The sequence below is a fragment of the Pseudorca crassidens genome, chromosome 13 (assembly GCF_039906515.1).
Source record: "Pseudorca crassidens isolate mPseCra1 chromosome 13, mPseCra1.hap1, whole genome shotgun sequence".
Taxonomy (NCBI): Eukaryota; Metazoa; Chordata; class Mammalia; order Artiodactyla; family Delphinidae; genus Pseudorca; species Pseudorca crassidens.
Window position 1 is genome coordinate 49,094,311 of NC_090308.1, and position 1,016,341 is coordinate 50,110,651.

Consider the following 1,016,341-nt stretch of genomic DNA (forward strand, 5'->3'; position numbering starts at 1 on the left):
TAATAAGGTTTCTTCCTTTGGATGTGCGTGAACATAAATAGACAATGCTTGTACCCTCTTTGATCATCACTTTCCATTTTTGTGAAAAGGAGTGTATTATAATTATGAATACAAAATTAGGTACAAAAGTGAATATTGAAAATGAGAAAATAAATCACAGCCCCACCTCCCGAGGCCCCGCCCCCCGAGAGGTTTTGCGCTCTTCTCAGCTCTGGGTTCTCTTGGCAACCGCTCAGCAGATCTCTTGGCAACCGCTCCACAGAGAGTCCCGGGAGGCGGCTACGGCCTGCTGGTGGGGTCCGCTGGGGTCCGCTGCGGCCAGGTAAGTAGGGGTAGGAGTCCACCGCTCGGATGCATTTTGGTGTCGCACGAATGGAATTCCACCTCCTGCGTGGACCCCAGACCAGTTCCTTTTCTTGCAAAACTAAACTTCGGGATCTCCGGAAATTCCGCTTTTTAAACCCACTTCCCTTTTCAAGTATCAATGTCTTCATTTCACAGATACTTACTGAGCACCTACTGTGAGATGTAAGATGTACTCTAGTGACAGCTAACCCAGCCTAGGTAGAAGTGCTAGGTTTCCCAGGAGATGGGCCCCCTGTTAACCGCAGAACCCACTGCTAGAGGATTTTTCAACTGCTATAAGTGTAAGGAAACTTTAAAATCCATAATGTAGCATTAGGGATTATATTGTAAATTCAAAATTAAGAAATTACAAATTTTTAAAATTAACATTTAATTATTTATTATTTTACATTTTCTTTCATAGTTTGGGACCCTTTTTATTAAGAACTAGAGGGGCTTCCCTGGTGGCGCAGTGGTTGAGAGTCCGCCTGCCGATGCAGGGGACACGGGTTCGTGCCCCGGTCTGGGAAAATCCCACATGCTGCGGACCGGCTGGGCCCGTGAGCCATGGCCGCTGGGCCTGCGCGTCCGGAGCCTGTGCTCCGCAACAGGAGAGGCCACAGCAGTGAGAGGCCCGCGTACCGCAAAAAAAAAAAAAAGAATAAAAAAAAGAACTAGAAAGATGGCCATGTCAGTTCTGGCATTTTGCATTGACTTAGATCTTTTAACTGGGAAAAATATTTAGTTCTGTTCCACTTCATAATGGAAACCAACTCTTCTGAACATGAGTTAAGTATTTGCACAATGTTTTTATTTAGGATAACAACTCGAAATAACTGTAGAACTCTGGTTTTCCAATATTTAGTTTTCAATTATTATGTTATAGTATAATGAAGCACTTTCATTCGAACCTGGTCTTAGTTTTGTTCACCCAGAAGTAGATCCTGAGACAAAATTTGAGGACAAATCGTTTACATGGGCAATAATCTAGCGAACAACAGCAGGAAAGGGAAGGAAGCTAATGAAGGGAATATTATCAAGCAAATTTCTCTGTGGGCTGAATTCACTGGGGAATGCTTGGATGTCTGTCCCAGTTATTCCTTGTAAGGGGAAAGGGAGCTGGGGTATTTATTCACCAACTCCCATCAGTTATTGGTTGAGGGCTGCTATGGCAGAATATTAATTCCCTGTAACTTCTAGTCTGCCCTGTGCTCAGGCAGAATAAGTTCTGGCAGCTAGAAAGAGTCCTTAGACAAAGAGTCCTTAGACAAAGAATCACACATGCCAGCCCTTGGAAGTTGGGCTGGCCATCCCTGGAAAAGGCACATATCAAGTGGATAGGGGCAGGGCACTAATAACATCTGCTACGTTCCTCTCTTTGTGCCACTCATAGTCACTCCCCTCCCCACACATTAAATTTCCAGCACCTTGTCACTGGTTCTTCAAGGCGGTGTGTGGTCCCAGTTTCTAAAAGAAAAGGAAGATAGATCCATTTATCAAAAATACAGATATCTCCCTGCCCCCAATTATGCAGCAGCAACTACCTCCACCTGCCAGTGCAATAACTCCTTATACAAGGGTGTGACTCATTGGGGATCACCATATATCATGTTTGTTACACCACTCTCATAGCCCCATTCACATGCTTCTTCCCCAGAGCTCCTTTTTCTCTTATCATCCAGTCTTGCTCCTTCCAGGCCCTGCACCAAGCCATTCAGCACTGTTCTCCAAATTGAGGACCTAGGAATACTGCTTAAAGCCCTACCCACCAGGAGGATTTCCCCTAATCACCATCTCTCAGGGCTACACCTGAATGGGACTAAAGTCTGAAAGCATTCCGTTTACAGCTTGCACCAATATATCGTGATTCATCCATGATTTTTTTTTTCGTTTTTTTATCAGCTGTTCCCAGGGAATTCCATATGAGGTATGAGCCAAGGGACATTGGTGAACCAGAGATAGGTAACATGGGGGCGTCTAGGCTGCTTGCTTATGAAATGTATTTGGCCTGATCCCAGTGCTCCATTTTTCTCATTCGGTGGATTACTGCTGTGCCTGCCCAACTTGAGGACTTGATTGTCTGACATACCCAGCTCACGATGGGCACTTTCGTGTGACGTCCCATGGCCAGGCATTCTAAGATTCCAAAAGGTGTCCTACCCAGCACAGCTACCTCTAGCATCGTGGGATCTGGCCAGGTATATGGCCCATGAATCAAGGCCTCGGCACCGTAGCCTGAAACTGCTGCAGAGCTCTCTCTTGCTCTCGGCCCTACTCAAAACTGACAGCTTTCCAAGTCACCCCTTAAATGGATCAGAGCAGTATTCCCAAATGTGCTACATGCTGTCTCCAAAAACTAAAGAGACTTACAAAATATTGCACCTCTTTTTTAGAGGTAGAAGGTGTAAGGTACAGTAACTTGTCCTTTACCTTGGAGAGAATGTCTCAGAATGTCCCAGACCACTGGCCTTTTAAAACTTCACCAATATAACAGGTCCTCAAATCTTTGTAGGTTTATTTCCCATTTTCTGCTGCCCATACGTCTTATGAGGGCATCCAGAACACTTGCTACTTCCCACTCACCAGGTCTGATATTGTCAATATTGTGGATCAACAAGACCCCTTTGTACTATATTTGTTACAAAGAGCAGGAGAGTCCCAGTGTAAGACTAAATGTCCATTGCTGACTGTTCTAAGTAAATACAGACTGCTTCTGATCCTCCTCCTTGACGTGTATTGAAAAAAAAATGCATTTTCCAGCTGAGTAGCTATATATCAAGTATAAGAAGCTGTGTCCATCTAGTAAAGTTCTCTGCACAGCAGTTGCTGTTGGGGCTGCCCCTACTTAACGTTTACAGTGGTCCAATATCATCTGTCATGATCTGGTTTTTGCAGAAACTCAGACTAGAGAATTAAACAGGACAATGCATCTTTTAAACAGTTTTGGGATAGCACTCTTCCATTTCATTCAGGATGATTTACTATTGTTTATCTAGGGCAGAGGCTAAGGAGCAGGTGTGCAGTTTCATGAGCTTCCACTTGGCCTTTTCAACCACAGTGGCCCTTATTCCACAGTTAGGGAATCCCTGTGAAGGTTTTTCCAGCTGCAGTCCCTGTTATGCACTCAAGGCCCAGGAAAATAACCACCGAGTGATCCTTCAGACTCTTTGGATGCACCGTAAGACAGACTTGAGCCAAGGTTCCATTTATCACTGGTTCTCCATTTGCCCTCGCTCTAATACGAGGCTATGATGGCATTTTGGATCTGCTGGTATTGATGTCAGCTGAGACCCTGTGTCCTATAACTGTTCAAAGAGGAGAATATTCCTATTTCCACAGTGTCTATTTCTCTGGTTAATTGTTGTAGGTTCTCCTGGGGAAGGATTGGGGAATCCCTATTATAAATACTTGCTATGGAGTTGTAGGCTAGATCCTCGAGGACTCCTTGCCGTCCCTTCAGTCAATGGGCTCTGGAATCATGAAGAAGGAATCATGACTTCCACTGTGGCTGCTGACATCAGCCTTTGGTTCACTTACCCTTTTTCGTTTTTAGAAATGTAAGTTAATCAACACTTTCATTGACTGCTCAGCTGTCTCACCCCTAGGGAGCCCATGATTTATCACTATCACCGCAGATCTCTGTGGGTCTTGCTTGTGGCCATTCTGGGCTTGCTGCCCATTATGGTAATTATACCTACTTTGTTTCTCACAGTTAAGGGCTGCCACCTGGCCTCTGCTCTTCCAGACCCTGTCATCCCCACTGACACATGAGAACCCAGTATCATAGCGGCCTCTCCCTTACTTTATTTTATTTATTTTTTATTTTATTTTATTTTTTTCCGGTACGCAGGCCTCTCACTGTTGTGGCCTCTCCCGTTACGGAGCACAGGCTCCGGACGCGCAGGCTCAGCGGCCGTGGCTCACGGGCCCAGCCGCTCCGCGGCATGTGGGATCTTCCCAGACTGGGGCAGGAACCTGTGTCCCCTGCATTGGCAGGCAGACTCTCAACCACTGCCCCACCAGGGAAGCCCTCTCCCTTACTTTAAATCCTGGCCCCAAAACGGACAGCCATCACTGAGCTTCGTAATGATGCCAGTGCTCCCTTACTAGCTCATTCCTTAACATCTTAATGAAAAGAGTGCCCTCTGTCCATCCCAAACAGCAGAGTAGGCTGATGGTTCTTTGGCCTAACAATAATAAATCCACTTAACATGCCGCTTCTGTGAGTATTTAACACCTGCCTCTGTGCCCTGTCAAGGCAGTTCTGGCATTTATATCCCATTGTTTTTTTCCAAGCTTCAAGTAACCTTACCAGCAGTGAATTAGGACTTGCTCCAGGTGTCCTAGCTAGGATGTTAAACTATGAGTCACGGGAGACAGCCCACTATCAATAAACTCCTATCCAGTCTGCATTCCCCTCACCTGACACCCTCAAGATCTTTCCCAGGCGTGTTCTCCTGGTTCCTGTTGGTACACTCATAGCCAGGCCCTGGAGCTCTTTAGGTGCATAACACCTTTCTTCCTGTCCAGTGCCTCCCCAGTTGGGCTGGGCTGACACTTGACCCCAGTTACTGCTCTAGAAGCTATGAGGGGAAATAAGTTGTAAAAGCCGAGCATTGTCTTCTGAGGCATCTGCCTCAGGTGAGGCATGGAGAGGCTGCTCTCTTCCGTAAATGAGAAGGTTGCTTCTGTTAATACAGAGCATTTGGGAGTAATCTTGGGGTTCAAAACTCAAGGTACTTAGACATCCAACTAGATATCCCCATCCCAGGCCTTATGGCCCTGGCTTTAGTGTGCTTTACGGAGACTCCTTAATAAATGCATGATCACTCTAAGAGGTTTAGATGCATTTTCTCCTTTACAACTACATTTTATACTAGCATTACTTATTTTGATGGTATTTTTTAAAAACTTGAAATTTCAGCCCTTTAGTTCCTGAAGTTTTCATCTCAAATCTTTTTAATATACTAGTAATACTTCTTACTACATCTTATTTCATATTGTCATCTTAAAATAATATTGGTATATTAAGCCCATTTGAATATTCTTAACTTCCACAGAGAAATGTAATCATATTACATTTACCTGGAAGTATATAGCCCCCTCCAATCCATTTTTCATTGTTCTGTGAACAATGTCCCAGACCACTGGGACAAAGTTTTGTTTCATTTTTCAAGTCTATTCATTAAAGTATTTTCATAAGGTTTTGTAACTTTTCCATAAAGGGCTTGTATATCTTTTGTACTATTTAATCCTGTTTGTTTTATATTTTTGCTGCTAAGTCATATTTATATTTGGTTACATGTTCTAGCTATTTTTGATATATAGAAATGCAACTGAATTTTGTATAATGGTTTTGAATTTAGCAAATTGGATTATTTTATTCTTAAAATTTATCTGTGACATATTTGGGTTTTCTATGTAGACAGTCATATCAACTGGGAATAATTACACTTTTCTTTCTTTTGTCTTAAAAAGAACATTTTAAATATTTAATCATTAAATATAAGGGTGTCTTTCATTCATACCCTTTATCAATAAAAGAAGTTCCCTTCTATTAGTTGCTAAGAGGTTTATCTTTTATTCAACATTAAAGGGTGTTGAATTGTCTCATACTATTTCTGCATCTATTAAGATAATCATATAGTTTTTCTCCTTAAATTTATTTTAATATGATAAATTAATTTTCTCATACTAACCATCCTTGAATTCCTGGGGAAGCCCAACTTCGCCATGATGTTATTATCTTCTTCATATATTGCTAGATTCAACTTGCTAATACTTTGATTAGGATTTTTAAAAATCTTGTTCATGGGGGGCTTCCCTGGTGGCGCATTGGTTGAGAGTCCACCTGCCGATGCAGGGGACACGGGTTCGTGCCCCAGTCCGGGAAGATCCCACATGCCGCAGAGCGGCTGGGCCCGTGAGCCATGGCCGCTGAGCCTGCGTGTCCGGAGCCTGTGCTCCACAACGGGAGAGGCCACCACAGTGAGAGGCCCACATAACGCAAAAAAAAAAAAAAAAAATCTTGTTCATGAATGAAGTTGGCATATAATTTTGCTTTTTTGGACTATTCTCTGGTATAGGTATGGAGGTTATATGAGAGCCATAAATTAAGTAAGAAGTCTCCACTTTATCCTTTTTCTGAAGGAGTGTTTATAAGATTGCAAGACTTGGAGCACTTCAATAAAACCATCTGGTTTCCTTATGGGAAGATTTTTAGTTACCAATTCAGTTTCCTTAATGGTTATAGAACACTGAAGTTTTCTCTGTTTCTTAAGAAGCTGATTTTTCTAGTAATTTGTCAATTTTGCCTAAGTTTTCAAATTTATTTGGGATAACTTTATGATAGCCTCTTATTATCTATATATCTGCAGCATTATTTTCTCTGTGGTCCTTCCTCCTATGTCTAATATTGTTTGATCAAGTAGACAGTAAATCAGTAAGCATTATGGAAGATTTAACCAATAAAATTCACAAACTTGATGTAGACAATTTTTTTGAAAATTACCATGGGGTAGGCCATAAGGCAAGACTCAACAAATTTCAAAGAATTAATATAATATGGAGAACAGTCTCTGATTAATGAAAGAAATCAACAACAATGAAAATGCAGGAGAATCTTAGTCTTGAGATGTGAGAAAACACACCTCTAAAAAACCAATGTTTAATATTATTTAATTGTGCCTTCTATCTTCTGTTCTTGATCAATCTTGACAGAGTTTTCTATTTGTAAGTCTCTTCAAAATACTGCTATTTAGTTTTGTTGCCCTTCTTTATATAATGTTTTTCTATTTTATTAATTTTTAATATATATTTTTCTTTTTCTAACTTCTTAAATTGTGAGCTTATATATTTTGATATATATTATGTTCATTATTTTTCAGTTCTACGTATTTTCTCATTTCCATTAGGATTTCTAATTAGAGCCATTAGTAGGCCCTACACACATACCCATTGACAAATTTATATGTGTATACACATATAACATATTTAGTTTGATTTTTTAAAGCATTTGCTATTGGGTTTTTGTTTGGCTGGTTGTGTGTACATTAATTTGATCTTTAATAGAATACACACATCAAAACATACATGTGAATATATACATGTATGTATTTTTTCCTTAATTTAGTCTTTCAAAGATACTTTATTTTAGCTGTCTTATATAGCATATAGCTGGCTTTTGCTTTCTGTCTCAAACTATGAACCTATTATTGTTTTAATAGATCAGTTTAACTTATTTGCCATTATTGGCAAAATCCATCTCTTAGTGGCATGGAATGGCTTCTGGGCTAAGTAAATTCACAGAATATTCTAGTTCTCCCAACCTGCCTGCCCGTTCCTCCTAAATTAGGCACTTTAACAATCTTACTCTTTCTTACTGTAGTATTTTGTATTATGACTTCTCAAGAGAAGACAGAAGAGCATCCTTTTGTGGATATATTTAATGAAGATGAAGCTGACAAAAACTTTATGTTGTCTAAACCTGTTTGCTTTGTTGTATTTGGGAAACCAGTAAGTTATCTCTTCTAACTTATTATTTAATATATTTTTTAATTTTTAAAGTCATAATCTCATGTTACCATACAAGATTGAAAACCACATTGTGTGCTAATTTTTTTTTGAGTGTTTGTTAGACTTTCACTGTATGACAAACTCTGATATAGTATTGGTTGTAAATTATAACTTTCTCTCCTCTTGTATACTATTATTGAAAAGGAACCTAGATTGTATTTATCTTTGCTTTTATATTATGAATAAATTAACTCATCAAAGCACTGCACCATGACAATTGTTAGTAGTATGTGATCCAAGGTTATTTCACACTCAATTTTCATATAAAACTTTCTGTGAAATTTGTTGTGAGGCTCTCTGGATATGTGAAGACAGGACACTAAAGAGACAAATGGAGGATACTCTCATCAGTGTCTAAAGCTCCTGAGAGGGGATGTGCTTCATCTTTACCCACAGTGTGTTAGTGGACCTATGTATTATCTTTCTGCAAAACAGGAAGAAACCAAGAATGGCTGTCGTAAGATAGCTCGCCTTCCTAGGCAGTTCTAGTAAGGACCTCTAGATGAGAGTTTTTTTCAGCCTCTGAGCTTAGTTGGTAGTTACCATTAGAGGGCCTAAGGTGGTTAATATAAAGCCTCTCCGGAATAGCAGAGTCTAAGGGCTGACTTGATTTTCTAGAGACCCTGGGACAGGGTCAAGAAATGGTTCCAGTAACTTCTATTATGTTTCTAAAATCAATAGAATTTTAAAAGTCAACAGTGGAAGCAATCAGATGTAAGTGTTACTTCATTAAAGTGAACTTCTATCTTTAAACTATGATACTTTTCAAAGATGTCCATTAAGAAGGAATTTTTGCTCTTGAAAGTTACTAAATGGAAGTCTGTCAAGACATTCACAATTATAAACTTTAGGCAGGAAATAAAATGATGAATCTCAATATAATCAAAATGATTTGTACTCAAAATTACAAAATTTAACAATCGGAAGAGTGCAATACCTAGAATACCATTATGGTACAGCTTCCTGCTTTCAGGGCTGTTTTCTTAATTAAAAAAAAAAATCACTTCATAAAACGTGGCAAACGGGACAGTTAATAGAGAAAAATGAAGCTATAAGTATCTAGGATCTATTCTTTATTTATTGTATGGAAAAAAATTTTACTTGATAATATTATGTAATTATAGTAACCATCAATAGAATCTTTAAAAATATCTGTTTTATTGGCAAATAGCTATTCTATTGGGTTTTAAATAATATCTTTCTTTTTAAGGGGGTTGGTAAGACAACATTAGCCCAACAGATAACACAGGCATGGAAGTGTATTCGCGTAGAAGGTAAATTTTATCTTTTTTCCCAAATATTTTATTATGAAAACTTTCAAATATGCATTAAAATGTAAAGCATTGTACAGTGAACACCCATATGCCCATCTACTTACTATCTATTAGTCTATTATTAATATTTGCTATATTTGCTTTATCACACATCACTATCAACACAGTGAACATTATCTTTAAAATAGCATCAAACATGTTTTGCCCTTCTTAGTCTTAGTTTTGGTCATAAAATTTAGGACGTTTATGAAACATCTTTGACTCCATTCTACTGCTTCCCATTCTCTAATTCTGTAATTTAGAACTATTGGGGATATGTGTGTTTTGGGTGTCTCCCTGTGAAATGTGAAAAGAGATGGAACTCTCACAGCTGCTCTTGGGGAGATTTTCTAGGACTTAATTATCTTTAATGATAAATTTTATTTTTTATTATTTATAATTTGCTTTGCATTCTTTGCAATATATATGACCGGGGTTGATGTCTTTGTATATAAATATTCTTTTAATCAATAAAACCATTTGTGCCTTAATAGAAAAATAAGCAAAAGAGTGAATCTGAAGGGTTTCCCTGGTGGCTCAGTGGTTGAGAGTCCGCCTGCCGTTGCAGGGGACACGGGTTCATGCCCCGGTCCGGGAGGATCCCACATGCCGCGAAGCGGCTGGGCCCGTGAGCCATGGCCGCTGAGCCTGCGCGTCCGGAGCCTGTGCTCCGCAACGGGAGAAGCCACAACAGTGAGAGGCCCGCATACCGCAAAAAAAAGAGTGAATCTGTAATTCATAAAAGTGGAAATAAAAATGGACAAATATAAGAAAAGAGTTTAACTTCACTGTTACTCAAAGAAATGCTAATTAAAATAATGCTGATCTATATTTGCCTAATAAATTGGCAGTGAATCTTTAAAGTTTCTACCATCATTGTTGGCAAGAATGTTATCAAATGAGCATTTCACATGCCATTAGTGATATTGTGATCTGGTATAACTTGGGGGAGAGGACAATTCTGCAACACGTAACACACACACACACACACACACACACAAACTTTAAAATTTTCCCCTTTTTTATCAAAATAAAATTCACTTGTAGGAAATCTTAAAAAGTGCCAAACTTTCCATAGATTATTAGCAGCTAGGGACATAATCAGCTCCTGGGTCCTCCCCTAAGTTATACCCCTGTCATTTCTGTCCCAGGATATCTTCCATCATGGAATGAAATATCTCCTCTTAAAAAGGAACCAAGTTATTAGAATTTCAGCCTCAGGACCCCTTTTTGCTAGATAAATTTCAGTGTTCATCTATTTTTAACATTTCTTGATGCATATTTTCCTTTTATACAATCAATGTGCAAAATTAATGGGCTGTAGATGTAACTACATATGATTATAAAAGTATCTGGACTGGTAATACTACTGTATACTCTGTATGATACTTTGTAATTTCCAAATCACTGTCATATACAACCTCATTTCATCCTCATATTCCCTTGCATACTACACAGGGCACAAGCATGCAAGGTGCAAAGGTGTTTGGGAAGTTATCTTCCCCAAGATCCTTTAGCTAGTGAGTGTCAGAGACAAGTTTTCTGTGGAATACATTCTGCTACCTTATACTTTAGTTAGGCTTAAATGACATAATGTGTATAAATGTGCTTTGTAAACTCTAAAGTGACACAAATATTAATCTTTGTTACTAGTTAAAAAACACACAAATATGTTTCTTAACTTGGAAATTCTAATAACAATTTGTGCTAATATTTTGAATTCATATTTTAGCTTTACCAATTTTGGAAGAACAGATTGCCAGTGACACTGAATCAGGAGCTATGGTAAACAAATCTAACTTTCAAAATTGTTACAATTTCCTTAAAAGCTGTGTGTCACAGGTACATTATACAATCATGTACAATATCTGTGTTTGTTCTTAGTTGCAGTCGATGCTGATCAGTGGCCAAAGCATTCCAGATGAACTTGTCACAAAGCTAATGTTGGAGAAGCTCAACTCCCCAGAAGTCTCTCACTTTGGTATGCTTATTTTTATACAGCAGTGGCTATCAATGCAGCCTTAAAACTCGTGGTTTATCTGAGGCACAAGTAATTCCTGAAATTGCATTTTTTTTTTTTTTTTTTTGCCCTGGCATAGGAAAGGAATCCCAGAGTCCGAATTCAGTTGAGCAACTCCAATAGTTTTATTTGCTTGTTCACTTGTTTTTATTCTTCAGAATCTACATTTGTTTTCAAATTTTAAGTTTATATGATTCAATCTTCAAAAAGAATACAGGAATACAAATAAAGGAATACAAATAAAGTGCAGTACAATGAAAAATATATATATATATGTATATCATCTATGTCTATAGGTAGATCTATATATAGATTATGTACAGAATGAACTATATCTATTCATACATATATAGATATATATCCCGATATCATCTCCTTTATTTCATATAAATATGCTATCTATCCATTTATCTATCTACTGATCAGTAATAAAGAGGATGAACTTGGGAAAAACACCCAGAATGTGGGAAGTAAAATGAACAAAAAGGTAAAAAGGAAAATCACGGAATTCTGACATAGGTCAATAAATGACCTCAAAAAGTATAATGATTGAAACTGAAAATGCATATGTAAAGTTAGATAGGCAAATATCTTTTTGTTTATTCTTTACCTCACATTACCTCTTGAGAAAATTTAGAGTGACTTACATGGCAACAAAAAAATGGCATAAATTATAAGTATTGGCAAAAAGAGAAAGGAAAAAACATGAGAAAAATAAATCTACTCAGCTCTGCCATTCACAGTGTTCATAACCCTTTTAACTTCTTATTACAGAAAATTTCAAGCAAAAGTAGAGAATGATATAAAATCCCCCCATGTGTCAAAAACCCAGCTTCAACAATGACAACTGTTGTTTCATCTTATTTCATCTATGCCTCTGCATACATTCCCCCCAACCTACTTTATTTTGAAGCTAATCCATATCATATCAGTTCATCTGTAAATGTTTTAGTCTGTATCTCAGAGAGATAAGGACTCTTTTAAAACTTACCACATTACTATTATCATACCTAAAAAATTAATAATAAATCATCTACTAATCAGTCTATTGTCAAATTTCACTATGTGCCTCATATTTTTTTTCTAGTTGGTGTTTTTTTGTTTGTTTGTTTGTTTGATTTTGGAAGCAGGATCCAACCAAACAGGTTTCACATATTGATACTTATCAGTATGTCACAAGTACCTTTTAATCTGTAAGTTGCCCCTACCTCTTTACATCATCTTGTGTTTTCTATGCTGAAAAAACTGGTTGTTTGTCTTTTAGAGTTTCCTACCGTCTGGAGTTTGCTGATTGCACCTCCTGCTGTCATTTAATGTATTCCTCTTTCCCCTAGACTTCCTGTGCACTGGTACTTATCCTGAGAGCTTGCAGAGGAGAGTGCTATAAATGATTTCTTTATTATAAATTTATTTATTTATTTTTGGCTGCATTAGGTCTTTGTTGCTGCGTGAGGGCTTTCTCTAGTTGCAGCGAGAGGGGGCTACTCTTCATTACGGTGCGCGGGCTTCTCGTTGCAGTGGCTTTTCTTGTTGCAGAGCACGGGTTCTAGGCACGTGGGCTTCAGTAGTTGTGGCTCGCGGGCTTAGTTGCTCCGTGGCATGTGGGATCTTCCCGGATCAGGGCTCGAACCCGTGTCCCCTGCGTTGGCAGGTGGATTCTTAACCACTGTGCCACCAGGGAAGTCCCTATAAATGATTTCTTGAGTCTGAGTTCCACATTATCAGCATGCAAGTGCATGGCCACGGTCTAGTCATGCACAACTGGGCTCGTTTAAAGGCTACAGTGAAGGCAGAACCTTGAGCCCCTTCTGCCCAGCCTCCCCTCACCTGTCCTACAGCAGCCCCAAAGGAATTTCTTTGGAACTTAGCACTTTGCTAAACACAGTTTGAAACTCTCTGCTAAGCAAGGATTCTTTCTGATGTTTGGTCTTACCCAGCAGCCTGGTAGATGGTAGAAGCAATATTGGAAGTGAAGGGCTTTCAAAATAGAGATATTAACTTGGGTCAGGGGCTGGGTAAGGCTGGGTAATTGATGACTCCAAGATCCCTAAAGACAGCTAATGTGCTGTCAGTAAAGTATTGCCAGATCCAATCTTAATATTTTTCTGTACCAGAGCCCTTTTATACTTGGAGGTTCTGTCACTATTTAGAAAAAAGTTACACAATCTACAGTTATAATCCCTTCACTCACAACCTGTCATGCTGTGTTGGCCTTGAGACAAAATCAGCTTCCATGCGCTGCATCCTCACCCAAGAGAAAATGGTAGAGTCAATTCCTGGGCACCCTGAGAAGCCCTTCCCTGCATCCTCCTTCTAGACTGCAGAAAAAATCATTTTCCTCCGTGACTGATGGACAGCCCTGGTCTGGGCAGTCCCTGCCCCAGGTATAGCACATTGTGGATGGTACTGTAAGTCACTGGTCACCAATATGGCCACTCATGCCAGGCTGGGCTGAGGTGAGATGACTATCAGGGCAGGCTGGATGCTAAGCTGCCCAATGTCCATGAATCTCTCAACACTTCAATCTAAAAGCAGTAGCATACCATCTTCAGTTCTGTGGCTATAGGGAATACCTCCTTCTTCTCACTGTGCCAGGAAGCGGGCGCAAAGTGACGGTATGGGCCTGTTGGTTTCCCCTGGGCTGTGGTGTGAACAGTCTTTGAGTTTTCCCTTGGTGGGGGTGATGCAGGCTGGGCATTAGCCTGCTGAGTGCCTATTCTGCCTATGATAGTATACGCAGAGCCTTCCAGCAAGGAGTGGCATGGGGTCTACCATTCCTCTGTTTTCAGCATGGAGTGCAAGGGCTTGGTAATGGTGTCGAGGAGAAGTGGGACGGAGGGTGGAATCCTCACCTATGCTTCCATCTTCACAACATGTCTCTGGGATTAGAGAGGTTGACAGTGGGCTCAGCAGCTCTAAGAAGTATCCCCCTGAGATCTTCCCAGAATTGGATCCAGAGAACTAAGTTATTCCACTGTAAATCTTCAAAGGTGAGATAAACAAGCGACGTAACTGTCTCTGCCGCAACTCTTCCATAGACAGATTTCCAGGGTCTGGATATGATGATACTGGCCACCTCTCATTGGGTAGAGCCCCCAAATCCATTGCTCAGAACATTAAGGCAACCCAAATAATGGCCTATCAGGAGACAGTCAGACCCCATGGAAACAACCCACTCTTCTGCTGCCTCCACCAGGGAAGAGATCAAGTATGAAACTCATTCAAATATACATGTGCACCCAAGGTTTGGCATGCCTGCAAACAGTCACACTTGGAATGCCTGGTAAGCTCTCAGGGCAGTGGCAGTGGTTGTAGTAATGGGCAGGGTGCTGGAGAGCACAGCAAACAGAGTGCCAAGCATCTTTCTGTCATCCACTTACAATAGACAAATGTGGGCAGTGCTGGCAGCAGAGGGAATGGGAGGAAGGTCTTGTGTAATCCCTTGTTTCTTAGAAGGGGAGGGCATGAACTCTGGGAACTGACTGGTCTCTGGAATTACCCAAGGTTGAATTCAATCTAGGGCTAAGTCATGCAGTCCCTTCACCACAGCACCCACAATCGCAATGTGTCAGACCAAGGGGTTAATGCTAGCCATCATGTCCCAGAGGAGACACTGGTCAGTCTTGACAGCCTCACTCCATTCAGTTTTTATAAAATGTCTGCCAAAAATCAAAGCTTAATAACCATAATTTGTCTGTCAGTTGTTCCTCCAAGAAAAAAATATTCTATAAAACAGCAGAAAAATTGTTCGAAGGACTTTAATTCCCAGCAACAGAGTTAAGAATTTATTAACAAGAGAAAGGTTTCTCAAGCAAGAGAGTGACATAATTAAAGAAATATATTAAGGAAACTAATATGATGATGGTATCCAGAATGAATTTCAATGAGAAGATATAGGTTTCTGGGTAGGGATGCAAGCCAATAAATGTACTAAGCCAAAATCATATTGATAATGTTGTTTCTTAAAATGTATGAGGGTTACATGGGTATTTTATTACTCTCTGTAACTTATATAAACATATACATATATATTCCATTGTATTATGAAATATTAATTCAAGAAATAAAAATAATATGCCATGCAACCCACTATAATATACCTTTACCATTCATCATATGAGCTTTCCTAATATGAGTTAAAGAATTATTGGCATGGAACTTCCTTCTCTAGGCACCTCATGTGCCTAAAATAAATTGATTTGGAATTTTTAAAGATGTCTCCTCCTAGCCCAATGGTTTTATTTATTGTCAGAAAAACATTATTCAGAGTTATAATTCATGTGGCAATAACCTTAACTATTAATTTTTAAATGTTGACAGATGATTTTAAGACCAGCATTAGTATTCATCAATAACTAAATGATATTTTTATAAAGTAATAATAATAAATCCATGCTCTCAGACATTGATAATATTATAAAACTTTTAAAATTATGTTTTACTCTACAGGCTATATTATCACTGAAATACCGTCACTTTCACAGGATGCCATGACTATTTTCCAGCAAATAGAATTAATTAGAAATTTAAATTTGAAACCTGATATTATAATCAATATTAAGGTAAGAATATTAGTTGTGTTTCTAGTATGGTATATATAACCATTCTTTTTGATAGTTAAATTCAAGGAATGTTCTTAATTGTTTTAAGGAGTTAGGAAAATAATAATTTATGCGTCAGTTATAGGGTCTGAATTATACTTTGTCATACCTCTGTGCTTTTGCACCTGTAGCTCCATCCACGGGAAACACCTCCTTGCCTCTTCATCAGGCTTCATCACAGTTATCCTTTGAACGCCAGTTCAGGCATCATCTCTGCAGAACTTTCCCCAACAACCAACCCCTCCGCACCAACACAAACATTAACTAACTCTCATTCTCTCTCCCTCTCTCTCCCTCTCTCTCTCCCCCACAGCTGCTTCATCACAGGAAAGTTAAATACTTCTCTGATGACCATTCATGTTGCTCTTTTCTATCATATTACCTCACTGTGTTGTAATTGTCCATTTTCTTCTAGACTCTGCCTTACTTGGCGGCAGGAACCATGTCTCACTCCTGTAAACCTCAACTAGCACAATAAGTGGTACCTAATATGTTTGCCAGTTAAATAAAATGAAAGAATGAACAAATTATTGGATGTACGAATGTTAAAGAACACTGATGGGTTGGTCCTGTTCCCATTTCTCTCCTTTACCAGCTGTAGAACATGGTAAATCACATTTAGGAGCCTCAATTTCCTCTTCACAAAGATGATACAAAGATAGCTGCTTCATAGGGTTGTGGTAAGAATGCAGTGAGGTGAGGACCACTTGTTTATATGAACATGAATGATAACCATTTATAACAATACCCTGCCTGATTCCCCAAAGGGTTTGACAACTCAGAATAAATTAGATGGTCCTCAGCTCAGGTGCAGGGACTCAGTGGTGTGTTTGGGCTAGCTGTGAGAGACAGGTGGCATTCAGTGATGGGTGTTGGGGTCATCTGCAGCCCCAGCCCAATGTCATGGTTAGAGGCCAATCAAAATCCCTGTGTGACCTTCAGAATGTCACCCATGTGAACATATGTATAATGGAGAGAAAAAAAATCTCAAACAATTAACTGAAACCAAATATAAGGTCTAGGCCATGGAACACAGAGATTATATAGGAAATTAAGACTGGGTGGAATAAGAACACAGATATATACAGGCCATAAGGCTCCAAATGCTCACTAAATTTGGGTCATAAATTTGGTTCTAAGTTTGATGAACCAAAGCAGAAGGGGAAATGTGACCAGTTATATAAAATCCGCATTGCCCATGAAAAGACAAGCCATTCCTCAGGAAAAACAAAATGAGAGATATATCTTACATGGGTCTCAGCATAAGGATTGTTAACGTAGAGAATGAAGTCCTTAACCCCATTGATATTGTGTGATGGTGGGTGTCCATGGCAGTTTCCACAGGTAGCTGGGGCATAATCAAAGGGCCTCATGGGAGATAGAACTTCAGTACAGCACACACTTCTCTGATGGTTTAGCCTTATTTGGGAATAGAGTCTGGGATTTCTAGACCAGAAGTTTTTAGCCTGGGATCCATGAATCCTTAAGCATCCATGAACGTTCTGAAACTATATGCAAATTTTATGTGCATGGACATTTTTCTGAAGCAAAAGCCTATGGCTTTCATCATATTCTAAAGAGGTCTGTATACTAAAGAAACAAACAAACAAAAAAAGTGCGTTAAGGACCAGTGATCTGCTACAGCAGTGGTTCTCAGAATTTGGTCCGAGAGCCAACTGCATTAGCAGCACTCAAGAAGCTTGTTGGAAATGCAGATTCTCAGGGAGCACCCCAGAACTACAGAAACTGTTGGGGTAGCATCCAGCTGTCTGTGTTGAGAAGCCCTCCAGTACACATGGATGCTGCTGAAGTTTGAGGATCACTGCTCCCAGGCATACCTTCAGATTCACCCTAAGATTAATAAATCACTTCCTATAAGTGAAAACAGGAGACAATAGTCTTTGTCAAGGACCCAAAATGTGGGTATTCTGCGTTGCCAAATGAGGGCAAATATACATGTGTTTTTTTAAATTACCAGAATGGGTTGAGATCTTTTTTTGTGAAAAAATTAGAAACCCTAAATAAAAGTCTTGCCTCAGTAAATACCCATCCCATCTCCATATAGAAGTAGTCTGAAGAAATCAGAAAATGAGCACGAAAAGTTCTAAAGTTTCTTGCTTCCTTTGTTTCTCAAAAGTGTGATGCATGAACTGTTGGCATCAGAATCACTGACAATGTTTGCTAAAATGTCTGAGCCTCACTCTAGACTTAATAAATCACAGGGGAAGCAGAAATCTTTTTTTTACGGTCCTCTGTATACAGTTACACTCTAATGTTTGAGAACCACTACTATAGAATGTCATCCAGAGTTTATCGTGAAAAATATTCAGAGCAGGATTTACAGCTCAAAACCTTAGTTTATCATTAATAATGTGTCACAGAGCGTGGGCTACAGATCAGAAGGCCTGGTCCCAAGTTGTAGTTTCCCCTCATGACATTGTGACCTTACCCTGCCAGAGCAGTCCTTCTCTGATCAGCAAAATGGCTTTAATCATATTGTATTATTTCTCTTACAGGGTTAGTTTAAGAATTGAGTAAAATATTACACACGTGGAAGCACTTGAAATGAGAAAATTACTCATAGACTTTGGTTTTGTCCTGTTTTACTATCCAGATTCAGTTTTCTCATTTACAAAATGAAAAGGTTAGACTAAACTAGATGACCTTTCAGGTCCCATTCATTGATGCTATTTTATGAACTACTTCATCCATAAAGCTGTAAATGATAGTAAATACTATAAATACAAGATATATTTTTTTTGTCATAAGATTGTGGCTATTCCCCCATTTTCATCCATTCTCAGCTTTTTCAAACTAATCTGACAGAATCCTCCTGTGTACCTTTGCTGACTAAATTGATTTTCTATTCTATTTCTCTGGCTCTTTCTACTGTTATTCTAACCCTCTTTTTTTATTTTAATCTTAAAGCTTTTGATACTTTCTCACATGTGTTACTTTTGGGTAAAGAAAAGTGTTGTCATAGCATAAAAGTTGTATCTTGTGCCTCTCTTGGTATATGATAAAATCTGATTCAAAATGCCATTTACAGTATTGAATTTGCTCAGGGTTTTGAGGAATTTGGGAGTTTAGATACTGCATAATATGTGAATAGGAAGTAAAGGCATATTCAAAATGTTTTATGTAATTACTGATGTTGTTCCTTAGTGTCCTGACTATGATTTATGCCAAAGAATTTCGGGGCAAAGGCAGCACAGTAGTACAGGATACATATTCACAAGAGATCAGTGGGATCCTGAAGCTATTGAGAGTCGTAGGAGAAAGAAGGAAGAAGCCCAAAAGGAAGGAAAAGGAGAAGAGGAAAGGGAAGAGGAAGAAGAGCAAGAAGAAGAAGAGGTAATATCCCCATACCAGATACTACACTTTTAAACTGCTATCATTAAATTAAATGATAGTATAAATAATTAAAAAATAGCAGCTGCTAGAGAAAATTACACTTTCTTTAAGTTTTCATTTAGTCTTGAGGAAATAGCAAAAATATTTCATGTTTTCAAGAACCATTAGATCATAATGTAGAGGTCATCAAGTTTAAGATCATCCTTCTTCTCAGTATGGAAGTCCCTCCATATCCTGACAGCTAATCTGCTTCATTTCATAGCAACAGAGAGTTACTGGTCACCTACTATGTGTCAAGCACTATGTAAGCTAGAGTGAGGAGTTAGAGCCATATAAGACAAGTGTAATATGGAGAAGAAGGTAGCCCAGTCAGAATCCAATTTATGAAGTTAGTATAACCCCGATTTCAAACTCTGACAAAGAGAGCACATGAAAAGAAAGCTATAGCCCAATTTCACATATAATGTTGATACAACAATCCTAAATTCAGTACTAGTAAGCATAATGCAATGGGGCCTCAAAAGAATCTTCTACCATGACTTAATGAGGAAAATTGATATAAAGAAATCTGTTAATAGGTGACGGGTTGGATTTAGCCTACTGGGGTGGGACAGGTCATAGTTTGCCAGTCCTTGCCCTACTGAAATATACCTGTGATTTCTATTATAAATTTATTTATTTATAATGTTTAATAATTTAAAATAATTTCTATAATTTCTAAATTATTATGAATAAATACTATTTCTATTAGGGCCTAGGCTCTGTGAAGTCAGATGTTAATTTGTAGATGGCTACATCGCAAATCATTTGTCTAGTGGAAAAGATAAGCCCCAAAGGCTACAGTTTTATTGCCCTGTAGGACATTAAGCAGGATATCAAACTTTGCACTCTGATTTCAGTTATTATAGATACTTCAGCTTTGTCATCCTGCTGGTTCCCTCACTAATAGGTTAAATGAATTTTTGACATTCTTTCTTTCACTTAAGAGTAGATCTTAAGAGTTCTCATCACAAGAAAAAAATTGTAACTATGTATGATGATGGAGGTTAACTAGACTTATTGTGATCATCTCACAATATGTACAAATGCAGCTGACCCTGGAACAACTCCAGGGTTGGGGCACTGACCCTCCATGCAGTTAAAAATCCAAGTTAACTTTACAATCCAACCTCCGTATCCGCAGTTCTACATCCTAACAACCGCAGATCATGTAGTAGTATGGTATTTACTATTGAAAAATATCCTCCTATAAGTGGACCCATGCAGTTCAAATTCACGTTGCCCAAAGATCAACTGTATTGAATCATTATATTGTACACCTGAAACTAATGTAATGTTATATGTCAATTACATCTCAATTTTTAAAAACTGTTATTTTAAAAATATAAAATAATCTTCCCTGTGCAAATAAGGCATTAGATAAAAGTCAGCATCTATATACCAGATTTTTTAAAAAGGTAAACCTCACAGCAAATAGGAAAAAAAGTGTGTCATTTTAGCCTGAATAAAGCATACCATTGTAATTAAGATAACAAATATGATAATAAGATAATAAATATGATATTGAATGCCTACCAGGCCTTGGGCTGAGAACTTTTACACATACTATTTCCTCTGCCTTGAAATAGTCTTTCCCCAGAAATCTGTGTGGCTCTACTCAAATGTCACTTCTTCAGAGAACCCTTTCATGACCACCTTCTCCCATCACTCTCCATCCCCTCTCCCCTGCATCATCTTTCTTCTTAGCTCTTACCACCACAGCCTAACCTGTGAGGTATTTGTTTGTCTACTTATTTATACTCTGTCTTCCTCAATTGGGACATGTACTCTCTGAGCCCCAGGGCTCAGTTCTGTTCTGTTCCCCAGTTTTGTTCTCTGTCATCTCTCAAGCTCCTCGAACAGTGTCTGGCACAGAGTAGGCACTTAAGCTTTATTAAATGAATGAATCAATGAATGAATGAGCTACAAGCTCAGGTATTCATAAAAAATCTAATTTCTTTGTCTCTAAAAATATGATGTTATTCCTTTACTCTTCCCTACTTATTGGGGAGCAAAAAGAAATTAGTAAGTATCCAAGTGAATTTAAAGCTTTATTCCATCTGATTAAGGAACTTCAGGGGTGTTCTATGTCTCTAAAATAAAAATCCTGTTTCTAATCTGCCCTTCTCCCTTCTTCTCATCCCAAAAGGGCATCTAGGTATAAGGAGGGAGGGATATGACTTGTAAATAAAGTAACGACTAACATATATTTAACATCTTTTCCATTTAGGCATTTATTGCTGAAATGCAGATGGTGGCTGAAATTCTTCAACATCTAGTTCAGAGGCCTGAGGATTATTTGGAAAATATCGAACACATTGTTAAATTTTATAAGGAAATAATTCTTCACTCTTTAGAAGTAAGAACAAGATATATTGCTGAAAATGGGAATGTTGAGATCTGTGTTTTAACCCTGAAATAACTTTCACGTTTCTTCACTTCATGTATTATCTACCTGATTCTCCTCCTCTTGAGCTTGGTAAAATGCTATCAGAATAAGATTGCATTCCAAAAGCTGTTTCACAGAACAATATTATTTTACTCTTACGAAGCAGGAATGTTGCTGAAAATTGCATTTTTCAAAAGTCATTAGGGGAATTTATTTATGGTTGTAGGCTGGAAAGTCCATGTCAAGAGATTGTTTTGTGAAAGCATTTATGGGTTTATCAAAACAAATGTACACTTGAGGTGTATCTTTTATTCTAAAAGGAATTGTTAATTTAGTTAAATTGCAGTCTAAAGAAGAGCTATCCCAGACTGGTTTCTCTGTTTATCCCATTCAAAGATGATTATTTGTAAACATGATAAGGCCATTATATATTATAATAGGAAATTTTTAAAATAATTAGCATTTTAAAAGTATGATTACTGAAATTATGATTATTGAAAAGCATATTTTTATGGTTAAAAATCCAGGGCAGACTCTGTCCAATTTATGTTGGAGATTTATTCAACAAACATTTATTTTCTGGTATTTGGCCAGATACCATGCTAAGCAATGGAAATACAAAGAAAATAGAAAACAGTCCTCAAATTACCTCTTCCCATCTGATAGAGAAACTAAAAGAATTTGTTTCATGCTGTTTTATAATGTTTATATATCTTTAGAGACAAATGAATGGATCATTTTCATCACCATTGCCCACCCCGCCCCCGCCAAAAAATGAGAACCAAACTGGTTCTTTTTTTATTGAAATACAGTTGATTTACAATATTGTGTTAGTTTCAGGTGTACAGCATAATGATTCAGTGCTTTTGTTTTCTTATGTATGACTTTGATTCCTCCCTTCTTCTTCTTCCATTCCCGGCCTTTAAACATAGCTTCTTAAGTGTAATTTACATGTCTATCTATAATATTCTTTCTCCTTCAACAAAAATATTCTACATATTCCTTAAGTGGCTGGCATTGGGTATCAAATAAAGCATAATTAATATCAGATTCTGAAGATTAGAAAACTATATTCATGGGCAGGAGGTTGGATAGGGACCAAGTCTCACATCCTAGCATCACCAATGCCCAGGGCAGTGCCCAAATTCTGGCAAGTGGTAAATGCTTAACAGATGGTCAGCTGAACAAGTGATGAGATCACGAAGGAAAAAGAATAACAGCTTCCGTTTCATTACATGTAAAGCTTCTGGAAATAAATTTTTAAAAAACACCTCACTCAAATAAAAAGACAACAAACTTGAAAAATATCCACATCAACTATGATAAAAGATTTAAAGCTTTGATATAGTAAAAGGTCATAGACTCACAGACATAGAGAACAGACAGGGTTAACAAAGTGGAGGGAGGGTGGGGGGGGAGGGATGGAGTGGGAGTTTGGGGTTAGCAGATGCAGACCAGTGTATATAGAATGGATAAATAACAAGGTCCTACTATATAGCACAGGGAACTATATCCAATATCCTGTGATAAACCACAATGGAAAAGAATATTAAAAATAGAATGTATATATATGTATACTGAATCACTTTGCTGTACAGCAGAAATTAACACATTGTAAATCAACTATTCTTCAATTTTTTAAATGTGAAAAAAAAGGTCATAGAAATGATTTTTCTAAAACCTGTAAGGTCTTACCCTCCCGATGATAAATGGGCAAGAAATACGAGCAGACAATTCACAAAAATGAAAGACAAAAGAGTAACAGGACTGTAGAAAAATGTTCAGCTTTACTGATAATAAAGAAAGGCTAATCTAAATTAAGAGATATTTCCATGATCAAATTTTAAAAGATGAACAAGGAATAAGAATTACTAATTCTAGCAAGTATATATGGTAAAGCACACACTCTCATACCCTGCTGAAAGGAATAGAAATTAGTATGGTGGTTTTTAGACAGCTCGTCTGAAAAAAGCCCAGAAGTGGAAAAATTCTAAGCCCTACAGCAAAGCATAGATAAGAATCGATTGCCCTGGTGCCAGCAGTGCAAGAATTTCAAAGCCAAGAACCTAGACGTTAGGCCTAGGTGATGCTTGCTGAATAGTATATAGCTTGCCTTGTAAGGTAATTCCAAGGTGCTGGTGTGTGTGGAGGGAGGTGGGAGAGCCTTCAAAGGTAGGAGCCTGCAATTCCAGTCTCCTCTGACCTGGCTGAGATGTCAATTCACTTGGAAGGCCAATACCACCAAAATTCAGTGTTCCTTCAAAAGACATGAGGAAAGCAAGTGGGAGCAAAGTAACCTGCATCATTTTCTGGCTTATATCCTACTTCAGGAGTAATCCAAGGCTAAGTCCTCATTCTCGCCTGTCTTCGAATCCCACCTTGACTCCCGGTCAGACCTGGTATAGGATCTTTAGCCTTAGGATTGTTCCTACCCTTAGACTTAGTAAGTCCATTCTTAAGAATCTAGCTTAAGGAAAGTATATGAAATGCAGAAAAGCATAATGTACTTCCTTGTTCAGAGCATGGTTATTTATGGTTAAATAAATAATGCAGACATAATGTGCCTTCTGTCTAGAAGAAAAGAAATACTTAGAACCTGACCTTGCGCAGTATTATGAAAGACAAAATGTACTGGACATTTAAGGAGATGATTTTGTTCAGACCATTGCAACAGGGAGAATGTTCATTAAGGAGGACTTTCTCAAAGAAAAGTAAGGGGGCTGGGTTTTTATGGAGGCAGGTAAACAAGGGAGCCACCGTCAGGTCCTATGGGAATCATGAAAAAAGATGGAGATGGATCTTATCCGAGTCTTTGAGGAAAGGTGGAGGTGGGTCTTATCTCCCCACCATCCCTACTTTCTGGGAACACAAGACTCAGATACAGTTCAACATTGCCAATGTCAAAAAATAAAATCCCTTGGATTTTAGATTTTAATGGTAAAAAAAATAGTGGAAGAAAATTTATAAGAATATTAATATATCCTTGAGATAGAGAAAATCTAATTTAAGCAAGGAAGGAAATCCAGAAACAATGAGAACAGATTTCATCATAAAAATATTTTATATTGCAAAAGATACCATAAACAAAGTCAAAAGATAAATCATAGCAAGGCAAAACATTTACAAACCATATGGCAGATAAGGGCTAAAGATGCTCCATGAATGTTAAGCAGAAGAAAGTCTAACGGAAAATTGCACAGAGGTTATGGTTTGGCAGTTTACAGAGATGGATATCTGGATACTGAACATCACCCACAGCCAGGAGAATAAAAAGTGAAATGAACCAACCCCATTCTTCAGCTAGCAGTTTGGTAGAAATTATTCTATTATTCTATTATTATTATTCTATTATTATTCTATTATTCTATTATTCTATGAATACATACAGAGAGATAGATGCCCCAAAACACTTCTGTTGGGAAAGACTCTAAGACTTCACTGTAGAGAAAAATGGAAAAAACAGAAAGAGTAAAATTCATGGTAAGAAGACTAGTTTAGGCTTTTGTAAAAGCTCTCCTGAAAATAACATCTATTATGTCAAGTATAAAGCAAATAATTTAGCTTTAAATATTTCTTCATGGTATATTAAGATTCTGATCTTTTGCCAATAATCTTGAATGATGAGGCTTGTGTTCGATCATCTGCAGGAAGTAATGGCTGAACACGATTCCCAGTATCTCATTGAGCTAGACGGAAATAAGCCCCCAGAGGAGCTCTTCACGGTAAGTGCAATGCTCAGTAAGAATATGCCACAGTTTGGAAAATCAAAAAAGTATCAACTGGATTATACTTATTTTAATAAATATCATTAATAGATTTACTTTTTTAATACCATTTATTTTTGAAAAATTCATCTTGACACTTAAAATTTTGATGTGGTATTTATTCATCTGTCCATATTTAAATCAAAACCGCATTTGAATTTAAAATCTCTGTGTGACCAAAAGTGCCTCAAAGAAAAGGAAAAGCAGATAACAGCCAATAGACACAGGACACGATGCTTAACATGAGCCATAGGGAAATGCAAACCAAAGCCATAATGAGATACCACTTCAAATCCACTAAGATGGCTAAAATTAAAAACAGAAACCAAAACAGACAATAAATAACAAGTGTTGGTGAGGATGTAGAAAAATTGGAACACCCGTACATAGTTGGTAGGGTTGTAAATGATGTGGCCACTTTGGAAAACAGTTTGGCAGTTCCTCAAAAGGTTAAACATGGAGTTACCACGTGACTCAGCAATTCGTGTCCTAGGTATATACCCAAAAGAATTGAAAATAGGTGTTCAAATGAAAATTTGTGCATGAATATTCATAGCAGCACTATTCACAATAGCTAAAAGGTAGAAACAACACAAATGTCCATTAACTGATGAATGGATAAATAAAATGTGGTATACTCATACGATGGAATATTATTCAGCAATAAAAAGGAATGAAGTATTGACACATGTTATAACATGGATGAATCTTGAACACAGGCTAAGTAAAGAAAAGTTACAAAAGATCACATATCATATGATTCCATTTACATGAAATGTCCAAAATAGGCAAATCTACAAAGACAAAAAATGGATAAGTGGTTCCTTAGTGGCAGGGGGTGGGGGGCGTGGGTTTACCACTGTGGGAGATCCCAGGATAAATGGGGAGTGACTACTCATGGGTATAGGGTATATTTTGGGGGTGATGAAAATGTCCTAGGATTAATTGTGGTGATGGTTGCACAATTCTGAATATTCTAAAAACCATTTAATTGTACGCTTTAAATGGATGAATTATATGGTATATGAATTATATCTCAATAAAGCTTTTTTTAAACAGAATATATGCATATTTGAAAATACAATATTATTTTCACTATTAAACAAATGACAATGAGGGGAAATAGTTTCCATACTTATTATAAACAAATGCTGAGTATCTTTTGTAAATATTTTAAAACTTCTGATATTTCAATAGGAAAAAAGCAAATATCTCGATAGAAAAAACAGGCAAAGGGCATACGCAGGTAATTTAGCAAGAAATGTCTAATAATATATTTTTTTATACTTCTATAATCATATTATTAGTCAAAGAAATGCAAACAGCACAAAGAATAAAAAGCAGCATTTTCTTAGCAGATTTAACAAATTTATCCAATATCCAGGATTGTGGGGAGGGTTTGTGAAATGCTCTTGTACCCTTTCAGTAGGAGCATACAGGGCACAATCTTCCTGGAAAATAATACGGCATATATGTATCCAAAAGATTTTTTTTTTTTTTTTTTTTTTTTGCGGTATGCGGGCCTCTCACTGTTGTGGCCTCTCCCGCTGCGGAGCACAGGCTCCGGACGCACAGGCTCAGTGGCCATGGCTCACGGGCCCAGCCGCTCCGCGGCATGTGGGATCTTCCCGGACCGGGGCACGAAACCGTGTCCCCTGCATTGGCAGGAGGACTCTCAACCACTGTGCCACCAGGGAAGCCCCAAAAGATTTTTTTTTAATGTCTATCATCTGTCCAAAGAGGCCCAATTTCTAGTAATTTATTCTAAGGAAATACATGGAGATATACAGAAAGATTTTTGTTCAAGATGTTTATGATCAGAAAAAAAGCAAAAAATGTTTGGGAAAGGGTTTTTTTTAAATGTGTGAATTTGAAAGACTAATGCATGATTTTTGGCAAAAACATAATAGTAATTCTTCTGTTTATGGTAACCATACTAAATACATCATTTAAATATATTTCATGTGATAACTTCCCACTTAGAATGTAAGGAAGAGAAGGTACTTTTTTTTTTCCCCAAAATGTAAATATCTTCATTCTTTTTTTTTTTAAACTGAGGTATAATTAACATACAACATTATATTAGTTTCAGGTATACAACATAATGGTTCGATATTTGTAGATACTGTGAAATGATCACCACAATAAGTCTAGCTAACATCTGACACCATACATAAAGAATTTTTTTTCTTATGATGAGAACTTTTTAGATGTATTCTCTTAGAAACTTTCAAATAGGCAATATAGTACTATCAACTATAATCACCATGCTGTACACTACATCCCCAGGGCTTATTTATTTTATAACTGAAAGTTTATACTTTTGAATTCCTTCAACCATTTTGTCTACCTCCCATCCTCCACCCCCCACCTCTGGCAGCCACCAATCTGCTTTCTGTATCTATAAGCTTGTGCCTTTTTTTAAAAATATCTGCATTCTGATTTAAAAGTTATACACACTCATGGTTTTAAAATAACCAGAAAACACAAAAGTACAAAATACAAAAATAATACAAAATAATATGCATCATAAAAATTACAAAATACAAAAATATACATTACATAAAAAAATAAAAGCAAAAAATATACAGTCCAATACAAAATAATATATTACCTTCTTCTTAAACACCTAATAGGTGTGCAGCATTATGATAAGCTCTAGGGATACAGATGGGAAGGGGTCAGAGAAGTCCCTCCCCTCACACAGTATCCAAAAGGACAGGACCTAATCTCATGAGGAAGGCCATGTGTCTGTAATTATTTCTAAATTGAAACTCTAAGGATGAGTAAGAATTAGACCGTGAGGGCTGGTGAGGGGAGGAAGGTGGGACAGTGTTCCAGGCTGAGGGAAGGGTCTGTGTGAAGCCCCAGAGGCAAAAAAGAGCCTAGTGAGTTCTAGGAAATGAATGAAGGACTGGAAGATGGAGGAGTTTTTAGGGGGATGGAGTAGGAGTGGAGTAGTGCCAAAACTTTAGGAATAAGCAGGGGTTGCAGCAAGAAAGGCCTCATAAGCCATGTTGAAGAGTTTAGACCTCATCATGAGAGAGTGGGCTGCCAGTGAAAGGTTTTAAGCCAGAGAGTAAAATGCTTCTACTTCCATTTAAGAAAGATCACTCAGACTGCAATGCAAAGGAAAAACTGAGGAGAAGCAGATTGGTGGGAGGAAGACTAGTTCTGACTTTTGCAGCACATCAGATAAGAGATGGTGGTCTAACCTAGGGTAGTGACTGTGGGAATGGACAGAAGACAGACCTGGGAGCTACTTAATGTAGGAGGACAGGGAGAGAGAAAAGTCAGAAGCAATGCCCAGATTTTTAGTTTGATATGGCTGGTGGCCACATAAGTAATAATGCTGGTGGTGCAACCAAATTAGGGAGAAGCTCCTCACTTAGAATATGCTCTTGCCAAGCTCATCCGTGATCTCCTGATCAAAGCCAGTGGTGACTATTTGGTCTTCATCTAATTCACCTAGAAGCAATATTTGACCCAGCTCATCACTTCTTCCTTCCTGCTCCTTTCTTCCCTTGTCTTCTGGGACCCCACACTACTATAGCTCATTCTACCTCTAACACTCTACATCTCTAACCTCTAGAGTTGGAGGATCCCAGAACTCATTCCTTGAGCACTCTTCTCTGTCTACCCTCATTTCTTAGGAGACTTCATCCAACCCAATGGCTTTAAATACCTTCTAAATGCTGGCAACTCTTAAATTCAAATTACTATACCAGACCTTTCCCCTGAACTTCACACTTGTATAATCAACTGCTACTAAATATATCCAATATATCCAATTGGAAGTATAATTGTCATCTCAGATTAAATGTGCAAGATAAAAGTCCTGATCCACCATCACCACCACCCTGCCCCAAATACACTCCTCCCACAGTTTTCCCCTCTCAGTATATGTCACATCCATCCTTCCAGCTGCTCCTCTCTTTTTCTCATATCCCACATCCAACCCATCAGCATATACAGCAGGCTTCTTCTTCAAAATATATCCAGAATTTGACTACTTTTTACAACCTGGGACACACTTTCCTCAAGGTAAAGGGCAGAAGTTCCAACAGGCCTGGTTGAAACTTGCCAAGCCTAGAGGCCCCGGCCAGCAATGGCACCCTGGCACTTCTGCCCACATTCTATTGGCCAGAACAAGTTACATGGAGAAGCTCAATACCAATGAGATAAGGATTCTCACATAAATTAGGGAATTAACAAGGGAAGGGCATGAATATTTGGGGACCAAAGGGTAGACTCTCATGGGTTGAACTGTGTCCCCAAAAATATATGTTGAGGAGCTAACCTTCAATACCTGTAAGTGTGACCTCATTTGGACATAGGATCTTTTCAGATGTAATCAAGTTAAGGTGAGGCCATAGTGAATTAGGATTGGTCCTAATCCAATATGGCTGGCATCCTTAGAAGAGACGCATGAACACAGGGAGAAAATGGCTATGTCACAACAGAGGCAGAGATTGGAGGGATGCATCTACAAGCCAAGCAACACCAAACATTGTCGGCAAACTACCAGAAGCTAGGAAGAACAAGGCAGTATTCTACACATGAGCTCATGACTTTTTCAGGACATTTGAGATGTTCAAATGCCAATGTATTAAAAGACTTGTTCTTTAAATTTAGACAGTTATGGATCGACTTAAATATCTGAACCTAAAAAGAGCAGCTGTTTTAACCAAACTTCAGAGTGCAGAGGAAGAAATTAATGACACGATGGAAAATGTAAGTTATTTTTAACTGTTTGAAAGTCTACCCTTTCACTATATGTTGTGACCTTAATTTGTATCCTTTCAAGGTTTAAAAGGCTCTCAGGATACCTTTTATAAAAATGGATTTGATATTTGGGAAGCTGTAATATTGGCACAATATTCTTGTAGACACTAAACACAACAAAAGTTTTGAAACAAAGAAAGACAATAAAATCAGATCAACCAACCACAGGAATAATAAGAAATAAAGAAACCCAAGTTCAGTTTCAAAATTTTGCAGCACCAAAGAAAGAAAAGACATAAAAGCCCTCAACTCTATACTCATTCGTTTCCCCAATCATTCAACCAATTTTTAAAATAACTACTGTGTTCCTGGCCCTGATGTATTGTGGATGTGATGGTGATCAAATTATAATTGCCAAGTGCTAAAAGGGCTACCAGGACTTTTAAGTGGAGGATATGATCTATTCTGGGAAGTTTAGATTCACCTATAAAAATAGAAATAAAAAAACTAATACCAGAATCATAGATATTATAATTCAAATAAATTGTGGAAATAAATTTAAGGAAAGAGGTCATTTTGTTATCCTGTACTGTGTAATCCCTAGATCTTAATGGCTGAATATAGCTGGAATATGTAACACGAACTGGTGCTGAAGAGGAGGAAAGGTGGGCCTGATGCACACAGAAGCTCTGTACTGAGTCACTTCTAGGTCATAACTGAAGGGAAATTTTAAAGTATTCAGAAAACCCGGGGGCTTTTCCGACCCGCAATTGCCGGGGTCTCGGCTTCCAGAGGAGGAAGACGGCATCGCGGAAGGTCCGAGCTGCGCTGCGCGAGCTCCGTCAACTAGTACTGCCACTGCCGCCGTCGCTGCCGCCGCCGCCGCCGCCTCCTCCCGGGCCTGGCGGGCCGCCGGCGACAGCGGCAAGTTCTCGCGGGATAAGAATGAGCCCGCGCAGCCCTCGGAGCGCGAGCCCGGGTCGGGGGTAGTTCCGCCAGGAGAAGCAGAATCACCTGTGGGGGAAGGCCCAGCGGCTTAATCTTTCTCCTGTGAAATTGTGCGAGCTCCATGCTGATCAAGATACAAGCTTGAGCTTCAAGATACATACGCGAAAGGGACGAATTCAAGAGGAAGAGATTGAAGGCTGAAGGCTTAGTTGAAGATGGAGAGAAAGAAGCAAAACTTAGCAGCAGTCTCAACGTTATCCTGGCCAAGTTTGGTCGGGACGGGAGAAACGACGCCCAGGCCGGCCGTGAGCAGCAACGTCCTCAGCCCCGGCACCGAGGACCACAGCCTGGAGGACCCCCGGCGGGAGAAGCAGTGGCACAAGGCGAAGACCTTCGGGAGGTTTTTCAATGAAGAACTGGACCAGTCGTGGTGGGAGTTTCAGCATCACAGGGAGAAGGTCCAGGAGAATAAGGACCTTCAGGAGACCCTGAGCAGGACAGAAGAAATTAAGGAAAACGTCGTCAGTCCCGCCGACATGACCCACAGCCAGGAGAACGTGCTGCAGAGCAGACATGCCGAGTGAAGGACAGGCTGCGGGACATAAGCCAGGACTTCGACCACCTGCAGAAAGTCGGCCACCGGGGCTGCGGCGCCAAGGCAGAGTTCGACGAGCCCCAGGTGATGGATCTGTGGGACCCGGCCAGGTCAGCCACCTTCACAGAGAAGGAACTGGAATCCTTTTGGGAAGAGCTCAAGCACTTTGACACCAAAATCGAAAAGCATAACCACTATCAGAAGCAGCTGGAACGAACATCTCATCACGAACAAGCACGTGGTTGGCCACCGGGAGCGCAGCAGGCACGGAACAGAGAGATACGCCTTGTTGGAGGAGAAGACCAAGGAGCTAGGCTACAAGGTAAAGAAATATTGACAAGATCTGTCCAGCCGGGTCTCCAGGGCTCACCACAATGAGCTCTGAGGGCCTAGGGAGCTACACACAAAAGTGTGTAGCTGCGGCTGGTACATACTTCTGCTTTCTAGTTGACAAAAGCGTATAGCTGCGGCTGCTTAGCTGTCAGCTCCTCTGGTCTCTTCTCCCAGTCTCCGTGTCCTCGTGAGTTCATTTCTTTTTTCATTCCTCTGCTGTCATTTTTGCAAGGTTTTAGGAAAAAAGCAAACACAAATGCATGTGTTCAGTCTGCCTTTAACCAGAGACAGTCATGATCATTTTTACGGCTGTGATATCAAACTCATTTGAAAGCTCATCTTTTCATCGCCCCTCAGCCCCCGCTAGATATGTAGCCTCGGGGGCTCAAAGTTGAGAGAGGAGCATGGTCTGCTATTCACACACTTTCTTCAAGTTTGGACAGGAAATAGGGATGATAAGGAAAAAGTGCCTGCTTCCTGTCTTAACTGGGTACATTTCAGTCCCTAGCTCGTTGTCTGTGGACTCATGGAGAAGGGTGGTAGCCAAATGTGCCCCACCGACAAGGTTCTCAGTGTCATTCAGCTCCCCTAAGCATTGACAGTTTCCTTCCCATCTAGCTTCTTCCAGCCTTCAGGTGGGGACATCCATGCAACATCCCCGAAACCAGCATGCCTCTTTGCTCTCATATACTGCAGCAGTGCAGGCAAGACCAGAGTTTCCATTCTCATCTGTCCTCCACAGTCAGCTCTGGAACCAGCAATACATGTGAGATCCATGTCTGAAGGTGGGAGGGAGCCAGCCTGGACCTGTCCCCCTAGCAGTTGCCTACCATGTCGTTTCCCTCCAGTTCTCTTGTCCCTGCCAAGGTAGCGCTAGGACAGTGACCCTCTCAGCAGTCTGCAGTCGGTAGAGAAGTGGTTCTTAGCTACTCTGCAGGTGACGAACAGAGGATTGCTGAGGGAGACTTTACATTTAAGAAGAATGAAACAGCTAAGTCAATGCAAATCTGCATGTAACATCTTCCTATTTTAAAACTTATGTAAATTAGCTAAGATTCTGGTATGTTTTCAAACCTTTTCAATAAGAATTTTTCAGAATCTGTTTCCTGAAACAGATAATAGAAAATGCTCTATCCACCTTATGCTCATCCTACCCTACAAGAGAAAATGCTCAGTAAAATTTAAACAAGGTCTTAAAACAGAAATGAAAACTATTTGTCTTATTAAATTTTGGACAAGTACAGAATGGTTGCAATTGAGGAAAAAACCAAAATTTCCTTTATGAATTATTTCTTAAATAGTAGAACATGATCAAAGAAGAAATGAAATAATAATGTGAATTTCAGCCAAACTTATGCCCACATTTTTAATGTTGTTTGCTATTAACAGGATGAGCTGTTCCGTACTCTTGCAGCTTGTAAACTTATTGCACCGAGATACAGATGGCAGAGAAGCAGATGGGGACATACATGTCCGGTGACTTTAAAAGAAGGTAAAATTTTTCAAGGATTGCCAGAATTTTCTGTGAGGTAAGTAAGATTTTCAGAATTTAATTTAAAAACTTGCCCATACCTCTTTTCAGTTGTTTATGATAATGTCATTTTTTAAGTTTTCTAGGTAAAATATACTGGCTTTCATCAGAAGAAGCATTAAAAACATTTTTATTGAACCCACGTCCCTATCTTCTTCCACCTATGCCAGCACCACCATTTAAAGTGTTCATATTTGGACCTCAGTCTTCAGGGAAAACAACACTTAGCAATCTGCTTGCAAAACATTACAAAGGAAAGGTAACTACTTAGCTAGCTACCTAACTAGCTTTCTACCTATCTATACTTGATTATACTTTGTGGGATTTTAGGATTTGTACTCAGTTTTCTTTTTTTTTTTTAACCCCCCCCCAAACTCCAGCTTTAATAAATCATTCTTCTGATGCAGCTTGATAGGTGTTTCTTTCTTCTGTTTTTTTTTAAGTTAAAAATTTCTTTTTAGCCGCGCAGCGTAGCTTGTGGGATCTTAGTTCCCTGACCAGGGATTGAACCTGAGCCCTCAGCAGTGAAAGCACGGAGTCCTAACTGCTGGACCGCCAGGGAATTCCCTGTGCTTGGCTTTCTTAATTTTATACTGTCAACTGGGTAATTGTTCCACTGGGCTTAGAGTGGGGAAGGCATCTTCCTCAATGCTTTAGTGCAGCTTCCAGACCATAGCCACTCCCGAAAGTCCCCAGATTTGACTGCTATGTCATGCAGACTGTGCCACCCATTACCTTTCTTGGTTTCACTCATCTCCTGTTCCCTGGGTTACACCCCTCCTGGCCCACCGACCCTTCCTCCACACACTCATTCCTGTCATCATTCTTGGTGATTTCACTATCTACAAAGATGACCCTCCCAACACATTGACCTGACAGTTCCTTGACCTCTCCCCTCAGTGATCTTACTCTCCACCCTCGGTAAGTGAAGAGAAATTACTTTTAGCTTAGACCAGAGTGATAGCAGTAGAGGTGGTAAGAAGTGGGCAGATTTGGGATATAATTTGAAGATAGAGCCAAAGGATTTGATGAGGGATTGGAATGTAGAGGAATTATATGAAGGCCAGTGTGGCTGGAGCATGTAGTGTGAAAGGAGGAACAGCACAAGGTGGAGATGGCTGAAGATGTAGTCAGACAGTGCAGGCCCTGGGAAGGAGTTTGAATTTATTCCAAATGCTATTAAATTCTTTTAAACACAGGGGTAACATTTCCTACTTGCTTTTCACTTTTTTATTGTAAAATATGACAAACGTACAGAAAAGTGAAGCTCATTGAAATATCACAAAACAAACCCCCATGTAACCACCACCTAGGTCAGACACGGAACCCCAGAAACCGCCTTATGCCTCTTTCTAATATCAGTCCTCTTACTCCTTCCACAAAGGTAACCACCGCCCTGAACTTTATGATACTCACTTCTGTACTTTTCTTTTATGGTTTTACCATGTAAGCACACATTCAAATACCATAGATTAGCTTTGCATATTTTTTTAACTTTATGGACTTAAAACAGTTTATGTTTTTTGTGTCTAGCTTCTTTCACTTAACATTATAATTGTGATATTTATGCATGTTATAGCTATAGCTTATTTTTATTGTTTTATTGTATTCTATTGATTGAATTATATTATGATTTATTATCCATTTGAGTGTCAATAAAACTTAGGTTGATTCAGTTCGGGGAATTGTGAATAACATTGCTATAAACAGTCTTGTACCTGTTTCTTGGTGTATACATGCATATCTTTATATAGTTTGAAGGTATATCTAGGAGTAAAATTTCTGGGACATAAGGTATACATACATAGTCAACTTGTGTAGAAAATGCCAAACTGTTTTCAAGACCAGTTCTACTAGTTTACTATCCTACCAGCAGTGTATGAGAGTTCCACATTCCTGCCAACTTTTGTTATGGTCAGTCTTTCTAATTTTAGCCATGCTAGTGGGTATATCTCACTGAGGTTTTAATTTGCATTTCCCTGATGACTAATGAGGTTCAACATTTTTTCATATGTTATTCAGATATTCACTTTTTGAAGTGTTTGTTCACTTTGTTCAAGCCTCTTGCCCATTTTTAACTTTTTTGCATATTATTGGTAGGAGTTCCTTATGTTGTCTGTGTACAGTTTTTTTTATTATAAACATTATGACTATTTTCTAATAAACATTATGAATATTTTCTACCACTCTGTGGTTTGCCATTTCCCTTTTTATTTTTATTTATTTATTTATTTTTTTGCGGTACGCGGGCCTCTCACTGTTGTGGCCTCTCCCGTTGCAGAGCACAGGCTCCAGACGCGCAGGCTCAGCGGCCATGGCTCACGGGCCTAGCTGCCCCGCAGCATGTGGGATCTTCCCGGACCGGGGCACGAACCCGTGTCCCCTGCATCGGCAGGCAGACTCTCAACCACTGCGCCACCAGGGAAGCCCCTGTTTCCCTTTTTAAATGAAAAATGCACCATACTATATTCATTTAAAGTAAGTCATTGAGTCCTGCTTACACTAAAGAAGAGGGGAATTAGGCTTCACCTTCTGAAGAAAGGAATATTAAAGCATTTGTGGACATGTTTTAAGACCATCACAGTATGTGTCAGACAAAAGAATTATAATTTTAAAATGTAAAGAGTTTTTACAAATCAATATGTAAAAGCCCCAATGGAAAATGATAGTAAACAGGCAGTTCACAAAATAGTTGATCCAAATAGCCATTACACATGAGAAAAGGAGTATCACCTTGATAACCAGGGAGAGGCCAAAAAAAACAGATATATGTCATGTCAATCTCACTGTTGAAAAATCATATTAACGACCAGTATTGATGTGTGGCTAGGATTGGGAAAGTACATTTCTCATACATTGCTGGTTAGGGTATAATCATTAGGGATAGCAGTTGGAAATACATATAAAAGCCTAAAATCTATACATATCCTTTGAACTATATGTTTTTCCTGAAGAAACTATCAAAGACATATACATAACTATGTTCTTCATAACCTAGTTTATAATAACAAAATCATGTATATCTAAATATAATTGGTATTTTAGTTAAATATTAAGTTGTAATATATTCATCTAATACAGTACTGTTCATCCATTAAAAATGATGGTGTGGATGTATTTTTGTTGGCATGGAATAAAGTAATATAAGCATATTGAAGGAAAAGCAAAATTGAATCTAGAAGTATGGAAATATTATTTAAACTTAAAAGGCATATATAAATCTAACATCCCAACATTCAGTATTAAGTATATAATCTACCTAACAAAGGACTTATATTCAAAATATATGTAGAATTCTAACCTAATTTTTTAACTAGGCAGAAGTTGAACATATGCTTAAAAACATGTGGGTAAGTGAATGACCAATAAGCTCATAAAAAGAAGCTCAAAATTGTCAGTGATTAGGGAAATGTAAATTTAAACTGCAATGAGACTTCACACCAACTAGGGTGGCTAAAATGTGAAAGATTCACAAAACCAAGTGTTGGTGATGAGGTGGAATAACTTCAATTTTCATACTTTGCTGCTAGGACTTTAAAATAGCCTTAACCACTCTGGAAACAGTTTAGTGCTTTATTTATTATAAAGTCAAACATACACTTAATCATATGACCCAGTAATTCTACTCCTCAGCATTTATCCAAGAGATGTGAAAACGTAATGTCCACAAAAAGACTTTCTCACAAATGTTCATTGGTACTTTTAAATTGCCAAAACTGGAAATAACCCAAATGTCCATGATGAATGGATTAAAAACTATGGTATATTCATACAATGATACTACTCAAAAACAAAAAGGAATAGATTACTGAGATATACAGTTACACTGATGAATCTCAAAAACATTATGCTAAGGTAGGAAAGTTTGGAAAAGATTATACACTGTATGGTTCTATTTATATGAAATTCTAGAAAAGGCAAAACTAATTTATAGTGACAGAAAACAAAGTGGTTGCCAGGTGCCAGGAACTGACTATAAAGGGGGATGAGAGGGAACTTTTTGGGGTGATATAAATGTTCTATATTTTGATTGTGGTCGTCATGTATATATTTGTAAAAACTCATCAAACTCTGTACTTAAAATGGGTGCCTTTAATTATATGTAGATTATCCATAAAATGTTGATTTAAAAATATACATGTAATTTGAATGTATATTACATGATCATACAAATATAAATATATATTTATATATATATTGAATTTCCGTGAAAGCAAGTACTCAAAAATCACTGAATTCTGAGAATAACATACCTCCAGCAGCATTAATATTTTTGAGATGGATAGGTATAGCTATAGAAATAGATGTAGATGAACAGTGTGCTTAATATTCAGAGTAACTTGTGCTTATGTTGGTTTTCTCAAATATTCTTTGCAGGTAGTTGACTACGATAAACTTGTCCAACCACGTTTTGATAAAGCCCTCGAAACGCTAACCAGAAATACTATAGCTGAGGCCACTGAAGCAGCCATTAAAGCTGTGAAAGAGCGGCTTCTCTCAGAACTACAAGCTAAAAAACAAGGTGAACTATCTGTTTAAAATGTGTGTTTTAAGCTTAGGTCAACAGTTAAGCTTGACTACCTGAAGGCAAGAACTTGGTTTGCTTGTCTTGATATCCCTGGCACCTTGCACACTTGCATTGCAGCCTCTTAATAAGTGGTTGAAGAAATGAATATACATAAACCTGAATCTTACACAGAGAAAAAGATTTCAGTTCTGGACGACTAAGGAAAGGAATCAGAGTTTCCAAATTCAGATTTCTTTACTTTAATAGATCTGCTTGCTGGGCAGAGACTGAGCAGAATTTGCACCTTTATTTATACCAGTTGTGATGAAAACACTTCACCTGACTCGTAGAGTTTGTGTTGTTGCTGTTGTTGCTGTTGTTTTAGGCTGTGTATCAGCCTTGATTGTAATTAAATATTTCTATTTGGGGAATATTAATTTCAAATCCAAAAGTTATAAAACAGTGAAACCGGAAAAAGACTTGGTGATCCATTAACACAATTACATAACTTTACAGATGAGGAAACAGAGGCACAGTAGGTTAAATGGCTTCCTGATATATTCACCCAGCTGGTGGCATAGCTGAGACTTGAACCCTCGTTTCCAAAGTCCCAGAGTTCTTTCTCTTGACCATTCTTCCTCTTCCTGAGTCTCACTGCTTATCATATTATTTTAAAATAGACACAGAGTTTTGGTCTGGGGTTGGGGGGAGGGCGAGTTTCTAGTTTTCTCCAGGAAAAATGAGAGTTTTCATTTCTTGGCTACTTTTGAAAATTTATTGATTGGTTTTGGTAGAATTTATATCTACCATTTAGAACACATGAAAGTAGTTTAATCTAAACATCTCTTCTTAATGGAATACTCTCAGTGCAGCACTTCCTGTACATTTTGTGGGATCTTCCTCACATTCAAAGATCTGGATCCAAAATTTGAGATTAGCTCCAGCAATTTTAGACTAGATTTAACCACCACTGTTTGGATTTCCCAGAAGCTGTGGCAGTATACTGTCATACTATAACCATCCTACTATATAATCATCCTACTATAACCATCACTGCCTCAATTTCAAATATTCTTTTCCTAATAAAATTTTCCTCATTACGAAAGAAATAATAGCTAAATTAATTGAGCATTTACTATATGTTGAGGCTATGCTAAATGCATTACATGTATTTTCGTATTTGATCCTCATAATAGACCTGTGAAGTAGGTTGTTGCTGTTGTTTGAACTGTTAGCAGAAGGATTTCTTAAATATTTATGTCTAGACTAGGGTGGCAAACCCAGTTGCCAAGAGGAGCCAGGCAGGTAACATAAGTCAAATAGCAAGTGGACAAGCTTTGTTTGCACCTTAAAAATGAAGTTATAAAATTATAACCTCAATAACCATATGGATAAGGTAGGTATTTATATCTCTATTTTTAGTGGATGAAGAAATTAAGGCTCAGAGGAGTTATATGATTTGACCACAGGCAGCAAGTGATGAGGATTCAAATCAGTGTCTGTATTCTTATCTCCTGTGTCTCTCAAGTGATCACAGAAAACTGGAAAAAGCACATGGAAGAAAAAGTCACTCATACTTACTCCCCAGAGATATTCACTGATAAGAATGTGATGCATTCTTCACCCCTCTCTCTTCTATTCATATTTGTAATGATTAATTATGGTCCTATGGCATATACAAAATTGCATTATCTCATTTTAAAATAATGCTTCTTTCTAATTAATATGTAATTATTGTCATAAATTTTGTGCTAGAGATCTAAATTCATTTTTTCTAAATGGTGAGGCATTTTACAAATAACACTTATTAAATTATCCATAATTCTACTGGATGTTTGAAAGGGCAACTTTATCTTAAATTTGTGTGTGTGTAAACTTCTGAACTTTCTGTGATTTGATCTTTATATTACAACCTTTAATGCAAAATATTATTAAAATCTTATGATGCATTTTAAATCCAGTAATGCAAGTTCCTCCTCAAAACATTCTGTTTTAAAATTATTCCTGGGTATTCTTTCATTTATCCATAAAATGAGTACATACTGGGTGCCAGGAGCTGTACTAGGCTTTGGGATGCTTGGAGAATTTTGTCAAGTTTTACAGCAAATCCTAGTGGGAGGATTGTGTTAACATTATACAATAAATTGATGAGGATTCACATCTTTACTATTAAATCTTCTCATGCAGACAGATTAAATCTCCATTTATTGGCCTAATACTTCTATCCTTCCTTAACATTTTATAACTTTCTTCATGTATTGTCAATACTTTTCTTAATAAGTTTATTTCTAGAAATTTTGTCATTTTGTTACTATTAAATGGGATTATTTTTCTATTACATTTTCCAAGTAGTTATTACCTGTATGTTGGAAAGCTGTTTGATTTTTATGTTTCTTTGTAACAAGCCACCTTACTAAACTTACTTCCTAGTTTTGATAGATTTTTAGTTGAGTCTCTTGAGTTTTGCAGATAGCCAATCTTATCGTTTGAAAAGAAGCATAGTTTCAACTCCTTTTTTCCCAATATTTATGCTTATTTCCTTTCTTGAATAATTATGTAGGCTAGCAGTTCTAGAATGATGTTAAATGGTGGAAGTGATAGTGGGCCTCAGTAAAGGGATCTCGTCAATGTTTATTCATAACGTTATTAAATATTTTTATCCAGAATGGATGTTGGACATTATCACATGCCTTCTCAGAATCTATCAAGGTGATCATAAAATTTCTAATCCGTTGACCTACTGATTTGATCAATTATACTAATATATTTTCCAACACTAAGCCATTCTTGTATTTCTGATTTTCTGAATTTCTTTTAGCTGTTAATCTAGAATTTTTTTTATACTCAGAAGTGTGATTCATTTATAGTTTGTGTGTGTGTGTGTGTGTGTGTGTGTGTGTGTGTGTACATGCTCTATTTGTCAGAATTTGCTATCAGAGTTTCACTAACTTTATATAAACTGGGAAGCTTGCCATCACTTTCTATGCTTGAAACTATTTAAATATCAAGGAAATTACTTCTTACATGGCAGTATTGAGCTTTTGCTAGGCAAAAACACATTTTTTGCCTAATAAATCTGCCTCTCTTCTTTATTATTAGCCTATAAACAAGTAAGAGAGGCCAACCAGGTGCCGGAGAGATTATAAAAAACAACATCAAAAAGACCAGCGTTGAAATAACATACCATCCAAATGATCATCTAGATGATAAAGAATGAATTTATTATACGATTTCAATTTCCTTAAATTTAGCAAGGCTGGATTTGTGACCTAAGATATGATCTATCCTGTAGAATCTTCCATGAGCACTTGAGAAGAAAGTATATTATGTTGTTTTTGGATGGAATGTCCTATAAATATCAATTAAGTCCATCTAGTCTAATGTGTCATTTAAAGCTTGTATGTCCTTATTTATTTTCATTTTGTATGATCAGTTCATTGGTGAAAGTGGGGTGTTAAAGTCCCCTACTATTATTGTGTTACTGTCTATTTCCCCTTTTATGGCTGTTAGCACTAGATATCAATTACAGGAAAAAAACTGTAAAAAATACAAACACATGGAGGTTAAACAATATGCTACTAAATAACCAAGAGATCACTGAAGAAATCAAAGAGGAAATCAGAAAATACCTAGAAACAAATGACAATGAAAACACGACAACCCGAAACCTATGGGATGCAGCAAAAGCAGTTCTAAGAGGGAAGTTTATAGCAATACAATCCTACCTTAAGAAACAAGAAACATCTCAAATAAACAACCTAACCTTGCACCTAAAGCAATTAGAGAAAGAAGAACAAAAAAACTCTCCAAAGTTAGCATAAGGAAAGAAATCATAAAGATCAGATCAGAAATAAATGAAAAAGAAATGAAGGAAGCAATAGCAAAGACCAATAAAACTATGGTTCTTTGAGAAGCTAAACAAAGTTGATTAACTATTAGCCAGACTCATCAAGAAAAAAAGGGAGAAGACTCAAATCAACAGAATTAGAAATGAAAAAGGAGTAGTAACAACTGACAGTGCAGAAATACAAAGGATCATGAGAGATTACTACTATATGCCAATAAAATGGACAACCTGGAAGAAATGGACACATTCTTAGAAAAGCACAACGTTCTGAGACTGAACCAGGAAGAAATAGAAAATACGAACAGACCAATCACAAGCACTGAAATTGAGACTGTGATTAAAAATCTTCCAACAAACAAAAGCCCAGGACCAGATGGCTTCACAGGCGAATTCCATCAAACATTTAGAGAAGAGCTAACACCTATCCATCTCAAACTCTTCCAAAATATAACAGAGGGAGGAACACTCCCAAACTCATTCTACAAGGCCACCATCACCCTGATACAGAAACCAGACAAAGATGTCACAAAAAAAGAAACTACAGGCCAATATCACTAATGAAGATAGATGCAAAAATCCTCAACAAAATACTAGCAAACAGAATCCAACAGCACATTAAAACGATCATACACCACGATCAAGTGGGATTTATCCCAGGAATGCAAGGATTCTTCAATATACACAAATCAATCAATGTGATACACCATATTAACAAATTGAAGGATAAAAACCATATGGTCATCTCAATAGTTGCAGAAAAAGCTTTCGACGAAATTCAACACCCATTTATTTTAAAAACCCTCCAGAAAGTAGGCATAGAGGGAACCTACCTCACCATAATAAAGGCAATATATGACAAACCCACAGCCAACATCGTTCTCAGTGGTGAAAAACTGAAAGCATTTCCTCTAAGATCAGGAGCAAGACAAGGGTGCCCACTCTCACCACTGTTATTCAACATAGTTCTGGAAGTTTTAGCCACAGCAATCAGAGAATAAAAAAAATAAAAGGAATCCAAATCAGGAAGAAGTAAACCTGTTACTGTTTGCAGATGACATGGTACTATGCATAGAGAATCCTAAAAATGCTATCAGAAAACTACTAGAGCTAATCAATGAATCTGGTAAAGTAGCAGGATACAAAATTAATGCACAGGAATCTCTTGCATTACTATACACTAATGACGAAAATCCTGAAAGAGAAATTAAGGAAACACTCCCCTTTACCATTGCAACAAAAAGAGTAAAATACCTAGAAATAAACCTACCCAAAGAGACAAAAGACCTGTATGCAGAAAACTGTAAGACACTGATGAAAGAAATTAAAGATGATACAAACAGATGGAGAGATATACCATGTTCCTGGATTGGAAGAATCAACATTGTGAAAATGACTCTACTACCCAAAGCCATCTACATATTCAATGCAATCCCTATGAAACTACCACTGGCATTTTTCATAAAACTAGAACAAAAAATTTCACAATTTGTATGGAAACACAAAAGACCCCAAATAACCAAAGCAATCTTGAGAACGAAAAACGGAACTGGAGGAATCAGACTCCCTGACTTCAGACTCTACTACAAAGCTACAGTAATCAAGACAGTACGGTACTGGCACTAAAACAGAAATATAGATCAATGGAACAGAACAGAAAGCCTAGAGATGAACCCATGCTCATATGGTCACCTTATCTTTGATAAAGGAGGCAAGAACATACAATGGAGAAAAGACAGCTTCTTCAATAAGTGGTGCTGGGAAAACTGGACAGCTATATGTAAAAGAATGAAAATAGAACACTTTCTAACACCATACACAAAAATAAACTGAAAATGGATTAAAGACCTAAATGTAAGGCCAGATACTATCAAACTCTTAGAAGAAAACATAGGCAGAACACTCTATGACATAAATCACAGCAAGATCCTTTTTGACCCACCTCCTAGAGAAATGGAAATAAAACCAAAAATAAACAAATGGGACCTAATGAAACTTAAAATCTTTTGCACAGCAAAGGACACCATAAACAAGATGAAAAGACCACCCTCAGAATGGGAGAAAATATTTGCAAATGAAGCAACTGACAAAGGATTAATCTCCAAAATATACAACCAGCTCATGCAGCTCAATATCAAAAAAACAAACAACCCAATCCAAAAATGGGCAGAAGACCTAAATAGACATTTCTCCAAAGAAGATATACAGATTACCAACAAACACATTAAAGGATGCTCAACATCACTAATCATTAGAGAAATGCAAATCAAAACCACAATGAGGTATCACCACACCAGTCAGAATGGCCATCATCAAAAAATCTACAAACAATAAATGCTGGAGAGGGTGTGGAGAAAGGGAACCCTCTTGCACTGTTGGCAGGAATGTAAATTGATACAGCCACTATGGAGATTAGTATGGAGGTTCCTTAAAAAACTACAAATAGAACTGCCATATGACCCAGGAATCCCACTACTGGGCATATACCCTGAGAAAACCATAATTTAAAAAGAGTCATATTCCAAAATGTTCATTGCAACGCTATTTACAATAGCCAGGACATGGAAGCACCTTAAGTGTCCATTGACAGATGAATGGGTAAAGAAGATGTGGCACATATATACAATGGAATATTACTCAGCCATAAAAAGAAATGAAATTGAGTTATTTGTAGTGAGGTGAATGGACCTAGAGTCTGTCATACAGAGTGAAGTAAGTCAGAGAAAAACAAATACCGTATGCTAACACATATATATGGAATCTTAAAAAAAGGTTCTGATGAAGCTAGGGGCAGGACAGGAATGAAGACGCAGATGCAGAGAATGGACTTGAGGACACGGGGAGGGGGAAGGGTAAGCTGGGATGAAGTGAGAGAGTGGCATGGACATATATACACTACCAAATGTAAAATAGATAGCCAATGGGAAGCAGCTGCATGGCACAGGGAGATCAGCTTGGTGCTTTGTGTCCACCTAGAGGGGTGGGATAGGGAGTATGAGAGGGAGACACAAGATGGAGGGGATATGGGGATATATGTATACGTATAGCTGATTCACTTTTTTATAGAGCAGCAACTAACACAACGTTGTAAAGTAATTGTACTCCAATAAAGATGCTAAAAAGAATGAATTTATGTATTTATCATATTATCTTCAAAATTAAGACCAAAATTAAAGATAAATACTCTTGGACAACTCACAAACTAAAGCCTGAGAAGTATTGACCCAGACTACTAAGGTGGCTTGTTACTCAATCTGTTTGAGCCTGGATAAAATGCATTTGTTAATTCATTCAAAAATGAATTCTTTAATTCATTCAAAAACACTTGAGTACCTTCTTGTATTAGACATGATTCTAGACCCTGAGCAACAGAGGTGAACAAGACACTTGAAGCTCCTGTCCTTGAGGTGGTTACATTTTAATGGGGGGTAGAGGGGGAAAAAGTAAACAGATAGAAAAAATATATAACACAGTAATCGGGCAGGTGGTGATTGGGGTAGGGGCACTGGAGTGTTAAGATAACCAGGGAAGACATCTTTGAAGAGGGAACATTTAACTGAAACGTGGATGGAGAGAGGAAGCAGGGCTTCTGGAGGATGAACAGTGTTCTGTAATGTTTCTCGGAGTCTGTAGTGATTCCTTTCACATCAAATTGTGGCATGATATCACAGATTTTACATCTTTCCACAAATTGCCTTTTCTCACTGGACTATAGAAATAGATGATATCTCTTATATGCTACAAACCTAAATCTCTTTTCAAATTCACTAATTATTCCAAATCTGACAATAAGGTAACCCTTTTTAACATTTAAAAAATTGGAATTTGTTTGCTAGGGGTTTTACTCCTATATATATATATATATTTTTGGAATTTTTGAATTTTATTTTATTTTTTTATATAGCAGGTTCTTATTAGTTATCCATTTTATACATATTAGTGTATATATGTCAATCCCAATCTCCCAATTCATCACACACTCCAATATATTTTTAAGAAATTTTGTCAGTGGAGAATACTGAGGTTTTTTAAGACAGAAAATTATATAATAATACAGAGGATGGCAGCTAATATGGAGCAGGCTTCCTGTGTGCCAAGCCTTTTCTAAGTTCATTGTTTACACCCATTATCTCAGTTAATGTTGCAGTGATGTTTTCAGTTTAATTATCCTCATTTTGCCCAGTAGAAGCTTAGACAAGGAGACCAAATGATTCACCAAAGCCACACTGACTGAGTCAGAACTCACACGCCCAAGGCTGTCTACCTACCCCCAGCTACCTTTTGCTAACACAGCCAATTACTATCTTTCAGCCCAGTCAACTTCAAAAGACCCTCAAAGAGAATTTGAAAGGAAGGAAAATGAGTTCCCAACTGATGCATATAAAAGCTCAGAAGAGTTGCATCTGTCATTTGATGAAGATGATAAAGAAAATGTTGTTAATATTATTAGCCAAATCTTTTCTAATATAAACAGATTAGCTGATAAAGCACATTATTCTTTCACTGCAGTGTTCACTCTTGAATCCCAAAGAGAAAGCTCTTTAGAGGACAGTGAAGAAGCCAAAATGAAGTCAGATGATAAAGACGGTCACAAAATGAGCTGCTAATGCCATGCTTGTGGATCTTATTCCCATTTATTCCATATTTTATCATGTTTATATTGAAGCTTAAAATTACCCACCCCCTCCCTCAAATTGGAAACTTTAAGAGAAAAAGAGTTAGCTTCTCTCTTACAGATTTAAACTGAGCAGCTGTAGAACAGAAATAGATTTACCAGAATGAAGAAGAAAATAGAACCCAGCAAGCCTAATACAGTGAGAACGCCCCCCAGATTTTTTTGTATGTTTCCAGACGTGACACAATTATTATCATACAATAATAAATTTTCTTAAAAGCTCTCTGCTTCCTTTAATGGGTTGGAATCAGAGCATCATAAACCCAAAGTTGTAGCTATGAAATGTTATCATTTAGTGCTATTTTCCCTTATAAAACTTTTCCATTTATATAATCAAGAGCATACAATATAAACTATCTTTATTTTTTATTTATAATGTTACATTTAATTATATAATTTCATTAGAAAATATTTTAACCCTCCTTTAAAATTACTGCACAATTTCCCTATTTATAGGTAATAGTTTTAACTAGTTCATTACATCGAAAACTTAAATTATTTTTTTGCTACTAATACAAATAATGCTCCAGTAAATTTTTTTCCAATGAATTTTCTGCATGAAGTTTTGTCTGCATGTTGACATAAGTGGAGTCACTAGTTTGATGAGTATGAAGCTACAGACAGTCAAATTGCTTTGCATAAAGTTGTTCCAAATTATGTTCCCGTCAGGAATATACAAACTACATGTTATAGTTTCCTCGGTATTTTCTCTTTTTAAATATTATTTTAGTTTTTATTTGACTATTTCTGAAGTTTAGTATTTTAATACTGTGTTAGCCATTTATATTTCTTCTTTTCTGAGGTGACCATTTTTGTCTTTTGCCCATTTTTCTAAATTGTATCAGTTATATGGTTCCTATATACATTTTCTATATTACTCACTTATTTTTCATATTTTTTTTCCAAATTGGGTGGTTTGTCTTTTAAATCAGCTTGCTGTTTTTGAAGTAGAGGAATTTTTCACATTTTCATAGTCAAATCATTACTTCCCCTTTGTTGATTTCTTCCATTTACTTTCAGGCTTAAAAAGTCTTCCTCTCAACCAGAGATTTAATATATATACTTATATTCTTTTTTTTATTGGTCTGACCTTTTTGTATTTAATTTTTAATTGCATATATAATTTATTGTGTTATATAATGTAGGGCTGATCTTTTCTATTTGGTTTCTCCTCCTGATTCAGATAGATGTGTCTTTGCCTTGTGTTTATTTCAAGCTGAGTAGGAATTGAACTGGGCACTGTCAGAAACTTATATATGACACTCCTCCTCCCCCAGCATGCATGCGCACACACACACTTAACAGAAGACCCAGAAATTAAAATTTTGGCCAAGTGGCATCTGGGAACCCCATCTCTGCTGCTGCGGAATTCCCAGCACCAGTACATACACAAAGGGAGCCCCTCCCTTGTATTATCTGTTCCCTCTTTGGGGGAAGCTGTCCAAGGTAGAAGCAGTCATCAGTGCCTCTACCCACTGCTGGAGGGATGCCAACACTGCCAGTGTACCCTGGTAAAAGGCACCCTTTCTCCCCCCTGTGTCTGAGATAAGCACAGCCCTTACCTCTTGGAGCCAAGAGTCTGTTAGTTACCTAAGGAAGGGAAAATTTGATTTTTTTTTTCAATTTACATCCACTGGCATTATATGAAACTGAAATTACTCTTGGTTTTGTCATAAGTTAAGTCATTATCTTTATTTTCTACTGCTGATAGATATGTTTACCTATTTGATTATTATGGTTGTTATTTTAATTTTTTAAGAAATTGGGAACATGAGTCCTGGGTCCCTGGACCCATACCACAATCTTCTTTGGGATTCACCTACACTTTAAATACTGTTCTTTACGTGTTAACAGAGTTTTATTCACAGATGAAAAAGAAACAAGTAAAATGTCTACACTTCAAAGAAGTCAACAAGACTCTAGTCAAGATCTAATGTTGGATTCAAAAAAAGGTAAATTAACATTTGGGTAATTTGGTTCTCTTAGACTGTGGATCTAAAAATCACAAATAGTTCCTTTAGAATTTTGAAGGAGTAACATGTGTGTGGTTTTTTTTTTAAAAAAAGTATTATTAATATCCACTTACTTTATCTTAAAGGCTACTATAATATGAACAGTTAGACATGCAGGAACACAGAAAAAATAACATGTGATATATTGTTTTTGTGAACAAGAATATTGAGAAGATAGGAGATCTATTTTTTTCTGCCATTCCTGGCATGTGGCTACTGTAATAATTCACAAGATGGCTGCTAGCGTGCCAGCCATCATATCAGTGTGCAGGAAAAGGGAAAAGACAAGGGACAAAAAATTGGCATTCCATCCAGCTGAGTTGTTCCTCTTTAAATAGAAAACAAGAAGACTCACCGCCTCCCCTTCCCAAATTTTTCTTGCATCTTATCTACCAGCCATCCAAACTATAAGGGAAGTTAGGAGATGTAGTGTTTTTAGCTAGGCACATGGCTGACCCTAAAAAAATCAGGGTTCTGTTACTAAGGAAAAGGAGACCAGATATTGGATAGACCACTAGCATCTTCTGTCACATTTAGTACCTTTGCCTGGCTATTTCTGCCTCCTCATGTCCTCTTTCCCTGGCTATCGGAAGATCTTGGGTTCCTGCCTCTTCCACTCTGGCTCTCCAGAAACTGCTGGCTCTCTCTATCCCTGAGAACAGACTTCTCACTTTACGACAGGGATGGCAGCAGGCAGCTGCTCTTCAAAGGTCCTTTGGGGTTTTTCTGGGCAAGGATCAATTGGGCTCTCGCATGAGACCCTGATGGATAGAGCCTTGGGGCAGCTCAGGAGGCACTATTGGAAAGGCAGAGGTAGAGGAGTCAGGTGGAGCTGCCAATCTCATGTCCCATTAGAGGAGTGGATGAATGTTTACATCATGGTGCAGCCTGTGAGCCAGCTCAGTCGTGTAAGGAAACATTCAGCACACAATGAGACAAGAATCAAGTCTAACACTTCAAAAACCAGCCTATGCCACCCTTTCTTCCATCCCCTCCAACTTGCCTACCTCCCGTCCTCTTATTGTCCCATTTAGTCTCATGCTTATAATTGGAAGTATTTATTTTGTTTTCTGACTCATTCCCTAGATGCCCAAGTTTTAGCCTGACCCCTGGAAGCCTTTGTTTCCTACGTCTTCTCCGTGGCTTCCTGAGTTTTGACTCCTGCCTGACATGACTTTTTTCATGCCTCATTCACTTTCATTCTGATGCACTGGCTTTAAGCCACTGCTCTGTTATTTTGTGATTCCTGACTTATTTCCCATCCAGTCTATTTCTCCCTTTTTCGGGCATGTGCTGCAGGAACACAAAGAGTACTTCCTTGGGTTAGGTATTTACAATCATGTTCTATTGCAAATAGCATTGTTTACTAAAATTATTAATGGCATTAATTTATTGATTTATTTTACTTTAGATGTAATAGAATATGTGATAGAGGAGGTAACTGCAGATCATCCAGAAGTTCTTTCCATAATAAAGGAGACGGTTGAAATGGCAAAGGACATGAACTTTGAACAGCCACATGAAAAAATTGCTGAAATCTTAGACGAAGTTCTCCAAGAGGTAAGAAATCCAGGCTCTTTATTTTTATCATTGATTTCACAGTAACTGAGAAAATGTTAACCTAGTATATGTACAATTACTTTAGAATCCTGTATGACAGTGTTGAAATCTGTAGCCTTCAAATTCATGTGCATTTTACAGTCAACATTGTTATGTGTAATGTACCCCAGTGAACAGTTGCTTATAAATTTTCAATAATTATCAACAAATGTGCAATATAATTTCATAGCTTTGACATTTATTCTTCATTAACTTTTATTGTCTTTAATTCAGTCCAGTTGGTTAAAAGATAGTTTATATGAAGCAAGTACCAAAGTTACTTTTTCATCTATGAGCCGGTTATTTGTAAACCAAGACAAATTTTGCTCCCTAGCTAACTAATTTCATCCAGCCACCTTGAACATGTTCATGGGGGAGATGGATGGACACACCACGGATTTTCCAATCTAAGGGGAAAATAAAGCCTCAGGTACTATGTCCTACCCATATCAAATCAGAAGGCTTATAAAGGCCATATGGATCTGTTTTGTACAGAGTGCTTGGGTAAGCGTTCAGAGCAAAGTTAAAGAGAACAAATCAGTTTTGGTCGTTCAATGAACTTATGTGTTTCTCTGTAATTTGAAAATGATGTAGTTTAAAATCATGAGAAGAAAAAAAATGTTCTCTGAGAGTATAGAACCACTCTGTAACACATTGGGTGAAATCCTTGAGCCCCAGGCTCTACCCAAGGCAAATTGTTATCCCCCTCTGAGCTTCCCAAAGAGATCTTTCAACTTCTATATCTCTTCAGGTTGTTCTGTCATCAATTTATTTCTTCAGAAACATTCTGAGTACCTACTGTGCTAGAGCCTGGGGACACAAAGATGAATTAAACGTAGCTCTTTCCGTTAAGGAGCTATCAGTCAGGTAGGAAAGGCTGACATAGAATCCAATAATTAACTCTCATGTGCTAAGTGCTAACTAGATATGTACAAGGTATAGGAATATCAGGAAGGTCAAGGCTATTATCTCATCCTGGGAGGTGAGACAGAGCATCCCAAAGGAGGAGATATCCAAGTCAGGGATGTCTTTAGCACTGTGAACATCCCATCCTTGCCCTTCACTGGTAATTTGCTCCATTCTTTCCAGTGTTTATTCTGGAGGATACAAATCTACAGGGAGTACTACTAAAACACTTCTGATGTAGTAATATGAGTAGTGTCAATAGATGGTAAACTGTGAGTCTGGGATTGTGGGGGAGTTTAAATCACGTGGGATTTTAACATCAAAGCTCATATCAGATTGTCTTTTTCAAGAGAACAGAGACCAATGCAGGACACTGTTCTACCTGTCATCAATTTTCATGATCTCTGAGTAGGAAACCTATTTTTAAAAACTAGGTCATTACTAATTTCTTACATGTAAAGACAAAATCTTATTAAGGTATCTTTCTTGAATTAGTTTATAGATTTGATGCAATTATAATAAAAATGTCAATGTATTTTGAAAACTGACAAATGTCTCTAAAATTTATTTGGGAGAACCAATAGTTGAGAATTGGTAAGGACAGTCTGGCAAAGTATAACAGAGAGAGACTTGCTCTACCAACTAGTAAAATGTGATGTTACACTGCTTTATAAGTCTGATAATCACACAAGAACTAACAGAACCACAGAGCAGGCACAGAAACAGACCTCAGTATAGATAAAAACTGAGTGTATACTAAGGTTTACATCACAACCCAAAAGGAAAGGAAGAATTATTTAATAGTGTTGATAAAATTAACTGGTAGGATAAAAACAATTTAGATTCTCAGCTTATATCAAAATTAATTCCGTATTAATTGTTAAATGTAAAAAATGGCATGTTTTTACCCAGAAGGAAGTGTAGTGATATTGAAATGATCTTAGAATGGTCAAGTACTCTAGGCACAAATGCCATGGAAGAACTCTTAGAGCAAAATCTCAGTGAAGGTGCTACTTAACAATGATTCCCTTTCCTTAAAAAATATACCATGAAAATCAAAATTTTAAAGCAAACATCAAACTGGGGAAAGTATTTATAATAAATATGACACATTAATTCCTCATTATAAAGATTTCTTACAAATCAAGGAAAATCTAATACCAATGTAAAAAACAGACAAAGACGTAAACAGATTATTTCATCAAAGAAGAAATACAAATGGTTAACTGAAAAATTTTAATGTTCAAGTGTCAATAAAAATATGAAAAAAGACAATTTCTTACCTGTCAAATTGGCAAAGATTTTTTTAAAACTTATAACAATCCATACTAATGAGGCTGTAATGGTATAGTCACATAGGAGTGAAATTTGTTATAGACATTTTGGAAGCAACATGACAATGTATATAAAAAGCCTTTAAAATGTTCATTCCTTTATTCGTTTTGACCTAAAAACACTTTTTATAGGAATCTAACCTAAAGAAATATATACTTAGACAAAGATTTATATATGCAGATGTCCATCATATCATCACAATGTTATAATAAAATTATAAGTTATATAAATGTTTAACATGAAGAGGATGATTAAACAAATTAGGGTTTATTCATTTGACTAAATACTATGAAGCCATTAAATTTTTTTCAAAAAAATTGAATGAGATAGGGAAACTATAAATTATATGTTGATGTTGTTTTAATTTTCATATCTTTGAAACTTAGTAAAATTTTTTAACCATTTATATTGTTTCCAGTTTTATTGATATATAATTGACATATAAGATTGTATTCGTTTAAAATGTACAACATAATGATTTGATATTTGTATATATTGCAAAATGATTACTACAATAAGTTTAGTTAACATGGTCACCTCACATAGTTACATTTGTGTGTGTGTGTGTGTGTGTGTGTGTGTGTGGTGAGAACTTTTAAGATCTACTCTCTTAGCAACTTTCAAATATACACTACAATATTATTAACTATAGTCACCATGCTGTACATTACATGATTAGGATTTATTTATCTTATAACTGGATGTTTGTACCTTTTGACCACCTTCACCCATTTCCCCACCTCCAGCCCTGTCTCTGGCAATCACCAATCTGTTCTCTGTTTCTGTGAATTTGGTTTTTCTAGATTCCACAAATAAGTGAGATCATGTAGTATTTGTCTTTCTCTAACTTATTTCACTTATACTTCTTCATTATAGCTTTTTTCCCCCAATTCTATTATGTGAAACATTTCAAAGTGTTAAAATTCTTTTTTTCAAAATACTCTTCATTCAGATGGAAATTCAAAAAGCAGATAATCTTAAATTCTACATAGGCCAGAGAGTTACACCAGTCTTCTTGAGATTTCTTCCCCTTTGACTTCTAATATTCTGTGATTTCCTGATGGCCCACAAACTTGTTTAAAGCCTTCAGAATTGGTATATTCATAGATCCACATCTAATCTCCATACTTGTGTTGAAGTTATTATTATTGGGTGGCAGGTAGAAGCCTTTCACATTAAAGGCTGAAAAGCAAAAAGGAAGTGAAGAGCATTGTCACTAAAAAAGGCAAACTGGGCTAGGACCTTGCTACTCAAAGAGTGGACCAAGGACCATTGTCACCTAAGAGCATGTTAGAAATACAGACTCTTGGGCCTTACCCTAGACCTTCTGAATCAGAATTTGGATTCTGTAATACTGAATAACATATAGTAAGCATGTATTGTTATATTTATTTAAGAAAGGCTTTTGCTTCCTGTTCTTAACTTTTAAAACTTATAGTTTTATTGCTTTAAAATTAAGTTTCTCTTTTAAAATTAAGTGGCTCTTTTTATTTCCTTCTGAAAGTCAGAAAAACTCAAAAGATACTTGATTAAGGTCCACAAAAGTAATATATCAAGGTAGCATCCTTTACTTGGGTAGATATGATGGTAATTTCAGTTTGCTGTTTTTCACAGGTAGTTGAAGAAAATAAGAATAGGTTTTATGGTGCCCCAAAATATGGAGGATGGATACTGGACAACTACCCTATTATGAAAGAACTGTGGCTGGTCTTAGTCGACAAAGGAATTCTACCCGATTTAGTCATCTGTTTATCAGACACAGAAAACAATGGTTGGTAAATATTTATCATGTCAATTTAAAGTGAAGTTTTTATTGCTGATAATATTTTTAGTTAAAATATAAAATGAAAAACACTCCACCTTCCCTATGTACAAATACCACACCAGTAGTCCCTTCATGACCTAGAGGTACACAAAAGGAGGCATCCATCCACTGAGTAGGTGGCCACAGATGGTGTGGGATCACCTGATGTTCCAGCAGGCCCTTACAATTATTCTTTGGAGCTGAGAATCTAACACCCCATCCCAGTCAGCATTGTAACTTCTAAATGAAAAATATATGAGGCTGAGGGCAAAACTATATATTAGTCCTTCTTCACCTTAAATGGGAAATACTAAGTACATAAAGATAGCAGAACTAAATTTTAATTGTTCTGTCACTTTGTATAAAGCTATAGTAATCAAAACAGTATGGTACCACCAGAAAAGCAGACACATAGTCCAATGGAACAGAACAGAGAGCCCAGAAGTAAACTCACACATATAACGGTCAACTAATCTTTGATGAGGGGGCCAAGAATATTCTGTAATTTTGCATCTTAAGGAAATATATTTGAAAAGAGAATTTCCATGGAGAGAATATATCATACTACCTCTTTTTATGTTTTAGTTATTTATGACATGCCCATATACACCTTCTAAAAAGGATTTAAAAATCTCTGGCATTCCTATATACTAATGATGAAAAATCTGAAAGTGAAATCAAGAAAACACTTCCATTTACCATTGCAACAAAAAGAATAAAATATCTAGGAATAAACCTACCTAAGGAGACAAAAGACCTGTATGCAGAAAATTATAAGACACTGATGAAAGAAATTAAAGATGATACAAATAGATGGAGAGATATACCATGTTCGTGGATTGGAAGGATCAACATTGTGAAAATGACTCTACTACCCAAAGCAATCTACATATTCAATGCAATCCCTATCAAACTACCACTGGCATTTTTCACAGAACTAGAACAAAAAATTTCACAATTTGTATGGAAACACAAAAGACCCCGAATAGCCAAAGCAATCTTGAGAACGAAAAACGGAGCTGGAGGAATCAGGCTCCCTGACTTCAGACTATACTACAAGGCTACAGTAATCAAGACAGTATGGTAGTGGCACAAAAACAGAAAGATAGATCAATGGAACAGGATAGAAAGCCCAGAGATAAACCCACGCACATATGGTCACCTTATCTTTGATAAAGGTGGCAGGAATGTACAGTGGAGAAAGGATGGCCTCTTCAATAAGTGGTGCTGGGAAAACTGGACAGGTACATTTAAAAGTATGAGATTAGATCACTCCCTAACACCATACACAAAAGTAAGCTCAAAATGGATTAAAGACCTAAATGTAAGGCCAGAAACTATCGAACTCTTAGAAGAAAACATAGGCAGAACACTCTATGACATAAATCACAGCAAGATCCTTTCTGACCCACCTCCTAGAGAAATGGAAATAAAACCAAAAATAAACAAATGGGACCTAATGAAACTGCAAAGCTTTTGCACAGCAAAGGAAACCATAAAGAAGACCAAAAGACAACCCTCAGAATGGGAGAAAATATTTGCAAATGAAGCAACTGACAAAGGATTAATCTCCAGAAATTTACAAGCAGCTCATGCAGCTCAATAACAAAAAAACAAACAACCCAATCCAAAAATGGGCAGAAGACCTAAATAGACATTTCTCCAAAGAAGATATACAGACTGCCAACAAACACATGAAAGAATACTCAACATCATTAATCATTAGAGAAATGCAAATCAAAACTACAATGAGATATCATCTCACACCAGTCAGAACGGCCATCATCAAAAAATCTAGAAACAATAAATGCTGGAGAGGGTGTGGAGAAAAGGGAACACTCTTGCACTGCTGGTGGGAATGTGAATTGGTTCAGCCACTATGGAGAACAGCATGAACGTTCCTTAAAAAACTACAAATAGAACTGCCATATGACCCAGCAATCCCACTACTGGGCATATACCCTGAGAAAACCAAAATTCAAAAAGAGTCATGTACCAAAATATTCATTGCAGCTCTATTTACAATAGCCCGGAGATGGAAACAACCTAAGTGCCCATCATCGGATGAATGGATAAAGAAGATGTGGCACATATATACAATGGAATATTACTGAGCCATAAAAAGAAACGAAATTGAGCTATTTGTAATGAGGTGGGTAGACCTAGAGTCTGTCATACAGAGTGAAGTAAGTCAGAAAGAAAAAGACAAATACCGTATGCTAACACATATATATGGAATTTAAGAAAAAAAAATGTCATGAAGAACCTAGGGGTAAGACAGGAATAAAGACACAGACCTACTGGAGAACGGACTTGAGGATGTGAGGAGGGGGAATGGTGAGCTGTGACAGGGCGAGAGAGAGGCATAGACATATACACACTAACAAACGTAAGGTAGATAGCTAGTGGGAAGCAGCCGCATGGCACAGGGATATTGGCTGGGTGCTTGTGACCGCCTGGAGGGGTGGGATAGGGAGGGTGGGAGGGAGGGAGACGCAAGAGGGAAGAGATATGGGAACATATGTATATGTATAACTGATTCACTTTGTTATAAAGCAGAAACTAACACACCATTGTAAAGCAATTATACCCTAATAAAGATGTTAAAAAAAAAAAAGGATTTAAGATGGTCTCTTAAAGAATCTGGGCTCTATTTAAATAAATGCTTAAAGGAAAATATATTTGGATATAGATATAAATAATCTTTTCATTGTTATTTTCCAAAATATATCTCACTATATTTTATCGAGCTTCAAAATTAACATTGTTCTCTTTGTGTTTCAGGAAAATATTTATTTAATAGACTGTATTTAGAGAATAAACAAGAAATTGACTCTAAGATTTTAGAAAGGTTATTGGATGAACTACTAAAGAAAAGAAAAGAGGAAGAAGCGGCAAGGTAAAATCTGCCTGGCACAATAAACTGGGTTAATTAACCTCTTATAGCTGTTAAATATGTACTTACAATTTATATTTATGAAATGTCTTTAGCATCAAAATGGTGGCCTACTAACTAGATCCAGTTCTAATTCTAAGAAAAGCAGTAATTTCACAAATACTTCCATAATCTCTAAAGTACAGAGTTGTGGCTGTTTTCACAGCCCCACATCAGACATTCTAAACCAAATATCTACTTTCCAAAGACACCGTAAAAAAATGAGCACAGGGAAGATATTTTTTTCTACCATGTTTATCTGTGACTTAAATATTATAATTTTGCTATCTAGAATCCACAAATGAAAGAAATAATATAATAAAAAGTGAAAATACACTTGTGTGATATGACTAAAATCCAAAGCCTAAGTTCTACATAAGGAAAGAACAAGACTACTTATTATAATTGACAGGTTCAACATCAAGAGCTCATTCTCTAATCTGGGTGCAATGAAGAACATTTCAAAATGTGGACACACTTCCATCTGTTCATGGCTGGGGTCAAGACTAAACTTTAACTATCAAGTTCTTCAGACTGGAAAATAAAGTATAAAAAGAAAGAGTGTCTTAATGTGCTAATTGTTCTTCCTTCCTGAAACAAGCTCTTTAGACACTAAAATTTTTCATTAGTCCACTGAGATTCCTACTTCTCCAAGCGTTAAAGGCTGAGACATTCAAAAACTAAATTTCTTTATATTAACCCATTAAACCTCCCACTATTAATGATGACACCTATAGGAGCTTTCTCAAATGTTATTTCCTTTTCCCCTTCAGATACTAGCAATTTGTGCTGGGACTTAGGAGAGCTCTTTAAACTCTAGGAATTATGGAGCTGGGAAGTGGGTATTTGTTGGGCGGGGGGGGGGATAACTGATAACTGTGTGTCAGAGGATTTTGTTATTTGATGTTCATTGTTCACCTAAATTGGCCGTTCCTTTATGAACTTAACACGAAAATACATAAAGTATAATTTAGATTAGTTAATAAAATTGTTTGTAAAATTGACTAAAAGTATTAAGACAATAATTACAAACTTATTACATTTACTTTTAGCTTTTAAAAGTTCTGTTACAAATGGAGCTACAATTTGCTAGGATTTAAGGGATTACCTAATTTTTTTCCAGTGTATGAGAAATAGTCAAATATTTAAGAACATATGAAGCTATTGACATAACAGTAAAACAAAGTTCATGTGATTTCTAGGCTGAAGGTTTGCTACATTTTAAGTAGATAATTTAAAATACATTTAATCTATAGGGTTTTTTTAAAGGAAAAAGACATCTCCACTGTCTCCCAACTCTTAACTTTCACCTCCCTCTTACCGTATGGAATTTTCCGAGCTATCTCTATAATCAATTTTTACTTCTTTTGATTCTAAATTTTTATGTCTTTATAAACTTCTTAATGGCAAAGACTTGCCCAGGTTGAAACAGACTTTTCTCCATTTCTCTATGTTGCTTTTTTCTCATATACTGCAGAAAATGAAATTTAAAACAATTTTTTTTAAAAAATGGTCAGAGATGCATTTAAAGGCCTTGCAACTTGGTTGGACAAGAGATAAGAATAACAGGATTTAGAATTACATCTTTGGCCATATATCTACAGACATGCTGATTCTAGATTTTCCAACATCAGTTTTCAAATGTATGAGTCAAATGCAGAATAATTTCTGTTATCACCATTTGTCTTTGACTGTCTATCCAAGTAGTATATAGAAGTAGCTAGAAACTGGCAGCAAAATTCTTCCTCCTTCTTGTCAGGTCTTAGATTCTTAGCAGCAGCATACAGTACCCAGGTTTTGGATGAGGAAAGTCTCACAAAAGAGCCCTACCTGACTAAGTAGAAGGATTGCCAGTTCACACAAAACAAAGTAGGGAAGGCATGCACAAACAATGTTCAGTAGTCTCAGAAGTCTGGGGCATGAACAAAGAGAACTCGAATTACACCAAGACCTCAGTCTGGATCACAGACTGTATCTAGAACACAGTGAGCGAACACCCCCTATTAACAAGAAACATGCTTGTTGGGAGGAGAGGTGTAGTAATATCTTTGAAGAGAATATATTAAAGATTTTCAAAGAAAGGGGAAAAAGAACACACAAAAAAGCACTGAATATGAGAGAATGACCAACCTATAGAACGGTCTGAAGAAGACTGCCCCAGAGTGGGCTGTTGAGATGAATGGGCTCTACTCCACTTAACTGGTCCCCTGTTTGTGAATACTTGATACAGTTTTTTTGATGTTATTTTTAAAGATGCAGTCAACATTCTTATGCTTCTTTGTGCAGTAGTATGCCAGTACTTGAGGGCTAAATTCCTAGATACAGAATCTCTAGGTCAAAGGTATGCATGTTTTAATTTTTAATAAATAGTCTTTCTCCATCATTTTACTAACTTTCCTTATACCTGTCTTCATCATTAAGGCAGGTTTAGTCCTTGAACCCTAATGAAAGACAGATTCCCTCCAGATATTTGTTTCCCTATCCCAAGTCTCTTTAAATTTCATCATTACTATATTAAAAAGAAAATAAATCAGAAAATAATTTTTCTGGTTACAAAGGTAAATTTGAAAATTTTCTACTTATTCATATGGAAAAATTTTTAAAGTGCAAAAAATGTGAAATAAAGTTTAAAACTCTCAGAATGCCACCATCCAGAGATAATTACTATTAACAGTTTGATTCATTTTATTCTTGTCTTTTAATCATCATTTATATACATTTTAAATACAAAAGTAAATTTGTATTATACGTAGTTTTATATTATACCTTTTTTCATTTAACTCTATGTTGTGAACACTTCTCATTTAATCAGAGGGAAAATGATACAAATTATCCCAGCTTGGAGTTAGACAATCCTTTTTTAATTTTTCCAGGTTTCCTAATTAATAGCCAAAGTTTTTAAAATACAATATTTCAACTTTTCTTACAAAAAAAAAAACCCAAAATTTCTGAAAACTAACTAGCCTCAGTATGAGTAAATTAAACTTTTACATTATAAAGTAAAAAGTATAATGAATATTATAAATGACCTACTCTTTAATTTTACCATTATAAGCCTTAAATTCTATAATATTGTGAGATATCTGAATTTCCAAAGATAACTAAATTTTGGACCTTTTCATTTCAGAAAAGCCGAAGAAGAGACATTGAGAATAGAAGAAGAAAATCAAAAGCTATTGGAAGCTATGCATGCGAAAGCAAAAGGCAAACATAAGATTATATGATTAATAATATGCCATTTGATTTTGTATTGTGACTGCCAACAGCTGCAGTACTTCCAGTGAATTATAGACAGGGTGACCTTATTTCCCAATTTGCCCATGAGAGTCTAGGTTCATACCCAGGTTCCTGAAGTATTTGTTTGACCCCCCTCTCATTCCCATAGTGTTCCAATTTGGATAATAAATTATATGGTCACAGCAGTACTGGATTCATAGGAAAAGGAATCCTGACACAGATACCTACTCATCCACCCTGTAAGAGGGGTACACAGTAGGACAGCATGTGCAGCGCGTCTTCAAAGTGTTGCGCTTGTCACAGGTGACATGGCTGTTGGAATTACTTCTATTAAAAGGATCCTGTAGGAGTTGAGAAAACAGCTAAACTCTTACTATACCCATTGTCTTTATACTTAAACTTCCATCTCCATTATAGAAGAACTTACTCTAAAAATTTCTTTTAAGACTGGAGTTTTAAACCTGGGGATAAAATTCAGAGGTCTGTGAATTTGAATGGGGAAATAATTATACTTTATTTTTTACTAACCCTTAACTGAAATTTTGTATTTTACTCACCTAATAATTAATATAGGCTACAAACCACAATAGTATTAGCAGCACCTTGACTTTGTCACCAATAGAAACAAAGATATTTTCATATCTCATTCCAGTTTTAGATGTCTTGTTTATGTGTGTCACTATTCCAAAATTATGGTAGTTATTCAACCAGTTGCTAGTTCTTGTTACTTAATGCATTAGCAAAGATGCACACATTTCCTATACCACAAAAAATTTTTTGATATCTTGATAGCTGTATTCAGTATAATTGGCTTCTTATTTTATTTTATGAGATTGAAAGCATTATTCTAAGAAGGAATCCATAAGTTTCACCAGACTGACAAAGCCGTCCGTAGCTCAGAAGAGTGAAGAAAGTCTGTTTCAGTGTTCCATTGCTGTGCAGCCAGCCACCCCCAAACTGTAAAACAACCACTATCTTTATTCTGCACAAAATTCTGTGGGTCAGGACTTCTGGCCGTGCTTCTCTCTGCTCCCGGAGGACCTTGGTTCTGGCTTTGAGTGTTCACCTTGGAAGGGGCTCCACCAGCCCCTGTCAAGCCTTCAGATTGACCTCTGCAACTCTAATTGACATATTCACTGTGACTTCATGAGAAATCCAGAGCCAGAACCACCAACTAAGCCACTCCCAAATTCCTGACCCCAGTAATTGCGAGGGCAATATGTGATTATTGTTATTTTAACCACTAATTTTGGGGGTAATTTATTATGAACCAATAGATAACTAATACAACATATACATGAAGCAATAGATAACTAATACAATATACACTTAATCAAAAATCACAGATAGTACAAGGATCTTAGAACACTTTTCAGTTCATTCCTGACTCACATGGAACACAGATTATCCAGTAGGGTTCTAGAAAAGTTTTCAAACTTTTTACATTTTTCAGCATCATTATATAAATTCATTTTATATATACACTTTATAATGTACCTAATGTGGATAAGAACACAACTTACAGATAACCAAATATATGCGTGTTGGAGGTATATGATAAGTTTTTTTTTTACTATAAGAGATACTCAGCTAAAAGACATTTTGAGTTTCTGGAGTAGAGTATATATAACTTCATCTCTCACCCTAGTAGAATTCAGCAAATGATGCTACCTCCTTGTGATCCTACATATAACACAAAAGATTCACCACATTCCAACTCACATACTTGGAAGCCACATGCTTGGCAATCCTGGTCAGACTTCAAGTTATAAGGACACTTCAGGATGCTTTTTTCTTTGTGCTTAATCACCCCAATTTAGATTAAAAATCCAGGTGCCAGAGGTATCTCATAGCCCTAGAATGTGATTCTTGGAAGGTACTCACTGGGCAGGGGGCAGGGGAGGGAATAATTCCCACAAGAGTCCAGAAAACAAGCTCATTTAGTTTTTCATATCTTTACATAGAAAATACCTTGTTTCAGTCAATTTAAAAAATATATTAAAGAAAATTGAAGAGTCAATTTAAAAAATATATTAAAGGGAATTGAAGAGATGGGTTTTCTAACACCACCATTTACCCCATCTTCTTCCTCAAAGACTTCTATGCATTTATTTCTTATAGGTGTCATCAGCAACTATGTAAAACTTGGAGTGATGTTTTTTAAATTTTAGCATACTGATCAACATACTCTATTATAATTTGTAACTAGCTGTGAGAAAATATATAGTCTAGGCTAGTGCTGCCCAGTAAAAATAAAATGCAAGCCACATACATAATTTTAAATTTTCTAGTAGTCACATGAAAAGAAAAAAGAAACAAGTGAAATTAATTACAATCATCCCTCGGTATCCATGAGGAATTGGTCCCAGGACCTCCACGGATACCAAAGTCCATGAATGCTCCAGTCCCATATATAAAATGGCATAGTATGTGCATGTAACCTAAACGCATCATCCCGTATACTTTAAATCATCTCTAGATAACTTATAATAACTAATAAAATGTAAATGCTATGTAAATTGTTGCCAGCATGCAGCAAATTCAAGTTTTGCTTTTTGGAACTTTCTAAAAATTTTTTTCAAATATTTTCAATTCATGGTTGGTCGAATCCACAGATAACAGAACCTGAAGATTCAGAGAGCCAACTGTATATTTTATTTAATACACTATATCCAAATTATTATTTTAACATGTAATCAATGTAAAAATTATTGATATATTTTTACATTCCACTTTTCATACAAAGCCTCTGAAGTCCATTGTGTATTTTATACTTACAGCACATCTCAGTTTGGACTAGCCACATTTCAAGTGCTCAATGAGCACATGTGGCTCGTGACTACATATCAGACAGTGCAGGTATAGCCATTCCCTTTTAAATGGACATTTGGGCTGTTTCCTGTCTTTGACTGTTATAATATTTGGGAATGCTATATGCATTTCCCCATTTTGAATGAATCCTTAGGCCGGTGCTCCCATAGCACTCTGAGCATATTACTATCATCCTTTACTACTACATTTTAATAGATACAATATGTAGAGACTGTATCTATCTTTCTCATTAAGCCTCATGCTCCAGGGGTCATTCCCAATTAAATATTTGCTGACTTAATCTAAATAATTTATTTCTTCTCATTTTTTATAGAAGCAGAAGAAACTGAGGCTGACGAGGAGATTGAAGGTGAGGAGTCTGAACTTCACGAAGGGTCTGAGGCCCCTGAGGTAGCCGAGGAGACCAGGGCGTCCTCACCTGAGGAGGCTGAAGCTTTCGAGGTCCCTGAAACAGAACATGAATCAGGTTAGACTTCATTAAGGGTCGTATCCTTAACTCCACTCTTGTCCATTGGCATGTATATGTGTGCATGTGTGTATATATGTGTTTATATGGTATAAAATGGAAGCAGGCTGGGAATGGAGAGATGTGCCCCCAGAGTGCAGTCGGTTAGTCCAAATCACATGGCTGGAAGTGTGGTAGGAAAGCTGAGTCTGCTCTGCCCAGGGGGTTGACACTCAGAAGCAGGGCCTGCTGTATAATTTGTGGGGCACAGTGTTCAAAAAGCAGGGGAAAAGAGCCATTAAAAGTACGAAAATATAAAGCTCTTTCTTTTCTTCCATGGTCTCTCTTTTAACTTGTCATAGTACTTTTTGTTTGCTATTTAATGTCATTCTAAGTAAAGAAAAATTAAAATTTTAAGTTATTAGCATGAATTTTACCGTTCATCTTTATGTTGCCCAATGCCACTTTTAAATGCAAACGTTAAGAGCACTTAACTCATATGCAGAATCATTGAAACTACACAGTTTGTATTTTGCAGCTTGTACATGCATATGTATTTTATTCTTACCAGAATACTAAGTCAGTTTCATACACAAAACTAACTCAGCTTCTTATTTCATTTCCTAATATGCATATATTCTAGCAATGCCCTCTACTTTTAGCTTCCCAATGATTAAGGAAAGGGAAGCCTGAAAGGAAAAGGAGCTCTGGGTTGCCCTATCTTTTCCTTTCTTTCTGTGTCATCATTTTCAGTCTAGCCAAAATGATCTAGCTTGTGAGATTAGTTTCTAATTCAATACTGACTGTGCTCGGAAGCATTTTATGAGCCCCACATCATTTCAGTTTAGCTAATACAGGAAAGTAACATGAGTAAGAAGAGACGTGATGAGGTTCCATGGTCATTCATGTCTCTTTGAATGCCATCACCTTCATTCTGCATCTGGAGCAAGTTCTAGTTCAAAGGGGGACCATGGTCTCTCAAGGGCTGTCAGCATCCTCCCCACCCCAAGCCACTAAGTCACACTTACTCCCACATATCGTGGGTCCCCTAGAATTCTATGCTCATGATAGAGCATCAGGAACACTCATGAGAATGAGATGGCAAAGAATGGCAGACGGAGATCGTGCATATCTCTGCTCACACCTGCCCTGTTGTCCCATTGGAGTCCCTTTGGATTTTGCTTACAAAACTCAATTCAAAGATAAAATTATTAAAAATTTCAAAATGACAACCAAAGTGCATTAAACTAAGTATGAGACCATTCTGGGCGAGAGATCTAGAGCAACTGCACAGCTCATACACCCATGAAGCCAGCCCTCCTCAGAGGTCCAGTTTGGTGGGTCGGGGCAGGGCAAGAAGGAATCTTACAGATTTCCAACAAAAGTCACTCTCAGGGCTGGAGAGTGGGCTTAAGCAGCAAGATAGGGTACCTCACTGTGGTAGAAGCGGGGCTCATAAAATGCTTCCGAGCACAATTAATATTGAATTAGAAATTACTCTTACAAACTAAAGTTTTTCAGATACCTGCAGCTAGATGCCAGCCCTGGAGCAATTAAGGGATGAAAACCTGCTGTTAGCTGGTAAAAGAACCAGGACTAAGGGGAATTTTTACAATGAGAAAGCTCAAATTTAACATAGATCGTTTTTACTACAGGGATTGGCATTAGGTTTATGGGACAGTAAGTATAAAATCAGAACCTTGTGCCAGACAGAAGAGCTAACAGGATGAAATACCCAATTTCCTTTTTAAGAATCCCACACCTTTATTGACTTCAACTCTCACCCAGAAACTTCATTATTTTCTTGAGTGCTTAACCAATTAGTCTGACAACAATCTTCCCACCCACCTACCTTTTACAAGGAAACAGGCCATAAAATATCAAAAGAAATAAAAGAAACTGACATCCATTAAATGTGACACAAATGTCCATTAAATGTTTACAGATTTCCAATATCCCCAATGTTTCACAGTTGGTATTTAATAATGTAACAGATCTAGGGGACAATTTAATGTCATTGCCTTTTATCTCATTATTTCCCCCAGGCAACCTAAATTGGATGTTCTAAAGCCAGTAGCCTACTCCATTCAGGGTCAGTTCTAGCCAGCTCTGTAGACATGACTGGGCTTCTCCAGAAGCAATTAGTGTCTGTGAAATCGTGGGTCTGTTTTGTCCCTGTTAAACCATATTCTGTTTCACAGAAGGGCTTGCATCTGGTTTAACTAGTGATTACTTCTTCCATCCAAGGGTCCTTTTCCACAAAGTCTTCTCCTGTAAATTGCTTAAGTAGGCAATTTGTTTTTCACTTAAAACTGCCTTTTCTAGCCATCAAAAGACAAATACCATATAATTCTACTTATATGAGATACTTAAAAATAGTCAAAATCATAAAGACAGACAGTATAATGGTGGTTGCCAGGGGCTGGGAGGAGGAGAGAATGGGGACTTATTGTTTAATGAGTATAGAGTTTTTGGTTTTACAAGATGAAAACAGTTATGAGGATGGATGGTGGTGTTGGTTGCACACCACGTGAATGTATTTAACACCACTGAACTGTACACTTAAAGATGGTTAAGATGGTAAATTTTATGTTATGTGTATTTTACCAAAATAAAAAAGAGAAAGGAAAAAATACTATCCTGTCTAACATAATAAATCCATTACTTTTGGAATTTTTTTTTACTTTATCCAGAGTTCCCTGTGGTAGGCTGATGGTGGCTGCCAAAGGTGTGTCCACATCCTAATTCCTGGAACCCGTAGATGTTACCTTATTTGGAAGAAAGGTCTTTGCAGATGTAACTAAATTAAGAATCTTCTTTTAAAATATTTATTTATTTAGCTGTGCAGGGTCTTAGTTGCAGCACGTGGGATCTTCATTGTAACATGCAGGCTTTTTAGTTGCAGCATGTGGGATCCTTTAGTTGCGGCATCCAGGCTCTTAATTGCGGCACGTGGGATCTAGTTTCCTGACCAGGGATCGAACCTGGGCCCCCTGCATTGGGAGTGCAGAGTCTTAACCACTGGACCACCAGGGAAGTCCCTAAATTAAGAACTTTTTTTTTGTTTTGTTTTAATGAGGCTTTGAAAGCCCTAAGGGATCTTTCTTTTTTTTCTTTTAGTATTTATTTATTTGTTTGTTTGTTTGGCTGCATAGGGTCTTAGTTGTGACACGTGGGATATTTGTTGCGGTGCACAGGCTCTTTGTTGTGGCACACGGGCTTCTCGCTAGTTGTGGCGCATGGGCTCTAGAGCGCACAGGCTCAGTAGTTGCGGCGCATGGGCTTAGTTGCCCTGCAGCGTGTGGGATCTTAGTTCCCCAACCAGAGGTCAAACCCATGTCCCCTGTATTGGAAGGTGGATTCTTAACCACTGGACCACCAGGGAAGTTCCTAAGAATCTTGGTATGGGGAGATTATGTGGGATTATCCAGGTGGGCTGTAAATGCCATCATAAATGTCCTTATAAGAGAGAGCCAGAGGGAGATTAGCCTCTCACACAGAGGAGAAGGCAATTGGAAGATGGAAGCAGACATTGGGTGATGCAGACTCCAGCCAAGAGATGACAGTACCCAGGAGAAGGTCAAAGAGGCAAAAAGGATTCTCCTCCAGAACCTCCGGAGGTAGCAGAGCCTTGCCAACACCTTGATTTCTGACTTCTGGCCTCCAGAACTGTGAGCGAATACATTTCTGTTGTTTCAAGCCACCAAGTTTGTGATAATTTGTTTTGGCAGCTACAGGAAACTAACACATACCCAAAGCAGGCTTTTTATATCTCCTGCTTGGGAACACATCTTTTCCTTTGAAGTTTGGCTTCTGTCTTGGGCCACAAGATAATCAATATCTCTGTCAAATAAGATGACTGAAGACTCATTTCAATCCTGTCGTCACTCTAGCCTTAGAATGGAATGACACATGTATTGCTTAGAATCGACACTTTAAAGGGCAATCACCTATGCATTCCGAGGCTGCTTAATAACTTTTCTCATTCCCAATTTGCTTTCTTTATGTACTGGTTAGGTATAGGCCAATTACATGCAAGAACATGAGCTTAGAGTAACCATTGGCTCAAATCACAGTGCTTCATTCCAAGCACTTCATGCACATGTAATAGAGTCAGCTAGTAATAAACATCGGGAAATTCATCCATTCCTTCAACAAGTATTTATTGAAGTCCTTCTAAGTGCCATGCAAAGCAACGGACACTGCCCTAGGTAGTACAGACTCAGCAGTGACCGAGACAGTCAAGAGCCCTACCCTCAAGGAGCCATCATTCTATGGGGTGAAGAACAAGAATAAACAAGTAAATAACTAGGATAATTTCTGATTGTGTTAAGTGCCATGAAGAAAAATCTATGAAGACACTAAACCAGTACCTGGGATATAGTAGGAACTCAGTAAGTGTTTGTTCAATGAATGAGCAAGGTAGAGACCCCAGGGGTGGTTTGGAAGAGGCAACACTAAACATTATGGTCAAGGAAGAGTGTCGTCTGAGATGATATTTGAGGCAAGACAAAAGCGCTGAAAGGATCTGGGCAAAGATCCCTCCACTGCCAAGGCTCAGAGGTGGGCACAGCTTCACATGGTCAAGGAAGAAATTGAATGTGGTTGGAGCATGGTGAGCAAGAGGGAGGTGGGAGGTGAAACTGGAGAGCAAAGCAGAGGCCGGAGGCTTATGGAGATGGGAGTTTTCTCTAAGTGCAAGTGGTCAATCTGATCTTATGGACATTTTAAAAATTTCACATTGGCTGCTATATGACAAGTTATAGAGTTATCCTGCACCTCAAGTTCTTCATTTGTAAAACAGGGCTAGGAAGATTTACCTAGCAGAGTTTTTATATGGATAAGAACATTTCTTTAAAGCACCCAGCAGAGAGTCTGCCTCATAGTTGATGCTTTAACATCATCACTACCAGACTAGAACTTAGAGATGTTTTCCTCATCTGCCTTATGTTCTGAAAAGACCAGAGCTCAGGATTCCTAATTCAAATTAAGTGAAACTGAATCTTAGCACTCTCAAAATCAATAGTTACATTCCCTCCCCAAATATCAGAAGGAAAGGAACCAGCATTTGGGGCTTAAACCAATCAGGATAAATTCCTGGAGCTGGAGAGAGGGTCCCACTCCCTCAGCCATGTGGGGAAGGGTAAACACTGGAACAAAAGCACAGGTCTGCCAGGAAGGAAGAAGAGGAACACAGAGGCTGGGTGAATTACCACCAGTGTCTGTCACAGGGTGTGTGGTACAAAGTCTCTCCATCTCTCCCTTGCTAAATCTTCACTGAATTCCACATTGCTCTCCAGTGCTTGTTTTCAAGCAGACTATTGGGAAATATATCAGTTTCCTAGGATAGCTTTAACAAGCTACCATAAACTTGGTGGCTTAAAACAACAGAAGTTTACTCTCTCACAGTTCTGGAGGCTAGAAGTCTAAAATCAAGGTGTCGGCAGAGCCATGCTCCCTCTGAAATGTCCAGGAAAGAATCCTTCCTTGCTTCTTCCTAGCTTCTGGTTACTCCAGCAGTCCTTGGTGTTCCTTGGTTTGTAGCTGTATTACTCCAGTCTCTGCCTTCATCTTCACATGGCCTTTTCTCTCTCTCTCTCTCTCTCTCTCTCTCTGTGTGTGTGTGTGTGTGTGTGTGTGTGTGTGTGTGTGTGTCTGTTTCTGTGTGTCTTCTCCTCTTACAAGAACACCAGTCATTGGATTTAGGGCCCACCCTAAATCTGGGATGATTTCATCTCAAGATCCTGAACTAATTACTTCTGCAAAGACCCTGTATCCAATTCATGTCACATTCACAGGTACCAGGGGTCAGGATGTGAACATATATTTGTGGGGGGCACAACTGAATCCATCACAAGAAGTGTAATTCAAGGAAAAGGAACAGGGGACAGCAGACACCTAGGGTATATAAAGAGCAATGCTCATAATGACAACTGCACGGATAGTGTGTCCCTAAGACCAGTGGTTCCTTAACGGCCATCCAAAAACCAATGCCATGGTCCGATCAGGTTTTCTCCAGTCAAATGCATCTCTCTCACGTAAAGCCTGACCTCACCATGTTGAGTTGTCAGGACCAGGCTGGGCAGCCTGGAGTGAGCAACCACTGAACATTTTGCAAATCGCTTCCTGCCACCCCATTATCCAGAAACCTGACCAGATTTAAGTAGCAAACAATTCAAAGTTTAAATTCTGGAGCACAGACGTTCAGTGTTGTTGATTAAGGGTTGATCATGTGCTTCGACTATCAAGTAACTAAGTGGTAGGGTTGACTTTTTAAATTAAGAAGCAGAGCTGCTGACCTTGCTTAAGAGGAAGACTATTCCATCTGTATCCATTGCGACTGCATTTGTCTACAAGTAACAGAAATGCCAAAACACTGTATTAAATAAGGGACATGTCTCATCCCTGAGTCCAGGGTTTTTCTTGTTTTTGTTTTTTTGGCTGCGTTGGGTCTTCGTTGCTGCACGCGGGCTTTCTCAAGTTGCAGCGAGTGGGGGCTACTCTTGTTTGCAGTGCGTGGGCTTCTCATTGCTGTGGCTTCTCTTGTTGCGGAGCACAGGCTCTAGGCACACGGGCTTCAGTAGTTTTGGCACGTGGACTCAGTAGCTGTAGCTTGCGGGCCCTAGAGCACAGGCTCAGTAGTTGTGGCTCACGGGCTTAGTTGCTCCACGGCATGTGGGATCTTCCCGGACCAGGGCTCGAACCCTTGTCCCCTGCATTGGCAGGTGGATTCTTAAGCACTGAGCCACCAGAGAAGTCCCCAGGGTCGGTTTGATAGTGTAAAGATGTCATCAAACATCTTCTGTCCTCCTGTCTCCATACCACAGTCTTTGGCTCAAAATGTTTTTCTTCAGTTATTGTTTCAGATTCCTTTCTCAGGATCACGTTTTATTATTTTTTTAGTTAGATAGTTATTGCTTTTCAACCACATTAATCTTCTTCTTGATAGTTTTCATTTCATTGTCCTTTTTCTCTGTATTTTTTGGAGAGTTGTTATCCTCCACATCACTGACTTATTTTCTGCTCCTTATTGCCTCTCTCCTGATGCGTATTTCAATTCTGCTATTGCATTTTAGATTTTCTTGCATTGTGTTCTTATTTCAACTAGCTTTCTTGTATTTCTGCCTTTATCTTAGGTTGGTCTCTCCTTTTGCCTCATGGCTCCTATTTCACAGACTCTGTTGTCCTCCTGTGCTTTTTGAGTGTACGAAGTACATATCTTCTAAAATTTAGTTTATTTTGCTTTATATGAGAAATCTTCTTCAAAAGCAAGCTCTTCATCTGAATCTGTGCATCAATACTCTCTTTCCTTCATTATAGCATATTTTCATAGGCCTTGTTGTTGCTGTTTTGTTTTGTTGTTGTTGTTGACTTCTCCCTGAATGGAGCAGGTAGAGTAGGGTAACCAACAGGAAGGGTAGGTAGAGTATTTATAAGAACCACCCCCACTCCCCCCAACAAACGCACAACACGCATATACTCCTTTCACTTAAACTTCCTGCCAGGCACTCTCAGATATAGACCTGAAGGTCAGCTCAATGTGCACAAACCTGATTCAATTTATGATATTTAGTATCATCTTCTATGGCTTTTCTAGGCTGAAGCTGGATCTTCTTCATCTCCAACTATTGCATTCTCTGATTAAGCCAGAGAAGCTAAGACAGTTTAGAATTTTCTGTATATTCTTGGTGTTCTTCTTCTCTTTGTCAGGGTTATGTTTTTCTTTAGGTAATTGAACACCTTACAATTAAATATGCTGCCACCAGGCCAGCCCTAGGCTTGTCCCCTTCTACGCCCTGTTCTCCTGAGTATTAAACGTTACAGATTCTGTAGAAAGAGGACCCAACTATTACTTTAGCTAACTTAAAAGACAGCTTCCACAGTATTACAGAATGGCTACATATATATTTAAAACATTTGTGTGTGTGTGGTCTACACAAAACTTGTGTCTCAGAACTAGGAGAGACTATATGGGCTGAGAAGAAAGATTATTAGTCCTTCCTTCCCTGAAACTAGCTATGCTAGATCTGTATGTGGATCATGTCTTATATCAATCAGGAAAGCAGTTGTTGATCTACATCTCCAGCAGTGGTATTAGTTGAGACGCTCCTCAGTTTCACCACACCAACACCCACAGCTGAGACTTTGGCATATCATCGCCCTTTATTGCCACTTTATGATCCTTTGGTATATCTTTACGGGTATCTCAAGAAATTAAAAGAACTATCAGGCACTGCAAGTTTGATGCCATGTGAACAGGAGTTTGAATGATATTTAACAACAGTCATCAGTCAAAATTGTATGTACCAATTGTTATTCTGGTCAACGTCCTTTTGTGTACTTAAGAATATTCTTCATTTTCTGCCTTATACTATTATGTATTTTTATGCCTTGCTGGAACCAAGCAGTGTGCTCGTGTGCCCGCGGCACAGGAAGCCAAACTCAGACAGCGGGTGTTTGCAGCAAAGTAAGGGCTTATTGCAGGGCGCCAAGCAAGGGAGTGGGAGATGAATCTCAGATCTACTCCATCTTGGTCTTTGAGTTGGGGGCTTTTAAAGGGGAAGAACAAAGAAGCTGTAGTTAATTGTCATCTTGTGACATTTCTTAATCGTAGTTTCAGGGGTCAGGATGCCTACTGTTTATGAGCCTCTGCTCTGGGGGTGCATGATCAGGGGTCTTGCCCTGGAGAAACAACCTGAGTTTGTACATTAATGATGTTATCTGACTTTGGTTGATTAGTGTTCAGTTAGCACAGGATTGAGGTCAGAGGGGACAAGAAAAGGAATAAAGTTTTGAATAGGGAGGTTAACCATAAACTAGGCAGGGGAACTCGGTTTTAGGGGGACTCAGTTTCAATACTTTACCTAACAAGAACCGTATTATCAATTAGATATCGTATACACAATTTAAACTATGTTTTGAAATTTTCTTTGTGCCAAGAACTTCATAAAGGAATGTTTTAAAATTCAAACACTATTAGATTTTTTTTTTTAAGTGTCTGAGCCTACCGAGGATACTACAGTTGGAACAGAAATTCCAAAAGGATCCAAAGAGGGACTAGAAACTAAAGAATTATCTGAAACAGGTTAGATTATCAAATAAAAGTAGTTAGTGCATAAAAGTGCTTTTCATATTCTCTTACAATTTTAGGCATAGTACCAACTTCCTACTTGTTTCTTTCTATGTCAGTCGTATGCCAGTTGATGTGTGTTATATTTATTTATCTAACTTATTATATTAAAAGTGTATCTAGCCAACTTATAACAGTTTTTCATCAAATTTTATGTTATACATTTTATTAACAGTTAAAGTTGCCATATGAAATTGATATTAATTATCCAAATAATTTGGATTTTATTTATAATTCATCTACAGCCAATAAAAGGAATAAAGTATAATTGAAATATGAATATATAAATGTATATTATTGCTTAGAACACTAAGTTTATTTCTTTCAAATTTTTTTAATAAATTTATTTATTTAATATATTTTTATTTTTGGCTGCGTTGGGTCTTCATTGCTGCGCGTGGGCTTTCTCTAGTTGCGGTGAGCAGGGGCTACTCTTTGTTGTGGTGAGCAGGCTTCTCACTGCAGTGGCTTCTCTCATTGCAGAGCACGGGCTCTAGGCACGCGGGTTTCAGTAGTTGTGGCATGAGGGCTCAGTAGTTGTGACGCATGGCCTCTAGAGCACAGGCTCAGTAGTTGTGGTGCACGGGCTTAGTTGCTCCACAGCATGTGGGATCTTCCCGGACCAGGGCTCGAACCCATGTCCCCTGCGTTGGCAGGCGGGTTCTTAACCTCTGTGCCACCAGGGAAGCCCCAAATGTTTTTAAAGTATTATAAAGTATAAGTTATTTTGGCAATATGACTAAAGATATAATGCCTGAAGGCTCTTTTTTCTTTCCTTTAACTTTTACTCAAAAGTTGTACTACCTGAGTTTCCAGAAGACGCTTATCCTGATGTTCCTGAAATGGAGCCAATTAAAGAGAGTGTCAGATCTTTCTACTACGCCTGGAGGCAGATGGAAACAGCAATCAGTGACTCTGTTACTCAAGTTTTAAACTTGGAGATTGCTGACAAAACTCCAGAGGAACTACTTCAAAAAGTCGTTGAGGCCATGGAAAGTAAGGGCTGTCTGTAATCATAACATTTATTGTCATGAGCAGGTAATATTATTAAAAGTACTGTGAAAGTTTAAAGCCTGTGGTTTGTGAAGCAAAACAGTCAGTATAACCAGGGATGATATTTAAAATATTTAACAACTGTCATAGTGCAGGCACCCACCAATCAGAACAGCCATGAGACACAAACAGCACTGGCCAAACTGGCCAGTTGTCACTTAAAGAATTTGTGAAGGCCTGTTTGCATACACATTTAAGCTAAGAGACCAGTCCCTATAATTAATTTTCCTAATCTTTGGCTACTGTAATATGCTAATAGGCTTTTATCCTAAAAATACCTTCCCAACTATTTCTTCTTTTTTCTACAGAACCTTTCCACTATGCTGGCTGGGAGTTATCTGTGGACGATTATGATGAAGAAACAGAAGACTATCAGGCTGAGGCCGAAGGTGATGAGGAGCTAGAAGAGGAGGAGGAGGAAGAGGTAGGAGTCTTGGTTCCTGCCCCTCACCGTGGTCACATCACTGAAAGCGCACATATCCAGAGTGGTAACGGGCACTTTTAGACTCCAAGAAAACAAGCAGCGATCTTCAATTTTATAAACATTTTCAACACATTTTGCCTCCACCCAGCTTCATTTGACCTCTGAAATGCCAGGGCTACTTAGGCAGTATATTACGCCCATGAAAAAAGAATTCTTTAAATTTTTTCCCCTGGAAACGTCTATAGGTATTAGAGACAGAAATATTTTATAAACTTAACAAAAGTGGATGTCCATTGACAGGGGAGTGGATAAAGAAGATGTGGTACATATATACAATGGAATATTACTCAGCCATAAAAAGGAATGGAATTGGGTCATTTGTAGAGACGTGGATGGACCTAGAGTCTTTCATACAGAGTGAAGTTAAGTCAGAAAGAGAAAAGCAAATATCGTATAATAATGCATATATGTGGAATCTAGAAATGTGGTACAGATGATTTTATTTGCAAAGCACAAATGGAGACACAGACTTACAGAGCAAATGTATGGATACCAAGGGGGAAAGGGGTGGGGTGGGAGGAATTGGGAGGCTGGGATTGACACACATACATTCCTGATACTATGTATAAAATAGACAACTGATGGGAACATACTGTATAGCACAGGGAACTCTACATAATGCACTGTGGTAACCTAGAAGGGAGGGGATATCTGTATGTGTATGGCTGATTCATTTTGTTGTGCAGTGGAGGCTAACACAACATTGTAAAGCAACCATACTCCAATAAAAATTAATAACAAAAAAGATTTAACAGACGTGGGTGTTTTATACAAAGCACAGCAATGGCATCTTTGAGGGGCTACGGGCATGATAACAATGAGTGGTTTGCTCAAATGGGAACAGCTCATTTTAGGCCCCAATCTTCTCCCTTGGCACCACAATTTTGGTCACTCTTCTCAACTGATAGCCTCCCAGTTCGGGCATCTATCAATAATAAAATAGAAGGTGATTCTTTTAATTCCAGTCTTTATCAATAAAACGGGTAGATAAACACTCAGTTGTAATTAACTTACTGTTGCTTAACTTAAACCCAAATATGTATGTGTCAAACAACAAATGTTACACAATATGATTCTGCTAACAGCTTTCGGTACTTTATCCTAAGGAACTGCTGAGACCTTCAGTCAGGGTGGCTAAAGGATGTGCGTTTTGTCCCACTAATATTCAGATTCTCTCCTCTCAGTCATCCTTCTTCTGCCGTTCTTCTGTGCCCTCCTCTGGTCTGCAAGAACACGGTGTCTTTCTTGTATCTGCAGACAGTTCTCAAGCTGTCTGTAATATTCAAAACTTAAATTTTTAAGTATGGTCTTCATTGATAATATAGTGTCTTTTCCTCACTTCCACTGTTCCTAATTTACCATAACACAGATCAGTTTTACCTGCAGGATTAGTTTCCAAAGGCTTCCATAGCAGAGTACCACAGAGACGTCCCTGGCGGTCCAGTGGTTAAGACCCCATGCTTCCCCTACAGGGGGCATGGGTTCAATTATTCCTGGTTGGGGAACTAAGATCCCACATGCTGCGTGGCATGGCCAAAAAAAAAAAAAAAAAAAGCACCACAAACTCGAAGACTTAAAACAACAGAAATTTATCCTCTCACGGTTCTTGAGACCGGAACTCTGAAATCAAGGTGTTGGTAGGTAGGACCATGCTCCCTCCAAAGGCTCCCGGGAGAACCCTTCCTTGCCTGTTCCAGCTTCTGGTGGCTCCAGATAATCCTTGGCTTGTGGCTGCCTCTGTGCTGGCTTCAGCCTCTACCTCAGTCTGCACTTGGCCTCTCTTCCGTGTCTTCTCTTATAAGGACACTTGTCACTGGATTTAGGGACCACCTGGATAATGAACAGTGATATGTCATCTTGAGATCCTTAATTACATCTGCGAAGATGTTTTTTCCAAATAAGGCAGGCATGGCTGCCAGGAATTCTGGGAGAACATCCTTAGAAATTTTGATCTAGGAAGAAAGACAACACTCTGTCTTTACATCCACCTGGAAAAATCACAAGAAAGAATTTCACTTCTCCCAGCTCAGTCAGTTGCCCCTATTAATCATAGTAACTAGAGGACTTTGTATATGATTGAGCCAACCTCAGTCACATGCACTCAGTGGCTATAAGGTGAGGAGTTACTCTGACTGTCTGGTCCATTTGAGAACCTTGGAATGTGGAAGAAGTGGTTCTCCATGAGAAGAGGGAGAAGGGTCATGTTACTTGAAAAGGGAAAGAAAGGTGCTATACAGACAAAAGCAAAAAAATGTACACTAACTCATGATAAAAATTCTGGGAAGGTATGTACTCAAATGTTAACAGTCATTCCAGGAAAGATGGAGTAAAAGGGATTGGATTTACCCTCCTGCCTGAAACAACTGAAAAATAGGATAAATACATGAAACAGTTTTCAAGACATTGACATGAGACAGTGAAGCACAGTGATCCCAGAAAGGTGGGAAATAAATGAAGTGCACCCTACGATTTCCCCATCTTCCTGTCTGTAAGGCCATGTACCTTGTCCAGGCTGTGGTACAGGGAAGAGGGACCCAGACAGAGCCAGGGAGACTCATTGATTGGAGGATTGGAGGAGATAGAGCAGAGAACCCCTGGAGACCAAAGCAGCTAGAAGGGAAGGGACCAGAGATGAGAGAACTGTACACAGAGAGAGCTCTGGACACCTGCAGAGCAGCCCCTTCAAGTATTCAACAGAGCACTGATCAGCTTCGCATGTAAGGAAACTACTCAGGGCCCTGGGAAGTACCAAAGATTAGTGGGACCAGTACTTGGATCTCACACAGAGCCAGAAATAATGCCTATTCCCACCAACTAGACTGGAAAAACCTCATAATTCACAGGGCATTGGGTAGTATATTAAAAAGAGTCTAGTCTTAGGAACGGGGAATAATTAGACCTGGAATAGCACACACAGAAAAATAAAAACAAATAAAAGATCTACTGATACAGACACCAACCTGGATGCATCTCAAAACAATTATGCTAAGAGAAAAAGCCAGACCAAAAAAGAATACATAGTATGTGATTCCACCTACATAAAATTCTAGAAAATGCAGACTAATTATAGTGATAGAAAAGAGAGCGGTTGTTGTCTGGGGATGGAGCAGATAGGAGGCAAATAGGGACAAGAGGGACGGATTACAAAGAGGCAGGAGCAAACTATGCAGTTGACAAATCTGTTTATTATCTTGACTGTGGTGATGGTTTCATGGATCAAACATATGTCAAAACTTATCAAATTATAAACTAAGTATGTAAGTGTTTTAATGTCGGTTATACCTCAGTCAGGCTGTTGAATGTGTTAATGGCGGTTATCTCTGAGTGAGGGACTCACAAGTAATAATATAGATAAATACTTATCTATATTGTCTGATTTTTTAACATTCGAGATGCAGTGTTTTTACAATAGGAAAGATCAACAACAAAGATATTTCGCTTTTGAAACACAAATAGAAAAAGAAACAACAGTTCTAATGTTGCTTCAGAGATCAGAAATTGCATCAAGGTGTGTCCAGGTGTTTGTCTTTCCTTATCAGTTCTGCCTGCACTTGGCGTGTGTTTAAATCTGAGGTTATTTCTTTCTCTACTTGTGGCAAATTAATTCTTGCCTCTCCTCCATCTCTTCCATTTTTTCCTTCCACAATACTTAATATCAGTTAGGTCTCTTGGATCTATCCTCCAAATATTTTATCTTTTCCCCAAATTTTCCATCTCTTACTTTTTTGTTCTTACATTTGTAGAATTTGTTCAAATATGTGTAGACTTGTCTTACACTCAGCCTTCTAATTTAAGACATTCATTGGGGTCTCTAGAGTGGAGTATTAGTTTCCTATTCCTGCTGTACCAAATTGCTACAAAGTTGGTGGCTTAAAATAACCAAATTATTGTACAGTTCTCACAGTCAGTATTTTGAAATGAATCTTAGAGGGCTAAAATCAGTGTTGGCTATGTTCCTTCCTCTAGAGGAGAAGCCTTTCCCTATCTTTCCCAGTTTCTGGAGGTCATCTGCATTCTTTGATTCATGGCCTCTTCCCTATCTTCAAAACTCATCACTTCAACCTCTACTGTCCATCATCTCATCTCCTTCTGCCTTTGACCTTCTTGCATCCTTCTTATAAAGACCGTGTGATTACATTGGACCCACCTGCATGATCCTCCCATCTCAATATCCTTAACTTAATCACGCACATACGATATCATAGTCACAGGTTCTGGGGATCTTTGGGGGCCAGATTCCACCACAAGTGCTCACTCTCTTCCTCAGCTCATTTACATATTTTATTGGTGCTCATGAACTCTTTCTAGTGTTTACATGAATCTCTGTAAATGTCTCCATCATTTTTCTACTCTGAGATTGGGTTTCTTCCCTGCCTGTGTTGCAGAGTTTTGTGGTCTGTTTGATCTGACTAATCTTGCAGTGTGTGCCAGGCTTCCTGAGAAGGATGGTTGTTTTGTTTCTTTTTTTTTGTTTCTTTTTTTTGGCTCAGTGGAGTTCAGGACTGTTGCTGGAGTGCTTTAGGTGACAACATTCTCAAAAATTATGAAAGGCAAAGTGACTTTTCTCCCCATCGGTCAGGAGCATAGCAGCAGATAGGTCACCTATTTTGTTGCTGAGGCCTGAGACAAGCTCAGCTACCTGGATTCCTCATACTTACCCAGATGCAGGGTCAGGGAGGACTCCTCCCGCCCATACAGCTCCTTCTTGGTCTCTTGCAGGCCACAGAGACCACAAACACTCCTGGGTGGTAGTTGTTGATGCTAACGTTCCCCCAGGAAATCCACAGATTTCTACAGGCAAAATTCCTCCGAAGACTTGGCATCTTAATGCTCTTGTCCCTCTGTTGTTTGTCTCCAGGTACTTGTCCCCCTCATAGCAGTAAAGAGTGTTGTACAGTTGTCTCCCCTCATGTCCATGGTTACCAGCCACCTGCCCCAGCAGCTATTTACCACTGAGGTGGCAGAGAAGGGAAGAGAGAGTCTGTAGATCACCATCTTCCCAGAATCCCTTGCTCCAAAAAGACCCCCCAACCTTGTCACCCACCACTCATCTACCTCACATTTTTTTAAACTGAAATTCAAATATAACTGGGGAGCCTTCATTTTCACTTGCTAAGTCTGGCAACCTTACTTTAGGTGCATTTATTGAAAAACAAGAAAGACTGGAGAAATTAAGCATCCAACTCAAGAACCTAGGAAAAAGCATAACAAAATAAACCAAAAGAAAGTAGAAAGGAGATCAAAGGCAAAAGTTATGAAATAGGAAAACAAAACCAAATAAAACCAGTAGGCCTAACTTCAAAAACAATGAAGAGTTGGTTCACTGACAAGAGCAATAAAATAGACAAACTTCAAAAACAATGAAGAGTTGGTTCACTGACAAGAGCAATAAAATAGACAAACTTCTGGCAATGAGGTAAAAAGAAGGAGCAGTAGATAACATTTGAGATAGAAAGGGGTATATAATCAGATTTTAAAAGATAGTTGTTTTAAATTACAACTTTAATAAATGTTTAAGTCAAAATGAAAAGCGTTTTCAAAATACGAATTACTAAAATTTGCTTAGGGTGAAAGATAAAAGCTGAACAAACAAAAAAATTGTAGGGAGTTATAGGACAGTTCTTGTTGATTAGATAAGTCCTATGTTATTTAAATCTTCCACATCATAGAAAAACATCAGTACTTTCCAGCTCATTTTGAACCTTGCATAACCCTGACACAAAAATTGAACAAGAATGACACAAGAAAAGTAGAGATTAGTCTTATTTTTGCTCCTTTACATGAAGTTGTTTATTATATCTTGCTTGGGGGGGGGGGGGGAAAGAGGTGTGTTGTAGAATAATCACGTAAAGTATTATTTCATTGGTATTTTTAAAAATAATGTATTTGTGTCTAAATTTGTGTCTATTTTTGTATATAGATGTGTAGGATAAACTTAGAAAAAGAGGTCTGGAAGGATACACATAAAACTACTGAGTGTCAATATAGTATTGTAAGGAAGAAGGTGAGAGGAAATGTTCACTCTATGCATTGTGATAAGTTTTGAATGTTTTTACAGCAAGCATGTATTGTACAACACAGAAAATTATTTTTTAAATGTACTTTGCTTTAAATAAATTGCAAGAGTCCTTAAGGGACTTTACACACAGTTTCTTCATCTATCACAAATAAAATATATTACACATTTCCAATTGAACAAAATAAAATAGTTCCAAATTATTTGATATATAGCCACTGAGTAGGAAACAAAGCAAATCCTGAGGCATCTCCCATTTCATTTTCAAAGCGTAAGAAGTTGCGACCCTGACTCAGCTTTTACTTCTTGGAAATAATTTTATTTTAGAAACTGACCTCACAGTGACCCTGCACCAGCACATTATGGGGTTTTTTATTACACATTTGTCTGTAGAGGGCTGGGGATGCCTTCATTCTCAGTGCTGCTTCATTTTCTTTATAAAATAAAGACGCTTGGGATGTGAACTCAGAGGGATATGAGAACCTGATTTTTTGATTAATTTAAATAGTATAAGAACTGGTCTTTTGTGGATTGTTTTAAATGGATATTGTTACGGATCAAATACTATTCAAGTTGCATTTTTTATAATTCCCTCTTTAGTATTACATGAATAATACATTAATAGTGTTCTCCAAACTTTGAATAATATTTCTAGAATGAAGATAGAATTAGAGAGAAGAGAAGGCATTTGGGAGATACAAAGCACTTTTGTCCAGTGGCTCTCAAAGAAAACTTCATCCTACAACCAGGCAGCACAGAAGAAGCAGCTAAATATCGAGAAAAGATCTATTACTTTTCAAGTCCTGAGGCTAAAGAAAAGTTTCTGGAGCAACCTGAGGAGTATGTGGCTCATGATGAACCATTAAAGGTGAAAACAATATCCGCATCCTGACAATCGCTCCTGCGTACTTTTTTAGGGACTTATTACCAGCCTCTACCATTTTACTCAGTAGTAAAGTCCCCAATCTAATATCATGGTATGGAAATATCTAGGTTCCAAGAACAACTTTTTGGAATATAACATAATCTAATTATCTATTTGGATTTCTTCAGTAATGCCTGTGTCAGACCAACACATGGTATCTTTTTAGCTGAAGTAGAAAGTCACAGCTGAATTTACTGTGTGTAAATGTATTGGATTTATTTTATTGCCTAATCATTTTGACATACCATTTTAACTAATTTCTTGTTAGACATTTTTTCACAGTAATTTTTATAGTGTGAATTTGCCATTGTGGATATGAAATGGTACTTAGGAAATCTTTGGGCATATGATCCTTCGTTTCTCTTAATTATTTTATTAGTATAATTCCTTAGAATGGGACTACAAGATCAAAATATATAAATCACAATATACTGTTATAACTTTCAGTAACGTTAATGCCTTGTTAAACAGAACTTATAAAACACAATTTAAACTCTTCTGGATAACTTGGGCCATTTTCATGGACCTAAATCGTCCCATAGGGATGACTGAAGTATGCCGATGGTTGTGCCCTGGCCCTGCTGGTGATGGGAGTCACTTAGGAATGTGGCCTTTTGTCTTCTTTTGGTGTTTTGTTTTCCTCTTAGTCTGTTTCACTACTTGCGATCTATTGACTTGTTTTACTCGTAACCCTGTGGACAGAAGCCTGAAATCTTAATGGTGAGTCCACACTTTTTCTGCAAATTGTCATGTATCTACATCCCTTCACTTCCTAGCTACGTATCCACTCTGAATTCCACACAGCTCTGTCTGCCAGAGGTTTAGCCTGTGGATGAGTGAGGTGTCACTTCAGCAATTTCATCACTGAGGGATTTAAAATGTGATTCAAAAGTATGGTGTGAGACTGCACCTACATAATTTCATACCACTCTATTTTCACTATTCACCATTCTCTTTTTCATTATTTTTCTCAAGTGATTCATCAACTGACTTAAATCTTATCACATGACCAGTTCTTTTTTTATTGACATACAATATTATATCAGTTTCAGGTGTACAACATAGTGGTTTTACATTTACGTATGTTGTGAAATGATCACCAAGTTAAGTCTAGTAACCATCTGTTACCATATAAAGTTATTACAATATTGTTTACTATATTCCCTATGCTGTACAGCCAACCTGGACATATTTATTTTATAGCTGAAAGTTTGTACCTTTTAATCCCCTTCACCTATTTTGCCCATCTCCGTACCCACCTTCCCCTCTGGCAACCACCAGTTTGTTCTGTATGTCTATGAGTCTGTTTCTGTTTTGTTATGTTTGTTTGTTTTGATTTTTAGATTCCACATATAAGTGAAATCATACAGCATTTGTCTGTCTCTGCCTGACTTATTTCACTTAGCATAATACCATCTAGGTCCATCAGTGTTGTCACAAATGGCAGGATTTCATTCTTTTTTATGGCTGAGTAATATTCCATTATGTGTGCATGTGTGTACCACATCTTTTTTAACCATTCATCTATCGATGGACACTTAGGTTGCTTCCATATCTTGTTTATTGCAAATAAATGCTGCAAAGAAATGCATAGTGGTACATATATATTTTCTAATTAGTATTTTCATTTCCTTCGTATAAATACCCAGAAGTGGAATTGCTGAATCACAAGAAAGTTCTATTTTTAGTTTTTTGAGGAACCTCCATGCTGTTTTCCATAGTGGCTACACCAATTTACATTCCCACCAACAGTGCACATCCTTGCCAACACTTGTTTCCTGTCTTTTTGGCAATAGCCATTCTGACAAGTGTGAGGTGATATCTCACTGTGGTCTTGATTTGCATTTCCTTGATGATTAGTGATGTTGAGCATCTTTTAATGTCATGCCCAATTCTTTAACTAATGATGGAATCAGTTCCACTGGAAGCACATAAACTGAGAGGGATGAAGGGTGGTCTCCTGGGGGGAATCCAGATGTGGTTAACAGAAGAAGAGTGAATAAATGCTGGGTGGCAAAGTCAATGGATATTTACATCATGTCTTCCTCTTGCTTTTGTGGGTTTTTCAAACCCTTGTTTTGCTGAAACACATTTTCAACTAACTTTCTTCATATCTGAAAATGTCATCATTTGGTTCTCATATATGTTTAACAATTAGTATGGACATAGAGTTTAGGTTGAAAACCATTCCTTTTTAGAATATTACAGGTATTGCTTTATTGTGAGGTAGCCTCCAGTGTCACTAGGCTGATTTTAATTTCTTTGTAAGTCAGCTTCATTTTTTAAATATTTGAAAGCTTTTAAGAGCTTCTTTTCATTATCTTGTGTTCTTAAAATTGTCCAGAATCTTTTTTATTCATTGCACTGGACACATGGTACATGTTTAATCTGAAGTCATGTGTTTTTCATGCTAGGGAATCTTAGAATTTCACAGTACTACTGAACTTTTTACTTCAGCAGTCACATTTTTAATCTCTAAGATCTCTTTCTTTTCTCTGATATTTCTGTTTTCAGATATTCTTTTGTGGACTTGCTATCTTCTTAAATCTCTTAAGTTTCTTTCTTTTTTTTTAAATTTCCCTATTCCTCAAGATACCTGACTCGTCTTTCCCCTGTATTTCTCTGGTATACTTGCACCTTTAAACTCTTCTCTGAACCTTTCCTTCACAAGGACAGAAGGTGATGAGACTGTGCTCCTTGCTTCCCTCTGCTACTCGAAATCCGTTACTGCCAGCCCCTTGGAGGCTTATTCCATCCAGATATATCACCATCTCCCACTCCTCCTTGCCGTCACCTACCAATATCATGGTCATTTCCCCACATTCACAAAAGATTTCCCTGCTCCTCCATCCCAACTCTCACCGTTGTTCTTGACAATTTAAGCATCAATGGACAATCCATACATCTGGATCTCTGTGGGTTCTCTGGTTTTGGGGCTTCCCTATCTCCAATACAGAGATTACAGGAGTTAATGAAGGGACCCCTAGTGTTCCAGTATCAATGGGCTTTTTGTCTGGTAGAGAGGTTTTGTTGTTGTTTTTATCGTGCTAAGAAAGTGCCTTTCCATTCTTCTTTAATTAAAACTTTTTTAAAGGAACAAAATTAATTTAATTTTATTAAATGCCTTTTGGCACTTGATATCAAGATTCTCTATGGTTGTTGATGATCCCTGAGGACCATGGTTGACGCAATGAATCATGTTAATTGGTATCCTAATGCTGAAACATCCTTGAGTTTGTGAAGTGATAATTCAGTCTTAGGGAGGGCAGTTAATAATAAGCCTTACGTTTTCTAAATTCTCAAAGCTTCCTTTTCTTCACTCTCCTTCTATCCTCCAACCCCCTGACCCACCCCCTGTGGCAGGCTCCTCCATTAAGAGTATGCCTTTTGGGCCCCCATGGCTCTGGCAAAACTGTATGTGGAAGACAGTTGGCAGAAGAATTGGGCATTTTTCATATCCAGTTTGAAGAATTTCTTCAAGAAAAATTAATGCTTAAAACTGAGAAGAAAGTTGGACCTGAATTTGAGGACGATTCTGAGGATGAACAATTAGCAAAACAAGAACTTGAAGAGCTTGCAATTCAGGCCAATGTTACAATTGAGGAAGAAAATACAAAGAAGCTGGTAGGAATATTAATACTCTCCTTGCAGATAACTGTGCTTACTGGTGTTACTTTGGGGGAGAAGAATATAAGCTGATTCACTTTGTTATACAGCAGAAACTAACGCACCATTGTAAAGCAATTATACTCCAATAAAGATGTTAAAAAAAAAGAAACAAACTCTATAAAGTTTCTAAGAAGAAAAAAATAGCCCATAAAAATCATTTAAGAGTCATCCTCCCCATATGTTTAATACAGATCTTACTGCTCATCTAGAATATAAAATACTGAGTTTTACATGACTCCAATAAAAAACAGAAAAGCTTTTCCTGACAAGAGTGTTATATAGCATTTATTTGGGACTATGCTATTTGATATGTCTGACCTAGACTGTAAGGTTTTCCATTATTGTGTTCTCCGTTTTCTATTTAACGTCATAAAAAATCTGTCCCAGCGCCAGTGGAGATCTCAAAATATTAATTTCTAATGATGCCTCATAAGAAAGTTTGTATATATCTCTTAGGTGTTTTCTATCTGGAGGTATAAAGAGAAAGTTCTTAATTCTAACTCACTTTTTAACCATTTCTGATATAGCTGGACCCTTTTCTTCTCAAATGATTTCCTATAAATGGATGCAGGTACAGATTATATTCCAGATGACTGCCTGCCTGGCCCATCCTTTAATCAGGATCTTGGTTGAATAATTATAAGATAGACGACAAAAATCAGTTAAGCTTTATAGGTGTGTGATACAGACTGAACAAGGTTTTAGTAAAAATGATGAGACAGGTATCCTGAGACCATGTATGAAAATCAGTCATGCTAATTGCTAGTAACTCCTCTTAGCAATAGTAATTATCATTTAATATTTAAAACCATATTAAATATTGGTTTAAAGAAAAGAGTTCAGATTTTTAAATGTTTATGAGCAACAGTATAAAAAATGACCTGAGGGACTTCCCTGGTGGTCCAGTGGTTAAGACACCGTGCTCCCAATGCAGGGGGCCCAGGTGCGATCCCTGGTCAGGGAACTAGATCCTGCATGCGTGCTGCAACTAAGAGTCCTCATGCTGCAACGAAGGTCCCGTGTACTGCAACTAAGACCCAGCTCAGCCAAAATAAATAAATACGTAAATACTTTTGAAAAAACTGACCTGAGGAAAACAGTTCTTATCCTAATCAACTATGTAACATAGTATTATTTATTAATATACAGTTTAAAATTTTTGTTTTGTTTTCTGATTTTTGTTTGTAACCTCAGGAAGTACAGCTTACAGAAGAAGAAGAAGCAATCAGATTAAATCTAACAGAAAATGAGCCATTGCCTCCCGAAATCCTTGAAGCAATTCTCTCTGAGTGGTGGTTTAAGGAACCCATACGGTATCTTAATTTATATAGGCTTTTATACATTTATTGACTTTTATTTGATTTATTCTTAAAAGTTAAAAACGTAATCCAACATAAATTTAAGAATTTTCTCCTTTACTCTCATGTAAACTAGTGATTCCACACATTAAAAACATGTAGGGGATTATTTAGGGACTTCCCTGGTGGCGCAGTAGTTAAGAATCCGCCTGCCAATGCAGGGGACACTGGTCCAGGAGCTCTGGTCCAGGAAGATCCCACAGCCGCGGAGCAACTAAGCCCGTGCGCCACAACTATTGAGCCTGTGCTCTAGAGGCCGCAAACTACAGCTACTGAAGCCTGTGCGCCTAGAGCCCGTGCTCCACAACAAGAGAAGCCACCGCAATGAGAAGCCCGCGCACCACAACAAAGAGTAACCCCTGCTTGCCGCAACTGGAGAAAGCTGGCATGCAGCAACGAAGACCCAATGCAGCCAAAAGTAAATACATAAATAAATAAATTTAAAAAAACATCTAGAGGATTATTTTAAAAATACTGATGCCAGGGACCCCACCCCAAAATAATTGAATCAAAATCTTTAGAGGTGTGAGGTTGGGGCCTGGGCATTGGAGCTCCCCAGGGGATTATAATGTGTAGTTGTGATTAAGGATCCATATTCTAAACCTGTGTACACTCATGACGTACCAGACTCTTTGCCTTGTAGTCTTTTTTTTTTTTTTTTTTTTTTTTTGCGGTACGCGGGCCTCTCACTGTTGTGGCCTCTCCCGTTGCGGAGCACAGGCTCCGGACGCGCAGGCTCAGCGGCCATGGCTCACGGGCCCAGCCGCTCCGCGGCATGTGGGATCTTCCCAGACCGGGTCACGAACCCGCGTCCCCTGCATCGGCAGGCGGACTCTCAACCACTGCGCCACCAGGGAAGCCCTGCCTTGTAGTCTTTTAACAATTAGTTAATTCCACTGTCAACTTAAAGAATAACGCACAACCTGAGGGTTGTGAGTTTAAATTTTATTCAGGGTCTTACTGAGGACTGTAGCCTGGGAGATAGCTCTGAAGACCTGTTCCAAAGAGGTAGGGGAGGAGCCAGTACACATGTATGAATTTCTTGGCTAGGATATACATGTAGTTAAGCATATATCTTGGTAAAAGATTGCTGCTAATCACGAAGAACAGATATCCCAAGTTAATGATTTTAGTGCTTTTCTATGTATGGGAAAATGCAAGAATCTGGGGTCATTGAAATTCTTCCTGAGATATGCATTTAACTATCTAGGGGCCTGTTTATCCAAAGGACAGAGTGCCTCATCCTGTTTTTTCATCCTGAATTCTTTTCAGGGTACGCTGTCGGTAGGTGACTGCAGTGGGTTGTGACTTAACCCCTGTATAACTGGTTGATGAGCAACGCTCTTTGTTTTTGTTGCAGTGGTTGTTCACACCGCTAAATAGCTGTCCATAGTCTCATCCCTTTACCAACAGCCAGGAACAAGCCTGACGCCAGACAGAACAAACTAAGAATTCCAGGCCACCAGAGTTTAAGGCTTCACCTCGATTTCCTAACCAGAATCTCTTACCTCAGTATCCACCAGAAGAAAGTGAAATGATACTTACAGTACTGATAATAGCAAACACTTATATGGAACTTACTGTGTGCCAGATACTGTTCTCCTATATTTTATTCATATTAATTTCCTTAATCCTTACAACTTCCCTCTGGGACAGAAAGTTTATTTTCTCATTCTGGAGATAAGAAAACTTTATCATTAGAGAATTCAAATAACTGGCAGGTCCCAGTCCTCCTCTGGTCACTCTCTTTCACTTAGTCCCTGGCCTAACCAAGTAGTGGGATTATTAGTCACTTTAATTTTAATTTCTTGTTCCCTAAATTAGATCAATAGTCATAGTAAACTTAGGCATGTTGCTGGCAGCAACATAGTCATGGGTTTTTCTTCATTAACTTAGCTCCTGACCTCACATACATTTAAAAACAAAAACAAAAAAAAAAGCATATGGATTGAAGAAAAGTAAAAGTGAAATTGTAATAGCCTAAATAAAATAGCTGAACATTAGCACTACATTAAGACTTATTACAATGAAGACTGTAATAGCATAAGAAATTTTATTATACAACAGTTATGTTAAAAAAGGATACAAAGTTATTTATAATATGATAGAAAGTTGAACAAATGAAGAACCAACTAGAAAGAAACAAAACAAAATGTCAGTAACCTCTTGGATATGAGGTTGCAGATAATTTTGTCCTTTTTTCATCACTTTATTTCTGATTTTTCTATAGTGAGATTTATTGCTTTTATAATCAGGAAAAAACATGTTTTAAAAAGGCATCTGTCCTAGAGATCTAATGTAACTAATTACATTAGTTACATTACTTCGGTTTTGTATGTGAGAAGCAAGAGGGGGTTGAAGGATGTCTCTGAAGTTTGGCACCTGGATACTAGTGAGTCAGAGGAAGAGCTGTGTGGAAGGATAACAGTGAGCGTGATTTTTTGACAGTATGATGCATATATAATTCCTGAAGGGCATTCAGATGGAGAAACTAGGCAGCTTGTTGAAAATTCTAAATCAAAACTCAGAAGAAAGTTTGGGTGTAGGGGTAAAAGATTTAGATGTAATTGACAAAGAAGTAACAGCTAGAACAGAAGAGACTTTGCTGAAGGCACCTCTAAAGAAAACAACACATATCTTACGGCCAATATATGTAAATTTGCCCACTTAATTAGAAAGAAAACAACATTTCTAAATAACAGTTAAGAGCTGAAACTGTCAAATATTCATGAAAGTCCTATTCCTTTGAAGAAGAGAACGTATATTTAAATATAAATAGTTAAACCAAATCTTAGATAAATGAGATAAACTTTCATTCAAAAAGGGACCAATATTAAACCTCTCAACTAAACCAAGCCAGGTTCTCCAAGCCTGATTGTTTTTATAAATACTCCCTAATGAAAATGTGTTAACATTCCAAGTTATTTTCATGATTCTTAAAGTTTCTTCATACTTGAGCAAGTTTGATGATCCTGTCTGAATACGATCATCTTACACATGAGCCAAGACAACATTAATAATTGTCGCTGGTTACAAAGGGAGCCAGGGAAGAGGGTTATGAACTTTCCCATGAAAAGAAACATCATTAGAAGAAAAATGACTAAAGGGTAAGGATTCTCAATAAAGGGGTAGAGGGCAGCCAAGTAGACTCTTTATGTAAACGGTGACACATTCATTAGGCTGGTCACTTGTCCCAAGCAGAGAACTTATTTTCTCTTTCCCTGTGATCTTCTCACAACTTTTAGTAGGCTTCTAATTAATAGTAATTGTCTATAAACTGATTGACAGTACTTTTATACTATAAATATAAGTATAAAATATTATCATTTTAATCCAACTCAGTACATTTGGGAGAAGAAACAGCATGTAGAAATATTAAAAAATTAAAAGGTACTATAGGAAACTGGTTATTCATTGGGTGTCTTATGTAAAGTTGAAAGTTATCAGTACTTTTTTCATTTTTAAATCAATAGTTATAATATAATATTTTAAGCCAATAAAGTAAGTTATGAAATTTCCACCTAGTTCCACAGGTTTTGTATTAGATGGTTTCCCGCAATATCCTGACGAGGTCCAGTTTCTGGGGAAATATGGGTTTTTCCCAGATGCTGCTGTTTTTATACAAATTGATCATCAAGATGTTTCTGATCGCCTCCTTCCTACCCAAATTGGAAAGTGGAAAATGAAACAAAAGAAGAAATTAGAAAGGAAAAAACTCATCAAAGAAATGAAGGCAAAAATCAAGGTATGTATCTGTTAAAAAAAAAGCATGAGAGTAAATGTGTTCAGCATTTATCCAGTTTATAAAGTGGTCTTTACAAAAATGTAGTTTTCTGATTTTAATACCACATTCAGTATGAAAACATTTTCATCAAATATTAAGACAATTTATAATTAAAGAGTTAAGAATGATTTGAGGGCTTTATGATTATCTACATGTTAATGTTTCTCACTCCAAGGCAAGTAAAATTAAAGATAGTGGTAGCACCAAAGTATCCTTATACCAGACACTGGAGCACAGTTGAAGAGGCAGCAAGTGGAGCAGACCTTGAAACACAAAGAATTAAAATTTTCATTGACTTTTTCACTAGCTCCTGGAATGGTGACACCATCCAGCAAGGCCGTTTTAGCCTGTAGTACAACAAATCCAGGTATTAGCTTACAACATCTTTTCTTGAACTGTAGTCTGAGAGGTTTCCATAAAATGTTCAAAAGTGTCATAGAGAACCTAGCAATTCCACTCCTAGGAACCTATCTAACAGAAATGAAAACATGTCCATGTAACAATTTGTATGTGGAAGTTCACACAGCATTATTCATAATAGCCAAAAAGTAGAAACAGTTCAATGTCCATCAACTGATGAATGGATAAACAAAATGTGGTAAATATCCAGATAGGGTCCCTTGGCTTCCAGCCCAAGGTGGCAACATAGGAGCCTCCTGAACTCAATCCACTCTGAAAGAAATCCAGAAATTAGCTGAGTGACTCCTACACATTGGGCAAATGAGAAAATACCCACATCACCTACATCAAAACAGCTGCTGCTTGAGTGTCTAGCTTCCAATCAGCCTATGCTGACTGTGATCCTCCCATTTGGGACACTGATAGGTCATGGTACCCCCTCAACTACTGGGAGCAACTAAAAACAAATAAAGTGGCTTAAACAAGTACAAAGGCTTAAGAGATGGCCAAGAGCAGGGGCCAGCTTGAGCTGTGTTCATCTTTCACACAAGACCACGCTGTCAAGACAGGGAGAGGTGGCTGTTTTATCTAATGGGCAGAGACCAACACATAGAGTCAAAGAAAATGAAAAAACAGAGGAATATGTTCCAAACGGAGGAACAAGATAAAATGCCAGAAACACACCTTACTGAAACAAAGATAAGTGATTTATCTGATAAAGAGTTTAAACTAATAGTCATAAGGATGCTCACCAACGTCAGGAGAACAATGCATAAGCAAAGTGAAATTTTCAAGAGATAGAAAATATAAGAAAGTACCAAACAGAAGTCACAGAGCTGAAGAATACAATAACCAAACTGAAAAATTCAGTACAATAGCAGACTGTAGACACATAAATCAGTTTAACAGAATAGAAAGCACAGAAATATTCCCATGCATATATTGTCAGTTAATTTATGACAAACTAGCCAAGGATGTACAATGGGGAAAAGATAGCTTCTTCAATAAATGGTGCTGGGAAAACTGTATAGCCTGCTGCAGAAGAATAAAACTGAACACCTATCTTACACCATACACAAAAATCTACTCAAAATGGATCAAAGACTTGAAACAAAAGCCCTGAAACCCTAAAACTCCTATAAGAAAGAGGGATAAGCTTCTTGACATCAATCTTGGCAATGATGGTTTTTTTTTTGATTTGACACCAAAAGCAAAAATAAATAAGCAGGACTACATCAAACTAAAAAATTTTCTGCCCAGCAAAAGAAACCATCAACAAGATAAAAAGGCAGTCTAGGGAATGGGAAAAAGTATTTGTAAATCATATATCTGATAAAGGATTAAAATCCAAAATATATAAAGAACTCATACAACCCAGTATCAAAAAAAAATCCAATTTTTTAAAATGGGCAGATGAACTGAATAGATATTCTTCCAAAGAAGGCATACAAATGACAACAGGTACATGAAAAGGTGCTCAACATCACTAATCATCAGGTAAATGCAAATCAAAACCACAATGAGATATCACCTCTCACACCTGTTAGGGTATCTAACATCGAAAAGACGAGATAAATGCTGGTGAGGATGTGGAGAAAAAGGAGCGCTTGTGCACTGTTGGTAGGAATGTCAACTAGTACAGCCATCGTGGAAATCAGTATGGAGGTTCCACACGTAATTAAAAAATAGAATTACCATATGATCCAGGAATCCACTTCTGGGTATATATATCCAAAGGAAACAGTCATTATCTCAAAGAGATATCTCTCCTCCCATGTTCATAGCAGCATTATTCACAATAGCCAAGGTGTGGAAACAACCTGTGTCTGCCAACAGGTGAATGGATAAAGAAGTGGTGTGTGTATACACACACACACACACACACACACACACACACAGGAATGTTGTTTAGCCATGGGAAAGAAGGAAATCCTGACGTTTGCAACAACATGGATGGACCTTGAGGGCATTATGCTAAGTTAAATAAGCCAGGCAGAGAAAGACAAATACTGCATGGTATCACTTGTATGTGGAATCTAAAACCAAATCAAACTCATAGAAACAGTCTAGAAAAGTGGTTGTCATGGGCTGGGAGGTGTGGGAAATGGGGAGAAGTTGATAAAATGGTACAAAAGTTCAGCTATAAGATGAATAAGACCTAAGGAGCTAATGTATGACATGATGACTATAGTTGGTAATACTGTACTACTGTATAATTGAAATTTGGCAAGAGAGTAGAACTTAAATGTTGTCACACACACAAGATAAATATGTGAGGTGACGGATGTGTTAATTAACTAAATGGGAGAAGTCCTTTCACAATGTATACGTATCAAATCTTCATGACATGCACTTTAAATATCTTACAATTTTATAAAGCTGGAAAAATAAATAAATAAATAGTATATTCATATAATGGAGTAGTATTCAGTACTTTTAATGAATGTACTATTGATACCCCCTACAATATGGATGACTACCAAAATCATTATGCTGAGTAAATGAAGCCAGGCAAAGAAAATAGTACATACTCTATGATTCATTCCATATGTATGACATGTCTTGAAAGGACACATTTATAGATCTGGGTTGAGTAGAAAGAATAGGGCTTTCAAATCTGGAACTAGGAAGACCAAGATGGGACATGAGAACTGTGTTAAATTATGTGACGGTCTTTTATACTGAAGAGAGTATGTCATTGTTCCATGTGGGGGGAAAGAAGCACCATTGGTAGGAGGAAGTACAGGGAGATGTATTTCATTATTAGTAAGACTTTCCAAAAAGAACAAAGACTGAAGGCAGTGAGCTACTTGTCAATAGATAAGCGTAGACTGAGTGGACATTTGGCAGGGAGAGTATGGAAGAAAGCTCTCTTTAGTGTCAGAGAGCTAATCAGTTAGTTCCAATTTTCAGCTACTGTGACTTAAATTACTGAATACCTTATCACAACTCGATACTTATTAAATTATAAACAAAGTGTTAAAACCATGAAGTTCCTCTGTCACTGCTCAGACACAGTTGTCAAGTTCTTTTCATCTTTTCATCTTGCCAAAGGAAATCCCTCTATCCATCTTGCCATCCATCCCTTTGCTCCACCACACTAAGATTACACGTCCCAGGCCATCCCTGTCCCATACAAAATCAAAGCCAATCTCTCAGCCATTCAAGAACTGTGGAAGTCAGGAGAGAGGTGTGGCAAGACATCAAGCTTCACACCATTCTACCTGACATCCTTCCCTTTTCTGCTGCTGATCTCTGAAGAAAGTGGGCCAAAGTGTCTGCCAGGCAAGAGGCTCTATAAACATGAGAATGGAAAAGAAAGAAGAGGGCATACCAAAGCACAGCTGCATGTTACCTCCTTGTGGGATCTGGCACCTTTAGACCAGTGTTCTCAGAGAACTCTCTGTGCTGATGGAAATGTTCTGTATCTTCACTGTCCAATACAGCAGCCACTAGCCACACATGTGGTTATTAAGCAGTTGAAGTGTATTTAGTTGGTGAGGCTGAGAAATCAAATGTTTAATTTTATTTAATTTTAATAGAGCTGCAAGTGACTTGTAGCTGCCATACTGGACGGAGCAGCTCTAAAGCAATCAAGCCCCAGCCTAGACATCACATGCCCTGAGGATTTCAGGGATATGGAACAGGAAAGAGCAGATTTACACCTTTCTTCTCATACCCACAGCTCTGCCCTGGTTCAGATTCTTTTCACCTCACACCCAGCACTCCTACGATGACCTCCTAATTGTCCTACCAGACTTCATATCTGGGCCCTCCAGGCCATCCTTCGGGCAACCTGATCTTCCTAAAACTCTGTTTTGATCAAGTCACTCTGTTAAGATCTGAACTCCTCAGTCTGGCATTTAAAGCCCTCCCAATCCTGTTCCAAACCCTCTTTCTAACTTTATTTCTCAGTTGGAACAAATACAAACCCTCCTTACAGCTCCATCATACAATGTGCTTTTTCATACCCTTATCTGGGAGTTTCTTACACCATCCTCACACTAGCTGTGTTATACTATGTGAATTAAACCTTCTGACTTTATTAACTCATCTATAAAGTGGGATAATGCTGTCCGCCTTGCAGTATATTTTGAGCAGAAAATGAAAGAATATACATGTGCAGTGCTCAGAACAGTGATGGCACCTGGCAGACATGCAATAATTAGTTAAACTTCACTGACCACTACTTATTTGAGTGAAAGGATCAGAGGAGAAACAGACTCATAATATGTGTGTGCTTTATTATACATACTTTGCATTTCTTTTTGGTGTATACAGTGGTTTCCTTATATGTTATGAAAACACAAAGGAGACTGTATTTTCATAACTCTACAGTTAAAGCACCTATGGTAAAACTCTGGTTTTAAAAAAGGAAATTAGAGTTTTTATAACTCTTACCCTCTGAAAAGCTACAGAATCTCTCTGGGGCTCATGAACTATATTAATTTGATTCAATTCAGTTTTAGAATTCTATCTACAAATATTTCTTGAATGTCAACAAAACATAAATTATCTGAAATGTATACTCAGTAATTGTCAGATAAAAGGAGCACAGTCCTGATGGCCTAGACCGGAGCCCCCAGGGCATGTCTTTAAGGCACTTCTCTGATCTCCCAGTATTTAAGGGGACTCCAGTTTCAAGAGTCCTGAGCCAATGAGCCCCCAAACCCAAGGGGTGCTGGTTAGTTTTCATGCAAACCTTAAGGTCATATCAAAGTCCCAGTATTTAAGGGGACTCCAGTTTCAAGAGTCCTGAGCCAATGAGCCCCCAAACCCAAGGGGTGCTGGTTAGTTTTCATGCAAACCTTAAGGTCATATCAAAGGACCTATTCATTGCATTAGATTTAGAGACCCCTAGAAGGACTGGAGGACTACTTATACACCATATGTGTGAATGCATCCAAAGTACATGTGCTTTTCTCACATGGATTCTTTAGGCAATTACATCTTAATAATATGATGGAAGATTATCAAACATTTTCAACAAAGAGCCTCTAAGTATTTCTCTGTTTCTCCATGTACAAAATCTACCTCTCCACCAAAGGAAACAAATAAGTAATCCATTTTGAAAAGGAATTCTAAAGTTTATAGAAAAAGTGACTGATCCCAAGTACTATTTATCCCTCTGGAGGGAAGTAGCTGATCAAGAGGTCCAGAGGTCCAAAGATGTAAGTGACATAATTACCACTATCACATGCTTTTCTGGAAAGTATCCTTCTACCCAAATATTATTCCCCTTTGGGAAAAAAAATTAATATATAGAAAGTAATTTTAGGGCTTCCCTGGTGGCGCAGTGGTTGGGAATCTGCCTGCCAATGCGGGGGACACGGGTTTGAGCCCTGGTCCAGGAAGATCCCACATGTGACAGAGCAACTAAGCCTGTGTGCCACAACTACTGAGCCCGTGAGCCACAACTACTGAGCCAGTGCACCTAGAGACGATGGTCCGCAACAAGAGAAGCCACCACAATGAGAAGCCTGTGCACTGCAACAAAGCGTAGCTCGCTGCAACTAGAGAAAGCCTGCATGCAGCCACGAAGACCCAATGCAGCCAAAAATAAATAAATTAAATAAATTTTTTTTAAAAAAGTAATTTTATTATTATCCATTAATATTTTTTAATGTCTCTTTCTTTAACAGGATGACATGATTTCTAAAAGAAGGGCTGAACTTATAATAGAGAGAGAGAGAAAAAGGAAAGAAGAGGAGGTAAGTAAATAAAATTGCTTTTTGCAAAAAAAAAGGACACACATATTTAAAACATATATATTTTACACATATATAAAATCTCAGCAATGTAAAATAAAAAGATGCATAGAAGTCTTTTTTTAATTTTTATTTTACGTTGGAGTATAGTTGATTTACAATGTTATATTAGTTTCAGGTGTATAGCAAAGTGATTGTTATGCATATACATATATCTATTCTTTTTCAGATTCTTTTCCCATATAGGTTATTACAGAGTATTGAGTAGAGTTCCCTGTGCTATACAGAAGGTCCTTGTTGATTATCTATTTTATATATAGCAGTGTATGTCTGTTAATCCCAACCTCCTAATTTATCCTTCCCCTGCACCTTTCTCCTTTGGTAACCATAAGTTTGTTTTCTAAATCTGTGAGTCTGCGTCTGTTTTGTAAAGAAGCTCATTTGTATTTTTTTTTAGATTCCACATATAAGTGATATCTTATGATATTTGTCTTTCTCTGCCTGATTTACTTCATTTAGTATGATAATCTCTAGGTCCATCCACGTCTCTACTGACCCAATTTCGTTCCTTTTTTGTTTTGTTTCTTGTTGTTTTTCTGCTACTCTTTTTTCTTTTTTTTTTTTAAACGTCTTTATTGGAGTACAATTGCTTTACATTGTTGTGTTAGTTGCTGCTGTATAACAAAGTGAATCAGCTATACGTATACATATATCCCTATATCCCCTCCCTCTTGCATGTCCCTCACACTCTCCCTATCCGACCCCTCTAAGTGGTCACAAAGCACCAAGCTGATCTCCCTGTGCTATGCGGCTGTTTCCCACTAGCTATCTATTTTACATTTGGTAGTGTATATATGTCAATGCCACTCTCTCACTTCGTCTCAGCTTACCCTTCCCCCTCCCCGTGTCCTCAGGTCCATTCTCTATGTCTGCGTCTTCATTCCTGTCCTGCCCCTAGGTTCTTCAGAACCTTTTTTTTTTTTTTTAGATTCCATATATATGTGTTACCATACAGTATTTGTTTTTCTCTTTCTGACTTACTTCACTCTGTATGAGAGGCTCTAGGTCCATCCACCTCATTACAAATAACTCAATTTCATTCCTTTTTATGGCTAATATTCTATTTAATATATATGTATCACATCTTCTTTATCCATTCATCTGTCGATGGGCATTTAGGTTGCTTCCATGACCTGGCTATTGTAAATAGTGCTGCAGTGAACATTGGGGTGCATGTATCTTTTCAAATTATGGTTTTCTCCAGAAATATACCCTGGAGTGGGATTGCTGGATCATAAGGTAGCTCTATTTTTAGTGTTTTTAAGAAAACGCCATACTCTCCTCCATGGTGGCTGAATCAATTTACACTCCCACCAACAGTGTAGGAGGATTCCCTTTTCTCCACACGCTCTCCAGTATTTATTGTTCAAAGGCTTTTTGAAAATGGCCATTCTGACCTGTGTGAAGTGATACCTCATTGTAGTTTTGATTTGCATTTCTCTAATAATTAGTGACATTAAGCATCAAAAAGATGCATAGAAGTCTTGATGGAGATATAGAGTTTATGTACAAGTTCTGAGATTATATATCATTTTTATTTTCTTTACACTTTTTGGTATTCTATAACTGTTTACAATGAACTTTTATTACTTTTATAATCAGAAAAACAAAAATTTTTTAAAGAAAGAAAACCAAGATGTTTAAATAATCTAATACAAAATATAATGATACTACATTAAACTATGCTTCTTGTGGATTTTCATTTGTGCTTTTCACACTTCAGCTCTTGCTACAGGGAGATAGGCTGGGAGCTTGGGTATAAGGTCTAGACAGAGAGCCTGTGAAGTTGTGCTGGGGCTAAAATATAGCTTACCTCGAGGTAAAGAATGGAATGGGGCAGAGCCTGTAGATGCTCAGAGTCACATACTGTGCAGGATGTTCAATACAGCTCCTCTTTTCCATCGGCTGATTTTTTGAAAAGATAAACCTTGAAGATCATGGATTTCGTTTTGTTTAGAGATGAGCTAGTCCCCAGTTGACCTAGCTGACCCAAATGCTACAGCCAAGCACCTCAGATAAAATATTCTGTCTTATAAACAAAATAAGATTTTGTAAGTTAGCTCTTCTGAGACTTAATCTTTTATAAAAATTGGCTGTGTATCTCCCACAATTAATTTATACAAACTGACTTTTGGAAGACAATTCCTGAGATTTTTTTATGAGAGTTCCTGAGATTTTCTGAGATTAAAACTGTGTATTTTTTTTAACTTTTTTGATGGGAATTTTATATGTACTGCCACTGTCTCAGACAAGGAAAGACTAAACACAGTGCAGCATCTCAAGGATCACTTAGTACAATTGTTATAATCAGTTAATGTGACAACCTGAGTTGAATCCATCCTGACTCCACATGGACCTTGGAGCTTGCTTTCCTGCACAGAACCAGGGGTCTTCTCATCATCTGCCTCTCTGTACAGAAATATGCAGTTTCTTGACTCACCTTTTTCCCAAGCAGTTAGGGAACCATATGCAGATAAAGCCCTTCCCAGGTTTGTCTTCTCAGCCTTAACATTATTGCCTTTGCTGTCTGACTTTTTAGCAACAAATAAAACACTTTTAACATTAGAAATCACTTCAAAGTCTCAAGGTGACTACTTCCATTAATTTTATAGGAAAATGTCGCCATCATGTGGAATTTTAGTCTCCAAATGTGACTGAAGAATATTCTATAAACCAGTGGCTTCATACAGATTTACAATGCATATCTTCCAATTCCTTGGAGGCCTTGCTTCTACTCTTATCCCTAGCTCCAGAATCTTTGCCCTCATCCTGTACACTAGCTCTTTCTCTGGTGCCTGGGTCCCTTTTACCAAGTGTAGTGTAGCCACATGCAGGAGAATGCCAGGAGTAGCCATGAAGGATTTTATCACTTTTCTAGATATGAGGAGATGCAAGAATTGGGCTCATAAAATCATCTCCTAAAAATATCTAACTGTCTGAAGACCTGTTCTGCCAGTTTTTTCTAGAGCACAGAGTGCCTCATTTCTGATCCATCCTGAACTTCTTTCCAGGGCTGTTGAAGGTCAGCAGCTGCAGCAGCTCATAATTTATTTCTTATAGAGGTAGAGGGCAAGTGCCAATTTGTAGGTGACAAAAGACAGAGCTTTCTATCAGAGTTTTAGTCCCCCTCTGCCACCACCACTCTAGCGGAGGCTGCCTTCCACGCAAATGCACAAAATAAGAGAACTGACCCTAAGCCTATCGCTCCCTCCAAATTTTGACTACTCTACAAAATCTGCCTTTGTTCACTCTCCAGAAGCCCTCTGGAGCAAGAGAGAGGGAAAAAAAATCTGTGTGTATTTGTGTGTGTGTTGTCCATGGCTTGTGGTTATTATCTGCTAGAGGCTAAATGAACTTATTCCTTCATACTGGAGGCAGATCTCTGAGACGATGAATTTTAGAACATGTATCTCCTAACATAAGGACTGAGAGATACTAGATATAAGAAAAAAAAGCAGCACTGTTCCAGAGGACCAAAATGCCACTTACAGAAAACTAAAACCTTTTTCTCTAAAAAGAATTAACCTGTGGGTCTCTCAGGTGGTCTTCTATGAAGATTTTTAGGCTATTAACCTTTTAAAAAATTTAAAGGAACTAGCCACAGCAACGTGATCAGAAAAAGAAACAGCATACATACTGAAAAGTAAGAACAAAATTTAATATTTGCATATATTTGATTATCTAGAAAGTCCAAGAGGGTAAATTGCAGAAAAATTTTTTAAGGTTGATCCCACCAGCTCCTCATGTAACAGTGACATTTGTCCCCATGAAGAAAAAAGTAAATAATTTCTAAAGTAATTAAATAATCTGTCTAGAAAACCACACAGAATGTTGGTTGGTACTCTTCATCATCTGGGACAAGATCCAGCCTGCCTGCCTCTTCTCATCCTCACATCTTAAATGGAAGCATGATACAACCTGTCCTGCTCACATACCCAGAGCTTACAGTTGCTCTGAATTAATCAGTTTAGTCCTTCATTCATAAAAATGAATAGACAACCAAGGATTGCCATATATTTGAAATTATCAATACAAGGAAGAACCAAGATGAACAAACAGAATAATTGACTCTAAAACAAATAGACAATACAGGAAATATATTAAACATTTAAAAAATTCCAATTTGCCTTAAATAATTCAAGAACTTGTATCCATAAAACAAAAACAGGATGGTATGAAAAACCAGAGAGCAAAAAAAAAGTTCATGGAAACTACAATATAGCATTTAAATTAATTGAAAGTTTCTTGTTAAACTTATATAGTTTAATTTTTTTAATTAACAAACAAGTTGGAAGAGCTATTAAATAGAGCTGGAGAGGTGAGCAAAAGTTTATCTGAAACTAAGATGTCTACAGCTCGTAGTGTGGACTCATCCCACCATGCCTCCAGTGATCGTCAGCAAATCAAATCTCAAACTAAAAAATTGTCAAAATATAAGAAAAAGGAAAAAGTAGTAAGAGAACCAAATGGCTTCAAAATTCAAATAAAAAAGAATAAGAACTGAGAAACATAGTTCCAACGCCAAACTCCTTCCGGGGAAAGAGGAGCCTGGGCACAGAACAGCGAAGGGCCCTTTGTCCTCTCTTCTTCCTCCCGGCACCTGCAAGTCCAAATCCCAGCTCCAGGCGCCTTTAAAGGCACCAGGGTCTAATCAGTTAGAAAGATCAGGAAATAGCGAGCTAATCAAAAGTGTGCAGGCAAGAGGTAATGAGAGGGCAAACAGTAGAGCAGGACTAGAAAGGAGGAGAGAGTCTTAAGTATTATTTAGGATTCCTATTCTTAGAAACTGGATGTGCAATAATGGAGAGTGAGGAGTCAAGATAACTCCCAGGTTTCTGACGGGAAGGCAGTGCTCCATCCGGGACAAGGGATAATTCTGGGCGACGTGCATAGAGGCAGTGCAGGAGGATCAGTAGGACAGGGTTCAGTGTTACGCAAACTGGACTGTAGCACTTCGAGCCTTTACAACACCACTTAGTATCAGTATCCTGTTGTGGTCTTCAGTAATCATTTATGTGTTAATTCTGGTTTCCTCAGATAAGCTGCAGCCTCCTCAGGGGCATGTACTATTCTATTAGAACAGTGCTTTATACAAAATGACAATAATAACTATAACATAATATAGTGTTATAATAATAGGAATAGGAATAACAGCTATCATTTGCATGCTTACCATGTACCAGACAGTTTTCTGAGCGCTTTGCATGTATTAACTTATTTTAGCACTACCAACAACCACGTGAGGGAGGTACTTTCCTTATTCCTATTTTACAGACGAGGAAACTGGTTTTGTCCAAGCTAACACAGCTAGGGAGTGTTTTATATACTCTTTGAGTTGCATTAAATATTGTTACTGAAGACCATGAGAAACATGTATGTTCTGACAACTATAGCATTAAATATTAGCAGTTAATATCTTGTCTAGGTATTTATTTATGGGATCACCGTGGTGTTAGAGTCTTGAAGGCATTAAATTTCTTGGGTGCCAGATATTTGAAACTTTACTATATCAGTTGATGAACGTTGCATGCCATACTAACCAATACCCGCTTATTCCAAAATATCCCAGATGATTAGTTAGCAGTGTCATTTGTTCCATATTTTATATGTATAGTAAAAGGGAATATTTTCCTCCTTAGACTGTCAGACAAGATGAAGACATGAGCGAGGAAGAACCTGAAGATGAGGAAGATGATATTGACAACATCCTTGATGAATTTCCAAAAGATGAGGAAGTGATGAGTGAGGAAGATGAAGAGCAGGAAATTGATGCGGTCGAACGCCTGAGAGGTGAACTGAGAGAAAAATTTGAAGCAGATACGAATAATTTACAAATAATACAGGTTATTACTTTTTCGTTTTTCATAATTCAAAAAATAACGTTTGAGAATGAAACAAAAGCGAGTTGGTTTATGCCTTGGTTTCTTTTTAACATTTCAAAAGAAATGTATATTTTTAGGGGTTAGGTCCCTTTCGTCAGCACCATTTACAATCATAAAAACTAGTTAATAAATCAAGGGCAACGTGGAAGCCACACAGGGTCAAAGTTTTAGCTGCCAACCTGCAGTTACTTGGAAGCTGAAAAATATTTGTTCTCTAGACTGAAGTAATCAGTTACTAGCAATGTCCATGTGCTGTAACTAAATACTGCCAGCCTCCTTCCCACTAAAAATGTTTGGTTTTATGATTGTTTTTCATTAGGAAGAATTTGAGAAGTTTTTGATACCAGTAATTCTCATTAATGGAGCTCGGAAAACCCACATTGTACAATACATATTGAATATGAAACTGAAACCGCTGGTGGAGAATCGTGCAAGCATTTTCGAGAAATGTTATCCAATATCATCCCGCCTTGCCCAGAAAATGCTCAGCTTTACCTACAAGTATATAAGCTCATTTGGCTACTGGGACCCTGTAAAGGTAATGTCAGCAAATGCATCTGAAAACCTTTCTCTTGTTTCTTTTTTTTTTTTTAAAGCATGTCTAAGAAGACAGTGGATAAGTTCAAAAAATTGTAAGCATTGTATAGTATTCTTAGCTAGCTATAAAAATATGTGTGGTTGTTTCGCCTTTCTGAAGTAGGAAAGTAGTTGAAGGGTTTAAATTTCTTTCGTCTATTTCTGTAAAGATCATCCAGTTCCAACTTGGTTTTAACTCTGTAGCAGAAGATGGTAGTAGAAATATTTTCAAACTAGACATCTAGCGAGCTGAGCTCTGACACAATTTGCTATCTAATTTTAGGCAAGTCCTTTAAACTCTTTGATTCTGCTTCCTCACCTTTAAGATGGGAGAATACTGCCATCAGGCCACTGTGATCAAATGCAAGAATATAAAATTCTCTGGAAAGTGTGAGATCCCATACAAAATGTGCCTTTAATGTTCGTCACAAACTTATTTCTAAGCACTGTATTTTTAGGCAGTGTGGACAAACATTTAATGTAATTGGAATTCAGTAACTTCAAATGTGGGATGGTTTTCAACAAATCTTAATCAAGGACATGCCAGCCACTGTGTCAGTCCCTGAGAATAGAGCAGTGAATAAAACAGACAAGGTTCCTTTGTCATGGGCCTTATATTCTAGCTGGGTTGGAGAGGGAGAATAGGCAATAAATAAGTAAACAAATAAGTTCTTGTCAGGTTGTATTAAGTGCTATAAAGACAATAAAAGAATGTCACGTAAAGGTGACCTGCCCTCTCAACCAGTGTACCTTCTTATTTCCATCAGTGAAGTAGCACAGTGGAGAAGACCATGGCCTCTCGAGCCAGACTGCCTGAGTTCAAAACCACCACTTACTAGCTGAGTGACCTTGGGCAAATTACTTCACCTCTCTGAGCCATTCCCATTTGCACAATGGGAATAAGAATAGTCCCTACCTCATGATATTGTTACAATTACTAAATCAGTTAATTATTGTAAAGTGCTTGCAGCAGTGCTTGTTTTATTGTGAATGCTCAATTAATATAAGTTGTTGTTATTAACGTGTATTGGTCACTGATAAAAAGTATTTTGGAGGAAGGGATCCAAAATGGAGCCATGTGCGTATTACTTGAAACCTCCTTCCTGGCTGATGTTGATACAATCAGTTTCAATTCTACTTAATTGTGATATCTTCTTTACCTTCACTGTAAGGATGTCAAGAGAGACCTTTTCAAATATCATGCTGAAATATAGAAACATTATGACCGTTCCCTCCATAGAGAATCAGATAAAGTTAAGCATGTATTAGGATCACCTAGAAAGCTTTTGAAAAATAGTTACACCCTAACCTTCTCTTTGAGATGGACAAGAGAGGGGAAGAAGCAATCAAAGTCAGAACCCTATTTAAGGATCCATGTCCAAACATAATTAGGATTGTATAAAGATGCCTTGTGGAGAAATGAGTGCATGGTCATAGGAAGGGTTTAAGCATATAAATCATTTTTTCAGGGCTGTTGGGAATCTTTCTGGGTGCCTGACCACTTGATGTTTCTGATTTGATGACACCTTGTGTATTCTGACCTATGGAGAAGAAAGATACATGCTAGATATTTTGGGCAATAGCAGAAACTATTGTAAGAATTCACACTTAATTTTCGAATCTGAAATGGAATCATTAAACTTTCAGCTTTTCTTTTATTACCGAGTATAATAAATAGAGCAGACATTCCCACCCCATCCCTGAGTTTCTTCTTATCCCTAACAGTTACTCCCAGCCATGAATATTACTTCAGCCCAAGAATGATGATGCTGACAACACCATTGACCTGTGACAACTATCCTGGTGTAGTTCTGGGGGAGGAGCAATATTACCATACTGTTTCTCACCTACTCTGTCAAGTCCAGGGATGACTGATGCTTGGCCATCTGATGATATAAAAAGATATCCATTTAATTACCCAGTCGTCATCATCACCAATGCAAAGATGTGGGACCAGTCCTCCCTCTCCATTCCATACCGACACCTTAGGCTGCCTTTTAGGTGTATTTTTCCCTTTTGTGTCTGCTCTTGATGTTTGTGTGAGTGGGATTTCGTCTGTATAAAAATGTAGAAGAGAAGCTAGTAGGATTTGTCCTACCAGTACACTCCCATATATAACCCAGGACCCCACCTGTATTAGTCTACTCATGCTGCCATATGGAATACCACAGACTGGGTAGCTTAAACAGCAGAAATGTATTTTCTCACTGTTCTGGAGGCTGGAAGTCCAAGATCAAGGTACCAGCAGGGATGGTTTTTCTAGTGAGGCCTCTCTTCCTGGCTTGTAGATGGCCACTTCTCACTGTGTCCTCAGTGCTTTTCCTCTGTGCTCATGCACTCCTGGTGTCTCTTTTCTCTTCTTATAAGGACACCAGTCCTCAGATTAGAGCCCCATTCTTATAACCTCATTTAACCTTAGTTACCTCCTCAAAGGCCCTGTCTCCAAATACAGTAACTTTGAGGGTTAGGGCTTCAAACCATGATTTTGGGAGGACGCATTTCTGTACATTACACCACCTTAGGAATGGACCTGTCTGTGAAGATAAATTGGCCCATGAATATATCCAAACACCTTTACACTACTTGGCAGAAACATTCAGTATATGCTAAACACATTATAAAGGAAGTAGAATAACTATAGTTGTCAGAAACTGGAACACTTAAGAAAAACTACATTTATTCCATATGAGTATAAAATAATTCATTCTTTTTACAGTTTTTTAATATCAGTACTTGATTATAATTAGTTTTCTTGTTCTATAAGAAAGATTTTACAAATTTGTTTTTTTAAGTGTATTTGGGGGAAATGCTGTTTAAAATAAAGCTAACTTATTAATTCAGTTTTGCATATATTGCAGCTAAGTGAAGGAGAGACAATCAAGCCAGCTGAAAATTCAGAGAATCTACTTCATCCTGTAATCCATCGTCAGTATATTTATTTTTTATCTAGTAAGGAAACTAAAGAAAAATTTATGAAGAACCCAATCAAATATATCCGCCAACCCAAACCTAAGCCTACTATGCCCATTAGGATTGCACTTCTGGGGCCTCCAAAATCTGGGAAAACTACAGGTAAGGGTGTGTTTGCCTTTACTATCCTTAAGCATAAAAGAATCTCCTGAAGACCAGGACCACTTTTCCAGGAAGATAACTATCAAAACTGACTCAAAAAGAGACAGAACACGTAAATAGGCCAATAACCATTGAGGAGAAGGCATTCAAAAATACAGCCCCACTCCAAAACAGCCCAGAATCAAATGGTTTTGGAGGAAAATTATGTCAAACTTTCAAAGAATTAAAAATTCAAGAGATACTTACTGTGTTTTTATAAGCTTTTCCAGAGCAAGGGGAAAGAAAATAAACTGACCAATTTATTTTCAGTTTTTTTTAAAGTAAAGAATATAGTCCATACAATTAAAAAAGTATAAAAAATATAAATTCATTTTTAAATTAGCATGACCCTGATATCAAAACCTAACAAAGATAATACAAAAAAAGAAATTACAAACGAATATTATTTATAAATATAGTCAAATAACAGTTATATTAAGATTTTATTAGCATAAAAATTATATTTAAAATTTTATAAATATAATCTGTATTAATAAGTTAAAGAGTGAAAATCCATTATCTTAATCATTACTGAAAAAGGCATTTGGTAAACTATAATGTTTGAATTTTTTATATCTTGAGACTTTTTTTTAAGGCAAATAGTCCAACAATAGGTGAGTGTGGTATTTCAAGATGACGTGTGACATGATAACCACATGAACAGTGGTTGGTCGCAATGATAATAAAATGGGAAAGGGCAGATACCAGAGATATTTAAAAAGGAAATGACAGGACTTAATGACTGACGGCATAGAGAATGAAAGGGAGAGATGAGGTCAAAGATTAATTTTCACCAGAAATAATAATAGGGAGTTTTGTGTTTTAGCTCTTCAGATGAAAAGTGTGTTTTCCCCATTTAAACGTCTTAACATGATTAAGAGTCTTTAATAGTTGTGTTCTAAAAGTTCACAAAGATAATGATATTTCCCAAAGAAAGCTGTACATTAACATTCAAGATCCCACAACCACAGCAAAAAGTAAAATGTAGATTAGACAATCTGATTCCTCGATTTTTGTTGAAATAGAGGTTAATCTTTAAACAAAATGTCAAATTGTAAATGCTTAATTGTTTTCATAGCTTAAGAAAAATAGGTGTGACTCTCGCGTTTGTGGCAAAGCTGAGATGAAGCCTTCTGCGGCTCTCACAGGGGAGTTGCTCCCGGGTGGCCCTAATTGTGGCCAGTTAACCTGTATTCCCCGTGGGACCAGATGAGTCTCAGTGTCCTCTACACACTGCTGTCTCCAGACCGTGATGAAGCAGGGTCTGTAGACCCTGTCAGAGCACACCCACATTTAACAGTAACTGGAAGCTATTATCTGTGGTCTCACTTAGCAGAAGCAGAGGCCAAGCCTGAGTCCTCTTTCAACAAATGGCAACATCTATGTGCCCTTGGACAAATTATTCCATTGCAGTGGGCTGCAGTTCTCTCATCTATAAAATTGTAACTTCAATACCCGCTCTACGCACTTGATGGAATAGTTGAAAATATCAAAAAAAGTCACAGAAGAAATATTACCTCATAAGCTATAAATTACTATTAAAATGTCAGATATGCCATTATAATTTTTAAAAATTACTTCCTAAGGATTAACTGCCGCCTAACTGTATAGGGTAAGCTAGCCTGATTGCAGCCTGGAGTCCGTAAATGGACATAGGGAAATGGTTTAATCCGGTGACACAAGGAGCACTGAATTGTTATTTTGGACATAATACCAAATATTAATGGTACACATAGGATGCCTTATAAAGCTCTCAAAAATGTTGCTACCTCGTGCAGAAGGAAAAGAACCACTTCAATGGTTTGGTTATAGAAAACCTCACGGAGTCGGCTCACTAACCAGACCCATCAGCCACATACCTGAAGTGCTAATAATGATCGACCTTTGAACAGTATTAATTCAATAAGATGTAGCAATTTTAATTTTTGAAATTTCTTTGAGGAATGTGAAGATTAGTTTGCTGTTGATGTCAATTAACCAGAATCTGAAACTGAGATTAACTGATGAATTTGTGAAACGGAATAAGTTTAAAGTTTTAATGTTTTTCAGTTGCCAAAAAAATTTCAAGTGACTATGGCTTAAAGCGTTTGTCAATAGGAGACGCTCTGCGTTATGTATTAAACCACCAACCAGACACAGAGCTGGCACTTATGCTAAATTGGCATCTTCATAAAGGAATGACAGCGCCTGATGAACTGGCTGTTCAGGCCTTAGAATTATCTCTGATGGAAAGTATAAGTAACACTGCAGGGTAAGTGGGGGCCGTGGAGGTGGAGAGGGAGTGGGATGGAGTTACATCTCTGAAGAAATTACTCACTGGAATGTAAAACACTTAATCGTAAACAGAGTTTAAAGCTCTTGTAAAGTGTGTGTGATGTGCTTTTCAAACTCTGGACACCTATATGGTTACATGTTTTAATTTTCTGTCAAGCTAAAACTCGGCTTGAACACCAGAAGAGCCAACAGGCCACTTCCCTCCCTGCAGCAACCCCTGAGCTGTCCAGGAGCCTCCAGGTTTACACAATCCATAAGGGTGGCCTGTGTGACTTCCACAGCCCAGCAGAACTCCTCACTGCCCCATGGAGTGATGAAGGCGTGGCCCTCCCCTGTCCCCCCAGGTGGTACTGGTCCCAGGGAGATGGTCTCTCTCTGGCCCAGCTCTCTGCACAGGAAGCAGCGCCCCTCCCTTGATGCTGCATTTGGACAGGAGAGCCCTGTGCTCGAACTGGTCTTCAGTTTACCCTCCTCCGCTCCACCACGGCTTCCCTGGCACAGCCAGTGGTCCCAGCCAGTAGTAAAAGCCGATAAAACCTAAGGCCCTGCTCTTGAGCCCAAGTCATTGACTTAAAATCTTGCTGATTTACTCAAGGCTGTTTTATATTAGGCGCCTCCTTGCCCTTCCCTACCACTGGTCCTTAATCAAGTCTTTGACAGTTCTAATTTCAGTTATCAGGGAGCGGATTCTGGACTGTCAAGTCTTTTCCCCAGAGAAGGCCCTGGGACTTAAGCAAATTGTGTTACCTCCTTCCTGGCATTCAGCTTTGCATACGAGGGATCTTAGTGAGGACAACGTCGGTTAAATCACAAAGGTTTTATTTCACCTTAATACCAGGACAGTAACTGCCCAGCCACGCTGAATTTCCCTAATCCTGAGGGCCTCTCAAGTGATCCTTCACAGGACAAAGGAGTTGAGCTACTTTCCATTAAAAACCAACAATGTTATGGGGAGGGGGAAGGGTGAGCTGTGACAGGGCGAGAGAGAGTCATGGGCATATACACACTAACAAACGCAGTAAGGTAGATAGCTAGTGGGAAGCAGCCGCATGGCACAGGGATATTGGCTCGGTGCTTTGTGACAGCCTGGAGGGGTGGGATGGGGAGGGTGGGAGGGAGCGAGACGCAACAGGGAAGACATATGGGAACATATGTTTATGTATGACTGATTCACTTTGTTATAAAGCAGAAACTAACACACCATTGTAAAGCAATTATACCCCAATAAAGATGTTAAAAAAAAAAAAAAAAAAAAAAACCAACAATGGCGGGCTTCCCTGGTGGTGCAGTGGCAAAAAAACAAACAACCCAATCCAAAAGTGGGCAGAAGACCTAAATAGACATTTCTCCAAAGAAGATATACAGACTGCCAACAAACACATGAAAGAATGCTCAACATCACTAATCATTAGAGAAATGCAAATCAAAACTACAATGAGATATCATCTCACACCAGTCAGAATGGCCATCATCAAAAAACTTAGAAACAATAAATGCTAGAGAGGGTGTGGAGAAAAGGGAACCCTCTTGCACTGTTGGTGGGAATGTAAATTGATACAGCCACTGTGGAGAACAGTATGGAGGTTCCTTAAAAAACTACAAATAGAACTACCATATGATCCAGCAATCCCACTACTGGGCATATACCCTGAGAAAACCATAATTCAAAAAGAGTCATGTACCAAAATGTTCATTGCAGCTCTATTTACAATAGCCAGGAGATGGAAACAACCTAAGTTTCCATCATCAGATGAATGGATAAAGAAGATGTGGCACATATATACAATGGAATATTACTCAGCCATAAAAAGAAACGAAATTGAGCTATTTGTAATGAGGTGGATGGACCTAGAGTCTGTCATACAGACTGAAGTAAGTCAGAAGGAAAGAGACAAATACCGTATGCTAACACATATATATGGAATTTAAGAAAAAAAAATGTCATGAAGAACCTAGGGGTAAAACAGGAATAAAGACACAGACCTACTAGAGAATGGACTTGAGGATATGGGGAGGGGAAGGGTAAGCTGTGACAAAGCGAGAGAGAGGCATGGACATATATACACTACCAAACGTAAGGTAGATAGCTAGTGGGAAGCAGCCGCATAGCACAGGGAGATCAGCTCGGTGCTTTGTGACCGCCAGGAGGGGAGGGATAGGGAGGGTGGGAGGGAGGGAGACGCAAGAGGGAAGAGATATGGGAACATATGTATATATATATATAACTGATTCATTTTGTTGTAAAGCAGAAACTAACACACCATTGTAAAGCAATTATACTCCAATAAAGACGTTAAAAAAAAAAAAAGAATCCGCCTGCCAATGCAGGGGACACGGGTTCAAGCCCTGGTCTGGGAAGATCCCACATGCTGCGCAGCAACTGAGCCCATGAGCCACAACTACTGAGCCTGTGCTCTAGAGCCCGCGAGCCACAACTACTGAAGCCCGCACACCTAGAGCCCACGCTCCGCAACAAGAGAAGCCACCGCAGTGAGAAGCCCACACACCACAACGAAGAGTAGCCCCTGCTCTCAGCAACTAGAGAAAACCCGTGTGCAGCAGCGAAGACCCAATGCAGCCAAAAATAAATAATTTTTTTAAAAAAACAACCAACAATGGCAGCTCAATACATCCTCAAGTTGGCTTGTGGGCTATGTTAATTTATAATCCTCTCTGCCATGGAACTTAGAACTAGTTAGTGCCTAGAGACTTAGCTGGAGAGCACTGAGGGAGGACTAACCAGCCCTTCCTGGTGACGTCAGCCAGCAAGCCCAGCTCAGGCACCTCAGAGTCGGTTTCCTGACTTTGGAATTTGCAGACAGCCTTTAGTCCTCTTCTCAGTTTGCTAGTGGCACTCATTACCTTAGACGGTTGGACTAACAAATTCTCCATCATTTCTGCTCAGAGGCCTGATGGGTCCTGATGGAATGGTTCTCTCCCAGATACCATAGGGGTCTCTCACCAACTCCCCATGTTCCCTTCCACACCCAGCCTCCTCACAGAATTTTACTACAAAAGAAAGCTTAGAACACAGTGTTTTCCGTATTTGCTTAATCTCTTACTAAAATACTATTAACTGTGCCAGGACCTTTTTTCTTTTAATTTTAAAACATTTTAATGTACTTCTTAAAATCTTGATTTACAAGACACCTTGTCTTACTGCCACTGACCTTTCAGTACAAAAATTTTACACTATCTGTTTGCTATAAAACTACAACATTAAGATCAGGGTTGGATAATTCTTCCCTTGCTGGCCATTCTTTTATAAGGAATGTCCATTAGTCTATTACTAATTGCTTTACAAACTTGATCTACAATCTTTAAGATAACTCTAAGGGTTAAATATCATTATTTTGCTATTTTTACTGAAAACTGAGGCTCAGAGAGGTCAGACCAGGTTTCAAATCTAAGTCTGTGTGCCTCTGAAGCCTATACTCTTTCCACTGTTTCATGCTAGAATAGTAGCACCAATTAAGTAATACAATGTTCAAGGTATAATATGTATTATCTCTCGAAGTCCGCTAAAACCTAGCTCTATGATGCTAAGTGTATGAATCAGAGCTGTGTCTGTATGTATGCAGCCCTCCTTCTGGCTCTTGGGCTGACTGAGGTTAAAAATATAGAGATAAAGGGAGTTCCCTGATGGCCTAGTGGTTAGGATTCCGGGCTTTCACTGCTGGGGCCCGGGTTCAATCCTCAAGCCACGCAGCCAAAAAAAAAAAAATAGAGAGACAAAGAGGGCAAGGTGACAAGATTAATCAAGTTACATAGGAACAGTACGGGGCTAATCTTAAAGATAGACTGTTTCCGGAAGACAGAAAGGAAGGTCTGAGAGAAAAGACATCTGGAATTTTTATTTTCACGTTTCTCCTTATTAGTGTTGTCATTGATGGATACCCTGTATCTAAATATCAAGTGAGTCTCTTGGAAGCCAGGTCAGTCATCCCCATGGTCATCTTTGAGTTGGATGTGCCTTCCAAAGAGATTTTCAAAAGATTGCTCCTGGAAAAAGAAAAGGAACCAAGGTAATGTATGTGATGAAAACAATGATAAAGGAATAAACTTTACTCAACCAGAAAAAGCAGGTTTTTAACAGCTTTTTCCATTCCTTCTGTTTCTCTATTAGTTTGCCTTATCCATTGCATAACAGCTCACAGATTATAGCTGTCAAGAACTCAAAGTACCGCAAAAATATTGATGAGATTAGGCAATATTATCAAGAACAACATCAGAACTGGTATGTGATTGATGGCTTTCGCAGCAAATGGTGGGTATGGAATGAAGTCATTAAGAAGGTTAAAATGGTGAATAAACACATACAGATATACCTGGGAAGAATAAAAGCAGGTAAGAAAACGTGTAACTCTGAAAACACAATAAAATGTGAATTTGAAGTCTATGCATGCCTAACTCATGTTACCATAATTCATTCAATGTGAACATTTGTTCCCATGACCTTAATCAGTATTTTAAATACATAGTATTTTCCAATTATGTGGGCATGTATATTTGTTCTAATAAATGACTGCCTCTACTCAAGCTATCAGCTTAGCTCTCCAGCTAAGTCTCTAGGCGCTAACTAGTTCTAAGTTCAATGGCAGGGAGGATTATCAATTAACATAGCCCACAAGCCAACTAGAGGATGTATGGGGCAGCTATCATTTATTCAATGTCTATGTGAACCTATCACCTAAAAACAAGACATGGTTTCTCACTAGAAGAGTTTATGGTGTTTGGAAAGCCATGTAAGAAGCTAGTTTCAAGAATGGTAGTTATACGAGGGCAGGGGTCTGTGGAGTGACACTTGGCAAAATTTTGTTTAGGAATCTAGAATTAGTTATTTTTACTATTTACTATGAAATTATAGTAGTATGTAAATGTTGATTCTATTAAAAATTTAATTTGAACATAGAATGTTTTTAATCTATATTTGGAATCCATGAAAGCAAATGTTTGATTATATATTCCTAGAAGTTTCTTGATTTTTCTCACCAAATACACAAAATAGAAGGGCAGTTATCTATATCTCATATCTCTAAAAAGAGTGATGATGCCAAAGAATTTGTCTGGAGGGGTTTCACAGACATCTGGTTAATGACTTTGTTTAACTTTGGAAAATACGGAGAAGGTATAAGGAGGTATGAGGGAGCAACATGACACAGAGAATCTTATACAAGGAAAAATGCAGTGAGGAGTCTGATAATAATGGCTTCATTGAATCTTGATTTGCTTCATTATTTGGGCATCACCAGCATCTCTGGTTCCTGTTTGTCTGCAGACTGGGAATTTGTTTTCACCTGAGGATTACAAGGGATGAAGATAAGAGTGCAAGGGAAGAGAGAACTGAGTTTTAGAAACCTACTCCCAATAAGTTTTGGATAGCATCACACTAGTAGAACATTCCACAGCAGGCTTTGAAAGCAAAACTTGTGCCTCATTCATCTTTCTGTTACCCTACTTCACCTTTCCTGCCTCAGATTGGGTTGCCTGAAAACAGACTCATGATGAAAAGTTGCGTGCAGAAGCTTTATCAGGAAGTACTCTCAGGAGTCAAGTTGCCAGATTAAGCAAATAAAAATACAGGATGCCCAGTTAAATTTAAATTTCAGATAAATGACAAGTAATTTTTTAGTCTAATTATTTACCAAATGTATGGGACATATTTATATTAAAAACTGTTCGTTGTTTATCTGAAATGCAAACTTCAGTGGGCATCCTGTATTTTATGTCAACTCTAATTAGGAGATAAACCTGTGGGGAAGTGAGGCTAGTAGAACCGAGCAGAGGGAGAAACTAACCTGCAGTGTGGTGGAAACAGAAGCCTCCCTGGATGCTATAGGGAAGCACTAGAGCTAGGATGGACCTTCAAAATTTCCCACACTGGGGGGAGAGGCCAGGCTTTATATCCTCCCATTGGCTTGTCATTGACCAAAGGTCACTCCAGGAGGGGGTGTAACCTGTAACAGAGGGGCCATTCCCAGTGCAGCTGTGATCCGTTAGCACAGATATTTCCAGCAGCTGGGGGATGGGTGCATCAGCCCTGAAGAGAGGGGTGCGGATGGGGCACCACAGTATCCACTACATTATTCCAGATATACTTGCCTCTGCCTTGAGTAGTTTAATCTAATTGAAGCTGCCCTCTTGCTTTCCTGCTTTAGCATCTACCTGATAATCTATACCTGATTGTTTGAATTTAGTTTTGATTTTTTTTTTAATATTCTCCACTTGCTTTGTATGTTATTCAAATAACCCTCCCCTGTCAGGGGGCCAGTTTATTCTCACTAATGAGATGGAGCAAGGTCAGGGCTAGAAAACTAAAGAGATTCCTCCTCATTCTGCCACATTCCAGAAAAGGATATATAGACATTGCCACATGTCATCAAGACTATCCCAAGAATCAGAAAAAGAGATACTTGAGTGTCTTTTAGGACTTAAAGTGATTTGAGTCTAAATTACCCTGTCACTAAACCTGTCAGGATTGGTGAGGTCAGCACATCTGAGCTAAAGAGCAACATACAAGTGTAAAACTATGTAGTACCATATAGTATAATATTATAGCACTATATAATACTATATACTTTAACAACACTATTATTATACCATAGTACTGTGCGTTATAATACTTTAGAATAATATTACACCAGTGTAGTATTATAGTGTAATATTCTTTTTAGGAAAGGATGGTTGGGGCTTCTTAGCCTTTTCGTTTGTATCATAAACAATGGATGGAATAGTGGATTTGTTTGTCTATTGCTTCATAACAAATTATTCCGAAACTTAGCAGCTTAAAACAACACACACACACAGTCACTCACAGTTTCTGTGGGGCAGGAATCCAGGCGCAGCTTAACTGGGTCCTCTGCTTCAGGGTCTCTCACAAGGCTACAGTCAAGGTGTGGGCCAGGATTAAGATCTCACCTGAGGGCCCTAATGGGAAAGAATCCACTATCATACCCATTCATATATTGCTGACAAGATTTCGTTCCTTGAAGGCTGTTGGACTGAGGGCCTCAGTTTCTTGCCAGCTGTTTGGCCGGGGGCCACCTTCAGTTCCTTGCCATATGGACCTTTCCAACATGGCAGCTTGCTATACCAAGTGAACAAGATAAGGCAAGAAAGAATGCCAACAGGACAGAAACCATAGTCTCATGTACCTGTTTTAGTTTCCCAAGGCTTCTGTAGCAAATTACCACACACTGGGTGACTTAAACAACAGAAATGTATTCTCTCACAGTTCTGGAGGCCAGAAGCCCCAAATCAAGGCATTGGCAGGGCTGTCCTCACTCTGAAGGCTCAAGGGGAGTATCTGTTTCATTTCTTTCTCTTAGCTTCCAGTGTTGCCAGCGATCCTCTGCATTCTTTGGCTTATAGACACATCACTCCAATCCTAAGGATTACTTTTATGTTTACACTGTCACATAACAAATTAATCCATGATTTATTCTTCATAATTTTAGTGTTAGTGTAAGACCTTCCTTGGCATAATAAAAAAAAAAAGTGAAACTTTTCACTGGTGAAAAGGACCATTAACAAAATATATTGGGATCAAAATTTACTCATTATAATTAAGATGTATAAAAAAGTAATTTTATTTTCTGTAACATCTCATATTGTTTTGGAGTCCCCATTCTAGTGGAATACTAGAGAGAAAACTCTTAAACTTGTCCATTGAATGAATTTGGGGGCTTTTTTTTTTTTTAAATAGAGTTGTTAGGGTAAACCTAGTTACTTTTGGGAAAATGTTTCTTCCCCTGTCTTGGGAGCCGTCAAGGCACAGGGAGAGGTTTGTGTCAGTAACATCATGTCAACAAACTGTTTTCACTTCCTGAAATCTATCCCATAGAAAAAATTTAAATATGTAGCAAATTGATGTGTGTGTGTAAGTGGCTATGTATTTATACATGTACATATATGTGTGTGTATATACATATATATTGTTTATAACATATAGATAGTTTATAATAGCTAAGAATTAAAAACAACCAAAACATTTATCAACAGATAATTGGTTGAGTAAACTATATGTACATTTATACAGTGGAATACTGTGCATAAATTAAAAGGAATTAGGTAAATCATATAAACTGATATGGAAAGGTGTCAAAGGCCATGACTAACTGATAAAAGCAAGTTGCAGAATAATGTTTACAGTATAGTGGCACAAGCATCTTATATGCAAAAAATATATATATGTGTATATGCAAATGTATAAAAAAATCTGAAAAAGATACAAACTCAACAGTGATTACCTCTCAGAAGGGATTTTGGATTGAGAGGATGGAGGTGTGAAGAGAAGTTTTTACTTTTTACTCTGTGGAATTTTACAATGTGTACTCCTTTGTATAGTACTAGCATAATTGAAATTATTTTCATTTTGAAAATGATTGTGTTTTCTCTGAAAAAAAAATAATAGTTAATCTGTTAATAACAGGAAAAGCCGCCTGCATTGACAAGTTATGTATCTCACCTGAAGAACTGATTTCTCGCCTGGGCGAATTTGGACAGTTCTGCCCTGTCAGCCTGGCAGAATCACATGAATTAGTTGATTGCTCTTTAACTGATTCCTTGGAATTTGCAGCAGAGTTCAGAGGGCACTATTATAAAATGAGTTCTCAGGAGAAGTTGAATGTAAGTTTGTTCCTAACTCCAAATATTTACCAGGGAAAGAAAATACCGGTCTCAGAATTCACCAAACAGGAAGGGGTGGGCACAGCTGGGAACACCCAGGAATTGGGGACCAGGAGACCCAATTTTGGAAACTGTGACCCTGGATTCAATGAGGCAACTCAGAGTCCAGTCCTAAGACTGCATCCCAAGACATATTTTGGCACAAAGCAGAAGTTCAGGGTCAGTGATGGACCCTCCACCTGGGTCAGCTTAACAGGTAGGGAGACCCAAGGGTGAGCCCGCCTGTGAAGGGGATGCTGAGCATCTGGGTGGGGATTCCATTCAAAGGGTGCAGAAGGGAAGTCAAGAGTCAGTAGAAATGAAGTAAGACCGACGTATGTCTCCTGTGCTTTCAACTTTTTTCTATCACTTTAATTTCCTGTGTACCATATATTGCTATTTAATGCAACAGAATACAGACTTGTTCTGATATTATAATGACCATAATTTGGTGATATAAAAAGGTTGTAGTTGAAAACTAATCAGGTGCCTCTGAACATTTTATTTTCCTCTGAAGAATTTGAATTTTTTATCACTTTAAGAAAAAGACATTTATTTCTTCCTGCTTATTTAAATGATAATCACAGAATTTTAAAACTGGAAATGACATTAGAGGTCATGTACCTGGTCTGCTCCCTTCATTTTAGAGTGATAACTGAAGCTGGAGAAGCTAATTCACCTGCCAAAGGGCACCCACCTAGTTAGTTATACTGTAGGACAGGAAGACTATGCACTCCAGTGCCTGGGACATAGTAAGAGCTCAACAAATGTTTTCTGTATAAGTAGATGAGTGAGTGAGTGAGTGAGTGAGTGAGTGAAAGTAGGAGAGACCTTACATGAAATCACTTGCAAGTATTACTATAAGGCACTTGCAGTCAGGGAAGGAGCTATAGTAGCGCAGAAAGCAGCTCTCAGATGGTTTGAAGGACGAACATTGCTACTGAAAATGGGGACAGTAGCAAGAGAGCCTCAGTGGATTCTCATTGGCATAGTATTCCTGTCTCAAGCGGTCACGTTGCTGTAATCTTTTCTTATAGAGATTTTTGGAGAACCCCGAATTATACGTGCCTCCATTAGCACCTCATCCTCTCCCGTCTGCCGACATGATGCCCAAAAGGCTGACACTGTCGGAGCTGAAGAGCCGGTTCCCTAAGTGTGCCGAGCTCCAGGGCTACTGTCCAGTGACCTATCAGGATGGCAAACAAAGGCAAGTCCTTGCCCTCGTGCAAGTACAGGATGACAGCTCTACTCGGAATAAGTGGTCCATATAACAGTCTTAACATTTTGATCAAAAGGTCACTATTGCTTAACTGCAAAATGTTCTATTTCTTCCTTGAGTGGCAAAGATAGAAAAATAAAATATTTTGACACTTTATTTATACAGTACTGCATATTAATTATACAATACATAGTTGTTTTTGTTTGTTCCTTTGTCTTTCAGATACGAAGCCCTAGTACCTGGTAGCATTCACTATGCTTTAGAATATCGTGATCGTATATATATCTGTGAGAGTAGAGAAAAACTTGAGAAATTTTTGAGGTGAGACCATTCACTAAGTCACAAACATTTACTGAATATCTATGTTAACTGCATCATGCTGGGATAGATACATATGTGAGTGCGCACACACACACACACACACACACGTGCATATATACATACACATAGCTGAAGGGGCAGCAGTTACTTACCTACTGCCACACATTTCTGTTTTTCACAAGTAGCTGGAAACCAAATTTCTTCTTACATTTATCTGATTTTTAAACTTTTGTGACTGATTCTGTTTTTTAAAAATTACAGTGTGGATCAAATCACATCTGCAGATAGAATTTGTGCAGTAGTTTGTGACCTCTAGTGAAGATCAATGTTTGAAGAAATTTAACAGTAAAAAGAGAAAAGACATTAATTGCTGGAAAGGATATAGGACTGAAGGAGTGAAGGAGTGAAAAAAGGATTTTCTTTTTTCTTCAATGGGAAAGGTACGAGCATGTTAAAATGCAGGTGCCTGGGAAGGATCCAGTAAAGAAGGAAATGCCAAAGGTGGGAGAGAGAGAGAAATTGCTATTTAAGATTTCTGGAGAGAGGGTGGAACAGGGCTGCAAAGAATGTGTGGAGACTGATCTTAGCTGGGAGGTAAGCTCCAGTGTGGAGAAAGGAGCCTATGTGTGGCTCTGCTTGTGGTGAGCAGTTGAGGAAGTTTCATTCTGATGCTTCTCCTTGGATAGCCTGGCCCCCATGTGGGGGTTACTGGGAGGGTTAGAAATGTGAGGGCAATAAAGGAAGCTTTATGTAGTTGCTGTGAAAAATAAGAACACTGAGGAGAGCTGAGCAGGGCTAGGGACCCAGGCGAAGCTGGCCGTCATGAATTTCTAGGAGCCCCAGTCTTCCCACTTGTATCATTTTCTCCACCGGAGAAAAACAGGCAATGAACATTATCTTTCAGCTGTCTCTTGTGTGTCCACCTTCCTGTGTACACACAATGAGCACATCTGTGGGCATCTGTCTAATGGATTTTGTGTTCTTAGGTCACCACTGAAATACTGGGATCAGAAGCTTCCTTACAAACTTCCCCCGTTAAAGGAACCGATGTATCTCACTAGTCTGCCTTTGCCTGGATATCTCGAACAGGTTCACTTACATGAGTTTCTATGCATAGATTTTAGAAGACTACAGCAATCTCTTCTTTAACAATAATTTTTATTTTGGTAACAATGAAATTCTAGGCAGAGTTTCCTGATTTTAAGCTGCAAATCCACTTTTTTTTTTTTTTTGGTGGTACGCGGGCCTCTCACTGTTGTGGCCTCTCCCAATGCGGAGCACAGGCTCCGGACGCGCAGGCTCAGCGGCCATGGCTCACGGGCCCAGCTGCTCCGCGGCATGTGGGATCTTCCCAGACTGGGGCACGAACCCGTGTCCCCTGCATCGGCAGGCGGACTCTCAACCACTGCGCCACCAGGGAAGCCCTGCAAATCCACTTTCAACCTATTTTGGTTTTGAGTGGTTATGAAAATAAAATGTGAGAAAAGCCCCTGTTTCCATAGCTAATTCCCAAATACCTGCACTACAGTGAAAAAAGAGTAAGATAATTATTTACATCTGACTTGTAGTTTGTTTCTTATTTTGAATTTCAGTGTCTGTAAAACTTTTTCTTAATTTGAAATGTGTAAATTCAGTCTCTAAGAGGTTTTTTTCCCCTGCTCAAAAGAGTTGAGTTGAGGTGTCACCACAACTGAACCACCAAACACATACTTTGCTCAAAATCTGGATGAAGCTATCTACTCAATCACATCTTATTTCTCTAGATATACCTCTTTCTGAATATAGTCAAATTTATCAGTAGCCAAACACTATTTTAAAGGGTTTTAAAAATTTTTTTTCTATAAAACAGTTGCCTACGGCACAATTTCATACCTTTCTTACAAATTCCTAATCCTAACTTTGCTTTTTTTCAGCTCCCCTAGATGGTTAGCTTTCAATCTAGTTTAATATCAAAAGGCAAGATGACACTCACCCAGAAAAGGGTGTTCTCTTCTTTTCCTGCTTGGGGCTCCAGAATCTCGACTGCAGTGATAACTGTGGTCTCTGGAATTCCTGGTCAGGTGGCCCAGGGTCCTGAGGGTGGGAGGCAAGCTGGCCAGTTCTGAGCAATGGAAGCAGAGATGGGCCAAGACAACTCAAAGCCCAGTGTCCCCTCCTTTCTTTTTTAACTTTTTGTTATGGAAAATGCCAAACATATAAAAATAGAACTGTGTAATGAAATCCACGTATCCATCACCTAGCTGGCGCTAAGCCACTTTGTAGTTTTTATTTTTCCTAATCAAATGTATTTTGTGTTTCTGTCCTGCTGGCTAAGAGTTCATTTAACTATCTTTGTAAGCTCCATCCTCAACCCCAGGAGGCTGTCTGAGGCAAAGAATAACTAACCTCTTTATCTATTTGCCACAAGAAAATAAAACAAACTCAAATATACACATAATCCGTTCCCTACCTGCAGGGTATCGCAACTGCTCTAATTAAAGCCATGAATGCAGCAGGATGCTTAAAGCCCAAATTCCCCTTCTTAAGTGTACAGAGATCTGCGCTACTCTATATAGCATTTCATCTAAAAGGTATGTCTTTTATTTATTTTTTGCTAGAAATGATATGCTACTCAGAACTAATTTAATATTAATTGTAGTATAATGTAATAAATAGGATTGTTGAGTTGGGTTGGTCACTTGCATGGGGTGTGTGCGGTGTTGGTAGCAAATATTTTAGCAAAAATATCAAAACTGAGTTTCTAGTTTTTAAAGCAGGGGCTACGAGTAACCTAATCAGCACTCAATAATCCATTCCATATAGGAAGGTGAATAGAGACAATTATGATCTAAAATAGAATAATCCCCAAATCTTATTTGGGATTTGGATATCTTCTTGGCCATAGCTGTGCAACTCAATCACACACGAAGTTCTCCTTCTCTTTAATATAATGACTCACTAACCTAACAAAAAACATTCACAGTCCTGTGAAATTTTCTACAGCCTTTAATCCCAAAGGTTCTGAGTACACAAGAAAAAAATATAAGAAGAAGATGGAGCAGTTTATGGAGAGATGTGAACTCATTACATACCTGGGTGCCAAGATGACCAGAAAATACAAGGAACCTCAGTTTAGACCCATTGACTTCGATCATAAATTACAGACCTTTCTCTCTCTTAGAAATATAGACCCAGTCAATGGATAGAATGCTTGGGTAACTGCACCCAGAATCTTAAGAGTTACCTGAAAGGGATAAAAAGCAAATAGATTGAAAATCTGGCCCTCCCTGACGTACTTTTCCCTCCTGAGTGATACAACACGGCTGCGAGACTTCAAATGAATTCAGACCTCTGCCAGCCAGGAAGGAGTGCTCTTCTGTAAGCCTACGTTTTCATATAATTGTAAAGTTTATTGCTCTTTGCCTGAACTTTGAGGTTTTAACAAAAGTTATTCCATTTAGAATTCCATTTAGAATATTTAGGTAACTTATTTTACTTAATGAATCTACTGTTCATTTTCCTTTTTAATATTTCCAGCAGAAAAGTCAGTCTCTGTTAAATGTAAAGTCATTTATGCAGTAAATGTTAGAAAGCTTCAAGAAACAAAATTAACATGGATATAAATAAAATAGAAATATTGGTTACACTTTTAACATAGGGAGTTGTTGGTAAACTTCGTGAACCTAAAGATACTTTATCATTTTCCCAACAAAATAAATGGATTTTGAGGAAACTAAATGGCTGCTGCTTTACTTGATACATTATTCTGTAGTTAGAAATCGCCTGGATATTTGAGAAGGATGAAATCTGGAGTCTTTTCACATGACATTATCAAGAAGTATATGCTAGAGGAAAATTACTAAATTGAATTTGAATGAGATTTTAAAAATAAGATTATCAGTTTTTCAGCAGGACTATAAGAAATCTAGCATGTGAAATAGCAAGATTGTCTCTTTAAAAAAATGAAAGGTACAACCATTATCTTATTTAACCTTGGGTGAATCTCAGTTTCGACGAGGCTTTGTTTCTTAAACTCTAAAATGAATGATTTAGCTCTTTTTTCCCACCGTTATTGAGGTGTAATTGACAAATAAAATTATACATATTTAAACTTTACCACGTGATGATTTTGATATAGGTATACCTTGTGAAATATTTACCACAATCAAGTTAATTAATGCATCTATCACCTCACATCGTTACTTTGTGTGTGTGTCTGTGTAGTAAGAATGCTTAAGAATCACTGTTAGCAAATTTCAAGTATCATGACAATATTATTAACTACAGTTACCATGCTGTACATTAGATCCTCAGAATTTATTCATCTTATACCTGAAAGTTTGTACCCTTTGATCAATATCTCCTATCTATTTCTCCCCTCCCCTCAACCCTTAGCAACCACTCTTCCACTCTCTGCTTCTACGAGTATGACCTTTTTTTTTTTTTTTTTAGATTCCACATATAAATGATACCATACAGTATTTGTCTTTCTCTGTCTGGCTTATTTCACTTAGCGTAATGCCCTTCAGATTCATTCACGTTGTCTCCGATACCTACAATTTCAACAACGTTAATTAAAAACTAGAAGCCTGTTTTATATATTTTTATATGATATATTTAATAATAAAACAAGTTTTAAACAAAAACTAGAAGCCTATTGTCAAAGTTAGGATAAACCCCAAAAGTCTTTGAAGAGTTACTGATATACCCATAGATGAATCATTATTTTTTCAGGAGACTGGGAGCTGTCAGTAGCTGCCAGGTTTTACGAGCAACGTAAGGCACCACTCACTCTTCTCTTCACAGTTCTTAGTACTGCTAATTTACCATCTTCCCACAGTGTTCTTAACGTGTCCACAGGCCTCCTCAGCCATTGTGTTTTCTTCTATGGGTATACGAAGTTTCCTTTAGCAATTAAACCCAAACTTTATTGCTTCAGCTCCCTCACCTTTATGAAGGGCAGTAGTCATGCAAAGTACCCCCAGGAATCTCTTGAGAGGTAGGGAGTATCTCACAGGCTCCAGAGCAAGTCCACACCCACTGGATATCTGCCATCTTCTGGGGACCTTGTTCTATAATATGGCTTCACTCTGAGAACTGTACAAACCCAAGGGAGTGAGAAATCTCACAGCTCATCCATCATTGTTCTGGAGCTGCTGAGTTCTGCACAGAAGTGGGATGAATGCTCCCTCTCTCCTAAGGAGGGAGAAACTTAATCCCTGAGCTGAGCAAGGGACCAAATGCCATGTGATTCTCCCTTTTCATCCCTGTCTCCACAGAGTGTCTTCCTTCAAGTAAATCTATTTAATAGAGTGTAGCAGGTAGGAGCATTGGGTAGGGAGTGGGGAATCAAATTTCCAGAGCAGCTTATAGCTCTGGACATTCCAGGTCCCTAACACTCGCATGCAAATTACAGTTCATTACATGTAGGACTCTATTTAGAATAATCACAGACAGGGCTACCATTCCAGGCTGTTTGCTGTGTGCTACTGGCTTTACATACAGTACCTTATTAAATTCTCACACATTGTATTAATACACACGAGAAGAGTTTCTTACCCAAGATCACATAAGTAGTAGAATCCAGATTCAGACCCTGATCAGACTGACTCCAGAGCCTTGCTCTTCCTTTACCACCTCCTACACTGTAAGTCCATCTCGGAAACCACCATAACCGTGGCAGTATTCCTAGGGCATTTCATTGGCCAGAGCCCTTTGGGCACTCGTGCAGGCATGTGCGTGTGCGTGTGCGTGTGCGTGTACTTTAGAATATAAAAATATTACAGAAGACACAGGAAAATTTTTTCTGTTGAACCCAAGACTCCCTAGCCCCACCCCCTACATGCATTCACACCCCACCTGTAATGGTTGCAAGTTGTGTTTTCTTTAGCAAGTTAGGTCAAGAGGTCTGTGTCCCTAGGAAGGGAGAATGACATTTCTCCAATGAGAAAGGAGAACATGCATCATTTAAAAACCTGTTATTAAAATCTTTTGTTTAGAAATTATGCTTGCATATTATTATAAATAATCCATCAACTGGTGTCCTGAATACGATGAAAGAATATTCTGACTGGGTGTCCAGGGACCCTGAATGTCTTCGCTGAGTGAAGCAGTAAGAGGGTGAGTGGCCAGCCCTCGGTGCTCACTGGGGCTCATTACCCCCACGCTCAAGGCTGCCACCCAACCACTTCAGGAAGAGGCTGAGGCAATGCCCATCCAAGGGTCAGGGAGAGTGCTCAACCAGCCTGTGCCTCTTTCATAGCTTGTTTAGATGTCATATTTACTACAACTAAAAGAACATATAATTTCACCCAGGAAGGAGAGGTAGTGCCCATTTGACAGACCCTAAGACAAAAAGTAATATAATTACAGTCAGTGAAATACGGAAAAGTAGGCAAAGGATTTTGCACTTCCTTTCCAATTAACACTCAGATACATCAAGTGGATATACTATATCTGACCATTCCTATTGCTAGACTATGTACGGTTGTACTATATTTTAAAATGCTGTAATGAAACTTCCTTCACCATATTTGGGATTATTAGCCTGATATAAATTCTGGGAAACAAAAGTACAAGGTGAAAGGATATGAATTTAAAAAAACTAAGATGATGATGCTAAATGATAGTGATGAAAGTGGTGCTCTTGGGCACTCCTGGGAACACTGTGAATTGCTATTTGGAAGGCGGCTTAGTAACAGGAATTGAGACCCATAAGAATAAATGGGCGGAAAGCAGAACCTTGTTACTTTAACTTGAATTAATAGTGATATTGAACATTGTTACATATGTTGGTCATCAGTTGCATTTCTTCTTTTGTGAATTATTTTTTCATGCCCTTTGCTCTTACTGGGTATTTTTAAATTGTTTTGCATGAATTCTTTATGTAATATACACAGTAAATAAGTCCTATTTTTTAGGTATCAAAGTAAGAGCTGTTCATCCTCCTCTTACGATATTGAATACTTTTCTAAGCTCTGGAAGTTCTTCTATCTTCAGAGATTTAATAAATATTCTATTTCGTTTTCTTCGTGTGTGTGTGTGTGTGTGTGTGTGTGTGTTTATATTTAATTCTTTAAGGCACCAAGAATTAATTTCAGGATATGTTGTGAGCTGTGGTTTTAAATTCTTCAAAACTCAAAGTAATAAATACTATGGTTTTTCAAAAACATTTTCAGTTTTATTATATATTTCATTTTATTCTCAGTGCATTTATTAAAAGTTTTCATAAATTCATTGGTGAAGGAGAAGGAGTTCAAGAACAGGGAAAAAAATGAGAGATATATTTTATATAGGTATGCCTCAGTCTCACTGTGGGTGATTTTTTTTGTTTTATCTTTTTTGGTCTTTGTGTTTTGCTTTTACAAATGAAGGCCTGAGTAGAGGTATATCTGCAAAGCCTGAGGTCCCTTAATTATGGGTGGTTCTGGGAATAATACTTAGAAGGGTAACATCTAAATTAAATGGACCTTTCAAAATTGATATTCTAACCAGGAGGTGAAAGTCATCCCAAGGCTTAAGGAACACATACATTCCCCAAACCTGTGAGCCAGGCATGTTGAAAACTGCTTAGCCTATACAGGCATGCGCATATTTACAAGGAACTCTCCCAGACTAGGGTAAGAGATAAAAATACAAACAGATACACACCACCCCTGTGTACAGGAGATATGGAGCCTAGAAACTGGAGCACTACTGAATTAGTGCTATAAAATCCCTATAAAGTGCTTTATAGTCCCTAGAAAATGCCCCATTGGCATTGAACATTGTCAGTTGCCTTTCTGTTCCCTTCAAATCCCTTTCAGTCATAATGAGCCTTGGACTATAGTTTCTTCCAGCTACAGTTACCAGTCAACTATCATAGCCTACAAAGATGTTTTCTGATGCCCTTCGTAATGGCAAAGGACTTTCACCAACTTTCAGTTGCCAGCTGATCATGGCCCTCTCCTTCCTTCAAACTCCCGCCAAGTTCTCCATTGACTCAATCCACCCAGAAGCCAGTATGTGCTGGGCTCTGCTGATGAAGTCCTTGCAACCTCCCAGGGCCAAAGATGGAGACAAGGGTGGACAATGGATTTGGTGGAGAAAGAGAAAAACTCCCTCTTTATCTGTAAGTGATTTTACTTACAACAATTTATAGGCTATACCCTGATAACTCAAATATTAATATCTCAAATTCTTTTCTCACCTCTGAACTCCAGGCTCTTATCTATAATTGCCTACTGTGTATCTTTACTTGGTTATCTAGTTGACATCTCAAATTCAATATGTCCACCCCATATTTATTATCCACCCAACTTTTCTTCCTCCAGTTTTCCACCAGATCAGTTAATGGTAATACCGTATACTCAGTTGATTTGGCCTCATACCTAGGGATTAACCTTGATCACATTCTTTCCCTCACTCCCACATCCACTCTCTCAACAAGCCCTGTCAAAGAGAACTACCTCCAAAATATACCATGAGTCTGGACTTTTCTCATGTTTTGTACTGATTTCATCTAGTCTCTATACCTCTACTCATGTCCCTCTAGGATCTACTTTTCATCTAGTACCTGGATACTCTTAAAATACATAAATCAGGTTCATCAGTCCCATTTTAGAATCTTCCAATGGCCCCCTATCTCAGTTAAAATAAAATCAAAATTCCTTACTCTTGGTATATGTTAATTTTATGTGTCAATTTGGAGGGTGTTTTGGATGAGATTAAAATGTAAACCAATGACCTCTGAGTAAGCAGATTGCCCTCCATAATGTCAGTGGGTCTTATGTAATCAGTTGAAGATGTGCATAGAACAAAAATACCAGCCTCCCGAAGCAAAAGAGAATCTTCTAGCAGCATGCCTTCAGACTTCATCTACACCATCAGCTCTTCTGGGTCTTGAGCCTGCTGGCCTAGACTGCAGATTTAAGACTTCCCAGCCCCCATAATCATATAAGCTAATTTCTTATAATAAATCTAAATCTCTATATATCCTATTGGTTCTGTTTCTCTGGATAACTCTGACTAATACAGCATAAAAGGCCTTGTAAGGGCCCTGCCTAACTTTTCAACATATTCTCCAATTCTTTTTTTATCTGTTCCTTCCTTCTTTTGTATTGACTAAGGACTTTTTAATTCCGTTTTCTCCTCTAAGGGTTTTGAAGTGCCTGCATTCTATTTATATCCATTGAGTGGTTACCACTATTCTTAACATGAATACTTACTCTAAAGGCAATCAATACCTCTATCCTTAAAACACTTAATACCAATCACCAGCTCCCATCTTAAATGCTATTTTTATTCAATATTTTAGATCTAGTCTACTTGTTTGCGATCCAAATTAGGCATTTTCTTTTCATAATCAGTGTTTGTTTAGATTTTTCATTTTTCGTCTCTCACCATTCCATCTTACAACTCAGACTTTCCTCCTAGCATTATTTTCCTTCCTAGGGTAGGGTTTGTTGACAGTCAGTGATTTCAGTTTTTGTTTGTCCAAAGAAACAAATTTTTTTTTGGCTGCATTGCGTGGCTTGTGGGATCTTAGTTTCCCAACCAGGGATTGAACCTGGGCCCTCGAAAGTGAAAGCACCAAGTCCTAACCACTGGACCACCAGGGACTTTCCCTCCAAAATTGTTTTCATTTTTCCCTTGTTCCTTATGATAATTTTATGGTATACGAAATAGAAATAGACAATCTGAATAGGCCTATATTGATAATGAAACTTAATAAATAATAACCTTCCAAAATAGAAAGCATCAGGCTCAGATGGGTTCACTGGTGATTTCCACCAGACATTTAAAGAAGAAACTATGTCAGTTCTCTATATAGTCCCTTTCAGAAGACAGAAGCAGAGGGAATACTTCCTAGTTCATCCCATGAGGCCAACGTTACCCTAATACCAATACCTGACAAAGACATTACAAGAAAACTATGGACCAATATCTCTCATGAACATAGATGCAAAAATCCTCAACAATAATATTAGCAAATTGAATCCAACAAGTATAAAAAGAATTATATGTCACAACCAAGTGGAATTTATCCCAGATATGCAAGACTGGTTCAACATTCAAATATCAATTAATGTAGACCATCATATTAACAGGTTGAAGAGGAAAAATCACATGATCATATTAATAGATGCAGAAAAAGAATTTGACAAAATCCAACACCCGTTCATGATAAAAATTCTTGGTGAAATAGCACTAGAGAATTTCCTTACTTGATAAACAACATTTACAAAAATCCACAGCTTACATCATACCTAATTGTGAGAAACTAGATTTCCCATTAAGATCAGAAATAAGGCAAGGTTGTACCCTCTCACTACTCTTTTTCAATATCACACTGGAAGTCCTAGCTAATGCAGTAAGACAAGAAAAGAAGATAAAATGTATACTGATTGGGGAGGAGGAATTTTTTTTTCTTTTTTGTGGTACGCGGGCCTCTCACTGTTGTGGCCTCTCCCGTTGCGGAGCACAGGCTCCGGACGCACAGGCTCAGCGGCCATGGCTCACGGGCCCAGCCGCTCCGCGGTATGTGAGATCCTCCCGGACCGGGGCACGAACCCGTGGTCCCCTGCATTGGCAAGCGGACTCTCAACCACTGTGCCACCAGGGAAGCGCGGAATTTTTTTTTTATTCATAGATGACAATGACTATATAGAAAGTCCAAAAGAATCAACAACAACAACAAAACCTCCTGGAATTAATAGGTGATTACAGCATGATGGCAGGATATTAGGTTAATATATAAAAATCAATTGTTTTCATATATATTGGCAATGAACAAGTAGAAGTTGAAATTAAAAACACAATACCATTTATATTAGCACCCAAATAAAATAACTACTAAGGTATAAATCTAACAAAATATGTAAAATATCTATATGAATAAAACTACAAAACTCTGATGAACAAAATCAAAGAACTAAAGAAATGGAGAGATATTCCATGTTCTGAGTGGGAAGATTCAATATTGTCAAGATGTTAGTTCTTCCCAACTTGATCTATATGTTCAATGCAATCCCAATCCCAATCTCAGTAAGTTGTCTTGTGGATATCTACAAATTGATTCTAAAGTTTATTTGGAGAGGCAAAAAAACACAGAATAGCCAGCACAATATTGAAGGAGAAGCCCAAAGTCAGAAGACTAACACTACCTGACTACAAGAGTATAAGCTACTGTAATTGTCTTGGGGAAAGAATAGATGAATAAATCAATGAAACAGAAAAAGGAGCCCAGAAATGGATCCTAAGCAGGGCAGTGACTTCGGTCTCTGGATGTGATCTGCATTTGGAAAGATCTCATGTATTCCTGTGTATTGGAGGGAACAACACTGCAACTCAGGCTAGTTAGAAACCCTTAATAGTCTACTGAAGAAAGATGCTGAAAGTCTGAACAATAATGATCATTTTAATGATAGTAGACATGAATTAAACAATTAAGCCCATTTCATACTTAATCTTGTTTACCCCACAGCCACCCAGTGTTGGCACTGGTGTCAACTTCTCCATTTCACAAGTAAGGTAAACAAGGTTGACAGGATAAGTAACTTGATCAAGATCACTCAGTACCCAGATCTGTTTGACTGCAGCTCTCTCTTCAGGCCCTTGGACTCAGGCATTGGATGATGGTTTTGATGCTCATGCTGATGCTGATGATGACGACGATGACGGTGAACGTAAAGGCGCTTTCATTCATTCGGCACACATGAGAGACCTGAAAGCCGGCTTCAGCGTCCAGAAAGGAGAAAAGACTAAATTGATTAAGGTGTCAGTGAGCCACTAATAAGATATAAAACTTCCATAACTGCAGAGGACAACGCCGCTACTGCCCTCTGCCCCCCACTCACCTCAAACACCAGACCTGCCAGGACTCCGTTGGCGACGCCTCCGGGAACCTCAGGCTCTGCTCCACCCCGCCCCGCCCCCGGGCGCCTCCGCGCGCCACGTGGTCCGGCGTCCGCGCAGGCGGGTCCCGGCGCCGGCGCTTCCGTGTTGGCTGCGGCGACGGCGGCGGCGCAGGGGCGGAAGCCGCGCGGCCCGGAGACGGCAGAGGCTGGCCGGGCGGAGCTGGGGGCCTGGGCGGGCCCGGCGTGGGTGCGCCCGCCAGGCCCCGTGTGGGCCACCCGCGATTTGGACTCTGCAGGGCGTCCGGAGAGGTAGGTCCGCCACTGGCCATCCGTCGGTGGCGCGGCACCGCAGCCGTGTCGACCCCTCCCCAGCCGGCAGCTCGCGGGCCCGGCCCAAGAGGTCCAGGGTCGGAGGTAGGGGCCTCCCCCGCGGCCCGCTCCCAGCTCGGCGGGCTCCGGGGAATCGCGCGCCCTCAGCTCCCCGCACCGTCGGGCGCCAGCCTGGGCGGTCCGCGCCGCCTTTCCAGAGGGAGGCCGGATACGTTATTATTACTTCATTGCAGCTACCCCAATTCACTTTGTTTTTCTTCGCTCTTTCTATTTTTGTGTCACAGACAAAATGGCTAATAATATGTAAAATCGACGACACTGTAGTTTTCATTCTTCTATTTGTGCAACTATGGAAGTTAGTGCAGGGAAGGACTTTAGAGATGGTTGAGCCCAATTCCTTCATTTTACAGAGCAGAAAACAGACCCTGAGAGGTCACGTGGATGTCGGAAGTTCACCCAGCTGGGTGGGTAATGGTACAATAGGAATGAGAACCCAAAGCTAAGTTTTTAAATAGTCTTTTAAAAGTGGTAAATGATGAAATTTAGCTAACAAAGTGAAGTGACTAGTAGGTTCCTTTGGGCTGGGATTAATCTTGTTAGAGAATGCCTCCTCCTTTTTAAACATTATTTTCTTATTTCAGGTTTAATCCTTCTTGGGCTTCTAAAGAAAATGGCAGAAACATCATCAGAGCCTTCTGGGCAGCTGGTTGTACACTCAGACACTCACAGTGACACCATCCTGGCCAGTTTCGAGGATCAGAGGAAGAAAGGCTTCCTCTGTGACATTACTTTAATCGTGGAGAATGTGCATTTCCGGGCCCACAAAGCCTTACTTGCTGCCAGTAGTGAATACTTCTCAATGATGTTTGCTGAAGAGGGGGAGATTGGCCAGTCCATTTATATGCTGGAAGGCATGGTTGCCGACACGTTTAGTATCCTGCTGGAATTTATCTACACGGGTTGTCTCCAGGCCAGTGAGAAAAGTACAGAACAAATCCTGGCTACTGCCCAGTTCTTAAAAGTCTATGACCTGGTAAAGGCTTACACAGACTTTCAAAATAATCATAGCTCCCCAAAGCCACCGACTTTGAACACAGCTGGCGCTCCAGTGGTTGTTATTTCTAATAAGAAAAATGATCATCCAAAGCGGAAACGGGGAAGACCAAGAAAAGTCAACAGTCTGCAGGAGGGGAAATCAGAACTGGCTGCAGAGGAAGAAATACAGCTGAGAGTGAACAATTCAGTTCAGAATAGACAAAACTTTGTGGTTAAAGAGGGAGACGATGGTGTACTGAATGAACAGATTCCAGCAAAAGAATTGGAAGAATCTGAGCCAGCTTGTGAGCCAGGTAGAGGGGAGGAAATGCCAGCTGAAAAAGATGAGAACTGTGATCCCAAGATCCAGGATGGGCAGGACAACCAGAATCGGTGCAGCAAGCGGAGGATTCGGAGGTCCGTCAAACTGAAAGATTATAAACTAGTTGGGGATGAAGACGACCAGGGTTCAGCCAAGAGGGTCTGTGGAAGGAGGAAGCGCCCTGGTGGCCCCGAGGCCCGTTGTAAAGATTGTGGCAAAGTGTTTAAGTATAATCACTTTTTAGCAATCCACCAGAGAAGCCACACGGGTAATTACTCTTTCACAGCTTATTGGAATATGTTTTGGAGAAGTAACAATAATAACAGCTTTCATTTATTGTGCAATGTCTATGTGATGGGCATTGTAATAAAGTATACATGTTATTGCATTGAATTCTCACAACAGTCCTGTGAGACAGTTAATATTGTGCAGATGCAAAGACTAAGTCTAGAAAGCTGAAGGTAACTTGACCAGGGCATCCGTGTAGCGACAGGTGGAAATTGAACCCAAGGAACCTGATTCCAGAACCTCTCTACTTATTTGAAGTTGTTGGTTCAAGGCTTGAATGTCCAGGAATCAAGCTGTAGCCAAAGTTAATATGCTTTATGATTCTTGAAGATTCCTCATCTTGACCATAGCTGTGTTTTTGCCCAGATCTGTCTGGACAGCTCTCTCACTCAGCCATCTAGCTGTAAATGCCTTTTCCTTTTTGGTCTCTCTAGCCCCGTACTGGCCAATAGCTCTTTTGTGAGTATGGAAATGTTCTATATCTATTCTGTCCATTTTGGTGGCCACTAGCCACTTGTGTATTTTGAGCACTTGACATGTGGTGAGTGTGACTAAAGAACTGAATATTTTATTTTATTTTATTTTATTTATTTATTTTTTGCGGTACATGGGCCTCTCACTGTTGTGGCCTCTCCCGTTGCGGAGCACAGGCTTCGGACGCGCAGGCTCAGCGGCCATGGCTCACGGGCCCAGCCACTCCACAGCATGTGGGATCCTCCCGGACCGGGGCATGAACCCGTGTCCCCTGCATCGGCAGGCGGACTCTCAACCACTGTGCCACCAGGGAAGCCCCTGAATATTTTATTTTAATTAATTTGAATAGCCACCATTCAGATGGTGGCTAGGCTGACAGTGCAGCCCTAGCCAGAAATCCCTCCTCCTTTGAGCTCTCTCTTAACGTACCTAACTCACTCTGCTTTGGGTCAGGCTGTAGTTATATACCTGTAATCTACCCCTCAACCTAATTGTAAGCATAAGTATAGGGTCTGGTACTTAAAACCTGTCATCCAGCAGCCTGCTGTCTTATGACCTGGCAGCATCCAGCAGTGTGGTTCTCAACCTGGCTGCATGTTTTAGTCTCCAAGGGAGCTTCTAAAACTACCAGGGCCTGGGTCCCAGCCCCAGAGCTTCTGATTTCATTGCCTGGAGTGTTGGTGTTTTTAAAAGCTCCCGGGAGATTTTAAGTACAGATAGACTGAGACCCTGAATTTTGGTTCTTTGAACACAATAGACCCTTGAGAAATATTTGTTGAACTGTGACAGAGGCTAGTTTAAGGAGTTAAATAGTTCTACGAGATTCATTAAGGAAAGCAGCATGTAGCATCTTCCCTTTTCCCAGTGGTTTCTGCAATTTTGCATTGAATCACTTTAGTGTGGGCCTCTTTTCTTCCATTTGAGTGGTTACCAGTAGATCCATACAGTCTGGAAAACCACCTTTTAGTTCCAGAAAAATTTCATGAATTATTTCATAGATGATTCCCCTCTGTTTACTCTGCTCTCTCTTTCTGGAACTCCTCCCATTTGGATGTTGAACCTCCTGGACTCATCCTCTAATTTTCTTATCTTTTGTCTCCTATTTTCCATCACTTTCTGCTCTACTTTTTGGGAGATTTCCACTTTATCTTTCAACTTTTATTGTTTTTCTATTTCTACTCTTATTTTTTTTTACTTCTAGGAGCCCTTTTGTTCTCTAAATTCTTTTTTTGTTTGTTTTTAGTTAGAATCCTCTGTGAGCCTGTTAATAACAACATTTACTTATTTTTTAATTTTTAATGCTTTCTTCACTTTGGGCAGTCTGTTTTCTGCAAGCTGCTTTTTCTCTTATCCGTTTTGGTATCTATTTCTACTACTAAAGACCTTCCTTGACTGTCTGGTGATTTTTTTTAATCATGTTCAATTACATGCAAGAATGGTTTGCTAAAAGATTTTTTTTAAATCATGTTTAATTACATGCAAGAATGGTTTGCTAAAAGCTACTGGCAACTCTGCAGATGTAGACAGGGCCTGCAGGCATCTTGCTGATACCCGGCATCACGTTTTCAGCTCTCTTACTGCCGGCCCTTCGCATTCCAGGAGAAGATGCTCCACCTCCCACCTGGGGGCTGTGGGCCTGGCTGTCTGCGTCTAGCGCAGGAGGGGGCAGAAGGCTGGGGGGAGTCTCATCCCAGATGTGAACTTTGACTTGCTCTCCCTGTCGTAGTGGCTCCACTGCGCTAGGAGACCTCTAACCCTGAGACCCCTAGTCCAGAGATCCTTCATCCGATTTACCCTCTTCAGAGAACAGTCTCCATCTTCTGCTGGGGAGAGGGTCAGTCTCCTGGTTACATGGAGTAGGAGACTGGACCTGGGGGGCCTAACTACCTTTGAAACGGACTGTCATTTATCCTCCCTCACCCCTATTTTCAGAGATAACAGGTGCCACCAGTTCCTGACCTTGTGGAGGCTCTGTCTTAAATTAGGTTGTGTGTATCTCAGCGCTCCTCACCGCTGGTGTAGGACCCGTCTAGCTCCATCTTGCAAAATGTTATTGCTGATGTTGTCTCTCCTGTTCACTGTTGTTTTAATTTGGGAGGGGACAGAAGGATGTGCAGATTCTTACTTACATCATGTTTCTGGGGCTCTTATTCCAGGGGAGCGACCTTTCAAATGTAATGAGTGTGGAAAAGGCTTTGCCCAGAAGCACTCCCTGCAGGTCCACACCCGGATGCACACAGGCGAGCGGCCGTACACCTGCACCGTGTGCAGCAAGGCTCTCACCACCAAGCACTCGCTGCTGGAGCACATGAGCCTGCACTCAGGTAGCGGGCTTGCGCCGGGGAGCCAGCTGCCACCAGGTTCCCATTCCTGGGGTGGGCATTACCGTGATGTTAATGGTCTTTTCTCAGCCTCGTATCATTCCCCACATGATACCGTTGAAAGACAGAATTGTGCACCTGTCAGAGTGTAGTTTAGAGTTCTGCACAGCATCGAGCCTTAAACTAGGGTTTATAAACTGGCTGCCGGCAGTGCAGTGTGCAGTCATGACTTGTTTAAGCACCAGAGTTTAGAATTATTTTACTTTGGATGCCTTTGCGGGGGAACTTGAATTCTCCAGTTCTGCCCCGGTCTCCATCACTCCCTGTTGCCTTACATGCTTTTGCACATTTATGTAACTGTGGTAGACTCTGAAGGCATTTGGGTTTGTAGACAAGTCACTTGTGTTATTTGCAGAAAATGGGGATCTGGGCCCACTGTGATACTTACCTTATTAGTGAGCATTCCAGTTCTTTATAGTTTTTTGCGTGTTTTGTTTGGCAGGACAGAAGTCTTTTACATGTGATCAGTGTGGAAAATACTTCAGCCAGAAAAGACAACTAAAGAGCCATTACCGAGTTCATACAGGTACAATACAGTGAGAGAAAATTTGGATTGGCTGGGGGAGAAACGCAAATACAAATTGTTTCCGAAACAGTAGGTTCCTGTTGTAGAAGATAAATGAGTTTTTAGGGAAATAGTTCTTAAAAAGCAATCTAAATTAGGTGTCCTTGGGTTACTCTCTGCTACCTTGTGATTTATATTAAATTTTTATATTGCAGTTTCGGTGCCACACGCAGAAACCCTGCAAAATTGGTATTGTTCAAGGCACCAGTTGACTAAGAGGGCACCAGTCAATTAGCTGTTAGTGGTGCCTGGACAGAGGTGTCACCACCCCATAGCCGTCAGTCCAGGCTCTCTGCAGCCTGACTCCACCTATTGTCCTTTTTTCTTTCCTGCCAACTGATAATAAATGGAGGGGGGATTGGGAGCATCATTTGAGATCGGTTGGCCACAGTGACACCAGTGCGTTGAGGGAAAAAGGAGATAACACTTAGGGAGACTGGAAGGGTCCCACCTCTGATGGGGAAGCAGTGAGTCGAGATGCCTAGGAAACTATTAACTGTTACCAAATTTAATTTTAAAATTGTTGTGTTATTAAAGCACCATATTTAAAGTGATTATTTTTCAGGGAAGTGCTTTAACACAAATCACTGAAGAAATGCAGGGACAGCATATATGCACTGACACTTTTTTTATTGTTGCGACAAGGCCACTCGTTACCGGAATGTAACCACTGCCGCCGCAAATTCATGGATGTGTCTCAGCTAAAGAAACATCTGCGGACACACACAGGTAAAAGTCCATCTCACCCTGTCTTTCTAGTGTGCTTTATGTTTTTAGGGGAGCGAGAAATGAAGTACTGGGAGTCCCCTCTTCAGACTGTGTTTTTGTAAATTGTGTGGGAATTTTATAAGTAGGTCCCATAAAAAGCCCAGGCAGAATGCTGTCACACAATCCTGTGGGGACATCACATGTCTGTAGGTTAGCAAAATGGAGCGTACTTACTGAGCATTGTTCATAAATGAAACCTCATGTAATACCACAAAATAGTACAAGTCTGAATCAGGTTGCGTGTTTAAATTTTAATTTACCTCAGCATTGAAGATTATCAAGATAAACTTTTTAGAAAACGAAGCAGACACTAAGGCAGCACAGGCACTGAGGATTTTTCCGCTTTCTCTCCTAGAACCAGTACTTAGAACTTAAGCATCACCACCTCCAGAAAAATCAGCTTCCAGGTTGAAGAGGAGGCAGGATCAATTAGGGCAGGTCAAATTCTTTCATTTAAGATCAGAAAAGTAAAAATGTGGGCCTTTTAGAACTTTGGGTAAGAAGCATTTCTTAAAAAGAAACATTTCTTAAAAAGAAACCTGTTAGTTTTTCTAAGAAAAGCTTCCTATTCTAGATTGATGGTTTAATGATTCTGTTAAATTGTCTACCAACATTATATATCAGATTGCTTTATGTTGCTTTGGACATTTTTTTGAAAACACAATTTTTCTCAAAGTCATTTACTTTCTTAAATATCTCATAAGGTATGAGTTTTATGAAAATGGATCTCTATACAGTCTTTCTACAGACATCATTAGTAGGTTCTGTGAAATTTAATTCATCCACTTAACACATATTTACTGAACAGTACCAGGCACTGGGTACCAGGCCCTGTTGTGGGCCCTGAGGATACAGCACTGCCTGAGATGGACAGAGCCCCTGCTCTTGAGGGGTTAACATTCAAACAGGAGACAAAGAACAAGCGAGTGAGTAACCTGTTAGGTGGGGATAAGTGCTCTGAAGGACTAAACGTAGGGGCAGGAGGCAGGAGGGGGAGCTGCCCTTTGACATGGGGGCTTGTCTGGGAAGGCCTTGCTGATGAGGTACCATCTTAGATGGAGATCTGCTGCTGTGGGGAGTGAGTGAGCCATCGTGTCTACCCCGGAGAAGAGCGTCCTAGGCAGAGCCGGGGCGGTGGGAGTAGGAGTGTGTAGTGTGGGTGGACATCAGAGGCTGCTGGAGCCTGTGTGACACGGGGTTCCCGGCCTGGCTGTGTGCTTCGACCCCCTGAGAAGCTTTTAAAAAGACAAAGCCTGGTCCCACCCCCAGAGATTCTGATCGAAGTGACTGGGGATGAGGCCTTGGAATTGGCATTTTTAAAAGCTCCCCAGGTTTTATGTGCGCTTAGGCCCAAGAATTTCTGAAGGCACAGTGAAGACTTTGGATTTTATTCTGAACGGGATGGCTTTACTGCGAGGAGTGACATGATGTAACAGAGAATTTTAATAGGATCACAGCAGCCGCCGGTGTGGGGTGAGGCAGGGGCGGAGGCGCCCGTAGGAGGGTGGAAAGACCCATTAGGAGGTGGTGCCGGACAGGGGCTTGGCGCAGGGCTTTGTGCAGGGCGGCAGTGGTGGGGAGGCGGTGAGTGGCCCAGCGCCAGATGTATTCTGAAGGAAGACTCCCGTGATGGGCCCGTGATTGGATATGGGGGTGAGCGGAGGGGAGGCGGAAGCAGCCGGAAGGGTGAGAACCCGGGGAAGACGGAGGGACAAATGGAGAGTTAGACTTTAGACACATGGGGCGTGAGACGTCTGTTTGGCACCCCGGTGCATGAGCGGAGGAGACGGCTGGGTATCTGTGCCCGAGCTCAGGGGGCACCGCGAGCAGCGGTCGAGATTCCCGTGCTTACACACAGGCCTGTAGGCAGCGTATGGGGCTGTGAAGAGAACCCCCGCGGGAGGGCGGAGGTGGAGGAGAGCCAAGCTGTCTCGGTTACGTGGCGCAGTGCCCGGGGTGAGACGTTTCATCTTCTGATCATAAGGTGTCAGTGAGGCTTCTGGTCTTTCTGAGGAGAACCAGGCCTTGAACTGGGGGTGAAAGCACGAGTCCTCTTTCCAGGATCCCAGCAAACTCTGCTCCACCCACTACCCTGAGGAGCAGAAGAGAGAAGTGGAGGATGCGATGGGTGGGAGAGGAGATGACAGGGACTCTGTAAAGTTTTTGTCTGACTGAGAGATAAGAGGTCAAACCCGTCAAAAGATTGGGCTCTTGGAAGCAGAGACTGTGACCCTTCTGTCCTTAGCCTGGAGAATATGCACAATATTGGTGTTGAAAAGAGTTGGCGTGCCGCTTGCCTGCTCCCCGGGCAGAGAGGAAGGTTTGGGAGAGGCTGCTTGGCAGAGCTGGCGCTCAGCCTCCATGGACAGTGGTGAGGACAGCCGCCAGCAGGGCAGGCGGGTCCTGCCGAGAGGGCCACACCCATGGGAAAACCAAGACTCTCTTCTCTTAGCTCTTTAAGTGCAAACTCTCTAGGTTAGATATCCTTTGCCAAGCACAAAAAAATCAGAGATAAACAAGAGGTGCTTTCTTCCCTAGAGGGCATGTTCAGTGGCGGGGGTGCGGGGGATGGATGCAATTTGAAAGGGAAGCAAGGTGACAGGCAGTGCCAACGAGGTCGCTGCAGCTCAGTTCTTTCCCCATACCTGGAGCTGGTCAGGCTTTCAGGAACTGAGCCAAGCCATGCCAAGCAAAGGAGTGTGTTCACTTAACAAAGGGACTGCACCTCTCTGTTGTCTGCAGTACCGCCTTCCTGACATCACTGTACCTGCAAACCAAGTTAGTGATCCCAAGATTGCTTGGTGAGCTGGGAGCAAGTTCAGAGAATTAGCCCAGGTCATGGAGAAGCCTGGTGCATGGCCTCTGACCGCAGTAGAGTCCCAGCCCTCCAGTGTCCCTGTCCCTTGTGTGGTGTTAGGTAAACACTGATCCTCCCCTGTGGGCTCCCACTACTCCCAGGTAGATCCCCTGCCTGTGACACAGTTAATTGAGCCACAGCTTTCATTCACAGCCTCATTTTGTTGGATTGGATATGAAGCTTCCTAAATCTCAGCCATGTTTTCAGACTATCCTTTAATGTTGCTCATCCCCAACTTTGAGAGACCTGGGGGTCCCTCAGTGTAACATACCTTTCCAGAGTTTACATGTGATCTAGTAAGAACCTCAGTACAGTGTGATACGAGCCCCAGTAGAGGTGTGAACATAGGGACAGAAGTGTTTCACTTTCCCTGGGAAGGTCTGGGAAAGCGTCCCAGAGGAAGGACCTGAGTCTTGAAACCAGAGTAAGTGCTAGACAGACAGAGGAAGCTGGAAGAGGTGTTTCCAGACAGGAACAGGATGCGTGGGGTTGACGATGTGAGAGGCTGGCATCCGAGGGCCGTAGTGAGGAATTCCACGGTGAACAGCTAGAGTGAGATTGCTGACAAGGGGCAGGCCCCTGGTGAAGCGGGGGGTGGTCTTTGGGCAGAGAGGAGGCATATTTTGGTTCGTGCATTGAAAAGGACTCAGGCAGCCCAAGGAGGATGGTCAGAGAGGGAAGGTCCTGGGGATGAGCCAGTTACCAGGCTCTGGGGAAGAAAGATGAAGGCCTTCAAGTTAAGAGAGTGGACAGAAGAGATATACTTACGAGATTTTTAGTCTGGGAAAAAAAGAGTCACTGCATATGTGACGAAGTGTTAATAGCCCAAATATGGGAATATGAGTGCCCAGGAGAAAACTGGGCAGGGGGACCTGAAAGGCATATCACAGAAAAAGACATAGGAATGGCCAGTAGACGTCTGAAACGATGTTAACTGCATTAATTGTCAGAGAAAAAGAAATGTGCATTTCTTTTGGCCCATTAGATTGACAAATATGTGAGGCAATGGGCATCTTTAAGTTCTGTTGATGGGAAAGGAATTTGGGAACTTCCTGGAAAGAACTTTGGCAATGTGAATCAAAAGGTAAGCTGTCCAGTTGGGAAAAGATGTTTGCATAAGGATGTTCAACGTAAGCAGGATTGTTTATAATATCACAGGCTTAAAAGTGACCTAAATGTCCCTCAGTAAGGGATTAGTTAGGTAAATTTTGGACAAGATACATAGTGGAACACAAAACACCATTTTAAAATGTCTGTTTGTTTGTTTTTAACCATTTTTTTAAGATGAATTTTCCATTCCCATTTGACGTTACAGACCAGCATGCACTGGCCAATCTCATGGTGTACATGGTATATCACCTGTGTGTGTGCACAGAGACGCCTGTAAAGGTTTCATCACAGTGTGAGGTGGCAATCTACAGGGGAATTCTGAGTGTTTTTTGTACACTTTGTGCTTTTCAGTATTATTTGAGTTTTCTACAGTGAACGTTGTTGATTTGTGAAGAAAACGAAAGCAGCTGTTTGAGGAATTTAGATGTACAGAACTAGATTGCCAGTCGAATGTGCACTCGGAGCAGACTGGACTGTCGGGCCTGGCTGGGTCAGGGGCTGGACGCTGCTGCGTTAACCAAGATGGTCACGTGGGTTTTAGCCAATGGGGTAGGAAACCCGGCCATGCTACCCAACAAGCCCGCAGGAGTCGGTACCCTCTGGAGCTGGGATGGGGATTCACAGGTCGTCAGAGTGGGGTGGGATGAGTGGCATGCACAGCTGAGGAGAGGGTCTGGAAGGAAAACTTCTGAGTTACTTAAATATTTCTGTCAGCATCCCCCTGGGTGAAACCTGCACTCGTGTCTCTGCCCTGTCCTTTCATTGCCATTGTCTGATCCTCCTGTAACCAACTCCCTTCTGGCCCCGCTGCCACCCAGGCCCTGTCACCTCACCTTTTCTCTTTCCTCTCTGTCTGCTTCCTGCACCTCCTGGTCCAGGCCTCGGCACTGTGGCTTAGACTGTTACACAGATTCCCACAGCCGCCCCCACCCACCGTCCCCACATATATATTTTCTTAGTACTTTGTCCTGTCTGTCTTCTGCTAAAAACATCCAGAAGTTCCACAGGTCCTCTGCCTGGAATTTACGGCTCTTCGTGGCCTGGCCTCACCTTTTAGGTCCCACGCTCGTCAGAGTGAATCCTCATCCCTCTTTGTCCTCCCTGTGGTCATTTCCGACACCCGCTGTTTGGTCATTCTGCTTATCCTAGTACCTGAATGGGGCCTCTCTCCAGTCCAGCCGGCTCCTGCCTCGTCCTCACGCATACTGTCCGCAGAATTGTTGATACCACTCATTTGAGTGTTCAGTCAGCTGCAGCCCTGCCGCTGTACTTGATTACCACATGTGTCTTTTTGAGGCTGTGATCCTGTCTTTTGTTTCCTTTTTGTTTCTCAGCTCTGTGCTTTGTTGAGGGTCCGCCCATCCTTGTAGAGCTGAGGCAAAGGAAGAAGGAATGTGTCGGTGAACCGGAGGCAGTGGAGCCGTGTAACCGTTACCAGAACAAGTTAGGAACCGGAGGAGTAGGAAGACTTTTCCCAGATTCACGTTGGCTAGGAAAATTTGCCTTCTTACTGTGCTCGAGGATGTTTCTGGAAAGAGTTTCCAGTATTGAAAACATTTGCCAACAAAATTCCTGAGGTGTTGCAACCCCAGATGGAATTGAATGATAACGTGAACGTTGTTGTATGTGCTCCCCACACAGAACTTTACAGTGACAGGCGGACAGAGCAGGTACTCAGTCTTGGAATTGGGAGAGGGAGAAAAACCGAGATCAGAATAGAACGCAGCTCTGGTTGGAAAGCTGTGGAAAGAATGACAGTGGCCTGGTTTTAACCTTTGGAGTGGTAAGAGTTACTGCTGCAAAGACGCAGACTCACCCAAATTGTCACAAGTGTCCTCTGCCTAGACTGAACTTGGGGAAACATCTCACCTGAATTTTCTAGTAGATGCTGTGAAAGGGAAGCTACCTGACCATCCCCCACTTCACTCATCCCTTGTTATATAGTTAAGTGGGATTTTTCTTTTTTCTTTTTCTTCTTTTTTTTTTCAAATTCATAGTTCCCTTGCCTGCATTAGGATCACTTAGTTGCATTTCTGGAGGGCATGGCAGTCTGTCATTGTATGTGCAGTGTATAAACTAGCACTAAATAAATGCTGTTGAAGCCTTATTAAAATTGTCAGGGACTTCCCTGGTGGCTCAGTGGTTAAGAATCCGCCTGCCAGTGCAGGGGACACGGGTTCGATCCCTGGTCCAGGAAGATCCCACATGCCGCAGAGCAGCTAAGCCCGTTTGCCACAACTACTGAGCCTGCGCTCTAGAGCCCGTGTTCCACAACAAGAGAAGCCACCGCAATGAGAGGTCCACGCACCGCAATGAAAAGTAGGCCCCTCTCGCCGCAACTAGAAAAAGCCTGTGTGCAATAACGAAGACCCAATGCGGCCATAAATAAATAAATAGATAGATAGATAAATAAATTTATTTCTTAAAAAAAAAAATTGCCAGACCCCACTAGGGGTCCGGAGCAGTCACGACATCTTATGTGGGCCTCAGTTCCCACTCTGTGAAATTCATTTACTCAACAAGGATTTCTGGAACAGTGTGCGAGGCCCAGTTCTAGGCACTGGGGTCCTAGGAGTAGGCAGACTCACAGATCATCCTACATAAGACTGGGAGAGAGAGGTATAATAAATAACATACAGTATATAAGGTGGCGATAGCATTGTGGGAAAACTGACTTGGGAAGTGGACCAAGACATGCTGGGGCGGTGCTTTGGGTGGTGATAAAGCCTCACTGGTAATGTGACACTTGAGCAGAGACTTGAAGGCAGTGTGGAGAGTGAACCACACTGGGAGACCCTGGGGGAGACATGCCAGGGAGAGGGAGGGGATGATGAGTGTGAGGGCCCTGAGCGTGGCTTGCTTGGGGTGTGGTGTTCAGGGCCTCTCCAGGGGCTGTGTGATGAGCAGGGGAGAGTACCTGGTGAGGTTAGGCAGGTTTGGGGTGAGGAGTGGCAGTGGGTGGACAGGTCTGTCAGAGCTGTGATTCCTTGTAGGCCCAGGGCTTTGGCTTTTATCTCTGGATGGAATGGGGAGCCATTAGAGCACTTGCAGCAGAGCGTGATAGGATCTGACTGTGTAAAGGGTCACTCCAGTTGCCTCATTCATTGTGGACGACAGGGAAGCAGAGCAGAAGTGGGCAAACTCACAAGGAGGCTGCTGCAGGGAGGTGTTGGCAGCCTGGGCCAGGGGTGGCAGTGGAGGTGGTGAGAAGTGGTCAGGTTCTGGATACACTGGGAAGGTAGATATAAATGTGGATAATCCACAAGTCTCCCTGGTACTCAGGGGCCCTTGGGAAGGTCAAGCAGTAAAGTGTGGGAGTGTAAGTTACCTAAGGGTGGACTGTACAGGAGCGAATGTGTGTCCTTTGTAGAATCACTTACCCCCTTGTTTCAGTGTTTAAGTGTTTGAGGGAAGGAACCGTACCCACTTTCTCTGTATCCTCCTGGCATCTAGGACACAGTGCTCAGGTACGTAGTAGGTGCTCGCTAAGTGCTTCATTCATTCACTCATGCTTACTGAGGGTTCAAGAGCTGACCCGAACACGTGCCTTTGTTCTTTTTTATATTGTGAAACTATGGGGTGGTTTTTGCTTTTTGTTTTATTTTGGATGTATATTTCTGAATGCTTTCCCCTTTTTTAGGTGAGAAGCCATTTACTTGTGAAATCTGTGGCAAATCTTTCACAGCAAAGAGTTCTCTTCAGACGCACATCAGGATCCATCGGTAAAGTTTTGCAGATCCTTTTCTCACACGGAGTCCTCATCCAACCCTGGCGTTCAGTAGGGTGACATACAGTCCCTATATAGTCCTTTTCCCCAAATTATTACTCTAGTAGAAGTTCCTGGGCAGTTTATTATTTTGTTTTATCTTTTCAATAAAGAAATTCCTCACTTAGGCCAAATCAGGAAAACTGATTCTGGCCAGCAAAAGTTTGCGTTATTGATGTCATTTCTTAAATTTTGATTTATCTTCAGTCAAAACTAAATATTTAATATTTTCTGAATAAATTATTTGTTCATTACAACTTATTTCCGGATTTGATTTAGTAGTTCTTCTAACACAGATAATTAGGGGCTACTCAAATTTTTAATATTGAAATCAATCATATATATTTATTTGGCTTCTAGAATCTAAAAATTGGCTGTGAGAGCTAAAAACAAAAAAGAACTTGGTGTGTAATTTATTACTATTTACCTTCTTATCTGAAATACACACTGTGGAATCATCAAATTTTATCATATCTGACCCAGCATCACAGCTCCATCTACCACCTGTCCTCAAACACCCCTCCCTGCCATTCTTTTTTTTTTCTTAAGATTAGAAACTGAAGTCCATGGCAGGCGTGACTTGGTCCAAGTACTTAAGTTAGTAAGAGAACCCATGACTTATGCTTCCCAGTCAGGTTGATTTTCCTCTCTTCTTGACTGCTTCTCCCTAAATGATCAGGAAGTGATAAACAGATCTTCCTGTTTTTAAAATGAAGTGTATATTTTCTCGTAGAGGAGAAAAGCCATATTCCTGTACCGTGTGTGGCAAATCCTTCTCTGACTCGAGTGCCAAGAGGAGACACTGCATTCTGCACACGGGCAAAAAGCCTTTCTCCTGCCCTGAGTGTAACTTACAGTTTGCTCGCTTAGACAACTTGAAGGCTCACTTAAAAATTCATAGCAAAGAGAAACACGCGTCCGATGCCAGCAGCGTTTCCGGCAATAGTAATGCTGAAGAGGTCAGGAATATTCTTCAGCTGCAGCCCTATCAACTCTCTACCTCCGGAGAGCAGGAAATTCAGCTTCTTGTAACTGATTCTGTACATAACATCAATTTCATGCCTGGTCCTAGCCAAGGAATCAGCATCGTCACTGCAGAGAGTTCCCAGAACATGACGGCAGACCAGGCTGCTAACCTCACCCTGCTCACGCAGCAGCCAGATCAACTGCAGAACTTAATTCTTTCAGCTCAACAGGAGCAAACAGAACACATTCAAAGCCTCAATATGATTGAAAGCCAGATGGAACCCTCACAGACCGAGCCAGTGCACGTCATCACACTTTCCAAGGAAACTCTGGAACATCTTCACGCCCATCAAGAGCAAACAGGGGAGCTCCACTTAGCAAGCGCTTCAGATCCGGCTCAGCACCTACAGCTGACACAGGAGCCTGCTCCACCACCACCCGCCCACCAGGTGCCCCAGTCCACGCCGCTCAGCCAGGAGCAGAGCTGACCCGAACACGTGCCTGACTGCTCTGTCGGCCTCTTCTCCGTCAGCCCGCTGTGACTGGATTGTGTGCTTGAAGTCAGGCTTTCTGCAACGCTCACTTACAGATTCTTACAGAGATGTGGTAGCTCACTGAGCCAGCCGATAGCGTCCATCCAAGAGGCAAGATGTGTATATCGTGTCTTATATCTAATACTGATTTGGATTTAGCATTTCAATATTGATGAATGGTTTTCGTTTTCATTTACTACATCTCTTAAAGACTTGTGTAACTTTTCTTTGGGGGCATTGCATTAAACTTTTCTGTGAGTATTAAATGTTCACAGCCATAGTCATGGTCTTACTGACTTTTCCAGTTATATTTTTTATTTTTTAGAACGAAGAAAATCATATGTTGTATTGGGTACAATGGTTCGTTGTCCCTTCCCCCTTAGGCAACACAATTGCCACTACAAGACAAGTTGGGGCCGAATATGACAGATTACAACTTTGGGGACTCTGTCCTTTTAATAACTTCCAATCCCCTAAGACAGAGTAATTTCTCAAGGTTTAATCTCTGTGTGGTACAGTGGGCTCATCATGTCGTGTTTAAGATAGAGTCAAAGACAACATGACCTAAATGTCTATTTTAACTCAACATTCACAAAACAAGAAAGCCAAAAGAATAGGATTATTTTTTTAAATTCTAAACTCGACTTCTCTGAGAAACACAGATTTACATGTTTTTTTAAAAGCAGGTTGTTAAAAATTTAATTTAAAAGGCTAATGAAAGTATGAAATTGGATCAAGATATTCACCCCAAATAAATTCTGAATTTTTGTCAGCTTTGATATTTGATCTCCATGGTGAAGTTAAAGCTTTCTTAATTATCCTGGAATATAAAATTCAGTGTAATTTATGTTAAATATACTCTACTGGATTCTAATTGATCTCTGAAAATGTTGATCTATGTATTGTGTCTGATAACTTTTTAGATAGGAACTTATAATCTATTTTTATTGCAAAGTAGGTTAAATCTCACAAAATAGACACATAATTTTTAAAAGTAAATTCTCCCAATCTTAAAAATAATTTTGAGCCTCAGAGACTTAGTAGCCAGCGTGTGTCTGTAGTTGTGTGATTTTAAATAATCGTCAGAAGATTAAATTATGTTTGGGTTACGTTTTTTCCAGCTCAGCCTATGTTATTGAATACGCTGACCACTTTCTCTCAAGTAAACTGGTAGAAGATTTTTGAGAAAAGGTGGGCACTAGTGTATGTTAATTAACATAATGCTGGTGGAGAGTAGGGGTAATCGCCCCTAAAATTAACAGGATCTTCATGTCAGTCACTCTTTGTTTTAGAGATCTTTGATTTCCACCTGAGTCAAATAAGCGTTGGGAGGTTAAAGTAATATAGAATTGTTAAGGTTTGAGAGAAGATGAAAGCAGTTTTCTAACATATCTAGCAAAGTATATTTTATTGTATATAATTCAGAAATTCATAAATGATTTATATGTGCCAACCAAGGTATGTTATATTAGGCCTGACTAGAGATATAATTTTTACAAATACACTTATGCCCTAAATATTATTTCAGGTTCTTGACTTTAGTCATTTAAACTATTTACCTTAACCTTATTGTTGAAGTGCAGTGTTTTTACCAGCTTTTCAAAGCCTACTGGCCCACATTTTCTCCAGGAGATATATAGTATTAAAGCAGATAAATGCTTAACTACTCACTCTGGGTAGCCGGATAATTATTCAGGAAGTATGGTCATATGACTGTTTACAAGTCAAGTTTAACTAGCTTTATGACAGTCTGCCTCTGTGCTTAGATAAATGTAACGTGAGCCACATGTGTAATGTAAAATTTTCTAGTAGCCACGTTAAAAACATAAAAAGAAAGTGAGATTAATTTTAATAAAATCGCTTATTTAATCCAACATGTGCCAAATATTTCAACATGTAAATATTCAATATTAAAATATAATAATATTTGACATTCATTTTTTCATACTACGTCTTCAAAATCTGGTGTGTATTTTACATTTACTGCACACTCAGTTTGGATGCTAATGTTCATGGGACACACTTGATCTGTTTTTAGGATTTATACAATTTACAGTTGAAAACCTAGATTCACATATTCAAGTAGTTTCAGACATAATTTTTTCCCCAATAACTGAAACAAGTATCAGTTTTAAAATTTATATTAGAATTAATTAAAAATAAAACCTAGCTCCTCAGTCACACTAGCCACATTGTGAGCACTTGGTAGCCACAGGTGGCTAGGGGCTCCTGTGGCACAGGCCTACCCATCTCTAGCGTGAGAGCCAGTCCCAGCCATAAAAATCTCTTCTGGAAGAGTTCTGGGTTATCTGACCAGCTGTCAAAGGGAAGTGAGAAAAGGATAGCTTTATAAATCAAGCCTCTCTTCTGTGTCCCAAATACACATTCTGCCCCTTTGAAGGAAATCCTCAATTTTACGGTTTCATTGGCTTTTTTGTTTGTTTGTTTTGGCCACGCCGTGCTGCATGCGGGATCTTAGTTCCCCGACGGAGGGATCAAACCTGTGCCCCCTGCATTGGGAGTATGGAGTCTTAACCGCCAGGGTGGCATCCTCAATTTTAAAGTTCGGTGACTTCACCCAAAGGAAATGACACGTACGTAAAAATGTTTCTATTGTGTCTGAGAAATTGCTGGCTAATTGTTTCACAGCTTATTTTGTACTAAGCTTGCACAATTTAAATACTTGTTTTAATAAGTGCAGAAATACAAATGGTACTTCTTGGGGATTAGTAGAATATTGTGCTTTCAGACTGCTGAAACGACCTTGTCACTTTTGCAGGTGAATCTCTGGTTTTCTGTCAGTAGAGGGCTAGCCTTGGGAAGACTTGAGCTCTTGCCATCAAAATGAGCTGTTGTTCTTGTGCCTGGCCCTCTGTTTCTTGAAACTCCTCTTTCTACCTCTCCTCTGTGTATTTTTCTGCATTTGGTTCTTGTGTTGTAAACGTGAGCAACCGGTTAAATGATGCTGAGGAATGTGAGAGTCTCATTATAGATGCTTACACCTAGGTTTTCATAAATTGGAATAATAACAATATCTGGCACATATTGAGTCTTTACTGTAGGCCAGGAGGAAAGCCAGGTGTGTTAGGTCTGTATCTTAGGACTTCTGAAACCTTTTCCATACCATGGTGCACAAAAAAGACTTATCCAGTACCCTTCAGTTAGAGGACTCCAGGCACCGCTGGCCATGACCGGCATATTAGTTTGCTAGGTAGGGCTGCTATAACAAATACGACAGACTGGGTGGCCTAAACGACAGAGATTTATTTTCTCACAATTCCGGAGGCTGAAAGTCTGAGATCAATGTGTTGGCAGGATTGGTTTCTTCTGAGGCCTCCCATCCATCTTTTCCTCCCTGTGTCTTCACATGGGCTTCCTCTGTGTTTGTCCTAATTTCCTTATAAGGACACCACTCATACTGGATTAGGGCTCACCCCAGTGATCGCATTTTCACTTAGTTACCTCTTTAAAGGCACTACCTCCAAACAGTCATATTCTGAGGTACTGGGGGTTAGGACATCAACGTGAATTTGGTAGGGGGGACACAATTCAGCCAGTAACAACGACAGCTGGAGTGAGGCGGGAAGCAGTGTCTGGGACACACCTGTAACCCATTTGCAGCACAATCATATTTTACTTAATTCTCATGACATTCCTACGAGGTAATATTATTATGCCTGTTTTATGGATGAGAACACTGAGGCCCCAACAGATGAAGTCCGTTGCCTGAGTCACACAGTAAGTGGCAGAGCCAGAACTGGGGCACAGGGGTGGCTGCTTCCACCAGATGGGCTTAATACCATCAGCCTTTTGAAACTTTAAGCTGGGTTTCTCTTTACATACGATCTGCTTTATGTAATAGAGCCTTTTAGACTAAAATTGAGGGTCTGTCTGAAATTTTAGCATACAATCATAAACTTTTTACATAGAACAATAATAGTAAAAGTTACAATCTTTCTACAGAAATGCAGTAACTACCATATTAATAATACTTAGGTCAGTATTTTACTACTATTCATTTAAAGCTTAATTGAAATTTACCAATTGGCTGTAAGTTACTACTAAAGCGAAAATGCTTTAATTAACCTGAACTTCTGTTTGAACTTTTTTTAAACTTCTGATTGAGGATATTTTATATTTTGGGCAGATTTACTTTATTTCTTTTTTTTTTTTTTTTTTGCGGTACGCTGGCCTCTCACTGTTGTGGCCTCTCCCGTTGCGGAGCACAGGCTCTGGACACGCAGGCTCAGCGGCTATGGCTCACGGGCCCAGCTGCTCCGCGGCATGTGGGATCTTCCCGGACCGGGGCACGGACCCATGTCCCCTGCATCGGCAGGCGGACTCTCAACCACTGCGCCACCAGGGAAGTCTGATTTACTTTATTTTTGTTACCCTTATAAGTACTCAGGTAAAATTTCATCCTCAGTTTCCAAAGTAAAATAAGCCTAAACTCTCAAGAATTGAAAGAAAACGCTTTGTCTTGTTTTTGTAAAGAGCAGGTTTGGAGGAATTACCTCTAAAAAAGAAAAAAAATCCCCCTTGCCTTTTGTAAACAGCAGGTATAAAGGAATGACCTCTAAAAGAAGCTGGAATGTCACTGCGATAGTTTATCTTGCTTTCAAATTCTTTACACATAATTAAGCAACAAACACTTAAGTTGACTGGACTATGTGCACATATCACCATTCTCACTGGAAATGTACCAGAGCAGGAAAGCTTTTAGGTAACAAGTTTAGGTAACATTAGCAAGAGATCTTAGCTTTTTTCTTTTTTAATGTAAGTGAAAAATACTACTGTAATCCCTTTCTACTACTATGTAGGAAGGGAAAAATTTGAGCAGAGCTCAGGGAACTTCCCCGGTCTTAGAACATAGATTTATTATTTATTTTGAATTAATATCCATAATATTCGATTTAAAATATGGATTTGAAGATTTTCCAAATGAATAGTTTGGCTCTTGGTTTTACTTCATTTGTATTTTATCCTTGTTAGATGAAAAGTTAAACTGAAGTGTCCTTAGGCTAAATTAGGGATATAAACAAGAATGTTTACATTTTAAAAATCTACCTCTCATAGATAATTCTAGTATGATTAAGTGGCTTCTGAACAGATTTTCCTATAATCTTAATGTTTGAAGTATGAAAGTACTCTCGTAACAAAAATATGGGAAAGTAAACAGATCTTGAACATATTTGTATTTTTAATCTTTGTCGCCTGTGTTATCTCGGAGTCTGTGCAATCATCACACTTTGACTTCTGGGGAAGGTATTTGAATAAAAAGCGGCATATAGAGGATAAAGTTGCCGGGAAGGGTAAGAAAGAATGAGAAACTGAAATTTTCGATTCTCTCACTCTTACCAGCCAAGAAAGAAGGCTGGGAGTCATTCTTGATGGGCCCCTCCTCACCCCCACTCCCAATCCGTCATCAAGTTATGTCAGTTTCATCTCAAACTATATTTTGAGTCCATCCACTTCTCAATCCCAACTGCTACACCATCACCATATCCTCTTGCCTGGACTCCTGCCAAGGCCTGCCTTTCTTCCCCTCCCCCACCCATTTCTCTGCTGGAAATGGTGATCTGTCTGGGCTTACCATTGTGCCCATAGCATCAAGCAGAGTGCCTTGCTAAGTGCGTGGATATCATGTTATTAACGCAAACACGATCGTTATCTCTGCTCTGCTTACAATCCTGCAGTTTGGCGCTGCACTCAGAATAAAATCCCCAACCCATCTTCCTCTTGGGTCCCTTCCCCATTCTCACTTCCAACCACACTGTCTTCCTAGCTGTTCCCCAAACATACCCAGCAACTTCCTGCCTTAGGCTTTAAGGCAGGCAGTTTCTCAGGCTTGAAAGGTTTCTTCCCCCTACTCTCTGTCTCACTAACGTCTGCACATCTGTCAGAATTCAGTTCAAGTGTTGCTTCCTCACCCTCTAATCCTCCCTGACCCTCTGATCTCAATCAAGCCACACTTTCATATCCGTCCACAGCACGCTACACTTTGGTCTCAGCTGATAATTATTTTTACATTAGGAGCTGTGTCTGCCTGGTTACACTGCAGCTATGGCTCCTGACCCAGGACCATGGCTGTGGTATTTGAACACGCTGACCTACAGGTGTAAAGTCATATATAGGGTGGCTTAGAACCGTCACCTGCGGTGCTAGGGATCTAGTTTCCGACTCCAGGCTCAGGAGATGAAAGGTTAGGAGGTGAAGTAAGGATGGCATTGCAGGAAGACAGAACATGATGTGGATTAGAGGAAAGGGATCCTGTTTTAATGGCTCAGGCTTTTGACCTAGGCCACTGCTGGAGTGATTATTTGCAAAAACATTAGAATGTGATTCTTTTTTTTTTTTAAGAAGATGGGGGTAGGAGTTTAATTTATTTATTTTTGCTGTGTTGGGTCTTCGTTTCTGTGCGAGGGCTTCCTCTAGTTGTGGCAAGCGGGGGCCACTCTTTCATCGCGGTGCGCGGGCCTCTCACTATCGCGGCCTCTCCTGTTGTGGAGCACAGGCTCCAGATGCGCAGGCTCAGTAGTTGTGGCTCATGGGCCTAGTTGCTCTGCGCCATGTGGGATCCTCCCAGACCAAGGCTTGAACCCGTGTCCCCTGCATTAGCAGGCAGACTCCCAACTACTGCGCCACCAAGGAAGTCCTAGAATGTGATTCTTTTAAAACTAACTTTTTGTGGAATTCCCTGTCAGTCCAGTGGTTAGGACTCGGCACTTCCACTGCCAAGGCCCCGGGTTCGATCCGTGGTCAGGGAACTAAGATCCCACAAGCTGTGTCGCATGACCAAAAAACCACAAACTGACTTTGCACGTATCAACCACTTATTTGACCCAATATGAATTAGCCAGTGTGTTTGTGCCAGTATTTTTAGTTTCATATACACATATAATGTGGATCATGACTCAAGATTCTGATTAAGAAGAGAAACACTTGTAGATAAATAATAATTTATTCTTTTAGTTTTATTAGAGGTCTTTTTTTTTTTTTTTGAAGAAAATCTAAATAGAACTTGTTTTGGGCCTTCTGGACTATACATTTCTTAGAGTAACCAACATTGAATAATAGGATTTTAGAATCAAAATGGGTTGATGAGGTTGAGTAATTAAACTGCCTCCATTTAGATTTAAGACTGAAGCATGGTGGTTGGTGACTTTTCAAGGTCACGTAAGTTTGTATGAAGCAAAGCTGGCATCTGGCCAGATCTTCTAGATTACAAACCAACATATTCCCCATTGATCTTTGCTCCACTGTGTATCTTTAATTAACATAAAGTGAAACTCCCAAGTCAGCCGTTTTTTAAGCATTGATGAAGTCATTATTGTTCTGTGATCTCTTTTAAAGACAAATTTTACCATCTGCCATTCAGAGAGCCACACAACCCTGCCTGGCTGAGACCACAAGTCACTGAGTCAAGGGCCCCTGCTGGGCCTCAGCTAATCCACTAAATCAGCGCAGCTGCTTATTTACCATCAGCTAATGAAAGGGAAATGGAGTGATTCTAAAAGCCTGGTAACCCATTCAGACTGGGCTTTAGAACCCTTCTTACACTATGTATTTAAATACAGGTGTGTCCTCCATTTAGATATTTGGCAAATTGTTTTCAAGCCAAATAACTAGTCATACTCAACTAGTCATACTCAAGAGCTAGAATGGGTCCAACTGGGAGGCTGTCCTAGTTTCCTGAGCCTGACCTGGCTGAATTCAGGCCTCTCCTGGCAGAGAGCAGGCATTTCCCCTTCCCTGCCTGCTTCTCAGCTCAAGCTGGGAGCAGTATAAGTATACAGGTCTTGCTTGTTCTCAGAGGGTTTCCAGACAAAATGCAAAGTGAGAATAAAGAGAAGGGAAGAGCCATAGGGTAACCATTTTTTTTCTGTCCCTGGATCTCAAGGGGAGGACCCTCCCATTCATTCCTCTGTTTTGTTAGTGTTTATTATGTCACTTCTTCTAAACAAGAAACAGCTTCTACGATGCCAGCCTTTCATTTGTCACATTGGATCAACACTGGTGTAGTGGAGTCCAGATAGACCTGGGTTCCATACCAGCTCTGCCACTTGCTGTGTAACTTTGTTGCGGGTCACAGAACCTCTGTGACCCTCGGTTTCCTTTTCAGTAAAGTGGGACTCATGTGATCACTGAGATTAAGGTAATATTCATGGTAGATGCTTAACAAATGAGATTGATGTTTTATTAATATTAACTAGTTGAATGACCTTGGAAGAGTACCTTCACATTCAGCTGTTTCCTTATGGGGAATATGAGGAAGTTGATCCCAAAGGTCTCTCAAGCCCTTTTCAGCACTGACAGCTCTGTGGGTCCTTTCTCCAAGGCATTCTTGAATATTGGGGAACTAGCCTCTCACCCAAACACCCCTCTCATTTCCGCCGGTCTAGTACCCTCACGCCCAAGACCCTCTTGCCCGCTCACTCATGCCGCTGTGGAAGCTGCAGATTGCCGAGTTTCCAGGGCTCTAAATCCGTGCCGGTTGCCCGCAGCCCGGGTCTAGAGGCAGACTGGTTGCAGGGGAGGCGGACCCCGAGCTTGGATCCATCGTGGGGCGCCCGGGCCGTGGATCTCCTGGTAGGAGAGGTGAGGAGGACGCAGATGCTACCTACGGATCCAACAGCTTCTGCAAACTTCTTGCCCAATCCGAGCGCCCTCTCCGCCCAGTTCTCGGGGGGCGGCCGCGCAGTACGTACTGCGCAAGGGCGGGTGGCCTCGCCCTCCCGGGAAGCGCTAGCTTTCAGGCGCAGGCTCTGAGAAGGAGCCAGAGGCCGCGGGTGCGCAGTAGGGCTCCGGATGCCTCCGACCCGCTTCTCATTGGCCCCCACCAGGCGGGGCCCGGGTCTTCGGCCCTCAAGCGGAAAGCGGCGCCGGCTGCGCCACGCCCTCGGGCACCACCCTGCAGCCATGGGCGGGCCCTTGGCTGCCCCCAGCCGGGAAACGCCGGGTAATGAGATGCTAATGAGGCGCGAATAAAGCCTCTGCGGGCCGCGTGCCCTGGTGCGGGAGCCTACACACTGCGTGCTGCCCTGTAATCCCGGCATTTGGTCCGCGCCTCCTCCAACTCCCTTCCTCCGTCCCCGTCCCCCAACCCGCCGGACTGGGACGCCCGCCTGGCAGGAAGCGGCCCCTACGGGCTCCCGAGCCCCCGGGTAAGTTGTCCAGCTGCGCCAAATGTGCGGCCCCCGCCCGCGGAGGCCCGGGGTAGGAGTAGGGATGCGCCTCCGGGGAAATGTGGCTCGCGGCGCTCCTGAATTCCGCCTGGCCGGTCCGGCCCGTCTCTCTGCACCTCCGTCCTGCTCAGCCCCTCTCCAAACTGTACGGTCTGGAGTGTGAGTACCCCCGACCCCCGCTGCCAGTGGTCCAGCTCCCTCTCCATCCTTCCAGACCGGTCCACCCCTCGCACATTATTTGTCCTGGTGTTTCCAGGTTGGGTCCCCCCTCTCCCCACTTCGCCGAGGTCTTCCTCCTTCCCACCCCCTAAGAGAGACCTTCGCCCTTCTTGACGTTCCGTCCGCCCCCATCCAGGTGACCTGCGGCGGCGATTTTCATCTCCTGCTTCGGCCCGGCCGCTGGGTTCGGGCAGGGACCGGTGAGGCGACCGAGCAGCGTGAGGGGGATCAGCCCAAGGATCTCCCCCCATGAGTGCCACCCTCCTACTCGAACTCCCCCGTGGGCGGTTCTCCAGGAATCCCCGTGCCCTCTGATTCCTCCGGGTCCCAGCGTGAGAAAGCTCTCTCCAACACCCCTCAAGTTGCGTGGGGGCCCGAGCGAGGGAGAAGGGGACAAAGGGAGGCCTTGTTTCGGGAGATTCCTGGGAGAGCATGCAGGGATGGGGTGGGGCGTCAATGGGAGCGAGAGGAAGCTGGGAGGGGCAAACCCTGCTGCCCTGTCGCCCCCGCAGTCCCCCAGCCGTACTGTGGCCCACTGGAGCAGTGGCAAGTCACAAGGGAAGTATTTTGACCACAGTGAGTCAGAAATAGACCCAGTTGTGTGTTACTCAGTCAGATGCAACATCCTGGGGCTGTTCCGTGCAGTATTTTGGTGGTGGGAAGTGGAACCTACAGGGTTAGAGACCATCTCCTCCCCGTGGTGAGGCAATGAGCAGCGCTAAGGAGGAGAACTTTGCCCCTGGCATAAGATGCACCCCACACCCAGCGTCACACTGAGTCCCTCGAGGGTGCTGGGCACAGGGAGGCTTGGGGTGAGATAGGGCAGTACATGTGCCTAGCAGCTGGGGTTGCCGGTGTTAGATCTGTCCCTGTCTGTACTGCACGGAAAGCTCTCTTCCTGGGCACCCTGCCCTCTTCACATCCGAGAAATTACCCGTGCTCTGCTTCCAGGGCCCCGAGAAGGCAGGGTAAGAATTCCTGTCCCCTGGGCCCCAGAGATGGAGCAGGGCTTGGAGATCCCTGAGCAAGAAGGCTGAGCTGGAGGCTCCCTGGCTTTCCGCGTGCCCTCTGTGCCCAGGACTGCTGATTTTTCATTTCCAAATTTGGCAAATTTCACTTGGAGTGGAAGGGATAGCAGTTGTCACTGGAGCAGCTGGCAGAGAGCAGCAGAGCCAATCAGGGTTGGACCTGGAGCTCCCTGGGGATACCAGACTTTCTTCTCCTCCCCTTCCTTTTCCCTTCCTCCTTTCTCCAGCCTCTTCCCTTCTCTTCCTTCCTTCTCTCCAGCAGCCACGTGCCCCTGCCCCTCCCTGGGAGCCTCCGAGGTCTCCATGGCCTCACCCACCTCCATCAACCCAGCACATGCCCACTTTGAGAGCGTCCTGCAGGCCCAGCTGTGCCAGGATGTGCTGAGCAGCTTCCAGGGGCTATGCAGGGCCCTGGGGCTGGAGCCCGGTGGGGGGCTGCCCCAGTACCACAAGATCAAGGCCCAGCTCAACTACTGGAGTGCCAAGTCGCTGTGGGCCAAGCTGGACAAGAGAGCAAGCCAGCCTGTCTACCAGCAGGGCCGGGCCTGCACCGGCACTAAGGTGGGTACCCGGTGCCTGGGATGGGGCCTGGAGAGTGGGGGAAGTCAGAGGAGGGGCCAGATGCCATGCCGATGCTGCCTTGTGTGTTCGCAGTGCCTGGTGGTGGGTGCTGGACCTTGTGGGCTGCGGGCTGCTGTGGAGCTGGCGATGCTTGGGGCCCGAGTGGTGCTGGTGGAAAAGCGCACCAAGTTCTCTCGTCACAACGTGCTCCACCTCTGGCCCTTCACTATCCATGACCTTCGGGCACTCGGCGCCAAGAAGTTCTATGGGCGCTTCTGCACAGGCTCCCTGGACCACATCAGTGAGCACCATGTGGTGGCCTGGAGGGGCGGGTGAGCCTGGGCCTAGAGACAGGCCAGTGGAGGGGGTCGGGGGCTGCTGCTGGGCCGGCCAAGAGGCAGGGTGGATAAGATTCACTTCAGCCAGGCGGCTTTCAGGACTCAGGGCCCTCACCTGTAAAATGGGCAGTTGGACTGAGTGATTTCTAAGACCTTCTCCGGCTCTGACCAGGAACACACTGGTGCTTGGGAAGGCTGTGGGAACCTGGGGTCCCTGTTCCTAATGTCCTCTCCCTTCCAGGCATCCGGCAACTTCAGCTGCTTTTGTTGAAAGTTGCATTACTGCTGGGGGTGGAAATTCACTGGGGTGTCACTTTCACTGGCCTTCAGCCCCCTCCCAGAAAGGGTAAGTACTTCTCTGCTCCCGAGGACCCCCAAGTATTTTTTTCCTTACCTACTTTCCATGGCTGTTGTGAAGGTGTAATTTGATAGTGTGTCATTGCTTTCTAAACCATAAAGCCCTTTAAACGTTTATTTAATTATTTCACTGGATTGTCCTGGGAATACAGGGGCCCCTTCAGATTTCCACACCTTTGTGCCACTCACACCCTCTGCCCCAGGGAGTGGTTGGCGTGCCCAGCTCCAGCCCAGCCCCCCAGCCCAACTGGCCAACTATGAATTTGATGTCCTCATCTCTGCAGCTGGAGGTAAATTCGTCCCTGAAGGTGAGTGATCCCTTCCCTCGAAGAAGCCAGCATCTTGAGCTCCTTGTGGGCCTTTCTAGGCTGTTACACCAGTCGTCCTCCTGCCACCACCCCCCTGTCCCCACCTCTAGGCTTCACAGTGCGGGAAATGCGTGGCAAACTGGCCATTGGCATCACGGCCAACTTTGTGAACGGGCGCACGGTGGAAGAGACACAGGTGCCCGAGATCAGCGGCGTGGCCAGGATCTACAACCAGAGCTTCTTCCAGAGCCTGCTTAAAGCCACAGGTCAGGACCACCCTCACAGGGTTTGCCCCCCTCGTGCCTCACTGTGGCCTGCCTCCCACCTCTCCCTCTCAGACCTGTCCACAGTCCAAGGAATCCCGTACTTTTCCATCTTTGTGGTCATGGCAGCAAAGAACTTGAGCCCCCAGGGATTCAGCAGCCACAGCCCCACTCAGCCACCCAGCATGACGAGTCTTAGAAATCTCTCGCAAAATGCATGGGATTTTGCTTTGTGCTTCTTTACATATGCTTTAATATAAAAATGCTATATAACCTGCTGTATAAAAAATAAATAAAATAAAATTCAGGAATTCAAAAAAACAAAGCAAAACAAAATGCTATATATTCAAAATGAAAGTGGTACTTCCAGAAGATGCCCTATGGTTACTTTGGCTTCGCACTGCCACGCCCCCTGGAGTGTGCACATCCCGGTCGGAGAAGCCGGGCTGTCCTCTGCAAGCCTGTGGACTATGTGGTGCACATCGCCCAGCTGCCACCCCACCCAAGTTTCTCATTTTGCTCCACACCTTTAGGCCTCCTGGGCCTGGGACAGATGGTCCGCTGTGCCACCAGAACTCATGGGCCCCCCCTGTGTGTGTGTGGGTAGAGGTGCTGCTGCAGGCTGAGCTGTGATCCCAGCTCTCAGAGGTCAAGCATGGCTGGGGTATTTGGAGAGGTGACACATGATGACGAGGCACATTCCTCGTACCCTGCCCTATCCCCACAGGCATTGATCTGGAGAACATCGTGTACTACAAGGATGACACCCACTACTTTGTGATGACAGCCAAGAAGCAGTGCCTGCTACGGCTGGGGGTGCTGCGTCAGGTGGGGCCCGGGCCCAGGCAGGGAGGGGCTGGGTGGTGGGCCCTGGGAGGTAGGGGCCAGGCCTGGACACAGTCTCTCCTTGGGTGTGGAGGGAGTCCCTCCTCTCTGCGATGGCGCTTCCTCCACCTCGATAAGCTCTTCTCCCTTGGGACTTACGTGGCAACCTGAATCATATTCTGGGCTAAACACCTTATACCAGCCACAGGACTACACAACGTAAGCTCCATGAGGGCAGGGGTTTTGTCCGTCTCTTGTTTACTGATGATTCCCAGTGCCTAGAATGGTGCCTGCTATGTAGTAAGCACCCTGAAAGTATTTGCTGAATGAACTAGTTGAACACCTACTATGTGATAGGTACTTTGTTGAGTTTTATGTTCATTTTCTCACCTAATCCACACGAGTACCTTGAGAAGTTAGGTACGTTATCTCTAAATGATGGGGAAACAGGCTCTGAGAAGTTCAGTGACTTGTCCAAAGCAGGTGTATGGTAACAGTAATGATACTGGGCCTTGGAGGCAGGGTGGGACCTGGGACCCCCAGCGAGCGGCAGGCTGAGAGTTGAGGACAGGGCTCGAGTGTGGGAGGCTGGACATTCAAATTCTCCTCCCAGCTCAGCCTTCAACTGCTGTGTAGTCTGGGGAAGCCCGTTCCTGGGGCCTCAGGATGTGTACCTTCTACACCTAAGGGGATGTGATGGCCCAACTGACCCTGCTGGTTCTGATCTGTTGGCCACATAGGACTGGCCGGAGACTGACCGGCTGCTGGGCAGCGCCAACGTGGCGCCCGAGGCTTTGCAGCGCTTTGCTCGGGCAGCTGCCGACTTCGCCACCCACGGCAAGCTTGGGAAGCTGGAGTTTGCCCAGGATGCCCACGGGCGGCCCGACGTCTCTGCCTTTGACTTCACAAGCATGATGCGGGCAGAGAGCTCTGCTCGGGTGCAGGAGAAGCATGGCGCCCGCCTGCTGCTGGGGCTGGTTGGGGACTGCCTGGTGGAGGTGAGGGGTCAGTGTTCGCTGATTGGGGAGGGGCTCTCCGGACCCCTTGTGAGGAGGCACAGGGGTTCCCTGGCTGGGGGAGGAAGCAGCCTCGTGGGAAGGAGGGGGTATAAAAAGGTCTGCTTCTTGTAAGGAGGAGCAGAAGGTGGCTTGGTGTGTCAGGGCCCCTTCTGCTATGGCCCTGCAGTCATCTGGGCGTGGACACCCTTGTTGGACTCTCCCTGAACTGTTTCCTGTCCTTCTGCCCCTGCAGCCCTTCTGGCCCCTGGGCACTGGAGTGGCCCGGGGCTTCTTGGCAGCCTTTGACGCCGCCTGGATGGTGAAGCGCTGGGCAGAGGGCGCTGGGCCCCTAGAGGTGTTGGCAGAGAGGTGAGGCCTGAATTGGGGAGTTGGGGGGCGGGTGGGGGCAGGGCTGGGTATAGGACAAGAGTCAGGAGTAGGGTCGGGGATGCTGGTTGAGTAGATGGGGGCGTAGAGAAAAGAGAACGAAGGAAAGGCCTGGCACTTCTGGAGGGGTGGGTGCTGATGGTGCCCTCCCACTTGTGCCCGATCCCGCCCTCATCTCCCCAGAGAGAGCTTGTACCAGCTCCTGTCACAGACATCCCCAGAAAACATGCACCGCAATGTGGCCCAGTATGGGCTGGACCCAGCCTCCCGCTATCCCAACCTGAACCTCCGGGCCGTGACCCCCAGTCAGGTCAGAACCCCTGGCACCACCCGCCAAGACTTCCCGGGTCAGCTCCCGCACCCCAGGTCAGGCCTTCCCTCCTGTGGTCTGCCCAGTCCCTGCCCTGCGGGTGAGTCCCACCCAGGCAGCCCCTCCCCCATGGACTGGGGGCGGGGGCGGCGGGGGTGTGTGTGGTCCGCCTGCCTGGAGACCTGAAAGGGGCTGCCTTAGGTACGAGACCTGTATGATGTGGAGGCCAAGGAGCCTGTGCAGAGAATGAGTGACAAGACAGACTCAAGAAAGCCGGCCACTGGTGAGCAGGCCTTCCTCCGGGGCCATGTCCAAAATATTTACCAAGCAGTGAGGCACGAGCACCAATGATCAGAACAGTGGTAGACGCTGGCGGCAGGGAGCAGGGTGCTGGAGCACTGCTGGGTGGTGGAGATGTTTGGGGCCTCCTGGAGAGTGCAGGGCAGTGGGGTGCTCAGCAGCAGCCATTTGCCAACTTGTGTGGAGTATTTCAGCACTCTAACAGCCGCTGTAACGCAGCAGCTGGATGGCAGCGGAGCTGCACTGTTCTCAGCTGTCTGCCCCTTCCCGCCTTGCAGACCCCAAACCTGCCTCTCCTTTTAATCTCTGGGCCTCCCTTGCCCCTCAGCTCATAGCCTGCTGCCCTCTCTGTGGCCAGCAGTGGTTTCACTCTATTCATTCCCCTACTTTATTGCCAGAAAGATTTTTTCAAATGAGAAAACTGGGATGAAGGAGGTGCTGCTGACAGTGAGTGTTAGGCTGGTGCCCAGTAGGCGTGGGTCCCTGCTTCCCCCTCCCATATAGACCCCGCACCCAGCAGCTGGGCTCTCTCTGCGGGCCCTGGTGCCTTCAGTACAGCGTGGCTTCCTCTCCTAGGGTCGGTGGCCACCCAGGAGGAGCTGCTACACTGGTGCCAGGAGCAGACGGCTGGGTACCCAGGGGTCCACGTCACCGACCTGTCTTCCTCCTGGGCGGATGGGCTGGCTCTGTGTGCCCTCGTGCACCGGCTGCAGCCCGGCCTGCTGTGAGTCAGGCATTGGGCTTGGGGGTCCCTGATAGCTCCTCCCTCTCTAGGCAGTGTGGAATGGTGGGCGATCACTGTGTAGGAGTTAGCACACCCAGCTGCGTCCCAGGCCACCCCTTGCTAATAATCCTGCTCTAGTCACTTTGCTTCCCTAGAGATAGATTTCCCGCCTGACTCTGCCTGCCCATGAGAATCAAATGCATTCAATACGGAGAGCTTTGTGAGTGGTAGAAGCCCCCCAAGGCCAGATGCTGTTGTCATGGGAGGGGTGGGGGGTAGGTAGCACAGAGAATAAAAACCCTTTATGCCCTCTCCTCCCTTTCCCGATGTCCCTCCCCTACTGCTCTCTCCCCCTTCCATGGGGCAAGTTCTGGTCTCCCACTGGCCTTTCTCCCTGACGCCCCACAGGGAACCCTCAGAGCTGCAGGGAGTCGGGGCTCTGGAAGCGACTTCTTGGGCGCTGAAGATGGCAGAGCATGAGCTGGGCATCACGCCCGTGTTGTCCGCACAGGCAATGGTGGCAGGGAATGACCCACTGGGCCTCATTGCCTACCTCAGCCACTTCCATAGTGCCTTCAAGAGCACACCTCACAACCCAGGTGACCCGGAGGTGGGGAGGACGGGGTGGGGTGAAGAGGGAGTGTGTGTGTGTGTGTGTGTGTGAGAGAGAGGTGGGAGGGTGTGTGTATGTGTGTGTGTGAGTGTGAGTGAGAGAGCGTGCCCTCTACGGGACAGCCTGGGAGAGGTATCCTCTATCCTTCTGGGCTGGCACATAGCTGTCTGTTCTGGGGGGTACAGTATCGGCCCCCTATCTACCCTGATTCTCCCAGCAGGCCCAGTCAGCCAAGGCTCCCCAGGCACTGCCAGCGCTGTGCTGTTCCTTGGCAAACTGCAGAGGACCCTGCAACGGACCCGGGCCCAGGTGGGGAGTTTGGGTGGGGTTGGCCTGGGCAGTGGGTTCCTTGTGGGGATCCCTGGGGTGATGAGGATGTTCAGAATGGGGGAAGGGGAGAACTGGGGGCTCAGAACGTAGGACTTCTTGCAGGGAAATGGGGAGGATGCTGGTGGCAAGAAGCCGCGTGTGGAGGTAAATGCGCGCAGGGGCCGGACAGTCCCTTCCCTGAGGTACTCTTTCCCATATCCTGTCCCCCCAGGCCTTGCTCGCCACCCCAGCTCCTTGTAACCTCCCCCCGCACCATCCAGTCTCGCTTCCTAGTCACACTCCCTTTCCCTTCCAGTCCTTTCTATTCATCTGTACACATGGACTCCCCAGCTGATCCTGCCCCTCTGCCTCTGGGCCTGAGCACTTACCCTTTTAGGTAGAGGCTGAGACCCCAAGTACTGAGGAGCCACCTGTCCCAGAGCCTGATGTACCGGTGACACCCCCATCCCAATACCAGGAGGTGAGAACAGGGGCCCTGTCTGCAGGCAGAGGCCTTGGAAGGGCAGGGAGGGGAAGGGAAAAACTTGGCAGCTGCCTCGGACTCCAGCTGACCTGCGGCCTGGGGGTTGGTGCAGGCCAGTGCCGAGGATCTGTGTGCACTGTGTGGGGAACACCTCTATATCCTGGAACGCCTCTGTGCCAATGGCCGTTTCTTCCACCGGAGCTGCTTCCGTTGCCATATCTGTGAGGCCACATTATGGCCAAGTGGCTACGGGCAGCACCCAGGAGATGGTGAGTGGGCCTGGGAGGCATTCAGAGGGACTCTGGGTCTGGCCCTGCTTGGGGGGGCCAGGAGCTTGAAGGTGGAGGGGAACCGGGGTGCTGGGCATGAGGTAGAAGCAGGCTGAAGATGACACTTTCTTCTCCTGAGCTCCGTCTCCTCTGTCCCCTCCAAAGCCCCAAATGCGGGGTTCTGAGAAGCCAGGAGGCTGGTAGAAATTTATCAGCCAATGCAGAGGCCTGTCACCCCCACCTTCCCTGATAAACCGAACATCTGTTCACCGGGCTGCCTGCATCTGATGGCTCCTCCCCTCTCCCGCCTTCCCAGGACATTTTTACTGCCTCCAGCACCTGCCCCAGCCAGGCCACAAAGAGGATAGCAGCGACAGAGGCCCTGAGAGTCAGGTAAAAGCTGTGGAAGTGTGGGATGGAGGGTGGGAAGGAGGAAAGGGCTCTCTAAGCCCGAGACTTTGCTGGGGGTAATTGAATGTTCTCCACTAGTGTAAACTGCATGATGGCAGGGATCTCTGTACCGTCTTACTTGTTGATGAATCCCAAGTATCTAGAACACTGCCTCACACTGTTCGGTAGACGGCATAAATGAATGAACGCCAGGGCCCACATCTGTCTCAAGGGGCTGCCTCAACCCACCCTGGCCAGGTCACTGACCAGAGCATATGGTGGCTCTTCTAGGACCTTCCGACACACAGTGAGAATAACATGCCATCACGCCCCTCGATTCCCGGGGCCCCCCAGGAGGGGACCACTCCTGTCCCAAGCCAGCCCACCCGTCAGCTGATCCGCCTCTCCAGCCCAGAACGCCAGCGGTTATCCTCCCTTCATCTCACCCCTGACCCGGAAATGGAGGCTCCACCCAAGCCGCCCCGAAGCTGCTCCGTCTTGGCCCGCCAGGCCCTAGAGGGAAGCTTTGTGGGCTGGGGAATGCCAGTCCAGAGCCCTCAAGGTAGCTGCTGGCCCAGGGTGGGGATGGGAGGGTGGTATTCGGATTCTTGGACGGGGATGTGGGGAATGGGGAGGGAGGTCCTGCGGATCTCAGCCCATATCCACTTCTCTGCTCAGTTCTTGTGGCCGTGGAGAAGGAGGAAGAAGAGAGTCCCTGCTCCAGTGACGAGGAAGCAGAGGAGGACGTGCCATTGGACTCAGACACAGAACAGGTGAGTGGGAGGAACCTGGCCACCTATTCTGCCCAAGCCAGCACACATCCACTAAATATACCCTGGCCCCTGCCCGGGAGAAACCCACAGCACCCATCCTCTTGAGCCCAAATGACTCTGAATGTCTTCTCACCCAGGCTGACTCTTTCATGTCTCTAGGCCTCCACCTTTTCTATCAGAACTTATCCCACTTCCAGCCCAGGGTCTTTCTGGTCCCTTTCAAATGCAGCTTTCCCAACCCCTATCCACCTGACCCTGTCATAGGTTCTGTGGAACTTGGCTAAGAACTCTGGAACCATGAACAGTTACCCAACGTGGCGTCGGACTCTGCTGCGCCGTGCTAAGGAGGAGGAGATGAAGCGGTTCTGCAAGGCTCAGGTGCGGCCTAGGGGTTCCCGGAGGTTCTAACGGGATCAGGGTTCTGAGACTGGGGATCAGAGCTCCTCCGGGACTCTGTTCTTGAGCAATCTGCAGACTCCTGGGCCTTCTGTCTTGTACTCAGGCCATCCAACGGCGACAAAATGAGATCGAGGCTGCCCTGAGGGAGCTGGAGGCCAAGGGCACGGAGCTGGAGCTGGCTTTGAGGAGCCGGAGCAGTGAGTGAAGACAGGGAGGATAAATGAGCCTAGGACACCTCTGCCTCCTGGCCCTGTGTTCCACCCCCAGCGACCCCCAGACTACCAGGCTGTGGCCCACAGCAGGTTCTGCTCCTCATGCCGTGATTCCTGTGACCCTCCTTAGAAGCCTGACTGGCCCCTCTTCTTCCTTCTTGTCAGGTTCCCCCGAACAGCAAAAGGCACTATGGCTAGAACAGTTGCTACAGCTTGTTCAGAAGAAAAACAGCCTGGTGGCCGAGGAGGCTGAGCTCATGATCACGTAAGGGGTGTCGGAGTTGGGGCGTGGGGGGCAATGGCGTGTGAGCCAGGCCCCACAGCCAGGTCTTCGGTCACCCTAGACACCTGTGCCTTTTCTATCCCTGCCCCCCACAGGGTGCAGGAGCTGAACTTGGAGGAGAAACAGTGGCAGCTGGACCAAGAACTGCGAACCTACATGAACCGGGAAGGTAGGTGGCATGTGGGGAGAGGCTGGTATTTGCACAAGCCTCGTGATCTCAGATACTGCCCAGGCAACAGTCCTCTAGTCTGAGTACCTCTGAGGCTGAACTGCCTTTTGAATTGCTTCTTGAACTGCAGGAAGCCAGAGGATGGGGCTCCAGGCCCACATTCTGCGCCTTCAGTTCAATCACAGCTGCACAACTGGGCTTTTACACAAGATTCCTTTAAAAGTGGTGTTGCTGCTAAACAATGCTAGAAAACCATTAGTGTTGATAAACCAAATTCAGAGTGGGAAACAGCTGGGGTTGTAGAAGTCACACAGGCCGGGATTAGGTTGTGCCTCTCCTGCCGTCCTTCCCGTTCTCTGTTCTCTAAGTAAGTTTCACCCCTCCCTTCAGAAACCCTGAAGACAGCTGCTGACCGGCAGGCTGAGGACCAGGTCCTAAGGAAGCTAGTGGACGTGGTGAACCAGCGAGATGCCCTCATCCGCTTCCAGGAGGAGCGCAGGCTCAGTGAGCTGGCCTCGGGGCCAGGGCCCCAGGGCTAGAAGAGGGTAGGCTGCCTGTCTTCTTCTCTGCAAGGAAGACTGCCTCACCCCAGGTCAGTGCCACCCTGTTCATCAGGGCTGCCTGGGAGAGGCCTCACTGTTTACAATAAAAAAGCTTCTGCCGTAAACAGGACTTTGGCTGCCTACAGGGGGGAGGTGGGGGAGTGTGCAGGGAGGGCAGCTGTGTAGGAGCCTGAAGGTCTACACTGTGACAATCACACCGACCCTTGGCCCCAATCACTGCCTCTACAAGGAAAAAGGCAGTGCCACCAAAGTGTCAAGCTTTATTGTTCCTCTGCTCTGTCTACTTCCTGCTGCCCCAGGAGCCCGGCTGGCTGGGACTCTGAGCCCAGGTCCTGGGCCTCCCTTGCCCTTCCCAGCACATGCTGGAGCTCAGCTCGGGCCCGACACAAGCCCTTGGCCTCCTGCACGTGGAAGAGATAGAATGCACCCGCCCCCAGCACCAGTCCTACACTGGGGGTCCAGAGCAGTACAGCAACTTCCCTGATCTCTCCTCCAGCCGCCAGGGCACACAGCAACGCCAGGAGAAGAAGCCCTAGACCAATCACGAAGCCAGCGATGGTGGCCCACCAGCGACCTTGAGCCATGCCCTGGTCCAGTTCTGTCCAGGCCTCCCGTAGCACACTGATCAGCGGAGACCTCTCTGCTGGTCCTAGAACGAAGCGGGACAGTGTGGAGGGAGAGTGAGGGTCTGAGGGAGGGATGGGGCTGCCCCATGGGGAAGGGCCAAGGAAAAGGATGGGGCTGACTCACCATGGGTAGGGCTGGGGTTGTGCTGGGGGGGGCTGTGTCTCACACACAGAGTAGCCATCAGCGCCTCATGATCGGAGAGGGGGCTGCCACCGTGAGGCTCGTGGCCTGTAGTAGTTCTGAGAGTCTTACAGAAGATGTATAGCCCAGACACCGCCTAGAAAAAGAGCCAGAGAAATTTCTGAGAGCGCCTTTCCCAGAGAACCAGTTCCTGGCTATCCCATTCTCCAGCCGCCACTGATAAAGACTAGACTAGTTGGACAAAGAATCAGCATAGGCTGATATGCCATGAAGAGAGACAGAGACTGAAGGCACATTGCAGGAAGACGTCTGACCTTATAAAGCACGTAGTCAATACGGATACCCAAGGGGAACTGCTCTAGCTCCTGCCGGTTGACGTAGCAGTTCTGCGGTACCATCGTACAGCCTTCTTCAGGGCCCTAGGTGAAGAGTGGGCTTGAATGAGGATGCAGGGGGAAGGAGGAGGGAGAGAGGCTGAGGGTGTAGGTGGGGAAATAATCAGGCAGGTCCTCACCTTGAAGTCCCGAGTCTCCAGATAGGCATCCTGCAGTCCCGTCCACTCCTTCAGCAGGCGGAAGCCCAGGTCCTTTGGGTGCAAGTTGAGGTCCCCACACAATAGAACCACATCAGCTTTCTTGGACGTGTGGCTGGGGGAACCAAGATGGTAAGGCAGGAACTCTTCCCTCACCAGCTCTGCCCTAAAAGTGGGGCCTTAGCCACCCTCAGTTCCTGGACCCCATCCCACTTCCCCTGTCAAGCCCAGGCTCACACACTGGATGAACTGGGCCAGTTCCCAAGCTTGGGCCACACGATGTGCTAGGTAGATGTCCTTCTGTCTATTGTACTCGGCATGGAGCTGAACAAGATAGAGGAGATAATTGCAGATGAGACTGAGGGTCCCAAGGGCAGGAGTAAATCAAGCTTGCATCTGTCACTTGGCACGATGCTTGGTAAAATATGTGTGAACCTTGCCTACTGGCCTTGGGAGATCCTGCTGCCACGCCTCACCCCAAGGCAGCCTGGCTAAAGGAGGAGTCCCATCTTCTCCCTCCCAGGACCAGGACGCCTGTCCCAGCCTTAAGCACTGCCGCCCTCACTCACATGGGTCACGTAGGCATTGAGCACCAATCCACCCAGACGGAGCACCAGCAGCCCCACGGCCTTCCCACAGAACCAGTCACCGTGGTGGATCTGTAGGCAGGAGGGGGCAGGAGCTCAGGGCACTGCTACCCTCTTTCTGCCCATCCCCTGCAGCCCTAGGAAGGCCACTTCCTTTACCATGTGTCACAGGGCGGCGGGGTGGGGAAGGGACGTGGAAGAGGTCAGAGGTCAGGCTCACCATGTAGGGGTAGCCATTGAGGGTGAAGACGTGCTGGGTGAATTCCTGGATTGGGTGTTTGGAGAAGACACAGAGACCACTGCCAATGATGCCACTGAAAAGCCAAGTCCTAGTCAAGAGCCACAAAAGCAAGGAGAGAAATACCCAGCCCCCTCCCCCTCCCTCGTCTCCCAGCTCTTATCAGCTACTGTTTCTCCCTCTGCTGCTGGTACCATACCACCCCAGATCAAAGCTCAAAGAGACGGCATTTACGTGGGCGGACAGGATGGCCTGATGATAAATCTGATGAGCTGAAGAGCTAGGTCTTCCTCATTCCACCTTCTCCTGCTCCCACACTCAGAAGAGAGGGCGCTGGGGCAGAGGGAGGCGGGCGCAGGAAGCACGGGGAAGGGCTGGCTGGCAGGGCCCAGGGCCTCCAGCTCTGAGATCAGGCTTCGGGGCCAGTGGGCTTCTCACCTCCTGAAGTAGTGTGCTGCTGGGTAGGCGGGGAGCAGCTTCTGCCTCAGGTACTGGAAGTCCTGCTCGCTCCACACCTGAGGGGAGGGGTGACGATACCTGCCGGTCCTTCCCCCAGGGCGGGAGCCCCCGCCCGCGCCCCAGCCGCCCCCACTCCCGCCGGGCTTCCACACCAGCTCCGCGCGGCCCCACCTCCTCCAGGAGAGCTAGGTCGAAGCTCTCCCTGTTCAGAAAGTCTCCCAGGCGCTTAACGCGGTCGGCCCGGTGCTTGCTCAGGTAGGGAATGCCCCTGAGGACGAAAAGCGCAGGGGAGGTGACGGCTGGGGCCAGGCGCGGGCCCCGGAGGTAGGCGTTGCCCCGCACCCCGAGGGTGTAGGGCAGGGGAGCGCCGTGGGCTGGCTGTGCGAAAGGCCTCCTGCCTCTGGCGAGGGGGACGGCGGTCCCAGACCCGGGTCGGCGGGCGCACTCACCAGCAGTTGAGGTTAAAGACCTTCAGTCGCAGGGAGAAGTTGGGCTTCATGGCAGGGACGCTCGGCGGCGCGGGACGGCTCGGCCTCCGCAGCGACGGTCGCGTTGGGGACAGCGGCGGGCGGGCGGCCTTCCCCGCGGGGAACCGCGCACAGGTGCTCGCCCTACTCCCGCTCTCCCGGGAAGGCCGCGGCCCCGAAGTGCCCGCGCCCGGGGACTGACTCCCGCGTTACCCGGGCAACCGGCCGGCTGGCCCCAACCTGGCTGCGCGGCAACCCGGAAAGGCGATCTGCGGTGAAATCAGGCGCTGACTGGAGGCGACTACCGCGCTGGAGGACCCTGGGCTTGGGGTCCCAGAGGAGGTCCGTGGATGGGGGGGGCGGCGGCGGCGAACCACGCTGACGCACGCTAGGCGTGGGGTCCCTGTTCCTTTTCTCCGAAGCTCGTCGCTGGTGGTGGCCGCCCGCGCGCCCTCTCCAGCCTCTCGAACGCCTCAACAGCAACAGGCACAAAGTTGAGGAAAGGCCGGACCTTCGCCGACCGCCCCGCCCCCGGCCCCCTCCTTCCGGCGAGCGGCGGGGGCGGGGCCGCGCGGTTGCCCTGGCGACGCGCTATGTTTGTGAGCCGAGGAGTCCTTGCGCGCAGCCATGGCGAGCAGCTCGCAGACGCCGCCCGAGCAGCCGCTGCAGGTGAAGGTGGTGGGGCTCTTCAAAAGCTCCAGCTTTCAAATTGCGAAGAGCGCCGCTGAGGTAACCGCGAAGAAACCACAAGGGCGGGAAGGCCCGTCCCGCTTCCGAGTCGTGCGCCTCCTGGTGGCGGGGGTCGAGGTTCAGGGAGGGGATGTCCCGGCCGGGGTGGGCTGTCTCTGGATGGATATCTGCGTGCAGAGGGCGAGGGCCGGTCCAGGCGGGAGTTACACTTCGAGAAGGGCTACCTTTAAAGAGAGATCCGAGCGAAGGAATCGTTCAGAACCTTTTTGGGAATAACACACATTTTATCCCACGTTAATTTTTTTTTTTTTTGCGGCACGCGGGCCTTCCTACGTTAATTTTTAACTGAAATTATAGATTTTAAAACTTTGTGAAAAAAATGTTACCATATAACTAGCTGATTTTTTTACAAACTCCTTTCCCAAGTGATTTTTGAAAACTATTCATTCGGGGAGGGTTTTTGTTGTTTTTCTTTAAAGTTTCTATAGCAGTCACTGCATTCCAGTTGAATTAGGTGCTTATGGGATTTCTTAACAAATGACCCACAAGTGCTTTGGAAACTACAGACATTTCTTTGTAAACATGCAGAACAATGTAAAATGAAAAACACTTTAAGTAACTGGAAGAATTAGGCAAGGTCAGTAATGCCGCAGCATTCCTACAACCCGAATGCAGGAGAAATGTAGAAGTGTATAAAATGTTGAAATGTAAAATTCAGCACTTCTTTGGGGTTTGCTCCAGAAATGCTGTTGTAAGATTATGCCAAGCTTCTCTCCTTCAAAACCCCAATAGGCTCCAGGACAATGCCTTATTCATGTCTGTACCTCCCAAAGTACCCAGCTGGATACTTGAAACAAAATGTTCCCAAATAGAATTAATCTTAAGAAATTCCTAACTTCTTACCTGCTCCAAGTCCACAGAGTTACAGTCTGAATTTAAATCAAGTCAGGAAATAGTGACTAATTTGTGAAATAGGTAAAGTTTACATTAAGATGAAGAGAACAAGTGATAAGAAGTCTGTGAAAATGATACATGGATCATTAAAAGAAGTAGAAATTATGGACTGTGTTAGCTGGGCTGATAGGATCAGCAAAGTTATATGGCTCAAATTGTATTTAATAAGTGTGAGGGATTTTTTTTCTCTTGTTTTTCTTAGCTCCTTTTCTGAAGGCATATGTTTTCTCCACACTGTAGAGAAGACGTTGGCATATTTTTTTTCTGTAAAGTCCACATATAAAATTATTAGGCCTTTGGAACCATAGGTTCTCAGTCATGACTACTCAACTCTGTCCTTGTGCAAAAGCAGCCACAGACAGTTTGTAAATGAATGGTGGTTTTCCAATAAACCTTTATTATGGGCACTGAGATTGGACTTGCATATACTTTCACAGGACATGAAATGATTCTTCTTGCGATTCTTTTTCAACTGTTTAAAAATCTAAAAATTATTCTTAGTTCTCAAGTCTTACCAAAACAGGCAGTGGTCCAGCTTTGGCCTGCTGGCCACAGTTTGCCAGCCCCTGTTGCAGAGGACACTAAGTCAAGCAAACAATGTCTTTATTACATTAATAATGTTAATTTTCACTTTCTTAAGTTTTGCCTACCATAGCTCTATTTGAATATGAAAATATATGAATGTAAATTCAGTTAGTTCTGTTAATAAAGGATCCTTGAATATATTTCCAACATGATCACTTGTGAGCAATCCCTGATGCCTAATTAACTGAAAGATTTAGATTTATAAAGAGTATTACATAATGTAGTCCCTTCTGGAACAAATTATGAAGAAAGCATGATTAAGTATGCTTAATTTGAAAACTATTGGGCTTATTAGTTATTCCAGATGGTCCCTCAGAAACAGCAGTCATCCTGTACGACTGCCTCAGACAGAGCACAGACGCTGGAATTGAGAAAAAGGACACATCAGCTGTTGGTTGGGTACAGCAGACTAAGAAGGAAATGGCCAGATTGCTGTTGCCCTCTTCTGCTACCCCTGGTCCCAAAGCAGGGTACACTCACATCCTGGCTTTCTCCCCCTTGGACTGTCCACCCTGGGTGAAGCACGCCAAGTCAGTGTCCCCTTAGACCACAACAGAAGTGGCCAGATGACACTTTTCCCTTGTTGGTCCATTTACTTCTCAGACTTGCTCAGAAAGGTGATGCCTAACTGTTACTGCCTCAACTGTCTTCCCTTGCTTTAGGAGGAGGCAAAGTGTAACATAACAGGAACCAAAACTTTTTTTTTTGACAGATGTTGTTAACCAGTAAGAATTTTCTCTGATTCATATAGACAAAACAAAATACATTAAGTCAATACATGCTTAATGTCTAGACCAAAACACATTTAATATTTACTTCTCTTTTTCCCAAGGGGTATAACCACAACAATATCCTTTTGGTCATTCTCCATATGTCAGTGAATTAAAGCAATAACATTTATTTTAGTTTAAAAGTATCCATAGAGGGGCTTCCCTGGTGGCGCAGTGGTTGAGAGTCCGCCTGCTGATGCAGGGGACACGGGTTCGTGCCCCGGTCCAGGAGGATCCCACATGCCGCGAAGCGGCTGGGCCCGTGAGCCATGGCCACTGAGCCTGCACGTCTGGAGCCTGTGCTCCGCAACGGGAGAGGCCACAACAATGAGAGGCCCGTGTACCGCAAAAAAAAAAAAAAAAAAAAAAAGTATCCATAGATCCACTGAGGTTTAGTAAGAGTTTAATTTAGGGAAAAACTGGTCCTATAAGAACATGGCAGGTCACAAAACTATTGGCATAAACTCACTTGTACATTTGTTTATGCAATTGCTATGTGTGGATGGTCCACTATGTACCAAATACTGAGGCCAGTGGGAAACTAAGACATAGTCTTTGCCCTCAAGGAGCTTATTCTCTTCAGATGAGAGACCAATTAGTATGGACTGGGGAGGGACTTACTGGAGGTAAGCACAGGGGCCTCTGGGAGCTGGCGAGGGGTATCTAAGCCAGACTGTGGCTTGGGTGTATGTTGCATAAAACTTCCTGAAGACCCCATAAAAACTGGGGGGAATGATTTCTACTTTAAAAGAGAACTTACTCTAAAATAATTATTCTATTTTGAAACCTAGAGTCTGAAGAGTAATTATCCATCCAAATTTGAAGACCCTATAATAGTTCCTGTTCAAGAATTTGCATGGGATCAATATCTACAGGAGAAAAAAAGGGTAAAGGATATTTGGGGTGTGGGAAATGAGCCAAGTTTTGCCTGATTTATTTACATATGCATTGGTTTGGAAAAACTGAAGCAGTAATTTTGATACAACTAGATTTTATTTCTCTAAATTACGTACTTTTCCTAAATTATTTCAGTCATTTTACCCAGCTGATTTTAAGAAAGAGTCAAACATTTACAGAATTTTCTTTTGGAAAGCATGTGATAAAGGTAAGTTTTAAACTCTCAGTGCTGCTATTTACTCCTGCCGATGGCTACCCCTCTTTCCCGGCATATCACTTACTCATACTTCCTGTGACACCCGGGCACTCAGGTTACTGTGGCCTGGCACTCTTTTTGGCCCTAACTCCGGAAGGTTTCAGTGGTGTCCAGCACAGATATAGCAGGGGAGCATGTAGGGTTGCCTAGGGGAGCTCTGATGGTAGGCGCCAACTTCCCACAGGGTAGCCGTGTCCTAATGGACGCTTCCTTCTCTGCATTCTCCCCCCTAACAGTACCCTTGGAGAACTCCAGACCCTAAGGCTGGCAGAGCTTATCCAGGGATGGCAGATTGGTTTCCTCTTGGGTGCCATCCCTGATTAACTGGTAGTGCTGCCTGGAACATGTGGCATCCTGGCTCAGATACAGCTCACGTTGGGGGGCAGACTAGAATGGGTACGCCTCCTGCTTGTCACCCTTGGCCTAGTCCTGTGGAGAGTCCCAGTCCTGGCTTCCCTGCCCAACCGCATCTCTCAGTGGCTGAGGAGATCCCATTTCCCCTGACCAGAGCAGTTTTGATTGTCCTGTGCTAGATTGCACAAGGATGTCCTGTGATTTACCATGCAGATGGTGCTGCTTTACTTCACTCTCTGCTCAGTCACATGAACGGTGCAAGCCTGAGTCAGGAATACCGTATGTTAAGTCTCATACCATTTTCACAGCCACAGTACATTTTCATTATATAATTCAAACAGAACCATAACAAACACTTACCTATGGTGCTTATTATATGCCAGGCACTATTCTAATGACTTCTATAAATATTAACTCTAATCATTACAACAACTAGGGTGACCAGTGGTCCTGGTTTGCCTGGATCTGAGGGGTTTGCTGGAATGCACGAATTTCAATGCTAAAGCTGGGACGGTCCTAGGCAAATTCAGACAGTTGGGCACCCTAACGTAAAACAATATGTTTTTCTTCATTTTTATCATCAAACTTCCTAAACTGCCTATCGTATCGTGCTCTCCACCTACAGGAGAGCCATGATTTCATGCTTCATGGTTTGCACCCACTCCTCTTCCGTATTCCCACCATACTCTGAAACACTGGTGTGGATTCCATTCTGCAGTTTCTGACCCTTGTCAGCCTGAGTTGCTAACCTTGAGCTGTTTTGTGTTCTCTTCCTTCTGCTTTTCTCATGGGGCCTGAATGAGGCTTCCTAGGTCATCAATGCTGCTTCTTCCCACATATCCTTAACTCCTGTCTTTCTTTTCTTCCTTCCCCCTCCTTCATCTCCTGGATACTTGCCACCTTAACCTCTTCTTCCTCTTCAGGCCAGGTTTTTGTTCTCCTTTCACATAAGCATTGTCTTATGTTATACATAGTGCTTCTTAGCACATTTGAGGTTAGTTTGCACTGGCCTCAGTGCCTCAGTATAATGTAATGCCAACCATGAGGGATGGCTTCAGAGCCTTTGGGAAGGCCCTTTTTCCCCCTCCAAAAAAAGGCAACATCATACATCTTAGTGCTGGAAAGCCCTAGAAAACATCGGGTCCAGCCTGCTATCTTAAGGCAGGCGATGAGGGCTCCTCATGTATAGAAGACACCCAGACAAGGCACGTAATTTTCAGCCTCCGAATAAAGTGTACCTGCTACTGCATTTCTCCTACCAGGCTAGCTAAAATATCCACAATTAAACTTTCCCTCCCCTTTTTAAAGTTTTGTGTCCTGTAAAATGTGAGAACCCTGATGAGTTTCAACATTCCAGGGAGTACTGACCCATAGGCTCAGCGATTGACAGTTCAGCATGAACAAGTTTAGGAAGTGAGGAATCTGAAGCGAGCTCCTCCTGAGAGAAGAGCGGGGAATGGAGCACGCTGGCAGCTGAAGGCAAACCGTTCCCCAAACCGGCGTTTCTCCAAGTGCGGTCTCCAGACCAGCCGCAGCAGCAGCGTCCCATGGGATGTTGTTAGAAATGCAGATTCTCGGGCCCCACCCCAGAATCAGAAACTTGGGGTGGGGCTCAGGAAACTAATTCTGACTGCCCACTAAAATTGGAGAACAGCTGTCCCAGATGATGCATGGCTTTGCCAGGACTGGCACCGGGTAATAACAAACCAGATCTACTCAGAGGCCACATTATTCAGTGGCCACACACTGAGGGTTAGGAGGTTGGCTGGCAGAGCTGTATGGATAAAAACACCAATGCACTTCATTCTTAGGGGCTTAGGGCTTAAAAGTGTTAAGGAGGGACTTCCCTGGTGGTCCAGTGGTTAAGACTCTGCACCTCCACTGCAGGGGGCACAGGTTTGATGCCTGGTTGGGGAACTAAGATCCCACATGCTGCGTAACCAAAAAATAAATAAATAAATTACTTGAGTTAAAAAAAAAAAATTGTTATGGAAGGTGAGTTCTCTTCCTCACGGCCCCTGGTGTGCCCCGCAAACTGCTGCTGGCCCTCAGGAGGCATTTCCTCACCTGGTCTGATTTCCCTCCATCAAAAAAGCGTTCTTTCCATCCTTCCCATTGAAAACCATGTCTTATTTAGGACCCCTAACCAACTATGCCTACAGTAAAATGTGCTTCAGAAATGAAGCTAAAAGATTGCATTTTGTTTTCAAATTAATATAACAAGTATGCTATGCACACAGACTTTTATTACCAGATTACCATCTATTTTCTAAGATCGTACCATTTTAAAGATCACTGTTAGGTCATTCTTTGATTTCAACACCATCAGAGTCTTGAAAATGTTCTTAAATTCCCTTTGAGAGCAAAATTCTGAAAGACGGCAAAAAATATATTTTAAAGATTCAGTCCTAGGGTTGATTCAAGCTCTGGCTTGTGGGTTTAGCTAAGTTCCCCCCCCATCCCTACCCCCAACCCCCACTACATTTTTTTGGTCCTTTTCCTTTACAGGAACTTAAGAAAGAAATCTGGGAATATTCTTCCTATGTGATGTGTTTTATTAACGATCAGCTCCTGGGTGATGCACTTGATCTTCAGAAATGGGCCCACAAAGTGTGGGATATAGTTGATTTTAAGCCTCCTGCACTTTACGAAGCACTTACTATGGATTATTCTGCCAAATTCTTAAGAGACACGAAGGCAAGTTGCACTAATTTTTTAAAGGAAAATAGTGGAATCTTTGAGCATTTACATTGATTGACCATTAATTACTGATAACCTAGCAAAGGGAATATAAAAGAGTAAGAGACTAGGTTAAGTTCTCAATGACCTTATGATCCAGTTGCAAAGGATTCATGGCAGGGTTTGGCTTGGTGGTGTGTAAAGCAAGCCTATCTCACAGCAGGCAGATGGCACCGGGAGAAGATCATCCCTGTTCAAACATTTCTACTCCCAGCTAGAAGCGTATATGCATTAATTATCATCTATTTAAAAATATTAAGACCTTCCCCCTCAGAGAAGGTCAAGCCTATCCTTCATTCACCTTTAGCATGAAATATTTTAATTAATACTTTCTAACACCTAAGTGACAGCTACTGCACTAGAGAATGGCAAGTTTGAGAAGGTGATGTTTTAAAGCATGACACGTAGTTGTCAAGAGCAGGACTAGACAAGCTATGGCACTGGGGAGGTTTCCAATGGCAGAGGACAGCTAGGAAGCGTGAGGTCCAGAGAGCAAGAGACAGCCATCAGGGTGGAATGGCAATAGAGGTAAAAGTATGTAATTTTGCTCAGAAACCTTGTAGCCAACAGCTACCACATGCTGAAAATTATTTCACGCCCATGGTGGCCTGTGCCTACATAAAGACCCAGTGCTAGGATCTGAGTTGTGCAAAGGCAAAGACCTTGTCTCGTTCACCCTTGTTCAACCACTGACTTGAACAGAATCTGAAACACTGGAGGTGCTCAGTGAATATTTTGTTGAATAAACAATGCACTTGGAAAATGCTTGAAACTCTAGGGTGTGGGGAGGAAGTTAACATTCATAGCAGTTCATTCCCAAAGGGTCAGGAGTCTAGAAGTACATGGTGTACTCTGGGAATGGCAGGGGACAGCAGGGAGGCCAGAATTAGTGGGAAACGACACTGGGAAAATGAGAATCAGTCAGGATTCTTGGTGCCAACAGTACCAAGCTGTTCTAACTAACTTGAGGAGAAAAAGTATGTATTAAAAGGATGTTGGGGGGGCTTCCCTGGTGGCTCAGTGGTTGAGAGTCCGCCTGCCGATGCAGGGAACACAGGTTCGTGCCCCAGTCTGGGAAGATCCCACATGCCGCGGAGCGGCTGGGCCCGTGAGCCATGGCCGCTGAGCCTGCATGTCCAGAGCCTGTGCTCCACAACGGGAGAGGCCACAACAGTGAGAGGCCCACATACTGCAAAAAAAAAAAAAAAAAAAAGGATGTTGGTAACCTCACAATTGACAGGAAAGCTGGAGAACCAGCTTTGGAAAGCAGGCAGGAACCAAGGGAGACCTGGCAGCAGGAAAACATGGCCAGAGTCATGCCCCAGGAATGTGCAGCCAGGATGCTGCCATGGGTGCCCAATGGCCCTAATGCTGCCTTCACCAAGCATAACTTCTCAGCTCTCCTTGGGTCTTTGTCACTTCCTAGACATCTAAGGCCCCGGGCAGGAGCACCTGACTAGTTGAGCCCAGGTTATATCCCCACACCCTGGCTCACACGTAGCGGGGAAAGAGAGGAGGTTCTCCGGAGGCTGGTGCAACCTTGTGAGGAGTTTCTCAAATAGGAAAGGTGCTTAGATGTTTAAAAAAAACAAACAAACCCCAAAACCAGATCCACTAGAGAAAGGTTGAACTTACTGTCCACTCTTAACCAGTTAGTTAGATTTCATCCAGAAGGAAGTAAGCCAACAGAACTTTTCATCAAGAGTATGACAACATCTTCTTTGGTGTTTCGGAAAAAATTTTAGGGCTGTGACCAAACAGGGTACAGTGGGGAAAGCTTGGTGGCAGGGCGGCCATTTGGAAATCTGCTATAATAGTGTGAGCTAGAAATAATGACAGCCTGAATTAATTAGTGGCAGTATGGAGAGAGGACCCAGATTCCGGAGAAAATCCTTGGATTTTTTGCACAGAGGCTAGATTTTTTGTGCTGAGTAAAACCCAGGGACTTGTTTACTTCTGGTTTGGAACGATATAGCAGACAATTAGGTTTGGCTGCTAGGTGACATTATCTTGTGTCACAGTCACTCTCTTTTCATTAGAATTTTTAGAATTATCTACTCTTAACAACCACATAAAGATAATATATTGATGCCCAGGGAAGTTTAATGATGTCTGAATGCACTCACTCACTTCAGAAATCAATTATGACTTGCAATATGTCCTTTTTCCTCCTAAGCCTATGAAGTTTACTATACTATGCCTCTTATTCTAAAGTTATAATATTCTTTTATAATTAAGAACTTGTAGTACAGAAGCTTAGAGGCACAATTAATTATAATAAGTATGGATGTAATACTTCATTCCTGGATGCCAGATATTACAATACTATTTCAGTCTTTTAATTTAAAAAAAAGCTTAGAGCGACATAAAATAATGATAGTGATACAACTAAAAGTGATTTCATTTATGCCTCCTAGACTCTTAAGAAATAGGGCAGGGCAAATTATGTACTTGTTAAATCAGGCAGCATTTTTATATATGAGAATGGTGCCTAAGAGTTGAAATGTATTCCATTAGATGTGTTCTGCTCCCTAAATGAATGCTACTGTGATGGACAACAGTGTTTTCACTTTGATGCCTCTTTGTAGGGCTAGACAAGGGCTCACAAATGTTAGTTGTCTCTACCAGAAAGTATATCAATTGAAAACAAGAGCTGGGGGTATCTGGGAGTATGAGGTCATGAATGAAATAACTCAAAAGCACATCATCCTCTCTTTCCTACCCCTGGTATGGTACCTCCTATTCATATAGTGGCCTTATTTTCCTGCTCAGAAAGACTATGGCCTGGCTCTGCTCAGCTAATCTGTGCAGTCTCTGAAAATCCAGAACACACAGTAACCAAATCCATGGGCTCATGTTGGATCTTTTCCCAGAATTAATCAGGAAAGAAAAGAATTCCCAGTCTGCTGCTTTTTCCAGAGGGAATGACCAGTGTTCCTTTCCACACCCAGTTTGTGATGCAGTGGATATATAGGCCATGTGCTGTCAGTCTTGTGTGATAGGTTAATGTGCTTCAGAGCTTTACCACTTAAGTGTTTTAAAAAGCATGTTATTTAGGTAGTAAAATTTTGGTGTAATGAAACAAACATCCTTAAGTCATTCTTTTAATTTTGCTGTTACATTATCTACTGTTAATGCTGTCAATCATCTTATCACTGAAAACATTATTCTATTATATTTTTGGTCATTTCTAAAACTTTCTGCTAAAACACTGACCTGCATTACCTTCTTCTCTCTAATTTTAATAGCATGATTTTGTGTTCTTGGACATTTCTATTGATTTTTATCCAATCGGAAGATTGATTTTTGAGGTAAGAGGTTTTTGGTTGTTGTTTTTTAATAAGTTGGGGGGAGTGACAATCTCTGTCAAAATGTTAAGTTTTTAATCTATGAAACCTTTTCTCTTTATTTTTAGCTGTATTGTGATGCATGTCCCAAAACATGTAAAAATTTTCAGATCCTGTGCACAGGAAAAGCAGGGTTTTCCCAAAGTGGCATCAGGCTACATTACACAGGTTCCATTTTTCATCGAGTGGTACGGAATGGTTGGATACAAGGAGGAGGTGAGTTTAAAAGCTTAAATACAACTTAGTTGCAACATTAAATCAAAATGTCCAAACTTTTGTTTATCTGCCTTTGTGAAATTCATACAGAATTAGATATATTTAATATTAGATGTTACATATATATTTAAAGGATGTTTTATATGGCCAAATGATGAATTAAGATATTCATACTTTTTAAAAAAATTCCCTGATTTTTAAAATAAACAAATCTAAAGTGTGTCACCAGGAATATTCCAGGTTAAAAAGTAATACAAGCAAGTAGGATAGAGCAGAAGCAAGAAGAACTACAATCCTGCAGCCTGTGGAACGAAAACCACATTCACAGAAAGATAGACAAGATGAAAAGGCAGAGGACTATGTACCAGATGAAGGAACAAGATAAAACCCCAGAAAAACAACTAAATGAAGTGGAGATAGGCAACCTTCCAGAAAAAGAATTCAGAATAATGATAGTTAAGATGATCCAGGACCTCAGAAAAAGAATGGAGGCAAAGATCGAGAAGGTGAAAGAAATGTTTAACAAAGACCTGACCTAGAAGAATTAAAGAACAAACAAACAGAGATGAACAATACAGTAACTGAAATAAAAAATACACTAGAAGGAATCAGTAGAAGAATAACTGAGGCAGAAGAACGGGTAAGTGACCTGGAAGACAGAATGCTGGAATTCACTGCCGTGAAACAGAATAAAGAAAAAAGAATGAAAAGAAATGAAGACCAAGAGACCTCTGGGACAACATTAAATGCAACAACATTCACATTATAGGGGGTCCCAGAAGGAGAAGAGAGAGAGAAAGGACCTGAGAAAATATGTGAAGAGATTAGAGTCGAAAACTTCAGTAACATGGGAAAGAAAATAGCCACCCAAGTCCAGGAAGTACAGAGAGTCCCAGGTAGAATAAACTCAAGGAGAAACATGCCAAGACACATAGTAATCAAATTGACAAAAATTAAAGACAAAGAAAAATTATTAAAAGCAACAAGGGAAAAACGACAACATACAAGGGAACTCCCATAAGGTTAACAGCTGATTTCTCAGCAGAAACTCTACGAACCAGAAGGGAGTGGCATGATATATTTAAAATGATGAAAGGGAAGAACCTACAACAAGATTACTCTACACTGGCAAAGATCTCATTCAGATTTGATGGAGAAATCAAAAGCTTTACAGACAAGCAAAAGTTAAGAGAATTCAGCACCACCAAACCAGCTCTACAACAAATGCTAAAGGAACTTCCCTAAGTAGGAAACACAAGAGAAGAAAAGGACCTACAAAAACAAACCCAAAACAATTAAGAAAACAGTAACAGGAACATACATATTGATAATTACCTTAAATGTGAATGGATTAAATGCTCCAACCAAAAGACACAGGCTTGCTGAATGGATACAAAAACAAGACCTGTATATATGCTGTCTACAAGAGACCCACTTCAGACCTAGGGACATATACATATTGAAAGTGAGGGGATGGAAAAAGATATTCCATGCAAATGGAAATCAAAAGAAAGCTGGAGTAGAAATACTCGTATCAGATAAAATACACTTTAAAATAAAGAATGTTACAAGAGACAAAGAAGGACACTACATAATGATCAAGGGATCAATCCAAGAAGATACAACAATTATAAATGTATATGCACCCAACATAGGAACACCTCAATATATAAGGCAAATGCTAACAGCTTTAAAAGAGGAAATCAACAGTAAAACAATAATAGTGGGGGACTTTAATACCTCACTTACAGCAATGGACAGATCATCCAGACAGAAAATTAATAAGGAAACACAAGCTTTAAATGACAAAATACACCAGATAGATTTAATTGATATTTATAGGACATTCCATCCGAAAACAGCACATTACGCTTTCTTCTCAAGTGCACACGGAACATTCTCTAGGATAGATCACATCTTGGGTCACAAATCAAGCCTCAGTAAATTTGAGAAAATTGAAATCGTATCAAGCATCTTTTCCAACCACAACACTATAAGATTAGAAATCAGTTTCAGGGAAAAAAATGTAAAAAACACAAACACATGGAGGCTAAACAATACATTACTAAATAACCAAGAGATCATTGAAGAAATCAAAGAGGAAATCAAAAAATACCTAGAGACAAATGACAATGAAAACATGATGATCCAAAACCTATGGGATGCAGCAAAAGCAGTTCTAAGACAGAAGTTTATAGCGATGCAATCCTACCTCAAGAAACAAGAAAAATCTCAAATAAACAATCTAACCTTACACCTAAAGGAACCTGAGAAAGAACAACAAACAAAAGCCAAAGTTAGTAGAAGGAAAGAAATCATAAAGATCAGAGCAGAAATAAATGAAATAGAAACAAAGAAAACAATAGCAAAGACCAATAAAACTAAAAGCTGGTTGAGAAGATAAACAAAATTGATACACCTTTAGCCAGACTCATCAAGAAAAAGAGGGAGAGGACTCAAATCAGTAAAATTAGAAATGAAAAAGGAGAAGTTACAATGGACACCACAGAAATACAAAGCATCATAAGAGACTACTACAAGCAACTCTATGCCAATAAAATGGACAACCTGGAAGAAATGGACAAATTCTTAGAAAAGTATACCCTTCCAAGACTGAACCAGGAAGAAATAGAAAATACGAACAGACCAATCACAAGTAATTAAATTGAACCTGTGATTAAAAATCTTCCAAAAAACAAAAGTCCAGGACCAGATGGCATCACAGGTGAATTCTATCAAACATTTAGAGAAGAGCTAACACCCATCCTTCTCAAACTTTTCCAAAAAACTGCAGAGGAAGGAATACTCCCAAACTCATTCTACAAGGCCACCATCACCCTGATACCAAAACCAGACAAAGATACTACAAAAAAAGAAAATTACAGAATAATATCACTGATAAATACCGATGCAAAACTCCTCAGCAAAATACTAGCAAACAGAATCCAACAACACATTAAAAGGATCATACACCATGATAAAGTGGGATTTATCTCAGGGATGCAAGGATTCTTCAATATATGCAAATCAATCAATGTAATACACCGTATTAACAAATTGAAGAATAAAAACCATATGATCATCTCAATTGATGCAGAAAAAGCTTTTGTCAAAATTCAGCACACATTTATGATAAAAACTCTCCAGAAAGTGGGCATAGAGGGAACCTACCTCAACATAATAAAGGCCATATATGACAAACCCACAGCAAACATCATTCTCAATGGTGAAAAACTGAAAGCATTTCCTCTAAGATCAGGAACAAGACAAGGATGTCCACTCTCACCACTATTATTCAGCATAGTTTTGGAAGTCCAGCTACGGCAATCAGAGAAGAAAAAGAAATAAAAGGAATACAAATTGGAAAAGAAGAAGTAAAACTGTCACTGTTTGCAGATGACATTATACTATACATAGAGAATCCTAAAGATGCCACCAGAAAACTACCAGAGCTATTCAGTGAATTTGGTAAATTTGCAGGATACAAAATTAATGCACAGAAATCTCTTGCATTCCTATACACTAACAATGAAAGATCAGAAGGAGAAATTGAGGAAACAATCCCATTCACCATTGCAACAAGAAGAATAAAATACCGAGGAATAAACCTACCTAAGGAGGTAAAAGACCTGTACTCAGAAAACTATAAGACAGTAATGAAAGAAATCAAAGATGACACAAACAGATGGAGAGATATACCATGCTCTAGGATTGGAAGAATCAATATTGTGAAAATGACTATACTACACAAAGCAATCTACATATTCAATGCAATCCCTGTCAGATTACCAATGGCATTTTTTACAGAACTAGAACAAAAAAGCTTAAAATTTGTATGGAAACACAAAAGACCCCAAATAGCCAAAGCAATCTTGAGGAAAAAAAAAACGGAGCTGGAGGGATCAGACTCCCTGACTTCAGACTATACTACAAAGCTACAGTAATCAAGACAATATGGTACTGGCACAAAAACAGAAATATAGATCAATGGAACAGGATAGAAAGCCCAGAGATAAACCCACACACCTATGGTCAACTAATCTATGACAAAAGAGGCAAGGATATACAATGGAGAAAAGACAGTCTCTTCAATAAGTGGTGCTGGGAAAACTGGACAGCTACATGTAAAAGAATGAAATTAGAACACTCCCTAACACCATACACAAAAATAAACTCCAAATGGATTACAGACTGAAATGTAAGACCGGACACTACAAAACTCTTAGAGGAAAACAAGGAAGAACACTCTTTGACATAAATCACAGCAAGATCTTTTTTGATCCACTTCCTAGAGTAATGGAAATAAAAACAAAAATAAACAAGTGGGACCTAATGAAACTTCAAAGCTTCTGCACAGCAAAGGAAACCATAAACAAGACGAAAAGACAACCCTCAGAATGGGAGAAAATATTTGCAAATGAATCAACGGACAAAGAATTAATCTCCAAAATATATAAACAGCTCATGCAGCTCAATATTAAAAAAACAAACAACCCAGTCAAAAAATGGGCAGAACACCTAAATAGACATTTTTCCAAAGAGGACATACAAATGGCCAAGAGGCACATGAAAAGCTGCTCAACATCACTAATTATTAGAGAAATGCAAATCAAAACTGCAATGAGGTATCACCTCACACTGGTTAGAATGGGAATCATCAGAAGATCTACAAACAACAAATGCTGGAGAGGGTGTGGAGAAAAGGGAACCCTCTTGCACTGTTGGTGGGAAATGTAAATTGATACAGCCACTATGGAGAACAGTATGGAGGTTCCTTAAAAAACTAAAAATAGAATTACCATATGACCCAGCAATCCACTACTGGGCATATACCCAGAAAAAACCATAATTCAAAAAGACACATGCACACCCCAGTGTTCACTGCAGCACTATTTACAATAGCCAGGTCATGGAAGCAACCTAAATGCCCATCGACAGATGAATGGATAAAGATGTGGTGCATATATACAATGGAATATTATTCAGCCATAAAAAGGAACGAAATTTGGTCATTTGTAGAGACATGGATGGACCTAGAGACTGTCATACAGAGTGACGTCAGAAAGCGAAAAAGAAATATCGTATATTAAGCCATAGAATCTAGAAAAATGGTACAGATGAACAGTTTACAAGGCAGAAATAGAGACACAGATGTAGAGAACAAATGTATCGACACCAAGGAGGGGAAAGCAGGGAGGCAGGGGTTGTGGTGGGATGAATTGGGAGATTGGGATTGATATATATGCACTAATATGTATAAAATAGATAACTAATAAGAACCTGCTGTATTAAAAAAAATTCAAAAATTAAGAAAAAAGGATAACATTTTTTTAACCAAAAGATAATTTTAAATGCTCACCTAAAAAAAGGTGTATGTAGAAAATACAGTGCTTTTAAGAAACATACTAAAGGTGGGAATTTGAAAACAGAATGAAAGAAAAACAGCTTATTTCTCACCAAAGATGTTCCATTGTTACAACTGTAGTAAGATCTAAAGCATTTTGGTCTGCATCTTTGCTTTCCATTCAGGTCAGTCCTTTGGCTTTACACAGACTAGGTGCCTGATTAGCAGCACAAAATTCAATTTTGGAGGCTTTTTAGGAGATATCCCATAGGGAGCAATCAGGCAGCAATTTAAAATTAATTGGCTTAGTGTGGAAGGCGATTTGCTTGAACTTGATGAAATATGCAGGGGCTTAAATTAATAATGTTTCATTATTTTTCTATAATCTGGAACATTCTGAGGCTGATAAGGAGGAAAATGTAGATTTAATCCAAGTATCTTGTATGTAAATCAACTGTTTTTTCCTCAGTTTCTCTAAGATATCACCAATACTGTTTTCTAACCTTATTATTTTTCACTTTATATAGTATTCATCTTCATATGTCAATATACATAAACACATAAAATGTTCAGGGTCTGCCTAATTTTTCATCATAGTGCTATGCCAATTTAATTAATTTCCCATTGGTGAACATTTAGACTGTTCTCCATTTTTTGTTAGTATAAAACAATCCTCAAGAGGGCCCATATCGGGACTTCCCTGGTGGCACAGTGGTTAAGAATCTGCCTGCCAATGCGGGGGACATGGGTTTGAGCCCTGGTCCGGGAAGATGCCACATGATGCGGAGCAACTAAGCCTGCCCCCACAACTACTGAGCCTGTGCTCTAGAGCCCGCGAGACACAACTACTGAGCCCGCGCACCACAACTACTGAAGCCCACGTGCCTAGAGCCTGTGCTCTGCAACAAGAGAAGCCACTGCAATGAGAAGCCCGTGCACCGCAGCGAAGAGTAGCCCCTGCTCACCACAGCTAGAGAGAGGCCCGAAGCCCGAAGAGTAGCCCCTGCTCACCACAGCTAGAGAAAGCCCGAAGCAGCAATGAAGACCCAACGCAGCCAAAAAAAAAAAATTAATTAAAAAAAATAATTTAAAAAAAAAGGGCCCATATCAGTGTCTCCTGATACTTAGTTCAGTGTTGACTCTGATGTGTTGGGCTTCCAGAGGCTGTGTTCTTCTTTGTTTTGCTTTTGGCTAGACCTCCCCTCACCGCTGTGAGCCCCAGAGCAAAGTTTGGGAAAAGTAGGCCATGTTACTTGTCTATTTATTTGAAGTAAAATTTCCAAATAGTAAGTGTATAGGTCTCAGGTCATGGTTTCAGATCACAAGGCAGGGATGTTTAAGGACAGTTTGCAAAAGAAATTCTGGTTTCTAAATTCAAATCCAAACTGATACATACAAGTTGTACCATGCTGGATAAGGCACTTGTCATCTCTGAATAAGTTTCTTAATCATAATTATAATATCACAGGTTGTGGTGAGGATTCAATGACATGGTATATTGAAAGTGCCAAGCTTTTTAAGTATTCTCTTCCTTCAGATGTCAGATTCCCACAGGGCTGTGAGTAGAATTTCGGAGTACAGGAGCTAAGTGTGGTTTGGTGTTGTGCCTTAGGATGCTTCCAGGCACTATTGCTCGCCCTTTGGGACCAACAGGCCCCACACAGCCGTCCTTCTCCCCCCAAGCCCATCTCATCTTCTGACCTCTCCCTCTTGCTCACTCTGCTCCACACATTAGGCTCCTTGCTGTTCCTTAGCACATCAAGCATATGTGTGCCCTGAGGTCTTTTGTCGTTTCTTTTGCCTGAGATATCTACACCCAGCTATTCCTCCATGTATGCCCTTGCATCGACCCCTGATCTGTTTCTGATTTTTGCTGAGTTTATCTCAGCAGGGACTACATGACCACCCTATTCAAAAACTGCCACCTTCCTCTTCATATACCTCTCCTCACCCCCTTCTCTGCTACTCTCCTATCCCCTTACCCAGCTTTATTTTTCTTCCTAGCACTTTTCACCACTGGACATACTATTAATATTTCTTTGTTAACTGATTTATTGTCTGTTTCTTTTCACTAGAATATAAGTTCCATGTGGGCAGAGATTTTTATCTATTTTGTTCAATGTTATATCCTCAGGTTGGAGAACAGTGCCTGGCATATAGTAGATGCTTTTTAAGAATTTGTTAAAAGAATGAATGAATGAATGGATAGTTAAACAGGAAATATATATTCTGTTCATTTCTGAAGTATGAAGTTAATGAAGATACCAAGTTATGAAGCCACTTTGGCAGTTATTAAGCCTCTTTGTGGCTCCCATAGCCCTACTGCCTTTAGAAGGATCTCTTGAGATATAGTTTAATACATTTTATCATCATCATGGTCATCAGAATGATGGTAAAGATGATAATGAGAGGATACATTCCATAAGTGTGTGATGCTGCACAATAATAATGGCCACTAATGAAGGAGCATGACACTCTGCCAGGCACCACACCATGTGCTCTCCCTACATGACTGCCTTTAACCCTCAGAACTACTTGGGAGGCACTTCCCATTATCCCTGTCTATATAGATGAGGAAACAGTTTTGGAAAAGGTAACCAACATCAAGATTGAAATCAAAATCATCTGACTTTGAAGTTTACTTTTAACCACTATTCTGCATTGCTGAATTTGTTGCCAGAAGTATAGAAATATTAGATATCCAAAGCTGAATTCAAGGGGGTGGGTTATGGACACAAAAAATATTAAATACTGATTGAAATGGTGTCAATATAAAATATTCACCTGGGAGATCTAAAGCAAAGGGCAAGAGTAATGGCAGGTGTTAGAGACAGAGGGCAAGGGAGTGTCACTGGTATTTACATAAGTTGGCAAGGGAGGGGAATCACCTGGGCAGATTTGCCTGAGCTGAAGGAACTGGTGCTAGAGGACATTCAAGTTCCACACATCTGGATTTAGCCTGGGGCTACTGCAGCAGGCTCCTGAGAATAGCCATAGGCTGGGGGTGAGTGGGAGGGTGGGGGCAGAAGTATCAGGCAGAGTAGTTGGAGACTTAAGGTTTATCAGTTAACTTCTGAACCAGCTTTATGAATAGTATAATTTAAATGCTATATGCCCCTGTCCTGCATAAATTCTCTCCCCATGCTTGCATCAGATTTCTTTAAAATAGCACAGACTCTTTTATTATAAAGTACTCATATTGAGTTTAAATGGCACAGTCCTTCAACAGTTATTTATTGCGCACTATTCAAGGAGGGTGGTCTACAGAGCTGAAGGAAGTAAAGGGGGTGATGGGGAAAGCACAGACCTCAGAGACCTCTAGTTTCATTAAAGCTAGCTTTGCTTCCCTGGTAGCTGTGAATTGATAAAATAACTTGTGCATGGAGGATTTTTATAGTAGGATCATTGCCTAAGCCAATGTATGCATATAATGCATATCATGTGAAACAAGTCCTATAAATATCATTTTTAAAAAACCTCATTATATTACGAAGGAACTTCTTTTCTAAAATACCAGATACATGAGTTATATCACCATAGGGCAAGGAATAAAAATTTGAACATTAATTCTTTTTAGAGTATCTATTTTTATTCTTGCGTTAAAAAGACCTTACTGTTCCTATTTCATCCTCTCAGCTTAATCTTTCCATTTTTCTGAAAAGCAAGATGTATCATGGAATAACTTGTGAAATAAGCAGAATTTATATGAACACACACTCTTTAAATCGTGACCACAATTATAATTTAATACTTCATCATTTCAAAGGTTTTGCATTAAATTTAACTTATTTCAGAGTTATGAGGGGAAAAAATGGGATCATAAATGTAAAACTACTTACAAAATACAAGTGAAATCATTATAGAAATATTTTCATGGTATAGATATTAAACAATTAGGTAACTTACTCTAGTTATTGTTATAAGTGGAATCATAAAGCATTCTTTCCCTGCCATTACTGTATTTTCTTTTTTAGTCTCAGAATGTTAATGTTTATTTATTGCTGTTTCTCAGATATAGTTGCTGGAAAAGGAGATGGTGGAGAGTCAATTTATGGACCAACATTTGAAGGTATGTATCTTTAAATTTTGTCAGTCACATTTTAATTGATTATTCAAATTTAACAGGACTGGATGATTTCACAACCCCAAATTAGATAGTGTTTGGGGTAATATACTACAAGTACACATACTAAAAGTGGGAATTTAAAATAGGGTAGGTGGGAAGGCATCCCAGTCCAGTTCAGTACAGCTTTGTACATAAAATTTTTCACTTGCCTAATTATGTTATTTCTTTAGGATAAGTTTCTAGAATTAGGATTGTAGGGGTAGAAGGGAATTTATATTTTTAAGCCTTGTACTTTGCCATGCTCACACTTAGAATTGGTACCTTGATAATCATCCTACTAAGACTGCTGTTGGGGATTCTGGAAAGATGATAGTGGTGGTGGCATAGTTCTTTAATTTTTTGAAATCCCAACATAAATACAGACCAAAAAAATTAGATAGGAAAACTAAAGACCCATGGATAACACAACAAAACTAGGTGACAAGGTATCTACATGAATTCCAAATATAAACAGGTAAGGACAAACTACCAACAGCCACAAAATCTGCATGGTATCAGCATGTATGTGAGAGAAAGCAGGGCATCTGACAGAGCTGAGAATATAGAACTCCACAATAGGCAATAGCAGTTGAGTGCACGGAGCCCCTCATAAGGCTTGAGGAGGCTGGAGCAGTCTAACCTCTGCGAACTCTCAAAACCGATCTGAAAGGCCTCTCTTTCAGGAAGGAAGAAGTGCTGGGAATGGAATAAAAATTATGCAGGTATCGGGACAACAGTGATAAAGAGGGAAAGGCAACAGAGTCAGGAAATCTCAGAAAGCAAGTTGCCACACAGCTGAACAACACATGAAAATAGCAGAAGAGGGAACTTTGTGAAGTTAGGAAAACTACCTTCCTTCTAAAGCCACACCTACTTCTAAACATTGAGGAATACTAATTTTACATAAAACTAAAGTTGCATTAAAAAGCAGCAGAAATTTTCATGATTATTTAAGAAAAAAAAAAAAAGAGCACAGTAACATCGCTACAGATAATGAAAGTACCCTAGAAAGAAGGCTCACAGAACAGAGCAAAACTGTAACAATTTCAAAACGAGCTAAAAGACATGAAGACAATGATATAAGACAGGAAAGAACTCATAAATCAAAATGAGGAAGCTTTAGACATGAGGTTACAGAACTAGAGAAAAGAATTAACAATAAAAGAAAATTTCAGAAATGAACAAATTAGAAGGAACACAAGACCAAATAGGCAGTCCAGTGGTTAAGACTCTGCCCTTCCAATGCTGGGTGCATGGGTTCAATCCTCGGTTAAGGAACTAAGATCCTACATGCTATGTGGCATAGCCCAAAAATAAAAAAATAAGAGAAGTAGAAGGTAGAAGAAGGAAATTTTTTTTAAACCAAAAAGAGATGAAGAAAGCTAAAAAGGATTTACAAGAAAGTGATAAATACTAAAGATAGAAAGAGAAGATCCAGCATACAGATGATAAGTATTCCTAAGGAATTAAACCAATGGAAGGGAACGGAACAAACACTAAGAATTATAATTAAAGAAAACTTTCCTGAAATAAAAAAGGATTTGATATTCTATATTTTGTTTTGGGTGGTGATTACACAACTATGCCCAACTGTTAAAATGCATCAAAGTGAACATCTAAGACATATGCATTTTACTGCATGTTTATACCTCAAGTAAAAATATCTGCTTAAAAACTTGAAACTACTTACTGAAAGAACACACAGGTACCGGACAATACTGAACCAGAACAACCAACACCAGACATATTTTACTAACGTTATTAGATATTAAAGAAAAAGAAGAAAATTCTTTGGGCAGGTAGTGAGTCACAGCAAGTGATTTACAAGGGGAAAAAAAGTACATTATCATCATACTCTTATGCCAGAAGAAAATACAGTAATATATTTAGGATGCTCAAGGAAATGAAAAGTGAACTGGGGACTTTGTATCCAGTCAAACTGAATTTGAATTATAAAGGGCACACAGAGTTATCAACATGTAAAACTTTAGGGAATAGTGTTGTCATGAGTCCTTCCTGAGGAATCAGTGACTGTAGCATGAGTTTCATTCAGCCAAATTACAAGAGGGACCCTGAAAGAAGAACTGGTGGTGAGCATTAATCATATAGTTACTTATAAAGCTAAAATTTAATGAGGATTAAAAGGGTGAGAGTATGGTATACAATGACTATATGCTTAGTCTAACAATTTATTTTAAATGAAAGAAATGGGGAGAATATATGCAAAATTTTAAACTATTTTCAGTAAATTTTACTGGTGATGGTATTATTAATATTATTTTGAGATTGTTATATATATAATGTAGGAAAAAACAAGTAAGTAATTACGGGAATTTCTAATTTCATCATTTCCTGTGTCCTTGAGAACTGGAATCTTCAATGTGGAAGAAAGGAGATACAGATGAAATACGACAGAGGTTAATAAGTAAAATATTCCATAGTCCTGAATTTGAATTAGAAATATCACTTCAAACTCAAGAAGTATCATATCTGTATCTATATCTATATCTAATCTATACCTGTATCTATAGTTCTGCCCATGGAATTCATCTGCAAACAATGACCAGCCGAGTAATGACAGAGACTCCTGGAATTTAGATTGTTGTTTTGAAATGTCATTTCTTGATTAAAGAAACCAGGGCCTCTGGGACAAATGGCAGATTCCAGTTCTGAGACAGGCAATTTTGAAATGAGCCTGGAACCTCAGTCATGCTATCATGGCATCAGATAGCCAGGAGTGCTATTAAAGATTTACTGGGGTCATGGCAAAGGGCTCAGGAGCCAATTTGAAGAGTCTCTCACTGGCCAAAGATGAAATAATTTGAATAGTAATTACAGTTGATTGAAACCCAACAAATGTTTTAAATCCATGAGTTCATAATGATATTATAAAATAAAACCTACTTGCTCACCTCTGGGGGAATGATAGGAAATGAATTCATTATCTTGAAAACTGATAAATATAGGTAAAGAATCAAGCATTTATCTTGCCTTTCCTATAGGAACTATACCAAACTGTAGATAAGGGGAGACATCGTGTTATAAAAGTATTCCGATTAAGAATGAAAAGGAAAAACAAAATTAGAATGTCACCATTTCGCTGCCTCCAGGGAAATAATGGATGTAGGCATTGGCTGCATCAGCGTCTGCTAACTTCACAAACACAGAGACAATCAGACAGTATGAGCCTTCTGTTGAGAGGACACACTACCAAAGGGATAGAACAAGAGTCTGATGAAGCTGTTGGACCTAGCTTCCAATCTGCGAGAAATGCAATCAGTTCTGCTATAATGTGTTCTTAAAAATCTGTGCTATGTAAAATCATGAAATGAAAACCACAGGACTTATGGCAAAACTGAGGTAAAAAAACTTCCTCGGTGACACATTAATAAGTAAGTTAATAACCTAATAAAAACAGTAACACAATTTTATATATATTATGTGGTCGAGAAATACATCAGAACCATAATAAATAAGGCACTTTACCCTGAAAACTCCTTGACATCTGTGGAGGTGGCATGGGAAGAGCTGCAGCTTGTGAGTGATCTTGAGGTGGCGGAAGGAGCATTATCTGCAGCCAGAGGGAAGCTGTAACTCCAGATGTGGGTGGACGCAGCTCATACGTGGTGACGGATGTGGCTGGTCACATCTGAGGTGTGTGTGTTCCTGGGTAGCTAGCTCAGTTCAGCAGAGGCAGTTTCCTACATTTGCCTGGTGGTTCTCCTAGTAATATATTCTCCTAGAGGGAAGTGCATTAAAGCAGGGGTGAGATTCATCATGCTCAAGTCATTCCCTCCCTAATATATCAATCAAGGTGAAACAATCTGCATCTTCAACACAAGTTATTAGCACAGAACCCACAGGACAGGGAACAGAGAAACCTGTTGAACTGCACCGTGTGTGCAATCGGCAAACTCTGGCCTGGGAGAAATTCTAGAGGTGAAATAGCTTAGGTTCATTAACAGATAAAGTGTAAAAAAAGAAAGGGATAGAGGTAGAACCTGTGGAGGGAAGGCTGGCAAAGTTCTTTTTCTTGGTCTGAATGGTGGTTAAAAGGGTATTTGCCTTATAATAACTTTAACAATAATTCTAAATATAGTGTTCCATGGCTTTTTGTGTCTATATTTTAATACAATGAAAAGGTTTAAAAAATAATCAATGGCCAAAGGAAAAGGGAAAAGTAAAAGCTAGTTTTCCTTCTAAATTCATGTGGAGACAGCTTTATCAAATGAAATCATTCAAGTGACACCACTCATTTATTTATTCATAGAACTTTAAACTCTTAGTTAGGTGCTGATATGGTACTAGGACCGTAGAAAACAAAGATAATGTGACCAAGTTTCCACACTCCAGGATTTTAGTGTTTTTGTACAGACAGACATTTAAACAGATTAAAGTACAGGTGCGAACAGGCGGAACACAGGCTCTAGGAGCATGGGCTTCAGTAGCTGTGGCTCACGGGCTCCAGAGTCCAGGCTCAGTAGTTATGGCCCACGGGCTTAGCTGCTCCGTGGCATGTGGGATCTTTCTGGACCAGGGCTCGAAATGGTGTCCCCTGAATTGGCAGGCGGATTCTTAACCACTGTGCCACCACGGAAGTCCCTCCTTGTCTTTAAATGAAAGTAAACATTAATAAAAAGCAGAGCCTGATGCACTGTCAATATTCAATAATGCAACTAAGTTATGCAAAAGTATTTTTTAGTAGAAATAAGAACTGAAGATAATGTGGTCTGGGTAGCCATTTAAGGGCTATTCATTGTTTTTAATTGTGAGATTTATCTTATATAGAGAAACTGCATATGTACAATTTAAAAATAATTATAGGGACTTCCCTTGTGGTCCAGTGGCTAAGACTCCGCACCCCCAATGCAAGGGGCCTGGGTTCGATCCCTGGTCAGAGAACTAGATCCCACATGCTGCAACTAAGAGTTTGCATGCTGCAACTGAGACCAGGCGCAGCCAAGTAAATACATAAATAAAAATATTTTAAAAAATATATTTTAAAAAAACTTAAAAATTATAAAGCAACCCCCCACATTACCATCTTTGTCAAGAAAGAAAAACTGCCAGCATGCCAGAAGCACCCCATTTGTCCATCCTCAATAATAACTCCATCTCCCTATTAGAGGTAACCACTAACCTGACTTTTTCCTTGCTTTTCTTGTTAAACACTTGTGTATGGATCCCTAAATAACAGAGTTATTGACTATTTTTGGACTTTATATAAATGGACTCATATGGCAGGCATTCTTTGTGTCTTGTTTCTTTCGTTCATCACTGCCTATGAGATTCATCCATGTCGTTTATAGCTGGAATTCTCTCATTTTCACTACTGTTTAATATTATGAATATACCCAAATAATCTATCCATTCAAGTACTGATAAACACTTGGCTATTTATTCCTAACGTCATGTACACAATCAACATGTTTTAAAATAAATATTTCAGTGTCAAAGAGTGTTCTGCCTATGTTCTCATCTAGGAGTTTTATGGTTTCAGGTTTTACATTTAGGTCTTTAATCTATTTTGAGTTTATTTTTGTATATAGTGTGAGGGCATGTTCTAATCTCATTGTTTTACATGTAGCTGTCCAGTTTTCCCAGCTTATTGAAGAGACTGTCTCCTCTTCTCCTCTCCATTGTATATTCTTGACTCTTTTGTCATAGATTAATTGACCATGGGTGCATGGATTTATTTCTGGGCTCTTTATTCTGATCCATTGATCTATGTGTCCATCTTTGTGCCAGTGCCATGCTGTTTTGATTACGGTGGTTTTGTAGTATATTTTAAGTCTGGGAGGGTGGTACCTCCAGCTTTGTTCTTTTTTTTCCAAGGTTGCTTTGGCAATTTGGGGTATTTTGTGGTTCCATATGAATTTTAGGATTATTTGTTCTAGTTCTGTGAAAAATGTCATGGGTATTTTGATAAGGAGTGCATTAAATCTGTAGATTGCTTTGCATCTTTGTTTCTTAAGGCAAAAGAAATTAAAGCAAAAATAAACAAATAGCCTAATTAAACTTAAAAGCTTTTGCACAGCTAAGGAAGACATCTGCAAAATAAAGAGACAACCTACTGAATGGGATAAGATATTTGCAAATGATATGACTGATGGGGGTTAATATCTCCAAAACATGTAAACAGCTCATACAACTCCATATGAAAAAAAGAAAAGAAAAGAAAAGAAAACAACCCTATCAAATGGGTAGAAGACCGGAATAGACATTTTTCCAAAGAAGACATACAGATGGCCAAGAGGCGGGTGAAAAGATGCTCAACATCACTAATTATTAGAGAAATGCAAATCAAAACTACACTGAGGTATCACTTCACACCAGTCAGAATGGCCATCATCAAAAAGTCTACAAATATCAAATGTTGGAGAGGATGTGGAGAAAAAGAACCTTGTACACTACTGGTGGGAATGCAGTTGGTGTAGCCACTATGGAAAACAGTATGGAGGTTCCTCAAAAAAATAAAAATAGAACTAAAATATGATCCAGCAATTCCACTCCTGGTATACATCCAGAAAACACAAGAACACTAATTTGAAAAGATACATGCACCCCAATGTTCAAAGCAGCACTACTTACAGTAGCCAAGCTATGGAAGCACCCTAAGTGTCCAGCAACAGATAAATAGATAAAGAAGATGTGGTGTATATATATATATATATATATATATATATATACACATACATATATATACACATACACACACACACACACACACACACATATATATATATATATGCACACAATCGGATATTACTCGGCCATAAAGAAGAATGAAATACTGCCATTTGTAGCAATGTGAATGGACTGAGAGAATATTATGCTTAGTGAAATAAGTCAAAGAAAGATAAATACTGTATGTTATCACTTATATGTAGAATCTAAAAAATAATACAAATGAATATATAACAAAACAGAGACAGACTCACAGATATAGAAAACAAACTAGTGGTTACCAGAGGGGAGAGGGAAGGGGGGAAGGGCAAGGTAGAGATATGAGATTAAGAGATACATACCCCTATGTATAAAACAGAAGAACAACAAGGGTATCTTATATAGCACAGGAATTATAGCCATTATCTTGTAATAACTTTTAATGGAATATAATCTGTAAAAATACTGAATCACTACGCTGTACACCTGAAACTAATATAATACTGTAAGTTAACTATACTTCAATTAAAAATATAAAAAATAAAATATTTCATTAAAGCAGTTTAAGAATGCTAGGTAGCATACCCAATTTACTTTTATATAACAATAAGTAATTAGTGAATCGCTATTATTATTTAAATATGCTGGTAAAATTAGGGCAGTAGGTTTAAAAAATTGATGTTGCAGGATTCAAGTCCAATTTCTACTTGACATTATTGTCTTCAGAAAATTATATAGAAATGTCCCAAATTGTCTGCTTATTCCCTTACCAGAGAGAATAGAGGCAGTTTCCCCAAACTTGAGAAAGCAGTAGTTGCTTTTATTATAAACATCAGAATGAGTTTTATATTAAATAAATTCAGAAACTGATTTTCTTCAGCAGGTGAATTCTGATTTCTATTTCAAACAAAGTTAAACCCTTAATGCTTTAAAAGTTCTCCCATAATCACAGAATTTTTGGTAAAAATGTTATAACTCTATAAATTTTCTTTCCAGTCACTTTCAGAATTTAAGAAAAATTGATCATAATATCTAAGAGCAATGACAAATACCATTTTGTTAAAACTCTGAATCTCTGCTTGGGCAGATTTCTATGCCATGTGATTTTCTATGAAATTAATGGGCTATTCTCTATTCCACTGAAATGATTATGGAGTATCAATGTAATTATAAAGATATATTTGCACAAAAATACTTTATTTTCATTTCATAAGATTTCAGAGGTCTTTATTCAGTGTGCAGTTTAACAAGCTAAAAGTAACCACCATAGATATGGCTTAATTGCTTTGTTGTCTTAGCTTTGAAACTCAAAATAAGAATAGTCAGCAATTGCAGTTTAAGAAAATCTTGACAGTTAATATTCATATCTCTCAATTATTCCCAGAATTTGATAAAGTTATTGAATGAAAACTTTTACTGAATTTCTCTTCTATTACTTCCTTCTGTGTTTTTGAGTTTGGAGGCAAATCTTATTTCATGCTGGAAATGGTTCTTCCTGAAAATGGTGGCCCAATAATCACCATATAATTTTTTTACTTATTAATCTTACACTAAAAAAATCACTTTCCACAAAATCTTGGTCAACCCATATAAGGTTTGAAATTAAAATTTGTTTAAAGACTACTAAAAATAAGCATAAATTAACTTATTTTCATCATCAATATTTAAGGCCACACATGTGCCAAGTAATGTGCTAGGGGGCCCTGGGGGTAAAGCGATGATGAGATAAAACCCCTGCCTTCACAATCATGAAACAGCCTGTAAACAATTACATAAAGTGTTTTAAAGACTATAATAGAGGTCTGCAGAAGATGCTGTGAGGGGAAGGGTCTGTCTGTGAAAGGTTTCTCCAAGGAGTCATTTTTTTGTTTGTTTGTTTGCAAGGAGTCATTTTTAATATCACATTGATAGTTTGAATAAAATATTACTGCCAAAACAATACAAGAATGTTTGCTGACTTTTATTCCTAAAAAAAGGTATGTGCTTCCTTTTATTTTATTAATTTCAAGTTCTTCTTTTTACATTTTCTTAGCACACTTGTTTTTAGCTATATTAATGATAAACTAAAGGTAAATACTCAAATAGGTCTAAGACTTTCCAGCTTCTCTTTTTTAACAGCCCACTTGAGTGAAAGTAATATGAAACAAATAGAATATTTACAATTTGGAATATACTGCTAAATATGATTGAGAACCCTTGTTACCAAGCATTGTTTGTGCTTTATGTATTAGTATCAATCAAGAAAATAGAAATATTTTAGTGACCTATTGCATATTGTCTTTTCTAGATGAAAACTTCTCAATCCCTCATAATAAAAGGGGAGTTCTTGGAATGGTCAACAAAGGCCATCACAGCAATGGGTCACAATTCTACATCACACTACAAGCAACTCCCTATCTAGATAGAAAATATGTGGCTTTTGGGTATGTGCATTGTAAGTTCGTCTATATAATATTCATATATGTAAAAATGTGGTTCAAAAAGATGCGGGTAAGTATTGTACATAGTCTACGGGTAACTAAAAATAGAATTTAAAAGCCAAAGTAATACAAATACTGTAGACAAACATGTTCAGAAATAAGTATTTCATAAGAAGCTTGCTATCTATAATAAGCATGGAAACCATTTAGGCACAGCCAGTATAATGTCCTGTCCATCCATCCATCCATCCATCATCCATCCTTCTATGGATCTTCAGCCTCAAGGATATTGTCAATTCTTTTAACTACGAATAACACCATAGCTCTTAATAATGTAGATATATTTAGATGCAGAAGTGAGGTGAAGCCATTTATGTAATTGTCCATGAACACTGTGAAGAGAGAGATAAAATCATCCAAGCTACAAGTAACTTTATTTTTACTGAGCAATTTAAAATATGGAAATATCTCAGGTAATAATTACTAGAATATTATTAGCAAGATGCTTACAGGCATGTGGACCTAATATGGATGGTGACTATACTTTTCATCACTCCCGTGTTTCATATCTGTTTGATTACTGAAATGAATATAAATTGAAGCTTACTTTGTCTTTCCTGAAATGATGTATAAGGTGTCAGAACTTTTCTGAATATTAGATTATTCCAGCTACTCCACAGGGATAATTACTGACTCTTCATCCTCAGAAAAAATTCCAGGCCAATGTTAATTTTAAGCACAATTTAAAAAAAAATTTAAGCACAATTATTCCTTCAGTGTAATGCAGGTGATATTTCCAGGTTGAAAAAAGCAGAAAGTATATTTTCATCCAAAGGAGATTTCTTTAAAGAGATGATTTTAACAGCTACATAAGCTAAAATAATGCATTTTCCTCCATTTTCCCTGGTCTTAATAAACTATATTCTGATTTTGAAAATGCATTCTTCAATTATTTTTTAAATCCAAATAATTCTTACAATTTCTTAGATCTTTTAAATATCTTCCCGTCATCTTGCTGGTAGTACCTTGCCCTCAACCATATGCTTAGGTGATCCTTTATATCCTTCCAAAAGGTACCTTTCTCAAATGCAAACATGACTACTATTAAAAAATTTAGTGACTCCTTCACCACTTCCACCCCCAGATGCATAGAGCCTAGAGTTCAGAGCGGCATTCCAGGTCCTCCATCCTCTGGCCCCACATCTTTTTTCAGCCTTCACTGCTGCTGGCCTTCTGACCCATTCATTCAACCAGCATTCTATTAGGCACCTAACAAGTGCTAGTCCCGGTGCTCAGTCCTGGGGCAAGAGTGATGTGGCACAACTTCCGCCCTTCGGGGAGCCTATATAGTGTGTTGGAAAACCCAACAACTGTGACGGTGAGACATGAACATGCAAGCCCTGTAAAGAGTGCACTGGGAATACAGGAGAGAGGGCAAGGCAATAAGTACCCTCCAACTCCTTAGTAAAAGCCAGTGCAGATCCTACAGGATGGTAGTGGAGAGGAGGAGTGCTTGGTCTCCTTTTGGCGATTGCCTTTTTCCCTGTGATTCATCTTTAGGGGAATCTCTTGCACTAATTCGTTATCACCAACACACTGGCCTCAGGGAGGCGCTGCACTGCTTTTATTGCTCTAGCCTAAGTATAATCTCAATTTTTTTCCCTTAAGCCTCCAAGTAACAGCTGAGTCTGGGCTGAAATATTTAAACAAGACCTGACAGAACGCTAGGGGAGAAGCAGAAAAGTAATACCATAATAGGCAACTAGATAATCTGACAAAATATAACTAACTCCTTCAAAATATAACTACCCTCCTTCCCTGCTGTAGAACTGCCTCTAGTGGAAGATGCTTTCTCTTCCCTATCATCACAGAGCACCCGCAGGTTTATCTGAGCTTCCAGAAGCCCAGACATGGTTACCAAGGTCCAGAGAGATACAGAAGTTTCCTTTCCTATTTGAGACAGACCCTCCTTCCAAGCCCTAGTTTCTGGTACATGAACTTGCCTTGTCTTCAGATGGATGACACTGGGAATGCCCTTTAGGGGAGATTGCATCAACCCACAGTCTTGTTGATGGCCCTGCCCTGTGGTTTCACAGGGAAAGAATATCAAAATACAAGCCTGTAAGATCTCCATTCACACATACATAGGTCAAAGGGGTATACATTGGGGATAGTGCTGGGGAGGAATTAATTTCATTATAAGGGACCCCTAAAGTGGGGAGGAGTCACGGGAAGCTTCATGAGAAGGTGAAATGGGTACTGAAAGTCATGTAGAAGTTAGCCAGATAGAGAAGGCTGGAAAGCAAAGTGAGTAAAATAAATTTTAGAAAGAGTGAAGAACCTCTGTAGAGAGGCCCTAAGGAGTATCCTATCTACCAGTCATCTAGTTTGGCTAGAGCTTAGAGCCCAGGGGGAAATGGAGAGAGCAGAGGCTGGAGAAGATGAGACAGCCAAGTCCTGGCTCTCAAAGGGCTGTGGGTGCCATGCTGCTGAGCACAGGCCCCCACCTGAAGGGGCTGGGAAGCCATGGAGAATTTTAAATTGGGAGCAACATGACCAGGTTCTTGTTCTGAAAAAAATCTCTTTTTAGCAGAAGTGAGGAATTAATTGGCAAAGGATGAAAATGAAGGTAGAAAGGCCAGTTAAGAAGCGATGGTAACCACCTAGAGGGGTGGGATAGGGAGGGTGGGAGGGAGACACAAGAGGGAGGAGATATGGGGATATATGTATATGTATAGCTGATTCACTTTGTTATACAGCAGCAACTAACACACCATTGTAAAGCAATTATACTCCAATAAAGATGTTTAAAAAAAAAAAAAAGAAGCGATGGTAATAGTAGGCCATAAATAAAGTCCTAGCCTAAGGCACTGGCAGTACAGATGAGCAGGGGATAAATGGAAAAATTCAACAGATATTTGGAAATTAGATTCAAAAAGACTTTATGACTATTTAGATGTTGGTGGTGAGGTTATGGGAAAGGTATAGAGCAATGGTATCTAATAGAACTTTCCGCAGTGATGGTAATGTACTATGATCTGTGCTGCCCAATATAACAGCCGCTAGCCACATAAGCCACTTAGCACTTGATATGTGGCCAGTGCAACTGAGGAACTACATTTAATTAATTTAATTTAATTTAGATAGCCACCTGTGGCTATTGGCTACCATATTGGGCAGTGAAGATCTGGAGGAACTCCTAGGATTTTGGAACTGAGTGGATGGCTGGTGCCATTCACTGCAGTAGAGAATACAAGAAGGAGGATATGGGAGAGAAGATCATGAATTCAAGATGGACAAGTTATGTTTCAAGTGAAGATACCTGTATGACAGGCAGATGGCAGCTCCTGAATACCAGGAGTAGGTATTCAAGCTGGGCAAGGGCTAGAGATGTAGATTTGGAAGCTTTGAACAGGGCAGCTGAGCTGCAGTCAGACCAGAGTACCATCCCTCCCAGAACAGCCTCTGGGCCTTTGCTTGTCTTGTTACGTTCTGCCTTCCTTCAGTCTGCCAAACTCCTGTTCAAGGCTTAGGTCAGAAATACCCCCCCTAACTACCAAAATCAAACTGCCTCTTTGTCCTCTTGGCACACTGTGAACAACTTGGAATAGGAACTGAGTCTCACTTACTTTGTGCCCTAACACCTGTCACAGTGGAAAGGGGCACACAGTAGATGCTCATTCAGTATTTGTGAAACCAATATGGAGAATAGGCTTCACAGCCTCTTGGGGTTTTTTTGTTTTTTGTTTTTTTTGCGGTACACGGGCCTCTCACTGTTGTGGCCTCTCCCGTTGTGGAGCACAGGCTCCGGACGCTCAGGCTCAGCGGCCATGGCTCACACGCCCAGCCGCTCCACGCATGTGGGATCTTCCTGGACTGGGGCACGAACCCGTGTCCCCTGCATCGGCAGGCGGACTCTCAACCACTGCACCACCAGGGAAGCCCTTCACAGCCTCTTTGGACAGAGGTGAATCTGTCCATTTATTCCCTGCTCTTCATCCTCAGAATGTATATTGTGTCCTGCTCTGTGTCATGTTTTCTAATTGGGATGGCAAAAATAGAGCCCCCCAGAAAAGAAATGACTAGAGATGGTCAGTGTCAGCACTGACACTGTCCCCATAAAGGATCATGAAATGGAAATTGCACCTTCCCCTTAACCACTGCTTCAACCCAAATACTGGCAGAGGGCACAGTCCTATGTTTAGAGCTATCTCTCTGGCCTCTGCTGCCTTTTTTTAGTTGAGAGAACCATCAGAAGTCTAGTTCCACTCAGGGAGTTCTGGCTTGTGGCCAGCGAACATGTACAGAGACCCAAACTAGCATGGCTCTGGGCTGTCTTTTATTCATGTATTCAGTGGATGGCAATGAGGTGCCCACTCTGTGCTAGGTACTGAGCACTAAGCAAAAGCATTTAAATTGGGAGCAACATGACCAGGTTCTTGTTCTGAAAAAAATCTCTTTTTAGCAGAAGTGAGGAATTAATTGGCTGGAAGTCCTAGTCTAAGGCACTGGCAGTACAGATGAGCAGGGGATAAATGGAAAAATTCAACAGATATTTGGAAATTAGATTCAAAAAGACTTTATGACTATTTAGATGTTGGTGGTGAGGTTATGGGAAAGGTCTCTGCCCTCAGGGGAGAATCAGAAATTAATCCAAGAAGCATAGAAATAAATGTCAAATTTATCCCTGATCACTCCTATAAGGGAGAGGGGGAACTTGACATAAGCGGGGCGGGGAGGGGGGCGGTGTCTGGGAAACATTCCCCAAGGTAGTGATGGCTAAGATCTGAAGGAAGGCCAGGAGGTGACCAGGCCAGGGGACAGAGGGAGGCAAGAGCAAAGGAGACAGCTGTGGCAGGAAGGGCACATGGGGCGGTGGCTGAAGTGCTGAGAGCCAGTCTGGCTGGAACCGACAGAGCAAGGGAGCATGCTGCAAGGCACCCTCAAGGGGAGTGGGGAGGCCGGCCATGGGAGAGGCCTTTGGTCTTTATCATAAGGATGATGGGAAATTATTGAAGTGTTTTAAGTGGGGGAGGTGAGACCACATTAGCATTTTGAAAAGATCGCTCTGATGGCAGTGAGGATAACAGACTGGAAGGGTCCCGGAGCAGGTGTGGAGGAGCATGGCAAAGTGGACATATCTAGAGCTATTTAAGATATTTATGACTGATGTTAATTTAATTTGTAGGAAACAGCCTTAGCTAAGCTAGATAGGACTCAATTTAGGAATGGAAGCTAAATGTGAAAATTTATGACTGACTGAATTGTCCATTTTTTTCTCCTATATAGGCAATTGATTGAAGGAACAGATGTTCTTCATCAACTAGAATTGGTTCCAACAGAGAACGAAAGACCAATACAACAATGTGTAATTATTGACAGTGGAGAGTTTTATGCCTAACCTTCATATCAGTATTTTCTGACGATTTATTATTGTATATCTGATCAGCTGTTTCTACATTTAATTAAAGTGTTTGTTAAAATTTGATTTGAAAGCTGTGGCGGATGCTGTAGGTTAGCTCTCCCAACACCCAATCCCTCCCCATTTTCCTTTCTTGCCTAAAGCAAAATACACAATTTTCTAGCCTCCTTTGCAGCTAGGAGTAGCCATGGGATACTGTTCTGGCCAGTGAGACAGCAGCAGAATGCCAGTGGTCCTGCCCCTTCCCCTCTATCCAGTCTTGAATGCAGAGAGGCTGGAGCCATGAAGGAAAGGCCAAGAGAACAACAGAGGTGTCAGCCCCAATTCTTGAGCTGCGGGACCAATACCAGCAACTCCCTATGTCTAGATTTCTTGCTATCTGAGACAAATAGATCCCTGTTTGTTGGTCAATTATTGTTACTTGTAGTCAAAACCATTCTTAATTTAGCAGCAGTACCTAATGGCCTTTGAATCCTAAAACATTTGTACCTATAACAGAATTATGTTGGTGTCTGTAATTATATTTCTGCCATAAGAAAATGGGTAAATAACCAAATAGCAGAGAGGCAACAGAAAAAAATCCATTGTAATATTTCGTTGTTTATACATAACATTCAGAAAAGGATATACACTTTAGATGGTTTTATGAATAGAATGCTTGTCTCTGAGCCATACCAACCATATGAAAACCAAGGGCTTGGGTTATAGTCCCTGTGGTGGTGGACTCCTGAGATGTTACTGGGATTCAGCTTTATCAGCTGCCCCTTAAGCTGAGATTCTCAAACCCACGTCCCCTAGGGAAGCTTTTCGACAAAGACTACAGGACCCTGTCCTTGACCTGCAGAGTCTCTAGATGGGGGACAGGGATTCTGCGCATTTGCTTAGCTCTCTCCCCAGAGGTTCTTATTTAAGCCACCTGGGCACTGGGCACTTGGGAATCACTGCAAGACATAAGCAACATGTTTCAGCCCCCTCTTTGCAGTCAGTGAGGTGCTTGCCTCTGTTAGTGGTGACTGCGCTCAGCTGCCACCACCACTGCTGTCGAACTGCTGCTCTGCCCAGACCCACTGCACTTCTCTTGCCCTTAAGTGAAGGTTTAGTCTTCCAAGCACAATCTCTCTTTGAGCTGATCTTAAGGAGACAGCCCCCTAATTGACCTGGGGCTTGCCAAAGGGAGGCAAAGGATTTTTAAAAACTTTTAATTTTGAAATGATTATAGGTTCACAAGTAATTGCAAAAATAGAACAGAGCAGCCCTGTGTACAGATCACCGTTTCCCCAGGGGTCCTATCTTACACTACAGTATAACATCAAAACCAGGCAACTGACAATGGCAGAGTTGTCATTTTATCCTGTATATTGTAGATCTGTGTGAGTGGCACCACAATAAAGACACAGAACTTTTTCAGCACCACAAAAGCCTCCCTCTGGCTAGCCCTTTATAGTTAACCTACTCCCTTGCTCCCATCGGGCATCTATATATACCTCTATCTTCCTCCCTTCCTTCCTTTCTTTCTCTCTCCTTCCCTCTCTCTTTCTCTCTCTGCCCTCTCTCTCTCTTTTCCTGTCTCTCCCTCCCTCCCTCCCTCTCTCTCTCTCTCTAATAACAGCTTCATTGCTATTGCCATATGGTTCTATCCTAAGCTCTGAGGTGGACGGTGAGGAAGCGTGCTGCCTGTGTCACCTTCTCAAGTGACCCAGGGGCAGCAGAATGTTAAGAATGTGTGTTCTAGAGCCAGACAGCCTGAGTTTGAATCCTGGCTCTGCCCTTCCCTTGCTGCATGAACTCAGGTAAGAACATCACTGTGCCTCTATTGCCTCATCTCAAAACAGTAGTACCTACCACACAGAGCTGCTGTGAGGGTTCAGGGGATCAGGAATTTGTAGACAGGATCTACAATACGACCAATTATGCTGTAAGTGCTCGATACACATATGATTAATAAAATCCTGGTATATGACCTTCAAAGTGTTGTCTAGGAACCCGTATTTTTAAAAAACTCCTCAATGACTGATTAACAGCCAGATTTGGGAAACACTGAAGAGGAGGTATCTCCTCTTCTTCTACTCTTAGGAGTTTTGGCCAACCTGAGAATTCAAGCTGTTTGTATGAAGCCTCCAGATCCACTCCCTGGGCCTTTGGAGGGGTTCCTTCAGTCACACTGGCGACACCTCAAACAAAGGGGCGCTGGGCTTGCCGCAGAGGCTCTCAGCAACTCCTGAAGCATGGGATGAAAGAAACTGACACGTTGCAAAGGTCCTGGTTAAAACATTACAGGAATTAGTCATGTAATAACAAGCAGCAGAGCAATTCTTACTGGCAATGAACCTGTATATTAGGGCATTAAGCATCTTTCTGATATTGTGAAAGAACTGGGATATTTGCATGGGTGTAAGAAACTGATGCCAGCTCCCCTTATTTTTCAGTTTGGCTGCAATGTAAAGGTAGAACTCTGCTAACCCCCTAAAGGATGGCAAGTTCATGGTCACTTTGTTTGCTCTCACTTCCCACTTTTAGGCTGTGTAGAAACTTTAGTCACAGATTGTATATGCAGTGGTTCTTACTGCCGTCATTTAAAGGTACATGCACTGATACTTCTGTCTTAGAATATATTGTCTTAGAATGATTTATGTTTAACTATATCGTTTGGAGAAACTGATTGTTACAGAGGACTCAGAAGCTTATCCCAATTAACTCCAAATATAAGACTTTGATTTAACCAAAATGAAAGATTCCGATTTGATTAAACAGAAGGAATTCTAAATTTGTCCAAGTCTACAAATATGAGAGTAAAGGCATTCTGATGCTTTGTACAAAATGTTAGCTATGTGACCTAGCCCTAAATGCTGATATGGCCAAGTCAAGTACATATGCTCTGTCTTACGCCAAGCCATGTGAATAAGCAGAGTGTGGTATCGTTTCATTTTGTTTATTTTGGGAGATTTGAGATAAATATTTTAAATTCTATCTAAAGAATATGTTTTCCCCAACTCCAAACAATGCCAGCTATTTGTTAATGAATGAATAGGCTGGCAACCTCAGGATTCCATACTATTTACATTTTATACATATTTAAAATCAGGTGTGTTTGTTTTAGTCCCAGCTAGCTAGCAAAATGGTGCCCAAATCACTTAACCTTGCATTTTCTTCATTTGTAAAAAGAACAAATAGGAGTAAAGAAGTTGTTAGCTCCCTTCAGGCTCTAAAACTTCAGTGGTTCCCTGAGTAAATTTATAAAATCAATACTATTATCTACTTTTGGGCTTCAATTTCACTAGTAAAATCGGGGTACATCTATCTCATGGTGGTTTGAGGATTGAGATAATTTGTGAAGACACCACTAATGATCCTTGACACATAGCAGAAATTTGATAAAAATTATCTTCCCATCTGGAATGTCAACCCACAAAAAACAGAGAAACTGCCACTGATAGAAAGAACATCATCATCATTTCAAGAAACAGCAAGTCCCTGTTATGCTCAGTGTTAGCTATTCTCACTAACATACTAATTTCCAATTGACTGAATTAATTCAAAGGTATACCCTCAAAATTAAAATTAATCTCTATCAACCTAGTGATACTCTTTCCCTCATGGAAACTCATTTTTTAAACTACTATATTGCTTATACCATCCACTACCCTTCCCAAAATGGAATCGCAACTTAAACTTGCAAATCTAGTTGGTCCATATCTCCAATAAATTTTATACATCATACAAAATGTAACAAACTCAGTAGTAACACTAAAACACAAATTACAAAGTTTGACACTTGATAGGGGGCTTTGAAAACGTGGTGAATCATAGGTTCTTCTACTTCAGTGAGCATCAGAAATGCTTGAGCCTATTAAAACACAGATTCCTGGGCCTCACACCAGTTTCCCGTTCAGTGGATCTGGAGTGGGTTGGAGAATTTGCATTTTTAACATGTACCAGGTGATGATGATCTGCTGGCCTGGAGACCACACGTTAAGAACCACTGGGATATATTAAAGTCAAAGATACATGAGAGACTTGTGGCATACAGGTATGCAGAACAAATAAAAAAGTTATTAAACACTAAAGTGTGACAACAGAAAAGAATGAGAAAAAATGATGAGACAAGAAACTCTGATTTCATCAAAGCAGCAGGGAGGTATGCAAACACTGATCAATCAGAAGGGATAGCAACTAGAGGCCTGGTGCAGGGTCCTAGAGCTCTTGGCTGGGCTGGAAGTGAGCCCTCCGCTTCTAGAGAGGCAACAGGGCAGTCTGGGGTTTCAGAAGAGTGACTGGGACCCTTGCTTGGGCTGCTCGGGCAGTGATCTTTACCATTCAGTACAGAATCAGTTGAACATTTTAATAAGCAGAATATCCATCAGGGTGTGTTCCGACTGAAAAGCAGCACTCCAAGACAGGATTGGGAGGAGCACAAAGGATGCCTGCGCACAGGGGGAAGTAGTGCGTAATGCTGGTATCAGAAAGCTGCCTGGGTGTAGTTTACTTTGAACTCGGGGGTTGTTCCTAAGGAATGAGTTATTAACAAGTCTTCGTTCTGTTTCCTAAAGGACTAAGAGATATAATGGGAAAAGCTCTAGCCTGCCCAGGATTTAAAGCAGTATAGAAATAAAAATAAATGTGTCTCAAGTGGCAGCCTAAAGGGAACCTAGGCTGGGCTCCAAGACTCCTGCATATCCAATAGTTTTGTGTTGCTTGTACCATAACCTTACATACCTTTGTAAAACAAGCAAAAACCCAAATAAAGAAACAAAAACTTCACAACATGTCTTGCTTGATGTAATTTTGTAGAGGATTCACCACTAAGAATTGCGGCCACTTAGGAGAATAGTTCTCCACAGGTTATAGTATAAAGCAGTCTTCTCAGACTTTAATAGGTGCACATATGGATCTCGTTAAAATGCAGATTGTGATTCAGGAGGTCTGAGGTGAGGCCTGACCTGCATTTCTAACAAGTTTTCAAGTGGTATGAATGGTATTGGTTCATGAACCAGGCTTTGAGAAGCAAGGGTAAAGTAGTGGTTTGCAACCTAAGCTGCAGACAAGAAACACCTGGGGAGTTTTTACAACTCCTAAAGCCCAGACTTTATTCCAGATGAATTAAATCAGTACCCAGGCATCAGTATTTTTCAAAACGTCTCGGTGGTTCCTATTTTCAGCCAAGGTTGAGAACACCTGCTTTAAAGTGTAATGCTCCCCTATGAAACCCTGGAACAATTATCAAGGAAGTACCATAGTCCAAGTGGAGAGCATCTAGTATTTTATCACCAATCCTAATCAGTGTGAACAGTAAGAATACGAATACACAGTTTTAGCTCACTGTTAATCCTTCTCTAGTTTTGTTGAAAGTTATTTAAATATTACACAAGGTTTAATACATGTTAAAACTGTATTATACGCATGTAAATCAATGAAGTTAGAACACTCCCTTACATCATACACAAAAATAAAATGAAAATGGCTTAACTTAAATATGACATGACAACATAAAACTCCTAGAAAGAACATAGGCAGAACATTTTCTGACATAAATCGTAGCAACGTTTTCTTAGGTCAGTCTCCCAAGGCAAAATAAATAAAGACAAAAGTAAGCAAATTGGACCTAATCAAATGTAAAAGCTTTTGCACAGCAAAGGAAGCCATAAACAAAGCGAAAAAATAACCTGCGGACTGGGAGAAAATATTTGCAAAGGATGCAACCGACAAGGGCTTAATTTCCAAAATATATAAACAGCTCATGGAACTTAGTAACAAAAAAACCAAACAACTGTATCAAAAAATGGGCAGAAGATCTAAACAAGACATTTATCCAAAAAAGACATACAGATGGCCAACAGGCACATGAAAAGATGCTCAATATGGCTAATTATTAGAGAAATGCAAGTCAAAACTACAATGAGGGACTTCCCTGGTGGTGCAGTAGTTAAGACTCTGTGCTCCAAATGCAGGGGGCCGGGGTTCAATCCCTGGTCAGGGAACTAGATCCCACATGCATGCCACAACTAAGAGTATGCATGCCACAACTAAGGAGCCTGCGAGCCACCACTAAGATGCGGCGCAACCAAATGAATAAATAAATATTAAAAAAAAAAGTTGACTCGTGCCTTCATTTGGTCTGGTGTCAGATGGTTATGTGCTAAATAAATACCGTGTGAGAAATATCCTGAGAAAAATACCTTTCTTTGTTTGAAGGCTGATAATGAGACCTCACTTACTTACTTGTCTGTACTCTCACGCTTCTGGCCATAGGTTGGATCAGTCAAAAACCGAGTTTCTTGTTTACATCCAAGCAAATCTCCAACTCGTGTAGTTGATGGAACAAATATTCACAGTCATGAGGGTACAGAAGCATCGCACTGATTCGATTTTAGGGTTAGGAAAGGCTTCAAGTTTAGGTAAAAAATGATAAAGCACTTATGCAGTCTTCTTTTTTGGGGTTTCCATAGAAAAGCAGATCTCAAAAGCAACTGATGTTGTTATTTTATTAGACTAAATGCACGTAATTAAAATTAGATGATAAATACAAATAGCTGAAAACAGCGTTAAATACAGCTTTTATAACCTAAGTTTTACCATTTGATATAAGCATGGATGCACCTCTGAATATTTTTGTGAGTTGGGCATCAGATGGCGCTCACCCTTACTAAAAGCCTGAGCTGTGACAGAATATTAACAGGCATTTCGAAAACCGGCCCTTACGCCAAGCAATTGTGCTTTACGGTCAAGTCTCTTTTTAAGTTTCGGTTTCTTCACCTGTAAAGTGGGGGTGGGAACAGACCAGATGGATTTCCAACCCGTAGCGTCTTTCTTTCTTTGATTCTTCGACTACAGCTGTGGCACAGACTGGCTGCTGCTACCGCTGGCTGAAATCGCCAGATTTAGATAAGTCAGGGTGGGAAAGCGTAACAGAGGTAGACAGTGTGCGTTCTCGGCTGGAAGGCAGGAGACCGCTTTCGGTGTTTCAGCCGCTCACATTACGTGGGCGGCGGAGCAGAAACTCCTTAACCGCGTGGTGCCTCCATTTCCCTGGGGTGTCCCAGCACAAGGTTACAGAATTCCAGCAAAATCGACTTTCAAGGAAAAAAGCGCGGGTCCTACGAAGCATACTTATGCAAGCACGTTGGGAACGCGGGAGGACAGTACTAACTTAATTCTTTCTCAACTAAACGCCTGAAAACAACTTCCGCCCAGCGGGTCTCAGGTCTGGGAAGTGCTGCCCCGGAGGTCACGTGGGACCAAGCTGGTCGTTCGCCAGGACTCCGTCGCCACATCATGTAGGTTGTTCCATCTAAGTCGGGGGGAAGCCTTCTCTATTACAGGAACGAGAAAAGCCCAGCCGCGCCCTGTGTGGCAACCTTAGGGCAGATAAGAGTTTCCTGTGTCTAGGCAGTTTCTTCGCTTGGCCGGTACAGTCGCTTTGGGGAAAATCTTGCCTCAGTTTCCTCTCGATTCCTCTGTTCCCCCTTCCGTAGGATTCCAGTTGGTATCGCCGGCTCCCCGCCTCCGCACGCCGCCCTCACGTGACACCGGCGCGCTCCCGCGGGGGGAGCCGGGTCTGAGAGGCGGCGCCGCAGGAGACGGAGGGACGGGCGCAACGTTGGGTGTCTTAGCTTTTGCTCCAAGGCCAGCGCGGAGGACGCGATGTCGGGGCTCTTTCGCCCGCTGCTTTTGGCCGCTGGCTGCCTGGCCTCGCTTTGCGTGATGACCGCAGCTCAGAACACCACCCTGGCCCCGAACACGACTGCACCTTCGGTTCTACCGACCACCACCACCACCACGACAGCGCCGGTGCCGCCGCTGACCCTCCCGACGGTCACCACTCCAGCACCAGGTGGGCGCCGGCCCAACGGGCTTTCTGCTCTCGCCCCCCCGCCGGCCCTCTCCCTGCCGGTGGTGCGCGCGGGGCCGGGGCGGGCCGCGGTCCGGCAACATGGCGGCCCGTCCGAGTCCGGCCGGGGACGGGCCGAAGTGGCCGCTGTTGGGGATCGCCCCGGGGGGAAGGGGCGGCTGAGCCTTGGGGCCGTTGGGCTGTTTCCGGCCCAACAGTGTCCTGCCCGCCTGGAGGTGTTGTTTAAAAGTGCCTCGTAATCTCCATCCTCACTTCAGGCTCCGAAGAGGGAACGTGGCTTTCTTCCGTGGTGGCGGCAGTGAGGTTGATTATGGGGCGAGGCTACCGCCTCCAAAGTTGGCGATGAGACCGAACTCCCTCTCTCTGGGGTTAGTCGTTTGTCCACCCAGGTCTTCTTTTCGAAGGGAGGCTTCTCCCGAAGTTGGCGAAAGAAGGAAAGAGACGCTGCAAACTAATGTTTGCTGGTGTCTCAGCCCTAGGTCTGAAAAAATAAGTCGTTTGATATTTAATTATATCGGTTTTGCGGATAGGTATGGGATATATTTGAGGCTTGAGCATTTAATTAATTAAAATTTTGCACTCCGTGCTGTGTGCAAAGGAGAAAAAGTACCCATTCGTGTACCCGGTGCTTCGCATGTATCTGTTAGTATTTTAGGCTGAACTAGAAGATAAGTGGTGAAACCTAGGAGGTGGATGGAGATAAAGTAACTCCGCCAGAACCGTGTGTTTAGTAGATTGTGAGGCTGAGATTGGAACCCAGGTTTGTCGTTCTTCTAAAACTAGATCAGGACCTTTTGTTAAGCTCTGCAGTCGATTTGGAGACTGGTTGAGGCATACACTGAATCTTACAGCAGAAATTGTCAATGCCGTGACAACACGCACGAGAGGAGGGAAGATAAATTTTAAATTAAGGTGAAGAACCTTAGATATTTAAAACTTGCAGTCTAGTGTGATTGGTTATCCTAGTTAATATTCGGTAAGGAGTAACTGGCATATAGACCGAAGACTTGAAGTGTAAGAATTTTTACCTTTTTTTTTTTTAGGCCGATCACGTTGTTTTACAATATCTTCTCCAGTTTTTGTATTTTGTAGGAGTTTAATGACATATATAGTAAACTTAATGTTATTTGTTAAATTTAGAAAGATGTAATGGTAAAATTCAAACATCTTTTAATGAAGAAAGGAAATTGCAGTACAATACTGGAGATTCTAACTGCACTATTTCTAAGATGATAGAGCAGAATTTGTTTTCCGCTTATTTGGTAGTTTCCTCCTAGAATTTTTTTCGGGGGGGGGTTGGGGTGGGGTGTGTGTGTGTTTAAAGAGAGGCTTGGAAATATGTTAATTGCATTTGTGTAATTGAAATGAGTGCAAAGGAGATGATTTGTGTTTTATGTTAAGTGGTGGTTGGATAAACTGCAGCCTGAAAGGCAGCAAGTTTAGTTCATTGTAAATAACATACACTATGCTACCCAAATATTCATCATCAAGCACAGAAGATTTTAAACAACTAGCATTTTTCATGTGTATACAAACCTCTGAAGAACTTATTTCTACTTTGTGACTCCCTGCCACTCCCCAAAGGGTACGGTATATGTACCAATCTCTGATAAATATTGAAATGCAATGTGTTTATGCAGAACTATTTTTTAGGCACGGGGAAAGCAAATGAGAATGTTTTTTGGAGGCATCTAGCTTCTAGGAAAATGTATAGAGCCTAACTCTATAGTCCATTTGTTTGTCCAGACTTTGAATTGTAGTTAGCTGCCTTAGATGTCCTGTCTCAGAGCCGTTTGGCTTAAATTATTGACAAAGACCTTGCTAACTTGTTAAATTATGTGACTGTAGCCCCCTCCAGATGTGTTGTCTCTTATCCTCCCGTCATGGAAAACCCCGGAAAGAGCGGACCGTTTATGAATTACCGATCTCAGATTTTTCAGGATAGGCATCATCGGAGCTTGGGTTCAACCTGTAATAAATCTTTATTACTATTAAAAATTGCAGTTCACATCTCATGTTTTGGGGCAGTGATTTCCTTGTGTATAGTGTTGGCCTCGCAACAGCCTTTTTTCCAGTATTTTTCTTTTTTAAGGAACACTCAAGAAACTCTTGAGTGTCTGAAATAGTTGCTGTGCAAAAAGGGGTTGTTTAGATAGGTACCAAGAAATATTGAGCGTTCCCACTAGCTTATGCTTTTTCCCCCCTTTCTCTTGAGTTGACTTCTGGCTTCATAAGTTTTTTATAATGATAGGAATTTTTTAGTAAGCCACTTTATAATATTTTTTTTTTCTGTGTGTGGTTTTAAAAGAACACGTAAGATCTACCCTCTTAATAGATTTTTACGTGTACTGTACAGTATTAACTATTAGCACAGAAGATCTCCAGAATTTTTCATCTTCCTTGAAGCTTTATACTCATTGAACAGCAAACCTCCATTTCCCCTCTCCCAGCTCCTGGCAACCACCATTTTACTTTCTGCTTCAGACTTTGACCATTTTAGATACTTTATATAAGTGGAATCATGCAGTATTTGTTCTTCTGTGACTGGCTATTTTCACTTAGCATAATGTCCTCAAGGTTCATCCATGTTGTAGTGTATAAAAGGATTTCTTTTTTTTTAATGGCTGAATAGTATTCCCTTGTATGTGTATAACACATTTATCCATTCATCTGTGGATGGGTTATACAGTTTTGCCATTTTCTTGAAATAGTAAGTCTGGTACTGTATGTAATACTTGCTGTTGTTTAAAAACGGTAACTAGTACAAACTCAAAATAAGATACCAATTAATTGATTTTATATATTTTAACCCCCACTCCTACCCCCAGAAATCTGTGAAAGCCGCAACAACTGTGTTTCCTGTTTTGACCCTAATGCTGCTAACACTACCTGCTTTTGGATAGAGTGTAAAGGTAAGAAACTTTGGGATTGCTTTAATTTTGAGAGTTCAGTATTGTTTTGTTCTAACATTTAAAAAATACTGCAAGGTATTCTTGAACACTTGAAACTTATGTAAAACATTTGGGATGGTGTGCATTACTTATTTTGCAAATCAAATACTTTTCCTTTAAACTTAAACCAATTGCTTAATACTCTCCCTAAAATCTTTTGTTGTCTCCCATGCTCCCCCCTTTAATTTCTTAGACTTGATAATTAAGGCTCGATAGCTTTAAAAGGAGAAGAAATTTTAGACCTTTGTGGTTAGGTTAAGTGTACTAGTACTCTGAAATTAGCTGTGAGAGAAAGCTGTGGAATTTTCCCCTGAAAACTGTTCCCCAGTAAAATGTTTGAGGCATTTATCTTCTGTAGATGTCCTACTAGATGAACTATAAAGAGACCTTATGAAGCATTGTTGGATACTTAGATATGGGAGAATGAGGTGGGAAAAGAGTGACTTTTTTTGTGCTACTGTTAAGTTTTAAAGTTGTCTTTAATTTGATTGAGGGATAAAGAGCTAGATGGAGATAGTTTGAAATGCCAGTAAGGTTTTTGTTAGAACCACCGGATTACAGCATAAATTATTCTGTTTTCTTAAGGTAAGATGGTTGCATTTTTTTCTTATCAGTAAAACAATTTCTCAGGTTTTTTGTTTTATATATAAAGAAAAAGCCAAAGCTACATGTTAAGCTTTTTATTCTTCATTGAAAAATTGAAGAGTTCTGGCAATTATGTCACTACGTAACAAAGTTTAAAAGCCTCTTTTAAAATTAAGGTATTAGCTTAAGTTTGAATTAAATTAACTTTTTTGTTGTATAAGGGTCACTTTTCTTTAGGTGATAAAATGGAATTTAAGAGTGTGCCCCTCCCCTCTTGTATGGCAAAGTTGGCAAGTTTTGGAGATTGAATGCCTGCCTTACTGTAGGATATGTTGGGGAAGGCTTTCCCTTGCTGGTGCTACAAGTCTTCCCATCCAGGAAAGTGGTTTTAGAAAGTGTAGAAGACTAAAGCAGAGATCTGAAACAGAGATCCCACTGCTGCTATGGGGCACCTCTCATCTTTACTAAGCCTTTATTAGTTTCTAAGGACTTCCCCCTACTGACTCAGCCCTCTTGTGGATTCTAGCAACCTTCCTGGTATAGTACCACAATTCTGAGATATACGTGTTTCTGACTTATCTGTTCAGTATATTCATGTGGATTTTAAAAGGATGTTTGGAGAGATCCTGTGTAATATGTCTAAAACAAGGGGAAAAAGATAATAACAAAGTATTTTGTTTATCTGTGGACTTCTAGAGAGTTTATACCTGAGTTCGATTTTTGGAAGCAACTCTGGAGCATAGTAACAAAGTCAAAGATAATGTGAATAATTGATGCTCTTCCCGTCCCCTTCCAATAACAGGTAAAAGCTACTGTTCAGATAATTCAACAGTTAGTGATTGCAAGGTGGTGAACAGCACCGAATTCTGTACTGGTAAGTATTCACATTGGCGTCTGGGAAAAGTGGCTACAAAGAGGTAAGGAAGATCATTGCCTCGGGAAGCCTTACTTCAATATTTGGTTTAAAGCATTTCCATAATTCTAATCTCATTACAAACTTGGATCTGAATAGTATATTCATATTGATTGCTGAAAGGACAGTGTTCTGAAGCTTGATTTAGTCATTTGCTGGTACATACTGTGGAGTGCTGTACGGATATCTCCTCCTCTGTGTTCTTTTTTTTAACTCTTCCAGATACTCACTGTATTTTACACCCTCTCTTTATTTGCATTTTACAGGCCTGGACAACCTTGTTCTGGCACTTTCTTGATTATGGTACTGGTGATTATCACAGTCTGGATCAGTTTGTGCTATGGTTAAATGAATCCTCTCTGTATTCCTCCATTTTCTGTACTTTGGTTTGGGGAACTTGGTTATTTAACCTTTACTCTGCCCAGGAAATAGTTTTTAAAAATTCCTAGATGAAAACTGATTTTTCTAACAAGATTATAAATTAATTGGAAAGTCAAACTCCTAATTTGGTGTGTAGATAATAAATAGAATAAAAGATTTTTCTGGAGTGTGTCAGTAACCTTGAAAGACTACCTGTAACTGTTTAATTTTGGTAGGGGTTTCCCCATTCCTCTCGCCTCCCCCCATCCCAACTTGAACTTTGATTAGTATGAGATCAGTTATACCCAATGTAGAGTCCATAATATGGTTTAGGTGGTAAATGAACAAACAGTTTTAATATCTAATGTGTGTGTACCTGTGATTTTATGATAATATTGTTTATTGTTTAGAAGTAAGATTAAGTATAGAATTTTAAAATACATTGAAGAAAAACTGAATAAGTAATTCTACTGATTTGATGATGTATCAGTTAGAATTAGTTTTGGCTATCAAGGACATAAAATCCCAAATTAATATGGTTTAATTGATAGATTAGTTTGGCTCTTGTGTAAAGGAAATCTGGGTTTCAGTGCAGCTAGAGGGCTAGAGAGGCATCTCTACAACCATTAGACCCAGGCTCCTTCTAGGTTTTTACTGTGTCATTCCTCAGAAATGGCTTTGACCTTATTCTCCAAGGTGAATGCTTATGTTCCAGCCATCAAAATGGTTTTCCTGCCAACAGGAAGAGGAAGGGAAAGTGAGAGACCCCTACCTTACAGATACTTCCTAGCAGTTGCACATGGCTACCTAGCTGCAGGGGAGGCTAAGAAATGTCTTTGCATGGGAGGCTGTCACTAAAAATTGGTGCTATTTCGAAAGAAGGGAAGGCCAATATTGGGACAGAGCAACTATCTACTCCATATGTGGCACTTAAATGAAAACATTGTGAAAGTGGCACTCAGATGACTGCAGGTTGGGAAATAGTGTTACAGATTGTGATATTTTAGACAGCTTTGACTTACATGTGTGTTTGTTTTTTTAAATAGTGCCCACTGCCACACCATTGCCAACCAATTCTACAGGTAATACAAGATAATTGACTCTTTTCCCCCTCCTTTGAAGGTTTTTAAGCTTTTTTTGATGAATAACTTTAGTAATTAAATATCTAAAAATCAGTATGATTTTAAAAATGAGTAGACGTAGTCTTGGACTACAGTAATTACATTAACGTGTACTATTTGGGACAGTGAAACATAACTATAGTGTTTCACATTCATTGAATTTGAGCAGATTTGCCATAGCTTTGTACATTGAGTCTGCAAACAGCTTTTTGTGCGTTTTGTGGAACTCTAAGGAAATATAGAAGCCTAAAGGAAATTAATTCTCATCATCCATAGGTACACCAAAAGGTTTTCAGTTCTTCCAGACTTTTCTCTTTGTGTATCTAAATAAATATACTTATTAGGAAATTGGATGATATGGCCATGCAGGTTTGAATTGTTCTCCCTGTTAACTGCACACGTTGTTGTATGCACTTTACCCATCTACTCTTGGTTGGATAGTTAGATCATCTTTCATTCTTCATGCAGTGAATATCTTATAGGAAAGTATTTGCTGTCATCTCTGGTAGGATTGATTCAAACAGCATTCTCTGTCAGAGGATATGATTATCTTAAGACTCTTAATAATGATTGCTTTCCAGAAAGATATGCTTTTCATTCCTATCAACAACTGGAAAGTTTTTTACCACATCTTCAACAGCAATTAAATAATATCTCCTTGTAAAAATCTTTACCAATTTGATAGTAAGACTAAATAATTAAAAAACATTTTCTCCACGACAAGTACTAGGCTAGAAGATAGGGATATAGGAACACAAGTAAGATAGTATTTTGTCTGTTGTAGGAACTATGAAAGGTCGGGAAGCACAGTGTGTTGGGGGATTTGTAGGAAGGTGTGTGTGTTGAGTAATATGTGGTGACAGCTTCCTGGAGATGTTGACTGAGTCTTGAAATTACACTGGTAAAATCCGAGAGGAACTTCCCAAGTGGAGCAGGCTGGTTAGCTCATGTGAAGGAGAGGTAAAAGAGTATAATAAAGTCAGGGAATTGGCATTTGGAGTGTCCAGTACAAGGCGAGAACAAGTTAAGCTGGACAGTCAACAGGTCAAGAGCCAGATTGGGACGTGCCATTGTATACTTTGCTGGTGGGTTTGAAGCATGATGAGATTTGCATTTTAATAAAATAACTTACTTTAACTGTGTAGAGAGGTGAGTGGAAAGAGGCAAGAGTGAACACAGATGAGATATGCTATTGCAGTAATTCTAGAGAACTAATAGCGGAGGAGTTGCAGATGTATGCAAATTGGCTTAGGAAGTAGAAAGGAAAGCACTTGATGATTGAGGTGATGGGAGAACTCTGCTACACAGCACAAATAAGTTAACCATTGTAGGCAGTGGTAGAGTCCACTGGAGCAGCTTTGAGAGAGAATAGGGCTTGAGGACCAGGCTCTTGGGAACAGTAATGTCTAAGAGGTGGGAAGAGGACTGGATAAGAAACTGAGTAGGGATGGGCAGAGAAGTAAGCCCAGAGACGTGTGCCTAAGAAAACCTGTGTTTGTGTGTGTAGGCGTTTTAAGTGTAGTTTTTCAGAGGAAAAAGTAGTCAAATGGTGTAACGAGGCTAAGAACTCATTTTGAAAGACTTTGGCAGTTTTGAGCTAGCTTGTACCAGCTTCTGCTGGCACAGCTCATCCCCCCGTACCCTCAGTGATACTATGTTGGCAGCTTGAATTAATGGCTACAATGGGAGTAGTCACTCCATGGAAATCTGCAAATTCTACAGAAAGTATTTTGGAGAGCAAACAGTTGTGTGCTGATAAAACCACCAGAAGTCATTGACAAGGAGGATGTGTTAAAAGTTGATGAAAGCAGAGATACTGAAAGAATATGGATTTCCAGAAGGTAGGATATGAACAGAGAGGGGCAGAGGAGGAAATAGTTTCCCCAAAACTATTGTGGGTTGCTTTTCATTTCTTCCTTATGAATCTTGATGTAGTTCTACTTACTCTACACTGGGTTCTCCTGTGATCTCCTTGAGTGTCTTTTGTTTTCTCTCTTTGGTTCTGTGAAGTGGAAGGAGGTCAGGGCTTGCTTGCAGAAAATGCATCAATTGAGTGGTAATTAGTGGTTGAAGAGCAGCCTTTATATGGTCTCTTTCCATGTCAGCTGCTGAAGAGAGCAAGTGAGAAATAAAGGAACTGTTAAACGATGCAAGGAGAATCTGATTTATGTAGATAGGCTTTCAATGAGGTTAATTATATAGTCTAACACCAGTACAAATAATATAAGTATTATAAACATAAATAAAAATATTTATAGGTAACATAATATCTTACAGTAGAATGACTAAATTATATTAGAAATACAGTGGAAAATATATTAAGTAGAAAACAAACTGTGTTAAGTAGTTCCAGTACAATTTTATTTTTTTGTTGTATACATGTCTAGAAAAATGGCCAGCAGGAAGTAACATGTTTCTCAGAATGATAGAGTCACTTAAATGCTTCTACTGTATTTTCTAAATTTTCTATCACCAGTAGCAGCTTTTATAACCTATGAATTATTTTTTTAAATGAAAGGAACATAGGGTAGGTCAACAAGGTATTCCCTAAGTAGTGCCTGATTTTGAAAATTTTACCAGTGTAATACTTTGGTTAAAAGTAAAAATATGTAAATGTTTTGCCTATTTCAAAAAATGAATTATTTTTTTAAAAGGGCAACTTTTACAAATACCCAAAAATTAAACCTCATAGCTCTGCCTTCATTGATTATGTAGTGGGCTTCTGGTGCTTCAGAGATTTAAACCAGTGCAGATTTCAAAATTAAAATACATATATATATATATATATATATATATATATATATCTTTTACCATGTTCAGAGGGTGGTAGTGAGAAACAAATAGCAAATTTGCAAATTTTTTCCCCTAAGGTTGTCAGACAAAATTAGTATTTTAAGATTGAAAAGAATTTGATATATGTTTAATTTATGAAGTATATTTTTTGTTTCACAGAATGTATAAGCAACAAAAACTTTGAAGGGATTATGAGTCTTAAAATAACCATACCCTCTAGTCTAGGAATTCTGTATAAGAATCAGTCCTATCAGAGATGAGATCAAATATTACCCTGTAAGATGTTCATAGCATGCAGAAATGAAAGATGACCTAAATGTCCAACCAAGAGCTGGACCGCGGTGCTTACAGTTAGAGAGAAAGGGGTACAAATAAATGTGTGTGAACATATCATAGCGTTTGCTAATATCTATTAGTAGTATCGATACTATCAGAAGTCTCAATATAGTGCTTTAGTTCCTAAAATGTTTTTACATTCAAACTGATTCTTCCCATGAGTGCATTTCTTTAGAGACACTCATGCAGTATGGTGGAGAGAGCTTACCCTTGGGCTCTTAATATCATTTAGATGGGGAATGATGGCCCCAGGGCACCTGTTCTTTTAAATAAAATTTTTGGGAACACAGCCATGTCCATTCATTTGCTTGTTGTCTTTGACTGCTGGTGCATTACACAGTGCACAAAGTCTAAAATATTTACTGTCTGCCTCATTAAGAAAAGTTTGCCAAGCCCTGGAAATGAAGAAGATAAGCAAATCTTGATACTTACATAGACTGAATTGTATTTGTTTCTTACCTGACTTATTAAAGTTAATAATTTTTGTCTTGGAAGCAAGATTATTGGGAAAGAACTTGTAGTTCCCTCACCTAAATACTAATTCTTGCCCTTCTGTGTGTCTTTTTGCAACTTTATCCAAGTGTATACATAAATTTTTATACTTAGATATGTACATAGATGTTAACATAGAAGTTTTTGATTGCTTAATGTTTTAAAATACACTTCAGAGCTAATATTTTGGATGCATAGATATGTTATTGAACCATTAACTGAGATTTGGCCTTTATTCTCTAAACAATTTGAAAGCATGTTGAAGTGGTAGTAGTGTTTCTAAAAGATGCTAGATAATTGAGAAATTTAAAATTTTAATACATTTTGTTTACATTCCAGCTAAAACCACAACTCCGCCTTCCCCTTCTACAGCTTCCACCACAGCTACTACATCAGGTAATTGAGGTTTTTTTAAACTAACAGCGGGGTAGGATGTGTGTGCTGTGTTGCCTTTTACTATTTCTGCTATCACTGTCCAATTTTATTCATGAATAGTTATGAACTGAAATTCATCTCTTGTATTTGGAGGACCAAGATAGTAGGCTGTTAAAGCAATAAGATAGGTTTGCTGAGAGTCCTCTTCTGGATTTTTAAAGTGTAATCACATTTGGCATGACATGTTAGAATTAAACAGTAATGGTTTTCCAAAACCCTTTCAGTACAACCTGTAGGTGAAATCTAATTTCTTATAACTTAAAAATTAAATACTGATTATTGTTAGGGATTCGTTGTGTGCTGTATTAGACCATGGCAATTTGAGTGAAGGTAATATAGCCATCCTTTTTGCTGTGAAGGGTCTAAAAAGCCAAGATCACTACCAAATGTGCACCTCATATTTCTTACCATTTCTTATATTCCTTTATAACCTTTGATAGTGTGTGTGAAAATTAACTTTTTATTAATTAATGATTTGACATGTTATTAACTAAATCATATTTAGGTTATGCCACAGGGCACTGTAGGTACACAGGTTAGGAACCCTTCCCTCCAGCCATATTTATAATACTGTTTTGATTCTCATGAATATTTTATGGGTTTTTTGATCCTTTTGGTTTCATTCTTGTGCTACCTTTCTCTAAATTGCAGCGAAGCCATTCTGTCTTCACAAGAAGAAATACAGAACAGTTGTAATTAATTTTAAAGCTGGCCAACTTATACAGCCACAGGAACCAGTGTTTATTTGCTATTCCAGTTAAGAAAATAAACTTTATTTTAAATATAAAATTGTTGGGACTTCCCTGGTGGTCCAGTGGTTAAGAGTCCACACTTCCACTGCAGGGGGCGTGGGTTGGATCCCTTGGTCGGGGAACGAAGATCCTGTGTGCCGCGTGGCACAGCCAAAAATTTTAAAAAAAGAAAGAAGTTGCTTTTTGTTAAAGTGGATGGTGCTCCACTTGAAACATTTTAGTCTCTGAAAAGGAATTTTTGTTTTGTTTCTTGTTGAAACATTTTACTGCCTGAAAAGGAATTTAAATTTTTGTGCTTTATTTCCTTTGGTAATACTTTTTCATTATAACATTTTCAGAGTAAAATTTAAATGTCTTTAATGGTGAGTTCTGCTTGTTAGAATTACAAATTGAAGATTTATAAGATTATAATTGTAGATTATTAAGATTACTTTTGTAATTTGAAAAACTAATCAAATTTTTATTTACCTTATATATTTAGTAAAATGCAAAAGTTGTATAAATTTTAAACACAAATATTAATATTTACTCTAGCAATTAACTAAAATATGTAGTCTGAAGAAACCAGGTTTTAAAAGTGCTTGACATGTTCCCAGGGCATAATGTGCCAGGAGAGTCATTTTTGTCATTTTCATATTTGAAATTATATAGCAGCATTGACCATTTGATGTTGCTGGATAGAATGAAGAACGGGATTGGTAAATGGTCGTCTTCCTCAATTAGGAAGCTGTAAAGACTTGACACGAGAGGAAATACTTCATAGAATTTAACACATGGCAAAAAAGAAGCTCAGGTGAGTCTTGAAATTATAGAGGATCATGAGACTTATTAAGTGTTGTTATTTCTTTCATCTCATTTAACAGGTACAACTAATACCACTTCAGCTCCGACTACACAACCTGTGCGGAAGTCTACGTTTGATGCAGCCAGTTTCATTGGCGGAATTGTCCTTGTCTTGGGTGTGCAGGCTGTAATTTTCTTTCTCTATAAATTCTGCAAATCTAAAGAACGAAACTACCACACTCTGTAAACAGACCCGCTAAATTAACAAGGACTGGTGTGTAACTCACTGAAACCAAAACATTATCTTTCAAGATGTCCCACATGGAAGACGCTATTCTAGGATCTTTAATTTTTCAAAGGATGCATATAGGAGCATCGCCCTTGAAGAAAAATCAGTGAAATCTATTTGCTCAACGGGAATATGTAAAATATTCTGCATGAATCCTTGTGGCTGTCTTCTTTTATTTTAAATGGCTGCTGCTGTGGGATTATGTTCTCTCTTCTTGACATGCCAAATGTAACTCTGTAAGTGATGGAAAACATTGTCCTGCGCAGACAACCTCATGACTCTTTTGGCAATTTAAATGTAGTTATTTTAAAGCCTGAAAGCTGCATTTTTTCATCCTAACTCAGGATGTAGTTTAGTGACCAGGATTGAGAAGAATGTGCCAAATGAGCATCAATCAGGTGGATTTGGGGCTATCGTTGCAAAAGTGGAATAAATTTATAAATTTAATATCCTTAGAGTAAAATTTTGTGCTTGATAAGTTATTTTTTCTACATTAGAAAAAAGATGCCACACAGGGAATTACATTCCAGATTTAAAGAAATGAATGGAAAGGATACAAAACATTAAAGTGTAGCAGGTTATTGTTCATACTTGTAAAGCACCTTATATCATTGAGAAAATACAGAACAGTGCCTTAAAAGACAGACTGAAAGGTAGACTGTAACTTAAAATGTTGGTGATTTGTTCTTTCACATTAATGAAGGGAAAGGTTGGTCTGAGGATGTAACTGTTGATGTGAGCAGTAGTAAACCTGCTTTTAGATACCATACTGTTAGTACTTAATTGAAAACTTACCTACTTTATTTCAAGCCTGAGTAATTTAAAGGATGTTATACAAAGTCAAAAGCTTTCATCTATTGAATCTCCCAACGTTTTGCTTATGGCTGTTAAAAAGTATAGAGATAAAGTTGATTTAATTATATTTTCCTTTGTACTTCAAAAAATTATCCTAACACTGTTGTACCTTAAAAGGATTTCCACGAAGCTTTCTGGAAAAGTAACTTCTGTAAGGCAAGAAAGAAAGAAGTTGTTTTAGAATCATTTATTAACTCTTTAAATGAGACAATCATTTTAAGTTTTGAGACAGCAAACGTGAGCAGTGTAATTTCATGAAAAATTTTAGTTGATCAGATTACTGTAGATTTTTAATGATGATTGCCCTGGATAAACAGGTTGTACTTTTTTTCTCCTTTTCCATCCTTTTCTTCTGAGTTTCAATTGCTGTAGTATAAGCATGCATACTTTTATTTCTTTAGCTTCCTTATGAAGCACTAGTTTTTTCAGGTTTAGAGGGATACTTCTTCCCTGCCTTTGACACATTGGATTAGTTCAGAGGCTTAAATCAGTTTAAAATGAGCTTTTGCTTTTCTAGGTCATTAAGGTTTTTTGTTTTAGTTTCTTTAGCCTATAGTGGCTGTGTTTAGCACTTGGTTTTCAATATTTTATAGTAAGAAATGACAAGTTGCTTTGGTCCATTTCATAAGCCAGAATTCCTTACATTTAGATAATTAAAGGTTCTTAAAATGAAGATTTACTGTTTCTTCTTTACTTGCTGGTACAGCTAAAGTTTGTTTTACTTGCACATTGGTACATATACCTAATGTTTTCAAGTGCCTTAATTGTTTAAAATCTCTGGCTTCAAAGGTTTTTGGGGAAAGGTAGGCTTACCTCACATTTTTGTTTCCCTCAGTAGTAATATTTTAGGTACCTCACAAAAAATTTTATTATGGTGCCATGGCTATTAGTTTTTAGTGAGTGCTTTAAGATACAAGATTCAGTTGAAAACATACAGAATTTCCATTCTCCCAAAGTGGTAAAAATTAGCTACAATGGTATAATTGTCATTTACCTAGATAGGAATACCTTGCCACACATTAATGTTAACACTATAGCTACTTTTGTGAAAATATAGCTGATGAAGCCTCTCATCTTCTGTAATTTTGAATACTACTCTAACAGAATCATAATATGGAATTAGATTTTACAAAAAGAGCTCTTACAACAGAACTCACAGGCTTTTCCCCTCTTCCTTTAGCAGTTTAGTATCTTGAGCCATTAATAATTTTTGGGTTCTTTTTAATCCAGAAGGTATATAGAAACCTTTTCAGATTTTTCATCTGATTTGTTCATGCAGATTGTAGGTCTATTAAAATCCCTTATTTTACCTTACAGATATTTGTTGCACAGACACTGCTGTATTTAGAAATTTCTATTTCAGTTCATTAAAAACTGCAAAACCAATCTGTATCATGTACCAAACTGATTTTAAATAAATCTACATGTTTGTTGGATTAATCTGCTCTTTTTTATTAACTAAAGTATGTTTTTATATTTTGATTATGAAGTTTAATGCTAGTGAGTTTACCTTAGTCTGTTGGGGGATGGCTTGTCTCCTCAGTTTTTCATTGCTCCTGAAGACTAGCAGATAGTAACTAAGGGACATATTCATCAGTGGAGAACAGAGCCTTAGAAATGATAGTTGGAGGGAGGACTTGGTATGCCTGTGGGATTGACATGCAAGTTGATCTTCCTCAAATCATTAGAAATCATCTACTTATGTGCTAGTTAAGCAAGTATTTATCAGAATACCATCTGTTGTTAGATATCTGAAAGCTTGTTTGTGACTTTCTGCCTTATTCAGATTGCATATAAAGTAAAATTGGGTTTCTGTTCAGAGTCTTTGGTATAAATATCTAGGACAAAGCCACATGCTGGTATGTGAAATCTGGTTCTTTAGGCCCATGTTTGGGGCAACATTATATTCTATATTAAATCACAGAACTTGGACTAAGAAGAGAGAATAAATACCTATCAGCCTTAAAATCCAGAAGAGTGTATTGAAGGCTCCCCAAAACATTGCTAGAGACAAATTGTTATTTTGATAAGAATGGTGTTCACAATAGGTTTTTTTTTTTATGATAATGAAAAGTCCTGTGTATTTCCCCATGTAGTTACCATCCCTGTGCTCTTCCTTAATTTGTATAGATAACCTGTTGCTGGTGTTATCTACCTTCTGCCTAAAGGATGTCCTTTAACCTTGAACATTTCTAGTTTTGATGGTACAGGTATTGTTGATGAATTCTTCCAGTTTTTGTGTGTCTGCTTTCGTTTTTGAAAGACGTTTTCATTGGATATAGAATTCTAGGTTGACATTTTTGCTTTTAGCCCTTTAATGATGTTGATCTATCATCTTCTCACATGCATCGTGTCCTATGAGAAATCTCATCTTTATCTTTTGTTCCTCAGTACATGTTTTTTTTTTCCTCTTTAAAGATTTTTCTCCTTATCACCATTTTGAGCATTTTGATTGTGATGTGCTATGCTGTAGTTTTCTTTGTTTCTTGTGGTTGAGGTTTGTTGAGTTTCTTGGATCTATGGTTCTTCATCACATTTGGAAAACTTTCAGCTATTTCGTCAGGTATCTTTTTCTGTTCTTTCCATTCTCTGTGTTGGGGACTCTAATTACACAGAGGCTGCTAGAAGGTGACTTACAGTTTACCCATGCACTGTTTAGGTTTTTAAAAAATCTTTCTCTGTTTCATGTCAGATTATTACCATCTTCAAATTCACTAACTTCTGCTATGTCTAATCTGTTTTTAATCTTACCCAGTGTGTTTTTCATTTCAGGTGTCGTCACTTTTAAAAGTTCAATTTGGGTGTTTTTCACGTTTCTGCGTGTTCCATCTTTACTTTTTGAACATATAACAGCTTTTAACATCTGGGTCAGTTTCTGTTCATTGACTTTTTTTTCCCCTCATTATGGGTCATATTTTCCTACTTCTTTGTAGGCTTGCTAATTTTTTATTGCATGCCAGACATAAATTTTAACTTGCTGGATGCCAGTTATTTTTGTTCTGGGACATAGTTGAAAACTATGAAAACAGTTGGATCCAACTTGGAAACAGTTGGATCCTTTCAGGTCTTGCTTTTAAGCTTTGTTAGGTGAGACCAGAACATTTGTTCTAGGGCTAATTGTTCCCCAATTCTGTGTACGTAGTGCCTCCTGGATTAAGAGGCTTTCTGGTCTGGGCTAGTGGAAACAGCCTCTATTCCTAGACTTGTGTGCGTTCCAGGTACTGTTTCCTCTAAACCTTTCTTGGGTAGTTTCCTCATGTACATGTGCTGACCAGTACATTGCTGAACACTTGAGGGGAGGGGTGCGCTCTGCAAATCTCTGGAGTTCCACTTTGTGTAGTTTTCTCCTCCCTGGTCCTCTGCCCTGGGAACTCTATCTCCCTTCGTCTCCCTTAACTTTCAGCTCCATCTCCTCAACTCAGGAAGTCCACTGAGCTCTGCCTGGTTGTTTCCTTCCTGCATCATGGCTTAGAAATTCAAGGCAGTAAGCTGGGTCGGTGGTTTTCTTTCCTTCAGGGATCACTATCCTTCTTTGCCTAAAGTCCAATGTATTGAAAACCACTGTTTAATGTGTTTTGTCTAGTTTTTCATTTGTTTCAGGGTATATCCAGTCTCTTATTTCATCTTGGCCAGAAGAAAAAGTTCGAGATAGGACTTTAGTCTTAATTTTTAATTATTTAAGTAATAAATACATTTTTTTTTCTTGAACTATTACAGGTGAAGTCTGCTTTGACCATCCCTAGCCCCTTCCCCTTCCTTGCCCTCCTCCACTTTCCAGAGGTAATTACTAGAATTGGTTTGGTGTTAAACTCTTCCCCTCAGCAATTTATATACACATAACTAAATGTACCCTTAAAAAAATATATGATGTGAATTTTTATTTTAACATTATCCTGCAACTTTTTTCCACTCATTAGCTATACCAAATTCTTAAATTCTCTGTTGGTATATGTAGTGTGAATATTGTAAGTATCTACCTATTGAAGCACAATTAGGTTGTTTGTAATTTGTAGTTTTTACTGTTTTCTAAAGAATATCTTTGTACCTGTCACCTTGTTTATGTATGAATATTTCTCTAGAGTAAACATGGAGAAATGGACACCTACGTCACAGGGTTTCCACTTTAAAATTTTTAACACACTGAGATTGCCTTCCAGTCCCCACCAGCAGATATCAGAATGTTTTCTGTATGCTTACCACTTGATATTGGCAAAGTTAAATTTTAATATTCCAGTAAGTAGAATGATTTATTTGGTTACTATAATTAATTTGTACTTCCTCTGTGAATTGCCTGTTTTTCTATCATCTTAACATTTTGTAGATTTTTTTAATCTTAAAATATGCTGGGTGCTAACCCATGGTCAGTGGACTTTCTTCAATCATTATTTTCAAGTCTTTGATTTTGGTGTCTGTTTCAGCAGGAGACAGAAGCCACATAATATGAACAGGAAGATTTGACAGAAAAGTATTAACTATAGGAGTAGATTGGAGTGATGGGGCATATTATCTGTAATATTTTAAGAAATAAAAATCTGCAAAGCAGTAAAGAGAACTCTAAAGAATACACAAAATAGCAAATCTCGGGAATAGCCACTATCTGTGTTCCTTGTGGCTGAATTCCAGAAATCAAGATACAACCATGGCTCTTGGGATGAAGCTTGTGACAGCTGTAAATCCCTTGGCGATGGTGCCAGGGAAGCTATCCATGAGGAGATACTACATCAGTGGCAGTCTGTGAAGTCATCCAACAGGGGGTGCAGGGTAAGGTGACACTGTACTGCTAAGCTATATGCGCTGCTAGAGCTGGGCACTGTTAAGAGTCTACCCAGAACCAGGAAGAGAAATTCCTCCAGTACCTTCTACTGACAAAACATGCCACCTAGCAAAAAAGTATTCATATGGCCCAGCTCCATTTTCACCATAATAATTGATGGAGCAGGCAACAAGGAGTAGATTCAAAGCCCTTGTTTCTAAATTAATGAACTTCCACTATATATTCGATATTTCTTTTGCCCTTTGTCAGAACCTCAGTTGGTCAGGGTTCTTCACCTGGTGGAGTGACCCAAATATTCATTACCAAAGGTTCTGAATCCTCTAATTGTCCTACCTGTTTTGGTCACTGTCATTTTTCATTAACCTTTTCTGTTTCTCAGGTACCCAGAGAATCCCCTGTGTTCCAGATATAGCCCTTGCCTCAATTATGTACCAGCAATACAACCTCCCTTTGGTAATCAGAATTGATCATTCCAGCCAGTGTAGTAAGACCTTTTTCTGCCTATTGGTTTAGCGGCAAAAGAATCCTGGCCAAGCGGCAGTCTCATCTTAGATCAGTAGGCCCATTGTTGTGTCCCTAGATGAAGCATCCCTTGGAAACTAAGACCTCCAAACCAGCACAGTTTGAGGTTGCTGGGATGAGAGTATAATCATGAGAGGTGCCACCCCTTGATCTTGGACCCATATACTCCGTCTCAAGCCAGCTGCTACCTTTAAGACACAATTCCATCCTTGCAGGGTGGTGTCTCCCAACTGTTACACACGAATACTCTGAGCTGTTCCACCTTTCAGTTAGACCAGCCACTTCTGAGTGTTGGGGTATGTTAATTTCATGAGCTCACTGCAGCATTTCCTTGATTGTGAAATTGTTTCCTTGGTTAAAAGAAATGCTATAGGAAATGCCATGATGGTGGGTAAGGCATTCTGTGAGTACATGACATGGGTCAGGTGGTAATGCTGAAAGAAGCATTACGGACAGGAAGGCAATCCATGTCCAGAATCCATGTCTATTTTAGTGAAGTTGAATCTCTGCCCCATCTATGATAGAAGGGGTCCAATGTAATCAAACTGCCACCAGGTGGATGACTATCACCCATGGGATTGGTGCAGTACTGTGGCCTTAGTATCGGCCTCAGCTCTTGACAGATTAGGCACTTGTCAGTAGTGCATGCCAGCCTTAGGAAGGGGACGTCTATGTTGTTGAGCCCATTCAAAGCCTCTGGCCCTGCCACCAATGCTATATTGTTCATGGGCGCAGTGAGCAAGCACTAGGGTAGCTGGGGAATGAGGTTGACTGACACCCACGGAGTACATTATTTTTTGCCCACTGGATTAATAAGAGCCTCCTCTGCTGTGGATGACCTTTACTGGACATTGACATGGGACACAAATATCTTCACAGTGTGTGACCATTCCCAGGTCCATCCACATACCTGTTCCCAGACTTCCTTATCACCAGACTTTCAATCCTGTTTCCTCCTAGTCCTTGGATAACCGAACCATCAGCCCATGAATCAGTATAGATCTGTAGCTGTGGTCATCACTCATTCAGACATAGTGGACAACCAAATGTACTCTCAGACTTCTGCTCACAGGGAGGATTTTATTTCACCATTGTCCTTCAGGTCCACCCCTGGTGCTGCAGATGCCCACTTTTGGGTGGAACCAACAATATGCAGACCTATCTATAAAGCAGGCTTGATTTTGTTTTGTTTTGTTTTTTCTTTTTTGGCCAGCTAGTTGTTAGAGCACCTCAGGTCAGAGGTATGGATTGAGTTGATACTGAGTCTGAGCCACGTGTTCAAGGACACTTTATGTTGCAGACCAGCTCAAGCAAGCTAAGTCTATTGTATACCATTTCCATTGACTGCTGCTGTGCATGCTCAAGTTTATGACTAAGTGGGTCCTACAACACCCAAATCATGATGGGAAGCTCAGGCTATATGATCACCTAATCTCCCTTGGTTAGACATTCAGTCTCTACCAAGGTGCAAAAGGAGAAGAGTTATCTTCAGAAGAGGGCAAAGATTTGCTCCAAAATCCTAGGGGTCTGCCCTGTGATTCTCCTACTGGTGCTTGACAGAAGCTCCATGCTGTGTCCCTATATGCCTGGACACTTAGTATCATTGGCTCTGTTGGATCATACGACCTAAATGGCAGAGCAGCTTATACTTTACCTCAAATTCACAACAGGGCCTTCGTGAGTGATTTCCTACTCAAAATTGGTAGTCTTACGGGTGACTCTCTAGGTTGGTTGAAGTAGCACACTCAAATATAGTATATGTTTGCCTTTAAAATCCAAAAAGGCCTACTTAGCATCATACCTCTTTTTTCATGGTAACATACTGTGAGATGAAGCAATATGGCTTTCATCTTGGGGGTTCATCATGCTCTAAGCCCCCAGAAACTCTGTTGCAGTTACGTTTTGTAGGATTTATCTTTCACCCTCTAGTTCTTACGAGTCTTACTAAGGTACCTAAGTACTTACTAGTTCCTGCTCATCGTATCCAGTCAGCATAATTTTGTCAATGTAGTGGATCAGTGTGATGTTTGTGGAATATCATGATGCTCTAGGTCTCTATGAACTATATCATGACAGAGCAGGAGAACTGATGAAGCCTTGAGGCAAGAATTTGAAGGTATATTGTGACCCTTCCAGGTAAAAGCAAACTGCCTCTTGTGTTCCTTGCAATTTGATATGGAGCAAAAGGCATTATAACAGCGTAACAAGTGCCAAGGGCATACTCATTTGCTCCAGTAAGATACTGCATCTGGGATAGCAGCTGCAATTGGAATCACTACTTGGTTAAGGTGTGAACCTGATAGTCCCTAGTCATTTTCTAAGATCCATCTGTTTTCTGCACAGGCCAAAGTGGTGTGTTAAGTGGTGATGTTAAAGGTATCACCACCCTCACTTTCAAGTCTTTGATGATGGCATTAATCTCTGCAATTTCCCCAGAGTTATTGCTTCTAGTTTCTTGATAGAAAGGGGAAGTTCCAGGGGCTTTTCATTATCCCTTCCTACCATAATGAGCCTTTAACTAATGGGTCAGAGAATAATATTGGAATCCTTTCAGTTGCTAATTATGTCTATTCCAATTATATACATTCAGGAAGTGGGGAAATAACCACACTGGACCAACTGGGTCTACTGTAATTTGGACCTGAGCTAAGCTATCACCTCACTGTAAGCCTTCATTTTGACTGGTGAGCCATAGTGGTGTTTTGGGCTCCCAGGAATTAGAATTAATTTAGAGGTAGAATTAATTTAGAGGTAGTACCTAGTAAATGCCAAATGGTCTAGATTTTTTTTTTTCCTCTCATGAACAGTCACTCTAGCAAATAATTATAGATACCTAGGAAAATGGAGGAAGATTTATGGTATGTACCTTCAAGGGGATCTATCCTCCTGTAGTTAAGGGGCCCTGGTCTGTGAATTGACTTAGGTCTGGAATCTGGATGAGAGGCTGTAACTCTTCATTGTGCCTATTCAAGTCAGGTTTTGGCTACCAGAGTTTCTCCTGTGTAGATCAAGCAATATTCTATCAATAGTTGGCTGCCCATAGGATTTCATTCATGGAGGTGCATCAACCACCAAACATCTCTGTGTGCCAAGGCATTTTGACTACTCACATGTCCCTGCTGCCCTTTATGATAGATGTCCCACCTTGTCTTGGCAGTTGGCTTCTGCTACTGTGGAAGTGCATCATCACCACTGAAATGAGAGAGCCCGTTTCAACAGCAGTGAGAAACAACAAGATTGTAAATTCATCTATCTTGGTAATTTAGCATTTTGCACAATTAAAATTTGTGCTTGACTTTTAGCAGTATTATCCTCCTAACTACAAGAAATAAGAGATTTTAAAAGGCTACTATCAAAGCTTTCTGGTTCTCAGGGCCATGATTTGAGCTGGGAATCAAAGGACCTGAGCTTGTCATTTTCTTCCCTAAGTGCTGAAGTGCATTAAAAAAAACTCCATCCCACACCACAGTCCTTATGGTCATCATTACTGCCATGAGAGTCAATGTAGGAGCACTTTAGGTTCCCAAGGTAGTGCTTCAGCAGGTACTTCATCACAGTCTACGAGAGGTGGTAGCTCGGTTAATTGTCATTCCACTGCATGCAAAGGATTACACACAGCCTTCCATTTCCCCTTAGCAAGGAGCTTGGCATTGTGTTCAAGCCCAAGGATGTAACCAAACAAATCCCCAAACCCCATCTTTGTGGGTCTGTCTCCTAGGACCACTCCGTTACTGGTATCAGTTCTATATTGGTCATGGGCCATTTAGGTGACAGAAATCACATGGAAATCAAATGGGGAAAGTTTAATATAAAGAATTATTTAACAAGGGATTGAAGTAATGGGAGGATTGGCTGGTAAGCAATAAAGAGAGCTCTAAAGGATATAGGAATATCAGATACAGGGAGCCACCACTACCCTCCTGGGCTGACATCCAGACCTCATGGGAGAGGGTGTGGCCAAGGCTGAATGGCAGAGAAGTTCACTGAGGCTGTGAAGCATCCAAAGGGGTGCTGGGGCAGGAGAAGCTCCTTCATAGGAGGAGCCATGCCAGTGGCACTCCACCAGGGAACTGCATGCACCACTGGAGTTGGGCATTGCAGAAGCTGCGTGTGCTACAGGAACCTGGTGCTGCAGAAGCCATGCATACTGCAGGAGCCTGCCTAGAGGAGGACCCCAGAACCTGGAAGAGAAACCCTTCTTCCTTCTCCAGGGTCCCTCCAGCACCCTATCCTGACAAAGCTTAACATCTTGCCAGGTGACAAAGAAGAAACGTTTACAGGGTCCAGATTCATTATTTCATGGAAGACAGTGAAGGATGAATTTGGAGCTGAGAGGTCATAAATCGTTAAGTGGTATCATACCTGGTCATATCATGTTGAATTTTTAATTTTGATGTCAAAGTCATCAATCTTCCTTTTGTTTTTTATGTCCTATTTCAGAAATAAGTTTGTATGTCTGTGCGTGTGCATGTGTGTGTGCATGTAGATATTTAATCCATTTGGCATTCATTGTGTATAGTGTAAGGTGATGATTTAATCTAATTCAAATAGACCCAACTTTTTCCTTAATTTGAAAAGCTACATATATCATATATAAATTTATGTATGTAAATATGTTCCTCTAGTCTCTTCTGTTCCATTCATCTATTTATTTATTCCTTTACCCAAGATAAATTTTCCTGTCTGAACAAAAAGACTTGGATTAGGACTTTACAAAAGTCTGAAGAGTGTCTTGCCATTTACAGGAAGAAAAAAAAGACTGTTAATAGAGAATGGTGTTCTTAAGTGAAACAAATAGAAATAAGTGCTTTGAAGTTTCTTTGGATTAATCTCTGTCCTGGTTTTTCGCTTGTTAGTGAATACTGTCTGGTAGCAATGCCCTCTCTCCTGGCTCTCTCACCTAATCAGTAACTCTAGAACCCATATTACGAGGTTGCTCATTGACCAGAGGCAAGGCCTAGGTTGTAGAAATGCAAATCAAGGGCCTCCCTGGTGGCGCAGTGGTTGAGAGTCCCCCTGCTGATGCAGGGGACACGGGTTCTTGCCCCAGTCCGGTGCGTCCGCAACGGGAGAGGCCACAACAGTGAGAGGCCCACATACCGCAAAACAAAAACAAAAAGCAAATCAACTCTTATGTTTTAAAATTCAGGGCCAAACCCTACTTCATCTGGGACAACAACATGTACTCATCTCAGTTCTTCCATGCTATCTTCACAATACAGATAGTAAAATTTAGATAAAAGGCTTAATGGAATTTAGAATCATTTTTATTCATTCAAATGCTCATAGAAATAAAACTTGGAAAAAGGATATATGATTACCAGTCAGGTCTGAATGGGATTCTGGATGGAGCCATTTTAACTTGAAAACCTGAAAGTTGAACATTTTCTGCCACATTGGGTAGGAAGACATGGTCAATTCTTTTTTTGTGTTTAATAGGTACCTGCAATATAAATATTAAGTAGATACTGGAGCCTTTTAAAAAGATGGTGAATAATTCTTGTTATAGCATCATTACAAGTCACTGTAATTAATAAGACCAAGGTCATTGGTTCAGTCTGGGTTAGGCCATTTAGTGTGCCTTCTTGTACATATTTTGCCTCTTGTTATAAAGGGAACTGGTCAGGAATGAATCCATCAATGGAAAGCCATTTCCAGCTAAGGAAGGAAAGATATCCCATATTTGGAGTAATCAATAAATTCTTTAATGTTTTATCATTTGTGTTGGTGCAGTGCTACTTTTTAAAAGAAAATCATTGGTGTTCTTATATCTCAGCCATGTATAAACTCCTCTCAATCTGTATTTATCTCACTTGTCTCATAGGCCTTATTTCAGAAGTCAGACCTTAGATAGATTTGAAGAGGCCCCAACTAATTTTGTGGCTTTCCTGGACCTCAGCCTTTTTGCTCGGGGTCTCTATACTGTACGCAAGCCAATGGGCCCATAAGACACTTCCTTATTTATTAGAGTTTATTTAGTAGGGTAAAGTGGCCAACAATTAGTCTTAGACCATCACCCTTCTAAATCTCTAAAACCTAGTGGATGTCCACTAATGTAGTTAGCTACTTAGCAGCTTTCGCAACCATAAGAGTTGTGATCAGCAACCTGCCCCACTGCAGGAACATTTGCTTTGGGGAGTGAAATGGGGATGGAGTGAATCTTAAAAGCCTTGTGGTCCCATACAAATCAACAGAATGTTGCTTCCTTTTGGAAAGGGCTTTGCAGAAACAAATAGACATATAGTAGAACTTCACCTTTTGCTGAAAGATGACTGCACAGAGATTGGTGGGCCAAGCAAAAGGTGGGTATTGATAATGTGGCCCTACTTGGTCAAGGATCTCAATTGGGTATGTTCCTGACCTGCTTCTTCCCTCTCTGTGTGTCTCCCCTTAACTGTGTCTAAAAATACTGCAACAAACTTTTGGTCCACTAACTAGACCATCAGTTTCAAAAGAGGCCTTAGGATGGCATATTTTCTCTGACAGAATGATTATATTTTTTCCTCTTAATTTTTCTCAAGGTAAGAGGGGAGGAACTGTTAAATGTGTTGACTAGATATAAAAACCTCTGGAGGGGATTCTGAAAAACAGTGGAGCAAAGAGTGTAATACTTATTACACTCAGAGAAGGCAGTGGAAGAGGATGCAAATAGTGTTTTACATAAGCTAAGAGCTGAAATATTAAAAAAAAAACTTCAAATATATGCTATACTTCAAACTAATCTGCATTCCAAGAATTTCTTTGGAGGGTAGATTTCTCACGTGTTTTAAGATGACTTCTGAAATTCTTTATTTCTGCTCTGCCAAGGAACTCAGATAAAGGCTCTGATGCTGCTAGTTAATTATTGTAGATAATCAAAAAAAAAAATTCAGAGACAGAACACGGCAAGGTGTTGGTACTGACTTTCATACCCATTTACTGAACTGTAATTGAGTGAGAGCTTTTGGACTTAATTGTTTCAACATCAGAATTTTATTACTGAGGAGTGATGTCATCAAGATGACAGAGTAGGAAGCCCTAGACCCTCCTTCCCACATAAACACACTGATTCAGCAACAATTCATGGACAAATTCCCTTTGTGAGAAATCCAGAATTTTATTTTCTAAGACCCAACCACTGAGATAAGGTCCTGATACACAATTTTTTTTTTTTTTTTTTTCTGGTACGCGGGCCTCTCACTGTTGTGGCCTCTCCCGTTGCAGAGCACAGGCTCCGGACGCTCAGGCTCAGCGGCCATGGCTCACAGGCCCAGCCGCTCCGCGGCATGTGGGATCTTCCTGGACCGGGGCACGAACCCGTGTTCCCTGCATCGGCAGGCGGACTCTCAACCACTGCGCCACCAGGGAAGCCCCTGATACACAATTTTTTAATGTAAGTTTGAAGTGACCCTAAATCCATAATTTCATATTTACATTTTTCATTGTTTCATATACATAATCAAATTTATGATTACTTACAGTCTTTGGCCTTTGAATCCTTCTTGTTATTTTACTGCCCATGAGATGAGTCTTTAAAAGGTGTTACTGGCTGTATCTGGATGATGTGGAAGCAGAACTTAGGGAGTAGTGAGCCAGGGATATAAGGCCTATAATGTGAAAAATGTTAAATTGTATCTCTGGTTACAATGTACAGGCCTAGATTTAATTCATAAAATTTTAGAGCTTAAAATGGGCCTCTGATCCAGCTTCATCAGTTCTGAGTGAAGATGTCAAAACCTGGATGGAGTCTTTTGCCTGAGGGTCCATGACCAAGTGAAAGAGAAAGAGAAGATGGGTTACTTGGACTTGTGGGTAGAAGTGGACAGACTGAGATACTCACATTAATAGAACTTGGTAATTAATTAGATTTACAGGGTGAGGAAGAATAGCTCTCAGATTTCTGGCTCAACTGGTTAGATGTTAATTTTATTTTATGGTGGATTTTATGATGATGGCACATACATGCTCAACAAGTCATTGTTGGTTATTAGATCAGAAGGATAGATGTGTGGGAAACATGAGTGTGTAGAGAGGAAGCAGACAAAGATTAGCTCAAGACCCCTGAGAAGACAGAAGCCCATGGGATGCTGTTAACAGCAACTGTCCCAAGGAAGAAAGGGGGCACCTTTTCCATTTTAACAGGAGGGAAGGAGAAGCAGCTGAGTATAGATGTAGGTAGGCTGGGGACAAGAAGTAGAGGGAGTTCCCATCTGATAGGGGAGGAGGACAGTGTCTGAAAGTCTGAAGAGACCAGGAAGATTTAAAATAGTTGCTGCATTATAATAACTTTAAATAGAATATAATCTATAAACACATTGAATCACTATGTTGTACACCTGAATCTAATATGATACTGTAAATCAACTATACTTCAATTAAAAATAAATGAAATAAAATAAAACAGCTGCTGTGAAGAGGAGGCGAGAGTGAGCTGACCCTACCCTTGGCTCCAGGGGAGAACATGTGAGCTGGGCCTAAGCCTACCAGGCATCTCAGTCTCTGGCTTCAGTGATTTGTTCAAAATTGGTCACATGACCTGAGTCAGCCTAGTCAGAGCTCGATTGCTTTTAACTGTCCCTTCTCCACACCCCACTCCTGCCATGTGAGCTTGAACAGAGGATGGAAGCTACAGGGGTGGCAGCCATCTTGTTTCCCAAGGGGCTCCACTTCCTGTCTGCTCTCAGACTGCTCAGGGCCCAGAGATGCAGAGAGAAATCAGTCCTCAAGAAATAGTTCAAACCTTGATCGCACCCATATGGATCAATGGAATGGAATAGAGAGCCCAGAAATAAACCCACACATCTATGATCAATTAATCTTTGACAAAGGAGGCAAGAATATACAATGGAGAAAAGACAGTCTTTTCAGCAAGTGGTGGGAGAGCTGGGCAGCTACATGTAACTCAATGAAGTTATTAGAACACTCCCTTACACCATACACAAAAATAAACTCAAAATGGCTTAAAGACTTAAATATAAGACATGACAACATAAAACTCCTAGAAGAGAACATAGCCGAACATTCTCTGACATAAATTGTAGCAATGTTTTCTTAGGTCAGACTCCCAAGGCAATAGAAATAAAAGCAAAAATAAACAAATGGGACCTAATCAAACTTTAAGCTTTTGCACAGCAAAGGAAACCATAAACAAAACAAAAAGACAACCTACGGACTGGAAGAAAATATTTGCAAACGATGCGATTGACAAGGGCTTAATTTCCAAAATGTACAAACAGCTCATACAACTCAATAACAAAAAAACAACCCAGGGCTTCCCTGGTGGCGCAGTGGTTGAGAGTCCGCCTGCCGATGCAGGGGACGCGGGTTCGTGCCCCGGTCCGGGAAGATCCCACATGCCGCGGAGCGGCTGGGCCCGTGAGCCATGGCCGCTGAGCCTGCGCGTCTGGAGCCTGTGCTCCGCAACGGGAGAGGCCACAACAGTGAGAGGCCCGTGTACCGCAAACAAAACAAAAAACAAACAAACAAACAAAAATAACCCAACCCAATCAAAAAATGGGCAGAAGACTTAAATAGACATTTCTCCAAAGAAGACGTACAGATGGCCAGCAGGCACATGAAAAGATACTCAACATGGCTAATTATTAGAAAAATGCAAATCAAAACTACGAGGTATCACCTCATACCAGTCAGAATGGCCACCATCAAAAAGTCTACAAATAATAAATGCTGGAGAGCGTGTGGAGAAAAGGGAGCCCTCCTACACTGTTGGTGGGAATGTAAATTGGTATAGCCAGTATAGAAAACAGTATGGAAGATCCTTAAAAAGCTAAAAAATAGTTGCCATATGATCCAGCAATCCCACTCCTGGGCATATATCCAGAGAAAACCATAATTCGAAAAGACACATGCACCCCAACGTTCATAGCAGCACTATTTACAATAGAGAAGACGTGGAAGCAACCTAAGTGTCCATCAACAGATGAATGGATAAAGAAGACGTGAGATACACACGCACACACACACACACACAATGAAATACTACTCAGCTATTAAAAAAGGATGAAGTATAGCCATTTGCAGCAACGTGGATGGACCTAGAGATTATCATACTAAGTAAGTCAAAGACAAATATGATATCACTTATATATGGAATCTAAAATATGATACAAATGAACTTCTTTACAAACCAGAAATAGACCCACAGACGTAGAAAACAAATTTCTGCTTGCCAAAGCGGAAAGGTGGGGGGGGGAGAGGTAAATTAGGAGTTTGAGATTAGTAGATACTAACTACTGTATATAAAATAGATAAACAAAGAAGTCCTACTGTATAACACAGGGAACTATATTCAATATCTTGTAATAAACTAAGGCAAAAGAATATGAAAAAGAATATATATATACACATATGTATATATATATATGTATATATCTGAATCAATTTGCTGTACACCAGAAACTAACACAACATTGTAAATCAATAAAAATTCAAAAAATAAAAACAAGCCTTGATCAAGCCAGCTTAAGCCAATCTATCTCTGAACATTTCAGTTTTGTAAGCCAATTGATTCCATTTTTTTCCTTAAGCATTTTGAGAGTAACTGAACTAGAACAAATTGTAATTTCTCAGGAGTTACAAGATCCTAAGGGGAATCCATGTTAATGCTAAGTAAAGAGAACTTGCCCCTTAATTCTGCTTCTGCTGGGAAGCAGGGAGGCTGCTGTGACCACCTCTACAGAAAGGAGAGAGACCTGGGTCACCTCACGCTTCTGGCTAGACATCTGAGAAAGGAGTGGTAATGGCTGACTTTTACCTTTTAGCACCAATAGTATAGGTAATATCTGGCTGTCCTCTAGTGCTTGGTACTAAATTTAGACAGGTATGACCTCTGATGAATCTACACTCTGGAAAGGGAATGTTGCCTGCCATTCCAGTAAATGAAGAATGTTGCCTGCCATCAAGCCATCAGCTACTGCAGTTCTGCTCCCCTCAGTGTGCCCTGAGGGGAATTTAGGATGGAGAAAAACAGGAAACATTCTGTGCTCTGGAAGCTGGCCCTAGATGGTTAAGATGCATACCTAGGGAATAATTTCAATGAGCCCAGACTCTTGCATCTTCCCATACATAGAAAAGCACTAAAATCATTAACTTGTTTTTTTTGTGATTAGCAGTAATCTTATGATGTTCAACCACATGGTTTGTTTTTCAGCAAAACTCCTCTATATCCTGGATCCTTCTCTACCTCTTCAGAGCAGTTCCTCAGAGCTATCTGAGAGGCTGTCTCCTGGGCTACAGTCCTTAGTAAGCTCCCCAAGTAAAACTTAATTTGCAGCTTTTAGGTTGTGCATTTTTCTTCAGTAGACAACATGTAGAAAGTCCTAAGCAAACCCCCTCCCGTCGCTGCAGGAGACAGATAGGGGCTGAGACTTGGGAGTAACTTCTACCTCTGCTTCCTGAAAGAGAGGCTTCTCTTTTACTCCTGCGTGTCCCCAATCCTGGGAATTAGGGTCCCCCCCACCTGCCTCCTGCCCCACTCTGGTCCTTCTTTGTAAATGTGCAGGTCTTAGAGGACACAGATGGCAGTTTGAGAGGACATGTTAACTCAGAAAGGAATTTAAAAGATGCTTGGCTGGGCTGGAGGCAGAGGGGAAAGGGAGAAACAAAAAACCCCAGCGAGAGTGGAGAGGAGAGTGCAAGGACAGAACCACTCAGGGTGGGTGGTCAAAATAGGGCCCTTGGGCGCTCTTGATTTGCTTCCTCTCTGGACCTGGGCTGGGGTGGGGGACGCCAGCCCCACGGTCAGGGCCCAGGCAGCAGGCACCGGCAGGCAGGAGCACCCTGGGGCTTTACCAACAAGCCCAGCCTTGTTCTTAGAAAACCCAAACTATCTTGACCTTTGAAAAGAATCTTTCTGCCTCTGACAGGCTATGTTTTCTCACATCATTCACACTATAAGTAGCCAAAAGGAAACACATAAAGGAGGACACACATATATGCAAGTGTAATAACCAACATTTGCTCAATGACCTAGTGCTACTACACTCTGTGGCAGACACACATTGTTTCACTGAGTCCTCAGAATACACCTTTGAGGTGGGTATTTTTCAGAGAGGTGAATTAACCTGTCCAAGGTCACACAGCTAGCAGTGACAGAGGAGGGATTTGAACCTTGGCTGTCTTACCCCAAAGTCCATACCCTCACCCACCAGCTATGCTATGGAACAGAAAGGAGGAGCTTGGCTGACCTTAACAATAGGCTGATCGTGGCTACTGATTGGGTAATATTTTTGATAGATCTAGAAGAGAACCTGGAATTTATTTAGTCCTCATCTTATAGGGGAAGAAGTTAGTTTAGAGACATCCCGGAGTCTGGCCTCTTTGCTATTTGCTGGCTGCACTGTCTGGAGTGCTGTTTTGATTGCCATTTCCATAATACTCCTCAAGCCCCTAGGACCCAAGAATCATGATGTACTTTCTGAATAACATCTGAGAAATGTGGTCATTAATATCCTATCGGGGAGGAAGAAATTTTCCTCTACCTTCTAGGTTCTTCTGGCTGGTCTAAGAATTGAATTGACATGAGGTGGATTAACACGAGAAAAGCAGACAAAAGTTTAATAACATGTATACATGGGAGAGACTGAGGAAAACTGAGTTACTTGCCAACGTTACCGAAGCTCTCAACTTAAATACCATCCTCAGCTAAAGACAGAAGAGGATGATGAGGATGGGGGAAAGTCAGCTATGGGAGGTTACCAGGAAAAGCACAATAAACAAGGGTAAGACTGTTACACAGATTTGTCTTTTCCATAGATAAATTTCTAGAGATTTGGTCATCCTCCTCTTCCTTGTACTGAAGAGGGAGACACCCTTACAACTGTAAACAGTTTTTACAAAAGGGCAACTTCTTTCCGATGTCTGCTTTTTCTCAGAGACAACCAGCTTAAAACAATATGCCAAAGAGACATATTAGGGTGGCAAACTCTACTCCTCTATAGGACCAAGGTGTTAAGATGCTTCAAAATCTAGTGAACTACACAATGTTCTTTAGTTGACATATTTCAACTGGAACCAGTTTTTATGATTGAAACTTTTTAGTAGAGCCTATCAGTACTCCAAGGTGAACTGAAGTAGAAAGTTCTGACTGCAACCGAGGATGAAGGTTTATTCATTCATTCAACAAACATGGAGCACCCACTCAATAACCACTGGTTTGTTATCGTTAGTCCCTGGGGCCCTCCTTCAATCCCAACCCTGGACCCTGAGAGCTTAGAGAGAGAAAGGGTATCCTTACCGCCTGGTGAGCTCCTCTGGGCAGAGGATCTCTCAGTGTCACTAAGCTGACTTTGTAGCTCTTCCATCCACTGGAAAGCATCCAGCTCCATGCTACGCTCGTGGGCAAGCCGGCTTCTCATCTGAAGGGAAAAGTGCTTGGGAAGCAGAGATGCTTCTTGGTGCACACTTTTGTCAGTTCACTGTGAGGGGTGGGTTGGGGTATTACTATGGAGAGTGTGGGTCCCAGGCTACCCCAGGAATACAAGTCTTCGTGAAATCCTGGTCAGGCTGAACTCAGCCTTCTGAAAATCAGGAGCTCCAGGAAGGCCAAGAACTTAATCAGAGAGGGACAGAGGCAGCCCTTGGAACCCTTTATTACCTTATAATAGCCAGAAGTTTACTCACAAAAGTCATATCTTTTATGTTTATTTTATTAGAGGGGAAGTGGGGAGGGAGGAGGAACCAGTTCACCTTGTAGGCCAAGCCATGCATCTACCCCAAGAACCTGTGGGAGCCCCGGGATGGCTTCAAGCAAAGATGTGATCTCTCTTCCAGATCTCTATGCTGAGTTCAACTCATCATGTGCAGGGAATGCTCTGAGCACTGTCTCCAGGCCTGACACAGGGCCCACAACCAGAGGCTAACTTTGTCTTTGCTCTCCCCTTGCAACCCTTACCCAGAGTCCCCTGGCCAGAGAGTCGCTAGGTCCAAAGCGTGCCTTATCTGCATAGATCACAGGCATTTTTTTCTTTTTTAATTTATTTTTATCATCTCCTAATTGTTTTTAATTATAAAAAAAGTAATAGTGTAATGGGTTGAATAGTGTCCCCCACAAAGTGTCAACCTGGAACCTCAAAATGTGACTTTATTTGGAAAATAGAGTCTTTGTAGATGTGATTAAGTTAAGATGAAGTCATACTGGATTAAAGGGTGGGCCCTAAATCCAATGTTGATGACCTTACAAAAAGTGAAGCAAGTATAAACACAGGGAGAGAGAGAGAGACAGGGAAGGGGGCCAGAACTGAAGAGCTGTAGCTGCACGCGGAGGGACGCGGGGGATGGCAGGCAGCCCCCAGCAGCTAGGAGAGCCATGGAACAGGTCCTGCCAGAGTCTCCTGTAGGGACCCACACCTTGATTTCAGACTCTGGCCTCCCGAACTGTGAGAGGATACATTTTTTATCCTTTTTTTTTTGTCATTTATTTTTGTAAAATTCTCCTTACTGATCTCCTTGAGCACTTGAAACACTTGCAACCATTTAAACTTCTGATTTCTGTTTCCTAATATCTCTGGTGAATTAACTGACTTATTCATTCAATGAATATGTGTGAAGTACCTACCCCAGAAGGTGCTCAGTTTTTTTTGTTTTTTGTTTTTTCCCTTTGTGTTGAATTTCATTCTGTGGTCTCCTTTGTTGGGACTTGCATTAGTCCGCATGTACACTATATTATTTCCTCCCCTTTTTTTTTGCTGTGGGGTTTTTTGTTTTTTTTTTTTTTGCGGTACGTGGGCCTCTCACTGTTGTGGCCTCTCCCGTTGCGGAGCACAGGCTCCGGACGCGCAGGCTCAGCGGCCATGGCTTACGCGCCCAGCCGCTCCGTGGGATGTGGGATCTTCCCGGACCGGGGCACGAACCCGTGTCCCCTACATCGGCAGGCAGACTCCCAACCACTGTGCCACCAGGGAAGCCCCAACTGTGGGGTATATTTAAGAATAACATATTGGGTCTGGAAACCACTTTGCCTTTCCTTTTTTATTTCTGTAGTTCCAGAAACACCATGAATAAAATTCCCTTATAATAGCTTCCATAATACTTGCTGCTTTTCCAGATTATTCATCGAGATTTTCCAAAAGATCCCTCCTAGTTCAAAGATTAGAGCCAGGTAGAAATATGTTTTTCAAGTGGCTTACAAAGACGCCAAGATTCTGGGCCTCGTGGCAGTCAAGCCATCATCTTTTGTCACAAGCAGCCTGAACAATCACCCAGGTATAGATATTTCCATTTCCCTGCTGTTCCTGGGAGTGCCAAAGGTGAGGAACACCGCTCTGGAGGCATGAGAGGCACGGAAAAGACAGGGGAAGAATCAAACAGCTGTGGCTGGTACACCCTGATTTACTACCTCTCACTGGAGTTACCTGTCAGAGTTCTCTCTGAATTTTCTTCTGCTGGAGCTGGCCCAGTTTAGAAGTCATCTTGGACTCTTCAGTAAGGAGCTGCAGGTGCTGTTCTTTTTGCTCCACATCCTCCAAAAGCTTCTCCATGCTAGAGGTTTTCATTAAATCCACCTGCTGCCGGTGGCGAGCTTCCTGGGTCACTCTGTGTTCTAATTCTTTCAGCAATTCAGCCTGTGGCAGGAAAAGGCCAAAGGAAATAAAGGCACAGAGTCTTTCTTTTCAGCAGAGGGCAGGGGATGAGAGGTTGGCCAACACAACTGTCCCCTCCATTAGCGCCCAGGGGCAGAACTGTGTGAAGTATTCCTGGGCTCAGGGTACCACAGCCCAGCTGCTCTATCCTGTCCTGTGCCAGCCAGTAGCAAGACCAAATAGTCATATCTACCACAACCTGCATTTTCCCTGTCACTCCGCCTTTATCACGCAATAGCAATGGAAGGGCTGAACCTGGAGACACAGGGTGATGCAATACGTACAGTGAGTGGGGAAGGGAGGTGCTAATCTTGTCTCTGTTTCGACTTCCAAAATAGCCCTGAGGAAGCCAGATTCTAGATGGTTGGAAAAGGAAAAGAGTAGTAATAATTGGTTCTGTTCTGAAATTTTTCTAATCAACAGTCACTAGAAGGTCGATCCTTAATTATAATATTAATAATGATGATTAATATTTGTAGGGTGACTTTATATAATTATACATCATGACTCACTGGCACACAATAATGGAAGAATTAGGGTCCAAAAGGAACAAATTATATTTTATGTTTTAAAATATGCCCAGCTTTCCTCGGCTGTTATTTGAACTCAGCTGTTCTCTCTCTAAACGTAGGGTCTCTGTTTCATTCATGCTCAGAGGGTTGGCACAGTTATTAAGAGCTTAGACTTAAAAAGCCTTTATTTTGGTGCCAGGCCCTATAGAGCATCAGTAACTTCTGAAATTAAGACTTAGTGTGGGTCATCAGGAAAGGAAACCAAGACTCTCTGCTTGGGGCATAACGCTGATGGCAGGGCCACACTCATGGAAAACATGCTTGGAGCGTGAAAGGAATGTGTTAGAGGCAGAGACCCAGACCCCAAGATACCCTCTGGGTAAAAAAGATCCTCAGAGAAACACACAGAACAATCTTAGTTATGAGCTATATTTCACTATTTTAGCCAAATATGAATAAGAACAAAAGCCTTTTGGCCACTGCCCCGGTTTCTGGGCTGGAAAGAAGGCAGAAGGGAAGCCAGGGTCCAGGCCATCTTTCACCAGTAGTGCCGTCTGCTTGGCTTCACACTGTGTTCCTCTGGTGACTGCTACAGGCAACGGAGTGCCACGTATGGTCGCCAGAGCGTGTTCAAAGAGAGGGAGGAAGAGGGGTTCTGAGCTCAGACACCTGGCTCTCCTGCTACTTGCATATCCTCACGTTGTCTGCCTGAGCCCTGGCCAGGGCCTGCCTTAGAGCCAATAGCTGTTGACAAAATAAAAGCACTTCTTGTTCTGCCATTAGTTTGATGTTCAAACACTCTTTTTTACTTTGCATAGCTTCCTGTGAACATCCCAAACACAGTAAGGTAGGATATAAGTTTCCTTTCCGTATTTTCAGCTTCCCAAGGAGTCTCTAAACCACTTCATCATCCATCGTTCTTTAAAATTTCTGGTAGAACACAGCTCCTGCTGGCCACTGCTTCCTTGATTTCAGTTAAGAACAGTGTGACAGATCAGAGTAAATAAAGACTTTCAGAAACAGTAAGTAAAAGTTTCCAAACCACTATTGATATGTGCTCTGGTTTCAATTTTCCTTAAAGCAGATTTTCCACTTATTGTTCCTTCATTTTCCTCAGATCATCATGCTTGAAACTCAAGGATTTGCAGTGTTTTGACAAAGCTTGCCCGCTCCATCTTTTCCCTTCCCTTGTGCTAAACTCTGATCTGTTCTCTCATTTGCTTCTTTGCCATTTGCTTCTGGCTCTTTCCTATTTCTCCCCAGGCTCTGCTCTTGCCCGTTCCCAGGAAAACTTGCTACCTGACACCAGCACAGCAGCTGCAGCCAAGGAGGCCAGTGCCACCCCCTCCCCCTGCTGGGCCGGGCCTCCCTCCCCCAGCGCTCTCACCTTCTCAGCCCTGCTCAGCTGGGCCCGGAAGTGCGCCTGCTGCACCGCCAGCCTCCAGTGGCCCAGGCTTCTCATTTTGCACACCAGGGCGGCCAGGCTGCAGTTGTCCTGCTCCAAGGCCAGCAGCTGCTCCTGCTTAGAAAAGCCTTTCAGAAAAGGCTGCCCCCAGCACTTTTCTCAGGAAGGACATGAATCCTGACATCAGAAACATGCCTTCCAGAAGATGAGACAATTGTGCAGTGAGACCCAGTGCCCTTTTCAAATGCCTGACACAAGGATTTCTCAGGGAAACAGGACAGGAATGCAAACAGAGTGAGCAGTGGGGTCAGACGCTAGGATGAAATGCTGATACCCCACTCAAAATGAGATCACATACTATGGCTGGATTTTCTTTCATTTCTTCGTCAGGTCTGGTGGAGCCCCATTTCTTCTTTAGGCCTTTCTTTCGTATTGTCAGTCCCTTCTGTTCTTACTTCACCGATGAGCTCACACACTTTCTGGATCAAATTAAGCTGATTCTCATCCAGCTTCTGCAAATTGCAGGCTCAAGTTCAGGAAGGTCAGCTGAGGAAGAGTCACTTTGCCCCCTAAAACCCAACTTTCAGAAATAATATCACATGAAAACAACATCCACCCAGACAATTACTCCATCGGGTATTGTCTGGAAGCCTCACTAGCGGCCCCTTTAGTGTTGTCTTCAACCCGCAGGGTTTCATCACCCGCACATCTCAGAGCCTGTGGTTGTCAGAGGCCGAGACAAGCTGAGCAGGTAGAAGAATGGGAGGTCACAGGCGGAAAACCAAACCACCCCCCAGCCACCCCCCCCCCCCACTGCCCCATACACAAAGGGTTACTTGAGAATTTGAACCTAGGGATTTTTGCTATCAGTTTGACCCAGCAGAACCTGACCAGGTAAGACATTGTCCATGAGCCACTAACAAGGAACTCCATTAAAAATAGATAAATTAAGGGCTTCCCTGGTGGTGCAGTGGTTGAGAGTCCGCCTGCCGATGCAGGGGACATGGGTTCGTGCCCCGGTCCGGGAGGATCCCACATGCCGCGGAGAGGCTGGGCCCGTGAGCCATGGCCGCTGAGCCTGCGCGTCTGGAACCTGTGCTCCGCAACGGGAGAGGCCACAACAATGAGAAGCCTGCGTACTGCAAAAAAATATAATAATAAATAAATAAAAATAAAATAAAATAAAATAAAAATAGATAAATTAGAGGAAGGAATCAAGCTGGCTGCCTTCCTCTTTAGGCTCCAACAGAAATCTCATTGTGAAACAGCCCGTTCCGAATGTCTATGGCTAACAGCTTATGGTGAAATAGCTCGCTCATCAGTAAGTACAACTTGGAGACCCAGCATCCTTGGGTGAGGGGTGACTGTGGGATATCCTTTCACCTCTAAACCACTTCCCGGGAGAGGAAACAGGAGGTTAGTGCCGGGGAGCCACAGCAGGAAGCCTGGCTACTGGCCACACAGCAAAAGCTTCACCATCTTCTTGGGACCCTGGGGTAAAACAGCGATTCCCCTACCTTCAGGGGCTTGTGGAACTCACTGAGCCTGAGAGAAGTGGAGAATTTCCTTTTTGTCTAGGAATCTGGCAGAAACTAAAAAGAACCTAAGACATTTTCCAACAATTTGACACCCGAAAGATGGCTTAGTAAATTCTAGACTTCACTGTCTGCTCACCTCTCTCCTGCAGCACCAGGCCCAATGCATGTTGGTTTGGATACCTTAATATTTGTAAGCATTTGTGTTTTGTGGACACTTCACAGTAAGGAGAAAGGTCCATTCCTCTCTGGAATAACCAGACCAAGGCAGAGCATCAGTGGAAACTCCTCTCAATGGACCAACTCCAGGGACCATCCTGGAATCCTTTGGGGGAAGGGAGTAAGGGAAGGACCCAAATGGGGCTGGCTCTGAGGAACATCTAATAGCAGAGAAGGGGGCAGGTCTGGGGGAAGCCATGGACTTGGGGGTGGTAGGTTTGTACTGAAATTCTCACTTGTAGGGCAGGGGGACCAGGCTCCACAATAGCCCATTTTAGGCATGGGTCTCCATCTTACAGCTGCTCAGACATCATAAGACAGTGACAGGCTTCCACAGTGCTGTGGGCACGTGGGAACCCCCTCACTCCTCTTCTGCCTGGACCTTTACTGACAGGTCAGCAGCTCCCTGACACCAGATGCGAGAGAAAGGCTGATGGGCATTTTGAAGGTTGTAAAATCTCTGAAAGCTGATTCAGATTCTGAATCTGCCCAGTGAGCTTCCAGGAGGCGGCTGTTGCTACCTACACTTACACTGGGGTTTGGCCTGGCCCAGGGCACTGTGCTCTCCTGTTTTGGATGGTCATTCAATAGACAAAACAGTGACATAAACTGTTGGGGTTTGGGAGAAGAAACTCCCCCTTCCCTCAACAGCAATCAGATGGCAACATGGCAGTAGAGTGAGGAAAACTGCAAATATCTAAGTTATTTAAAATTCAGTGTCTCTTTTGGGAAAATAATGACCACTCATTGCTGACTCATTCTCTGCAGTGAAAGCCTGGAGCTGGAGAATTCTTGGGCCCAACAATCTCTTGCTGTCACAAAGCTCACTCTGTTATTGATCTCTCCGTACAGCCACCGCGGGGGTCAGGTACACCCGGGTCCCCACAGGACTGCCCAGACATCCGACCCAGGTCACTTACTTTGATGTGCAAACATGTCACAAACAAAGCTTGAACTAATGCTTCATATTCTTCTTGGACTTCTTTTCGAATTTGCTTTTTGAGATCCAGAGTCTCCTCCTCCCAATCCGTGAGTCGAGTCAGAGCAGTGACTTCCATGATCATATTGTGACTGAGCTCTGCAATCTAGTAGCAGAAATTTTGTTTTAATGGAAAATAATTCAGGAATTCCACACGGCCACTGCAAAAAGAGTCCTTTGTATCAATATATCAATGTTGAATTGGTATTCTACTTTGAACTTAATGAAGAAGGTGAATATCCTGTTGTGCAAGTGTGGGCAGAAGAAGCTAAAGTTGGCTTAAGGGTCCCAGAACAGTTCCAGACACATAGTAGGTGCTCGATAAATGGCTGCTGAATGAATGAACCCAGAAGAGATGCTACTTAAGTACTTTGGAGAAAATACTTCAACTGTCTTGGCTTCCATTTCCAAACTGGCCTCCCCATGACACCTTAGCCTATATACCTCCTCCTCAGAAGGCACATTGGCCTCAAAAGAAAACAAACACCCCCCCATCAAAAAAAAAAAACAGAAAGAAAAAACAAAGCAATAAAAAAATAACAAAAGTCACCAAAAAACTAAGAAAAAAAAAGCCCTCATTGCTTAAAAAGTACAGGCACACTCCTTGGATGTCTCTGCAGTGGACCAGTCATTGATGGGATTTCTATAGGAAGGGGCACAAGAAAATGACACCAGGATGTCCCATGTCTGACTACTGCTGAGATTGTGGATTTGAGAAATGGAGAACTTTTTTAGTAATAACTGACCTACCTGACCAGCCTTGTCTTCAGGTGGCCTCTGACCTCTTCGTATAATGTCTAATTCCTAAAGAGGAGAAAGCAGTGCATACCCAAACTCAAATATTTATTCAGTGCACCATGCTCCAGACAGCCCTTATCTGTGTTATTCGTGCTTCTTTTTGAGATCCTCAGGCTCCACCTGGAGCTAGGACTGTGCTTGTTGCTCCACTGAACTTTAGGACGGGATCTCATTTTAAGGAAGTCTCATCAGTGAGACCCATGATGTGCATCCTAAAGACAGAGTTCATTCAAGGATCCTAGCTTCTTTGCTGAACCAGGAACAGCACAAAGTCCCTTGGGCTTGCTGAGGGTGGGAAGGTCAGCTATGGATCTTCCCCTGGGGGCCAGCTGCCTTACTGCTTACCTCTTATATTCCCCACTAGACCCCTCCAAAGCATACAACCCAGTGTTGCTGGGGCCATCACCTTCCCAGCTGAGAAGACCAGAGCCCAAGGAAATGAGCCAATGAGAAGAAAACGTTGGAGAGGGCCATCTACCCTCAATTCTTGCATAAGAACACCTCCCTGCACCAGACTGCACCGTGTTTTATTTCCTCTTTGGAGTGATTCCTGGGCCTCCCTCCCCACACCTTCCCCAATGCACTTCTTGTCTGTCTGGGAACATACTTGATCTTTCTGGCAGAGCTTCTGCCTAGCATGCTCCAATACATGCTCTTAACACATGGAGTAGCTCTCGAAGTTGCTGCATTCTTTGGCCATCACATCACAACCCAGGGAAAGGAGGCAGGTCTCGAGGTGGTCTTTCCTGAAAGTGATCTGAAAAGGGGCATCGCTCACAGCAGCTCCCCCAGGCAGCCCCACCACACCAGAGCTCAAGGCACATGTTACCTTTGCTCACAGATCCACTTCCATTTCTCCTCCATGGAAAAACATCAGCTCTGTAGCCTTGAAAGTCTCTCTTTCAGGTCTGCTCTTAACATTTGCAGGGCCAGGGACAAGAGTACAAACGGATGCCCACGTTCCACGTGTCTAAGTGTTCTATATATTTAAAGGTTATAAATCAAACTATTAAAATGAAAATGTTTAATTCTCCTACTTTGAAAAACAGACCTTCAAAGGGACTCGGGAGGCCAGGTTTGATTTTTATCATCCTTGGACTACTCTGAGTTCTATGCTGAGATATGGTCAGGGAGAGCTAGTCTCCAACCCATAGTTTACAGTTTGACCCCCTTTGCTTCCTCCCTTTGACCTCACATCACACGGGTGGGAGGGGGGCTTGCATGCATATAAGCAGACACCCTGGCTGTCCACACCCCTGCACAGCTGTCCTTGTCTACCCCACAGGCCAGGGTGTGCTCACGGGTGGTGAGGCCCATTCTCTCTCTGGGGAGGATGATCTGGAGAAGGGCCAGGAATTCCAGTGCCCAGGTATCCGGAGCATGGTCCAGAAGGAAGGCCAGGGATCGGAGTGGGCACGTCCCCTTGGCTGTGGGGAAGGGTGGGGCTGGAGCAGAGCCAGAGGGGCCTCTGAAATGGGGCCTCTGACAGGGGCACTTCTTGCCTTGGTCAAAGGGCCATAGTTCTCCCTCTCTAGGCAGTCCCATTCCATCCCTTTCTCTAGGCTGCTGGGCACCCTTTCTGAAGAGGTGGTCTTTAAGGAACAGAGGAAAAGTCCAACCGTCCAAGGCAGACTTAGGTTTAGACTCCAAGAGAAATGGGAGCCAATATGTGGAAGGTAGGGCAGATCTACCTGACTAGGACCTGCACGTCCATGGGAGTGCTTGTGTGTCTCTGTGTGTCTGTATCAGCGAGTGTGTCTGTGTGCATTTGTGTGTGTGTGTCTATATTCATAAATGCATGTCTGTGTGTGTTTCTCTGTGTGTCTGTACCTCTCTGTGTATGTCTCTCTCCGTGAGTGTTTGTATAGGTCTCTATAGGTCTGTATGTGTCCCTCAACATGTATCAGTGAGTGTGTTTGTGTGTGTATCTGGCAGTCCTATGGGGCCCACTCCAAGATTCAGCCTGCTCAGTTGATGAGCTTTATCTGTGACACTTCCAGGGTCTGGACGGCTCTAGGCTCACTGGAAGTTTGCTGCACAAACTAGGTTCTCCTTCCAGCCTGGGGTGATTCCCCTGGCTCTGATTTGATTGTCCTGGTGACACTGTCCTATCAGTGCAACCTCTGTGCCACTGACCTCCAGAGAGGGCCCAGACACGCTTTGCCAGGTCAGGCAAACTAGCGGAGATGGCAAATACTGATAAAAACCCAGTACTGATGGAGTGAGGAAAGTGGCTCGCTCACCACTGCTGACAGGAGGAGAAGTCAGTGTAGTACTTTGGAGGGCAGACCAGCAGTGGCTGTGAAAAGGTTTTAAAATATTCATGCTCTTTGATCCAGTAACTCCTCTTCCAGGAATTTATTTTTAGAGAATAATAAAAGTTATACACAAAAATATATGTTAACAGATGTTCTTTAGAGTAGCCCTTCCAATAGAAAAGAAAAATGGAAACAACCTAAGGTACTTAATGATGGAAAACAGGTTGAATACGTCTTATTCATCTATAGGATGAAACACTAAACAGCCACCAAAAACTGTGCTGTGGATGTATGTTTATTGACAAGGAAACATGTTTATAACATACAGTCAAGTGAAAAAAGTACACTACAACAAAAAGGCATATAGAATAATCTTATTTTGTTAAAAAAAAGTGCATGAATTTTTAAAAGTTATAAATAAAATTTGGAAGGAAAGACACCAAAATAATAATAGTGGCTATCAATGAGGGTAAGATTATGAGTGTATTTTCTAATACATCATATTTCTATTTTCTAATATAATCATAAAATGTATATATAATTATAATAATTATATATAAAAATGTATGCCTAAATAAAATGTATATACTAATTTAAAAATAGTAAAGCTTCGGTAAAGGTTATCAACTATAGCAGCTTGGCAGGATGCACTCAAGACATGCATAATGGAAACAGTAGATGAAAACCTCTGCTCATGGGGGATTTTATGAGCAGGAGCCAGGCAGTCAGGGGAGGCGCTCAGCCTCCCACCCTCACTCTCCAGGGCCTCCTCAAGGGGTTCCCTCAGAGGAGGTGGGTGAGGGCAATCCATCCCGGTCCTGGAAAGTGAGCAGTAGGACAGCCAGAGTCCACTGCTGACACCAAGGCAAAGGACACCAAGATTCCATCCCCTGGACCTTTACTTCTTTATGGTGAAAGGGCCAAGGCTATATGAATTAGTATTGACAAAGAGAGCACTTCCCAGACTGAGTGCGTTGAAAGCCTGAAGCCTTGAGAAGTCATGAGACCACATTGGGGCCATCAAGGTGTGGCTGGTGACCTCATCCAGGTGGGCCAGGCCCAGTGCTTGGAGTCAGCCACAGTGACTCACCCCTCTCTGTCCTGAACAGCAGTGCCCAAACTTGAGCATGCCAACAGGGCCTCCACAGGGCAAACACTTCTCAAACTAATGCCTCCATAGCCACTGCAGATATAGGATCCCAAACAAACAGAAATGCAGACTTGAACCACCATGGCCCTCTGCCATCCTCTCTTAGCCAGCATGCTATTTTAACCAGCCAAGGAGAAAGCCTTGGATGAGTCTGTGTTACACCAAAGAGGTAAGAATAGCCAGGACTCCCCTTGAGCATATCCAGAAGCCAGAGAAATCATGTTGCTCCCTTCCCTCAGTGGCTCTGCTGAGGCTTCAGGAGACTGGGCTGAAAGATCAGCTCAAGGCGATGGCATATAGGGGGTGAGGGGAAGGCAGGGAGAGGAGTAAGGGCCCTGCCAGAGCATCTGCAATGGGCACATGGACCATGTCTGAGTGGGGCAGACAGGCAGCAGTGACTGACAGGTGACAGGTGCAGGGAGACTCCCAGTTCCCAGCAGTCCCTCTCTCCAGATGAACTTTGCTTCTGCAGATGGTACTTGGCCTCCCAGAAGCAGCATTGGAGCCACCTGAGCAGCATCTGTTGTGGGACTACAGCCTATGTGCTTCTGTTGGCAAGTCTTATGAGCTCAGAGAGCAATTTGTTTCTCAAAAGCTGTTCTACAACTCACCCCTGCCTTCCTAGGTCACTAAAAGTCTGCTTGATGTCAAAGTGCAGCACAAAGGGGCTTCATCTGCCAACTTCCCCTAGAAGGCAGGCGCCTGGGTTGCATAAGAACCAGAGTCATGACCGTTGGCCCAGTGCCCTCCAGTGGGCTGATTTCTTCACCAACTCTTAAACCTGAACCATATTGTGTGGCACTGGCTGGAAGAGCACAAGATTGCCCCATGGATTCTTCTGGAGATCCAGCCTGGAGTGAAGCATGGTAGGTGCCAGGCCTTGTTATGGCAAAAGTCTGACCCTGCTGGGAGCAAACTGTGCTTCTGTGGTTTGCTTCCTCTCGGAGCCCCTCACAACAATCCATCTAACATCAGGCACGCACAAGGTGTTTTGATGATATTTCTAAAACCTACCTCTGCTGACAAAATGCTTCAGTGACTTCCCACTGACTCTGGGATGAAATCCAAACTCCTAAGGATTACACACAAGGCCATTCAGGATCTGGCCCTGCCTACCTTTACAATCTCCTCCTCTGAACTCTGCTATAACTCCCTTCCTAGATTGCTGCCTTCCCTCCCCAGCCCTTCTTCCTCTGGCCAACTCCGACTTGTGCTTTAAAACTTGGCCCAGGTTAATCTCATCGACTTCCGGGAAGATGGCGGAAGGGTAAGACGCAGAGATCACCTTCCTCCCCACAGATACACCAGAAATACATCTACACGTGGAACAACTCCTACAGAACACCTACTGAACGCTGGCAGAAGACCTCAGACCTCCCAAAAGACAAGGAACCCCCCCACGTACCTGGTTAGGGCAAAAGAAAAAACTAAACAGAGACAAAAGGATAGGGACGGGTCCTGCATCAGCGGGAGGGAGCTGTGAAGGAGGAAAAGTGTCCACACACTAGGAAGCCCCTTCGCGGGCGGAGACTGCAGGTGGCGGAGTGGGGGAGCTTCGGAGCTGCGGAGGAGAGCACAGCAACAGGGGTGCGGAGAACAAAGCGGAGAGATTCCAGCACAGAGGATCAGGGCCGACCGGCACTCACCAGCCGAGAGGCTTGTCTGCTCACCCGCTGGGGCGGGCGGGGCTGGGAGCTGAGGCTCCAGCTTTAGTCGGAGCACCGGGAGAGGACTGGAGCCTGCAGGGCCAGGGCGTTAGTGCACCGCGGCTAGCTGGGAGGGAGTCCGGGGAAAAGTCTGGACCTGCCGAAGAGGCAAGAGACTTTTTCTTCCCTCTTTGTTTCCTGGTGCACGAGGAGAGGGGATTAAGAACGCTGCTTAAGAGAGCTCCAGAGACGGGCGCGAGCCGCGGCTAAAAGTGCGGACCCCAGAGACAGACATGAGACGCTAAGGCCGCTGCTGCCGCCACCAAGAAGCCTGTGTGCGAACACGGGTCACTATCTACACCCCCCCTTCCGGGGAGCCTGTGCAGCCCGCCACTGCCACGGTCCCGGGATCCAGGGACAACTCCTCCAGGAGAACGCACGGCGCGCCTCAGGCTGGCAATGTCACGCTGGCCTCTGCGGCCGCAGGCCCGCCCCGCACTCCGTGACCCTCCCTACCCCCGGCCTGAGTGAGCCAGAGCCTCCGAATCAGCGGCTCCTTTAACCCCGTCCTGTCTGAGCAAAGAACAGACGCCCTCCTGCGACCTACACGCACAGGCGGGGCCAAATCCAAAGCTGAGCCCCTGGGAGCTGTGAGAACAAAGAAGAGAAAGGGAAATCTCTCCCAGCAGCCTCAGAAGCAGCGGATTAAAGCTCCACAATCAACTTGATGTACCCTGCATCTGTGGAATACATGAATAGACAACGAATCATCCCAAATTAAGGAGCCGTGTGGATGAAAGGCTCTTGGTGCTGCAGCCAGGAGTTAGTGCTGTGCCTCTGAGGTGGGAGAGCCAACTTCAGGACACTGGTCCACAACAGGCCTTCCAGCTGCACATAATATCAAACGGCGAAAACCTCCCAGAGATCTCCATCTCAACGCCAGCACCCAGCTTCACTCAACGACCAGCAAGCTACAGTGCTGGACATCCTATGCCAAACAACTAGCAAGACAGGAACACAACCCCACCCATTAGCAGAGAGGCTGCCCAAAATCATAATAAGTCTACAGACACCCCAAAACACATCACCAGACGTGGACCTGCCCACCAGAAAGACAAGATCCAGTCTCATCCACCAGAACACAGGCACTAGTACCCTCCACCAGGAAGCCTACACAACCCACTGAACCAACCTTAGCCACTGGGGACAGACACTAAAAACAACAGGAACTACGAACCTTCAGCCTGCAAAAAGGAGACCCCAAACACAGTAAGATAAGCAAAATGAAAAGACAGAAAAACACATAGCAGATGAAGGAGCAAGATAAAAACCCACCAGACCTAACAAATGAAGAGGAAATAGGCAGTCTACCTGAAAAAGAATTCAGAATAATGATAGTAAAGATGATCCAAAATCTTGGAAATAGAATAGAGAAAATGCAAGAATCAGTTAACAAGGACCTAGAAGAACTAAAGATGAAACAAGCAACGATGAACAACACAATAAATGAAATTAAAAGTACTCTAGATGGGATCAATAGCAGAATAACTAAGGCAGAAGAACGGATAAGTGACCTGGAAGATAAAATAGTGGAAATAACTACTGCAGAGCAGAATAAAGAAAAAAGAATGAAAAGAACTGAGGATAGTCTCAGAGACCTCTGGGACAACATTAAATGCACCAACATTCGAATTATAGGGGTTCCAGAAGAAGAAGAGAAAAAGAAAGGGACTGAGAAAATATTTGAAGAGATTATAGTTGAAAACTTCCCTAATATGGGAAAGGAAATAGTTAATCAAGTCCAGGAAGCACAGAGAGTCCCATACAGGATAAATCCAAGGAGAAATAGACCAAGACACATATTAATCAAACTGTCAAAAATTAAATACAAAGAAAGCATATTAAAAGCAGCAAGGGAAAAACAACAAATAACACACAAGGGAATCCCCATAAGGTTAACAGCTGATCTTTCAGCAGAAACTCTGCAAGCCAGAAGGGGGTGGCAGGACATATTGAAAGTGATGAAGGAGAAAAACCTGCAACCAAGATTACTCTACCCAGCAAGGATCTCATTCAGATTTGATGGAGAAATTAAAATCTTTACAGACAAGCAAAAGCTGAGAGAGTTCAGCACCACCAAACCAGCTCTACAACAACTGCTAAAGGAACTTCTCTAGGCAAGAAACACAAAAGAAGGAAAAGACCTACAATAACGAACCCAAAACAATTAAGAAAATGGGAATGGGAACATACATATCGATAATTACCTTAAATGTAAATGGACTAAATGCTCCCACCAAAAGACACAGATTGGCTGAATGGATACAAAAACAAGACGCATATATTTGCTGTCTACAAGAGACCCACTTCAGACCTAGAGACACATACAGACTGAAAGTAAGGGGATGGAAAAAGGTATTTCATGCAAATGGAAACCAAAAGAAAGCTGGAGTAGCAATTCTCATATCAGACAAAATAGACTTTAAAATAAAGACTATTAGAAGAGACAAAGAAGGACACTACATAATAATCAAGGGATCAATCCAAGAAGAAGATATAACAATTGTAAATATTTATGCACCCAACATAGGAGCACCTCAATACATAAGGCAAATACTAATAGCCATAAAAGGGGAAATCGACAGTAACACATTCATAGTAGGTGACTTTAACACCCCACTTTCACCAATGGACAGATCATCCAAAATGAAAATAAATAAGGAAACACAAGCTTTAAATGATACATTAAACAAGATGGACTTAATTGATATTTATAGGACATTCCATCCAAAAACAACAGAATACACATTTTTCTCAAGTGCTCATGGAACATTCTCCAGGATAGATCATATCTTGGGTCACAAATCAAGCCTTGGTCAATTTAAGAAAATTGAAATTGTATCAAGTATCTTTTCCGACCACAACGCTATGAGACTAGATATCAATTACAGGAAAAGATCTGTAAAAAATACAAACACATGGAGGCTAAACAATACACTACTTAATAACAAAGTGATCACTGAAGAAATCAAAGAGGAAATCAAAAAATACCTAGAAACAAATGACAATGGAGACACGACGACACAAAACCTATGGGATGCAGCAAAAGCAGTTCTAAGAGGGAAGTTTATAGCAATACAATCCTACCTTAAGAAACAGGATACATCTCGAATAAACAACCTAACCTTGCACCTAAAGCAATTAGAGAAAGAAGAACAAAAAAACCCCAAAGTTAGCAGAAGGAAAGAAATCATAAAAATCAGATCAGAAATAAATGAAAAAGAAATGAAGGAAACGATAGCAACGATCAATAAAACTAAAAGGTGGTTCTTTGAAAAGATAAACAAAATTGATAAACCATTAGCCTGACTCATCAAGAAAAAAAGGGAGAAGACTGAAATCAATAGAATTAGTAATGAAAAAGGAGAAGTAACAACTGACACTGCAGAAATACAAAAGATCATAAGAGGTTACTACAAGCAACTCTATGCCAATAAAATGGACAACCTGGAAGAAATGGACAAATTCTTAAAAAGGCACAACCTGCCAAGACTGAATCAGGAAGAAATAGAAAATATGAACAGACCAATCACAAGCACTGAAATTGAAACTGTGATTAAAAATCTTCCAATAAGCAAAAGCCCAGGACCAGATGGCTTCACAGGCGAATTCTATCAAACATTTAGAGAAGAGCTATCACCTATCCTTCTCAAACTCTTCCAAAATATCGCAGAGGGAGGAACACTCCCCAACTCATTCTACGAGGCCACCATCACCCTGATACCAAAACCAGACAAGGATGTCACAAAGAAAGAAAACTACAGGCCAATATCACTGATGAACATAGATGCAAAAATCCTCAACAAAATACTAGCAAACAGAATCCAACAGCACATTAAACGGATCATACACCATGATCAAGTGGGGTTTATTCCAGGAATGCAAGGATTCTTCAATATACGCAAATCAATCAACGTGATACACCATATTAACAAATTGAAGGAGAAAAACCATATGATCATCTCAATAGATGCAGAGAAAGCTTTTGACAAAATTCAACACCCATTTATGATAAAAACCCTCCAGAAAGTAGGCATAGAGGGAACCTTCCTCAACATAATAAAGGCCATATATGACAAACCCACAGCCAACATCGTTCTCAATGGTGAAAAACTGAAAGCATTTCCACTAAGATCAGGAACAAGACAAGGTTGCCCACTCTCACCACTCTCATTCAACATAGTTTTGGAGAAGAATTTGGAGAAGGAAGCAAAAATCACAAGAAGCCAACGTGGGTTCAAGAACAGTCAGATCAGATTAAACTTTTCCCTCAGGAAATATAGCAGATGCAGTGTATCTGGATTTCAGCAGGACATCTGAGAAGGTTTCTTATGATGTCCTTTTGGACAAACGGAGAACATGGGCTGGATGAAAGGACAACCGGATGAGTTTCTGGTCACTGAAAGACTGTGCCCAAAGTACCTGTTAAGCCTGGAGGGGACCCAGAGTGGGTAGCACAGCACTTGGGGCCTGTCCTTTCATACACTGTTATTAAAGGCTTGAAGGAAGATACCGAGGGTAGGCTGACATGAACCTGGAAGGGAGAGAGTATGGTGGATGATAAAAATCCAGAGTTTTAAAGATTTCAAGAGGTTCAAAGAGTGGACCAAGTTGAACAAGAACAAAGCTAATAATAAGGCAGTAGCAGGATGCCTGAAGGCCACGTGTGGGCTTCAGGTGGCTGTTAGCCTAATGAGTCAGCTGTGACAAAACCTAACACATTCATGGGCGTTAATCAAAGCAGAGCACCCAGGACAAGGGTACTCTTGGCTGGCCAGACAACCTTGAATTTAGAGGATCCTGACCAGGAGGGTGGGGCACTCATAGAGGTTGAAGGAAAGGAAGCTGGTTTAGGCTGAAGAAGGGAAGGCAGGGCTCAGGCTTTCCTTGCACACCAGTGCAGTCTGCTCTGCGCAGGGGCACCCAGGTGAGGGGAGCACCATTTCCCTGTCCATGTGCCCTGGTATAGGCTGTACGGCCTGAAGGAATGGGTAAATATTTGTTATCCACCACCCAGAGGGGCACCTGTTTGGGTCTGTCCTCCTGGAGCTGGCCCAACTTGTAATTTTACAGAAGACTCATGCATGCTAGCAATGGCCCAACTGAGCTTCTCTGACTGACCTGCCCTCATTTATCTCAAGGCTTGTTGTGAGGGGTCAGAACCGTGATCTGTGGTGTCCCAGAGACAGAACTAGGATCCATGGTGGAGACAGTGGGGAGGCCAAATCCAGCTCAGTAAGAGGTGCCTGAAACAAGAGTTGCCAGGGATGGGGGGTGGGGAGGTATGGGTGGGGATTGAAAGAGAGTGAGCTCCCAGTCACTGCAGATGATCCAGAAGAGACTAGAAGCCCACCAGGCACAGACTTTGGAGGGACCTAACATTCTGGGGTCCTGTTATTCCAAGACAACTGCAGGCTGATACCAGCCTCTTCAGTGTGCCCTCAGTTTCAGCTGTGCCTGATCTAGGTTTGCCCTGTTTACTAATACTCACATTTCTTTCCCAGAAGATCCTGTCTTCAATGTTGGGGTGAAGTACATAGATAAGGGATGAGCAGATCTTGAGCCACAAACTTTTTGTTTGCTTTTTTTATCACAGTAAAACATACATTAAATTTGCCATTTTAGCCATTTTAAAGTATACAGTTCAGCGGCATTAAGTACATTCACAACGTTGTGCAATCAATCTCTAGAACTCTTTTCATGTTGCCAAACTGAAACTGTACCCATTAAACACTAACTTCCCATTCCCCCACCCGCCAGCCCCTGACAAACACCATTCTACTTTCTGTCTCTATGAATTTGATTACATTAGGTACCTCATCTAAGTGGAATCATGCAGCATTTATGTTTCTGTGACTGGTTTATTTCATGTAACAGAATATCTTCCATAATGAAGCATGTGTCAGAATTTCCTTCCTTTTAAGGAAAGCCACAAAAGTTTTTGATTCAAACATTTTTCTGAGCATACCCCACCTTAATCACCTCTGTACTTCTGCTTGAGGATCACTGAACTGCAGGGATCCAAGAGGAATTACTTCACCCCCTCATCAGAATACACAGCACCACACTGGGTATAATTGAAAGCTTAAAACAAATACATATAAATTCTGAGGAATAGTGTATCTCTAAGCAAGCTTGTGAATTCTCTACCTTATAAATAAGAACTGAAGTGCTTATTATAAAATTATGGGGACTATTTGGAGAGCTTAGAAAAATGTAAATGTGGAGAAAATGTTGTCCAAAAAATTGAGCACATTTTTCTAAGGCAGGCTTTTAAAAATGATTGAATTTCAAAGGACACTGGATTCACAGCTACCTACTGCACTTAAGGCTTAATTCCTTAAAGATCCTAAAAACTCTGTTATGGCCAAATATCCACAAACACTCTCTCATACTGCCTTTTCAGCAGATTCCTTTGATTTAGAAAGGTACCTCCTGTAAATAGTAAACAGTTAAAAACTCCAAGGACTATGTGTATGCCTGTTGTGTGTATTAAATATATATTATTGTTAAATACATATTATATGGAGTAGTTATGAATTCAAATACATATACACACATACAAATTGTTGATACTGGTTTCCTTTGGGAGAGGAAACTGGGGATGATGGAGTGGAATAGGGGTGAAAATGTTACCTCTCTGAGGTGTTACGTTTTCTTCATATTGCACATTTAAAGAAGTTTTCTAGGTAGTGATTTCATAGGTTATTTTGGTTTTTCTCTTAAAATTTTTATACTAAAAAAATCAATAACAGGAAATGTTGCTAAAAACAACTCATCCATAAACTCCAAGGTTACTCTAAAGAATTGGTCAAATCTGAAATTAGCCAACATGTATATTCTAATTACTCTCCCAACTTAATTAGAAATCAGTCTTTTTCCAAAATTAAAATGGTAACATGTGATTTCTACTTTGAGTTCAGCCTCAGTTTTCACATCTTCAACTCTAAGGGAGTAAGGGAAGCATTAGGAGATGTGTTGAAGGGAAAGTCTTTCTTGTTTGCGTTTATGTTAAAAAAAAAAAAAAGCAAACCACACTCTAGAATGACTAATTTTCAGTACATACCTCTAGTCCACCATCCTGGTAATTCTCCAGTAATCTCTGTACAAAATTTTCAACTATTTGTGGTCTGATAACTGAAAAGTTTTCTCTCATGACTTGGTGTTTCCAAAGGTCTAGGGGAGAAACATACCAACACCAGTACCAGAAAATATTGAACAACCATTAATAGCTACGAGATGGCAACTGTCTGAGACATAACACTGGACACAAGCTGTCACTTCCAAATACACAAAAACTAATGGGTGAGGCAGGGGAGGGGAGGTGGTGGTTGAGGACACAGGATCCTCCAGAACATGGGAATAAGGAAGATCTCTAACAAGATTCCTAACAAAAGGATTTGGAAAAGTACCTCTGAAGTCCAGTGAACAATATTTTGTTACCATAACTAAAAATCCCAAATCAAATATAATTATTGATCCTATATGGCATCTGTTTTCATAAAGTCCCTATATGTATCTGAACAATTACTTGGACCTAACACAACGATCAGAAATAAATGAAGAGCTATTATATTTATCTATTTAAGTACATTCCTGGTGTTACAAGGCAAAATTAATTTGAATGCAGAGTTAATAAAAAAAGAGGAGGAAATCCAAAAGAGAGAAGAAAGAGTCACACATTAGAAATGTTGAGAGCCGCAGAAGATGAACTTTAGCTCCTGCACTGAAGCAGCAACAGGGCTGACACACATGTGATGAGGCGTATACACAGTTATTCAGAATAGCATTGCTGAGGACAGCAAAAACTTAGAAACAATACACACACTGTAGTATATCCTTCCAATGGGATAGTATGCAGCTGTAAAAAAAGAGAAGAATTTCTCCATGTACTGATGTGAAAAGAACCATAGATTAAGCGGAAAATGCAAGGTGTAGAAAAGTGGGTATAAAATGCTATCTTTTAAAAGAAAGATACAGAAAATAACAATAAAGGGAGAGGCTATCCCCTCAAGTCTATTCAAGGTCATTGGTCCAAATATTTGCCTTTCTCTGATATCATCACTTCTCCCCTCTTTCCTGAATCATTCACAAGAGCACACATTTCTCCCACCTCATAAAAATTCTCCACTTGACCCCATTTCCCCTGTCAGCTTTTGCCTCATTTCTTTGCTCCCTTTCTAGCAAATCTCTCAGAAAGAGATGTCTATACTTAATGTCTGTGACTTCTCTCAAAATCCTTCTTAGACCCACTCACACAGCTTTTACCTTTCACTCCACTGAAACTGATTTTGTCATAAACACCAGTGACCTCAACATGGCTAAAGCCAGTGGTTTTACTTGACTGCCAATAACATTTCACACAATTTTTCACTTCCTCTTTCTTGAGAAACTTCCATCACCAGACGTTGGGACACCACCCTGTCCTAGTTTTCCTCTACCTCACTGTTCCCTGTAGGTTCCTTTTGCTGGTTCTCCTCCTGCCTCCCCCCTCTACCACCAGCTCTTAACATTAGAGTGTCCTAGGACTCAGCCCTTGGTTCACCGTTTTTGTTTTTCCTATCTGCACTCACCCCCTTGGCTATCTCATTTAGTATCATGGCTAAATACCATCTGTATACTGACAACCCTCAAATTTAGATCTAATATCCACTTGGCATCTCTTCTTGGATGTCTAAAAGGCATTTCAAATTTCACTTGTGCATAATTAAATTTCTGATCTTCCCTCCCTAACTTGCCATCTCAACTGATGGCAATTCAGTTTTCCCAGTTGCTCAGGTCAAAAGCCTTGGAGTCATCATGGACTCTTCTCTTTTTCCCAAACCCTATACCCAGTTCATCAGTGACTACTTTAAAAATATGCCCAGAATCTTACCACTTAATACTTCCACTGCTCCCAACCTTGTTTGATTCACCATCTCCTCTTGCCTGGATTACTGCAATAGCCTCAAAACCAGCCTCTCCCTTCTTCCACCCTTTGTTCCCAACATAGCAGCCAGAGAGATTCTATTCAAATGTAAGTCAGATCATGCCACTCAAAATCTGGGACAGGCTCCCCATCACATTCAGAGTAAACACTGAAGTCCTTGCAAGCTCCTGCACAGTCTGTTGTCCTTTCATGCTTCCTCTCTGACTTCATCTCCTACTACTCTTCCTCACTCTCTCCACTCCAGCCACACTTGGGTCTTTGCTGTTCCATGAATATGACAGGCATGCTCTGCTTCGGGCCTTTGTATGGGCTGTCTTTCTGTCTGGAATGCTCTTCCCCCAGATACCCACACAGCTAACTCCCTCACCTTCTTCAACTCTGCTCAAAACGTCACTTTCTCAGTGAAGTCTATCCTGACTACCCTATTTAAAATTACAATGTGCCCCTTTGAACCTTCACACCACCATCCTCCTCACTCCATTATTTTCTTATTTCTTATGTTCATTGATTATTGTCTGTCTACCCCCTTCTAGATGATAAATTCCATGAGAGTAAGGATTTTTGCTCCATGACAGTTAGGATGTACAGTAGTCTTCCCTTATTCGTGGTTTTGCTTTCTGCAGTTTTAGTTACCTGTGGTCAACTGCAGTCTGCAAATATTAAATGGAAACTTGCAGAAATAAACAATTCGTAAGTTTTAAATTGAGCACCATTTTGAGTAGCACGATGAAATCTTGGGCCATCCTGCTCCATCCCGCCCCACCCGGGATCCCCAACCACTAACATAGTCTCCTGACATCCAACCATGGACGTCATAATGGCCCGATGATCCAGGGTCACCTGAAGCAGACGATCGTCTTTCTGACCTGTCGTTAGAAGATCAACAGAAGCCCAGTGCTAAATCACAATGCCAACGTCATTCGCCTCACGTCCTCTCATCACGTAGGCATTTTATCGTCTCACACCAACCCAAGAAGAAGGGTGAGTACAGTACAATATTTCGAGAGAGATCACATTCACGTAACTTTTTTATAATATATTGTTATAAGTGTTCGATTTTATTATTAGTTATTGTTCATCTCTCACTGTGCCTAACTTATAAATTAAACTTTATCGTTGGTATGCATGTATAGGAAAAAAACACAGTATACTATATAAATCATATATATCTATATCTATATCTATATATATAGGGTTTGGTACTATCCCTGGTTTTAGGCATCCACTAGGGGTGTTGCAACATACTCCCTACAGAAGAGGGAGGACTACTGTATGCCCAAAACAGTGCTTAAAATATATAGCCTAGAAAATAGCAGGTGCTTAGGAAATAGGCATTGAATAAAAGAATGAAATAGTATATATATAAAAAGCACTGAAAAGGATATATTAAAAACTGAAAAAGATGATTACATAGGGGTGGCAGAAGGGGGTCAATGGTGGCAACAAGCCTGCTAAATATATATGTTTTATGTCATTTTGAGTTTTGAACCAGGTAAATGCATTATCTGTTAAAAAATAAAATCAAATTTAAAAATAATATGACAGTGCTGGAACAATGAAGTATGTCAACACTCTTTAACTTCCATATAGGAGAGCAAAAGTACTTGTGTACCTAATCATTTTGTGTGAGGCCTACTTCCTCGCCCATGGCCCCAGGAGAGTCTTTTTTTTTTTTTTTAATTGAGGTATAATTGACCTACTACATTGTGTTAGTTGCAGGTGCACAACATAGTGATTCAATATTTCTATACATTACAAAATGATCACCACCATAAATCTAGTTACCATCTGTCACCAAAGTTATTACAATATTATTAACTATATTCCCTCTGCTGTACATTTTGTCCCCATGACTCACTTACTTTGTAATTGGAAGCTTGCACCTCTTAACCTCACTCACCTATTTCTCTCCTCTTCCCACTCCGGGGGAGTCCTGAAACTGACAGAGCCGTAGGGCTTCAGAGGTGGAAGCCAAGCCCCGCCCCACTCCCTTTTCTGTTGGGGGTGGGGTTGGCCACCAGCAAGTGTACCCACAGGGCCTCTCCCTGCCCCCACCTGTTTCTAATTTTAGATGAGATTTCCTACTCATACTTTCATTTTCAGACGGGAGACTCAGTGCACACAAGAACAAGCGTCCAGCAAAATCCTCCCCGAAATGTGGATATGACAGAGCAGGAGCCTCTGGTATTTGCACTTATTATTTATCAGGGGTCCTGTTTTTCAAAATGGAACTCAACATTTCTTCTACAATTGGCTACTTTCCATCATAAACAAATAAATCTGATTTTGCTTTTTCTTTAGGATAATAAAGGTGAATAGACATATCACCACTGTCCTAACATAGTTGAAGTAGAAAATCCAAGAGTTAATGTTGTGCCTAGAAGTTCATACTTCTAAGATGTTTAAGACTTCCATAAGTCTAAACTTTGACAAGACAGAGCTCATGTATGTTTCAGAAATGCTCAGATAAGAAACTGGATACTTTTTCCAGGGTACTCTCCTGGCAGGTCTCTGGCTCACAGATAATCCTTGCCAGGGGCCACACACTTCTAGTTTGGGGATCTTCACCTGGCAAATGCCCACAGAGCTGGTTTGGGGTTTAGCTATGGGTTCAGCTAAGGGGGTAATATTTTACTGAAGTGTTGGGAATTCTTCCCTCATGCTTCCTCCTCCTGAGTTCAAGTGCAGACATGCACCTGCATCTGTAGGCAGGAGTCAGGCGAAGTCAGGATGAGAAGAATTCATCCCAGAGAAACAGTTCCTGGCCAGGTGGTGTTGGTGGTTTCCAAATGTGTCCCATTTTAGGTGTGTGTGTGCATGGCTTCTTTAAGACAATGCACGGAGATGGGAGGGAGATAGCACACTGGGGGTACAACTGCGGTTTTTTCTTCCCTCTCACTCTGTTCCTAGGTCATTTGACTGAAGGAAACTTTGACTTCCTGGTGGCCAAACGACTTCCCCTCTCCTCCTCTCTGAACACCCCACACTCACACAGCCCCCTCCTTCTGAAGGGCACCTGGTTTGGCAGCACTTCACTTCTCTAACACAACCACCAACGCTCTGCACCTGAGGGGCCCCTGCATCCTAAGCCAAGGCAGAGTTGAAATTTGAAGGCACACAACTGCCAATCACGTTGTTCTCTTGATCAGCTGGGTGGCTGGGGGCAACTGGTAGGTTGAAAACCTTATTGCTTCAAGCATATGTATGAATTTTGTACTCCTGTGTTTCTCAAACTGCTTCCCAGAACACTAGTTCTTTGAGGTGATGAAAGATATTCCCAAGGGAATAAAAGGGTTCTGTGGTCAAATAAATTCAAAGAACATTTCATACTCTCTCTCTCTGGAGATTTAACACACAGTAGGATAGTAAAGGCTCTGAGAAAGTCTGGAGTAAAGGAACCTTTCTAACATTATTTACTCCCAGTTTCCGAAACTTATTTTTAAAAAGCAAATAAAACCCTTCTTCCCTAACCCCTGCAAAACACAGTAGAAATCCTCCTGTCCAATGCAATCAAGACTAAGAGTTGGTTCGTCAATCATAAGAAGTCTGTTAAACCAGAGAATGCTTAAAAAATGACATGCACTATCTTAAACATTTTATTTAAATTAAAAATACACAAATAGGGCTTCCCTGTTGGCGCAGTGGTTGGGAGTCTGCCTGCCGATGCAGGGGACATGGGTTCGTGCCCCGGTCCCGGAAGATCCCACGTGCCGCGGAGCGGCTGGGCCCGTGAGCCATGGCCGCTGAGCCTGCGTGTCCGGAGCCTGTGCTCCGCAACGGGAGAGGCCACAACAGTGAGAGGCCCGCGTACCACAAAAAAGACCCAAACAAACACAAATATAAACATTTGCCAATCTTCTAACATAGAGCCTAGGCTTTTTCTTTGTATGTACCCACTCACTGGAGTTCTGTACCATCTTTCCTCTATAAATCATAATACATAGTGTGTGGTCTACAATTTCTAGTGTGTGTGTGTTTTCGGCGTGTTTCTCTTTATGGAGAGAAATCTTAAAGACCATGAAACAATCCAAAAGCATCATCTTTTGTTTTTTTAAAAGAAGTTTTAGGTTCACAGAATAATTGAACAGACAATTCAGGGAGTTCCCATAAATCCCCTGCACCCTCACCCAAAACATACAGCCTCCCCGGCTATCAACATCCCGCACCAGTGTGGTACATCTGCTACAACTGATGAACATACATTGACACATCACTATCATCCAAAGTCCACAGTGTACATTACAGTTCACTCTTGTGAAACTATGGGTTGGACAAATGTATAGTGGCATGTATCCACTACTGAAGTATCATACAGAATAGTTTCATTGCCCTAAAAATCCTCCGTGCTCTGTTATTCACTGTTCTCTCCTCTCTCAACTGCTGGCAACCACTGATCTTTTTACTGTCTCCATGGTTTTGTCTTTTTTTGAATGTCACATAGTTGGAATCATACAATATGTAGCCTTTTCAGGTTGGCTTCTTTCACTTAGTAATATACATTTAAGCTTCCTTCATGTCTTTTCATGATTTTATAGCTCATTTCTTTTTAGCGTTCAGTAATATTCCGTTGACTGGATGTACCACAGTTTATCTATTTCAACTTAGTTTTTAGAGAACAGATCTTTCTTTTTGTACTCCTATTTCATTGGTTTACATAATAATTAAATTACTCAAACACAATGACAAGTAAAACTGGCACAAACAGGTTTGGAGCAAACAACGATCAATGATGCTAGGTAAACATATGCAACCCAAAGGCTGTGATTAGTGAGTACTTTGCTGGCTTGTGCTACCAAAGGAATGGAAAGCTTCAGGTAATCCATGAGTCTGTTAGTGAAGGGGGGTTGGGAGAACTACTGCATTAACATGCTGAGGAGTTAGTATTCCAGGGCACACTTCTGGGAAATGCTGACTTAGCCCATGTTCTCCCAAATGTTTTGATTGTGCTTCCTTCAAGAAAAGCATTTTTGTTCACTCACCTTTAACATATGTCTGTTTATGTATTCATAACTACCTCCAGTACTATCGATGGCTAATATTGCAAAGCATGATGTACATAGGGTGAGATTCATCAACAATAAGAATGAATCTCAATCCACATTCCCAATAGTTTCTTTGACTTAAAAAAAAGTTTTGTCTGACTTCTTAGATGTGATTAGGTTATCTTTTTTAACCCCATAATGTGGCTAAAGATAAGCATGTACTAGGATTAGTACTGTCAACTCTACTCTTTCTTATTATTCTCTTGTGCATTGCCTCCCCGTGGTCACTTCAGGATGCCTTAGTGTAGCGCGAAACATGGGCTTCTTACATACAGACATAATCTATTTAGAAGTTCTAGTATTTTCTTCCCACACCCCTGGGATATATGCCTCCACTTTGGAGGCTGCTGGCCTTATAAACTTCTCAGAGAAATTTAGAAGATCAATTAAAAATTACTTCAATGCCAAAATGTCAAAGATGGGGAATGACAGAGCCTTTTTGAATCAGTGGTGCCCATCTCTCTGTTAAGCAAGCCGTGAGGATATCTGGGGCTGCTTTTGATCACTCTCAGGGGAGCACAAGCTACCAAGAACTAGCATCAGACCAGGTGTGGCTGCCACATTTTCAGATGTTCACTGACAAACTGGAAGCTCATTCAGAAGCTATATAAAAAGATTAAGCTCCAAGACAAGGTGGGGAGGAGGGAAGGAAATAGGGGAGAAATATTCGAGCCTGTGATGTCCCCTGTTCTCAAGACTCTCCATTCCCAACTCCCTCTGGAGAAACCCCTAGCCCCAAGCTAACCTTGACCACAAATGGTGATCTCTGCATGAAGAAGCAGCCCCTGTTGGAAGCCCAATCCACTATGGCTGCTTCTTGCTGCTGAGATGAACAGTAGGTGAGTGCGAGTTCCAGGTTTTATCACCCTCTTCCACATACCCAGCCCACAGAGGTCTCAGGAAGACTAAGACGAAGAATATAAAAGCACCCCTAGCACACAGTGGGGACTCCATCACTTGTACTAGGGGAACTCAGCACAGGAGAAGACCTAGGCCTCTCCACCGAATCATGCTGAACCATGATTCAAAAACAAAACCCAACAATAACAAAACACCCTCATTACTGGCATTTATTTAAAAAATCTTAAGAGTACAGACTCTGAACAAGACTTTAGAATTGGCCAGTATACTCTAGGTTTTGGTAAGGTTTGGTAATATCAACCTTACCACCATTAAAAATAACTCTACCCCTCCCCTTTGCCTGACTCCCACCAGCCCCTTACTGAAGGCCCTTTCCAAGCACAGCTGACAAGCACCCTGCACAAGGCAACACATAGCACAGCTGCCAAGCAAAGACACTTCCCCCCCGGGCCCCCACCCGGAAGTCTCAGAAGCATCACAGCCCTGAAACGTGCAGATGGTTGCACCTGCCCTGTGCTTGTGGATTTTCTCCAAGGACTCAGAAGGGAACCGCCTGGATGCAGCAAACACAGCACAAACAACAGTCGCTTTGTGTCTTGTTAAATGTTCTGTAATCAGAGCTCAACCACACTCCACTCTCTGGTGACAGTCAGAGATGCCCATTTGGTGGGGGCTTGCTCTCTCACTGCAAAGCCTTTTCCCAAAGTCCTGCTTACAGAATTCAGTTGCTCGAAGCACTGATAAAACCACAGTGTCTTAGATGCCCACAAAGGTTATTAATTAACATTACAATGTCTGTGAACCTTGTCTCAAAATGAAACCATTATTTATTTTGTTAGTCAAACAACTCCCCTTAGCTCAAAGGTTGTGGATTTTCCTACAGAATTAGTAGGAGTTAGGAGTAGACACTGTAGTTCAGAAAGGACCGGCCACATAATCTATGGTGCCCCATGAAAAATAAAAACGCAGGCCTTGTTCAAAAAGCAGGAAAAAAGTGCCATTAAAGGTACTTATAAAATGTAAGTACCAACATTATAAAATATAAAATGCTCTTCTTTCTTCTTCAGTCTCTCTCTTGACCTGTCACAGTGTTTTTGTTTTTAATGTTGGCTCCTTGGCATGGGGATGCGCGCAGGGGTACCAGGGGCCCCACCCTGTGACTGGTGCATGAATGCACCTGGTCTACTAGCTACTGGACTGAGGCTTCATGCCGAGCCAGGGGCGAAGAAGTTGAGGTGGGCGTCTCCTCTTCCTTCAGGCCCATTGCTCCTATCTACCGCGGATGGGCAACCCCAAGGGTATTGCAACCTCTGCCCTGGGATATTCTAGGTTCCCAGGGATGGGCAACAAGCTCACACCCAGTGAGTCACCCATCAAACATAGCCTGGTGCTGCCAGTCTGGGGTCCCTGAAATACTGTCAGGTACACATGCCCCACACATGCCCTCGCCGTGCTCAGGCCCCCACTGGGTGGGGAGTGGCAGCCATTGCTGGATGCAGATGGTGAGGGGGAAGTTAGTGGTGCCTGGGGTGCCAGAGGGCAGAGGAGCAGGCAGCTGAGAACTCCTCCTGGCAAGGTGGGGAGGCAGCAGGAGTGTGTGTGAGCCCAGGCTACAAGCCTTTGGTGCATCCTCCATTGACTCACTGGATGCCACTTACAAAATACAAATTCTAAGTGAAAATGAAGAGTACAAGATGGAACCTACAAAGCATTAAACCCCAAGTGCCCCTGTGAGAGTCCTGTGGGAGTGTACTAGTCACTTGCCCATTAAGTCACCCTGACTTTAGACCTCAAATGAAACAATTTTGATTGTCTTCCTATCCCAAATATATGTATTTCTAAGATATATATTTATATACGCTTATATATAAGAAAAAGCTTTATGTGTTTCCCCCATTTCAACTTTATATCAGCTATGAGTTAATCAGCAGAGACTGAAGTTTACAAATGTTTTCTACTTAAAAGCCCTTTAAGTCAAGAATATATATCAAAACGGTAAAAGTACTTCTCTCTGAGCACAGGGAACTATAGTCAATATCTTATAATAAACTACAACAGAAAAGAATCTGATAAAGAATATATAACTGAATCACCAGAAACTAATACAACCTTGTAAATCAACTATACTTCAATAAAAAAAACTTTTTTTAAGTACTTATTTCTTGGGCCAAGGTGTTAAAAAGTAATTTTTATACTATTTTCTGGGCGTTGTAGTGTTTTTGTTTTTGTTTTTCCATGAATATGGACACATGGATTGCTTTCATAATTAGGAAAAAAAATAAAAATGTTATTTTATAAAGTAATAAAATAAACATACTTTACCTATAGGGAGAGTATGCTGCTCCTTGGACTTTTCTGATACAACTAGTGTTATCTCTCTGTTAACTTAATACCTCCTGGATCATATGAATTTCAAGATTTTCCAGAAGTTTCTGAAGCTAGCGTAAGAGTTTGAGAGCCACTCTCCACTATTGGCTTATACTCTAGGCTCCTAAATTCTTGCATAAGGGCCTTGGGCTGGGTCCAGTCCTTTTGTTACTCTCTCCTGGGGAAGAAGAAACGGTTCCTTTTTTGGGTTCCCAAGTGGGGTAGATGCACCTTTTTGGAGACAGACATCTTTTCTTCCTGGCCCACATCTTGATTGATAAAATATATCCCTTTTTACCAGGTTCTGCTCAATTGCAAAGTGCTCAATGTCCGAAGCGACCTCTTGTGTTTTGGAGTCTCTAAATGTGGCCAGGAATTTCATGAGCTGTTATTATAAGAAGCGCTTAGGTCTGAAACTCAATTTAGATACCAAGGAGGATTTCACGGGAAGATTTAAAACTCCATACATGATCAAGAAAAAACTATGTTCCAATACCCCTGAGCTCTTACTCTACCCATTATGCTTGCAAAGCCCACGTTTCTCCCTGTCAGAGGACCCAGGTGCTAGAGAGGAAGCAGAGTTCAGAAGGGTAAGCAACGGGCTTGGGACTGGGGTGTGTGTGTGGGCAGGGGGTGGGGGTGGGGGCGAGTGCTGAGTTCTCCTGGATGCTCAGTGGACATGCACCTCTGCACTTACACCCAACCAGCTAGAGTCTTTGTTCCCTGTTACAATAAGCACAGCCAGGCAGAGCCCGCATCCCAGGACCAAGAGGAACAAACACTTGGGAAAACAACCCCTCCACATAGACCATCAACACACACCAAATAGACTAGTACAGAAATTGTGTTGTCTTATTCTCGGAAAAACAATCACAGGAGCTATTTTAAATATTCCACTTCCATGAGTGTGTGTGTTGCAGGGGAGATACCTGTGTGCAGGATTTTATGTTTAAGATGCTAGTGGTTATGTTTTCTATTGTCTTTTTTTTTTAATTTGAGGAAAATAAAAATATGAAAACCTAGACTTACAGAACTGAGATGTTAAAGGGTAGTTATTTGCTTAATCAAAGCCCCACATACCTTTACATACTGAGTTTCCTCAGAGTCTGTTCAGCAATTTACAAACCCTCAATAAACACTTATCTTCTTAGCAAAAACACCACTTGGGTATATCTGTAGTTTTACATGCTAATGTCATAAAGCAAATTTTCAAGTCAAGTTCAAGATAACTCCTGCAATGGACTTGAGGACACGGGGTGCGGGGGGAGGGGGAAGCTGGGGTGAAGTGAGAGTGGCATAGACATATATACACTACCAAATGTAAAATAGATAGCTAGTGGGAAGCAGCCGCATAGCACAGGGAGATCAGCTCGGTGCTTTGCGACCACCTAGAGGGGTGGGATAGAGAGGGTGGGAGGGAGGCTCAAGAGGGAGGGGATATGGGGATATATGTATGCATATGGCTGATTCACTTTGTTGTACAACAGAAACTAACACAGTATTGTGAAGCAATTATACTCCAATAAAGATCTATTAAAAAAGAAAAGAAAAAGAAAAAAAAATAGCTCCTGCATACCTGCTGAGTTTTTATTTCAATTTCTGAAGCTCCTTTAGGGGGAAGAGTAGACTTACTACTTATTATAAGTCCTTCAAATTCATCTTCTTTCCCGATCCGCCTAGCTATAGCTTTCATGCTAGGGTAGAGAATGTGAGTTCTATTAAAGAAGAGAGACAGAAATTAACAAACATTTTTTCTCTTTCAGATTCTCTGACAATTCTTTTCATTCATGTTCTGTTTCCTGTCATCATGCATAAACCTCCCAAGTCATCACAGACACTTACATCGACATCTAAATCCACCACAGTTACCACTCCCTTAGTCAATATTAAATCGTGAGGCCTTTTCCCATTGGGCACATTTAATTTCAGTCTTCATTCTTCAAAATATTGACAAGTCTCCTCACTCCCTGTTTACCAGGAAAGCTGACTGTCATAACTCATAAGATAGACAATTTGGACTAGGCCACCAAAGTGAGCCCTAATACCCTCAGTAAGGCCCTGGGGTGGTGGTTGGGTGCTTAGTGAATGCTTGTTTGGTTACAGACACACGGCAGAAACCACATGCCTTTCCCACCAGCTAAGTCACCCCAGCCAGGGCTTGAAGTTGAGAAAACAACCCAGCACTCTGCATACTGAACACCTCATGCTGCACCATATTGTACCCTTGGCTGTGATGCCTGAGGCTCTCAGAGACTCATTAGACTTGGGTCTAATGGGGCAGAGAGCGGAGAGGAGGTCACGGCAGCAGCACTCCCCACTCAATTCTCGCTGGGATCCTATGAGCTAAAAAGCTTAGAGTTAGCACTGAAGGGACACTTCAGAAGCACCAGTTCCCAGGGACAGAACTCTGGGAAAATGATATACAGTGTTGCTCAGTGGAACCCAGGGCTGTGCCTGCAGTCAATAGAACTCAGCTTTTCCCGTAAAGCACTGTTCACAGAGACACACTGCCCAGCTTCCTCTGTGATCAGTGGGGCTAGGCATGCCAAATTCATGGACCAAACGTCACCCTCAGAGCAAGGGCAGTCATCTGCCAGATCCCAGGTTCCACTCCTTCACATGAATTTCCCCCTGAGCACACTCACCCATAGAGCTCCGAGAACTGTTTGTGGAGAGAGGGAGAATTGATGTCCCGGCCTCACAGCTTGAGTCGGCCCCAGTGCTCCTTTAGCGCTTCCAGTTGCTTCCAGAGCACCAGAAATGATCTCAGCAAAGCAAGGGACATCACTGCATCACATGGGCCCCCCAGCAGTCTGGAGGTCTTTGGGCTGCTTTGGAACCGACTTCTGAATCCTTGTACTCTGGACAAATCTGGCTGAAAGCATTACAGAAATTCTTTTTTTTTTTTTATTAGTCATAGACCCCTACAGGATGACCTTTTACATTCATTCAGCTCATGCAGAATGAAGTCTTTGGAGAATGACTTTTCTCCCCAGGAGGAATGGTTTACAGGCCAGCAGCACATGTAGAGCTTAGAGAGTGTAAGCGTCCGTCCTGAATAGACAGTATATAGAAAGGAGAGAAATGTCTCCATTTCAAGTTTCTGCTTGAGCTGTGAACCACTCACTTTAAAACTCTTTTACTTGGGTGCCAACATTTTATCTGCCGTTGAAAAATTGAGCCTTTCATATTTAGCCTCTGCATTTTGGAAAGAGCTCTTCCACACACTCAAGATTTAACAACCCATCGTGGTAGAGCTATATTATAACTTTAAATTGGGGATTTTACCCATTTTATGGGTAAGGAAATGGAAACTTAAGTTTATCTTATCTCCTATTCCTCCTCCCATCCTTTAAAAGTTAGGCAGAGAACATGTCTCTTGATTTGAATTTATTATTCAATAGGAAATTTCACTTTAAAATTATGATTTGTTCATTCATTCTTTGGTGCTTTCATTAAATAAGTGTTTGTTGAGGGGCTGCTGTGAGCCCAGGAGGACGTGGAGGGAATAAGGTTTTCAGGTCCCTGCTCTCCTGCACCAGCGATGTGAGGGCCAGGGCTACCCAGAAAGTGACAGACAGAAGGGGAACCTGTATCCCACCCTCAGCCTGAAGACAGTGTCTCAGTTATAGGAAAAGGAGCTTTCCTTTGCACACCTGGACCATGATGTTATGACAGGAAGGGACGCAGAGGACATTCAGGTAACAATACCTTGGACACTCAAGTTTCCTGGTCAGGAACAGGAAGAACCACCACATGATGTAACTGGACCCTAGATCAGTGCTATTAACATATGGGGAGGGTAGGATGGGGGTGGGGCCTCCAGAAAGAGAGGTGGTTAGGGGAAGAACTACAAGCAAGACCAAGGGGAGAGTGAACTCCCGCCAACAGCTGGCAACCCTTCCACCTAGTAGCCTACCTCCTCAACAATCAGCTAATTCATGCGTTTCCAAATTTATTTTATCCTCAGAAGCCTTTCAGCAAATGAAATCTTACTCAGTGACCCAAGATATCCAACAGACCAAGGCCAAGCGTGGTGACAAGGAGGGGGCTGCCTACAGGCCATGTAGTTGGGCCCCTCCACTCAAAAAGCCCCAAGGTGCCTCTGAGGAACCCAGGGCTCCTGGGACCATTCTAAAGGTCCTGAGCTAATCCATCACCTTCACTTGGGAGTCTTAGAGACTGAAGTCTAAGAGGTCATAGAACTGGTGGCATAGCTGGGACAGGAAACCTAGAGTCCTAAGTCACAGGCAGTATAAATTCCAGGGCTGCCTATTGTCTATGAATATTGAAATACTCTTAAATGGAACCAATCATAAAATAAAACCAATTAAAATAAATAATAGTTTAAAAGCAAACTTACCTTGTTAATATATTCCTGTTAAGAGAAGTCTTCTCTTCCTAAGTGTTTTACAGGATGGGAGAAGGAACAGGAAACAGGATAAAGAACAAGGCAGGGGAGGGCAGAATTGTCAGGGAAAGATGGTAATCCATCAGAAACAGGGCCAAAAGAGAGTAAACAGAAGGACCAAAGGGCCCTTTGGCAGGCTTCTTGGTCTTGGCACTACTTGGTCTATATCCAGCTTTGCAAATGCTCCCTCTGGGTGAGGCATTGAATCCCGCTGTGGAATTTAGTTGGCACATCTAGCATACTTCATTTTCCACTAGTTGGCCTGAAATGGACTTGTGACTCAGTTTTAGCCAGTGAGACACAAGAAAAATCTACTGGAAGTCTTCTGAAAAAGATTTCCCTCCTTGATAAAAAGACAAAGCCCCTTAAGGAGAAAGCTTTTTTGCTCCTGTCTTCATCTTACAAGGATGAGGGAGACATTTTGCTGACATACCCAGGATGGCAGAGCTGGGTGCCTGCACCAACATGAACTGCCTCCTTCTCGACCTGTTTGGAAAGATTAATACACTTTCTAATTTAAGTCATGACTAGTTACTTCTAGCGGGTGCACCCTAACTGGCACAGAGGGGTATTGGCTCAAAGGTGGGAGATCAGATAAAGCTTCTGAAAGAGTGGTTTGGAAGTTGAAATCTGAAGGATAAGTAGGAGTTAATCAGATGATGAAGCAGAGAGTGGGAGGACAGGGAAGTTTTCCACCAGAGGGGCCAGTTTGCATGAAGGTACTGAGGAGAGAGCATGGTGCATCTGACAAAATAAAAGGAGTTGAGGGTAGAGATATTGGCATGATTCAGGTTGTGAAGATCTGGTTAAGGCACCCAGACTCTATTCTCAGGGCAGTTGGAAGTCATTGAAGAGTTATAGGAGGGAAGTGACATAATCGGGTTTGCATTTTAAAATACTATCCTGGTGAGTGGACGTGAAGGAGGCAAAGGGAATACAGGGAGTCCTTTGGAGGTTATGATCTTGGCCCAGCATTAGGAGATGACAGTGATTTGGACTGGTGGAGGGGAGTGCTGAGGGAGGATGGAGAAAACTTGAAAGATATTAAAATAATAGGATAGTAGAACTTGGTGTCTGATTGTGGGGTATGATAGACAGAAATCAAAGATGGGTGTCCAGATTTTTTTTGCCTGGGTAACTGGGCAGGTGGTGGTTAACTGACAGGGAATAAGGAAGGAGGAGCACCTTTAGGGGCAGTAAAATGAGCTCAGTTTGGGACACGGTATCTCTGAGATGGAACAAGGCAGTTGAACATATGAATCTGATAGGATTGAGATTTGGACTAGACATATAAATTTTGGAATCATCGCATAAAGCCATCCAAGTTATAAAATTAGCTGGGTTTGCCCATGGAGAGGGCGAGGAGTGGCGCAATATCATGGATAAGAGTATGAGGGAGCTCCGGGGCCTGACTGTTAGGTTGGAACCTGCGTTTCTTTTCTCTCTCGGCAAGTGACTTTTAGGCATATCATTTAACCTTTTTGAGTTTTGGTATTCTTACCTGTAAAATGAGAATAATGAAAGTACCTACCTCATAGGATTATTGTGAGAATTAAAGAAATTAATAGTTAATAAAGCCTCTGAACAGATCTCAATCATAGACATTATTAATTAATAATGATCTATTAATAGTGTTCAGGGCCAACTTATTGATTAGACACAGAAGGCACAGTGCTTAGGGCCCACAAAATGTTTTAATTTCTTTTAAAATCAGAAAGAAAAAGAATATTTAGGTTGAATAAAATGCTATAATTTATGATATTAATATATTTTTCTTTATATTAACACAGTTGTAAACTATAACTCTTCATGTTTTTTAATGGAGAAATGGGCCCACAAAGACAAAAGTGGCTAGAGTCATTTAAGTCAAAATGCAGCCCTGGCAGTGGTGGAAGTGGGACAGAACCCAAAAAGCAACATTTTCAGGATTGGCAGAGGGAGGGCACTTGACACAGAAGTCTGAGAAGGCATGGCTCACGATGTCAGAGGAAAACTGGAGAGAGTTGTGCTTTAGAAGCTAAGGGCAGAGAGGCTTCAAGAAGGACACACTGTGTCAAATGCGGCTAAGGATTCAGGTTGGAAGGGGACTGAAAAGTATCCAGGAGATTTAGTGACAAGGACCACGGTGCTCTCAGTGAGAGCAGTCTTGATGAGATGAGGAAGAAGACAGATCACAGTTTCTTAGGAGTGGATGGAAGGTAAGGAAATGGAAATGGCTGGTGCAGAGACTTTGGCTCTGAAAAGGGGACTCTTTAAACGGGGGCACTGGCTAGCTTACCCCACGTCCAGACAAGTCTCTGTCTAGTTCCAGAATCATGCAGAATTGTTTCAAGTTATGATACTAGGAGGACTACTGGCTCTTGGTACGTTAGAGCTTCAGGGAGGCAAGTCCGGAGAAGGGAGTGCTTGCTTAGGAGTCCATGGGCTAGCGGAGTGATGCAGACAGGAGCCAGGCTGAAGATGTTCACCGGGGGCCTCTGTCATACCCTGCCAAGTCCAGCCCGAAATGTGTGAGACTCACAAGGAAAAGCAGCCAGTTGGAGTTCAAATTGGTTTCAACGGACCGCCCTTCATAAAGTTTGTTCTAGTTTTAAAATTAAAAGAAATAGATATACCACTGATCATGGGACTTGCTGTGAAAGAACATACTTTGGAGGGGCTCTCACGGGCTACCCCTGCTTCACTGCTGCTCCTGTGCGGCATAAGCACAGTCCCGGGACCCTGGGAGAGGCTATGGGATGGATGAAGCTATCTAGTCCGTCTCCCAGATAGAAAGGTCCTTCAGTACAATGCAGCACTGGTCAAGTACGTAGACCGTTCACCAAGAATACCTGTGTATTTTTGTCCAGTGTGGCCTGCCATCCTGGGGGATGCTCCATGATCATATGATAGTTACTCAGAAGAACATCTTCCATTAGCAGCTGCTTGTCCGCCAGCTCTCCATGAGCCACCTTGAGGTCACGGTCACTCAGCCTACAGAGGCATAGCTAAAAACAAAAAGGAACAAAATGAAACCAAAACATCCGTTTTGAACACTTCTATGTATCCTTTACACGTGGTTTTGAGGGAGAAAATTAGGAGTAGTTGTGTTTACAAGCCCCATGCTCTCAACTATTAAAAGAAAAATCCATAAAAATCAGAGCAACATATCTAGCTCAAAGTCCCCCTTGAACATATCAGACTTTCGGCTCTGTGTGGAAGTCCAAGTTTCCTAAACCTTATGGTGGTGTCCGTATGTGGTGTATGTATAGTGTGATACATGTATGCACAGGGAAAATACTGGAAAAAAACCAAAATGAACTGTGACCGTCCCCTAGTGGGGGACTATGATTAATTTTTTTTAAGCCATTCTTACTATTTCACTTTAAAAAAAAAATCTTTTCACTTATGGAAACTTTTGAGCACATACAAAAGCAAACAGAATAGCTCCCATCACCCGGCCCTAAGAATCACCAACCTATGGCCAGTCCTGCCCCATCTTCATCACTCCCCACCTCCATATTATTTTGAAGCAAATGTGCCATTGACTTTAATGTTGTTAATAATACTTTTTAAATATTTTCTATTTAAAAAAATGAAAACACAATAATACTTGCTTAAATAATCAGGGGGAAACATATAATTGAAAGAAATTCTCCCTTTGAGTCCTGCTTAAAGAGTTCTCTTCCTACTACTGTAGGTTGGTCAGTAGTCACACGTCTCCGAACTGCCAGCCTGGGAGTTACTCTAAGAGTTCCCGAGAGTGATCAGAAATGGATGACCACTCCCTCAGATCATTATTAGCCATGAGTATTTCAGCTGTTTCAAGTCTGATGCCAGCTGAAACCACGATTTTCTTGTGTCATAAGAAAACATGACTCACCTTGCAGCACTGGGTTTACAGTTTCATAACCAAACACCTTGCTTATCTCATAACTTATTCACCGCTGACTAGAGTATGAAGGATCAGACCTACGGACCCAATGACACCTGCTTTGCAGTCTGCATTCGGCTCTCTCTGTGACAAGTGGGAAGACCTATCCTACCTGCATCTTATATTCTAGGGTATCTGGGCTGCTACTTGTAACTGGAAATGGTCCTCCATCTTCCAGAAATGCTCTCCAAGGGAACAGCACAAATGCCTAAAAGAACCAAATAATAAATATAATAATGCTGCATAATAATGTCCATAAGAAATAGACATTTGTATATGAACGAGATGTCTGTGTCTGCACACCAGAACGCTGTGGGATGATTTCTCTATTATGTAGAAATAGTTCTTGATGGATAGTCCCGGATGATGCGCAGGAGAGAGTAATAATCTTATTTTTTAAACTGATTTTTCAGAAAGTGACTAAACACTGAGGGTACTTAAGATTTCAGTGTAAATAGTCAACACCAGTATTTCGAAGTCCCAGAATAGTATAAAACCAATAGTACATATTTATAATCAAAAAAAGTAAACTTACTCAAATTTTTTCAATATTACAAACCTTAAATATTTGTCCTTTATCTCCATTGTGCTCCAGTTCTAGGCATCAACTCAAAACCAATGCCACAACGTTACACATGGGCCTCTGTCTTCTCCACATCACTGTCCAACAGCCAAGGCATCCCCTACTCCCTGGGGCATGACATGCAGTCCTGGATATAGTGGGCCTGTCCACCTGACCCCATTCTACACTTCCAGACTCGGTACTGGCTTCAGACAATTCCCAGAGTTGGAGTTGATTCAGGTAGCAGGGAATCAGGACACCTGCATCCACCTAACCCCAGGCAACACTCAAAGGCAGCAGGAGCAGGCGTAACGGTCACGGTCCAACACTGTCTTCGGGTCTAGATGAGGGTCAAGGCTTGGGCCAAGAGTCGCTGTCTTGTAGCTATGGAAGGTAGAAATGTGGGACTTACCTGGGGTTGATGCTGGCATTGCTTGGCTTAGCTTTGTAACATAAAACATTAAGTTGGAGGTTTTGGAGTCAAAAGATCTGGGCTTGTGAGGTGGTTTTAAAGATATGCCCACAGGGACTTCCCTGGGGGTCCAGTGGTTAAGACTTTGAGCTTCCACTGCAGGGAGCACGGGTTCGATCTCTGGCTGGGGAACTAAGTTCTCACTGTGAGGCCAAAAAAAAAAAAAAATACGTCCACAAATTCTTTTTTTTAAAAAAGATTTTTTTTAATGTGGACCATTTCTAAGTCTTTATTGAATTTGTTATAATATTGCTTCTGTTTTATGTTTTGTTTGTTTGGCCACGAGGCATGTGGGATCTTGGCTCCCTGACCAGGGATCAAACCCATGCTCCCTGCATTGGAAGGCGAAGTCTTAATCAGTGGACTGCCAGGGAAGTCCCGGTCCACAAATTCTTTGATTCTCTTCCCATTAAGAGGTGCAGCACCTTGACCACAGCCTCATGAGAGATCCTGAACAAGAACTACCCAGCTAAGCTGCTCCCAGACTCCTGAGCCTCAGAAACTATATGAGATAATTAATGTTTATTGTGTCAATCTGCTAAATTTGGGGGTAATTTGCTCTGAAGCCATAGATAACTAATACAGTTTGTGACCTAGTGTTGCCATGACTACGCAGCAGTCTGATCTCTGGCCTTCTAGAACCTCAAACTCTTTAGTTGTAGCAGGTGGGTAATATAGTTAGTGCCTAGGAGCAATAATAGTTGCCAGGATTACATTCGATGACGCATGTTGTTACCGGGCTGTTCACAACTCAGCTGCTGACCTAATTTACGTTATCGTAATTGCTATCATTATTATTTATTACATGGAAGAGATCAGGTGTTGGTTTTGCTACCAGCTGTGAGCAGATAAGCTGTTGTCCCAATTAGCCTGTTGAGCGGTTTAGAGGGAGAGCACCTGACTGGGAATAACAGCGGGCCATGGGGACATAGCCCACTCTACCACGTGAGTCAAGGCTAAAGGGCATTCCAGCACAATGCACGTTTGATTGGTATATAAATAGCTCTCAACACACCTGGAGGCTCTGTGGATCCAGCAGCTGTGGCAAGCTGAGCTGGGAAGCAAACATGCTCTTCACGAGAGAGTTGCTCATTGGCGGCAACACATGCTACATGTCATCTGTGACAGACTGGTAGGCAGGAGCATTTCCAGCTGCCAAAAATGTTCTTCTACTAAAACAGGAAGGGAATCTCATTAACAGCAGTTACTCAAGTTTCTAAAGCTCAAAACTCTCTTCAAGGTTACTGGAGCAAGATAACAATTTGAGATATCAACAGGTTTCTTCCTCAGCAACATCATCCCTCACTCCCTTTTCTTTACACACTGCCCTTCACTCTCACAGTTCACAGCCCTCAAGGGAAAGGTAGCTATCCTCTAGACTAGCACGGTCTAGCTGCAGAACTTTCTGCAGGGCGGAAATGTTCCATATTTGACTGTCCAATATGGTAGCCACTAGCCACATATAGCTGTTGAGCACTTGAAATGTGGCTACCATGACTGAGGAACTGAATTTTAAGTCTTAAATCACCAAAATCAATATTAATTTAAACTTTTAAATTAAAATAGCCACATGTGGCTACTGTACTGGACAGCTCAGCTGTAGCTCTAGAACAAAGACATCAGTTGTTGAATTTATTTTAAGACCAGTAGCTGAGACAGTAATTCCTGATATGTAAAACCAAATTTTAAGTTAAATAATAAGAGCCTGGGGTTTGAGAGAGAAAGCTTCTTGTTTTGTTTTGAACAAAACTTGGCTTTGCATATCAAGAACCAAAAATCCTGAAGACTAGAGCATGGAATTTATACCATAAGTCACAGAGAAGGAAGTATGCTTGATAAATTACAATCATTTTCTTGCCCCAAAGGAAATGAGTTTAGCGAGCAAGGAAAGACTGTCTCTAGAGCTTAGATCCTGTGGATGCCCAAGAAAAGATGATGAAACAGGATCAGTTTCGGGGGGATCCAAAAGATCCCCAGGACAGAAGGGATCTTTTGCCTAAATCCTCCATGGGCTTTGCCAAGTCATGCATAAAGCAGATATCAAAAAGGAGATTAGTGGGCTTCCCTGGTGGCGCAGTGGTTGAGAGTCCGCCTGCCGATGCAGGGGACACGGGTTCGTGCCCCGGTCCAGGAAGATCCCACATGCCGCGGAGCAGCTAGGCCTGTGAGCCATGGCCGCTGAGCCTGCGCGTCGGAGACTGTGCTCCGCAATGGGAGAGGCCACAGCAGTGAGAGGCCCGCGTACTGCAAAAAAAAAAAAAAAAAACAAAGAAAAAGGAGATTAGCAATGACTGAGGGAGATGTTAGCACTGATGGAAATGAGGCAGGCTCCCAGAGATGAGCAGATAGTCAAGTGTTGTGGAAAGACCTGAGGAGTGCCTAAGACCCCACAAGGGGGTGTCCAAGTGGGGTGCTGAGCAGCAGACCAATCAGAAGAGATCTGGGATTGGACAGAGATGGGTGAGGTAGCCACTCCTCTTCAACTGCTGGGATGATTTATAAGCACCCCCAGGAATTTAGATCACCTCTGAGAAGGATAAAGGAGGAGAAGGGTGTGGTGTAAGGCTTAAGGTAAGGTCCAGTATTAGTGCTGCCTTGACATCTGGTAATATTGGGAGGGCTTTGAATGACCTAACTATAAGTTCCCCTGCCTACTCTGCTCCCACGGGTAAGGTCCCCTAGTCAAACAAACTTCCTTATCAAAGGGACCAAGTACAATCCCTGCTTATCCCCAAGTAGTGGTTTCAGTTCCCTGCCAGACCACAAAATTATTCAAATGAACCAATCACATCCTCCTATGGGAGCCAGGAAGCACTATATCCTCTTGATACTACAAAGCCTGCCTCTCAAGCCCCTAGTTGTTCACTCTGGTCACAAGTACAAATCCTCTGTGGCCCTGCATGGCATGCTATGTTCTATTCCCCTCAGCTGTGAGTACATGTGATGAGTAAACTGCTGTTGATCCCATCTGTCCAGTATTTAGTGTCATGTGTTTGGCCATCCCCATAACCTTAGGGCGGAATCCCTCCCTCACCAACAGGGTAAAGAGGAGGCAATTAAAACAAAGGTAAAAGGGGATAATCTTGAATTAATTGATTTTATATCTCAAACTGACCACTTTAAACTGTAAATGTGGCTGAATGACATGGAATTGAAAAGTTTAATCTTTTTGTCAGCAGAAGTAGGGGCTTATGAACTTAAGTTCAAAGACAGATAAAGGTAACTCTATTATTTGCATATCAAACCACTGTACTAGTGCAAAAATCATACCACCCTTTTCACGTTTTTGTGAGAATTAACAAAAGATAGTTGCATACAGTTATATACTGAGACACTGAATAAAAACTTTGACTTATCCTGATAGCTCAAGGATGGCTCTTGGAGTTGCTCAATGGATATATAAACATTTTCTCCTGTTTCTCATATCATTCACATGCTTTCTCATGATTCTCAATGAGCCCTGCCAAGAGGCCCATGATTCATTCAACACCCATGTGACAGTGATGTATCAAGCATCTACTATGTACTGGGTACTGTGTCAGGAACTGTCTGAGATACAAAGATGGGTCCCCCATGGATCTGACCTTCTAGCCCAGTAGGGCCCAGTGAGGCAGAGCTCATTATCCAGCCACTTCTGACCTTCCTCTAAACTCCCAAGGCACTTTCTATATATATACCTCCCTTATAGGTTGTATATATCTTCTTAAAATAATGGTACTGCAGACAAAAAAATGTCGCCTGCCATTCCACTAAACAAAGAATGTTGCCTGCCACCAAGTCATCAGCCAATACAGCTGCCCCCCAACGGTGCACCCTGAGGGGAATTCAGGATAGAGAAAAACAGGATACTGGCCCTAGATAGGTAAGATGCATATCTAAGAAATAATTTTAATGAGTCCAGACTCTTGCATCTTCCCATATGTAGAAAATCACTAAAATCATTAACTTGTGATGTCTGTTTTTTGTGATTAGCAGTAGTCCTTTGATGTTCAACCACATGGGTTTTTTGCTCTTTTTGCTGTTTTGCTGTAAAAACTCCTCTATATCCTGGCTCCTCCCTTACCTCTTCAGAGCAGATGCTCAGAGCTATCTGAGAGACTGTCTCCCGGGCTATAGTCCTCAGTAAGGTTACCGGAATAAAACATTTGCAACTTTTAGGCTGTGCATTTTTCTTTAGCCAACAGTACCAAAAAGCAGAGTATTCTAATGGAAACATTTATTTTCAGCCTAAATCAAGAGCACAGAAGCCCAATATCCCACAAACCTCTTCCTGGTTGACTCCTTCCATGTCATTCCTATGCTTTTCTCCCACCAATCCACAAAATTATTTTCTCTCTCTCAGCCTCTGGGTCCAGCTTTGTTCGTACCTTACTGTTGACTGTATTGCTTATATCTTAAAAGATGTTTTAACATCTTTAAAAACCCTTGCTGGCTGGGGAGAGACTGCCCTTCCCTGCATAGCTAATTCTTAGAGATAGCTAAGGGCCCAGCATGCCTTTGATATGCAAACTAACCAATCTGAGCCATACGTCCTCTGACCCTTGCAACCCAGGAAGCAATGTTTCTCTCCTTTAATCATCCCAGGGCTAGTTAACAGGCAACTAGAGACCTCTCCTACAGCCCAAAGCCCGCTGGAATTATTCAAAGTAGCCGATCTTAAACTGTTCCTCTGCCCTGCCTTGCCTTTCCAGGTCATGGCCTAAGCACTCTCCTTGCTCCCGACCTGTGGCCCTGTATGACATGGCATGATGGATGTTTCTAGGAACTGAGTATAATAATTTTGTTTTCCTGAGTCTCTCCTGTGTCTCCTCTTGTGGCTGCACCAGACTGATTTTCACATAAGAGAACATAGAACATTGACTTGCTCTCTTATCTTGGTAAGTTTGTGCAGAACTTTTAACTACTAAGTGCCACAAACAACCACAATTTTTGGCAGAGTTTTAGAGCCCCAAACACGTACTAGGTCTATTAATTTATAGATGCTTGGAGACTATTAAAAAATATCAATACAGTTCAGATGTAAATATGACTGCTACTCTAAGCTAGAGAACCATAGCACATGATACACTCTCTAGAGAGACGAGAGTCAGATTCTAGGCACCACCGTTGGTCAAATCATTGGTTAACCTTTTCTTCACGTTCCTAATTCTTCAGTCTAGATCACTGTCCTTGATAGGTCCCATCTCTCCTTTATCAATAGTACTACTTATTAGGGAGCTGTACAATGTAATGCTATGTATAGAAAGGGGTCTCAGAATGATACTTAACATTTTTAGCACTATATCCTCTTTTATTTCCTTCCTCTCCATGTACCCCATATTTTGAAAGATTTTTCTACCAAATTAAGCATTCTCCTGTTTTTAACTCAAAGCCACATAAACACCTAGCCTAAGATCTGAGCTGTAGGAAGAGATGAAGAAACATGATATAAAGGAAAGAACAGGGCACTGGAGTCAGAAAAACCCTGTGAATGTAAGGTCTGCTACAACAAGCTTGTGACCCTGGGGCAAGTTATGCAACTTCTCTCTCTATTTCTTCATCTGTAAAGATGGTGATATGATTGCTATTCCACAGAGTTGGCACATGGCGGGAACTCAACCAAAGCAAGTTCCCTCTCCTCCTTATCTCATTCATTCTTATGATTCCAGTTAAAAAAAGAAAGAAATGTGACATTTTCTTTACCTGCAAAACTTTTGGGCAAACGTGTCTTTTTCATCATGTCTTTAGAAATACTGAAAACAGCTCACTGTGACAACTCATTCAGACCCTCAGTTGGTAAACCTGGCCTGAGCCTTCTGTTGGGGTAGGTCTGACCAGTGCAGCTTGCCAGCAGCACTCAAGATACAGGGAAACTCACAGGAATGAAAGGTCAGCTTGTTGCTTGTGCCAGTGCTACACCTGCTAGCCAACTGCTAGCTCCTAATAAAGTCATGTCTCCCCAGCAGTCCACTAAAATACAAGGATAGATGTATCACGTTCTCCAAACTGTTTTGCCACACTCCAGCCGCCTTACTGTCAATAAGTGGTCAAGGGTTTCCTAGAATACCAGTCATGTTGTGTGTGACACAGTCAGCCATAATGCGATCCCAGGCAAGCTGGCTGTAGCCACAGGGAGCAGGGAATTCATGGGACACATGCTAGGGTTTTTCCTGGATGCAAGGATATGAAAAAGAAAATGAAACCCAAAAAACGCCTGCAAAGTGGCCGGAGGAGGCCAGGCAAAAGTTGTGGCTCTTCACTTCTCAGGCGCTGGAGACCAGGAGCACATGGGGCCTTCTCTGTGTTGCCCAGACATCCCCAGATAACCCTGAAGCACACTTTAATATCTGTGTGTTCAGAGACCCTCAAACTAGGTGAGCATAAAGATAAACTGAAAAATGAAGAGAAAACCAACACAAATTCGAGGACTAAGAAATTGGTGTTGCTTCTTGAGAGATTGCTTGATGAACTCTTAAATCAGGCTTATCGCAGAAAGTTAAGGTACCTTTGGTTTATTTCCTTAAATTCCTCCTTTTTACCGTATTCACTCTGAACATCAATAATACACTCAGATCAGGGGCACTCTGCATGCCATATGTTTTATTCTGTCCTATAGAATTCCTTTGAGGGACTTTTTTTTTTTTCTGGTTTCCCTCCATTCTTGAATTTCAAACGAATTCAATCCTTTAAATCAGGGAGGGAGTGGCAAACTCTTTCTTAAAGGGTCAGATAGTAAATATTTTCAGCTTTGTGAATCATATAATCTCTGTTGCAACTATTCAACTCTGTGGTTCTAGTGTGAAAGCGGTCAGAGACTATCTATAAATGAATACGCCTGGCTGTGTTCCAAAAAAACCTTCATTTCTGGACACAGAAATTTGAATTCCACATAATTTTCATGTGTCACAAAATACTACTCTTGAGTTTTTCCCTCAACCATTTAAACACATAAAAACCATCCTTAGGGCTTCCCTGGTGGCGCAGTGGTTGAGAGTCTGCCTGCTAATGCAGGGGACACGGGTTCGAGCCCTGGTCTGGGAGGATCCCACATGCCGCGGAGCAACTAGGCCCGTGAGCCACAACTACTGAGCCTGCGCGTCTGGAGGCTGTGCTCCGCAACAAGAGAGGCCGCGATAGTGAGAGGTCCGCGCACCGCGATGAAGAGTGGCCCCCGCTTGCCACAACTAGAGAAAGCCAGCGCACAGAAACGAAGACCCAATACAGCAAAAATAAAATAAATTAATTAAAAAAAGAAAAAAAAACCCAAACATCCTTAGCCCACAGGTCTTACAAAATCAGGCAGGGGCCTATGGCAGTAGTTTGCTGATCTCTAACTTAAACAGATGAGATTGATTAGAACCAATTGTACTACTGAAGCATTTACCTTTGGCGCAAATGATTAATTCACCTGAAATTAAAGATAAACTCAATCCTCAGGCATTTCTTGCTCTGGCTAATAAATAACTCTTATAGGTTGGTGGACATGCCCAGAGGTGAATGACAGGCCCTGGGCAATGTGATTCTGATGCCATCAGAGGACAGCACCAATTTCTATCAGGTCCTTGGCAGAGGACAGGTCGACAGGAGCAGAGTGAAACTTTTGTGCCTAGAAACATTAAACTTTCTTGCAATCTGAGCTGGTCTATGCCACAGAGAAGCAGAGGCCAGATATGAGGGGACTCTACGGGGCCACTGTCCTGTTGTCCTTGAGCTACATGCTTCTTCTCCTCCCCTGGTCTATGGAAGTATGCTGTTCTCATTCCAGTAACAGTTCCTTCTTTTCAAACTCAGGAGAAGTCTTCAGTTTACATAAGCAAAAAGTTCCCTGGGGTAAACAGTCATATTTACTCAGTTGGTGAGCTCTGGGAAGGGCGAGGGAACTTCTCCAAGCTTCCTGTCTCTTTTGGTTATCTAAGGACTTCTCCTTGCTTGCAGGTTCAGCACTAAGTAAAATCCTCAAGCGGAAAGACATTTATCTTTCAGCTTCTCCTTTCCTCCTGCCTCTTGCCTTCTCTTTGGAGTCTCCCTTTCCATCAGTCCTGCTGCTGTCTGGCATCCATCCTAGCTCTCAGGCTTTGGAGTCAAATGCACATAGGTTCTAATTCTGGTCTGCTACTCACTGGCTGTGTGATTCCAAACACAGACACACCCCAAAGACCTCTGAAGAAAAAAGGCTGGAGGAAATGCTATGAATGAAGGACTCCTGGTTCCTTCTGAGGTCCTCTGAAAAATATACTGAATATACTGAAACCAGTCATAGGACACAGTGCCCTCCATTCCTGCAGACTGAGAGCACCAGGGCAGAGAAAGCCCCATAAAGCAGTTCCTGGGGGAAGCAGAGGGGCTCCCCTGGGAGAACCGGAGCAAGCTGAACTACATGGAGCTGGAATCCAAGAACTTCTGGGGTATAGTCCTATTTCTTCATCCTATGTAAATTCCTTGCAAATTCGGACTTGAGATTTCAGAGCCCAGAGGGCTAATGAATGGCCATCATGACAATTAGTCAAAACCTTTATATCCTACGTGCTTGACAAAGCTACAGCTCCCAAAGCTGTTTGTCAATCAAAAGAAAACAAATTAGCCTGATTTTTTGTCCTGCTGAATTTGCATTCTAAATGCAGAGTCCCATGATGCTCAGAGTAAGAAAAAGCAGAGCAGAAAGAGAAAATATGGTTCAGTACAAGCCCCACATTTCTATTCTCTATGGACACTCATGCTAATGGTGGGAAGTGATTATAATCCACAGATAAAAGCACTGCCCTCCCAGGTCCCCCTCATTGACTAAATACTCACACTGGGAATTTATCAAATGAAGTTAATTAATTTTGACAATTTAAGAATAAGCAGAGACCCTCAGGCCTGACCTCTTCCCTTCCCATACACAGCTTATTATTTATACAGGAAACATTGTGACTCTTAATCCAAGCTAATTTTTTCATCAGTCATGATTAATTAACCAAATAAACATTCTTTTTGAATGCAGAGTATTTAATACCTACAAGGCCAGAGGTAAATTAACTTATTTATAAATTTAACTCAGGTGGTGATTTCCATTGGTTTCAGATGTGCAGTGAAAAATTCTGTGTTTTCGAAAGGTAATTAAGGGCTGAAAAATAAAACTCTTACGAAAAATCACCTTCAGAAGTATAAAAAATGTGATTCCCAATAAAACAGCCTGTTATGCAAACTAACTATATTGAAATCACATTTAATAAAATCAAGAATATTATTATCCAACAAAAACACAGTTCACCTGGACAGCCTCCGCAGCCGAACGTGTTTGGTAGCGGCAGTGTTCTGGATCAGGTTGTGCCCCCGACTATTTAAAGCTCATTATCTAATAGTGCCAAGAGTGGCCTCCCTCCATGATCACTCAGAAACACCTGCCCCACAGAATTTATTGGACAGGATTAGCACTCCAGCCCTTACCGGATGAGGTACCTCACTGCAGCATCAAACTGCAGAAGCATAACCTCCCTTTGAAGGAGGAGGACCTGGGACACCACAGTGGGGTCTTGGGGTCTCTGGAGGCTGTCAATCATTTTCTGCAGCTCTTGAAGCTCAGACCCTAGAAGATGGACGACATTTTACTCACTGTGAAACACAGGCTACCCTAGCTACCCTGTGAACCATTTCACCTCCAAAGCTAACTTTTTACCTAAATTGACTTCTCTTTGTTTGTGAGTATACTAATTATATGTTTTGCAAGATCAGCAAAGCCTTATGTTCTAGAACCCAAGGTCTGATTTATCTTTCCTTCCTTCCTTCCTCCCTCAGGAATGTAATAATTTGCTTTGCTTTTCAGCAGAATAAGAACATACTGTTGAAAGAAAGTTTCAGTGTTTATAAGGCTACAGACTCTAAATAGATTGAAAAAGAGAAATTACAAGGAATGGGAAAGTATAGGCCTCAGTAAGTCTATTAGGGGCTTGAAATTACTATAAACCAGCACTCATTTCTCATAGCCATGCCATTCAAATCAGCCCTGTCACTGGCTCATCCTGTCAATGGCTCATAGATTAAAGAAGACTCAGGACCATCCAAGGCAAGCAAAAATATGTATACATATATGTATACATGTATACAGACACATACATAGATCCTTCTAGGAGATTCTCATCATTTCAGGAGTAGATGTGGGAGATCCTAAATTGGCTTATTTCTTGGACCCTTACTGCAAAAGATTTATATGTGTTTTGGATGGAAATTTAAGTTAGAGGCCTTTTGGGGCACTCAGTACTGGTTTGAGGAACCTGGCCTGGGTCTAGATGGCTGTACTAGCATCTCTATTATTGGCTCAGGAAATGAGCTGCTTAGAATGGGAGAGCACAGCAAGAAAATGACAAGCCCTTAGGGAGCACTGATGGGGCAGGTGGGTGGGCCCCATTTCCAGGGCTACCAGAATGTCAGCTGATCTGAAGTGCTCATCAGCTCCCTGTGGGCACAGTGATAGTTTTCTACTTGAGAGGACATCCCTGCTATGGGAAGAGAAGGATTGGAAAATTGATCACCATCCCTGATTGTAGCCCATGGCAGAAGTGAGATGGGAGATCCACGAAGCATTTCCGGAGTTACTCTATGTCAACCTCTCATCCAGACTTGAGCAGCCTTGTACCCTATCTGGCCCGGTAATGGATCTCTTCCTACATTTCTGGCATGGAAGGCAGGAGAACTGAGGGAGCAGGGAGGCTGTCCCTGAGAGCCTGATCAGGGCAGAGCCACGTCTGAGAATGGTTGCTAATATGTACTTGCAATATATGCTCTTGGCTTTAGGAAAAGATGAGCAGTCCAGATTTTATATCCATTTGATGTTTTACACACCACAGAAAAATGTTTTTTGGGTATTTTCCCAGCCACAAAAGAATTGGGGCCAATCATTAGAGTTTTTATGAATCCTCTATAAATCTGATGGTCATATTGGGCTGAAAAGAAACTTCCACCAGAAGAGGAGTCACAGATCAAATTGTACAAGAACTTTAAGAATGTTGCACTGGATGGGAGAAGTGATGGTCAGTGAGCCTTATTTGTTCAAGGTCTAACGTGGCTGGTCTACAAGCAATACACTCTGTCAGGCTATGCAGCAACCAGGGGGAAAGGTTTATCATCGCCTGCAATGACAATGAAAAAAGAATACGAAGTTGTACATACCCTGTGATTAAAGCTCTGTAAAATGTATTTTGGGCAAGGGCTAGAAGGAAGTAAGGATAAATAAAAATATTTCACTTGTTACAATGGTTGGATTACGGGTGATTTTTCTCTTTTCATTATTTCCATTACTGTTTATATAATGCTGTGTGTGCACTTTTACACGATCACTTCCCAGCAAAATTGTTCTGTGCTGACAGGTGGCATTATCATTAAAGTACAGGTGTGGAGGAGGGCCTACCTTTTCTTTGTTACGCACTGGTAACAGTCTTCATTTGGGTCTCCCTTTCTTGTGGGCTCACACGGCTCAGTGGGAGCAGAGATGGCAGGCACAGGCAGGGAAGGCAGCCTGTCTGTGAGGAGGCGGCAGATGGTTGCCATGTGGTCATGGGGGTGGTGGGAGGAGACCCTCCGCCGGGAAACAAATGAGCCTCTTCTTGTGCCTTTCCCCAGGAGGGTTCCCTTTGGGAAATCAGACAGAGAGAGCAGAATCACAGTGGCCCTGCTTCCATGTGAATACTCAAAGCCAGTACATTTTGTTCATGAAACCCTGAGTTCAGTGTGTAGTGTCTGGGTTTAATTGGCCTCCTAATCCTTTACAAGAAAATCATAATGTAAACTCCTACATTCTGATTCCACCCTCTGCTTCACACTGACTCCAAAGGGAGTTGCTGGCTTTCAGGGAAGGAGAAAATTTGGCAGGGTCCACAGAACTAGCCCACAGTATCTCATAGCTGCTTCCTCAGTCAAGTGGGAGGACCACAGCTGAAATTCGAAGTGTCTCTTTAAAAGATATTTTAAAGCACATAAGTCTTCAAAAGTCACTTTAACTCCAAACAGCTCTGAAATGGCTAAAAGGAGTTGGGTGGGTCTATGAACAGACCCGTCTCCTCTTTTCACCTTAGTTTTCCTTGTCTCCTCTGGGAAGCAGGCCAGGAACTGAGCAGCCTAGCCTTTTAAAAAAGATGATTATCTTAGAATGGAATTTTTTTTAGTTCAGTTTGCTCTTTATCTATTTTCAGCGAAGCAGAGTATGTAAAACTTTGCACATTCTCCCTGGAGCACAAATGTTTTTACTGGCAACATGACAAGGTGTGTCTCTCTAGTTGTACACCTTGGAAAGCCTGGGCCCCAATTATTTCAATGGTTTCCGGTTCATAAGCATTTAAGTAGTAAAAAACCAATTTCCTTCATCCTCAATTCTAGGTCCTCAACAATTTGGCCTCATTTACCACTATCCCTCAGTGTTGCACTGGTGGGTTCATCATTCTCTCTGGACTGGCCATGTGTAGTCCTGCCTGTTATCTTTGCCAGTATCCTTTTCTTGTCCCCCTTTAGGACAAGCCCTCCTATTTTTCTCCATTGATTCAAGTGAGGACAAGTCCTCCCAGATCACCCTCCCTGAGGGCTCTTCCCTCCCAGTTGCTACAGAACTTCCTATGCAGTGACTTCTTTTGGAAACATGGCTCTGGCCCTACCTTGGCTTCTATCTCATCTTCTCAAGGGCAGGGATAGCATTCTTCCTTGCCCATCCTCCTTTCTCCTGTCCCTCATCTACAGTCCAGCCCCACACCCTCCCAACATCCAGCTCCACTGCAGAGCATCTTAGTTTATTTTCTGAGTTAACCCCTTACGACAGTCCCCAGATTAGCAAAAGGAAAGGAGCTAAGAGTTCTTTGGAACTTCTGTAATCTCTTGATGCTTATATTGAAGACTTGCTAGTAGGCCTGCAACAATTCTGTGCTTTCTGCTGAGGTAGCACCAACCCCTTCCCTTCTTCATGCTGCCTCTCCTCAGATATAGGATCAATCTTCCTCGTGGAACAAGTCAGAATCTCCCACGAACATTTCCTTGATGCACCGCCCAGAGAGGAATAGGTTCAGATTATATCATGTTTGTTTTAAGACCACTAAGTTTAGATAGGCATGTTACCTCATTTCTTTGGCTCTTCTCACACTTTAAAATCCTTGTCTACTATGTTATAATATACTGCTGTTAATTGATTAATATTTACATGACTAATGACATAATTAGGATGGGAGTCAAATTATTTAAATAGTAAGACCAGTTTCACTGCTTCTGATAAACCCAGCTTACTAAGCATTTCAGTGTCTTTAATTTACCTCATGCATTTATCTGAGAACTTGTGCTGAGTGAGAGTTCACGGATTAGCACTGGGCAGATAAAACAAAAGCCTCAACTATTCTTACTAACAGGACTACCGGGTCATTGTTAGCTTACTGAGGGCTGTCTGCAAGCTTCTTGACAGTGAATGCTTGGCCTTGACCTTGCCACATTAGTTCACGAAGCCCAGAAGGAGAAAGGGAATGAAAGCAAAGCTAATATTTAATGGGGACTTGTACATCCTTCTAGAATTTTTACAGATTTTAATCCACAGAACATCTCCCTGAGACAGGTGTTGTCACCCCTGTTTTACAGATGACAAACATAGAGCCAGGGAGTAAAGTGCCCAGCTTTTAGTAAACCAAGTGACAGAGGCAGGGTAAAAACCCAGGCCCCCCAAATTCTGACTTGGCATACTTCATGGTTTAACCTGTAAATGTGGAATCAATCCGTTTGGAGGCAGTATATAATGGGACTTTCCCTTTGCCCTTCTGTCATTTATGAGGAAATATTTTAGTCCTGTCTTTCCAGGTATTAAGAGCTTCATAGTAATTAACTAGATGGGGGAAATCCTTTCACAATGTATATGTATATCAAATATAAAGTTGTTCACTTCAAATATATGACAATTTTATTCTTCAATTAGGCCTCAATAAAGCTGAAAAAAAAAAAGAGCTTCATGGAATTTCAACTGAATATTGAAGGCAATTTTAATCACCTTTAATCACTTACCAATACCCTTAGTTCCTCCCCAGTCGTCTCTCAGAGGGTTAGGACTTAGAGGAAATTCAAAATTTGGATGATTTCCAAGTTTAGCCAAACTGAAGAGGTAGGCCACAATGTCATGGAGACGGGCTATCAGCTGTAGAGTTAGCTTTAAGGCTCTAAAAGCTACCTGTGGGTAAAATCAATACAAGGAAATAATTTTCAAGAAGCTTCTAAAGGGATATAAAAATATATGAGCATCGATTAGGAATAATATATTTAAACAAGAATATTTAGATAAACATTTTCACAGTATAATACAGGATAATAGTTACAGGATAATATCTGAAAAAAAGAACAAGCCTTTTCATGAACTCAGGTTATATATGTCTTTGGACAAGGTAACTCTGGCTGGGGAATTAAAGCAAAGTGTTTCTCTTTGTTTAAAGCCATTGGAGGCCAAAAACACATCAAAATGTGTTTGTATGACTAACTATCAATGAATTACAAGGGTCACAAATAAATTCCTAGCAGGGACTCATATTCAGACAACATTACCCTGAGGGAATACCTGTAAGCAAAACATAACTACTTATCAACACAGTTTAAACACATGATTGAAAAACAAACAATGGATCATAAATATCAACATTCAGTGAAGGAAAAGAGAAAAATTATGATTTAACTGCAGAAAGAAGTAGTTTTATATATTTTTAAAAACCCTAAAAATTCTTCCGTGAATGAATGAAATAAAGGGTAGTTCTATTTCTAATTTTTTGAGGAATCTCCATACTGTTTTCCATAGTGGCTGCACCAATTGACATTCCTACCAAAGGTGCACAAGTGTCCCCTTTTCTCCACACCCTCACCAAGACTTGTTTTCTCGTCTTTTTTTAATAATAGCCATCCTAACAGGTGTGAGGTGGTATCTCATCATGGTTTTGATTTGCATTTCCCCGACGATTAGTGATACTGAGCACCTGTTCATTTATGTATTGGTCATTGGTATATCCTTTGGAAAAATGTCTGTTCAGGTCCTTTGACCTTTTAAAATCGGATTATTGGTTTAAAATTTTTTTCTTTGTTTTGTTTTTGCTTTTGCTATTGAGTTATAAGAGTTCCTTACATATTTTAGGTATTATCCCCTTATCAGATATATAGTTTGCAAATATTTTCTTGCATTATGTAGGTTGCCTTCTCCTTTTGTTGAGTTTTTTCTTTACTAGCAGAGACCTTTCAGTTTGATGTTATCCCACTTGTTTATTTTTGCTCTTGTTGCCTGTGCTTTTGTTGTTGTATCCAAAAAATCATTGCCAAGACTGGTGTCAAAGAGCTTTTTCCCTGTTTTCCTCTCTGATTTTACGGTTTCCAGTCTTACAGATAAGTATTTAATCCACCTGAAGTTAATTTTTTTGATTGGTGTAAGATAGGGATTCAGTTTCATTCTGTTGCATGTAAAATTACCATATGATTCAGCAATCCCACTTCTGAGTATATATCCAAAGGAGATAAAATCAGTATATCAAGGAGATTATTCATACTTCCATGTAGCATTACTCACAATAGCCAAGATATGGAAACAACCTAAGTGTCCAGTAGATGGATAAAGAAAACGTCACACACACATGCATGCAAACACACAGGAATATTATTTAGACATAAAAAAGAAGAAAACCTTGCCATTTACAACAACATGGGTAAACTTGGATGACATTATGCTAAGTGAAATAAGCCAGACAGAGAAAGACATACACTGTATGATCTCATTCATATGTGGAATCTAATCAAAATGAAAAGGTCAAACTTATAGAAAGGTGGTTGGTTGCCAGGGGATGGGGGAGATGGGCTGATGTTGGTCAAAAGGTACAAACTTTATTTATAAGATAAATAAGTTCTGAGGATCTAATGTACAGCATGGTGACTATAGTTAATAACACTGTATTTTATACTTGAAATTTGTTAAGAGAGTTAGACAAGCATTCTCACCTCCAAAAAAAAGGTAACTATGTGAGGTGATAAATGTATTAATTAGCTTAACTGTGGTAATCATTTCACAATGTATATGTATATCAAATCATCATGCTGTACACTTTAAATATATACAATTTTATTTGTTAATTACACCTCAATAAACCTGGGGGGAAGAAAGAAAGGGTAAGAAACCTAAATTGCTAAACAGGTTTTCACTTACAAAGAAAAATCAGAATGTTCCCAAATTGCCATTTTCAACATTGCATTTTATTTAACTAATACTTGAATGTTTTATGTATTTCTATATCTACTCTTTTTTAATGGTCACCCTCCATCAGTAAATGAGGTACTTGGAGGGACCCCTCAAAAAACAGGAACCAGCTAATGACTGTGATTAAGTGCGAGCTCAACCTCTCCTTAGTTTCAGCGCATCAGGGTGGGATTTTCTTGGCGTTGTGGAGGAAATTAAGGATTAATAAGGAATGTCGGAAGCTCCAATTAGTGTTCAGTAATGACCATGGAGAAACAGAACTATGAAATAATGAGGCACAAGGGAAAATATAATAAAGCAGGCAAAAACATGAGGAGCTGTGAGATTTCAGTTATTAGGTGTTCCTGAAAAAAAAAAAAAAACAAGAGATGTTCTCTGAAATTGATATGTTTAACTGTGGGACATAAAAAAGCCAATTTCCATTCTGGCACACATAAAAAAATATAAACCTTTTCAGGCAGAGTTTTGAACATAATCAGCACTTCAGAAGGATGGGGTATGAACCATAAATTGAGGAAGACTTTCCCGTCAGCAGGCAGCAAACGTCGCGGCCAGGGCTGAAAACTCCTGCGGCATGAGAAGAAAACTCCGGGAGTACAGCATTTCTCTTTCTAAAAGGGGCGTCTGGCATGAACTTATACCACCGCCCTCCAGCCACAGCCCAGAGCCCACGTTGTGGTGACACACACACCCAGCGTCTAAGCCCAAGGGCAGCAGCCCTCCTTTTCAGGCTGCTCACAAGTGGCCACAGTTATAAATAACTCAACAGGAGAAGAGCAGTTGGGCTGGTTTTAGCTTCAGCTGTTATCGGGAGGAAAGAGTGGGCACAGGGGGAGGGAAAGGTGTAATAAGAAAGGAAGCGGAGGGTATAAATTAAGTGCCAGCACCATACCTCGGGTGACATTTTCTCACTTAATTCTTATGACAACCTTGGGATGTTCCTATGTCGTTCCTGTTTCACAGATGAGAAAACTGAGGCCCTACCAGGCTACGTAGATCTTTCCTATCCAGCTCCTAAGAGATGAAGTTGAGATTTAAGCGCAGGTCCGTCTAGTTCTAGAATCCAGGCTCTGGAGACCAGCCTCTATTTTCCTTCTCTCCCCACCACGTTTCCTGCCAGGTTCTCTAGACTCTGGCCCACTTTTCCTTCTTTCTCCTTTCTTCCTCCTTCAAATACTTGATCATTTCTTAGGCAGCAGTATTGCTATCTCTTCGTTACTGGTTTACATACAAATACATAATTCATATATGTCTGGTGTAAGGATTCACACGAGCCCAGGTACCCACTACCTGGCCTGGGAAACAGAATGTCTCCAGCTCCTCTGAAGCCCTTTCACAGCTCCAGAGTCCCAACTTGCTCCACCTTGGCTGGCAGTGCCTCAGGGCACCTCGGTCAAAAAAGGCAAGAACTGAACTCCTCACCCCTACCCACACCCCGATCCCAGGCTTCCTCCTGTGTTAAAAGAAACACAATCCCCAAGTCCTCAAAACCAGAAACCAGGGAGTCATTTTTAGATCCTTCCTTCTTTATCCCTCAGGTCCTATTGATCCCATTGCTCTCTTGTACCCAGTTTCCATTCCCACTCCATTGTCTATAGCAAGGACTCTCAACGGGAGGGTCTCACCTTCTAGGGAGCCTTTTGGAAATCATAGGGGCATTTTTTGATTGTCATTATTTCTGGGTCCTTAGGAGACACTCAGATGACCCTTTCCATTTCTTAAAGTAAAATGTAATTCATTTTAACTGAGGGCTGAATGTTTTCGATATCAAACATTCTGAATACGAAACTTTTTAAATTACTAAAACTCTACTTGGAGTAGTCTCAAGTCTCAGGGTTTTAATCAGGTAATTTGAAGCTCAGGAACAAAGTATGGTGGTGTTAGTTTGGAGAACTTCTCTTATTTCAGCAACCACAAAGTCAGACTATCCTGTCCTGGAGTAGGTCAAAACCAGCTTAAGCTCGTCTTATCTCTATTATTTGTTTGAAGGTGCCCCAAGGAAACACTGACTATCAACAATAAAAAGTCATAAGGCCCGTGTCCGAGCACACAGGTCTGTGGGCCATGGGGCGTGCAGCAGGGTGGCTGAACTCAGTCTTGGCCTCTGAGAAGCACATGTGTTCCTGGAGCCACAGGGCCCTCTACCAAATGTTATCCTTTCCTTCTCATCCATTATTTCCTGCCATTTCTACCCCTGCCTGCAGCAGGTAGCCCTCTACTGAAGGGGGACAGAGAGGGCAGCAGAAAGCTTTCGGTGCTCAGTGCAGGAGCAAAGCCTGGTTCTCAGCCCTTCAAGGAGGAATCTTCCCCGCTTGTGATGGCCCACCAACTCAGTGGTCTGACAATTCCTTGACCTGCTCGACATCACCCCCTTCACCTCCATTCTCCTTCACTGCCCACTCCAGGGCCACACTCCAGACCTTATCATCACCGGGAACCATATCACCTCTAAAGACTTAAACTCAAATATCCTACTTTCCAGCTCAACCTTTTATTCTTCCAGTTTTCTCACTCATTCACTCCCACTAAACCTCCTTCATCCCCACAAAATATGCTCCTTGACGTCATCCAGCCCTCTGGCCTCCCCTTCCATCTGTCAGTTCCATTCTGACCCCCACTACTCCCTTCCCTATCCACACTGGGTCTCACAGCCAAGCACATGAACTACTCTCCCACCAGCACCTTCGGTTCTCTGCCTTTTTGTACTTGTGACCCACTTATGTAGCAAAACCCCAGCTCTGGATCCCTCTAGCTAGTCTGCTTTCTGCTTCTAGTTGCATGCTGCTGAGCACAGCTAGAGGAACTCACACCGCTAATTGCATTGATGCAGCAACAAAAAAATGGTTTCCAGCCTGAGCTGTGTCATGCCAGGGAAAATTGGTTTTCTTTCCTTTGATCAGCTCTCATGTCCATTTCCTTTTTTAACAACTCCAAGTCTTCCTTAAGCCTCATACCAAATTCCTAGCAGCAGATGATGACATGGTCTGTTATTTCATAATTGAATTAAAGGGGCTGGAACTGCCCCCACTTCCTGTGGGCTCACTCTCCCCTCCCCATCCTCCCTTTCAAACCAAGGTCAAAGGCACAGGCACACACACAGGATATGAAGTGAAGACAATCTCTGCCCTCAAGGATCTTACATTCCAGAGGCAGCTAGACCTGCGAGCATGATGCTATGATAGAAGCATGGAGGAATGGAAGTATGTGAAAGTGGAAAACATCCAGAATAAGAAGCATCTGAGACTTGCTGGGAGACCAAGGGAAGAAATTCACAACAGGGGCTTCTGAGCTGTGATTCATTATCTCCTCCTCCATATCTCTCCTCTTAATGGCACTACCATTCTTTTTTTCCTCCATTATAAAATGTGATAAAACATATATAACATAAAATTTACCATTTTAACTGTTTTTAAGTGCTCATTTCAGTGGCATGAAGTATATTAACACTGCAGTGCAACCATCACCACCATTTATGTCCAGAAAAATTTTTTTCCATATTCCAAAACTGAAACTCTGTACCCAATAAACAACAGCAACACTGTCATCTTTTTATTCACCCAAGCCAGAGACTCTGGGTGACATCCTAGATTCCTCTTCCTTCTCTTCACTCAGTTCTGCATTAAATCTAGCACCTGGCCTAGCTGATTTCACTTCCTAAACATCTCCTGTCTGTACAGTTTTAGTAGGTTCCTAAATGGTCGCTGACAATCATCTTGCCCCCTTCTCCCTGTTTGTTGAAGGACAAATGGCAGACTTCTGGATGGTTGCCCTTCGTGCTGTACATTCTGCTTCCCCAACTCATCCTCACATACCTTGGACAGGAGCCACTGGGAGGTCCACATGCTGTCTCATATCTCTTTGCCATTACACATGCAGGTCTCCCAGCATGAACTGAATTTCTCTTCCTTGTGCACCTGAAACACTAGTCATCCTTCAAGACCCAGGTTAAGTGTCCCCTCTTCTCTGAAGCCCACCTAGCTCCTCATCCCCACCTCCCTGCTCCTTCAGATAATACTGAATATTTCCTGGTGAGTGCTTTCATTATACTTTAATCTTATTCTTTATCACAACTTACTGTAATTGCCTATTTCCCCTTGCCTGAAGGGAAAGAACCATGTCTAATTCATTGCTATACAGTGCTTGGCACCAAGGCTACCATGTACTGTTGTTCAGATTGTGCCCTGAGGCAACCAGCAGTGGCTGAGATCCAGCCTATACTTTACTTGCCAAGCTCTGCACCCTGGCATGGGGCTACCCCTGCCCGGGGGAAACCGTGCTTTCTTCTAATCCTCATAAAGCAGCAGTGTGGCATAGTGGTGGATCTGGCTGTCACACAGTAGGGGCTTGAATGTTAGTGTCCTCTCTTTCTGTCCCTGCTTCGCTCCTCTATCAGCCAGTGCCATGGCTCCTGGGAGTGTGGGCAAGTGTCATCCCAGTCTCCAGACTCCAGTCTCCTCTAGAGCCATGAAGGACATAGAACCCTCAAGGGGCATCATTCTTTGGAGGAGAGCTTCCCTTGGCTCCTCTTCTATTTAGGTTCTGGTTTAGGGGCAGGTGTCTCTGCTAAAACTAAACAGTATGTTACAGCCTTTAAGGATTGAGTAGCATCTTAGGATTTTAGACCTACAGAATCTACGGGGCTCTTTTAGTCAAGGGGATGGCAAACACAAGCAGGGAGGCCTCCTTTCTCCCTTTCCTTGACCATGGTATGACATTGCCAATCAATCACAACAATATCACAAGTTTGGGATGTCTTAGAATCCTCAGCAGGACACTAATACAGCAGGACACAGAATTGACATTTAAAATAAAACGTTTCTTATCCTTGATCTAACACAACTCCTTATTTTAGGAATAAGGTGAGGACCTCTGTTCTCCATGACCCTCATTCCTCAACTCTGTCCCTTTATCTCTAGTTAATCTTGATCTGGGATGATTCCCGCTGATCATTTCGTGAACATTCTTAGATGGCTCCCTTCCCAGCAAGTCTTTCCTGAGCAGTCCTATTCCTTGGAATAAAGCTCTAGACAATTTAGCACTAAGAAACTTAGCATGTTTAACTTCAGAGAGCTGCTACAATCTCCTCACTTATTTGATGGAAAGTTGAAGCCCAGAGATTGAAGAAAAGTGATTTGCCCGAGACCTCAGAACAACTTATGACTATGCCGGGTAAAGTCCAACATTCTAATTCTTGGGCCATGGCTCTCCCTATTATACCTTCTTGTGGCTGAGGTTCATTTCTTATTAATAATCAATGCATGGAATCATAGACTTTGGAGTTAGGGTTAGGGTTAGCGTTAGAATTATATACAGTACCTTTTCCAAACTTCCATAGAAGACAGAACTTCCTTTCTCCATGTTCCATGTCATGTGAGCGTATCAAAAGGGACATGTTAAAATCTAGAGGTTTTAGGAAGCAGGAGATGGGTGTAGTGGAGAATTGCTGAATCTGTATCAGTCAGTTGCTGTTCATCCACTGCCTGACTATATGACTTGGGCTCTGGGTGGGCACTCCCTTTGCTCACACTTTCCTAGACCAAAGCCCTGTCCTGAAATGATCACACATTAACTGACCAGACGATTTAGGGCTCTAGCCTCTCCCATTTAAATGACTGTTTCCCTTAATCTTTAGGTAACACACATCATCTACAAAAAAAAAAAAAAACCAATAACGGAATAGAGCAAAACCTGCAAGTTGGAGAGATTTTTTTTTTCCCTCTCTACATCCTGACCTCCTTATTTGGTGGCTGCAAATAAAACAGATTAGAAACCAAAATAGACTTCCTTAATCCATTTATCCTAAATAAGAATGTAGTGAACTCACGGTTAGAGTTCTGTAAACTATTTTTAAAATTTGATCCAAATGTAGATTGGGTTTATAAATGGTTGACATGGCTATTGGGTGGATGAGAAAATGGAACTAAGAAGTCTTAGAGGATTATCCTGTGATGTTTTTATATGAAAGAAAGAGGCACTTCAGCCTCACTGGGCAATAGATGTCCAGTCAAACTTTCAGCAAAATTATCAGTCTCCTGAGGTATTTTTTGCCCTGCTTCTCTCTCTAATGCATTCTTCCATTAGGTAAATCCTGAATTCTACCCAAGTGAATGTACTGGCTGGGCTCATGAGACAAAACACTGGTAATCCACAAACTGGTCATCTTATAAGTATCAAGGTCAGATTGGCCACTATTTTGATAGCCAGCTCTCAGTCAGTCAAGGGCAGAGACTCAACTTCTTTGATTCTCTAGCATTCTCTAGTCTGTTCTACCATCACCTTTTCCTTGATGAACTCCAACTTACTTGTCACCTCTTCTTTGACTTTCTCCCTGAGGCCCTGGGCTAGAGTTCAACACTTCCTCTTTTGTGTCCTCACGGGACTTTCACATAACTCTAACATGTTATCTTTGAAATCTTTGAAGTGACTTGTTTGTTTATAGAGATTTCCTCCACTAGACTGAATTTATTGCCAGAGCCAAAATGACTCATTCACCTTTGTAACTCCAGTATACATAACAAAGTACTTGGTACTAACTAAGCACTGAACAAATAATGGTTGAATAATCCATGAATGATAAGTGAGTGAAAGAGTGGTCTGATACAAACGGTCTTTCAATTCCCTTCCATCTTTCTGTTCTGTGATCATATTTATTATTACTCTTACTCAGAACTAAACTCTGTGCCCATGCCAAAAGGGAAAGAGTAAGGAGGGAAGGCAGCTCACCCTATAGGGCGTTTTTGCTCCCTCTTGGAGGCTGTGTAACTGTGTAATACCCCCTTTTTTTTTCCTCAAAGGAGATTTGGTCACTTACAGCACAGGTATGCCAACTCCTCCATCCAAGTGAGTGAACTCTAGGTAGGCTGAATTACGAACATCTGGAAAACTAGATAAGGCATGATAAGAAGGCATGGAAGCAGCTCCACTCTTATCACTTAATATCATTCTACATATATGTATTTTTCTCTATCAGTGAAGTACGGAAGGACACTGATTTATCCAAAGCACTGGAGTATCACTGTTTTGTTTTGTTTTTTCCTGAATATTTCTTCTACTCCACTGAGTAAAATATTTGAAGCCAGAAACAGTTCAAGATCAGGTTTACTTATTTGTTTGCTTACTTTAGATGCTGGCCTATGTAAAAGGGTGTGACTGATGAAAATCTCTGGGTACTCCAGGGGTAAACAAAACTTCATAGATTGAAAAAGCAGTCAAACAGCCCATAAACAAAGAACTCCTTTTGCGTTCAAATACAAAGATACACTTATTCTTGGAGTGTTAGCTCTTTCTTTTCCCCTTCTGGACCGGAAGATCAAGGTTAAATACGTTAAAGGGAGCAAGATTTCCATACCAAACTTAACAAACCTCTCCCCTAGGAGAAGTGGGATGGGGAGGGGGAATAACAAGCTCTAAAGAGAATTCTGCACCTGGGGTCAGGCTTGAGGCCCTCCTTGGAGTCCCTCGACCCCTTCTTTTCTTGTGGTTGTCCCACCACGAAAAAGGTATCTCTGATGGTAGGGAAATCGTCCAGCAGGGCTCTCAGGCTGTTGCAGTATGCCATGATCTGCCCCCGAAGAGCATAGTGAGACATGTGGCGGTTGAATCTAAAAAGTCAGAAGAAGAGATGATGTACAGAGGTGAATCTAAGTTGTTCCATCTCTCACGGAAGTTCCAGGATATAAGTCCCTGGAGACTTTTCAAAGAGAATAGAGGACCTCTGTCAAGAAGAAACGTCTGTTTTGGTTAGGTTGCTGTTGTCTGAAGGCAGAGACATGGATCTCTTCCAAGTGCCTCTTAGCCATCACTTCTGATACTGCTTCCTCCGTGTGTCAGAAGGCAGTTTAATTTGCTTTTATCCAGTAGGACTGTGGCTTATTTAAACACAAACCAGCTGATTAATTGTATGGATTTCTGTATAATACTGTTGTTTATTGAGTTCAGAGTCATAAATCAGCATGTGTAGTTCACATATACTATACTTACTTCTGGCAATATTCAGCTATAACATCTCTCTTGACTTTCCCAATTTCATCCTGTGATAAAAGAGAATGACAGTTGGCTATAAGAATTCCCCAAGCTAATACATCTGTACAAACTTATAGCTAAGTTAAAGCAGGAGAAGGCCACACAGCTGACATATTCTTTCTGAAGGTCAACCTACTGGGGGATATTCCTCTGTGGGTCTTTCCTACTCCAGCACATCTTGTGAGTATGCCAAGAATTCAAGGCCCTTACCACTCTTTACCTGAACCATTTCTCAGGGTTATGTTTGCAGAGAGCAGTCTGGAGGGATGAGGTAACATCTCTCTCTAGAAAAAAAAACAGGTGGATTCCCAAGCTCAATGTTACTCAACTGTGACACAAAACTGCGTGTACCTCGGCTCCTCCATGTTGCCCCTGTGGAACCTCGGAGGCAAAAGGAAATGGCGCAAACATGAGGCTCATGAGGCTGGCTCTGCTGTGAGTAACAAAGTTCTTTGTCTCTGACCTAGGAGTCTTGTGTCCTCTGCCAGCATCCTCAGAACAGTAACAGGCTAACTTATTAGCTTATAAGTAGGCTAAAATCCCAGACCTTGACAAAACTGACAATTATATTGTCTGAACCCTTTCTAATCTGATAGGCATTGGATATTCCTGAAGGGCAGTTAATGAGCTAATATACTTTTCACTTGGTCAATATTTTTTGAATATTTTAGTTAAAAAAGTAATTTACTTAATTACTTATCAAAAGGAGTCCTTTGCCCCCATTATTGCTCAGCAGTAATCTAGAAGGTCTAGCCTCCATCATATCCAATTTGTAGAACTTGATTAGGTAAATTGAAGTCCTTCCTTTTCAGTCACAGGTATGAACAAAGCCTAGAGATTGTGAACCTTGTCATTTCATTCCCAAATAACTATATATTAGCCTAAGGACTTCTTCATCAAAAAATTAATGAATAATGAAATAATATCCATAAAATTAAGCAACACTTTTAATTGACAAAGGTTTGAATTTCATAATACTTCTCAAAAGATTAGGTTAGTATAAAACTGTTTAATAGAAACATGGTGGTAGTGTCTGAAAAACCAAGATAACAGGTGAATTTGATGGCAAGAGCCCTTGTGTACCTTGTCTACACGCCCTAAGCACCTGTGGGTCACTCAGGAGTTGTCAAATGTTCCAGAGTAGGTGCTGAAACTAGGTCTGCTTAGAAAGTGACAAAACAAAATGTGCCCTTGGAAAAATGCACATATTTTAAAAACTAGACTGCAATTAGCTTGAATTCCTTCCTTTCTATTTCTTATTGAACTCTCTTTTTCATTTCTTTATATTTTCAATAGTTCTAACCAAATAGGCTGAAAGCAACAGGTTCCAAATTAAAAATTTTTATTTGTTCAAATGTAAAAGATGATGAGATCTTTAGGGAGCCCTTCTTACTACACTCACGAGGTTCTTCATTCTGTCAGCCATGGCTTGTTTCCTGAGGAGGAAGGCGTTCAGCACAATGTCCCGCAGCCCCACCTTTTCTAGTTGAATAGACACGAAAGCTTCCAGAGCCCTGACAAGTGAACAGAGACATGTGAGCCCAAGGCAGGAGGTGAATGGACATATAACAATAAGACTGGTGGACAGGAACACCTGGGGCTGCATACTGGGCACTGCAACAGGAGATCATGTGGCTCTGTTTCTGTGGTTCTTACCTGCTCCAAGTGTTTCTCTTATATTCAGTGGGGATGCTGATATGTCACCATCCTTGTTGGGGACCCCCATGTGCCTGAGGCATGCATCATCAGTCCCTCCTCACTCCCAAACTTCATAGCCTGGCTCAGTGTTTGTACTCCCAAGGTCCCTTTGTGCCCTCCTGGTCTGAACTGTAGGGGTACCTGGACTGAAGTGGCCTCCTAAGGGTCCTCTTGACTAGACACATTGGTCTTAAATCTCCCATCCACACATTGGGAATGTGAATTTAGAGCACTCAAACTCTGGCCATGTGTCAGATTAAGGGCATCTTGAGGAGTAGAGTGGCTTTGCCTGTTATTTTTTTTTCATTCTAAATTTGCCAGAATTAGACTAGAGTCTCATTGGTATGCCTCAATAAAATATTCAGAGCATTCATAATTATTACAGAATACAAATGTTGTATTCTGTAATACAAATTATTACAGAACACGAGATCAAGATATAATACGGAAACCCTGGTTTATAGATATATGTCTGTAGAGGCCGTGCCTCTCTGACAATGTACCATTCTATTATTCTAAGCAATGGAAAAACCCTTGTTAGAATAGTGAGGGTAGTTCTGTGCTTTTCTGTTTAAGATGTGGAAAATTTGGACATGTTCATATTCTTCTTCCTTATGTTCTACCCTTGTTGGAGTTCGAAAAATATAGAGAGAGGGAAGAAGGAGGGGAAGAAGGGAAGAGAAAGAGAAAGGAGAAGAGGGAGAAGAGTCGAGTCTGAAATTAGGAACCGTTGACTCTCCTTCATAGATTGGAGCATATTAGAAGGAGCTGAGCCTTCTTGGTGTTTTATAACGTTTTCAGACAAGGTCTTAAAAATTTAACACATGCTGGTGACTCTGGGAGTTTAGGCATCATTCAATCCCATAATACTGTTATTAACTAGCTTGAAAGAGGACACTTTTGTTATTATAAACAACCCTTCACCGCCACCCCCGTGCAGTACCTTTTGGTAGCCTGGAATCTTTCTGAAGGATAAATAAGTGTGTCTGGGACTTTTGGAGTTGCAGCTAACAGCATGCTTTCTATGCCATTCACAATTCTGGAATTTCTTCTTCTGGTTGGACCCATTCCACTATGATTTCTCAGACCTGAGCAAGTTATTTCCTAAAATATTTCAAACCAAAGTGAATTAAATTTGTTGGATTTGTAAGTCCTGTGGTACTGACTATAAAATTATCTCACAGCCATAAGTGACCCCAAATACATGTAAATGGCTGGATACACTGGGGGTGGGAGGGAGTGGAAGGGAGAGAAGAGAAGGGGAGGAGAGGAGAGAGTAAGGGAGCAAACGGAAGAGAGATACCATTTTGCACAATGAAGGGGTGAGGCACTAAGTGTGACTATTTCCAAAATAGAGTTGTCTAAGGTGCTCTGAGAAAAAACTCTCCATTTTACAAGGTGGCTAGTTGGAGTGCTTTGTATACTGGCCTCTCAAGAAATACAGCTGATGAACTTCATGGCTGCAAGATCTGAAAAATCATCTCAGGGTGCCCTTTTTTTTTTTTTTTTTTTTTTTTTGCGGTACATGGGCCTCTCACTGTTGTGGCCTCTCCCGTTGCGGAGCACAGGCTCCGGACGCGCAGGCTCAGCGGCCATGGCTCATGGGCCCAGCCGCTCTGCGGCATGTGGGATCTTCCCGGACCGGGGCACAAACCCGTGTCCCCTGCATCGGCAGGCGGACTCTCAACCACTGCGCCACCAGGGAAGGCCTGTCCATTCTTGTATAGCCTAAGCATATGGAGGTGGGCTGTATATGCTGCCCTGCATAATGTAATAATGAGGGAGGGAGAGGTGGAGGGAGGGTGGGGAAGGAAGAGGGGGAAGAAAAAAAGGGAAATCTGTATCTTCCAATATTCCTATTGGTTATGGAACTACAGGGCATGATGGATGGAATTCTTTTACATTTGTCTAAAATACTAACTAAAAGAAAAATATTAAGCCTTCAAAGGAAAGACTATTCTTCTTCAAAGAAAGAAATAAGTTCTCCATAGCTGAATTACTGAAGGACACTTAAGGAAAATGAGACAAAAGAAAAAAATCTTGGGTTAAAAAGTCTAAAGTTTCCATCTCGATTTTTTCTGAAGACTCTTGGGCTATCCCAGTCTCCTGGAAATAGTAGAATATACAAGTTCAGAAGACTCAAGAGGTCTTTGAAAGGCTATGAGTGAGCTAAGAGGGAAGAAAATAAGCTCTGTAATCAGATCCTAGTGCTGACACTCAGCTGGTGATCTTGGCTCTGTTCCCTAACCTTTCAAAACCTGTTTCCTCACCTAGAAAAAGGGGATGATGTCCTCCATCTCCTAGGGCTGCTGAGAGGACCCATGAGCTCAGGTATATCCATCACTTAGCTCACTGCCTTGCCTGGACCATAGAAGCTGCTAAGTGGAACCCTTAAATCCTTGACCCCCTCAAGTTGCACTCAAAATCTCAACCATGACCATCTTTTGTTTCTATCCTCACTTTCTTCATTTTTTCCAGTCCCTTCCTACAAATATGATCACATCTATTTTATTCTTAATTCTCCGACCCCTCAATCTTCCTCTTCAATTCTGACCCAACTTCTTAAAGAGTTATAATGGACTAAATGCTTGTGTCTCCCCCTAAATTCTTACGATGAAGCCCTAACCCCCAGTGATGGTATTTGGAAATGGGGCCTTTGGGAGGTAATCAGGGTTAGATGAGGTAATTAGGGTTAGATGAGGTCATAAGGGTGGGGCCCAAATCTGACAGGGCTGGTGTCCTTATAAGAGGAGGAAGAGACACCAGAACTTTCTCTCTCTCTGCCTTGTGAGGACAGTGAAAATGCAGACATCTGCCAGGAAGAGAGCTCTCACTAGAAGCTGATCATGTTGGCTCCTTGATCTTGGACTTCTAGCCTCCAGAACTATGAAAAAATAAATTTCTGTTGTTTAAGCCACCCAGTATATGGTATTTTGATATGGCTGCCCCAGCAGACTAATGCAGGAGCTGTAAATATACCCTACTTCTACATTGCTATCATTCTGTCACTCCTTAACTCTGGCAGTCTGGCTTTCACTCTAACCCCCTTAGAACTGCTCTTTCAGAGTCAGCAATGAACTTTTGAGTGAACTTACCTCAACATAATAATGACAAACCCACAGCCAACATCATGCTCAATGGTGAAAAACTGAAAGCATTTCCACTAAGATCAGGAAAAAGACAAGGTTGCCCACTCTCACCACTATTATTCAACACAGTTTTGGAAGACCTAGCCACAGCAATCAGAGAAGAAAAAGAAACAAAAGGAATCCAAATTGGAAAAGAAGTAAAGCTGTCACTGTTTGCAGATGACACGATACTATACATAGAGGATCCTAAAGACGCTTCCAGAAAACTACTAGAACTAATCAATGAATTTGGTAAAGTAGCAGGATACAAAATTAATGCACAGAAATCTCTTGCATTCCTATACACTAATGATGAAAAATCTGAAATTAAGGAAACACTCCCATTTAGCATTGCAACAAAAAGAATAAAATACCTAGGAATAAACCTACCTAAGGAGACAAAAGACCTGCAGGCAGAACACTATAAGACACTGATGAAAGAAATTAAAGATGATACAGACAGATGGAGAGATATACCATCTTCCTGGATTGGAAGAATCAACATTGTGAAAATGACTATACTACCCAAAGCAATCTACAGATTCAATGCAATCCCTATGAAACTACCAATAGAATTTTTCACAGAACTAGAACAAAATATTTCACAATTTGTATGGAAACACAAAAGACCCCAAATAGCCAAAGCAATCTTGAGAAAGAAAAAGAGAGGTGAGGAATCAGGCTCTTTGACTTCAAACTATACTACAAAGCTACAGTAATCAAGACAGTATGGGACTGGCACAAAAACAGAAATATAGATCAATGGAACAGGATAGAAAGCCCAGAGATAAACCCACACACATATGGTCACCTTATTTTTGATAAAGGAGGCAAGAATATACAATGGAGAAAAGACAGCCTCTTCAATAAGTGGTGCTGGGAAAACTGGACAGCTAAATGTAAAAGAAAGAAATTAGAACACTCCCTAACACCATACACAAAAATAAACTCAAAATGGATTAAAGACCTAAATGTAAGGCCAGACACTGTAAAACTCTTAGAAGAAAAGATAGGCAGAACACTCTATGACATAAATCACAGCAAGATCCTTTTTGACCCACCTCCTAGAGAAATGGAAATAAAAACAAAAATAAACAAATGGGACCTAATGAAACTTCAAAGCTTTTGCACAGCAAAGGAAACCATAAGCAAGACGAAAAGACAACCCTCAGAATGGGAGAAAATATTTGCAAATGAAGCAGCTGACAAAGGATTAATCTCCAAAATTTACAAGTACCTCATGCAGCTCAATATCAAAAAAACAAACAATCCAGTCAAAAAATGGGCAGAAGACCTAAATAGACATTTCTGCAAAGAAGATATACAGATTGCCAACACACACATGAAAGGATGCGCAACATCACTAATCATTAGAGAAATGCAAATCAAAACTACAATGAGGTATCACCTCACACCAGTCAGAATGGCCATCATCAAAAAATCTACAAACAATAAATGCTGGAGAGGGTGTGGAGAAAAGGGAACCCTCCTGCACTGTTGGCGGGAACGTAAATTGATACAGCCACTATGGAGAACAGTATGGAGGTTCCTTAAAAAACTAAAATTAGAACTATCATATGACCCAGCAATCCCACTACTGGGCATATACCCTGAGAAAACCATAATTCAAAAAGGGTCATGTACCACAATGTTCATTGCAGCTCTATTTACAATAGCCAGGACATGGAAGCAACCTAAGTGTCCATCGACAGATGAACGGATAAAGAAGATGTGACACATATATACAATGGAATATTACTCAGCCATAGAAAGAAACGAAATTGAGTTATTTGTAGTGAGGTGGATGGATCTAGAGTCTCTCATACAGAGTGAAATAAGTCAGAAAGAGGAAAACAAATATAGAGAATTGACTTGAGGACACAGGGAGGGGGAAGGGTAAGCTGGGACGAAGTGAGAGAGTGGCATGGACTTACATATACTACCAAATTTAAAATAGATAGTAGTGGGAAGCAGCCATATAGCACAGGGAGAGCAGCTCGGTGCTCTGTGACCACCTAGAGGGTTGGGATAGGGAGGGTGAGAGGGAGACGCGAGAGGGAGGAGATATGGGGATATATATATATGTATAGCGGATCCACTCTGTTATAAAGCAGAAACTAACACATCATTGTAAAGCAATTATACTCCAATAAAGATGTTAAAAAAAAAAAAAAAAGCAACCATCCTAGCTACTACATGTTTCCAAGGATTTTGAATCACATCAAAGAGAATGTTATTAATGAAAACATTTTGGAAGAAATAAAACTAGAGATATTGTTGCATCTCATTTCTCTATGTCAAACTTTTAACCATTTATTCCCAGAAGAGAAATTTGAAACATTAAGGCAAAATTGTTGGGTAAAAGATCCATTCACTTTTCGAAACCCAGAATCAATAATTGAGTTCAACTTGGTGCCTGAAGAAGAAAATGAATTATTATAGCTCAGTTCTTCATATACATTGAAGAATGATTATGAAACATTAAGTTTATCGCATTTTGGATTAAGATAAAGGAAGACTTTCCTTTGATAAGTCGAAAGAGTATCCTGCTCTTATTACCATTCACAACAACTAGTTTGTGTGAGCTAGGGTTTTCAGTCTTAATCCAGAAAAAACAAAGGAAAGGAATGGATTAAATGGTGCAGCAGATATGCAAGTAGCATTATCCTCCTGTGTTCCAGACTGGCATGAACTTATGAACAGGCAAGCACACCTACCACGTTAAATAAATCTTTTTTTTTTAAATTGGAGTATAGTTGCTTTACACTGTTGTGTAAATAAATCTTACCTGGTTTTTGTTTTTTCATTTCTTATTTTGTGATTTTTTATATGTTGTATTTAAATGTTAATCTAGCACTGTATGTGATAACTTTATGTTTTAATTTTTGTTATATTTAATACTAATAAAATCATAATGTAATTTAAAAAAAGAAAGTAAAAGGGAAAAATTTGCCATCTACAACTTCAAAGGAATATTATCAATATGCCTAATCTAATTAGTGCATAACTATGTGATTCTCTGCCTCTTTATTACTTTTTTATCTTTGGAGTAAAAATTCTTTAAAAAAAAAAAAGGAATTAAGGGTCCAGAAATACACTCTTACATTTACGGTCAACTGATTTTTGCCAAGGGTGCCAGGACAATTCAATGGGGAAAAATAAGTCTTTTCAACAAATGATACTGCGACAGCTGGATAAGTACACTCAAAAGAATGAAGTTGGGGCTTCCCTGGTGGCGCAGTGGTTGAGAGTCTGCCTGCCGATGCAGGGGACGCGGGTTCGTGCCCTGGTCCGCGAAGATCCCACATGCCATGGAGCAATTGGGCCCGTGAGCCATGGCCACTGAGCCTGCGCGTCCGGAGCCTGTGCTCTGCAACGGGAGAGGCCACAACAGTGAGAGGCCCGTGTACTGCAAAAAAAAGAAAAGGAAAAAAAAAAAAGAATGAAGTTAGACCCCCTATCTCACACTACATATAAAAATTAACCATAAATGAATCATTGACCTGAATGTAAGAGCTAAAACTACAAAACTTTTAGAAGAAAACATAGGAGTAAATCTTCCTGACTTTGGATTAAGCAATGGTTTCTTAGATGTAACACCAAAAGAGTAAGTGACAAAAGAAGAATTGGTAAATTGGGCCCAGTCCCGAAAGCGATGGCGGTTGCAGTTGTGGGTCTTACTTCTCCTCCCTTGCCCTAGAGGATCTTCTCTTTTTCTCCCTTTCTGCCATTCCAGCAAGCTGCAAACCCTCTGAAAAAAATGCCTCTGCACCTCTAGCTCTTGTGGAGGTTGGTGTCTTTAGTGGAGTCTCCTATTTCAGGGGGACCTTCAAGATGGCTGACGAGTAAGACATAGAGATCACCTTCCTCCCCACATATACATCAAAAATACAACTACATGTGGAACAACTCCTACAGAACACCTACTGAACACTGGCAGAAGACCTCAGACTTCCCAAAAGGCAAGAAAATCCCCACGTACCTGGCTGTGCAGCTGACAGGATCAGGCCTGACACCAGGCCTGGTGTCAGGCCTGAGCCTCCGAGGTGGGATAGCCAAGTTCAGGACACTGGACCACCAGAGCCCTCCTGGCCCCACGTAATATCAATTGGCAAGAGCTCTCCCAGAGATCTCCATCTCAATGGTAAGACCCAGCTCCACCCAACAGCCAGCAAGTTCCAGTGCTGGACACCCCATGCCAAACAACTAGCAAGACAGGAACACAATCCCACCCATTAGCAGAGAGGCTGCCTAAAATCATACTAAGTTCACAGACACCCCCAAAACACAGTGCTGGACACGGCCCTGCCCACCAGAAAGGCAAGATCCAGCCCTACCCACCAGAACACGGGCACCAGTCCCCTCCACCAGGAAGCCTACACAAGCCACTGAACCAACCTCACCCACTGGGGGCAAACACCAAAAACAATGGGAACTACGAACTTGCAGCCTGCGAAAAGGAAACCCCAAACACACGTTAAGTTAAACAAAATGAGAAGACAGAGAAATATGCAGCAGATGAAGGAGCAAGGTAAAAACCCACCAGACCAAACAAATGAACAGGAAATAGGCAGTCTACCTGAAAAAGAATTCAGAGTAATGATAGTAAAGATGATTCAAAATCTTGGAAACAGAATGGAGAAAATACAAGAAGAATAGGTAAATTGGACTCATCAAAATGAAAAACTTTTGTTTCAAAGAACACCATCAAGGAAGTAAGAAGATGATCCTCAGAATGGAAGAAAATATTTTCAAATCATATACTTGATAAAGAACTTGTATTCAGAATACGTAAAGAACTCTTATAACTCAATAATAAAAAAAAATCCAATTTTATAAAAGGGCAAAGGATTTGAATTGACATGTCTTTAACAAAGATATACAAATAGCCAATAAGCACATGAAAAGATGCTCAATGTCATAAGTAATTAGAAAAATACAAATCACAGCCACAGTGAGATATCATTTCACCCTCACTAGATGGCTAAAATAAAAAAGAGAGATAATAAAAAGTGTTAGCAAAACTCAAAACATACATATGTCCTTACAAAAACTTGTACATAAATGTTCATGGCAGCATTATTCATAATAGTTAAAAAGTAAAAACAACCCAATGTCTGTCAACTGATGAATGGATAAGTAAAACGTGGTATATACATATAATAAAATACTATTCATCAGTAAAAAACGAAACAAAACAAAAACGAAGTACTGGTACATGCTACGACATGGATGAAGCTTGAAGACACTATGCTAAGTGAAAAAATTCAGACATAAAAGGCCATATATTGTATGATTCCATTTGTATGAAATGTCCAGAATAGGCAAATCTGTAGAGACAGAAAGTGGATTCCTGGTTGCTAGGAGCTGAGGAAAGTGGGGAATGGGGATTGACTGCTAATGGGTACAGGGTTTCTTTTGAGAATGAGGAAAATGTTCTGGAATTAGATAGTGGTGATGATTGCATGGTCTTGTGAATTATACGTTAAAGGAGTGAATTTTATGTTATGTGAATTATATCAATAACAACTAAAAAATTCAGAAAAGAAAGAGAATATATTTTGTGTTACCTTTTGTGAAAAAAAGAAGGGCAAATGTATCTGGTTACTTTTGCAAAAAGAAATACAGGAAGGATAAAACAGAAAACAATGGAATCATTTATCCACAAAGGGTAGGGGTGGAGGAACAGGATATTTTCTGCTGGTTGATTCTAGCTTGTCAATATTATAGAGTCACATACAATGGAAAAATTATCAGCAAACCACTGAAAATTAAGAGACCCAGTAAGAATTTGATCATATGTCAGTTTGTATCAGGAAAGAAGGAAGGGAGGGGAAGAGGGAAGGAAAGAAGGTAAAAAGATAGGGAAAAAATGGTCAAAAAAGGGAGAAAGACAAGGAGGGAAAAGGGGAGGATGGGAAGAAGGAAAGGAGGAAGGAGTGGAGGAAGGAGGAGGGAGGGAAAGGGGGAGGGAGGAAACAATGGGGCAGCCTGACAGTAGCTGGCGGTAGTGGTAGCACGCCTCAGGCTTCTCTATCTTACAGGCTGACCTTGACATCAGCATGACGGGCCCCTCAGGGAGTGTGATAGAAGGACGCCTGCTGGACAGCCACCATTAAAGCATTTTTCTGAGTAGCTTGGCATGCAAGGGTCACTTGCATATTTTCCACTCCCGGATGGAACAAGAGCTAACGGAAGAAATGTGAAAGTAATTAGGAATTTCTCTCATAACAGAAAGGTGAAGTTGAGGGTGGGGATCACCACTTACTCAACATGTAAATGTATGGATCAAACTGCTGGATATGTTGAGATCCTTGCTCCTCAGCCACAAGCCTGAATTTGGTCTGTCCATAAGCAGTGTTTCATCCCATGAAGGCAGGCTCCAGGCCTAATTGCTCTGTATCTGGACAGCATCAGGTTTCCCTAGTTATCAGAAAAGGATGAGTAGGCTCTGATTAACTAGCAAATATATGCTCAAAGGTAGGCTTTTGTAAAACTGCCAAGATTGGATTAGTGTTTAAAACATACACACACAAATACAAACCTGCACATACACATATAGAAGCAAAGAAGTCCATCTGAGTGACAGAGAAATGCAAATCAAAACTGCAATGAGGTATCACCTCACACCGGTAAGAATGGGCATCATCAGAAAATCTACAGACAACAAATGCTGAAGAGGGTGTGGAGAAAAGGGAACCCTCTTGCACTGTTGGTGGGAATGTAAATTGATACAGCCACTATGGAGAACAGTATGGAGTTCCTTTAGTTCCTTAAAGAACTAAAAATAGAATTACCATATGACCCAGCAATCCCACTGCTGGGCATATACCCTGAGAAAACCATAATTCAAAAAGATACATGCACCCCAATATTCACTGCAGCACTATTTACAATAGCCAGGTCATGGAAGCAACCTAAATGCCCATCGACAGATGAATGGATAAAGAAGATGTGGTACATATATACAATGGAATATTACTCAGCCATAAAAAGGAACGAAATTGAGTCATTTGTAGAGACATGGATAGATCTAGAGACTATCATACAGAGTGAAGTAAGTCAGAGAAAAACAAATATCGTATATTAACGCATATATGTGGAACCTAGAAAAATGGTACAGATGAACCGGTTTGCAGGGCAGAAATAGAGACACAGATGTAGAAAACAAATGTATGGACACCAAGGGGGAAAAATGGCAGGGGTGGTGGTGGTGGTGGGATGAATTGGGAGATTGGGATTGACATATATAAACTAATATGTATAAAACAGATAACTAATAAAAACCTGTTGTATAAAAAATAAAAAAAGAAAGAAAGGAAAAGAAAAACATTGACATCATGGCAGATAGATTATAAGGGAGAGAATTTAGAATGCAATTGCATTTGCATGGCCAGCGGTGATAGAAATTAGTTTTTACTGGTCACTCATTCTACTGTTACATTATTTTTACTTTGACCCTCTCTAGGCTCACCTATCTATGTGGTCACTGTCCTCCAGCAGAGCGATCATAAAGACAGGAGGTGGATGGACCACCTTGTCTTCGTGTGATGCAAATTCAAAGTGAACAGGCCTCAGATACAAATGGAACTCTTCAAAACCCATCTCACATGCCAAGTCCTTATAAGACTAAAAGGGGAAAAAAAAAAAGCCAAGAACATTTGCTATTATTTTCCCCTAAAAGGAAAGTAAGTGGTAAGAAAACCAAACCATCTGAATAAGCACAAAAGCAAAAGTCAAAACAAAAGTAAGCCAAGTCCGGTGTGAAGTGAATGAGTCACAAGGGTTTTGAGTCTGCCCTAAGCTCTGACAGTTAAAGACAGTAGTTAAGGTCGGAGGAGATATGCTTGGGCACTTCCTCAACTCTCATTTCCTACAAGTTGGCTTCTATCTTCAGAGCCCTCCTGAGGTCACCAATATTGCCCTCAATAGGAGGTTCACCATTTTTTCTCAGAGCTCCTCATGGTTGGCCTGTCTCCTCCTTGAGGAACATTTTTGTTCTCCTGGATCCAGGATCTCCATGCTTCTGCCTCTTGACTACTCTCTCTCAGTCTTCACTGGCTTCTCCTCTTTTTGGTTGTTGAAGTAGCCCTCCTCTACCACCCATGCCATGTCACTGACCTTGTTGGAGACACTGCAGGACCCCACGTGGGTCACCCGGATGGCTCGGAAGGGCAGTGGCGCCAGGCGCATGTGCACAGCCCCTGCTAGACGTTCCCCCGGGCTGTTGATGACACGGTTGTGGCTCTGGCGGACCACAAAGAGCTGCACCCACCCCATGCCAGGGCACTGGCTGAGCAGCCAAGCACTGCTGCCCCCGTCCCGCCACCATTGCTGCTGCTACATTCCGGCTTCTCCTCTTTATTTTCAACACCTGTTTCCTGGTGTTCTAAACCTAATCCTCTTCTCACCTTCTCCATGCCCTCCTTAGGGAGTCTGTCATCCAACTCCAGGCCCTAACCATCACCCCCTTGTGTAAGAACCTGTGACCCCCATCTCTGTCCTGCTTCAACTCTGAGCTCTACTCTCATGTGTCCATGGCTTGCAGCCAGGATCCATTCAGATGTTGCTCTGGCATTTCAGGCTTCTGTGTCTAGAATGCCTTCCCTTCCTCTCTTACCCCCATTCTAACACACATCTTCATCTTGAGAATTTGGTACATTAAGGCTGCGTTCAAATGGCACCTGTATTAGTTTGCTAGGCTGCTGTGAAACAGTACCATAAACTGGGGGGCTTAAACAACAGAAATTTGTCTCAGTTCTGGAGGACAGAAGTCCAAGATCAGTGTTGCAGGGTTGGTTCCTTCTGAGGGTTTTGAGTGAAGGAGCTGTTCTAGGCCTTTCTCGGCTAATAGATGGCTATCTTGTCCTTGTGGTTTCACACAGTATTCCTTCTGGGTATGTCTGTGTCCAAACTACCTCTTCTTATAAGGACACCAGTTATATTAGATAAGAGCCTACTCTGATAACTTCATTTTAACTTGACTGCCTCTGTAAAGATCCTATCTCCAAATAAGGTCACATTCTGGGGTACTAGGGGTTAGAGCTTGAACATATGAATTTTGGAGTTACACAATCATCCCTAGGCCCTTTTCTATGGAACTTTCTCTGATTCACTTAGAAAGAGTGAAATACACTATTTCCTGTGCTCCCATAGTATTTTGTTCATATGACTAAAATATCATACTAAACTTTATTAGGGGGAACTTTTACATTGTGAACTCCCTGAGAACAAGGATCAGAAATTATGAGGACATAGTATCATAGCAGTTAATAATATCTGGGCTCATGGTTTGAATTCTGCTTCTACTACTTTCTAGTTATTTGATCTTAGGCAAATTACTTAATTTTTCTGAGCCTCTACCTTCCTGCTGGTAACATGTTTGTAAGCTATCATATCATAATATACCATAAGGACATCATAAAGCTATCATATCAAAAGAATATTCTGAGGAGTACATGAACTAGTACATGTAAAGTCCCCAGTACAGACCCTGGCCACACTAGGCCCTAGACAGTGGTTGATGGTTGATGATTGGACTCTTTGCGTCTTCAGGGCCTCTCATGGGGACAGAACACAAAAGAACTCATACACGTTTGCAACAAATCTTCAAGTTCCATGTTTTTCCAGTTTGGGGAACATGTTCACTTAAATGTCTTACCATCATCTCACGCTCATACCTAAAACCTAACTCACTAAGTGTTCTCTCCCCCTGCCTGCTGAACCTTCCATACCTCTGCCAGACCTGGATGCTGTCACTGACTCATTCTTTCCTTTCTTTAGGCCCTCCATTGCTTCTGCTCTGCTATTCAACTTCATTATATTTGAGAGCAAATACAATCAGTATTCACTGAGTGCCCAGTGAGGGTCAGGCTTCATACCCCTGATAGGATACTAGGGAGCTTACACTAGCAGGAAAACCAACAAACCAATATTAAGCATCTAATTAAAAGGCAATGGCTGAATGAAGAGGAAGCCCGGGTGCTTGGAGGAGAACCCAGCCTAGCTGAGTGGTCAGAGAGGCAATGTGGGGAGGCCTGAGTGAGAGGATAAACAATGGAGGGAGGGAGAAAGGGAGGTCATCATTTCAGCCATTTAGAAAGCTCACTCTGGCTACTCTTGGGGCACAGATGGGGCAAGGCTTGCAGGTAGGGGGACCCGTAGTCTGTTATCCTCCATCTGGATCCTCAGTCCCCCTACTGACCGTGCTAAGTGTACACTCCCCAGACTCATCTCTATCAGCCTATGCCAGAGGGTCAAGAGTTCCAAAAGTTTGGAAAATGTCTGTAGGAGCAGCATATGAGAATCTTGGCCTTGGTTCTGTCCTACGTCTGCTGCAGACTTGAATGCAAGCAGGCCTATCTCCCCCACGAGGAAGGGATCGCCCATCACTTTAGCTGAAAACAGCTGAAAGAAAACAGAATATTTTTTAAAACACACACACACACACACACAGAAATTTGACATATTAAGAAAAATACATCGGCAGCATAGACTTTGGATCCAGAGTTCCTGGGCTCAAGTCCTAGCTCTGACACTTATAAGCTGTGAGATTTGCGGCAACTTATTCAATTTAGCTGTCTCTCAGTTTCCTCATCTGCAAAGTGGGGATAAGGATAATAACAGCACCTAATAGGAACTGATAGATCAAAACTGTATCATAGGGTTGTTGAGAGGGTTAAGTGAGTTAATATATGCAAAAGTGCTTGGTACAGAGTATTTGCTATTACCATTATCATAAATGTTTTAAGCCAAAATAAAGAGAGAAATGATAAAGATGACCTAAATAGAAATAGAAGTATCTGATATATTTCAAGTATTTTAGTGGCCAATAATAATAATATTAATAATTTCTTATAAACTCTAATTGAAGTTTTAAAAATTTCAAGTATTTTCACATATATTAACTCATTTTTATTTTCACAAGATACCTATGATTTAGGCATCACAGATACTATTATTTCCATTTTACCAGTGAGGGGTCTGAAGCAACACTGAAATTTTCTAAGGTCATACAACAGTACCAAGAATAAACTTAGGTTTCCTAGTTTCAAGCTGTACTTTTTTTCTTTTTTTTTTTTGCGGTACGCGGGCCTCTCACTGTTGTGGCCTCTCCCGTTGCGGAGCACAGTCTCCGGACGCGAAGGCTCAGCGGCCATGCATGGTTCACGGGCCCAGCCGCTCTGCGGCATGTGGGATCTTCCCGGACCGGGGCACGAACCTGTGTCCCCTGCATCGGCAGGCGGACTCTCAACCACTGCGCCACCAGGGAAGCCCCCAAGCTGTAGTTTTACAGTATACCAAACTGCCTCTGCAGTGCTCCTCCACTCAGTCAGCCCTGGGTGATTGGTGAAATAACCACATTGCTCTTTTAATGTCCTTCTGCCTTGCTCACCTCCTCTGCTCTGGCATTTTTGCTACCCTCTAATATACCACTCCCAGCAAGGACCCAGTTTGGAGACCCCCTAGTTTGCCTTTCCTGGTTTGGCTTCCCAAGGGTAGATCCACTTATTTACCAAAGTCCTTGCCTACTCAGAGATGCAATTTCTAGACAATTGAAGTCTTCCAAAGTGATAAAGAGATTTATTAAACTAATTTCCTGCTTGTCTTCTGAGGGCAATACCTGCCCCATTTTCTGTCCCAATACAAAAGATTAATCTGAATATTTATCATTTCTAGGTCCCAATTTGAACACATTTCAAAAATAATAACAATTAAAGTTGTGTGGGGAATTCCCTGGTGGTCCAGTGGTTAGGACTTGGCACTTTCACTGCCAAGGGCCTGGGTTCAATCCCTGGTCGGGGAACTAAGATCCTGCAAGCCATGCAGTGCGGTCAAAAATATGAAATAAAATAAAATAAAGTGTGGGATCAATGAGAGACTGGATAGGTACACCATATATTCACTACGATTTATAAGAGGACTAAAAATACATTTGAAAAAAAATCTGTTACCATAATACAATGTGAAAATAATCCTCAATAAATGGTAGTAGGATACATGGCTGGTAATTTGGGGAAAAATTCTATTTTGAGCCATACCTTACACCACACACACACTCATATACACACACATACATGCACACACACTCCAGGTGGAACACTCAAAGGAGTTAAATATTTTTGAAATAAGATAAAATATGAAACATCTGGAGGAATTTTTGCTTTCTGGATTTAGGAGGATACAAGAAATTGCAAAAGAAAAGACAAATAGATTTGACTACATGAAAATAAGTTTCTGTTAAAAAATAAAAAGACAAATTGGGGAAAATATTTGCAGAAAATATGATGGACAAAAGGGTTAAAGTTTGCTTTTTTTTTTTTTAAAGAAGAGCCCATGTAAGTGGATAGGAATGACATTAGGATTCCAAGAGATAAATAAACTAAGGGAAAGAACAGAAAATTCATAAAAAATACAATTAGTAACAAGACATTTGGAAGAATATTTAATCTCAACAAATAGCAAGGAAAGAAAATCAGCAGTGTAATGCCACCTTTATATATAATATGTATATATTAGCACAGACATTACATGCTTATAACTGACATTGTAGGGTATAGCAGAACTGGTACTCTTATACACTATCAGTGGCATACACTATCAGTGGGATGACTCTTCTGGAAAGTGATCTGCCAGCATAAATCAAAAGACTTAAACTTTGCTTCAGCAAATCCACTTCTGGGATCTATCCAAAGGAATTGATTCAAAATACGGAAAAATCTGTGAGCATGGAGATGTACCTTATAGCACTTTTAATAATAATGAAAAATTGGAAACTACTTGAATGCCCATTGATGGTTGGATAAGTTATGATTCACCACTTAAGGGAATTATGTGGTCGTAAAGGTGAGTGAGTATAAAGACTATTAGCAATACAGAAGAATATATAATATGATGTTAACTGAGAAAAACAGGAGATAGTGTATGAAGGATATGATTAGAAAGAACTATGTAAAACATGTATATGAAGAATACTTGAATTCAGAAAAATAATGATTACAAATGCATTTGAATTGTTATATTTAGAGTAATTTTCTGTTTTCCTCTTTTGCTACAATTCTAAATTTTACTTTTGATCAACTCAACATTAATTTAAAAGAAAATAAAACTTTAGTTTGGGCAGGAGGAGATAGGAGGCTGAGGCAGACCTGTGGAACAAATATTTTTGGCAGCTGGGGTCCTTGAAAGTTCCTTCATCTTTTTTTTTTTTTTTAGCAGTACGTGGGCCTCTCACTGTTGTGGCCTCTCCCGCTGCGGGGCACAGGCTCCAGACGTGCAGGCTCAGTGGCCATGGTTCACGGGCCCAGCCGCTCTGCGGCATGTGGGATTTTCCCGGACCGGGGCACGAACCCGTGTCCCCTGCATTGGCAGGCGGACTCCCAACCACTGCGCCACCAGGGAAGCCTGAAAGTTCCTTCATCTTAATAGCAAGTAAGGTCAAATTAGAAACCCAGGCTCAACTGTGATAGCCTTAATAGAAAATGAAAAAAATTAAAATCCAATTACATACACCATGTAAGGCACTGGGCCACAGTTTGAACCACAGAGCGTTAGAGCTGGAAGGGGCTTTAGTGATCATTGAGCTCACTTCTACCCTCCTCCCCTCAAATACACAAACATAATGTTAAAAAATAGGAAAGTAAGGCTCAGAGTCACACAGCAAGTTAATGCAGGACTGAACTTGAGTCCAAGTCACTGACTCCTCACTCAGTGCTGTCTCTCCTCTACCAGATCTCAGCTCAGGACAAAAGAGTACATTTTAGGAAGAATCTTAGAAAGAAAAAAATTTAATTAAAAAGATATTTTAAAAATATAAATAATAAACCAGAAAATATTTTCCCCATATCTAGTACATCTCCCTTTAAATTATAACTGTAGCAGCATCCTGATAAACTAGAAACTTTGAAAATGAAAACTAGAAACTTTTTCAAAAATGAAAAAAAAATAGAAATAAAAATGTTGTCAAGCCCTAGGACTATGATCTGTCCCTGGCCAGATAGAGGGGAATAGAGCCAAACATAAAAACAAAGCTAAGTAGTAACATCTGGGAGGAAACATTCTCTTTGCCAAGGACCCACCTACCCCTTTCAGAGAACCTACGTCTTTCTGGAGCTGTGCGCCGTACCAGGACTTGGGCTTGGCTGGAGTGAGCCACACATCCAGGGCCAGCTGCAGCATGTGTCTCTCTAGCAAGGTGAGGGTACTGGCTGATGTGGGCCTGCAGGTGTGGCAGGCCTCCCTGAGGAGGTGCTCAAGGGCTCTGGGGATGTGCAAAGCCAGGCCCAGGGAAGGGTGGAACTCCAGCAGGTAAATGTTTGTCAAAGCTGGGCTTAATGAAGAGAAACAATTAATGACGATTTTACACAGTGAAGAACTTAATGTTTCTACAGGTATTTGGATTTCATATTTTTGGAGACCAATAAAACACTCTTATAATCCAGGGCATCATAAAAAATTGGAAGCTCAATGGGGTCTCAGAGGCTGTCCAGGGAGCCCATCAAGTTACACAACATGCTTTTTGCTTTAATGTGAACCTTTTTAAAACTAGAAGACATAGTTTACTCTAAAAGCCAAAAAGAATAAGATTCATTATAAGTCAAATCATTATGCTGTACACCTTAAATGTATACAGTGCTGTACATCAATTATATCTCAATAAAATTGAAAAAAGGGATTCTAAGATTGTATATGGCAAACCTGTCAACATTTCAGTAATCAATATTTAGCCAAATATTTGAAAACAAAATAACTTAATATAAAAGTATCTAAATATTAAACAAGTACTTTCCATGACTATTTCTATTTTTCACCCGATTCTTTATCCATTTTTTTCCCCCAAAATGATAATGGATGAAGACGATTTTTAAGTTCTGTACACAACTGCTGGAATCATTCATGTTTGCCATAAAAATGTTATATTTTATGAATGAATGAGGCCAGAGATAATAAAACACTTTTCTGTGGGTTATTGCTTTGGAAATAAAGGATATAGCACCAGTCAAGTCAAGGGCCTTTCTATATCTAAATACTTCTTAAACCCATGCAAATGGGATTCTTCTTACTCCTAGATCTTAGGAAATACAAACCTAAGTCTGGAAAGGAATCTCATCAAGTAAATATCATTTGCTTTTGAGACACTCTGACAGGTTTTAGTATCCATATAGTCCTAGCATGTTCTGTCAAAAACCACTTCCTGAACAGTAGAAGTGGTCTCAAACTTACTATAGTTAAAAAATCAGTCCTGTGAAAGGTATTTGGAGAAAATGCAGTCTTGTGCCTGGAGCTCCCAGGGTTCTTTCTCAAGAGAAAGAAAGAAAAGGTTAGAACCTCAGCTATGAAATCCCATGGCACCCTACCCATGGGATGCCTGTCCATGAAATGATGGACCAAGATGACATCACAGCCCATTGTGGCAATCTCTTACTGCAAGTCTGCCTGTACTGCTAGACTATACACTTCACAGGAGCATAGGGCCATGCCTGCATTGTTCATTCTGTGTCCTCAGCTCCTAGCACACTGCCTGGAACATGTAGATGCTCAAAAATATTTGATGAATGTTGAAAGGAGCTGGACAATTTCTCCACCCATTTGGAGCAACAGAGAGGTTGTGATCTTGGGTTACACAGACCAACTTGGAGCCTGTCACCAGCTTCTTGGTTCCTCTGTACCCCTGAAGCCTGGAAAGGAATGGTGAGGGGGAATCATACCACATATCAAGGGGGTGACTTCATGTACTCTCTCTGAATGATCTCAGGAAATTTAATCTGCTCCTTAAAGGGGTGGAGGTGGTATCACAAGATAAGCCTGCAGAAACCTTTTTGTTGACACTTGCTAGAATAAGGAAATTCGTTTTTGAGAAATTTAAAGCACATCTGTGTTTCACATATGTTGGCTTGTGTGGCACCTCTGATAAATCCTACGACAGCATTTCAAGAGCAACCGGGGTTTTTTAGGACTCCTCAAGGGAATGAAGATTCTGCACCCAGTGGCATAAGTCTAAATTCTAGTCTCCTATTCTTTATTTACAAAGTAAATAGATATTGAGTATGCAAAGGGATCCCTCTTCTGTGACTTTTATATTTACTTCTCTCAGCTCCAAATACTTGAGAGGTGCTTTGTAGAATAGTATTAGGCTTAACATCATGCCCTTAAATTATCCAGAAATTAAATGTAAAATGTCTAAAGACAACACCAACTTACCAGCTATTGTTGATGGAAATGAGTTATTTGCAAATTATGTTAAGGGGAAGTCCAAATGTATTGCTAGCATCTGGATGGCCTTCACGCCAAAGCCTCTGGACATACTCCCACTGACACTCTATCTAGAAATATCACATAAAAGTTAAAATTAGAAAAGTCAAACTTTCCCATGGATGTGAGTTATGAGCCTTGGCATGATAAGAACAGAACATCAGCCCTTTGCATCTCTTCATTATTTGGCTAATTTTCACCCAGACATGGGTTTTAAGGATTCACTCACACAGAGACATGCTTGTCTTTAGTCTGAGCCGAGGGTCAGCCAGGGAAAGCAAAGGCAACCAGCTTCAGGCGATCTTAAGAGGCACAAGAAAACTTCTTTCTGTCAAATAATTGACTACAATGAAAAAATTCTAAGCAGGCCTAAGGTAACTGTACTGCAACAATTGTTATCTCCTAGCCTTTCCCCAGAGGACACAGACTGTGATCATTTCCTGTAGTGTCCTAGAAATAATTGCAACCTTTTAAAAAATAAATATAATTTTACACTTTAATGTCTTACAAGGGGGTAGGTTTCATCCTTCTTTCACTATAAACTCTGTGACTGAATGAAAACAGGTTGTCAATTCTTTGGTATTGTTAAATGCAATTAGGATTGGAAACCTCCCTTTAAGATTGTAGTCATGCTTGGAATTCAACAATGCAAATAAGCTTACAAATAAACATCGTGTACGTGCTGCCCTAGAAAACCCAGATTCTGGACTGGGACTGAAAGGAAAACACGATTCTCAGTTCTGGCCTGTGTTTTTCATCCTCTTCTCACATGGAATCTTCTAAAACCCAAATATACTCACGTAAGGATGCCCCTCACCAGCTGCAGGTGAAGCCTCAGGCAGGTGCATTCCTCTCGGTAGGCCTTAATGAAGTAAGGGTAGCTGAGATCAAACCTTGGGCACCTGTGTATGACGTCAGTGATCACTTGTGCTAAGGCAAACCTCTCCTCTGGGTCCAACACACGCTGGTAGGCTTCAGAGTAATTGCCAAGAAGTTTCAAATAAGGTTGACAGTCAGGGAACAGGGCCCAGCAGAGAGAGGTGAGCCTCCACCCATTCCATGCTTTGGAAAGACCCCCCACCATCAACAGGAAAGGGACAGCTCTGAACCTCTGGGTACCAGGCCAGGGTGGGCAGCTGCCGCACCAGTGCAACACAGACCAAGCTAGGGAGGGTGAGGGACAAAGCACTCGTTTCACCGCTGTCCCCTCTTCCTCTGCTCTCCACAAATAAAGGGGGGTAATATAATGAATAATATAACATCTAATAATTATAAGCTCCAATGAGACAGTGCATTCAATGTCACTTCATCAAATCCATTTATCTCCAACACCTTTTTCCACAGACCCACTCTCCCTCCCCCATTTTACTCTATCACCAAAGGTGAGCAGGTGGCTTCCACCCCTCTTCTACATCCTCAGTCCCATTTATGACCCTTTCGCTTTAACAGTTTGCCGAAGTTTCACCTATGTAGAAATGGTGGGGGAGGGGGTTAGAGTGGCAAGCTGAGGATGAAAGTGCCCTCTAGCTATAAAGGCATTTATCCCAGATCAGACTTCACTAGGAAAGGCCTACGTACAGAACTCTCAAGAGCATCGAGGGAGCTTCTGTTTTAGTGGAGTTCACAAGTCTTTTCTAAAAGCCGAAGGAAGCTTCCATGCACTAACCATTGAAGAGGGTTCTTAGCGTGGGAATTCAGAAAGAGATGCTCTTTATTTTGTTTTTACATTTGTTTATGCACTTAAGGAATTTCTGTTCTCTGTGTAAATTCTATTTGTGTGTAATCAGTCATGGTGCTAATCAGAAAAAGCTCTTCAGAGATCACTGGGCTGGAATCCCAAACAGGGACCTAAGGGCCAATATGTAAGTAGTTCTGAACAATGTAATTACTGTCTTAGGGTTGTTTTAAAACTTTCATAGGAGGGAGGGTGGGAGGGAGGGAGACGCAAGAGGGAAGAGATATGGGAACATATGTATATGTATAACTGATTCACTTTGTTATAAAGCAGAAACTAACACATCATTGTAAAGCAATTATACTCCAATAAAGATGTTAAAAAATAAAAAACTTTCATAGGCCTTAGACTCACTTACTTTTGGAGACTCTGAACCACATTATATCAAATATATTAAAACACATCCCAATCAATTTTTTCTGTAAAAATGTTAAATGATATTTATAATTTTCAAATTATTTGGCTATGAGCAATACATTTCATTAATGATTGGCTATGATTTCTGGGTAGTATGTACTTGAGAATTCTTATGAAGTGAGAAAATCTGATCTATAAATTGTTTTCAAATGTAATGAGATGTTTACAAGTGCTCAGTTAAAGTTTTAACATTTTATGGACATGTCAGTTAAGCATTTATTGATAACTGTTTTGTATTTTCTTTTTGGATTTCCGAGTAATGCATGTTTTTTTTCCTCTCAGATCTCACATATTTTCAATGGTCCCTGAAAAGCTCTTAGATCCTAAACACCACGTCTATATTACCTGATGGATAAATCAACTCTAACTGAAAGCTTCTGAACTTTTACTCCCAATGGTCTCACAACAGAACAGATCCCTTTCCTCTGCCGATCTAATCCAACTTCCCCCCAAGAGTTTCAGCTCAACATGTCCCTCCCCAGTCTTCTCTGACCCACTCCTCTAATGGAGGTTTCACGCTTCTGAAAGGCCTCAGCTCTCAAGGTAGCTGTATCACCAAAGACACAGGTGTGCCCAGTGTGTGCATTTAATTGACAGCAAGGAGTGGATTGTTGAGCCTGCAATTTCTACCCACCCGACAGCCTAGCACACGCTGAGATGCATTAGAGAAAGAGCATTTTTTGTTTCCTTGGGTGTTGGTCTTCCTGGTAGTTTGAGGCCAGGAAGCCAGCTCACTTCTTAACAAACTACGGAATTTCCTAAAAGGAGATAAAGAGCCCCTTTCATTGTGTGGAGCCCATAGCTAAGAATGCAAGACCAGAAAGAATTGAGAGGGTGTAAGCACTACTTGAATATAGGTGGCAACAGTGCAGCGGGGAGTAAAGGAACCAAGTGGCAGGAAAAGCCAGGAGTGTCTCCATCTTGCAATAACAACTCCTGAAGCTCCCAAGGAGGTAAACACTTGAAAATCAATAGCAGACTAGGAATCAAATACTGCCTTAGTAATAGAAGTCCAGTGTCTGAGGGCTTCAATGCTAAGGCTCAAGCAGGGAGAGCCTGGGGCACTTTATTTAGCATCCAGTTTTGCAGGATGCCCTTTGGGAAACATTGGTTCAAAGGGCCTTGGGTCAACCTCAGTATAAAAAGGATAACACCAGAAGAGGCTAAAAGCTTAGGACACAGAATGTGCTCCACAGGTTAAAAACTCACACAGCTCAGAGTGTGAAATGAAGGTGCAGCTCCCTTGCCTTTAAGTGAACCCCAGGGAAAATGAAGCAAGCAGGGTGATCTAAATGACCTTATCCCATCCACAGGGCTCTACTCTAGAATAGCATTCAGTTATTAAATAGCAGAAGACAAAGCAGAAACGAAGGAGTGATGGGGTAAGAAGGGTGCCACTCAATAGCCTAGGGGAAGATTAGAAAAGAAACAATAACTTCCCTAAATCATTCTGGACGAATTTAAACCTTTTTGGCTGGGCCAGGGCAATCCCAGGAGCTGGTTTATAGTATTTGTATTGCCTTGACCTGTTTTTGTACAATAAGCCCTATTGTTTGGTTATTTGGCAGGGGAAGTTTGTGGTAAGGGTTCTTGCTGGTGATTCCAATCTGGTGATACCAGGTTGCAGAGGCTGGTGCTAAATTGCCACTATCACTTTGTTGTTGGTAGGATTACCAGATTTAACAAATAAAAATACAGGTCATCTAGTTAAATTTGAATTGCTGATAACCAACCAATACTTTTTCAGTATGTCCCCAATATTGTCATATTTTACCTGGCAACCCTAGCTGTTGAGAAGGAAAATGTGGCTCTTTTTAAATTGACAAGCCTTTTTCAAGCTTTGCCCTCCACCTTGAAAAGCTCTCAGATGGTCCTTTGCATAATTTTATTATGAATTCTTTCTCAGTAGGGGTAGGACTGTGATCTTTCTGCCTCACAGTTGCTATTTATTATCTGTTTGCTAACTGGCCCATTTCCATTTAAACTCTGGGCTGGTATTTGTCTAAGAAGTCCTCCTAGCCTGTCAAATGTCACCTGTGTATGTCAAGGGCCAACTCTCAGGCAAAGTAATACGTGGTGCACACTGACGGTAGGCATCAAATATTGGAGAAAATAGAAAAGTGAATAATCTCAAACCGGACTGTGTTTATATTTTTTACCTCAGTCTTTTTTTATTTCTTGGACTTAAAATACTTTTAAAAACAGTATTTTAGGTCAAATGAAAGTGCAAAACAGAAAATCAGTGTCAGACACATCTTGTCACAGAATTTTTGGCCTTTTTTTAGTGCTCTAAACACTAATTCAAATTACCCTGAAAATGTGTCCTCTGGTGGCTGTGGAGAGAATTAGCAGTTGGTATAAATGTCAGGAACTGGCACAGCTGATGCCCAGCTTCTGAGTCTCTTAATCCACCTAAATTCACACCAGCTCTATTTTTATGAGCCTTTCACATAATATGGCTACTTTAAGGATTTAAGACAAGCCAATGTGTTTGAACAGTTCTTGACTTTAGTGATTCCAATATAGTTAACAATAAAAAACTGCTGAGGACACTTGGCAGTAGAATCAGTAATGGGGGAAAACAGTTGTACTTTAGATAAAAATCTGGTTTATCCATTAAAATTAGGCCCTTTCAACAATTTCTGATTTAGAAAGCCGCATTTTCCAGTTTGGGGGCACTGACAGCTCAGTTTCTATAGGGAACACATTCTTGGGGTAGAAAGGAGGGAGATATTTTCAATGATCGTTTTAAGTTAAAATAATTTCACATACCACAGAAGAAACCAGTGGACAGCCCTGGTAGCTTAGCACAGAATGAACCCTAGGCCAAAGTAAGAAGAAACTTGTTTTTTATTACTCTCTGCCTTTCTATTCTTCTCTGCCATTGAGTCCTGCCTGGGGCCTCCATAAAAGGCCTAGAAGAACTGAAAGTGGAGGTGGGGAGAGTACAGAAAAGGGGGGCTGCTTAAAACTCATGTCTGGCCCAATAAACTTGTCGAGTTTGAGGATTCTGTATTACTTTACGTTTAATGCAGCCTCTCCAGTTTCTACACTGAGTCTAAATCGCCCATTTACTCAGCTGATCACAGTAAGGTTCTGTTTGGCAGATCAAGTTTGCAGATGCAAACTCTAGAAGCCACTTGTCTTTGAAAAGAGGAACAATTTTCAAGGCCAAGGCTTGCACCCTTTAAGTCCAGCCAGTTGTTTTCAAAAGTGGGTGACCTACATCTCCATGAGTAACAGACCAGAGCGTAGATGAAATGGTAAACCCTCTACTCTACTAGAAAAACAATTCAAAGAAAACATTTCCACTTCCTCATCCTCCGACCACATCACAATGCACTGTAACTGGCTTCCATCTCTGCTACGCTTTTGAGAGAGTCCTACAAAGCTGGCAATGACTGCCTGATGGCTGACCCCACTGTCTGGTTTTTAGGACTCACCTTTCTTGATGTTTCACGTCCACACAGGAAACCATCCTCTCCTAATTAAAACGCTTTTTTCCTGTGGGCTTTCCTAACACTATCCCTTTCTTTTTTTCTTCAGTCTCTTTGGCTCCTCCTTCTTGTTCCTCTCATGGATTCTTGTTCCATGACCTTCCCGTTAAATGTAAGTGTTCCCAGGAACCCATTTCAGGCATCTCTGGCTTTTCCTAGACATTTCGATTCATTACTATGGTTCAACTTCCACATTCATACTTCAGCTCATACCTGCTCCTGAGCTTCAAACCTACAGCTCCCGCAAAACATTCACACCTGGGTTTTAGCAAACTCTCCTCACACACCTGTGTCCTAGACTCAATGCTACCTTCCCCTCTAAAGAGGCTCCTCCTCGCTCAGAAGCAGCGGATTAAAGCTCCACAATCAACTTGATATACCCTGCATCTGTGGAATACCTGAATAGACAACCAATCATCCCAAATTAAGGAGCCCTGTGGATGAAAGGCTCTTGGTGCTGCAGCCAGGAGTCAGTGCTGTGCCTCTGAGGTGGGAGAGCCAACTTCAGGACACTGATCCACAAGAGACCTCCCAGCTGCACATAATATCAAACAGCAAAAATTTCCAAGAGATCTCCATCTCAACGCCAGCACCCAGCTTCACTCAACGACCAGCAAGCTACAGTGCTGGACATCCTATGCCAAACAACTAGCAAGACAGGAACACAACCCCACCCATTAGCAGAGAGGCTGCCCAAAATCATAATAAGTCTACAGACACCCCAAAACACACCACCAGACGTGGACCTGCCCACCAGAAAGACAAGATCTAGCCTCATCCACCAGAACACAGGCACTAGTACCCTCCACCAGGAAGCCTACACAACCCACTGAACCAACCTTAGCCACTGGGGACAGACACAAAAAACAACAGGAACTACGAACCTTCAGCCTGCAAAAAAGGAGACCCCAAACACAGTAAGATAAGCAAGATGAAAAGACAGAAAAACACACCGCAGATGAAGGAGCAAGATAAAAACCCATCAGACCTAACAAATGAAGAGGAAATAGGCAGTCTACCTGAAAAAGAATTCAGAATAATGATAGTAAGGTTGATCCGAAATCTTGGAGATAGAATGGACAATAGAATGGACAAAATGCAAGAATCAGTTAACAAGGACCTAGAAGAACTAAAGATGAAACAAGCAACGATGAACAACACAATAAATGAAATTAAAAGTACTCTAGATGGGATCAATAGCAGAATAACTGAGGCAGAAGAACGGATAAGTGACCTGGAAGATAAAATAGTGGAAATAACTACTGCAGAGCAGAATAAAGAAAAAAGAATGAAAAGAACTGAGGACAGTCTCAGAGACCTCTGGGACAACATTAAACGTACCAACATTCGAATTATAGGGGTTCCAGAAGAAGAAGAGAAAAAGAAAGGGACTGAGAAAATATTTGAAGAGATTATAGTTGAAAACTTCCCTAATATGGGAAAGGAAATAGTTAATCAAGTCCAGGAAGCACAGAGAGTCCCATACAGGATAAATCCAAGGAGAAATACGCCAAGACACATATTAATCAAACTGTCAAAAATTAAATACAAAGAAAACATATTAAAAGCAGCAAGGGAAAAACAACAAATAACACACAAGGGAATCCCCATAAGGTTAACAGCTGATCTTTCAGCAGAAACTCTGCAAGCCAGAAGGGAGTGGCAGGACATATTGAAAGTGTTGAAGGAGAAAAACCTGCAACCAAGATTACTCTACCCAGCAAGGATCTCATTCAGATTTGATGGAGAAATTAAAACCTTTACAGACAAGCAAAAGCTGAGAGAGTTCAGCACCACCAAACCAGCTCTACAACAACTGCTAAAGGAACTTCTCTAGGCAAGAAACACAAAAGAAGGAAAAGACCTACAATAACAAACCCAAAACAATTAAGAAAATGGGAATGGGAACACACATATCGATAATTACCTTAAATGTAAATGGACTAAATGCTCCCACCAAAAGACACAGATTGGCTGAATGGATACAAAAACAAGACCCATATATTTGCTGTCTACAAGAGACCCACTTCAGACCTAGAGACACATACAGACTGAAAGTAAGGGGATGGAAAAAGGTATTTCATGCAAATGGAAACCAAAAGAAAGCTGGAGTAGCAATTCTCATATCAGACAAAATAGACTTTAAAACAAAGACTATTAGAAGAGACAAAGAAGGACACTACATAATGATCAAGGGATCGATCCGAGAGGAAGATATAACAATTGTAAATATGTATGCACCCAACATAGGTGCACCTCAATACATAAGGCAAATACTGACAACCATAAAAGGGGAAATCGACAGTAACACATTCATAGTAGGGGACTTTAACACCCCACTTTCACCAATGGACAGATCATCCAAAATGAAAATAAATAAGGAAACAAAAAAAAAAAAATAAAAAAAAAAAAATAAAGAGGCTCCTCCTCTTTCATTCTGTTTCAGTTAACAGCCTCCTCCCTGAGCCCGAGGAAGTCACTTTAATTCCACCCTCATTCTCTCACTCCAACATCCAGTCTTCAAATCCTATTATTTCCATTCTGGAAATCCTTGCCCAACTGCTCTCACCCACCCACATGTGGCATACCCTTCTAAAGGCCATAATAAGGTCAGTCAGTTTGTCTGTGTTTAGCAAAGTGAGGCTTGTCCCTGACAGGACAATGAACATGAATGGAATCATCATTCATTCTCGATAAAAGCATACATATTATAAAAGGGCCTGAATTATACAGCCCTCTAACAAATTTCCCTTATGATAAAGTCATATCCTTCACATTTTATTTTTTGTAACAAAGAACCACAGTAAAGAACATAAAATTTATTACTCACATCCTTACAACTAGCTAAGGTTATTTAAATAATTATTCATTTTATTGGGAACTGCTCTAAAAGACCCACTGGGTTTAAAAAAGTATATTGGGGTTTATAAGAATGTTCAATAGATGTTTTGTTTTCTAGGTAAAAATACCTGGCGCTTGTTTTCTAGAAGAGTTGCTTCCCAAGTCCACATGTCATACAGCACAGCAAATCTGTCCATACCTGCATGGGCCCATCCCCAGTCCTGGTCAACATTTGACTCGTTGCCCTCTTTGTGACCTGGTAGAGAAATGGATGAAAATGAACAGAGACAGGTCTCTCTATGAAGCTATTCCTAGTAGAAATGGACCCCTCAGATTGTCAGCTCCCTCTCAGGAAGGAAAACACTGAATGGGTAACTGGGATTCCTGAGAATCGGTTAAAGAGCCATGGGCAAGACCAGGTGCTAAGTTCATACTTGCTGACTTTTAAATCAACAGAGGTTTTTGTTTTTACTTCTAGTTTTAAAAGACTAATTTTAGAAATATAACCAAAATTCAGTTAACATGAAATATTTACTAAAATGTCTGCAAACCTGTAATTTAAAGGCAAAACACACATTTCTCCTTCGGTAAAAACAGGTCCCTGGTGGTTTAACAACAAACCCAGTTTAACCTGCTGTATCAATTGATGCCAGCCAAGTCAAAATTTTTCAGGGAAATTTCTAAGATATTCCTTAATTATGTTAATTACTAATTTAAATCAATAAGTGTAATCATTGCCATTATTCAGCTAAAATATTTTCCCACTATAGTACTGTAAGTTTTCACTGTCGACATCATTATTGCTTAAAATTTTAAGTGGTCTATTTCAGAATAAAATATTCAAAAGTAAGAGATTTTCAGGTTTAATAATTATCAAGTATATGGTGCGTACTTGAACAAGAGAAAGGCTTTGGTCAGGAATTTCTACAGCAGCAGTTGGAAAATCATTTTACAATGGATGACCGTATACTCACTAGCTCAGCGAGAGATGCTCATGTGAATAAGTATTTCAATCAAAGTAAGTTCTTAAGAGATGGAAATAGTCGAATCGTAGTGTAAACTAACATCAGCAAAAATGATGCATTAGAATGTAGGATGACCAGTAGAGATAAAAGCTAAGAGCTGAAATTAAATGCCCTGGAATGTTGGATGCCAGCACTGCATCCCATGATTCAGATCCCAAATGGTCTGTGGCAAAGACAGAACAAAGAATTCAATCTAATACTAAATTAATTCTGTCTGGGATCTGAAAGGTTAATTGTCAAACATTCTTAGAGCAGCCTTTTATAACAATATGAACATGAATTATCCTTAATTAAAGTCTACATATATTACAAAATAGCACAAACTCTTGCTAAATTTCCCTCCAAGTGTTGCAATGTGTCTAGAAACTCTAAGTTCTTTCCAAATGCAATGCTAATGCAGTCATATTATTCCAATAGGAATATTCTTACCTCATCTACTTCTAAAACTGGATAAATTTGAGTGATGCCAAAAGGAAGAGAGAATACAGATTACGGGTTATTTGATTACCCTGACTAATGATTTCTCCCTCTGGGGCTTGTCTGGCATTTTCCTACCCAGGGCTTTTTGCATCCTGGTGGTTTTCTGTTAGGAACTCAGGAATATCTCTGCTTCTAACCGCAGTTTCCCCAAGGTCAATCAGTTTTTTGTCACTTAGAAAAAAAATCATTAATTTCCCTCAGGGCCCTGCACCCAGTGGTGGGTAAGGCAGAAATGCCACTGGGCAACAAGCAGAGTCTAAACAACAGTAAGAACTATAACCAAGTTACAGTCTCCAACAAATGGGGGACCTGAGCTGGAAACAAAACTGTATCTTTTCTAAAATGGTGTGTGTTGGGGAGGTGTATGTGCTTATTGAATTTTCAGATACTATTGTATATGCCTATATATTTTGAGGTGGGAGGTGTTAAATAGAGCCCTTAGTGGTTTTTGTCTGTTTGGCTGGTTGACTTTAAAAAATCTGACTTCTGACCTTTAATAATTAGGAGCTTCCTTTGACTAGGAGTTCCAAAAGTGAACATATTGTTTTTTATGAAATGATAGGCACCGGTGGAAAACAGAAATGATGCTGAGAAAATTACATGTAACATACAAAAATTAAACAGTTTGCTTAGATTTATAAGCTAGCATGTCAGCTTCTGCTGGCATTTAGCTCCTATAGCCTGTTATGCAAAATGAGCTCTCCTCTGAGGAAAAGAGGGACAACTTAATGTGGTATGTTTTATCCACTTTACTGGAAAAGACCTTTCTTTCCCAGTGTTCTTGTACAGGGGAATTTTCTGAGACTTTAAAGAAATGGCTACCGGATTGAGTTCTGAAGCTGATGGAAAGCAGTAACAGTGTCAGGATGCCGACTGTAATGCCATCATCTACTTAAATGGTCTTTTTTTCCACTTTTCCCACCCCCAAGTCATGGTTCAAGCCCTTTATATAGACATACATATTTCTTTCCTTTCCCTCCCTGACTTCCTGAGTCTGAAATGTACACTTATGTCCACAGGAGATGAACTGTGAAGATGAGATGGCCAAACTACCTCACATAGGGTTATGGCTCAGTCACTATAATATTTCCTTTTTATTTTCATTTCTTCCACAGCCATGTGGAAGACCTTCCTTCTAATGTTTTTGTGGTGTAGAGAGTTGATCCTTCAATATTATTCTTGGAGGAGTGGCAAGAAAAGGGTGGCAATAATTACCTGTTTGACTAAGGTATAATCTGATCTTTGGGATGATTCATATGTTTTTAAGCCTGAAAATTAACTGATGCCAAAATAACTATTTGAGTATAGTACCTATAGGAAAATTGGTGCCCATCATTAATTCTTTTCACTCTATTGATTTCTGCCATCATTTGTTAGTAAAAAGTTTAGGCCTTTTGGCAATGTAGACAATACTTCTCTGGCTAGCCTGCTTTTTCTAAATCATCTTTTCATTAATTTCAAATAATAAATAGTACTACTACTACTACTACTACTATAACCCAGTCTAAGAACTCATCAAACTTTGTTGGGTGACTGACCCAATCCTTTGGCTACAATCTTTTAAAACGAAAATAAAAAATATCTTCTAGTCTCCACCTCACCTGCAGAGTGATACTTTATCATAGCTATTTTATCATAGCTATTTTTTCTGCATTTGAACAGCATGATATACTTTGCAAAGCACTTTCATTTATATTGTCTGGCTGTGACCTCACAACCATTCTGTTACGAACAGAACATTTCTTTTGTTCAACAAACATTTACTAGATACCTACTATGTGGAAGATATATATACAACTCCCTACTTCCTTTTGCCACCTGAACATCTATTAAGAATGGCAAAGTTTCAATGCCCTTAACCAAGATCCTGATCTTCCCAATAAACCTGCTCCAACCACATCTTAGATGATGGCAACACCAAACTTTCAGATACTCAGGCCAAAACTTTGGAATCAACCCTGACTTCTCTCTTTCTCTCATATTCTACATCCTAACTGCCTGGAAATCATAGCGGCTGTACCTTCAAAATATATCCAGAACTTGACCATTTCTCATCTTGCTGTCTTCCCAGATGCACTGTCTCTAGTTTGATCAATGTAATAGCCTCCTAACGAATCTCTGCTTAGCCCTTCAGTCTATTCCCAATACAGCAGCACAAGTGTTAAAATGTAAGTTAAATCACATCACTCTCTGGCTCAAAACTCTCCAAGGGCTTCCCTTCTCACTCAAAGTCCTCAAAGTGATCCATAAGGCTCTGCATAACCTGTTCCACTCTTCCAATCTCTCTAACCTCATTTCCTAACAATTTCCCCCTCATTCACTCTAGCTGCACTAAGCTCTTTGCTGTTCCTGCAACACTGCTGGACACGGTTCTGCCTCAGAGCCTTCGCATTGGCTCTCTCCTCTGCCTGGCACTCTTCTCTCAGTCAGTCACATGGTTTGCTTCCTGATTTCCTTCAGGTCTTTACTCAGATAGTACCTTCTCAGTAAGGCCTTCCCTGATCACCCTACTTACACCTGGCAATATCCCATCACCAACTCTCTATCCCCTTTTCCTTCTTAATTTTTCTCCACAGCTTCTACCACCATCTTCACCAGTCCACAAAGCCTAGGTTATTCTGTGATAAACAACCCCAAAGCTCAGTAGCCAATACTTAAAATTAATGTATCACTCAGGCAGAGCCCACTGCAGGATGAGTTGCTTTCTAGGCCTCTCTCTTCTAGCAGTGACCCAGGGATCCAGGATGTTTCTGTTTTGTGGCTTGACATGCTGGAGCGTCATGGATTGGCTCTTACATGCTTTGGACTGGAAGTGACACATCTCATTTCTGCTCACAGCCCTCTGGCGCCTCCCAACTGCAAGGGCCTAGGATGTCTGGAGAAGCTTTGGTGCCAAACCATTAGGCATTCTATATATGTTTCTTACTTATTTATTTAATGTCTTTTTCCATTAAATAGTTCCATGATGGCAAGGATTTGTGACAGTTTGGTTTACTGCTGTATCCCTAGTGCCTAGTATATTTATTGGTCAGAACATTTGTGGGGTGAATGAATGGGAGGATGAATGAATGACAGGCTCATAGCCTGTGGGAGTAGATAAGCCAACAGTTTTAGAATGAGCCAAGTGCTGTAATGTAGGTAGACAAGTCATAGGGAGAAGCACTCAGCTCTGCAGAGAGATGTAAGAAAGACTTCTCAGAGAGGTAATGTTTGGATGGACTTGAATAGAGCAGGCCTTTATCAAGGAAAGAGGAGGTGAGGGACAGAAGGGCCATTATGCACAAGACCCAGAGGCATGAACAGCTCTGCCCATTCAGAGGAAGGCCAGGCCCAGCTCTGTAAGAATGAAGGTATAGGGACAGTGGGGGGAAATGAGGTCTGAAAGGTTGGCAGGGGCCAGCTTGCACCCAGCCTTGTAAACTTCACCAAGGAGCCTGAACTTTATCTTGTGAGAAACAGAAAATTCATAAAGACTTCAAGCAAGGGAATAAATGTGATTATGTTTGGGCAAAGATCTGGAGGAATTTATAAAACAATGAGGAGTGCCATTTTCTTATTTAAAATTCTGTTCCTCACCAACCTTGGAATTAGTCCCACATCCTGAGGAGAGCCTAGCCTTTCATGGTCCGCTTTTTTCTGCAGCCTCATCTCCCACTACTTGCTCACAACAGTCTCTGCTACCAGCATGTCAAGTCCAGGCAGATCCTGAACACACTATGAGGTGTCAGGCCTATGTGTCTGAAGAGACATGCTCAAGGTCAAACAGCCAGGAGAAGCCTGCTGCCTCTCATTCTGGGGCCCTTTCTACCCTGCCACATGCTTAAAGGAGGCACATGGCAAAGTGTCCATGACAGGTTGTAGGGGCTTTCCTTTTCTGGTATTATCACTGAGCAAACACATGGCCCCAGACTTTCTTCATGGGATCAAACACACTGGGCCCAGGGAAGAGGGTCTCCATCTCAGGGGCTTCTTCGATGTTAGCTCCCCTGGCTGGTAAGCCCAGCGATCTTGCTCCCAGTAGCCTCAGCCCTGGCCTGGTGAGATCAACCCAACATATTAGGATCTGTTCCTTCCATCTTCTACATGGGAAAGAATCACATAGTTATTCTGGACATTCTAGATTAAATGCTGACATGGCCACATACATGGAGTGCAGTAAACCACATGGTCCTATTAAAGACCCTGAAAGAGGCTACTTCCTTGAGTTTCTCACACTGAAGTAGTAGCTGCTGGCAGCTTCTTAAGGGTGATGTTATTCCTATCATTTATGAGAGCATAGGGAAGAAAAACTGTATTACCCTTGAGAAGCTCCTCCTACAATTAATGGGACAGGATAGGATTTGTCTCCCCTCTCCTCCTTCATTTTCGCCCCACCCCATCACAGAACAAACAAACTGGGAGATGGGCTCAGTGGTAAGAAAGATCTTTTTTTAATCTACAGCTGTGATATAAGACAGGCTGGATATCAGCAACAGAAAGATGTGTTTGTTTTATGGGTGTGTTTGTTTCCAAAGTGTCTTAACCCTCCTCTCCAGCTCCACTGTGGAACATACTAACTGGACTTGACAAACCATGAACTAGGATCAAGGGAAGAGGGCAGAGGGGTAAAAAGGGAAGTCTGTGTATGGTGAGGAGATGGGAGGGGGGGAATCGTTAGGGAAGGAGACCAAAAAGAGGAGTCTCCCAGATACTGAGTGAAAGTTGGACTCGAGGTGACTAGGTAGGAAAAATAAGGAAATGTTTTCCAATATCTAGAGCTGAACTGTTCAATACAGTAGGCTCTAATCACATGTGGCTATGGAGCACTTGAAACGTGGCTTGTCTGAATTGAGATGTGCTGTACATATAAGGTACACACTAGATTTTGAAGATTTAGTATGAAAAAATATATATCTCATCAATGATTTCTTTATATTGATTACATGTTAGAATGATGATATTTTGGATACATTGGGTTAAATAGATTACATTATTAAAATTAATTTCATGTTTCTTTATACTTTTTATAATGTGGCTACTAGAAATTTTAAAATTATACCTGTGGTTTGTGTTATATTTCTACTGGACAGCACTGCTGCAGACTGCATATTAACAATATTTGATAATAAGATTTCATACCCTTATAAGACATGACAATCATAAGTCAGGGGTCATACAAGCTTAAAATATGACTTATTTAGCAGCTAAATAGATTTTATTTTTCACATTTGTCAAGTTAGTATCTTTTAAGAAGATAAAATCCATATTAAACCCCACCTTCAGGAATAAACCTTCTAGAGATTGAGATGAAAATATTGCAAGAGTGTCTACGACATTTCAAGAAAATGTATGCATTTTCAACTTTAGTCCCAAAGAAAGGGATTTAATATGAATCTTTTAGACTATAGAAAAACATATTCAAGAGATAGTAAAAGCACCAAGGGACAAGTAGGTTTTGGGAGGGATAGATTTTTCCCTGTTTCAAATTTTTTCTACATTTGTTTTTTAACCTATTTTTTAAATTGGGGTTTAGAGAACAGGAAAGAGGCAAAAAAAAAAGTACCTCTAGCAATGTCAAGGAGGGTCTTACAAGAGTTTCTCTGTAAGGACGTGGTTCTCAGGATAACAGAAAGGGCCCCTCTTGCTCTGTTCACTATCAAGTGGACAAACCAGCAGCTGAAATGCCTTCCTTCCTTCCTATTGTGGTTTCCAGGGCTGAGTGTTCCCTGCCCATGTCCTGCTCTCAAGTGGACACTGCCTTTTATTGTGGGTTAAAAAGTCATTTCCCTTTTCAACACCATTTTTCAGAAAAGCTATTTCCCTAGAAACTCCCACCTGTTACTTCATCATGTTAACTGATTCCAGGTGTTAAGAAGAAGGTGGCTTGAGAGATGAGATAATCATGGAAGAAAAAATTGTGGCAGAATCCTCACCTTGTGCTCGGCAGATGTCCCATGGGCATAGTGGTGAGCGCTTAGGCCTTGCGAGGTGCCCACGCCTCCTTTTGCCACATTTACCCAGAAACTATCTTCTGAGGTGGGGACCAGACTCCCTGCAACCAAGGTAAGGCCTGAAGTGTTGATCGTCAGTGTTCCCTCAACAGATCTAAAACAGTTCAGAATTCCTAAGCAGATGTGCTGAAACAAAGAAAGAACAGGGTCATGACCCTGCCTTTGCTGGCCCACCCTACAGAGTGAAACTCACTGGGGCCCCAGAAGTTGGCAGGTCAACCCTACTGCTGGAAAAGGAACACACCACCCCACAAAAGGCCTGGTTTCATGGAAGAATCAGAACAAAGAACAAAGTGTAAAAATGCATTACTACCAGAGTAGCAGGAAAGCCCCCTTTCCAGACAACCAAGCAATTCAGATACATGCAAGGCAATCCGCATACCTGCAGCTCCCTGATCCTCAGGTGGCGCAGATACAGAAAGGACAAGTAGGTCCCCCTCATCAGGACAGGATCTCTATCAATGGGCCCAGTCCCATCATCCAAGCCCAGCAGTTGTAGGGCCACTGCATAACTGTACCTTTAGCAGGCAGGAAAAACAGAACAAATGCCTTTCTCCTCAAAGTGGTTCAAAAAATTCACATATACCATACTGAAGTCATTTTATTTAACTTCACAATAGCCACTTTTTAACAATGCCCTGGAAGGAAAATAATGGCTCTATATGCATAAATTCAAAAAGAAATTTCTCGTAGCAATCACTCTCATTAAAAATTCAGTCCTAGGGTGAAACATTAGTTATCTGGTCTGCTGTAACACTCTTGCTTTTATTTCAGCTTCAAATATTTTTGAGTTAATATGTAACCTACATATTAATCAGTCACTCAATTTTCTCCACAGTGTTTGTTCCATTTCCTTGAGTCACCAATAAATGATTTAATTTGACCCTGTTTCTTTCTTCTGCTTGACAGGCTCATTAGCACACTGGCTAAGACTTATTTGTGCTGGGTCATTTTCATCTCGTTCCACTGAAAGATCATCTTCCTTCATGTTTTCATTCTAGCAAAAAAGTAGCATTAGTTGAATTACATGAACATTCACAATATTATTAACAAAATCAAAGTTGGGTCATCACAAAATTAAATCTCATGATCCAAGGCACATTTAGATGAACAAGGAGAACAGCCTTATGATCCATTTCAACCTGACCTATGAAAATCTGGATTTCTACAATAAATTAGAGGTCGCTGTTTTTACTATGATTCATCTTATGAAAAGTGGACACACATATTTGTAGATGTTTGGAACCTCGAACCTCTCTAATCTAGTCTTGTCCCAGGCTGAGGGAGATCAGTGAATTAAACTCCTCTACTTTTTAGCTATATGATTTAATCATCTAAAGTCTTGATCCTGTTTTCACGTTTGTAAAATAGCATGAAATTGAACAATAAGTTGCTGTGAGAATTAAATGTTAGAATGTGGGTAAAGCTCAGTGACTGGTACCTCATAGGTGTTCAGTATATGCCAGTTCTCTCCTGGCCAGGGATGGCAGTAGTCAGTCAGCCCTGTAGGATCTACAAGAATCTGTGGTTTACACTTATTTCCATAGACATCTTTCCTAATGTTGAGAACGATGAGGTCATGCACCCAGGGCCCTAAGGAAAACTGTGAGGAAGGTGATATTGACCTATGGTCCTACCCCTGCCCTCTGGGCAGCCCCTTTCTTAGTTGCCCTCTCTGCCTGAACCTGGGCATATACCCCATTCTCATAAGATGTGCTCTTTCATAGTGGCACTGATCCTCATGAAAACACTGATTGTCAATGGCTTAGCTGGGTTACTTGTATTCTAACAGTGGTTCTCAGAATTCCAGCCAGTCCTTATGGTAGAAACTGTTGGCTGTTCCCCAATATCCATTCTCCTCTTCTCCCACAGTACTTGAATATGTAGCTTGGCACATGGCCACCCAGATAAAGATGACTTTTCCCAGCTTCTCTTGCAGCTAGGCGTAGCTATGTGACTAAGTTCTGGCCAATGGAATGAAAGTAAAAATGCCATGTGGCAGCTTCTGGGAATCACCCTCAAGTGGCAGCTTCCCCATTCCCATTTTCCGTTCCGCTGCTTAGCACATGAATGTGACAGCTGGAGCTCCATCTCAGACCAAGTGTTGATCTCAGGTATGGAGGCCACATTTGTTGGAACTTCAGGATGGAAGTAGCATGGGCCCCTGAGGACTCCATGAAGCAGTCATCACATCAGCTCTGTACTTCCTACCCCTGGATATTAATATGAGGGAAAAATAGAGAAATTTCCATCTCCTTTAATCCTCTGTTATTTTGTTTTTAACTACGACCGACACACAAACCTAATCTTAACTAATAAAGTCCCCAGGACTCTAAAGATAGACTACCAGTTTTTATGACAGGCAGTGGGGAAGAAAACTTTGGACAGGGATATTGGGAAGAGACAGTGAAAGAGAAAGTTGTCTAACTGGGTATCTCTAAATGGCTTCCCATTCTGCCTGTGGGCAGAGGTAGCTCCTGTCTGTTCCAGGTAAGTATGTACATCAGTGTATTTCTGTGTAAACATCCCACAACCCAAGGACTGGAGAGGACCCTAGGAGGTGACATGGTGCACTCCTGTTCCTTAATATAGGAACACAGGATCATCATCTCTCTGTTATTTAAAATAAAAAAAAATTCATAGGAAATCCATGAGGGGGGTTGAATTTTGATAGTTTCTATTTGACCCAGAATATTGGGTGAGAGGGGCTCTACCAAAGCCTTTTACCTCTGGGACTTATATTGCTCTTGTGTTCAGCATTGCCTGATATGGCTCCAGACGGAAGCCTAGGAGTCACAGCTTTTCTCTGTGGGGTTGTGACTTTTTCAGCTGCTTCTAAAATTACCCAGAATTACACAGGAAGGAATAGGAAGTGATGTCAAGTTACAGTGAAAGAAACTTTGAAGGAATGACTGAACAAACCACAAAAATACTGTTGGACCGGCAGATTGCCAGGAAGAAAGGAAGCGGGCACAGCAGGCTAGGGTGAGTAAAGATAGACAGCCCAGCATCCTCCCGGAAAAGCGAACCAGCCACAGCCCACAGAAGCAAACTGCTTAGGAAATGCCGTAAGTCCATGAGTGTATTCCCCTAAGAGAACTGGACACAGCGTAGTTAAGCAGAGGGCTAATGAGAAACCAGAATGTCAATACCACCTGTGTTCATTCTCTCTTCCTGGGTAGGTTAATTCTTTGACATTTACACTGCCTTGTGGCTGGGTCTTTGAAACCAGAATGGCTGAGTTCATGTTTTTTGACAGTTCAGGGATTTCCACTGATTGCCAATCTCATTTTCTCCCGGAAAATTGGCAGGGGCAGTGGAGTGGGAGGTAGAGTGGAGGGAATAATTAGGGGAAAAGTAAGCCTATTATGTATTTCCCACCTGCCCAAATGTCTCTACGGTTTACTTGTGTATACCCACAAAGTAAAAAGACTAGAAGGATATATACCAAATGTTAACAATACTGTTGTTATATTTGGGTGATAGAATAATGGGTGATTTTTATATTCTCCCTTGAACTTTTCTATATTTCCCGAATTTTCTGTGATAAATACATGTCACTATTGTCATCAGAAAATGTTTGTTTTTAAAATGTCCTATTGAACTTAATGACGAAAGCCAGGAAAAAGGTGTTTCATGTTTCCCTAAACTTCCTGTACATTGGAGCTACCACACACAACACCACTTTTGTGAGAGCACGCCACGTACTCACTATATTGCATTATCGCTGGAGATGGAGGGGGGCAGGAACACAGATGGGGAAAACGGCTGTCCCCTTCTTCCCTCCTTCGTGTGGCCAGTGAGAAGAAGCAGAAGAAGAGACAAAGGATGCAGTGTTTTCTGCCACTTCACCACTCCATAAAGTTAAAGAACAGCGACCAACGTAAACTGTAGCTTTAGAAATATGATGGTCGATAGCAGTATTTAATGTCTGTACATAGCCATTTTAATAATCAGGTGTTTTTGAGAAGAATGGAATTGGACACAGTAATAGAATTACAGGTCTGGGAGTATCTACGCAGGGGTAGCTGGTCCTTCTTCTGATCAGGACTACAGTTAAATTATCTTAAGTTTTCTTCAAAAGAATATCCCAAAATGCAGTCCATCTGGATCAGAATTAACTCTTTCTAGTTATACATCGTTGTCAATTAACAAGGACATGAAAATCTGACCTTTCTTATCTCCCAAACCCAGATCTTTAAGTGTATGTGGAATTAGAATTGTGTTTAAAGAAAAGCCTTCAATGCTAATAGTAAATACAAAACATTTTAAAACTCTCTGAAGAAAGGTTACTGGCCAACAGTATTTACTAAGAATTTTTCAGAAACTGTTCTGAAGTTGCACTACATTTAGTGTCTGTATTCTCTCAGAGCTGTCAAAATGAACAGTCCTCTGAGGTTTGCCTTCCTTCATGCAGAAGGCCCTTAAGAAAGTTATTTTTCATAGGGTATTGGTGTTCAGAATCAGGATGCTGCCCAGCATACACGTGCTAAAATTCATACTTGACTGCTATGTGCTTGCAAAATAGTAACAGAGCTTTAAAATTCATATCCACATTCCTGTGACTCCTCCCAGTTGCCACCTTTTCCTTAATCCTAATCTCATCTGACTAGTATTCAACATTCAGAATGGCAACACACTACTATTGGTGCTCTGATACTGCATAAAGCGCTTGACCAAAGCAGAAATACTGGAGGAGGTCACAAAGTAACACCCACAGGAAAATGTGAAGGAAGGTAGAAAACTATTGGTTGTTGCCTCAGGGTTTCCTTCTTAAACCCTGGGCTATTTTCTGTTCCCTACTTGGATAGCTCTTCTCCAGGTTGTGTGCATGGCTGACTCCTTCTTGTTCATCAAATTTCAGCTCAGATACCCCCCACTCTGAAAGATCGTGGCTGACCTCTCTATCAGAGGATGTTCCTCTCTACCCCACTGCCCTCTACTTCTTGGTTTTCTGCATGGCACCCACACATTAGAGATGTAGATTTACTTCTTTGTTACTCGTTTATTGCATGTTTCTTTCCTTAAGCCCAGCACAATTCATGGCACAAAAGGTAGTACCCATGCAATTATCACTGAATGAATGAATGGGAAACTGGAAAACTTGTATGACACTAATATGTAGGGTAATCTGTGTGTGTGTGTATGTTATGTTTCTCCCCATGCTCCACCTCTAGGAACTATAGATATTCTAAGTCTCTTTAGGGTCTATTTACCATAAATCAGCTTGAAAATACAGTGTTCACATTTTTCTCCCTTTGGTCAATTCCAAGAACAACTAGCCAGTAACTAGCCAGAGGAAGTGGTATTCTTTCCTTCCTTCCCTCCTCCCTCCTCCTTTTACCACTATCGGCCCCCAGGAGGTTAGTTCCCCCTACTCTCATAGCCAAGGAAGAAAACAGATTTGTGGTGATGGCTCTCAGATGTTAATACCAGAACTTCCCAGGTAATTTCATCAGCATCATTGACTGTCAGGATCCTAGGAGCAGAGGTCTTGTTCAGAGATACCTGGGCTCACTCTGCCTTCACTCTCCTCATTTCTTCCCTATTCCCTGTGTCCTCCCCCACAAGTTTGGTTCAAGAAGCAGAAGAGTCAGATGTTTTTAAATTTCCCCTTGTTAGTAGAAGGTCTTCTTGAATGCTGACATATACCTCAGTGCGAAACAGCAATGGACTAGGAAAAATGTGGCTGTTTTCTCAACTCTGGCAGGATATTAGCTGAGGAGCGGGTATCACTGGTAGCTGCATACCCTGTCAGGGAATTCAGGGGCCAGGGAAAGCCATGCTATGATATGCTGCATCTCCTCCTGGTCTGTGTGGCCAACTCATTTTTCATTAGATTCTCTAGATTTTTGTCTACACAGATTAAAAAGGTATAGAAGGGGTGTGTGTGTGTGTGTGTGTGTGTGTGTGCGTGCATGTGTGTACACAGAGGCATGCTTCCAGCATGTGTTTGCTTACAGCCAGTCTGTAACTCACTAGATGCATTTCAGGCTTCACTTTCCCCCATACCCACCCCGGGATGGTAGACCATGACAGTGCTTCTTTCTCTAGCATTTTACTAAAATTCTCCATACCTGTGACTTTATGTGTGATTTTTAGTCACTCTACAATTATCTTTAGGGGTGAAAGTAATAGAACTATTAGGCAGAATGGGCTCACTACAAATTCATGCCCTCTTACTTCGACTGGGCTCTCTGAGCTACATCGTCATATTCTTTTCTTGCTGGTGGTCCTGTGGCCTTCCCCCCACAGCGATACCCCTCCTCACGTGCCACTCATACCTTCTACCTCACTAATTCAGACCTCCTCCTCCTCTCTCTCTGAGACAGCCGGGGCCATTCACAAGCTCCAGCATCTTATCTTTTGCACCTGAAAATTCTATGTACCTCATTCACCTCAAGGGAAATGATGCCATTCTCCTTTTCTCAAAATTACTCCTCCACCTGGTTTCTTCATCCCATACCCTCTTCTTTCCCCAGGGTCACCTGTTTCTCAGATTTACCCTTTCATGTCTTCCATCTCTTCTCCACTGCTCCTTCCTCTCAGACTATAAACATACCAGGTCTTCCCATCTTCAATAAGCAAATGAAACAAAACTCTTCCCTTAGAGCAACAAACGAATAATAGCCAATTATAGTTTCAAAAATCTTATAGTTCCATTGTAAGGATAAGTACCCACTAGCTTTGTGTAGAAACATCCTTTCATTGCCAAACTCCATGCCTATCCTATGTAGCAGCTACCTAACTGGCTGCCCTGCCTCCAATCTCTCCCTTTTTCAATCCAACTAATAGCCTGCTACCACATTAATCTTCCTAAAATACAGGTTTGTATATATATCACTTCCCTTATAGGATTAAGCACAAATTTCCTTAGTCTGGAATTCTGGGCATTCACAAGATGCCCCTACCCGCCCCCCCACCCCCCAAAAAAACTTCTCTTCACTCTATTTCCACGTGACTCTTCCACTCAACCTAACTGAGCTTGAACACTCCATATACCGTATCTCCTCTGCACTGTTGTTCATGCTTCCCTCCTGGAATAGGCTCCCCACTTCCCTCTCTACTACCACTTCCCTAAGCCCTATGCTTCCTTCAAGCCCAGCTCAATTTTCTCCTCCTTCAAGAGACTTCCCCCAATAGAACCAACCCTGTGAAGATCACTTTCTCTCTAAATACAATATTTAACATCTGTCCAACTCATCTAGTGTTCAGCACTAGACTGTGCAACTTTGCATTGGTATTTACTGGTTGAGTATAAGTCCCGGCAGCAAGAACATCTTGTATTACACCTCTTTACATCCCTCTTTCAAATTATCATTTAATACTTTTTATAATGAAAACAAACCCAGCTAGGTATACAGCTTTTAGGGGAGGATCTCTAAAAAAACTACCAAAGTAAATTTCTAAGGTCTACACACAGGTGGTGAGTTGAACAGAAAGGCGTATTGGTTATTTCTTCCTGTTGTACCTGGTAGAGGTTGATGTTGCTATAAATAGTCTCCCAGATTTGGTCATAGTTGCCCTGATGCAAACCCTGGGAAGCCACAAATGTTGGATGAGACGAAGCCAGCGAGACTGTTTTTGCAGCATGATCTTGGAGCACTTGCATTACTCTCTCAGGGTTGGAAATCTTGAGTAGAAGAGAGAGGAGAAGGGATGGTTGGGAGAAGGGTTATTCCCTACTTTTCAGCAAGAATCTGGTCATGTTCTCATGAATAAGAAAGAAGTCCCAGGTGGGACTTTATTCAATTAAAAAATAAAAGTAAACTCAAACATCATGATTCCCTTAGGCATGTTCCTCCATTCAACACTGTACCTATTCATATGTACACAGCAACTCATTTAAAATTCTGTGACAACCCCCTCAACACAACAGCAGGTGCACCCCCACACGTGTTGTGGCACCAGTGAAAAGATAAACACTCATCAGTTTTGGGTTTGTCTACTCCTAGGAAGCTGTGAGGAGATAGAGGAGGAGGCAGCTGGGTAGTGTGAGAAAAGCACAGGCTTTGTAAGGACACAAACCTGGGCTCATATTCCTGCTGGAATCCTGGCTTTTCATGCAAAGCAGGACAAGTCAACCTAACAAGAACGCTAGTGAGGTCTCTCCTAGGATTGCTGCAATAATGCCTGGCATGTAGTAAGTGCTGAATAAATGTTCCTTTTCCTCCTCTAGAGGTAAAAAAATCAAATAATAGTCCCAGAGCTGAACTTCTACTTCAACGATACACATATTAATATATTTCAATTATTTTAATACCACAAAGAACCTCAAAGATAATTTAGTCCAATCCCCATCAAAATCCCAGTGGCATTTTTGTTGAAGTAGAAAAATTCATCCTAAAATGCATATGGAATCTCAAGGGACCCCAAATAGCAAAAATAATTTTGAAAAAGAAGAACAAAGTTGGAGGACTCACACTTCCTGATTTCAAAACATATTACAAAGCTACATTAATCAAAATGGTGTGGTACTGGCATACACTAGACATATAGACCAATGGAATAAAATAGCGAGCCTAGAAATAAACCCTTGAGTGTATAATCAAATGATCTTAGTAAGGGTGCCAAGACCACTCAAAAGAGAAGGGGACAGTCTCTTCAACAAATGGTTCTGGGGAAAAACTGGATAGCCACATACAAAATAATGAAGTTGGATCCTTATCTTATACCATATACAAAAGTTAACTGAAAATGGATTAAAGATCTAAACATAAGACCTAAAACTTTATAAAACTCTTAGAAGAAAACAGGGGAAATTTTTCATGATATTGAACTTGGCAATGATTTCTTGGATATGACACAAAAAGAACAGTCAAAAAAAAAAATCAGGGACTTCCCTGGTGGTCCAGTGGTTAAGACTTTGCCTTCCAATACAGGGGTGCAGGTTCGATCCCTGGTCAGGGAGCTAAGATCCCACATGCCTCGTGGCCAAAAAACCAAAACAGCAGCAATATTGTAACAAATTCAATAAAGACTTTAAAAATCGTCCACATCACACACACACAAAAATCTTAAAAAAAAAATCAAACATAGACAAACATGACTACATCAAACTTAAAAAATTCTGAAGGACAAAATTAACAGAGTGAAAAGGCAACCTACAGAATGGGAGAATATATTTGCAAATAATATATCTGATAAGGGGTTAATATCCAGAATATATGAAGAACTCCTACAACTCAACAATTTAAAAATCAAATAACCCAATTAAAAAATGGGCAAAGAATTTCAAAAGACAGTTCTCCAAATATGATATACAAATGACCAACAAGCATATGGAAAAAGGCTCAAAATCACTAATCATTAGAGAAATGAAAAGCAAAACCACAGTGAAACATCACCTCATATCTATTAAGATGACTAATGTAAAAAAAAGAGAAAGAAAGAAAATAACAACTGTTAATGAGAATACAGAGAAGTTGAACCCTTTTGCACTATTGGTGGGATTGTAAAATGCTGCAACTACTATGGAAAATACTATGGAGCTTCCTCAAAATAAATTAAAAACAGAATTATCTTACAATCCAGAAATTCCACTTCTGGGTACATATACAAAAGAACTGAAAGCAGGATCTCAAAGAGATATTTATACATCCATGTTCATAGTAGCATTATTCACAACAGCCATGATGCGAAAGCAACCCAAATGTCCAACAACAAATGAATAGATAAAATGTTGTGGATACATACAAAGAAATATTATTCAGCATTAAAAAGGAAGGAAATTCTGACATATCCTACAACATGGATGAACCTTGAGGACATTATGGTGGGTAAAATAAGCCGGTCACAAAAAGACAAATACTGTATACTTCCATAATATGTGGTACCTAGAGTAGTCAAACTCATAGAGACAGAAAATAGAATGGTGGTTGCTAGGATCTAGGGGGAGAGAGGAATGAGGAGTTACTGTTTAATGGGTAAAGAGTTACAGTTTGCCAGATGAAAAGAGTTCTGGAGAGGGATGGTGGTGATGGTTGTACAACAATATGAATTACTTAATACCACTGAACTGTACACTTAAAAATGGTTAAAATGGTAAATTTCATGTTTTGTGTATTTTACCACAATTTAAGGAAAGAGAAGGAAAAAAGGAAAAAAATAATATAAAGGGATCCCATGTAACCCTCACTCTGTTTCCCCCAATGTTAATATCTTGCAAAACTATAGTACAGTATCACAACCTGGATATTGACATTGATACAGTCAAGATATAGAACAGATTCATCACAAGGATCCTTCATGTTGCCCTTTTACAGTTACACTCCCTTCCCTTCCCCTCCAGTCTCTCCTTAACCCATAGAATCCATGAATCTGTTCTCTATTTCTATAATTTTGTCATTTCAAGAGTATTGTATAAATGGATTCATACTGTATTTATGGGATTTTTTTCACTCACACAGTTCTCTGGAGATTCATCCAGGTTCTTGAGTATCTCAGTAATTTGATCCTTTTTTATAGCTGATTGCTATTTCAGGGTATGGATGTACTTCAGTTTATTCACCCACTGAAGGACATCCAGATTGTTTGCAGTTTTTGGCTATTGTGAATAAAGCTGATATAAATGTTCATGAAAAACAAGGAAGAAGGAAATCTGGTCACACGTTACAACATGGATGAACTTTGAGGACATTCTGATAAGTGAAATAAGCCAGAACAAAAGGACAAATACTGTATGATCCTATGTATATGAGCTATCTAAGAGCAGTCAAATTCAGAAACAAAGTGGAATGTGGTTGACAGGGGCTAGGAGGAGGAGGAAATAGGGAGTTGTTTAGTAGGCAGAGAGTTTCAGCTTTGCAAGAGAAAAAGTTCTGGAGATCTATTTCACAACACTGTGAATATACTGAACACTAATGAACTGTACACTTAAAAATGGTTAAGATGATAAATTTTATGCTATGTGTTTTTTTTTTACCACAATAAAAATAAGGTAATTTGGGCTTCCCTGGTGGCGCAGTGGTTGAGAGTCCACCTGCCGATGCAGGGGACACGGGTTCATGCCCCGGTCCGGGAAGATCCCACATGTCGCGGAGTGGCTGGGCCTGTGAGCCATGGCCGCTAAGCCTGCGTGTCTGGAGCCTGTGCTCCACAATGAGAGAGGCCACAACAGTGAGGGGTCTGCATACCGCAAAAAAAAAAAAAAAGGTAATTTAGTCCAATATTTTGGTTTCACAGATGAGGAAACTAAAACTCAAAGAGGTTATGTGACTACAGCAATATCACACAGAGACTAAGTGTTAAAGCTGTACTAAAATCCAGCTGTTTTGACAATTGTTACTCTCTAGTGAAAGCTAACAGGATATAAAAGTTTGGCGATTAGATTAGAAAATTCCAAATATAGCCTTTGTAGTGAAACCATGACTAACATTTTTTAAAAGTGGAAAGAATTCAATTTTCTGAGAACAGAATTTTATCTACAGGGGATCATGGTTATTTTTTTACCTTCAAAAACTTTGCTTGGAGTTGCATTAATACATCTGTTCTCTGTTCTTTTAGTTTGGTCAAAAGCTTCTTTTGCCAAGGATCACATTTTGCCTTAATCTAGTGGACAAACATGTTCACACAAACTTACAATATAACAGAATGGTTTTCAGTAAAAGTTGCAAGCAAAGAGAATCAAGGACCTTCTGAAATGGGATCTGGCCTTTAGTGCTAGGAAGTGTGCTAGTGCATGTGAAGTCTTGGAAAGGGTCTGTGTGGCTTCACAGATCTGTGGAAGGAGATGGCACCAGCAGTTCCTGTTTGTACCTGGCCTATGAGATGCAGTAGCTCCATCTGGGATGACACAGCACTATCCACTGGCAGAAGGGACCCCAATTCCATCAGTGTTGGGCATTGCACTTAATTTATGGGGCAAGAGAAGTTTGTCCACAAAAACTCCTTGTGGCGGGACTTCCCTGATGGTCCAGTGGTTAAGACTCTGCGCTTCCAATGCAGGGGGCGTGGGTTCCATCCCTGGCTGGGGAACTAACATCCCACAAGCCTTGTAGCGCAGCCAAAAAAAAAAACCACAAAACCCCTTTTGGTTCCACATGTAAAACTTCACCTTTCATATTCACAAGTTGTATTTAAAAAATTAGTACCATGGCTGTAAATATCAATATATCAATATACTGACAACTCTCAAATTTAGATCTAGCTCTAAGCTCCAGCCTGTTATATCCAACTATCTCCTTGATATTTATACTTGAATGGCATGTGTAACAATCTAAAACAGAAAGCCTGGCTTCCCCTATACCAACTACCTATTTGCTCAAGCCCCAGATTTAGGAATAATCTGTGGTTTCTCTGCTTTCCTTCCATCCATCTTTATCACATAAGACTTTTCTTTCCTTCATGATACAGTTGATCCTCATTATTCATGGGTTTCGTATTTGTGGATTTGCCTACTCACTAAAAGTTATTTGTAATCTCAAAATCTATTCAGAGCTTTCCTGGACAATCATGGACATGCACAGAATAGTGAAAAGCTTGAGTCACCCAACTCTGTATTTCCAGCTGAGGTCAAACAAGTTGACATTCCACCTTCTTGTTTCAGCTTATACTGTAAACAAGTGTCCTTTTTACGGTCTAGTTAGTGCCACATTTTAATATTTTTTGTGATTTTCGTTAGCTATCTCACTGTTTAAAATGGCCCCCAAGCATAGAGCTGAAGTGCTCCCTCGTGTTCCTAAGTATAGGAAGGCTGTGATGTGCCTTACAGAAGGAAATGTGTTCAAAAAGCTTCATTCAGGCATGAGTTATAGGCCATGAGTTTGATGTTAATGAATCAACAACATATATAAAATAAAGTGTCTTTAAACAGAAACACACAGTAACTAGTTATGTATTGATTATGTATGATGAACCTAACCCCATACTTCCCCTATGAGCTGTGGTTCAGGATTTAACTCAGTGTTTGTGGCAACTTTATAGAACATAACCACCCCAAATAATGAGAATCGACTGTATTTACCACTACCTCAAATCATCTCATTTAATCTGCTCACTTTCATATTATTGTGAATTGTGTATCTCCAGCACCAAGGGCCATGCCTGACACACAATATGTAGTCAATCAATAGTTTTTGACTAAAAAACTGGATTTACACAGCTCAATTATAACTTTGAGTGTTATTCTTTGTTCTTGCCAAGTAGCCAAGGTCACTAACAACAACAAAGGAGTTCTGACACAAAAGAGAGGGGCACAGGAGTATGTGGGAACTTCCAGAGAAGGCAGATCAGCCTGGCTAACTTCAACATAGACCTGAGGCAGGAAGGAGCTGGGAGATGCTGGCACACAAGGCCAGGTTCTCTGAGCTGCCTCTCCTGAGTCAGGTAGGCACCTACCCTTGCTCTTAGGGGACAGTTTGCTGAGGGCATTGAGGAGAGGGGATAATAGGGATCTGACAGACCTGATGCTGCCAGGTTGCCTGGCCTCCCTGGAGGACACTTTATGACACTGCTTACATCATTCACAGGTGACTGTCACCACAGGTCTCCTTACCTTTATAAAGGAAATCCAGTTGGCTCTCTTTTTCAAGGCCATACCAGGTCCTACCAAACCCAAATTCTCCACTTTAGCTATCTCAGCATCATAATCTGGAAATGTTTGCATTCTCTGTTGCTCCATGAAGATGCTTTGAAATTTTGGGGAAACCTAAACAGGATTGAGAAAAGAGAAGCGGAGCCCAGAAAAAAAAAGTCTCAGGTTGTAGGCAATTTCAGAAACAGGTATTGATTGCCTCTGAAACAGTCCTGGAGTCAAACTAATTCATAAAACATGATTCTATGACAGTAACAGGACCTTAAAGGTATATACCTAAGGGGCACATGTATTCAGTCAGCCCATTACCATAACTGTGTGTCGTGTTACTTGTTCCAAGTATCTGCTCTGAAGTTTAGAAATAATTTAATATATTTATTTATATGTATTTTGAGCTGGACCATAAGTGGGAAGTAAACTGTCCATCTTTGGAAACACATTCCCTTTTCCTGGCACCTGGTAAATGAGAAAATCTAAGGGTTAGATAAATCCTGCTCCTAGAAGCCTGACCAGGATATTGCTAGAGAGAAGGGTCCAGATGCTGGGGCCTGTTAAAAATCTTTAAGGTACCTCAGTCAAACCCCTCACATCTCAGTTCCAGACTGAGACAGACAGAAAGACAGGCAGAGAAAAGGACAAAGAGAGAGAGAGAGAGAGAGAGAGAGAGAGAGAGAACCTACCACAGTGCTGGCACACACTAGGGCCTCAACAAAGGTTTCTGGAATAAGTAAGTTCAGTGAGTCACAGAGCTAAAGATTCTTCCAGTTAATGCTGGTACCTCCCAGGCTGTGCTGTCCAATACTGTTGCCCCAGCCACATGTGGCTATTTAACATTTAAATGCAAATTTATTAAAATTAAATAAAATTTAAAATTTAGTTCATTTACTCTACCCACATCTCAAGTGCTCAAAGGCCACATGTGACTAGTGTTAACACATCGGACAGACACAGATCATACCCCTCAGTGCAGGAAGTTCGATGAGACAGCGCTAGTCTAAGGCTAGGGTGGCAAACTTTTTCCTAAAGGGCCGGATAGTAAATATTTTAGACTTTGCAGACCACATGGTCTCTTTGCAACTACTCAACTCTGCAGTTATAGTGGAAAGCAGCCACAGACAGTACATAAATGAAATGGCATGGCTGTATTCCAATAAAACTTTATTGCAAAAAAACTAGGTGGTGGGCTATAGGCTGTAGTTTGCTGACGCTGCTCTAGGGCATTAGAGAACCAAAATAAACACTCTTCCTGTTTGTAGAAATTCTTCCTACACAAAAAATTTGTTGTAGTGTGATTATCTTGGAAGCACAATTAGCATTGCGCATAATACTGTTATAAGAAAATCAAAAGTAGAAACTATCTCTATATAAAGAAGACAAGCTATCCTTTGGGGACAGGGCTGCTCTGTGGGAGGGATCTGTAGCCTCATGTTCTTTTGTTATCACCGATGATAGTCTACTGTGCCATAAACTACTTTTATTTATTTGGACTCTTTTTAACCACCACCTTGTTCTGATTCTGGTTTTCGTCTATCATAATACGCTGATAATGAGGGTGAGGATATTCCCATAGAAGCACTCTTTACTGAAGACAGTGCTGCTGCTGCTATGAAAAGAAAGACAAAAGCTAAACATCATCACCTTCAAAGAAACCAGAGGACATGTAATACCACTGGTTTCAGTGAGCTTAAAGAGTCTATGTTACATGCTAATAAAAATAATCCTAGGAAAATAATGCTGGAACAAACACACATGGATGCAAAACTGCAAGGTCAAAGCAAATGGTGATGAAACAGTGGCTCCTTCTTACACGAAAAGTGTTCAAAAACATACAGATTTGATCTTTGCCTTTTTGGATTAATCAACTTACCATTTTTACCTAACAAATATATATATTTACCAATATTATACACCCAGAGCTAGAAAAATATCTTTATGTTGAAACTCTGGCTGAAAACTTTATTATTGTAAATTCGAGGTTCTCTATATACAATCCTATTTTTCCCTTTGAAACAAGTTTTAACATGGCTTCTGATAGGATGATTTTTTTTCAAGGAGGTGCAACGCCATGTGATAGCAGACTAGACTGCATGACTTTAAAAATCACTACACAATATACACTCTATTGAATATAAAGCATTTTGCCAATAGGAGAGCTATTGGAACACTTTCTGATAATCAAAGGGCTTTAGACACTAAACAACTCCACAATATAAAACTGCCAAATCTTGGCTATGTTTACATTATCTACTATGGATTATAACCTACCATTTTCTTTAAATTCCACTGAAAAATAATCCTACAATCTCTCTGGGCTGGATATTCAAGGGGCTCATAACTCTTACAGAGAGAAAGTTCAACTGCTAGTCTAAATTTCACTTATTACATTTTATCACTCTAGAAACAATTGTGGCAGTATGAATATTCAACTTTGTGGCAAATACTAGTATTTTCTTTTATGAACACCTATATTTGTATTAAGAAAGAATCCATAAAGTACCAAGGAAAAAAGTTCTATCTCCTTAGAAGCATCCCTTAGCTCTTCCATGTCATATGGGATACTGAAATGGGAGAGCAGGAGCCTCAGCTGAGGTTTCAGTTCTTCTGTTTCTGTTGTGTGTTGGGGCAGAAAGAAAGCAACTTCTGTTCTTGTTGGCCCTGAAAAAAAATCCAAAATCAAGAGCATTAACACCAATGAACACCAGTCAGGGAGAGAAAAAGGAGAGTCCTTTGAGATAACTGGAGTCAGGACCTCTTCTGCTGATGGGGAAGACCATTCTGCTCCATGCCCAACCTTCTCTTCCACAATCTGTAGACTGTCCCACACTCAGCCAGGCCTATCTGACAAATTCTTGGTGCTGGCTTTCTGGGGGAGGTAGCCAGGACCCTCCCTTCTCACAGTCTGCAGGAGAAACTCAACATATCTTTTGGGGAATGACTTAGTGGGAACAGAACTACCTATAGTCCTTTGGGGTAAACAAAGAATATGATTTATAAGTTAACAAACAAATTAGGAGAAGCTGAGAACCTTCACCTCCTTTCACCTGGCTCACTCCTACTCATCTCTAAGCACCCAGGTTGGACTTCCCCCGGGAGATGCTTTCTCTGATTCCCCACAGCTGGGTTGGCTGCCTCTCCAGGTGCACCTGGTAAATTTATCACGCAGAGTGAAAACCTGATCAGGTTTCTAAGTCATCTGTAATACAAGGTAAGGGCAAGAAGACTACTAAATTGATTCAGATAAGCAAAGTCTTTAAAAATCATGTAAAATTAAAAATGAAAAGAACCTTAGAGATCACTTCATCTGAAAGGTTTATTATGGAGATGAGTAAATTGAGGCCCAAGGAGATGAAATGACTTAAACATGTAGGCTCACAGTGAGGCCACAACAGAATAGGCCTAGAGCTCAGTACTCCCAACTTCAAGTTCATTGCTTTTCTCCTCTATTTTGTCTAGTTATAAAGATGGAGATAATAAATTCTTTTCTTTTTTTTTGGCAGCCCCACATGGTATATGGGATCTTAATTCCTTGACCAGGGATCGAACACGCACCCCCTGCATCGGAAATGTGGAGTCTTAGCCACTGGACTGCCAGAAGTCCCCAGGATGGAGATGATAATTTCTAAGGGAAGTGTTTGTTATTTTCTTCCATCAGAAAATATTAAATTAACACTTGTTAATTAAGAAGATACAATTTTGGGGAATTCCCTGGTGGTTCACTGGTTAGGACTCAGTGCTTTCACTGCTGAGGCCCAGGTTCCACCTGTGGTTGGGGAACTAAGATCCCACAGGCTGAGTGGTGTGGCCAAATAAAAAAAATATATATATAACTTTTTGGTATATAGAGAAATTTCAAGCAAGATCAGGTGACAAAACAGCACATGTGCAAAATCACAATCTTCTTTTTTCCACATTTCCCAAGGGGAAAGAAGACTTCTTACCTGAAACGCTGGTATTCATAGAGCCTGGAGATACAGAACCCTGGATGTTAGGGTCAATGTCATTGACAGGGACCTTTTCATTTTCCTGACCAACACTGGGGACTTCATCAACAGCTACACTCAGCACTTTGGAGATGGGCAAATACTGGAGGGCCTACAGAAGGGGACAACCAAGAGATCACACATCAACTCAGTTCTCACAGAAGCTTCCAGACTTTGTTTCAGGAGCAGCCCTTGACTTTGTAGAGGAGGAAGGAGGTGGAGGTGGGCCTCAGTAACTTGCCCAATCATGAAAGGTAAATCTGAAGCTGGGGGACCTGGTGATATCACCACCTCTAAGTGGCCTTAACCTCTAGGCAGGTCTACATTGATCAACCACCCATAACGGACAAGGCATTGTGTGAAGTGCTAGAGATACAAAGATAAATAAGATATGGACCAAATTCAAAGAGTTCAGAGTTTAGTGGGGGACCCAGGACTTATAAGCAGATCATTACTATCATTACTATACCATGTGACAGGGGAGAGATGATTCAGAGGTAGATCCCATAGTGACTGATTGGGGAAGGGATATTGTCAGGATGATAGCCAGGTTTCGTGGTTGGTTGTATCAGTGACATGAAGTATAGAGGAGTAAGAAAAGATTAGGTGGCAAAATAGTAATCTTTCTAAAACAAACGTGATCACATCACTGCTTTCTGATGCCTCTATCTTGTGTTAGGGCCTCTCCTCTGTGACTCTCTTTACTCTGTGATTATACTTACCACACTGTATTTAAGTTGACTATTTACTTGCCCTTTTTCCTACCATCCTGTGACCCACTTACTTTTCAGCAAAGATTATATATTCCCTACATGGCCCAGGATATGTACCTAGCATAAATTAGACCCTCACTAGATGTTGCTGAATAAAAAAGTGGATCTACATTAGACAGCATAAATCCAGAACAAGAGCATGAAAACAAGAACTTATAGCGTGAATATGAAATAGTTTAACAGAAACATCTTTGAAAAAGCTAAATGGAGTAATTTCATTAGAGCAAGCTTCCAAAAGAAAAAAGTTTCAAAGGTCTCAAAGAAAAAAGCTAGTGACCCATTATTTTCTTGTCATTTGTAAGGCGGATGGAACACAGAAACTGACAATCAAAAACTAAGTGAGAGGTGTGAGAAAACAATGTGCTGCCCATCCTGGGAAGGCACTGCATCATCATATAACTGTTTCACGTACCTGCAGGTAGTGGTGAATAGTCTTGAGTGAGGGTAGGTGACACAATAACTAATTTGTGTAAACAGTCAGGTCTTCCTGTGCCACTAAGTTAGGAGGATTGTTTTTTCCCATAAGGAAGTTTTCTCCTGCAACAGACAATCTATCAGCTCTCTGAAGGGCAACATTGTACTCCTGCATAATGTAGGCAACTTGTTTCTGTTTAAGAGAGATGCAAAGACAGAACTTGGTTATTTACAAGCCTTATTTCTTGTGTCATTTGCTTCCAAGTACAGTGTAATACTGTTTGGGAACCAAATAAGAGGCTTTGGGAATATCAAAATTCTTCCATATTCTGAATTTGACTGACAAGGACAGTGATCAGTCACATTCTTAGGACTCTGAAGGAGAGTGACCCAGCAAAGAGTCAGTGCACAAGGATATTTAGTAACTGGAGTTGACTTCTTAGATTTTTACCTATAGCCTATGAAGAAAAATGTATTTTCTATAATATAAAGCTTCCTTCAAATCTCATTCTTAAAAATAGGTACCATTATCTTCTGCCACAGGCAGAACTGGCAAGTAAAGGCAGCCACTAGTTCCCTTCCCATCTTTAGCTACCACTTTAAAAGAAATTGACAAGATACACTGTGGGAATGTAAACTGGTACATCTATTATGTAAACAGTATGGAAATTCCTCAAAAAATTGAAAACAGAACTACCATATGATCCAGCAATTCCACTTCTGGGTATACATCCAAAGAAAACAAAATCAGTATCTTGAAGAGATATCTGTATTCCCATGTTCAACTGCAGCATTATTCACCATAGCCAAAATATAAAAACCTAAGAGTCTGTTGATGGATGAATGGATAAAGAAGATGTGGTACATACACATATAATGGAGTATTATTCAGCCATGAGGAAGAGAGGAATCCTAATATTTGTAACAACATGAATAAATATGGAAGACATTATGCTAAGTGGAATAAGCCAGAGAAAAAGACAAATACTGTATGGTATCCTTTGTATGTGGAAGCTGAAAAAAAAAAGTCGAACTCATAAAAGCAGAGAATAGAACAGTGGTAGCCAGGGGCTGGGGGGCCGGGGGAAAAGGGGAGATGTTGGCCAAAGGGTACAAATTTACAGTTATGTAGGATGAATAAGTCTAGAGATATAATGTACAAGCATGATGACTATACTTAATAATAGCCCATAGGTTCTGTTCATGGGCCTCCTACCTTATAAAAAGGATAAAGTGGCTCCATGATCTTACTGTGATGGCAAAATCTCTTCCACCTAAGCATGTGTAAATATTTACTCTGGGCCAGCTGGGTAATTCTCGTTGTATAATACTTTAACAACAACAAGAAAAATTAACACTTAACCACCATGTCATTTCTCAAGTCCTAAGATCCCTTAGGAAAGCAGCCCAACTTCTTTCTACCTTTCAAAATATTCCTATGTTTGCTTTCTGTGCTATGTCCAGGAGTTTTTAGGAACAACCTGGAGGAATGACATTACTTCATGTTTGTGGAACTGGAAGTCTCAAAAGGCCATTTTTTAAGCATTTGCTTAGTTTACTATCTGGAGTCTCCCCCAGGTTGTCAAAAGTCATGAATCTTGTACTTCAACAATTTACAACCTAGACTCTGCCCTGAATAGATGCATAGTAAGATACATAAACAGGTGAATCAAATGCATACATAATAAGAGGAAATAATGGCACCCCAAATTTTTATAGGGCTTCATGGTTTACAGAGTACTTTCTACATATACATATATATTCTTATACATTTACTAATTACATGTATACATTTACTATTTAAAACATATTACTTTATAAATAAATATATATAACTCAACGATGTTGCAAGGTGGGTGGAGTACATATTGTTATTTAAAAAAAATAAATAAAGGCTATTTGGTTAAGATTCTTACCAAAGGTGGAAAGAAAAAATGAACACTTAGAATACAATTATAACAGGAAGACTGGATTAAATCTTAAGAACACATATAATGGGAAAATAAGTCTGATTGTTTTGGAAAGATGTATTTTCTACATGAAGATAATAAAATTGAGAAACCTGTCTCAAAATTGATTTGGAGAGAAAAGCTCTCCAATTAAAGAGGGTGGGGAGGGAGGGAGGAACTGATAAAAACAAAACAAAACCAAAAAAACCAAACCTGGTTCACCATTCAAATTTAAATGAAGCAAGTAGGCATTTTGCCATTCCAACAGATTGTAGTTTCATTTATCAGTTGGTGAACAATTTTAGCAGTGACATAAAAGCCTATAAAATTATCTAAAGCTAAGTTTAAAAGTTTGCTTTTAAACTGAAGTTTATGACTCTAAAATACAAAGCACATTACAAGTGAGATTACAGCTTCTAACCTTAGACCAAGAATTTTACTTATACTTAAAGATAGTCAGATAAGCCAACTCTTTTAAAATATTTTATTTCTGATAAAAATAATAGTGGCTATGATGGAATAAATAGGGCCAGACTTACCCTTCCATCATAAACAACTAGAATATAGGACAAATTACACAAGGCAACTGTTTTCTGACATGAGACAACAGACAATGCAGGACTCTTGTCCTTGAGAGAAAGGAAAAAAATGAAATGAGCCCAGGTTTTCTGCCTGAAGAAGGCAGTTTTTGAACCATAGAGTAGGAAAGCAGAGCACGATGGTCTCTCCAAAATCAAGTTTGGGAAGCTGAGTCGGCTGGAGTTTGCAGGGCAGAGTACTGGAGAGGAGAAAGTTATGCAGAAAAAGGGTTCCAGAAATCTGCATAGAGATCCCTTTGAGCTTTTTGCTGACTATTAAGCCCTGAATACAGAGAGCAAAACTCCATGAGGCTGTGCAAAGAATAACTAACTAGGGAACTGTAAACTGAACACTTCTCAGAGTTCAAACAGGACTAGGAGATGTTCACGTTTCAGTCAGACAGGGTGAAGAGTCCTCACTGAATACCTGGGGTATTCAGCAGAGACATGAGAGGGGTGACAATTTAGTAAGAAAAATAAACTATCTCTAGAGTAAAGGTAACTCTAAACCTGCTCTAACAAAGCTTAAAAACCAAGTCTTGTAAGTGTGAAGCTGATCTAAAACTTAATTGCCCACCAGAATGAAGACCAACATCTTTAAAGGAATACAAAAAAAAAATCAGCATTCAGTAATGTAAAACTGCAATGCCCAGTGTCCAAAAAAATTACTAGACATGCAAAGAAGCAGGAAAATATGACCCACAAGCAGGAGAAAAATTAATGAAGAGAAACAGACCCAGAAATGGCACCAGTGAGGAAATTAGCAAACAAGGACTTTAAAAGGGATTTTATTAGTATGCTCAGTATGTTCAAGAATTGAAAGGAAAATGTGAACATAAGAAGAGAAACGAAAACTATTAAAAATAATGAAATAGGGACTTCCCTGGTAGCACAGTGGTTAAGAATCCACCTGCCAGTGCAGGGGACATGGGTTCAAGCCCTGGCCTGGAAAGATCCCACATGCCGCGAAGCAACTGAGCCGGTGTGCCACAACTACTGAGCCTGCGCTCTAGAGCCCGCGAGCCAAAACTACTGAGCCTGAGTGCCACAACTACTGAAGCCTGCACACCTAGAGCCTGTGCTCCACAATAAAAGAAGCCATTGCAGTGAGAAGCCCGCACACTGCAACAAAGAGTAGCCCCCGCTCGCCACAACTAGAGAAAGCCTGAGTGCAGCAACAAAGACCCAACGTAGCCAAAAAAAATAAAAATAAATAAATTTATATAATAAAAATAATGAAATAGAACTTCTAGAAATGAAAGCTATATGAAATAAAAAATTCATTGGAAGTGATTAACAGCAGATTAGACAGTGCAGAAGAAATGATTAGTAAACTTGAAGATATAGCAATAGAAACTATACAAAATGAAGCACTGGGGGAAAAAAAGACAGAAAAAGATTTAACAGCGCCTCAATGACTTACGGAACAATATGAAGTAGTTTAACATATAGATCACTGGAGTCCCAGAAGGAGGGATAAAGATAGAAAATATATTTGGAGGAGGGACCTTCAAGATGGCGGAGGAGTAAGATGTGCAGATCACTTTCCTCCCCACAAATACATCAGAAATACATCTACATGTGGAACAACTCCTACAGAACACCTACAGAATGCTCGCAGAAGACCTCAGACTTCCCACAAGGCAAGAAAACCCCCACGTACCTGGGTAGGGCAAAAGAAAAAAGAAAAAACAGAGACAAAAGAATAGGGACCTGCACCTCTGGGAGGGAGCTGTGAAGGAGGAAAAGTTTGCACACACTAGGAAGCCCCTTCACTGGTGGAGATGGGGAGTGGGAGGTGGGGGAAGCTTCGGAGCCTTGGAGGAGAGCGCAGCAACAGGGGTGCGGAGGGCAAAGCAGAGAGATTCCTGCACAGAGGACCGGTGCCGCCAGCACTCACCAGCCCGAGAGGCTTGTCTGCTTACTCGCCAGGGCGGGCGGAGGCTGGGAGCTGAGGCTCGGGCTTCAGAGGTTGGATCCCAGGGAGAGGACTGGGGTTGGCAGAGTGAACACAGCCTGAAGGGGGCTAGTCTGCCACAGCGAGCTGGGAGGGAGTCCGGGAAAAAGTCTGGACCTGCCTAAGAGGCAAGAGACCATTGTTTCGGGGTGCACGAGGAGAGGGAATTCAGAGCACCGCCTAAACGAGCTCCAGAGACGGGTGCGAGCAGTGTCTATCAGCGCAGACACCAGAGATGGGCATGAAAATGTTAAGGCTGCTGCTGCAGCCACCAAGAAGCCTGTATGCGAGCACAGGTCACTATCCACACCTCCCCTCCCGGGAGCCTGTGCATCCCACCACTGCCAGGGTCCCGTGATCCAGTGCATCCCACCACTGCCAGGGTCCCGTGATCCAGGGACAACTTCCCCGGGAGAACACATGGTGAGCCTCAGGCTGTTGCAACGTGACGCTGGCCTCTGCCGCCTCAGGCTCGCCCCGCATTCCATACCCCTCCCTCCCCCCCGGCCTGAGTGAGCCAGAGCTCCCTAATCAGCTGCTACTTTAACCCCATCCTGTCTGAGCAAAGAACAGACGCCCTCAGGTGACCTACATACACAGGCAGGGCCAATCCAAAGCTGAACCCCAGGAGCTGTGCGAACAAACAAGAGAAAGGGAAATCTCTCCCAGCAGCCTCAGGAGCAGTGGATTAAATCTCCACAATCAAGTTGATGTACCCTGCATCTGTGGAATACCTGAATAGACAACGAATCATCCCAAAATTGAGGCAGTGGACCTTGGGAGCAACTTTAGACTTGGGGTTTGCTTTCTGCATCTAATTTGTTTCTGGTTTTATGTTTATTTTAGTTTAGCATTTAGAGTTTATTATCACTGGTAGATTTGTTTATTGATTTGGTTGCTGTTTTTTTTTAAAATATATGTATATTTTTTTTCTTTTTCTCTTTTTGTGAGTGTGTATGTGTATGCTTCTTTGTGTGATTTTGTCTTTATAGCTTTGCTTTCACCATTTGTCCTCGGGTTCTGTCTGGTTTTTTTTTTTTTTTGGTATAGTTTTTAGTGCTTGTTATCATTGGTGGATTTGTTTTTTGGTTTGATGGCTCTCTTCTTTCTTTTTTATATTTTATTTTTAATAATTTTTTAATTTTTAATTTTAATAACTTTATTTTTTTTCTTTCTGTCTTTTTTTTTTTTCTCCCTTTTCTTCTGAGCCAAGTGGCTGACAGGTTCTTGGTGCTCTGGCCGGGTGTCAGACCTGAGCCTCTGAGGTGGGAGAGCTGAGTGCAGGACATCGGTCCACCAGAGACCTCCCAGCCCCACGTAATATCAATCGGCGAAAGCTCTCCCAGAGATCTCCATCTCAACGCTAAGACCCAGCTCCACTCAACAACAAGCAAGCTACAGTGCTGGATACCCTATGCCAAACAACTAGCAAGACAGGAACACAATCCCACCCATTAGCAGAGAGGCTGCCAAAAATCATAAGTTCACAGACACCCAAAACACACCACTGGACACGGTCCTATCCACCAGAAAGACAAGATCCAGCCTTATCCACCAGAACACAGGCACCAGTCCCATCCACCAGGAAGCCTACACAACCCACTGAACCAACCGTACCCATTGGGGGCAGACACCAAAAATAACAGGAACTACGAACCTGCAGCCTGCAGAAAGGAGACCCCAAACGCAGTAAGTTAAACAAAATGAGAAGACAGAGAAATATGCAGCAGATGAAGGAGCAAGGTAAAAACCCACCAGACCAAACAAATGAAGAGGAAATAGGCAGTCTACCTGCAAAAGAATTCAGAGTCATGATAGTAAAGATGATCTAAAATCTTGGAAATAGAATGGAGAAAATACAAGAAACGTTTAAGAAGGACCTAGAAGAACTAAAGAGCAAACAAACAATGATGGACAACACAATAAATGAAATTAAAAATTCTCTAGAAAGAATCAATAGCAGAATAACTGAGGCAGAAGAACGGATAAGTGACCTGGAAGATAAAATAGTGGAAATAACTACTGCAGAGCAGAATAAAGAAAAAAGAATGAAAAGAACTGAGGACAGTCTCAGAGACCTCTGGGACAACATTAAACGCACCAACATTCGAATTATAGGGGGTCCCAGAAGAAGAAGAGAAAAAGAAAGGAACTGAGAAAATATTTGAAGAGATTACAGTTGAAAACTTCCCTAATATGGGAAAGGAAACAGCCAATCAAGTCCAGGAAGCACAAAGAGTCCCATACAGGATAAATCCAAGGAGAAATACACCAAGACACATATTAATCAAACTATCAAAAATTAAATACAAAGAAAAAATATTTAAAGCAGCAAGGGAAAAGCAACAAATAACATACAAAGGAATCCCTATAAGGTTAACAGCTGATCTTTCAGCAGAAACTCTGCAAGCCAGAAGGGAGTGGCAGGACATATTTAAAGTGATGAAAGGGAAAAACCTACAACCAAGATTACTCTACCCAGCAAGGATCTCATTCAGATTTGATGGAGAAATTAAAACCTTTACAGACAAGCAAAAGCTAAGAGAATTCAGCACCACCAAACCAGCTTTACAACAAATCCTAAAGGAACTTCTCTAGGCAGGAAACACAAGAGAAGGAAAAGACCAACAATAACAAACCCCAAACAATTAAGAAGATGGTAATAGGAACATACATACTGATAACTACCTTAAATGTAAATGGATTAATTTTAGGCAATTCCAACTTTTTTCACTTTTATTATAATGCTGCAATAATAATCTTTATGGAAAATCTTTCCCCCCAGGTTGTGAGTTATTTTCTTAAGAGAGATTTCCAGAATCTTCCCTAGGTCAGCCAACAGTTTTTGAGGTCTGCGACTATCTTAGTCAATGTTGTATTGCTTCATAATACCAGCACAGGGAGTAACTAGTAGAAACTTAGTCAATTGTTTAGTGACTATAACTAAGCTGAACTTAAATGGCATGGGTCTCTAACAAAGAAGAGCATTTATATTAACCAAGTTCTGCAAACCACACATATAGAGAAAATCCTACCCTGGCCAGAGGACATGCCAGAAAGCCAGCTTTGTTCATACATTTCCACCAAATTCCAGATCTACTTTTCAAATTGCAAAATGACTCTTACCTGCAACAGAAGCAAAGGTAAATTTTCAGGAGTGTACTCTCTCCTTAGGCAGCTCTCTAGCTCCCTCTGCATGACATCTGCTTGAATAACAAGGGGTTTTGACTCAGCCACCTGAACCCGGGGTTGGGGGTGTGGGGAACGGAGCAAGCAAACAAAAGGAAAGAAGGAAATAAAACTATCAGGGTCTATGATGGAAAATGGCATATAATTTATGATAGTTTTTATATAACACATTATGCTGTTACATATAATGAATTTCCAAATAATGAATTTTAACATCACAAATCAAGGAACTGTAAAGTTTAAAACACTACAAAAATCAGATCTCTCCAAAGAAGTATTGGCCTGCTCTGATCCAGCAGTGAGCTGAATATTGGGCTGTTCTGTCTTTGTAACCACTGTCAATAAGATCAGCTGTTTGTTTGCAAAAATAAGCTTTCCCTGCTAACAGTTTCCAACAAGTTAGCAAATTCTAATTTATTGTTGTGTTGAAATAGCCCACTGTTCTACTCATCTGTAAAGTTTTCTTTAGAGCCAGTTCCCTTTCTCTTTGAAAGTAAGAAATGTCCTTTGGCATTTGAACAGAGCTGCAGAAAGTTTTATGCAATAGAAGCTGTAATTATAGAAGCTATAATAAATCAGATTAAAGATAGGCCCTGATTAATCTGTAACTCCACAACTGCTCATTTCTAAATAAGTGTATCGTATTATACGGGAATGTTGGGGGCATGTAAAGGCCACAAGTTTCTGTCTTAGTCAGAATCTCTCTTGTGTACACCTCATGCCGGTTAAACCTTTCCCTGGGCCAGTTTTTCTCTCCTTCTCATACAAACATCGTCTTTCTTCTACCCCTGATTTACCTCTTTATTTCTGACAATAGTAAGGATGTTTCTTTCCCCCACCCATATTTCCTTCAGTAACCACATTTCTAACAACTACTGTGCTTATCTGACCTCTATCTTACCGTAGCTGACACATAAAATCATTATTTAATAATTTAAACAAAATGTTTTTATTTTTGTGCTCTTGCTCAATTATCTAGAGGGTGAAAATGACCCTTAAATATCAAACATGAAATACTTTGGAAATTATTTTCACCAAACTTTCTGCTTCAGAAAAATTATTTATCCCTAGGAAAAGCATAGCAGAAGTGTCTGCTTAAGCACCCTCTGACTGTTGTCCAGGCCCAATCATGAGGAAGTTGTTTGTACCAAAGGCTCTGACATGAGGAGGTACAAGCAGCACTGCCTGGGGCCTGATAAGAGGTTGGATCCTGGATCAGGAAGAGGAGCGCTCTCCCCATTGGGTGTAAGATACACCCCAAGGCTTGGCAGCTTTGGGAACATTGCAACCATGGAGCAGATGTTACTTCCTTAAGATGGGACTTCGGGAACACTGGCAAGGGAGCCACAGGAGATAGTTCTGGAACACATGTGAGAAACCACCTTGAGATCTGAGGGGGACTGTAGTCAGTAAAGTATGGTTAATGTTCATATGACTGTTATCAGTCCCCATGGATAAGTTTTAAGGGAAGATAAAAATAGACTTGCCAGCAGTTCACCTCACTGGAGGCAGTGGTCCTGTGAAACGAACACCAGGCTGACAGTCAGGAGGTCCCTCAGCCACGTGAGGCTAAGCTTGATCCATTTGTGTTGAATTCACAACTGCAGTTGGAATAATGCCTTCCCTTATCTCCTCACGTCTTGTTTTTTGTTTTTTTTTTTTGCGGTACGCGGGCCTCTCACTGTTGTAGCCTCTCCCGTTGCAGAGCACAGGCTCCGGACGCGCAGACTCAGCGGCCATGGCTCACGGGCCCAGCCGCTCCGCAGCATGTGGGATCTTCCCAGACCGGGGCACGAACCCGTGTCCCCTGCAACAACAGGCGGACTCTCAACCACTGCGCCACCAGGGAAGCCCTATGTCTTGGTTTTGATGGAAAAAAGACACAAGCTCTGAAAGGGTAAAAGCATTAATAAATCAAAGGTATAACTTCTGTGATTACTGGGTACCTGAATTCTGGCTGCAGCCTCATGGAGGTGGAGAACCAGTAACCACCTAGAAAGGGGACCAGCTACTAAAGGCAGTCAGAGAAACAGAAGAAACCCATCCCTTCCCTGCCCTTTGGTCTTCTAATTCTTTGGCATGCTGGGAGATTGGGTGGGGTTCTGGGTTTAGTTCTCTGACCCACTCTTGCTTAGACCATGCTCAGACCATGCCTTTCCTTTAACCCCAAAGTGTCTGCGAATGACCTAAAAGAGATTGGTGAACACGGTATGTACATCAAGCCAAAAAAAGAGATTCACTCATTTGTTCATCAACATACATCAACATACATTCATTCATCTATGTATTCGGCAAGCATCTATGAAGCACTTAACAACCACAAAGACCTGGGCTTATGGGGGCAAGATGAGGGAAAGAATGGGAAAGAAGGAAGGAAGCTAGGAAGGAAAGAAGGAAGGGAGGGAGGGAGGGAGGGAGGGTGGAAGGAAAGATGACTAAGGCACAGTTATCCTCCAGTTCTCAATAGATTTTGTAGTCTAGGAGGAAATGAGAATTCTAAAGTTATTATCAGGAGTGGATATTTTCCATGGACTCCAGAACCAAGCACAACACCTGGCAAACAGAAGGTGATCAATAAATGTTTGTTGGATTAATAGTTAGATTCTTCAGGTCCAGTGTTTGGTGGTTTTGGGGAGTGGAGAAATACAGGTATCCAGAGATTTGCCATCACTCTGTCCTAAAAGGGACTTCAGAAAACCTTTCTTACCACAATGCACAGTGGGCAGCCCATTGCCTGACACCCTGACATTTAAGTTTTAACAATATCAACATTTGATCTTTGCATGGTGTTTTATAGTTTTCAAAGTGCTTTAGCATGCATGATCTCAACTGACCTTTATAAGGTAGGCAAGGTACATATTTTTAACCTTTCAAATAAAGGAACAAAAGCTGGGAGAAATTACGACTTGCATGGTTCCATTCCCTTTCCACTTCATCACACAATCCTTGATCTGCTTCATATACCTCAGGGCTTTAAATACCAAATTATAAAATACACTAAATACTGGTTCTTCAGAATCATCTTTGGAAGGAGGTACTAATGCACCTATTTCCTGCTTCTTCTCCAGACCTTCCCTCTCCAACCTTCACCATCCACATTGTGTTTACTCAGCTACTCAACCTAAAAGGGTCCTTATAACTGCTCCTCTTGATCAATTGTGGCAGTAGCAGAAACAGAGGAGTTTGAATGTCCTGGGCCCATGAGGGCTGAATTGGCTACCCTGTCTCTCTAAAAGAATTTGATTGCTATGGTTGGCAGCATTTACCTATAGAATAGCTCCTAACAGAACATCATTTTGCAGAATTCATTATCAAACACCTCACATTATTTTCGTTTTGAAATTTCTCATCAAAATCAAGGTCAAATTCAGTTAAAATATCATTGGAGAAAATGAGATTTCATTGACTATGATTTGTATAGTAGCTTCTGGAACTTTAAGACAATGATATTTGTGAGATGTAAGAGCACTTTTCCTTCTTCCTTGGTAGCACATTGCCTCTAAATGCCTTGACAATTCTAGAATATAGGAAAACCTTAGGGGCAGCAGTTAAGTCTGAGCTTGAGATGATGCCAACTGTCCATGTAAAAAGGAGAGGGGGTTCTGATGGAGACTATGGGATGAGAGTAGGGGTTAAAGCCCCTAAGACCATGCCTTCACACTGCCCTTATTTACCTGTAAGCTCGATGAGTTGACCCCTGAAGAGTCCCCTGTTCTTGTGTCTCAGACTTCAGTTCTGTCAATTGTACAGCCAGTTCTTTTTCCAACACCTGGATCCTTTCTGTGGAAGCAATCTTATAACTTTCATCCATGGTTTGCATTTACTAATTTTCTGATCCCTGAAAAAAAGAGAGAAAAAATTTGTGGCTGACTTCCTCAGTGACCATTAACCAGTGCATGGGACTTTGTCTATCATTGTCCAAGAAATCATGTCAGTTTTGTCGAAATGTAGGTTTTTGTAATTTGGAGAAACAGCTGGACCAGACTGCTGTCATTTACAAGTTAATTACCATTTGGTAAACAGTAGAGAAAACATAACATAGGTTAGAATATCCATTGACCATCTTTGTTCAGCCCAGCTCACCTTTAGAAACATCTCTGTTCCAGCTTTGACTGTGAGGGTTTATTAAATGAGTTTGCATCCACCCTGCCTGACTTCTGTTGTCTTCATAAAGGCTGTAAAGGGGATTACACACTAAATGTTATGAGTGGTGGTTACTGCTGCTTTCTAATACCACTTCAGCTGGAACAAACAAGAGGTGTGCGCAGGATCCCTCTACTTGCCTAAAGTATATCTCCATAAGCCTTTTTGAAGGCATGAGCTTCTGACAACGGGTAATAGACTGAGGGTGCAGGTCTATGTCGTATGATCATGATCCATGTACTTTTGGGTTTGGAAGAAAATCACACTTACGCATTTGAATGTGTTTTCTTAATTCTGAATGCTGATATTTGTCACATAGCTTTTACAATGAAATAAAATAGTTGATAACCACCTCCTACCCCCACTGCCACCCCAGTTCACAGCCTGTCAGATTCAACACAATTGTTTGCTAAGTACTTAGTGTCAATATTTTAATGAACAACATCGATTAACTTCATGACCCAGAATGAGACCCATGAATTGCAGGAGATTCAGTAGATGATGTGTTTCTTGTGCTACTGCTGCCCTCATCTGTCCTGGATGAGAAGGGGTAAAGTCACAAGAAGGGGTAAAATATTTAAACTTTCCTTTTTTCCTTTGACATTTCTAAGATTTTCATTTTCAGAGGTATTTCATTTTCTCAAGTTACTCTGCTGCCTTTTCAACAAATAGGAAAGATGTAGAGATGTTTTGTGTAGAGGCTACCTTTGGGAGCCTATTCATTCTTTTTATAAATATTAAAAATGGAAATGAGCATTGTGTTCAGTCTAGGTTGTGAACCTGCAGAGTTATAAATCTGTCATGTTTGGCACACTGCTGGAGCTCAGTAAAATGCACTGTTGTTGTTCTCAGCAAAAGTAAAATGTTGTTATGAAAAGTATTTGCCACTTGGCAGTGTCCTTTCAAGTTGGGCAAACAGTTAAACAGCTGCCTTAACAGCTGCATTCCAACCAGCAGCCAAGAGGGGCAGCAACACAGACTGACATTCTTCTCCCAAAGGATGGATATTCTGCCCTTATTTCCTGATCACTTTCAACACTTCACAGCTCAGAAATGAGAACATTTAATCCTGCATCATTTAGCTTGTTACACAGTCAAGTACAGTATTCACAAAATTAACATAAGGAGAGGTTGGTCTTTGCCAACTGTCCGTGAAATGCATCCAACCCAGAGGAATCCATGCCTGCTGAGCACTCATGGCTAGTGTTAAAGAGACAAACAACTGTTTATTTATTTATTTTTAACTTTTTATTGGAGTATAATTGCTTTACAATGGTGTGTTAGTTTCTGCTTTATAACAAAGTGAATCAGTTATACATATACATATATCCCCATATCTCTTGCCTCTTACATCTCCCTCCCTCCCACCCTCCCTATCCCACCCCTCCAGGCAGTCACAAAACACCCGAGCTGATCTCCCTGTGCTATGAGACTGCTTCCCACTAGCTATCTATTTTACATTTGGTAGTGTATATATGTCCATATATACACTACCACTCTCTCACTTTGTCCCAGCTTACCCTTCCCCCTTCCCGTGTCCTCAAGTCCATTCTCTAGTAGGTCTGCGTCTTTATTCCCATCTTGCCCCTAGGTTCTTCATGACCACTTTTTTTTTTAGATTCCATATATATGTCTTAGCATACGGTATTTGTTTTTCTCTGTCTGACTTACTTCACTCTGTATGACAGGCTCTAGGGACACAACAGTTTATTTTGGGAGAGGGAAAGATGGGTTCCGTTTATCGAGCACCTACTCTGCGTGAGACAGGCACTGGGCCCTCATTTAACGTCTCAGAAAAGAGATTCTCAAGAATTGTTTCAATAGTGTCTTTTAAAAAATAAATACATTTAATTAACTATCGACTATAAACAAACAAACCAACCCCCCCCTTTTTAAAAGTGGGTTTAAAAAGTGGTACAATCTAAGCTCTAAGGAAAAGATGGTAAGATTAGCTTGAGTAGGGTTTGAGGGTGTTTAATAGGTAAAGTGGGCTTCAATGGGGTTAAAGCAGGAATGTTTAGAAGAGAAATAATGAATAACTTCAGTCTTATAGGGAAATGTATAATGCATGTCAAAAACTTCAAAGTGACTACCAAAAGAATGGAAATGCAACACAGAGCTTCCCAAACAAGCAGGGGTGAGGGATAGGAAATGGGTCTTTTAAATCCAGTAGAAGGCAGGAAAAGAGAAAAAAGGAAACAAAAAGAAGTATGGTAGAAATAAGTTCAAATATATCAGTAACTATAATAAATGTAAATGGATAAAGCCCATCTATCAAAACACATAAATCAGCGCAGTTCTGAACATTTTTAAAACCCCTAAAATTTGGTAATGTGATAGGTACCAAAATAAAACAATGATTTTTATTCTAGCAAATGCTAGAATAGAATTTAAACTGTGAGCAAGCTGGCCCTGTATCACCATGGGGCAATTCAATCTTCTTCACAAAGATCTGCAAGGTACTCCATAACTTCGCTGGGTAAACCATTTTTGATGCTTGGTCATCTTTTTTTTTTTTTTGCAGTACGCGGGCCTCTCACTGTTGTGGGCTCTCCTGCTGCGCAGCACAGGCTCCAGACGCACAGGCTCAGCGGCCATGGCTCACGGGCCTAGCCGCTCCGCAGCATGTGGGATCTTCCCGGACCGGGGCACGAACCCGTGTCCCCTGCATCAGCAGGTGAACTCTCAACCACTGTGCCACCAGGGAAGCCCTATGTTTGGTCATCTTTGATCATCAATATGTTCTTCCTGTGTACAAATGAAATTTCTCCTGTGACACATTATACACCATCTCCTGGATCAGTAGGGTAAGACTAACTGTTTTAACAAAAAGACAGTCATCAGTGGCTTAAAGAAAAAAATTGTTTAAATGTGTCTAATGTAATGTGTTTGGTAAATGTGTGTAAACTGTCTGCTCCTCTTGGACATTCAAGGACCCTGGTTCCTTCCAAGTCAGTTCCACCATCCCCTAGGCATTTTTCAGACAAACACATTAGTGTTTTCTCCTCAGTGTGGCTACAGAACATGACCTTTAGTTGGGTGAGGGGACACACAAGACATATATTTGATGTTCTGAATTGGATAACCTGCATCTACTTCTAGTTTACCGAGAGCTTTGTTTTGTTTTTCTTGAATGGGTATTGAATTGTGTCAATTGCTTCTTCAGCATCTATTAAGGTAGCCATGTGACTTTCCTCATTTATTTTTTTAATGTGGTGAATTTCACAGATTTTCTATTGTTAATACAAAACTGCTTTCTTGGAATAAATCCCACTTGGCAATGATCTGTTATCTTTTTTTTTTTTTTTTAAAGAAAAATGGACTCATTTTGCTACTGTTGTTTAGGATTTTTGCATTTATGTTCATGAGAACAATTGGCCTGTCATTTTCTTAAAATGTTCATGTCAGGTTTTGGTATCAAGATTATACTACCCTCTTAAAAAAATGTTGTGAACTGTTCCTTTCTCCTCTAAATTCTGAGAAAGTTTAAGGTTGGTATTATTTCTTCCTTAAATGTTTGGAATAATTCACCTGTGAAACATCTCAGCCTGAAATTTTCTTTATGGGAGGGTTTTAAATTACAGATCCAATATTTTTAACAGATTATGATTATTCACATTTTTGTTTCTTTTTTATATTCATTTTAATATTTTTTAAAAGAGCATTTCATCTAAGTTGATTTTTTTTGGTGTAAGGTTATTCATAATATCCTTTTATATTATATTTTTAACAGCTGTGTTGAGATATAATTAACCTGCTTAAAGTGAACAATTCAATGATTTTTAGTGTATTCACAGTGGTGCAACCATCACCACAATTCATTTTAGAACATTTTCATCACCCAAAAAAGAAACCCCATATCCATTAGCAGTCACTCCCCATTTTTCTCTAAGCCACCCCACCCCCCAGCAATAGGCAACCACTAACTTACTTTCTATCTCTATAGATTTGCCCATTCTGGAAACTTTATATAAATGGAATCATATAATACATGGTCTTTTGTGACTGGCTTCTTTTGTTTCCCATAATGTTTTCAAAGTTCATCCACGTTTTAGCATGTATCAGTATATCAGTCCTTTTTTATAGCTGTATATTATTCCATTGTATGCTTATACCACTTTTGTTTACTGGTTCATCAGTTGGTGGAAATTTGGGTTGTTTCCAGTTTTTGGCTATTATAAATAATGTTGCTATAAATATTCAAGTCAAAGTTTTTGCCAGACTCTTCCAAAGCAGGGGCACCATTTTATAATCCCATCAGCATTGTAGGAGGGTTCTAATTTCTCTACATCTTTGTCAACACTTGCCACCTTTCTTTTTTATTTTAGCCATTCTAGTGGATGTGAAGTTGTATCTCACTGTGGTTTTGACTTACATTTCCTTAATGGCTAATGATGTTGAGTATCTTTTCATGTACTTATTGGTCATTGGTATATCTTCTTTGGAGAAATGCCTATTCAGATTCTTTGTCCATTTTTAAATTGAGTTTTTTGGTTCTTTACTGATGAGTTGTAAGTGTTCTTCACATATTCTAGATACATGTTCTTTATCAGATATGTGATTTGCAAATATTTTCTCCCATTCTGTGGGTCATCTTCTCACTTTGTTGATGTTGCCCTTTGAAGCCCTTTATCTTTTTTTTTTTAACATCTTTATTGGAGTATAATTGCTTTACAATGGTGTGTTAGTTTCTGCTGTATAACAAAGTGAATCAGCTATACATATACATATATCCCCATATCTCCTCCCTCTTGCGTCTCTGTCCCACACCCCCCATCCCACCCCTCTAGGTGGACACAAAGCACTGAGCTGATCTCCCTGTGCTATGCGGCTGCTTCCCACTAGCTATCTATTTTACATTTGGTAGTGTATATATGTCCCTATATACCTTACCACTCTCTCACTTCGTCCCAGCTAACCCTTCCCCCTCCCCATGTCCTCAAGTCCATTCTCTATGTCTGTGTCTTTACTCCTGTCCTGCCCCCAGGTTCTTTAGAACCACTTTTTTTTTTTTTAGATTCCATATATGTGTTAGCATATGGTACCTGTTTTTCTCTTTCTGACTTACTTCACTCTGTATGACAGTCTCTAGGTCCATTCACCTCACTACAAATAACTCAGTTTTGTTTCTTTTTATGGCTGAGTAATATTCCATTGTATATATGTGCCACATCTTCTTTATCAATTCATCTGTTGATGGACACTTAGGTTGCTTCCATGTCCTGGCTATTGTAAATAGAGCTGCAATGAACATTGTGGTACATGACTCTTTGTGAATTATGGTTTTCTCAGAGTATATGCCCACTAGTGGGATGGCTGGGTCATATGGTAGTTCTATTTTTAGTTTTTTAAGGAACCTCCATACTGTTCTCCATAGTGGCTGTGTCACTTTACATTCCCACCAACAGTGCAAGAAGGTTCCCTTTTCTCCACACCCTCTCCAGCTTGATGATGCCCATTCTGACCAGAGTGAGGTGATACCACATTGTAGCTTTGATTTGCATTTCTCTAATAATTAGTGATGTTGAGCATCCTTTCATGTGTTTGTTGGAAATCTATCTTCTTTGGAGAAATGTCTATTTAGGTCTTCTGCCCGTTTTTGGATTGGGTTGTTTATTTGATATTGAGCTGCATGAGCTGCTTATAAATTTTGGAGATTAATCTTTTGTCAGTTGCTTAATTTGCAAATATTTTCTCCCATTCTGAGGGCTGTCTTTTCGTCTTGTTTATGGTTTCCTTTGCTGTGCAAAAGCTTTTAAGTTTCATTAGGTCCCATTTGTTTATTTTTATTTCCATTTCTCTAGGAGGTGGGTCAAAAAGGATCTTGCTGTGATTTATGTCATAAAGTATTCTGCCTGTGTTTTCCTCTAAGAGTTTTATAGTGTCTGGAGTTACATTTAGGTCTTTAATCCATTTTGAGTTTATTTTTGTGTATGTTGTTAGGGAGTGTTTGAAGCCCTTTATATTTTTTTTAATTTAATTTTATTTATTTTTTATACAGCAGGTTCTTATTAGTTATCTATTTTATACATATTAGTGTATACATGTCAATCCCAATCTCCCAATTCATCCCACCACCACCACCACCCGGCCACTTTCGCCCCTTGGTGTCCATACGTTTGTTCAGCCCTTTATCTTTTTAATGTCTATGGGATGTATACTGCTGTCTTCTTTTAAATTCCTGATACTGATAATTTCTGTACTTGCTATTTTATCTTGATCAGTCTTATTAGGGATTTAATAATTTTATTAAATGTTTCAAATGACCCATATTTAGTTTTTTTTTTTTTGCGGTACATGGGCCTCTCACTGTTGTGGCCTCTCCCGTTGTGGAGCACAGGCTCCGGACGCGCAGGCTCAGTGGCCATGGCTCATGGGCCTAGTTGCTCCACAGCATGTGGGATCCTCCCAGACCAGGGCACGAACTCGTGTCCCCTGCATTTGCAGGCGGACTCTCAACCAGTGCGCCATCAGGGAAGCCCCCCATATTTAGTTTTATTGTGTCTACTCTATGTCTGCCTTCTCTTTCATTGATTTTTGCTCATTTATTATTCATCTATTATTGATATTTATTTATATAATTTATTATACAAATTGAGCTATACCTATTGATTTATCATTTATTATTTACATATTTATTATTTATTAAGAGTCATTTATTATACCATTTATCTTACTATCTTAAATTTAATTTGCTCTTCTTTTTCTAGCACTTGAGATGGACGTTTAGATCATTAATTTTTTACCTGTCTTCTAAGATATGCATTTAAAGCTATAAACTTCCTTCTAAGCATTATTTTAGCTGCATTACCGTTTTGGATGTTGTGTTTTCATTATTTATCATTTAAATGCTTTCTAGTTTCCATTGTGATTTCTTCTTTGACCTATAAGTTGTTTAGAGGTGGTTCTATATTTCTGTTATTAATTTCTAGTGTGATTGCACTGTGTTCTGAGAACGTACCCTGCATGACTTCAATTTTTAAAAATATTTTAAACTTGCTTTATGGCCCAACATATGATCTGTTTTGGTAAATGTTCCAAATACTCTTGAAAAGAATATATATTTACTATTGTTGGGAATAGTGTTCGATTAGGTTAATTAGATCACATTTCTTCTTAATCTTTTATATCTGATTTATTGGTATGATTTTTATGAGAAATTGAGACAGGTATATTAAAATCTTTGATAATAATTATGGATTTTTCTATTTCTTCATTTAGTTCTGACATTATAGTTTTATATATTTGAAGCTATATTATGGCTGTATACAAATAGGACTGTAAATTTTTTTTCATTGAATTGAAACATCATTATGACATGTCCCTCTTCATCTCTAGTCATATTTCTTCAAGTCAAACTTACAAATTAGTAATATAGTCACAGAAGGTTTTTTTGTTTTGTTTTGTTTTTGTTTTGGGGGTTAGTATTTACATGGTGTATCTTTTTAATCCTTTAAAATTATCTGTGTCATTTTGTCTCTTCAGTCTGAAAATCTTTGTCTTTTAATTGGAGCACTGAGTTCATTTACATTTAATGTGATTACTGTTACAGATGGGTTTAAGTGCACAATCTTACTATGTATTTTACTATGTATTTTATTCATTTTATTTATTTTTCTATTTGTCCTACCTATTTTTTGTTCCTTTATTCTTCCCTTCCTTCATTACTCTGGATTAATCAAGTATTTTTATTATTCTGTTTTGCCTCTTCTATTAGGTTTTTAATTATACCCGTTTTCTTTTGGTAGTTACCTATAGTTCTCAAATTTTAGTGTGCATCAGAATCACCTAAAGGACTTCTTCAAACATAGATTTCTGGGCCTCACCTCCAAAGTTTCTGATTTAGTAGGTCTGGGGGAAACCTGGAAATTTTCACTTCTAACAAATTCCCAGATGATGCTTATGCTGCTAAATCAAAAGGCCACACTTTGATAGTTACTCCTCTAGATTCCAATATATTCTTGACTTATTACAGCCTACCTTAAGCTAGTAGTTTTTGTTTTCATGGTGTCTTCCACTCTAAAGCTAGCAATTTTTTTTATAGTCTTTTACTATCCAAATAAAAATCTTACAATGGTTTAAGTCCACATAACTCCTTCCTACAATTCATGCAACTGTTTATTATACGTCTACACATAAACTTCATAATATTTTTACTTTTGCTACTTTGAAAGTCAATTAAAATTTTTTTACCCATATATTTATCTTTCCTGCTGCTCTTCTTTCCTGAAGATCTGTGCTTCCATTTGAGTTCATTTTCCTTTAGCCTGAAGAACTTCCTTTCATATTTTTCATAGTGTGGGTCTGCTCCTGATGGATTCTCTCAGCTCTCATTTGTCTGAATAAATCTATATTTCTACTATGATCTCTAAAGATATTTTAATTGGACATAAAATTGAGAGTTTTTTTTCTTTTAGTACTTTAAATATCTCTTGGCTTCCATAATTTCAGTAAAATAGTCATCTGCCCTACTGTTGCTTTTTGAAAAAGTAAAGTGCCTTGTTTTCTCTTGCTGCTTTTAAGATTTTATCTTTGTCAGCAGTTCAACTATGATATACTTAATTATGGTTTCCTTTGTATATATCCTTGTTGTGTACTGAGGTTCACTGAGCTTCTTTAATGTTTGGAATGATGTCTATCATCAATTTTCGAAATTTCTTGACTATTATCTCTGCATATATTGCTTCTGCCCCATTCTCTAATTCTTGTCCTTCTATGACTCTAATTAAATATATATTTGACTGCTTCACTGTATTCCACATGTCTCTTATACTAAGTTTTATTCTTTGCATTCTTTTTGTCTCTGTGCTTCAGTTTTGGGTACTATCAACTTATCTGTCCTCAAGTTCACTAACTCTTTTTGTTCAGTCTAAGCTATTGCTAAAACTGCACAATGAATTCTCAATTTTAGCTGTTGTATTTTTAAAATCTGTAATGTATATTTAATTATTTTTATAGATTCCAATTCTGTCAAAATTATCCATCATTTTATCCATTTTGTCCATCTTTTCCTTTGCTCCCTTGCGTGCGCGTGCACACACACACACACACACACACACACACATATATACATTTTTTTTTTCTTTTTTTTTTTGCGGTACGCGGGCCTCTCACTATTGTGGCCTCTCCCGTTGCGGAGCACAGGCTCCGGACGTGCAGGTTCAGCAGCCATGGCTCACAGGCCCAGCCTCTCCACGGCATGTGGGATCTTCCCAGACTGGGACATGAACCTGCGTCCCCTGCATTGGCAGGCAGACTCTCAACCACTGCGCCACCAGGGAAGCCCTATACAATTATTTTAAAGTCCCAGCCTACTAGTTCCAATATCTGGATCATCTATGGGTTTGCTTTTATTATCTGCTTTTTCTCTTATCACTCACATTTTCCTGCCTCTTTTCAAGCCTTATAATCTATTACATGCCATATTTGGGGTATAAAATGAACAAATGGGACTTGTAATGATGTTATTTTCCCTCATAACGGTTCTCCCTTTCCTCTGTTAGTTGCATAATTTGAAGGGCTGATCACCTTAATCCCATCAGGAACTGAACTAGATTGGGGATGGATTCTGGTTTTAGTTAGACACAGTCTACCTCTTGTTTGTCATTTTTCCTCAGGTGTGGCTCACCTGGACTTTTGATCAATAGCTTGGAAGGTCTCTTTCCTTTCAGCCCGTAAACACTATGGGAGATTCAGTCTGCCCTTTGGAGGTTTTAATTTAGCTCATTAGCCTCTCGCCTCATGTAGCTTTAAAATCTGGCAAATGTCTTGAAAGGAAAACTCATCAAGTGTTTCTTGCTGACTTCCTGTCTCTGGTGGGAGTTTGTCTCCTAAGCACTGTGGACAGATTTCATTATGACTTTGCAATCCAGCTTCCTTCCTGGGTATGGCCTTCTTAGACTTTTGACTGACAGCTGGGCTTTTCTCTTTCTTCTCATCCCTGAAATTCTGTCCTTCAAAAGTTTTGAGCTTAGCCTCCCATCCCATCAAGTTCAATATCTGGCCAAAACTTGAGGGACTGTTTGATGCAGTCCCTTTTGCTAGCAGGAATTTATCTCTTCACCATGAGACTGCAGATCTTATTCTGCCTTTCTTGGCCAGTTCTCCAGTTTATTTTATACTCTAGCATTCAGCAAATATCCAGTGGTATTTTTCAGAATTTAAATTCAAATCTGTCATGCCTGCATCCATGGCCTTCAAAAACTCCCCTGGCTTTTCTTTGTCCCAGTGGAGTCCCCATGCCAAAAACAGAGTCACTGTGACCAGAATTGGTAAATGTTCTAAGGAATAAAATAGCCAGGGATTGTCAAGTGACCTAGGAGGGTTCTTCCCTTTCTGGAATTTTAATTCTTCTAGTCTTCATTGTGTCTATAACTTTCCAATGACTTTAAACATATGACTTTGTAATTTATTGTTTTAGTGGGAGCGTGGCTTTTCTACTAAATCTTACCTGAAGTAGAGGTCTCAATACTAACTTGAGAGTACTACCTAAATGTATTCTCATATTTTCTATTCTATTTCATTAAAAACAAACTTTTAGTCACAACCCACTAGTAATCAATGTTAGGATCCACTAATGGATCATAATCTGCATTTTGAGAAAAACTGCTCTAATAGATCTCTGGGAAAAACCAAGGTGCCTGGCTGTTTGGAAGAGGTCATCTAACGGATATGGATTAAATGGACCTCAATCCTCTTAGTATTATATAAATTCTTGAAGTATATAATTCTGCATGCATTTTTCTTTGAGGTATGACAAGGTCAGCTTTTGCATACAATTTACCTTCTCACTGGAATACCCTGGCAAATTTAATTTTGTTATACTCCTTCTCCTGGATTTTTTGTCAGGCAAAATCAAATTCTTATGATTTGTCTTAGTCATTTGTATATTAACCCTATACATTCTAAGTTTCCATTATTTTGTCCACAAAGATATGACAATTTCTTTCAAGAAAAAAGAAAAAATATCCCTCATATCCAAAGCATCTTCCCTCAAACTTTGACTTTCCCCTCTGTACTGTTATGTCTTTTACCTTAAGTGATAATAAACTACCTCAGTATTTGTTCATGGAAGGATTTGTAACTACCAAGGACTAAAGGAAACATGTATGGAAGCAAAACTGATACAATGCTTTGCTGCCATTATCAGTAAGTGTGTACATCATAATAAGAAAATAAAACAACTTGTACCCTGAAAGAAATAAAATAAGCAAACAAAAACAGGGTCCCTGTGCCTGGTTCACTTTCCCAAAACAAAAGAATCCTTAGGTTTTGTTTATAAGTACTGACTGCCTAATAAAAGCAACTTTATCACCAAGTTTTTGCAATATTGATAGTTGAAGATCTGTGATAACCTCTGTGGCTACGACAACTGTGTGAGAAAATTTCTGTCTTTTCTACCATGGACTGCATAACTACAAACTTGGTAATGTTTGTAATTTTGTGGGGTTTCCCCCGTATTTTTTAATTTGATGAACCAATTCTTTTAAAAACTTGGAGTTTCTTGCAAACTTTTCTTGGAAGTAAACTTTTCTAAATGCTTTGTGTCTGACTATTCCTTTGACAATTCTAGAGATTCCACCAAGATTTTATGTATTTATCTACCAGAGGTGTATTCACCAGCCAGAGCCAAGTAAACTGCATTGTCCCTGAGGAGCAACTCAAGAGCTTTTTGAGGTGTATCTTTTTCTAGTCTTAGGGTGAATCTCCTGTGGCAATAGTTTTCATTGTTGTTTTTAATTGAAGTATAGTTGATTTACTATATTGTGTTACTTTCAGGTGTACAGCACAGTGATTCAGTTACACATATACATATATATATTTTCAATTCTTTTCCATTATAGGTTATTGCAAGATATTGAATATATTAGTTCCCTTTGCTATACAGTAAATCTTTGTTGTTTATCTATTTTATTTATGGTAATGTGTATCTGTTAATCTTATACTCCTAATTTATCCTCCCCCCTTCCCCTTTAGTAACTGTAAGTTTGCTTTCTATGTCTGTTTCTTTCTGTTTAGTAAATAGGTTAATTTGTGTCATATTTTAGATTCCATATATAAGTGATATCGTATTTGTCCTTCTCTGTCTTACTTCACTTAGTATGATAATTTCTATGTTCATCCATGTTGCTGCAAATGGCATTATTTCATTCTTTTTTATGGCTGAGTAATATTGTATATATATACCACAACTTCTTTATGCATTCCTCTGTCAATGGACGCTTAGGTTGCTTCCTTGTCTTGGCTATTATAAATAATGCTGCTATGAACATTGGGGTGCATGTATCTTTTTGAATTAGAGTTTTCATCTTTTCTGGATATATGCCCAGAAGTAGGATTGCTGGAACATACGGTAACTCTATTTTTAGTTTTTTAAGAATCCTCCATACAGTTCTCCATAGTGGCTGCCCCAATTTACATTCCCACCAGCAGTGTAGGAGGGTTCCCTATTTTCCATACCCTATCCAGCATTCATTATTTATAGACTTTTTGATGATGGCCACTCTGACTGGTGTGAGGTGATACTTCACTGCAGTTTTGATTTGGATTTCTCTAGTAATCAGTGAGGTGAGCATCTTTTCGTGTGCCTGTTGGCCATCTGTATTTCTTTGCAGAAATGTCTCTTTAGGTCTTCTACCCCTTTTTTGATTGGGTTGCTTTTTTTTTTATATTGACTTGTATGAACCATTTGTTTATTTTGGAAATTGAACCCATGTCAGTCGCTTCATTTGCAAATATTTTCTTCCAGTCCACAGGTGGTCTTTTCGTTTTATTTATGGTTTCCTTTGATGTGTAAAAGCTTATCAGTTTGATTACGTCCCATTTGCTTATTTTTGCTTTTATTTCTTTTGCTTGGGAGACTGATCTAAGGAAACATTGGTCCAGGGACTCCTGTGGTGGTCCAGTGGTAAAGAATCTGCCTTATAATGCAAGGATGCGGGTTCAATCCTTGGTCAGGGAACTAAGATCCCACATCCCGCACACCACAACTACTGAGCTCATGCGCCTCAACTAGAGAGCCCACGCGTGCTGGAGCCCACGCACCATAACTAGAGAGAGAAAACCTGCATGCCACAACTAGAGAGAAGCCCGCGTGCCGCAAAAAATCCTGTGTGCCACAACTAAAACCCAACACAGCAAAAATAAATAAAATAAATAAAAAGAGGGCTTCCCTGGTGGCGCAGGGGACATGGGTTTGAGCCCTAGTCCGGGAAAATCACACATGCTGTGGAGCAACACAGCCCATGCGCCACAACTATTGAACCTGCGCTCTAGAGGCCGCAAGCCACAATTACTGAACCCGCGTGCCATTACTACTGAAGCCTGCGTGCCTAGAGCCTGTGCTCCGCAACGAGAGAAGGCACTGCAATGAGAAGCCTGTTTACCTCAATGAACAGTAGCGCAGCCTCGCTGCAACTAGAGAAAGCCCGCGCGCAGCAACAAAGACCCAACACAGCCAAAAATATAAAATAAATTTTTTGAAAAATTTAGGGAAAAAAAAAACATTGGTACAATTTATGTCAGAGAATGTTTTGCCTATATTCTCTTCCAGGAATTTTATAATGTCATGTCTTATACCTAAGTCTTTAAGCCATTCTGAGTTTATTTTTGTGTAACGTGTGTGGGACTATTCTAACTTCATTGACTTATATACGGCTATCCAGCTCTCCCAACACCATTTGAAGAGACTCTTTCTCCATTGTATATTCTTGCCTCCTTTGTTGAAGATTAATTGACCGTAAGTGTGTGGGTTTATTTCTGGGCTCTCTATTATGTTCCATTGATCTATATGTCTGTTTTTGTGCCAATACCACGTTGTAGCTTTGTAGTATTGCCTGAAGTCTGGAAGGGTTATGCCTTCAGCTTTGTTCTTTTCGGCAACAGGATTTTAATCTAGTTGATTCTATTTCTTTTTCTGACTCTTTATGTTTGTTTGGTTGTTTCCTGGTTAAGTCTTTTTTCATGCTGGTTCTGATTTGTACACAACCACTAATTTCTCATTTGGTGGCAGCAATGTTGATAATATAGATTTTAATGTTCTTACTGTCTGATCTTTATGAGGTCTTTATGACAGAATATCTGATTGTACTTTATATTTGTCTTGAGGATTTTGTTATCTTTTGTCATCTGAGATACATCTTCCCTTTGCTTCTGGGTCTTGAGACATTGATTTAGTCAATCTGATAACTAGTTTCAGTAGTAAGTTGGGAAGTTGTTCATATCATTCCCTACTTTACTGATTTATTTTATTGTTGCCTAACCATTGATGATATCCTCTGTGCTGTTTTTCATGTGTGTGACACTCTGAGTTCAAATTAATTAAGAAAAAAATATTTTTGTGCCCACAGGAATGGAGAGCAGCCACTGGAGATCTGGAGCTGCTACCATCAGCCAATAAATTTTTTGTACTTTGATTACATTTGATCCATCTGTGGCTAATGTTATAAAACTAAGATTGTTGGTTCTTTTTGTGTATTTTTTAAAAAGACTCTTTTCCTCTTTGCAAAAGGAAGGCACAGCTTTTAACAATAGTCTGTTTACAATTATAATTTTCTCTCTGAAGCTAAATTTCTCTCTTCCTCAGCATGCTATTTGAGATTAATAGGTCAGAAAAGTTGTACTCACTATATAGGGATATCTAATTCCAATACCAGATTTACCATCAAAGAGAATATACACAATGGACAAAATTAGAAATTATTTTCACATTGTTTTAGAGCAAAGGGTAGAGAGAGACTTTAAAGGTTTTGTTTGGTTTGTATAACCATTCTACAAATGAGCCTGAATTTATATATTAATAATGCTGTTTTAAAACAACTATATGTCTCTTTCCTGATCTTATCACAATGTGATTGAATAAGAGTGATTGCTACTGGCTTGCCTAGAAATTCATGACCACTGCAAGAAATCTAAAAAGCTCTGGGTGTATAACTTTTACCCTCTCTCCTCTCAAAAGAAAATAAGAAAGCATAAATACACAAGTGAGTCAAGTAAAGATGTGAGAAACAGCTTGGTGTCCAAAAACAGGGTGCTAATAAACTTAAAGTTGTGCCCCCAGCTCAACCCATGATCTGATTGAACAGTACTACAAAAATAGCATACACACAAAGAGAGAGAAGTCCAGCTATAAACTCTCCAGAGCTCTTTTCATAGCTTTCCCATAAGATTAATATGTTTATCTGTTAAGTGAGGGCATATATTTTCTGAGCACCTTTGCCTATTTCTGGAGCGGTGGTCCTCAACTGGGAGTCATTTTGATCCTTTTCTGCTCTGGGGACATTTGGCCATATCTGGATACATTATTGGGTGTCACAATTGTGTTTGTGTATGGGGGTGCTATTGACGTCTAGTAGATAGAGGTCAGGGATGCTAACTATCCTGCAACGCACAGGAGAGCCCTCCCAAACAATAAATTATCTCCTTAAAATGTCAATAGTGCCAAGGTTGAGAAATCCTGCTCTAAAGAAAAATTAGATTATAAGTCTCTTAAATTTAATTGCATTCCTTTTTTGATTGGCTTACAGAGACTACGGAACACTTTTATAAATTTAAAATAGAGAACTCAAGAATTTTTAGAAAGGGAAGAAAACATCCAACTTTCATTGCTTTAAGTCTGTTGATTCTTAAAAAAATATTTCTCTTAATGAAGCCTATATGCAGAAGGAAAAAAAACCTTTTAGCTATGAGTTAAATCAACTGCCTTGTTTACAGGTTGACAAAATAAGTAATGCAATGTAAATTGACAGAGGAGAGAGAAATATTAATAAACTTTATTACTTTTAAACTTAATTTTAAGAGCTCTTAAAAATTAAGTATAAAAAATAGAAAATACAAAGTTCAAAAATTTGTATTTCTAATCAAGGTGAATCCTTGAACAAATTCGACTAGCTTAATAATGCTGTCTTAAAACAACTATACGTCTCTTTCCTGATCTTATCACAATGTAAATTAAAATGTTAGCATACTAGTATAACTCATGAAAGTCTTGGGTTTGTTTTCACAAACCCCAAAAAACCTAATTCATTATAAACTTTATAGAAATTTTTCTAATTTTTTTTTTTTTTTTTGGCTGCACCTCTCAGCTTGTGGCGTCTTAGTTCCCCAACCAGGGTTCAAACCCGAACACTTGGCAGTGAAATGGCTGAGTCCTAACCACTGGACTGCCAAGGAATTCCCTCTAATTCCTAAACTAATATTAAATTGAGTTAATCATTTAATTAATAATCCTTGGATACAAATTACAATATCTAAGCAAGTCATTTGTGGAGAATGAAATAAATACTGGGTCAACAAACATAGTTTTAACATACCCCTGGCTTTGCTTTTATACACTGTAAGTGACCATTAATTAATAGGTTGAAAAGATATATATGAGAAACTGAGATATGTTGGTATATTCCTTTTTAAGAAATGTAAAGGAATATTTATGTGTCTGTAAAGAGGTATATATGCAAAATGATGAATTTTTATTTCCCATGGTAAATATCATGGGAAAAGGAAAATGACTTTGTCTTAAAGTAAAATTGTCTGGTTGTGCCAGAATGTTAGCTAGATATAAATGAATTTATTTATAAGATGAAGGAAAGACTTGTGAATCCTACTCTATAAAATATGGAGGGCATCCAAAAGAGTAGAACTAGAATTTGGATTTTCTTTTCTGTTAAACTGACAAATTAATCTTTGAGTATATGTCTACTTGGAACAAAAAGCAGTTAAAAAGTATTTAGTGCCCAAATAGCAGAGGTTTCTTGTATTACCAAAATACTCTTGAGAGCCTAACATTTTGTGCTTTTGCCATAACTTTCAACTGTTTGTTTAAACAAAAGTTCCTCTGGAGAACAGTATAGAGGTTCCTTAAAAAACTACAAATAGAACTACCATATGACCCAGCAATCCCACTACTGGGCATATACCCTGAGAAAACCATAATTCAAAAAGAGTCATGTAGGGCTTCCCTGGTGGTGCAGTGGTTGAGAGTCCGCCTGCCGATGCAGAGGACACAGGCTCGTGCCCCGATCCAGGAAGATCCCACATGCCCGGAGCGGCTAGGCCCGTGAGCCATGGCTGCTAAGCCTGTGTGTCCAGAGCCTGTGCTCCGCAATGGGAGAGGCTAAAACAGTGAGAGGCCCGCGTACCGCAAAAAAAAAAAAAAAAAAAAGAGTCATGTACCAAAATGTTCATTGCAGCTCTACTTACAATAGCCAGGAGATGGAAGCAACCTAAGTGTCCATCATTGGATGAATGGATAAAGAAGATGTGGCACATATATACAATGGAATATTACTCAGCCATAAAAAGAAACGAAATTGAGTTATTTGTAGTGAGGTGGATGGACATAGAGTCTGTCATACAGAGTGAAGTAAGTCAGAAAGAGAAAGACAAATACCGTATGCTAACACATATATATGGAATCTAAGAAAAAAAAATGTCATGAAGAACCTAGGGGTAAGATGGGAATAAAGATACAGACCTACTAGAGAATGGACTTGAGGATATGGGGAGGGGGAAGGGTAAGCTGTGACAAAGTGAGAGAGTGGCATGGACATATATAGACTACCAAACATAAAACAGCTAGCTAGTGGGAAGCAGCCGTATAGCACAAGGTGCTCTGTGACCACATAGAGGCATGGGATAGGGAGGGTGGGAAGGAGGGAGATGCAAGAGGGAAGAGATATGGAAACATATGTATATGTATAACTGATTCACTTTGTTATAAAGCAGAAACTAACACACCATTGTAAAGCAATTATACTCCAATAAAGATGTAAAAAAAAAAAACGATGTGGTACATATATACAATGAAATATTACTCAGCCATTAAAAAGACTGAAATAATGCCATTTGCAGCAACGTGGATGGACCTAGAGATTGTCATACTTAGTGAAGTCTGACAGAGAAAGACAAATATGCTATCAGTCATATGTGGAATCTAATTAAAAAAAATGATACAAATGAAAGTGAATGACTGAGATAATGTTATCAAGAATAGAGAGACAAAAGTCAGAAGTAAGAGTTGATTTACAGAGGATATTAATTAATATAATATGATGTTGAATTGAGTGTTTATAAGATATCTAAGTGAAGTTTATCTCAAGAAGATCTGATTTTTATTAACTTCTATGTTTGTTTACTTTTGTCAATAAAAATGGTTCAAGGGAAAAAAAAAAAGTTCCTCATCTTTGAAAAAGTTCCCTAATAAGTATCATTACTTGATGCTTAGTTTATTTTAAATATTGCCTGTAAACTTTATTTAATCGCTTACTCATATCTTTTCTCCTCTGATAACATTTTTTGATATTGCATTTCCCAAATTCAGTCCCCAAATTCAGAGTAAACAACTCTTTACTATGTCTTTTATACCAAAGTTGTCTTTGGGGTTTCCTAAACAGCTGCCAGACAGCCACAAAGGTTTGCTCATTTATCCTATAAAAGGAGTGTTAAAAATGATATGTTAGATATACTCCAGATTATTTATTAGCTCAAAACTTCTGTAAAAGTCATCCTGCTTATGAAGTCCTCAATATGAAAAGAACTTGCAAATCAGTAAGAGGAGTTTAACTTAATTGCCTTTAAGTAAAATGCATTAATATAAAATAAAGATACTTTAGTAATTGTGTAACTTTCAGGTTGGACAGAAAAATAGTCATGTCCATCTACAAAAATTGGCACAAAACCTATTTTTAAAAATTAATTTTTTAAAAGAAATATTTTGTTTCCAGTTGATAATCCCAAGATGTTTTATGGGATAAATTAAAAGAACATGGAGACTACTTAATGCCTACTCTGTCCATAATATAGTTTTTCTCTCAAGGTAATTATTAACTAAATCCTCAGAAAGTGATTATGTGTTATTTCAGAAAAAAGGGATTTCACTCTTCACTATTCTATCATTGTTGGCTATTACAAATTAACATGAGCCACTGAGTCTTGTCATCCATAGATAGTTTCTGCTTTTTCCTTACATTTGCCTAGTCTTAAGTCCCTATTATGAGCTACACAGACCAGAAATTGAGTCTTCTGGCAGAAACATGAAAATAGTGAAAGCCTCAGTAAAGACTTTTATCATACTCATAACTGTTGACTCTACAGGGAGTAGACTCATGGAAGCAGACTTTTCAATATAAGCTGATGTCAGCATGATAAACAAATACCTGTCAGACTACCAAAGACAGAGTCAGGATTTCTAGGATTCTTTAAATCCAGAAGCAGATAACTTTGTGAAATAGATTGCTTCACCTAAAATCAGAAAAACAAGAATTATTTACCCAGGAGTAAATTAGTTAATTATGACTAATGTTCTATATCTAATGGACATATAAGAAAAATTCCTTTCTTCTTTATTTCAAACTCTCTATTGGCCACACTTGTATAAACTGGAATGAAACACTCTTTAAATGGCATCATGTTCCAAGAGAGCCTTTGGAATTCAGAAAAAAAAATTCTATGAAAATTCTCAGTATAGCTTATAAGTAATACACTATTAGAGAAACATAAAAATTATGATTCTGGAGAAAATGACGTAAAAAACTATTCCAAAATAATAAAATTGGTTAAAATTACACAAAATACCTTTACTTAGTTCCTTACTTTTCATGGCCATGACGCTATTTTACATAGGTTCCATAAAAATATTCTCCTTTCTGCAAGGCAGTTACTTAAAAATTGCTTTTGTAACCATGGCCATGTCTCAAATCTCATTATTAAACAAGGTCCAAGCAACTTGCTTGAGGTGAACTGGATGGTTCTTGGTTTCTGGTCTTGGTATATGAGCTGATAAGAGCAATATTTTACATATAAAAGTAATGACAATCATATGAACTTTACAAAGCCTTCAGACAAAGTTAACTCCTAAATTTTAGTATCATGTGACTCTAGTTTTATTAACCAAATTACAAGGTTTTTGTATATGTGTGACCTTTCATCAATTTACATAATAAAAACAAAACATCAAAGTAATGATATTGAATCAGAAAAACACTAAACAAATTTATGTTGTCAAAGCCATGCCTTAGGAGGAAATTTGAAGGCAAAATTGACACCTTAACCAGAGTAAGCAATGCACATCACATTCCAAAATCAGAAAACGAAATAAAACAACACTGTGTAGTAAAGGATTAACATAGTCTGTCTAGGCTGTGTAAACTTTTCACATTCTGAAAAGATTTCACACTTGCTCAATTCCTGGGAGATAACCTCTAAGCCCTTGGAATATTCTGCCTTACAAAAACGTTTTTAGTTTACCTGGGAGTCTTATGCCCTGCCAGATAATCTATGCTAACAATGTGATTTATGGTGGGGGCTTTCAGCCATTTAGTATCAGCTTAACCTCTAGAGGGGATGGAGACTGAAGGTCAGTCACATGTGCAGTCAGCCATGCTATGTGACCAGCCCACAATTTAAAAACCTGGACAACAAAGCTCAGAGGAGCTTCCTTGGTTGGCCATACTCCAAGCATACCACACATCGTTGCTAGAATTAAGTGCTGTCTGAATGACTTCACTGGAAGAGGACAAGTAGTAGCTCATGCCTGGTGTTTCCTGGACTTTGTCTTATATCCATTTTTGAGTTGCTGATTTAAATTTGTATCTTTTTGCTGTAATAAGCCATAACCGAGAGTATAATAGCTTTTCTGAGTTCTATGTATTCTTTAGTGAGTCACTGAACCCAAGGGTGACCTTGGGGACCCCTGAAAACACACTTTGCAACCCTGAGATAAAGTAATATCATCAAAAACAGTCAATCGGCCTGGTTTTTGTTTCCCCAGTAAATGAAACCTTGAGTCTTTCCTGTAAGTTATTCTCTGATAAAAACAACAGTATCCCTGATTTTGGCAATGCTGATGTCTGAAGATATGTGATGACTTTTTTGGATATGACAATTATGTGAGAAAACTGCTGTTTTCCACCTTGAAGAGAGTAACTGTAAACTTGGTGACCTTGGTATTTTTGTAAGTTATTTTTTTCTTTTAAATACTTGTCATATCTTTAATTTGTGAAAGCTATCCTTCTATAGCTTGGACTCCCTTACAAATCTTGTTTGCATATAAACTCCTTTTCTTTTCTGAATGCTTTAGTCTCTGAGTGGTTTATGTTTTATTTCAGTCAGTGGTAATTTGTATCAATAGTACTTTAGTAGACTGATTAAGAGAATCAAACTTCACTTTCTGCGGAATATCCGTAGAAATGCTCAGAAGTGGCTCTGAGAATTAGAAATCACAGGAAAACATTCTACCTAAATACCAAAGGCACAGCCCTCACTCTACTTGAGAGCTATACGGTAAAACAACAAAGCGAAAAGGACCCTCTCTGAAAATTTAGCTTAGGTGCCCAATATTTAAATCACACCACAAGACAGAAGCATAGTATGTAATAATGATATAAATTCTTCCAAGTTTATCAAGCCAAAGAGTTATATACATAAAATCATAGAATAAGTTTTTAAAAGACCAGTTCCTTTTGAGATTAAAGTAAAACATAGAACTTCTTAACCTAGAAATAATTTCTTTTAATTCTGGTACTGAATTTCCCAGCTTTAAATTTGTGGCTTAGCTTATTTTGGGGAAAATGAAGGTAATTTTTTAATTTTATGCTCCAACATTCAATATTTAAGATATTAATAGTGCTATTCTTTCACATGTATTACATATTTGGGGTTTAGCTATCTCTGAAAATATATTTTTAAAGTATTAAAGGTACTTTTTCTTTTGCTAGAAATTATAAATTATAAACCAAAAATGTTCCATAGAATTCTCAAGAGTGTTTTAAAATTTAATTTTAAATGGGTTTCCTGTGTACCAATAGGGTTTACGTTTTGAATAACACATTTGTGAAGTTAAAAGAACCTACAGTGATGGAAAGTGAAATACTTTCCAATTCAGCAAGAAGATTCTGGACAAGTGCCCTGTAAACAGCAATCTTATATTTCAGGCAAGAAATGATTCACATTCTGTACTAGTTCAGTAATAGATTTTTCTGAGAAATACCCTACAAGTCAATGTACACTTAACTTTTTTGTGTGTGTGTGGTACGCGGGCCTCACACTGTTGTGGCCTCTCCCGTTGCGGAGCACAGGCTCTGGACGCGCAGGCTCAGCGGCCATGGCTCACAGGCCCAGCCGCCCTGTGGCATGTGGGACCTTCCCGGACCAGGGCACGAACCCGTGTCCCCAGCATTGGCAGGCGGACTCTCAACCACTGCGCCACCAGGGAAGCCCTGTACACTTAACTTTAAGGAAACTAACCAAAGAATATCTTCCAAGGTTTTTCAGAACTTATCCTAAAATTTACTTAATCAGATCAAACAAAATTAGGTCAAAAGTATATTATTTTAACTACAATTAGAAGGTCTGGCTCACATTACAATCCTCTTTTCATAAAGACTAAAATCTATTTAATGATTTAAGCACCTTTAATAATTTGTAGTGGTGAATAAACTTTCACAAGTGACTAGAATCCTATTATAATGAACATCATTCTAATGTTCACTTCCTTATGGCACTTCTTCCTATGTTCTGACCATAGCCCAGAGCTGATACGGCCATGAAGAAATATGTTGAAAAGGATATCAAAAGTCACAGAAATACAGCCTCTCAGTTGGTAGTTAGTTCATTTAATGAAGGTATTTTTCAGGTAAGATATTTATGTACTCCCATTCACTCATTTAAAAATATTTTATCAGCTCAGTAAAGTGACATGTTTTTAAAGAGTGTCATGTGGGTGGTACATCAGGTTTTAAATTTTTTTTAGTGTTGTTGACTGTTGATGCTCAGACAAATAGGGTTTGTCAAGGGATAAATTTTTGCTCATTTCAGATTCAAGACATGCACACAGTTTTTCTCCCACAAATCTCATTTCTTTATGCATTTTAAAGTTGTCTCAAGCACCATACAGAAAAAATTTCTTTCCTATCCATAAGACCCAAGCTTGGTTAGATTCCACACAGAGGCACTGTCTAGATAGAAACAATGGGTGAGGAGTAACAGGGCCATTTGTTAAGGAATTCATGTTGAATATATTTATTTGTATCTACATTAGAAAAACAACACTCCTCTAATGTAGGTTGGCTAGTGTTTTGAAAAGAGTATTCTATAGACCAGCAAATGTAAATACCGTTACATTTAAAATGGGACTTCTATCTGTAGAACATACAAAACAAATTTGAAATGGTATTTCTGGGCTAAACAGTAGTCTGCCACAAGCCATAGCAGGGGATTTCAGAGTATTCCTGGTTTTATTTTATTTATTTTATTTTATATTTATATATTTGTTTATTTAGGCTGCGCCGGGTCTTAGTTGCCACATGCGGGATCTTCCTTGTGGCATGTTTAGTTGCGACATGTGGGCTCTTAGCTGCGGTATGCATGTGGGATCTAGTTCCCGGACCAGGGATTGAACTGGGCCCCCTGCATTGGAAGCACAGAGTCTTACCCACTGGACCACCAGGGAAGTCCTCAAGAGTATTCCTATTTTAAACTGGCTATCTCACTTTCCTCTACAACATCTTTCAAATTCATTCCCTTTGAACATTTATTAAGAGCTGGCTTTTTCTTTCCCAAATAACATTTAGGACTACATTTTAAATTATAATTCAGTACTCACAAAGTTTCATGAAACACCACTACCTCCTCTATGTGTGATGCACTCTGATAGTTTCAATGCTATTCTATATTATTTTCAAAATGTTGGTAGTGACCCACTAAACTGATTTCACAATCCATTAATAGGATATGAGCTACAGTTTGAAAAATATTGACCTGGCCTAAGTGATAAGGAAGATGAAGTATGAGGAAACTGAATGGCTTAAATTCATAAGGAAAGTGACTGGCAATCATTTGCATAATTCTGTGCAAGTCAATAATTGGCCTCTGGAATATAACTTGTCTCTATATTATTTTTCTGTTGCAGTCTAAATCATTATTGCTTGACTTTTGCCCCCCTCATTCTCCACTCGCTTCCCATTTACTTCCGTGTTTCATACCCATTCTTTCTACTCATGTCTTTGAATTTGATGCTTGTTATGTGGCAGTACTTGTTTGAGATTACTAGGTGAACTGGTATCTTCAATCAACAAGCCTATAGAAAATTAAGAATCCGAGACCAATTCTGCCATATATATAAAGATAGTGAATGAAGAAATACAAACAGGCCAACTTTATCTATCAATGGTTGAAAACAAAGGTTTGGTAGACAAATATTTTTAGAGCATCTATTCTGTGCTGGTCATTATACCTCTGTGTCACCTATTGCTTTTTTTCCTTGTATGTTTATGTATAAGTCTTATCTCCCCTATCAGACTATAAGCAACTTGAAGACAGAATCCATGTATAATGTGTCTTTGAATCTCCCATAGCAACTAGCAAAGTATCTTGAGATCAACAAATCCTTGATTATTAGAGATCAATAAATACTTGCTGAATGAACAAGTCAAACACACCAATATACAAGTAAAGAACTACCTTGGTTCTCAAACCTTTTCCTCTTAGCATCATAATATCAAAGAAAGCATCATTCTGAGTGCCTGTTGTCTGTGCCCGCAAAGAAACAAATAATAAAATACTGAAGTATTCTTAACAAGTGGTTATGTAAAATATGATCACATATCCTTAAAAGATGAAACAGCAGAATAGCTGAACCGGTGCCTGAAACAGCAGTACCTGACCCAATATGGCCACTCCGGATGAGACCACATAATAAGGTTAATGTATTTTCATGAAATGTAATTATTAAATATTTATTGAGAGGCTACTTGCACAGGGCAGGTATTATGCTAGGTGCTGGGCTACAGCGGTAAGCAAGAAAGAATCTTGCCCTCAGGGAGCTTTCAGTCTATGGGAAGACAAACAAGCAAATGATAACAAGAAAATGTGCAAAGTGCAAAGATAGGAAAAATATCCAGAAAAGGCAGCTAAGCCAGAATTCGGAGCAGGTAGGGGTGTGAAGAGGAGGCTTAAAGAGAGCTTCTTAGAGGCAGCAGTTAGTTGAGACTTGAAGAATGAGGGGAAGTTAGACAAGCAAAATCTGTGCAGAAAGTATGGTGGATAACTTCATCTTTATTTTAAAAGATTATTCTAGAAAGCTGATTATACCATTCATAGAACTTTTTATCTTCCTTTGACAGAAAATTCATAATGCCCAACATTCCACCTCCAACCTGGATCCAGTCTCCCAACATTACAGACTGTTGAACTGGTCATTTACAAGTCTTATATTGTCAAAAAAACCCACCTCAGAGCATAAAGTAACAAGAGATCAATTTGCTTCTCTAATATTTTCTGTTAAAACTGTTAAACACATAGGATACAATGGACCGTGCATATATAATAAAAATACATTTCTTCAGTGGGGGTGTACTGTTATAATTCTAATGATTGCCTATGGCATCTAGTAGGCTCTTGCACCAAATGAGAATGCAATGACACTGTACCCATAAGGAGAACACTCCCAAAAAACCCACCAGGAAAAAAATCCACCTGATTCTTTAAGTAAATCATTTACAGCTATACTCAAAACAAACTCTGGTCTAGACAATATTTTAAAACTTTAAATTTGCAATTTTGTTATGTCTAATTCTCCTTATGTAACAAAATACAAAAAAGAAAAGGAATTAAAGGAGGAAAGTTACATGAAAATAAGTATGAAGAAAAAAGCTGAGGCATTGGCAAGGTCTATTTAATTACCAAGAAGTGAATTTATTTTCACATCAGTGACAAGTCAATTATTTTTATTTATCCTCATTTTACTTTAACTAAAAGGTGCCATGGCACTCATAAAGAATTTTTTTCATCTCACAGATGCTCTTATGCCTTAGATAGGTTTGTCTTGTTGTACATCTGGGAGTCGGCTTATACTTATCTAAACTTCACATACAATTAAATGTTCTCCGTAGGTACAGCTTTAGTTACAGCTGAATAGAGTTCCAGGAAACCCCATTAGGAGTTTCACTATTTACTCTACACCAACAACGGCAGCTGGTGCATTTTTGGCCACAGTGAGCACTCCTTCCATTGCGCATGACCAACCCACCTTTTCCCCTGAGTTTGATGTCTCACAAATCAAATTTTAATTTAACTTTTGATGTTTTATCATGGGTTAAGAATACTACTTTATAGTTAAAATTTTATTTTTAAAGTAAGAAGGCTATACAAAAAACTCAGAAATAATTTTCAAGCACACCATCCTAGCCAGTTAGCCCACTGAATTAAGTATCTCCTTCTTTAATCTTATACTGCTAAAAACTGAGCATTTCCCTCCAACCCTCCTACCTTTAGCTACAACCTGATAAAAATGGCTATGTTGCCAATGACCCACACAAGTACAGTTAATTCAAGACCCCAGCTCCTATTTCCAGGATTAGAATAGTCACAATACCTCCTGCTTCAGACACTCAAACTTTCTAGTTTCAGTTTCATTAAAGTTGAGACCTGTCGTGGCTAAAAAGTTCCAATTTCATTTTTTTCAATTTCTGATTAAATAAAAAACAAACAAACCTGTTTTTACTTAAGTGAACAAAATCTATGATATCCTACCGAGTTTCTGCTAGGCAGAGCACAGCTGCGGGGTTGCTACAGCAACTCTTGTACACTGACCATAGACTGCCCCATCCAGGAAGGAAATCATTTGCTCCACCCCCTGAGGAGTCAAAGACAAGCAGCAGGCTGTGAGCAGAGATACATTTTGAGTTCAGTAATTGTGATCGAGCAACGAGAGACCATTCCTTATTGTCTTTCCTAATAAATGTCACCCCAACAACACAAACTCCAAACCAAGTTGCTGTGTGTGATTATGTATTTCTGCATCATAGTAGGACTATATTCTTTACCGACCCCCCACTAGAAGCCTGAGCCAGGAAACAAGCCAAAGCAATTTCCTCCCAGGCACATAGAAAAAGAAAAAAAAAAAAAAATTAGAATATTCTCACTTTTTTGAAGAGTACCTTTTGGCTCTTGCTTTCAGGCTCTAACCCATGCAAACTTAGGTTCTACGACAATTTTTTCTTTTTTTTGGCTACTCAGATTTAACATTTATTGAGTTTTTATTCAGTGCCAACACTTCTGCTGGGTGCTTTGACATGTTATTTCATTTAATCTCACAACAATCCTATGAAGTAGGTAGTAATATAATCCCACCTTTACAAGTAAGAAATGGAGGCTCCAAAAAGTTATTTGATCGCCCAAACTACTAAGTGGCAGAATCACAACATGAACCCAAGTCTCCTAATTCTGAAATCTATGTTTTTTTCTACTACACTACACTGATTTTGCAAGAAATGTCTCAATTCTTAATTGAAATATTCAAGTGTTCCTTAAATGAATTTAATTTCTTATGGTAATTTGTTTTAGTAATACATTTCCAAAAGTAATGACTTCAATACTGATAAATCTATCCGGCCATTGTCCTAAGTGCATAGAAAACAAAGGCACAGAAAGATAGGGCTGCATTAATAGTCCTGGTGAGTTTTTTGCTAAGTATAAACTACAGCACTCACATTCTTTTTTTGTTTTTTTTTTTTAAGCATAATTGAATTTTATTTTATTTTTATATAGAAAAAGAAAAAAATGAAATTTATACATTATTACTGAACACCAGCACATTTTATTATTGATGATTTGAGATGTTTGCTTTGTAAATTAAGACTGAAGGTTAACACACTGGGAATGAGCACTGTAAGCAGATATAGAGGGGGTGTGTGTGTGTGTGTGTGTGTGTACTGTAAATATATATATATAATATATAAATATATATTTATATATTATATATATACATAATCTTGTAAGAAAGGAAACAAAGAAATTAGCTCCCATATTAAATATCAAATATCAGGCTTAAACTGGCCTAGTACATAGTTTTCTAGGATTTATGATTATGATTCACTAAAGTTATATGATTTACTAATGTAAAGACCTCAAGCTGTTAGACATATTCTCAAGAAAGAAAAAACAAACGAAAAACAAACAAAAATAACCTACAACAACAAAAAAACAGTGAACTTAGTACAGAGCCCTGTACATAATAAAATGTTTGGCAAATGTTTGTTAAATGCAAAGATCTTCAAGAGTTACTGTGATGCTGGTAGCCAGCCAGTGTCCCAGGTATCTACCCTCTCTAATTAGCTACAACAAAGCCTGCTCTTCTCTGCCTCCTGAGGTCAGCCCTTTGGTGAGAAGGGAAGAAAGGTGCACAATACAAAACAGCTTAAGTGGAATACTGACAAGAGGGAAAAAGAAGCCAAATATAAAAAACTAAGAATCTAATTTATCTTATGCTACCCAAGTCCCCTCCAAATCTGAAAAGGCAACTGCTCCCAGGCACTCAGAAATGGGAGGAATGGATTATTGTTTGGGTGAGGTGATCGGCTGGAAAAAGCCCTGAAATATGTTTCAAAATATTCTGGACTACTGTATTCCTGATTCAGGTGGTATGTTAAACAACAATGTGCATATGTCTGCTCTTTGCCTTATTTGATGACATTAACAAAGCAGCCAGTCTAGCAGTAAAGCTGAAGTATCTCTGGAATAGGAAGGGAAGAAGGGGAAAGGGAAAAATCTTCAAACCTTTGAATTAATTTTACTATTTTATTTTATTTTTTTTTGCGGTACGCGGGCCTCTCACTGTTGTGGCCTCTCCCGTTGCGGAGCACAGGCTCCGGACGCGCAGGCTCAGCGGCCATGGCTCACGGGCCCAGCCGCCCCGCGGCATGTGGGATCTTCCCGGACCGGAGCAGGAACCCGTGTCCCCTGCATCGGCAGGCAGACTCTCAACCACTGCGCCACCAGGGAAGCCCTAATTTTACTATTTTTATAACATGCATCAGGGTCGTTTGCTCTAGTCCTGATTGAAAAATGTATCAATAATCATCAAGTCTTTGTTTTAGTAGGTGTGTAAAGGTCATTTGTTACTGTTATTCAGGATGTAACAATAATGACTTTATCTTTAAAACAGTAGATGGTACTGTGAACAGATTGTCACAGGGAATTGCCAAGATATAGATCAGTCTGGGAGTTGGTGGCAGGAAATTAGAATGAGATACACAGCAAAGTGTCAACAGCAGCAAGTGTGCATATCTGCCATTTTTTATCAGTTTTTTTTTTTTAAAGCAGTGAAGAGGAGACCTGGATGAACAGATCTCTAGAAAAAAGAGAGGAAATTCCTGAAGAATGTATATAGAATAGTGGAATTGGATTCACAAAAGGAGACATCATCTAATGGAGTTAAGTTCAAGTCTTTCCAAACTTGAACACATGCAAAACCTTAATCCAACGTTAGATTTTTAAAAAATGTGTAAGTAACTTCAAATTAATTGTATAAGGCTGTCTTAGCAATTATCATTTATGTTTTTATATATAAAATGATGAATATATTAAGCAAGCATTCAAAGTAGTTTATTCAATGTTCTAATATTATTCTTTAAACAGATGAAGGAAATCAGAAGTTAACACTTAGAAAATGTATGTCTCCCTATGTAAAGAATCAAGATTTCAGTAGAAAACAGTATCATAGAAGACAGCCACGATTCAGTTAGTATGAAGCCAAGATTGCTGAGAAGGTGCAGTTCATGAATCAAAATTAAGGGTAAAATCAGGAAATTGAATGACTAATACCAGAGAGAGGAAAGGGTCTTTGAAGGAACTAAGCAAATATGATCTTGGATAGATTATCTCGGCACATGGCTTTCAAAGGGAAGGACAATGGTTAGGAAAATAAGGAAAAAAAGGAAGACCATGAAACAAGATGAAACTCTGAGATAATGATGGAAATAACCTGAAGAAACGTCAATTTTAACCTCTGTTCTACAACCACAGTTTCCAAAGATTTTATTTTAGATGATGGTGATTATTATTATTAAAACAAAACTTATGCTAACTAGAACAACTTTACCACTGCTTTCTCATTCTCAAATTCTCTATTTGATTCATTTCTGGTTAATTAGTTTCACCTTCTGTTGGAGTTTTAGGTTTTGGTTTTTTTTTAACATTTATATTGGAGTATAATTGCTTTACAATGGTGTGTTAGTTTCTGCTGTATAACAAAGTGAATCAGCTATATGCATACATATATCCCCATATCTCCTCCCTCTTGCGTCTCCTTCCCACCCTCCCTATCCCACCCCTCTAGGTGGACACAAAGCACCGAGCACTCACATTCTTGAGGAGAAAAGGCAAAGTTGAAAAATAGGTAAGGTGATGAAACTGAGTTTATACGAAGCAGTCTGTGACATCTCTGGGGCTGAAGGTGCTGTAAAGGGAGAGGGAGTGAAAGTGGGTGAAGGACAAATGTACTATTTGAACCAAAGGGAGAGAAACTTTTATCTCAGCCATTAGGTGCTTTCAAGGACAATTCCAAGTATAAATGTGCCGATTTTCAGTCATCTCCCCACTTCAGGTATGGAAAGGTCTTCTAACAGCACCTCTTCTCTCAATGAGACTGAATCACAGTTTTCCTCCTCCCCCAACAGAGGGTCCACAATTACCCTCTTTCTCCTACACACACTTTTTGGGATTTCCTAGGAGGATATAAGGACTGTCTTTTAAAAAATTGCTTTTCCTAGCTCCCCAAGATGTTGATCTTTTTATTCTTTCACACCTATAGCTTGAACATCCCCCCAGCTGTAGATAAAGATGTACCTCCCAATTCCTTCGGAATCACCATCTCTTAAACTGCTACCCTATCTTCTGAGTTCCTCACTTCCGTTATGCCTTTTCTGTCAGTCTTCTAGTTCTACTTCAGTTGATGACTCCAGTTCTCTAGTTGCCCCAAAGGATTCTGATGAGAAACCAAATAAGTTCAGAAGAGTTGTACTAGTTTCCATAGGCTTCTGGAAAGATAGGTCAACAAATGTAAATTTATTATAAAGCATATATGTACAAAGAAATCTCTTATGGCACCACTAATCAAAATATCAAAAATATAGTTACAAAGGAGTAAGATCAAAAAAAACAAAGCTAGATTTGTAAAAGAGAATGGGAATAGCAGAGGAAGGCTTCCACAGCTGAGTTATTGTCATCTAAAAATTAAGTAACTATGGGTTCCTATTTGTAATTGTCACATAAAAACTTGGGCTAAAGGCCTCTTCCCAAAGCTTTTCCCTTTCCAAAAAAGAAAAACATTTCCCAGCTCTAAAACAAGATAGGGAGGAAGCACCAGGAAAGTTAAAAGACCTTTCCATACTCTGTTAATTTTATATTGGTTCTTAAGGTTCCAAGCCTACTAAATGAAAAAGTGTTATGGCACTTGTATCTCAAATTTAACTCAGTTTTAAATATCATCAGTCTAGTATAATTTTTTAAATTTATCTTAAGGTATCTGCAAAGTGAACAATGTTTCTAACACAAGATTAGGTACTTCAGTCAATAAGAAAAACAAGAAAGCAATCATTTATTATTTGGGGCTCTTAGGAGGTCATTAGGCACTAATTTTAAAATATATAATTTGACACTTTATAGAGGCTAGAAACATAATTCAAAATTTCATAAAGGTATATTAAATTAAAACCACTTTAGACAGTTCAAGATCTCACTGACAAAGTTCATTTAAGGTGACAGTTTTGCTACTGTGTTACTGTTCCCACATGATATCATCTCTTCTCAATTTCATTTGAAGATTATGGACTCGTATTGGAGGAAAGTTGCTGTTTTTTTGAGGAGAGTTAGTTAGCAAACATTTTCTGGGGCTATTTTTTATGTTCTTTGATCCTTTACAGTTGCTATCTTCTTTCTGAATAGCTGAAGCTTCACTCATCTTCAAATTCTGAACTTTTTGCTGCAGTTTGCAGACCTGGAGAGAAAAAAATCTAACATTTTAGTCAAAAATATACTTAAAATATACCTTACAGTAGATGGATTGGATTGATGGTTTAAAGATTACATGAAATTAAAAAGTTCGTTAAGTCTTTATTTATTGAATACCTATTACATGCCTAACACTGTGCTAGTTAGACAAAAATATAATGAATAAAACAATCTTTGCTTTCAAAGAGTTTACTGCTCTTATTAGTGAAATCAAAGCATATATGTGACAACTAGAGAATAATTCAAGCCACAATAACTTTGAGTAGGACAAAAAGTATATATCTGAGAAGGCTAAAAGTAGGACAAGATCAATGTGGGCTGGAGAAGCTGAGAGGAAGGAATGTTTATGTAAGATATGAAATGGGAAAAATCTGGAGAACAGGGAGGTGAGAGAAGGACCTTTCAGGTGACACTAACAATAAAGCAAAGATTTGATGCTAGGAATGGACATCAAGTTTATAGAGTCTATATATATATATATATATATATATATATATATTTAATTTAAAGTATTCATGAATTTAAAGTACTACTGAATGCCAGTTTAAAAAAAAAAAGGCAAAGGAATAACTTTATCTCATTGAGGAGTATCTAGTAATGATTGGGTAGACAGAATTAAACAAAACTTATAAACTAGTCAAAACCTATTTCTTCGAAGTCCAGTCCATTACTCAATCTTTTTTAAATTTTTAAATATTTATTTAATTAAATTAATTAATTTATTTTGGCCAGGCCACATGGCTTAGCTCCCCAATCATGGATCCAACCTGTGCCCCCTGCAGTGGAAGCGCAGAATCCTAACCACTGGACCGCCAGGGAATTCCCTCCATTACTTAATCTATTTCACTTAAGCACAGCCTAATTTGTAGAGCTGGTCTAGACATTGGCTAAGTATCTGGTGTTCTATTTGTCTAAAAATGCTTGAAATTTTATACTGCTATAGTTATTATGGAATATAAATAATATTTTCAAAATATTATTTATGTACACACTTCCTAAATTTAAAAAAAGTGACTATTCTTCTATTCCTTTCAAGTTTCTCCTGTGTGATTCTAAGAAAGTATACAAGTTATATAATCTTCACCCTAACACAACCATACAAAAATTTTACTTACTATAGACTTAAAAGCCAGTAAAGTGAAAATGTTTGCTTCAAAATTTCATTTCCTTCTTTCTTTCTTTATTGGCTATAGAAGAGTAAAGGCAGTAAAATTCTGCATTTTTTATTACTTTCCTATAAAAGTGGGGAAGGCTTAATTGTGAGGTTAATATATCACCAACTTATATGAATGCTGATTATTCCATAGGCAGATAGCTACATGATATGACCTGAGGGTTCCTGGAAAGATTTTCTCTGCTTTCTGTTCCAGTAGCATAATCGTACTAAGAATGGAGTCATTGTCTTGGGATAAAATATAAGATTCCATGATTTTTTCATTAAAATATTAAAACTGTTATGCCATTCTTAGCTGTTAAGAATTTACACACAAGGATAGAGTCCCCCTCATCACCCCTCTAGAGCTAGCTGAGCACAGGTGGAACACAGCATAGCTTGTTCTGGGAAACTGGAAATAGCAGTCTTAGAGTTGGGGTACTGCTTCAGAAGCCAGGTTTATATATGCACTAGACACCTGTTGACATAAGGGGTTTCATTAAGGCATTAGGGAAGAGAGGGATAAGGGGAAAGAATGCTAAAAGGATAACTGGGAGAGCTGTAAAGCAAATCTAGCCTACCTCTTAATTTTCCCAAACTTATTTTTTAATACATAACTAAACTTTCTTTTCTTTTCTTTTTTTGGCCACACCACGAGGCTTGCAGGATCTTAGTTCCCCAACCAGGGATTGAACCTGGGCCCCAGCAATGAACGGGCTGAGCCCTAACCACTGGACCACCAGGGAATTTCCCATAACTAAACTTCCTTGTTTCCTTTTCTTTGTATTATCTTGGAGAGTTACATAGGAGGCCATGCTATTTCAATGGACAGATGACTCTATAATAAGCCTAAGGGATTCCTATCTATCATCTTTTCTCTAAGCCATACATACAGGCCTCAAATTTGGAAGGTCATACAGAGATATAACACTGAATCCAGATACATTATCTTTTCATTAAAATCTTTTACTAAAGCCTCTTACATTGTCTTGATGCTTCATTAATTTAGAAATTTGTTCTCCTTTAATTTCCATTTTCTTGACTAAATGTTCTAGTTCACATTCTATGTTTTCACAGACTGATTGGCTTTCAGTTTCTTTCATTTGATTCAGAAGGTCTTGGTACTCCCTATGAAAGAAAAGCAAATATCAAGCACTATTACAGTTTATAGTATATGTCTTTGTCACAATTAGACAATATTCTGTTCAATCATAAATTTTAATCAGAGTTAAATATTAACCTTCAAAGACAGTCTCTTTCTGTAGGGTTATCAAATTAAATCTATGGTAATTATAAACAGGCTCTTATGCTTTGAGATTAGATATATTTAGAAATATATTAGACTTAGGATCTTAAAGAATCCTAAAAAAAAGGTCTGAATCCTTGATGTTTACAGTTAAATGTAGTAAAATATTCTGATGTCCTTAGCTAGAGGCATTAAAGGACTCTTTTTCATTCCAAGTTTGGAATTCTTAGTGTAGAATCTGTGGAAGAATTCCAGCTATAGAAGTATTTGCCTGAGAAATCCCTAGATTTGGTGATAGCCTACTCAAAGAAACACTGCCAATAGAACTAGTTATATCTTCTACAGAGGTCTTAGTTCAACTAGCTGGCCGCCCAAATCACATATTTTCTGGAATTTTTGTTGAATATATATTTAAACTTGAAGCTTAAAATATATATCCCATACAGAATATTGTTTACTATGGATGCTTCAAACGTGTAATGCAGACCAGCCAGAATCTAAAACAAGAAATTGCTTTCCTATTTATCTAATGAAATCATTCATTTAACTAAAAAGATTATAAAAAACAAATGGAGAATCTTTCTTATAAAAGTATTTGTGAGTTACAATTTAAGGTCACCAGACTCCATTTGTTAGAATGACAGAAATATTTGTCTATCAGTTCAGATCTTGGGAATACAGAAACACTTTAAATTGGAAAAAGTAGTAATTACACATAGATAATTAAAATGCAATTTAAATACAACAAATATAATGAAAAATCAATGACAACAAATCTGCAGATCAAAATAAATCCAAATGGCTAAGTAAGACTTTTAAGAATTTATAAGTGGCACTGTTTGAAAGACTGACAAGAAAAAAAGATACCTAAATATCTTGCTACTTCTTCTGATAAATACTTACATTGTCATTTGGTCCAGCTCATCTTGCATTGCCATCAAAAGTTCAGACAAATTGTTACAAACGGAAATGGACTTTTCTGAGTCAGAAGGTACAGCTTCACATTGAGAAGTTGATTTAGAAGGCTTGTAGAGACATCTAGGTTCAGAAACTTCAGCCAGTTTCTGAAGGATATATGGCCTGTAATGTTGCATTGTCTGCAGGTTTGGGGTACTTGCATTCCTGGAATGGCCTGCACTGGCAGACTTCGGGGGAAAAGAAATAGCTGAGAACGATTTTAAATAACTGATGGCATTTAAATATCACTTACAACAAAGCCTGAGTTTATCTGACCAAGTATCCTCATTTTTCCCCCTCTCACCTTCTCAGCCACAATAGGCAGTGATCCAAACTTTGAATAAATTTGCTGAGGTGGTCCTCTCTTTAAACATTTAGTTTTCTAAATATTGACAAGGGAAAAAGTAAACAAAAAATATTTAAAAAGACATTTATCAAATGCAACATTATTAGCCATTAGGAAAATGCAAGTTACAATGAAACATCACTATACACCTATTAGAACAGCCAAAAAAAAAAAAAAAAAGTGACACCACCAAATGCTGGCAAGGATGTGGAGAAACCAGATCACTCATATGCACAAAATAATGCAGCCACTTTGGAAGACAGTTTGGAAGTTTCTTATAAAACTAAACATGTAGTTATCATATGATTTAGCAATTGCACTTTTAGACATTTATCCCTGAAAAATGAAAACTTATGTTCACACAAAAACCCATATACAAATGTTTATAACTGCTTTATTTGTGATAGCCTAAAACTGAAAACAATCCAAATATCCTTCAATAGGTAAATGGTTAAACTGTGGCACATCCATAACATGGAATACTACACAGAAACTTTTAAAAATGTATTAATACTTGGGTGGATTGCAAGGGAATTGGCTGAGCAAAAAAAGCCTCTCAAAAGGTTACATACTGGGCTTCCGTGGTGGTGCAGTGGTTAAGAATCCACCTGCCAATGCAGGGGACATGGGTTCGAGCCCTGGTCACGGAAGATCCCATATACCGCAGAGCAACTAAGCCTGTGCGTCACAACTACTGAGCCCACGTGCCACAATGAAGCCTGTGTGCCTAGAGCCCATGTTCCTCAACCAGAGAAGCCACAGCAACAAGCCCGCACACAATGAAGAGTAGCCCCCACTAGCCACAACTAGAGAAAAGCCCATGTGCAGCAACGAAGACCCAACGCAGTCAAAAATAAATAAAATTTTTTTAAAAAAGGTTACATACTGTATGATTACATTTATATAGCATTCATGAAATAAAATTATAGAGATGGTAATCAGATTAGAAAATGCTAAGGGTTAGGGAGCAGGATGATGTGTAACTATAAAGGGATGGAATGAAGAAACCTTATAGAGGTGGAATAGTGCTGTATCTTCATTGTGGTGATGGTTACATGAATATACACATGTGATAAAACTATATAAAACTACATATACTCACACACACACATACATATACACACACAACTAAGTGAATAAAAAACGATTGAAATCTCCATAAGTTCTGTGTATTGTACCAATTTCAATTTCCTGGACTTTATACTATATTTATGAAAGATGTTACCATTGGGGAAAACTGGTTGAAGATACATGGGACCTCCCTTTATATTTTTTTGTTATCTCCTGTGAATATATAATTTTTCAAAATAAAAAGTGAAAAACAAAAATAGACACTTATGGTTAGGATATGGAACAATGGTAACTGCTGATTGGAACATAAACTGGTCCAATCACTTTGGACATTATCTCGTAAAGCTAAGGTGCATAACACTTATGGCCCAGCATCTTAGAGAAACTCCTGAACACACGCACCAAGAGGTATGTACAAGGAAGTTCTTAACAGTGTTTTTTATAATAATAAAAAGTGAGAAACAAACCAAATGATCACTGAAAGGAGAAAGGAAAAAATATTTTTAGCAATAAAAAGCAGCAAACCATAGGTATATGCATCATTTGGAAGAATCTCATAAACTTAATGCTGAGTGGAAAAAGAAAGCTGCTGAAGAACACGAACAGAATAAGTCCATTTACATAAAGTTCAAAGCATAACCCTAAAACATGTATTTCTTAGGAATACTTATTTGGCAAAGTAATTTTTTTTAAAAAAGCCAGAGAATGATAAAAGCAAAATCAGAATTGTGGTTAATCCTTGGACGGAGGGAATACAATTTAGGAGAGATATATGCTGGGGCTTAACAGTGCTGGTAATGTTCTATTTCTTAAGCTGGGTGGTCACTCTACCAAGTGCTAATTTCATTATTATCCTTCGAGCAGACATTTTTTGTTATATATACTCCTTCATGAAACATTTTTAAAAAGACACTGCTGAACTACATTCTTTTTTTTTTTTTGCAGTACGCGGGCCTCTCACCGCTGTGGCCTCTCCCGTTGCGAAGCACAGGCTCCGGACGCGCAGGCTCAGCGGCCATGGCTCACGGGCCCAGCCGCTCCGCGGCATGTGGGATCTTCCCGGACCGGAGCACGAACCCGTGTCCCCTGCATCGGCAGGCGGACTCTCAACCGCTGCGCCACCAGGGAAGCCCTGCTGAACTACATTCTTAAAAGTAAATGATTTCACTATTTTTGTAGGAAGGATTGAACTAGGGTGACCAATTGTCTCAATTTGCCCATGATACAGAATTTTCAGTACTAAAACTAGGAAAGTCACAGGCAAACTGGGGTGAATTGGTCACTCTAGTTAACACTTCACCAAGAGAATAATCAATAAACTGAGCATATTCCATAATGAAAACAAAATATTCCGAACTCTAAATGAAAATTTAGATATCTTAACTATTATAAACATTCAATTTTTTTTTCTGAAAATTAAAGAAATAAAATGGCTTAGAGGTAGAGAAATCACAAGTTTGTGAGTCAGTTCTTATTCACTCAGAGTTGCCTGGTGACCCTGGACAACCATTCAACCTCTGTACTTCAGGAACGGTAATTTCAAGTAATGGAAAACAATGGTCTGGTCTAAGGCTATTTCAAGCAGTTATAATTAAGAGTAAAAGAAATTTAATTCTTTTAATTACTATATTGGATGAGATCTCTGATTGATTAGTCTAACCTTTTAAGAGAATAATGAAAACGTCACAGGAAAGGCTTCCATCATCTTGCTTACCACATTCAAACAGCCTGATTCTTTACTTCCAAGTTCACCTTATACTGTTGTCGCTTACCATCTAGAAGTATAGCTCTAATCATTTGCCTACAAGCCTGCAATGGTTCCCAATGACTTATAGAATAAAAGTTCAAATTCTTAACATAGCATTGAAGATCAGTCATAATGTCACCTCAAGCTATATTTTCAATTTCAGTCTCATATGACACCATCTCACACCCAGTACTGGACAATTACTTATCGTTTCGTGGAAAAACCAACTATACTCTCAGACTGTAAAACACTTCTCCTCATCTCTATCAATACTTACTAATTTTCCAAGGCTGCCTTTAATGCTGCTTCTTGCATGACCCCTTCACATATTCTTTATCTATACAGCACCACAGTACTTTGTTTATACCTTCATTAAGTTTTTATTATACTGTCTTATATTTGTATATTTATCTGCCTTTCTGTAAATTCCTGTGTTATTTATCTTTTTACTACCTAAAGGTACTAGTCTATGTAAATCAAGATGTATGAATTGAATGAACTACATTCAGGATATGGAGTGTCAGTGAGACAAGCAGGACTCTCATAGAGGTCTCAAAATCAGATCCTACCTTCAGCAAGCAACAAAGTGTCCCTGCCATCTTTAAAGGGAGGCATTATTACAGGCAGATCCTATGAACTTGGGACTTGAACTAACTACTTTTTAAAAGTGATTTTGCTGTTAATTACTTTTTCTTTTCTTCCAGCAGCTACCTTTTCTTTCCTTCATTTCTTTTACCTTGTTTCTCCCCGTACCTTATTAAAATTTTTTTTCCACTAACTCATCAAAGGATGCCATAAAACACAAATACAAAATTAAGTCAATAATTTTTCCACTTGCAAATTACTTATAGTGATTTTCTATTTGGCTTTGCAGCTTCTAATCTTCCTGTAGAGACAAGAAAGAAAACATACTTGAGGAAGGAAATAAGCTAAAAAATCAACATAAATTGCATTGGGAAAATGCTTTTCATTACTGTATTTTGCAAATTCTTTGAAAGAAAAAAATCTGTGAAAAATGCAGCCAAACTATTAAATAGTAACTCTTATTTATGGAATAAATGACTAGCTAAAGTTAAGTATAACATTTCCTCCATTATCGTATCCATAGGGTGAGCCTATGGCAGTGGCCAGAACTTGCAAATAGCATGCCTGGTTCCCACAGCAAAGAACACACACAAACACTACATGCATATTGAGTAAACAGTAATGATGGTCATCAAAACTATAATTTCAGGGCTTCCCTGGTGGCGCAGTGATTGGGAGTCCGCCTGCTAATGCAGGGGACACGGGTTCGAGCCCTGGTCTGGGAAGATCCCACATGCCGCGGAGCAACTAGGCCCGTGAGCCACAACTACTGAGCCTGCGCGTCTGGAGCCTGTGCTCCGCAACAGGAGAGGCCGCGATAGTGAGAGGCCCGCGCGCCGCGATGAAGAGTGGCCCCCGCTTGCCACAACTAGAGAAAGCCCTCGCACAGAAACGAAGACCCAACACAGCAAAAATAAAAAAATAAAAAAATAAAAAGTAAATAAATAAATAAATAATCTCTCTTTCCTTAAAAAAAAAAAAAAAAACTATAATTTCAGAATCATGAGATTAAAAGGGATTAACATTTTCTTTCTTACCATTATAAATAAGAAAGTTTAATATAATAAACCCCAAACATCAACTCATCTAAACAAAATATTATTGGTAAATCTATAAAGTACTTCCCCAATCTTTATTTTTAGGCAAATCCAAAGGCTATGAGCACAGAAAAAAATAAATAATTTACCTAGAGAAATGACTATAATTTATAATACAATATAATTTAATACTGTATCTTTGTCTTTTTATTGTGCATATATTATATAAAACTGCTTCTAGGATCTATTGTGCTTGTCAGTATCTATTGTGTTGTTTATTGCCTCTTTCGTAAAGTATCCAAAGTACATTTCTCTAACAGTTTAGTACTAGGAAAATGTTTGTCTTTCTAGAAAAACTGGAAGGCTTATTGTTATTTCACAAAGATAGATGTACTGCCTATTATATGCTCCTTTTTGCTTTGGCTGTTAAGCAAACTCAGAGCTAGGTTTTGCACTCAACTGCTGTTACTTTCTTTAACCTAGGTGTTATGGAATTTTCTGTCCTCACACCCCAAACCATCATTACTTGACTCATGTTTTTAGGCCCATTTCAAAGCATTGTCTTGTATTATAAATCTTTTCAAATTTTTTTTGGAAATGGATAGGTATAAATATTAAAAAGGTAAAGAAATAAGTATTAGCAAGAAATAAGTATTAGCAAGATAAGAATAAAGTGTTTGCATACCTTTGAAGATTTCTTCTTTTCCTTGGAGCGCTTTGGATTTGATACTGAAGACATCAAAATTCTACTGATTTCAAGTTCAGTTTGAAGCTACAATATTGAAAAAAAATGTATTAAATTGATTTTTAACAAGTTCCTTCTTCTTCAAAAACATTATAATGAGGATCAGATCTCAATTTATAAAGACAAAATATTTTTTGAGGAAGAAAAGAAAACCTCAAACACTATTTTTTGTGTGAAAAAGTTACCAGGTCTACTGGTAATTACAATCATTTTCTGTTTTTAAGAGAATGAATTATTTTATATATCTCAAACTGAAAACAATCTATAGCAGGAATTGTTTCAACTGAGAATATATATATGTTTGTCAGAATTTCAAAAGACCAAAAGATCTCTTGGCAATACATCCAAGTATATAAATATACTGGCTGACTTATTGAGAACTTCAGTATTATAGCAAAATGAGACAAAAAATAACAAGCTAGGAAGCAGAAATTAGAGTCTAGAATACAGGCTTCAGTTAATAAAGTACAATAAAACATACATGATTTTAATGTGATAGATGATATAGTGCTCTATTTACCTGAGAAGCTTTGTCTTGAAAGAGCTTACGCTGATGTTCTTCTTCCTTTAGTTTTTCCTCTAAATGTTTAATCTTGCCCTGCAAAAGAATAAAAAATCTGGGATTATTATACAAAAACTAAAGCCAAATATCTTATATTCCTTTTCCAAATAGAGTCCTTAGGGTATTGATTCTTGATAGTTTGGTAAATTAAAGCAGAAAGTAAGAAAAAGGAATGGCAAAAGATGCTAAATTTTTCTTGGCTTTCTTCCTATGCTTCTTTACCTGCTATTATATACAAGAAGAACAAAGGAAAAGCAAAGAATGTATATGCATAGGCTCTTTTAACTTTCATCAACAAAATCATAATAATGAAAATTTGGGAGGTTTTAAAGTTCTAGAATGTCAAACAATTATAGTCTTGGGTCTCAATGTTTCATTCAAAATATAGACAAATTACAACAAACATCTATTTATGCTGTACTTAGGGAAACAACAGTAATATACATGAAATGATATGATTTGACTCATACCATGTATATACTGTATAACCTTATACACATAAGTATTTCATCTTATATCCATGGTGTAGTTTAGAATAAGAAGACAGTACTATTTCAAAGGGTGAGCTTCCTGAGTGTTGGAAAACTCAAGGAAGGCTTCACAGAGGAAGCAGGACTGGGAGAAAGTCCTATGAAATGGATAGGATTTGGGTGGAAAAGGAGAGGGTATTTCAGGACAGGATCTAGAATAGGCTTAACTTAATTGTAAGTGGTGAAAGGCAATCTTTTCAATATCCTTTAGGTAAATTACTTAACGAATGAAAATGTTCTGCCATTGCAGAAGAAACCAAAACTACAATTTCACATCAAAAGGCAAGCTCATTCATGCTGTGATAGAATATATTAACTTTTCATCTCTATAGGCAGGAATTCATATCTGGATTACTAAAAGTTGTTAATGAAGTTTTACGAATCTAATTTTACTGCATATTCACATATAGTGTAATTATGCTTAATACTAAAGATTTATTCCTGGCAACACCACTTCAAAGAAACAAGTAGAAGCTTACCTCAGCAGTTTTCTGAGTTGTTGTAAGTTTAAAACATTCTTTTTCTAAGACATCAAGCTTTTCAAGTTTTGCTTGCAGCTTCATATGATCCTGTTCTTTTTCCCTTTGAAGCTGGGCCTGGAAAGGAAAAAAACAAAACCTAAGTTTGGCAAGTGATGCCAATGGCTCAAGAGTAATACAATTTCTAAGAATTCAAAGTATAATATAAATCTGTCATAAGAAACACGCACATACATGTACATACTTTAGGTGCTTATGAGCAAAAAACAAGAAAATAAAATACTTTTAAAAAACAAATATAATGTGTAAAAAAAGATATTAGATCAATGGAACAAAATCTTCTATGTATCTTTATATAGTATTTCTTACTATGGAAAACATCATCAGTGAAACGTGTATTAAATAAATAAAGGTGTTATTCACAAGGTGACCAAACCAGTCACTGATTTACCCCCTCTCTAACTATAACATAGCAAAGTAACTATCAGAGGAATAAAACATACAGAGAATTATCTTTTATTAACTTAAAACTGCTCTAAAAAAATAGTCTATTAAAAAACAAAAAACTGAAACAACCAATAAACAGAGTCTTGGTGACCTGTGGTCTAACATTCAATTGGAGTTATAGAACGAGAGGAGAGAGAAGTCAGACAAGGATAATTATTTGAAGGATAATGGCTAAAAATGTTCCAATTTTGATGAAAAATATTAACTAACATATTCAAGAATCTAAAACAAACAAACAAAAAATAACCCAAGCAGAATAAATACAAAGAAAACCCCATTTGGGCACATTATCAAATGGTGGAAAACCAGTGATAAAAGGAAAAAAAAGCAGCCTGAGAAATAACACATTATGCACAGAGGAATGAAGATAACAATTCTCATTAGAAACTATGAAATCCAGAGGACAATTGAGAGAACAGCTTTAATGTGCTAAAAGAAAAAAAGCATCAACTAGAATTCTATATCCAGTGAAACTATCGTTCACCAATGATGGTGAACTAAAGCCTTTTCCAGACAAATACATGCTAAGAGAATTCCCAGCATACTTTTAAAAGAAGTACTTCAGACTAAAGGAAATGACACTAGATGAAAAATTGATTCTACATAAAGAAATAAAAAGCACTGGGAATGGTAAAAATGTGGATAAATATCTCCTTGTTTCTTAATTTTCTTTAAAGGAAAACTGATCATTTAAAGCAGAAACAAAAACAATGTATTGTGAGTTATATAACATATGTAGAAATAAAATATATGAAAACTGTAGCACAAAGGGAGACAAGTGGAAGCATACTGTGGTAAGGATCTAATATTACATGTGAATGTTTTAATACTAATTCATGGCAGACTGTGGTACGTTAAGAACACATATTTTAACCTGTAGAGAAGGTGCTAAAAAGGAGAAGGAGAAGGGAAAAAGTACAAGAAGAGAAGTCAATAGAATATAAGAAGAAACCACTAGAGAACTTAAAAAATATTTTTAGCTGAAAGATAATGAAAATACAAAATATCAAAATCTGTGGGATGCAAGTAAAGCAATGTTTACAGTGAACTTGATAGTTTTAATCACAAGATATAACATTTAAAAAGAAATAATAAAAGTTTTAAAATCAATAATCTAAGTTTCTAACATACAAAGGTAGGGAAAAAATAGCAAATTAAACCCTACATAAATAGAAGGAAGGAAATAATAAAAATGAAGTGCAAATCAATGAAATAGAACATAAAACTTTAAAAAATTTTTTTTTGAAAAAATCAATAAAGTTGATAAAGTGATAGGTAGAGTGATAATTTTAAAAAGAGCAAAAATACAACTTAGTAATATCAGGAATGAAAGAGGGACTTCTCTAAAGACACAAGAAGAAACGAAAATCTGGGTAGCCCAATCTCTGTTACAAATAAATTGAATTCATTATTCAAAAACACTTTACATTTAAAGAAAACTCCAGTCCCAGATAGCATCTATCAAATTTGAATTCTATCAAACATTTATGGAGGAAATAACACTACTCTTATACAAGGTCTTCCAGAAAATAGAAGAAGGAATCTTCCCAACTAATTTTATGAGGCCAACAAAACCATAACACCAAAACCAGACATTATAAGAAAATTACAAACCAAGATTCCTCATGGACAAAGGCACAAAAATAGTTAAGCAAAATATTAGCAAACTGAATCAAGCAATGTAAAAAAAGAATACTATTTTAAGATTGATTGGGGTCTATACCAGGAATGCAATGTTGGTTAACATTTGAAAATCAAACAGTGTAACTTACCATGTTAACAGAAGGAGTGAGAAAAATCATATGACCCTTTCACTAGATGTAGAAAAAGCAATTCACAAAATTTGATACCCATTCACAATAAAAGCTTTTAGCAAACTAAGAATAGAAAGTAATTTCCACACCTTGATAAGGAACAACTATGAAAAACCTAGAGGTAATATCCTAGTGAAAGACTGGCATCTTTCTCCCAAAGATCAGAAACAAAACAAAGATGTCAGTCCTTACTACTCCTAATTAACACTATACTAGCTGTAATAGCCAGAGCAATAAAGTATGAAAAAGAAATAAAAGCCAAAAAATTTGGAAAAGGAGAAATAAAGCTGTCTTTATTCACAGATGACATGATTGTGTATAAAGAAAATCCTTTGAAAATATGAAAACTACTAGAATAAATTTAGCAAGGCTGCAGGATACAAAGTCACATAAAAATCAATTACATTTTTATATGCTAGTAATAGAAAAATGAAAAAAAGTCCAATATTGCTCATAATAACATTAAGAATACAAAGTTCTTAGAGATAAATTTAACAAAAGATGTGCAAGACCTCTCATAAAAACTACAAACCACTATGAAGAGAAAGTAAAGAAGACTGAAATAATAGAGAAATATACTATGTTCAGGGTTCAGAAGATTCAATATTTTCGAGTTATCAATTTTTCCCCAAATGATCTATAGATTTAACAATATCCCAATCAAAATCTCAGCAGACTTATTTTTTAGAAAATGTTACACTGGTTATAAAATTTATATAGAAGTGCAAAGGATCTATAATAACAACAAAAAGAACAAAGCTGGAAGATTCACACTACTTGATTTCAAGACTTATTATAAAGCTACATGGTATTAGTGTAAGAATAGACCAAAAGATAATACAGAGTCCCAGAAACAGACTTTTTCCATCTTTGCCAATTGATTGTTGACAAAGGTGCCCAATGAATTCAACAGGAGAAAAGAAATCTTTTAACAAGTGGTGCTGGAACAACTGGGCATCCACATGGAAAAAATTTAACCTTGAATATTTCCTCTCACCATACAAAAATTAATTGCAGATGGATCACAGGAAAAAAATGAAAACAAAAAGCTTTTAGAAGAAAATATTTTGGAAAACAGTTTCACAGTTTCTTATAAACATACACCTACCCTGTGGTTCAGCAATTCTACTACTAGATATTTGTCCAAGAGAAATTAAAACATATGGTCACAAAATAATTTGTACAAGAATGTCCATAGCAGCTTTATTCATAATATCTCCAAACTGTCCATAGCAGCTTTATTCATAATATCTCCAAACTTTATTCATAATATCTCCAAACAAGCCAAATGTCCATCAACAGAAAAATGGATAACCAACTTGTGGCATATCTATATAATGAAATTCTATACAGCAATAAAAGGAATGAACTACTGATACATACAGCAACATGGATTAATCTAAAAAACTTTATGTTAAACCAAAGAACCAGACACAAAAAAGTACATTTTCTATGATCCAATTTATATGAAGTTCTAGGACAGGCAAACTTAATCTGAAGTAAAATAAATCAGAATAGTAGTTGTGTTGTTGGGAGGTGGGTATAGAACAGGGAATAACTTGGCAGAGATATAAGAAAATTTCTGGGGTGATAAAAATGTTCTGTTGGACTTCCCTGGTGGCACAGTGGTTGGGAATCTGCCTGCCAATGCAGGGCACACAGGTTCAAGCCCTGGTCCAGGAAGATCCCATATGCCATGGAGCAACTGGGCCCATGCGCCACAACTACTGAGCCTGCACTCTACAGCCTGTGTGCCACAACTAAGCCCACATGCCACAACTACTGAAGCCTGCGTGCCTGGAGCCCATGCTCCGTTAACAGGAGAGGCCACCACAATGAGAAGCCTGCACACTGCAATGAAAAGTGGCCCCCACTCGCCACAACTAGCAAATGCCCACACACAGCAATGAAGACCCAACGCAGCCAAAAATAAATAAATAAATGAATTTATTTAAAAAATGTTCTGTTATTTGGTAGGACTATGGATTACATGAGCATATTCATTTATCAATGATCACTGAACTGTACATTTAAGACCTGTGTATTTCACTAGATGTAAATTATAGTTCAATAAAAACATTTAAAAAATGGTTAAAAGTCACTGATCTACAATATTTAGCTAGCATAGGAATTTCTACGTTATTTTATAAGGTAAAATGTGAATAGGTGAATAGATAGATATCTTGTGCTTTTAATTGGCATTTCCCTGGTTACTAATGAGATTGATCAAGTTTTCTATAAATGTATGATCATTTGTGATTCCTTTTATCCTGCAAAATGCCTCTTCATAACTTTGCCCACTTTTCTACTGCTTTGTTACTTTTTGTATCTTGCCTAAAAAATCTCCCTTAACTCCAAGGTCATAAGGATATTGTTCCGTATTTGCTCCTAAAAATTCCAACGTTTACATTTAAGTCTTTAATCCATCTGGAATTGATTTTCGTGTATGGTAGGGATCAATTTCTTTCTGCTTTTTTTTCTCACACAGATAACCAATTTTCCCAAAACTGTTTACTGAAGTCTGACTTTTCTCCAATGTTCTGCAGTGGCATCCTTGTTTTATATTGAGTTTCCACATAAGTGTGTCTGACTATATCCTATTCCTTTATTCAGGTGTCTATCCATACAAATATCATGTTAATTTTTATTTATTTTTTTGCGGTACGTGGGCCTCTCACTGTTGTGGCCTCTCCCGTTGTGGAGCACAGGCTCTGGACGCCCAGGCTCAACGGCCATGGCTCATGGGCCCAGCCGCTCTGCGGCATGTGGGATCTTCCCGGACCGGGGCACGAACCTGTGTCCCCTGCATCAGCAGGCGGACTCTCAACCACTGCGCCACCAGGGAAGCCCTATCATGTTAATTTTGATACCATCAATACAGTAAGACCTCACCTTATTCTTCTTCAGAATAGCTTGGCTACTCTTGGACCTTTCCTTTTTATATAAATTTTAGAATCACTTTTCCAGTTCCTTGAAAAACCTATTAAATTCTTGCCCATTAAAATCCAGTATTGACTGGTACTTTACCCATTTCCAACATAAAGCAAAGATCTTAGAACACTTAAACTATATTTACCAGTTCCCAATTTATGAGCTTCTGTTCTCATTAATTTTAATCCTTTATATATATTTAAATATATAAATAAAACATTATTATTGCTGTTTTATACAATATTCATTTAGATTTACCCATATATTTACCATCTTCGTTGTTCTTCATTCCTTCCTGCATCTCTGACCTTCCATCTAAGACACCTTTCCTTCTGTCTGAATAACGTCCTTCGGTGTTTCCTTAGAATGTATCTCCTAGTAACAAACTATCTCAGATTTTGTCAGTCTTAAAATGTCTTCACTTTACCTTTATTTCTGAAGGATATTTCCCCCAGGCATTGGACTCTAGATTGGTAGTTATTTTCTTTTACTGCCTTAATTATATCCATTTTCTTCCAGATTCAGTATTTTCAGTTGAGAAGTCCACTGTTACTTTAATTGCTGTCCTTTTGAACATACCCTTCCCCCCACCGCCAGCAGCTTTTAGGATTTTATTCTTGTCTTATTATTTCTTTTATTTCTTTTTATTTTTCCTACTTTGGTTTTATCTTCTTGAATCTGTGGTCTGATTTTTTTTAAATCAATTTTTTAAAATTCCCAGCCATTATCTCTTCAAATATTGTTTCTGTCCTATTCTTTCTCTTTTCCTTTTGGAACTCCAATCACAGATAAATTTGACCTCACTCTAACTTCTGCCTCTTACTCTCTTTTCTAAATTTACTATTGTTTTGTCTCTTCATTGATCTGGACAGTTTCAGTGTCTAGTTCACTAATTATCTCTTCTAATCTGCTATTAGATCCACCATTAAGTTCTAAATTTCACTTATTGTACTTCTTAGTTCTACAATTTTTATTTGGTTCTTTCTCAAATCTGCTCTGCCATTTTATGGTTTCTAATGCTCTACTGAAAATTTTGTTCCTATCTCCTGTCTCCTTGATTTTAGCAAGCATAATTATTTTAAAGTCTCTCTCTTCCAGAGCCAGTACCTAGCTGGAGATAACTTATGAGAGTGTTTATATAGTCTGTTATGTATGCTATCTCTTTTCATAGTGCTTTATCTCCTTCTCCCTGTTTATCTTTGACTGAAAGTTTCTCACTATGTAGAAGAGATGTTTATAGAAATAATTTGAGGTCCTTGGGAACATTAGCCATCCAGGATCACTTTAATCCAATTTCGGGGACTAAGATTTTCTGGATTACTCTGATAACCTAGAGCAGAGCTGTAATCTGGGTTGTTTTTCTTCTTGTTCACCATTACAAAGCATTCAGAGCACAGAAGATATACCACAGTTCCTACTCTTGGCAGGCCCTGGACTCTAAATTTCCTTAGCCCCATAACCATGGCTTTCAAAAGTATTATTTAGCCTCTCAACAGACTCTTCTGGAATCAGAAATGCCCTAAGAAGGAAGGGACCTGAAGCTAACCTCTCTAGAGCTCAACTTCTTTGGATTTAAGTCTGCACACAGATTTTTGAATTGGTGATTTTACATCACCTTGTTAACTCTACAATGCCTTTGTGTACTTTCTCTTCTTCCTTTCTTCCTCCCTCCCTCCCTTTCTTTTTAATTTTCTGTCCAGTTTTTTGTGTTTTCCTCTACAAAAAGGTTGGTCCAAACGACCTAGTACGTATCACCATAACTGGAAATTTCCTATATACAGCTTTATATCCTATTTAAGATTTTTAATATGACAATCTTCCCATGACATTAAATGTTCTTTAAAAACATATTATAGGAGGCTCGGGCTTCGGTCGGAGCGCAGGGAGAGGACTGGGGTTGGCGGCGTGAACACAGCCTTCAAGGGGTTAGTGCACCACGGCTAGCCAGGAGGGAGTCCGGGGAAAACTCTGGACCTGCCGAAGAGGCAAGAGACTTTTTCTTCCCTCTTTGTTTCCTGGTGCGAGAGGAGATGGGATTAAGAGCGCTGCTTAAAGGAGCTCCAGAGACGGGCGCGAGCCGCGGCTAAAAGCGCAGACCCCACAGACGGGCATGAGACGCTAAGGCTGCTGCTGCCGCCACCAAGAAGCCTGTGTGCGAGCAAAGGTCACTATCCACACCCCCCTTCCGGGGAGCCTGTGCAGCCCACCACTGCTAGGTTCCTGGGATCCAGGGGCAACTACCCCGGGAGAACGCACGGCGCGCCTCAGGCGGGTGCAAAGTCCTGCCGGTCTCTGCCGCGCAGGCTCATCCCGCACTCTGTGCCTCTTCCCCGCCCCCCCCCCGCCCCCCCCCCACCCCGTGCCTGAGTGATCCAGAGTCCCCAAAGCAGCTGCTCCTTTAACCCCGTCCTGTCTGAGCGAACAACAGATGCCCTCCGGGACCTACATGCAGAGGCGGGGCCAAATCTAAAGCTTAGCCCCTGGGAGCTGTGAGAACAAAGAAGAGAAAGGGAAATCTCTCCCAGCAGCCTCAGAAGCAGCGGATTAAAGCTCCACAATCAACTTGATGTACCCTGCATCTGTGGAATACCTGAATAGACAACGAATCATCCCAAATTAAGGAGGTGGACTTTGAGAGCAAGATTTATGATTTTTTCCCCTTTTCCTCTTTTTGTGAGTGTGTATGTGTATGCTTCTGTGTGAGATTTTGTCTGTATAGCTTTGCTTCCACCATTTGTCCTAAGGTTCTATCCGTCCGTTTTGCTTTTTAAAAAAATTTTTTTCTTAATAATTATTTTTTATTTTAATAACTTTATATTTTACTTTATTTTATTTTACTTTATCTTCTTTCTTTCCTTCTGTCCTTCCTTCCCTCCTTTCTTCCTTCCTCCCTCCCTCCCTCCTTTCGTTCTTTCTTTCCCTTTCTTTCTTCCTTCCTTTCTTCCTTCCTTCCTTTCTTTCTTCTTCTTCTAATTCTTTCTTTCTACTTTTTATCCCTTTTATTCTGAGCTGTGTGGATGAAAGGCTCTTGGTGCTGCAGCCAGGAGTCAGTGCTGTGTCTCTGAGGTGGGAGAGCCAACTTCAGGACACTGGTCCACAAGAGACCTCCCAGCTCCACGTAATATCAAACGGCGAAAATCTCCCAGAGATCTCCATCTCAACACCAGCACCCAGCTTCACTCAACGACCAGCAAGCTACAGTGCGGGACATCCTATGCCAAACAACTAGCAAGACAACAACACAACCCCACCCATTAGCAGAGAGGCTGCCCTAAATCATAATAAGTCCACAGACACCCCAAAACACACCACCAGACGTGGAACTGCCCACCAGAAAGACAAGATCCAGCCTCATCCACCAGAACACAGGCACTAGTCCCCTCCACCAGGAAGCCTACACAACCCACTGAACCAACCGTACCCACTGGGGACAGACACCAAAAACAACGGGAACTACGAACCTGCAGACTGCAAAAAGGAGACCCCAAACACAGTAAGATAAGCAAAATGAGAAGACAGAAAAACACACAGCAGATGAAGGAGCAAGATAAAAACCCACCAGACCAAACAAATGAAGAGGAAATAGGCAGTCTACCTGAAAAAGAATTCAGAATAATGATAGTAAAGATGACCCAAAATCTTGGAAATAGAATGGACAAAATGCAAGAAACATTTAACAAGGACCTAGAAGAAATAAAGATGAAACAAGCAATGATGAACAACACAATAAATGAAATTAAAAATACTCTAGATGGGATCAATAGCAGAATAACTGAGGCAGAAGAACGGATAAGTGACCTGGAAGATAAAATAGTGGAAATAACTACTGCAGAGCAGAATAAAGAAAAAAGAATGAAAAGAACTGAGGACAGTCTCAGAGACCTCTGGGACAACATTAAATGCACCAACATTCAAATTACAGGGGTTCCAGAAGAAGAAGAGAAAAAGAAAGAGACTGAGAAAATATTTGAAGAGATTATAGTTGAAAACTTCCCTAATATGGGAAAGGAAATAGTTAATCAAGTCTAGGAAGCACAGAGAGTCCCATACAGGATAAATCTAAGGAGAAATATGCCAAGACACATATTAATCAAACTGTCAAAAATTAAACACAAAGAAAACATATTAAAAGCAGCAAGGGAAAAACAGCAAATAACACACAAGGGAAACCCCATAAGGTTAACAGCTGATCTTTCAGCAGAAACTTTGCAAGCCAGAAGGGACTGGCAGGACATATTGAAAGTGATGAAGGAGAAAAACCTGCAACCAAGATTACTCTACCCAGCAAGGATCTCATTCAGATTTGATGGAGAAATTAAAATCTTTACAGACAAGCAAAAGCTGAGAGAGTTCAGCACCACCAAACTAGCTTTACAACAAATGCTCAAGGAACTTCTCTAGGCAAGAAACACAAGAGAAGGAAAAGACCTACAATAACGAACCCAAAGCAATTAAGAAAATGGGAATAGGAACATACATATCGATAATTACCTTAAATGTAAATGGACTAAATGCTCCCACCAAAAGACACAGATTGGCTGAATAGATACAAAAACAAGACCCATATATATGCTGTCTACAGGAGACCCACTTCAGACCTAGAGACACATACAGACTGAAAGTAAGGGGATGGAAAAAGGTATTTCATGCAAATGGAAACCAAAAGAAAGCTGGAGTAGCAATTCTCATCAGACAAAATAGACTTTAAAATAAAGACTATCAGAAGAGACAAAGAAGGACACTACATAATGATCAAGGGATCGATCCAAGAAGATACAACAATTGTAAATATTTATGCACCCAACATAGGAGCACCTCAATACATAAGGCAAATACTAACAGCCATAAAAGGGGAAATCGACAGTAACACATTCATAGTAGGGGACTTTAACACCCCACTTTCACCAATGGACAGATCATCCAAAATGAAAATAAATATAAGGAAACACAAGCTTTAAATGATACATTAAACAAGATGGACTTAATTGATATTTATAGGACATTCCATCCATAAACAACAGAATACACACTTTTCTCAAATGCTCATGGAACATTCTCCAGGATAGATCATATCTTGGGTCACAAATCAAGCCTTGGTAAATTTAAGAAAATTGAAATTGTATCAAGTATCTTTTCCGACCACAACACTATGAGACTAGATAACAATTACAGGAAAAGATCTGTAAAAAAAATACAAACACATGGAGGCTAAACAATACACTACTTAATAACGAAGTGATCACTGAAGAAATCAAAGAGGAAATCAAAAAATACCTAGAAACAAATGACAATGGAGACACGATGACCCAAAACCTATGGGATGCAGCAAAAGCAGTTCTAAGAGGGAAGTTTATAGCAATACAATCCTACCTTAAGAAACAGGAAACATCTCGAATAAACAACCTAACCTTGCACCTAAAGCAAGTAGAGAAAGAAGAACAAAAAAACCCCAAAGTTAGCAGAAGGAAAGAAATCATAAAAATCAGATCAGAAATAAATGAAAAAGAAATGAAGGAAACAATAGGAAACATCAATAAAACTAAAAGCTGGTTCCTTGAGAAGGTAAACAAAATTGATAAACCATTAGCCAGACTCATCAAGAAAAAAAGGGAGAAGACTCAAATCAATAGAATTAGAAATGAAAAAGGAGAAGTAACAACGGACACTGCAGAAATGCAAAAGATCATGAGAGATTACTACAAGCAACTCTATGCCAATAAAATGGACAACCTGGAAGAAATGGACAAATTCTTAGGAACGCACAACCTGCCAAGACTGAATCAGGAAAAAATAGAAAATATGAACAGACCAATCACAAGCACTGAAATTGAAACTGTGATTAAAAATCGTCCAACAAACAAAAGCCCAGGACCAGATGGCTTCACAGGCGAATTCTAACAAACATTTAGAAGAGCTAACACCTATCCTTCTCAAACTCTTCCAAAATATAGCAGAGCGAGGAACACTCCCAAACTCATTCTATGAGGCCACCATCACCTTGATACCAAAACCAGACAAGGATGTCACAAAGAAAGAAAACTACAGGCCAATATCATTGATGAACATAGATGCAAAAATCCTCAACAAAATACTAGCAAACAGAATCCAACAGCACATTAAAAGAATCATACACCATGATCAAGTGGGGTTTATTCCAGGAATGCAAGGATTCTTCAGTATACGCAAATCAATCAACGTGATACACCATATTAACAAACTGAAGGAGAAAAACCACATGATTATCTCAACAGATGCAGAGAAAGCTTTCGACAAAATTCAACACCCATTTATGATAAAAACCCTGCAGAAAGTAGGCATAGAGGGAACCTTCCTCAACATAATAAAGGCCATGTATGACAAACCCACAGCCAACATCGTCCTCAATGGTGAAAAACTGAAAGCATTTCCACTAAGATCAGGAACAAGACAAGGTTGCCCACTCTCACCACTCTTATTCAACATAGTTTTGGAAGTTTTAGCCACAGCAATCAGAGAAGAAAAGGAAATAAAAGGAATCCAAATCGGAAAAGAAGAAGTAAAGCTGTCACTGTTTGTAGATGACATGATACTATACATAGAGAATCCTAAAGATGCTACCAGAAAACTACTAGAGCTAATCAATGAATTTTGTGAAGTAGCAGGATACAAAATTAATGCACAGAAATCTCTGGCATTCCTATACAGTAATGATGAAAAATCTGAAAGTGAAATCAAGAAAACACTCCCATTTACCATTGCAACAAAAAGAATAAAATATCTAGGAATAAACCTACCTAAGGAGACAAAAGACCTGTATGCAGAAAATTATAAGACACTGATGAAAGAAATTAAAGATGATACAAACAGATGGAGAGATATACCATGTTCTTGGATTGGAAGAATCAACATTGTGAAAATGACTCTACTACCCAAAGCAATCTACACATTCAATGCAATCCCTATCAAACTACCACTGGCATTTTTCACAGAACTAGAACAAAAAATTTCACAATTTGTATGGAAACACAAAAGACCCCGAATAGCCAAAGCAATCTTGAGAACGAAAAACGGAGCTGGAGGAATCAGGCTCCCTGACTTCAGACTATACTACATAGCTACAGTAATCAAGACAGTATGGTAGTGGCACAAAAACAGAAAGATAGATCAATGGAACAGGATAGAAAGCCCAGAGATAAACCCACACACATATGGTCACCTTATCTTTGATAAAGGAGGCAGGAATGTACAGTGGAGAAAGGACAGCCTCTTCAATAAGTGGTGCTGGGAAAACTGGACAGGTACATGTAAAAGAATGAAATTAGAACACTCCCTAACACCATACACAAAAATAAGTTCAAAATGGATTAAAGACCTAAATGTAAGGCCAGAAACTATCAAACCCTTAGAGGAAAACATAGGCAGAACAGTCTATGACATAAATCACAGCAAGATCCTTTTGACCCACCTCCTAGAGAAATGGAAATAAAACCAAAAATAAATAAATGGGACCTAATGAAACTTAAAAGCTTTTGCACAGCAAAGGAAACCATAAACAGGATGAAAAGACAGCCCTCAGAATGGGAGAAAATATTTGCAAATGAAGCAATGGACAAAGGATTAATCTCCAAAATACAAAAACAGCTCATGCAGCTCAATATCAAAAAAACAAACAACCCAATCCAAAAATGGGCAGAAGACCTAAATAGACATTTCTCCAAAGAAGATATACACACTGCCAACAAACACATGAAAGAATGCTCAACATCATTAATCATTAGAGAGATGCAAATCAAAACTACAATGAGATATCATCTCACACCAGTCAGAATGGCCATCATCAAAAAATCTAGAAACAATAAATGCTGGAGAGGGTGTGGAGAAAAGGGAACACTCTTGCACTGCTGGTGGGAATGTGAATTGGTACAGCCACTATGGAGAACAGTATGAAGGTCCCTTAGAAAACTACAAATAGAACTACCATATGACCCAGCAATCCCAGTCCTGGGCATATACCCTGATAAAACCATAATTCCAAAAGAGTCATGTACCAAAATGTTCATTGCAGCTCTATTTACAATAGCCCGGAGATGGAAACAACCTAAGTGTCCATCATTGGATGAATGGATAAAGAAGATGTGGCACATATATACAATGGAATATTACTCAGCCATAAAAAGAAACGAAATTGAGCTATTTGTAATGAGGTGGATGGACCTAGAGTCTGTCATACAGAGTGAAGTAAGTCAGAAAGAGAAAGAGAAATACTGTTTGCTAACACATATATATGGAATTTAAGAAAAAAAAAGGCATGAAGATCCTAGGGGTAAGACAGGAATAAAGACACAGACCTACTAGAGAATGGACTTGAGGATATGGGGAGGGGGAAGGGTAAGCTGTGACAAAGCGAGAGAGAGGCATGGACATATATACACTACCAAACGTAGGTAGATAGCTAGTGGGAAGCAGCCACATAGCACAGGGAGATCAGCTCGGTGCTTTGTGACCGCCTGGAGGGGTGGGATAGGGAGGGTGGGAGGGAGGGAGACGCAAGAGGGAAGAGATATGGGAACATATGTATATGTATAACTGATTCACTTTGTTAAAAAAAATACACAACAAAAAATATATATTATATTATATTACTATAGAAAATATGGTCACCTGTTGTTCTAGGATCATATTCTTCTCTCGCTCTACATTGAGAACGATTCTCTTTGTATATTCTAGTTGTTTCTCTAGAAGGGTACAGTGAGACTGGGCTGAGCTTAACTGCATACTTATATCTATGAAAAAGAAAAAGTAATGAGTCAGTTATCACATAGATCAGAGAGTTATAACAAGAAATGTATTCTATGAATTCAATCAACAGCTAAAAGTTCAAGAGTTCTTTAGTTCTAAATATTGACTCTCCCAAAGTTATGAACATACATTTTGTGTGTATCTCATTAATTATATATAACCAATTTAACGTTGCCTCCTCATAAACTCCCAGAGGGCATACTTCTGAAAAGGAAGGATGTCAGTGACCTGTGGGATAACAAAAAACCTGGCTCTTCCTGGGAAACAACACCATCTGGAAAATAGAGGACCTAAAGTCTCTTTCCTAACAATACATTTCTTCTCTTTCAGGAAACTCAGGTATATGCATTCTACCATTCCCATTTTCCTCTGTTCTCGACTACTAACTGCACAGTTAATTCTATTTATAATAAGCAACCTCGTTCTAATTCTTTAATTCGTTACTTTCCTCAGCTCTTTCTTCTACTTTTGTCCAATTACCTTGGGATGTTTTTTTTCCCTCCCCATTTCTTCATTCTATTTATAAGTTGAAACACAAATTTGAACCTTGTTTATGAGGGTGATGTAGTGTTACAAGGAAAAAAAAAGCCACAATTTTTAAGTGAAATTATATAAAGAACTTATGTTCTAAATCTCTAAAACAGATGTCCAGAAGTCCTTTTCATAATTTCCACAGAAGCCTCCACCTACCTGTCCATTTCTTCCAATTAATCTTTTAAGTTAAATATAATTTTTTAAGTTAATTTTTATTGTTTTATGTTGTTTAATTACTAGTATTGCTTTATATTTTCTAATTAAAAAAAAAAACTAGTGAAAATATGAAGTATTCCAATTATATTATGGGCTAATAACATATTGCATTTTGTTGGTATTCTGAAAATATTATAATTCTTAAACACAACTTGTCTAATTTTTCTTTTAATCTCAAAAATTTATGAACTGGGATAACAGATATAATAGAGGTAAGTTCAAAATTACATCCATTTAATGCAAATACCAAAATGTCTGAGAACAAGCCCTCAATGTTGGAATGCATATAAGAACAAAGATATTTGAGTAAATCTTCTTAGACTGGGCTTATTATTTTTAAGTTGTAAACTTTGGTAACCACTTGTTTCTGAGAACTATTGAATGTTCTTACCTTTTTTCTGCTTTATTAGTTCCTCATGTGCCAGATTTCTCTCCTTTGTTTCATCCTCCAAGGCCTTTTTATACTGTGCCGCTTCTCTGGAAAGAATGTTCAGGTTATCTTCAGCTTGTGTTCTCTCTAACTCTAAACGATGAATCTTTTCCTGAAGAGTTTTTAAGGCTAAAATAAGAGCTGTTGAAAAAAAATTTGCTTGATATTTTAAGTGAGAATTTTTGAACACTTAACAATCATAGTAGCATATAAAAGTGAGCAGTATGTTTTTGTTAGTGAACCAAAAAAAATAAGTAATTTATATTCCTCATCAAAAAGAAAAATGACAAAACTTTAAAGAGGGACAAATTCTAACATATCTTACAAAAACAATATATTTATGATTGTATTTAGTACTTTCCTAAATTTGAGATATGAGAAAGCTAATAATCACTAAATTTAATAAAATAAATATATTCAAATTAAGGCAAAAAGATATGTATATATGTATATGTATATATGTGTGTGTGTGTATATATGTATATGGAGAGAGAGAGAGAGACAGAGAGGGAGAGAAAGGGAGGAAGGTTGGGAGGCATAAGAGTATGAGCATGGGTAAAGAAAATTAAAATATAGTGCCCACTAATTAACAAGGAAACTTAGGTTTAAAGTTAAAGGTTTTTCTCAGTTCTTCATGTATTCAGTTTCAGTCAAACCAGAAACATTTATTGTTTCTTTGTCCAAGATATAATGTTAATAATTAGGACATATGAGATAGAACATAGTTTCTTCCATTAAGAAAAAATTACAACCTAGTGGTTTAACTGATGTCAGGCTTGAAAGATTATAAGTGTTACACATGTACTACTGTGACTTCTTTTCAGCTATATTAATATCTTCATGATTCAGATAAGCTCAGAGTTATAAAATTTTCAAATATTGTCTTACATTTTCTTCTCAGTTACAACTTTAAATTATAAAAAACTAGAGAAAATTGAATATAAATAAATGTTATAAGTTAACTTTCAAATAGTTTATATCCAATTAGAAAGATGTCTGCTAGAGATTATTTTTTGATTTGGATTATTATTTCTTCAGTTGCTTTGCTCCACAAAGCCAGTCTATTTAATAATGGCAACCATTATTATAAAAGATTAAAAAACAACGTGACTATCATCATCTTAGAAAGTAATTTGTAATGGTGTAGGTATGCCTGGAGTCATAAATGTTTTCCTAATTCAATTTTAAGATCCTCCTAAGCTTGTATTTTAAAAGTTATATTACTTGTATTTTGTAGTTACTCCAATGTACTGGATTCATGAAGAATTTTCAAGGGTAATTTCAGATATATGAAATTACTGAATTTAATCCTTGACTAAGACAATTCTACTTAATTCATTAGTATTCTAATCATCTTGTTTATTAGAAGGATTCTGAAAATCTGACCTTTTATTCTTCAGAGAGTATTTTCCTATTTTCTAATGACGTTTTAATGATAAGCCTGTAATATGTGCTTAGCTGGTTATATTAATTTTCATCTTATAGCTGAAGAAGACAAAATAAAAAAATGTTAAGTAACTTAAGTTTACAGAAACTTTAAGAAACAGAGTCAAAATGAGCAGTTTTACTAAGATTAGTTAAATACACAATCATCTTATTTTCTATATAAAAATGGAAAGTTTTGTATAACATACTTTGTACCATTCCCCTAATGTTAAATAAGATTTTATATTAGCATTACCTTGGCTATTTGGACTACGAAGCATTTTAGGAGAGGTAACTTCTAAGTTCACAGAATAGTGAGTCTGAGATGATTCAACACTCTGGGCGATTGATGGAACAAACACTCTTTCTGGAGGTTTACGATAGCTTCCTACTATACTGTGCATTAATTCAGAATCCATTATCTGTACTTCTGTACTGTGCCAGTAAAGGAATAGCACAGTATAGCATCATTCTTTCCTATGTGAATGACAAAAACATTAGACAAAAATTCAGATGAAACTTTAAAATAAATACATAATCATATACTGTGGAATTTTGTCTTTATGAAGTTAATTATCACAAATTCAACTATAATAAATTCAGCAGTAAAAGAAAGAAAAATGACTATTTACTCTATAAACAGTATAGACAATTCTGCCTGACTTTCAATGAGTATATGCTCTGGAGTGAGCGTTACATGCGTGGTGTGAATTTGCTGGTTTCTCAGTTGATCATAAGTTCATCATCTGAGCACCCCTCTAAAAGAGTTTGACTCTAGGGTTCAGAGAGAAAAGTATATATTCTAAAAGACAACACAGCTTTGAAACACAAGCCACCCACATAACATGATTCTCTAAGACTCTAATGTACTGGCCTCCTAAGGGATTTTCAAGGATAATTTTGGATATATCAATTTCTGAGTCTAACCCTTGAATAAGACACAACTCCACTTAATGCACTAGCATTCTAATCATGTAGTTTAGAAGGGTTCCAAAATCTGAAAATCTAAAATAGCTTTACCTTGTCATTCTGGGCTTTTTTTGTATGTTTGTTGGAGAGCTCTTTTAACCATCTTAGCAGATAATTTTTAAATGTTCCCAAATCATTTTATTTTCCTTTCTGTAATTTAAATATTTTAGAAATGTATTCTACTTAATAGATTATAGTCAATGTTAAATAAATTAACTCATAACCACACTGAAAGAAACAGAAAATTGTTTATACACAAAACAATTTACCAGCACAATTTTTAGAATGAAAGCTTGCTTTAAAATGTAAATTTAGAATTCCTTTGTAGAATTATAATTAGCCTACTTTAATTTTTGAGAACTGTAAAATTTCAGTGATTTCACTACCTTCCCAATTCACAGGGCAAAGGAAGATACTTCCATGACTGTATTTCCTGGGATGGCAGGGAACATAACTTCACTCAATAGGATTTTCTACTTTAGCCACTGTCATGATGTGTAGTCTTCCAGGACATTCTCATCAGTCTAAATTAGAGGTTATAGAGCCTAGGAAGCTTTGCTAGAATACTTGATGCTCTTTGATCTTAGGAGGCGATCATTTTTGCTTTTGTTATTAGCACCAGCTACCATTTACTAACCATGTCTCTGTCCCTCTGGGTTCTTGCTGCTTAGACACTGTCTGCTCCCCATGGGAGACTGCATCTATCTAAGTTGCTGTTCCCTCAAAAAATAAGAGAGCAAATTTAGTTACAGCTGGCTCACAATAAAGTAAAGGCAGGGCCCCAAAGTACAGATGTTCTGAACATGGTTGTACATCTTCAGAGAGAGGTATGTGGTTGAAACTATCCAAAGAACTTTGGAGTTACTCGAGAAATCTGATTCAGTTTTCAGCTCCTGCTGAGTCTCTCCAATAATGAAAAGAATGAAATTTTGCCATTAGTCACTATACACTGAAGTCCTTGGGAGGACTGTCTGCTTCCTCTGTCCCAAATATAGTATTATTTTACAAAGTCAATTTTTGCACCAATTAAAAAGAATTCAAGGGTTTTAGCGTATATGAAATGACTACTCAGAAGATACCAATAAGTTAAAAATTAGACCAAAGTTTATTTAAATTAAATGTGTAAACACATCTGAAAGTTGGCATAAGCAGAGTAATAACCTACTGGTATATGAAGAAAAGAAAGGAAACAGTAAAGAAATGAGAGAAAACAAGCCATGGGGTTCTCACTGTAATAGGGGTTCCAGCTTAACCCTTACAATCTAGCCCTGTATTATAAACAAGTGCTTAAAAACTACTCAAAGCTTATTTACATAAAGAACCGAGGCATCCTAGGAGAAAAACTCTGAAGGAATATGACAGATGTACAGAAACCCTGATCCAAAATCAAAGCCTTAATTGGTGGAGAAGAGGAGGAGTGATTCTGAGTAGAGTATGGTGGTGGTCATTTTAATTCATCTCTGACCTAGTCCCATCTACTTATACATGGCTGTAGGGAAGAGAGAGGGCTGGAAGTAAAAAGTGAGAAATATTTCACCAAGATCTCTATAAAAGATTGAGGCACTAGCTGCCTTGCTTTGTATAAGATGTTATATTCCAATGAAGGGGGAAGTTGCCAGAGGTCACTAACACAGTTTTGGCACTTTAAGAGTTCTGTTGCATTGGTAGTACTGTTCAGCCAGAGAGAGACAGCAAGAGAGTGACAGAGCAGCTGGAAAGGACATATTCATGGCATGTATGAGAGAATTTTCCAGAGGAAGTTTTCTGAAAATACAGAGAGCTGCCTAAGCCCCATCCTCCAAGGAATGTGAATGTTTGGTATGAGGTCTAGCTGTAGGTTATTGAAAAGACCTCAGAAATTCTTGTTGGAGTATTCTGTCCCACAGGTAGGGGCAAAGGACTGTAAAATGTGGGCCTCAATTGTATCAATAGCCTGGTAAAGCTTAGGAAAACTCAAGTTATGCCTGGAACCATTCCTGACAGCTTGTAAACAATCAGGGAAATTATCCATTGCCTCTATGGTGTATAAAATTAAGACACCTTAATTGGCTGCAACTAAGGTGCCACTGCATGAAGAAACTATCCCCTCTAAAGAATGTGCTGGACACAAATACTTAACTGCAAAGCATTTTCACTCGTTCTTGAGGGAAGTAATTGTTCCAAAATGGTCCCTTTAAATAACCAATGTCTATTCCTGCTGGTGGCATCATCTTTGTGTAATCTCATAGGACTATTAGGGAGACAGCATTTAGGAAGCAGTCAGAGATACTACAATGGGTTCTTGAAATGGAGGACTCTCTGTTTCCGTACTGGTAATTCTTTCAAGTTTAGATTTTTTCCTTGGAGAGACTGGAGAAAGATCAACAGCTCTGCTTCTTTTATCTGGTTTTCTTTGTGTATGCATCTAGATTAACTTATCCAAAGAGCAAACACAGTAAAGGCTGGACTAACTTTATTTTATTCTTAATGTATATTACTTTTAAAAGTACTCTTACAATTGAGTAGAATAATTTGAGGTTAAGGAATTTGCCTTACAGATGCTCTAATAGATATTACAACCTATTATTTACAACATATAATAACTAAGGTGTTAAGACAGTGATATAAAAACTGACTGGTCAATAGAAATTAGTAAATCTAAGAACTTCACATAAATACTTCCATGGGATTCAACAAATGTTTCATTTGTTGTTCATTCAATGAATGATGTTAGAAAAACTAGGGAAAAAATCCAGTTAAACCTTTCCATAATAGCACACATCAGTACAGAACTTCAAATAACCTACAGAGTTAAAATTTTTTTAACTTTAAAAATTATAAAAAAAAACAGTGAATAGTTAAAATAATCTTAGAAGGGGGCAAGATATTTTGTGTTTAAAGGCAGGAGGAAAATAAAGGAAAAGATACAAAGACTACATGAAAATTCATTCTACAACATATAGAAATTATGAAAAAATTTGAAAGACAAAAGAAAAGCAGAAGATAATATTTGCAATCACTTATACAGCATTCTGGCCAGGAATGTGTAACCTGAATCTCAGTACATCACAAAAGCCACAAATGGAAAACATTCTATTTTTTATAAAGGGGGGACTGTTTTCTTAAAAAATGTCAACGTCATAAAAAATGATGACATGTCTAGGTATATATATCCAAAAGAAAATTGAAAGCATGGTTTCAAATAGATATTTGTAAACCTATATTCATAATGGCATTATTTACAATAGCCAAAAGGTGGAAACAACCCAAACGTCCATCAATGAATGAACAGATAAACAAAATGTATATACATACAATGTAATACTATTTGGCCTTAAAAAGAGAAGGAAATTCTGACACACGCTAAAACACGGATGAACACTGAAGACACTATGCTAAGTGAAATAAACCAGTCACAGAAAGACAAATACTGTATGATTCTACTTATATGAGGTATCTAGAGTCGTCAAACTCATAGAAACAGAAAGCAGAATGGTAGCTGAGGGGAGGGGTAAATGGGGAGTTGTAGAATTTCAGTTTCGCCAGATGAAAAAGTTCTGGAGATTGGTTGTACAACGATGTGTGGCAGGAGAGACAAGTTAAAAACAAGATATGATTCAACGGGATAAGTTCCATAACAAAAGCATACACAGAGTGTTATGGGAGCACAGAAGAGGGATTATCTAACTCTGATTGACAGAGAGATAAGTAAAGCCAGAAATAATTTGGAATTATGAACAGTTTTGAAAGAGTAGTTTAGGTAAATATGGGAGAGCGAACATATACACTGACTTTTGCTTCCTCTTCAAAACCCACTAAAATAATATTAAAACTTTTTAAAAAAGATAAACCTGAAAGGACAAAGAAATCAGAAAAGATGACAACAACATAACTTTGGAAAATGGAAAACAGATGTACAAGTAATAACAGACTTAGCTAATGCAAAAAGGCAGATTCCTAACTCAAGTAATAAAAGTGACTTTTAAGTTTACCCTATAGAACCTCCAAAATGGCTCATGAATTAGCTACACCTCTGTAGTAAATTTGTAAGTTGTTAAGATAGGGCTGAAACCTAGAGAATAGGATGAAAGTTTAATTTAGACGTAAATTATATGCCCAAATCTCCTTTGCTTCTCCATACAACCAAAAGACTGCTTTATCCCCTTGTCTGGGAAGAAGACCAGTAGTTGTTGTTGTTGTTGTTGTTGTTTTAATGAAGAGGGACTTTTAGAGTATCTCTGGATTGGGAGACACTCAGCACAGGTGAGGGTGGGGAACCAGACTGAAAGGAGGAAGATTCAGTACACAGAATACTGGCAGTCTACATATCCAAGTGGAGATGGGAAGATCCTTATCAAGGGAATATGACTAGCCCAAGTTAACAAAGATACTAAAGAAAATAAAATGAATGGATTGGACGGATTTGGAATTTCCAATCAGTTTTTTAGTGCTCCACTCTTAAATATAAGTTGTTTAACAAAGGCTTACGACATTGAGGAAAGATGTGAAAGACAGAGATCAAAACAAGCAAACAATAAAAGGCTTAACAGGAACACAAAATTTGGAAAAACATAATTAAGAGATATAATCATTGAGGGACATGACAGATCCTAGTGAATTTGGCTTGAGCATAGTGAGTAAATGTTGGCAATAAGAGATGGCTAAAAAGGTATATGAGGGCCAAACCACAAAGGATTTGGTATATCACACAAGTAGTTCGTATTTTATAGGATCAGGCAATAGGGAGCTAATAAAGGATATAAAGGGGAATAACATGATCAGGTTTGTATTCTGAGTTTATTCAGATGGCCCTGAGGTAGATTGGAGGGAGAAGAAATTACAGGCAGAGAGACAATTTAAGAGGTTACTGAAGTAATTAAGATGAGAAAAAATATAAGGCCTGAACTAAGACTGTAGTAAATGAGATCAACATGGAAGATTCTTAGAAGATACAATCAAAAGGACTTAGGAACCAACTAGATATGTGAAATGGGGGAGAGGAAAGAATCAAAACCACACTCCAAAATTTCACTTGGGCAAGTAAAGAGATGGTGGTGGCATTAACAGAAATAAGAAATAATATAAAAGGAGATACAAGTCTGATGGAAAACAATGAACTCTGTTTTAGATATAGTTGAATCTGAGGTGCCCACAGACAAAGTCAAAGTAAGAACAAGTAATTCTTTAGTATCTACATCTAATATGCTATGCCCTGTAGAAATAAACACACAGGGCATAGCTTCTGCAGTCAAATAGTTTGCAATCTCACTGTTGAAAAAAGACAAACAAGAGACAATGAAAAGGGAGAAAAAAACACAGGGGGTGAGTTAGCTAGCAGTATACCCAATAAAATTGGTTTGCTTATTTCATAATTATTAAAATTTTATTGCCCATTCTTCAATCTCATTATCCTAAATGAGTCTGAATAGAAGAAATATGATTACATGAGTAAAACATCTTGTTTTTTAAAGAGTACAAAGCAATCTTTTACAAATATTTTATAAATTACAATACAGCATCTAATTGTTACGTGTACAGTTAATTCTCAATGCTATGCTGTAAGAGCTACCTGATTTCCAGCAAACATATTAATTTGTGGATTTAAGATAACTAGACTTACGAACATTTTATCTAATAATCAGAAAGTTAAATTTTTCCTTACTGAACTTGAATATAAATAAGTTTAAAACTTAAAAATGTCTGAGATTATTTAAATGATTAGACTCTCCATCATCTTTACCTGTACTTTATCTTGAATATTCAGTCCAGAGAAAGTGTTCCTGATTCAATATAAAGTGAATAAAGGATATATAATTATATAACTATAGCTCAATTTTTAAAAAGGACAAAGATAAGCATAAAAGACTATATATGTATTAAATAATATTTATTATAATATATTATATACAATAAATAATAATTGTAAATATATTAAATGTTACTAGATGGACAATAGATTTTTATTTTCTTATTTCTACCTTATACATTCTCTACAATAAATACATATTAGTTTTATAATAAGAAACAAAAACTTACTAAAATAGTTTCCTTTTAATTAGATTTCTACAGAGGTAGAAAATGGTGAAGATGTAGAGTATCAATGGCTTATATTGATATTTGTAGAAGCACTTATATCTTTTCATTTTTAAGGGTCTTATGCCTCTTATATCAACATAATCTCAGGGAGGACAATTATGTTTATTTCTTCTGTAAGCTTCTACAATCTAAATTGCTTTGCTCTGCAAAGGGGCATTGTATCCTCAGGGCCTAATCCAAAAAATACTTGTAAAATGAATCCCCTGAAACTAATTTGATATGTCAACAACTTTTCCCTACCTTCTTACACTAATGTTTGTCATAGTTAAACCCAACAATTCTATAAATACTATCCTAAGTTTTAAAAAATCACATATTATACCTTGGTATATACTTTTGCATACAGTGTATATTGTGTTTCTAACCATTTCTCTTGTAAAAAATTAATAAACAGAAACCTCAATTAAATAGAGTAGAGAGATCAGAAGGGGGAGCTCTTATGCCCTGCGACATAGCTGAGTCCAGCAGGTAGAAGAAATAATCTTCTTTCCTGTCAAGGATTCAGCCAATGAAAAGCCATAGACTCTTTGTTTACTATAGCTCTCCCAACTTCCTTTCCCCTCTATAAAAGAGTTCGCCTTCCCTTGCGCTGCAGGGATTTGCACAGGGCTCACCACAGTTGCAGACTCCAAATTGTAATTTTCTGCTGATCCCAAATAAACCCATTTTTGCTGGAGAAATATCTGGCAGTCTGTTTTGGGTCAACACCCTTTAGAATGGTTGATGGCAAACTTATCACATGTAGAAAGAATTTAGAAATTGAGTCAATAAATAATGAATTTTAAAGTTAACAATACTCAGATTAGTTGCTACAAATCCTCCTTGGCCTTTACTATTTTTTTTTCTCCCACAGATAGAGCACACACAATAATCAGAATTAATTACAGGAGTACTGATTAGTCAGGCAGCCCAAGGGCGAATGAGCTGTTGGACAATGATAAATAACTAAAGCTTACCTATTTAATTGCCAAAATTTATTTCAACTAGTTTTAAAAGAAATATTTCTAAAATGCTTAACCTACTTTTTTTCATTTTAGATAGAGTATACTCAACACAATTTAACCTTAAGGATATCACAATAGAATTTTAATTATGCACAATGATACTTAGAGAACCACACTGATATTTGTTGGATTGTTTGCCCTTTCACTGGAAAGTTCCAGACTGTTACAGATTTTGTTTTCTGTCTTTTCACCTCTTGCTATCTCTTCTCTTCCTGCCTGCTTATGAACTGTCTACTTGACTCTAGTAGAATATATCCCTCCCCTTTCTAATTGCTTTCCCAACCTAAAACAAGTAAGAAACAATAAAACAATCACACTTTATTCATTAACCACTCAAAGATGTAAAACATAGTCCTTGGCAGCCCTTAAAATGTTCATAGCTTAATTATACTAAAAAGGGTGCTATGGGAACCCAGAGGACGGGCATCTAAACAAGTCTGGGGGTTTCAGAGATGGCTTCCTGGAGGAACTAGTTCTTAAACTGAAAAACAAAGGATGAATGAGTAGGATTTGACAGTCAAAAGAAAGTGAGAGAATGGGCAGAGAAAAAGATCAAGTGTATAAGCAAAAGAAATAGCACGGTAATAATAAAACTAGGGATACCTCACATTTATTGAATGCTTATTATGTGAATTAATTTACTAAAATCCACAGAGCAACTCTATAATGCACAATTATTCCAATTTTAAAGATGAGTAAACTGTGGCACAGAAAAACTGTGTTTTGCCCAACACAACTAAAGTGGCAAAGTCAGAACTTGGCTCAAAGTTTGGCTCTAAACCTCACACTTTTGACTCAGGCAGTTTGGCTCTAAAGCTCTCACTTTTAACCACCATGCTATATTGCTGATTTATGCAAAGTTATAAGAGCTAGAGAGGATGTGGTGTTTTGGGCAAGCTACTACAAGAAATGTACAAAGCTGGAAGATTGCAAATGTGCCTGAGTGTTGCAGAAGAGGAGGCAGAAACCAGATCTGAGGAGGCTTGTAAGCCAGGCACAGGTGTTTGGATTTTATCCCGCAGGCAATGAGAGCCACCCAGCAGAGGAGTAGCAGTATCACATTGCCTTTGATAAAGATTTCTGTGAGTTAGAATGGAGAAAAACAAGCAGAGGTTAGAAGTCCAGACAGAAGACTATTCCAGAATGCTATGTGAGGCAATAAAGAGCCGAACCAAAGCAACAGAAATGGGGATGAAAAGAAGGGGACAAATTAGAGATAATTAGGATACTGAATTCACAGAATGTATGACTGGGATGAGGAAAATTAATGATAGGGCGAAATTAAATATAGCTCTAGTCAAAGCAGAAAACAGATTTTGAGGGGTGTCGAGGTGATTAAAAAAAGGTTCATTTTAGACATGCTTGACATACTTGTGGGACAATAACAACATAAAAACAGCTACCACTTATATTGAGCTTAGTGCCAGGCACTGTCAAAGAAATTTACATGTATTGATCCACAGAATCGTCTAGGCAACCCTATGAGGTATTTATATTAATTTCATTTTACATGAGGCAACTGAGAAGTTAAGTAACTTTGCCAAAGGTCACAGAGTTATATAAGTGGCTGAGCTGGGACTTGAGCCCATGTACCCCAGATCAGAGTGTATTCTGCCTTTAATAGAGACATGTCAGTTGTATAGATGAATCTGGCATCCAAGAAGAATGGTTTAGACTAAAGATAAGGATTTGAAAACCATCAGTATATATAGATGGCAGCTGAAGTCATGAATATTCACTTAGATATAGAGTATGCAGTTTTTCTCTAAGTATGGTTCTTCAATCACTTAGGTATGAATACCTTGAGGATATTTAATAAAAGTGAAGATTCCTGGGCATCACCCAGGTCCACAGAAACATAATCTCTGAGCATAAGGCACAGAAATATATAATTTTCACTCCCCAATTGATTCTTATGCAAAAAAGTTTGAAGATCACTGATGAGCAATGAGCAAAGAAATGTGTAACAATGACACTGAGTTTATTACAACTGTGCCTACAATGCGAGTAAACAAGCTCTGAAGAAGTACAGTAAGGGCCTAAGCAAGCATCTGATGGATCTTTTATCAAATGTAAGTCACCACCTATTGTAAGATGCACTATTCTTTCACATACCACAAGAAGAGAAAAATAGGAGACCTCTCATGTAAAGCTGGAACAACAGAAGGGCCACAAATACTGTGTAGAATAAATGGCAACTAAACCCACAAAGCAGAAAGAGACAGCAAGAAAACTTGAATGCCTCTACCTTTCAAGTACTGGGCACCAGGTAGAGGGAATTTTATCCAAAAGACAATTCTTACACAGCTTTACAGTCTGAATTCACACTACCAGTGGGGTAAAAATAAAAAAACAAAACAAAAAAATATAAATCTCAAACAGAGAATTTAATTTAAAATGGTCTCAGGTAGTAGTGCAAATGACTGCTAGAGGCAAATGCAAGTCCTTTCTGAAGTAATCTGATTTCAATCCAGGCCAATAATGATTACAAGATGTATCCCTATTTTAGAAGTGTTTTTAAATGTGAAAAAAATGTCTTAGAATCACTAAAATGCAGTAAATGGAATGTATGCCTGCCCAGAAACTTTTGGGTGGAGTGGCTATTTTCTGGCTCTCAAAGGTACTTCATACATAATTTCATATAGGTGTTGATTTGTTTTTAAAAGTAAGAACTACAAAATAAAGACTATTTAAAATTCTAAAAATCCTTTTCCTTCCCATCACATTAAACATTTTTAATTATTCACTCTAAATATAAAAAAAATCTTATCCATAAAAAAATATAAATCAAACAAACAAAACAACCAACAAGTGAGATCAGACAAGTTGTACCCCAGAGTGCATGTAAATGCTTCAGTGTTCACTGGGACTTTGAGAACTAGATTGCAAAATTCACCACAGGCCCTGGTAACAGTCCAGACACAACAGGAGGAAGAGCAAACTTTGCTCCTGCCAAAGATGATGATTTACAGTCCCAGTCCAACACTTGGTGTTCTTTCTTTCACGCACAGGCCACAAACATACTATCTTAATATTTTCATTATATCCAGAATACCTGGCCCTTTCTAAGAAAAACTGATCCCTTCCTAACAATGCCGCCGTGAAAAAAATTCCTTTAGCACTTTTATAATATTCCAGTAAAGGAGTGTATTCCTTGTTCAGACATGCACTTTCCATCTTTTCCAAGGGTAGTATAAAACACTGCACAAATTACACACCATAATTGCTCTGGGAACTTAGAAAACTGCAATTTCATTGAATAGCAAGCATATCATCCAAACAGGTGGTTAAAGGACTAAAATGGCTTTAGAGTGAGAGTAAGCACCAATTGATCACTGTGAGGAGTTCCCTAATTCAAATGTGTGACTTACATATAAACTAGTTATACAGCCAAACTGCTGGCTTCTCCCTACTTTTAGTAGATGAAGGTCCTCAAAATCCCTCTCACAGCGCAATCTGTCTAGAGCAATTGATAAAAGAATTCTAATTTGAATCTCACTCTTGCCACTCCCTGCCACAGTACCTCTTTCACTCAGGAAAGCTATTTCCTATCCCAGGAGTAAATGCATACATATATGTATATACATGAGTATAGGGATTTTTCTAAGACTGTAGAAAGTAAAGTTTCCCACATCCCTACCTACAATTTGATATTCACTTTCCCATAGAAACAAGAGAATAATGGTTTTATAGTGCCACTGATGTTCCAACCATGTTATAAAAATATTGTTTCGGGACTTCCCTGGTGGCACAATGGTTAAGAATCCACCTGCCAATGCAGGGGACACGGTTTTGATCCCTGGTCCGGGAAAATCCTGCATGCCGCGGAGCAACTAAGCCCGTGCGCCACAACTACTGAAGCCCACGCACTCTAGGGCCCACGTGCCGCAATTACTGAGGCCACGTGCTGCAACTACTGAAGCCCAGGCGCCTAGAGCCCGTGCTCCGCAGCAAGAGAAGCCACCGCAATGAGAAGCCCGCGCACCACAACGAAGAGTAGCCCCTGTGTGCAGCAACTAGAGAAAGCCCACATGCAGCAATGAAGACCCAACGCAGCCAAAAATAAATAAGAATTTTTTAAAAAAGAAAAGTTTTTTAAAAAAATATTGTTTCTATGTGGATCTGTGGAAAATTCACTCTGAATGTCAATGTCAACCTACTTGGTAACTCTTGGGATAAAGTTTGTTAGCACGGTTTATGTACTATGTAATATTTAATGAAACAATTTTTTTTAAGTGGCCCATAATCCAATTATACAGAAACTCCTATTAACATGTTTTTCTAAAAAGTAGTATACCCACAAGTAACAAAACTTAAACAGCACAGAGAAGAACAAAATAAAAAGTAATAACTTTTCTACTCCTAGACCGTTGACTCCCAACCACATCTACTGCTTTCCCCTCTCTGAGGGTAACCACCAACAGCAGATTCTTAAGAATAGAAAGAAAGGGCTTCCCTGGTGGCGCAGTGGTTGGGGGTCCACCTGCGCATGCAGGGGACACGGGCTCGTGCCCCGGTCCGGGAAGATCCCGCGTACCGCGGAGCGGCGGGGCCCGTGAGCCATGACCGCTAAGCCTGTGCATCTGGGGCCTGTGCTCCGCGACGGGAGAGGCCACGGCAGTGAGAGGCCCGCATACCGAAAAAAAAAAAAAAAAAGAATAGAAAGAAAAACAATTATTCATATACCTAAGTACTTTTCTTTTGGTGACTTTCCTGTCATATACATCAATGAACAGGAAAGATTTATCAGATTCTAGAAGCTTGGCAATCTGTTCGATTATAGCATTACTGGTTCATTCTTTACCACTGCATCCCTGTTGCTATTGCTACTCTCTTGGATTTAGCAATGATGACTAATTCTTTGCTGAGGCATTTCCCCCTCCATTTCTATGGATCTGAGGACTGAATCTGCATGGTTCTACTAAGGAATATGATGTAATGGATTGAGTTGTAAGACCTGGGTTCTTTCCTGTTTCTGACACTTACATAGCATGTAATCTTAGTTGTTACTTCCTTTCTCTTAGCTTTGGAAAATATAAAGTATTATGTAAATATACAGTGGTAGAAGTAGAAGTGATAAACTCTTTATCATTCTTTTCTCGGAGTTTCAGTTTCCTTATAACTTAGCCTTTATATATATATTAATCTCTGACATAAATTCTTCCCTTCCCTCCCTGTAATAATTCAACTTCCTGTACTTCTGTTTCCCAAATTTTTCTGACATGTCAGGTTTTCATTCCTCCTAACTAGCAATGTAATTCCTCTCTCTCTCTCTCTCTCCACACACACACACACACACACACACACACACACACACACACGCCACATTCTTGACATTAAACTATTTCTGAAGTTCTTACCGCCTTACATTTCTAGAAATTTTACCTTTACAGGGACTTTTTTTTATATAATGCATTTCCATTCTCCCAGATGAGCAAAGGTACTTGTAACCTGTACTGTTTGATAAGGCAGTATAGCATAGTGGCTAAGAGGTGGGCCCTGCAGCAAGACTCCTTGGGGGTGAATCCTGTGTGATCTAAGGCAAGTTTCTTAAACTTTCCATGGTTTTCCCCTACCTATAAAATGGGAATAATAAGTCTATATACGTATTTCAGAGAATTATATGTGATGAATCAATACAAAGTTCTTAGAATAGAGCTTGACTCATAGTTAGCACTCGGCAAATCTTACTGATATCTAAAAATCTTTATACGTTGAATATCACGTCCAAAATTTTGTTAGTATAATCATTGATGTCCATAATGATACTGAGAAACAACAAAATCCAAAAGTCCCTTTTGAACTATCAAAACCTAAACTATATCTAGTACTATTCTAATATCATGCCATACTATGAAGTTTCCAAACAGTAGTCTATAAATGGTATATAAGATGACTTTTCACAAAGTAGAATGCTCCATTCCCCACAATATTTAACTTACTTATAGTAACTTTACACTGCCGCTGTACAAACCCAATTTTTATACCTAAAGCCTTCTTTACAAACAGCCCTCCTCAAGCGACAATATTACGTTGGGGGTTGCCCTAATATATTTGCTTTTTATCTACTCAAGATGATAATTTATTTCTTATCAAGTACTGACCACCATTTCTCTGAATTTTAAAAGTTCACATCCACTCAGATGTCCCAGAGGCACCTCAAACTCATATCTGAAACTTAATATATCATCATTCCCCTAAAAACTCTTTTTCTTCTTAGATTTTTTTTTTTTTTTTTTTGCGGTACACGGGCCTCTCACTGTTGTGGCCTCTCCCGTTGCGGAGCACAGGCACCAGACGCCCAGACTCAGCGGCCATTGTGCACGGGCCCAGCTGCTCCGCGGCATGTGGGATGTTCCCAGACCGGGGCACGAACCCGTGTCCCCTGCATCGGCAGGCGGACTCTCAACCACTGCGCCACCGGGGAAGCCCTTCTTCTTAGATTTTTAATCTCACTTAATAGTATCATCCCCCTACTTCTCAACCCTCAAGTCCTGAGGATTTCAATACCTAAAACACTTCTTGAATCACCTATACTGTCTCATCCTTACCACCACTAACTAGGTGCCCTAGCCTAGGCCCTCATCATTTTTTGCCTCGACTACTACAATGGCCTTCTAAAGTGATTTCCCTGACACTGATCGTGTCCCACTAAAACTATACTCTTCTCTGCCTCTAGAGTGATCTACCTAAAATTACAATCCAGCCATGTCACTTCAATGCTTAAAACTCTTCAGTGACTCCTCACTGCCTTCAGGATAAAGATCAAGCATGTTCTCAGGGCCTCGATGACCCGTTCTCTATCAATCTAATTCTTTTCTCCTGCCTGCCTATACTGAGTGAACACATTTCTAGTGTTCATATTATATTCTCCTCCTACAGTATTCTTACCCATTATGCAACACACAGTTTATCAGTTAATCTGTCCATGAAGCTTCCCCTTTGCATACCTATATACTTAATATATTATATTGAAATAATCTGTTCATGTCCTCCCCATTAAACTGAAAGCCTTGAGGACAGGGATCAAGTCTCATTCACCTTTATAACTTTAGCACCTAATTCAATACTTAATAAATGCTTGCTAAACTGAAATGAATTAAAGGCCTAAAAGCCATGCAGAGTTCTAAGATAAATCCTAGTGACAAGTCATCTCAATGTGAAGTAAAAGGACGATGCCTATGCCATTCAGACAAAAGAGGGCTCTAGTCACTAACAGTAGTGCCTGAGTTATTCTTTCAAAAAGCAACACACCCATGTTTGTCTCCTTAGCATCCAGAGCTCCAAATTTATAATTCCAATTCTTATTCCTATTAGCAAGCTGCAGTATCTTAACCACACCAACTTTTGACATGTATGTCTGAAGTGAACAACTGTTCTAAAGGGCTGAAGTAATCTGTTGATGGACAGAGTGTTGACAGGCTGATCTGTAAAGAGACACCATTAAGCCCTTACTTTTTTCCAAACCGGACTTGTTGGCACAGCTGTTAAGGTCTTAACATGAGAAATAGCATATGTTATTGAATAGCACAGAGGGAAAAAGGACAAACCAGATATTCCTGCCTAGCTGAGGCAGAAGCTTAGTTAAGATAATTAAAATACATTTTACTTAAAATGCACCTATGAAAATTTGTATGACCTTCCTCTTATAGCTTCCAATTCTTCATTAGTTTCCAATGTTCATCCTTTACTTCTAGCTAGCTGTGCCAAATGCTGAAAGTGTTGAGGGCCTCCCAATGTACCACTAGCAGCCAAACTACAAGAGGCATAGAGAAGACCCTATTATGATGGCTAAACATGAGATATCTTTATTGTTCCTAAGAACTTCTCTTGCATCCAAATAGAGACTACACCTGTGACTGTGTCAGCGTAACTCACTTCATTTAAGATTGAGATGACTTTTCAGTAAAGGTAATGTTAGGAATCTGCATAATTTTCAGTTTTCATCCCACTTCAATTCCAACACTATTTGCTGAGTGCCTAACATGTGCCAGACTTTGTGCTAGACATGGAGGGAGAAAGAGGAAGAGGGCATAGTCTGAGGAGAAATAAATGCAATGCCTAACCAATGTGGGCCTTTGAACTTGCTCTAAACTACTACTAATCTGGTATCCCACAAAAATTGGGGTTGACCCTCCAATCCTGCTTTCATTATGGCAACCAGCCAAGTTTGCCAGTCCAGCTCAGATGAGCCTTAGCTAAGACAGACTCAGCCTCCTTTCGACCTCGAACTAAAAACTTCCTATTGCCGCAGACTACATTCCATTGAAAGGTATACAAGGGTTGTAGCACAGCAAAACCAAAAGGCACGGCCAAAGGCATTTGCACTGATAAGTTCAATCATTAATAATATTATTCTTATGTATATGAATACTGCTAACAACTTTTTATACTTACATTATATATAAATCCATAATATTTTACTGTGCTAGCTGAGAGATTAGGGTGAGAGTATTTGGAAAGAGGTTTGACAAAAAACTGAAAACAATATATATACTGTTTTTCTCCCCGATTACAAAAGTAATACACGCTCATTCTACAAAATTTGGGAATGACAGAAGAAAATAACAATCACTATAAACTCTAGCAATCTAAGATTGTTAAGGTATTATTAATACTTTGGTATCTATTAAGTCAATCTTTTATTATTTTAACCAAAGTTAGGATTGTATCATACAATGTTTATGTAAATTGCCTTTCTACTTAACAATATACGATAAACATTTTCTTGTATCATTAAATATTCTTTTAAAGTATAGGGTTCTTTTAGTGGCAGTAGATAAATATTTATGTAAATTACCAATTTTTTTTATTAGGATACAAGTTAAAGTTTTATTAGGATACAACTTAAGTTAAAGACAGTTTTGATGCTTCTGATACATACTGTCAAATTGCCTGGAACAATTTTATTTTTTAAAATTTTTTTGGAGTATAATTGCTTTACAATGGTGTGTTAGTTTCTGCTTTATAACAAAGTGAATCAGTTATACATATACATATATCCCCATATCTCCTCCCTCTTTCGTCTCCCTCCCACTCTCCCTATCCCACCCCTTCTAGCTGGTCACAAAGCACCGAGTTGATCTCCTGGAGCTTTTTTTTTTTTTAATGCAGTACGCAGGCCTCTTACTGTTGTGGCCTCTCCCGTTGTGGAGCACAGGCTCCGGACACGCAGGCTCTGCGGCCATGGCTCACGGGCCCAGCCGCTCCGCGGCATGTGGGATCTTCCTGGACGGGGGCACGAACCTGTGTCCCCTGCATCGGCAGGCGGACTCTCAACCACTGCACCACCAGGGAAGCCCTCCTGGAGCTATTTTAAATTAAGACATTACTGGAGCTTTGCTTAGACTGAGACGAAGTCCTAAAGTTCACAATTCTCACCATGTCTTGAGACTATTTCTCCAATCTATAATATTTTTAACTTTTACAAAGCCATCAACTGTCATTAATTTAGCATTAGCTTTAACATATTTGTTAATTATAGCTTGTGTGATTTAATTAAATTGCTTTAAGAAACTTAGTTTTATTTTAGCAAGGTCTGGACACATCTGCCTTCCTCTGTAGTTCCTTAAGAGCAGAGACCATATCTTATTCATTACTCTATTATCCACTGGCCTTATTAAATGATAGTCATTCAATAAGCATTTGTTGCACTTGATTCAATTAATGTAGAAATACATAAAATGAAACACATCTAAGGCTAATAGTTAACAAACATTTATTAGTATATGTAATGCATACATTCTACTTCTCTGAAATCTGGATTCAACTTTAAATTATATTTGGCAACATTTTTTCTTTCATTGTGGCACATAAAGTAATGCTGTGCCTTACAATCTCTGGTATCTTAAATTCAATGAATAAACTCTTCATAAAACCATACACTGAGAACATTTTTCTCATGCTACTAAATAAGTAAATGCAAAGTGCTGATCATGGATCTCTACAGCTGCACAAAGATGTGAGGGGCTATCCCCTATAGGGGCTCCTCTGCTCTATTAAATCAGTGTGTTAGGTCTTCGAGGCCAGAACTTCACCTTATTCATCTCTGTATTTCTAACATGTGCTCTCTAGGGGCTCAATAAAGATCAGCTAAATGAATAAAAACATTTGGCTTGGAGGAAGGGAATGATTGGGTGACGGGATGAGCCACACTGTAAAGGAAGAAAACAAATTATAAAGATAATGTGACAAGAAATAAAAAGAAGGAAATATACTTATTATTCTAAATATTTAAAGATTATAGATCTACAACTCACTATGGTTTATACAGTATTTATCAAAATGTGTCCTACAGAATACTAGTTTTATAGGATATTAATTGGAGTTACTCCATAAATTAAACAGATTTCCAGGCAAATAAAATTAAACTAATTTGGGGAAATTAGTAAAACAGCATTAACCAACTTCTTCACCAGCAAATTTTATCAGTATATTTAACATTCTACTATCATTTTGAATTTTTCAAAACAGAGATAGAGCATGTATCTCCCAAACTTATTTGCAACAGAAAACATTTTTGGGGGTCCTCCTGAGAAATCAGCGTTCCACAGAACAGACTTCAGGTAATGTCTATATACAGAATCTTCAAAGCAGCTCTACACGGAAGACAGTTATCAAAATATCATGAGATAAGTAATTGATAACAAAATAACAACTGGTAACAGAAATAAAGAGAAAATTGTCTAAAGCATCCGTATTGCATACATAGAAATTCATATTTCCAGTGGAGGAGGATAAAGGAAGAGAAGTAAAGAGACTGTCCTATAAAACAAGGGTTAAAGATTATAGTATTCATGCATTTAAGTTCACTTGATTTAGTAAATAACTACTCTGGTGTATCTGACTAAATGGTACCCCAAAATTGTAGTGTACCTTCAAAAGTACCTGACAGAATCATGATATAACCAAATTATTTGGTAGATACTATAATTTTTCTCATTAACACAACTCATGAAATAAGGAGGGTTCATAGAAGAGACAGTAAAATTGAGTAACAGAATTCAAACTGGCATAAAATTATTTTAGAGCAAGAAACAGAATTTGTCTCTTATATGTTCTAAATGAATAAAGTCTAAAAAAAAGAACATATCACAAGAGAAGTTTCACAGCCATTATCTATCCTTTTTTGAACAGAAGAATATAAGGAAATACAATTAGGTTCAAACAAAATGAGAAAAGTGAGGAACATTAAATACCTGGGGTCAGAGACTCCTCCAAAGCACTGCTACTTACTGATGGGGCATTACATTTGGATTTGCTGGTATGGTGGCAATAATATGGAGTTCTAACTAGTCCTGTGACCTCATCCTAATTAGTAGCTTAACTTCTCTACAACTTTCTCTATATATAAAATAAAAGGGTTGACTTAAGTAATCTTGAAGTTTTCATCTATTTCTAAAATTCTAATAAAAGGGAAGCAAATTTACAAACATGTTGAAATGTTACTTAAGCTTTTGCCATAAATCTTGAGTTTAGAAACACTGGGATAATGTCAAATAAAAATTTGTAAGTCCTTAAATTTACTATAGAGTTTTAGTAATCAAAGCAGTGGCGTAAGGAGAGACAAACAGACTGATGAACAGAAAAGAGTCCAGAAACTGACTCTGGTACATATAGGAATTTGGTATTATGAAAAAGAGGGCATTTTCATGGGGAAAGGATTAACCAGTCACAATTTGTGCTGAGGTAACATACTACCCATATTGTAAAAAATAAACATATATCTCCACTCCATGCCAAAGACAAAAATAAATTCTAGCTGGACTGAACACCTACATGTAAACAACAAACCAGAACTCTTTTAGAAGAAAATATAGAATATGTTTCAGACTTTGGGTAAGAAAGATGTTGTAACAAACAAGACAATTTACAACAAGGAGAAGGAAAAGGGATTAAAAACTGTACTAAAATTAAAATTTCTATGCAACAAAAGACACAATTGACAAAGTTTTTTTAAAAAGCAACATATATAACAGATAAAAGATTAGTATCTGAATTACAGAAACAACTCCTATTCTACAAATCATTAAGAAAAAAACCAAACAGCTCAATTAACAAAGGGACAAAAGATATTAACAGTGGTTAACAGATGAGAAAATATGAATAGCTAAAAACCAAAAAGGTACTCAACTTCAGGAAATACAATGTAATCAGGAAAACACAAGTTAAAACAACAATGAAAAATTATTTCATACCCATTAGGTTGGCATAAAAACCTGTCAATATATAACAAGGATGTGGGGAGATGAAAATTTTCACACACTGCTGGTGGGAGGGTAAACTGATGTAAAATTCTGGAAGACAATTTGAAAGTTCTGATGCTGTATATACTCTATAACTCAGCAATTCCACTTCTTAGTACTTATGAATGAACCCTAGAGAAAATGGCATATGTTAATTTGGAGATATGTATAGTGATGTTCATTGTAGCCTTGCTTGCAATAGAAAAAAATGAAAAAATAATCTAAATATATATTAACAGGGAAATGAGTAAATTGTCATATTCATACAATGAAACACCATAGAGCAGCTAAAATTCAAAAACTAAATCTACACTTAGCTACATAGATAAGCTTTGAAAAATATATTATTGAGTGAAAAAAGCAAGTTATACAATGACATATCATAAGATGTCTGTTTTGTAAAATTTTTTTAAACACAAAGACAATATATTACATTGCCAAGGGCACTTCCACCACACACGTAATTTTTCCTTCCATTATAAAAGAATTAAATTAGACATTCTCTAACACCATATACAAAAATAAACTCAAAATGGTTTAAAGACCTAAATGTAAGACCAGAAACCATAAAACTGCTAGAGGAACACAGAGGCAGAACACTCTTTGACATAAAATGCAGCAATATTTTTTTTTCTGATCTGTCTCCTAAAGCAAAGGAAATAAAAGCAAAAAATAAACATTGGGACCTAATTAAACTTAAAAGCTTCTGCACAGCAAAGGAAACCACTGACAAAACAAAAACACAACCTACTGAAAGGGAGAAAATATTTGCAAATGATATGACCAATAAGGGGTTAACATCCAACATATATAAATAGCTCATACAGCTCAACATCAAACAAACAACCCCATTAAAAAATGGGCAGAAGAAATGAACAGACATTTTTCCCAAGAGGAAGATGCTCGGCATCACTAATCATCAGGGAAATGCAAATCAAAACCACAATAAGATATCACCTCACACCTGTCAGAATGGCTATCATCAAAAAGAACACAAAAAACAAGTGTTGGTGAGGATGTGGAGAAAAGGGAACCCTTGTACACTGTTCATTGGAATGTAAATTGGTGTAACCACTATGGAAAATGGTATGGACGTGTATCAAAAAACTAAAAACAGAACTACCATATGACCCAGCAATGCCACTCCTGGGTACATATCTGAAAACAAAAACAAAAACACTAATCCAAAAAGATACATGTACCCCAAGAGAAAAACAAATACTGTATGATATCACTTATATGTGAAATCTAAAAAATACAACAAACTAGTGAATATAAGAAAAAAGAAACACACTCACAAACATAGAGAACAAACTAGTGGTCACCAGTGGGGAGAGGGAAGGGGGAGGGACAATATAGGGATAGAAGATTAAGAGGTACAAGCTATTATGTATAAAATAAGCTAGAAGGGGACTTCCCTGGTGGTGGAGTGGTTAAGAATCCACCTGCCAATGCAGGGGACATGGGTTCGAGCCCTGGTCTGGGAAGATCCCACATGCCGCGGAGCAACTAAGCCCATGCGCCACAACTACTGAGCCTGCACTCCAGAGCCTGTAAGCCACAACTACTGAGCCCACGTGCCACAACTACTGAAGCCCGCATGCCTAGAGTCCATGCTCTGCTACAAGAGAAGCCACCACAATAAGAAGCTCGCACACCACAACGAAGAGTAGCCCCTGCTTGCTGCAACTAGAGAAAGCCCATGCACAGCAACGAAGACCCAACGCAGCCAAAAAAAAAAAAAAAAAGCTAGAAGGATATATTGTACAACATGGGGAATATAGCCAATATTTTATAATAGTTATAAATGGAATATAACCTTTAAAAATTGTGAATCATTATATTGTACACCTGTAACTTACATAACATTGTATATCAACTATACTTCAATAAAAAGATTAGATTTTATAATTAAATGAATGAAGCAAGCAAATGAAGCAAAATATTAACAATTTATCCATTCCAAGAGGTAGGTAAAAGGGTTTTATTATATTTTTCTTATTTTTCTTTTTGTTTGAAATATTTAAAGTTTTAAATGACACAATGACACAAAATTTTAATACCTTACCTCTATATATGTATATATTCACATAAAATATGTGGATAAGGAAAATAAAAGTAGGAAAAAAAAGAATGAAGCCAGCAGTGAGATTGGTCTATAAAATTTGTCATAAATTGTGTGTGTGTATATATATATGTGTGTGTATATGTATATATATATACACACACACATATATATGTACATGTCATAAATTGTGTATATACATATATATACACACACACACATATACATATAGTGAGTCGGCTCACAAATATTTAAATAAGGGCAAAATGAATATAGTTTTTTTTTTTTTTTTTTTGCGGTACGCTGGCCTCTCACTGCTGTGGCCTCCCCCGCTGCGAAGCACAGGCTCCGGACGCGCAGGCTCAGCGGCCATGGCTCACGGGCCCTGCCACTCCGCGGCATGTGGGATCTTCCCAGACCGGGGCATGAACCCGTGTCCCCTGCATCTGCAGGCGGACTCTCAACCACTGCGCCACCAGGGAAGCCCTAGATTTTTTAAAAAAACAATAAATTGTTTAATCTATTAAAGTATGCCAGAAATACTGGAGATTTAGACATTCAAAGCATATTATAGTAAATCTGGTAACATCAAAGACAGAGGAACTGGAGAAAATATTAAAAGGGTAAATCTGATTTAAGTGGTTCATTCATTTATTCTTGAGAGATAGAAGCAAAATAACACACAAAAAAGAAAAAGAATTCTTTTCTGAGAATAGTATGTATGACAGTGTTTCAGAAAGTAGGTGTTTTAAGGCTTAAAAGAACATAATTCAAATCAATATTGTTACAGACACCTTAAAAATAAAATCTAAAGACTCAACATTTAAAAGCCTTTATGATTCATCTGGGCAACACATAAACACCAAGGTACACATATAATAAACAATTGGTTGATAAACTGTTTCCCAACAAGCCAAAGTAAGAAAAACCAAGTATTTCAAGGCAAACCTATTCACATTACTAAATGGCAGATAATTAGGAAAATTTCCTTTAAAAACAAAATTGAAGTCAGTCAAAATATAGGGAGATATTTAAGGTTCAGATGGCTTCATTGTTTCACAGTACAAAAGAGTGAAACTATTGGAGAAAAAAAAATCCACCACAGGTGGATTTTTGCAAGCCTGTATGACTAGGCAAAGTAGCAAAGAAATAGCAATGTGAACAAATAACAGGGTGTATTAATTGAAGTAAAATATTCCTAATTGTAGGAAGTCTCCCCAAACAATTTGCACATACAGCACTCAGCCAACTGCACATGTTAACAATAGATAACAGTAGAGCGGCACTAAAATGGAGCTGTTAGTCCAGTCTCCTGATGTGTTTCAGATAAAGCTCTCCCTGGCCCCATCTTTGGGCTGACTTCGAGCCTCTCGCTCACTGAACAGTTTTGAAGAACAAAACTTATATAGTTGTGAATATTCAGTATATTATTTGTTTTTTTAAAGTTTCTGTCACCTTTTAATATTATTGATCAAAGTAATTAATAATTTCAGATCCAGCAGAAACTTTCTTAACATATAAATGAATCTAGGCACAGATCTTATACCTTTCACCAAAAAGACCCTAACTCAAAACGGATCATAAACCTGTAACATAAAACACAAAACTATAAAACTTCTAGAAGATAACATAGAAGAAAATCTAGGTGACCTTGAGTCTGGCAATGACTTTTAGGATACCAAAAGCACAACCCATGAAAGAAAAACTGACAAGTTTGCCTCTATTAAAATTAAAAACTTCTGCTTTGCAAAAGACACTGGCAAGAAAATGAAAAGACAAGCCACAGACTGGGAGAAAGTATTTGCAAAAAACATATCTGATAAAGAACTTGTGTCCAAGATATACAAAGAACTCCTAAAACTCAACAATAAAAAAAAGAACCACTCAGTTTTATCGACCTGGAGAAGTTCTTCTAAATTCCATAATATCTATTTACTTTATTTGTGGCTAGAAAAATAAGGTAGACATTATAAAAATAAGAGCTCTGTATTAAGCAGTATAAAACTGTACCACATTAAATAAAATTTTATGTGATTGGTAATTATATTTTCTTGAAATATACATTCTTTACATTTTTTATATCATATAGATATGTTACAGATGAAATATGGTGTTTTTAAAAATTTCTATAACAAAGCTGGACATGGAGTCCTTGCTCAGAAATACAGTAATCTCTCATTTTGCTGTTTTATGAAAAATCATAATTGCCATATTTTTACTTATAGCAACTTTCACCAATTAAGAAGCTTAAAATATAAAATATTATTAAAGCTAAGTTGTAAATTTGGGAAAAATGAAATATAATTCAAGGATCTCATTATAAAATCTTAGAGAATGCCAACAATAGTAGCATTATACAAAATAACACTTTTCAGTTCAACCACAAAGCACCTTATAAATATTTCATTAATATCAATCAAGTTGAAGGACAAGTACTATTTTACATAAAGATGATCATTTTGATGATACTGTTTCTTTCATTTTTATTTTTTATTACATCTTCATTGGAGTATAATTGCTTTACATTGTTGTGTTAGTTTCTGCTGTATAACAAAGTGAATCAGCTATATGTATACTTATATCCCCATATCCCTTTCCTCTTGCATCTCCCTCCCACCCCTCTAGGTGGTCACAAAGCACCGACCTGATCTCCCTGTGCTATGCGGCTGCTTCCCACTAGCTATCTATTTTACATTTGGTAGTGTATATATGTCCATGCCACTCTCTCACTTTGTCCCAGCTTACCCTTCCCCCTCCGCGTGTCCTCAAGTCCATTCTCTACGTGTGCATCTTTATTCCTGTCCTGCCCCCTAGATACTTCAGAACCATTTTGGTTTTTAGATTCTATATGTATGTGTTAGCGTATGGTATTTGTTTTTCTCTTTCTGACTTATTTCACTTTGTATGACAGATTCTATCTAGGTCCATCCACCTCACTACAAATAATTCAATTTTGTTTCTTTTTATGGCTGAGTAATATTCCATTGTATATATGTGCCACATCTTCTTTATCCATTCATCTGTCGATGGACACTTAGGTTGCTTCCATGTCCTGGCTATTGTAAATAGAGCTGCAATGAACATTGTGGTACATGACTCTTTTGGAATTATGGTTTTCTCAGGGTATATGCCCAGTAGTGGGATTGCTGGGTCATATGGTAGTTCTATTTTCAGGTTTTTAAGGAACTGCCATACTGTTCTCCATAGTGGCTGTATCAATTTACATTCCCACCAACAGTGTAGAAGGGTTCCCTTTTCTCCATACCCTCTCCAGCATTTATTGTTTGTAGATCTTTTGATGATGCCCATTCTGATTGATGTGAAGTGATACCTCATTATCGTTTTGAGTTGTATTTCTCTAATGATTAGTGATGTTGAGCATCTTTTCATGTGTTTGTTGGCAAACTGTATATCTTCTTTGGAAAAATGTCTATTTAGGTCTTCTGCCCATTTTTGGATTGGGTTGTTTGTTTTTTTGTTATTGAGCTGCATGAGCTGCTTGTATATTTTGGAGATTAAGCCTTTGTCAGCTGCTTCATTTGCAAATATTTTCTCCCATTCTGAGGGTTGTCTTTTCGTCTTGTTTATAGTTTCCTTTGCTGTGCAAAAGCTTTTAAGTTTTATTAGCTCCCATTTGTTTATTCTTTTTTTAATTTCCATTTCTCTAGGAGGTGGGTCAAAAAGGATCTTGCTGTGATTTATGATACTGTTTCTTGAGTGCCAATTGCTAATCTAAAACTTTATATTATCTCATTAAATCTTCACAACAGCCCTGGGAAGGCAGGTACTATCCTCCCTTTACAGGTAAGAAAACTAAGGCTATTTCATCTCCCACATTCAAAGTTAGTGAGGTTAAATAACTGACCAAATTCACACTGCCAGTAAGAAGTAAAGTTGGGATTCATACCCAAGATACTGTGACTCCAAGGTCCATGCTCTTCTCACTATTTGAATCTACAGCTACATCTCACAAAGAACAGTTAGGGTTTCACGTACAGAAGGTGTTCATAAGCAGTACTGGTCATTGTTCACCTGAATGACTCATAAGTCCCTCAAAGAAGATGATTAACATGTGCAAACTTGGACTCAGCATCTTTCCATCCAAGACTGGTCTTCCTAATATATTCCATACTCTGATTAATGGAAGGAGTTACTCCTTACCATCTGGATAGTAGTCCCCCAGGCATTTCCTTTTTTTATCTCCATGATCCAAACAGTCACCAAATCCCATTGAGTCTACCTGCTAAACATCACCCTTCTCTCATCATCACTCACACAGTCCTTCAGCTACTATCCTATCTCTATCCCTCGCTGTTCAGCCAAACTTCTTCAAAGAACAGTCTACATTCCATGCAGGTTGTATGCTTAAGGGCAGTTCTTAATGGCAGCTTCTTAATTATGCTGCTGTATAATTAGTGCCAATCATAGAGCTTGTCCATATTAGGTTTTCAATAAATACTCGACAAATGAATGCAAATATCAGGCTTTCATTCCTCCATTCCCCTGTAAGTGCACTGAAAAAGGTCATTTTCTGATAGGAAAATGGCACTGCCTTCTTTAATAAATAAAATTCAGATCCTCTGAGGTTGACAATGGAAGAAGAATCTCTACATGCAGAAGAGGAACTTATGAGTTAAATCTACAAGCTCCAGTTCTTGTCCTTAATATTCACTTTCCCCTTGGAGATCTCATTATCGCTGTCCCTCCTCACTGGCCTCACTGGGAGAAGGGTGCTGCTCCCCTTATAATGCTAGAGCCTTGTCAGATCTATGATTATGACTGTTTCCCCTATATATCTTGATACAACAAAGATAAAGTTATGATATTTAAATAAGACTTTACCAAAGTCAAAATATAATAAAAGAGAAGAAAGCACAGACACCAAAAAAGTAACCAGGCAGTGAATCTTAAAAGTTAGGATTTTCTCTCTGGGGCTTTTAGGCCCTGTTCTATCATAGTTCCTGATCTACCCTCAACTGGTGAGCACTATTTTAGCACCCACCACCCAAGAATCCATGCTTACCATATCCCCTCCTTAAAGACTAAACCTAGGAAAGAGAACCCAGAAGGATCCAGAGTTACCTATCCCCACTTAAATCCTTTTATCCAAGTTGTAGTTTCCTTATCTGGAACCTACATTTTTGGTAGAGGTGAACAAGAGAAATGCCAGCCCTTTAGGAGAGACTCTCCTATCTTCAGGGAGCAGCATGGTTTTACCCTAGGCCAACCCAAGTCAATCAGTCTTTATCTCAATACAGCATAGTAATTCAATATTAATATGGGAATATACACCAGATGCATATATTATAGGGTAACAGAGACTACCTACTGTCAAACCATTCAGTAACTTTAGCCTTCTAGACATGTTGGTAGCATTCTCCATATTGACTAGTCATTTCTTCTTGAAATTTTCAACCCTGGTTGCCCATTTCCTGGTTATTCCCTTCCTTCTCTGGTCAGTTTCAAACTACCGTGGCTCTTATTCTGCATCCTCACCATAGCCAATTGTATTTGCTCCCATGGTTATAGTATAACACTAACATAATGGTTAAGAGTAAGCTTTGGATGAACTCTAGCATTTCTTTTTTTTTTTTTAGCTATGTAAGGGCCAAATAATATAAGTGCAAAGCATTTAACAGACTGCCTGAACCGCAGTAAGCACACAGACATGGTAAGTTAAAAGCAAAATAAAACAAAATACTCTAATAGGCTGATAGTTATAATACATCTCTAGCTCAGACCTCATTGTTGAGCTTAACATCAATGTACACCCCTGTGATATGTGGGGCCTACAAAAACTTAGAAATAATATTACCTTCAGAAGGCTAAACTATAAATCAGTACATAATGGACCAGAGCAGATATATGCAAAGTTAGCTTATAGAGACAGAATGGCTCTAAGACCAGAGACTAGGCCACAATATAAATGTTTTAACATATTTAAAGACAGAATGTTTTCATCAAAAAGAATAGCTGTCAGGAATAGAAAAATTTAACTCAGATGGGCAGAAATTGGAGGCAATTTAAGCTCTACTGTAGAGGTTCTCAGAGCTTAATGCTATTAAGTGACCACAACATACATCTAATTTCCTTTGTTGTGATTCCAAGCTCCTAAGCAACCTGATTTCTCATATAATCTTCCTAAACAGAAAACCCCTTAGTCAGAGAATCAGTATGCTATCTACTTGACAAATATCTCAAAGTATATCAATAAACTGGCATCCTGATAAATTCATCAGTCAAGTGTGTGTGTGTGTGTGTGTGTGTGTGTGTGTGTGTGTGTATCTCACAAACTCTGGTGCATGTAGAAAGATTGTGTTTGTAAGTGCACAAGACTTAGAAGCCCTGTTTTTCTTACAGTCAATTAATCAATGAATTTCATAGTGAAAGCCTCTTGTCGGAGACCAGCCAGTCAGCTTTCTCCTTGACTAGAGGAAAGCACTATTGACTAGAGCACTATTCATTTAAAGCATAAATGAATGTAGAGGATAGTCGCGCATTTTTACGTAGAGTATAAAGTAGAGGATATCCTCTACTTTATACTCTACGTAAATATGTGCGACTATCTTATAACAGGATGAGACATGCAGGAACATGGTAAAGATATCAGCAAATCCAATTTCATGAGGGTGAGCACTACAACTCACTAGCAATAAAACTTTTGCTCTCTTTTTTAAAAAAAAATTTATTCATTTATTTAGGCTGTGCCGAGTCTTAGTTGAAGCACACGAGATCTTTGTTGTGGCATGCGGGATCTTTAGTTGCAGCATGGGAGAATCTTTTAGTTGCGGCATGAGGACTCTTAGTTGTGGCATGCATGTGGGATCTAGTTCCCCAACAAGGGATCAAACCCGGGTCCCCCCCATTGGGAGCGCGGTCTTACCCACTGGACCACCAGGGAAGTCCCAGTTTTGTTCTCTTTTAAGACTAATTTTCTAAAATGTTTTCATTATAAAGTATCCTCCTCCATCCATTAATTATCTTGTGTTTTTGTAAACAACAGGTAAATGTGCAACACCTTTGAAAATTCTGACATTACATTTTTCTTCCATTCATTCTTTCGTCAAGTATTTATTAAGTTCATTCTGTCAGACACTGTACTCGGAGCTGAAGATGTGCAAAAACTGGCACAGCCGCTGCTCTGGCCTGCTTAAGCTTTAGAAGCAGATACACTTAAGTCAAATTATCACACTGACAATCGTAAAACTACATTTGTAACTTATTAGCAAGTAAAGTATACAGCACAATAAGAGTATGCAATAGGGGCATTTAATCAGATCAGGGAAACTCTCAGAAAGTGATATTTCAGCTAAGATCTACAGGAACAGGCGTCAAAGACTAGGCTGGAACAGTCTGGATAAAGAAAACAGTACCATACTCACTGTCTCTAGCTCGTCTTCTATTCTCTCAAATAAAACACCCTTCTGGCTTTTCTACCCTTTACCGCACTGAAACTGCTCTCAAGATCCTCAGTGAGCTCCACGTAACTGTATGCAGTGATCAGCTATCCTCATCTCACTTGACCTAGAGCGGCATTTAACATAACTTAGCATTCCTTCCTCCTCAACCACTTTCACTTGCGTTCTAGGATGCCACACTCTAGGTTTTTCTCTCGGTTCACTGGCAAATCCTGCATAGTTGCAGATAAATCCAAATCGACCCAAACTCCATGGAGTACCTCTTTTTGTGATACCAGCTATTCTCGGTGTTTATCTACTATCAAAACACTACTGTGAAGCTTAAAACTATATCTATAGGCAGATCTTTACCCTCATCTCTGGACTCATTTATCAACTGCCTGCTCCACACCTCTACTGTAATGTCTTAGAGGCATCTCAAACGTAACACGGCCAAACCAAACTCCTGATTTACCCTGCTACCCCAACACACAAATCTGGAGACTTTCCCATGACACTGAACGGTAATTCCCTCCTAGTTGCTCAACCTAAAAACTTGTAATCATCTTTGACTCTTTTACTCTCACACCTTATATCCAATCTGTCAGCAAACCTGTTGGCTATACTTTCATAATATATTCAGACTCTGGCCTCTTCCCACTGCCTCCACTGCTATCACCCTGGCCCACTACCACTACCATCTTTTACCTGGACTATTACCTTACCTTTCTATTTAGTGTCTCTGCTTCTACGCTTGCTTCTCCATGGTCCATGATCAACACAATTTAAAAGAAGTAATCAATTTAAAAAGTCAGATCATGCAACCCATCTGCTCAAAACCTTGCAATGGCCTCCTATCTCAATCAAAAAAGTCAAAGTTCTTTCAATCACCTACATGACCTCCATCCTCTGTGACCTCATGTTTTTCTCCTCTCCTGCCACACTGTTATTTGTCAAATGTGAGGACCCGCAGGCCTTTGCACCGGCTGTTCTCTTCACAGAAACGTTCCTCCTGCAGGCATCTGCATGACTTACTCCTCCTCCTACTTCAGATCCCCTCAAATGACCCTTTTTGATTAGGTCTTCTCTGACCACCTTATTTAAAAGTGAACCTTGCCTCCTAAAACCTGGCACTCTCCATCCCCCTTCTGAGTTGGTTCTTATTTTTCTCCACTGCATTTGTCTTCATTTACTATATATGTCACATTTTTATTGTCTATCTCTCCTTAGTAGAATGTAAGATTATGAGAGTAGGGACTTTTGTACATTGTGCTCAGTAGTATAACCTCAATGTCCTGTTATATAGTAGGCACTCAACAGATACTTGTTGAGTGAACAAATGGATAAAAAGGAATATGAGAACCAGTGACTGAAGAAAGATCTGTATGGCTGAAGCACAGATAGGTGGAGACTGGTAGACTAAGTGAGGCTGGAAAGGTGGAAAGGGACCAAATGACATTAGGCTTTATAAAGAAATTTTGCCTTTAAGATTAAGGCAGGACATCACTAAATGGTTTTAAGAGAAATCTGAATTTTGAAACAGTTATTCTGGCTACTGTTTGGAGAACTAATGGAGAAAGGCCAGAGTGAATAATCACTATTGCAATGGTCTTGGCAAGAGATTATGGCAGTTTAGAAAAGACTGTGCTTATGTAGATGCATGGAAAAGGATGGATTTGAGGGATATTTGGGAGATAAAATTGATAAGTCTTAATAATAATTTGGATACAGAGGTATGAAGGACATTAAGAAAGACACGGGTTCGAGCCCTGGTCTGGGAAGATCCCACATGCCGCGGAGCAACTAAGCCCGTGCACCACAACTACTGAAGCCCGCGCGCCTAGAGCCCGTGCTCCACAATAAGAGAAGCCACTGCAATGAGAAGCCCGCGCACCGCGACAAAGAGTAGCCCCCGCTCGCTGAAACTAGAGAAAGCCCACACGCAGCGACGAAGACCCAACGCAGCCAAAAATAATAAATTTATTAAAAAAATAGTACTAATGCTTAGGTTTCAAATTTTCATCATAAGTGGATGGTAGTGTCTTAAAGTGAAGTAGGGAACACTGGAAAACAATCAGATTCACAGGTGATAACCATGCATTTGGTTTTAGGCATGTTAAGTTTGAGGTACTTTTGAGATATCCAAGAAATATCAAGAAGATGTATATAAGAAAGCTGAAAGGTGAAGCTGGATGGAGCTATACATTTAAGAGTCATAGGTGGTGGCAAAACCATGGCTATGAATGAGATCATATTCAATTACATAGCAAAAAGGAGACTCGGACTTAAGAAACTACCCTATGAGCTTCCCTGGTGGCGCAGTGGTTGAGAGTCCGCCTGCCAATACAGGAGACGCGGGTTCGTGCCCCGGTCCGGGAAGATCCCATATGCCGTGGAGCGGCTGGGCCCATGAGCCATGGCCGCTGAGCCTGCGCGTCTGGAGCCTGTGCTCCGCAACGGGAGAGGCCACAACAGTGAGAGGCTCGCGTACCGCAAGAAAAAAAAAAAAAGGAAACTACCCTACCCTTTGTGGGCTGGACAAAGGAGGATGAGCCCCTCAAAAAGAAAAAAAAAAGGAATGGCTTTTTTGGTTTTTGAAATCATACTTATAAGAAGTTCTCATTTTTTAAAATTCTGATTTTAAACCAGTAACATTAGAATGTCAAAGGCTTTCCAAATTAAACCAATTCATCAGAACTATAAATCTGTTCAAGGATAGATGACTTTCAGAAACTATCTGGAAAATTCCCAGTACCTTTCTCTTTGCTGCTTCAAAGTACATCAATACACAAAAAGCTATCCCTCTCAAAATATGTATGATTTTGGCTTATTGCAGTTTCCTGAAATTATCTTCTCTCTCTCACTCAGGGCCTCACCATATGCTGTTCTTTTGGCCCTCTTTCCCTGAGATGAAGATTTCCCTGACTTCCCAAGACTGGGCTAAGTGATCTTTCTAGCCATCCCAATGATATAGTACTATATGTTTAATGTGTGTAATGTGTAGTATGTTTAACCATTAGTTTAACTAGATAACAGTCTTTTCCACTGTTGCATACTTAGTACCTAACAAGGCTAAGTTTTAAGAAACACATCTATTCTGCAACGTGAAGGATTAAAACCTAATTTGGTCTTCAGTCCATTGACAACACTTCAAACGTCGACTTTCCTCAAGAGGAATGACTTTTTAAAATCAAACAGTAATTTGTAAACAAATGATTGAATCTTTAAAAAATACTAAATTTTGGAGATTTTTATGTCTTTTTTCATATTGTATCCTTAAAGCCTGCAAAAATTCATATTTAGGAATACCGGGGATTCTTTCTCCTTTAGTCTCATACAAAAGGGATTTTACAACTCTCTTTGAAAGCCTGGCTTGCGATGACATTTAACTGAGCAAATAAACCACACCCCTGTGCAATGGCAAACAGGTGCAATTGCATAGGGGTACTTAATCCATGCCGCGCGAGCCCACTTGAGAGAGCGGAAGTAGAGGCAGCAGCGCGGAGCATCCGGTTCCACAGCATCCGCCTTGCCTGGCCTTATGCTGCACCCTCCGACCCTCAGGATAGCAACCATTCCCAAATTCTCGCCTCAACGCGCCCTCGGGATTGGGCACCCGGACTAGTCCTTCCCACGTAGATTACTAACAGAAGTCCCTGGACTAAGGATACAGCCCTAGATGGCTTGGTTTCTAAAATCCCAGAGGAAATGAAGGAAAAATCCTGTCAAAGGAAAAGTGGCAACCAAGCCCACAGTGCTCACCAAACCGACGCTCTCAGTCAATCTCCGTCAACGCTAACCCTTGGCTCGCAGGCCGCCACAGGCTACGTCGCAGTGGCTCACGGGGGCGGTAGTTTCTGTCGCAAACAGAACGCGCCGAGGGCACCAAAACTATACTTCCCAGAAGTCAATGCGAGTACGCCCTGCCTTCTTAAACCTGGGTTTAGCGTAATAAAGAGACCGTTTCTATTTTTAGGCTGACCTTAAATTTAGATTCAAGAACTTCCAGGTGTACGTCTGTGCTACACTCTCTGCAGTGCTTGTGTACTTCAGCTGTCCCTTATTTTCCTTTCCCCTTGTTCAGGCCAAAGAATCCAAACCTCAGAGCACATAAAACGCCCCCCGGCGCAGCTTAACTGCCTTTTAAGGCGCATGCGCGCTGCCCGCCGTCACGCAAGCGTAACGGCCGGCAGCGGTTGGCGGCCGCGCGCGGACTTGGGGTCTGGAGGTAGCCTGTGGGAGGGCGGGGTTTTTTCCAATGGCTTTGCCTCCGCGGGTCGCGTCTGCTTGGGCGGGGAACAGGGCGCAGGGGCGGGGGCGGCTCCTCGTTTGTGCCGGGCGGAGAAAGGGGAGGGGCTGGGGGTGAGGACCCCATCTTCCCTCCCCGCTCCCGCCCTCTGGGCCGAGCCCCACCGATGGGGCTGGGCGAAGGGGCGGGTTATGCGCCGCGGGCCCAGCCGCTCCACCAGCTTCGCTGCCCAGCCCCGCGCTCGGGGATTGCGGGGCCGCCCTGTGCTTGTCTGGCCTGGCGGGCGGTGAGCGAGGACGCAAGGATTGGAAAAGAAACGGCGTCTGCCCGGGGAGTCCGGAACCGGCAGGCCGGAGACGATTTCCCCCAACGCTGCCACCGAGACAGCGGCTGCACGAGGCTGCCGACCACCCGGGAGCGCCAGGGTCTCTGGCCGCCGGGGCCAGCAAGCCAGGACTCAGCAAGCCTTCCCAGCCAGCGCCTGGCCGGGAGGGAGGAGCTGCGGAAGGCGGGGACTGGTGCCGGAGGAGGGGCGGAATGGGAACGCTCCCGAGAACACCGTGGCTGCACAGACAAAAAACGCCGAATGGCTGGTGAGCGTTCAGCTGTTACCAGCCTTTTTGGGCAGAGTACGGGTTTGACAGCTCCACAACGTGAGGATATCCGCTGACGCCGAGAGACGGAGGAGAACACTTTCCCGACACTGCCTGTCCAGCAAAGCCAGCGCTGTAAGGTTTCAACTTTCCAACTTTTTTTCTCAGTCTCTGACCAGAAGACTGCCCCTCCGGGCAGAAGGAGAGGGCGAGCTCTATCTTGTAGATCGAAGACACTTCTGCCTCCAAATGTCACCCAGACGTATGTTTTCATGACGATTCGAGTTCTCTGATTTTATTCTTACATTTCTCGTTTTAAAAAATGCAAAGTGCTTTGGGGGACATGCTGAAAGGTAACTGAAGACAGCAAAGAAAAAACTCCAATTGTCATGGCTGAAGGAGAGAATGAAGTGAGATGGGATGGACTGTGCAGTAGAGATTCAACTACTAGAGAGACAGCACTGGAAAACATTAGGCAGATCATTGTGAGAAAAACCGAGTGTCTTCGTTTGGTGAAAGAGACACCTTATCGTCCAGCAGACGGCCTTGCAAATGCTGTTTCTTTGGATGGGTTGAATAAGCTTCTTGCTCATCTGCTTATGCTTTCTAAGAGGTGTCCCTTTAAAGATGTAAGAGAGAAAAGTGAGTTTATTCTGAAGAGCGTCCAGGTAAGAAATAACATTATAAGTACAACTGTTTATCTAGTAATGTGAAGTTTTACTTGCAGATATTCACTTTGTATTTGCTTCAAATAGGTTGTTATAATTTGAACCACTCAACATCTTAAATTTAGACTGTTTTGTAAAACATTGAATTTGGGGTTAAAATTGGACAAGGTGAACTAAAGTAAAAGTAATTTTCAAATACAACTAAACAAGTATTGTCTTTCTAGAGAGTATTAGCAGAAATGCATCATTCCTCCATTGGGAGATTGGGATTGACATATATACACTAATATGTATAAAATAGATAACTAATAAAAACCTGCTGTATAAAAAAAAATTTAAAAAGAAATGCATTCCTCCTGGGCAAAATATGTGAAAATTACAGTTAATTACAAATAAATACTTACTTTTCCTTATATTCATTTTTATGTGTTGTTGGGAAGTGTAGCCAGTATGCTTTTCACATTGCTACAAACAGTGTTCTCTGTGGAAAGTTTCACGTTTAAAACCCTCTAAAATGATAAAGAAATATTTCCTAGTCAGCTTGTTCGAGATAACTGGTGAAACAATTTCCTCTTGTTCTTAAAAACAAAGCAAAAAACCCGAGAATCTGTTCCCTAAATGCAACCTTTTTTTCCTGAAAGAATTATATAAAATAATAAAAGCCCATGTTATAAAGGAGCTGACATCTGCAGATTGAAGAATTGGATTCAGGTTGAGTGAATGGTAGGCTGTTATGGTCAGTTACTTAACTAGCTTTCTCTGTGTTTGCCTAAGTTGTTTGATTCTTTTTTTTTCACATACATACCTATTTAAGTTGTGAGTGCAAAGGATAAAGGATGTTATAGTTTTCCTCCTGTTTGTACATATTCAATTTATCTTGTTTTATTAGAAGATTTATTAGAAGGTTTTTTTTTAAGGGAAAGATTTTTAGATATTAAGAATTGTCAGAAATGGTCTTTAAGCTTATCAGTCTAAATTACTCAATCCACATGTGTTCAAAGTCACAGTATGAGAAGTTTTTTAAATTTATAATTTACTTGGGTATATATGTAAGCTAAGATGAACAGTTTTTCTGTTTTGGTTTGAATTCAGTTTAAAGCAACAGAAAAATAATAATGTGTATAAAATGAAGACTCTAAGATCTCTGGATATTTCTTCTCACAAACGCTGTGGAAACAATAGTTACAATTTATATTTATCCAGAGTTACTAGAGAGGAATTATTCTAGTACTTGAAGTTTACCTCTTTGAGCATCAAAAGTTATTTCTCTATCTTTTAGTGTAGTGACTACAACCACCGTTTTTTTTCATAATGGGGTCATCATTATGCACATCAAGTACATACTCTTGTACAGCTGAGGGTGGAATGTATATGTAGGCCTGTATGATACATTTTGTTTGAATTTGTGTGTTCAATTTTTATAGTCTTTCTGTTCCTTACCTTACTGTTGGTATACTTCACTTCAGTCTCTTCCTGAATCTTTTATTTTGCTACTTTTTTTATATTAGAATGGGAAACCAGATAACCAGTTTTGTTAAGAGTTAGATTGAAAACAGAAGTAATGAGGTTCTGGGGAGTACAGGGTCAAAGGACTAACATAATGGTAAGTAAAGTGGTACTGGTGTCAGACCTGGGCTCAGGTTCTCCTCCTTTATTAATATACTGCATACCCTTGAACGAGTTAAGTTACTTGACCTCTCTTAAGCTTGGATTTCCACATCTATAAAATGGTAATAACAATACAGAAGTGTATTACTATAATAAATAATATAAATTATGATAACTGAGATGTAAAGTGCCCCATATGTAATGGATGCTGCTCTCCCCTTTCATAATAGAAATACATGGACTGTGTGATATGTATTTCAAGACTCATTCATCCTGCAAAAGGATTCAAGAATCTCTACTGTAAAGATTTCCCATCAATTTATGCCTTCTTTCTCATCTCTGCATATATTGCACATTATTCCAGCTACAATTCTAACAGGCACTTTACTTATATTGGGCTATAATCACATGTTTATGTGTCTGTCTCTCCCAGAGCCTGTGGGAGAGACAGAGCTCCTCTCCCGGAGCACAGGCTCCGGACGTGCAGGCTCAGCTGTTAGTTCTCAAGAGTGTTGACTGGGACCTGGAAGCTACTATATAAATACTGTTTCTTAGTCTGAATAGATGAAGTTACTAGATTAGGGAGTTTTCATCCCTACATCATTCATTCATGCCTTCATTCAACAAATGTTAATTGAACCCCTGATGAATGCCATTCTAAGAACTGAGAATCAGTGGTAACAATTTTGACATTCTACTGAAGGGAGACAGACCATAAACAAATAAACAATATAATTTTAGATAGTAAAGGAAGACTTCCCTGAAGAGATGGCATTTAAGCAGAAATGAATAGATATTATCCAGGCAAAAATGAGATTTGTGAGAGGGACATTCTATGTATAGGGAATAGTGTGTGTGAAGGCCTCATGGTAAGAGAGAGCAGGTGAATTTAGGAGTGGAAAGTAATGCAGTGTGGTTGGAGCATACAGTGTGAGGAGAGTGTGAAAGTTTAAGTACATGCTCTGGAGTCAGACCTGAACTCTACAGCCTTAGGTAAGTTACATAATCTCTCCTTGACTCAGTTTTCTCACCTGCAGAATGAGGGTGATGCTAATAGTTCCTGCCTCACAATGAGAATAAAATGAAATAATGCTTATAAAGCATAGCACAGTGCCTAGCACATAAGAAACACCCATAAAGTTAGGAATTCTGTTTTTAGGCAGGAGCCAGAGAACAGAGGATCTTGTGGGCCATGTTAGGAGTTGTAGGCTTTATCCTAGGAACAATGGGAAGCCACTGAGGGGTGTTGAGCAAGATGGTGACATGATACATGGTGTATTAGAAGCATCACTTTGGAAGCAATTTGAAGAATGGATTTCGGGGGTCGAGAGTGAATGTACAACAGTTAGGAGGTTGTTCACTAGTCCAAAGCAAAAATGGTGGAGTAAGATGTAGTGGGCAAAGTGGAAAAAGGTGAATAGATTTGGGAGATAGCTAGGAGTTAGAACCTATGGGGTATAGTATTTAATTGGATATAGGAGATGAGGAAAATAAAATCAAGGATGGCTCTAAAGTTTCTAGCTTGAACTCCTTGGTGAATAATTAAGTCATTTCGGGAGACAAAAGAGTGGTAGAGGGTCACTTGAGGGGAATGGTGAGTTCTGTTTTGGACATGTTGAGATTAAGTTGCCTATGATGAATCTGATTAGAAATAGCTCTTAAAGGGATTTCTGCCCCTGCCACCACTTTTCTACTCCTGACATTGTTATCTCTCACTTTTCTCAACCACCTTTATATCCATCCTCCACGTAATTGCAGAGCTATTTATCTAAAATAAAAAGCTGACCATGTTTCTCTCCTCCCTAAAATACTTTAGGATAGAATCTAAACTTAAGTATGTTACTTAATGTCCAGCATCATCTGGCGTCCACTTAACGCTGCAGCCTCACAAGGGAAACAAAATAATGTAGTGCTCTGTAATGCCTTGTTATTCACTAGTAAGCAGCAAAAGCTGAACTGCATTTGCAATTCTTGCAGCTGTTCCTGAAGGGGCCCTTAATTGCTATAGGTCAGCTCAGAGGAGTATGGTCAGGAAGATATGGTAGGGTGGTGGTAGGATGGATTCAACTCAGAATGGCTAAACATGTAAAAAATTGGCACATTGAGAGATAGCATTCTCTGTTTGTATTCCTGTTCTCAATTTATTGATTTCAAGTCAGCATACTTAAATCTGTTCAACACATTTTTGAGAACTATTCTGTGCCAGGCACTATAGTCAGGACTGGAAGATCAATTAGATTTGTTCCCTGTTTTAGAGGAAGGTCTTCTGTTCTCATAGGAGATTTTAGTTGTGCTGTTTGTTTGTTTGTTTACACCCATAATACCTTTTGGATATGCTTGATTCCCTAAGCAAATGAATGGAGTGGCCCAATATACTATTATAGTCCACTGGTGAGCTATTGTCTTTATGATACATGTAATTAAGGGGGGAAATGTGAGTATGTGTATATTCATCAAAACATGAGGAGTATCCAAAATAGCCAAGTACTTTTCCAAGAGTAGTCATTTGATCCTTTTCATTTCTATACCATGACAAAGGAAAACAAATTTTCTTATATGCCTGTCAGCAATTAACACTATCTGAAAGTAACTTGGCTTAAGGTAGAAAACTTAGACCAAGTAAGAAGTATTTATCTTAAGTGGGATGGAGGAGACTTTCATTTAGTGAAGTGATTGTTACCCCCCAGGGAGAAATGAAACTTTAGTTGTTGGGTATGGTGCATATTTATAGTTGTAGAGTTGCAGTTGGAGTATCCAGTTGGTATCCATTGGGTAATATATAGTTTGTAGGTTTAACAGTAAGAGGTTAGTAAACCTCCTATTGTTCGCATAATGAGTCTGGAAGTTAGGCTATTTCAAGCCTGAAAGATTGATTCATTAGCTGAACTATGTTACCTTTTTGCCTTTTATCTATTTGTTCTCCAGGCACCATGTGTAGTCATTGACCATTTGCAGCTAAGAGGAAAAGAGTTTTTTTCCCATGCCTCTATTAGGGAAGAAAAGCTTTCCCCAGAAACCTTCCAGCAGACTTCTTCTCAGTTTCTATTGACCAGTGTCACATGCCCTTTACTAAGCCAGTAACTGGCAAAGAAATTGGGCATTTCTATTTTTGGTTTGGATTAATCCACATTCAGCCCCTAAGAGCCAGAAGAGCCCCCATCGTGTGAACAAAGGTTTCTGTTGGTGAGGAAGAAGAGGGACAGAAGACAGGTTAGTCAGAGGCTGCCAATAAAACTGATATCTAACTAGGTAATATATTGCTTTGGTCTAGTTATAATTTAGATTCTATTAGATTGGAAATGTAACTAATTTATAATGATGCTATAAAATATAACAGATTCGGAACATTCTAGAAGCAGATTTGGCCTTTTAAGATGATTGTTTTGTTTTTATTTCTATTTTACTGCCGTGTCTAGTCAAAGCCAAAAATTTAAGGTAGTCCATCTCAAACATTCACTGCTGACTCTTAGGTATCACAGCAAATATGAAAGTCCTCTTTCAGTGTTTACACTGAGCTTCTCTCTTCCATATCCACTGTTTTTTGGCCTTCCTTATTTTATTGATACACTGAGAACTCAGTCCCTTTCCCTCAGAAAGCCTCCTGCTTCCTCTTATTCCTATCTTTGACCACTTTCTTTCTTTGCTTTTGAGCTCAGAGGAGAATACTATTTACCCTCAGGTTGTTTGGGCTTCTTTGGAAGAAGAATGTAAAGAAGTTGAAGGCAAATCTTTAACTTTTTTTTTTTTCTAAATGCTTTGAAAACAAAGTAAAAAGCCTATGTTCTTTCTACTCACTGGCTTACAGGATGAATCATATCTACACTATCTACCCTCAGTGTCCTCTTCCTTTGTTCTGACTTTTAAGAAAGATTGAAACTAACACGGATACTCTTTTTTTTTAAGTTTTCAGATTTCAAATATTTTATTCCTGTTACAGTGCCCCAGATGGTCTTTAGCATGGAAACAAACAAATAAAAAACCAGAATGATCAATTTTTAAAATATTTTTCTAACATTGTTTTTGTTTATAAATGAGATGTAGTGTTTTGTAGGGAAATGGGATGTTAAACACTTGCCTATTAGATTTCAATTTAAGGTCATGGGTTGTTTATGTCAGGAGGACTCCCTGAAACAATAGTTTAGCTTAATTAGAATTATTTTCTTGTCTTTAATACTGTGTGCCCTTAAAGTGCTATACAGATCATTCTTGGAGTAAAAGAATTTGAAAATAGATGTGCTGTTCTCTTTGTTTTAGGGTTATATTTATTTTCCTTTTGTAAGCCATTAGAAATTTGCAGGATATCTTTTAACCAATTGAGTAGATAATAACTTAAACAGCCAACTTAAGGATTTGTTGAAACTTTGATGTGACAGAAAGTAGCTGTAGAATCTTCGGTTTGATGAAGGATTATTAATCACTTAGAACTTTGAAACAATGGGGCCCTATTTGGTGTTATGTCTTAATCATAAATAATTTCATATCTAAAAACAGTGTTTATGAGTAGCAAATTAGCATGTACTGGAGGAAACAGAGGCACGGGGAAATTTTAGAATTTGTGGAAGGACAGGGGAGATGCTGGTGGAGGGAAGGCAGTACTTAAATTGCATAAAAGGATGAAAGTTATGCTGGATGTATATCAGCACCAAGCAAGCCTCGCCACCAATTATAATCTCTTCTTTGTCACAGTTTCTCAAATCAGTCTGTTTTTTTCACACCATGATAAAATATTTACTTTTATTTTTATTTTTTTTTTTGCGGTACGCGGGCCTCTCACTGTTGTGGCCTCTCCCGTTGCGGAGCACAGGCTCCGGACGCCTAGGCTCAGCGGCCATGGCGCACAGGCGCAGCCCCTCCGCGGCTTGTGGGATCTTCCCAGACCGGGGCACGAACCTGTGTCCCCTGCATCAGCAGGCAGACTCTCAACCACTGCGCCACCAGGGAAGCCCCAAATATTTAGTTTTTAATTGAAGTCAATAGAAAATAGGATTTACTTTGACCCAGCTTTTGTAGATCACATTTATTACATTAAGAGAGAAAGACCTTAATTGACCTTGATGTTATGAACTACTACTTCATTTACACTAGCACAGTAAACTCAGGGGCATCTGAGGGTTCTTCAGAATATTTGATGATGGTATTACTAGGGGCAATGGGCAGACTGGAAGTTTAACCCACACTATGGGAACATTATTTTATGCTTTGCTTTTTTTCCTGTTGGTTACTACACCAAGTTAAACTAATGTCAGTAAAGATACATTTACCATGACATTTGTGTATAGAAAAACAGTCTTTTAAAAGATGCTTGTTTTTTATGAAATTGAGTTATTTGTAGTGAGGTGGATGGACCTAGAGTCTGTCATACAGAATGAAGTAAGTCAGAAAGAGAAAAACAAATATTGTATGCTAAACACATATGAAATAAAAAAAAAAAGTTTCTGAAGAACCTAGGGGCAGGACAGGAATAAAGACGCAGACATAGAGAATGGACTTGAGGACACAGGGAGGGGGAAGGGTAAGCTGGGACGAAGTGAGAGAGTGGCATGGACATATATACACTACCAAACGTAAAATAGATAGCTAGTGGGAAGCAGCCACATAGCACAGGGAGATCAGCTTCATGCTTTGTGACCACCTAGAGTGGTGGGATAGGGAGGGTGGGAGGGAGATGCAAGAGGGAGGAGATATGGGGATATATGTATACATATAGCTGATTCACTTTGTTATACAGCAGAAACTAACACAACATTATAAAGCAATTATACTCCAATAAAGGTGTTAAAAAATATTGCTCAAAGAAAAAAAAGATGCTTGTTTTTTAAAAAAATGCTTTTTCACTGAAAATACTTAGGGAGTTTTTGTAGGATAGCTGTTAGGACCATTTATTGGACTTTCACAATAGGCGTTTTTATTGTTGAAAGCCTGTATACTGCTAGTAGACTGTCACCATTTGTGACATGTTTCAGTTTATATGAAAAAGACTTGTGAAATTTGGCAACACAAGAATCATGTCTTCTCATGTTCTTATCTCTTTTCTACAATTACTTATAGAAAAATCTAATAAGATTGCAATGAAATATGGAATTACCTTAGAAAAATGAAATACTTTTAGTTTTATGCTTTCTTTAAATCTGACTCTTTTTAATTTTAAAAGGGAAAGGTCTTCATAGATTTTTAAAATATTATATTATAAAATTACCTTCAAACAACTTCCTAAGCTTTTAAACCATACTAAAGGAAAATAAAATTTATGGTGTGAGTTTTGTTAGTTATATTACCCAAATCAACTTTCATATATACATATTCATTAAATGAATAGCATTAATGTTTTAACTTAAAAATTGTTTAAATTGACAAGATTTTATACATATATAATATATACATATGTATTTTATATATATATAAAATATGCACATACATACATATACATATGCTTTCTTAAATAGCTAGGATAATTTGTCAATTCTATGTGTAATATTCAGTTAAGTCTGATTAGAATCTTAGTTTACCCCACTAAAAATGAGCATTTACTGTTTTCACACTTCACTGTTTGACAAGCATTGCAGTCGTCTTTAAACTTGACATGATTTCATTTTCTAGCAAGTTGGCAGGTGTTAGCTGTCTATAATTATAACTGAGTAATTTTTCAAATGCTATTCATAGCCTAAACACAGTCAGAAATTCTTCCGATCATGTGATAAAGGCCAAGCCTTGCAAAATAGTGGTAGAATGATGTGATCAGTGGTACCGAAGGACATATTTAGAGAAGCCTTTCAAAAGTAAAAAGTGATTTAAATGATAGGGAGACGGGGTTTCTCACAAAATAAGATCTCTCAAGGTCATTGATAGTGATTACACCTCACCAAATTAAGGTGTGTCTATTTTTTCATCTAACAAGTAATGTATACATTGGCAGTCTTAAATTATAAAATATTAATCTGTATTTATTCAGTTTTCTTGATGACAGAGATTCTGAGCATAAATAATTGAAATTTTATTGAGGCAGTATAGATTTTACCACTGAACGCACTGAATATTTCTTCTCATTTCATTCGTGAGGTATTTATTGTGTACCTACTATATGCCAAGCGCTGTGCTTATCTATCTTTTGGCATATCAAAGAAAAGGCTGTAAGCGTCTCTTAATTTTAATCATTATTCTACTTTAAAAACAAAAGAAGCTTTTGCTTTTTCTTGATTTTTTTTTTTCTTTCTAACCATCTATTTTAAATATACAGACTCTCACATTGACTAGAGATGTTGCTTCAGAAGGGTTTAAAGATCTTGGATTTTCTTTACCAGCCATGAATAAATTAACCTCTGTAGTCTGTTTCCTCATTTGTGAATTGACATAATTTTAATATCTGCCTTGTGATGTGATTATAAAAATTAAAGGAGATCATATTGGTAAAGCATTTTGTAAACTTTGATATACTGTACAAAGTTAATTACGAATAAACTTTTTGAGACTGTTTACTTATTGTAATATGAGGATAATAATACCACTCTACAGGGTAGTTTTGAGAATTAAGTGAACAGTAAAGTATGTAGAAGTGGGCCTGATACACAGTAAGTGCTCAGTAAATATTGGTGATGATGGTGATGAATATTGGTGATAAGAAAGAAGATGATGATGAACTTGATCTAGGTCTTTTAGCTAATGAGTCAAACTCCAAACTGGCATTACTTTAGGATTTTTCTGTTTAGAGTTTAGGATTTTTATGTATTGACTTATAATTGACTTTCATATATCCCACTCTTTGTATCCACATGTATTTACACCCCTAATTGCCTTTTGTACAGTAAATTTTAATATATTAACATATTAATGCTATGTCCAACTTTACCAAAGGATGCTTCTAACCAACCACTGCCTCAGGGTAAGTGGTGGACTTACTCAGAATTTTGCTCCGTTGGTGATGGCAGATCTGTAGCATCCATCCCCTCCTTGGAGTTCAGCACCATTCTAGTATGTCAACGTGGCACCAGTAGGGAGGGGTCGCAGGCAAACAGGTGCATGTGTCATCCAGGGGTCAAGTGTACATGGAGAGGTCCATTGCCAAGGCCTGTGCTTTAATACCTGGACAGCAGTAAAGGAGCATGCTTAAACCATGGGCTTTAGAGTTAGTCAGACCTGGCTCTAAGTCCTACTCTGCCAAGCTTTGTGACCTTGGGCAAGTTATATAATCTGCTTAAGCCTCAGTTCCCTCACAGAGTTGTGAGGATTAAATGAGGTAACAAGTGCAATGTTTACTGTAACTCAGCACTCAGTGAATATTAACTATTAGTATTCTGTTTTGCCCTCACAGTGCAGTTGGGGGAGAGGAGATGGGAAGTTGAGCCCTCTGGCACCATATGCCCTTTAGGGTACCCCAAGTCTCTGGGCAACTGGGAAAGTTTTCACCTACTTTCCAGGTCTCTTGGCCCTAGGAAATAGCATCCTAGAGGAAATAGCACCTCTAGGAACCAAAGTAAGGGTTTTATAAACATTGTTTTAGCACTCTGGGAACCGGATTCCTCCCCTGATACAATGCTCGTCTATTGTTCCATTTAGGAACATCTGACTCTCCAATGTATCTTCAGGGGTAAAAAAGGTAGAAAAGCAAATGATGACTTATATGCCAGTGCTGTCAGTAAGCAGCTGAATCCTCTGTGCCTAGTCGATTCATGTCTGATACTTCAGGCAAATTTGCTGCAGAGACTGCCTGCCTTGATGGTCTGCTGAGGAGATTAAAGCTGCACTATCAGTGTTCCTACTCTGCTTCCCCCAGTGGGAGCTTGACATATTAAGCAGAAAGTCCCCAAAACAGTCCTTTCACTCTGGCGGGATAACTGGCCTGGCCTAGACTGCTTGATATGATTTTAAGAACAAAGTAACTAAGCAAAGATTACATGGCCCCAAAGATACCCCAGAAGTAACAGGGCTTGAAGAGATTTTGTATCATGTTTGATTTCTTGAATTTGCTTCATAGGGCATGGCAGGTGTCTTTGGGGCTCCTCCTGAGCTCCCATGCCTGCCCCGCTTAGAATCTGCCACACATTGGGACAAGGTTACCTTAAGTCATTTTCAGCAGTCTCTTAATCTTTCTAGTTTCGAAGAAATGTGTATTTTTGAATGTAATAAGAATAGGCATTCTATATGCGAAACCTAGTTCTTAACCCTTTTCATATATTCTTAACCCTTTTTATTTAATCTTCACCACAACACTGTAAGAGTAGGTATTATTAGCCCCATTTTATGCATCAGGAAAAAAAATCAAGGCTCAGATGGGTTAAATAACTTGCCCAAGGTATCATAGCTCAGTAAGAAAAGGAGCCAGGTTTCAAACCCAGGCTGTGAGACTCCAGAGTCCATGCTTTTCATCATTATACTGCATTATCTGAATAAAAATTTAATATGTTTCCTATTAAAATATGTATTACTTTCTTTTCCAAATTATTTTTCCTTCAGGATGAAATGTAAAACTTTGGTTTCTAGGAGAAACCACATTCTCAGATGTTATTAAATTGCATATCAAATTCCTATTTAAACCCTGACCCATCTTGAAATTGCATTTGAACTCTATTGAATCTTTGTGTTTCACTGTGGCATATAATTTTCATTATGTTGTCATTATAAATTTCAGCTGATTGCAAGAAGGTGGCTAAGACTGTGATCTTGGAAATATGATATATAAAAGGCTTATCTTTACATTAAGAGATTACCAAGTAAGATGATTTCTTTAGTGAACTGCCTAAAAGAAAATTTGGTATATTTCCGTGAGTAATAGACTCAAGATTAGCTTTGAATGTTAAAAGAGCATTCTCCTAGCTAGTTCATTGTTGCCATGACAATGCTGGCAGTGTGAGTGCTGTAGTAACTCCTTGCAATGATCTTATTTTAGACCCTAACGTTTGCAGTGTTGAACATCCCCTTCCCCGCCCCACAAGTAGCGGAAAAGTACTGGTTTTATAACTGGCTTCTGGCTTTGTAGCTGAAAGACTGCACTATTGTGGGCTTAAAAAAATGGTGTAGGAGCGTTGAGTGTTTTTCTCGTGGATTATAAACGTTTGAAATTTCCCAAAATGTTGTATTGCGTTACATGTCATACAGCAAGTTGTTTACAGCTAAAAAGAAAAGGGGCTTCTATTGTCTTTTTAAGAAGTCAAGCCCAGATTATATCATTACTTGGAGCTCTTATAGAAATCATTTTTCCACTTGTATGTTTCCTGTGCATACTTGAAAGTCTTTGGATTCTTTTATTTAGTTATTTGGAAAATTATCATAAGATCATAAAGGATTATGTTTAAATAGTGTAAAAAGTATTTTTTTCTTGTCCTTTCCATAGTTCAACATTTACCTGATTAAATTGGAACATTTTAATCTTGGTTTCTTAAATTACGAACTAAAGTTATAAAATGATTTTAAGAAATTACCCAATTTGAACTGTGTTAAACTAACATAATTGTTTAGACATTGTTAACTTTGTTGCCTATATGTTATAAATTAGATTTTAAAATATTTCACTGATATTTTCTAATTGTAAACCCCATTATAACTATACTGTTAAGCACAAAATATTTTCAAACTCATAATAGTAAGTGCCATTTTGTATACTTTTGCATACCATTTGTTAGGTCAGAGGTTTGGTATCTATGGCATGTACACTAAAAATCTAGTATAGCATGATGAAAATAATAATATGGCAGTAAACCTTGTCAAAGAAGATGGAAAATCTAAATATTATACTTCTTTCATTAGTGACAACTACTAACAAACTACTAACAAATTTGCTTTTTTTCCCTAAATACTGCATTAAAAGTTTAGTTCATCTTATTTAGATGCTGAAGATTTAAACAAATCTTGGATGATTGGGCCTGTACTAAGTATTGGAGTATGGGTGTCTGGCAAGCCCTTTTCTTTCTTCATTTTAATGTATAAAAGTAAATTTCTAAACAAAAATTTCACTCTAAGCTAGAGTTGTGTTTGGCTCTTCAACCAAGCAATGAGTATTTTAATCTTTATTTTATTATTATTTTTTGTTCCCTTTAGTGCATTTTATTATTATAAATAAATCCTTAGTGGGAATTGTTCTGATTAAGGGGTGTCTAATTCCAATTTATACTGGCCTTCAATGGCTCCTTCTTTGAACTTGGAAGTAATTTTGTAGTAAAATGTGAAGAGTCAAACCTTGAGATAAATATTCTGTCATTTTAGTACTGCATATTTGTATTAAATGCTTTTTATTGGTTGGAATGAAACTAAATTATAGTTCTTTTTCCTTTCTTAAAATAATAACAGGGTTATTGTTTTCTTTCCTGAACTCACTATACCTCTAGCTGACCTCCCTCTCTATCTAAGGCTGAAATGGGAATACTTTTTTAAAGTAAGAATTCATTTAAAATCTTTCTTTGTGCCTAACACTGTTATGGCACTGTGATAAATATAAAAAGAAGTTGAAAACAACCACTACTGTTAAGAGTTTTGCAATGATTTAGAGAAAAGCAATTAAGAACAAATCAAGACTTTCACTAAAAATGTTAAATTTTGTGGTAGTACGTTGACAGTAGTGCAACTGTTAGTGGGAGTGTATGTACACAGTAATTCCACATCTAAGAACTCATCTGAAAAAACATGTATGATGATAATCTCTGTAGTATTATTTATGATATAAATGTGTTTATATTATTATATATAAGTTGGTAATCTAAATATCCAATAATGAAATTATTAGTTAATTAAATTATGGTACATCTGTATAAAGGACTATTACATAGTTATTGAAAGTTGTTTTAAAATGTATAAGAAAATTAAAAATTATATTTAAGTGGAAAAGCAACTTTTAAAATAGTAGGCCAAATATATATTTTTTTATAGAGAGGGGAAAATGTCAGGAAACCTGCTTGTAACAAAATAGTACCAAAACCCTGGTTCTCTTTTAGAGGTGGGATTATTGGAGATTTTAATTTTTCTTTTTATAATAATAATTAATAAATACTTAATTTTATTGAGTGCTCACTATATGCCAGGCTTTGTTATAAGCATTTGACATATAACATTGCAAGATTTCACGTGGGTTACAGGTTTTGAGGAAGCTATCTTCCCAAAGCAAAACAAATATGAATACACCCACTTGCTCTGAAATTAGATTAAATTTCTAATTTATTTAGCAAAGGAAACATGAACGTCTCAAAAGCTAGGGTTTCTTGTTGAGAAGAAGCACTTGCCAGCCTGCTTGGGTACTGCTTTCCTTGGTCCTCAGTGCTCCTAAAGGTGGTGCGACTGCTGGTGACACTACCTGTGTCACACCAGATCTTCAAAACTCAATTCTTGCTATATTTTGCCTTTTTATATTTGACATTTACATTCACATTCTGGAAGAATTTTTACAAACTACCTGTGCACTTCCTTTGAAGGCTCATTTTACTGCAATATCTAGTTTTATACCTACAGCCATTCTGTGACGTGAGTTTTACATTTTATAGATGAGGAAACAGAAAGATTAAGCAACTTAACTCAAGTAGTGAATACTGAGAGTTAGGAGGCATGTCTGACTCTACATCCTTAAGCACCAATCTGTTTTCCTATAGTCTTTTTGTTTTTGTTCGTGAGCACATATTATTTTTATATTGGAAGATGACTTAAAATCAATGTGGGAAAATTAAACGACATATAGAGCGTTACAATAATTCAGAGCAAGGAAAGATCAGAATGGGTTGGGTAATAAAGACAGCTTAGTGGAGCAAATAACTTTTAATGTAATAATTAACTTTTCTTCTTAGCTTATCTGTTTGTTTATATAAGTACACACTGCTTCTATCCCCAACATGCCCAAACCAAACCTCTTATTACTGGCTGTAACTAATGCTCTGTTGTTCTTTCCTGCAGACTAAATTTTGGCCTCATTTTTGTTTCCTTATTGTGACCCCCCCCCTTTTCTTTCCTTTTGCTATGTGTCAGTGCATGTATGAACATGTAACTGTGACTTTTGTCAAAGCTCCTTCTCACTATACTGTTGGGCATTATAAATAAAACAACTCTAGGTTGGCAGTTTCCATGTGGTAATACCATCATAATTTAAAGATTGAGCTGGCTAAAAGAAGTTGCAAAAATTACATAAATTGTATTTAAAAACTCACTGAAAGGTAATAGAACTAAGATCTTGAATATTGTGTGATGAATTAACTTCACAGCATAAACTAGGGTTGATGTTCAGACGTTATGCACTGGCATGCAATACTTGTTAAAATACTAAAGTATTTTCATACCAGTTGGTAAATAGTAAACTCCAAAGAGCACTAAAACTAATAATACATAGTCAGGATGGGTGGCTTATCTTAGAAGCCACACATGCACTTAGATTCCATATTGGTCTGGTCACTGAAGCATGGAGCTAGGAAGTTTGCTCAGATGTTTTATTATTTATTTCAGATGTTGAAGGTACAAAACCCCTTGGGTGGGAGAGAGATACCAGGCAGGTGAACTGAGGAGAACCTAATCTGTAAACTCACAAAAGAAGTGCCCAGTTGTGCCAGGGGCACAAGAAGGGTCTAGGCCTTGGTGGTGACTGGGGAGGCTGCCAAAAGCCAGTGACAGATTCTCAGGGTATGCGCTCTCAAGTGGGCTCAAGCGGCTTTTCTTTGTTTAACAACTGAATTAGTTATCTGTTGCTTCATAACAAATTTGGTGGCTTAAAACAATACACATTTATTATCTCACAGTTTCTGTGGGTCAGGAATCTGGCTGTAGTTTAGCTAGGACCTCTGCTTCACGGTCTCCCACGAGCCTACAGTTAATGTGCCATCCAGGGCTGTGGTCTCATCTGAAGGCTTAAGTGGGGAAGAATGTGTTTTCAAGTTCACATGGCTGTTGGAAGGATTCAGTTCCTTGAGAGCTGTTGGATTGAGAACGTCAATTCCTTGCTGGTAATTGACTGGCAGCTCTTGCTGTTCCTTGCCATGTGGACCTCTCCACTTGCTTCTTCAGAGAGAGCACCTGAGAAGAACCAGAGACAAGATACCAGCAAAAGAATGCTAGCATGACAGAAGTCAGTCTTTTATAACCAAATGTTGGATGAGACATGCCATCAGTTCTGCCTTAGTCTGTTCATTAGAAGAATATTACACAATAGAGTGAGTACCAGAAGATAGGGCATGGATCCTTGGGAGCCATTTTAAAGCATCCTACCACAGCAGCTTATGTCCTGAAACTAGGTGCTGGGACGAATGGGCCTCGCTGCCTACTATGAAGAGAGTTGTAATTTAGGTTATGCCCAGGAACCTAATTAATGTCTGGAAGAGAGTGCAGTCCAGCAAGTGACAGTATGAGCCCAGGCTCTGCCCCCCTTCCCAGCCTTGCAACCAGTCTCCAGATAAAGGAGCCTCACCCCAGCCTGGCCAGTAGTTGCCCTCCCCAAGGCCCTACTGCCTCACTGATTGGAGGCTACCAACGTTCAGTTGGAGAGGCCCGCCCACCTCCCTCTAGCAGCTTCTTGGTCTTTTTTTCTCCATCTTCCCCCATGACTCTTCTGACCCTATTATTCCTGTGTGATCCTAGGAAATTCCCTAATTCCCATTCTTTGTACTAAATGTAAAAACAGCATTTGTCCAAAAGGTAGGAAGTGGCAGACAGCTTTCTTTTCATCATTTAATGATTATGTAATGAGCTGTGAATCAAATCTTGGCTGTATTAATGATTTGAGGGGAAGGGGAATTAAAAATAAAGCCAAAAACTTCTATGAGCATTCTCAAATTGAATAACAAGATTAAACATAATTGCAAACCCAAATTTTTAATTCAAATCTCCCAAATTCAAATTGGTATACTACCAATTTAGTGATATCTAAAAGAGAACAGGTGAAATAATTTATCTTTTTTCATTTTTTAAGCCCAGTCCTTATAAATTTTGGCTATTGCAAAACCAGGCCAAAATGATTACATAACTGACAGCAAGTTTTAAAAAATTTTACCCCACTGAATACAATGTTGAGGCTAGGGTTTTTTTAATTGTAGGGAAAGCTCTCAATTTTAGTTTAAAAATATCATTTATCATATTCTCATATTTCATTTTTAATATCTTGGCCAAATATTTGATGAAAATTAAAATGTTTTTCCCATGTATATTTTAAATCAAGGATAAATATATATATGTACTCCAAATGCTAACAGTGGTTACCTCTGGTCTGTGGTTTATACTTTTCTATATTTTTCCAAAATTTTTATAATGGATACTTCTGTTTCTTCTAATAAGACCAGAAAACACATGCCATTGAAAAGAAAATAAGCTCAATGCACCACTTTATTCATAGCAGGATGACCTTTATGGTAAGTAGATCTTGAGCATACTCTCTAAAATGTTTCTTCTAATATGGTATATACTAACTTTAAAAGCTTTAATTCTTTAATTTTCTGTATAAATACCTTTCTTTCAAAGACTTTGGCTGTTGATAGAGCAGATTTTTTCCTAACGAATTTTGCATTTATAGGTTTTTTTTGTCTTCACACTATGAAAATCTACTCTGAATTCTCAGCTTGTTGTAGCTTTTATGAGCACTAGATGGCACTCTTGCTCAACTGAAATCTGGTTTATCGATCATATTTTGGTGCTGTGGGCCTTAGAAGAGTTGGATGTACAACTTAAGAATGCTTATGTTTCTCTTTTGTTTTAGAGGGAGGGCGTATGCGAAGAAAGGGAAAGTTTCCAAATTTAAGTAGCTGAGCTTAAATGGTTCAGTTTTTTTCATCTATCCAGAAATCACCATGTTGATAACAGTGATATCAGTCACTCATTCCACAGATATTTATTGAGCACCTGCTATGTTTAGGCACTACATACATCAGTGGCCAAAAGAGGTAAAAATCACTACCCTCATACAGCTTACATTCTAGTGCTTGGACTTCTTCTTCAGGTGCCATTCTAAGTTCTGTACTTGGAGTCATCCATTAACTCATCCATTTCATAAGAAGAAGCTGAGGCACAGAGAGGTTATCTAACTTGCCCCTGTTCACCTGGCTAGTGTACCTGGGAGAGCTGGGATTCAAACTGAGGCATTTAGCCTCTGAAGTTTGTTCTATTCATCTCAACACTATACTGCCTCTCAAAATGAAAAAAATATTTTATTATTGCTTCTGCTGAAAGCAAATAATATAAATTTACCTGTTTGTTTATATTGTCCCTAGATCTGTTCAATTCACATATTATTGCCATTTTTTATTGAAAAAACACTGACTAAATACAATACCTTTTTAAAAATGATCCTGTGGACAACTATCATAGTATTAGCTCTCTTTCAAGATAATGGCGATCAAGTCACAGACACAGCTGGCCTTGTTTCAGTGTATATTTAAGCATCCTTATAGCTCTGTTTACTTTAAACTGTTTGTATTGCCACGTAATAATTTGGGTATGTTGTATTGCTGAGAGCTTAATCAGGTTGTGATTCAGTTGTTGTATAATGAAACATGGGCCCTCAAGTATCAAAAGTTAACAACTTGCCTGCTTGCTCCAGTGTTTGGTTTTACATTTTAATAGTACTGTGTTTATAAAGAAAATAGAGTAAGGTCAATAATACACTATGAAAGTTTCATGATTTGGGGGAGGAGTGGGCAAATTTACCTTCCTCTAAAAAAAAAAGGTTTATATGACTTAGGATAATTTACAATTATATTTGTATTTCTGAAGGACCAGAGTTGTATTCAACAACATACTTGTAAGCCACTGAGTATAGACGGAAAACCAGCCACCATAGAATAAAAATATTGATGACTAATTCATACACACATAATTGATAAGTAAAACTTGCCTTCAGGGAAGCTGAAATAGTCAGTTCTTAACAGCTAGCTAGGCCCCTGTTCTTTTTTGCTGCAGAACTGTCTTAGATTACAAAACTATGTTTCTGATTGCTAATAATCAGAGTTAGGTATCTTTTAGTTAAATGAAATAATTAGTAAAAGAGAATCACTGTTGTTCACCAGGGAGTGGAAGGAAGTTTTCAGCGAAGAGATTTATTTTGGCAGATGCTACAATTTAATGGTTCTCAAATTGAGGATTTTGGCTTTTCTAGGGACCTGTTTGCCCCTTAGATTGAATGCAAAATTGTGTAGACTGATGAGCGTTATTTCTTGAGAGAGAGCCCAAGTTTTATCAGATTTTCAAAGAGATTATAACCCCAAAAGATTAAGAACCACTGCTAAAACTGAGCTACTGCATATTAAGCTTACTTTTCTTAAACTTTAGAAAAAAGTTTAAGTGATTGAAATTTGGGAGTTTTAAACCAACAAAGGGAAAATTTTGTTGATTCAATGTTAGCTTATCCCTCTTGGTCTAGTGATCCTCTTGTGGTATATCTGGTGGTATTGGTACTTGAGTTACTTAATGTTTGTCATAAACTGGCAGGCAACACCTCACAGTTTAGAGGTTAAAAGTTTAAGTCTTGTTTCAAGAATATTAAGACGTGGGGAGCCCAGCTGAGCACAGCAGAGCTCCAGCCCTTGTATAACAGAAGCAAGAAATACATACTTGCAAGCCACTGAGATTTGGGGGTTGTGTTTTTCCTCAGCAAAAGTTCATTAATACAGAAATTGGAAATAGCCATACTGTCAGGGTCCATATCCTGGTTCCCCTAGTTGTTTAACCTTGGACAAGGTACTTAACATCTCTAAGCTTCAGTTTTATTACCTGCAAAATAAGTGAGATAATAGCACCTTTATCTCTTTAAGATACTCAGCATAGTGCCTACCTTAGTACTTGGTACGGCAAAAAACATTAAATCTATCCTTGTATATGACTCAGTTGTCGAAAACAGCAAGTCTTCTTACCTTCTAGCTCCTTATCTTGGTTTGTTTTTCTTCTTAGCCCCAAACATCGTTACTAACTTACTTGTTGATTCTATCTGCCCTACTAGGTTGTAAGCTCCATGAAGATGGAGACTTTTTCTTGTTCATTGCCAGGCTCCCTAAGCCAGTGGTAGCACATACAAAGAGATGTCCAATAAATATTTGTTGAATGAATGAATAAATGTTAGCTACTATTACTAATGGGCCATTTCTGTCCATGTTCCCATCTGCCTGTATCAGCTGCAGCTTCAAAATGAGGTAGGTATACCAGGACAAAAGTCTCTTCCCTAACTGGGATAGCTGAAATTATAGCTTCAAAAGGAATATTAATCTCGTTAGGCCCTCTCTACTGTGGCCTACAGACCAGCAGCATCTGTGTCACCTAGGAAGTTGTTAGAAATGCAGAATCTCAGGCCTCACCCCAGTCCTACTGAACCAGACTTGAATCCCCAATGACTCTAATGCATATTATAGTTTGAGAAGCACCATGTTGACCATTTTAAGGATTTTGGATTGTATCCCAACAGTAATGGAGAACCACTAAATTTTAGGGTGGAGATTACATTATCAGATTTGTTATTTAAAAGACTTTTTTTTTTTTTTTTTTTGGTGGTACGCGGGCCTCTCACTGTTGTGGCCTCTCCCGTTGCGGAGCACAGGCTCCGGATGCGCAGGCTCAGCGGCCATGGCTCACGGGCCCAGCCGCTCCGCAGCATGTGGGATCTTCCCGGACCGGGGCACGAACCTGCGTCCCCTGCATTGGCAGGCAGACCCTCAACCACTGCGCCACCAGGGAAGCCCCAGATTTGTTATTTAAAATGATCACTCTTGGGTCAGAAACAGTGGTTGTCTTTGGGAACGGAAACCTTTTAGCTGGGGACAAAGATGGGACTGATGCTTTTTGCAGTATACTGTTATCCAGATTCACTCTGATATGGCCATCATGTGGCCTGTCCACCCTGTCCTCCTACCCCAACCCCACTCTCAGACATACCATGAAGGCTGGACACCTGCCCTCACATCAGGACTCTCTGTACACCCACATACAGCTACCACTTGCCCACTCCTTGGGCCTAGAGGTGTCCTGATGGGCCCTGTGTTCAGCCAAAGGTGGACAACCTATGAGCCCTGGAAGAGGGCTTAGCCCATCTGGGCAGAGAGTCCCAGGGTTCAAGTACCTGGAGCATGGTCTTGATGAATATGTCCTTGGCTCTGTGTACTCTTCCCCTACTGGAGGGGTGTACCTGAAAGAGGCATATAACAGGCCCTCTAAAGTGCAGGGACCCCATTGTCTGGGTCTTAGAAATGTAATGCCTTTTTGTACCTTTTATTTTCAAATCGTGTGAATGTATTTTTCAATGTGAATATATTACCTACATTAAAAAATAAATAAAATAGAATATTAAACTATAATAAAATTACATGGGCTTCTGTGTGGGAAAGGATAGGAGGGGTACAGCAATGGGAGCATGAAAACCAATTAAAAAGCTATTGCAATGTTTCAGCAATAATTGATATAATGTTTGGACTAGCATGATAATAATGAAGATACAGTTTCAACTAGTTTTCCATTTAGGTATTTCACTGCTATTTTGCTTAGATTGCATAAACTCAGTATTATTATTTTTTTCTTAAACAGTGTGGGGGGGGTAAGCCTTCTGGCCCTTGAATATTTGTATTTTTACTTTGCCCTCAGGTTTTATTATAGTTCATTAGAATTCTAGATTAAAATCATTTTCTCAGAACTGTGAAGACAGTTGGAGCTCCATCTTAACCTTTTCCCATATGTCCTTTCTTTTCTTTTCTTTTTTCCTTTTTATTCTATACTTCGGAGAGTTCCCTGAAGTTTGTCCTCCAAATTACAAATTTGCTCTTCAGCCTGGTTCTGTTATTCAGTGCTTCTATTGATGTGTTTATTCAGCAGTCATGTTTTTAATTTTCAAGAACTCTTTCTTATTCTCTGATTGTTCCTTTCTCAGAACAACCAATTCTTGTATTATGAGTATTTTATTCTCTGTAATCTCTCTAAGGATGCCAATATAATTTTTAATTAGTTTCTTTCCCTCCCTGCTGGATCAGCCAGGATTCTGGCAGGAAATGGATGGCACACTCAAGTGGGGTGCCTGAAGAGAGTTTAATGAAAGTGTGGGCAGAGTTAAGGGAAACCAACAAGATGATAAGCATTTTGGACTAGTAACAGCTATAAACTTCAAGGGACAAGGTTTCAGAGAAGTTACTGGAACACGATGACATTTACAGCTATAGGAGAAGGCTGCCAGCCTTACAGGAACTGTGGCCTTCAATAGAGGAATATACTCACTGCTAGCCCTCAGCCTGGCAGGGAGGTAAGTGGAGGAATAAATACCCTGACCTTCTTCCTCCGCCTTTCAATCTGTTAGCCCCTCCCATTGGAAGAGTGTAATTATAAGCCAGATGGCAAGGGAACCCCAGTGATACAGTCCATAGAGGTGAGCATTTTGAAGCACAAAACAAGGTAGAATAGGTCAGAGAGACAATTTGGAGAGGCAAATAGAGGATACATGACATACCTATACTATATCTATTTCATGCTGTTTAGGAAGACATCTTGATGGGCGGATTGGGGCTGTGAAAAGAGTAGCACTTTGGGCTGATCTGGTAGATGGTAGCAGCAAAAATAAATTGTTTGGGTGAATAGTCAAGATGAGAGCAGTTGTGGTGGGAGGGGGAGAGTACTTTTTCAAGATTCGAGGATTCAGAAACAAGGGAAGAGATGAAAGAGAAAAGTCTGGGGAGAGGGAGGATAAGATTGGCATATAGCTATTGGAATGAGGGTCTGCCAATGAAATGGGTCCCTTTGAAGTGTTTACATTCATTCTTATTTTGCATTTGGAGAACGATCATATTTAGCAACAGTTTAGGAGATTTTCTCAGTCCATACAAGACTTTTACACTCAGTGACTGCATATTAGTGATGTTTTGGAGGTTGATGGTGGAGTGGGCACTGTGCAGAGGGAGTGCCATGAGAGCTCAAGGAAGTGTGTTACAGTGTGGAGGAGTCCACAGTGAAGGTGACACAATTCCTTTGTGCCCAGATAAACTAAATCTCTGTGGATGGGGAGGGGAAGTTGTATGGCTGGGAAGACATTGAAATTCAAGTTATTTTGTTGAACAGTAAGGGCTGCAGGACAGTGGGACATTCAGACCGCAGGCTCTTGCAGTTATATGATCTTTTATTCATCAGAAAAGCAACTAAATTAAATGGTATTAGAATGCAGGTTTAAATAGAATATATTTTAAATAAACCTATCTAAGGGAACAATTGATTTTGTTAATATTGTACCAGAATAGCCACATCCAAGGAGGTAATGAGATTATAATAGATTTTTGTTTGTTTTGTTTTTTTTCCCAGATCTGAATGTTTGTTTTGTGTTCTGGTATCTCTTTACTACTTCATATGTGGTTTATGTTTGCTGTACTGCAGGTCTTCATTGATTCTTGACCCAAACAAATCAATTTTTCTCTGCATGGACTCTCTAAAACTTTTAACACTGTCTTTTGCTACTATAATGTGTTCCTTGTGAGGCCAGTCATTATTCTTTTATCCTTTAAAATAGGATTCATTTATATCTATTGGATATTTAAGTGGTTTAAGAACTTTCACCATTTTAGGTGTCTTGGACCCCTTGCAACCTTTCTTCCCCTTGGGTAGTTTTTCATACTTGTTCCTTAGACTTAAGTTAACCAATTTGAGTTGTATGATATTCTTAATTTTATCTTGTTAGGTTTTGGGTCTGCTTTTCAATGATTCTGATAGTTTGGTTGTTCTATGATTTTTCTAGGAATGAGCATTTATTCCATCATCTTCCTAGAAATCCCCTAAGCTTTTTTTTTTTTCCTTAAAAATAAATAACTATTTGGTAAATTTCTTGGGTTTCCACTCTGCTGTTGGGTTATTTAAGCACTTTGACATCATTGTGTTCATTAGTGGCTGTTTCAGAGTCCCCTCCAGGATAAAATCATTTTCTTCATGTCACACTTTCCTGAAAATAGAAGACTATCTAGTTCACTTCTTTGGCTTAATTTTTTATTAAGTTTAAATGCCATCGGATAATCTCAGTGCTCTGATACATGTCCAGATCTTAGTTACCAAATTGGTCTAATTTTCCTAAGGGAAATAGAATAGACTCACATATGAGTCCTACCTACTTTCTTTTTCATCCTATCCCAGAGGGTTTCACATGACTCTCTTATCCTCACTACAGGGGAGAAAAAGAAATAGTAAACCTCTACCCCCTCCTCAGAACAAAAAAACCCAAAACAACAACAACAACAAAAAACTGTAGTAACTAATCTATGCTTCCTAAACAGGCTTGTGCTTGCTTTTCCCTTCATTAGGAAGCTACAGCAAAGGATCTAGGGAGAAAGAGATATGAATAGAAATTGTAGGTTTGTGTCTTTTTATTATTAGCTTACAGATATATTATTAAGCCCAAAATCAAGATATGGTATCTAACAAAGTATTACCTGTCGACATGAGTATTAGAATTAATTTGCATGCAAAACCAGAATTTCTAGAGTATTATCTTATTTTCATAAGTTTACCTTCTACTCTGTATATATTGGTAATTCTTTTATCCATTTAAAAGATACTTTCAGATTTTGAGGGGGCAATCTCATTCTTAGCTTCTTTAGGCTCTTACCCTACATTAGAATAAAAGGAGTTCTTTGTAAAAAACCTTCAATGTCTTGGTTTTAGACTGTAATTATAGATAGTATTTTGTGTTATAATAGGAAAAAGGCATTACTATATTTTAAAGAAAATAAATTATATTTTTAAGTTTTGTTATTTTTCTGTCTTTAATAAATGGACAGTATTTTGTGACACTGAGACTATTACTATCGCTCTGTCCACAAATGTCTGAAAGACAAATGTGTGATTCAGAACCTTTTCTACACCTGAGTACATATGTATTTTATTTTTTGGCTTGTAGCCTTTCCCCTGTTAAGCCCAATAATCTTTTTTTTTTCTTTTTTCCTTTTTTTTAAATCCTCTAGTCATCTTATACTACCTTCGAAGGTACTTTAGAAAGAAGAACAACTCTGCTTCAGAATTTCCTCCCCTTGTCTCATGATCATATAGAAGGGAATGTGTGAGAGGGTCAATTAAATGATTTTAAAAACTGATTTTATATTTTAGTTACTTAAAGCATAATAGATTACTATTTATTTTAAAATTGAATAATAAAAAGAAACAGGTCTATGAAAATTGAATGAGTTAATGGAAATAGGAAAAGGAGAAACTAAATAACAACATTTATTCTTAAAAAGCTGAGAGGCAACATAATAAATAACAGCATTAAGGAAAAACTATATTTTTTTAATAAACCTGTAAGAACACTGATAATAATAATGATTCTCAAATATGCCTATATCGTTAGGGAAAATAAAAGCTTATGAAAGTTAATGTAATAGATGTGAAAATGAGAGATAATAAGAAAAGAGAATTTAGAAGGGTTAATACTCCATTAAATTTGGGGACTGAGGGGGGAGAGATATTAAAAATAAGTGCAAAGTTTCAGGTTTGGCAGCTCAGGAAGTTGGTCCAATAGCAGGAGAAGTGGTTGGGGTAAATATTAGGGTAAATAACTACCCCTAATTATTATTATTTCATGTGTCTTATTCAAATAACACAATTTCATATGTGAAAGGTAGCCTATATGTTACAGTTAATGAAAAAACTAAGAGCACTCAGTACTATTATTGGTAACTGTTTTTAAATTGTCACAGTGTATTTGGTAATCTGAAGGTTTGCAGACTGATAGTTAGGTGTAGAAAGTATAAAAGAGAGGTCTGTTTATTGTTGTTTTGCCTCTTACATAAGTACAGAACACTGAGTGTTATTAGTTATGAACACACAGATTTTGACAACATTATATTATCAGTGATGTAGATTTGTTTACACTTGATGTACTCTCTGTGGTTTTCTCTTTGCTTTGCTTTTCCTTTTCTTTCCTTTCTCTTTCTCTCTTTCTAATAGTTGATATTCTCTAAGCTCGTTAAAAAACCAGCTGATTACGACCCATGTTTTGATTTGGTGATTCATGATAACTTGTGGCTTTCAGATCTTGCCTTTTGTTCTCAAGTACTACATACTGTCCTTAAATCACTTTCTATTTTGACATCAATTAGTCCATCATGGGGCAGAGTATTATCTACATAGCTGAATCCATGAGGCTTTGGGGTCAAGTATACTACCTCCCATTTTAGTCTGATATAGTGCCTGAGTCACCTTAGGTTTATTGACCCTAAGCATATAATTCAAGAACATAAGGGTATAGCTGTTTGATTATTTGGAATGTTCATAGTCTATAGGAAAAAAGGGGGCGGGGAGGAACGCTAAAGGTTGGCAGATACCAAGCCAGTTTAGTGACAAGGGTAAATATTAGTTCACTAAGATCCTAAGACTATTTCATGATGATTGACTATTCATTGTTAATTTCCATGTCATGAATTTCAGTTAATTCTTTGGATCCAAAATTATGCACATGGCTCAATTTTATTTCACCTATTTAATTTAGCATCGATATGAGTAAAGTAAAAGGCTGAAAGTTAGGGTAAAAGAGAAGAAAGCCTAAATTTTTCAAGGTTTTTTTCCTCTTTAAAACTATAGCTATTTTCAGGTATTTTTAGATACCAGATGACTTGTGAAAGTTTCGTTTTTCCCCTCTATAAAATGCTTTATAAACTTCACAATATACAATGAACATCTTTCTACACAAATGTATAAAGGTCCCCTGCTGAAGAATTTATAGACTGGTGAAAAGATATTCAGATTAGAAGATGTAACACAAGACTCACCTGATAAAGGTATCATCAAAAGGTTAAATCAGCAAAGGTACACCAGAAAAATGCAAAGGGAAAACAGCAGTGGTCACAGTATTAATCTCAGAGACCTCAGCATTCAAAGGTTAGGCACATGTCACGATAGTGAGGATGCATAGGCAATTCCTCAGTAGCAGTTCCCTAAACTTTCTCTTGATTGTTCTCATCTCCTTCATGAACATTTCCACATCCTCTTCATCCCTTCCCATCCATCATTGTCATTGAACTGCGCACTGGGTATGGCCCATGGGGAATTTGGGGCAAATCATTGGTCTCCTTCCTGCAGCCTGCTGGCCTTTCCCCACCCAGGGCTTTCTCTTTTCTGCATTCTCTCCCCTGCTCCCCCAATTTGTTTTTCTTTAAACTGTTGCTCCTGGGCCCAGACATGTACCTGACCCCTCTTCAGGCCAGAAGCCCCCTCAACCTCTGTAGGGCAACTGGGAACTGGGACTCAAACAGAGCAGTGACCAAGCACCCAAGAGCTGTTTCTCTCTGTGGAACGGTTTTATTGCTCATTGATTTGGTACCATTTCAGTTGTCTTGTTCTCCCTGAGACCAACAGTGAAGTGCATTTCAGACTTTGTAGGTGAAGGAATCTCTAGCAATTGTATATTTACCTTCATGTTTAAATTCATGTTATAATACTGCTATTTTTCTATGTCTGTCTCTCTCACACACACACACACACACACACAACTTTAAAATTCTTATAATGATTTCTGATGGTGTTTTGGTCAAGGGCAAAATTCTATATATGGCCTCACATAATTTATCATCCAAACTGGGACATCATGAGAAGATGGATCATGACAGGTCAACAGGAGTAAACCAGGATGAATAGTCACCCTCCCTATAAGGCTGTCTATGGTCAGGCAGTTGCTGACCTCTTATCTTCCAGTATGCTCTTCCTTGCTCTGTATGGCCCAGGCTCACGGACTGTCTGCAGTTCCTTTTTCAAGTGCACTATGCTTTTGACTGCTTACTCTTACTAGAAAGCCTTTATATGTGTCTTTCCCTCTCCCTTGACAGCTTCTCCTCTCTCTTTTTCACCCTAATATACTCCATTTAGTCATCTTTCAGATCTCACTCAGTTGCAACTTCCTCGGCTAAGCCTTCTCAGACTTCCCTTACTAAATCCATTCTCTCTCATTATTCCTCAGGGCACATACTTTATTACATTTAGATCATTCTTGGGTTAATGTCTGTCCTCCACTAGAGAGAAGCTTCATGTAGGTAGAGGCCCTGCCAGGTTTTTCTCATCATTTATTTCTCTGTCACTTGGTAGGCACACAGTAAAAGCTAAATAAATATTTGTTAGATTAATTCATTTAAAGGAGGAAGGTAAAGTCAAGTTTACTACATAGCCCAAAATATTTAGGGGAAATAAGTTCTGATATGTCCATTTAATTTTTGTTTAAAATAATTAATACATTTATATTTATAATTGAAAATGTTCAGAATCTTAGAATTTTTCATTTTTATGTTATACATAAATAAAAAGTTCTAACACTTTAAATTTATTGGAAAAAACAATTTTTTGTTCAAGGCTGTTTCTTTCCTTATATAACATGCCTTTCAATTATTTAGGTTTAATCTGTGGCATCAGCTGTGGTTCACAAGTCTCTGTGTTAGTTAGCTCATTGTTCTTTTTTCCTAAGGGAACTTTAAATTAGAAAAAATTTATTGATGCTTTCATTTTATATTATGCACATTTTAAAATCAGATATACATCTGAGTTGTGAATAATATTTACAAGATATTTGAGTCGAATGTGTTTTCAAAGAAAATGTTAACTTTCTGTTATTGTAGCAGCTTTAATCACAAATTAAATCAAGGCTCATGCACATTTATTGAATTAACCATTTAAATTTATTTGATTTGAAGTCAGCCTATCCTGATGGCAAGATGGGGAGGGGAAGTTAGAAAGAATAGTGTATGCTTTCCCTCTTGAGACATTGAAAATTGTCTGGCATAAATTTAATGAAGAGGGAAGGAAAAACGTGATTATTCCTGATTATCTTGGTCACTTGTCTTGGGGGAAAAATTGCTACCTTCCAGTAACAAATTTTCTGAGGCTTACTAAATGACTCCATGACACAGTTAGTACTGATCTCATTTAATCATAATTTAAACAGGATTAAAGTATTCTATTGTATGTAGTTAAAGTAGAATGGAGTATCTGACAGATACTGTACTAATTATAGTCATTAATGACCTACTTTTTCTGACCTAAAAAGGTAAATGAAGGAGGGAATTGTCTTTGCCTTTCAGGGATTTTCCCTTTAAAAGAGATTAGTTCACTGTCATTGCTGTTTATTTTCACATGACACTTTTCTAAAATCTTTATAAATCTCCACAGTGCTGAACTAATCCATGGAAAAAGCAGAATGCATCTTCTCCCATAGGAAAAAAGACTTGGTAGGTCAGACCTCTCTCACTGCAATTAGAAATTGTGAAGTTTTGAGAATTCCCTGGCTGTCTAGTGGTTAGGACTCCAAACTTTCACTGCCAAGGGCCCAGGTTCGATCCCTAGTCCGGGAACTAAGAAATTGTGAAGTTTTATAAATAGGCTCTTTTAACAAAAGACTATGGATCAGCAATGCACACATGAAGTGTTAGTATGAAAATGCTATTACAACGTTTCTTATAATACTTCCCTTAAAAGTCTCCTTTTAAGTGTTTTAGAATGTATTTGGGGAGAGGGGGGAACTAACCTCAGAAAATTGTCCTTTGTTAATGTTTTATTTAGTGGTGTCTTTTTTCACAGATTAGGTGATATTTACTCCTTAATATAAATGTGTATGTGTGTTGTTATCATTTATTAATGCACGATGCTTAACAGAGCCTAGCTTTGGTGCTTTCAGGCTCAGAACTAAAGGGGTGATTTGTAGAAAACCAAAGTAGGTCAAAGAGTACCATGGTGTAACAAAAGGGAAGTCCCCATGCTTACTCATATTGTCTTGCCTCTGGTGGAGTTCACTTTCATTGTTATGGTCTAGACCTGTCTTCCTGTGAATGGAAGAAAAGTAAAATTGAAGAAAAGTTTCAGGAAAATTATCATAAGTAATTTTTTATAATAATGTATCATTATCAATCATTGGTAGGGTTGGTGGGGGCAGCATAGGTGAGAATGAAAATTAGAACTGAATTTAATCCTAGATTCTACAGGTCAAAAGCAAAATTATGCATAAATAGGATAGCTTCTCTAAGTATAATATAAGGAGTGCTGTGTGGGTCTTTGTGGAATGGGAACTAGTATTTCAAATTTTGCCAGCCTGTTCTGCTTTTTAACATGTAGCTGTTGTAGAAGTGACCATGTTTTAAAATCAAGGAATCAGTTCATGTCATATTAGTTCTGAACATATGCACTTGAATGAACATTATAGGCAAATCTACTGATCATTGGAATAGCAACTATGAAACACCATTTTGTGCCTACTTTACTTGACTAATCCTATTAGAATCTAGGAGTATACTTCAGCTAGCTTCAAAGATCTGGAATGTTTTTTACATCTCAAAGTTAAAATGAAATTTTCTTAAAATTAAATTTTAAGAAATGGCTTCCTTGGGTTGGTTAAATGTTTAGGAGTTATTATCTACAAATTTATATATGTGAAGTTGTATAAATTTTGGAAAACTCATATTAAATATGGTGTTTCCTCAAATATAGTATTCCTGGTATCTTGGATTATGTTATTTCTTAGAGCAGAAGGTTTCTTTTCTGGCTAAATTTCCTTTCTTAGGTCCTTCCCCTGCCTCACCTTTTTTAAGGGCAAGAGACCCATGAACATGCTAATAAGCCTTTTAGAGCTCAGAGTTGCTGAAGTTATTTTCTGTTCTTATATTTGCCAAGAATTGCTGACAACTTAAAAGCTATCATACAAGTGAATACCAGTTGCCTAGATTGTTTCATGATTTTGGACAAGTGTGGATCAGGATTTCCTGTAATTTTACTTCCTCTTCTGGGGCTGTGTTGCCTCTATCTCTGAGCAATTGTACACTTGGAAAGAAAAAACAAAGCAAGGTCACTGGATCTAAGTTACTTTTACTTCTGTGCCAACTGAACCTTTCCTTCTGTTATGTGTTACAGTTTTGGCATCTTTTGGCATCTAGAGAGAGACATTTAGGAGGGGGAACGTGGGGGTTTTAGGAGAGATTTTTTTGAGCTTAAGCCTCATGTTTTCTGTACTTCATTCAGGGCAGAGACAGCCAGTCCCTGCTCTTTGGCTGAAACGTGTTCCTAGAATCCATATGATAAAGCAGAGCATCCTAAGAGAAACCGGTTTTCCTATGGATTGTATAATCCAGCTGTTTAGAATCCATTCCTGAATTCTCCGTGTTTTGTGGTGTAGCTGAATGGATCTTTAAAAAGGATACATCAAAGGGGATTTATTTTAAGATTAGTAGGCATGCTACTTAAAGAATTGTAATTGCTTCCTAAATGAAGAGGATAATTCTAACCATTGCCTTTAGATACTAGGAGTGCCTGCAGTTCCGCCTGGGTATTTTTTCTGGATCAGGGAATGAACACCTGGGTTCCAGAAGATAAGAGAAGTATGAACTTCTGAGCAGAGTCAGAACTTTGAATAAAAGGAACCTATCTTTGAAAACCGTAATTGGGTTTTGGGAACTGTTGAGTATGTCACTTAGGAATGTGTTTGGCTGCAGATAACAGAAAACTACCATGTGGCTTATGCAGATGGAGGTCTTCCTCTAAAAGAAATCTTAATTGAAGTAGTTCAGAGCTGATGCTGATGCTTAACTGTATTAATAATGACTCTCTACCATCCTTAGAATGTGGTTCTCACTCTCAGGGTTACCAAATGACTCATACTTTCAGCATCACTGTACTTTTTATCTATTGTCACATAACAAATTACTCCAAAACATATCTTAAAACAACGAACATTTTTTTAATCTCATACAGTTTCTGAGGGTTGAGAATTGAGAGTGGTTTAGCTGGGAGGTTCTGGCTCAGGGCCTCTCATGAGGTTGCAGTCAAGATAACAGCTGGAACTGTAGTCCAACTAAGGCTTGGCTGAGCTGGAGATATGCTTCCATCCTAACTCACATGCCTTGGCAGGAGGCTTCAATTCCTTACCACATGGACCTCTCCATAGGGCTGCTTTTGACATGGCAGTGAGCTCCCTCCAGGGCAAATGGTCCAAAAGGGAAGGGGAGTAGTCTTTTATAACCTCATCTTGGAAGTGAGGTATCATCACTTCTGCCATATTCTGTTGGTCACACACCCTGATATGGAATGGGAGGGAACTACACAAAGATGTGAATAACTGGAAGCCAGGATCACTGGGGCCATCTTGGAGGCTGCCTATTACACATCACAAATATGTTCCTTTCAATAAGAAAGAAAAGAGGCAGAAGCAAGAAGAACTATAACTCTGCAGGCCGTGGAAGGAAAACCACATTCACAGAAAGACAAAATGAAAAGGCAGAGGACTTTGTACCAGATGAAAGAACAAGATAAAACCCCAGAAAAACAACTAAATGAAGTGGAGATAGGCAACCTTCCAGAAAAATAATTCAGAATAATGATAGTGAAGATGATCCAGGACGTCAGAAAAAGAATGGAGGCAAAGGTTGAGAAGGTGCAAGATATGTTTAACAAAGACCTAGAACAATTAAAGAACAAACACCTAGAAGAATTAAAGAACAAACAAACAGAGATGAACAGTACAATAACTGAAATGAAAAATACACTAGAAGGAATCAATACCAGAATAACTGAGGCAGAAGAATGGATAAGTGACCTGGAAGACAGAATGGTGGAATTCACTGCCATGGAACAGAATAAAGAAAAAAGACTGAAAAGAAATGAAGACAGATTAAGAGACCTCTGGGACAATGTTAAACGCAACAACATTCACATTATAGGGGTCCCAGAAGGAGAAGAGAGAGAGAAAGGACCAGAGAAAATATTTGAAGAGATTATAGTTGAAAACTTCCCTAAAATGGGAAAGGAAATAGCCACCCAAGTCCAGGAAGCACAGAGAGTCCCAGGCAGGATAAACCTAAGGAGAAACACGCCGAGACACATAGTAATCAAATTGACAAAAATTAAAGACGAAGAAAAATTATTGAAAGCAACAAGGGAAAAATGACAAATAACATACAAGGAAACTCCCATAAGGTTAACAGCTGATTTCTCAGCAGAAACTCTACAAGCCAGAAGGGAGTGGCACGATATATTCAAAGTGATGAAAGGGAGGAACCTACAACCAAGATTACTCTACCTGGCAAGGATCTCATTCAGATTCGACAGAGAAATCAGAAGCTTTACAGAGAAGCAAAAACTAAGAGAATTCAGCACCACCAAACCAGCTCTACAACAACTGCTAAAGGAACTTCTCTAGGTGGGAGGAAACACAGAGAAGAAAAGGACCTACAAAAACAAACCCATAACAATTAAGAAAATGGTAATAGGAACATACTTACTGATAAGTACCTTAAACATGAATGGATTAAATGCTCCAACCAAAAGACACAGGCTCACTGAATGGATACAAAAACAAGACCCATATATATGTTGTCTACAAGAGACCCACTTCAGACCTAGAGACACATACAGACTGAAAGTGAAGGGATGGAAAAAGATATTCCATGCAAATAGAAATCAAAAGAAAGCTGGAGTAGCAATACTCATATCAGATAAAATAGACTTTAAAATAAGGAATGTTACAAGAGACAAGGAAGGACACTACATAACGATCAAGGGTTCAATCTGAGAAGAAGATATAACAATTATAAATATACATGCACCCAACATAGGAGCACCTCAATACATAAGGCAACTGCTAACAGCTATAAAAGCGGAAATCGGCAGTAACACAATAATAGTGGGGAACTTTAACACCTCACTTACACCAATGGACGGATCATCCAAAAGAAAATTAATAAGGAAACACAAGCTCTAAATGACACAATAGACCAGATAGATTATTTGATATTTATAGGACATTCCATCCAAAACCATCAGATTACTCCTTCTTCTCAACTGCACATGGAACGTTCTCCAGGATTGATCACATCTTGGGTCACAAATCAAGCCTCAGTAAATTTAAGAAAATTGAAATCACATCAAGCATATTTTCCGACCAAACGCTGTGAGATTAGAAATCAATTACAGGGAAATAATGATAAAAAACACAACACATGGAGGCTAAACAATATGTTACCAAATAAGCAAGAGATCACTGAAGAAATCAAAGAGGAAATCAAAATATATCTAGAGACAAATTACAATGAAAACACGATGATTCAAAACCCATGGGATGCAGCAAAAACAGTTCTAAGAGGGAAGTTTATAGCAATACAAGCCTACCTCAAGAAACAAGAAAAATCTCAAACAATCTAACCTTACACCTAAAGGAACTAGAGGAAGAAGAACAAACAAAACCCAAAGTTAGTAGAAAGAAAGAAATCATAAAGATCAGAGCAGAAATAAATGAAATAGAAACAAAGAAAACAATAGCAAAGATCAATAAAACTAAAAGCTGGTTCTTTGAGAAGGTAAACAAAATTGGTAAACTTTTAGCTAGACTCATGAAGAAAAAGAGGGAGTGGACTCAATAAAATTAGAAATGAAAAAGGAGAGGTTACAACAGACACTGCAGAAATACAAAGCATCATAAGAGACTACTAAAAGCAACACTGTGCCAAAAAAATGGACAACCTGGAAGAAATAGACAAATTCTTAAAAAGGGATAATCTTCCAAGACTGAACCAGGAAGAAATAGAAAATATGAACAGACCAATCACAAGTAATGAAATTGAAACTGTGATTAAAAATCTTCCAACAGACAAAAGTCCAGGACCAGATGGCTTCACAGGTGAATTCTATCAAACATTTAGAGAAGAGCTAACACCCATCCTTCTCAAACTCTTTCCAAAAATTGCAGAGGAAAGAACACTCCCACACTCATTCTATGAGGCCACCATCACCCTGATACCAAAACCAGACAAAGATACTACAAAAAAAGAAAATTACAGACCAATATCACTGATGAATATAGATGCAAAAATCCTCAACAAAATACTAGCAAACAGAATCCAACAACACATTAAAAGGATCAAACATCATGATCAAGTGGGATTTATCCCAGGGATGCAAGGATTCTTCAATATATGCAAATCAATCAGTGTGATACACCATATTAACAAATTGAAGAATAAAAGCCATGTGATCATCTCAATAGATGCAGAAAAAGTTTTTGACAAAATTCAACACCCATTTATGATAAAAATTCTCCAGAAAGTGGGCACAGAAGGGACCTACCTCAACATAATAAAGGCATATACGACAACCCACAGCAAACATCATTCTCCGTGGTGAAAAACTGAAAGCATTTCCTTTAAGACCAGGAACAAAACAAGGATGTCCACTCTTGCCACTGTCATTCAATAGAGTTTTGGAAGTCCTAGCCACGGCAATCAGAGAAGAAGAAGAAATAAAAGTAATACAAATTGGAAATGAAGAAGTTAAACTATCACTGTTTGCAGATGACATGATACTATACATAGAGAATCCTAAAGATTCCATCAGAAAACTACTAGAGCTAATCAATGAATTTGGTAAAGTAGCAGGATACAAAATTAATGCACAGAAATCTTTTGCATTCCTATACACTAACAACAAAAGATCAGAATGAGAAATGAAGGAAACAATCCCATTCACCATTGCAACAAAAAGAATAAATGCCTAGGAATAAACCTACCTACGGAGGTAAAAGACCTGTACTCAGAAAACTGTAAGACACTGATGAAAGAAATCAAAGATGATACAAACAGATGGAGAGATATACCATGTTCTTGGATGGGAAGAATCAATATTGTTAAAATGACTATACTACCCAAAGCAATCTACAGATTCAATGCAATCCCTATGAAATTACCAGTGGCATTTTTTACAGAACTAGAACAAAAAAATCTTAAAATTTATATGGAGACACAAAAGACCCCGAGAGGCCGAAGAAGTCTTGAGGGAAAAAATCGGAGCTGGAGGAATCAGACTCCCTGACTTCAGACTATACTACAAAGCTACAGTAATCAAGACAATATGGTACTGGCACAAAAACAGAAATATAAATCAATGGAACAGGATAGAAAGCCCAGAGATAAACCTACGCACCTATGGTCAACTGATCTATGACAAAGGAGGCAAGGATATACAATGGAGAAAAGACAGTCTCTTCAGTAAGTGGTGCTGGGAAAACTGGACAGCTATATATGTAAAAGAATGAAATTAGAACACTCCCTAACACCATACACAAAAATAAACTCAAAATGGATTCGAGACCTAAATGTAAGACTGGACACTATAAAACTCTTAGAGGAAAACATAGGAAGAACACTCTTTGACATAAATCACAGCAAGATCTTTTTTGATCCACTTCCTAGAGTAATGGAAATAAAAACAAAAATAAACAGATGGAACCTAATGAAACTTAAAAGCTTTTGCACAGCAAAGGAAACTACAAACAGTACGAAAAGACAACCCTCAGAATGGGAGAAAATATTTGCAAATGAATCAGTGGACAAAGGATTAACTCCAAAATATATAAACAGCTTATGCAGCTCAATATCAAAAAAACAAACAACCCAATCCAAAACTGGGCAGAAGACCTAAATAGACATTTCTCCAAAGAAGACATATAGATGGCCAAGAAGCACATGAAAAGATGCTCATCATCACTTAATTATTAGAGAAATGCAAATCAAAACTACAATGAGGTATCACCTCACACCAGTTAGAATGGGCATCATCAGAAAATCTACAAACAGCAAATGCTGGAGAGGGTGTGGAGAAAAGGGAACCCTCTTGCACTGTTGGTGGGAGTGTAAATTGTTACAGCCACTATGGAGAAGAGTATGGAGGTTCCTTGAAAAACTAAAAATAGAATTACCATATGACCCAGCAATCCCACTGCTGGGCATATACCCTGAGAAACCATAATTCAAAAAGACACATGCACCCTGATGTTCATTGCAGCACTATTTACAATAGCCAGGTCATGGAAGCAACCTAAATGCCCATCGACAGACAAATGGTTAAAGAAGGTGTGGTACATATATACAATGGAATATTACTCAGCCATAAAAAGGAACTAAATTGGGTCATTTCTAGAGACATGGATGGATCTAGAGACTGTCATACAGAGTGACGTAAGTCAGAAAGAGAAAAACAAGTATTGTATATTAGCATATATATGTGAAACCTAGAAAAATGGTACAGATCAGCCGGTTTGCAGGGCAGAAATAGAGACACAGATACAGAGAACAAACGTATGGATACCAAGAGGGGAAAGTGGCCGGGGTTCGGGGGTGGTGGTGGTGGCACTGGGATGAATGGGGAGATTGGGATTGACATATATACACTAATAGCAATAAGGTAGATAACTAATAAGAACCTGATGTGTAAAAATAAAATAAAATAAAATTTTAAAAAAAGAAAGAGGTAGTGCTAACAGACGTCTATTTGTGTCTCACTGGCCAGAACTGTGTAACATGACCTCTCAAGGAAGGCTGGGAAATCAAATGTTTAGTTCTTAGAGCCTCTGTTGTAGAGGCAGCCAGGGGAAAAGCAGGGGAGAAGCAGGTAAGAAATGGAATTTGGGCTGGCCTAATGTCCATTGTCTGCCACTACCAGGGCATTTAAAGACTATAACTACTTTTAATTTGCCTGTATTGCCTATTCTTAGAATTAACAGTTAGCTTTCTAGGAGATTTAATCAATAAAAGTGTGAAGGGCTTCCCTGGTGGCGCAGTGGTTGAGAGTCTGCCTGCCGATGCAGGGGACACGGGTTCGTGCCCCGGACCGGGAGGATCCCACATGCCGCGGGGCGGCTGTGCCCGTGAGCCATGGCCGCTGAGCCTGTGCGTCCGGAGCCTGTGATTGATTGATAAATAAATAAATCAATAAATCCCTGAACATTTTTTTAAAACTTTTTTATTGAGGTATAATTAACATGCAACATTATGTTAGTTTCAGGTATACAATGTAATGATTCAAAATTTGCATATATTGCAAAATGATCACCATAATACATCTAGTTAACATCCATCACCATATATATATAGCTACAGAACTTCAAAAATTTCTTTTTAATGTAGTGATTCCTCTGTTACAGAAATAAAGCTCTTACTGGCGTCTAGCTACCAGAAAATATCAGAAATTTACTTAATTATGAATCATAAGAAAGTTTATTTTGAGGAAATTTTAAGTTATTTTTCTCCTTTGTATTCTTCTATATTTGTCTGAACAAAATATTCTGACAGTAAAAATTCTGAAATTTGAGACTATTCCCAATGTCTATATTTTCAGACATCTAAATAAATAAATGTTTCATATATCATGATATATATTATATATCATGAAACATTTCATATATCATGTTTCATATATCATGTATCATATAGCATATGCAATTAGATTAGTAATTTATAAAATTTTTGGAAAATTTGAAACAATCTCTGCCAGGCACTTGCGCTTGGTGAGCTTTTCCTTTCTATTGATGCCTAAATTTGGGGGAACCATATTGTTGATTGGAATAGCCATATTTGATTTTCATATATTCTTTCAGCAGTTTATACCAAATTACATATCTGAAAAATGCCCTACAACTTGAAAACATGGGAGTAGAATCTGAACTTAACCTCGGGACCCAAGAAGGACTGGAGCGGAAGGTGGAGGAAGTTGGATGCCAAACATAAATTAAAGGGAGGTTAGGACCAGAGTTATCCTATGCTGTTTTACCCAGAGACCAGAAAAGGAGAGGTTTCTCTCTGCAGAAAATAGGCTGAAGAGGAAGGGACACCACATAACCACTGGCAGGTAGAGGTGAGGATCGGTACCTAGAACACTGAAAATATATCCCACTCGGAGAGGGGGCTTGTTTCCATAACTGTGCTGGAACAACTGTTCAACTTCTTCGGGAAAGTAGAGTCTGAACCTATCTCACACTAACAAATGTAACTGATATTTAATTCAACCTCAAGTTAGGAAAGGTCTTTTAAATAAAGGGAAGAAACATTTAACAGAGAAGATAGTTTTGACTGCATAAAAATTAGATACATCAAAAATACCATAAAATTAAAATATAAACCAGAAATTAGAAACAAAAATTGCATCATGTATGAAAAAAGTTAATATTCTTAGTGTATTAAAAGCTCTTAAAATCAATAAAAAAAAGCAAAAGACAAAAATAGAAAAAATAAAAAACTGTCAACAAATGTGCAAAAAAGGTTCAAATTCATAATAATAGAAGAAATTTTTGAAGTGATTATTTTCTTGCCTACTATATTGGCAGTTTTAAAAAATGATAATCCTTATATAAGTCAGGATATACCGCATATAAATTTATGTAACATAATTTTTCATCTTTCCAGTAATTTCACTCAGAACAAAAATCATATTTCTTCACAATTGATCTCTAATGGAATGCTTTAACTGTTTTTTTAAAGGCTCATAAGAATCAGGTATAAAAATATTTTAAAATCATATGTTTGAACTTTAGACTGTACTCTTCTATTAAACTGAGAAAATTAATGAACTTATTGTTTCTCCCTTCCCCTCACCTCCTGTTTTTGTTAGTCAAATTATTCCTTTATATTCTTAAGATCTATGACATTTAAATTTTATTTCATAAGCATAACTCCCAGAGTTAGTCTATATTTAGGTGTATTTGTGGTTCATCATTGATATGAATAATCAACAGAAAATTAAATTGACAATAACTTAGAACTCTGTTCAGAGAATTTTAGCCAGATATCAGCCCCCTACACACACACACAAAAAAAAAAACTAAGAAAAGAGAAACATCTTGCTGGTAACATTAAAAATGGAAAGGTTGACAAGGGGAAAATTGGGATAAGAAATAATCCAAAATAAAGATGAAAAGTACTAAAACTGTACAAAGTAAGTTTACCAATAAAAAAAAGCAAGTCAACTTTTCTCATCATACTTGAGAGAATAAGACTTGGTAAAAATAATGGTTACAAAAGACAACTCACAATGATAGATCCTATAACTGATCAAATTTTATATGGATGATAAAATTTGATATGGGTAAAAATCTGATGGATGAATCAAATCTTCACTGTAAAATTTATGGGCAAAGAATTTATTTCAATGAAAATAATTTCAGGTAACTGAAAATTGAAAAAAATTGGGTAAAATGCAACTGTACTATATAGATAATTGATCATAGACTTCAGTTGCTTCAGAAAGTATATTCTAGATGAAATTGATTATTATTGTCAAAATAAAAATTCAGAAGATGCAGTCAAAGCATTCTGAACATGTGTGATCCAAAGGACTGCATAAATGAATATAGCAACTAATCTACATGTTAATGGAGATTACAAAAGATTTATTACCCAAGGGTCAAATTAATTGAAAATAACATAGTTTCTACATGACATACAGTCTTGTTATATTAAGATTGTTGGCATATAGGGAGGATATTTTAAGACTGTATCTTGGAAATACCTTTTACTATAATCTTTCCCTTTACTCTTACCTCCCACAGCCTGATGAATAGCCCAAGTTTTTCCAGCTTATTCTCAATGGTATGTTTGTTTCCATTTTCATAACTCGGATACCATCATTTCTTGACTACTATTAAGTCTGAAATCTATGTCAACATTCCCTGCTTCCAGTTCAGACCTGGGGCCTCCACATGCCTCTGTATTAAATATCAGCTGATTGACCCACACCTGTTACAACCAAGCCCAGACCATTTTCTAGTACTCTCTCTTTATATAATCCTCTTCTGTAGTTGTACATCAGACCCAGAAGGAAAAAACCAAACCTCTTTTGAATTTATCTACATTTGAGTTTATTTTAAAAGGTATTTAAAAGCCCACTTTGGTTCCTCAAGTGTTCAAACTTATTGGTACAGATATGATAGGTCCCAGAAAATATTTTCAAAACTGAGCAGATATTTGTCCTTCTATTCCTTGCTTCATTAAATCCAGCCTTTGTGAATTTTCTTACCCTTAAGTTTTTGAATTTCAAATAAAAGGAGTAAACGTGTCTTGTGCCTTTTCATAGCATTTAGGATTGAAGCCAACATCCTTAATGTGGCCTATGAGGGCTTTCACTGCCTGGGTCCTGCCTATTCTTCCAGCTCATCTCTGTGTTTCCCCTCATTCCCTGTGTTCCTGCTTAGTTCACTGTCTTTGTTATTGTTGTTCCCTCTGATTCACTGAGGTCCTTGCTATCTCAGAGCCTTTCTCATGCCTTTCAGTCTGCATGGAATATTCTTCCCTGTTCTCCCTCCCTTCATGCTTTATTAACACCTACTAATCCTTTATATGTCAGCATAAATGTTAATTATGCTGGGAAGTGGGATGTTGCATATGCCTCTAGGCTCTGTTTGCTGCCTTATTGTCTGGGTTCCCCTCCCACCTCATTCTTTACTACCTATATAATCTTAAGTAAGTTATTTGACTTTTCTCTGAGACTCAATTTCTTTATCTGTAAAATGGGGGGAAATTATTGATGGATAAGGTACTATGATTATTAAATGAGAAAATGAGAATAAGCCATGTAAAGTACCCAGTCCAGGGACTGACTAACATTGAATGAAGTACTCAATAAATGTAGATAAAATTATTCCCAACCCACCTCCTACTCCCAATTCCTGATACATACACACACATTACCAAACAGTCTAGGCCAACTCCTTCGCTATTATGTAGAGACATATGACTACATACCTCTTATTCCTAACATAGTTTACCACCATTGTGATTTAAATTCATTTGTTGATTGGTCAATTAGTCTGTCTCCCTTGACTAGCTGCAGAGATTATAAGATTTAGTTTATAAGCCCTATGGGAGCAGTAACTCTAGTTTTGCTCACTGTATTCTTAGCCCATAGTAAGCGAATAATAAATATTTGTTGAGTAGATGAACAAATGAATGAACTAGAGGTATATCCTGTCTCCTCTCAAAACAGCATACTAGATGGTAATGTTTCCTGTAGGATACTCTTGCCTTTAAGCCTATGAATCACAAGATCAATAGCAATGACTAGAGAATAAGCTAGTACCAGTACTTTACATAAAACTTATTTGTTACTAAAAGATGTTTTCAAGTCTTTTTAAATGTTTGAATATAACATTTAAAAAGTATTAAAGAAGACCCTTGTTTTCAACATTGGAAAAGGCTTACACTAAAAATGTAAATGTACAATGAAGGCTAGATAGACTAGTTTAAGTAATGTTTGATCTCAACTCTAAAAATATGCTTAAGAAAAAGAATTGAAAATAAATATATCAGTATGTTAGCAGCAGCTTTTTCTGAGTGGTAGAATTGTGATCAATTTTAATCATTTCACATTTATATTTATAGATACAGATGATCTTCTACTTTCTTACAGCAAAAATATTAGTTTTACATTAACAAGAGTTATCTTTAAAACTTTCTTAAATATTTCTGAAATGTATAGAGGAATACTTTTCATTCACTCATTTATTCAACAAGTATTTATTGAACAGGTGCTAAGTGCCAAGCACTGTTCTAAGCCAAGGAGATGAGGCTATAATAGAATAAGCAAAAATCCTTGTCTTTGTGGAATTTCCATTCTGATATATTGCAGCTTCCTGTGTGGCTTTGGTTTGAAACTCCTTTTTCACATCTTTCCTAAAAACTTGATGTCACGTTAGTGATTTATCATTTTCCTCCTGTATTACAGAACAAAAGAAAACCAGCAACTGCAATTTCTAAACTCTTTGCAATTCTTCAACCCTTCTAATGTTTTTCATACCTTGGAATCCTATCTTTGACATAATAATGGTCCAGTGTAAAGGTGATAAGAGTGACCCAATTTAAACATTCCTTAAAGGGTTACATTTTCTCTTTCAAAGAGTCAATTCACATAGTGTTACTCATTAATATACAGTGTTGCAGCTTATCTAACTCTGTTAATGTTAAAAATAGTCAGCTGATATGTTGTATTATCATTAAAGTAACACCATTATAGTCTGACTCAGTTCAAATGTTCAGTAAGTAAAAAACTAGTAAATCTTTGTAATAAAATATTTTGGTTCTCTTTGAAACTTCATGAAACCCTGCAATTTCATAAAACTAATTTTAAAGCTACTGATCCAAAAGAATTTTAAACCATTGTGAAACTAATCTCTGAAATGAGTTCTCTGTTTCTTAACAGGAGTTAGTTTATAAGTTTATAAATCAGTTGTTTAGGACTCAACTTATATTTCTTTGTATAGGTAGTATTAATACTTGGTGGTTAGCTTCAAGAATCAGCTCACACAAGTAAACTGTTCAGCCCATTCTTACTTGAAAAGTTATAGTAACTGAACAACTTTTACCATAACAAACTACCACTTATAATATTATTCCTATGGAAAGGTATGTTTTGAGGACCATATCTCCCCTATCTAGGCAGTAGAAGCTGTGTTTTTGCTTCTTCCCTTTCCTTACCAGACTGGGATCCAGAGACTGGAAGCAGGATTTGGAAAAGAAGGGAGGCTAGTGGTGAGTGATTATTTGTTGACACCAGTATTTTATTAATTTCACATGCTTACTAAAAGAATATAGCACTCTTGGGTACTTCCCTGGTGGTCCAGTGGTTAAGAATCCGCCTTCCAATGCAGGGGACACGGGTCGATCCCTGGGCTGGTAACTAAGATCCCACATGCCACATGGCAGCTAACCCCTCAAACCACAACTAGAGAGAAGCCCACATGCTGCAACAAAAAATCCCACGTGCCGCAACTAAGACCCGACGCGGCCATAAATAAATAAATAAATAAAAGAGAGAGCGCTCTTGGAAAGTTGCTCTTCTTATGGTCAAACTGGAAAACAGAGCGTTTGCCCTTAGGCTTAGAAACCTTGGTTAAGGGTTGTGTAAGTCTGTTGTGATTTGGAGATGGGATGGAACTACTGCTGCTTGCCCACTTGTAAAGACTGGTTATTTGAAAGTTGGACACTGCTTTGGTATTTGTCTGCTTCTCTTAGGAAGTGAATTTCCTCAATCTTTTAGACCATTCCAACTAACTTTATTCCTCTTGCAATTTAAATCTGCTTTTTAATATTTAAAGACTTGCCATACTGTCTCTATTTGTTAGCAAGATGGTAAATCTATGACTCATTATAATTGAAATGACTTTTTTTTTAATGATAAGAAAAATTCATATGTCTTTTCTAGTCTGGGGATATATTCACTGCTACCTAAGGTGCTGTTGCAGACAGACACTACCTCAGCTAATAGCATAGTTGGTCAGTCCTAGAGCGGCTCCCAGTTGAGTCAGTTATTACTCTATTTGGACATGTTTAGATTCAAAGTTTCTTCTTTCCACTGGCTATCTCTATCATGTGATTAGAACAAGGTTGTGACATGCCACAAAACCTGGTGAAAATTGAAAAAGTAGTTAAGTCAGATGCCTGATAACCAGTTAGGCTTTATCACTGAATTGGGCAATATTTTTACTTCATATATACGGAGTTTTATTTATTTATTTATTTTATTTTTGGCTGCATTGGGTCTTCGTTGCAGTGCACGGGCTTTCTCTAGCTGCGGTGAGCGGGGGCTACTCTTCGTTGAGGTGTGCGGGCTTCTCATTGCGGTGGCTTCTCTTGTTGCGGAGCACAGGCTCTAGGCGCGCGGGCTTCAGTAGTTGTGGCGCACGGGCTTAGTTGCTCCGCGGAATGTGGGATCTTCCCAGACCAGGGCTTGAACCTGTGTCCCCTGCCTTGGCAGGCGGATTCTTAACCTCTGTGCCATCAGGGAAGTCCCAGAGTTTTAAAAATCAGTTGTTCCTATATTTACTACCTTTCCTTTATTCTTGTTTTTTTTTTTTTTTTTTTTGCGGTACGCGGGCCTCTCACTGTTGTGGCCTCTCCCGTTGTGGAGCACAGGCTCCGGACGCGCAGGCTCAGCGGCCATGGCTCACGGGCCTAGCCGCTCTGCGGCATGTGGGATCTTCCCGGACCGGGGCACGAACCCGTGTCCCCTGCATTGGCAGGTGGACTCTCAACCACTGCACCACCAGGGAAGCCCTGCCCATTTTTTGATTGGGTTGTTTGTTTTTTTCATATTGAGCTGCATGAGCTGTTTGTAAATCCCTTGTCAGTTGCATCGTTTGCAAATATTTTCTCCCATTCTGCAGGTTGCCTTTTCATTTTGTTTATGGTTTCCTTTGCTGTGCAAAAGTTTTTAAGCTTAATTGCTTCCTATTTGTTTATTTTAGTTTTCATTTCCATTACACTTGGAGATGTATTGAAAAGGATATTGCTGTGATTCATGTCAAAGAGTGTTCTGCCTATGTTTTCCTCTAAGAATTTTATAGTATCCAGTCTTACATTGAGGTCTTTAATCCACTTTGAGTTTATTTTTGTGTGTGGTGTTAAAGAATGTTCTAATTTCATTTTTTTACATGTAGGTGTCCAGTTTTCCCAGCACCATTTATTGAAGAGACTGTCTTTTCTCCATTGTATAGTCTTGCCCCTTTTGTCGTAGATTAATTGCCATAGGTGCGTGGGTTTATTTCTGGGCTTTCTATCCTGTTTCATTGACGTATGTGTCTGTTTTTGTGCCAATACCATGTACAGTTTTGATGACTGTAGCTTTGTAGTATAATCTGAAGTCGGGGAGCCTGATTCCTCCAGCTCTGTTTTGTTTTGTTTTTTTTCCCCCTCAAGATTGCTTTGGCTATTCGGGGTTTTTTATGTCTCCATACAAATTTTGAGATGTTTTTGTTCTAGTTCTGTGAAAAAATGCCATTGATAATTTGATAGGCATTGCACTGAATCTGTAGATTGCCTTGGGTAGTATAGTCATTTTGATAATATTGATTCTTCAACTCCAAGAGCATGGTCTGTCTTCCCATCTGTTTGTGTCATCTTTGATTTCTTTCATCAGCATCTTATAGTTTTTGGAGTACAGGTTTTTGTATCCTTAGGTAGGTTTATTCCTAGGTATTTTATCCTTTTTGATGCGATGGTAAATGGGGTTGTTTCTTTAATTTCTCTTTCTGATCTTTTGTTGTTAGGGTATAGAAATGCAACAGATTTCTGTGTATTAATTTTGTATCCTGCAACTTTACCAAATTCATTGATGAGCTCTAGTAGTTTTCTGGTAGCATATTTAGGATTTTCTATGTATAGTATCCTGTCATCTGTAAATAGTGACAGTTTTACTTCTTCTTTTCCAATGTAGATGCCTTTTATTTCTTTTTCTTCTCTGATTGCCATGGCTAGGGCTTCCAAAAGTATGCTGAATAAAAGTGGTGAGAGTGGACATCCTTGCTTTGTTCCTGATCTTACAGGAAATGCTTTCAGCTTTTGACCGTTGAGTATGATGTTAGCTGCAGGTTTGTTATATATGGTCTTTATTATGTTGAGGTATATTCTCTGTATGCTGACTTTCTGGAGAGTTTTTATCATTGAATTTTGTCAAAAGCTTTTTCTGCATTTATTGAGATGATCATATGGTTTTTATTCTTCAATTTGTTGATGTGCTGTATCATACTGATTGATTTGCAGATATTGAAAAATCCTTGCATTCCTGGGATAAATCCCACATGATCATGGTGTATGATCCTTTGAATGTATTGTTGGATTTGGATTGCTAATATTTTGTTGAGGATTTTTGTGTCTGTGTGCATCAGTGATATTGGCCTGTAATTTTCTTTTTTTGTGGTATCTTTGTCTGCTTTTGGTATCAGGCTGATGGTGGCCTCATGGAATGAGTTTGGGAGTATTCCTTTCTCTGCAATTTTTTGGAATAGTTTCAGAAGGATAGGTGTTAACTCTTCTCTAAATATTTGATAGAATTCTCCAGTGAAGCCATCTGGTCCTGCACTTTTGTTTGTTGGGAGTTTTTAAACCACAGTTTCAATTTCATGACTTGTGATTGGTCTGTTCATATTTTCTATTTCTTCCTGGTCCTGGTTCAGTCTTGGGAGCTTGTACCTTTCTAAGAATTTGTCCATTTCTTCCAGGTTGTCCATTTTATTGGCATATAGTTGCTTGTAGTAGTTTCTTATGATCCTTTGCATTTCTGTGATGTCCATTGTAACTTCTCCTTTTCTCATTTCTAATTTTATTGATTTGAGTCCTCTCCCTTTTTCTCTTGATGAGTCTGGCTAAAGGCTTATCAATTTTATCTGTCTTTTCAGAGAACCAGTTTTTAGTTTCATTGATTTTTTCTATTGTTTGTTTCTATTCATTTATTTCTGCTGTGATCTTTATGATTTCTTTCCTTCTATTAATTTTGGGTTTTGTTTTTTCTTCTTTCTATAGCTGTTTTAGGTGTGAGGTTAGGTTGTTTATTTGCGATTTTTCTTGTTTCCTGAGGTAAGATTGTATTGCTATAAATTCCCCTCTTAGACCTGCTTTTGCTGCATCCCATAGGTTTAGGATCATCATGTTTTCATTTTCATTTGTCTCTAGGTTCTTTTTTATTTCCTCTTTGATTTCTTCAGTGATCCATTGGTTGTTTAGTAGCATATTGTTTAGCCTCCACACGTTTGTGTTTTTTACAGTTTTTTTCTTGTAGTTGATTTCTAATATCATAACGTTATGGTCGGAAAAATGCTTGATATGATTTTTTAATTAATTATTTTTAATTTTTGGCTGCATTGGGTCTTCATTGCTGTGTGCAGGGTTTCTCTAGTTGTGGCAAGCATCGGCTACTCTTCATTGTGGTGCACAGGCTTCTCATTGTGGTGGCTTCTCTTGTTGCGGAACATGGGCTCTAGGCACGCAGGCTTCAGTAGTTGTGGCTCGCGGGTTCTAGAGTGCAGGCTCAGTAGTTATGGCGCATGGGCTTAGTTGCTCCGTGGCATGTGGGATCTTCCCAGACCAGGGCTCGAACCCGTGTCCCCTGCCTTGGGAGGCATATTCTTAACCACTGTGCCACCAGGGAAGTCTGCTTGATATGATTTCAATTTTCTCAAATTGACCAAGGCTTGCTTTGTGGCCCAGTATGTGATCTATCCTGGAGAATGTTCCATGTGCACTTGAAACGAATGTATTCTGCTGCTTTCTGATGGAATGCAGTATAAATATCAGTTGAGTCCATCTGGTGTAATGTGTCATTTAAGCTCTGTGTTTACTGATTTTCTGTCTGGACAATCTGTCCATTGATGTAAGTGGGGTGTTTAAGTCCCCCACTATTATTGTGTTACTGTCCATTTCCCCTTTTACGGCTGTTAACATTTGCCTTATATATTGAGGTGCTCCTATGCTGGGTTCATATATATTTACAATTGTTATATCTTCTTCTTGGATTGATCCCTTGATCACTATGTAGTGTCCTTCTTTGTCTCAAAACAGTATTTTAAAGTCTATTTTGTCTGATACAAGTATTGCTACCCCAGCTTTCTTTTGGTTTCTATTTGCATGGAATACGTTTTTCATCTCTGTTTGTTTGTTCTTTAGTTCTTTTAGGTCTTAAACATTTCTTGTGTCTTCTCGATCTGTGTCTCCATTCTTTTTCCGATATCTTGGATCATCTTCACTATTATTACTGTGAATTCTTTTTCCAATAGATTGCCTATTTCCACTTCACTTAGTTGTTCTCTGGGGTTTTATCTTGTTTCTTCATCTGGGACATATTCCTCTCCATCTCATTTTTTCTAACATTCTGTGGTTGTGGTTTCTGTTCTGCAGGCTGCAGGATTGTAGTTCTTCTTGGTTCTGCTGTCTGCCCTTTCATGGATGAGGCTGTCTAAGAGGCTTGTGCAGGCTTTCTGGTGGGAGGGACTGGTTCCTGCCCACTGGTGGGTTGAGCTGGGTCTTGTCCCTCTGGTGGGCAGGGCAGTGTTCAGGAAGACTTTAAGCAGTTTGTCTGCTAATTGGTGGTGCTATGTTCCTACCCTGTGGGTTGTTTCACCCGAGGCATCCCAGCACTGGAGCCTACATGCTGTTGGGTGGGGCTGGGTCTTGGGGAGAAAATGGCAGCCTCCAGGGGGGCTCACACCAATGAGTATTCCCCAGAACTGCTGCTGCCAGTGTCTTTGTCCCTGCAGTGAGCCACAGCCTCCCCCTGCCTCTGCAAGAGACCCTCTAATACTAGCAGGTAGGTCTGGCCCAGTCTCTTATGAGGTAACTGCCTTTTTCCCTTGTTCTGGTGTGCACAGGACCTTGTGTGCACCTTCCAAAAGTGGAGTTCCTGTTTCCCCCAGTCCTGTGGAATTTTTGTGATCAAACTGCACTGGCCTTCAAGGCCAGATTCTCTGGGGGCTCCTCCCCCTTGCCAGACCCCCAGGCTGGGAAGTCTGACATGGGGCTCAGGACTTTCACTCCTGTGGGAGAACTTCTGTGCTATAATTATTTTCCAGTTTGTGGGTCATCCACCTAGCAGGTATGGGATTTGATTTTGTCGTGATTGCGCCACTCCTACTGTCTCATTGTGGCTTCTTCTTTGTCTTTGGATGTAGGGTATCTTTTTTGGTAGCTTCCAGCATTTTTTTTGTCGATGGTTGTTCAGCAGTTAGTTATGATTTTGGTGTTTTCATAAGAAGGAGTGAGCTCACTTCCTTCTACTCCGCCATCTTGAGATTTTCTCCCCTTTGTGTTTGTTTAGACATTTAATTGTTATGATGCAATTTTCTTCTTGAAAAAAATTTAAAAGTTCTTACGTAAGTTAACTTCCTTTCAGTTCTACATTATTAAAATATGTGTTAATATAATATATAATTGACTTCAGATATTATATATTAATAAATATTAGTATGTAACATATTAATATAAATCATAAATATCCACTCTTTTTTTAAAAAAAGAGGGGGTTCTTTATTTTTTTTAAATAAATTTATTTATTTATTTTTGGCTGTGTTGGGTCTTCGTTGCTGCGAGCAGGCTTTCTCTAGTTGCAGTGAGCGGGGGCTACTCTTTGTTGTGGTGCATGGGTTTCTCTTGTTGCAGAGCACGGGCTCTAGACATGCAGGCTCAGAAGTTGTGGCTCACGGACTCTAGAGCACAGGCTCAGTAGTTGTGGTGCGTGGGCTTAGTTGCCTCGTAGCATGTGGGATCTTCCCGGACCAGGGTTTGAACCCATGTCCCCCGCTTTGGCAGGCGGATTCTTAACCACTGCGCCACCAGGGAAGTCCCTCTTCCTTTTTTGATACCGTCTTTTTCTGCTCTGATGTGCCAAGATGTTTTCCAAGTTTTGCATAAGTTATGGCTATTATTCACATATTCATTCATTCATGCATTCTACAGATGTTTGTTGAAAGCCAGCTCTGTGCAAAGAAGGGTGCTAAGCAAGCAGGATAGAAATAGTATGTCCCAGACCCTGTCCTCAAGAAACTTCTTGTTTAGTGGAGGAGATAAAGAAGTAAACAGATAAAATGTTTTAAGTACTCACCCCCTCACTTTTTATAGTTCTCAACTTCACAAATTGGAGTATTATTACAGCCTGGGATATGTGGTTGTATGTCAGTGGAGTAAATATTTGACAGGTCATGACTTGAGCCTATTGCCTTGCCTTTATTGCAGGTAAATTTTGAATGATGTGACCAGTGATTTTGGTTTTATTTTGTATTTACAGGGTTTGCCATTAATAATAATTAATTCCCTTCTATGGAATACTCCTGTTTGTACCTCAACAGATGCAAATTTTCCTCTTGTTTGCCCTACAGCCCTTTTGGTACACTTAGAAGTTGATTTCCTTTTCACTGATGGGACTGTTTCTTAGTGTTTTAAATTGGAACATATCTTGCCTCATGAACATTTAAAGTATTACTTTAAGTTTCTCCCAGATGAAGTGCTCTCATCTAACATGTGCTTGGAATTGTGCCACTTCCAGTCGTATGTAAGCTGTACCATCCTCTCCAGTATGATATTTCTGTTGCACCTTGTAGTGAAATCTGCATATTTTCCCCATCTAGAGTAAATGCAGCATATCTCCCTGGAATTTAAAATGGGGTGGAGTTTACAGGGGGGACAGGTCTTAGTAAGAAATAGGTAATTTAACTGATAAGTAATTTAAAACATTATTTTAGGTTAAAAATAAGCATGGCTATATTAGGGACTAAGATACAAAGTTTGATATAAATAATTGTCTGGCTTTGGGCCAGCTACTCTTGGGCTGTTCATCACTTTATCCACTATGGAAGGAGTTCTCTCCCCTCAAAGATTAGAAATGCCTCTGTGGAAAATTTTGAGAGACCCTTCCTGTCTGATCTTATAAATGTGGTGTTAAAGGGAAAGGCTAGAAAAGGTAGCTGCCTTTTCAGACCATGTATCCTTATTTCTTTGATAGTCACTACATTTTAACAGCTGTCCTTTAGAAGTAGTTCCACTGCTTTGTTGACTAAATCCACTGGAGCAATACTGATGGTACAGATCTCAGGTTGAATAGGCAAAGTAAGTGGAGGAATATCTGTGGTAAACTCCTACACTACCTATAAGCAGGGCCATTTAGGGGCAGCTGAATGTTTATTTAAGCCTTTGTGATCTTGGAAGACAAGATTTAGGGGGGCCCATCTATGAAGGACATTCTTCTTTTCATGGTCTCAGTGAATTTTCAGAGCTTAAGTATTGCCTCAGATTTTTTAAACCTTGTAAATATAACATTTTTTACTTATGTTCCACAGTGGGTGAATTATTGAATGTTGAGGCATTAGTTTTTCTTTTAGAGCAAAGGATGGGTTACACTTTCTTCAGTCCATACAGGTTCAAAGTCAAATTCTCATTTTCATTTAGAGTTCTTCTACATCATGCCTCACGTTACATTGTTTATTTAACATTTATTGAGTATTTACTCTGTGCACTAGGGAAACAGAGAAGGCAAGGCAAAGGCTTCACTCTCAGGGAGTTCACAGACACGTGGGGGAGATGGACAGGTGACAGGCAGTTGCAATAAATAGTGGCAAGTGCTCTGAAGGAAGGTCAACTTACCCAGGAAAATGACTAAAAGGGGCAAAGCCTGAGGTTTTATTGTGGTGTCAACATGTGCTTGACTCCAGAAGTATGTGGGGTAGCAGAGGAGGTTTTGGATGATTGAAAATGAGGGGACACAGATAGGGAATGGTCAGGGAAGGCTCTGTAGAAGACTATAGCCTCAACTGGCTCCTGAAGCCTGACTGAGGAGCACCCGGTTGAAGAGGTAGGAGATAAGGTGCTCTAGTCAGAGAGATTAGCATGTGCAAAAGCACAGTCATGAGAGTTATCATGTTTGAGTCGAACTCAGTAAGTTGAACTCAGTATGATTGGAGAGATTCAGAAGGGAATTGTATGCCATGTGAAGAATCTGGATTTCATTCTGAAAGTTAAAGGGAAACCTATGAAGGATTATAACATCATCAGACCTGCAACTTAGAAAGACTTTTCCAGACTTTTCCAGTATGGAGAATAGTCTGGAAGGTGGCACAAACAATGAGACAGAGAAGAGGCTGTTGCTGTAATTAAGAAAAGAAATGGACAGGAACCAAATTGATGGGGTTGAGGGTAAGGGGATGGATTTGACAGTTTTTAGGATGTGTAAATATTCAGAACTTTGCAAGAGATTAGTAAAGGAGTCAGAGCAGCCTATGCAAGGACTTGCAGGTTTCTGCATTGGAAACTGGATGTATGGTGAGGCTCATTTTGGAGATAGAGGATAGAATATAAGAGCTGGTAGGTAGTGCAGTGGGATGGGTTGGGAGAAGGTGATGAGTTTGGCTTTTAATGTGTTGGATTTGAGATGGCTGTAGGATATCAAGGTGAAATATATTAGGTAGCTGGATAAATGGGCCTCAAATTCAGGAGAAAGGGTGAGATGTAATTACAGCCTTGATCAGTGTTCATTGTTGAAATTATGCCAAGAGTGAGATCACCCAGGGAGAAAATATACAGTAAGAAGAGGGTTGAGGATGGATGGAACATTGGAGAACACCTATTTATAAGAAATCAGCAGTGGAAGAAGAATCATTAAGAGATTGATATTGAGTGGCCAGAAATAGAGGATGGAACCTGAAAGAGGATATTATCCCAAAAACCAGGAAGGGGAGATTTCAGAAAAGGATTGGTCAACATTGTCAATTGTGGAAGAAGTAAAGTAAGACAAGACCTGTATGGTGAAAATGCCTGGGCTGGAGGTAGAAGGCAGCCAAGGGGCAGTGTCTGATAGACCTGAGAAGAGGAAAACCCTGAAATAGCCAACAGATATGGAAAATATGGCAGGCCAATTTGCAAACAGTAGCTGAAATGGGGAGGAATTTTGCTCATTACAAAAGTAGGTGAGTGCGAGATCCACTGTAAGAAAAACTAAAGAGACTGGAGCAGTACAGCTTTTATGAACTCTTAAAACCAACCTTTCTGTGACTTCTTTCTAAGACAAGGTCCCATATTGAGAAACAGTAGAATAAAAATTGAGCAGAATAGGGACAACAGAGATGAAAAGAAAAGAAAGTCTGTGGGAGAGGAGAGTGGAGCCCCCAAAAATTGCAGAATGCAAGCTGTCACCGTTTTGAAAACTACTCAAAAACAACAGAAAAGGGAATTCTGTGAAGTTAGAAAATGTGTCCTGTCTCATTCAAAAATTTCAAGAAAGCTAATTTCACATAAAAATGAGCAATATACAAAGTTATAATAGAGAATAAGGAGTTGAATAGTATCTCTACAGACAATGAAAGCATGCCTGAAAGATTAGTCAAATATTGTAACCTACTATTTAAAACAAAAGACATTAGGAAAACAATAAATGAAAGAACAACAAAAATAAGAATTAGAAAAACTCAGAAGTGAGGTAATATAACTCTGCAAAAAATTAGAAGAAAAAATCATTTCAAGAAATGCATTAAACTGGAAGGAACGTAAGCCCAAGTAAATAATACCATAAGAGAAATAGAAGGTGAAAAATAAGGAAGGAAACTTTAAAAATAGGAAAGAGATGAGGAAAAAATTTTAAAGGATTTTTGAGAGGTGACAGATATTAAGGATAGAGAAGAGCCAACATAGAGATAATAAAAGCCACTGAAAAAGAAATCAGAGGAAGGGAACAAAATGAATACTAAAATTTACAATTCAAGAAAACTTTCCTGAAATTAAAAAGAAAGAAACTGTATATTGAAATAATATACTGTGTGCCTAAGAATATTAACCCAGAATGGCCATTATTACCAAGACATAGTGATATTAACTTATAAGGGAGAAATTAGATTATCATTAGACTTTTCAATAGCAATACCAAAAGAAAATAGAGCAGCATATTTTATATACTCCAGGAAAGAAAGTGAGACAAGGATTTTCTAACTTTCAAGTGTAAACAACAAACTTTTCAAAATGTACCAGCTCAGAGAATCTATTTCCTGTGATCACTTCCTATAGAATCTACTTAAGAATGAGCTTTAGACTGTCAAAATGACCAGAGAGACATCAGCAAGGTGTGACTGTTGCTACTAGGGTGTCATTAATTGCTTTTAGGCCCTCTTAGCAGACAGAGTAAGGAAATATATATGTGTATACTAACCTGTGTATATGCATCTGTAAATATGTCTGTATATAACCATCTCTATATTAATCTAAACATGAGTTTGTAGTGATACTTCTAACTCTAATCCGTTACCACATGGATCATTCTAGATTTCTCCCCTTATCTGTAAATTCCCCCTCCAACAGTGGGAAATCTGGCTCACATCATCCACAATCCATTTACTTAATCATTCAATTTTAGTATATATGTATAGCCGTATAGAATTGTTGACCCACACCCATGTGGAAAACAACTTCAGCAATGACTGTGCAGTGCTTACATACAATTCCTTTTGCTTTAGTCTTATAGACTCTACTCATTTTCGAAGTTACTAAGATCGGCAAATTTTTCCTTTACCCACTTCAGTGAGGTTGTTTCATACATTTGTAATTTAAGTTAGATTCTCTTGTCACAGTCTGCATTCCTTTCTGGGACCCAACGCCCCAGCCCTCTAGATGATTTTTTTAAATTTGTGTTCATTGTTTTACTTTTTGCTCCATGAGTTCTTTGGGTTTTCACAAATGTATAATGTCATATATCTAACATTGAATATCATACAGAATAATTTTATCACCTAAAAAAATTCATGTGTTTCATCTATCCAATTTTGCCCTCTTCTTCCAAATCTCTGGCAACCATTGATCTGTGTACTGTCTCCATATTTTCCCCTCTTATTCCTTTTCTTCTGCTTGCTTCTCAGTTTATACTGATCTTCTTTCTCGAGGTTCTTGAGGTAGGAACTTAAATTATCTATTTGAAAATTTCCTCTTTCCTTATGTATGCATGCAGTGTTATAAATTTTCCTCACACTACTGATTTAGCTGTGTCTCACAAATTTTGGTATGTTGTATTTTCTATTTCTTCAGTCTATTTAAAAATCCCTTGATACGTTCTCTTTTATCTATGAATTATTTCTAAGTGTGTTTGTTTAGTTTCCAAGTTTCCATTTTCCTGTTATCTTTATGTAACTTATTTCTAGTTTGATTTTATTGTGATCAGAGGACACACTTTTATTTCAGTTCTTTTACATTTGTGGAGGTTTGTTTTATAGCCATAATATGATCAATTTTGGTTCATATTCCTAGGCATATGAAAAGAATGTGTATTCTACTGTTGGGTGGAATGTTCTACAAATATAGATTCTGTTGTTTGATGGCATTGTTGAGTTTCTTCTACATCTTTGCTGATTTTCTGTCTAGTTCTATCATTTGTTGAGAGAGGGATGTTGATCTCCAACTATAATGTGGATTTGCCTATTTTTCCTTTTAGTTCTATCATGTTTTGCTTCATATATAATATTTTGCATCTCTCTTTAGTGCATGAACATTTGATTACTATATCTTCTTGTTGGATTGATCCTTTTATTGTGATATAATGTCTCTGTCTCTGGTGATTTTCTTTGCTCTGAAGTCTACTCTACCTTATGTTAATATAGACATTCCTGTTTTGTGGGGGGGAAAATGTAAAATACACATAAAATTTGCCATCTTAAACATTTTCAAGTGTACAATTCAGTAACATTAAGTACCTTCACATTGTTGTGCTAACACCACCATCCATCCACAGAACTTCTTGCAGTATTTTGATTGATGTTTGCATGATATATCTTTTTCTATCCTACTTTCATCCTGCCTATGTTGTTATAATTCAAGTGAGTGTCTTGTAGACAGCATACTGTTGGGTCATGTTTCTAAATCCACTCTGCTGATCTCTGTCTTTTAATTGGTATATTAGACCATTTACATTTAATATAATTATGTTATGTATGGGTTTGTATCCATGTTATATGTTAGCGCTTACACCTGCCATTTTATTTTCTGTTTTCTGTTTGTTCCCTTTGTTGTTCATTTTTATTTCCTTTTTACTGCCTTTGTTTGGGTTTGTTGAATTTTTTTAGAATTCTATTTTGATTTATCTATAGGTTTTTTTTTTTTTTGGAGTGTATCTCTTAGTACAGATCTTTTAGTGTTTGCTCTACATATGACATTTTATATACATAACTTCTTACAGTGTACTGGTGTTATCATTTGTTTCCTTTTATCTGAGAATATCTTGGTTTCCTCCTTCATTCTTGATGGATACTTTCACTGGGTGTAGAATTCTGGGTTGACAGTTTTTTCTTTCTGCACTTGAAAAATGTTGTGCAACTTCCTTCTGGTCTTTATGATGAGAAATCTGTTGTCCTTCAAATTGTTTTTCCCTGTAGGTAAAGTGTCATTTCTCTCTTGCTGCTTTTCTTTGTTTTTATTTTTCAGAAGTGACTATGATGTGTCTTAATGTTGGTTTCATTCTGTTTGGAGTTCACTCAGCTTCCTTAATTTGTAGGCTTATATCTTTTGCCAAATTTGGGAGTTTTTAGCCATTATTTCTTCAATTGCTTTTTCAGTCCTGCTGTCTTTGCTCTTTCCTTCCGAGATTCCAGTAACACAAATGTTAGATTTTTGTTATAGATCCACAGGTCTCTGAGGCTGTATTTTTTGTCAGTCTGTTTTCTCTCTGTTGTGTGGATTGTGTAATTTTATTTTTCTGTCTTCTAGTTCACTAATTCCTCTGTCCACTCCATTTTGCTGTTGAGTCGATCCATTGAGTTTTATATTTCAGTTATTATATTTTTCAGCCCTAAATTTCCATTTCATGGCTTTTCTTCATAACTTCTGTTTCTCAGCTGAGACTTTATATATTTAATTTGTTTCAAGTGTTTGAAATTGCTGTTGAAGACTTTTTAGGATGGCTTCTTTAAAACAATTCTAATGACTTTTTCATCTGAGTATTGACATTTATTGATTGTCTTTTTTTATTCCATTTAAGATCTTCATGGTCCTTGGTATGACAAATAATATTCAATTAAAACCTGTACATTTGGGGTATTATGTAATGAAATTCTGGATCTTATTTTAGTATTCTGTTTTAGTTGGTTTTGTCTAAAACTTCTCCAGTAGGGAGATGAGCAAGCACTGCCTTCCCTGCAAGGTGGAGGTAGAAATCCAGGTTCCCCATTTGGCCTCCATCAACACTCAAGCAGAGGGATGAGGGGGACTCTATGTTATTTCTGGGAAGGAGTGCATGTTCTAGCCCTCCATCAGGTCTCCAAAGGCACCTGATGATAAAATTATCCTGATTGCAAGGAGTGGGAGTGCCTTGTTACTGCTCCCATGACACCACAAGTTGGAAGTGGCCTCATTACTACGGGGCTATGTTAAAAGTCCTGACTCTCCCCTAGGCCTCCTCATCAATACCACCCTAACAGGGAAGGAGGAATGCTTATTCTGGTGTGAGTGGATGTCCAGGCTCTCCACATGGTCTCTGTCACTAACATTGCCAGTCATGGGGTGTGAGAAGCACTATTGCCCAGTGGGGATAAACATCCCACCTCTACTGGGCCTTCTCTGGCACTACCCTGGCAGGGAGTTTAGGGTACCTTGTAACATCTGGGCAAGGGTGGGAGTCTAGTCTCCCTACTTAGCCTTTGCGGGCATGGGTGAGAATAGGGCCACAGTTTTGTTGTTGTGGTGGTGGTGCTGGTGGTGGTGGTTGACTGAAGTAGAGTGGTTACTGCTGAAAAATGTTCTGTCTTACTAGGCTCTCCTTTTCCTGGTCCTTTGGCTACAAAGACCAGGCTTTTATATTTCTCATCTATAATAATTGATCTAAAACACTGTTAGATTTTTTTAAAATAAAACATTGTTAGAAAAAAATTCTTTCCAAATAGGTCTTAATTTATAGTGTTTATATTGTTTCAATTTTTTATAGTAGGAAGACACAGACATATTGAATTCACATACTTGCAATTATATAATTTGTGGTAGAAGTACTATCTATTATAAATGTATGTTTAATAAAATATATCTTATGCAGCAGAAATCTTCCCATTTTTCAGTGGTACTTAAGCCAAAACTAGAAATATTTATGTATTTACCTATCTAAACATTCATACATTCATCATCAGTGTCCTAAATGGTTTGCATAAGGATATTAGAGGCTTAGAAAATTATCTGCTAGATTGTTTTAATTTGATTAATTTATACCCCAGGTCTACTGCCTTTTTTTTTTTTTTTTTACTGCTGTCATTTAAAAGATAATTTCTCAATGCTGCGTTGGAATATTTTGTTATGAAATTTTTAAATAGTTCAAGAATTATGACATGGTTTAAGAGAGAAGAGATCCCAGGATTCTTAGTTAAGCAATCAATTCTGAACTAATCAGTGCTACATCATTAAAATATTCTATATTATTCACATATTGATCATGGGCCCTGTTGTTTTCCCATGACATGAGGAATTTTTGTGATTGAACCTTGATTCCTTATGTTATAGAAACTTCTACCACTTCTTCATTGCCCTCAAAATCCCTCCTTTGGCTCATTAGTTACTTGTTAGTGCCACAGGTACTTGTACAGGTAAATGCTGGGTTGTCCTTGGAGAGAAGAAATGGTGAAATGTTGTCTGCTATTTTTATGTTTCAATTTAAAATGATGAACACTCTGCAAACTGAGAATATGTTGTTAAAAAAAACTTAAACTAGTTTGTCATATAGATGGTTAACATTTCACTTGTTTTTAAGAAGCTAAAATAAAATCAAGGAAGTGATACCAAGAACTCCTGTTTTAATTTAATTATTGTAGCAAAACACCTGATGTAATTTGCTGGAGTTGCCTCAAGAGTCCTTGGACAAATGTTTACATGTAGAGTAGCACTACCAAAATGATAAATTCGTAATAACTTTCCCACATTTAACAACTAAGTTGACAGAGAAATCAGAAGTCTGAACATTAATTAAACTCAACCCTTTCGTCCTTTCTCTGTTCTCATCACCACCCCAAAAAACCTTCAGTTTGATACTTTTGTGCTAATCAATTAAAGAAGTATATTTAAATATAATAGAAAGTTGATATCATATAAATAAGAAACCTGCCAACTTAAATTATTTCCTTTGAGAAAGGGGGAGTTGCTGTTGTTGTTGTTGCTTAAACAATTTTCATTAGTGCTATATATAGCTGAAGACTAGCAATTCAAATAATAATCTCTCTTCCCATAACTGGGGTTTTCATGCTGAAGATAACACCTCGTATCAATTGGCCATGTATTTCCAGTTAGCTGTTTTCCCAGTCATGGTTTCCAAGTGAGCTCAGCCATCTGTATTCTCCTAAAGAACTCCATTGGGCTGGTGGTACATACACATTTGTGAAATACCAGCCACAGCCATGGTGCAGTCAGTGTGGCCACGAAATAACCCCCCTCAATGTGCTTTCTCCCCTCTCCCATCCCTGTTTCCTTTTCAGATTTGAGGCCACAATAATTCACTTGACTAATGTATTTTCTACATGAACAATACTCTAGTTAGGAGAAAGAGGACTATCAACAAGTTTCTTGAAAAACTGAATTTGTAGCCAAAAGAACTCTTAATAGAAACTTATTTTGTAAATTCATGAAAATACTTGTTCCCATTTCTGTCAACTTCATTTTGCTATTTGGGTCAACCAGTTTAGACTCTGTACATGTAAATTGTCTCTATATAATTTAGTAACTTAGGATTTTTACTACTAGTGATAGGACTATGACCCCTCCCACTTTAGACACTTAAGCAGTGCTTAGCTAGATAAAGAAGCCAGCACTTGCTGGCAGTACTTAGTAGAAAAGCCACAAGACAACACTGTGTTTTATGAATTTGATGTTCTCACCTCCAAGTTAACTTTTTAAAATTCAGCCTCATCTTGAACTGAAAACAGTAAAATATAAAGATGATACTTTCACACTAATAGTTACTATTTGCAAAAGTGAAGGGAAATTATAGTAAATTCTCAGTTATCTGTCATGTTTGAGAATGTGGGATATTATGGTTAGTAGGGTATTGTGACTTAAAGGTTTTATGCAGCATATGCATATCTATACTCTAAACAAATTTGTGCAGTAGGCAAAATTTATCTTTGACCATGGTCTTTCCCCACCCGCCATGGGATCTTTCCTTGTTCACAGACACAGAACCTGTTCTTTTCTCTACTGCCCTAATAGGCCATCAAAACCTGGTCTTAAGGAAAAACTGACCCCTGCAATGGAATTACATCACTCATACATTTAACTTATGCAAATGTAACTATTCTTGTTCATCAAAAGAATTTTCAATGTGAGGCAGAATGTATTTTTAATATAAATATCATAGGCAATTCTGCCTAACATTATACTCAATGAGCATATGCCCCTGAGTGAGTGTAAAATAAGAAACAGAAATCTGCTATGTTCTCCATTGGTCTGAGTTCCTGATCACTTCTCATAGAGTGAACGTCTCACCATTCTGAGGGTATTTCAAGTGTTAAAAGACTTCTTTTTTTTTTTACACAAGGCTTTTTTATACAAGCCTCCTAAACACAAGCCAATGACTCCAACCGGTGTTGAACCAAATAAACAGTCATCAGCTCTAATACTGAGGGACAAAATGTCTGCTTTGGACTTATTAAGAAGTGGACTATCTGTCTTCAGTCTGGTACCTTCAAAAGAGATTTTCAAGGATAATTTTATCTACATGGTTTTCACCTTACATGCCTATGTAAGGTTTGAATCCATTATGTAGTTTGAGTTTTTTCTTTTATATGAGTTTTATATTTGCATTTTAACAGAAAATAATGGAATTAATCTGCTTATAGAATTATAGGCATTATTAAACCTCAACTAAATATGTAAAAGAAAGACAACTAGGTATCATTTTACTATTTCCATCTCTGAGGGAAAATTTGGGTGACACATTTTTATGTGTTTTTTTTTTTGGTAATAGCACTTCTAAAATTATACCAAGTAAGCAGCCATTTACTCTATCAAATCCTAAGACCAGCCCTGATTTTACACACAGATTTCCAAGTTTCTCAACACTATAATATGATAAATACATCAACATTAAAACTGTGTATTTCATCTCTGGTTCTCAATTTTTTCATTTATAGAAAGTATTTGTATTTAGACACTCTCCAAATTGCAATTCTAGCTTCACTCAGTTTATTTTATAATTATTTTAGCTCTGAAATCTATGATTATTATATCAGACGTGGACTAGATGCTGGATATATAATTGCGTTGTTTAATCAGAGGGGATTTTAATATCTTGCAGTACTTCAAAGTCATCCCCATGAATTAAGGTTGCCATAACTACTGCTATGCAAAGATACCAATTAGTAGAGATTTATAGTTTCTAGGGCCTAATGATGTTTACTGTGTGAAATAAAAACATACTTTTTTCTGTTCCCTAAATCCAATTTGATAGAATAAGAGGGAAAAAAACCAGATTTTTAGGACTTTGCTGGCCAACATTTGAGCTAAGATTTTAATTGGAAGAATACATTTTTATAGAAAAGAGTAGTGCAGTATTGTTGCATCACAGAGTCTTAAATAGCATGGTTTATAAATGAGGTAACTTGTTTTTCTGGACTTATGGTCCATGGGGGAGGAAAAGACTGTCTTTACTACTTAGAATGTTTTCTTGCTTTTTTATGCTGTATCAGGAATATAACAAGTGTTATGTTTTGGCTGCATGTTATGGACAGGGACCCTGTAGAAAAAGACAAGGGACCCTGAGTTTCCTGACTCAGGTGCTAAACAAAAGCCAAAGAAAGTTTTTAAGCATCCTATAAGCCTTTTTGCTAGTACTGGTGGGAGAGTGTTCCTGTTTTTCTCTGTTTCAGATTTATAATTGTTTATTTTACCATAATTATTTCATATTAATTTTTATATACTACAAAAATTTTTATTAGGTTAGAGCAGTTTTATTAGGCTAGAAAGTAAACATATGATACTTTCCTAATGGAGAAATACTGAGAATAATACTGCTCAACTGGAAACAAGAAAGCTAAAATTGTGGTAGCACTTCCTCCAGGTATTTAGCTCAAGCTTAAGCAGAGTTGTCTGAAAAGTTAACAGGAAAAGAAACTACTTGTGAAGTGTTAAAACCACAATCTAAGAAAAAAATTTTTTCATAATGTCATATTATAGAGTATTAAGAACTAAATGTCACAGACTTGTTTAGTAGTATTTAACAAATACATTTTCCCTCACCTAAGATAAAAACAACAACAACAGAAAGGCACCAAAATCCCAACATCAGTAGCTGAATTGTTTGGGTGTTTTGTTTTTGTTTTTTCATTCTTCTGGAGCCATGTGGCCAGCAATAGCACCATCTTTATATTTTAGGCAAAGAATGATTTTCAGGTTTTCTATGTCTCACAGTGGGACGACAATCCAAAGTTAAAATTCATATTAATTATTTGAAACTTAGAACTTATTTTCTCACTCTGGCAAATCCTAAAAACAACCCATAAAAGCCAATTTTAAGTGCTCTATTGCCAAACAATAAAGTTAGTAGCAAAAATGATGGTTATATTCTATTTTAGCAGTGTTTGTGTGAGAAAATTAAACCTAAATTTTGATTGGGGATTTCAACAACACTGCCTCCCCATTCTACTGAATCACCTCTTTCCTCAGGCGACACTGGTAGAAGAAGGTTCCAGTAAGAGGTGAGAAGGGGTAGAAGTTCTAAATAGGCGCTGGGATTGGGAAGGAATAGTGGGGAGCTTTCTGAGGGTTTGTGAAGGTCTTTGCTTCTAGCAATGCAAACAGCAGATATAATAATAAGGAGGGCGGTTGCTATTCTCTAAAGGTTCCAGAAGTTTAACAATGAGCTTGTCCCTATTAATCACTAACACAGGAAAAAGGTTTTAAGGATATATGAAGCCCAGTAAAATTTATTGAGTGTGTGTTCCTTTCCCTTCTCCCTCCTTCTTCCTTTGCTATACGGTTACATCTTGCCTTTGTCCCTGAGAGTCCTCCTCCACACCTCCTTATTTCCTGCTCCCTCTCCATATATCTGTTTTCTCCCAATCTTTTACATTCACTTACTTTCACTTTGATCCTTTAGTAAAATTTGGGACTATAGAGGTGTAGTACACAAATAATAGAACACAGTTCAATCTGCATTTTAAAATATTGCCTGACTTAGCTCTCTGAAGTCAGGGTCTGTTTTATTCATCAACTAACAGAATACAGTAGGCACTCAAAATATGTTGAGTAATGAACAAATAAATGCTGTTTTTGAGGACAGTTCTTTTATGGAGTTGAAATTCTAGGATGAAGAGCAAAATGGACTCTAGAGTGGGTGGGGGTAGACTAAAGAATAGGTTAGGAATATAACTGTGGTAGTGGTGGAGCAGCTGAATGAACTCACCCCCCTCTCCCTCCCTCCCTTAACACCATTGAAATGAATCAAAGGTAATGTCTACAGGTGTCCAGGAGTTTACAGTAGGAATAAGAAGAAAGGGGACATAAAAAGACCAGGCATGTATAAGTTGAGAACAAACTTATTAAGAAAACAAGTGAGCTTAAATTTTGGCTTTCATTTTGTCTGTATTTTTTAGGATTGGATTACATTAGGCTGCCAGTTCAGAAAATCCAATATAAGAATTCTTTTTTTTTCAATATAAGAATTCTTAAAAAATAATAATAATTCTTATACAGGACAGTTTCTTTCTTTCTTACGTAAATGAAGGCAGTCCAGGACTGCTTCAGAAGCTCCATGTAATCATCAGGTGCCCAAATCCTTCCGTGTTTTTCCAGCAGCCTCAAGATGTGGCTTCATCTCTAAGACAGATATCCAAGATGGCCACTGTAGCTCCAGAATCACATCCACATTCCAGATAGAGGAAGAATTTACTAGGAGAATAAGCATGTGCTTCCTCACTTTAGTGACATTTATTATGCACACTCCATTACCCTTTATAATCACATTGGCCAAAGCTTACCAACTTGGTCACACCTAGATGCAAGGAAAGCTGGATAATTTATCTTTTTTCTGAGTGGCAATATACCCAACTAAAGATTTGGGGTTTTATTAACCATAGAAGAAGCAGAGAATCAGCACTAGGGACAACTAGCCATCTCTACCATATTGACCAATGGATTTTCTTGGAAAAATATCAATAATAAAAGGTAGACAAAGAATTGTTATAGAAAACAATATTGTATTGTTTTTAAAATATAGATTCTCTTTTAATGTGTAAAATAGTTGAGGCTAGGTTGTGCTTGATATTAAATTATTTGCAGATACTTAGTAAACATTGTAATTAGAAGAAACAGCATTACAAATACTAAATTTTAAAAAGTACATTGATACCTAATAATTTTAATCTTAAATGCACCTTGTTCAAGCCCCACACACCAAAAGGATGAGTAAAATTTGAGTATTTCACAAACGCTGTGCTAAAGAGTTATTTAATTAATATTTTAAATAAGAACTGCTGGTTCGATGTATTGTAGCTCTTACTGTGTAGCTCTCAGAGCTAATAGTTACTGACCACTTATTATTCCAGTCACTGTGTGATTTCGTGTAATCCTCTGGCCTTCTAAGGTCACTATATTATCATTCACATTATACAGGTGAGGACATCAAGGCTAAAAGAGATTTAATTTTTCCTTGGAACCCAGTGTTGTTGGACTCTAATGCCAATGCTTCTAGTCATTATACTTTACTGCTGCTTCTTTATAAATGTTTAATAGTATAATCTATCTGATTGTTACCTTGTATCCACATAGAAAAAGATCTTCTCATTTTAAGTACTGATTCTTTTCACTTAATCATACTACTTTAAGCTCTAAAGATAATTGCAGAGGGACATTATGGAATAAAAACAGCTGGAGGCATCTGTCCATAAGTTAACAGTCACAACAAATAAAAGCAACCTCAGTATCTTATCCATAAGCATCTCATCAAAACCATCTTTGACAACACCACCTTTGCCTTATACAGTATTTGTTTAGATACAAAGTGGAAAGAAGCAAAAGGCTTCTTGGGAAATAAATTTTCTTCTAATTCATAATCAATTTGCTGGGCGGGGGGAGGTCACCTTAGGAGCAACCTTTACCCACTCAAAAATTCATCTCACATTAGCAGTGAGGATTCAGGTATCACTTCAACTCATTATTTTCCTTACTGATAAGTTTAAGGCATTCGTAATCAAATTTTAAGATACTGCCTTCTTGACTTTACAGAATATGTCTCCTGCATTCTATTTCTACTCTCATCACTCTGGCATACATCCAGTTACCCCTTAACTAGACCATTACACTGTCTTAAAGTCTATTTCCCCTTAGCTTCTCCCCACAACTCAGACCATCCTAGAAGTTTCTCCTAATCTTCTAAAATCAAAGCTCAGTCACCTCATTTCCCTGCTTGACACATTTTTTATGATCTCTTGACTTCTTCCCTTCATCTGAAGCCATAGCACTGCTTATACCTTTAACATAATTCCATTGTGTGTGGTTCTTTATTGGATTATAAAGCTTCTTAGGGCTGGAATTATGTTTCTTTCATCTTAGTGTACTCTGAAATATCCTGTGTGGGTTCTTGCAAAGCATTGTGTTCCCTGTAGAGAGTTGTTAAATGAAAGTTGTTAAATTCTTTACTCCCTTTAAGGCCAAAATGTGGTTTAAAAAAATTACAGCCTATTATCCTCAAGCAGTGGTTATAAAAAGTATATCTTCTTCCTACCTTTGTCACGACCCTGATCCAACCCTCTCCTTCATTAAGGGGTTTTGGGTAGATAGAAGGAAAGAAGGCTTGGAATATCTCTTTCACTGAGATTGAGGCTATCTTCCACATTACATTCTTCCTTATTTAAGCATGGCTATACATGTATCTGTCTTTTTACCTGTTCATATAATCTTAGGGAAAGTAGCCCTAAATCTGTTTCCTGATCTTATACCCCTCCTTACTTCCTCTGATTCACCCATTATGTGCCAAGGGATTCAGTGCTGAACAAGATGGGTCATTTCTTACCTTTGGAGCTTTCAGTTTAATAAGAGAGACTGGCTAGCCCACTAGGAATTACAATGCAGAGAGATAAGTGCTTTAACAAGGGAAGTATATAAGGGAGATATTTACTATGCTCAGTGGGTGGGGGGAGGACAGGGAAGGCTTCTCCAAGGCAGTGATTTCTAACTTCAGACTGACAGTGAGAAGTGGGCCTGGATTAGAGGGAACAGAATTGTGGTCAGAGGGAAGAGCATGTGCACAAGTCCAGGAATGATCCCTGTGGGTAGACTGTGAAGTTAGGTAAAGTTGTGAGGCTGAAGAGGAGGGAAACAGTCTCACTACCTCTTCCTTAGATGTTCTCAGGTTTCCTTTGCCTGTGCTCATCTTGTACACTTGTGAAAGTCACCACTTTCACCACTTTATACCACTACTCAGAAAGCTTTTAGAGCTCCATTATTGCCTTTTGCTTTCTCTAGTCTCCTCTTTCGCTGGCTTTGTAGGCTCCCTAAAACTGACCCTAACTTATTTCCCACTGCTTACTAACTCATATCTCTTGCCAGGGACAAGACAATTTCCTTTCAGTCTCTAGAGTTCATCAAGCTTGTTCTCTCCCCTGTGCCATTCCCCTCTACCCATCTTTCAAGCCATACTGACTCTCCATTGCTGCATATTTTTCAGTTTGTGGCATGTAATTTAACACAGAATTACACATTGCCTAGTGTTGTCCTCATTGTTTCTGAGTCTTTTATCATCAACTGTATTGTAAGCTCCCTGAGGGCGGGCTCGGAAGCTGCATTTTAAACTGTTGAGTAGGGGAAAGGAAAGGACATTGGACCTGAAGTCAGACAGACCTGCATCTGACTCTGCCTCTGCCACTTAAAGGTTGGCTGGTTTCTTCTTGGATAGTACAGGAATAATGAGATCCATCTCACAAGGTGGTTGTGAGAAATGGCACAGTCACTCCATGGGAAATTTGTGAACTGTAAAACTCTATATACATTTTCATTTTGTTCCACAGTTATGTAGAGTTATATTCATTATATAATGTGAGATTTTATGGTTCCTTCCAAGACCTTAGGATCTTGAGAATTGCAGACAGTTATTTCTCCTTTTTGACATAATTCTCTCTAATCCAGGTCCTGGCCATTTTTATTCTTCCTCTGTTTCATCTATTTCTGCCCTGTCCTCAAACTTATGGATGAAATCATTTTAGGCAGCCGAGAAAATAGTATTTTGAGACATGAAAAAGTCCAGTTGCCTAATTTATTGATACACTTAAGAAATCTCCCACTGTCTTTTTCTCCTAGCATACTCTGCACGCATAGGAAACAATTACTTAGCATCTACACCTTTACATGAGTGCTCTGGACATAGAGCACTGCTCAGGCCTTTGTGGGCATTCTTTTTTTTTTTTTCCTGTGGTCATTCATAGTCCTAAATAGTTTTTCTGATATCCCTGCTTCTCCAGAACCCATTCTTCTTATTTTTCATTTTTATACCTCTCCTTAGACCAGATTCTTGGATCAGGGGGTCCTATCAGTGACTTGTCAGGTTTTAAAGCTCAGATTCTGAGGGTTCGAGGGCTAGGGATCTTGTTTATGCTATTGCAGGACCAAAGAATGGGGAATCAGAGGAAGCAGACACATGCCTCTAATCCCAAGTGTCAGGGAAAGCTATGGCCAAGTTAAAAGGCCATTTTATTAATTATTACCTACCACTTATACTAGGGGGAAAGAAGGGACCCAACATACTGTTGTTGGTTACCTTACTATCTAAGAACTTACATTATTTGTCAGTCTTTGACTGTATCTAAGAACTTTACTGAGGAGGTTGAAGAAGCTCAGGAAAATAGACTTTAATTGAATGCAAATTTATATAGGAAAATAATGAACATTTCCTTCCTTACTAAGAAAAGCAGAGAGTAGACAAATCTGCTTGTTATTGGGGAAAAGGAATGTTTACGGGGGAGGGGAAGTGGTAGAAAAAATGGCAACATTTAAAATTCAGGGCTTCCCTGGTGGCACAGTGGTTGAGAGTCCGCCTGCCGATGCAGGGGACACGGGTTCGTGCCCCGGTCCGGGAAGATCCCACGTGCCGCGGAGCGGCTGGGCCCGTGAGCCATGGCCGCTGAGCCTGCGCGTCCGGAGCCTGTGCTCCGCAACGGGAGAGCACGACAGTGAGAGGCCCGCGTACCGCAAAAAAAAAAAAAAAAAAAAAAAAAAAAAATTCTGTATTCATGGCACTTTAGGCAATAATTCACACTCAAGAAAAATATTTAATAAAGCAAAATCATCCCTGCTACTCATAAGAATTGTTCTGAAAAGTAAAATTGCCATGAATCAAGTGCATTTAGTCTGGAGACCACCTTTTCGGTATAATTACTGTGTTTTAAACCATGGTTTCCATTGTTCCTAATAGTGTCTTTAGTTATCAACAGCTAGGGAAAAAATCTAGGACACGGAGCTCTATAATCTTTAGAAATAGTAGCTCTCTGAAATTCCTTATAGAACTCAGGACCATTTTTGCTACTTTGGTTCCCCATTTACTGCTTACATTATTGCAAATGTTCTATAATAAATAATCTTCTTAAGCAGAGAGGATAGAAAGTATCCTAAAATCATTTTCATACACTAAATCTCTATTTCAGAGTAGTCTTGAAACTGTAAGAATTTTAGATGATTATCAAGTGAACAGTTTAGACTCTAAATGTACATGAGACAGTTAATGTACATTTTTCAAGGTAATCTCCAAACCCAGTTCAAAGATACCTTCTCTCATGTCACTGATAGGCACAGTGTGTGATTCCAGTACCATTTTTTCATTTCTTCATCTGCAGATTTTTTGGCATGTTTAGGTGGTACTATTATTTTCTGATACAAATAAGCATAGTTTGGGGACTTTTTAAAAGTACCTCTTTGTTCAACACACTGCTTACATGGCCCAGTCTTTGTTTTTTGCCAGATCCTAGGATTGGGGGAATCATTTTTAAGTATTGGATTCTCTTTGTCTCTATGGTATGTGCTGCCCAGTTTTCCAGGTGGCATCAACTAATATTGCTTTTTAAGAAGTGGTTTTTTATGACCCAAGGATACCAAAGAAAAACTGTTATTTAACCCTGTCTTCAATATCTACCTGCTCTCGTCTCTGGAAGAAAGATGACTTTATTTTTTTGCTGTCTGAAGTTAATGTAGCAGAAAATCATCAGAACAAGACATAGACTAGAAGAAAATATTTGCAACACATATATCAGGCAAAGTCTTGTATTCAGAATAAAGAACACTTTCAACTCAGTAGCAAGAAGACAACCAGCCCAATTAAAAAAAAATTAACAGAAGATTTGAATTGTCACTTCATGAATGAAGATATATAAATGACCAATAAGCACATTAAAAAATGTTCAATATCGATAGTTATCCAAGATATGCAAATTAAAACCACAATGCATTATTACTACACAAGGGCTTCTCAATTTCAGCACTTGACATTTTGGACCAAGTATTTCTCTGTTGTGAGGGGCTGCCCTGTATGTTTTAGGATGTTTGGCAGAATCCCTAGCCTCTACCAGGTACGTGTCAGTGGCAACTGACTTACCTACCAGTTGTGAAAAACAAAAATGTATCCAGACATTGTCAAATTACTCTAACAGGGCAAAATCACCCCCAGTTAAGAACCGCTGCACTACACCCATTAGATTGACTGAAATGAAAAATATTGACTATGCTAAGAGTTGGTGAAGATGTAAAGCCACTGGAACTCCCATACACTGCTGGCAGTAATGTAAAAATGGTTCAACCACTATGGAAAACAGTTTGGCAGTTCCTTAGAAAGTTAAACCTATGCTTGTTATATGAGCTGGCCATTACACTCTAAGAAAATAAAATGGAAACATATGTTCAATACAAACCTATCTAAGATCCTTAGGGAATGTACTATCCTACTTAGATGAGAATTTTACACATGAATTGAAAATCTTAAGTACAAAGAACCTTTTCTTTGTTGACATGTAGCATTTTTTCCACTTCCTTACTGGGATCATTTTGCTTCTTCCTGAACTGAAGCTACTTCAGTGAGGATATATTGGTGTAGACTCTTACTTTTTCTCTCTTAAAATGTGTTTCTTGCATTCACTTTCTTAAAAGATAGTTTCATATATTAGTACAATTCAAGAAAGGCCATTTTCTCTCAGTGCTTCAAAGATATTTTTCCCCCAGATCTTCAGGCTTCCATTGTTAAAAATTAGACTGTCAGTTTAGTTTTTCCTTTGTAGGTAATCTGACTTTTCTCTTGGATAACCTTTAAGATCTTCCCTTTTTCTTGGAATTTTTCAGTTTTATTCTATGTCAAGGTATATATTTCCTTTCATTTATTCTGTATGGGATTCATTGTGCTTCCTGGAAATGAGGATTGGTGTCTTTAATCAGTTCTGGAAAATTCTCAGCTGTCATCTCTTAGAATATTGCCTTTCTCCTTCGAGAACTCCAATTAGATATATATTAGACCTTCTATTCCATCCTCCATGTTTTTTATTTCTTCTTCCATATTTTCCATCTCTTTGTATTATGTGCAACATTCTGGATTATTTCTTCAGATTTACTTTCTAGTTTATTAATAATTTTCTCCTCATCTATGCTGAATACACTGTTTATCTATTGAATTTTGTTTCAATTATTGTAAAGTCTGTATTGGATTCATTTTTAAATCTGGTTATTTTTTGATGGTTTCTTGTTCCTCATCCATACTTTCAATTTCCTTTAAAAATTTAAGAAACATATTAAACTGGTATTCTGCATCTATAATTCTAACACCTGAAGTCTTGCAGGTCTTAGGTGATTATTGTTTCTTCAGACCTCACTAATGGTGCTTTTTTTCATGGTATGTTTTATTATTGTAAGCTCACATTCATCAGAATTTTATCTCCTTCAGAGATAATCTGTATTTCTGACTGGAGCCTGGGGGACATAACCAACCCACTTTAACTGAATCCTTGCCTTGTTTTTTGATTGTTTCTTTTAAGACCAGGTAGATAAAGGGATTTAAGGCCCCAGCTCCTCATATGTGAGCCACTTTGTGCTTATAAATTTTCAGAGGAGGTTTTACCCCTTCTACCAAGAGCAAAAGTTGAAACAGGCAAAATTTTTACCTCCTTTTGTAGATGGGGTGTTTTTCCTAGTTAATGCTTTCAATGATAGTTTAGCCTTTTGGGGTTTGGCACCACCCAGTTTCCCAAGTCCTAGGCTTTGTCATCTGTTCCCTATGCTGCTGCTCTAGGTTACTGGGGATTCATAGCCACCAGGATCAGTAATCCCTACCTCCTTGGATTCCTCCTATTGGCCATTTTTGACTTATGAGGATTGCTGTTACTTTGCCAGTTTAGCCATACCTTTTAAATTATATTTCTTATAGAAATATTTGTAGGTGTTTTTTACAACATGAGTAAGAATCATTATCATGGAGGTTAGCTATTACCCTAATCTGTCAGAGAGTGGTGCTGTCAGAGCTCCTTAAGGCTTATTACATCAAAGTACACTTTTAGGGGACTTAACCTGGCAGTCCAGTGATTAAGACTACACCTTCCAATGCAGGGGGTGCAGGTTTGATCCCTGGTTTGGGAGCTAAAATCCCACATGCCTCATGGCCAAGAAACCAAAACATAAAACAGAAGCAATATTGTAACAAACCCAATAAAGACTTTAAAAATGGTCCACATTAAAAAAAAAATCTTAAAAAAAGCCGTAGACTTTTAGTAAATGGCCTACTACTGTACTATCCAAGTTCTTATTTCTGCTTTTTTAGAACTTTTCTGACTCTTTACTTGTGATCAAATGGTTGACTATCATTCTTTCTCTGTCAGTGTAAACAGTAGTAGTCCCTACTTCCTTCTAAATTACTGTGGAATTAGAAACTAAATAAACAAGCTTTTTGTAATTTTATACAAAATAAAAGTAAATTGTGTCTAAGAGAGGTAAACCAAAGGTTTTCCTCTGAGTACAGTACATATTCTTTGGTATATATACTCTGTACCATCTATTTTACTTTTTTTTTTTCTTACTTGTTCTAGATTCTTTTTTTGAGATTGTCAAACGAGTCAATTCAGGTATAATGAGATATTACTATATAAATAGTGTATAATAATCACCTATTTTGTCCAAAATTACTGATTTTCAAATGTGAAAGAAAACATTTTAAGGGGTGTGTGTGTAAATAATCATTAGATTTAATCCTACCAAATCACTCTGAAGTCTACTTTTTGTGTGTGTGTGTGTAGGCAATACAGTATTTAACAACTAAGAAAAATTACCATATTTTCTTATGTTTTAAGTCTGTTAAAGTGACTCTAATGATTGTGTGCCAGTTTGTCTTCATTTATGTTTTCATTTTTCCCTTTTACATAAAATGTTATAATGTTTTCTAGATGTTATGGAGCATTCTTATTCTGGCAGTAGGCTCAGTGGGGAGTCAGTCTAGATTTCCTAGAAAAGGATGATGTTCTAATGACTTGGGTGGTCACAGAGGGTGGGGTGAACAGTCAATTATACAAAAGAGATTTAGGGAAAACAGTACAGGGGAAGATAGGGAGGGATGAAGAGAAAAGTTCATGGTCCCTTGGCCACTTTCCTAATGGACATACAATCACTGGAATAGTAACAGTGGAAAGGAAACTATCTGACAACATCATGGTATAGTAGAAAGAACATGCCTTTGGAGTCGGACAGGCTTAAGTTCTAACCTTTGCTCAAGCCCCTTGCTATGTGACCTTAGGTATTTAACCTCTCTGTCTCACAGTTTCCCATTTCTGAAATGAAGATAGCATCTACCTATAGGGTTATTATAAGGGTTAAGAGTTCAAACATGTAAAGCATTTAGAGGAGTACCTGACACATACTAACTAAAATATGTGTTAGCTATGCTGTTAATATTACCAAATCTGCAACCATGAAGCGTAGCATCTATCTACTTCAAATCTTAGACTAAAAGTCAAATCAAATCTTAGACTAAAAATCTGGGCTTCCCTGGTGGCGCAGTGGTTGAGAGTCCGCCTGCCTATGCAGGGGACACGGGTTCGTGCCTCGGTCTGGGAGGATCCCACATGCCGCGGAGCAGCTGGGCCCGTGAGCCATGGCCGCTGGACCTGCGCGTCCGGAGCCTGTGCTCCGCAACGGGAGAGGCCACAACAGTGAGAGGCCCGCGTACCGCAAAAAAAAAAAAAAAAAAAAATCTTTGACTAAAAATCTGAGTTACTGGTTTTGAAGCTCTCCATCAACCGGCAGTCAGTTACCTAAGTGCCACGACAACAATCAGGTGTTTTGCATAACACAGAATCCTGCTTTCCAAGCCCTTTGTACCTCTTTGCCTTTGCAGTTTAAGGCATTTCTCAGTCCAAGTGTCCCTTTAGGAGCAAAAAGACTACAGTAGGTGGATCTTATAAGGAAATTATAAGAAGGTGGAGAAAGGAAGAAGGTATGGATATTGTTTTTAAAGAAGGTAGACTGGGAAGAAAAAAAATGTCTGGCTGATAGTAGATGCCTAATTAATATTGGTTGAATGAATATTGAATAAATAGGCCCAATATATCCATACATATAGAGATTCATGAATTTAACAGAAACATACACAACCAATCCCTGGTGTATAGATACATAAGTGTTAAGTAATTGATGAAACTTTCAGTAATATTTGGATGGATACTGTTTTAAATTATTAAGGCTTAAGAGACCGAGGAAAATACGAGCTTGATGTAGAGTGTCTCTTTCCCAAATGATGTATTGAAAATACTTTTTTTTCTTGACACAGCATAGCTTAGTTATCTGTGACATTTGAGGATAGAGGAAAAGGATAAAGTAAGGATATCACCAATAAATAAAACCTAGAGTTAGTCTCCAAATATTTGTTTAATTTCCCCCTACCTTCCTAGGGATGTATAGAATACAATGAAATATTGAGAGGAAGTATACATATATACATTTTTGACAGCACCCTACAGTATCAGTAGCAAATTTCTTATGTTTTTTAGTGCATGGTAAGTTCAGTATATAATTGATGATATGGCAAGTCAAGCTGATCTGCTTAAAGTAATTTTTTTTTAGGGAACTAAAACTAGCAAATGATTTAAGCAGTACTTGAAGAAAAAAACAAAAGGTGGTTCTTGAAGATTTTTACAGAAAATATTAGAAACTGCTTTAGAATACTTTATAAATTTGGCAAGCCAAAAGCAGAATGAAGAAAATTATTAACTATTGTTTCACAGTGTTTTTGTGTCTCTATTGCAAGTAACACTGTCAATTTGAGCAAATACTGAGGTTTGCACTAAACATTACAATGATGAAATCTGTAACTCTTTGAAAATCCCTTCTAAATCCTCAGAAAACTTTCTTCTCTCAAGAATATGTATTGAGTGATAGAAATAAGGAGGAAAAATTACATAGAATGGCACTGTACTATTTGTTGTTTGCTTGTTTTGAAGGTTGTATTTGTATGTGGTTGTTTTAAATCATATTTACATTTTTTGGATTCGCACTGTAGCATTTTCTTATTGGGTCCCCCCCACCAATCCCCCGTGAATTTTAGAAATTGAGTATTAGGGAATTTAAGAAGAGAAGAATCTTATACATCTTCCTACCCTTATCCTCTATGCACAGACAAGAAAGAAAATTTCCCGCAAAATTCTATATATTATTACAAATACCCAAATATTTTAAAGATAACTTTATACAGGATCTGGCACAATAAGGATGTAAACAAAATTATCACTACATTACTAAAATCTGATATATTTTGTTTAGGGTTGGTGAAGAGATTTTATCTTTCCTTAACCCAGGACAGTCTATCCTGTTTTATAACTTGTGCTCTGCTCTGACATTATATAATTTTTTTAAAAAAAGCAAAAAACAACAACAACAAAAAAAAACACTGAAGGTTGGACTGCATTGGTATCTGGATCGGTTGAGTCCTTACCTGTTTGTCTGCTTTCTGATTGGCTGAAAACTGTTGCTAAGCTTGTTTTTTGTTCTTCGGGAAAGTCAAAAGTTGAATGTGACCTATTTGAACTGTATCCTGCTGCTTTTGACTCTGCTTTGCTCTTTCTCCGATCCACATACTTTTGTCTGCTATCTTTTGAAGTTTAGATTTTTTTTAACCCATCAATTTGTAAATTTAGAGTGCAGTATTTTAAGGTTTTAAGATTTTAATTGTACATTTGTAATGCACAAATTAGAGTACAGTGGTTTATTCTTTTTTTAATCTGGTTGAATACTTGAAAGTTGAATTTTCTGACATTTAAAGCACGTTCTAATTGTAAAGAGCAAATACATTATTTAAAGACCTGCCTATTACAAACACAAAAGATTATTTGGATATCAATAATATCTTTATTGTTAATAACAATTCCAAAGTGCATCACTGAAGAATTTATTAGGTCACCTTTTTGTGTTTTAGGATAAAAGCTATTATTGATCATATTGGCATGTATGTCACTGAAGGATGAGATTGACTTTATACATGTTTTCTGGAGAAAGGCTAGAAGGATTGACAGTCCTTTCAGTTATAGACCAAATCCGGGACAGCCTAAATAAAAGTTCTACTGGAAGCCAAGTTTGGTTTGTAATTCAGTAAACCATAATTGAACTGTTGTGATTCCAAGAGCCTTTTCTCTAAGGCTCTATTTGGCATTGATGGGAATGAGACTTTGAATTAGATTTCCCCGGCACTCTTTTAGAACCAGCAGAAATCCTGGGAACATTCTCTGAGCCTTAAAGCCTGACTCAAGCCTTGGATGAACAACATAGGGAGCTACAGACTAGCATGGATTCTCCAAACCTACTGGGAGTTCTAGTGTACAGATCAGGAGATGTGGCATGTATATAAAACAGTGATGTTCAAATGTGTTATTGATTTTTTTTTTGTCCACATAGTCTTTAGTGAAACAGTATTACCAGAATTCTGATTTATATACAATATCTAAAACTGGTGTTTTATTAATAAATGATCTCTTTAAAGTTCGAATAAGTAAAGTTAAATTATTTATCAAGCCAATTAGTGAGAACAATGAGCTTATGTTTTAAACAAACTTGAAATAAAGGGGTTATGGATTATAGTTACAGTATTTCTGTATTTTCTTGTATTCATAATATCAGAGAAATCTGGACTGACACAGCAAAGTACCTACATGCTGTAGCAGCCCACTCACTACTATAGTTTTACTCGAGCAGATGCAGGCAGGCATGAATTTTTTAGAAGGCCAGAACACACAAACTATACCCTTCCTCGCCACTGACAAATTTACAAGAATGTTCAAACATACACTCACAGAGATGATGGAAGAAGCTTTATTTACTCCAGTATCTAAATTATTATTTTGGTGGTTTCCAATGCATTTGCTGTTTATAGATGTTTGTAGGTTACCTTGAAAAAGAAAGCTCAAATATAATATTTCATAATATCTCTAAAGTACTTATAAGAAATACAATTCTGAAATCACTGGTAATGTACAAAGAAGCCTGGTGTAGGAGGAAGCCAGGTTCTGTTTAGCGTAAAGCATATTAATTCTTGATAAAATCAGGAATTATATTAACAGAGTAGAACTTTAGAGCTGAAGTAAAGTATGAGAGATCATGAAGTTCATTTGCCCTTCATTTTAAATTTGAGGGGACTAAAACTAGAAGGGTTGTTAAGAGATTGCCATACCTTCTGGGGTTTTGGTTTTGTTTTCTTATTTGTTTGTTGTTTTGTTTTTTTCCTCAGAGTTGGACATTAGTAGATGACTCCCTATTTAATGATCCCTGACAGAATCCCAATCTATTTGCCAATCTGTATGACTTATGTGAGGTTTAAGTCTAAATAAAATAGATGTCCAATCTCAAATTAAGATGTTTCTGCTTGTTCATAGGATTTAAGAAATTAAGTGCATATAATTGGTATTCAGTAAATATTTATAAATAATGAATGACTGAAGGGTTTACGTATTATTAAGATTTCTGTTAATTGGTAAAATAATAGCACTGACATCCATACATAAACCTATGCCGAAACATACTTTTTAAATTAGAGATATAACAAGTTAAAAAAGAATACTACCTTCTCCAACTTGTAATATCTGAATAAAATCCTATTTTAGTGTTTCTCAACTGCCAAAAATTAGGAAAATCAGATTTTCTATTACTACAAATGAAATGATCTTGAATTCTGTTCAAACTTAATCTCATATAACAAAACAAAACATAATTTTTAAAGTTGCATTCTTTTTTTGAGTATTCTTAGCTAAATAGAGAGATAGTAGTGGTAAGTGAAAATAAATATATTTGTTGAATTACAGTGCCCTGAATGTACCCACATCCTTTGGGCAGAGGGAATAATGACCCACAGAGGTGCAGTGAGGATTTTGGAGGGCAGAAGAACAGATGAGAAAATCCAGTGAATGGCATTTAATTTCTAAAATGCTTAGTAATATGCAAGTAGTTTGTAGATGTGGCCTTGTACTTTGTGACGGGGTTAAGGATCTACAACTTAATACCCTCTTGAAAAACAAGAGATCTCAGAAGGAGGCAAAGAAAGAAGGTGGTTTAAAGGATTAAAGAACCTACAACTAAAGATTATCACAAAGGAACTGAGTGGGGGGTTCTTTGAGCTGTTAGAAAAGCACATATTGTTGAACTCTATTCACAGCTTGGTAGTACTAATCATCGTGAGGGGGCATGGATAGGGAGGTCAGGATAGCTGTTATAAATAAAAAATAACTTGATTAAAAGATTTTAGAATATTGTCATTAGGATTTTGTTTCTTTGAATTAAAATTATCTCTAGTTTGAATAAAACATTCAAAATTCAGACGTGATTAAGCAGATGACTTACTAATATGCATTTAGCCTAAACATTTTAACTGTGGGTAAATTCAGTTTTATAAAGGAAGTAAACACTTGAGAATTCAGTTCCATGAAGTCTGTGGGCTCAGGATAAGTTGAAGATATTAGGTTTGATTTTAATCTATTTTGAGAAGACAATTTTTTATATTATGCCAGACCAATATATTCCTTGGACGTAAAATTATAGGTTACGTATTAAAACCAGTTATTGCCTTGTGCCCACAAACAGAAGCATTTTGAGAATTTAAAAAGCATTTTCACATATGTTTTTAGGTACAGATGAAATCCAGCTCCTCAAAAACTATTTTTTTTTAACATCTTTATTGGAGTATATCTGCTTTACACTGTTGTGTTAGTTTCTGCTGTGTAACAAAGTGAATCAGCTATATGTATGCATATATCGCCATATCACCTCCCTCTTGAGCCTCTCTCCCATCCTCCCTCTCCCACCCCTCTAGGTGGTCACAAAGCACTGAGCTGATCTTCCTGTGCTATGCGGCTGCTTCCCACTAGCTATCTATTTTACATTTGGTAGTGTATATATGTCAATGCTACTCTCTCACTTTGTCCCACCCCCCACCCCCGTGTCCTCAAGTCCATTCTCTACGTCTGCATATTTATTCCTGTCCTGCCACTAGGTTCATCAGAACCATTTTATTTTAACATATTTATTTTCTTTTTTTTTTTTTAGATTCCATATATATGTGTTAGCATACGGTATTTGTTTTTCTCTTTCTGACTTACTTCACTCTGTGTGACAGACTCTAAGTCCATCCACCTCACTACAAATAACTCAATTTCATTTCCTTTTATGGTTGAGTAATGTTCCATTCTATATACGCGCTGCATCTTCTTTATCCATTCATCCGATGATGGACATTTATGTTGGTTCCATGTCCTGGGTATTGTAAATAGAGCTGCAGTGAACATTGTGGTACATGACTCTTTTTGAATTATGGTTTTCTCAGTGTATATGCCCAGCAGTGGGATTGCTGGGTCATATGGTAGTTCTATTTTTAGTTTCTTAAGGAATCTCCATACTGTTCTCCATAGTGGCTGTGTCAATTTACATTCCCACCGACAGTGCAAGAGGGTTCCCTTTTCTCCACATCCTCTCCAGCATTTATTGTTTGTAGATTTTTTGATGATGCCCATTCTGACCAGTGTGAGGTGATACCTCATTGTGGTTTTGATTTGCATTTCTCTAATGATTAGTGATGTTGAGCATCCTTTCATGTGTTTGTTGGCAATCTGTATATCTTCTTTGGAGAAATGTCTATTTAGGTCTTCTGCCCATTTTTGGATTGGGTTTTCTGTTTTTTTGATATTGAGCTGCATGAGCTGCTTGTATATTTTGGAGATTAATCCTTTGTCAGTTGCTTCGTTTGCAAATACTTTCTCGCATTCTGAGGGTTGTCTTTTGGTCTTGTTTATGGTTTCCTATGCTGTGCAAAAGCTTTTAAATTTAATTAGGTCCCATTTGCTTATTTTTGTTTTTATTTCCATTACTCTAGGAGGTGGATCAAAAAGGATCTTGCTGTGATTTATGTCATAGAGTGTTCTGCCTATGTTCAAAAACTATTTTAAATACAATACAGTATATATGCACGGCCTGCCTGAGAAATATTTTCTACTTGAACATGTCATACATTAAGTATCTTCCATTACCTTTTTGGTTTTTTTTTTTGAGTTGGTATTTCTTTTTTGTCCTTCTTTAAAACCTTCAGTAACTCCTAAGAACATATGGGATAAAGACCTAACTCTCAGTTTCCCACTACACTCACCTTTTTCTTGAACCTCATCCTATTCCAGATTAAATCCATTCCTTCTTATTTACTTCAACAACAATGCTGAAAAGTAATTAGCTTCTAAAAGTCGTAATGAATGAATTTTCCCACCTAACTTTGATATCTCAACACTTTCTTTACGGTCACTTCACTTTAGAGAAGCCTCAGGGTGTTTAAAGCCAGACTTGGTTACAAAATGTTCATGAATTTGTCAAACTATGGTATGTATACAGGCAGTGTCTGACTTGTAAGTACCTGCCTGACTTAACAAGTCAGCCATATGTACCATTGCCCAAACCTATATAGTCACTATCTTGGTAGTGCAGGAAAACAGGAACAGAAAAATCAAAGGAGCTTGGGAATATCTGGGGTTCCAAAGGGGAAGATGGGAAGAGACTATGAAAAACAGAATTTGCTTGGTAGAGCTGGAAAGGACAAGCTGATTCCCAAGCAGAACCTGCCTGTCTGCCTAAATAGTGACCCCAAAGCCTCCAAGAGTGTTTGTCTAGATGGCCCATATCTTTTATTATATGAATATTGAACTTGAAATTCATTATTAAGTTTTCAGTTGAGTTAAGCTTCTTTTTTTTTAATGGAAACGTCTCTGTGGAGTTCACTCATGCAATACACTCTTATTGAGGGTCTACTGTGTGCTGGGCACTAAGATATGAGAAATACAGCAGTGAACAAAAAAGACAAACATTCTGATTTTATGGAGCTTACATTCTATTGAGACAGACTAAATAAATAAATAAATTAGTATGAGATGTCAGTCCCTCATATAATAAGTGTGAGTTAGTATAAGAAGCCTGTTTTCTTCCTAATACCTACCAGTTATTCTAAGAAGAATAGGGGTAATGTGAGGAGCAGGTAGGAAGTTGGGTAAACTCTATTGAGGGAGCTTTGGGTAGCATGAAGTTACCAAAGGTCTGGGGAGACACTGAGAGGAATGACAGGGGTAGAGAAATAGAGGAGAGAAGCTCTCAAAGACCAAGACCACTCATTCCATGATTTCTTTTTTCTTTTCTGTTTTTTAAAACCAGATCTCACCCTGAGTATGAGCAAGGGAGATACATTTTTCTTTCTTCCTGCCCTCTTTTCTTGCCATCAGAATCAAGAACTTAAGCTAACATACCATTATTGACATTTTAAAAATATTCATTTAAGGAAGCAGCCCAGCTTCTGCTGCTTTGGATTCAGACAGACCTAGGTTCTGATCTCAGTCTGCATTTGACTACTTTTACAACCTTGGACAAGTTACCAATATTTCATGAGTTTCTGTTTTACAAATTTGTAAAATAGAAATAATTGTATCTGCCATGTAAGTGTAAAGTTCTTAGTGTCTGATATATTGGTCTTATCATTAGCCTGGAAAACCTGACCATGATTTAACATGCTTATTCTTTGAGGGAAAGTGATTTTCTAATTTAAAACCACTGACACTATTTGGAATATTACTTGTTTACAAATATGAGTGATGGTCTGTTTCTAAAACCCTATGTAGAAATTTAAAACTGAGCATTTCTAAAAGAAGAAACCCTAAAGGAGAGAAAGATAGCAAAGATTTGTCAACGTTCTTGCTCCTTTATAAGTAATATAATTCTAAAAATTAAATTGAAGAAGTGAAAAAGTAGAGGACAAATAAGAGAATATAAAATTAACGTTCAGTACTAGAAGGATCTCAACATACCCAAAACGTGATGTTGAAAGGAAAAAAGTGCTTAGCAGGCAAGCTATATATTAAAAAAAAACAGGAAGATATCAGCTAGAGGAGAAAAATCTTGACAAAATTAGTAAGCAGAAGTAATCTTAAAAACCAGCATTCATTCCAAGTAAAAATGTTTTAAATGACAATACGGCATTTTTTTCAAGAATGCTTAAACCACATAAATCTAACAAATCCCACTCCCCCTCTTAAAGGAGTTCTTTGGTTTAATGGCTAAAATCATGGCTATGTGTATCTAACCAATTATTAAATATAATTTCTAAAGAATAGATCTACAGATCTATAGTACTTTAATTCCTTTAGTTAATGAGAAAATTCAAGATTTAATATGTGGTCCATGAAAGTGTGATTATACGTTTTGGCCTGATTAGTATTCTTTCTATTAAAATATACATATTCTTTTTCATTAGGTGACTATATTTTTTAAAGTCTAATGGATTTAGGGAAGCCACTTGGTCAGGAGAGCATATAAGTTGAGATTTATCTCCTAAATTTCAAAAACAAAAGTATGAGGCATCATTTCCTTTCTCAAGAAACTTATTATCATGTTGGAGAGACAAATCCACCTTCATCCCTACACTTTGTTTCATTTCCATTGTTCTTCACATCACCCTCTTGCCTTGACAGAATTGCCTCAGCAGCCTTCCTAGCTCATCTTCCTGCCTCTAGTTTTGCCTAAACCTTAGCTGAAATGCAAATTTGATGTCATTCTACTCTTTAAAACTTTTAGTAACTCCACACTACTCTTAAGAATGAAATTTATTGTCCTTAATGAATCTTAAACAAGGTCCCTTCTTACTGTTTATGTTTTACCTAAACTTCATCCATTACTCTCCATACCCTGTGCTCTAGACCCCAGTGAACTTCCTTTATTCAGTTTTCCTAACGGACTACCACTCTCAGTCTTTCCCCTGCCTGTGGGCTTTTGCACATGCTGGTTTCTTTGCCTTAGAACTCTGTCTTTACTCTCCCAAACACTCCCCGATTTTCTTGCCAAGGCCTCTCTACTAATCCTCTAAGCCCCCTAGCTCAGATATCTCTTCCTTCTGGAAGCCCATCTTGAACCACCAGGCCACGTCTGGACTCTCAATGCCACATAGCTCTCTGCTCAGATCAAGTCATTTGACACCACTCTTTTACATGGGTGTAACATCTCGTTCTTGAGAAAATTTAGAGTTGAGACCATTCCTGCTAATGACAAATGCAAAAACCTCACTTTGATACAGTTTGAGTAGGTTTACCAAAACATTTTTATTTTTATATTTATGTATTTGGCTGTGCCTCATTGCTTGTGGGAGCTTAGTTCCCCGACCAGATATTGAACCCACACCCTTGGCAGTGAAAGCTCGGAGTCCTGACCACTGGACCACCAGGGAATTCCCAAAACATTTTTAGAGGAAAGGAAATATTTCAGATTTACTTCTTGGATTAGATGTCAGGATTCTTCATCGAAGAAAAAAATGTTGAAAGGAAATGTTTAAATAGCAGATTTTGTAAATAGCTGCTGGCCTATAATGATAGCCTGTGGTAAATATCAAAAATGTAGTCCTTTGCAATTACTAATCGGTGCTCAGGAGGTTTACTACATGCTTAGCACTGGGGGTTCATTAGCAGAAGCACCTTCAGGACATCTGGCCTACTCACGTAGTGAAATCTTTGGAAAATATAAACTTTTTATTAAATGATTTGGAACAAAGCATTTCCAGAAGTGAGATCTACACAATGATATTTGCAGGTCAATACAGCTGTTGGAATTCTTGGTTAATAAATTTGGAGGCAGCTTTTTTATGTTAGAGAAGAGAATGACTAATTCACAGTTACTGCTCTATCAAAAAGAGCAAAAATCAGTACTCTTTGAAGACCTTAAGTCAGTCTTTATAGAAACCATAAAGGAACCTTGACATTTAATGGCTTGAAAGGGTCTCAGTAAGGACTGAATTAGAATATATTAAAATTATTTTTCTTTTTATGTAAGGCAGCATCAAAATAAACTGAAACTTTCAAAGAAGGAGGAGGGAGGGAGAGAGAGAAAAGAAAAAGAAAGAAAGGAAAGAAAGGAAGGAAGCGAGAAAGAGAAAGAAAGAAAGAAAGAAAGAGAAAGATCCTAATTGGAGCTTCCTATTCAATTTCAACATGTTTCTTCAATAAATATTTATCAAGCACAAAGTATCAAACATGAACATATATATACATACACACATATACACACATATATGTATATATACACATGTGTATACACAGTTTGCAGTTCTAATTTGCATTTAAACCATTTTTGCATTAGCTAAATAAATGCATGCTTTTTCTTGCCTTATTAGAAAATAGAAAGGTAAACATTCTCCATTTTGTAAATGATATTTTAATGTTACAGACAAGGTTATGCCCTACTAGACAGCTAATCCCCACTATTTTATTCCTTCCAGAAAATAAAATCACAGCTCAACTCTTCTAGAGCCATTTTTCACATACTTCCCTCATTAAGTAGCTCTATAGCTCACAACCCCTACATCAAGTCCATTTATGTTTCCACGTTATTCATCTACAACCAGTTTATCTTGGAGGGTATGTCATATTGCTGCAAATTAGATGGTTTACTGGGTTTATTTTTGCCTGTGTGTTTGTGGCTGAGTGGGCATCAGATTAGACTGTTTTTGTGGCTGTGCTCAGAGGAAGAGAGCTTGGACGTCTCTGTAACCTTTTCTTCTATGTCAATATTAACCTCAAATTGCTTTTCTTGACCAGTAAAAATATTTTGGGTGCTTTAGCAATTTACAAAAGCAGTGTATGAGAACATATAACATCATTTTATTTATCTGGAGAAGATAAATAAAAAGTAACCATTTTTAACCTGCTACTTTTAAAATGTGACACTTTAAGAGCTCAAAGAGTAACTCAGTTTTCTCTGAGACATTTTAACCTCACTCCTAAGACTGAAACTTATTTTCATTTATGAGCCCTGGTTCTGTGTCTGTCAGTATTATTGACTTAAACTCTGCTTGTTTCCTTCTATCAGAATGTTCCAACTTTTTTTTTTTTTTTTAACCTGAGCATGTAAGCCTTTGAAAATACGGGGCAAACATGCAAAACAAGAGACCTAATTTAGGAGTTAATTTTTTAAAAAGAAGTTAATGGAGCCCTGTAAGGAAATAGTGTTGACACAGGACTTGAGAGATTTGTGTTCCAGATCCAACAATGTCAGTTATTTGTGTTCCTTTATGACCTGTTTTCTCACGTTCCTCATCAGGTTTCAGAGAGAGATTCTTTCTTTAGAACCTAGGGCGCTTATAAGGAAACAATTTTAAAGCTTTCGAATATACTTGTGAAGAAAAAAAATTTAGAGATCTGCTACCAAGGCTTATCTGTGTAGGAGAGTGATATTTATAGTTTCTACATAGCTTACCCAAAATAATTTTACATTGAATATGGGTCATGGTCCCCTACTTGTTTCTTCATTCTGCGGCCCAGTAGGCGCTGTTTGGGCATTATTGGAAAGAAAGAAGGGAAATTTCAAAAGTTCATAAAATGTGAAGCGAATTTGATTCCCCCTGGTGGTGTCGGGGTCAGCCTAGAGGTGGGTTGCTGTTTGGCTCTAGGTAAATGGACCCGAGCGGGTGGAGGGAGGGCAAGCTTTCAGCTGCTGATGCTGGGACAGGGACACTTTTGCCTTTCAACTGAAACCCGACGGCTCGCGCTGCATCTTCCAGCCGCAGTGCACGCACAGCTCCCGGCGGACCGAGCCCATTCCGACCCGAGGATTAGCTCCTCGCGGCAGTTCGTTCCCTAGAGGTTGTTTCTCGGCCGGCCGCGTAGCCCGCCCCCCGCCAGGGCCCGCTCCTCAGCGCCAAGGGGGCGGGGTGCCGCGGCGCTGCGAGCCCCCATTGGCGCGCGCGGCTGCCGACTCGGCGGAGTGACGGAGGGGGCGGGGCCGCGTGTCTTGTTTGTTTGCGCCGTCCCGCCCCGCACTGCCTCAGCCGTCAGCACGGACTGAGGCGCTCAGCCTCTGAGCTGAGAGGCCGAGTGGCAGCCCGGCCAGCTTTCGCCTCCTCCGCGCCGCCGCGGCTCCCTTGCGCGTCCGCAGCGGCTCCCTTGCGCGTCCGCAGCTGTCCTCACGCTGACATGCGCCTGGCCACAGCCGCGAACGAGGCGTATACGGCCTCGCTGGCCGTCTCGGAGCTGCTGGGCTGCAAGCAGTGTGGCGGGAGCCGCGGCCAGGACGAGGTACCAGGGCAAGGGACCGGGCAAGTGGGCGGGCGGGCACCCGGCCAACTGCTTGGGCTGCACGGAGGTCGCGTCGCTTCCCCGCCCTCGCACCCTAACAGCTTCGGAGAACGCTCCCCGGGGAGGGCGCCGCTGGAGCTACCGCCCGGACGGCCGCCCTGCCCGGCGGGCCGTCGCAGGCTGGCCCGCGCCCCTCAGGTGAAGGGGCGGCCAGTGGTGTTGGGGGGGGGCGTTTGCCACCGAGAGTCGTCCCCGGGCAGAAAATGTTGCGGCTGGGAGGGACAGCTGCCTCGGTCATTTAAATGGAAGTCTCCGAAACAAAATAACGTTGTCTTCTGTACAAGTCTCCACAAGCCAGAAGAAACCTAACAAACTCTAGTCTCACGGTAGAACAGCCTGTGGATTTTTTTCCCCCTCAGCGTCTTGTCAAAACACATTATTCGGGGACCCTCACTCTCTTCGCCTCCTACTTTAAAAAAGAAAGAAAAAGAAACATATTTCGGTCAGTTAAAAATGATGTTGCCTAGAATAAGTATGTACTGCCAGCTCTATGACGTTATGCACAGCGTTTACTCTTGTATTAAACTATCTCTTTTTGTGTCTGAATTGGCCTTCAGAAAGAGCTATTTAATTGTAACATTTTGTATTTTTCCTAAGTGGCTGCAAATAGGGCACCATTTGAGAGTTACTAATACACCTTTAACTCAAATTTGAAACTTTAAAAGGCTTTAATTCAAAAGGTGGCAAGGGAGAAAGTAGAGAAATAGTAATTAAAATCAGAATGTTTTAAGTATTGACTTAAAGAAATGTAAATACGAGGTAATTTCTCTACTGCCCACTAAAATGACTCAGTGTTAGTATTTATATGTATATATATTTTTTGTAAATGGAGTCTACACCATGATATACTACATATATTCATATAAACTTAAATGAAGACACTTTCTCCTGAAGGTTGTAGAACACCAAATGCTTTTTCTAGATTTTAGCATTCATGGAAGGCTATAGAACACCAAATGCTTTTTCTAGATTTTAGCATTCATGGATACATAATGTGCTCCTTGTTTCCAGATAATACAACAACCTAAAAAAAGTCTCATAACTGTTGCTTTGAAACTTTATCATAGAAAAGAGTGTGAAAGTGTTGAAATAGAATTTACAGTTTCTGTTTGCAGGCCGTAACAGATCTGTTCTCATTTTGAGCCTCAATCATTGTGCTTGAATCTGTTATTTCTGGTGGTATTTGTGTGCAGAATCCTGGTTTTTGCCCAGATCTAGAATCTCTAAATATAGCCATGTCAACTGGAAGATACAGATACATTTTATCAATAGCTTGCACATTGATTACAGAGCCTATGGGATTGTGTTCGGGACACCAGGAACCTTTGTATAGTTGTATTTCATTTTTAAAACCTCCAACATGTGGGAAGATAAATTAGGAAGTAGTGCTTTATAGGAAAACTATTCACTTTACAAAAGAATTAATAACACAACTCTTTCAAATAGCAAGCTTCCACAGTGCCTTTAAATTAAACCCTTTCCAGGAATGGAACTCCTGACTAAAGTATAGGGCACACATATGGCCTAAGTCAGCCTTACAAAGCCAGTACTTTGAAGTCAGTGAGTTTTTATTTTTCTAGAATGTATTTCATAGAAGACCAGACACTGGAAAAAGAGGTACCTGAACTTTGAGTATTTCTAAATTCCCTATAAAAGAGTTAATGACAATTTTAGAAAAAGCACTAGTACATGTCGTTATAATAGGAAGATTTCTTTATAATGCTTCTAGATTTCTTCATTTCTATTTAAAAATTTCAAATGTCAAAAGGCTAGCACCCAGCTATAGGCAATGATTCTCATAAATAAGGAAGAGTGGGATGGGAACTTTTACTTTTTACACAGCATATTTTTGCCTTGTTGAAATGTGTTTCAAACAGAACTGCTTTTGTAATTTTTTAAAATATCAAAATTAATATTATTGTGATTATCAGTATTAAGACATCTAGACAGTTTAATAATGTACCAAGTGCAGTGAGAAAAAATAAAATGATTGAAGTGATCTAATCATTTTTACTTTTCAACTAGTTTTGCATGTAGATAGACACTGTAAGCCAACAAATGCTCTCATTTTGCACTTGTGGCAAACTGTTCATTTTTTTGGTTAAAGATATTCATATGGATTCATAAATGTATCTGAGAAATTTGAAAAATCTGATTAGAACAGTAAATTCATAAACACAGATTCATACAGTGATACATTACATACATAAGTCATTCTGTGGTGCTGTCAACATTTGCTGAGAATTTTCATACTGTGAAAATTAGTGTGTTAGTATACACTGTAGAGGAAACAGATATCGCGTCAGAGATTTGCAGCAATGTTGTGATGGCAGAGGCTGTTGCTATGTCTTCAAAGATGCTGATTAGGAGGATTGTTGAGAGGAGAAGACTGTTAGTTCCCATGTTAGATTTCCCAGCCACACCTTCACCAAGAGCCTGTGAGGTTTGTGCTGTGGTTAGCATTTCACAACAAGGCCATTTGCTGTTGGCAAGTTCTGCCTCCTTGAATTTAGATTGGCCAAAATTTGTTCAAAGTCTGTAATTCAGTTTCTTACAGGTACATATGAAGGCACAATTGAAGGAACCTTTAGGACGTTATGAAGTGCACTTAGTTTGGCTTACGATCACACCATTGAAGACCTGCAGTGCCTTATTTTTTTTTTTTGTAATCAATACCTGCTAGAAAATAGGGTAGCAACTAATTTGTCATGTGACTAGGAAGTGTTTCAAAAGTGAGTTTTCCAGAAAGTTGAAACTTTTACCCCTTTAGAAATCAAGAATACTATTGTATAATAATAATGGTATCTAAAAAGACCTTTAAGTATCAAAAGCTCTTTTAAAAAAATTTATTTACTCATTTATTCATTTTTGGCTGCATTGGGTCTTCGTTGCTGTGCACGGGCTTTCTCTGGTTGCGGAGAGTGGTGGCTACTCTTGGTTGCGGTGCATGGGCTTCTCATTATGGTGGCTTCTCATTGCAGAGCACGGGCTGTAGGCGCGCGGGCTTCAGTAGTTGTGGCACGCGGGCTCAGTAGTTGTGGCTTGCAGGCTCTAGAGTGCAGGCTGAGTACTTGCGGCGCATGGGCTTAGTTGCTCCGCGGCATGTGGGATTGTCCCAGACCGGGCTCGAACCCGTGTCCCCTGCATTGGGAGGCAGATTCTTAACCACTGCGCCACCGGGGAAGTCCCTCAAATGCTCTTAAAGAGGAGCTTTTGAGAGTAATTAATTAAAGACACCAACTCTAGAACCAGACTTCCTGGCTGTTTTCAAGATAATTGTCACCTGTTTCCTTTTCCCATAAGAGCTCAATTTGTGTGCTGTGGAAGGCTAGACGGAATCAATGACCTGCTTCCTGACAGTATCTGGATTAGGATAAATTGGGATGCAGTTTCAGAGTTCATAAAATTCTATTTTACCTAGAACTAGCCATAAGTAAAATAATGAAATTGGAGTCTTAAATATCAGAGACTCCGTTCCATTCCTTTCCTTTCTTCAGTTCTTCTATTCTGTCCCCTGCTTTGTTAGACTGGTACCTCACCAAGGAATGAATGTGATCTTAACAGTAAGAGGTTCTTAGCATAATAGGTTTATAGTCCGTTCCTGAGAATGTTTGCTTTTTCTTAACATCCTGTTTTAAAACACATAATTTTTCATAAAATACATAAAAGAATCTATTTCTAAAGGAACTGGAAAAGAAAGATTTGACCTTTGAAGGCAAGGAAGAGGGGAGACAGTGATACCAGTATGGCCACTAAATTTGGCTACAGGGATAGACTTTCAAAGACTTGAGAATTAGAAAGGACCATTGGGAAAGACCTTTGGCATGCCTATAGGAAAATATTCCATTTCTGAAACATTAATAGTCACTTTCTTGGAACTGTAAAGCTATTGTTTTGTAAGTTTGATATATAAACTATCTATTTGGTATAGAAATAAAACCAAAACAATATACTTCAACCTCTTTGTTTTGAGGCCCATGTGCTAGGAATCTGGTCTTATTTTTAAAAAAATAAACACACACACATACACAATCCACATGCTGCTAATGTATTTGTAGGATAAAGTCCTAGAAATGGAATTGGTAATTTTTTTCCCTTTCCTTACAAATAGTAACATAATATATACATATTATATACTTTGTCTTTTTCCCCCCACATAATATATCTTGGAGATCTTTTAAAGCCAACTTGTATAGAACTGCTTCATTCTTTGTGAGGACTTCATGCTATTCTAGTCTATGATCATACTAAACTTTATTGAAACAGTACTCTATTGATGAGCACTTAGGTTGCTTTATAAAATCTTGTACTACTAGAAACAATGTTGCAGTGATTATACTTTTACACATGACATTTTAGAAATGTGAGTATAGGGTAATGTTTAGGATGGAATTATTGATTAGGGTATGTAACTTTTAAATATTGATCAGTATTTCAGATTGCCCTCCTAGAGGTTGTAGTAATTTATACTCCTTTTATGTTTCTTGATATTTTTTCCTCACACTTCAAAACACTCCCATCAGAAAGTATAAGCAATGAATGGCTATTTCTCCACCCCCTCTCCAACACAGCCTATCATCAAACTTTTTGATCTTAAGCAGTATTTTAGGTGCAAAATTGTATCTCAGTGTTTTATTGTGAGGGTTGATCATTTTTTCAGCCATTTATATTTCATTTTCTTTGAACTGTCCATGTCCTTTGTTCATTTTTCTGTGAGGTTGTTGGGGGTTTTCTTAGTGATTTGTCTTTATGTATTAAAAAAATTTAGCCCTTTGCTATATGAGTTGCAAATATATGTCCAAGTTTTCTGTTTGCTTTTGACTTTATATGTTTATTTTTCCCATATGAAAGTCTTTATTTTTATGTCATCAAATTTATCAATCTTATATTTTATGATTTCCTGGTTTTGTGGCATTCTTAGACCTAAGTCCACAGGTATTTTCTTCTAATACTGTAATGTTTTTTATTTTTGTTTTTTACACTTATATCTTATTTATTGTGGAGTAAAGTATGATTTAAGCCTCCAATTTCACTTTTTTCTGAGTGGCTCTCCAGTTGTACCAAAATCATTTGTTGAATAATCCATTTCTCCTCCTTTGAAATGCCACCTTTTGTATACTAAAGTCATAAGAATAGTGTCTCTTAGGTAGAAAATGAATAATAAACCCCTGAAATGGGGTGTTTGCTAAAATGCATTTTGTTTAAATAAGATAGTAAAGAACTGAGAAGGGGTATTGATTTTTAGCCTTAAAGTCTTGCCCAATATATTTTGTTAGAAATATATGTAATTAAATCAGAAAGGCCAATAGAGTCATCATTTTATATAAATGGCTGCATTTGTGCCAAGATGATGTATTGAATAGCAGGAATGTGGGTTTTTTCCTTGCATTTATTGTAGGATATTAAAATTGAGACACATACATGGCTGGGCCAGTGAATTTAGTGCCTCCTCTAATGAGGGGCATGGTTATTAGACATTACTGTCTTCAGTATAAGTGTGGAATTATCAGAGTAAGAAATCACTGACCTCCAATACAAGATTATTTGAAACATATATAAAATTTTAGATTTAGTTGGCAAATCCAGCCTACTTTGAATCTGAATCTTGAGTTCTCCTAATTAAGATTCTCTTCAATTTTGTCCTGCCTGCTTAATTTTTAAAAATCCATTCTGCTCAAAAGGTTTTCATTCACTTGGACCAGATTTCTTGAATTGTTGCCACATGTTCTTCTCTGACTGCCCCCTCCCCCCTTTTTTTCCTTTAAAAGGAAAGCATCTGGTTTATATCATGAAGGACTTTTGGAAGCAGTAGAGAGAGGGTAGAAATAATATTTGTATGTAATTATATAAGCAAGGGTTAATATTTAGTTGTTAAAGAAGGAGGGGGTTTTTTGTTTAGAGACTAGAGTGATAGGACATGAGCCTCAAAAAGAAAAAAAAAAGTCTGAATTACATTTTGGTTTTATTTCTATTAGCACACTGTATTGAGGGAAAAGATGGAAGCCTAACAGTAGATTGTCAGTTTTTGTTAACCACACTACACTGTCACATAAAGTATAGAATTCTAGGTTCACTATGTCAAAAGGCAGAAAACCATTTATATTTTAATTAGTTGAGCTCCTCTAAAATATAATATAAGCAAAGTTGATGAGATCCTATAAATTAAAAATTTAAGGAAAACTCACAAACAAAATTAATTTCTCTAAAATTGTTTTACTCAAGCACAGAGAAACCATGCCCTGTACTACTTTCTCTTTTGTGGATTTAAATAGCTTTTTTATTTTTCATAGTATTTCTGTTCTTCTGAAGTGTTATTATAGATGTAGTAATAATTATATTTCTTTCAGTTTAAGACATCTAGGTAGAGGTTATGGCTTTTTCATTTCCTGACAAGATGCACAAGGATTGATATTTTGATTGGTTGGGTTTTGGATGTACAAACACATTGGTCTTATTTTGTATCACTGACAATCCACAGGGTTGGCTGCTATGTGCTGAACTTTCTGTTCTAGACTTTCTGCCAAGTACTTTATGCAAAACTCTGGTTTTAGTGAAACAGGTTTTATTGTTTTTAGTCAGAGTTGTATTATAAACTGTTGTCAGCTATGTGATGCAAACAGAGGATCTGGTATATATATATGGCCATGAAAATAAATCACCAGAACAAGCCAGTCTCTGTTCAACTGGCTGTTTTTCTCTCCCATTCCTGTGGCCTCAGTTCATGTTGTTTACTGCTGGAGGCCTGAGATGGTGTAGTTTTCTTTTCTAGGAACTTGGAATTAGAATTCCTCGACCACTAGGACACGGACCAAGCAGATTCATCCCAGAAAAGGAGGTATGTTGTTTGTGAAAGTACATAGTGAACTGTATGCTTTTAAGGAAAAGTTTTCATGACCCACATCTTCGCATCTGAACAAGTTGTTGGTCAACAATATGCTCTACACAAGTTAATCATCATGTTTTGGCAGTGAATATGTGGGATTAAAAAGCTGTTATAGTCATGTTGATTTCTAGTATTTCATGATGCTTTTCTAACACCCATATTTAATCAAGCAAAGGCAAGACTTTTTTCTGACCAATAATATGCCACCTGCTTATATTCAGATGTTGCTTAGGTGTGCCCATAAGCCGAGTTACTTGGTCTTGGCCAACTCCACAGGCTGGTATCAATGCTAGATTGGATCTTTAATTCTAAATATGTAAATGCTCCTATACTTTGTTTTCACAGGGATTGTTTACTGTTAGTTAATTTTGGTTCTCTGTAAATTGAGGGAGAGTAGGTGTTGTTAAAAGGAAAGGCATTAGGGTCTGTTTGCAAGCTCTGCAAATTTGATAATCTAAATCTGGGTTCTGGATTTAGCTCTGGATGTCTGGATTCTGGTCAAGTCTGCAAGCAGCCTATCTAGATGGCCTTTAATGTCCGGCCTTTGTTGTTTTTCCCCTACTACATGATATGTGACTCTTTATTCTGCTATCTTGCAACAAGTTGAGTTAAATTTGTAGAATTATAACCTCTCTTTAAGCCAAATTTAATCTGCTTCTAGGTGACACTTAGAGTGTAGTGCATGCATATTCCTTTTTTTTTTCCTTCCCCTGCATGTTTTCTTTCTTTTACACCAATTTACAATTTCTGAAACCATGGTTTTCCTCTCTTTCATACAGATTCTCCAAGTGGGGAGTGAAGACGCACAGATGCATACTTTATTTGCAGATTCTTTTGCTGCTTTGGGTCGTTTGGATAATATTACCTTAGTGATGGTTTTTCACCCACAATATTTAGAAAGTTTCTTAAAAACTCAACACTATCTACTGCAAATGGATGGGCCATTACCCCTACATTATCGGCACTACATTGGAATAATGGTTTGTAAACATTCAGTGAAAAATTCTTTCTGCCTGCTTTATTAATCTTTTTAAGAGATGGTTAATGCTTCAAACACAGGAATAAATACTTATATTCTAACTTCTAATCGAATTCCTGTTAGGTAGTATCTATTTTTCCTCTTTCTAAATAAGTACGCTGTCAAATATAACAGAAAAAGAAATATGTATTTACACTCTGTTGAGAACCATTTTCTATTAAATACGAGAATAAAGTAGAACACAAGATTATTTCACTGATAGTTCAGATTGACATAAGTGGTGGTACTCATGTTCAATTTATAAATAATATTCCATTGTTTTATGGTTGGCACCTTAATTGAAGTTTCTTCTTAATCTGAGGTTCTGACAGTAGGTATAAAATTTTTCTAAAGTTCAGATACTTTGATCAGATATTTTATTTGTTCTTGGGATATTTTTGAGGTACTTTCTATAGTGTATGAATTTTTAAATGTTTATATGAAAACTTCATTTCTGTAGTATATGGAAAATTTGAAAACATACTAATCAAAAACTTAATTAGCTGTTTTGCATATTGTAAAGAAAAAGATTTGTAGTTGTTCAAGATTTTAATATGTGTAATTAGAATAATCTTTTTGTTTTCTCTTAAGGCTGCAGCAAGACATCAGTGCTCCTACTTAGTGAATCTCCATGTAAACGATTTCCTTCATGTTGGTGGAGACCCCAAGTGGCTTAATGGTTTAGAGAATGCTCCTCAGAAACTACAGAATTTAGGAGAACTTAACAAAGTGTTAGCCCATAGACCTTGGCTTATTACCAAAGAACATATTGAGGTAAGTAGAGAATATATCTAGGGTGTCATTAAAAAAAAAAATTAGACTAATTTTTAGAGCAGTTTTAGGTTTACAGAAAAATGGCACAGAAAGTAGAGTTCCCATATTCTACCCCCGTCAACCATCCACCACCCCCCGCCCACACACACATAGTTTCTCTATTACTAACATCTAGTATTAGTATAGTACATTTGCTGTAACTGATGAATTAATAATGTCTAATTTACATTGGGGTTCACTCTTTGTGTTGTACAGTTCTATGGGTTTTGACAACTGCATAATGTCGTGTTATCCACCATTATGGTATCATAAAGAATAGTTTCACTTCTCTCAAAATCTCCTATGCTCCCTCTATTCATCCCTCTCCCCTTCCCCCTGAAACTACTGCTCTTTTTTACAGTCTTTATGGTTTTACCTTTTCCAGACTGTCATATAGTTGGCATCACACAGTATATAGCCCTTTCAGACTAGCTTGTCAGTATGCATTTAAGGTTTCTCCATGGTTTTTCATGGCTTGGTAGCTCATTTTTTATTGCTGAAAAATACATGTATGGATGTACCTCAGTTTATCCATTCATCTATTGAAGGACATCTTGGTTACTTCCAGTTTTTGGCAATTATGAATAAAACTTCTACAAACATTCACATATAGGCTTTTTGGTGGACATAAGTGTTCAACTCAGTTGGGTAAATAACTAGGAGTGTGATTGCTGGATCGTATGATAAGCTTGTGTTTATTAGCTTTGTAAGAAACTGTCATCCAAAGTGGCTATACCAGTTTGTGTTCCCATGAGCAATGGATGAGCATTCCTGTTGCTCCACATCCTTGTCAGTATTTGTTGTTATCAGTGTTCTGGATTTTAGCCATTCTGATAGATGTAAAGTGGCATCTTGTTGTGTTATCTTTTTAAAATACCATTTTAAACTAGTTTTGTCTGGTTCTATTTATTAATAAAGATAATAGAATAAAAGTAGATGGACATTCTCTAAAAGAATCTACCATGCAGTAGAAATTCTTAAAAATACAATATATTTTTGGTGTTGTCTTTCTCTTGTTTTAGAATATTTATTTATTGGCCATGCCTCAAGGCTTGTGGGATCTTAGTTTCCTGACCAGGGATGGAACCCATGCCCCCTGCAGTGGAAGTGCAGAGACCTAACCACTGAACCTCCAGGGAATTCCCTAGAATATTTTAGATTCTTTTATGTAATTGAAGCATCTTTTTATCAAGGAGATACAAGATTTGAATATGATTAATGCAATGTCTGTTACATTGTCTAGTAATATAAAATTACATATTATAAAATAGATAATGAAGCAGAATGGACACAGATTTGTAAGACTTTGAAGAACTGTAGACTTTACCTTGAGCATAATTTTTAAAATAAATATAATTTGATGATTTAAGAATATTCAGAGTCAAGCTGTTCAAACCACTTTTTAAAAATTCCTTGAGGAGGCCTGATAATAAAGAAAAACAGGCGTATTTTACACAGTAGCTTCTACTTTAAACACAAATTCATTACATTTGGTTTGAGACTGCACTAACAACATAGTTAATGCATTCATAATCCATCATCTGAGATATGGCAACTGCTTTTAAACAAAATGTATTCTACATTTTTAAGTCAGGATTTCAGAAAGTCAAAATAATAACGAATGTGTCGTTATCAGTTTATCTTAAGCTCTATTTGTGAATACATATTCATAAAAATTAGCAAATTCTGGGTTCTACATGCCTCAAATTGTAATTTTATCTTAAGTTTTATATAGTAACTAATCCTGTTTTCAGTAGGTTAAATACCAAGATGAACTGTATTCTTTCATCAATACCATACCCCAGCATAAAAATGTTCTCGTTTTTTTTCCCAAGGGACTTTTGAAAGCTGAAGAGCACAGCTGGTCCCTTGCAGAACTGGTACATGCAGTAGTTCTACTTACACACTATCATTCTCTTGCCTCGTTCACATTTGGCTGTGGAATCAGTCCAGAAATTCATTGTGATGGTGGCCACACATTCAGACCTCCTTCTGTTAGTAACTACTGCATCTGTGACATTACAAATGGCAATCACAGTGTGGATGAGATGCAGGTCAATTCAGCAGGAAATGTTTCGGTAAGTATCTATTATTTATTATAGGATCATCCTAAGAGTAATCACAGTAATTGCTGTTATATTATTTTTTCATTTGGCTTTTAAGAAAATCTACCCTATTAAGTCCAAAAAGATATTAGGCCCCCATACCTGTTCATTCAGCAAGTATTTATTGTCTGCCTCCAAATGCTCAGCACTAGTCTGATGCTAAGGGACATACAAAATTATAAGACCCTCTAGGAGGTTACATTTGAATAATTTTAGGATCAGAAGCCACCAGCAATGTGCCCCATCAGAGCCATCTGGTATTGAACAGCTACTGAGTGAGATGAGGGGAGACTGAGAACAGTGGAACTTGGTGGTAGAAACTTCCTGATGCTGATCACATCCTTTTGCACAGAAGAAACAGGCTGTCTTCTTAATTACTTTTTAGAAGATTTAATCAGCCTTGATCTGGAATTTCTCCTTTTAAAATACTTCATGTTTTAACTTCTCACAAATATATATAAAAGTGAATGTAAATTTATTAAAATGCTTTTATCTCTATTCCTTCTCTTCTCTGGCTTTTATATTTTCTCAGTTATGTTATTCCTTTGAAACAGATCAGAATGAGTTGAATTTTCTATAAGCAAATTTGAATTCTATATATGATGAGTCAAAATTCCCTCTGCATTCTTTAGCTGTAGTGAAAGAGAAAAGGGTTTATATTTCCAAATTGAAATCAGAGAAACAACCTTACAGTCTTCTGAATACTTTGCACAGATTTTCTCAGTTGTATTATTTTAAACAGATTTGGACAGGTTAAATTTATATATTTGACTTTAACGTGTATTTGACTGTTAATGTATATTTGACTGTGGGCAAGTTATCTAACGTCTCTGAACCTCCATTCTTTCATTTCTAAATGAAGGTCAAACACAAGGTTATTGTAAAGTTTAAATGAAATGTCTCTAAAGAGGTAAAAGGCAAAAAAAAAAAAAAAAAAAGAAGTTAAAAGGCCTAGTACAGTGCTTGGCATTTACCAGGTACTAAATAAGAGGTAGCATTTACATATGGTGAGATTAGCACAGGAGGGAAAATCATGTTCCCAAGGTTGATCACTGTGCTGTGCTGGCAACGCCCAAGACCATCAGTTCCACCCTCTGTTGAGCTATCTGGATTGTTGTTGGAGGCCTGCATATGGCCACTGATTATTTATCAAAGCTTAAAGGTTATGAGATGGTCTAAGGGAGAGTACATCAGTTGCTAGGATGCTTAGAGTTGGATTGTTGTCCTTCCCCACCTTTGATTTAGTACAAGGCTAAAGAAAAAGTACTGTTCCTAGTTATCCCTTTATTAAATGAGATAATAGTGAAATAATAGAATTTTTAAAAACTTCCCTAGTAGATAAGCTCCCTGTTCCCAGGTGTTGAGCATTTTTTAGCAATAAATATTTTTAAATTAAGGTATGTACCTTGTTTTTTTAGACATAATGCTATTGCACACTTAATAGCCTACAGTATAAACAGTATAGTGTATAGTATAGTACAGTATACAGTATAATGTACAGTACAGTACAGTGTATTTTTGGCTGCATTGGGTCTTCGTTGCTGCGCGCGGGCTTTCTCTAGTTGCAGCGAGCGGGGGCTACTCTTGGTTGCGGTGTGCGGGCTTCTCGTTGAGGTGGCTTCTCTTGTTGCAGAACACAGGCTCTAGGCGCGCGGGCTTCAGCAGTTGTGGCTCGTGGGCTCTAGAGCAGAGGCTCAGTTGTTGAGGCGCACGGGCTTAGTTGCTCCACAGCATGTGGGATCTTCCCAGACCAGGGCTCGAACCCATGTCCCCTGCATTGGCAGGCAGATTTTTAACCACTGTGCCACCAGGGAAGTCCCTAAACATAACTTTTATATGCACTGGAAAACCAAACAATTCATGACTCGCTTTGTTGCAGTGGTGTGGAACTGAACCCACAATGTACCTGAGGTATGCCTGTCTATTGACAACATGCCCAGTGTACACAGTTGATGCAAAAGCACTTATACTTTGTGTACCTTATTTAACTGATTGAGCAAGTAAAAGCTTAACTCTTAAATATTCAGTTCTGTTTTAAATCGACAAGTAGTGTTAAATTTTTAAAATTTAGCATTGATAGTAATATTATTACTAATTTTAGTAATAAAAGGTAAAACATTAGAATGTGTTCTTAAAATCATTTTTCTCTTATATTTTAAAATTTAAATATCTGTATATATAATAGGCCAAATAATTGTTGTTTTTTTGTTTTTGCGGTATGCGGGCCTCTCACCGTTGTGGCCTCTCCCGTTCTGGAGCACAGGCTCCGGACGCGCAGGCTCAGCGGCCATGGCTCACGGGCCCAGCCGCTCTGCGGCACGTGGGATCTTCCCGGACCGGGGCACGAACCCATGTCCCCTGCATCGGCAGGCGGACTCTCAACCACTGCGCCACCAGGGAAGCCCCAAATAATTGTTTTTGATTCATCCATGTGCATTAAAATTATAAGAAGATCTTTTCTTATATTGTATTAAGATGCAAATTCTTATGAAACAGACTTAATAAAATTCAAAAGTTTCATTCCGTGTTTGACATATGTAACCTTAATTGCACTTTCTTTTCAGGTAAGTGATTCCTTCTTTGAGGTCGAAGCCCTCATGGAAAAGATGAAGCAGTTACAGGAATGTCGAGATGAAGAAGAGGCAAGTCAGGAAGAGATGGCTTCACGTTTTGAAATAGAAAAAAGAGAGAGCATGTTTGTCTTCTCTTCAGGTAAAAGCAACCATTACATAGTCAATAAAATGTCTGTTTTTTAAGAGAATTTAAATAAAAGTATCCTTTTTTATTGGAATATAGTTGATTACAATGTTGTATTAGTTTCAAGTGTACAGCAAAGTGAATCCGTTATACATATATCCACTGTTTTTTCAGATTTTTTTCCCATATAGGTCATTACAGAGTATTGAGTAGAGTTCCCTGTGCCATACAGTAGGTCCTTATTAGTTATCTATTTTGTATATAGTAGTGTGTATATGTCAATTCCAATCTCCCAGTTTATCCCTCCCCCCTTTTCCCCCCAGTAACCATAGACTTGTTTTCTACATCTGTGACTCTATTTCTGTTTTGTAAATAAGTTCATTTGTACCACTTTTTTTAGAGTCTACATGTAAGCGGCGACATATGGTATTTGTCTTTCTCTGTCTGACTTAACTTCACTTAACATGATAATCTCCAGGTCCATTCATGTTGTGGCAAATGACATTATTTTGTTCCTTTTTATGGCTGAGTAACATTCCACTGTATATATGTACCACATCTTCTTTATTCACTCCTCTATTGATGGACATTTAGGTTGCTTCCATATCTTGGCTATTGTAAATACTGCTGTAATGAACATTGGGGTGCATGTATTTTCAAATTATGGTTTTCTCCATATATATGCCCAGGAGTAGTGTTGCTGGATCAGATGGTTAACTCTATTTTTAGTTTTTTAAGGAACCTCCATACTGTTCTCCATAGTGGCTGAACCAGTTTACATTCCCAGCAACAGCTGTAGCATTTACTCTTTGAGATAAGATGATGGCCATTCTGACCAGTGTGAGGTGATATCTCATTGTAGTTTTGATTTGCATTTCTCTAATAATTAGTGATGTTGAGCATATTTTCATGTGCTTTTTGGCCATCTGTATGCCTTCTTTGGAGAAATCTCTATTTAGATCTGCCCATTTTTGGATTGGGTTGTTTTTTTGATACTGAGCTGCATGAGCTGTTTGTATATTTTGGAGATTAATTCTTTGTCAGTTGCTTCGTTTGCAAATATTTTCTCCCATTCTGTGGGTTATCTTTGCTGTGCAAAAGCTTTTAAGTTTAATCCAAATATGGCTTTCCTTTTAGAAAGGTTATTGCATAGGTAGAAAAGGAAGTTATAGTGAAAACAGCACTAGACTAAGAGAGAGGACATTTGATTTGGGTTCTAATACTAAAATCACTGCTAATAAACTTTGTGAATATAAGTCATTTAACATTGAGTGCTTTTTTTCCTCTTCTTTAAAATGAGGAAATTGCATTCATAAAGGCCTGAGATTGCTTCCAGCTTTAAAATTCTATGATTTGTGAAAAGGAGCTACTTCTTAGATAACTAACAACAACGTAAATCCTTTATGTTTGGCCTTTATCAAATGTAGGCTATAGGATTTAATATGTAAACCAGATAATTTAAAGGAAAAAAGTTAATAAAGTGTGTCAGTGTATTTTGACAATAATAGAGTGGGCCAAAGAGTATATGTTAAAAGCAAGTTTCTTAATAGCAAAGAAAAAATCAAATTTGTATAAATGGAGGTTGGATGTTAGCTTGAGGAGAAGTCTTTGATTTTATTTACTTGAAACTATAATCTCATCGACCCCTAAACATGAAGATAATCTGAAAAGGCTTAGAAGCAGTGCAGGAAACATTGTAAAAACAGTGACACACAGAACCTCTTTCCTTTGTTCATCATTTTAGAATTGTTTCTAGGACCTTTGAGCTGTTAAAGAGATCATTTTATATATTGTGTGACATTAAAAATAGTCCAAATGCTAAAGTTTAGAGCATAAAGTTTAAAGTTTATATTTGTTATCACCATAAAGATTATTCAAAAGGGTGTTCATACTTGGAGTACATACTTTTCAGTAGAACCTAGTATCTATAAACTACAGTCGGGACACAGAGGGAGAGAGGATCTGTGAAAGAGAGGAATTAAAAACAGAAAATTAACCATGAGTATTTTTTTAATAACAGAATCTACTTTTATTATATTCCATTTATTAGTAAGTAGGCTATTTCTCTTTACAGTTTTAAGACTTTATTTTAGTTGATATTGGTTACTCAGTGTCAGAGAAAGGGTAATCCTGTTTTTACTTGTTATAGGTAAAATGAATTTTAACTAGCATCCTGTTTTTGAAAGGCTTTCAGTGTTGTTTTTTTTTAAATTATTTCAGATGATGAAGAAGTTACACCAGCAAGAGATGTATCTCGTCACTTTGAGGATACTAGTTATGGCTATAAGGATTTCTCTAGACATGGAATGCACGTCCCAACATTTCGAGTCCAGGTAAAATGACAACTTGTTTTATGTACATGCTCAATTAGGAATACCTCAATCTGACTTAAAATAAGAAAGAGCCATCTGGATTTGAGAACAGAAAGCAATGCAGAGAAAAATAACTTTTCTACGTACACGTAATTCCCTTAGGTATGTTTATTATATTGTTAAAGTTCATAAATCAGTTGCTCAGAATTCAAAACACATTCACCCATAAAGCAAAATTACAATAGTGGTTAGGTTCCCAGAGATGGTATGCAGAAACCCAGTTAAAGTTCCTACTATAACGAAACAATAAATAATAGTTGTGTTTGAACCTAGCTTGCTTTTATAGCACTGTTTTACTGAGCCCCAGTGTTAAAGTGAGGCTATTTCTGCCCTGATATGCACCAGGCCTGAGTGACAAGAGAAATGTCCTCACAGCATCTCAGGCATTATGTGTGTGGGGGTGAAGGGAAAGAGGATGAGAAAGAGTGAAAGATTTGCTTAAATTAGGACTTATAGGGAAAGCAGATTTTTTGTTTTCTTTTTAATTTGGGTGAGTTTTTACAGATACCATAGAAAATAAACCATGATTACAATAACCTAATTCCCTTTAAAATATGAACTGAATGTCATTTGAAGCAATGAGAATTTTTAAAGGTTTCAAATTTAAAGCTTAAAGAGGATTCACATAAATAAATCTTATTCCAAAATTACTTAGCACCCATCTCTTAGAATAAATAAAGTTCCTGGGGTAAGGAGTAGAATTATTGTTGGTAGACCCAGTTTGTTTAGCTCCATAATCATTAACTTTGAAATACACAGTAAAACTTCCCAGTACAATTCTGTATATACTGAGTCCATGGAAACTTAGGGACCTCGTTGTCCTCCAGGATACCAGGGTCCTTCTCTGTTTTCACTTTGGCAGGAGGCACTGTGCTAAGTGCTTTGCAAGTATATCTCAGGAGTAACAATTGCTGTATCTTCTAGTTCCAGAATAAAAGTTGAGAATCGTCAATTAGCAAACATTTATCTATTCTGTGCTGTAGTTTTGTAAGACCGCTTCCAATCCGTCAGTAGAAACATACTGTAGTTTAAATGTTTTTCTTAAACAGTCTGTTATATATTTCATTTAGATAGGTAAATATATAATTCAGATGAGTTGGTGTTCCCAACTTTCCCAATTATTGTGCAGGGGCTATTATAACTCTTCTACCAGAATTATGAAAATATTTGAGAACTATGATTTTTTTTCTTTGCTCAAGGAACTAACATTGTTTAAGGAGACAGAATTAGGCACAAGGAAGAATTATAGAATATTTTACTCAATAGTGAAGTTGTATCATGAAATATAAAAGATTACAATTGAAGGGATCATGTGGACTGGAAAATTTTATGGAGGGAGATTAGGATTTGAGAGATTTGAATGGTTTAAAAGCATGGGCATTGTAAGCAGAGGAGACTGTAGGCAATAACTGAGCATAGGTTGAGGGAAGGGATCATAAACTGACTGGGCTGCTAAGACCTTCAAGCAAAGGATAAGTGGGAAGTTAGTTTAAAATTGATCAGATTTGTAGGTGATGATCAGATTTGTAGGTTTTGACCATAGTGATGGCATAATATCAAAGAGGTGTTTTAGGAAAATAAATATGGTAGTAACATTGAAGTGGGAGGTTATTAAGTTTTGCTTGAGATGGAAAGAAAGGAAGCAGGGAGACTTTAATTTGGGAAAACTAATTAGGAGACACAATTAATAGGGCTGAGAATCAGAGGTGGGTAGGAGGAAAAAGAATGAATGATGGATACCTTGAATTAAAAATTTACAAAGTTTGAGGACCATTTGAATGCCTGCAGCAATAGAAAAGGAGAGTGGCCTCCCAAGATGGGTCATCTCTGGAGGCTGACGGGGGAAACAGTGAGAGAAAGCTGAATATGGGTGACCTGTGTGTAAGGGGAAGAGATTCCACTGGTTTTTAAACTCGCTGAGTTCAAAATGTAACTTTTGCATGTTGCAGTATAGAAATTGAAAACATCAAACTGGAATGCAAGTGAAACTGAGAGCTAGGGATGTACTAGAAAGGCAGTGGATTTCAGCTGCCAGTAATTTCACTGCACCGAAGAGCGACAGACATAGAACTATAGTTGGCCACGTTTTAATTATTCACATTTGTTCTGTTCTCTGTATTTAGGACTATTGTTGGGAAGACCATGGTTATTCTTTGGTAAATCGTCTTTATCCAGATGTAGGACAGTTGATCGATGAAAAATTTCACATTGCTTACAATCTTACTTATAATACAATGGCAATGCACAAAGATGTTGATACCTCAATGCTAAGACGGGCTATTTGGAACTATATTCACTGCATGTTTGGAATAAGGTTAGTCTGTTTTCTTATGTTTATGAAGAGGTATTTTCCTTTAGCCTAAATTATTCAGGTGCTTGGAACACATATGCACACAGACCTACGTTAACATACTCAAAACCATCCCCTCCCCAATAGCTTATTTTTATGCATTTTGTGCTTCAAAAACTTGATTTTTTGCAGCTTGGTGTGTTTTCTCTTGCCTAGCTAAGCAGGAGGGAGAGTTAGGAATGCTGACAAGAGTTAAATAACAGATGCCTCCAGGGAAGAGGAGAGCAAGCAAGCTGGCCCAAGAGCATAGAGGAAGAGGCAAAGTTTGTCTCTGAACATTTATGGTATCTTTTCCCTTTGTATCATCTTTTATCTCCTGACACACTCATACTTCTACCTTCATGGAACTTAGAACTCTTACAGTACCCTTCTAAAGAGTACCTACTCCCATGATATTTCATCAAAATACAAAACTTTCATATCCTGTTAGGTATTCAGCCACATTTAAACACAGCCATCATAAACCACCTTCTAACATACACAAACAACCATGCTGTGGTACTTTCTGATTATTTTAGCTGTAAAGTCACACTTTCTCTTGCTTCTTCACTTTATCAGTAGCCAGGCTATGACTTTAGACTCCTGAATGGTTATACAGGACCCGCTTTCTTCCTTTTCTACTAAAAACCAATTAGGAGACTTCAGTTCTAGGCACTATCTGCCAGTGCGGCAGAGGAGACATTGGTGCCTACGACCATCTTGGCTTAGCCTTTCCCAAGTATAGACACTGTGAAGCCATCTAGAGACTGATTCTTTCCTCTCAGACACCTCTCCCCCTTTTTTCTCATCTGACCCCAAGAACTCCTGGAAACATAAGAAAAAAAATTTATTTACACAAATAGATTATAATTGATAATCATGTAATAGTATCAATAAGTATTATTGTTAATTTATTGATTGTTAGTTTATTGTTTAGTTTATTGTTAGTTTATTGTTATTGTTAGTTTATTGATCAATTTGTTAATTTCTTAATATCAGCAATACTCAAACTTTGTTTCCAGAATTTGTTCCTCAGTGTGGTTGCTTATTCATGATTGTAAATATACTGTTGCTTGGGCACTGGCAATTTTTTTGTTCATCTGACTTCTGTTTCTCACCCCTTTATACTCATTCATCCACCCCCAATGAAACGTAAAAATTGTAAAGCTGTCATTTTGGGGGATAGCTACCTACACAAAGAGGGGGAAAGAATACAGCATTTACTATTGATGTCTGTACTTCCATAATAAAACAGACTATACATAAAATTCTCACATTATCTTTTAACAGATATGATGACTATGACTATGGTGAAATTAACCAGCTATTGGATCGTAGCTTTAAAGTTTATATCAAAACTGTTGTTTGCACTCCTGAAAAGGTTACCAAAAGAATGTATGATAGCTTCTGGAGGCAGTTCAAGCACTCTGAGAAGGTAAGTACCTATTGTGTTTACTCTAACTTAGCAGTGATCCTTATTCTCCTTCACCTAATCTAATGGGTCTCAAACCCCTTCCATCACTTCTACCAACCCAGATAAGAACATTCCAGATCAGCTGTCTCACATACCCCTTGGAAGGGAGAACCTCATTATGGTTTAAAGTAAAAGAATAAAGACAGGGAGAACCGGTGTGCTGGCCTCTCCTCAGAGTGCTGGCATCACTGTAACTGCTTAAGAGAAAGAAGAGAGTGTTTGTGAATGATGATTTGGCAGGGAAGTTGTTATTCTAACAAACCTTCAAGAAGAGATGTGATCGAATATAAATACAAGCTCAAAACATCTATCCAAAGAAGATCAGACAGCTTTTGTTTTGAGAAACTGATGTTATTCAGTGGCACACAGAAAACATTTCTGGTGTTTATTAGATGCACTGAAACTGACTGTGAATGCTTATAACCCTATCTATCTCTTTTTTTTTTTGCATCTTTATTGGAGTATAATTGCTTTACAGTGTTGTGTTAGTTTCTGCTGTATAAGAAAGTGAATCAGTTATATGTATACATATATCCTATCTTAAATGATAATGTGTCTTATATTCAGGTTCACGTTAATCTGCTTCTTATAGAAGCTAGGATGCAAGCAGAACTCCTTTATGCTCTGAGAGCCATTACTCGCTATATGACCTGATGCCTTTCCTCCATTAAAGAAGATGAACGATCAGCAGATATTGTCCTACAAGGGGAAGGTACTAAGCCCCAGGACCAATGGTAGATAAAAGAATTCAGAAATCCATTGTGCCATGATTCCTTTAGTTTCTGCTATTTTACTGTGGAAATGCCACTGCTGGCACAAGCAGTGAGTGCTTGGCAGCTTCAAGTTTAGAGCTGTGAAGAAGGGCTGCTGTTCACAGTATTTTGCTTTTTGACAGTACAAGATGCTGTATAACTTTTAATACAGCAAATAGTAACTCTCAAAATCCTGTTGCTTTTATGTTAAAAAATAACAAGAATTGGAGCATGCAAAGAATGGGACTTTGATAATGATGTAAGCTTTTATATTGATACATAAAGGATTTTAGATATTGGTGCTGCTATTCCTGCTGGTGGAATGAATAGAGTGGCTGTTCCAGTTAAGCTATTAGTAATAAAGTGAACACTGCTACTATCTGAGCCTACATACATAATTTTTGTGGTTTCAAATTAAACTTGCATATGTGTTAATATTTTTTGCACCTAAAATTACTCACAGCTCGGCAAAGACCATTATGATGGTAACAGCTCATTTCTTTCATACAGTTTTTTAATTCAGTTATTGGATGATACTAAATTACAGTGGCATTCTTAAAGATTTTCTTCAAAAAGCAATCTTAAATGAAAGTGTGTAAATTATAAGAAAAGCTGGCTACCTTTTGATATGCTGTTTCCCAAGATTCTCTGACACTGGAGGGCAGCTGTCTTGTACAGTATTTTTGTTTCCAGCACCAAAGTTATGGGAAATATTGCTGTAGACTGCTGCGCAGTCCCAGGTGCATTCTGCCCCTCTGCTCCTGCCCACCTCATGGTCCCCACTTCAGAGGTTGTACAGCTCCTTAAATAATAAAGCTGGAAAATATATTTAGTCAGGTTATCAAATTTGATTTACAAAAATGCTAGCTTTGTTTGAAATGCAAACAGGCTTGAAAAAAATGTATTAAGTACTTTGTATTCTGGAGGCGTGAACTGCTTTTGAAGTCTGTCAGTATTATTGGTATTTTTCAATAAAGAATAATTTTTCTGCAATTTTTTTGCTGTCTCAGTCTCTTAAAAAGTCATGACTTCACAATCGGTAGCTATGCTGTTTCTTTTGACTTTTTCATTAGCCATCACACTTAAATAATTCCGTAATCAGATGAGAGACTTAAATGGCAAACTCTTGAAGTCACTTTGAAAGATATAAAGAAAAGTTTTATCTCGGAAATAACTGGTACAGCCCCATGCCTTGTCCATTTTGAACTGAGGTGGACTGAGATGTTTTAGAAGTCAAATAGAATTATTAAAAATTATTAGAAACAAAGGCTAATTAGGGAGCCACTACAGAACAAAAAATGACACTGTCAAACAATTAGAAATAGCTCTAAATTTAATCAAAGCTGTTGTAATAACTCTCTTACTCATCAAAACATTTACTGAGCTCCATTTAGTGCCTATAAATTTATAGTGTGGGATGGGAGGCACAGTTTTGAATGGAGGGGATGTACTTACCTTCATGGCTGTTGAGAAGATTGAGAAGATAAGACTATCACCTTAGATAAAAATTATCTTCAGTATATTTAAAGATATACATAAGCCCATTTCTAGTCAGCTTACAATAATATACAAATGGTCTTACCCATTGAATTTGCATCATACCTCTGCCCTTTTCTGTCTGCTGCTGGGTTTTTTCATCATAGCAATACAGATGAATCCAACAAGTAAAGTTGCACTGGATTTAGTTAAATTTTTACTCATTCTGCTTCTGCTCTTTGTTCTTTGCACTTGCTCTTGAAAATACAAAATTTCTAATAGAGGTTCTAATCAGTAGTAGGATGATCACAAAACAAGATAAACTGAATTCATTATCTTCTTTCACTGAAGCTTATAAACTACTTACAAGTCATGATTTGAAATTTTAATGAGTAAGAAAGTGTGCTTATATCGAAAGTAATAAAGGCATGCCTGTGATACAAAGTTGATGTTTCAGTACCTCCCATTTAACAGGTGTTTCTTATTACTCAATGTTTTCTCAAAACTAAACACACAGGATTTCTAATGTCACTATAATCTTTGAAACTAATAGTTTCCAAAATAACTGGGGATGGTAAAATAGAATACACTATGGAATACCAAAACTCTCCCCCACAAGAGGAATTTTTTTTCTTAAATAATCATGAATAGATTTCTGGTTGAGGTTTCCAAGATTCAATTTTTAAATCAGTTTTTTGGTAAAAATTGGGGAACTTTTTTATTAGATGAAACTTAATTCAGTATCTCTTACTATAAGAATGAGATTAAATTCTAAACATTTATGTATTTACCACAATTATTAACTTCATATAAATAATGGTGATATTTTTAACTTAAAATTCATTTAAGAGTTAAGAGATTTTTAATTCTTCTAATGGTTTACCTATTTCAAATTATTTTGATAACAGACCATTGGTAGGTAAGTAAATAAATAAAACTTGTTGGATAAGCATGTTTTCCAAGCACATTTCACTCATTAAGATACTCAAATTTTGTCACATATTTGTGACTAGTGAATATCAAGGGAAAGCAAAAGGCAGGTAGGTGGGGAGTGACATCACCAGTGAAGCTCCAGGTCCTTGTTCCCCATGAGACACTGAGCTAACAACAATATAAGGACCAAAATACCTTTGTGAGAACTCTAGAAACCCCTTGGGAAGCTATAGCTCAGGCAAACACAAAACCAGGAGAAGGCTGCACCAAAAGGTGTTAAGAAAATTTGGGGCATTTTGCTTGTCCTAGCCCTTCCCTTTGCCTGGCACAGCATGATGCAATTGAGAGGAAACCCCCAATTCGTGGCTCCTCCCTCAGGACAGAAAGGAAGAAGGTGAACTTGTGTCCAGTATTCAGGCTTGTCTGGGGGCTGTTTGAGGGACTGAATTCTGTCTCACCTGACTTGGAGCACTAGTGGGAGTGGCAGCATGGTTTGGATGCTGGTTGTGGGCCACTGAAAACAGAAGTGAGCGTAGAGGTGCATTAGAGCAGCAGGGAGTCTACAGTTCGGTAGGCAGGTGCAGGAGATCCAAGAGAGTACAGCCGGGAATAAAATAGAAAGTGGAACAGGAAGCTCCTGAGAAGAAACAGAGACAAGCCTCTTAGGGAAACTAAGACAGTTAAAAGCAGATATATATCTTGGAATGAAAGCATACACACATGCCCAAAGAAGATACGTCCCTGGAAGTAGCTATTTTTCAAATGCCCAAATCTCAACAAAGTTCACAGGGTATATAAATAAACAGAAGAATGTGGCAAAATCTAAGAAACAAACCTAGAGAAACCAACCCTAAAGCAATGCGGAAATCTGATTTACCTAACAAAGAATTTTAAACAGTTGTCTTAAAGATGCTCAATGAACTAAAAAAGAACGAGACTGACAAATCAGGAAAATGATGCATGAACAAAATGAGAATGTCACTAAAGAGACAGAATAAAGAAGAAATCAAATTCTGGAGCTGAAGAATACAATAATTGAATTAAGGAAAAAAAACTAGAGTTCAACTGGAGATTTGATCAGAGAAGAACTAATCAGTGACCTTGAAGAGTTACTGATACTATCAATAACTTTAGAGTTACTATTAGTAACCTTGGAGGTTATTTGATATTATCAAGTCAGAGGGACAAAAAGAGAAATGAAGAAAAGTGAAGAGAGCCTAAGGGACTTAGGGGGACATCAGTAACAAAGTGGGGAGTGGGCAGAACTGTAAAGGAATGGAGTTTTGTATGCAAATCAAGTTCTTATCAGCTTAAAATATTCTTATAACTTTAACATTTTTAAATGTAATCCCCATGGTAACCACAAAGAAAATCTCTTTAGAATTTACACAAAAAGAAATGAGAAGGAAATCAAAGCATGTCACTACAAAAAAAAAAAAAAAGTCAGTGAAACACAAAGGAGGAAGAGGGGAAATGAGGTACAAAAAAGCTACAAAACTTGGAGAAAACAATTAACAAAATGGCAGTAGTACGTCCTTCCCTGTCAGTAATTACATCAAATGTAAATGGATTGAATCCCCCAATCAAAAGACACAGATTGGCCAAATGGATAAAATAAAAAAGAGGATTCAACTATATGCTGTCTATAAGAAACTAACTTTAGATCTAAGGACACATATAGACTGAGAGTGAAAGGCTGGAAAAAGATATTCCATGCAAATGGTAACCGAAAGAGAGCAGAGGTGGCTATATGAATATCAGACAAAAGGGTCAATTCACCAGGAAGCTATAACAATTATAAACATATAGGCACCAAATACCTAAATATATGAAGCAAATGTTAATAGAATTGAAGAGAGAAATAGATAGCAACACAATAATAGTAGGAGATTCAATACCCACTTCCAAAAATGAATAGAACCAACAGAAGATAAATAAGGAAACAGAGGACTTGAACAACACTATAGATTAGTTGGATCTATCAGACATATACAGAACACTTAAACAGAAGAATATACATTCTTCTCAAGTGCACATGGAACATTCTCCAGGACTGACCACATATTAAGCCACAAAACAAGTCTTAACAAATTTTAAAAGATTGAAATCATACAAACTATCTTTTCTGATCATAATGGAATGAAACTAGTAATCGATTGCAGAAAGAAAAACTGGAAAGCCCACAAGTATGGAGAAATTAAACAGCACATTCTTAAAAAGCCATTGCAAAGAAGAAATCACAAATGGAATTAGAAAATATCTCGAGATAAATTAAAAACAGAACACACCAAAATTTATGGATGCAGTGCTAAGAGGGAAGTTTAGAGCTATAAACTCTTACATTAAAAAAGCAAAAAGATCTCAAATCAACAACCTAACTTCACACGTCAAGGAACTAGACAAAGAACAATCCAAACCCAGAGCTAGCAGAAGGAAGGAAACATAGAGCAGAGATAAATAAAACAGACAACAGAAAACAATAGAAACAACGAAACAAAGAGTTGTTTGAAAAGATCAAAAAAATTGACAAACCTTTAACTAGATTAAGAAAAAGAATCAAATATATAAAATCAGAAATGAAAAATGGGACATTAACAACCAATGTAAAAAAAAAGGATAGAAACTATTATGTATTGGGTGGGCCAAAAAGTGCCTTCGGTTTTAAAGTAAAAATAAAAGACACATTTTTCATTTTTACCAAACACTTTATTGAACGATGCATTCACCCTTTTGTTCCACTTCCTTCTGCCATTTTTCAGGCACCTTCATAATTCTATCTTCCCAAAACTTTATCTTTTTTAAATATATTTTTTAATTAATTAATTAATTTTGGCTGAGTTGGGTCTTTGTTGCTGTGTGTGACCTTTCTCTAGTTGTGGCAAGGGGGAGCTACTCTTCATTGCAGTGTGCAGGCTTCTCATTGCGGTGCGCAGGCTTCTCATTGTGGTGGCTTCTCTTGTTGCGGAGTGCAGGCTCTAGGCACGTGGGCTTCAGTAGTTGTGGCTCGCAGGCTCTAGAGCACAGGCTCAGTAGTTGTGGCACACGGGCTTAGTTGCTCCACAGCATGTGGGATCTTCCCAGACCAAGGCTCGAACCCGTGTCCCCTGCATTGGCAGGCGGATTCTTAACGATTGTGCTACCAGGGAGGCCCAACTTTTATCTTTTTGAGCAAAGAACTGTTCCAGGTGCCTTCTACAGTCTAAAATTTCAAAAAATTGAAATTTTTTCCATTAAGAGAATTTTGTAAAGAACAAAATAAATGGAAATCCAAAGGTGCAATGTCTGATGAATATGGCAGACGAATCAGAACTTCCCAGCCAAGCTGTAACAGTTTTCGCCTGGTCATCAAAGAAACGTGCAGTCTTGTGCTATCCTGATGGAAGATTACGCAGTTCCTGTTGACTAATTCTGGACGCTTTTCGTCGAGTGACGCTTTCAGTTGGTTTAGTTGGGAGCAGTACTTGTTGGAATTAATCGTTTGGTTTTCTGGAAGGAGCTCATAATAGAGGACTCCCTTCCAATCTCACCATATACACAACATCACCTTTGGATGAAGACCAGCCTTTGGTGTGGTTGGTGGTGGTTCATTTCACTTGCCCCACGATCTCTTCCGTTACACATTGTTGTACAGTATCCACTTTTCATCGCCTGTCACAATTTGTTTTAAAAACAATGTTTTCATTACATTTCAGTAGAGAATCACATGCAGAAATATGGTCAAGAAGGTTTTTTTCACTTAACTCATGTGGAACCCAAACATCAAAGCAATTCACATAACCAAGCTGGTGCAAATGATTTTCAGTGCTTGATCTGGATATTTTGAGTATGTCGGCTATCTCCCACCAGGTATAACACTCATTGTTCTCAATTACTGTTTGAATTTGATCGCTATCAACTTCAACTGGTCTACCCGACCGTGGATCATCGTCCAGTGAGAAATCTCCAACACGAAACTTCGCAAACCACTTCTGACACATTCAATCAGTCACAGCACCTCCTCTATAAACTGCACAAATCTTTTTGTGCGTTTCAGTTGTGTTTTTACCTTTCTTGAAATAATAAAGCATAATATGCCAAAAATGTTTCTTCTTCCATCTTCAATATTAAAATGGCTATGCAAAAATTCACCAATTTTGATGTCTTTTTTTAAACGCATGCCGATATGACAGCTGTCACATACAATCTAACAACTGTTCCGAATGACGTTAAAAATAACTAACTGCTACTAGAGCCATCTTATGGAAAAAAACGAATGAAACTTTTGGCCAACCCAATACACAAATTGGATGACTTAGAAACACACAACCTACCAAGACTGAATCACGAAGAAACAGAAAATCTGAACAGACCTATAACTAGTATGGAGATTGAAATCAGTAATCAAAAACTCTCAACAAAGCCCAGGACCAAATGGTTTCACAGAAAAATTATACCAAACGTTTAAAGAAGAGTCAACACCAAACTCATCCAAAAAACTGAAGAAGAGGGAACACTTCCAAACTCATTCTATGAGGTCAGCATTACCCTGAAACCAAAGCCAGACAAAGCGGCTACAAGAAAACTACAGACCAATATCTCTGATGAATACTGTTGCAAAAATCCTTAATACTAGTAAAGAGAATTCAATGGCACATTTAAAAAATGAAGATAGATTCCTGAAATGCAAGGATGATTCAACATATAAAAATTGATCAGTGTAATTAATACACCATGTTAACAGAACGGAAGGGGGAAAAACACATGATCATATCAATTGATGCAGAAAAATCATCCGGCATAATTCAACACCCTTTCATGATAAAAAATAGTCAACAAACTAGGAGTAGAAGGAAACGATCTCAATGTAATAAAGGCCATATGTGAAAAGCCCACAGCTAACATCATACTCTGTGAAAGACAAAGCTTTTCCTCTAAGATCAGGAACAAAACAAGGATGCCTACTTGCACCACTCATAGTACCAGAAGTCCTAGCTAGAGCAATTAGGCAAGAAAAAGACGTCCAAATTAGAAAGGAAATGTAAAATTATCTCTCTTTGCAAATGACATGATCTTATATATAGAAAACCCTAAAGATTCCCCCCTCACACACACATACACACACAAAATAAAAAATTAAATTTTAAAAACCTGTTGGAGATAAATTATTCAGCAAAGTTACAAGATACAAAATCAGTTGCATTTTTATACACTAACAATGAGCAATCTAATAAGGAAACTACGGCAACAATTCCATTTATAATAGCATCAAAAAGAATAAAATACTTAGAAATAAATTTAACCAAAGGAGTTTAAAGACTTGACACCGAAAACTACAAAACATTACTATAAAAAACTAAAGGAGACACAAATAAATGGAAAAGGACCATTCGATGAGGAAAGGACTGTCTTTTCAACAAATGGTTCTGGGAAAACTGGATATCCACATGCAAAAAAATTAAGTTAGACCTTTACCTTACAACCATACACAAAAACTAACTAAAATGGATTAAAGACCTAAATGTAAAAATTAAAACTTTAAAACTCCTAGAAGAAAACATAGGGGGCAAAGCTTCAGGACACTGGATTTGGCAATGATTTATTTGACATAAGACCAAAAGGCAACAGAAAAAATAGATAAATGGAACTACATCAAACTTACTTCTCTAAGCATCAAAGGGCACAATCAACAGTAAAAAGGTAACCTACAGAATGGGAGAAAATATTTGTAAATCATGTATCTGACAAAGGCTTAATATCCAGAATATATAAATAACTCCTTTAACTCAACAACTACCACCAAAAAACAACAAAACAAACAAACAAAACCCCACAAATAGTCTGATTAAAAAATGGGCATCTTACAGTTTTCAGAGTACAGGTCTTTTGCCTCCTTAGGTAGGTTTATTCCTAGGTATATTATTATTTTTGTTGCGATCGTAAATGGGATTGTTTCCTTAACTTCTTTGTCTGCTATTTCATTGTCAGTGTATGGAAAAGCAACAGATTTCTGTATATTAATTTTGTATCCTGCAAACTTACTGAATTTATTGATGAGGTCTAGTAGTTTTCTGGTGGCATCTAGGATTTTCTATGTATAGTATCATGTCATCGGCAAACAGTGATAATCATACTACTTCTTTTCCAATTTGGATTCCTTTTAATTCTTTTTCTCCTCTGATTGCTATGATGAGGACTTCCAAAACTATGGTGAATAAAAGTGGTGAGAGTGGGCATCCTTTTCTTGTTCCTGATCTTAGAGGAAATGCTTTCAGATTTTTACTGTTGAGTATGATGTTAGCTGTGGGTTTGTCATATATGGCCTTTGTTACGTTGAAGTATGTTCCCTCTATGCCCACTTTCTGGAGAGTTTTTATTATAAATGGATGTTGAATTTTATCAAAAGCTTTTTCTGCATCTACTGAGATGATCATATGATTTTTATTCTTCAGTTTGTTAATGTGGTGTATCACACTGATTGATTTGCAGATATTGAAAAATCCTTGCATCCCTAGGATAAAACCCACTTGATCATGGTGTATGATCCTTTTAATGTATTGTTGGAGTCAGTTTGCTAGTATTTTGTTGAGGATTTTTGCATCTATGTTTGTCAGTGATATTGGCCTATAGTTTTATTGTGATATCTTTGTCTGGTTTTGGTATCAGGGTGATGCTGGGCAAAAAGAGTGAGTTTGGAAGTGTTCTGTCCTCTGCAATTTTTTTGGATGAGTTTGGTATTAACTCTTCTCTAAATGTTTGGTAGAATTCACCTGTGAAGCCATCTGGTCCTCGACTTTTGTTTATTGGAAGTCTTAAAATTACTGATTCAATGTCAGTACTGGTAATTGGTCTGTTCATATTTTCTATTTCTTCCTCGTTCAGTCTTGGGAGACTGTACCTTTCTAAGAATTTGTCCATTTCTTCTAGGTTGTCCATTTTATTGGTGTAGAGTTACTCATAGTAGTCTCTTATGGTCCTTCTGGTATTCTGTGGTATGGTATTTCTGTGGAGTCTGTTGTAACTTCTTTTTCATTTCTGATTTTATTGATTTGGGCCCTCTCTCATTTTATTCTTGGTGAGTCTGGCTAAAGGTTTATCAATTTTGTTTATCTTTGTTTAGCCAGCTTTTAGTTTCATTGATCTTTTTTTTGTGTGTGTGTGTCTCTATTTCATTTATTTCTGCTCTGATCTTAATGATTTCTTTCCTTCTACTAACTTCGGGTTTTGTTTGTTCTTTATCTAGTTGCTTTAGGTGTAAAGTTAGGTTGTTTGAGATTTTTCTTCTTCTTTTTTTTTTTTTTGTGATACGCAGGCCTCTCACTGTTGTGGCCTCTCCCGTTGCGGAGCATAGGCTCCGGACGTGCAGGCTCAACGGTCATGGCTCCTGGGCCCAGCCAATCTGCGGCATGTGGGATCTTCCCAGACTGGGGCATGAACCCATGTCCCCTGCATCGGCAGGCGGACTCTCAACCACTGCGCCACCAGGGAAGCCCACAGTCTTTATTTTAAAGTCTGTTTTGTCTGATATAAGTATTGCTACTCTAGCTTTCTTTTCATTTCCATTTGCATGGAATACCTTTTTCCATCTTCTCACTTTCAGCCTGTATGTGTCTCTAGATCTGAAGTGGCTCTCTTGTAGACAGCATATATATGGTTCTTGTTTTTGTATCCATTCAGCCAGTCTATGTCTTTTGGTTGGAGCATTCAGTCCATTTACATTTAAGGTAATTGCCATTATGAATGTTTTTACTGCCATTTTGTTAATTGTTTTGGATTTGTTTTTGTGGGCCTTTCTTCTTTCCTTCTTCGTTTGTCCTCTTCTCTTGTTATGTGATGACTATCTTTAGTGTTATGCTTTGATTCCTTTTTCTTTTTTGTGTGTATAGATTTTTGATTTGTGGTTACCATGAGGTTTTGGTATAGCAGTCTGTATATATACATGATTGTCTTAGTTGCTGATCTTAGTTTCAAATGCATTTTAAATACTTGCATTTGTACTCTCCTCCCCTCATGATTACTGGTTTTGATATATTTTACATCTAATTGTTTTGCATATCTCTTAACTGCTTATTGTGATGATTTTACTACTTTTATCTTTTAATTTCCCTACTAGTTTGTGTTTGGATGATTTTACTACTTTTGTAGATTTTACTACTTTTACTACTTTTGTCTTTTAATGATTTTACTACTTTTGTCTTTTAATTTCCCTACTAGTTTGTGTTTGGATGATTTCCTATCTTTACTGTATGTTTGCCTTTACCAGTGAGCTTTTCCATTTCCTAATTTTCTTGTTTCTAGATGTGGTCTTTTCTTTTCTGCCTAAAGAAGTTCCTTTAGCATTTGTTGTAAAGCTGGTTTGGAGGTGTTGAATTCTTTTAGCTTTTGCTTGTCTGTAAAGCTTTTGATTTCTCTGTCAGAGTACAAGACCATAAACTATAAGTCCATGTACTCCATAAACTATAAGATGCTGATTAAAGAAATTGAAGATGACACAAACAGATAGAAAGATATACCATGTTCTTGGGTTGAAAGAATCAATATTGTTAAAATGACCATGCAATCCAAGGCAATCTATAGATTCAATGCAATCCCTGTCAAATCACCAATGCCATTTTTCACAGAACTACAACAAAATTTTTTTAAATTTGTATGTGAACACAAAAGACCCCAAGAGCCTAAGCCATCTTGAGAAGGAAAAATGGAGCTGGAGGAATCACACTCCCTGACTTCAGACTATACTACAAAGCTATATTAATCAAAACAGTATGGTACAGGCACAAAAACAGGCATACAGATCAATGGAACAGATCAATGGAAAGCCCAGAAATAAACCCCCACATCTACAGTCAATTAACATATGACAAAGGAGGCAAGAATATACAATGGAGAAGAGACGGTCTCTTCAACAAGTGGTGCTGGGAATACTGAACAGATACATGTAAAAGAATGAAATTAGAACATTCTCTAACACCATATACAAAAATAAACTCAAAATGGATTAAAGAACTACTGTCAGACCTAAATGTAAGACCGGACACTATAAAACTTCTAGAGGAAAACTTAGGCAGAACGCTCTTTACCATAAATCACAGCAATAGTTTTTTGGATCCCTCTTCTAGAGTAATGGAAATAAAAACCAAAATAAACAAACAGGATCTAATTAAACTTAAAAGCGTTTGCACAGCAAAGGAAATCATAAACAAAACAAAAAGACAACCTACAGAATGGGAGAAACTATTTGCAAATGATGTGACCGACAAGAGATTAATTTCCAAAATATACAAACAGCTCATACAGCTTAATATCAAAAAAATAAACAGTCCAATCAACAAATGGGCAGAAGATCTAAATAGACATTTCTCCAAAGAAGACATACAGATTGCCAACAAACACATGAAAGGATGCTCAACATCACTAATCGTTAGAGAAATGCAAATCAAAACTACAATGAGGTATCACCTCACTCTGATCAGAATGGCCATCATCAAGAAGTGTACAAATAATAAATGCTGGAGAGGATGTGGAGAAAAAGGAACCCTCCTACACTGTTGGTGGGAATGTAAATTGGTGCAGCCACTATGGAGAACAGTATGGAGGTTCCTTAAAAAAAACTAAAAACAGAAGCTACCATATGACCCAGCAATCCCACTCCTGGGCATATATTTGGAGAAAGCTATAATTCGAAAAGATACATGCACCCCAATGTTCATAGCAGCACTATTTACAATATCCAAGATATGGAAGCAACCTAAGTGTCTGCTGACAGATGAATGGAAAGAGAAGATGTGGTATATATACACAATGGAATATTACTCAGTCATAAAAAAAAGAGTGAAATAATGCCATTTACAGCAACATGGATGCACCTAGAGATTATCATACCAAGTGAAGTAAGTCAGACAAAGATAAATATAACGATATCACTTATATGTGGAATCTAAAAAAATGATATGAATGAACTTATTTACAAACAGATATAGACTCACAGACATAGAAAGCAAACTTATGCTTACCAATGGGGAAAGCGGGGTGGGAGAGGGATAAATTAGGAGTTTGGGATTAACATATACACACTACTATATATAAAATAGATAACAAGGACCTACTGTATAGCACAGGGAACTGTACTCAGTATCTTGTAATAACCTACAATGGAAATGAATCTAACAAATGTATGTGTGTGTGTGTGTGTGTGTGTGTGTATTATATATATATATATATATATCTGAATCACTTTGCTGTAAATCTGAAACTAACACATTGTAAATCAACTATATTTCAATAAAAATTTTAAATAATTATTTTTCAAAATAAATTAAAAAAAATGGGCAAAGGACTTGAATAGACATTTCTCCAAAGATGATATATGTGGCCAAAAACCATATGAAAAGATGCTCAATATCACTAATTATTAGAGAAATGCAAATCAAAACCACAATGAGATACCATTTCACAACCATTAGGATGGCTACTATCAAAAAAACCCCAAAAAACAAAAGCAAAACAAACAAACAACAGAAAATAGCAAGTGTTGGAGAAGATGTAAAGAAATGGGAACCCTTGTGCACTGTTGGTGATGTGAAATGGCACAGCCTCTGTGGAAATCAGTATAGAGATTCCTCAAAAAATTAAAAATATTACTACTATATGATCCAGTAATTTCGTTTCTGAGTATACACCCAAAGGAATTGAAAGCAGGATCTCAAAGATGTATTTACACACCCATGTTCATAGTAGCATTATTCACAATAGCCCTGAGAGAGAAGCAACCCAAATGTCCTTTGATGAGTGAATGGATAAAAAAGTGTGATATAAACATACAAGGAAATATTATTCAGCCTTAAAAAGGAAGGAAATCCCATCACATGCCACAACGTGGATGAACTTTGAGGACATTATGGCTAAGTAAAATAAGCCAATCACAAAAAGACAAATGCTGTATGAAATATCTAAACTAGTCAAATCAAATTCTTGGAAACAAAGTAGAATGGTGTTTTCTAGAGCCTGGGGAGAGGAGGAAATGGAGAGTTGTTTAATGAATTATAGAGTTTCAGTTTTGCAAGATGAAAAAGTTCTGGAGAACTGTTGCAGAACAATGTGAATAAAGTTAACACTACTGAACTGTACATTTAAAAATAGTTAAGATGGGGACTTTCCTGTCAGTCTAGTGGTTAAGACTCCACACTTCCTCCACAGGGGATGTGGGTTCGACCCCTGGTTGGGGAACTAAGATCCTACATGCCACACAGTGCACCCCCCCGAAAATAAAAAATTTCTTTTTAAATTAAAAAAAAAGTTAAGATGGTAAATTTTATGTGTTTTTCACCATAATTTTTAAGGCAGGTAGATGGTTCCAAATGGTCCAGCTTGCACATGAGTCTAACATGGAGAACAGGTACAATGGTATTCCACTATGAGTTATATTAGTTATAAATACAGAGAGTGCTGTTTTAGGGGGAAGAGAGTTTTAGCTTTTTCACTGAAAGTAGAATATATAGCCTATGGTTAAAATAAAGACTTAGATCTTCAAATGTTTTTGAGAGATTAGCCTGTCAGACTTTTTAAAAATGATTTCAACTATTGGAGTGAATCTACTAGCATATAATTACGGATGAAAGACTTATGGATAAGGTGAGTGTCTCTAGAGGATTTTGCTGAGCCCCAACCAGGGATGAGCCCCAAACTAGAGGAGCCCTTGGTAAGTCTATTTGTTCCTGGAAATTTAGGTTTTTTCTAATAGATTTTAAGAGCCCATCTAGTCTGGGACGCCTGCCTTCATCCCATTAGTCTTGGTATTTTGTCAGTGTGAGAGATGAGCTTTTTGGTTATTAATGGCTCATCTCTCACCCTACAGAGTAGAGTAGTAAATCTACTTTTATTTCCAAATCGCCTTTGGCTAATATGGGATAACAACGGTTATCTCAATTTCTTTGGTTTTTATCATTTATTCAAAGGCCAAACTTATCCTACAAAGAGTGGCAAACTAATAAACTAACTACCATCATAATTTATTGAGCACCTACTATACATCAGTCACTGTACTGGACAATTTGCCCATTTTGTTTTTTTCCCTAAACTACACGATATTAAAATAGATATTAATGCCATTTTACAGTTGAAGCTAAAAAAAATTAAGTTATTTGCCCAAGGCCCAAGCAGGAGAGAGCTAGGATTCAAATGAGATCTGCCGTACACTTAAGCCTACACTCTTTCTAGTACATTATATCACCTCCCTAGTCACAGAGAGTTATAAGTAGAAGAACTGTCTGGTCTACTCATTTTATTTCAAATGAAAATAAAAAGGTAAAATACTTCCTTTTCCATCTATTTTACTTATTTAGTAAAGAGTAGATGGCCACAGGCAATCTTCTCTAAACGTTTCTGCTTACCCCTTCTCTTAATATGACAACCAGAAAAATACTGGTACCTAACCAGAAAATTATTATTAGATGCTGTAAGAATTAGTGCAGATGCTTATGTAGTAATGTATTCCTAATAGTGTTGACCACCATTATTTCTATACACAAAACCTAATAGTCTTCATTGCACAGTTGATTTACTGAACTGACAAGCACTTAAATTCTAGAATTGTTAAGTCAGGATTTTAAGACTAGAACTAAATTATTTAATAGAGAATAGAAGAAAAAGTCATTTACTTAGAAATCCCATGCATATATTTTCATCTTACATTTCTCATAGCAGAAAGTACAAAATGTATATTCATTTTTCCATAATACCTAACAAGAAGAAATGCTTATTTCTTTTAAAATACTAAGACTACTCACTAAAATCAGTACCTGAAAAACTTTCAATATTTGTTAATACTGAAAAAAAGTTCACATATGTTGCCACTTCTTAAGAATGAAGGAGACCTGACTTCCTGTTTCTGTTGTTAATCTGCATCATGTTAGAAAGAAGGAACAGGCAGGGGTTCCAGGAAGGTGTGATGACTCTGAATTCGGTTTAGAAGCTGCTGTGCCACCGGTTTGAATTCTGTTTCCCAATGTAGTTTGTGATAGTTTTTTAGGTCTTGGTCAAAACTCCCATTCAGTGCTAGTTCTTCATCTGTATCAGAAAAATTAACATTACAATTATTTAGAAACATAATCCTACTGAATTAAGTTTAATTTTTGATGGCATGAGTTAAACTCATCCTGGATCATCTCTAATTCCAACAAGGCTTTTTTTTTTTATGGGAGTAGTTCTTTAACTCTTTTCCGTTCTTTACAAAACTTTTAAGTAAGTATAGGTTAGTCTCTTAATTTAAAAAAGATAATAATCTTCTCAAAAAAAAAATCCTAGATTGACTTGAGCTCTTACTTCAATTTATCCCTAACGTTTACATGTAAGTCTACATCCAAAAGTCAGATCACAATTTCTCAGAATAAACAAAGTATTAATAGTTTATTTCCTCATCTGCACATTAGAAAAGTTAATTACTTCAGTGGTTAACAGATATAAAAGAAGTTAGGAAATCTTTGGGGAAAGTAGCACAGCTGAATTTGACACTGTAAACTTGATTAAAAAATCAAATTGCTCATTTCAGAGCAAGCCAGACATACTTCTTTGAAAAGACAACCCCTCTCCCTGCCACCTTATGCTCTCACCAATAAAAGTGAAAAGTGGGAGACTGAGAATCCTAAGGAGTATCAGAATCCCAAGTGAGTCCATGGATAATGCAGAAAAGCACTTGTAAAAAAAAAAAATGCAATATTACAACCTTGATTTGCTTCTTTTTTTTTTTTTTTTTTTTTGCGGTACACGGGCCTCTCACTGTTGTGGCCTCTCCCGTTGCGGAGCACAGGCTCCAGACACGCAGGCTCAGCGGCCATGGCTCACGGGCCTAGGCGCTCCACGGCATGTGGGATCTTCCCAGACCGGGGCACGAACCCGTGTCCCCTGCATCGGCAGGCAGACTCTCAACCACTGTGCCACCAGGGAAGCCCTTGATTTGCTTCTTAATCCAAGGGCACTCTGAATTCTGTGAATGTCATAAGTATATCCAACCCACGTAGGAAGACAAATGGCTACTGAGGTTTCTGCACCGACCTGCCACTGCATTTTTCTTTGTTTATATTGGACCCCATGTGAAGGACTTCAGGACAATGCACTGGCCTGCCAGTCAGAAGGTTGCTCTGCTACTTCCTAGGTCTGAGGCCTTCTTAAGTGGTAACCACTAAGTCCTAAAGTGACCACAAATATTGCTACTTGCATAATTCGCAAACTTTTTTCACAAGGCCAATTAAAATCCTACCATAAAATGCTTCATTAGTGTTTACATCACATTTTCTACCCTGAATATTTTCAGTACACAGAGTGTACTTTGGCACTATTGGTGTTAGTGTCACCATCCAGGATAAGTCTGGAATCCCAGTCTGTACCTTCCCCTCCTCTCCTCCAGCCAAGTGGACAGCTATGCAGCTCTGACATAAGTTCCGGGCAGACACACACACTTCAGCGAGGCTCTCCATGGAGACCCCTGTAAGCAAACCTGGCTCTCCCCACCCATTTGATAATCAGGGCCTTGAAAGAAAGAGAATACAGATGGTGTTCAATGCCTTCAAAGTCCTTCACGTTGGGCTACTTCCAAACAAAAGGAGTCTGTGAGACTCTGAGTGCTTTTGAATTTCTAGATCTTCTTCCTGCTCACTCTTCTCCAGATTTTCTGAGCACTAAACTTTCATTAAAAATGAATTCTCTTGTTTCATGCCCTTCTTACCCAAGCAGCTTAGGGCTGAGGGCTGCCCAGGCACCCCACAGTCCTTTCCTCTGCCCAGGGCTTTTGGTTGGATTTGATGGTTTTAGCCAAGTCACTATTTTAGTGTTTTAGGGTTTTTTAATCTAACATCAAGACTATGTTACTTTTCTTGAGGCTTAGCACATAATTAGTTAATCTACACTCAGACCCTATTAATTGTAAATTGGGTTAGGCAAGATAACAAAAGTGGCCAAATACCTATAGGTAAGATAAAAGCAGTCTCAAGTTTCAAAGTAAATACAGCAAATGCCTAAAATGTGTCATATTGCACTAGGTATTAAATTTTGGAACTTGTACTGCAAAGAATAGCAGAGGCTAATCCAAGAAAAATTTAGGTCTATGATTTTCAAACTTTTTTTTTTACTGTGACCTAAGAAGTCCATATTACATGATGACTATATATGCACACTTAAATATTCATATACAAATAGCAAATGTTTCACAATAGAATACTTACTTTACTTATTTAACTTATTTATATACTACTACATGTACTATATATTTTTTTAAATAAATTTATTTATTTATTTTTGGCTGCGCTGGGTCTTTGTTGCTGTGTGTGGGCTTTTTCTAGTTGCAGTGAGCGGGGGCTACTCATTGCAGTGGCTTCTCTTGTTGTGAAGCACAGGCTCTAGGCGCACGGACTTCAGCAGTTGTGGCATGTGGGCTCAGTAGTTGTGGCTCGCAGGCTCTAGAGGTAGGTCCAGTAGTTGTGGCGCACGGGCTTAGTTGCCCTCCAGCATGTGGGATCTTCCTGGACCAGGGATCAAACCCATGTCCCCTACATTGGCAGGAGGATTCTCAACCACTGCACCACCAGGGAAGCCCCATGTACTATATTCTGATATTCTGTTTCTTTGCTACTTCATTTTTTAAAGATGCTGGTCACAGTGTGAAAAGTGCTGATTTAGATAACAAATTATTCTTAAACTTTCTTTGTGCACAACATACTTCCAAATACTAGAATTTTAGGTAAGATATTAGAAAGGATTAAAGGACTCAAAACAAGTTTGTCAGTGACCATTATAACACAATCTCTATCTATTACAGTTGAAGGATCCTGCAGCAGCAATAAAAGCTTCCTCTACTCACTGCACCATTTCCTAGCTTGCTGTTCAGCACCAGGTGGCTCTTGAAGGTTCGATTATTGTTGTGACTATTAGAAGGCACAGTCCTTACATGTTCCAGAAGCACCTGATGGCTCTTTGGCATGGCCTTGGTGGTGTGATCCTCTAACTTGAACACTGGGTCCCCCTCTACCCCGTCATATAACCTAGGTGCTAAGTTCCACATACCACAGACGAACGTAAAATAACCTAGTGTCGTTTACATTCACAATAACAAACTGCACACACTAATCACCATTTTCAGGCAATCCTGAGAGAAGCTCACGGTAGCCTAGTGTGCCAGGGCACACCACTTAAGAACTTCAAGATAAACACATTGCTAATGAGTTTATAAGAAGCGGCCGCAGTACATCAGGAAGTTTCAGACAACATTCTTTTTAAGCCACTTTTCTAAAAGACTGTCAACATCCCAACCACATTGAGGACCATTACTTTCTTTTTCCAGTTCCCCATCAAGAAAAAGTTGGTTAACTTATTACATTGCTTTATCAATTACCCTACCATTATTTCTAAAAACAGTGCTCACACTTCAGTGTGGGACTTTTGTGATCTAACAGCTCATCCTGTTTTCAAAATGGCCTGTTTTTCAGCTCTTTTTGTAGAAGAGTTGAAATTTAAGTATACTCTCACTCATATATCAATTTCACCTGGTGCCACCCAACTGGCCAGACGCAGCTACAACCCTGTCAGAAGTAAGGGTCTGATGCCCACACCGTGGAGAGAAGAGCCAGCAAGCAGCCGGTCCTCCACAGTGTGATGACCTGGCTCCCTGATGCACTATGTTGATTTTTGTTCCCCATGCCTCTGTCCCCTTCCACGGCAGGGTAGGGTAAGGGTATACTATGTAATGGAACAGCAGAAAAACACAGGGGCTAGATGTTTACTTTCAGATGAAGAGCCCTGGCCTTGCTACAGTACGATCTTACACAAGTCACCTAACCCTCCTAGACCTACCTACCTCATCTGTCACCTAGCTGATGACCTTAGAGAGATCTTACAAGGATAGAATGAACGTGCTTTTAAAAGTATACAGCACTATTAAAGATACCACTCTTGTCAGTTAATCCACAAGCATCAAGAACCTGCTTTGCACAAGGCAATATCCTTCCCCCAAAGTGTCTCCACCGGAGTGGGGAAAAAGAGATAAAAGTTACAAAACAATAATACAGAACAAGTTACACAGCTCATGATTAATTGCTATATAAGTAGTATAGATTTCTTATGACCGTGGGCTTGAAAAGCTCATGGGAAGGGCCTGCAAGGGCCGGCAGCATTGGGCCAGGTAGGTAAGGGATACGGCACGAGCAAAGGTACAAGGTTAGGGAAGCACGCGAAGCCCAACGGCTGTAGGGAAGGTTGGGGGAGGGAAGAGGTAGGAACAGGCCCGTTACAGTCGAGTGTCCGCCCGGTGTGCTGCCCCTTGCCGCGCAGCCGGCCGTGCCCACATCCCTTCAAGGTGCCACACGGCCCCACCATTTTGTTATATATCATTGACTGCCCCAGACTTAGGTGCCAAAGCAAACCACAGACAGCCTGTGGTCGAGGCAGCTGCTGCCTGAGGCACGAAAGCCCGACACCGCAGGAGAGTGACTCACGGAACCAGTCACATCTCCCCAGTGGGACACAGAAAGTCATGCCAACAACAGAGGAGACAGAGTCCCACTCACGGAGCGCGGCAAGAAGAAGACTCAAGGCAGCTGAAGCCACGGCCATGCAGGAGCCTAGAGGGAACGAGGGGGAGGAAGGGCTTTTCCTACAAGAGCTGACAGAGCACGGCTGGGTCTCAGCAGGGTGGAGCAGATGACGCCCGCTACTGAGGGGGCCACTGGGGGGTCTCTGGTTCCACCTGGAACAACCTTCCTGGTCCTGAGTGCCTGTCCAGCAGGCTCTGGGCAATGCGCTTGTTTCCCAGCTTCCTTCTTCCCCAGACATCCTCACCTTCAACTCCTTCATTAACCAGGGCAGAGGTTCTCAGTGCTGCCTGAAGAGCAGACTCACCTGTGGAACTTTTTAATGGAGCAGATAATCAGCCTCCCACCCAGAGCTCCTGAATCAATTCCGGGGGATGGGGCCAGAACAAGTGTTTTGTTGTTGTTGTTTTTGTTTTTTAATTCCACAGCTGATTCCAATGTTCTGCCACAGTTGAGAACTGAATTAAGGCAAGTTGAGCAGGCTTCTGCTCCTGGCAACCTGAGAAAGCTTCACGTCCACGGAGCAGACTGTGAGCCTCAATGATTTAAAGTCACGCTCATTTTTCCTACTCTTATGCAAAATTTTATTTACCTGGAAAAAAGCAAATTTCACATCAACCTAGCACACCCGATTCTTTCAAATAGCTTCAGGTTCCGAGTTCCTGTTTAATAACATGTCGTTACGACACAGCGTTTATGAAGCACTTTCACAACCGTGATTTGAGGCCTTGCTGTCTGTCAGGCTCTGGTATCAGGTTCTTTGTACAGGTCTGCTCATTTATTAGCCTTACAGGTCTGCAAAGTGGACATCAATCATCCCCATCTTAGACATGAGAAATATAAGCTCAGAGAGGTTAAGCCCAAGGTTAAAAGCTTGATAAAGCGAGGCCTTAACTCAGAATTGTCTGACTACAGCCTTCTGGTCTTCCTGGAGTGTTCTTAGGATGCTTCTTTGATTTTCACGACTCTCTGCAACAGGGCAGGGATATCACGTCCCCATTTTACAGACGAAAAGACGGGTTCTGAGAGATTCTCCTGTCGAGTCACCCCCCCCCCCCCCGAGAGAGGCTGGATTTGAATCCACAGCCTCTGAGTCAAACCGAGTCTTTCCACACGGCCTTGGTGATCCAGCACAGTGCCTAGGCAATGGTAGGGACACCTCCGTTTTGGAAAAGAGATTATTTAAACACTCAAACTCATTTACTGACCCAAACCACTGCTGTTAGACCTAACCCAGGATGAAAAAATTATCCTAAAAATAGAAATTTTTCAAGGTAAGACACTCTCATCTTTCCTTTGGTTTGCATCAGTGATTTCCCACCGTTCAATGTAGGGCCCCACTGTAATGTCACATAGTTTCACAGACCCTCCCTCACATAATTAACATAGATGCTAATGAACACGTACGGGTTCATGAAAAGCGTGACTTAATTCAGAGTAGCTTTCAGCTGTATTTCTCAATTACGACAATGTCTATATACTTTTTAAACAACAGCAATACATTTATGCCTAGATCTTCTATTTATGCAGTTTACAGAAAATGCAAACAAGGGGGAAAAGCCACAGAAGAAATCATGACATCAGGCAATGAGTTAAAAGTCCTTGCATCCCACTGTAAATAACATTCAGCCTCTTCCAGAGAGCTCCAAATTATAATCATCTTTAACATGCTCTTGTTATTTATAGAAACAAAGCCACCCAAATGCCTACCAATCTTTACCCATACAGGTCACAGAAAACAATTTTTTCTCATTTTGATAAAGCTCACAGTCAGGGTCTTACCTAAAAACGATGAGAGCAGGACTAAGAGTGTGTTGGCGGCCTCATCTCCAAAGCATGACGAAGCACTGGTGATATTTTCACTGAAGTTCCATAAAGTTTTGCACACCAAGCAGGCCAGCTGCCAATCAGTGGGACCAAAATCCCTTAAACAATCCACTAACCTGAGTTAATAAAAGTCAAATTGAGAAGTTATTAGGACAGGATCTCTTTAGTTTTTATATTTTTAACATGATGCTTAACTTTCTGTGATATTTCATATGCATTATATATAATTCAGTGTTATTAAAATTAATTTCATATCTACAAATTTAAGCAGCTCTAAAGTAGCAATAACCTACTTCTGAATTATTTTAAACATCCAGTGGAACCTAAATCCCCTCTTTAGCCCTAGCTTGGCACTTCCAAATGTTGAAATACCTCTGCCTGGGAGAAGTGAGGAGAGGGACCCAAGCTCCCCGGAATACTATGTCCTCTGAATCCTGACAGAGTCAGGACTCCATGCCTTGAACTTACTTTTTAATGCCACCTCCTTCTTTTAGGATGACACGCTTGTCTTTATCCACGGTGAGGTTTAGAAGAACACCACAGGCAGAAAAGCAAATATCCTGACGCTTAGCATCCAGCAGAGCAATCATGAACTTGTGAACTGGGAGGGCAGAGAACGAATGCAGGCCAGTAAGGCTCAGGGGCCCCAGCTGTGTTTCATTTCTCAAATGGCAAAGGGGAAATGGGGAGCAGCTTGCAAAACTGGAAACCCTGCTCGGGGACTCGGTCCACTCTTCCTAAGTGGACTTCACCCACTGCTCAGAAGCACCTTCCCCAACATCCACCACTTCAGAACCTGCTCCCCGCCCCCCAGGCCCCCTGTCCCCTGATATTGCTGTATCTGCCGCAGGCATCAGCTCCCCCTCCCAGGCAGTGGTAGAGCCCCCGCCCATGGAGAGGAGGGAACCACGGGCCTTCCAATCACACAGGTGCCATTCATTTCATCTCTAACTTCTGGTTGTTCTCCAGGGCCCTTATGAACCTCCAGCAGCAACTTTGTTTAAATACACAGCCCTGGGAGAGGGGAGCACAGGCTCCAGTGGAGATCTTTCTGGAAGTCTTCCAGAGCCACAGTTTGTAAGAGAAGACTCACGCAGACCGCAGGAAACAAGCCTGTAGTGAGGCCGGACTTCCAGGGTAGGGGATGTCTCGTATCAGGACAGGCTCCCAGCCTTCCCTTACTCCTAGAAATGGAACTGTTTGTCCTGTCTTCTCATCCCCCAGCAGGGGCTCGGCAAAGGGTTGGGGGAGAATGAATAAGGTGTGTGCTCTGTTCTACTGCTCACCTGAGAGGTGGCCACCCTGTGCTGACCTTGGCCTACTGATGTGTCACACAGTGAGCTTGGCAAAGGCTGCATCACATGTAAGTGTGTTTTTAAGAGTCTAAAGAATATACACTAGGGCTTCCCTGGTGGCGCAGTGGTTGAGAGTCCGCCTGCCGATGCAGGGGACGCGGGTTCATGCCCCGGTCCGGGAAGATCCCACATGCCGCAGAGCGGCTGGGCCCGTGAGCCATGGCCGCTGAGCCTGTGCTCCGCAACGGGAGAGGCCACAACAGTGAGAGGCCCGCGTACCGCAAAAAAAAAAAAAAAAAAAAAGAATATACACTAAAATGTTAACAGTTATCTCTGGGGTAGTGTTTTTTTTTAATCTGTATTATCCAAAGTTTCTATCACGAACATAAATAATTAGGTATTTTTTACCGTTTTTACATGAAATATTTAAGACATACAAACAGTATGTTTAGTATACACTCTTGTGTACCTGCTACCCAGTTTAAGAAATAAAACATTACAGATTCAATTTTATATTTGGGGGCAACCATTCAAATGTAACTTTGTCTTAAATGTGGAGTTTATCATTTCCAACTACATTTATACCCTATTCCATTACCATGTGAGTATTACATAAATAATATCCCAGGCTGTTTTGCAGGTTTTAAAACTATCTTAATGGCATTATTTCATATATGTCCTCCGATTACTAGCCTTTTTGCTCCTATATTACACGTTTGAGGTTGACGCAGGGTGATACATGAACTTCTAGCTCATTTATTTTCATTTCTGTAGAAGCTTGGTTGCATGAATATACTGTAATGTATTTATCCTCTTACCTGTTGATGGACATTTAGGTTATTTCCAGTTTTCACTATTACAAGCAGTACTATAATAGACATTCCAGTACATGATGGAGAATGTCTTTTGAGTCCATTCCCATGGACAGAAATGATGTGTACAGATTACTTGTTTCTCTTAAACACACGCACACGCACACACACACAGGCACACATGCGCCATCTCAAAACTCAGAAGACCACTTGTGAAGGAGAGGGAAACGCTAAGAACACAGCCTAGGTCCGTCTTGGCATCCTGAGCTGAGAGCCTTACGGATGGACGGAACAGAATGTGAGGCATCACTTGTCCCAAAGCAGAAACAAGTATCACGTTGTCATGACCCAAGCTGCAAAACCGCTCAGCTGTTTATTGGCAAGACATGCCTGTTTATGAATGTGAGTGTCATTAACTCACCATTTTTCTGCACAATGAAATCACAGATGTCATGGTCCTGGGAGAGATTTCCAAAAACGCGCACAGCCTCCAGGATTCCATCCATGTTGTGACTCACAAGGAGCTTTAAGAGCACTGGGTTTTGTGACCAGAGAAATAAAATTAGTGAACTTAAGTTTCAATTTAAAGACTACTAGAAACCAATATCATGCTAAATACTGATAATTTTCAAATTAAAAATGATAATAAAATTCCAACTATAGGGGACTTTAGCCAGAACTAAGAAACTAATGTGTCCCCATATTCAACTTTCTTAGAATTAAATCAGGCTCTTAGATAGTAGCACCAGAAATCAGAAAATATAAATGCCTCCAGTTCTGTGTTTAGTTAGTAAAGTCAAAACCTTAAATGAACATGCATCTACCCAAACCCAACTCTGAACCTTACATTCAGCAATATATAGCTTTTTGTCTTGAATTATGGAATTCTTCACTTGGTAGTAAGATAAGTTGTTGATCGCTGCCGTAGTGTTGATCACCAGCTCCTCACAATCATCAATGGACTTAGATTCTGAAATAAAGTGAGGACAAGGGTGTCAAATACTCACTGCAGGGCAGAAACCACAACATCCTCACTGCAACCCCAGCAGTGGCAGGGACAAGCCGTTGTCCCAGGCAAAGGCTGTGTGAGGGCAGTGTTTGCCCTCGCTGTTTGCTGCTTTATTTCCCATGACTCCTCCTGCAGGGAAATGCGCCAAAGGCAGGGGACCACTCTGGGCCAGGGTTTGGAACACTCTAAGCTCAGTCCCTCCAGCCAAGGGTCTGGAAACATCGGGCTGATCTAGTTCCTGTGTACAAAGGTGCCAACACCACTGAGCAGAGCTTGTTTGCCCTGACCCAGAGGTCCCCCGGGCCCCCCACCCTGGACGTCTGTTCCCCAGACCTGCCCCCCTCCCAAAAGAATGGCCCTCAGGTCATAATCCATCTACAACTCCTATCAACGCTGCCTTCGAAACACGCAGTCTGATCGCCTCTCAACTCCTCTGCTACCACCTAGTCCATCTTTCACCTCCTTACTGGCTTCTCTTCTTCTGCCTTTGCCTCTCTGAGCCTGTCCTCAACATGGTGGTCCTTTAAAATTCACTCAGATAACACCACTCATCTCATCCAGCCCACAGGCCTGACCCAGCTGCCCCAGTCCTTACCTCCCTGGCCTCATTTGCTGCTCCAGCACCCAGCTCCCCCCATCCCCATGCCAACCTCACCAGTCTTCTTGCTCTTTTTGAGCATGTCAGCCTGATCCTGCCCAAGAATCTCTGCACTGATAGTCCCCCTGTCTGGCATATTCCTTCCTCCAGTTATCCAGGCTCACTCCTCATGTCCTTTGGGCTGTTGCTTAGCTGTCACCTTATTGGACATACTTTCCTCAGCCACCCTATATAAAATAGCACTGTTACTCACTTTCCTCTCCCCCTCTTCTCTGTAACACATGTGACCACCTGACTTGTTATGTGTTTAATGTCTGTCTTCCAGCTCTAAGGTGTAAGCTCCACAAGACTAGGGACTTCTTTTATTCATCACTGCATTCCCAGCATCTAGAACAGTGTCTGCACAGAGCGGTGCTCAATAGATAACTAATAAGAACCTACTGTACAGCACAGGGAACTCTACTCAATACTCTGTAATGACCTACATGGGAAAGGAATCTAAAAAAGAGTGGATGTGTGCATATATATAAACACAATATTGTAAATTAACTATACTCCAATAAAAATTTAAAAAAAGAAAAGAAATCATTCCCTCTGGAATTCCCCCCGGAAATATCAACTAACAAAACAGAAAACTGTAGCATTTCAGTGTCTTGGGGTGGATCAGAATAAAGCTTAGATGATAAATTTTTGAAGCAAAATAATAATAATAATAAACTTCATTGTTGTAAAAACAAATAAATAAGTGGTTGCTGAATGCAAGAATGAATGAATGAATGAGCCTTTAGCTTAGCACATAAGACCCTTAGTTATTTTGTCCCTGCCTTCCACTCAGCCTCCAGACTCATCTCCTGGTGACTGAGACCACAGTGCAGAGAAGGGCAGATGCAGGGATGCCAGTCCGGAACCTCCTGTGGTGTTCCAGATGGCAAATAAAGCTGAGGCTGGGGTGATGGCGGAGATGGAACAGGGAAGCCAGGCTGGAAAACTATTTAGGGAGGAAAACGGACAGTGTGTGGTGAAGACTAGATTGGGGGATGAGGGAGAGGAATCACTCAGGATGAGCTCTGGGTTTCTGGATTACATAATTGGATGGACGGCAATCCCATACTCTGAATTAATGGGAAGAAAGGCCAGGTGGAGGAAAGGTCATGAGTTAGACATCTTGAGGTGCTTCTCAAGTACCCACAGTTGATGAGATTAGGTAAGGCAGGTGGACATATGGGTCTGGGAGTCAGAGGAAAACGCCAGGAGTCTGGTTATACTAAACTAGCTATAGCAGCCTCTGCCTCTCACCTCTGACCCTGCACACGCCCCCTCCACTTCACCCCCCGCCCTGCCCCGTGCCTGGAGTACATTCACCCCCCTCTCCACCCAGGCATCGGTCACCGCCTGACTGGGAAGCCCTTCCCCAGCCTGGGAGGGAATAACCTCAGTGCCCACGCATGTCTTGGGCCCTGATTTGCCCACTGGGTTTTACTGGTTAAGAAGTACCTTGTACCTCTTTTTTTAAAAAATTCAAGTATAGTTGATAAACAATATTACCTCAGGTATAGAACACAGTGATTCAATATTTTTACAAATTATACTCCATTTAAAGTTATTATAAAATATTGGCTATATTCCCTGCGCTGCACGATATATCCTCGTTGCTTATCTATTTTATACACAGTAGCTTGTACCTCAATCCCCTACCCCATCTTGCCCCTCCCCCTTGCCTCTGCCTACTGGTAACAACTAGTTCTCTATCTCTATGAGTCTATTTCTGTTTTGTTGTCTTCATTTGTTTGTTTTCTTTTTTTGGATTCCACATATAAGTGAAATCATTACAGTATGTCTTTCTCTGTCTGACTTACTTCACTTAGTATAATACCCTCTAGGTCCCTCCGTGTTGCTGCGAATGGCAAAATTTCATTCTTTTTTATGAGTAAGGAAGTGCCTTTTATCTCTTGTATGAAACCAAAGTTCCTCCGGGATAAGAGGGAGGCTGTGAGCTGAGCAGGAGGACTCTGCGAGCTCTTACATTCTCTGATTTAATTCTCCCTCCTTTCGGCCTTCTTTTCATTAAAGAGAATGACCTTTCTACGTTTACTCTATTCAAAGGGAAATTCAGGCGTTTGTTACGCTACAGAAAACACGTACTGGCCCTTCAGCCAGTGGTTCCTCCACCCACAGCAGCCAGCATGGGCCCAGCACCTGGCAGACACTCAATGAATACCTGGAGAAAGAAAGAATAAATGAGGCCCTAATTGCCTGGTTTGTTAGTTTAAATACATGGGAAGGGAATAAAGAACAGAATTATCTTGGACTTCAGTATGGATTCTACAGCAAGGAAATATCCTACTGGCCTCAGGTTTCTAGAAGATCTGTAAAAAGATCCCAGGTGTTTTTGAGGGAGGCAAGGTAAAAGTAGGGACATAGGACCCCCAAAAGTATCCTCGCTTGCTTCGCTGCGACTCTGGAGCTGGAATCCTGATCTTCTACCTGCTGGCTGTGTGACCTTGTTCAAGTCATTTAAACTCCTTGGGCCTCAGTTTCCTTGTCGGCAAAGTGGGATAATAACTGCACCTACATTACAGATTTGTTACAAAGTTTAAATGCGTTAATACTTGTGAAGGGCTTATAAAAGTGCGTGGCACACTGTGGGTACTAAATAAACATCTGTTAATGAACAGGAGGGCTGTCCAGAATGATGGCTCATGGGGAATGGCTTGGGGGAATGTCTAAAACTTAGCAAAGAGGAATTCTCATCCCTGGTTCCCTCCATCCCTGGACTGATGACAAAAGATCTTGGGCAGTGTCTAGGGATCTGTTTTTTTCTCTTGCCTTGGTAGAAGAATTTATTAGTTTGACCAGAAAAAGGAATGTAGCTCTTATGTGTCACCACCCCCCTGTAGGACCTCACGTTTGGGAGCAGGGATAACGTCTGGCATCTGGGGCAAGAGGAGAGACATTCACAGCTACTAGGCATCTATCATGAACAGCACCAAGCACTTTCCATGCATTTAACCCCACAGAAGTTATTTATTAATAACGTTTTAAATGCACTTACATTTAAACCCACAATAATTAATACTCTAAAGGTGCACCTGCTTCAGTCAGCTCAGGCTGCCATAACAGAATGCCGTAAACTGAGTGGCTCAAACAACAGGAAATTATTTAACAGCTCTGGAGGCGAAATGTCCAAGATCAGGGAGCCAGTATGGCTGGGTTCTGGTGAGGGCTCTTCCTGGCTTGCAGATGGCTGCTCTCTCCCTGTGCCCTCATCTAAACCTAATTATCTCCCAAATGCTCCATCTCCAAATACCATCACACTGGGGGTTAGCACTTCCACACATGAATTTGAGGGACACAGTTTAGTCCACAGCAGCCTCCTAATAGCCCATTTTCTCCTCCCAGATGAGAACATTGAGGCTTAGAGAAAAATACCTTGCCTGATTTCATAGAGCACACATGTGAATCCAGGTCTGCCTGACTCATCCATCCTGCTCTTTCCACAGCATCTTGCTGAGTGCCTATCAGAGCCAGTTGGGGCAATAATTTGCCTCCAAAGAGCATGAGGCACCCACCCAGCCCTCTGTAGCAGACTCATGAATATAAGAGAATCTGGAATTTGGAGATTCCACTCAGGCAGCAAATCGCTGCATCTGGGCGCTTGCTGAGAAGGCTGGTCCTTACTAGAAATATTTTTTATTTTAAAACACCCTCTGCAATGAGACTGGCCTCTGGAGGGGAGTCCTGGGGTACAAGCAACTCCTCTGTGAGGGGAGTAGGGCTGGGGAGAGGTGGAGGACAAGGTCCCTAGGGATGCCTTTCCCACGTGCCTGGGGGGAGGGTGCAGTGCAGCAAAGGTGTCAGGCTGGGAGGAGTGAGGACTAAGTGAGCACTGGGGACTATCAGGGCAACAGCTGCCTTGCCCTCAGGCAAGTGAGCAGGTCAGAGTCAAGCCAACCCTGACCTGCTTTCCAAAGCCACTACCAGGCTGGCTAAGGGAGGCAGGCGCTCTGAAGACCAGCTCCTTCTCCCAGGATCTGATCGCCCTTCTGCACTGATGCAGAGACTCCAGGTAGGAACCAGCAGAGACCAGTTTCGGGGGGCCTCGTAGGGCTCAGGACATTCGTCCCTGCAGCTGAGCTGCCAAGAGGAGGGTGCAGGCGTATGATCCTCTGTCAAGGTCACTTCACCCCACCACAGCTTTACGTGGGAGGTCAAATCGTTCAGGAGATAAAACAGACAAGGGATCCCACTGCCTGCCCAAACAACTGCCCAGCATGGCAGGCTAGAGAGAAGGGTTTCTTCACTTGGGCTTAACCTCAGACGGCACTGAGCTCTAACATGCAGAGACTGAAGCATTCTCAAGTGAGACCTTCCACCACCCACATCAGGACCAGCCGGGGAGCTTTAAAAAAATGCAGACTCCTGGGTTCCACACCTCACTTGATCAGTCACAACTTCTGAGGGTAGGGTGAAGAATCTGTGTCTTTCATAAGCTCCCTGCATGATTCTATGCACAAAGAAGTTTGCGAAGTACCAGATTTGAGTTTCACTGATCGCTTTAGAGCAAAAGAAAGAAAGTAGGCTATTTCCGAGTGACAGTAACCTCAAGAGGGTGCACTGGAGAGACCTCACATGGGAATCCCCCAGTGACCAAGACAGAGCACCTACCCTCCCAGAGGACTTGGTGATGGAGGAATGGAGGGGACAGGCCCTAGCCTCCTAAGGACTCTAGCCAGGCCCCCCTGGTTAACCCTTTCAGCTCTGGCCAAATCTGCTTCTCAGCCTTTCTTCTGCCTCCAAAGCATCAGTTTCCTAGAAGTCAAACACAAATTATCCATTGTACCTTTAGTTCATAGGAAGAAATGTAATTTCTAAGCTCAGAAAATACATATAAGACCAGGAATTTTCTCACTTCACATGTGAATATTAATAATTGCAGGAAAATGAATCATCCAGAGCTTTATTTCTTGACTATCCACAGTGATGTGTCCAGGTGTCTAAGGGCAGGTCCTCAGGCTCTCCCCAGGTAGCTACAGTCAGGTGAAGCGATTTGGCCTGCCAGCAGATGAGAACTCACCGGGTGGGTTTCAGACACCTGCCAGCGCCTCACTAGCCAGAGAGGCTAAAGGTGATTCTCTGAGCAGTGGGTTTCAACATTTAAGGGGCAGAAGAATCAACTGGGAGCAGGGGAGTAGTTGAAATGCATATTTCAAGACCCTAAAACCATCCCTCAGGTAAAGCCTTTTTCTGGGTAAGACCAGAAACTAGAAAGGGTATTTTAATGAGCCCCATAGCTGACTCTGAGACAGCTGGATCCCTGACTTCTGGGTGGAGAAGAATTGATCCTCCAGATGCAGAAGGATCATCAGAAGACAGGGAGATAGTATGGTCCAAGTGCTGGAAGTTTTGAGGTTGTTAGAGAAACTGAATTTCTGGAACAGCTCGATGCAGGTTTGCACAGACGGTTTAACGTGCCGTCAGCAGCTTGGAAGACAGTCCCACACTAAACGTGTAGGTTTTTGAGTTATCATGTGGAAGTGATTAAGTCACAAGGAAAGACCTCAGTCAGAATTTAATAATCCTTCCTTAAGACCAGCAACATGCAGGGACTTCCCTGGTGGTCCAGTAGCTAAGACTCGGAGCTCCCAATGCAGGGGGCCCGGGCTCGATCCCTAGTCAGGGAACTAAGATCCCAAGTGCAGCAACAAAGATCCTGCGTGCCTCCACTGAGACCCCGCAGAGCCAAATAAATAAATAAACATTTAAAAAAAAAAAACAGCAAAAAAGGATCAGCAACATGCAGAGTAACCCTGTCACTTACTAACTTTGTGACCTCTAAAAGTCACTTTATCTCACTAAGGCTGTTTCCTCCTCTGTGAAATGGCTAAAATAACAACAACCTACTGTCGCACAGCTGCTGTGAGGTAACAGATGTGAACATGCTTCTTAAACTGCGCGGCTATGATAGTGATCATTTTGTAATGTACAGAAATATCAAATCACTATGTTGTATACCTGGAACTAACATAATGTTTTCGGTCAATTATACCCCAGTTAAAAAATAAATAAAATAGGGTTTCCTTGGTGGCGCAGCGGTTGGGAGTCTGCCTGCCAACGCTGGGGACACGGGTTCGAGCCCTGGCCCGGGAGGGCCCCACATGCCGCAGAGCAGCTAGGCCCATGCGCCACAACTGCTGAGCCTGAGCTCTGGGGCCCACGTGCCACGGCTGCTGGGGCCTGCACGCCTGGAGCCCGTGTTCCACAGCGGGAGAGGCCACGATGATGAGAGGCCCGCGCACCGCGGCAAGGGGTAGCCCCCGCTCGCCACAACTGGAGAGGGCCCGCGCACAGCAACGAGGACCCAACAGAGCCAAAAATAAATAAATAAGTTTATTTTAAAAATTAAATAAGTAAATAAAATAAAAATAAATCACACAGCTCCACAACAACGGAAGGCACGGTCACTTACACTCCCACACGCCAAAAGCTGGGCTCTGTGGCTCTGTCCTCTCAGCTTCCATGTTCTGTGTACCCCATGCTGCTGGCACTTTTCATAAGCTTCTTGTCTATACACCTGATATTCCCCCACCACGTACCCTGAGTTCCCTGAAAGCAGATACCAACCTATACTTTTTTAAACGTTGTGCTGGCCTGAGTGTTTGTGTTCCCCTCCAAATTCATATGTTGAAGACCTACCCGCAATGTGACTATATTTGGAGATAGGGCCTGTGACGTGGTAAAAGTTAAATGAGGTCGTAAAGGTGGGGCCCTCATCCCACAGGGCTGGTGCCCTTAGAAGAAAAGGAGGAGACACCAGAGCTCTCTCTCCACCATGTGAGGACACAGCAAGAAGGTGGCCATAGACAAGCCAGAAAGAGGATTCTCACCAGACACCAACCCTGCTGGCACCTTGACCTTGGAATTCCAGCCTACAGACTGTGAGAAATAGATTTCTATTGTTTAAGCTACCCAGTCTGTGGTATTTTGTTATGGCATCCTGAGCAAACTAAGACAAACCTCTTTTAACATACAGCATAGGACTGATTATGCAGTGAAGACTCAATAAATGAGTGGCAAAGGGGCAAAGTTCAAAGATTACCCCAACACATCATTTTCATCAGGCATGAATGCTTCTTCCACAACAACACAATCTTTCAGAGTCTGGTAAGCAGTGGCGAAGTAGATCACTCTAGATGGCAGTCAATTTCCTTGCACACTAGTAGGCAGAGGTGCCCATGGGAAATGACAAGGCCTAAAAAGTGGAAGGGGGGGTGCTATGGACTGAACTGTGCCCCTCCCAAATTTGTTTGTTGAAGCCCTCACTTCTAATGCGCCTGTATTTGGAGGTAGGGCTGTTAGGAGGTAATTAGGGTTAGATGGGTGGAGTCCTTATCCAATAGGATTGGTGGCATTAGAAGAAGAGGAAGAGAGAGAGAAGGCAGCCATCTATAAGCCAGGAAGAGAGGTCTCACCAGAACCAACCACGCCGGCACCCTGATCTCAGACTTTCAGCCTCCAGATGTGTGAGAAAGTGTCTGTTGTTTGAGCCACCCAGCCTATGCTATTTTGTTGTGGCACCCTAAACAGACTGAGACAGGTTTGGGTGCCTAGCAGTGAGGTGCTACTGTAACAAATACCTAAAAGTATGGAGGTGGCTTTGGAACTGGGTAATGGGTAGAGGCTGGAGGAGTTCTGAGATGTATACAAGAAATACGGATGTTAAAGGTTGTGAAATAAAATTCATATTTTATGCCAAGACAAGAAAAATTTAAACATAGAACTTCTTCTCTGCTCTTTGGCCTCCTCTCTCCCCACACTGTGCTTTGTGTATCTGCCTTATGCATCGACCAAACCTCTCCCATCGGTAGGAATACCTGTTCACCCATAAAGAGCAACATTCTCCTAGCATCAAGACGACTCCCTCCTTAAAAGATAACATTCCTTCTTGATCTTGTAAGGGGTCACATGACCCACCAGGATGATGCTTAGATCTGGATTATGTAAACTGTCAATAACACATCATTTGACGTACAGCCTTCTGCCTCAAAGAAACTTATGTAACTGTGCCTTGATTTCTAACCAGTGGAACAGTTCTCAAAGCTTTCTGAGATGCTCTTCCTGGGTTATAATCCTCAAATTTGGCTCGAATAAAATTTTCCAATTCTTTCTTTGATCCACTGATTTTTTTAATATAAATTTATTTATTTATTTATTTATTATTTTTGGCTGCGTTGAGTCTTCATTGCTGCGTGCGGGCTTTCTCTAGTTGCGGTGAGCGGGGGCTATTCTTTGTTACAGTGAGTGGGCTTCTCATTGCGGTGGCTTCTCTTGTTGCGGAGCAAGGGCTCTAGGCTCACAGGCTTCAGTAGTTGTGACACACGGGCTCAGTAGCTGTGGCACACAGGCTCTGCAGTTGTGGCTTGCAGGCCCTATAGCGCAGGCTCAGTAGTTGTGGTGCATGGGCTTAGCTGCTCCGCGGCATGTGGGATCTTCCCAGACCAGGGTTCGAACCTGTGTCCCCTGCATTGGCAGGCGGATTCTTAACCACTGCACCACCAGGGAAGCCCACTACTGATTAATTTTTTGTCAACAGGGTGATTCCGGCAAAAGCTCAAAGACAGGAGAGAGCTGGAGAGAAAGCTTCCATCTTCTTAGAGAACACAGAAATAATCATGAATACAATGCTGTTAGGAAGATGGACATTAAAGGCCACTCTGACAAAGTCTCAGATGGGAAGGAGGAACAGGTCCTTGGAAACTGCAGGAAAGGTGATCCTTGTTATAAAGTGGCAAAGAATTTGTCTGAATTGTTTGTGTTCTAGTGTTTTGTGGAAGGTCTAGTTTGCGAGCAACGATACTGGGTATTTAGCTGAGAATTCCAAGCAAAGTGTTTAAGGGGAGGCTTGGCTCTTCCTGACTGCTTACAGTAACATATAAGAGAGGGATGAACTGAAGAAGTTGTTAAACAAAAGGAACTAGAACTTGAAGATTTGGAAAATTCTCAGCCTGTCCATATTGCAAGAAAGAAGAAAGCATGTGCTGGAGAGAATACCAAGGGTGTGGTTGGCCTATCACTCAGTAAAGAGTTTACGGGATTATGTGAGCAGAAACCCTGCCAATTTGAACTGAAGCTGAGACAGGACCAAACGAAGGAAGGCTGTCAGACTCCTTGGATTTGACAGGACAGAGTGTACAGCTATTTGGCTGTGAATATGCACTATTCTTCTAGTAGAGAAGAGAATGTCCCCAGTGGTGATTCAGAGATCACCAGGGCCACTGCCTCAGTTTCAACAGGCCACACTGGCCTCCACCCCAAAGCTCTGAGGGCAAGACTGCCCTGCAGAGCCCTGGTGGCCTAACTGACAGAGCTGTGGAGGAAGGGCCACTGTCCCAGTGGGTCTGCAAGGCAAAGCATCTAACCAAAGAGGATTATTCTCAAGCCTTAAGGTCTGATGGGGGCTTCCCTGGTGGTGCAGTGGTTAAGAATCCGCCTGCCAATGCAGGGGACACAGGTTCGAGCCCTGGTCCGGGAAGATCCCACATGCCGTGGAGCAGCTAAGCCCGTGCACTGCAACTACGGAGCCTGTGCTCTAGAGCCTGCGAGCCATGACTACTGAGCTCACATGCCACAAGTACTCAAGTCCACGCCCCTAGAGCCCAGCTTCACAACAAGAGAAGCCACTGCAATGAGAAGCCCACGCACCGCAACGAAGAGTAGCCCCCGCACTGCAACGAAGAGTAGCCCCTGCTCGCCGCAACTAGAGAAAGCCCGCACGCAGCCAAAAATAAATAAATAAAATAAATAAATTTGTTTTAAAAAAAAAAGATCTGATGGAATTCGCCTTACTAGGTTTGGGACTTGCTTGCGACCCATCACACTTTCTTTTTTTTCCTATTTCTCTCTTCTGGAATGGGAATGTCTATCCCGTGCCTGGAATGGGAATGTCTATCCCGTGCCTGCCCCACCATTGTATCTTGCATATAACGTGTCTGGTTTCACAGCTTCAAGCAGGAGAGGAATTGTTCCTCAGGATGTATCATATCTATCTGATTTAGATGATATTTAAATGCGATTTTGGACCTTAGACTTTAGAGTTGATGCTGGAATGAGTTAAAATCTGGGGGGCTGTTGGGATGGAATGAATGTATTTTGCATGTGAGAAGGACATGAAATTGGGGGACCTGGGGTAGAATACTATTGACTGAATTGTGTCCCTTCCCCCAAATTCATACGTTGAAGCCCTAACCCCTAATGTGATTATTTTTGGAGACAAGGATTTTAGGAGGTAAAGTTATATGAGGTCAGAAGGGTGGTGTCCGTATCTGATAGGGTGGTCTTATAAGAAGAGAAAGATCACTCTCTTTCCCATGTGCACATGCACACATTGAAGAAAAGCCACAGGAAGACTTAGTGAGAATGTAGCCACCTGCAAGCCAGGAAGAGGGCTCTCCCCAGAACAGAATCAGCGGCACTTTGATCTTGGATTTCCAGCCTCCAGAGCTGTGAGAAATAAACTTGTGTTGCTTAAGCCACCCAGTCTGCAGCATTCTGTTATGGCAGCTCCAACTGACTCATGTGGGGTGGGCAGGGGAATGGGACCTGAATGACCAGGGGCTCTAATTACTGATAATGTAAAAAGCTGAAAAAATAAAAAGATAAATAAACTTTAATCGTGTGGGCTACCCCAGGAAAAATTTGGGATTTTAAACTCTGTGGTTACTTTGGCCAATTTTTTACAATTTGATTGGTATGCTTTCAAAAGAAATTGTGATATAATTCACATACTGTAAAATTCACTTTTAAATTGTACAGTTCAGTGAGTTTTAGTAATAATTTGTATTACTATTTTTTTCTTTTTTATCTTTTTTTAAAAAATCTGGACGACGTTTGAGGCAGTTCTGAACAGAAAAGGAATGAATTTTCCTTCACAGCTGAGAAGGCCTGTTAAAGCTAGCCGACTGTACTCCTAAAGCCCCCATGGCACCCGAGCTCCGGTCCATCTCCCGGCAACGCCCTTGCCGCCAGGGGGCCTCATTTCTTACCCAGCATGGCGAGGAGCAGGCCCACGATGCGCGGGTGGGCGGCGATGGCTGGGCCCACGCTAGGGTGGATGGCCAGGTTGGCGAGCACGCGGGTCAGCTTGATGAGTACGTCCTCCGCCTGGGCCGGCCTCGGCGCCTTGGGCCTCTCTTCTCCTTCCCCCAGGGGCTTCTGGGAATGCAGATCCAGTTTGTAGAATGTATGGAATAAAGACAGCAGAGTTGGGATGCTCCCTTTCTCTTTGGAAAACTGCTCACGAGCCTGGTTATTTTTCGCTGTCAGGTTGCCAAGAATAAAAACAATACGAACGACTAAATCCTGCAATAAATTAAAGACAAAGAGTCACAAGACGGAAGGGGTTGGGACAAGTTGTTGGGAAGAAGACAGTATTTAATTAATTCACAATTTAATTAATGGTAAAATGGAACACATCTGGCTTCTTCTGACTTGTACAGTATTTGATTCCCAAGATTGGTGCAAAGTGACAGAGGAGATGAAAAGCATTTGGCAACAAGGAAAGAATACAAACTGATTGATGCTGTTAGCAAGGTCTATTACTTCAGATCCTTCATCTGAAATGCTGCCTGGCCTTTTTTTTTTTTTCCCCTGGAGAGCAATTAGTTGAGCGGGATGACATTACTAACAATGTGTCATATAAATCTAAGTCTTGACCCAACAGGTTTCTTGAGTATCCACATCTTTTCCTAAAAGTTCGCCTCTTGCTGAAGCACTGTGTTTCTAAACCCTGTGTTTGTCCCATAGTGGCTAATCAGCTTGTGTTACAGCAGGCTTCCTCAGCCTGGGCACTGCTGACTTTGGGGGCTGAATAATTCTTTGCTATGGGGGGCTGTTTATGTTTAGTGGCATTCCTTTCCTACTAGATACCGGAAGCACTTCCCCAGATACCACAACCAAAAATGTTTCAACGTCCCCTGAGGGCAAAATGGCCCCCAGGTGAGAACCACTGTTACAAAGTGTTCACCACTTTAAAGCACTATTTGTTTTTCTTGACCAGGGTAGTGGTTACATGGGTGACACTTTTATAACTGTTTGCTAAATGGTACAAATGTGTTTTGTGCACCTTTCTGTATATGAGCCATATTTCACAATAAATAAACGTTTCTAAAAAATCCCAAGCTGAGAACACTTTACAATGAACAAGAAACAGAAACAATTATGTTCTTAATTTGACAATAGCAGGCAGACATACCAGTTCAGTGGTTAAAGGAACACTTACTGAGGGGCTACAACTGGCCAGGGTGCTAATGCTCACTGTGCAGGCGCTGTGCTATTTACAGACAAGAAACTGGCTTGGAGAAGCTGCCTTGGTCACACCCAGTGAGGGGTGGAGTCAGGATTTGAACCCAGGATTACCCAGACCTGGAGTCCTTCCTACACCCATGCCTCTCACGTGGCCTGTTATTTACGAACCTCCTTCGACCTACCCTGCTTTCAGAGCAGTAAAGGAATTATCTCCTTTTAAATGTAAATATGTCACCAGGAGGGATTCTGATAAAGGTTAATTTATCAGATCTGTAGTCAGCAATAGCCTTAAGGAACTGGGACAAAGGGCAAAGGGCTGGGTTGGTTTTTCTCCAGGTGGGACCTGGGGGATGGGAGCAGCACTGAGCACTGTGTGTGGCCTAGAGAGAGTGGGTGATCCAGGACAAAGGACAAGACACTGGGGTTTGCCTGGGTCTGCTCTGCCAATACCAACTTATTCCTGCTTGTTCCTGAAAAAGTCTTCCCTGGCCCTGGTGAAGAAGCAGCCAAGCTGCTGCTTGTGAAGCTGGGAATCATTTGCCAACATTAAGAAAGGATGGAGTCTAACAGGATGCGCTGGCCCAGGAGAGCATTCACGCCGGGGGTGTGGGGGGGGGGCGGGGAACCTCAGCTGGGCAGTGTGCAACCAATCACAGCAGGTGGTCCAGTCAGGGGACCCACTCCTGCCCCCACCCCAACTGGAATGCTAGTCCTTGGGTATATCTTGAATGCTGGGGTCTGGGGGAAATACACACACACAAACAAGGATAAGGCAAGGTGCTCTGAAGAGTTAGAATCGACTTGAGAAGACAAGGCTAGTGCATGAGGGGACACAGCAAAGACTGAAAGGCTAATAAGGAAGAAGCTAGACACCCTAAGGGATTACGACTCCCAGCAAGAGAGCCAGGCAGCCTGCGTCACACTTCACTTAGCTTCTTTGTGACTCGATTAACTCATCTGTAAAATGGGGGGAATATTGTGTTGCAAAATTAAGACAAAACAGATAAAGCACAGGGACTTCCCTGGTGGCTCAGTGGTTAAGAATCTACCTGCCAATGCAGGGGACATGGATTTGATCCCTGGTCTGGGAAGATCCCACATGCCGCGGAGCAACTAAGCCCGTGCGCCACAACTACTGAGCCTGCGCTCTAGAGCCCGTGCAATGAAAAGCCCGCGCACCGCAACGAAGAGTAGCCCCCGCTCACTGGAACTAGAGAAAGCCCCGCGCACAGCAACGAAGACCCAACACAGCCAAAAATAAATAAAAATAAATTCATTTGAAAAAAAAAAAACAGGTAAAGCACAGGTTGTGGTGAGTGATGATTCAGGCACTGTTTTGGGTTTTTTTTTTTTTTTTTTTGGTTACACCACGTGGCTTGTGGGATCTCAGTTCTCTGACCAGGGATTGAACCTGGGCTACGAGAGAGCGCCGAATCCCAACCACTAGACCACGAGGGAACTCCCCTCAGGCACTGTTAAGAACCCTTTACTATCAATAAAATGTTAGTAGCGTTAACCATGATAAGTTCAACCTTGAAAAATGAATGAAAGCAGAGATGTGGCACGGGGCAAAAGGAGCATGTCTTGAGACAGAGGACCTAGAGCCGTCCCTTTCCGGGGCCTGGGGTCACCTTGTTTGTGTCCGATCACCAGACAGTTCCCTAAAGAAGCTGAAGCCTGTAGGCCTTAAATCTAAACCAAGCACACGAAGTTTCGTTACAATACTCCAGTCTCCCTTCGCATGCAACCAATGGTTACTTCATGTAATTCCCGATGGTGCAGGCTCCTCCCTGGGCTCTGGAAGGAGTGCACTCCTCCACCCTGGCAACACCCAGCGGCAAAGCAGACCATTTTCCAACCAGGACAGAGGCTATTTCTGAGAGCTAGTCTCCCTGAAGGAAAATTCCACTGAATTTCTAAATTGAGGAATATGAGCTTTTCACACAAACTGATACAAGATTTCTGATTAATCACACTCTACACTAGTCCTACCTCTGAAAACTGTAATACTTACTATTACTACTGATAGTAGTAGCAGCAACTAATACACTGTGTTTATGAGGCACCAGGCACTGCTCCAAGCACCTAGGTACACAAATTAACCAATGCACTAAAAGTGACAATTTGCAGTTCTCTAATTTGAACAAAACGTTCCCAATCTCCACAATCTGGATAGCCACCTCCCTCACGCCCTAGACAGCAGTTATGGCCAATATTTTTGGACTTCCCGGTATTCCCTGGATTGTGCTCTTATTTCCACAAAAGCACATTAAGCAAGTCAGGAAAGACATGATCGGTGCTCTTAAATGACTTCACAAAGAATACGATAAATAACTGCATTCTATTGGTTAAATCATTGCCAGGACTAATCAAGTTACCTCCTAAAATGTCACTGCCGTCTTCTGAAGGATGCTAGACTTTTTTTTCTCCTTTCTCCCTCTTCCTAGCTCTGCTGCTTTACCTCCACCTCTGATGTTTGTTTTTCTGGTTGGTCTAACCCAGAAGGCTTCTCTGACCCTGTACCACCTCCACCTGTCCCTGCTGATTTGCTGACCAGATCCCTGGCTGCAGGTTAAAAAAAAAAAAAAAAAAAACAGCAGGTTTCCTTAGAGGTCCTCATTCTTCATAATTCAAATGACCTCTACCCCCTGTCACATGTGGTCAAATCTGGGAAGACTGATGCTGCTTTTCTTGTTTGAAAAATCGCCTCGGGCCCCTTCCACTTCTAAAATTCTTGGATTCAAATATCTCTGTGGGTCCTAACATGGCACAGATTATTGAGCCTGATGTGGGAAGAAGAAACTTTAGGCTTCAGGGCAGGAAGAGTTAACCCTGCCGCAGCACCTCTCTCCCTTCCTTCAGATGGAAAAAGGAGGGGGTGGTTCCTGGCAGCAGTGGTGCCAACTGAAGGATGGCATGCAGAATCAACAAATGGGCTGGCAGATTGCAGCACCAAACTTGCAGCGACTGCTGTGCTTGCTGTTTCTGTCCTCTTTCTCAGGGTTGGCTAAGGCATCTTTTTTTTTTTTTCTCCCCCCATCCCCTCTCTCAAATATATTCTCTGTGAATCGAGGGAATAGGCCACAAGAGCAGCAGTCTCACAGGAGGCTGGCGGCGGTGGTGTTTCCTTACTCCCATGCCAGTGCTTGTCTGGACTCATCTGGAATCCGGAACAAGGAGGCTGACCAAGAGGGCTTAGCAGGGCCCCCTCAGCTCCCTGCGGGTGGCCTCTGCGCCGTGCAGAGCACTGCCCCTGGATGGTGTACAGAGAGGTGGTTTCTTGTTCCACAGCCCAATCTATCTCAAGTCTACCAAACATCACTTAGTTAAAATCCTGTAAAGATTTGAAAAATCAGGCAAAGGCCAAAATCATCAATCTGTAGAGAAACAATGTGCAGAAAACGATTTCATCGAGGGGCCATTCTCCTTTGAGGTACAGAGGCTCTCCTTTATTCTTAGACAACATCTGAGAACCACCTATAAATCAACACTGCACTTTTTATAGCCTTCTTATTAAACTGAACACAAAGTTGCATATTCATACCACAACTATGTAGTTTTGAAACAGCAAAATGAAGATGAATCAGGAGACAGAATCTTATTTTTCTTTTTTAAGAAGGCAGTCTAGTATAACCAGTTCATATCGACTCTAATTTTGCTTAAAATGGAATCAGCCCAGCAACAGCTCCGGCCAACCAGAGCTCAGACAGGTACACCTACGGGACAAAGCCTGACTCAACTGTGCATCCCAGGTATAGTCTATGGGATGTTCTCCTTGGTTTAGCATAAGCTATGCCCTCATGAGCAAGCATGTTACTCAGTCTGAATGGGCTCCCCATGCCTGTAAATAAAATTAACTGGAACAAAACAAGGAGCAGGACACTGCTGAAAAGAATGGTCTCTGTCAAGTTCCAGCAGCAGCCACCATGTTGACTGTTACTTTCCATGTGAGAACGACTGGCCTAGAGTCAATGGAGGAGATTCCCCCCTACTCAGATATGTAGAAACTGAGGCTTCAAGAGGCTCCCTGGCCCCAAAGTCCCACACTGGTGAAGAGAAGAGGCAGGACTTGGACAATCACTTCTGTACTCACAGATGGATTCCAAAACCACCTAAGCGCACCTGCTCACCTTCCCCAGGCTCAGCCCCAGAGGCATCTTCCATTCCTCCCTATCTCACTTCCCTCAGCAGCCAGTCACCAAGTTCCCTCCAACCTGTCGTCTTAAAATCAACCCTGGCTCCCCCGTCTGTAGACTCTTGTCAGAGACCCTCGACGGGCTCCTCCCTCTGCAACCAAGGTTAACTCCACTTCTTGAAGCGCAGCTCTTACGTCATCCCCTTGCTCAAAAACATCCACTGCCTATTAAATGCCAAAGCCAGCATCTAACACGCCATCTGGCCCCATGTGACCACTTCTACATTGCTTCACGTTATTCCCCACCCCCGGCCCACCAATGGGATCGCACTCCTCCCCCACTCCCACACACTTCCTACTGTAGTACCTTAAAATAACCCTTAAAACAGCCCATGTGCATCATGTTGACCATGGGGAAGGAACCCTATCGAGCTGTAACAGAAAGAATCAACGATGTTCAGCAGACTCCATTACTTACTTGGGAGAGGACTACTTCTTCTAAGTCAAGGAAAACATTTGAGAAAGGTTTTCAAGAATGGGTTGAAACTGAAAGAGCTGTAAACAGACTTAAAATCAGAACCCTCTCTTAACCAGAAAATTAAACTAACCAAGATGCCCTGTTTAAATCTGGGTTAAAAAGTTCTCGTGCAGTCTGGATTTGACAGCTCAGTCAGGATTTGCAATTTGCAACATTTATCCAACTTCTCACCCTCAAACAAAACCCCAACATTAATTGAGCTTATAGGGGGCTTGAAGAACAGATAAATGTTACCAATCGGGAAGACAGACTGCAGTGCTGCAGAAATGCTAATTAATCTTAGGCGACTGAAAGTGGGTCAATGGTTTGCTGAAGTGCTGAGCCATACAAAGCGAAAGAATCTGAGATGTTGGAGACGCAAAACCAGAATCTAAGTAGAAAATCATTTGAAAACCAGAAGAGATTATTCCTGATGCTTCCATCCATCTATCCATTCCGTCAACAGTCGTTTACTGAGCGCCCACTGTATGCTTCTGAATGCGGCTATCACTCAAAAGCACCAGGACGATGCTAGAATTTCACTGGGCTCAGTTCTTTTCTAAGTCAGCAGACATAAATCAGGCTTTTGGGTTCCATGCTGAGTAGGGGGAAGAGCCAGTTCCACAAGGGCGAAGCAGCAGGAGCTGGAAAGAATGAACAAGCTAAGGGCTTATTGTGCTGCCCGCCCGGTCAGGGGTACAGACCAAGGCCAAGGCCGAAAGAAGGAGCCAGCTCAGCCAAACGCTCGCGGCACCCACTGGGAATGTGCCTGCAGAGGGGCTGGGAAGAGAGCCACGGGCGCGCTCCTGCCAGGCAGGAGGCGGAGGGCAAGCGGGGAGCCAAGTCACCATATAAAGGCGCCAGGGGAAGGGGTGGAGGCGCCTCCCTCACCAATCCTCTCCGGCCCCAGAGAGGATGGAGGGGAGGCAGAGAGAGGTTGTGCTATCTCTGGCCTGCTCCTTGGCTGTGGCTGCATTGGAGGTGAACAGCTCCAAAAAGGGCAGATGTTTTTGCTTTCAGCCTATACTCTCCAGACATTCCAGGTCTCGTTTTCGACATCACGCTGCCTGAGCGCTCCAAATCAGACACTGTTCATCATGGCTGGAGACAGCTGCTTGCCCAGGAAGAGGTCTAAACGGGATGAGAGAGGCATGACTTTAAAAGCAGCACAAGCAAGGACATGTCGGGGGATTCCCAGACAGTGCTCTCTGAGGCGCTGATGATTGCCCTGCATTTGGAGGTTCTGTTTAAAAAAAGAAACACAAGAAGTTGACCATATCTAAAAGTGGAGAGGGTTAGACAGACAGTTGTTCAATGGACACAAGTGATGGGAATGTAGGTAAAGGTTATTCCTTTTGGACTGTGACCTTTGCAAAATAGTGCCAGTCTTATAAGTCTTATTTGAGACATTTTACCAGATCTCCTGCCCAGTAGATATTTACAGAAGAAATGGGGGAAAATCCTTTCACGTTTTTCCAAAAAAGCAAACCCAAACGTATTTTGCTGAGCTGCTAAATGAGGCAATGCTGACGTCAGAGGCACCTCCTGAGGCAGGTCTGCTTCGCAAGGCTGCTATGGCCAGCCCCTGCCCATGCCTTCGACACTAGGCCCATCTGTTTGCACATTTGGTTGTACCAAACGCAGTTTATACCATAAAGCATACAATATGTGCTTGTTTCTAAATGAGATTTGCCATTTAATTGAATTTCAGTCAGCGTTCTAAATAGATGCTTTACTTAATGTTAGAGTCTAGCTTACACACTGCACCCAGCTGATGGAAGTGCTGCATTTTTCGGTCTCAGGTTCTATGTGTGTAGGAACTGGGAGTTACTAGTTGGACCACGGATCTTGGACAAATCAACCTCAGAGACAGACATGAGCCAAAGCAGTTTCCCTTGTTCTCCTTGGGGAAGTCCTTCGTAAGAGCTGGGAGGAGTGGATTCCTTTTCTCTGAGAATGTTGATAACTAGAAACCCTTGGCTTGTACCACAGCCATCATATTCTGACATGCCCCCATCACTGACGGGCTGTGTGTGGCGGGGGGTGTTATAAACCAAACCCTGCGTTATTTAAAATGAACAAATCGCCCTCAACTTTATCTGTTGTAAACTTACACGGTTAAGATATGGCTATCTACTGAAATGTCGCAAAGCAGACATAAAGCTTGGTGGTTGTTTCACTGACAAATGAATCAACAGCAGCTGGTGCTTGTCTAGCTAACGGAGGATAACGAGCCCTCCCTTCTGCAGCCAATTCAAGGGTCCTGGGGGCCGGTGCTCACCTTTCCCGGTAGCCAACTCTGACCAGTGCCTCAAGCCCCATCGGTGCGATGGCCTAGTTATCAAATTGGGTTTGGTCTCAGGATGACTTGTTTGGACACAAATCTGGCAGAGAAAATTCCTGTAAGGGTCTAATGACCCATCTCATTTTCTCTGGCTAAGAAAGTGCTCCTCAGCTATTGTTGCAAATGGCACAAGGCATGTGGTTATCACCACTCACTGGCGAAACCTACACCAACACCTGGCATGTCTTGCTAATTTGGTTCCTACTTTGTGAGGCAGATTCAGTTTCAGCCACATGCCTGTAGAGAAAGACTGACCCTGTGTGGCTGCTTTTTTTTAATCACTTTAAAATCTCTTGAGGTTTTGTAGAAAACCCTCTGCTGTCGATACGGGGGAAAAAATTGTTTTCAGGAGCCATCTTAATAATGTATACCACAGGTTCTCAACCTGCTCTTCATTTGAATCACCTGCGGAGCCTCTTAAAAACAGGTTCTTGAGCCCTGTCCCAGATCTGAATCAAGATCTCCCAGGTGGGGCCTGAGAACCTGTATTTTATTTTTTGTATTAGAGTATAGTTGCTTTACAATAGTGTTAGTTTCTGCTGTACAGCAAAGTGAATCAGCCACACGTATACATATATCCCCTCTTCCTTGGATTTCCTTCCCATTTAGGTCACCAGAGGGCACTGAGTAGAGTTCCCTGTGAGAACCTATATTTTTAAAGCTCCGCAAGTTTAGGAGACACTGATTCAAATCAAGAAAGAATTAGAAATCTCACCATCTTAATACCTACTAACTGTTCTTATAATATCATGTTTAAACATAATATGAATCCATGTTCCTTGTAAATAATTCCACAACACAGATGTGTAGAAAATAAAAGTGAAAATGCTCCTCCTACCCTTCATTATCAACTGACTCAACAGAGACAGATTAAGGACTTTCCAAAAAGATCCGTTCTCATATGCTGAAGTCAGACTTTACCCTTGAAAAGAGATGGATATGAATAATGTAAAAAAAAAAAACCTGGAAAACAATTTTTACTTTTGACATTTTCTCAAACAATTTCGTTTCTTTTTTTTTTTTTTCCTTTAATGGGAAACAACATCGGATGGGGGAGGAAATATCCTACTTCTCCCATCAGCCATCAGCTCTCGTACTACCTAGTTCCAAGCAGGATTTCCTCCCGGGTGGACTGTGGAAGTGGCTGGGCAGTTTCCTGCCAAGCTCCTCACCTGGTTGATAAAAAACACTTAAGGAGGTGTGCGTAGGTGACAGTTCATTTATTACTAGAGAGGATTTTTCTTTTTCTTTTTGTTTGTTTTAGATTTTTGTTTCTATGTTCTTCGAAAATATACTTAGCCATAACATGATTTATGATTTTTTTTACATCTTTATTGGAGTATAATTGCTTTACAATGGTATGTTAGTTTCTGCTTTATAACAAAGTGAATCAGTTATACATATACATATGTTCCCATATCTCTTCCCTCTTGTGTCTCCCTTCCTCCCACCCTCCCTATACCACCCCTCCAGGTGGTCACAAAGCACCGAGCTGATCTCCCTGTGCTATGCGGCTGCCTCCCACTAGCTATCTATCTTACGCTTGGTAGTGTGTATATGTCCATGCCACTCTCTCGCCTCGTCACAGCTTGCCCTTCCCCCTCCCCATGATTCATAATTTATGTTATGGCTAAGGCCCAGAAAAATGAAATCTCCCAATTGCCAATGTAGTCTTCAGACTTTTAAGACAAAGGCAACACTAACCTCTCAGAACAAAGTCTATAGACTCTTTCTGATTATTAATCCCTGGGTGATATCTGTGTACATTAAGAGACTATAAAGCCTCCGAAGTACATATGTGTCCACAATCCAAGTTAGCCTAAGAGAAACATTTCCTAGAGCTGAAACAAAAATAGTTCCAGGAAGTAATGACTCTATTTTAAAAGTTGCTGGAGGACTGGTGTATGTTTCAAAGATCAGTTCAAAGCCTCAGCGTCCAAGTAAACCTCAGACGGAGCAAAGTTTGAGCCACCAAAGATTAATACACTCACATCAGAATGTCGTGTGCGGTTTCTGAAAATCACTTTTATCACTAGGCAAAGAGGAAAAACAAATCTTATCCAACTGGTCACCTGGGCCAAGGGGAACAGGAACCTAAGATGTTGTGCTGGTCCAAAGTAATTTAAGATCCATCGTTTCTGTTTTGCCATTGTGTATGGCAGCCCACCAACGTGAAAAATGTGGGGAAAATTATTATTTCCTCCTCCAAAGTAGGAAGAAGAAAGTAAACATTTAAGGAAGAAGTACTAGATGACTAGAAAAAAATACTGTATAATACTTTACAGACTCCAAAGCATCTCATACTCAAAATTCATTCTTTCAGCACTTTTATCATGAGTCTGTTATGCCAAGAATCATCTCAGGTTTATAAAGACAAAGACTGTGTCCTTAGGAAATCCCAACAGTGGGTGAGGTAGCTACGCAAATGATAACCATTTGGAGAATCACAGAAGAAATATTTACAAAGACCTATGAGAGCTTCTGGTTAGTGATTTTAGGAAATAGTTGGGACACATAACTACTTCCTTGTAGCCTGAACAATTTCCCTGCTCTTCTAAAATATTTTGGTTTTGAGGAAAATATGAATTATACATATTTTTTCTTACTAGAAAAAAATCAAAGATGGTTCAAAACTGTAATATTTCATTCTTCTACATAAGTAAAAGACAATATAGAGTCAAAGTATAATTTTTAAAAAGTTAACATGGCTCTCAAAGAAATATAAAATTAACACAATTTAAAAAATTATCTCATTTAATGAGGGAAGCCAATACAATGGTAAAGTGGGCTCCACGAACAATCAAAGAACAGGGGGGTTTACAGGCATTAAAAAGAATGTTAGAATTAAGATTACTAGGTTAGATACACACCTGGCTAATAGCCTAAAGGTAACAAAACATAACTTTGAGGTTATCTTGTCTACCAGAGAGAAATCTACAAATTAATGTGTAACTTTATAGTGTCTGGGTTCTAATCAAATAGTAAACAGCAAGTTTAAACAAAGATATATTCTCCTTGAGAATTAAGCCCTGCCCATTAATGCCCTAGCATGACTTTGTCAGGACATCTAGGCTCCTACCCCACACCCTAGTTCTAAGTTTTTGTTAGTTTTTCTTAATAATAGTGAAATGGTTGAGGTCAGGGACATACTGCTTGGGTCCTTAGCTCTGGCTATACTAACTGGGTGTGCTAGCTACATTAAAGTCTTCAAAATGATGCATGCAGTATGTAAACTTTTGGGATTGGCTTTTTTTCACTCAGCGTAATTGGAGATTCGTCCAAGTTGTAGTGTGTATAAATAGTTCATTCTTTTTTTTATTGCTGAATAGTATTCCATGGTATGGATATTCCACAGTTTGTTTAGCCATTTATCCAGTGAAGGACATCTGGTTGTTTCTAGTTTTTGACTATTACATATAAAGTTGCTACAAACATTTTAAAAATAAAAATAAAATGAAGCACTGATGAGGGAAAAATTGGCTGGTCTTAGAAGGCTTCACAGAGAAGGGAACATGAGTGCTACATCTTGAAACATGAATTGTCTTTTGAAGATGAGAAGGGACAAGAGAAACTTCATCAGAGAGTCCCTCAAGCCTTTCTCGCTAAGAACCTATTCATGTTCAATTTTTAGACTATTTAGGTGTTACTTTTAACAAGTTCGGTTATGAGGTTCCCCTGCTAATTACAAATAAATGCAAAAGACAGTTAATGATTACCAAAGGCAAAGTTAACAACCACGGAAAGGGAGAGAGAAATCTACAAGAAGAACAGACATTAAAAGAACCTTATCAATAGACTCATGCTCCCAATGTAGGACAAATAACCTCTAGAGTAACAATTAATACCTGTAATATTGACCTTTGGCATCAAGGAGAGGTTAAATTATTTTTAATATCCTCTAAGAAGGCAAGGAAATATGCAATATATTTGAATATGATTTTACCACAATGATTAAAATAATTTTGGTGATTAAGGGGATAAATTACACATTTCCTTGATGGTTCTGAAAACAACATATTAATGTACTTAGTTTGCAAGGTGCTCTTTATTCTTCTTTGGACCAAAATAACTTTAACAGGAACACAAAATTAAAACATAAATCAATAGAGAAGAATATGGCCTTTAAACACCAATTTTGCTTTACAGACAACTATTGGTCCAAAGTGAAAAGTAGTTCAGAAAGAAGTGCGTTAAAATTTTATGCCAATTAAACTTTAAGACATTTAGTCCCTTGAGCCAGAAAAAGCATATCCTTAACCATACTGACATCTCAAGTATCTAATATTAGCGGGATACCAGGACTTTTCACTGTTTATTAAATATGACCATCATCTAAGCTACAATCAGAGAAACAGTTATGTGCTCATAATGCCGTAAGACAACAGGGCTATTTGTCAGTACTGAACTGATGGGTTTTCTTCCTTTTCAAACAGATTACAGGTTACGACATAACTTGAAATCAAACTGTAAAACAGAAGTGTTTTCTTTCATCCACATTTGAAAACATCTTCTCCGGTTATGTCTAATCTAAGACATCCATGATCAAAACACCAAAGCAAAAGAGAAACAATGATGATAAAATAATATTACAATTAAAACCCATAAAGGAATCCCATAAAACAAAACTACAAAATAAAATCCATAACTAAATCCCTTTTTAGATATAATATTGAAATTTTCTTTTAATGTTATAGCAAACTATCTTTTCTACCCTTTTAATTTTTTCCTTAAAAAAGAAAACGAGGACTAGGAGTGCCTAAGCTCCTATGGGGTTAATTCACTTGTCTAAAGATTAGAGTTCTGGTAATACATTGTACCAAAATCTAAATCAATAAATGCTTAATGGACACTTAAATTAACACTGTGACTACTTTAAGGTACATTAATCAAATTCATTCTCCACCTGACACAGCAAATTCTTATACCAGGAAATCTTTCAAGGTATGTAATTTAAAGAAAATACAAAATACATAGGGGAAAGCATTTGTAATCCAAATACTCAGAATCAGGAACTCAAGTGCCTATTTGTGAATCAGTTTTTTAAAGTTAAATAGAAACATTAACACTTTAAGCAAAGTTTTATCACCTTTAAAATGTAGTAATGGTGTAATATGAGCACAGAAATTTCTCTACCATCTATATAACCAAAAAGACACTAGTAACCATTTAATAAATAGCTGATAACAGTGTAAAATATGACAAATTTAGTCACTCTCAGCAGAAGTACTTGGCTGGGTAAGAATAAGTTCAATGCTGTTTGTGGCAAACAGGGATTATATTTTGAGGTGGTTTTGATATGGTTAATATAAATAAACACAAAGCTTTATATTAAAATGGTCTTATATATACATAAATTATTTGGTTTTAAACTGGTGATACCTACTATGTGATTTTGAAAATTTACTGTATTTCAAATGAATATATATTGTCTTCATGTATAAACCGTCTCCACTAAAGAGTTGATGTCACTTTAAGCATTTTATTTATATACTGCATTTAACGAATATTCAAAAACTTCTAATAAAACTTAACATTTGCACTATTATAATTTTATTAAGGGGAAGTCATTTGTGAGTTCTTCCTTTTTTTTTCTTTTTAAACAGCTATACACATTTTTGTCCGATCCATTAAAACCAAATTATTTCCTTTAAATACTTACCTAGAAATGTCATCTTCTAAATACAGCAGTGTCAAGGAATTAGAGAATTTCAGGGCCAGAAGAATCTTTAGACTATATCCAGCGTAGGAGATCCCAAACTTTAGTCTGCATCAGGAGTCCCTGCAGTTCTTGTTAAAGTGCAGATGGCTAGGCCCATGTGCACCCAGCTGGCTCAGCAGGCCTGGGGTGGGGCCTGGAAATAACCCGGTTAACCCCACCCCACCCAAAGATGCCTCTCATGTACGGGTCCACAGATCACTGGGAGGAGCAACACTGGGGGGGGGTCCACCCACCCTGCACCCCAAATCGTGAATCCTCCTACTGCATCCACATCCTACTGAGGCCATTTCTCCCTCAAACTACTCCCTCCCCACCTCCTCCATGGAACTCTGCCTCCTGGGGAAGCTCGTTACACATCGGATGGAAGCTTCTAATAGAAACCTATACATTCAAAACATAAACTTATTCAACATGGGATTACACAGGGACTTGACTGGCAGTCCAGTGGTAAAGAATCTGCCTTCCAACGCAGGGGACGCAGGTTTGATCCCTGGTCAGGGAACTAAGATCCCACATGCTGCGGGGCAACTAAGCCCACCGGCTGCAACTACTGAGCCTACGTGCCGCAGCTAAGACCCAACACAGTCAAATAAATAAATATTTAAAAAAACAAAAAAAACATGGGCTTACACAAATACACCAATGCAAAGACACACTGAAGAATTAAATGTATGAAAAACTGACCTGCTTCTTCTGGTATTTGTTTATCAGATTCAAAAACAAGGCATAACATCTGGAGTAGTTGGCCAAGGCTACACAGCAGTCATGATAAGTAGTAACTTTGCTGCAGAAATGTCAAATGGAAAAAATAAAAATAAACTTTGTTTTTCAATAAAGTTCAACTATACCTAGGGTCACTTTAAATGCAGACCTTCAAAGCACTGTTCTGTGCATGAAAAGCAGTCTGGAAATACTGTACACACCGGTCCAGAGAAGCCTCAAGGAGGCGCGCTGTCTGCTCTAGACTCTGGGGGCACAGAGTGGGAGGAGGGAAGATTTTTTTTCAAGTTCTTTGAAAAACAGAAACCTGAAGCCTCTAACACATGTACAAGGTATGAATTTACACTGCCCATGTGGTTCAGAAGACACAAGCGAAGAAATTTACACAAAATCTGGATGGATATCAACCAATCTCCTGGGACTCCAGTAGAAGTAAATGTTAAAATGCTCAAATATACTAGGCTGTTAGTGGTATATTAATATCAGGCAAGATAGACCTTAAGGCAAAAAGCCTTGAAAATAGCTTCAAATTTTCAAAAGTAAGCAAGAAAACAATGAAACTCACAAGGTGGAGTTGACAAACCTACCTCAAATTGGGAGATGTCCATAAATTTCTCATTAAGTGATAGATTAATAGGTAAAACATCACTAATATTTTAAAAACTTGATCATGTTAACAGGCCATTAACAAGTCTCAGTAAATTTTCAGAGAACCAGTGTCTCAGATCACATTCTCTGGTCAAAGTACAATTAAATTAGAAATCAATGAAAAACACACTGTTTAAAAAACTTACTTTTGGAAATTTAAAAACACATAGCTTGTGGGTCAAATCAATAAGAAAATAGAAAAACACATATCTGAATAATAACAAAAACACTACAAATCAAAATTTGTGAGATGCAGCTACAGCAGTATTTAGAGGAAAATTTATAACCTTAAGAAAGCTGAAAAGAAAGGAATTTCTAATCAAAACAGAAGAAAATATAATGTATCCCCAAAGAATAGAAGATAGGGATTATTAAGGATAAGAACAGAAGGAATAAAATACAAAATAAACATACAACAGAGTGCTTCAATAATCTGTTGGTTCTTCACAAAAACTAATAAATTGTCAAACCTTTGGCAAGACTGATCAAGAGAAAAAGAGAAACATCACAAATCATCAAAATAAGGAATAAAAATCAATATCAAAATGAAGAGGTGGTGTAACATAGCTTTTAAATGTATGAATTCTAGAGCCATACTACCTGGTTTAAATCATGGCTGTGTGACCCTGGGAAAACTACCAAACCTCTCTATGCCTCAGTCTCCTCATATGTACAATGAAGATAATAATAATAGTACCCACCTTTTAAAGCTGTTATAAGGAATAAATGAATTAGTATTTGGAAAGTGCTTAGAACATTGCCTGGCACATAGCAGGCACTGTATAAGTATTTCTTAAATAAATAATATAAACAAAAGGGGCATAATTAGAGATAGAATAGAAATTAAAAGGATAATAGAATATTTGGGATGACTTTATACAGTTTGAAAACTTAAATGGACAAATTCCTATAAAAATATAACTTTTAGAAACTGAATCAAGTAGAAATAGGAATATGACTAGACATATAACTATTAAAGAAAGTGAATCAGTTGTCAATGACATTCACACATGCATGCATGCATGCATGCACACACACATATACACACACCAGGATAAAACAGCTTTCAAGCAAGTTCTACAAACTTTTCAAGAAACAGGTAAGTTTAATTTTCAGAAATTCTTCTAGAAGAGAGAAAATGTTGGAATATATCCCAGCTCATTTTATGAGGCTGGTATAAACTTGACACTAAAACCAGACACGGACAGTATGAGAAAGGAAACATACAGGTCAATGTAACTCATAACCATAGATGAAAAATACTAAACAGAATATTAGTTAAGCAAATCTAGCAATATATAATGGCTTAACATGAGAAAATCTGTTAAGAAAATCCACATAATCAAAATACATTCGAGGCAAGTATTCAAGGAAACTTAAAATCCATTAATGAGAGAAAATTATTCCTTAACTGTCCAAGGGTATCTACAGAAACCTACAACAAACATTAATTTCAACTGGCAAAACCACAAAAATATTTCCTTTCAACTCAGGAGAAAGTCAGCTGGTTCAACACTCTCACAACTTTGTATTGGACATCCTAAGCCACACACCCAAGAAAAAGGTAGGGACAGGGGCCAAGAGTTGTAATCATCGGAAAAAACCCAAAAGTACTTATTTGCATATAATTTGCATAGAAAATCAAAGAGAATCTACACACTAACTCTTAGACCTAATGTTAATCAAGATGTCCTGGGGCTTCCCTGGTGGCGCAGTGGTTGAGAGTCTGCCTGCCGATGCGGGGGACGCGGGTTCGTGCCCCGGTCCAGGAAGATCCCACATGCCATGGAGCGGCTGGGCCTGTGAGCCATGGCCGCTGAGCCTGCGCGTCCGGAGCCTGTGCTCCGCAACGGGAGAGGCCACAACAGTGAGAGGCCCGCGTACCAAAAAGATGTCCTGGATACAAGATTAATAAGCAAACATCAATACTATCCATAAACACTAGCAACACTCATTAGAATTGTTTTTTTTGAAGACTGCATTCATAATTGCAGCAAGCACCGTGAAGAAATGTATCTAACAAAAGATGTACAGAATCTTTTTGGAGAAAGTTATACAATTTTATTAAAAGAAGAAGACATCACAAATGTTTGTGGATGGAAGACTCGATGTCATAAAGATGCTAATCAATTATCCCCACGTCTGTCCCAGATACTCTACACAGTCAATGTAGTTTCATGAAAAAAAAATCCAAAGTTCCTGTCATGGACTTTAGCTGATTCTCCAATTCATGAGGAAGAGAAAATAAGAATTTGGATCTTAAAGGAGAAAAGAAGTGAGGGATTCATCTTATCCTACAGCAAGACTTAAATCCAGAATAGTAAAAACAGCATGGAACTGGTCTGAAGACGGACCAAACAGAATGTCCACAAACAGGCCTGCAAGTATATGGAACCTCGTGTTCTACTGACTAGGCATTCAAACACAGTGAAAAAAGAATGGTGTATTCAATAACATGTGCTGGGAAAACTGTCCACGTGGGGAAAAAAAAATTAAATTGGATCTCTACATGCCACCATATACAAAAATAAACTTTTTATGATTTTATAGTGCTTCAAAATGGGACTAAGTACCCAGAATGAAGTACCCAGACAGGAAAGCACAGTGCTAAAAGATCAAAGCTGGACTCACATCCTCATATTGGGGTCAATTACCAATTCAGTCTTCAGGAAATTTTGTATTTCATTAAACAACTACAATATTATAGTTCAAGAAAGGCCCAGGTCTCTTGAGAAGGATCATTATGTAAAAACAATAGCAAAGAGCAGTGAGGGAAGAAATATAAATGCATAATTTAAAGACAGTTCCGAAATTTAGCCACATCTTGCTTTGAGGCAGCCTGGATTCAGGTGATCATTGCTTCTGGAGAAAAGTAAGTATAAACATGACTAGTGAATGTGTGAGCCAAAGTTCAGCCAAACAGCTGAAATAAAATGACCTTCAATTACAAATTAAGTCAGATCAGTCTTTCTAAGCAATGGCCTCCGTTTTCAGTTAAAATCCGTAAGCATTGCTTCCAAGCGCACCAGAAGGTTTGCCATGTTTTGTGATATAGCTCTTTATCTCCGATAAGCAGAGAGGAAGTTTTGTTTGTTTGTTTGTTTTGTAAAAATACTAGGACAACTCACAGCTTTAGTTACAGTAACTTAAAATCAATGAGTTTAGAATCACAACAGAAATACATAAGAAATGAAGTCATTAGTTTAAATCATTTTTTTAAAAACTCAGGCCACTAGATTTACCTTTTCTTTGAGGTGACATAAAAAGTAAAAACAGGATTCCTTGCCAGTCACACACACAAATATTAAAAACAACCCCCTAAATCTAAACATCAGCATTTTTGTAAGGCTACTTTGTTTTCCTAGTCTACCTACCTGAATATTCTGGCAACATTGGTGCAGACCTCCTTGTCACCTATGTACTGTCCCATCACCATGCAGAGCTGGGGAAGGGCACTGATGCTTAGCAACTTGCTTCTTGCTAGTGGTGAGTCAACCAAGTTTCTCAGCGTAGCAGTCATCTATGAAAAAAAACACATTAGTGTCATTTTTTAAAATTAGAAAATACAGCAACACTAATCGGCACAGCATAATTCATACCATACGTTTCGCAACATGAGTAGCTAAACCGAGGCCCTGTTATGCATCTCCCATCCGAGAACATGGGCCTTATATGCACAAGTAGCACAAAATGAAGACCAAGAAATGAATACAAAGAAAGCCTACTTTGGTTCAAAAGTAATGAATGAAATATTCGTGTTAAGAAGCAATTAGTATACCAAAACCCCAGGGTTAAGCAAATCGTCATCTGGGTTTAGTAGAAGTCATAAGATCATCCACTGACCCTGTGACATGCCACATGAGTTCCACAGGACAGAAATTCCTTGTTCCATATTCTTATAAATACCATCAAATAACAATGCTATAGCCAAAGAATATTTAAGACTGTTAGTCTCATTCTCTTCCAAGTGGCAAGAACTGATGTCTTGCAAATTTCTTATTTTGTAAAAAATGTTCAGAAAAGCTATGTACTTTAACCCTTGTCTGAAAATGGAGAACAATTTAATAAATCCATAAAATGAAAGTTGCTGTTATCTAATAATTTTAAATATGCAGGGTGATCTTTCCTCGTGAGATAGTACAGGCAGGCTACTGGTTAAGAGAGTCAGCTTGGAAGTTGGATGGCTTGGTCAAATCCCAGCCCTACCACTCACCAGTTTAGGTTAGTTAACCTCCCAGAGCATATTCTTCTCAACAGTAAAGCGGGGATGGTGATAATTGCCCTGGAGTTATTAGGATTCAATGAGATGAGATGCATGCGTGGCATTGCCACTGCTGATTAACTAACAGGAGCTCAAAAGTCATGGGTCCCATCCCCGCCTTTGTTGTGGGTCTTCACACCCAAAATGCAGAAGAAGGGAGATCGCTGGCCGTGGAGTGAAAGGATGGAGATTCAAGTCCGAAATCTCTTCCTAAATAAGCGACTGAGGCACTCACTCGTTCCTCAGCTCCCTCAGTTCCTCATCTGTGAAAAGGGGGTTACAACCCCTGCTCACCAGCCAGGGTTGTGTGTATCAGGTGGAAAAAATGTAACACTGTTTTTGTACACTGTAGAGCATTATGTAAATATAAAGCCATAATTAATAAACTTTGAAAACAATTATTAAGATGACATGTACCTTTGATTAGTTTTCCTTTGTAACAACCGCAACAAAAAGATTTTGTTAAAATATAACCCACTACCTTTTAAAGCAGAGAAAATAAAATTAATGTTTCAAATAAATGTGGGCAAGTCTTTTGTAGTCAATTCACTTACGTAGCAATTTAGTAAATTCTTCCCGGAAAGGTTCAGTATCCAAAACACTGGAGGGGAAACAAACTATTCTAGCATTCCACTTTACCAGGGATCGACAACGCAGTCTATTAAGCTAAGTCTATTCAAGCCATCACTGCCATAAAATGGAAAATTCTCATCATCGGATCCTGGCTCTACCTGTTCTCCTTCTTCAGAGACAGCCCAGGCACTGGACCACTGCTGGTTTATGTCAATCCAAAGGGAAACTCAGAGGCTTCCCCACTCCGACACCAAACAGCACAGATGCCCAAGTGAATCCTGGCCTGAACCAGACAGACAGAGACCGTGGCAGATCATGGAACATTCATTCCACCCACGGTGCACACAAACGCCTCCCCTTCCCTGGCCCCCAAGGCTTCACAGATTGGGCACCTCAATCTGTTGTCATCTTCTGGCTCCCTAACTCAACCTCTGGCAGGGGGCGCTGTCAGCAGGAGGGACCAGACTTTTCTTAGGAGATTTTCTTGTTTCAACCTCAGTTTTGGTGGAGTTTTTTTCTCCCTTTCAACCCTTTTTCTCACCTCATTAGAAAAAGTTAAGACAGCTCATGATTCTTTTGCCCCGAATACATAACTTTTATAAATGGCCCCAATCAAGAGTGGAAGCACACATTTATATGTGACACATCACCTGATTTTAAATCCCTATCTATTTACTGCCTGTATCAATCACATTGTATGGAGCACAGGGAGTTGAGTGAGTTGAATGTTTCCAAATTTGTCAGTTGTGATGCTAGCAGAATAATATACATGAAACATATACCATGCACTTGAAAAATACATAGTGATGCCTCAATATATGACACTAGCATCAACACAGTGTCTCAAGTTGCAAAACTTCAGACACATTCCAGAATCTTGCCTTTCTGTCACCCTAAGCCCTACTGGCTTTTTGTCTATTGCTCCTAGAATATGACTCCATTTCCTGACCTTGGTGTACAGGGCCTGGTATGGTCTGACTCTTGCCAACCCCTCAAACTTCATCTCATACCACACACCCCCCACAAACTACTTCATGTTAGGTTATTTAATATTATGTTTTATTGTCTATTTCTCTATACTAGAAGCTTCAGTGAGGGGATACACTTTGTCTTTTCACCATTGTGCCCCCCAGGCCCAAATCTAGTGCCTGGCACACAGTGGGTCCTCAATAAACATTTGTTGATAGAATGGACGAATGGATTAATACCTACAAAGGAAACACTGGTATAAATAGAAAGAAAACCATGGATGAATCAGACAATATCTCAGGTAGATGGATTTTAAGATGATTTAAAAGGAGCAGAGGAATAAAAAAATAATCGATGAAAGAAAAATGGACTTCCTGGAGGGGGACTAGTGTATTCCCTACTCATCTCATTCACGACAGCAGCTCCTTCCTAGGCTCCTAACTCCTCTCCCTCCTTCCCTTTCAACAGCTGATTGATCACCTGTTCTACCTCTTCTTCCCATCTTCAAGGCTGCTGGTTCTGTTTAAGCCCATTTCATCTCTCTCCCAAACTCTACAGTCCCCGCATGGGCTCCTTCCACTCTCTCCACTGTTGGGCTCATCTCCCCACAGCATCTCCCTGCTGCCAGAGGGAGCATCTGGAAACCCAACCTTCCCTGTTCAAAGACTTCCTCTGACTTCCGGTGGCCTACTGGGCAAAATCCATATCCTAAAGGCTATTCACTCCTAAAGCGCGGTTCACCCCCCTCAAGCTCATCTCCTTCACCTCCCCCTTCCTCCCTCTCTATCTTTCAGACTCTGCACCTCATCCTTTCACAATTCCAAGCCTTTGAACGGACCACTGCCTCTGCCCAGAATGTCCTCCTCCATCACACTCTGCCGCCCCCTCTCCAACGTGCTCACCTCCTGCTCGGGTTTATGGACCCAGCTCAGGCTCACTTCTCCTCTGTGAAGACTTTTCAGCGGTTGATTGCTTCTCTTCCAGGTGAACAGACCTTCCTGCTCCACACCCATCACAGACTCCTAACCACTAGTTTCAGGTACCTTCTCTCCCACTGTGAGCTCCTCCACAGTCCAAACAGTTTCTTATTCCTTTTCCTACCCAGAGGACAATAAATATGCCCATAAAAAGCTTACTGGATGGGGCTTCCCTGGTGGCACAGTGGTTGAGAGTCCGCCTGCCAATGTAGGGGACGCGGGTTCGTGCCCCGGTCCGGGAAGATCGCACATGCCGTGGAGCGGCTGGGCCCGTGAGCCATGGCCGCTGAGCCTGCGCGTCCGGAGCCTGTGCTCCGCAACGGGAGAGACCACAACAATGAGAGGCCCGCGTACCGCAAAAAAAAAAAAAGCTTAGTGGATGATACACATCAGGAGAAGGGAAGGAAGAGGGGATGAGGAAGGGAAAGAAGGAAAGGAGGAGGAGGAAGGAAATGAAGGGACAAGGGAGACAGGAGACAGAAAAGGAGGCTTTTCCCCTTTAAGAAGCCTCTGACAAGAAAGTGCCGGCATTAGCAGAGGGCTGGTGGTAAACCAGAGCTTAAATCCCCGGGGAGGAGGGTCAGGAGGAGGTCGCCAGGCAGATGCAGCTGTGAAGGCCCCCCATTTGAAAGGCTGGCTGTGAGCCAATGATCTCACTGCGGGAGGGGCTGGGGCTGAACGCTGAGCACAGACAAGTGGCTTTTTCTGGGAAAAATATAAAGAGATCAGTGGGAGGAGAGTCTAGCTAAATACTGTGGTAACAGTAAAAGCAAATTCCAAGTCAACCCACCTAACTCTCAGCCTCGCTCCAACTTTTTAACAGAGATGTATTTGCAGAAATTGTTAATGAGCTGTGTGCTCTGCCGCTGAGTCTTTGTTTTCCACCCCGCAGGAAAGCCCACCCACTGGGCCTGCACCCAAAGCAGGAGTTCACCGAAGTCCGGCCGAGCTTCGTGCTGGGAGAAATGTATCTGTTCCTTTCTTAACTTTCTATTCTAGTTTATATTGTTCCTAATTCCACTGAGTTATGTACTCTTCTATTTTACTGCATATAATCTTTTAAGCCATGTCAAACACTTTATGACAAAGAAAGAAAAAGAAGTAGAAGTCAGATGCATACACAGATGCTTGTTTAGCTTCTAGAGGACTTTACTGGAACAATTCCCAACCTCTGAACTGTCATCTCACCAAGCAAGAGCAAACTGAAAAACAGGAGTTTCCATTCTTCTTTTTCCCATCACTTAATGTGCAACCCCTTGGGACAGATACACTGAGTCAGAAGGCGACCAGTGGGAAGAAGAAAAAGGAGAAGAATGTGGAACTGGTAATCCACAAAAAGGATTGATAAAAATTTAAGTGTCCTTGCTTATTAGCAGCTGTTAGATGATGTCTGGGACAAAAGGGGACCTAAATGTTGGGTATGTGTCAGGGAAGAAACATGCTGGTGTGATTCTGGTCGCTAATCTACTGCTGGAAAATGACTGCGCCACACACACACGTTACAGCTTTGTGGTGCTCACTTTTCCTGCGGCAGCTTTTTCTCTCGGGGTTTCCCCAAACTCCTTGATCGTCAGGTTGGGCCCCAACCTCAATCAGCATCTCCAGGTAAAACACCTGGTGAGTTTGGCAAAGCTGTCCTATCTCACACTGAATTAGTTGGGCCTCAAAGTCTTCACCATGCAGTCAACATTGGGAGAGCCATTTTAAAGGGAAAAATTCTATCAAGAAGTGATTATTTTATAAGGGCTCAAAAAGCATTTTAGTAAAGCAAAATTAGAATTCAAAAGATTTAGCATTTAAAAAAATCAATTTAGGTACTTCATTATCGATTTTAAATTATGTTTCCAATTATTATTTGAAAAACCTAAGCAAACACATGAAATATTTGCCTTAAAATATGAGGCCCTCCTGATTTAGATCGATGAACTTAAGAATGACAGTGCAGGCCCAGCAGCTGTGGCCTCATCCCCAGCATTCTCTACTGCAGGGGGGTGTGCGCACGGTGGGGAGGGCTGGTTGGTCCACCTGGGCCTCCATATACTGCTCATTTCTCGAGTGGATGACTTCTCTACTCCCTTTGCACTCTCCCTCCATCAGAGTCCTCAGTCCCCAGGGAACTCACCAGATTCTTCTGCCCTAGGAGGCATTCAGCCATCAGAGCTGGCCCAGATCAGAGGGGCTTGCAGCTCACAGCCCACCAGAGAATTCCCGTTTAGGTGCATCAGAAATTGAACAGGCTCTTTGGCTAGCCCAGGAACTTCACCGTCAATCATGGTATTATTCCTTGGAGAAATATTTTCCCAATTTCAAAAAACTGGCTTTCAAAGAAAACTTTGGAACATAATGCAATTGAAAATTGCACTAACAGTCTGAAAGTTATTATGCTTCCTCTACCAAAATTAGCATCATGAGTCATTTTATTTTTATACATTGAATGTTATTATGAAAAAAATATGAGCAGCTACTTTATTTTTTATAAAGCTATCTTGTGAGCTTGATCTCATTTGCTCCCTGAATGTTGTAGACAGGAAAGGTATCCTGAGCTCCAACTTTCAGATGAGGAAACTGAAGCTCAGAAAGTCTACCAGCTCCAGGTAGGTGGGCATCTGGGGCTCTAACGACTCCTCATCTGTTGTCTCCCCTGCTCCATTTGACTGTCTCCTAAAAGCATTCATTTTATTGCTCAATCATCTGGAATATCCATAACCAAAATCCCTAGAGCTTTATCTCAACTTAACTGCCAACTGCAAAATGGTTCACTTCCCGCTGATGATGTGAAAGAATAAACACAGCCGCCAGAGACCACAAACAGTGTCAAATGATTTAAGACCAAAGCCACACCATTTTCCAACCTCAGCAAAACCATCTCCCTCTATTAATGAAAGCATATTCATTTTCTGGATTTGTGCCCGATCGAGACCACATATATGCCAAAACCAGAGCCCATGTGGTAACCCAAGAAGTTTCATATTGTCTCATGTATGATTAGTACAGCTCTGCCTGAGAAAAAGGAAACCAATTGTAAGATGCCACTATATACATGAAACCACTAGTTCCAAGACTTCCTAAGCATTTTCTTGGAGTTAAGGTACATGCATGTGAAAGTCATATTAATTCGCAATCCTCAGCAATGCTTGGTGCCTGGCTGTGGAGCCCATTTGGCACATTCCTACCATGAGTGTCCTACTTCTGCAGGAAATGGTTCTGCCCTCAAGCTCCAGTGCCCTACTTTGAGACTCTTATTTAACACTTGCCTATGTTTGTTATTGTTTCTCCATTTACTCCCACTATGTCAGTTACCTTGGTAAAATGAGTAGGTAGCTGATTCTTCCAGTTGTGGCCATTATATGTATCAATACAGCTGAAATTTGAATGTCATCTAGACTACATAGAATGCCAGAGCAGTAAAATAAGGAAAATGAGTCTGAAAAAGATAATGCTTTAAGAACTGCAGAGTAATAACACTGATTTTCAGAATTACATGTTAAAGTTAGTGCCATTTCTTTATTGCCACAACTAATATGTCTACAGGGAAGAGATGAGACTGAGCAGATATGACAGCAATTGAAAAGCAAATGGCTCTCCCCAGAAGCAGGTGGCATAGGAATACTTACTTCCCACACCTGATGTTCCTTCCTTGTGAGGTGACATTTCTTAGCATAATCTCCTGGTCACTCTCCACCCCTCACTTCCTGCTTGGTGAGCACAGGTGTTCTCCTCTGCTCCTCCTGGGGCAGGTGTGGCCTGTGACTGGGTGGGCAAATCTGATTCAGGGGTTCAGGATTAGAAAGCACACCCACCTCAGCTATAAACTACATCCTTCAACTTTCTTCCCCATCTGCCTTAGTCTCTCTCTTATTTCTAATTCAAAGCCCAAGGCGTTACATGTTTGGGACCTCTGACTGCCCCCAAATCTTCAGGTATGCCATCCGTGGAGAGTCAAAGTTGAACAAGAGTTGCCTATATGTAGCCCTTTCCCAGGAAAGGGAAGAGTAGGCTCTGACTGCCCGCTCTCTCATGCCAGTTGGATGACCGAGTGGTCATTACACTACTGGGTATTCCTTTATAGGAAGGAAACCTCATAAGCAGAAATAGCTCCCCTTCCCACTAACAAATACATCATTAAAAAGTTAGCAAGCTTAATAACCAAACTAAATACTGTGACAAAAAAAGAGACTCACCTAATCTCAAAAATAATATGCAAATAAGTAAAACAGTTAATTGTATCGTACTCATATCAGTTTCCCCCTTTTAATAATGTCCTACAGTTACGTAAGATGTCATCACTGGGAGAAGCAGGGTGACTGGGTAAATAGGACCCCTCTACTATTTTTGCAACATCTTGTGAGCCTATACTGAGTTCAAACTAAAAGATAAAAAGGAAAGCCACACACACACAAAATACACAAAGATGAAATCCATCTTTAACTCTGTCATCTTAATTGTTGTGATTAATTTTTTCTTATCAGAAATAATTGCTCTTTGAAGCTTCAAGGTTTTTTTTTTTTTTTTGCGGTACGCGGGCCTCTCACTGTTGTGGCCTCTCCCGTTGCAGAGCACAGGCTCCAGACGCACAGGCTCCAGACGTGCAGGCTCAGCGGCCATGGATCATGGGCCCAGCCGCTCTGCGGCATGTGGGATCTTCCCAGACCGGGGCACGAACCCATGTCCCCTGCATCGGCAGGCGGACTCTCAACCACTGCGCCACCAGGGAAGCCCGAAGCTTCAAGTTTTGGAATTCTGATCTCACTTTGTTTAATAAATTTCTGCTGAGTGCCATCTACGTGCCATGTCCTGTTCTAGGTGCTTCAATAGATCATCTTGTTTAACTCGCCTGACTACCCTCTACCCCAGGCACGGCCAGTCACTGGGAGGTGAGGAGGGCGAGGCTCACAGAATGTCAGAGCTGAACCGCCAGTTCAGGCCTATGCTCCCATCACTAGTCCATGAGGCAGCACTGAGACCTGTCCCCGCCGGGCCCAAAGCCAGAGGGACCATCAGCGCTCTGGAAGGCGACAGTACCATGTGCTCGGGACGTGGAATACACAATACAGGAGTGAACTCGCATTAGCCAAGGTGGGGAGTTTACTCTAGGGCTTAGAAATTAAAAAACAAAAACCCAACTATATCAAAACATCTTTTTTTTTTTTTTTTTTTGCGGTACGCGGGCCTCTCACCCCTGTGGCCTATCCCGCCGCGGAGCACAGGCTCCGGACGTGCAGGCCCAGTGGCCATAGCTCATGGGCCCAGCCGCTCCGCGGCACGAGGGACCCTCCCGGACCAGGGCACGAACCCGCGTCCCCTGCATCGGCAGGCGGACTCTCAAACCACTGCGCCACCAGGGAAGCCCCCAAAACATCTCTTAATTTAAAAGTGCAGAGATAAAGAAATCATTTAAGATTTAAAGAGAGTGTGGACAGACCCCCTGCAACAGGACGCGACCCCACCTGCCCACTCAGATTGCCCCACACAGTAGCGGAATTCCTCTTCCCCCGTGTGCTTGCCGTAGCACTTGCCAAAGCTGACCAATCCTTGCTCTTAAAATCTCTACCCTCTTCCACACACTGTCCTCCCTGAATTTTCTGGTCACTTCTCTTGTCTCTCCCTATTCCACAAATCTGGCCATTTTATGGAACCTGTCCTCAGCCCTCCTCTAGCCCTCCTCTCTCCCTCTACTCTCCCCTTGAGTAGTATCATCGTCTTTCTTGACTTCAACGGTCAACTCCATGTAGATGACGCTAAGTCTGCTTTTTTGGCTTTACTTTTTCTGCTAAGCACGGGGTCTTCTCTCCAGTTTCCCACCGGACAGTCCCGCTTGGCTGTTCTGCTGGCACCTTCAAGTTTTACACGAGGGCTAATTACATCATTTCCCTCCCTCCTCTCGCCAAATCAGTTCCCTTACGTAACCCTCTAATTTCTGACAATAACATTATCATTTTCTGAGCTACCCAGGGTCAAATCTCTGTTTAATTCACTCTCCTTTTCCCCACACTCTAGAGCCAAAGTGGAGGAGAGGGACTGCCAAGGGGTGGGAGGACCGACCTTCCTGAGAAACTTCCGCTCAGAAAAAGGAAGAATTGGACAGTGGAGCTGTACTGAGTAAGAAGGGTGAAAGATTAGGACTTGAAGGACCCTCTGGGTGGCAGGTTTGGAGGTCAGAGAAGAGAGACCAGGTGTAAGACGAAGGAAAGAAACCATGTTATCTGGGGGCGGTGGGGGGGCGCCAGACAGTTCTAACTTCAAAAATGTTAAATCTGAAGCAGGGAAAGAATATATTTCTCTAAGAATTGAACTCAAGATCAAGTGGGTCAGGCTGTAAAGAAGAAAAGGCTGGAAATACAAAGGAATCCATAAAAATAGGAACATTAGTTTAAATCAACCTGGGTTTAATAGTTACGTTATATACCTACAAGTTACCTAACTGTAAATGGGAGTACCTTGAGATTTGCTTCAATTACGGTAAAGCAGCTTTGTACATAGTGTCCCCAAGACACAAGAGGACAAATGAGACACCAGGGAAGCTGGGGCTTGTTTGTGACTGTGACGCATACAAAAGACTCTTCTCCAGTCCCCAGAAAGGGGGCACGATGGAAACAACAACAGACTTTCTGGTGGAGGTGACTCCAGGAATTTTCCTCAGTTCCTGTATTATCCCTTCCCAACTGTTGGGCCTTATAAGCCAGAAATGAACCCTAACACCTCCTGATAATCCACTGAGATTAATATTGACAAACCCCTATTTCGTCTGTGTCACCTCCTTAAGTGATGCAATTTAATGCTGGAATCTAGAGGGCCTAGCCTTTTATCTGGTATTTCTCATTTTCCAGGTTTCAAGGAGCTCTCCCGAAAGCCTAACGTTCTGGAATTTAGTGATCGTGCACAGATTAACCTTCTTTACGCTAATGATTTTGCAGACAAACTCCCGTCTCCAGTTTTGCCAGACTGGGAATATTAATCCTTCCACTTAGTGGGAAGTGGTGCTGGTCCCTCTGAGCACCAAAGATCATCCTCTCCTCAAAATGCTATTAAGCATCTGACAGGTAGAACTGAACTCGTGGAAGTACCAGAGTTTTGTCAAAGAATAGGGCATCAGAATACTATTATCTGGACATGCGGATCATCAAAACGTAGGCCCCCTGGTCTTCCCTGATGGTGCAGTGGTTGAGAGTCCGTCTGCCGATGCAGGGGACACAGGTTTGCGCCCCGGTCCGGGAAGATCCCACATGCCACGGAGCAACTGGGCCTGTGAGCCATGGCCGCTGAGCCTGCGCATCCGGAGCCTGTGCTCCGCAACAAGAGAGGCCATGACAGTGAGAGGCCCACGCACCGCGATGAAGAGTGGCCCCCGCTTGCCACAACTAGAGAAAGCCCTCGCACAGAAACGAAGACCCAACACAGCCAAAAATAAATAAATAAATAAATAAATTTTAAAAGTAGGCCCCTACTGGCAGCTCTCTTGCCCTCCACTGCCTCACTAACCACCCAAAGCACGCCTGGCATAAAGCAGCCACCGCACAAACACTTGTGCAATCAATGTCTCTTGATGTCAGTGGTGCAGTAATAAACATATATGTACGTGTACACAAATACATATATGTAAGAAACAATGCAAAGGAAACTTTCAAAAATCTCAACACTTCAGTACTTTTTCCTCTAAGCATCACTGGCCCCTATGCTGTGGAGGAGCTTTTTTATCTTTCGTGCCCATTCTTTGATCTCGATCCTTTAGCTCCATTATAATCAGTCTAAAATCTAATAACTGCAGCAACACCTCTCAATTGGGGCTGCTGTGTGTGAGATCTTAACCCTCCAATCCATCCGTACCACTGACACACTTTCCTCCTGCCACATTTCAGCTTTTCGGCCTTTATCAGTTTAACATCTCGCGCATGCCCGCCTGTCTGCCACTCTGATCTCATCTCCTCCTCCCCTTGCACTGACCTCCAGCCGCTCTGTGTTACTCCAAGTCTGCACTCTGCAGCCTGGTATTCGAGGCCCATGACCGTAGCCTCTGAATCTCACCTCCCACGCCTCCCCCACGGAACTCTCTGCTCTGGACAGACCTACCTTTTCAGCAGCCCCCAAACACACCGTATCCCTTTTCCTCGGTGACAGTTTCCCAAATCCTACACAACCTGCAGGACCCAGCTTCCACGCCTTCTACTCATTCAATGGCCTCCAACAGGGCTGCTTTAGGGAGACAGGACGACTCTAGCACTGGGTCGGATGGCAGAATGCACAAAGTTTAACAGCAGTTAAAGTCATAAAGGAGAGGAAGTCCTGCCCTTATCTTTTTGCCTTGCTGTGTTCTCTCTGGCTTACAGACATTATTCTATTAGTACAGCCGCAAGTCATTTATTTATTTTTTCAATTGAACAAAGTTGCTTTTTAAAAATGCCTTGAGCTAGAGTTACCGGTTCTGAAGGCTGGTGTAATTGAACAATTCTGCCCACGGCCAGATCTGTTGGGGTGAATGTGCCCATGAGCGAGCTGGTAAAAAGCCCGTCAGTGCGACACATTCGCAAGAGTAGAGATTTTCATCTGTTCTTACGGTGAAGTCAAGTTGCTTACATTTTTATCATTTGGATGATACAAAACAGTTTTTCTTTGTTTTAATTAAACACAAGGGAATGTCCAGTTCAGGGGATTCTGCAAATGAAATACCCTAAAACAATACCTCCCTTCCCCCAAATTTGTAAACGTACATACACATAGTGACAGTGTACAGTTGACACAAATGGCTCTTGGTGACCACAGCGGGAGCACATTCTCAGGTGGAGGCAATAATGGGCCCCTTTCTCCTGCTGGACTGGGATGTGGGCTGCTGACTGCGCTCCTGAGAGAGGCCTCGGGCTGTGTAAGCCCCTCCCCCGCCAGATCCCAGGCAGGTTCAGAGGAAGGCTTTGGAGATGATGACAGTGCCCGGTGAGCGGTGGTGGGCAGCGAGGAGGGAGTTACTACAGTGCCCTTTCCCCCACGCCCTAGAGGGACGCAAGGACCTCGGGACAAGAAAGGGGCATCTGACCCACTGAGTCAGTTTTGCGTTTGAGGAGGCCGAAGCAAGGGAAGAGGGAAAGGAGAGGAGCGTAGGGAGAAGTGCACTGTACTTACTGGCATACCAGAGGTCCTAGCTCTGGATTTGATATATTTTGGGTCACAATAATACTCAATTCTCCTTTATACCAACTGATTTAATTATATATTTTTATTCTATACAAATACATTTATATATTTGTTTTTATTTTTAAATTTATAAATTATGTATAAATATATAAATGCATATACACATATCCAGTCAGCACTCCTATCTGTAGGTTCCACATCTACAGATTCAACTAACCACGGACGGTGTACTGTATCCGTGGATACAGAGGACCGAGTATGGGACCTGAGCATCTGTGGACTTTAGTATCTGGGGCAGGTCCCCCATGGATGCTGAGGGACAACTATATATATATGAAAGAGCTTTTTAAAACAAGACAAGAATTCCAAAAGCTTTTACGTAAAAATTAAAAGCAGACTATCTCAATGGAAGAATGGTTGAGAATTTGAGGTACATCTTCATCACAGAATATTATGCTGCCAATAAAAAGAATAAGTCTATTGAGTTTTTTTTCTATTGTTAAAATAGAAAAGAGATGTGCACAGAATATTCCATTTTTGAAAACCTATGAGTGGGGTTTCCCTGGTGGCACTGTGGTTAAGAATCTGCCTGCCAATGCAGGTGACATGGGTTTGAGCCCTGGTCCGGTAAGATCCCACATGCTGCGGAGCAACTAAGCCCGTGCACCACAACTACTGAGCCTGAGCCCTAGAGCCCGTGAGCCACAACTACTGAGCCCACGTGCCACAACTACTGAAGCCCACGTACCTAGACCATGTGATCCGCAACAAGAGAAACCACCTCAATGAGAAGCCTGCGCACCTCAACGAAGAGTAGCCCCTGCTCACCGCAACTAGGGAAAGCCCGCACACAGCAATGAAGACCCAACGCAGCCAAAAACAAATAAATAAAAATAAATTTATATAAAAAAAGAGAAAACCTACGAGTGTATTAAAAGGTGCTGAGCACATCTGTGTGAACAATATTGGCTAACAGGGAGAACCAGGAGGAGAAACAAGGAGGAAAAGAGGGTGACAGAAAACAAGCAAAAACAACTCTTAGAAAGAGGACGTTCATGATAAAAAGAATTATATAAAATTATACATATGTAAGTGTATATAATATATATGCATGTAAAATGCATGGAAGAATGGTTACTAAAATGTTGGAGGTAGATTATCTAAGGGTGAAAATAATTCAGGTGATTTTTACACTCTTCCTCATACTTCTTTTTTTGCATTTTAACAAAAAACATAATAATTATATAACCCAAATAACTATTTTCATTGAGGGAAAAATTTAAATAACTCCATAACACTGTCAGCATGAAAATAATGTTTCTGAAGTCTCCCTAGCCAAAAGGTGGCACATCCAGTAGAATTTTGAATCACTCATAACTAAAGGAGGTTTTCACAGTCTTTTCTGAAATGGAGACAGACCACGAAGTCCAAAATTAATAATTATCATATACACTTTAAGCATCTTTAAGGCAGGGCCTAGATCTAATTTTTAGCACACTTTCCCCAAGGCTTCGAGCACGCAGTCCTTGATCAAGCCCCATTAACTGACAAGCACATTTCAAATCTCATCAATTATTACACCAAAGATGCTATTATCTGATATACAAATGCTATTAAAGAGTAAAATCTCTTCTAAAGAAGAACACGAGACCTGAAGCAGCTCCAATGAAAATAATTCAACTATGAAATTTAATCTGCCGCAAAAGAAGTTACGAAACTCTAACACCTAACACATTTTTTCTTCCTGCCCTGGTCATACTAAATGTATCTGGCTTTGCTACCGCCGTCTACACACGCCCTCAACAACTGTCCACTCAGTGTCATTAAATTCTGTTTTCTTTATTGTAGATACAATATTTATGATATAAGCTACCAATCTTCATGAACAATCTCCAAGCTAGACCTGTCTTAAACTCTGAAAGTTAACACTCTGCCTATTAAAATTCTGATTATAACATGCAATTGTTTTGAAGAGGTGCTAATTTTTCATTCTTCCAGGCTTGCTTTCTCCGCAGGGTAGTGGAAATAGATGTCTACATGCTGGAGACCTGCTCCGTGAAAAGCCATGGAATAGCCTTTCCAGAGGAAATGGGCACACACGGGGCAGAGGTGTGGCTAGGGCTGCCACCCTGATCCCCGAGGCTGGGCACCCTCACCTGGCTACAGATAACAGCCCAACTGTTTCCCGATACACCCACTGGCAGGTAAGTGGTATTAGACAACATGAAGACTAACTTTACACGTCTAACTCTTTCAAGTAAAATACTTACTTGGACTAACAAGTGGCCTGAATTAGGCAAACATGTACCAGACTTCTTGGTGTTCTCGTTTATTTGTGTCATCAAATTCATCAATATTTCTACAGCACCTTTGCCAATCATTTCATGAAGAAATCCTGGATTTCCAGAAATGAATTTGATCACCCCCATGCAGTATAAGAAAGCTTCGGTGTTAGCTTGCAGCTCTTCACTTCTCAGGACCTCCAATAATGATTCTGTCAAAAAGATGAATTATTACAAATGGATGAGTAGAACAGCTGGAAAGAGAGATATTAAAGCACTTGTATGTGAACATCAAATACGATTTGTAAAATGTTAGCCAGAACCTACATTCAAATGCTTGTGAAGAGTTGCTCACATGGCATAAACAGGAAAGCTTACTTTTAGCTAAGACAAATCTCTGTAACAGTAATGACAGCAAAAAGATGGGATTATTATATGTAAATAAGAAAGTGTTCTTTTAACTGAGTGCCATTCCTTGCCCTTTTTTTTTTTTTTTTTTTTTTTTTTTTGCGGTACACGGGCCTCTCACTGTTGTGGCCTCTCCCCTTGCGGAGCACAGGCTCCAGACGTGAAGGCTCGGCGGCCATGGCTCACGGGCCCAGCCGCTCCGCGGCATGTGGGATCCTCCTGGACCGGGGCACGAACCCGTGTCCCCTGCATTAGCAGGCGGACTCTCAACCACTGTACCACCAGGGAAGCCCACCATTCCTTGCCTCTTATTAATATTTGCCAAACTTTATTTTTGGTTACAAACAGTTTGAGTTATTATAGAATAACTAATAATCAAAGCAATTTAAGAGTTAAATTTCAACAAACCTTTAAGAATATACTGGTTAAAAAAAAAAAAGAATATACTGGTTGCTGTATGAATGGAAAGTTAATCAAGATAGGAACTTTTAAAAGTATCTCAACAGTAGAAAGGGGTGCTTCGAATATAACATCCACCCTTTCCCAAGACAACTTAAAGAACATCCATCCAAATAACATACAAGTACTAGGTTTTAGGATTAATCCAGGCAGCTCTGATAAAGTTAAACATGCCTATCTCACATTAATTTTTATTAATGTCAATGTGATCATCTGTCAGAACCTTTCTTTGTTTTTAGTCTCTTACTCTCAATGAGCTGATTCAGTGTTAGAAATTTCTTTCAGTACTGGCTTTGTCCCTGTCTGCTGGGATTAAAAAAAAAGAAAGAAGAAGACCATTTATCCTATGTTGCAAAAAGAGGACTTAAAGCCTTTTCCATGTTGCTGCCTTCCCTTAGATCAACAATACTAATTCATAAAAGATTTCTGTTTAGGTAACTATTTAAGCATCTTAATTATTTAAGGGTATATAAAGAATTACACATTATTAGCTAGATAATTAGAATGTATTAAAATTCCTCTATCTACATATTTGAAACACATTTGACACACTGTGATGTCAATTTTATACAACAGTTATAGATGTTTTCCCAGTTCTAATCATTCCTACTATATCAAAAGATCAAACATTTCAATTATGTCAAACACTATTAAATGTATTTTTTCTAGTAGTAAAACCAAGACCAGGAAATGAATTTTTAAATAGGAACCACTTTATAAATTATATATTATTACTACAGGCATTTAAAAAAAAATAGCAGGCTATCCTCCTAGGTTCCAAAGGATACATTAAGTGAAACATGGAAAACATAGAGGACAGAGAAAAAACAGGCATCACTTAACTTCTGCATATTATGAGAAAATAAAATATTCCAGTTATCATTAATTATAACTTTGCTCTCCAAACTTTTCATTCATACTCAAGTACAACATTTGCTCAATGGTAGTGCTGAATAATACTCACCCAGAATGCCATCATTTTGAATCAGAGAATCATTCTTCTCACTCCTGCTAATTTTAAATATAAGCTTGCAGACATTAAGAAGATTCTTTCCACTCACTTTAAGCTGCAGAGAAAGAAATCACATTTCCACTGCAGGGAAATAAAGATATACCATAATTTTTAAACATAAACATCTAATTTAAAAAGTGTGGCAAGAGAATTTTTAAAACATAAATAAAAGTTCTAAGGAAATCAACTTTCAAAAGTTTTGGCCTCATATTTGCCAACTATGGTATCTAATTAACTCACTTATAGTAAACAATGTAAGTGATATTTAGAGTAAGCACCTTTTAATGATAAGCCTTTATTTCTTACTTCATAAAGTCTCATGCTTATATGTGAAATTATTATTTTTCAAAGAATATATGAGGAAAAGGGGGGGGCTGATGTTGATAAATTTAAGTAAATGGAGTAATTGCCTTCCACAAAAGTAAAGGAAGATGGATACTAAAATTTCAGATTAAACTAACCTAGAAAAGAATACATCATGGAGGTGAAGGAAAGAAAAGAAAGGGGAAAAGTACAATTATATTTATCATTTGTATAAAATAAAATGAAAAAGTAATATTATTTGATTAAATAATACATATGTATTTATTACAATATTTAAGCCTATTTCTGGAATGCTCTGAGAAAATCGCAAGTAACGTTCAAAGGTTAAAATTACCTTCTAAATCACAGAAAAATATTCAAGTAAATTAAGCAATAAGGAAGTATACTCTTTAAAAAAAAAACACAGTATAGGAGGACTGAATCAAATGGTCTAAATTAGCTGCATATTTATGTAAAGTAGTAAAAATTAAAATAAAAAATCCTAAATACCCAACATTTAAGAATAATTTAATAAATTGTGGAACATCAATACTATTCATATTAAGCAGTGACAAAAGTATAACAGTGAACACCATGCATAAAAAGACATAACCTACTGTAAGGTGGAAATACTATGTGCCCTCATTGCAAGAGTGTAGAATATATTTGTAGGAATGAGGTCATCTGAACAAATAAATATATCTGTGTGAAAAGGATGGCACATAGGTCATTATTTTATAATTAAAAAGTATCCTTAAAAAAAAAGGGTCTTCCCTGGTGGCACAGTGGTTAAGAATAAGCCTGCCAATGCAGGGGACACGGATTCGAGTACTAGTCTGGGACGATCCCACGTGCCGCGGAGCAACTAAGCCCGTGCGTCATAACTACTGAGCCTGCACTCTAGAGCCACAACTACTGAGCCCACGTGCCTAGAGCCCGTGCTCCACAACAAGAGAAGCCACCGCAGTGAGAAGCCCGCGCACCGCAACGAAGAGTAGCTCCTGCTCGCCGCAAGTAGAGAAAGCCCGTGTGCAGCAACAAAGACCCAACGCAGCCAAAAATAATTAATCTAAAAAAAAGAAAAAATTCCTTTAGAAAAAATGTATCCTTAAAATTATCTTCAATATTGTTTACTTATTTTTTAAATTTTATTTATTTAGGGCCACAACTACTGAAGCCCGCATGCCTAGAGACCATGCGCTGCTACAAGAGCGCTGGCTCAGTAGTTGTGGTGCACAGGCTTAGTTGCTCCGCGGCATGTGGGATCTTCCCAGACCAGGGATCAAACCCGTGTCCCCTGCATTGGCAGGCGGATTCCCAACCACTGCGCCACCAGGGAAGCCCTCAATATTGTTTATTAATGAGTTTTCAGCTAGTAAAAAAAAAAAAAGATAATGGAATTTGTCAGACATATTTTTAAAAGATTCATTCTATATTTGATCCACAAATATTATTGAGCTCCTATTGTGTACCAGGCACTGTGCTGTTTGCTGGAGGAAATACCAAGGTGAACGTGGTCAGCCCCGAGCTGGAGAGAAAGGGGGAGGTGAGTATTATTCATGGAGCAGCTTCTGTCTGCCCCTCTGCTCTGGTGCTTTTCATGACATCTCAGAGCAAACCCTGCAAATTAGCTGTAGTCATTCCCATTTTGCAACTGAAGAGTCTGCTCCTCAGACAGGCCATGTCATCTCATCTCAGCATCACCTGGGTGTGTATTAGAAATGCAGAATCTCAGGCCCCACCAGCCGTACTGAACCAGAATCTGCATTTTACAACTTTGCCAGGGGATCGTGTGTACATTCAAGTCTGAGAAGCTCTGCTATGGAAGGCTCAGAAACTGTCACACGTGGCAGAATGGAAATTCTTTCTGTTCTCAGGATGAAAAAAGGAAATGGAAACTTAAAAAAAATGTTTTCAATGTTTAGGTATTTTTAAAATGTTGTTTAAAAACCTAGGGGAAAAAAGCTGACTAGAGAGAAAAAAAATCTGCATCAATGGAAATATATATTGCCCTTTATATCTGGGAATATATTTTAATCTGTTGGCAATCTTCCACTACATTATGAGCCTTTGAGGTCAAAACCATGATTTGTTACTCTTTCTACATGTGGAACATAGCATCTGCTATGTACTTAGTGAAACTTGCTGAATAAATGAATGAATACAACTAACCTCACTCCCCACTCCAAGTCTTATATTTTTAGTGAAAAGTGGGAAAGAAAACAACAACAACAAAAGAACACCTGGTATCAGAGTTTTCATTAAAAAAAACCCCAACAAACCCCACCATTTCCAGGCCTGCTATAAGGTCAGTTTACATTCAGAGCAAATTCCTATACCTTCTCTTTTGGTAACTGTAAAATTATGACTTTGAGACCAAAAAAGACAATAAAACATTAAATTATATGCAAGGAATACAGACTACCCTGTATAAAACAGCACTTGCCCCAACACAGGCCATTCCCTTTACTCTGCTTTATTTTTTTCCCACAGTGCTCATCAGCCCCTTTAGCACTTGAAGTGTTTACTCTCTGTCTCTCCTGCTACATGGCCAGCCTGCAGGGCAGGGGTTATTTTATTCACTTTCATTCCCTGGCACAAAGTAGGTTCTTGCAGTGGGGTAGTTCACCTTTATGTTAAACATAGGAGTTTATTTTATTTAAAGCCAATTTGGAAAATTAAAGAAAAGGGAAGTTTAAAAATCACTCATAACACTGCCACTATATATAGCCACTGTTGACATACTGCTATTTCTTTTCTGTTTTTCCCCCTGTATAGGATGTTAGATTGTCCTCCCTTCCTGAATGTAGTTGCTTTCACACTGTATATATGTTTGTACTCTAAAAAAATCTTAAAATAGGCAGATATATTTTTGTAAGATTTTTTTGATACAAAGGTTAAAATGAAAATGGCTATCTGGCAAACCCCACTTAACCAAAGAATGCAAGAAATCAGAACTAACATTAAACTCACTGGATTTTTTTTTTTAACTATAAATAATTTTAAATGTCTGAATTATAATATTAAACTGGTAGATAAAATCTTAGCAGAAGTTATTTAAAAAAATTTTACTCCTATTATCTTCCGTTTTTTGTCAAATTTTTTTTTCTTCAACAGCTTTTTATGATGTCCTTTAAAAAAATTTACATAGAACCCCATTACCAAGGTCTAAGGGAAGCGATGTCTTGCCTGGAGCATTATAGAAGATTCACGTGGCAAATGGGAAGTGGGACTTGTTGGTCGATCCTGGCCGCCATCTACACTCGATCAAAAAGGACAGCCCACCCACCTCCGCACTCTGGACTGTAGCCTAGCGGTCTTGCCCAATTCAGCCAGGCGGTCAGCGTCATGGAAAGGGCTTTATCTAAACGTATGTTTCGTTCAGAATGTGTTCACTGCCTGGCAGATCGCAGCCTTTTGCCCTAAAATATTTAAATTGTGCCATGTATATAATTAATTTGAATGGCGCCTTTAATAACCAAGATGACATTTTCTCTGCAGAGCATTAACAAATTCATGGCATTTTCCTTCTTCCTTTCTCTCTCTCTTTTATTTATTTACTTACTTGGTACAGAGCACAATGCCTAGGATGAAAAACAAAGGCAGTCCCTGGGCAGCTGGTTGCTTGGGTCCAGCCCAGGGCAGCTACACCAGTAGAGCCCTCCAGCCTCACACTGGGGTCTCCTGGGCCAGGAGGTGCCCCAAATCCAGGGCTGGAGAAGGAACTGGGCAAGCGTGCAGTTATCTTTTCATCTCTACTTATAACTTCTGACTTTAAATCCTCCCTGTGGTTTATGGTCTTTCTGTTTCATTAAAACTGATCCATTTTCATCAATGAGAGGGGATTAAACTACTACTGAAATCATTATTTCAAGGAAATGTTGCTTTCTGCATCACATCACAGTTTTTACAAAGAGGGTGAATAGTTTAGGGTGGCAGCTAAATAAGAACGTACTTCTCCAAAACACTGCATGCCATGTGTAGTCAGAATATCCTGCTCTTTGAAACACTTCAAAGTAAGAAATGGTGGCGCCCTTACTAAACTATTAGTAAGTATGCCAACACTCACCTTCACTGTGTACTTTAAGATTTTAAATTACATGAATTATGGGTGTTAATAGCTTTTACTTTTATGAAACCAGGTAAACAAAGCTTCATTCATTTGTTTTAGCGGCTCTCTTAGAACGGTCTCTAATAATTGTGTCTTATCTTTTGGTTCCAACTGTTTATGGCTGTGACAACAAAGGGCTGCCCTCAAACAATGATATCGTTTTGCTTGAGACAGAGCTTCTACATACTTTTATTAAAGGCGTCTGGCCTTTTCTTCTAACACCTCACAGGAGCCTTCTATGACCACCAAGCAGCTGGTTCTGTTTCACGCGGCCTCATAAAGCACCTGGCCACTATGACCGCAGCCCAAGTTATCTGAAGTCATTCATTCATTCATTCATTCATTCATTCATTCATTCATTTTGCGGTACGCGGGCCTCTCACTGTTGTGGCCTCTCCCGTTGCGGAGCACAGGCTCCGGACGCGCAGGCTCAGCGGCCATGGCTCACGGGCCCAGCCGCTCCGCGGCATGTGGGATCTTCCCGGACCGGGGCACGAACCCGTGTTCCCTGCATCGGCAGGCGGACTCTCAACCACTGCGCCACCAGGGAAGCCCTGAAGTTATTTATTAAATCACGTGATAGAACCAAGCACCCAGCAGAAACCACAGTCTGCTCTCTGATACTGATCTCCAGTCAGGTTACCTGAGCGACTGTTTTGACTGTGTTTGCCTGTTGTCACTTTTTTTTAAAAAACCTTGCCACAGTCCATGTGTAAGCATTTATTTGAACATTTTATCTGTACTCAGCCTTAGTTCCTTAGATGGTACTTTCCGGTCAAAATTCTGGGATGTCAGTTTACCACCTTAATTTTTTTTCAAGATTCTAAACAAACACACTGCATTTCTAATCTTCTTTGTAATATTTACAAATAAAGCATTAAACAGAACTTTTACGTGCTACAGTCTAGGAGACCAGAGGAAGGAAAAACTTACTGCTAGAATAATTTTTGCAAGTTTAAGGCTCAGCATGTCTGAGCCAACATCAACAAGTTTATATAGGGTCTTCAGGAGAATACTTCTTCTCTTAAATTTACTTCCAAGCATGTTTCCTTCCTCTAAAGCGTGGTGAAGCTGTGTGCAAGCAGCACAAACCGTTTCAATGTTTTCTTCTGTCAGGGCAAAGAGAGCAAAGCAGAACTTACTCATTGAGGTCAAGTTTACAAGTGTGTCAAACACAGAAGGTGTAAGTAAAACCCCATAATTAGTTCCCCGGACATCTTCAAATTCCTGAACTATGTTTCTTTTTTTTTCCGTTTCTTATCATTTCCAACTACCTGATTTTTTTTTTCCATTTTTTTGCTCCATCTCCTACCATGTTGACTTCTTTACTAATCAGTTAGCTTATCTAAAACACACAGCCTTTCAAAGAGTGTATTGAGAAGCGGAACTGCACTATCTCAGCTGCTCTCCTTTATTCCTGATGAGCTACCCACCAATGCTCTGCTCAGGGCCCCAGAAGCATTCCGCTCACGACTCTGCCGTCGACCCTCCGCCACACAGTTCCAAGGGCCCAGAATGTTCTCCTTACCCTCGTCCCTACTGATTTTGATCCTTCAAGGCTCTGTTTACTTTCTGGCTCCTCTAGAAAAGGTGTACCATGCAACATTCGACAAATACTGTTATTTTTCACATATATATGCATGTTGTGTTACATGTCCAATGCCCTCAAACAGATGTCATGCTAAGTGAGTAGGAACCATGTCTGACACATCTTTGTACCGATAGTGCCTGGTGCAGTGAAAATACTGTACTGACAGCCTATACCACAGTTTAATGCAGATTCATTTTCTAATATGTCTGTTGATGAAAACGATGATCAACATTTTCCTATGAGACTAATGCTCATTATCTGAGAAAGGAAGGCGCAAGTGGAACAAAATCTCAAAATGTCACCACATCCACCATTATTTGGAGGTGCGTATTAGCAAAGAGGATAATAAAAAGAAGACTTTAGTTAGGAAACGGGAGACCTAGACCACTTCATTTTATAATTGGGATTCTGAGGAAAGCAATTTTTGCAAGTGGTAGCCCTACCAACAGGCATACAGGGAAGAAAAGTAGCACACAAACTAGAACAGGAGGGGAATACAAGGATCCAAGGTATAAGGCATTCAGTTGAAAAATATTATCTCTGATAGATTCCGTCACAAAATTTAAAAGTAGGAAACCAATCTTAAATAAATACCATAATGTGCTCTTGAAAGCCCGCATAGAGGAAGTGTGCGCCTGCAGAAGGAAATGACTCAGGCCATTTTTAGCTCTTTTCAACAATAACATCTAAGAAAAAATTTTAAACCTCAATAGCTAAGTAACCTTCCATGCCTTTCAGTTATGCGCTTAAATAAATGAATTGATGGGAAATGACTTAGACTAACTTTAAATAAAGGGAAAAACCTGAGCTCTACTGTAAGAAATGGTTTTGTTTTGTTGTTTTATTCTTCTGTTACTGGCAGTTTCTTCACAAAGCCCAAGTCCAGGCTGAGGGCTACTCTGTGGCAGTGGGTAGACGTCAAGGTATTTTTCTAATACTTCCCTCCGCAAACTCTTCAGCCTGGTGGGTTCTACTTAAGAGTAGCTGTTTTAGCTTAAAAGAAATTAAAAAGGAAGGCTCCCGGGTCAAATTTTAAACTGTTGATCAAATTACCTCTTTCTACCAGTTGGTCTGTTAGAACTGCCATGTAGCGTCAAAAGACAGCTTGAATCTAAGAGCCATCAAGATCCTCAAGGGGCTAAAGCTAGTGGGTGAAAGTTTGAGGAGTAACAGAAAGCAAGGTAGACTCAAAGTAACTTCTCCCCATAAGATACCTGTTCACTAGAAAGTGAAAAGCAGTGATTTTACAGTGGAAAAACCTGGCAGACACCACCTTCCCCAAGCGATCAAAGTCCACGTCACCAGTAAAGGACCAAATCAGCATCACGTGCCTCCGGATAGGACACACTGGGAAGGACACAGCCCCGCTCATGCTGCACACTGCCCCAAACACCTAACAAGCATCCAATGGTGAGAACAAACCAGACAAACCCGATTTGTGGGGCAGTCTATAAAATAATTGGCCTTTTCTCCTCAAATACATCAAGATCCTGAAAGAGACATGACAAACAACTGTATTTTCTTTCTATAAAGGAAATCATTAGGATAACGGGCAAAATCTGAATACGGTTTGTAACTTCCAGATACGTAACAGAATGCCCTTGTTTCTACAAATACATGCTGGAGTACTTAGGGATATGGGTATCATGATGGCTATTTGTTCTCAAACGGTTCAAAAAAGGGGAAAAGACAATGTGTGCGTGTGTTGGGGGGGTGTGTACAGAAAAAGAGAGCAAGAGGGAGAGAGGGGGGCAGGGAGAGAGAGAATGATAAAGCTTATGTGGTAAAATGTTAATATTTTGGGAATCTGGGGGAAGAGCATACAGGATTTCTTTGTACTATTCTTGCAACTTTTCTAAAAGTCTGAAATTAGGTCAAAATAAAAAGTCAAAGAAAGAAGGAAAGAAAGAAGGGAGGGAGGGAGGGAAGGAGGAAGGGAGGAAAGAAAGATCTCAAAGGGTCAAGTAACCTAGTCCTACCACCACCTGCTGTTCTTAAAGTTGTCTATGGAATAGATGTCATCCTTCAGCATTTAATAATCCCCCAAGAAGGGAGATTCATCCACATTTCAAATCCCAAACTCCTGCTAAGTTTTCTCTGTTAGTGCCTGTGGTGACAGAGCCCTCAGAACGCTCTTAAAATCCTTCAAGCTGAAGACTTTCTCCAAGACAGGCCTTTGTGCTGCCCCTATCCTCCCCACTGTGCTCCTCCTGGTATGTTTTTTTCTTTAACCTTTGCCCAGATTGATTGCTCTTCCCATTAGTTTTTAGGCACATCTCCTAAAATAAAGGACCCAATGTTAATCAGGCTATCATGAGGGTGAAAATGATTGACCCTGGGGGAACAAAGTCATCATGGTCTTATTCTCAGGGTTTTGAGCTGCAGTAGACTCTGGTGATGTTCTAGCCTCGGCTATGCCTCACCTGGCAGGTGAGAGCACCTCTGCGCACAGAGATCAGGTGATTCCCAGCCATCTGCTTCGTTAGCAGCACCAGGACCAGAAACCCCATCCAGGGCTCCCACATTAACCAGCAACACTGCCAGGCACCATCAGAGAGCCCAGGAGGCGTGAGGTCATTTGAACCTTTAAGGAAGTAGGTCTTTTGCACAACTTCCCTGGTTCGTTGGTGGGAAGGACTCATTTACCCTGCTTCTCCTAGGGCTTCTTCTGGTGGCTACCATGCTGGTTCGCTCATCCAAGGAGCACTCATTCCACAGTTGTTAGTGAGGGCCTCATGTGTGCTGTGGGCCAGGCACTGGGCTCGGCCCTGGGCCAGGACTGCAGCTCCAGAGGAGCCCATTTCAACTTCAGAGGTGGAATCCCTGAGGAGCAGCAAGGGGGCAGAAGGTGGGATGCGGGGGGGAATTCCATAGGTCAAGCTTTCCATAGGTCACCTTGGCAGAGACCCATGGGCTGTGAGCCTTCCTTGCTGGGGCATTCCAGAGTGTAAGGGTTGGGCATATCCCAGACCACTTCCTGCTCTGAGTGGCCTCCCTGACATGCATGCTCAACCTTAGGAAAGAGGACATATACAGTCCTCCCTCAGGATCCACAGGGGATTGGTTCTAGGACCCCTGCATATACCAAAATCCGTGGATGCTCAAGTCCCTTGTATAAAATGACATAGTGCAGTCGGCCCTCCATATCCGCGGGTTCTGCATCCTTGAATTCAAACCACCACGGATCAAAATTCCATTTGCAGTTGGTCGAATCTGTGGGTGTGGAACCTGTAGCCATGGAGGGCCGACTGTATATGTTTGGATCTAGAAAACCACAGGCACACCTGCCAAGGATGCCAGTCTATGAGACTTAGTCAGGGTTTCAGAGGCCTGAAATGTTTTAATTTTTCACCGTTTTTCATGAACTGCCACTCTACAGTGTTCAAACTGGCATTTCCTTGGGAAGAGGAGGTGATAATTTATATTCCAAAGGGAATTTCAGAAGTAGGTTCTTTTGCTGCATTTAAAGTATAATTTTACTCATTGAAAATTAAGTTTACATGTATTGATAACATCTAATACATACATTACTGGGTAAATAAAATAGATGACTTCATTTGTTTTTGAACATGTTCACAGAAATGATAGTCAAAGTGTGCTGAAAATATCAGGGCAATGAGGAACATATAAATAAGTGCAGATATTTTTAATGTAAAACAACTTTTTTCTTTTTTACCTTTTTCTAATTCACGCAAAATCGGTACGATCCTTGTATTCCAAAAGACTTCACCTACTTCTATTTCTGTATCTTTTTCTTGCAAGTCGAGTTTTGAGTCTGCAATAGAAACCCAGAAGAGGAGAAAGAGCCATGAAAAAGGAGTTATAACTGGAGCACCGCCATGAGACTGTGTTATCCATCCGTATAATTAACAAACTCTAAAATTACATTACGCTTTGCCCCCGAAGCCCAACTAATTCTAATTAGAACTACATTTCTTCTAATCAAATCATCCCAAATTAAACTCAGATAAGGTAATGTAAAGAAATCAGAACTTTGAACTCTGGGATACTGCATAAAGTCTTCAGCTTTGTAAATGTTGAAATTATTATCAGTGTGGCAAAGAGTTTGGAGTTGTTTTTTTGTTTGTTTGTTTACTTAGACATATCCCTCTGTAATATAAAATAAATAGAAAACTATTGATATGAAAAGAATAAGGATTTTGAAAATGTTTAATGAAAAATTTTCTGAAAGGGAGGCCTGCAGGGGCTATCCTTCCTATAGAAAATAAAATGTCCACGTTATTGTGAGGCCAGTGCTGTTCACGCCTGTGGCTCTGTGTGGGGCAGTGGGAAGCCCGAGCTCTGGGTGCTGGCAGATCTCATTTCAAATCCCAACTCCATTACTGATGCACTGGGTGACAGGGGTCTGGTTTCTTATCCTTTCTGAGCCTCATCAGCAAAACAGAGATTAAAATATTTGCCTTCAGGGTTATGAGAATTCAAAGACATGATATAGGCAAAGCTCTGAGCCCAGTGCCTAGCATCTAGTAACACTCAATCAATATGGATTTCACTTCCCTGATTAAAAAACCAACAAACAGATCATCACTGTCTGAAGCGTATCGGGCTGTATGATGTCACCACATCACCGAGAAGAGATGCTGCCTGAGGATGCAGGCTGTGGAAGAGTAATAGCTCCCACAGCTTGTGTACTTTAGATCTAGCAGGCCTGTATTTAATTTTTGTCACACTATGAGGAGGTCCCCAAACTGTCACTATTTTCCAGATGAAGAAAGTGGGGCTCAGGGTTATTAAGTGACCTGCCCAAGGTCATAGAGCTCCAGAGCCCTTGCACTTGACCTCTTCAGGGCCATTCTGCCTGAAGCAAACTGGAAAACTAGAAGGTAACTTTGGGGAGAAATGTAAATCACATTAGAAACTGCAAATCATGATTACATTTCATACAGGCAAGATCTCCAGGTCTAAAACACTGACAGTCTAGCCAGAGGGGGCACCGCTGTGCCGGGCACTAAGCAGCAGTGCTACAGACAAAATCCTCAGCCTTCCTTCTCTGAAGGCCACCCCCTAAGGCCCTCACCTGGCACCCAACCTATACTGGTTCAGGGAGTCCGTGCCTGCTTAGAGCAGACCTGGTACCAATTAAGTGCCCCCGCAGTGGGTGCCTGGACCCTAAAAATGTCACACGGAGAGTTAGAAATCATAGGGGCAATCAGAAGATTCTGCAGAGAGAGACAGAGTAGTGAAAGGGTGTGTGGCTTATATATTTTTAGGGTGTTTTAACTCAAAACCAAGACAAGCTGACCAGGGAAGCCTGCTAAGAGCACTGGTTCTAGAGTCACTGTCTGGGTTTGACTCCTAGCTCTGTCACCTACTAGCTGACTCTGGGCAAGTTGCTTCACTTTCCCTCTGTAAAATGGGGTAACAGTGAGCATCTCCAAGTAATGGGATTACAGGTTATTATCTTCTTTTATGTGCTCCTGTATTTTCCCAAACCTCTCATGTACTTGTATTACTCTTGAGAAAAAAATACACAACACATATTAAATTTTCCAAGCAGTGGTGATATCACCCAGGAGAACCTGGACAGCTCTCCCGCCCAGTGTACAGGCCTTTCCCTGACACTCCATGCTGGAAACGGCCGCCCCCAGCTGCTGTGAGTCCAGGCTTGCTTTTATCAAACCTTCCTAATATCAAGAGGGGCCGATGCACACTGGGCATGAAGAGCATTTGAGCAGCCAAAGCAGATAGAAAGGATGTCAACAAAGCTGTTATTAAACAATGTAGGTGCTGTCAATGGTTTTAATAGCAAGGCTGCACAGAATCTGCCCAACCCCAAAGGAAGAATTCACCAAAACACACAGTTGAATTGTCTTTAGGACAAAACCAGTCCATATCAGTTCACAATCCCTTAGCCAAAACCTTTGGGACCAGACGCGGTTGGGGATTCAGAAAATTTTGAATTTGAGTAAGGCAATATGGTGCCCACACTGCATGACATACCACCACCAGCGGGGTCTCCTGAGGCAGCACCCTGCAGCAAAACATGGGAATACTCACACTAAAGAAACAAAGACTATAACTGGCCTCCCATCAGGGCGGCTCAGGCATTGCCACTAAGTGAGTTTGTGCAGTATTTCAGCTTTCAGAGCTTTTGGGGTTTCAGAATTGCAGGAAAAGGATTGCAGACCACCATCTCCATCTTTTGGATTATTACTTTTATGAATCTTCCCTCCCATTGATAAATCATGGTTATGGATCCTAAAAGTAAACATGACTATTCAAGCAATATGAAAAAGCCATAGTGGTTCATATTCCCAGGTATCAGACACAGTCAAAGTCCAAAGTATGCGAATAAATTCAACATATATCAAGGCAAGGGGAAAGCCAGGAGATAATAAGCCAGGCAAAAAATATAATAGACAACTATTTATGACACACTTAAATTTATTAGAAAAACAGACCTCAAGTCCAATCAGTTCAAAGCAGCCTTTTCACCTTCTATGCGACATGCTCTTTAGCAGGACCGCTCTATGAGAAACCACGATTATCAAACCGTTTGTCAGGACAAACAAAACTGATAACATGTTCACCCCAGGAAGAGGTGAATTACAGGGGTGAGCCAGAAATCACAGAGCAGTTTATTTAGCCTTTGGAAAGGAAAGGCCCTCGCAGGCCCTTCTGAATGTTTCTGAGACTTGTTTCTTCTCAGAACAGCAGTTTGCCAGACACTGTGGTGTAAGTCTGCTTTCAACCCTCTCCCAGGAACCCCTGTGCAAGCAGTGGTGTCCGGCTATGGCCTTTCGCCTCCCACACCTCCTCCAACTCTGCTCTCCACAAAACTCCCATTTTATACACTAACCCAGCTTCTACCCTAGAAACTGAAGCCTAGAGTCATGTGACTACTTTTTAAGATCCACAGATGACAAATAAATACAGTTTGTCTCAGTCCTGGGCAACAACCCATTTAGAAAGCACTTTCATCTAGGTTCACAGTTTGCTAAATATAAAAATTATGATTCAACAGGAAATTGGGTAAGTCAAGCAGAAATTTCAGCATGGTTTTGAAGATTTTGCTGTCTCAGTTGTTATAGTTCTTAACCGCAGCTTTGAGTTCTGGACACAAAAACTTGACACAATGTTTATTGGCTGCTGTTTTTAGCATGTACACGTAAGATGCTTAGCAACAATGCTGATGAGGAAATCAGTCTATCTAAGATTTTCCTGAGTACTACAGAAATTCCCACTGGTCACAAAAGTCATTTGATTGATAAGAAATTAGTTCTGAAGGTAATAAAATATTTTTGAACTGAATATTAATTTGGTTTCATAAAAGATCACATGCACCAAAAAAAGTATGAAGAATGTAACAAACACCTGTGTACCCACAAATAGTTTGGTCAAATACTAACTATATTTTCATTCTCCTCCTTATTTCAAAGAAATAAACATTACAGATATTGTTAAGGCTCTCTGTGTGCCTACCCCATCCATTCCCCTCCCCAGGGGTTACCACCACTCTAAATTCAATGATTATTTTTATCATGCTTGACTTTACATGTTTACCACATAGATCTGTAACCATAAACAACACATGTCATTGTTTTTCCAACTCAATTTTTTCATGTAATGTTATGTTTGTAGTCATTTCATTCACTATTATAAATGTGCTCTGTTCATTTTTCTAACTGCTATGTTCCATTGTATGAATACACTCTGTAGCATTTCTAGCCTGTGATTTATATTGTTATATACTTTCTCAAACAGTTTAAGTTGCAAAGGGCTGATCTCACATAGTTAATATAGTTTCATTTAAGGGAGCCATGATTTTGACTCAAGTATTGAACTTAAGAACAATGTGGATGTCAAGTTTTGCAACCTTCCGAGTGCTTTTGCAAAATAATTTCTGTGCAGTCATTAAGATTGTAATCTACAGATGCTTGAGGCACTAGAGCCGGGTAATGGTAAGAGTGCTAAGACTGTTGTGAAAATAATAAAAATTTATCAAAATAAATGCTGACATGTGACCAAGCTGGACTAAGTTCCTGGAATTTTCAAAGAGTGAGCCAACATCAGACCTCTTTAGTGCAAATGATTATCCTACAGATGGAGATTCTGAGGATAAGATGAAGGAGTGCTGGGGACCTCTAAGAACACGGGAGCCTCACCTGTTTTGGTGTCTAGCCTGCTCCGGTCTGAGCTTCGGGAGCATAAGGAGGCCCCTGAACGCCTCTTCCCCTGGTCCCTGGGAGGAAGAGGAATACACACAACACTCAGCACAAAAGCCATAGCAGTTCTCTTTTTGTAAGTGTCAAGAGTCAAGAGTTGGCTAAATATAATTTCTAAAGAAACCAGAAATGGAGTTTGGTACTCCATACCTCATTTCAAGCAACCTCTAATTTTCAACTGAGATTTATCTTTTAAAGACAAGTCAGATTTGCTTTACAATATGAAATACAGCTACTAGAAACAACAACAAAATAAATCCAAAGTTTATTTTGCAAATCAAAAAAACTGATTAAGGATCTACACCACAAGAGGTCACTGTTGCAGTAAGAAAGAACTCTGGTATGCTTGAATCACAAAAGCCTAGCAGTGTTTAGGGGCTGGAAAAGACCTCTTTCTCTCACACTCTGGTACACACGTGCTCCAGGCAAGAAGACTGTTCCCAAATTGGTCAGATGTGGCGAGGATCGCACGGCAGGGTCAGATCTGGAACCCACGTCTCATTTTTCCAATTCACTGCTCTTCCCACCAAATCACTAAGTCTCCTGTCTCCATTTTATAATTTTAAAATTAATTAATATTCTCTAAAAAAATTTTTTTTAAGAAATATTTGACATGATAAAAAATCGAAGGTAAATTCTAGCAGTCCCCAGATGACAAATATTCTGTGTTTCAAATGAAAATTTGGTGGCTGGCCAACAGCAGGATTATATGCCTGGGTTTTTTGTTTTGAAGCTTATATACAATGTAGAGATGGTCTATGAAGGACATAACTTCTCTTTAGCTAGAGCTGATACTTAAAACACTTACTTTTAAATATCTGTACAAAATTCCAAGGTAAAAAAAAAAACTACTTAGAGAATAATAGCGCAAGTTTTACAACAAAAATTTCATTTTCGCCATCAAATATAATATTTGCCGCAAAAATCATAAAGAATGCACACTCATGTGGCCAGGGTCACCCATGAACATCTGTGGCTGTCCACTGCTCCTGCTTCCTGCGTAGTGAGATCCGCAGCAAATGTTCAGTGCTGTGTCTTGGCCCTTGGCCTTGACTACAGCCCCAAGGATTCGTTTCTCCAAATATCGTTTTTTCCATAAACATTTCCTTTTTTAAAAAACACCTGATTTAACACTTCCTTTTATCGTACAATAGAGAAAAGATCGAGTTACTCTCCCCAAAAGGGTCTAATTATTTAATACTCTGAAACAATTGCTTTATTTTTATATACACTAAAATCATAGATCTGGTAGCAAAATGTTCTGGCTAATCCAAGAAAGAAATGGGGATGGGATCCTTTCTGTCAACACTCTCAGAGTAGAGATGCAAATGGAGATCTCAAAGAAGACAGAAATAAATAAAGTCAACACTATGAAAAGGCAGAATACCAAAAGTCTGGCAGGGTGTAAGGCCAAGGAAGTTCCCAGACTTCAATTCTAGAAATAAGAAAGTCTGAGGACCACAGAGACAAGCCTTTCTTTTCATTATGGTCCTAAACAGCTACTGAAATCAAGCAGGATAGTTTGCATCTAATGCAAGTCCCTGATCCATCCTCCCTGAGGACATGGCATCTAATGCAAGTCCCTGACCCATCCTCCCTGAGGACATGGCATCTAATGCAAGTCCCTGATCCATCCTCCCTGAGGACATGGCCGTGATGAGGCTGCCTCCGTAAATACCACAGTTGTGTGTCCCCATTTGGAGGGGCGATTAAGAAGGGTCCTTCTTATCAAATACCAAACCTTGACAGTGCTGGGTCTTACTGGTTCTCAAGAAGAGCACAGGGTTGGCACCCACTAACCCTCTGTGTGATCATCATGGTACAGTGGTTGAGTGTGCAGGCTCTGGACCTAAACTACCTGGGGTCAAATCCTGGGTACAAGTATTGTCAGCCACGTGGCCTTGGTAAGTTACTTAACCTCTTGGCCTTGTTTTCCTTTTCTTAAAATGAGGGCAATGTCTCTACTTAGCACAGTGACTGGTACGTTTGAAGAACTTAATAAATTGTCAATATTCTTTCTCTCTTTTGTTCCGAGTAAACAAGCACCTGTCTGAGCAGCCCAGTGCTGGGTGTTACTGTGATAAAGAATGTATAAGACATTGCCCAGAAGTTTAAAATCTACTTTGAGGAACTAAGGAAGTTTTTTATTTTTTTAATGGAAAATTCTAATGGATTCTCTAATCAAATACTAGAACGTGAAATTCAGCAGGTTACAAGGACTAGAGGGATGCTGAAGAAGAAGTGATTACTGAGAGGGAGAAGTGGACCACAGGGTGGGACTTAAAAGCATAAAAGTCAAACCGACAAATGACAACACTGCTCTCAGTGGGGGGAGTAGCATGAGTGAAGGTAAAGAGGAGCATGAGCAGCCTGGTGGGTAGCGTAAGGGGGGTAACTGCACAGGGCCAGCAACTTAGGAATAGGTTTCTGCTGGCAGGTATCAGGAACAGCTGTCTGAAACTCTGTGTTGAATCAATGGGCCCAATTAGATGGGCAATAAGGATCTGTCCTAGGTTCTTATACGAGGAAATGGTGAGATTTGGAGTTCTGTGATGACAAAAGTATTTAGGAGACTTGGAGGGAGGTAACAAGGACTAATTCTTTGAAGGTGATAGTGGGACTGGAGAAGCAGGAACAAATTCAAGAGACCCTATAAATGAAAAGTTGATAGGATTCAGTGGATGATTTCAGGCAGAAGAAAGACGAAAAGGCAGACCTGGAGGAACAGGACAGCAGGGTTGCCATAACAGAAATGGGGAGGTTAGAGAGCAGCACAGTTTGAGGGGTAAAGCAGATCTCTGTTTTGCCATGTTGAGTTTCTGATGAAAAACGGAGCATCAGCAAAGGAGATGTGGAGATCAGGAAAGGAGCTCCGTTAAAAGTCAAAGCAGTACACTGGGACTAGAGTTATCAGAAGAGTGGCTCAAAGACCAGAAGCTCAGGACACGGCCTTGTCTCAGATAGTCACAAGTAAAGGACAGAAATAGAAAAAGGAGTCCAAAGCGAGAAGACAGAGAAAACATGCTCTCGTGCAGTCCAGCATGTTGAGAAAGTGAGCGTGATTGACAGGTCCAGGAAGATGAGGACGGAGGAAGAACCGTCCGGTCTGGAGAGGGTAAGCCTAAAAGGGTTTCTGTGGAGCAGTGCAGCTCAGGACCCACAGAAAGCATGAAGTGGGGAGAGAGGCATCCAGAAAAGAAATTCCCTCTCTGCTCAAGACTAGATGCCCTTGTACTTAAAGAAGAACTGTCTCACTGTAAATTCTACCCATTGATCTTGGCTCTATTAATGAAACAAATCTTTATACTTCTTCCTCTTGACCATCCTTCAAATATTTAAATATGTCGTGGTCACCACTTAAGTTCATCTCCTACGGCTTAAATCCTATGGTTCCGCCACTTCTTAGCTGTGTGACCTTGGGTTAAGTTTTTAACCTAAGCTTTGGTTTCCTTATCTGCATATGAGGGGGTGGTAAATAACAGTGCCCCTCAACGTAAGGCTGTTGTGAGGATTAAACGACGTGATGTGGAATCGCTTAGCACAGTTCCAGGCACACAGTAAATACTCAGCAAGTGTTTACTATTATCATGGCTGTCACCACTGTTGTCATTAACAAACTCCAGTCCCTTCAACTGTTCCTCATCAAATCTCTTCGTCAGCCTGTTCAGTTACTCAGAGTGAGTGTCCGTTTGTCTGGAACCCAGCACTGAGCTAAAGATATGGCCTGAGGAGCAAAGAGGAGAGCTTCTAAATGATGCAGCCTAAAACTGCATGAGCGGTTTTGGTGGTCACATCACAGTGTTGGTCAATTCTCGTCTTTTCTTCCATATGCAGCTAAAGGCAGATTTCCCCCATCTACGTTGGACTCCTTCTTATTAAATTTCAGTGTTATACTTGGCAAAGGGTTTCTGCCTATTAAATGTTTCTAGATCTTGATTCAAACATCCAGTATAATTGTTCTTCTTCTCAGCTTTCTGTTCCACGCTGTTAAAGACCATAATTAAATTTTTTTGGAATATCTTTTGATGTACCAAGAATAAAACAATTCCAGAAAATATTCTTTAAAGCTCTTTTGTGAAATCCTTCTTAAAGCCCCAATAAGACCATTTCATTAGGATATCTTCATCTACAAATAACGGAAACCTGATTCTAACTGACTTAAACAGTAAATGGAATTTACTGGCTCATGTAACCCAAAAGTCAAGCACTAGGGGTGGGTTTTAGGTGTGGTGTGATCAGGGCACTGGCTCCATCTTTCTGCAATTCTCTTAGCTCTGCCCTTCCTCTGGTTCCATCTGTAATCAGGTTGGAGTCCTGAGGAAAGCATAGTGGGTATGGCACTCCCAGGTCTCTCTGCTGTAGCCCATATGTTTCAGAGCAAAAACAAGGTCCTCTCTTCCCAATCATTAACAAGAGTCCCATCTTTCACTCTGAACAACCAGAACCAAGCTCTGTAGCCAAGGCAACGTCACACACTGACTGAGTTACTACTGCCCATACATGCGTCAGTCACATTGGCAGCATCTACTTCTGGATCATTTATACTCCAAAGAAAGAAAAGTATATTTCTTTAAAAGTATTCCAAAATTCAGATTTTGCTATAATTCAGACAGTTCTTCCAATTATTATGACTGAGGTTCTTTAGTCAGGGGTCAGCAACTTCTTCTTAAAGAGCCAGACAGTATATATTTTACACTTTGTGGGCCAAGTGGCAAAACAGAGGCTATTAATGTAGGTACTTTTGTAACCATTTAAAATGTAATGATTTTAAAATGCAGAAAAAAATTCTCGGCTTAAGGGCTGTAAAACAAACAAACAAACAAACAAACAACCAGATGGCTGGCCAGATCTTGCTCCAGGGCTATAGTTTGTTGACTCCTTCTCTGGAGCAATAGCTAAAAAGATATTAAGAAGCAGACTAAACGGTGGGATCTGGAATTAAGAAAAAATATATAATAAATTTATTTCCATTTGGGAAAAAATTACATGTAAAAAAATGGAAAAGGAAATTTTAAAGGATATATATGATAAAAAGAAATTTAGGAAATTTGAGCGAACATTTTCCTTGCCCTAAGAAGATGACACTTCATTTTTAGAATTAGACTCAAGTTGTATAGATTCCAGTCAGGTAGTAAATATCTTAGGCTCTGCAGTCACTCAGTCTCTGTCACAACTACTCAGTTCTGTGGCTATAGTGTGAAAGCAGCCAGGGACAGTAGGTCAATGAATGGGCGTGGCTGTGTTCCAATAAAACTTTATTTATAAAAACAGGTAATAGGCTGGATTTGGCCCATGGACCTTAGTTTGCTGGCCCCTGCTTTGTAGTCTCTTTGATTTTTTTTTACTGCAATTTAAGAGTACCACCACCAAAAGGTGGTGGTCCCTTTATCATGTCTTCACAGCCTGAAACACCAGATACACCGTTTCTAGACATTAGTACTGTCTTAATAACTAACACTAAAATAGAATTCTACTTAAATGGTTAAATAGAAACACAGTGAAATTAAAGAACATGATTTTAAAGGAATGGTCCTAAGATCAAAATTTTGATAAAGTCCTCAAAGGTAACCATAGCCTTGGGTTGATGGTCCAAGATTTAAAATATACATTTTTAAAGATTATGCATATATTCTTGTACCTTTGTCAATGATCACTAACTGGTTATTACTCAAGTTCTATATGCAGAAACTTGATTAGACACTGCTTTGTAGCTAACCACATTAGCTTAACTTAGTTAGGCTTAAATTCCCTTAGCTTAGAGTAAAAGCCCACAGTTTCACGCTCCCCTTCACCTCCACAGCTCCAGTTTCAAGGCGCCTCACGTGAAGAGCGCTGTAACTTTTCACCGCGGCAGCTACGGGTACTTCAGCACAGGGGAGAGTTGCTGGCACTACCCTCTTCCGTGGCGTTATTGTGGAAATGATTGCACACCGGTTTCCACAATCCGCTCTCCATCCCAATGTCCTAGTGGGCTGCTCCAGCTCACACATCACCATCTCCCACCAGAACTGCTACTGCTCTCCCGTCTCCAATCGTCCTTCACGCGGCTGCCAGCGTCACTCTCCTGAGAACCCGTCAGCACTCCACGCAGTCTACAGCCTTAGGACCCATGCTTCCGCTACACTGGGCCATCTGCCTTTCTTTGAACCTGCCGCCATCAAGTCAAATCCCCCCTCTGCTTATGCTGCTCCTTTAGCAAAGAACACAGAGCCCCACCTCTATTGAAAACCAGCCTCAAGGGGCATCCCAGACTCCACAGACCCCAGGAAACCTTCCCTGATCTTTAAGTCAGAGTTAGGTGCTCTCATCTCTAAACTCCCAAGGCGCTTTCTTTCAATTCTCCTTTCATTCCTCCAGCATTAGAGTCAATCATTGAACAGTGCTTCTAAAACTTTGTGTGAATTCAAATCACTTGGATACCTTATAAAAATGCAGATTCTAATTCAGCAGGTCTGGGGTGGAGCGTGAGATCCTGCATTTCGAACAAGCTCCCACGTGATACTGATGCTGCTGGTCTAGGGACCGCACTTGAGCCTCAGAGCCTGACATGCCGGTAAGGTTCTCATGGACAGGGTCCATTTGTGTATCTCCCAACCCCGCTAGTGCAGGGCTTTGCTTATCAACAAATTCTTATTGAATGGAAGCTGTCAAATAAGGTGGGATTCTACAAAGTCATTTTGATCGATGACTGTCTTTTCCGAATGCAAAGTTTCTCAGACACATTTACTTAATTTCTTAAAAGAATAATGACTTCATCATTTTTGAAAAAATGATATATTTATTATTTTTTAAGGCCAGGCAATATAAGAAATACAAAGAAGATTTAGAAAACCATCTAAGATCCCACCACCCAGAAATAAATATCGTTAATGTGTGGCAAACATCCTTCCAGACATATTTTGCATATATTCAGATGAAAAGATAAAAGAATGAAAGAACAGAAGGATGACTTGGAGGGAAGGGCAGATAAAAGATACATATAAATGGGATCATACCATACGTGTCATTGTAATTAAAAAGTATGAAGTATAAATTTTACTTGAATATGACAGAGAAACAGAAATTGAGGTGAAACTGAAGGAACTGTAGAACTTCAGATGAATGGGTCTTCACAAGAGACATTAGTTTCTAAAAGATCTCTCTAAAGTTAAGAAAAGAATGAAAAACATTAGCAGGCTGAAATCACTCTTTTTTAACTATATATTTCAATTTCAGACTGTAGCTACTGACAAATCTATTCCCTACTACGAAGTGAAGCGATTAGTACTCACACTTCCTCCCAAGTACCAGTTTTGGTTCTTTATGCTAATATTACACTGTCAAGGTTTCTGTTCCGTAACCATCGTTTTCAGAGTTGTTTACGTTTTGTTTTGTTTTGTCTTGTTTTGTTTTTGTGGTATGCGGGCCTCTCACTGCTATGGCCTCTCCTGTTGCGGAGCACAGGCTCCGGACGCGCAGGCTCAGCGGCCATGGCTCACGGGCCCAGCCGCTCCGCGGCATGTGGGATCCTCCCGGACGGGGGCACGAACCCGTGTCCCCTGAATCGGCAGGTGGACTCTCAACCACTGCGCCACCAGGGAAGCCCCTGAGTTGTTTACCTTTAATTCAGTATGAAAACAAAGTCAGTACTCGCCATGAATGCTTTTACCATAGCTTCTCCATTTGAGTTCTGAATTTTGACTCACCATTTTGTTGTCAAAAAGTTTTCTAGAAAGCGCACGAGTACCATAGTCCCCAAATCCATTCGCATTTGAAAATGTCTGTTGCCTTTTTGCTGAAGGAACTTGGCTGGCAATGTAATTCTTGGGTTATCCTTCTTGTACTTAGGACTTCATAAGCCTTACTCCACTGTCTTGTGGTACCGAGAGGAGCTCTAACAGAGCCAGAGGCAGCCTGCCTTTTTTTCCTTCTATGTGACTTGCTTGTTCAGCCTGATGGCCATAGGATACCTTCTCGCATTCACCCACCCAATCAACAATTACTAATGGAGTGTGTACTATGTACTGGGTAGTATTCCGGTGCTGAGCACTACTGGAGACGTCTTAGTGTGGATGACTCCGTATCAAATTTTGTTGGGACATGATGTGTCCATTTGAGCTTCAAATTCAAATCTTTATTTCAGAAAGTTGTCTTCTATTATGTTGATATTTTTCTTTTCATTCTCTCTGCCATTCTCAGTGGGTTGTTGTGAATATTAAATGAGTTAATACATGTAAATCACTTGGAAGAGTGCCTAGCACTTAGTCAAAGTAAGATGGAGGACGGGGAGGGGGAGGATGAGGATGCCTTTCCTCTTCAGGAATGCAAGTGCCGTTCCTTCCACACCTATCTCAATCTCTCTGATCATTTTTCTATTTTCTTATTCACTTCTTTATGTATGATTTCCTCTAGCTTATCCACCATGTCTGATTGCATTTTCAGCTGCTTTTATTCTCACTTTTAATTTCTAATGTGGCTTTTCTCTCCATGTTTATACATTTTTCTTTCATTCTTTTTTGAGAACTGTGAGCATGTTTGCATTCTTTATGTGGGCTTAAAATCTCTAATTTGAATTCTTATAACCCAACAAAGAGCTCTTTTCCTCTTTTTTTAAAAAGAGGGTAACAACATTATCTGTAATTTCTTTGACACTATGGACAATTGCTTTAACTCTCCTTATTCTTGGAGGGTAGTTCCTTTTGCGATCCATTTCCTTCATCTGTCTTTTGTTATGTTCCTTACAAAGCCCATACTCAAGTTCCATGTTAACTCTTGTGCTAACATTACTTATACTTGAAACAGAGCCATGTATTTGTTGAAGAATGAAAATGGTCCATGGAGGGAGAGAACTGGGGTGCTCGGTAGCTTCAACTTTAGTTTTCCTGAACATCCATCCACCAGGTCTTGTTATTTTTCTTGACCTGCAGTGTGTGTTCCCTTGGTTTGTATGTACCAGGTTTCATGACTCACAGAAAAGCCCCTTTACAGGCTAGGTTCCTTGGGTTCTAATCTATCAAACTCCCTCCCCCATAAACACACACACCAACTGACTGGATCACAGGAAACAAGGAGAGCGTGTCACCCTCAGCTCCATTCCCCCGTGTCACTTCACACTCTGGATCTTTTTCTTTTTTTTGGCCGTGCTGCACAGCTTAGGGGATCTTAGTTCCCTGACCAGGGATTGAACCTGGGCCCTCAGCAATGAAAACACAGAGCCCTAACCACTGGACCACCAGGGAATTCCCCACACTCTGGATCTTGAAGGGGGCCTCTACTGTGGCTTCCCCACTTCTCCTGTCATTTCTTTCATTAAAGACTACTGGATACACCTCTCTTAACTAAGAGACTCGCTTTTAGTGAAATTTGTTTCTTGCTGGAGTCTGAGGAGGTGTCTGCTCTCAAATTACCCCCCGTCCTCATCTATATTTCACAAAGTCTAGTAGGTTAACTAGACTCTTTTGGTTGCAATATTCCAAGCGACATAAACCTAATCTTAAGTACCATAAGCTGTTCCTGTCAAAATAAATCAATAAAGGAAAGAAGAAAGAAAGATAAAAAAGGAAAGAAAAGAAAAAGGAAGGAAGGAAGGAAGAAGAGTGTAAGAGAGAGAGAAAGAAAAAGGAACATATTGGCTCATGAAACAGAGCAGTCTGCAGTGTGGATGTGGTGGCCTCAGGCACAGCTGGATCTAGGGGTTTATATGTCATCCTTGAACTCAGTCACTGTCTCCATTCCTCGGCTCTGTTTGTTTCTACATCACTTCCCAGACAGACTCACCCTCCACAAGGCAATGAAATAGCCACTGTTGGCTCCAAGTCAACATCATCTTTACAGCTTGTGAACTTGGAGAAAGAGCACTTTCCCCAAAGGCTTTGGCAAAAGTCCCAGGGAAGGATGCAATTGGTCTGGCTTGGATCATGTACCCACCTCTAAACCAACAGCTATCATTCCACAGCCTATAGTGAGGGCTGGGAGGAGATGGAAGTGAAGGAGCACAGTTTTTTCCACTTTATATATTAGAAAACTGACTCCCTGAAAGTGTTCAGAGACTTGTCAAAGAACACACAGCTGAATCAAGTGGCTGAGAGAGAACCAATCCTAAATCCACAGACTCTGGTCCCCCAACAAAGAGTTCTCGACTCTCCACAACTGAATGCTGTTGGGCTTTCCTCCTAAAAATCACACTTCCAAACCACGAGAGTTTGAACAATGTTTATACAGAAAGCCTTAAAAGGTTTTAAAAAGCAGATGTATAAAGGGGTTCATCAGATAGAACCACTGGATGGATGATGGATGGAGATATACACACAGACATATTCTAATGGAAGCTATTTTCAAAACATGGCAACATAAAGTAAGAGAAGACAGAGTGTTGTTAAGAGCAGGCCTGCCAAACCTTGACTGAATCCTCAAACGGACACACAGACTGTCGTAACTGGCACGCTGTTTGAAGACGACAGTTCAATAGGGGCTAGAGATTGCATTCTCTTCTGGAAAGTGAGAGAGTGCTTCCTCCCCGCCCCCCGCCCACCTTGCTTGCAATGATGCCTTGCTCAGCATTTTTTTTTTTTGGCGGTACGCGGGCCTCTCACTGCTGTGGCCTCTCCCATTGCGGAGCACAGGCTCCAGACGCGCAGGCTCAGCGGCCATGGCTCACGGGCCCAGCCGCTCCGCGGCATGTGGGATCTATCCGAAGCAGGGCACGAACCCGTGTCCCCTGCATCGGCAGGCGGACTCTCATGACCAGCATAAAGTTAAACTCCAGTCCATCCCAGGTCTGAGCTTATTCTAAATTATAGGTTTCCCTAAAATCAATGTGGTTTCATTGAATTAAACTACTCCTTTCTCTCCCTGGCCCAAGAAGTCCTGACATGAAGGTGGAGGCTCCCACGCTGGACTGGCAGCAAGGACCCTGTGCGGGGAGCGTGACCTCACTTCCTCTGTCCCCTACACAAGCTGCTCGCACTCCTTCTCAGCCCTCAGCCCACTGTCGGTTCCTGCTGCCCCCTCTTCCACTTACGCAATCCCTTCCCTCCCTTCTCCTGCCAGCCCAGTTCACTGACAAGAGTCTTCATTTTCCACTTTCTGGTGTAAACATGGAAACATGTTAATTGAGGGTAGGGCTTCAGCATCAAGACTGGGAATACTCCACTGCAGAGCAAAGATCATTTCTTGGAATTATTCACTTAAATGTTTACCAGAAACAACTATCAAGTGTTCCAGACTGATTCACAAATGTAATTAGTGAAAGAACTGCGAATAGTTTCCATTTTCCGGTTTGTTTTAATCCTACTGTATAAAAATATTTTGTGGGGGAATCACCTCAGCAAAAGTTCCATCCAATGACTAAAGGAGGTGAAGATTCCGAAAGCCAAAATGTTACTGGAAGTTAAACTTGCCAGGGTGTATGGCAAACCCAAAACAGACGCAATCACTATACGATGCAAAAGCCATCCTAACAAGGCAAAAAGAAAACAATTAGTGCTGCCGCCAGTGCCTCATAATTTTGGACAGTCAGGAAGAAGTGCCTCTAGCCCCTAACTGATTTCTCCTTTGCTGTTCGTGGGATAAAATATGTAACTGAAAATGCCTTTGCTGTCCCAGACTGAGGAAGACATAATGAACCCTGGCTTGCCAGATTATTCTGCAACATCTGAAGGCTTGCAAGAAGAAAAAAGAAAAAAGAAAACAGCTCTTGTCTGGTTTTTCCTAGTCAACTTTAATTACTGTAAGGATGGGTGCAGCAAGATAAATGTTTCCTTTTCAGTTCAGTGCTGAAAGAAACACAAGTTTTGCTGCTGCCTTTTATGTTTAAGCTCTGAGGTCCGCAGCCTATTCTTATTCACTAACTGGAAAAGATTTGTCGCAATGGCTAGTTTGATGTTTTGTGCTCAACTCCCAAAGTCCCAATTTGAAGTCCTCTTCCACTTAAGGAGACATTTCATTTTTACTTTAATTTAAAAAATGTTCTGAATGCAAAGCGACATTACAAGGACTACTAGGTTGCCTAATATAAATTCTGTGTGTGCAAAGCTCTTCAGGCTGTGTCAGCAGACAAGGTCAGTTCAGCTAAACTAACCCGCTGCCAAGCAGCCAGTAGGGGTGGGAGGAGTTTTAAGCACACAACATGTGGACAAGCCAAAGTCAGACCCAAATCTAAGTGAGGGCAACAAGCATTTGGTCTTAAAATGGCCCATGGAATTTAATCTTGTTAAGCAAATTCGAACTGGGCAGTTGCCCACAATGACCCAATGGAAAGTCGTAGAAAAATATCTCTTAACTGAGTGCCCCTGTCCAGTGCAAGACCTTCTGCCTATCTTAGCATCACTACTGGCTGGGACTGGAAAACAGAGCCTGCTCTGTTCCCCACCCTGGTTCCCCAGTTAGTCAAGGCTTCTTTAGGGAAATACCAGTGTAAGAATTCACACAGTCCATACAGTGAACATTCTCTACAACTTCTTAATATGGTAGGAAAATTGCTCCTCAATTTCCTAGGGGAAGCCTAGAAAGCCCTACACAGGAACACGGTATGAATTTAGGGGTTCCTAGATGGGATGGGAGTGAAAGGATCACAGACTGGGGTGAAAAAAGCCTTATCTAGGAACATGGTATGAAATAGAGTAATCCTCAATCATTCATTTTATGAGGGATTAGTAGTGAGATATCATAGATAAGAGAAATCCACAGGACTCTCCTGTTTTAACTATTAGTTTCCAAAATAAATATTCTAATCCAAGTTTCTACTGCAGAATAAAATAAATCAAGTGTCCACTCTTTGGTGGAGTCAACAACAGCGAACTAACCTAAAGGGAGGTAATGAGACATTCCAGCCCGGGCAAGAATCCCAAGTAACACAAACAGAATGATCAGTCATCACTCAAGGGCTTGCTAGAACAGCCCAAATAAAGCAGAGACGTTATTCTGACAGTCCTATCAAAGCAGCACTTTGGCAGGTATGACTGTTTTCCTGAGGATTAAAGAGGGAGATGTAAAATCAACCCCATTCAGCTGTGAGAAGACATCTCTCCCTACTCATGCATCATTAACTTAAATTTTGTTTACATAAAAGGGGAAAATGCAAATCAATCATCTACATAAGACAGAGAGCAAACTGGTAAATGACATAGTTGTCCTGACTGGAAAGTTAAATGAAAAGAATACTGACCTTCCCCTTCTGAGATGAGATGGCAAGGATGCTGCCCCTTTGAAAATTTCTTGCTCCTTGATTTCACCGAAGTCTCCGTCATACGTTAGCTGAGGTGGGTGACTCAAGTGGCCAATGGCATTTGATTCTGTTAAATAAATCCCATGTATTTTCACCATAGAGTCCCCCATCGTAACTGTTTCTTTGGATTCCACTCTCTTTGCTGTAATAACCAAGGAAATGTTTTGTCAAAGCATTTCTTATTTTAGGAATCACTACCTTTCAATATATTTTTTTCAATCCAAGAATTTATACAATTTTAAAACTACATATGGGGCTTCCCTGGTGGCGCAGTGGTTGAGAGTCCGCCTGCCAATGCAGGGGACATGGGTTTGTGTCCCGGTCCAGGAGGATCCCACATGCCGCGGAGCAGCTGGGCCCGTGAGCCATGGCCGCTGAGTCTGCGCGTCCGGAGCCTGTGCTCCACAACGGGAGAGGCCACAACGGTGAGAGCCCGTGTACCGCAAAAAAAAAAAAAAAAAAACTACATATGACTTATAGTGATCAAGTCTGGAATTGTACGGATAAAGCCTCCCTGAACGTATGCAAGACCTCACCACTATTTTAGGTTTGACATCATCAATACAGCAGGTAAAAATGAATAGAATCTTAGCTCTATTAGCTTTGAGTCTACCTGTAGGTAAATACTCTAATTGAGGTTTATGAACTACCTAAGTCCACATAAATACTTCTGTGTCCCATAACAATTCTTCTTCCTGAATTTGATCATGTTAGTAACTTTTCATTCAGAAATATTTACTGAGTACCTTCCTGATGTCAGGCACTGTCCTAAGCACTTGGGATGCATTAGTGACAGAACAAAGATCCCTGCCCTCATAGGGCTTACATCCTAACAATACACCTGTTTACACAATAGACAATAAGTAACAGACCATAATAAATGAAGTATATAGATAATAAGTGCTATGGAAAAAAAGCAAAAGTAGAAAAGTGGAGAAGGGTAAAAGGGGATTGGGAATTGGGGCAGGTAGCAATTTTGAACAGGTGGGCATGGCAGGCAAACCCTTACTGGAGGTAAGGCATCAAGCCACCAGATGATGAGGGACAGTATTTCCAGCAGAGGGAACAGCTCGTGCGGAGGCCCAAAGGCAGGAGTGTGCCTGGCATGCTCAAGTGGAGTGTGTGACGGGAAGGGGAGGAGAAAGGTGATCAGAGAAGCAGGGGCCGGCTCTTGGAGGCCCAGCAGACGACTCCCAGGCGGGGACACAGGAGGGCACTGAAACACTTAGAAGGCTTTCTAAAAAGGAATAAGATAAAGTTGCAAAAAGGAAGTCCAGTCTCTGAACTGAAACACCTACTGTGTTTACGGCTACAGATCCTTAGACTTAAAATACAACACTGTTTCTTCATCAGCAAATTGACATTAGGAAGAGCTTACCCACGATGCTACTACTATACTCTAGTCCGTGATAAAATATGTTTTTCAAAGGGGCAAGAGGGATGAGCTTCATATAGAGAAACAGTTTTGCAAGCTTTTCCAAAATGACTCAAGGTTTCCTTTTCTGCACTTGAACCATCAAACCAATAAAAACCAACAATAACAAATCCACCTCGTCTGCTCCTCTAAGCTCCGTGCTTTCCAAACACTGAATTTTACAACAGAAAGGAACCTTAGAGATTGGCTAGTCTAACCTTCATTTTTCAGATGAGAAAATGGAGAACCCAAAAGGTAAGGTGACCAGTCTAAGGTCACAGAGCAGGTTCGGGGAGAGCCGAGACTGTATGGTGGGGAGAGCATGGGCTTGGCATTCCATGAGACTTGGGGTCAAGTACAGGCTGTGTGATGCAGGCAGCTCACTCAGCTTCTCTCCCCTTCCTCAAGTGGTCCCAAGTGATAATGGCCTGGTAAAGTGACTTCTGTGGTGCTAGCACACTCAAAACCCAGAAGTTATGATCATTATTATTAATGGAACCCACGAATCCTGACTTCTAGTCCAGGGCTCTCTCCACAGCACCAGACAACCTTAAATATCTTTAGGTCTGAATTACAACGCACATACTTCATTTTAGATTACAAAGCACTGTTAGCCTGTCCCTATATTTTAGTATTCGTTTCTTTTACTCCACAAATATTTATGAAGCATCCACTGCCACGTGCCAGATGCTGTTGCAGGGGCTGGTGGTCCAGTGGTGAACTGAGAAGTCCCAGCCGCCATGGAGCTTCTGTCCTAGAGGGAAAAATGCAACCCTACTTGTGGATGGAGGAGCTGCAGCCCCTCTGTCTTCACAAGCTACTGGAGCGAGCTGTCAGTTATTACTACAGCGAAGAGTGGCCCCGGCGGGCTTCCCTGGTGGCGCAGTGGTTGAGAGTCCGCCTGCCGATGCAGGGGACGCGGGTTCGTGCCCCGGTCCGGGAAGATCCCACATGCCGCGGAGCGGCTGGGCCCGTGAGCCATGGCCGCTGAGCCTGCGCGTCCGGAGCCTGTGCCCCGCAGCGGGAGAGGCCACAACAGTGAGAGGCCCGCGTACCACAAAAAAAAAAAAAAAAAAAAAAAAGAGTGGCCCCGGGGCTCACTCTTACTCCTGCTAGATGTCCACCATTCAACTGAACATGAGTAACGATGCTCTAGGTCTCTCTGGAAAATATGTGCAGCACGTTGTACTAATTTTGTAACAGATCATGGTACACTTCAAAAGGATTCTACAACCAGTAGCCTTACCGTGTAGGAACTGTCCTGTTTCACAGATATTTTCTTTGGCACTTACTATAGACTACACCCTGTTTCATGCTCTCGGGCTTCAAACAGAGAAAACCACTTTTCCTACTGAAGTTGTTCAGTCTAGTAGGGGAAACAGAGAGGCAGATGCGTCCAGACAGAGATTCAGTACAGTGTGGTCTGCGCCAGGTAAGGACGAGTAAGAGAGCAGGGGAGTCCTGAGGGGTTGGAGTTGGTCAGGGAAAGATTCATAGAGAAGATGGAGCCTGAAAAGCATTCCAAAGGGTTAATAGGAGGCCAAAAAAGAGTTCTGAGAAAAGGGAACAAAAGTCTGGCGTGAGAGTCAGCTTCAAGTGTGTCGAAGCTGTACAGTCAAGCAGGACCCCATGCTTAGAAGGGCCTTGAACTTGGTTTAATGATTTGCTGTTGCCATCTTGAAATTCTAAACGATTTTTGAACAAAGAGCTCCATTCTCATTATGCCTGTGTCCAGCGAATTATATAGCAGACGGCATGAGGCATGAAACAGCAGGATGGGTGTGGGGAACTCTAAGGGTTCCATATTGCTGGTGCGCAGACCAGAGGCAGGGGGTGTAGGCAGGCAAAGGAGAGGGGCGAGAAGGGCCTGGAATGTTAGGCTGGGGCAGAACTATGCACGCTACACAGTGAAGACTTCATCCCCTGGACCAGGAGTCAGCAAACTGCAGCCCCACCAAATCTGGCCTGCCCCCTGTTTCTGTATAGCCTGCAAGCTAAGAATGGCTTTTATATTTTTAAATGGTTGAGCAAAAAAAAAAAAAGAAATCAAAAGAACAATATTTTGTAACATGTGAAAATTATATGAAATTCGAATTTTAGCAGCCATAAATCAGTCTGCTGCAATGCAGAGTTGAGTAGGTTGAACAGAGACTCTATGGCCCACTAGGTCTAAAACATTCACCCTCTGGCCCTTTACAGAAGAAGTTTGCCAACTTCTGCGCTAGGTCGGTGTTTCCCAAACTGTGTTCCCCAAAAGACAGATTCCACAGTCAAGTAGGTTTGTAAAATGCTGGGCTGAATTTAAACGAAACAGGTGACTTTACTAGATGGCCTTCCCCACCCTTTACTATGCTCACGTGCACTGTGGCTCTCCAAGAGGGAGGGGAAGTAGGCACAGGTTGAGCACAGGACCCTTCCTCCAAGGAAAAGCTATTAATATTTTTGCCAAAAGTGTTCCCTGGAACTGTTTGGCAAGCTCTCCTTTAGGCACGGGGGGCCCTCTGAAAGGTTTTCAGCAAGAAGATGATGCAAATCTAATTTTTATTTGCTTCCTGACCTCTTGTCCCTTATGGCACACGGAGAGAAAACCATCGTCTTTCATGGCCCACTGGGATGAAGGGACAAGGCAGCTGCTCACAGCCATGTCTGCGCGGGCGCTTGGTGCCCACGTTCTGCTGGCTGCTCCAAGGGCCAGGGTCCTTGTGCTGACCCACCTGCAGCCCCCCAGCGAGCGGAGGGTGGAGCAGGAAAGGAGCGCTGGATGACCAGGGACAAGGCAAGAGGTGATAAAAGCAGTGGGGCAGTGTTGGGATGGAGAATACAGACCCGGGGATATTTAGGAAGCCCACATAGGAAGCCTGTCCATGGCGGCTAAGACGAAAGAGATCGTGAGAAGGTGGAGCCTGCACTGCGGTCTCCGTGCAGCTGGAGTAAGGGGGGCATTAGCAACACGGTCACCTCCAGCCAAAAACCCTATTTGAACACAAGTGATTAAACTGCTGGCCCTACAAACACGACGACACACATCTTTTCTTTCACTTTCTTCAAACAGGAATTCCAAACCTGCCACGGCACCAAACCAGCCCTGCCTGGGGAGGTGTCAGCTACTAATGACTTCACACCAGGGGCAGGGACATTCCCTCTGTCTCAGTCTCCACCACAGGCCTTTAGAGCCTGTTACCCAACAAAGGATACCTTTTCTAAACAATAGGGACTCTGAAACAAGCCCAGGAGCTCCTGTACAAAGGAAAATGAGTCCAAGGCTGGAGCATTAGAATGGTTTTTTAAATTGGGTGATGTGTGCTTTTAAAAGACAATGACTTTTTACTGCCTCTGTTTCCTGGGTGCTGACGCAGACCCCAGGGATGATGGGAGTGGTGAAGGGGGCAACTGCCCACAGGGTGGATGGAAGAACAGAAACAGGGACGTGCCTCGGCTGGTGGGGAAACATCTGTCTCTCCTGTCACCTTCACACACATGGCAACAGCTCAGCAAGCAGCAGGATTTTCAAATGGAAGCCACCGAGAGTTAAATGTGTGCGGCATTCAGGCTCAGAAGCAAAAACAGCTGATAAACAACAGCTCAGCAACCCTCACTCCGGCTCTGCCATCCTGTTTACAAGAAGTGACCCTGTTCCTATCCGAGTCTGACCTCACCCTGCACCGTGGCTCCCGAGCCCGTTGCCTCTCACCTTGGCAAGGACTCGGCTCCCGTAAGTACCAATTCTTTCTGATGTAACTGGTCTGACTGGGGCCCTGGTGGTGCAACATCTGAAAAGTCCCTCGGGTGAGTCTAAACGTGCAGCTACTATTAAGAAACAGAAATCAGATGATGTCTCTCCCTTGCTCAAACCCTGCCCTGGCTTTTCACTGCAGGAAGAATAAAGTCCTGGCCATGTCCCCCCTGGCCCGGCCCTGACTGGGCCCTGTGTCCTCAGCTCCCTCCCCCTTCCAGCCACATGGGCCTTGGGGTCCACCAGCCAAGTCTGCGCCCATCTCCGGCCTCAGCTTCAGCCTGGGCACTGTGTTTACAGATTTCCGCCCGGCTGCCTTCTCCTCATTATTCACATTTCAACTCAGAGGCCACCTCCTCAAGGACACCTTCCAGAGGTGACACGATTCCTCCTGCCACAGTCACTCCCTAGCCCAGCATCTAGCTCACCTTCTTCTCAGCACTCAGAACCCAACTGCTGTCTTACTTCTTGGCTTTCCAGTTTATCGCCTGTCTCCCCTCATGAGCTCTTTGAGGGCAGGACTCTGTTGGCCTAGACTGGCACCTGGCAGTTAGTAGGGGCTCAATAAATACCTGATTGACTGTTAGAAGAGAAACAAACTGGGACATCAAGGTAAGGCAGATTGCCTCATTACACACTCCATACGCCATCGAGGTGTGGCACGCACACCCTGCGCTGTCTCTGTCTTTTCCTTTCTCCTTGATTGTACCTCTTCAGCTGCATCAGGGATCATTAGGGACCAGACAGGAAAATGAGTGCAGTGGGCGGGGGAGACATGGGGACTGCAGATCATATCCCGGGCTAATGGGGCTGGGGGCTACTCAGCTCAATCACTCCCCATGGGGGCTGCACAGAAAGCGGGCCCAGCGCTTGCCAGATCTTCCAATTTTTCACAAAAAGTCATACATCTAGATTCTTCCATAAGACCTTCTACATTTAAATGTTGGTGACTAATTAAAAGAAAAGGCTTGTATGTCAAACAAGTAGGATCCTAAGGTGGTGGCTTGTAACTTTTGGGATCATCTTCAGATTATCTCCTCTCTCTGAGTGTAAACCTATCCCTCCTCTTCATCAATCCTGTTGACTGAAGGAGGGCCAATTCTATCAGCCCCTGTTAAAGGGGATTTCTAACTTTTGGGGCTACATATAGTAATGATAAATTTGTAATGTAAATATAATGTATAGTAAACTTGTAATATGATCCTGAACACACGTGTACGTGACTGAAGTAAAGTCCTTGAAGCCATACTAGCATTTATTGTCTGCAATGTGCCCTGACATTTTCCATTCTATTTTATTCTACTTCATTGTTTTAAATGTTTGTGTGATCCACTAAATCGATTGTCATCCAACTAACCGGACATTTCCTACAGTTTGAAAAACTCTTAGTGTGCCCTGGACAGGGGGTGATTCCAATTATTGGGGGCATTCCTTAGGATGTGAGGTTTTTAGCTTCTCTGTTTCCAGGTTTAGATACATGCCAGCACTTCTGTGGCCACAGGATAAGCCCCATTCAACTTGTGGTTACATTTTCACATGGGATCAGAAAGGTATTTTCAAAGACCTAAGCTTAGCGTACATTATATGAATCTTAAATATGCCTAATGAAATTAACAACTTTTTGAACTCTAATTTAGAAATGATTTCCAATATATCAATAGGTAAACGCATTCATTAAAGAACACTTATCCTAATATTCTTTTTCTACCAAGTAACTTTTCTTTTTTTTTTTTTTGTGGTACGCGGGCCTCTCACTGCTGTGGCCTCTCCCGTTGCGGAGCACAGGCTCCGGACGCGCAGGCTCAGCGGCCGTGGCTCACGGGCCCAGCCGCTCCGCGGCATGTGGGATCTTCCCGGACCGGGGCATGAACCCGCGTCCCCTGCATCGGCAGGTGGACCCCCAACCACTGCGCCACCAGGGAAGCCCCAAGTAACTTTTTTTAAAAAAACCTTAATAAACACCCATAAAATGTTTCTTAACCAGCTTTTGCACAAGATTAATGAAGTTAACATAAAAAATCATGTGCAGTTTGAAAAACATCATATAAAAATAACTCTTGTGTGCAAACTCAAGAAACATGCTTGCCCCCAGGTTTTAAAGGATGTTACGTGGCCTTACGCTGAGCAGGAGGAAGGGTCATGTCTGGCAGAAGAGCCCCCTGCGAGGCCGCCCTGTGTAAGCGCGCCCGGGCACTGCTTATCCTTCTAATCTTCGTGGGGTCCACTGGGGGTTTTGGAAAGGAATGGCAGGGATCCTCTTCTGTGGCAGGAGATGCTGGAGGTTTTGGTTTCTGGAAAGAGATTTTTTTTAAATGATTGGCATGAGTTTGTCTTGAATAAGACTCACCACTCAGAGCTGGCCCTGACACTTCCAGAGGAGCACAGGGCTTCCTGCCTGGCTTCTCCCCAGCCCCCTGGTTCTCCGTCTCGTTGGCCCACCTTGCTTAATGTGTCAGGTATATAACACTTTTTCATTGTTTTGTCAATTATATTGTATGAAATACTCTACTGTCCTGCTTAGTGTATTTGAAAAAAAAAGGTTTACCCATGCCAGCAAACAGATCTCTACAAGAGACTATAAAATATGGTATAGTACATTCAACATACTTTGTAAATTTTTGTGTTCGATTCAGCTCAGAAAACATTTATTGGGCACCCACATGTGCCAAGAACTGTGTGGAATTTAAATACTACCTTTATATATTTTGGACTTGACAGAAGTATCTTTTTAATGATATAAAAAAATTTTTAATAATGTAGATTAAAAAGTCACAAAACAGAAGAGCAATAAGTAGTCTTGGACTTATGATATGAAAATGTTTTATTTGCTACATCTCAAAAATTCTATGCTGATACCCTTAGAAAAGGGACATTACTAGCAAAATTCCAGTTCCTTAAAGACTTAAAACCACCTGCACCAAGCACTGTGCCACCCAGAGCACCCTCTGGCCTAACCTCCAGGTGGCAGTGGCCTCCAACCCAACCTGGGGCCGCAGCCTCACAGGGGCCTAAACTCCCACTTTTTGCCTGGTGGTGTTGCCTGGTGGCCCAAGGCAACAAGATTATCTGTCTATGAAAGCACAATCTTATGCAGCAAGTGCTTCTAGCTCTCTAGCCAAAAGTAATCAAGTTAAAGTTCCTCAAATCACTTACATACTGTGTGAAGTAAGTGACTCTCAATCCAATAGGTTAATTAACAAATTTTTTAAAAATCTAGTGTGACATTCAAGTCAGATAATTTAGAAAAATGGGTGAGGTCATCTATCATATATGACACAGAATTTCACTCATTTTCTCATATACATTAATAGAACACAGACATCTATATTAGTGTTCTCCTCTCAAGAATCTGCTTATTTCAATAACGGTAACATTTTTCAAAATATTTTTTATATCCTGTTGGTCATTTACATCTGTAAACGGTTCATAAACCAGACCCAAATAAAACCCAAAATCGGTTTTATGACTATAGAGATACATTCTTCTAAACACAGTTAAAAAAGCATAAATAAAATAATCAGCATAATAGACAGGAAGAGTAAATGACTCTGAGATCAAACCCACTTACTAGTTATGTGAACTTGGGTGGGCCATTTACTTCTTTGAACTTGCCCAGCTATCAAATGGAGACAGCAGTTCCCTTCTTGCAGGGACACTGATATATATACAAGTCTTCTTATGGAGACTCAAGATATGCTAGCTCCCTCCCTAGCATATCTCGGTAAGCTGCTCACCCTTTACCAGATTTGGTTCCACGTTACTTTTAAGTCTCAAAAGCTAAGGCCCTAGATCCTGAGGCAACCTTGCTGGAAAAAAGATCCCGAATTCAGAGGGGTTTATTCTGAAGGAGACAACACTCATCTATCTGTATAAATTATGTTATATTTGTTTAATAAAGAGTCGGTTTACTTTACAGCCTCCTTAATTTGTTGCAAAATATTCATAAGAATGTGACTTAGGCCATGAAACTAATAGCAACAATAAAATCTAAGAGTATGATATAGGCAAATAAGTGCTCTACATTTAATTATGAAAGATGAAATACATAAGTATAACCTTCTCAATACTGAATGTGGATTCAAGGTTTTCTTATCTCAAAATGTCTGTACTCTGCAGGTACCTTGCATCTGAAACAAAGATTGAGAAGTCTGCCAAACAATAATAACGCAGACAAAGTAAATGGCTGCTTTTACAGATGCCGTAACTATTAGAAATGTTTTGGGTACTAAATAAACGATCTTATAAAATAGAAAATGTGGTTTTGCAATGCTAATTTTTACCCAGAAGGGAATAACTGAATTATCTCTGGATGGCAAGATAAATCCCCTTAACTGCTCCTTGATAAAAGGCATTATTTTCCTAGTGCAAAATTAGTCATTGCTTGCATAATAAAAAATTAGTTCCATTTTACTACTGACCTTTACTAAATTATGTATCGCATTTAAACCTATACCTCATTGGACTACTTAAAATATAAAGTGATGCGTGTGAAGCATTTTTAATTCTCCAAGGGAAAACGAAACAAGCCATCAATTTCTATCATGTCAGGTTCTACAAAATGTTCTTTCACTCTGTGGAGCAAAATGGCTTTTTTGAAGCACAAGAGTAAAAATTTTTTCTTGTAAAATTCACTTCATTTTATAATTCAGAGAATGTTGCAAGTGGGTTTAAATCTTCACTTGAGAACCTTACCTCCCTCAAGTTTTGTGTCATAATACTAGCCAGTGACTGGCGTATAACCAAGGTACTGGAAAAGTCAGATTTCAAGATCTGTCCTGTTAGAGAAAACTGCTAGAGTCCCTTGAAGACTGAAAGACTATTTTCATAGAACAACCCAATCAACGAAGACAAACCCCCTAGAATATTTAAGGGGTCTGGCTGGCCTTGACTCTCATCCCAGCACGGTGGGCCCTGACCAGCTTCTGACCTGGCTCCTCCGGATCACCAGCTGGGAAGGTGGGGTCCCACTCTACATGAGGACTGGAAAAGGGGGTCCAAGACCTCCCATCTCAGAAGGTTGCTGTAATTTAATCTGTAAGGCAACAGAACACACACACACACACACACACACACACACACACACACACACACCCCTCTTTGGATGTGGCAATTGTAGGTGCATTTCTATTACTATGATTTTCTCCACAGGTCCTCTGGCCTCCTCTGTCACTCCCAGCATGTGATTCACTGCTGTAATGTCACCCTTCCGTTTCAGAAACAGTGAAAGAAAAAACACTGCTTTGACATTCGCATTCTGCTCTTTCTTACCCTGGACCTCCCCTAGTCCAAAGGTATATATGGGCTTCTAAGTCCCTTTCTTTTTAAAATATATTCAGTTTTGTTTTACTTGTCAAATACTTGGAACTCGGTTCCTATAAGATACAAAAACGGGCTGAAACTAATCTATGCTGTGAGAAGTCAGGACGGTGGTCACCCTGGGAAGGTGGTTTCTGGGGCGCTGGTAATGACCTGTTTCTTTCTTCTTCAATGCTGGTTACCGAGTCTGTGGAGTTTGCGTAAATTTATCAAGCGGTACTCTTATGATCTGTGTCTTTTCAGTATGTCAGTAAAAAGTTTAATTAATAAAAATACCTGGGGACTTCCCTGGTGGTCCAGTGGTTAAGACTCCATGCTTCCACTGCAGGGGGCATGGGTTCCATCCCTGGTCGGGGAACTAAGATCCCACATGCTGCATGGTGCAGCCAAAAAAAAAAATACTTGGAGTGTAAATAACTAGGCTTTGTAAGTTTCAGAAACATAAGGAGAACTCTGTTTTGACAATGATAATGATGAAAGACAAAACTTCCTATTTCCTCAATCTCTTTTCCTACTTTATACAACCCTGTAAATCGGAACATCAGCTAACTAACCCGAGTGGCAGAACGGAAATAACTATCACTACACAACAGCCCCACGTCTCAGAGCTGTCGTGGGAAGGGGGAGAGCTGCTGAGAAAGAGAAAGCTGTGCAGGCACACCTACATAGAAGGTGGATATAAATGCTCATGGCAGACTGCAAACTGCAGTGCTTTCCCCTGACTTGTAAGATTACAGGTGCTAACGGGAACCCTGGTGAGCCGGGACCAGGAGTGTCAGTTCTCCTGTCATTCTCAGAAGCCCAGGGCGCTTCTAAGTGTAGGCAGCCCACACCTGCTGGAGGCTGTGGGAGGAGCACAGGCCAATAAGGGGAGGGGGTGGGCGGGGAGGGGACAGAGAGCTGTCAGCCTACAGGTGCAAAGAGTTGAGAGGATTTGTTAAATGTAGGAGCTGGAATGGGTCCTTCTTCCCTGCCTGAGGGCTGCATGAGGAACTATTAAAAGGCAAACCAGCCTGAGAAAGTGTCCCAGATCCAAAAAGTGCTGAAATTCAATTGTTTAGGTCTTCACAAATTCTTTCAGCAACTGCATCCTTAAGGAACTTAAGTATGTACCACCCCTCCCCCACCCTCTAGGGGTCGTTACCTCCCTCCCTCTCCCTGGGCTCCCATTGCCCCTGATCTCCCCTCTTTGTCAATTTAGTGGTCACCAGAGTCAAAGGGTTCTTTAAAAGGTCTAGTGGAAAGGAGGAGAAAAGGTGGAAGGGGAGGTAGTTATGAGGCCACTTTCAGGTTTTTTTGACCGGGAGCTCCAAACTTTAATTATGGTTTAAAACGAAATATACCTGAGACCCTTAAATAATGCACTCCAACAAAAAAACTCAAACTAACGGAGTTATTCTTAGCCTGATTTGCACATAGCACCCAACCATTCTGCGGTAAAGAAATTTAACTGCAGTGATCCTAAACAGAGGCAAATGCCAACATTATCTTTGCCTAACACCTAATCCTGCAGTCCAAGAACTATACTTTGACAGGGACCATGTGAACTCTAAAAATTTAGATTTTTAGGAAAGAGTGAGTCCCCCCAAATTACAGCAATATTAAAAACAAAGCATAGGAGTCAAACGACAGAACTGTAGAATGGAGAGCCACTCTGCAACAAGTCAGACCTACTGGGCTGCTAAACCGGGGGCCCTCTTGCTGTTGCTGGCTCAAAACCCAAGTGGTTTCCAAGGCTGTAGGTACAAGAAGCCATACGTCAACGATGGCTGACAAAATACAATACTTATTGCACACTGGTTCATGCTTCCTATTTTGGAATCTTATTTTTGTCATCTGCAATATAAGAACAAGTATAATCTTCCTCACAGAGGCATTTTGATGAGTACTTTGGGAATATATGATGCATTTTGAAACAATCGGGGTCATTTGGGCACGGACTATACATTAAATGATACTACTGAGTAACGTTAATTTTCTGATCTGTGATGATAGCATTGTGGTGTAGGAGACTGTCCCTGTTAATGTGAGATGCATGCTTAAATTTTTGTGGAAAAAGTCTTATAAGGGCTACAACTTACTTTAAAATAGTTCATCAAAAACAAACATACGGGGCTTCCCTGGTGGCACAGTGGTTGAGAGTCCGCCTGCCCATGCAGGGGACACGGGTTCGTGCCCCGGTCCGGGAAGATCCTACGTGCCGCGGAGCGGCTGGGCCCATGAGCCGTGGCCGCTGAGCCTGCGCATCCGGAGCCTGTGCTCCGCAACCGGAGAGGCCACAACAGTGAGAGGCCCACGTACCCCAAAAAAACAAAAAAACCCAAACATATGCACACACAAACATACACACACATAAACAGTAATAAAAATTGAGAAGCAGCTTGACTGACGCCCCAGTTCCATGAAAGTCTAAGGAACTGGTATCACCAGGTACTTGCGGTAGCAGGGGCATAAAGGCAGGGGTGCCTAAGGAAAATTGGTTGAAAGTCTGTGTAACTCCTTCCCTCCCAGCTCTACGCAGTCAGGCTACTGAACCCAGGATTAGATGGGGAGTGTGTTCTTCGGAGAGGATGAAACAGAGGGTCTCTGAATCAGGCTAACCAGGCACAGTCAAGAGTCAGGATACTTAATGTAAACATAGATGTTAACTGAATATTGACATACTGAATGCTAGGCATTCCTACCTTCTTCCTCCTGGCTCCTAGAAGTCAGTGTATGTATGGTCAGGCCACTCAAAATGACTGATCTCTTGCTCTCTGTACATCCCCTGCACGAGCAGCATCTGCTTCACCTAAACCCTACTCACATGACTGACCTTCCTACATATTCGCCCCTGACCCAGCTGGTGACTGTTCTAGTCTTTAGATCAGAACATCTCCACCTGATAGCTTATCAAAGGGGAAGTGAAGGGCATGCACCCCTGCTGGTTCCCCTGGTAACTAATGAGCCAGAGAAATTGCCCCCTATAACTGATGTCTCTATTGCCGACTCTGGGCTCTTTCTTCAGTCTTAAAGCTGGGCAAGCACAGGCGTTGCAGGCCTGCAGGGTACAGCCCAACAGTTAGCAACCAGTCTTTATCCTCCAAGAAATATTCTACAGAGAATTGAGCAGCCCACAAGGAAAGCCCTAAAGATATTGCTATTGAGGGTCTCACAAACAACACAGCCCAGCCAAATCCCCCTAAATGCAGGTTTGCGTAGATATCACCTGTGGGTTGACCAATCCATTCCACATGCTTCCCCTCTCAAATAAGAACAGCCAAACAAGCAGCGTGAGCTATCAGAAGAGAGTCTCTTACGAAAAAAAGAGAGACCAAGGCAAATGTAAAACTGCAACAGAGACACAGAGGACAGACCATGTGATGACACAGGAAGAAGATAGCCATCTATAAGCCAAGGAGAGAGATCTGAGAAGAAATCAACCCTGCTGCCAGCTTGATCTTGAACTTCTAATCTTCAGAACTGTGAGAAAATAAATTTCTTTTTTAAGCCCTCCCCCCAACATACACAAAAGCAACAGAGATTTTAAAAGAAGCAAACAATTAAAAAATCAAAACTACCATTAATATACTGAGATAAGATGCTGCAACCATTAAATAAGAACAGAATACTATATATTTAAAAAAAGATAATTTAGAGGGGGAAAAGCTTTAGGAAATTAAAAATATCATAGCAGAAATGAAAAGGACTCAATAAAAGGATTAGAAGATAAAGCCTCATCCAAAAAATGATGAGAACCAGAAAAGAGAAAATAAGAAAACTGAAGGGCCAGTCCAGGGGATCCTATATCCGAATAATAAATTCCAGAAAGGGCAAAAAGAACAGAAAAGAGGGGAAGACACATCAAAATGATTCAAGGACGTTTCCCAGAGCTGAAGGGTACAAGATTTCACATTGAAAGTGCTCAGCATCAGGACATTTCAGAACACTGGGAACAAAAAGAAAAAATCCTATAAACTTCCAGAGAGAAAAAACAGCAGTCAAGGTCTCAAATAATTTATTTCCCATACACCCTTTCTCAAGAAGCTATTGGAGGGAGTACTCTGCTAAAACAAGAGTAAATCAAGAAAAAGGAGGACTTGGGATACAGGAAATATAAAACCAGCACAGGAAGGAGTAGCAAGCTGTGTGCAGATGCCCAGGGCAAGTGGTCCAGGAGGGAGTGTGAAAAGTTCTCCAAGGAGATGAATCAATACCTCATGTGTCTGAATATATGAAGGAAATATAGGCCACTGGAGAAGAGTTTGGAGTTGAAACAATAATAATACAAAACTAAAAGAGCAAGGCAATTATTAACACCAGGGAAAACAAAGAGTGGTGCAGGGAAGGAGAAGTAATCATCATTAATCATCATTAGTTCAAGGCTCAGCTATAAACAGAATTTATATAATCGCACTCAGAGAAAAGGGATCTAACCAAAATTATGATATATCTATACTGGGAGTAGCAGTGGGGACAGAAAGGGTGAATGTGTTGTGAGGAGGTGTGTGGGAAGACAGACAAGGGTTAAATCTTCATCTTCCCTAGCAGGAAGTCATTAGATAATTCCTCAAGCTCCTAAGTCAGAGAGCAGCAAGACACTGTTATTATTTAAAAATTTGGATGTAAATACCAAAAGAATGTGCCAAAAGAGTTTAAAGTGAGAGCACTGGGGAGTGGAGAATGAAAAATAAGGGGATGGAAGACTGCTGGAGGGTTTTTTTGGTAACAAATCTTTGATTATGTACATGCATCTATAATTTATTTGTATATGTAACTACTGAAAATAAAATACATATGCATAATTTAAAAGATACTGTGAAACATTTGTTTGCCAAGTTACTATATATCTCTAAAATTCCTCTTTGTTATGAAACTATAGGTGAATAATAAACGTGTTTCATTATATACAAACCATTATATTTGAAAAAGTATAAAAGAATTTGCTTTCATATCAAATTATTAATACATTTAGGTCTATGTGATCATTTTCTCAGCATATAGAAGTGCTGATTCCAAGTACTGGGGCCAATTCCATTTCATAGCACCCGTGGTAACATAAAGTACTCACAAGCTCTAGTGGACTGAGACGTGTGCCAAAGATGGGTCTGGAATCAGAGGACTCAAAACTGGATGCATGGACGCTAGCATAGGAGACAGAAGAGAAGTGTTAGTTTGTAAAGAATCATTTTTAAAAATTTCTAGTATGTTAGTTAACTCTAGACCCCAAACAAGTAAAAGCATTCAATGCATAAGCCTTAAGGAAGAAGCGATTTTTAAAAATCATAGTACTTTAAACATTTTATTAACAACTCTTTTCTTGCTTTTAGGAGGATTGTAAATATTGAATAATGAAAAGAAGGAATGTATACTGTGATTTTTTTTAAAGCTTTGTTCATATTACTTTATAAAGTTGGTATGACAATCATTATTAACCATTTCAAACCAAAGCAACGTCTTGGACCCAAGGTCTGGAAATATCTTTAGAAAGCTTGAACAGATATAAGAGGTATAATTAGCAGAAGTCACACTTAGAAAAGCAACTATCCGTAACCAGAATTAAGGGAAAATGTCATCTTCATACATATATATACTTGAGTGTATAGGCAAGAGAAATTTTAAATACCTGAAGGAAGACGGGGGTCTATTTTCTGGTGTTCTTGAAGATGCACGTCCAAATAGTTTTCTTTGGTCTTCCCGTGGTGTAAATGGTCTTTGGGTCCTAACAGTTCTTAAGGCATTTCGTGCTTCACTTATGATTTCTGCACTAGTCTTCTGCTTGGACACTGAAGGTCGGTAAAACGGATCTAGCTTTTCTAACTTTTTATCATTTGGAGACAGCATCTTTCCTTTTAAAGTGCAATGTTCTTCAGGCAGACACCACACCCTGCAAATATAGGGTACAAAATATCAACTATTTTCATCCAGTCATTTAGAAAGGAGTGCTCAAACCCAACCATACATACTTAAACCATTCCTGTATATTAAACTTGAAAAAACAATCACAACTTTTAATTAAAAACCTACCACGCAGTTACACTTAGAAGATCAGGAAGGGAAAAGAGCTTTCAAAAAAATAGGTTGACATGCACAGTGATGCCTTTGGGAATACATGCGATTAAGGGAAATGACGCGCAGGGAAGGGACCTAGAGTGAAAGCTAAACCTGGAGAGAAAGAGGATAAATCGTGAAAGAAGACACCCCAGGAAGGGAAAACCATCTCATAGTCTCCAATCTATAAAAAACACACTGGGTGGCAGGGCAGAGGGGTTCTGCTAAAATGTTTAACTGAAGTTTCCCTTTTTTTTCCCACAGCCCTCCACATAAAATGCTAGTATAAGATTAAAGTTAGGGCTTCCCTAGTGGCGCAGTGGTTGAGAGTCTGCCTGCCGATGCAGGGGACACGGGTTCGTGCCCTGGTCCGGGAAGATCCCACATGCCGCCGAGCAGCTGGGCCCGTGAGCCATGGCCGTTGAGCCTGCGCGTCCGGAGCCTGTGCTCCACAACGAGAGAGGCCACAACAGTGAGAGGCCCGCGTACCACAAAAAAAAAAAAAAAAAAAAGATTAAAGTCAGTCAGATGGGGCCTCTATCCAAACTATATCAGCTTTTATAAATGTACATTTTTAAAAATGTAGCTTTTATAAATGTAGCCTCAGAGAAAGGTTCAGCCTTACATTTGCCTATGATATATTTGAATGAGTTGATTCAAATCACCTTCAACTTGAGATAATGTCCTACGTGAATAAATACCGAATATCGATATCAAATGATCCTTTCCCAGGCCACCGCCCTCGGTTAAAAAGTTAAAGTCACACATAAGGGCCATGAGAATGCAGATCCTTCTTTATGCTCGTGTGCCCATGGAGGCCTGGCTAACCTGGCAACACACCTCTGACAGCTCTACACTTTAAAAGAGTCGAGATTTTAAAAACTTAATTCTAATCAGTACATTCAGTGTTCATTAAAAAAAAAAGTTGTATCTCCAGGGAGACTGAGGTCTGTAAATTATTCATATATCTCAGTTGCCCAATTTTAGAATAACTTCTGCGAAAAAGAAAAAAGTTTTGTGACATATGCCCAAGGAAACTAAAAAGACACCATTTTTGTAAGTAGAATCTACAGGTGATTCCTTAGACAACTGAAGAGGGCTTAACTGTATTATGATTCTATACATTAAGGTGTTACTTAACAACAGACAACAAAAACATTTGTTGTCTACCCTCCATAAGAGTTTTTGAGGAAAAGAATATGATAACTGCAAACAATATGCTGTTCCTTTCATATGGAAAGGCCAGGTGTTGAAGTAAAACAGTAATAAATTACTAGATAAGCAACACCATTCTAGGAATTTTTGATATAGGAGTTCCAATTTAAGCAAGGTCTCCGGAATTATGTACATTAGAACAATTAACAAAAACTGTGGCAGGCCTCGTACATTTACTTCTAATATGATATGACAACCTCTTTGCTAAAAAATATTCAATGTTAATTATTAAAAATAAATATAAAGTGTTTCATACACACTATATATATGTGTATATATATATATAATTTTTGATGCATAATAATACAAATTCAGAACCACAACATCTAACTTCAGTGTCCATGGCAAGTTTGTTTGCTGGTTTGTTTTTAAAAGGCCCACTGAAGTAAGAAAAAAAGACATTTCAGTACAATGAACAAGTTTCTTCCAAAGACCAAATGAGGTTTGTGACGCCTTAGCCCCACACGGCACTAATAAGTTTAGGGATGTCCAAAGGTGATCTGGCAACACTAATTAAGATTAGAGAACGTGCTTTGGATGAGTAATAATGGACCATCATTCCTGACTAAGGTTGTCCTTGGCTGTATTTTAGTTTACATTGAAAACTATACCCTTTCATAGAGTAATGAAGGAGGTCAAATTCTAAGACCTCTGTAAATTATTTGGGCATACAGGAGTTTAGATTGATCAAATACTGCTGGAAACGATGTACATAATGGGTTTAAAAATCTTTTCGTCTGTAAATTTTTACCACAAATTCTAACACAGCTTTCTCTCTCCCTTTGCCTCTCTCTTCCCCGCAAATCCCACTTTAACAGCTATATTGTGAAAAACTGTTTCAATAATGTAGTATCTGCTCAGTTAATCTATTATCATATCAATATTAATATATTAGTAACTAATTCAAACATGGAAATGTTCAATAATGCAAGTGAACTGAGTTAGAAGTGGGGTTTTTTTCAGGGGGGGAGTATTTTCTTTATAATTATTAAATTACAAATTCTTATTAGAGATGGTTTTTGCCAATTTAAAACACGATCAGAGTTTGAAAGCTTGTCTATTTATAGTAAAGTATGCCTGAACCATAACACAATAACACAACAGTATCACAGAAATTTTAACTTTACAAAACTTCTCCTGACAACTAGAACAAATCCATTCAGCTAGTATAGATGAACTGTTTCCTCCCCTTGGATCTCTGGGAACACAGACTTCACTGTCTTCACTCTCAGGCAAGGACCAACCACTAATGCTATTCAACATTTACTTTAATACCAAGCAGCGTGCTAAGTACTCTCAAGTACATCATCTCAATTAACTCTATGAGGCGGATAAAGTCTTAAGCAATAGCATGCACACACACAACCTAAGACATACGCCCAGGGCTGATATTGAAACTATTACCCACTGGATGGGGTGGTGGAAGGTGGGGACTCAGAGGCCCTGGGGCTACAGCTATTTACACACCAATATAGAAACATGCTGGTGTTTCCACAAGTAGAGCAGCTTTCTTGGTGTGAACCAGCTGGGTATCAGTCCTGCTTGTACCCACCTGCTTTTAATACAAGGTAGAAACTGATGGGGGCAATACAAAAAATAGAGATAAACTACCATGTGATTATGAAAGAGAAAGGGATTTCTGATTGGGAGGTGTCAGGCAGACATCCTAGAGGAGGTGATGCTTGAGCTAGGTTCTGGAAAATGCTCTGAATTTGAACAAATGACAATGGCTGACATTGGGGCTGGAATAGAGGAGGAATTTCCAACCAAGTCAATGAGTGAGGCAAGGCAGAGTATCTAGGACATATGGGGTGTGCACTGGAGAGGAAGGAGCTCTGGAAATGAAAACTGGAGTTGTAGCAGAGACAGAACTGAATGGCAGGTCAGGAAAGTAAATACAAGCTGATAAGCAAATTAAAAGATGTTGAGGCATGATGTGATGGCAGGAATGGGCAGGATGGAAAAAACTAGAAGGGACAAGATCAGGCAGTTTTTATATAACCACCCAGCTAACTCTTAGAGGTCCTCAAGAAAGCTTTCCTGGACATGCCTCTCCCACCCTCAACTAGGTGTCCCTCCGCCATACTCTGCAAGGTCCCCCGTGGTCTCTGTTAGCACACCCCACCCCTCACTGGGTTAGAATTGCCCACGCACCTGGTGTTGCCCCACCAGACTCTGAGCCTTAGCTCTTCACATGAAGTACAGCTTAAAGTCAGCATTTGTGTAATCGCTGGACTCCATTTTCAAATACAGACCCAAGCTAGAAAATATCCAGATGAAGGCTGCATGGCTTCTGAATTGGAGACATTTGTTACAGTGGATTAAGAAAGCACAAGGGACTTTATTTCAAATGGCATCTGATTCTTGATGCCATGGGGTAATATGAGATCAAATTTAGCCCCTTTTTGCTTTCTTGCTTTCACTTCAAGTTGCCCAGCATGGAGTAAGACTTGATAAATGCTGTGATTAGTGGATGGGGCACTGAAAGCCCGAAGCATAGGAGTGAAGGTGAACTAGAGTAAGAAGAGAGATGAGAATGAGTAAGGTGCACCAAGAACACAAGAACCAACAGGATTTGGCATCTGAGAGGGCAGGAAGGGGGCAGAGGTGACACTGGGTATGCAAACTTAGGGAGGTTGGGAGGGCAAGGTGACCTTTTAAAAGAAAACAGGAGGGGCTTCCCTGGTGGCGCAGTGGTTTAGAGTCCGCCTGCCGATGCAGGGGACACGGGTTCGTGCCCCAGTCCGGGAAGATCCCACATGCCGCAGAACGGCTGGGCCCGTGAGCCATGGCCGCTGAGCCTGCGCGTCCGGAGCCTGTTGCTCCACAACAGCGAGAGGCCACAACAGTGAGAGGTCCACGTACCACACACACACACAAAAAAAACAGGAGGAGGGACTTCCCTGGTGGTCCAGTGGTTAAGACTCCACACTTCCAATGCAGGGGGCCTGGGTTCAATCCCTGGTCGGGGAACTAGAACCCACATGTCGCAGGACTCAGCACAGCCAAATAAATAAATATTTTTTTTAAAAAATAAAAGAAAACAGGAGGGGATGTGCACTTTGAAGGGAAAGAAGCAGCTGAGTTCTGTCTTGCATCACTGTCTTGAGTTTATGATGTCCACAGGACCTCTAGCGGATGACCACCACCAGCGGTAGGAAATTTGAAACTGGTGACCTTTTCAAACAAAATATTTCTTATTGGTTAGGGGAAAAGTTGTGCGTTGTCATTTATAAGTTTATACCTAATTATAAAGATCTGTCTTTACCTCTGCTGCTAACAGTCATCTGAAACAGGCTTCTTGCTAAATGTAACACGGCACTATCAGGATGTTTGCAACAGGGGAAAGACTGGCCATCTCCATACTCTTTTTCCTGCAAATCAAATACTCAAGACCCTTACCATGATTCTGAATGACTTTCGTGTTAATATGAGTATCCAAAGAAGCAGTGATTAAATGCTTAGATGCTGGAATAAAGGTTCAAATAATCTGACAATGTGCGGCTATGTAACCTTGGGCAAGGCTTCTAACATCTCTAAGCCTCAGTTTCTTCAGCTGTAAAAAGTGCGTAGTAATAGTAATTGCTTCATAGGATTGTTTGGAGGATTAAATGACAAAATTAATGTAAAGTGCTTTAGCATGGCGCCTGGCCCTTAAAAAACATTAAATACCGTCCAAGCACTGTGTGATAAAAGGATACAACAAAAAATTTACTCATGAATGAAAAGCTGCATTTAAAAAAAAAGAAATTGCAAAAGAAAGGAAATGACATTTGTTCAGTGTTGTCATACATTTTATAAGTTTTAAAATTTAAACCAGGGTGTTTTGCTTTGTGAAAAAAGAATCTTAAGTATCTTACTGAATATCAGCTATGTCAAACAATTGATCAGAATTTTATAGATTCACAAAATAGGATACAAATGAAGAGTGGTACTTGCTTTTCTACCATGTAAAATAATTCTAAATCAGGGTGAGATGGAAGATGTGCTGTGACACTCATAGGAATGGATTATAAAAGGCATTATATGTATGTACAATATATTTTAGTGCATATTGTTACATATACACTTATTTATTAAGACCCTATGTATTGGGGCTTCCCTGGTGGCGCAGTGGTTGAGAGTCCGCCTGCCGATTCAGGGGACGTGGGTTCGTGCCCCGGTCCGGGAGGACCCCGCGTGCCGCGGAGCGGCTGGGCCCGTGAGCCATGGCCACGGAGCCTGTGCTCCGCAACGGGAGAGGCCACAACAGTGAGAGGCCCGCGTACCACAAAAAAAAGCGAAGACCCTATGTATTGCCTAGAGGAGCCCAGGTACAATTTGTGTGACCTTGGCTGGGTCACTGTATGCCTAAACAAAGTCCCTCAGTCTATCACTCTCATTCAACAAATACTACTGAGTTTCTACTAAGCACCACGCGCTTGGCTAAATGCTCAGTGTATAGAAATAAAGACAGCCGCGGCCCGACCCCGACAGGCGTGCACAGGGAACTCTCATCACCTCTCTCCCCATAGAGGGACAGAAGGCGGACAACAGCAGGAGGGGTGCCGGGTGAACCGGCGGGGGACGCCTCACCTCCCACGCAGACAGCGGCTTCCCCACTCCCGGCAATACCCCCTCCTCCACCGGTCCAGGCCAGAGCAGAGCGCAACAGCATCTTCACCCTGCCCGCCAGCCAGCTAGCCAGCCTGCTGGCTCGCCCGCTCGGCCGGGCCGGCCAGTGTCTCCATGGTAACCGTACACAAACTATTTACCCCGGACGCCCAGGCCGCCTCCCTGCAGAGCCAGGAAGCTGCTGGACAGGCGGAGTGGGCCAGGGAATGAGTTGGGAGTGGGCGCAGGGAAGGGGGCTTCCGGCCAGACCCAAAGCACCTGTAGGTAGCGGTGGAGACAGTGACAACTGCGGAGACTCAGCTCATCCTCCAGCTTTCCCCAGGCGGCGACGGCGGCAGCAGCAGCCACCGAGAGCAGGCGGGGCCCAGTAGGGTGGGGCCGGGCGAGGAGGGTCCGAGAGGTCCCTCAGCCCCCGCTGGGCCACTGGACTTGCGCAGGTCTCCCCAACGCATGCGTAGAAACACTGAGGCGTGGGCGCCAGCAGGCGGGGAGTGGGAGGAGCGTGGGCGAGGGCCCGTGGCCGGGAGTACGAGCATCAGGTGCTGCGAGAAAGGGCGACCGGTAAGCTTGGAAGAGCGGGGGTGGGAAGGCGTCTGCTTTTAAATCAGCAATTTACGGAACCGCGTTTGTTGAGCCCCTATGAGATATCAGCGCCTGTATTAAATCGCAATAAGCAGGACAGCGGCTTAGTGTTTAGGAGTAAGATTCAGGATTTACTGGTTCAAGTTGCGGTTCAGTATAATCTTGAACTAGTTGTTTAACCCTCTCAGTCTCTCCTCATCTGTAAAATGGAGGGAATAAAAGTACCTAGCTAGGTCTTGGGGTGGTTGTGAAGATTGAATGAGAAAACAGGTTTAAAGTGCTATGCATGTGGCAGTCAACGAATGTTAAACTGTTGCTACTATTAAGACCTTGCACTTGTGAAGCACTTTAGAGTTTACAAAGAGTATTTCACTGTGTAGTATCTTTTTGAGCGTCCCTGGCACTCTGAGGTAGCCAGCCTGGCATCCCCATTCATAGGAAACAAAATCGGGGCCCGAGGTCTAGTGAGTGACAGCGGTAGATTCAAGTCTAGGCCTCCCATCAGCAGCCATTTTTTGCTCCTACTGCATTATCACAGTTGACTGGCAGAAGAACCCCATTTATATGTTTCTGGTTTAAATTCTGTTCTCTCCTGTTAGACCATTCAGCAACACTTTACAGTGTTAAATACAAGTGAGACCATAATCACTCTCCATTCAGGATTGCACCACATTTTATAAATATGGGGATTTTTCAGCTGAAGTGTTGTTGTCAACATTGGAAAAATGCCACATCCCTTGGTGCTAAGTATCTTGTAAAGAATAATTAAATTGAAAATATTTTTGAGCACTTACTATGCGTAAGGCATGGTGTTAGGTGGGAAATGATACTAACCTGAACTAAAGGAATCTAATTATTCTTCAAAGTACCCAACAGGATTTCACATATAACAAACAATAAATACTTATTAGATTACTGGGTAATTTTAGGACCTGAAACAAAGCATTTGCATTCTTCAGGGTTGAAATCTTTTCTAGTGACTCGACCTGAATTATCATATCAAGTCCTTTTTACTGGCCATTGGACTCTATTGTGCAAAGGGACTTTTGCCCATTTAATGTAAACCATAACTAGTACTTCGAGTTCACAACTTGTGAGATATGACCCAAATGCTACTTTAGTTTTGTGTCTCACTGCCATTTAAAAACATATTCAGTGTTGGTTATCTTCCCCTGCCCCTGGATGGAAAGCTGGGTAGAGTTGTATTTTCTGCTCATTTATAGACAACTGATAGTCCTCTAGTAACTAAGTCTCAACCACAGCTTCGTTCCAAAATTCTAATGTTGGGTACAAGATATAAACAAATGCATCAAACTTAACTTGGAAGTAAGGCCACATCACTCTCTTCCCTTCTCAGGCTTAAGGTCTGTAATTGGCTTTCCCAGAGGGGATGCGGTTGGCTTAGGCTCACCACTTCCCCATTGAATAGAGGCTCCTTAAGACCCAGCCTGGGTGGAGGTGGGCAGGAAGTTGGGAAAGGAGAAGCCAAGAGCTAGAGCACTCGTTCCTGGAGCTGATGGCTTTGAGCTTGCTGTGCCTGGCCTGTGATTAAAGCAACCCACGTGGGTCTTTCCTGAGTCCTTCAGTTTCCTGTTAATGGGGACCTCTCTCCCTGAGACTCTGGGTGGGTGCAGTACTATTCTATTGGTTGCTTGTAACTCCTTCCCATCCCCTAGAAATCCAGGGTTCACTCCAGACCCTTCAGACGGATCCCAAGATGGCCCCACATCTTGTCCCAGGGAAATCCCACACATCTCTTGCCCCTGAGACTCTGAGAGTGCAGGCCTATGCAGTCCCCTCCATGCTATCCCAGGATGGAGCTTTAGTTTTCCCAGGACCACCTAACTGCAGTTTCTGGGAAGCCCCTCTTGCTGAGTTTGAGATGAGGGAATTGGCAACCCCACACTCCAAAGAAATTTTCTCATACATCCTCCCCCTCCTCCACTCTCTGACTCCTTATTTTTAGCCTCAGCCTGGACCCTTAGGTCCAGGGAGTCTGTATGTTTCTTTGTAACTGGCCCTCTGGAGACTTTGCCTCACCTTCATTTTGGAACTGATGATTATACAATTACCATCTCATTTGAAACTTCAGTTTAAAAACCTGTTGTTCAGTCAATTACTAACTATGGTCTTTGCACCCTAGGATCTTGGGCTAAAATAGACCTCGTAAGCACACTACTGGAACGTGAAGCTGACCGGATCAGTTGGCCAGGAAATGTCTGCCAGGCAAGTCAGAACGATTGAAAAGAATGACAAGGGCAGAATTATAGGCAGCAGTTATTTAAAAGCAATAAAGCTGCCCAGCTTACCTCACTGAAGGGCACGACATGGGAAAGTCTTGAGGATATCATAGCAGTGGCCTATTATATTGACCTGGCTGTTCCTCCATGGTTACCTGATGGCTATTTAACCGAATTTGACATAGTTAAGCTTATAAGTGGAATTATTTTAGAAACAAAATTGTTGACATTTCTTATACCTTAGAAGTATTAAACAGGAAAACATTTAGGGCTTCCCTGGTGGCGCAGTGGTTGAGAGTCCGCCTGCCGATACAGGGGACGTGGGTTCATGCCCCGGTCCGGGAAGATCCCACGTGCCGCGGAGCGGCTGGGCCCGTGAGCCATGGCCACTGAGCCTGCACGTCCGGAGCCTGTGCTCCACAACAGTGAGAGGCCCGCGTACCGCAAAAAAAAAAAAAAAAAAAAAGAGGAAAACATTTCGTCTCTAACATTTATAAAGCACTTTATAGTTTCTAAACTGCTTTCATTTGGAGCATTTCCTTTTTATTGTTTTATTTAGAGTTTACAGTAAGCCTGAGAGGTAGTTGGTTTGGGGATTATTATCCCAATTTGAGAGTGGACAAAACTGAGGTTCAGAGAGGGTAAGTGACCTGCCCACAGTCACACAGCTAGTAAAGTGATCTGAGACCTGGTGTTTTTGATGCCCAGGTCCCATGTGTCATACACCATTGTACACATGTAAATGTAATTTTTCAGGCTGAGGCCTCTTGTTCACAGCATTGAGAGGTACCTCCTAGGCTGCCGACGCTGTTAAGATATGCTCTTCATTTTCTCCCCTCACTTATCTCAAAGTATATCCTGTGTGGGGCTATAGGGAGCAAGAGGAACTTAAGAATCTTTCCATTCACCTGAAAATGTCTGCTGGATTTCTGGATTTGCGGTTAAGGTGAGAATTATATAGGTGGTAGAGCAGGTAATAATATAATTTTACGTACCCTAAGATGCAGAAGTACAACAGAATGATAGCTACTTTCAACCACAGACGACCAGTGTGTTTTATAGTTTATACTAGTTTACATTACATATACTTCATATTTAATATCTGTAACCTGTCTTTATTTGTACATTAGACATATTTTTGAAAAGATACAAGTTAAATAAATACTTCTTTCATGCTCACAATTCCTTCAATGGTTTTTATGACCATAACAAAGATGTGCCTCACAGAGAAGAAATAATTGCTTCTGGCTTGAAATAAAAATCACCAGTTTAGAATTCTAATATTCCGTTTGAGATACTTTCTGCTTTTGCCAATATGGAATCTCGGTGCTTTAATTATTTTTACCACGTATCCCCATGAGGCGTTCATCAAATTGATAGCCTATGCAGACTTTGCACGCAGATTTAAAGGTACAAATACATTAGAATGCAACTTGGTGAAAATTTACAGTGCAGTGGAAGGCAACTAATTTCATGGAACTGGATAGACACAAGACTGTGGAAAGGTCCTAAAGTGTATTCACTGAAAAAAAAATTACATGAAAAGTCTATTTAATGGAGCTCAGCTCTAATCTGTGCACCTTCGGTCTTTGCCTTTAAACACATTATCTTACCATGGAACCTGCACCACCTGGGCCACTCTCTGCAGGAGCAGCCAAGTCAAGCATTGCTGAGGATGCTAACAAAGAGGGTCCATTTAATTACCAGGTGATCACAAAGAGTCTCTAACTACCTAGTATTTCATTGGATGGGAGAGGGTTCTAGTTTTCAGGGATTGAGTCAGGAGTCTTAGCTACAAATTGCTTCATCTTAAAACAACTGCTGAAGTACCTCCTGTAGAAGAGAGCATCAGAAACCCCCATTCTTTGTCAGACTCACCTGTGAGGCATTACTAAGTGAGGATGCCTATATCTTTTGGAAGCTTTCAGCTGTGAATAACAGGATACTCTATGAAAAGTAGCTTCAATACCAAGGACGTTTATTATGTTGTTTAAATCTCAAAGTGGGCTATTTCAGGGTTGGCCCTGAAGCTCAGGGATGGCATTAAGGAGTGTCAGTCATGCCTCCTCCCCACATTGTCACAAGACAGTGGTGGCAGCACTGACCTGTGCGTTCTCACATGATAGCGTCTCAGAGCAGGGAAGAGAGAGAGAAGGGGCAGAGTGCTCTCCATACACTCTTTACACCAAGAAGGAAAAAATGTCCCAGCAACGCCTCAGCTGTGTTCTCCTTACACCTCATTGGCCAGAACTGTGTCACGTGTCCCCACAGCAGTTGCTGGCAGAGATGAAGAGGATGACTATGACTATGATTGATTTAGATCAATTGAGTTTCGTCCCCTGGGGGTTGGGGGAGGAGCCCATCTTCTCTCAGTATTTTGTCGCCACAACCTGAACCAAACTGGAGGCTGTTCATCAGGGAGAAGGGGCAATGGCTGTTGGGTAGATGCCGACAACATCTGCCACAATGTCTGGGTGAACTAATAAAGAATGTCTCCTGATAGGCAAGAGATTTTGAAAGTTGCTCGTCCTGATTGGAACGAGAGAACCAAACGAGTAATGCCCAGACAGGGTGCTGTGGTGCCAAGTCCTGAAGTGAGGCTGTGGTCCCTGGTCTCACTGCTGCCCAATCGTGGCTGCCATTAGAATCACCCGGAGAGCTTCAAAAAGCATATCTGGGGACTTCCCTGGTGACACAGTGGTTAAGAATCTGCCTGCCAATGCAGGGGACACGAGTTCGATCCCTGGTCCAGGAAGATCCCACATGCCGCGGAGCAACTAAGCCCATGTGCCACAACTGCTGACCCTGTGCTCTAGAGCCCACGAGCCACAACTACTGAAGCCCGCGCGCCTAGAGCCTGTGCTCCACAACAAGAGAAGCCACCACAATGAGAAGCCCACGTACCGTAACGAAGAGTAGCCCCTGTTCTCCGCAACTAGAGAAAGCCTGCGTGCAGCCACGAAGACCCAACGCAACCAAAAACTAATTAATTAATTAAAATAAAAAAAGCATCTGTGCCCAGCACCAACCCCGATGTTGGTCCAGTTGCTGGTGGAGGGGAGCACAGGGCAAAGGGTTCGGCGTTTTTTAGAGCTGCTGAGGAAGCTATAACATGCAGCAACCAGCATGGAGAACCCCAGCCCCAGTGAAGGTCAGAGCTCCCCTGTCTGAAGGCCTCAGCCAGGATCCAAACAGGAGGCAGAGGTGTCCCAAGAATCCTTGGCTTCACAGCAGAAGGAAAAGAGAGAACTCTTACGATGCATGACTCAGAGATGAGTCTCAGAGACTCAGGGTGCTATCCTTGATGTGCCCCCACCCTGTTACCATGCCATCCTGGCACTTTTTGTATCTGCTCTCCACCTGGTCCCTCTGACCGCACTCCATTCTCCTCCTGCTCCAAGTCCATCCTACAGGCAGCAACCAAGTAACTGTCATAGACCACAGTCCTGGGTGGGCCTGTCTCTGCTCACAAGCTCTCACTGTGTGCCCGTCGACCACCAAAGTATATCCCAGATCCTCTGGGTTCTGTACTGCAGCTGCTGCTTCTACCTTTTTATAATAACTAGGATTTATTTGGGGGGTATAACAGCACTTAGCCGTGTGGTAAGTGCTTCGATGACTTTAAACTGGCAAATCTTTCAACCCTGAAGCTCTGCAATTATTCTCACTTTACATGCAAGCAAACTGCGGTTTAGTTCATTTGCCCAGTCACACAGTTGGTAAAAATGGTGGATCTAGGACTCAAGCCCTGCTTGTGTGATTCTGGAGGCCATGTTCCTACACATACCATGTACTCAGACAAACCGGACTGCTGCCATTCCCTGGACACTCCTACAGCTCCCCACCTCCTTGCCTTGGCTTTGAATGGTCCCTTGCCCTTAGAAAGCCAGGGCACTGGGTAGGGATATTTATACTAACCAGGCACTCCTCTGGAAGGACTGCAAGGTGGAACTCACCCTGGGGTAGCCCACAGGAGAGAGGAAGACGATGACATGTATCTGCTCATTCCCTCCTGCCTCCTGTTGTCCACTGGTCAAGTTCATGGTGGATCTAGTCAGGACACTTCTGTGGCTTTCTGTACAATGCCCCGTGGCCCGGGAAGAAGAGCAGAAATAGTGTGTAATGGGGACAACCAGGACCGGGGTTGGCCCAGAGGCTTAAGTCTGAAGCTGAAGGGACGGGCTACAGGCCTAGGCTGTATGGGGGAGTAAAGGGAGAGGAAAGTGTGCTGGTCTGAAGGTTTGGGGGAGGGTAGAGGACAGAGGTCACGCCAGGGCACAGAGCAGATGAGGTGGCTTGAGGGAGGGAATGAGGAGTGTGCTGCGGTAGAAAGAGTCCTGGACCAGGAGTCAGGAGACCTTGCTTCAAATGCTGCGTCTGCCACTCCTTAGCTTCGGCATGTCCCCGAGCAGCTGCGCTTTTCTCACCTGTGAGATGTGGAGGGTGAACTACATGACCCTTGAGATACAGCCAAGCTCCAGCATTCCATGGCAGGAGGTTGTAGTCAGAGAGAGGGCTGAGGGCTAGAGATTTCAGAAGTGGCTCAGTTGTGAGAGCCAGACAATGAGGTCCAAGGTGTGGCCTGGCTGGCCACTGCCCCGGGGAAAGTCAGGGTGGCCGGGGGCCTAAGGAGGCCAGAGGAAGTGCTGACAAGGCAGGGACAGAGGGAGAGAAGAACTTGACCCATCAAGTAGTTTGTTCCTCAAGACTCTCGTGCTAGTGACACCCGTGTACGAGTGTCTCCCCACAGAACCTGGCAGCCCCAGAGAAGGCTGTGACTCCAGGGCTTGAGGCCCTAGGAGAGAGAGGCTTCTCAGCGCTCTTGGGTGATGACAGCAATGAGTTGCCCTGAGAAGGAGCCCCCTAACCAGTCTGGAGACCTGTGGGCCTAGAGGAGCTCACCCAGGAGGCTTACTTTGCCACTTCTTGGGGCTCTCAAATTCAGTTTGTTTGATTTTCAAAACAATGTACTTCTGTACTGAGTTACCAGCCCAAGAATATATTATCTTGGCAATATGACAAGAAAGAAAATTTAAATAGAGGGAAAAAAGTTTAATTTAGCTGTGGGAATTCAGGTGATCAAGGAAATGTAGAGTTTCAGCATTCAGGCAGAAGGAATCCTAGCAGGTCCCAAATCTAGCTGATAGTATCTGGGCTGCTAATAGCAATATCTTTAAGAACTAAAGGTGCTAAGCACCTATGTTCATTGAGATGAGAAGAATCATACAACTCTTTATACTATTCAGATAAAAGATATTACATAAATTGGGTCCACAATATTATCTACCAGGAAAGCAAAAGTAAAAGCCACAAACCAATGAAAACCTCATCATAATCACTGTGTACTTGCAAAGCACTTTGCATCAGAGCCCCAGACACTTCACATTTCATAGAGCTAAATACACACACACACACACACACACACACACACACACACACACACACCAGTACATGTGAAACAGGAAATCTGACAATGATGGATTTTGTTAGTGACAATGTCATTGTCCTGTCTGTGACGTTGTACATAGTTCTGCAAAATGTTACCACTGGGAAACTGGGTAAGGGGTACACAGGGCCTCACCATATCGTTTCTCACAACTGCATGTGAATCTACAAGACCTCAAAGTAAAAAGTTTCAAATAAACCACTTCACCCCCTCACTTCCTACTTCATCTCTACAAGGTTCATAAAGTGAAAAGCTATGATGGGAACACAGAAGAAATATAAATTCAGAAATAAACAGGATGATTATCCCATGATGCAGTGTGGATAAAACAATTTCTGTCTGAACTTTGAAAACAGTGCATTGGCCTTGACTGATCAAGAAGCGTGAAGTTTCAGCACTGAAAGTCTCAGTGAAATCATTCTTTCTTGGTGTTTTCTAAGTTCACACCCAGAGATTGTTAAAATAAACAGTGTGTCAATCAGGTTTGTTGTTGTTGTTGTTTTTAACTTCACTGTGACAGTTCTTATTAGGGTATGGATAGAAACAGAAGCTTTTCAATTTTTTAAACCATTTTGATTTTGAGAGCTCAAACTCAAACTAAGAGAAGGAATTTTTGGCATAGATGGCCGTGTTCGAAGCAGCTCATTTTCTACTAGGAGTGGAGACCCCCTGGCTCCTCCAGGCCCCTGCTACTCTCTGCCCATTGGCTGCAGCTGCTCCAGACCCCCCCCCCCCCACTGGTCCTACCTTCCCCTGCCCTCTAATTAAGCTGCAGGGGCCAAGCCCCTAGCCAACCATTGCTCACCACGCACTGTGCCACCTCCTGTTTCAGCCTAGCACCCAACACTAAAGATCTGCCAGGCTTTGCACTAAGTGGCTTAAGTTCTTAAGAAGCCATGTGATTGCATCCTGTACCAGCTGGTCTCCTAAAACAGCTCGAGGCAGAGCACACTTTAGTTCTCCGGCCAGGACACACTCTGAGGTCATGGTTTGCCATGAGGAAAGCTCATCCGGTGTGGAACAGCATCATTTCATGTTCCCCGAGCCCTCAGCCCAGGTGTCCCACACCCAGACAGTCCTTGTTTTCGAGAACCTCACCAAAAAGAAAGATTAATGCCTCTGTAGCAAGTTTTTAAAGACGCTCCAAACCATCTCTTTCTTGGTTATTATTTTTCTCACTGCATATTATACTTCTTGTTCATTTGGGTCCTAGAGAGGAGAACCCCAAGGAGAAGAGAATGGAACTGCACAGCTAAGCAGGATGGTAAGCACTTGAGAGCACAGGGTTTGTCCCTCTCGCTCACCTTTGGGTATCCTTGATACGAGAATGGTAGCCAGAACACATAGATGTTTAATAAATACTTGTTGAATAAATGAGCAAGTGAATGTGGGCTTGAGAAGATGATATTCAGGGCCAGAGTGTCATGATGTGTACCATGTATGTTCCACGGTATCAGTCCACTGACAGTCACCCCCAGCCCCCTCCAGCCCCGCCTACCGCCAGTCTCTTGTCAGTAATTTCTGGGAGTGCCTGTGGCTGTGCAGTCTCACCTCTGATCAGAAACAAGCCCATCACGCTCCTCAGCTCACGCCATCTCACTGCCCCAGCTGTGGGAGCCCTTTCTTTGGGAGAGTGTGGTCTGGGGCCAGCCTGGAGTGGGAGCATTGGGGTGGGCTCTCCTGGTCCTCTGTGCACCTCGTCTCCAGGGCCCGGGCCAGCACTGCTTCCGCCCAGAGCCTCACACAGCCATTCACAAACAGAGGATCCTCACTTCTCACCTGCTCCTCCCTCGGGGGCTCAAAACCGGTCCACAGGCCTGGCTAAGGGTCAGAACCCCTTCATCCCTCTTTTTCTTATCTTTCTATTCCTTTCGGCACCAAGAAACTCCTTCCTTTCCCGTCAGTGTCAGTGTGAGCCGAAAGCTCTCCTGCAAATCGGCTCCTGCAGACAGGCACCTGCAGGGGTCGCCAACCTCCCAGGTCTCCAGTTAGCAGAGGTCTGGTGTGAACTACCCAAGAAAGAGCCCTGGGCTTAGGGCCCGGAGTCTGAGGTCAAGCCTCACATCTTTCCCCTGACTGCTTTGTAACATGGGAGAAAGAATCTGTGGGAGTTTCTTGGGCCTTCCTTTCTGGGTGTGTGAAGGAAAGTGGGTTCCAGCAGTCTGTGGTACCATGAGCTATTTGAGGGAGAAGAAAGTGAAGGCGAGAGGCCTGGGAAGGAGCTAGAGGCATGGTAATCAACGGTTAGCCAGGAAAGGCATGTAAGGGAGCGCCCCTCTGGTCATGCGGAGGAGATAGCCCACCCCAGGAGCTAACAGGGGAAGCTTCTGTAGCAAGTGCAGAGATAAAAGACACCTCTTAGGTAGGGTCACCTTCCTGGAGCTTCCACGGGATGAAAAGCAGATGTGGTTCTTTTGTGCAGTCATACAGGAAGGCTGGCCACACTCCTAGTCAAGATTATTTTTTTCCTTTGTTGCTTGTGTTTTTGGTGTCATATCTAAGAACCTATTGCCAAATCTAAGGTCATGAAGATTTTTTCCTCTTTTCTTCTAAGAGTTTTATAGTTTTAACTCTTACGTTTAAAAGTCTTTGGTCTGGGGCTTCCCTGGTGGTGCAGTGGTTGACAGTCCGCCTGCCGATGCAGGGGACACAGGTTCGTGCCCCGGTCTGGGAAGATCCCACATGCCGCGGAGCGGCTGGGCCCGTGAGCCATGGCCGCTGAGCCTGCGCGTCCGGAGCCTGTGCTCCGCGACGGGAGAGGCCACAACAGTGAGAGGCCCGCGTACCGCAAAAAAAAAAAAAAGAAGTCTTTGGTCCATTTTGAGTCAATTCTTATATGGTGTAAGTAATGGTCAAACTTCATTCTTTTGCACGTGACTATCCAAGTTGTTCCAGCTGTTGAGGAGAGGTGAGAGACTTTTTCTGAGGCAATAATAACATTGTGTCACTTAAATGTCCTTTGACCTAGAGCCAAGGGAACCTGAGTAGAGGTTTTCAGGAAAAGGGCCTGTAAGATTCTGAGGGCATGAGCTCACCAGAGAGTGACTGCGCAGTGGTTGCTGTAATGCATTGAAGGAACAAATTCCTTTCCTTCTCAGCGAGAACAGCTTCCGCTGACACCTGAGGCTGGCAGGAGGGTGGGGGCAGCGACAAAGGGCAGGTGGCTTTCGGGCAAAAGGTCAAACTATATGGAGGCAGCAATGGCTGACTGAGCCACCAGGGGGCAGAGCAGAGGGGGGGTACCAAGTGGGAGCACATTAAATGGCTACCACTGATGCAGGTTTTACCCAGAGGGTCATCTGGGAGGGGAAGAAACGAACTTAGAGGACATGGGTTACAGCATTTCCATTGGTGGGCACTTGGAGGCAAAAACTATTTTTGTTACTTTTTTGTTTGTCCTCCCCCAGGATGGCAAGGCCTGGAAAAGCAAGAGTTACAGTTAGTGTCCCTTTTCAAAGTGCAGTTCAAAAAAGAACATTCTGTTTTCCAGGACCCCAGCTTTCTGTGAGAAATTCTATACTAGCATTCCAAATTAAGCAGTGTTTGCCAAAATGTAAATTTCTTTTAATGGCTAATTTTTTTTAAAAAGTGACTGTTTATGTTTGCAGCAGAGAAAATAAGAGAAAAAGAGGAAGAGTAATTTATCTAAAAAACAGCAATTCTATTTTTGGGAGGGATGCCACAGAGAACTAATGCAGTTCTGTAATATTAATCTATTTCAAATTTTTCAAATGTCAAAACTACAGTTTATATTTACTGCCACAAATTCAGTGAACACTTTTCATTATGTACGAAGCAGAAAATTTGAAATTAAATGTTCAGCAATGTTCAAACAAATGAAGAAGTCCCCTCCCCCAGGCCATCCTTTGACATAACTAGGACAATCCAATATAATAACCCTCTAAAAGGATTAATTCTGCCTAAAACCATCTCCTGAAAAAACCACATGGCACCTTCTGAAACATTCTTGATAATATGCACACCGCTATTACATTTACAACCCATGAGCCTGGTCCTGACTCTGTCTTGGAACATTCTATGATAATGCCGAACGAGGGAATCTTCACGATCAGAATCGTAGGAAAACCTCAATAATAATTAAAATATACGAAATAAAAGAGCAATAAGGTTGCATTTTGCTTCTATTAAATTAATAAGATATTTTAAACACACTCGTTGCTGGAGATGGTGTAGCAAAACGGGTCCACATGTACACTGATGATGGCAATGCAAAACAGCAAGGCCAGGCAAAGCCATTCAAAATGTTTATCTGATTCAGTGATTTGCATTATTCAGAGGAAGAACAATGTTTTGCACCTGCTTAATGCAAAATTAATAGAAGAAAGTCTGTAAGCTTGGAAGCCTCCTAAATATCTAGTGAGTGTAGTTGGTGGTTAGGTAAGATATGTTGTACCCACTTAATGAAAGGCATTGGTATATGCAAATAATAGTGTTAAGAGGCACAAGGAGTTCTGTCAAGGCAGCAGGAGGGGCAGAATTATAAGTGCAATTTTTCCTTCTGTTGTTGAAAGTTTCATTAATGTTACCATAAATTTATTTGTTTGTTAAATAAATTGCAAGGAAGGTTCATTACCTTCTAGTTATTTGTAAGAGGATACAGAATCATGCATATACAACGTCTCTTTTTTTTAACCGTTTTATTTATGCTCGGCTTGACTTGGCTAGACTGGTCTGTGGTTTCTTCCACACAGTATTAAGTTACACCTACCCATTAGGCCAAGGGGGAAAATTCTCAGGGTATGAAGCCATTTGGAACTGCTTAAACAGAGAGGCAGTAAGAGCAGATTTCCAGAAAAAGGTAGTAATCATTGAGTTATCCCAAGGAGGACAATGGAGAAAGGAAGCCAGGTTCAGCAGCAGGGCATCATAAGTGGGGTGCACCCCACAGAATACAGCCCCCTGGTGGTTTGCAGTGCTGACTACCTACTGATCCCCTGCTGGAGTAGACATGGTTTTGCCTACCCAACAGCTATTCTTCACTTCTTCCTTGCAGAGTTCCTGGTAATGAACAACAGCACCAACTCAAGCTAGTTTAAGCTAGAAAGGAGTTTCTTTAAGGACACAGGGAGCTCACAGAATCCCCAGGAGGGCTGGAAAATCAGGCTTGAAGACTATATAACCTGGAACAATACCCAAATTATACCACCAGATTGCTCCAGTGGAGACCCGTGGCCACTGCCACCTATAACGTGGATGCAATGCATGAGATGTTACCACTCAGCTGTTTCAGAAAACGGCATTGTCTATCTGAAATGCTCCTCCAGCTTCACTGGAAAAAGGAATCTGCCTGGCATCTAATCCCTCACTTTGCTCAGTTCTAAATCCAAGTCTTGTGCAGGTGTATCTGGTTGGTGGAGTTCAGGTAACATACCTGCACCCAAACTTACCTACCAACTGGGAAGGTGAGTTCCGCTTCCATCTGGGACTCATCATGTGGGAAATTTCTCAAATATAGGGAGCCACAAATGTGACGTGTCCACAAAACTTAACCCAACTTTGTCTAGTTGTCCATTTTACTTTTTTTGGCCATGAGCTCTGGGGCAGGCTGGCCCCATTACCAGCTATCTCGATTAAGCCAGTTGTGGAAATGCCATTTTCCTTCGTGGTAACTGGCCAAAAAAGTTGTGTGACCCAATTCTGACCAATGAGGCATGAAAAGACATCTGCTGAGGGTCTTCTGAGAAAGGTTTCTTAGCTCTCACGGAGAGACACAAGGACACAGTAATCCCTTTGTTCTGCCTCTGGACAGTATGTAGGGATTTGAACTCTGGAGCTGCCGCCACCATCCAGTGACTGACACACTTAAAATGGCAGAGCAGAAAGATGGTATTCATGTGTATCCTTGATAACATTGCTTAGCCACTGACTCAACCCATCCTGTCTCAGGACTACTTGCTATGTGAAATAATACTTTTTTGTCTTGTCTGAGCCAGTTGAGGTTTTCCTTGCAGCCCAAAGTATCCCGATCTACCCACTCTGTCCAGTATTGCAAGGATGATTGAGAATGGGTGGGAACATAAGCATGGTCATCTTCTTGTACTGGAGGAGCCTGAGGATGTATCCGTGAAAATGAAATGGGTGGGTAACATGTGGCCATATTAGGAAAGTCCCTTCTGAAGAGCTTTCCCTCTCAGAAGTGAACCCATCCATCCCCCGACTGCAACAACATCCTATTTCCTTTTGTGAATTTCATTTCCTCCAGTAATTGAAGACACTCTGTCCTGACACTGAGAAGGCTGAAGGAGTTCCTGGAGGTTCCTTCTGGCAGAAACCTCCTGTCACAACCCCACCCGCATCCCCCCTCACTCCGACAGCCAGGGGCAGGCTCAGGCCTAAGCGCAGGAAATCAGACTCTTTTTCTCAAGACTTGATCTCTCCGACCAAATGACTCAATGATGGAAAGTAGTAGTAGGTATTCATTCATTCCAAAAACCTCTCACTCCAGCCCTACTCCCTGGCCAGGACTGCTAAGTTGTTCCTGCTGCCTGGTTGCCCAAAGCTACCCTGGAGGAATATCTGTTCTGTCTCTAAAACCACTGAGTTCCCAGGAAACAGAGATTTCAAAACCACCGCAGTAGCCCAGCCAGAGACATTCCGGGTGTGAAAGCTTATACACTTGAAGAAAATCCGAATTAAAACATTACGAAAAGTTGGTTCTACAATGCCGCCTCTTTCTGTAAGGATTGCTTCAGTGAATTTATACTGAAATGTTCTTTATGCATGAAAGCCATACTATTTCTTCTCCTTCTGGCCCCCCACCCCCAAATTGGGGTTTTATATTATGAAATAAAAAGGCTGATATAAAACAAGCTGCTAAAATTAAACTCATCAAGAAGTTTACAGATGACGCAACTGTTCGTGAAGCATTTCTGTTTATAAATTTCAGTGAATACTGGAATCCTGGATCTTTGCTTGTTGGAAACTTGAAGACAATTATTGGAAATATTTTTAAAAGTATTTTATTTCCAGGAACTGTGATACTGAGTAACATGTGACATCCAAAGGCAAAAGAAATAAATATTGAGTATGTGGAGGGAAAAAAAAACCATTTTTTCTCTTCATCTGGAACATTTTTCTTACATAAATTTTTCATTGTGGTAAAATACACATAGTATTCTAACCATTTTAAAGTGTATAGTTCAGTAGAATTTTTAAAAAATTAGACAATTGAATGTTTTGGGTTTATCAAATTATATGCTCATACAACTTGCTACCATCAACACTTGTGAATTTTCTCATAAAATTAGAATTCTTTAGTCTGCTGTCTGCAGAAATGTTAGTTATAAAGTTTACTACCGGGCTCCGGCATTCATCATGTTTAGGCTGAGTGCGGCTTGGAGGGCGTGCAAGTTTTTGCTAGCAACAATTAAAACGACCTTGACTAGTGAAGGAATGTCAAAAAGGAAGCAGATGTTGATGTGTGCAGACCGATTCATTGACCTGTGTGCTGGATAGGTGTCCTGTTTCTATCCTACCATTTGAAGGAAGCCCCAAAGTTGAACATGCAGCCTGCAAAAAGGAGACCCCAAACACAGTAAGATAAGCAAAATGAGAAGACAGAAAAACACAGCAGATGAAGGAGCAACATAAAAACCCACCAGACGTAACAAATGAAGAGGAAATAGGCAGTCTACCTGAAAAAGAAATCAGAATAATGATAGTAAAGATGATCCAAAATCTTGGAAATAGAATAGAGAAAATGCAAGAAACATTTAACAAGGACCTAGAAGAACTAAAGATGAAACAAGCAACGATGAACAACACAATAAATGAAATTAAAAATACTCTGGAAGGGATCAATAGCAGAATAACTGAGGCAGAAGAACGGATAAGTGACCTGGAAGATAAAATAGTGGAAATAACTACTGCAGAGCAGAAAAAAGAATGCAGAGAACTGAGGACAGTCTCAGAGACCTCTGGAACAACATTAAATGCACCAACATTCGAATTATAGGGGTTCCAGAAGATGAAAAGAAAAAGAAAGGGACTGAGAAAATATTTGGAGAGATTATAGTTGAAAACTTCCCTAATATGGAAAAGGAAATAGTTAATCAAGTTCAGGAAGCACAGAGAGTCCCATACAGGATAAATCCAAGGAGAAACATGCCAAGACACATATTAATCAAACTGTCAAAAATTAAATACAAAGAAAACATATTAAAAGCAGCAAGGAAAAAACAACAAATAACAAACAAGGGAATCCCCATAAGGTTAACTGCTGATCTTTCAGCAGAAACTCTGCAAGCCAGAAGGGACTGGCAGGACATATTTAAAGTGATGAAGGAGAAAAACCTGCAACCAAGATTACTTTACCCAGCAAGGATCTCATTCAGATTTGATGGAGAAATTAAAACCTTTACAGACAAGGAAAAGCTGAGAGAGTTCAGCACCACCAAACCAGCTTTACAACAAATGCTAAAGGATCTTCTCTAGGCAAGAAACACAAGAGAAGGAAAAGACCTATAATAACAAACCCGAAACAATTAAGAAAATGGGAATAGGAACATACATATCGATAATTACCTTAAATGTAAATGGATTAAATGCTCGCACCAAAAGACACAGATTGGCTGAATGGATACAAAAACAAGACCCATATATATGCTGTCTACAAGAGACACACTTCAGACCTAGAGACACATACAGACTGAAAGTGAGGGGATGGAAAAAGATATTCCATGCAAATGGAAACCAAAATAAAGCTGGAGTAGCAATTCTCATCTGAGACAAAATAGACTTTAAAATAAAGACTATTAGAAGAGACAAAGAAGGACACTACATAATGATCAAGGGATCGATCCAAGAAGATATAACAATTGTAAATATTTATGCACCCAACATAGGAGCACCTCAATACATAAGGCAAATACTAACAGCCATAAAAGGGGAAATCGACAGTAACACATTCATAGTAGGGGACTTTAACACCCCACTTTCACCAATGGACAGATCATCCAAAATGAAAATAAATAAGGAAACACAAGTTTTAAATGATACATTAAACAAGATGGACTTAATTGATATTTATAGGACATTCCATCCAAAAACAACAGAATACACATTTTTCTCAAGTGCTCATGGAACATTCTCCAGGATAGATCATATCTTGGGTCACAAATCAAGCCTTGGTACATTTAAGAAAATTGAAATTGTATCAAGTATCTTTTCCGACCACAACGCTATGAGACTAGATATCAATTACAGGAAAAGATCTGTAAAAAATACAAACACATGGAGGCTAAACAATACACTACTTAATAACGAAGTGATCACTGAAAAAATCAAAGAGGAAATCAAAAAATACCTAGAAACAAATGACAATGGAGACACGACGACCCAAAACCTATGGGATGCAGCAAAAGCAATTCTAAGAGGGAAGTTTATAGCAACACAATCCTACCTTAAGAAATAGGAAACATCTCGAATAAACAACCTAATCTTGACCATTGCAACAAAAAGAATAAAATATCTAGGAATAAACCTACCTAAGGAGACAAAAGACCTGTATGCAGAAAATTATAAGACACTGATGAAAGAAATTAAAGATGATCCAAATAGATGGAGAGATATACCTTGTTCTTGGATTGGAAGAACCAACATTGTGAAAATGACTCTATTACCCAAAGCAATCTACAGATTCAATGCAATTCCTATCAAACTACCACTGGCATTTTTCACAGAACTAGAACAAAAAATTTCACAATTTGTATGGAAACACCAAAGACCCCGAATAGCCAAACCAATCTTGAGAATGAAAAACGGAGCTGGAGGAATCAGGCTCCCTGACTTCAGACTATACTACAAAGCTATAGTAATCAAGACAGTACGGTACTGGCACAAAAACAGAAAGATAGATCAATGGAACAGGATAGAAAGCCCAGAGATAAACCCACGCACATATGGTCACCTTATCTTTGATACAGGAGGCAGTAATGTACAGTGGAGAAAGGACAGCCTCTTCAATAAGTGGTGCTGGGAAAACTAGACAGGTACATGTAAAAGGATAAGATTAGATCACTCCCTAGTACCATACACAAAAATAAGCTCAAAATGGATTAAAGACCTAAATGTAAGGCCAGAAACTATCAAACTCTTAGAGGAAAACATAGGCAGAACACTCTATGACATAAATCACAGCAAGATCCTTTTTGACCCACATCCTAGAGAAACGGAAATAAAAACAAAAATAAACAAATGGGACCTAATGAAACTGCAAAGCTTTTGCACAGCAAAGGAAACCATAAACAAGACCAAAAGACAACCCTCAGAATGGGAGAAAATATTTGCAAATGAAGCAGCTGACAAAGGATTTAATCTCCAAAATTTACAAGCAGCTCATGCAGCTCAATAAAAAAAAAACAAACAACCCAATCCAAAAATGGGCAGAAGACCTAAATAGACATTTCTCCAAAGAAGATATACAGAGTGCCAACAAACACATGAAAGAATGCTCAACATCATTAATCATTAGGGAAATGCAAATCAAAACTACAATGAGATATCATCTCACACCAGTTAGAATGGCCATCATCAAAAAAATCTAGAAACAATAAATGCTGGAGAGGGTGTGGAGAAAAGGGAACACCCTTGCACTGCTGGTGGGAATGTGAATTGGTACAGCCACTATGGAGAACAGTATGGAGGTTCCTTAAAAAACTACAAATAGAACTACCATATGACCCAGCAATCCCACTACTGGGCATATACCCTGATAAAACCATAATTCCAAAAGAGTCATGTACCAAAATGTTCATTGCAGCTCTATTTACAATAGCCAGGAGATGGAAACAACCTAAGTGTCCATCATCAGATGAATGGATAAAGAAGATGTGGCACATATATACAATGGAATATTACTCATCCATAAAAAGAAACGAAATTGAGCTATTTGTAATGAGGTGGATGGACCTAGAGTCTGTCATACAGAGTGAAGTAAGTCAGAAAGAGAAAGACAAATACTGTATGCTAACACATATATATGGAATTTAAGAAAAAAAATGTCATGAAGAACCTAGGAGTAAGACAGGAATAAAGACACAGACCTACTAGAGAATGGACTTGAGGATATGAGGAGGGGGAAGGGTAAGCTGTGACAAAGTGAGAGAGTGGCATGGACATATATACACTACCAAACGTAAAATAGATAGCTAGTGGGAAGCAGCTGCATAGCACAGGGAGATCAGCTCGGTGCTTTGTGACCACCTAGAGGGGTGGGATAGGGAGGCTGGGAGGGAGGGAGACGCAAGAAGGAAGAGATATGGGAACATATGTATATGTATAACTGATTCACTTTGTTATAAAGCAGAAACTAACACACCATTGTAAAGCAATTATACTCCAATAAAGATGTAAAAATAAAATAAAATAAAATAAAGTTTACTACTGAGACTGCATTACAGTGATGACCTCTCTTGTATTTTTGAACACTGAAACAAATGAAAATGATCCAAGAAATAAAGAGAAACACATTCATGATGAAAGCCACTTAATTTCTCATTTTTAACCTCCAGCTAATTAAAAATGCTGGATAATGTTCAGTGGGTCTTGCTGTAGTCAAAAGGAATTATATTTTAGCTCTTATATTTTTTAAAACTTCTATTATGGAAAATTTCCAATGCATACAAAGTGAACAGAAAATAACCCCCATGTACCCAACCTCCAGCTGCAACAATTATTAATATTCTGCCATTCTTGTTTCATCTGTATCTCCACTGCCCGCCCCCCCGCACTCAGTTACAACTATTATTGTTCATTATTTTAGGTGATTTCTACACATTAACATACACAAATCTTAACCATGTAATACTGGCAAATAAACACTCCCACATAACCTCCACTCCTATCACAATACAGAACTTTCCCATCTCCTCAGAAAGTTCCCTCATGTCTCCTCTTAGTCATTCCCCAATCAGTGCTAAGCCACTGTTTTGATTTTTTTAACTTTTGATTATTTTTGCCTGTTCTAGAACTGCACATAAATGGAACCATCCTCTTTCAACCTGCCTTCTTCCACTCGGCATAACATTTGTGAGGGTCATCCATTTTGTTGAGTAATTCCTTCTCGATTACTGCTGCGAGGCATCCCATTGTGAGCATACTGGTTCTTAAGTGGAAGGACCATTGTTAGATAGGTCTTACTATTTGGTTGATGGACAGTGAGTTGCTTCCAGCTTTTGGCTATTGTTTTAAAAAAAAAAGCTGCTATGAACATCCTTGTACAAGCGGGGTTTTTTTGTTTTTGTTTATGTGTGTGTGTGTGTGTGTGTGTGTGTGTATGTTTTCATTTCTCTTGGATAATGCCTAGGAATGGAATTGCTAAGTCAAAGTGTAGCTCTATGTTAATTGTATGACACTGTCAAGCCATTTTCCAAAGTGGTTGTACCATTTTGTAGTCCAACGTATATCCAACTTTATACATCAACATATGAGAATTCCAGTTACTCCATATTCTCACTAACGTTTAGCTTTCTTTTAAATTTTAGCAATTCTGTTGGGTATGTGGTGGTATCCCATACCAAACTCTGCCAGCTAACTCACTGACCCAGTGAGAGTGTGGATTTTTGCTGCCTCTGAGCTGCACAGAGATTGGGAAGTTATCAAAAGCAAATAGCTGCTGCAAATAGCAAATCTCACCATGGTAGATTCTTGTCTAGTTTCTCTCAGCTTTTGATCATTCTTCAGTGCTTTCTGATAGTCATTTTCATTAAAAATCTTTTCCCAAATATTATAGTTATTATTTGGGAAGGCTTGTCTAACCAAAGTACTCTGTCACTGTTGGTGATTATTTTAAAACATATTCAGAATATTGGGAATTGTTTATTGAGAAGCTCAAAATTACCCAGGTGCTCATATCTGGAACCTAGCTATACATAGGGCAAAATAAAGCACAATTTGGACCTCAATACAAAAAAGCACATAGAATGAACATATATCTATGTATATACACATATACATATATATATATATCTCCATTCACAAGGTGCTATCCCTGGATGATTGCTGCTGACAATTCTGCTCCATTGGCAACTGACGTAGGACAAAGCAGTTTGGGGCAGGGGGGGCATGGACCATCTAAATCCTGAGTGGTTAGCAGTGAGTACTCCACATCCAACCCGTTGGCACAACTAGCCAACCATCAGGCGTATAGCCTTAATTATGAGACAATACCAATAGGAGAGATATATGTGGAAGTTGGACAGTGGAATGATACATGAGCAGACACTGTATACTCTCCAGAAACAGTGCAACTTCAGGCAGGGTGGGAAGGAAAGTGCTTTTGAGGACGTACAATTTCAAGCATGAAACCAGTTGTTTAGTAGGTTTACATTTGTCGAAGGCATGAGGGAGGGAGAGTGGCTGATAGCAAAAGAGGGAAGAAAAAGCACTCCTATTCCTTTCATGTCCAAATTCCCTAAAGTAACTTCTACTGATATTCCTCTTTATAAATTAAGACTGAGGCTTAGTGAGGTAACTGCTTAGTGACTCCAGTGTGTCTCACATATCACTAGGGCAACAGTAGTCAGTTTTTAGAAGCTGGAGGTCAAGTTGCTAAATCCTTTGTCTTTGATGGATGACAAAATGGTCACTAAAGGCATGAAAGACATATAAAGAAGGTGTCATCGTTTTAAAATCTCTCACTCTGCTCTACACACACAATCTATTAATCAATCAACCCTCCAGTCAGTTAATTGGAGTTTTAAGTGGGTTAAAAAGCCACTCTTAAAAAAATACAGTCTATTCCTGGGTGGCGTATATATCAGTCATGCACATCACTGTATTAATTATTTTACTTACACGGCTATCTGAGAGAGAAGCGTGTCATCTTTCTTTTTTCCCTTTGGAAAAGGAAGAGAGGCAATTGTGGAGCCAGGGCACTTGGCAGAGGACTCTGGGGAAAGCAGGCTGGCGCTTTAGGCACCAGAGAATATCATGGCTTCTGGAGGGCAGGAAGAGGAAAATGTTAATTGTCAAAAAGATGTTAAGGACTCTTTTGCCTCTTTGGACTTTTCTAGGGTCTTTTTGGAGGCAACTCTCATAACTTTGATCACTACTGAAAACCCTGCATGTGATGCTGGCATGGAAATGAGTTCTTCTCCTTTTGACTTATTTTTCTCACCCTCCTTGGGTTGACTCTTGAAAAGAATGGGCATTGTGCTTACAGACAGCAGGTCCACAGGCTAAACTGAGGACTCCCCTCTATCCCATGGTTTCAAACACATGTGGCCCATCACGGCAGGCACCAGACTAACTAACCCAAATGAAGAAAACCACTGAGAGGTGGGCACGCAGACACTGAGGAGCTAAGCTTTGACACACTGTGAAATTTGCAGTGAGTTGTGTTCCTTTCTTTGCTTTGGTCCCCAGGACACCCGGATCTAAACTCAAAAGTTCAAAAATTTCTGACATACATTGCTACAAACTAACTTTATCCTTGTCTTTATCTTTTATTTTCCTTTTTCCCTACCTCTATTTGTTTATTCTTAGTTTGATATATTGTGTGTATTTGTATAAAGCTGACTCGATTCCTTTTGGGAGTAAGGTGGGGGAAATAAGTAAGTAAGGCCTCTTTTAATAGCCAGAGTATGCATCATTAGTTGGCAAGAAGAACTAGAGCTGTTTGGTATCCTTCATCAAATGAGTTATTGAGCAAGCCATGAATCTTGCTTTTAAGTAGGGAAACAATTTTTTAAAAAATAAATTTACTTATTTATTTATTTTTAAATTTTTGACTGTGTTGGGTCTTCATTGCTGCACACGGGCTTTCTCTAGTTGCGGCGAGCGGGGGCTACTTTTCGTTGCGGTGCGCGGGCTTCTCATTGCAGTGGCTTCTCTTGTCGCGGACCATGGGTTCTAGACCCACGGGCTTCAGTAGTTGTGTCTCCCGGGTTCTAGAGCGCAGGCTCAGTAGTTGTGGCGCACGGGCTTAGTTGTTCCGCGGCATATGGGATCTTCCCGGACCAGGGCTCGAACCTGTGTCCCCAATCCACATTGGCAGGCGGATTCTTAACCACTGCGCCACCAGGGAAGTCCTTAAGTAGGAAAACAATTTTTAAATGTGCCCATCTCAAAGCCGAGTCTTCTTCTTCTTCTTTTTTTTATTCCTTCCTATTTAGACCAAATTGCTTACCAGCCTTTTTTTAAAAAAAAGAAAAAACTGACTTAATATCTCTCTCCAAGTTTATAAAGGGTCAACAAGCTTTTCTGTAACTTTATGAAAGTTGAAATTAGAGAAAATGTTTAAATTTGCAGACGCATTGTCTTCCAGTTTGCCAAAATAATAAAAGCTTTGTTCTGAAAGTGATTCAATTAAAAGGTGGGCTTACCTGGTAGGTTGTAGAATTCCTGTTGCCTCTGGCTCAAAAAATTAGCACAGGTAACTCCCATGGATGACTGAGGTACGACTATCTTCATAATGTCCTTATAAAAAATTTCTGACACGCCACTAACCAACATATAGTTATCAGCTCTTAACTATTTCAAGATATTATTCTCAGCACTCACAGAATTGCAAAGACAAGTAAGCACGGTCCTTGCCCTCCGAGGCCCTACGATGTGCGGTCTGGGAGACGGTTTGTGTGGAGAAGTAGGCAGAAAGGTAAGTAAATGCATCTACTGCAAGACAAAAGGAGGGCAGGGCCATGAAAAGGGACACGCACTGTGAATGCAGAAAAGGACGGGGTCTGGTTTGGGGGCCAAGATGGGCACTGGCTTCACGGAAGAAGAAGGTGGTTGTTTCCATGTGGGGAACAGTGAGAAAGAACCAGAGAGGCCCACTGAGGCCCTCCATAGAGATCCTGGAACTCGGGGTCGAGGTATTTGTCCTCAATTTTGCAGTAAGGGCGATGGGGTGTGGGCACTGAAGAATTTGCATCTGACAGCAAGGACATTTTAACTGCCTTTTATATAGATACCACATACCTCCAGATTCGGTTTTGTGGTGGCTTAAGACAAAACATAAAACTGTCTTTTAAAAGAGAAGTGGAATGAAGAGCCTAAGTCCCAACTTACACTCCAGAAAACGGATAACGGACCAGCCTGTTTGTGAGCTACCATGGCCTTGTTTGGATTCTACAAGGTACCTAAACAACTTGAATCGTGGAGAGAAGTAATCAGAAGTCAAACAACATATTTGTGAGGGCAGCTCCTCATAGCTCAGCAACCTGACATTTTAACCTGCCTGCTCTTATTTCAGTTGCCTGAGTTCACCTCCAAGAAGAGCGCAGACATTGTAATAGCATTGTCACACAACAAACCTCTTCTGATTTTACCAAATTTTCCCTCTGGCTTGCAACTTTCCTGACATGACCGAATTCCCCATCAGGAATAGCCCTCAAATTAAACTGCTTCCTTCCCTTCTCCAGCCCCTGAAGTTAAGGAACAATATGTTTCTAATTCCTCTTTTGGGTTTTTAGTCTCAAGTCAATGTTTCTGCTCTAGTTATATTATTGATGGGGCATTTTATGTCCTCAAAATGCCTTGTGGACTTCCTATAAAATAATACCTCTATTAACAAAAAGGATGGTTCCAATGACATTTCCTTGGCAGACACTTTATCAGTAGAGGGAAAAATAAAATCGGAGGAGAGGGCTTCCCTGGTGGCGCATGTGTTAAGAATCCACCTGCCAACGCGGGGGACACAGGTTTGAGCCCTGGTCCAGGAAGATCCCACATGCCGTGGAGCAACTAAGCCCGTGCACCACAGCTACTGAGCCTGTGCTCTAGAGCCCATGAGTCACAACTACTGAAGCCCGCGCGCCTAGAGCCCGTGCTCCACAACAAGAGAAGACACCGCAATGAAAAGGCCACACACTGCAAGGAAGAGTAGCCCCCACTCGCCACAACTACAGAATGCCCATGGGCAGCAACAAAGACCCAACGCAGCCAAAATTAAATTAATTAATTAATTAATTAAAAAAAAATCGGGGGAAAGGGGAGGTAAGGTATAGGAAATAAGGCCAGGAAGGTTGGTAGAAAGAAATCATTAAATATGATCTAAAATGCTGTCACTTGGATGATAATGTATGTGTCTAGGAGTCTCGGGGTCAAAGCAGGCAAGGTGGGGACAGATGTGAGGAGACGGGAAGGAAGTGGGTCTGTCTTTAGGTAGGAAAGTGAACATGAGAGGCTCGCAAAAAGAGGCCCAAGTTCCCCCTCTCATCAGCTCTCCTGGGGTCAGGCCCCATCCCGCTGGACCACACTGATTGGAGGAAGCAGGGGACTCTCAGGCGCTGGTTCACTACCCAGGGTTCCCTAAGGGCCAACCTGTCACCACCAGGCCTGGGACAATTCTGGAGCACCTACTGGCCCATAGCCATTGCCCTGAAAATGGACCTCTCCTCCCCTACCTACGGACACCTGAAACCCTGTTAAAGAGGAAAAAGGTAACGACAGAAGGCTTGAAATGAAAGCTTGGCAGGGTCACACCTCCTGTGGAAGAACCGGTTACCTTAACCTTCCCTCCAGCCAAAGGCGGCTACAGGGAACTGGACGTTCACCTGGGGGTGGGCTGTCAAGAGAGAGGGAGGAGCTTGTGAAGTGGAGAGCCAGCGACAGAAGAGGGACCTGGAAGGCGTCCCGACTCTGGGGAGTCCCCCTGTTACCCTCAGTGGACCCAAGACAGCAGACACCGTGCCGCGGGTTAGCCTAAGGAAGCAGTGCGCGGCCCCAGGACCCTTCTTTGCTTGGTTACGTAAGTTCGCCCATTTGGTCTAGCTGTCGGCGTTTCCGCTGGGGCAGTCTACTGGTCCTTCAGTCCCTTCAGTCATCTGACGGCTGCCTTCACGGTGACAGTGGAGGTGATGGTGTTGCTCCAGGCACCACAGCACCAGAGCCCCAGCGGCTCACCTCTTGCTTTTGGATTTGCCGCAGAAGGAGCAAGTGTACTTGGTGTGCAGGTTGATTTCAAATTCCTTCACCATCTTCCTGAGGGAGGTGCCATAACCAGCTCTCTACTTGCCAATGACGCCCGCCTTCCTGGCGCCTTCACACACTGCGTCCCAGCTCGGAGAGGAAGCCACGCCCTTTATGGCAATGTCGACAGATCACTGTAAACTGACTTCATCCCCAGGAGATTTGATAATTGAAGTAACATAAAATTTGCTATTTTTAAAAATGACTTATTGGCCAAATCAGAGGGGGGTATTTCAGTCACTGAGACATTGATAAACAGACTCAGAAAAAGCAGGAACTGGCACATGCCCAGTTCAGGTGCTGCATGGGGATGGGGCAGGGGCAGGATGAGAATTCTTAGGGAGGAATCCTACCACCCGCTGCTTCGCTAGCAAAGGATACTTCTTTCTTCTACGCGCTAGCTCTCCTGCCTCAGAAAGGAGCTGCTTGCTTTACAGAAAATCTCATCGACCATCAGCACATCCTATGAGGTGTGCATCCTTCTCCTGGTTAGGCAGCGGTCAAGGCCCTGGCCTGAAGCCATACCCCCGTTCAGTACAAAGCTGGGGCTGAAGCAGGCCTGTGAGACTGCGGAACCCTCAGTCCTGACTGCAGTGCACACCCCCAAGACCTCCCCTGTTCCACCGGGACTTGAGGAGGCAGCACGCCGTCTCCGGGGGGGGGGGACGTCTACCCCTACACCCCACCTCCGAGATGTGAAGGGCACAGCAAGAGAGAGGGTCTAGCTTGCATCTGGAGCGCCTTTTTGCCCCCTTGAGCCAGGAGATCTGCCAGGGCCCTAATGTGGCGGGGGACAAAGTGACCCTGCACCCAAGGCTGTGCGGGGCAGCCTGGCTGGGACCCAGGGGAAGAGGGTGGCGGAGATTCTGAGGTGTCTGTGATGACAGAGAGGCAAGGGGAGCCCAGATCCACAGGGAGGGGCAGCGAGCCCACAAATAGGCTGAGAAAGAACACACCAGGAGTTCACAGGCAGCTGAGACCAGTGAAACATCAAACCAGCCAAACACAGCTTAGGGGTCCCGGAGAGTGTTCACACGCACAGACCAGCATAAGGCCGGGGGCCCATCCCACCCCCAACTGCCATGACATCCTGGGAGGCCTCTGCTGCCGCCCCTCCGCTAGGCAGCTTCTAAGATAGGAGCAGAGGAGTGGAGGCGAGCCTGGAAGACTGAGCAGCATGGAGACAGAAGTCACCCTAAAGACAGCGTAGTGATCACTGCATCGAAGTCGAAACTGGTCACTCAGTCTGGCTTCTCTTTACCTCCATCCAGTGGGTAGGGGCCTCACAGAAACCACGACATACATTATTTTGGACATGCAAGCACAGTGAGCACAACAGAAGTCCTGCTTCTCACTGCAATCACTCCCTGGGTACCACCTAGGCTACACTTGGCAACCTCGTCTTGTTTTTTCCATAAAGTATGTCACGTGCCTCTCCTAGAGGAGGCCCAGCTCACATCTGAGTTTCTGTGCAAGTTGTCAGGCCTCCCCCGGTGCCAGTGCCGGGGCGGATGGCAGGATCTCTCAGGGGCCTAATCCTCCCCACTTAGCAAGTTATGTTTTCAACACGTGGTCTCATCTTGAGGCACTAGGGGCCCTGTGTGTCCCTCCTCCCTACTTGGGTTTCCAGAGAGTGAGGGTAGAGGGTGTAGCGAGCTCCAGGCTGCAAGGCAGGTAGTTGTAGGAGGCCCAAATCACCAAGAATTCCAGGCCTGGGGGGGTTCATCTACCCCAACTCTGCCACTTGAACAAACCAGGAAACTGAGGCCCACCACGTCATAAAGCCAAGACAGCCCATGCATGGGGCTCCCTGTCCTTTGCAGCCCTCCCCTGGGGTCCGGGACAGGGTGTACGTGGAGGCCTCCCAGGAGGGCTAGCGGAGCACACCGGTTCTGCTCACATCCGTTTTCCTTCAGGCCAGCCTTGACTTCGAGACCCACCTACAGTTCCAGTTTGTTCTCCTTCTTGCTTTCTTAAAGAAAATTTTCAATGAACTTTACAAGTTAATTAACCTTTCCCACTGTTTGGCCTCATCCTGGTCCCTGTGCTCTATATTCCCCCGGCAACAAATCCCACTGTTTGCCTATTGATCAGCTGTAAATCGAAGCTTTTACAACCTATTAAGTCACACCAGATCGACTAGGTGGTTTTTGCAAAGTCAGCATTTTGGACAAGCAGGGTTGTTCCTTCTCTACCAGCTTCAGAGATGGGGGAGAGTGCTCTGTGGCGGGGATGGGGGCTGTTGACTTTGGAGCTGACCAGTGTGTAAGGTTCCAAGCTAAATTTAGCTGGACCCTCCCAGCTGGTTGTTATTCCAGCAACTAAGTATGGGCTTGCCCATCTGTATTTTAAGCTGAGCCCCAAATTTCCCCGTTTGGTTTTGTTGTGTTCTGCAGGACTTTGGTTTAGCTACCAAAAATATAAAGGGTTTTCTTGTGGGCTGTGAAGTAAGTTCAACCAGAGAGAGTCAGAACAAACTGTGTGGCACTGACATGGGAGTCTGTGATTTGAAGGGACCTGTCCAGCTAGTGTAGAACATTCTTGACACGCTCCCCCCATGCCCACAACCCTGAGTTAATTGTCTGAGACCAGGCAAGAAGGAAGAGCATGATTGCTAATTTGCACATGTAGAAAACTTACTGTTTTTATATGTCAACTATACCTCAATGAAACAAATTTAAAAAAAAGAAAGCTTACTGCTAAGAAGCACTTCCAAAATTTTCAAAACCCTGTGCTTAAGTACCAAACCGTATACAACAGTATGCTACCATCTGTGTAGGAAAATAGAAAATACATGTTTGCATATGCAAGTACTATTTCTGGAAACATTCACAAGGAGCTGGTAATGCCAGTTGTGTCTGGAAAGAAAAAACGAAGGACTGTAGGCCAGAAGGGTAGTGTTGGAATTTTTTCCTGTGTGCACAGATTACTTACAGTTTTTAGGTTTAAAAAAAGTATTCTTCGGCCAGTGCATTCTGTATACTGACATGTGAAGTCATGGCTTCATGATTTCCATTATTGCCATAGCAGTTTATAACACAGCACCTACCAACTCGGAAACTCCAGGAAAGAGCAAGCAAAAAGCCACAAATGTGTGAGCAGGTATGTATGTGTGAGTTCACAGTGTGCACACACACACTGGAACACATCATGTTTTTTAGCACATAATTCCACCGTGTAGGTTTTAAAAACAGAGCATCGAATGAAAAGGCTGGAAACAAATATGCCCACATGTTAATAATACTTAATTCTGCCTGGTGGGAATGTGGGTCATTGCTATTTTCTTCCCTATATTTGTGTGCCCTTAAAAAATTTCAACCCAAAAGTTTCCACTTAAAAATAGATCCTGACCCTGTGTTGTTAAAAAGCAGTGTATTAAGTACAGGAAGACGGTAAAGGAATCCCCATAGCCACAAGTCTCCAAGTGTTAATGTTCAGTCTCTTATAGGAAGCATCGGAATTTTTTTCTCATTTCACTTATTTGACATCATTCAGGGATGATGGGGATATTTGCTCATGTCTTACCCTTAGATCCGCTCATGTCAGTTCAACAAATGCTTATCAAATGAGTATGATGGGCTGGGTGCTATGGGGATACACACCACTGCCATTTCTCCCATCTTAAAAAAGAGAAAAAAGAAAGAAGATACTTTCTTGGATTCATCTCTCTCTCCAGGAGGCTCCATGCCTCCTATTCTCCTTTGCAGCAAAATTCCCTAAAACAGTTGTTTAAACTGTCTCCGATTCCTCTTTTTGAATTCTCCTTTGAACCTCCTTCAGTCACCCCACCTCCCACCCCGCACCTCCACCACATTGTTCTTGTCTGGTCACCTGTGACCTCCACCCGGCTAAATTCATTGGACGGTTCTTGGTCCTCATTGCCTTTGACCCTGCTGTAGCAGGTCTTCTACCTAGAAACATGCTGGGACGCAGTTGACCTCCTCCCTCACCGACCACTCATTCATTCTCCTTTGCTGCTTGGTCTTTTTCTCCTCTGCTTTAAAGGGTGGGGGGCTCCAGAGCTCAGTCCCCAGACCCCTTTTCTCTCTGCACTTTTTCCTAGATGATCTCATCCATTCTCACAGTTGAAACATTACTGATCTGCTGAGAACTCTCCCATGTACGTATTCAGCCTGGATCACGCCCCTGAACTCTAGGCTCACATAGCCAACCACCTACTTTCCATTTCCTCTTGGATATCTAAGGGCATCTCAAAGTTATCATGTCTACAACTGAACTCCTAAATTCCTACCCCAAACCACTCTCCCTGAGGTCTTCACCTCTCAGCAACTCCATCATTCCTGTTGCTCATGCCCAAAACCATGGAGTTATCCTTGCTTCCCTCTTTCTCTCATGTGCCACATCAAATCCACGAGTATATTATGTTGGCTGCACTTGCAAAATATATCCAGGACCTGACCTCTTCTTATCTCTTCCACTGCCACCACTCCAGCCCACACACCCATCACCTATTACTGTCATAACTTCCTTAATGTTCTCCCAGCTTCTCCCTTTCCCTTTATCCATTCATTATCAAGATAGGAACCAGGCTGGTCAGTTTAAAACACAAGTCAGGTTATGCTACCTAATCCTCTAATCGAACTTCAGGAGCTTCCCATGTCACTTAGAGTAAAAGTCAAAGTTCCTCCAACAGTCTGCTGATGAGGCCTTATGGGATCTGTCCACCACCTCCCTTCTACCTCTCATTATCTCCCTAAACTCTTCTACCACTGACCCACTTACTCATCCAGACACACTGAACTCCTTGCTGCTTCTCTAAACACAAGCATGTTCCCACCTCAAAGCCTTGGCCCTCTCTGTTCCCTCTATCTGGACTATGCTCCCCAGTAGTCACAGTTACCTGGTACCTCCTTAAGGTCTTACACTCAAGTGTTATGTCCTCAGCAAGGCCTACCCTGACTTACCCTGTCAAACATGGCAACACCCGGAGTTCCCTTTCCCCTTCCATGTTTTTCCTCCTTATCACTATAGAATACACTCTATATTTTAATTATTTGTTTCACTATTGCTTGTTGTCTACCTCTCACCGTAAAACATAAACTGCTCGAGGGCAGAGACATTTGAACATTTCTTGTTCACTCCTGTACCATTAGTGCCTGGTATGTGGTAGGTGCTCAGAAAATTGCTGTGGAATGGGTGTCATTGTTGAAAAATATTTGGACTTGGTCTTGTGGGGAGGAGTGGGGTGAAACTGAAAGCCCATGCTCCCACTCTATACCCACATATTCAACTAATCACCTCTCTTCAGAGGAGCTTCATATCTCCATCTCTGATCTCCAAATTTGTATTCCCAGTGCCCCATTAATGATCTATGAGAAACTCAGAATGCACACATTCTCAGTTTATACCTTTTTCATGTTTCTCATCTCAGAAATAGTAGGTCATTACCTACTATCCATCGAGCTATCCAGATAAGGAACCGTGATCAATTACACTTGTGTAAACATGTGTTGAGTACCTATCTTGGGGCATCCAGTAAGCCAGACCCTAGTCGCACAGGGCAGAGCATGTAGCCCCTTCCTTCAAGGGACCAAGTTTGGTGCAATTACCATTGTAACAGAAAAATGTACTATTGTTCAGTTTTCCAAAGTGGAAATATCTTATTTTTTAATGATTACTAAAATAATATATGCTCATTATTATAAAGAATTTGATTAAAGAAATAAGAGAAATAAAAATTGAAAGTCACCTGTAGCTAATCCACCAGAGGGCAGACAGCAGAAGCAAGAACTACAATCCTTCAGCCTGTGGAACAAAAACCACATTCACAGAAAGATAGACAAGATGAAAAGGCAGAGGGCTATGTACCAGATGAAGAAACAAGATAAAACCCCAGAAAAACAACTAAATTAAGGGGAGATAGGCAACCTTCCAGAAAAAGAATTCAGAATAATGATAGTGAAGATGATCCAGGACCATGGAAAAACAAAAGAGGCAAAGATCGAGAAGATGCAAGAAATGTTTAACAAAGACCTAGAAGAATTAAAGAACAAACAGAGATGAACAATACAATAACTGAAATGAAAACTACACTAGAAGGAATCAATAGCACAATAACTGAGGCAGAAGAATGGATAAGTGACCTGAAAGACAGAATGGTGGAATTCACTGCTGCGGAACAGAATAAAGAAAAAAGAATGAAAAGAAATGAAGACAGCCTAAGAGACCTCTGGACAACATTAAACTCAACAACATTCGCATCACAGGGATCCCAGAAGGAGAAGAGAGAGAGAAAGGACCCAAGAAAATATTTGAAGAGCTTATAGTCAAAAACTTCCCTAACATGGGAAAGGAAATAGCCACCCAAGTCCAGGAAGTGCAGAGAGTCCCAAACAGGATACACCCAAGGAGAAACACGCCGAGACACATAGTAATCAAATTGGCAAAAATTAAAGACAAAGAAAAATTATTGAAAGCAGCAAGGGAAAAACGACAAATAACATAAAAGGGAACTCCCATAAGGTTAACAGCTGATCTCTCAGCAGAAACTCTACAAGCCAGAAGGGAGTGGCATGACATATTTAAAGTGATGAAAGGGAAGAACCTACAACCAAGATTACTTTATCCGGCAAGGATCTCATTCAGATTCGACAGAGAAATCAAAAGCTTTACAGACAAGCAAAAGCTAAGAGAATTCAGCACCACCAAACCAGCTCTACAACAAATTCTAAAGGAACTTTTCTACATGGGAAACACAAGAGAAGAAAAGGACCTACAAAAACAAACCCAACACAATTGAGAAAATGGTCACAGGAACATACATATCACTAATTATCTTAAACGTGAATGGATTAAACGCTCCAGCCAAAAGACACAGGCTTGCTGAATGGATACAAAAACAAGACCCATATATATGCTGTCTACAAGAGACCCACTTCAGACCTAGGGACACATACAGACTGGAAGTGTGGGGATGGAAAAAGATGTTCCATGCAAATGGAAATCAAAAGAAAGCTGGAGCACCAATACTCATATCAGATAAAATAGACTTTAAAATAAAGAATGTTACAAGAGACAAGGAAGGACACTACATAATGATCAAGGGATCAATCCAAGAAGAAGATATAACAATTATAAATATATATGCACCCAACATAGGCACACCTCAATACATAAGGCAACTGCTAACAGCTATAAAAGAGGAAATCAACAGTAACACAATAATAGTGGGGGACTTTAACACCTCACTTACACCAATGGACGGATCATCCAAACAGAAACTTAATAAGGAAACACAAGTTTTAAATGACACAATAGACCAGATAGATTTAATTGATATTTATAGGACATTCCTTCCAAAAAGAGCAGATTACACTTTCTTCTCAAGTGCGCATGGAACATTCTCAGGGTGGATCACACTGTGGGTCACAAATCAAGCCTCAGTAAATTTAAGAAAATTGAAATCATATCAAGCATCTTTTCTGACTACAATGCTATGAGATTAGAAATCCATTACAGGGGAAAAAAACATAAAAAACACAAACACGTGGAGGTTAAACAATACGTTACTAAATAACCAAGACATCACTGAAGAAATCAAAAAGGAAATCAAAAAATACCTAGAGACAAATGACAATGAAAACATGATGATCCAAAACCTATGGGACACAGCAAAAGCAGTCCTAAGAGGGAAGTTTATAGCAGTACAGTCCTACCTCAAGAAACAACAAACATCTCAAATAAACAATCTAACCTTACACCTAAAAGAACTAGAGACAGAAGAACAAACAAAACCCAAAGTTCCTAGAAGGAAAGAAATCATAAAGATCACAGCAGAAATAAATGAAATAGAAACAAAGAAAACAATAGCAAACATCAATAAAACTAAAAGCTGGTTCTTTGAGAAGATAAACACAATTGATAAACCATTAGCCAGACTCATCAAGAAAACGAGGGAGAGGACCCAAATCAATAAAATTAGAAGGGGTAAAGTGGCAGGGTGTGGGTGGGGCTGTGATGAATTGGGCGATTGGAATTGACATATATACACTAATATGTATAAAATGCATAACTAATAAGAACCTGCTGTCTAAAAAAATAAAATTCAAAAAAAAATAAAAAATAAAATAAAATTAGAAATGAAAAAGGAGAAGTTACAACAGACACTGCAGAAATACAAAGCATCCTAAGAGACTACTACAAGCAACTCTATGCCAATAAAATGGATAACCTGGAAGAAACGGATAAATTCTTAGAAAGGTATAACCTTCCAAGACTGAACCAGGAAGAAACAGAAAATATGAACAGACCAATCACAAGCACTGAAACTGAAACTGTGATTAAAAATCTTCCAACAAACAAAAGTCCAGGACCAGATGGCTTCACAGGTGAATCCTATCAAATATTTAGAGAAGAGCTAACACCCATCCTTCTCAAACTCTTCCAAAAAATTGCAGAGGAAGGAACACTCCCAAACTCATTCTATGAGGCCACCATCACCCTGATACCAAAATCGGACAAAGATACTACAAAAAAAGGAAATTACAGACCAATATCACTGATGAATATAGATGCAAAAATCCTCAACAAAATACTAGCAAACAGAATGCAACAACACATTAAAAGGATCACACACCATGATCAAGTGGGATTTATCCCAGGGATGCAAGGATTCTTCAATATACGCAAATCAATCAATGTGATACACCATATTAACAAACTGAAGAATAAAAACCATATGATCATCTCAATAGATGCAGAAAAAGCTTTTAACCAAATTCAACACCCATTTATGATAAAAACTCTCCAGAAAGTGGGCATAGAGGGAACCTACCGCAACATAATAAAGGCCATATACAACAAACCCACAGCAAACATCATTCTCAATGGTGAAAAACTGAAAGCATTTCCTCTAAGATCAGTAACAAGACAAGGATGTCCAGTCTCACCACTAAAATTCAACATAGTTTTGGAAGTCCTAGCCACAGCAATCAGAGAAGAAAAAGAAATAAAAGGAATACAAATTGGAAAAGAAGAAGTAAAACTGCCACTGTTTGCAGATGACATGATACTATACATAGAGAATCCTAAAGATGTTACCAGAAAACTACTAGAGCTGATCAATGAATTTGGTAAAGTTGCAGGATACAAAATTAATGCACAGAAATCTCTTGCATTCCTATACACTAATGATGAAAAATATGAAAGAGAAATTAAGGAAACACTCCCAATTACCACTGCAACAAAAAGAATAAAATATCTAGGAATAAACCTACCAAGGGAGACAAAAATCTGTATGCAGAAAACTATAAGACACTCGGGCTTCCCTGGTGGCTCAGTGATTGAGAATCTGCCTGCCGGTGCAAGAGACGTGGGTTCGAGCCCTGGTCCAGGAGGATCGCACGTGCTCGGAGCAACTGGGCCCGTGTGCCACAACTGCTGAGCCTGGGCTCTGGAGCCTTTGAGTCACAGCTACTGAAGCCCGCATGCCTGGAGTCCATGGTCCATGGCAGGAGAGGCCACCGCAATGAGAAGCCCACATGCAGCAATGGACACCCAAAGCAGCCATTAATTAATTAATTAATTTAAAAACCTATAAGACACTGATGAAAGAAATTAAAGATGAAACAAACAGATGGAGAGATATACCATGTTCTTGGATTGGAAGAATCAATATTGTGAAAATGGCTACACTACCCAAAGCAATCTACAGATTCAATGCAATCCCTATCAAATTACCAATGGCATTTTTTACAGAACTAGAATAAAAAATCTTAAAAGTTGTATGGAGACACAAAAGACCCCAAATAGCCAAAGTGGTCTTGAGGGAAATAAAACGGAGCTGGAGGAATTAGGCTCCCGGACTTCAGACTATACTACAAAGCTACAATAATCAAGACAATATGGTACTAGCACAAAAACAGAAATATAGATCAATGGAACAGGATAGAAAGCCCAGAGATAAACCCACACATCTATGGTCAACTAATCTATGACAAAGGAGGCAAGGATATACAATGGAGAAAAGACAGTCTCTTCAATAAGTGGTGCTGGGAGCACTGGACAGCTACATGTAAAAGAATGAAATTAGAACACTCCTAACACCATACACAAAAATAAACTCAAAATGGATTAGACACCTAAATGTAAGACCAGACACTATAAAACTCTTAGAGGAAAACATAGGAAGAACATTCTTTGACATAAATCACAGCAAGATCTTTTTTGATCCACCTCTTAGAGTAATGGAAATAAAAAAAAAATAAACAAATGGGACCTAATGAAACTTGAAAGCTTTTGCACAGCAAAGGAAACTACAAACAAGATGAAAAGACAACCCTTAGAATGGGAGAAAATATTTGCAAACGAATCAACGGACAAAGGATTAATCTCCAAAATATATAAACAGCTCATGCAGTTCAATATCAAAAAAACAAACAACCCAATCCAAAAATGGGCAGAAGACCTAAATAAACATTTCTCCAAAGACATACAGATGGCCAAGAAGCACATGAAAAGCTGCTCAACATCACTATTATTAGAGAAATGCAAATCAAAACTACAATGAGAAAAAAAAAGAAAAAACTACAATGAGGTATCACCTCACACCAGTTAGAATGGGCATCATCAGAAAATCTACAAACAACAAATGCTGGAGAGGGTGTGGAGAAAAGGGAACCCTCTTGCACTGTTGGTGGGAATGTAAATTGATACAGCCACTATGGAGAACAGTAGGGAGGTTCCTTAAAAAACTAAAAATAGAACTACCATATGACCCAGCAATCCCACTACTGGGCATATACCCAGAGAAAACCATAATTCAAAAAGACACATGCACCCCAATATTCATTGCAGCCCTATTTACAATAGCCTGGACATGGAAGCAACCTAAATGCCCATCGACAGATGAATGGATAAAGAAGATGTAGTACGTATATACAATGGAGTATTACTCAGCCATAAAAAGGGAGCGAAATTGGGTCATTTGTAGAGACGTGGATGGATCTAGAGACTGTCATACAGAGTGAAGTAAGTCAGAAAGAGAAAAACAAATATCGTATATTAACGCATATATGTGGAACCTAGAAAAATGGTACAGATGAACCAGTCTGCAGGGCAGAAATTGAGACACAGATGCAGAGAACAAACGTATAGACACCAAGTGGGGAAAGCGGCAGAGGGTGTGATGAATTGGGCGATTGGGATTGACATGTATACACTGATGTGTATAAAATGGATAACTAATAAGAACCTGCTGCATAAAAAAAAAAATTCAAAAAAAAATTAGAAAGTCACCTGTAATCTCACATTCAAGAGAGAACTGTTATTTAACAGGTTAGTGTATATTCCTCCAGACATTTTTGTGTACCTATTTAAAAATAACTAACACTAAATTCTTATTATGAATTAAACATCATGTAAAGTGCTTTAAAATCAACTTGTTTTAACCTCACAATGATCCTCTGAGGTAGATAGTATTATTTTTCCCATTCTATAGATTAGGAAACTGAGGTTTAAAGAAGTTATATAAGATCCCGTTCGTTGCCAGGTGTCTCTCAGTCAACCCAGACTGAGTGATGCTATAGTAATAGCATCTTCAACATCTCAGTGTCCACACTAACAAAGGTTTGTTTCTTGCTTATGCTAATGAGCCAAGTCGACCACAGTTAGCCCTACTTCATGCCGTCTTCATTCCAGAACCCAGGCTGAAGCCAAAGGAGCACCTCTAGTCGGACTTACCTGATCATCAGAATACAGAGAAAGGAGAACACGGCTGAAGCAAATGATGGCTCTTAAAGTGTGTACTCAGGAGGCACATACCTCATTTCTGCTCTTATTTCATTAGTCAAAGCAGGTCACAGGACCAGCCTGGTATCAATGAATGGGAAAGAATAACCTTCCCTCAGGGAGGGACAGAAAATATTTTCAACAATGACACAATTCACTGAAAGTACTGAGTTTAGATTTTAATCCAGTCTGTCCTTAGAGCTTAAAATAAGCTCAACTACTATATATATATACATATATATATATATATATATATATATATATACACACACACACACACACACATATATATATATTCTAGTTCTACATATACTGCTAGGTGACCTCCATTTATGTAGTCTATATTGGACAGCTTGCTCTATTTGTGCATATAGACCTCCATTTATGTAGTCCATATTGGACAGCTTGCTCTATTTGTGCATATAGACCTCCATTTATGTAGTCCATATTGGACAGCTTGCTCTATTTGTGCATATGGACTCAGGGTATTCTTTTTTTAGGGCTGCGGAGTTTCACATGCGACACTCCACATTCTGCCTGATGAGATCCTCGTCATCCCTAAGGTCCGACTCAGAGGCTCACCCCTGGAATGAGTCATGTCTTCTTCAGCTCTCTTCAGCTCTACGGTTTACACTTTTACTTTTGTCACGTACGTGCCGTGTCTTACAGTTATTTGTATACATGTCTGTTTCCTTCGCTAGATTTTGAGCACCTTGAAGCAGGAATTGCATCTATATAAAGATTTTTATCTCTCTGTGCCTGGGCATGCTTGACAGAGAAGAGATACTCTCTGTTTATTTTGTAATATCATGGAATTATGCTCTTTTCCATCATTTCGTTACCTATACTGAATCATTTAAATATAGTGACCTCTTCAGAATTCATGCAGAATTTGTCTCAATTCTGCATGAGACAAATTAAAGAGGTTAAAGGGGTTCTCAAATATTTTGCCTTCCCATACTTGTTAAAATTACAGCAGCAATAAAAACATTAGGGAAACAAAATGGCAAATAGATATTAATACCTCCCTGCTTACTCCTTAAAGGAAGAGCATTGCAGGAGAAACACAAACCAAATATAATAATTGCTCTAAATTCATATCATCAAGTTTTCCCCTCCCCTCTCTACAGCAAAAGTTACTAAATGAATGGTAGTTAATCTTTAAGAACAGAGCTGTCGGAACAATGCTGGGGTGGAAGCAAGGAATAATTCCAAAGTGCTGGGAGCACTTGCTCATTATCTAAGAGAGGGTCTTGCCACATGTACTCCAACATCCAGAACACTCTCAGGGTTGAAAAGCTCCCTTTCTTGTGCCCAGAATGTTTATTTTTTTAAGAGTGGCAAGTAAAAACGGACCCCTAATCTGCATGGCAACTGTGGAGCACCAGCCTTTGAAGGAAAGCCCTTCCCTGACACAAAGGCCACGGCCATCTGGAAGAAAAGCCACCCTCCTAAGCAGATCAACTGCAGGTCCCATCACACTGGGCGGATCTGCCCGGAAACAGGCATCTCGCCGTTATTAACTTACCCCCTCATTAGCAGTAATCAGAGTGTCCTCTCCATCTAATTCTTACTGAGCACCTGTGTAAGAGGCATTGTGTGGCCTCTCCCTGAGGGACCCTAAGGAAAAATGCCGCATCCCCTCTTGTCCCCAAGCCAGCTTTGTCTACGGCAGGTGCTTTGGAAAAGTAGGAGTGAGCAGGGCCCAGAAAAACCAAAACCGACACAATTTTTTGAAGTGTGATGTGTGTACAGGGGGATCGTCAAGTCTTTGCTGATAAGAAGGTGCTCTCAGGAACCTCACCCTCCTTCCTGAGGGCCTGTCCCCTGCCTGGGCCCTCCAGGGGCATGGCCAGATTTCCGCTCTCACCCCGGAGTCCGATGAGGCTCCTGCTGGAGGGGGGCGTTGGTCGGGCTGGGGTGTGAAACCAGCTCCCTGCCAAGCCCCAGGGGCTGTTATCACCACTCACCACGCTGCTTCCATCATATATCCTGTGCCAGCGCTGTGTCAGGCCCATCTTACATTTTTCAAAATGTCTTTAGCATCATTTCCTGAGCCTGAACATTTTGCTCGTGCTGCAAAACGGCATCTAAGCTGAGAACCATTTCTGCAAGTTTCACCCGGGGTTATTGGGACCACAGACTTCCAGAGGCGGGAACAAATGCTTTTCTCTTATCAGTGGGTGAGAGTCAGCCCAGCTTTCCTGTAAAACCCCAGCAATTTGCAAACCAGAGATGGTTTGTGCATTTTCATCTAAGTAGAGACCTGCTCTTCCAGTTAAAAAAAAATCATGTAAGAATTAAACTCTCCCCACATAATTTACCATCAGGTTATCTTCTGCAGCCATTCCTCCTTTCTCGAGGCTGGGAGGAGGCAGTTCGGAGGCACTGGGAGCTGGGCTCAGGGCACAGGTGGTGGGTGTGTTAGTCTCTGCTTAGCCTCAGCCCAGCTTTCTGTAATAATACAGCCTGACAAGATTTCTCCTCTCCGTTAGCCTTTCTCCTAACCCTTTCAGCTCTGCTTGCTGACATCATCCTGGCTGGATTTAAATAGCTAACTGTGCCATGTTCTCCTGGATACAAACCACCCGATTGGTCACCTCCCCAGCTGGCCTCTACCTACTGAAAGGCAGGAGGTAGAGCTTTGGGGCCAATGGCTGCCAGAGCTCAGCTGCTGCTGGAATCCAGTGGGTTTTCTGTCACTAAGGGAGGGAGAAACGTAGAGGTACCAGAGGTCTGTCCTGTGCATGGCTATACTTGCATGCCCAGGCAATGAACTGTGATCTGCTAATCTTACTATGTTCTGGGCATAAAGGGAAAAGATGGTGCACATCCTTTGTTCCCTCCTGTTGAACTGTAAGTAGATTATAAAATCAAACTCGGTGGCTAACTGATGGGATAATTTCAGTTCAAAGAAAAAAGGAAAATGAAAGAAAAGATGGATAGGAAATCTCAGAAAACTGAAGCCTCTCCCTTTTCATTTTGAGGATAGGTTAGCTACATCCTTGCGGTAGAGAGACATTGCATCAATATCAAGCTGAGTTTAACTCCACTGTGCTTAACAATGAATGCTTTTAATTATGAGGGTTTTTTTTTAAGTAATGAATTATGAGTTAAGCAGTCTGCTAGGCTGCAGTCATCTTCAATAATTCTTGCAAAGAAAAAGGTTATAAGAGAAAACTGATTGAAGAAGGTAAGAGTAAGATGAATGTAACCCACTGGAATCATATCATTCTAGAATTTTAATTAAGTAAATTTAAAAGCACTGGAGAGCCATCTACACAAATAACGGGCTGAACGTTATGAGGCTGTGTTTAATATTGCAATCATTATTCAAAGGAAAACTGAAAAATCTTAACCCCGTATGTGCAACGTGCAAAGAAAGTGAACACAGTGAGAGCAGGGGATGGGGCATGGAGAGAACCCTGGCTTCCTATTCAGAAAAGCATTATTAAAATCCCTGCAGAAGGTATGAGGTCTACAATACAGTATAATAGAAATTATGCCTACACATACACATACATATGCCTTTACGAAGAGATTAAGCCACAATCAATTCAAAAGATAAGGATGAAATTGAAAGCTCATTCCATTTTATAAGGGATAGAATTAATCCCTGTAAAGTCACTTACTCGTATGGCTGGATACTTGGAGTGGACTCTGCGTGGTACAAGCAGTCACCTCTTAGCTAATTCAGGTCTCTCACCAGCCCCCACTCCTTGTCAGGCTAGGCCTCGGTCGTCTCACTGTTTACGGTCAAGTACACCAAAGAATCGTATTCAGGAACACACACCTGATGGGTTAGAAACACAGTCCACTTGGGACACTGATGAGGCCACTAGATGGAATACATTTACAATCCTAGCAACATTTGAATTCAGGCTTCCAGATCGTAAAGCAAAATCAGATAACCTCCTTATTCCAAATCATTAATACATAACCCATGAGTTAGTGACTGTACACTTCAGTGCTTCCTAAAGGAAATGTGATTTTCCTTGTTGAGATGTAATAACGCTGGGTATAGTGTTAGTTACATTATTCTTTATACTTTTTGTATATTTAGATTATTTCACAGCTTTAAAGTGTACATGCCATTTGACCCAATAATTCTACTATAAGAGTTTATTCTATACATATGCTTATATAGAAGTATTCTTTAAAATAACAAAAGATTGCAAACAACCTAAAAGTTCTTTAAGAAGAACTGGTACAGATACTATGCTATATCCATATGGGGGAAACTACGCTGCCCATCCGTACGGGGGGAAACTACGGGGGAGACTACGCTGCCCAGGGACATGGAATCATCTCCACGATACGTTATTATGATGGCATGCAGGGAATATCTCTGGAAGCCTATACCCTACTCCCTGACAGCAGCGGCCTCCAGGGAGGGATAGGGTGGCTGGGGACAGGAATGGGAGAGGAACTTGTTTTTAATATCATAACCAGTTTTTTTCCAGTTTTATAAGTCAGCTCTATTGGAATATACCATTTGATGAGTTTTGAAGAATGAATGTTATGCTCTTTTGTACTCTTCGATTTTGTGCATGTATTGCAAAAATTAATTTTAAGGAAAAATATCTGTTTGAGCTAGATTCTTCAGAAGTTCTATGGAATAAAGTATTTACATAAGATACCTCCTTTGGTCTATGAACTAGTGGTAGAAGGCAGCTACTTTAGGAAGATTAGTTATTCTGATCTGAAAGGTAAATGTCCCACATGCTAGTGAATTACCCGGGAAAGGTGTGAAGACTCAGCCCATGGAGGAAGGGTAAGCGGGGGAGAGGAGAAGGAAGGTGACCAGGAGAAAAGAGAGCCTGGGGGCTGCTCTCACTTTGATTATAACATAGGTAGAGGTGCTGCTAAAAGCACCTCTACCTATGTTAGAATCTGAATGATTGAGTCCCCCAAGATTCATGTGTTGAAGCCCTAACCCCCCAATGTGATGGTAATAGGAGGTGGGGTCTTTGGGAGGCGATTAGGTTTAGATGAGGGCATGAGGGTAGAGCCCTCATGGTGGGATTAGTGGCCTTATAAGAAGAGGAAGAGACATCAGAGCTTCCTCCCTCTGCCATGCGAAGATACAGTGAGAAGATGGCCATCTGCAAGCCAGCAAGAAGACTCTCGCTAGAACCCAACTATGCAGGCACGCTGATCTAAGACTTTCCAGCCTCCAGAACCATGAGACAAAGTTCCATTGTTTAAGACACCAGTCTATGGTATTTTATTGTGACAGCTCAAACGGATTAACATCACCTAGTACAGAGGATGAGACTAGAAATCTATTTTATAATCATGATATCAAAATTTAAGGAGGTCCTTCTGAAATGCCTGCTTGTGGCCCAGTGTTTCCAGAACCCTCTAAAGAAATATAAAAATTAGTCTGTGTGCTAATGCCAGTGTAATGTTCTAATTGTACCTTCCATCAGCTTAGGAGGTGGAATTCCATTTTACTGCAAGTGGTTTGAAATTTACGTTGTCAGCTTGGTCTGGGTACTTTGGCTCCTGCTCTACCAGAAAGGCCCTATGAGGTACGGGCAGCAAAGGAGGAAGACAGAGCCAAGGCAAGGGGCTGGGAGGGCCACAGCACGGGAACATGGCGCATTAACCCCACCAGAGAGAGGCAGGCCAGAGGCCAACTTCGTGTGAGGAAGAGGCTGGAGATACCGTTATGGTCCTGCCTGTGCTACCTGTGGCATTATCAGTATGTCCCCAAACACTGTCACGTCCTTCTCTGCTTCACATTTGTGCACCTGTTTCCTCACCTAGAATGCAAGCTTCCCAAGTGGAGAGGCTCTTTTCTCCTTCTTCTCCTCCTTCTCTTTTTATGCCCAAGCCCTCAGCAAACATGAAGAAAGAAAAAGGAAAGAAGGAAGGGCAGAGGGGGCAGAACTATTGGCCTAAGTGTCAGTGGAGTTAAGGTAAGTAAAAGGTAAGGTAATTATACAATTTAAATTAAGCAGAGCTAAAATTTCTGAATTTCAGTCTTTTTGACAATATATCTAGAGGTGTTAGATGGGAGACTGGTGAGTAGAAGCATGGCCCCCGAACAAAGAGAGGGCAGCCCTGCACCTTCAAGTCTCACCATGTTCATACGGTGAAGGTAAGATGACTTTCCCGGTGGCTGCAGCTCCACCACTGCCTAGCTGTACAGGCTTGAGCACCTAACTCCCTGGGCTTCATTTTACTCATCTATAAAATGGGGCTAATAGTACCTTCCTCACAGAGTTATGGTGAAGACTAATAGTACCTTCCTCACAGAGTTATGGTGAAGACTAAATATAATATATATCATATACATACAAATATGTATTAATATATGTGTGGGCTCAGCATACTATCAGGCACGTACAACAGTGGGTTGCAGTTAATAGGATAATTGATGTTGTTTAATAAAGATGAGATTTATTCTACATTCCGATGGCTGTACAATCAAGGTCCATGAAAAGATCTGAATATACTACACATATAGGGATGCTAGTCACTAAAACGTGCATACAGGAAAGATCCCATTTCCTGCTATAATTATTGCTAGAGGAAGAATTCATGAGAACAGCCTTGTGAAGGCAATATTTGCCATCACCCCGTGAGTGCAAGGCAGCCTCACCTTTTGGAGATACTGAGCACCCCCACCAAAGGCAGAGTAATTCCTGCATCAATATATTATATTCATGCAATGGACTCATCTATCTAATGCGAATTCAATTTAGAGGACACTGCCAGACAGAATTAAATATATTAGTTTGAAAAATTACAGAGAAAGTATGTTTATAGCAGTTCCATTTGACTGAATCAATTTTCTAAGTGTTTTTCTTTTAAGAGTCCTAGAAATCTTGCTTATAGGGTGTGCCTCCAAGATAGACTTTGCATTACACCATCTGCTGCAAGAAAGAACCCCAGAATGTTTTATTTTTGGCCTTCAATAGCTGCCCAAGGGGACTGCCGCAGGAGAAAAGTGCGTGAAATATCACTTATCACAGACATTTCCACTAGCAATTATTCCAGCCCTTACCTGGATTATTAATCCGCGTATTTTAGGGAGATCAAAATTATAGCAAAGGGGTTATGATTGGTCATGACTAACGAGAAGATCTCAAATACTAAATGGGGATAGCTCACATGATGGCACTAGCTCTAATTAAGATTTTTATGCAAGAAATAACAATAATCTTTTAGGAAGCACCTGCCATTGGCTGGACTTCGCACAAGGCACTTCACATGTACCTAATCATTCATTCCTCATGTCAGGGCTGAAGGGTTTATTTTATGGATGATGAAATTAAGATTCAGCAAGGTTCAGCAAGGTTAAAATAAGTTGTCCAAGTCCCACATCTAGTCAATGGCAAAGCTGGCATTGGAACTCAAGTCTGGTTGACCCCAAGCATATGCTCGTTGGCATCCTACTGATCTATCAGGTTCAACAGGTAAAATCATGAAATATGTGATTTTCCCCTCCAACATTTTCAGAGATATCCCCTTAGCATAAATCCAATCATTTAACAAATATTTATATTTAAAAAATTATAGCCACCTTAGAACAATTCTCTATATTTAAAGGGTATATTTGGAGAAGGTATAGTGTCTTCTTAATGGAAAAATTTCCCACTGGATGAAACTCAAGTCCTCCATTTTAAGATTTAATATTCTTTTTGAGGAGAGTTATCTCCTTTACTTTGTAGTAAATAAAAAATCATAACAAAAAACTAGAATATGGATCTGAGAAGTATTCAAAATACAATTCAGAATGAGATTCTTTATGGCAAAACTAAAAACAATGGAGAATAAAATGCGAAAATATAACATTTACAGAGGTCTCGAAAGAGATTAGAGAGAATGCAATATTAAAATAGGTAATAGCTGGGAATATTGTAGAATTAATTAAAAAACACAAATGCTCACACTGAAGGAGCACAACAAACACTGAATAGAATAAATAAAATAAACCTCACTTAGATACATATGGTGAAACTAAGGAAAACTTCAAAAAAAAAAAACTTAGGAAAACTTAAAACAACCAGTAAAAATAAAAGGGGGGGGGACATTGTTTGTCAAGGAACATCAATAAGACTGAGAGTTGACATCTCAGCAGCAAAAACTGAGGCCAAAATAAAGTAGGAAGAAATCTTGAGAATTGCTGACCTACAATCCTATACCCACTTAAATTATCATTTAAGAAAATAAAGACATTTTCACACAGGGGCTAAGAGAATCTTCCATTCACAGATTCTTTAAGAAAGAACTACATAAAGATGTACTTCAGGGAATAGGAAAAATGAACCAGTGAGAAAGGATTCAAGAAGCAAAAAATTCACAATGAACAACCTAAAAATAACATTAGGAAACAATTCCATTTATACTGGCATCAAAAATAGTAAACTACTTAGGAATAAATTTAACAGAAGTACAAAAAAAGTACAAAAGTGCAAAACTTGTATTCTGAAAACTATAAGATATTTTTAAAGGAAATTAAAGAATCCCTAAATAAGTGGAAAGACATCCCATGCTCATGGATTAGAAGGTTTAATATTATTAAGATGACAATACTTGCATATTCATCTACAGATTTAATGCAGTGCCTAGCGGGCTTCCCTGGTGGCGCAGTGGTTGAGAGTCCACCTGCCGATACAGGGGACACGGGTTCGTGTCCTGGTCCGGGAAGATCCCACATGCCGCAGAGCGGCTGGGCCCGTGAGCCATGGCCGCTGAGCCTGCACGTCCGGAGCCTGTGCTCCGCAACGGGAGAGGCCACAACAGTGAGAGGCCCACGTACCAAAAAAAAAAAAAAACTCCAGCTAGCTTTTTGTTTAGAGATTGAGAAGATAGTACTAAAATTCAAATGTAAGTCCAAGCGATCCAGAATAGCAATCTTGAACGAGAAGAATAAAGTTGAAGAACTCACACTTCCAGATTTCAAACTTATTACAAAGTTACAGTAATGAAGACAGCGTGATACTGGATTAAGAATAGAACTGAGTCCAAATATTAACCCTATACTTACAGTCAACTGATTTTCAACAAGGGTGCAAAACATTCAAAGGGGAAAGAATAATTGTTTTCAACAAATGGTACTTGGATAACTGGATAGCCACATGTAAAAGAATGAAGTTGGACCTCTTCCTCACCCTACACACAAAAATTATTAACTCAAAATTATCATAGACCTAAATGTAAAAGCTAAACTATAAAATTCTTAGACGAAACATAGAGATAAATCTTCATGACCTTGGGTTAGGCAAAACGTTCTTAGATATGATACCAAATGCACAAGCAACAAAAGAAAAATATATAAACTGGGTCATCAAAATTAAAAACTTTTGTGCTTCAAAGAACACCATCAAGAAAGTGAAAAGACAACCCACAGGATGGGAAAAAATATTTGTAAATCTTGTATCAGATAAGATTTGTATCCATAATATATAAAGAGCTCTTACAACTCAATAATAAAAAGATAAATAGCCCAGTTTAAAAATGGGCAAAGGATCTGAATCTCTAAAAGAAATATACAAATGGTCAATAAATACATGAAAAGTTGCTTAACATCATTAGTCAGTAAGGAAATGCAAAGCAAAATCACGAGATACCACTTGAAAACATTATGTTAAATGAAAGAAGCCAGTCGCAAAAGACCATTTATTATATAATTCCATTTCTATGAATGCCCAGAATGGGCAAATCTATGCATATAGAAAGCAGGTTAGTGGTTGCCTAGGGCTGGGAAGACTGGAGGAAAATGGGGAGTGACTGCTAATGGGTATGAGGTTTCTTTTGGAGGTCATGAAAATGTTCTAAAATTGATTCTGCTGGTGGTTGTGCAAGTCTGTGAATTCACTAAAAACCACTGAGTTGTAAACTTTAAATGGGTGAATTGTATAGTGTGTGATTTATATCTCAACACAGATGTTTTAAAAAGAAGCAAATGGAGAGTAAAAATATTGATAAATATACAGTAAATCTAAATAAGCATTGAATGTCCATAATAATCGTAACAAAAGCACTAACAGAAGTTATGAAAAAAGATGGAACTAAAATACTAGAAACAATAACATGTGAGAAGAGAAGAAGAATGATTAGAGATGAAGCGTCCTAAGGTCAATATTTAGTTTGAAAGGAAGGTGAGGTGTATGGATTAACCTACCAGATTGTTGAACAGTATGCTTGCTAAATTTAACAGTAAGCAGGAAAAAGTAGAAATATAATCACTTGAAAGAAAAAGAATCGATCAGTTCTGTAGAAGTCAGAAAAAGAGAAAAAAAACCAACATGGTGAATGGAAAGCATGAAATAAGCTTAAAGAATAAATTCATCACAATATGTAATCACAATAACGTAAATGGGCCAGTTAAAAGACTGAAGCTCAGATTTAATTTAAATAAATCCAGCTATATGTATTTTTTTTTAATGCATTTCTGGGCTTCCCTGGTGGAGCAGTGGATAAGAATCCATCTGCCAATACAGAGGACACGGGTTCAAGCCCTGGTCCGGGAAGATCCCACATGCGGCAGAACAACTAATAAGCCCGTGCGCCACAACTACTGCAGCCTGCGAGCCTAAAGCCTGTGCTCCGCAACAAGAGAAGCCACCGCAATGAGAAGCCCGTGCACCACAACCAAGAGTAGCCCCTGCTCGATGCAACTAAAGAAAGCGCATCTGCAGCAATGAAGAGCTAATGCAGCCAAAAATAAATAAATAAATAAATAATTTAAAAAATGCACGTCTAATTGTTTGTTCCTCGTAATTAGGATGCAATTGCACCTGAATATTTTTCCTTTTCTTGTTCCTGACTTTAACTGGGATGCTTTTAGCATTTCACCATAAAGAAAAATATTTGTTTAGGATTATGCTAGATACTCTTTTTCAAGTTAAGGGATTTTCCTTCTATTCCTAGGTCACTAACAGAAATACATTCAGACTGTTGACAGAAAATACTTGTTAATTTAGAATTCTATACACCAACTATCATTCAAGAATGAGGATAAAATAAAAAGATATACCATTTACAACACTCTAAAAAACTATATGATACCTAGGAGTAAGTTAACAGAAGATGTGAAAAACTTTCATGGAGAAAACTCTAAAAGTTTATTGAAATACATAAAAATAACGAATAAATGGAGAGATGTAACATATTCATGTATGGGAAGACAAGAGCTTAACAGTAGTAGTTTTCCTAAATTTACACCACAAACTTAATAAATGCTATTAAAAATCCTGGGGGAATTTTTTTTTATTGACCTTATAAGCAGATCATAAAACCTACTCAGAAGAGTAAAGAGCCAAGAACAGCCAAAACTATTTTGAAACGAGAAAGGATTCACACTAGCAGATACCAAGATTTATCACAAAGTTATAGTAATTAAAATACTCTGATATCAGCATTTGGATAAATAGATCCATGGGACAGGTTTTCTGAAAAAACAAGAAATACTAACATATACATAGGAATTTGGAATATGACAGAGGTGACATTACAAATCAGTGGGGAAAGGATGACTAATAAATGGCACTGGGACTATTTGCTAATAATATTTTCAAAGGGAAAAATTAGATTCATACCTCACAGCATGCACAAAAGTAAATTTCAGAGATGTTAAGGGAAAGCTGTATACATTTAGACAGACTATGGAAACTATATACAACATCCTAGAAGGGCACAAAGTGAAAATCATCATGGAAAAGTGATAAATTGAACGACATAATTTTTAAAACTTGTCCATGACAAATGACATCAATAACAAAGTAAAAAGACAAACACAGACTTAGAAAAAGTATCAGCAACCTACATTTCAAAGATAACTACAGCCAACATTACAAAGATAACTATCCAAATTATATAATAGGTTCCTAAAAATAAGCAAGAAAAAATCACCAAACAGCAAAAAAGGCAAAGGGTATGAAGAAGCAATTAGTAGAAAAGGACATTTAACAGTCAATAGACACATGAAAATACTCTTGACTTCACTAGTGGTCAAGAAGGTGCAAAACAAATAGATACTGTTTCACACCTATTAGAGTGGAGAAAAGAATTTTAACTCTGACAATACCAACAATACCAGTTGTGAGAACGGAGAAATGAAAGCTTTCATCCACTGCCAGTGGAAGTATAAAATGATCTAACTACTGCACAAAGCAATTGGGCAATACCTGGTAAGGTTACTACATGCATAACCTATGACCAACAATTCCACCTTGATACACGAGATACATTGGCCCAAGGAAATACAGACAAAAGAACGTTCTTTTCAGCATTCCATGTAACAGCTAAAAAGTGGAAGCAAGCTACCTGACCTTCAGGAGTAAAATGGGCAAATAAAATGGGAATTATTTATACAATGTCACCTTGCATAGCAGTTAACATGAGTGAACTAGATCTGTATCATCTACATCGATAAATCTAAAATACATGTGATAAGCTAAAATGATGCAAAGTAAATATTTATATGTGATATCATTTATATAAAATTTTAAATAAATGGTACAATCATACATATTATTTACCAATACTACACTAAAGATACCAAAATCTTCCTGGTTATGATTCACATCTCTAAGGTGGAGAGGGAGGTGCCTTCTACCCCAGGTGTTCTAATACTACAACATCTAGAGAGGTCCTTGAATATACACATCATAAAAGGTAACAAGAATGACTAAGCTGCTTATGAGAATTTAGCACTATTATGTGCCTAAGTACAAAGCACCCTAAAGGACATCTTGGAGGTTCTGATATCAATGGCTAGTTCCTCTTCCCTAAGGAACTGATAATAATAACCCTCAACCAGTGGGGCTAAGAGATTGGCTCTGGCCCTGCTTCTTGTCTTCTTCTACAGGTCCTGGGTGGTTCTCCCTCACCCAGCCTGGTGTGCGCTGGGAAATCTCTCTCCTACTTCGGATGGATTCATTCCTGTGTTTCCTCTGGCACTCACCAGAAGTACAGACCTGACACCCCAAGTTTCACCTGCTGATTTCTGTAGAAAGTTCTACAGCCTAGCTCTGCCTCTCTGATCTATGCCCAGGGCCTATACTTGTGCCTATTCGAGAGTGCTGCTTCCCTGGGTGTGCTTAGCTTTCCTCTAGGTGCTGCAACGCTGGGCATAGGGGCTTTAAACCCCCTTTGGCTTGGAGTTACAGAACAATATTCCTTCCTGGGTTCCTCTATTAAATACACACACACTTTCATATATACACAAACACATGCTTACATACACAAACACATTTATATAAACAATGGCACACATGTGCACAAACTCATATACACAAAGAAACACACACACACATACACACCTACACCACTCCCTTCTCTGCGACAGAAGCCGGGTTGCTTCATCGGTCAAGATCCACTATTGTGTAAATATTGTAGGGCAGATCTGATTGTAGAATGGAATGGAAATGATAGAATTTGCTATTCACAAACACATCAAATATCAAAGGACAACTGTGTGATACTGTTGGAACCACTATAACACAATAGATCCCCCCTCATACAAGCTCAAATTCTGTAAATTTTCTTTTTCCACTTTGGGAGCAGAGTTGATTCAATGATACTCTTCCATTACCATTACCACATGCGAGGCCCCTCTCTAGTTTTATTTTACTTTATTTTCTCCTTTGTGCCCCATTCCACTCTCATTTCCCATCCCTCCCGCCCCTCACAGGCATCCTCTGTAATGTGTTTGATATTTGCCCGATTGTTCTTATCCTATTGCTTTTCTACTAGGTTGGCACAGCAAGACGATGCTTGTCTCTGATCCATTAGGCTGATTCATTTTTATTAAGAAGCCATAAAATTGTAGGTGTTGTGCGGGAGTGACGTCTGCTGTGGCACCGAGCGGCCAAACGATGTGCACAGCTGTTTAACGTGGTGGTGGGTCCAGATGTGTCTATTATATATACAGAACTCAGCTCCCAGGATCATGCGATTGTGGGGGAAAGACACTGTTTAAATCAGGAAAAGGCTGATTTGTTGTGAATGAATTGAGAGTGTTTTTGTCTGAGAGCAGAGGGTGCGGTGACTAACTGTTCCACGAAGCCTCCTTTCTGTGTGGAGTCTCTCTGGCCGAGCCCCACGTGCGGGCTCCCCTGGAACCTGGCCCATAGGTGGCAGTCTCCCTTCATCATTCCTGGACCGCAAACCTCCGGAGGGCAGACTGCCATATCGGGCTCTTTTGCTTTTTCCTTCGGTTTCCTAATATTTAATGTTCCCTCTGCTCAACTTCCCCTCCTCCCCACACAGAGGGCAGAGTGAGCAGAGCTGATGACAAAAGAAACTTCGTGTGGAATCAGCCAAATCAGAAGACCTGGGTTGTGCCCCTCTCCTGGCAGTTGTTCTGGAGTTGCCCTGAAGCCCTCTTGCAGAACTGCTCTGTAAATTACAAGGAGTGCCTTTCACTCTAAATAGACAGTAAAGCCTTCGCAAATTGTCATATTTTTAAAAAGCAATCATGTTGATGCAAATCTTTATCCTCTGTTTTGTCTCGCCCCCAGCTCTCTGCCGACACACACCGACAGATTTAGGATTAATCTTTAAGAGTGGGTTGCAATCAGACATTCTCCCCACAGTGTGCCCCAGCCTTCACCAGCCCCTCACAGAGCCTATTTGACAAGATAGAGAACAGTCACAAGCAGACATGTGGAGCGTGTGTGTGCGCGCGCGCACACGCGAGTGTATGAATCCTCTTGCCCCTCTCTCCTGCGCAGAGAATTCTAGATGGAGGATTCAGAAGAAAACCGAGACATCAAGAAGAGGCACCACCTTCTCACCTTCCTTCCACTGCACTCACCCTGCACCCAAGAACGAAGGCAGGTGGAGAACTACCCCAGCCCCAGCCTGCCCAATGGGCTTCTAGTCAGCCAGCACTGCACTGTCTGGCCCCCACTGTTTCTGGAGCCAAAGGGAGTTTCAATCATTAGCAAGTGTCAAATCGCCTGAGGATTGGGTCTGTCTGAGATGCCAAATGGAGCGGTTCATTAGCATCTGTAAAAACTGCCTCAACCAAAACTGTAGAACCCAGTGCTAGGGTGGGTTTTGTGTATTCCACTTGAATTAGCAAGTAGAATGCCTTATTAATCTCATCAACACCTGGGTTCTGAAAGGAAAGGACTTCCTTATCTGTGCTGGAAGGAGGGTTTCCCTGCTTCTAGGTGCTTCTCTCCAGACTAGAGACCTGGTTAGACGACGCCTTGTCCCCTCTTCCTTCCCCAGAGGTGGGGAGGGCTCAGAGACTGTTGCTTAGGCTTTGGGATAATGAAGGTCATGGAAGCCCTGAGTGTTACAGCCAGCTTTCCTGACTCAGAAGTAGCCAGTGGTTGGCCTATTCTAAAGGTGGCCAAATTCATGTTCCTCCAAAGAACTAGACCCTGGGGTAGGTGTGGGGGCAGGGTTGGTGGAGGGGGTGGAGGTGGAGGGGCCGGAGGAGGGATGGAACCTGGCTCAAGTTGGAACTTGACAGAGCAGTGGCCATGACAGGCAAGCCTCTGTCACCACAAGGAACCTTCTTTTGTCATACTGTCTTGGATGTTTGGCCACTCTAGGGCATGCATGTGCATTCACTGGGTGTGGTTCTGAGGAACCAAAGCCAGTCTCTTCTCGCCAGGCTGACTTCAGGGAAGACAGTCTCTCCAGCTACGCGCCTGGTGGCTGGAAGCCTGTGAGGGGGCCCAGCCTGTCAGGAGCACTGCCCTCTGGGCACATACCCACAAGGGAGCTGAGGCCACCTCACTTTCACTCCTAGTTATTTTTGAGGTGGAAAGATCTGATCATTTATGAGATAGTCTCCATCAGGAAGTCCCACTGGCTCAGCGGCCACGTTCATTTATGACACAGGAGATCATGAGTTGAAATCAATTTGCAAAAAGCTGTGGATGAAAGTGTTGTAAAGAAACTGGATTTCAGGTTAGTTTCTTCTATCTGAATCAGAACTTAGTCGATTACAATTCCATATTGCTTTACCATTCTCCATCCTCCGCTGACCTTGGGGGTGCCTACCAACGTGGGAAGCGAATGCAGAAGATCTAACGACATACAATCTTTCCTTTCTTTAGACCCTTTTCCTTGAAAAGCTAGCTCTGTGAATTCAGATTTTCTTTCCTCATATGAAAAAAGAACGGCTTAACAGCACCACCAATCCTCAAAGTCTATAAAGTAAAGCCTTAGCAAGGTATTTAAATTCTGCTGGAACCTGAGCCCGGCAGCCTTTCCCACGTCATCTCCCACCACTGATGTTTTATCAGGCTCATCCCAGTTCTGCAAATACCAGGTGTGTTTCCACACCTCTGTTGTCTCTGCCCGTCCCTCAGCCTGGGTGCCCTCTCATCCTACTCCACGTGATGGGATCCTACATATTCCTCAAGGCCTGTCTCACTCATGAAGCCTTTTCCATCTGGAGTAAGTTAACCAGCACCACTCTGTGCTCTCAAGGGCCCTTTGAACCTCCATCCCATCTGTGCACACAGCCTGGTGGGTCAGCAGCCTGCATGTGTGCCTGCCTCTCTCCTTCACAATCCTGAGCTTCCTGTGAGAGGCAGCCACATCTCACTGTATCTCCTCTAACACCCAGGCCAGCATCACCCAATGAGTAAAGCTCAACGATTGTTGGTGGAATTTGCAGTCAAACCTCTTTAGCTTATAAAAATAAACATAGGGGCTTCCCTGGTGGCGCAGTGGTTGAGAATCTACCTGCTAATTCAGGGGACATGGGTTCGAGCCCTGGTCTGGGAGGATCCCACATGGCGCGGAGCAACTAGGCCCGTGAGCCACAACTACTGAGCCTGCGCGTCTGGAGCCTGTGCTCCGCAACGAGACGCCGCCATAACGAGAGGCCTGCGCACCGCGATGAAGAGTGGCCCCCACTTGCCACAACTAAAGAAAGCCCTTGCACGGAAATGAAGACGCAACACAGCAAAAATTAATTAATAAACTCCTACCGCCAACATCTTCTTTAAAATAAATAAATAAATAAAATAAACATAAATGTCAGCACTAATCCTCCCCCATTCAATGCAAGAAGCCCCATGGATTCACATTAACAGAAAAAAAATTAGTAATTTAAAATTAGAAATGAATTAGCTAATGAAGAGAAAGATAGAGTGCTCGGCCTCTCTGGAATTCAAAGATTTGTTTGTGAAAATAAGGAAATGCCAAATTTGGCAAATCAAATTAACAATTTAGAAGAAATTACAATGGTCATTGTTGCCAGGGTCACAGTAAGACATACACTGTCAGGGCTGCTGGCGATGCCATGAGTACAGCCTCTCTCAAAGTAATTTTATGAAATGTCTCAAGAGCCTTACAAACCTTCACTCACTTTGACCAAGCAACTCCAACAGGAATGTATTGTAAGGTGACAAGCTGTGATACAGATGAAGAGTTGTGTTTATTAAATGTTCATTGCAGCCAGCATGATTTATATATTAAGTTGATAATAACCTAAATATCTAATAATATATAAATGGTTCAATAAATAATAGTGGATCTGTGTAACGTATACTGTGCATAAGGATGATTTTTTAAAATATTTACTGTCATGGGAAAATTCATATGATAGAATGTTAACTGAAAAAATAGGACATAAAACTGAATATGCATTAAGATCTCAAATGTGATGTTATATGTGTATATATATCTACATACATGTATACGTGCTATATATGTGTATATAACTTGTGCTATCTAATACAATAGACTCTAGCCACACGTGCTCATTGAGCACTTGAAATGTGGCTAGTCCAAAGTGAGATGTGCTGTAAGTATGAAATACATATGCGATTTCAAAGACTTAGTAAGAAAAAATAATGTAAACTACTGTGTTAATAATTTTATATTGATTATATATTGAATGACAATATTTTAGATATATTGGGTTAAATAAACTGAATTATTAAAGTTAATCTCACCTGTTTCTTTTTACTTTTTAAAATATGGCTTCTAGAACATTTAAAATTACATGTGTGACTCACATTCTATTTCCATTGGACAATGCTGTGTTGGGCAATTACATTTAAAAAAAGATGAAGAAAATTGCTAGTTGAGGTTATCCCTGGGTTTTAGAATTATAGGTGATTTTAGTTTTGTTCTTTAAACTCTTCTGTACTCTCTGTTTTTCCAATGAGCGTATACTTCTAGTGTTTCACTTCTTTGGGGGAACCTTCTCCAACCTTCCAGATTGGTGTTAGATGCATGCATGACTCTATACTTTTTCTCTATGGCACTTACTAGAGTTTGAAATTATATGCTGTCTGATCACTTGATTCATGTCAGCCTCCTCAGCAGACCATACAGTTCACAAGTCTGGGACCTGTGTCTGTTTTGCTCATCTTTGCATCCCCAGCACTTAGCGCAATGCATAGTATTTAGTAAGTATTTAATAAATACTGGTTGGATCAATGAATGAATGAATGAGCGAATGATTAAAGAAAAACATGTTAGTGTTTTAAAACAGAAAAGTTCAAGTCACTGCAACTATAAAATCAAAGTAAATCATCGTGTAAGAGAAGTATTTGCAAAAAAAAAAGGAAAAGGGCTTCCCTGGTGGCGCAGTGGCTGGGAGTCCGCCTGCCGATTCAGGGGACACGGGTTTGTGCCCCGGTCCAGGAAGATCCCACATGCCGTGGTGCGGCTGGACCCGTGAGCCATGGCTGCTGAGCCTGCGTGTCCGGAGCCTGTGCTCCGCAACAGGAGAGGCCACAACAGTGAGAGGACTGCGTACCGCAAAAAAAAAAAAAAAAAAAAAAAAGGGAAGTATTTGCAAACTTCAGTAAAGTGATGGTCAGAACAGATTTTGGATCTGCTGCTGGGAATGCCACTCATCGAAGGCCCCGTCTGCTGTGCTCTGAGTCCATCAACAGTTCTGAGGCTGCCTTTCCAGGTGTTGCTCCCAGCCATTGACTAAGCAGGGCAGGGAGACTAAGGCACACCCGTTCCTGTGGGAGGTGGGACTCTTCCCACTGGTGATTTTGGCTTAAGGACTCCCATTGGTTTTGTCAGAACTTCCTTCCTTCCTTCCCTCTCTTCTTCTCAGGGGTCAGACCTTCATCACCATTTGGGGGCTTTCCCTGCTGCTTCTGGCTCCCTCCCCATTTTCTCTAATAAGTCACTTGCATGTCTGATTTCACCTTGTGGTTTGCTTCTCGGAAGACCCAAAAAACACATTTGCTTCCAAAATCTAAAAATATATATTATTTACTTTTTTAATGGACCATACATGTACATTGCACAAAATTCAAACAGTGCAAAAGGTAAAAGGTAGGTATATTAGGAAACAAAAGTTTCTTTTGCATCCTTTTCCTACAGCCACCTGTTTATCTTCTAAATTCCCATTCCTTTCCCAGAAGTCAATCTCTATTCTACTCTTCCATACAATTGTAAAAACAAGACAACAGACCCCAAATGGAGTCACTTGTGTCACCATAATGAGATAACTACAGTTGCAGCCACTCCCAGAAATGGAATCTTAAACCAGTCAATCAGGAATCCCTTGAACAGCACTAGTTAGGTAATCTGCCCGAGAGACCCCTGCCAGCCCCTAAAGGAGAGCGACCTTGCCATAACCAATCCGATTTTTGCTAGTATAACTTCCTTGTTCCTGCTGCCTTCTGCCTACAAAATCTTAACATGTCATACAGCTCCTCAGAGTTCCTTTCTATCTGCTAGGTTAGATGCTGCCTGATGCATGAATCATTGAATAAAAATAATAAGATCTTTAAATTTTACTCAGATGAATTTTGTTTTTTAACCCTGTATATACTATTCTTACGTTGCTTCTGTTGCTTAAGAGTGTATCTTGACTAGTATTCCATGACTTTATATATTACAGCTCACTCTTGTTATGGCTCCATAGTACTTCCCTGTATTTCCACATTGATGAATATTTAAGTATTTACAATCTTTTGCCATGACTATTGTACTATTGTATATTTACTGTCTTTTCATTTATGTATATCTGTACATAAATTCCTAAAGATAAATGCCTAGAAGTGGGCTTGCTGGATCAAGGGTAAAGATGTGCTAAATTTTACTGTTGAATTGCTTTCCACAGAGGTTAGACCGATTTATACCCCCAGCAGCGTGACTTTACAGCCTTTTGCCAACACAATGCGTTATCCATCTTTTCATCTTTGCCAGTCTGACAGGTTAAAGATGTAGCTTTGCAGTTCTCTTATTATATAAATGAAGTCAAGAATCTTTTCATACTTTTAAGAACCATTTTATTCCTTTTCTGTGAACTGTCTGTTCACATCCTTTGCTCATTATTCTATTGGGTGTTTTTGCTCTTTTAAAATTCTGAGAGTTCTTTATACGTTAGGAAATTAGCACTTTGGTTGAGATAGCAATGTGCTAGATTTTTCCCAATTAGAATTTGACTTGTCTTTCCTTTATGCTGTTTTTCTTTTGTTTTGTCAGGAAGAATTTTTAAAATTTTAAAATTAGTTAAATTTATCATTCTTTTTCTTTTATAGCTTCTACATTTTTAGTCAGTTCGAAAGGCCTTTTTCATTCTGAGATTATTTTTTTAATAATTATAATTTTTTTTTCTGAAAATTACTTTAAAAAATTTTTTAAAACTCCCATGTTTTCTTTCCTTTCTTCCCTCCATTTTAATATTTTACTCTTTCATCCCTCTATAATTAATTTTGGTGTAAGGTGTGAGGGATTTGGGGAAGAGACTATTAGTTATTAACCCAATATATTTCCTCTTCCTCTTGGGTACACAAGTAGACTACGTTTTCCCTCTTCCCTTGAGTTAGGCATGGTCATATAACTGAGTTCTGGCCGATGGCATGTGAAGGATTCATGTGACCCTCCTATCCTCTCTCCTTCTCTAGCTGCAATGTCTATTTACCATGGAGAAGGCCTTGAAGATGCAAGGGGCTTTGTGGCCCGGAATATGGGAGGCTTCTAGGACCTAACAGTTCCTGGCTGACAGCCAGAAAGGAAATGGGGTCCTCAATCCTACAACCACAAGGAGCTAAATTCAGCCAACAATCTGAGTGAGACTGGAAACAGATTCTTCCCTAGTCCATCCTCTAGAAGGGAATGCCACCTCACTGACATCTGAATTCCAGTCTTGCTAGACCCTGAGCTGAGAACCCTGTCATGCCATGCCTGGGCTTCTGACCTACTGAACTGTGAGCTAATTAAGTAGGTGTTACTTTAAGCCACTAAATTTGTGGTAATTTGTTTTGTGGCAATAGAAAACTAATACATCTCTTATATCTATTTTTTTTCAAAATTTTTTCAGACTACTAATTATTTTTCTTCAAATAAAGTATAAAAGTATATAATCAGCTTATCTAATTCTAAAAGAATATTCTGATAGTAATTTTATTGTTATTGTTTCACAGTTACAGATTAACTTGGGGAGAATTGACATCTTTACAATGTTGAATATTCCTATCCAAGAACATAACATCTTTCCTTTTTTAAAGACTTCATTTGCATTTGAAAGTTTTCTCTACTTAGTCTTTGCACAGTTCCCTTTTAAATTTGTTCTGAACAATTTATTTTTTGTACAACATGAGGTCTTTTTTCCATCACATTTTTAAACGGTTATTGTTTCTACATAATTAGATTATTATTTTCCTAATGTTAACTTTATACCAAGCTTTCTAAATAAATTTTATTACTATTTATAATAGTTGAATCTCTTGGATTCTTCAGGTAAACAATACTATCTTCAAAGAATGATAATTTTACCTCCTACTTCCAAGTTTTTATACCTCTTTTTTTTCTCTTTAATTATGTTGGCTAGTATTTCCAATATATTGTGAAATAATGGTAATAATACATATTATTATCTATTTCCTGGCTTTAATAGAATTGTTTCTTTTATTATGGATTTTTATATCTTATTTGTAGGTAAGATTAGGCTATGATTTTATTTACTTTTGGTGCTATTTTTGTTGGGTTTTAACATCAATCTTACACTGGTTTCATAAAAAGAATTTGCACCTTTGATTCTTTTCCTTCATTCTGAAACAATTTAAATAGCATTGGAGTTACTGGTTTCTTAAAAATTTCATAGAATTTGCCTGAGAGACTCTATAGGTCCATTGCTCTTTGGGGGTTAGGTCATTAAAAACATTTTCTAATTCCTTCATGTTAATTGGTCTGTTTAGATTTTTCTTTCTGTTCTGACCAATTTTGGCAACTTATATTTTCTAGGAAAACATCCACTTAGCCATTTATTTGCATAGTTAAGCAAAGCAGCTACTTATGGTTCATTTTTTTAAATTTTGTATATTTGTGTTTTTGCCCCTTTTCTTGATTAGATTACCTAACATCTATATATATTTTATAATTTTCCCCCTAAAGAACCAGATCTTGGATTGATTGATTTGGTAGTATTGCCATCTTTCTGTTTTCTAATGTAGTAAGTTAAGCTTTTATCTTTAGTATTCTTTCCATCTGCTTGCCTTAGTTTTGTTGTTGTTTGGTTTTTATTTTTTTAATTTTTTTATACAGGGGGTTCTCATTAGTCATCCATTTTATACACATCAGTGTATACATGTCAATCCCAATCGCCCAATTCATCCCACCCCCCACCCACCCCCGCCGTTTTCCCCCCTTGATGTCCATACGTTTGTTCTCTACACCTGTGTCTCAATTTCTGCCCTGCAAACCGGTTCATCTGTACCATTTTTCTAGGTTCCACATATATGCGTTACTATACGATATTTGTTTTTCTCTTTCTGACTTACTTCACTCTGTATGACAGTCTCTAGATCCATCCAAGTCTCTACGAATAATAAGTTAAGCTTTTATCTTTAGTATTCTTTCCATCTGCTTCCCTTAGTTTTGTTGTTCTTTTACTAACTTCCAGAACTTGATTCTTAATTTATTTTTATTCTTTCTCGCTTACTGATATAAATATTTAGGACTTCAAATTTCCTTCTGAGCACTGTTTAGCTATATACCATAGGTTCAAATATGTAACATACATGTTACCATTACTTTGTAGATTTTCTATGCTTTCTAATTTCCTCTTTGATCAAAAAGGAAATGGAGAGCTTAAATCCTCCAAACGATAAGGTTTTTAGATTTGTATTATTTAACAATCAATTTCCAGTTTTATTGAAATATTGTCAGAGAATTTGACCTGCACTATTTCTACATTTTGCAAGTCAATGAAGTATTCTTTAGTTTAATAGAGTCACGTTTTGTGACTACTGCATGAGTACCTTAAAGAAGTTGCATTCTCTGATACAGTATTTGAATATGCGTTCCTTATGTTCCTTAGGTCTTTAATATTATTTTTATGTACTTGTCTGGGCTCAGATAAAAGAATTAAATTTTTCTACCATTAATATTTTTCTATTTCTCTTTGTATGTTCTGTACGCTTTTCTTCATAAATTTGTTGCTATATTATTTACTAAATATCTATTTATAATTGCTAGGTCTTTGTTGTGGTTTACACCTTTATCATTCTAAAACATCATGCTTCTTGCCTTAAATTCAACCTTGTTTAATTTTAGGAATTCCAGTTTCTATTTTTCTGTTATTTGCCTTTGCTTTGTATGATCTTGCCTATCCTTTTATTTTCAAGCTTTCAAAGACACATTGTTTTACATGTGTGTTTTATGTATAGGCCACAGGGAATTTTACTTTGAGATCTAGTTTGAGTTTCTTACTTTATCTGAGTAGAAAATCTGGTCACCTCTAACCAGACTCTACTGGAACTGGAACATTCTCCTCCCTGTCTTCTGTCCCTTGCTTCCAGCACCATCTCCCCTACATTCATTTCTCTAGTCCTTTCTGTTCTGCCTTCCAGTGACCTAGCATGTTAGCCTCCCTCAGCACAGGCCTCATACTAGACCACAACAAACATCCTCTGAGCCTAAATCAAAATGAAGAACATTTACTTGATAGTTGAGTATGAAAGTGTTATGTGTATGCTCCTACTTCAGCATAATGAGTAATATTTATATAAACCATACCATACACATGTACATGTATTTGGTATTTTGGGTGGAAGGCCTGGAAAGAATATTGTATTTGGGAGCTTTTAATTTGCAGAATCCACTAAAATTTACATCCTCTTCCTTATTTAGGGTAAATAAAAACTATTAGAGATAAAATAGACATATATTTGAAACATAAAACCCTCTGTTTATTCATGGTAAGAGTAGTTACTGCAAACCGTGTTCAGTTGCAATGAAAGTGCATCATGATTAACTGTCTCAAATATCTATTTCCATATAACAAATTATCTAAAATTCAGCAGTAAAAGACAACCGTTGCATTATGTTCAAAGATTCTGTGGGTCAGGAATTTGGAAAAGGCTAGGTAAGAACAGCTTTCCTCTGCTTCAAAATGTCAGTCTCAGCTGGAAAGACCTGAAGCAGAGGAACTCGGCAACTGGGGACAGGCATCGTCTGGAGGCATCTTCACTCATGTGTCTGGTGGTTGATGGCAACTGTTGGCTGGGACCTCAACTGGGCCTGTTAGCCAGAACACCTACACCTGGGCTCTCAATGTAGCTGGGACTTCTTCTCCACAGCTAGTGACCATGGCAGCTCAGGGCTCCAAAGGCAAGAATCCCAAGAGAACCAGGCAGATGCTATATTGCCCTCTGTAACCTAGCAGCAGAAGACATAAAGTATAATTTTGGCCTTACTCTGTTGGCCAACAAGTCACTACAGTTGATCAACAAGTCACTAAGGCCCAGAATCAAGGGGAGGGAATATTCACCCTACCTCTTAGTGGGAGAAGCATCAAAGAATTTTCAGATGTTTTAAACCCACTACATTCTCACTGCTCGTCACTGGGTCTCTCTATCTGTGTCTCTCATTCTCATTTTCTCTCTCTCACACATACATCACATACAATCATACCATACTCACAAACTTACATATAGTTGCTTGTCAATACTAGCTATCAGTGTAAGGAACTAAACTGTAGTGACAGTTGTTGTGGCATTTTGTAAGCAATAAGAGCAAAACTGAAAAAAGTGAATATATCAGCTATTGACTAGTAGCAAATATAAGATTATTCCATTTCCCAAAATATCTACAAATCACAAGGACAAAATTTTTTTAACCTTATGAACATTAATTTAAGAAAAATGTTTGAATATTGATAAGAGCAGTGATCTTTGTGCCATTTTGACTTTGCTTAGTCCCATTCCCTTTCCCCAGCTCAACAGTAGCCTTGAAAACCAGCAATGGACAAAAATTTGAATGAAGTTACACAAGAGAAAGCCCAGAGTCATAAGAAGAATATAACTTGCTTCCTGTTTAATTTTCCATGCACTGGGCCACACTCCAGCCAGAGCCTCCCTGGCTTCACTTGTATTAGCCTTTTCCTCAAATCTCCCATGGCTTCTTTCTTTCTTGACATAAGGATTATATATCCTCTGCTAAAATTTACTCTAAAAGGATGCAGCGTTTCTCTCTCTCTGATCCCATGACTGTTACCTTTGCTGTACCCACACCAACCTCTCATCCATTATTATCGCTTTGTTTCCTATATTCAATACTTCGTTTGAAATGCCAGGACACATGACCTATGGTAAGCCATTTCATCCAAGTCTGGAAGTGGTGGGAGGAGCCAGAATCTACAATATGTTGCCACTGTGAGGTGGCAGCCAAGGAGGAGGGTCTGGCATAACTGCCTGAATGCAAGTAGCTTCACTCAACCGGTGATGGCCCCATTTGGAGCAGAACAAGTGGTTGAGGGTCCAAGAGGCAGTGGCGCCAGAAGAATGTGAGAAGATGGGACATAATATGCATGTCCCATCCATCTGGTAGCTCCCAAATCTATATCTGCTTTGACTTCTCTCCTCATCCTCAGACCTACATCTCTAATAAAAGGTCCCAACAGCAGTTCAAAATCAGTGTGTCCAAATCCTAATTATTTTACCCCTTCTACCAAAACATGCTTCCGTACCACATACCTTAACCCAGTGAAGGGTGTCACCATCCATTCATAACCAAGCCACAAACATAAACTTATTATGAATTCTCTTTCTCCATCACTCCTTATCAAATCATCAAATACTCCATATTTTATCTCCTTAATGGCTCTCAAAGTAATACAATTGTTCCTATCCCATTCGCTATCATAGAGGTATAGCATTTAAAATGACATCTGGCACCTAGTAAGTACTATCATCTCTCAACTGTATCACTGAAATAGATTTCTAACTGCTCTCTCTGCCTATATACTTGCTCTCTCTGAGCCACTCACCACACTCCAGGAGAATCTTTCTAAAATAGAAATCTTATCATATCACTCTCTTTAATAAGTATTTAGTGGTTCCCCACTGAAGTTCAGGATAGAGTCCAACTTCTTTAATGGGGCTGACAATCATCCTTAAAGGTTGACCTTGGCCTACTGCTCAAACTTCAGCTTTTCCTAATTCTCACTCAATGCCTTAGCCAAACTAAATTTTTGTAATTCTCTACAACTGTCACGTCCTCTTTCACCTCTTCTTGTGCTTCTCCCCTGTTTGGAGTACCTTCTCTCTGCCACGACCACTCCCCCAGCTTACACCTGTTCATCCTGCACACCTCAGCTTAGACATTAACTCTCAGGGAAGACTTCCCTGACTACCTGCCATCATCGGCCACATGATCAGTTATAACTGTATCCATCAGCTGCACATAACAGAATCCTCACTGACAGCAAGTTAAACAAGTTGGGGGTTATCTTACACAAGCCATGAGAAGGTAAGTGGCTGCTGATGTTGGTTTAGCTTCTCAGCGATGAGGTCAGAGACCCAGGATCCATCTATCTTCGATTCTATCATCGCTACAGGTTAGTATTTTACTCCAAATGTGTGGCCTCATGGCGTAAAGATGGCTCCTGATATCACATCTATGTTCAAGGAAGAAAGAAAAGAGGGGAAAGCAAACACTACACCAATAACTCCACGGTAGACTTCTGTTGATCTCTCATTGGGCACGGCTATGTCACATGGCCATTCCAACTGCCAGGGAAGTGGAGAAAGTGAATACTTAGAATTTCTTAGCCTCCACAGTAGAAGACAGCCAGCGAGAAGGAGTTCAGCCATGACTGGTATGATCTATCACAGTCTACTACACCCCAGAGTGGGTGGACACCCCAGATCTGGTGTCCAATTTTTGCTTATTACAAATAGTGTTGAGATGAACACGCTTGTAGGTATCTTTCTGTTGAATATATACCCAGAGGTGGAACTGCTGATCATAGGGCATCTTCAGCTTTAGCAGACACCACCAGACAGTTTTCCAAACTTGTATCCTTTTCTCCCCGCGCCCCCACTAGTAGTGTCTGAGCATTTTAGATCCTCCAAATCTTCAACACCTGTTTTTGTCAATTATTTAAAATTTAGTCATTCTAGTATTTATATGTGGAGTGCTGTGGTTTTAACTTGTATTACATTTTCACTTAATTTCCCTGATACTAATGATGCCGAACATCTTTTTCTATGTCTGTTCACCATTTTGATTACTCTCTTTCGTGAAGGGCAATTTACATCTTTGGTTCCTTTTTAAAAAAATGAGCTATCTATGGTCTTCTTATGGACATATAGGAAGTCTTTATATAGTCTAGATACAAGTCCATTGTCAACTATATACATAGAAAATATCTTCTTCCGCTCCATGGCTTGTATTTCCATTTATTTAATAGTTTCTTTTAATAAGTGAAAGTTTTACTTTTAATGAAGTCCAATACAGTCAAGTGGTTGATTTTTCAATATTTTGAATTGAATTTTTTCAATACTTTTCAGTATTTTCCTTTAAGATAAATAGGCCAGAGAACACACTAATTAAGAAATAAGTGCCTACGCCAAGCCCATGAAGATATTCTAGATTATCTTCCAGAAGTTTACTATTTATCCTTTACATTTAGCTCTGTGATCCAGCTGAGATTGATTTTTGTGTATAGTGTAAGGTAGGTGTCAAGTTTTTCTTAGATGTATACCCAACTGACCTAGGATATTGTTTATTGAAAAGACCATCTTTCTCCCACTGCATTGCAATGGCACTTTTGTTGAAAATAAAATGATTGTGTATTTCTGGGTCTGGAATCTTTACTTTGTTCCTTTGGTCTATTTGTCTATATTTGAGACATTCTGTTTTAATTTCTGTAGCTTTATAATAAGTCTTCATATTTGATGGTGCTAAAAAATGATTTTTCTTCTTCAAGGTAGTTTTGCTATTCTTGGCCTTTTGTCTTTTCGTATAAATTTTAAAATTAGCTTGTCAATTTCCACAAAAATCTGGCCTTTTGATTGGAATTGTATTTCATTCTCTCAGAGATAATCGCCTCCAATCCTGGCTGCCTTGATGTTTCTCCATGCTGTCAGACAGCAGTGTTTTAAGCACAGATTTATGGTTGTTCTTGACAGGAGGATAGTCTGATATCTGCCATTCCCTGGAGCAAGAAGCAGAAACACTTTGCAAACCTTCCCAATTCTATGAAAAAAGAAGTTCCATTAGAAGAAATTTATATGACAAACCTTGATTCTGCTGATAGTTTATGTAAAGTATTATTTTATGAAACTGGGTCCAGTTGACTGCAGTTGAGAGAAGACATGACCCAAACTGGGTTTAACCACAACAAAAAACAATTGGCTCACATAACTGAAAACTTCAGGAAGATCATTTTATACAAGATTTCAAAGGAAGTTTATCAGGGTCCAATTTTATCTCCATCTCTCTGCTCACTTCTTGTTGAATGTTGAAGCCATTCTGAAACAGGTTCATGCCCATCAGACGGCTGTCAGCAACTCCCAGAACTACACACTTCCAGGTCCACACCCAGTAGAAAGTGAGTCTTTGTCCCAGAATATCTGGGAAAATATCATTGGCTCTAACTGGACCACTGCTCATTCCTAAACCGATCACTTTGCCTAAGGAAATTTGATAGAATGATTAGCTTAGGCCCAGGTCAGGTTCTTGATTCCTGGGCTAGGGGTAGATTCAGTTCCTTCAGAGATCTATAGATCGAGAACAGGGTTAGTGGTAGTTCCCAAGTAGGAAGTTAGGATGTGATTAACAGGAGAAAAGTGAACAGATGCTGGACAACTAAAAGGACAAATTCCACAGGCCAAATCCAGTTGTTAAATGCACATTGCCTGAAGGTACTTGGAAGATCGTTGTCTTCCTGCTCTGGTCTTGCAAGGCCATTTCCATGATCCTGCTTCTGGGACTATGACCCCACTCTCTTCACACTGCCACCTGCTTTACACCCATCCTCTCCATAACACACACTCCGCTCTTCCATCCCTGGCATGACCCTCCTCATGTATTTTCTTCTTCCTTTTACTCTGAAGTCTTAGCAAGAGTTAGGGTAGGAGTAGAAGGAGGATGAGATGGTTTCTATTCCTTCATTGTCACCTTTTTCCTTTTCTCTCCTTATCACTTCAACAGGACAAGAGCCAGATGATCAGACTTAGCTTCCCAATTCTACCATTTACTACTATGATTCTGAAAAAGTCATTTCACTACTCTCTCAATTTCCACAACTGCAGATGGAGCTAATGATATCCACTTCGCCTCTTTCCAAGCAATAGCTCGAAAATGAGTGAGAGTAAGAGGGTGACAGGTCTGGAGACTGCATCCTTTTAAATGGCTGTTGACAGTGCTGGTGATGCTTCTGCAAGAGAAATCTTAAAATGTGGGTTTTTTCCCCCAAGCATTTCAATGATTGTGAAGGTTAAATGAAATTTTTTTTTTTTTTTTTTTTTTTTTGCGGTACGCGGGCCTCTCACTGTTGTGGCCTCTCCCGTTGCGGAGCACAGGCTCCGGACGCACAGACTCAGCGGCCATGGCTCACGGGCCTAGCCGCTCTGCGGCATGTGGGATCTTCCCAGACCGGGGCATGAACCCGTGTCCCCTGCATCGGCAGGCAGACTCTCAACCACTGAGCCACCAGGGAAGCCCAAATGAAATATTTTGAAAATGTTTATAGACTCTGAAGCTCTTAAGAGATGCTGAATTGCATTATGGGCCCCAGACAGATGATTATAAAGCTCTTGTCCCACCCCAAGTATTGTTTGTGTGCATCACTTGTGAAGGGCTTCCACCTAGGGAACAAAAGCACAACAGTTTCACTGAAGTCCTCTGGCCTAATCCTCTTAAGAGTCATTGAAGCCTCTTTGAATTGATCCAAAGGGGGTCAAGTACCTTCTTAAGACAGAAGGTTCTTTCAGATTTTCTTACTGTTCCTGGTTCTGACAAACACACTCAAGTGTTCCCTGCTATACACCACTGTTGCCCATACACCACTTGAAGCCAGGGATTTTTGCCCAAGGTCACAGTGCCAGGAAATGGCTAACAGGGATCTTTCTAGAATCCACCCTCCCTCCACATGGCCAGCTAATCCAGCAAAGTCAAAAGGGGTACTGTGAAGTACAAGGCTGCAGAGGCCTCTGAGAAACAGATTTTGACTGCACACTGCAGGAGGAAGAAGACAGTGTCTGAGCAAGTGTTGTGTGCGCAGCAAGGAGTGGCAGGTCTGGACAAGAAAGCAGGGCCGAAGTCATAAGACCGAATGCTTTTTTTTGTTTTGTTTTGGTTTGTTTTTTTTTGTTTTTTCGCGGTACGCGGGCCTCTCACTGTTGTGGCCTCTCCCGTTGCGGAGCACAGGCTCCGGACACGCAGGCTCAGCGGCCATGGCTCACGGGCTCAGCCGCTCCGCGGCATGTGGGATCTTCCCAGACCGGAGCACGAACCCGTGTACCCTGCATCGGCAGGCGGACTCTCAACCACTGCGCCACCAGGGAAGCGCAAGACCAAACGCTTTAATGATCATTGCACATGCAGAGCTTAGCACAGTGCCTGACTGCAGGGATGCTCAGCTGACCCGATGGTGCGGGTGGAAAGCAACAGAAAGACTTAAGAGATAGTCTGGAGACTAAAACTTGTGACTGGCTGAATGTGAAGGATAAAGAGTACAAGAGAGTAAACTATGGTTTTGGGTCTGGGGAACTGGCAGACACAGAGACGTTTGGGTGGGATGATTAAGAGTTCAGTGAGTGGCTTTAGTTTGAAGTGATGGTAGGTCAGCTATGGAAATCCTATCAGAGATTGTACATGATGTGGTTTTTTAATGAAAAATTCATATGAAATTCTAATAGGTTTTGACTATAAAATGTTAAGCCAATAGAATATGTCTTAGAGAAATTAGAGAAATTTTCCTTTCTGTAGAGCACAGACCATTACACACTCTCCTGACTTCTTCCTTACTAATGGAACTCTACTTTTGTCTGAGGTATCAATACGCCTGACTCAATATTTTCGTGTTCCAGCCTCCCTTGCCAGATGACCATGGAACTAAATCTAGCCAATGAGACATAAGTAGAAGCTCTTGGGTGGGACCCAACCAACTGGTATGTACATTTTGCTCTTAGACTTTTTTTTCCCTTTTCCACTTACAATGTGGACCTGATGGCTGGAGCTCCAGCAGCCACCTGATGACCACAAGGATGGAAACCACATGCTAAAGATGGCAGATGGAAGGAATCTGGGCCCCTCACGGCATTGTGAAGCCATCATATCAAGCCCTGGACGCTGCCCTAAGACTTCTATTTAACATGAGAAATAAAAGCCTCTAATTGGTTATGTCTCCATTTTTCGGGTCTCTGGCCCTCACAGCCAAATGCAATTCCTTGTTGATAAACCATTGTCTTAAAAATTATGAAAAACCTTTAATTTCAGAGTGAGTTTTAGTGTTTTGCAAAAGTAATGACAAGAATAAAGCATTAGCCCTTGATTCAAAATAATAAGCATCAACTCTACAAGCATGTCTATCATTAACAAAATCTAAAAGGAAGCTTTTGGGAGCCCGGTGAAAATACTCATTAGCATAGCCCATGGCCTACTTATACCTCTTTTCAAAAAGACTGAGAGAACAGCATGTCTCAAATACTATACAAGTCACGATTATAAACCCTGCTCATGACCATCACTTTGCACTTAAAACCACTCACTACTTTTAATGCCAAAGAGTCTAATAAATTCTAAGAGCATCCTGGTTCTTGTTGTGGTGGAATCTGTGAGAACAAACTCACTCTTAGCAGTCACATCCCAGGGAGATCACAGTTGTTGAGGGGAAGGAGGGAGACACCAGGCACCCACAGTCACATCAGGCTCCCTCTCAGCTACGATAACTGAATGGGAAGTTTTTGTTTGATTGAAAGCACATGGCAGGAAATGGCTGCTTCAACCCTGGCTCTGCCTCATGCCCAGCTCCAGCCAGCCACTGACCACCTGACTGACCAGGACTAACAACATTTTCCAGGAGACAGTCTTTGCTTAATCCAGCCCAATTTGTAGATGGGTTCCCCCAGGTCCAGGATTGGGCAGGGCTTTTTGATAGAAACTTGGCTAAGAGCGCCCCCTGTGCTTGGTCAGGGGCAGTTGTGATTCTTAGAGTGAGGCGGCTTGGGTGGGCCCCGGGAGGGAGTCCAGATGAAACCCAACTGTGGGTTATAAGGAACAAACAGCAGAGGTGTGTGTGCCACAGGTATTTTCCTGCCAAAATGCAAATACCCACGTCAGGAAGGTTCCTTAGTCAGAAGCCTATCTGGTTTCATGCCTGAAGCTTTGGGCATCATTCTCACCTGTTCTCAAGCCTAAGAGCTTCTCAAGCCTAACAGCCTTCGCGGATTGTTTGAAGGATACATTTCTGTTTGAAAGACAAATTTCTTTTCTCCAGATTAGTTCAGCTGACCTATCAGGTAACCCAGAAACTTCTAAAAAGAAAAAGAAAAGAGAAAAACCTCAACCTTAATTCTACAGATCCCATAAATAAAGATACCCCAGTAAAGCCAGACTCACAGAGCGTCCGGCTCACTAGATGTGCTAAGAACAGACTCCCGCTCAAGGATGGGCCCCTTCAGGAGCTGCCTCTGGATTTCTCCCCGACCCTGAAGTCTTTGCTACTTCCGTGTCCTCAGTTGTGAGACGGAAATAAAACACACTCAGAAGTCTTGGCAAAGCAACATCCTTGTCTCCAGACCTATTCAGAGGGAGGGGCAGGGCCTAGAGACCCACTCTAGACTAGTGAAGAGTGAGTGTAGACACACTTCTATCCCTTGCCTGAGACAGTGGAAAGCGCGTGTTGATGAAGGAAGGCCTGGACAGTCTCCCCAGCTCCTCAAGCAGAGTGACCTCACCTTCACAGACCATTTAGAGTTTGTATCACATGCATTCTCTCCTTTCTTAGATCACTGGTGTCGGTCAAGAGATCCCCTAGCTCCAGCCCCACAAGGGGCAGGAACCCCCATCAGGAGGTGAAGCTGCTGCACATCTGATGGGCCAGAACCACTGCCTTTCAAGGCCTCCTGGCCCCATTTTTACATCTCAACTCTGCATTCCTCCAGTTTCCATTCACCAGCCTCGTTCCAGCCCTGCAGCTTTCCACGTAGATTATGTACCTCCTCGTCCTCCTGACCATTTAATTACGTGACGACCACCATCATGTCACCCCAATGAGTACTCTTCTTTGCAGGTCATATAGCCCCTGACATAGACCACGATTTCCCCACCGCTTACCCTGGCTCCAGTTTGTTTGATCCTCTTACAGAGCGTTGTTATGGAGCCCAGTGTTCACTTGGCTGTGCGTGCAAGCTCAAGGTGAGCCCTTCTAGGCTCTATACCTTTGTCAGTAGAGCCCATGGTTGCACTAACGTCTTTGTCAGCCCCAGTTACATTGAGCCTCCAGTCAACTAAAATTTATAAATCTTCTCCAGTCCAAACATGTGCATTTTGCTTTCCCAAATCCTTTCTAAGAGTAGAAGAGATGTGAATCGATAACAAATGCTGCCCCTGATGCAATTGTTGTTAAACCCGAGTACAACTGTGTCCATTTACCTTAGAGGTTCCATCCCGATGTTCCAGCCAGTCTCAAGATCTTCTAGAAAACTGATCTGTCACTTGTCATTATTAGCTACACATTCCAGCTTCGTGGCATTCACTAACTTGGTGGGCCAGCTATGTATTTCTTTACGCCAGCCATGGCTACATTGCGATGGAAGCTAGCTGTCTCTACCAGGGGGTGAGCCTAGGTGATCGAAACTATCTTACACAGGGTTTGCTCAAGATCACACAGTAGACCTATGCCCTGTGGAGCTGGCACTGGAACTCCAGTCTCCTGAAGCCCAGGGTGGAGATTTTCCCACAGTGCCATTGGGCTGCTGCGTGGGATGCTTGCCTCCCCCAGGCCCTGCTACACCTGCTACATGCTCATCAGCCACTCAGCAGGTAGGGTCTCCACACTGTTTCCAGGATGAGAAACTGTGTTTATTATTTTGTGTTGGCTGACACAGAAGGCCATAGCTACCGACAAAGCAGCTCTCCATTTGCATTCACTTCTGGACTTCAAGGGTCTCTGACCAAACCCAGCTAGATCCTTCCCCTCCAGAGACTTGCCTATACCACCCAGCTCGCCACCATGGCATGGACATGCTCTGACCTAGGCGCTAAGAGACCTGGATCCTAATGCTCATTCCATCATGTTTAATTCTTTGACCTTGTTTGACACAAGCCATTTAATTTCCCTGAGCCTCAGTCTTCTCACCTAAAATAGAGGACACATCACCCTTCCTTTCAGAGTAAATCTGAGCATCAAAGGAGAGAATGGTATAAAAATTTTTTGAAAACCATCCAATGCTTTGCAAAGTATATTGTTATTATCAAATGGGTACAGAGAACTCCAAAATGAGTCAGAACCACTTAAAATTCCTTTTTACAGCAGCTCATTGTATCCTAACCTATTTATTCATTTCTTTTTTTCTCTTAAAGTCCCAATAAAAACTGAATATTAAGAATGCATGCAGGGAGAGGACTGAATACAAATTAACTATGCAATGTTCTTTAGTCACTTTGGCAGGGAAGCGATACACCTATTAAAATACCCCAGGCAGAGTTGGCCCGTACTCTGCTGATAACCCCAGCAGGCAACGACCTTGGCACCATTACAAGGGCAATATTTTCAAATGGATGAACTATTCCTGAACAAAGTGTCCAGTGTACTAGGAATAAACAGGCTTTTTGTCAACAAAGCCGTGTGTTTTCTGGTTCCAACAACCTTGCCCAGAGACAGCATCAGAGACTGGGGAGGACCAGGAAGCAGCACCTTCCAGCAGCCTGCCCAGTCTTGTCATCTCTCCTCGAGAATCCTGTGACTGAAAGGACCTTCAAACCTCCCTCCTCTCCTCTGAAGTTTCCGTGATTACTTGCCTACAGTTTTTCAAAAGTAGAACCCAGTGCTGTCCATTGCTCTCCTGGTCAGACCTCAGAGTGTGCCTGGTAGGAGAGCAGGTGGGGGAATCACGCCTCCCTGCAGTGTCAAACGGAGCCCTGGAGCCTCACGAGCAAAGGCCTGTGCTGGAGAGTCACATAACGATGCCACCAAGTGTCTACAAGGCCAGTTCTATGAGGAAGAGACAGGTCTCCCAAGACAGTCCAAAACAGGGTACACAAGAGGCTTTGAAGACAAGATCCTTGGGACAAAATTCACTGGGAGAGCAAGAAAGGACTCTGATTCACCAGAAATAAAGTGCACATGCACAACTCAGCTGGCGAGATTTGCTTCTTCTCCTGGGCCAATGAGGCTGCAGCTGGCTTGCTTAGCTGTTCATTCTTTCATTCATTCTACAAATATTTATTGAGCACCTACTGTGCACCTAACATTGTTCTATGTTCTGGGGACACAGAATGAAGAAGACAAAGTCTGCTCTCCTTACATTCTGGTGAGAATTGGCAAACAATAAACAAACAAATAAGAAAATGTCTTGTGTGCCAGGTGGTGATAAGTGCTAAGAGGCACAGGGGGTGCAGGGGTGGGTGGGCATGAGTTTCTATCAAGGAAGGCCACACTGTGAAGGTGAATTTGACCAGGAGTTTGGAGGAAGTGCAAGAGTGGGCTATGACTAACTGGGCGAGTGTATTCCGGGCAAGAATATGCTTGAAACAGCAAAGAAGATAGTGTTACAGGCGCAGAGCCAGCCAAGGAGAGAGTCAGAAGAGATGAAGTCAGAGAGGCGATGGGGAGCCACTCATGGAGGGCCTGAGAGCCATTTTAAGGACTTTGGTTTTAATTCTGAGCGATCTGGGAAAACACTAGGGGTGGGGCAAGACTGGAACAGAAAAGTGACGTAATCTGATTTTGGTGTCTAAAGATCATCCTGGATATTCTATTGAGAACAGTGTGGAGACAGGACAGAATGTGCGCAGGGAGAGTATTAGGAGGATAGTGCAAGAGTGTAAGCAAGAGAGGGCAGCAGTGCCTTGAACCCTGACAGCACCCATGCAAGGGTGAGATGAGCCCCGGGATATTTTTAAGGTAAGATCTATAGGAATTGATAATAATGGGATGTGGGAAATGAGAGACAGAATCAAGGATTAGTCCATTATTTTGACTTAAGCAAGTGGGAGGATGGAGCTAACATTTTTATTAAGAAGGGGAAGATGACGCGTGAAGCAGGACTAAAGGCATCAGGAGTCTGGTTTGGGACATGTTATGTTGGAGGTGTCTGGTGGATACCAAGTGGAGATGCCTTGTAGGCAGTTGGATAAGCAAGCCTTGGGTCCAGGCTAGAGATATAAACGTGGGAATCATTATTGTAGAGAAGGTGCATAAAGCCAAGTGCGAGGATGATATTAACGGAGGAATGAGTACTAACAGACAAGAGATCCAAGGACTGAGGGCTGGGAGGCAGTTAACATGAAGAAGAATTAGCAAAGGATATTATAGTGAGTTAAGAATTTTTTAAAAAAATGAAAAAAAGAGCCCTCAAGAATATATGAAAAAAATTTTGCAAGAAGGAACCATTGTTCAACGTTGCCAAATGCTGCTCTTTGGTCACATGATAATAACGAAGAATTCACTATTGGATTTAGAAATTTGGTGGTCACTGGTAATTTTATTACGCAGGCTTACTTCTGTGACAAATAACCCTCAATCAGTGACTTGGTAAGAAAATGCTTATCTCTCACGTCTGTCACAGTCCAGTCAGTGCTTGGTGGATGGCCTTCCATGTGGTGATTCAGGTACCCAGCCTCTGTCCATCTTCAGTGTGTGGCCTCCATGCTTACCTTGGAAAGGGAAGGGACAATCTATATCGAAGCACACCCTTGCTCAAATGCCTCAGCCTGAAGGTCCATGCTCCCACGCCAAGAACTAGTCACCGGGGCTCATTTACATGCAAAGGAATTGGGAAATGTCATTTAGTCGTGTCGCCAGAAAGAGGGAAGAGTTGGGTGACCATCTAGCCAATTTCTGCCAAAATGGCCTTAACAAGTTCATTTTGGGGGATGGTAGGAGCAAAAAACTGATTGAGGGGATTTCAAGAGAAAGAGGCAAGTAGAGAAATGGCGTGGTAGCTAAAGTGGGATTTGGGATCAAGAGAGGTTGTGTGTTTTGTCTCCAGCTTGTTTATAGGATGGAATGGACGATGATCCAAAAGAGGAAAAAGTGCAACGATGCAAAAGAGAGAGGGGACCACCCCTGGAGGCATAACCCCTGAGCAGGTGAGAGAGAAAGGGACCTAGCTCAGCGCTTCTTAAACTTCACTGTGCCTAAGAATCACTTAGAGAGACAGTTCCCGGCCCCCACCCCAGAAATTCTGATTCAGCAGGTCTGGAGTGGGGCTGGAGAACTGGTACTTCTCACAGGCTCCCAGGTGATGCTGATGCTGCCAGTCAGGACTGAGGACCACTGCTGATCGACTCTTGGGAAATTCATCCCGGTACTAGGAGGGAAGGCAGAGTGGATAGGCTCTGATTAAGGTGGGCGACTGGGTGTGGTGGTGGGAACGTGGAACTTGTCAGCTCATTGTTCTATTATCCCACTGAACCAGGAAGCAAGGCCATCAGCTGAGAGTGAGGATGGGGGAAGAAGAGTGAGGATGGGGGAAGATGACTGAGGGTTTGAGGAGGGAGGAGAAAAATGTGAAATCAGTGTCTTCAAGAGTGGGAGAATAATAGTGTAGGGAAATGAAGTAGGAGTGCCAAGCAAGCACCAAGGACCCACCTGCAGGTGTGGTGATGGACTTAAAGTAAGACCAGGTAGCCACGCCTGGCCGTGCAGGTGCTGACACAGTGGGCAGAGGGAGATTCAGCCAGGATCATGGTCTTGCCAAGAAGGGACAATGAAAGGAGGGGTCGAAGGGAATCAATTGTATATTAATGGGCAGGGTGATAATGAGGCACCACATAATCTAAGTGGGTAAGGAGGGCAGTGAGGGCTCATGGGTGATGATGGGGTGGTGAGGAACAGCGAAACGGTAGTAGATCCATCAGTTGCAGATCTCAGTGAGGTTGAAGAATCATTCAATAGAGAGAATAGAGAATAGAAGACTGAGCTGGAAGGAGAAATTGTGATGGGAGAGTGGGACATTTGAAATTGAGATTATGAAGGGAGCAAAGTTGTTAGTAATGGCAAGGTCAAGAGCATGGCTATGGGTGTGAGTGGCCAAGATACCATAAAGGATCGACGGAACAGGATAGAAAGCCCAGAAATAAACCCACGCACCTATGGTCAATTAAGCTACGACAAAGGAGGCAAGATCATACAATGGGGAAAAGACAGCCTCTTCAATAAGTGGTTCTGGGAAAACTGGACAAGCTACATGTAAAAGAATGAAAATAGAACACTCCCTAACACCATACACAAAAATAAACTAAAAATGGATCAAAGACCTAAATGTAAGGCCAGACACTATAAAACTCAGAGGAGAACATAAGCAGAACACTCTTTGACATAAATTGCAGCAATATCTTTTTGGATCCACCTCCTAGAGAAATGGAAATAAAAACAAAAATAAACAAATGGGACCTAATTAAACTTAAAAGCTTTTGCACAGCAAAGGAGACCATAAACAAGACAAAAAGACAACCCACAGAATGGGAGAAAATATTTGTCAACAAAGTGACCGATAAGGGATTAATCTCCAAAATATACAAACAGCACATGCAGCTCAATATGGAAAAAAAACCCAAACAACCCAATCAAAAAATGGGTAGAAGATCTAAATAGACATTTCTCCAAAGAAGACACACAGATGACCAAAAGGCACATGAAATGATGCTCAACATCACTGTCAGAGAAATACAAATCACTAATTATTAGAGAAATGCAAATCAAAACTACAGTGAGATACTACCTCACACCAGTCAGAATGGCCAACATCAAAAAGTCTACAAACAACAAATGCTGGAGAGGGTGTGGAGAAAAGGGAACCCTTTTGCACTGTTGGTGGGAATGTAAATTGGTACAGTCACTATGGAGAACAGTATGGAGGTTCCTTAAAAAACTGAAAATAGAACTACCATATGATCTAGCAATCCCACTCCTGGGTGTATATCCGAAGAAAAACATAATTCAAAAAGATACACGTACCCCAATGTTCATTGCAGCACTATTTACAATAGCCAAGTCATGGAAGCAACCTAAATGTTCATTGACAGAGGAATGGATAAAGAAAATGTGGTACACATATACAATGGAATATTATTCAGCCATAAAAAAGAATGAAATAATGCTATTTGCAGCAACATGGGTGGACCTTCCTTCACCTAAGTGAAGTAAGTCAGACAAATATCATATGAAATCACTCATATGTGGAATCTAATTTTTAAAAAACCATATAAATGAACTTATTTACAGAACAGAAACAGACTCACAGATTTCAAAAACAAACTTACGGTTACCAAAAGGGAAATGTTGGGGGGAAGGATAAATTAGGAGCTTGGGATTAAAATACACATACTACTATATATAAAATAGATAACTAACAAGGACCTACTGTATAGCACAAGGAACTCTACTCAATATTCTGTAATAACCTACATGGGAAAAGAATATGAAAAAGAATGGATATATGTATATGTATAACTGAATCACTATGCTGTACACCTGAAACTGATACAACATTGTAAATCAACTATACTCCAATAAAATTTTTAAAAATAAATAAATAAAAGCACTATTCCATGTGAGATAGGAAAAAAAAAGATTCCATAAAGGAATTCCTTCCATCACTGGGAGGAAAGGAAGTTGAGGAACTGGGAGTCTAAGTATTAGAAAGACTGCATGTGGGGGCTTCCCTGGTGGCGCAGTGGTTGCAAGTCCGCCTGCTGATGCAGGGGATGCAGATTCGTGCCCCAGTCCGGGAAGATCCCACATGCCGTGGAGCGGCTGGGCCCGTGAGCCATGGCCGCTGAGCCTGTGCGTCTGGAGCCTGTCTGTGCTCCACAACGGGAGAGGCCACAACAGTGAGAGCCCCACGTAACGCAAAAAAAAAAGAGAAAGACTGCATTTGAGGATATTGAAATTACCAAGGATTATTATCAAGAGTATTATTGGAAGAGCACTGAGAGCTATTGTTTTCAAACTCTCCTTACAGAATCCGGTGCTCTAATGAGGGGAAGAAGTTCTGAAATATAAATCCTGGGCCCCCAAGCAAAAATTTCCCCATGAGTCTCCTAATGCTACTTGCAGAATAAACAGGTGAGCCTGTAGGGGCTGCTGGTGGAGAAGCTGAGCCAGCAGAGAGGATTCGCTCTAGCTGGCCGGTGCTGGCCTCAGAAGAGCCCAATGTTCCCCAGCTCTTTCCCTGCTTAATTTGAAGAATTAAGCGAGATGCTGAGAACCTGAGGTGATTCATCACAGCCCCTGAATGCTTGTGATGTCTCCCCACACATTTTATATGGAATAGTAGTAGGCTGCTGGTTTATGACATCTTGGATTTCATGTTTAACTGCTGTGCGTGTTCTAGTGCAGAAAAAACTAAATATAGACTTCAAATTAGGAAGTCTAAAAGGAATACCAAAGCAGCATCAATGGTGAGTGCAGGAACCAGGAGTTAAAAGTGGCAGATACTTGGCCGAGAGGGTGGTATTCCTGCCTGAGGACCCCACTCCACAACAGGGGTGTCCCAAGAGAAAAAATAACAGCTTCAATACATGATGGAGAATGGACATCCTCCCTCCCGTCACTTGCCTGAGCAGAGCTGCAGTTCTTAGAATCCTCACTGTGTGGGACACACTGAACTCTACCCAGAGCTGTGGAGTGGGCTCCTCTCCTCCTCCCCTTCTTGCCCCCCATCAGATCCATCCATCCCTGAGGCAGAAAGGGGCCCAACTCCATGCCGTCCTCTCCATTTACCCTCTAAGCCTGAGAATTCACACACAAAATCTGGCCCCTTCTGCTGTGTAGACCATTGCTGCAAATCAGTGGAAGGAGGGGAGGGTGGAATAGTGGCCACTCCTCTGGCCACATATGGACCTCACCTGGGACCTTCCACAGGTGTCGGTAGCTGCCTAGGAAGCGAGAGAGAGAGAGAGAAAAGGAGGGAAGGACGGATTCTCATCTAAAGCTGGCTGTCCTTATCTCTGGGTGATAGGATTATGGACAACTTTTCCGTTTTCTCATCTGTATTTTCTAAAAGGAGTATGTGTTACTAATGTATGTGGGAAACTCCTAATAAAACTTGTTTTGTTGTTTATAAAATGCTTAGTTGGATGGGTTTGCCTTGATGAGAAGCACACCAACCGTGCAAGCCCGCTCCAAGCAAACAGCTAAGGACTCTCCCGGCACACACCTGGGGCTCCGGTGCACCATATGGTACACGGCAGTGGCAAGTATAAGAGCTGGTGATTCAGTGTTAGCATCACCTGGCAGGAGCCCCAAAACCGAGAGGATGGAAAAGACAAAGAAGCGTGGGATGTGGTGCTCTTCTCAAGAGGGAGAGGACACTTACTGTCCCTCCAGCTGGTGATTCTCCATCTGGTCCCAGATTGTGGGGAAGGGAGCATTCTCCCGCAGGGTAACTGCTTTGTAAGCAAAGGACATTACATTGCACTGGCCAGTGTTACAAAGGAGGACCCTGTGCCACCCAGTCGGACATATATTTCATTTTTCCCACCTGGTCTGGGTTTCTCCGAATGCTGCACTGGCTTTGTCCTGAAGGTTGAGGTCAGGTTCAAAGACCTCTGGTCTAGTATAAATGCACAGTGACCTCAGATCAAGGGCAGACCCCCGGTAAAATTGTTAAATGAATAAAGTGCACCTTTGGATATCTCCCTAAAAAGGAAAGAGCAGCTACTTCTCATTGGGGCACCTCGCTTTCTAGCGTCTCATGCAGGTAGCCGCTGCAGTACTTCCCCATCCTGAGTCCCAGTCCCTCAGGATTCTCATCCAGGACGAGCTTCCTAATCTGAGCCACTTGTGCAAAGGCTCAGGCGCTGTAGCCCAACGTGTCACACCTCCCGCCACATCCAAATCGTATCTGAACTCAGGCCTCTTTCTAGAAAGACACGGCTTTACCCAGATAAACAAAATGCTAATGATAGAAATTTCAGGTTGACCTCTAGGGTGCAAGTCGAGGAGAATTGGGGGGATAGGGTGAAGGGTCAGGAGCCCCACTAAAATAACACTTTACTTATTCTTAAATACGTCTCTGTCAACAAGAATGTTGACTCACTGGAAGAGTAAGCTACTTTAAATCCTTTATGGAGCAACAAGGAATTTTTAAATGGAAAGAAGAGAGGGAAGAGAAGATAAGAAAGAAAAAGGGAAAATAAGGAGTTAGTAGAATGAGAGACCGATTCTTAAAACACACCTATCTTCTTTCATTTGCTTTTCTCCTTGTCCTTTACAAGGGTAAGTTGATAATTAGCCCATGATCATGTGCTTCAAGTCTTATTTTTAATATATTATTTTCTAGGACATCAGTTCTCAAAGTGTATTCCAGGGAACCCTGGGGGGGTATCTTTGAGTCAAAACTATTTTCCATTTTAGAGGATTCTTCAGGTCAAAACTATTTTCGTAATAATAAGAAGTCACAATTTGCCTTTTTTACTCAATCAAGTTTTCCAGAAGCCACATGGTTGTGTGATGACATCATTGCATGAAAAAATGTTCTATGGTCCAAAATGTTTAGGAAATGCTTTTAGACTCTCTTAGAGAATTCACAATGTCCATTAGCATATTAAAGGCCCTGAGAACTTCTGTGGTAAGAACAATTCTGTTTAACTTGTTTTAATACAACATTGCAAATTTATTTGACCATGGAATTTATTTTTGTTTTGTTTTAGTTTTGGTTCATTGGTTTAGTACCACTTGCTATCATGTTTTGGGAAACGTTCCTCCAGGGGTAAGATATCAAGCCAGGAATCCTCTGGCCAAGGAATTTATTAGAGATCCCTCCCCTGGACCGGAAGTGAATAAAGACTGGGCACTAGTATGTCAGGGTAGTGCAGTGCTCAAGAGAAGAGCCAGACTGCCTGAGTTCAAATCCTGACTCTGTCACTTACTAGCTGTGACTTTGGGCAAGTTACTTAACCTCTCCATGCCTTATATTCCTCATGCATAAAATGGGAAAGATTGTACTCACACACACACACCCCCCATATATATCTTACACCAGCACCCCGTACACAGTGAACACTAGATAAGAAATCTGTTACTGGGACAAACATACTGGCCTAAGGTCAAGACCTAAAGCTAGGCCACTAATTAGTAATGGGACTCGAGACAAGTCATCTCTCTGCTATGGACTTCATTTTACCCATATGTCAAATTAGAAAGTGGGGTGAGGCAGTCTCTGAAGCACCTTCTAGTGCTGATATTCTCTGATTCCACACATTTCTTGCAGAAGGTGGCACTAACCTGGAGCACGACCGGAGAAAGGGTGGTCTAAGAACCCTCAGGTCCTGGGCAGCACCATCAGTGGATGAAGGGGTCCACAAGATGCGATGGTTGGCCCTTGAGGATGGAGTCCATCTGTTCCACAGTTGTGCCTTCCACCGACCCAGCTTCTCACCCTGCCCAGGTGTGAAGGAGAAAGAAAGTGGGGTTTGCTATTCCTACCACCACCCCGATGACACCACTATGACTTAAAACTGGCTGCTTGAGATGAGGGCCTCGCTACAGTGAGGAATCGGCTCTTTACAAGGGGTTAAGAGGACACGGGGCTTCCAGCTTCGTGGCAGGTTTTCCTGATCTCTTCTAACCACCCCAGCCCCAGGGAAACCTATGGCTAGTAAGACACAACAGTGACTGCCTCTATAAAAATTCCCCCAGTGTGACTTTACCACCACTGGGAATGAGGAGAATGCACAAACTAAAAAAACTGAAAATGTCTGTATAAGAAAGAGCTTTGAATTGCTGGCAGCTGTGGGCCAAGGTAGAGGCACCCAACGTAATGCTTAAGGGGCTAAATTGGGAACATTTGAATGCTTGGTTTTACTCGTGCTTAAAAAAGCCAGTAGCAGCTCAGCTGCCAGATGTTGGAGAACTTCAACATGTAGCTCACAGGCATGGTATCAGCAATGCTTTTACCAGGTGACCACACGTCAAAGGGAGATGATGACTTGCTTTCCTAAAGCTGCTTATCTAGGGAGGGAGCCCGGTGGCTTTCATGTTTCATTTTCACTGAAGAAGTTAAATTTGGGAATACCACAAAGATCTCACTTAACTCAGAGAAGATTGGCACTAGGGCTCGTCAGCAAAGGAAGAATTTCTGAGAACTGTGGCTTCATAAGAGTTCAGCTCCCTGTAACTAAGGCCTTTGAGTATCCATTGAGCTACCCTCTCTCTAATTCAGTGTATCAATTAGGAATTGCTTTCAGTTGCTAGTAACAGAACTGACTACAGTGACTCGAACACAATGGTCTATTTTTTTATGTGAAATGCAGGTGTGGATAATTACTGGCATTGGTTCAGTGGCTTAAGAATCAAAAAAATTAGTACTGCCTCTTTGTGATTCTTTTAGTCTTTTCTTTGTGACCTCAATATGGCTGTTGCAGCTCCAGCCATCACATCCACATTTCAAATGACAGGAGGCAGGTAGGATGGAATGGCAAAAAAGTATTTCCCAGAAGTTCCATCCAACAATTTCTGCTTTCATCTTCTACAAGAGAGGCAGAGAATCACAGTCTTTTTACTGAATACATGCCATCTGGAATAACATTGTGGGTCTGTTTCTAAGAGAGAAGGAGAGAATGGATATCACATAGGAAACTAGTGTTCTCTGTATGGGGCTTTCTAGAGATGTGTTTAGACAAGAAGTTGCTGTCCAAACTGGTTTTTCTGGGACAGCTTGTTACGTGAAAGGGCAAGCACCTGGGGGAGCCTCAGTTTACCCATGAAACTGACTTCCAGACCTCTCTCACTATGAGAGGAGGGGCAGCTAGTTCCCTAGTTCCCAAAGCAACTTGGTTAGGGAAGAAGGGGATTCAGAAAACAGGAAAATCTCTGAAAAGTGGTGGATTCATTTCTTGATCAAAGGCAGTGTGCTCAACATTAAGCCTAAAACAGATGAATGTATGTGGACACGGTGGGTGACAGCACTGCTTGCTGATGGAGTGAGGCAGGCAGTGAATAAAGAAAATATGTGGGGCTTCCCTGGTGGCGCAGTGGTTGAGAGTCCGCCTGCCAATGCAGGGGACACGGGTTCGTGCCCCGGTCCAGGAAGATCCCACATGCCGCGGAGCGGCTGGGCCCGTGAGCCATGGCCGCTGAGCCTGCATATCCGGAGTCTGTGCTCCGCAATGGGAGAGGCCACAACAGTGACAGGCCCGCGTACCGCAAAAAAAAAAGAAAGAAAAAAAAAAGAAAACATGGTTCACACCCCTGTTCTCAGTAAGTCTTATGTGTCCAATAGCTGTCATAAGCCTATATTAATAGGCTGCATATTTTGCTTTGAGGGACATTATTTATTCTACTGTGACTGTGTATTTGATGGGACTGGAGATTGGCAGTTTTTTATCTTCTCTTCTCATGGACCTGGAATGTCCTCCCTCCCACCATCTCTCCTCCTCCCCTTCCCAACATCTGCACATTGGCCTACGGAAAAGGCTCCTACCCATCCTCCAAGCCTCAGCTTAAAACTCACTTTTCATGACCCTCCATGGCAGCGTTCGGGCCCCTTTCTCTGACTCTCCCAGTCCCCTTGCAGCCACACTGAAGCAGTGCTTCTCACACTGTGTTACCGTGGCCTCTCTACAGGAGCTTTCCTGAGCCCCTTGGCTCAGGAGTCCCTAGACTCTGAGTCCCTTGAACTTCAAGGGAAAAGGCCAAGGCACTGGGATCTTTGTAACTCCTGGTGCTGGACACACAGAGGCTAAAAGCATTTTAAATTATTTTAAAATCTTTTTTATTGCAGTGTAATACACAGAGAGAAAAGTGTGCATATTAAAAGGGGATAGCTGAATTGATTTTTATAAACTGAACACATCTCTTTAACCAGCACCCAGATCATGAAAGAGATTATTCCCAGTGCCCCAGAAGCCCCATGCATATCGCTTCCAGTCATAACCCCTTCTGCTATCCTGACTTCACTCCTCTGGAGGCACCTAACACAGCTTTCCCTGTCCTGCCCAGATGCCCATTTCATTCATGCCCATTGTCTGGGAAACTGCATGGCAGAGCCTTAGCCCTGCCAGTGGACATAAGAATGTCATGGCTATGCTGTCTCTAGATGCCCAAACTCCCACTTCACAAGGTGCCAGAGTCAGAGAAAACGGTCCCTAACTTGTTCCACACTACTAGCTACAGGGCAACTCTGCCTGTGACCCAAGTCTAAGTCCCTCATGGGCAGTTCTGTCATTTGATCTCCACTTTTATCAAGTTGGATAAGGTTCCTTCTGTTTCTAACTTGCTGAAATGTCATATGAATGTGTATAGAATTTAATGCTTTTAAGCCTCTGATTAATTACAAAATCATTTCTTTTTAATAGATAAAGACTCCAGGGTTTCTATTTCTTCTTGTGTCAGTTTTGGTAAGCTGCATTAAAAAAAGAAAGAAAGAAATTTATCCATTTTATCCAGATTGTCAAATTTATTGCATAGTTACTTATAATCACTGCTTTGTTTTTATTTTGTGAACTCTGTGATTCTTGTATCTAATTGTATTTTCTTCATTGCTTTGACTAGTTAGAAGCTTGGTCAATTTTTTTGTGTAGATTCTAGAAACTTTAGGGAGTCATATGGCATTATGTGAAGATCTTAAAAAACAGATATGATTAAAAAGAAAAAAAAGAAAGAAAACATGATTCAGACCCTCCAGAATCTTATCATTTAGAAGAGACAAAACATGTAAACTAGATAGTGAGAGAGGCTGCTAGAGACTGAATATTTGTCTCCCCGCCCCCCACCAAAATTCAAATGTTGAAACCTATCCCCCCAAAGTGATGGTATTAGAAGGTGGGCCTCTGGGAGGTGACTAGGTCATGAGGGTACAGCCCTCATGAATGGGATTTGTGCCCTCATAACAAAGACCCCAGGCAGCTCCCTCAGCCCTTCTGCCACGTGAGGACACAGCAAGAAGACACAGCCGGGGCTTCCCTGGTGGCGCAATGGTTAAGAATCTTCCTGACAATGCAGGGGACACAGGTTTGATCCCTGGTCCGGGAAGATCCCACATGCCACAGAGCAACTAAGCCCACACGTCACAACTACTGAGCTGTGCTCTAGAGCCCGCGAGCCACAACTACTGAAGCCTGCATCCCACAACTACTGAAGCCCGCACACCTAGAACCCATGCTCTGCAACAAGAGAAGCCACCACAATGAGAAGCCCGCTGACCACAACAAAGAGTAGCCCCTGCTCATCGCAACTAAAGAAAGACCACGTGCAGCAACGAGGACCCAACGCAGCTATAAATAAATAAATAAATAAATAAATAATTTTAAAAAGAAGACACAGCCGTCTATGAACCAGGAAGCAGGCCCTCACCAGACACCAAATCTTCTGACATCTTGACCTTGGACTTCCCAGCCTCCAGAACTGTGAGAAATAAACTTCTGTTGTTTATAAGCCACCCAGTCTATGGTATTTTTGTTACAGCAGCTTGAACAGACTAAGACAGGGGCTAAGTGGAGTCAGCACCAGGCCCAGAGAGGGGGATGGACATCACCACCAGGAGGCACCCAAAGGAGTCAGAGAAGAGGGGAAAGATTCAGAGTTTGTTGGATAACCAGGTAGGGGAGGGGGTGGGTTTTGCCTAGCCACACAGTGGGGCTCCCTCAACTGGCAAGAGAAGTAGCCCTTGGCCTGAATTCCCAAGGGCCACCATGGATCTCAAACAAAATGTCATCCCCACATTTCCAGCTCTCCATCCAGCCCTATAAAACAAAGAGGTGGAATTTAAGATCCAACCGAAACCAGGAAAGGGCACAGCACATAGAAATACCATAGCCAAGAACCAAAATGCTAACTTCTGTTACAGGAGAGGAAAAACTCTTTTACATGATGTGTGGGGGATGGATTGAAGAAGAGGAGATATCTTGTTCTGGACTTTCCTCTTGGGTCTTCTTCAGATTTGGGAGCAAAAATGGGTTGTGGGAAAAGGTGACGTAAAGTGAAAGAGTAGTACAAGAGAAAGACAAATACTGTATGTTATGACTTGCATGTAGAATCTAAAAAATAAAATGATAAAAAATAAAATATAAAAAACAGACTCACATATTAGAGAACAAACTAGTGGTTACCAGTGTGGAGAGGGAAGTGGGGAGGAGCCAGATAGGGGTAGGGGATTAAGAGGTACTACTACATATAAAATAAATAAGCTACAAGGATATATTGTACAGCACAGGGAATATAGCCAATATTTTCTGATAACTTTAAATGGAGTATATAATCGATAAAAATATTGAACCACTATGTTCTACACCTGAAACTAATATAATATTGTAAATCAGTTATACTTCAATTTTAAAAAATAGCATGTTCCCTTTCAAAAAAGAAAAAAAGAGTAGCTTGTTTGTTCCTTAAGTCTATGGTTTCCAACTGCTATTCCATGCTTCCAGCAGTTACCACATGCTCACAGATTTTAAAATCACAATAAACGTCAGGGAGAGCTGCGGTGCAATAATTCCCACCTTTGTTCACTTTCCAGCACCGCCTTCCCATCAGATCACATTGCTTAAATAATGACTGGCCCTCCCTCCCCCTGCACATTAAGGTCACAGCTCCTCTCTGTTAACAGCAGTGAGAACAGCCAGTTTTACTCTTGTGGGAAGTTAGCAGAATCGGAAACTAACCTCTGAGGTTTGAATGGGTCATGAAACTTTTTGTTGCTAACAATTGCTTTTCCAATGGTTAGACTTTAAAAATATTTCTTCTCCCTAGTAGCATCTTTTATATTATCACAGCACACAAGAGCAAAGACTGATTCCACCCTGTCCTCCGTGTTTAATTTGTACCATGAGAGGCTGATAACGCGGGAAGCAGTTGAAGGAGTGACTCTGGAGGTGAGCTATCTGGGGTCAAATCCTGGTTCTACCATTGTTCGCCCTATGAAATTGGGCACAGTATTTACCAGTCTGTGCCTCGAGTTTCTCATTTGTAAAATGGAGCTAATCTAAGTGTCTACCTTGTAGGACTGTGAAGATTAAACGAACTGACAAATGTAAGCTGATTAGAACCGTGCTGGGAACAGATGCCAGTTATTATTACCAAATAACTAGCCGTGAATGTAATCATGTACTTGTTTACCTTGGTAGCTTCTTAAGAGTTAATCCTTAAGGCTCAAGTCCTGCAGGGACCTTCAATGTGTTCGCCCACTTAGATTCTGGGCAACGAAGAGGCCTGCTCTTCTTTATACCTCCCCTCCCTCTCTCCCTTGCCCTTCCCACCGCCAGCATCTTCTATGGCACATGGAGCAGGCCTAAGGCCAGAAGTAAGTCACTGGCTTCTCTGTGTCCAACAGCAGAGAAGGATGGAAGAGAGATGGAAGGATGGCACAGACCTGAGGGGCAGAAGTGTCCTCAGCTGAGAGTCATTCTTTTTTCTTTCCTGCAAGCCTGGTAAGGTGGCTACCTTACACCACTGCAGTCTGTCCAAGGCATCCAATTATCTGTACATCTGTTTGAGAAGCAACCTGCTCATGGAGGCGAGGCGAGCAGGCCTGGCCCAGCTCCTCATGACGCCAAACAGGCTAGCACTGCTCTTGGGAGCCTTGCCGAGTGGTCTGGCCTTGGAGGAGCTGCCAGCTCCCCAGAGAGAGTTGGACCTTTTCCACGTAATGAGATTGACTCAAAAAGAACGGAGTTGCTCTCAACACCTGCTCACCCTCTCACAGCTCTGAAGGCCAAGAGGGGAACGGGTAATTGCAGACCACAGGCAATGAAAGAAAAAGAAGGAAAAAAAGTCAGCAGCCCTTAGTTCAGCATCTTCCCCACTGTCCTTTCATGGGAGGAGATCAATGCAGGACTCACCATGTCTGTCTCTGAGTGGACAACCGGGAAACAGAAGAAGGGCTCAAAGGGGAGCAGGAGGGAAAGGACAGAGGGATCCAGAAAAGCAGCCCCAGAATAATCTCCTTTTTTTGCTGAAGCTATAGCTTAAAATGGGTTTCTATGACCTGTACCCACACTCATTTGTAAAATATTTTGTGAGAAATGCAACACGGACCCCTGGGCACAAGCAGAACAGCCTGGTCCCATTTCAGAGGAGCTGCAGGGTGGCTTCAAGGTCCCCGAGGCACCCCACAGGCCCAGCCCCACTCACTGACAGGCCTCCAGCCTCACCTTGGTTCACTTTGCTTGGCCTCAGTGCCCAGCCAGGGCCAGGCTCCACAGAGCTCACAGGACAGGACTCACAGAAAACAGCAGAGACAGCGACACTATGAGAGGAGGTTCTTAAAATCATATCTCACTCTTCCGTTGACTGCTGTAATCAGGCCACTAGATGTTGCCATCGTGTTTGCAGAAGACACCTCTCCTGCTACCTGCCCAGTTCATGCCAACAGGGATGGACAAAGGTGTGACCCCTGCCCACACTCACGGCTCGTCGGACAAGGAGTGCACCCCCAGCCCAGGCTGAACCGATGTGAATGAGGACCTGGGAGAAAAGTCTGGGCTCATGGCTTGAATGGAGGGTGTGCAATCGCAGGTGCCACGGGGTGACCATATTTGGCCTGCAAGCCAGAACAAAAGAAGACGATCTGCAGAGAGGGAGGAAAATGAGGACATGTGAATGTGCAGAGGAGCCAAAGGGAGTTAGCTGCGTGTTTTCCCAGCTCTCAGACCCTCACTCCCTGCCCGTGGTTTCTGAGAGATTTCCCAGTATCCTCTCAACTCAGCGCCTTCTTTTTTTCCGCTCACTTATTAGGTTTTCTATTATGTGCGCCCAGAACAACTTCCACAAGGGCGGTGATTCACAGTTTACTGAAGGCTCACTTTCCATGTTGTTTGGATTTCACTACTCCAGGCAGAAGACATGGGAGGTATCAGCAGCAGCATTTTACGGCCAAAGAAGCCCAGGCGACGACCCACCAGCCACTCAAAGTCTCCCAGGAACGGAGGCAGTCTTTGACCCAGACCCAGCATCACCTCTACCACGCCCCCTTGACCTTGAAGGTGTGCCTCCAGGAAAAGGGACATTGGCTCCAAGGCATAATCAAAAGAGATGCGCTGCATTCCTAAGCACAATCAGATGCTTCATGGGAAAATGGGAGCTTCGCTTGATCTTTAATTGCCACACCTTCATACCAGTCACACCAGCCTCTACAGGCAGAGCTGGCCACGCCTCCGACTTTGAAAACAAAGCACATAGAGAGCAGAGAATCCTCCCTCTTATAAAACTATTTGAAGCCTGTACTATTATGATATTGTTTTAGCATCCATGTACTTTACATCTTTCTCCCTTCCTCCAGGGCATCTGTAAACAGGGAGCAGACGTGTTACATTTCTCCTCCCTACCTTTGTCTAGTCCTCACTCTGACGTCTCCACCCGAAGTAGATTAACTCAGAAATTGGCAATCTCTCCTGCTGTCCTGTGTCTGTGCTCATGTGCAAGTGCACACACACACACACAGCTCATGGATAACAAATTTTTGAAAAACAGCTTTATTGAGATATAAATTCAGATACCATACCATTCACACATTTAAAATGTACACTTCAATGGTTTGAGGTATATTACACTATTTATTTTTAACTGTGGTAAGTATATACATATAACATAAAATTTGGCATTTTAACCATTTTTATGTGCACAATTCAGTGGCATTAATTACATTCACATCGTTGTGCAGTCATTGCCACTATCTATTCCTCGTGGGTACCATTTTTGGCTCTATCTCTTTCTCCCTCCCTCCCTTACTGCTTTCCGTCTTTTTATTTATTTAAGGAGATAGGGAGAGTCGATCTCTCCTCTAGCCCTGGCTTTCCCATGCGCGCGAATCCCCACTGCTTCACTTTACATCCCTCTATTAACCAACGGAAGCCAAGACTTGAAGGCAAGATGTTGACTTGCTCAAGTGGGAATTTCTGCCTACTCTTAAGTCCCCATGACACAGAGAGAACAACCTGCTTCTGGGAAGTCTCCTGGGTGCCAAGCTCCCCTGCCCAAAGGGGAACTGCTGGAGGGCAGGGCTGTCCTCAGGGGCTCAGCAAATGTCTGCAGAGTGGCCTTGGGGGCTTGGTGGGCTGTCCTCTGCACTGGCCTAGAGGCAAGCACCTATAGGGTTCTTCAAGGAATTTCTCCCCAGCTGAAAGTGAGGTTTTGAACGTTTTCTTCCTTCTTCATCACTTTTGCTTGTCTCCTGTTACTTTGTACATGTCCTAACTGGTGTGAGAGAGAACCTTCTGGAAATGCAATCTAATTGGATGCTAATGTGGGCTCAGCATTTTCATGCTCTCCCTCATGGCCTGTGGGGAAAAGTGGGTCCTGAAAGGGTGTTAAGTGCCAGATTCTTACTTCTGGGTTTTGGGGACAGGCACTCCCACCCCAGAATCCACTCCGAGGGGAGGAGAGGAAGGAAAGAAGGGCTTTCCAGAGGGAAAGCACAGCTCTCAAGCAGAATCTCGGGATCCCTCTGCACAGGACTGACTTATGAACCTGAACGGAAGGCTCCCAATGAGCCCCATCTCCTCCACCAAAAGCCATCGTTGGGGATGTCATTACTGTCATTCATCATGCATGTGGACAATCAACAGTCCAGTCTCCTTGTGAGAGTTTCCTGTGTAATTAAATGTGCTACACTGACAGCCCCCAAAAGAAAGGGTAATATTTCCTGGATATAAAATGGCTTTTCTTTAATCCCAAGCGGCAGCATGTTGTTGCTAAGTGCCTATTTTTCTGCCTTTCAAATATAAAGTGACTAATGGGGTATATTTCATAACACATTTGCAAGTATGTAGGTATTCTCATGCTTCAGTGCTCTTTAAGATATTATTATCTGCCGACACTTGGACTATGTGCTAGTATGCCAATGAGACATAATAGGGAAGAAGGGAGAAGTTCTTTGCTCCTGAAAAATCATATTTATAAGGTTAACGAGATTTAGATATTACATCTGGGAACTGGGGTTAAAATGCAAGACTTTTTAAATGGAATAGTTGGCAACACTAAAGACTCGCTGGTGTTTTTCCCTGCACAAGATCAAAACTGTTCATCTCTGCTGAGGTTTAATGAGATGGAAAAAAAAAAATCCCACAAAATCAAAACACATAGACTCCAACTTCAAGAACAAGGCAGACATTCTAAGTTGAATGTTTTTGACTGGCAGTGCCAAGAACAGGAGCAGGGTTTTAAAAACACATAACTTTGCATTAAAAAAACCAAGTTAAATTAAATATTTCAATGAGTTATCCATTGAAGCCAGGAAAGTGGGCACTTTTACTTTTTGGATAAAAGGGAAAATACCAGGAAAATGCAATCTAATAAAATACACATGCCCCCCAAAAAACTGGAAAAAATTTACATACACATGTACATATGCACACTTTATAGAATTATGATGTACTCTATAAACAAACAGGAAAATGTTCTGAACCCAGCCTGGTCAAATAATGGGAAGATATGATTTAGTAAGTATTCTGATTACAGGTAACCGTCTCTACCTTACAGCATATGTCTATTTAGTATTAAAATAGAAACATAACTAAGTTTGTACTTTGCTAAAGAATCAGAAATCAGCAAAATACAGTCAACACTAAAACGATGATGATGATGAAGTTATCAGTGATGATTCAAAGACACTTTAGGATCTTGCGGCACTTGGGACCATTATTACAAACATAAAGTTACAACTGTCTTTGAAGCCGTCATGTATCAGTGCTGAATAACAGAGTTCCAGTTGATAGGGTATTGGATTAATTAAATGTAGATGTTCTGGAAAGGTTTCAAGAGGCCAGCAATGGTGGAGCCACCCAGCACACCCAGAAGGAGGCCAGGGCCAGGCCAGTTTTGCCCTTTACTGGGTACACCTAGGCATAGTCCTGGGCACATAGTACACACTGGATGAGTATTTGCTAAATAAATATTGTGGATGAATGAATTAGTGAATAACAGAGGGTTAAATTGGAAATTTTCTGTTGTTTGAGAACTTCTGCTGATGCCCAAAACTGAGATGGGTAACAAGTGGTCCAAAGAGAGATACAGCTTCTCTCCACGTAAGACTTGTTAGGAGTTGGCCAAAAACAAGAGATACAGATACAGATATATAGATATAATTTTAGATTGATTGTAAGGGAGTTTTAGTAAGAAGTATTGTGCATTCATTTATTTTCCTTTTCCTCTCATTGGAGGAGGGGAGGAAGTGCTTCCCCCATGTTTGAGCCAAGTGAGGATGGACCATTCAGAGAGTGGGGGAGGAGCAGAGATAAAATCTCCCTTCTTGGTGGATGCTTGCTGAGCTACAGGGACTTGAGACAATAGGTGGAAAGCTTCTCTGTGGACCACGTGAACCCTGAGGATGGTAGCTGGGCTTGAGTCTTCTACAGGACCAGCCAAGGGCCTTTCTCTGCTATGGAGAGGCGAACCTGGCATTAGACGGCCATGTGGGGTATCCCATTGCTCTGAAGCTGAAGGGGAGTCCTAAGAGTCAGCCAGAAAGGTCATCATCACAAGTCCAGGTACTGCAAGGCACAGGCCCTGGGGGTGGGGTGGGGCGGGGAGTGGGGATGGGGCACATCCAAGGAACTCACTAAAGTGCCTTCCAAGAGAAAGAACCTGTACCAGAACATCTGTATTCAGAGGACACCAATGGCTGTTACAGCAGACCCCCCAAGTAAAAAGACATTTTTGCTTCTTCCCCTCTTCTCCCCTCTCTTCCTCTACCTCGGGGAGTCATGAGCAGCTAGTGAAAGGCAAGAGACAATGCAATCATAAAAGGCTATGCAAACTTTTTGAGCTTGGGTCAAACCTGAGCTGAGGGAAGAGGCAGGAATTTGCATTTGACAGGAAACAGTTGTAAATGTATATTGGACTGGACTTTTTAATACTCTAACAAAAGGACAGTTCATTAATACCTGAAAGGGACTGAATAGTTCTGGGATCTGCCTGAGATGTCGCCCAATGAAAGAAGATTTGACAGCAGTTTGGAAGTGCAGTGATAAGAGAGAGACAAAAAAAGAAGCAATTTCCTGGTTATATCCCACCAAGTCCAGCGCACTTGATAACTAGTTATAAGTGAAAAGAAGAATGAATGAATGAAATAATTTCTGTATAATTTAGTTGGCACTATGGCCACCTGTCCCTGCTCACCTTATCTGTATCCAGATGATGTCCTCCCCTCAGCTATAGGTAGAGGATGGGATGAGACCTCTCCACCAGCTGCAAGGTGTGGCTGGGAAAAGTCATCCCACCGGTGAGTCAGGGAAGGTTGACCTCTTGCATTCCTGACTTCTCTCTGGTGTGCTGTGGCTTGATCACTCATTATCACCTTATCAAACACTGTGACTGCTAAGTGTTACTTTGGCCCCAATAAGAAACGACTTTCAGTGGGCAAGTTAGCAAAGCGTCTGGGTGTTATATAACCCTACGTTTGGTACAGGACGTCTCCACTCCAGGCTGCTCAGGACACTCCCCAGACAATAGGCCTGAGAACCTGGTAAGAAGTGTGGAAACCTCTCTCTCCCGGGTCTCTGGGTGTTTCGGGGACCAACCCTCTGCAAGAAGGCTGAACGGTTCCTGCTCTCACCATCTCTCCCTCGATGAGCACAGCACAGGTTCCTTTGTAGAGGTGTCTATGAAATTATGTTGGCAAGAAGATCCCTTCTAACCCTGCTCTTTAAGTGTAGGGCTCACCGTAGCCTCCATGGCATTGTCCCCATTCTTCTTTTGTAACCTAACTGCATTGCCCAGAACTGACTGATCACTGGTCTCTTCTTCTAGGGCCGGAGTTTCCTTTCATTCATGATTCTGCCTTAGGGTACAGAGTAGAGCTTCAACAGATGCTGGTTCAGTGAATGAATCTGATTTGCTCTGATAGGTCTCCTCGAGATAGGCAGAATTAGGGAACAGACTCATCTTCCAGAGGCAGTAGCAGAGGCATAGATGGAGGGGTGTGGGAAGTGTTCGGCCAAAGGTCGCAGGTGATGCAGGAGGACAGGTAAGAATACAGCAGGGTGATGAGCCTCAACAAATAACCATGCAGCCAAATGTCTCGGTAAAGTCAAGTCAAAAGCTAGCTGCCTGGAGGTCAGGGCACCTTCTCTGAGTACGGACTCTTAGCCCAGAGCCCCAGATAGTCATGAGGCCACCACCTCTGTTTAGTGGCATTTTATAGGTCATCAACTCACTTTTCACAGCAACCCAGAGGGAAGAGAAGCAGATGCTTTTCTCCACATTTTACAGGTCCAGAGAAGTTAAATGACATTCCTGAGGATGCAGAGCTACTAAAGGAGGAAGTGTGATGACCTCAGGTCACATGATCCCAAACCTGTGAGCTTCCCACTAAACCCGATCAAACCCAACTGTACAAGCACGTACAGAGCATTTCAGGACCCTCCAGGTGCCGCTTTTAATTTCAGGGCCATGCTAGGAGAGATGTCTCTCCATTTTTGTGTACTCTTTAAAGGTTCCTTCAACTCTTCCCCGGAAGGGCCCACCAGGCCAGGCAGTGGTCTCATTCCCAGGAAGAGCCACACACAATCCCTCCTCCCAGGTCCCCAGTTGTAGTGCGGGAGCCTGTTTGCAGAATCTGTCTCCAGATTGGGCTCCACAGCTTGTGCTGAGCCTGGATGGGACAGATTGCTGGGATCCAGAAGTGACTCTGCAGCCAGCACACTTGTCGTATGGAAGAGGCCACCGTGCCAAGGTTGTCACTTTCTGCTCCAAAATGTCGGGCGAGAAGCAAGGTCGGCAGCATCCTGCCCTTGGTGCCTCAGATGTGCAAACTTTTGTTTGCACCAGAAAACCCAATGTATTTCATTCTCTCTGGAGTCGTGTCTCAGCATAAAGATAAAAGAGTTCCTGAAATTTGGCATACTCAGGGGTCTAATTAACAAAGTTGGGACCAGAAGGTGGAATGGCTTTCGAGGTTTCGTTCAGACTGTGAAGAGACATGCCAAAAGATGTCTTTTTAATGTTCAGTTGGCTTCCTCTTTTAATGTCAATACCAGCTTAATGATGAAGGTAATAAATGACACACTGTGATATCTTGCCCAGTTAATTTTTAAAAGAAAATTTAGGGGAAGGGCCTGAAATTACTTTTTGTTTTTTAATGACAAAGCATATTTAGACAGGCTAAATGTGGCAAAATAAATAAGTAAATATCAGTTCAGAGACTTGGATTTACCGAAACTCATTTTAAAAGCAGGAAGAGACATGAAAGGCAAAAATTCTACGCAAATTCAAATAGTTTCCAGGGAAAATTCCTGTAACCTTGAAGAAAAATAAAGGCTCACGGATATCTTTGGAATTTCTGAATGGTAGGACTGTTTCCCGAGAGCGTTTAAAACATCCCAAGTGAAAAATGAGAACAAGGCCTAAATTGTTTGGTAAAGAGCAAAGAACCCTTTGGTTTAAGAAAAAGAGAGGGGGGACTGTAAGAGTCAAAAATGCTATAAGGGGCTGGAGTTTCACATGAAATATGAATGATGGTAGCTTTTTGCCAGAAAACTTTTACTAGATGCCGTATGCAAAAATGTATATTATAATCATTTTTAAAAGCCCATTTTAAAAGCCATCTTGCACTCTCTGAGCTTTCCCTTTGCGTTTTAGCCCCGTAAAAGGTGTCAGGGTCTGGGGCTCTGCTGGGTGGGGCCTGCCAGCCACACAGAGCCAAGCTCTTTTCATGTCTTTGCAGGACTCCAGGCATCTGTCGTTTGCAGCCCCCTCCCTGCCCAGATCCCTGTTCATCTCGAGGCAGGGGAGCTTCTTTGCCATTATCATCTATTCTCTCCAGCATTGCTAAGCCCCTCAAACCTCAAAATTGGACATTATCCTGGATCCTAAGGAGGATACATGGTAGAGTGACATGGTAGAGTGACATACATGGCTGACCTCAAGCAGCTTATAATCCATTGGTGTAGATGGCGTCACGTGACACACACAGGAGGTGAAATAATAGCCACTATCATCTGATGCGTGTAATAAAGTCAAAGCACTTTGAAAATGCTAACAAGAGAGCAATCACTTCCATCTGAAAGGCTGCGGAAGCTCTCATTCAAGCAGCATCAGTGCAAAGGAACCTTGGGGGGTGAATTGGGATTTGGCAGAGTGAGAGAGAGAAGCAGGCAGAAGGAGCACAGGAGGAACACAGGCCTGGGGCCTGGATGTGCCCGGCACCTTCAAGGAATCTCCAAATCCTCTGTGCCTGGTAAAAACGTGCAGTGGGACATGGGGGGAGGGGGAGGTTGGGCCATGCCTTGGGAGGTTTGAGCACTGGAATAAGGACTCAGAGTTGATTTTGGAGGTGAAGGGAGGCCAGACCATCGGGAGCAAAGGAATTATGAGCTCAGGGGACCCGGGATTCCTCTGAAACTGCATCTATTCCTGTGCTCGTGTGTGGTATGTATTGTGAACAGGAAGATGTGTCCAGGGGAGAGGGGAAGATGGCGGAAGAGTAAGACGCGGAGATCACCTTCCTCCCCACAGATACATCAGAAATACATCTACACGTGGAACACCTGCAGAACACCTACTGAACGCTGGCAGAAGACCTCAGACCTCCCAAAAGGCAAGAAACCCCCCACGTACCTGGGTAGGGCAAAAGAAAAAATAATAAACAGAGACAAAGAATAGGGACGGGACCTGCACCAGTGGGAGGGAGCTGTGAAGGAGGAAAGGTTTCCACACACTAGGAAGCCCCTTCGAGGGCGGAGACGGTGGGTGGCAGAGGGGGGAAGCTTCGGAGCCGCGGAGGAGAGCGCAGCCACAGGGGTGCGGGGGGGCAAAGTGGAGAGATTGCCGCACAGAGGATTGGTGCCGACCGGCACTCACCAGCCCGAGAGGCTTGTCTGCTCACCCGCTGGGACGGACAGGGCTGGGAGCTGAGGCTCGGGCTTCGCTCGGATTGCAGGGAGAGGACTGGCTGCGTGAACACAGCCTGAAGGGGTTAGTGCACCACGGCTAGCCGGGAGGGAGTCCGGGAAAAAGTCTGGAGCTGCTGAAGAGGCAAGAGACTTTTTCTTCCCTCTTTGTTTCCTGGTGCGCGTGGACAGGGGATTAAGAGCGCTGCTTAAAGGAGCTCCAGAGATGGGCGCGAGCCAGGGCTATTAGCGCGGACCCCAGAGACGGGTATGAGACGCTAAGGCTGCTGCTGCAGCCACCAAGAAGCCTGTGTGCGAGCACAGGTCACTATCCACACCTCCCCTCCTGGGAGCCTGTGCAGCCTGCCACTGCCAGGGTCCCGGGGTCCAGGGACAACTTCCCCAGGAGAACACACGGCGCGCCGCAGGCTGGTGCAACGTCATGCTGCCCTCTGCCGCCGCAGGCTTGCCCCGCATCCGCACGCCTCCCTCCCCTTGGCCTGAGTGAGCCAGAGTCCCTGAAGTAGCTGCTCCTTTAACCCCGTCTTGTCTGAGCGAACAACAGATGCCCTCAGGCGACCTAAACGCAGAGACGGGTCCAAATCCAAAGCTGAACCCCGGGAGCTGTACGAACAAAGAAGAGAAAGGGAAATCTCTCCCAGCAGCCTCAGGAGCAGCGGATTAAATCTCCACAATCAAGTTGATGTACCCTGCATCTGTGGAATACCTGAATAGATAATGAATCATCCCAAATTGAGGAGGTGGACTTTGAGAGCAAGATTTATGATTTTTTCCCCTTTCTGTGAGTGTGTATGTGTATGCTTCTGTGTGAGATTTTGTCTGTATAGCTTTGCTTTCACCATTTGTCCTAGGGTTCTGTCTGTCCGTTTTTTGTTTGTTTGTTTCTTTGTTTTTACTTAAAATTTTTTATTCTTACTAATTATTTTTTTATTTTAGTAACTTTATTTTACTTTATCTTACTTTATTTTATTTTATCCTCTTTCTTTCTTTCTACTTTTTCTCCCGTTTATTCTGAGCCGTGTGGATGAAAGGCTCTTGGTGCTGCAGCCAGGAGTCAGTGCGGTGCCTCTGACATGGGAGAGCCAACTTCAGGACACTGGTCCACAAGAGACCTCCCAGCTCCATGTAACATCAAACGGCAAAAATCTCCCAGAGATCTCCATCTCAACACCAGCACCCAGATTCACTCAATGACCAGAAAGCTACAGTGCTGGACACCCTATGCCAAACAACTAGCAAGACAGGAACACAACCCCACCCATTAGCAGAGAGGCTGCCTAAAATCATAATAAGGCCACAGACACCCCAAAACACACCACCAGACAAGGACCTGCCCACTAGAAAGACAAGATCCAGCCTCATCCACCAGAACACAGGCACTAGTACCCTCCACCAGGAAGCCTACACAACCCACTGAACCAAACTTAGCCACTGGGGACAGACACCAAAAACAACGGGAACTACGAACCTATAGCCTGCAAAAAGGAGACCCCAAACACAGTAAGATAAGCAAAATGAGAAGACAGAAAAACACACAGCAGATAAAAGGAGCAACATAAAAACCCACCAGACCTAACAAATGAGGAGGAAATAGGCAGTCTACCTGAAAAAGAATTCAGAATAACGATAGTAAAGATGATCCAAAATCTTGGAAATAGAATAGAGAAAATGCAAGAAACATTTAACAAGGACCTAGAAGAACTAAAGATGAAACAAGCAACGATGAACAACACAATAAATGAAATTAAAAATACTGTAGAAGGGATCAATAGCAGAAAAGCTGAGGCAGAAGAACAGATGAGTGACCTGGAAGATAAAATAGTGGAAATAACTACTGCAGAGCAGAATAAAGAAAAAAGAATGAAAAGAACTGAGGACAGTCATGGAGACCTCTGGGACAACATTAAACGCACCAACATTTGAATTAAAAAGGTCCCAGAAGAAGAAGAGAAAAAGAAAGGGACTGAGAAAATATTTGAAGAGATTATAGTTGAAAACTTCCCTAATATGGGAAAGGAAATAGTTAATCAAGTCCAGGAAGCACAGAGAGTCCTATACAGGATAAATCCAAGGAGAAACACGCCAAGACACATAATAATCAAACTGTCAAAAATTAAATACAAAGAAAACATATTAAAAGCAGGAAGGGAAAAGCAACAAATAACATACAAAGGAATCCCCATAAGGTTAACAGCTGATCTTTCAGCAGAAACTCTGCAAGCCAGAAGGGACTGGCAGGACATATTTAAAGTGATGAAGGAGAAAAACCTACAGCCAAGATTACTCTACCCAGCAAGGATCTCATTCAGATTTGATGGAGAAATTAAAACCTTTACAGACAAGGAAAAGCTGACAGAGTTCAGCACCATCAAACCAGCTTTACAACAAATGTTAAAGGAACTTCTCTAGGCAAGAAACACAAGAGAAGGAAAAGACCTACAATAACGAACACAAAACAATTAAGAAAATGGGAATAGGAACACACATATCGATAATTACCTTAAATGTAAATGGATTAAATGCTCGCACCAAAAGACACAGATTGGCTGAATGGATACAAAAACAAGTCCCATATATGTGCTGTCTACAAGAGACACACTTCAGACCTAGGTACACATACAGACTGAAAGTGAAGGGATGGAAAAACATATTCCATGCAAATGGAAATCAAAAGAAAGCTGGAGTAGCAATTCTCATATCAGACAAAATAGACTTTAAAATAAAAACTATTACAAGAGACAAAGAAGGACACTACATAATGATCAAGGGATTGATCCAAGAAGAAGATATGACAATTATAAATATTTATGCACCCAACATAGGAGTACCTCAATACATAAGGCAAATACTAACAGCCATAAAAGGGGAAATCGACAGTAACACATTCATAGTAGGGAACTTTAACACCTCACTTTCACCAATGGACAGATCATCCAAAATGAAAATAAATAAGGAAACACAAGCTTTAAATGATACATTAAACAAGATGGACTTAATTGATATTTATAGGACATTCCATCCAAAAACAACAGAATGAACATTTTTCTCAAGTGCTCATGGAACATTCTCCAGGATAGATCATATCTTGGGTCACAAATCAAGCCTTGGTAAATTTAAGAAACTTGAAATTGTATCAAGTATCTTTTCTGACCACAACGCTATGAGACTAGATATCAATTACAGGAAAAGATCTGTTAAAAAATACAAACACATGGAGGCTAAACAATACATTTTTTAATAACGAAGTGATCACTGAAGAAATCAAAGAGGAAATAAAAAAATACCTAGAAACAAATGACAATGAAAACACGATGACCGAAAACCTATGGGATGCAGCAAAAGCAGTTCTAAGAGGGAAGTTTATAGCAATAGAATCCTACCTTAAAAAACAGGAAACATCTCAAATAAACAACCTAACCTTGTACCTAAAGCAATTAGAGAAAGAAGAACAAAAAACCCCAAAGTTAGCAGACGGAAAGAAATCATAAAGATCAGATCAGAAATAAATGAAAAAGAAATGAAGGAAACGACAGCAAAGATCAATAAAACTAAAAGCTGGTTCTTTGAGAAGATAAACAAAATTGATAAACCATTAGCCAGACTCATGAAGAAAACAAGGGAGCAGACTCATATCAATAGAATTAGAAATGAAAAAGGAGAAGTAACAACTGACACTGCAGAAATACAAAAGATCATGAGAGATTACTACAAGCAACTCTATGCCAATAAAATGGACAACCTGGAAGATATGGACAAATTCTTAGAAATGCACAACCTGCCAAGACTGAATCAGGAAGAAACAGAAAATATGAACAGACCAATCACAAGCACTGAAATTGAAACTGTGATTAAAATCTTCCAACAAACAAAAGCCCCAGACCAGATGGCTTCACAGGCGAATTCTATCAAACATTTAGAGAAGAGCTAACACCTATCCTTCTCAAACTCTCAAAATATAGCAGAGGGAGGAACACTCCCAAACTCATTCTACGAGGCCACCATCACCTTGATAACCAAAACCAGAAAAGGATGTCACAAAGAAAGAAAACTACAGGCCAATATCACTGATGAACATAGATGCAAAAATCCTCAACAAAATACTAGCAAACAGAATCCAACAGCACATTAAAAGGATCATACACCATGATCAAGTGGGGTTTATTCCAGGAATGCAAGGATTCTTCAATATACGCAAATCAATCAACGTGATACACCACATTAACAAACTGAAGGAGAAAAACCGTATTATCATCTCAATAGATGCAGAGAAAGCTTTCGACAAAATTCAACACCCATTTATGATAAAAACCCTGCAGAAACTAGGCATAGAGGGAACTTTCCTCAACATAATAAAGGCCATATATGTCAACCCCACAGCCAACATCGTCCTCAATGGTGAAAAACTGAAACCATTTCCACTAAGATCAGAAACAAGACAAGATTGCCCACTCTCACCACTATTATTCAACATAGTTTCGGAAGTTTTAGCCACAGCAATCAGAGAATAAAAGGAAATAAAAGGAATCCAAATCAGAAATGAAGAAGTAAAGTTGTCACTGTTTGCAGATGACATGACACTATACATAGAGAATCCTAAAGATGCTACCAGAAAACTACTAGAGCTAATCAATGAATCCGGTAAAGTAGCAGGATACAAAATTAATGCACAGAAATCTCTGGCATTCCTATACACTAATGATGAAAAATCTGAAAGTGAAATTAAGAAAACACTCCCATTTACCATTGCAAAAAAAAAGAATAAAATACCTAGGAATGAACCTACCTAAGGAGAAAAAAGACCTGTATGCAGAAAACTATAAGACACTGATGAAAGAAATTAAAGATGATACAAACAGATGGGGAGATATACCATGTTCTTGGATTAGAAGAATCAACAATGTGAAAATGACTGTACTACCCAAAGCAATCTACAGATTCAGTACAATCCCTATCAAACTACCAATGACATTTTTCTCAGAACTAGAATAAAAAAGTTCACAATTTGTATGGAAACACAAAAGGCCTCAAATAGCCAAAGCAATCTTGAGAACGAAAAACGGAGCTGGAGGAATCAGGCTCCCTGACTTCAGACTATACTACAAAGCTACAATAATCAAGACAGTATGGTACTGGCACAAAAACAGAAAGATAGATCAATGGAACAGGATAGAAAGCCCAGAGATAAACCCACGCACATATGGTCACCTTATCTTTGATAAAGCAGGCAGGAATGTACAGTGGAGAAAGGACAGCCTCTTCAATAAGTGGTGCTGGGAAAACTGGACAGGTACATGTAAAAGTATTAGATTAGAATACTCCCTAACACCATACACGAAAATAAGCTCAAAATGGATTAAAGACCTAATTGTAAGGCCAGAAACTATCAAACTCTTAGAGGAAAACATAGGCAGAACACTCTATGACATAAATCACAGCAAGATCCTTTTTGACCCATTTCCTAGAGAAATGGAAATAAAAACAAAAATAAACAAATGGGACCTAATGAAACTTAAAATCTTTTGCACAGCAAAGGAAACCATAAACAAGACCAAAAGACAACCCTCAGAATGGGAGAAAATATTTGCAAATGAAGCAAGTGACAAAGGATTAATTTCCAAAATTTACAAACAGCTCATGCAGCTTAATAACAAAAAAACAAACAACCCAATCCAAAAATGGACAGAAGCCCTAAATAGACATTTCTCCAAAGAAGATATACAGATTGCCAACAAACACATGAAAGAATGCTCAACATCATTAATCATTAGAGAAATGCAAATCAAAACCAGAATGAGATATCATCTCACACCAGTCAGAATGGTCATCATCAAAAAATCTAGAAACAATAAATGCTGGAGTGGTTGTGGAGAAAAGGGAACACTCTTGCACTGCTGGTGGGAATGTGAATTGGTACAGCCACTATGGAGAACAGTACGGAGGTTCCTTAAAAAACTACAAATAGAACTACCATATGACCCAGCAATCCCACTACTGGGCATATTCCCCGAGAAAACCATAAATCAAAAAGAGTCATGTACCAAAATGTTCATTGCAGCTCTGTTTACAATAGCCAGGAGATGGAAGCAACCTAAGTGTCCATCATCAGATGAATGGATAAAGATGTGGCACATATATACAATGGAATATTACTCAGCCATAAAAAGAAACGAAATTGAGCTATTTGTAATGAGGTGGATGGACCTAGAGTCTGTCATACAGAGTGAAGTAAGTCAGAAAGAGAAAGACAAATACCGTATGCTAACACACATATATGGAATTTAAGAAAAAAAAATGTCATGAAGAACCTAGGAGTAAGACAGGAATAAAGACACAGACCTACTGGAGAACGGACTTGAGGGTATGGGGAGGGGGAAGGGTGAGCTGTGACAAAGCGAGAGAGAGGCATGGACATATATACACTACCAAACGTAAAATAGATAGCTAGTGGGAAGCAGCCGCATAGCACAGGGAGATCAGCTCGGTGCTTTGTGACCACCTAGAGGGTGGGATAGGGAGGGTGGGAGGGAGGGAGACGCAAGAGGGAAGAGATATGGGAACATATATATATATGTATAACTGATTCACTCTGTTATAAAGCAGAAACTAACACACCATTGTAAAGCAATTATACTCCAATAAAGATGTTAGAAAAAAAAACAAAAAAGATATGTCCATAGCTTTCTCTAGTTTTTCCAAAGGTCTCACTGTTCCAAGGTCAAGTCCCAGGGCCAGGCTGGAGAACAGTCTCACTGCCATCCTTCTCCCCAGCTCCCCATCTACAGCCCAGACACAAGCACAGAAGATGCCTCCAGCTCACCCACCACTGGACAGGAATCACATTAAAATAGAGACCTTGTGCGGAGGGGTTGCGGGCTTCCAGACACAGGTGGCCCCATTGGGCCTCCTGTGGGACCTCCCTGTGGTATTACATTTCCAAACTACCTAAGGGTGTTTATTTACACCACATTTTAATGTCAAATAAAAGGAGAATTGGCCAGTAACTTCGGCCACGAGGTTCAGATTTCAAACTTTCCCCCTTTGGCAGCATCATCTCAATTGTTTAAAACAAAGCAGCAAACTCTGTCCACAATTTCCGTGCTCCTCTGGTGGCTCAAAACCAGACCCCAGCCTCCGTCTGTGTCCCTCACCACTGTTGCCAGCTAGCAACCAACAGAACTCTGCTGGCCTTTTCCATTTTTTATTTAGTGAGAGTAAATGTGGCCCTCTCCCCTACACCCCACTCCTCTCACGCTTTTCATTAGCGGGCCAGGCTACAGATCTTGTCCTCGGAGCCCTTTGCTCTATAGACCAACAGTAGCAACGGAGTTTTCCAGAACAAAGCCCATGCTCTACCTGAGATTAGTTTTAGCTGTTTTACTACAAACCACTGCTGCGAACAGCACCAGGTTGGTCACTAGAAGGTCTCCACGTCGAGAGCTGTGGGCTGTGGGAAATGGGGATGAGGTGTCACAGAATCTGGGGGAGGAAGGAGGCCGTTTGTTGGATCCAAATCAAAGCGTCCTCAAAGACTGGAGAAAGAAGGGCCTCACAAAGGGCAGCTGGCAGGATGCTGTGGCTGATGTTAGAAGTATGGAGGCTACAAACCTGAAACACCACTCAGAAATGAGTATTTCCTGGATTTAAAACATGCAGACTTCACCAAGAAGCAAGGATCAGATTCAGAGGCTCAGGGATGTGTCTGCACCCCTCCGCAGGTGCCTTCCCTCTCCCTCACCTGACTGTGACCTTGCAAGGTGCCTGACTCACCAGTGACACCCCCCAAGCACCCACTCACAGTCCTGAGTATGGGTCTTGCATGTGGTAGACGTCAGTGACTGTGTGCTGAAGAGATCTGGCTTGTTCAAATGCTTGTTGAACTCTCATTAGGTACCAGATGCTGTACCAAGCCCCGAAGACAGACTTAGATAAATAAAGCCTAGTCCCTGTGCTCCAGAGGCTAATTGACCACGGTAGACAGGAAGGGAAGACCTAACGTTTAGGTAAAATGACCTAAGACCTAAACAAATGAAGAGGTAAACAAATGAACAGGCATAGCATGGGTCTGGTGAAACTTTGCTTTGGTTGCAGGGCAAAACTGCTCACATTACCTGGACCAGGGCAAGGAGCTCTACTTACTTCCTCCCCTTCTGGTAAAGCCAAAGGAAAGAGAGCCACACCCTTGCCCCAGCAGAAGGAGAACTTGCCTGAACACACACCCCTTCTCTTTCCCACCCCATCTCTGCAGCTCTGGCAGCCGGATACTCAGAAACACAGAAGCTGGGACACACACCGCCATGGATTTGCTCAGAAACACAGAAAGGTCAGGACGCCCCAGTGTCCTGGGGACAAATACACTGGGAAGAAGAAGATAAGAGGAGGTTGATTTGCAGGGAAAGTTCAGAGGTAGAACTGCAGGTTTTCAGAACTTTCCCGAAGTTAAGTGCACACACACACATCTATCTACCTACCTACCTACCTATCACCCATCCATTGCCCTTTCCACTTTGCTTTTAGAAGTGAAAATGAAGACACAGATGTCCAAGAAGCACATGAAAAGATGCTCAACATTGCTAATTATCAGAGAAATGCAAATCAAAACTATCAATACAATGAGGTATCACCTCACACCAGTCAGAATAGCCATCATCAAAAAAGTCTACAAACAATAACTGCTGGAGAGGGTGTGGAGAAAAGGGAAACCCTTCTACACTGTTGGTAGGAATGTAAATTGGTGCAGCCACTACGGAGAACAGTAGGGAGGCTCCTTAAGAAACTAAAAATAAAATTAACATATGATCCAGCAATCACACTCCTGAGCATATATCCAGAGAAAAACATGGTTCTAAAGATACATGCACCCCAGTGTTCATAGCAGCACTATTTACAATAGCCAAGACATGGAAGCAACCTAAATGTCCGTCAACAGATAAATGGATAAAGAAGATGTGGTACATATATACAATGGAATATTACTCAGCCATTAAAAAAATGAAATAATGCCATTTGCAGCAACAAGGATGGACCTGGAGATTATCATACTGAGTGAAGTAAGTCAGACAGAGAAAGACAAATATATGATATCACTTATATGCAGAATCTTAAAAAAAATGATACAAATGAACTTATTTACAAAACAGAAACAGACTCACAGTCTTAGAGAATGGAATTTATGGTTACCAGGAGGGAAGGGTAGGCAGGTTGGGAATTTGGGATTGACATGTATACACCACTATATTTAAAATATGTAACCAACAAGGACCTATTGTATAGCACAGGGGACGCTGCTCAACTCTGTAACAACCTAAATGGGAAAAGAATCTAAAAAAGGAGAGATACATATACAACACTCACTTTGCTGTACACCTGAAACTAACACAACATTGTTAATCAATTATTCTCCAATATAAAATTTAAAAAATGTTTTAAAAAGAAGTAAAAATCAAGAAAACAGAGGACTAGAATATTTATGGGGTGAAAGGAATTGGGGCCAGGTGGGGGATAGGGCTTCCTGCTTTGTTACAAACTGTAAACCAAGGGCCACAGCTCTCTCCTCACACTCTCCCTGGAAGCGCACCCTGCACCCCACCCCCTGCTTGCTCCTCTTATAAAAATCCCCAGCTGCGTGAGAAAAATAAAACAAAACACATATTACAACATCTGTACAGTCCCATCTAATTTAAGTTTCTTCCTGAGTAACTACCATCATTCGTACACTCATTGCCCTCCTCCCACCAAGACTTTCTAATTTTAGAGTTAACAGCATGGAACTTGACACTGGGTATGTTTCCCTTTACCATGAAAGGCATGTTTCTCCACAAACAACTGGAGGGCAGGCTTGGAAAACAGGTTTAAAGACCAGACTTGTAGAATTCTGGCACGGCAGTTCTCTGGACACGTCCACCCGGCAAGAGGCAGGGAGCATCGAGAACGAATGTGTGTTCTGGCTTCTTTCAAGTGAAATGATTTAATTTTAAGAGTTTCAGTTCAAAAAATAGCCTCAGCTGATTTTCCAAGGAAAATGAGCATATTTTGTTTTTCTTCATTCTTCAAAGAATATTTGGGCCGTGAAAAGAATTTATACTGAATTTCCTTAAAAGACTTAACTGCGTACTGCCCCAGTGCTCTATGAAGGAATATAGAATAGTGAAAGAAGCCAGTTTAATAGGGATAGAAACTTTTTTTGTGATTTAGAAATTAGAGATCCGTGTAGCCTTCATGATATTCACAAATAAAAAATAAACTGGAAGAAACCCTTCAGCATGCTCTAGTCCATTTGTGTAGTTTTGTAGATTTACAGATTTAGAAGTAGAAATAGCTTCTGTTTCTACAGAAGGAAAGGCCAAGTCTTCGGTTGTGAAGCTGACATTTTTATACCTACATGCATGTCCTCTTTACCTAAACTGTAGGTCAGTTCCTTTTATTGCCACTTATATAATCAAATTATCAATATTTTCCTTTAACCATCATTTTATAAGAGGAAAAGTCAGAAAACATTCTCAATGTAGTTTTAAAAATCACACGGGACTCCCACCTGTTCAGTGTCCGTGTCACCTCCCTCTCACCTGCCCGCCCCCTCCATCACCTATCCTCCCAGGAGGACGGCACAGCTCCCAGCACATAGGCCCAGGTGTTCGACCTGCTTTGCTTTCCACTCCAGAGCTGCTACCACCAACAAAGAGCACTTTCTTCCCCCATGACCAGCTCCTGGGCAAAGCACAGTCTCCCCGACTCCACTTTTACCTCATCCCTCAAAACAAGCAAATCAGCAATCAGTTCCCCTTTCATTTAAAAACTTACTGCTAATTCCTCTGTGGAAACGGATGACGGACGTTGAAAGTCACAAGCATGAGGAAGCTATGAAAGCTTAAGGAATCTCCTCAGCTCCCAAGGCTCTCCCTGATTAGAGGAAATCTCTTACGTGGCCTGCAGGAGCTTCTTTCAGTCTGTATTGGATATTGAGAAAACCTGTAGAGATTGGAGGCCAAGTTAAATTTGATCTGGCTTCCCTGCTGGAAGAACTGATCAACAGAATTCTCAGCTATTGTCTAAGACACCTACCCAGGATGCTAAACTCTGCTGCCTCTCCATCCTGTGCCCGAAGCAGACTTGGCTAAACAATCGCAGATCTGTTTCCTAGTGAGCCTGGATGCTGCCCCAGAATCCTTCTTAACAAGGTGCTATAGGTGGCCACTAGTAGCTCTTTGGATTTGGCATGTGAGATGGACTTATTTGTCATTTCTGTCCTACCCTGTCCCATATCCTGGGTGCTCTGAGTGAGATACAGTCATCAGCCATTTACAAAGGTTGTATCCACCTTGCAGGAAAGCTTGGCTTCTTTGCCTCTTGTCTTAAGGAAGCGTCATCCAACAGATAGGCATTTGGCCTACTTGACCCACTTCCGCACCGGGTTGTATTAGGCCTGAGGTTTTTTAGCAAATCTTAACGTTTGCCCAATTAGTTTGTGCATATGAATTAGTCAGGGGCTAACTACCTGCCTATAAGAAATTTGAGACATTGGTCTAAACGTGGAAAAGGTAGTTCACTTGTGCAGATGGGACAGTTTATTCAAGTTAATGGAGAGGCAGGTGGGCCCACTTTCTACTGGGTCCTCATCAGAAGGCCTGTGAGCCTGGTGGCTGAAGCTCCTCGAGGGTATGAAGAGGCGGAGTGATTAAGGCAAGTGATTTTCTTCACGCTCATGCCCTCCTCTGCAGCCATTTATGGGGCACTTGGAAGACTGTGCACATCTAGTTTATTTTAATGCAGGCAAATGGCTAGCTTTTAGGACCTTGGAGAAATTTCCTAAGCGCCTTCCAAAGATGCATGTCTTGTTAGCATTAACATGCTCTGACGTGGCTCACATGGCCACACCTTCTTACGATGCTATAAATCATCTGAACGCATGGAGCTGGGGCTCCGGGGAGGAGAGCATTTCTCATGTGAACACGGAAGTACAGGTGTCCAGTTCACACAGGCATGTGGCTTCAAGAGGAAACAGAAGCCTTTCTTTCCCATTCCTGAACTGCCCCGGGTGCCACTGTCACAGGTTTGAACCACTGAAGGGTTATTTGATGGAAATGAAGTCACAATTTAAGGAGACAGTCACAGATGAAAGACGTGAATCACGCATACGTTTCTCTGGCTGCCTCTGGGGTTTAAGCCTGGGGGTGTGGCCAAATTATCAAGCATGTGCCACATCGTAGTGACTCAGTTTCACTGGACTGGCCACCTAGATGACTTGATATTTCTGGAAACTTGGAGATCCACTGCAGAACATGAATTATCTGCTATGAGCCAAACTCTATGCCTCACTTATATAATAAATCAGCTGGAATGAAGTTAAAGATCATCACTCGTAATGTAAACCTACCTCCAGAAGTGAGATATGGTTTTGATTTAATACATACCATAGTCCTGAGCATAGTCCAGACCTCTAAATGCCGATAATCTCTCGACTGCCTCTGATTAAAGACTGATCCTGGGCCTCTAACTGTATATTAGGATCTGAAAAAAGGGCTTTGTTTTTGTATTTCTGATAAATATCTACATGTTCAAATAGCTAAAATCATCTACCATTTAAAAATTTCATGCAGCAAAATGCACCACATGCGGACTTCTGGTGGAATGGTTTACAGATGAAAACCTAAACACACTCCTCTCTTAAGGTACTGCCTGGGCGGGAACCCACAGACTCAACTATTCCAAAAGTGTTTAATCCTTTTCACTCACTTTTCTTTCAATTTCCAGCAAAATGTTTTTTATTTAAATTCAAAATATCCTAAGGCTTAGGTTCCTGATTCCAGTGTGAAAGAAAGTCCTTCTAGGTTCACTGCCATTTGCCAAGCTGGAATAACTGACACATCCTGTGACTAAGGCCTCATCTTCCCTGAAACAAAGCATCAGTCCCCTCCCCCGCCCAGTCCTCAGTTTTCAGCAATGACTCACTCCCCTTCTCCTCATAGGCCTCTCCCCTTCCTGCAAGTGATCCTTGAAATTCCCCATTTTAATGGGTAAAAATAGAAGGAAAAAAAAAAAAGAACTCTGCCAAGAGAAAGAGCCTTCTCAGCGTATCTTTTACAGAGATACCTCAGTCTTCATTCTGAAGCTCCTGAGGACTTAGAACCATTCCAGTGGAACATTCTAAGGACCTTGACCCATTCCCTCTGCCATCTTGCCCTCCATTCCTGGACACTAGTGAGTCCTGAGTGGCATCTTCTATCCTCCCAGGCTGGGTTCTCTGGCTTTTCTGTGTCCTTCACTGCCACATGAGTCTTGAGTGTCCAGAAAAGTTGGCACCTTTTTCCATCCTGGTGTATAACAGGAAGAATGGGGAAAAGAGAATTTATTGAAAAAGAATCCCAGACAGTTCCTTCCTGGATCTGGCACTGACTCCCTCTGTGGCATTGAGAAGGTCATGTCCAGTGTCTCTGGTTTCACTTCCTCATCTTGCACGGGATGGGTGGTACCATAAGACCTCCAAGGCCCCACCCAGGTCTAGCAAGATAGAATCTACCCTCCCTCAGTGAGCCCTGGAAGTGGCCTCCATGAAACTGACCCCTCATGGCTGGGGCCAAGTGGCTGGTTCTGCTCTGAGAATGTGGCAGGAGGGGCAGGGAGAGGGAAGAGCAGAATTACAGAAGTCGGTGGGGCAGCCAGCTAACACTTTGCAAAAGGACAGATAGAACAACAAGGAGGGAGAAAAACAAACACTGTATACTCTCATTATACGCGACATCTAAAAATACCAGACTCATAGAAACAGAGAACAGATTGGTGGTTGCTAAAGGGCAGGGAGTGGGGGAAATGGGTAAAGATGGTCAAAAGGTACAAACTTTCAGTTATAAGATGAATAAGTTCTGGAGATGTATTATACAGCGTGGTGACTATAAATAACAATACTGTATTGTATATTTGAAAGTTGCTAAGAGTAGATTTTAAAAGTTCTCATCACACACACAAAATTTAACTGTGGGAGGTGGTAGATGTGTTAACTAACCTTATTGTGGTGATCACTACCTAGTATACCTTAAACTTATATGATGTTGTAAGTCAATTGTATCTCAATAAAGCTGGGGGAAAAAGAAGTAAGGACAGCCAATGGGCACAGGAAAAGATGCTCAACATCGTTAATCATCAGAGAAATGCAAATCAAAACCACAGTGAGATATCACCTCAGACCGGTCAGAATGACTATCGTCAAAAAGGACACATAACAAATGTTGGCGAGGATGTAGAGAAAACAGAACACTTGTACACTGTTGGTGGGAATGTAAATTGGTGCAGACACTATGGAAAACAGTATGCGGATTCGTCAAAAAACTAAAATTAGAACTACCATATGACCCAGAAATTCCACTTCTGGGTGTATATATATGAAAGAAACAAAATACTAATTCAAAAAGATACATGTGCCCCAATGTTCACAGCAGTATTATTTATACTAGCCAAGGTATGGAAGCAACCTACGAGTCCATCAATAGAGGAAAGGATTAGGAAGCTGTGGCATATATATATATATATATATACACACACACACACACACACACACACACACATATATATACATATACAAACGCACACACACACAATGGAATACTACTCAGCCATAAAAAAGGAATGGAATTTTGCCATTTGCAACAATATGGATGGTCCTGGAGAGTATCATGCTAAGTGAAATAAGTCAGAGAAAGATAAATACTTGTACGTGGAATATAAAAAATAAAACAGGGACTTCCCTGGTGGCTCAGTGGTTAGGAATCCGCCTGCTGATGCAGGGGACACGGGTTCAAGCCCTGGACTGGGAGGATCCCACATGCCGCGGAGCAACTAAGCCCGTGTGCCAGAACTACTGAGCCTGTGCTCTAGAGCCCGCGAGCCACAACTACCGAGCCCGCATGCCTAGAGCCGGTGCTCCGCAGCAGGAGAGGCCACCACAATGAGAAGCCCGCACACCCCAACGAAGAGTAGCCCCCACTCGCCGCAACTAGAGAAAGCCCGTGCACAGCAACGAAGACCCAATGCAGCCAAAATAAATGAATTTATTTTTAAAATAAATAAATTTATTTTAAAAATAAATAAATAAAACTAGTGAATATAACAAAGAAATAGATATAGAGAACAAACTAGTGGTTGCCAGTGGGGAGAGGGAAGCGGGGGGAGCCAGATGGGGTATGGGATTAAGAGGTACAAATATATGTGTAAAATAAATAAGCTACAAGGATATGTTGTACAGCACAGGGAATATAGCCAATATAAGTATAAATGGAGTATAAACTTTAAAAATTGGGAATCACTATGTCATACACCTGAAACATATTATTGTAAATCAACTATACCTCGATTTTTTTAAAGTATGCTATTAAAAACAAGAAACAGGAAAAAAAACCCAATAAGGATGAACATTTATATGGCGCTCCACAGCCAGACAGGCTTTCACTTACATTATCTCATTGTTATATTATCTCATGAGCAGCATTTCTAAAATGTAAAAAGTATGTCTCTCCGTTTAAAAAAACAAACAACAAACCCTCAAGCCTCTTAGCATCAATTTAAATTATTTCACTGTGTGTCTTGACTTCAACCAAACTAAATATAAGCTAGATATGAAACTTAATAAAAGCCCCTTAAACCTATGGCACGTAGGCGAGCGTCTGGTTTTGTTGAAGCTAACTTGCCAACACCGGATTAAATGGCAGATTTAATCTCCCATTAGATTAAATGGTCTGCATTGGCTTCTGCATTTGGCCTTGGGAATACTACTGGCAGAGGATGCCTGTGTACCGCGTACATGGTGGGAAACAGCATTAATAACTGCAGAGCTCTTTTGCCACTTCAGGATCATCATTTTAATACTTAACCAAAGTTCTGCCAGGAGCAAGCCTTGAAAGCCATCTCTTAACTGTGGCCATCTAGACCTCTGCCTCTTCCACTTGAAGATGAGGTTCACGTCTTGTTGGACAATTCTCTCCCACGTTGCTCACGCTCCTCCCTGCCGTCCTGTCTCTTCTTGTTATTATTCTCATTATCACCATCCACATCCTCACCCTTCTGCCCCAGAGCCTCCTGACCTTAGGCTTAAAAGACTGCCACCCTAGGGTGTCCCGGAAAGGTTAACCACCAGGGAAGGAAAGGGGGCATTTCCCAGAATGGCATGGCTGCCTCAAAAAGGCAGATCAGGCCATGCACTGGTGTCCAGAGGTGGCACTGGCGTGTACATTGTGAAGCCTGAAAGATGGCAGGCAACACAAGAAGCAAGTTCTTCCTCCGTGTCCGTCCCCTTCTCTGGCCTGGAGGTGTGGCAAGTACAGTCTGAGCTGGGCAGAGTGGACAGCAGCCAACCCACAGCCTTTGTCGCTTGGTAACAACCGGTGATCCCTCTACCCAGATTTCTCTCTTAGGTGGCTCCAGCCACGTATCTGCCCAGGTTCAGGCCCCTGAGATGGGTCATGTGGGCTCAGCTTGTCTTCCCTGGGATGACTCAGGGCCAGCTGGCTGACGGCCGCCCTCAGCTCCCCTCCCAGTCGTGAGAGGACGTCAGATTCCTTCCGGTTTAGTAAGGGCACTCTTTGAGGCTGCCTTCTGTTACCCATCCATAGTGGAAGTTCTCCTTTAATGAGCAAAAAGACACACCCTTCCCCCAGGTAGGAGGTGGGGTGGCCTTTCACAATGGCCAGCCCACAGGTGAGGGACTGGCCCCAGCAGTCTGAGTGGGACGTGGCCTCCCAAACCTGCTGGGTCAGGCCTCCCCTCCACCCGGCTGCACCTGCTCGGCACCCCACCTGCCCAAGCGGCTGGAGAGATGCTGTGGCTGCAGTGGGAGCAGGCAGAGGAACGGCGGGAGAGCTGGGGTAACCAAGCGCTCTGTGACACTGGCTGGAGCCCAAACGAAGCTGCAGCCGGCCGGGCGGTGCTGGACCACTCCTGTTCCCTCCACTGCTCCACTGAGCCCCGGCCCTGCAGAAGCTGCAGCTCCACGCAGCGCCCCCCAGTTTACAGGCACGCTCGTGTACTGTCTCACCTTCTTTAAACCTACCAGCAGCAGGAAAGCGATATGAACCTTATCTGCAGCTCAGGACAGTTAAGGGACATGTCTGGGTCACGTGCTGCTAAGGGAAAGAATGTGGACTCAACCCCGTGAGGCCTGACTCCAAAACCTCTCCATTTTCTACTACAACACTGGTTTTTCAAGCTTCTTTTGAAGAAAGATTTTTTTAACACTGAAAAAGAATATAAAACTCTATGTTCCTCGCTGTACTATCTTTGCGGCTTCCTGTGAATCTATAATTATTTCAGAATAAAAAGTTAAAAAAAAACCTATGTGGGGCCTCGGTGTATAGAAATATCAATGAGATACTGTTAAAAATCAGGAGCGTGGCTCCCCTTTCAAGGGCAGCACTGAAAAAGAGCACAGGGGCTCCCGGGGGCTGGAAATGTTCTAGAGCTGGGCTGGTTCCACAGGTGTTTACAGTTTGTAAAAATCACTGAGCTGCACACTTAGGATAGGTGCACTTTTCTATGTAAATGTTAAACTTTAAAAGTTAAAAATATATCAGAGTGGAGGTGCTCTGGTTGAACAGGAAGAGGGGCTGGGATTTGCTCAGCTTCTCTCACCTTCCCCTTAACCCCCTGAGGACTCCAGGGTTCTGCGGGAAAGCAGTTTGGAATCTGGGTCCCGATTCCTCCACATGAGTGGCTGGGTCAGAGGACCGCAGCTCTCCAGGGCCTGAGCTGATTGTTCTAGTGCCATTTTCCATTATCTGGTTACAAACCGTAGCCCTCGGATAAAAACCACCATTCAAATGCATGCGAAGGAAAGTGTAATCCTGGGTGGGGAGGAGACCCCAAAAGGATGCTGAGTGGGAACGCAAAGAGCAGGCGGTAGGTTTCCCACTTGGGTAGGGCAGCCTTACACTGAAACAGTAAACTTAGAGGGAAGGATTTCCAAAGAAAACTGGGTTGTTGTTGTCGTTGTTTAAAAAGGCTTTATGCCTTGAAAGGAACCGATTCAGACATAATCATAGGAGCTGAAAAGAATGGCCATTCAACACATTCTGCAAGTAAAAAGCACCTGACAATGTAAAACAGACAAGCAAACCTCCCTCGTGCTCTGAGTCGGCCATGTACTTCATTTCCACTTGATCTGGCTTTTATGAAGATTTCTGGGTGGACTGTACACTTATGATCAGCATGCTTTAGCAAGTTATTGTTCCCCTCATGCTTGGAGGACATGGCTAACATTTTTTCCTTTAATCCACCGAGTTAATTTCCACTGTTACCTGCCCACTACTGTACCTGGAATGAGCGGTAGCTGCCAACACACAGCTAAGGGCAGAAGTTAGCCCAGTGTGAGGTTAACTGGACCAAATTGAAGCCTTTACAGTTCAACAGATCCTCTCAGAGGTCTATGGGAGGAATGCTTAAGTGGGCTCCCCGGAGACTTAGGGAAGTTTGCTATTGACTGTAGCAGGGGCCCCAGTTTTATGTGCCAAACAGTCACTCTCCAGGCTGCAGTGGGATGAAACTGTTAGACGAAGGAGAATCTTTTATGGGCTCCTGTTTCTAGAAGAGGCTACTCCCTGAGGCGTTTAGGAAATGATAAAAAACAGTGAATCAGACTAATGACCCCACCGAGGAGGTGAGGGGCAGTGAGGAGCGGAGAGGAGTGAGGCATGCAGATGTCAGGGCCTCTCTACTTGGTGACGTGGCTTTCCCGGGAAGTTCTTTCCAGTTCAATAACACTCCACTCCACCTCAAGGAAAGCAGAGTTTTGTTTTACTGAACTTTTAGGCTAAGTGAAAATTATTTTTTGGTACATCATTTATCATCGGAGCACCTCAGTCTCTGTGACTTCTACCCAGAGCACTCTGTTTGTTGGGACCCCTCCTCTGTGGAATAAAGGCAGGGAGGTACCAGCTGGTCAAACACACAGCTCTTGTTATAAAAGCCAACCCCACAGAGACAGCCTTCATCAAAGGGTTCATCTAGTCCAGGAAGGCAATAGCATGGTCCCTCGGTGCTTTCAGGACATCTGGTTTGTTGGGTACAATTGTGAGAGGCTTATTTTAATAATGACACGCTAGAATCCTTCCAGCAAAGAGACCAGCGTGGTAACATGTCTGGGAGCTGTGTCAGTTACAGAGAATGGGCATGTATAGCCCACAGAATAGAAGACTTACCTGGGGGTAGGGTAGGCCCTGGGGGAAGAGCTATGACCTCTGAGTGGTGGTTCTAATGAGGGGATTGTTCAATACCAAACTCCTAGATAGGGTTTCCCCATGCCACAGTCACAGATCTAAACAAGCACATACTATGAATTCATTTAATGCTCATGACAGTCTTACGGGGCACTAAGTCTTATTATCATCCTCATTTTACAGACGTAAAAACAAACACAGAGAAGTTAAGTAACTTGCCCAAAGTCACACAGCTACAAATGACAGAACTGGAATTCGAATCCAGCTTTCTTACTAGCCCAGGGTTTCTCAATCTTGGCACTATTGCCATTTGGGGCTGGGTAATTCTTTGTTGTGGAGGACTGCCCTGTACAATGCAGGATGTTTAACAGCATCCCTGACCTCTATCCACCAGCAGCCAGTATCACTCTTGAGTCATGACAACCAAATGTCTCCAGACATCGCCAGATGTTTCTTGGAGGGCAAAATCCCTCAGTTGAGAATCACTAAGCAAGAGTCTTTGGCATGGGACAGCCTGTGTCATGCAGGAGACGGCATCCTTGATATCCCCTCCAGCTCAGCATGGGGGCCACTGAGGACCTCTCCACCTCGAGGTTTTAATGACGTTCATCCAAATGGAACAGGGTGATTGCACTGGACCTTGTATCTGCCTAGAGACGTCCTGGCCCTAGAAGCTAATGTGTAACATTTCCAATTCTGATCTTTTACATTTACTAATTTTGTTGTCATCTGTCCCTGTGTCTCGAATGAAGGCCAGAAAGCAATCCTGACTCACTGGGGCAAAAGCTGACGAAAGGCCTAAATTTTACACAATAAAAAGGCTTAAATCCTCACAATAATCCTACCGGGGCAGATACTTTTATGCCCATTTTATAGAGAGAAAACGGAGGCTCAGAAAGTTTAGAAACTTGCCCAGAGTCATCGCTAATAAGTAATGGAGCCAATATTTGTAGGCAAATCTGTTGACACCAAAATCCACATGCTTTTTTAAGGGGCACAGGTTGGGACAATCAGAGATAAGCTCAGACACACGATGCTCACTGTCACAGAGCAGGGTGGGCAGAACCTGAGCTGGAGAGCAGGGGTGGACCAAGGGGCAGGGGACCTGCTGCTTCCACCCTCCAGGGAGACAGCATGGTGTCACAGGCTACTGTCGCAGGGGCTGATGCCAGGGCTGGGTAGCACGTTTGGGAGGCTGCGTGCGTGGCCCCCACCCCTTGTCCAGCTCAGGCCCCGTCCTCTCTCTCATGGGCCCCCTGCCTGCTCTACCTTCACCAGCGCCCCTCCAGTGTCTGCAGAAGTCAATTCTAACTGCCAACCTGCCCATGTCACTCTGTGGCTCTAATCCTCTTTGCTGCCCTCCTCTCAGAGCCAAAGCTCAAACTACCTAAGGCCAGACTCATGCAGCCTCTCGGGCCCCTGACCTTATTTGTGAGTATGTATGTCTCACTGCTTTTCTTTCTTGTTCAAGCTCTAGGCGGCCCAGTTGTCTGCTCCCAAGATCTATCTGTGCGGGGCCAGCACAGTGCCTGCCATGTTGTAGGACTCAATAGATTATTTGCTGAATGTATATTTAACAAGCATATAATTTATGTTCTCATTTAAGTCACGGATGAAAACGCCAAGCAGAAGTGGGCCAAGGCAGGGGCAGGTGGCTGTCAGTAGACACCACCCTCTGGGTGATGTCAGGCCCCTCATCCGCACCATCTGGGTCATTCAACCTCCCACCGCCATCCACCTGCCTCTTCATGCAATCAGTGCACCTCCGCACCTCCAGGTCCTGTTCACCAGGCACCATCAGAGCACAGCAAATGCCTGCTAACATCCCTTCAACAGGCGCCTACACACTCCTTTGCTTTCCCATGCTAAGAACCCTGTTTAAAAAGAAAATGAGTCTAATCTTGATGGAAACTCCTGCCTTTGATGGTCCTTCTTTAAGTTCTCAAAAGTCCCTCCGTTATTTTACTACTTATGATCTGATCCTTAGGAAACTGGGAACAAGCTCTGAACACATGGGCCAGGACAGGTGTAATGTGTTTCAACTTTACTAAGGTAACTGACTTTACCACAGAAATTAAAACTGTACAACTTGATGAGTTTGGGCAAATGTTTACCCCATGAAACTATCAACGCAATCAAGATAATGAACATTTATTTCCATAACCCCTGAAGGTTTCCTTGTGCCCTTGGGTAATCCATTCCTTTCTCTACCTCCTTCCTGAGGCAGCCACTGATCCGCTCTCTATCACAACAGATTAGTGTGCATGTTCAAAACCTTGAAATAAATGAAATCATACTGCATGTATTTTTATGAGGAGGTAACTGGCTTTTTTCAGTCAACATAATTATTTTAAGGTTCATCCATGTTTGTGCATGTAGTGATTGTTCCTTTCTTTGCTGAGAAACATACCATTATATCGATATACCATAGTTTCTTTATCCATTTACCTATGATGGACATTTGTGCTTTTACCCATATGGAACCATTTCAAATAAGGCTGCTAGGAACATTTCTGTACAAGCCTTCTGTGAACACGTTTTCATTTCTCTTGGGTAAATACCTAGGAATAGAAAGGCCAGGTCATTTAGTAGATGGATATTTAACTTGTTTTGTTTTGTTTTCGGTACGCGGGCCTCTCACTGTTGCGGCCTCTCCTGGTGCGGAGCACAGGCTCTGGACGCACAGGCTCAGCGGCCATGGCTCACAGGCCCAGCCGTTCCGCGGCATGTGGGATCTTCCCGGACCGGGGCACGAACCCGTGTCCCCTGCATCAGCAGGCAGACTCTCAACCACTGCGCCACCAGGGAAGCCCTGGATATTTAACTTTTTGATAGACTACCAAACTATTTTTCAAAGTAGTTGCACTAAGCTGTCCTGATTACTATAGCTATATAATGTCTTAAAATCAGGTAGAGTAAGTCCTCCAACTTTGTTCTTTTTAAAGTTAGCTTTGGTTATTCTATGTCCTTTACATCTTCATATACATTTTAGAATAAGCTTGTCAATCTTTACAAAAGATCTTCCTGGGATTTTGATTGAGAATATATTGAATCTGTAGATCAATTTAAGGAGAATATTGAATCAATTTTGAATCAATATTCTCAATATAAGAATCAATATCATTGATTCTTCCAATCAATGAACACAGTATAGCTTTCCATTTAATTATATCTTTAATTTCTCTCAGCAGTGATTTGTAGTTCTCAGCATGGAAGACTTGAGCATCTTTTATTAGACTTATTTATAACTATTTTATGTTTTGTGGTACTATTATAAATGGAATTGATTTTTTAAAATCTCATTTTCCAATTTTTTGCTGCTAGTGTATAAGAATACAATTGATTTTCTTGTAATAATTTTGTATTGTGCAACTATACTAAATTCACTTATTAGTTCTATTAGTTATTTTGTAGATTCTTTGGGATTTTATATATAAACAATCATAACATCTGCAAACAGGGAGAGTTTTATTTGTTCTTTCTTGATCTTTATGCCTTTTATTTCTCTTTCTTACCTGACTGCAATGGCTAGGACCTCTAGTACAACATTGAGTAGAAGTGAAAGCAAGCATCCTTGTCTTGCTTCTGATCTTAGGGAGAAAGTTTAATCTTTTACCATTAAGTAAGGTGTTAGCTATTGGATTTTTTGTAGATGCCCTTATGAACTTGAAGTTTCTAGTTGCTAAGAGTTTTTATCATGAGTGGTGCTGAATTTTATCAAATGCTTTTTTTGCATTGATTAAAATGATCATATGGTTTTCCTCCTAAGTGTTTCAGTCCATTCGGCCTGCTATATCAAAATGCCAGAGTGTGGGTGGCTATTAAACAACAGAATTTATTTCTCACAGTACTGGAGGCTGGAAGTCCAAGATCAAGTCACCAGCAGATTCAATGTCTGGTGAGGGCTCATTTCCTGGTTCATATATGTGTATTTGCTGTGTCCTCACATGGCAGAAGGAATGAGGGAGCTCTCTGAACGTACTAATCCCATTCATGAGGGCTCCACCTTCATGATCTCATCCCTTCCCAGAGGCTCCACCTCCTAATACCATCACTTTGGGGATTAGGTTTCAATATATGAATTTTGGAGAGACACAAACGTTCAGTCTATAGCACTAAGACAGGTGTAACTTTACGGAGGTAAGAAAAGGTGTGGAATATGAGATCCTGCCACCACAGAAAGTTCCAGACATCTTGGGGAAGAGGAGTGAAGGTGATATAAGGATTAGAAAGAGTACAAGCCAACATGGCTTTTGAGACCCAGTTCTACATCTTACTATAAGCAAGTTAACCTAAGGACTTTGAGCCTCAGTCTTCTCATCTGATGGAGGAAATAATACCTACATTGAAAGGTTGTGTGGAGGATTAAAAAGAAAAACACATGCATAGCGGGTAGCATATATAAACAACAGACCCTCTTGCATAAGCTGCTGGATGTGAAACTCTGGAGGCTTTTGTCCTTGGGTAAAGACAAAGTGTTCACAACTGTGATGACAAAAACAAACATCCCAATCCAGCTTCAGCTGAAGGTGGCAAAAAATATGTGCATATCTGGATAAAGGTCTCTCTACTTCTTTCTTGTGTGCCTTGATGATCCTGAGTAGCAGACATATTAGATTTAAAAATCCATATACATCAAAAATGACATTTTTTTTTGGTTAAACAAGATGCTGGTATATCTGAATCCAGAAGATACAGAACCCATCTTTTGTTGAGAAGTCCATCTTTTTCAATCATAAGTTAAAAATTTTCTGATGACTAAGTGTATAGTCACAGAACACCCCCATTTTGATTTCCAATTCAATTTAAAATCTGCCCCTAAAATTATCACAGCAATTGGTGTCATCCAATTCTTGGTTAGCCTACACTAGGAATAGGGTGATTTAGCATATCTCAAAGTGTGTTACATCGAATCAGGAATATGAACAGTGTGACATGATTAAAAGTGTCTTTATTAAGCGGTCAAGTAAATGTGAAAATACCAAGTTTATCATAAACATTCTTTTTAAATCACAGGACTTTAAGATACTAATGTGTAACGTGAACCTCCAAAAGGAATACACAGACGGTGGAGTTTTCCAAACATTTGATTTCAGGGCTCTTTGTCAGTTTACTTTCTCTTTTGTTTTTGTTTTTGTTTTTGCCGTACGTGGGCCTCTCACTGTTGTGGCCTCTCCCGTTGCGGAGCACAGGCTCCGGACGCACAGGCTCAGCGGCCATGGCTCACAGGCCCAGCCGCTCCACGGCATGTGGGATCTTCCTGGACCAGGGCACGAACCCGTGTCCCCTGCATCGGCAGGCGGACTCTCAACCACTGCGCCACCAGGGAAGCCCTACTTTCTCTTCTGTTCCAAAAGGAGAAACTTTAGGAAAGCCTGCTGTAGTTTTACTCATGCCTTTGTGGCATCATGTTTCAAAGGTTTTAACCTCCAAATCAAACATTTTTTAAAATACTGAGGTACATTCACTCCTTGCAGCCTTCCACAGAGTTCAAGCCTTCGTAGGCTATTACTAAATAGGATTATATCATATTATAGTATAGTATAGTATAGTATATATTGTTAGGTAGTATTATCCCCAGTTTATGAATGAGAAGAAACCTAACATAAATTGTATTTTACCTAAGTTAATCATCTCAACACCCCTGTAATGTCGACACCATTATCTCCATTTGACAGCAGTGGAAGGACGTTAAGTTACTTGTCCAGGGTCACATAGTTAGCGGCAAAGTAAGAAAGAGAGTTCAGTCTTCTGGCACTAGGGTAGAAGGTCATCAGGGTTGCCTGCATCCACCTGAGGTGAGCCGGTCACTAGGACAAAAATGGACAGAGATACCAGTGCAAGTTCTTCCAGGAGGACAGCACCATGCAGGTGCTGCTGACTCACCCCCACCTAACATTTCTCCCAGGTGGGCCCTGGGGGGGGTAATAGGGAATGAATGCGTAGGTGGTACAGAACTTCCTGGACAAGAGGGCTTTGTTTTCTGGAGACACCAGATAGTGCCAGGAGGTAATCTGGGTTCCCAACATGACAGCCTGCTGATTTGTAAGGCTTTTTATGCAGCCCTTGTTGAACTTACTGCTTCCATCTGACTGGTGCATTTAGAAAGGAGGTAGGCAGAAGTCCTTCACTCAGACATTCACATGAATATTCTTCACTACCCATAGCCCTGCCCAGTTTTTTTTGTTGTTGTTGTTGTTTTTCTCTTTTCCTTTGCGGTACGCGGGCCTCTCACTGTTGTGGCCTCTCCCGTTGCGGAGCACAGGCTCCAGACGCACAGGCTCAGCGGCCATGGCTCACGGGCCCAGCCGCTCCGCGGCATGTGGGATCTTCCCGAACCGGGTCATGAACCCGTGTCCCCTGTATCGGCAGGCGGACTCTCAACCACTGCGCCACCAGGGAAGCCCAGCCCTGCCCAGTTTTAAGCTGAATAAGAGGGGAAGGGGGGCAGCCCAAGCCTTGAAAATACAGGAAACTGTGGGTAGAGGAGAGTGAGGAAAATGTTACCCTGACATTCAAAATGAAAAATTGCCGTAAGGTGGTTATTTGATTGTGTTAACTGGCAAGTAATTGCCAGGGTGTGGGGAGGAAAAGACCTCATCACAGGAAGCCAAATGTAATTTAGTAATCCCACTGAGACACTCAAACAGACACTGTCCTCAGATGTTTGGAAATCTGACTTTAAATGTAATCTGTGGGTGGAGGGGGGATCTCAGGTTTGCCTTTATTTTGAAGATGCTGAACATGGCCACACTATTCCAGGTTTAGATTTGAACATCTTAATGTTGGGCAAGGAGGGGAGAAACTGGCACTGAGGTGTTAGCTTCCCAAACAAATGACACAGTGTCTTTCCTAGCTGCAAAAACAGTTTGATAAATCAGCTAGTAGCTTTTTTGGTACAGTGGTCCACTTATAAAGGCCACATAGAGTAAGAGGATAAAAGCAGAGATCAAAATGAAAAATTAATCAGAAACCGTAGAAATGGACTTATAAAATAAGTGGCACCCAAAATCCAGGTTGGCAGTTTTATCCTCTGTAGGGTCCTGGATCCATTTGGGAATTTGACGAACACGGATGTAAATGCACACGACTTTGTGTAAACCTAAGGTTCTCACTGTCCCACTGGGGCCTCACCATAGACCTTCTGGGCATGTACAGCCTAGATTTAGAATCCCTAATCTTGGCAGAAACCATTTTTAAACTGGCAAGTGGCATTGATTCTCTCCTTTTGAGATAATTAGCTGAGACAACTTTTAGAGCTACGTCTGGGACTGCTCCAAGAAATCATTTCACTTAATCATCTGAGGTAGTCTATTAAATATTGGCTGTTCTGAAAAATTGGCCTGCAAACTGCCAATACTGGTGACTTATTAGAATTGATAAAAGACAATCACCTACAGGGTGGATTTGGATCCCATTAACCCCTCTTTAGCTGTGGTGCAAATATTGAACACAGTGGCCTGGTGTAATGAGGTGAGGTTTGGGATGGGATCTTCAAATGCCACCAACTATTGATTCCCAGGGAATTGATTTTGTCCTTAGCAAAGCATACAGTGAGATAGGCTGTGTCTCCCTTGTGCCTAATTTGATGAAAGTCATCTTCTCCCATGCAGGTCATCAGCAAACAGTGGGGTGGGGGACCTCGGGCTCCAGGGGAAATATTCATGGATTCTCCATCCTGAACTGGGGTTGGGGTACCCCCCCCATCCCTAGACTATGGACTCCCTACCATGGCCAGGCTCAGAAGGTGAAACTGATGAGGTTTAACACTCTACTCATAGGTCTTGCCTGCCTTTTGGGTTCATTTAAGGCGTGCTAGAGAGAAAGAAGACTTCGTTGACCAGCAACAGAGTCTCTCTCCCTATACCCAAGCAAGGAAGGCGCTTCCTAAATCCTTTTGACGTTGCCAGGTCATTCCAGAACAACATCCTCCGAGATGTATTTGGGTCATCCTACCTGGAGCAGGTTCTACTGCCTGCGACAACAATGTTTACTGAACCAAGATGGGGGCTGGAAGTCTCCTGGTCTGGTGTGTAGTAGTGTACGTGGAAGGTCAGACAAGTTGGGGCTGGCCGAGTCTGGGAAGCTGAGGGTCACCATAACCACACCTCACAGTGGCTCCCCTCCTGGACCAAAATCTGAACGGTACACAGCGGGCGTCTCAGCACACTTCTGCAGGCAGTGCTTTCTGAGCTTGTTTTAAGGGCAGAATGACTGGAGTCCTGCCACTTTGTGGCACTTTCAATTATTCCTAAGTAAACTCAATGATAACTCAGATCTCACCTCACACAAGAGTCTAGATTCTAGTCCACATAAGTGTTTCAGGTTATTTTTAAGAAAAAGTCACACAAAAATTCTTAAAATTGAGAAAAATTATACCATGAACCTAACTTCCCACCCTCTCCACCCTTCCCCACCTCCCACCTCATGAATTAGGAAAAGACCGGAGTTCTTTGCCTTGGGAACAAATCACCCCAATCTAACTTGTGATGTAAAAGCATCATCTCAGAGACATTGGTTTAATGTTTTAAAAGAGAAGTGAAGGACAAAAACAGGGAGGGAGGGAGAGAGAGAGAGAAAAAGGAAGAACTATTTGCATTGGTATTAACTGGATTAAATCTTAATATTGTCTAATTATAGCAGGTATTTCCTTTCAGCCTGGCTTCTTGTTTCTCAAAAATCATAGTGTCTCACCCGGATTTCCATTAAGCCTAACAATTTAAATCTATTTCTAGCAGTCTGAATGGCAGTCTGGTGTGCACTTTGAGATTTCTTTCTATTCAGGTTTTCTGAAAATACTTAAAATGAGAGTTTAAAAACTTATATTTATTTAGGGCTCCCTAGAAATAAGGAGAGGCTGCTGGAGTAATTTTCAGAAGCCAGAGCCATCCTCACCCCAGAACTCTCCTTCCACTGGCTTCTCACAGTGCATCTAATGTTTCCCCATACAGTTATCCAAGAAGTATTTCCAGATGGCAGGAAGACATATTAGAAAGAGAATAGTATGGAAACACAAAAGACCCTGGATAGCCAAATCAATCTTGAGAAAGAAAAATGGTGCTGGAGGAATCAGGTTCCCTGACTTCAGACTATACTACAAAGCTACAGTAATCGAAACAGTATGATGCTGGAGAGGGAGTGGAGAAAAGGGAACCCTCTTGCACTGTTAGTGGGAATGTAAACTGATACAGCCACTATGAAGAATAGTATGGAGGTTCCTTAAAAAACTAAAAATAGAACTACCATATGACCCAGCAATCCCACTACTGGGCATATCCCCTGAGAAAACCATAATTCAAAAAGTGTCATGTACCACAATGTTCACTGCAGCTCTATTTACAACAGCCAGGACATGGAAGCAACCTAAGTGTCCATCGACAGATGAATGGATAAAGAAGATGTGGCACATATATACAATGGAATATTACTCAGCCATAAAAAGAAACGAAATTGAGTTATTTGTAGTGAGGTGGATGGACCTAGAGACTGTCCTACAGAGTGAAATAAGTCAGCAAGAGAAAAACAAATACCGTATGCTAAAACATATATATGGAATCTAAAAAAAAAAAAAAAAGGTTCTGAAGAAACTAGGGGCAGGACAGGAATAAAGACACAGATGTAGAGAATGGACTTGAGGACACGGGGAGGGGTAAGGGTAAGCTGGGACGAAATGAGACAGTGGCATGGACATATATACACTACCAAATGTAAAATAGATAGCTAGTGGGATGCAGCCGCATAGCACAGGGAGATCAGTTCAGTGCTTTGTGACCACCTAGAGGGGTGGGATAGGGAGGGTGGGAGGGAGATGCAAGAGGGAGGAGATGTGGGGATATCTGTATATGTATAGCTGATTCACTTTGTTATACAGCAGCAACTAACACACCATTGTAAAACAATTATATTCCAATAAAGATTTTTTTTAAAAAAAAACAGTATGACACTGGCACAAAAACAGACATATACCTCAATGGAACAGGATAGAAAGCCCAGAAATAAACCCACGCACCTATGGTCAATTAATGGAGGCCAGAATATACAAAGGAGAAAAGACAGTCTCTTCAATAGGTGGTGCTGGGAAAACTGGACAGCTACATATAAAAGAATGAAATTAAAATGTTCTCTAACACCACATACAAAAACAAACTCAAAATGGATTAAAAATCTTAATGTAAGACCATATACTGTAAGACTCCTAGAGGAAAACATAAGCAGAACACTCTTTGACATAAATTGCAGAAATATCTTTTCAGATCCATCTCCTAGGGTAATGGAAATAAAAACAAAACTAAATAAATGGGACCTAATCAAGCTTATAAGCTTTTGCACAGCAAAGAAAACCATAAACAAAATGAAAAGACAACCTACCGACTGGGAGAAAATATTTGCAAATGATGTAACCGACATGGGCTCAATTTCCAAAATATACAAACAACTCATACAACTCAACAGCAAAAAAACAAACAACCCAACCAAAAAATGGGCAGAAGACCTTAATAGACATTTCTCCAAAGAAGACATACAGATGACCAAGAGGCACACGAAAAGATGCTCAACATTGCTAATTACTAGAGAAATGCAAATCAAAACTGTAGTGAGCTATCACCTCACACCAGTCAGAATGGCCATCATCAAAAAGTGTACAAATAATAAATGCTGGAGAGGGTGTGGAAAAAAAGGAACCCTCCTACACTGTTGGTGGGAATGTAAATTGGGGCAGCCACTATGGAGAACTGTGTGGAGGAGACTTAAAAAGCTAAAAATAGAGTTATCATATGATTCAGCAATCCCACTCCTGGGCATATATCCAGAAAAGACTAAAACTCTAATTCGAAAAGATACATGCCAATATTCATTGCAGCACTATTTACAATAACGAAGACACAGAAGCAACATAAATGTCCATTGACAGATGAATGTATAAGGAAGATGTGGTATATATATATATATATATATATATATATATATATATATGTATGTGTGTGTGTGTGTGTGTGTACATAAAAGCAATGGAAAATTACTCAGTCATAAAAAAGAATGAAATAATGCCATTTGCAGCAATATGGATGGACCTAGAGATTATCATACTAATGAAGTCAGACAGAGAAAGACAAATATCATATGATATTGCTTATATGTGGAATCTAAAAAAAGATACAGATGAACTTATTTACAAAACAGAAAGAGACTCACAGACATAGAAAAGAAACTTATGGTTACCAAAGGGGAAGGGGGCGATAAATTAGGAGTTTGGGATTAACATATACACACTACTATATATAAATTAGATAACCAACAAGGACCTACTGTATAGCACAGGGAACTATACTCAATATTTTGTAATAACCTATAAGGGAAAAGAATCTGAAATATATATATATATCATACTGTACACCTGAAACTAACATGACATTGTAAAAAAATATTCACAACAACAACAAAAAAGAAAGAGAATAGACTTGGGAGTGAAACAAACTTAGACTCACATCCTAGTTATTCCACCACTTATTAGCTGGTAACCTTAGAAAATTATATAGCCTCTTAAGACACTCAGTGTCCTCTCTATATAAATGACTGTTACATGTATTAGTTTGGGTCTGAATAATAAAACTGATGCTACATGAAATCATCTAATAGGTAATAGTACTCAATGCATGTTGATTTCAGTGTTAGTCAGGAAAACAGAAACTGACATGTCAGGATATAAAACAGGAGGAATTTAATGCAAGAAATTGATTACACAGGTGATGGAAAAGGTTAGGAAGTCAACCAGGGACAATGAGGCAACTCAGAGATCAGCAACAGTAGGAAGCCACCACTGCCTGAGGCTGGGAGAACACAGGGATGAGGCAGCTCTCCAAGACCAGGCACCAAGGTCACTGGGAGGAAACTGGGGCCACAGCAGGAGTCAGGGTCATAGGAAAAATGTGGCAGTTGCCAGAGATGACATCCAAGGCAGAGAAGAAGGAGAAGAAATACCATGCTTCCTCCCACCCCCATCCACCCTCCAGTCTCTTGCCAAAGCCTCCAGTTGGCAGCACCAGGCCAGCAGCCCACTGACCCAGCACCCGGGGAAGCACAGCCTGCAGAGCACACCGCCTGCCATGCAGAACAGAGGGGAGGATGAGGAATGGGCCGGGGGGCAAGCAGACCCAGCCAGCAGTGGAGACCAGAAGTCCTGAACGGCCCTGGCCTCCCCACGCTGGAGCCTTTCCAGGCTCAGAGCTGCCATATCCCTGGCTGCAGGCCTCAGGCATTGCCCCTGCTCTCCTTCTCTCTTTAGAGCTGTCACCACCTTCTGTCACCCTCTAAACTGACCCCGGGGTACACAGAGCTCCCTCCCTCTTTCTAAGCAGGGCTTCCAGAAGGCAAACACACAGCCCCCACTCCAAACCCATCACGTTGGGCAGGGTGGGCTGGGCAGCAGCTAGAGTGAAGGCATATGGAATTTCAAGGGCCAACAGGCACAGTGCTGCCCTCAGGCCTGGGCTGGGGGGGCCGCTGCTCTGGACTTCACCTTTAAAGTCCAGGATTCCAAAAGCCAAGGAGAACTGGCTACCACCCCCATGCTCTGGGTGTCCAGGGCACCCGAATTCCCTGCCCGAACAGCCTGGAGCATGTTTACAGGTCCTGACAGGCCTGTCCCCTGGTCTGGCCTCTCAAGTGTAGACCATGCCCACAGCCCATCGTTAGACCCACGGGGTGACCATCTACAGGGGCGTGGGTGTTGTGGCTGTGACATAGACTACACACCACGGCTGGGGTGGCCACACCCCTGCATGTGAAGCCCCATGGTGAGGGATGTATCTGGGGCATGAAAAGAAGGGGCTCAGTCTACACACCAGGGGCTGGGGCCACGGCCAGCTCTTTCTATGCATGATGCTCCAACACAGAATTTCAAGGAGTTCTAGATTTGAACCTGGCCTTCCAGGTGGTTATGAAAGTGCAGCTTTTGAGTTTTGAGGCTAGAACATATTTATTTAGCAGTTGCTAGCTTGATTTGTAAGTTTCACATATCGGGGCGGGGGGGGGGGGCTGTCATTTATACTCCTGCCACACGTGTTTAGGGTGCGCCTGGGCCAGAGTGGGCTTGTTCTTTAACCAAAGGTTGGGCTCTAATAGTTTGGGGCTTAGGCAAAGAGGGAAGAGGAGGTGGGCCCAGAGCCACAGATGCTCACAGGCCAGGGACGAGGGAGGGCTCCACGCCCAGGCAGGGAGGTAGGTCTAAGGCTTCTGAGTCTGGGGTCTGCAGCCCTCTAAAGGGAACTCCCTTAGGCTTTGAGAGACGGCATACTCTCTGGTTTTTTTACACTAACATTTATGGAATATGGCAGACTTTGTTCTAAATATATTTCATGGATTGTCACATTTACTCCTCCTGTAAGGCGGGTAATATTATCATTCCATTTCACAGATAAGAAAACAGACAAGATTAAGCAACTTGACCAAGGCACAGCCGGGATTCAGGCTGGGGAGTCCAAGTCTCAAGTCAGGCTCTTAACTGTACCCTACACTGCCTCCCACTCTGTGAGAACCGTGTGTGCATGTCCAGGGCTCCATTGAGAACTTGAAGAAGCCTCTGACCCTCCCCACTCCCCAGCCATAGAGAGACCACTTGCTGTCATTCTCCCACACATTTAAAGACAGTTTTTGCGTCCTCATCTGAGCATTCTCTTTTCCTGGCTGAACGTGCCCATCTTTTTGCTTTTCCTCATGTGACAGAGCTCCTACGCTCTTTACCACCCAGATTGCTCCTTAGTGGGGTCCCTCCATCCTGTCTCACTGTCTCTTTTGAAGTGTGGGGCCCAGACCTGAAACCCATATTCAAGTTGTCTGATCTGCCCTGTGCGAGCAGAATTAGGAAATCGTTTCTCTCCATCATCCCCGTACAAACACAGCAAAAGACGGGATTAGCTTCGGGGGCAGCCAGACCCTCTTCACAAACATTTGCTGGACACCCACTCTGGGAATGAGGGAGCCCCTGCCCTCAGGTAGTGCATGGTCCTGCGAAGGAGGCAGGTGGGAGAATTGGTCATCTGAACAAAACGTGGTGAGTGCCGCGAGGGGCCACAAGGAGCGAGTGCTCTGGGACAGGGTCCTCAGGATCCCGAGAGGCTCCACCCAGATGGAGCTGCCAAACCAGGTCTTTAAGAGTAATCTATCAGGTGATCTAGAGGGGGTGGGAACAGTGCGTGCAGAGGCATGGAGGTGTGCAAGGACATGGCACACTCCAGATCCCATCCAGTGACTGGTAGCCAGATCACATCTGGATCTGACCCTATGGAAATATAGAGCATCCTGAAGGCAGAGGAGGGCCATGAGCCTCTTACCGTGGCTTGATTCCTATTAACTCAGATGGAGCTTTTAGTCCACTAAAAGCCTTGAGTCCTTTTCACCCTGGGTCATAGACTTGTTAAACCAAAGTCCATAATTTTCTATTTGTCCCAAGTAAGTTTCATACTATTAGATCCTGCCCATTATTTCAGTCTGCCTGGGTCCTTATTTCTGCATCTAAACTGTTAATTCTCTCTCCCAGCGCTGCATCATCTGCCCTTGATGTTATTGATAAAATATCCGAAACAGCAGGCTCGGGGCAGAGACTTGGTGCCACCACTACAGACCGCCTCGGAGTTACCATCAATCAGCAGCCCTCAGGTTATATAGTTAATCAGCTACCAGTTCTTCCAAATAAAAGCATCTCTAGCTCAGTTTTCCAATTTTGTCTACAAGGAAGTCATGAGACATTATCAGCTGGCTTGCTGAGATCCAGATATACCACATCATCAGCATTTCCCTGATCCACCAGCCCGGCAGCCCCATTAGAAGAGGAAATGAGGTGAGACCCACATGATTTGTTTCAAGTGGACCCCGTAGCTCTTTTGGGATCTGTGCTCCTATTTTTAAGGGGCACAAACCATTTGCTCAATGGCATACACTATAATTTTATTGGGGCTCCCTCACACCTGTGGGATTCTGCAGTTTGCAGAATCTAAAGTGTCCTCCCTTTTGAAAACTAGGACTTTTGCCCGCACTTGGGGCTCTCTCACATTTGCTATGGTCTGTGAAAGATTAACAACAGCCACGGAGCAAGCTGGGTGCCCTCACTCTCCCAGGCCCGGGCTTGGGCTGGGTGCACTGGTTGGGGAAGGGGATCTGGACTCCCAACCCTGTCCTGCTCCTCAGGTATCTTCTCACAAACCCTGGGTTCCAATCCCAACTCATTAAAGCTATTTTTTTCCTCTCCAGATGGAAGATTATTTTTGAAAGAGAAAAGGGCAATAGGAGTTTGGCATTTTGTCATACTCTCTTTGGTGCTTTGTACTGCAGGCTAAAGAGTTTGAACTTGATGTGGTAAGCAAAGAAGTCACTGAAGATTTTTGAAAGACAGAGTGACGTGATCCTATTTTAGGTGAGAAGTTTTAACGTTTTTGACTGTTTCACATCATTAATAATTGCTCTTAGCATCAACACTGAACACTAGCAGTTGCCTATAAGCATGACAGGCAGTGCAAATATATACTAGCTAAGGTGGACTATTTTATCTTTAGAGTGAGGCAGAAAGGGGAAGGGGCTATAAGTAGGATTTGGAGTCCAACAGACCTGGGTTTAAATACCAACTCCATCATTTAAAGGTCGGGGACCTTAAACAAGCATCTTACCACCTCTAGGCCTCAGTTTTCTCATCTGTAAAATGGGAATAAATAATTGTACCCTCCTCATAGAGTGGGTTATGAGGATGGAGATAATGAGTGTCAGTGCCTGGCTCCACAGAGAGAGTAAGTGCTCAATAAGCTGTCCTTCATTGGAATCCTTCAGCTGCAGTGTTATGATTACACAGTGGTTACCCTGCATGATTCCCAAGAGCCCCAAGACCAGAGGGTGTACTCCTAAAGCAGCCTGAAGGGAGTGGGGCTCCGTGGAAGCAGCTGCCGCCCAGACGTGGAGGTGTTGCCTGCTTGCTGCACGGCTCTGAGCTGATGCCTGCCAAGGCAGGGCCCCAACCCCTGAGTGACCTGCAGGGGAGGCTGGCACCAAATTTCTAGAGTCCTGGTCTCCCGTCCCACCCTAATTGGCTCCACCTGGGTGTGTGTTTTGTCAGGAGTGGTAGGGTTAATGGCTGGAAGAACTGGTTTTAAAATGCACTCTCAAGAGTTGGTCTGGGTGACTCTTCAGAGGAGACTGGAGCCTGAACGGGAGGCGCCAGGCCCTAGAACTGGCGTGCACCACAGGGCCCTGCCTGAGGTACCCACAGCTTCCTGCACGTGTGGCCTATCACCCCCCACACACCTGCGTTACCTCCTCCCACCCGGTGTGGGTGTGCAGAGAAGGCAAATGAAATAGGCCTGGGGAGGACTTGTTGGGGAGGTGCCAGCCACCCCTCATCCTACTGTCATCGCAAGTTGAGCAGAATGGCTTTGGATAGTGCACGAGCCTACTCCGACGTCTAGCCCGGGAAGGGCCCGTTCAGGCCATCAGCTTATCCTGGCCAGAAGTAGCCACATTTTCTTTTCACTGAACAATCTCCATCCCAATCCTCAGTTCTTTCACTACAACATGAATTCTCCCATACCCGCTTCAACCCTGTCAAGAATCCCGGAACTTTCTAAACACTAACATAGCATACTGGGCAAAACGCCGAGGGCTTCCACAGGATGACTCGTTCCGTCCTCACCAGATGCCTATGATGTGAGTACTATTACTGCCCCCATTCTACAGATGAGGAAACTGAGGCACTTGAGAGCTCAGGTACCTTGCTCAAAGCCACATAGCTAAGCAAGTGGTAGAGATAGGATATGAACTCTTGAAATCCTGCCCTACACTGTATTCTATTTCCTCTCTTGTGATAAAAAGTTGGGGACTTGGAGACCTGGCAGGGACAACTGTCAGTCACTGAGCCTCAATCCACATCCTCTAGGCAACTTATCCAAGTAAAAATAACCCCAGACTCTCTAGTGACCAGGTTAACTTGGACCTCCAGGACCTCTGGAGCAGGATGTAGGCAGAGCAGCACCCACTCTGTCCCCGACCCTCACTGCACGCGCGCGCACACATGCACGCGCACACACACACACACACACACACACACACACACACACACACCCCTCATTCTCCTCCTCTTGCGTCCGGGCGGCAGCCACCGCCCTTGGCCACTGGAGCATTAACTCTTTTTTGAAAATGTGGTAAAATAAATATGTATATTATATCTACCTATCTAAATAGATAGATAGATAAAATATACATATGTAACAAAATTTACCTTCTTAACCATTTTTTGGTGGAGAGTTCAGCAGTGCTAATATATTCACATTGTTGTGAAACAGATCTCCAGACCATTTCCAACTTGCAAACCTGAAACTATACCCATTAAACAGCAACCTCCCTTTTCCCTCCCCCTTCACCAGACCCTAGAAACTACCAGGCACCTTTCTGTCTCTATGAGTTTGACTACTTTAGATACCTCATATAAGTGAAATCATCTGGTATTTTGTCTTTTTGAGATGGGCTTATTTCATTTAGCATAATGTCCTCTGTGTTCACCATATTGTAGCATGTGACAGGATGTCCTTCCTTTTTTTTTAACGATTATTTTATTGCTGATTTAAAAACATAATATGAAAAGACTTTTCACTCTCCCTTCTCATAAAATGTCTATTTAAAACCGCTTCCAGCCAACTTCTACACTATCTTCCCAACACCGCATAACCACACTCTCCAGGCCCGCCCCCCCCGGCCCCCCAAGCTCTATGTGACTGCACAGAATCACAGGACACTCTCTTCTGCTAAACATCTAGAATGCCATGGAATGCTCTCGACACACCGTTTACAACCCACAGAACTTGAGCAAAGCGTCCTTTCGTTTGGCCGCATCACAGAATTTCCTGGCTTGTGATCTGATCTTTTTCTAGCATGTGATTCCAGCAAACTGACCCATTATGCCTAAATTTAAGTTGCAAATATTTCTATGCCCAGAGCCAATTTCCTCTAATTGCATCTTGTCTTTTTTTTTTTTAACATCTTTATTGGAGTATAATTGCTTTACAATGTTGTGTTAGTTGCTGCTGTATAACAAAGTGAATCAGCTATACATATACATATATCCCCACATCTCCTCCCTCTTGCATCTCCCTCCCACCCTCCCTATCCAACCCCTCTAGGTGGTCAAAAGCACTGAGCTGATTTCCCTGTGCTATGCGGCTGCTTCCCACTAGCTATCTATTTTACATTCGGTAGTGAATATATGTCCATGCCACTCTCTCACTTCATCCCAGCTTCCCCTTCCCCTTCCCCGTGTCCTCAAGCCCATTCTCTACATCTGCATCTTTAACCCTGTCCTGCCCCTAGGTTCTTCAGAACCTTTTTTTTTTTTTTTAGATTCCATATATATGTGTTAGCATATGGTATTTGTTTTTCTCTTTCTGACTTACTTCACTCTGTATGACAGACTCTAGGTCCATCCACCTCACTACAAATAACTCAATTTTGTTTCTTTTTACAGCTGAGTAATATTCCATTGTATATATGTGCCACATCTTCTTTATCCATTCATCTGTCGATGGACACTTAGGTTGCTTACATGACCTGCCTATTGTAAATAATGCTCCAGTGTACATCGTGGTACATGACTCTTCGAATTATGGTTTTCTCAGGGTATATGCCTAGTAGTGGGACTGCTGCGTTATATGGTAGTTTTATTTTTACTTTTTTAAGGAAACTCTACACAGTTCTCCATAGTGACTGTATCAATTTACATTCCCACCAACACTGCAAGAGGGTTCCCTTTTCTCCACACCCTCTCCAGCATTTATTGTTTCTAGATTTTTTGATGATGGCCATTCTGACTGGTGTGAGGTGATACCTCATTGTAGTTTTGATTTGCATTTTTCTAATGATTAGTGATGTTGAGCATCCTTTCATGTGTTTGTTGGCAATCTATACATCTTCTTTGGAGAAATGTCTATTTACGTCTTCTGCCCATTTTTGGATTGGGTTGTTTGTTTTTTTATATTGAGCTGCATGACCTGCCTGTATATTTTGGAGATTAATCCTTTGTCAGTTGCTTCGTCTGTAAATATATTCTCCCATTCCAAGGGTTGTCTTTTCATGCTGTTTATGGTTTTCTTTGCTATGCAAAAGCTTTTAAGTTTCATTAGGTCCCATTTGTTTATTTTTGTTTTTATTTCCATTTTTCTACGAGGTGGGTCAAAAAGGATCTTGCTGTGATGTACGTCATAGAGTGTTCTGCCTATGTTCTTCTCTAAGAGTTTTATAGTGTCTGGCCTTACATTTAGGTCTTTAATCCATTTTGAGGTTTTTTTTGTGTATGGTGTTAGGGAGTGTTCTAATTTCATTCTTTTACATGTAGCTGTCCAGTTTTCCCAGCACCACTTATTGAAGAGGCTGTCTTTTCTCCACTGTATATTATTGCCTCCTTTATCAAAGATAAGGTGACCAGATGTGTGTGGGTTTATCTCTGGGCTTTCTATCCTGTTCCATTGATCTATATTTCTGTTTTTGTGCCAGTACCATACTGTCTTGATTACTGTAGCTTTGTAGTATAGTCTGAAGTCCAGGAACCTGATTCCTCCAGCTCCATTTTTCTTTCTCAAGATTGCTTTGGCTATTCCAGGTCTTTTGTGTTTCCATACAAGTTGTGAAATTTTTTATTCTAGTTCTGAGAAAAATGTCATTGGTAGTTTGATAGGGATTGTACTGAATCTGTAGATTGCTTTGGGTAGTACAGTCATTTTCACATTGTTGATTCTTCTAATCCAAGAACATGGTATATCTCTCCATCTGTTTGTATCATCTTTAATTTCTTTCATCAGTGTCTTATAGTTTTCTGCATACAGGTCTTTTGTCTCCTGGGGTAGGTTCATTCCTAGGTATTTTATTCTTTTTGTTGCAATGGCAAATGGGAGTGTTTCCATAGTTTCTTTCAGATTTTTCATCATTAGTGTATAGGAATGCAAGAGGTCTCTGTGCATTAATTTTGTATCCTGCTACTTTACCAAATTCATTTATTAGCTCTAGTAGTTTTCCGGTGGCATCTTTAGGATTCTCTATGTATAGTATCATGTCATCTGCAAACAGTGACAGCTTTACTTCTTCTTTTCTGATCTGGATTCCTTTTATTTCTTTTTCTTCTCTGATTGCTGTGGCCAAAACTTTCAAAACTATGTTAAATAATAGTCGTGAGAGTGGACAACCTTGTCTTGTTCCTGATCTTAGAGGAAATGGTTTCAGTTTTCCACCATTGAGAATGATGTTGGCTGTGGGTTTGTCATATATGGCCTTTATTATGTTGAAGTAGGTTCCCTCTATGCCCACTTTCTGGAGGGTTTTTATCATAAATGGGTGTTGAATTTGTCGAAAGCTTTTTCTGCATCTATTGAGACGATCATATGGGTTTCTCCTTCAATTTGTTAATATGGTTTATCAAATTGATTGATTTGCGTATATTGAAGAATCCTTGCATTCCTGGAATAAGCCCCACTTGATCATGGTATGATCCTTTTACTGTGCTGTTGGAATCTGTTTGCTAGTATTTTCTTGAGGAGTTTTGCACCTATGTTCATCAGTGATATTGGCCTGTAGTTTTCTTTTATGTGACATCTTTGTCTGGTTTTGGTATCAGGGTGATGGTGGCCTCATAGAATGAGTTTGGGAGTGTTCCTCCCTCTGCTATATTTTGGAAGAGTTTGAGAAGGATAGGTGTTAGCTATTCTGTAAATGTTTGATGGAATTCACCTGTGAATCCATCTGGTCCTGGGCGTTTGTTTGTTGGAAGATTTTCAATCACAGTTTCAATTTCAGTGCTTGTGATTGGTCTGTTTATATTTTCTATTTCTTCCTGGTTCAGTCTCAGAAGGTTGTGCTTTTCTAAGAACTTGTCCACTGCTTCCAGGTTGTCCATTTTATTGGCATATAGTTGCCTGGAGTAATCTCTCATGATCCTTTGTATTTCTGTAGTGTCTGTTGTTACTTCTCCTTTTTCATTTCTAATTCTATTGATTTGAGTATTCTCCCTTTTTTTCTTGATGAGTCTGGCTAGTGGTTTATCTATTTTGTTTATCTTCTCAAAGAACCAGCTTTTAGTTTTATTGATCTTAGCTACTGTTTCCTTCATTTCTTTTTCATTTATCTCTGATCTGATCTTTATGATTTCTTTCCTTCTGCTAACTTTGGGGTTTTTGTTCTTTCTCTAATTGCTTTAGGTGTAAGGTTAGGTTGCTTATTTGAGATGTTTCTTGTTTCTTGAGGTAGGATTGTATTGCTATAAACTTCCCTCTTAGAACTGCTTTTGCTGCATCCCATAGGTTTTGGGTCATCGTGTTTTCATTGTCATTTGTTTCTAGGTATTTTTTGATTTCCTCTTTGATTTCTTCAGTGATCTCTTGGTTATTTAGTAGTGTATTGTTTAGCCTCCATGTGTTTTTATTTTTCACAGATATTTTCCCTGTAATTGATATCTAGTCCCATAGTGTTGTGGTCGGAAAAGATACTTGATACAATTTCAATTTTCGTAAATTTACTGAGGCTTGATTTGTGACCCAAGATATGATCCTGGAGAATGTTCCATGAGTACTTGAGAAGAAAGTGTATTCTTTTGTTTTTGGATGGAATGTCCTATAAATATCAATTAAGTCCATCTTGTTTAATGTATCATTTAAAGCTTGTGTTTCCTTATTTATTTTCATTCTGGATGATCTGTCCATTGGTGAAAGTAGGGTGTTAAATTCCCCTACTATGATTGTGTTACTGTCAATTTCCGCTTTTATGGCTGTTAGCATTTGCCTTATGTATTGAGGTGCTCTTATGTTGGGTGCATAAATATTTACAATTGTTATATCTTCTTCTTGGATTGATCCCTTGATCATTATGTAGTGTCCCTCTTTGTCTCTTGTAATAGTCTGTATTTTAAAGACTATTTTGTCTAATATGAGAATTGCTACTTCAGCTTTCTTTAGATTTCCATTTGCATAGAATATCTTTTTCCATCCCCTCACTTTCAGTCTGTATGTGTCCCTAGGTCTGAGGTGGGTCTCCTGTAGACAGCATATATATGGTTCTTGTTTCTGTAACCATTCAGCCAGTCTATGTCTCTTGGTTGGATCATTTAATCCATTTACATTTAAGGTAGTTATTGATATGTGTGTTCCTATTACCATTTTCTTAATCGTTCTGGGTTTGTTATTGTTAATGTTTTCCTTCTCTTGTGTCTCCTGCCTAGAAAAGTTCCTTTAGCATTTGCTGTTAAGCTGGTTTGGTGTGCTGAATTCTCTTAGCTTTTGCTTGTCTGTAAAGGTTTTAATTTCTCCATCGAATCTGTTTGAGATCCTTGCTGGGTAGAGTAATCTTGGTTGTAGGTTTTTCTCCTTCATCACTTTAAGTATGTCCTGCCACTCCCTTCTGGCTTGCAGAATTTCTGCTGACAGATCAGCTGTTAACCTTATGGGCATTCCCTTGTATGTTATTTGTTACTTTTCCCTTGCTGCTTTTAGTATTTTTTCTTTGTATTTAATTTTTCATAGTTTGATTAATATGTGTCTTGGTGTGTTTCTCCTTGGATTTATCCTGTACGGGACTCTCTGTGCTTCCTGGACTTGACTGACTATTTCCTTTCCCATATTAGGGAAATTTTCAACTATAATCTCTTCAAATATCTTCTCAGTCCCTTTTTTTTCTCTTCTTCTTCTGGGACCCCTATAATTCCAATGTTGGTGCGTTTAACATTGTCCCAGAGGTCTCTGTGACTGTCCTCAATTCTTTTCATTCTTTTTTCTTTATTCTGCTCTGCACTAGTTATTTCCACTATTTTATCTTCCATGTCACTTATCCATTTTTCTGCCTCAGTTATTCTGCCATTGATTCCTTCTAGAGAATTTTTAATTTCATTTATTATGTTGTTCATCATTGTTTGTTTGCTCTTTAGTTCTTCTAGGTTAAACTTTTCTTGTATTTTCTCCATTCTATTTCCAAGATTTTGGATCATCTTTACTATCATTACTCTGAATTCTTTTTCCAGTATACTGACTATTTCCTCTTCATTTGTTTGGTCTGGTGGATTTTTACCTTGCTCCTTCCTCTGCTGTGTATTTCTCTGTCTTCTGATGTTGCTTAACTTACTGTGTTTGGGGTCTCCTTTCCGCAGGCTGCAGGTTCGTAGTTCCCGTTGTTTTTGGTGTCTTCCCCCAGTGGGTAAGGTTGGTTCAATGGGTTGTGTAGGCTTCCTGGTGGAGGGGAGTGGTGCCTGTGTTCTTGTGGATGAGGCTGGATCTTGTCTTTCTCCTGGGAAGGAGCACGTCCAGTGGTATGTTTGGGAGTGTCTATGAACTCATTATGATTTTAGGCAGCCTCTCTGCTAATAGAGGCTGGGGTTGGCGTTGTGTTCCTGTCTTGCTAGTTGTTTGGTATAGGATGTCCAGCACTGTAGCTTGCTGGTTGTTGAGTGTAGCTGGGTCATTGTGTTGAGATGGAGATCTCTGAGAGAGCATTCATCATTTGATATTACATGGGGCCAGGATGTCCCCCACGTCCTGAACTTGGCTCAATGTCCTGAACTCGGCTCTCCCAACTCAGAGGCTCAGGCCTGACACCCAGCGGGAGCACCAAGACCCTGTCAGCTACATGGCTCAGAAGAAAAGGGAGAAAAAGAAAGAAAGAAAGGAAGGAAGGAAGCAAGCAAGTAAGCAAGGAAGGAAGGAAGGAAGGAAGGAAGGAAGGAAGGAAGGAAGGATGGAAGGAAGGAAGGAAGGAAGGAAGGAATGGAAGAAAATAAAGTTATTAAAATAAAAAAATATTATTAAAAATAAAAAAATTAAAAAGTAATTAAAAAAAAAGAAAGACGGAAAGAAGAGAACAACCAAACCAAAAAAGAAATCCAGCAATGATAACAAGTGCTAAAAACTATACTAAAAAAAATACAGAAACAAAAAACGGACAGACAGAACCCTAGGACAAATGGTAAAAGCAAAGCTTTTGGGAAGTCTGAGGTCTTCTGCCAGCATTCAGTAGGTGTCCTGTAGGAGCTGTTCCTCATGTAGATGTATTTTTGATGTATTTGTGGGGAGGAAGGTGATCTCCATGTCTTACTCCTCCACCATCTTGAAGCTATCTGTGTCCTTCGTTTTTAAGGCTGAATAATATTTCATTGTCTGTATACACCACGTTTTGTTTATCCATTAATCTACTGGATTTATCCTGTATGGGACTCTCTGTGCTTCCTGGACTCGATTGAGTATTGACTGTCAATCTAGAGCATCTATTGATGGACACCTGGGTGGCTTCCACCTCTTGGCTATTGTGAATAGTGCTGCTGTGAACACTGGTGTGCAAATATCTCTTTGAGACCCTGTTTTCAATTCTTCTGGCTATATATGCACAAGTGGGGATTGCTGGATCACATGGTAGTTCTATTTTTAATTTTTTGAGAACCTCCATATTGTTTTCCATAGAAGCGGCACCATTTTACATTCCCACAAACAGTGCATAAACTTTGCAATTTTTCCACATCCATGCCAACTCTTGTTATTTTCTGGAGTGTGTGTGTGTGTGTGTGTGTGAGAGTGTGTGTGTTACCATCCTGTTGGGTGTGAGGTGTGGAGCCTTAACTCTTGAGCATGGAGTCCTGCACACCTGACTGAGGCTTGGGTCTCCCAGTGACAGGACTGAGACTCACACGTGAGAACAAGAGCTCCTTTTACATTTTCCTCATGACCAAAGAAGTCAAGTGATTCTTGCAGACTTGCTGAAAAGCCTTTTTTGGGCATTACAGCTTCATCTTAGAGAATCCCTGAGGAACTGCTATGGTTCAGTAAACTTTCCTGGGTGAGCAGTGTTTTCAGTGGGTGTTGGGTAGACATTAATGATCATAGAATGTAAGCTCCATGCAGCCAGAGACATGCGTCTTGGTCATCTCTGCATCCCCAGCACTTGGCACATAGTATGTGCTCAAAAATATTTGTTGAATAAACAAAGAAATGGGTAGCTTTTGAAGACTGTGGAAAGCAGTCCCTCTGAGCTAACGTGGTCCACAATGGGGGCCTTTTGCAGCCTACCTTTGGCCGGCTTGCAGACCATTCTTCATGATAGCCCTGGATGTCCCTCCCTCATTGCTCTAAAGCATTATGCACCTGGCTTCCAGCTACCAGCTCGTTCCCGTCACCCGCTTCTCCTGAGAATGACTCTGGACTGTGTTGTTCTGACGAGGCCGACAGGGAGAGAGTTTTTAAAGTTTGAGAAGGGATGCCTTAGAGAGAGCTTTTGGCAGGCAGTGATAAATTGTCAGCTTTGCTTCTAGAAAAACAAAGTATATCTGTCCTCACTCCTTGCAGGGAATGTTTTTAAGGATCTCAGCACTTTTTTGTGCAAACAGTGAGATCTAGCAGTCCACCAACCCCACTGCCAGACACAAAGACACTTTAGTGGGGAATGAGAATGAGGGGGTTTCAAGCTAATACAGACACAACAAAATTTGTTTCCTCCAGGGTAGTATGAGGAAAGGGCAACAACTGTGAGGAGAATTTATGCCAGGCCCGATGTCACAGTCTAAGGAATTCAGTGAGAGAATCCTTATTGTGGGCTTGGCATTGTTCTCAGTGCTTTACACGTACTAACTCATTTAATCCTCCCATCAGTCTTGAGGGATGTATATTAATGTCATGCCCACTGTACAGATGGGAAAACCAAGCCACTGAGAAATTAGGCCACCTGCCCATGGTCACACAGCTGGCTTGATTTGGATCCACATGTGTACTTCCAGAGTCTGGGCTCTTAACTGAACTATGCTGGTTCTCTTTAGTCTGTTACCAATTCATTTGTTAATTCAACAACCACTTAGAGAGAGCCTACTACCTGGCAGGGACCACGCCCAGCAGTGAACAAAACACAAGCCTCAGCCTCCAACGTTTTCTGTGTAACAAGGAGGTCTGCTCCAAAGGCGTCTGGTATGAGAAAGGCGACCAGGGTTAGTGGGAATCCAGACCCCCAATTGCCAAACCAAATTCAAATTCATTGAGCGATCAAGAGAGTCCTGACAAACTACTTCTTAGGAGCCAAAATGTAATCTTCTTTGAAGAAAACAGCAGTAAGTATAGGTGTGTTTTAAATGGTGACTCTGGCCTCGGGAACAGACTTTGGAACATACCAACCGATACGGGGCGCTGTTGACACCACTGCCACACCCTTCACACCAGCCCCACCTGCCTACCCAAGAACCAAGGAATGCCAAGGCTTCCTCATGAATATGCCCAACGAAGCCATGAGAACTATCACCTGAGAGTAACTTCAGCCGAATCCCTGCACTGGAGTAGGATGAAAGGAGCTTCTGGGGCTGCCCTTCGCTTCTCTGGGGAGACCAGCCAAGTAGCACTTTCTCTCAACTCAAATAAACCATGGGTTGTGTGTGTGTGCAAACTTAAAAACCAGAAAGGCAAATACCCTGCATTCCACAGACATGCTGGGGAGAGAGGAACATTTGTGTCTCTGCTTGCGGGGCAGCGGGCAGTTTGGAGCGCACACCTGGGTTTCATCCCCGCCCCACGGCTCACTCAGGCAAATCCCCGTCTCTCCTTCAGTCTCCACATCCGTAAAGTTGGACGAATTTCTAATCCTATACCTTCTGCATGGGGTGGATGTAAGGAGGAAAGGAGAGAATCTTATTGAGTACTTAGTACAGTGCATGGCCACAGAAAGGCACCAGAAGTGTTAGCTATTGTTATTATATTATCTGCAAATAATTTCACCGGCTTTGAAATTCACTACATTTAAATAAATATGCTGTGAACACCTTATGAGAGCATTTGTTCTATGTTGTTCGAAGTTAAAGCATCATCCCCATCAGAAACATGGTAAAGCTGAGGCCCATTTCTTTCCATTTTCAATCAGGTGGCCATAGGAGCAGGACCCTCAACTTCCTGTTCGAGCTTCTATCCAGTACCTTTCAACCTGGCTTCAGTCCATTTCATATATTCAAAATCAGAGCGCTTTGCCCACCCCACTCATCCTGACTTCCAGGTCCCTCTTAGGTTGGCTTCCCCAGAAAGCAGGCTTTTTTGGGTGCAAGTAATTTATCAAGGAGATTCTCCTAGAGGAAACCAGTAAGGGGAGCAGAGCAGGGGAGGAGAGAAGGCCCAACCATGGTGAGGTCTCAACAGAGCCCCACAGAGGGCGGCTTTAGACTGACCCTGCAGGGGACCTGGGCGTGCACCTGAGTCTTCCCTGCCCGAGAGGACAGAGCCTGAAATGCACACAAGGAAGGGCAGGTGGTGGAAGTGGGAGTGGCCCTGTTCACCATCTTTCCCAGTGACCTATTTGGAGGAAGTTGTGTTTCCCATTGTCACAACTTTAGGTTCTGTGGGTCCAGAGAGCCTAATTTCCAGAAAGGAGACACAGAAAGGGTCTACTCAACCTAAATCTATGGCAACCACTTGGTCGTTTGGGGGCTTCTCATACTGTAGAGCATCAGGCAAAGAAAGAAGGTGCTGTCCTGGCCGGGATAATTAACCCTGATTGTTAAGAGGAGGCTATGTCCCTGCTACCACGGGCCAGGCGGGAGTATGTGCAGAACTCAGGGCAACTGGAGGTTAGTCCTATGCCCAGTGTTAACTGTGACCCAGCAGTTACAGCTAGCGTGGCCATGGTCACCGGGCTCAGCCTCCTCACAGATGAAGGGCTGAGACACCCCGTCAAGGGAGCAACCAGCAGAAGCGCCAGCCGGCCGAGGCTGAAGGTTCGAGGAGGGTTATGTAAATTTCATCAGCCTCCGGTCCAGCTGTAGTAGGTGAGGACTGTGAGTTGTCCAACTAACTCACCTCTTGTAAGTTTTCCTATAAATTGTGGCCTGTCTCCATCGTGAGGGCTCCGTGGGAAGGTGGAGCGGAACTGAATGCGGGATGCAAGTGAGCAATGTCTGTGCTCCACCAGGTACTCTCAGATCCCTTTTTGTGGCTTATGCCCACCTGGACTCATTGCGCTTAGCTCCCCAGCCCCACTTTGAAGCCAACTGTCATAGGTTGGGTTCCCCAAAGCAGGCCCCAGGTGAGGATTTGTGTGCCTGTGACGTGAGGACACTGGGAAGGAGTGGAGGGCGAAGGACAGGACTGGGGAGGAGCGCAGGCCAGAGCTCACAGAGGGCCGCTGGGCCTGACCCTGTCAGTCGTGCTCCAGGCTCTCTGTCTGTGCAGCCAAGGCAGCTCCAGAGCCCCCAGGGGCCATCTGCCAAACTCATCACAGAGCTGGCTTTGGAACCAAGGCCTGGGGTGCGCAAGAAATGGTAGAACGGGACTGAGGGGAGTATGGGCGGAGCACCGGTGTTTTCTGTTACCAGCTTTACTACATAAATGCTTTTCAAGTTGCTTTACTACGGGTAAGAATGAAGTCGGGTCAAAGAAAAACAAACGGAACCAAGGGAACAGTCAGCCTGTTCCAACAGGACGGGAAGACCACGTGTACCCAGCCTTGCCTCTAAGGTCCAGGGGTACAAGGCAAGGCGGATACACAGTCCTGCCCTCCGGAAAGTCCCCTCCGGCTGCAGAGAGGAGAAGCCACCTGTGGACTTCTTAAACCACAGCCCAGCAAGCCCCCCAGGCAGCCTATTATTACAGGGCAGAAGGGAAGTGCGTGCCCCAGGAGATCAGAGACTGGTGAGGTCGCTCTGAACCCAAGAGGTGAAAAAACAAGTCAAAATAGACAGAGAATTGGCATTGACAAATTCAAGACACAATTTGTTTCTTCAAATTACACTTCCTTAAGTTTTGCTTGGACTTGGAGTTATTTTCAAGCCAGGCAGGTTTCCAAGAGTCAAAAGCTGTTTTGAGAGCAAGCATATTCATTGGTTCATTCACTGCACCTTTCTTTCAGTACACATTTACGGAACACCTGCTCTGTAAACAAGCACAGGGACGGGCATGCAGCTGGTGAAGAAGGAGACACTGGCCCTGCCCTCATGGAGTTTATGGTTTACTAGGGAGACATTTGCTACATAAATAAATAACTCATAGGTATGGAAGTACAAGTTGTGATGGGCATCTTAGAGGAAAAGTGTAGAATATCACGAGAAACAATAGCAGGGTGAACTCAATCAACTTCATCTGTCAGGAAAGATCCCTCTGAAGAAGTGGCCTGCTGTAGATTGAGGCCTGAGGATGAGTAGGAGTTAAATTATGGAGGGGAAGGAGGTTGGGCTTTGGTGGACTGGCCTTCCTGGGCAGAAAGAACAGCCTGGAGTTGGGTAAGATAGGGGTTGAGCTGAGGATCAAACAAACCAGAGCAAGCAAGCAAGCAGAGTAGTGCATCCAAGTCCCCCGAAAGATCCAGGCAAAAGCTTGAGCATCTTTCTGTGCATGTGCAGTGGGAGTGGGGTTTCGGGAGCGGTAGGGGGCCTGGAGTAGTGATAACCATTAGCCCAGAAACCTGCCCTGGGTCAGATGCTTACATCAGACCAAAACAATAAACCTTTTGATAAAAGACAAGGCAGAGTGTTCTCAGCTTATAGTACCGCACAACTCCAGGGGGCGCCATACACGCTGTAATCTGTGAAGACGGCCTCCAGGTGTGAGCAGTGTGCAGCCTGTACAGCTGTCATGTGAGTTTAAAACCAGAGCTAGTGGGAAAGAAGCTCTCTGGAGAAGTCAGTAAAATGGTTTCATCACTGGGGAGAAAAGAAGAGGTTAGCTTAAGTGATGAGATTTTTATTTTGTGCAGAAGCTGCAGAAACAGTGAGGCGAAACAACAGAAATGGAAGTGTAATTTGTATTGAGAAGAAGAGATTTTTTTTCCTACAACAAAAAAAGATTTGTGGAGCTTTCGGCTAGACAGATAAGACTGAGGAAAATAGACAAGTTCCTACCCTCATAAAGCTTACAATCCAGTGGGGAAGGAAAGGCATTAATATAAATAATATAAAAACAGATTGGTCCTTGTACGTTGAGAAGATGCATGCAGGGGAGGCCTGCGGGAGTGTGGTGGTCAGGGGTGTGCGTGGGGGTCCTAAGTCTGGAGTGTGTCAGGACACCTTCCTTGAGGAAGCAGTATTTTAGCTGTGATCAAAAGGATGAATGAAGGTTAATCCAGCAAAGGAGGTGCAGATTCAGAGATTCCTAAACTTTTTTGACAACAGAATCGTTCTATCTCAGGGCATCTTACTGCACCAGAAAAATCTTTCTGGCAGTAAACTAAGGTAACCAGGGCACTATGTTTTTTTTTTCCTTTGAGGACAAAACCAATAGCCTTACCTTACGTTTGAACAGTGCCTCACACTTGACTGAGTGCTTTTGTATCACTTCTTTTTTTTGGCGGTACACGGGCCTCTCACTGTTGTGGCCTCTCCCGTTGCGGAGCACAGGCTCCGGACGCGCAGGCTCAGCGGCCATGGCTCACGGACCCAGCCGCTCTGTGGCATGTGGGATCTTCCCGGACCGGGGCACAAACCCGTGTCCCCTGCATCGGCAGGCGGACTCTCAACCACTGCGCCACCAGGGAATCCCTGTATCACTTCTTATTCAGCTTCCCAGACAACCCTGTGTGGGTGGTAGCAGTATCCCCATGCACAGACAAAGCTCAGATGCGTTGAGTGGCACGCCCAACGCCCGTTGTCTCGCCGCTGGTGAGGGGCAGACCTGCAACTAAAGTTAGGGACTACCAGGTCACCAGCTCCCAGATCATGTTAAGTTTTATGACCTTGACTGCTCCCACATGCAAACACAGTGTTATTAATTGAATAGTTATGAGGCTGATGCTTGGATCCTCAGAGCCTTCAACTGGTAGCTGAAAAGCCTATGCTTCTGAACCAGACCTGCTGCCTTTTAATAACCTAAAAATGGCGACACTGAGTCAGACCCAAGGTCCACCGCAGTGGAAGCACATGGCTGTCCTCACAGAGGTCAGCTTTAAAGGCCAGAGCCATACTCCAAGCGTCCTGCTTCTCTTTAATAGCCAATTATGGATCTAACACCTTCAAATTTATCTAAAACTTAAAAAGAAAATGATTTATTGGGCTTCCCTGGTGGTGCAGTGGTTGAGAGTCCACCTGCCGATGCAGGGGACACGGGTTCGTGCCCCGGTCCGGGAAGATCCCACATGCCGCGGAGCGGCTGGGCCCATGAGCCATGGCCGCTGAGCCTGCGCATCCGGAGCCTGTGCTCCGCAACGGGAGAGGCCACAACAGTGAGGGGCCCACCGTACTGCAAAAAAAACCAAACAAACAAAAAACAAGGTAGTAACCATTCCTTCTTTATTCTCTAGGAGAGTTTATGGTTTATGTAAGATTGCTACTATTTCTTCCCAAAATACTTGAAGAATTCACTGATGAAGCCATCTGGGCCTGGAGTTTTCCCTGAGGGCAGGTTTTAAATTATAGATTCAATATACATAGGACTATTTAGATTTCTGTTTTTCCTTGTCTCAGCTTTAGTACAGTGTCTTTCTGAAGAATTTATCCATTTCACATTTTCTAATTTTTTGGCAGAAACTTATTTATCACCTCCTCATATTCTCTTTTAAATATCTGTAGGATCTGTGCTGAGGTGCTCTTTTTTATTCCTGATATTAATACTTTGTTTGCTCTCTTTTTTCTAGATTATTCTTGCCAGAGGTTTATCAACATTATTGATCTTTTTGTATTATAGAACAAACCTTTGGCTTTGTTGACTCTCTCACTATACATTTGTTTACTATTTTATTAATTTTTGGCTTTTATCTTTATTATGTTCTTCTACCTTCTTGGGTTTAATCTGCTGAGTTTTTCCCCCCTAATTTCTTGGGATAGATTCCTACATAACTGATCTTCAGCCTTTCTTCTTTTTTAACATATCTTTTCATGATATAAATTGCTGCCCCCAACTCCCAAGCACAGCTTCAATGGAATCCCTTATGTTTTGATTATATACATGTTTTGATTATATATAATACATGTTATATTATATTATCATTTAGTTAAAATACTTTCTTTTTTTCTTTGATCCACAGATTATTTACAAGTGTATCACTTAATGGTGCTGGGAAAACTGGACAGCTACATGTAAAAGAATGAAATCAGAACATTCTCTAACACCATATACAAAAATAAACTCAAAATGGATTAAGACCTAAATGTAAGATTGGATACTAAAAAACTCCTAGAGGAAAACATAGGCAGGACACTCTTTGACATAAATTGCTGCAATATTTTTTTGGACCCATATCCTAGAGTAATGGAAACAAAAACAAAAGTAAACAAATGGTACCTAATTAAACTTAAAAGCTTTTGTGCAGCAAAGGAGACCATAAACAAAACAAAAAGACAACCTATGGAATGGGAGAAAATATTTGCAAACAGTGCACTGACAAGGGATTAATTTCCAAAATATACAAACAGTTCATACAGCTCAATATAAAAAAAAAAAAACCAAATAACCCAACCAAAAAATGGGCAGAAGACTTAAATAGACATTTCTCCAAAGAAGACATACAGATGGCCAACAGGTTCATGAAAAGATGTTCAACATCGTTAACTTAGAGAAAGGCAAATCAAAACCACATTGATGTATCACCTCACACCAGTAAGAATGGCCATTATTAAAAAGTCAACAAATAGTAAGTGCTGAATAGGGTGTGGAGAAAAGGGAACCCTCCTGCATTGTTGGTAGAAATGTAAATTGGTGCAGCCATTAGGAGAACAGTATGGAGGTTTCTTAAAAAACTACTGAAAAAAACAGAGTTACCATATGACCCAGCAATCCCACTCCTGGGCATATATCCAGAGAAAACTCTAATTCGCACCTCAATATTCATAGCAGCACTATATACAATGCCAAGACATGGAAATAACCTAAATGTCCACTAACAGATAAATGTATAAAGAAGATGTGGTATATATATATATACACACACATATAAAATGCAATATTCCTTTTTGCATTTTCTTGATTCCTTCTGGGATTCTTTTCCTTCTACCTAAAAAACTCTGCTTAGTTTTTCCTTTGGTGTCTGTCAGCTAGCTAGAAACCATCTCAGTTTTTGTTTGGCTGAAAATGTCTTTATTTCACTTTGTTTTTGAATGATACTTTCTCTGGTTATAGAATTCTGGGTTAGCAGGGGGTTTTTTAGCCTTTTAAAAATGTCATTTTATTATTTTTTTAGCTTCCATTGTTTTTGTTGAAAATTGGCTATCTTCTTATTGTGTCTCTAAGCAAAGTGTAGCTTTCTTGTTGTTTGTTTGTTTTTTAACATAGGCTGCTTTTACAGTTTTTTCTTTGGTTGTTTTCAGTTACTATAACGTGCCTAGTTATGACTTTCTTTGTATTTGCCTGCTTGGGGTTTGTAGCACCTTTTGAATCTGTGGCGTTATGTTTTTTGTCAGTTTTTAAATTCTCAGATAATTTTCTCTTAAAATCTTATTTATGCTACATTATCTCTCTCCTTTCCTTCCAGGACTCTAATTATACAAAGTTTACGCTGGGTTCCATATATATCGTAGGCTCTTGTCTATATTTCATAAACTTTTTATCTTGTAATTAGAGAGAGGTCTGCATATTTTCTTCTGGCTTATATTCAAGTTCATGAATTATCTCTTCAGTTGTGTGTAATCTGCTTTTAAACCCTTCCATAAGTTTTAATTTCAGTCCTAGAATTCTTATTTGATTCTTTTTAAAAGAAATTCAACATATATGTTTAAATTATATCATTTTTTTCTCTTAGTTTTCAGTTATTTGGTCCTATCTTCTTGTATGCCTGGTATTTTTTAAAGCACATACTGTGCATGAAAAATTGTAGTGATAATTTGAGGCTCTGGATGATGTTAGCTTCCTCCAAAGAGGACTTACTTGGTTTCTGGCAGGCAGTTAGCTAGGAGAATATCTCCTTAATCTATTCTGAGATTGAATTGATTCAGATCTGAGTTTTAGTCTCTGTGAGTGCTAGTCTATTTTCAGGCTAGCTTTACTACCAGGATATATAGCCTTCAAGGTTTCCAGCTAAAAGACTGGGATGTTTACTAGAACCCCTCCTTTTGGAAAGACTTAAATCCCAATCTTTGTTTCCTTAGCCCTGTGAAATTGCCAACAACCCTGTTCAGCTGCTCAGCATCTCTGTACTCACTCAGAACTGCAAATGCTTTGTGGAGAAAGCAGCAGTATGTTGAGCCACTCACCTCTCTGTTTCCTTTTTCGCTACCATCTTAGACCCTGTCTTTGTAGCTCTCCAATGCTTCCAAATAGATATTTTACAGTTTTTTTTAAATCTAGGTCTTTCTAATTGTTCTCGTAGGGAGGATTGGTCTGCTACAAGCTAGTCCATCATGTCTAGAAGCAGAAGTCACCCCTAAGGAGTTTATAACTAGTACTGCTCTATTTTATCATCCTTGGTTCCTGCCCTTGAGGAACCTTTGCTTTAAAACTCAATCTCAAAAACAAAATAATGATAATAAAACTCAATCTCAGTTGCTATAGTAAAAATCTTAGGATAACAAAAATAATTGATGCCTTGGATGTTGAGTATTATTTTTCAAACAATATGTTATAATGTCAACGATAATTATAACCAACAATTATTGAGGGTTTACTCTGGGTGAGGAAATGTCCTAGGACCTTACATGCATTCATTCATTAAATGAGAGACAGTGAAAACCTAGTGCTGTCCATATTCCTCAATCACAGAATTTGACCAAGGGTGGGTCATGGGTGAAAGATGACAGATAATTCAAGAAACACAGCCAAGGCCCAACTAAGAAAAAAGTTTAGACATTAACTAGGCTATCAGATTACAGGGAATGCACAGGCAAAAGTGTAAGCTACAAGCCTCAGACTTCTTCCCCACTAGTCTTTTTCTAGTGGTAACTACTAACTAAGAGTTAGTTGACAACAAAAGACTAACAATGAGCATGCTTTCCTTCCACTTGTGTGCTTCCTGGTGGAGGTGATAAAATTTCTAAAGTAAGTAGCAGAAAAGAAGTAACAGAAGGAGAAGAGGGAATAACTAAGAGCCTAAATCAACTGCCACTGGGTATCAAGAATCAGCTTCATTTGCATTCAGCAGACACCAAATAACTGCAGGTTTAGGCCATGGAAATGAGCTAGGTGGCAGATATGAGACAAAAATGGAGTGGAGGTGATATGGTACTGATGGCTCAAGACTCCACCAAAGAGAAGTGAAGGAGTTATTTAGGCTCTTTGCCCAGAAAAGCAGAAATGTACACCAAACACCAGGCATAGGGCGTAGAACATGGCAATCCCAGCCTAACTTCTGCTCTCAGCCAGATGCTCTCCAGGGCCTGACACTCCTCACCATTTGGTATCCTCTAGCCTGGGTAATAAACAGTGTGGGCCTCATTCTTGTTATTGGATAAAATTCTATTTACCTCCCTCTATATGCCAAAAAATTTTGTTTCTACCAGTGGAAGCAGTCTGGGGTAGTTGAAACATAGGCTGCAGAATAAGTCTGCCTTGGATCAAGTCTTGGCCCTACCTGGGTTACTTTGGGCAAATTACTTAACCTCTCTGAGCTTCAATATCCTCATCGTGAAATGGGGATGATGACAATAGTAGTTAGCAAGATGACATGAGGTAATGCTAGTGAAGCACTTGGCCAAAACATAAATAAATGTTGGCTATGGCTATTATTTAACTTAATTTAGGGTCCTGTAGTGCGTAGGAAGAGCTTATACTATTCTCATCTGTTGGATTCCTCATTTGAGAGGCAGTCTCAGGAGTGTTGTGGGCGGGGAAGGAACAGGTGGAAAACATAGGCGTTTCTGTGAGTTCATGGGTGAGCATAAGTTTAATCCAACAGTAATTGTACTTCTAAGGCTGGTATCTAGATCTTTTTAGAGAAATGTTGCCAAATTTATGAATATGGGTGGTCATTAGCTAGATTTCCTGTTATCATTCCTCCCTGGGAGGAAACTGATTCTATTTCAGAGACATCACAGGTCTCAGCTTCCTCCCACCTATGCCCTCCAGAAACACAAAGTCTGGAATGGCCTTAAATTGATCACGAACAGATCGAGACAGGCTGGGACCTGGGATCTGGGACCCTTTGCTGCAGTACTTGCACCTGGACACACGTCTCCTCAAGCAACAAAATACAAAGAAACTATATGGGACTAAAAACAGCTGGAGCAAATTATGGACAAGATGATACAAAAAGACCAAGAACCCAACTGCCACTTTGAAAAGCGGGGAGCAAAAGCAGGGTACCATGCCTGCCCCATGCACACACCACCACCAAACGGGTAGGCAAGTCACCTAAGCCACCCCTCTGGTCCAACCCCTGGAACCCCCGTATAAGGAACCAGCTGGTCCCCCCTCAGGGAGCTAGCAAGGGAACCTGTTACCTGTTTTCGCTCCCTCCTGCTGCAGCAGGAACCCCGAGGAATCCTTGCCTGAATATCTTGTCTGGTCTCTTATCAATTTCTATTGATTTGGGAAGGCCAAGAACCCTGGTCAGCAGCAAGACGATGCCTCCCCACCGTGATGGTCAGAAGTGCTCCACCATGGAGCTCGGGGGCCTCCTCATCAAAATCTCTCCTCAGTAAAGTATTAAACATCAATTATTTACCTCTTAATGTGAATTGAATTAATGTGTCATTTCACCCAAATGCATTTGTACATTCTGCCTTACCTTCACTCTGCTGTGTCTCCGCAAAAGCCAAGGAACAGCACCAAGAAGGGGAGCTAGTGGACAGCCAACTTAGGAGTCAGAAGACCCCTGGCACCACTTCCAGGTCTCATTAGCTGTGTGGCTTCAGGTAATTTATTTCTCCTCTGTTGCCCTCAACATCCGCCTTAAAGGGTCTCTAAAACCCCTTCCAGCTCTAAACCTCTACAAAAGCAGGTTTAGGTGGAGGACCTGAAGGGCCCCCAGAAACCCTCGGGCACAAACAGCCCTCCCCCTCCGACCTGACCCAGGAAGCTTTCCACGCCCCCGCGGCGCCCTCGTGCCGGCCCCTCCCCTCCCCCAGCGTCCTCCTCCGCGTGCGTCTGCTCCCCTGCGGGCGGGGCCCCTCCTGAGCCAGGCGCCCAGGGCGCTGGTAACGTGGCCCCGCTCCGGCCTCGCTGGCTACCCCCACGTCGCCCCTCCCCTCCAGATCCCCGTTTCCTGTCTGGCAGATTTACTATGCGGTTCAAAGAAGGAAGGATGATATAACGCTTTCCTGCTCCCTCCCTCTCCCAACCGACTTAGGCTAACTGGCTGGGGGCCAAGCGGTTTTGTTCTCCGCAGCCTCGCATTTGTAAAAATACTCCAGGTCCCAACCTCCCGCCTGTGACATGGCGTCAGCTCCCAAACCCACTGGTCAGGCCTTCGCTCGTGGGCGGGAACGAGGCAGCCTTGCGCCGCGCTGGAGTCTAATTAAGTGCTGAGCAAATAAACCATGGGCTTCAATTTTAGCCCTGAAAATAGCTGGGGCCCAGGATTCCTCTCTCTGGCCTGAGCTGTGAGACTGCCCACCCCGCTTCCCTGCAGCGACCTCCGGGCCAGGACTGTGGGGTTTGTGGGAGGGCGAGCACAGGGGTACCAGGAGCCGGGAGCGCACGGAGGCGCAGGGGTGCAGAAGCCAGTGGGCGAAGCAGGAGAGGGAGACTGGAGCCTGGGGGACAGGCTATCCTGGACCCTCCATCTCAACTTGGCATCCTGGCCACTGCCTCTAGACTGTGCTGACTGCCGGCCTGCAGGACATCCAGGAGTTCTGGGTCCCACTGAACGCATCTCTGAGCCCTGTGTGGCTAAGAATGCTGAGCTCTGGCCAACGCTGAGGTGATTCTCTAGGCAGATCGTAGTACGCACATCACGGTTTCATGCATAATCAGTCCTCTTGGGCAATGAGGAAAAACATCAACAAGTGAACACATGGAAATAAAAACTTATGCGAGTCAACCGAATGTATTACTGGCTCAGTTAGACTGGGTCCTGAGCATCTACCTGCCCACGCCTGCCTGGAAGTCTCGAGAGAGACCAGCCTGCTGAGGGAGACAGGCAGGGGACAACTAACCACACCAGTCAAGGTGAACAAGAGGGGCGGGCTGTGTGAACTAGGGCATGTCCAAAGGGTCATCAGCGTCACCATCTGGGCAACTCCTCCGTACTTCATCCCGTCCCAGCTCTTCTCACACTGTACCCTTGTCGGCTGTCTCCTGATTACACCACGGACATGGACGGAAGCTCTGTATTATTTCCTCCCCTCCCCCACTACCCAACGCATACGAGGCTCCTGGCTTAAGTGCTTTTGTTCCTTTTCAACCTCCCCTCTGTAACAGCCAGGACTGAATTTGATTTGTATGGTCATCAGCACTCTTACCTCAGCATCAGAGAGGCAGGGCGTGAAGCCATGACCAAGGACAAGCTAAATGAGTTCAGGGAACAAGCTTATTTGGTGCCATCTGCACACCTGGACGACCCAGAGGGACAGGAGACCTGGGGCGAGGCCTCTTGTGCCAATGGTGGCCGTGAAGACAAACATTACATGTGCCTAAAACTAAGCCAGTACTGCTGCTCCTGGCTTAGCTTTGGAATGCTCCTGTGGAATGGTTGGAATAAAATGGAAGGCGCAACTCAAAGGAAATCAGACTCAAAGGGCAGGAGTGAGGGCTCTTACCTGCCACTCCTTGGCGAGAGCTTTTCCAGCAGGACAAAAATGCCGAGCGGGCGAATCCCTGGACACAAGCCCCTTCAGCTCACTCCTGGAGATGTCTTCAGAGTTCCTTCTTCTCTTCAAATGCATTGGGTCACTCCATGAGGGTGTTCAGAGCAGCTACCACAGCTGCACGTGGCCCGTACAGTGAGGAGACAGCCAGTCACACGAGTAATTACAACACAGTGTGACAATTACAATGTAGCGTGATGAGGAGGGGATGGGGGCTGAGGGGGGACACGGCAAAGGCGCCTACGGCTGCCTAGCAGTCCTGGAAGGCTTCCCGGAGAGGGTGAGGGTCCCTGGGCCTTCTCCAGGCCGCTGCCCCTCCGCTGCTCTCTCCCCACTTCTCCAACCCCGCAGCACCAAGGGTCTAGGAAGGGAGTCCTGCGCCATGGGAGACAGATGGGCAGTCAGAGGACACATTTCATCCTCCAGAGACCCGCTGGTGCCCCCGTCTCCTACTTTCCTGCTCTCAGGGGGCTCTTCTGGGGCCCGCTTGTTCCTAACGCAGCCCCTCCTCTTGGTGGCGCCTGAGGCCACAATATGGGCAATGCTGGGGCAACAACAATAATAATAATGCCGAGAGAAGCGGGCAGAGAGTGGAGTGGCGGAGGAGAAACACCACTTCACCCTCAGACCCCACCCTGCGGGTAACTGTCTCAACCCCCAACTGCGCTTGTGGAGAAGGCAGCTCCGTGTGGCCAAACCACAAAGTCCCCATTTGGAAGATCCCGTTTCCTAACCACCTTGGCCCAACATCAATAGCAATATTGCCCCACAAGGAGCGGCAAGCCATTTACTGCAAAAACCACCAGCGCCAGGGCTCAAAACCCAAGTTCAGACACAAAGAACTCCCCTCTGGAGTGTAAAACCGAGTTCAGAATGAAGAAAAACAATTTTCAGCCCAAGTTGCCTCCACGGAGGCACCCTCAGCGCCCCTTTTCACCGCTGCGAGGCCTCCTTCCCCAGGCTGGGCCCTCATTAGGAGCTAATGGGCCCCAGCTGTGCCAGCTTCCAGGCCTCCTCCTTAACCCCTTGGTTTCCTCCATCGTTTCCAGAAAAAATTGAGGCCTCAGAAATCCCGTGCAGGGCTCAGGGCAGAGGGTACCCACTGCACGGAGTCCATGGTGTGCATGAGCTATGGTTTCTCCTGATAAACCAAATAATTAATCATTGCTACCAGTTGTGGGGTGCCTGTATGCCTTACCCACTTGCATTATTAGCCCCTCTGAGACCTCTCATCTTTGCAAACACAGTAGGAGGTAGGAATTGTTTCACCCATCTTATGGATGAGAACATCAAGGCCAGCAAGGAGACGTGATATAAACTTGCTCTGTTCTCTTGCTGCTTGCTACCCACCCTATCACTTACTCTGAGCAAGAGTTGATTCTTCACTGTGTGGATTAAAGAGATAATCACCACTCTTACATTGTCCATCTGTAGAGGTTGTAAAACTTTAAAACCAGAAAACACCGGGTTGAGAATCAGAACAACTGGGTTTTCTCCCCAACCAAGGGCCCTTGTTGACTTTGGACAAACACCATCTTCCTTTAGTTCTCACAACCTTACCTTCAAAATAATGCAAGTAGGGCTTCCCTGGTGGCGCAGTGGTTGAGAGTCCGCCTGCCGATGCAGGGAACATGGGTTCATGCCCCGGTCTGGGAAGATCCCACATGCCGCGGAGCGGCTAGGCCCGTGAACCATGGCCGCTGAGCCTGCGCGTCTGGAACCTGTGCTCCACGATGGGAGAGGCCACAACAGTGAGAGGCCTGCGTACCGCAAAAAAACAAATAATAATGCAAGTAAAAACACCTGCCTTTCTTCCTCTTGGGCTTGTTGGAAGATCAAATAGATTCAGTTGGGCAAAAGCATCATAAACTGTAGGGAAGAAGGACTATGACACTCGAGGACTCCTCCCCACCTCCCCACGTGACATAACACATTCTAAGAGAAGAGAGGTTCACCCCAATGGTTTCAGAGTGAATTTGGGGGCCTGATGTTCCAAGGCTTTTTCATTTCATTTGTGAGAAACAGACTCTGAGGCACTCTGTCAGACCCTGTTATTTTTATGATTTTGGAGGACCAGAGGTTTATTATGATGACAAACTTTAAGTCCTCCCTGGCTGAACCTAGCCTGTTAAAAAGGTGACCCACTGGCAGGAACCACGTGTAAACCACTGTCTTTAATTCACCACCTACCCCCTCTTACCACACTGGCGCTATGTCAGATTTTTCCTCCTCCATGGAAAATAATTTACATCATTAACATCATTAGGTTTATCACCAAAACCCAGAAACCACCCAAATGTCCTTCAGTTGACCCTGAATGACTCTGGTACCTTCATAAAAACAACAAAAGGAGTGAAATACCGTTACCTGTCACAAATGCTTTATGCCAAGTGAAAGAGGCCAGACTCCAAAGGGTGTGTATTATATGACTGTATGGTTAAGTGACATTCTGGGAGAGGCAGAACTACAGGGATGGGACCAGATCAGTGGTCACCAGGGGTAAGTGTTCAGGAAGGGTTTGACTAGAAGGGGGTTGGTAGCACAGAGGAGTTCCTGCCAGATGGTGGAACTGTTCTGTATCTTGATTATAGTGGTGGTTACAGGACTCAAAGCATTTGTTAAAACTGTATAAAAGGGCTTCCCTGGTGGCACAGTGGTTGGGAGTCCGCCTGCCGATGCAGAGGACACGGGTTCGTGCCCCGGTCTGGGAGGATCCCGCATACCGCGGAGCAGTTGGGCCCATGGGTCATGGCCGCTGGGCCTGCGCGTCCGGAGCCTGTGCTCCGCGGCGGGAGAGGCCACAACGGTGAGAGGCCTGTGTACCACAAAAAAAAAAAAAGGAGTGAGTTTTACTGTAGGTAAATTCAGACAAATTCTTAAAGATTAAAAAATAAACTACTCCAAGATTTTTTTACAAAAGGATCATTGAGAAAGTAGAGCAATTTAACAGGGAGTCCAGCGGTAGCGTGTAGTGTAGCACAATGTCACGTAGTGTACAGCGAGGGGTAGGGTAGTGTCTAGGAATCTGGCCACTGGTTCTCTACCTTGAGTTGGCAGTGATGGCCTGGGGAAGGGGTTAAGAGTCCAGGACCCCCACCCCTCGATGATCCGATTCCCTGGATCCAGGGTAAACTTGGGAGTTTGCATTCTAAACAAGCTTCCCAGGTTGTTTTGGTTCAGGTGGTTTACAGCCCATACTTGGAGGCCCACTATTAGACCTTTCTTCATTATTTGGGAATTCAATTCTTTTGTGAGCAGGTCCCTTTTATGCCTTGGTGTTTCCACCAGTAAAATGGGGACAATTCACCAGTCTCCTGCTTTATAGCGATCTGAGATGGCAGGTCACTGAGGTACGTGCTGGGGGCGCTCCAACACTGTTACCTGCATTCAGTGGCAGTAGGCTTGGCCTCTGGGGCCTGTACCTCGAACATCTTTTCCTGTAACCTGGTGTCTTGGAATTTACCTCTTGGGAAGTGGTAGCTTTGACCTTAAGGGGATACTGTTAAGATGAAATTTTGTTTCTCTGAAATGCTTTGAGTTTTCTCACAGAAAGAAATCCAAAGCCAGAGGCATGTCGTCCTGGGATGACTATAATTCTGAGCTCTAGAACCATTCAAATAGAAGACAGGATGTGAACCTGAGGTCAAGTCCCTGTTCCACCACTGACCATCTGTGTGATTCTGGGCAAGTAATTTCATTCTTTGAATCTCAAATTCTTACATTCGAATTTTTCAGGTGTAAAGTGGGGCTGATAACTGTACTTTGCAGGGATCCTAATGGGGTTTGGAAGATGCATGCTGAGGTATTTCGAGGGGACGAGCTGTGATGGCTGAACTTTCAAAAGATTTGGCAAAACAAAAACATATATATGTATACACACACACGCACACACACATATACACCTACTATAGAAATATATAAAGCAAGTATGGCAAATGTTAGGAATTGTTGAATCTAAGTGACAGGCATGTGGGTAATCATTTTTTCAACTTTTCTATATGTTTCTAAATTTTCAGAATGAAATCAGGAAGAAGAGATGGTATGTGTCAGACCAGCACAGTGCCTATTACTCAGCAGGTCTCAGTAGGTTGGAGAGCAGGGGAGGCGAGGATGGCAGGGCAGGGAATGGGCGAGAGAAAGGCCTAAGGTTCGTCCAGTGCAGGAAGAACCCAGGGAGAGAATGAAGCCAGGCAATGCCCACCCTCGGGGAAGGTGTGGGTGTGAGAACTGCCCTTGTGTTTCCATCTCCAGAGAATCTGGGTATGGGGGAGGGGCACCCCACTCCAGTCGGGAGGCTCTGCCATGTTTCCTCCCCTTTCCCTGGGGATCTGAGAAGAACCAACTGCACTGTTTCCAGGTGCTTCCAGCCCTCTTGGCTGGGGTGGGAAACACGATAGATTCTTTGGGCCTCTGGATTGTTTGCAATTTATAGACTCTCTGAGCCCCCGTGATGTACAAGCATCTTGCTCAACAGCTGTTCTGAGCACCAGAGTGGAAATGAACAAGGTACAAATGGCAGAGGAGGGTCAGCAAAGCCGTGAGGACAGCCTGTGAACGCGGCAGCTGGTCCCCTTCCCTTGTAGCTCCCCGCAGCCAAGGGCTCCCACCCTAGCCCATGGCTGCCCCTCTCGGGTCTTCCAGATCCAGTGGCATGAATCCAATCTGGTTGAAAAGGACATATTTGTTTCCTGTTGCTGCTGTGACACGTCACCATAAACTTAGTGGCTGAAAATAACACCATTTTATTATCTTGATGATTCTGGAGGTTAGAGGTCCAGGTTGGGTTTCATGGGCTAAAATCAAGCAGGGATGCGTTCCTTCTAGAGGCTCTTGCCTTTTTCAGCTTCTAGAGGCTGCCCTCATTCCTTGACTGGTGGCCCTTCCTCCATCTCCAGGGCCAGTCGAGTATTCCTCACAATGCCATCTTTCTGGTTCCGACTCTTCTGTCTCCCTCTACTCCATGTAAGGACCATTGTGATTACATTGGGCAGATAATCTTCTTCTTTTGAAATTCTTAATTAGCAACCTAGATTCCCCCTTGCCATATAACCTAAGGCATTCACAGGCTCCAGAGAGTGGGACATGGACACCTATGGGGGCCATTATTCTGCCTACTACAGAGGATGCCCCAAATGGATGAGCATTCTTACCTTCTACCCTCAGGAATTTTCAAACTTTAGTGTACTTTAGAATCGTGGAAAATACTTGAAAAGCCAGAATTTTAGGCCCCGCTGGATTCTGATTTGGCACTTTGGGAATGGGTCCAAGGAATCTGAATTTTTCGTAAGCTCCCTAATGCCTTCCTGATAGACATGATCCAAGGAGCACATTCTGAAGATCTGCTGTCTTTTGTCTTTGGACAGAGTATAGTGGCTACATTTTAGCAACTGAATGACAAAATCTATGATCTGTGATTTATTGAGCAATTCCAATGTACCAATAAACACAGCTAAGTGTAGCAAGCACTTAGTATGTGCCAGGTCCATTCTAAGAGGTGTCCATGCACGATCTCCTTTAATCCTCACAATAACATGACAAGCTATGATTATTATTATCATCTCTATTTTGCAGAGGAGAACATGAAGACACAGGGGTTTAAGTTCCTCACCTAAGGCAAATCACTTACAAAGGCAAAACCAGATGCCTATCCATCCCGCTCCTTTCTTTTCTAAAGCCTGAGGGGCAGCTCCACCTCCAGGGGTGGAGTGACCCCTGTGTATAGCCAAGGGGTGGGAGTCGGGGGGCCTGAACTTTTACACTCAGGGACGTACAAACACAGCAGGTAGAAGCCTCAAACTACCTGGTTAGCTTCTCTTTAATCCTCCAAACACCCAACAGAGCCACAGCAATGCCGGTGGGCAGGAAGGGGTCTGTTGAGGAAAGGCCATCCTGGCCCATCCTGGAGACAGCAACATCAGAGGGCCTCTCTCTCTCTCTCTCTCTCTCTCTCTCTCTCTCTCTCTCTCTCTCTCTCTCTCTCACACACACACACACACACACACACACACACACACACACACACACACACACACACACACACACTTGCCAGGAGACAGTTTCCCTTTATTACAAGGGCAGGTTCCAGCCTGCTGCCATTCCCTGCACTGTTCAAATTAGCAGCGGGTCACCCTGGCCTCCTGTCTGTGTCTGAGAGACCTTCCAGCTGGGCCCTTGTGGGCCCCTGTATCATCTCACTTCTTTAGGACAGAAACTGGAGAGACTCATGTAACACCAGATGGGTTACAGGGCTGACATCTCCATAGGGTGCACCACCTCCTCTGAAATAGACACCACAGGGCAAGCCACCCTCCCCCCACACCCTACCTCCCCCTTCCACCTCCCCCATCTCCAGTTCCCATTTCCTCTTCCATCCTTTCCTCTTTCTCCATCTCTTTCCCTATTTCTTTAGGATGCACTCTCTCCCCTCTCTCCCCAGGGTCTCACTGCCTTAAGCATGTGACTTTGGAGACAGAGGAACAGAGGGGTTGGTTACAACCAGAAACCATGAACCTTTAAGCCCACTTTGGACTCTGCCTCAGTTTCCCTTCTGGAAAATGAATGTATGAACATTTGCCAATTTCCTAACTCAAAACAGTGTCTGTGGTTCTGATACCTGCTTTGTGGTTTGTAAAGCACGTGCTCCATTTCCAGGCTGGTCCTGATGCCTTATGAAGTCCGGTGGGTTCGTGAAGTGGATGTTGCAGATGGGGAAACTGATGCCTAGAGAGGGAAATGACTCACTCAAGGCCACACAGCGTTTAGTGGCCGAGCCAGGGCCAGAAACAAGTCTTGCAATCCTGTCTTGCCATGACATTTGAGTTCTTCGTGATGATGATGATTCTATGGTACACAGCACAGAGGACATGGACCACGAGCGTGGCTGCTGCCAACAGGTCCTGAAGAAGATGAGAGCAGAAAAATCTTCCAGGTCGGTTACCTTACTTGCTGTGCAATCTAATTATACTGACAGGGTTCATTACCATGTCGAATTTTGTTTTATGTCATGAGAAGCCATCAAAGAATAGAGACGCAGACATAGAGAATGGACCTGAGGACACGGGGAGGGGGAAGGGTAAGCTGGGATGAAGTGAGAGAGTGGCATGGACATATACACTACCAAATGTAAAACAGATAGCTAGTGGGAAGCAGCCGCATAGCACAGGGAGATCAGCTCGGTGCTTTGTGACCACGTAGAGGGGTGGGATAGGGAGGGGGGGAGGGAGACGCAAGAGGGAGGGGATATGGGGATATATGTATATGTATAACTGATTCACTTTGTTATAAGGCAGAAACTAACACACCATTGTAAAGCAATTATACTCCAATAAAGATGTTAAAAAAGAAAAGCAGACAGCACCCCACGGGGTGTGGAGCCAGTGGGCTGTGTGTAAAGAGAGGACTTCTGACGAAGGGCTTGCTGCTGACTTGCTGAAAGCGCTGCAGTACTTCCCACGTGCCCTCTCAGGTCATCCTCACGACCCGAGACACAGGCAGCCTTGTCCCATTTGACAAACGAGAAAACAGAAGCCCAGAGAAATGAAGGGACTCGCCTATCACCATTCAGCTAGTGAAGGGCAGGGCTGGCTCCAGTCAAGGCCTGTCCCTTCCAAAGTTGTTTCCCTCCTCTACTCCGTGACACCGGCTCCCCACAGAGACGGAAAGGGCTTCTTCGTAAAATGACTCCGCTTCCTCTTTGTAAAATCCTGCCTCCCGGCTTCTGCGTTCCCTAAGCGGAGCCCCCTCTCACCCCACGTGCCAACCTGCACAGCAGGGCAGGAGGAGGGCTGGCGGGGCACCAGCCCGCGGGACAGTGTCAGCGCTTCTCCTTTGGAGGAGCGTGTTCCCCCCACTTGTGAGGAGGAGCCGCTGAGACCCTTGAGGTCCCCAGCCCCACCCCCCCACCGCCCCTCCTGGGGACAGCCCTGCTCTGAGAGCTGGAAGCCTTGCCCAGGGGCACCAGTGGGCCAGGGCCCGGCTAAGGAGTAGCACCGTTCTCCCTGTGCCCTGCCAGGCTGTTCTCCAGCCGGTTGTGCAATCTTGCTATGAATAGGTCTAGGTGTGTGGTTTGGTGCCAAGGAGACCAGACTTGATTCCTTCGGGTGACAGCTCCCCTGTGGAATTCTGGGAGGTGAGGGAGCACAGCTGCGAGGTCAGGCTGATGACCCTGAGCTGGGCGGCTCCGAGCTGGTGGCGTGAGGGGAGGGGCCCGTGGCCAGACTGGATGGGCAGGCTGGCAGCACGACACCGGGAGCTCTTCTTCCTCCCTGGCAGTCACCAGGCCACCCTGGGTCTGCCTCCCAAGCCCCTCCCATCTTCCACCCCTCACTCTCACCAGGCCCTCATGGCCTTAGGTACAGACTTAAAACAAAGAAGCTAAGAGGGGCAAAGGCAAAGACAGACCTGCAAGTTAATTTTTTTAAACTTTAAAAACACGAGGCTGTGGGAAACCAGGGATTCGCATATATTTTGGTGTTGTGAATTGGTACGTTCGAGGGCAGTTTGATCCACCTTTCAAAATTGCAAATGTATATGTACCTCTTGCCCCAGTAATTCCACGTTTGGGCATTAATCCTACAAAGATTCTGACCTGTGTACGTAATACATGTATAAGGTTATTCGCTGCAGTGTTGCTGATAATAACAAATGTTCAGTAACAATGTCCAATGTCTATCAATAGGGGACTCCTGGTTAAATGAACTGGGATACAATGAACAGTGGAATACTATGCAACTCTAAAAATGAGGAGGCTTTCTACGTCCTGATATTTCCTCCATGTGTGAGAAAATCATTAACAAAGCAAGATATCTGACAGTCTGTATAATGTACTTTTTGTGTAATAAAAAGGGGAAAGTAATAATTTGTGCTTTTAGTCCTTGTAGGTGCACCAGAGATTCTGGAAGGATACCCAAGAAACTTTAGGGTGGGAGGAACTAGTCAAGAGAACTAGACAGGGGTGGGAGGAAAACTCTCCCTTTGTGTGTATCGCGATATGCTTTCTAGCATTTTAATCATGGGAATGCATTACCTTTCAAAAATACAGTGCAACTAATGAAGATAATTTTGACAGAAAATTCCATAACCAGTTGCCAGCTACAATGGACATTTGTCTTTTGGGGACAAGTCCTGGGATGAGGACACCCTTCTACCTGGGGATTTACCCAATGGTCGCATCTTGGTGGGAAGAAGAACCCCTTCTCCCCCACTGGAGCGGGACTCGGAGTGGCCAAGGAACAGCGTTAGCTTATTCACAGTAGCAACAGTTGAGGTCCTGAGTCCAGTTTTGAGGCCAGAAGTGTCCAGGACACAAGAATTATTTCAATTTTAGCATTTTACCTTTTAGGACCTCTCCTCAGCCACAGTTTACACTGGCATATACTATTTCTATTCTGCTTTTTATTTTTCTTATATTAATATAAAAGTTACAAGAGCAATAGATAATTACGTTTCTAAGAGTGCATCCAATATAAGCATATAGTTTTTATAATTAACAGGTGCATAAAATTCCTTTGTTCTGATTAGGTGACTCCTATACTGATATTCAAGGTGTTAATAGGAGGAAATTATGGAAACCCAAAGTTATGAAGACACAACTTTGCAATGATATCATTCATTTATCAGTCAGATTCCTTTCAAACAGTATAGTTATCTCACTATCTCCACTTTTATTCCCTAACCCCCATCTCCCACCTTATTCCTTCCAGTCTCAGAAGCGGAGTCAATGCCAGCCTCTCCACCATGGCTCGTTAGAAGCCATATTTATCTTTATACTAGTAACACTCTCCCATTTTGATAACTTAAAATAGTATATAAGGAGAAGAGTTGAAAGCCAAAGTCCCTTGCATCCGTCCCTGGACTGAACCATTACCAAGTTTTCTGTGATTTCTTCTAGATCAGGGCTTTCAGTTCGGTTGGGAAGTTACAGGGGTGCCGAGCTATTGACCCCCTCAGCCTTTGGGGCAGCCTCTCTGGCCAGCGGCTATGAGAAGCCTGAGATGGGAGCAGTTTTCTCTGCCATCCCGGTGCCTGGCACATCCTGGTGCTGGTGGGATGGATGAATGTAGGACTCACGGAGGTGGGCCTGTGCTAAGACAAGAAGAGCATCGAGACTTTTCTTCCCTGCGTGGGAGTGGAGATGTTTGTAGTGTGTCTAGTAAGTCCTCTGAGAAAGAAGGCAAAAACGAAGTTTTGAGCCATTACTATGTGATGGACACTAGGCAGAACTACAGACACACACACACACACAATCTAATTTTCTTCAGGTCTTAAATATTGCTGAGACTCCTCCTCTTTTAATGTTCAAATAAAGAAAATTCAAGGGGAAGGACCCCTCTTCCTTCAGCTCCAAAGGTGTCCTCAGGGCCCAGAACCAAAGCTTCTCCCTGACGGCAGTGGAGCAGAGGGAGGGTGGGTCCCCTTCTAGATGCTCCTCTCTTCACCTCCACCCTCCAAACACACTCCCCTGCACATGCCCACCATGGGCTGAGCTGAGGGCACCACAGCCATCACCCTTTTTCCCCATGTCCCAGGGAAGTGGTCATGGGGACGGGGGTGGAGTGTCTGCCAGATCGACTAGAGTGGCTGTGAACTCTACCTTCCTCCACCTTTGACCTCTGTATTCCAGCTGTGATGTGCGTGGCTAGGCTGATACACGTCACGTGTGCTGTATTAAAGCTTTGCCCTCACTACTCAAACATTTGCGAAATCAATTCCCTAAAGTGTTAGCAAGATTAACCAGTTCAGATTCTTCCTCTTTTAAACAAGAAGCTGAAGCAGGGAGAGCCGGCAACAATGAACTCTTTACTCCTCAAGGTGGAGCAGATAGATGATACCTTGAGTATAAACTCATGGAGGGCAGGGTCTAGCTCGACTGGTGCCCATCACAGCCTCTGGCCCACTGCCACACTTGAAATTGACTTAGTAATTGTTGTTCATTAACTTCAATTAATTTTAGTTGAATTTTTACCTGGTTTGGGAAAACTCTCAGTTACTGAGAATCTTGTGAAGCTGGTTTTGGATTTCCATCTTTAACCTTTTGGGAGACAGAATCAAAACTTGAAAGCAATCGCAAACGAAATACCTTCTCCTAGTTGGCTCTGGTATTAGAAGATGAAGTTTTACCTGTACAGGAAATTAAAACAATGATAAGGACAGACTTATGAAAGCATGACCCTTCACCAATGTAGAATTTATCCCAAAGGGCAAACTTTAAAATCTTTTTTACCTACCTGATCTGAAGTAAGAGTCCATCGTGCTGCTTAGGACTTTGAACCCAAAAGCTGAATGATTTTTATAATGTCTATTAATAGGAAAACCACAACCCAGGCTACTAAGTATAGTTTTACAGTAGGGCGGAGTTCCCCCTAACTTAGCTAAGAGGAAATATTTATGCTATTGCCACCAGCAGCCTTAGGCGTTATGTTTGACTTTGATGTGAAGGAGGGCACCGTGATGACCGACATTCATCTGCTGGACTCCCGTGAGCAGGACCTCCTTAGGGCCAAAACTGTGACAGGTCAAAACCTCTGACACCCAAGGAAGACAGAGTTTAAATTCCGCCTCCCTATGTAGAAGCTCCTCCGGGGCAACCTGACGCAGGGCAGGCCGAAAGAGGCTATCAGCCACCATGAACAATGCCATAAATCTGCTTTATTAAATTGTACGGGTGCCTGTGAAGGTCAAAAGTGGGTCAGAGGAGAAGTCTGCAGGATTCATTGAGTTTAGAGATCTCAGGATAGAGTCTTCCAGCTTTGTGCCTCTTCCACAGGAAGACCTTGAGATAAACTCAGCTATTTCACTCCTCGGGTTAAAGAAAGGGGGAAGGAGAACAAAAAACTGCTCGGAGTAAGATAGTGTCATTGATGCTTTATTTACATGCGTCACCATCTCTTTTACAAACTAGATTACGGTTTTAAATGGAATACACAAGGCAATATCTACAAACACCAAGGAAAGTTAAGTACTGCATCTCTATTTCATTTGGAAAGGAGAAGATTCCCAAATCAAACTGGTTTTGATTCTTGAGAGGAAAGGTGGTAGAGATAATTCATGGCAACATATGGATAGACAAAATCCTCAGTAAGAATGCAATATGATAGTGTTCGCTTTGAAAGAAAGGATGAGGTGCTTCAAACCAAAGTATCAACTGCGTGACTCTTAGGTGTTTGAATATGGCCAGGCACCACAATGAGTTCTAGTTTGCATGGGTTATGAGCAAGAAATTGAAACAGATAAGACAGTTTTACAGATACTGTATACAGATTTTTTTTCCATTCATGCAGCTTTTTTTCTTAAAAAAAAAAGTTAAACATGTGAAGCCAAAATGTACATTTTTTTAATATTAACTAATTTTTCTGGTCCTCCTTCACATCTGTTTACATTTTGCATGTACATAATGTACTAGGACAAGTGTATTGAGAGAAGATTGATTGCCAGGCAATGAGATAATTTTAGAGAAATAAGTGACCAGACATGTAGTTGTTTTTTTTTTTTTTTTAAAGCAGCCGCACAAATATTTCTGGAGTGTGGCAGAGGCCTCGGAACCAATCATTCAACAAAGAAAAATACATACAAATAAAACTAAACAAGAGGAAAATATTTCATTCATTCGAACTGCATAAAATGTTACCCACTAAAGATCTAGATCAAATATAATACACAGTCACCCCTTGGTATCCGTGGGGGTTTGGTTGCAGAACCTCCACAGACACCAAAATCTGTGGATGCCCAAGTCCCTTATATAAAATGGTGTAGTACAGTCGGCCCTACGGATCCGTGGTTGGTTGAATCCGAGGATGCTGAGCCCGTGTGTGCGGAGGGCCGACTGTACTCTTCAGTTACTTGAGCATCTGCGTTAAGATCTTGTCTGACAGACATGATTTCACAAGGACTTCACTCTCCCCTCGCTGTGCCCTGCCGCCCCTGGTCTCCAGGAGAGGCTGGCTTTTTCATACCTCTTTGCCAGTGATTGTATTTCTACAAAATTTTTTGCTTTTCTTAATTGAAAAAGAATACATTATACCTAATCGTACAGTGTTCCCCAAATACACCGAGAAAGAAGAAATCAGAGTTTGGAGCTGTCAGGATTTTATTTCTGCTTTCAGAGAGAAAGGGTAACTTTTTAATTTCCCCTCACCAGCCCTTGGAATCAGCATGAAAAATGGGCCTGGGTGTTTGACTGCTTTCCTCTTGACGGCCTTTCCAAGAGATTCAAATATTCCTTATTCTTTAAGTGGGGTTCATTAGATAGACTCCCTACCATCTTTAACAATTTCAGAAGCCGCCTGAAATGACACCCTGAGACTGGGCATACCTGTCCTGACCAGTGAGCCAAGAGGTCTTCTCCTCAGGGTGGGGGAGCAACACACACAGGGCAAAACTCACCACCACACACACACACACACACACACACACACACAGTCCACCATTACTACACGTGTGTGCACGCTCTTCCCGTTAACAGGAGAGACAAACTTCTGAAATTTAAAAAAATATGTTTCGGCAGTCATTACATTGCAGGGGATGCAATAAAGGATAAAGGAAATCGACCTCAGATTCATTCACAGTTAACGGGATACTCTGAACCTGGCGGTCAGGCCTCACTCACGCCAGGACAGTGAAGGCTTGTGATAAAGCTCTTTTCTAACTTTGGTAAAATGTATCTGGTTCTGGAGCCCTGAAGAGAACAACAGAACCCCGGAGTTCGGGTCATGTTTTCAACATTGTTACTCTTCTTTCTAAATTTCCCATCAAAAAGTGGAAGGCTCCCTAGCTTATTTAGAGGCTGAGTGTAGACTCCGAAAGTTCTTATCAGGACGCAAACATTACAACCGCCAGACTCCCGGAGACTACCAAGTATTCCACTGAGATACTCCAGGTCAGAAGACTTCCTGTGAGGGCCCCTGGCACTCAGAACTCCACATGGTGGCCATCGGTAGGCCCCTCCTGAAAGCAGGGTCTTCAAATACAAGAGGGAGAGGGCTTAGGTGGCACCTCTGCCCTGTCTGACTGCCTTCGGACTCAGTTAGCCTAAGGGATCCTGGCCTCTGGGTGGGCGGCCAAGGGTGAGAGTGGGCCTGCTGTGATCCTGGACAGGCTTAACTATCCCATTCTTGCCTGACGCTGGCGCTACACTTTGCCCTGATCTCAGCTGTCCGCGACACTCTACATGTAGATGCTGACTTACTTCAAAAAAAAAAAAAAAAGGAAAAGAAAAAAATTCCAAGCACGCCTCCCTCTCCGTTTTCCTGATCTGCTCTGTGGCTATCCTGCTCTCATACCTCTCTGTCCCTCCCTCAGCTGTTTTAGATTAAATTAGAATCCGGTTCTAGGACATTTTGTAAAACATTCTGCCTGAAATCTAACGAACATTGGGGGGAAAAAAAAAAGAATAAATGAGATGCCACATGTCTGAAAGGAATTCAACACTTTAAAAGTCAAAACACATTTGAGGGTTGTCTTTCTTACTCCCAAAGTATTTCCCACGGTGTATAAAACTGCAAAGGCAAGTAGCTATTTTGTTAGTTTTCTTGTTTCTTTGAGCTCAGGAGAGAAGTTCTCAGGGCCCTCGTGTTGGAAGCACTCGGATTCTCCCCTATATCCAACACCCCTCTGCCACTCCCCACCGTCCCTGAGCTGCTGCCACTGTCTCTGAACTATGTCTCCACCCAGGGGGCTGCACCACTTAGGGACCCAGAGAGGCAGTCCTCTCTTGCTGACACTTGACAGTTCTTGTGTACAGCAGACTACCAAAGAAATCAAGGAAGTGGCTAGCTTTATTACAAAAGAATACAGTAAGCAAAAGTCTGTCTCACTGACAAGCAGACCACGTGAATAGAATACATATTTTTAAAAATTATACGTACTTTCAAAATGAAGATTATAAACTTGTAGCAGTTTAGAAAAGGTGATATGCTACAGGTCTACTATAACCACAAATTGCACAACAATTTACAGATTCAGTAGGGGGCAGGGTGAAATCAACAGGGCCATCGCTCAAACATGACAGCCCAAGCGAGGCGGGAGAGACAAGTGGCAACACCAAATGGAACGTTCATTATGCTAGGAGCTGTTATCACCACCAATATCACCCCCAGAGGAATCAGGAAGCAAAGGTGCACAAAGGGGCCCCTGGTGGCTGGTGATGGGTGCAGGGGGTCGGGTGGCACGTCTGTGTTGGTGGAAGGGAATCAGTGCCCACTGCACGGTGCAAGCATCAGCGAGAACTCATGCAGGGAGGTCTGTGCTGAAATACTAGCCTGTATCCCTAACATCCATGCAGACTGTTCCATTTTTGTACTGTACATGATAAAATATATTTATACATTTCTATGCCTAATGCTTTTTATGCAACGAAAAGAGTCTTCATATATCACTTTGGAGAAGTATGCATATGCTGTGCTAATCAGAGCATCATTACACCAGTTTCATATGTACCAAAGGTGTTCTCAACTATTCTGCCTACCAAAGAGGGTAACTAATATACTCACACTTCTCAGGTTAAACAGAAAGCACCTATACAGCACCATAACTTTTTGAAAAGAAAAAAATGAAATCCATAGAAGCAGGAAAAGTGTGTGGGGGGAGGTCAAAACTGCCCTATCTTGTACTTCCATTGTGACACTTGTACAATTACAATCTAAGCTTATTTATATTAAAAAGAAATCAGTTTGTATGCTATTGCTTGTCACTCATACGCGTCTACTAGATCAGATTATACAGAGCAAGACTGAGAATCATCAAGGGTGCACACTTAGAAAAATAGTGACTCGGGTTTGTACTTTCCACACATTTCTCACTGCGGGCTTAATGTTCACCTGTAAGTTCACTTCTTCTGCAAAGAAAAACACGACTACTTTTTTTTTCTTTTCTTTTCTTTTCTCCTTAAAACTAAACCTGTTAGTGGCATTTGGCAATGAGCGGACAGCTGAGCTGATTTCTTCCTTGAAAAATTCTAACTTCTAACCAACATACCATCACTGTGGACTGTGTTAGCTGAGGATACTGACAGGAGACCACAGGCCCTACTGATCTGGTAACTGCAGACCAGGTGCCGGGGTCTCATCCCCCGACCACCCTGACTCAGAGCCAAGCACGTGGTTTGGTTCTGAGTCAGGTTTGCCGATGCGGGGCTCTGTCCTGGACCGGTGCACACAGAAAACACTTGTGCCACTGTTCAGTTTTTAGAAAAGGATAGTCTTCTACCAAACGAAAGAAGAAAGAAACCCCCCCTCTAGTTTACGTAATGTGTTAGTTTGGGGAGTTCTACGGGCTCGAATGCTTGTGACACCCAAAGCCAGCATAGCAGCTGGTACAACATTTTCCTTCTGTGTTTAAATTTGCCAGGGGAAGCATGATTAATATTTTAACATAAAAAGACTGCAAGTAAATGCATGTGAGAAACTCAAAGTCAAAGGAAAACAAACACAAAAACAACACTTAAAACATCCCATAAACCATCACGATATTAAAACACCACAGAATGGCCCGCGGGCTCACGGTGTGCTCTGAACAGGGTGGGTGGTGCTGGCAGGGTGCTGTCCTTCGCTGGCAGGTGGCTGTCACCCCGTACAAGGAAGGTTTTGCATACTTTATAGAGAGAGTTCTGTGCGAGGGTAAGTGCTTCACCCGGGGTAAGGGGCCGATAACAGTCTCTGCTGGGGTAGGAAACGGCAGGGGCTCACAAAGGTGTTAAGCTGTAAACGGTATCACTGTCCACTTGCTGAGAGCAGATTTGGCAAAGGGTTTCCTCTGTAGGTCTTGTGTCAGTTTGAGGGTCTAAAGGAGGAGAGAAGAAAACCAGAGACGGTTAAGGACATTCAAACAGCAGCAGTGGGTCCTCCAGGTCACGTCTCCTGAGCCTCCGGTCCCTCACCTGCCTCTGGGCCAGGGGTGCTGCAAGTCAAGCTGTTCTGCTGCACTAGCTTCAAAGGGCTGAAAACCTAAGGACAAAGCCCGGAGATCACTTACCTTATTTCCGTGCTTGATAACAAAACGCCCTCACGTTAAAAAGCCTCGAGGAAACGGGGCCATTCGCTTGTGGAGGTTAACAAAGCGAGGCAGATCGGGGTGCCTCAGCGGGCCCTTCCAAGTTAGGGAGGCCTGGGGTGCAGATGGGGTTTTACTCTAGATTTTTGGATTGAGGGGCTTCCTGGGACACGAGATTTACATGCTAAAACCAGGGGAGCTGGTCACCCCAAGCAGACCAGCTATGCTCTTCTGGTTCCCCCTCCCCCAGCTATGAGGACTAAGTGACCTTGCTTACCACCCTTCCCATTGACATCCCAACGTCAGGGGAGTGGAAATGGCCACTTTCCACAAAGGCTTCATCCGTCTGCACTGCTGGGTTGGGGTCATCTTGACTTCCCTCACTATAAAAGGAGAAGTAATCTCTAAGTGGGGTGTCCTAGGAATTTGCTTTTTATATTAAAAATCTGCAGAGGAAAAACAATTATATCACGCATACATATGGCCCAAAAAACCTCCCACAAAACATCCCTTTAAAAATTAACAACACTATTATTGTTGGTATTACTATTATGCACTCAGCCACCTTCAAACGGTAAATCCTCTCAAAGCATCTGAATTTACACAAATCTTATCAGATTTCTTGTGACCACTGAGCCCAGAAAAGTTAGAGAATTATATATATACACACACATAGTCATAGAGACGTAGCTAAAGGAACTGACATGACAGGCCTCAAGACCTTTTGTTTATGGAGACAGTGTCAGCTGTCATGGTAGGAAAAAAATGGCTCTAGGCCAAGAAATGGAAAAGTGGTAGGGAAGCAACCTCAGGATCTTCTCACCAGATAAGGTGAACAAGTAATGAAAAATGCATCAATAAGCTCTCTCTCTCTCACACTCACACTCACACACACACACACGTTACGTACATCTGCTTCTCTCTCCTTTAAAAAAGATAGTATCTTAAATTCACCTGGAGGTTTCACAAGTGTACAATTCTGTTCTGTGGCTGGACTGTTTGGCAATCTTACCTCTCACCACCAATATTCAGAAAGACAGCAGGACTTGGTACTCGTAATATTATATACCTACGGTCATAATTACTCTTTTTTTTTTTTTTTTTTTTTGCGATACGTGGGCCTCCCACTGTTGTGGCCTCTCCCGTTGCGGAGCACAGGCTCCGGACGCGCAGGCTCAGCGGCCATGGCTCACGGGCCCAGCCGCTCCGCGGCATGTGGGATCTTCCCAGACCGGGGCACGAACCCGCGTCCCCTGCATCGGCAGGCGGACTCTCAACCACTGCGCCACCAGGGAAGCCCCCATAATTACTCTTGCTATAGCTCCAAACAGAAGAACTTAGGTTGTTTTATTAGAGGTAGAGACAGTAAAACAGGAAAAGGCCCCTTCTTCCCACCCCTTCCCCAAGTATTTCATTTCCCTGGCTGATGGCGTTTTTTGAAGGTATTCTTTGCTTTGTAATGATACTAGACAATATTGGCCTAGACTATAAAATAATGGCTTGTTGATTTCAGATGGAGAAAAGGTAATAAAACGATATCAGATCTCAGTACCTGTGAGGTATTTAACCTGCCAGAGCCAGTGCTATTCTAGCTACTCTACCTGGGACCCCTGAGGCATGAAGAAACAGGGGTGTAGACATGGTTCTTTGGGAGGGGATTTGGTTCTTTCCTTCACAGTAACACTTAATAAACCACAACCTAAGATCACCAGGCAATTAGTCATCAGGTGACTATGGTCCCCAAGTCCCGATCCTGACTTAACTGTAAGTGCCAAGAGAGAAGGTGTAAAGTATTACCTAATCCAGACCCCATCCCCCGGTTCCCTCTGGTGTTAATTATTCAGCCACAGAAAGCAGTGCATGCTGGGAAGGTGACACACTTCATTCTCCAAGTACAAAGGCAGGGCACGCAGCTTGCTCTAATGCTGGCGCCGGGTCAGCACAGGAGGGAAGAAGGCAGAGGGCACCTACAACCCCCAACGTGGCATCGTTCTAAGCAGAATAGGGCATCGGCCCTGAAACCAGGGGCAGGAGGCCAGAGTGGGCAGTCTAGAGCAACAACCATCACAGTCTCACCCAAAGGTCCAGAACCTTCAGGGAACTTCATCATTAAGAAGGGAATGCACTGATCGTCACTCTTTCCTTCTTTGCAGAATGGGCTTGGGGCCCCTTGTGGCACTACATCCTGGAGCTCCCCCGAGGCCTCACAGGAAACGGCCTGTGCCTGGCGGTTCAACTGGGAGACACCTGGCCCAGGTTTAGAAGTTTAAATTTGTCACAGAGGACAAACTGTTATTAACAGAGAAACCCCCGCTCCACAGGACAGAAAGGCAACTTGTTTCTCTGTGATAGAAGGCAAACAGTTTGTTTGTAAAATATCGTGAAAACAGAAAGGAAGTGCAATCACTCTTCTAAGAGGAACACCAGATTCACCATTCACTAGGAAGACCTTACGATCAAAAATCGTCACAAGGACAGCGGCCCCTCACCTGCCTTAGATTTTTAACCTCTCTTTGATGGCTCAGTGTTTGCACATGTTTATCTGACTCCATCAAGGACTGAAAAAATGGAGGGAGCACATTAATGGGATTTGTTTGGATACAAGTTCCCTGCTTCTGATTGGTGCTCTCACCACTCTGACATTCTTTCAAGTAAGAAGCTTAACTGTGAAGTTTACGTGTGTATGTTGATGCCCTTATGGGTCTAAAAACACATCAGATTAAGCAAAATTTTTGGAAGGAAAAAGAAGCCTACAGCTGATGGGAATTACAGCTATCACGTCACAGTTACTAGGCAATGGGCCAACTAACAATAAATAGGCGAACACCGTCCCGTCCCATCAGCGACTTTCACTAACACGGAGAAAAATCTCTTCCCTCTCTCTCCCTGCCTAACACTTAAGTTTGAAATCAGGCTGTTGATGCAGGGAAAATGAAATGGGGAAACCAAATTATCACCACTAACTCACATGATGTTCTAAGAAAGGGGAGCACCTCCAAGAAACTGTACACAAAACGTAACAACCCCCATCAACTTTAAACTGGGAATAAAACATAAATGTTCCTGCTGCTGTCCTCCCACAGCTCAACTCCACTGTGACAAATCTGGATTTCTCAGCAGTGTTTTCATCTTCCTGGCAGAGAGGAAAGGAATAAGACCCCCAATACCAAATATGACAAGGAAGGAAACAGAGCCACAGGGATGAAACTCTCCTATCTGCAAATCCATACAGGTTATCCACGGCTTTCCTAGCTAAAACGGAAAGATCTTTGGAGGAAAGTCTGCTTGAAACTCAACATTAAAGTGAAATATCACTTTCCTCACTCTTTAAACGTAGTTTAAGCCGAACTTGCAACCCCTGGGGCAAACTGGGAACTAAATATGGAACGTTTAGGATAGAAAAGGAAATGAATTGATATTCACTTGATCTGACAGGGAAACTTCATGTGTTCAGAGAACAGGTGTGGGTTTCAGAGTATGAATGTTTCTACCCGAGTAGAGGGAAAAGAAATGCCTGCCTGCCACCATCTTAATTTGGTTAATTTTTCAAAATCTTCTGGGTTGGAACGGGCGATAACAAGGACTTAGGGAAGTGCATGAAAACCAACCTGGGGTTCAGGGACTGCAGGGGCCTTGCTGATTAAAATGCAGCCTTCTGCCTGCAAGGCTGGCCCAACAGAGCCATCCTCCAAGACAGCCCAAGAAGGGGAATTAGGAGGTGCAGCTCTATAAAAATCCATTTTAGCAAATGCTGTCAACTTGCCATTTTAGAAGCTGAATAGTTTACGAGGGGAAAGAAAACAGGTATGGAAATTCTGGCCAAATTTGTACACAGCTGAGGAGCCTCCCTGAAGGAAAATCACGTTTCTAGGAAGGGCAGCTCACAGGCTTTCTAAGGGGCAAGTAAGTACTTATGGAGAACGTGGGATGTTACAGGGAAGCTTTAAATAAACTTTTCATGGCAAAGGTGACACTCAGGAAGATACTGGAAAGACACTCAGCTAGACTTTTTTTTTTTTTTTAAAGCTTAGTTTGTGTAAAAGCGTGACCTGTGTAAGCACTGCTTGCAGCTGCCTCCTCCTGTAATTCCTGGGCTTCTCAAGGTGGCAGCTGAAGCCTGTCCGCGAAGGCTGGCGACAGGCCACTGAAGAGCTGTCGCCTCCAGGACGCTTCAGGACCTGGATCTGGTGTGGACTGCCCTTCCAGCCAGCCTGTGTGCTGTGCTGATAAACACAGGAAGAGGAGAGAAGCTGCCACCCTAGCACTTCACAGCTGAGGGACACAGAGCAGGAGTGACCTGCACAGAGACGCAGACCTTCTGCTGCTCAGACTGTAGGGATTAATGATGATTAATACAAATTTAAGAAAGTCCTGTCTCTGTCTTTACTTTGGGGCAGAGATTATGGTGACCAATATTCTTTGTGCATCCGGGGTCAAATATGGTGACTGCAATAGCAGAAACATGATACTTGTTAATTTACTGTCAAGAGCAAAGTCGCAGAGATTTCCGATTTTCTTAAGATTCTTAGATTTTCAAACCACACAGCACAACTTGCAAAGTTCTGGATTACAATCTTTTAAAGAACTGTTTTTAAGGCCAAAGACCTTAAGGGGCTTTTGGATCCTTTCTGGATGCATGGTTACTTAGCCTTAATTATAATACTCCAAAACCCTGGCTGGCAGAGTCCTAGGGGTCTGGCTCCGCTGTCCTTAACACGCTTTAACACCCACTCCTGCTTATCCGATGGGTCAGGTTCAGTGCCTTTGCCTGGTTTGCTCTCCCCATCCAAACATCCAGATGGCTCTTCCAGCCCCACCGGCCCCAGGCCGTCCTCTGCTAAACTCCTAAGCCACTTACCTGGCATCTCATCACATAGTGCCCAGAATGGTTACTTTCTCATATACATTGAAGTCCCAATATATTGAGGGCAGAGCAAAGCCTTCAAATCAAACCAAACACTTACGGAGCATCTACAATTTCAAGAGCGCTGTCTTAGACATGGTATTTACCCACAAGAAGTGCACATTCCAGCAGGGACACATTTTCTTGATGTCCCAAGTAGCCTGGAAAGTTGAAACAGAGGAGAGGCACACAATAAATGTTGGCTGAGTAAATGAACGAGCCAACTCCTGGAACAGCCCTCTCTTCCTCTCTGCCAATTCAAATGCTTAACACCCTTTTAAGCCTTACAGCTTCCACAAAGCATTTTAAACAGACTCGCATTTGCTAAGAGTTAATCTCATTTGAATCCAAGCAGTACCTACTGCTTATGGGACAAGACCTAGAATTTTAATGATCCCCTTTCGGGAGGAGGATGGCTTCTGATGAAGTTTCTATTCAGAAGAATATGAGAAAAAACTCATACTTCTTATAAGATGAAACCTCCTAAGGACCAATACAAGGCACAGTTTTAACATCCATATTATTTTATTTTTAAAATAAAATTTTAAATAGGATTTAATAAAGAATTTACCTTCTGCCATCCTACCAAACCCATTCTTTATTACCAGCCCCCCGAATTAAGAGTCACGCTACTCTCTCAAATTGCTGTCACTGCTAAAGTGATTCACCATTTAGAAACACAAGGGAAATACTTAGAGGAAATAAGTATTTCCAGGAGGAAATACTTAGAGCCATAAACCATGACCTGAATATCACAATGTTTATGTTTACTGGGTGTGGCCCCATCCTGCGTGACTCCTCACTGCATTTACTGGCTAGAGGAGGTATGGGGACAATTGGGAGTGTGCAGCTACCCCTTTGGGCTGGGATGCCCTACCTCCCTTGGGACTGAGCGCAAGTGTGGCCGTAATGCTCCAGCCCGTCTAAGGGTCCAGCTACCAAGCACAAAAGAGGGAGGTCTCCAAAGTCTTCTTTTTCCTGCTTTAGATATGCAGGGTTTTGAAGACAATCTAAATTTTCCAAAAGTGATTCTGAAATCGAAAACACAAAATCAGCTATTTTAGTTCCACAAAGTCCAAACCACTCATCCACCTGTGAGGTATGACCAGGACATGCAGGTAACACAGATGGCAGCCAAGAGGCAGCAACCACACCAGTGCAACAGAGGAAGGAAACCAAGAAGGAACAGAAAGGAGGGTCTCAGGGTAGCTCCAAGATCGACAGAGACAGAGGCCCGTCTGTCCTGAGAGCGGCAGGCCGGTGGGAGTGCAGACCCAGGAGTGAGGTGGACCCACACGGTCGGTGGCCCTCCTCTCCCTGCTCAGCCTGACCAGCACCTGGCGGTACGTGCTGGGAGCTCCCCACTTCGGCTCTCCACCCCCCACCCCGACCTCAGCCAGCAGGACAACCTGAGTTGACCGGGGCTGGGCAGCGAGTGCATTCAGGCGGTAGGGACACTACCAACTAAGGGATACCTTCTAACAGCTCTATCAGTCAACACGTATTTTCTGATTACTTATGTTGGGCTCTATTGCTTTCCAATCATTTCTGAAGACACAAGTGATCAATGGAAGTTCCAATTAATTACAGTGGCATGTACACCAATAGAAGCCCAGTGGAAATTAATTTATAAATTCAACCTCAGAACTTCCGGCCTCTTCTTGGCCATTAATTTCCACTAAGGAGTCAAACTGAACACTCCACACAGACATGAATACTTAAAACAAAAAAATCTTATGGTCCGGATGTCTTTCAACAGAGAGAAAGACAGAGGAGAGAGGAAAGGGGAGGGGAAGGGGGAGAAGGAGGGAGGGAGACAGACAGAGAGAACATACTGATATGCAAACCGTCAATCAAACCAGGACTGGCAGTTAAAGTTTTATCCTTAGAAACACTGGAATTATGCTCTGAGGGCTTCATGACTAAGTAATTCTCATCCTTTAATAAATGAATGTCATAGACTTTAGTAAAAAAAGAGGTTATTAAAAAACAGGAAAGTCTAGAATTACAGAGTAAGGTTCACATCTGTTATCGGGAACAGAAACAAAACAAAACACCTGCAACCAAGTGGGCAGTAGCTCTTCTGGGTGGTATGTTTCACCTCCAGGCTTGGTCTCGCTTCTCTGGGAGGAAAGCTCCTGGAGAAGAACAGCCCAGTTTCTCTGGGTTTTCACTGAACTTAGTTGGCAGATCTTAAAGATACAGTGACCATATTTTCTGAACCCCAAATTGTGTCACGTTAGCCAGTGACGGCGGGGGTGGGGGCAGTAAACCACCAGCTCTTGGGGAGGTGGGGTCCATGGCCAGACCACTGCCAGCATCCTGCCATTCGCTGTGTGGCAAACTTTCTGCTCCCAAGAAGTCCTAGGAGAACTGGAGCAGCTTTTTATTTCTCTGTGTGGCCACGGTGGCCTGGCAGTGGAGAGGGAAGATCAGATTTCCAGGCTCCCTCCCAACAGGAAGAGGCTCCACGCTGAGGAAGCAGAAACGGGGCAGGGCGAGGCTCCCCCCTCAGCACAGAGTGGATATGACAGCCTCCCTAAGGAAAGAAAGCGGAGGCCAGACAGCTAGGATTTCTCAGGCAATCCTTTAAAGATATTAATGGAACACCCTGGGTACCATATATGAACCTCCCCAATCCGTCTGTGGCAGAAGGTCCTTTTTATTAGTGAAAATATAGCCCCTGTCCTGGGTATCCCTAAATTGGCAGGCAGGACTTCTAGGGGACATCAAAGGTTTCACACAACAGGCAATTGCTATACCTTTGTAATGAAAAGAAACCTAACTGATTCTAGTTTATTGAGGAAAGTAATTGCTCTTTGTGCCAACAATGTTAAGACTGGCTTGGTGCTTTCCTTAATTCTGCATTAACCTCTGGAACCATTTTAAGTAACAATAAACATTAAGTAACTTTTTAAAAAGTTGACAAAGGACATTAGGTCATATCAGAGATAGTCCTTACAAGAGCTCTGTGGGGTAGGTTTTCATTTTAGCCCCATTTTACAGACAAGCAAACTGAGACTCGGAGAAATGGAGTGGCTTGACTCAATGACACACAGCCATAAAAATGGCAGCCTTCTGCTACAGATTCATAGGTCCTCTGCTGTACCACAAAAACATTACTTAACTTGGGGTGGGCTGCAGGGGAGGCTTTTTAAATCCACATCTCCCCTCGGAGCAGAGCCCCAGGGACAGTGATCTTGGAGTGGGTGGCTGGCTCACATTCAACTGTGATGATGAACCAGTTCTAGAAATCAAACATAAAAGCAAGTCTCCTGCAGGGCTTTTAACATGAACCAGCATCTGGATTTAGTCTGAACTCTGCCCTATCAGCATGGAGCCTATGTTTTTATCCCCCAAAGACAGGTGGAACAGACCACGTGATAACGGAACAGAACATCTGAAAAAGCAGGGTTGTCCCAGAAAACCAAGCATGCAAGGTTGCCACTGCCCCATGGGTCCTTTGCTCCACCCCTGCATGGAAAGCAGTCTTTTCCCCTGGGACAATGGTCACCACCACCACCACCACCACCACCACCACCACTGCACCACATCCCCAGCCAGGCCATGCACACCTTGAGGGTGAGACCCTATTTTATCTTCCTCTATCCCCTGTGCCCAGCACACTGCAGGTACTCAATAAACAAATTTTGTTTAATAAATTCAGACTTTTCCTGAGCACTTCTACCAACGTGGGACCTACCATTTTGCCAGGCAGCTAGCTCATCCAAGAGTAGAACCCACCCTGTGGCTGAGAAAGGCTTGATGTATGACAAGGTCGTACAAAAAGCTCCAGTAAGAATCAAGAGGAAAAAGGGCAAAGAATCCCTAGTTCTTAAGAGGTTGCTGACCTCTTTCAGGATTTCTTTAGGGAGTTCCTTAGGACACTGGTCCTATGGTTTCCGGGAGAAGAAGGATTTGATTCGAGATGTCAGATAAACTTAGGAGACACTGCAATCCGATCCTAGAAGGTTCATAACATACGTTAACTTCTAAGGCTCTGAGAAGTCCTGCAGGAAACAACCCTATTTAACTTTATTTAACATGGCGTTCCTCAGACATTTGACCACAGAATCTATTTTCCACTTAATACCCATGAATATCCTGAGGATTGAGTATTCTGTGAAATACTTTGAGAAACACCGACCCACGGGACCGCTAAATATCTGAAGTGCCTGTCACTAGTTCACAATACAAAATTTTACTTCATTTTAGATTTTAAAATTTTAAACTTCAAAATAATTTGGAGGATGGGGGAAAGCAGTATTTTCAAATTAAATGAACATACCAACAAAACCAGGGTGAAGTCTCTTGCAAGGTGGGGAATCTCCATCTTGGAATGAAAATCCAGCATTAAGACACGTGTCTCCAAGTTGGGAAGAGAAAGCAGTGAACAAACATCCTTCTACCTGCCCCAGGGCCATGGGGGACCTCTGACAGGCCAACCTCTCTGGCCATGGCACAGAGGCAGGTCCCAACAAGCCCCCTTCTCCCATCTCTATACAGAAAGGTATGCCTATGAGAAGCAGGCCCCTGGGGGAAGACTCTACTTACAGAAAACATTATTTATAAGATGAATATTGAGCATTATGAACACTCTGAAAAGAAGCATTTAACGGGAGCTTAAAGTGTACATGAAGTTCCAGTAGTAATTCTGGTGATTTTCATTCCACTTATTTATGTTCCACACGAGCTCTGTGGCCAAAAGAGACCTGCCAGAAAGCCATCTATAAATGCTACTGCATGAAGAGCAGCAGTCACTCAGGCTCTGTCCCCATGCTTAGCAGGCTGGCCAGTGGTGAGCAAAGGCGCATTAAAAACCCGACAGACCCAGGAAGAGCAGCCTTAGTGCTGGACGTCACTGCTTTCCAGGGAAACGGGTGTACGTAAGGAGTGTACCAGCCTCTGCACAGAAAACGTCTTTTCAGGGCTCTTGTCAATTTTCTTTCACTGTTGTCAACACTAGGAACATCCAGACAGCCATTCTCTCCATGAATGACAGTTCAGACTTTGGGTTTTTTAAAAAGTAAGAATAAAGATCCCTGCAGGTACAGAATTCTTGAGGCTAGCACACTATAACCAAAGACTAGACAACAGTTCACAAGTGCAAGTAACAGAGTACGTTCTCCACGCAGTACGTACTGCACGTTATATTCCCTAATGGAAATATCTATCAGTACATCAAGAAAAAACATCACATGAGTAGCCTATGATATTGTCTGTATTTGGTTAGAATCAGTCCTATCCCCCAACATGAATATTTAAAGACATAATGGAATCACAGCATTTAAACATCAGTCCAACAAGTATCAAAGATTTGTTACCTTTGGGAAGTAGCCTAAATTTAAATTCTCAACGGCTTCCAACACCAGGACCTGCTGTTGCCACACTAGTATACCACTGTTCCTTTACAGTTCCATATCATCGCATATCCCTTACGGTGGCAATTTCACAGACAGAATGTTAGGTTTCAGGTTTAAAAGTATACATACTATGCACCCTTAAAATTCTATGACTTTGCTAAAAAAATACAACAACTAGTGAATATAATAAAAAAGAAGCAGACTCACAGCTAGCGGTTACCAGTGGGGAGAAGGAAGAGGGGAAGGGCCAGATGGAGGTAGGGCATTGAGAGTTACAAACTATTAGGTATAAAATAAGCTACAAGGATATGTTGAACAACACAGGGAATAAAGCCAGTATTTTATAATAACTATAAGTGGAGTATAACCTTTAAAAACTGTGAATCACTATATTGTATGGCAACTACAATTCAATTTAAAAAACTAAATAAATCTTATTGGTTAAACAAACAAAAAAACCCAAAAACAAACAAAAAAAACAACTCTACGATTCTGTCCTCTTTTGACAGATGAGAAACCTACTATTCTAAGAGATTCATCAGTGACATGGCCAGTGGCACAGACAGGAAGAGAACTACCTCTCTCCTCTCCACCTGGAGTTTTCCTAGTTAGTATTTTCCAATCCTTATCATAAAGTTGTTTAAAACGCAACTAAGTATGGGGCTGCTCCCTAATGGGGTCTCCAAATGCCAAAAGATGAAGATGAACGAAAAAGCATGTGAACTTAGGCACCTTCTGACATCAAAACTACAGTGAAACTGACGTTGCTTTCCTGCAAGAACAGACACATGTCAATCTCAGGAGGGCTTACCGGAGGCACAGCCCTGAAACCACCACACTTGCTCACAGCCATGCCTGCTGCCAATCTGTACACATGCACACCAAGCTTCCCCAGTGCCTGAGAGAAGCAAGTGCCCGTCATACCCCAGTAGCTGGCACTCACAAAGAGGTACAATTATTCTTTCCTTTTCCAGATAGACCTGTAGGTCAAAGGATTTCACACGTGATCTATAAAATGAATGACATGTGTGAAACACCCACCCCTCCAGAGAAGCATCTCACCACAGCTCTCCAGCAAGACTGTCTGTCAACTGGACAGAACTGCTCCGGCGCCCACTCGGGGTCACATGACCTTCAGTTAGCAAGGCAGGAAGTGAGTCTAGAGAATACCACAACTACTGGCTTGAAAAAAAAAAAAAAGTCAAACCAAGAAAGTCATTATAGAACAAATCTTGGGAAGCTGAGGTGCTTAATTTGGGAGAAGTGAATTCTGAGACTGTGACCCAAGTCCTGTTTTGTGAATTCAGGAGAATCTTCAATAAAGCGATAGCCACAAGTTTACTGTAAAAGTAAGAATATACATTAGGCCACACATGCTCCTGGCTATATAGTGGAGCAATTTATTCCAAAGCAAAATGGAAATCCTAGAGCCAGAAACCAGACTCCCTCAAAGCCCTTCACAGTCTTCAGGATGTTTCTTTCTCTTGCTCTGGTCATACTGAGCTGGTTTACTTTCAGGAAAATTTGGTGACTTTTCATATTTTTTACTCAAGAAATATCTCCTCAAAAACACTTCACCCAAAATATTTTGAGAAAAAGGTGACTAAATGACCCTAATATTCCAAAAGGGTATAATAATAAAATGCATACTCTTAAAAGTAGTTACTTATTATCAAAATAATAATTCACTAAATATATTTTTTTAAACATAAGTATTTAAATCTCCCTTAAAAATATATATATATTTTTTTTTGCGGTACGCGGGCCTCTCACTGTTGCGGCCTCTCCCATTGCGGAGCGCAGGTTCCGGACGCGCAGGCTCAGCGGCCATGGCTCGCGGGCCCAGCCGCTCCGCGGCATGTGGGATCTTCCTGGACCGGGGCACGAACCCGTGTCCCCTGCATCGGACTCTCAACCACTGCGCCACCAGGGAAGCCCTCCCTTAAAATATTTTTATACCACCTTTTAGAATTACACACACACACACAAGAAAAGTCTGCTACTGAATTAAAAGGAAAACCTACACTTGAAAAATAAGACAAAAATTGATGGCACATTTTCTTCTCAATGAACTAGAAAGTGGATTCCTTACAACCAAACCAAAATTAAAACCTACTGTGTCTTCAGAAGCCACAATCATATTCCTCTTCTTAAAGGAAGACAAACTGTTCTTCTAAAAGCCAAATATCTAAATTTCTCAAGGCAAGTCTCCACCAGTCCGAGTTCTGGCAGTACGGAAGTGTGTCACCCTTCTTAGCTTCTGCTGCAGTCTTTTTACCGTCTCAAGGGCTATTAAATGACTCGAAACAGATGTCTGAGTGCCATTAGGGACCTGCTTCTGCCTGGGAAAGCGGAGAAGCTGAGCATCACAACACTCTCGACATTCCACTTTCGACAACTACCCATGAACGGGATGAGCTCATCACAGGAGACCCTTATAATTCCTTCACCAGGGCAGAGGGTTAAACAAGGCTCAGCTTTTTATGGCTTTGAATCCCATTTCTCTTTCACACCACTTAATAAAGAAGAGTGTAAGTAGCTTGCTGATATTAAAAAAAAAAAAAAAAACGGAACTGGGGCATAAAAAGAGCCCCTGAACATGGGAGGGTCTGGGGGTACAAATGTGTTATAGCAGAAGACCCCAGTGCTCATCTTACTACTTGAAGATTGAGAGTTCTGGGGCAAGCTTGTATGTTACCTACTGATTCTGGCTCCGGTTCAGAGCACTTCTCATTTTTACCATCTAGAGATAATTAGGAAGAACGATTATGGTTCAAGCCATTCCAGAAATAGGGATTCTGGGTCCAGCTGTGTGACCCTGGGCAGACCACTTAACCTCTCTGGGCTCCCTGCTTACTCATGTGTTAGTCGGTATGTGTACCTAATAACACCGCACATACTTCAGCCCACTGCCGTTTTACAAAGCACGTTCACACACTTCAGTGCATTTGATTCTTGCAATAACCCTGTGGAGTAACAGGGGCTATTATCCTCATTTTATAAAACTGGAAATTGAGGTTCAAAGGCTAAGTGACACACTCCCAATAGCAACCAGAAAGCAGTAGAAGTGGAACGGAACTTCCAATTCCTCAACTTCCGATTCCAGTCAAATGCTTCTCTTTTCTTGCCACATCATGTTGCATGATCTCTCTGGTTCCAACGGAATTAAAATGCCACAATTTAAAAAATCTGTCGCCATTCACAACTCTTGTCACCGTTTGGAACCGGACACCATTTATACACTGGGAAAAAGAAGCACATGAGTAAGTGCTCTCTCACATTAAAAACTTCTGTTTTCTATTTAATTCTTTTTGCTCTTTTAAATGTTTAGATGCTGAGTGCTAATAAAGATTGCTTAGTACTAATGGTGAAGAATCTAACAGATCTTGCTTCTTGGAAATACTCCTGTATGAAAGAGTCCAGAAAGCATAGTCTACTGTCAAATTAGAAGCACCTAAAAATTGTTACTTTGCTGGATAAAAAAGATATAGAAACCGTAGCATCGAAGATGGACAATGGCAGTGCTGGACCTGAGAGCCTAAGAAAGCCCTTTGGCTGCGTCCTTAACCTTGATGTTTGTGTGGCCTAAGGTCCCCTTCCTCCCATCCCTTCTCTCCTCATCCATCCATCCAGTAGGGGGACCTGTGTCATAGGTCAGCGAGGGTGACTGGATACAAAGAAAAATGAAACCTCTGAATGTGTATTCTTTTTACTGGCAGTAAAACTCCTGAGCTGTCAGCAAACTGTGGGGAGGGGCACCTGACAGCCCTATTTGTTTTGCTGGTACCACTCAGAATGAACTGGCTGGGAGCCAGGTTACTGTGCACCACGTAAATGAAAGCCATTGTCCCCCACCGCCCCTGTTATTACTATGCCGTAGCCCTGGGCACTGACCTGCTCTGCCCACTTCCCCTTTCCTCAGTGAGCCTTCAGCCTGGCACCCAGCTCTGAGATGAGGCCTGCTTAGCACCAGTGAAGCTCCCCACATTCAAACCAACAACGTTCTGTGTGGAGATGAGTGAATCAAAGTTAAAATCCAACCCATCAGCATCCATGAGTTCGCTACGGATAATGGACTCCATGTCACATTCCAAGCTGCCATTGAACATGTCCAGGTCCAAGTCGCTGGGGAACTTCTCGTGGCCCATGACGGGAAGGTGTGCACTAGCTGAGTACAAGGAGGAGCCTGAGAGAGAGTCCGAGAGGGTTTGCATAGACTGGCTGACAGGAGACTGCTGCTGGTGTTTGGCTGACCCGAGGCTGCTGGAATCGCTCAAGCCCATGTTGCTGACGGAACTTGACAAGGCACGGCTGCCACCGAGAGCGCCCTGGGTTTGGTGCTGGTGGTGGAGCAAGTTCTGATTGACCAAACTCCCCTGGTTAGGCTGGGCGGCAAAGGACATCATTGGATCGCTGCGAAGCATCACGCTCCGGCGGGAGTTCTGGGCGGACACAGCGGTGCTGGCCTGAGACATCAAGGGGTCCGACTGGGTCATCATGACATCGCTGTGGCTGAGTGAGTCCGACGTGAGCAGGTCCTGGAGTGTCTGGTTGCCGTAGTGCGACATGGAAGAGAAGGTGGCTGGCTTGTTCTCTTGGATGGTCTGCATGGGAGACTGACGCAGGGAGTTCAGAGACGAGGGGCCAAACACCGTGCTGCTGAAGGAGCTGGTGGGGGAGCCCAGGCCGGAGCCCTTGGTGGTGTATGGGAAGCTGGAGCTGCGCTGCATGAGCCCTCCGGGGGGCGACGGCTGGGACGCAGGGAGCGCGATGTTGTCCAGCAGGTCGTCCATGAGGTTGTCGGCCAGCCCGTCGTTCAGATTCATGGTGCCCGCCATGTCGGTCAGCCGGGGCAGCTCCACGGTGCACGGCTTGCTGACGGAGGGGGACAGGCTGGCCGAGCTGCTGTAGAGCATGGGGGAGAGTGGCGCGTCATCATCCTGAACGTCGTCCAACTCCGTGCTAGCCAGGATAGGGGACAGGCGGCCACTGACCGTGCTGGCATTGGAATTGGTGCGTGAGCGGAAGTCGGTCCACGCATCCAGCTCATCACTGCTGCGAGACGTGGGGCTGCCGGGCCACTTGGAGAGCTGGGAGGGACTGTCGTCGGCTGACTCGGTGGCGGTCTGCAGGGCTGCCTTCTTCTTGGCTGCACGGCCCCGGCTCTTGGTGTACTTGTTGCTGTTGTCCATGGAGACGGCCCGCCGCCGGGGCGCCTTCCCGCTCTTCCCCCCGTCGGGGTTGATGATCCACCATGAGCTCTTGCCGGTCCCCTCATTCTGAACCCGCATGAACCGGCTGTGCAGCGACAGGTTGTGCCGGATGGAGTTCTGCAGAGAGAGAAGGGACAGTGCAGATGAGCCAGAATGGTCCAAACTGAGCACTCAGAAGAAACAGTTGCTAATCAGACTCATTTTTTAAAGCAACCTCAGAGGCTAAGGGAAAAAAAAAAAGGCTTTGCATGACCCTCCTTGGCTTGGTATTAAATAACAGTATTGAAAATGGCAAGCTCCGTATTTAGAGGGTGGGAGACGGTTTCATATCCAGGAAATGCGGGGATGTAGGAGCTCACTGGCATTGTTCTTCTTAAATTCCCAAGTTTTATTGTCCTTTCTGTAACTGTACTTCCTATACTGAAGTTCACACTTATAATGTATTACCACACCATTTCTCCCTGCGCTTTGCAATAAACCTCCCTGGCTCTCTAGGGATAATTAATCACTTAGGGGGCTATTTTATTCTATTTTGGTCCCCTCCTCCTCTAGTACAGAGGCAGCATCTACCTTTTCTTAACCACTTCTATGAACCCAGAACTGGTGTGAATTGTTACCGATCCTTTCTACGACTCCATCTCCTCCTGCCACAATTTCACACCTGTCTCACAAGCATAAGAAAAAAATGGTAAAGTAGGATTTGCTGAGTCGACAGAAGTAGGCAAGTTTCCCATTCAAAAAAATTCCAAATAATTTATACAGACACTCCCTCCTCAAGGCAATGTGGTCTGAGCACACTTCCTTCCTTCCGAAGAGTACAGTATAGAAAGAGGCGGTGGGGGAGAGTAACTTTACTGTGAAGAAACCTGACATCTCAGCCAGGTGATCAACATCAACATCAACAGGGCAAAGTCAGGTTGATAACAGGCACTCGCTCTAATGTGATGAAAACAGCACCTTCCTCAGTGGTCTTCCTTCCAAAACCCATCATGCCAGTCTAATCATGAGAAAAACTGCAGACAAATCCCAGATAAGGAACATTTTAAAATGCCCGTCCAGTAGGTCCACAGGGAGCCTAAGGAAGCATGATGACTACATATAATGTGGTATCCTGGATGGGAAGCTGGAACAGAAAACGGATATTAGGCAAAAGCTAAGGAAATCTGAATAAAGCACAGATCTTAGTTAATAATAATAACGTATCGATATTGGTTTATTAGTTGTGACAAATGTACCAAACTAAGATTGGATGTTATCAACAGGGGAGACTTGACGTAGATACCCAACATCAAGAACTCTCTGTACTAGGTTTGTAGCTTTTCTGTACATCTAAAACGATTCTATACTGAAAGGTTTATTTAAAAAAAGAAAAGAAAAAGGGCAAAATACCCTCGAAAACCTCACAACTGCACCCATCTTGCAAGAATCCTCCTGGCTTGGTAGACAAGCCCAGTTAACAGGGATGACCCAGATCCAGTCCTATCTCTGCCACCGACCAACCATGTGACCTGAGCAAATCGTTTAATCTGTCTGCAACAACTTCAGTTCTTCTTCACTACAGCCATAACATCCAGACCGTCCCTCCCTGACAGGGATGACGTAAGGATGATATATGATAACATACTTCCGGAGCCAGTCACGCTACCAAGTCAGGGTACTCTTACTGCTATTATAAAGCACAGGGTCATCGCCTGGGGAGGGCTCATTCTAATCTGAAAATGCCTCATGTGCAGTAAAAGAGAGGAGTTGATGGTATGTGCCACACCTGGAATAGCACCTGCAGGCCAGATGAGTTTTTATTTGCAAGTTAAAAAGACAGAAGATATTGCCTGCTGCTGTCTATTAAATACAAACCATTCTAAAAGCTACCGTAGTTTAAAAAAAAAATTGGCAATCACCAACTGTATTTATGTAGAAGATACAAATACATGTGTTCTACCAGAATGTTTTTAAAACACAGAAAGTGAGCAGGATTTCACCATACGTAAATAACCCAAAATACTCAGAGTGTTTCCCGTGTACATGTTCCCATGCAAGGATGCCCAGCAGCTCTGGCTGGGCAATGAGCATCAGCAACCATGGGTCATAAATTCGGCATTTCTACGACAGCCACAAAGACGCGTTTGAGAGTAGAAAACAGGCAACGTGCTGAGTATCTGGTGAGACAAATGTTGCCCATGAGACTATATATCCTGCTTCCCTTTTACTCTTATGGTTTTTAAAAGAATAATGGCATCTCTATGAATGGTTCAGAAATCACATTTCTTTAAAAAGTAAAACACCTTCTCAATAAAGATATGAAGCATGCTCTTAAAACTCACTCTGCAGGGTTCAACAAGCAGGCAAGTGCGAGGTGGTTCTATTACTGAGTACTCAGACAACTAGCTATATTAACTAAAAACTTAAACTCAAGCTTCTCATTGAAAAAACAGGGTGGTCCTGAAGCTCTGTGGGGGCAATGTAGACGCTAGCCGAATTACCCCTCCCCTGGCCAGCCCCCTTTGCTCTAGATTTTGGAAAGAGTTCATACCAACACCCAGAATTAACAATGACCAATCGTAAGTACCCAGTTATCCACCCCCCCTTTAAAAAGCATTTGGAGATTTTTTTTTAATGCATTTTTAGTCTCACAATTCCAAACCAAGTAAGAAAGAAAATGAAACACTTTAGAGACCTCCAAAATGTTCTCTATGGATTTTCTAATGGTCATCTATTTCTACGACTCTAAACCCCAACAATGTATGTGTGTAATTTTATAAAATTACAAGCTACCGTTGGTTAGGAATTTGGAGAGGGAAATTAAGCTTCTGTAGGGGTTTGTGGTAAAGGGGCTGGAATACCCACAAGGGGACCAGAACCACAGCCTGTCAGGGCCCAGGTCCCTAATTGCAAGAGGGAAGAGTGAGAGCCTGCCTGACTACAGCACCATCAGTTACCGGGCCAGAGGTTTTAGATTCCTCGACTCTAATCCTCCTAGTAAACCTGCAAAGTTGGTGCCCTCATCATATATATGAAGGCTCAGACTGAGAGAAATTAAATAACTTACAGAAGGTCACACAGCTAGTGTCTACAAGAACCAAAACAAACTTGTTTTCCCAACTCCACTCCAATGCTTCCTCTGCAACCTTTCCCAGGTCTGTCACCAAATTAGACAGAAGTCATCGTGCTATCTGTGCTGACATCTAAAAAAAGAAACTTTTAAGAAAGAAGAAGGATACAAAGGCACTATGACTATAATTTTGTTTGTGAAATAGTTAAGGGTAATAATTTGGTAGGTCTTTCCTAAAAATGTTTTTAAAAGAAAGTCTTTAGAAGAGCAAGCCTGAAAGTAAAGGCTCATCCTATAGCCCGCATTTGTGTTTCTTTACTAAGGTGGCCATCGTAGCATTCATCCTAAAGAGAGGACAGTGGTTACCATACAAACCAATATAAACTACCCTTAGATTCTGAAACAAAACCCAACTTATTAAATGGGTGATTAGCTTCAGTGTCCAATCTTCGCTCAATTCTTGTTTTAGAGGTTACTCGTGGCAGAATACATCTCCCTAAGGCATATTACCTACAACCCAACACTCCGACAGGTTTTTCCAGTTCCATTACTAAGACCACGCAAACAAAAACCTGTGTCACCACCATCCTCACAGTCCCCAGCCTTCCGTTTATAAAATCCATAATCTGAAGGGGACGGGGGGCATTGACAAAGGGCATTCAGTGTGGCCTCTCCGTCTATTTCTAGCTCAAATGCCCCTCACCCTAATATGGTCAGATACCAGAAATGTATTCTGCCTTTTTGCCTCATAGGTCACGATTCTAATTACCAGGTTCTCTAACTAAATTTCGGTGAAACAGGAGAAGGTGAATAAATGCCAGAGAAAATATCAGAACCACAACGTTTCCCCAGCACCTTCCCTGATAACGGAAGTTAATGGTGATATGATTTCTGTTAAGATTTCAAACCGCCCCTCCCTCACCTCAATCCCAGGAATGAAGACATGGAATTTATAAAACGAGACAAGCCAATTATAAAATCTTATGATCTGTAGTTTAAGTTCTCTAAAGACCTCTCCACTGGAGGCTCTAAATTAGTTTCCAATGTACTGTGTGCATTTTAAACTATAAAACTACCATCAAAAATATTCTATGGTTTTCCACTAATTCATCTGTCATACCAAATAGTCTAAGTTTGTAAGATGTAACATTAGTTTGGGGGTTGAGAGCTGACAGTAAAGGAGGAATGGTTTGATAGGACTAGAGTGATTTTTCTAATCACATCTAAATACACATTTTGAAATACATTGTGAGGCAGACCATTGTTAATTGGCCGGGTGTGCTTTCCTTAAGGCTAAGGTGATAAGGTAAATATAACCAACCAAGACTCCCATTGCTAGAGCTCAGGCCATTCTGTCATCACATTTGGTTACCAAAGGAGTCAATAAATTACTCTAACCCCAACCCAAAACCCTGTAAATAGTTCTGGTTATTTAAATCCACTACTAAGAAATCCAGAGATTGATGAATTACAGCAAACCAAACATCTCTAGGAAGAAACTTTTGTCAGAGACAAATATGCCAGTTTTTTTCCAACTTGGGCCCAAAGATGTAGAAAACCCCGCAAGCAACTGTAACACAATGTCTCTGAAGAGAGAGCAGAGATAAAAATGAGACGAAGAGTATTCTTATGTCAATCTTCTCTTTAACAAAAAGATTTACACTGAAGCAAGGCCTGCACTGGGGCAGTAAACACTTTAGGTGTAATTAGTAACAGAGCTGTCAAACCTGTCCTGTGTGACTGCAGCTGCCATCAGTGGCCTAATCCTTCGAGGAGGGATGTGCAGGTACGTGAAGGAGGCCGCCTGATGGAACTCACATTTCACAGCTGGGCTGACTGCGGCCGTGTGGGTCAGAGCCTGGAGATCCCTTTGCTTGGCTCTCCTTGAAGAAATCAGCATAAAAGATGACTGTCTTCATCAGAATCCGGTAATTCTTTTTCTTGCTATAATGAAGACAGTCTCCTAATGCAAGATACCTTTATCCCTAATGCTAAAGTGCACAGTCACTACAGTTATGCCAACTGGTTGTGAAGACAGATGGACCCCAAACAGATTAGATTAGATTAAGTGTCAGAGGGAAGCTGCCTGAAATGAATAAGTATTCCACCAATATTTACGAAGTGGCTAATTCACACATGCAATTTAATGTGGCCAGTGGAGGGAGGCAGCCTTCAATGTCAGCCAGGTCGGAGCTGGAGTCGTGGCCCTGGCATGTGTCCTGTGACCCTGGGCAATTGACTTAACCTCAGTTGCCCCTTTCATAAAACGGGGATAAAACACCCTCTCTGTCTAACTCTAGGATCTTTGGGAAGATTAAATGAAAGTACGCATGCAAATTACTCATCGAGTGCCAAGCACAAAAGAGGCTCTCAACTGTCAGATCCCACGTACGGAAGCAGTGACATCACAAATGTTCACTTACTGTTTTCCGTACATCATATACTTGAAGCCAGAAGGGGAGAGGGTGGGCTCCTTCCAGGAAGAGATTTCAAACTCTTAAAAGTATTTCAAAGGTGCTGTGCCACTCAAGAGTAGCTGGTAATTTCCCAACTGTTGCTACCCTATGTCCGCTCCAGCCCCTTCCAACCCATGTTTACCTTGTAAAGACTGCCCACTAACCCAGACACCAGCTGCATGTGCTTCCCCTGGAACACAGAGAGGGTTTTGTCTGGAAGCAACATGTGGTATCTATTTATCTTTCTCAGCAACAGGCAACAAGGAATCCACTGACTTTAAAAATAAAAAGGGAGTTGTGTAATTTAACTCTTAAAGGCCTCCACCTTTCCCTCTCTCTCGCTCTTTTTGCTGTCTCAAAATGAATTATGGTTGTCAACTCCCAAGCCAGACCCACTGCTTCCCACCAAGCAGATTGCAGGCATTGCCCTGGTCCTCACGAGGGATTTCAGTGGGGACGGCCTATCAGGCACTGCTTCTAAATCCAGAACTCATCTACCTTGCACACAGGACCAGCATTTCAAGTAGGTCTCCTTGCTTTGACTTGTTGGCACCGACAGTTCAAAATGAGGCTGCCAAAGGCCTGAATCCTAATATATGCAACTGCTGAACAGGAGACGATAAAGGTCACGTGAAGAGCCCAGTGGAATCCGTGAGTCCTGGGGAGACCCAGGGGACCGTGTGCCACAGCAGAACAACACAGAGACACAGCTTCAGGAGAGGGCCTGGGAAGATGCCTCTGATTTATAACGACAGGCTCTTTCAAAGGCAGTTCTCTGGATGATGCCCTGATTTCTCTTACGCATCAGTTTTCCGTCCTGGCTGCCTCTTCGAATCACCTGGGGAGACTTTAAGTACTCACTCATAGAGACTGGTGTGGGTAAGGCCCGGGGAGGTACATCTTTAAAGCTCCCCAGATTATTCTAATGTGCAATTAGAGCTGAGAATCACTGGAATTTCCCCCTTACATTTCTACCGGCTGAGACTCTAAGATAATGATTCCCAGTCTTCCCAGGTCTGGTGCACAGCAGATGTTCTTTAAGTCCAAGTTTCCACCATTCAGAAGATAAGGATGAGAATCGGGCTCACAGATTTAAGCTGTGTTTATAGGTACAGAGTAAAATGGAGAGTTGGAGTAATTTATCAAATAACTGGGGTCCAGATACCTTTTTTCTTTAAAAAAAAAAAGGTAAGGGGAAGGGTCCTTGACCTTGCACTGCCTTGTAGATGGTCACCTGTTCTGCTCTGTGCCACTTCTCTACCCAGCATGGATAGACATGGACAGAAAAGAGGGTAAGTGGACTTTCCAAAAGTAGGAACTGATGATATAGGCTGAAGAAGGAATGGGCTGGGACCATAATTGATCCCTGTAATTTTCAGAATCTTCCCCAAATTAGCATGAAACCTCACATAATCTCTTTTATAACAGACTGTCCTTCAAACAAAATGCCAAAAAGATAGACTGCATAAAAATAACCACTGAAAAAGCCATACCCCAATCCTGAGGTACTTATTAGCTTCCATTGTTAAGAATACTTAATTAAGTATTACTTAATGAACTTCCCTGAGAAGTAAAGTACACATGCAGATCGCCTCAGTAACAATCACACAGTTTCTCCTTCCTCGACTGTACAAAACACTACATCACCGCACTCACTGCAAAGACCCTGGGTGGGGTAGGGGGAGGGAATACTGCAAAGGGCCAGGTAGTGCCACCATCCGAGGGAGGAGTGTGCAGGGCTGGTCCTTCTGACTAGACATTAGACATTTAGCTGGCTTATCCTCTTCCTCTACACTTTATCTACTCCGGGACTAACTTGTTCGAAAGCAAGTATGCAAAGTATGATAGCATAAAACAGACTTGTGAGTTACTATTTCCGACTATATGGAATCCCAGCTTCCCTGTCTTCAGACAGAGAAGAAAACTTACACATTCACATACAGGATTGCATAATCAACCCTGATGTGTAAGACAAGGTCCAGGCTAGCTCCAGTCTTACTTTTGTCTAAAACACTAAAAGTTCAAACCATTAAGGGACTTATTTAAAAATACGACGTCCTAAAATAAATAGTGTCGGGAATTTGCCTGAAGGATTAAATTTCCAGCTGGAAACAAGATTTCTGTTACATTTGCTGACAACTATCCTCTACCCGCAGAGGTCTCCTTGGAAAACTCACATTTGTTTCACGTTTTCATGCAGTAAGCAGCAGGTACTGGCCCCTCCTTTGGAGGAATAAAATAATAATAACCTGGTGATCAACAAAATGAACCCATTTCCTACCCAAGCCAAGATACGTGAAGCTTTCTTAGGGGAGGAAGGACTAGGCAGACAATTTTTTCTGTCCCCAATTGAAAAAGAAATCCTAGATGGGAAGAAAGTTCTCTTAAAGAGCTACCACACTATTACAGAGAGTTTTGTTGGGTTTTCCAGGGTGGGTTTTATTTTCATATTAACTTTTAAATTTTTTTCATTTAGCGATCTTTTCAAGCCCTTCCACAGCTGTTTCTGCTCTTGGAGGGCAAGAGGGAACATTCCATTCCTCCCAGCCAAACCTGCACTTCCGGCACACAGAGAACCCTGGCAGCCTTGCGCCCTCTGCCCACACCCACTCCCCGCAGCACCCTCCCCACCACCCGAACCCCCTGCTTCCAGACCCGTGTCCTCCTCCCCACCACCCGAGGAAGCAGCAACTAAGGTCATGTGCAATCAACAGAAAGACAGTCTCCAGAAAGCAGGTCAAAGCTGCAGCATTGGGCCACCCCTGCCCTCTTGCTCCAGGCTTGAACCCTGGTGTGACTGAATCCTTTCCCCTTCCCACAAGGAGCTCAGCAAACACACACCTTAAACTCCCCTTTAAGACCATGCAGGACTAGCCACACCAAATGGATGTGTCAAAGGGTTAAAACCATGAAGTTTCAGCACCTTCCTGAAACTGACTCTGCAAAGTAGAGCAAAGTGGAACAGAAATAGTTTTATTATTAACATACTTTTCACTTAGATTAAAAAAAAAATAAAGCTGCAAGTTTTTCCAGTTTGAAACTGTATTGTGGGTGGAAATGGAGAGAATAAAAGGGCACTGGGAATACACATCCAGAATTCAGGAATACATTAGAGTCTAATCACTTTCATGGCATTATATAAGTGATCGTCAGGGCAGGAAGTTCAGTGAAAAGTTAATACTGTGGAAAATGGAGAGGGCTGTGAAACCCATCTAGTAACAAGCAGCCTTAACTTTACAGTGAAAGAAACGGAAGACCAAAGAGATACAAGGCATACCTAAATTCAATCAGCTAGGAGGTGACAGCCAAGCTGAGACAACTCAGATCTCCTGGCCTTGACATGTTATAGTAATACCATCCAGAAACACCATTAGTCCCAGTGTCTGGATTACCATGACAACTGAAGTGGTGAAGTGCAGGGAGCACGGAGGATGGTAAGATCTACCATCCACTCACCCATCCATCCACCCATCCATCCACCCATCCATCCAACTTCAGTCTGCCTTGCTTTACAACTTGAGGAATAGAAGTCTGTCTCCTCTAACACATACTGAACTCTTTACAACCAGACGCCATGTCTTATTATAGCTTTATCACCTAGCATGGGGCTGGCACAGAGTAGGTGCTCAAAAATATTTCTCTAATCAATGAATTAATGGGAAGGGGGCAGCAGCCACTCAACAGGCCTGAATTATACTTTAAAATGAAATATTATAAAACATGACACCAGTGAATGATCCTCAACATGAAAAGATGGAAGCAAGCTTCCACTGTAAAATGTGAAAGAGCATCTAGGTTGTTCTAAAGTTGAGAAGTCTCAGCCTTAGGTATTAACTTCAATTATACAACTGAATTTCCAAAACCAAGATGATGCAGTCTAGTAAGTAGGCTTAAGGTTCTCTGTAATAATATTATACAGATGGGCAGAAGGATGGGAAGTGGGCTACTCGGGGGAGCAAGGGCTCGACAGAATGGTCTCAGGTCTGTCCAGGGTGTAGAGATGACTCTCCACCTGTCTCAGGATGTTACGGAGGCCCCATTACTTGGTAATGCGGTGGGCCCAGAGCGCTCAGAGGCATCCTTGAAACCACAGATAACACATCTGGTTCTAAGTCTCCTCCAAGCAGGCACAGGGGCAACAAGAGAAATCCAAAACAGAGTCTACTTCACCTGCGATCTGAAGGAACTTACTGTGTTCAGTGCCAACCAGAGCCAAAACTCTGTGCTTGACAAATCTAATCTCATTTTACTTTCATGGCACGCCTGTCAGGAGGAAACTGAGGGGCAAAACAGTAACTGTCTATAGGCGGTCGTGCCGGAAATCCAGCCCAAGGCTAACTCCTACAGCAAAGCTCTCACCACTGCACTGTGTGTCCCTCTAAAGTCACTGAAGTGCCCAAGGAGAGAGGCACCATTCACAAGTGACCAAGGAACATGAAGCTTTCAAGACTACCCAAACCAGCCACTGAATTAAGTGTTCCCAGCTCTAAGTTTCTGTACGTGGTCCCTAGGACTGTGAAAGGCGGGTAGGGGGGAAGGTGGAAAAAGCACTAGCTGTGAAACAAGCCTTGTTGGAACTGGATCATTTTTAGAAATGAGCCTTTTCTTCTCAGACACTCCCCAAAAGGGACACTATGGACATGTCCTACCTTGACCTGGGATCACTATTTTAGGGAACGACCGAACAAGATCACTGCCCGAAACTTTTGAGTGTCCAGGCCTTCCTCAGAGGCACATCTGGTGGCCTCTGTACTCAGGGACCATCACCCCATAACTGAGTCAAGCCAGTTTACCTGGTTGTCCCTGGCAGGCCTATTCAAGCCCCCAATAGCTGGTACCCTGCTACAGGTCCTGAAGCCAGAGACATCAGGCAAACGTCTGCTTTGCCCTGGACCTTGCTATTTCAAGGCTTAATGTGAAACAGGGACTCGGCTCTATACTATTTAAAACATGTAATTAGTTTATTATTGAGCCAGAAAAGATTAGCTTGCTTTCAAACTATGTGAATTTAAAAATACGATGCCTTTTGCCTGCCAACTGACAGCACAATCAGGTTACTTCTGTTTAGCCTCAATCAAAAACTCTGGTAGAAAACTGCTCTAAGGCTTCATATGCATGCTATTTTATTATTTGTCTTCTGGCATCAAATCCTGCAGAAACAGAAATCATTGAAAATGCAAGCACATTAAAAGGGTGGATGTGGAAGTGCTGAGTGGGTGAGTTAAACAGCTTGAGAGTTTGACATCTGAAATCCAGGAAAACTGCCTTTCTGTTCTTAGTTTACAATCCCTCCCTTCACATGGAATTCACTGGCTTTAGCGTCACACATACAAACACTGACTGTTTCCAGCTCTTCAGATGTTATGGTTCAGAAAAAATGGTTCTTTTTTGTCTTGTTATTTCAAGAGCAACGAATCTCTTTTTGGTAGCTCTGAAATATATGCCAGTGTGTGGGCACAGTCACACAGTTACACATGGGCCCACACCCTGGAAAGACTGGTAGGGGTGGAGGCATATTTTTCAGCTAGGGCAGGAAAAAGTAGGGGCTAGTATTTACAAAACAGACACGTGTATATGCATCTGGAAGCAGGCTGCCTTCCAAGTGTCAGTGTTCATTATTCTAATAGTCATCAAAAATCAAGGTGTTACTGGTGAAATAAGCAGAAAAAGAAAATAAATGCCACATAACAGAGTATTTCATGTTGGCTACTGCAAACACACCACTGACGGACTTTTTCTTTATGGGAATAAAGAGTACAACAGTCAATTCTGCAAAATGACTCCGGCCTACAGTACCCTCTTTCCGCTCCACACCCCAGGGAAATTCAGTTAACAAGGAGTCTAAGGAACTGCTCCCTCTACCTGAAAACCTCACCTGCATGTGCAGCATTTCACTGTACTGGTTTTGCAAGATTTCTTCTTGTTTAAAACCACATGATGCAAAAGTGACTGATGACCAATATAATGATGTTGCTAAATGCTGAGTGAATCAACCATTTATTCCAGGACACTCCTGGGTGCCAATGACATGCACAGATGAGCACCAGCCAGCTTGAAATTCCACATGAAATGATCAAAGAAAGGAGAGGACATTTCCACTCACCAAAGAGCCAGGAATTCATTCCAGTTTTCTGAAGTAAACATTGATTGAGCCATTCGTATTTTAATTTATCATCTAGGATGCATTTTAATTTATAATCTAGGATGTTCTCAAATGTGCAAGTTAATATTAGCACTGTTCCCCAAATTATGATGAAGTGGGTTCAGTATGCATGGGATAAATCTCAGTGTTTCTAAAAACCACGACAAGAATGCAGTATTTTAATACTACTATGTACCAGCCTACAATCTTCTTCACGTACACTGCTAGGTAAGCTTGAAAGCACTTAAGAAACTGGAAGCACCAGCATCAGTGGTGATATTAATCTATCACCCAAAGGGCAGGAGGGATAATATTCATTGGCAAGGACAGTCACACAGGAGACTAAGAGTCTGTAAGACACGAGACTCTAAGTGTGTGGTGGAGAGTCGGGGGGTGAGCCCATGCCTCACCCAGCAGGTGTCAGAGTGCTCCAGGGCTCCTGGTTCCCCTACACTCACTGTCAGTGATTCCAAAGCCACTTCTGCGGATGCAGGACCCCTGGGCTCTACAACTGCCTCCCTGGTGGAGTCTGACTTGGCAGATTCTCTCCCCCAACTTCCTGGGGCTCATCATCTGGACTTCCTGAAGTTTCTAACTCTTCCCCCTTAGGTTGTTCATTTGCTAATAAGAAATGTGTGTGAGCTCATAGCACAACCAGGTGCTAGGTCTTTCCCTAAGACTTGACAAATCGTCGTACGTACGGGGCCCACTGAAACTAATCCCCTCACATCAAGACAAGGGAGGAAAAACACCCCAGGACAGATGTTGCTGAGCCATTCTTAGGTGCAAAGGTAGCTTCAAGTAACGCACTTCAGACTCTCTGCGGCATTACGTGGAATAATATCACCCAATATACCTGTTTCTCCAGGAACAAGTTCATTGGGTTCTTTCAAACAGCCATGACCTCAGCAGTCTTCCCAAGTGAAAGAGATAGCCAAGTCCTGACGTTAATTTGTGGATAGAACAGGAAATCACATTAAGCTTCTTATAAGGTTAACAAATTCAAGTTGGGAGACAATTCTACACCGGTCTCTGATGTATCTGCACATCTTGCAAGCAAAATACTAACAGCCTTTAGTGCTGGGTTATCTTTCAAGGATGTCTGCATTTGCATAGTAAACAGCCTTGAAAGACAGCGACAGCATCACCCTCCAGAGCAAAGGGGAGATATGCTGACTGCTCATTACAAGAGACTTAGGATCCCTAAACTCAGGGTTCCTCTCCCATTAACAGAACCCACGGCACGTGCAGGCATCAACCTAGGCTCATCTGTGTCAGTCATTCCCATGGGACACTCGGGAGCAAGGACGGACCTGATGGAAAATATGCTGCTCATGCTGCTTGCTGGGTCACCAGTGAGTAATAAATTCCTTTGCCTCCGACCCAAGAATCTCATGGCTAGTAGGGTCAAATCTCAGATCCTTCCAGTTCTTGACAGTCTACTGCTTTAGTTTATGAACTGCTGACACTTCCTTAACTGCACCAGATAAAACTGGGCGATTCATCTCTAGCTAACCTTCTTCTCTACCCCTACATGAATAAGAAAGAACACAAGGCAATGGGATGGAGGAAAATGAGGTCACAAGTACGAGGCAGAGGCACATGGCTCCAGCATTTTGAATGTTCTGACCTGGCTCTGCTGAGGACCCACAGCCTTTATGAAAGCAAACCACTAATAAAGGGAGAGGGGCAGGGGGAACGGAGACGCTCCTGATACAGTCACTCTGCAGTGTTTTGTCTGCATCCGTCACCATCTTTTTCAGTGGTTGCTCAACGCTGCGGTTTGCTTGTAAGAGCAGAGCGGAGCGAGCCGCAGGTCTGGGTTTGTCGCTTCTGCCTTCCTCCTCTACCAAACACAAGAGCAAACCACATTTATGTCCTCCAGGGAACATTTGCTGAGTTTCTGCAGGGGCCCGATCTCCATCAGGGAGCCCTAGGCCATTCTCAGAGGGAAGAATTTCTCCCTCGTCCCCTTGACTTGCCTAGGGGCTGCCCCAAATCTAATCCTGATGGAAATGCTTTCAAGGTCTTTCTCCTTGCCCCAGTGACTGTTGTTGCCACCTGTCACGTAGGCAGAAGCCCAGGGTTCCCTCCTCCTTCCATGCTAGCTCTCCCACATGCATTTTCTTCATTCTTCAGACAGTATTTAGCAGCTTCAGACCTGTGGAAAGGAAGACGGACTAGGCAGTTCCCATGAACCAAGAGCAAGCACACGCACACACGTTTATACACTCCAAGTTTTCAAAAGAGAGTTAGTTTTCTAGCTTATTAACTACGAACCAGGAGCCTCTACAATGAAATATAAAAACCTTACAAGATTTCATGCTCTACAGTTTTCAACTACTGATTTAAGCCAGACGTGTTCTGGACATACGAAATTGGTATTTTCTTTTCCCTTCCCTTTCCTCTTGGATAACCTACTTCCACTCTTGGCAAAAGGAGGCATATATTTACTATAGTGTCCACATGCACCTACACGTCCAGTGCCGGGTGGATTGTTGCCACCCGGCCAAATAATGTGCCCTTTGAGAAATACTTATCAGTTAGAGTGGTATAAAGTGGGCCGGCAGTTCTACTCTGCTCACACTGTGTAGTAGTTTGGCTACCAAACACAACAAGCTTTCTTTGGTTCTCTTTACATCAATCAGAAAATTATGTTAATTTGCTCTGACGCTATCTGTGGACCTATGTGGAAAGAATGTGACATCCAGGAGTAAATTAGAGTCAACTCACTCCACTTGGGCAGCAGGTTCCCACACAGACACTCCAGATACTAGCAGTATACCGGGCCCCCAACCTGGGCTCCGGCAAGGGCTACACACATAAGGAACTATTAGCAACAACTTGCAAGTAATCAATTTTTAGTGCTTTTCAGTCTAGAGTAGCTGCCCAAAGAATACGGCAAAAACCCCATTTTAAAAACACCAATTTAAGCTACAGTAAGGTATTCTTACCATAGGAAATAGGTTTTATTTTGTCTCTCTAAATCCATATAGGAGGTCTAAAAATATAAAAAAAATAACGGTTTAAGATTTAGACACCACTTGGACATTTAAAAAGTCCTATAGCTTTTCTGTCCTTCCTCCTGACAGCTCTCTCTTATGTGGCACTATGTTTGGTGATAATTATTAAAATATTTCTTGGGGGGAAAAGGTGCATAAAAATATGAAGAAGTTACATAAGCTTTTAATAGAAGAAAAATTGGGAAGCGTTAAATAGCAAAAGAAAGCACAACTACGTCCCTTTTTCTATCCTGACACGTGGAAGACTGTCAATACATCTTCTTGAAAGGAAAAATGAACTCCCCCTTTATTTTCTCTTTTGAAGTAAACCATGCTGAGTAAGGTTAGCATCTGTAAAACAATCCAGGAAGCCCAGCATTACAGAGGTAGAGACTCTTTTCCCAGGTTCTCCATCTCCAAGGAAGTCTACCCTTAGCATTGAAAATCACAGTAAATAAAGTATCAGATTTAAATAAAGTTAAGACATCTGCCGTAAACTTCGGAAGCACTTAGAAATTCAAAACGTGGATATTACTCATTTTATTAGAAATCATACTCATGCTTCAAGTGAACTACACAATTCAAATATAGTAGGAGAGAACATTTTGCTTTTAGTTAAGATTCATGGAATGTTTTTTTTTTTTTGTAACTGGGAAAATAAACCTTTGGACTGATTGGCAAAAGTATTAAGTGGGTACAAACTTAAAAAATCAGTATCTATTGATATTAAAAATGTAAATAACCTTTGACTTAGTAGAACAGACCACTCCGTTCTCCTCTTCTTCCTTACCACAGAACACTGATTTTTAGCTAAGCACATGGCTGCCTAGAACAAAAAGAGACAAAATACTCCAGCCTTCCTTGAAGTTGGATGTGGTCGTGTGACTTAGTTCTGGGTGACGATATGGAAGTGGGAGTTCCGTGGAACTTCCAGCAAGATTAAAAGCAGCTGACTCAGATGAGAGACCTTTTTGTTCTGCCTTTCTTCTTCCTGTTGGCCTACATCTAGATGGACCGACCATAGGGGGAACCTTGAGGATGAAAACCACCTGCTAAGGTGGGACAGGATATAAGAGGAGACTGATCGTCAGTCAGTTCTTAGAGTGACCATATCACCCCTAGACTTCTTTTACATGAAAATAGTTCACTATTAATTTTGGGTTTCCTGTTATACATAGGCAAACCTAATCCTAACTGATAGACCCAGAAACTCTATTTTTAAGAATTAATCTTACTGATACACCCTTCTACACACACACTCTCTCTCTCCCTCAACTTTTGCATATATTAGATTGATAACAAAAAATAGTTGATTACAAAATTACAATTATTAATAATGGTAATGAGAGGTTTCTAATCACATCAGGTAAACAATGCAATAGAAATACCTAGCAAGAAAGGCCATTCTGTGCCTGTCTCCCATCCACCTTGATGTACGTGTCATCAGGCACTTTGAAAGTGCTTTTCAATGAATGATTGTGTACATGCTGGACACTGTCATCCTTCAGTGGTACAAGGCTGGCAGAGGAAACAGTAAACCTCACGGCCCCTTCTGAAGTTTTAGAAGTTCTGATACGGAGGCCACTAAGGAGAGGAAGTCAGCACATTCGCAAGTGAGGAGGCTGTATTATGGTGAGGCTCTTAACACTGCTTGTTTTGGGTACACCTGTATTTCAAGAGAAAGAGCACTTTTGCAGTTTCAAGACATAAAAATGAATTGTGGGAATTATGGCTCAGAGAGACATATGGTCTTAGCTTCTAGGAATTACTTTCACAGTGATATATAAAGCTATTTCTACCAAACGTGGGAATTATGCAGGGCCACACCTTAGCAATGATTTTTACAAACCTATCAGAAATAACATCAACAGCCAGTAAGCAAAGAATATCTACAACACGCCAAAATGTTCTAACTTGGACAAAGGCTTGCTCTCCTGACTTTGGAGCAACGTGAAATGAGTGGAAAGTAAGGCAGACATAGTGATATACCAATCTCCACTGAAGCCCAGAGCATTAAATCCAAAAAGTAAAAATGCTATCTAATAAAAAACCAGCAGTCTCACATCTGGACAGTGTGGGATAGCATCCAGTACCAGTATTAAAAGACAACAACAACAACTCTCTATTCCCACTGAACCAAATTGTGGTCAGTTATCCCTAAAATGAATTTTCAAAAATCAGGGAACGAGTAAATGAAGAAATCTGTCACAAAGCTACTCCAATATTCTGAATAATGAATGCTACACAAGAATAGAAACTTTACTGCATTACGATACCACATGACTGTCTCAATTTTTCATGTCTAAAGGCTGGATATTAAAAATTGCATCTATGAAGGCCTAATAGACAGGACAGCATTACAAATGTTTAATTATGCTGCCTAATTTCACCAATATGTGAGAAAAAACATGCTGGGGAAAGAGTCTTGAATATTCCCAGTTAGGTATGCACTACGGTTGGTAGTCTTTGACTGTTGGTGAAAACGGAGCCATCCCCAGGAGAAGAAAAGATGGGTGATTTACTCAGAGGAAAGGAGCTTGCTTAGTAACCGACATCTTACATACATCTCACTGATAAATACTACACAGCTACTCTCCAAGCCTGTGTGGGATGCAAAGGGTTATTTCAGAGTTTAAACTGTCCCGTTCAACATCTTTTAACCTCTTCGTGATATGCTATTGAGTTCACTCCTGGCACTTCATAAACAAACTCATGAAGTCTTGGCTCTGGAAGGGCGGTTTGTGGCATCAATATCCTACTAGAGGGCAATGCCATTGGGCCAGGACCACCAACTTCTCTGGTGTCTCCCTTGAAACTCCTAGCACAGGGCTGGGCACTCTTTGTCATTAAACTGCAACCACCGTGATTTTAAAAGGGAAGAAAACCCCTCCTAATCACAGTAAGTGTTTAATGGACTAACAGCTGTTTTGGAAAGTGATCTTAGTTTACTAACATTTTGTCCTTAGGTATGAACGTCCTACACCGTCCCAATTTCCTCTGGCTTAGGGATTTGCGCAACCCCCCAGGACGTCCCATCCTGATGGCTTCCCCAGCACTAGCCACTGGTGCTGATGTTAGTCTTCTGATGGTTAACTTTGAGGATGCTATCACTTGAAGATGACCGTGGCTAGAGGTAAAAGGGAAATGGCACAATCCCATAAGACTCCCCCTGACACAGAGGGTGGATCTAGGATGGCAGGGAGTGGAAGGAATAACAACAAAGGGGCAGCCTCTCCCACCAGCCTCATCTGAATTGTCAGGGCTGGAGCAGTGGAGGAAGAAATAGAGGGGCCTCACATAACACACAGTCATTCAAACAGGTATTTACCGAGGTCCTTCCATGTACCAGGTGAACAAGACAGTCCCTGGTCTCATTCACGGATTTTACAATTTTGTGGGGTGAGGGGGAGACAAGGGATAGACAGTAATTAAAACAAATACATACATAATTACAAACTGTGAAAAGTGCTCTGAAGGAAAGCAACAGGGTACCATGAGAGAAAATAATGGGGTGGGTTGGATGAACCTAAGATTTAGACTGAAAAGTCAAGAAAGACCTATGAACTGGAGGATGAGCAACCAAGCAGTGCAAGTCATCCGGGTGGACGCATTTACCTAGAGAGAAAAAGGAAGAAAGAATCTGAGATGTTCTCCTTGAAGTCATGCAACATGAGGTCAGGTAGAGAATGAGGACCCAAATGAACAGGAGCCACCAGACAGGAGGGAGTGTGGTGGTCATGACTGTGAGAATCTTCCAGAAGGAGACAGCAGGCACCGCTGAAAGGTGCAGAAAGAGGAGGTGGTGAAGACTGTCCATGAGCGTTGGCAAGAAAGAGGTATCCCTGGTGGCCTTGGTAACAGCTGTACTGGGAGTGCTTGGGGAAGAAGCTAGGGAAGATGCCAGCAAGGGATAATAGATAATAAATCACAATCACAAGTCATAATCATAATTAAAGAGGTAACATTTACTGAGCGCTCATTATGTACTAAGCACTGTTCTAACAATGGCAGCCATATTATCCCCCATCTTGCACATGAGAAGACTGAAGCCTGAGGAAATCTGCTCGAGACTGCATGCTGTGCATGGAGGGTCCAAGATCAGATCTCAAGGCGTCTGGCTCGAGTCCAAACACTATGCATCAAAGGGGTGAAAGGGAACAAGACCCAGAGCCTGTGGGAAGAGGCTGGCAATGTCCTGGCCCTTGAGTCTAATGCAGGCCTTTCCCAGCAGAGGACATGGCTGGGCAGGCTCTGCTGGGTACAGTGGCCACAGGACCATCCTTCTAACCTTGGGAAAATAATGACTATCTGAGGAAGGGTATATCCCAGAGTAAGCACTTTGCAATTTCCCACTTGCTTTTCCACTATTCATCCGTGAGACCCCTGGCAAGTATTTCCACTTAGAGATGCCCTGAGGGGCAAACAGAGCTGGAGTCCATGCTGATGTCAGGCCTTACTGCCCCTGCTCCACACCATAACTCAGCACCTCAGCTCTGGACCACACGCTTTCCAGTAACAGGCCCCACCGCCACAGGCTGGGCAGGGGCAAAGCAAAGCAGAGCACACTGGATGTATCCTCTCCCCTACAGTTTAGCCAGAAAGGAAAGTTGAGCAACGAGGAGAAACTGCTAGACTGCTGTCGAGCGGCCCTTTCAATCCATAACCAGGAAAATAAACATACGGACGTAAGCAAAATAGAGCAGCCGTGGATTTCTTCTGAGGTCTGCTCATCTTGTTTTCAGGACCTGGCATTCCCACCGCCTTTACCTCCACCTAGCACCGTTTTTAGGTACTTGGGAGGGTGCATGCTAGTTCTGAGGCGACCTAAATGGTCAAAAACAGTAATTTAAGTAAGTTAGGGTCCTTGGGTGGCCTCCCCAAGCCTTCCTGTCCCCTGGCCCCTTCCTGGTCCCTTCTGCCCTAGACAGTTTAATGTAGACTAAGTCTGAAAACATCAAGCTGGCCCTGGATAAAGAAGGTACCTGTTGTTTCCACAGTAAAATGACAAGAAAGAAATAAAAACGAAGTCATCCTCTGTGGAATAGCACTACGCAAGAACCGAGGTGAAATAAAATTCCTCCTACAGTAAAGTTTTCATAGAGATTACCAAAGGGTAGGGGGAAACTAGAGTCTAGAAGCCTGTTTAACATTGTATGAGTTCGTCTCTAGATCAGGACGTGAAGAACATGTAGAAATTCTTTAGTTAGGAAGTTTAAATGCACTTATTGGATCATGTGAAACATGCATTATGTTCTGGAGTCTTACAAATGAGCTCCACCTGTATGCAAAGGACTAAAAACAGCCTGCAACAATAACGAAGACTGAAGCTGCATTAGCAGGGGATGAATGAGCCGTGGGACCAGTAACTGGACGTCCTGCTACTCAGACAGGGATCAGATCATCCTACCTGTGACTCTTGCAGCAACTGTCTAAAACGAGGCAAGTTAAGAGTTAAAATTCTAGTCTCAGCGAAAGGACTAACATAACTTAGACTGCAACTCCTGCCATATGCAAATTATTCTCATTTTCCAAGATCTTGGTTATTTGCTAGCCTTGAACTGGGTAAAAGCTGTTGAGCCGTTTTGTTTTCAACTTTTCTCTGATTACCAAAGTCATATGTGCTTATTCTAAAAAACTAAGAAGATTAGGAAAGTGTGAAGCAGAGAAAAAATCTCATAATCGGCCCTCCAGACACAACCTTTGTAGATTTTGCTATTATTTTCTATATTTGTTTACATGAATGTGAACATCCTGCATGCTATCCTGACGTTTTCCCCAAATTGATGTTATATTTATAATAAGCAGGGCCTCTTGTCAATAAGCCCTCTTAAATGTATTTCTTAAAACTTCAATGACCTGTATCATTCATTATTGAGTTTGGGTACTGCTCTCAAGGTCTGAATCAAGGCTTTTTATTTCAAGTTTCATATACTCTTGCATTCTTCTCCCCAAATTCCATGCAGAATGCAGAACGTAAGCATGCAGGATGCTCTTCCAGTTGGCCCGCTTGTATAGACAGGTCTTTTTTTTTTGGCTGCATTGGGTCTTCGTTGCTGCACGCAGGCTTTCTCTAGTTGGGGCGAGCGGGGGCTACTCTTCGTTGCGGTGCGTGGGCTTCTCATTGCGGTGGCTTCTCTTGTTGCGGAGCACGGGCTCTAGGCCCGCAGGCTCAGTGGTTGTGGCTCCCGGGCTCTAGAGTACAGGCTCAGTAGTTGTGGCTCCCGGGCTCTAGAGTACAGGCTCAGTAGTTGTGGTGTGTGGGCTTAGTTGCTCCGTGGCATGTGGGATCTTCCTGGACCAGGGATCGAACCCGTGTCCCCTGCATTGGCAGGCGGATTCTTATCCACTGCATCACCAGGGAAGCCCTAGACAGGTCTTAATACAAGGAATGGCATCTGTATTCAAGGTATAATGAAAAGTTTACCCTTTACAAGCAAAGCACATGAGGGATTTTGGTTGTAGGGTACTACTTGTTCTGTCTTTTGGGGGACTGCTCGAGACCCACCGCACACAGCACACCTGAGCATCTCCTCCACCCCACATCCTCGTGTTTCCATGGCTGCTTCTGCACTCCCCAGTCCTCAGGTCCCATCCTGCTGCTACGGGGGCAACCAAGCCACTATACGGAGGAAAAGACCCAAAAATGGATTAGGGGGAATGACACCTTACGTCTGTATCAAGTAGTCATCACAACTCTGTCTACTTGGTAAGTTAAATGTTATTCCTATCCTATTAAATACAGGAGAAAAATGGCACAAAGAAGTTAAGATGGAATTTTAGAATGGGAAGGGACTTCAGAGATCAGCTAACCCAGTTGTGTCCAAACTGCTTAGTGGATTCGTGGAGGTTCTGGTTCTTTAGGGCCTTAGGTGGGAGAAGCAGACCAACCCACCAACACTCAATGTGGCGAATTTACCAAAATTGATTACTTTCTAAAGCATTTTCAGAAATGTTTTAACAGCATTAGTAAGACTGCTTGTTTTTTGCTATTGATGAAATATTTCAAAATAAATCAATGGCTTAAATTCAAGGGCATCATAAGGAAACCAACATGAGCTAAAACAATCCTATCACACTGAAATACTGAGTTTTGTTTCTAATCAGTAACAACTGGGAGCTCAATACCTAGAGCAGTGCTCAGCACATAGTAGGGCCTAATAGATATTTGTTGGATGAACTTTTATGAATGAATGGGATCCATCAACTCTGTAGAAAAACCAAACACATAAGAGTAAAATCATTCAAGGCAGTAAGTAGGAAGGAAGTCTGGAAGGCATTCATGAGCTGTATGATTAATAACTAATTTCATATCTACTAATTGTACATATGAAATTGTGAAGGACCAAAAAACTCAAATTGATTAAGTATCTTAAACAGGCTACACAGTGGATGCTAAGAAGTTCACACAGCTGAAAATGATAGAAAAAAATTAAACATCAGGATAAACGGAACTACATCCACATGAAATTCTGTCCTTTTTTGTTACTGATGAAGCATATCTTTGTGAATTTATTTAATATGTGCTCAAGGTGCATAAAAGTACAGTGTGTCGCTGTTAAAGCACTTGGTGATCTAACATAAGAGGCCTACATGGGGAAGCACATGGCCAACCTGAGGGCCAAGGGGTATCACCATTTCAGTTCAGCCTATATGTATTGCTGCCCAAATTACGGCACCTGAAAAATTCTCCTGCCAAAGGTGACCATAATGTCTACTGTGGTGCAGCTAAGCTTTTCAGCTGTTGTGCACATGCTTTCAAACCCTCAACCTTTTTTATTAACACACAACCTCACCTCTACTTTCCTCCTCCAATGAAAGCAATCTGCTTGCTTCCCTCCACAAATCTCTCCAGGAGCACTGCCTCGCCGCCCCCTCACACTCATCCTTCCTTCAAATTCCAGCTCAGAGCTCACTGCCCGCAGCAAGGCTGGCTCCACCCCATTCAGATCACTGCTGTGGGCCTGCAAGGACAGATACTCCATATTTAAAAGTACAACTATCTTATACTCAGTGCTTTGCAGTTTTGAACTATGGTTTTCTGTTTGCTGCTGCCTCTTCGAGTAGATTGTAAACTCCGAGAGCCAAGAAGTGAGTTTTCTACTCTTCCTGTACCTCAGAGTGACTGACAATGGTTTGATGAATGCGGTGTGGTGTTCGAGCAATATTTAGAAAGTAAAATCTACAGTAAAATTCTGTGCTATAGGACGGAGACCACAATGTATTGATGATCCAAGTTTCGTCCTCTTAAAATTCATTGTACTTTTAGGGGAGAGTTAGTCCCTACTTAATTTATTCAAATTAAATTTTTTAAAACGGTGCCTAGGTAATTGCAGTAGCTGGATTTCTGGGGGGACGGGATAGGGATAGGAGGGAGTGTTAATTAACCTGGGAGCAAACCCAAACGTGCATGAAACAGGGTCCAGGTTCACTTGCTCCTTTCTGAAGGGCCCCTGTCATTGCTGTCACCGGGGGTCGCTGCACCCACGCTTAAGCAGGGTTTTCTGTCCCAGGGAATGCTTTCTGAGCACAGTACAGTAAGAAACAAGGCAGCCTCACCTGGCTTTCTCACATTTCAGTCCAATGCACTTCTGACCAACAAGCTGAACTTTAGAATTTACAACACCATGGAGATGAAAGCTTTTCCAAAAGTCAAAAAGCTAATGCATAAGTAGCGTAGCCACCAATGGAGGTCCTTCTTCCTTCCCCAGAGGGCTCCTGGTGAAGAGATTATGCCTTGCCTGCGAAAGGAAGCAGGGTCTGGGCCTCACCTGAGGTGGCTGTGAGAGGTGGTCTGAAGGAGGGTGCCCTACCTTCAGGTCAGAGGAGCAAACTGGTGCCCGGGCTCCAGGCCTCTCCAGCAAGAAAGCACAGATCCTGAGGTGACCTTTCCTCTCGGTCCATTAATGTGAAAGGTCTCCTGTCACAGCCCACATGTCAGAGGGACTGCAGCTTCCTCACACCCATCTGAGACCATCTAGATAGTATGGACATAGCAGCAGGAAGGAATTCTGAAAATGAACACCCCAGACCAGTCAGCCAGGACAAGGTGCATGTTCCTGGCCTTTTTCCTACTGTCAATTTGGAATAACTTTAAGCTGAGAGTAATCACCATCCACTTTCTCTGAAGAGCCCAGACCTCTAATCTAAACACAGCAACGCACATCACTGTGCTGGCTCCTCTTGTCCCTCGTCTTAGCCACACACTCCTATTAGAAAACAAATCACAAGCTAAAACCCAAACGCCCAAACGTGGCGCTTGCTAAAGGGGTCTCTGGTCCTCCAGGTGTGGGCAGCAGGAGGAGGCTGGGAATCACGGCTCTCTTTCCCTTTTCCTTTTTTTTTGCCGTACGCGGGCCTCTCACTGTTGTAGCCTCTCCCGTTGCAGAGCACAGGCTCCGGACGCGCAGGCTCAGCGGCCATGGCTCACGGGCCCAGCCGCTCCGCAGCATGTGGGATCTTCCCAGACCGGGGCACGAACCTGTGTCCCCTGCATCGGCAGGCGGACTCTCAACCACTGCGCCACCAGGGAAGCCCTCCCTTTTCCTTTTTTACATTACCTGCGTGGAACGTTCCGAGGTGCCAGAGCTGTAGGGACTTCCAGACACCACCTCACCCTAACGCCTCAACTCAGAGATGGGAACACCAGAGTGAAGAGAACTGAAGGGACACAGAAGGCCACCCGCTGCTGGTTAGAGCTGGCCAGGGCCCACACCCAGGGTTCCTGGCTCCGATGCCAGGGTTTGCTCTTCTCTCTACAGCAGTGGTTTTCAAACCTTATGCTCAGCAACAGAATCCTTTCCCCAAATGAAACCTTAGGCAAACATTGATTCACAGAGCAAATCGAAGTGGCAACCCTCTGGATAAAGTGGGGCTAGAAGATCCGGAGGCCCTACCCACAGCCCTGACCTTCTCTCCGGGCCTGCAGCCCCTTTGAGGAGCCCTGGGGTCTCCTGGGACTGCATTTGAAAAAGACTGCTCTTACACTCCACTGTCCCACACACGGGAAAATGCCAGATGGACTGGTGGCAAATATAAGCACACAAACGACGAGATTCCTGAACATGCAGAAAACAGGGGAAGTAGGTTACTCATAGTCCAACCACGCTAACTTATAACCATTGCTGACAGTTTGACGTATTTTATTTTCATTGTTTTCTTCTAAGTATATTTGTTTAACAAATTTGAAAACATAATTTTCTGTCCTGTTTTACTGACTTGGCATTGGACATATATTTGCTTAACAAATTAAATTTTTATGAACACACGAGAATTTCAGAATGTTTTTGATTAAGTGCCTACCTTTGGAAATACGTCAGAAAACTTGGACATTATAATCATTCAACTGAAGTGAGGAAAAGATATTTTTTAACAGAGATAATATTAGCTAAGGAGCAGACGACCAAAAAGTTACTGAAGAGGAGGCGGAAAAGACCAGGACTAGAGGACAGGACACACTGTCGACTTTCACAGAAAAACTCAGCGGGAAAGAAAGAGCGGCGCTAGGAAAGTCTTGGTGGAAAGGCAGCCTTAGAGAACCGCACCTCCAGGAAAATGAACTATTTCCAACTTTATCGAGAGTCTGATATGTATAGTAAACCCTACAGGCTTAACTCATCTAATACCACTTTTATACGTCCCTGAAAACACTCAGAGGTGAATTACACCGTTCTGTTACGGCCCCCACTATTCTGGAAGAGAACCAACAGCTGGATTTAGACACTTTAAAATCCATAACAAGGTACAAGAGGAGCAGGACTCTAAGACAAAGCCCGCTGCCTCGTGCTAGGCGGCTTCTGGCTTTCTAACTGTGTTCTAGATGTTGCCGCTGGACCCAGCAGCACCTCAGGAAGCTACTGATTCGCATGCTCACACGGACTCATCAAACTTAAATATACTTTTTTCCCAAGTGGTGCTAAACTACTGGCCAAACAGTTACAGAAGACAAAAATAGGTAACACAAAATAACCTCTCAATTATATGTATGTTCTTTTAATACTGCAATTTATTTTATTTTATTTTTTGCCAGCTTTGAGGAAAACTTTATTAAAGGACAACAAAGTTGGAAACTAAAATAAAGGACAAAGGCAGTGTAGCAGAACACTGCCCAGCACTAAGGGACCCCTCACTCTGCAGAAGTCTACCCCATCCATTTCTGCTCATCAGATCTTCAGATCCATCCACAGGGCTGTTCGTTTGGAACAGCTGGGATTTAAACAGAGGCAGGTCGTTGGGTCTGACTGGGAGGAAGTTGCAGAGCTGCCCATGTCACCTGGGTCTCATAACCTCTCAAATTCTTCCAGGGAATGCAAATAAGCCTGCACAGGTACGGCACATAAAGTGAGTCCTCTCTGGGAACACAGATCTCATCGGTGGCTGATAGTCTGGTGGTCTTTGCTTCCTGTGCTTTCTCACCAGGAATACACCAAAGGGAGGTCCCTTCACATCTATGTTCATCGTCACAAACTTCCAGAACACACACTAGAGACCTCCATCTCTATTTAGAGGAGGCTATTCCCCGAGACGGGTGGTGAAGGGCTGTTCTGGTCTTCTCGTCACCTCCTTCCTCAGACTCCAGGATACCAGCCCACGGGGCTCAAAGCAGGGTCTCTGAGATGCTTGGTCCCCTGACTACGCACCCCTTCCCCACCTCCATGCAGCCTCAACACAGCGTTTGCTCTATTAGCAGAAAGTTTAACCTGTAGGGCATGTTGGGTTTATCCTTTCCTCTCTGGATACCACAGCAATTAACATCTTACATCTGTATTCCCCTCGAGACCAAGTTAACATTTTACATGCGTACACTGCACAGTCACTACCCCCAACATCTACAAATACATTAAGTCACACACAGAATGAGACCTGGGCACAGGGATCGCTCCCATCTCCGAGCCTTCCTTCCCAGAAGCAGGTGGGGAGGCATGGAGGTGCGGGTCACATTTTGGAAGTAGGCCATGAACCCAGGCCTCAGAACAATCGATCTTACTCTCCAAACTGAGGGCTTGCCTGCCAGGCCAAGGGAGTGACACAGCTTGATCCTGCCTTGTGTGGAAAGGCTGACAGGATTACCACTCAGACAACCAATCAGTAGTAGAAGCAGCTTTCTTTTTTACTAAGAAGTCTTACCAAGGGAACCAGTTATTAAATTATACACAAAAGATATGCTTTTTAAAAAAATCTCCCTTTTCTTTGTTGCTTCTAAACACTCAGGTCATTGTAACTAACTCATCCCCCATGACTTGGCCCAAACTTTCTGATGAAGGCAACAAGTCAGCATGTTCCAGAAAACAGTGCCATAGCGGACGGCCTTTCACTCCGATCCCCTACCTCTGTCTCTCCTGACTCATGAGGGCTTCTCCCCTGTGCAGCCATATGAGGGGCCATGTCCGCCACAACGTGAAATGCTGTGTCAGGCCGTGTGTCTCTAATAGAAAGGAAAGCGCCGCTCAGCCCCGTTGAAGCTTGGTTCCTGACATGTCTAAGAACACTTCTTGATACAGAATCATAGCATTATTATTCTTTTTATTGTGATATATTTTCAACAGGAAAAAAAAGCTACACAGAATATAACAAACACCCATGTGCCCACTGCTCAACTTTAACAAATCTTAATATTTTGCCATACTTGCTTCAAATAACTTTTTTTTTTAAATAAATAAAACATTACAGATACAGGTGAAACACCATGTATCCCCTACTCATTTCACTTCTCTTCCACCTCCCTTGGAGCTAACCACTATCCTAAAGTTAGTATTTACTATTTTTTATAAAAGTTTAAATTTTTACTATATAAGTATATATGTATAAATATTACATAATATTCTTTGCATATTTTAAAACTTCATATAAATGGTATCTCACTGTCTGTATTGTTATGCAACTTGCACTTTTTGCTCAAGTTTTTAAAAAACTCTTATGGAAAGTTTCAAACATATGCAAAAGTAGAAAGAATGTTATGATAAACCCCTACCTACTCATCATCCAGCCTCATGAGCAATCTTATTATACTGTATACATATATTATACCTATCCCCTACCCCCAATTACTCTGAAACAAATCCCATACATGCAAAACTTTTAACGGTCTAGTTTCTACTGGAGCTGGCTTTTGTTCCAAAGAGAAGCCAAAGCAGAAGGGGAAAAAAATCGAAATACACAACCTGGTTTCAACCACTCTAGGAATTATAGTCAACCCTCCCTACCTGTGCAATTCTGCATCTACAGATTCAACTAACCTTGAATCAAAAATATTTGGAGTAAAAAATTCCAGAAAGTTCCAAAAAGCAAAACTTGTATTTGCTGCACACCAGCATCTATTTATACAAGGTTTATATGGTATTTACAACTATTTATATAGCGTTTACATGGTATTAGGTATTATAAGTAATCCAGAGATGATTTAAAGTTTACAGGAGGATGTGCCACGGTTACGTGCAAACAGCACGCCATTTTATATGAGGAACTTGAGCATCCACAGACTTTGGGAACTATGGATTTTGGAAACTGCGGGGGTCCTGGAACCTATCCCCCATGGATTCCGAGGGACAACTGTATAGCTTAAATCATTAGCAAATGCTTCTGACAGGGCAAAAAAGAATGCCCAGCAGTCAAAGCATAAGCTTCTCCCTTCCCGTTGGCTGTGAGGTTGGGAGGAGGTCATCCCTGAACCTTTCCAGTGCTACTGCCTTCAACCCCAGCTCAGTCTTATCTCTGAATACTTGAACTGCTCAAGATAGTATCCTCTTGTCACCTAGAGAGAAACCCCATCCTCACCCTCCTTCTCATGCTCAATGTCTGAACTGCATCTCTAAATAAATTTACACATACACATGTAACAATAGCTGTTAGCGTTTACCAAGTGCTTTCTTTGTGCCAGGCATTTTTTTCATGCCTGAGGTTGCACTAAACCCATTTTACAGATGAGAAAACTGAGCAGAGGAGTTAAATAATCTCCCCGTGGCCAAATAGCTAACAAGTGGAGCCATGTACTGAACCGAGGTGGAATGGCTCCAGGGCCCACTTAACAACCCCCATGGCCTCCTTAGCAGAAGGACCAGTTCCCAGTGCAATATAAAGAAGCCACATGCTTGAACATTTGGAGGCAATCAAAACTCCACTAGCAAGTATGTGATAAAAATTGGAGTAACTGAGCCAGACTGAAGGCTATCTGTGGACTTCTCAGCTCCACGACACTCAACTTTTTCTTTTAAGAGGTTGCAATCAAATTGACTTCCGTGAAAGAAAACTAAAAAACAGTACATAGGTAGACAAAAGCCATTCATGAGGCCAGCCTCCCCCTTCAACTCTACCCTCAACAGCCACTTATAACAGGGAACTGAAAAAAGAGTAGATCATGCTCTTAATGCCTGAAAACACGTGACCTTCTTCATCTTGAGAATGGGGCATCGCCATATCAAAGAGCTCACTGTATTGCAGGCACAAAAGGGGGCAGAATTATAATGATCTAAGTACTTGACCTTCATGCAGTAAATGCATCAAGTTTGGTCCCTAACAATTTTTGGTCATTCATAACAGAAATTGGTTTGTAAGGGAAAAATGCCATTTTTCTTTTAAGAACAAAATACAGAATTTCATTCAGCAGGTTTTTAGGAACATAAAATTTGTGACAATATTGCTTCTGCTTTTATATATATATAATGCTGCGTTGTTTATAAACATACAATCTTTTTTAAAAAATCAGTTAGCAGATAAATCCTTCTATTTGCCAATGCAAAACACACACACACACACACTCCTCCCTATCCACCCCCTAGTGTCCAAGCCAAAGTCCCTTATCCAAAATGGACTACGATTTTTCACTGTGGTCATATTGTTTACTTGAAATTTCTAAACAAGAGTACACAGCACTGTCCCAATGTCTCATTTTATTTATTCAATGAACATTTATTGACCACTATGTTAAATGCTGAAACACAGCAGTGAACAAGATACTCCTTGAGAGCTTTTAATTTGAATATATAGAGAAATTTGCTCTTTTGCTTAAGTTCTTGACTTGACAAAGCTCAGCTGAGAGGATATCTTCCAGTTGAAATTTTACTTTCTCATGGGAAAGAAAAATTTACAAGAGGTGGAGATTGGGTAGAGACAGGTAAAAAGATCATAATATGGTAACAGATACTTTTTCATAGGGTTTAAAAGAACAGTTCTATAAAGGCCACATAAACAGTTTCAAAGCTCTAGCTTCATTCCTTTTTTTTTTAAGGTTTTTTTAAGTTTTTTTTGATGTGGACCATTTTTTAAAGTCTTTATTGAATTTGTTACAATATTGCTTCTGTTTTATGTTTTTGGTTTTTTGGCCACGAGGCATATGGGACAGCTCCCCGACCAGGGGTCAAACCCGCACCCCCTGCGTTGGAAGGTTAACTCTCAACCACTGGACCGCCAGGGAAGTCCCCTCCAGCTTCATTCTTGATAAAGTGTAAGCCTCTCCATAATATCCCTCCAAAAAAAGAGAAAGAAGGAAAAGAAATAGGAGGGTGTTCACTAGAAAGCTGGAAGTTTTTTATGCTGTACTGCTTCTGTGCTCTGAATTTACATGGGTCGGGCAGGACAAGGTGGAGAAACAGAGGCAGTTGACACCGGTGGATCTCCAGTTCAAACATGGCGCCACGGGCTTCCCTGGTGGCGCAGTGGTTGAGAGTCCTCCTGCCGATGCAGGGGACACGGGTTCATGCCCCGGTCTGGGAGGATCCCACATGCCGCGGAGCGGCTGGGCCCGTGAGCCATGGCCGCTGAGCCTGCGCGTCCGGAGCCTGTGTCTCCGCAACGGGAGAGGCCACAACAGTGAGAGGCCTGCGTACCGCAAAAAAAAAAAAAAAAAAAAACAACATGGCACCAGCTTTCTCTTTTACTGTGAACTTCACTTGCCTTTTGTGTGTCTCACTGACCAGATACACAGAGTTATAGGGATGCCTGTCCCAGATGCACTAAAAGGCAGCGACAGCAAAGTTACAGTACCTTGAATAATGCAATACACAGCGGGTTAGGGAGAGATAAAAGTTACTTCAGAAAGACTTACAGGGAATAAAACTAGCAGTAGAAAAGAGTGTAGGTGCTATTGTATGGGAGAAAGTATTACGTTTCTGTATTAACTGTTTCAGAGTGCTAAAATTTCAAAGGCTTCTAAGGCTTCTCTTGATACAAGGTTTCACCGTCTAACTCTTGACTTCCTGGTCCCTGGCTACACTTTATTTATCCTGTGTCATGCTCCTGGTCAGGGTCTGCTTCCAAAAAAAAATGTGAGGCATCTCTGCAGTCCCCAGAGTGCCTAGTACTGTGTCTAAACCAAACTCAGGGCTCACTAATAAAAATTTATCTTTAATTAAATTAAGAAGGCTTTCCCTGCTGTGAAGCAACATGAAGGACACAGCACTACTAAGAAGGTTGAACCTGAATCCAGCCTCTAGAGCAAGAGCTAATTTCCAATTTCAGGAAATTCAGGCGATAGAGGAACAAGATAATGACACCACAAGAAAACTGATATATCCAAAATGTGGGACACTGTGCAGGACAACTGACCCAGTTTCTGCAACGAGTCAACAGCCTGAAAAAAGAAAGGGGGCGGGGAGGTGGAGGCTGTCTTGATTATGAGACATAACATCCAAATGCCATGTGCGGACCTTGTGTGAATTCTGAGTCTAACAAAATAACTTTGAGAAAAAAGAAAGAAAAAGAAAGGAAAAAAACCAAAAAAAACGTTTTGTTAACACACACAAAAAATTTTTTTATAAACTGGGTATTAGATGATACCAAAGAATACAATAAATATAATTGTGATAATGGCACTGTGGCTATGTAAGAATGTCTGTGTCTTTCCAAGAGGCACCCTGAAGTATGCAGACGTGAAATAACTGGCCTAGGAGCTGCTTTAAAATTCTCAAGAAAGGAAAAAAGAAAAAGGGTAGATTAAGCAAATGAGGCAAAATCTTGATAACTGCTGAATATATATTCCATATTTTTTAACATGTTTGAACTTTTTCCTGATTTTTTAAATTAAGGAGGCTCAAAAGCAGTAACTTAAAATTTTATGCCTAAATGAAGCAAATATTTCCAAACCTCTCTGATCGCATCTTCATGCCTATCAGGGAAGTAGCTTAAACTGGCATACTGTTCATAGATCCTCACCCCTAAGACTTCAGGGAAGGAGAAAGTGGGAGTACAGGTATGTGAAAGTCAGCTAGGCTAGATGTTTGCAGAAGAGAGGTGGAAATGACCACATGTGTAAGTCAGGTCCCGAAAAAGAGAAATACCGCATTTATCTGGAGACAGCCTAACAAGTAAAACCGATAGTTTCCATCCTTACTGGTCTGCATCATCATTCAGAATTTACAGACTCACCAACATATCCCCAGGTGCTCAGCAGATAACACACTCAAAGGAATGTGAGTAAATATAGCTACAGTCCAAACTACCTCAGTCTTCTGTCCTCTCAAAACCAGAAGACTTAGAAAATATTGATGTCCATGATGATAAACTAAGTTCCACAGATTTAGTTTAAGAAAGCTGTACAATTTAATATATTTTAGAAAGACTGTGAAAATGTATAAAATAAATGGGCTTAGGCACTTATACATACTTTTTACACACATACAAAAACCTCTATCCAATGAAAAGCAATAAAAGACCCTAACGCTCATGATTCTTTTATGCATTCTAATCAATTAATTAACAAATGCAGTCTATTTCTAATGCCTCCCTGAGAAGGAATATGAGGAATAGTTCCTTGATAGTAACAGGTGAGAAAGAAGGAAGAATAGCAGAGTTTGAGAAAGTCTAATAAAGCTTTTTCTTCTTTTTAAAGTGAAACAAGTCAGCAAGAGTTAGAGAGAAAAGTGGCAAGACCTATGCACAAATCGATCTAACTTAGGAGGTGGAAATGTAGAGCTAGCTGACCCAACAAGATAGGCCTGAGTCACAAGATCACAAGAAAATTAACATAAAAGGATAGGCAGAGCTGCCTTCTTCTGTTTCCTCCCCACTCCAAAGCGCAGTGCAGGTGATACCATCAGGCACAGAGGCCCCACCACTTCCTAGTTCAACCAGGTTCTGAATGTCACCCTGGCCCCCACCAAAATGTTCAAATTCTCTTGAAACTCTCACAGCCACAAAGGCATCCCTCAGGCTCCATCTCCCTCAAATCTAACGCATTCTCCTCCCCCTGCCCTCCCCGCGTTTATCTACCTCTACCCCTTTCGTCTCAACCTCATCTCTGGCCATCCTCTCGGGGTGGTTCAGTATTCCCTATTTTCACCGTTTTGCCCTCTTTCTCCCTTTCCCTTCCAACCTGCTCTCCTCTCCTCCCCTCTTCTCTGTCCCCTCCTCTTCAGACCTTTCTCATGCTTTGTGTTACAACGGTTCCCACTCCTGTTTCCCACTTGAACCTTCTGTCCCTGCCACTTCCTCCTCTTCTCCATTCTATACCTAGAAGCCAGTTCTGAAGCCACTTGTCATCTGACTAAACCAGAGGAAACAATCTTCTCCTAGAAAGGGCCAACGTGAGGTTTAAACCAATATAATATTTAAAAATTGGTCACGTTAAAGATTGTTTTAAACATCTTCAAGGATGACCTGGATGTAGTAAGAAGGCCCCCAAAGCTTCAGGTGGGCTTTTCCAATTTTAGGGCCTGAAGTGGAGAATTTATATAACCAGGCAAATGTATCCAAATTAATATCCTGGTCTGCATTTCTAACCCATTTATCACGGGTTCACCATCAAGGCCACAGGGATTTATAGACGAAAAGATCTCTCTTCACTGGTTCATTGATAAATTCCGTTCAAAGGTGCTTAAAGACAAGTGCTACTTTATTCATAAGGAAGCCTGAGAAAAGCACAGAAAGAGCAGTTACCTCACTTACTTAACGTCTCCTGTTAGAAAAAAAAAGGTGTTTTTGTTTTTTTTTTTTTTGCGGTACGCGGGCCTCTCACTGTTGTGGCCTCTCCCGTTGCGGAGGCTCCGGACGCGCAGGCTCAGCGGCCATGGCTCACGGGCCCAGCCGCTCCGCGGCATGTGGGATCCTCCCGGACGGGGGCACGAACCCGTGTCCCCTGCATCGGCAGGCGGACTCTCAACCACTGCGCCACCAGGGAAGCCCAAAATAGGTGTTTTTTAAGATCATAGAATAATACCGCTGAAAGAGAGGTTTTACTATGAAGCAAATGTTCTATCTCCTCCTAATCCCTTCTGAAAAGATAGAATATTGGTTTGTAACATTATCATCCTTTGACTTCGCAATGCCATCAAAGTACAATACGCCGGTAAGGCGGTAAAAGGAGAGAAAAAAATAAAAAACCTCCCTGTAAACTGACACCGCAAACCTCCACCTATGGGCAGTCCTCCCCTGCGAGCCCCCCACCCCGTCACCACTTTACCACATGACTCCACTGTGTCTCGGCTCTTAAGACACCACAGTAAGATGGCGCCAGAAAATTACACAACCCTCATCCTCAGCCTTACTTAGCCTTTCCTACAGAACTGAACTGGGAGAAGGTCTTAGGGGCCCTTCACAATCTAGATAGAAGGTAACTCTGGTCCCTCGTCCTTGAAAATGCTGCTTGATTCTTCTGCTCTATCTGCCCTCCTTGGCACCTCTGACTGCTGTTGGTGATTACTATTATTCACCACCAAGAGTAAAGAATTACTTTTTGCTAGGAACTGTGCTAAGCACTTAACATGCATAGCCTGAATGTAATCCTCAATTGGGATTTTAGCTATAAGAAATGGGGCCACAGAGAGGTTATAGAACTTGCTCAAGGTCTTACCAGCAAGTCAAGGAGTTCAGACTGGAACCCAGGTATGTCCTAAAGGCCAAAATCTTAACCATGACACAACCTTAGGCAAAAAGGATCCTCCAAGACCCCATCCCAACTGCAGAAGTTCAAAGCCCCCTAAAGATCAGAAGACTCATTGTGTGAAAACTTTTTCACCCACCCATGGGTCCTCCCACCTTCTGCCTCTGCCTGCCATGCCCAGTGTGGGAGGAAGGAGGCGTCTTCCCCACCGCATCTCAGGACAGAGGACTGTCCCACCTCTTCCTAGTTACAGCTGGCGGAGAGTGTGGGTTTAAATGCTTTCAACGCCACGGCACCTACTTCGAACTTTGATAGAGCCTCCTTCCTCCTCCCTGTCCCACCTCATGTCCTGGATGAAGCAAATGGACCAGAGAAGAGTCATGTACCAAGTGACAAAACTCCATGGTGAAACGCCACACTTCCTCCCACCCAAGCCCTTTGAGTGACATTCCTTTCAAAGGACCACACAAATGTCCTCTCCCCCGCTAGCGCTTCTCTTGTGTAGGAGAAAAAGATTGAGGAAATGAGTTACTGTGGATTAGCCATTAGAAAGCTCCTGCTGAGCTCATGCTTTATCTTAGTTAATGCTTAAATATGCAAGTCAGAGACTTCAAGTTCATACAGGGCTTTTGGAGGCGGGGAGAAGACTACACAGAGGTAATCTTGTCGTTTTTCTTAGCACGAAGACACATATTTTGTACTGAAAAGTAGATTCTGAAACTGAAAGCAAAAACAGAGAACTAAAATGCATGGCATCTTCCCATATCTCTGTGGAGGAAGAACCAAACAAACTTGGACCAAGGGGCAAGTATCAAAGCCTGATAATGGTTACTGGTGACTGAGCACTCGGTCTCTTCCAAGCTCTGTGCTAGATGCTTTATAGACAATTTTTCACTCAACCTTCATAACCCTGTGAAGTTCTTATTATAAAAAGGAAACTGAGGCTTAGGGACTCTACCGCCAACATAATTATACAGCACTTACTGTGTGCCAGGCACTTTAAATATGCATATACTGACTCCTTTAATCCTGCTGTAAGGATTAAAGGAGTAGGTGATACCATTAAGAGATGAGCAAACTTAGGGAGTCACTTGACCAAGGTTACACAGCTGATAAATAAAAGGATTTAAACCTAGGCACTCATGGCTCCACCATCTGTGCTCTCGTTGCTGAACTATACTGCAAAACATACTACCTGGGTTTTTGTTTTACCTTTCTTTTTTCTTTTTTTGCTGTTATTTCTCCAATGAGACTGCAAACTCTTGGAGAACAGGGACCACTCTACACATCCTACTCAGCAATCAGTATTATGAACCGGTTAAGGCAGAGTCATCAGTAAATACAGTTAACCCTTGAACAACGTGCGGGGTGGGTGGTTTAATCCATGTATAATTTACAGTTGGCTCTCTGAATCCATGGTTCCTCCAAATTCTCGGATTCAACCAACCACAGACCACACAGTACTGCAATATTTACTGTCGAAAAATATCTGCATATAAGTGGACCCATGCAGTGCAAGCCCGCCTTGTTCAAGGGTCAACTGTAATCGACTCTGGTGCAACAGAGGGATGGATCTGACTGCTGAGAGTGCCTCACTCAGCTCCACTGCCTGGGTCCAGGCCTCTAGCTCCTCCCACCTCAGCAGTCCCCAAAGCCTCCTGACCTGTCTGGGCCCATTCTGGGGATTGGCGAAGGATGACTGGTACAGACTGCAAATGGCCTAACATAAAGGTCAGATTCCTTTACTCCCAGTTTCTAATCCACTGGGAAGCAATGCACAGCAACTGGACATCTGCTCCATCCCGCTCCATCCCCCACCCAAGGTCCACAAGAGTCTGAAGCCCTCCCTCCCGCCAGGTCCAGGAGTGACCTCAGAAGCCACCATTAATAAGCAGGTCAACATGCAAGAGGGCATCTACTGACCATTCCTGCCCTATTGCATAAAGAACACACCCTTTGTCCTGACCTTTGGGCGGACCTGCTCCCTTCCTTCCCACTTGTCTGTGGTTGTTACTCCTTGACAACTGTTTCTGGAGCACCCACCATACACTAGGCTGTCTGTAAGGGGCTGGAAATACAGGATGAACTAGAGACGCAAAGTCTTTGCCCTCACGGAGCTTATCCATCCTCTTCACCTAAAGAAACTCAAGGCTCGGGACTTCCCTGGTGGCGCAGTGGTTGAGAATCTGCCTGCTAGTGCAGGGGACACGGGTCGAGCTCTGGTCTGGGAAGATCCCACAGGCCGCGGAGCAACAAAGCCCGTGAGCCACAACTACTGAGCCTGCACTCCGCAACGGGAGAGGCCACGACAGTGAGAGGCCCGCGCACCGTGATGAAGAGTGGCCCCCACTCGCCGCAACTGGAGAAAGCTCTCGCACAGAAACGAAGACTCAACACAGCCAAAAATAAATTAATTAATTAATTAGGGAAAAAAAATCAATGGCCTGCCTGTGCACCTCTGATATATGTGCTCAGGTCATTAAGTAACCTAGGAACATGGATTAAAATAATGGGGCTTGTGCCTTAAGGTAGTGACAGATATTCCAGAAAACAGCGACCACTTGCTAGGAGGACAAGGTGCCACGGGTATCTGAGCTGGCAACGCGACCAATGAGTTCTGACACCCCAGGAAAGAAAGCTAGCATCCTCGGAGATCACCTCCTTGGAGTTAACAGTGATTTAAACTCTACCCAGGCCAACTGATATACCTTACCTATCTCATACCACAGGAAAATACAGGGATCACGCATAAGTGAAATTTTCATAAACTAACGTTTACTTCTCAATGCCAAAACATTAAAATGTTAGCCAATTTAAGAGAGTGTACTGGACATAAATTAACACTTTCTGGATGTCCAGGGTCATACTGAAGCGTGCACCTACACTGAACAGCCTCATACTATGTCCCCTCCTCAGAGCCTGCTTCAAGCGGCTTCCTCCCCCCACCGCCAACCTCCCCCGCACCAGCTGTCTACCTAGGAAGAACTGAAAGGAAAAGTAGATAACTAAGCTTATGCAACACACCGGCTGAATCTGGACACAGTTCTAAGTCAACCTGCTCTGATCTCCCTTACAAGGAGGCAAGAGGCAGGGAAAGAAGCCATCATGTACGAAGCGCCCGTGCAGGGGAGGCACCATCTCAGCGTTGCATAACCCCATTTAAACAACCCAGCACATAGCAATACTATTCTACTTTAGAGAGAAGATGAATGAGTCCTGGCAAAGTGGGTAGCTCACCCCAGCTCTCACAGCTGGTAGGTGGCAGGGTGGGGCTGGGTCCCAGCTCTGACTCCAAGTCACATCACCCCTCTATTACGCCAAAGGTGAGTCACGGGGGAGTGATGATCTCGCCGGAAGATCCTGACAAAGGCTGTAGAGCTTCAAAGTCTTCTCACCACAACCTCCCAGAGTAAGGATTTCTTTAGTTTTAGAGAAAGAATTCCTTTTATCGTTGTATCTTTTAGAAGTTAAAAGTTATTGGCTAGTACCAATGATTAATACAGTGAAGACAAGTATCTCAGACCAGACACAAGAAGGCACCTTTAACTGGGGTGCTGTGAACAACCTAGGATCTTCACTGTAGTTTTCATCAATAAACCTAAAAGAAGAAACTAATTGCTATGACTATACAAAAGGGGAGACCACTCACCTAACAACCTAACAAAATTATTACTTCAATCATTATTTTAAGATTGAGCAAACTCACCAAGAAGCATGAAAATATTTAGAAATTAAATTTTTCGCAGGAAACTAAATAAGAATTAAGAAAAGCATAACTGCACATACATGCCAGTTCATTATAGATAGTTTTATCAATACTCTTGCTTAAACTGTAACAAATACCAGATAAAATATTTAATCCTCTACACACGGCATGTGTGTAGTTCAGTTAATACTCTTTAGTCGGGGTCTTATAAAAATGTTAAGTAACTGCAAAAAATATAATAAACATGAGAAACACCAGCACCCACTTCCACTCAGTTGGGGACGCACTTGTGATTTCCTTGATCCTCACTTTTACACAAAGAAAAACAGTTTTTTACGAAATCAAAACACATCTAAAGCTTTACCAAAATGCAACACCAACTTTAACGTTTTACATTTTGATTATTTCCTGCCAAAATAAAGTGGCGATGTAAATCTTCTCTCCAAGTCCACATACAGTATTTACCCTGCAACTACAAATCTTTCCTAAAAAGTGCACTCATCCTAGACCCATAGCTCCATTCTTGCCACTATTTATTAAGCAAGCAACCTACTGGTCTGGTAAACTTGATAATTTCCCCCTTCACATCTTGAAATATAATTATAAAACCTAACCCTTTTACTTGAACTTCCTTGGATTTGTGCCCAAAGAGCTGTAAATCTTTCTAGAGTAAACCAAGAGATTTTTTTTTTACCACTAGTCCACCCTAAAAAAATGTCTCTTCAAAACAAGGAAAGGAGGTACACACCCTAAATTCCATCAGCCATGGGCTTCCAAGCTCAGACACAAGTGCCTGGGAAGCACGGGTACGATCTGATCCGGATCTTGCTCTCCAAGCAAGTGAGAGAACTTTTCCCCAGAACATTCCCAAAATACCAAACAGGTTCTCACTAGAAGAAGGAAATTTCCCTGCTCCAACACTAACTAGCCTCTGATGTCTTTGTCATTTGTATGCAATCCAGACGTCAAAACCTCGGTGGCATGATGACTCCTACCTACCCATTAACTTGGTACCTATCTTCACTGAGGAATACAGATTTCTCCATTACTTCAAAATTCATTTCACAAACGAACCAATGCAACTTGCAGGTCGTTCTCTCTCTTTTTTTTTTTTTTTTTTTTTGGTGAAAGGGGGAAACTCTTGTATCAACTGATCCCCAAAGAGGAAACATTAAGAATAGTCAATATCATGAAAGGAGGAAGATTTTTCTTGTTTAGACCAGTATAGGAACCCACAGCCTAAGATCTGAATTTTATTAGCCAATATTCTTTACTCCTTAATGAATCAGCACGACCTCGTATAAATACCTGATTTGTTACAACTGTGTTTTCTACAAAGGTCAGAAGATTGACAGGGGTATATTCCTTTGCCTTCCTGGAAAAAGGTTTTGTGATTTCTTATTGTTAATGACATCAAAAAAGCAAATACCCAGGAGTAAGAAGTCTAACAAGGCCTACCCAGGGTGAAAACAGGCTTTTCCACAACTGAAGGGCCAGGCCCGGCGGCCACAATGGGGCTGAGCCAGTGTCTGTCAGTTCGGTGCCTGAGACAGGGCTGAGTTGTCCTTAGGGAGGGGCCTGGAGGTAGCAAGCATCTCCACCCAAAGTGAGAAGGAGAGACATTAAAGAAAGCTTTGCATGTGCAGGTGGGTTCACGAAAACCTACTTACCACAAGTATCTTCTACTCACCCACAGAATGTCCTACAACTCCTATCCACACTCACCAATGACCCAGAAACCATGACAAGAAACAGCTTGTAAGCTCGTCAGGAAGACTCCAGAGACATCTAGGGCTCAGGATGTCTGCCCTGACCCCTCCTGAGGGCTAGCCCAGAAGCACACAGATTCCTCCCCAGACTGGACAGTGGAAAGCATCCACAGATTCTGGTAGGCTTCTGAGGCATGCTTCGGTCCTATGATGGGCCCACAATGAGAAAGGGAACCACGCCACAGAGCAGAGATGGGCACGTGTCACCTGCCCATCTCAGACTCCTTCTGTGGCCTCTCAGACCTGGGAAGCGGCCGATGATCCTGCTGCCTCCACTGCCGCTCCGGAAGGGGAAACACTTCCAGTTTAAGGCCCGCATGATTCTAGGACTCCAGAGAAGCACGTTTCTGAAAGAATGCCTGAATGGGAGACATAGCACACGGGAGGCCCCAGCTCTCCCACAGACATCTGCAAAGTGAGTCACTTCATCTACGTCTGCTGCTGACACCCCTGCTCTGAGTAAACGAGTAAGGCAAATGGACCCACACAGCATCCGTGGAAACTGGATGTGTGATCACCACAGCAACGGGGAAGGAGTGGTTCAGGAAGAATGCCTGCTGCTGCTTCCACACATGCTGGTTCCTTCCCCAGAGGGGCAGAAAGGCTCCCCTCAACGCCTGTGTAGCTGTGGGGAGAAGGGGGAACAGGGGAAATACCAGGAAAGCGAAGGAGAGAGAGATATTGAAAAATAAAAAACACCCCAAAAAATATATTAGTGGGGAAAATAATCTCAACTCAACCATATTCTCATAACTCTCCAAGGGGCAGGGACTCTTTCCTCTGATTTGATCCCAAGCAGGAATTACACTGGACAGAGATCCATCTTCCTTCTTCTCTCCTCTGCCTTCTCCTGGCTGCTTCAAGTGGACTCTCAGGAACAGAGCAAACCTCAAGACAGAAAGTTTCCACTCCCCCCAGCTCTCCTGCCCTCCAAGAGGAAATTAAGGAGAGCTGCCCCGACCACTCCTCAAAGCTTCAGATGCCTCTGCTTCCTTCTTCCCAACTCTGCAGACAGAACTTGCGATTGACTCCTCAGTGACATCAGGCCCACGACCATCCCTAATGTCATATAAACCTGACTGCATGAGCCTGAAGCCAAATTCAGGAGAAGCCCTCCTCGCACGCCCTGCCATTAGGCATCGCCTGGCCGGCAAGCACTGAGTGGCCTGACCGTGGGGAGCTAAGGCCCTCTCGCCTCCAATTTTCTCCCCCACAAGTTGTGCAAGAGCCTGGACCCCTGTCAGGTGTAAGGCAAGGCTTCTCAGCCTTGGCACTACTGACTATTTTTTTTTTTTTTTTGCAGTACGCGGGCCTCTCACTGTTGTGGCCTCTCCCGCTGCGGAGCACAGGCTCCGGACGCGCAGGCTCAGCAGCCATGGCTCACGGGCCCAGCCGCTCCGCGGCATGTGGGATCCTCCTGGACCGGGGCACGAACCCGTGTCCCCTGCATCGGCAGGCGGACTCTCAACCACTGCGCCACCAGGGAAGCCCTCTACTGATACTTTGAGCTAGAGGATTCTCTGTTGTGAGGGTGTGGTCCTGTGCACTGGAGTATGTTTAGCCCCCCCCCAACCCCCGCCTCTACCCACAGACTCCAGGAGCAGTCCCTCAGTTGTGACAATCAAAGGTGTCTAAATGTCCCCTGGGGGTAAACCTCTTCCCCTGACAAACACACACAGGTCCCCTGCTCATGCTGAGAACTACCGGCTTAAGATATCACTTCTGCATATTCTCTTTGTAAATTCCTGTTTTCTTAGGGGGAGAAGTAAGACATGAACTGCTACAAGTGACTAAGACTTCAGTGTGAATTAATCTTTGTTGAGAGGAGTACAGCCTGACAAAGACATAATTACACTGAGGGCTCGGCCTTTGTGGCAGGGCTGAGGGGGGGAGGTGGGAATGGAGATGCCACCAGTAGGAAACACGGTATAAAAAGAAACAGCTGACTCCCCATTAGCAGCAGGGACTTGACGCTGCTTTCCATTCATTCATTCATTTATTTATTGTAAGTAATCCCAGGTTGCCTTTCTCAGTTTTTTGTTATGTGAGTTTATCAACTTTTAATTGGGCTTTCTGATATTTTTTATTTAAAAAAATTTTTTTAACATCTTCATTGAAGTATAATTGCTTTACAATGGTCTGTTAGTTTCTGCTTTATAACAAAGTGTATCAGCTATACATATACATATATCTCCATATCTCTTCCCCCTCATGTCTCCCTCCCTCCCACTCTCCCTATCTATAAGGGAACAGAATGGAATCCACCTCTCTGTCTTACCCAAGGAATACAGGCTTGGCACTGTAAGAAGCTCCAGGACTACAGAAAGTCTGAACCTCACCAAACACCCATGACCAAAGGGTGAAACTGGACCTGGCCACTGAAACGAAGCCAACAATTCCAACATTCTGCCTGAGGACTGTCTCTAGGAGCCCTGGACAAGCGTCCTGGTGCCCACAGAGAAAACTGGAACAGGTGAGACGGAAGCCTACGATGTGGAATGACTGATGGTGGACTCACAGGGATGCAAAATCACACTGAATAAGCAACAAGCAACTTATTCTAGGAGTTCTACATGATATCCAAAAGGATAAAACATGGTTCCTGCCCTCAAGTTGCTGACAATCAAGTTGAGAAAAGAAAAGGGTAATTACACATTCATCGTCATCACCATCTAACAGCAACAGCTAAGGTTTATTGGAAGCTTATAATCCCAAGCTCTGTGCAAGTCACTTTATGTCCATTATCTCTTTCAATCCTTACAACATCACTATAATATAGGGAGTATTACTATCTCCATTCTATAGCTGAAAACTTGAGGTTCAAAGTGACTACCTGCCCAAAGTCACAGAGCTGATAAGTGATGGAGCTGAGTCTCGAATATGGATCCCTTTAATTCCAGACTCCTATGTAACCAATGTACAATGAATGCTGTGCTAAAGGCCACAGCACCGCAGGAGTGCAAAAGGGCCAGAGTGCTGAGGACTGGCAGACTGCCAGGATTCTCAAGGAAAGCCAAGAACTGGGGTTGGCAAAGGAGAAGAAAAAGTGCTTCCAAAGCAAAAAGTTCTTTAAAAATTAGCTCCCTGTCTCACAGCAGCCTGATCAGCTATTGGAAACGTTACTGCCCACAAGGGAAATCATAGTCTTTCCTTCAAAGGATTTAGAGGCTGGAATGAGGGGCTTCTGCAGGCAGGCACAGCTGAAGGCCAATAAATGCTGGGTTTTCTTCCAGGGATAAATGGAAGAAATCAAAATTTTTCTGATGGACTCAAAGCTTTAACTTTCTTCTCACAACCACACCATTGCTCTAGGTCAGTGGATCCTCATCCTGCGGAGTTATGGACTCTTCTGAGAGTCTGGTGAAGGCTACACCGCCACTTCCCAGAAAAATGTCCATGTACACAGTCTTCTGCATACCATTTAAGAACACTTAAAAGGCTTTACACTTTACAAGGGCAGGAGGACATGAATCCCTAATTTGGCCCTAGGTTTGGATTTCACTTTTTTCAGGCATTTTCTTCCTAATGATCCATCTACTCCTTCCAAAGCGGGTCTGTACTGGACTAAATTTGGCCAATGAGGTGAGAGATCCATTCTAGTGATTTTTTTCCCCTGTAGTAGCTGAGGTGTATCATGCACTACACATATACGTAATTCTTTCTTCTGGGTGTTGCCTTGCAAATTGTATTTTGAATGTGACTCCTGACAGGGCCTTAAAAATGACCAAGGAAGGGCCCCGATTTGGTTGTGATGGCATCTGATGTCTCTGGGACTCACACAAGCAGTTAGTGGGTAAGGCAGCCACTTGCTTACATGAACAGAAGCTCCACTCCGTCACCCTGATAACTACATCCTGGATGAACTGCTGCTCCTCATGGGTAACTTCCTAGCTATTCAGGCAGAGCAAGGACATACAAGCTTGGCTTCCAAAATGCTTAATGGCGATTACACCAGTCTGCTGATTCACTAAGCAGTACAGGATGTGCCCAGCTATACACTCTATTTCTTCCCAATCTTATTTCATAAATTCCAATTTCATAAGAACATAGATTCTCCATCCAAACAAAATTATCCTAAGTGAACAACTGAAATACTAGTTATCCCCAAAATTTTCTTTGGAAGTGGAGATATAAATAAGACATGATTTTAATAAGCATTTTAATCGTTTTGGTTGTATCATTCATTCAAACATTTAAGAAATGCCTACATCTGGGATACTGGGGCAGGTCACAGGCACAGATAGAATCATTTGCTGAGTGTCAGTAATAAAACACTATGTGACAAAGACACCAGCCAGGCCCTGTATCAAATAAAACAACTTTCATCAAGTAAAGACATTAATAATTTTAATTTTGTTCTCTCCTACTCCAACCCCAAATTAAAGACTACAACTTGAAATCTTTAGTAATAAGCTGCCAACGACAGCTGCTATTGAAAAATAAAAGACTCTTACTATAAACAAATTACTAGTTCTGTCCAAGATAAATAACTTGGTGTCCTCATCCTCAGACTCAGAAACATGGCTTCATAATACAAATGATTCCAGTTCCACCAGAAAAGCGGCATGCCTTCAAACACACACAGCCCCTTCCGCCTATAAAACACTATAAAGTACTTCCATCTGTAAAGAAATACAGGGGCCCTGTCTGCTAAAAGCAGGTAACTTTAGTTTCTACGGGAAACATCTAGATTCCAGATGGAATAAACTGAGGCTACTTACCATCAAATATTTTCCTCCTACTTAAGGAAAAGGACAGGCAAAATAACTAAGTACTGCTAAATGTGTTAAGGAAAACGTTTCACACACAAAAACAAATAAAAAAGGCAACATGAAACCATGCAAGACTTCTAAGACAGGAATCAGTCAATGATGCTGTGTATCTCTGGGCTCCTGAATACAAGCATGGTCTGTTTTCTAACTCAAAAATATAATGAAAGGATTTAATTAACTTAAAGATCTAACAGAGGACACTGTTAGAATTGGTTTGGGAAATAAACCGTGCTCTCGTGCAAAGAATGTTATTTAACTATTCTGCTCTAAGAATGATCTGTGGAGATTCCCTATGACTCCGTGCAAGTTTGGTCCTAAAATGTAACCTGTGAGAAACCCAGGGGGGTTTAGGAAATGGGATCCCAAGAAGGCAGTGACATGTCTTAGCTTGGCATGTATGGAAGACTCATCTGTCAGGCTTTGCAACCAAGCCTAAGTGAGATTTAAGAGTAAGACATGTCAAAGTAAAACTCTTAAGTCACTTTGTTATAAAGCAGAAACTAACACACCATTGTAAAGCAATTATACTCCAATAAAGATGTTAAAAAAAATTTTAAAAAAAGGAACTGAAGAGAAAAAACAAAAAAGAACCCTCTTAAGGACCATTAATCACACCGTCATGACTTCAGATACAGTCATACAACATATGCTTATGTAGGTCTGGTCTTTACTCTTCATCAGAGGTATTAGCATCCTACTTCAACAGTCTATAGGAGGAATTGTTTCAAAAGTGGGGCAATCATGGTCCAGCCCATTCATTGTTCTAAGTAATTAAATAGTACAGATGTGGCTATGAAATTTTTGCTATTCTTGAACACAAATAAACAGATGGCCAGTGAAGAAATAAGATCAGTTTTACAGCTGAGAATATACTATATTCCACTTCCAGTTTCTGAATGTCAAAGCTTGAGAGATAAATCCAAGAATACAACTGGTAACCAGAATAGGAAAATTATTTTTATTTCATTTGTTTGCTATACTCTAACTGTTAAGAAGTAGGAATAATGAGAAGTAATGCCTAGCAGAGCACCAAGTACTCAGTGGGTATTTAATAAATTAAATATTAGTTGGATGACTAAAAGGGGCCATTACTCAAACAATGACTAGCACACTGAAGATCCAGGTATCTCTTCTTTAAATCACAAATGCCCTAAGTTGGAAAGCGACGGTACCACTTCTGTATATAGGTGGAATGCTTTCTGCCTTGGGCCCACAGTGATACTGACTCCTTTTTTTATTCCCTATAACAGGCTCCGCTCTGAACAGTTAATGTAGTAAAAGATTTTGGCACAGACATCACATTTATCATGGATTCCAGCCATGAGGGAGTAACCTAGAAAACCAGACAGAATATATGAAACAACTGTTTTCAGACACTGGACAACAGGCAGCACAGTACTTAATTCCTGAGAAGACTGAAACAAGTGAGGCAAGCCCTATGATTGCCTGAACTTATTGCTAGGAGGCAGTTTCCAAGCCACAGCACAGAGAAGGGGGAACTCAGAAGATGGTAGTCACATTGAGTCAAAGGGTAGAGATCAGTATTCAGGGAGGCCAAGATGGCTAGATTTGGTGGGGCAGCACACCTGGGAGGAAGGGGCAGCACACCTGGGAGGAAGGGGCAGCACAGAGGTCCCCTAGAGCCAGGTTGAGTTCTGATCTGTGTGACAGCAGACTACCTGAAGTTGGGAAGAGAAGCACCAGAAAGCAGTTGGTCTAAGAAGCCCCAGAGCTCTACAGGGCTAGGGATAGTTCATGTTTCCACCAACAAAAATGGCAGTAATTCATTAATAATACACATGGCATCAGAAAAAAATCCTCATTAGAGTATCACCTTAGTACTGGCGCTAAATCATCCCTAACCTAACAACTGCTCCAGACCCACCCTAACGAAGCCTAAAAGATGGCTTCAAAATGATACAACTAAGTCCCAGTAACTTAACTGCATGCCAGAACAAAGTCCAGCACTACTTCAAGAAGTACAACAAAATCTATCACCCGAACAATATATGTCTGATATCCAAGCAAAAACCATCAGGCAGGCAAAGGAAGAAGAAATTATGACCCATAACCAGCACAAAAATCAATCAGTAGAAACAGACCCAGAAATGACAGGAGATGATGGAATTAGCAGATAAGAGCATTAAACAAGTTATTATACTGGCAGAGCTTCTCTAGAAAATAGTTCGGCAGTTTCTTAAAAGGTTAAACATAGAGTTACAATATGACCCAGCAATTCCACTCCTAGGCATATACTCAAGAGAAATAAAAATGTATGTCCACACAAAAACTTGTACACAAGTGCTCATAGCAGCATTATAAATAATAGTTAAAAAGTAGAAACAATCTGAATGTCCATCAACTGATGAATGAGTAAAATGTGGAATTATCCATACAATGGAATATTATTCAGCAATAAAAAGAATGAAGTACTGACACATGCTACAACATGGATGAACCTTGAAACCATTATGCTAAGTGAAAGAAAACAGTCATAAAAGACCATATATTATACGACTCCATTTATATGAAGTGTCCTGAATAACCAAATGTACAGAGGCAGAATGTAGATTAGTGGTTGACCAGAGAGGAGTAGGACAACATGGGGAGGGACTGCTAATGGGTACAGAATTTCTTTGCGGGTTGAGGAAAATTTTGTAAAACTTGATTGTGGCAATGGTTGCACAACTCTGTTTATCTACTAAAATCCATTGATTTCTACACTTTAAGTGGATAAATTATATACCAGTGTGCATTATGCCTCAACAAAGCTGTTAAAAAGTTATTATAAACATACTCCATGTAGTAGGAAGGCAGAGCAAAAGGAAGTGGAGAAATGATAGATACAAAGCAAACAAATCCAGTGGCACATCCAGTGAAGAAAAATATAAGATCTCAAATAAAAAATATACTGGTTGGGATTAATAGCAGATTAGACATTGCAGAAGATCAGTAAACTTTAAGACATAACAATAGAAACTATCCAAAATGAAGCGGAGAGAGAGAAAAAGACTGAAAAACAAATTAACAGAGTATCAGTGAACAGAGTATCAGTAACCTGTGGGACAATATTAAGCTGTCGATACATGAAATCGGGGTCGAAGAGAGGAGAGAGGGAAAGGGCAGGAAAAATAATTTTAAAATAATGGCTATATTTTTAAAAATTTTGATTAAAAACTATAATCCCACAGATCCAAGAAAATTTAACAAACCCTAAATAGAATAAATATAAGGGAAACCACACAAAAGTACACCATATCAGAACTAGCAATAAAGAAAAAAATTAAAACCAGTCAGAAAAAAAGACACATTAAAAAGAATAAAGAAAGAACAAGAGCAAACTGCTTTTCAGAAACTATTTTAAGACAGGAGACAATGAATGAACATCCTTAACAAAGGAGGGAGAAAAGCTGTCATCCTAGAATTCTATACCTAGTAAAAATGAAGATAATATAAGACTTATTCAGACAAACAGAAGCTGGGAGAGTTCACTGCCAGCAGAGCTGCACTGTGAGAAATGTTAAAAGAAAGTTCACCAAGCAAAAAGAAAATGACACCATATAGATGGACATTTGAATTTAAACAAAGGAATGAATAGGCAAAAATTATCAATACTTGGGTAAATACGAAGGATTTTTTTCTCATTTTCAATCTTTTTAAAAGGTAATGACTATTTAAAGCAAAATAACAATAATATATTATGGGGTTTACAACATACATAGAAGTAAAGTAGGACTAAACAGGAAGGGAGAAAGGCACTTTATTGTTTCAAGGATCTTACACTCTATGTAAAGTGGTATATTTGAAGATTGACTGTAATCAGTTAAAGATGTACAAACCCTACAGCAACCGTTATAAAATAACAATGAGGTACAGCTAAAAAGCCAAGAGTAGAGATAATAGGGATTCATTTAAACAACAACAACAACTTAACTCTAAAGAAGGCAGGCAAGAGGGGAAAGGACACAAAGAACATATAGGAAAATAGAAAACTAATTACAGCATGGTAGCTTTAAACCCAGACAAGTCAATAATTACATTATATGAAATGGTCTTTTTAAAAAACTCTCTAAATAAAAGGCAAAGATTGTCAGATTGGATCAAACAACAGCAATAACAAAAACAAGACCCAACTACATGCTATCTACATACATATAGAAAGATTAAATACAAAGACACAGATAGGCTAAAAGTATAAGGAGTGAAAAAAGCTATATCACACAAACACTAATCAAAAGAAAGCTGAAGTAACTGTATTAACACCAGCTCAAAAAATATTGGGGTGGGATGAACTGGGAGATTGGGATTGACATATATACACTATTGATACTATGTATAAAATAGATAACTAATGAGAACCTACTGTATATAGCATAGGGAACTCTAATCAATGCTCTGTGGTGACCTAAATGGGAAGGAAATCCAACAAAGGGGATATACGTATATGTATAGCCGACTCACTTTGCCATACAGTAGGAACTAACACAACATTGTAAAGGAACTATACTCCAATAAAAATTTTTAAAAAATATATATTGTAGGGCTTCCCAGGTGGTGCAGTGGTTGAGAGTCTGCCTGCCAATGCAGGGGACATGGGTTCGTGCCCCGGTCCGGGAAGATCCCACATGCCGCGGAGCGGCTGGGCCCGTGAGCCATGGCCGCTGAGCCTGCACGTCCGGAGCCTGTGCTCCGCAACGGGAGAGGCTACAACAGTGAGAGGCCCGCGTACTGCCAAAAAAAAAAAAAAAAAAATATATATATATATATATATATAGAGAGAGAGAGAGAGAGAGAGAGAGGGAGAGAGAGAGGATGAAGAGGGACATTCCATAATAACAAAGGAGTCAACGTTTCAAGAGGATATAATAACCTTAAATGTTTATTTGCCAGTAATAGAATTTCAAAATACTTGAAGCAAAAACAGATAGACCTGAAAAGAGGAGACAAGCCCACAACTACAGCTGGATATTTCAAAATTTTTTCACAGCAATTGACAGAACAAGAGGTCCAAAATGAAGCTGACCATCTTGATCTAATTGGCAATTATAGAACACACCAGCCAAAATAGCATATAACATTCTTTTCAAGCACACATTAAACATTCACCAAGAGAGATCGTATTCTAGGCCATGAAACAACTCGCAATAAATTTTAAAAGGACTGAAATCATACCAAGTAGTTTCTCTGACCACAAAAGGATTAAGAAAACAATAATAGAACGATTCCTGGAAAATCCTCCAAACACTTGGAAATTTAAAATTTCACTTCTAAATAAACTATATAGGTCAAAGAAGAAATCACAAGGTAAATTAGAATATAGTTTGAACCAAGTGTAAAAACAGACATTGTTAGATACAGCTAAAGCAGGTGTTAGCAGGAAATTTATTATCTTTTAATGTTTATATTAGGAAAGAAGAAGAGTCTCAAATAAATGATCTAAGCTTCCATCTTAAGTTATCAGAAAAAGAGCAAATTAAACCTACAAGCAAAAGGAAACAAATAATAAAGAGCAGAAAGTATGGAACTAAAAACATAAAAGCAAGAGAGAAAAATCAGTGATACCAAATGCTGATTCTTTGAGAAGAGCAATAATATCATATGACTCTGCCCAGACTAATAAAAAGAGAAAGATGAGACAAATTGTCAACACCAGGAATGAAAACAAAAACACTACAGATCATACATGTATTACAAGGATAATAATGGAATAATATAAACACCTTTATGCTCAAAAATTTGACAAGTCAGATGAAATGGACAAATTTATGAAAAGACACAAACTATCAAAACTCACTCAAGAAAAAAGAGAAAAGCCAATAATAGCAACTCTGTCTATTAGATAAATTAAATTAGTAGTTAAAAACCTCACAAAGAAAACTCCAGGCTCTGAAGGATTCACTGGTGAATTCCACCAAACATTTTAGGAAAAGATAATACAAATTCTACCAGAAAGCAGAAGAGGGAACAATTTCCAACTCATTTTACAAGATTACCATTACCCTGATACCAAAATCAGACAAAGATAGTATAAGAAACTTACAGATCAATATCTCTCATCATAACAGAGACAAAAATTCTTAACAAAACTTTAGCAATTTGTGTTGCTAGAGACTCTAGCAACAAAGATAACATATCATGACCAAGTGGGATCTACCTCAGGAATGCAAGGTTGGTTTAACATTGAAAATCAATGTATTGCATCATATTAAAAGACTAAAAAAGAAAAACCATAAAATCATCTCAATAAATGTGGGAAAAGCATCAGATAAAATTCAATATCCAATCATGATTTTAAAAAAGAAAAAAAAACTCAAAAAAATAGTAAAAAGCCAAACAATTCTGAAAAAGAACTAATTTGGAAGGCTTATACTGTCTGATTTCAAGACTTATTATAAAGCCACAGTAATAAAGACAGTATGGTATTGGTATAAGATATGTACATCAATAAAACAGAAAAAAAGAGTCCAGAAATACACTAAGGTGGTAGCTCAATGGATAAATTAACAATACATTAAAACTAACTCCAAATGGATCAGAGACTTAAAATTAACAGCTAAAACTATGTAGCTTTTTGAAAAAAACAGAGAGAAAAACCATCATGATTAGACAAAAATTTCTTACAACAGAAAATGCACAAACTGGACTTGCCCAAAATTAAAAACTTGTTCTTCAAAAGACACTGTTAAGAAAATGAGCAAGCAATCAGAGACAGGAAAAAAACTGCAAATTTTATTTCTGAAAAAAAAAAATTGTATTAAAAAATATAAGGAACTCTTGTAACTGAATAGTATGAACACAAATATTCCTAGTTCTAAAAACGGCCAAAGATCTCAACAGACACTTGAGCAAAGAAGAAATACAAATAAACACATGAAAAGATGCTTAACATTATTAATTATGCAAATTAAAACTATGGGATATCTACCATTACACACTTAGTACATTCTACATGGATAAAAGTAAAATAACTGACAATTACAAATGATGGAAAGGATGGGGAATAACTAGAATTCTCAAACTTGGCTGGTTTGGTGGTCTGGCAGTTTGGCAGTTTCTCATAAAGGTGCATACGCTATACATAATCCTATCCCCTAGCTATTTACCCCAAATAAATGAAAACATGTACCTCAAAAAGACTTGAACATGAATATTCCTAGCAGCTTTATTCATAATAGTAAAAAAAAAAAAAAAGCACTGGAAACAACTCAAATGTCCAATGTCCATCTACAGGTAAATGGATAAAATATTATGCTATATTTATATAATGGAATATTCACACAATGGAATACTTCTTAGCAATTAAAAGGAATGAACCACTGATAAAAGAAAGACAGGAATGAATCTCAAATGCACTATGCTAAGTGAAAGGAGCTAACACAAAAGGCTATATACAGTATGACTGGTTATATAAAATTCTAGAAAAAGCAAAAAGCAGGCTCAGATGTTGCTAGGGGCCAGGAGTAGGGGCAGGGGACTCAATGAAAAGGAGGAGCATGAGGGGACTTCTGGGGGTTGATAAAAATGTTTGAAATGTTTTACATCACGATTGTGATGTTAGTTACACAACTGTACACATTTATTAAAACTCAAATTTTACACTTAAATTGTTAAAGTTTTAATGTATTCAAATTATACAATTCAATACATTTGATGAATTTTTTCCATGGGTGAATTTCAAAATAAATCACCATAGGTTTTTGTTTTTGTTTTTTAAGAGAGAATTTTATTTCAGTGTAAAATTATACAAATACTTCAAACAGCAGGATGGTAGGGAAAAAAATCTTTATCCTCCTTGGGTCACAAATTGGTGTAGGTGCGGGTGGGGAGTGGCGTTAGGGAACAGGAACAAAAAACACGAATGCGAGAAAAATGTGGGGCTTGTTCTCTGAATTGTTTGAACTGCTCTTATATGCCCACACCCTACCCCCATCCCTTATATCTACTTGTAAAGGACACAGAACGGGAAGGTATTTCTCTCTTTCAAAAATCAACCCCCGCCCCCTGCCCCCCCCACCCCAGTCCTTTATCTATTCTCTTTTCCTCTTTGACTCCGAGCACAAAGGTGAAGAGACCCAGCCTGTTAGGCTGAGAGGTCCAGTCTCATGACTCTCATCTGTACAGACTTAACACTGAATTCTCGTCTCTTAATTCTACTGCGTTTCTTGTGGGGCAAATTGCCCTGCAGCTAATTTCCTGATCAGGAGTCCCCAATTAGAAACTTAGCAATTTACAAGACTTTTAGATGCAGTCCTTTTAGTTTAAAATTACAAAAAACAATAACTATAATATTAACGAATACTAAAATAAAGGGGAAAAAAACAAGGGCTCTCCAACAGGGAAACAGTTAAAAAACATTACAAATCCATTCAATCCTTGTCCTCTTAAAGTAATAATTTTAAAATAGTCAACGGCTTCCCTGGTGGCGCAGTGGTTGAGAGTCTGCCTGCCGATGCAGGGGACACGGGTTCGTGCCCCGGTCCAGGAAGATCCCACATGCCGCGGAGCGGCTGGGCCCGTGAGCCATGGCCGCTGAGCCTGCGCATCCGGAGCCTGTGCTCCGCAACAGGAGAGGCCACAATGGTGAGAGGCCCGCTTACCGCAAAAAAAAAAAAAAAAAAGTCATTATGATGCCCACGTACGGATAAAAACAAAACACATAAATCAAAGAACAAACTCTCTTAATGTAGCTAAGTAAATATTTAATATGCATATCATCTGCAAGGAACTCACATAAAATAGGAGGGTTATAAAAGGTTCCCCACCCCAACATCTTTCTTCTCAAAAGTGTACAGTACATATGTGTGTATGTATATATATATATATTTTTTATACATAGTAGTTTGTACCTCTTAATCCCCTCCCCCCATCAGGTCCCCATCCCTCTCTCCACTGGTGACCACTAGTTTGTTCTCTATATCTGTGAATCTGTTTCCTTTTTGTTATATTCACTAGTTTGTTTTATTTTTTAGATTCCATATATTACATCATACAGTATTTGTCTTTGTCTGACTGTGCGTATATTTTTTAAATCCAAGGTGCACGTTTCCTGAGCTTAACGAAAGGACTCTAGCCTAGGCAACAAGCATCCCTGTGGTCAACAGTCAAGTCCTCTAGGCATGTTACCGGCACATATGTATGTTGTCAGCCCTAAGCTACAACTGAAGGACCTGCGATGATGTGTACTGCTAAAGGGGTTTGACATGAAGAAACAGGTGAGAACAACACTGCTTCCAAATTAAGAGGTCACTTTGTTGGTCCATGTGGCTGACCCAGAAACACAAATACCTCCACCCTAAAAGTGATCCATAAAGTTATTTAGAGAGAGATACAGTGAGAACAAATTCACTTGCCTATCTGGTACCTCTGCTTCCCTTCTTAACAAAACCACCTTCAATCTCAATACTCTATGCTCATCACCACCTTGAAAGAAGTAGACAGGACAGTGTTTGGGCTAATGTTAAAACTAAAGATGGACTTCCCTGGTGGCACAGTGGTTAAGAATCCGCCTGCCAGTGCAGGGGACATGGGTTTGATCCCTGGTCCAGGAAGATCCCACATGCCATGGAGCAACTAAGCCTGTGCGCCACAACTACTGAGCCTGCGCTCTAGAGCCTGTGAGCCACAACTACTGAGCCTGCGTGCTGCAACTACTGAAGCCCGTGTGCCTAGAGCCCATGCTCCGCAACAAGAGAAGGCACTGCAATGAGAAGCCCACGCACTGCAACCAAGAGCAGCCCCCGCTCGGTGCAACTAGAGAGAAAGCCGCGCGCAGCAACAAAGGCCCAATGCAACCAATAAATAAATATATAAATAAAATTACCCCAAAAAAACCCCTAAAAAAACCCTAAAGAGATCAAGACCCAGCGCTTTACAACTCTGCCCGAGATCATTCAGCTACCAAGCAGCTGTGCCTGGCCTAGAACCCAGCCCTGTGGACACCGGGGTACTCTCCATGAATGGTGGACACTACCCCCAGTCAGCACAACCAATCCTACCCATCGCCTTCTTCCAGAACAACTCCAGGGACCTGTCTTGTCTCTAAGCCCTCACTGAAACAAAACCTTTTGGAAGTGACATGATGATTCACAATTCATTTTGGGGGAAAAGCTAAAAATAATAAGGCTCAGAGATAATCCATTTACTCAGCTTACCAGTTATAAACCACCACTTTACTGAATATGAATTACAGTAGGCTGATCTTAAAGACATTTAAGAACAAACCTGCAATAAGCTCTTCTGCATCATGTCCTCTGGTAACTGTCCATTTGGATTAAGGCAAAATCCTGAGGTCCAGCAAACAGACACTCACAGCTGGAGGAAGCACTCTGGCTACTTCAGTGTTAACAAAAGGAAACACACTATACTGCTGAGCATTAACTGCCGAAGCTACTATCCTGAGGTTGAAACAAATCTGTCCAGGGAATTCAGGGCCAGTTTTCTGACCCTGGGAGGATAGAAGTAAAGGAAAAGTTAAGCTTCTTATTTTTTTTGCTCTGAGAATTGCATGCTTCTCTTCAAACGTTGAAGAACTGACGATTAGCAATGCTAAACCCTATAAAAGTATCAAGGCCAAAAGAAGAGCTTTTAAATTGTTTTCCTCTTATAAACACACACTGGAGTGGTTTTCAAATAAACCCAAAGACAGCTAAAAGGGATCCTCAATGGTACACTCTGTTCAGAACCCCTAGAGTTGGCTAGCAGGTAGGATATTTGGTTTCCTGATTTCTGTCAGGGTATTTTTGTTTCTGGATTGTGTTTTTGATGGAGAACTGCAGGAGCATCAGAAAATGGCTGGCTTTTCTTTTCTTTACGCAAGTTCTGAAAAGTTCTTTGAGTAGCCTCCTACTTTGTTCAGACTGTGTTCCTAATCCAGTCCATGTTCCATTTCCCTCTGGAGGAAAAAAGATAATTCCCAGTTAGAATAAGCCTCTTTGGTAGAACTACTTGTAATGCTAGAAAATAGGTCTGTGATAGCCAATACTAAATCATGTTTAAGTAGGAGTGCCCATTTATCCACGCATCAAGTTTTCCAAGAGGCTGAACTAGAGATTTCACTCAACTGAAGCATTTTAAGGATGATTCTGAGTATAAAAGAGACATGCTGAAAACAGTGAAACTTAAGGTGATCTTGAGGCCAACTGGGACCACGCATATGAAATTCTACATTACCCCTGATGAATAAAATGAGGGAACTAGATTAGAATTTCTACATATCTTTCAACTCTGACATTCTATGATACTAAGGTCCTTGGAAAATGGCAGCAAATAGGATAAACAGTACTGAAGGCCAGACCTGCCATCAACTCTCAAACTGCTGTTGTCATGAACCAAGACACTGGCAATGATCAAGATTAGTTCTTCCAGGATAACCCACTGTCAGAGAATACACATTTCAGTGCCTGCCACATAGTAGGCATCAATAAACATTTATTGAGTGAATGAATATATTTCTCCCTTAACATCTGAAGTAAAGCATCCAGAGAACTTAATCTGTGAGCCATTAAAGGATGCTTATATGTTACTACATGTCAGGATGGCAGACAAACAAGAATATGGAGCCTCCCTTAGGCTTTGGAGACTGAGCAGAATTCATCCACAGTCACCTGGGCATCTGAATAGAGCAAGACAAACAGGGTTTGAAACAAAAGCATCTTACAATCCAATCTTCAAGACATAAAACCTTACCAGGATCAGAAAACACGGTATTAGCGAAACAAGTTTCTGATAAAGGAATGTAGGAAATATTCTTCTTCTACAGTATTTCAACTAGTGATTTAAAAAAAAAAACAAACAACAATCCTTTCATCTCCTAAGTACGTCCTTTTCGGTAGGAAAGACAAAACATACTATAAATTAAAGTCCAGTTCTAGGGCTTCCCTGGTGGCGCAGCGGTTGAGAATCTACCTGCTAATGCAGGGGACATGGGTTCGAGCCCTGGTCTGGGAGGATCCCATATGCCGTGGAGCAACTGGGCCCGTGAGCCACAGCTGCTGAGCCTGCGCATCTGGAGCCTGTGCTCCGCAACAGGAGAGGCCGCGATATTGAGAGGCCCGCGCACCGCGATGAAGAGTGGCCCCCGCTTGCCACACCTAGAGGAAGCCCTCGCACAGAAACAAAGACCCAACACAGCAAAAATAAATTAATTAATTAATTAACTCCTACCCCCAACATCTTCTTTAAAAAAAATATATATATATAAAAAAAAAAGTCCAGTTCTAAATTCCATGAGTCTGAAAACCGATGACAATACCTTGCCCCTCAATATTCTAGTAACTTGGGGGGGTTCATTTGTTTTTTAAACATAGCAAAACAAAAAACAAAGCCCAACATGAACACCTGCTGGTTGAATTACCATTGCCTCTTCAATATACTCCTGTTGAGCTATCTTTATGGGACCCTCATCCTGACCCCCTGGTGTCACAGAGGGTAACAAAAATGAAAATCACACACAACAGTGGCCAAGTAGCCAGCTGTGCAAATCAGCAGGTGCTAATGGTGATCAAAATACACATTTTAACTACTTAAAACATGCAGAACGATCACTAAACCCTTGGTAGAAGTAGGACTGGCTGGTAAAAGCACTGGAAAAAGTTGTGGCTCCCTGGCTTTCTGAACCTGCCTGTTCACAAGGCTGCTTCCTGGCAAGAAGAAGAAGAAAGTTTTTAATGGGGTTTCCTTAATCACAGCATGGCAGAACTATGCAGACACATCAAATTTGAGAAAACTTTTTTTCTCCTGTTCTCCTTTTGATTTTTGTTCTACCCGTGGCAAGAACAGAAGAGTTTATAAGGTGTGTGTCAAGAACCCAAAGAGTTTAAGGCGAGGGGGAGGAAGGTCACAATTGCAGAAGCCTGATTACTATGCAGAAAACACCACCCTCCCAGACAGACGTGCCAACAACAAACTGCCCTTGGGAAGAGAAGCCAGGGTACAGTCCGTGGCAGTGAACAAAAGGGGTGATGTACTGTGGAATTAGTTTCAGAAAGAATTCCTCATCTCCAGAGTTTCTGGATTTCTAGGCAAGAGCAGCAATTAGTCATTAACTGAGAAGAACATCATTGACAACCAAGAAAGAGGCTTTGATCACAGAATTCTGGTCCTCAAATCCTTAATACCAAATTAGCTGTGTTCCCATCCTGCCCCACCTCTCTTAAATTTATATTGTTCCGTTTCAGACCAAACTTGCCTGGACCAAAGTTTGTTAAGACACAAACTGTCTTAATTTACTTGTAATTCTTATATTTAAAAAATCCAAAACATTTTACCAAAGACAATCTGCAAAGCAAATTAATTGTCAAGCATCACATGTTCACATTATAAGATTTAAAAAAACTTTTTTTCTGGTCTTTTTTTTGGACTGCATTGGGTCTTTGTTGCTGCGCACGGACTTGTCTCCAGTTGCGGAGAGCGGGGGCTACTCTGTTGCGGTGCGTGGGCTTCTCATTGCGGTGGCTTCTCTTGTTACAGAGCACGGGCTCTAGGCGTGCGGGCTTCAGTAGTTGTGGCACGTGGGCTCAGTAGTTGTGGCTCGCGGGCTCTAGAGCGCAGGCTCAGTAGTTGTGGCGCACGGGCTTAGCTGCTCCGTGGCACGTGGGATCTTCCCGAACCAGGGCTCGAACCCATGTCCCCTGCATTGGCAGGTGGATTCTTAGCCACTGCGCCACCAGGGAAGTCCTCCGGTCTTTTGAGTGATACGAAAGTACCACATTTTACAAAATAATTGCATCTTGTGACTTCTCCTTTGAACATAATTTTCTGTCCTACCTCAACCTCATACTACATACTGTTTTCTCTGGCTGAAGTCGCAGGCTGTTGTTCAACTTCAGTTCAAGCACAGACCCTAAAACTGTAACATTTATTTGTTGTTCGAACACAATAATGAACAATGAATGTGAACTGAATATTCCTTGTTCACAAATAGGTCAATGTCAAACATGATGTACTAATAAATCATGGAAACCTCCACACTCCAATACAGTTTAAAACAGGACTATTCATTCACTCACTTCAGGCAAAGGCACGATGCTGTTAAATGCTACCTAAATTCAAGAACAAAAAAATATGTCAGGAAGTCTTCCACATAGTCATCCAAAGGTACAAAAATCCACAACAATTTAACCTCTCACTGAAGAGGTCAAAGGAAACCAAAAATTTTCACCTCATTTAGTCACCAAGATATGTACTGCTGTCTTTCCATTCCTCTTTATTACTTATTACATCCACCATAATTCTAGATTTTCATAAGCAAAACTTTCCTGAAATATCTATATAATACATCTCCTCTAGCACCTTCTGACCTCCTCAATAAACTAATTCTGCATGACGCTGAATCATCTCCTAATAACCACTCAGATTAGAATCAAACATCATCATTTTAGTCAAAATGGTCTGAGAGTCTGATACTGCTGTTTGCATTTGATCAAAAGCAAATCATACTCTTTCAGGGTAGCTTAAGTCACCATTCCTAGTCAATTTCATAGTCAAAGATTCTTCTAGGAGTTCTCAGACCTGTAGATATTTTCATGATCATTACAAAACATTCTGTTAAAATTTTTAAACTGCCTATAATGTACCATGTAGAGAAAAATTTTAATTTCAAAAATAGAACTAAGCTCTGAGCTTCAATTAAGTTGATAGATTCCAGATTCCTCCTACTGCCGTGAAGGAAAATGACGATACACACTCAATTTGGGAAAGGCTGTACTTTACCCAAAACTCCCCAAGGGATCACCCCTCTCTCCCCCATTAAGCAGAGCCCCCTTCCTGCATTCTCAGGTTATATATACCTAGAGATAAGAACAAACCACGTGATGTTCAATACTCTATTTTCTTTCCTAGGCCACAGTGCATGTGAATGTTCTAGGTACTTAATTTTAAGATCACCAATGCTGTTAAGAATCATGATAAATTGGAAAAATATGACAAGGAAAGAGAACGTTTTCTTTATCATCCCTGAAAAAGTGAATAGTTTTCATGGATGTCACTTTACTTGATCTACTCATTTTGTTACACTCGTTACTAGTCTTCAGCTATGAATCTGTATAAGGTATTTAAATGGCAAAATGAATAACTTCTTATAACTTTAAAAAGAGAAATGGCAGATTCTGCCAGCCTCCTTTATTCATTTGTAAGAATGGGGTCTGTCTTCGTCACATTAATTTAGCACCAAATGAGTTAGTGGGCACAATCTCTTCTGAAATCACCCAACCTTCTGTAAGAGTGATCTGCCATTCTAAGAGTAAAACAATTTTTACTGAAATCAGTCTGATTCATCTTATATATGGTACCACCAGTAAAGAAGAAAACAAATAACTATAGAGCTTGAAACACAAAAAGGAAAAAAGTCTTACACTGGAAGGAACGTCAGTTTGCCACATTCCAATCAGAAAGTAATCTTCAAACCAAAGATGTCATTTATCTCAGAAGACACAAATACATTTCCTGGGTTTTAGTAGATATATATCCTTAACCTTATCTTATTCCCTGAAAATCACTGCCTAGTCACACTGAGAGAAACACAAAAATACTTTAGTGTAAGAAGGAGAAAGAAAAGCATCTCACCTCTCTATATACTTAACAGCTCCCTTAAGTCTATACTTAAATCTCATCTCATCTCTAAGAGCTTCAAATGGGCATAACACACATAGACACACACACATACTCCTATATTGTTTATCAGCTTTTATAAACAGTGCTTCACATCTCAAAGGTTTTTCTTTTCTTAAGGTCCTGTCTAGTTCTTCTAGGTGAATATGAGGTACAACAGAAGACAACATATAGCAACAGGTGGACTCAGAGTGATTTCTTATAATTCTTTGTACCTATCTTAGACCAAGTCTTCTGAGGCTCTCCAAAACCACTTTAGCCGATTCCCAAACCTCACACAGAACAAGGTCTTGGTGGCGACTTGGTTATTCTAAAAAACTTTCTTAGGCAAGTGGGACTGGAAAGCCAACAGTCAAGCTGTGTTTACGCTGCTATCGGGGTAAGGTAGAAATTTACAAAGACTTTTTTAAAGTAATAATGCTCCGTGTTGGCAAGGGCATGAGAAATGGGCATTGCTGGTAACAGTCTAGCAGGTTTTTATGAAAGAAAAAAAGAGAGATACTAGGAAGAAAAGCAAAGCTTTAAAATTATGCATAGTCTGATGCATCAATCCCACTTTTAGAAATAAAAGGAGATGTGCATAAAGACTTAACTATAACTCTAAAAGATACCTGCACCCCAATGTTAACAGCAGCATTATTTACAATTTCCAAGATATGGAAATAACCTAAGTGTCCATCACAGATGAGTGGATAAAGAAGATGTGGTATATATACACAATGGAATACTACTCAGCCATTAAAAAAAAGAACGAAATTTTGCCATTTGCAGCAACATGGATAGATTTGGAGGGCATTATGCTAAGTGAAAACATAACAATGAAAAACAATGTGAGATAATGAAATATTATGCCATCATTAAAATGAAGTCATTGGACAGTTAGCCCAGTAAAATGAAAATTTATGTTCACACATATGTTCTTATATACACTAATATAACATTCTTGAAATGACTAAATTATAAAAAGGGAGAACAGATGAGTGGTTGCCAGGGGTCAGGGTGGAGACGATAAAAGTAGGTGGGTATGGCTATAAAAGAAAGAGTAACAGGAGGAATCCTTGTGATAGAAATGTTCTATAGCTTGACTTGTCACTGTCACTAACTTGGCTGTGTGCACTACAGTTTTGCAAGACACTGCCATTGGGGAATCCAGGAATGGCACATGGGATCTCTCTGTATTATTTCTTACAACTGCATGTGACTCTACAATTATCTCAAAATAAGATGTTTAATTTTTTAAATGAAGTCATTAACGATTGTTAATGACACGGAAAAGTATCAATAATTCCACCCCTTTTATGAAAATTAACCAAGACATCAAACCACGAAGTCCCTGAGGCTTCCAGGAAAAACCAGGTTTCAAGGCCATAGGTATAATACGTAATACTAGCCAACCAAACAACCAGAAAATAAGTACACTAAAATGCTAACAATAAACTGCAGTATTACAGGTGATTTTTATTTTCTTCATTTTTGCAATCTATGGCTTTCACATTTTCTTCAACGAACACATATATTTTAATAATGAAAGAGAATAAACTTTTAAAAGGCTTACATCTTTGCAGTACCAATTTGTGTTAAGCTAATCCTCCCAGGTAATAAGGTTTTGTCAGTAGTCTCTTAAATAAGTGAATGGCTTTAAAAAACAAGTGCAACTATGTATGGTGATGGAAGTTAACTAAACTTATTGTGGTAGTACTTCAAAATGATATACATATATCAGATCAGTATGTTGTACACCTAAAACTACAATGTTATATGTCCATTATATCTCAATAAGAAAGAAAGAAAGAAAAAAATTAAGTAAATAAGTAAATGGCTTACCCCTCAGAAGCCTGGAAAGACAGCTATATCTAGGGGCAAGTGGTGCTAGGCAGCAACTCAATCTTTTGCCCAAACAGAGGGCTGGTATAGCCAGGTGGGTCTTTTAGGAAAGAACCAGCTACCCAACATCTTGCTGGAATGTGGCTACACTCTGAAAGGAAACTTGAAATGGGACAATCCACAACCACAGTCAAGAATAAATGGGATGAAAGAAGAGGATGGAATCTGTCTGAAGAAATGGGACAGCCCTTAACAGAAACAATTCATATGGTGGATGTGGAGCGAGCTTGCTTCCCAGATACTTATTTTTCGAGGGTGGGAGAAGGGTTTTACAAAACTAAACCCACTGAAATACAGTCTAAAATGTATTAAACTTGGGAAAGGCTTCTGTTCCAGATCACCAAGAGAAAAGACCAGAAGCATCTTTGTAGAAACACAAAATTCCCATCGAGTTCCAGGGCAAGGCACATACTGCATAAAAGATCATTATGAGAAGCATTATGAAAAGCCTATAATCTTAAAATATTTATGCTACTTCCTAAACAAAATAGTAAACACCATTCAAAAAAGGAAAAATAACTGAATTCAAAACTTAAATCCACAAACTCTAGTTGTGATATCTACACACACACACAAATTCTAGAACACACACACACACACAATTCTAGACATAGCTGAGAGCATACAGATATATACAAATTAAATATTTGGGGGTCCTAAAATAAGCAATAAAGTTAGTACCTAGCAGGATTATACTTTTTATATAAAACTGCCCTGTTTAAAAGAAAATCCCCATTTAAAAAGGTTATGCTTTTAAAGAACATTCCCAAACCTGTTGCAATTCAGAAGGGTCATTTACTTATTAACTGGAATAATATCAGGGTAAAAGGAAGATGGTGGACAGGAAATAAAAAACAACCTACTCTTGCAAAGTTATTCTGATCTAGGAATATGCAAACAGGTCTCATTCAATTTTTCTAATAAACTCAAATTTATTAGAGTTTATTACATCTCGAGTTTACATCTCAAGTTTCTTATATAATAACTGTTACTAATCTTTCTATTAACTGCATCTAAAAAGAAAAGGGAGAGAAAAAGAATGTGCACAGATGAGACTCTGAGAAATCTCTCCCTGGCCATAGTGAAAAGCCAAGAATAAAGAAGTGGAGGTTCATGCATGGAGAGAGAGGGCCCTTGTCCTAGGCTGGAGGTTTCCAGCCACCACCAGGTTGCAATAAAAGGAAAAGATACTATCAACCATCTTCATCTTGCTATATAAATCTGGTTGGCATTCCTGGAAGCCATTTGCCTGCCAAACCAATTCCATGAATGGGAGCCTTCCCAGAAAATATTTAGAATTCCTTCCCTAAATTTCTGTTTCCATGATGGTGAATTTCCAGTAAGTCAGTCGCCAGAAAATGTGTAACACTCCTCCCCCACCCCACCCCCAAATCCGGATGGCCCCAAACCTTTTGGAATTACGCTTCTGACTCATGTTGTACTTAACAACTTTGCTCAAGAGAAAGCTCTAGATTTTTCCTCCTGTTTCCCAGCAGGCCCAGCACAGAGAGCTGGTTCAGAGCAATGGATCAGTGTGTCTCAGGGGCTCTTTTTTGCACATCCTGCTTGTGGTTGCCTCAGTTTCAGTTTATCACTCAGCAACTGCTTGGTAATCCCCTGTCATCCCCACCCTACGAGTGTCCGTATCAACAGAGTTGGGGAGCAAAGAGTCAGCAGAATTCAGCCAATCCCTTCCTCCTCTGGACTAAGATTAGAGTCACATCAAGTGAAGATGAAGAATCCACTGAAGAACACAATTCTGGGGCGAAAAGACTGCTTCAAACTGAGAGAAGCAAGGTGGTGGTGGGGTCCCTCACTAAATTGGGGGAGATACAAGAAAGGAGGATCCAGAGGAAGGCAAGAATTAAAGCAGAGAGAACCCACAATACTGAATTATTATCAACTGCTTGGGAACCAGATCCTTAAAGGAAAATACAAGCCTCACCAAATAATTGGGAACCTCAAAACTCTATGAGAGGAATTATGTTTCTATTGTTTATATTAAGTTTTTTCTTTCTTGCTTTAGGTTGAAGGTTCACAAACTCTAGCTCGGAATTTATGGGTTTAGAAGAGGTTATTTAACAAATATTGCTGACCAGGAGTAGTTTCAGCAAAGGAAGAAGAATCACTAACTTTAAAAAAAAAAAAAAAAAAGCATGAATTCTAATTTTAGTACCTCTTTAGAACTGTAGTAGGTGGCATGTGATGGACTCTGTGACACATCTCAAGAGCCAGGCAGACCTATGTGCTTATTGAAAATTAGAGGAAACATGAGGTTTGTTCCCAAAAAAGCTCTCCAGCTACCACCCATGGTATGGCTGAACTCAGCCACATACAGGTGTACAGTATGAGCCACCAAAGCCTATTAATACTGCAGAATATCTGTGTTAAAAAAAAAAATCCTTGAAACATATTAAAACGTGGGTTACCTAACCAGGAGACTGATAACAAGGCATAGTAGAATCAAAGCACCCCTTTGTCCTGTACTGCTTGGCTCAAATTTAGCCCACGGAATCCATAATTTCACATAATCATTATCCAGAATAGTATGAACACCACAAGGCAGCACGGAGATGTCTGATCCCATTAAACACAGCACAATCATTCTGTTTAATAAGAAAGCAGTTTCTCTTACGTGAGCATCCACACAGCTGAAAAGAAAAATGCCTTTTACACTCAGAGTCACAAGCAATTTTCTTCTACCTAAGTGTGTTACCTAGTCTCAGCCTGGTGGACTCTGGATTTAATGGGTGACATCGTTTCTAAAGGAACTGGACACTCTCAGGTCTGCTCTCCCTTTCTCAGGGAGCTATGGTGGGAACTCGCACAACCTCTGGGCTGTGTGCCTCTCAACACAGTCCGACGGCATCACCCACATTCTAGCACGTCCCCTTTGGGCCAACGTGAAGAGACAACTGCATGGCCTAGTTATGTTCTCACTTAGCTGCTGCCACCTCCACAGTGACACTTTCTCTCTAATCTTTTGGGATTTTCTCTGCTTATTGTGGTTCGGGATACCGTCCACACCTCAGACTCTAAAACTTAGAAAGTTTATCTAGTCCGGTATTTCACTTTCCAACATGTGTTCTGCTGATAACTGTTTTCTGCAGAAAGCATCCCGTGGACCTAAGACTGTCTGGGAGATGGTGGATTAAACCATGTAGAACAGAGTTCTTTACTGCAGGAGTCCTCCGGGACTTCAACCTGCTGATATGTATGCATCTTGAAGATCCTGAAGGGTGATAGTGTATTATATTCCAAACTCACCTAACCACAAATCTTTTAAAAAATAAAATGTGTGATTAGGCTAGGGTTCTAGATTCTCCCAAACACCCTATAATTTTGCCTCTAGATAGGTGCACAGTGACCTCCTCTTTCCCCTGAATGGCCCTGCTCAGTGCTCCTATCTGAGATTTCCATTTCCTGCTTAAATCTTCCCACCCCTTCACAAACAAACATTTTGCTTCCCTGCTTACAAAACATACTTGAGATGTTCATCGTTCATCAACCCATAACTCTCAAGTAATCTGGACATGGTTTTCTTCCCCTATATCTCCAAGTCCACATTCCTACTTTTACTTTGAGCAATGTATTTTTTTAAATTAGGGTATTAACCAGAAGTCCACGGATGGGACTTAGAGCATTCATAAACCCCTGAAATTATATGCAAATTGCATGCAAAATGTCTTATGTAACCACATTTTTCTGGAGTAGGCAGTACAACTTTCTCAAAGGGTTCTGTTAATAATACATAAAAAATAGCAAAAATGGTATTATAAAAATGTTTTCAATGCTATGGGATAATGGAATGGAGAGGAGACATGTAGAAAATAAAGCATTTGACCTTTACGGTAAAATAATACATACTGACAGATTATAAGTTTGGGGAGCATTCTAAAAAAAGAGAACATTGCAGGGGAAAAAACCCAAAAAGGTTAGCTTAAACAAAAAGGACAGGAGGAAGGAACCAGAGTCTCGGCAGAGTCTGACAGAATGACAGAGAACCAGGCTGCCACCATTAAAATTTTTATTTTAGGGAGTGTCCTGGCGGTCCAGTGGTTAGGACTTGGCGCTTCCACTGCTGTGTCCCAGGTTCAAGCCCTGGTTGGGGAACGAAGATCCCGCAAGCCACGCAGCACAGGCAAAAAATAAATAAAAATTTAAAAAGTAAAATAAAATATTTATTTTACTGGAATCTTGAAATATCCTATACTTGACCCTATATTTTGCCTTAACACAAAATCTATTTCCAGCAGAACTATGAAGCTTATCACTAACAAGATAAAATGGCAGCTTGGCATGGTAACACCAGCAAGGCACTCATAACATGTGGTCTTACAGAGGTCATTATGATTTCACATGTGTACAAAAACTCCCTTAGACAGCAGTTACTGTAAACATAAAAGCAGGTTTTATCCTGAAGTCCTAGGAATGGAGAACATAAGAAGGCTGATTTCTATGACGTTTCTGCTCTCACTATGCCTTTCTGTCCTAGAGTAAATAGCCAATCTTTGGGAATTGCATTAACAAACTTGCCCTCCCCTCTAGAAAGACATGTTTCTGAGACGGAGAAAACATCAAATAATGAAAGGGCAAAAGCGTCCCCCGTACCCAACAGCATTTGTTGAGTTTTTTAATAACGAAACTTACGCTGTATTTCATATAAAACAATAACAGTGCTTAGGAAATGAATTCAATATAATAAGGACCAAAGTTTTTCTATATTGTTAAATTCAGCTCAAGTTGAAGAGTTAGAGAGGTGACGGTTATAATGAAAAGTATTTTCACCCTATCTCCTTCTTCAGAAATACTTCCAGTATTCTTGACAACTCAATTTGCATTCCACAGCACTACCTAAAAACACTACATGCTCACACCTCTCATAAATTCAGCAAAAATAAGCAGCAGGCTTTTGACCTCAACAATGTGTGGCTTAACAAAGGTTTGCAAAACCCAGCTGCTTGGGGCAGAGGGGAGGGGGAGGGATGGAAGTCACGCCTCAAAAAAAAAAAAAAAAAATTCTCCTTGAGAACAACATTAAATTACCAAGAGGATAAACTGAACTCTTAGTTCTTGCTAGTGTTGTTTGGGAAACCACCATGAAAATACTCTGGATCACAAACGTCTCCACCAAAATCACACACTTTCCCTGACAGTGCAGACCACTAACCCACGTTCCGAAATGGTTTCTACAAGCACAAAACCGCTCAGGTGAAGCCCGTTCTTAGTTCTTATCTCGCAGCACAAGGGAGGCAGGAGGCGGTTGGGAAAGAGCTGGGTCTCTGCCAGCGCCAACAAAGCCAGATTTGGGACAGGGCCTGGCTGTGCTGAACTACCCCCACCCGGTCACTGCGACAGGACAGCCAGGCCCTGAGGCTCCCGGGGCCACCACCAGGGACGCAGAGCCCCGGTCTGCCATGCACATTCTTAAGAGTCTGGGGCAGGAGTACAAAATCAGCCGGGCCAAGCCCAGGGAAGAAGGGCCGTGAGAGGGAGGCGAGCCCACGGAGGGAAATGGGGCTGAGGCCGCTCACCTTACAGGAGCCCCAGGAACCTGCACGGCGCTGCCGGGGGTCAGGAGGCCGGTTCACATCTTGATTCTATTAATAAGAAGCCAAAACTCCACTCATTCGCCTGCAGTTTTCTCTATTTGGCTTCTAAACCACAGGGGCATAAAATAAGCTTTCGATTTTCTAACAACTCTCCTGAGAAGGGGAAGGAGGAGAAAGGGGACTCTCCTTTCTTCTCTAAAGTTGCACAAACTTCACCTGCTTTCATTTCGTAAACAAATACACAGCTCACACCAATCTAAAAAGCTCAAGTGGCCCATTTCCCTCCCCGCTCCCTTGAAATTAATTTGCCAACAACTTTTTGGGGAGGGAAAAACCAGAAAGAGGGAAGAACTTCTGCATACAGCTCTGCACCACCTCTCCACGCTGCCCTCGCAGTCTTAAGAAAGCCAGTTAACAAAAACACAACACAAGCACACAACCAATAGATGTCCAAGAGAAAGACACAACAAGGGAAAAGAATATTTACTTTTCCCTCCCCCAACCCCAATTATTTAGTTCTCCTCTGGCACAGTTCACCTTCTGACACAACATTTTCTCGCTCTTTTGAACTCATCTATTTAAAAACAGTAAGATCTAAAATATCTGCACACCCTATTTCACAATCAACACCTTTTGATAAACTAGGAAATAAAAGAACATCTTGTTACTATAATGCGTAATCCTCCCTTCTAAGAAAAAACACTTGAACCAAATCCAGCTAACATGATCCATTAAGAACAAGTTCATTCTTTCTTAGAGCCCGGTTTGATGATACATGGAGGACTTGAACTTTAAAAACACTCAACAGTATTCCTGATACCTAGATGTTCAAATTACCCACTAAATCATACATTCCTAGGCATGCATCCACTCCTCTGTGAACACACTAGGAAAACGCGCTCATTTCTAATGGGATTGAGATTCAAGACTGGAGAATGGGGAAAGCGCTGAGAACCATCCTTCGCCCCTCACCCGCTGAATTACCAGCCGCATGACCATTCTCAACAAATGGCTTCTCAGAGACTCAGAAACCACAACAAATGTGCAACCCTAGGCCCCAGCTGTGGCAGACAAATGCCAGAAGCAAAGTTCATGACACCTTCTTTTACTATTCACACAGAAGCTTAGACAGGTGTGTGGAACCGTGGCACAATTATCTAAGGACACATACCCTCTTCCCACACGCAAACACTCATGCTTCCACCACACCTCCATTCCAGAAAACCACTAATGCTTACACGACCTCCTAGGTGAAAAATAATTTCAGGTGAATTTAAAACGCATTTTTGCTGACTACTAACAAGGACTGTAAGTTCCTGAAAGGAAAGAATTTCTAAAGCTCAAATCACAAAAAGAGTGGGAAAGCAGAAGAGATGGGCAGCCTCGTGAACACAGGAATAACTGAAGACATGTGAAAGCAAAGGGCCAGGCTTACATTACAGTGCTGAAAAACTGGCTGAAATGCACGATTTGTTCTTCGAGCTACACAAATTCCAATCATAGTCTTTCTAAACTTTCTCTTCTTTTTAAATCAACTTTACTGACATATAATTTGCACACCAAAAGATGCACCCATTTTCAGCACACAGCTAGATAGATGAATTGTGGCAAATGTATACACCAATGTGACCACCACCGTAACTATACAGAACGTTTTCATGTCCCTAGAAAGTTCCCTTATGCCCTTTTTGCAGTCAGTCCTCTACCCCCATGGCCCCCGGTAATCACTGATCTGCTTTTTGTCGCCATGGGCTAGTTTTGCCTTTTCTAGAACTTCATATAAATGAAATCAAACAGCATGTCCTTCTGCATGTTTGACAGTCATCCATGTTTTGTATCAGCGGCTGTTCCTTTTTATTGCTGAGCAGTATTTCCTTTGAATCAAGATACCACAATTTTCCAAACTTTTTTCTAAATAAAAAGGCAGCAATGGTGAACTTTAAAACATGTACATAAAACTCTTTAAGAATACCACTATTTCTTTCTTTCAAAGTAACTGGAACGTACAAGTAACTGAAATGCAGATCTCGGCTTCAGGAACACAAAGTTTTGTTTTGTTTCACCTCCCTACGACAATAACTTGTTCAATCAGATGGAAAGAAAAATGATAACCTGAGATTTTTGTTTACTGCCACCTCGAGATGTTATTTCAAGCTGCTGAAGAACTATGAGGAAAGAACTATGAGGAAACTGTATCCAAGCAAATTTTTATGTGCTGCTTCCTGAATGCCTGACCCAAAAGTGAACTTCAGGGCTACGTTATATTTGGTTCTCATCCTTCTGATTACTCAGAATTTGGGGTTTCAAGCTGACTCCCGAGTGACTTTACCACCAAAAGGGTGTGATGAGACTGCCTCAAGAAGTCCTATGAGGAAAAGAAAAGAAAATATATCACTTAAATTTTGTTCAACCTAACTGCCCAAATCATGAAGCCTACTACTATTTACAGGGGAATACAGTTTGGGAAACACTGTTCTAACAGATATAAAGAACATCCCTCACGTGGTACTTAGCTTCAGGAGGGCTGCCCAGCTGTAATGGGTATGGTTATCCTGAATGTAAATGGACCACCCTTCGCCCCTCACTACTGGGTGCAAAGTTAAATAGAAAAATAGAGGTTCTGAAAGAGCTCCCAGTGAGTCCCAGCTACACCTGGGCTGTGAATGAGAAACTCTAAATGCTCCAGAGGCAAAAGGAACTCTCCTGCCCCCAGGCCCCAGTCCCCACCCATGCCCCAGGCAGGTCTTTATAACAGTCACAAAGGCAAGCAGCAACTTATTCTAAAGGAAAGGCCTGGAGTGAGAATTCAGTTTCCCGCCGGCTCTGCCTAACCCACTAGCTGGGTGCTCTGTGCCCACCCCAAGTCGCAGGCCTCCGTTTATTCTATCGAATGAGGAGGCCGGCCTAGAATGAGCGCTAATACTCTCTCCAGTCTGAAAGCAGTAATGTGAGTCTCATAAAAGAGCCAAAATAACGCCAAGAGCAAAATGAGAAAAGGCTGCACATTTTTTGAACCACGATAGAATTTGTGAACATGGCATCCAAAATTTTGACAGAAACATCAGCCTCAATTCTCTATCCATAATCCTTGGCCAATATAGTCTGTAAATAAGTACTTTTATTTTGTCTATCCATTACCTCTTTCCTTTCCTCTAATTAAAGTATTTTTTTTTTAATCTTTATTGGAGTATAGCTGCTTTACAATGTTGTGTTAGTTTCTACTGTACAGCAAAGTGACTCAGCTATACGTATACGTGTATCCCCTCTTTTTTGGATTTCCTTCCCATTCAGGTCACCACAGAGCACCGAGAAAGTTATTACCCTGTCCTCCTCCTGCTCTGCAAGTTCACAGCCGCTGACGCTGAGGAGCCTGCGCGGGGGCTAGACTGCAGGGGAGTGGGCGTGGGGTCTGCTCTGGAATCTGGAAAAGGGTATGTAGCTGGGGAAAAAAGCCTGCACTCGAAGAACAAAAGCCTGCCTCGAGGATGGAGCGCTTTCCAAGACAGTCAGGAATGGCAGGGCTGAGCGTGCTGGCAGGAGCTTTTGTGCAGGCGTGCGGTCCTTCTTAGTACTCCATGTCCCAGCACCAAGAGGAAGTAAACAAGGACCCGGCTCAGGCATGCGTCTGTGTGGCCCAGGGCGGCCAAGGCCTGACTGGTCAAGACTCCCGACCCTCAGGCAGGGGCGCTGACGTCACGGAGCTCCAAAATATGGGCTGTGTGTGCCCAGGAAAAATTACAAAGGCCAGCTTAAATACAGCCTATATTTCTCTCCACCACTCAGATTTTCTTTCTTCAAAAACAGTAATTTTCTGAAGAAGTTCAGCAAAGCGGGAACATGGCAAGCGGCTACATGTGGAGTGGCCCACAGGAATGGTGCCAGGCACTGCGCACGGTGCCACCCCCTCCTTCTCCTCAAAACGCGCCCCGATCAAACCACCCCACCCCACGGGACCAAAAACATTGTTGGCTCTTTTGTCTTAGGAATGATCCTCAGGGATTTCAAGTTTTAACTATTCTACTGCGGAACCTACAACACTATGTTTACCTAAAAAATGTTAAGGAACTAAGATACTGTCATGACTTCCCATCAAAAACTGTCAGCATCCCTTCAAGCTTTTTCATTTTCCAGTCACACCAGAGCAAACTCCCTTTCTTTCTTCCACCTAGGCGCAGAAAATCACCCCAGCCGGGCAGAAAGCACCCCGCGGAGGCTTCGAGCGCAAGCATAAGGCGCCATGGAGCTGGCTTGTTTCCCCAGCCCAGACCGCTGCCTCCCCGCCAGCAGGACGCTTCATCTCCACCCACCACAAGGACAGTCTCCGTGTGCCCTGACGTTCTAGTCTCTTCTTCGCCTCTGCCTCTTAGGGCGGGGGAAAGCGGGAGGCCGGGGGGTATAAAGCAGCAGCAGTGCTGACCACAGGCAAGAAGGGAAAACTGGGTCTGGGTCTGTGCATGCACATCTCATTTTGTATAACAAATGCATTCTTGTAAAGTTGACTCTAACTGCATTTCTGAAATCTGATTTTTTTTAATGTAACAGCTGATTAAATAAATGTAATTGTACAACAACCTCAGTTATGTGGGGTTTTAATTTTTTTTTTTGTAAATCTTAAGTTTTCATACAGTCCAGCTTAAAAAAATACTATGATATCCAGTCCATGGTCCATGCCGATGAATCAGCACACTTGCAAAAAGAGTAAGCCCAAACGAGGGGAAAAAGTGAATGGAATTTTTTTTAAATGTACAGTTCAAAAGCAATTTAACTACTTAACTCACACCTATCATCTCTACCTTTGTTGAATTTATCAAAAGATGATGACACAAAACGTTCTTAAATGAGGTCACAGGCAATGCAGCTGGTTAGCAGATTGTCACAAGAACTTAAAAGCTTTTAACTCTGTTAAAGTAGCCTTAAAAAGTATCTTCACTTTTAAATGGAACCTTACACTTAGGAGACAGGTCCCTTTGGCCCTACTGCAAACAGGGTAACAGGACAGACAGCTAGACCGGTGAAAAGCTAGAGCAGGGAAGAGAAGGCGAAGCCCTTCTCCAGCCTGTATCCCAGTTAGTATTACTAGTTTGGAAACACTGGTCTGAGTCATCTCCTAGTGCAGGAATCCTTAAGTTTTCTATAAAAATATCTCTGTGTTCTATGACTGAACGAAACAGGGGTGGGCAAAAAGAAAGTTCCAGGTTCCAGAACCCAATGTACCATCAGGCAAGTCGACTAAGTTCAGATAACCTCAGAGAGAAATTAAACGTTTCATCAAGGGTTTCTGATGACAATGCAAAAGCAGGACAGCACACTGTACTTTCAACAATGCCTTGTCTGTTCGCAGGAACATGGATTGGCCCAAAATGGAGGGGAGGAAAAACAAGGACAGCACCGAGCCCCAGCTTTCACTTCAAAGGCAAGCTGCGGAACTTGTGTGTGTGTGTGTCTGTGTGTACAAACGTATACATTTTTGTAAGAATCAGCATGATACGTGCACCGCCAGTGGGCACACAGAGCCCCGGGTGCCGCCTGGCGCCCCACCCCCCTCAACCCCTGTATCTGCCGCCTTTCCCTGGAACTAACTCACTCCCTTGAGCAGTTCTGGGACCAACTTTGCCCAGAGAGAAGCAGTCTCAGGATCCCTTCATCTGTCACCCGGAGGCTTATTCCAGCCCTGAGCAACTGTTCTAAATAACAGGGACCTCTGACAGAGAAGGGAGAGCCAGGAGGCGGAGGGGGCAGACTGGGCCTGCACTCACTGCCGCTCAGGAGCCAGACTGGGTGCACCAAACGCACACTGAACAAATCTGGGGCCAGACCCAGCTCTGAGCTTCAGTTTCTTCAGCAACTAAAAAAGGAATCATCTTCTCTTCAGGTTCATCACGAGGACAGTCCTCAATGAACTTGAACATGCTTTCCTTGCCGATTCCCTGGTCCCTTCCCTGAGGCCTGCGTCCTGACAACCAGTCTGGTCTCACAGCCCAGGTCCTGCCAGAGGCTAGACTCCACCAACTGTTCCCCGGCATTCCCCTTCTGCTAAGTCCCTGGACTTCTTCTTGGTCGATGCAATCCCCTATACTGAGACATCTGCCTTCAGCCTGCCTCTTCTCACTCCTCAGTCTTCCCACCAGCCTCAGTTTCCCGTCCTGGGCTACTCCAAGGACTTTCCCAAAGAACCTGAACCATACGGCTTCGTCTGTAAGTCCTAGTCACTCCCGAAGTCTGGATCCACACACACCCAACCAAACTCCTGGTATGTCAGAACCGGATTTACCAGGCTAGACAGACAGACACACAAATACACCAGTGAGGAGAGAACACTCAAAACAAATGGACTGGCTCATTACCTTTGAGAACTAAGTTTCAAATAGGAGAATGTCACCTATTAGATCAGTGTTCTCTTTATGACATCCTTAGGGAAAAAAGTTCCTCAGTAACAGGAAAAAGCCATGCTTCTTCTGTGAAACGGATCTGTTTTTATTTAAAGGCAATTACAAATTTGGAAGCTGATCTTAAGTCCCTTTTCTTTTCAGCTGCTGTGAAACTCAAGAGCCACATGTGTGGCCTAACCGGCACCTGTCAACTACTATCTCATCCTTTGCCCTCAGGTTTCAGCCTTTTCACACTGCATATGTCTTTCTAAGTTGCCACTGTGGTATAAGAGGAGCATAAACAAACTTAAATTTGAAATTAACACCTTTAGGGAAACGTGGTCTTTGCTCTTCCGTAGGCTTGAGTCCACCCGGGAAACGGCAGATCTATGTTGGTTTTTAGACCAACAATAATAAGGCAAGGAGCCTGCTGAGAATGTGGGATGGGAATGAGGTGGAAGCAAACTTAGGCCTGTGCCCCTCAGTTCTCTCCCATGTACCCCTAAAGGATGCATGAGGGCAGCGGCCAGAATAAGGGACATGGATGCCTGGGGCAGCACACTCCATCGCTCTGTGCAAGCCTACTCGGGATGATACCAAATCAAATGCGTATTTAAAGCAGTTTAGATTTTCATTTGGCTAAAACCAAGGAGACTGTAGACTAACAGAATAATAAACAATAACGATAGCTTTTCCTAAGTCGCCCTTAGAAGCACTCTAATGGGAGGTGAAAGGCATCTCTAAATCGGGGGAGAACAGGTGGCACACCTTGCAGAGGCTCTCAGCTGACTTGGGAAAAAGAGCGCAGCCATACCCTGCTGAAGTGCTAAGTGCAGAGGGCCCTCCCGGAGAGTGAGGGAGTCATGGATGCACTGCCAGCTGGGCTCCAAACTCAACAGTCAGCAGCCGGTCCCCAGGTCAAGTGACCCGTGAACCCCGACCCACTGTGAGATCTATCGGGCTTGCATGTAGGCACCTTCAGCAGAATTCAAACTCCAGGTGGGAAATCTTCACTCCAGAGGACTGGGAAAATAAAACGGCAAAGATTCTTCATGGTCTGGAAACTCTGGAGACAGCAATGCTTGGGGGCAAAGCCAAGAGTCAAAGCCATCGGGATCGTGAATTCAACTTCTCATTTCAAAAGGGACAGCTCTATGACCCTGTGCAGGCTACCAAGTTTCTATTTCATTGCTATGAAACAGAGTAAGATTCCTGCCTTTTACCTCCCATTAGAGTGCTTCTGAGGCTATTCAGGGCTTCTTAGGAAAAGCTATCATTATTATTATTCTATTAGTCTACAGCCTCCTAGGTTTTAGCCAAATGAAAATCTAAACCACTTTTAAGTACACATTGGACTCAGTATCAGCCAAAATTGGCTCTGCATCCTAGTAAATGCAAGTTTCCAGATGGCAAGATTCTAGGTGAAATCATCAAAAGACTACATAAGTGCCACATATTATTATGTGCCTTCCACTCATTAATTCACCCGACACTCTGCATGGTAGGGATGAGCCAAGCTATCTCCTTTACAAAAAGCAGACTCAGTGTTTTTTCACAGCTACACAAACAGCCAAGCCAAAATGAAAGGAAGGACAACTCCCTCCTCCCCGTACCCTGCAATCTATCAAGCGGGGTCTGTGTTTTATCACTTCTCCTTGAGGGTTGCAAAAGTTCTGCAAGGAATTCTTTGATTACTGTAATACTTTCATCAACAAAAGAAAGTGAACTCCAGCAACACACTGTACTGTCAGAAGTGTCATTATCAGAGGTGAAAATAATGAAGGATGGGCAGAAATACATGCCAGGATGCACAGCTCAGCAAGACTTCCCTTCTTTCCAGGCAAGATAGACGCTGGGCCCACAGCGGGCTTCCTCAGTGCAGCCTCCAAAGAAAAGGGGCAACATTCTGTGCACATCCCTATCATTCAGTACACTGTATACTCATAAAGGCAATGCCCACTTCTTGGTCTTCCACGCATCACCACGTTGGCTGAGTGAAAGCAGATGAATAATCGTGGCTGTGACCCAGGCAGCACATTCCCATTGTCCTGTCCCTAAATGACCATGTCACGTGAGCCCTGGGGTAAGACCCAGACCCTGGCCCAAGCTATAGAAGCTAGCACCACTGCCAGCAACCTGCTGGGGAGGGACCAGAGCTTCCAACAATTTGTGTGACTAAAAAAAATTATGTTCACGTAAGTTTTATTCAGATAATTTGCTGTATTTTTAGTTCACCTTTAAGGCACATGTAGATTAATTCACCACCACATTAGAAATCCCATTTGCTACAAACCTGTCAATAATCAGTACTGAGTCTGAAAGTTCCTGGTAACATTAAAAGTGACTAGAAGTGGCACTTTTGCTCTCAAGGCCAAAGCCAAAGAAACTGCTTGTTCCAAAGACTACCAAATTTCTCCAATGCCTACAATAGAGCTTAGCATTATCCATCAGACTTTAATAGTTACAGAAAGCTGCTTTGGGGGCTTAATTCTCAATAAAAGATATCCAAGTCTACTCAGTAGCATGCAACGTATGGGCCGCTCAGCATTAGGACTGATGGAACCGTGAGCTTCCCTTGCAGCAAACCGCTGCCAGTTAAAGCCACTGTTCCAGCTAACTGTGCCCACTCCTCTGGCACAAAGTAACGAATTCTTGGAAACACTGCATGCAGTGGAACTCTCTCCCAAAGTCACAGGCCTCCAAGTTACAACCGCTTAAGAAAACTCAGGCCCCGTAACTCCTGATTATAGGGCTGCCACCAGGCAGTCATTCTTCAAGGTCCGGAGGTTTATAAGGCAGCATTTGGGCTGCCTGCAGGTCTCCCACAGGTGCCTTTCCACAGAATGCCTTCACACTGGCCACAGTGAAATAAAACACCTTGTTCCTCCCTAGAGAGTAATGCAGGGCTGTCTGAACTGAGGAACCTGTCCAGGCAGGTACCGGCAGGTGCACAGACCCTCGTGAGACGGTGCAGAGGGCTGTCCTCTGGAAAAGTGACTGTGGTGACTACTGAGGCAGCGCACGACTAAGGGTAGCCTCCCTGTGTGCTTCACATCTCTCATCCTCAATTTCCTCACCCAGAAAATAAAGGGATAAGTCAGACGACATCCAAGGCATTCAGTTCCAGAACTCAGAGGTTCCGTCATCAATTCAGCATTAATTTGCTTCTCGGATTAGTCCTCCCCTAGAAAATCCCTAAGGAACCAGGGCCCGGGTGAGATGAACGGGGGAATGTTAGGTACCTACAGTGGGGCTGCCAAGAAGGGTGGGCTCGCTACTAAGAGTCAGGAGTACTGGGCTGGCAGATACACCTCACACAGGTGGTGAATAACAGTTCGAGGGGTGGTTTGATCTACTGCACTGCTTTTTGGGGATCAGACGTGGCTTTCCTATCTTAACATCCAGGAAGAAGGGAAAAAGAGAATATCAAAAGTCTGCCCTGAAAACTGTCTCTTCAGAAAAGAAATAACCCCACTCCTTAACATCTTCTGAAGGAGTCACTCATCATCTGCACAACAAAAACCTAACTGGAAGGTATGAAGTTAAATAGGATAAATGCATTATCTCACGAACACCTCATGTATTTTCTTTTAGGTCTCTTAGGACATCTCTGTTTACATGCAGAATGCAAAATTTTCATTTTTAAAAATTCCAACCTCTTTCAAAAATATTACTAGTCAAACGACTAAGAAAAGAGATGTTTCTGAGTTCTTCCAACTAGATACAATGACTTCCACATGACTTCTGGGATGAAAAAGCATCTCCCACCAGCACACGGGGCTGGGTGCTGTGGCCTTCTTAGCACACGCTTCCCCATCACTTCCACTCACCAGGACACGTCACAGCCTGCTGGGCCTGCCCCTCACATCTGGAAAACAAGGTGTTTAGGATGAGCCCTATATTTAACCTAAATGAAGCTGGTAGGCACTCGCTTCCGTGGCTAGGGAATAAACGGCGTACGCCAAACCAACAAAGAAAGAAAGAAAGGCGGTATCTCCTTTTTCCTCCGGGAGTGAAGAGTGCAAGGAACATCACTTACGTCTGCTTTGCAGCCTGGAGAGAACAGGCAGTTCAGAGAGTCCCATCCCGAAGAATAATTACACTTCACAGGAGTGCAAGTCTTAAAAGGCTTCTGCATTCACTGTGGGTGCTTGTCTACAACCACACACTCAAGTCTGTTCTTCCTGGGTTCCGAAAGAGCGACCAGCCAGGTATAACGCAACTGCCTCATCTTTATCAGAGATCATGCAAACTCCCCTCCTTCCTCTCTTAAACCAAAATAAGAGATATGGTAGGAAAGAAGAGCCCAGTGAGGTCTCAGGCAGTTTTATGAAATCAAAATCCCTAAAGCTGGGATTAATTATTGATTTTGGAGTTTATTTAGTCAAAGTAGAGGCATGCTGATAGAGGTATCCCACCTCTATCACTTTCCAAGTGTATGGCCTTGGCTAAGTTACAAAGCCACCCCGTACCTCAGTCTCCCCATCTGTAAAGAAGAGCTGATTAAGCATAAAGCCCACAGCAGTGCGTGGCCCATAATAACTGTTCAATTAACAGTAGCTTTTAGTTACAGCCATGAAAATGATAGGTCAACCTAAGGTTGTGACTGCACACAGCACACCCATTCGCACCAATGCAGCTTTAACATACAACTGTTTTTGCCCTTTTTGTGGGGAGGGGATAAAAGCTTTCTAACTTCAACTACAACCTTCCCCGTAGAAGTCAGGGCTCGGGGACCTTATCCTCAAAACCAAAGGCCTCCTCTACAGCCTCCCAGAGGGGATTTCTGAAGAGAGGTCGAGCAGATTGATGTCCCTGATTTCCATCTTCAGTTCTGGGCCATAGGAGCTGAGGACTCAGATCCCTCTGATCCTTGGGCTGGGAGCCAAGCCTTCTACACGGCTGCCAGGCAAGCTTTTTCTTATGAGCCAGATTGTTCCTTAAGGCCCTTTACTCCTCTGTAAATGCATCCTTAATGGCAGAATTTTTTCCAACATACACCACCACCACCCCATCCCCCAGACATGCAAGCAGCAGCCCATCCTTTAGGAAAACCAAAATGGAAGTGAACTAACATGTGTGCATTTCCTCTGTGAGCAGTGGCTGCTTTGGGAAGCATCCCACCGTCGCAAGCGCTGAAGTTCCCACCAGCTGACTGACTTCTGACTTCTTTGAAAGGCCTGCGCCCTCCCGGAGCCCAGTTTCGAATTCTGCTCACAGCGCTAAGGTCACCGTATTTCGGACTCTCCTCCAAACTCTGGCTCCAGACGTGAAGTCTCCCAATGCAGCTTTCCCCACCACTGCGCGAACCTTCTGATGTTCCAGCACTTGGGCCTGCCTTCTTGCTCCTTCCCAAGACTCTTGGTGAATCTGAGGAGACTAACTTGCCTGCCCTCCCCATTCCCAAGAAGAAAACCCAGATTCCTGTCCCTCTGAAGTTCAGCACCCAAGCTACGTCATCTCGGATAGAGCTTCATGGAGGAAAAGGTATTGCTAACAGCAGAAGAATTCGTAATCCAAACTTAAGTGTCAGATATAAGAGCATTTATGAATCTCAGGCAACATTCTGAAGCAGCTGCTAGGAGGTCCTGAAATGAACTTCCAAGACCCGGCCAACCGACTGTTCTTGCACTATTTATATTCCTAAAGCCATCAGCTGTGTTTGATATGGGTGATCATGAGGCCCTGTTTAATGGACTCCAGAATCCGGGGATACTGACAAGCTACAGTAAGTTGTTTTTTGCTCTTTACCTGGCTTCACCTCGTGGTGGGAGAGGCCGTGTGTCCTGCAGGACTCTGGGCCAAGACTCTGGCACCTCCTCACCAGTGCCTCGCCTCGACCTCGGCACGAAAGCAGCATCACCTTCCCCTTCACTTCACTCGCCCTCTCACACTGATTACACCCAGCACATTTTAATCTTATCTCTCTCCCACATGTCCCACGCCTGTCTGTGGGTGAGTCAGGCGACTGACTACTCCCCCTGTCCGACGCTGGTCTTAAACTAGGAACATTCCCCAAAGACCAAAACAAACAAGTACGGGGAAAAGATCACAAAACAATAAGAATCCAACCTAAACACGAGTCCTGTGAACACAGTACACACACCAGGATGAACACGTGGCTTCCTCTGTGCACCTGAGTGCATCGTCTATTATTGTTGTCTGGGGGAGGGGGGAGGTCGGTGCCCCTGACTGCACAGAAAGCTACACAGCAACAAGGATCTGTGCAAAGTCTATTCTAGGGCTGAGAACTCTGTTACATCTCCACAGATACCACTGCAAGCTCTCTGTTCATCTCTTCCTACTCTTATCAGGCCTCTGAAATCAAGATGGCACGAAAAATTTGATTTTTGACTCCTAATCTGCACCCAGCAGAATTCTGGACTTAGCAAATGACTAAAAGCAGTGGTTCTCAAACTTCAGCTTGCGGCAGAATTACCCGGAGACCTTGTGACAGTACAGATTGCTGGGTCCAGACTTTCTGATTCAATATGTTTGGGGTGAGCCCAAGAATCTGAATTTCCAACAGGTTCCTAGGTGATGCTGCTGGTGTGGAGACCATGCTTTGAGAAGCACTAGCTTAATGGATCAGAACATGGTAGAACCCTCTATTATATCAGATTAGGTTGCACAAAAGAGTGAGTTTCTGTGTCTCAGATTTCAAGAAACGTACAATGACTCGAAATAGCACTGTCTCTTCTTAGGAATGCCTGAAAACTTCAAAATTAGTTAACTAAGGTCCAGTGGAGACTAGAAAAATGAGTGGGGGCTGGAAAATTTTAAAGACACCACATTCATTTACACAAAAGAAAGTAGAGAGGAAATCCTAGTTAAACACAGTTTATTAAATAACGATGCCCGTGTCTTAGAAGCCAACTGTTCTCTTAGATCCCAATTTCATAGTGCTCCTTCCTTTTTATATGGAGCTTCCAGGGAGCAAAGTCTACCTTGTAATCTCCCTATGGAGAATAGGGTGGAAATAGGCCTAAAAGTCATTACTAAATTGGTTGATAACTTCCACAGCCAAAATCTCTCGCTTTTCTAAGACAGCGTTCTCAACCCTAACTACATTGTAACTACGTGGCAGCTTTAAAAAATATAGAAGCCCAGGCTCCATACCTAGAGGTTCTGACCTAATTGGTTTTGGATGGGACCTCGACACTGATGTTTTCCAAAGCTTCCCCGTGATTCTCAAATACGGCCAAGATTGAAAACCACTGATGCAGGAGGAAGTTCACAGAGAAATAATGGGTGATGGGAAAGAAAGAAGAAGGGCAGTAAGACCTCTTTAGATAATGTCTAATGAGACAAAACAAGAAAGAATGGGAAAGTAGCTGGGAACGACTAGGACAAGTAAAACTGAGGCTCTTAGATTCTGAGACTATCTAAGGATCAACCCAACACTGGCAGTCTTAGGTTCAAAAATCAGAAACAGCTAGATAATCAAGGAAGTACCCTCAACTGCCAAAGACATGGCAACAGTCCAAAGGACATATCAGGAAACCTTTTTTAAAACGGTACTATTTTTTTCAGAAGAGTTAATAACTAGGAACTTGAGGCAAAGAGCTTTTAATGTCTCACAAACAAATCCTCTAAACGTTCAACTTTGAAATCATGCTCCGGAAAAACAATAAAATGTATCCTTGAGCAAAGTTAAATGTTTTTCTTTTCCAAAGGGGAGGCAAGAGGGAAGAGACTGCAGCAGTAACTCTCAGAGCCCTTGGTAATTGAACTTATCTCCCCAGTAACCACACTGACAAGTGAGTTTTCAAAGTTGTAAAATCATGTGATGCAGATGATAAAACCAAGATAGAGTTATTTTCTTCTCTTCCTTCTTGACTAAGCACAGATGCATGAGGTAACAAGCCGGAAAAGATATCTGAAAGCTTTATGATCCTTTTTAGGGCAGAATGATGAACACAAAACAGACAGTAGAAGAATGCAGTGTTGGTGGTCAGTGGACAGAGCAGGGAACCTCAGCGCAGGTAACGCAGACAGACGTCAGGTGAAAATTATCTTTGCTCACAACAGGACAAACACTGGGAGCCCAGAGAGAAAAACCAGATGTTATCCCACTGCGCTAGCAGTTAAAACTATCCATCAATTTAAAGACTTTGATGTGATTAGAAAACCAAGATGTGGGAAAATCTGCATCTTAAAAATGAGAATAGTAATTTTTGATAAAAACATTCACTTGTTAAAATCAATTTGGAAGATGGTAGCTTTCACTAACACCTTAAGTTAACTTTCCTAATTTGACACATGGTACTTCACTTAATTCAGTACTGACTGCCCACAAATTAACTTGAAGCTTTCCCTGATTTTATGAGACTATCAGAATAAACCTCTCCCTTCTCCCAAAGAACACCTACTAAAAGATGCCTACAATCGGATGCCAGGGAATTCCCTGGCGGTCCAGTGGTTAGGACTCCACACTTCCACTGCCAAGGGCCCGGGTTCAATCCCTGGTTGGGGAACTAAGACCCAGCAAGCCATGCAGCGCGGCCAAAATGTATCGGATGCTAAATTTCACCTTGGCAACTAACATGAAGGTTGAATGTGGTAAAGCCTAACATATGGCCCAGATCACCTAGACTCTCAGCCTGAAAAAGAAGGATCTTTCTTGGAAAGGAAGGGCACTAAATAGGACTGATTTAGATAATTCAGTTCAGCGGAGGACATGCATCTATTCAAACAGAAGGCTGTACGCTTATCTGTATTGGACAGGGTTGTAGATAGAAGGCCTGATCGAGGTCACTAATTTCAAGAAACAGTATACTAGCTCACCTAGGAAGCTATCTATCAGGAGCTAAAGAGCCCAAGTGTGCTAAAGCAAGCACGCTCACACCCATGTCAGCTGGAAGACAACTTTAAAAGAATCAGGCCCACAACATTTCCAAGGCACACTCCGGGTTTCTCAGGGTTACACAAATGATGCACCCCAAGTAACTGATCATTGTTCTTTTTTTTTAATTAATTAATTTCTATTGGAGTATAGTTGCTTTACAGTGTTGTGTTGGTTTCTGCTGCACAGCAAAGTGAATCAGCTATATGTATACATATATCACCTCTTTTTTGGATTTCCTTCCCATTTAGGTCACCACAGAGCATTGAGTACAATTCTCTGTGCTATACAGCAGGTTCTCATTAGTTAGCTATTTTATACATAGTAGTGTATATATATGATCACTGTTCTTTTAAAGAAATTCAGGAGAATGCTTGGACTCAGAGTTTCAATTTTTTACTTTTTAAAAAAAATTACCTTGCTTAAAATGTACTCTATAGGCCACTGTTCATTTACAATGATAGGTATATTCATAAATGGCAAACTGATGCTGTTAATGGGACTATTCTGACAAATAACTAGTGAATAATGGTATGTCCCTTCTCATCCTACCGCCTGGGGAAAGAAGAAAAAAACAAAAAGTATGAAGGGTGTGATTAACAAGTCCTTGATTTGGAAATGAAGGCTGCCACGAAGCCCCAGAACAGCGATCATATAAGGTAAAAATTCTAGAAAAAATATGCAGCAAAACGGAGTTTTTAAATTAGGTAGAATTTTTTTAACATCTTTATTGGAGTATAATTGCTTTACAATGGTGTGTTAGTTTCTGCTTTATAACGAAGTGAAATACATATATCCCCATAAGTAGAATTTTTTTAAGGAATTTACCAACAAGAAGTTCTAATAGAGAGATCTAGAGAAAGTGTTTTTACTTTATGAAAACCTTACAGCATTAGAAAAAAAACTATACTGAGTTTTTAAAAAAAATATTAAGTAAACTAAAAATGAAAAGAGAAAGGACAGGAAGGTGAGCAGGAGGCCTTAAACATCACTCAGACAAGCTTAATGTGAAATATGGAACCAAGGCAATTATCTAGATAATTTATGATGAAAGAACTATCATTTTTGAAATTAATTATTAGGACACTTTAGGAAAAAAGGCAGTTTTGAGATTTGATTTATGCGAATCAATGGCTTAACTCTCCACTTGATCTTTTTAATGTAGTACCAATTTTCAAGGAGACATCTAACAAGTTGTACTGGATATAATTTTATGCCCTGCTTCAACTTCAGGCCTATATCCAGAGTTGTGCCTTTAAAAGTCCACAGAGGCCAAGGCCGCCTTCTGCGCAGCTGCCTCTGGCCCCGTCACCCTCCCCCACACCCTGGCTGTGCTCAGCTATCAGGCAGAGCCATTCTGCCTGCTCCACGTTTATCACGGGTTTTCAGTCTATCTTCTGGACACTGTCCAGACACTACTCACCTATCTTTACTGTGAAACTGAGAGTTCTAAAATTTTTTCCAACACACACATGGGATTAGTGTTCTGCAAGCCATATTTTATCTCAGGGGGCATGGGTGCTACATTCCTACGGCCAATTAAAAGCATCATTTTAGGTCCTACTCATACATATTTTACCTTGAAGACAAAAGCAGTAAGCTCCTTAATAAGATAAACGCTTTAACCTGGCCAGCCACTTGCATTATGCAGCATTTTCTGTTTCTTAGTACCTGCCTTTAAACCCGTTAGTAACTGCATTGCAAAGGGTCGACCACCTCACAAAATATGCTTAATACCTTTAATTATGAGATCTGACTCAGCAACCACACTTCCGCCAGAAACTTCTTATAAATGTTTTCTTTTTTCCTCCTGAAATCCATTTTTCTTGGTGGTATTACCTCCATCCACCTACCTACCCAAAGCCTACAGAAACAGAGATATTCTGTTCTACCAAGGCAGAAATTTCTCAGAGACAAAAGCCCAACCCAAAGGATTTCCACACACCATGTATCACTCTGTTAGTTCTCAATACTAATACACTATTTATCTGACCCACAGTAAACCATGGTTACACAAGGCAGTGTCCAAACAGAAATGAGAATCCCCAAATCAAACTCCCCCACTAAAAGCCCAGGCACTGTCTGGATTCTTAAAATTATTAGCTCATGCAAAATCAGAGGCAGGAGCCTAAATCGTGGGTCTCCGTCCACTCCCCCAACAACACAGAGACGTGCTAGTTACCCTGAGTCAGCCACAGTTCGGAAGATAAACATTCAAGACAGTATTCTGAAAGATTAATAATGGGATTGATGGTAATATATATAAAGAATGTGGCACACAGTAGCAACTTACAAAATGGGAGCTATTTAATTTTACTGCCGTCTCACCCCTACCGAAAGTCCCACCCACACTCAGGAGGCAGCAGAACATACTAGAAAAGGCACAAGTTCAAAGAAACCTGGGTTTGAATCCCAAGCAATTTACTGAAACCTCTCTGAACCATTTTCTTGCCTTTAAATTGGGATTTATATTTAAATGACTATCACGTAGGATCAATATTCAATGTAAAAAACCTAGCTGACTGGCACATAGTAAGTGTTCAATAAATCACAGTTACTACTACTATTATTATTATAACTAGGCTTCAGAATATCTTGTGTCAACTCCTCTTTTTACTGTAAAAACAAAACTGTGCTTCCAGTTGACTTATAACCCTGGCTCCCTTTCCCAAAATTATCATTTTGAAATATGAGAAAAAAACAGATGCAATTCTGATTCTTAAATACTTCTGAATAATTCAGCCCAAACACCTACAAGGTACCTAGAAAATACCTGCTGCTACTTGGATGAGGACAACCACTCTATGTTCTATGCTCCACCGGAATTGTTGGGTTTTGTGGACATAAATGTATACAGAGGGGACGAGAGCCTTAAGGCTCAAGTGTGTTGAGACTCTGAAAGGCCTTGAACCAAGCATAGGAGGAGCTGAGGGGACTCCAGAGGGATTCTGGATTGGCCTTACTGCCACCATGGATGGCAGTGAAACTGATGGGGCTCCATCTTCTCAAGCCTGACTGGGACAGGGAAGAGAGAATTCTTCAAAACTCACTCTCCTTTCGCTGAGGACCCAGGCTGCTCCCTGCCCTTAAAGACTGACGGTCCTAGACCAAATGGCTCAGCCAGACCTCAGGGCCTTAGAGTAAACCTCAAGTCCATACTCCACAAGCACAGCCATTCCACCAGCTTCACGAAAGAGGCCAAAAAGTAGAAATTGAGTAAGGAGAGTGGGAGGGTTAGGGAGGGAGCCCAGAGTACAGGCTAAGCGGGAGGGAGGGAGGGACGAGTTGTAGCAGTTCTCACTGGGAAATCAGGGAAATTCATGCCTCCCTTCTGTGCCTCAAAGCAGGATGAAGAAAGAAGAAATTTAAATTACCAGAACGTAGCCTATCAATGATTAACATTTTAATTTTAATCTCAATAAAACCTTTTTTTGAGGGGGGTGGGCAAAATATGTGAAGGGGGTCAAAAGATACAAATTTCCAGTTATAAAATAAGTAAGTCCTGGGGATTTAATATACAGCATGGTGACTGTAGTTAATATCTGTATACCTGAAAGTTGCTAAGATAGTAAATCTTAAAAGTTTTCATTACAAGAAAAAGAAATGTTTACTAGACTTACGGTGATGATCATTTTGCAACACATATAAACGCCAAATCGTTATGCTGTACACCTGACCCTAATAATATTGTGTGTCAGTTACATCTCAATTTAAAAAAATAAAATAAAACGTTTTTATTCTTCTCTTCTATCTACAACCCTTCCTGTCCCTCTCTTCCACCCTGTGCTCCTATGTTTGTTTCCTAGAGCGAGCGGCTTCAAACAACAAAAACTTATTCTCTCACAGTGCTGGAGGTTAGAAGTCCAAAATCAAGGTATGGGCGGCACCGTGCTCCCTCTGAAGACTCCAGGCGAGGATCCTTCCTGGCCTCTGCCTAGCGTCTGGTATCTCCCAGCAGTCTGATGCTCCCTGGCTTGTAACTGCATTGCTCCAACCTTTGCCTCAGCCTTCGTGCAGCCTTCTCTGCATCTACCATGTCCTCTCTTCTCCTCATAAGGATACAAGTCATTGGATTAGGGCCCACACTAATCCAATATGATCTCATCTTAATTTAACTAACTACCCCCGGAAAGACGCTATTTCCAAACAAGGTTACATTCTGAGGTTCCAGGTGGACATGAATTGGGGGGGGGCGGATATTATTCAACCCAGTACAGCTGCCAAATGAAAATAAACCACCACCACCAAAATATGGGGCAAAGTGGAGGGAGATGACAAATTACAGCTTCACAGAACTACAGAACTTTAGATGATAAAAATGTCAAAGTTATCATCTCCAGTGGATCCATAACTACTAAATATGAACTGGGAATAATGTAGCTTTTGCCTTTCTCTCACCCACAGGAAAATGAAATCTCGGAAAATATCGAAAGTCTCAATCAAAAGAGCACTAAAACACAGAACCATCCACTGACCCAGACACTTGACATACTGGGAAGTTTGGTATCAGGTACAGATGAACATTCACATATATTATCAAGAGTGGAGCAGCAAAAAGATGTAAGCCAGGGGAAGACATTTTTCAGTTAAAAACGCTTTCATTTAACTATTTGGGGATGAGAATTGGACCATGGGTCTTAGAAGACCAAAGTTTCCTTTCAAAAAAGTTACCTTGGGTTTTTAAACACTCCCTCCTCCAAATTATCCTTTTCTAACAATGACATAAGCCTACACGGAAGCACTTTAGAGTTCTTTTTTTTGTTGTTTTTAACCAAGGTATTATTTTAGCTATGTGGGGGAAAAAACCTTGAGATCAGTTTGAAGACTTGGGTACTCCCTCTGCTGGCTCTAAATTTAAAGAAAATTCTCAATGGTTTCAGGAGCCAAGTTATTAATTTCACTAGACATCCAAACACAAGGAAAAATATGATGTGGATTCTCCCACACATACACACACAGAAGTCTTCAAAGAAATAAATAAGAAATTACAAAACACATACTGAAAACTGCCAAAGGCATCTGTTGGGTTTATTACGGGTTCAGTCCAGAGGAAAGCTAAGGCAGTCGCTTATCTGCGTGTGGCAGGGGCCACCTCCGACCTTGGCTTTGCCCCACAAGCACGCCACAGCTTGCCTTGCTCTAAGCTCACCTCTCCACTGCAGGCCAGGGGTGCATCTGGACACCCCGGCGTAGTGAGCCCCCAGAAGATAACCTGGCTTCTTCACCACAGACAATTATAGAAGTAGCAAATGAGTGCAGGTACCACAGGCCACCAGAGAACTTAGCCTACTTCACTTTGCAATGTTATCCCATAGTAGGGACTAACACACTCCAGAGAAAAAGCCTCAAGATTAAAACCACAAAAAAAAAGGTCCAAGTGAAAATGCACACTCTTGGGTGAAAAGAAAAAGGCCCAGCTTGAAACATGCTCTAATTATACATTTGTGTTTTACCAGGAAGGAGTGATACAACACAATATTCTACAGATGCTTCCTATTATACTTCTTTTTCCAACTGGGGAAACTGCAATACTGAGAAATGAAAGTTGTTCAGTCAAGAATAAAATGGTTAGATGCTGAGCCTGTCTGGGCAGTGATGCGATCAGAATTGGGATCTTCTATGATAATCACTATCTGAACCACCTATTCAGAAAACTACTTCGGAAGAGCTGCAGACTAGCCCTGGAAAGGTCCAGCTCAGACTGCTCGGTATCTCTTCTTCCTTCATATGTGACTTCTGTTTTCCAATCCATAAATAAAAAACTTCAAGTACATCTAGGATTTATACCCCCAAATGCAGAACATTATGGACAACTTAGTTTTACACCACAGCTCTGCTCCTGTAGTGGGCAAGTATGTACATTTTAGGCTGAACAATGCCATGGTGACTCTTTCTAGACAGTCATATTGATGCTGCATAAAGCGGGGTCCACACACAGAGGGAAGACTTGATTTCAACCTTCTCTTAAGGAAAAGTCATCCGAAGATCAGGTTTCCCTCAGTTTCTGTGATGGGTAGTGACTGCCACTGATGAAGTTTTCAAGGACCTCTACGCTAGAACTGCAGAAATAAGACACTACAAGAAATGCCTTAGATAGCAGAGCATCATTTCATAATTACACTACATCATATCGACACCAACGCTAGGAGGTCTGGGCCACCTTCATAGCTACAAGTATCCAAAAGATTCTACACATGACGTCACCCCACTCCTGAGTCACATCATCCCCTTTCAATGTTACTATCCCAGAACAAGGCTAGGCTCATGGGCTGAGGGCATAATGATCCCAAGAGCAGATCCCAGCATCAGAAATGCTTTTGTCTGTTAGACACCTTCCTTGCTTTCAAGGCTTTTACACTGTAGTTGAGAATACACAGGAGTCACAGAAAAATGGCAAAAGGAACAGACAGGAGTCAGAGGGTGGGCAGGGTAGGGTGGGGTTGAGAGAGTAGGTTTTTCCAGAAAGGTGAGCGGAGAGTGCTGATGCAGAATGCAAAAAGAGAAACACAGCTACTGTCCTGCCAGCCAGCCTAGAGGATGGGGGAGGGGAAGCAGACGAGAGAAAATGAAGTAAGAGTTTGCAGAAATGGAGATGACTAGAACAGCTGTGAAACCACAATGGTTAGTAACAGATATTACAGAACACTAGTGCCCTGGGTTCAGCTCACACAGACACTCTTAACTCCACCCCTGCTAGCTGTGGGTCCCTGAGGCAGTCCCTCATATGCTCCTGGCCTGTTTCCTCACTTGCAAAATGAAGTAGTTACATGATTTTCAAGACTTCGTTTAGTTCTGAATTGGAGGCAAGAAGCAATACAGATGATTCGACTACATCAAGGCTCCACATCCACTCCGAGAGGCCGGTCCTATACCACAGCCCCACGAGACAGAATTGGGGACCCCAGATTAGTCCAGGGCCACAGGCATGCTCTAATCCGGGTGGGCCTGGGAAGGCCCCAGCTTCTCCCAAACAGACCCAAACTGCAGGAGCCACATGACAGCGGTCTTGCACCTCCAAAGCAAGCTGAAGATGATCTGCAGAGAGCTAAAAGCCAGCTCCAAGCCAGATCTCAACTTCGACTTTTCTGTTTGCTGGTAACTTCTCTGCAGAGAGCCGAAGCACTAAGGAAAGTAGAAGTACAGAGGGGAAAAAAGGCAAAGAGAAGGGACAAGTCTACAGAGCACAGATTTGCATGTTTATTTTCTGTCTTCCCCCAAGAGAACACAAACTCCTATGAACTGGAACCTTATCTGCCTTGTGCTACCACTACATCCCTGGGCCGGGCAGAACGCCCTGCACACTGTATGCCTTTGATACATACTTGCTGAATGAATCAAACGGCATGAAATGCAAACGGGTAAAAAGGTTTTCTCTTTCCAATCTTTCACTCGCTTACTGTATGCCAGCTGCATCATCCACTGATACTAACCCACCTACATATGTGTCATCGCCAGCTCCTTCTATAGCAGCAAAAAGCCAAAGTGGTCTTCAGGGCTCCTCCATTTGTGATACAGGAAACGGTGAGGAGAAAAATGAGGAGTCAAAAATAGGAGCAAGTCTGTTCCTCACAGACAAGATGAATGAGCACGAAAACAAAACAAATTCCCATATTCTCTCCAGCCCAGGGAATCTGGAATCTGATCAGCAATGGGTAATTTGGGTACCTCCCCAGAAGGCACTGGCCTAGAAAGTCTTATCTTTGCATTTTTATAAAGATCCTTGGATGAATGGTATCTGCTAAACTTTTTGCAAACCAAGTAAATGACTTTTTAGTGGGACAAGGCTTCTTCATTAATTTTCCAAATAAAAGTACCTTGCAGGTTTTAAGTAAGCATCACGAGTATTAAAAAGTTTAACTACAAGATGTTCTTCTATGGTGTCATTCTCTTAAAATAGAACCCTCCTAAAAACTCCTAAAAATAAGTCTGCATAGTTTCATTTCATTTTCGAAGAAGGAGATAAACATATCAAAACAAACAGCTTCTTTTTAAAAGAGTCTCTCTGCTACACGGGGCTCACCGATCAAAGTCTAAAAGGGCCAATTTCTTCACCTCACAGGTCGATGACACAGCTTTGAAAAAGAAGAAAAACAGTCCCCCTGGTGTACTGCTGCTGTAGAAAGAGGAAGTATGTTAGTTGAGAATCACTGACGAAGACAGTACTGCCAAAGGAAATTACAAAACAGCATTTTAGCAACAGGGGCCAAGCTGAAGACAGATTCCTCATACATGGCATGATCATAACTGGCCCTTTACTCCAAAAGGTGACTGAGGTCAAAATTAGAGGCCAAAATGGAATTATTATGAGTCTGTCATTTTGAAATTGTTAAAAATATTTTTAAACGTCAAAGTTGCAGTTAAAATAACATTTTTTAAACACAGTATGTTGAAAAGGAACTGGGTGCGTTCATCTAAAAAGCTAGAACAGTGAGGACGTGAGCAAGCTTTATGCGGCAGGTCAGCCCTCATCTTTCAACCTTGGGAAGTATTGGTGAGAGGACACATTCTCACATGAAGGAAGACTCGGTCTCTTGAAGAACCATCCTCTGCAGCAGCAGCCGAAGTCCTCACACAGTATCTTACATTTATGAAATTGTAGGAACCACCATAGAAACTCATGGCTGCCTAACGTGACTGTGCCCTGACCCACGGGAACCACAGATGTGTGGACCTGTGTAGGAGAATCAGTAATAAATGGGCCTTACCAGGTAAACCCTGGAGTCCTAGAGGTCTGCCTGAGACAGGTGGAAACAGATAACTCACCAGCTCAATTACAGGTGCCATGCAAGTAAGCTGAATCTGAATTAAAGGAAAGGTAACCTTTTCCCCTCTTAACCACATCTGATTATTCATTTCTACTTTCATGCCCGAAGTAAGGGAACCTGCAAGATAGCCATCACCTTTCTCCCTGGCACAGTTTGCATCCGACAAACTTCAGTTAACCAAGAGCTTCCTCCTTTTGTTAAAATGCTCTCTTTTTTGCCTCCTTTGTCACTTCATAGTTCCTAAGTACCCATCCTGATAGGCACCAGGCAGCTTTCAAAACACTGTGCACTCACTCAGCCTCCATCAATAATCAGCCATCTTCCGATGTTGAAACAATAACCAAGATTTTTTAGATTGAGAGGCAAATATGCTTTTCAGGAAAACAACTTCTAATTACATAAGACTACTCAGTATTTAATAAATAACCTTTAAAAAGGATCAATTTAAAGAGAAAAACAGTGTGAAAAAGATCTCTAGAACCACGGCTACTAACTACCTCTGTACTAACTAGCTGTGTGACCTTAGAAAAGTTGTTAACTTGAAGAATCAAGTTCTTCACCTATAAAATAAGGGGGTTGAAGGAGATCTGCAAACCTCATCCTGGCTGTACATTAAAATCACCTGAGAAACTTCAAAATAAAACTAAAACAACCCCACCAACCAATGCCCACACATCAGCCCAGTTAAATCAGGTTCTCTGGGCACTGGTATTTTTTAAAAGCTCCCAGGTAATTCTAACATGCAACCAGGATTTTGAGCCACTGGTCTCAATTCTGATCGCTAAGGCCTCTTTTCTAATTCAGTCTACGATCTTAAGAGTGATAATTCTGGATAAAAGATCTCATAATACAATAGCCCAAAAAGCTACAAAAGAAGTAAGGCCTAGACGCTGCATATTATGCCTATGTGCACACATGACTAGGAGAGGTTAACCTGAATTCTAGACATTTTTAGAAGTTAGAAACCTGCATGCATAACTCAGAATGAAAGTAGTGTGGTTTAAATGCACATGCATGCTTCCAAAATGAATAATCATGATAGAAATCAACTCCTGAAACTCGGATGCATGGAAATGGGTCACAATTAGCTCCTGACTTCTCCCTTGTCCCTCTTCTTCCACCCCCCACTAAACCACAAGCACAAAAAAGCTTGGCTATTAGTCATAATCGGAATGTGAAACCAGCAGCCCCAGTTTCAAAGGGCATTCTCCATCATCAAAGATTTGGAAGTTCCTGCATGGCTGCATCTTTTGATAAAGGTCATCTTACAAAAATTCTTCAACTAAATTATATCCCTATAGTCTTCAAGGATTAGTTTTTGTGTGATACTCCGAAACAGAATTGGTGTAAAATTTTCAAGTAAAAATACTCATAGAATATGTGCCCTGTATTAAACATATTAGGGCTGGGCAGTTTCAATTCACAATATTTAATAGAATTTTAGTTAAAGAAAGATGAGATAACAGAGAAGGAAAAAAGAAACCATGAGACCAAAAATAGGACAGAAAACCACAAAGTTTATGACTAGGCCCAAAATCTCTATTGCAAATCCTGCAAGCTACATGAAAACATAATTAATCCAGTCTCAACTCATGGCTACTTTTGGTAATACCACTTTCTCACATAAATCTTAAATTCAGACACTATAAAAAATTCAAATACTATAAACTGGTATTATCTTCAACTATAAACACAATGCAAGAAACATTATTTGTGGAGTTTAAATTACTTTCATAATCTTAAAAATAATAAGAAAGGTAAAAACCCTTCCTATGTTAACTTTTAAACTAACTTAAAGCTAACTTTTAACTAACAGATTTTCTGCCAAATTCAAAATATGCAGAACTAAATTTCAAGTGTGAGAAATTTGGAAAATATCCCACCACCCCCCAAAATCCATCTTCTTAGATCCCATAAATTCCCCCTTTCCTAACACTGAACCTTGAGATTAACCCTCACCATCCACTTGGAAACTCAATTTTTAAAGGTATCACATTAGCACTGTTTTGAAACAGAATTCTCATCTGTTTCATAAATATCTCTCATATCACACAACTCATATCCCTTGGCGAAGCAATAAAATTAAATCAAATGTAAGATTCATAATATCAGCATTTGTTCAAGGATGAGCTACATCTGTGGAATAATATCAAAGCACACATTTTGCTTTTAAAGTATCTAAACAAGCCCTTCCCAATACTTGCCATAAAAATAATTTTTAAAGGCACTTTGCAAGATTTTTTTAAAGCAAATTAAAAGTTAATAACACTAAATTCTTTAGCTTTTTCATACAATGAGTCTTCTTCAGTGTTTCAGTTCTCCGCCTAAGGTCAAGTTATTCTTATTTTACACACCCACTGGAACCCAGGAAGTACAGGGCTCCCCAAAGACAACGAAGGAAAGGACAGAAGGAGAAAGCAACTACCTCTTTAATTAAAATAAAATTTAAAAAAAGCTAACTTGTTAATAGAAGCAACTGACAAACGATATATGTATCTCCAACTGCACAAGGCACAGGGCTCTCTTTTGCCTGGTACACATTCATATCTTAGCAGACGGGACCAGGAGGATGAGGTGCAAGAGCAAAGCAGCTGGGTATCAGCAGCCCCGCAGGGGGACAGGAGTTAATCTCTTTGGATGCCCAACTGCAGGAAGTCATTACATCATAGGCCTTTCCACACCTCTCTCCCTACCACGTGTCCAGTGCCCCAAGAGGCAGAAAAGGAGCAGTAGAGAGCCTCTCTTCGGGTTCAGTTATAATAATAGGTAGAAGCCATTACAGTCCAGCCCTGCCAGCAAACCTCCCTCCCAAAGGCTTAAGTGAAGCGCCAGGCCCCGGTCCTCCACACCTGGATCCCCTGCCTCAGACAGGGCCAGAGTCCAGGCCTCAGAGGGGAAGCAGCAGGTGCAGCTAGTCCCTGTCGAGGTGGCAGGGCTGGCCCGTTCCAGGTCCCAAATCATCTCAGAGGCTACTCCGAGGCAGGTTTGCTGTTGAGACATCTCTGAGGAATAAAGGTGTCAACACAGGCAAGGAAAGAGAACCGGCCAAGAAAAGGTTTACAACCACTGCTTTTTGTCATGGGATCGATGTGCCTGTGGGAATTAATTAACACCCACAACCCCGAAACTTGGACACAAGGGTTCTCATCCAGCTAGTCACAACACACCATGCTCTTGCGACCTACTGGAAACCACACATCCAACCTCACCTCCGGGCACCGATTCCCAAACACGTCCCCTCACTCCACCCGCAGCGGCCTCGCGTGCACCCACTACCGGGAAATCGACTCCAAAGTTGGCCGAGGACCTACCTCCTCTGCGATGACCCAGGAATCCGGCAAATGCACTCCTGTTCGTCTGTCCTTCCCTCGCCAGCGTCCCTCGCGCCCTCTCCTCACCTGGCCATGCCCGAGGCTTCCTCAGGAGCCTCCTCTCCCCCTCCCGCCGCCTGCGCAGCCATCCCCAGGTTCCCCTCCTCCCGGGTCACACAGAACCCCCAAAGCCTCACAGCGGAGGCTCTCCCTGCCAACCCCTTTCCCCGGCGCCCGCAGGCGCGCTCCGACGAATCGAAGGCACATCTCGCAATGCGCAGGAGGCCCGGCGGGTCTGGCCGCCCGCCCCAGGTGAGTACGCACCTTCCAGCCGGCAGAGCTGTTGCTGTCGCCCTTATCCTTGAAGTAGGGCACGCAGCGCACCATCCACTCGTAGATCTGGGACAGAGTGAGACGTTTGTCCGGGGAGCTCTCGATGGCGCGAGTGATCAGGTCAGCGTATGACAGGTTCCCCCAGGCGTTCCGTCGCGACGAGCATTTCCTCGGCTGCCCGGAGCCCCCAGCCGCCCCCGGCTGCGGCGGTGGCAGTGTCTGCTGAGGCTGCAGCGGCGTCTGCGTCCCCCCGCTCAGCGCGCCCGCCGCGGGGGCTGGCCCGGACCCGGGGTCCTGCCCTCCCGGAGCTAGCAGCCGAGCCGAGTCCTCCAGGAGCAGCCCTGAGCCCAGCGGGCCGCCCGCGCCGCCGCCGATCGCCATGGCCGAGCCGGCCCTACCGCCGCCGTCCTCGTCGTCTTCATCGTCCTCCTCCTCGGGGATCATGGAGTCAGCGGCCGCCTCCCCCGAGGGCTTGGCCGGGCTCCCCTGGAGCTCCGGCCTCTGCAGGGGCCACGTACAGGAGCGCGGCCGGCTTTGGGGCTCGAACTCCGGGTCCAGCTCCACTTCGAGCGGAGAGAGCGGGGCCGGGGAGGCCGGCGCCTCTGCCATCTTCGCCGCCCGCCCGCCCGCGGCTCGGGCTCTCGCGCTCTCCTCTCGCGCCGGGGCGGGGTGCGGCGGGGGAGGGACGGGGGCGCCGCGAAGACTCGGGCTCCCGGGCGCCGCCGTCGCCGCTACTGCCGCCGCCTGGGGAAGCACGAGAGAAGAGAGAAGGAGAGTTGGTTATCCCGGGCTGCAGCCCAGTCCTCGCCCGCCGCCGCCGCCGCGGCCACCGCTTCCCGATCGCACCGCGCCCGCCTCCCAGGAGCAGGCAGACCTGGAGACGTGCGTCCCGCGGACCTGGCGCAGCAGACGCGGCCCCCCTACCAGGCCGCTGGGGAGACTGGAGCGAATGGACGGGCTCTCACGGGGCACTCCCCACTCCCCCCGCCGCCGCCGCGGAAGCTGCAGGTCTCTCCTGGGCTAGGTGGCGGGGCGGGGAAGAAGGGGGAGGGGCGGGGAAGAAGGGGGAGGGGCGCGGGCCGCGCCTTTAAAGCGGGCAGCAGCCCGAGCTGGCGCAGCCCAGCCTTGGTCGGAGCCCGAGTCTGGGCGGGCGTGCGTTTGTTTATGTTTCGCTCCAGCCCGCTCAAGTGCTTCCCGCGGCGACGCCGCCAAAGTCTGTGGCGTCTTCGGCTCTTCTCCCAGTCCCTGGCCCTGCCGCCTCCGCGCCCCCCTGCCACCCCCCCTCCTAACGGAGGGCCCAAGCCCGGGGAAGGCGCGGGCAGCTCCCTTCTCCCCTCTTCGCCCGCGGGCTGAGAGGGTGAACGTGGGTCCGAGAGCAAACGGGCTCTTGTCACTTCCAGAAAAAAAGGAAAGAGGGAAGAAGGGGGGCAAGCAGCTCAGCGGGTATTTGCAAGGGGTCGAGCCGAGCAGCAACGGCCACTTTGGGGGTTTGTGTGGTTTATTTTCCCGCGGGCGTCGTGTACTCCACCCCCTTCCCTGTAAGAGCGAGAGGAGGGGGCAAGTCGGAACGTCAATCTTCCAACAGGTCGGGAAGCACCAAGTCTCCCGGGCCGCCAGAAAACCCGGACCAGCACGTTCATCACCTCCTGGCTCCCGCTGCTGCCATCTTGACAGTTTCCCCCTTCACTCAAGTCCTTTAAAAACACTAGCGGGAGAGAGGAGCGGCGCGCACACCGAGTCACGGGGAGGGAAAAGGGAAGCGCCTGGCCCAGCTCAGAAGCAGATCCGGAGTCACCGGGAAGGCGGCCGACCCGCTGCACAGCTCCGGCGCCTACCTGGGTTCCTTCTCTTCAGGAACGAGGGGGGAGGACTCACAATCCCGCGCGGGGCCGGGGCAGGGCGAGGAGGGGGCGCGCAACCTCGGCCAAGAAGAGGCGCTCCAGCAGCCGCCGCAGCCCGCCTGAAGAACCGCCTGTCAGCCTGCGCGCTGCTGCCTTCCACATTCCTCCTCCTCCCTTCCACGAGCAGGGCGGCCGCGGCAGCAGCACAAAGTTATAGACACACGCAGGGTGCCTCAACCTAAGCTGACGGCGGGCGGGCGGGTCCCCGCCCAGGGGGAGGGCTGGGCGGCGGGCCCGGGTGTGCTGGTGTGCGTGTGTGTGCGCGCGTGTGTGTGTGTGCGCGCGCGCGCCTGCGCGACCCGGCCCCGCGGAGCCGCTGGCTTGGGTGTGAGGCCGCGCGCCGGGGTCCGGGACTCCGCAGGCTCCAGCAGCGGTCCCCGCCGGGCTCCTCCTCTCTCCCGCGAGCCTCAACGACAACAAAGCGCGGCGCTGGCCCAGGAGAAGGTGGGGGGGCCGCAGAGCCCCAAACCCTCCACCAGCGCAGTCGCGTGGCCTCCCTGACTCGGAGCAGGGCGCCTGGCACCGGGGGTCCCCAGCTAGCGCGTCGCTTCGCCAGGCTCTGCGCCCGCCCTGGTGTCCGGTTCCCCATTAGAACCCGACACCCAGGTAACACCCGAGATAAGATGCTGACCGTAGATGGCAAGGGTTACCTCAGCGTGAAAATACTGGCAAGCGAAGATGTTGGTGCCCTCAGGACTTCGATAAACCGATGCCCTCAGATTTGATCAGGCACCAAGAGGTTTGCACTAACCTAGGACGCTTGACCGCAATCGTGTTTCACTTTTCGTGAATTTCACGGCAAACGAGGGGAGAAGTGTAACTCGGGAGAAAAGCAGATTATTCCACATTCCTAAATGCAAGAACAAATTCTGAACAACTGTGAATGGGAAATAATGAGTCTAATTTTAAAATGACGGCGAAACACCTAATTGTGCATTTTTTACTTTTTAAAAGAAAGCTACTCCTTTAGGTTTAGAAAAATATCTTCACAAGTCCTTATCCTACGATCAGTACCCAAAGTCGTTCATTTGTGCACTAAGAATGCAAGACATGCGACACGCACACCAAAATTCTATCCGCTTTGGTTTATAAATATCTTTCCCCGCCCCCACCCCCCAAATCCTTCCAAGTCACTAGAAATATCTTGGAGTCCAAAGCGGACTCCGCAACAACCCTGTACACAAAAAGGTCCAACCCAGCGTACCCAGGAATCCGCCCACCCGGCCGAATCCAGGCTCCGGGCTTTGCGTAGGACCCGTCACTCAAGTGACGCGAGGCCCCGCCCCTGCACCAAGCTAGTTCGACGCGTACAAACAGATGATGTCATTGTATCCACAAGCGCGTGACCCGGGATCTCTGCGCCGCGTCGCCATTCGCTGCGCCGCTTACTCGTCAAGCCGCGCCGCTTACTCGTCAAGCCACGCCGCGCGCTGACTGGCCGCGGCCACCCGTCACCAGGCCCCAGACGCCCCTCTCCGCCCCCCGCCTCCGCCCCCCAACAAATAATAAACAATCGAGTAAAATTCGAAGGAAGGAAGGAGGAGAGGATAGAGAGAGGGCGAACCAGAAGGCAATCCTCCGCACGCTGATGGGAGGGAGAGTTAAAAGGAGAGGGACGTGAGAAGACCGGGGAGGGGAGGGAAGGAGCAGACCTGAGACGATGTGTCCAGCCGCGATGAGGTGGCATCAGGGGAGGAAAGTTGGAGAGCATTCTGCGGGGCACGCCTGGTAATACGGGGGGCGCTAGGGCCCGGCAGCGGCTGGTCTCGGGGCTCCTGGGCGGTGAGCGGCCCGCCGAAGGGGCGGAGACTGGGCCGCGCTAGCGCAACTCGGGCGGAGCCGGCAGACACGTGCGGGAGGAGGGCGGGCGCGCGCGCGCGGGCGCGCCTCACAGGCTCGCCCTGGGCGCGCGGCACCAGCAGCAGCGCGCGCTTGTTTACCAGCGCACGTGGGTGTTATTTTTAAACGGAATGTTGTGCTGGCAGCTCAGCGGAGTGGCGGGCGCGTGGGGCCGCCCGCGCCGGCTGGGGGACGCGGCGGGGCCCGCGCCACGGCCTCTACGAGCGAAGCTCAGGGGCCAACAAGGCTGTCCCCACTGCGGGCACTTGTGCAGCCGGCCGCTCCGGCTGGGAGCCTGATTGCGAGTTTCGCGCGCTGTCCAAGCCCCTACCGAGACAAGTGTTCTCGCCGCGGAACGCTGCCTTTTGTAAGCTCGGCCTCGGCTCCCTTATTCACATCCCGGGAACAAAGCCACCTCTTTCTTTTCGCCCTGGAGGCCGCGCCAGGCCGGGCTCCGCGGCCACCCGTTCTGGAGTAGAGTTCACACGTTCACACACTCATTGGCACAAAATACCGTCCACGAGGTGGATTCTCATCACCCTTCGTGGTTTGTGTCCCAGCTCCCTTGCTACGAATGTCCCCGGTCCATCTGTGCCCGTCTCTTGGGCACACATCTCTGCCCACGTACATCTGCCCTTCTACTTCGGTTGTCTGCGGAAGGGGAGGTCTGGGGTAGAGGTCTCTGCTTCCTGGGCTTGACCCCTCTGCGTGCGGCCCCTCTCCTCTCGTTGTGTGCCTGTCCCACTGAGAAGCCCAGAGTTTGCATTTCGTTTATAAGGTGGCAGTGTGGAAGATGATGTACGATCGCAGCGCTCAGCTTCAAGTGCCCAAGGCTGGGTAGAATTCATTACCCTGAGTCTGATTTTCTGCTTTGCACGAAGAAACAGGAGGCCAGATTACCCAGGGCTTTGCACTGTGGTAGAGCATAAAATCCAAAGAACTTTCAGTTGCTTCTTTTTAATACTTTAACACACTGTAAAAGAAACCACCCTTTTTCTTCTCTAAATCTAAGCAATCCTTTGTCATTAAGACATAGAAAGAATGTGTTTACACTGGCCAGGCTCTCAGCCATTATATTTTCACTATAAACATGTTGAGTGTCCATTTACAGAATGCATATCCCAAGGGCATTCCAAAAAAAATGAAAGAGTTAAAAGATTCAGTAGATTAATTGAGCTCATTGTGACCCTCTTGGTGATTAACAGGGGTAGGGACATAATAAAGCTCTTTCCCTCCAAAAGCTTTACAGTCTTAGGGGGATGAAACGTTTAAGAGTTCAGTATTTCAAGAGCTTAAAAGCAGTACAAGACAAATACAAGAGGTCATACATACAGTGTTGGGTAATTTTCTAATGAGTTGAGGATCAAAACTTCAAATGGCAGTGACTATAAACATTCAGTCTGGTAAATGTGAATCTTACCCAAAGAATTAACACTTGTAATGTGTCCCTATAAGCAAGCCTTTGAAAACTCAGAGTGATTGTTTCCTTTTAGCCTGAAAATGCTTTGACCTTTGCTTTCTTCTTGAAGGCTTCCTTGGTCCTTCATTTCTTCACCCAAGTGTTTAGTATAGGAAATCTGAATAAGTTATGGTTGTTGATTAGGAAAGAGTGCCAGCATTACCTTTGCAGTAGAATTTTTTAACAAAATTTTCCCTACTTATCATACCGTGTTTATTTCTACAATGATTTAAGGTGGCAACTGTCCACTCCATTTTGTAAATTCAATCACTGGAGGAACAAACATTTTTTTAAAATTTTTACTTGAATAAGCTAAGTAATCTGCTAAAACTGTTATCCTTATAAAACAGGAAGAGACATTAGATATCTTTCTCTCCACTATGTGAGGACACAGTGAGAAGGTGGCTATCTGCAAGCCAGGAAAAGAGCTCTCACCAGAAACCAAATCCTATTGGAAACTTGATCTTGGACTTCCCAGCCTCTGGAATGTGAAATTATTTCTTTGATCAGAAGCAGTGCCATGTTAGAGCACTGGAATCACAACTAGATGCTGAACAATCATTGACAGGAAGACACTGGAACTCACCAAAAAAAGATACCCAACATCCAAAGACAAACGAGAAGCTGCAATGAGACAGCAGGAGGGGCACAATCACAATAAAATCAAATCCCATAACCGCTGGGTGGGTGACTCACAAACTGGAGAACACTTATAGCACAGAAATCCACCCACTGGAGTGAAGATTCTGAGCCCCACGTCAGGCTTCCCAACCTGGGGGTCTGGCAACAGGAGGAGGAATTCCCAGAGAATCAGACTTTGAAGGCTAGCGGGATTTGATTGCAGGACTTTGACAGGACTGGGTGAAACAGAGACTCCACTCTTGGAGGGCACACACAAAGTAGTGTGCACATCGGGACCCAGGGGAAGGAGCAGTGACCCTGTAGGAGACTGAACCAGACCTACCTACTAGTGTTGGAGGGTCTCCTGCAGAGGTGGGTGGTGGCTGTGGCTCACCGCGGGGACAACAACACTGGCAGCAGAAGTTCTGGGAAGTACCCCTTGGCGTGAGTCCTCCTGGAGTCTGCCATTAGCCCCACCAAAGAGCCTGTAGCCTCCACTGCTGGGTTGCCTCAGGCCAAACAACCAACTGGAGGGAACTCAGCCCCACCCATCAGCAGACAAACAAAGTTTTACTGAGCTCTGCCCACCAGAGCAACACCCAGCTCTACCCACCACCAGTCCCTCCCATCCAGAAGCTTGCACAAGCCTCTCAGAGAGCTTCATCCACCAGAGGGCAGACAGCAGAAAAAGAAGAACTACAATCCTGCAGCCAGTGGAACGAAACCCACATTCACAGAAAGATAGACAGAATGAAAAGGCAGAGGACTATGCACCAGGTGAAGGAACAAGCTTAAACCCCAGAAAAACAACTAAATGAAGTGGAGATAGGCAACCTTCCAGAAAAAGAATTCAGAATAATGATAGTGAAGATGATCCAGGACCTCAGAAAAAGAATGGAGCCAGAGTTCGAGAAGATGCAAGAAATCTTTAACAAAGACCTAGGGACTTCCCTGGTGGCGCAGTAGTTAAGAATCTGCCTGCCAATGCAGGGAACATGGGTTCGAGCCTTGGTCCAGGAAGATCCCGTATGTCACGGAGCAACAAAGCCCATGTGCCATAACTACTGAGCCCACACACCACAACTACTGAAGCCCTTGTACCTAGTGCCTGTGCTCCGCAATGAAAGAAGGCACCTCAATGAGAAGCCCACGCACCTCAACGAAGAGTAGCCCCAGCTCGTCGTAACTAGACAAAGCCAGCGCACAGCAACGAAGACCCAACACAGTCAAAAATAAAATAAATAAATGGCCTCCTCCTTTAAAAAAAAAAAACCAAACACCTAGAAGAATTAAAGAACAAACACCTAGAAGAATTAAAGAACAAACAAACAGAGATGAACCATACAATAACTGAAATGAAAACTACACTAGAAGGAATCAATACCAGAATAACTGAGGCAGAAGAATGGATAAGTGACCTGGAAGACAGAATGGTGGAATTCACTGCCATGGAACAGACAAAGAAAAAAGAATGAAAAGAAATGAAGATAGCCTAAGAGACCTCTGAGACAACATTAAATGCACCAACATTCGCATTATAGGGGTCCCACAAGGAGAAGAGAGAGAGGAAGGACCCGAGGAAAATATTTGAAGAGATTATAGTCGAAAACTTCCCTAACATGAGAAAGGAATTAGCCACCCAAGTCCAGGAAGCACAGAGAGACCCAGGCAGGATAAATGCAAGGAGAAAAAGGCCGAGACACATAGTAATCAAACTGACAAAAATTCAAGACAAAGAAAAATTATTAAACACAACAATGGAAAAATGACAAATAACATACAAGGGAACTCCCATAAGGTTAACAGATGATTTCTCAGCAGAAATTCTACAAGCCACAAGGGAGTGCCATGATATATTTAAAGTGATGAAAGGGAAGAACCTACAACCAAGATTACTCTATCCGGCAAGGATCTCATTCAGATTTGACGGAAAAATCAAAAGCTTCACAGACAAGCAAAAGCTAAAAGAATTCACCACCAAACCAGCTCTACAACAAATGCTAAAGGAACTTTTCTAAGTGGTAAACACAAGAGAAGAAAAGGACCTACAAAAACAAACCCCCAAAATTAAGAAAACGGTAATAAGAACATACATATTGATAATTACCTTAAATGTAAATGGATAAAATGCTCAAACCAAAAGACACAGGCTTGCTGAATGGATACAAAAACAAGACCCGTATATATGCTGTCTACAAGAGACCCAATTCTGACCTAGGGACACATACAGACTGAAAATGAGAGGATGGAAAACGATATTCCATGCATATGGAAATCAAAGAAAGCTTGAGCAGCAATACTCATATCAGATAAAATAGACTTTAAAATAAAGAATATTACAAGAGACAAGGAAGGACACTACATAATGATCAAGGGATCAATCCAAGAAGAAGATATAACAATTATAAATATATATGCACCCAACATAGGAGCACCTCAATACATAAGGCAACTGCTAACAGCTATAAAAGAGGAAATCGACAGTAACACAATAATAGTGGGGGACTTTAACACCTCACTTACACCAATGGACAGATCATCCAGAGAGAAAATTAATAAGGAAACACAAGCTTTAAATGACACAATAGACCAGATAGATTTAATTGATATTTATAGGACATTCAATCCAAAAAGAGCAGATTACACTTTCTTCTCAAGTGCACACGGAACATTCTCCAGGATAGATCACATTTTGGATCACAAATCAAGTCTCGGTAAATTAAAGAAAATTGAAATCATATCAAGCATCTTTTCTGACCACAATGCTATGAGACTAGAAATAAATTACAAGGAAAAAAACGTAAAAAACACAAACACATGGAGGCTAAACAATACATTACTAAATAGCCAAGAGATCACTGAAGAAATCAAAGAGGAAATCAAAAAATACCTAGAGACAAACGACAATGAAACATGACGATCCAAAACCTATGGGATGCAGCAAAAGCAGTTCTAAGAGGGAAGTTTGTAGCAATGCAATCCTACCTCAAGAAACAAGAAAAATCTCAAATAAACAATCTAACCTTACACCTACAGGAACTAGAGAAAGAAGAACAAACAAAACCCAAAGTTAGTAGAAGGAAAGAAATCATAAAGTTAAGAGCAGATATGGCCTTTATTATGTTGAGGTAGGTTCCCTCTATGACAAACCCACAGCAAGCATCATACTCAATGGTGAAAAATTGAAAGCATTTCCACTAAGATCAGGAACAAGACAAGGATGTCCACTCTCGCCACTCTTTTTCAACATAATTTTGGAAGACCTAGCCACAGCAATCAGAGAAGAAAAAGAAAAAAAGGAATACAAATTGGAAAAGAAGTAAAACTGTCACTGTTCGCCGATGACATGATACTATACATAGAAAATCCTAAAGATGCCACCAGAAAACTACTAGAACTAATCAATGAATATGGTAAGGTTGCAGGATACAAACTTAATGCACAGAAGTCTCTGGCATTCCTATATACCAACAACAAAAAGTCTGAAAGAGACTTTTGTGCCAATATGGTATTGGCACAAAAACAGAAATATAGATCAATGGAACAGGATAGAAAGCCCAGAGGTAAACCCACGCACCTATGGTCACTTTATATTTGATAAAGGAGGCAAGAATATACAATGGAGAAAAGACAGCCTCTTCAATAAGTCGTGCTGGGAAAACTGGACAGCTACATGTAAAAGAATGAAATTACAACACTCCCTAACACCATACACAAAAATAAACTCAAAATGGTTTAAAGACCTAAATGTAAGGCCAGACACTATCAAACTCTTAGAGGAAAACATAGGCAGAACACTCTATGACATACATCACAGCAAGATCCTTTTTGATCCACCTCCTAGAGAAATGGAAATAAAAACAAAAATAAACAAATGGGACCTAATGAAACCAAAAGCTTTTGCACAGCAAAGGAAACCATAAACATGATGAAAAGAGAACCTTCAGAATGGGAGAAAATATTTACAAATGAAGTAACTGACAAAGGATTAATCTCCAAGATTTATAAGCAGCTCATGCAGCTCAATATCAAAAAACCAAACAACCCAATCCAAAAATGGGCAGAAGACCTAAATAGACATTTCTCCAAAGAAGATATACAGATTGCCAACAAACACATGGAAGAATGTTCAACATCATTAATCATTAGAGAAATGCAAATCAAAACTACAGTGAGGTATCACCTCACACTGGTTACAATGGGCATCATCAGAAAATCTACAAACAATAAATCCTGGAGAGGGTGTGGAGAAAAGGGAACCCTCTTGCACTGTTGGTGGGAATGTAAATTGCTACAGCCACTATGGAGATCAGTATGGAGGTTCCTTAAAAAACCAAAAATAGAACTACCATATGACCCAGCAATACCACTACTGGGCATATACCCAGAGAAAACCATAATTCAAAAAGACACCTACGCCCAATGTTCATTGCAGCACTATTTACAATAGTTAGGTCATGGAAGCAACCTAAATGCCCATCGACAGACGAATGGAAAAAGAAGAAGATACATATATACAATGCAATACACCCAGCCATAAAAAGGAACGATATTAGGTCATTTGTAGAGACGTGGATGAACCTAGAGACTGTCATACAGAGTGAAGTAAGTCAGAAAGAGAAAAACAAATATCATATATTAACACATGTGTGGAATCTTGAAAAATGGTATAGATGAACCAGTTTGCAAGGCAGAAATAGAGACAAGGATGTAGAGAATAAATGTATGGACACCAAGTGGGGAAAGCGGGGTGGGGGCAGGTGGTGGGATGAATTAGGAGATTGGGATTGACATGTATACACTAATATGTATAAAATAGATAACTAATAAGAACCTGCTGTATAAAAATAAAATAAAATAAAATTCAAAAAAATATAAGCTAAGTAAAGTCACCAATTCAAACATCGAATTGTGGTGGTATTGGTGGTAGATGCCAAGGCTTTCCTCTGAGGGGTCACCACTAGCATCTGGGTCCTTGCACAGTCCTCCTTGCACCTAGGTCAGCTGGATCCTCCCTCTGACCCAGCCCAAACACCAGGGACTGAGCACGCTGCCTGTGAGCAAGGCGCTCATGTCCCTCTTGGATTGGCTTCTATGTCCATCTCACTAATGAAGACAGGAAACACAAACACAATATAGCCTCCAAGCAAATGTATGACCTAGCTGAAAGGAGAGAAGGATCCCCAATATTCAGGTCTATAGATGCTCCCCATCCTTTGTCTGACACCCTCATTAGTCCTTCCTCTGCTCCCCCACTCCTCAGCAAACTACTCCCCTGGAAAACATATTTATTGAACACTATGTACCAAAGAGCCTGAGCTTTGTCTTGTCCTCTGGGGCATCAACCCAGGCAGGTTTCATCACCACCCTCTCCAAGAGTCTGGAGCTCCTGTCCTCTCCCCCTCCCTTTTCCCCCTTCAGATGTGACATACCCTGGCAGAGCCTCCCCCAGGTCATTACAGTGACTGTCCTGTGGTTCATCTGGAGGGCAAGTATGTGTGCTTTCAGGGAGAAAAAAAGGTGGAGGATCCAAAAACGGGTGAAGATTTACCTGAGATGGAATTGCATAGACCAGAGAACGTGGGAAGTATTCTCTGTTTCGGTGTTAGGAGGTAATGATGACAGCTAACCTTTGTCACTTAATATGCTCCAGGTCCTGAACTAAGCATTTTATTGGCAGTGTTTAATTTAATCCTCACAAAGACTATATGTAATAGGTAGAGTAGTGCTAAATGGAATGGGGTTTAAGAATTGAAGCTCTGAGGTTAAGTCTGATCCCCTCACCTACAAGCTATATGACCTTGGGCTGTTATTTAACCATTGAGCCTCAGTTCTTCATTCATAAAATGAGAAGAATACCATCTAGGATAGTTGGAAGGGTTGGGTGAAATGAAATTATGAATCTAAAGCATTTAGGATTAGAATCTGAGGAGGAGGGGGCACTTTCTAAAATAATGATGCCCAGGCTCCTTCTTGGACCAACCAAATTAGAATCTTTAAGAGTAGGTTCTAGCACTGATACTTTTTTAAATGTTTGCCGTGTGATTCCAAGGCAGGGAAGGTTGAGAAGAGTGAGCTAGAGGTCTTTCTTCTGCACACTCCAGTGTTTGCCCTCAGCTATGACTAATTGGGTAGGGTTCCTACATGTAACATCTCAGTTTATCTTTAGAACAACCTACTCAAGCAGGGACCATCCCCCTCATTTTACAGGATTTTCCCTGAGATCACACAGTAAGCGGCAGGCCCAGGACTTGAACTGAGGTCTGTCTGAATCCATGGCATGTGCACTTCCCCCAACCCTGCACTGCCTCTCCAACAGCAGTTCTTTATGTGGGCCATTTGGCCTAGAGAGGACAGAACTACATAAGCAAGCATAACCCCAAGCACTAACCCAACCAGACAATAGCTGGTGGTTATCTGGCCAAACCTGCCCCCCTCAGGTTGTTTTTGGGCTCTCTCATATGTTTTTAAAGTTTCTGAGTCAATTGCCAACATTTAGAAAGGAGATGTCACCTAAATGCTAGATTTCTAACTCTCCTTGAAAAATCAGATCTGGTAACACTGACACCATACTCACAGGGCAACGATGAGCTGGTACATGCTCTCCAGTTCCCCTTTTCCTTATCAGGCCCTCCTCCCTCATTTATGAGTCCTGACTGATCTCTAGGCACTTGATTCAGCCACCCTGTCTTGCATCTTCTACCTCTGCTAGAGGTGGTTCATTCCAGTGTGTGAGAAACAACTGTGTACATCTCTTCCCAACTCTTTGTTTAGTGAATCAAACTGGTAGCTTGAAGTAGACTGCTGTGGAAATATTCAGCCCCCAGAAATGGCAAATGCTAATAACCAAGTCTTCTATTTTTCTTTCTGAGAGCCAGTTTGCCAGCACACCATTATCTCTACTCTTCTCAGCCACTGTCTAGTATTCTGAGGACAGAGATGGGTTCTGAATAAAAAGTGAAGGCAACAGAAACACTTGAGAAACTGTACCTCAGCTCTGCTTAGCAATTGATTATACATTGCTAACCTTGTTTTTATAGTACTTCAATTTAACATAGTGGGTAGATACCCAGAACAAACCTCTTGATGAAAACTAAAGCTGGATAAGATTTTAAAATATTTTTTTAAATGAATCATTGAGCTGGCAAGAAAACCACGGAAACCAAAAACAAAGTTAAAGTGGGACCCCTGGGAAGTGAGCAAGCTCATAGAAAATCTGTCAAACAATAGTATCATGAGTTTTCACATTGCCAAGGTGCAGGGGCTGAGAGACAGAAGATAAAGCCTCACGCCTGCACAAGATCATGAGCAAAATAAGAATCTGTCCCAATGTAAACTGATACAACCACTATAGAAAAAGAGTATGGAAGTTCCTCAAAAAATTAAAAACAGAATTACCATATGATCCAGCAATCTCACTTCTGGGTATATATCCAAGAGAAATGAAATCATCTCAAAAAGATATCTGTACCCCACATCCATTCATAATAGCCAAGACATGGAAACAACCTAAGTATCTGTCATGGGGAAAGAAGATGTGGTGTATATATGTAATGGAATATTCCTCAGCCATAAAAAAGGAAATCCTGCCATTTGTGAAAACATGGATGTACCTTGAGGGTATTATGCTAAGTGAAATAAGTCAGACAGAAAAAGGCTGTATGATCTCACAAGTGTAAACTAAGAAAGCCAAACTCACAGAAACTGAAAGTAGATTGGTGGTTGCCATAGGCTGGAGAATGGGGGAAATGGGAAAACGTTGGTCAAAGGGTATAAACTTTAATTATAAAATGAATAAGTTTTGGTGACTATAGTTAACAATACTGTTGTATACGTGAAAGTTGCTAAGAGAGTAGATCTTAAATATTCTCACCACATACAAAAAACAAATAACTATGTGAGGTAACGTATATGTTAATTAACCTTATTGTGGCAATCATTTCACAATATATATGTATATCAAACCATATATACCTTAAACTTACACAATCTTGTATGTCAATTATATCTCAGTAAAGCTGGGAAAAATAATAATTTCATACAAACTAAAAATTTATGTATTAAAAAAAGAAACTCGCCATAAAACTGGGACTCCAGAGAGCCAAAGTGAAGATGAATGTGAAACTGACCTGCTATGCAGAAGAGGACCCCCTACAGTTTGGTTGTCTTGATCCTGGTGCTGGGTGAATTTGGAAAAGATGTCTAAACCTTCCTTGAGAGCTCATAACTATGGTGTAGTCTACATGTAAGATTGTGACCCAAATTCATGATACCACAGAATTTAAAAATCTTAATGAGTTCAAGTTTTGGGTGCTCCCAACAACTGGCAGAAGCAAACACAACACCTCTCTGAAGGAATATCTTGAACCTACACTGCTAAGGATGCAGATAAAGTTGCAGGAACAAAAGCTCACAATCAGAAAACACAAAACACACACGAAAGCAAAAGCCCCCATGAGTAAGAGCAGACAGAGACAAAAAGTAGCGTCAGACACACGGAGATTTGGGGTAATGGGAATAAGCAGATGCAGAAAATAAGTGTGCTTAATGTATTTCAAGAAATAAAAGAGAAGTTTGAAAATATAAACAAGGAAAAAGAGTCTACTAAAAAAAAAAACCTGAGTATTGCAATTTAGGTTAAAAGTTTAAAAAGCTGAGTGGATTTGAAATCAAAGTACTTCTTTCTTATTTTTAATTTTTTCTCCCCAACTAGATTTTGAGGCACAAGCCCCTTGAAGACACAGGGTCCAGGCTGAACACTTCATAGGTTATTGCTTACTGAACGAAGGAAAGTCGTACTCAACTCTGCTTTTGAAAGTCAGCAGTAAGAACTCAGTTTGTGATTACTTTTTCAATATTCTATTGTAAGATCCAACAAATCACTTCTAAGGGAAAGGAAGACATGAAAGCAGACTTAGTGCAATGCTGCCAGTGACCGGCCTGCAGCAGATGGCATTGGGCTTGGTAAGTGGTCCATCTACTCCACTTCTCATCTTGGGAAAACTTGTGAAGTGAGCATGTGTCCATGTCCACTTGGTAGAAAATCTATTTATTTATTATTTGTTTTTAATTTTTTAAAATTTTATTTATTTATTTATTTATTTTGCAGTACACGGGCCTCTCACTGTTGCGGCCTCTCCCGTTGCGGAGCACAGGCTCCGGACGCGCAGGCTCAGCGGCCATGGCTCAGGGGCCTAGCCGCTCGGCAGCATGTGGGATCTTCCCGGACTGGGGCACGAACCCGTGTCCCCTGCATCGGCAGGTGGACTCTCCACCAATGCACTACCAGGGAAACCCCAGAAAATCTATTTTAAATGCCTAGTGATTGGAATTTTGAATACAAATTACTATAAAACATTGATGTGGTACTTAAAGAAATCAAGGCCATATGGAACCATTCATTACTCTTCAGAATGTATGGCATTTCCCTGGTGCAATGTGGCATTTCCACTAACGTTTGAAGTTTTCTGGAATAGTCTGATACTAAAGCCCACACAGGGTATGATTTAGGGCTCAGGGGACATCAGATCTTATTTTTGCCTCTCCCAAATCCACACCTGGAAATGGAGCAAACCTGTGAAACAGGAAGATGACAGAGAAAAAATTTTACAGTTTGACAAAGTTTGCAAGTATGATTTGAAATTCTCAAGCTACCAAGGTATGAGGCCTGTGCTTATGTTACAGTGAACCCTGGCTGTAACACAGAAAGTACCACATAAAGCTACTACCGCAGTCGCTGTGAGGATGGTGTATTTGAGCTTGAATGCTATTCATTAACGATGGTTCAAACATCTTAGGAGAAAGTTCTCCTTCACTGAAAGAACTTTTCTCTGAGTCCGGTTCTTCTTGGTGGCCTATCAGAGAAGGATGTTCATGGGACGTGCTTTGTGAGCCCGCTTGGCCCACTCCAGGGGATGGAGTTCAAGGCGTGTGACCTAAGAGCACCCGGGTTCTCGCCAGAGGAGAAATTCTGGTCCCTGGTTAAATCCTCTCTTCTCAGAAGGTGGTTCTTCTCCTCATGTTGGGAAAGGCTCACCTTCACTCTTTTCCCGCTCCTGGAGTAGTTCACGTTCCTTTAACACATTTCTGTGCCCTCTTAAGGGCTACTTATGCTCATTTCTGGAAGGATACCTGATGCCGCCAAAATGGGTGACAAAATCGCTAAGTGAGACATATGTGAGGAGGAAGTGTCTAGGCCTCCAGCATTAAATCTGAACCTCACACATTTGCACAGCATTTTGAGTCCTTTTGTTATCTCATTTCTCAAATGTATAATTTGAAGGCTTTGTTTTTTTCCACTTAAAATGACTTTCATAAAATCTGTATTTGGGAAACAAATAACTAAGCCAAGTGAATAATTCCATAAAAGAACACAATCCCCATTTCATAATATATGCAAATGTCAAACCACTATGTAGTATACCTGAAACTAACATAATATTCTATGTCAACTATATTTCAATTAAAAAAAAAACAAACATCATAATCCCTGGGGTACCTGTCCTGTTTGGGGAACTGACCAAACCCAGGTACTTTTGGTCAGGCTTTCCTATTCTCTATGAAACTCCCTTTGGAGTTTGTGGAGATTTTGCCAACCAATAAAAGGATGAGGTTTGAGCTGGGCCTTTTTTTTCCCACTTTTTGTGCCATAAAGATATGCTGTTGACATGGATGGACCTAAAGACTGTCATACTGAGTGAAGTAAGTCAGACAGAGAAAGACATCATATGATATGGCTTATATGTGGAATCTAAGAAAAAGGTACAAAACAGAAATAGAGTCACAGATGTAGAAAACAAACTTATGGTTACCAGGGGGTAATGGGGGGGAGGGATAAATTGGGAGATTGGGATTGATATATACACACTACTATGTATAAAACAGATAATTAGTAAGGAGCCACTGTATAGCACAGGGAACTCTACTCAATACCCTGTAATGACCTATATGGGAAAAGAATCTAAAAAAGAGTGGGTATATGTATATGTATAACTTGATTTTTTTGCTGTACACTTGAAACTAACACAACATTGTAAATCAACTACACTCCAACAAAATTTTTTTTTAACAATATTGTTGAAGAGTGAATGGGCTGTCATGACAACTGACTGGAAGGGTTGTAAGTGACATGGAGCCTTAAGATGGGAGAGACTGTGGGCTGCACAGGCAACCTTTCTCCAGTGGACAGGCCGTGGAGAGGAGGGCCCAAAAGCTAAGGGAAGGTCAGTGGCCGCAGAAACCATTGTCAGCAGGCCCCCAGACCTGATGACTCTCTGGGTTAAGTGGCAAAATTAAGTTTCTTTATCTGCTGAGTAGAGAATCAGGCCTGATCTGGGGAAACCATAGGAAAAAGAATTCCATGAGGCCCAGACTAAAAGAGGTGGCCATTTTGACCCATTTCCCCTCTAAAAATGCCATGTTATCAACAAATTGTCCTTCTCAAGCTAATTGATCCCCAAGTGAACAATTAGAGTTGCATTCCTTTCTCAGGAGTATAAGACTTGTTTGTCTTTATAGGTTTTAAGTTATTCCCCTCCACTTTTTCACAGTTGCTGTACATTAATACTGAAATTAGGCCAGGTCAAAATTCATCTGTCGTTGTTTCTTAACTTCTGAATTCAAGAAATACTCAGGGCTTCCCTGGTGGCACAGTGGTTGAGAGTCCGCTTGCCAATGCAGGGGACACGGGTTCGTGCCCCGGTCCGGGAGGATCCCACATGCTGCAGAGCGGCTGGGCCCGTGAGCCATGGCCCAGGACTCATGGACGCTGAGCCTGCGCGTCCGGAGCCTGTGCTCCGCAACGGGAGAGGCCACAACAGTGAGAGGCCCGCGCACCGCAAAAAAAAAAAAAGAAAGAAATACTCAGAAGATGAGAGAGAATTGAAAGAGAATGTTAGATGGCTTGAAAAATTCCTTCTGGAAGTCTTTAATGTTGTCTACTAATGCTACTTCATTCTGTCAGATATAAAAATTTATTAACCTTGAATATCTCAACTTATCCAATATGAATCACAGGCACTTAAAATGTTTTTAAAAATACTTATATTTTTTACTTGTCCTATATTTCTGAGAGTGGATCTCCCATCTCCCTCAGCATATACTTTTTTTTCCACTTTTTATCGAGAAATCTAACCTGCTTTCAGAAAATCACGGAACAGTTGACAGTTTGTGTAACAGTGCACAGTTTAATGACTGGTTAAGAGAACACCCATATTAAAAGAGAGAGAGAGAGAGTGAGAACACCCATATAAGTAACACCTGGGTCAAGAAATAGAATATTACTAGCACCTTACAAATTCCTGGGGGTGCCCTTCCCCATTGAAACCCTCCTCTCTCCCCCTCAAAGTAATCACTCCTAACTTTTGTGGTAATCATTTCTTTGCTGTTCTTCATAGCTTTCCACCTATGTTTGATCCCTAAACACTATCATTTAGTTTTGCCTGGTTTTGATCTTCATATGAATGGAATCACACCGCATATGTTCTTTTGTGTCTTGCTTCTCCCTCTTGATATTACGTTTGTAAGGTTCACCCATGTTGCTGTGTGCTGCTGTACGTCACTCATTTTCTTGGCCACATGGTACTCTGTTGTATGAAGAGTTATCTATCTATCCATAACCTGTATAGAGATATCTAAATTTATCTGTTGTAATATTGATGGCTAATTGGGTTGCTTCCAGTTTAGGGCAATTGTGACCATTGTTTTTCTGAACATTCCTAGGCATGTGTGCATGAGTTTAGTGTATACTTAATAAAGGCACTTCCAGGTCAAAGCCACGTGCATCTTCCAATTCACTGAATGCCAGACAGTTCTCCAAAGTGGTTGTACAGTTTACACTCACCAACACAGTATGAATGTGCGCCTCATCCACTCTCTCACTAGCACTTGGAATTGTTGGACTGTTTAAATTTTTAATTTTCTTCTTTTAGTGATGATGGATTTAAACAATTTAGATGTAATTAAGATTAATTGGGCAACTGCTAAGAAGCAGTGCCTGGATTAGGAGTTTCTGTACATATTTAATCATCATTAATCACAACAGCCCTATAAAAGAGATGATGTTCTCCCCATTTCAGAACTAAGGAAACTGAAGCCACAGCCAGGAGTTTCCCAGCTGAGGCCCTAACAGAGCTGGGACTTGAACCCGGGTCTGGTTCACTGTAAAGAGCACCGTCTCTCCACATTATCACACAGTCTCCCCTCGTCATCATCTGGAAGACGGCTGACTGGGTTGGAGTGCCTCCTATGGCCCACCTAAGGCCTTTGCTGGGGCCTGGGCCCTGGCTCTGACCTCACACATGCCCAAATCCAGATGACAGATCTCACCACCCAAAGGAGACATTACAGGAGGTGTCTGCTGCACTAACCCAGCAGAAACACATTTCTCTTGTTATAAAGGATTCTTCTTAAATGCTCTTTAACTAGCTTATTCCGTTTCGTTTAATGCCCAGAAACCTACTGTTCTCTTTCAGCTTCAGCCTTAGTCCTTTTGCAATGGGATTTTTCCCTTCCAGACTGAGCTACTTGAGGGCAAAGACTGATCCCGTTTTTAAAAAAATCATGGGGACTTCCCTGGTGGCACAGTGGTCAAGAATCTGCCTGCCAATGCAGGGGACACAGGTTCGAGCCCTGGTCTGGGAAGATCCCACATGCTGCGGAGCAACTAAGCCCGTGCACCACAACTACTGAGCCTGCGCTCTAGAGCCTACGAGCCACAACTACTGAGCCCACGTGCCACAACTACTGAAGCCCATGTGCCTAGAGCCTGTGCTCCACAACAAGAGAAGCCACTGCAATGAGAAAAGCGGCCCACGCACTGCAACGAAGAGTAGCGCCTGCTTGCCACAACTAGAGAAAGCCCGCACACAGCAACGAAGACCCAACGCAGCCAAATAAATAAATAAATAAATAAAATCATGTTTGGGGCGGTGTCAGTCAAAAGGTACAAAGTTTCATTGATACAAGATACATAAACTCTGGAGGTCTGTACAACATGTGGCCTATAATTAACAATACTGTATTATACACTTAAAATTTTGCTAAGAGGGTAGATCTTCTGTTAAGTGCTCTACTATGAAAGAAAAAAATCTAATTTAAACACCAACAAACCAAAAAGAAAGAAAGAAATAGGGTGGAAATAAACTTTTGGAGGTGATGACCTCATGGGTGTATACTTATCTTCAAACTCATCAAGTTGTATGTTAAATATGTACAGCTTTTTTTGGTCATACCTCAAAAAATGGTTAAAATAGAATAAAATAAATTATAAGTTGAATGCCCAGGTCAGAGATCAACATGGGAGAAAGAACACAGGGACCAGGAGATGTGGCTCCCGTTCTCTGCTCCATCCTCGAGTCACTCAGGCCTTTTGACCTTCCCCAGTCTCAATTTCCTCTTCTATAAAAACGAAAGGGCTGACGAGAGAATCTCAGAGGCACTTTCCAGCGCTAGCATCTGTGACTGTGTTAATTTCAACAAGCAGTTATCTAACACCTTCTGTTTCCACCCGTTTACAAACAAAACTTCTGGCCCATATCATTGATACACAGGTAAAGTGCCACGGAGCTGTTTTGTTTTCCCTTGTTTCATGTTCGTGGGTATTTGTCATTTCTTCATGGTTTACCTATTTCTAACCTTTAGATTTAGTTCTTTTTAAATCAAGGGCCATCTTTGCTGTTTCCCCAATTGATTGTGAGGCCAGGGATTGTGTCTAGCTTGTCTTTGTCTCTTCAGCACATAGGAGGCACTCAACAAATGGAGAAGGAAAGAAGGAAGGAAGGACAGGAGGAAGGAAGGGAGGACAGATCTTTCGAATCTTCCTATACTTGTGATATCACTGAGCACAGATAGTCGCTATTTAAACGACTCTCCCTGCTCACGCAGCTGCCATTGGTAGCAGGCTCTGACCTTTCACTGTATCAGCAAATCATCAGAGCTATACAAAATTACATTACTTTTATTGAAGCCTTTTGCAGGTACCTAATGTAATCGTGGCCGTGATAAAGGATGCCAAGTGCTCCTGAGTGCAAAGGAGGAGAGAAAAATATTATAGTAAAGTTACCAGACTCACTTGGCTCCTAACCATAGAAAATCTGCCCTGGAGGATCCTTATTTCTGCTGAATTGGCATTACTGTAAAACAGCCTGCTTTCTGTTCATTTGTGTTAGTATGTTTTAGAGATGCTCTTTAGGAAGGTTTAATTTTCTTTACCTGGGTCCAGCTCTGGGCCCTGCCAACTTCCTGGTGACCCGTGATTTACTATGAATATGTCCCAAATACACTTGCTTCCAAAGTTGCCACCATGTCCCTAACTCAAGTGTAAAATACAAAATTCTTGTTTGCTCAACCGTGTTTTCCCGTGCTTAGCCAGGGTGCCCTCCTACACTCATGTGACAACCCCTGGCCCTTGGAAAAAGAAACCTATGGACTTCTGGACCTGCAGTGGGGAGGGGGAATGGGGGAAGGTGGGGGAGGGATAGACTTGCCAACACCAACCCCCCACCCCACTCCCCAAAGTCTAACCACTGGCTGGTTTTGGAGCATTAATCAGGCTGCTGATTTATTTTTTCTTTACCACATAGCTCTAAGGTATCCAGGGGAGGAGGACTAGTCTCTAGGTGGAAGGGTGAATTCTTTTTTAAAGCAATGGAATGAGCCTGTAATAGAGCCAGACTGCCTTCAGCCTAAGTTTCTCTCTACAAGGTTTGCCTTTCTCAAGCCAGCCATCCCTTGGAGAGGTTCTGAGGGAAGACCCTGTTTCATTGGGGAAGAGAGAGAGAACAGTCTCAGCTCTATACCAGGCAATGCCAATGAGGAGTTAAGGTTCTGGAGTAGGGGAACCGGTGGGAAACAGACATGACCATCGTACTCTTGCCCCTTTTGGCTCCCCTGGAGCACATCACAGCAGATGCTGTGTGTCAGGCCCCAGATTTGATTATGGTACCATCCCTCCTCCCCTTCTCCCCTCCCCACCCTCATAGTCCCCAGTTATTCAGCAACAGAACCTTGGGGGTGGAGGGTCCGACGTCAAGTGCCACATCCTTGCCTGTTTGTCCCAAAGCTCTCAGCCTCCCAGTGCTGTGCTAACGCCAAGGCTCTGAGGTCAAAGCTTCTGTGGGCCCATTTTTAAAAACTAGATGATAGATTTCTTAAGGGTAGGGATACATCTCAGCCTTTTTACCCTCCTGGGTTTACAGGAGCTGTTACAACGGTTCTGCCAATATCCTCCAAACATTGTCTGAGATTGAAAAAGAGTATCTCACACATCCACGCATTACTGTTTTTGAATGGGATTTAGGTACCATTGTAAACACGTATTATGAATTTTTCTCAATTCATCGATAATAAAGTAGAGCGACAATCATGGGAGAGGCCTTGGCTCCTTTTGACACTAAAAGGGGGCCCTCATATACAGAAAGGTTGGGCAAAAGATATCGATGGATGTTTTTACCTGTCTGACTGCTGAGTATCCCCATTCCCAGATCCCTGGCTTCCTATTCTTTTGTGATGACGCTAAGGAAAGATGCCAACACTCTCTGATGGACAAGGGGGTTCTGCGTAATTGGGTGATGGGCTTGATGTCTTTGCACTTCTGCCTTGGTTGACCTGCAACTGTTGTCATAGGAAAGATTCACCTTGGAGGGGAAATACCCCTTTTTAAAAAGACATGAGCAACTAATAAAACCCTTGACATCTATTCCGGGTTTTATAACCACAACAACCACCCACATTCTAATCTTGCATATCTTTTTTTTTTTTTTTAAAACAGACATTTTTCACAGTTCTAGAGGCCAGAAGTCCAAGATTAGGGTGACAGCATGGTCTGGTTCTTTTTTTTTTTTTTTTAACATCTTTATTGGAGTATAATTGCTTTACAATTGTGTGTTAGCTTCTGCTGTATCACAAAGTGAATCAGCTATACACATACATATATCCCCATATCTCTTCCCTCTTGCATCTCTGTCCCACTCTCCCTATCCCACCCTTCTAGGTGGTCACAAAGCACCGAGCTGATCTCCCTGTGCTATGTGGCTGCATCCCACTAGCTATCTATTTTACGTTTGGTAGTGTATATATGTCCATGCCACTCTCTCACTTCATCCCAGCTTACCATTCCCCCTCCCCGTGTCCTCAAGTCCATTCTCTACGTCTGCGTCTTTATTCCTGTCCTGTCCCTAGGTTCTTGAGAACCTTTTTTGTTTTAGATTCCATATATATGTGTTAGCATCCAGTATTTGTTTTTCTCTTTCTGACTTACTTCACTCTGTATGACAGACTCTAGGTCCATCCACCTCACTTCAAATAACTCTATTTTGTTCCTTTTTATGGCTGAGTAATATTCCATTGTATATATGTGCCACATCTTCTCTATCCATTCATCTATTGATGGACACTTAGGTTGCTTCCATGTCCTGGCTATTGTAAATAGAGCTTCAGTGAACATTGTGGTACATGACTCTTTTTGAATTATGATTTTCTCAGGGTATATGCCCAATAGTGGGATTGCTGGGTCATATGGTAGTTCTGTTTTTAGTTTTTTAAGGAACCTCCATACTGTTCTCCATAGTGGCTGTATCAATGTACATTCCCACCAATAGTGCAGGAGTTCCCTTTTCTCCACACCCTCTCCAGCATATTTTGTCTGTAGATTTTCTGATGATGCCCATTCTAAATGGTGTGAGGTGATACCTCATTGTAGTTTTGATTTGCATTTCTCTAATGATTAGTGATGGTGAGCATCCTTTCATGTCTTTGTTGGCAATCTGTATAGCTACTTTGGAGAAATGTCTGTTTAGGTCTTCTGCCCATTTTTGGATTGGGTTGTTTGGTTGTTTGATACTGAGATGCATGAGCTGCTTATATATTTTGGAGATTAATCCTTGTCAGTTGCTTTGTTTGCAAATATTTTCTCCCATTCTGAGGGTTCTCTTTTCGTCTTGTTTATGGTTTCCTTTGCTGTGCAAAAGCTTTTAAGTTTCATTAGGTCCTATTTGTTTGTTTTTATTTCCATTTCCCTAGGAGGTGGGTCAAAAAGGATCTTGCTGTGATTTATGTTATAGAGCGTTCTTCCAATGTTTTACTCTAAGAGTTTTATAGTGTCTGGCCTTACATTTAGGTCTTTAATCCATTTTGAGTTTATTTTTGTATGGTGTTAGGAAGTGTTCTAATTTCATTCTTTTACATGTAGCTGTCCAATTTTCCCAGCACCACTTATTGAAGAAGCTGTCTTTTCTCCATTGTATATTCTTGCCTCCTTTGTCAAAGATAAGGTGACCAGATGTGTGTGGGTTTACCTCTGGGCTTTCTATCCTGTTGCATTGATGTATATTTCTGTTTTTGTGCCAGTACCATACTGTCTTGATTACTGTAGCTTTGTAGTACAGTCTAAAGTCCAGGAGCCTGATTCCTCCAGCTCTGTTTTTCTTTTTCAAGATTGCTTTCGCTATTCGGGGTCTTTTGTGTTTCCATACAAATTGTGAAATTTTTTCTTCTAGTTCTGTGAAAAATGTCATTGGTAGTTCGTAGGAATTACACTGAATCTGTAGATTGCTTTGGGTAGTATAGTCATTTTCATAATGTTGATTCTTCCAATCCAAGAACATGGTATATCTCTCCATCTATTTGTATCATCTTTAATTTCTTTCATCAGTGTCTTAAAGTTTTCTGCATACAGGTCTTTTTTCTCCTGGGATAGGTTTATTCCTAGGTATTTTATTCTTTTTGTTGAAGTGGTAAATGGGAGTTTTTCCTTAATTTCTCTTTCAGATTTTTCATCATTAGTGTATAGGAATGCAAGAGATTTCTGTGCATTAATTTTGAATCCTGCAGCATTACCAAATTCATTGATTAGCTCTAGTAGTTTTCTGGTAGCATCTTTAGGATTGTCTATGTATAGTATCATGTCATCTGCAAACAGTGACAGTTTTACTTTTTCTTTTCCAATTTGGATTCCTTTTATTTCTTTTCATTCTCTGATTGCTGTGGCTAAAACTTCCAAAACTATGTTGAATAATAGTGGCGAGAGTGGGCAACCTTGTCTTGTTCCTAAACTTAGTGGAAATGATTTCAGTTTTTCACCATTGAGACCGATGTTGGCTGTGGGTTTGACATATATGGCCTTTATTATGTTGAGGTAAGTTCTCACTATGCCTACTTTCTGGAGGGTTTTTATCATAAATGGGTGTTGAATTGTGTCAAAAGCTTTTTCTGCATCTATTGAGATGATCGTATGGTTTTTCTCCTTCAATTTGTTAAGAATGGTTTATCACATTGATTTGTACACATTGAAGAATCCTTGCATTCCTGGGATAAACCCCACTTGATCATGTTGTATGATCCTTTTAACATGCTGTTGGATTCTGTTTGCTAGCATTTTATTGAAGATTTTTGCATCTATATTCATCAGTGTTATTGGCCTGTAGTTTTCTTTTTTTGTGACAGCTTTGTCTGGTTTTGGTATCAGGGTGATGGTTGCCTCCTAGAATGAGTTTGGGAGTATTCTTCCCTCTGCTATATTTTGGAAGAGTTTGAGAAGGATAGCTGTTAGCTCTTCTCTAAATGTTTGCTTGAATATGCCTGTGAAGCCATCTGGTCCTGGGCTTTTGTTTGTTGGAAGATTTTTAATCACAGGTTCAATTTCAGTGCTTTTGATTGGTCTGCTTATATTTTCTATTTCTTCCTGGTTCACTCTCAGAAGGTTGTGCTTTTCTAAGAATTTGTCCATTTCTTCCAGGTTGTCCATTTTATTGGCATATACTTGCTTGTAGTAATCTCTCATGATCCTTTGCATTTCTGCAGTGTCAGTTGTTACTTCTCCTTTTTCATTTCTAATTCTGTTGATTTGAGTCTTTTCCCTTTTTTTCTTGTTGAGTCTGGCTAATGGTTTATCACTTTTGTTTATCTTCTCAAAGAACCAGCTTTTAGTTTTATTGATCTTTGCTATTGTTTCCATCGTTTCTTTTTCATTTATTTCTGATCTGATCTTTATGGTTTCTTTCCATCTGCTAACTTTGGGGTTTTTTTGTTCTTTCTCTAATTGCTTTGGTGTAAGTTTAGGTCGTTTATTTGGGATGTTTCTTGTTTCTTGAGGTAGGATTGTATTGTTATAAACTTCCCGCTTGGAACTGTTTCGCTGCATCCCATACGTTTTGGGTTATCGTGTTTTCATTGTCATTTGTTTCTAGGTATTTTTTGATTTCCTATTTGATTTCTTCAGTGATCTCTTTGTTATTTGTAGCATATTGTTTAGCCTCCATGTGTGTGTATTTTTTACAGTTTTTTTCCTGTAATTGGGATCTAATCTCATAACATTGTGGTCGGAGAAGATACTTGATATGATTTCAATTTTCTTAAATTTACCGAGGCTTGATTTGTGACCCAGGATATGATCTATCCTGGAGAATGTTCCATGAGCACTTGAGAAGAAAGTGTATTCTGTTGTTTTTGGATGGAATGTCCTATAAATGTCAATTAAGTCCATCTTGTTTAATGTGTCATTTAAAGGTTGTGTTTCCTGATTTATTTTCATTTTGGATGATCTGTCCATTGGTGAAAGTGGGGTGTTAAAGTCCCCTACTATTACTGTGTTACTGTCGACTTCCTCTCTTATGGCTGTTAGCATTTGCCTTATGTATTGAGGTGGTCCTATTTTGCATGCATAAATATTTACAATTGTTATATCATCTTCTTGGATTGATCCCTTGATCATAATGTTGTGTGCTTCTTTGTCTCTTGTAACATTCTTTATTTTAAAGCCTATTTTGTCTGATATGAGAATTGCTACTCCAGCTTTCTTTTGATTTCCATTTCCATCCCCTCACTTTCAGTCTGTATGTGTCCCTAGGTCAGAAGTGGGTTTCTTGTAGACAGCATATATACGGATCTTGTTTTGTATGCATTCAGTCAGTCTGTGTCTTTTGGAGCATTTAATCCATTTACATGTAAGGTAATTATGGATATGTATGTTCCTTTATCATTTTCTTAGTTGTTTTGGATTTGTTTTTGTAGGTCTTTTCCTTCTCTTGTGTTTCCTGCCTAGAGAAGTTCCTTTAGCATTTGTTTTGAAGCTGGTTTGGTGGTACTGAATTCTCTTAGCTTTTGCTTGCCTGTAAAGGTTTTAATTTCTCTGTCGAATCTAAATGAGATCCTTGCTGGGTAGAGTAATCTTGGTTGTAGGTTTTTCCCTTTCATCACTTTAAATGTATCCTGCCACACCTTTCTAGCTTGCAGAGTTTCTGCTGAGAAATCAGCTGTTAACCTTATGGGGATTCCCTTGTGTGTTATTTGTTGTTTTTCCCTTGCTGCTTTTAATATTTTTTCTTTGCATTTAATTTTTGATAGTTTGATTAATCTGTGTCTTGGCGTGTTTCTCCTTGGATTTATCCTGCCTGGGACTCTCTGCACTTCCTGGACTTGACTATTTCCTTTCCCATATTAGGGAAGTTTTCAACTATAATCTCTTCAAATATTTTTTCAGTCCCTTTTTTCTCTTCTTCTTCTGGAACCCCTATAATTCGAATGTTGGTGTGTTCAATGTTGTCCCAGAGGTCTCTGAAACTGTCCTCGATTCTTTTCATTCTTTTTTCTTTATTCTGCTCTGCAGTAGTTATTTGCACTATTTTATCTTCCCGGTCACTTATCCATTCTTCTGCCTCAGTTTTTCTGCCATTGATTCCTTCTAGAGAATTTTTAATTTCATTTATTTTGTTGTTTATCATTGTTTGTTTGCTCTTTAGTTCTTCTAGGTCCTTGTTAAACGTTTCTTCTATTTTCTCCATTCTATTTCCAAGATTTTGTATCATCTTGACTGTCATTACTCTGAATTCTTTTTCAGGTAGACTGTCTATTTCTTCTTCATTTGTTTGGTCTGGTGGGTTTTTACTTTGCTCCTAAATCTGCTGTGTATTTCTCTGTCTTTTCATGTTGCTTAACTTACTACATTTGGGGTCTCCTTTTCACAGGCTGCAGTTTCATAGTTCCTGTTGTACTTGGTGTCTGCCCCCAGTGGGTAAGCTTGGTTCAGTGGGTTGTGTAGGCTCTCTGGTGGAAGGGACTGGTGCCTGTGTTCTGGTGGATGAGGCTGGACCTTGTCTTTCTGTTGGGCAGGACTGTGTCCAGTGCTGTGTTTTGGGGTGTCTGTGAACTTAATATGATTTTAGGCAGACTTTCTGCTAATGGGTGGCATTTTGTTCGTGTCTTTCTAGTCGTTTGGCATGGGGTGTCCAGAACTGGAGCTTTCTGGTCGTTGCATGGAGCTGGGTCTTAGCGTTGACACAGAGATCTTTAGGAGAGCTCTTGCCGATTGATATTACGAGTGGCCGGGAGGTCTCTGTTGGACCAATGTCCTGAACTCGGCTCTCCCACCTCAGAGGCTCAGGCCTGACACCTGGCCGGAGCACCAAGACCCTGTCAGACACACATCTTAGGCTTCTACAGATGCATCAAGCATCCACTGCATAGACGTCTGATTTTCTCCTGTTGTAATTCACTTTCCAGTCCTTGTAGACTGGCTCTATCAGGTCACTCCTCTGACACTCAGCAAGGCTCTAATCTTGCATATCTTTAAAAAATTAAATAGCTGCTGAAAAGTGAATCAATCACCTCAGGGATGAGACCCAAGCTTGCAGCATTTTTCTCCTGAAAGGGTTGTTTTTCAGAACAATCTTGGGAGGTAAAACTTGGGCGTGCCAAACCAGTCCTTGGGGCCCCAGTCAGTATTTGTGTCATTGTTCTGCCCACGTGAACCCTGCGTGAACCCAGGTCCATTATGTGTCCTGAGCCAAATGTCATCCCAGTGCTCCTGACACCCTTGCTGTTGCCATCCTTGTTGCCATGCATGCAATACTGTTTGACATCAGTCTCTCTGCAGGGGTCACTGGATTGTCATTAACCTCCTTGCTGCGGGCTCCCTGCTCTTGCTGCCACTGGCTGCCAGGTACCCTGGATCCCTGCACAATGGCCAGTGGCAGGCACCCCTGAGCTCACTCAGTCACACCGCAGGGCCCGTCAGGCTGTGCTCAGGGAACGGCAGCTGTCCGAGCACTAGATTACAGGCTTCTCCAAGCTCCCAGTGCACGACCCCACCCATGCCTCCTTGTTCCATAATCGTTTTGTACCAATGACACATATCCACTTTAATTCTATTTCTCAAGTTCCTTTCATCTGAACCACCAGACTTTCTCCCGATGCCCAATCCAGAAAACATGCCAACTGAAGAAAGGTTCATTCTTAGGCCAGGCTTTCCGGGTCCCCCAGAAGGCAGTCAGAGTCTGCTCCGTGACTGCACTTGGAGAAGGCCAGATGCCTTGAGACACCCTACTCATCAAGGCCCGAGCACCCTGCCTACTCCTCTAGGGCCTTCATCCTAGTAACTCTGGAGTCTTCAGTTCGTTTTAATTTTCACCTCCCAGCCGCCATGTGTAAGGCATTCAGAGGGTCAGGATGGGAACAGAAAGAACTTCGGTAAAGTTTCAAGAAGAATCTCCTGATTAAAATGAAAATACACAGTGACCGCAGTTATGTTGCTTCTCTCCCAGCCTACGATGCCAAGAAACACAGCGATGTGTATGAGATAGGATGAAGTGACTCACCGGAAGGAGTAGCCCAAGCCGGCGGAGCAGCTGGCCAGAGGCCGCACCCTCCCCCCACCTCTAACCTCACGAGGCTCCTCTAAGCACAGAGACTCCACGTTTCCCTGGTGAGGACAATCAGATACCCTGAGAAAAGAGAGAAAGTGAACACGAAGGACCAGGAAGAGACAGTCTCTAACTGCCACACACGGTTACGTACAAAGTTTGTTCAGACCAGAATTCATGTTTCTTGTCATCTCAGCTGGGCCCGTGAGGGTTCATGAGACAGGCGTTGCCTTCCGGTGTGGGGAGTTGAGGCTGAGACAATCAGGTGGGGTCACAACAAGACTGAGGTCTCAGCCACAGCACCTGTCTCCAAATCCATCCTCCCCAGAATCCCCCCGACAAAGAAAATGTCTTCCTCCACTACCTCTGGCACGTGTCAAGAGGCGCCTCTTTCTGGTGAGTGTTTGTAACTCAGTTGGTGTCACTGTCTTCCTTAAGTAGAGAATGATGTCAGAATTTAGGATCGTCCCAGGGACCACAGCCACCTGAATCCCAGGGCACTTCACTGTTCGCGGAGGTTCCGGGAGGGTCGGACACACGTGGTGCCCCGACGCCAATCTTCCCAGAAAAACACCTTTCACCTGCGACACTCAGGGCACTTCTCTTACCTGCTTTATCACAGTGAGGTAGGCCACAACCAGGACCCCCACTTTGCAGATGGAGAAAGAGAGGCAGAGGGCAAGAGGAAGAAGCAGAAACATATATCCGTCCCTGGTGGTTGCATTCACTATCAAGCTTCACAGCATCCACTTGTTTGGGTTGGCACCTCTTATTGTTTTACAGAAAAAAAGAAAGTGATTTCTCTCCTTACTAATTTACCCCAAAGGGGGAGCTGGCCAGGCACTGGCAGGTTGTGGTTTTCCTAAGTGGAGCAAGCGTCCCCAGGGCCGCCTTCTGCGCAGCCCAGAAGACGCAGGTCTTTGCCTGTTTTTACTGATCTCCTCCTGCCATCTTGTGGCCGAGAGCTGGGCATGCATGCGAATTCCGATCGTTTCCCTTGCTCTGAATTATCAGTCTCTGTCCCTCGCAATCCACACCCTGGGAGGGAGAATCCACCAGACCCATAATTTATTTACTCCTTAGAATGAAACAAGTTAAAAGAAACTGATTGTCTGAGAACATGGTAAAGTTACCAAAAGGGAGGCGGAAAACGTCAGATGCCAACTTTTAGCAAGTTGATCTTTTGCTGAAATTGGGTAGCTGAGGTGCCCTGAGAATCGGGGCCCTCTCATTAGCTCAACTTTGTTCTGAATGCAAAACTAACTAGGATTCAGGACAGATTCTACAAACAAGTCTTAATTTAACCAGCAATGCAGCCAGCCCATTAGTGATATTCCAGAACATTGATGGTGCCTCTGTTGCATAGTTCAGCTACATTTACTATTCTCTCATTGTTTAAATTGGGACTGTTCATGTTTTAAGTAACAGCAAATATCAACCAAATCAAAGGAATTTCTTGGCTCCTATAACTGAAAAAAAAACAAAAGAGGGGGGAAACCCAGGCACAGATTGATCCAGAAGTTCATGTTGTATTAGGCTCTGGGTCCAAGTCTCTGTGATTCTTTCTACTCTGACCTCCACTGAATGTTGGCATCAACCCTGGGCTGCAGAACTCACTGTTAGCATTGCCAGGGCAGGCCTCATATCTTCAGGCTACATGGTCCAAAGAAAGATAGGATCTCTCTTCTAGTAGTGCCCAGAAGATCCAGGAAGCTTCCTGGTCAGAAGTCTGTGGTAAATATTTCCCCCTCTTTGTGAGGGCCAGGCTGGGTCCCGTGCTCACACCTAAGTCAATCACAATGCCCAAGGGGAATGGGATCCTCTGACTGGTGTAAACCAAACAGAGGCCACTCCTGGAGTTGGAGTGGGATCAGTCTCAGCAGCACCCTTGGCTGCCACAAAACAAGGTGGGGCATTGCCAAAGAAAATGGGCGATTTTCTGAATTTTGATGGAAGCAAAGGAATAGATGCCAGGGAGGTAGCCCATACAAGTGTACTACACTAATTGTGGTCTCCAGTGTTTTTCATCATATACCTCAGTCAATAAACATGATGCAGGGGCTTCCCTGGTGGTGCAGTGGTTAAGAATCCGCCTACCAATGCAGGGGACACGGGTTCGAGCCCTGGTCTGGGAAGATCCCACATGCCACAGAACAACTAAGCCCGTGCACCACAACTACTGAGCCTGCACTCTAGAGCCTGTGAGCCACAACTACTGAGCCTCTGCTCTAGAGCCCGCGAGCCACAACTACTGAGCCCACGTGCCTAGAGCCTGTGTTCCGCAACAAGAGAAGCCACTGCAATGAGAAGCCCACGCACCGGGATGAAGAGAAGCCCCCGCTCGACGCAACTAGAGAAAGCCCGCGTACAGCAACAAAGACCAAACACAGCCAAAAATAAATAAATAAAATACATAAATTTATAATAAATAAATAAACATGATGCATATTTTGCTACCAATGTAGTTACCACTAATGTAGCAATATATGTGTACATTATAAAACAAAAATATATTTTAAAGGCTGAAATAAAAGAAAAATTGTAAATAGTTGTTTTATGTTATTTTATTTATTAACAGGGTTCAAAAGCTCTTTGCCATCAAGACTGTGATTGGAAATACTTTATTCTCTTTTTTAAAATCTTAGCTTAATACTTTATGACTCAAAGCCCTAGTCTTTTTAAAAATATTTTTTAATTGATGTATAGCTGATTTACAATGTTTTTTTAGTTTCAGGTGTACAGCACAGTGATTTGGTTATATATATATATTCTTATATATATAACATATATATTCTTTTTCAGCTTCTTTTCCCTTATAGGTTATTACAAAATATTGAGTATAGTTCCCTGTGCTGTACAGTAGGTCCTTGTTGGTTATCTATTCTATATATAGCAGTGTGTGTATGTTAATCCCAAACTCCCAATTTATCCCTCCCCATCCCTTCCCCTTTGGTAACCATAAGTTTGTTTGCTATGTCTGTGCGTCTATTTTTGCTTTATAAATAAGTTCACTTGTAATTTTTTTCAGATTCCATATATAAGCAATATCATATGATATTTGTCTTTCTCTGACTTACTTCACTTAGTATGATCATCTCTAGGTCCATTCATGTTGCTGCAAGTGGCGTTATTTCATTCTTTTTTATGGTTGAGTAATATTCCACTCTGTATACGTACACATCTTCTGTATCCATTCATCTGTCGATGGGCATTTAGATTGCTTCCATGTCTTGGCTATTGTAAATAGTGCTGCAGTGAACATTGGGATGCATGTATCTTTTCTAATTAGAGTTTTCTCTGGATATATGCCCAGGAGTGAAATCACTGGATCATATGGTAACTCTATTTTTAGTCTTTTAAGGAATCTCCATACTGTTCTCCATAGTAGCTGTATCAAGTTACATTCCCACCAACAGTATAAGAGGGTTCCTTTTTCTCCACTCCTTCTTCAGCATTTATTATTTGTAGATTTTTTGAAGATGGCCATTTTAACAAAAATTTAAGAAAGTAAGTTTTGCAACATTGATACTTATTATTATTTTTTGTGTGTGTGGTACGCGGGCCTCGCACTGCTGTGGCCTCTCCCGTTGTGGAGCACAGGCTCTGGACGCGCAGGCCCAGCGGCCATGGCCCACGGGCCCAGCCGCCCCGCGGCATGCGGGATCCTCTCGGACCGGGGCACGAACCCGCGTCCTCCGCATCGGCAGGCGGACGCTCAACCACTGCGCCACCAGGGAAGCCCAGACTTTATGTTCTTAAGTGTGCATTTTATAGATGATGTCATTTTTGGCCACAAATCACATCTTGATGCAATATTCCCAGACATGTTCAAATTGTTCTCTTTATAGCAGCAGTTATAGTCGTTGTAAAGCTGCTTCTTTCTCACTCTTATTTTTAAAATATCACCCATTCTTTCAAGGTACTGATTTTAAAATTACTCATTAGTAGCATACTACTAAACTACTTATCACAGGAAAAGTTGGCAAATTTATAACAATTAAGGTTTTTTTCTTTTCTTTGTCAAAGAAAAATGCATAACTCATCTTTAAGTCCAAAAATTTCTTTTAAGCACTTTGACATGAGCAATTCAAAAACCTCTATGTGGTACAAAAGTTTTTCATGGCCAGGTCTATCCTCCACCATTTCATTTACAAAATACTGTAAAGATCCTCTTACTGAAAGGTCTTGTTTTTATAAAAGTAGCCATGTCAATGACAACCTGTAACACTAAACTGTAGTGAGAGGTGATTCACTGCTGGCGAATGGACAAGTGAGGGCGCCATTGTCAGGTCTCAGCATTGTGGTTGCCACCGCGCCCTGAGGACAAGTCACGTGACTCTGGCTGCCTGCCAGTGGACCTAGAGAGGCGCTAAGGGGAAGCCAGATTGAGAAAACAATGTTCATTTCTAAGTTTTTAGTTTATTTCTAAATTTTAAATAAGCAATACAATAAAAGAGAACTTCTGTACTTTCTTCATGCATCTCAGGGTTGTCATGTGCTCCTGTGGTGTGCACTCCCCCCAGTTTGGAGACCACTGCCCCTTGGTAGTACTTTCAGGATGCTGGTCGTGCCTGTCCCGCCCCAACCATGGATTTCTAAGCTTCTTAGGAGCAGGGGCTGTGCCTGGTCCTTCCCATCCCTCCAGAGAACCCAGCACAGGGAGAGCAAAGCTCAGCTGCTCCGTGACGCTGGATTGATGGATGACTGCATTCTGCCAGCCAGGGGTCCTATGTTGTGCAGATGCCCGTGCAGACCCAGCTGGGGTAAGCTCAGAGATGAATAAATCCCAGGCCCTATTCTTTTTTTTTTTTTTTTGTAATTTATTTATTTTTGCTTATGATTTTTGGCTGCGTTGGGTCTTCGTTGCTGCATGCGGGCTTTCTCTAGTTGCGGCGAGCGGGGGCTACTCTTCGTTTGTGTGCACGGGCTTCTCAATGCAGTGGCTTCTCTTGTTACGGAGCACGGGCTCTAGAGCGCACGGGCTTCAGTAGATGTGGCACGTGGGCTCAGTAGTTGTGCCTCACGAGCTCTAGAGTGCAGGCTCAGTAGTTGTGGCGCACGGACTTAGTTGCTCTGGGGCATGTGGGATCTTCCCGGCAGAGCTTGAACCTATGTCCCCTGCAATGGCAGGCGGACTCTTAACAACTGCACTACCAGGAAAGCCCCCAGGCCCTATTCTTGAGCCTTTCTCATGTACTGGGGTGAGGGATGTGTAAACATGAGATGTCATACAACCCAGGGCAGAATGAAGTAGGAGCTGCTGGAGAAATGCAAGAAGGGGTGTGGGAGAATGGAGTAAAAGACTTTTGGTTCTCATTCATTCTCCTTAGAAGGATTGCAAAAGGCTTCCTGGGGGAGGTGGCATTTTGTTCAGTGGTATAGTTTTTTGTACCATTGAAACAAGGGGAAAGGATAGAGAGAAGAGGATGAAGTGGCCTTTAGGAGAGGTCATCAAGGAGGAGGGCCTGTTGGGAGAAAGTATAGATGGAGGAGGGAGAGCTCACCATATCACTCTCAAGGACAGACTAAAAAATTCCACGGGAGGTGGGCTGGGACATTATAGTAGCATCTTCTCAGAATTCCAGATACATTGGAGTTTTAATAAAAGTGTTTGCCTAATGGGTAAAAAAAAGTCATTAGATGTGGGCTCACAGATATTCTTCCTCTTCCTCCCACATCAGTAATATGGTCCTACCTTAGGGAGGCAATAGCTTCCCTCTGTCTAGGATGCCCTCCCCAGAGGGTCACACAGCTGGTCCCCATGTCATCTGGGGCTCCACTCAGATGCTGCCTCCTCAGAGGGCTTCTCTGACCCCCCAACTGAGGGGAGAGCGCAGGCACTCTCCATCACATCACCCTTCTTTTTTGTCTCAGCACTTAAGACCCTGATGTTTTCTTGTTTATTTTTATAGTCATTTGTTAACTACTGTTCCCTCCACACTTCCCCCACCCCCCCACACATACAAATATAAGGGTCAGGGCTGCTGTACTCACCCAGCACAAGTATTGAGTGAGAGATTTCACCCAGGTCCTCTTAAAATACTTGTTATAAGGTCATTTTGATGAAATGGTCCAACTTAAGATTACCCCAAATCCACTTATGGGAATAAAGAGAGGAGGAGGGAGACAGAGAGAGACAGACACAGAGGAATATAAGAGAGTGGGAACTGCTCCAGTGAAATCTGATGTACGAGGTTACCAGGCAAATTTAGTTTAACTCCTATTTAAATCTAATTTATTATTTTCTCTTACTTCGGTTAAATAATCTTACTGTGTTTTTTGCACCTCTCAAAGGTGCCTTAGGTTATAGAAAAATGTGGTAGAACTAATAAATACACTAAAAATATTTGGGGTATGTAACTTTTGAGTATTTGATTTCTCCAGGAACATTAAAGGTATTGTCTTTGTTTCTCAATTTTAGTTAATCACAGTTTCTCTGAGAGCACTTTGAAATACAGATTTCTAGGCCCATCCACTGAAGATTCAAATTCATTAAGTTTAGGGTGGGGTCCAACAATCTGTATTAAGCTTCCCAGGTGATTCTGCTGGTTCAACAGGTTTGGGGAACAATATATAAATGATCCTATACCATCATCTAGAAAACAACATCAGTGGTTTATTCTAATGCTTGAAAGTTCTGTAAGGAAAATAGTGTTAAAGAAATGTAATATTTTACTTACAATTTGCTGATTATAATGTTGACACTAGGCCAGACTCTCCCTGAACGTGCAGGACACCTCATGGGGCCTCTTGGGTGGCCGAGGGCCTTTGGCCTCCCTGGGAGGAGAGCAGTGCAGGACCTCAGTCTCTTCTGCATCCTCAGCAGCGCCAGCAGCCGTGCCTGGGCTGGGGGCACCCTGAACCTGTTACCTTCCAGAGAGCAGGAAGCACTCTGAACCCTTCCCTTCCTGGATAGGCTGCTGCACACACACATGGAGTGACCATGACTGACAGGTCCTTAATGTGGTGTCCATGGGCCCCACAAGAATCCATGCAATGGCCTTGAGGGTCTGTGTGCAGAACTTGGCCACGTTTCCGTTACCTTGAGAAGAGGTTTCTGAGCATTCATCCTAGGTTCTCAGTGGAGCCCACGACTCAGCTTAGAGAAGGAGGCCGTTTCTTCACAGCATCACAGGGCCAATTGGCCGCACTCCTCGGCAGCCCCACCCCACAGGGGGAGGTTTGTGCTGGGGAGGGACTCAGGGCCCTCCTTACGCTGCTGCAGAAGAAGCACAAACACAAACACTCGGGGCAGCGATCCGCAGGAGGAAGCTTGAAGGTGGAAATGGGCTGCCCCACCCAGGGTCTGGGGGCAGGAGTGCAGGGGTGACAACGGCTACCATCTGGGCCTCCAAGTTCATGGGCAGGTTCCTCAGGTCGCCTCTCTCTTTTTTCAGAGGGAACTAAAGTGTCAGCCTGAAAAATGGGGAGGAATGGGCGTCCCTGTGACCCAGCACAGCTCTCAGAAGGACCATTATAGACGACAGTTACCATCAGACGGATGCCGGCTGTGTCATGTGCTCGTCCCCAGAACACCTGCGAGATAGGTGTCCTTTCCCGGTTAGGAACATACCAGGGTCACGCGGCCGTTGACAGGCAGAGCAGGCACTTAACCCCAGGTCTGTCTGACTCCAAACAGCAAGCTAGCCCCCTTGGAAGAGTGAGAAAAACCAAGGTCCGTAGGCTCTGGGCTTTGCTGGGACTCAAGCCAGCCGGCGTCTCCTGGTCCCGGTCCGGACCGTCCTACCTCCCACGGAGCTTGGCAAGAGGAGGAAGGAAAGCAGGAACCGGAAGCTGTGCTCTGCAGAGGACGAGCAGGCGGAGGCATGCTGTGAATGCAGGGAGAGAACAGGTGTGAGGACACCCTCTCCCCAGCCTCAAAACCCCGGGGCACACTTTCTGCCTTGAGGCAGAATTGAAGGGGCTAAAACTCAGGGGCACAATCTGGGGATGGCCCGGAGCCTTGGAGGAGAAAGCTCTTCCGGAGACAGGTGTCAAGGTGAGTCTGGAGGCCACACCCAGGCTGCAGACCCAGTTCAGCCCCGAATGAGGAGCTGGGCCCCGGGCCTCACTAGGAGCTGTCACACCAGTTCCAGCAGGAAGAAGGACCTGCTCTCAGCTGGCATCAGAAAGCCACCCTGGAACCCTCTATCTGGTGCTCTGACCCCAGCTCTGAGTATCACTGTCCTGCCCCTCTCCTCTGCCCCCCGAAGGGCTCCTCTCCCGCCATCTCCCAGCAGCTTCTTCTCTTCCTCCTCACAGCATGGGTTACACTGCAGGGATTCCACCGTGACGGTGGAGCTCACCCATACGCTGGGTGTCTATTTTGCCCCAAACTGAATGTTACCTCATCATGCTTTGAGGATTACCTTTGTGCTGTTAAATTATGTCAGTACCACAAAGGTATAAGCAATTATTTTTAATTCTGTAGACTATGTTACTCTACTCAACAGAAATCAACTGATGCTTCTTTAGCAATTGAATTTAATATTCTTCATGTTACAGAATTTGGTAAAAATATGATAGGTTATTAGTGCAAAACAAGGGGCATGTTTTGATGACATCGGCAGTTTTCACACCATGCACCCTGAATTTTGGGTTCTAAAGATGAACTGTTAAGTCTGGGAGGACCACATTACATCCCAGTTCTCTCTGACCATTCAGAAGAATAACATTCAGGTCGTTATATCTCCCTCTTCTGAATTTCCAGAATTTCCACTTAGTAATTTCTCATAGTATTTATCACACTCTGCCCTGTGTATTAGCACTGTGTATCCACACTCAGTTCATCTCCTGGGCAGGAGGGATGGGTCTTGTCACCCTGCACCTCTTCCCCAGCATACAACATCTGTTGCT

The 1,016,341-nt window shown here is 41.0% G+C and overlaps 12 protein-coding genes, 4 long non-coding RNA genes, 3 other non-coding genes and 3 pseudogenes across 52 annotated transcripts; 11 read left to right on the plus strand and 11 right to left on the minus strand.

The window, feature by feature from the left end:
• Positions 1-204: 204 nt before the first annotated feature.
• On the plus strand, positions 205-122,723 carry AK9 (adenylate kinase 9). 5 transcript variants are annotated; one of them, XM_067702394.1, is made up of 41 exons: positions 205-322; positions 7,733-7,860; positions 9,131-9,194; positions 10,966-11,018; positions 11,118-11,214; positions 15,703-15,815; positions 19,020-19,208; positions 21,478-21,606; positions 25,284-25,358; positions 30,036-30,134; positions 33,391-33,530; positions 33,611-33,791; positions 37,910-38,054; positions 46,195-46,307; positions 46,413-46,470; positions 48,427-48,510; positions 49,982-50,130; positions 54,025-54,181; positions 56,999-57,113; positions 60,277-60,353; positions 63,532-63,684; positions 72,659-72,748; positions 73,589-73,789; positions 74,155-74,270; positions 81,002-81,214; positions 84,635-84,895; positions 86,135-86,253; positions 89,824-90,043; positions 96,124-96,192; positions 101,889-102,092; positions 102,451-102,669; positions 105,566-105,779; positions 107,868-108,069; positions 111,971-112,117; positions 112,219-112,439; positions 116,524-116,720; positions 117,797-117,966; positions 118,201-118,299; positions 119,286-119,388; positions 120,755-120,869; positions 121,282-122,723. In XM_067702394.1, exons 2-41 carry the CDS (start codon positions 7,744-7,746, stop codon positions 121,482-121,484), a joined length of 5,691 nt encoding a protein of 1,896 aa, XP_067558495.1. In that variant the 5' UTR covers positions 205-322; positions 7,733-7,743; the 3' UTR covers positions 121,485-122,723. The 5 variants fall into 5 exon arrangements, with proteins under 5 accessions (XP_067558495.1, XP_067558491.1, XP_067558493.1 ...); XM_067702390.1 differs by lacking the exons at positions 46,195-46,307; positions 46,413-46,470; positions 60,277-60,353; ... (18 more) ...; positions 120,755-120,869; positions 121,282-122,723 and having other exon boundaries at positions 63,532-63,678; XM_067702391.1 differs by lacking the exons at positions 46,195-46,307; positions 46,413-46,470; positions 63,532-63,684; ... (18 more) ...; positions 120,755-120,869; positions 121,282-122,723 and having other exon boundaries at positions 246-322; positions 60,277-61,119.
• On the plus strand, positions 30,241-32,053 carry LOC137205092 (alpha-2-macroglobulin receptor-associated protein pseudogene; annotated as a pseudogene).
• TRNAG-CCC (transfer RNA glycine (anticodon CCC)) lies at positions 66,627-66,699 on the minus strand. Its single transcript has one exon. It is a non-coding gene; the product is annotated as a tRNA-Gly (tRNA).
• A 6,933-nt stretch (positions 122,724-129,656) lies between the features above and the next one.
• On the minus strand, positions 129,657-130,263 carry LOC137204670 (uncharacterized). Its single transcript, XR_010933784.1, has 2 exons — positions 130,116-130,263; positions 129,657-129,993 (listed from the first exon to the last, which is right to left on the minus strand). It is a non-coding gene; the product is annotated as an uncharacterized lncRNA (long non-coding RNA).
• A 10-nt stretch (positions 130,264-130,273) lies between these two features.
• On the plus strand, positions 130,274-145,788 carry ZBTB24 (zinc finger and BTB domain containing 24). Of its 7 annotated transcripts, none has more exons than XR_010933778.1 (7): positions 130,274-130,424; positions 131,087-132,070; positions 134,721-134,888; positions 135,388-135,471; positions 136,156-136,239; positions 141,580-141,915; positions 143,886-143,967. XR_010933778.1 is itself a non-coding variant. In XM_067702385.1 (7 exons), exons 2-7 carry the CDS (start codon positions 131,116-131,118, stop codon positions 145,463-145,465), a joined length of 2,094 nt encoding a protein of 697 aa, XP_067558486.1. In that variant the 5' UTR covers positions 130,277-130,424; positions 131,087-131,115; the 3' UTR covers positions 145,466-145,788. The 7 variants fall into 7 exon arrangements, 4 of the variants coding, with proteins under 4 accessions (XP_067558489.1, XP_067558487.1, XP_067558490.1 ...); XM_067702385.1 differs by lacking the exon at positions 141,580-141,915 and adding an exon at positions 144,745-145,788 and having other exon boundaries at positions 130,277-130,424; XM_067702388.1 differs by lacking the exons at positions 141,580-141,915; positions 143,886-143,967 and adding an exon at positions 136,634-141,572 and having other exon boundaries at positions 130,275-130,424.
• Positions 145,789-154,285: 8,497 nt separating this feature from the next.
• MICAL1 (microtubule associated monooxygenase, calponin and LIM domain containing 1) lies at positions 154,286-165,881 on the plus strand. Of its 13 annotated transcripts, none has more exons than XM_067702369.1 (26): positions 154,286-154,674; positions 155,051-155,275; positions 156,202-156,503; positions 156,597-156,804; positions 157,083-157,187; positions 157,402-157,506; positions 157,617-157,772; positions 158,497-158,597; positions 159,335-159,592; positions 159,846-159,961; positions 160,163-160,289; positions 160,491-160,572; positions 161,166-161,313; positions 161,722-161,912; positions 162,144-162,235; positions 162,359-162,400; positions 162,633-162,716; positions 162,832-162,988; positions 163,305-163,381; positions 163,670-163,940; positions 164,057-164,151; positions 164,416-164,529; positions 164,654-164,747; positions 164,928-165,027; positions 165,141-165,214; positions 165,605-165,881. In XM_067702369.1, exons 3-26 carry the CDS (start codon positions 156,246-156,248, stop codon positions 165,751-165,753), a joined length of 3,204 nt encoding a protein of 1,067 aa, XP_067558470.1. In that variant the 5' UTR covers positions 154,286-154,674; positions 155,051-155,275; positions 156,202-156,245; the 3' UTR covers positions 165,754-165,881. The 13 variants fall into 13 exon arrangements, with proteins under 13 accessions (XP_067558470.1, XP_067558471.1, XP_067558472.1 ...); XM_067702370.1 differs by having other exon boundaries at positions 156,205-156,503; XM_067702371.1 differs by having other exon boundaries at positions 155,051-155,246.
• Positions 165,882-166,020: 139 nt separating this feature from the next.
• SMPD2 (sphingomyelin phosphodiesterase 2) lies at positions 166,021-168,944 on the minus strand. Its single transcript, XM_067702402.1, has 10 exons — positions 168,811-168,944; positions 168,533-168,629; positions 168,341-168,417; positions 167,885-167,978; positions 167,647-167,736; positions 167,319-167,401; positions 167,060-167,192; positions 166,860-166,964; positions 166,528-166,681; positions 166,021-166,426 (listed from the first exon to the last, which is right to left on the minus strand). The coding sequence occupies exons 1-10, from the start codon at positions 168,858-168,860 to the stop codon at positions 166,038-166,040; spliced, it is 1,272 nt and encodes a 423-aa protein (XP_067558503.1). The 5' UTR covers positions 168,861-168,944; the 3' UTR covers positions 166,021-166,037.
• Positions 168,945-169,417: 473 nt separating this feature from the next.
• Positions 169,418-203,659, plus strand: PPIL6 (peptidylprolyl isomerase like 6). 2 transcript variants are annotated; one of them, XM_067702405.1, is made up of 8 exons: positions 169,418-169,557; positions 172,619-172,714; positions 175,843-176,031; positions 179,322-179,384; positions 179,489-179,636; positions 188,993-189,049; positions 198,039-198,174; positions 203,461-203,659. In XM_067702405.1, exons 1-8 carry the CDS (start codon positions 169,456-169,458, stop codon positions 203,570-203,572), a joined length of 903 nt encoding a protein of 300 aa, XP_067558506.1. In that variant the 5' UTR covers positions 169,418-169,455; the 3' UTR covers positions 203,573-203,659. The 2 variants fall into 2 exon arrangements, with proteins under 2 accessions (XP_067558506.1, XP_067558507.1); XM_067702406.1 differs by lacking the exon at positions 172,619-172,714 and having other exon boundaries at positions 169,437-169,557.
• Positions 203,660-211,127: 7,468 nt separating this feature from the next.
• Positions 211,128-225,544, plus strand: CD164 (CD164 molecule). Its single transcript, XM_067702407.1, has 6 exons — positions 211,128-211,421; positions 214,268-214,351; positions 215,778-215,849; positions 217,295-217,330; positions 221,330-221,386; positions 223,041-225,544. Exons 1-6 carry the CDS (start codon positions 211,232-211,234, stop codon positions 223,205-223,207), a joined length of 606 nt encoding a protein of 201 aa, XP_067558508.1. The 5' UTR covers positions 211,128-211,231; the 3' UTR covers positions 223,208-225,544.
• A 9,173-nt stretch (positions 225,545-234,717) lies between these two features.
• LOC137204884 (coiled-coil domain-containing protein 162-like) lies at positions 234,718-280,253 on the minus strand (annotated as a pseudogene).
• A 913-nt stretch (positions 280,254-281,166) lies between these two features.
• Positions 281,167-317,557, minus strand: LOC137204665 (uncharacterized). The gene is given in 12 exon segments (XM_067702403.1): positions 281,167-281,271; positions 283,113-283,266; positions 291,506-291,644; positions 296,078-296,240; positions 298,742-298,859; positions 305,104-305,175; positions 305,717-305,893; positions 306,273-306,322; positions 307,717-307,828; positions 308,956-309,116; positions 317,191-317,328; positions 317,409-317,557. Coding segments are annotated over 10 exon segments (1,215 nt in total). The 5' UTR covers positions 309,081-309,116; positions 317,191-317,328; positions 317,409-317,557.
• Positions 317,558-322,873: 5,316 nt separating this feature from the next.
• On the plus strand, positions 322,874-322,946 carry TRNAE-UUC (transfer RNA glutamic acid (anticodon UUC)). The gene has a single exon. It is a non-coding gene; the product is annotated as a tRNA-Glu (tRNA).
• Positions 322,947-335,479: 12,533 nt separating this feature from the next.
• On the minus strand, positions 335,480-401,193 carry LOC137204667 (uncharacterized). The gene is made up of 12 exons (XM_067702404.1): positions 400,417-401,193; positions 373,425-373,588; positions 369,688-369,798; positions 362,076-362,270; positions 360,849-361,002; positions 359,408-359,565; positions 356,872-357,024; positions 350,848-351,009; positions 344,261-344,373; positions 343,759-343,894; positions 343,299-343,502; positions 335,480-336,137 (listed from the first exon to the last, which is right to left on the minus strand). The coding sequence occupies exons 5-12, from the start codon at positions 360,865-360,867 to the stop codon at positions 336,024-336,026; spliced, it is 1,059 nt and encodes a 352-aa protein (XP_067558505.1). The 5' UTR covers positions 360,868-361,002; positions 362,076-362,270; positions 369,688-369,798; positions 373,425-373,588; positions 400,417-401,193; the 3' UTR covers positions 335,480-336,023.
• A 182-nt stretch (positions 401,194-401,375) lies between these two features.
• Positions 401,376-466,671, minus strand: CEP57L1 (centrosomal protein 57 like 1). 5 transcript variants are annotated; one of them, XR_010933782.1, is made up of 12 exons: positions 466,286-466,434; positions 433,025-433,245; positions 431,305-431,484; positions 430,026-430,147; positions 416,134-416,250; positions 415,083-415,160; positions 414,503-414,589; positions 409,336-409,413; positions 408,978-409,219; positions 407,812-407,956; positions 404,512-404,650; positions 401,376-404,122 (listed from the first exon to the last, which is right to left on the minus strand). XR_010933782.1 is itself a non-coding variant. In XM_067702400.1 (11 exons), exons 2-11 carry the CDS (start codon positions 433,185-433,187, stop codon positions 404,606-404,608), a joined length of 1,257 nt encoding a protein of 418 aa, XP_067558501.1. In that variant the 5' UTR covers positions 433,188-433,245; positions 466,286-466,434; the 3' UTR covers positions 401,376-404,605. The 5 variants fall into 5 exon arrangements, 4 of the variants coding, with proteins under 4 accessions (XP_067558501.1, XP_067558500.1, XP_067558499.1 ...); XM_067702400.1 differs by having other exon boundaries at positions 401,376-404,650; XM_067702399.1 differs by lacking the exons at positions 401,376-404,122; positions 404,512-404,650; positions 466,286-466,434 and adding exons at positions 405,246-405,661; positions 466,506-466,671.
• A 632-nt stretch (positions 466,672-467,303) lies between these two features.
• Positions 467,304-574,622, plus strand: SESN1 (sestrin 1). Of its 3 annotated transcripts, none has more exons than XM_067702395.1 (10): positions 467,304-468,033; positions 559,956-560,021; positions 560,849-561,049; positions 561,679-561,861; positions 563,736-563,978; positions 566,570-566,717; positions 568,923-569,035; positions 571,198-571,388; positions 572,694-572,838; positions 573,445-574,622. In XM_067702395.1, exons 1-10 carry the CDS (start codon positions 467,755-467,757, stop codon positions 573,529-573,531), a joined length of 1,656 nt encoding a protein of 551 aa, XP_067558496.1. In that variant the 5' UTR covers positions 467,304-467,754; the 3' UTR covers positions 573,532-574,622. The 3 variants fall into 3 exon arrangements, with proteins under 3 accessions (XP_067558496.1, XP_067558497.1, XP_067558498.1); XM_067702397.1 differs by lacking the exon at positions 467,304-468,033 and adding an exon at positions 552,987-553,126; XM_067702396.1 differs by lacking the exon at positions 559,956-560,021.
• Positions 532,625-532,740, minus strand: LOC137205131 (U12 minor spliceosomal RNA). The gene has a single exon (XR_010933996.1). It is a non-coding gene; the product is annotated as a U12 minor spliceosomal RNA (small nuclear RNA).
• ARMC2 (armadillo repeat containing 2) lies at positions 566,713-803,290 on the minus strand. 5 transcript variants are annotated; one of them, XM_067702381.1, is made up of 19 exons: positions 803,194-803,290; positions 736,875-737,035; positions 689,042-689,302; positions 688,487-688,559; positions 680,240-680,411; positions 672,914-673,115; positions 659,710-659,786; positions 655,260-655,358; positions 650,926-651,101; positions 645,531-645,633; positions 643,688-643,911; positions 628,889-629,034; positions 624,831-624,930; positions 610,171-610,486; positions 598,372-598,494; positions 597,946-598,059; positions 595,886-596,018; positions 595,373-595,533; positions 582,385-589,079 (listed from the first exon to the last, which is right to left on the minus strand). In XM_067702381.1, the coding sequence occupies exons 3-19, from the start codon at positions 689,257-689,259 to the stop codon at positions 588,922-588,924; spliced, it is 2,595 nt and encodes an 864-aa protein (XP_067558482.1). In that variant the 5' UTR covers positions 689,260-689,302; positions 736,875-737,035; positions 803,194-803,290; the 3' UTR covers positions 582,385-588,921. The 5 variants fall into 5 exon arrangements, with proteins under 5 accessions (XP_067558484.1, XP_067558483.1, XP_067558485.1 ...); XM_067702383.1 differs by lacking the exons at positions 582,385-589,079; positions 736,875-737,035; positions 803,194-803,290 and adding exons at positions 566,713-568,664; positions 695,554-695,728; XM_067702382.1 differs by lacking the exons at positions 582,385-589,079; positions 736,875-737,035; positions 803,194-803,290 and adding exons at positions 568,899-576,675; positions 695,554-695,728.
• On the plus strand, positions 695,799-698,591 carry LOC137204655 (uncharacterized). The gene is made up of 2 exons (XR_010933777.1): positions 695,799-695,856; positions 698,021-698,591. It is a non-coding gene; the product is annotated as an uncharacterized lncRNA (long non-coding RNA).
• Positions 721,322-734,751, minus strand: LOC137204885 (large ribosomal subunit protein eL43-like; annotated as a pseudogene).
• On the plus strand, positions 735,913-743,920 carry LOC137204671 (uncharacterized). Its single transcript, XR_010933785.1, has 3 exons — positions 735,913-736,098; positions 739,015-739,166; positions 743,673-743,920. It is a non-coding gene; the product is annotated as an uncharacterized lncRNA (long non-coding RNA).
• Positions 803,291-862,050: 58,760 nt separating the features above from the next.
• Positions 862,051-981,742, minus strand: FOXO3 (forkhead box O3). The gene is given in 8 exon segments (XM_067702408.1): positions 862,051-866,976; positions 881,347-882,320; positions 882,322-882,371; positions 882,374-882,418; positions 882,421-882,512; positions 882,514-882,782; positions 978,024-978,776; positions 981,586-981,742. Coding segments are annotated over 6 exon segments (2,013 nt in total). The 5' UTR covers positions 978,642-978,776; positions 981,586-981,742; the 3' UTR covers positions 862,051-866,976; positions 881,347-881,381.
• Positions 981,482-998,337, plus strand: LOC137204673 (uncharacterized). The gene is made up of 3 exons (XR_010933786.1): positions 981,482-981,661; positions 992,566-992,816; positions 997,325-998,337. It is a non-coding gene; the product is annotated as an uncharacterized lncRNA (long non-coding RNA).
• Positions 998,338-1,016,341: the final 18,004 nt, after the last annotated feature.

Excerpts from the sequence above, each read along its gene's own strand:
- AK9 (XM_067702394.1), top strand. The coding sequence starts at position 7,744 with ATGACTTCTCAAGAGAAGACAGAAGAGCATCCTTTTGTGGATATATTT. Across the intron at positions 11,019-11,117 it reads ACACTGAATCAGGAGCTATG|TTGCAGTCGATGCTGATCAG; the intron begins GTAAACAAATCT and ends GTTTGTTCTTAG. Across the intron at positions 15,816-19,019 it reads ATATTATAATCAATATTAAG|TGTCCTGACTATGATTTATG; the intron begins GTAAGAATATTA and ends GTTGTTCCTTAG.
- ZBTB24 (XM_067702385.1), top strand. The coding sequence starts at position 131,116 with ATGGCAGAAACATCATCAGAGCCTTCTGGGCAGCTGGTTGTACACTCA. Across the intron at positions 136,240-143,885 it reads ACATCTGCGGACACACACAG|GTGAGAAGCCATTTACTTGT; the intron begins GTAAAAGTCCAT and ends CCCCTTTTTTAG. Across the intron at positions 143,968-144,744 it reads ACGCACATCAGGATCCATCG|AGGAGAAAAGCCATATTCCT; the intron begins GTAAAGTTTTGC and ends ATTTTCTCGTAG.
- MICAL1 (XM_067702368.1), top strand. The coding sequence starts at position 156,246 with ATGGCCTCACCCACCTCCATCAACCCAGCACATGCCCACTTTGAGAGC. Across the intron at positions 156,805-157,082 it reads AGGCTCCCTGGACCACATCA|GCATCCGGCAACTTCAGCTG; the intron begins GTGAGCACCATG and ends TCTCCCTTCCAG. Across the intron at positions 161,913-162,143 it reads GAGCACACCTCACAACCCAG|CAGGCCCAGTCAGCCAAGGC; the intron begins GTGACCCGGAGG and ends TGATTCTCCCAG.
- SMPD2 (XM_067702402.1), bottom strand. The coding sequence starts at position 168,860 with ATGAAGCCCAACTTCTCCCTGCGACTGAAGGTCTTTAACCTCAACTGC. Across the intron at positions 168,630-168,810 it reads GTCTTTAACCTCAACTGCTG|GGGCATTCCCTACCTGAGCA; the intron begins GTGAGTGCGCCC and ends TTTCGTCCTCAG. Across the intron at positions 167,737-167,884 it reads TCAATGGCTACCCCTACATG|ATCCACCACGGTGACTGGTT; the intron begins GTGAGCCTGACC and ends TCCTGCCTACAG.
- PPIL6 (XM_067702405.1), top strand. The coding sequence starts at position 169,456 with ATGGCGAGCAGCTCGCAGACGCCGCCCGAGCAGCCGCTGCAGGTGAAG. Across the intron at positions 172,715-175,842 it reads ATCTACAGGAGAAAAAAAGG|GAACTTAAGAAAGAAATCTG; the intron begins GTAAAGGATATT and ends TTTCCTTTACAG. Across the intron at positions 198,175-203,460 it reads AGAAAATATGTGGCTTTTGG|GCAATTGATTGAAGGAACAG; the intron begins GTATGTGCATTG and ends TCTCCTATATAG.
- CD164 (XM_067702407.1), top strand. The coding sequence starts at position 211,232 with ATGTCGGGGCTCTTTCGCCCGCTGCTTTTGGCCGCTGGCTGCCTGGCC. Across the intron at positions 211,422-214,267 it reads GGTCACCACTCCAGCACCAG|AAATCTGTGAAAGCCGCAAC; the intron begins GTGGGCGCCGGC and ends TCCTACCCCCAG. Across the intron at positions 214,352-215,777 it reads CTTTTGGATAGAGTGTAAAG|GTAAAAGCTACTGTTCAGAT; the intron begins GTAAGAAACTTT and ends TTCCAATAACAG.
- LOC137204667 (XM_067702404.1), bottom strand. Across the intron at positions 343,895-344,260 it reads AAGCAGAAGAAAGAAACAGG|GTACAGTTATGCAGTGGCCC; the intron begins GTCAAATTAAAT and ends TGCCTGCTAAAG. Across the intron at positions 336,138-343,298 it reads GGACATCTGCCGAGCACAAG|GTCACAAAGAGGGCAACGAG; the intron begins GTGAGGATTCTG and ends TTTCTCTACCAG.
- CEP57L1 (XM_067702399.1), bottom strand. The coding sequence starts at position 433,187 with ATGGATTCTGAATTAATGCACAGTATAGTAGGAAGCTATCGTAAACCT. Across the intron at positions 415,161-416,133 it reads CAACTCAGAAAACTGCTGAG|GGCAAGATTAAACATTTAGA; the intron begins GTAAGCTTCTAC and ends ATTCTTTTGCAG. Across the intron at positions 409,414-414,502 it reads AAAAGAAGAAATCTTCAAAG|AAAACTAAATGTTTAAAGAG; the intron begins GTATGCAAACAC and ends GTCAATATTTAG.
- SESN1 (XM_067702395.1), top strand. The coding sequence starts at position 467,755 with ATGGCTGAAGGAGAGAATGAAGTGAGATGGGATGGACTGTGCAGTAGA. Across the intron at positions 563,979-566,569 it reads ATTCAGCAGGAAATGTTTCG|GTAAGTGATTCCTTCTTTGA; the intron begins GTAAGTATCTAT and ends CTTTCTTTTCAG. Across the intron at positions 566,718-568,922 it reads CATGTTTGTCTTCTCTTCAG|ATGATGAAGAAGTTACACCA; the intron begins GTAAAAGCAACC and ends AAATTATTTCAG.
- ARMC2 (XM_067702381.1), bottom strand. The coding sequence starts at position 689,259 with ATGCTGTCTCCAAATGATAAAAAGTTAGAAAAGCTAGATCCGTTTTAC. Across the intron at positions 673,116-680,239 it reads GACCCTTCCTCCTGCTCAGC|CAAAGAGAGTGGAATCCAAA; the intron begins GTAAGGCCACGT and ends TGGTTATTACAG. Across the intron at positions 643,912-645,530 it reads TCAAAATGATGGCATTCTGG|AATCATTATTGGAGGTCCTG; the intron begins GTGAGTATTATT and ends TCTTTTTGACAG.